We start from the raw sequence: 1,153,433 nt of genomic DNA on the forward strand, positions 1-1,153,433 counted from the left end.
GCAGCATCTCAAAAAGGATAAAGCTTCTATTGTCTTTTTTGATAATGCAGTTGACCACATGGATTAGCCTTTCTTGGATGTGAAATCTTTTTATATATTCATGATTATAATTTACTGGTTTTCCTTTGCCTGTAGATCAGTGGTTCCCAACCTTTTTTTGACCAGAGACCACTCGACCAGGGACCACTTTGACCAGGGACTACTCTACAACTTTAGTACCAAAAGGGTTACAAATCAGTTTTTGGTCAACTTTAGATTCAATTTGGTTATTTGGGTTGCTGATTCAGAAAAGTGCATTGGATAGATCACATCAGCTCTAGTTTCTGATACAGAACATATGCTATCCAGTAGTCACCATCTGCTCACCCACAGAAAACCATAATTTAATAATCTAGAGCTAATGTGGTCTATCCAACACAATTTTCTCAATCAGCACCCCAAATAACACCAGGAACAGATCTAAAAACAAAGACACCAAGGCACCCCCACTTCCAGGCACCACATGGGATGGCTCCACTTGGAGGAAGGAGGAGGAGGAGAAGCAGCATTCAGGAGGCTTGTTGTTGTACCTTCTGTGGGTAGTCAGGCTCTCCCCTCCTGACATCACTGTTGCCTTGGCACTATATGAGGATTTCATGAGACCAGTCACTCTCGTTGCAACAGTGTGGTAACTGTGAGGACACGGACCGTATTTTAGTTCTTGGGGACCACTGGTGGTCCATGGACTACAGGTTGGGAACCACTGCTCAAAAGCCCTCCCTGGATCACCAGGACCTTAATAACTACAGACCAATGTCTAACCTCCCTTTTTTGGGCAAGGCGATTGAGAAGGTAGTTGCCCTCCAACTTCAGGCAGTGTTGGATGACACACACTTCCTTGACCCATTTCAGATGCAGTGGTTCCAGTTGTACCCCTCAGGCAGGTTCCAGATGGTGGTGCTTGGGAATAGCTGCTCCTCAAAAAAGGAGATGCTGTGTGGTATCTCACAAGGTGCCATTCTATCCCCAATGCTTTTTATTATTTACATGAAACCACTGGGAGAGATCATCTGTAGGCATGGGCCAGGGTGTTATCAATATGCTGATAACAATACACCCAAATATATTTATCAATGCCTTCAAAAGCAGATACAACTAAGAATAGTGTGTCTCCTCTGAATGAATGCCTGGAGGAATTAATGGGTTTGATGAGGAAAAACAAATTGAAACTGAATCCAGACAAAGCAGAGGTGCTTGCCAACAAGGGTCCTAATCTGGGGGATGTCAACCAGTTCTGGATGGGGTTGCACTCCCCCTGAAAGACTGTATTCACAGCTTGGGAATGCTCCTGGATCTGTCTCTCCAAATGTCAGCCGAGGTAGATGCTGTCATCAGGAGTGTCTACTACTATCAGCTTTGACGGATACACCAGCTGCATCCCTTCCTAGATTTGGAGAACCTGAAGATGGTAGCTGTCATACCCCAGCAACCTTTGGCTTCTGAACCTGATTCAGAAATGAACTTTGACCAGGATGAAGCTTGTTCTGACTTTTTGCCTAGTCCGCAGAGCTCCTTCCAATTACAGCTCCCAGCTGTTGATAGCTCGGATGCTTCCTTAATTGGGAGAGATACTGAAAATATTACTCCCATGGCTGAACCAGATGTTCCGAGTTCTCCAGGGAATGTATCCTTTAACAGAAGGGAGTTTCTGCATCGCCAGAGATCAGAAAAACAAGGGCTTTGAAGGAGTCAACGTTTGGCATCTTGAGGGGATAATGGATAGAAGATTCCCTTGGGAACCTCTGGGGAGTTGGCTTCCCTTCGCTTTGATCAGATCTAAGTTCCATAAAAGTGCCCTACACTGTGAACACTTTGTGGCGTCAACGTAGCTGATTTCCTGAGAACAGTTCACTGACTCTAGTTCCTGATTCTACCAAGCCAAGTTTCCTGTTCCTGCCGGCCAAGCTGCGACTCCCGATTAGAATCGGAGTAAATCCACTTCCTTGCCTTGTTCCTGAATCAAGATTGGTTTTAGCTTCGTCTCGTTCCTACCTTGATATCAAAGACTTTCTAGTGACTTTGGACCTTGTTATTCCGTCTTGCTTCTTTGTAGTTTCCCCCGCTCAAGAACTTTCCAACAGTTTTGAGCATGTTTTGGTTTCTGGACTTTGGACAATAATATTGGACATTTCTCTTCAACTCTTTGGACTAATTTATACCTTTTTACAAAGGACTATTGCCCACTCATCCTTTCCACTTATTCATTCCTGAATTTATAATTGTTTTAATAAAGATATTATATGATTATTGGTCTCTGTTTGGTTTCCAATGCTCTCGCTGCCTTGGGGTGCAACAGTAGTTCATGCACTGGTAACCCTAAGGACTACTTTTGCATCATATTCAGAAACTAGCTAGTTCAAAACATGGCAGCCAGATTGGTTATGGGAACATCTAGAAGTGAGTATATTACACGTATCCTAAAGTCACTCCACTGGCTGTCAATTCGTTTGTGGGCAAAGTACAAGGTGTTGCTTTTGACCTTTAAAGCCCTACATTTATTTATTTATTTATTTACAGCATTTATATTCCGCCCTTCTCACCCCGAAGGGGACTCAGGGCGGATCACATTGCACACATAAAGGTAAACATTCAATGCCATAACATAGAACAGAGACAAGACGCAGGCACGGACTGGCCTCAAACTCATGACCTCTTGGTCAGAGTGATTTGTTGCAGTTGGTTGCTATTCAGCCTGCGCCACAGCCCGACCCATGGTTTGGGTCCAGGTTATCTAAAGGATCACCTTCTGTCACGCCCTGGCAGCGGAGCACTAAGAACCAACACACGGGGGCCAATTACAATCTAATATCTTTATTAAGGAAATATTATAGTAGGATAAAAACAAGTAGAGAATGTAGTCCAGCAATAGACCTTTCAGGGAAGGTCAAATATAGTCCAGAAATATATTGTCCAGTATATAATATTAGAGTTCAAAGTAGTAATTCCAAAACCGAAACACACTCAACTTCCAAGCAGTTAGAGTGGGGAAAACGTCCAAAGTTTTACTGGAGTTCAAAGTAAGTCCAAGGCAGGAACTGAAGACAAGACTGGGTACTTGGCACAAGATGCAAGGCTGGGAACACGGTGACCGGTCAAGGACATGGCAAGGCAAGGCACGGAGAGACTAGAGATAGCGGACCCAAAACGCAGTCCACACTTAATTAGAACCGAAGTTAATCCTTCAACTGACACGTTGACTCCGCACGGATTTGCCCATGCGAAAAGCTTTTAAGGAACTTCGAATCTTCCTGCAAACAGGTGTCCAGAGCTTCTTTTCCCAAGGGAAACAGAAGCGAAACACATCTTCATCCAGATGCGTTCCTCCCTGAAAGCTCCCAGGGGAAACTAGCTAATTAGCGCCCTGTCTGGCTGCTAATCTCGCGCTTCTCCTTGTTTGCGCTCTCTGGAAATGGCTCGCCTCAAAGAACTCCCGTCTCGCGAAGGGGGGAGAAGCGCTGGGAAAAACTTGTTCAAGGTCTGTTTTAATGAGTTATTTGCAAAAATTGTCCACAACAGGCATCTGGAATGGCACGGTCTCTTGCTGAGACGGCAAAAATCCCATGTTTTCATCATCATGATCCATGATGACGATGGGGTCAGGACTCCAAGGCCCATGGGGCATCACACCTTCTCCTGTACAATCCACCCTGCACACTTAGATCCTCTTGGGGGCAGTTACTCCAACTAGCTAAAACCCAACTGGCTCTTCTGCAGGCCTACCCAGACAGTTTTAATGATGAATTTTAAACTTCTATTGCATGCCTAATTTTTGTTTTGTGTATTTTAATATTATTTTATTGTAATATGTTTTAGTATATGTATTTTATGGAATGTTTTAAAATGATTGTGTTTATTTATGTTTTAGTAATGCTGTAACCCACCTCGAGCCATGAGGAGAGACAGGCAAAAATTATTATTATTATTATTATTATTATTATTATTATTATTATTATTATTATTATTATTTAAATGATTAGCTTGCTTGGTCACCTAAAGGATTGACCTCAGAAGAGATCAGTTCTCAAGTACTGTTTTTGAAACTTATAATTTGGTCCTTGAAATATTCTGAAGGCAATGATCACCAGCAAGGATGAGTGGTCTACTGATCTAGGGTTGCATGTGGCAGAGCTGTGGGAAGCCAAGGGAAAGGAGGAAAGAGAGAAGAGTATGGCACAAAGAAGGAGGTGGCTTTGTTCTGAGCTATGTAAGGCCTTTGTTTTCTAGTATTTAAGAAGTCATTAATCACCATAAGTAATAGTAATAAATTAATGAATAGTAAAAGAAAAACCTTTCCAGCCACCCCATATAGTTAGGGTAGGTGCCCTCTATCTCCAAATACCAACTTCAACAAACTTTTCTGTTGGCCTTCTGTAGAGGCTGATGGCTCCATCCGTGGAGAGTTGGATGTTAAAGGAGTTCTCCAAGGTGCTGAACTCTGACTCTCAAACAGGAAGATTTGGGGCATCTTCCTGTTTGTTAAGCAGCCTTGCCAGGCATTAGGACAAATTGGCTTAAGGAGTCATGTGGATGCCACATTTACCCCCTTCATGCTTTATTTGGCCTATGTAAGGGTATTGCCATGATACTGATATAAATATAAATATAAAGGAACTCTCCTCCTCCTCCCTCCTTTTTATGTCCTCTTTCTTTATTGCTTTCATTCCCTTTACATCATTACATAGTTTGGTACAATGCACAAAGTTCAGCAAATGGAGTTGGAGAATGACAGGCACTAGGATATTTCTATTCCTATTAATGTCTGTCATTCTCTCTCTCTCTCTCTCTCTCTCTTTTTCTCTCTCCCCCTGTTTCTCTCTCTCTGGATAACAGCCTTCCAACTTTGCCTGGATTACCATCAAACATATCCTCAAAGGCATTTTGCTTCTGCTCCCCAGAATCATGTTCCATTACTACCACATTACTTTACACATACCTTGCTGTCAGTGCTTCTGTGTATGATTCTAACCACATAGCTCTTTCAGCTGTTCAGGTTGCTTAGCCTTGGGCAATCCAGTTGTCTAACATCATTGCCTAACTATTTTCTTCATTCCGGTCCTTGAACTACTTCCAAATCCTTAGCTGTTGGGTTTTCTTTAAAAACACACACACCGCACCATGTGCCTTTAGGGCTCACTGCTTTCCTACCCCTATGATAGCAAAAATAATTGAAGGCAAATTTATATACAAGGAGTGATCTATGAATACAATTAGCAGATAAAGCAGGAGAACAAGAGCATAGCAATTAATACCTCCCATTATTACTCACTATAATTTATTATGCTTATGTTAGTTCTGTGCCCTTTGGCAGTGCTATACTTTGTTCCAACCAATCAAATTAAAATTATACATGCTGAGGGAATAAATTGCAGAACTATTCTAGCTGTCCAATGTACCCTAATAATTATGTACAGAATATTGAGTGGGGCAAAAACTACTTATTTCACTAATTAGAATATTGCTCAAATTATGTTAGGAATCCACAGCAGTTACATAAAAGCATTAGGTGTTTCAAATGGTCCACAGATAATTGACCTCCCATAATCCCAAACAAGTGACAGAGATGCTGAAATCCTAAAAAAATTTTCTCTTGAAGTACATCCCAAATGGAAGACGGGGACTTATATATTCTTATATAGAACTATACAGCAATTTCATGTTTTCTTTTCTCCATTTTTTTGTATTTAAGCAGTACTTGATGGCTAAACAATGGCTTTCAATAATCACAGACCTGTTGCTATTTTTTTCTATTTGAGAAAATTCATCTTTCTACATTATCATATATACTGACCTAATTCATATCTACTAGACCAATGTGTGGGTTGGAATGTAGTCTGTTATCAATATTTGCATGTGTCTGTATTTTGTGGTGGAGCTCAAAGTTCAAGAAAGTCATTAAAAGTAATTGAAAAGCGATGATTTTGAGAAAATTATAGGAGTTATTCCCCAACAAATGGCCATAGAATTTTCTTTTAAATGCACCCCCTGCCATACCATATATTTTTAAAAAGTATTAATTTCATGTAGATTTTTTTAAATTAGCAGTTTTAGGCAGAAGTAGAAAGAATTTTTTAAAATGTAAGAAAGTAGATAGGGTGGAAAACAAATTATTCATAGTAAACTAGTAAATCCACTGTTTGGAGTGTTTTTAGGAGGAGAATATTAAGACCTATTTATTTATTTATTTATGGCACTTTTATCCCTCTTTTCTCAACCCTGGAGGGGACTCAAGTCATTATCCTAGCAATAAAGGTCAGACCCATGATCAGTCCAAGTGCTAGGCAGTCAGGAAGCAAGTACAAGCGAGACCTGCCAAAATCAGGACCTACCCATCATGCTATAGGAATATCGTATTTCAAGAGTCACCTATATCCAAACAAACCCATATAGACATTATTTGGTGATGTGAGGTGCATCTATACTATATGAATGCAGTTCAACACTAGTTTAACTGCCATTGCTCAACTTAATTGGAATCAGGTGGGTAGTAGTTTTACAAGGTCTTTCAACTCCTCTGCCAAGGGGTGCTGGGGCCTCACCAAACTAAAAATCCATAAATACCATAGCATTGAGCCATGACAGTTAATGTGGTGTTAAGCTGCATTTTTCCTGCAGTGTTGATGCATCCGTGGATGGCTTATTGAACTAAATGCCTGATCCACTCAGGTACCATCAAACCGAATTTGAGAATATTGAAGAAGTAAAGCCACTGTTTTAGTTTCCAAGAGAATGCTAGCTTATCATTGATTTTAAAACACTTCTCTAAACCTCTAGAATCTGTTTGTCAAAGGGTGAAAACATTTGGGAAAAGAACAACTCTGATGGTCCTTTGGAGGTCTTGGTGTGAGATATCATTATTCTGAATCTGGCTATAAAAAGCAGCCATACAGTTATTTCATGTTCCCTGCTCTCCACTGGTCACCAAGGCCCCATCTACACTAACCACTTAATGCAGTTTCAAACCAGTATTGAAGAAAATGGTTTCACTGGCAGAAGATTACGAAGGAAATCCTGGAATCAGTTTGAGGCCTGGATGGTGATTACAAAAACCACAGAACACTGAGGCACATTAAGGGCTTTCGTTTGGGCATTTTTGTGGTAGTTTGTTGTTTGGTTGCTGCAGTTTGAAGCCAGCTCTGAATATTAAATAGTCAATGTAGATGAAGCCTAAATGATTGTGGGGCATGGTTTTTTTTTTTGCAAGTTGAGGAAGTTACAGTTGAGATTACATGTGGAATGTTTATACTATGCTATGTTTGCATGATGAAAGATCCCAACCATCATGTTTACAAAAATTGGGGAGAAAAAATAAGGAAGGCTGCATGTAAAGATATTTTGCATATAAATTGAGCATTTGGTGGTGTTTTACATAAAAAGAAGACAATTTATAGTTCAGATATTTCAAAGAACCTTTGGGATGTTTAGCACATTTTGGGTACAAATACAAAATTCTCTTTTCATAAAAATGAAACAGCTTTAAATAACAGAAGCTACAACCTTACATCTACTTACCTAGAATTAAACCCTGTTGACTATGATGAATTAACTTCTAATTAGAGATATATGAGATTGTAATATAAAGCATCTACTATTGCTTAATATGCAAAGATATCTGATCTACTTTTTATTACTCCTTTGATTCATTCAGGTTTTTCTTGAAAGATAAAATTATTCAGACTAATAATTAAGAATGTTCATTTAATGGATTTAAACAGAGTTTTGTGTGCTACTTAAATTGTATAGTCCTACTTGAGTGTATTATTTCTCACTCACAATAAAATTGAAATTGACAACCGCTCCTTTTTACTTAATACTGCTTAATAAAGCTGAGCACAGAAATAGATGAATCACTACAATCCATTCATTCATTTATCCAGATTAAAAACGTAGCTTTCCATTTGGAATGTAATTATAGTTTTATTCCCTGTTAATGTGTGGTTTCACGCTTATGGCATTAAGACGTATTCCCTTTGCCTTGTCATACCCTGTGAATACTCTTCATCTATGTGTACCTTTTGCCTTATATGACATTTAGGGTTACCCTACATCCTATGCAGTTTGACACCACTTTAACTGTCATGATTTGATGCTATGGGATTATAGGATTTATTGTATGGTAAAGCACCAGCACTCTTTGGCAGAGAAGGCTAAAGACTTCCTGAAACTACAACTTCCAGTAATCCTTAGCATTGAACCATTATTGTTGAAATTGATGTCAAACTTCATTACTTCTACAGTGTAGAAGCATCCTATATTGTCACTGCCTCAATTTTTTATAGAGGAGTTTTTTAGCAACTGCTTTTTTTTAATAAATGGAAAGAAACAATACTTTGAGTAACTTAAATTAAAGCATGTTTGGTCTGATAATAAATTCTGAGTGCTGCAATCTTTTCAAAATAAAATTTAAACATGCTGATTTCTAAAGAAAGTGAAATGTCTTGCAAGGCACTAACTGACTTTTTTTTTTTGCAATAAGCAACCTTTACTCATTTTCTTGCCAAACAAACCACGGTATATATATATTTCACCATTCTTAAGCAATACTGCAGTATAGTGTGAAGTAATGGAGGGAGGAGGAGGAGGAGGAGGAAGTGGAATTGCCCAGCTAACAACTACCTTTTGTAATATCTTAAAAATACAGTATTTCAGAGGAAGGAGTTGCTCTATTCCAGTAGAGGATAAAGGGTTGGTTCTGCTCTAGAGGTTGCCCCAATGAATAAATGCTCTGGAATTAATACCTTAAGCACCTCTTTCCAATACTGGAAAAATAACATTCATGCAAGTAGCTGCAGGTACAGGTATTCTTTGTTTAAATGTTGTAGGGACATCATCGTTTCTGTTTTTCGAACAGGGAGGTCAGGTGGCTATTGTACAGTTACTGGTTTTTCCTGTTTCTCCCATCTAGGTAATTGTGATAGGAACTGTGAGCAGTGAGCATTTTCTCTCAGCTAGTTAATGCATTCCCATTTAATTCACTCTTTTTAACTCCCTTTAATCTTCCCAAAGCTTTCAGGAATGGGGTAAAATCTGCATTTTTAATGATATATTTCCAAGCAGAGGCATTCAGCCTTTGTAAACAAGCTATCACCTCGGAGTGCTTTAACAAATACGATTATGTAAGTCAAACATGCCACTCCCAACACGTCTCAAATAATAACTGTGCTGAACAAACAATTAATATTTTTTCAAAGAAAATAGTAGCTAGAGCCAATTTACCTTCTTCCATGGAGAACAAACAGACGTTCAAGGATTTATTCAGCTTGCAGAGGAAAAAAGCACCTTGTCTGTGCAAGAATCTGACACAAAGCTTTATTAAAAATTCAAGAACTTCAACAAGGATATCATTTTCAATGGATATGCAACAATGCTTACGATGAGGAATCAGGTTTCTTATCTATCTAGAAGTAAGGCATTCGTTCAAATGCCAGCCTAGCAGTTCTGTTGCATACTCTTTAGGGTTTGGAAGTACAATGTTACTTTTTTATTACAGTCCATGGAATTGTCCAGATAATAGGGCAATGATGCTTGGAGTATAACCAGGAAAAGGAACTTTTGGGTTACAGCTTCAAGAAGCTGTGGATATTCAAAAAGTAAAAACTTCATTTTTTTTTGGATGGCAATTCTGAGAAGCTACTAGCCAATAGGACAGGAAAAATCCTTGGCAACATTATTTCTGTTGAGATGGAGATAATGATCAAGATCCTGTATTACTGAGCATAGCATATAACTTCCTCAGGTGGAACTACACTGCAGTTCCTCTCTCACAACTGACCTCATTATTTTGCTGCTATAGTCTCCTTGCCATGAGTTGAGGGGGTTGAAGAGGTAAATGCAGAACAGTGATATCAGTCACTGAGATTTGATGGCTTTGGAAGATTATAGACTCAACTAGCTGTGCCCGGCCACGCGTTGCTGTGGCGAAGTATGAGACCCCTTCTACACAGCTGGATAAAATGCACACTGAAGTGGATTATATGGCAGTGTGGAGTCAAGATAATCCAGTTCAAAGCAGATAATGTAAGATTATAAATGGGTTATATAGCTGTGTGGAAGGACCTTGAGTCTACACTGCCATATAATCCAGTTAAAATCTGAAAATCTGTATTTTATAGGCAGTGTGGAAGAGGCCTAAGTGAGGCCTAACTCTGCCTGTTCCCTGGGCTGAGTGGGTTGCTAGGAGACCAAGTGGGCAGAGCTTAGCCTTCTAACTGGCAGCAATTGGATAAAAAACAATTATTCCTTTCCCTCTAATTAGGACTTTATTTTTCTTTTCTTTTTGTTGTATGAACGTAGAGGCATGGATGAGGGGTCGTGTTGCTGAGTTTAGTGTTTCTGGGATGAGTAGTTTTGTTGTTTTGTCCTAGGCTGATTTTTTTTATCCTTTTATATATATAGATGAGTTGGATGAGATCACAAGGGCCATCCAGTTCAACTCCGTACCATCCAGGGAGTTGGAGCACCCCTGACAGATGGCCATCCAGCCTCTATTTAAAAACCTCCAGAGAAGAAATCTCCTCCACACTTCAGGGCAGCATATTCCAGTGCCAAATAGCTCTTACCATCAAGAAGTTCTTCTTAACATTTAGATGGAATTCCTTTTCCTATAGTTTGGATCTGGTGCTTTGTTTTGGGCTCTGAAGTAGCACAAAACAAACTAGCCCCCATCTCAATATGACATCCTTTCAGATATTTGAACATTGCTATCAAGTCCCCTCTTAACCTTTTCTTCAAGCTAAATAAACACAGATCTCTAAGCCACTCCTCATAGGAGTTGACTTTCAAACCTTTAATTATTTTTGTTGCACTTCTCTGGACACCTTTCAGCTTATCATCATCCCTCTTGATGTCATCACTGTGTTTTTCTATGGGGACATAGACAGATCAATTTCCTTCTCTCCCATTCTTTACCAACCACTGTATAGATGTAGAGAGAGGTCTATCATAGTGAAATAGTAAATCTTAGCAGGGGAATCATCATAGAAGGAAAAAGGGAATACCAACATCCATAGTAACCCCCCCCCCCCCACCCCAAAGACATGCATACAAATGGGATTCTGGCCTATGTCTGGTTGTAATTTGCTCTGTCTCTGGTGAAGAACTGAAAAACAGGAAACTACCAAAATTAATACTGGGCCCTGTGGATGTCTCCCATACCAGTGGATGTCTCCCATACCAGTGATATTGTGAATCCATTCGAGATTTTAGTGTAAAATTTAAAGGAGTTATCTGAGAGGTTGAATTTATTCTCAGGACAGGCTTCAGAACCTTGGGTAGCTCCTTCACATTTTGGTCTAAAACTCAAGAGCAAATTCACTCTTCCATTAATATGGATATTAAAAGGAACCACTGGTACTGTCCTCAGGTTTGTAGTTTATATTACTGTATGGGCGATTTACTGGGACATTGAAGATTAAAGTATGGAAAATGCTATAAGATTGGGGTGGGGGTGGGGAATTACTTGCAAGAAGTACTGTGATCTGCAAATTTGCTTGCTCTCCTTGAAATAGCAGATAGGCTAGGTTCATATATAATTATATATTATAGTAATTAGATACTCCCTGAGAGTAGTAGGCATGCATAGGTTCATACTGCCAAAGTGGGATCGAGAGGAGGGCTCCTTTGCTGACCGCAGTGCACAGGATAGTCTGTATAGGGAGATGCGATTAGACAAATAGCCTGGACATGAACTGTTTAGGACTTTAGAGGTTATGACCAGTCCTTAGATGCACCCTAAGGACATCAGATGGTTTTCTTTTTCCATTTATAGACTCTTTAAAGATGATTCAAAGGCATATTCCCATGGAGCCCATCAAATGACACAGGATTGCCTCCATTGGTTGTTCATCTCCCCAGCGTGGGACTTCATCTCCACATCATGTAGAAACAGGAGGATTTCTAAGCAGGGAACAAATGTGCATAGAAATACCTAAAATGGATATCTGTCCATGTGATAGGAAGTGGTGGATTTCTTTGTTACATTCTGTTTTATGAAGTGCCCCTCCATGATCCTTCTGTATATTAGTAGTTTGAAGACCGAACAGGTCCACTGAAAGAAGTGATTTTAAAAAGCTCTTGTCTCTTCTAGAGTAAGGGGCTTGAGATGCAAAGGACCCCATAGAAGTGGTATCTTTAAAATGATGCCTTGTGTCTCCTCTAAGCAGATGGTTGAGTTAGAAGCAGTAGGAGGTGATCCTGTGTGATGGGGATAAGTAAATTCTCCACTTTCTTTAAAGACGGTACCCCATGAAACGCAACACAAAGAAGATGATTCCCCCTCCCCCCCTTTTGTGGGATGAAGTCCTAAGAAATCTCCAACTGGGACTACAACAGGAATGTTGTTGATTGTTTTCATCTGATCATACTGCAAGTATGCTTCTGTAGTATCTCTCAGATGTTATCATGAATCATAAATAAACCACCTCTCTCTTTTGCAATTTTTTTACATTATTTCTATCTTTCAGAAATTTTCCACATTTTTTTTTCTAATCTGGAGGCCATTGTTACAAAAATTTCCACAGTTGGTAGTTATTTCTCTTTGCTAGCTAAAAATTTAATTGGTGTGGGCTATAATAATAATAAATAATAAACTTTATTTATATTCCTCCCCTTCTCCAAACAGGACTCGGGGGCAGCTTACTAGAACTAGTCTAAAATGTTAATCATTATAAGCTAGATCTTCAGCTAATTTTCAACTTATTCAATGGGTATAAATGCACTTTTTCTGTGGGAAAAAAAAGAAATTGCTACATCTTCACATTTTTAAGTTGTTTAATGCAGGGTACAGAGGTGGACAGGAGTAAAACAGGCGTCCACAGTAAAACAAATCGTAGATAATTTCAGGCTGATTTATGGTGTTAGTGATCTTTTCTTTTTTCTTTTGGAGTGGATTGCTTACCCCCCCCCCCCCCCACATGTGAGCCACCAACTTTTTGTAATACTGAGGTGGACTCTGTGGTGTCTTTCTCACAGGTATGCTAACAAGTCACTGGCAAGATGATGTAGATACTCTAATATTTCCTTGTCCACCCCTGTCTTATGTGCTCCCTACATCAAAGTGGAAAGAAAACAAGTACCAGCTGAAACAAGATAAAATAAAGTCACAATGTTGAAATACTATTCCTGATATCCCAAAATTCTCTAGTAGGATTATGCATGTTTCTCCCATTTCATCACCACCATATATGAAGTAATAATAATAATAATAATAATAATAATAATAATAATAATAATAACAACTTCATTTTTGTACTCCGCCTCCATTTCCCCAAAAGGACTCGGGGCGGCTAAAAAGGGACCAAGCCCAGGCAACTAAAATTAAACAAATAAAATATGGGATGTTGGTGGTATGAAAACCTTCACAGTGTCATGGAACCTGTCCCAGTGAGCATGAACACCTTGCCATGCAAATCTCTAATTGCAACATCAGATATCTTCCTAAAAAGAGTCTATAGTAGAGCATCCTATTGACCCCCTTGATGTATTGTCACCTTGTCATGGTGAGTGGGCTTGCATGTGCGTAACCACTGGAGTCATGCACTCCAAGGAGACTTGCAAGGGAGGTTCCAGACCAAGCACAATCTGAAGACCTCAATGGCGGATGAGGTGGAATATAATATGGTACATGTTACAATGGCTGTGAAGGCGGAAGAAGGCTGCAATAGATTGAGAAGTCCCCGTCATCATGTTAACCATGTCACTGGTTGGGACACTCACTCTGTGAAGACTGTGTGTTGTTAGACTGTGCACTGACCTCCACAATGAAAAAAACTCACACACAGGAGTCTTCCAAAAACTTGGAAGGGCATCATACTCAGACAACGAGGCATCACCTAAGTAAGTAAGTAAGTAAGAAGTCTTTGTGGTTCTCCACACTCAGGAAGACAATAACTATGTTGGCCAAATAACATCAAAGTGTGGTCAAGATAGCAATGGTCACTAATGAGGAAGCAAAGGCAAGAGGCCACTATAACAAAAAATGTAAGCTAATAATATAAACTATAACACAGTATTTCCTATATATGCTATAGTCATAGAACATTCAATGTACAGACAAAGATTATAGAGATTCAAAATATACTAAATGCTTCAAAATACACATCTCTAAATCAAAACATAATCAATGTGTTACAAACACACATACATTCATAGAAAGCAGAACTCTTATATTAAGGGTTTGTGAGTCCAATGACAACCAGAGTCCATGTTCCACATGGAGGATTGTGTAAATCCCTAATTGTAAATCCAAATCTATATGTCCAAGTTAGTAAATCCTTTTTGAATCCAATGTTTTAAACAAATCCAAGGTTAGTAACCATCCACCACCAGTTTCAATTGTGTAGTCTTCCTCAGGTGGTAGTTTATGAAGGTACGGACAACCTAGAATAGTCAATTTTCTAATGTCACACTTTCTTCGAGTAAATAAATTCAATATATAAGTATCAACAATGGAGTGGACCTACAGGGAATACATATGAGTGGCTAGAAACACTTGTACGGGATAAAAATTACGAAGTATAGTAAAAGCATTAAAGACAGGAGTAACTTTCCTACAAGGGTGCTCTGCTACTCGTTTGATTCCTTAGGCAAGCATAGGAGAAGCAGGTAGAACTCACTGTATATAGAGAGAATTTTAAAGGGGCGCAGTATGGATATATGTGTGGCTATGTCCAAGCCATCTGAAACAAGTTTCTCATAAAAAGAACCTATTAGAACTTAACCAAAGGCATACATGGCCAAAATAAGGTAGATTTACAGTCTAACTGCTGTGGGGAGTCCAGACGATGCATGGCTGGATTTACAGCAGTAGTGCATCCAGGCAATAATGCGGATCAAGGGAATATGGGATTGAATTTTGGAGGTATGGACAGCTGGATCTGGCCCCATCCACATTTCCAACAGATCTGGTGCTACATCTCTGGTTGCATCTGGGAGAGTAATGGGCTCTCGGATGTATCTCAATGGATTGTCATTGATGAATGCACTGGGGATGTTGAGGAGGAGGACAACACTTTACACCTACATGATTTACTTCAACAGGAACACTCTTCAGGGGACATACACACTGTCTTGCACAAAAGGGACCCTGTCAATCCTCAAAGGAAACAGGTCTTGGTAGTAGGTGACTCCCTCCTTAGAGGAACGGAAGCCATCATTTCCAGACCGGATGGGATGGCTCGAGAAACATGCTGCCTCCCGGGGGCAAAAATACACCATATCACTCAGAGGCTCAGCAGGCTCCTAAAGCCCCATCACCCTCCCCACCTTATGTTGATTCATGTAGGTACCAATGACACCGCTAGGCATACTTTTCAAAAGATCACAAATGATTTTCGAGCTCTGGGAACAAAGCTAAAACTGTATAATGTACATGTGATCTTTTCATCCCTCCTCCCTGTTGTAGGACACGGCTCTACAAGGGCCGGAAAAATAGTACAGGTCAATAACTGGCTCAGAAAATGGTGTCAAGAGGAGCATTTTGGCTTCCTTGACCATGGTCTACTCTTCCAAAAGGATGGACTACTGGCAAGCGATGGGGTGCATCTCACACAAGTAGGAAAACATCTTTTTGCACACAGACTCACAAACCTCATCAGGCGCACTTTAAACTAGATCCACTGGGGGAGGGGAACAACAGCCTGGCGAACACTATATTACCCACGACCACAGGGGCTAAACGGAGGGCTGCACAAACACAGCAAGGACCAAGTACAGAGAGCACAATAATCCCAAATAAACAGTTCGAGGGGAGGTCACAGGGGCTTACATGTCTTTACACTAATGCTCAGAGCATGGGAAATAAGCAAGACGAACTCCAACTCCTAGCACAGCACCACACATACGATGTCATAGGCATCACTGAAACCTGGTGGGATGACTCCCATCACTGGAATTTAACCATTGAGGGCTATAACCTCTTTCACAGAAATAGAACAAAGGGGAGAGGAGGGGGAGTAGCTTTATATGTCAAAAACAGTTACGTTGCAGAAGAAATGCGAGACTGTAATCCGGGAAACCAGCTTGAAAGCATCTGGATAAGAATCAAGGGAACCGGGACTCAAAAAGATCTTGTCGTGGGTGTCTACTACAGACCTCCGAGTCAGGATGAAGGACTTGATGAAGCCTTCTGTCAACAGCTGACCAAACAGGCACAAAGAAGAGATATAGTAGTCATGGGCGATTTCAATTATCCCGATATCTGCTGGAAAACAAACTCAGCCAAGAGTACAAAGTCCAACAAATTCCTCACTTGCCTTGCAGATAATTTTATGGTCCAGAAGGTAGAAGAGGCAACAAGGGGATCAGCAACTCTTGATCTAATCTTAACAAATGTGGAAGACCTGATCAATACAGTTGAAGTGGTTGGATCCTTAGGGGCAAGTGACCATGTGCTCCTGCAGTTTGCAATACAAAGGAATGCTGAAACTAAGACAAGTCAAACACGCATTCTGGACTTTAAGAGAGCTGACTTCCAAAAAATGAAGGAATTACTGAGCGGCATTCCATGGACGCCGATATTAAAAAACAAAGGAGTTAAGGATGGATGGGAGTTTTTCAAAAGTGAAATACTCAAGGCGCAAATGCAAACAGTGCCAACAAAGAAGAAAAATAAGACAAGTGCAAAGAAGCCAGAATGGATGTCCAAAGAACTTCTAACTGAGCTAAAGCTCAAAAGTGACATGCACAAGAAGTGGAAAAGGGGAGAAATCACCAAAGAAGAATTCAAACGTATAGCCAACACCTGTAGGGAAAAGGTTCGCAAGGCTAAAGCGCAAAATGAGCTCAGGCTTGCCAGGGACATAAAAAACAACAAAAAAGGCTTTTTTGCTTACGTTGGTAGAAAAAGGAAGAAAAAGGAGGTGATAGGGCCATTGCAAGGAGAAGATGGGGTGATGGCGACAGGGGACAGGGAAAAGGCAGAACTACTTAATGCCTTCTTTGCCTCGGTCTTCTCAGAAAAAGAAAGCCATCTTCAACCTCAGCAACACGGAATGGACGAAGGATTGGGGGAAATCCAACCCCAAATAGGGAAACAAGTTGTCCAGGAACACTTGGCCTCTCTAAACGAATTCAAGTCCCCAGGGCCAGATCAGCTACACCCAAGAGTACTGAAGGAACTAGCGGAAGTTATTTCAGAACCACTGGCAATTATCTTCGAGAGTTCTTGGAGAACGGGAGAAGTCCCAGCAGATTGGAGGAGGGCGAATGTGGTCCCTATCTTCAAGAAGGGAAAAAAGAACGACCCAAACAATTACCGTCCGGTCAGCCTCACATCAATACCAGGCAAAATTCTGGAAAAGATCATTAAGGAAGTGGTCTGCGAACACTTAGAAACAAATGCGGTCATTGCTAATAGTCAACACGGATTTACCAAAAACAAGTCATGCCAGACTAATCTGATCTCTTTTTTCGATAGAGTTACGAGTTGGGTCGATACAGGGAATGCTGTGGATGTAGCGTACCTGGATTTCAGTAAGGCCTTCGACAAAGTCCCCCACGACCTTCTGGCAAACAAACTAGTAAAATGTGGGCTAGACAAAACTACGGTTAGGTGGATCTGTAATTGGCTAAGCGAACGAACCCAAAGGGTGCTCACCAATGCGTCGTCTTCATCATGGAAAGAAGTGACAAGTGGAGTGCCGCAGGGCTCCGTCCTGGGCCCGGTTCTGTTCAACATCTTTATTAACGACTTAGACGAAGGGTTAGAAGGCACGATCATCAAGTTTGCAGACGACACAAAACTGGGAGGGATAGCTAACACTCCAGAAGACAGGAGCAGAATTCAAAACGATCTTGACAGACTAGAGAGATGGGCCAAAACTAACAAAATGAAGTTCAACAGGGACAAATGCAAGATACTTCACTTTGGCAGAAAAAATGGAAATCAAAGATACAGAATGGGGGACGCCTGGCTTGACAGCAGTGTGTGCGAAAAAGACCTTGGAGTCCTCGTGGACAACAAGTTAAACATGAGCCAACAATGTGATGCGGCTGCTAAAAAAGCCAATGGGATTCTGGCCTGCATCAATAGGGGAATAGCGTCTAGATCCAGGGAAGTTATGCTCCCCCTCTATTCTGCCTTGGTCAGACCACACCTGGAATACTGTGTCCAATTCTGGGCACCACAGTTGAAGGGAGATGTTGACAAGCTGGAAAGCGTCCAGAGGAGGGCGACTAAAATGATTAAGGGTCTGGAGAACAAGCCCTATGAGGAGCGGCTTAAAGAGCTGGGCATGTTTAGCCTGCAGAAGAGAAGGCTGAGAGGAGACATGATAGCCATGTACAAATATGTGAAGGGAAGTCATAGGGAAGAGGGAGCAAGCTTGTTTTCTGCTGCCCTGCAGACTAGGACACGGAACAATGGCTTCAAACTACAGGAAAGGAGATTCCACCTGAACATCAGGAAGAACTTCCTCACTGTGAGAGCTGTTCGACAGTGGAACTCTCTCCCCGGGGCCGTGGTGGAGGCTCCTTCCTTGGAGGCTTTTAAGCAGAGGCTGGATGGCCATCTGTCGGGGGTGCTTTGAATGCGATTTCCTGCTTCTTAGCAGGGGGTTGGACTAGATGGCCCATGTGGTCTCTTCCAACTCTACTATTCTATGATTCTATGATCCTCTGCTAGAGGTTTTGCTGGTGATATTGAATTTCTGGACAAATGGCTGGGTGTCCTGGTGTGACATCATGAGAAATGTGATGTCACCGGCAAACGTTTGGCAGGGAGCTGCTTGCTGGTAGTGGCATAGTGAAACCTGTGGCCCAATGTCTTCAGCCTGGCTAGTCAGCTAAAGATTCCTGGGGACATTCCCAGACTACATCAGAGCAGCTCTGGGGCCTTTTATGTTAGATTAACTGGGTTAGTGTAAACACACCTAAAGAAAGGATCAATGCCAATCTACACACACAATTGGTTGGTTTCCTATCAACAAACCTCTGTTGAACAGAGACCTCTGTCCGGGACCCAAATATTGTGGACAGAAATACAAGTTTCCCTACAGGGGAATTTCTCTATGATTCCAGTGTAGAGAGAGGAGGGGAGGGTTTATCCACAAATTTATGATGGCATGATTGTGAAGACATAATTGGAAACAATATATTTAATATAATACATATTTTACACTTTGAAACTCCTGGTACCACTATTGTATTCCTTAACCTTCATCATGGGTGGAACCTGGGAACAGAATTGTTCCTTTACTTGGGCGTAAATCTCACTGAAACTCAGCAGGACCTTCTTTTTAAGTAGACGTGTTTAGACTTGTGCTGTTAAGAGTAGGTTCTCTGCCGGTTGTGAAATAATTTTTTTCCTGGTGTAGAAGATATGTCTCCAATTTGTTGCCTTTATCTCTCTAGTGTCATAGGAAGCACAGAAATAGGTGTGTTTTGTGGTTTTGAGCACCATAGATGAAATGTTGAGCCTGGATAAGCAAACTAACAAGAGCTTACTGAATGGCAAAGCTGAGCTGGCAAAGGGAGTTGTTGGACTTTGTGGCAGACAAAGGAAAGCTGAAAATATTTTTCCTTTGGAGGAGGAGAAAGAAGAAGCCAAGAGGAGTGCCTCTGAGTCATAGAAACGATTCCTTGTTAAGCTTAAAGGCATATATATCTTTCCTAACTAGAGTGGAACATGCCCTGTTCCCTTATTATGGTATCAGCTTTCTTCTTTTCTCTGCATCAGTAGCAGCTGCCAGGCAAGTTATTATTTTGAATGAGTTTTTTTTTTTGCACATATTCAGGCCATAGTTTACTTTCCCAGGACTTCCCAATTTTTAAATGACAGGAAATTCTGAAATATTCACATAACCCACAGTAATTGATACAACTTTTCCAGTAAGTCAGCTCGTTTATTGTAAAATGAGTGGTTAGCCTGAGAGAGGTAAGTGCTGGATTAAAAAAGAGCAAGTGTTTCAGCTGAGAAGCTTTTTACCTGCTTACAGCAAACAGTTTTAAAAAAAACAACAGCTTGCCTCACACATGGAGATATTTTTTCAGAGAGTAAGGCAGGCTGTCTGGAATCTGTTTGTAATGCATAATTGATTACAGATGCTTTCAACTAAATGACTGGTATGTGTTTGGTTTGCAAGCATGAAGGGGGTACACGTAAACAGACTTGAATGGCTTTGGAGTGGGGATTCCCCCAACTTTTAGCTACTCATTGAGTTTGGCATACTGGAGGTAACGAGAGGTAACGAGGGGTGCATCTACATTGTAGAATGAATGCAGCTTTGACTGTCATAGCTCAATGCTATGGAATCCTGAGGATTGTAATTTGATGAGACACCAGCTCTATTTGGCAGAAAAGGCTAAAGGTCTTATAAAAATACAACTCCCAGTATACCATAGCACTGTTGGGCAGTTTAAATTGTTTCAAACTGCATTAATTCTACAGTGTAGCTGCACCCACCATCACCTATAAGCATCCTGCCAAACTTGCAAAGAGAACATCTCTTCTCCTCCATCTCCTACATACTTTGGAATTATACACACTTATTAGGAAAAAAATTGTTCTGGGAAAAACATTAATGGAATCAGGCTTCATAGATCCTACTGCTCCTATGTAAATCATTTATTTTTTTAAACTTACACAAAAAATAAAGCTGAAATCTTCACACTTAATAATCTTATTCTTTATGGTGGTATGATAAAGCTATTTATTATGAGATTTTACAGTTAAAATTAGCAGACATTAAAATAAGTAAAGAATAGTCAGTGTTATGTGAGCATTTATATTTCTGCTGCAATGTTTACATATCTATTTAATCCCCATTTCATAGCTTCACTGTATAAATACTTCTGTCTTTATAACAATGTACTAAAACACAAAGAAAGGCAGTTAATTTTAAAACAACTAGTTACCATTAACATTTGATTCTGAAATAGTGACTTTCTCTTTACATTCAACAGTAACTATTTAGATTTATGTGTTGTCGTAGGCTTTCATGGCCAGAATCACTGGGGTGCTGTGAGTTTTCCAGGCTGTATGGCTATGTTCCAGAAGTATTCTCTCCTGATGTTTCGCCCACACCTATGGCATGCACCCTCAGAGATTGTGAGGTATATTGGAAACTAGGCAAAGGAGGTTTATATATCTGTGGAAGATCCAGAGTGACAGAAAGAACTCTTGTCTGTTGGAGGCAAGTGTGAATATTGCAATTAATCATCTTGATTAGCATTGAAAAGTCTTGCAGCTTCAAGGCCAGGCTGGTTCCTGCCTGGGGGAATCCATTGTTGGGAGGTGCATACTGGCCCTGATAGTTGCATGTCTGGAATTCCCATGTTTTCAGAGTGTTGTTCTTTATTTTCTGTTCTGATTTAGATTTAGATAGGTAACAAAATGAATACTTTTGTTACATTTTAAAAATCTTAATGGTTATCATTCAACTGCAGACAGAGCATTGTACAAGGCAATTGCTGAACAATATTTGTCCTCTGCCATTTAAGGAAACCATCCTCTCCAAAAAATAAAAAGTTACAGCTAAAGGACTATAGGGTATTATTATAATTATTTTAATATATTAAGGTATAATAATAAGGTAAAAGCTAAGCCATAACGAAAAGGACTTGATTACAAGTAATTAGTTATTAACAACAAATGACTTCCAAGCTCTGAAAAGGAAGTCATTCTTCTTTTATTTTATTCCATCCCCTCCCTGCCAAAATCTGCTGTTGTTCTCTACATTTTTGTAACTAGTGAGGATTTCAGAGTCGGCGATTCCTTGAAATGTGAGTTGTGATTAATTGAGTCTGAAGAAGATGCAGTCAGAATGAACTTAAAACACACATACCCACATCCACATCACCTAATTGCTATTTGGACAAGGATAAGTCATATCATTCTTTCTTTAAGATATAATGCTATCTGTGTTTAACTAAACAGCAATTACAGATTAAAAACAATGTGGTTGTTTTCAAAATGAAGATATGTTTCTACTATGCATCAGCTTATAGTTTGCCTTTTTGACGTTGTGAAACATTTTCTTTCATAGGGTGCCCTCTTTTGTGAGCTGACTGCTACTTGGTCCCACTGCCTTAATTTCTTTCTTGTCACCATCCATAAAGACATCAGAGCATCATCTGAACTTGGAAGCTATCTTGGATAGAGACTGCCAATGAACATCAAGTGTTGTAGGCTATGTTGCAGAGGAAGCAACCGGCAAAACCACCTCTGAATATTTCTTGCCTAAGAAAAACCATAGCAAATCCATGGCGTCACCATATATTGAAAATATGACTTGAAGCTACAAACACCATCTTTACAATGCAATAATGCAGAATGGTTCAGTGACCTAGTCCTAGTAGAGGTAAATTTGTTTCAATCTTACATTTTTCCAAATGGGCTTGTTATGATCAGTTTTATCCATTAATATTTTGTTTCAAGTCAGTATGAACCCAACAACAGCATTTAACAATCAGTTCCTTTATCTCACATACAGATAGAACTTTATGCCCAGGTAGTAGAGAAGAGCTATAGAAACTAATCCTTTTAATAGAAAGAACCGAATTCGCTGACCATTGGGTTTTGTGATCTGCCTGCTCTTTTTCATGAAGTTTATTTGTTTTGGCTGGAGCCCAGTTTTTCAGTTATAATTTTGTATTCTACAGTTAGGAATCCATAACTGCCTTGTGTTGAATAAGATCATGGGTTAAACTAGCCCAGAATCTGGGCTTCACTTTGAATCCATCAAAGCCTGTCTCCATGACACACAGGAACTTCTGGTGAATAACCCAGGTTTTCTGGTTTTGATTCGACTGCTTTAGACAAAATTGCAAAATATTTCAGGGCTGAAAAGCAATCTGGATAGTTGGACTGGATGCGTTTTGGCCAGATCCCATGTCCAAATGGACACTGTCACCATAACCCTTTCTTTGAGCTGATCTGCAGAAAGGAAGAGGATGGTTCACCCCTGCATCACTGTAATGGCTTCCTACTGGCCTCAGAGTTCACCGAAGAATACCTCCCCATCATAGTCATATATTACTGATGTTTGCAGACGTAGATTAATCACCTCCTTCTTGCTTGTTGCACAGGTGCCCTGTTCTGACATCAGCAGATTTGACAGGTGATAGCCAGGCACTCTCACAGAACTCTGTGACTGGCAGGTTGTGGCAGTGGCAATATGGAGAACAAGATGACATCCAAGCTGGGCTGTTGTGACCTCAGCCTGGCTGGACTGGTCTCAAGTTTAGCATGTACATGCTGGATCTGGAATTGCTCTGAGACAGATATACAGTGGACTAATTTGCCCAGTACAGAAACAGCCTTTATAATGTTACTGTAAGACAATGTAATGCCACCTCCTCAGCCCACATTAACAGTCAGCAGCCAGACTGGACAAAGGATGTCTCTTCAGCTGTCAATCAGGATGAAAGGAGAGTGGTTTTAACTCCCTCCCATTAGTGAATGAGACTGCAACCACCAGAACTTGGACCTCTGTCATAAGTTTTTTTTTACAGGTTTGCTCTCTGGTAAGGGAACTGAGAATTTCATCATTGTTCCTCAGTAGTGAGCTGAATAGACCTTTCCCCTCCTAATCTTACTGCTGGTTGTTAAGGTGGACTAGAAGGGGATGCTTGAATTGGAGACCTTACTTAGTTATGGATACATAACTTTGATATGCATGTATAACTAAGAACCCCATGAAGTATATTGATTTATTTCTCTAAGATTGTGTTTCAGGGTGGCTCACTACGTAATTAAAAACTAGTTCAGATGAAACATTACTAAGCATTACTATAACGCTACTGAAACAGGATTAAGTAAGTTACAGCATTAATACCACAATTAAAATTAAAAAATTGAAAGTACATCGTTTTAAATAACCATTAAAAATAAAAAACCTACTGCAAGCACCCATTTTACACCATGTCCTCCAAATGCCAAAAATCTGTCTGAATAATAAGTAATTTACTGCTGAAGACAACAAGGAAGGAGCTAATTGTTCTGGGAGCAGCCACCCCGAAGGTTCTTCCTTGTGTTTTCACTAAACCTGCCTCCAAGGGTTATGGGAACAAGATAAATGTTTCCCACACAGATCTAAAGGGCTGGACATGCCTGGGAGAACGTTCATTTTTTCAAATTTCCTGGAAATTAGTTGTAGGTGCTCATTTTCTCTGCTGTCAAAGGAGTTGTGGATTACACATTGGCATACAATCAACATATTGGCAAAGATAACTCGGTGCTCTCCAGATGTATTGGACTACAACTGTTATCACAGTCAGCCATCAGTAGCCACAAAACCTGTGAATATATGCCAACACACCCAAAAGCTGGGAAAGGATGATTCATGATATATAAAAGCTTATTTCAAGATACATAGCCCCAGCTTCTTATTTATTAATCTTGGCCTAGTGACACTACAATAAAATATATTTAATACAAGCTTAAAATTCGGATTAAAGACCATTCTGGATCATCTTGAAGTGTCTTAATCTTAAAGGTAAAGGTTTTCCCCTGATGTTAAGTCCAGTTATGTCTGACTCTGGGGGTTGGTGCTCATCTCCATTTCTAAGCCAAAGAGCTGGCGTCCGTAGACACCTCCAAGGTCATGTGGCCGGCATGACTGCATGGAGCGCCGTTACCTTCCCGCCGGAGCAGTACCTATTAATCTACTCATATTTGCATGTTTTCGAACTGCTAGGTTGGCAGAAGCTGGAGCTAACAGCGGGCGCTCACTCCGCTCCCAGGATTTGAACCTGCAACCTTTCGGTCTGCAAGTTCAGTAGCTCAGTGCTTTAACACACTTCGCCACCGGGGCTCCTTGTCTTGATCTTAGGTGTATATAATTTATGAGGTGTATCTCTAAAGAGTGTTGGATTTTTGCTTCATTTTGGTAGTGCAAAGATTTATAAACTTTACCTTTCATAAATGAAGTACAGATTAAGCACTTCATTTTGGATTTCAGGTGTTTTTTGAAAGATCTTGAAATACCTTATTTGCATATATGTACATAAAGAGATACCTTGGAGATGGGACTCAAGTCTAAACATATTTGTGCATGTCTCATAGACACCTTATACACATCATTGAAATTAATTTATATACAAATTTAAAAATCATTTTGTGTATGAAATAAATGTTGTGTACCTTCAATCATCTTAAAGCAAACTGACATGGATAAAAGGTGCCCAACTTGTACTAATGTGTGAATGCTTTTTGTGAGAACAAAATGACAAAGTCAAAAAAATCAGACTGATGAAGCATGAAGGAAATTATGGGTGAGAGCCCATAGGAGGAAGAGTGGAAATTCACCCTGAAACAGAATGTTTGTCTGCATCCCTTTTTGGTGCATAAACAATGACAGAAGAAGTTGCACACTACAAAATCAAAACATTTCTTAACACCACTCAATTCCATCTACCGATACTCCTCTGTCGCCTTCCTTATTCAATCTGCAGTTTTGCCATTAGCTCAGATATCCATTTCTTCACTTCAGAGGCCAGTGTGTTTCAAAGACATGTGGGTGTGTCTATCATATGCATCACATGTTGAGCCATTTCCACTGAGCAACCAATCCTTGGAGTTGCAAAAGTAAATCCTGGTTGCTAGGTGGGGCTTCCCAATGGCTTTATAAAAACCAGAAGGCTTAGGCTTAGTTCTTCCAGTCAGTACTTTCCCAAACCAGAAAATAGTGCTGGTGTGACTTGTGGGAAGGAAAAGGTATGGTTTCTTTAGACATCATTTCCTAACTTGCTGTAGAAATGTGTAGCTTTCTGTACAAGTTTATGTATTATGTGACTTTTTTGCAGCACAGAATGTAAGAATAGAATTGTAGTTTACCTAAGTTTCTCCATTTGTTTTGAAGTTGTGTGGATTTCTGGGCAGCTGGGGTGGGAGTGGCAAAACTCTAAAGTGTCTAAATCTAAATGTCTAAATGTAAATATTAAGCTGTCTCAAGTTTGTGCAACAGTTTTTTAAAAACTGAATTGCTCCATGCTTGTGTTTGTTCATGTTTCTATGGATAACTAAATTATTTTTAACCACAAAAGTCTGTGTTAAGAGGGAGAAAATGCCCCTCCCTTGTACGGAAACTTACATGAGTCCACATCCCCTGCGGTTGTGGATGAGGTTGCTTAATTATTTAAGAACAGTAGAGTTCAGTTCCCCTAAACTTGAAAATATTAGCAGCATGCGAAATGTGAAAATTTAAATATGAACTGCCTTCTGAAAAAGCAAGGGAATGAAACAGTCCAGCTTTTCTGTTTACACGTAAGCAGCAACTCAGCAGCATGAGTAAGCTCTATGGAATTCTTCTTCTAGTCTGCTCAAATTTTCCACAGGAACATTAAAAAGAGTGTCAGGCTGTTTCCTCCTCACTGGTGGATTCTTTTCAGTCATGAAACAAGTTTTTCAAGATATTTCATGCCACCCTGACCGTAAAATGCATTTGTTTCTGGGAGTTGCATATAAATGCAGGCTGACTACAAGAGTAACTGTGTTCTTGTAGGAAGGCAGTTTTGATTAGCAATCTTAATAACCAGTTGTTACAAAGTATATCACCAAACTCAAGACAATGGGATTTCACTTTTGTATAAATGTGCTTGCATGTTTTAATTGATGCTCTAGGCTTACAACAGTCCTTAAGCTGATTAATGGTCCTCTAATTGTTGTTGGCTATGCCTGCTGAGGATGATAGGATCTGGAGTGAATATAATCTGCATGATCATAGATTGCCTACTGTTTTGCCCTATTGCATTGTGCTACATTTACTTTGGTGCAGGATTCACCTTCTTGTTTTTTTGCAAGCACTGCATGGGACATGTACTTTGGGGATACTGCAGCCCACACCAAAATTATCCCAGAAACGTGGTTATGAGGTTGTAGAATTTTCCAGTGAGATTCATGTGTTGGCTATTTCCTGTAATATGTGGTTATCTTGTATAACCTATGCTACTTCCAAAAAGATCTAACTGGAATCATAGGAACATGTTTTTATACACCAGGGTGTGGCCATCCCACATTCAGTCCCTGAAAGTTTCATTTCCCATCACCAGAGGCACTTATTTTATTCAAACTTTAAAATAGTTTCACGTAATCCCACCAACATTTTAGGGATATTGCTGTGGAAATCTGTTTTGAATGGAACTGTGTGAAAGAAATTAATAGGACAAAAGACTTCATGATAAAGATACCCCTCCCCCCCAAATAACTCCAAAGTAAATAGGATATTTTTGGTAAATTTATGAGGATTGCATTCCTGAAATTCTGGTAACTTTTCATGGTTTATGACTATGATTGAAATTGAGATTTGCATAAAAATATTGGATTTGGTTCAGTGTGGAACTGGATGTGGTTTAGCTAAGTGGTTTGGAGGAAGTGAATCCAAATGCCTTCCTCCATAAAATAAAAGTGCAGATTTTTTTTTTACCAGTTACCATCTTAACTCTACAGGTGTAGGAGACTAAATCCATAAGGAAGGTTATGGGGAAAGACTAATCAAGCAAGATGCCAGGGTTTATATTAGCATGTGGCTGCTTGCATGACTTTTGCAAACATCATCTGGGTTATATCATAACTCTGCTAGTGATCTCTACAGCTGTATTTCAAGGGAGTGAACTTGAAAATCTCTAAGAGGAAATGAAACCTTACTAACCTACAAACTCAGGAATCTATAGGCTGGAGCCGTGGCAGTAAAAGTAATATCAAATTGCTATAATTGAACAATGTGGTTAAATTTTGTCTCTTTTACTGATGTTAAACTGATACTGTATGTTGAGTCCTTTATGTACAGCTTTGGGACTGGGCAGGGCCGGTTGTTACTAGGCGGCCGCGGACGCGGCCGCCTCGGGCGCTGGCTGCTAGGGGTGCCATTCGGGCCTGACTTCCTGGTCGCGGCCGGCGATCGCCCGGGCGGTCGCCGGCCGCGACCAGGAAGTCAGGCCCGAATGCCCTAGCTGTGCTGTGCGCGTGCGCACAGCACAGCTAGGCCATTTTGCCCTTAGTAACAAACTAAGGGCAAAAATGGCTTCTCTGGCTGTGCGCATGCCAGAGAAGCCATTTTTGCCCTTAGTTTGTTACTAAGGGCAAAATGGCCTAGCTGTGCTGTGCGCACGCGCACAGCACAGCTAGGGCATTCGGGCCTGACTTCCTGGTCGCGGCCGGCGACCGCCCGGGCGATCGCCGGCCGCGACCAGGAAGTCAGGCCCGAATGGGCTATCTGCGCTGTGCGCACGGGCACAGCGCAGATAGCCCATTCGGGCCTGACTTCCTGGTCGCGGCCGGCGATCGCCCGGGCGGTCGCCGGCCGCGACCAGGAAGTCAGGCCCGAATGGCCTAGGTGTGCTGTGCGCGTGCGCACAGCACACCTAGGCCATTTTGCCCTTAGTAACAAACTAAGGGCAAAAATGGCTTATCTGGCTGTGCGCATGCGCACAGCCAGATAAGCCATTTTTGCCCTTAGTTTGTTACTAAGGGCAAAATGGCCACGCTGGGCGGGGGCGGGGCCAACTGTGGCCCCGCCCCCCCTCACTAATCGCCCTGGCCCCGCCTCCCACGCAGCGTGGGAGGCGGGGCCAGGGCACGCTGGGCGGGGCCAGGGCGCGGGTGGCGGGGGCGCTTTTCAGCACCCCCGCTTCCCATTAAAAAATATCTCCGGCCGGCCCTGGGACTGGGCTATGGGATTGTTCTTTATTTATGGAAATGACATGTGGCACAGTTTCTCCTGGTGTAAAATGAGAATGCCTCAGAGGACTCTGACTAATTTAGAGGTTTCCTGGTAGATGTGGGAGGAATATTTGTCTAATGCTCTGGCTCTTGGAATGTCTTGGATATCCAGAAGAGTGTTTAAAATGAATGTACAAAAGAGAACTCTACTACATTTTACTCTCATCTTTGTTGCCTTCTATGCAGAAATATAAATCAACATGGCTATGGTGCAAGAATTTCTGAAGATGGCCTATTTTATGGACACTAATGAAGAACAATACGTGGTAAGTGGTGGTCTAAAGAATTTGGCTAAGATCCTGTTCAATTCAGTAGATTCTTAACCTGTGGATGCCCAGGTGTTTTGGCCCACAGCTCCTAGAAAACCCAGCCAGTTTACCAGCTGTTAGGATGTCTGGGAGTTGAAGGCCACAACATCTGGGGACCCACAGGTTGAGAACCACTGCAGTTGAGTATAACATTACATGGGCATAGCAACAACATTCTGGTGGCCATCCTGTTAGCTGTTCTGGGTCCTGGGGTGAGACAGACATGCATGCTTTGCCAGTTGCTTGTTGAATTGTGAGGTAAGGTAGAACAGATTGTTTAAAGGGGCATTGGATGCTCTCTTGTGCAGGTGTGTGAAAAGTACCATTTTTGGTTTAACCTGGAATTATACCACTTTAAAAATTCATGAGATTACCATAAATCAATAGGGATTTAAACACACATACTTTAGGGTGTGAGTGTGTATGTGTGTATCCATATATATAAGGAAGAAGAACAGAGTTGGGTAGCCAGTCACTCTCACTTCCAGGATCCTACATTACAGTTTTCCCCATCTCTCCACAGTCAACATTTAATGTTTGTGAAAATGATCAGTTCTTATTGCTCTTTGTGCTAGGATTTTTTTTCTAGTTTTTCAAGGGGATTCACTATTAATGCATAGCAAGAGTGGGAAAACGTTGGGTTTCAGTTCTCTAAATCTCCATCCCAGATGGCCAGTGATGAGAAATTATGGGAGTTGTCATTCAAAACATCTGGAAAGCTTTTGCTTGTATTGATAGCCTTGATAGTAAGGAATCAATGTGACCAGTGATATATCTTCCTTTTCCATAGGTTTGCATAGCAATTTTAGTAATAATAATAAAGATCAAAACCTTTATTGATATTCCACCCTGTCTCCCCGAAGGGACTCAGGTCGGATTTCAATCACAAAAAGGCAAACATTTAATACACACATAATAGTAAAAATAAAAACCCAACATTTAAAAACAAATTATAACTTAACATCTAGAATTAAGATAAAACATAACCAATCAAATAAAGTATATCAACATAGAACAAAGCATCAAACAAAAGCATCAACTTCCCAGAGCTGACAGAATTCCTTGAGGGTATATAAGTTGATTATGGTCAGAGATGTTAACTGGGCTAGCAGGATAAACAGGGCCTGGATACAGATGACAGATATTAATCAGAGGTATAGTAGCAGTGTCAATTATCTAATCCTCCTTTTCATAAGCCAATGAGCAAAGGTATATGTAATACAGCAATGCAGCTCCTATGGCTTTGCCATAGTGATATCATTATCACAATGATCTCAATGATCAGTTTCAGCTCTAGGCAAAGATGACCCCTATGTTTTTTGCTGTTTAAAGCAAAACATCAAAGGGCATGCTTGCCATCAAAGTGCATAGTACCAAGGGCTCCAGGCCTTCTTTAAGTCAGAAAATTAAAGAAGCGCCTCATTGGAAATGCAATCATTTCAGCACCAATATATTTGTTGCAACTCATGCTACCTTGAACTGCTTCCTAGTACTGAGAACAAAAGTAGTTCCTTAATCATTATTATGTTAACAACCACCACTATCACCACTTATTTATACCCTCATTTGCCCCAAAATTGGAAAAATCTGAAAAAAGGCATCTTATCAAAAACATAGCCTAAGTTCAATTCTTAGTTCCAAGTTGAGTAGCTTCATTGAATTAATGGTATTTATAATTTTGGGAGCCACTATGGTGGGTGGGGCGCTAGACTATGATCCTGGAGACCAAGTTCCAAGTCTATTTGGCCATGGGTGACTTGGGTAAGTGATGTTCTCTCAGACTCAGAGGAAGGCCAAGGATAGCCCCTCTAAACATATCTTTTTAAGAAAACCCCATGATATTTCACCATAGGGTTGTCATAAATCAGAAATCAATTTGAAAACACTGAAGGGCAGCAATCATTTTGAGAGATGGGCAGAAATTAAATCAAATTAATAAATCATTAATTTGATGAGTTTATTTTGTTTGAGACCAATTTATTACATCTAGAATCTGCATGTTTTCCACCCAGGCATATATGGAAGCCTTTCATTACAGTTACGTTATTACAATTACAGTTGAAGCATCTAAATGTTCAAATAGGATATTATAGCAGACTATGTTGTCTTATTTTTCATCTTCGAATTAATGTATACTTTAGCTGATTTTAAGTGGATGTTTAAGGAAGGATAGAAAGCTGAAGAGTGTCAAGTTTCTAATTGATTTAACTTTTAATTGCTCTAGAAAAATTCCAAATCTGGGTCAGCTGTCCACTCTTATCCTAGTTTCAATCCTTCAGCTGATGCTGCCGCCCTGGACCAAGCCATAAATGCCAAAGGTAAGTTGAAAAGAATAAAGTATGCAAATGAATAGCTTGGGGCTAGAAGTGTCCTGTATGAGATGAGATGTGCTTCCACTCCCACAAGGCGTTGGCATTTATTCCTTTCTGCTGCCACTTTCCTTGTCATGTGTCATTGTCTTCTGGAGATTTCCCTAACCTTCGGAAATGGGTTTTCCAGGAATACAAGAAGATGGAGAAGAAAACAAAAACTAGAGATTCAGGAAAGAAACGGAAGCTAGTACCAAAACTACTGTTCCTTTGAAAATGTGTAGAATATACTTATCCCTCCAAATGTTTTGTTGAGAGTTTTCTCATGGTTGCATGTAACTTAAGAATGCATGTGGAAGACTTTTTGTCTGAAACTCCCACACTTAAATTTCTCAATTTTTAGAAAGCTAGAATCTCATGTAGGCCCACGAAGGATACATATAAATAAACGAATAGTGTTAGAAAATTCAGTTTTGAGGGATTTTCTCCTGTGACAGTAATCTGTAAACACTTTTAAAACTCCTTTTAGTCATCATTATTCATTCTGGCTATTGTTACTTTTACTTTTCTGGACTGAGTTTGGAAATATTGAGCTGTGTGCAGTTCATTTACTTTTAACTGGGCTGGTGATGGTGGTTAAATGAGTGTCTTCCTGGTTATATTTCAAAAGCAATGGCATTACAATTTTTGTAGGAATGACATTACCATTTTTGTTTTACAAGAAATATTTTAGTTACTTTAAACAGTCCTTTTAAGGCATTTTATGTGCATTTTAACAATGTATTTTCCAACAATAGAACATTGTTTTATCAATTGTAAAGTGTTCTTTTAACTAAAACCTAAGCAAAAAGTTAAATAAAGTGAGCCACTTCTTTACACTGTTAATGCTACAAATTACCTTTCTAAGCTTTCTAATGAGTTACATAAAGAAATAGATTTCACCCAAAATTTTTTTTAGGTATTATGAAGATTCTGGAGTATTTCACAACACTTCATGGCAAATCTGGTGGTAAAGGCAGTTACGTTATATGATGACTAGGTGCAGAGAAAAAGAAAGCAATTTAGATTCCTATAATTAAATGGCTTAGATGAAAATGCTGAAATAATCTGGATTTTTTCATTAGGTCCAAAAATGTGAAAATCAGCAGCTGTGGTCCAGGTCTTATTCAAGCATCAACATCAATAATACCAAACACTATGTTGTGTATTACAGTAGAGTCTCACTTATCCAACACTCGCTTATCCAACGTTCTGGATTATCCAACGCATTTTTGTAGTCAATGTTTTCAATACATCGTGATATTTTGGTTCTAAATTCTTAAATACAGTAATTACTAGATAGCATTACTGCCTATTGAACTACTTTTTCTGTCAAATTCGTTGTTAAACATGATTTAGTGCTTAATTTGTAAAATCATAACCTAATTTGATGTGTAATAAGCTTTTCCTTAATCCCTCCTTATTATCCAACATATTTGCTTATCCAACATTCTGCCGGCCCGTTTATGTTGGATAAGTGAGACTCTACTGTATCAGTTAAACTTGTAAGGTTTATAATTACAGGTGCTTTTCTCTTCACATTTCAGGTGTTGATGAAGCAACCATCATTGATATTTGTACCAAAAGAAACAATGCCCAACGACAGCAGATTAAAGCTGCCTATCAGCAATTAAAGGGAAAGGTACCGTCTCTAACAAAAAACATTGCACTTATCACATATCTTTTTATCTTCCCCCTTCTGTTTGTTCAGTGGTCAGAATTCCTGAACATTGAATAAACTGAGTAGAGCTTCTGGATGTGGGAAGCCCAAACAGCTGGAGGGCCTCAGTTGAGGATGCCTGGCCTATAGGTTGCCCATCACTACCCAACATTTTATCTACAATGTTTAATTGAAATTTAGTGAACCAGAATACAGGATATTTCCCACCTGAGAATGAAGACAGAAGCCTACACGTGGTAGTAATTGGAATACATAAGCAATACATTTTCTCCACGAGGAAAGGAATGCAACAATATTCTGCTCAGCCAAAAGACTTGCAGAAGATAGTGTAGACTGGTGAAGACTTTTCTTCTTAAGATAGTTTTACTCTCCACATTGTTTTTTAAATGGTCATATTATATTTATGGGGTTTTGTTTTACTTGTCAGCCTCTTGAAGATGCTTTGAAAAAAGCACTGAAAAGCCACCTAGAGGATGTTATCATGGCTCTTCTGAAGACTCCAGCCCAGTTTGATGCTGAAGAACTAAGGTGGTCCATGAAGGTATGTTGGTCTTGCAAAACCTGACTGGCCATTGAACCTGAAAGAGAGCTACTCCCATAGGGCTGCTATTAAGATTGTTTATAATTTTGTATTTGTTTTCAATCCTTAGACTTTTCCTGACTGAATTGCAGTTACCTCTTCCTATGACCTTGTGTTGGCTGTGGGAGTTTTATTTTCTCCAACATCCAAAATTTAAAAATCAAGTTCTTCCTGTTTTTTTCCTGTTCTTCATACATTCTTTTAAAAAGTGAAATGTAATGAATTCAATAGGCACATATATGCCCAAATTAGAGATACCTCTGACCCTTCCAGGAGGGGAAACATTGTATTATAGGCAGTCTACATCTTTTCAACAACAACACACAGACATTATAGTTTAGGAGAAATGTGGTTTTCACAGGGATGAACATCTACAAATATGTGATGGGCTGAGGCCCTTGGAACTCATATCTGTGTATTTTCAGGCAGGCATATATGCCAGAAGATGGTGGGCTCTTATGGTCATTATGATAATAAACCATTTTCTTTTTTACCCATCTCTCTTCCACTGAGGGAAGCTCATAGCTGCAAATAAATTTCCTCATGTAATAAAAATGGGGATACAACTATTATGCGATGGCATATGGGGCATTAAAATACATAAGTATAACATTTACATACATTAAAATCATTTATACCAATAAAATGCCAATTTAACATTGTTAGTTTAAAATTGACTGGGTCAATGGGTTGGTGAATTGGAAACTTTAATATCAGAAATAGCTTTGATATCTTGGATAGCTCCTTTACATTCATGATTGGAATGTAAAGGAGATTCAATACTCCTCAGAGCCATCAGTGCTCACTGGGCAAATACTTTTTAAAACAGAGATTGAGAAACACATAATTGAACTGGATGTCCCCTCACCATCATTGGCTATGCTTGCTGGCATTACTGGTTATTATTACTTTAAATGTTACAGGAAAAATACAATTGGTTCCTTGGGAAATTCAAGGCCAACCTTTCCTATAATACAGTAATGAAGATCAAGATGTTTTTTAATAAGTAAAATAGTAGAAATATTTCCCACCAGACTTCATTGATTGACTACCAATAAGCCCCTGAAGTGCTCTTTCAATTTTGCTTGGCCATAACTTACTTCTGAAAATACAGAGAAATGCTGTTAGCTTAAGTGTGTGTGTGTGTAAGGGGGGAGGATACAGATTTGAATGGGAATTTTTAAAATTGCAATCATTCTCTTGTGGAAGTTGCAATTGACATTGTACTTATATGAATGAGAGCAATGAGAAGGCCACATACAGACAAGGTGGAAGTTTTTGAGATCTTTAGATCTTTTCATTAGGCAAGATATTTTGAAAAGGATAGGAAATGTAAAAACAAGATATTTCAAGTCATACCCTCTATATATTGTCTCTGAGATGTAACAGAGTAGAAAGGTCGGACTCTGCAGGCTGCCAGCTGGCATTCTCTAGATGAAATGATAGTGCTAGCTTTTCACCCAGAACAGTCATTAGGCTTGTTGAGAGAGAAAGGAACACATGATTCATAACATATATTTTGTAAGAGGTGGTTAAATGTGCCTTTCTATCTATATATATAAAAGAGTGATGGCATCAGGGCAGTGGACAAAACAACAAAAGTACAGGCCCCGCAACCTCGAAATTTGACAACACAACCCATCATCCATGCCTCCAGGTTGATACAACAAAAAGAAAAGAAAAATAAAGTCCTAATTAGAGGGAGAGCAATAATTTTTTTTATCCAATTGCTGCCAGTTTAGAGGGCTAAGCTCTGCCCACTTGGTTGCCTAGCAACCAGCCAAGGGACAGCCAGGCTTCAGTTAGGGGACAGGCAGATTTAGGCCTCACTGAGTCTTCTTCCACAGATTATCTGATTTTAACTGGATTATATGGCAGTGTAGACTCAAGGCCCTTCTACACAGCTCTATAACCCATTTATAATCTTACATTATCTGCTTTGCACTGGATTATCTTGACTCCACACTGCCATATAATCCATTTCAGTGTGCATTTTATACAGCTGTGAAGAAGGGGCCTCATATAATCCAGTTCTGAGCAGATAATATAAGAGTCTCACTTATCCAACATAAACAGGCCGGCAGGATAAGTGAATATGTAGTATTTACAGTAGAGTCTCACTTATCCAACACTCGCTTATCCAATGTTCTGGATTATCCAATGCATTTTTGTAGTCAATGTTTTCAATATATTGTGATATTTTGGTGCTAAATTCATAAATACAGTAATTACTACATAGCATTACTGCGTATTGAACTACTTTTTCTGCCAAATTTGTTGTCTAACATGATATTTTGGTGCTTCATTTGTAAAATCATAACCTAATTTGATGTTTAATAGGCTTATCCTTAATGCCTCCTTATTATCCAACATATTCGCTTATCCAATATTCTGCCAGCCTGTTTATGTTGGATAAGTGAGACTCTACTGTACTGTATTTACAAATTTACCACTACAATATCACAATGAATTTAAAACACTGACTACAAAAACATTGATTATGAAAAGGCAGACTGCGTTGGATAATCCAGAACATTATATAAGTGAATGTTGGATAAGTGAGATTCTACTTTAATATGAAATAATTACTGGGATAGAATAATGCAGAACAATATAATCTCTAAAACCAGGACAGTAAATAAACAGGGGAATTCCACACAGGAAACAATCAGGGCCAGCTAACACCTCCCAACAAAGTATTCCCATCATCAAAGTCTGGCAAATCCTCTGTTTTCTCAGGGCCACAGACAGTAGACGCACATAAAATATTGCAATCAACACCACTCTGAAACCAAGGGAATTCCAGACAGGAAAGAATCAGGGCCAGCTAACACCTCCCAACAAAAAATTCACTCAGGGAGGAAGCAGCCAGGCTTTAAAGCTGCAAGGCCATTACATCCTAATCATTTTTCCTAATTGCAGCATTCATACTTGCCTCCAACAGACAAAAAAAAACCAATCAGAAATATTGTATATTCACAACCTTTAGGAAATAATATCCCCTGATGGCGCAGCGTGTTAAAGCGCTGAGCTGCTGAACTTCTGGACCGAAAGGCCGCAGGTTTGAATTGGGGGAGCGGAGAGAGCCCCCACAGTTAGCCCCAGCTTCTGCCAACCCAGAAGTTCAAAAACATGCAAATGTGAGTGCATCAATAGGTACTGCTCTGGCGGGAAGGTAACGCCGCTCTATGCAGTCATCCCACATGACCTTGGAGGAGTCTATGGACAACGCTGGCTCTTCGGCTTAGAAATGGAGATGAGCACCAACACTCTGAGTCAGACATAACTGGACTTAATGTCAGGGGAAAACGTTTACCCTTGACCTTAACTACCACCAGTTCCTCAATACTTTATTTCCCATACCACCATATTTTGCCACAGCAACGCGTGGCCGGGCACAGCTAGTTGCTTTTAAAAATATTGTCTCCCCTAGTGAGAAATGTCTTTTAAAATTGTCTGGATAGGAATCATGCACTTCTGTTGTTTTCTTGGACTGTAATTCCCAACATTGCTTCCTCTTCTCTGTGCTGGCAAAGGCTGCTGGGATTTGGAGTCCACCAACTTCTGGTGGGTCACATGATTCCCATTTTTGCCATGACCCATTTCCTTTTTTGGTTTGTGATGAAAGAACCTCTGGTGGTTTTCATACATAAATAACTGTTGTACTTTTTATTTTGTTCTTGTTTATTTTGGGCTGTCTGTATGGAAGAGAGACATTTAAAATGTGAATTAATATGTTGGCCCATTATGGGTATTTACTTGATTTCTGCCTTGCTTTCCAACAATATCCTGGAAGCAGGTTTTACACTCTATATACAAAAAAAAAAAAAAAACTGAAGCAAACATGGTTGTGTATGTGGTGGGGGGAGCCCTGATTATTTATAATGTGCTGTGATGCTCAATTATCACATGGTTATCTCTCTACATCTTGCACTTTGGAAGATCAAATCACTTTAGAAACAAAAACTGATTTACTCTGAAAACAGGGGCTTGGAACTGATGAAGATACCTTAATTGAGATTTTGGCATCCAGGAACAACAGAGAAATCAGAGAAGCTTCTAGAGCATATCAGGAAAGTATGTTTCTTTTAATAATGTAATAAAATATTCCTTTTGTAAGTAGGATAATAGTTTGCTCAATTGAACATTCTGTTTATTAATCAGTATTAAGTAAAGGAAATGAATGTTTTGTATTCTGATCAAAATACAGAATTAAGTGTAAGCTAAGAATATGGTTGCTAACCATAGCCAGATATTTCTCTACTGATGAAGATGGACAATGTGTGGGACCAGAAAATTATGACAGCAGCACAGCATGTGTACTATGGGTTACCCATGTGTGAGACAAAACAAACACATGTACACGTGCGCGAGCGTGCGCGCGCGCACACACACACACACACACACACACATATGGTACTACTAGGCAGAGTGACAGCATGGTGTAATGGTTTGAATGTTGGGCTAGAACTTCAGGAAACCAGAGTTTGATTTCCTACTTGGCCATTTAAACCCCTGGGTGGCCTTGGACTGCTTAAATATTTGTTTTGATTATGATTTTTATTTTTCTAGTTTTTAAGAGAGACCTGGCCAAAGACATTGCATCAGATACATCAGGAGACTTCCAGAAGGCTTGTCTTGCCTTGGCAAAGGTATATAGTTCCAAACAATTTACAGTTATAGGCTTAAGCCAAACATGTGTATCTTTAAAGGTAATCTCAGATAGAATATAGAAAATTCATGCTCAGGTTGGGTTGTCACACCCTAGGGCGGAATTTGAACCTTCTGGGGTTTCAGTCTCTCAGTTTGAAGTCCTCAAACTCCTAAAACACATCTGTATTGAGCATCCCAGTATTGGGCACTGGTTTTCTGTTGTTAAAAATGTTACAATGTTAGAGATTTTGGGATGTGGGCAGTTTTGGTTATTTTGTTCTTCATCCAGCACCTTATAGCATTTAATGTTTGCTGATTTGTTGTAAATCACCCTGAGTCACTATGGGGAGATAGGGTGGGATATAAATAGATTTATTATTATAATGTACATTCGTTCATGATCTGCTTTTTTGAAGAATCATAGAACCCATTGAGTTGGAAGAGAGTGCAAGGGCCTCTGCTCCAGTCTTCTGTTATGCACAACTAAAGCACTTCCAAAAGATGGCCATGTAACATCTGTTCAAAGACCTCTACTCTCTGAAGTAATATATGAGGCAACTCTTACTATAAACTAGAAATTTTTGAAATCTTAGGTTACTTCCAAGTTTTTAGGCATGTGTAGAAGGGTCCTTTGTCTCCAAGTTTAAATAGGATCCTCATTCACAACGTATAAAGTGGAAAAAGTGAACTTTGATTTTTGCAGGGTGACCGTGATGAAAATCCTCATGTGAATCAAGAACTGGCAGATAATGATGCACGGGTAAGAGCATTCTACATCTCTTAATTAAAATGTATATGTCTCCTATCAAAGTGATCTCTGTCTTAGGGTATCTACTCTCAAGCATTTATACATGCCCCAATCTTGACTATTCCTTTTCTAACTAAATTACCATATATACTCAAGGACAAAATTATGGATTTTGATATAACAAATGGATGTCAAGGGTTATTCCATGCAGAGGGAAAGCACCAATGCCAACTCAGAAGACCAGTCACCCCTGACTTCCACCACAATTTCCTCACTCAAGCATTAAAAAAGGCCAGGGGCAGCAGTCCTGCAAAGAAAGTACAGAAAGTTTGTGCTTTCAAAATGTTCTACTAGGACAAACTAAACTCTTGCTTTTTACCACTCTAATCAGAGAAGGGGTGGTTACTCTCTCACTAAAAATTATGATTCAGTGTTCACATTGACCCATAGATAAGTTGGTCTAGGTTTTGTGGATTGATTTTTTGACTAAAATTTCTAGATATAAACATGAGTATATAAGTTATTTGGATTACTACTCTTTGGTTTCATTCTACATATCTGCTTCATTGAAATAGGCTTTGTATGAAGCTGGAGAAAGAAGAAAAGGAACAGATATCAACTGCTTTATCAGCATCCTCACTACAAGAAGTCCCAACCATCTCCGCAGTGGTAAGTGGAATGCAATTATTTGTGTGAAGAAATCACTGTTATTTTAAAGCTGTCTGGCTTTGTATGCAAGGGATGATTAAAAACACAAAATGTTACTGCAGAAGAATATTCATTTGAAACCAGCTCAGTCAGAAGGGGATGTTTTCATGAGATGAATATATCTTAGATTAAAGAAGAAATGCATAGATTTTAAGTGAAAATCCTTTACACTCAAGTGAGCCCATGAACAGCAAAGTTGTTTTTATACCCTGCACTGCCTCCACTGGACACAGCCATGTTTATATCCACAGCAAAATTGATGGTGTAGCCTCGCAGTTATGCCATTGATAATCTGGATCACACACTTACACACATATATAAATGCGCTTTTCATTTTTTGGACATTCTAAAAAATATAGGTAATATTATATCCTTCAGACCAGTAGCAAGAAAGCCTGATGGCCCCTGCTATATAAGCAGCCACTAGGATTGCAGCATAGTTTTGATCATAAACCTGGCAGATGCTTGAAGTTTTTAAGTGGGGAGCCCAAAATGCAGGAGGCCTGAGTGAATCTCTGTGCTCTGACCCCTGTTTGCAATCTGTCACTGAAAGTTTTCATGTGGGATAGCTATCTGAATTTATCTTATCAAAATGATAAGTGTGGTATGTGTGCTCTTCATAGGATACACATGTTCTTTTTTACCTTCAAGGTCAAGATGTGAACTGATACAGAATTTTCAGGAAGGTAGAGTTTGTTTACTAGTTAAGAAGTAAAGAGGCAAATCATCATAAATCACATTGTCACAGGGAAGTACTAATAGTTTCAACATCTTTCTCCTTCCTATGAAGAGTTATTGAAAACTGCAGTTGAAGGATTTATTCTGTACAGAGAATGGCATTTTCTGGGTAATGAGTATGTTTTCTGTGGAAAAAAAATCACATGCATTTTCCTACTGAATAAATCCCAAGCTGAAGGGTTTGACCTGTCTAGGATTCTTATTGTTACGGTTTCCTGACAAGTGAAAAATAAAATTGAACATTTTTCTATCTCCACCCACTTACAAAAATTGTTAGAGAATGGTATTTACTCAAGTCTAATGTACCATTCAATGTAATGTGCACCCCAAATTTCAAAACCCTGAATCCAGAAAAGTATTTGCTGCTGAATATCTGCATCAAAAAGTGCACTCTTTGTCATTTGGCTAAAAAAGGTGAGCACAACAGTTGCTGCCTACTTTAGGATTCATTCTTTTGCTTTGGCTCAGGATTAAGATTACTTAATTTTCACCAGCCTAATTGTGGTAAGAGAATTTAGCCAAAAAAGGTGAGCATTCACTTCGAGTTAATAGGGTATATTGTTTTTGAATTGACTGGATCTCTTTTTCCAGATGCATTTAATAATCCAATTTAGGCTCTGACTTGGTGATTCAGAACATGCCACAAAATACTCCCAACTGAATCTGAAATCTAGATCTGGATTTTAATGTGGGAGTCCAGGTAGCTCCTTCTCTTGGGAGACATTAGCAGCAGTGGTGATTGTTTTCTTTAGGCAGGTCTGGGTGAAACAGGGTGCATCTACAGTGTGCAACCAGCTTGATACTGGTTTAACTGCCAAGGTTTAATGCTACAGACATTGGGTGTTGTAGTTTGGTGAGGTACCAGCAGTTTTTGATAGAGAAGACTAAAGGCCTTGAATAACTCAGATTCACATGATTCCATAGCATTGGGCCATGGCAGTTAAAATAGGCTCAAACTGCATGAATTCTAGTGTCTATGCATCCTTGGAGACATGGTAGAGCCTAAAAGGGGGGTTAACTGCACAATTGTGGGCAAGGAGCTTTGGAGATTTTTGTTCCGCTGCTTTACCAAGCAAACAAGACACTTTTTGTGTGCCTATCTTGACTGATGTCTAATTCTAGATTGACAGGTTATTTGAGGAGTTAATTTCTGAATGAACAAATTGATCTCAGAATATGTTTTTGTATATGTATGAAGAGGTATGTAGAAAATTGCAATTATAAAGCCTCTGAAGCAAATCAACACTAGTCGTTGGGAAAGATGAAGGAAATGCTTTTAGGAACTGTCTCCTAAAATAGACATGCACACTTACACCATTTTACTTCCCTTGACAGCCTCTCCCACTCAAAAACAGGTGGTTGTTTCCCCCAAATAAGTGAATACATATAAGCTTTAGAATGGTAGCCATCTGCTCTAAATTTCCAATGTTTATAATTTATTTGATGTTCAGTTTTTCAGAAATATTCCAAGTATAGCAAGCATGACATGAACAAGGTTCTGGACCTGGAATTGAAAGGAGACATTGAAAACTGCCTGACTGCAATTGGTATGTAATCCTGTTTCACATCTGATTAATCTGCCCCTATGTTATTGTCTTCTCTGCTCTGAAGCCCTTCTACAGCTGATGGAAGGAACCTGAGAAGTGGTCTTTATCTCAGCTGATGTGCATTCTCCCTCTTTTGCCTCATGCAGGTATTGAGGCAAAAGAATGTGTGTATGTGAAAGACAGAATGTGTGGGGTGGTTTGATCCACTTTGGATTTAGGGTCCAGCTACTGGTGGCATTTGCTTTTCCCTTCTCATTCATAGTTCATTCTGGCAGTTGGCGGGAACACCTTTCCAACTTGCTTTTCCTGGAAAGCCAGCAAATCAATTTATTCTGTATTCAGAGCTTATCCTTCTTTTGATTTTCCCTTCTGATCTTTGCTGATTAGGTCACTGCTGAGTTTTTCTGGGTTGGTTGCAAGGTCCATAAATCAAGATGCACTCTTCTGGTATCTAAGAGGCCATAGGATTCCAGCCCTTCTTGCTTATTGGGATAAAGATTTGGGTACAAGGATTGGAAAACCAAATCAATGGGGGAGGTAAAAAAAAATACCTGAGAAGTTTCTTAGGTGTTCTTTTTGCATTCAAAATCATTTTCATTTGATGCACATTTATCTGAAATCCTGTGGATTTAAAAATAACTTTTAAAAAGAAGACATGCTGCACAGGATGTAAATCATAAGCAGAACAGGAAAATAGTTGTGGTTCTAGCAATGATAGGTGCTTTGGAAGACATTCCGAATGGATTTACAAAACTACTGAATGAATTGTCATAGAAAGGATAGCAATAAAACAGTTCCAAATACAAGTTGAAAGTCCTTTATCCTGAAAGGAGCAGAAGCATTTCGGATTTTTCTTCGAGATTTTGTAATAGTGTTCCCTTACTTATTGCGGGTGTTCCATTCTATGACCACCCGTGATAAGTGAAAATCTGTGAAGTAGGGACTCTATATTTATTTTAATAAATACTGTATAGCTTCCCTCCCTCTTTTAATGTGCAGTACGTACTGTATTAAGCCTGACCATCAAGCTGTGGAGGGCTTTGTGCATGGACTTGGAGGTGGGGCGCCACCGCTGCCACCAATGCTCCGCATGTGCCCTGCTGCTCCTCTGCACACATGCCCTGCTGCTGCTTCGCGTGCAGCATTGGTGGGAGCGACGGAGTGCATGCGCATGGAGCAGTGGTGGCAGAGTGCACGCAGAGCAGCAGTGGGGCATGCATGCGTGGAGCAGTGGCGGCAGGGACAGCACCATGTGATGTGACGCCATCCAGAATGGGGCCCTCAGGGATCCAGCTGGGGAGGAAAGAGACCCCACCCTGGCCTGGTGGTTTTTAAGGTGCAGGCCAGGACTACTGGCACTGCCTGTGGGTGGCTGAGGACTTGTATTTGCCTATAGATATATAATGAAATATCTTGGAGATAAGGCCCATGTCTAAACACAATCTTCATTTATGTTTCATATGCACCTTATACACATAGTGCAAAAGTAAATCCACACAATAGTTGCAGTAATTTTTTGTTTTGGACTAAGTTTGTATACATTGAACTGTCACAATCTCCGCAATTCATATGGACAATTTCAGACGTGGAAGCATTTCAGATTCTGGAAATTTCAAATAAGGGATGTTCAACTTGTAGTGGTCCCTAAACTGACTTCATGATAGTTGCAATGGTAGGAGTATGCATACACTAACAAGGGCAAGGTAAATGTTAGAGAGTCATGAAAAAAACATTGAACGTAGCATAATAATGCCAGGGTGATGGGATCTCTCTGCATGTAATGAATATCTACTGTCTACTTGTAGTGGACAGGAACTTTGGGAGAAGATACGTATGGAAGATAATGTTTTCCCTTATTATCAACTGCCAACTTTCAATCCTATCCCTCCAACCTGCTTTTTCTCTCCTTAATGGGTGTTAGAGGTGAATGTTTGTTACTACAAAATGGACCTCTCCATTCACTGCTTCTTTGCCTAGAGGTGCAGCTCTGATTCTGCAACATGCTTTTGCATTGTGTTTAATTAATTCTGAGTATCCAAGTCACCATCTTCAGAATGTTCATTTGTCGTTCTCTGTAACTTTGTTTTCCTTATCCTCCTGTCCTAAGTAACTCCAGTTCTGTTTCATTTCCAGTGAAATGTGCCACAAGCAAGCCTGCTTTCTTTGCTGAAAAGCTCCATTTGGCCATGAAGGTAAAATACCTTTCACTTTTGGGATACAAAAGGGAATTCTGTTCTAAAGGGGCTGACTGATGCTACCCTCTTATGCCCAAGAGAGGTACAACAAGATTTCCATCTGGACTGACAATAGTGGTAAAATTTATTTGCATATCAAAGGCTGAGAATTTGAGATAAAATAGAATGGTCAGACTTTCAGGGTTCATAGATACCAACAGTGAATCTAAAGAAACAATATTATAAGGCAAAACAATAAAATATGAGCTGACTTCATACATATGTATTTAGTGTATACAGTGTTCCCTCACTTATCGCGGGGGTTACATTCCAAGACCACCCGCGATAAGTGAAAATCTGCAAAGTAGGGACACTAGGCTTCTCTTTAGGAAGGAAGTTGAGGGAGGGAGGGAGGGAGTAAGGAAGGGAAGAAGGGAAGAAAGAGGCAGGGGAAAATGGCGCCGTTGCCATTTAGGATCCTTCTCCACCCCACCATTAAGACAGTTAAGAAAAATAGGCCACTCTAACCGTGATGTAATGGGTTATTATGTCTCGTTAACAGGGTTCTGGAACACACCACAGAACTTTGAATAGGATCATGGTTTCACGTTCTGAAATTGACATGAATGAGATCAAAGGTTTTTACAAGGCAATGTATGGGAAAACCCTTGCCCAGGCTATATTGGTAAGTAAATTGTGTTTTTGGGCAGCAGTTTAAACATTTATAGCAAACAAGATAAGATAGCTAAGAGTGTCAGGCTAGCAATCTTGTTTTCTTAGTTTGACAATAATTTTAGAACATAAGTTATGAGAAACAATTACTGTTCCTAGTGACAGAAATTTACAACACTGGGATTTCTATTGTAGCATGTCCACCAAAATCATAAAACTATGTCTATTACTTTGCTATGTGAATTATTTATAAGAAAGCCTGTTCTGAAAAAGGAAAGAAAATTATCTTAGAAGTGTTTATAAGCACACAACAAAGTGCTAGGCACTGGCAGAGGTCTGACTACTTGATCCCTTACCGATCTCAATGTAAGAGTTTTTGCTTGCCTAGATTCTAATTCACTTATGATCTTAAAGTTTGTGTCTATTTTTATATTTATATAACTATTGAAATCTCTTCAGGGAATTGTAGGATTTGCAGTTCCCAGGATTGTGGTGCATGCTTCAATTTACATCAAAGTTGAACATATTTAGGAGTCAAATATGTTCATGACACATTCTGACTGGACTCCAACAAGGCTTTTAGTATGATAGCTCTTTCTCAGCATAGCTATGGACTTCTCCAAAAGGTTTTCAGTAGACACTTTAAAACTGATGTGCAATTGGTGTCATTGCCTCTAGAATTAGGCAATAGACATTTCCCTTTGTTAACTGATTGAAAAAAAAATGAGGAATAACAAAATATTTCAAGTGAACATGACCTCAGTACAAGCTATCTCATCTATCCCATTTTTTTATCCTGTTACTAACAGTAATGTGCTTCTATATTTTGGATTTAAATGACATGGTTCTTTTTCTCTTCCACATGTAGGATGAAACAAAAAGTGATTATGAAACCATCCTGGTGGCTTTGTGTGGTGGTGACAACTGAGTCTCAAGTACATCAGATGCATTGAACCACTCTGTTAAAGATATTATTCTTTTAAAGCTCAAGCTGTTACATATATATGTATGATAACGTTTCTAAGCAGAGAGTAATCTCTGAGGTAGATTAGTGCCTATTTTTCATATTTTTGTAGTCTAAAAAAATATTGTTAATGACTTCTGTGGCATTATCCACTTTTTCATACATTATTATTCAAAGCCAAAGAGCATATTAAGAATGGCTGTATTTGCTTTTACAAGGTTAGCCAATATTAAAGGTATGGAACTTGCCTAAGCAGGTCTATGTAACATTCCAAATAAAATTAGATTTGTCATCTCTACTGTGGTGCTTTATTTTCTCATTCAGGCTTGGATCTTACACCTGTTTTTCATTCAAGTATGTAAGAGTGACATATTCATGCCATGACTGGGGCCACGACATTTATCTCACCCACAACATTGGAGGTGCCTCTTAGTTCCACCTGTTAGACTTCCATATTTCCTTTCATATCATGAGGATTCAAAATGGCCTTGGAATGGGGCTATGCACCTCCCTTTAAGACAGTGGTTCCCAATCTGTGGGCTGCGAGATTTAAAATAAGGCCTGTGAGACATGTGGGGGAAAGCAACTCTAGTTTATTAAATATGGTTTAATGTGGGTGAGCAGATGGCGACTACTGGATGGCATGTTCTGTATTAGAAACTAGAGTTGATGTGGTCTATCCAATCAATTTTCTGAATCACCACCCCAAATAACCAAACTGAATCTAAAGTTGACCAAAAACTGATTCCTAACTCTTTTAGTAATAATGTTGAAGGGTGGTCTCTGGTCAAAGTGGTCCCTGGTCAAATAAAGGCTGGAAACCACTGCTTTAAGGAATGCGAAGATGGGAGAAAAATGAAATCAAGTGGGAAGGGAGCAGGTGATGACGACGAGTGAGAGAAGAGAGCCAGGGAAGCTGGTAGAGAAGGCAAGGGGAGCAGGAGGAAAGGAGGGCAGGAAGTGTCACATAGATGTTGCATTTCCAAATGTGGTCTACATTGTAGAAGGAGGGAAGCTTTGAAAGTGGCAGATGATCAGGGAGAAGTGAGGAAGCAGGAGCATGACAATTACAGCTGCCCATTATATTAGTGCTCTTTTTTTCTCTCCAGCATGTGCACTTGTTAGACAGGGAGAGGAAGGAAATAACTAGAACTGGTGCTTGAAATCTGGGACGGCTACAGATAAGTGCCTCCTGTTCTCTGCTACGCCTCCCTTTCCCTACATGTCTCTCTCCTCCGGCTCCCATCCCCTTGCACCCTCCTGCCTAAGGGAGGGAACATGTGCTCTAAAGATATTAATGTTTTTCCATTTTCACACCCCTAACTGCAATGAAAGTTGAGGGCCATCTATAGTTTAAACATACAAAAACATCATTAAAATGGCATTAAACTAACACTTAAATAGCAGTTTAAAAACACTGAAAAAATGGTACAACACATTCTTTAAAGTCCTTTCTATAAAAATGTGTGTGCAAAATCCTGTCAAAATAATAAAAATTCCTGCCATCAGAAACACAACAAGAAAGAAGTCTAGCTTTTCTAGGAACACAGTTCCTGAGCCTTTTGATAGCCACTGAGGCCCCATATACACTGCCATATAATGTAGTTTGAAGCTGCATTACAGTGTTCCCTCACTACTTCGCGGTTCACTTTTTTCGGATTTGCTGTTTTGCGGTTTTTCAATAAACTCGAAAAGACTATTATAAATCATAAAAATTACAATTTACAGCCTGAGGAAGGGAGGAAAGAGAAGCCAAAGGGAGAGAAAAGGATCCCAAGCGGCAACAGGAAGAGAAGGAGGCGATTTATCAACACATGATTGGTTGATACTTAAAATAGTGTATAACTACTAAAATAATGTATAAATATTAAAATAAAAATAGTGTCCCTACTTTTCGGATTTTCACTTATTGCGTGTGGTCCTGAAACCTAACCCCCGCGATAAGTGAGGGAACACTGTATATGGTTAACTCATTGCAGCGTTTTAATTTTTGTATACTTTTTATCATGTTTTAATTGTCTTGTTTTATAGTATATTTGTTGCTGGCCCTCGTGGCAGAATGTAAGCCGCTCTGAGTCCCCTCGGGGAGAAGGGCGGGGTATAAATGCATGTAATAAATAAATAAATAAATAAATATAATGTGTTTTAACTGCTTTGAACTGCATGATATGAGTCTGCTCTGATTATATAATGCAGCTTCAAACTCATAGTGCAATATTTATCATTAAGACAGAAAAAAGTATGTTATTCTTGCAATGTATGGTAGTCCAGCTATCTGGAGGACCAAAGGTTCCCCAATCCTGTGTTAATTTCTTGTCATAAATCAACAAGAAATTGGTATTGCTTGCAATTTTGTATGTCTTGAGGCCCTAATTCTTACAGCTAACTTAACACCTGGAGCCGTTATACACCCAGCAGATACTTTCAAGACACTTGAATTAATAGTCAGCTTGCAGTTAGACAAGAAAAAAGCTGTCTATTTCACAGTGCAATTACCTGCACCAGTTGTAGGCTGGTATTTTTTACTCTGTAATTACGATGCAGGATGTTAGGTTTTATCCTCCCATATTTAAAGAGTAAAAAAAAAACTTCTAATATTTACCTTTCTGAGTGCTATATGTACTTTATTTTTCTGTTTTCCCGTGCTCAGAATGGTCCCAAGGAGTACTCCAATGTCAGGTCTTCAGAACACACAATAAAGTTACTAAGATGCCCATTGAAAAGTTCATAGCATTTTAGGGTGTATTTGCCAAGAGAAGAAGAGGTACAAGCGTTAGGTGAACATATGGTGCAGCAGAAAAATGCGAAGAAGTCCTGAATTTTATTTCTGACGTAGATAATGGAGATAACCAGTACAGCAGGTTTTGAATGTGCAACATAGAGAATATGGCTTGTATGCTACAGGCGGAAAAAAGGCTATGAAGGGAAGTCAGTTAGGACACAAGAAACATTTGAAGCTCTCTTGTAAACAGTCAGGATTGCCAGAGTTTATTATGTTTTTCACATGTAAGGCTTGATCCCATTTTATTGCCCTTTGGATTTTTGATCCTATTTTCCATTATCTTGTTTCACTATCTTGCATTATATTCCCTTAAACTTGGCAGGAAACCTGTAAAACAGAAACCAAGCTTAATGTTGTTCTCCAAATCTTTCCTAAGCAAGCTAGTAACAAGATGTTTCTGTTATGTTCTGTGCCTTGTTTCCTTGTCCGTCTTCCTCAGAGAAGTCTAGGATGTAGTTCCATGTCTGGTGACGTTATCATAGAAAAGCTTTTTATGATGAGTTAAGAATGGCAACGCAATACTCTGTAACATAGTGGTTCTATCTCCCCCTCTGTGACTGGTTCCTAAGGATAGTAACAGGGAGGGCATATTGCTCCCCACCATGGTATTTAACACCAATAGAAAGTATTTAGAATTTGTCAGCAGGGATGTTGGCATGAGATACACTTGGTATGGTGATGAGACACAACTCTGTCTTTGATATACGTGAAGCAGAACTTATGGTCTGAAGTAGCCTTACTATCAACTTCAGACAAGATTCAGGGCTCCCAAGTCAGAAGCTGTGGGAGCAAGAGGTATCAGGTGTCCAGAGAATTGGGGGGAGGGGTTCAAGGAGATAATATATTAGAGACAGGATTCCTGGGAGCTGCTGTAGCTGAACTGAGCCATTAAACCGTCCAAGGGCCATAAATCCGTTGAGCACAATTGCATAATCTGAGTTAGCAAGAGTAAGAATGGAGGTTGCTGGTTAATGTAACCTCTTTATATAAGCAGTGTACTCAGCCAAAATCTTAATCCCAGCTAGTATTTAGGTAGAAAAACTGTGTTCCTCCTGATGTCTTAATTATAGCCTTTCACTCTGTCTGCAAGGGATGGTCTCAGCCTGATGTCTGAGCCTCCACCTTTCTCTGGAACTGGAGGGAGAATGTTCTGTCTCTAGTTCTTCCTCCTCTTCTGAACTTAACTGACTTACAACCTCATAACATTAAGGCAGAGAAGCATCTTCTCTCCGCCTCTCTGCACTGCCAGCACAGAGTCCCCCAGAACCCATCACATGACACAGGGGCTCCGTGGGGCTCTATGCCAGCAGTATGTTAGCAGAGAAGCCCAGAGGGGTCAGGTATACACTCGACTCCTCATCCAAAAAAGGCACTCGAAATGGAGAGAAAATGGGGGACAGCTGGGCAGCAGAGGACAGACCCTTATGGTAACAGCCAGTGAGGTTTCCTATGCCACCCCAAGATTTTCCCTACTGTCCCTTGCTTTACAAAGGGCCATCTGATGAGGTCCTTGCTGAACTAAAGGAGAACTTGACTGGCTATGAAGTATCTGTGGCCCCTTGTCTTAATCGGATATCAAACTCTCAAGAGGGAGCCATGACAGATCCATCTATTTGGGGGATAGGGTCCAGCATCCTAGTTTATAAGCAGATCCATTATCCCTACTGACAGGCCAGCCACCAGCTACCACAAAACACTATTATCCATATTGCTGCCCACAGATATTAATGTAACCTGTAAAGGGGCCTTCGCAGAATCAGGGTGTGCACATGAACTGTGCAGAATCTATATCCCTGCATGTGGTGTTTGTGTGTGTGAGGAACAAACAAAGGGAATTTCTTTCCATGCCCTTTTAAACTGTTGAGAGCCAGTTGATTCCTTGGTGAGAATGATTGATAACACTTACAACCTGCTGTCTTCAGCTGATAATAAGTTTCAGGAATTGGATACTCTCCCCATTCTGTTTTGGGGTAAGGCAGCTAAAAACCCTTTTGTTACTATTGAATCAAAGGGTTTGGAGGTTCCAACAAAAATATAAATTTCATGTAAATACACTCCCATAGAGCTCTTATATCCCTTCCCTAAACTTGTTTATTTCTCACAGTATTTAAGGTATGCCTATGGATATTCTTCCTTTCTTCTGTCATGGTTGGAAGTGATTTTATTTGCATTGAATAAATATTTTCTCTATGACATGACACTGAAGAAAAATATAGCCAATGAAGAGGGGTGCCTGGAGTTGCAAATCAATGACATATAAAGGCTCACATTATACCTATCCTTGCCACAAACATGTTTCGCCCACATCTATGGCAGTCATCCTCAGATACTGAGATACTCCGATACTGAGGATGCCTGCCATAGAAAAACAAAAAGCACAGGCAGCTGTGTTGGCCCATAATCTTGAGATATGTACTCTTCGGTAAAAATTTGTTTATTTGGAATATAGTTGTAATCTTCATATGAGATGTCAATGAAAATACTGCAACAGGAATGTGTGTGTGTATGTGTATGCATGCACACACAGAGAGAGGGGGGGAGGGAGAGAGTGTACAGGCCAAGTGGCATGCAACGCTTGCATACAACCTTATCTTACATCTCCTGCCTGGGGCATCCCTGTCACTTGCCTTGTGCCAGCCCTTGGTGCCTTTCTTCTGACAGAAAGACTCTACCTATGGATTGACTTTCCCCACTGTAGAAAAAGACAAGAGACCTCTGGATCCAATACCACTACGTTACCACTATAATGTAGCAGCCAAAAACGAAGTTCTTACATCATGCTTACTTATGATAAATCTAAAGCATGGTTGTGATAAATCTAAAGCATAGTTATTCACCCTTCTGATGAATAACAACATTATGCAACTAAAGACAAATCAGGAAAGTGCCTTCTGTTCTCTATGCTAGTGAAACAAAAGACCACCTGTCTCCATCCAAGCTACCTAGAAATTTAAGATCTTAAAAAGATGCCTGTTGCAGGTTCCCACACCTAGTGGAATTAGGAGTGGATCTACACCAAACTCATAACCTGGAGTTGACCCAGTGTGTCAAATGTCAGATTGATTCTGGGTATGGTCCTCAGAGGGACTTCCCAAGCCACTGAAGAGGGAGTCCCCACTGCTCAGAGGCTCTGAACATAGTTTGATGCCACTGGGTGGCCACCCTTTCTGTTCTCTTCTGCCCACCTTCATTTGGTGGGAATCTCTGGCTGAGACTTGGATCCTACCTATCTGCCATCATGGGCTGTGATGTCAACTGGGCAATGGGGTATTGATGAGGGAGGAGGGGGTTTTCTCTCCTCCACCGCCATCAGTACCCCATTGCCCAGTTGGAGAGAAAACCCCCTCCTCCCTCCATCCCTTCCTTACACATCATATAAAATATTTTAAAATAATAATAAATAATATATACACCCCTCCTTAAGTCACATAGATTCACTTCTATGGTGGTAAATCAGAGTCTCCTAACATTTCTCATTCATCAGTTCTTGCTTTCCTGGAATATTTGAGAGCAGCATCCCCTTTCTCACTGTACACACCTAGTTGATGTCATCCATTCCTGTTATGAATGATTAATACATACAAACATTTTTTTTTTCAGTTTCAGGTCTATGCTTGCCAATGGAAACATGCCACGACCTTAAGAGTTTTCAATTTGTCATCATGATTAACTCTCTTTACCTGGTTGTCTTTGTGCAACTGAGTATGGGAATATCAACCTTTCTGGTTTAATGAACTTTCTGGCATGTTTTGGCAATGCAGAATAGGTGCTTCCTCTTGTGGGTTAGGAGGAGGATTACTAATATAGTACAAACAAATGTCTCGAGTGATGATTCTTCATACAAGACATGATGTCACTTCTAGCCAAGTACGCTATAATTAAAAAACAACACCCCATGAATTCTGGTGTAGCACAGAGGCTGTGGAATTCAACTATAAACATGGGAAGTCAAAAATGTTATCTTATCTTAGTCACAAATACACTGTTATTTTAGGCCTGTCTCTTCAACAGAGTCACAATAATACTTTCCTACATTAGAGAGCTGTTGTAAGATTACTGAAATTATCTATGTAAGAAGACCTGAATATTAAAAGCACCGTGTTAATGCTTTCATAGAATCATAGAATCATAGAATCATAGAATAGTAGAGTTGGAAGAGACCTCATGGGCCATCCAGTCCAACCCCCTGCCAAGAAGCAGGAAGTCGCATTCAAAGCACCCCCGACAGATGGCCATCCAGCCTCTGCTTAAAAGCCTCCAAGGAAGGAGCCTCCACCACAGCCCGGGGGAGAGAGTTCCACTGTCGAACAGCCCTCACTGTGAGGAAGTTCTTCCTGATGTTCAGGTGGAATCTCCTTTCCTGTAGTTTGAAGCCATTGTTCCATGTCCTAGTCTGTAGGGCAGCAGAAAACAAGCTTGCTCCCTCCTCCCTATGACTTCCCTTCACGTATTTGTACATGGCAATCATGTCTCCTCTCAGCCTTCTCTTCTGCAGGCTAAACATGCCAAGCTCTTTAAGCCACTCCTCATAGGGCTTGTTCTCCAGACCCTTAATCATTTAGTCGCCCTCCTCTGGACGCTTTCCAGCTTGTCAACATCTCCCTTCAACTGTGGTGCCCAGAATTGGACGCAGTATTCCAGGTGTGGTCTGACCAAGGCAGAATAGAGGGGGAGCATGACTTCCCTGGATCTAGACGCTATTCCCCTATTGATGCAGGCCAGAATCCCGTTGGCTTTTTTAGCTGCTGCATCACATTGTTGGCTCATGTTTAACTTGTTGTCCACGAGGACTCCAAGGTCTTTTTCGCACACACTGCTGTCAAGCCAGGCGTCCCCCATTCTGTATCTTTGATTTCCATTTTTTCTGCCGAAATGAAGTATCTTGCATTTGTCCCTGTTGAACTTCATTTTGTTAGTTTCGGCCCATCTCTCTAGTCTGTCAAGATCGTTTTGAATTCTGTTCCTGTCTTCTGGAGTGTTAGCTATCCCTCCCAGTTTTGTGTCGTCTGCAAACTTGATGATCGTGCCTTCTGACCCTTCGTCTAAGTCGTTAATAAAGATGTTGAACAGAACCGGGCCCAGGATGGAGCCCTGCGGCACTCCACTTGTCACTTCTTTCCATGATGAAGATGACGCATTGGTGAGCACCCTTTGGGTTCATTCGCTTAGCCAATTGCAGATCCACCTAACCGTAGTTTTGTCTAGCCCACATTTTACTAGTTTATTTGCCAGAAGGTCGTGGGGGACTTTGTCGAAGGCCTTACTGAAATCCAGGTACGCTACATCCACAGCATTCCCTGTATCGACCCAACTCGTAACTCTATCGAAAAAAGAGATCAGATTAGTCTGGCATGACTTGTTTTTGGTAAATCCATGTTGACTATTAGCAATGACCGCATTTGTTTCTAAGTGTTCGCAGACCACTTCCTTGATGATCTTTTCCAGAATCTTGCCTGGTATCGATGTGAGGCTGACCAGACGGTAATTGTTTGGGTCGTTCTTTTTTTCCCTTCTTGAAGATAGGGACCACATTCGCCCTCCTCCAATCTGCTGGGACTTCTCCCGTTCTCCAAGAACTCTCGAAGATAATTGCTAATGGTTCTGAAATAACTTCCGCTAATTCCTTCAGTACTCTTGGATGTAGCTGGTCTGGCCCTGGGGACTTGAATTCGTTTAGAGAGGCCAGGTGTTCCTGGACAACTTGTTTCCCTATTTGGGGTTGGATTTCCCCCAATCCTTCGTCCATTCCATGTTGCTGAGGTTGAAGATGGCTTTCTTTTTGTGAGAAGTGGCTTTCTTTTTGTGAGAAGAGTGGCTTTTTGTGGCTTTTTCTAGAGGCTGAGAAAACGCAAGTTGCCAAGTTGCGCAGTGTGTTTCTGTGGCTAAGGAGGGATTTCAACATTGATTTCCAAAGTCATCATCTAATGCTCAAATTACTACAGCATGCTATGCAAATTGTTTTCTGCTCATCATCATATTCCAAATACTACATGCTGTTTGGTTTGAAGTATGCTTTCAGAGAACATGTATCATCAGGAAGGTTTCACTGGTAAAAACTGAACAAAGGACTTTTCAAAACATTATCTTCCTGAATAGCAAAGCTTTGCTAAACTTGAGCCTTTCCAAACTAGGAAGCTTATAGGTCAAGTTTGGATACGTGAAAGTCAATGGGAAGTAGAATAACTGTTTGGCATCTGGCTTTCACTCAACATAATATTTAATAGGTAACTTTTTTTCCCTGTATAATGGTAGCAAAATGATTCTCCAAAACATCACCATGTAACCTTTGCAATCTGAAGTAGGAAATGTTTATTATGCATGAAGCTGGAATCTCAGGCACTTCATTTGAATTTGCATTGATAAAGGGACTATACATTTATTTTTTCCACATCCTATCCATATAAACAAACAAACATCTTTGCACCTATGGAGTATTATTTTTGTTTATATGGATAGGATGCGGAAAAAATAAATGTATAGTCCCTTTATCAATGCATATAAACAAACAAACATCTTTGCACCTATGGAGTATTATTTTTGTTTATATGGATAGGATGCGGAAAAAATAAATGTATAGTCCCTTTATCAATGCAAATTCAAATGAAGTGCCTGAGATTCCAGCTTCATGCATAATAAACATTTCCTACTTCAGATTGCAAAGGTTACATGGTGATGTTTTGGAGAATCATTTTGCTACCATTATACAGGGAAAAAAAGTTACCTATTAAATATTATAACAAGTGCATTGATGTTTATAAAGCAACTTTCTGAAGCTGCTGAAGGGAGCCACCCATATAGGCAGGCTTCTGCATGAACTTGACAAATCAATGAAGGGAGTTTTCTCATTGTTAGTGCTGTGTGTTTTTGTTTGGTGAAAAAGTATTTCAAACAGGAAAAAGGTTGGGTTAGAGAAGAATTAAACCATTCTTTGCACTTTCCTCTGAAGCTTAATATACTTGAAAGGAAGCTGCATGGTATGTAGTTAATATAAATTGCACTTTGATGCTTGATGGAATTAAGAATGCACATTCTTATACCCAGTAAAATGCAACAAGCCACGTGTAAATTAATATCAGTTTAAGAAAAACTGCACCCGCATTAGAGCTTTGAAATGAGAAAATCCTTAGAAAAAAGTATTACTGTATATACTCATGAATAACTCTAGGAATTTTGAACTCAAAAAATCCAAAACTGGGGTGATACCCATGGATCATTGTGTATACTATACTTAAATCTTAGCAAAAGAGGAACCATCTTGTTCTCGTGGAATGGCAAAAGGTGAGAGCTTTGGACGTGCCCAGACAGGCCAAAAATAGGTGCCAAAGCAGGTTTTAAAACCTGCTTTGGTGCGCATTTCTGTCTCCACTGCACTCCAAAAACCTGGGCTTTCCTGGGGGGAGGGGGTGGCTACATGCCATCCCAATAGTAATCGGGATGGCATGCAGTGACCCCGAAGCTCCCCAAATTACCCCCCAAAGTAAAGAAAAATTACCTGATTGCTATTACATTCTTCCTTTCGCTCTCTTGGAGTGAGGAAATGATGCACTGAGGGGAAGGGGGGTTGTAAAATTCCTCCTTGCCCCCCCCCCCCCCCCCGGTCTCCTGGTGCGTCATTTCTTGCACCAGGAGAGCACAAGGAAGAATGTAATGGCAACCAGGTAAGTTTTCTTTACTTTTTGGTGGTACTTTGGGGGCTGGGGAGAAGGGATTGTGAACCTTCCTGGACCTTTGGGCTCCAGGAGTCCAAAAGGTTCAGGATAGCAAATGGGGACTCATCCCCAGGTAGTCCCCGAACTTCTTGGAAGAGAGTCAGCACATTAAACCTGGGCTCATTAGATCCTGGCCATTCAGGAAGGCTCAGATCTAATAGGGTATTTAATTAATTCAGAATAACCAAAGTTATTCCAAGTTAATTCGTTTTTACTGGGGGCGTAGTTTGGACATCTCCAGTTAAAAACCCAGACAGGTCTCACATTTTGGGCCTGTCTGAATGGTCATGGAAGAACCTGAAAGAAGTACCAACCGTCTCTCTCCACCACACAATGCTTCTGGCCTCTTTGAATTGACTGAAAATGTGGACAGTGGCATTGGCTCTTTCCTTCAAAGAAGCTTCATGACAGTGTGTGTATGTGTGTGTGTGTGTGTAATAGGTGCAATATTTATTTTAGATTATTTTGGAATGGTCTGAGCTCTATATTTCACCACTCCACTCAGAGACAGGGATGGTGACATTTTTATTAGAGTTAATATGATTTCCTAAGAGACATTGGTCCTGTCTAAGTTGCAATTTAAGATCCAATGAACTCCCTATTATAATTAAGAATCAAAAGCATACAATCAAAGTCTTCTAGGCTCCCCACTTAAATTTCAGCTTTGTTAATTCACCCCCTGAGGAGATACTTTCAGAAACAAGAGGGACATCATCCTCATTATTTTGCTTGTGTATACCTTGCTTTTTTTCTCTACAAAAGAGACTCAAAGCAGCTTATAGCAAAACCAATACAATTTAAAACTGAAAAATACAGACATGAAAATAGCATAATATCAACAGTATGAAAAATAAACAGCTGAAACCACCAGTTAGCTGTGACCTGATGTTGCTTACAGTGTCTAATGTCTAATACAGCAGGATTGGACACTACTCAATTAGATATAGTTAACTAAGTAGATGATCCAGAATCTTGACCTATGTAATAATGCCTTCATTATCCAAAAGTTACCATATTCCGAATAACATCACTTGCAATGCTCTGTTTCCAGGCTTTGCACATATAACTTCAGGGTACATTATAATTAAAGCTTTCCTAGAATTCTATTTCCTTGAAGTCATTTCTACTAAAGATACTTCATGAACGCTCCATAGTTTAATAATAGGCTATTATCTGATTATAATCGCTGATAGAAAGCATTCATTAGGAAGGAATGGAATAATAATTTGCCAAAATGGTTTCTGATGTTCAAGTCTGCAGTGCCACCTTGTGGCTTGACTCCCTTTTAAAAATAAGGACATTTAAAATGTTCTCACTACTGAATGCTTTCCAGATAAGGCAGTTTATGTTCATGAATATAATTACTGTTGCATTTTTGTTGGTTCTTAGAGTTGTGATGATTTTATTTGTTTCTTTCTTTTTAAAGAATTTGTCAATAAGTTTATAAGCACACTGAAAATAACTCAGGTTTTGTAAAATATAGGGAAAGGAGATCTTTCATATTCATTCTCCTAGTCTTAAAAGTGCAGCTTTGAAGTATGTTTTCGGTCATGTTGATAAGGCCAATATGGGTTTTCCTTCTTCTTTAATAGTTGCAGAAAGCAAAAACAAAGGCCATACCTTCCAGCAATCCTCAGCTGCCCCGTTTTTTTCAGATGCTTTAAAATGCCCCAGTTTCTCTTTTCTTCATTTGCTTTCCCATTTTGTCCTCAATTTAGTATAATAATAATAATCCATGTAAAGTTTTTAATCGGTGACAATTTTTCCTGATGTGACCTTGGCTGTTGCCAAGTTTCTCTCTGAGGCAGCCAGGATAAGACAACTCCCTGTATTACACCCAGGTTGAAAATTGCCTTGTATATATATTTGCAGTGTTTTTACCCTTGTTCATATGCATTTAGCATTGCACTCATTCAGTTTTTAAGTGGTCTTATCAGTTTATGAATCTGCTGTGCACTTTCCTTGATGAGCAAATAGTGTCTTTGGACCACAATAAAGATGAATTAATTGATTATTACCCACCTCTCCTTACGGTTTGAGGCGAGCACAACTTAGTCAAGCATATCTTAAAACCTAGTTAAAATACATCCATAAGAGCATATATTAAAACATACACTATTATAATGTATTAACTTTGCAGGAGGGAGAGGAGATAGAAGTGTAAAATCTTGCCCTTCTCAGGTTGTAATTAACCACTATGAAGCTGACAGCCACTTAAGCCAACCCTATGGATGAGAAATCCCCAAGTCTCTCTGTTATCAATAGCCTTGCTCAAGTCTTGGAAACCCAGAGCTATTATTTCCTTCCCAGTAGACTTAGGAAAAAGCACAACTTTAACTGCCATGCTCAATGATAGGGAATCATGAAAACTGAAGTTTTTACAAGGCCATTAGCATTCTCTGCCAAAGAGTGTTGGTCCTCACCAAACTACAGTTTGTAAGATTCCATAGTATTGAGTCTGCACACAGAAAGAAAGAGCAGAAAAGAAAAATCATGGCTAGTAGATGAATGGAGGGGAGAGAAGATGAGTTTTTATTTTTATGTGAATGGATGTCAGTTTGAATTAATGAATAAGAGAAGGGGAATACATTTACCTACTCATTATCTTTGGTAGAAAGCTCCTGTCTTTCAAGGCAACGGATGCGAAAGCACTTAAGCACAGCTTGCAGACTCATTTCTACAAGGAAGAAAGATTAGTCTATGTTGTCATTTATGTTCAAAATGTTTATGCAAGCTGATTTCCCTGTGTAGAGGGCCATGATCTTTTAAGATGTGTTGGAAAGAATCAGAAGCAGTGCTAGAATGGAAAAGCACATTTTGACCATCACATTTCATGGTCCAGACTTTCCAACAGAGCCCAGAAAGTATAATGGTGGGAGGTGAAGGAAACATTAGGAAACGAAGTCTGGGATACAATCATCTAAGGGATTTTGAAATATTGGGAACCGTGGATGCTGGTGCTAATAGCATTTGTTTACTCCAGGAACCCCCAAGAAGTTGCGCTGTCCTCACAGGTGATCCATAAAGGGTTGAAGAAATGATAATTATTTGATAACTATTTGATAGCAAAAAATGCATTCAGCACTTTTGCACATAATGACAACATGCAAATGGACAATGCTGAATGGCTGAGAGGCAGCATATGGCATTTCCGGCTACCACACATACAGCTAGAAGTTGCCTTCTAAGCTACATCACGCTTTAGTATTCTCCACATTGTACCACCATATTCTCTGAACATCTATTGCTTCCCATAATTGTGTATTTGTCTCAAGAATGTCCTTAAAAATCATATATAAAAGGAAGAATATGTTCACAGGAAGTGTCATTTGAAATATAAAAGTACTGATGATGTTGATAGAGGTGCATCTTACAGAAGCAATGAAGCTTCTTCCAGTCATCTTGAAAAGTGTTGCCATCATAGCAAAAAATATCTGTCATTTGGCTTCATGTGTACATGGCCAGAAAACAAGTGGCTACCATAATATATATTATGTCATGATGCATTGTCCATGAAAGGCCATAAACTTTCAAAATTGTGAAGGCATCTTCAATACCGAATATAAAAAACATGCCACAAAGAGCATTTATTTTTTTCCCAACAGTAAGGAGCAACAGCTTTTAAAATAAAACTGCAACTGCTTATACCAGGGGTCCCCAAACTAAAGCCCGAGGGCTGGATGCGGCCCTCCAAGGTCATTTACCTGGCACCCGCCCTCAGTTTTATAATATAATATTTTTATATCAGTTTTAATAATATAATATATTGTATATACATATAATATTGATAATAATATTATATTATACATTACAATACTAATAATAATACCATATAATAATATTAATTATATGATATATATTACATATAATATTACAGTATAGTGGTATAGTTCAATATAGTAATATATAATGCTAATATTGTGCTATGCTAATAATATAATATATTGTATGTACACACAGCTGCTCTGAGTCCCCTTTGGGGTGAGAAGGGTGGGATATAAATGTAGTAAATAAATGCAGTAAATAAATAATTAATTTTAGACTTAGGCTTGGCCAAAGTCTGAAATGACTTGAAGGCACAAAATAACAACAATCCTAATTAACTTAACTATCTCATTGGCCAGAAGCAGGCCCACACTGTCCACTGAAATCCTGATAGGTTTATGTTGATTAAAATTGTTTTCATTTTTAAATATTGTATTGTTCTTTCATTGTTGTTGTTGCTGTTTTGCACTACAAAAAATAAGACATAGGAATTTGTTCGGTTTTTTTTCTTCCAAATGATAATTCAGTCCCTCAACAGTCTGAAGGATTGTGGACCGACCCTCTGCTTCAAAAGTTTGAGGACCCCTGGCTTATACAATGGAATTGCAGTGAGGGATTTAGCTGCAATTTCATACTTAATAGCTAAAACAAACAAACAAACAAAACCCCTGGAAAACTACAGAATAGTTGAAAAGCTTACATTACCTGCTGCAAAAAACATGGTTCCTTAAGTGATTAATGAGAGCGCTACCAAGGACTTTTCCTTAATACCTTTGCAAAATGACACAGTTAAGAAATGAATCAATGTCTGGAGATAAAGCAAACTTTTGTTCTACTGGAGTCCCATAAAACATTAAGAAGGACTTCTGAAGTCATAGGGAGGAGGGAGCAAGCTTGTTTTCTGCTGCCCTGGTGACTAGGATGCGGAACAATGGCTTCAAACTACAGGAAAGGAGATTCCACCTGAACATCAGGAAGAACTTCCTCACAGTGAGGGCTGTTCGGCAGTGGAACTCTCTCCCCGGGGCTGTGGTGGAGGCTCCTTCTTTGGAGGCTTTTAAGCAGAGGCTGGAGGGCCATCTGTTGGGGGTGCTTTGAATGCGATTTCCTGCTTCTTGGCAGGGGGTTGGACTGGATGGCCCATGAGGTCTCTTCCAACTCTATGATTCTATGATTCTATGATAGATGATAAAAGCTGCTTGATAGTAACATGGACAACCTTATCGGACAGTGGACTCTCTTTCTTTGAAGGCTGATAAACAGAGGTTAGATGAGCACCTAAAGTACTGATACTCTTCTCCTCCCTTTGCATTAACTTTAAAATGAATAAAAACAGAAATAGACAACTATTGTGTGAAAAATTCATTTGGGGAGGAAACAGATCTGCTCCTCATTTTTAAATGTGAAACTCTTAAACTGCACCCTTAAAAGGGTTGGTAATTTCCCCCAAACATAAAGTAAGTCATGTTCTTCTTCATCCTGGAAGAAAACACTGCATTTATAATACGATTCCACTAGATGGCACTCTAGATATTTGAGTAGGATTTTCCCTACTAGCTACTAGACACAATCTCTGTTTCTCTTTTCGTGATGTATCAAGGTATATACTATATGCTTGTGCAAGCCATCAAAACCCACTGTACCAACCACATCCACAATCAGCTACAAAAGAAAAGCCTTTTCCTCTCCAGTTTGTCAAAAAGTTAAGTGCCATATTTGAACAGATAACATAGGTGCTTGTGTATTAATTTTCCAAGGGAGTTTCAAAATAAATTAGGTTATAGTTCACTAGCTGACACTGGAATAACAGTAATGGTTTGAGAGCACAGGTTTCTGTTGCAGCATCAATGCATTTTACATAGTGAGGATCTAGCAGTAATCCGATCAGCTGCAATTGCCACAATACCAGACGGGTCCCTAAAAATAGAAGCTCTGTGATAATCTGTCTGGATTACTGATTTCAATGAACACTGGGTGATAAATCAGGAAAATATTCAGGGATATGACTGTGTACATAACGTTGCATTTCAGTTCAGAGAGATGGACAACTGCTCTATGTGATCACAGGCTTCATATAACATTTTTCAAACAAACACACTAATTTTTACAACATTGTTTTCTTGGCATTTCACCAAGGCAGCAGGCAAATAAAGAATTTAAAACAATAACTATTCTATTTTAATTAGGAGTTAACTCTAGAATCTATTATGTATATGATTATGACCACAAGAGTTGTGTGGGCCAAGCTAGGAAAAGTTACTTTTTTGCACCATTCCTTCCAGAAGCCCCCTGCCAATGTGGACTGGTGATTTTGGCTGGTGGGTTCTGGGACTTGCAGTCTAAAAAGTTCAATTTCCAAGTAGCAGACAGAGTGACCTCCACCTCTGAGTGCCATGAATCTTCTACACATTTTGAAGGAGCTATTCAAAGTTCAGAATTGTATCTTGAAAATAGATTCAGCCCAGTGGATGGTTCCTTAAAGGCTGGATTAAAATCCTGAGTGGATTCAGTGCACCCTTGAGATGGAAGCCACTTCAGTCTCCCTCTTTGGGATAGTGAGGTGATCTGTTTGAACAGAAAGCAGTAACAAACAAAATGAAGAGAAGAGAGTTTTTCCCCAAATAATCCCTTACAGAATCAGAAATCTCAGGTAGTGGGAGATGCCAAATGGGACCTGTCAGAGTTTTTTCATTGCTAACTCCTTTCTGTGAATGGAGAACAGAAATGTGTTCTCATTTCAAGGTTCATGGGTAATGTGTTAAAACCCTTAGGGTGAAACCCCCAAGAAACAAATATATTCTTGGCTAAAAGGGTTGTCCCACACTGTTGATTGACAGCCCATGGAAAGGGTTTCAGTTTCCATTAAGATGAAGGTTTTTGGAAGTCCTCTTTATCTTGCCTCCTTGCTCCAACCTTAAGATCTCACGGTCGAAGCGTCAAGGCTTGACATATGGGAGCCATTGGTATAGTTAGGGCAGCAAAGACAAGAGATCTTGACAAAACCTCAAAATTCAATGAATGAGTGTGTGAGTTGAGAAAAGGCTACTATATTCTGGAGCAGTGATTCTCATCCTGAGTGTACCCAGATGTTTTGGCCTGGAACTCCGAAATCCCAGCTGTTAGGATTTCTGGGAGTTGAAGGCCAAAACATCTGGGGACCCACAGGTTGAGAACCACTGCTCTAGAGACTAAAAGGGGACTTTTCACAAGTGTAATAAAGGGAGTTGGATATCATTTGATAAAAAGGTACGATGAGGCTGTAGTATTTATGTCACTTGCCTTGTTATGGAGTACACGTAAAAAAACTCAAATTGAAAAAATTATAACCTAATTTCCCTCAAAAAACAGATCAATATTGGTTGCTGCCAACATTAATCTAGTTTTTAGCCCATTCCAAATCCTAACATGAAGACTGTACAAACCAATGTAATTGTGATAGCCCAGGATTTGCCTGTGAATGTCTCTTCTGAGCTTCTCGCTCTTCATATCATTAAAATTTCAGGAATCATCTGCTCTCACATACCCTGCGCTGGTATACTTTCCCTCCACACATGATTAAAATCAAATTATGTTTCTGGTGGCAATAAGAAGTGGTCAAATCAGTAATGGGAGGAAAGTATGTGGATTGCTTCAGTCAATGATGAGTTGTCTGTAAAGGCATTAGGGGCCTTCCCATCATGTTCTTGATTGAAAGAAGGTTGATTGTAATGATTGTTTGAGTCATTTTGTACTGTGGGAACTGTCTAAATCTGTCTGGCCTTTGGCTTCACAGGTTTCTGAGAAAAGAAATGCTTTTCAAGAGCCACCACTGCAGTCCCCTATAATATGAGATGATTCCTCGCAGCAGCAAATGATTATTTTGTTGTTCTTATGCAAATGAGCACACACAGACATATGCACACACACCATCTTGATTCAAAATGTGTACTGTACTATTAATAATTTCCTCTCCCTGAGTTTATTTCACAGAGCACACCGAGGATGCTAGGCATGTTCTGGAGGAATAATCAAACTGTGTGTCCTGAGCCATGCATGGCTTTGGGGCAGCTCATGTGTCACTTCTTGACAACACATAAAAGTATATCGAAACAGAATAAAGTGAATCATTCATGTGGATGGGGTCTAGGGTCATTGCAGTGGAAATTTAGTGACTTCTCTGGACGATATGGAACGGTGCTCAGGAGCACTCACAAGCTGGTGGGTGTCAATTGCTGCAATATTATGAGGATTGTTGCTGTACAGCCCCTTAAGTGGGTTCACAGGCATCTCTATTGAACACTTTTAACATTTCTCCTCATAAAGGATGAACATTTTGAGCTCTGTTTTGAGTTCTAGGTTCAATTTTAATGCAAACAGGACAATTTTTAAATTTTATTTTCCTTCCTTCTTCCCCTCCTCTTCTCTCCTTTCCTCCTCTACCTCCTTCTTTGAAGTGATTCATCCACACCTCAAATATGTACAGTCATCCCTCCATTACTGTGGTTTTGGCTTTTATGATTTTGATTATTTTTGAATTTGATTTAAAATGCTCTTTCAAGGATGTCTTTGAATCTGCCAGTGTGACTGTATAATCGGCTTCCTCTCGTCATCCTAGAGATATTGGAGCCCCCGATGGCACAGTGGGTTAAACTCTTGGGCAGGCAAGACTGATGCCATGAAGGTTGATTTGCCAGTTTGACTGACCTCTTTGGTGTGGGAGGAACTATAGACATGTGATTGTACTGAGCTTGTTCAGACTCAGGACTCCATTTTGTGTTCAGTTGATGTTTGGACTTCAGTAGAGAAGTATGCTCTTGAATTTCAATGTTAGCAGTTTGCTTTAGACCTCAGTGGAGGTGGATGTATGTATGCTTATGGACTTCAGTGAATACAACTATATTTAAAGACTATGGATGATTAAGAATGATACCCTGTGTTCACAACACAGAGAGAAGCTACATCTTATCCATAACTGAACTTCAATAAGAAATGTGCCTCTATGGTGAATCAATACAAGATGTTTGTGAGCAAACAAGATCAGTTAGTTTTCATAGAAGACTTTGGTTTTTTAAATCTCTGAATGCATATTTTAAACCAAGAGGTTTCAAGGGAGTGTATATCTTTTGGGCCACTGCAACTACAACTGCAATTTCATCTTCAAAGAAACATCTTTAAAATTCTGCTAATCAAATATTTTTTGTAGTAGTATGTCTTTGTCCTTGGCAGTTCAAAGACATGTCACTACATGAATGCTTGTGAATATCACTTGTTCAAAGGGTTAACTTCTGACCAGGTCATGCTTGTCTTGACTAGTGGTTTTCAAAAGGTGGTCTCCACATGTTCATAGAGATTCACATTTGCCAAATGGATATGACATCATTTTTTTCTTTTCAATAAGGCTGTGATTGCCATTTATTTCCAAAAGGTTATGTGCCCAGAGAGTGAGTGCAGTTATTTTCCAAAAGACCCAATATCTTTTCAGCATTGAGACTATGAAATGAGTCTTTGAAAAGAAGAAATTGTCTCAAAAGCATTTCCATTACCTCAAATCTGAACAGACTTCAAACCTTCAGGACTGGCTCTATTTACTGAAGAATTGATATCTAGCCAATAGGCCTGTATGATCAATGAAAAAAATATGTTTCAATACTCATTACTAAATTAGGGAGTGGCAGCAAATAGTTTCTAAAGTGTTTCTAAAATATGTAAGGGATCTGTATCATAACTAAAATGAAGTAACAAAATTGTTATTTTTGTTATGTAATTATGCAAATGGGGAAGCTTCTGGGGCTCCTTTTCCACTCATTTTTAGCGCTATCTGGATGAAACGTGCTACAATTGTAGAACACATTTACCACTGTCCCTCCCCCAAAGTTTCAGAACATTTCACTCATCCCCTGATCTTTTGGGAATGTTTTAGATTTTTACAAACAACATTTTAAAAAACCACAAGAGCTGTCTCCTTGAATTTCTCAGTCACTCCAGCACAGATAGTATTAGATTCAATAATTGAGAAGAGATTTATTTTCTTTAAACTGGTGTACTTTAAGTCAACTAGGTTTCCCAAACACAAAATGGTTTTGGAAAAAAAATAACCCCTGTTCCCAACAGTATCAACAATAAATTTGTCACGCTCAAGGCAGCGGAGCACCAAGAACCATACACGGAGGCCAATAAACTATCTAATATCTTTATTAAGGAAATATATAAGAATGATAAAAACAAGTAGAAAATATAGTCCAGAAGCAGACCTTTCAAATGAGGTCAAATATAGTCCAGAAATAGTTTGTCCAATAAATGATATTAGAGTCCAAAGATAAAATCCAATAAACCGAAACACACACTATTGCCAAGCAATAGTGTGGGGAATTGTCCAGGGTCTTTCAAGGTCCGAGGTAAATCTGCAACAAGGCTGGAAACAAAACTTGATTCTAGGAACAAGGTCCGTGACTAGGAACGAGGCAAGGCAATTCTTGAATACTTGGATAGGCAAGGCAAGGAAACTGGATTTGCGGACCTTGCGAAGTCCACACAAGGCTGGAAACACGAAATCACTCCTGAAGCTGCTCTGTTGTCTCCACACGGAATCAACCGTGCCAGGCACCTTTAACTGGGTCTCGTTTTCCCGCCAAACAGTTGTCCAGCGCTCTCTTTCCCTAGAGAACAGGAAACGAAACCCAACTTTCCAGATGTGAGACTCCCTGGATTTTCCCAGGGGAAACATGGCTAATCAGTGTCTTGTTTGGCTGCAATTCTCAAACTCCTGCGAACCTGCTCTTTCACTCCCCTGTCTGCAGCAAAGGACTGTCTCCTAGCGAAGGGAGGTGAGAGCTGCTCAAGGTCTGTTTTAATTGGTTCTTGGGCAAGAATATCAACATCAGGCATCTGGAAGGATTCCGGCTGTTGTTGATCCAGAGAAAACCCCATGTTTTCATCCTCATCTGCCACAGTGACAGTAGGAGCGGGACTACAAGGCCCATGAGTCATCACAAAATTAAATTATAAAAGTAAAATAAAATACATGTAGAAGACTCCCAGCAGTCCGGATTCCTCCTAATAGCAGTAACTCAGTTTTTCAAACCTCTCTCTATGTAGACTAGCCTACTGTAAGCCTGTCTATAGCCTTAGCCTAGCCTGCTCTGCTCTCTCACTCACTCTGCTCTTCCACCTAGCAATGGCACTCATTTATTTAAATGGGAATGGTCGAGGCTCTGCCTCCACCTCCTCCCCCCTCCCAGCCATGATAGGTTGAAAGGCATAACATTTTGACTTTGCTTCTCTGTATAGTTTGCTTGCTCTGGAAATTAAAACTGCATCACAGAGAGAGTTATGAGGCTTATGCAACTTATGCAAAACTACTGTGTGAGAATTTTGATTCTCAATTTTTTTTGCATGCGTGCCACTTTTATTTCTTAATATCATGTCATATGCACGATCTAACGAAATAGATCTGACATACAACACTGATACGTGATTTTTCACAGCCATACTGGTCAATCAAAACTCAGTAGAAAAGATATATAGTTATAATTAAAGAATTTGAGCCCAAGAATTGGTTTTGAGTGCTGGAACTGAGCTGAACTCACACACCAAAGACCTTGACTGAATGCTTCTCCAGAAAGGGATTTGGCTGTGAAAGCTCTCCAAAGCCCATTACTGAACCTCTTCTAGAATATGAGAATTTGTAAGGGTCAGAATTCGATAAAGACTGTTGTTTGTATATTCAAGAACCTACATGATGGAAATTTCTTTGGGGAAATGTACAAGTGCAAAATGCCATTCACACAGAACCGCAAAACACAACATTAATGTACGGTATGGGTGAAGTGGAAATTGGGTTTTAATTTAACTCAGCACTTACAGAGCCCCAAAGTGGATTGAAGTGGAACACAAATGTACTTGCATGAATATCTGAATGCCAGCTGACAAGACTACTGACCGTGTGTGTACATGTGCATGTGTGTAATTATACTATTTCCTCTTAAAACAATGTTTTATTTCTTTCAGCAAGATTCCCAAAGAAAAAGGAATTACTCTGCCCCTTTTTTGTGGTGGAAATATATTTCCACTTCTGTTCTTGAATGGATTGAGTGCAAGAAGGAAAGAAAGGGGCTTTTGATCCAACGTCTAGACCCAGAATGTGTTGCTAAGCTCAAGATGCCCAGGAGAGGAAATTATTTACGCACACAAAAATTATACACATAGACAAATTTGGCTAAAACTAGCATGTGAGAGCCCATGAGATTTCTGAAATACTGTAAAAATCTCCTGAATGTAATCCTTTTTCTCTAACACATTTGCTCCCAGTGGTAACTCTGAAATGGGGAAAAACCACCTACCTAAAGCCATTCTCCACGAAAGACAGAAGCCCGTGTTGATTCTGTGCTGCCAAAATGAACTAAATACATAGATAGCAAAAATGATGATGGTCCTTGATTTGTCTATTGTTTTTGTTTTGATTTTGTACTGTTGCGTTGGGCAAAGCCCCATGTAAGCCACCCCGAGTCCCTTCGGGGAGATGGGGCGGGGTATAAGAATAAAGTTATTATTATTATTATTATTATTATTATTATTATTATTATTATTATTATTATTATTATCCCTAGACTACTTTGCCTTCCTTCCCATTAAGGTTTATGGAAACAAAAAGACATTCGAAGCAAATAATTTAGTGGGCACTTAGTGTCTGCTGGAATTTAGTTTTGGTCACCCATAGATAACAAAATCTGTGGATGCTGTTATATATAATAGCACAGTTTTTGAGCTGAACCCTGCATTCCAGACTTTGGAGAAATGCACAATCCAAATGATAGCTAACAGGTGTATTAGTCCCAGAAGATGGTTATAACCTTACCCTTGGCAAGATGCTTATTCAGAAGAGTTTTCCCATGGCCTTCTTCTCTGACTGAGAGAATGTGGCTCACTCTAGCGCATCACGTGGATTTGCATGGCTCAGTGGAGTTTTGAACTCTGATCTTCCTGTCTGTTATCCCAACACTGAACCACTTTGCTGCATTGAATCTCATTACAAGAATTGCAACATATTAAATTATTCAACATGCACCAAGAAAAGAGAAAGCATCTCTGTGTCCCATCTAAGAAAGAATATCTATTTTATAGATAGAAAACTGCAGAGAAACAAGTAGAAGCATCAATTCTAACATATTTAACCCAAAGTGACTCTAATTTTCACAACACAATTATTAACTATATTATTTTTATTATTGGTAAAGATAATAACATTTAAATTGTGGATATGGCAATCCATGAAACATGGTTATAATGTTGGAAGGAACTTACCTATTGGATTCTAATGCAACTAGAAATTTAAGACACTTCATTTTGTGTATCAACTTGTTTGCATAGTTCACCTCAAAAAACCTGGTAATAATCCACAGCAAGTAATGTTGCTTTCTGTGAAAGGCATTATGTCCCTTTTCTAGTAAAGAGGATGAGAAGAAGCAACATTTCAAAAATGGGTGGTATTGAATTCATTTCACCAATGTGATTAGTAACATTTCAGAAATGTTTTAAAATGTACTTCATGGAAAGGCAACAAGCCACTAAGCAAGCAATACAATTATTTACTTCTTCAATAGTGTAATGAGTATCATCAATAAACTGCTTTCAGTAGAGTCAATTAGTAAATGTTATATTGCTAGTTCTGGGTCTAGGTTATGGGTCCTACATGGTTTGGGTCCAGGTTACCTACAGAATTGCCTTCTCCTGTACAATCCGCCCCAAACACTTAGGTCTTCTAGGGATGGCTACTCCAGCCTGCAAGAACCCAACTGGCAATCGTCACCCAGAGGACCTTTTCATCGGCTGCCTCAAGACTGCTTCGACAGGTAAATAAGCTGCCAGAATTTTAAGACAACCTAAAGATCTAAACGATCTGGAACATGGCCATACAGCCCGGAAAACATACAACAACCCTGTGATCCCGGCCATGAAAGCCTTCGACAACACATTAAAGAACTATTTCTTCCAGCAGACCTACCCAGTCGGTTTTAATCATAAATTTTGAACTTGTGTCTTACGTTTAATCTTTGTTGTGTGTTTTAATACGCATTTTGTGAAATACGTTTATTTTGTAGAACTGTGTGTTTTTAGCCTTGTTGTAACCTGCCTTGAGCAGGTTTACAACAAGGAGAGACGGGTAAGAAATAATAATAATAATAATAATAATAATAATAATAATAATAATAATAACTATTTATTATTATTATTATTATTATTATTATTATTATTATTATTATTATTATTATTATTATTATTATTGTTGCCTGCATATTACCCTAATGGTTTAGGTTTTAATCTGTTGGTATTCACTAGTATGAGCACTTGGCATATTTAGGCAGCCAATACTGGACTATTAACAACATATGGGAATTGTTGAGATGGGTCATTTATCAAATGTAAACAGGAAAAGCAATAATCACTGTGTTAATGAGTACTGACAAGATATGCAGTTGACAGCTGAGAGCATAATTGTGTTGCATTATGTACATCACAACATACAATAATAATAATAATAAACTTTATTTATACCCCGTCACCATCTCCCCAACGGGGACTCGGGGCGGCTTACATGGGGCCATGCCCAGAACAATACAATATAACAAAATATAAAGAACAACACATCATAACACAGTGAACAATACAATAAATAATAATATACATTACAATGCGAAGTCAGAGAAAAGATAAAAACAAGGGCGGGCCACATGAACATTAAGTTAAAACTCGGGGTGAGAGAGAAATAAGAATAAAACCACAAAGAACAGGGTCATAAGATAGTGGTGCCGTCTAGAGGATAGATATTGGAGGGGAGCAACAGGAAAGAAGTATATAGTAGTTACTCTCCAAAAGCACAATGGAAGAGCCATGTTTTCAGGTCTTTCTTGAAGGCTACTAATGTGGGGGCTTGCCTAATCTCAATGGGCAGTGAGTTCCACAATCGGGGGGCCACAGCAGAGAAGGCCCTCTCCCTTGTTCCCACAAGGCGGGCCTGAGATATCGGCAGTGGCGACGGGAGAACCTCCCCTGATGATCGAAGGGATCGGGCAGATTTATGATAGGAGATACGGTCATGAAGGTAAGTGGGTCCCAAACCGTTTAGGGCTTTATAGATACAAGGATGTGTGCATATACTCACCTGAAAACAAACACAAAAGAGGTGATACAATTATCATTTTATAGCTTGCTTCTTAGAATATTGGTGTTACCTGTGAAAGCCATGAAAAAGAATTTCTCAGATTTAGCATCTGCAGATAAATGGTAAATTATACAATATACAATAGTAACAACTGAAAATGTCTGGCCCTCCCAGATAGTAATAGACGGTAACTCATTGAACCTTGCATCCAGCATAATCAAAGATAATCCTTAACTGATTTGTTGCCTTTAATATGAGCTTTTTGGGACAATTGCTCTGATGGGAAGGCAAAGACGTGTTGTAATATAGAATAGTTTCTTCTCCAATAAAGATAAATTAGCCTCCCCCTGCTTCTCTTAATTTCAGAAATGATATGTACTGTACAAATATAGTCATACCATATCTATATCTATATCTATATCTACATACACATACATACACCAGACTGTAGAAGCTGAGACCTCTCATGTCAAAAGCAAAACATTCATCTTGATTTACTTTTTAAACAAGAACCAGGAAATGCTAGATGCTAATAACAATTTAATCTTCCATGGGGCTGGATGACTTTCCGTCATTGTCCAACCTTACGTACATGATACTGTGTATTTAAAACTCCTTCCATTCAATTTCGCTGTGCCTGATCGGAAGATAGAGTTTCCTATTCAGTGGTGAAAACATTGCTTGAGTTTCATGCTGACAAAAGTCAAGTGTGGATCTAACTGACCAGTCAACAGCTGAATCGCACCCCCTCTTTTCTTCCCCCTCCCTGTCCTAATCCAACAGAGTTCTTCCAATGAAATGGAATAATTTAAATGGTGAATAGCTTGCCAGTGAGCAGGCTGCTCTGTAGGTCTGCTTCCTGTATGTTTTCACCTCCTGTGTCTCACCGTGGCTCGAGCATTGTCATTAAGAAGTGTAGTGGCAGAGATCCAGGTTGCCAATATGTAAGCACTTCCCCTCCTTTTCTTTTCGGCTTTGAAAAGTACAAGTTCATTATGAAAAACTATTTCAGCAAGGTCTTTAGAATAGAAGGTCTCTCTTTCTCTTTTGGCTTTTTGTGTAAATCGGGTCACAAATGGAACTTGGGTAACTACTTTCCTGGAGTCAGCTCCCATAAAGCATCCCCGGCAGATGGGGCAATCATCAGCCTCACGAGAAATTGTTATTTCCTTGGTTGGGTTAAAAGGTCGCTGCCTCCTTTGAGCTGTTACTCATTTCAACATTGTATCCCCTTGATTGGGAAGCTTTGAGGATTTGATTTGAGAAGAGGAATATTGATTGTAATATTATTTATTTGTGCCCTAAACATTTCTGTGTGCTTTCTCTTCTCTCTTTCTGCCCCCTCTCTCTCCAGGGTCAAAAGATGTGGATTTAAAATGTGTTATCTCTAAGCCATTCTTTGGTAACCCTTTATGTTTAGGAGAAATAATTGCATGGCTTAATTAAGGAAGCTCAAGTAAAATTGCTTTTGAACCATTGAAACGAATGGAGATATCTGCTACTTTTTAGCAGCATTTTCAGCTAATTAAGGAGCCTCAGTTGTAGATGTTAATTGCTTAATTTGGAGGAGCTGCAGCATCAAGATGTCTATATAAACATGCCTAGGATTCAGTTTACCCTTTTTTTCAGAACATTTCAGAAGAAGGTCATAAGTTTCTCACACAAAGTTAGGTGCAACTCCAACAGTGCCCTAGATCTAAACGGCACAGTAGTGACGATTGCAGAAGCCATTTCTTTTTAAAGAATGAAATCTTTCCCTCCAGAGAAATATATTTGTCTGCCTTTGAGTCACCTGTTGACTTCTGGTGACCCCATGAATTCCTTAGGTTTTTTTTTTTTGGCAAGTAATAGAGATGGTTTTGCCATGTCCTTCCTCTGAAATATAGCCTATGACACTTGGTATTCATTACTAGCCTAACCAGGGCTGACCTTGCTTACCTTCCAATACCAGGGAGATCTGGTGCTTTTAGGGCAGTGGTTCTCAACCTGTCGGTGCCCAGATGTTTTGGCCTTCAACTCCCAGAAATCCTAACAGCTCGTAAACTGGCTAGGATTTCTGGGAGTTGTAGGCAAAAACATCTGGAGACCCACAGGTTGAGAATCTTAGAGTTTATAGACCACATGAGAAACATGCTTGCTCCATATTATTTTTCAGTGCTGGCTTCATATTTGAGCAGCCTTTGATTGATATTCTTTCAGTGGGAACCCGCCTTAAGCATCAGATATCAGCCATGTTCCCTTTCGATTTTATTTACATTCTGTCAATGGGATGTCAAAAGCTTTTTGGTAATGCTTAAGGTGAGAACTGGATGTGCAGCAACAGATAGAGACAGAGAAGTAGGACTGGGGTGTCCTTTCTCAGGTGATAGTGTGTCTCCTGCTAGAATGGAGGCCTTGGGGCTTCAGGATAGCATGCAAGCAGAAAAGGACAAAGTAGACCAAATCTCTCCCTCGGTGATTGCCCATTCAGTAACTATCCATCCAAGCATTTAAAATGTTACTTATTGGGATTACGAGGCATTACTTTTCATTCAACCCTCATATAATAACAAGAATATAAGGGGCCTAATATTGTATTCAAGAAAAACATGCAGTACCTACTGTACATGAGATCTTTGGAGAACCTGCCCATTAACTGCTTCTACATTGTGAATGAACACAAGAATGTTATCAGGTCAAAGGTGTAAACAGGTGGATGATAGCAAAAGATTATGGATTTTGGATTGGGAAGGCTTAATGTATATATTTAAAGGTAAATACATGGAGCCAAGTCCAATGTCTTGTTGGTACATAAAGCCTTGAACAACTTAGAATAATTCTCACTTTTCTATATAAACCTGTATAGTCATTGAAAGAAATCTGCCTTGTTTTATCACAATTTGCAGATTGTCTTTTAGTGGCAACCTTGGAGTGCACCCTTCTCCAACTTATGAGATACCTTTTGCATTAAATTTCTTCCTTGTAGTTGGAAAATCCAACTATGATGTGCTTAGGAAGCTTGCAAAAGTCATATTGTAGGCAATGTATCAAGCAATTTTCGAGCCAATATTGTCACACACTGACCAACATACCCCTACTGTTTTACCCAAACTATTTGTTAATTATTGCTTCTTCCATTTTCTAGATTTAAATATTTTAAGTGCTCGTTATATATTATGATTTCTGTATTTTAATATTCAAAATTGTATTGTAAACCATTTTGGAATCCCCCAAGATATATGAAGCAGTCCATAAATTGATTAAATAATAAAAAGATATATTGTAAGAGGATTTTTAAAATTTTAAACAAAGCACACACAAGCAGATTACTGCATAAATTGAATGGAAGAGAAAGTAGTTTGACCCAATGAATTACCTCACCAGCCACGAAAAATGGCCATGTTCTTCTGACCGTCTTATGACAGCATTAGATTTTTTTTTTCAGTTTCCTGACTTGAAAGTAATTTAATATGTTTAATCTGTAACACATGGTTAGGATTTTCAAAAATGCATGTCCTATTCTTGTTCAGACATATGGCTGATCTGTGTCAGTAGAGGTGAACAAACAGTGTACCTTAGCAATTGAATTAAAATAAGATGAGACCTGTCCTGTCCTTTTTCCCAAAATGTGAGCAGTTCTAATTAACCTCAGTCAGAAACTCACCTAGATGATCACAACATTTTAGTTTGTGTGATGGCTGCTAGATAAAGTTTTGTGGGGCCGGGCTGTGGCGCAGCTGTTGAGCAGCTGCCTTAAATCACTCTGACCATGAGGTCATGAGTTCGAGGCCAGCCCGTGGCGGGGTGAGCACCCGTCAATTAAAAATAAAAAATAGCCCCTGCTCGTTGCTGACCTAGCAACCCGAAAGATAGTTGCATCTATCAAGTAGGAGATAAGGTACCACTTATAAAGTGGGGAGGCAAGATTAACTAATTTACGACCTGGAATGAGGAAGTGCCGTCAGTGTGGATGATGAAGCAGCTGCTCCCCCCTGTGGCCAGAATCGAACATCCCCTCAGAAGAAGGTTAACTTGCCTCTGCGTGTGTGATGACTCATGGGCCTTGTAGTCCTGTTCCTAGTACTATTGTGGCAGACGAAGAGGAAAACATGGGGTTTTCGCCGGTTCAGCAAGAGCCGGAGTCCCTTCACCTGCAGGATGTTGATGTTTGCCCTCAAGAATTCAGCCAAACAGGCCTTGGGCAGAACTCCTCTCCGTTTCCCAGGAAGGAATCTTATTCTAGAGAAAGGGGAGTCAGAGAAGCTAATCGGAGAAGTCAAAGAATCGCTGCCAAACATCAAGCTGATTAGGCCTGCTTCCCTTGGGAAATTCTAAGGAGTCATACATCTGGACAGAGTTGGGTTTCGCTTCTCGTTCTCTAGGGAAAGAGTTCTGTTGGCGGGAAAACGAGACCCAATATAGGTGTTTGGCGCGAGGGATTCTTTGCGGAGTCAATTGATCACCTTCAGGAGAGAGATCGTGTGTGGACTTCATAATCCCAGTTCCTTGCTTCCCGGATCAAGCTTCAAGCCTTGCCCTGCCTCGCGGTTTTACCACGGACCCTGCTTCATGCTTCATGTTTTGCCTTGTCTCCAGTCACGGACCTAGTCAAGAATCAAGTTTATTTCCAGCCTTGTTGTCAAGCTTCATTGGACTCTAAGACTCTGTTATTTCCCCACACTATTGCTTGGCAAAGTGTGTGTTTCGGTCAAGTGGATTAAAACTTTGAACTCTAATATCATCTATTGGACAATACATTTTTGGACTATATTCGACCTCATCTGAAAGGTCTGCTTCTGAACTATATTCTTCACTTGTTTTTATTGATTTTATATATTTCTTTAATAAAGATATTAGATAGAGACTGGCCTCTGTGTAAGGTTATTGGTGCCCAGCAGCCAGGGACCTGACAGCGTGTGTCTCTCAGTCTCTGTTTGATGTGTTTATGGGCATTGAATGTTTGCCCTATGTGTGTTATAATGTGATCTGCCCTGAGTCCCCTTCGGGGTGAGAAGGGCGGAATATAAATACTGTAAATAAATAAATAAATAAATAAATAATTATATTGTGACTGCTTAAGTATTGACACATCAGTGGAAACTATTTTGGCAATTCTCCCCATACATGAATATAAAGGCAGGAATTCCCTTTCTTATTCTCTTTCTTTTTAGCATAGAGTAGAAGTACATCATTGCGCTTTTGTATTCAGATACACCTTGTTCTCATGTAGGTCAGGACTGCTGGGCCTATAGCATTTGCTCCAACTTTCTGCTGTTTCTTGCTAGAAAGTGCACACGACACATAGGTCGCTCTCAGCTGCACATTTATAGTCTTTGACAAAAATCATTCCTACCCTGAGGTCAGTTTGAAAAACTATTTCCCACAGAATGGTTGGCAAATCCTGCCTCCAAGGTGTCATTCTAGAGAATTTGTGCCCTAATTAATTTTTCTTGGATTTTCACAGAATCCACATTGGTTCAAATACTTGGAAAGTTACTTGTAAAAAGAATAAATATAATAACATTTTTAAAGTCATCCATAATTGAATCACAGTGGGATGATGACTTAGTCTTGTTTGTTATCTCCCTTTAAGAAGGTGCTGACTCAGGACAATGATCTTCTTGTCCAGAGTTGTCCAGATGCAATTTGACATTTTCTTCCTTTGAGGCTGAATAAATGTGACTTTCCTGATGAGTTTCCTCATGGGACCGGATGGCCCGTGAGGTCGCTTCCAATTCTACGCTTCTATGATTCTATGATTCTATGATTCTATGATTCTATGATTCTATGATTCTATGATTCTATGATTCTATGATTCTATGATTCTATGATTCTATGATTCTATGATTCTATGAGTGGGAATTTGAACCAATACTCCTACATGTACACCACTACACCAAATTGTCTCCAAGCATCATTCTACCATTGCTCAGTTACAAATGTCTTTAACACATCATATTTATTCTTCCTAATTTTCAGATACTAGTCATTTTGGTTCTGCAGGAGTTTACATAGTTGTTCAATTCACATAATGCAAAAATCTTGGTCACATGAACTAGGCATGTTCTCATGCTTTAGCAACTTGTTATGTTCCAGGTGTTTTTCACAGACAATGTCCCAACAAATCTATAGGTGGTAGAGAACCCCTATAAAAGTGGAAAACTGTGAATAAAAAAGCTATTTCTTTAAGTCCTCCACTGTTACTTTATGATTTATTTTTATTTATTTATTTCCAATATTTATATCCCGCCCTTCTCACCCGAAGGGACTTAGGGCAGCTTACAACATGCACAATTAGATGCCTATACAAAATCAATCAACAGTACATAAAATCAGTTAAAAAAATTAAATACAATATGAAATTACAGTATATAAATTTTAAAATATATGTGCTCAAATCCGTTCATCCGAAAACCTCGTGCCTTATCCATAGGTCAGTCTGTGTCATCTTTATTGTTTATTCGTTAAAAGCCTGGGCACATAGCCATGTTTTAAGGGCTCTTCTAAAGCCCAAAAGAGTTGGAACTTGTCTGATCTCTCTGGGGAGGGTTGATTCTTTAGGATCAACCTGGAGGATCTAGAGATTCCTGGAGAAACATATATTACTGTAATGAAATCCTTAAAAATCAAATTCATAAAAGTTAACCAACAAATGTGGAGGGTCAGCTGTAATGATTTTTATAATAAGGACACTTTTTGTTCCTGCCGGTGTAACATATCAGATTTTTTTAAAAATAAAGTGTGACATGAAATATTTGATGAACCATGAGGCTGAGAAGCAGAAATGAATAATGGCAGACAGGTCAGTGAAAATATCAGTGAGGCCAGAAAATATAAGACATATACATTAGACCATTTTACTAACTTCAAACAGCACTGCTAAGCTGACAGCTAAATCTTAACACACTGGAATTTGGGTTAGGATCAGAAAATACCTTCCTTCCAATCACTTTTTTCACTACTGTTAAAAATGTTGGCCCCAGTGGGGTGTTGTTTGAGCTCCAATTTGGACAGCAGCATTTCCTTAGCTGACATTGCCTCTGTAACTTTTTATGCTTTGGAAAATACTGTAAGTAAACAAGTGACAAGGAACACGTCAAATTAATCTACTCTGAATGACAACTGCTTTCACTCTAAATGATTAAATGCAAGAATGAAATAAACAATCTCAGAACGACTGATGATCTCATAATCATATATGATCTCATCCACAAAATATACATTGAGGGCTGTTCTACACACACATTAACATTCAGTTCCAAACTGTCTTGAGGTTGGGTGTCCACAAAACATACACCCCTGATGCCCACTGCAGCATGCATCCAGCCAGAAACAGTGTATTAAAAAAACTCACCAGAAATTCCAGAATAAGGTGGACTTGGAAGAAAAATAGGATAGGGCTAGTGCTGAAGCATGGGAGGAGGGTGTAACACTGATACCTGATATGCCCAAATTTGAATACTGGTGTGGTTTGGGTGTGGGATTGACCTTCACATTTGCGAGTTGTAGGTACTGGGAGTTATAGTTCACCTGCAATCAAAGAGCACTCTGAACCCCACCAACCATGGATATGGACCTCACTTAGCACACAGAACCCTTGCGACCAACAAAAAACACAGGAGGGCTTTGGGGGAAAATTCACCTTGATTTTGGGAAGTTGTAGTTCACCTACATCAACAGAGCACTGTGAACCTAAAGAACGATGAATCTGGCCTAAACTATGCCCAAATTTTGAATACTGGAGGAATTTCAGAGGAACTGACCTTGATTTTTTCAGAGTTGTAGTTCACCTATATCCAGAAAAAACTGTGACCCCCACCAACATTAGACTGGGTTCAAACCTGGCATACAGAACCCCCATGACCAATGGAATATTCTAGAGGGGTTTGGGGGAAACCCCTCTAGAGTTTAATGTTTGATTTGGTTGTATGTTTATTATTATCTATATTGTGTTCTTCTGATGTAAGTTGCCCCAAGCCCTTTTTGGGGAGAGTGGGTGGGATATAAATAAAGCTATCATCATCATCATCATCATCATCATCATCATCATCATCATCATCAGTCCAATATTTCCTATTTCATTTCTAAGCAATGCTGTGCTAGGAAGCAGGACAAACCACTGCAGCTGCATCTTTCCACACAGCCTGTCTTTATTGCTGCCATCACAACTTTATTTACAGTACAGTGGGACTTTTTGAGTGAAGGAATGGCAAACAGTTAATAAAACATTTGATGGGTATTAATTACTTTCCACTTAATTACCTGCCATGTGGATCTTGTTGAGCTATTGATTACTGGCAAACATACGTCCCACTGGGGATAGTGTGATTTAACTTTATCCAAGGAGTCAATTAGCCCAAGTAACACTGGGAGAGCTGGTGCGTTGCCTCACTAACTGGGGGTGCTTGCCAAGAATGGTAGATAAGCCATTTATTTGTTCATTAAAACACAGTACTACTGTCAACAGGAGGCATTTACTAGGTGTTATTGAGACTGGTGAAATGTCACTTCATTTTGTCAAAGATTAGCTGCATCTCAGAGTAGCAGAACTGATGAAAGAAGCCTGGTTGGGGAAATAAATTGCCAAGATGAGGTCAGGATGTTAACCCTTACCTATGTGGCTAGAAGAACATGAATTGAGCAAATTTTTGGTACTGGGATTGTGGGATGTATAATGGCGAGTGAGAGAGGCTTTCACAGCAGATCGCCCTTCTCCCTTATGGGAAAGGTAATTCAAACCCGCTGCCTCACTTGCTGGGTATGTGCTGCCACCAATTTATAAAGGGAACCCTTTTTGGTATCCTACCAATTATATATTTGTAATTATATATACAGAAGTATAGATGTTCTGTCTTGTACCTCAGATGTACTCTTCTGGATTTATTAGGGGTTTTATGGCACTGAGGAAGGATACACCCAAGGCAGTTGTTTTGAAGAAAACAAGATGTTATATTTATTAGTTTGATCAGGAATGCGTAGTGGTTATAGTCAGGCATTTAAGTCAGGTTATAGTCAGGCAATGAAACAGGCTCTTGGCTTAGTTAGAACAGTTCCAAAACTTCATAGTGAAGTAACTTCACTATGTTAAATAATTCTATAATCAGGACTCTTCAGATTTTCTTAAATCTCTTTCTCTGTCTAGAGATATTTGTCAAAACTATGCTCTCAATTCAAATTACAGTTCCCAGAAATATGTCCACTCTCCTTTCTCCAACATCCTAACTCCCCACTCTTCTTAGAACTCTCCCCTTTTCAAAAACTCCCCCACTCTCCTGCTGCCTTTCTGGCTCCCAGCTGTAACTGTCACTTTGGCTCTGCCCACATTCCGTTACTGGGCAAACACTTCATTTACATCTGCCAATCAGATTGCCCTCCCTGAATTGGCTGCCGGATTGCCCCTGCCCTCTGGCTTCAGCCATGCCTTTGGAATCAAGGCTTATATAAAAGAAAATGGCTGTCCCTACATGCCATCCCTACAGGGTAGGCTAATTCGTTACAGGATGCTTTTAAAATTTCTCCTTTTTTTTCATGTCAGGAGTGACTTGGGAAACTGCAAGTTGTTTCTGGTGTGAGAGAATTGGCCGTCTGCAAGGACGTTGCCCAGGGGACTCCTGGATGTGTGATGTTTTACCATCCTTGTGGCAGGCTTCTCTCATGTCCCTGCATGAAGCTGGAGCTGACAGAGGGAGCTTATTCACACTCTTGGATTTGAACTGACAACCTTTAGGTCAGCAACCCAACCTTCAAGTCAGCAGTATGCCAGCACAAGGGTTTAACCCATTGAGCTACCAGGGGCTCAATTTCTCCCTATTTTTAGTATAGAAAGAATCCAAATCCAAAAGAACTGAGATACAAATAACAAAGCTTCTTCAAGTACAGATAGTCCCTGAGTTGCAAACATTCAACTTACAAATCAAGGTAACCCCATGAACAAGAGAAGAGGCCTGAGTTTTCTATTCCATATTTGTGAACTCTTTTAACTTGTTAATTTTTAATATGTTTTTGTTTCTTTAGGCTACTTTTATTGCTTTAAATTTAAGTTGCTCTCAGTGGGGTAATTGATTTTGTTTGTGTGTTGCTCAGAAATTGAATTCCATGGATAATTATCAGGATTGAGCCTGGATCCATTTTTAGCCATTTCCTTTGGCCAATCTAGCTTCTTTGGTTTGTTTGGATGCTTGTAACTGCAAGCAGCCAGCTGTCATGGATTCCCGTCCATAAAGGAGCCATGTGGCAGCCAATCTCTGCTCCTCCTCCCCTATTCGGCACCACAGTTTAATCTTTTTCATTTTCCTTGATTTCTCTTTATTTTCTTGATTCTTTTATTTAGTAGGACTGACTGGGTGGATGGGGTGCACATGTACATTTGGGGGCTTGGGAGAGTCACCCTTTTTTAAGGGAAGCCCAGGGAGATAGCTTCAGGTTGATTGCTCTTTCTTCCCTGGGAAGTGAGAAGCCTCCTTAAATGGCTTGGAAAGCTGAATGCAGGGAGAGAGCATGCATGCAGCCTGATTCCTCTAGAGTAGAAAGAAACAGCTTTAACAAAGCCTTAAGCCTGATATCCTCTACAGACAGAAGGGAAAGGATCGCAGAAAGAGTGGTATTTTAACTCTGATGCCTTTAATCCAGGTCTCAATGAAGGATATGGAAGGAGAGCCCCCATAATGGGCCAGATAGGGTGCTTTCTTAACCCCATTGCTGACACCCAGGATCCCTTGAAGGAAAAAAGGAAAGGCTCCCAGGAATGGAAAGGGGAGCCTCGTAAGTTCCCCATTGCCACCAATGGGATGGATCTAGAAGCATTTTTTTGGCTACGGACTGAAAATGACTATCCGGCTACTCCCCTATTTTCAGAAGTTGTGCAAAAACGGATATGGGGGTCTACCAACATCCGGCCAGCAGAAGGTTTAGCTGAAATGCACAAGGCTAATAATTATATGACATGGGAATATAAATATATATTTAAATATATTAATACATAAGTAAAATAAATAAATACACTTGGTGGGATGAAGGTCATGATGAGCATTGTGACTAACAGGCTATACTGGACTCCCTGCTCTGCTTCCAGCATTGAACCTACATACATAATTAAAGAGTTAAAATAGTTAAAACTATTTAAAATGCGGAATTATCTGTGGATTGTGGTAAATCCCAAATGGTGAACAATCTTTGAAAACTGTACAATTTCAATGACTATCTCAGCAGAGAAAATTACCATATTTATTTTCCCTGTAAATTTGGAAAGATTTACATTTCTAGTGTGTGCATATTATCTATGTTACACATTTACAACACTTTGGGAACCACTTACATTCTGATGTCTAAATCTTAAGGAATCTTTAAATTTGTATTTTGGTGAAATCTTGGGAATTCTCTGCAGGACAGCTCTAAAGCACAAATAAACTTATTTATAATGTAATTTATTATGTGCCTCCTCAAAAATAAGTACCTTTGATGTCAATAGGTATTACTTTTGGGTATATCTGTTTATGACTGAAGACTTAGGTCACAAACTCTACTATCACATAAGCCAATCTATGCATATCTACTTTGAAAAATACCCATTGGGTTCAGTGAGGTTATCTGTTATTACCTCCTGTTGGTTACATTCCCAAATGATGCACACACACCCCCAAGTGTTTCTGTGGGAAATGGGAGAGACTTCATCTGATCTTGGAGTGGAAAAGATAAACAGCTTGATAGCTGTACAAAGAAAGTAGAGGGAAGAACCTTTTTTTTCTATCACTGGGAGCTTTTTCCTCTGTTTCCCAGCTTCTAATTACATTTGCTTTGCCCAAACCTACCATACAATATACTGACACAGAAAAGAGCTATTCATTTTTAAAAGATGGGTATCAGAGTTTGTCCACACTTGTCCGGTTCTAGATAATTGAAAAGTATTGGTTAACAGAATTAGAACAATTTTGTGTGTCTGATTACAATTTTTGTAGCAGCAATAATAACAAAGAGAAAGGCTCATATTTTGTCATGTCTTAGATAAAGTGCTCAGCACTGCAATGAGCCATAAGATATAATGCTGTCAAAGCTGTGTGCTCACAAGAAATTTTCCAAAACAGCTATATAATTGACAGTACAATTGTTTAACTGGTGTTAAAAGGGAGTTACTCCCAGATAAGCTCTGGCACCTGGACTTTATGCCTTATTCATTTACAGAGGGCCTGTTTATCATGTGAACTTGTTGGTTTCAGTTATACCTGAACAGCTTTGAATACCATAAACAGGACGACCTAGCGATGCCTAAAGGACCTAGTGATACCTAGAAAAGTGTTTTTTGTAGGCCTCCAGCATGCTTCTATAATCAAATTCCACTGTAATTTTCACATGAAGTTGACCTAGAATCACATTGGAAGCCTTCAGAGAACACTTCTTTAGGCATCACAATGTTCCTCCTACAGAGCTCTATGATATGTTTTGACTGGAAGCCTGAGATAACTTTGATGTATGGCAATCCTATGGACAAGAATCTTGCAAATCACATTCTCAACAGTCCTGCTACAGTCTTGCAGATAGGACCTTGACTTCCTTGATTGAGTCTATCCATCTGAAATGCAGTTTCCATTTGTCTTCTGTGCTCCACCTTATCAAACATCATCATAATTTCTAGTGAGTTATCTCTTCTCATGATATGATGAAAGTATGATAAGCTTACTTTAGTCATATTGGCTTCTAGGTAGAGTCCAGGCTGGATTTGTTTTAAGAGACATTTGTTTTTGTTTTTGTTTTTTAAAAAAGAAATCCACAATTTCTGCAGAATTCTTTAGCTTGGTGAAAATCTGATACCCCTCATGGTAAGAGTGAGTGTGCTTTTCTCTAGTGCAAAGCCATTGCTGGCTATAACCATGATGTCTCTGTTCTTGATTTTAAAATTGCCAATTCACAGGTTGCATCTGTTCAAGAATTATCTCACAGGACTCCAAAACCTTTTCTAAGGAAGTAGAAGCCCAACAGACAGGCATTCATCTTTCGTGAAAATGCCTTCAGGGTTACAACAAAAACCTCCATCTACATGGTAATTTATGAAGGTAAATCCTGTCACCTAAGCACCGGGAAAGTGTGAAAGTATAGAGATGAACAGCAGAGGGTCGGGTGGGGGGAAGATTACTGCCAAACACCCCCATCTCTTCTTCTTCTGGCTTTTTGTTTGGTAATGCTGAATTAACATGCTAAAATAGAAGCAGTTGACCCATTTTAGCTGTCAGTGGTATTGCTATGTATGTTAGGGAGGAATTTTTAGCAGAGAGCTGTGCTTTAATGTGGTTTTAATAGTTGTACAAAAGGGGACTGGGGCCTTAGTTTTTTTCCCCTGCTTATGCTGTAAACAAGGTTTCAGGGGGAATCCTTTGAAGTGCAGAGATCTAAGCTGGCCGATTTTGAATTCCCCCGTGGAACTACAGAAGAACAGTAGGTATCTGATAATGTTTGCTCTTGGAATAAATCTTTTCTGGGCATCAAACACAGTGTTGACAAACAAGATAAGAAGGAGATTATTTAAAAGCAACACTTATGATAAGTAGGACAATTTACATCAGGTGTGCCCCTGACAACATGAGCTCAGAAGGAAACCATACGCTCTGTTTCTCTACGTCTGGTAAAAATAATAGGGGGCACGACTCGAATTTCACAGCTGACCACTTCTAGATGCTCTTTCTCATACCTTCTGCTTGGGATGTGTCACTACTGGAGATACATGAAAGTATTATCTGTATAATAACTAAGAATGGAAAGCACATTCAAAAATATTTCAAAATGTAGGGAAAATGTGCTTCTCTAAGTAATTCTGATGAGCAGGATTCTGGATTTTGTAAAACTTTTATCTTTATTAGGTTAGATGTAAGTAATTTATAACATTGTCACAACTGCAAATACACAATGATATATTATCATTTACCCCATATAACACATTCTATTGATTACATTCTATCCTTTACAATTCTATACATCTATTACAGTAGAGTCTCACTTATCCAAGCTAAACGGGCCAGCAGAAGCTTGGATAAGCAAATATCTTGGATAATAAGGAGAGATTAAGGAAAAGCCTATTAAACATCAAATTAGGTTATGATTTTACAAATTAAGCACCAAAACATCATGTTATACAACAAATTTGACAGAAAAAGTAGTTCAATACGCAGTAATGTAATGTTGTAATTACTGTATTTACGAATTTAGCACCAAAATATCATGATATATTGAAAACATTGACTACAAAAATGGCTTGGATAATCCAGAAGCTTGGATAAGCAAGGCTTGGATAAGTGAGACTCTACTGTACTTATACCTATACATTTCCCCCCTTCCCTCTTTTCCCTCCTCCCTCCCTCAGGGAACAGTTATGACTCTATTCATTGATTTATAGGATTCTGGACTGATGGGAATATTTGCAATTTTGGACTTATTATGTGCAAAATTCATGCTTCCTTTTTCCTGCACAGAAAATAAGAAACATTTTTACAAGGAAATTTGCTTGAAAACAACATTTTGTTGAAAAAGGCAATATTTATACACAGAAAAACCTGTTTCCCACACAAGAAGTGCTTGCTGAGAAAAATGCACATGCATATTTTGCACAGAATAAGTAGTGAACTCTGAATAGTTTTCAAAAACTGCACAGTTTTGAGACCTTCTTGCAGAGGAAGAAAATTGCTAAAATTACTCATTCTTTTCTTCAAATTAGTGAAAGTTTACATTCTTAGTAACAAATTAAAAGGAATGAAGCTGTATAAGCCAATTATGGCTTTTGGGGCACTGCGTGAATTTGATTGAGTCCAGGGTCCAAGTAGAAGGGGTCTTCTGATTTTGGGGAATTTTTCTCACTCCCCCACGGGTTTGCCATTGCCTTCTTCTGAGGCTGAGAGTCAAGGTTTGCCCAAGTTCACTATCTGTTTTTTTTTTAATGGCTAAATTGGGATTTGAACCATGCACTCAGAATTGATTTATATGACTGATAATGGACAGACATTGGACTATGACTTTGAACTTGTATAATTTTTAAATCAATGTTTTATAATTGATGTTTTAACTATTTGTTTTTAACTGTAATTGTTTTATAATTGTGTTTCATATCTAATTATTGCCGATTGTGAGGTCGCCCTGAGTCCCCCCCACCCGGGGTGTGTGTGTGTGAGAGAAGGACAGGATACAAATGTATGGAATAAATAAAGTAAATAATCCAATGCTCAAACTACTACACAACATGGTAAAAGAGTCTTGTCTCAAATCTTAATAGCCTAAAATTATCATAAATTTGAATTAAAATGGCTTGGAATGATATCTGCCAACTGATCTTAGATCATTAGATCCAAGTCTTCTTCAACTCAGGGGCAATGCTTCAGTTCAGCCACAATGCTGTCATAAAGTTAGGCAAGTGTGATAGTAGTCCCTTAGTAATATCCAACTTATATGAGGTTGCATATTGTACAGTACTAGGAATAATGTAATGGCCCTTGGCCAACTTGACCAGTTACCGTGTTTCCCAAAAATAAGACATACCCTGAAAATAAGACCTAGTAGAGGTTTTGCTGAATTGCTAAATATAAGGCATCCCCCAAAAGTAAGACCTAGCAAAGTTTTTGTTTGAAAGCATACCTGCCGAACATAACACCTTCCTTCCTCCCTCCCCCTCCCCCCCCCCCACCTGCCTGCCTTTCTTCCTTCCTGAGGAGAAAAGCATGGAGCAAGAGGGAAGATGGTGGACTGGCGCAAACGGGATACAGCTGAGGAAGCCGATGGGGTGACGAAGCTGAGTGGACAAAGTGGAGGCTGCACTGATGGGAAGAGAGGGAGAAAGGAAGGAAGGGTGGGTGGACAAGCAGGCAGACTCTTGGAGGACGGGGCAGAAGATAATGAGTGTGTCATGGCATCGCTTCTGGAGGAGGCAGCAGCAGCCCCAGGCTCAGCCTTAACAGCCCCAGGTTGGCACGGGAATGTGAATTCTTCTTCATGGAAAAAATAAGACATCCCCTGAAAATAAGACCTAGCATATCTTTGGGAGCAAAAATTAATATAAGAAACTGCCTTATTTTCAGAAAAACGGGGTAGGATAGTGTTCCAGCATGGCTGTTCTGGAAATATACCTATTGTAACTATTTTATTTTATTTACATTTACTGTAGAAAATATATTTTAAGTGATATTGCTGCAAAATGTCAATATCATTAATATTACCGTAGTTTATGAAATAGGAGTCATCAGTCTAGTCTAATAGTGAACAGTTGTGTGTAAGATACACATAGAGTGGATTCCCCACTCCCACACAAGATTGACATACCAAATGCATGAGGGGCAACTGTGCTTCTATGAGTAAAAAATATAAAGTTTTTTTAACCATCACACAGATGGTGTGTGATGATCGTGAGAAATATGGTTAAAGGCCAAAAATGCATGTATCCCTTCCCAGTAATTGAGTAATATCAGAGAGTTGTTATGGACAGGGATGATTATGACAATTGCACTACCAGAAAATGAATTATGCCTGTTACATGTGGCTACTGTGGGTAAATCGGTTCTGGTAAGCTGGCCCAAAGGTCTTCTTTGCCCAGCAAATCAATAAAGCACATGACATCTACAAAGCACATAATGAGTTGCAAATGACTGACTTCAAAGAGGCCTTTAATAGTTAAGGGAAAAGATCGGAAGCAGTGGGATTGCCTACTGGAACTTTTCTGAAGCTACCACTCTGTTCTCAGTTTTCATTTCAAATACTCAATGAAATCTCAAGCCCTTGCTGAGAAATTGTAGGTGGTGAAAATGATATTGTCAGGGAGGTTACATTCATTCATTTTCTGCACTTGGCTAAGCCAAGCTTATGCACCATCAGCTACAGACTATAGGTCTTCCCAATGCACTTACTGTAACTCTTCCAGCAGAAGACTGGAATTTTGCACTTTGTTCTTGCCCAATAAAAATATGTGTCAGACTTTGTAGGCCAGTGATGGTGAACTTTTTAGAGACGGAGTTCCCGAGCCGGGGGGAGATGGGGGTTGTGCAGTGGCACTCAGGAGGGCAGCAAGCAAGGGTGGCAAGCAGGAGGGTGGGTGGGAAGGGGCAAGCAAGCAAGCAAGGGGGCAAGTAAGCAGGGGGGTGAGAGGGGTGTGGGCGACAGGTCACATGCCAGGAGAGAGGGCACTGCATGCCCCTTCTTGAATGCCTGCCATAATAATAATAATAATAATAATAATAATAATAATAATAATAATAATAATAATTTTATTTTTTACCTGCCCCTCCTCCTGGTTTGAGGCATGTTATAGAATAATTAAAACAGATGCACATTGTAAAAAGACCACAAATACACATATTAAAATGTATTTTATAAAAGATACATATTAAAATGTATTTCTATAAAATATATATTAAAATATCTAAAACAGAGATTAAACAAAGAACAAAAGTTCATCACCACTTCTCTAGGCTATCTATTGTCCTGGCCACTTGGAAAACAGCAGAAGCTCCAAATTTTTTGCTAATACCTGTGTTGCTGTTTTGGTTCTGGTGATCTGGCTTTCTGTGACTTGATTGTCTTCAGAGAAAGATGGGGTGAGAAAGAAAAGGACAAAGTAAGCTCAGTGAGAGAGACAAATTAAGTATTCCATTTATTTCCGTATAATGCTGATACATGTCTTTGATGTCATCCCATTGCACTCCCCTAGCTGAATTTTAATGTATTTTTCTCAATTAATTTTAGTGCTTTTTTAAAAAAATTCAGCCACCCCTCCACTTTTGCGGGTTTCACACTCACCATTTTGATTTTATGCAAACTTGTGCCACACCCCCTACCTTCTGAAGCTGCGACTGCCATATGAAAATGTTGGAATTATATGGTAAAAGCCTTTGTTTCAAAATCTTGAGCATAACTTTGCTTGCTGGAAGACTAAAGCAATGGTCCTGTGGTTACTTTAATTCCTGGTGGCCCCTTTCTTGAGGACAAGAATGTATATTGAGTGTTTCTAGTCTATAGGACATTCTTTTTTCATATTTGTTTACAAATTTACTTAGAACTAAATTATATTCTGTCTCTGTAGTTTGAAGCAGCTCTATTAGTATTCTATCTGTTTTAAGTGATTTTTTATCTCCCGAGTGTTCTGTGTGTATCTTCCATTTCACTTTATAAAATGGTAGCTTTGCTTTAAAGTTTTTTTTTGGAAGAATTTGTCATCCTTTCATCTATTTTATATAGTTCTTCAGTGTATTGTTTATTTTGTCTTTCCATTTCTGCTTGGTCACGTAATATACTACCTTGCTGGTCATATAGCATCTCCGCATTTGATTTAGATTTTCCTTTGATTTTTTGGGATTTCCTGGAAGATGTGTTCTGTTCTTTATTTTTTGTTATCATTTTATATTTCTGTAGAATGGTTACTGGAGTAGTTGTCTTTGTCCCTGTGCACAAGTCACTGAACAGTTGCATTCAGGATTCTGATTTTTTTTCTTTCACCTTTTAATTTTACTTCTCATATGTCGGTTTCTTTTTCCTTCTGACTGCAGGGAGTCTGTTTTTGCATTCCTTCCTAACAATGTCTTTGCCTTCAGTGCAGAGTTTTGTGGGAAGGAGAGTGCAGATCTTCTCCAGGATGTTCTTGCATTATGACATTATGATTGGTTTAATGTTCTTGTTTAGCTGTACTCCAATTTGTGGTACCAGTAGTTCATAGTTTGTTTCTGCTTCTAGTCCTGTTTTGCAGAGATACTAAAATTTCTACATTTTCTGTTTACAAATATGCAGTCTATTTGATTTCTATATTGGCCATTGGATGATGTGTATGTGAATACTTGCCTTTTTGATCACTCTAAGAATGTGGTTGCAATGAACAAATTGTTGGCCTTGCAAGCCAATTAATCTTCCTCTTCATTTTTGGATGTCCAGCTAAATATTCCTACAACAGTTGATTTTGCTCTATTTCAGTCTTTTGTATTTCATTCACCTGTGATCAATAATTCATAGTTTTGACTTTCATATCACTCATTTCTAACAAGAAGTCCAGTATGTGATTAATTTCCTCCTGGACTCCACTATAGAATCTTGCGATTTTTCTTCTTTTATCTCTGTAGCTGTAGTCTTCTTCTTCTTCTTCAGTCATTTCTGACTCTTCGTGACCTCATGGACCAGTCCACGCCAGAGTTTGCTGTCAGCCATTGCCGCCCCCAGCTCCTTCAAGGTCAAGCCAGTCACTTCAAGGATACCATCCATCCATCTTGCCCTTGGTCGGTCTCTCTTCCTTTTTCCTTCCATTTTCCCAAGCATCATGATCTTCTCCAAGCTTTCCTGTCTTCTCATGGTGTGGCCAAAATACTTCATCTTTGCCTCTAATAACCTTTCCTCCAGTGAGCAGCCGGGCATTATTTCCTGGAGGATGGACTGGTTGGATCTTCTTGTGGTCCAAGGCACTCTCAGGATTTTCCTCCAGCACCAGAGTTCAAAAGCGTCTATCTTCCTTCGCTCAGCCTTCCTTATGGTCCAGCTCTCGCATCCATAGGTTACTATGGGGAATACCATTGCTTTAACTATGCAGGCCTTCGTTGCCAGCATGATGTCTCTGCTTTTCACTATTTTATTGAGGTTGGCCATTGCTCTCCTCCCGAGAAGTAGACGTCTTCTGATTTCCTGGCTGCAGTCTGCATCTGCAGTGATCTTCGCATCTAAAAATTAGATTAAGGTTATACTGAGGGTTTTTTATTTATTTATTTATTTATTTATTTCCAGAATTTATACCCCGCCCTTCTCACCCAGGGGGACTCAGGGCGGCTTACACAGTTGGCAACATTTAATGCCAAGAACATAATAATAAAACAAAAACAGTACATATAATCAATTAAAACTATAAAAATACATCATTAAAATACATTATAAAAATTAAAACATAAGTAAATTAGATCCATTTGTCTAAAAACCTCATGCTTCAGCCTTCAATCGGACCATGTCGACGTTATCATATTACTCGTTAAAAGCTTGTGCACACAGCCATGTTTTCACAGCCTTTCTGAAACCCTGAAGAGTTGGGTCTTGTCGGATATTTGTGGGGAGGGTGTTCCACAGCCGGGGAGCCACCACCGAGAAGGCCCTGTCCCTCGTTCCCACCAGCCATGCCTGCGAGGCAGGTGGGACCGAGAGCAGGGCCTCTCCAGATAATCTTTTTCTTGAAGTCTTTTTCTGCATCTCTCCTCACTATTAATTTAATCCCATTTTTCTTAGATTTTTAATTCCTGAATAAAACATTGTGTAATTATTTGACTCAAAATGTCTCATTCCTATCCATTTCTGCTTATTCACCCCAAATATTGCAATGTTCATATACAGTATTTCATTTTTTTACTATGTCTTGCTTCCCAATTTTCCTGTGTGTTTTGCTGTGCAGCTTCCAACTTGCTTTTCACCTCTGAGTACTTTTTCGACTAAGTCCAGTTGCATCATTAGCTATAGGGCTACTTGTAGTTTTCTTCTACTATATACCATAGTTCGTTGAATCCTTCTCAGTGTAGGAGTGTCATCTTCTGGCACTACTTGTTTCATTTTGGATTCTCACATCATATTGTTTCATGGTAAAAGATAGTCAAAATGGGTTACCATGCCTACATCTGCACAATGCTAACAAGTGTTAGCTATGGTGTAACTGCTGCATTCTCTCTGACTTTCTTCACTGGCATCTCCCTCCACAACAGCTGTTTCCCAGTAGCTGTTTGGCACATTGAGTTTGGCTCTTCAGCAAAAGCCTGTCTAACATGGTAGACCTTACCAGCATCACTGCTGTGATCAGCATAGCTTCTTGCCACACAGAAACAGCATAGAAAGGTAGTGCACTGGTGAGAGGAACACAGTTGGATAATTGAAACATGGAACAATCATCCCCTGGTGTCTGAAAAGTTTCATTTCACAAATAACATTTTTACTCCAGGAGAGTAAGAATAGCTTTGTGAGAAGAATGCTTGGTAGGGATGTTTCTAAACATGGAAAACATGTACTATATAATTACAGATAAACCGAGTGTCTGATTCATATTCGGAGCTATCCAGATTCCTCCCTTCTCTAAGAGATTGTGGGCACCCATCACCAGTCATCCTGGATTGCATCTGACCAACCTAGTTTTGAATGAAGGATGATGTAGTTCAAGATGTCTGGAGGACCCCAGATTGAAGAAGACTCCCTAGCTTTTCCATTTATGGTCCCTTTTTCCAACTTTCTGAATAAATTTGTAAAACCCTATGTGCCACCCTCGCTATGCTAATTTTCTCTGTATTATTCCAAATTTCATGTATGTGCTACCAAAGCAAGCACATGAACTTAAGAACTTAACTGTTTGCATGCTGTCTGCAGTTGGGGTCAGTCAGCTATTCTCAGAAACTTGTTTAGAGTATCTCAGATAGCAATTGTGACAAAAGCTTTGTGGTTTCTTCCATGGGAGCCTTTTTATGCTACTGATGTATTACCTTTGTATAGAACTGAGAAAGTAACATTTCTGCTTTTCTGGATATATTTCGAAGCAAAACTCTTATGGCAGTTTACCCGAGCAGCTAAAATGGCACTTTATTATTCACAGTTCTTTAGCATGTGCATCCAGTATGTACATGTTAAGCCATTTGAAAAAGGCCTTTGGTTGTTTTTTTTTTTAAAGTGTTGCTTGCAAAGTCAGTCCATTTTATTTTCTTCTATTGAATATGCTGAATGATGAACATCCTAGATTATATCTTGTATGAGCCTCGAGGTCATTTGTTAACTTGTCACCCCTTCGTGAATTTCAGAAGGGTTTTAAGACAAAGAATACTCAGAGGTGGTTGCCATCTGACAAACCGCCTCTTGCACCATCTGACATGCTTTGGTACTACAATCCAAATAGATACATTTTAGCCATTTACATTTTAACTGGCCTTCCCTGCATTTCTTCTTGCTTGAAGAACAAAGCAAAAGTGTGTACTTCCAAGGTAAGATTGGCAGTCCTGTTAGGTGTGATATCAATATTTCCATAAGGAAAGAAACACACATATCATTTTTTCTTCCTTTCCCTTTTGTTCAACTGAAAACAAGAAAAAAATATTTTAAAGATTTGAACAACACAACACAATGGAACTACAAAGAAAATGCTGGACTACACTGATTTTGCTTCACAGAGTGCATGCATGCAAAAAAAAAAAAAACAATTCAAAAGTAACAATGTAGGACAGGACCAACCTGGGATAACTGGAAAGCACTTGGATGCTACCATGATTTTTTATTATGATTAAGATTACTGTTTAATTAAATTGCAGAATAAGTAACTGCACTGTAAACATACCATGCTGACTATTGACCTGTGCAATACACTAGGATTTAATGTCAATTTATATTGAAAATATGCAATATGTGGGATAGAAATGGAAACAGAATACAGGTGGGCAAAATATGCAGCTCTGTGAAGAAAACTAACAGTTTAAAAACCAGAGAGTATATTTTGGGGAGCGACATGGGGCCGTCAGTAGTACACTTTGCATTTTGTGTAGAGTGGGTCAACAGAAAAAACAGCACAATGTACACAATTCCCCCTTGTCAATACAAACAGTGTGGGGCCTCTAACAAACTTTGTTAGCATACAGATGTGTGATACCTTTTAAACTCCCCGCAGCGCCTTCTTACCCGCTGTGCTTAATTTCAGATTCTAGTGCAGCCATTAAGGAAAACCTGCTTGCTCCTTTATCTGTGCCCTACTTTGCATCAGCCTCTCTCTGATATTTTCCTGGGACTTATCCCCTCAAACTCTATTGAAATAACTAGTATATATGTATTAAAAACTATTGCTTTAATATAAACTGGACATCATGTTTCCATTCAATATACATATGCATATTCTGATACATGAATCTCTCTCTCTTTTCTATAAAAGTCTGTAAAACATCTCTACAAATTCTAGGATTTGTATGTATTTTTTTAAAAAAGAATTTCTTTCAGAACACAAGATGCTCTAAGCCTAATTCTCATTTTGATTTATTTGACTTTGGTTATATCACTATTAAATTAGCAAAGACAAGCAATGAACAAAACCCTGGAGATGCATTAGACATTGTATCTGGTCCATTAATCTTTTCTTCAATTCTAAAGCATTGTGGCTCACCCAGACCCTAAGATCAAATAAAATGCCTAATTGGGAAAATCCTAAACAAGAGCATCCTGGGGAGTTTGAATTTATTTGTCAACTCTTCAAACAATGATGTTGTTTATATGTCTTTAAACTTCTGATAGAGTGGCAGAAAACGTATCTTAATGCTAGGTCTTTAAACACAGGAGGGTGATTGAGAATTGTTTTCAATTAACTGGGAGAAAAAAGGACACTTATGCAAAAGCCAGATAGATAGGCCAGAAGTGCTCTGCCAGACAAAATGAGCATTTTTATACTAAAGGAAGAATGGATTTTTTTTTCTGAGCTATAGAACATGTTGCATCCATTACTGGCTTTGTGTTAGGGCAAAAGAGAAGAGTACCATCTGCCCAATACTGTTGGAATATAGTTTCCAACAGCCCCAGTCAGCATAGAAAATGGTGAAAGATTATGAAAACTGCTATCCAATAACATTGACGACTGAATAGACCCCATTTACTTGATGTAGCTGCTGGCTATTAAGATGTGCCAGGGCAGGAGGCATTTATTAGTTACTTATTTGTAACGTATTATCGAATCCGTGAAGAAATTCATGAAAATTCTTATGGAAAATGTAATCTAATGAAATTTTCAAGGGGCAATGTGTCCAACAGAAAGAAAGATTCTTAACACTTGTATGCAATATATAGGTCTTAATATCAGGACAGGAACCATGTAAAATGGCTATGTATATTTCTCATGTGGTAAGCAACAATAACCATCTTTTGTCATACACAGGCACTTCTCCTCAGATCACATAGGGTGGTCTCTCTCTCTCTCTCTCTCTCTCTCTGTTGCTATTTTCTTCAGGCAAAAATACAGAGCACAAGAAAATAATCCAAAAGTCTCTGAAATCTGATTCTCAGGAGACAATGTAACAAAATTGGGATAAACCTACAAACCCCATCCCTTGTACTTTGTCTCACCTTGTACTGACTTCTTTTGGACCTTGTATTCTCCCACTGGATGTCTCATGCTGTCTTCCCCTGTTCTCAGTTTTCCTTCACCTTGGACCTTCAAATTGCCTTTCTCTTACTACACATATGCACTTTTCCATCTTGTGTTACATTTGCTATATTCCATTCCTTCCTTTCACATGGAACTACTTGCATCTCCCCTCCTTACCTCTCCTTGGCAATACCTCCTCTGTTTGTTGCATTATCAATCACTTTATGCCTGTTTTGTTCCTGCATCTTCCACAACACTCTCGACTCTCCCTTCCTTCCTCTTTCCTCCCTTGCCTCATCTCATACCTTTGTTATTCCTCCCTTTCTAGCAATTCCTACTTTTCCATTTCACTATGGAGCTCTCCTTCCCTTCTCTCCCTTACTTCCCTGCCCTTAACCATGCCTCCCTTTTCCAGTATCTTAATATACCTCTGATCTTCCTGACATTTCCCCCAGTTCTGCAATGTTTATCTCTTTCACAACCACAGCTTTACTGACACCTACATCCCTCTCTTCCTCCCCATCTTACCCTGCTTCACTTTCTGCCTATACTCTAAAGAAGCAATAGCTGCACAAAACTGACACTGCTGCTTTAAAGAGAGGTCAGGAAAGCAATCGGGCTGCCTCTGCTGAAAGACAAAGATGAAGAACAGAAAGAAAGAAAACAAGATGTGGAGAGCTGGTGGCAGGAACATCAATGGGAAGCAGGGCAAGGTGAGATAATGTGACAATAATGGAACTAGCTCTGAAGGTGGTTAAAAGTTTAACAGAAGAGGCCAGAACTGGCAATATTTGTAAAAGATTGGTGCCAAAAGTGTTGGAATGTGTTGGGTATGCTTGAGAAAAATACTTTGGAACTTAAACATTTTAAATATTCTGATTTTATTAATCCTTTAATTTCCAGTAACCAAGTGGAGTAAAATCACATGGAATGCCAATTTCCAAATAGGCTACACCCAGAAAATTCAGCTGTTGTGGAAGATTAGATGACAGTGATGCAACAAGCCACCAAAACCCATCCTAAACACTTTTTTGAATTCAATACTAGCAAAAAATTCATATTCTGGAAAATGATCCAGGAAACCTTGCCCATCCAATTTGCCAAATGAACACAATTAGATCAGTGAGATAAATGAAATCACAACAATTCAATAGCAACTATCCCTTTATACTGGTTTCAGCTATGGCTCCCTGGAATATTGTCATTCTGAGGACAAACGAGAAGGATCAGCCATTGACAGACATTATAGTTAGTGACAGATGAGCTTCAGCTGATTAATCTGCCTTGCTTCTGCTGGACCTTTCAGCGGCCTTCGATACTGTCGATCACGGTATCCTTCTGGGACGCCTCGTGGGAATGGGACTTGGAGGTACTGTTCTGCAGTGGCTCCACTCATTCCTGGAGGGTCGGTCCCAGATGGTGTCATTGGGGGATGCCTGCTCGGCCCCACAACCATTGACTTGTGGGGTCCCGCAGGGCTCTGTGTTGTCTCCCATGTTGTTTAACATCTACATGAAGCCACTGGGAGAGATCATCAGGAGTTTCGGGGTCTGGTGTCATCTGTACGCAGATGATGTCCAGCTCTGTCACTCCTTCCCACCTGTCACTAAGGAGGCTGTTCAGGTCCTGAACCGGTGCTTGGCCGCTGTGTTGGACTGGATAAGGGCCAACAAATTGAAATTGAATCCAGACAAGATAGAGGTTCTCCTGGTCAGTCAGAATGCCGAACAGGGTATAGGGTTACAGCCTGTGCTGGATGGGGTCCCCCTGAAGGCACGGGTTCGCAGTCTGGGGGTGATCCTAGACTCATTCTTGAACCTGGAGCCCCAGGTCTCAGCGGTGGCTAGGGGAACCTTCGCACAGTTAAAACTTGTGCGCAAGCTGCGACCGTACCTTGGGAAGCCGGACTTGGCCAAGGTGGTCCACGCTCTCGTTACATCCCGTTTAGACTACTGCAATGCACTCTACGTGGGGCTGCCTTTGAAGACTGTTCAGAAGCTTCAATTAGTCCAACGGGAGGCTGCCAGGGTAATAACTGGAGCGGCGTACAGGGAGCGTACCACTCCTCTGTTACGCCAGCTCCACTGGCTGCCGATTAGCTACCGAGCACAATTCAAGGTGCTGGCTTTAGCCTATAAAGCTCTAAATGGTTCCGGCCCAGCTTATCTGTCCGAACGTGTCTCCCATTACGACCCCCCTCGAAGCTTACGATCATCAGATGAGGCCCTGCTCGCGGTCCTGTCAGCCTCACATGTGCAGCTGGCGGGGACGAGAGACAGGGCTTTTTCAGTAGTGGCTCCCTGCCTATGGAACGCCCTCCCCAGTGAAGTCAGGCAGGCTCCCTCCCTCCTATCCTTCCGTAGGAAGGTTAAAACTTGGTTGTGGGGCCAGGCTTTCGAATAACAATTAGCAGCATTAGATACTATTATGTACGCTGGAACTAAATTGACAGACCCAGTCTTTTAAACTTGAACACGCCTATCTGTATTTTATAATGCATTTTATGAATGTTTGATGTAAGTTAATTTTTTAAAACTGATTTATAGTGTATTGTACAACTTTATATATGTGTTTTATTGTAAGTTGCCCTGAGTCCCCTCTTGGGTGAGAAGGGCGGGATATAAATATTGTAATAAATAAATAAATAAATTGCTTCCCACCAGCTCACATTGTGGTCATACAGGAGGAGAGGAGGGCAGTCCTACATCAGTCCTGTGAGATGATATCAACACAGTGTAAGTGTTATAACCATGTGATAATTGTATCTTGTCTGGCCACACCCTTCTGTAAGCCATCACCAAAAACAAACGATATACTAATAGAGCTGCTTCAAGCTACAGAAATAGAATTTTCTCATATTCTAATTAAATCTATTAACAAATATGGAAAATGAAAGATTGGCTCACTGATTGGAAACACTCAATATACATTATAACAATAATAACAGCCTTTATTGGCACACACTAACAAGATAGACATTCCAAGAAAAGGGCCACCATTATTGAAGTGATCATAGGACCATTGCATTATTCTTAAAAGCAAGCAAAATGATCCTTAAAATTCTAAAACATAATGTCATAATGAAAAACAATTAGCACTGTTATTTATAGATGCCGAAAAGGCTTTCGATAAAATTAATTGGAACTACCTAAAGCTGCTATTAAAGGAACTAGATATAGGATTCAAATTTAAAAATTCAATAGAAGCCATATATAGGAATCAAAGGGCTACGCTAATAATAAAAGGCCAAGAAACCAAGAACATACAAATTGAAAGATGAATGAGACAAGGATGCCCCCTGTCTCCACTTCTTTTTATTCTTATTATGGAAACCTTAGTAAGAGCAATTAATGATGATAAACATCTCAAAGGGTTAAAAATTAGAAAGCATAATTTCAAATTAAGGGTCTATGTGGATGATGTAGTATGCATTATTGAAAATCCAAAAGATAGTATAACCAATTGGATAGATGAAATAGAAAATTTCGGCAAAGTAGCTGGCTTTAAATTAAATAAACAAAAATATTAACTAAAAATGTGGATAGAAACACAAAAGAATCAATACAGCTAAAAACAGGAAAAAGAATAGAAAATAAAGTAAAATATCTAGGGGTGACTTTAACACTGAGCAATGCAAAACTGCTAAAAAAATTATGAGCAACTTTGGCTAAAAATAAAAAGAGATTTGGAGAAATGGAAATATAAAAACTTCTTGATATTAGGACGAATAGCTATTATTAAAATGTCAATCCTGCCACAAATACTGTTTCTTTATCAGACAATTCCAATAATTAGAAATAACTTCCTTTTTAAAAAATGGAATAGGGAAATCACAAAATTTATATGGCAAAACAAAAAACCAAGAATTAGGCTAAAAATATTGACAGATGACAAAAAAAGGGAGGGCTAGGTCTACCTGACTTTCAAATATATTATGAAGCCTATACCCTGTCCTGGGTCAAGGAATGGGCCACACTTAAGAATGTAAAATTACTGGAATTAGAGGGCCATGACCTACGTTCAGGATGGCACAATTATTTATGGTACAACAAAAGGAAAACTGAGAAAAATTTTGGTAATCACTATATTCGAGCATCTCAAATTAGGGTGTGGGAAAAATACAGACAGACTGTATGCAAGAACTCCATGTTGGATATCCCCAATAGAAGCCAAACACAAAAGAGAATTAGCGACAGAAAATTGGCTAACATACAAACAAATTTTGAAAAAATCAGACAACCAAAATTTTAATATAAAGACCCATGATCAACTTAAAAAAGAATTTCCAAAAATAACATGGTTTTAATATTATCAAATAAAACAATGCTATAAAGAGGATACAGAAAAGAGATTTTCACAAAACCAAGGCCCTTGGGAAATTATAATGGAAAAGGGGGAAAAAATATTAGGATATTATACCAGATGTTATTACAATGGTCAACTGAGGAAGAACAAATTAAACACTGTCAGGTAAAGTGGGCCCAAGATATAGGGAATAGCATAAACATAAACCAGTGGGAGGAAATTTGGAATAAAAAAATAAAATACACCATGGCCACAGAAATTCAAGAAAACTGGTATAAGATGTTTTTTAAATGGTACCTCATCCCTGCCAAACTAGCAAATTTTAACAAACACAATACACACAAATGCTGGAAATGTAACAAGGAAGTAGGAACCTTCTTACATCAATGGTGGAAATGTAAGAAAATCAAAGAATACTGGAAAAATGTCCACAAGGCGTCACAATCAATACTAGGACTCAAGTTTCCTCTATCACCAGAGACATATTTATTAGGCATATCAAATGTAAAAACAAACAAGAATCAAGACAAATTACTATTTTTTATTGGAACCGCGGCAAGACTAGTTGTAGCTAGAATATGGAATCAAAAGGAGGTACCTTCCATCAATGATTGGATTTTAAAACTGTTTGATATAATACAAATGGACACTTTAACTCAAAGACTAAGAGAAGTCAAAGAAAAAACAGATTGGCTGGGCTTCAGAGACTTCATTCAGAAAGAAGGATATAATTTAACAGTAGACTTATTTGATACGTGATATACATCAAAACTACAAGACTGTTAATACCAGAGATGAAAATAGACTATAAGATTTTAAAACCCTCAAGAGGTCAATGGGAAGTCATTCAAATTTTTCTTTCTTTTCTCTCTCTCTCTTTTCTTTATTATCCTTATTTTTTATTTTTTGATTTATTTATTTTTCTTATTTTTTTCTCACTTATCCATTTTCAAGTTTATTATTTATTTTTCTTTTCTCTCCTGGTTTTATCTTCCTTTTCTTCTTGGTCTCTGGTCTCTACTTTCACCCCACTTTCTATACACAATTGTTTTCCTTGCTTTCACTGTAATTATAGATAAAAGCACAATTAAAACTATTAAAAATAAATTCTAAAACATGACTTTTAGCATATATGGCATGAGAGATGCTAGATGTCCAAGTTTGGTTCTGGAAAGGAAGAGACAGTAGGGGTCATATTGCAAATATACATTGGATAATGGAATACATCAAACAAATTCAGAAAAAAATACCCTCCACTTTAAAGATTATAGCAAAGCAATTGATTTGCTATAATATTTCATGTGTAGATGTGGAAAACTATGGATCACTCTTTCAGCAATGGATATGCCACAACATTTGATTGATCTGATGTAATCAGCATAAAAGGCTACAATTAGGACAGAATATTAAAAAAAATGAAATGGTTTCCAATTGGGAAGGGAGTCAGGGAAGGCTGCATTTATCACCCTGTTTAACTTGTATGCGTAACATATTAAGCATAAAGCAGGATTAGACAGAGACATGATAATACTGCAAGATTGCAAAGACTTTGAAGAATTACAGAAGAAAGTCACAGAAAAAGTTGGAAATCCAGTTAAATCTTAAGAAAACCAAAATAATGACTAGTGTTGTCCTTGCCATTATATTTCCTATCTCTATCTATGACTTTGAAAGCTGGACAGTGAGGAAAGCTGATAAGAAGAAAATCAACTCATTTGAAATGTGGTGCTGAAAAGCTCTGTGATTACTTACTGCTAAAAAGACAAATAAATGGATCCTATAGTAATTCAAACCCGAATTCTCCCTCAAAACCAAGATGGCTAATCTGAGACTATCATACTTTGGCCAGATCATGAGAAGACACTGGAAAATACAATAATGTACTTGGTAAAGCAGAAGGCAGTAGGAAAATGGGAAGACAACAACACAGACAGACAGACTCAATAAAACAAGCTGATCTGTAGGACCTTGGGGCTGTTGAGGATACTGTGTCATGGAGGTCTTTCATTCATAGAGCCTCCATAAATCAGTAACAACAACAATATCATGAAATGGTACAGTCCAGAAATAAGTATGTCTGATTAGGTTGCTTTTCTTTCCTAATACTAAATAATTATGGAGACAGCAATTCCTCCCTGCTTGCCTTTCCTATGCATGTGGTGTGAATGTTCTTGTTTGTAACAGTCTGAGCCAATATTGCAAGCAGAGGACTTTTATTCTCTTCCAGTCCAGGCCATCCTAATGATGTGGATAATTAGACCCATTCAGAGCAAGCAAGAAGCACTTTCAGCCTGGCCTCTTTGATGATCATTACATTTCCATTAAAAAAGTGTTCATCTTGCTGACAAACCTGGCATGAGCAGCCTTTGTTGGGTAATTAATGCAGATAAGTGAACAGCAGCCCAAAATGTTGCACATAATTAATTGATCAAGTTACCTGTCACAAGCAGGTAATTTCTACATCCCCTTGGGAGGATGCTTGCTGGTGAGCCTTTCAAAACTTTTCTGATTTGGAACATTATAGAGTAAAGGAGCTGGAGTGAAAGGGAAGACAGACAGTCATTCTGTGAATGACAATACAAATGGGATAAGACTGTAGGACACATTCACACACATTGTCTGTGAGTAATTCTCAGCCAAATCAGTGTAAAGCAGGAGTAGGGAAACTCTGGCACGCAGGTTAGATTTGTTCTGCAGAGGTCCCCATTCCCAACCAGGCCCACAAACTTCTTCAGCGGGCTCCATCTCTTCCTCTTCCTATGATATGTAAAACAGAAACCCATCTCATCTCCCATAGTAGCCTCCAACTGTCCTGATTTGGCAGGGGCAGTCCCAGATAATCCTTTGTTGCCCCACATTCTCTGTTACTTCTAAAATGTCCTGATTTCTGACCTCTTTTCCCACTTTCCCACTTCATTCTCAGTTGACTTCAATTGCTGCAAATTTAGGTTAATGTGAAAAAAGGGTGAATGAAGGGTGTAGAGTCTTGGAACATAGTTTTAGGGTTTCTCTGTCTGAAACAGTAATTTTGTATGTTCTTCCTCATTCATAACATTTGTCCTGTTGTTGACTAACCATGCTGTTTTGACCACGTTCTAATATGGCTAAGCAGCAAATGCTCCAATTTTCATCTATGAAATCTCAGAGGATATGTCTCCCATTGCTGATTGCCAATAGAAGTTACAATTTCCCTGCTTAGAAGCATAGAAAGGATTGTTTTGTTGGAATATAGGGCAACTTTGCAATTACTTCTGATGGGATGTAAGAGTAGATTCAGCTTTTTAAATACTATTCAAACTGGACCCTTCTTTCTCTACAGACTATTACATTTAGAGGCAAAGATAGTGTTTATTTTAATCAAAATTGCAAGTCATTTTTTTGGGGGAAAGATAGTGATTGTCAAATTCTTTATAAATTCCATTTACTGGTCTGGCAAACCTCTCTGACCTCAGCTCCTAGTACAGAGGACTGGCTCTTTGCAGACTGAGGCCCTGACTGAATGGACTCCCAGCAAAAATACCTGCTTGCTTCCAGAGTCTGGGGGACAAAAGGAGGATGTCTGCAGGGCAGAGCTGGCCCTAGGTATTTTTCAAGTGTAGACGAACAGAATTTTGGCGCCCACACCCCAAAACCAATCACTGAAAAATAAAAGCATTGGATAAGTAAAAATGTTGGATAATAAGGAGGGATTAAGGAAAAGCCTATTAAACATCAAATTACATTAAGACTTTACAAATTAAGCACCAAAATATCATGTTTTACAAGAAATCAACAGAAAAAGCAGTCTCGACTGCGCCCCCGTATGTTTTGCGCCCCAAGCGACCGCTTAATTTGCCTCATTGTTGGACCAGCTCTGCTGCAGGGGCCTCAACAGGGCCATAGCCAGAGGCGGGGGGGGGGGTTAAAAGTTCAAAAATCCACTGAAATGTGTCAGGTTAAAAAACTCCTGGTTTACTTAAAATTGGTTAACCAGTTAAAATTCATGAGTAAACCAGGTTTTGGGAAAGGGGGGTGTTTGAACCCTTTCGAGGGGGTTAAAACCCTTAACCCCCCCTCCTGACTATAGCCCTGGGACTCAATTCATACAGCACCATGCAGAAGAGCTAGAAGGAATATCAGCAGGGAGCTTGGAAGGAAGAGGCAGCATTTGCTTGCTGTGGCCTGCCTCTGCCCTCAAGCTCTTGGTGCAGAGGACTGGCTCAAATTCTGGACTCCCAGCAGAAACACCTGCTTGCCTCCAGAAGCTGTGGGACAAAAGGAGAATGCCTGCAGGGGTGAGGTCACCACTGAAGGGGTTGCCGCTGAAGGGATTGCCACTAAAAGGGGTTCACCCCTTTGGGGCAGCCACTTTGGGGGTGGTATGAGGGTGAGGGCCTGTCCCTTTGCTTGACTGACCTCAAGTCTATTACCTTGTTTTTAACATCTGCCCTCCTGATTTTATATATGGTTTTTATTTTTCATCGGTTAGTCCGCCCCATATAGGAAGGATGTGCTTTCTAGAGGAGGAAGGAAGTCCCCAGATTCATGGGGCAGCCATTGGAGTTATACAGGGCAGGGGGAGATGCAAAAAGAGGGGATGGTGTCAGTACCAATAAAATGGGGAATGAAATAAAGTGATTATTGCCCCCAAACTTTCTCTTATATCAAATAGCCTGGATAGACAGGGTGACAGTCCCCCTAGGTTGAAAGTACTGCTGTTGAATGCCAGGTTAGTAAATGGAAAAACAAGTTCCATCCAGGGCTTGGTCTGGATGAGCATGATGACCTGGTTTGTATCACAGAGACCTGGATGGATGAGACTGTGGGGGGCTAATCTCTCTCAAATCTGTCCGCCAGGTTTTTATGTAAAGCAGCAGTCAAGGCCTGGGGGGCAGGGAGTTGGAGTTCCTGTGGTCTATCATGATTCCATCCTTCTGACCAGGTTCCCCATCCCACAGTCAATGGTGTTTGAGTGTATTTACTTAAAGGTGGGTAGCCAGGACAGAATAGAGATTCTGCTGGTGTACTGCTCATCCAACTGCTCAAAGTTTGTGGTCCTCCTGCACTCAGCATTGAACCTGGAGGCCCCAGTATCTGCAGTGGCCAGGAGGGCCTTTGCACAATTAAAACTTGTGCACCAACTGCAACCGTTTCTTGAGAAGCCAGATCTAGCCATGGTGGTACATGCCTTAGTTACATCCTGGCTGTATAATTCAGAAACTTCAACAGGTCCAAACAGTTGCAGACAGGTTGCTAACTGGGAGTTTGCTAACAGGGAGTGGACAACTCCACTGTTGCAGCAGCTCCACTGGTTGCCAGTTTGTTTCTGGACATAATTCAAAGTGCTGGTTATGATCTAAAGCCCTAGACAGCTCAGTTCCAGGCTATTTGGCAGATGACATCTCCTTGTACAAACCTGCCCAGGCCCTGAGACCGTTCTTTGTTATACCTCCATCTCAAACTCCGTTGGTAGAAATGAGAGTGTGAGAGAGCAGACCATTTTTCTTACTGGCTGCCCGTCAACTCTGGAACTCCCTTCTGCCTAGAGAAGCCAGGATGGCCCCCTCCCTGCTGTCCTTCTGGCAGCTGGCTAAAACCTTTGTATTCAGACAGGCTTTTAAAGAAGAAGGTTTTTAATATTAAGTAAGAGGGTGCTGTGCTTCATTTTGAATATGTTTTTTTAATGGATTTAAACTGATTTTTTTAAAATACCAATGATATTTAACCCTGTTAAAATGTTTGTATCTTTTTAGATTTAAAATTGTATTGAAATGCTTTTAGTGTAAGCAGCCCCTTTGAGTCTCCTTGTGGAGAGAAAAAGCAAGGTATAAATAAAAATAATAAATAAATATTTCATAATATCAGACTGAATTTTTTTATATAAACATAGATGCTGTCTGTATTTTTGAAAGTGCAATATTCTCTTGATGGCTTTGCTTAGACTCCTTGGTTCCAAAATGAACTCCCACCACAATAATATTATTTTTATAGCTATGCACTAAGAATAGCTGTTGATTATATTTGTTGGCTTAGCTATATTTTTCACATCAGTTGGTCAGTCTAAATCAAGACAAACAGCATTCTTTTGCTGAAATTTGCATAATTTTGCTTGCTTTATATAGCCATGCACAAGCCTAGAAATTTGAATGTGAAGGTCAATGTGAATAGTGTATCTTACCAAAAAATGAAACACCCCTTCTCTGAGCAGAGTGGCAAAAGACAAGAGCCAATCTGTCCTGGGAGAACACAAAAGAAGCACCAACCACTTCTATCTCTACTGTGGCTTTTTAAATTCCTAGGTAGGAAAATGGAGGCGGCTGTCAGCATTGGTGCATTCCCCTCTTTGTGGAATGACTCTTGATTTGATGTGTTGTCAAAGGCTTTCATGGTCTTAATCACAGGATTGTTGTGTGTTTTCTGGGCTGTATGGTCATGTCCCAGAAGTAGTCTCTCCTTACGTTTTGCCCACATCTATGGCAGGCATCTTCAGAAGTTGCTTCTAAGGATGCCTGCCATAGATGTGGGTGAAATGTCAGGAGAGAATACTTCTGGAACATGGCCATACAGCCCAGAAAACACACAACAACCCTGAATCTTGATTTACCCATGGGTCATATCAAAATCCAACATTTTGACCCCAAAACCTACCCTTGACATACATATAATGCCAACTTATACACGAGTATGTACAATAATTTATTATTAACATTATTTATATGGACTTTGCCTTATCTTGTTCTTCTGGAAGTGGGATAGTAGTGGTAGAACTGACAATAAGACTGAATAGATACTGTGACTAGATACTTTAACTAGATACTAGATATTGACTAGATACTGTGTGTTCTACTGATTCATCAGGAACTTTGCAAGCTTTTGGGCTTATTATGGGAAAAGAATGACAGGGAAAATTTAGGAATGTATTTTATTTTCAATTATTTATTTATTTAGGCAATTTTATTCCTCCTTTCCCCATTTAAGGGCCCAAGGTGACTAATAGCATTGTGAAAGACAACAACACAAACATTAAAACAGTACATATTAAAACCAAATGTTTGATGGTTTCTGGTAAACATTAAAACCTGAATATTAAGATAAAACAATAGCGTCCTAAAATCAAGGGTATCTAGGGGCCATCCGAGTGCCTCATGTGTTAATATCAGAAATTCAGTCAGCTGAAAGCTTTCTTTAGAAAGTGTGTTTTAAGACTTTTTTCCCGAACCCGAGTAGAGTATGGCCGGATCTATTCCCCTTCAGGAGGGCATTTCACATTATGGGGACAGCTCAGGAGAAGGAACCTTCCCTCGAAAGCTGAGGTGTAAGTTGGAAGATGCTATTGTTGACACCAGGATCTCCTTGCTGGATCTAAGAGATCTCCCTGAGATGTAGCAGGAGACACACTGTCTCAGGTAGCCTGGAATGAGGGCGTATAAAGGTCAAAACTAGCACATGGAATTGAGCCCGGAAACTGATGGGCAGCCAGTAAAGCTATTTCAGCAGCAGAGTAGTGACATCTCTTACATCCATTCCTGTTAACAGCCTGGCTGCTGTTCTCTGAACGAATTGGAGTTTCCAAACCGTCTTCAAGGCAGCCCCACGTAGGGTGTGTTACAGTAGTCCAATCAGGGTGTCATCAAAGCATGTTCTAGCCAGAGCAGTTGTCTTATGAAAATCTGTTGCAGGAGAACTCTGGAGGTCTCAGAGAATCTCATAACATCTCTTCAGTCTATAACTCAATTATATTTTAGTAATTCTTTTTGCGTGGCTTTAAATAATTTTCTGACTAATGGCAATCTCAAGGTGAATCTATAACATGGTTTTATGGCAATCTTTATTCAGAGTGGGTATGTTATGACCTTCTGATGCTGAGGGCGTGACTTGCCCAAGATAACATAGTCTGCGTAAAGTATCCTATGACCACTAGTTAAGCTATAGGAATCAACAGATTGTGAGGGCTCTCCACCTCCCTGAAAGCCCCCATGTGGGAAACAAATTGCTCCCAATGAACAGAATGCTGGCCACACAATAGACATTTGTGACTATAGTGACCACAGTGAAGTTAGCTAAATCCATTTAAAAGGGTCATGTGATGATTTTTGGATAAGGGCGAAATGATGCAATTAATCAGTGAAATCCACCTATGCCAAGTATGTGACATATACATTTCCCAAATTCCTATTTAACTTTGGAGCAAAGACAACAAAATGCAGACTTTTACCATGGTTTAAAAAAATTGTGGTTTGATCTGAGTCATTTGGGATCATATGATGTACTCTCAATTCCTAATGAAGGCTTTCACATGATTTGGAAGTTATGAGATACATTTCATCATTCCCTTTGGTCTTCAGCAGCTCTAAAAGCCACTATTCATGGGAAAAACCCACCGTATCCCTCAAACCCCCTAAACTGTACAGAATTGGAAATGTCTCATGGTTGTCAACTTCTGCTGGCTTTTTTATTTGAATAAGGGAGAAAATGAACAGAGTTTTTAATTCTTCTAGTGTTTCTTCTTCAAACGAAAGAAAAAGAGAGGGGGAGAAGAAAAGAAAAGAAAAAGACAAGTTATTTCTACGGAACCAGTTCATATTACATCTGTGTCCGTTGCACTTCTCTCAATGGTGAAATGAATACAGTAGAGTCTCACTTATTCAAGTTAAATGGGCCAGCAGAAGTTTGGATAAGCGAATATCTTGGATAATAAGGAGGAATTAAGGAAAAGCCTATTAAACATCAAATTAGGTTATGATTTTACAAATTAAGCACCAAAACTTCATGTTATACAACAAATTTGACAGAAAAAGTAGTTCAATACGCAGTAATGTTATATTGTAGTTACTGTATTTACGAATTTAGCACCAAAATATCACGATATATTGAAAACATTGACTACAAAAATGGCTTGGATTATCCAGAGGCTTGGATAAGCGAGGCTTGGATAAGTGAGACTCTACTGTACTAATAATACTATAGAATGCAGTTGCACAACATATAATCCACAAGCCACATGTAGCCCCCCAAAGGATTTTTGTGGCCTGAGGAGGCGTTAGCCTTCTCTGACAAAGAACGCTGGTTGGGTGAGACAGAAAGGGACATCTAGTTACATGGATGAATGGACCTGTGTGTGCTCCTCCTCCTCCTCCTGCTCCTGCCCATGTTGAATGTTGCTCTACCCTGATCCTCTTTGACATCAGTGCTGCATTAGCAACAGCACCATCATTGGTTAAGGAAGTATGGCTACTCCTCTTTTCCCTCTGCCTTCTGCACTCTTAATTTCCTTCTTAGTACAGTGCCCTATATGCCAGGATCTGATTCCAGATTACCTTCTTATCCCAGATTTTATGACAGTGTAGACTCATATAATCAAGTTCAAAGCAGATAATCTGGGATCAAATCCTGGGATACAGGACAGTGTAGATTCAGTCTCAGTCCCTCACTGGCTCCTTCATGCCCTGTATGCTTTATTGCTGCTTCCCACTTCCTCTCTGGTTCAGCTCCTCCCACTCAGTGGTGGCACCCTCCCTACCCAGGTTGTATGATCAGGCTACTCACAGGAATATGAGCAACCCCAGCACTGCCTTCCCATGGTTGGCTCTGTTTTTTTTTTTTTTTGGTCTGCAATGTATGTCTTTCATTCATGCAGGTGAGCAATGGAGCATACAAGACGTGAAAGAGCTACCAAGAGACCAAGAAGTTTGTACTTGATTTCCGTTTATCATACACTTTGTACAACTAGCCCCTGTATTATCTACTATTACTAGGAGCATTATCTCCAAGGAGTTATATCTTTATCATCCTTTCTTACCTAAAATGCTTTATCTGTTTTGCTATTGTTTCACACTATAGTATTGTATACTATACAATAGCCTCCAGTGGCTCAGTGTGTTAAAGCGCTGAGTTACTGAACTTGCAGACCAAAAGGTCCCAAGTTCAAATCCGGGGAGCGGAGTGAGTGCCCGTTGTTAGCTCCAGCTTCTGCCAACCTAGCAGTTCGAAAACATGCAAATGTGAGTAGATCAATAGATACCTCTCCGGCGGGAAGGTAACGGTGTTCCATGCAGTCATGCCGGCCACATGACCTTGGAGGTGTCTATGGACAACTCCGGCTCTTCGGCTTAGAAATGGAGATGAGCACCAACCCCCAGAGTCGGACACGACTGGACTTAACGTCAGGGAAAACCTTTACCTTTACCTTTACCTTTATAGTATTGTAACACTTTCATACCATATCAACTGCCAAGGCATCACCTTATGGAATCCAGAGATTTGTTGTTGCATGACGTATTTAGAATTCCCTTCCAGACAGCTGTATTTTTTTTCACCAACTACAATTGTTATAATTTCTATAAGATCTAACTATTAAATATGTGCAAAATTTTCTAAAGTCTCAAAATTCACAAGAATTTTTTGTTAAGTCAGAAGTCATATCCAATGTGTTTTCATGGCCCACACCAAATATTTTAGAATTGAAGCTTATCCCATACATTTTTGTTTTAGTTTTGTAAATCTTGATAGACTCCCTCCCAAAGTCAGCTTGATTTTCATTGCAGTTTGTAGTTTGGGAAGGGAGGAGCTCTATGCCAGAGAATTCAAAAGGCCCTGCCCTAAACTACATTTCCCAGAATGCATCAGCATCAGAAAGCACCAATCAGGATAGCGAAGAAAGAGATTTGTCCTTTCCTAACAGCAGGCAGCTGCAAAGAAGAGGACTGACTCATACTTCTCTAGTAAGTAAGTAAATCAATCTATACACATAATAAAAGTGAAAAATGTTTATGTGTGTATGTGGCAGAGGTGTCCACTTACACAGACAGCCTCCTGTCTCCACAAACAGCTATAGTTCCCACTGAGCAGGAGACACCAATGGCCCTCCCTCCACGGACATGCAAGTTATAGTGAGTGCCATGAATATGTAGCCCAAATCCTGGCAGTGTCCTCCACAAACACCATTCTGCCCCCCACCCAAGCGAAAGCTTTCATGCGGGGACAATTTCATCTTAGATGCTCTGGTTTTTCCTCGAAAATGGACATCCCAGGGTTCCTAAATTTGCATGATCCAACCCACTGCCTCTGTCTTAACTCTTTCCTACCCCTTCCTATGGCACACAATTAACAGAGGAATTAATCAGCAACTGAACAGAGGTTTGGGGAGAATTTATCATGTTTTACAAGAGTTGTACTTGACCTGCATCCAGAGAGCACTGTTAACCCAACCAACGATGGATCTGGACCAAACTTGCCATGGATAATGGGACTTGCAGTACCTTCACTGATACTGTGACCCCCACCAACAATGGACTGAGGCCACACTTGGCACAGAGAAGCCCAATGACAACTAAACATACAGCAGGGATTAGTGGGATGGACCTTGATTTTGGGAGTTATAGTTCACCTACCTCCAGAGAAACTGTGACTCCCACCAACAATGGACCAGGACCAAACTTGGTACAGAGAAGCCCCATGACCATCTGAACATACTGCAGGGTTTGTGGGAAGTGACCTTGATTTTGGGAGTTGTACTTTGCCCTCATCCAGAGAGCACCAGGCAATGTTGGATCTGGACTAAATGTGGCACACAGACCCAACATGGTCAGTTGTGCATAAAGGCCCGGTTTGGGGAGGATTGATCCGTGATTCTGGCAATTATAGTTCATTCACATGGTTATGTATTTTCTAATGAGAGCATTCATAACTAACGAAATCCAAGACGGTCTTTTTTTCTGTAGTAAATACTGTTACTAATTATCTAAATGATATTACCTCATACCAGGCACTGCCGGGTACCCAAGCTAGTAACACAATAAAAGATAAGTCAGACCCAGCTTGTTTTTTATTCAAAACAGGATGATGTAGTGTTCAAACAGTTGGCTTCTTTAAAAAGGATAGACACAAGCCAATGGCAGCTTTTCTCAATAGGAGAAAAGACCAATTATTCTATAACAAAAACTGGACGGAAAGCCAACCCTGCTCTTTCTACTTCCCAGATACAATGAAACTCGTTACCTTTAGAGCTAAAAATTACATAAACAAATCTAAAAGCACACAGTTTATAGCATGTCAAGTCTGGTCTGCCCATTCAGGAAACCTAGCCAAAACTGTATGGCTGTTTGCAACAATGGCCAAAAATACTTTAGTACCTGAGCTGACACAACAACTCCACCAGCTCATTGAAAAAGTGTGGGTGACTGAGAAAATCTCAGCAGATTTCAAGGATGCCACTATCCTCATCCTTTTCAAAAAGGGGGAAGGAACAGACTGTGGAAACTATCAAGGTACTCTACACTTTGAAGGCAATCATACTCAGCCATGAGTGATAGCCGAAGATGATGATGATGATGATGATGATGATGATGATGATGATGATGATGATGATGTGTTGGAATGTTCTGGAAATGTTGAAATGCTGTTAAATAATTCATGGTATGTACATTCCTATCTGAGAATGCCCCAGAAGATGAAATATGAGTTATGAAGATCAAGGGGAATGAAACAGTGATATGGCCATCTGGAGAAAGGTGGTTTTGTTTTGTTTCTCCAGCCCACTTGAGCTTTGGAATATGGGATGGCCATGTAAATTGTTTTTTCTGGTTCCATCTCAGAGCTGGCCAGCTGTTTACATGGGCCAACTATTTACATGCGAAGTTGTGGTTTGCTCCAGATTTTTGGGGAAACTCCAGACCAACCTGTGAGTTTTGTTAACATGGTTAGCAAAATGTTAAGCAGCCTTTGTCTGTGTTAACCCAAAACAGCTCCTAGTGTCATGGAGCTGATCCCCTGGCCTTCAAGGAGAAGTGTTCATGTAGATGAGCCCCAAGTGAAGATTGTATTCCATAGAGCCAGGCACTAACTCAAACAGAAACATTATTGCCATGGAAAATTAGAAATCCTGGAGTTGTAGTTTCCTGGAGAAATCCAGCTTCATCTTGAAAACCTCACTGCCTAGCTCAAGATAGAAAACTCTGGACTTTTGGATCAGCAATACAGTATATAATCAAAATTCAAGTTCTTTCCCTGATATCAGCTTCAAGTGCACATATTCAAAACTGGAAGACTCTTATATGGAGCATCTGGTCAGAGTCATGATAAATCACTGCAGTTCTGCTTCTGTCTCCCTGGTCTTGCTTGATGCAGCACAGAGTTGCAAACAAGGAAAGATGTACCCCCTCTACAGTCACAACCAATTTAACATGCTCACTGAGAGTCCTTTGTGGGTATTGTTTTCCCCATTCATTGACCTGGTATTAGAGGTATGTCAGGGCCTTTCCAGACAGACCCTATGTCCCAGCTGTCCCAGTCCCAATGTTCTTTCTTAAGACTAAATTTGACCCCAGGTTTTCTGTTTATCCCAGATTATCTGGCAGCATGGACTCACATAGTTCAGTTTAAAGCAGAAAACCTGAGATTAGATCCTGGGATATAGGGCCTGTCTGGAAGGGCCCTCACCCCACCTCAGCTGGTCTTTTAAACTGCTTTTAATGTTAGTTTTCTTAAGTTAATGTCACTGTTTTTTATTTATTATAATTATTGTTACTGTTATTGTTGATTATTGTTTTTGTTTAAATTTTAGTCCTTTGTTTATATAGGCACTGAATGTTTCCCTGTTATTATGTTGGAAGCCGCTTTGAGTCCTCTTGGGGAGATAGGGCGGGATACAAATAAATTGTTGTTGTTGTATAAATCCCTGGAGCATGTGAGGAAAATCTCTTACACAAAAGATCTTAATTCTTATTTATATGTCTCTACATAAGTGGGCAGGTGAACAGTGAACATATCTCTGACTAATAATAAATTGGTAGATACAAGTGCAAGAACTGTCTATTACAGAAGAACTATTTAATTTGTTAGACATAATAAATAAAATAAATAAATACAGTATTGATATTCCGCCCTTCTCACCCTGAAGGGGACTCAGGGCAGATTACATTGCACATATAAGGCAAACATTCAATGACATAACATAGAACAGAGACAGACGCAGGCACGGGTGGGCCTCGAACTCATGACCTCTTGGTCAGAGTGATTTGTTGCAGCTGGCTGCTAACCAGCCTGCACCACAGCCCGGCCATGATATGATAATTACTTATATTTAAAGTGAGAATTACTCGGAGACAGCTGGCATTTCCTCAACAATGCTAGAAGTTACACAACATTGTATAAGATACTTGGAATGTTGCCTTGAAACATTTAGGAAAAAATGTTTTCTTGCAATTTTAGTTGCATTACCCACTTTTTAAACTATATTCATGGACTGTTTAAAAAATATTTACATGTACATGATATGCATCACAGAATATGAGACTATTAACTAATTCCTTGCTATGAGGTGCTCTTAATAATAAAACAGTATGAAGAAACAGATAATATGGGGTAAATTCAATCATTTGTCTCTACTGGAAAAAAACCCCATAGAAGCCAATGGGTTTATGCAAGTGGTGATTAACACTTCCCAGTCATTTAAATAGCTCTTATATATAGTAACAATTGATTTAACCCTAAATATTGTGTATAGAAGACCAGATATTCAAATCTACCCAGCAACAGTCAAAGGATCCAAGAACTAAATAATGAACAAAAACTGTTACTAAAACCCAGCTGTTGATCCCAAATGTAGAAGTCTCTTTGCATAAGTGTTGACATATCGTATTGCCTTTAATTCTCTACTCAAGCTAATTGTACTAAACTAGGTATAATATTGAACCATTTAAATTTAGAATGTATTATTATTATTATTATTATTATTATTATTATTATTATTATTATTATTAATGTGCAGGGCACAACATAGTTAAAATGCATCACCATAAAAACATTCAGTGAAATGCATATCTTCTAACATATTTCTGTAAAATACACATATTAAAATACACAGAACAGTTTATCATTCATAAATAAAAATTGACTGGGTAAACCTGCTGGAAGAGATAGGTCCTCAGTTGTCTCTTAAATTCTGACAAATGATTTAGCTGTCAAATCTCCTCTGGCAAGTCATTCCACAGTCTTGGTAAACTATGGCTGGATCTAGCTTGCCATATAATCCAGTTTCTGAATCTAAATTATCTGCTTTGAAATGGATTATATGAGTCTATACTGCCATATGATCCAATTCAAAGCAGATAATCTGGATTCAGACACTGGATTATATGGCAGTGTAGTTGGAGTTTTTAAAAAATTAAGAATGAGCTTCCATTTTGTGTTTCTCCCTCCTTTCAGGACTTAATTCTGCAAATACTAGGACTTTCGGATGGGTGCTAACTGCCACATTTATGCCCAAGGTACCTCTTTCCCTTTTCCATGTAGTATTCTTGGCTCTTTGTATATACAAGTTCTGCATCCATGGATTCAACCAACCACATGTTTTTGGCACCCATTTGAGTTGTTTAGCCATTTTATAAAAGGGAGACTATTTTACTACACTATTGTATGTGATGGATATGATGGAACCCAAACATCAAACGGTTCTGGAACCAAATCCCTGGAGATACTGAGGGCCCACTGTACCCGTAGCTTCCATAATGACCATATCTAATATGGAGGAACACATGCATTAGCTAGAATTTCCCCCTCATTAGTCAGAAGAGATCAGAGCTGAATTAAGATCGTTAGAGGATCTAAACACTGAAAAGAGTTTGGTGCCCCCATATTAATTCAAAATATAAACAACAATAAACTATAATCATAGTTTATTTTTTCAAACTTACAGTAAGATTGAAAATAATACTTATTTTTGTATACCTCAGTTTTATTTGTATTTGAACTGTTTCTTTTTTCTTTTTCTAATTGCAAAGTTTTGTTATGGGAATCCCTTTTTGTGGAATCTGCCTCAGCTGCACCATTTCCAGTATTGCACCATATGGTCCATGGTAAATCCGGCAATGGAAAATTTCTGTGGTGACCCCCATCCCTTGATGTCTAAACACATGTTTATTTTGCCGAATGGATAAACCTGCTCTAAAACAGGCAGATAATCAATATGTGCATTGCAGAGCATTGCTCAGTATTGTAACCTTGTTTGAAAATGATGTCAAGAGCCAACTGTGCCCTCTAGGGTCAATCATATGGATCTGCAGTGGTTCTCAACCTGGGTTCCCCAGATGTTTTTGGCCTATAACTCCCAGAAATCCCAGCCAGTTTACCAGCTGTTAGGATTTCTGGGAGCTGAAGGCCAAAAACATCTGGGGACTCCATGTTAAGAACCACTGTGCAAGAAAAAAGCTTCTTAGGGCTCATCCAGACAGGCCTTTAACCCGAGACCTCTCTCGGTTTTACTAGAGATGTCCAAATGACATCTCCAGTAAAACCAAATTAATTCAGAACAAAGCAGGGTTTCCCTGCTTTGTTCTGAATTAATTAGATATCTGGTAAGACCTGGATCAGGGCCTTACTAGGTGTGGACCCTGTGTGGATTGGGCCTGGGGACTGTGTCATGAGACCCCTAGGCCTAATCCACACAGCCATCTCAGTTTTTTGAGCTCTATGAGCCCAAAAAACTGAGAGGACACACACACCTTCCCCAACGCTCCAAAATAACCCCAAATAAGTTTTAAAAACTTACTGGGCACCATTATCTTCCTCCTCTTGCTTTCCTGTCATGAGGAGGAGGAAAATCTCAGACAATTTTTTAAAAAACTTCTACCGGATGTCCCTACTAAAGCCTAGAAATCCAAGAAATCTTCAGTAACTTTCTAAGGTAACTGAATCCTACAGGAATATTTAACCTGCCTGTAATTTTCCTCCAGCCATTTAACACTGGAATCCAGAAGGTGAGAGAAAGTGATGCAAGCTACTGGCCAGACTAGGGCAACTCCATTTATTTTTTTTAAACAAAGGATGAAGACCATCTGTTATTACCTGAATTATTACCTGAAATGCCATCAAATGGTACAGGATCACTTTAGGCCATTCACGGCTTTCCTTTTCCTTCAGGCTGAATTTGTTAACAATACATAATACTTTATTAGCCTGTGTCCCTTTTTCATTCATAATTCACAAGCAAAAATCCTTCTGGCCAAATTCATGAGAAAGAGACACTTGAAAGGCACACAGCTCAAATCAAAAGGTTACACTCCAAGAACCAATTCTAACATAATTTCCCCACTATGGGGCTTTTCATGTTCAAACTATATGATTTTATACAAATTCCTCCAAGGAAAAATGGTGTGTCAAAGGTAACGTGGTGAAACGTATTTAAAAGATAATATACAGTATAACCACAACAACAGATTTTAAATCCCATTTTACCAACTTTCCCACAACATTTTTTTTCACTTAATGGAGTTTGATACAGAACTTTCCTCTTGGTATAAAATGTGTACTACACATTTCTTTGTGGAGTACTTAGACTGGAAAAAGCCTTACAGCATTTCCCCATAATAATACAGTAGTGCCTAGTTAATTGGTCCCCTGATAAATATCAAGCTGACTTAATGGGGACTATTGGCAGGAAAAAGATTCAGTGCAATGTATTGCAGTGTCTCTAAACAATGGTTAAATGGCTCAACTAATCTGTTTAAATGGCTCACCTGTTGGTATCTAAAAGCCCTTTATAGTAGTTTGCAAGTGTGAAATGTTATTTTCTGAAATAAGCTTCCCTCTGTGTAGTCTTTTGCACACTCTGCTCTGCTTACCTGGTCTGTTATAATGGGCAAATTAGATCTTGCTTTAATATAGATTTTCTTTATATTGTTATTTTTAAAATCATGTTTCAGTGCATTTGCTACCAGTCTTGGATAATCAGCACAGCCATTAATGGACACATTTCAGTTTATGGGCATTCTGTGTGCCAATTAACAAGATGAAGTAATGACCTTCGGTGAGTGCTAGCAAGTAGGCCAAGTGGACACACAGCAATATGGAGAAGTTCCCGTTTGATTCTTCATTTACCATTTCGGACAGTCATCCTGCCTTGTCCCTTCCCTTGAGTGTAAGAGCCTATCACATTCTTACAAATTGTACAATTCATAATGCTTAGTGCTCTACAAAGTAAGAACAGAAGTGGTTGCCAAGTTCATAAATGGAATAGGCTATGAGGTCCAGTAGGCCCTTGATATTGCAAATACCCCTAATATTGAGTATACTGTATCCAAAATGCTTGGGGCCATATTTTGTATTTTAAAAATTGTACTTAAATTTGGACTACTTGCACATACATGAGGTATTAGGGAAATCTGACCCTAGTCTAAACAAAAAAAATCATTTTTGTTTCATATGCAGGCAGTCCCCAAGTTACAAACATCTGACTGACAAATGATTCATAGCTAAGAACGAGGGTGAGACAACAGGAAGTGAGAGAAATCCACCCCTAGGAAGGGAAATTCACTCCAAAAGAGTTACCATGGGGAAAAGGTGTCTCCACTGAAATCTTTCCCATTTTGGTTGCCTTTTTCTGGACACAATCCAGTTTGCCAATATCCTTCTTGAATTGTGGTCCCAAAACTGGACACAGTAATCCAGGTGAGGTTTGTTCAAGGCAGAATAGTGTGGGACTTTTACTTCTCTGGATCTAGATGCTATACTTCTCTTGGTGTAGCCTAAAATTTAATTGAATTTTTTATAGCCAGTATAGCACAATGTTGACTTATGTTCAGCTTGTGGTCTACTAAGACTTCTAATTCCTTTTGCATGTAATGTTGTCAAACCAGGTATTGCTCATCATATATCTGTGTATTTGTTTTTTATTGCCAAAGTTCAGTACTATACATTTCTTTCTATCGACATTCATTTATTAGATTTGGCCCAGCTTTCTAATTTGTCAAGATGCTTTTTTGGGGTATTAGCTACCCCTTCAAATTTGGTGCGATTTGCAAATTTGAGAAGAAAATAGAGACGTCTTGACACAAAGTCAGCAATACAAAATAGACCACATAATAAGATCTCATTTCACAGCTGACAGAGGAAAAGGGTATTTTTCTAACATGTCCAAAGCAATTTGGTTTTATAGCCCCCCATGTGAGCAGAGAAGTCGTAAGGTAATAAAACCACATACAAAACAGGCATCTTGATAACACAAACAGCACCTTGAATAGATTTGTATCTGTTTTGTGTGGTTTGAGGAGGTTTATGTGAGAGAGCAGTCCTAGTTTAGAGCCCATCACTCATTCAAGCTGTTACTATTTTTCTCCAATTGGAAAGGGAAGGGAGGAGGGTCATAATGCTCTCTGCCAAGCAGCCTACATATAATCAGTTACCTCCCCCCTCCCTTCCTGCTATACTGCCTTTACTCTCTCCCTTCACATCAATAATCTCTGAACATCTGGCATGCCTGCTTTGCTTACAACACTGAACATGTCAAGGGACTTAGGTTATCATTTGTTGCAGCTTTGTTTTTTATTATATACTAAAAACTATATTAAAACACAATTACAGGCCAAGATTAAACTGGCAAAAGCCAGAAATGCAGAAATGAAGGATTATCTTTTACCCTTAACTAAGGCTGAAATGTTGCTTTCTGATGGTTAACAAGAAGAAGAGGTACACTGGGAGAGATGCAGTCTACTTTCAGCCTCTGTTTTGAGAGATGTCTAGTCATCTCCTTAAAAGGGCAGAGGGTTAAAAAAGTCTTCATGGGTATATAGTTAAAGAAAACTTAATGTGATGATAGAAAGAATAGCAGGTTCTTCATTCTCTTGCTTTCCTTTTGTAAGCCAGGCTTGAAAATTTATGGAATGGATAATGTGCTAATTCTTTACCCAATTTAGCAAAATGCATAATCATAGAGACTGAGGCACAGATATCCCCTAATATTATGAAACTCTTATCTTTTCCTCTCACTCTGCAGTTCTCTACACCAGTGAAATTTTTATACAAGAGTAGTGATTCCCAAACTCCAGTCCTCTATGTATTTTAGACTTCAACTCTTAGAAGATTCAGGTGCCTTGGCTAATCACCAGGGATTCTGGGAACCAAGATCCAAAACACAGCCTCATCACATGAGGCAAATTAAACATCCTAGGATGCTTTCGGGACACTTCCTTCTCACCAGATGATGGGCGGCATCACACGATGTATAGTGACTTCCAGCAGGGTCCTGAGGAGGAAATGTCCCAAAAGCGGTGCAGGAGATTTCCCTTGGAACATGCGAGGCTTCCCGTGTTCTGTAGAAAACTATGGGTCCAAGTCGCTGCAGAAACACTTTCCCACGTGGGATGAGGAAGCATCTGCTGCTTGTGAAGTGGGCATGGGGTGCCGGGATTGCTCTACTGCCACACTGATTTGCCATGGGTGATGACGAATTGCTCCAGGGGACCTCATCCAGAGTTTGCAAAAGACTGTTCTTGAGGATTTCCCAGTCCTATGGAATAGGTTTTTAGGTGTAAATAGATGACTGCATGGAGGAGAATAGCCTCTTCCTGGACAGTAGCACTTCCTTCAGTGTAACAACGCATTTCACTTACAACCTAAACCAAAAGCCAAATATCTGCAAAAAGCTAGAGTTAACTCTGGTATTGATAATTGCTACACTAAACATCTTTACTTTGATTTGAATTCGGAGATTTCATGGGCCGAACTTCATTCCTGTAGTGCTCTCTCTGTTTCCTCTTGCCAATACCCGCTGAAATATCTTTGGAGGATAGGGAGCCCCCTGCCCCCTGAATATCCTAGGAGGGAATGGTAGAGATGTAAGTAGAATTCATATAAGTAAAAAAGCTTTCCCTTTGCCAACAGGAGTGTCAAACACATTAGAGACCTTCAATTTAAGAAGAACTAGCAAATCTAGAAGAATAGATTTCACATTTCAGAAGAACAACTCTAGTCATTCTTTCACACACATAGACTGAAAGGCATGTGTGTGCCTTTCTCTAACTTAAATGTCATACATTTCTTCCATTAAGTACTTTTTCACACAATCCTGCTATTCCACTATAGTCACACTAACATCGATAGCAGATACGTGCCAGTTGAGCATCTTTGTTATCGAAGCTCTCTTCAATTGTGAAATTGCACTGATTCAACAATCTGTGGTTCTGCAATTGTACATCTGCATATACGTCTGTAACCCTGCATTCCCACACTACCACTCTTCCTTAACTCTTTTCTTTTTTACTTTTAGAGAAATTTTGTAATTCTAACTTTTTTAAAAAAACAAACCCCAAGAGGCAAATTTCACTATAAAATATAAAATAATAGGAAAATGGACACCTTGGAAATAGTGAGGAGGAGGCAGAAGAATGGAAGAGAAACCAGTCCCCTGGTATCACTTTATTTCCATCATACCAAGGTAGGTTACTGGAACATTGTGGGAATTGGAGCTATTGATTGATTTTTACCCATCAATAGTCAAGGGCAGGAGAATCACTGGAAAGAGGCAGACCAGCAATATGATGTACATGTCATTTTGGTGATGGTCCAGCTGGTTTGCTAGTTTGCCTGCCTCATGCAATGGTGATTTATGATATCAGAAGACCCTATATTTTGCATTTTCTTGTTTACAGATGGTGTGGGAAAACACAATAGGAGTAATCCTGTATGTTTACTACATATTGTTTACTGCTGCTGTTGTATGTCTTCATGTATCACATTTATAAAATATTGATTTAGAGGAGAAACCTTTTAGTTAACTATTTATTATGGACTTCCATTATAAACTGGTTATTCCAGATCTTGAAAAATATCTTCTGGGGGTTATAGCTTCTAGAATACCTTAGGCTAGTGTGGTCCAATCTTTAGTTACCCAATCAAACTTTAGTATAGGAATATGAGGCTTCAATATGGCTGTTATATGGCGGTTTCTTAAAAATGTAAAGCAGTAAGAAAGGTAAACATGTTTTCCAAATGTTAAATTAAAATATTTTTCCAGTAAGAAGGGCAAGTGCCAACAAAAATGAATTGGTGGGCCGCATGCGGCCCATGGACAACAGGTTGGACCACACTGTCTTAGGCAACATGCCACCTGGAGAACTGACCCCCCCCCCCAAATTCTTCAAATAGAAGTCCTTAGTGAAAGGTTTGTTGAAATGTTTTCTCCCTCTACAATCAGTTTTTCAGGAGAAGTGAGGAGCATAGAGCCATTTCATTATGAAGAAAATATACCAAATTTATCTAAAAATGTAGAATAACTTCATTTTACTTCTACTTCATGCTCCCTTCAAAGCTCTTTAAATTCAAGCTTGAACATGCCTTAATTATTATTCATCTCCTTTGCCCCAGTAATAATTTAGAGGAGAGGAAAAAAGAAAACTATGTAATCTCTGACACATAAATTTTAATTTCATCAAGAAAGGACCACTCAGGTTGGTCATTTTTATTACCCTCCAAAATGTGATTTGTGTAGTATAAGGCTACATTTAGTTAAGTGTCAGTAAACAAAAGTTATTGTGAGACCTGACAGCTTCTGATGGCAGCAGTTGGCAAATTTGAACTATGAGCCAATCTTTTAAACAATCTGCCAGCAAACTTATATTTATGGTAACCTTTTCACCAAGACATTGAACAATCTGAGAGGTTTCCTTACAAATTGAAATCAGGGTCTTTTATTCTGAGGGGGTGGAAATACTGATTGATTCCATAGCTTATTACTAAGAACACTTGACTCTTTGTTTATTGCCTGAAAATGTCAAGGAGGTTGTGCCCCCATGTTTCAAGGAGATGACTTTGGTTTTATGGTTCCTAAGGCAGGAGCACAACAATACTCTGAGTTGTATTTCTAAATGACTGAGGGAATAAATGAATGAATGCATGCATAAATGTTTGAAACTGAACTTCCTTCCCTACCAAAAGAGCTATTCTGGAAAGAAATGGGGTTTTTACCCATAGCAATAGTTTTATAAGGGGTGAGAAGTTGGAATGACAAGCAGAGAAAATGGTCTGATTAGACCTTGCACTATTATGATGGTCCCTGCTTTAAGGAGAGATATGCACCGAACAGGCAGAGACGCCTGATTCTTTTCATTAAGTACAAAAGGTCACTTTTGGCAGACTTCCAGATTGAAGCAGGTTTGTTCTATTTGTCAGTCAGGATGAACGTTGCAATGACTGATCATAACCAACAGTACAGGGGTTTTATCAGTGTTAAAGCGTGGCAGCATTTTGATAAAATCTCTCTACATTTCACTGCCACTTCTAATTTTGCCCATTAACGTCCTAAGAAAGAATTCTCCTTTTATTAAATTTTGAATAAAATTTGGATGGTTTTATTTGGGGGGGGGCAACAAATGTTTAGAAAGTCAAGAGATAATAACGTAGTAGATATTTGTTTCTGATTTTTGTAAATAAGATTTATAAAGATACTGTGCATGTGCCTTATCTATAGCTGAAAAAGAATAGTACAAAAAAAGAAAGAAAAGAATTGAACCTCCTGGAAACCACCTGAAGTGTTTATTTCTTTCAAATAAGACACAAGGCCCCCTGCATTTTATTGTCCCTCCCTCTCCATAACTCAAAATAGAATTCCACAAAAGTGGGAGGACCCGTTGGCCCCATATAAACTGCCATACAATCCAATTTCTGAATCCAGATTATCTGCTTTGAAATGGATTATATAAATCCACACTGCCATATGATCCAGTTCAAAGCAGATAATCTGGATTCAGAAACTGGATTATATGCCAGTGTGGATGGGTGCCATGTGAGCTGGACCCCAATAGGAAGCCCAAGTATTTCTACTTTTCTCTGTGGTCCCTCTCAAAAATGACTTTCAGAAATGAAATTGCAAAAGTTCTTGTTGCCATTTTAAGAAGGACTGCAGAGGGAAATGAATATATTTGCGTGTAGAAAAGTTTTCTGCAGTGTTTGAAAGTGTTTTCACACATTTGGATGCTTTTTGCATGGTCTAGAAGTAAATGTTTCCTAAAAATCATGCCAAAAACATTAATTAAAAACATTGTAGAATATAGGACTGCCTGAATGCTTCTAATAATATAATAATAAAACTTTATTTGTATTCCTCCCTATCTCCCCAAGGGGACTCAGGGTGGATTCCAACATACAATAGCAAATATTCAATGCCTCCCTAAATAAACAAATACTGACATAAAATCCCATAGGGTCCTCAGATGAGATTCGAGGGCTGTATGAAGCCCATAGCATACAAATTGTCCTGTCCATCATTGCTTTGGAGCAAGTCTCTTGAACCTTCCTTGTAAGGGGCTCAGTGACTTCACACAAAGCTCTTCACAAATCATCTGATGTTGAGAGTGTGCTCACATCTGCGGGATTAGTTCTGAAGCTTAGGTGCTAGGGCTGGAGTGGTTTTGCTAACCTTCCAGCTTTCTATTTTGGGAGAGACACTGAATAGGTAATGAAGAGTGAAACCACAATTGCAGGAATGTTCCTACAGCTCATGTGAAAACTGCAGTATTCAAAGATTTTCTCACACTGGGAAGAAAATTGTTGAAATTATACTTGCCTTCTATTGAGAAGAAAATTAATGAAGAATAATCTCCCCACTTCAAAGGTTCCACTTTTTACATGCCCTGGGAGAAAGGAATGCCTTAGAGCTGGCAGTTTTTATTTGAGTTGAGTCTCCCTTATCAGAACTACTTTGGACCAGAAGTCTTTCAGCACACTTTTTACCTTTTTTAAATGCAATCAGTAAGGGAGGAGAAAGTCTCTCCCCTCCCCCGAGCCTTTTTAATTTTCTTTAGAGTGGATAAAGATAATGTCCAATGGGATCATTCCATACTTATGGTTCTGCCATTTGCAGTGCGCCCACATCGTACTGCCATTGGGCAGATGGAAGGTGAGTACAGAAATATTTGGGGTCTGCTTTTTACAGGGGCTTTGTGTAAGCCATCTTCCCCCACTTCTCTTTTCCCTTTCAGGGCTCCTTAATAGGCATGTCAGATCGATGAAAAAAATGTTTCAATTCTCGTTTCTAAAGTAGGGGGCGCTGGCGCTTCGATATAGAAACTATTTCCGATATTTTCCCTCAAAATTTTTGGATATTTCCAAACATTCGTAATGTTTCTAAATGTTTCTAAAATGGCGGACACGCATGCGCAATCGACAAAAAAACCCAGCACCTGGTGGGGACTTTTACAGGGCTCTCCCGCCCTCATTTCTTGAGCTATCCTGATCAAATTTGGTACAGTGGGGGAACACATTCAACCCTCCTAGCTCACCAAATTGCAGAACTTTTCCTGTATCCTCCGATTTTTGGCGAATTTTCATAGCTTTTATAATAAACTATTTTTTAATAATTGAAGAAACCTGTTCCTGGTTTGAAAGTTTTATTTCCTGTTCAATTGTTGTTGTTTTTCAATGTGAAAATCCTTATTCTACTTGTGTAACTTTGTTTCTGTGTCCGATTTTCCCTTTGTAATATTTTTTAGGAAAAAGGACACTGGAATTCAATGCTATGTCTTGCTATGTGCTCCCACAAGCCCCAAACTCAATGCCTTCCTTTGTTAATGTACCAGTGACCAACCTGGCCAATGCTCTGGCAAGGTGTGCAAAGAAACTTTGAAAACTAGAAATTCCCTTGTTATATTTTTAAGCAAGAAGAACACTGGAAATCAATGGTGTGTCTTGCTATGTGATCCCACAAGCCTCAAAGGCAATGCCTTGCCTTCCTTTGGTAATGTACCTGTGGGCAAGCTAGCCAATGCCCTGACAAGGAGTGCACAGATACTTTGAAAACTATAAATTTCCTTGTTATATTTTTAAGCAAGGAGGACACTGGAAATCAATGGTGTTTGGCTATGTGATCCCACAAGCCTCAAAGGCAATGCCTTGCCTTCAATTAGAAATGGAGCTGTGACCACGCCAAGCTATACCCTGGCCAGGAGTGCAAAGATACCTTGAAAACTATAAATTCCCTTGCTATATTTGTAAGCAAGAATTCTGGAAATCAATGGTATTTGGCTATGTGATGCCACAAGCTTCAAAGGCAATGCCTTCTTAATGAAATAGACTACTGGTTCTACAACAAAGGCATGCTGTGATCCAGCAAGAACTATTCTTAATGAAATTGAAAGCTAAATATTTTTTTTAATATGGAAAAAAAACCCTGGAATTCACAGCTCTGTAGCTGAGCGCTACCCAAAATTAACACACCCAGTCACTCACAGAGATGGAACCAGCAACAAAAGCCTAACCCTTTCTCCAGACCGGACCCCTTCTCTACAAACTTATTTGTAATATTTTGTAATATTTTTTAGAGTTTGTCACCAAGCAACAACTCCCATGATTTCATAGCATTGAGCAATGGCAGTCAAGGTGACGTCAAATTGCTTTATTCTACAGTGTAGATGCAACCTCTGTAAAAACAGTCACTTAATGAAGGGTCAACCAGAATCTTGCCTTGGAAAATGCCATATTTCTTTCATTTACTCTTGGTCATCTTCTTCAAAAGGGACTTCTCAAATTGCTGAAGTATTTTTAATGGGCCATTGTGTTATATGTGCCTCCTTCCAACATACCTTTGTCTTGAAAAGGACATCTCTGAATGTCTCACTGAAGGTATCTGTTCTCACAGAAGTTAATTCGCTCTGTGAATGAAAACATGGCCACACATTTATTTCACTACATTCCATGAAACTGGCAGTAAGGAGTTTGGTAAGAGTTTGCCACTTTAATGAGCCTCCTTACACCTCCATGTGATATTCTCAACCAGTGGTTTTTGTGAGGCTGAACTAACAAAGGAAGTAGATGGCCTAATCATTCTTTCCACTCCCACAATTAGATTTGGCTGAATTGATGGCTTGATTTATGAGTTTGTTGTGCATTTTAAATCCCTTAATTAATTTGTGCCAACCTCATCCTGCTATATACATCAGGAACCTCTGCCCACAGTCACATTTTTTTCTGGCTTATTTCAGAGAAAAAAATATTTCTTTCTATATGACTTGTAAGCCTTCTCTGGGGGTGTGTGGTTATCATAACTTAATCACACCCTTTGGGGATTAAAAACACTTATCTCTGGATCATGACTTGTAATACCCCAGGGGGGTGATTATCTCTGGAAACTCACAACTCTCTGTCATGCCTAATTGCTTAATTATTATAGCTGCGAGTTCACGTTGCTATACAGGAGCTTAGGTTATGCCAACACTTCTGTTACGAATCTGTGTTTTGAGTAGTTTTAAAAACTTGATAAAACCTGCTGTCAGCTGATATGTGAGGCAGAATGGCTAAGCCTGGAAGGGCATCTTTCGACTCAATTTTGGATTTTTATCTTGACAATATTTTTATATTGGGATAAAAAAGGAGTTGGAAGATATGTTCAACTGTCTATATTTCCCTTATTGTTAGTGAATGGACAGTGGGATAAATATAGCTTGTGTGTGTATTTTCCTGTTAAAGGCTGGAGTGACTCACTAGATCCTTGAGCAAAGGTACACCAAGTTTTTAGAACATTTCCAAAACAATATTAAAACGCAACTCTTTTCAAATCCAGAATTGGAAACACAAACCTTTAAGTCCATGGCAAAATTTTCACTAAAGCTGAACTGCATATTGATTGCTTTAGTTTCATATTTTGCATTTGATATGCTGTGAGATGGGCAAGAATTGACACATCAGGGAATGCTGAATACTAAATATTAAGAGTATCAGTGGAGAAAATGCTTCCCACAATGCATGACGATAATGATTGTTGTCATATTGTACCAGTTTTCTATATTTTCTCTACAACTAATAACCCACTATCTGGCCTGTCAAAGAAAAGGTTGAAGATAACATGATCCTATGATGCTACAGGTAATCTCAAATCTGAATATGTCACATAATAGGGAAGGACACATTTCAACACAGACTTCAAGGGTGAACTGGAACAAGTTACCTTCAAGGTACATCAGTTGGTTAAATAACTGTCAAGATAATATTTCACAGGGCAACAGACTGAACATTGCTTTTGTGTAATAAATGGATTATTAAGCTATGCAGGTTTCATTCTTTGTAGATGCTAGTATTTTGTTCTTGAAAAATAGTTATTCCTTCATTCTAGATGTGTATTTTCATTGTTTTTGCAATACTAAATAATTATTTATTTATGAAACAAATATTTTAATCAGTATGTATAGTCCACTGCACATTGTCACAGAGATACGAGTATGTTTTCCAGCTCTCCTTTGCACTTCATAATATGGTTTGAACCAGTGAAACATTGAGACTAATTAACTTTTCTTATTTTGAGTATTGTCCTCGAGTGTGCTGCTATGTGGGATATGCCCATTTTATTTGTTCACCAACTGCTTTTTAGAAAGAAAGAAAAAGGACCTCAAAATTTACTTGTATTTAGCCTGTTAAATTTTTAGTACTTTAATATGTTCCTGTTATATTGTAGAGCAGGAAATCTAGGGAAGAAGGTTAAAATAGTTTTTAAAGAGACCTAGTAGAAGAAAGAGAGAATAGACAGAAAATTTAAACTGGGAGCTGCATGTTAGTCTTAAGACAAATCTCATTTATTTCAATGGATCTACTCTACTAGTAAATCTCTACTAGTGACGGAATTTATGTTGAGCCCAAGACAAGATAGGACAAATGTTAGATTTAGCGTGTGAACTTTATCCAACTTTATTTATACCCTGCCCCATCTCTCAAAAAGGAACTCAGAGCAGCTTACAACCATGAAATAAAACATATTAGATAATATAAACAAAATACATAACATATCGAATTAAGATAAAACAAAAAATTAACACAAAACACTATCAATAAACAATTATTATACAAAATAATAATATACTATAATATAATAATAATATTCTCCCCCTGGGGGAGAAGAGCGGTATATAAATTATATAAAATAAATAAAATAAATAAATAAAAGCACATTGCAGAACATTAAAAAATCTCAGCCATTGCTATGGTAAAATAAACCATAAAATCCAATTGATGATTATTGGGTATTTTTACATTTCACTATTGACAAAAGCCTGTTTAAAAGGCTTAGTTTTCAATTCCTTCCTAAAAATCATGAGTTTGGGTGCTTGCCTAATCTTCTTGGGGAGGGCATCCCAAAGCCAGGAGGCCCACTACTGCGAAGGCCCTCTCCCTCATCCCCACAAACCGTTCTTGCGACAGTGGTGGGGCTGTGAGGAGGGCCTCCCTGGCAGATCTTAAGAACTGGACAGGTTCATAGGGGAAGATGTGTTTGTATACATAGGCTAAACCCGAACTGTATAGGGTTTTGTAGCTAGTGAACTGCACTTTGATAGGGCCGGGAAGCATATAGGCTCCTTTAATTGGGGGTGGGGGTGGTACGTTCCCTATAGTTCACTCCTGTCAGCAGCCTGGCCACAGATCTTTGTACTAATTGTAGCTTCCAAGTAGTCTTCACAGGCAGCCCCATGTATAGTGCATTGCAGTAATCCATATGAGATGTAATGAAGGCATGGGCCATGGTGGCCAGATCTGGCTTTTCAATCTACAGGCGCAGTTGACACACAAGCTTTGATTGTGCAAAGGCCCTCCCGGCTATCACTGATAGCTGAACTTCCAGGGACAGTGTTGAGTCCAGGAGGACCTCCAAACTGTGTCCTCAGAGGGAGTGTTACCCCATCAAGCACAGGTTGCCAGCCTATACCCGATCGGCCTTACGACTGACCAGAAAGATCTCTGTCTGATCTGGTCATTAGGACATCTCACAAAATATGAAATATAGAGAAAGGCATTTATGCCTAGAACCCAGTTAACCAGGTTTTGATCATAGAGAAGAAGACACTATTCCTGACAGCTTTGTCTCTCAAGCAGAGAAGCAATTCTGTAAAGCATGCCTCTAAAAAGGACTACAGTACTTACAGTACATACACAGAGAGTGCATAATTTAACATTTCTAATTTTTTGACAGTTGCCAAAGTGGAATTTATATTTATCTCAATCAAGTAAGTAGTTAGAAGTAGATAGAGGAATCTGTGGGCTTTCCTTTCATCCACATCCAACTTTTAAAATATCAGATAATTTTCAATAACGTTATATGGAAATGTTTGAATGGTTGGTATGTTTTTAAAAAGAAACAAGCCAAATACAATTCTCACTTAACAACACTGGAAAAAATCTGTAGTTTTGGATTATACCAAATATAGAGTCAGGGCACTCTGTCCAGATAGGGAAGCCTTTCATTTCTGCCTTTTCTAACATTTTTAAAAAATCACACAAGAAATGTTTCAACTCTGAAAAGTTCTTATCAAAAATGAGCTCAAGAAAATTCTCAGTCATTCCCATTTTAAAACATTCTCTCTACCAAGCATTTCCATGAAGGTCCTTAAGGCTCATTGAGGCAATGTCCAATAAAGTAAGCTACATTGAAACATGATTTAAGGGCTGTCAATGTCTCCTAATTTCCTTTTTTTCTTTCCAAATGCAGTTAAAAACAAATTAAATGAGGGGAAAGGCAATGTTATCTTAAGCATAAACAATTGCATCTCAAGTGATCTATAATATTCCTCAGCATTGAAAGTAGCTCAATTTAACTCTTCTCTCAGTGTGTGTGTGTGTGTTAAATGTAAAATAAAGCTTAGTGCATTGGGACTGCAGGAAGAAGATGTGGACTGCATAAACACAAAGTTTTAAGGACGTTGTTCGATTATCTTTCTGCCAAGGTACTATATTAGTGATCAAAGTTGACATTGACAGCTATGGGAAAGAGATAAAGTACTTAGACATCTTACAGAAAAAAGATGAGAGGAAAATACTCCTCCTTCGCCTTGCCCACTACTTTCTGCTGAGGGCATTTCTAGTCTTTTCCCCTGTTGTTGCACTGGATGGTGAAATGAATTCTAAGTACTCCCTTCTTCCTCCCTTACCTCTTCCAAAAGTGAAAGATTGAGTCATTCAGTCTGCATCTTTTCATTCATTGCCAATTGACATGAAAATTTGCCCAAACTTTAATCTGTGATCAGGTATAGCTCTCATGGGGTTTTATTAGATAAGGATATTTGCTGCATTTGAAGAGGGGGAAATCAGACTCAAGAAACCAGTTCTATAAATACTGAAAGATCATTTTGTTGCATTTTTATTCAGTAGACTACAGGTAAAAGCAATGGCAAAGGAATCTGACAGATCTTGAATATTCACAATGAATGTGTTTAAAATTCATGGAGCTGCTAGGAGAGGAGGGTAATAAATTCGATTATTATTATTATTATTATTATTATTATTATTATCATTATCTTTTATATACGTTACCTCCCATATTTGTGCACAACACAAGCCTATGTTCAATTTCAGGTTACTGTCATTACTTAGGCATTAGGTAACAGGTACCATTAAGGGAACAATGAATTCTTTCCATAACTGAGGTTGGATGACACTCATTACTCTAAACTAGCCCAAGCAATGGTGCTTGAAGAATAAGATCTTGTACAAAATTGTATTATTGTACAAAATTATCAGATCTGCAACAGAGTTTGGTAAAGTTATTTTCTTATATTACTGTTCCCCGAATAAGCTATTAAAACTGTAGCCTGATAAAAAGTAACTTTGGGTCCTTCTACACATGCACTAATATCGAGAAGAATAAAAGAGGGGTGGCTAAATGATGTTTCGCAAAAGTGTGGGCTGAATTGGGTTAACAGTTAACAGTTAAAAGCACATGTTTAAAAGGTGCTCTTGGATTCTGGCTAAAATGTTTGCATATTCACATGACTGTATATCCTTGCAGTCATGGAAAACATGTGACTTCCTTCCTATACCCTGGTGTGGGCTGCTCCAGCTGATCAGGGCTGTTAAAAATGGAGCTACATATACACAAGGAAGAGTGATAAGAAATCTACTTATGTGTACATTGAGATACATATATAGCTCATCTTGGATTTTTTTTAAAAAAACCTACCAGATGTCCCCTGTTCATCTTGCAGACTTGTAAAATCTGCTACAAAGGAAGGTGTCAGGATGGCAAGGGACCATTTCCTGGGACTGACAGGTCTGTATCTGGACTTAGTGTTAGGTCCTGTGATTTTTAAATCCACTTATTTAATCCAAATGTTGACACTGTCTGGAAGCATCCTATGTCAAACTCTCTTGGATTAATGTAATGTACCTATATCTTGAGGGATTTTCCAGTTCTTCATGTTCTGACAGGGTTTTTAGTGGATTAAGCATATCAAAATATGCATTCAGGTCCACCCTTCTGAATAAATTTCATTAAAAGAACCTTGAGATAGGTTCGCCTTAAAGTCCAATAACTTGGAAATGGCTTGAAGGTACATAATAAGATTGTGGTGGTAATACCAAATATTTAGTGATATTAGAAGACAAACTTGGAAAACTGATGTAAGATGACTTTTTGATTATCATGAATGACAATTTCTCTTGCTAACCCCATCACTGTTCCCGTTAAGCTTAACTGCAGTCCTCATAATATTTAAAGCAGTGTGTCAGTCTGTTTCCCCACTAGTAGAGTGTGGTTTTGAATCATTACTGTTTTAAGTAGAAGCATTATTATAGTTGGGTTTGCCTTCTGTAGGAAATTGGGATCCTTTCACCATACCAGAAAACCCCCATACACCTCCTTTGTATGAAATGAGTATTATATGAATACTGCTGAAACCAATTTGCTAAAATAGTTCAATACAACTCTGTTTTCAGATGATTCATGGGAATGTGGAGGTGTGACTATGGACATATAGTATCATAGAATCATAGAGTTGGAAGAGACCTCATAGGCCAGCCATTCTATCCCCCTGCCAAGAATCAGGAAATCGCATGTAAAGCATATTAATGGTGAATTTCCATATTTCAAAATGTAGCACTACACCACTGCTAATATTTATAGGGATTATGGAAGGTGTACATGTACAACTATGAATCTTGTATGGAGAACCTATTGCACTGTCAGTGTGGAATTATAACTGGAAAAAGTTAATCTAGTATTGGGATTTGGCCCTCCAAACATTAAAACTCTGAAAAACCTTCAGAGACTTCCAATTAAATAAAAACAGACATTTAATTATGATATTTTGATAAAGTATGTACCAGATAAGTAGTGGCCAAGCAAGCCAGAAACACTGACATTGTTTCATCTTTCTACTAGCTAACACTTAAAATGCATGGTATCAGTTTGAATAAAGATTTTAAGTTGATTTATAACCCAGCATTTAATGGATTAATTAATTGGTACACTTTAAATTAATTAACACTATTAGTTTAAAAGTTAAACTTTACATTAATCACTATCATAACAAATTCAGTGCATGAAATAAATATGGATGATGTCAAAATCTTGGTTAAGATGCCTTATGGAGATATTAAAAGTAGCACATAGTTTCTACTAGGGATGTCTACTAGATTCAGCTGAAGTTTAAAATTTAGGCACAAGTAGTCCCCTTCAGAATAGTTCCATTATTATCTCATGTTAATCAGATAGCCTAAGCTACACCTAACTCAAAATTTTGACCAGGCTTTAAATTTAGGAATGTTATGCCTGAAACAATATTTTTTTCTGTGGGAAAATGTGGGAGGGACAGGTGAAGGGTCATGACTAACTGATATCTCCATCTTCTAATCCTAGGGCATATTTTGAAGAAGCTCTCCACTCACTGTGCTTTCAGGAGAAACTGTGATTTGATAATTTCCCTTTCTTTTCCAATGCCACTGCAATGATACAATGAACATTATGCTGTGTTAGATTGAAAGCATCTTAACTCTCTAGAAACAAGAGATCCCCCCCCCATTCTAATTTGTCTCAAAGGGAGCAAAAACATGACAATTCCCCCCCCCCTCACTCCTCCAAACAGTATGGCACATTTCTTCAGACATATTGTGAATAGCAAGAACAAATTCTGTGCTACAGTAGAGTTCCGTTTATTCGACATAAAGGGGCAGGCCGAATGACGTATAACTGGAACTGTTGGATAAAAGGGAGGCCCTATTATCCAAGCCGGGGGCTTGGCAAGGAGGGAAGGGACTTTCGCACACCTTGCATGGAAGAGCCCCTCCAGGGGGTCCAGAGGGGAAGGCCAAACTCGAGAGGCACCCTTTAAGCTACTTCTGAAACTTCTCTCTCTGGAGGTAGTGGGCAGGTGCCTTGAGGGAGGCAGGCTCCGAAGGAGAACTCAATGGAAGTATTATTCTCCCAGCGCCTCACTTGCTCACCTTTGAGGAGCTCGGAGGTTCCAACCAGCTGCTCCGAGGAGGCGGACGGCAGGGGCTCCATGTGGAAGAGGGTGCGGAGCTGCAAGGAGGCATGGGAAGAAGCCGCTGCCACCACCACACTCATGGTTGCCACTGTGTCTGCCTCCCCCTCATCCACTGACTCCTTCTTCGCTTCCTCCTGGGGTAGCCCGAGGAAGGGAGCGCTGCTGGGCCGGAGGAGAGAGGGAGAGAGAGGAGGACTATTCTCTCCCTCTTCCTCAGGCTGCCCCAGGAGGATGCAAAGGAGGAGGCAGCGGAAGTCAGATCCCTGGCTGCTGGGCACCAATAACCTTACACGGAGGCCAGTCTCTATCTAATATCTTTATTAAGAAAATATATAAAAGCAATAAAAACAAGTGAAGAATATAGTTCAGAAGCAGACCTTTCAAATGAGGTCAAATATAGTCCAAAAATGTATTGTCCAATAAATGATATTAGAGTTCAAAGTTTTAATCCACTTGACTGAAACACACACTTTTGCCAGGCAATAGTGTGGGGAAATGACAGAGTCTTAGAGTCCAATGAAGCTTGACAACAAGGCTGGAAATAAACTTGATTCTTGACTAGGTCCGTGACTGGAGACAAGGCAAAACATGAAGCGTGGAGCAGGGTCCGTGGTTAAACCACAAGGCAAGGCAAAGGCTTGAAAGCTTGATCCGGGAAGCAAGGAACTGGGGTTACGAAGTCCACACACGATCTCTCTCCTGAAGCTGATCAATTGACTCCGCAAAGAATCTCTCGCACCAAACCCCTATATTGGTCTCGTTTTCCCGCCAACAAACTCTTTCCCTAGAGAACGAGGAGCGAAACCCACTCTGTCCAGATGCATTACTCCTTAGAATTTCCCAAGGGAAGCAGACCTAATCAGCCAGTTGTTTGGCAGCGATTCTCAGGCTTCTCCGATTAGCTTCTCTAACTCCCCTATCTCTAGAATAAGATTCCTTCCTGGGAAACGGAGGGGAGTACTGCCCAAGGCCTGGTTTATTGAATTCTTGAGGGCAAACGTCAACATCCGGCAGGTGAAGAGACTCCGGCTCTTGTTGCACCGGCGAAAACCCCATGTTTTCATCTTCATCTGCCACAATAGTACTAGGAACAGGACTACAGGGCCCATGAGGCATCACAGCGGAAGAGAGGAAGCAGACACAGTGGCAGCCATGAGCGCAGTGACGGCTTCCTTCTGTGCTTCCTCACAGCTCCACACCCTCTTCTGCATGGAGCCCCCTACTGTCTGCCGCCTTGGAGCAGCTGGTGGGAGCCTCTGAGTTCTTCAAAGGTGAGCAAGCGAGGCACAGGGAGAATAAAACTTCCATTGACTTCTCCTTTGGAGCCTCCCTCCCTTGAGGCACCTGCCCACCACCTCTGGAGAGAGAAGTTTCAGAAGTAGCTCAAAGGGCGCCTCTCGAGTTTGGCCTTCCCCTCTGCACCCCCTGGAGGGGCTCCTCCATGCATGGTGTGCAAAAGTTCCTTCCCTTCCCGGCTTGGAGCCTTGCTGCCTAGAGAAACATTGTTTTTCTAGGAAGCCACTTGCATGTGGCCTCTCCAATCACCGGGCACCCATGGCGAGGGGCTTCTCCAGTGTGTCGGATAAGCGGAAGTTGGATAACTGGAACTCTGCTGTATTTGATTCCTTAGACCAGGCTTCTTTAGCCCACAACCCATGGGCAACATGTGGCCTAGACAGCTGTGAACACAAGACAAAATTGTAAATTTACTTAAAACACTATGTGCTTTTTGTGATTTTTTTGTAACCCAATTGCACAGTACATGAATGTAAACTTTGTAAATGACAACGGAATGGAATAATCAGAGTATGTTACATCCACAAATATTGTCCACAATTCACATTATAATTGCAAACAGTTCAGCCAGAAGACTTGCTCAATGATTTTGAAAGGCCCCCTAAATAGGGTGATGTATAATTAGGATTATTATGCAAGGACTTTTATTTGCTTATCTATGGTGGCAGATATCACAAAAATTATGCATGGACCTTTTTCTTGCTCATCAATTATTATTTGTGTTAGCTTATTTTATGTGTGGCCCATGACCATTCTTCTTCCAGTGTCGCCCAGGAATGCTAAAAGGTTGGACACTCCTGTCTTAGACTAAAAAAATTAACTCCTGTAAAATTTTAGCTTTTGGCAGATACCAAAAACAAAGCTATGTCCCTACTTAAAGGAACAAATGAGAGTCCATGCCTGTGCAAAAACAATTGAACAAAGCAGTTGCATAAACCTATTACACTAAAAGGAACGTGATAATAAAATGTGACCTGTTTTACAATCCCAGGCATACATTCTAAAATCTTGGGTGGGAGGATTTCAAGTAAAGTAGTTGCCCTCTATACCATTTTTCCTCTCCCTCGTTGATTTATTTGATATCTGTTAAGATTTAATTTACTAACACTATCATGAGTAGCCTACTCTCTCTCTTTCCCCTACCATACCCTCTGGAAAAAATATTTGGAAATGATAAATAAAAATAGATTTTTAAAAAGTAGATATGTTATTGCTATTCCAACAATAATAACAAAGAGACTCATGACACTTTAAAGGTGAAGAGGTTTTATTTGACACATGCTTTTGTAGAGTCTAGCCCACTTCACTAGAGTACAACAGAGAGCCTGCAACAAAGCTTTTCTCAACAACCATTCCAGAGAAGAGAAAACATTCAGACTCAAAAAACAGAGTCTTAAGTCAAATTTAAAGAGTTCCCACTCCCCATCCCCACCAGATATTTTCCTTGCTCTCTTAGAGTTAGAAAAAATGTATTAGCAAAATATTAATAAAAATTTAGCCTTTGTGAAAGCATTCTTTCTGTAATATTCAGTTACATGCAAATATGCACACAGGTGAAGGATAAGAGTCATGCCTCTGAAATTTTTAAAAGCTGCCTTCCTGGTAGAGGTTTTGAAAGTGGTAAAGTAATTGTAGCAGTAAAGAGTGGGGCACACTCATTTTAAAAAGTGTGCCCCTAAAAGCGATCATTAAGAGAGAAGTTCCATCTCTCCTCCAAGCAAGCAACCCAGGAAAAGCAAGGAGAAAAAAGCCAATATTTTAGAGATCCACATGCAAGTCCCTGTATGTCAAAAAAGCAGAAATAAACTGATGTAAGAAAATGGTAAGCCAAATCTTTTTTAAAAAATATGGTTCTTCTATTAGAAGTCAGAGGAGAGAAAAGAAAAAAACTGTTGTGTCTGTTTTAATGCAATCTATTCTATGTTTTCCTATGTGCAAGCTTCATCAAACACACTGGACAGGCATAAAATGGCACTATGATGGTTTGGCTATTTACAAAGGCTTTCTCTTGATCCTGACCAAGAAGCCTGCTGGCAAAGGCAATCTCCTTTGACTGTGATGGTATCAACCTCCAGGCCTAGAAGGGAGGGTAGTAGAGGGGGAAGAAATAGAAGACTAGGGGCTGGTCCAAATGGTACTTTTTTCCCAGAAGCTTCCTCAGCAAAATGGAGGGTGGACAGACGCCGTTTCCTCAAAACACAGGAGGAAACGCTACAAACAACAAAAATGCGAGTTTTTCAGGTGCGGGAATATCCCGGTTCTGAGTCAAAAATCCACATCTTCGATGTCTGTATGTCCCTGCAATCAGAAAAAACACTGGATTTTTTATCTGGTTTTTTTCTGGGTTTTAGATATTTGTTCCTGATTGGTTGGTTCCTAAAAAGAAGGTGACAGTTGAGTAGAAGGCAAAAACTTTGTTCTGACAGGAGGAACTTTGTCCTTCACCTGTTTAATTAAGTTTGTGGCAGAAAAATTACCGGGGTTCCTGGGATGGAATAAGTACTTTCACAGTAAGTAATGCACAATGAAACAGGAACAGGCACTTTTAACCAGGAATATCACCCTGCTGTTCCATTCCACAGGTATACTATGAAACCCATCTGTACAGATGGCCAAGAAGACTCTAAAAAGTAACTATAATGACAAAGTTCTGTTCCTTCCTTGAAAGTGTTTAATTGTGTAATACTGACACGGACATAAGTGGTCTTACCCCATTAACTTTGTGAGGCAGAAACTTCACTAAATGTGTGGAGGGCACAATTTCTTTGGCCAGGACAAAGAACAGAACTTTTGCACATCTTGAGTTTAAAAAACACTGATGTTTACGGCGAACATCATGCAGCGGTCATCTTGGGAGCCTCTAAATCCTGCAACAAGGCATCAAGTCTGGACAATGGAGGCAGAAATCCTGGGACCAACAGGTCTGTAGGTGGACCTCTTCTATAGTCCTGGGATTTTTTTTGCCCCTCAATAAATCCTGTAATTTGGTGCTATCTGAAAGAACCCTGTGATGTCTCATGGGTCTCAGAGTTCTGATCCTAGTGCCATCATGGATAATGATGACGAAAACATGGGTTTTCTGCCGTCTCAGCAGGAGACGGATTTCTTCCAGATGCCTGTTGTTGACGAATCTACCCAGGACTTAATTAAAAGGGACCTTGAATCGGTTTCTCCCAGTGTTTCTCCCCCCTTTTCGAGAAAAGATTCCTATGTGGCGAGTCGGGGCCAGAAAGAAATAACAAGGAGAAGTCTCCGATTAGCAGCCAAACAAGACGCTAATTAGCCAAGTTTCTCTTGGGAATTTGCAGGGAGGATTGCAGCTGCAGGAAGATGTGTTTCGCTTCTCTTTCCCTTGGGAAAGGAAGCTTTGGACACCTGCTTTGCAGGAAGATTGAAGCTCTTAAAAGTTACCCACACAGGGAAATCCATGCGGAGTCAACTGATCAACTTCAGGAGTAACTTCGGCTCCTTTTCTAGTGTAGACTGCGTTAAGTCTACAACCCCAGTTTCCTTGCCTTCGCCGTGCCTCGCTTTGCCTTGTCAAGTTTTCAAGAACTATCTCGTCTTGTTTCCAGCCTTGGATTTTTGTCTCAAGTATCTAGTCTTGTCTCCAGTTCTTGCCTTGGACTTACTTTGAACCTCAGAAAACATTGTTGGACGTTTCCCCACTCTACGGCTTGAAAGTAGAGTGTGTTTCGGTTATGGGATTACAACTTTGAACTCTAATATAATATATTGGACAAAATATTTCTGGACTATATTTGACCTTCTTTGAAAGGTCTATTCTTGGACTACATTTTCTACTTGTTTTTATTCTTCTATAATATTTCCTTAATAAAGATATTAGATTATATTTGGCCTCTGTGTCTGGTTCTTAGTGCTCCGCTGCCTGGGCGTGACACACCCTAATTCTTCCAATTTCATACCAAACGACTGCTGCCTATATATGAATTCATGAAAACCATATATACATATATTGCAAAGTGCATCAACAGGGAAAGAAGCACAGACTCCCTCTCATAGACATTACTCAAATGAGAAAAAATCCATGATCACAAATCAAATTTATGTATTATTGTCTCTTTTTCTCATCTTAATTTTTCTTCCTAACCCACATGCTGTTTTTACAATGCCACACTGGGCATGCTCCAAACATTTTTGTTTAAAACAAAACTCAAAATACAATTATTTAATTAATTTATTTATTTACAGTATTTATATTCCGCCCTTCTCACCCCGAAGGGGACTCAGGATGGATCACATTACACGTATAAGGCAAACATTCAGTGCCTTGACATAGAACAAAGACAAAGACAAATGCAGGCTCCGAGCTGGCCTCGAACTCATGACCTCTTGGTCAGAGTGATTGGTCTCAGCTGGCTGCAGCTGGCTGCTCACCAGCTTGCGCCACAGCCCGGCCCAATTAGTCATTAGGAATGGGAGCCATCTGCAGGCATGGAGGAACAATTGCATGTAAACATGATTTTGCTTGCTGCTGCAGTATTAGAACAGAAGGAATGTTAGCAAGAGTTTAGAGTGTATCTGAAAAATAGGAAATTGGGGGTCTTGTGGGACAAATTATAAGAATGAATGTGATTCCATTTCCTGTTTTCTTGAGTTAATCTGAATTCCATGAATTTTGGGGTAGGTAGAGAGTAGGCAATCATGAGGAATTTGTTGAATTAAGCAATTATATTTATTTAAATCCATATATTCGTCTCTATTCCAAGAAATGTTAATAAATGTTAGTTAAAGAGAATGTGTACAGTGGTATTTCCCATATCTGACAAAGAAGGGTTCTCCCCACAAGTATAATTCTATTTGCATTTAATCATTTGGAAATATTTTTATATTTTATAATTTTGTGTTAGCTTTCTCTGTTCTTTGTTTTATGTAAATTGTCATAAATATCTCTTGAGGCTAAAAGTGTGAGGTATCAAGACAGGCAAACGAATGGCACAGCATAATACTTTCTTTGTCTAGAAACAATATTTCTTTAATAAACCTTGAAAAATCTGAGTTACTACATGAAAGCAGAACTCTTTCTATGCACTCTGCTCATTTGCACTTGTAATAATTATCATTAATAAAGGAGATGGGACCCCTTCACACAACTCCCATATTACAATTACCAGTGGAAGGGATGTCTGTGTTTCACTGAATTCTTACAGCAACTGTAATACCCCAGACTTGCTTGTTGTGTGGATAGTATCAATTTGCAGAATGATTCCTCATCATTGCCACACCTTTCAGGTAACTCTTTATATAGAGCAATCAGGATGGTAAGCACTGCAGTTCATATAAGTCAAGTGGCCACCATGAGAAGCTATGGCTATGCAGAAGCCCTTCCAGTAGCTTCTCTGTGGTAATCAAATTGTGGCACTGGAAGATTAATCTTTGCCTGAGTTTCCTTTGTATACAATTATCCCTTTATTATGCTTTATTTGAGGAATATACATTTGATTGAGAATGGAAAACATTTTGTACATATAAGTACTGCCATAATGATTTGTTGTTGCTTTGGTGAAAGGTCAAATAATATAGCAGACAAAAACATGCACAACAAAACACAACTTAGTAGAATTGGTATAAAAGGACATTATTTTCTCTGAACCTTTAAAATAAAGTGATATTTAAAAACTCCAAAAAAGACAATAACATATAAAGGGAGCATAGGTTATTTATTTCAGAAACAATGGAAGAAATGTTTAAAATAATCAATGGCACCATTGCCTTCTTTCAAAGTATAAAATTTGAAGATAGGTTTGGCCAAGTCTTCTAGCCAGACATAGTGTTAGAGAACATGATATTCCCCTATGGATCTGGATTCACAAGTAAATTCCCAACTATGGCTGGGCTCTTCACCAAATGCAATTGGAAATGACAGGATAACCTTGACAATGGTTCAGTCCAATTTATACTACAGCAATTTATTGTTTGCTTCTCTTTTTTAACCCTTCTTTCTTCTTCTCTCTACCCTTTTCCCAGAAGAATTTGAGGCTAACAATTGTTGATGGATGATAGCAGCCTCCCTTTCTAACAGCTACATTCTTCATATAGGAACAACACACTTTGTTTGTGTAGGATGCCTTGCAAATGAAGAGGGTCCCTTCCCAGACAATGCCAAAGCTGCAACTCTGAATTGTAATATCGAACTTCCTTTGGGTACGGCACAGTCGGAAATCTCCCCCTTTTTATTGTTGTTGTTGTTTTCCAGCAGAAAGTTTGCATCCATTAGCTTCGAGGACTGCAATTAGTGTTTGGGCCTAACAAAGAGTCAATATGATGTCATGTCTAGACAACATGTAAATTAATATGAAAGCAACTGAGTTACAAATTCTATACTAATACAAATTAATCTGAATTAAGTTTAATCCACAGTTATTAACTGATTAAATGTGGCTGTTGGTAGCTACAGGGTGCTGACTTCCATCTGTGTTTATTAGGGGCACTGCTTAATCGCGGGGTCTACACAGGAGAATATTTAAAGCACATGTTGTCTTTTGCAGCTTCAGTTCATTCAGTGGAAGATCACAGGATGCAAAACTGGGTGATTGTTTTGAAAAATAGCAGAAACTCTTCTTCAAGTTTCATTACTAGCTTTGGTTTGAGGGATTCCTATTTTTTCTTCATTTGTTGATAAAAGCTAGCTCTCCATCTACTTACTGATAATGCATGCATCTGTGGAGCGAGGAGGGGAACTAGTGCAGCTAACCTTAGAAAATAGTCAGAGTCGGTGGGAAGGAAGGGAGAGAAGAGGTGCTTAAAATTTCCAGGACTATTGTTGTTGTTGTTATGCAAGGAATGGCTAACCTGTTGCCAGGAATGAGAATATATGTGTCTAACACTGACCTTACTCCAGTGGCGGTGTTTACATTTCAGAGCAGGTTAGTCACTAATGTAAACACGAGATGGGCAGATTTGCCAACAGAAATTAAGAAAATGTCAAGAGCAGCTGTCAGATGAGGGATCTCAGTCAAATATATTCAGTTGAAAACTTGTGGGTTTTTTCCCCTGTAAATAGGAATGTGGAGAATAGCAATAATAATGCTATTAAAAGGTCATTTCCTTGCATCGAGGGAATTTACTATAAATCTATTTACATTATAAGTACCCCTATTCCTCCCATCCAATTTCCGTCAACAAGTTATAATTGTCTATAGTAAGGATGGAAGAAAAATATATTGTTCTCTTATTGGTATTTTCATTTATCAATCAACCAAAAAAAGCCACTCCGAAGAAGGGCGCTTATTTATCAATAAGTCAAAACTCCGCTCAGATTACTCCTCTTGGGAAAATGGCACCAATGATTGTGAAGCATTTTTCTCCTTTCTTTCTAATGGCGAACAGGGAGCTGGCTTGTCCAAAGCCTCTCTCTCGTTCTGTCAAAGTTTTGACAAGGCCTTGAAATCTATTATGAATCTATCGTCTCGGACATATAGCTGGTAATTACAAACTATGTGATATCAAAACCAGGGTCACTGGCATTGTATAGGCTCTTTTATAGACATCCCACTCATTGCCTTAATAACTGAAGCTGTCACGACAGTGGTCTGTGCCTAGCATGAAGCTCTAAACAATTCTGACAAGCGGCAGCTCATTAAGGGACAGTTATTTTGCCGAAATGTCTATCAGCTCTCAGGGATGGACCAAGATGAATAGGCCCAAAACAATAGCCCCATTTGTTAGCGCAGGGGCTCCTCTAATGCATGATGAGACAATCAAGCCAAGCCGTTGTCGGCACAAAGACATAATTAATCAAATGGACAAATGGCTCAAAAATGGCTCGGTGATGTTCCGTAGTGGACAAGGCGTTGCCATGGAAACATTGGCGTTTCTATCGTGGCTAATGACCATTCTGTACAATGAAGTTCCACAAAAAAAAGAGGTCCAAACAAGACATGAGGAGGGGAAGAGAGGGAAACACCACTTTAGTAGTGGGGATGTTAGATAATTTTCATCAATACTTTTAAAGATGATACTTACAAATGAAGAGTAACTCTATTTCATTCCCTGCATGACAGATCCATTCACTTAGGCTAGGAATTATGGATGTATAATAGAACTAACCCTTTTTAGAAGAGGGTGCTAAAATCTGTTGTAGCAATGCAAGCTTTGGTAACTCTTTTCATTAGGACCTTCTGGCAATAACTTTACACAGTGGGTTTTAAGAGCAATTCTGTAGAGAGTGTAATACATTATCCCCTTGATCCATTTGTGCTGTTATTCAGAAAATCTTAATTTTGTGGGCTATCACCCACATTTTCAGACAAGACACAATTATAGTGCAAGGGTTTCACTAACTGCTGTGGCCACATTGTATGGAATTGTGAGATTTGCTGTTTAGGGAGGGGCAATTTGAATGAGAAGACAGGAAAGCTTGGAGAAGATAATGATGCTGGGGAAAATGGAAGGAAAAAGGAAGAGGGGCTGGCCAAGTGCAAGATGGATGGATGGTATCCTTGAAGTGACTGACTCGATCTTGAAGGCGCTGGGGGTGGTGACGGCCGACAGGGAGCTCTGGCATGAGCTCGTCCATGAGGTCACCAAGAGTCAGAAGCAACTGAATGAATAAACAACAACAACAATTTAACTTCTCAACCAGAAGACTCCAGTGTGCCACCAAATTATGCATCCCAGGATTCCATAGGATGCCACCATGATAGCTAAAGTGGAATCATAGTGCTATTACTGTGTAGGATGAAAATGTTGTTAGTCTCTAAAACAACTAGGTCTGCCTCATTTAAAAAAATCTTCTTTTTATGCTATGTCATACAAGATGGGACCTAACAGATCTATAGCAGAGGCAGTATTTTCTGTGGCTGCATTGGGTTCTCTCAGAATGTATTAGGAGTGCATCACATCTGAGTTTGCTTCTGCTACTGCCTCCCCTGATCAAACTTAGGGACAGGTGCCTAAAAGAATTACTGGTGTGACAGTAAATCTTTTTAGTATTAGAAAATGTCCAAGTGCTCTCCTTCATAGAACACTGTGGGATTCCAAATGAATATGGCAGGCTGCTTGAAATGTGTGGGAGTGCAGCCATTTAAAAAAGTGTGGAAGGACCAAATGCGACCCACTGGTCACATAACGTCTTACCCACCTTTATAGTATTCCATATACCGAAGTACCATATTTGTAATAATATATGTACAATTGTTACAAACATAAATGGAAGTACAATAAATCAGGAATAAATATGTTGAAGGGTGCTGTTCATTGATAGTGCAGTTGTTCATGAGTGAAATTCAGTGTTGTTTTTTGTCATTAAGTGAGCTTTGGCTTTTGATGAACCTATGACTATGAGAATCATCAATGACCTGCATTTTTCAATTTGATTGGTTCATGAAAATTTAAGGATATTGTTTCCTTAGGTGCCTCTACACTGTGGCATTAATGAAGTTAGACACCACTTGAAATGCCATGGGTCAATGCTATGGAATCATAGGAGTTGCAGTTTTACAAGATCTTTAGCCTTCTCTGCTGAATCACAATTCCCAGGATTCCATAGCATTGAGTCATTCAATTCATTTGTAGTGTGCCTTTCTTTTCCTCCTGCCTCCTACTTTACTGAATATAACTGTTGTTTACAATGAATCATGACTTTCTTGATATATCCAAACTATGATACCTTCAGTTTAGTACATTTGGCTTCTACTGAAAATGTCAGCCAGTCACAACTGGAATAGACATCCAGAAATCAATGGTGCTTGCATTCATATGAACAAATTCCATTCATTTCAGCACATCCAATCTAGTTGGAACTAATATTAGATAGCATTGTCTTTCCTGGTTTTGCTTTCCCACCAAAGGGGGGTATTTTCAGTTAACACTCTGTGAGGTTTCATTCTTTCTCGGGTGGTAACTCCAGATTGTAGAGGAACCCATTCTGTACAAAATAAAAACACGCATCCCTACCTGTAGACGTATATAATTCTTCTCTCCATGGCATCTTGTTTTATTTGTAGAGAGAATTTAACTGAAGGAGTAGGGATAAACATAGTGTTGTTGTATGTTTTCCGGGCTGTATGGCCATGTTCCAGAAGTATTATCTCCTGATGTTTCGCCCACATCTATGGCAGGCATCCTCAGAGGTTGTGAGGTAGCTCACAACCTCTGAGGATGCCTGCCATAGATGTGGGAAAAACGTCAGGAGAAAATACTTCTGGAACATGGCCATACAGCCCAGAAAACATACAACAACCCTGTGATCCCGGCCATGAAAACCTTTGACAACACGATAAACATAGTGTAGAGTCATGTGAGCACTTGGGCAGTGTAGAGTGAAAATGCATTGCCTTCTTAATAAGAACTAAGTTTGAATCTGTCTATTATGTTTATAATAGTGTATTTATTAGTAAGCTTTTAACTAAGCATCACCAACGATATTATCTATTCATTTAGCATTTTATGAGTCCAGTATTAGGGGAATGTTAGATAGAAACCAAGTATCTTGGTTATGAACAAGATATATACAAATTCAGCTTAGGAACAAACCTACAGAACCTAAGTCAGAACAGGTACATTTTTAAATGGAACTCCAGCCAATTTTTTATTTTTATTTTTTATTTTTGGATAGCATAGGGAAAGGATAACATTTGCTTTGCTTTCTCTGCCCTTGTTCAGATGATTTCACCTCACTTTCTTTCACTTTGACAATTGGATTTTGAAAATTTTGACTTGTGGAAACAAGGAATGGTGATAAAGCTTCAGTGGAGCCATCTTTTCCCCATGATAACTCTTATAACAGTGAATTTCCCTCCCTGGAGGCAATTTCCTCTCACTTTGTATTGTCTCACCCTTGTTTGTAACTAGACATTGGATGTAAATCATATATTTGTAACTCAGCTACTGCCTGCGGTTTGTGTGTTGTACTACCTATACAATGTTTATTCCCCCTCCTGGTAGCAAAAATATTAATAACCTGTGTCTTTCATAGTGGTTTGATTATCAGAAAAATACTGTTTTCACTAGGTGATGCCTTTCTTTAAAAGAAGGTCTGAGATACGATTCCCTTACTGATTTATCATGCCCCTTGTAATATTATTGTTAACGCATAAAAGAATGGTTAGTAACCCTGTGATTATACCTACACAAGCCCGTTAGATAATAATTCTAGCTCACATTTCTCGATTAGATGCTCTACAGTGCTGTACTGATTATTCTTCATTTTGAATAACAGCAGAAATAAATCATAATTGTTCCTATAATACCCAGATGTTAGTGATGGAGGCTCATAGCACCTAACCTAAGCTTCATGTGCAGTCTCTCATCCACAATTTCTTAGCTTTAGTAATGAAACTTACCAGATACCAGACCAATCTCTACTCCATTTCAGATGGGAATGGATTTATGTGGTAACTGATAACTGAAGTAGGGAGTTCAAACTCTAAATTAGAAAATGGATCTATAAGCACTTATTCTTTCATTCTCAGGTAACAATATTAGCTTAGCCAGATGTAACATAATTGCTTAGAAAAGAAGAATTTCATTTGATGGAACTCATGTTAATCCTATGGAATGGCTAGTTCTAGCTAATATCTCTACACAAGCTTAGAGTACAAAGGATCTTTCCCTCTTTATTTATTTTATTTATTTATTTACAGCATTTATATTCTGCCCTTCTCACCCCGAAGGGGACTCAGGGCGGATCACATTATACATATAGGCAAACATTCAATGCCTTTTAACATAGAACAAAGACAAACAAACATAGGCTCCGAGGGGCCTCGAACTCATGACCTCCTGGTCAGAGTGATTCATTGCAGTTAATTGCAGCTGGCTTGCTCTCCCGCCTGCGCCACAGCCTGGGCCTAACATATGGCCATGCTCAGTCTGCCCTATCAAGGTACCTGCCATGTGTAGAACTCTTATATATTATTAAGTGTAAAGAACATGTTCCACAGCTTGGAAAGAATTGTGTCCACTTCCTCAAGTAGTGATATTGGGAGCCATTGATGGGCTTTTCCCATCAATGAAAAGATACACTCCACCAGCTTCAGTTGCTGACTCCAAAGCAAGCTTTGCTATTCGTAGTGGTGGTGATGGAGGAGTGGGTTTTTATCTCCTAACTACCTGGCTGCCCAGCTTTGAGGTGGTTCCAGAAGTCTTTTGGTGTTACCTCTCTGTTGATGTCATCCAATGTGATTCGCATCCCCCACCGCAATGTATATGATTCCACTATGTAAAACCAACCAAAATCTCGTTCATTGTGAACCACCATGTTTGGTGGGAAAGAAGAATAGAACTGTAGGTCAGGGGACTCAGTTTAATTCTTCATGTAAGGAGGCACGCTTTTGATCTTGGAACTCATTGTGAAAAAAGGTAGTTTCTAAAGAAGCAAGAGATGCAGAGTTCAACTGAAAAGTGAATGGAATGGGATTGACACATCTAGTTATTCATAATCCCATTAGAAATATATTTTGAATTCCCCATCTAGTTATCTGAATGTTTTGCTTACACTTCCGAGCCTTACAGGGAGGTCTCACACCGTGTTTATTCACAAAGCAAATCAGGCATTTCAGTCTTGCAAATAAATTCTCTTTTATGACTAAAAGGGGGGAGGAATTCCATGAATTAAGTAGGTCTCGATGCCATACAAACTGATAGCAACAACGCTGCATTATGCAGTGCTTATCTCCTCTTAGTTTTATTATATTTCATGCTAAAGGCATGAATAAGGCAATTTTCCCTATGGCTGCTCTTTGCGACCCTTTCCCTCTGAAATCCAGAGTCCCCCAAGAATCTTCTAGCTTTAGTACTACAATATAGTACAGAAGATTTCTTGCAGTTAAGATTCACGCAGCTCACTCCAGATGGGTACAAAATAGCATCAAGAAACTAGGATATGAAAGCTTTGAGAGAAGGTGAAGACTCCTGGCATGCGAAACATTTCAACTCTTCAGGGAATATTTCTAGGCTAATTGTTTCATAAGCATTTGCTAATTTTGCAGACCTACTTGATGCATGCAGGAATATCTTTTTTCTAATTTTTTCAGGTGTATATATGTACAGGAGGAGATCAGTAGCTAGTTCCTTTTTCTTCTTCCTGAGGTTTGCCCCCCCCCCCCCCCAATTTTCAATGCATGTGAATGGGATACTTTATTAATCTATATCATGAAAGGCAGAATGCAATGCTGTATCAACTCTAAATAGTATACAAAGATGCTCATGATTTCACTGCTACCATCTTCAAACTTGTACTGAAGCACTGTTCCCAGTATGTGGGAATCTCCATGAATTGATGAAAAAAATTGCTTCATGATTTTTTCATACATTTGGTGAAAAGAACTTATATTGTGAAAGGAAAAAAACCTGAAAGACTGAAGGGGCATGCTCCATTGCAAAATTATAGCAGGTTGAACCATTTTAAACTTGAATTCTGGAAATAATAGATTTGTGACCGTTTGCCAGAAGTAGCAGTCTTCACAATGCATGATGACTTCCAGCAATAAATTAGACTTTTTATTCCTTAACCTAAATCTGCTTTGCGGTAAACAAAGTCGGGGATACTCCAGAATGTTTTCGAAACTCTACAGTGTCTACACCCAGAGAAAGAGAAGTAGGTAGGTTAGTGGTACCTTTGTAGAGATGCATTTATTTTATTAGAGAAAGATTTGCTATCTTATACTATTGTGTGCAAATCCAAATTGCAAGTATTTCTTTAGAATTCAGAACATCATACATATTGTTCTTACAATGGAATGATCCAAACAAGCCAAATTTAATGCATTTTACTCAAAGGTAACACCCAACTACACACTACTACTCAGGAACTCATCATATGGGGCTTGGAGAGTGACTTAGGATGCTTTCCTGCCAGTCCACCAATGAATGGGCACACTGCCTTTCCAATGATGTTGCTGGATTTCCTTCCCACAAGTGGAGTGGCAGCATTGTATGACGCTTCCCTCCCAACATGGGAACTTACCCATGTAGTGATGGCTCCAATGGAGACAGCACTGATCCTCACAGCTTGGGCGATGTTTCCCACTTGTGATGGGGAAGTGTCACTGTGAGGGAGTGGCGTGCAGGGCAACGGATTCACCCTGTTGCTCCTCTGTTTCTTTGGTGAAGCCAGGGAAGGCAGGACACTTTGCTTGGCCCATGTGATAAGGTCATAATACTGTAGGGAAAATGTGGCTCAGCTCTTAAATGAAATTCACAAGCTCTAATATCATGGGAGCTCCCAGTGGCACAGCAGGTTAAACCACTGAGCTGCTTAATTTGCTGACTGAAAGGTCAGCAGTTTGAATCTGGCGAGGGGTGAATACCGGCTGTTAGCTCCAGTTTCTGCCAGCCTAGCAGTTCAAAAACATGCAAAGGTGAGTAGATCAATGGGTGCCACTCCAGCTGGAAGGTAATGGCGCTCCATGCAGTCATGCTGGCCACATGACCTTGGAGGTGTCTATGGACAATACCGGCTCTTCAGCTTAGAAATGGAGATGAGCAACCCACAGAGTTGGACACGACTAGACTTAATGTCAAGGGAAAACCTTTCACCTTTCTCCCATCTAAAAACAGCAGGTACAAGGTTCTTGCACCCACCTGATATACCATCTGCATAACTGAAATACAGGTGCTTACTACTTGCTTCCAAATGAAATAACATCTGTTAGTTTGCCTGAGGTTCTTGGAACATTTTACAATGCACCAATAGAAGTTTCAATTTTAACTTGGAACTTTAATCTGAATCCTATTACAATCCTTCCTCTAACACTGGCATAATTTAAAATTATAAAAATATTTTATAACAGAACTATAGATAGATACTAGATAGGCTAAATGGTCTACTGAAAACATATCTCTTTGGAGACCTGAAACTGAAGTAAATTTTTGTACTACCTTACTCTGTGTTACCTGTCTCATCCAGGCTGTGCAGAAATCCCAATTCCCTCCTCAATGAACTTCAGGAGGTCCAAAGTTATGTGTCCAGAGCACTCTAATACTTTAGGAAACATGACTCCGATGCCTTCAGTCTTTATTCCCCTGGCTACATTTCTGTTATTTTCAGAAGCCAATTCAGATTTGTCGTCCTACTTCAAATCTCTCCATGAACCTACTGCCCCTTCCTGTACTTCTCTGACCCTGATATCCTAGCAGCCCTTTTTGTTCTTCTAATCTTGGCCTCCTCGCTGTCTCTTTCCTCAGACTCCACATTTGAGTGTCCCCGTTTACTTGTACTTCCATATCTATCTGGAATGATCTTCCTCTGAGTCACTCCCATTCTTCAGACCTCACCTGCAAACCCCTTCAGGCGAGCCCACTGGCTGTGTTGCTCTGATCATTTTCATGAGACCAGCAAAGGCAGAATTGAAGGCAGCTTCTCTTCTGACTAAAGTGACTGCTTTGCCCCTTTCTATCTACTGAGGAAGTCTAGCTTATACCATGTCACAGCTCTCTCAGTAATGATTGTGTAAAAGGATGGTATCTGTGACATGCAGAATTCAAGAAAAAAATGGGTAAGAAAAGCCACTAAGTGAAACATTTATTATCTTTCCTTCTTTGGTGAAAGCAATTTACTGTTTTGAAGTAATAAATGTCCCTATTATGAACTCTATTGCCTGATAACATTGCTCTTGCTTATACAGTCTTTTGGAATATATTTCCATAAAGCCTCACCTTATTACATTTTACTTCTATTCTTTTTCAATCACCATAGGTAATGTTTACTATGGAAATACTTGTAAATGAATGGTACTAAGAAGTGGTGTAGGTGGGTAGAATGATTATTATAAACCTTGGAAAAATCTTTTTTGGACTATAATTTCTAAATCCCCATGGCCAAGCAGGCTAAGGAATCAGCAGAGTTGCTTCACTAAAAGTTGTTTCTGTGTTCAGAAAGCATCTCAGATTCACAATGCTAGCTTTAGCTTTCATTCCTGCTCAGTCCAGGATGAATCTGGACGACCTTTTAAAAGACATAACTTAGAACCAAAGTATATAATGAATGGAAGTATTTTAATGATTCTTATAAATAACAGCCACCATAAAAGAACAGAGTTGGGATTTTGAGATACTGCTGGTAGGATGTTAATATATTCCTGCCTCTCTGGTCCTCCCTATTTCCCAAAATGCAATACACCCCAGGCAATAAGCTACTATTGGCATAAACAGCCACATCCTTCTCAGCATACACAGCAATTGTGATGTGGATATTTTTTATGGCTCCACAGTGCAAACTAATTCAGGTTTTTTCCCCCTATCCAGTTATCATATAATAATAAGGTTGAAACAGATAGTAAGGGCCATCTAGTCCAACCCCTTCTCATGCAGGAATAAACAACTACACAGCAACTTCGGGTCTCTTTTTAAAGAAATAAAGTGGGGTAGAAATAATAATATAATAATAATAATAATAATAATAATAATAATAATAATAATAATAAAGCACTCTCAAAAGATGACTATCTAGACTTTGTTTAAAGCCCTCAAAAGAAGTAGAGATTCTATTCCCATCAAACATTATTCCTAATGTTTAGCAGGAATCTCTTTTCTTGTAGTTCGAATCTGTTAATCCATATTCCTGTTCCTGTAAAAGTAAAACAAAAAAATGCTCACTCTATCATCTATATAATATTCCTTCAGATATTTATATATGGTTATTATATTATTTCTCAGTCATCTCTTCATGTTTTAGAGTTAAATTTACCATGTTTTGTGATTTTTATAGCATGTTTTGTTTTGTTACTTGAATTAATTTCTAAATTTTTATGTGTCTATTATTATATTTTTACATTGTTTTTCCCTGTTGTAAGCTGCTCTGGGTCCCCTTGGGGAGAGAGGGAGGGATGTAAATAAATAAATTATTATTATTATTATTATTATTATTATTATTATTATTATTATCTCTTCTATAAGTTGAACATACCTAGCTCCTTAAATCATCACAATTAAGCATGCTTTCCATTCATCTTGATGGCCATCCTCTAGACTTGTTCCACATTGTCAATATCTTCCCTGAGGTGTAGTGCTCAGAATAGAACACAGTATTCCAGGTAAATTTTGACCAGTGTAGAACAGAGTGGCAACAAATCTTTCTCTGATGGACACTAGGCTTGATCGATCCACGAAAAATTTGATTCTAAACTCGTTTCAAAACTAGAGGGGGGCAGCTTTTCGTTTCTGATGGTATTTCCGAATTTTGCCCCCCAAAAAATTCAAAATTAACGAAAATTCGTTATTTTCTAAATTAATTCGTTAATGGCGGACGCGCATGCGCAATTCCCAAAAACAGCACAGAGGGAGAGGACTTTACAGGACTCTCCCACCCTCATTTTTTGAGTGATCTTCTTCAAACTTGGTACAGTGGTAGAACACATTTAACACTGATAGCTCACCAAAATTTGGAACGTTTCCCTTATCCTCTGATTTTTGGCGAATTTTCATAGCTTTTATAATAAACCATTTTTTAATAATTGCAGAAATCTGTTCCTGCTTTGAAAGTCTTATTTCCTGTTAAATTGGGTTGTCTTTACTGTGAAAGTCATTGTTCTACTTCAGAAACTTTGTTTTTGTGGCTGAAACTTTGTTAAATTGGTGTGTGTGTGATATATACTGTGTATATAGTCCCTGCATAATGTGTGTGTGTGTGTGTGTGTATAGGTAAAGGTAAAGGTATCCCTTGACGTTAAGTTCAGTCATGTCTGACTCTGGGGGTTGGTGCTCATCTCCATTTCTAAGCCCAAGAGCCAGTGTTGTCCATAGACACCTCCAAGGTCATGTGGCCGGCATGACTACATGGAGTGCCATTACCTTCCCGCCAGAGCGGTACCTATTGATCTACTCACATTGGCATATTTTCAAGCTGCTAGGTTGGCAGAAGCTGGAGCTAACAGCGGGCACTCACTCTGCTCCCGGGATTTGAACCTGGGACCTTTCGGTCTGCAAGTTCAGCAGCTCAGTGCTTTAACACACTTCGCCATCGGGGCTCATGTATATATAATATACATACACATACACACAATGTGGAGAATATGTGGAAAGGTAGATAGATAGATAAGTTGGGAGCCACAGCGAAGGCACCTTCCTGGGAGCAAGGTCTAATAATAATAATAATAATAATAATAATAATAATAATAATAAATCCCTTACAATATCCAAGATGGGTACCATTATTGGCAGAGAAAGCCAAGCTGTAGGAGTTGAAATCCAATCATTTATCCTCCCTATAGAATCAATTTTATATGCATTTTTAGCTACAGAAAAGCTAAAATCAGGACAGTAAAAGAACAACACCCAGAAAATGGGAATTCCAGACAGGAAACAATCAGGGCCAGCTAATACCTCCCAACAAAGGATTCCCCCAGGTAGGAAGCAGCCAGGCTTTGAAGCTGCAAGGCTATTCAATGCTAATCAAGGTGACCAATTGCAACATTCACACTTGCCTCCCACAGACAAGAGTTCTTTCTCCCACCCTGGACCTTCCACAGATATATAAACCCCACTTGCCTAGCTTCGCACAGACGTCAAAACCTCACCGCCGGGCCCCTCTCTGTCTCTCTCGGTCTCGGCTCCATCCGCCGCCTTCCCGCCTCAGAGAGACACCAGGCCTGAGCTGAGGCGAGGCGGCGGCGGCGGCGGCCATTTCCCCCCTCCGTCTTCCTCCTCCTCCTCCTCGGCCTCCTTCCCCCTCGCCCCCTCCCATTGGCTGAGCCCGTGACGCCCCTTTTGCTGAGGGGCAAAAGGAAAGGGCCTGAATGGTTTGGGTGATTTGCAAAAGCTTTTTTTTCTTAACGAAGAAAACGACGACATAACGAAAAACGGCCTCTCGCGATTCGAAACCGCGATATCAGACGTGTGGACAACCAATGCTTCAAAATTGCTTCAAAACAAACGAAAATAACGAATTAATAACGGTTAACGGGGAAAACGAATTATTTGAGCAAGCCTAATGGACACTATACTTTTGTTGATGCAATAAAGAACTGCATTGGCTTTTTTGGCTGCTGCATCATACTGTAGACTTATGTCTCAATTCTCTTTTACTAAGACCCTGAGTTTTTCCCCATTGTACTGTGGGATGCATTGACAAAGAATTCCAAGCTGTGGCCCTTAAACTAAAAGGACTTCATTGAATGCTGCCATTTTAGTTACAGTGAAATAGAGCACTATTTGCTATCCAGTCCAATCCTGTCTCCAGATATCCATTCTACTCTTTTCTTTATATGGCACTAGCTGTGCCCGGCCACGCGTTGCTGTGGCTTTTTGGATTTGTTTGTTGGCCAGGTGGATTAGCAGTGAATAGCCTTGCAGCTGCAAAGTATGGCCATTTTCTTCCTATTGTAATCCTAGTTTGGTGAGCTGGAATACACTGAATAGTCTCGGTGTGGCAGGTATACATGCTGTTATTAGTCACCTTGATTAGCATGTAATGGCCTTGCAGCTTTAAAGCCTGGCTGCTTCCTCCCTGGGGGAATCCTTTGTTTGGAGGTGCTAGCTGGCCCTGATTGAACCCCCTTCCTTCCTGTCCAGGGAGTTGAAGAAGGACCAGCAGAAGACAGGGCTCAGTGGAAGGCGCCTCCCCCAGGCTGCTGTAATCAATAGCAATGATATTTAGTAATAATATGAAGGATGTGGGTGGACTACAATTTCCCAAAAATTTTGGGTTAATTCCCCCATCACTTGCTGGGTTCAGTGTTCTCTGAATACAGGTGAACTACAATTCCCAGACCCCAAAATTGTGCCAGTATTCACAGTTGGGCATGTTGAGTCTGTGTGCCACGTTTGTTCCAGATGTAACGTTGGTTATCTTCAGTGCTCTCTGGATACAGGTGAAGTACAACTCCTGGATAACAAATTCAACCACCTCCAAACCCCACTACTATACCAAGTTAGCCGTGTTGGCTCTTGCACTGCATTTCATTGGGTTGTGTTATATGGGTCTACACTGCCTTATTATTATTATTATTATTATTATTATTATTATTATTATTATTATTATTATATAATGTGGTTTGAACGGCCTTGGACTGGTTTACATGGGTCTATGCTGACCATATAATTCAGTTTGGACTGCATTGGTCTTATATTTGCTTTCAATGGCTGCATTTAAATGTCTAGTCCATTCAGGGTTATGTGATGGCATACTATGGGACATAGCATTAATACAAACTGTCATGCAACCAGAGATGACTCTCAGTTATCTGGCATTGACCACTCCCCATGGGTGCCGGTTAAATGAGAGTCAACTGTCATAGCATTAATACAAACTCTCAAGCAACCAGAGACGACTCTCAGTTATCCGGCATCAACCACTCCCCTCGGGTGCCGGTTAAATGAAAGTCGACTGTCATAGCATTAATACAAACTGAAGCAACCAGAGATGAGTCTCTAATGTTCTGACCATTTCTAATTTAAACTAAACAGCGAAACTGAGGCCCTGGGCTGAGTGGGTTGCTAGGAGACCAAGTGGGTGGAGCTTAGCCCTCTAACTGGCAGCTATTGGATAAAAACAATTATTCCTTTCCCTCTAATTAGGACTTCATTTTTCTTTTATTTTTGTTGTATCAACCTAGAGCCGTGGATGATGGGTTGTGTTGTCAAATTTTGAAGTTGGGGGGCCTGTAGTTTTGCTGTTTTGTCTGGTGTCCTTATTCCATCACTCTTTTATATTATAGATATGGGGAAGTGTAAATGACTATCACTAGCAAAATAATGCCACTGAGCACATCCATCATATAGCCTCTCCCAGAAGATTCATGTGCATGTCAAATCCCAACTTGAATGAGAAAGGCTAGAACTTGAATTGCCTTGTTTCTGTTACCCATACTATGTTGTAATATTTAATAATAGTTGAAGAAGTCATTATTTTAATCATCTTAATGCCTACAAGACATTTTACATGTCACCTTCTGCATTTCAACAATCACAGGAATGGAAATATCATAAAATAGCCAACCTGTCTGTGCTAAAGAATTTTCACCCATTGTTCTCCCAAAGTATTGGCAAGGTTGACACAAGACCAGAAGGAAATATTTCTTTCCTTGATATAATGTTTCATTTGAAAGAAGAAAATTGTTCAAAAATGAGTGTTTAGATTATGAGCAGAGTGCCGTCATATATATAAAATACCATACACTAAAGAAATAATTGCTGTTATGATGATTTATGTATACTGCACTGCTTAGTGTCCTGCTTAGAAACATAAATATTGTTTTTCTGGGTTGGAGTGACATTTCTATCTAAATCAACATTTTATTTCCAGTACCATCCAACCAGATTCTCTTTGAGTACTCAGAATTGGAACAGGTCTGTGGAATCCTCTTGGTTTACCTTTATCATTTGTTATCTAGCAATATACTTCAACCCATCCTGCAGGCTCTATTCAGCTATTCGCATCTAACTGTTGATACAAAACTATTTACCTGTTTCAAAACCTTTGTCTTTCTAACAATTATACAAAGCAGGCACTTATTCCTGTTTTTAAAGACCATCCAAGGAGAGATGAGTAAGACTCTGAACCCATGGCTTTGAAGAACCTACTTCCATACCCAGATCTGGCATCGGACTGTGAACATTTTTCAAGCACTAGTTCTTACCTTCTTTGCTATAATAGAATCCAAGGATTTTTATTCTTTGAATGTAGATAGGAATTTTATTTTTTAAAGTGACAAACTGTTATCAATCTTCACCTACTAGTTATGTGAATCAATGTATTGAACTCTCACAATTCAGCACTATTTGTCTATATAAAATGTCAAGGCTATAGCTCATTGAATTTACTAGTAGAATGGTTCTGATCGGGAGGAAAGTGCAATCTTTATGGAAGAGGAGTTGCTATGTCAGAGACTTACAGAACAACAGATAATCTATTTGCTTTTTGAAAGCATATTAACTCTTTGCACAAGAATGAGGAGGAATTCAGTCATGTTCTTTTTGAATAAAAGCTAATGCTTCAGGAAAGTAGATATCTGCCCGAATCCTATTGTTCCTATCAACCACCCACTGAATTCATAGGATTTACTTGCATTGAACCCATGGTGGAAGGGGTAACAATTCCTCAGTTTGGACTCATCTATGCCTACCAAATATGCTCCAGACTGACCTTGGAAGCCATGAAGGTGTTCAGATGCTCTGATCCCAATACCAGAGTGAATCTGTTTAGCCTCACATTAAGCAAAGTCAAGGAATGTTCCAGGGTTTCAGTAAAACTCCAGAATGGCACTGCAGTTTAGACAGAATGTGAAAGTAGAGCAGATCCAATGTGAACTGGTCTGCTGTTCACATGGGCCAAAGCCACCATTTCCTTTTCCCCACAGCCCCCTCCTTCTCCCTGGTCATGTGGGCATCTTTGCTGATGTCAGCAAAGGCACCCAATGATAGCCAGGAGCTCATCAGAGCTCCTGTCTGACACAGTGACGGGGACAACTTGAAAGTGAAGGGTCCAGTTCAGTTCGGTTTATTCCACATTAAGGACTGGAAGTCTTTGGATGTTATTTGAACATCCAAGGGCAACATCTGGTCCAGTTTTGATGTCAGGGCTAGTGTAGAAAAGCCCTTAGTCTCTACAAGTGCTACAAGATCCCTTTGGAATGGCAGCTTCATTGTTCTGATCAGAATTATTGTAGTGCAATGCCTTTACATTACATTTGAAACAACTGACGTTTTATATAGACAAATACTTTTAAAATTGTGACTCACATTCACTGGTAAGTGAAGATTGGCTATAGTTTGTCACTAAATAATAATAATAAGTTTGACTCATCATTCAACAATTGATTCAGTGAATCCAGTCCATTTGGGACTAACCAAGAGAAGTGAGATCGCAGTGCCTTTCCAGGGGGTGCATCTACACTGTAGACCTAATGCAGTTTGACACCACTTTAACTGCTATGGCTCAATGCTGTGGGAGCATGGGAGTTGTAGTTTGATGAAGCATCAGCATTCTTTGGCAGAGAAAGCTAAAGGTCTTGGAGACTACTACAGTAGAGTCTCGCTTATCCAACGTAAACAGGCCAGCAGAATGTTGGATAAGCGAATATGTTGGATAATAAGGAGAGATTAAGGAAAAGCCTATTAAACATCAAATCAGGTTATGATTTTGCAAATTAAGCACCAAAACATCATGTTATACAACAAATTTGAAAGAAAAAGTAGTTCAATACACAGTAATGCTATGTAGTAATTACTGTATTTACGAATTTTGCACCAAAAATGCGTTGGATAATCCAGAACGTTGGATAAGTGGGACTCTACTGTACTTGGATTTCACAACATTGAACCATGGATGTTAAAGTGGTCTCAAATGGCAATTTTGTTGGGTAGGTGCATCTAAGGAGAGTTTGATAAAGTTACCATTCTGGGTGGCAATAGCTTCCCAAATCTGTTTGCCAGCACATGCAAGGACGATAACAGCAGTGCAGACTGCACAATGAAACAGCCCAGCTCTTGTCCCCTGAAGTTCAACTGCCATTGGCATTGGGACCCTAGTTCAAAGATGGATAGACTGTAGAGATTTTGAATTAGGCGCAAGGGTCTTTTGCCAGCATGACTTTCTGACAATTGATCTTAGAGATTGACAAAGCTGTTCTGCTAAGGTTGGAGGTGAGGCAGGGACAAAGCTAGGACGCTAGTACAAAGTTAGCCCAATTGAGATGGTTCTTAATAACTACCAGCATGCGAATTTAATAAACTACTGCTGTGGGAGATTCAATGTTGAATGTTTTATTAATTTCATTTTTGAAGGAATCTATAAGATTTCTAAGCAATTTTCTTTCTTCTGGTATAATTTCTTTGAAAACTGCAGTTTTGGAAGACGATTTGCAGTTCTTTTGTGCAACATGCACATGTCTATTTTTGTGATTTTTGTGCAGAAAACACCATTTTCTGTTCATTAAATGTTCTGCACACACACAAGTTTGACATGCAAGTTTTGCTCAGAATAAGGCATTGACTATTCATGTCAGTCTGGGGTTCACCGTGTGAGGACTTTGTGAAACCAGAAAATCACATTTTTTTCAACATTTTTTTGGGAAAAAAATTAAAATTTTCTTTCCACTCTTAATTCATCTTTATTATATACATATTGGTTTTTGTGGGTTGTATAACACCCATAAACCTACCCCATAGGAACTGCCTTCATGAGTTACGGTACTTCACTTCAAAATATAGCATTGCATCATAGGGTTAAACAGGCCATCTTCATCAAAGAAGACAGAAGGATTTTATGCAACCAAACAGGTTTTTACAGTGCAATACATGCTACAGTCTTCTGTGTCTCAAACCAATATTTACATTTGCAAGTGTGCTTTGCTGGAAATGGCATGTTCATCTACAATGAAGGGCTCTTATTTTAAGGAACTGTAGAAAAAGGATCTGAATCCACAAGAGCATAAAAATAATCTCTGATCATTACAGCAAATGTTGGTAGATCCGAAAGATATTTTTTACAGAGGTAAATTCAATTTAAAGATTAAATTCTGGTGTGTTTCCTGTTCCATATCAAATTCATGCACATTACATTATGTTTTATTGTTTTATCAATGTTAGTAGAATGTAAACCTTTTAAACAAACAAGTTTTTAAACTCTGGGTGAGATGTTCCTACAGAAATCTATAAACTGTATTTTCTATATGTTGTGCCTAAAGAGTTACTCTTCAATCAACACACATGCTGTCAGCAGATAAGGACTTTCTCCTGACAAGCTGTCGCTCTAGCTTTGTCAAAGTCGCATGTCACAGCTTGTAACGTAAAATGATATAAAAGGGCATATATTAATCCAGATTCACATACCATAAGTCTTAGAAGATGGACTACTGGTAAAATGAAATACAAAAGGTAAAGTTACATAGAACAAAAGGAATAGTACACGGCTGGTCAGATCCTATACTAATGTTTAAGACAAATCTAATCCTTGGTTTTATTTTCCTGGTAACATAGCCCAATGTGAATTAGACACATCCCTGCAGTTGGATGTGACTCAAAATAAAAGTTCATGGTTGTGTCAGGGAAAGAGCAGCATTAACTGCCCAGGTGTATTCATTGTTCTCTATCTATATGCAGGTCATCATAGAAATGCTTTGCGTAACAGAACAGCATGACTCACAAAAACTGTTGGATAATTCCCACTATCTCACAGGAAGTAATATACAGAGTACCATATCAATCTAAACTGCTTTTAGTTTACATTTTCAAATGAAATTGATTTATTGATTTAATATATTTATATTCAAACTTTTGGGATGTTGTCCTTACAAGGAAGCTTACATCAACTGATAAATATAAATATACCACAATATTTTTATGAGTCAGTGAACTACTGGTCAATCTCTAAATTGTGACATCAAAACTGAATCTAGCATAAAATTAGCAAGAATAAATTAAGATAAATGAAAAGAATATGGAGTAAACTTCTATTTTAGAGAGGTGTATTATTATTATTTTATTGATTTCTACCCTGCCTTTTCCTGAATGCAATTCAAAGTAGCTAACAAAATAATAAAAACAATACAGATTAAAATGATACAAATTCAAAAGTAGAAATACAAACCTTGTTTAAAAATAATTAACCAACTGATTAAATTAAAACATTAACCATTAAATGTTTCATGTGAACCTAATAATCCAAGTAATTAATAAGTATAATTGCAATCCAAAAGGAGTGAAGTTATCCCTTGTGAAATTATAGTTGTAAGAAAAAGCAAAGGAATAAAACCCATTTGTTGTCATGCTATCAGTCCCAACTAGATCCATCATATTGTATTGTCCTGATGTGTTACCTGTATTCAGGACAAGACCCTACAATTAGGACAGAAAGCAGAAATGGAAAGGTTTTTAATTGGTAAGCAGGTCTGCATTTTATTACCCACTCTGTTTAACTTATAGGCAGTACATATTAAATTTTAAGCAAAGGAAATTAGATGGAGGAACTGCAACAATTTAAGCTATGCAGATGACACCATACTACTAGAATAAAATAGCAAATATTGGGAATGATTACTGAAGAAAGTCAAAGAAGAAAAATAATGATCAAAGATAGTTAAAGACCGTGGTCCGGTCATTAATTAGAATGGAGATTGCCTTCAAGAAATCAGAAGACTTGGACTTGAAAATGCTGCCATGAGGGAACTAGAGAAAATTTAGTGTAAAGGAATTGTAAAAATATATAATTGAATACTAAAGTAAGGATGTTCCATGCCCTCATATTTCCAATTTCTATGTATGGTTGTAAAAGATGAACAGTGAAGAAAGTTGTTAAGGAGAAAATCAACTCAATTGAAATGTGATGTCTGAGAAGGGTTCTATAAATATTGTAGATGACTAAAAAGACTACATAAGGTGACAAAACTGAGATTGTTGCACTTTATCCATATCATGGGAAGACATTATACTAGAAAAGACAATAGTGCTTGGTAAGATTGCAGAAAAAAAGGAAGACAACAATTTGGATGGCTTGACTCAATCAAGGAAGCAATTGCCCTGAGTCTGCAAGACCTGAGCACTGTTGGAGACAGGGTAACTTGAAGGTTTCTAATTCATAGGGTCATCATATGTCAGACATGACAGTGAACAACAAGTTGATCAACACGTAGATAATACAAATGGACTGAATGGGTACTCTCTAGTTTGGAGTAAAGGTGAATTTGAGCCATTGTCTGTAACATATCATTTCCATTATCTGTAAGGATTACGTGTTAGCATCTTAGTCTAGATGTAACTAGGGTGAGTGTATCTGAAGGCATCTTTGCTTTCTCCAGGTAGGTTCACAGCTGGTGAACCAGACTAAGAAAGGTACTCTTAGTCATAAATATTCTCTGTACTGTTTAAATAGCAACAAGACATCAGCACCCAAACATGTTATACCTCGCTTTTTAGGAAAAGTACAATCTCTGGCCAAAATTAAGTTTAGACCTCCATCTGGATTATCTTCCCAATACACACCAGTCACTCAGAGTTTCCCAGGCATCTCACAGAAATCTTTTTCATGGCTCTTGGAATAAGGACTATGCACTTTAAATTTATTACACTTAAAAAACCACTAATAGTGATTGTTTTTTTTATTAGTGTATCCATAGGACCCTTTGTGGTATTTACTTAGGCTTTTTAATTAGAAAGAGAAATGATTTCTCCAAACTATAATAAAATACAAAGTAAAGTCATGTCAAGAGTCACTTATGGGTAAAAGACAAAAGCCAACCCAGTCCATGGACCTTCATTTTGGAGGGCCTTACATACCTCACTATGGTTGAGAGACCCAATTTTAGTAACATGTCTGATTTTCTGTATTTGGCATTTATCACTGACACCAATTCCTCTTTTTTTATAGGGCATTCAGCACAAAGGCCACTGCAAAGCATTTCATAGGCAGTAACAGTTAACAGCCAGAACCTATTTTTAAACACAAAGCAAAATGTCTAAGGGCGAGATTGTAAAACACTGAGATGGCAAATAGTGACAATGTGTTCCAGAGTTCAGTAGCATGACAATAGAAGGTATATCGACCTCTTTTTCCTTTAGGAGAATACTGGATTTTATACATGTGCAGTGAACAATTAGTACAGTAAATTATATGAACATGTACCTGTTCAGAACCTTCAGAATTTAACTAAAGTATAGGGTTGGGTGGTATGGGGATACCAAGTCACCTTGTCTGTCTCCTGAGGAATCTGTATAATGGCCAAGTAACAACAGTAAGAATGGACCACAGAACAACAGACTGGTTCAAGATTGAGAAAGGAGTACAGCAGGGCAGTATACTCTCACCCTACCTCTCACTACAAATGGGCAAAATCTGCCAATAGCTTGCAATCCCACAATGTTCTTGTCACCTACCTTGTGTGGTGGGTCCATTCAGCTTCTGTATTGGCATGCAGACAGTAAAGTGATATCAGCAGGTGAGATTCTCCTCCTCTCCCCCTGTGGCTTATTATTCCAGTGTTGTCTGTTTTCTGTTTATTTAATATTTGACAATTATCTTTCTGAAACTGTGGAAAATTCTTTAAAAACCAAAAATATAACAATTATGGAGTGGTAGAAGTGCATTAAGGTGGGATTACAAGAGTATATGGAAGTACGGGACCATAAAATGTCAAAGCAGAATGATTTTGTGAGTGAAGAGAGATGCACTATTGAAGGTACTCATCCTGTATATATCCATTATCTATAATAGTGCAATTGCCATGGAATAGCAGCTTTGTAGGATAATATCCCAAGTCAGATCCATAGTAGCACTGCTCTAGAACATGAAGAGAATGCAAAATTACACTCTTCATACAATTGTGGAAAGTAGCAGTGCGTTAAAACCCAAATCATATGAGAGAGATCTGTCCAATCATTGCAAAACGTTGACAAAAGCTTTCCCAAAACCACATGAAATCTCAACATTCCAGAAATGATGTTTGACATGTTCCTTGCTTCTGTGTAGAATCTTTGAAACTGGCCTGAGGCAAACCTGATCCAATAAATTGCCCAAGAGAAAACGTTATTGGCTTTCTGTCTCAAGGGTGTAGTAGCCATCCAAGAAACAAAATGCACAATCAGCAGCCTGCTGTGATGCATCTATAGCCCGAGGAATTAGACAACACAGACAATTTCAAAATGTTATACCTGTAGAAATAGATTGGAAGTAATCCAATATCTCATATATTTTTCAAATCACTACTTAAAACCTATGTATTTAGAACGAGCAAGTTTTTGTTCTTCCAATAGCAATTTTAAAAGGGCATTCTCCAGTAATGAATATCTCTAATAGTTAAAGATGGTTTCATCTTTCATTCATTAAAAGAACTAAAATCTCAAAGAATTCCAGTTAGAAAATATATATTTTAAATTAAAAGAAAAAACTAGGCGGCAACTGAAAATGTGCCTTTCCCTTCTTTAAATTACTTTAGGGAGATGATTTTTAAAATGAAATATTAACAAGCATCACTGTGGCTTCTGTTCTTTTAATACTTTCACTACAAACACTTCTCCACTGAACAGATAGCAGCTCAGTGTTCATTATGAGCTCTCATTAGGATCTTGCAGTGGAATGGTCCTCACCGTGGATTTCATATCTAGTAAGGTGTCATGCACTTGTGACAGAATAAGTTACCACATTTGCAGGTTTTCCTTCAGCAGTTTTCTCCCATTTTCACTCAATTTTTGTATTATTTCCCTATTTTCTGGTTGTTCTTAGTCCAGATTTGGGAAAGGTGAAAATTCCACTGATCAGTCTCAATATAGTATCTCAGAATGGTCATTGAATATGATGTTGAGGGACCATGGAAAAACAGTATAGGAATGCTAGTAGGGATATAGGTCTTCACCTATTTCATTTTTGAATGCAGTAACAAAGAATTACAGAATTGTTTTTTTTATTTTTGCTGGGTAAGATTTTAATTTTTTTTTTGAAATTGTGCAGAACTGTTGTCCTCACAATGTCATTCATTTGTGAAAACTAAACCTTCACAAAAAAGATGGCCAATGCAGATATCTCATGTGGATTTTGCAACTATCTCTTTTGGTTCGTGTCTTTGTAGCTTTGATTTTCTACTGTCAGCTTTCTCCTGCGTGGCAACTTCCATATATTTTAGACTGTAATTTTCATCAAAGCTGAACCAAACCCTACCAGAAGACATGCTTGTGAAAAATGCTTGAAATTTCTCATTTTGAAACCTTTCCAGGAAAACCATTTTGATGAATTTCCTCTTAATATTCCCTGCCACTTTTTTTTTTGTAGGACCACCATCTTACCTTCTATGTGCTGAAATAATGCTCTCTCCTCTGGAGCAGTTTTAAATCTAGAACATTGTGAAAAATAGAGAAAAATTGATATACTAGTAACACAGCCACAGCTGTTAATGAAGCTTATAGGTATGATCAAACCAACCCAGTAATTTTAAGAAAAGGTAAAATAAGTTGTGCAACTGCCACTGTTAACTGAGTATCCTTCCTCTGAAAAGCTGTCAGAAATTTTCTCCTACTCCTGCAGAAACCTAATGAAACAATCCTTTCTGATTTTTTGGTCCATTAATAGTGTAAAGAATTTCTTTAAGCCCTTTGCACGGAGTTTCATGTACAAAATAGCAACATACCTCCTTGTGTTCTATAGCCTCTGCATCACATTATTGGCCCATGTTTAACTTGTTGTCCATGAGGACTCCAAGATTTTTTCATACGTACTGCTATTGAGCCATTCTGTACCTTTGCACTTCATTTTTTCTGCCTAAGTGGAATATCTTGCATTTGTCCCTGTTGAACTTCATTTTATTAGTTTTGGCCCATCTCTCTAATCTGTTGAGACCATTTTGAATTTTGCTCCTGTCTTCTGGAGTATTGGCTATCCCTCCCAATTTGGTGTCATCAGCAAACTTGATGATCATGCCTTCTAACCCTCCATCTAATTCATTCATAAAGATGTTGAACAGAACCAAGCCCAGGTCAGAACCCTGTGGCACTCCATTCATCACTTCTTTCCAGGATGAAGAGAAAGCATTAGTGAGCACCCTCTGAGTTTGTTCACTTGACCCATTACAGATCCACCTAACCATAGTTTTGCCCCCATTTGACTAGTCATGGGGGACTTTGTTGAAGGCCTTACTGAAACCCAGATACGCTACATTTATGGCATTCCCTGCATCTACCCAGCTTGTAACTGTATTGAAAAAAGTGATTAGGTTAGTCTGGGATTACTTGTTTTTGATAAATCCATGTTGACTATTAGCAATGACTGCATTCATTTCTAAGTGTTTGCAAACCGCTTTCTTGATGGTCTTTTCCAGAATCTTGCCTGGTATTGACATGAGAGTGACTTGATGGTAATTATTTGGGTCATCCTTTTTTCCCCCTTCTTGAAGATATGGACCACATTTGCCCTTCTTCAGTCTGCTGGGACTTGTCTCATTCTCCACAAAGATGATTGTCAGTGATTCCAAAATGACTTCTGCTAGTTCCTTCAATATTTGTGGATATAGTTGATCCAGCCCTGGGGACTTGAATTCGTTTAGAATGGCCAGGTATTCCTGAATGACTTGTTTTCCTGTTTGGGGTTGGATTTCCCCTAATCCTTCGTCCATTCCATGTTGCTGAGGTTGAGGACAGCTTTCTTTTTGTGAGAAGACCGAGGCAAAGAAGGCATTAAGTAGATCTGCCTTTTCCCTATCCCCTGGCAGCGTTATCCCATCTTCTCCTCACAGAGGCCCTATCGCCTCCTTGTTCTTCCTTTATTTACTGACGTAAGCAAACAAGTCCCTGTCAAACCTTTCAAGAAGTCTCTGTAATATGTTAGCCTTAAGGTTGCTGTAAGTCGAAGATGACTTCAAGACACACAACAACAATTTTGCTTGTTAATTAAACAATATTACACATTTAAATGGTCTGGGAGAGAAATAAGGATTAAAGGGACTGGGAAGATGAAAGTAGCGGTATTGGGAAGTAAGGCCAGACCTCTATCTATCTATCTTTCTATCTCTCATCTAATATTCTACTTTTTGTCCAACCCTGGATCCAATGCAATTTAAAACAAGGTTAAAATGACCCTGAGATTTGACAACCTTAATTAATACATTTTATATAATCAGACCATGTTTACACTGTTCAAAGAAGAGATTTATAAAGATCAGTTATAAGACAGTCCTCATCCATAGTCTAAAAAACAGGTCACAAATGGGAAAGGGGTTGGGAGGGAAGAGGAAATAAATCAAACTTAAATTGTGTCACAAATTTACTGAGCTACTCACAATCAAAACATTTTATAGCACTAGCTGTTGAAGTGCTGGATACTGCTTTCCTGCTTAGTTTAATGAGAAATAGGCATTTGTGCAGTAGGACCCAATCCTTATTAGAGTAATACCCAGATCCTTTTTTCCTCCTGGCTTCAGGACATAGGAGCCCCGGTAGCAAAGTGCATTAAAGCACTGAGCTGGAGACCGAAAGGTCCCAGGTTCAAACCCCGGGAGCAGCGTGAGCTGCCGCTGTTAGCTCCAGCTCCTGCCAACCTAGCAGTTCAAAAAAATGCCAATGTGAGTAGATCAATAGGTACCGCTCTGGCGGGAAGGGAATGGGCGCTCCATGCAGTCCTGCCGGCCATATGACCTTGGAGGTGTCTACGGACAACGCCGGCTCTTCGGCTTAGAAATGGAGATGAGCACCAACCCCCAGAGTCAGACATGACTGGACTTAACATCAGGGGAAAATCTTTACCTTTACCTTCAGCACAAAGGGGAAGAATCCCAGGACAAGAGTTTTGCCTTGAAAGATGCACACGCACACACACACACACACACACCTTTTGACTTCAACTCAACTGTAATACACCAATGAAATCAATGGAACCTACCCTTGTGTTGATTAACTGTTCAACAATTGATTCAATGGGTCTGACTAGCTAGGATTGAGCATTAGGATTTATCTATGCAAGCATCTGTATGTGCATATATAAGTTTCACCATATACAGTATAGACAATTTTCTGTTCAAGGAGTGCTTAGAAAGTATTTTTGGTTGGTTACACTTTCCACGTGTCTTCAATGTTTTCAATGCTCATAAAAAGGAGTTGGTGCATCTGTAGTTTTCTTCTTCTTCTTTTTTGATTAGTGCAGAGCTTGGAAATCTGAATTTCCAACCAAGGACATTTTCTTATTTCTGTTAAACTTGGTGTTTATTATTTGAACGACATGTTTACAGTGAATGTGGTTGATGCTTTATGTGTCACACCTAATGGCATCAAATCACAAAAAGAAATGACTGTCAAAAAGAAAAACAGCCAAAATGTTATAAAAGCACATAGCTGCAGTTATGTGCTTTTACAGCAATTAATGACATCACTAGTCTTTTGTGACATCACCATCATTGTATTAGGTTTTGGCCCTGAAATCTGAGTGTCTGGGATATTCTTGACCCAGAAACCCTATATCAAAGAATCCAAGATTTTAAACAGATTCACTCTCTAGTAGAGTTTTGTGGGAATCATGGTTAGATTCAATGAACAGATTCAATTTAAACGTTACAATGACCTTTCACAGCACAACATTTACAGTCTATTTTAATGTAGTATGCATCTGTCAGCATTTTAATTAGTGGCAATGATGGCCATTAGATGCATGCAGCAAATATTAGGAGATTGCTAAATGAGATGCTACTGGGTTGCTGTGAATCTTTTGGGCTGAGTTCCGGTAGCATTCTCTCCTGACACTTCACCTGCATCTGTGGCTGCCTTTTTCAGAGGTCTGTCGAAGGTGAGGCAAGTGGAGTGTTTATATATCTGTGGAATGTCCAGGGTGAGAGAAAGACTCCTCCTCTGTTTAAAGTAGGTGTGAATGTTGCAATTAGCAAGCTTGAATAATATAGAGTAACTATGAAGCTGCAAAGTAAATTAGTGGGTGTATCTGCATAGAGGTAGCTTGGCTATTGTTGCCTGAAGGCATCCTCTGTTTGGGAGGTGGTAACCGGCACTTGATTGTTTGCCATCTGGAGTTCACCTGTTATTTAGTGGTTTTACTTATTTACTGTCTTGATTCTGGTGTTCTTTAATACTGATATTTATTTATTTATTTATTTATTTTACAATACTTTTATCCTGCCTTTCTCACCCCAGATGGGACTCAAGGCAACTTCACAGTGTGGCAATAATTCAATACCTTTTAAAAACAAGTACAAAAATAGTCATTTAAATAATAATAAGAAACATTAGAATACAATTAAAACATAATTAAAACCATAAACATTTAACTCTGATAGCAGAGTAAATCATGTGATCCAAGAACATGGTCCGGGTCGTTCCACTGGTCATTTCCTTATCTTCATATCTATTACTGCACCAAATTTCCAAAGGCTTGGTCAAAGAGCCTTCTCAATGGTGGCCCCCTGGGGAGGGAGTTCCACAGCCGAGGGGCCACCATTGAAAAGACCCTGTCTCTTGTCCCTGCCAATCGCGTCTGTGAAGAGGGCAGGACGGAGAGCAGGGCCTTAGATTATCTTAGACTCCGAGACGGTTGATGGAGGGAGATATGTTTGGACAGGTAAACTGGGCCAGAACTGTTTAGAGCTTTATAGGCTAAAGCCAGAACTTTGAATTGTGCTCGATAGCAAACTGGCAGCCAGTGGAACTGGCGCAACGCGGGTTGTATGCTCCCTGTACACAGCTCCGGTGAGCAATCTGGCTGCAGCCCATTGGACCGGTTGCAGTCTTCAAAGGCAACCCCACGTAAAGCACATTGCAGTAATCTATCAGGGATGTAACCAAAGCATGGAATACTATGGCCAAGTCAGACTTGGGTGCAACTGGTGCACAAGTTTGATGTGCAAAAGCTGCCCTGGACACCGCCAAGACCTGGGGTTCTAGGCTCAGCGATGAGTCCAGGAGGACTCCCAAGCTGCGAACCTGCGTCTTCAGGGGGAGTGTGACCCCCAACACAGGCTGTAACCCTATACCCTGTTCAGCCTTGTGACTGACCAGGAGTACCTCTGTCTTGTTTGGATTCAATTTCAATTTGTTCGCTCTCATCCAGACAGTCACAGCAGCCAAGCACCAGTTCATGACCTGAACAGCCTCCTTAGTAGCAGGTCGGAAGGAGTGACAGAGCTGGACATCATCTGCATACAGTTGACACCGTACCCCGAAACTCCAGATGATCTCTCCAAGTGGCTTCATGTAGATGGGGGACAGTATTGACATGGGGGACAGTATTGAACCCTTCGTGACCACACAGAACAAAGGCTGTGGGATTGAGCAGGTGTCCCCCAACAACATCTTCTGAGAGCGCCCCTCGAGGATACTGCAAAACAGTATCTCCATGGCCTATTCCCGCAAGGCGTCCCAGAAGGATACCGTGGTCGGTGGTATCGAAGGCCACTGAGAGGTTCAGCAGAACCAACAGGCACACACTCCCCTGTCAAGTTCCTGGTGTAGATCATCCACTAAGGCAACCAAGGCTGTTTTAGTTCCGTGTCCTAGCCTAAAGCGAGACAGTGTCGGGTCCAGAAAATCAGTGTCTACCAAGAATGCCACAGTTGTGAGGCCACAACACGTTCCACGACCTTGCCCAAAAAGGGGAGATTGGAAACCAGCAGATAGTTCACCCAGTTGAGTATGGTCCAGTAATGGTTTTTTCAACAGCAGTTTTATAACGGCTTGTTTTAAGCCAACTGGAAAGCTGTCTTCCCGAAAGGAGGCATTAACCACCACCTTCACCCTCTTGGCCAAACCCCCTCTGGCTTCCTTTACAAACCAGGATGGACAAGGGTCTAGGATGCATGTGGTTACTCTCATCTCTCCAAGTACCTTGTCCACATCCTCGAGCTGAACCAATTGAAAAAAATCCTTTAAAACAGGACAAGCAGATGCTCCTGTTACATCCTCAGAGACTGCCATTAATATGGTGTCAAAGCTGGAACGGATCAGAGCGACTTTGGTAGCCAGATTTTGTTCATTTCATGGTTTCCTCCTTTCTCTTGAAATTATTCACATGCTTGTGGATTTCAATGGCTTCTTTGTGTAATCTGACATGATGGTTGTCAGAGTGATCTAGCATTTCTGTGTTCTCAAATAATATTTGGTGTTCACATTGGTTCGTCAAGTGCTCTGCTATGGCTGCCTTCTCTGGTTGAATTAGTCTGCAGTGCCTTTCATGTTCTTTCATGCATTTCTGGGCACTGCTTTTGGTGGTCCCTATGTAGAATTCCCCACACCTGCATGGAATACGGTAGACTCCTGCAGTGGTTTGAGAATCCCTGTTATACTTTGCTGAATGTAGCATTTATTGAATTTTCTTGGTGGGTCTGTAGATTGTTTGTTTGTAGGTTGTGTTTCTTCATCAGCTTCCCTATGCAATCAGTGGTTTCCTTGAGGTATGGAAAGAACACTTTTCCTCTAGGTCAGACATGGGAAAAGTTTTTGGAGTGGGGGCCACATTGCAGGTGTGTCAGGTTGGGAGGGAGGGGAAGGCCAAGGGTGATTCACTTCAGGGGTGGGGTGGTTGGCATGGGGAGGCTGTTTGCATGAAGGGGGTTGGCACGAGGGGGGCAGTTGGCACCTGAAGGGAGGGTCTACCTATCAGCCTGGGGAGGCAGTGGCTCACTGTGTTCCCAGGCTGAGAGGAAAAGACACACCTCTTCCAACAGCTCTCTGGAAAGCTCTCAGCAGAGGTTCGTCTCAGCCTTGGCCCTCCTCTCAGCCTGGGAATATGGCAGGCAACCACTCCTCAAGCTGGGGGTGGGGCAAGGCAGACGAGGACCAGAGGAAAGACCCCAAGGGGCCATGTCCAGCCTGCGGGCCTGGGTATTCCCATCCCTGCTCTAGGTAGATATTTGTCGTTACTCTTGTGGCTTGTTCTTGATCTTGCAGCTCTTTTGATGTCTGTCATAGAGTACCCATTAGCCTGTAGAGCCCTGTTTGATGGTTCAGTTCACCTTGAAGGAGGTGTGATTCGCAAATCCTCTTTGTACAGTCTACCAGGGCTTTAATTGTTCTTCTTTTTTGACCTGGGGAAATGTTTTTAGCACATTTTTAAATAAGAGAGTTTGTAGCATGAAGCAGACAGGCTTCCTGATGCAATGTTTATTAGGGCTCTCTATGATAAATGATACCAATCTCTTCCATTTAATGTAAATATGGTCTAGTTTAACTCACAATGCTGCAATTACTTTTGAAAATAATAACTGTCAGTAACTGCATTCATAAACCTGTAAAATGTTATAATACTATAATGCAATGGTAAAACAATTCCCCCAGTCATAACATCTTTCCCTCTACACACAAATAGAAGCTTGCTTTACATTTTATAATCACCATTTATAGACTATAATGACTTATTCAGAAAATTATGATTTAGCATGTTAATCAAGCATGAGATAGAAATATTTCTAAGTGCTTCATTATCGTGCCACAAGTTATTTACAGCTACTTTTGTTGTTGTTTTTAATGTGATAAAGTATAGTCAATTGTGATCTTATAATGATATCTCTTCTATATGCATAATTCATATTGAAACTGAAGATGACATGAGCATGCACTTTTTCACTGACTTATTCACCAGATAGCAATGTTGGTTGGTTGGGGGAATGATCCAGCCCCCAAGGACTTTGACCACTTTGAACTAAAGAGGAAGACGATGCCAGAAATAGTGCTTAAAAGTGAGGAGGAGAGGCTTAAAGGAATTATGGTTTTTTAAATTTGTTTGCCATCACATTTTGACAGCCACATATTTTTTTTAAAAGCATATTTTAGGTTAGTTTTAAAGACTGTGCATGTGAGCCAGCATGGTGCACTGGTTTAGGTGCTAGATGAGAACTCTGGAAACCAGGGTTTGAATTCCCACTCAGGATTTCCACTGCCATATCATGCAGTTTTATCATGTAGTTTATATGGCAGTATAGACTCATATAATGCAGTTCAATGCAGTTAAACTGCATTATATAGCAGTGTAGATGGGGCCTCAGCCATGAAAATCCATTGGGAGACCATGAGCAAGTCATACTCTCTTACACCCTTAGGGTCACCATAAGTCAGAAACAACTTGAAGACACAAGAAAATGAAATTTCATCACTGCAGTTTCTGGGACACAAATGTGGCATATGCTGTCCACTTGTAATAAATACATTTTCAAAGAACAATAAAACCTTCTCAAAGAATCAAGAAGCACATTGAAGCTCTGTTTGCACCACTCTTGTTACAAAGAGACAGGTTCTAGCATGTCAATAGTGGCTGAGAGCTTGCAACAGCAGATGTACATGTCTCACGTTGCTGTCTCTGCAGCTATGTCTCTTGATGCTACCCCACCCCCTCCAAAAGATCACCTGCAAGAAGTTTAGACTTACATACATAGATTTTTGTTCCAGATTACTGATGTGTGATAAGATGAACAGTGATGCGTCCAACTCTTGGGTCCCTGGGATGTCCTTACAGATGATGTCCTTTCATTACATCTGGCCAAAGGACATATCACTGTTGCTAATCCTTTTACTCTATGAGAACTCAGAAATGGATGTGTTGTCAAGGAAGAATTGGGCTGTGCTGCTTACAAAGTGTTTTGTTGTTTTTTTGGGGGGGAGGGGTGGATTGGTTCCTGCATGGTTGGAAGAGAATTCTGAACTAGACAATAAGTGAAGAAAAATTAGATGTAATATCATAAGGCAGACTTATGACATTGTAACTAAGATGATGCCAGCCAATGTTTGCAAATTTACGTGGTCCTTAACAAGAAAATGAAAAAAAATGTCAAAATGATTATCAACTGCCACGAGCCTGAAATTTAGCTATGAAGACAAGATACACAGAAAATTCCCAACCACAAATAACATTCTAAATGGTTTAGTATGTTATCTCCTGACTCCATATAAAGGACATGTGCTACACAGGATGGAATTCTTATTTATACGGAAAGATCAAGCAAGATCAAGACCCCACTTACATTGCAAACTGGTATTGAAGAAAGTGGTTTTGCTATACAGATAATTACTTAGGGAATCCTGGAAACAGTTTGAGGTCTGGATGGTGATTACACAAATCTCAGAGCACTGATGCACATTAAGATTTTTTTCCCACACACTTTTGTGGGACTTTGTTTCTGGTCACTGCAGTTTGAAGCTAGCTTTGACCAGCATTAAATGGTTAGTGCAGAGTGGCCCAGATTGGAATCAAACTCCAGCTTGTGATCATAAATGCACACAAGACCTCTGCTAGTTCATGGGTTAACTGTTCCAACACACTGAAGAGAAGAATAGAAGCCACAATAATGTTTTTCGTCTGTCTCTGGAACGGTCTTATGAGCCACATGTAACTGTAAAATAATAGGAAGCAATTTTGCTAGCAGTATGTAGATAAATCTTTCTTTAGTATCAAATCCTTTTTTTTTTTAGATTGAGATGAGCAGCAACCACTGGGACTTTTTAAAATCCCTAATGTATGATATGTGCACTTTTCTAGGAAATATTTATATACTCACATTAGTGCATGTGCAAATATATCTTGTCAAATTGTTCATTTGTCATGAGTCTTTTTTCCCATTTTAAATACTGCTTTATCTCTATCTAAATCATAGGAACCCTGATTTTTCCCCAAACCTCTGTATTGGTGTTGTAGGAATTTAAAATTGAGGAAATTGGCATTTCCCCAAGGGCCAGTGCTGCCATCCCCCCTTCCCTCCATTGCTTCTCAGTGCAAGAAACAGGAGATGGATCAGTTCCATGTTGCTCTTCTCACTGCTGCCAGATGGCTGTAGACCTCTAGGAGAGCTCCTGTTCATATGGGAGCATTTTCTGATGTCAGGAAAGTTGCCTGTGAGGGCCAAGAGCTTTCCTGGAGCTCTGCAGTCATCCGTTAGCAGTAACAGCAACAGTCCATCCAGGTAAAATCAGTTTTTGCCTGGCTAGTCTGTTTAGATCCCAACCTATCACTGCCACAGGTTGGGGACAGAGCATGTGAACACCTCCATGGTCTACAGGGTCGATCTGGAGCAGAAATGCTCCAGGTTGGCCCTGATACAATTGGTTAGTGTAGACTAGCCATGAGTATGCCCAACTTACTGTTGGGGAAAAACAAGGATGAAGTAAAATAATCTAAAAGTCAACTGGGTTCCAACTACCTAACCATGAACCTGAACATCCCACTGTGCACATTATAAAGTAATAGACAGGTGGGTGCTATTGTGATTATCCCTGTGCTGTCTGAAGTACTGCTGAGTGTCTAGCCACATTATGAAACATAACTGAATTATACTGCAATTGCTAACATTCATAAATCCTCAAACATATTTTATACTAAATAAAAGCTTGGTTCTAAATTGTGTCTCTCAAGGTTACTTCAGAAAGTAGTTGTTTACCTTGCTCAGAACCTTACATTGGTGTTAGTCAGAAGTTATGTAAGTTATGTAACAGTTGTCTTAAGGTGAATGTTTCATGGATTCGCCAACTATGTTACTTGCTTAAAGATATGGCAATGCTAAAGATAGTTGCAAAGTGAAATACAGGACAGGGTCTTCTTCCTTCTCTTCAAAAATACCCAGGTTTTTCCTCCCTTTCCCTTTGCAGAGCCCTCCACCTGTTGCCCATTTTGAACACCATTATTGTAATTTTTGATCCCTTAGACAGTATTCTGTTGCTGTCCTACTTTTCGGTGTTGTAGGAATCAATAGTGCTAGAGTAGTGCATACGCAAGCATGCAGGATGGGCCCTTAATCTTAGGTTGAGTTGGAATGTTGTTGAATATTATTTGCTCATTGGCCAACACTTTTTGCAATTTTCTGAATCAGCGCCTCAAATAACCTCAGGAACAATCCTAAAGACACCAAGATAATTGTGTGTGTTGGGAGAGGATCGGGCTGAATTATTAAATATCGCTATATAAACAATTTAAATTATTGTTCTCTAAATGAAATGAAAATTAGGAATATTTCTAACAGTAATTATCACAGTTTATATAGTAGGGGTGTGAAAAATGAGAGTTGTCACAGCTATCATGGTTTGAAGCAGTCAGCATGTAAATATGTCCCCCTTTTTATTGCCTTTCAAAATATGGTAACTCTAATTAAAAAGCCAGGAGTCCTGTTCCCTATTTCACCCAGAAAACTTACCATCGAACTACAGTTAGCCACCCACTTTGTGGCTTTAACTTTTGCAGATTTGAATATTTGTGGATTTCATTTATATGGTTGCTCTAGGAATATCTATGTCCTTCAGTACAACTTTATGGTCCTCTTCCAGTGGAAGTTGACAACAGAGTTGCATTGAAGGAACTAGAGATTCCTAGAGAGATTTTAAAACAGTAGTTTTTTATTTGTTTTTTCCCTTCCATTTTTGTGGTGATACTGTGCTTTTAACTTCAATGAATGTGAAGGGCTGGCTGTAATGAGTATTCCAGACCTACTTTCCATAAAAATAAGGAGCAATCCTATGCTCCCTAGAAGGCCACTTGAGGGACAATTCAATATGGTGACACTCCCTTTCCATCAGTGGAGAGAGAGGCCCCATCCACACTGCCATTGTAATGCAGATTGAACTGGATAATATGGCAGTGTATACTCAGGGCCCTTCCTGATAGGCCTTATATCTGAGGATCTGATCCTAGGTTTTCTATTTATCCTAGATTATCCAGCCATGTGGACTCCTATAATCCAGTTTAAAGCAGAAAATTTGGGATCAGATCCTGGGATAGGGCTTGTCTGGGAGGGCCCTCATTTAATCCAGTTCACTGCAGTTCAGTCTGCAATATATGTCGACATTGACCATATAATGCAGTCCAGACTACTATATACCATATGCAAACATTAAAAAGGATTAAATATAAACAGTATAAAAATCCCAATTAAAACATTAAAACATATTCAAAGTTAAAAACCACAGCACCTGCTAAATATATTTTAAAAACCTTTTTTAAAAGCCTATCTGAATAAAAATATTTTAGCCTGCCACTGGAAGCACAGCAGGGAGGGGGCCATTTTGGCTTTCCTGGGCAGGGAGTTTCAGAGTCAAGGGGCAGCCACTGAGAAGGCCCACACTCTCGTTCCCACCAACCGTGCTTGAGATGGAGGTGGGACCAAGAGAAGGGCCTCTCCTGAAGATCTCAGGGCCGGTCAGTTTCTTACAAGAAAATGTGTTCAGCCAAATAGCGTGGATCTGAACTGTCTATGACTTTAAAGGTAATAACCAGCACTTTGAATTGTGCCTGGAAACAGACTGGCAGCCAGTGGAGCTTCTGCAACAGGGATGTTGTCCTCTCCCTGTAGCCAGCCCCAGTGAGCAGCCTGGCTGCATCTCTTTAGACCAGCTGAAGTTTCTGAGCACTCTTCAGAGTCAGTCCCATGTTACAGTAATCCAGGTGGAATGTAACTTTGGCATATACCACCGTAACCAGATCTGACTTCTCGAGGAACAGCTGTACACAAGTTCTTATTATGCAAAGGCCCTCCTGGCCACTGCCAACACCTGGGCCTCCAGGTTCAGTGCTCAGTCCAGGATGACCCCCAAACTGTGAACCTGTGTCTTCAGGGAGAGTGTAACCCCATCCAGCACAGGTTGGATCCCTATTCCCTGATCTGCCTTGCGACTGATACCTAAACATTTCATGTTTTCTGGTGACTGTATATATAAAAGAAAACAGCAATCACATCCAAACATCAAGGAAATATGGAAGGTCTTCCAGGATCATATCAGTAGAATACTCCAGCAGTATGTTTCTTGCTGTCCAGTATCCGGGTAAAGGTCAAGGTTTCCCCTGACGTTAAGTCCAGTCATGTAGCTAGGTCAAATTAGGCCATTATGCTATTAAGGACCCTTCCAGACAGTAATCCGGGAGGATTATTTTAACTGAGTATCTCCCGGGTTATAGGGCAGTGCAGATCCAGCCTAAGAAGTCTGCCCTCCCTGGGAAATTTGGCTTCAATTCTCAAATTTCCAGCATTATAGAAACTTCAAAGCGGCCTTTTAGAAATATGGGTTAAAGATCCAAAAAATATTTCCCTTGCCTCCCACACTAGGAGAAAGGTGACATATAAAGTATGACACCCTTATCCATGAATTTGATATCCACAGTTTCTCTTATGCTTGTTCCAAAAAAGTCACCCTTCCAGGTGTGTTTGTTGGCCTTCCTAGGACCACAAGTGCAATTATATGGTATGCTTCTGGACCAGGTATAGTTAAAATATAGTGTTCCATTCACTATTATCTGCAGTTTCAGGTATCTATAGGGGATCTTGGAACATATTCCCGGTGAATATGACATGAGGTGGGGGCCTTACTGTAATTTCAGTAAATAAATAAATACATTTAAAAGGAATGTAAACATATAATTACTTCTGAGAATAGTATTTCATATCTCACACTCAGCAGTGCTAGAAATTTGGGAACTACATTAGTTAATTATGATTTTTAAAAAACAATAAAATAAGATGATTGTAAATGCAATCCCTATAGCATTTTAAAAATCTTTGGACAAGCATTGATGTAGGCATTGGAAGCTGTTGATTAAAAGATACAAATCATTTAGTTCATGAGCCAGTTTCTATTCCACTTGAAAATGCTTCGTATCCTGCTGACTCAGGATGGGAGGCACATTTCATATTACAAATATTCTAAAATCATAAGAGAGGTTCTTTTCTTCTCAGAAGTAGAAAAGCTTTGATGAAAGCTTTCTTGTCCATATTCATATATTCAGTCAACTTTTCTTCTACTTCTGGAGTACTGGTTCCATAAAAATTCTAACCCCCATCCATAATTTTAAAAAGAAACCCCATTTTCTTTCTCAATGAACAGTAATTTGATATATTTATATGCCATCTGTATCATTAAATACGAGGGTGCTACAAAAAAGTCTTCCCAGCAATGGCACTGAATGTAATCTAGTGACACAAATCATCCTCCTCCTGCACTATGTGCCATGAACTCCAGATTCACCTTTGTTCCAGAAGAATTACAGTAGAGTCTCACTTATCCAACACTCACTTATCCAATGTTCTGGATTATCCAATGCATTTTTGTAGTCAATGTTTTCAATACATCGTGATATTTTGGTACTAAAGTCGAAAATACTGTAATTACTACGTAGCATTACTGCATATTGAACTACTTTTTCTGTCAAATTTGTTGTTAAACATGATGTTTTGGTGCTTATTTTATAAAATCATAATGTAATTTGATGTTTAATAGGCTTTTCCTTAATCGCTCCTTATTATCCAACATATTCGCTTATCCAACGTTCTGCCGACCCGTTTATGTTGGATAAGTGAGACTCTACTGTATTTACGAATGGCTTTCTTCTTTTTAGGCATTAAACCATCTTTTTTTCACTTGCCAGGTCTCCCAACAGCACACAGCTGGAAATCAGTGGAATATCAGGATTGAGGAGTCCTGGCAAGTTTTAAAAAGGATGGTTTAATTCCTGGGAAGAAGAAAGCCATTCTCAAATAGTTCTTCTAAAACAAAACAGAATCTGGCAGTAATTGCTGCAGAATCAAAGAACAACCTAATAGAGATGATAGAGGAAAGAGAAAATGGTTGCAAGTTACTACCTCATCATATGGGCTCCTTTTCCTGTTGTAAGCCGCTTGCACTCCCCTTTCCCGATGGAGCCCATTACAGGACACATGCGTACTTCTGGTTGGGCTGTGTTGGGAAAGGGGAGAGCAAGCGGCATGAGAAGCTTCCAATGTTACCTACAGGACAATGGAGGGGGGAGGGGAAGCTGGGCTGTGATGCTTCCCCCCATGTGATGTGGTCCCAGGTAAGTCGCAATGTGGGGAGTGGGAAAACAGGTTATTCGCACACTCTGCCAGGACCTCATGGATTCACCATGAATCCATGTGTGGTGAATCCATATACCTTTGTAATGAGATTAGAGTTCTACAGAGAGATATAGGGCATGAAAAGAACATGGTTGGAATTCCAGATTTAGTTTCAGGGTATGTGTTGTTGTTGTTGTTGTTGTTGTTGTTGTTGTTGTTGTTGTTGTTAAATAGTGCAGAGGAATTGCAATGTATGTAAATGATTATTTAAATACATTGTGAGTCCTCTTCAGTATTTAACAAATCTTCTTAGGGAGATCATTTACTCTCCTTTTCAACAGAAAAAGCACAAGGAAGAGGACGACAAGATCAGGGCTCCAAAAGCAGCCCTGAGTAGCTCTTTGCCCACCCCATAATCTCATCCAACAGTCATTTCCAGAAGGTAAACATTTAAAGCATAAGCAAACAGAATATTTCAGTGTGTGGTGAAATGAAACCTCAAATCAGTTAGCTTTATATAAAGGTAACAACTCTTACAAAGGATTTTCTGTAGTTGTTGTTTGAAGAAAAGAAGAACATGGCTGCTCAGAGAAAGGCATAGAAACAGGAGTGGCTGTAGGCTATGCTCTGAGTTCTGAAGGTATCCCTTGTCTTTGTTCCCATTATACTGGTATTCAATTCTGTCTGTGAAAAGAAAACTGATGTTGCCAGTGCTGCAGGCAGACCCTGTTGTGCATAAGCACATAAGAACACACACTCAAACCTGCATACCACACCAGCACTTGAGGTAGGATTATCCAATTAAAACTTTGTTCAATTCTATTGTTATTTTTTTCTTTGCATGCTTAAATAAATTTGATAGAGAAGGGTGTAGGACCCTAAGAGAGAAGTTATTTTAGGAATCAGAAAAGGTACTGGTTGGATACCCTTTCTCAAAAAAAAAAAAGCAAATTAAAAAGGAATAACACCCTTCCTCCAACTCTTCAGGCCCATGATCATAGAGAAAGAGAGATGCATGTTATGCAGTTGTAATGCAGGCAATAACTGAATAGCCTCACAGGTGAACTTAGACTTGCCCTGAGTCCCCTGATGGGTGAGAAGGGCAGGGTAGAAGTGATGATGATGTAATAAATTAGTGCACAATATTCTGGGAAAATGTTGACTCTATAACTTTGGAAACACTAGGAATAAAATGGTGAAAATGCACATTGCTTTGATTCATGTGTGGCATGATAACATTGCTTTTCCATAGCTAAATATGTGCCTCTTTTATTTACCCAGGACACCATTTCTTCCATCGTTTTAAAATGTGTGTGTGTGTGCGTGTGCGTGTGGTGTGAGAGACATTCCCATGTGGATCATTAGTTCATGGCTAAATAAAATAACTGTATTTCAAACAAGGTGAGGATGAAAATGGAGTATAGTTTTTATGTACCACAAGATTCAATCCTGCAATTTCTGAAAAGGGTTGGGAAAGTTCTCACTGGAACCTTGGAGATCCATTGCTCAGAGGTTCTCAATTTTTGGTTCTTCAGACTTTACCTCCCAGAAATCCTACTTGGCATGGTCTGTGCTCAAGAAGTCTAACATATTTGGAAGGTCAGTGGTTGAGAACTGGTGGTACAGATGTTCAAAGGTTGAGAATCACTGGTATGGAGGCATTTGTCTGAGTTGTTCAGAGTTGATATAATGAAGCTCCCTGTATTTCACCTCACATTCAGTATATGACTTTCGGTTACAATAAAAGAGAGAGACAATGTCTTGAAGAAATTATTAGCATCTACCTATTTTCTATACATCTGTCTATTCTATTTAATCTACCTGAAGCTTATTATACACATAAACTTGTTCTATGGAATTTTCCAAGGCTGAACTCCAGATCCGAAGAAACCGGCTTCCAGCAAACTTGGAGAAGCTAAATTTGCCAGACAAAAGAGGTCAATTGACACTGTAGATGTGCAAGAGAGAATAAGTTCCACCATTAGCAGCAGGGACTAAAAACATTTACCAGACAAAGGCTAGTTTCTGGTACATTGTACAAGAAAATGCTTCTGTACTTGAATGAAGATAGGGTTGACAGAAGGAAAGGAAAAAAAAGAGAGAACATTTGAAGTATATTTCTAAGTAAATTCTCGATGGAGGTTATAATGTCAAAAGTAATATTTAGACTATTGTGCCTACGCTGTAGAGGGTGAACCTTGCCTCTAAATGGATAGACTGGAGACTCTGTGGGAAACAGAAGCTTATTTAATGAAGAGACTACAAAGCATGATGAAGAAAGATACAGGAAGACCCACACCATTGTTACAACGTTATATGTGTAACCATTTCTTAAATCAAGACAGATCATTGGTTCTGTTTTACCTCACAATTGCCTTCACCAGACCTCCCCAACATGATGCTATTCAGGTGTGTAAAATGATAGTTCACATAATCCTGCCATCAGCACCAGGTTAGTTGAGAATTGTGAGAGTTGTCCAATATATCTGGAGGGCACCACATTTGAGGAGATTCATGGGATCACTGTACTTCAAAAAGTATATGCAAACATGGAGCAAGTACAAAAAAGAGTTTTAAAAATAATAAAAAATCTACAGCAATTCCCTTATGATGAAAAAAATATATATTCCCAGCATTAAAAAGGGTAAGCAAGTGGCAGAGGTGGTAAAGGTGTATCATATTATAGAAGTATTATGTTGAATATAAGAAGAAATCTTTCACAGTAACATATAATAGGATAGTAGAAGTCATGCAATGGAACTAAATGGTCAAAAATGAGGTATACATGGATAAAGAATAGTTTCAGGTGGCACCTGGTCAAACCAAGGAAATTGTCACCTTAAAATGTAATGATGTCTGATGACTTGGGTAACTTTTTAAAGTAATTAGACAAATTTGTGGAAGAGAAGACAACCAATTTCCACTGCTCATAATAGTTACCATTATATATGGTACTTGTATATGAGTCAACCTGATGTATAAGGTCAATTGCAAGGTTGGGAGGCAAATTTATGGATTTTGATATTACCCATGGATAGGTTGGAAGTCATTACATGGAGAAGGGAAAATGTCAGAATTATCTCAGAGCGACAGCTACCACTTACCATTTTTCCATCCAGGCATTTAGAAAGGCCAGAAATGGCAGAGTTGTGGAAAGAGCAGAGGGGGTCGGTGCTTCTTTTAAGTTCTCATAGGATGGCTTAAGCTTTTGCTTTCACTATCCTTCTCAGAAAAGGAAATTGTTCCTTTTTTGATAAGGGCTAAGGTAGAATACTTACATTGACCCATGAATACATCGACCCAGGGTTTTAGGGTTGATTATTTGACTACAATTTCTAGATTTATATAAGTATATATTCCTACAAGTATTGGAAGTATGCTCTGAATATCCATTGCTCAAAAAGCATAAGACTGATATGGTGAAATCCTCCTTGGGTGATTTCCTTAGATATTTGGTCGGCCAGTATGTTAAGAGAACACTGGATTACATAAGACTGTGACATAACCCAAGAATACTCTCTACTGTTTTACATACATTGGTAAAAATCTCAAAGTCTTCATGTGTCACTCACCAGGGGCAGCGGAGCACCAAGAACCAAACATGGAGCCCAATAAAACTATCTAATATCTTTATTAAGGAAATATATAAGAAGGATAAAAGCAAGTAGAGAATATAGTCCAGAAACAGACCTTTCAAATGAGGCCTAAAATAGTCCAGGAATAGTTTGTCCAATAAATGATATTAGAGTTCAAAGGTAAAATCCAATAACCGAAACACACACTATTGTCAGGCAATAGTGTGGGGAATTGTCCAAAGTCTTTCAAGGCACAAGGTAAATCCACAAGAAGGCTGGGAATAAGGCTTGGATCTAGGAAACAAGGTCCGTGGTTCAAAACAAGGCAAGGTAGTCCAAAAACTTGATTCTAAGAACAAAATCCGTGGCTGAGAACAAAGCAAGGCAATTCTTGGATACTTGAACAGGCGAGGCAAGGAAACTGGATTGCGGACTTAGCGAAGTCCACACTAGGCTGGAAACATGGAATTCACTCCCGAAGCTGAGCTGTTGTCTCCGCAAAGAATCAACAGAGCCCGATACTTTTATCTGGGTCTCGTTTCCCGCCAAACGGGCGTCCAGCGTTCTCTTTCCCTAGAGAACAGGGAATGAAACCCAACTTGCAGGTGTGAGACTCTCTGGATTTTCCCAGGGGAAACATGGCTAATCTGTGTCTTGCTTGGCAGAAATTCGGGCACTCCTGCGAATTCTCTCTTTCACTCCCCTATCTGCCGAGAAGGATTGCTTTCTAGCGAAGGGAGGTGAGCGTTGGTCAAGGTCAGTTTTAATTGGTTCTTGGACAAGAACATCAGGCATCTGGAAAGACTCTGGCTGTTGATCCGGAAAAAACCCCATGTTTTCATCCTCATCTACCACAGTGACACTAGGCACAGGACTACAAGGCCCATGAGGCATCACACTATCCCCCCCTCAAGCCCCTCCCCAACCGGGCCCGCTCCCCGAGATCCACGGGGCCACGGCTTGGAAGGGTATGTCCGGTGGAAGCGTTGGACTAAGTCAGGAGCATGGACTGTGGAAGCGTCCTCCCAAGAGCGTTCTTCCGGTCCATAGCCCACCCAATCAATCAGATACTGAAGGCGGCGGCGATGAATACGAGAATCCAAAATGTCCTGGACCTTAAATTCCTCTTCCCCGTCTACCAAAGTGGGGGCGGGGGGTGGCCGGTTCACATCGGGGCGGACACCATCCGCCGGAAGGAGGAGGGAACAGTGGAACACCGGATGAATGCGCATGGAACGCGGAAGTTGGAGTTTGAAAGTCACGGGGTTAAGTTGCGCCACCACGGTGTATGGACCAATGAAGCGGGCATCTAATTTCCGACAGGGGCGGTGGGAGGGCAAAAAGCGAGTGGACAACCAAACCCGGTCTCCTACCTTGATCTCGGGGCCGGGCTGGCGATGGCTGTCAGCATGACGTTTATAGTCCTCCTTGGCTTGGTCAAGTTGCTGGTGCAGGAGTTCTTGCACTGCTGTGAGTTCCTGTGGCCAATTCTCCACTGCAGGGACTTCTGAGGTTTCCACAACGGGAGGGAAGAAACGGGGATGAAATCCGTAGTTTGCAAAGAACGGGGCTTCTTTGGTTGAATTCTGGACACCATTGTTAAATGCAAACTCTGAAAGCGGTAATAAGGATGCCCAATTGTCCTGTTGGTAGTTGACATAACAACGAAGATATTGTTCCAGAGTGGCATTAGTGCGCTCAGTCTGCCCATCCGTCTGAGGATGGTGAGCTGAGGAAAGACGAGAGTCAATGCCCAATAGTTTCTGAAGGGCCCTCCAGAAACGGGAGGTAAACTGAGATCCTCGGTCTGTGACCAGACTCTTGGGCAGGCCATGTAGTCGGAATACATGCTGAAGGAATAGGTCTGCGGTCTCTTTGGCTGTGGGGAGCCCCTCACAAGGAATGAAATGGGCCATCTTGGTAAAAAGGTCCACCACCACTAGGATCGTGGTGAATCCAAGGGACGGTGGTAGGTCCGTGATGAAATCCGCTGAAATTATCTCCCAAGGCCGAGAGGGGGTGGGAAGGGGATGCAAAAGTCCTGAAGGTTTTTCCCTTCGTGTCTTGGAACGCTGGCATGTAGGGCAAGAATTGACATAGTTTTCTACGTCCTTGCGAATCCTGGGCCACCAGAAATCCCGCAAGATCAAATGCATGGTTTTGAACAGTCCAAAATGTCCAGCAGGTTTGCTGTCATGGCACAAGCTGAGAGCCTTTTCCCTTCCGGCTCCTGGAGGAACGTAAACATGATTCCTGTAGCATAATAATCCATTTTTAAGTGAAAATGGGAACTGTAGTCCTCGTTGGATCTGTTCTTGGGCCCAGGCGTCTGTCTGTTGACTGGTCCTGATCTCTTGGGTAGAAAGAGAGTCCGTGGATGTGGATTTTGTACTAGATGAATCTGGTTCAGCTGAAGTGGATTTGGTATTTCCCACCGTGAGTGTGGCAAAGTTCTCGGGTTGCAACAACTGGGTCTCTGGGATGTCTTTACGCCCTGCTGCGTATTCCGGCTTCCGTGATAGGGCATCGGCTTGCTTGGTCTGGGCAGGAGTCACATAATGGATCCGGAAGTCAAAACGTTCAAAGAACAAAGCCCAACATTGCTGTCTTTGGTTTAGCTTCCGGGCAGTCCATAAGTGCTCCAAATTCCGGTGGTCAGTATGAACTTCAATTGGAAACTTGGCTCCTTCGAGCCAGTGCCTCCAATTCTCGAAGGCTACCTTGATAGCTAGGAGCTCCTTTTCCTAGATGGTGTAGTTCCTCTCTGGGGCTGTTAGCTGGCGGGAATAGTAGGCACAAGGGTGGAGATGTTCTCCCACTGGCTGCATCAACACGGCCCCCACTGCCACATCAGAGGCATCTGCTTGGACGACAAAAGGGGTGTTTGGGTCAGGGTGTTGAAGAATTGGCTGGGTCGTGAATAATCGCTTTAACTGCTGGAACCCTTTCTCAGCTTGCTCTGTCCAGCAGAACGGCCGTTTCCCTTGGATGCAACTGGTGATTGGATCTGTCCAGCAGGCAAAGTCTGGAATGAATTTAAGGTAATAGTTAGCGAATCCTAAGAAGCGCTGTACTTCCTTTTTGTTAGTTGGCGCCCGCCATTCTAACACAGCTGAAACTTTCGCCGGGTCCATGGACAGCCCTAGAGGCGAGACGCGGTATCCCAGGAAGTCTACTTCTTTCAAATCAAAGGCACATTTTTCTAACTTGGCATATAATCCGTGGTCTCGCAAACGTTGTAGCACCATTCTGACGTGCTGATCATGCTCTGTTTGTGACCTTGAATACACCAAAAAATCGTCCAAATATATAACTAAAAAGTGGTCCAAATAGTCTTGGAAGATATCGTTGACAAAATGTTGGAATGTTGCGGGCGCGTTTGACAAACCGAAATTCATGACTAGCATTTCGTATAATCCGAATTTGGTCTGGAAAGCCGTTTTCCATTCATCTCCTTCTCTCACACGAATCAGATTATAAGCCCCGCGAAGATCCAGCTTGGTGTAAACTTTGGCTCCTCGAAGTTGGTCCAATAAATCCGAGATTAGCGGCAATGGGTAGCGGTTCCGCTTCGTGATATTGTTCAGAGCCCTATAGTCCACACAAAGGCATAGGTCCCCTGACTTCTTTTTCACAAACAACACTGGAGATGCAGCTGGGGACTGAGAGGGTCTGATGAACCCCTTGCGGAGGTTTGTCTCTAAAAATTCCCTGAGAGCTTCTTGCTCTGGTTCAGTCAGGGAGTAGAGGTGTCCTCGCGGAATTGGGGCCCCCTCAATGAGATGAATGGTACAATCATAAGGTCTATGTGGGGGTAGTTTCTCGGCTTCTTTCTCATTGAAAACGTCCCAGAAGTCTGAATACTTCTTAGGCAGGGTAATGATGGGTTCTGTGTCCGTGGCTTGACAGATCTTGGCTACTAGGCAGTGGTTCTGGCAGTATTTTGAAGCAAACTGGAGTTCTCTGCTAGACCAGGAGATGTTTGGGTCATGGAGTGTCAGCCAGGGGATTCCCAAAATCACGGGGAAATGGGGAACCTCAGTGACGAAAAAAGAGATTTCTTCCATATGTTCCCTTATCCACATTCGAGTGGGCTCGGTCCATTGGCTTACTGGCCCCGTCTTCAGGGGTCGGCCATCGATGGCTTGCACCACCTGGGCACTCTTGAAATCATGATATTGTAATCCCAGTGAGTTAGCATAGTCTCTATCAATGAAGTTGTTGGTTGCCCCAGAGTCTATCATGGCATGGATCATGACGGGCCCCTTTTTGACTGACCACAGTGTGACCACTAGAAGAAAAAGGACTCCTGTTTGCGGGAGTGGAATCTTTGACCGGGTTGGCGAGCCCATCTACACCCGGTCGCTGTCTTCCCCCGCCGGCTTCATTTCGGCCGCCTCAGTAGCCTCCGCGCTCGCGGATGACACCGCCGCCAAACGGGTAGGGGGCTTCTTCTTTGCTGGGCACTCTCTGGCGAAGTGGCCCCCATTTCCGCAGTACCAACATAGGTTAAAACGCTGTCGGCGGGCCTTTTCTGCCACATCCAGCCTAGGGCGCACGTTGCCCAGCTGCATCGGCTCATCTTCGCTTCCCAAGGAATTGGGACCTGGTTGCGGTGGTCTCCAAACGGGGCGAGGCTGGGTGCTGGCGGTGGAAGGGGGTTTTGGCCCGGCTCTTCCACCCTGGCCCCGGAGCCACTGCCTCTTATTGGCGAGCAGAACTTCCGCCCGTAAGCAATGGGCAATGAGTCTCTCAAGGGAGTCTGGGGTCTCCACCTTGGAGATTTCTTCCTGCATCTCATGGTTAAGACCCTCACGAAACTGTCCTCTGAGGGCTATGTCATTCCAGCCGGTGTTTTGAGCTAACACCCGGAATTCGGCTATGTACCGTGATAGCGGTCTGTCCCCTTGGAAAAGGCGCCAGAGTTTGTGGCCAGCCGCCTCTTGATCATCCTCGATTCCCCAGGTATTCCGTAGGTGGCATTTTTTAAAAGTTGACTAGTGTTTCTGTATGGTTGCTATTGTTGGTTTAGTAGATGAAAAGTAGCAAGCATAAATGTAGAGTAAAGACCATGGCTAGGAATGCAAGATTTCTTTATTGCTTTCTTTTCATGTGTCACAGAAACAACTGAGCTGCTGTCCATTTAGTGAGCAGGATTAATGTATCACATAAATTAATAGCAGCATACTTCCTATTTGAAGAATACAGTTGATGAAGCAATTGTGGTATTCACCACTATGATTTGAAGGAAGAAAAGTTATTCCCCTAGATTTACAGAGTCATGAGGAAAAAGACTAGCTAGTGTTTAGTATCTCTCTAGAAACCTCTAGGTCCCTTAGCAAGATTGAAGAAGTTGACCATAGAGTTGCATTGGACATAGATAATCCTAGAAAGAACATTTAATCAAACCATGAGTAATTAAGTCCATAAAAGTGGGAATTGGAAGGCTGACTAAACCTTCCCACCTCTCTACTACCAGCAAGCACGTGTGCATGTATTAAGAGTACTTCTGCAGATTTCCTTATATTTACCACACCCTGGTCCATACACAGTTTACTGGGTTATTTTCTTTACCATGTGTGATATTTGATTGCCTCTTGTGCAGGAAATGTATTTGAGTGGGAGGGAAATAATGTTAGTCAATTTGAACGGCTTGGCCACCTACTTCCCAATAGGTCACTAAGTTAGGAAGATCCCACACTCTTGCCTCCCCATACAGCAGCAATATAAAAGATTCCACAGGAAAACTGTTCTCCAGTGTGTGTTTTTGGTCCATTTTGATATTTTATTTGATGGTCATGTTGTTGCATTCTGAACTGAGATCTGGTGGAGCTGTATGATCAGATAAAAATGCAAAGAAGAAGAAAGGGAAGAAAGGGAGGGAGCACAAATAATATTTTTTGTATCTTTTGCTATGCTATATATGAGGCTTCAAGCACAAGGTAACCATTAGGGATGTGCATAATTTTGTTTTTAATTCCTTGTTTGGATCAAATATGTTAGATTCGTGCATACAAAACGATATGAGAAACATGCAAGAAAGGTGGGGGAATTTAAGAATTGAGACACTCACCAGTAATTTTCATTAAGATTCAGTAACATTTGAATGCCTCCCAAGGTCAGCTTAATTTTCAGTATAAGCATTAAGCAACTTTGGTAAAGCCAAGGGAACATAAAATGTTTTAAACACCAATCTTTTTTCTTTGGCCCAGTTACCATAAGCAAAGGCACAGGGGGTGGAATTTGCAAAGTTAATGGGTGGGAGACTAAGAACACAGCATTCTTAGGAATGTAGTTTGGGAAGGCGAGGCCCCATGGCAGAGAATGCAAAAGGCCCTGTCCTAAAACTGCATTTTCCAGAATGTAGCTCTCATTATCTGAAAGCTCAAATGCACCAGCTGTTTAGAGTCCATCTAATAATAATAAATAAAATAATTGAATCTGCAAAGAGGAATAAAGTAAGTAATATATATCTGTGCTAAGTTAAAGTTTTGTGGTTGTGTGTCATAAAGACAGACAGACAGACATTCAAGGGAATTGCTGTTGTCACTTTTTGGGGGGAATAATTGTTTTTGACTAAACTTTTAAAAATCCCCAAAAATCTGTAGATGTGTGAATTGTTTTGAAATTTCCAGGGATTGATGCCCTGGTTATCTTGTACATTTTACATACAATTCAAGTAGATAGCTCTTGTAGTAATTTTTAAAAAATGTTTATAAAAACTTTGAAATTTTCCCCAAAATCAGTGAATAAGTGAAACATTCTGAAATTTAGTGGGCTAATAGTGGTAAATATGTTTTACCACTATAGCGGGGGACACAGAAAGAGCCTCCTCGAAGATTGAGTAAATTCAGTCAGGCGTCCCCTGGTCAACGTTTCTTGTAAATGGCCAGTCTTTCCAACCCAAAAGCATTGCATTGCTTTTAAACATTTTTAACATTTGAATGTGTTTTATCTCTCCAGAAATGGATGAATACCAAAGGTCTTTATCAAGACCATTGCTAACGATTATGTCTATTAATATAGAAGGTTTGTCACTTGCTAAGGAAGAGCTATTAGCCAAAATGTCTGAGGACATCTCGTGTGACATCTTATGTATACAGGAAACACACAGAGACATCACAATGAGAAGACCAAAACTTCTTGGAATGCAACTGGTAGTGGAACGACTTCACAGACAATATGGTAGAGCTATTTTTGTATGATCTGGGATAGCAATATCTGCAATCTCTCTCACAAAAGTGAACAACATTGAAATCCTATCTGTGGAACTGGATAGTTGCAGTGTATCATCACTCTATAAACCACCTGGGGTTGATTTCTATTTTACGCCCCCAACCAATTGCTACAATCATGAAGCCCATTTTATTGTGGGAGATTTCAATAGCCGTAGCTGTGTATGGGGCTATGACGAAGATGACAGAAATGATGAAGCAGTTCTAACGTGGGCCGACAATAGTAGAATGAGCCTCCTTCATGACCACGATCTTTTAATAGTTGCCAATGGAAGCGTGGTTATAACCCTGATCTGGTTTTTGTAAATTAAAGAATAATCCATCAATGCATTAAAAGGGTATTAAACCTGATACCCAATACTCAACACAGACCTATATGCTGCATAGCATATGCAGCTGTAAGACCAAAAAGTGTCCCATTCTGCAGAAGATATAGCTTCAATAAAGCTAACTGGACAAAGTTTACAGAGATCTTGGAAGCAGCTATTTCTGATATAGAACCTTCTATAGAAGGCTATGATCTGTTTGTAGAAGCTGTGAAAAGATCCTTGAGGCTCTCAATCCCTAGAGGCTGTTGCACAAGCTACCTGCCAGGCCTAAATGAAGAATCACTAAATCAGCTGCAGGAATATCTCAGACTATTTCAAGAGAATCCATACAGTGATGAGACTATAGCAGCAGGCCAAAAACTATCTACAGCCATAGCTAATGCTAAGAAAGACGGCTGGATAGAGCTGCTTGAGAACCTTGATATGTCCAAGAGTAGCCAAAAAGCCTGGCAATTGCTGAGACACCTGGATAGTGACCCCCTGGTCAAATATGGATATGCAAACGTGACACCAGACCAGATAGCTCACCGCTAATTCAGAATGGGAAAACCAACTGCAGTAGAGTAAAGATGAAAATCAACAGGGTTCCAGAACTTGAAACCCACCAGTTGTCAGCTCCTCTAAACTTGAAAGAGCTCAGAGAAGCTATCAAGCGATGTAAAACTGGTAAAGCACCTGGCCTAGATGACTTAATGATGGAGCAAATCAAACATTTGGGGCCCAAAGCTAAAAACTGGCTTTTGAAATTCTACAATCAATGCTTGGCACACAAACAGATTCCCAGAGTATGGAGGAAAACTAAGATCATTGCCATTTTAAAACCTGGTGAAGATGCCTCCAATGTCAGGAACCAATCTCCCTCTTATGTCATCTATATAAAGTATATGAGAGGATGCTATTAAATCAATTAGGACCTGTCATCGAACCTAAGCTTATTGCACAACAACCCTTTCAGACCAGGAAAAAACTGTACAGGTCAAATTCTTCCTCTGACTGAGCATATCGAGGAAGGCTATGAGAAAGGCTGAATTACGGGAACAGTTTTTGTGGACCTTACGGCAGCCTATGACACGGTGCAACATAGAAAAATGCTGTATAAACTCTACCATATTACCCAGTACTTTGACTTTACAAAAACTGTCTAGACCCTCCTGGAAAACCGCAGCTTCTATGTGGAGTTTCAGGGCAGGAAAAGTTGATGGAGGAAGCAAAGGAATGGTTTATCCCAAGGCAGCGTTTTTGCACCAACCTTGTTTAACATCTTCACGAACTATCAGCCACAACCACCACTTACAAAGAGCTTTATATATGCTGATGACCTTGCCCTAACAACACAAGTGAAAGATTTTGAAACAGTTGAAAACCAACTCACTAATGCCTTGAAAGATCTCTCCAGCTACTACAAAGAGAACCACCTGAAGCCTAACCCTGCCAAGACACAAGTGTATGCTTTCCACCTACGTAACCATGAAGCCAACAGGAAACTAAAAGTTACTTGGGAAGGCCAAGAGCTTGAACACTGTTTCCATCCTAAATATCTTGGTGTCACCTTAGATCGAACACTAACATATAGGAAACACTGCATGAACACCAAGCACAAAGTAGCTGCACGCAATAACATTCTGCAGAAACTTACTGGCAGTGCATGGGATGCAGACCCACAATTAATAAGAACATCAGCCCTGGCCTTGTCTTTCTCAACTGCTGAGTACGCCTGTCCTGTCTGGCACAAGTCTGTCCATGCGAAGCAGGTGGACATAGCACTAAACGAAACATGTAGAATAATCACAGGATGCTTTAAACCTACACCTGTTGATAAACACTATAAGCTAGCTGGCATTGCCCCCCCGATGTGCGACAGGAAGTTGCTGCTAACGGTGAGAGAAATAAGGTTGAACAGTGTGAAAGCCACCCACTGCATGACTATCAGCCTTCTCCGAGTAGAATCATAGAATCATAGAATAGTAGAGTTGGAAGAGACCACATGGGCCATCCAGTCCAACCCCCCGCTAAGAAGCAGGAAATCGCATTCAAAGCACCCCCGACAGATGGCCATCCAGCCTCTGCTTAAAAGCCTCCAAAGAAGGAGCCTCCAGCACGGCCCCGGGGAGAGAGTTCCACTGTCGAACAGCTCTCACAGTGAGGAAGTTCTTCCTGATGTTCAGGTGGAATCTCCTTTCCTGTAGTTTGAAGCCATTGTTCCGTGTCCTAGTCTGCAGGGCAGCAGAAAACAAGCTTGCTCCCTCCTCCCTATGACTTCCCTTCACGTATTTGTACATGGCTATCATGTCTCCTCTCAGCCTTCTCTTCTGCAGGCTAAACATGCCCAGCTCTTTAAGCCGCTCCTCATAGGGCTTGTTCTCCAGACCCTTAATCATTTTAGTCGCCCTCCTCTGGACGCTTTCCAGCTTGTCAACATCTCCCTTCAACTGTGGTGCCCAAAATTGGACATAGTATTCCAGGTGTGGTCTGACCAAGGCAGAATAGAGGGGGAGCATGACTTCCCTGGATCTAGACGCTATTCCCCTATTGATGCAGGCCAGAATCCCATTGGCTTTTTTAGCAGCCGCATCACATTGTTGGCTCATGTTTAACTTGTTGTCCACAAGGACTCCAAGGTCTTTTTCGCACACACTGCTGTCAAGCCAAGCGTCCCCCATTCTGTATCTTTGATTTCCATTTTTTCTGCCGAAGTGAAGTATCTTGCATTTGTCCCTGTTGAACTTCATTTTGTTAGTTTTGGCCCATCTCTCTAGTCTGTCAAGATCGTTTTGAATTCTGCTCCTGTCTTCTGGAGTGTTAGCTATCCCTCCCAGTTTTGTGTCGTCTGCAAACTTGATGATTGTGCCTTCTAACCCTTCGTCTAAGTCGTTAATAAAGATGTTGAACAGAACCGGGCCCAGGACGGAGCCCTGCGGCACTCCACTTGTCACTTCTTTCCATGATGAAGACGACGCATTGGTGAGCACCCTTTGGGTTCGTTCGCTTAGCCAATTACAGATCCACCTAACCGTAGTTTTGTCTAGCCCACATTTTACTAGTTTGTTTGCCAGAAGGTCGTGGGGGACTTTGTCGAAGGCCTTACTGAAATCCAGGTACGCTACATCCACAGCATTCCCTGTATCGACCCAACTCGTAACTCTATCGAAAAAAGAGATCAGATTAGTCTGGCATGACTTGTTTTTGGTAAATCCGTGTTGACTATTAGCAATGACCGCATTTGTTTCTAAGTGTTCGCAGACCACTTCCTTAATGATCTTTTCCAGAATTTTGCCTGGTATTGATGTGAGGCTGACCGGACGGTAATTGTTTGGGTCGTTCTTTTTTCCCTTCTTGAAGATAGGGACCACATTCGCCCTCCTCCAATCTGCTGGGACTTCTCCCGTTCTCCAAGAACTCTCGAAGATAATTGCCAGTGGTTCTGAAATAACTTCCGCTAGTTCCTTCAGTACTCTTGGATGTAGCTGGTCTGGCCCTGGGGACTTGAATTCGTTTAGAGAGGCCAGGTGTTCCTGGACAACTTGTTTCCCTATTTGGGGTTGGATTTCCCCCAATCCTTCGTCCATTCCATGTTGCTGAGGTTGAAGATGGCTTTCTTTTTGTGAGAAGACCGAGGCAAAGAAGGCATTAAGTAGTTCTGCCTTTTCCCTGTCCCCTGTCGCCATCACCCCATCTTCTCCTTGCAATGGCCCTATCACCTCCTTTTTCTTCCTTTTTCTACCAACGTAAGCAAAAAAGCCTTTTTTGTTGTTTTTTATGTCCCTGGCAAGCCTGAGCTCATTTTGCGCTTTAGCCTTGCGAACCTTTTCCCTACAGGTGTTGGCTATACGTTTGAATTCTTCTTTGGTGATTTCTCCCCTTTTCCACTTCTTGTGCATGTCACTTTTGAGCTTTAGCTCAGTTAGAAGTTCTTTGGACATCCATTCTGGCTTCTTTGCACTTGTCTTATTTTTCTTCTTTGTTGGCACTGTTTGCATTTGCGCCTTGAGTATTTCACTTTTGAAAAACTCCCATCCATCCTTAACTCCCTTGTTTTTTAATATCTGCGTCCATGGAATGCTGCTCAGTAATTCCTTCATTTTTTGGAAGTCAGCTCTCTTAAAGTCCAGAATGCGTGTTTGACTTGTCTTAGTTTCAGCATTCCTTTGTATTGCAAACTGCAGGAGCACATGGTCACTTGCCCCTAAGGATCCAACCACTTCAACTGTATTGATCAGGTCTTCCACATTTGTTAAGATTAGATCAAGAGTTGCTGATCCCCTTGTTGCCTCTTCTACCTTCTGGACCATAAAATTATCTGCAAGGCAAGTGAGGAATTTGTTGGACTTTGTACTCTTGGCTGAGTTTGTTTTCCAGCAGATATTGGGATAATTGAAATCGCCCATGACTACTATATCTCTTCTTTGTGCCTGTTTGGTCAGCTGTTGACAGAAGGCTTCATCAAGTCCTTCATCCTGACTCAGAGGTCTGTAATAGACACCCACGACAAGATCTTTTTGAGTCCCGGTTCCCTTGATTCTTATCCAGATGCTTTCAAGCTGGTTTCCCGGATTACAGTCTTGCATTTCTTCTGCAACGTAACTGTTTTTGACATATAAAGCTACTCCCCCTCCTCTCCCCTTTGTTCTATTTCTGTGAAAGAGGTTATAGCCCTCAATGGTTAAATTCCAGTGATGGGAGTCATCCCACCAGGTTTCAGTGATGCCTATGACATCGTATGTGTGGTGCTGTGCTAGGAGTTGGAGTTCGTCTTGCTTATTTCCCATGCTCTGAGCATTAGTGTAAAGACATGTAAGCCCCTGTGACCTCCCCTCGAACTGTTTATTTGGGATTATTGTGCTCTCTGTACTTGGTCCTTGCTGTGTTTGTGCAGCCCTCCGTTTAGCCTTTTGGCGGTTCCCTGTGGTCGTGGGTAATATAGTGTTCGCCAGGCTGTTGTTCCCCTCCCCCAGTGGATCTAGTTTAAAGTGCGCCTGATGAGGTTTGTGAGTCTGTGTGCAAAAAGATGTTTTCCTACTTGTGTGAGATGCACCCCATCGCTTGCCAGTAGTCCATCCTCTTGGAAGAGTAGACCATGGTCAAGGAAGCCAAAATGCTCCTCTTGACACCATTTTCTGAGCCAGTTATTGACCTGTACTATTTTTCCGGCCCTTGTAGAGCCGTGTCCTACAACGGGGAGGAGGGATGAAAAGATCACATGTACATTATACAGTTTTAGCTTTGTTCCCAGAGCTCGAAAATCATTTGTGATCTTTTGAAAAGTATGCCTAGCGGTGTCATTGGTACGTACATGAATCAACATAAGGTGGGGAGGGTGATGGGGCTTTAGGAGCCTGCTGAGCCTCTGAGTGATATGGTGTATTTTTGCCCCCGGGAGGCAGCATGTTTCTCGAGCCATCCCATCCGGTCTGGAAATGATGGCTTCCGTTCCTCTAAGGAGGGAGTCACCTACTACCAAGACCTGTTTCCTTTGAGGATTGACAGGGTCCCTTTTGTGCAAGACAGTGTGTATGTCCCCTGAAGAGTGTTCCTGTTGAAGTGAATCATGTAGGTGTAAAGTGTTGTCCTCCTCCTCAACATCCCCAGTGCATTCATCAATGACAATCCATTGAGATACATCCGAGAGCCCATTACTCTCCCAAGGATGTTCCTGTTGCTCCTGGTCTCTGATTGGGGATAGAGCATTTGCATGATTACATAAGTGTGACTGTGGTGATGCACTGTCCCCGTCAGGGCTATCCCCTGCGCATTGATCCAGGGTGGTCCACTGAGTGGTATCTAAGAAACTGTGGTCCTCCACAAGATGTGTTTCCTGATTGTATGTTAATGATGTAAGAATTTCAAATCTGTTGTGTAAATGCAGCTGAGCAGAGGAGTTCTGCAGAGGCTGCCTGGTCCTGCGTCTCCTTCTATGGGTGACCTCCTTTCAAGCCTGAGGGTTGTCTACCTTTGAGTTGATCTCCCCATAAGGTTCCTGATCATGGTCTTGGTGGTGTTGGTGTGATCCACGCTGCAGATCTACAGCAGCGTGTTGTGCAGTAGACTCAAGTCAAGGAGGAGCTTCATGAGAACCACCACTCCTCTTGATGTTCCTCCAGCAACAGCAAGGGTGTCCCACTGGGCAGCTAAACCAGGCAATCCCAACTGGATGACCCCATATGAGGGTCTGTCTCCAGGGGCAAACCAAGAATGGGCAACTTGGAAATCCCTAAATAGACTGAGAAGCGGAGTGGGCAGATCAAATGACAACTTGGCAAGATGGCAATACCTGGAGGAATCCTCCACCTTGTGTGACTGTGGAGCAGAACAAACAACTCCTCATGTGTATGCTTGCCCACAATGCCCTGCCTCATGCATAGAGGAGTTGTTGTTTAAAGCAACGGACAATGTGTTTGCTGTTGCCCACTTTTGGTCCAAAACTATTTAGCTGTTTGTGATTCCTTTATTTTATCACTTTTAAACTTATTTATTATGCAATGCTTTTGACACAAAGTAATTTTTTTAAAAAAACAAAAAACACTGTAGCAATAACTTTAAAATGAGGGAGAAGGGAGTCCCTGAATTTTCCCCAATTATAGGAATTAAGTGCAATTACTATAATGAAATCGCAACAAAATTTTGTTACTCTCATTATAGTAACGAATTTTTCACTAACCATACTTTAGAAACACTTTATAAACAAAATGCCAGTGCCCCCCAGTTTTGAACCATTTTTAATGGATCACACATCCCTAGTAACCATAACTGTGTTCATCAAGGACAAAGAGTCCCTAACTCTGAAAATGTTTAATAATAATAATAATAATAATAATAATAATAATAATAATAATAATAATTTCTTACCCACCTTGCCTCATGGCCTGAGGCCAGTTACAACATGGCTAAAAATGCACAATAATCTAAAAACATTCTACAAAATAAACATATTAAAACATATTTCTACAAAATACATATTACAATACACAGAACAAAGACTAAATATAAGATGCAGGTTTAAAATTCATGATTAATATTTCTTATCCTTTTTCTTTCTATCCATTTTTTCCCCCCACACACAATATTAGTTTTAGAGCCCTGCAAAATTATTTCGTATCTGATCTAGATATAGTGGGAATTTTTAAGATTCACATAGGAGGCCCTTGAATTCATATGTAGCTTGGATAAAAAATATCCAAGGAAAAAATTGTAGTTGAGTGGAAATACTTTCCTTCCTCAAATTCAGCTGCCCTAATCTCCCATCCAATCAGATCAGCTGTAACTGTACTTTCTGTTAAAGGATGAAAGTGTATCTGATCTCTTCATTTCCTGCCTTCTCTGGCTCTTTGACAGCTTCCTCGGAAGAAAGGCAAGAGCAGCTCTTGGGAAATGTAGTTTTCTAAAGAAATATTAGAATGACACAACCACTTTGTCAAAAGTGAATCACCCACGGAATGACATGGGGGGAGTGAGGCGGAAAGGGGAGAATGGGGTCATGGCATGAAAGCTGAGAAACCAAGCTGGAAGTCAGAACTGAAGAACATGGCAAAGAAGAGAACATCAGGGAAAGACTCTGTTCATTTACTTGTACTATTTATAAACTACCCTATAACAGAAAGGTCTATGCACAACTTATAGAAGAACAGAAGAACAGAAAAAAAATAAAATAGTAATGGAACAGCAAAATTCAGCAGGTTAAACAATAACTGAAGATTATAAAATGATTCATTTAAAATGATACAGCAGATGGATATGAAACTGCAGTTTGAAATAATATCAAGAGCCACAGAAAATAAGTAAATAAATAAATAAATAGATAATAGATAAATAAATAAGATGTCCTATCCTAGCACCAAATAGCCTTCCCTCTTCTCCTTCTCATAATCATCATTTTTCTGTCCTTCCTCCCCACTTTTCAGAGTCCATAACCAAGCAGTTATTACTGAGAGGGACTAATTTGATCTACACAGTCAAAAAACACTTCGGAGGGTGATCACAAAGCTTAGACAGTTTCATGTAAAAATTAGGAAGATCAAAATTCACAATGGTGAAGGGATTTAAACATTAATACCTCAGAATTGTCCATTGGCTGATCTGGGTATGCAAAACCAATCTGAAGCCTGGCAGCCAGGGAAATTGCCTTTTTTGCAATAGAAGTCCTAGGGCCCTTCCAGACAGGCTCAAATCCCAAGAGGAACTGGGATTTTACCCACAAACCCTGGGATTTTGCTGGGGTGCTGGTTACATGCCCTCCCGGGTCGACCAGAGGTTGACCTAGAAAGGGAACTACTGAACTCCAGTCCCCCGTTTCTCTTCTAAACTTACCGGAGGGGCCTGGTTGTAGCCTCAGACATCTCGGAGAAAGTTTCTGGTGCGTCTTTCTGATGCTTTCCCCCTCCCTTCTCCAAAGCTCCTGATGCATAATTTTGACATGTCAGAAGCTTTCTCCGAAGGGCCCGAGGATGCAGCTAGGCCCTTCCAATAAGTTTAGGGGGGAAATGGGGGGCTGGAAGATAAGGGTGGAGTGCCATCTCACACCTTTGGGCTCTTAAAGTCCCCCCAAAATGGGATGGCAATGGGGATTGACCCCGGGGGTCGTAGAAGGCGGTCTTGAGAGTCAATCACAGTTTACACTAGGTTAATTCACAACACATCACAGGTTTTGAGTCTGTGTGGAAGGGCTCCTAAAACCCTATTCTATTCAGAAAGTAATGCTTCCATGTTTTGAATTTGGGGATACTTCTTTACAGTCTTGTGACTTCACTATATTGGTTAACAACATACACAAGTCCTTGTGGTTTTATGGGTAGAAAAAGATCCTATATTTCCAAGGATCATCAAAATATTAAATGGGCTATTGATGTACTGGAATGTTCTTGCAATATCCAATGGTTCAGAACATCTCAAAGTCTGCATCTCATACATGACAGAATTAATGTAGATTGAGATTGCTTTAATTGCTATGGCTCAACATTATGGAATCATTGGAGTCACAGTTTTACAAGGTCTTTAGTCTTCTCTGCAACTTGCAGAATTCTATAGCATTGACCCATGGCAGTTAAAGTGGTGTCAAACTGCACATATTCTACAGTGTAAATGTGTCTAAAGTTTAGCACATTGTGGTGAATGCAAATTGCAAACATAGGGGAAAAGTTGTTGATGTGGTATGTAGTAACAAAGGCACTTTTAAAAAAGATATAAGTGGTGTCACTGTCATATTTAATGGTGGATTTTCCACACCTTCCAATCTTGCTGCAGTAAAATATGTAGAGAATGTTGAGACACATTTTTGCTTAACATTAGAGTTCAGAAAACACACAGCTATGAGCCAAAGCTCTGCATTTCAATGCAATCAGTTTTGGAAATAGACAATAAAATTGTCTGCTTTTATCAAAACCATAAAGTCTTCTTTCTACACTATGTTAATATGCCTATGAACATCTATTGTTTTGTAAGTATCTGTTTTACTATTTGGAAACATCTCAGCTCTAGCTACCAGTTTTGATTTTTTTCTATCTGTTTTTTATTCTGGTGACTTATGACTAACTTGAAGAATTCCAACAAGCTTCAGAGCCTGCTGTTGTAAGATCAATCTTATTATTCGCAGCCAGCTAGCCAACACAGGGGACTTGGTAGGGCCACTTATGATATCAATACTCTTGTAGCTGTAGATGTCGTATGGATCAATAACATCCACCTGAGATAAAACTCTGTGCTGCATAAAAGCATTGTGAGATCTGTATTATCAAGGTAGGTTCTTGATTCAACCTCTGGTGTGAATATTGTTGTCTTTCAAACTAACTTTGCAAATGAGTCAGTTCCACATACAAGCTAATTCTCCATGAACAGAAGCATTATTTTCCCCTTGAGATTATTTTCATTCATGCTGCTAGTTACTATTCATGCCAGAGTGCATTGTTGTGTCAACTCAAAAGGAATCAATAGCTTGGAGTGGGGGGTGGGGAGGGGAGGGGACAGATAAGATTGGTGCTAAAACATACAAAATACATAAAGAATTGTAACTGTGGTAGAAGGTTAGCTCTTAGAGATCCCTTCTATATTGCCATATAATCCAGATTATCAAAGCAGATAATCCACATTATTGGCTTTGAACCGTATATGAGTCTACACTGCCATTTAATCCAGTTCAAAGCAGATAATCTGGATTTTAGATGGCAATGTAGAAGAAGCCATGAACAACATCAGATTTAGCAGTCTATGGTTGGATCTACATTACCCTATATCCCAGGATCTGATCTTAGATTATCTGATTTAAAGTGGATTATATGAGTCTACATCACCAGATAATCTGGGATAAGAAGATAATTTGGGATCAGATCCTGGGATGAAGGGCAGTGTAGATCCAGCCCAAAAAGCAAGATTCAAGCATCAAAATTCAAGGTTCTGAAGGTGTGATTTGTAGATCTGTGATCTGAAGATCTGTATGCATAAAGAAACTGTATTCCTAACTTCTCAATTTGAGTTTCCCAACACTCTACCTCATGGTACATAAATTAAGTGATCATATTTGTGCAAGAAATACTGCTACAGTCCATTTGTGGTTTTAACATTTGCAGATCTGAATATTCATGAATTGATTAATATGTTCTCTGTAGAAGTCTAGAGTTCCTCCAGAGCAGTTCTATGGACAATCTCCAGAGGACACAGAGAGAACACTTCTCTGGGGATCTCTATGCCCTCCAGCACGATTCCATGGTTAATATGCAATAGCATTTGCCTCAGAGAACCTAGAGGTTCCTAAAAAAGTATACCTCAAGTCAAAAAATAGTAGTGTTTTTTTAGTTTCTGTTTTTCCACTTCAGTGCAGGGTGCTGTACACCTAACCCATGCAAAAGTGGAGGGAGGAACTACTGTATAGGTTAGATTAATATATTTACTCTTATATATAATTTTCCATCACAAAATAAAGGTATTTATTTCTAGAAATTGCTCAAAGTGATTGCAACATATAAAACCTCAAAATACATGAAAATCTACTAATATTTAAAACAAAAAGATTCAGGTCAGCCAGCCAGCTCAAAGCTGAATTGCTTTTGAAAACCTAACAAGAAAGAATGTTCTTCTTTGATCATGTTGATCTTGATATGTGCCTAATACATGAAAAGATTGAAATATAGTTCTTCGTTACGTTTTAACTTTTATTTTTTCCATTATTTTTGTCTTTGTCATTCATATGCTGTTTTGTTTATTTGCCTATGGAGAGATGAGCTCAGTTGCCAAGATTACTACATAATTTCTAATATCTTCCAGCACACTTCTAACTTGACTAAAAGCTGGTTGAAGAAAATTAGAAGAGAGCAGGTGTAGTCCTCTAGGGATAGAGCATCAGTAGCCCTAGGATGCATCCATATACTGTAGAATCAATGCAGCTTGATATCTCTTTAGTGGCCATGGCGCAATGCTATGGTTCATGGGAGTTGTAATTTGGTGAGGCACCAGAGCCCTTTGGCAGAGAAGGCTGAAGACCTTGTAAAACTCCAACAACCCTAGTATATTATAAAGAGAATTATAGACATGGGAAAACCATTGTCAGTCTTTCCACTAGTGATAAAAAAAAACCAAATGAGATTGTTGGCGAGCACACTGGATGTGATCATGAACCTGTTAGATCCAAAACTTCCTTTATTTCTTTCCAGTGAGAAGGTTCAGGATTAGGTCCATTAATTACACCAGGCTGGAGTTGCCATAGTTGTTTATGTGATTTAAAACGATGCAAGTCCTTTGGGTATTGGGTTGTTGTATGTCTTTCGGGCTGTGTGGCCATGTTCCAGAAGCATTCTCTCCTGACGTTTCGCCCACATCTATGGCAGGCATCCTCAGAGGTTGTGAGGTATGGAGAAAACTCCATTTGGGTATTCTCAGGCAACCAGATGCCTCTGCTCGTTTTGCCTTGGCCATTTTCAGATGTCTGAAATTTAAAAACAATATCTAAGCCAACATTTCATTTTTCTCATGATTTCATATTGCTCATCAACACTTTTGAATGAGCAATGCTGCCACAAAGATAATTGAAGATTTTGAGCACTTGTTAAAGTAAAGGTAAAGGTTTTCCCCTGAACATTAAATCTAGTTGTGTCCAATTCTGGAGGTTGGTGCTCATCTCCAATTCTAAGTTGAGGAGTCGGCGTTGTCTGTAGACACCTCCAAGGTCATGTGGCTGGCATGACTGCATGGAGTGCCGTTAGCTTCCTGCTGGAGTGGTCCCTTCTGATCTACTCACATTTGCATGTTTTTGAACTGCTTGGTTGGCAAAAGCTGAGGAGTTCAGCAGCTCAGTGGTTTAATCCGCTGTGCCACCAGGGGCTCTGAGCACTTGTTATCCTGTCCTATTTTTTCACTATATCCATAATGTAGAATCCCATTATGACTTCTATAGATATTAGGAGTTGTGCAGTTTCTCCTAACACAGTCAGAGCCACCTATTCTTAAATATGTGCTTGATTCAAAACAGCTCCAAAGCTCCCCCTCCCTGCCTTTAAAAAAATGTTGAGATATGAGGGTTGGAGGAGAAGTGTGGAGATTTGGGGACAGGGAAGCAAATTTTTACCATGATCTTTACCCTCTAAGTACTGTATAGGGGGATGGGCTTTGCTATACATACCAACTATTTACATTGGTGATAGAATTCAAAGCCAGATTTCAGTTCTTCCTACTTCATCCACATGTTAGTGTTATGCCAAAAAGAGTTCCCAGTATATCCCAGGTCTTTATATTTCATATCCAACTGAAAGTGGCAAGCCCCTAATCTCCAGTATTTCCATTGTTCTAGTGAGAACCAAACAGAAGTACTGTCTTCCAACGTAATTCTCAGAAGCTGCTGAAGTTGGAAAATATCTAGATATAAAGCAATATGTGGGATGCTTAGCACTCCATTTTTAAATTTCAAGGCTGACTGTACTATTTCTCAATAAAGTTTAAAGCAATTTTTTGCATATTCATAGGAAAAGAGGCAGATAGAGTTTGGAATAGAAAACCTAGGTGATAGTATAGAGATATTAACAAATGTAATACAACCAAGTCATAAAAGATCTTCTCTGTCCTATCTCACCAACTTTGGTTTGATTTAAAAGTGCATAAAACAGCTTAAAAAAATTGACAGCCTGCTTGATATATGGATCCCCAAATATTTAATCCAATTGAAATGTACTGGAATTCTGATTAAATTAGCTTCTCTGCCTCTCTTTCACATCAGCATACATGTCAAGACTCAAGAACATTTAGCAGTATGCTAGTGTACTATCTGGAAGAGTCAGTAACTACATCCATAGACCAAGACCAATTCGCTTATCTCAAAAATAATTGCATTTCAGATGTAGCCTAGCATTATTTGAATGTAATTGTCCACAATTACCACTGTCACAGTAAGAACTTTTCTTTTATCTAGACCAATATTAGTAAGTTGGATTTCAACAAGGAAAGCTGTATATTTAGGTAAGAAAAATCAATGTATATATAGCGTTCCCTCACTTATCACAGGGGTTAGGTTCCAGGACCACCTGCAATAAGTGAAAATTCACGAAGTAGGGACGCTATATTTATTTTAATATTTATACATTATTTTAGTAGTTATACACTATTTTAAGTCTTTATCAACCAATCGTGTGTTGATAAATCACCTCCTTCTCCTCCTGTTGCTGCTTGGGCTCCTTTTCTCTCCCGTTGGCTTCTCCTTCCTACCTTCCTTAGGCTGCAAATTGTAATTTTTTATGATTTATAATAGTCTTTTAGATTTTATTGAAAAACCACAAAACAGTGAATCAGCGAAAAGTGAATTGCGAAGTAGGAAGGGTATCCCTTGGCTTAATCACAGTATGTGAGCCGTATTAGGCCTTAAATTAAACATAACACTGTTTGTGTGTGACTTTAAAATTCCTGTTACCATGGTCGATCCCAACCGCCAACCACCCGGTTACATCACAATATAACTTTGCTGCCACTAATCAGAACGTTTTGGTCTACGAACACACCATTCACTCTTCCCTGTCCTACTGGCCCACTGACCACTGAAATCATTTCACAGACCCACTCAAAAATGAAGGGAAACTATGACTAAAAGGGTGATGACTGTTAAGCAGACAGGCCCCCTTCTTATATTGATGCACAGAAGACACACTGAATACCTGTGATGAAGTATAAAAAGATTTGTGAAGTTTATTTGATCTAGAACAAGAAGATTGCTCTGATATTAGGAGAGGTTCAGGTGCATAATGGTTTCAGAAGATTATCAAGTTGTTTCCTTAAAAGAAAATGGTTCCTTAACTCGGCTTTCACAGAACTATGTTTACTCACGAGAGAACTAATTGGGTTTTTCTAATCCCCTCAGTCCTCCCTTCCTGATGGAGGCTCTTAATATATGCACTCTGTCCCTTAGAGGTTCTCTAAATCAAAGTAGCACTTCTTCCCGGAGGGTATCTTTATTTTTCCTCCTCACCCACTCCTCCAAATCCCCCCTCTCTCTCTGGCGCCCTCTACCTTCTGCAGCTAGGCAACACTCTCTAACTCCCCCACCAGTCAGGCACCACTACCATATAAGGAGCAGGCTGTTCCCTCCTCATTTAGTTTGCATTGGGCCTTTTCCTCCCAGGAACTAGAACTTTTCCTACACATTAGCCTGACAAGGTAGGCCTATTCCGTTACACCTGTCAATTTATGACAACCCCACTAGTTTAATAGGGTTTTTAGGCACCATAGTAAAGTCAGAAACTCTTATTCCACTGCTCTTCTCTAAAGTGTCCCTAGGAACGATAATCTTCATAATGCTGTTTCACTCCCAGGGTCATTAATTGTCAGGTTTTCAGTGGTACAGCAGCTGTACTGTTGGATCCTTTGTAGAATAGTAACAATATCATTTCAAAAGTAAAGAAAAAACAATGAAGTCAGTACTACAACCCACCCATCTTAATTTCGTCTTCTTTGTCCACCTTTTCTCCAGGTCAACTTCACAAACCACTCAGCTCACATGTTTTCATCCAAATGTTTTGTGCATCCCTAGGTTGGTGCATTATAGACCTGCTATTATGCCACAGAGCCCTGGTAGCAAAGCGTGTTAAAGCACTAAGCTGCTGAACTTGCAGACCGAAAGGTCGCAGGTTCAAATCCCAGGAGCTAAGTGAGTGCCTGCTGTTAGCTCCAGCTTCTGCCAACCTAGCAGTTCGAAAACATGCAAATGTGATTAGATCAATAGGTACCGCTCCGGCGGGAAGGTAATGGTGTTCCATGCAGTCATGCCAGCCACATGACCTTGGAGGTGTCTATGGACAATGCCGGTTCTTCGGCTTAGAAATGGAGATGAGCACCAACCACCAGAGTCAGACATGACTGGACTTAACGTCAGGGGAAACCTTTACCTTTATTATGCCACAACCCCCTGAAAATACTGCTGTATTTAAATGCATTGTATTTTATGCATTCCCTGATTGTAAAAATATATGCAAATTCTTACCAACTCTGCAACAAGACAGGAATTAAAAGGACTTAAAGAACTCTAAAAACTTGTTCGAATGACCACAGTAGTTTCCCTTTGCTCTCCACTCTACTAAACAGTATAAATTGCCTCCATCTGGTGATGTCACACTGAGGTGTCAATTAAAGATGATATGTGCAAATCATTTAGGGTCATAAAAGGAAAGAAAGAAAAGGTTACAAAACATGAGGTCATGACTTGGCAATTAAGAAGGCAATAAATGGAGGTGATGTATGGAAGGAGATTAAGAGCACATAGAAATGGAAGATTATATTCATACATTCTACTGAGATGCTGGGAGAAGTACTGAGAGGTGGTTCCCTGGAGTTCCGCAATTCACCACTGCACCTACTATACTCACACAGTAGGAGGAATCCTTTACATAACAATAGGCATTATATGAGACTGTATTATATGCCTACTTCTTCAACAAGAACACATTGAGATGTCTGAGAAGAAAAAGAAAGAGAGAAAATAAGATATCTCACTTGTTAACTCACCTGTTGGAGTCACTAGCACAGCATGTTAATAGGTCAATAAGATATTGCTATTCTCTGCCAAAGGTGGAACAGTAATCCATATTCTACAGTGAAAGCCTGGGGGCAAATGGCTTCATGGCTAACATCACATGTTCATTAGAGATGCTACCTGAAGATCTGAAAACAAGGTATATTCTGTCCCCCACTTTCACTGGAGTCAGGAGGAACCACGGTGGTGCAATGCGTTAAACCCTTGTGCTGGCTGAACTGCTGACCTGAAGATTTGAAGGTCAGCAGTTCAAATCTGTGAGATAGAGTGAGCTCCCTCTGTCAGCTCAAGCTTCCCATGTGGGAGACATGAGAGAAGCCTCCCACAGGATGGTAACACATCCGGGCGTCCCTTGTTACCAGAAGCAACTTACAGTATATTCTCAATTCACTTCTGACACAATTAAAAAAAACTGGAGTCAGGGGAACAGGACTCCCATGAAAGTAAAACACTGCAAATAAAAATGCTATTTTTATATTTAAGAGAGCGCCTCTCTAGGAATGTCTAGGTTCTCCAGCATAGGCCAACTTCCAGTTGACAGTATAATCACACTGGATGACTTAGAGCAGGGGTCCCCAAACTTTTTAAGCAGAGGGCCGGTCCACAATCCTTCAGACTGTTGAGGGGCCAAATTATCATTTGAAAAAAAATACAAACAAATTCCTATGCATACTGCACATGTCTTATTTGTAGTGCAACAACAACAACGAAAGAACAATACAATATTTAAAAATGAAAACAATTTTAACCAACATAAACCTATTAGGATTTCAGTGGAAAGTGTGGGCCTGCTACTGGCCAATGAGATAGTCCAAGTTAATTAGGATTGTTGTTGTTGTTGTGTGCCATCAAGTCATGTCAGATTTTGGCCGAGCCTAAGTCTAAAATTATTTATTTACTGCATTTATATCCCACCCTTCTCACCCCGAAGGGGACTCAGAGCAGCTGTATGTACATACAATATATTATATTATTAGCATAACACAATATTAGCATTATATATTACTATATTGAACTATACCACTATACTATTATATAATATGTAATATATAACATATAATTAATATTATTATATGGTATTACTATTAGTATTATATTGTATAACATAAGATTATTATCAATATTATATGTATATACAATATATTACATTATTAAAACTGAAATAAAATATTATATTATAAAACTGAGGGCGGGGGCCAGGTAAATGACCTTGGAGGGCCGCATCCGGCCCCCGGGCCTTAGTTTGGGGACCCCTGACTTAGAGATTCCTAGAGAGGTGTTCTCTCTAGGAAACTTTAGGATCTCCAGTGCAATTCTATAATCAACTTCCAGCAGATGTTGGCTGTGGAGTTGCACTAGAAGATCTAGAAATTCCTAGAAAGAGTATTTTAATAAAATCTCTGAAAAATCAAATCAACAGAAGTCAAATCTGCAAATGTGGAGGGCTAATTGTATTTGCTAATGTAATATTCATTGAATTGGTCATACTTTTGTCCTAAAAGTCTTATTCTACAAACACAAGGAATAATTTGAGGTGACAGTCCATCTTTCTGTTTGTGTGATCAGCATTCATCAACCTAGGCAGCCAAGCAGAATCTGAGTACCTATTTTGAGACCATATCTCAAGGAGAGAATTGTTCGGCTTTTGTAATACACACATTTCAGTTCAGTCATCACTACTGCTGAAGGAGGAGGAGGAGAAATTATCCCACTACAGGATAATTCTTCTCCTATGATTTGTGCTTCTCATACTCATGTTTCCACAATTCATGCTTCCATGTGCAATTTTCCAGGAACCAATCCCATGAGCCATATACCTTTGTCTCTTTACCAGTGCTAGGCTCAATATGATGAGAAATGGAGGAGCCAGGATAGATGCATCTATCCTGCTAAGTTGGCAGACATACTTCTGTTAATTGATATTTCACTTGCTGCTAACATCATCTCTTTGTTCCAGCAGCCAATCCATGCCAGAGCATCATCAGGTGTCCAGCATTCTTTTGTAGAAAAGTCTTAAGCAGCATTGTGTTGTTACTTGGGGAATGTACTGGTTGTGCTATAACTCCCTTCCCATATGGGATCCTTTCAAAAAAGGAGAGAGAAAGCTTATAGCTCCAAACAGGAAAAGAACTGGAACTCAGCTCAGGTAAGAAAGACAGTGAAGTTGATGAGCAATCTATTTGTCAGTGTTGTTCATCCTGTGTCGGGCAGGGCTTCTGACCATGTTGGACAATCAGAAGGTGCCCCTTAATTTGTATGTGGCATTAGAAATTCATACTCTTCCCTTCACACTGTACCTTATACCACCCAATGGTTTCTGCTACTGATTCACTAGCTATAACTTTTAACCCTGCATGGGCTGAACCAATCTAGGCTTCATAACCTGACCCTATGCTATTACAATGCTTTATATGTGAGGCTGCCTCTGAAGGCAGCAACAGGCCAGGGCTAGGTGTTATAATAGTTTTACATATATTATTTTCCAAAAGCTTTGATGATCAGTTCATTTCTAAATACAGTTCTAAATTCTGGTTCTGACTTTTACTTCCATTTATGGTTTGGGGGGCTGCTTTTTTATACATGTCTGCCTATATCAAAGTATTTTAATAAGATCCTAATTTGTATGTTTCCACCATCTGAGGTGCAGCACGAGGATTGCAAAGGGTGGATCCTATTCAGGGGTAGAACCATATTACCCCTGAATAGGAGTCTGTCCTTGATGGATGCTTGTGGGATGCTGCCCTTGAGGAGCTCATATGCTGTCCACTTTAATGAAATTACATCCCCAAACAAAGACCTTTTCATTGTCTTAGGTTCTGAATCTTTTTTGCAATCTTTTTATATTGCTGTATCTTTAAATTCTGCAAACTATATTTTTCATTGTAAAAAATATGTCGTGTAAGTAAATGTTGTTTTCATGTGTTAGTAATTTTTATTGGTTTGTTGTTTTTTAAACTCTTTTTGTCTGCTCTATTTGGGATTATATTTTTGGTAATCCTTTGTATATATTCCAAATTCAAAATAAAAAAGTCATTGAAAAACGAGTTTGCTTTAGATTTCATGCCATCCTTTTTAAATGCTATTTTTATTATTTCTCTTGACTTGTCCTCGTACAGAAGAAATGTTTATTTCAATTCATACAAAAATTGTAGCATACAATGTATGATAAAAATAATGAAATATGTAGGGAGGGGGGAAGAGAATACACAGTCTAAGAAATAAAATTCAAGCTCAGAAGCCAATCACTTTCTGCATTTCTTTTTTACATGGGATTCTGTATCACATAAACACAGAATGGTGCTGCCTGTTTTCTTTCAAATCCAGAGATGTTCATCTTGTTTTTACCAAAGGTGATCTTGATCTTTCCTTTAGTTTGTCCACAGTTCTGATAAGAATGTCAGCAGGAGTTTTACTGTTTCTAGACTAATGGCAGGGGAAATAGAAATATTACAACTGCTACTCTGCATGTGGTAGTCATTCTGAAATGCTGCATTTCAGATTCCCACATTGAGCTTTCATTGCAATTCATGCCATATCAAACAATAAGAATACCCACAAGGCTGTATTAACTGTACAGGGGGAAAAGGAAATCAGTAAAGCCAGTTGAAGGAAATGGGGATGGCTTTATTTTGTAATAATTTCTTGTCAGAAACCTTAGAAATTGCCCATCATTCTGTATTGCTCACATGCTTAAAATATCTGTTTGTGAGTGTGTGTGATATTTTCTATATAGAAGTGACTTTATCTGTTTGCTTATATGAGTCAACTCTGAGAAGACATGTCACTTCCTTATCAATACAGGGACACCTTTTTATTTGGTTTTTGGGTTGTTGTTGTTGTTAGATTGTCCCCCTCTTTCCTTTGATAGAAGTTCTAGGCAGGATCCTGAAAAAAAAAACTTGTCCCCAAAAGTAGGAGTTGGGCTATATAGTATACTAGATGAATTGATGGATCTGAATCAGAGATTTCTATGTTCCAGTTCTCAGCTCAAGGAGTGGTTATGAATGTTTACAAAACAGGCATGAAAATACAATGGAATGAAATAATTTATGCTATCCACGGGTCTGTGACAGAGGGATAGGATACAAATCAATAATCTATTTTTATCCATTTCAAACATGGTGCATTATAGACATATTTGACTACAGGTCCCACCACCTCCATGAATATCTGATAGGGAATAATGGGAGCTATAATTCAACATATCTGGATAGTAGTAGCTTAGAGAATATTCCAGTTGTATTTCTTCCTGAAAGTAATGTAATTCCTCCACCTAGCCCAAACCTGTACATCTTCTAAAATGTATTAAATACGCCAGCTGATTTCTTGAATTCATACTGCATTGGTGGAAACAATTAATAAAATCAGTTGTCACTGTCTTATCCAGTATTTTCTAAATGAATTTTAGATTAATTGACTATGGGTGTGCAACTCTTATAAACATATGTGAATTTCTGTTCATGCCATCAATGCTTGACATTAAAATCAAGAGCATTGGTTCTGCCTTCTATTTATGTTTATGTATGCAGCCTAAAATCAATGCAGGGAAGCTGCTGCTAACATTCAGACATCCCTTTGGGGAGAGGAGGCGGGATATAAATAAAGCATTATTATTATTGCTATTACTATTACTATCACTATTACTTGTGTTGTTGTTGCTGGCTTGTCATTAGGCTGAAGAAACCAGAAAAAGGATTGGGTGCATGCTCCTATGCAACGTATCATACTGATGAATGCACTTTGTGATGAGAAAAGAACAGAAAAACACAGGTAAAATATCCACCAGGATAGCAGGAAAAATATATGATAGAGTGCCTAAATTCTTTGTGTTTCTGTAAAATAATGGTATTTGTAGAGATTTTGTGGCTGGATGTTATTGCTATCACAGCAAAGACTATTGTTATCTTACCTGTTTTCTAAGCAGCTGAATACATTTGAATAAAGCAGTTCTTAGATTGCACTCTACATTGCATAAACTTATTCTGACAAGGAGAATAGCACTGCAGATATTCAAGCTGTATATAAGGAAACAAATAGCATTATTTGACAACAGAAATTTAAAGCAAAAAAGACATCCTTCCAATGGACTGTAGAAACATTTATGTTCTTGGTTTCCAATTAAATTAGCAGGAGACTTACCTTTGATTTTCAAGTAATCACCAAAGGTGATACTTTCATGGACAGCCTGTTAATTGAGAGAAGGTTTGGTGTTTTCTTTGCTTTTATAGAATTTGAACCAATACTTTCATGGCCAGAATGTTAATGCAGTTTTTTTTAGGAAGGCAATGAAAAAGTTAAGAACTTGTTTTTGCTGCTTTACTCCTTTAATTGAATTGGGAATAGTGTACCACATGCAGTTCACCACAACTAAATGTACAAAAATTGCACCTTTCATGAGAGGGCCACCAAGAGGAACTTCAACTAGGTTAAAAATCTTTATTCAGACAGGCTAATAATCTTTACTTGGAAATGTGGGTGCACTGCACAGGAAATATCCATATTAAAAATTGCATTAAAACCTTAATATATCCTGATATCAATATATTTAGAAGTTATTTGGTAGATTAAAACCTGTGGGTGCATCTACATGGACAGAAAACCCCAGGACTGGTATAACTCTGTCAGAACTAATTGTAAAAAGACTGTTTAGTTAAATAGGTACAGCATTTTAGATATAGAATTTGAAAACTGGGGGGAAATGTAGCAGGAGTGTTTAAAATTTAGACTATGAAATAATCTTAAAGAGAATTTCTATAAAATGAGGTTTAGATGGTATTTTATTCCCTCCCCCCATATCAAAAATGTATAAAGGAGCAAATAATAAATGTTGGAAATGTGAAGTTAATGAAGGGGCTTATTACCATATATGGTGGACCTATAAACAAGACTAAAAATGTGGATTCATGGGATAATCCAAGAAATTCTTAAAGCAAACATCAACTTCAAGGCAGAACTCATATTACTAGGACTATTGGATGATCAAATAAAAAAGAAACATGAGAGAATATTGCAGTGCATGTTAACAGTAGCAAGAATTTTATATGCTCAAAAGTGGAAAACAACAAATATATCAAATGTAGAAAACTGGACAGTCAAAATGTGGAAAATAATAGAAATCGACAAATGAACGATGTGGTTGAAAGATAAGTTACTGGGCACATTTTCAGAAGAATGGAGAACATTTTATCAGTACATATTGGAGGGAAAAGAAAAGACTTTATGTACAGATTTGGAGAGATAAAATGTTGGGATATTGACTTGTCAGTGTTAAAACAAACAGAAGTAAACCAATTTACTAAATATAAAGTGGAAGAAAAACGTTAAATTTATAGAAAAATGGACAAAAGATATGTTGGTAGTTTTAAAGTTTTAGATAGAAATCTATGTTTGCTGGCTGTCACTGTCTAGGCATGTCTATGTTCGTATATTTATAAGCATTGATGCTTTTGTTTTTGTGTGTTTTTATTAAAATTAATTAAAATTTTAAGAAAAAAGAACTGAATCTAAAACTGTCATGCTTCTTTTTATTTTTCTGTTAAACCTTTACCCCCTCAACATTTTGTGATTGGTTGGTTGCACATGTCAGACAAGCTCTCTACTCTGCTGTCTGTCCCTCCATCACAGTTTCCCACAGCACTTCTGAGGTCTTTCAGCAAACAAGTGGTAAGACCATTTGGAGGCCACCCTTGAACCTTCACATGACTGGAATACTCCATTGCAGTAAAGAGTGATATCACCATACACTTAATTTGCCAGACATGGACTGCAGAACCCGTTCCTTTGGTTACTACAGAGTTATTTCAACCTTAGACTAACAACTTCATCACGCGTACTGCCAAAATTGCCACAGATTGCCATAGGGGTGGGTGGGGAACCCGTTGCACCACACCCCGCACTTCCTGACTCACTGGTTGCCCCAACCCATGGGGAGAAGCATCGGCTGCCCGGGTTCCCCCGTTGATCTCAATGGAACATGGGAGTCTTCCTGTGTTGCTGCCGTGATGGCATATAGTGGTTTAACTTCCCTTTTGTGATAGAGCCCTGTCACAAGTATTTTGACATCATGAAATGAGAGCCAGTGGGCTCTGTCACAAAAGAGATGTCAACTGGCATATGCTGCCGATTTGGACCCCGTCTGATGAGGTTGTTAATGAAAGTCTGAAGGAGAGCCAATTGGGCACTGTTGTTTCTTAATTTTGGAAATGCCTTGTAGCAACACAATGAAACCACAATAAAATTTTGATTTTCACATGCATGGTGCAACTCAAATTGGTACCATTGTATCTTGTCCTGAAAAATTCAGGCCATTTAGGTTGAGGACAACATGTGATCCACGTACTATTTAATATTTTCTGCATATTGTACATAGTTTTGATTTTTAGCTGTTTGTGTTATCTGTTTGTGAAATAGTGGGGAACTTCTCTTCTAAACAAATCAAAAACTTTATGGCTTTGTTGTCATAAAACATATATAGGGTGATGCTTTCTCCAGAGCACTGACAATGAGAATCCTTTCAACATTAATGCATGCATTTGTGGTTTATTATTTATAGGATACCTCCCCAGATAAACTCTATAAATGAAAATATTGTTAAGCTGAATAATAATTAGTTCCAATTCTTCAATAAATAGATAACATTTTAGTCCCCTGGAACTTAAGATTTAGTGTATCTCTGTGGAGAGTTGGATAATTGTACAAGACAGTGGAATATTTTACAATTCAGATTTGAATAAAAGTCACTGATCTGTGGTTTTTCCAAACAATTCATTTGAGTTGGAGTGAAAGTGGTTTAAAAGAAGAAAGATGGAATTGCAAGGACTGACTTCTGCTTGCCATTCATATTGTAGGAGGATTTTGAGGAGTCTATAGTCCTCACTATGTATAAGGTAACTGTTTCCTGCATGGGTGAAAACAATTGCTTGGAAGTATTTGTGGAATTTTGGGCTTGCCGAAATATTAAAATTCAGAAATCTTTCTGGATCTGGATTTGAAGTTACCTTCTTTGATATATTGATATAAATGGTTGCCACAAAAATCGAAACTTTAACAGGAAGCAGTGGACTATGAAAAAGCTAGGACAGTGACTAGAATGCAGATGGTACACATCTCTTCTGATTACGGTTGAAGAGAAGTGAAATATTCGTTAATGGTGTTTATATTTCAGCTCTGTTGTGCATCAAAGAGCCAGCCAGCAGAATTTTCCCATCTGGTGAATGGGTTATTGAAATACGAATGTGGCAGGGATGTAGGGAAAGCCTTACAGAGATGTGATAACATGTTTGTAAGATACTTTGAGAATAAAATTGCCCATATCCCTCTTGAATATAGTGCATTTATTGATGCAGACTTCAGTGGGCTTGTCCAGCCCATCATTCAATCTGCATTTGTGGGAGTAATTTTAGGTAGGTAAAGGTAAAGGTTTTCCCCTGACATTAAGTCTAGCTGTGTCTGACTCGGGGGGTTGGTGCTCATCTCCATTTCTAAGCTGATGAGTCGGCATTGTCTGTAGACACCTCTAAGGTCATGTGGCTGGCATGACTGCATGGAGCACTGTTACCTTCTCGCCGGAGTGATACCTATTGATCTACTCACATTTGTATGTTTTCGAACTGCTAAGTTGGCAGAAGTTGGGGCTAACAGCTGGAGCTCACCCCACTCTCCGAATTTGAACTGCTGACCCTTCAGTCAGAAATTTCAGCAGCTCAGCAGGTTAACCTGCTGCGCACTCTAAAACATGAACAAAGAGCCTGAAGGCTTATGGCCAACTGCCTTTATTATTCTTCTCTCTGTATCTTCAATATTCACATTTGGGATGAAAGAGAGAAAAAAATTGTCTCCAAGATTCCAGGAGATAATTGATAAATCTTGACAAAAGAGTGTGATCCCACCTGTTAAAGGCAGTGATTGTATGAATCACTCATTAAGAAATCCTCTCTGTAGCTGAAAGAGCATTCATTATTAACGTCACCTTTGGAAAAAGGTTTTAGGAAAGGGCTTGGTGGTTCAACTTCATATGCTTTTGTCTCAAGCAAAATATATAGACAAACTTCAGTCTGTGGCTACACCTACACTGCCATATAATTCAGTTTGAAATTGCATTATATGGCAATGTAGATGAGGCCTAAATTTAAGCCCATTGATAGTACTGAAATAGCCTTGTTTATTTTGATGAGTTATCTTTCTTTGGGGGTGGGAGCATATTTTAACTTTGTTGGCTGTCCCTGATATCTCAGTGTCTTGGGTCATCTATAATTTTTTGTTGGATCAGTTCTTTGGGATGGATGTTGGAAGCATGGTAATATGGAGATTCTGATCTTACCTGCTGACTTCATGATGGATGTGATAGACAGCCCAGAAGGCATTATTTATTATAAGTAATGTTTCTTTTCTCCTGGGCAAAAGTAAAAATAAGGTAAAATTGTTACAGGGAGGGCAAGGATGTACTGGCATCAGCTTCAAAATGAAACCACCGGCATCAGTCTAGCACTTGGCCATGCATTCATAGCTATGAGATCTAAATGTGGTTCTTTTTTCTTGCTGTAGGTTCTCTCTATCAGGTCCTTAGGGCAACCCTAATAGGAGAAGGTTCTGGAGATAGATCTAAGATGGTAAAACATTCATTGGGAGGATTAGATGATTTCATGCAGCTCGAAGAAGAAGAAGAAGAAGAATAAGAAGAAGAAGAAGAAGAAGCTTCCCAAAAGTACTGCATGAAAAGGTTATCCTAACCTAGTTCTTAAGGTAAGTTTCAAATGGCACTGAACACCAGAATTCTGACTTGGTATATTATTGACAAGACTTCCCCATACATTTCTTGTAACACAAAGTTTGGGCTTTACCTGCAAAGTATGTGCTTTAATCTAGTAAAGCTCTAAAATGGAAAAAAAATCTTTCCAATCATCATTAGGTAACTCCAAAAAAAGGTAAAACCTCATGTTTCAATTGGGTGAATCATTTTCAACTAAATCAGGTAAATGCTTTAATTCATTATTTACAAAGCAAAGCATCAAACAGGTTCTGCAAATGTGTAAAATGATTGAATTTGTAATAATGAGGCAAGGGAGTGGTTTAATTGCCACTGCAGAATGCTTAGTGCTTGAGAACCTTTTAAAAAGGTCATGAATTGAGATGTAGTGGAGTGTAAATCAGTACACTACTATAGTTGTCCCGCTTTTTTTGTATGTGTGTCTGTTATAAGAAAAAATACATTACCATATGTCTTTTAAACTGAGACCAGACATTTGAACTGTCAATTTCACCTCTGATTTCCATCAAGGTTCACAAACCTTTTGATAGGCATTCGGTAATATATCCTGTATATCAAGATCCAAAAAAGACAGTGCTTCTGTTCTGTGGTGGAGAGAGGGAGAGCACAGAACCCTTTGTAGTCCACAACTAGGGAGTTCAAAAGCACCAACAAAGGACTTTTATGCCGCCAAGGACTTTTTTCCCCTACAACTTTTATTCTGAACTAAATGTATTCAGCTAACAAAGAATGGGAAATAGTGGCTTTAAAACAATTTCCCCAGGTAAAACTGGATATACTTTTTCAAGGTATCTAATGAAGTACTACTAAGGATACTAACAATAATAGTAATTATGAAATCAGGCCCAATATTTTGTGGTCAAGAAAAAAGTCATTGCTTTCTATTGTTCACATCTTATAACAGGGCTTTCTGGTTATCATTAATACACTAGTCCTATGACAAATGACAGACTCTAAATGTTCCTACAAAATAAACTTGAGAATTTTGTTTTCCAAATATTCTTTCTGAGTATATTTTCTCATCTTAAGGGACTAAAGTGGTTTCAGTCAGACTCAGATCTTGAACAGTTTGGTGGGGGGAATGTTCTTCTGGAATTAAAAAGCTTTGGTGAATTTGGTCCTCCATTCATAGGAACTGAAGAACAAACATTTAGTAAGATCTGGTCAAAATGGGTATCATAATGACTGCATGTGTAGTTTCTTGCATTATTGAGAGAAGGTGGTTGACTCTAGTTGACTCTAGTTTAAAGTCTATCTCTAGTTCAAATTTGTTTTCAGGCCATAATTTCCCTAGTTATTCTCAACAAATATTGTAAAATGAACGTGTTTCTTGAAGAGCTGACCAGCACACAATGAACCTCTATCACTTCTAATTTTTCATTTATTTCAAAACATATTGCCCTCGTATTACAGCTTACCTAAACCCAATTGCTCCCCTTAAGAACAAAAAAAAACAAAAACAAAAAAAAACTGAAAGAAGAAGTGGGTGTCTTAGGATACAACTGTGGCATTTTGAGCTTAAATGGCCCACAGTGGGTTTTGGAAAGAACATGGTGAGGCAAAGGTTTTCTACCTTGTCCATTCACCCATTGAACATAGATCACCATCAGAAGAGTGCTGTCACTTGTAATGTAGCCAATGTAGGCAAACACAAGGATAAAGTTGAAGCAAAGTCCTCAATATGTTGATACAGAAGTAAGTTCTTTTTGTGTAACTCATTTATCACATAACCAACACTGTCCTGTTCTAGCATATACACATATTTAACTGCTATTTCCTCTGCATAAGTACAAATTACCAATCCAGCATAAAATTTCTTTTCTTGCTCACCCCACTCCTTTACTTGCCTACCCCACTCCTTTTCTTGCCCATCCCACTCTCTTTCTCAGAGATCCACATCCCTCCAGTGGTCATTGAGGATTCAACTTTAGTTCATTTCCAAATGATGTTCCATTTTCAAAAGGTATCTCCTTAGGATGCTGTAAACTTGATTTTTGTGAAGAGTCTAAAGAACAGCAAATTACTCTAGGTCAGGACTGTAAAGTCATAGATGGGATGGCATGAAGGAGCTGTATTAGTGTGCTTCCCCTGCTGAGTCTATTTCTATGGATAAATGCTTTGAGGGAATGACAGTCTCTAGGGCTGTCAACATGGTGCCTTTCAGGACCTCCTCAACTCACACAAAACAGTTAAAGAAAAGGAGTGTACTGAACTGATGCCTTTGATTCCAAGAAATGCAGTTTTCTCAAATAGTGTAATCTGCACTACTAAATAGAGCAGGGAGCCAATTAAGAACAGTCCCTCTATTTAGTTTAATTAGGCTAACTACAGGTAAGGGAGTCAGATGGTAAAGGGAAAAAAAGCATTAGGTATAAAAGATCTGACTTTTACCTCTGTTCTCTCTCTCTCTCTCTCTCTCTCTCTCGCATCATATTATTCAAAGTATTGTACTAGAAGAGTTTTGCTTGCATTATTTTCAGAAGTAAATGCTAGTTCCCTGTATTGGGATATAGCTATATAAATAATCACAATATTGCACTCAGAAATATGTAGTTAAGGACTTTGTCACATGAAGCTGCTGTTCCATGGCAGTCAGGTGAGCTATAATAGTTGATACATATTGTCATAAACACTGTTGCTATCATAGGGCTCCCCATTTCTGTAATACCGCCAATCTGCCAGTCCATGGTCCCATACATGTACACTCGCTCATAACCTCGCCTTCCTGCATTTCCACTGTCCCATAATTTTTAAATATTTTAAAAGCAAATTCACAGTTCTAGAAATGGTTATTTTAAAAAAAACTGTAAAGTTAGAGGAGGGGAGGATAATCCCATCCCCTGACATCACTTCAATGTTGGCATGCTGAACACAGAAGTGGCATGATCAAGTAGGGGATGGAAATGTTGCACAATTGGCAATTTTTGATGGGTTTTGCCCGTAAATAGTGAGGGATGGGTGACTCACAGCTAAGAGGCAAACCAGCAACGAGATGCACATGGTGTTGTCCTGCTTTAATGCCAATTTATCTGGCCCATGCAATAAAGTCCTAAGGCCGCAGTGCTAAATGCACTTAGAGTAGAGTCTCGCTTATCCAACATAAACGGGCCGGCAGAACATTGGATAAGTGAAAATGTTGGATAATAAGAAGGGATTAAGGAAAAGCCCATTAAACATCAAATTATGTTATGATTTTATAAATTAAGCATCAAAACATCATGTCTTTAGAACAAATTGACAGAAAAAGCAGTTCAATACATGGTAACGTTATGTAGTAATTACTGTATCTGCGAATTTAGCACAAAAGCATTGAAACATACTGAAAACATTGATTACAAAAACATTGACTACTAAAGGGCAGACTGCATTGGATAATACAGAATGTTGGATAAATGAAGGTTGGATAAGTGAGACTCTACTGTATTATAGCATGATTTACTTTTGAGTAAAATGGGTCAGGATTGCATTATGTGGTTACAATCCGATGAGAGAAAAACACACTGAATCTAGGTGGACAAGTCCTAAATAGATGTATCGGAACAGAAATGAACTTAATCTAGTGTAGAAATGAACTATTGCTTGAGATAGGAGTATACTTTAAAATGTTTTTAAAATTCAGTGTTCATTTTCTTTTGGTATAACTTCATAAGGTTGGAGAGATTTTTTTTTAATGCCCTGATCCTATGGTGCTACCTAGGAAAGCACTTTGATGGCTGAAGCATTTAAAGGACTCTTTCCCTTCCTAATGAATATCATGGACATGCTTCTGCTGCTCCTAAGCAGTAGGAAGCCAAGGAAAGATGGAAGGCCTTCTGCTACTGCTTACTGTGAAAGGATAAAGGGAAAAGCTCCTCTGAGAAAAAGCGTTGGTGAACTTTACCTTGCATAAGATCCCCTTTAGATATACACTTGCTAGCAAAGTTGCTTCTTCTCCAGGGGTCCCTGCCTTGCTGTGAAGAGAACATTAAAAAAATGGGTTGGCAGCCTAGTGCCCTCCAGATATTTTGGACTATTAGTCCCCTAAATTGGCCATTCTGCCTATCACTGACAAGCATTGTAGTCTGAAACATCTGGAGGGCCTACTTCTGTTCCAAAGACATTGTACCCGATTCAGCCTCAGTTGATGGACTTTGCTTATTCCATTGTCTGAAGTTATCTCCATATCTGAGAAGAGAGATACTTTCTTGAGGGATTCAATACACTTATCCATCAACAGGGTGTATAGCTCATTTTGGACAGATAACAAATACAGGTCTCAAGTATGTGTGCTTTGTATCTTCAAATGCAGAAACCAAACTTTATTGGCTTTTGTTCTAAGCCAGTTTATTGCCATGCAGGGAAGGGTTCTTTTTAAAAATTAACCCACACATTCTGTAACATCCAAAATGCAGGTGCCTTGACCACAACACTTGTACTTTTATTTCTCTATAGGATATTTTACCACCTTTGCCTGATGAAGATGCCTTGAATATACGAAAGTTAGTGTGATGTATATATATATGCTTCTTGGTTGCCCAATAAATGTATTACCATAGGATAGATTTTGGATTTCCCTTCTTTTGCTTATTTGTTTTATGGTCAACATTAAACCACATATGTTGCTGGTTTAGAGACAAAGAGTAGAAAAGTAACATTAAAAATCACAACTCCCAGATTCATCCAGCTAGGATGACTGCTGGCCATGACTGGCTAGTCCAAAAAAGGCATTGAATTCAAGCAGTTTGGTATCAATTCTGAGAGCTGGTGCTAATACAATTTCTAGCCTAACATTATAGCAATTGATGTACACTGAAGATGTTAGACATTAGCTTTCTAGTCAGAGGACCCACACCAATAAATACAGATTTCCATCCGGTCATTCTGATTGGTGGCTCAATATACATTTTAACCCACTGGTGTACACTTGGAGTATTCAGGATGTAGTGAGTTTTGGAATCAAAAGCTGAAAACTACATAGTAAGGTGGCTACTTAAACTTCCAGTGGGTGGGTATCTTAGATGTACCTAACTTGGTGGAAGTGTTGTTATGGTTGTTGTAGTGGTGGTTATTGATAATGATAATGATGATTTGTAGTGGCAGTGATAGCAGTAAATATTACTGCACACATCTTAAAGATTGCTTGATTGTCTCAGCATGTTTGGGAAACAGGTGTCTTTTGCTGGACTCCAATGAAAGGAGATCACGATTAATCATGCCATGGTGTCTAACACCATGATATTACCATGGGAAGAAGAGCAAATATTATATTAAGCTACTCCACCTTCTCACTCTTTGGAATTTTGTTGCTACGTGTCACGTGACAAAGGGTGGTAAGGAGATTGCTTTTTTGCCTGCCTTGAAGGTCTCTCTTTGACAAAAGTCATTTGACATAGGGATATGATCATAAGGTTGACTTTCTAAGATGTGTCCAGCCAGACTGAGTTTTTTTCAGGTGTCTACCCCAGGGGAAATGGGGAAGAGGACTGCTAAAGACTGACTGCCCCAACTGCTTTCACACTAGGTTGCTACTTCATATTTGTTCGTCTCTAGGAATAAGTAAACAGGTAATTGTTTAAATAAAATAGCATGTATTCCAATCCAATTTACACATGTGGACTCATTATTTCATGAGTTGGTCAGTAACCTATTTCTTTCTGAATCATTTAGGAAAAAAAATCCATAACGTAGCCCAAAAGTTACTGATTTCCCCTTCCTTCCTTCTGACTGCCCCTTATTCTTGTCACCTGTTCCCTGTACTTGTTAGAGCTGTCACAGTCATTATGGGCATAAGCCTTAGAAAATAAAATTACACCGCATTTCCAAACCCATCATTTCTCAGGGTGTTTTGCTGTTATATAAAATTTGCATCAGTGTTCTGCACAGCAAGAAAACAATTATTCACAATAAATCTTTCCTGAACTGTTTGGGCAAAACGATTATTCACGCAGAGTTACAACTGAGTTAATTTTTGGAAAGAGTGGTTGGAAAAGCAGTCTCAGGCTGAACTGTTTATGAACACGGCCTTTTCTCTGATTTCTAATTAGTGGGAAATGGTTCCAAAGAGAAACAGCACTGTCGAAGTCTGTGCTTCACAAAGCCCTCCTTGTTAACAGACACAAGGCACAGTTATGTGTTGCTGAATAAACAACTGCGTCATAGTGCCTTTCAGAAGCAATACAATCTGGTTTACTAGCCATCATCTAAATGTTGAACATCACTGATGTACATCTAAATATCTTGGGATAACATTATGTATGCACAGAGCTTCAAATAGTCTTGCTCATTTGGAAAATAGATCTGTGCTGGATTATAGATTCCTTGCACAGATCTGGTTGGCAAAGGTTCAGTATGCATTCAGCTGATTACTTTAATTCTTCAGCTGTGCAAATTACACGTGTCTCTTAGTACTGAGCACCATCTCCATTGTTTGGGATTTTTGTCTCAACTTCATTGGGAACAAATTTGTATTTGTTGATCTTACTTTCTAAATTGCCAGTATGTTCTTGGGAAGAGTGGCAATATTGCCCTTTACTCTTTCCCTTCATTGTACTCTTCATTGCTTTCTATCGTTGCATGTCCCTGTTGGGCTAACTGGTGCTATGTCCAGAGAAAAAAGAAGAAAGGATTAACAGAATGATAGGAAATGCAGATTGGAAGTTTAATGAAAAGGTTAAGGAAGCTTGTGTGTCTGTGTAACACTTCTTCCAAAGTTCATCTAACTGTGGGTGCTTCTAAACTGTTGAATTAGTATTTAACACTACTTTAACTGCAATGACTCAATGTCATGGAAGCATGGGAGTTCTATTTTTACAAGATCTGTAGCCTTCTCTGCCAAAGAGTACTGATGCATCACCAAATCCCGGGATTCTATAGCATTGAGATAGGTCAATTAAAGTAGTGTCAAACTGCATTGACTCTACAGTGTGGATGCACCCTATTACGGATTGATGATGATAAATGGAAGCTCTTACATGTGCCGGCGATCCAGAGTCACCTGCAGAACAATAACGTGCAACTCAGGTTTGTAGAACAAAAATACAGAAACTTTACTAATTCCAAGAGTTCAAAAAACAGTAGTATTTACAATGGTCCCTCTGATCACTTACAAAAGTCCACAGTCATAAATAGTCCTTTCTCAGTGCACAAATCTGCCTCAGTGAAGAATACAGTCCTGGTTCTTCATCCTCGTTTTTCAGCAGCAAACAGGCTTCAAAATAGCAAGGCCTCTCTGAGTACACTGCTCTCTTCACCAGCAGTAATCAGTCAGCATTGAAAAAAACTTGTCCAAACTGGTTCTGCAGTAGCAGAACAGAAACAGTATCAAATCAATCCCCAGGTCTTTGCAGGCCCAGCCAATCGGCTTCATGCACTTCATTTTCCAGTTAACACACACATCACAGTGCCTTTGCAAACCATGACACATCCTGTGTCTTTAGTTATATTATATATAATCTCAGCTCAGTGTATGTATGACTTAGATGAAAGGGTGTCCCAAAGGTCCCACATGCCTATTCACATGTAATTTAAAACAAAATAATAAAATTGTAATATAATGAATAAAAACAATTACTGAAATCATTTAAAATATAAACATTGCTGCCCTTAGCAACATTTTAGTACAGTACATGGCATATTGTAAATGCCTGACTAAACAACTACATCTTGAAGAATAATAGATAGTGATCCTAGAATTATTTTCAAAAGCACCTCTTGCTAATGTTGATGATGAATATTTTCTGAGTACTCTTAATATCCAGTGGGTATTTGATATTTAATGTAAGTACGTCGCATTTGGAGATTGCTTTTGCTCTGCTTTTATTGGAACAAAATCAAGTGGATCATTGTCTCTTTTCTGCTTAACTTCTTACTTATTTATTAGATTTATAAATTGCACCTTGCTCCTTCCCAAGCATCCAGGGTGATGAACAATAAAGACATTAAAGGGTCACAGAAATTCCAGGAGGGATGAAAGTGAAAGTGCCGCAAAAATAGAGTGGATTAAAAAAAAGAAAACACTAAAGAGCAAGAAACTATTATACAAAGTTTAAAAGCAGCCAGAGCTAAATGATCTATAATGCTTTTCTAAACCAAAGAAAAGAAACAGCCAATTTCACCTTCCTTCAGAAGTCTTTCCACAACTGGGGTGTTGTATACATAGCTATATATTCCTACTTCCAAGAAAGGATAAGTTATTAAGGCAGTGAATTCTGAGTTTGTCTTTCATTTAGAAGAGAGCCTACTAGAAACTTAACAGCTCTTATGACATGTAAATCCTATTTACAAATATACACACAGACTAGGGGTAGGTGCAAGTTACTTTCTCAAAGGTGACAAATCTGCAGTTTGACATCACAATTCTAGAGAGAGGCATCTGAACCCCTAACAGTAGTGTCTTCAGTTCTCAGCTCTTCTTTTTCTCTCTCCTTTTTCTCTTTCATCCTTCTGTACAAAGAAGCATTCATCAAACCTTCTGTCAGTGTCACCTTCCTAAAACTCTGATGGTTTACACTTCAGATAGATCAGTCTATTTCTGGTATATGCCAGTTCTCAACAAAACATTAAAAATGTAATTAATGTGAGACTTTTTAAAAAGTGCTCTTGGGATTGTATTTTGTCTTATGCAAACATTTTTGTAATAATCTTATCCTCAACTTGCATTTTGTGGATACAGTATAACCAAAAATACCCATTTTATCTATATTGTTATATGGAATTTGAACCAAAAATAGTATCCCAAAATTTCAGAAAGAACGAAAAGGACAACTGGATATCAGTCCATGAAATGCAAACATGCCAATTGTATAAATGAATGATATCACTGACTATCCTAGTTAGTACTAAAACAATCACTAGATTTCTAGCAAATATTAGTTGCCACAGAGAAAGCATTTGCCATCTATCCCGATGTATTAATGAGTGATCTGTTTAACAAAGGAAAGTTATTCAGTCACTGCAGCAGTACTACTTTTTTCATGTCAGGAGCTACTTGAGAAACTGCAAGCCGCTTATGGTGTGAGAGAATTGACTGTCTGCAAGGACATTGCCTAGGGGATGCCCGGATGTTTTTGATGTTTTTACCATAAGGCTTCTCTCATGTCCCCGCATGGAGCTGGAGCTGATAGAGGGAGCTCATCCATGCTATCCCCGGGTTGGATTTGAACCGGCAACCTTCAGGTCAGTAACCCAACCTTCAAGTCATCAGTCCTGTCAGCACAAGGGTTTACCCCACTGCACCACCAGGGGCTCCTAGCAGTACTATTAAATATGCCATAAGGGCAATTTGAGCTAGATTTTAACATGTAAAAATAAATCTGAAGTCATTTATTGTAGACCCAAAGAAAAAGCCAGAGAGTCTTGGAAAGCCGATTATGATATTCAAACATCCTTGTGTGGCCCACAACCACTAGATACAGTTAAAGATTCCATTCTTCAAAGCAAAATTTGAAACCAGCTCCAAAATGCCTTCCAATATTTTTCAAAAGTTAATATATATCCAATGGCAAATTTCAAACAAGAATATTGTAAGAATTATGTGAGATATTTAAGGATTGTAATCAATTCCTCTCAATTGTTTTAATTACATATAACAGATAAACATAATCCATGTCCAGAGTAGTTTTCATTCTCACAAAATGTTCAAGTGACCAATTCAGCTACTGAGCCTTTCAAGATAAAATTTGTACAACGAATACAAAAATATAATTGAATAGCTTCTGTATTTTCTCCCTTCCTCCAATAACATTTGTCCTGTTATTACAATAGGGAGAATTCAGATGAGGAATGGGGAAATGGAATAAAAAGTAATGATTAGGATTAGTTTCTAAGTTTCTTTCCCAAGTTATCAAACATTCAAAATTTCTGACTGTCTAGGTGCTCAATTGGATAACATCGTTACAGTACAATGGCTCTTCTGTCATCCACTTTTATCTGAATTGCTAATGATATAGACATGAATATGAATAGTAGCTACAACTTCATTTCAATGGTTGGAAGAATAATAAACACAGTTCTTCATACAATTTTAAGAAGAACAGGAAGGTTTGTGGAAGCAAAAGAAAGCCATTTGTTTTTTGTCAGGGCAAAAAAATTCTATGTGGTTAATAAAATTACCTATTAGATTTACATTTGTATTGTATTTCACAAGGGGAAAAGCAGAGAATCAATTCAGCAGCATCACTTTCAGAAAAGAATCTGAGAGCAATGGAGCTGCCAACGAACAGGTCTATAACACGGCTAAGGAATGGCTTAATGAGAGTGTCCCCATTAAAATAGTTTCTCAAGGCCTATTAATAAATGTCAAACAGCAGGTATAAATGCACTTGTACACTGGACAAAAGGTGCCTGAGAGGAGGACTGCTAAAAGGCAAAGATGATCTTATATCATAATATTCAAATTGCATTTAAATAGGAATAAATCTTACAGCAAACTAATGCTGAACGCAGAATTTAGCATTCAACTTTTCCTGTTTCTTTTTCTTGTTAGCACTGCATTGTCTACAATACCTCTGCAATCTTTGGTGTTCTTTTTGAGTGCTGTAAACTGTGAGCATCCCTTTGTAGAGTCTCCAGAATTAAGCTCAGAAAAATTGATAAATCAAATCCTTTATAATTCTGACTAATCTGATTTCTTTCCTCAGCCTCACTCTCCCTTGCTTTGTGAAGGCAGTAAAACTGAGTTCTTCTTTTACGGTGATCTTTATATAAAAAATTATTCCATTTCCGGGCTTGCCTTTCCATTCCCTTAACCTTTGCCATTCCAACATTTATGGGCTACTCCTTGGATGTAATTTTCTGCTCAAATGCTGATAGTACCTATCTACAAAATGCATGTATTAGATGTGAAGGACACATATAAATTGCCATAGTTTCCCTTTTATAGTACATTGCCCACACAGATAGGCTAGAGAAAGGACCATGTTAACAAGTATTTTAACCAGATACGTAAAACTATATTCCCTGCAATCTCAAAAACTACAGCTCTGAGTCAATTGATCTCAAATATTTTCTTGGCAATAACACCTTAACATTTCTTTTTATTTGTTTTTCTTCATATATAGTTTAATATTACACAGATAGGTATTATTGAAAACATGCACATTAAGTTACCAGTATACTGACAACTAAGTTTCAAATATCCAACCATCTTGACTATTCATATTTGAAATGGTTTGGAACAGAACTGTTTTAGATTTTTTAAATTTGTATATAAACAATGAAATTATCTTAGCAATAGAATTCAAGTCTAAACACAAAAAGCCTTTATGTTTCCTATACACCTTATACACATAGCTTTAAGAGAAATTTATACACAATGATTTTAATAACTTTGCGTATGAAAAAAAGTTTGTGTATATTAAACCACCAAAAGTCAAAGGTGTTGCGACTTCAGCCACCTATGTGAACATTTTCAGATTTTGGAGTATGTCAGGCTTTTAAATTCTAGATAAGGGATGTTAAATATAGATATTTGTATCATTTACCTATAAAATAACTCTTCTGAAGTGGCTGGTGAATTCTGAAAAAAATTGGGGGAGTTCTTGGGGGAAATTATCTTTCATATCTCTGGCCACTTCATAGCAAGATACTAATAGTGTTTTGGGTTCTTTTTCCTACAAACTAACAACTTTGTTGTTTGTGTGTGTTTTTAAACAAATCTGTAAACAAACAATTATATGTTTATTCTAACAGGAACATTTGCTCTCGTAACAGCCTATCAGTGCATTGAACTCATTTTTAGAGGCTCAGTTCTTGGTATCTTCACTATATAAGGTCAAAAACAGAACAAGGGATCTCCCTGCATATTTTTTCCCCAAGGAACCTTGCACAATGCCCATAGTGTTATCTTTTTCAAGTTGAAATAGCTAGTTTTCACTAAGCTTTTAAAATCTCAATTGCTTTTAGGTGCTAATATGATCATGTCATACTTATAGACCTGAATCCTATTGGTAGTCCCAGCAAGAGTACTTTATGTTGATGCGTTTTGAATATATTTTATCCAGCCTTGAGCCATAAGATGGGTAACAATAACATTTATGAATAGTAATATTATTAGTATTATAGTACACCCATTAAATTATTGGAATGTATATAAGTGCTAACTCAAAATTCAGTAACCAAGTCAATGAGTCTATTTTGTGAACTACCAAAAAGTTTTCGACCACAATTTCTATTCGATTTTGTTAACTTGCTTTGACCTGTGAGCACTGAAGAAGAGCAAATGATATTCCAGGATGTTCATAGATCTTCTTGGAAGAAATTGACCTGGATTTATCCTACTTGTTTAAGTTACATATTATGCATCATTATAGCTTGAAATAAAGTGCTGGGACTAGGGATGCAAGTCTTTTATTATTTTGTTTTCATATGCAAGATTATTTTTAGATCGGTTTTTCCCCTGCTGGGCATTTTCCTCTATTTTGTGTTTTGGGATGAAAAATTGTGAAGGAGGAGGATTTTTGTGCAACCCCACCATGTTTTCTTTACAGAAAATATTATTGCTTATGTAAAAGCCGAAACTCTTATGCAAAAATGTTTCTTTCATAATTTTTCTGCATTAAAACACACACATTTCAAAAACTTCTTCCCCCAAGCTGCAGACCTTTTGTCTGGTTCAGCATAAAAATCTAATGATATTTGACCATTGTTGGTGGGGGTGGGGTGATGTGTTTCATCAAGAATCAGAAACCATGTAAAAAATTACATTTCTAGTTGGACTCCATTTGCACACAAATGTTTATTTTGATGTACCTTCAGTCTGCTTTTATTCTACTCTGCCTAGCCAACTGTTGTTCATTCCCCCTTCAGTGCAGTATATTCTGAGATTTATACTAGAATCAAGTTATCTTTAAGGAAATTAGATACAAAACATTTGAAATGATATTAAATAGTATATTTAATATTAAATATATAAATATTTCAAATAAGTAAATGAAATCTTATGAATAATACATGTATTGTTGTCAGTAGGATAACATCTTCATACATAGTGAATTATCATGGTATCCCTGGAGGTCAGTAATGCTGCCCCACAGAATATCCGTTATTCAGCCACTTTTTGCATCAGCAGGCTACTTAGCCATGGCTTATTTGGAAGTAATTTCAATTGACATCAAATATATGTCCTCTGTAGACATTTTAGAGACTTGAATTGTTCAGAAAGATTCTTAATGAAAATAATGGAGTCAGTTTTCAGCACATACTGTGAAAATACAATATTGGTAGCAGCAACAGTAATGACATGATAAACTAGCCCCACATTTGCCAGTAAGAATATGACAAATAGTGTCCTTTTCATTCTGCATAATTTTCTTCTTTCGTGCCAGGTGACGGCATAATTTCTTTGACAATTTGGAAGTTTGATAGTATTTCAAGCCATAAAATGGATGGAAAATAATCATAATGTATTTCTGGAAAGAGAAGCTTGCTACATCACCAAATCAAAGATAAATGACAGCAATAGGTCCATTCTACAAATTCTTCACAGAGCAAGTAGTTGCCATATGTAGAAGAGCTCAGGGATACAACATCTTTCACAGTTCAGTAGAAGAGAGTAGCTTTCTGTACAACTGCTGAAAAGTCTTATCTCATAAAATGGACTGGAGCCCTGGCTTTTTAACATCCCATCATCATAAGAGCAAGGCTAAGCAGCTTCTTTGAAAAATGTTTTCCTCCTCCTCCCTTGCTCTAGTCTCAAGAACACTTAATATAAATTAATATAAAATGCTAACAATTATTCACACACACACAAATGAAGTTTATAAAATACTATTGTAAAGCAAGTTGTTTTAGAATGCTTGATGGCATATGCTTTGGACGATGGTGTAAAGAGTGTGATTGGAATTTACTAAAATGTGTTTGTTTAGCTAGTGAAAATGAAAGGTTGAGTGTCTGGAATCTCCCCCTTTCTATTTCTCTCTCTTTTTAATACCTCACTTGAGCAGGGAGCCACGTTATCACTGAAATGAATGGGCTTGTAATGGAGAATAATCTGACAGATAACGGCAGGAGGTGGAAGTAGGAAGCTGATTCTTAGAATTAAAAAAAACCCTGCCCAATCCTGCCTCAATAACAGAGTAATTAATCAGCTGGGCCTCACATTTAATCTGATTAAACCTTCCTTTTATGGAACTGAGTAAGACAAACTTCAGAATAAAATTTAAATGTAGAATGTCGAAAAGGGTGTCTGACCACGGAGGTTAGTTCCTGGCCAATATGACACTCATTTTTGTCAGCCTATTATTTGCTCAAGTGTAAAATGATTTGATATCACTTCAAAAGAGTAATTTTGAATTAACACCATGGAATTAAAAGTCGCTTTCAAGTAATATCTATTCTGTTCTGCACCCCATAGTAAGGGTGACTTGGGAACAGTGCTTGATAGATTATAATTCCCAAGTGTGTATGCCACAGCAAAGATGATTTTTGGGATTGATCTGATTTCACACAGAAAGAAATGACAACTTGGTTGGAAGTGCATCCACTAAAAGCAGGGCTTTCTTCCATAACAGAAGCAGCATGCTGCCATCTCGAGAAAAGTCCCTGCTCAGGCCAAGCATATTACATGAGAAACATGTACATTGCCTCCAACTGAGCAGTTGCCACACCATAAATAAGGGATGGGCAAAGTGCAGCTCTTCAGATGTGGTTGAACTGCAACAGGATAAGGTACAACTGTCAGAAGTTCAATGGCAGCTTGATCTCACAGTGCTTCTTATAGGTTGTGTTGGTTTGTAATAACAAAAGAGACTCAGGAAACTTTCACAAGTACTAAGGGAAGTAGGATGACTGTTAGGACCTATTTCCTCATGTGAGAGGTTCAAGCAAGAAACAAAGATTGACTAATTAAGGACCTCATTACATTTGGCAAAATACCCATCCTAGAACATTTTGCTGATACAGCCAGCATCGAGCCTGCCAGATCTCATAATATGATACACAGCTACTTCAAACAGGCCCCCATGGTGGCTGTGTCAGCGAAGTGTTCTATGACGGGGGATTCTGAACATGGGAGACTACTCGTGTTCAGATTGGAAATTATGGGGACAGCACGGGAACACGCTAGAAAGATACGCTTTCTGGCATGTGATGGGCAAGCAGGTGATGTGACCAATGTGGGGCATTGAGTGACGGATTTGTCCTGCTGCCCCACGATTTGCCCCGCTGCCTACTGATCCACCCTCTGTCCTTCGCATCAAGGACTTCCATGAATTGAGATCTTAAATTGGTTTTCCACACTTGCAGTATAGTTTGAACAAAGATGACAACATTTTTTCTAACTTGGTATCCAGGGCTAGTCTGGTCAGTGTTGAAATATTTTGTGTTTTTTTTCCTTATTGAGCTTGGGATATTTTCCATAGGAGAAAACGTAATGAATGTTGAAGAATATTTTACTCTTGCATCATTGTAGGTGGACCAGTGAACAAAAAAAAAGAAGATATTTTGAGGAATATCGATGGGATTTGGCTCCATCTAAAAATCTAAGGAGGTTGGCTTCACCTTTTTTCTAAATAGAAGTCATAGATCTACTGACATGGAGTCATTGTTTTATTGAAGAAGAAACAGGTAGATAGCAAAGTGGCAGCACTTGAACAGCTGGTGCTTGGGAAATACCCCTTTTTACTTGATGTGAGAGCTGGCCTGGAAAGTGATACAGCTCAAGATGGAGGTGGAGGATATTTAAATCCTGGTAGTCAAGGATATTTAAATCCTAGTACAACGTACCTTCCACAAAAACTTTATGCATCTCAAATGACACCATAAAACTACAGCAAAATTTCTAATGTCATCTTGTATGAAGAATAATACATTTGATTAAAAACCCTAAATAACCTAAAGACACAATATCCCATCTGATTTTGAATGGTTGGGAGAATGCCAACGAATACCAGTCACTGTTTTCTATATTTTGGAGGAAAGAATTAGCAAAACCTCTCTGAATATCCTTACCTAAGGAAGTCCTATGAAATTCATGAGATCACCATAATTCAGCAGGTGACATGAAGAAATAAACACACTAATTTGATTTACATCCCACCTTTCTCCCTTAATTTGAATCCACAGTAGGTCATAATAACATTGAAAAGGTACACTTAAAAACATATAAAAGGAGTAATTAAGAACTGAAACACCATCAAACAAATAAAAACTCTATTGAATGAAGAAGAAAGGCTTTTTTTAAAAAAGTACTGTTTCCTTGAAAGCTCTATGTAACAAATGCCTTTTGTCAAAACATAACAAAAAGATAGTATTTAAACCCCTGGAAACATCACAAATCCATAGTATAGAGAACATGGATTTTACATGACCTGTACGAAGACTTATTGAGGATTCTGGATGTATGGATTCTAATCTTGAACATGCTTGAAATTTTATATAATGTGATTTTATTTTGTAATGGTATCTGTTTTATATGAATTGTTGTTTTGTAGATTGTTTTATATGAATTGTTGTTTTTACATTGTTTTTAGGCATTGAATTTTTGCCTATTTACTGTAAGCTGCTTTGAGTCCCCTCGGGGAGAAAGGCGGGGTAAAAGTGATGTAAATAAATAAATAAATAAATAAATAAATAAATAAATAAATAGAAGACAACATCTTGACTAAGAATGGCAGAGAAATCTATTTGATTTCAATTTCTGTATAGAAATAACCATTTAGACATGCACAACTCCAACATTTCCAATAGTGTGTATTTTGTATCACTGGGTTTTTTTTTCTTCCAAAAAAAACCATGTTTCAAATGTATATATTTAGAAAAGACATATGACCAAAAACACATAGATTTGAAAACTAAATGAATGTGCTTGATTGAATACAAAAATGAATAAAGTGTGTGTGTGTGTTAAAAATGTAGTCAAACTTTAATATGATAACATGATTCTTGCAAGCCGGAAAAAAAAAAATGGGATGGAATGAAAATACCTGAGGAAAATGTAAAAACACAGTGCAAATTCATAGACTTTCATACCCCTTACATCAAATAACTAAAACACAACAAATGAAAACTCATAGAAACAAATGGTAGCAAACATAAATAGACGGATTTTCTACTGTATCTGTTGATAATTGTGTATCTTGGAATGTCTGATATCTAATGTTGAGTATAGTCAGTCCTATCTGGCTTACAACTTTTGCCATTTATTTTATTTTATTTTGAGTATCACAGCGGATACTCCTAAACTGAGAGCATTCTGAATGACAAAACTCAAATGTGTGTATTATGTGGGGAGTATCCAGACATAATGTATTATTTTAATGGGATAATTAAGTGAATGTGTTTGTGAGTGGTTTTATCTTGTTCATAAAAATATTTTATATCTTTTAGAATGAAATCAATCAGATAGCAGTTTTAACCTTTCATATTAGTGCCCCATAACAATAGTCAGATGAAAATGCTGAGAACAGCAAAACTTATGGACTTGCACAAGATGAACTTCATGACAGAATGAGTTGATATTAGCAATTTCCATTAATGCTTAGTGTTGGAGAAAATTTCAAGCATTGAAGCCCAAGGTATAATTCTATTTCATAATTTGGGTGGGGAGAGAGATGCGTTAAAATTAACTAAGAGCTTAAAACATTGCTTGAGTGAACTTTAGAAAGGATTTCATTTCTTCTCAGACTTTAAATGTGTTGTAGAAAAACATGATGAGCATTAATAAGCAGCTAAACCATCACTCTGTTGTTGAAAGCTCTAATATTAATCATGTTTTTATATAGTTTTAAAACAAATATTTGTGTCAAGTACAATATACCTTAAATCCTAAAAGTCAGTTGAAAATGGTGCTCTTTCTGAAGTTGAATACTAAAGTCCTTCATCCTGGTTATTTTGGAGACATTCAATATAAAATTTTCATATCTCCATAAGTTTGTTCACGCCAAAAATGTTAGGGGAATTCCAGGAAAAGATGAATACGTAATGTTCAGTACAAAGCTTGTTGTTGTTGTTGTTGTTGTTGTTGTTGTTGTTGTTGTTGTTGTTGTTGTTGCTACACAGATACAAAATAAATATCTTCCCTTTCATTAATCAAACAGTGAAAACATGGAGTTAATTCCTCTTCATATACCATGATTTGTTCCATGTAATCAGCTATTATAGCTGGGTCGGTATGACATGTGTACTCACAGGACCAACACCCACAATTTCACCTATCCACATATGAGAAAATATGTCCACTCTAGGAATTTCTAAGGCTCTTTATGGGACTCTATGGTATCCTTCCATCAGAAGTTCCCAGAGTAACTAGCAAATTCCTGGAAAGGGTACCTCTTTATTAATTTTCTAGATGGTCTGGTGTGACTTTATGGTAAATTCCAGCCATTTGTTTCAATAGATGTTGCTATTGTTTCCTGTTTCCACAGTATGTTCAAGAACATATCCTCTTTGATATGGGGATCATACTGTAGTGCCAATCTCTTAAACACCTGATGTTTGCTGGGCACATTTTGCAGAGTATCATGAATCAGGGCTTACACTTTATTTAGGATAGCCCACACTTCGTTTTACAAACTTTGAATGACTCAGAAACATTCTCTGCTGTATATATTAGGCAGACTGATACCTATTCTTTCAGTTCCAGCAGTGTTAAGAATCAGGTAGCACAATGTGCCTTGAAAGCATTTCTTGGACTTTAAAATGGCTCTGCCTTTTTCCATATACATAATTATTTGAATAATAATAATAATAATCTGATCCTTGCAGCCCAGGAGCAAGCCATCAGAACAAATGCAATTAAGGCCAAGATCGAAAAATCAGCTGATGACCCAAAATGCAGACTCTGCAAGGAAACCGACGAAACCATTGATCATATCCTCAGCTGCTGTAAGAAAATTGCACAGACAGACTACAAATAGAGGCACAACTATGTGGCCCAAATGATCCATTGGAACTTATGCCTCAAGTACCACCTCCCAGCAGCAAAGAACTGGTGGGATCACAAACTTGCAAAAGTATTGGAAAATGAGCATGCAAAAATACCGTGGGACTTTCGAATCCAGACTGTCAAAGTTCTGGAACACAACACACCAGACATCACAGTTGTGGAAAAGAAAAAGGTTTGGATCATTGATGTCGCCATCCCAGGTTTTCGCATTGACGAAAAACAACAGGAAAAACTCAGCCGCTATCAGGACCTCAAGATTGAACTTCAAAGACTCTGGCAGAAACCAGTGCAGGTGGTCCCGGTGGTGATGGGCACACTGGGTGCCATGCCAAAAGATCTCAGCCGGCATTTGGAAACAATAGACATTGACAAAATTACGATCTGCCAACTGCAAAAGGCCACCCTGCTGGGATCTGCGCACGTCATCCTAAAATACATCACACAGTCCTAGACACTTGGGAAGTGTTTGACTTGTGATTTTGTGAAACGAAATCCAGCATATCTATCTTGTTTGCTGTGTCATAATATAATAATAATAATAATAATAATAATAATAATAATAATAATAATAATAATAATAATATGCTTAGCATTTAAACTGCATTATTGTGTGCTTCACAGTACAATGTCACAATAGACATTACCTACAACCTCTTGTAATTGTAAAAAAAAAAAAAACCTCTGGATGTTAAATCAACATTGCTATGCTTTTTTGAGTATGGTTTTGAGATGAGGGAGGCTGTGTATTCTAAGACCAACTAATAAAGTCAGGGCACATATAACATCTCAACCAAGAATTTCCTGCTCTGTGGCACAGTCTTTAGCTATAATGCTACACCTATGTACATATTTTGATTTTTTTTAGTGCATAAAAAATTCTATGACCACATAGAAAAAACAGACTTTAATATAGGATAAGCATGCATATGGTCAAGTAAAAGTTATAAAGTTGTGAGCTAGGTTTAGAGTGTCAAAGTTCCTTTGGATGGATGTTACTTTGAACAGCCATGATGAAAGCCCAGTCTGTAACAAGTGACAGTTCTGAACATGAGGAAAATCTTTGTAGACAGAATTAGAGAAGTATCCACTACAAGGTATATCCAATTGTGCCAAAGTGACAGAGAAGAAAAGGCTTGTGACATCTGTCTGTCTGGCTATTAGGGTTGATTCCCCAAAAATCAGTGGATGGGTCAAATATTATGAAACTTGATAGGCAAAAAGTGGTTAATTTTTGCTTCCATTTTGTCAAATTTCATCATAATAGCTTTCAAAAAGCAGGAGAACGAAACCTCTGAATTTTCACCATTTATAAAAGCATTGGGCTGAAGCAGACGTTTCTCCAATAGTACTATGCCCGCTTTAAAACTACAATTCCCAGGTGTTCCAGGCCCTCTCTCCTCTTAACATTCCCCACCCCCTTTTGTCCTCACTTAGAATCATAGAGTCATTGAACAGTAGAGTTGGAAGAGACCTCGTGGGCCATCCAGTCCAACCCCATTCTGCCAAGAAGCAGAAAATCGCATTCAAAGCACCCCCAACAGATGGCCATCCAGCCTCTGCTTAAAAGCCTCCAAAGAAGGAGCCTCCACCACAGTCCGGGGCAGAGAGTTCCACAGCTGATCAGCTCACAGTGAGGAAGTTCTTCCTCATGTTCAGATGGAATCTCATTTGCTGTAGTTTGAAGCCATTCTTCTGCATCCTAGTCTGCAGGGCAGCAGAAAGCAAGCTTGCTCCCTCCTCCCTATGACTTCCCCTCACATATTTATACATCAAGTCTCCTCTCAGCCTTCTCTTCTGCAGGCTAAACATGCTCAGTTCTTTAAGCCGCTCCTCATAGGGCTTGTTCTCCAGACCCTAGATCATTTTAGTTGCCCCCATGACCATCTTGACCAAACTTTCATATGGTATGTGAATTCTTGGAAGGTATGAGAAGTTTAGAGAGAGGGAGGGAGGGAGGGAGGGAGGGAGAGGTTTGAGTGTTGGACTCCGATTGTGGCTTGATTTCCCACTCAGCCACCTACTTGGGCGAGTCACACACTCTCAGCCCCAGAAAAGCCAATGAAACAGGAAATAGCACTTTCAAACCAGGAACTGATTTCCTTATTCAGAGGCTGATGGCCATCTGTCAGGAATGATTTGATGGTGTACTATGATTTCTGTTCCTGGGTGATAAATGTCATTTCCTAATTGGTTCTGTCATAGAAACATGGCAAAATCTATGGCACTGCCTGAACTTTGTCTTTGTGCAAGAGACATGGAACACATTATGGTTTAACAAATTTAACAAAGTTTCAGCCACAAAAACAAAGTTTCTGAAATAGAACAATGACTTTCAAAGTAAAGATAACCCAATGAAACAGGAAATAAGACTTTCAAACCAGGAACAGATTTCTGCAATTATTAAAAATGGTTTATTATAAAAGCTATGAAAATTCGCCAAAAAGATAGAGGATAAGGGAAACGTTCTGAATTTTGGTGAGCTAGCAGTGTTAAATGTGTTCTACCACTGTACCAAGTTTGAAGAAGATAGCTCAAAAAATGAGGGCGGGAGAGTCCTGTAAAGTCCTCCCCGGTGCTGTTTTTTTGGACACTGCGCATGCACATCCGCCATTAACGAATTACTTTTGAAATTAACAAATTTTTGTTAAATTTTGAAATTTTTGAAGGCAAAATTCGGAAATGACATCAGAAACGAAATGCTAGTGCCCCCTACTTTTGAAGCGCGTTTAGAATCAATTTTTTCATGGATTGCTCAAGCCTACTGGCTATCTATCATCTATCTATCCACATAGTATCTTTCTGTTAGGATCATTTCTGGATCCAAAGACTCAAGATTTCAACACCATATGGTCTCAACCTAAAAGATAATAAATCATCCAGTTAAGAATGCAAATGATAGAGTATTCTAAACTGCCACCTTGGCTACAAACTCCCTTTTATTTTAAGTAAATGAGAAAGCCAAGATGTTTTTGACTAATTAATTGAACTGTTAAACTCTGTTTTTAAACACACACACATCAGAAAATCAGTTTCTGATGCATTCAGTGGTCCCCTCTAAGACAGACTTCAGAAAGAGTGCAAATTCTGATTGCAAAGAGTGCAAATTCTAGATTACTTTCACAACATGGAACATATGTTCATTATTATACATCAATAGATTAAACCGACGACAGTCTGTCAACATGAGTAGGGAGGGTAGTACAATATTTCCTCACTTTGCTCACAATGCTTGCGTAATTCAGATTGTACCTTAAACAAACGCATGCATATACTTAAAAAATGGCCACTGCTCTATGCGAGTATATTCCTCCCAACGACAACGGAAAGGAAGTTTTAATTCCCACCACATAATGGTCCATTTGCCTTGAGAGTTTCAGAATGGTTCAATAATCACTAGCCATGTGTGCAGTTTGTTGAATTATTTAAGCTTATTTCCAGGGGGGGAAAGACAGGGAGGAAGGCAACTGATTCAATGCAAATGAAAAGCTTTTGAAGCTCCCTATGGTGAAGATGTGATTACAGTCAGACAGTTAATAACCTAGACTTAGAAAAATCTGAAGGTTTTAAAACTGTCTGGCCAGTCAGTAAATGAGGTTTTTCCACACTATCGACCAACTGCCATGTGTCGTAATGGCTTCAGATTTGTTTGGAGTGTTGGTGGACCCACAAATGAAGAGAAGACCCCCTGCTTCACGATTAAGAAAAGTGGTTGATAAACCTCAGAGGTTTTCTTTGGGATTTGGAACCAGGCCTTTAGTCTGCGCTAGAGTATACCTTAAATTAAAGTCTTTAGGCACTGTGAGGGATCATCCTTTTGTAAAATAAAAAGGAGGGGGTGTATTCTACATTTATTTTTTTCTCATGCTCTTGTAAATATCCTCCATTATCCCCAAAGACAGGCATCCACTCATTCCCTCCCTCTCACTCTGCTTCTTGGCACATCTACTCATTGTTGCCTATAGTCCTTAAGATTAAAAAAATGCTGAGGAAAGTCTGAGTTAGCATTTTGAATGGACACTATGTGTATATGCCAGGACTTGAAAGCTTCCAACAGATGACAACAGGGAGAGAGATGTGTTCTCATGCTCCCAAAAAGTGACATGGAGGATTCACTACAATGGGTCTCCATCAGAGAGCTCCATCAAAATACAGAGACTTCTTTTATTGGGCTAGCCTACTGTGTCTGCCCAGCTACCTCCACACCCCCACCTCCCATTTCAGACAGCTTGTGACAGCCATCGTTGATGGTGTGCAGTAGTGTGGAAGGATGGAAAGATGTACCATCTGTGGGAGAGAAAAAATTATAGCATGTAATACAGATGACCATCCTTCCGTTGATTTTCTTTTTATTTAGCCTTTCTTGCCATGGTGTGTGAAACTGATTGTATACTGCAAGTTCTTTGAGGAATGAAGAAAAGTGCTAGATAAATTCTAAAACGACAGTCCTAAATACACTTACTTGTTGGGAATAAGGTCTGCTGAACACAGTGTGTTTTATTTCTGATTACACATGGCCTGGATTGCCCTGCCTATTGGGTTTGGTTTGGTTTTAAAAACTTATTGTGACTTTCTGTCTATGGACAGAAAGGCAGGTTCACCTAAAGTTCAGCAATGCATTATTTTTCTAACTCAGCTAGTCAGCAGAGTTGCATGTGCTGTTGATAAGAGTATACCACATCTCCTTGGCATCTTATAAGAGGATCCATAGAAAACAAAGTCACAAAAATAAATGACGAGTAGCACCCTTTAAAATAATTTGAGATGTGTTAAAGTCAAAGCCCAGTCCATCTTGACAACTGCCTTATGTCCAGGTTGGAAATAACAATTTTCTTGCTCCCTGTAGAAGTTGGCTTGAGCTTGCCTTGGAACCTGCTGCATGAAAACCATGTGTTCTGTTACTGACAGCTGTGAGAGCTGTCATGATGACAACTAAGATAAAGTGAGATATTCTTTTATAATACTGAATTTAGTCAATTGCTCTTTATGTATAGATTTTACCCTCCCCCTCAACTTGGGACTGAACCTGGAGGTCCAAGTGTTGGTGGTGACCAGGAAGGCCTTTGCACAACTAAAACTTGTGTGGCAACTATGTCTGTTCCTTGAGAAGCCAGAAATGGCCATGGTGTCTTAGTTGCATCATGCCTGGATTACTGTAACACGCTCTATATGGGGCTTCCTCTATTGCAGAAGGTCCACTGGCTGCCAGTATGTTTCCAGCCCCCTCGATGGATTGTCACCTTGACATGGTGAGGGGGCTTGCGTGCTCCAATGAACCTGAGGGCACAACCACTGGAGTCATGCACTCCCAGGAGTGACCACAGGGCGGGATCCAGACCAAGAACAATCCGAAGACCCTAAGACCTCAACGGCGGAGAATAACATGGTACATGTTACAACAGTTGTGAAGGCGGAAGAAGACTGCAACAGACTGAGAAGTCACTCTCATTGTGTTAACCACACCACTGCTGGGACCTCAATCTGTGAAGACTGTGTGTTGACAGGCCGTGCACTGACCTCCACACATTAAAAAAAAATCACGCACAGAAATGGAGGACCATTATCCTAGAACTACAAGGGATCACCTAAGTAAGTAAGTAATGTTTCTAGGCACAATTCAAAGTGACCAGAAATGATGACCTTTAAAGCCCTAGACAGTTCAAGTTCAGGCTATTTGACTGACCACATCCCCTTGTATGAACCTGCTCAGGCCCTGAGATCATAAAGAGAGGCCCTTCTCTGGCTTCCACCATCTCAAGCATGGTTGGTGGGAAGGAAAGAGCAGGCCTTCTCGGTGGTTGCCGCACTCTATAACTTCCTGCCCAGGGAAGCCGGAATGACTCCCTCATTGCTGTCCTTCTGGCAGCAGGCTAAAACCTTTTTATTCAAACAGGCTTTTGAGGAAGAAGGTTTTTAAAATCATGTCAGGTGCTGCTGTGGTTTTATATGTTTTTATGGATTTAATCTAAATTGTTTTTTTAATACTAATTATGTTTAATGATGTTTTAATATTTGTATATTTGTATATTATAATTGTGTGATATTCTTTTTATATTAAGCCACTTTAGTCTCCTGTGGGAGAGATAAAGAGGGGTATAAATGATGATGATGATGATGATGATGATGATGATGATGATGATGATGATGATGACGATGATGACGATGATGACGATGGTGATGATATCTTGGGGTACATTGAGAAGCAGAACCCAGCTCAAAATTTACCTTTCAACTTGAGATGTATATTAAAACTCTTGGGCAAATAAAAACCCTCTCCTTGGCTTTTCTAGCAAATGACCCAGCAGAAAATGCAAACAAACAAACAATTGAACTTGCCCAATGATTATTTTAGTTAGTTTAGTGGTAGGTCTCCACATCGTGACACAGTGAAAAAACTGCATTTTTTTCTCAGACTTTGAAGTAGGTATCTGAAATACTGAATATACATTTGAGCTATGGCTCAAGAACCTTGGGAGTCTGGAATAAAATCCACAGTGGATTTACTGTACAGTAGAGTCTCACTTATCCAACACTCACTTATCCAATGTTCTGGATTATCCAATGCATTTTTGTAGTCAATGTTTTTAATGCATTGTGATATTTTGGTGCTAAATACGTAAATACAGTAATTATTACATAGCATTAATGTGTAATGAACTACTTTTTCTGTCGAATTTGTTGTATAACATGATGTTTTAGTGCTTAATTTGTAAAATCATAACCTATTTTGATGTTTAATAGGCTTTTTCTTAATCTCTCCTTATTATCCAACATATTTGCTTATCCAACGTTCTGCCGGCCCGTTTATGTTGGTTAAGTGAGACTCTTCTGTACTACTGACATAGAAGCCACTAACTGTTTTAGCAGCATTCTTCTTTCACTGACCACAACTGGAAATAGGCTGGCATACTGTTAATACATTACAATGGCATGAGACACCAACATGGGAACTTACTTCTTTGGCCACTGCATAAGTTGGACATCTGTTTCAAACATGCACTGTCCCAAACTCTACCTTGTATTAGACTTCTTCAACATGGCCATTTCTGGGTTGTTAGTGAGCAAGGGAAATAGATGTAACTTGCCCAGCTTTCCCCCCTTTAGCTGGACATTTTGCAAGGATATTATCAACAGAGATATATCAATGACTCCCAGAAGCTCCTGCAAGTGCATGTCACATCACATTCAGTTAAAAGAAAATACCTAGAGGTATCACCACTGATCCCATTATTTTCCAATAACCCCTAAACTGCATAGTTTTCTTGGTGAATATTAGGAAGGTATCATTGGGAGAGGTAGCCATACGAGATATATAGGATCTTGCTTTTGCTTTGCAAAAGGGCTGCTGGTCTGAAATTTTTTTCTTACAATTTCTACAGTCTTGCAGATAGCATTGCCATACTATAGATATATTGTATACCTTTACTGATTTCTTTATTTTACAAAGGAGAACATACTAAAGTAGCCATGTCTTTCAGAGTCTCAGTAAGACATAGTTTAAAGAGGGGAGAATTGTCAAAAGAACTCATTTAAAAAGCTGTATTACTTCTTTGTAGTTATTCAGAGCTCTCCATGTTCACCTTACCCATTAACGTAATATCTTGTGCAATGTGTTTATGTTATTATATTATGCAGGAGCACTTACTTAAAATTTTACATTTTAAAGCTGCAGCTATCCCTCTGGGGCATGCATTTTTCCCCTTGTGCACAAATGGTAAGTGCATTACTAAGATATTTTAGATTAAGCCAAAGGTTAAGCTCCTGTTCTCCTCCTATGACAGCAGCAGCAGCAGCAACAACAACAACAACAGCCAGACAATATGTTTCCAGTATATATTGCAAATGCTACAAGAAATAGGCCAAGCAAGATTGGAAACACCAGCATATGAAAAGGATAGCAATATAGATCAAGACTACAAATAACAAATATATAATAGGGAAGGAGGTGCCTAGATAAAGTCCTTCTTCCCACCCCAATCAAGCTTTCAAATCCTAAACCCATACCTAGAATCAAAAGAAAGTTGCTCCCACATGTGAAATTACAGCTACAGACCATGTATTAAGAGCCATAATCCCTTAAGCAGGATTGAATGTAAAGATTTTATTTTATTTTCAAATCAGAGAAGATTGGCTAAGTCCCTATACGTACATATACATTTGGGGGATGCTTTGTGAAAGAGATAATAGCCGTATGTACTATGCTATTTGCTCCTACAAAGATTTGAGAAACGGGCCTCACTGGCTCATTCTTAAATACTAGATTCCAAAGGAGAGAGTTTATTATTAGCTAGTAATTAAATAATAGTTCATGTTGCCTTCTTTCACTGGGAATTACATCCTTTTCACCTCTTCTCTTCTAGAGCAGAGACACCCATTACGATGAGTAGCTACAACACTTGTCAGTTCCAATCAGCTCCAAATGGCTGAAGGCCAACTGACGTGTACTCTCTTAAAGCATGGCTTCTCTTCCCCCAAAAGCCCACTGTCCTTTCACGTGCATGTAACAGTCAGAAGAGATCACATCACACAATGAAGAAAAACAGAAGCATATGGTACTAAGGGAGCCTCTGCAGGAGATGGCTGAAATGTGAAGGCTCACACATCATAAACCAAATGTATTTCAAAAAGCTGGCCTGTAACAGTCTGTTGACAAAGCAGTAAAAAGAAGGCAGGGCTACAAAAAAAGCCCCAATGGTTACCTAGGTTTGGACTTTTGCTAAAATGTATAGCTGTGATATCATTAAACGATACACAAGGATGTGCTCACATTAAGTAATGAATTATGCAGAAGCAGTTTCAAAGTTCTTTTTTTGCCGTTTAATTAGGGATGAGATAAAAAATTTTCCTGTTCTGTTCTTTTATCATTTTTCTGGTCTGCCCTGAATAACATTCCCACTAAAGTCCAATTTAGTAATGAGAACTTCTGAAATGAATTTTGAAATTGAAACATTTACAATTCCAGCTTTAAGGTCCTTCATTCATGTACAGCTTTTTATTACTGAGATATGTGTACGTGTGAGAGTTCATCTTTTTGCATTCCTTCAAGAATGCTGTCAACTTATGGTGACCCCCACGAATTTCATAGGATTGTCTTAGGCAAGGAATATGTGGAAATGATTTTGCCTATTCTTTCCTCTGAAATATAGCCTACAGCATCCAGTATCCATTGAAAAATCTCCTATCCAAGTACTAAGCAGTCTAAAAAAATGAAATCTGCAGCAAGCAAGGTATCTACAAAATATCTCAATTTGTTTATTGTAATTCATATATTCCACCTTGAAATAATTTAGAAAAACACTTATTTCAGAGAGAATTTGGATAAGAAAGAGTTTCTATCTTTTCTATCTTTCTGCTAACACATCTTGGTAGACTTCACATTGGCTGTGCATATTCTGTCTCATTTGAACCAGACTTTATGGTTTAGTGTAAAATTAAACATGATCTACCTCCCTATTTTAATATTTTATTATAGCAAATCCCCAAGAAATGACAATTTGGGATATTTAAGGAAGAAATTAATTTCCTTGGCTTTAGCAGTTTCCATGAAGGTGGTATTTTCACATCTGCAAAGATTTGTGAGAAAATCAATTTCTTGAGCATGTGCATATTTACAAGACTTACAACCTCATCACAAAGGGCAGATTTTGGCGGCATGCACCGGCTCCGCCCTACTTCAGCCACGGAGACTGCTGGCTCTCATCAAACAGAGAGGGTTTTGTGGATGAAGTAGGGTGAAGTTGGCGTATGCAGCCACAGCAACATGGGAGGCTTTCCATATTGCCATTAGAATAAATGTCAAATTCCTAGTGGGAATAGCACATATCATTTTGAAATATACTAAAAAAAAGGAATAGCTTTCAGTAAAGTGTTTAATGTTTATAATACATGTGTTTTCATGTGTGTGTTTGTGTTGCTTTTTTGAGAAATCCTTGTATCGACTTGGTTTTGCAAAAGAAAGAAACAGTCTAATGAGCCAAATATGTCAAGTATCATGCCTTCCGTATGATTGTTTACGACTCAATTCTCTCTTGATTTATCTCTTGAACAGTGGATATTCTTTTTTCTTACATGGGATAATGTCTGTGCTTTTGCCACCGTTTGCCATGATCTTAACAGAATACATTTAATTTGAATAACCAGAATCAAGTCACATCTTGTAAAATGGGCTTGGGGACTGCATTCATTACTCTCAAGGAGATTTTCCTCTTTATTGATAAAGACACACAAGATTCCATCTGAAACTAGGTGTGCTATGCAGCAAAAGCTATCACCGGGATCCTTCAACTAAGAAAACAGCTGGTTAAAAGACAGCAGCTCTTCCAGGAAAAATTAGTCCAAGGCTCACAAAATGACCACATCAGAGTCCCCTTATCAATCTGTTTGCTTCATGTTGCTAAAATATAAATTTAGATGCAAGATCACAAGAGCAGTTTCATGAATAGGGTGTTGGTGCTTCTAAATATTAAGTGCCAAGGCCAGATTAATGTCAAAGAGTTATTTCTGTCAAAACCAAACTGAACATAATACAGTAACAACAGAAATAATTTAAAGTATGGCTAATTTACATCAATCTTATTATTTCTAAGTAAGGTTGAAGTGCTTGCTTCTTGATAGAAGACTATCTTTTGTTATTATCAACTACAATCTGACATGGAAAATGGGATTGTGTCAAAAGTTCACAATTTCTTAACACGGGGAACATGTTTTTCAGAGTTTCTAGTAAACCCTATAGTATCTCTTGACTTTGCCCAAAGAACCAGGTCTGGATGATATAGAAGCACTGGTCAGCATTGTGAGATTCAATCTGCAAGAAGGACATAGAAATATATACGCAGAAAGAAAGAGAGTCATAGAGTCATCTGTCTCCAAAGACTCTATCCCACGGACAGGAGGAAAAGGGGGGGGGGGCAAAGGGAAAAGGGAGAAAGCGTCCTTAAGAGTGGGGACCCGACTTACCCCAGTAAGTTCAGTCTTCAGGAATGGCCAGCCACCACATGACTTTCTCCCATCTTCTTCCCACTTTCTTCTGTGCTAGGGGTCATACAGAGTATTCAAAAAGTGTCCATCTGAATTGGAAGCTGGAAAACATTTCCCTCAGACACCAGCCAGATCATCTAAACTACTCAAAAACCGTGTGGCTAATCTTATCAAAAACTGCTCAAAGGTCTAAGATGATCTTGACCTTGTTGAACTCATGATAGAATTAAAAACCATATTCCTGGACTATTAAAGCAGTCCCAGTGAAGTTTCTGTAATCTAACAGTATAAAATCTTTGTAGAACAGCTATTGTTGGATGAAATAGAGATTGACACAACTGACTCTGAATATCCAGAGGCATGTGTTCATACTTTTAACTTCCCATTATATAAAGAAACTAAAGAGAGTAAAAATAAAGAAAGTTTTGCATCTTGCAGAAATAAGATGTATTTGTATTTTTACTAGGGATGTGTGATTGATAAAACATTTTTTTCAAAAGTCATTACAAAATGGGGGTCCTCTGGTGCTTCATTTCTAAACTGTTTCTAAAATATAATTAGTGAAAAATGTGTTACTATAATGAGAGTAATGAAATTTTGTTACTATTTTGTTATTGGAGAAACTTCAGGGGCTCCTTTCTCTCTCATTTTTACAGCTATTGGTGTGAAACTTGCTAGAATTGTAAAACACATTTACCATTGTTATCACACCAAAGTTCAGAACGTTTCACTTATCCATGGATTTTTTTGGTGAATTTACAATGTTTTTATAAACAACATTTTTTAAATAATAAAATCTGTTCCTGGTTTGAAAATATTCTTTCCTGTTTAATAGTGTAGTCCTTACTTTGAAAGTAGTTTTTCTACTCCAGGAATTTTGTATTTCTGGCACAAACTTTGTTAAATGGGTGGAGACGCAACAAGATACTATAGTTAAATGTGCTATAGCACGATATCTCTCCCACAAAGACAATGTTTTTGAAGTTTAATAAACTTTCCCCATGTTTTTATGATAGAACCAATTAGGAACTGACATTTATAACCCAGGGACAAAAATCATTGTTAATAGACCATCAAGGGTCATCTAGACCAATCCCCTTCTTCCAGGCAGAAGGACACCATCCAACTCCCCTACTGAGTTGGAGGACACCCCCGAGAGCCATCCATTTAGGGATTTCTTCCCAGCACAGAGATTTACTTGCTAGAGAAGTATGAGTCAGTCCTCCTCTTTGCAGCTGGCTGCTGTTAGGGAGGGACAAATATCTCTCTCCACTATCCTGATTGGTATTTTCTGATGCTGATGCATTCTGGGAAATGTAGTTTAGGGCAGGGTGTTTTGAATTCTCTGGCATAGAGCTTCCTTCCTTCCCAAACTACATTTCCTGGAGTTCTGTATCTTTACATTTCCAAATATATGTTTCATTTAAAAAATAAACACAAAATCATTGTTCTACATTAAATATGTGATTGTGTACAATAAAATCCATATATTTTAAAAGTGTGCATAAATGTTCTGCAATCACTGAAAGAATGGCATATAAAATTAATGCATTACAAATGTGTGCTCATGTTGTAACTAATTGTATACATTTCCATTTAGAGGGAGAAAGTTTCCAAATCTCACAGAACTACGGTGGAATGTGAGTGGTGTTGTGAGTCTTGAGATAATCATCAAAATTAGATTTATAGGTTTTTAATACTCTTTGTTGGCAACCCTGGAACTTGTATTAATCTATACCATTTATGCCTGAGAGTCAGTAATGAGAAGGAGGATCAAAATGATGGGACAGTTGCATTAACAATACAAGATTCCATTCGAGATCCCATATACTTTTAGCATGGCATAAATATATACAAAAGGAGTTATGCTGGATCCCACAGCTGTGCATCTGACTATGTAACAGGTACCATTGCCTTCAGCTTGCTCATTGTACAACACGGGATTAGCCTTCCAACCTACAAGTTAAAAATGAGGGGAAGAGGGCTGTGTGAGTTTATGCTGGGCTGGGAAGAAATCTCTAAATTGAAGTTCTATCGGTTGAAGACATTAAATGAGATAGTTATTGTAGTTTTTTTTTTTTTACGTTTTTGCCAAAACCTTAAGAAATTCCCAAAAACCAGTAGATGTATGAATATTTCTGAAATTTCTGAATGATCTCCTGTTATCTTGTGTTATTGTATAGAAAATTCAAGGAGATGGCTCTTGTAGTCTTTTTAAAAATGTTGTTTGTAAAAACTTTGAAAATTCCCCAAATATCTGTGGATGAGTGAAATGTTCTGGAACTTGATGGGCTAACAGTAGTAAATGTGTTCTATCTTTATAGCAAGTTTCTTGCTAATAGCTCTAACAACGTGGGAGAAAAGAGCCCCTGAAGTTTACCCATTGGCACAATTATTAAACGAAAAGTAACGAAAAAGTAGTTAACTCATTATAGTTATGATACGGACTCTGTCCAATTTTGTAAACACTGTAGAAATTATTTTTCCTCCATCCTCTAATTTCATAATGAGTATCAAAACACTGTTTTCATTGATCTCACAGGCTTATTGCCTATATCAGGAGCACCTTTACCTTTAATGGTCAAAATTCCAAATGGGAGATATATTTTCTTAAACTATGATATGAATCCCAGTCCAGATCCCCTACATCTTTATTCTCTAAATTCTTTATAGTTCGTTCTGTAATTTTACAGATTACTTCTGACCATTCTTTATTTTATTTTAAAACTTAACCTATGTCATGAAATGTGCTCCATTTTCATGCAAAATAGCCAAAACATAGCAAATCAAGTCAACAAAGCATATTCCCTTTCCACAAAGTTCTAGTTCTAGTTGTTTCTGTTCTGAATATACAATTTACACATTTCAGAAAATGCTTAAAATGAACTACATGGACCAATTTCTAATGATTTAGGGCTCGTCTACAGTGACCATATAATGTAGTTTGAGGCCGTGGTGGCCACAAAACACACACCAGCAATGCATGCTGCAGCACATATCTAAGGGTATAGAATACATTTTTAAAAGTCTCAAGGAAGTTCGAGTTTAGCCAAAAAAAGTTGCAACAGATATCCATGCACTTTAGATCCAAGGTAAATTGGCTCCACCAAATGAAGAGTGCATTGTAGACACCTGCCCCTGCTAAAACACAGTAAAGGATACAGAACAGTGGCTGCTGAATGTCAGGGTAATTGATTACCTCCACTGCTAGCTGTTACTTTCCCCTTTTACCCACTCTTATGGTTATGGTGCATTGATGTGCATCTCTACAGGAAATGGGAAAAAATCCTGCAAAGTGAATTGAGGCTAGGTTTCGTGGTAAATGTAATCATCTTTCTGATCTCAAGGGTTCCAGATCTGTCAGTCTAAGCACCCACACAATGAAACCAGTTTCTCCCAAACTGGTTCTAAAATGGATTATAGTGTCAGTGTAGAAGTTTCCATAGTTACTCCCAGTATCTACTGCCATATATGTTAAAATAAAGAGACTCTAAGAAAAAAGGAAAATAATTTACCACTAGGAAGACTAAATACACAGAAATGCAAAGTGTGACTACTGTGTTAAACACCCAAAAACCTAGGACTGAATGGATTAATCTGTTCCTTTCGATCTTTTCCACGTTTGATTTTTAAAAAACAATCTCCCTCCCTCTCTAACTCTCAAATTCATTTCATTCCAAATATAAAGAGATTTGCAAACTTTTAGATATTCTTCTGAAAATGACCTTAAAATTTTATCCAACCTTATGAAGCTTCCCATTTCTGAAACAAGGCTCTTCTTCACAGCAGAAGCACAGTAGGTCAAGTTCCTTGTGATACTAGGTAAAGCAACCTGCTTTTCAAACCAAGATCTGAAATCATCTCTTCACAGCTTATCCCTATAGCTGCTGGGCCCATAACCTGATATAGTGTGTGTGCAGCAGTTAGTGATCCTGCTTAAAGAGCAAAGACACCAATGGCTTGGAGAAACAAAAGAACAACTTTCTTATAGAAACTCCATTCTAAGATAGGAAAGTTACTCAGGGTGCTAAATTCATTCTACTGGTGAGAATTTATGTGGTGGAAAAACATCCATAACTCTTATCAATTTACATCACAAAGGGGTTCGGATAGGCAGTTAAGGCAGGAGAACACTTTTGGTCATTCAGACTATCTAACTGTATTACTATTGCCTTTTTGTTGCATTCTTGAATATCTGCACATCTAACAAAAAACAAGCATTCAGTTCTCAGAGAACAGATTCCTACTAACGGCTGTTTTTTTGTTGTTGTTTTTTTTTTGGTTTAATGTTATAATAAAGGTCTTCATGAATATAGAATTCATTTGCATACTTAATAGCCTTATGTACCATTAAAATTCTCACTGTCAAAACAAGAAGTATTGAAATAGTTAGCTAAATTGTATGGTACTGTTGGAGTGCATATTCTTTTGACTGTCATATTGACTAAAATACAGCTTCATTACAGACCATTAATATAATCATATTTAGATTATAGGTGCCAAAATATTGATTACTAAAGAATTTACATGTTATTTTGCATGGGCATATGTATAAGGAAAGCTGTGAAGATTCCCTCCTCTCTACACATAAACAGACACATTTATTTACTGGCTTTAATGTGAAGAAAAATAATGAATCAAAGATTTGCCTAGAATACTTCTTTTCCAATACAGAGTAGCGAAAAATACCTAAGCAGAAGATACAATAGTAATGAGCAGTAAAAACACTGGTAGTACAATATCTTGCAGATTTACTGAAAACTTAGCCCAATTTAATCTGTGGACATTTCATCTAGGCAAGTCAAATGGCCTATTGGGAATGGAAGGAGTTTTTCTGAGATACACTATATAGGGTCCCGGGATAGAGCTATAGCAAGGGGAGGGGGATTTGTTGAGCTCCAAAATTCAATTCTGCCATCATGAAATGTTCCTTCATTCCCCAAATTTCTAACATTGTAGCAACATAAAACTTAGATGGCTACAAAGAAAAGGGTGGGTTAACTGACCAATGGAATGTGAACACAGCAAATGTAAGAGTTGTAGGTATGAATGATTTTAATCTCCCTCCCTCCCTCCCCCCCTCTCTCTCTCTCATGCTAGAAATTTGAGGCGCGCAGGCAAAGTTCATAGAGAAGACAGGCTTTTTGTCTGGGGAACAAAATCTTCACATTGTTCTCATCCAGCAATACTGCTGTAGGAGTCTGTAACCACTTGATCTTTTTGCTACCAGTTGCACTTTTTCAAATTGATGCAGAGGTGCTATTACATACATCAATGTGGAAACGTCCATTGGGTTAGGACCACTTTTCTGGCTGCACTGTTTTGCCTCAGTTTAACTTATGATATTTGTGGAGGTGGGTATTTTATAAGTTAAAGTGCATATTATCAGCTATTTAAATAAAAACAAATAGCTAAATTAAATTCATTATAAAATAAAATACATTACATGAATGAGTTTGTCAAATGATTTTGAGATTGTTGTATGTTTTTCGGGCTGTATGGCCATGTTCTAGAGGTATTCTCTCCTGACGTTTTGCCCACATCTATGGCAGGCATCCTCAGAGGTTGTGGGGAATGGAGAAAACTAAGCAAAGAGGTTAATATATATCTGCGGAAAGTCTAGGGTGAGAGAGGTCAGTGTGAATGTTGTAGTTAATCACCTTGATTAGGCGTCAGGAGAGAATACTTCTGGAACATGGCCATACAGCCCGAAAAACATATAACAACCCTGTGATCCCGGCCATGAAAGTCTTCGTCAACAGATTTTGAGATTTTACAATTAACTTACTTGCCTTACAGTGCAGAAACAGCACACCTGGGGTATATCCACATGGGACACTTTTTTCAGGGCTGACCCAAAGTGGCAGTACTCTAGACCAGCCTGGGAACAACTACAGTAGTCGCATCCATCCTGCCGTGGGGGTGGGACGGAGTCCAGTCCATCTGGTGGATGGCCACCTTTACCTTATTGTTGCCATAGCTGTGATCCAGAGTTCCTGGCTGCACCTGGACATCCTTGCAGATATAAGCAAAGGTGCCGATATGAGTTGGAGAAGGGAAAGGAGAAAGGAGAGAGTTAACCCCCCAGCTCTCTCACAGCCATGCAAAGCATGGTGAAAGTGGGGTGGCAGTACTGGCCCATTAGAAAGCTGAACCAGAACCAGCTTAAGCAGTTCACACTATTCAGAGGTGTGAGGCTGCTCTAGAGCTTTGGGAGATGCAGGCAAGAGGGCAGGTTCTCACCCACTTTGGGGTATAGTGCCCATGGAGATGTGCCCTTAATTGCAACAGAGGAAGCAGTACGTGGAAGTCTGTGGTTGCTGGCTCCTTGATAATACCAGCTGTAGGAACATGGAGGAAGGCTAACTATAAAATATTTATTTATGTTGATGAAAGAAACATCCCCCTTTGCATTATTTGGGTTATCAAGCCTTTTAAAAGTTTGGAGAAGTTTAGGCTTGGAGCTTAGAAATGCACGAGAGATTGCTTCCTTGGAGGTTTCTTATGGCTAGAACTGCTTCTTACTTCTGAATAGATTCATTACTTCCATTTTGAAACACGTTAACATACTTTGTGGTTTATTGTAGAATTTGAAGTGTTTTTCTGCGATGCTGAAGGATTGTCACTTTGCCCATTCTTGCAATACAATTTTGCTGCACAAGTACTCATACCAAGTATTCATGCAATTAGTTGTGCAAATGACCACGCAATCATCTACTTACTTCCTCAACCAGGTGTGTGTGCAAAAGTGCAATCCTGCACAATTGTACTATGAAGAGTTTTTCCTTTAGTAGCACTAAATTGGATGTAGACCCTGCAGTGCTGGACATAGGTATCTATCTAGCACTATGCCTTACAACAACAACAACAACAAAAATTTATTGATTAGCCAGTTGGCCTTATCAAGCACAGAAAATACAAACACAACATACAACATACATCTGGTTCACTTAAAATAAAATACTGTCACGCCCAGGCAGCGGAGCACTAAGAACCAAACACGGAGGCCAAATACAATCTAATATCTTTATTAAAGAAATGTTATAGTAGAATAAAACAAGTAGAAAATGTAGTCCAGCAATAGACCTTTCAGAGAAGGTCAAATATAGTCCAGAAATATATTGTCCAATATATAATATTAGAGTTCAAAGTTGTAATCCCAAACCGAAACACACTCTACTTCCAAGCAGTAGAGTGGGGAAACGTCCAAAGTATTTCTAAAGTTCAAAGTAAGTCCAAAGCAAGAACTGGAGACAAGGCTAGATACTTGAGACAAGATCCAAGGCTGGAAACACGATGAGATAGTTCATGAAAACTTGACAAGGCAAGGCAAGGCAAGGAAACTGGAGTTGCAGACTTAAAACGCAGTCCACACTAGGCTGGAACCGAAGTTAATCCTGAAGCTGATCTGTTGACTCCGCACGGATTCCTCGGTGCGGGGAACTTTTAAGGAAGTTCAATCTTCCTGCAGAGCAGGTGTCCAGAGCTTCCTTTCCCAAGGGAAAGAGAAGCGAAACACATCTTCCTGCAGCTGCGTTCCTCCCTGCAAATTCCCAAGAGAAACTTAGCTAATTAATGATCTGCCTGGCTGCTAATCTGGTGCTTTTCCTTGTTTGTTCTTTTTGACCCCGACTCGCAGCATAGGACTCTTTTCTCGCAAAGGGAGGAGAGGCGCTGGGAAAAGCTTGTTCAAGGTCCATTTTAATGGGTTCTTGGCAAGAATGGTCAACAACCGGCATCTGGAATGACTCCGTCTCCTGCTGAGACGGCAAAAAACCCATGTTGTCATCTTCATTATCCATGATGGCGCTAGGGTCAGAACTCTGAGGCCCATGAGACATCACAAATACAGATATACAGGTATTTGCCAGCTTGGTGCCAATGTAGCTTAGCCATAGGTGTATGCATCAACTATCCTCATCTCCCCTACACTGCACCCCAATCTGATCTATGTACTCTGATCTCCTTTTAGCAGCTTTAAACAAATAACTGCCTTACTATACAGTGATCATTCCACTTAATAAGATTTTTGATACAGAAACTAGAGGGGGTGATGATGTCTTGCCACACACTTAAGATGGAAAGTTGTAAAAGTCTTACCTTCCATGCCCCAAAATTGTGTGGTCTGTAAGGCAGAGCCAGTAACATAGTAAAGGCTTCCTAGCCATTGCAAGATATACTATACTCTCTCCCCACTTTTAATATTCCACACGAGGTATGTTTGAGTTTTTATTGCTGAAGTTATTCCCTGGCATTCTGGTTTGATCAAGAACTGCTTCTTGCCCAGAGTTATGCAAGTCATCTATGGGTAGTAGACAGACCAGGGTGTTGTAGTACAATTCAGGAGGATCATTCAGGATTGAACAATAACGATACAATATTTTGTCCAGTTCTATTTTAGACTAATGAGATGGTGAAAAATGAGGAGCAAACCAGGATTTGATATTTGAGCATGTAAGGATTGAAATGTCAATTTTTGAACGGAATCAAGTATATGCTCAGACGTACTCTTCCTTTCCACTTCTTACAATATGCTCTGATCTCACCCAAGGTCACTGTAATCTTGATCCAATTGATGGATTTTTTTTTCAAGGGGAAGGGGGGTTCAAGTTATTTTAAAATGAAGGTAGATCCGAGAAGACTGAGTGTTCCTGTCCACCAAGGTCCTGGTTTGCAGCAGCTCTTGCTCTCCCCCTTAGTTCCATCATCTGCCGAATAGGACAATGAAATGTTGAAACCTTTGCAAAATGCTTTTCAATTTCAAGCTGCTCCACTAAACCTAGGGATCACCAGGGACAGTGCAAGCTGGGTGTGCATGGAGCAGATGCTCGCTGAGGTTTCTTGCAGACTTCAGAGGCTGAGGTTTTGGCCCCCCTAGTGAGATCAAGATTTGCAGATGAAAAAGCTTGATGTATAATTATAACGTATCGTTGTATTTCCTAATAGTGATGAAATATTTAGCAACTGCGTGCCTTTTATCAATAAAATAAATGAAATTAAGGGATCCAGTCTAATTAATTATGTACCTTTTTGGTCGTTCCCCCCACCCCCTGCTGCTCTCACTTGACAGGTAAATTGTAGAAGACAGAAGACTTATTATAGATTTTTATATCCAGCCTATGAGGATTTGGACTGATTCCATTGAGCAGGTTCAGGTCAACTCCAGTCCCTGCCTTCAAAGCATCATGGGTGTCTCTGGAAGCTTGTTCTGGCAGAGAGCCAGGCTTCAAACGCCTTTTCACTGTGCAGTCAGTGACTCACTAATGGGCAACTGCAGACTTTCTGATTTCCTTCTCGTTTCATGTGTTCATTTGACATAAATTTAATTAAACCAAATCTGGTGTTAAAGCAAGGAGAGATAAAAGTGATATGGCACAAATTAAAGAGCTGCAAAAGATACTGGAAACATCCGGAGGAAAGGAGGAGGGGAGGGGGGAGGGGGAAGAATCCCGTTTCTGTAAAATATTGTCAATTTTAGTAAGCTTGCTACTTTTCTTCTTCTTCTTCAAAAAAGGCATGGCTATGCATTATTAAGAATAATGTGTATCCAGGGTTAGATGAAGGTCTCGGCCCCTTATTCTCCATAGGAAACCCTTTCAGAAAATTCTGAGGTTTCCTTTCATAGCCACACTTCAGGTATTCACCTCTTCACAGGATATGAGACAAGTTTGCCCTCTCTATCATTTGCCCTATCCATAGTTGTTAGCCTGCTCAAAAGCACGCAACAGCAGACACATGAAAAGGACATATATTAAATCATTTTTTTAAAAAATCAGTGTTTTTAAAGGGCCCTTTTAGATTTTTTTTTATTAAAATTTTTTTCACTACTGATAACAAAAAAAATGAAGGGAAATAAGAGCACACTGTTTCTTTTAATTGCTTTGAATGTTGCACTCAGGGAAAGAATCCTCCGCCCCTTTAAAAGGTTTTCTTTCTCTTTTTGGGGCTATTATTAAAAGATAGATCTAGCTTGAAATATATAAATGTGAACTGAAAGGGTATTTGCAACCGATGTACAGAGATATTCTGCATCGATAATGCTCAAAGGGCTCCAATACTATCACTTCATAAGCGCTATATTTAAGTTGCCAGTATTAAAGATTTAAGCACCACAGGGAAAAACACTGGAAAGAGGCTTTAGTGTCCAATGTACAGCAGCAGGGAAAAGGCAGACCTTTTCCCCCACTTTTTTCCTGCTTGTACTATCTGGCTATTTCATTTACACAACGGAGAATTTATTTCACATCCAGTGAGTGATGAAAGTGAAGCGTTTGTGTGTTTGAATTCTTGAAACACTAAGCTAGGATGAGTGAGGATGAAATGTTTCCCCACATATACCAAACCTGTCAGCTCCTGTCCAGTCTAACCATAGCACAAAGAACATTTTTTGCAAGAATTCAGCTATTTTTAAACAGATGCTGTTACTTAAACTTGTTGTGCCTTCCATTTGTGTTACTTCCCTCTAAAAATTGTCCCCAGGAATCCAAAGGAACAAAAAAGAGAGCAGATGAAGAGAATGACAAGAAAGGAGAAGGAAGGAAAATAGGAGAAGGACAGTAAAAATAGGGAAGAAGAAGGGAAAAGTTGAAAAAGGTTGCAAATAAGGTAACTTACCAGGAGTGCCTTGGACTGCAAGAAGAAAAAAACCAGTCCATACTCCAGGAAATAATGCCCGATTGCTCACTGGAAGGAAGGATATTAGATGCAAAAATGAAGTACTTTGGCCACATAATGAGAAGACAGGAAAGCTTGGAGTCGATAATGATGCTAGAGAAAATGGAAGGAGAAAGGAAGAGGGGCCGACCAAGGGCAAGGTGGATGGATGGTATCCTTGAAGTGAACGGTTTGACTTTGAAGGAGCTGGGGGTGGCGAGGGATGACAGGAAGCTCTGATGTGGGCTTGTCCATGAGGGTCACAAAGAGCCAGAAGTGACTGAATTAATAAACAACAACACCAGGAAGGTTGATGACTTCTGTCAGAAGCATGGTATACCCACACTAGGTTTTAACCCGAACTTTAACAAGCTATCCCAGATGGATAGCCTCTAAAATGTTTAATGCTTTGGATAACTATTTTAAATTTTAGACTAAAATCCAGTGGATTCGTTGACATGGAAGACATCTGTTTCCACAAGAATATTCACAGTACATAGTATGATTATTTAAGACAAAGTGTTATTCAGTTGCTTAACCTCTGGCTTGTGAACTACATAATTTGATGAAAAGTCTTGGAATAGTATGTCATACAATGGAATCACTTTATTACTCAGAATTTGGGGGATGTAATTCAGGTGCCAAAAAACCCCAACATCATCCAATCCCATCTGATATTTCAAGCTAAACAGGTCAATCCTGGTTATTTCTAGGATGGGAGACCGCCAGGTAATACCATCTCTTAATATTCCTTGCCTATGAAATTCATAGGGTCACCAGAAATCATGAATCTGCATATACACGTGATTCAATGAAAGAGCTGAGAATTATTGATGCCAAAATTTAGAAGATTTCTATGTCCCATGGAAAGCGAGGGGCACATGGCAAGCTACGCTAACCGTGGATGAGAGCAAATTTCCTGCTTCTTGGCGGGGGGTTGGACTGGATGGCCCATGAGGTCTCTTCCAACTCTATGACTTTATGATTCTATGAATCAGGAATCAGGAATGGAGAGGCTCACCATGATGAAGGCAAAAATTGTGCAAAAGGGATAGTTGTACAGCACGGATGCTCCAAAGTACAAAGTGTAAAGCATGCTTGTAAAACAGACATTTTTACGAACATAATTTTCCATTCACTACTATAGTCTAATAAGCCAGCCACCCCCCCTCCCCCGGTCTCTGATTGGCTGGGAGGCAGGACCAAGCCAGCTTCTCCTCTGAATGGTTGGTAGCGCTGGTGATGCATCCGGGGATCCCCTCCCTGCTGGGTAGGAAAGCCCCCAGGCTCCCAATGGTCTTGGAGAGGTGTTCTGGGGGAGGGATGGGGCTCCAGGGGCTGTGCCTGCCCCAGGTGTGCAGCAATGGAATGTGATGGACAAAGGTACGTCTGAGAGCCCATTTGACAGGATTATGTAGATGCCTCTATCTACAATGGGAGTTGTTGTCCAAGACATCGCCTTATGCCAGAAGACAAAGGAAGAGTTTTTTCCTATCCCATGCTGTATGTGGAGGACTTTGATGATTGGATAAGGATAGTGCATGCTAATAGGCTGTCAGTGGCAGGTAGATGACTGTGATGTACACCTTGGCAAGCTTTTGATGAATGGTAGGCTCTGGAATATCCTCTTTAGTTCCTGGGATTTGGGGGTGAGGAAGAAGTCCACCCTTGAGATTGACCTGGATTTTTTCTCTCATTTATGAAGTCTTGGGACTTGGGTGTGAGTGCCCTGGACTTACCTTCCAGTTAATGTCTGGCCATAGAACAATCCAATTATTGGACTGCCCTTGGAGCTTAGATGTTTTGCTCAAGGAAGGCTGAAAAAATTGTCTAGGGCTGACATTGGGCCTTATCTGGACCTACATCAGGTTGCTCCCCACTTTTGGTCCTTTGTAGGTTCAATGCAAATTGAATAGGTTACAGATCCAATAAAATGGCACTTATTTAACCCAACTTTCAGTATCTGGCCTTGTTATTCAATGGTTGGTCATCAAGTCAAGGGGGAGATTTGCTGGTCCTTTGGTCACAAATAAGCCATTCCCCTCATTTAGAAGTTACATTCTAAGAGGCAGATACCAGATAGATAGTAGGTAAAGGGAAAGGTTTCCCTTTGACATTAAGTCCAGTTATGTCCGACTCTGGGGGTTGGTGCTCATCTCCATTTCTAAGCCGAAGAGCCAGCATTGTCCGTAGACCCCTCCAAGGTCATGTGGATGGCATGACTACATGGAATGCTGTTACCTTTCCGCAAGAGTGGTACATATTGATCTACTCACATTTGCATGTTTTCAAACTGCTAGGTTGGCAGAAACTGGAGCTAACAGCACTTTAACACACTGCGCCACCAGGGGCGATAGATAGTGCCATAGCCTAACTAATGTAGCAGCTGCATTATCAATTTAACTTAGAGTAAATGTAGAAAGTTTTCTGATTAATCAATTTGAATTATCTGGTCAGTGTTCTCTTTTCTTTCCCCCTACAGTAGAGTCTCACTAATCCAAGCCTCGCTTATCCAAGCTTCTGGATTATCCAAGCCATTTTTGTAATCAATGTTTTCAATATATCGTGATATTTTGGTGCTAAATTCGTAAATACAGTCATTACAACATAACATTACTGCATATTGAACTACTTTTTCTGTCAAATTTGTTATATAACATGATATTTTGGTGCTTAATTTGTAAAATCATAACCTAATTTGATGTTTAATAGGCTTTTCCTTAATCTCTCCTTATTATCCAAGATATTCGCTTATCCAAGCTTCTGCTGGCCCGTTTAGCTTGGATAAGTGAGACTCTACTGTATTTGCTTTGGCAAAAGATTTTGTAAATATAGCTTTTTATTTCAGAGTTTGCACACGCCTCCTATAAATGTCTGGGTTTGATTCTGGTGAGCTTTTTTTTTGCTAGTAGGGAATTGTCAGTGTGTATCATGGTCCTTTAAATAGCATCTGCTATAAGCACAGTACTGGACAACTCGGAAAATTTGAAATGAGGTGGGAGCTGCTTCTGTTATTCTGCCAAAGGTGACAAAAGCTTAAAATACACAGAGCATGCCAGCTCACGGAAGAGGACAGAATTAGAGATGATGTGAATCAACTAGTTGCTCTCTAAATTCAGCGTGCACTAGATCTATACTAGAAGAAAACTAGGCTGACCCAATTGGGCATGAATTCCAGCTACATTCCATCTGAACCAGAACTCTGCTTCGGATGGGGAAACATGAATTATTTTTAGTGACAAATGTTGAGGTTAGGAAAAATATGATAGCAATGACTACTGATCAAATCAATAGGGAGGAGATGTATACACACACACATACACACATACATATACATATATACACACATACTCAGAGATGCATACAGGACAAAAAATATAATACAGGTCTTATCATTAGGTGGAATGCTACCTCAGGCTGCAGATTTGGGGTGTTACATATGGACAACATTTTTAAAAGGAGATATTTAATTTGTTATTGTTGTGAATGATTAGCCAAAATAGTTAGCTAGCTGTAATTACATTATTATTATTATTATTATTATTATTATTATTATTATTATTATTATTATTATTATTATTATTATTTTCTTATGACACAGCAAACAAGATAGATATGCTGGATTTCGTTTCACAAAATCACAAGTCGAACACTTCCCAAATGTTTAGGACTGTGTGATGTATTTTCGGATGATGCATGCAGATCCCAGTAGGGTGGCCTTTTGCAGTTGGCAGATTGTAATTTTGTCAATGTCTATTGTTTCCAAATGCCGACTGAGATCTTTTGGCACGGCACCCAGTGTACCTATCACCACCGGGACCACCTGCACTGGTTTCTGCCAGAGTCTTTGAAGTACAATCTTGAGGTCCTGATAGCGGCTGAGTTTTTCCTGCTGTTTTTCATCAATGCGACTGTCCCCTGGGATGGCAACATCAATGATCCAAACCTTTTTCCTTTCCACAACTGTGATGTCTGGTGTGTTGTGTTCCAGAACTTTGTCAGTCTGGATTCGGAAGTCCCACAGTATCTTTGCTTATAGCAGCTGAGGATATGATCAATGGTTTCGTCAGCTTCCTTGCACAGTCTGCATTTTGGGTCATCAGCTGATTTTTCAATCTTGGCCTTAATTGCATTTGTTCTGATGGCTTGCTCCTGGGCTGCAAGGATCAGGCCTTCTGTCTCCTTCTTCAGGGTCCCATTTGTGAGCCATAGCCAGGCCTTCTCCTTATCAGCTTTTCCTTCAATTTTGTCAAGGAACTTTCCATGCAGTGTTTTGTTGTGCCAGCTGTCAGCTCTAGTTTGTAGTGCGGTTTTCTTGTACTGATTCTTTGTCTGCTGTGTTTTGAGGAGTTTCTGATTTTTTATTTCAATCAAAGCAGGTTCTTCACTTTGCTTTACATATTCTGCCAGGGCATGTTCTTCTTCTTTGACTGCTTGTTTTACTTGTAAGAGTCCTCTGCCACCTGATCTTCTAGGCAGATATAGCCGGTCAACATCACTGCGGGAGTGCAGTGAATGATGAATGGTCATGAGTTTTCTTGTTTTTCTGTCCAAATTGTCCAGTTCCACCTGTGTCTAGTTTATGATGCCAGCAGTATATCTTATGACAGGTATGGCCCAGGTGTTTATGGCCTTGATGGTGTTACCTCCATTAAGCTTACTTTTGAGAATTTTTCTGACCCTTTGTGTATTCTTTGCTGACTACAGTTTTCACATGTTCATGCTTGATGTTGTCCAGCTTTAATATGCCCAGATATGTATAGGCCTCTGGTTGATGACACTTTATTGTTTGGCCATTAGGCATATTTATGCCCTCACTTTCGATGATTTTTCCCTTCTCCAATGCCACTGTCGAACATTTGTCCAAACCAAACTCCATGCTGATATCAGTGCTAAAAATTCGGACAGTGTTAGTCAGAGACTGGATTTCAGTTTCCGTTTTCCCATACAGCTTCAGGTCATCCATGTACATCAGATGCGAAATTTTGTGAGATTTCTTAGATGTTTGATAGCCGAGATTTGTTTTTTGTAAGATTGTTGACAGAGGGATCATGGCAATAATGAAAAGCAGAGGGGACAATGAGTCTCCCTGGAAAATTCCTCTTCTGATGTTGACAAGTCCATAGCTTTCATTTCCAACAAACAGTTCAGTTTTCCAGTGCTCCATCATGTTTTCAATAAATGTGGCAATGTTTTTACTAATCCTGATGGCGTCCAGGCACTTGATGATCCAGCTGTGTGGAATCAAAGGCCTTTTTGTAGTCAATCCACGTCATGTGAAGATTAGCTTTTCGGCTTTTACAGTTCTCCAGAATCATTTTGTCAATCAATAACTGGTGTTTTGTGCCCCTGCTTTTCCATTTGTTGCCTTTCTGTTCATCTGGAAAGTTTTTTTTCTTCAAGATAGTCTTGAATTTTGTCAGCTATTATGCCAGTCAGTAGTTTAAACATAGTGGGCAGACACATTATTGGCCTGTAGTTTCCTGGTGCTGCTCCTTTTGCTGGATCCTTTTGTATCAGGTAAGTTCTTCCAGTTGTTAGCCATTCACTGATACTTCCTTTCTGCAGCATTTCATTGAATTGTTGGGCCATTTTTCCATGTAAACTCATCAGATGTTTGAGCCAAAATCCATGAAGTTGATCACTACCAGGCGATGTCCAGTTCTTGACTTTTTGCACTCGTTTGCTGATCATTTCGGTTGTTATTTCCATCTGTTCCATTTTGTTCTGTGAGAATTTTCCTTCAAACTCCTTTATCCATCCAGCATTTTTGTTGTAGTTCTTATTATTTTCCCAAAGCTCTTTCCAGAACTTCGTTGTTGCAGTTTTCTCTGGCTTTATGGTTACTGTGTCTGTTGTTTGGTTCAGACTCTGGTAGAACAGTCTTTGGTCTGATTGAAACAGTTGATTTTGTCTGTACTGGATGATTCTGGCTTCATATCTTTCCATTTTTCTGGCTGTTGCTGTAATTTGTTCTTTCACGATTTCCAAAGCTTCTTCAATTTTTCTGGTGTTCAGCCAGTACTTTCTGATCAGGTATTGCTTGATTTTGTCATTCTTCAGTTTCTTCTCTTTCAAATTTTTCAGGTTACTTGCATCTGATCTGAGTTTCTTGATTTTCAACTCTAGCCTGTCTTTCCACTTTGGTTTTCCAGTCGATTTTCTTTGGTGCTGCCTTGGTTGTAGGAGCCCAAGCTCTTCTGTACTCTCACTGCTGCACTGTAGGCAAACTGGTTTGTTTGTTCAATTGATGTTATTTGGACAGTGGAGAGTACTATATTCACATCTTTCATGAGAGGCACCAGGTGTTTCTTGGGCACTGTTTTTAGAGTTGGGAGCCGCTTTCTTATTACATTTGCTGCAGCATGAGCCATGATCTTATCCTTGAGCTCTTGTTGTCTTGCTGTCAAGGTTCCTGATGGTTCAACAGGCGTCTCAAGTGCTGGTTCTTCAAATTCTTGCAAAAGCGCCACACTTTCTTCTGGTTCAATCTGTTCCATGATTCCAAGTGTTACTGGAGTCTCTGCTGCTGTCTGTGCTGTGGTGTGATGGTAATTTGCTTTGCAGATTTTCTGGATTTCTTTGAGTTCAACTTCACTGAACACTTTGTTTCTGATTATGAATCTTCGTTGGTCAGCCAGTCGGGGTTCTGTTATCTGTGAGTCAGGGTACTTTTGTTTCCATAGCTGATGCATCCTTTTTTGGTAGCCGCGCTTTTGAGGTTCAGAGTTGTAATAGCATTTCATAACTGTGCGGTTTTCTGGCATTGTATATTTCTGCCACTTCTGTGACTGTTCATTTGTATTTTGATTCCATAGCCCACTTGTTGATGGATGTACAGAATCAGCAGCATCCACCGCGGTCCTTTTTATCCTGGGCAACAACCAAGCCAGTATAGACTTCGATTTGGTTTGATTCTCCATAATGCTAATGGGTTAGATGCTCTTAGTTCTGCTCCTCAGCTGAGGCCTATCTGGCTTGGTTGGACCACTGCCGCCAGCACAGCCCTCAGTCATCATTGGAGCAGTTAAGCCCCCCCCCCCCACCATGTCAAGGTGGCACCTGCAAGTGGGTATTATTATTATTATTATCCCACTTTTTCTCCATAAGGAGATTCAAAGTAGCTAACTTTAAAAGCATCACAATACAATTTAAAATATACAAATATACAAATAAAGCATGATATAGTTAAGCTATATTATTATTTATACTCTTTGTAAACATAAATTTTGATTCCTTATCAGCCATATTAGATGACAGAGGAAGAAAAACTCAGGATTCACATACTACTTTGTGCTATGCCTCATGCTGTTGTCTCGTGCTCTGTGATGGATGTTCAACCATTTGGTGGGAGTTGAGAAGAAGAAAATGTGTTTGTCCCTCAGGCCAATTGCTTGTACCAATCAGTTTTGCTTTTCAAAGTTATTAGAAATCAACTAATACAAAAAGTTACTTTAAAATTGTACCTTTGTACATTAGGACAATAAATATAATTACTTTTAGGAGTAGCTTTCCAAGTCTTCATAGAAGGAGCTGTGTTGGTCTCATGTAGCGCAAAGAGGAGGAAGGAGGAGATACAAAAGAAACGTAGCTGTGCCTTTAATTTTTTTATTTTTGCATGAGCTTTCATGGATATGAAGTTCTTCTTTAGATGCAGAACCAAGTAGTATTATATCCCCAGGTATAAAGCATATTTATACAGTTGCAGTTTTGTTTTTACTGCCATGGATGGGAAAAAGTCTTTCTGAACTTTTTTCGCTCTATATACTAAAATACATTTATTGGTCTGGAGAACTATGAGTCTTGATTTTGGTGAGTGTAGAGATATGAGAGACATCTGCTGCCACCAGAACATTCCTATTACATTGAATGACTATTACAGAAAAACTGTTATTCAGATGCTTAAACTTCTGACTTATGGACTAATGAAAATGTATGAGACAGTATGGTCAGCTATGTGATTCAATGAATTCATCTGTATTATTACATATTTTTGTGGCTTCTTATAGTACAGAATTTGGAAAATTGTAATTCAGGTGCCTAAATACCCCAAAATCACCTGAATTCATCTGATCTTAGAAATGAAGCATGGTCAGCCCTGGTTAGTACTTGGATGGAAGACCACCAATGAATGCAGAATGCTGTAGGCTATATTTCAGAGGAAGGAACTGGTGGAGCACCACTTAGTGTAGTGTTCCATTCAGCAAAATATCTTAAGTTGAATCTGAAAAAATACACTCAGATATCCATAAATCACAGTGATATATAGCTATTTGAGTGTTCAAAGTGTGATTTTCAAAAGCATGCATGCTAAAACAAGGCATGTATGAAAGCTCTTGGGTATGCAGAAAGGAAGACCAAAGTTTACTGAAAGGATTATTTATTGTAAATCATTTCCTTGGCTTACTGTATCATCCCCAACATCACAATGTTTTTGAGCTCCTTTGAATCTGGTCTTGGGGATGCACCCATCTGACAGATAAAGCGGCTGAACGGTGCTGATGAGCTCCAAAGAGAGCCAAACATCTGTCCACATTTTGCTGCTGCCTGTTCCCTGCAGACATTTATGCATTAAGTCTGTTTATCAGACAACACTTTGTCTAAGCCAAGATACAGTCAGCCATCATAATAGGATATATCACTAATATGGGAATATGAATGAATGCTACTTTGAGAACGACTTTCATGGCAAAATACAAGCACTGCCATTTGGCTTATCTTCCACATTGTTGGGTATTCTTCATGCTTTTTGAAAAGGGGTCCTCACAAGAATATTAGGTTTGAAACCATGCAGGAGAACATGGACTGATGTAACAGTATAACATGTGCTTTCTTACATTTCAATCTTAGGGATCCTTTCAGGAAAATGGTTGGGATATAATTTTATGCTCAGAACATTCCCATCCTGAGAAGAGTGGACATAATGATCTGCTCAAGCTGTCTATAACTGAGATGAGGTTAAGAAGATGCTGTGGAACTCAAGAATCATTCTTCTACTTCTCTGTTATTAATGGTTTCAAAATAACATTATCGTGATTCCATCATCCTGACCAGGTGCCCTGTTCCGCAATTTTCAGGATTCGAATGTGTCCATCTGAAAGTGGGTAACCGGGACAGTCTGGGGCTTCTACTTGTGTACCGACCACCCCGCGACATAGTAGTCTCCCTGCCAGAGCTTGCGAGGGTGATCTCCGACGTGGTGTTGGAGTCTCAGCGGCTTGTTGTGCTGGGAGACTTCAACGTCCACGCGGAGGCCGCCCTGTCTGGCGCAGCTCTGGACTTCATGGCCGCCATGACGATCATGGGATTGTCCCAAGTGATATCAGGACCCACCCATGTAGCTGGCCACACTTTGGACCTAGTCTTTGCTGCGGACGAGGGAAATGTCGGTGTGGAAGAGCAAAAAATTCTTCCATTGTCATGGACCGATCATCACCTGATCAGTTTTAGACTTACTGTAACCTCTAACCTCCGCAGGGGTGGTGGGCCCATTAAGCTGGTCCACCCCAGGAGACTTATGGACCCGGATGGATTCCTGACATCTCTTGGGGATTTTCCTGCCATGCTGGCTGACGATCCTGTTGATGTCCTGGTAGATCTCTATAACACAGAGGTCTCTAGGGCAATAGACACGATCGCCCCTGAGCGTCCCCTCTTGTCGCATCGGTCCAAACCAGCCCCCTGGTTCACTGGGGAGCTGGCAGTGATGAAGCGTACGAGGCGGGGGCTAGAGAGCCGTTGGCGGAGAACTCGAAGTGTGTCCGACCGAACACGGGCTAAAGCCTCTCTTAGGGCATACTCCGTGGCAATGCGCGCAGCCAGAAAGACTTTCTCGACTGCGCGCATTGCGTCTGCAACTAATAGACCAAGAGAGTTGTTTCAGGTGGTCAGGGAGCTCCTCCATCCCCCTGAGGAGGAGGAGCCTTCTGATCACCTGACAACCCGATGTGGCGAGTTTGCACATCATTTTGCAGACAAAGTCGCTCGAATTCGCTGACATTAGTGCAGAACCAGGGGATGTAACCGAGGCACCTGTCTGTCAGATTTTATTCGTTTCAACTTGTTCAGCCTGATGACGTCGACAAGGTTCTTGGAGCGGTGAGGGCGACCACTTGCATCCTAGATCCTTGCCCATCCTGGCTTATCAAACTCGCCGGTGGGGGCTGGCTGATTGGTTTTCGGGTATCATCAATGCCTCTTTGCAGCAAGGGCATGTTCCATCTTGCCTTAAAAGGGCAATTGTGAGGCCCATTTTAAAGAAGGCGACTTTAGATTCATTATTATTGAACAGCTACCGGCCAATCTCCAACCTCCCATTTTTGGGCAAGGTCCTGGAGAGAGTGGTTGCTTCTCAGCTCCAGGAATTCTTGGTTGAGACCGATTATCTGGATTCGTCACAGTCTGGCTTCAGGCCTGGTCATGGGACTGAAACGGCTTTGGTCGCCTTGGTGGATGACCTCCGCAGAGAACTAGACAGGGGGAGTGCATCCCTTCTGGTTCTCCTGGACATCTCAGCGGCTTTCGATACCATCGACCATGGTATCCTTCTGGGGCGGCTCTCGGGAATGGGTCTTGGGGGCATTGCTTTGCAGTGGCTCCGCTCCTTCCTGGAGGGTCGTTCCCAGATGGTGAAGCTGGGGGACACCTGCTCGGACCCCTGGCCTTTGACCTGTGGGGTCCCGCAAGGTTCCATTCTCTCCCCCATGCTTTTCAACATCTACATGAAACCGCTGGGAGAGGTCATCCGGGGTTTTGGAGTTCGGTGCCATCTCTACGCAGATGACACTCAACTCTACTACTCTTTTCCACCAAACTCCAAGGAAGCCGCTCAGACCCTAAACCGGTGCCTGGCAGCTGTGTCGAACTGGATGAGGGCTAACAAGTTGAAGCTTAATCCAGACAAGACAGAGGCCCTCCTGGTCAGTCGTGGGACCAATCGGGGTATTGGGTGGCAACCTGTGCTCAACGGGGTTGCACTCCCCCTGAAGGCGCAGGTCCGCAGTCTGGGGGTCCTCCTGGATTCATCTCTGGCGCTTGATGCCCAGGTGTCGGCGGTGGCTGGGAGGGCCTTTGCACATTTAAAACTTGTGCACCAGCTGCGACCATACCTCGAGAAGTCTGATTTGGCCACGGTGGTCCATGCCTTAGTTACATCCAGACTGGATTACTGCAATGCTCTCTACGTGGGGCTGCCCCTGAAGACGGCCCGGAAACTCCAACTGGTTCAAAGATCGGCAGCCAGATTTCTAACGGGAGCCGGCTATAGGGAGCACACAATGCCCCTATTAAAGCAGCTCCACTGGCTGCCGATAAACTGCCGGGCCCAATTCAAGGTGCAGGTTTTGACCTATAAAGCCCTACACGGCTTGGGCCCTACCTATCTCCGTGATCGCATCTCCTCCTATGAGCCAGTGCGGACCTTGAGATCTTCCGGGGAGGCTCTTCTCGTGCTCCCACCACCATCTGAAGTGCGGCTGGTGGGGACGAGGGAACGAGCCTTCTCGGCAGTGGCCCCCCGGCTCTGGAATGCATTGCCAAAAGAGATCAGGCAATCCCCTACATTATCCGATTTCCGTAAGGAACTGAAGACCTGGTGGTGTCGGCAGGTTTTTGAGTAATTATATTGGACTACCGCCGACTTCTGAGCCTGAATATATTGCATAAGATTTCCTTTATGGTTCCCGTCCCCTTGATCTGGTCATGTAAGTGTGATTTATTGTTATAATTGTATTATTTTACTTTGTTTAATAATGTGTATTATGTTGTTATGTAATGTTTGTGTTGCTTTTATGACTGTAAACCGCCCTGAGTCCCATCTGGGAGATAGGGCGGTATATAAATAAAGTTTTATTATTATTATTATTATTATTATTATTATTATACTCACTTTTTTTCAAAATAACAACAGGAGCTTCAGAGGAATGCAACATTCTGTTGCACATATTTTCTTTGAAACAAGTCAATTTTATTTCAATGGCATTTATTGCAATGTATGTGGACTTCATGAACAAACTCTGTCTGGTCTGGTTGCTGCATCTTGCTTCATTGCTGCAAGTAGAACTGTATCCTGAGCCACCCCGACGAGTGTAGGACAAAAAAAGCATAGATCACTCCTCTAACAAGAAGAAAGTGACAAAAGTTTTCAGGTGGAATGGACCGTGATTGCTGTTGGATCTTCTATATGACTTTGCTGATATGTTTGCTGCATGGTTAGACCTCTCAACTGACTCTTACTATCCCCCCTCCTTTACATTGACATTATACTGAGTCGCCTTCAAGAGATAAAGCGGGGTATAAATAATTATAATAAATACATCCATATTATTACATTAATCCACTATTCCACTACATTCAAATTATCTCTGATAGTGGATACATACTAGATTGAGTGCCTTTGATATCACACCTCTCTTTATTAGCTCAACTGCACCTGTTTGTCAATTCATGCCCCATAATTGTTCTTTCGCATGTCCTCGTAATCCCACCTCCCCAGGCTACTGCTGTTCCTCAGTGTTGTTGTTTTTAGTCCAATTGCACAATTCCAGCATTAAAAAACTAAACTAAAGCAAATATAAATTTTAAAAAATATATATAATAAAGGAATAACAATCAGTTTAAGAATAGTGAGGGGGGAAGGGAAAGGGAAAAAAGAGAATATCACCCACTGATGTCACTTTACTGTTAGCATGGTGTCACAGAAGTAGAAGGGACCCATCACACTAAGATAGGAACATTACGCGGTGGGGTTTGGCCCATTAAGGAATGGGTAATAAAAGTGTGTGTGTGTGTGGCAGGGGCAGGGTAGGTCCAGCTGCAATGCGAGTCTCCCTGCCTTGTATGATAAAGTCCTTAGTGTTCCATGAAAATAAGGTATGTGCCCATGACTGAAATTCAAGACTCAGTCATATTGGCACTGGGAGATGAAAGAGAGAGCACATGACTGATCACAATCCACAATCATTTCTTGGGAAGAGGCAACTAGGAATCCTTACTATCAGAAGTGACTTTATGGGTTAAACAGAAAAAAGGAAGGCCAACCAACAGCCTAAAATGGAGTGAATTTAGCACATCCTCAAATACACTCATCTCTATCTTGAACAATCTGGACTATTGGGCACCTATTTTAGCATCACTCTTTAGCTGCATTGACAAGTATGGTCAAATCCCTAAGGATTGGGGGCTGGCAATTATTGTCCCCATTTACAAAAAGAAAGGAAAAAGGGATGATTCAGCCAAGTATAGACCAATCAGCCTACTTAAAACCATCAGCAAAATATATGCAAGACACCTAAAATGGAAACTACAGGATTGGATAGAACAAGAAAGCATATTAGCTGACGAACAAGCTGGATTTAGGGAAGGCCAATCTACCATAGATCAATGCCTAGTGCTCCAACATCTGATAGAAAAATATCAGCAACTAAAATGATCAAAGGTCTGGAGAACAAGCCCTATGAGGAGCGGCTTAAAGAGCTGGGCATGTTTAGCCTGCAGAAGAGAAGACTGAGAGGAGACATGATAGCCATGTACAAATACGTGAAGGGAAGTCATAGGGAGGAGGGAGCAAGCTTGTTTTCTGCTGCCCTGCAGACTAGGACACGGAACAATGGCTTCAAACTACAGGAAAGGAGATTCCACCTGAACATCAGGAAGAACTTCCTTACTGTGAGGGCTGTTCGACAGTGGAACTCTCTCCCCCGGGCTGTGGTGGAGGCCCCTCCTTTGGAGGCTTTTAAGCAGAGGCTGGATGGCCATCTGTCGGGAGTGCTTTGAATGTGATTTCCTGCTTCTTAGCAGGGGGTTGGACTGGATGGCCCATGAGGTCTCTTCCAACTCTACTATTCTATGATTCTACGATTCTATGATTCTATGATTCTATTCCACCAATAGCATAACATCACTGTATGTGGCCTTTATAGACTTTAAGGCAGCCTTTGACTCTATCTCTAGAACTAAGCTATGGGAAAAATTAGAAGCCACCTCAATCAATAGAAGGTTACCTCATCTTATCCATCAACTTCACAAAGGAACGTCTCTCAAAATCAGATGCAACCCTCAAGTCCACCTCACCAACGCCGTTAGAACAGAGAAAGGTGTAAAGCAAGTCTACATTCTGGCCACATTATTATTTAATATTTACATCAACTCCATGGTGGATCACTTGCTTAACATGGACTTCCACCCACCAATACTGGTGGATAGACATATCTTCATGCTACATTTTGCGGATGATGCTGCTCTACTCTCAAGAACACCTACTGGACTTAAAAGAGCAGTGAGAGCTCTGGCACAATATTGCAATGTGAACCAGTTGCAACTCAACTACCTAAAAACTAAAATCATGGTGTTTGCCTAAAGACCTAAGCTTCACACCTGGAACATAGATGTAATTAAAATCAAGCAGTTCCCATGCTTCAAATATCTAGGGATAGTCCTCCATTCCTCCAGCAGCAGAAAGGCCCATGGAGACCATGTGGCTGAGATTGCTCAAAGAAGCTCGTCTGCTATACTAAAATATCTCAGGTCAAGAGGGGGACACCTACATACCCATGGTATTCAAACTATTTGATGCCAAGCCAGTTGCACAACTTTTACACGGTGCCCAGTTAGGCCCCTTTTTTGACTACACCCCATTGTAGAGTGTACAATCCAAATTCTTAAGATCGGTCCTCCAGGTACCAAGGTGTGTCTCCAATGCCACCCTACATCTGGAGACTGGCTTCCTGAGAACTGAGGCCAGGGTTTGGGTGGTTACACTGAACTGGCTTAGATTACCTCTCTCACCCCTTGCCCTTGCACCTCTTACTATGTCGGATGACTTTCAATCTAGATGGGAAAAAGCAATAGCAGCCAAAATTTCATCATTGGACTTCTCTCCAGGACGGCTAACCAGTATGGGCTATGACCGAGCCAAATCTCTGATTAAGCAATGAATAACTGTCATTGAGCACCAATTAGACCTAGCCAAGGCCCCATCCTTTATTATCGATGGAGACAGTAGGTTTTGTATATCTCCTATGAAAGATCTAGCAATGCTAGAGGTACCCAGCCATTGGAGGGCTTTCATGCTGGCACGTTGCCAAGCCCTCCCATCTGCCATATTGGAAGGTCATTACCGGAAGACCCCATACACCGAGAAACTGTGCCCCTGTGACTCAGGACACATAGAGACAATGGAACATGTACTTCTCCAGTGTCTGTTCTACAGAGATATTTGATCCTGCCTCATCACGCCATAGCTATATAAACACCCAGGGCGTTCTGGACAATTTTACATCTCCCTGCTGCTTTCAGATATGAACCCGGCTATAACTTATAATATCGCCAAGTTCTGCTCAGCAGTGATTAAAATACAGCAGTTGATGACTAATAGCACAAGCTAGTACAAGTCAAGATTTGAACTAGCAGGAAATTGGGATTACAGTATTTTGATTATAGTATGGATGTTGCTGTCTCCTCTGTTTTATTGGACTTCCCTTCCCTGTGCCTCATGAGCACCCAATTCCCCCCTTTAGACCCCCATTCTTTGAATTCCACTAATTGTGTTGGGTTTTGATATAATCCTGAATATTGTCTTGATGTCCTGGCAATGCACCTATTTTAAGATTTTGAGGTTTTAAAATTTTAAAGTTTTAAAGTTTTGACATTTTGAAGTTTTAAAGTTTTAAAGTTTTAAATTTCCTGACCCTTAGACCTGATGTGTTTGTGTGGGATTGGGTTCCTCTTATGGGCTGGTCATTTACTGTAATAAAGTGAACTTGAACACTTGAACATCTCTAGCTTACATTTCCATAGCCATTTTTCATATTCAGCACAAATGGAAACATTTATAAGGTAATGATTTGAGTAGAACAGTGGGAAATATTGTGAGAGGAATCTGAACAGTGGGAACATTTTGTATTCGTGAAGAATTTTAGCCAGTTTGCCACATAAAACAGTTTTTTAAAAAACAGACCCAAGATAAAATACTGGTATTTGCAGTAAGTTGAGAATAACAACCTCTATGCCAGATAAAATTTGACAATTGCCAAGTATATAAAATTGAATATGTGAATCTGAAAGTGTGTATTCCTCCCAAAAAAGAAAGAAAAGTGCTAAGGTTCACTGAAAAGTCATTATCCTTTTTCTTTCTTTCTTTCTAAAATCTCTTTCAAAATAGAGATATTTCTTTGTGTATACTCTGACATATTATTCAAAGATTGAAATGTAAAAGTATCCATCTGCATCCAATGTAATGAAACTCTATCTGAATAAAGATACTTAAATTCTCTAATATCAAACATTTTGTATTTATTTAAATTAATGTTTTTACAGTTTTCAGACACATTTATGCCATGCAAATGATGCATATTTTCATGTTGCTCAGGAATAAAAAAAACTACATTGACACCATTTTTATATTTAATTTTGTTAATAGGAAAGTTTTGAAAGAATAAAAAGCTGCGATTTAAAACCATCCCACCACGTTCTCATATTTATTATCAGTTTCTCATTATCTTAATATTTGATAGGTGGACATTTTACTTGGCATTTCCATGCTCATGCTCCATTGTATAATTTTATCTTTGGTCTTTAGTTCTACAAAATTATTAATAATAACATTCATGTTAAAGTGATATTGTTGGAAGGCATTTATAAAAATGGAGTAAAGTGAATAATATAGGTAACACACATTTTACTTATTCATTTTTAGTTATCAAAATGTATTGCCAAAATAAAGAAGACAGTGCATTTATAGGTTAAATTCTCATGTCTTTACTGAAGCAATTGGACAGCATCCCTGTTATGATGAAATACTATACATTTTTAAAAACATCAGTTAAAAAATTCACACAAATGCAATATTCTGGCAAATTATAGTACAACATCAGGCATTACCCCTTCAGGGCAATCTATGCATCTTTTTAACACAAACTCTCTCAGATGGGCTTGTCTGGAAACACAAAAAGCACTTGGCTAGGAATGTCAGCATTAAAAATACAGCAGTGGCTGGAAATGCTGTTGTGTGTCAACCTTTATTTGTCCTTTAAACCAAGGGAAAAAAGAACAAATGTATGCCTGAAGGCCAAATGAAGCGAGTTTTTACCCCCACTCTCTCCAACTTCTATGAGATTTGTACAATGAATTATAATGGAAGGTTCTGATGACAAAAATTACAGTGGTGTGGCCAAGGAAAAATACCCATGGGCCTTTTAGCCTCCCTCGTGCCAGCCTTGAACTATCAGATCAGCCTTCTGGACTCAAAAGCAGCACTGTCAATAGGAATACATCATCTTTTTTGTGGTGTAGAAGAGCTGTCGGTTGTAATTCCCATTATTCCAAAGCCAGGATTTTCCATTAGCGTAGCCACCTGCTGGGTTTCTCTACTCAGGTTTAATGGAGTCTGAATTTGAATTTATCACCATCTGTGGGAAGACAGGAAATGAGGGGAGCATCACTAATTCTTTTCTTCATTTACTAAGCATAAGCATAATCTTTGTAAGGAGACAGGCAGAAGCAGTAGCAATTGAAGAGAGAGAGAGAGAGAGAGAGAGAGAGAGAGAATATTTTAACTAGTATTGACAACCCTGTTCCAGACCAAGAAAAATGCTGTCTGCTTGCCTGCCAATTCCAGCAAGAGAAAGAATGTTTTAATTTCCTATGTATTGTTATACCAAAAAAAAAATCAAAAGAGAAAGAGAGAAAAAAGAGGAAATCTGATTTCCCTTTTGCTTCCAGGAATTTTTTATAATGTACACTGTAGAAGGTAGATATTAGGAAGCTTGTCGATCTTGTGATGAATTTAAAGAAGACTGGAGTGACCAAATTATGGTTCAAACCAGAGCCAGTGAAAAGGGTGTGGGAACAAGGACGGAATAGATCAGAAAAAATGTGGACATTTTTATTGTCTATGCCATTAATGTCTAGATCTTTCCAGAGATATTATTCCCTGGGATGAGTGAGCATTGTTCTCCAATTGGCCACAGAGGGGCACTCTGCAGGCCAAGTACCGTCCCTGATAGTTTCTCTTTAGACTTGGTTATATTGCTGACTATTAGCAGTGGTGCATATTAGAAAGCTGATCCTTCAACTAAGCCTGAAAACAGCATTTTAACAGTCTGGAGAAGAGACTATTGAACTTATATATGGGATTTTGACTGGAATTAGATGACTGAGAAAGTAGCCCTCCTGTGGATGAAGCCGAAATGATTACTAATACTTCCTCACACATCTAAGGGGAATGTAACAGAAAGACAGTCCCATTTCTCCCCTGAGGCTTTTGGGTACATGCTTCTTGGAGGAGGAACCTATCTTCCCCCCTCCTTCTTTTTTGCTGATGCTATTCAGAGCATGCCATATTAATAAATAATTTCTTGTTGAGTGAAGTTGACTCAGGGCACATCTACACTGACCACTTTAGTCAGTGAGTAGATCAGTCCCATAGTGGCTTAATGCTGCATTGGGCTGGTCCAGGTTAACCCAAGGTAAAGCCTGCTTTCTCCTGGGTTAAGCTAACTGCCCTGAGCCAGTCAAGACAGTTGGATCAGTTCCTAAGTGGAACCAGTACTAGGACCTGGCAGCAACATCCAAGATCTTGTGATTTAGTGATAAACCAGTACTATTTTGCACAGAATGCTGAAGACCTTACCAAAATTACAGCTCTCGTGTTTCCATAACATTGAGCTATGACAGTTAAAGTGATTTTAAAATGCATTTATTCTACAGTGCAGAAGTAGAAATAGCTTTATTGACAACTTAGAAATGCCAGAAAGTGCTCCCAATTTGTTAAGGCCTACAGAGAGAATTATTTTGCTCTTTTTAGGACTTTATCACTCGGGGAATGCAACCAGCATTGCAATTGAACCAACACTTTGGGTGATGGTCTCTATTATACAAGGCTGTGCGCATCCTGCTGTTAGTTTGCCTCCTCCCCATGATTCTCCCATCTCTAGCTATATAGCTCCCTATCCTACAACATTACTGCCATGTATCTTAGTGTGATGGGTCCCTTCCACTTCTGTGTCAGCATGCCAGCAGCGAAGTGATATTGGGGGGAGGATTATCTTCTTCTCTCCTCCCCTCCCCAAACCTGCTCACTATTCCCAAGCTTGCTGTTATCCTTTTTATATTTTTATATTTTTTATATTTTTATATTTTACAGTTATTTTTTATCATTTTTTGTTCTTAAAAGCTGGAATTGTACAATTGTATGACTTTGTGGGAAGGCAGGATTACAAAGGTTTGTGGAAGTATGATAGCTGGGCTATGAACTGGCAAACTGGTGCAATTGCACAATTGAAGAGAGGTGTGATATCAAAGGTGTTCAATCTAGTATGTATCCAGTATTAGTCTGGAATAGCGAGTTCATGTGATAAAGTCCTTTGTTTACACTAAATGGTGTTGCCCATTCAACACATTAGTAATATAATTGTTTTTTTTCTCTATTTTCCATAAATGCTTTAGAAAGAGAGACACAAACAAATAAATGTAATTATTGCTTTGGGAACATGCTAGTATCAATGGTTTTTTTCTTCTTTTATTCCTAGTCATCCCAGCAAGTGGCAAGGAGGAAGAAATAAATTATGACAGGCAGGAAGAGAAAAACCTCCAGGCCCTTACGTCATCCTTCTACTTTTGTAGGAAAGTGGCAGGAGTTCAGTTCTTTCTCATGGATTCTCTTCAGTGTTTGTAATATTTGGACTTCCAAGCATAAACTAAGACTGTTCCTTGATGATGTGGGTCAGCTAATGGCTGTTGGATCATTAGAAAGAGTACTGTTTATTGTGGGGAAGTTACTATCCCAAGGAGGAAGAAAAGCAAACAAGTCATACCAAGGGATTTGACTCTGATCAGAGGAGCTTAACATACTTTATTGTGACAAAACAAAACCTCTCCAGGGAATTTCTGCATCTAGTGCACTTCATTTAATGTAGCAAGCAGCTCAGACTGACTACCAGTCTTTTTAAATCTCCCAATCACAGAAAAAGTAAGGGGTACTGATTTTAAAAAGTGAAAGGGACAAATAAATGTGAATCTGTTACATCACCAAACCTGGGAATCAGTTTCCGCTTGGGTTTCTTCCAGCTCCACCACCCATCATTTCTTTCTTCAGGCTGATTCACTTCTGATATTAAATTCCATCTGTGGGATAAGTGAAGTGACCTAAGGGAAGTTATGGGCAAGCAAAATACGATGGAACAATGGGGGAGAAGAGAGGTTAGCAGTCCTCATTCACGTGCTTCCTAGGTCATAAAATTGGACCTTGTTTTGCAGTGCATTGTATATTATTATTATTATTATTATTATTATTATTATTATTATTATTATTATTATTATTTTCATTTATTTGTTCATTCTTTTTTTATAAAAATGAAACACAATAGTGGGGAGGAGGGGTTAAATCCAGGATACACTGCCAGGACAGTAGAAGCTGGAATGGAGGAAAGGTATTTCATTTTATTTTGGACCTAGGCATATTGGAGCTATTCCTGCCTCTTCATCGCTTTCTTCATGGCCAGGGTAGTGGCAGCTGAGATGGAGAAAAGGCATTTCATCTCTTTCTGGGCCTAAGCATGATGGATCTGTACCTTCCTCCTTCTCTCTCCCTCGGCCAGGACAGTTGCAGTTGGATGAATGGAGTGTCACTCATCTGCTTCTGGGTCTAGGCATAATGGAGCTGTTACTGCCTCTTCTTCCTTCCCTCCAAGGCCAGGACAGTGGTAGCTGAGGTAGAGGGAAGGCATTCCATCTGATTCTGGATCTAGAAATGAGGAGCTGTTCCTGCCTCTTTTTCTCTCCACCCAAGGCCAGGACAATGGCAGTGAGGATGGAGGGAAGGCATTATATCTGCTTCTTCTACATAAACAATTGGAAAAGCACCATATTGAAGAAATCTGTTGTCCCAAGTGGTTATTTCATGATTATGTATAGATATACTAATACATCAGTCATGTCCTAAAATGTGGCTTTGTTGGCCTGTTTTTCTCAAAAGAGTGCTTCACTAGCATATGGGAAGGTTTCTTGATTCGTAGTCAAGAGGTGAAGCTAATACTGAGTAAGTACTGAGAACAAGCAGAGTTAATTTTATCTTTGAAAGGTTTTGATCGCTGGCAAAAAAATTTTTGCACAGAATCCCATAGGTTGCATGATAGTATGATTAGAATTGGGTATAGAATCATAGAGTTGGAAGAGACTAGAGGGGGCCATTCAGTCCAACCCCCTGCCATGCAGATCTGCCACCTTTGATGTTATTTTAGCTTTTTCTGCAGATGTTCCAGGTTGTTTGAGTGTTTTTCTAAGACTGGAACTCTATCCATTCAAATATTCAGCACCAATAATACTCCCTTACATGTAAGAGCAGCTCCAAAATGTAAAATCAGGAGTGGATCTGTTGCCATTGCAATGAGAGATCCACTGATTGCCCCTGAAAGAGGAAGACGTGAAAAGAAAATCTCTTGAGCTATATACACACAACAGGATTACAGCAGTTTGAAACCACATTAACTACAATGGCTCAATGCTATAGAATTTTGGGATTTGTAGTTTTATGAGATATTTATGCTTCTCTGTTAGTGAGCTCCAGTGACACAACAACTATAAATCCAATGATTCCACAGGATGGAGCCATGGCAGTTACAGTGGTGTCAAACTACATTAATTCTACAGTGTAAATGTGTGCTCAGTAATAGTTCCTTAGCTATGAATAAAAATAGAGAGAGATAGAAAGAGAGGGAGTGCAAAACTACGAGGTAATAATAATAATAATAATAATAATAATAATAATAATAATAATAATAATAACAACAACAACAACATGACGTGGATTGACTACAAAAAGGCCTTTGACTCACTCCCACACAGCTGGATCATCAAGTGCCTGGACGCCATTGGAATTAGTAAAAACGTTGGCACCTTCATTGAAAACATGATGGAGCACTGGAAAACTGAACTGTTTGTTGGAAATGAAAGCTATGGACTTGTCAACATCAGGAGAGGAATTTTCCAGGGAGACTCATTGTCCCCTCTGCTTTTCATTATTGCCATGATCCCTCTGTCAACAATCTTACAAAAAACAAATCTCGGCTATCAAACATCTAAGAATTCTCACAAAATTTCGCATCTGATGTACATGTACTGAAATCCAGTCTCTGACTAACACTGTCCGAATTTTTAGCACTGATATCAGCATGGAGTTTGGCTTGGACAAATGTTCGACAGTAGCATTGAAGAAGGGAAAAATCACTGAAAGTGAGGGCATAAATATGCCTAATGGCCAAACGATAAAGTGTCACCAGCCAGAGGCCTATAAATATCTGGGCATATTACAGCTGGACAACATCAAGCATGAACATGTGAAGACTGTGATCAGTAAAGAATACACACAAAGGGTCAGAAAAATTCTCAAAAGCAAGCTCAATGGAGGCAACACCATCAAGGCCATAAACACCTGGGCCATACCTGTCATAAGATATACTGCTGGTATCATAAACTGGACACAGATGGAACTGGACAATTTGGACAGAAAAACAAGAAAACTCATGACCATTCATCATTCTCTGCACCCTCACAGTGATGTTGACCGGCTATATCTGCCTAGAAGATCAGGGGGCAGAGGACTCTTACAAGTAAAACAATCAGTCAAAGAAGAAGAACATGCCCTGGCAGAATATGTAAAGCAAAGTGAAGAACCTGCTTTGATTGAAGTCAAAAATCAGAAACTCCTCAAAGCACAGCAGACAAAAAACCAGTACAAGAAAGCCACACTACAAACTAGAGCTGACAGCTGGCACAACAAAACATTGCATGGAAAGATCCTTGACAAAATTGAAGGAAAAGCTGATAAGGAGAAGACCTGGCTATGGCTCACAAATGGGACCCTGAAGAAGGAGACAGAAGGCCTGATCCTTGCAGCCCAGGAGCAAGCCATCAGAACAAATGCAATTAAGGCCAAGATCGAAAAATCAGCTGATGACCCAAAATGCGGACTGTGCAAGGGAAACCGACGAAACCATTGATCATATCCTCAGCTGCTGTAAGAAAATCGCACAGACAGACTACAAACAGAGGCACAACTATGTGGCCCAAATGATTCATTGGAACTTATGCCTCAAGCAGCAAAGAACTGGTGGGATCATAAACCTGTAAAAGTATTGGAAAATGAGCACGCAAAGATACTGTGGGACTTCCGAATCCAGACTGACAAAGTTCTGGAACACAACACACCAGACATCACAGTTGTGGAAAAGAAAAAGGTTTGGATCATTGATGTCGCCATCCCAGGTGACAGTTGCATTGACGAAAAACAACAGGAAAAACTCAGCCACTATAAGGACCTCAAGATTGAACTTCAAAGACTCTGGCAGAAACCAGTGCAGGTGGTCCTGGTGGTGATGGGCACATTGGGTGCCGTGCCAAAAGATCTCAGCCGGCATTTGGAAACAATAGACATTGACAAAATTATGATCTGCCAACTGCAAAAGGCCACCCTGCTGGGATCTGCACGCATCATCCGAAAATACATCACACAGTCCTAGACACTTGGGAAGTGTTCGACTTGTGATTTTGTGATATGAAATCCAGCATATCTACCTTGTTTGCTGTGTCATAATAATAATAATAATAATAATAATAATAATAATAATAATAATAATAATAATAATAATAATAATAATAACAATGATAGTAATAGTAATAATAATAATATGGATGGTCTCTGTCTCAGTTTCACTTTTTATCCTAATACCACTTGCATTGTTGTCTGCTTTGTGTAGAATTACCACTTTTTTCTTAATAGATTTGGTTTACCAAATGTGTTCATTTTCATTTACTGTTTCACACTCCACTCATTTTCATCTTGTGCATTATTTGAAATGTTTGGCTGAAGGGTTTTTGTAGACATTTTCCAATGATACACATCTTGCATTCTGCATATTTCTTGGGACATAGTGAATAAGTGGAAGGGAAATACTGCTATCTGCAGTGCTTTTGTTAAAATAGGAAATCAAAAGATACTTGGCTATACCATATTTACTTGAGTATAATGCACCATGATTTTAATGTGCACTTCAATTTTGAAGGTGCACACATTACAAAAAATGGATTTACCCTCAAATGTAATGCACCCAACAGAGTTGTGCAGTTCAGCTGAACCACAATCAGTTTTCGGTATCCAAATTTCAGCGGACCCACAGATCTGTTTTTGTGAGCCTCCCAAAAATGGCCAGCATCCAAGAACCATTTTGGGTCTGCAGCCAAAAAACACGGGAAAATCCAGCTATTGGCAGCAATGGGGGGTGGGTGCTTCCCAGGCTGGTAACATTTGCTGGTACTATTCTTAATAATAATAATCTTTTGAAAGTATTTTCTTCTAGGCAAAGCTTCAATAAAAGCCAAGCCTAATATTATATTTAAGCACCAGCCAAATGAAATGAAATGTAATAAATAGAAGAAATGAAGAGCCAAGAGCCCGGGGCTGTGGCGCAGACGGGAGAGCAATGAGTCACTGACCAGGAGGTCATAAGTTCGAGGCCCGCTCGGAGCTATGTTTGTTTGTCTTTGTCCTGTCTTAAAAAGGCATTGAATGTTTGCCTAATATGTGTAATGTGAGTCCCCTTCGGGGTGAGAAGGGCGGAATATAAATGATGTAAATAAATAAATAAGAGATATATATATTTATTAAATCAAGCAACAGAGAGAACTTAGTGATATTTGCAAAGGAAAGATATTGGTAGTATTTGTATTGGTAGTAGGTACTTAGGTAGGTGGGTACTGTACTGGTAGTAGGTAGTGGTTTTTCTGAGATGGAGGCTTTGCTGTTTGAAATTCTTATTAATAATAATAATATTTTAAAAGTATTTTCTGAAGGAGGGGAGAGAGGAGAAAAAATATAAGGTGAGGAGCAAAGCTAAAGAGGGTGAGTCAAGGCTCAGAGCCACCCTAATATTTTTAAAGAAGAATACTCACCCATCCAAGAGATGCTCTTTCTCCTGAGTCCTCAAACACACACACTTTCCAACTGCCAGTCCCACTAAATAAAGGATCAAGAAAACAAAGGAAATAAAGGAAAATCAAATAATAAAATTAGATTCAAAGAAATAGATTTGCTTCTGCTAATGTTTTGAAACCAAAATGCTAGAAGAAGGCAAAGCCAAGACAAAAACTAAAGATGTGAGCGGCAAGCAGACTGAAGCACAATCTTCTGAAGCACAATGCTTCTTTCTAGAGCCAGGACACAACTGCAAAATGGAAGCACTTGCCCTTTTTCTATAGACCCAGCTTGGGTAAGTTTGGGTGAGACACATCACAGCTTTCTTCTATTCTGATTGGCTCAACAGATATAGCTTGCAGGGAAACCCTATGCAAGCATGTGGCAGCCTCTTCGAGCTTCTTGTCAAGTCAAGTTCACTTTAATATGGTCATTGACCAGTGACCGAGTTTCTCATGTTCCCAAATAGAAACTGAAAGTAGCTGCGATTGGTAGCCATGTGGTCTATTTCAAATGAAAAAAGATGGCGGTGGAGTCCTTGCTGTTATGGACAACCAAATCAGCCAAACCAGCTGAAGACCATTTCTTCAAATGGATCCATGCACAACCCCAGCACCCAACAGTGCAGGCATAACACATCAAGGAGGTAGGCAGCATGAATGAGGCCATTTGGGAAGCCATTCCCTCCGTCAGACCAAGGCTGCACATGGTTCCCAACTGGCCTCATTCACAAGGCCTTCAAAACTAATGGGGGTGCTGATGGTTTTGAAGGCCTAATGGAGGGGAACCATAATTGTGATCTGCATGGGACAGAGGTGGGGTGCAGGGGGAGGATCCCAAGACCTACCCAGGAGTCTGGATCCACAGCTAAGCAGCAGGAATAACTGGGTCATCAGCTGGATGCTCCTCATCCTTCTCCAGGTGCTACTGAGCCCTGAGGCTGCTGCTGTTACCAGGAACACCCTCACTGTGCTCCCAATACCTCCTGGTTGGCTTCAAGTGTTCAAGGTTCCTCTGAGTCTTTTCATACAGATGGGTTTATCCATGTGATTCTAACATGCCATCACATCTAATGAGCACCTCAATTTGGGCAATGTAATTTAGCCAAAATGTAAGCACTAAACTTGAGTAATTATGGTATTTACTTTCTAAAAAATAAGTTATACATTTTTTTTCTAATTCACATATGTGGGTGACTATTCCACCAGCCCATCCCTCTGACATGGGGATATGGCAGCCACCAGAAGGTGCTGCTAAAACAAGTATTCCTCCCAGCTGGAAATAATGTTAATTGTTAAAGGAGGATAAAAAGAATGAATAAACCTAAAATGAGAATTATAAAATAAATACAGTGAACAAGAAACATGTTTCTTTAGATGAAATAAGTAACTGTTCTCATTATGTAAATGAATGGGATATTAAAACTAAGCAAACATTCCTTGCACATGTTGACACCAATGGTTCATTGCTTATGACTACGATGCAGCTGGGAAAGGATTATACATTTCAATATTCAGTTCATTCTATTCTTGATTATACTACATAGTCAAGTATAACCTTGACTACTTTATTTTCATTCTTGCATCAAATAAAGAAAACACTCACTTTAACGTTATACTATGTCATGTTAAAGTTATACAGTATTTAAATTAAAGACGATTGCTAAAGCAAGGGCTTTTTAATATAGTGCTGTACAGCTTTAAGTGCTTTTAATTTTAATCTCTTTATATGTGCTATGTGTTTTAAATTGTTCTTAATGTTGCTGACAATTTAATCACATGTCAACAATAGACTTCTGAATGCTTTTGCTATCATGGATTTACATCAAAAGTTTCCTTGAGCTTTGGTCAGACCTCACCTGGAATAGTGTGCCCAATTCTGGGCACTACAATTCAAGAGTGATATTGATAAGCTGGAAGGTGTTCAGAGAAGGGCAACTAAAATGATCAATGGTTTGGAGAGCATGCCTTATGAGGAGGGTCTTAAAGAGCTAGATATGTTTGGCCTGCAGACAGAGAAGGCTAAGAGGAGACATTATCCACATGTTCAAATATTTAAAATACTGTCATAAGGAAGAGGGAGCAGGCTTGTTTTCTGCTGCCCTGGAGACTAGGACTTGGAGCAATGGGTTCAAATTACAGGAAAGGAGATTCCACCTGAACATTAGGAAGAACTTCCTGACTGTAAGAGCTATTCAGCAGTATAACAGCAGTGGCAAAATCCCTTCCTTGTCTTGTCCTCTGCATAAATGTTATTTTTAACACAGAAAATGCCCATTTCTGTGCAGGAAAATTATTTTCTGCACAAAAATGTTACTTTCTACAGATAAAATGCTGTTTACCACTCAAAACAACAAGACCCCCCCCCCCCCCCACACACACACACACACACAAAACAATTCTAAAGCTCTGCAGGTTCTAATCCATCTCTTTTCTCAAAAGTGTTTTCCAACAATTGAGAATTTTGGGTTATGACCCTTTTTCAAATACAGTGAAACCTTGACTTGAGAGCATCCCAACTTAATAGCATCTTGAGTTAAGAGCCATCGCTCGGTCTGGATTTCACTTTGGTATATGAGTAGCATTTTGAATTAAGAGCTAGTGTGAGAAGGGGTGCTAGCATGAAAGTACAGGGCTTTAGGGTTTCAAGGGAGCAGCCTCCATACCTCGTGCTCTTGTCCGCTTTGGGAGATTGCTGTCTGCTTTGCTCTTGTCCACTTTGGGAGATTGCTGTGTGCTTGCTTTTGTCTACTTTGAGGAACTTTGGGCTAGTTAATTTTGTGTGGTTTTTATTCCTAGTATGTGTGGCTTCATGAGGAGAGAGAGGAAGAGAGAGCAAGAGAGGGAGGCAGGCTGGAATGTGTACAGTATAAAGAAAATGATGCTTCTATCTCTTCACTTTGTGCTTTGTGCTTCTACCATTGTGCCAGAACGTTGTGCTTCTATCATTTTAAAGTTGATCTTTCTTTCTTTTTTATTGTTCCATGTGAATGTACCTCTATATACATTATTTGTTACTTATAAAGTGCATTTTCTTATTTAAAAACATGTAACATAATGTGGGGGCTGAGAGGCTGGAATAGAGTAATAGCATTTCAATGGTAAATTTGCTTTGAGATAAGAGTGATTTGAGTTAAGAGCACAGTCATTGAATGAATTAAACTCTTAACTCAGGTATCACTACATTGGCACATATTCTTTCTATCTCTATAACACAGGAGTAACAATGACAGTAATGAGTTAATAAGCAGTAATTTATCTAGTTACTTTCTAGACATTAAAAGTACCAAGAAATAACTTGTTTGATAATTAGATTATCCACTGTTTGAATAGTAATGCTTGAAGCATTGCCATTTACTCTACAGTGGCTCCTTACTCCTAGCTGGGGTTTGGTTTGTGGACCTTCCGTGGATACTAAAATCAATGGGTGCCCAAGTTCCATTATATACAATAGTGTAGTAAAATGGTCCCCATTAAACAAAATAGTAAAATCAAAGTATGCTTTTTGCATATGTTTTTGGAAGGAGGCAATAGACCATGGGTGGTTGAATCCATGGATGCAGAATCTATGGATATAGAGGGCTGACTGTACTTCAAATGAGGTCCTTCCTTCATCCCTAGGGATACAACAATCCAGATTGCTATGGTTTCTTTGGAAATGCAAAGAAAAGTGAGTTCATGAGTATTAATTATTTAAAGGAATTATTGCTTTTGTGAACTTGTGGTGATTTTGAAGACATTGAGTTGGACATAATTTATTGTTTGTTTTCCAGAATTCGGATGAATATTATTGCATGGAAATTAAGCTCAGGGAAGAAATATGATTGAATATAGAAAAATACCAAATTCACTTTAGAACTGTCTGATTTTCAGCCTTTGAACTTAGAAATGAAAACCTGAGCCAGCCCCCTGCCAATATTGTTCATTTGGTTAAGTGGGAATTCCTTTATCTCTGGCTATTGATCATGCTAGATGGGAATTATTAGATTTATTGTGTAACAGAACTGGTGGATGTCAAGTCAGAGAAGACATCCAAACTGATGTGTGACACATCTCCTTTCCTGCACCTACATGTCACAGTTCTGGGTTTATCTGGACTCTTTGACAAGAATACGTAACAAACAGATGTCTGCTGGCAAGAGGGTGATAGAAGATGGGTTTTCTGTTTGAAGCACTGTTCAGGTGCACCTGGCACACCTTTTATTGGGTGAATAGCCTGGTGAATGAAAACAGAAATTATTTCATAATGTCAAAGAATGATCTCTTCTCCTGTACCTTACTATGTTAATGGGGGATGAATTAGTCCCTCAATATTAGCATACTACATTATTTAGGTGGGAAAATGGCATTACTTTTAAAAAAAACAAAAAATAAATAGAAGTTCAGACAATTATATTCCACTTGCTGTCTGTGACACATATGGTTATTATTTATACCAAGGGTGGCAACTTTAGTGAGTCCAGAGAAATACAAGAAAATCTGTCAGTACTGGTTAAAGTACCATGGTTATTACCTGAGGTCAAGCAGATGGAGGGCAAACCTCTCTGCAGGATTCTGCTGCTCTTTAATTAATGTCCACATTTGTTATGTCAACATGATGTATTGCATTTGGTTTTGAGTTATGTCCTCCTCTCTAGTACAAAACAATTGTATATCTACATTCTAATAGTGGAGTACTGCAAGGGGAGCTTGTGGAATGGCTGGACTCCACAGGCAAACCTTAATGGACTGGGTGGCAAAAAGAGGTGGAAGTATCCTGTTTTGGGTTTTGTGATGAGGAACAACAGCCATGGGAGGAAAGGGTTAAATAGATTTTGTGTGGCAAATAGAGAGAAAATGGGGAAAGTTATACAGGATGTCCCCATTATCTACAGATCCTATATTCATTGTTTAACTTACCCATGATTCAAAGAAATTCCCCCTGGTAATGTTTCAGTCCTTTCTAGGTCCTCCAGTGTGATTCTATGGTATGATTCCAGTCAAATATAGTCAAAAATAGGAATCTACAATTTCAGGTATCCACAGAGAAGATGTTCTCCATAGATTCAGTGGTCATACTGTACTTCTGATTAGTCAATAATAAATGATTAAAAATGAGGGCACTGGATGGAAAGAGATACTACCTTAATCCTTTGGGTGCAGCCCATTGTAGACCCCTTGAATCAATTGTTGAACTTAGGTAACGCTCACTGATTCAATTAGTCTTTTCCAATTGGACTTTTACTCAAATTCATGCCATTAAATAGGCATAAAATCTGTTTACATTAAAGGTCCCAGAATCCCACATCTAGTACAGCCTATTATCATGTTGGCTAGGGAATTCTGGAAGATGTAAACCAGAATGGCCTGACATCTGTTGTGTGTAGGGGGTGTCTTTGTGTGTGAGGGGGCATTGTTCTGGTGGAGAAACATTTCCAAACACTGGCAGACGACCAATAAAGAAGAGTGCTACATTCTTGGGACTGGGAATGCCACACATTGGGAACTCCCTGTTATGCACTGCTACCAGCTCTGTCTCAAAAATCTGCATTTGCTGTTATAAAGAGCACAGGAGTAACTTTTCCGTTGCTAATGGAGTTGGGACTTTATTACCTGTCTTTTATTGCCTTTTGTCTCTGGTCCCTACATGACTAAGGGCCCTTCCAGACAGGACCCATATCCCGAGCCCTGTTGGATTTTTATTTGAGGTGTTGTTTGGTAAATCATGCTTTGTCATAAATTATTTAGATAACCCATTAGATCCAGGTCTCCCTGAAAGGCCCGGTTCTAATGGGGTCTGTCCCAACATCCCAATTCACTTCTTTGGGCCCCATAAGCCTGGAGAAGTGAAGAGGGCACAATTCCCACCCGCTCCAACATCCCCCAAACCTTAAAAACAAATGAAAACATATTTCGTCACCATTAGGCCTCTCTGCAGGCCTCCTGGAACATACCAATGATACATCAGGTGGCAGGGGGCATATCACTCCTGCCTCCCCACCTCCTGGCATGTCATTGGTACATTCCAGAAGGGCTGTAGAGAGGTCTAATGATGACCTGGCAAGTTTTCCTTTATTTTAAGGCTTTGGGGGGGGGGGGGAGGGTTGGGGTGGCCCGACGCCATCATGAAAGATTTCAAGATGGCATGGAGACAGGCAGTGAGCAAAGGAGACTTAAACCGACTTTGGGGCGGGTTTCTTAATCCCGATCCGAAGCAAGTTTAAGCAGAGTCTGGAGGTGCCCTAAAAGGTATGGTGGTCTTGTCTATATTGCTATCTCTACAACATGTTAATTGACAACATAAGTCCATCTTATGCAAAATGTGATCCCATAACACTAACATCGTAACTTTTTCATATATATGTTTTAAAATATTTGCAGTAGGAAGAACTCAGTTAAACTTCAAAAGCTTGCATGATGTATTTGGTACATTTCTGTTTGATAATAAAAATACTGCTTTTTTGTTGATTTTGGATTTTTTAAATACAGTAGAGTCTCGCTTATCCAACGTAAATGGGCCGGCAGAATGTTGGATAAGCGAATATGTTGGATAATAAGGAGAGATTAAGGAAAAGCCTATTAAACATCAAATTAGGTTGTGATTTTACAAATTAAGCACCAAAACATCATGTTTAACAATAAATTTGACAGAAAAAGTAGTTCAATACGCAGTAATGCTATGTAGTAATTACTGTATTTATGAATTTAGCACCAAAATATCATATATTGAAAACATTGACTACAAAAATGCATTGGATAATCCAGAACGTTGGATAAGCGAGTGTTGGATAAGTGAGACTCTACTGTAGTTTTTTATTGTGCTTTTATCTATAATTACAATGAAAGCGAGGAAAACAATTGTGTAGAAATAGTGATAGATAGTGGGGGAAAGTAGAGAACAAAAACAAAAAAGAAAAGAAAAGAAAAAAGACAAGAAAAAAAATAAAAATTAAAAAGTAAAAAAAAATTGGTTGACTTCCCATTGTCCTCTTGAGGGTTTTAAAATCTTGTTGTCTATTTTCATCTCTGGTATTAACAGTCTTGTTATTTTGCTGTATTTCACATATCAAATAAGTTTATTGTTAATTTATATCCATCTTTCCGAATGAAATCTCTGAAGCCCAGCCAGTCTGTTTTTTCTTTGACTTTTCTTAGTCTTTGAATTAAAGTGTCCATTTGTATTATGTCAAACAGTTTTAAGATCCAGTTGTTAATGGTAGGTACCTCCTTTTGCTTCCATATTCTAGCTACTGCTAGTCTTGCTGCAGTTCCAATAAAAATAGTAATTTGTCTTGATTCTTGTTTATTTTTACATTTGGTATGCCTAGTAGATATGTTTCTGGAGACAGAGGGAACTTAATTCCTAGTATTGATTGTTACGCCTTGTGGACATTTTTCCAGTATTCTTTGATTTTCTTCCATTTCCACCATTGATGGAAGAAAGTTCCTACTTCCTTGTTACATTTCCAGCATTTGTTCATGTTATGTTTGCTAAAATTTGCTAATTTGGCAGGGTGTTGATTTTGGATTTTTTGTATCATAATGGAGTTGGCACATTTGGTTGATAAATGCTGGATCATTCCTGGGATGGTTTTACTGGCAGCCCCTGGGCCACTGCAGATGCAGGAGAGAGTCCTCACTGTCCAACAGTGAAGCTGGTTTGGTGTCATTGGATGGCCACTTTTACCATCCCTCTCCTGTTTTCATTGTGACAGCAGACAGTAGGTGCACCATAGCTGTCACCTGGAGGGGGGAAGAAATGACCCCTTCTTTTCCCCTCCCTTCTCCAAATGCCTTATCACTTTGGCTAGCATCATTCCATGTTGTGTCTGCTGGCTGCTGTAACAATGAAAATGGGAAGGGAAAGGTGGTCCCTAGGCCACCTTAACCTGAGAAATACAGGATAGCAATGTAAACCATTGCAGACAGTTTCCTCTTACATGGGCTCAAAGTTAAGCTTTGTTCCAGATTCTTGGGGATAATTTAGAGCAACTCATAATTATTGTCAATGCAGTTCAAGGCTACATTAAACTGCCTTGACCCATGTTAACTTGAATCAGCTCTGTGCGTCATTTAGCCACTACAGAGTTTATTTGCCCCTCCTTTTAGGACAATGGGCCAATGTAGTTGTGCCCAGTGTTAAAGGCACTCTAGGGTCTGAAAGATCATTTAGGCTGTTACAGGCCTTTTTTCAAAATATTCTTGCCAATGTCTTCATCTTGCCCACTTGTAGTGGTTTTAATATGTTAATGTTGAATTGAAATACAGGTATTTAAACATTAAAGTATTTTAAAATCCTACATTAAGCATTAACATTAATCTAATTGTATACATGACCATCAGAGCATATCTGCATTCCCTCTCCCTGCAGTTTACATTAGGCATTCACATGAATATAACTGTATAGATGACAGTCAAGGCATACTTGCGTTCTCTCCCCCATATTTCGAACTATGCTTCCAAAATACATTGACTTCAGTAGGGAAGAAAATTAATTGGTACAGCTATTTCCTGTTGCTACTTTATGAATCACTCTATGAAAATCTCATGTGCTGAATCTGTGAGCTATGTATTTCCAAAATAATGCATATACTGTCAGCTTCTGGTGCTCGTATGAGTAAACGACTCAAGTGAGTAATTTTACAGTCATGTGAAATTAGAAAAAAAATATATCTCAGAGTGATTTCTTCAAGCCTCCTAAATTACTCATGGGTTCCGAAATATGCTATTACTGTTTTTGAAATCCACCAATAAACAGCCTAGGGTATGAAACTGGGATCTGAGATAAGTGCATTATTCGGACCTGGAGTTAGAACTTCCTGGCTTAAAGTCAAAATCTAAAAGCTTGTGGAACAAAATTGTTAGGGAAAGAAATCACAGCCTGAAGATACAAGAGGATATAACAGAAAAATATCAGTGTATGCAAAAAGAGTTGTGTGGGAATGTGTGTATGTGTGTGTTACACTAGTTCCCTAGGGAGACATTGTGAACTTGAACTTCAGAGAAGTAAATTTCAGATGTACATATTATACTGTAAGGTTCCCCCCACCCTAGCCTCAATATCAACTCTTCTCCCAATTATTTTGTTGCATAAGCGGAACATTTTTGATCTTAAGAAAAAACAGGTCAAATCTAAATTGCATAAGGCACTTCTCTACCACACATTTACATGCAGACATTCAGTAAAGAAAAATCTATAGTTACTGTTATTATTAAATGCTTTTAAATACACTCCTATGAATTCATTGTTCATCAAAAGATCTGAGAGAAAAGAAATAAAATTCCAGGAATACTCGCATAATTTGGCAAGGTATTTTATAAGCCATTAGTTAAATACATAGTTCCTAGCCCTTATCAAGTAATTAGATACTCTTCGAATTACCATTTGCAAAAGATAACTTCCATTTATCCAAAGTAAATAAAAATAGTCCATTTAAAAATCTGAATGCTACAAAATATGTTACAAAATACTTCTTCTTAACAATACCCACCACAGCACATAACACAACACAACAGTATGGGGCACAACATGGAGTAAGATATCTCCTCCACTGTTCAATGAGACCAAAAACTAAAACTAAAAGTTGCATTATGTGATAATAATGGTAAAGCTGTATTTGCATATTGCTTGTGATGTAACTTTGCTGTCTATTGGGTTCCATAAAAGGGAATTTACCAGTAACTTGCATTTGTAAGCAAATAATTTGAATTCTGCCCATTTCTTTTGTTGTCCTCAAATACTATTGTGCTTTAAAGCTTGGCACTTAAGAACCATACCTATAACGATGTACTGAAACTATGTGTTACTGAACACATGGATAGATCAGTTATGGATAACTTTGACACATCACTATATCAACTCTTCTAAAAAGTAACTTTTCAAGCTCTCATTCTTGGAAAACTATTACATTTTCAATTGGTATTTGTTGTTTTCATTTATCAGTGTCAAGCGTATAAAATGTTTCTTCATTCTTACCATATCGGTTCTCACGATGTATCTGAAATAGGTCAGACTAAGAGGGACACAGAGTTTGAAAGAGAAAGTTACTCAAGGCCACTCAGTCACTATGTTCAAAAACAGAAAGACAATCTCTTTTATATGGTTTTAAATAACTTCTTCAGTTTTCTTTAATTATATGATCTGTGGGAAAGAAAAACAATTAAGGAAGTGGACCCATGCCCATGATTGTTCGCAAAGTTTACGAGTGGTTAGTAATTAGTGAGAAAGGTACCACCTTTTTTATATTGAGTGCTTACCTCTGTGGTTTTGAAGCTTCTGATATGTATGGCAATGGTGGAGTGAACATGTTTTGAACTAAAATTCCCATATTCCATCATAATTTATTGTGCTGACTAGGGGTTGATCCTAAATGCAGGATAACAACTTTCTGAAGGATCATTATTACTCGTCCTTGTTCACAGGAGATCTTCCCATATCAGCTTGTCTGATAACTGGTGATTCAGGCAGCAGACAACTCTCAGCCACGTCTCTATACCACTGAAATAGCTCACAACATGAAGGTGCTACTACTCTGATTTCTGCTATGCCGCACACTCTTTAGGACCACTCTTTAGAGTTGCTCTGCTTTATCTGGTTAACTAGACCAAGGAACTTGAGATGTCAATGGGAACCAGGGAGCCCCTATATAATGATTACTTCAAACTGTTGCTGTGATTCCTCAACCTGAGCAACTTGCCTTGCCTGCTTCACCAAGAACTTCCAGTGTGTTTTTGAGTATGAGGCCCTTTCACACTGCACAACTATAGTTATATAGCATACACCTACATTGTAGAATTAATGAAGTTTAACACTGCTTTAACTACTGTGGCTCAATGCTATGGGAGTTGCAATTTTATGTGGTCTTAGCCTTCTCTGCCAAAGTGCTGGTACCTCATCCAAACTAGAAATCTCAGGATTCCATAATATGGAATATCCATGTGGATATCCAAAGGGCTCTAGGGCTGCTCCCGGGCTGCATTAGAGCAGCTCCGGAGCCCTTTAAATTTGTTATTTTCCCCCTGGTAGATGCACCCTATGTTTCTGGAGATCGTGGCCCCATCTACACTGTGGTGGCCAAATGCCACATGGGGCTGATCTGCAGTAACATGGGGAAAGGCCACTTTAATGCACCCTTGTCCTGTGTTACCCAAAGTCAGGGGTGAGTCTGAATTCCTTCTCAGCCATGAAACTCCATTGGGTGACTCTGGACAAGGCATATTCTCAGTGGAAAGCAAAGTCAAACTCCCTCGGAAAAAAATCTTGCCAATAAAACCCAGCTACTGGTTCACCCTGGGGTCACTGTAACTAGGAAGCAACTTGAAGGCATACAGTAACCAAGCTAAACTGTAGTGAAGGGAAGGGGTGGGGGGAAAAGTAGCACTATGCTGTTAAGGAACATTCAAAAATATCTTGTCACTTGGGCAAGATACATTTCAAATATTACAAGAGACAAACTGTCCCAAGATCTTATGCTTTCATTTGAAATGTCCTAACTTCAGCTGTTGTCCTGTTTTAATTACATCTCTTGCTCATCCTGAGAGTTCAGGGGATGCCTCTCAGGGCCCATTATGATTTTCTGGGCCTGTCTTCAATCTTATATCTAGGACTCGCTGGGTTTTTATGCTCTGTTTGTGTCCTTGTGTGAAGTATCAGCACTATGCTACATGCCAATGTAACCTGAAGTTAAACTCATATAAGCATGCCAAACTTTCTCACTATGATTCAATGGAATTAACAAGATTGTCCACTTAATTGTACTCCTGCTCTTGCTGATGATATTTGCTGCTTCAGACCAACCACATAATTAAGATGGAATGCTCAGGCCAGCAATCAAGCCAAATAAAATTCTCACTTTTGAAATATTGTGTTATTGCTCCGCAACAGCTAGGGCCTCCTCTCTTCCCACCGATGCTGGTAAATCACAGTTTTGAATAAGTAAGCACTGTGTTAACTTTCTCATCTTGCAAGCAGGGAAGAATAGTTTTTTTGGATTGTGCACTAATGTTTATGGACAGGCATCCTCTTTTTAAAACACACACACATATAATGAACATTCTTTCTTTCTTTCCAAACTTTCACAGTCCTTCCTTTGCCTGGATTTATGAATCTTTCACTTACATTGTGCATTTAAAAAAAGGGGCAGCCAATTTAAGTAATTTTGCCTTTTTCTCTGAGCGTACAAGGTCATTAATTGCTATTGGGACCTTCGTAAACCCTACTCTGCTGATGGGGTGAGAACTCTATTGTTAAATGTATTATGGCAGGGCTGTCTTTGGAGATTGCCTGCTTGATTGCTTTGTAAAGGCCCAATGGCACACAGCAATTAAAATCCATAGACCTTTATAACCCTACTGATGTTTTATGGGCCTTTTTGTGTCCTTTGGTATAGTTTACCATTTGTGTGTGTCCCAATGGGTCGTCTTTTCAGAACTCAGAGTGGGATTTTCTTTTTCCAGAGTGATAAAGCTAGTTATACATCATGTGAAAGGTTAATGACTATTTTCAAAAAGAGCATATGCTTAAAGTCATAGGGTGAAAGTTATAAGAAAGAGCCATTATGTAAAACCACCGGCCACTTCCTCATTTTCTGAGTTGGTGGATACCTGCGCCTGTCATGTGTAGAACAGATACATTAAAGAGCTAACCATTCCTTGTTTGTCAAAATTGCAATAGGCCTGCTATAGAAATGGATCTGAATGGAATTTTCTATGCATTCATGTTCTCTTTTTTCTCAGACATGGCGAAATACTCATAGATTATATTAGCTTCCTAAAAGAGGAGTCAAAGTGAAAGAGTGGATACCACTAGGCATAAAGACCATTATTATTTCACTGGGTCAAATAACCAGTTGACCAGTTAACCAATTGACTGTCAGGAACTAACATAGTTTACTCTCCCATTTGCAGGTCTGGGTTTTGCAAATTTCATTATTTATTATTTTATTTATTTGTTTGTTTGTGATATTTCTATCCTGCCTTTCTCAACCCCAAAGCGGATTCAAGGCACCTTTACATAGAAAGCAGCTTTTCAATGCCTTGACAACAATACAACATTAAAACTATTATTCATGGCTTTGATTACAATGTTCTTTTTAAGAATGTCTAGGTCCTCCAGCATTGCTCCATGGCAGTGGTTCTCAACCTGTGGGTCCTCAAATGTGTTGGCCTCCAACTTCCAGAAATCCTAACAGCTGGTAAACTGGCTGGGATTTCTGGGAGTTGTAGGCCAAAACACCTGGGGGCTCACACCAGAAGTTGACCAAAGAGTTTAGCTCCAGCAAATGTAAAGGATTGACTATACTGGGAAATGAAAAGTTGGTCAGATTTTTTTTTTTTGTTTGAAGCAAAGGACTTGATGCCACTCCATCCTCCATTCCCATTCCACATAGAGAAACAAAGAAGGCTAAGAAGTAAATATCATTTCAAACAGAGATAGAAAGTATATTTGAAGAATTGGGAAAAATGAAAAAGAGGTTTCTTGAGTACCAAAAAGGATCCTGAATAAATCTGCCCCTCACCATGCATTATAAGAAACAATCAGTTTCCAAACACTTATTGGAACTTTATGTGGAAGGAGTCTATATGCACATGATAGTATGTCTTTTACCCTTCACACTCTAATTAAGCAGCTGTCTAATGGGATGTGAGACTGAAGGATGTAATGAGCACGCAACATTAATTTGAAACCTGTAACTGATATTCATGCATGTGAGTATTTATCTCATGATGGACAGGCACCCCTTATGGGAAGGAAACATGGATGGGTCCACAAAGCCTTGATTCTGGTATGTAGGCACTCAATCATGTCAGAACACTTTCTTTAATGGATTGCTGTAAAGTTAAAATGTTTTTATTACCACTTTTTCTTAAAAAGTAGATAAAATATATTTTGGGGCATCTGAGGATACTGCTTCCTGCCAGCTAAAAGACAGGTATGTTTGTCATAAATTGAGACTGAGCTTGCTATGGTGCATGGTTTCCAACTTTGGATCCCCAGATATTTGAGGACTTTAATTCCTTAAGGCCCTAAGTATCATAACCTTAGTCAGCTAATCTGAGACCTAGAGTATAACAAGATCTAGGTATCCAAGACCAGAAATCACTGATCTCATGTGTGTGGTTTTCTAAGATGGATATCCTGTGAACTGTATTTATAAAGTAAATCCTCTGGGAATTCTGCCCTACTACTATAATTTCCTGGTTTCATGGTATGACTTGAGGGCACATGATGTTGACCTTCAGCAAGTCACAGTACCTGTGTAGCTCAGATATAAGCATAGTGCACACATATAGACCACAGGCAGCCCCTGGACCATATTTGCTAACTCCTTAAGTACACATCAGTACTTGAAAGTCCACCAACTCCACCATCTTTTCTTTAAAAAAATGCAAGGTGATTTCTTGGTATTTTTTGTCCCCAAATCTCACAGAAACCGCCCCCCCCCCCAATGTGTGAGAACCCATGAAATCACCTCTATCCCATTTCCCACAAGAATCCCAGTATCTTCTAGTGGTCCCAATACCTCCATTGTCCTCTACAGTCCTACATGCAATGTTGCTTCTTTTCAGCATCTCAAGGAGGACTGCACAGGAAAATGAAAGTATTTTGACTTGGGATGTGTGGCCTGTGTGTGTTGGGGGAATTGACACTTGGTCCCCACACAGTTGCCTACCGCAATCTACCTAGTCAATGTCTGGATGTAAGGATACCTAAGATCTCTGGAAAGCTAATTTGGACTTTATTCAGGTCACCTATGAAAGCAGAGATAAAATCAATTCAAATTCCATATGATTCAAAAGATATATGAGATCTTTATAGTGCACCAAAATCTATTCATTATGTTGTATTTGAAGATTAAACGAATTAGCGTACTGTACTAAAATGACCAAATTAAAAACACATCAGAGAATAAAAACTAAACCAAAAGACTACAGCAGTATCCAGAAAAGAGCAAGTGCTTTTCTTGTCATACATTTGTGGCAACAAAATACAGTGTTAGCTATTGTGTACCACTGAGAAGCAAATAGGTTATTCCCATCTAACAAACCAAAACAATCTTTTAAAGAGTAGTTTTCTCTGAAAAGTGACTTTGTGCAAATGGCGTCATATGGTTCCAAATTTATTGAGTGCAATGATTTCCATATGAGATTTGGAAATAATAGTTCCCTTTTCCCAATATCAAACATATAAGTCAGCATGGCCACTTGTAGATCCAGCTGAGTTCTGCCAATTCAATGCATCCTCGCAGTAATAGATGTTCTTCTGGACAGATTAGTTACTCAGATAGTTACAAAACTTTGGAGTATTCTTGGGTGCTACAAAAGAAGAAGCAGCAGCAGCAGTAACAACAACCACTCCTAATAATGTTACACATGATGTCTTAAAACCACTCTTAAGATGAAGGGTAGCATACAAAACACATTGTTAAAAAATTATACAAATAAGAGGTATAGCTAAGCACTAATTTGCTTTGCAGAACTTCTCTCATGGTAATATGTGGTTCTACAGCTGATAAATCCCATGTCTTTTGGCTTGCAAACTGGGACAATTTGAGGTAGATATTGGAACGTCTCTGAATAAAAACCATACTATATGATTCCTTTTGTGACTCAGAGGCCATGACACAAGGTCCAAAGACAACCAAAAGGATATCTGGGACTATATTTGGCTTCACATGTCTTTGAAGATCTTCAGTTCTGTGACCCTCTGCATGCGGTCAACTGTCCCAATCGCCTCAGTCTTTTTAGCTGTTATTATTCAGTATGAAGTCAGATGGTGAAGAAGGCGCTCCCAAGCATCAGTATATTTTATGACTGTGGATTCAGCAAAGTGGAGCAGTGGCCTCTACCCCCTTCCTGCAGCAAGTCTTTTTTCACAGCATTTAGCTCCCTGGGCTTGGCCAACATATCGTAGTAATTGGGTCCACACAAGGGAAGAAACTCCCTTGACCCTCCGATACAATATGGCTTTTTGCCCTAGCAGGCTTTTGTAATTCAGATTTCCTCTCTGAAGTCTGAGCTGGAGTCCTCAGTCCATGTTCTGTTGAGAAAAGTTTAGCCTGAGATTCTGGACCATTAGCAGTCACTTCTCTACTACTGGTATAGAAGATGATGGCCTGTGGATGCTCTGTTTGGAAGGCTGCATTGCTCTGGGTGGATTGATACTTCGAACAGAGACACAATGTAGGCAGATCAAAAAAGCAACATTAAAAATAAAAGCAACATCAAAAGAAATGCTCTGTTAAGGTTTGGTTTCTGTTATGCTGAGTAAAGATGCTCACCGGGGCTATGTAAAAAGTATGGACTGCCATTCATATCGCCCAGCATGGTCAATGATGAGAGATTATTGGGTCTCTGTGGTATTAATGATTTTGATAACTATTGCTTTCTGCAATTTGTTTTGAATTGCAATTTTATTTGGCATACTGCTACCACCTAGGCAGCACTATTTTGAACCCCATTTACATTTATGAACATGCATTAAAATGATCATCACATATAATTGAAGAAGGGCAGTTTAGAAAAATGGTTGGAAATAACTTGAGTCTATCTGAAATATCATATCCCACTGTATAAGCCAATTGAAATTTTAAGTTGCTTTAAAGATCCTTCAAGATCATCTTGGTCCCACCACTCATCACTGGTGCATGTGGTGAGGAGACAGTGGCTGCTCCCATGCTGTGGAGCCCATAGTAGTTTAAGCTGAAGCTGTCTTTTTCTTTCTCTCAGCTTGGCTGTTTTAAGAGAACAGCTGATTTAATTGTTTTTAAAATGTTTTATTATATTTATTTTATTCTTTAAAAAATCTAATGTATTTTAAGCTGTCTTGGATTCCACACTGGGGAAAATATAAGATATAAATAAAACAAAAATCTTTCCAGTTACTATTGTGGAAGATTGGGCTCAGAGCCTGGTCCAAGACTTGTAGGGGGTCTTGTTTTCACCCACTGTTTACTTGTTCCAAGAAGTTTTTTAATCTATAAAAACAAGAAGCTGGGGCTTAAAAAAATATTTTTCTTAATGTAGCAAATGCTATTATTTTCCTAACAAGACATGGATGCTGACTCAACACAGTTGAAGGGCATAGCAAGGAGCACATATTTAGTTCACAGGGAACCATAGGGTGGGATATAAATGCAGGAATCAATGTCTGCATGGTCCATCAAGATTGTTTAAAGCTTGGGCCTTAGAAAGCTTGGGCACTGAAAGTAATAGAAACATAGAGTTGTAGAGATCATAAAGGCCAGTCAATAAAGCCCCCCCTGCCACACAGGCCCCTTCTACTATAATCAAGATTATCAAAGCAGATAATCCAAATTATCTGCTTTGAACTGGATTACATGAGTCTACACTGCCATATAATCCAGTTCAAAGCAGATAATATGGATTTTATATAGCAGCGTAAAATGGGCCACAGAAATACATCATCGAAACACTTCCTTTTATAAACATTCAGAAAAGGAGACTGCACCACATTCCCAGGTAGTGTATTCATTTGGAACAACTCTTACTGTCAGGATGTTCTGGCTAATATTCAGGTGGAATCTCTTTTCCTGTAGTGTGAATCTATTGTTCCATGTCGTAATCTCTGGGGCAGCGGAAAACAAATCTTCCCACAGAGGCTTTGCTTCACACCATAAAATACCTTGAAATGGTACTACCAGTCACATCTCTCTACCCTAACATTGGGCTGGGAGAAATGACTGCTTTGGACCATAGCTCAGGCATGGGCAAACTCAGGCCCAGGGGCCGGATGCAGCCCCCTGGGTGACTAACTCAGACCCTCCTCATTTTCCTTGTCCTCTTGGCATAAGGATGCAGTGGCAGAAAGGACAGGGGAGGAAGGCATGCAGCAGTTGAGAGCCCTCTGGAGCACTCTCAGCCACTGCATGTCTCACCCTCCTCCCATCATAAAGACGCTGGGAGCGGACCCATACTTATGCCAAGAGAAAGGCTTGAGGAAGGCACACAGCAGTTGAGAGCCCTCCGGAGCATGCTAAGAGGACAGCCCAAAGATTGAGGGAGGAGTATTGGGGAAGAGGATCAGGGCAATCACCTCATGTCTCATTTTCCTCCCAGCATAAGAATGGATTGAGCATCCCTGTCCTTATGCCAGGAGGACAACCTGATGACCCAGGCCCTGCCCCACACCCTCCTGGCGCCTCCCTCTCCCAGGCTCTCTCCCTCCCAGGTCCATCTCACCCAGCGTGTGCCTGGCCACCCTCCCTACTGACCCAGCCCTCCCGGTTGGGTCCACAATATAGCCCCAAGGAAAAAAGGTTTGCCCATGCCTGCCATAGGTGAATGAATATTAATGGAAAGGAGTGCAGCAGTGAGGTACTGTGCATGTCATCTGTCCTGGCTTGCTTCCTCCATGGGCAATCCTGTTGACCCAAAAAACAATAGCAATGCCCTATTGCCATCACAATTTGTCCTGGCTTCTGTTCATAAAATAGGGAAGGCACTGTCAGTTTAAAGCAGCAAAAATCTTAAACCAGCCCCATTGGTCTAATTCTGAAAAAAAAAACTTCTAAATTTTTAATCAGCTGCCAATTAACCCAGTGATTGGTTAATTAATTAATTAATTTGCTGGTGTCTTTTGTCCATAGCCCATGACAATAAAAATAAACCCTGTAGGGTCTGAGAATTCCTGACCGAAGCACATTAACAAAGTGTCATATATCCCTGCAGGATGATATTAACTGACAGTTTATATTTCATGGGAACCAGAACTGTCCATGTCTATAAAGAAAAATACAACAGAAGCAAGTAATGTAATGCTCTCATGTGATCATTTAGGGCTATGTGGGAGTGTGTCTGTTTTAGACATAAGGAGATATCGCAGGATCTCAAAACAGAATTCTAAAAAGAATTTTATAATAAAGGACATTTCTGCAAAATGAAAAATGGTTTCCATAACACAGGCTTGAGAGTCAAGAAAATGCTCTTTATGTAATCTGCATGCAAGTGATGTCAATGGCATTGGCAACAGGCTCATAGATTTTGGTCAATAAGAACAGAATGGTTGTCATCATGGAATATCATTCACTCAGTCATAAATAACATTGAATACAATGTCATTCATAGTCATTGGGACTTTCTGAAAATGTAAATGGAGTGGGCAGCTTTCTGTCTTGCTCATTTTTGGATGCTCTGCTCTCTTTCAAAATAAGAGTAGAAATTCAATCCAGAAATAAGTCTCAGCTGTACAGACTAAAATTCACTCTGGATATTAGAGTAAACCTTATGAGTCAGTCAAACTGAAGGATCTTATAAATGAATTAAGCCAGACACTGGGACTACAACAGACATGGGCTGGCCATCTATCAGTGAGAGTTAAAATATTATTACAGCCAGGTGTGTTCTCTGCTAAGTCATTTTTGCAGAATATTGAAACCTAGAAAATGTTCTGGGTGATCAGACACAGTTTCCGATAATTTCTAGCACTCACACATGTTCAATAACAGGTTCTGGGTGTAGAGAAAAGAAGCAAACATAGAGAATTTGAAAGAAACCCTTCATCCATTTGTATCCAATGGATCCCAAAGATGGAGGAGGCTGGTTTGACTTAGGTCCTTATACCAATGGTTACTCACCTTTGGCCATTAAGGAGTTTTGGACTTCAGCTCCTATAATTCCTATTAGCTGGTAAGCTGGCTAGGATGTCTGGGAATTGAAGTCCAAAACAACTGGAGGACCAAAGATTGGGAACCAGTCTTTGACAATTTGAACGCAGAACATTTCCTGCAGCAAATAATATTATCTTATTCCTCAGTCTAGTGGAACACATTTCCTTAAGAGTGGAGAATTCAGAAGGTCTGAATTCTCCACTTATACACACAATTGATCTTGTCTAATTTTTGGAAGTTAAATAGGATTGGACCAGTGATCTCCAAGGATGCCTACAATACAATATTAATTAAAACATAGGAAAACTGCTGACAACCAATGCAAGCAATAGCAGGCTAGATTAGGCAAGAGTCTGAATCTGGATAAGGCAGCTTCCTATGTTCTCCTGGATACAACCAGACAATATACTAATGGAGACTACATCCTGCTGATGTGTTTTGATATCCTCCTGTAAAGATGAAAACCATTACTTTATAGCATTGTCCTAATCCCCTGTGAGAAAAATCCAATCACAAGCATGTGTTTTATTTTTTTGCAGCCAGCAATTAGCTAATTAACTTGCTAATGAAACTATGAGATTTATCCAGGTTGGTAAACAATAGTTTTTCTATTAATTGGGGTTATTAATTATTCATAGTATATTTATCCCACATTAAAAAAATCAGGACATGTACATGTAAGCTTAGAAGAAAAATAAGAATAATCACTTAAAATGGAAAAATCTAAGAAAACATCAGCAGCCTAGTGCCTTCAAGGGAACCAGCACTAAAATACAAAAAGAGTGAACATTAAAAAGCAAACAATCTGGGGACAGAAGAATGAATGACTCTCAAAATGCTTTACATTTTCGGAAAAAATGTAGTTGGTGTGTTTGTTTTAGATAGTAGGGCTTATGCTTGCCATGCTGGCTAGAAGCTGTAGTTCAAAACCCAAACCTTTCCATCTCATGTGTTTCCAAAGAGAAACTTCAGAGAGGGGTGAGAAATTTGGTTAAACCCCGTTCTAAGTTTGGTATCCACATTTTGGTGGGCCCTCAAATCCATTTTTCGGGAGCCTCCTGATTTAGGTTGGAGAAAAAAAATTGATCTGGCAACCAAAAGATCCAGAAAGATCCGGCCCATTGGTGGCAATGGGAAACTGAGGCTCCCCTTTCTGTCATTCTTAGGGCATCAATCTTAAGAAACCACATTTTCTGGGATCCTTTATCCTTATATCATCCCAAATGACCTGGGTTAAAGGCATCAGACCTAAGAAACCACCCTTTCTGGGATCCTTTCTCCTTATATCCTTTAATAAGACCTGGGTTAAAGGCATGAGAGTTAAGAAACCACCCTTTCTGGGATTGTTTGCCCTCAACACACTTTCAATGAAGCTGAGTTAAGGGAGGCATCCTTTTTAAACACTTATTTCATTGGGAGCCACACCACCTGAAGGGGCATTAACCATTCTTTTAAAAAGATACAAATAATCACCTCATTTTATGGTGGCTTTAGAAATTGTAAGATACCTTGTATGACGGGCACCATTGGTGGCAATTTCTTAAGTATGTAGAAAGTAAACTGCCTATTTATTGCTATTTGAGTCAAAAAGTAAGACAATATTGAGCTGTGAGCGTCACTGAGAATTTAGATTACCAATCTGTCGCTCTCAGAAGTCTGTTCACAACAAAAAAATGGTAGTCCAGCTTAGTTAAAACATGTGTCGTGGCTTTCTTCTGTTCTGATTGGCTCAACAGACAGGGCTCACAGGGAAGCACACAGCTACTTCTCCATGCTTCACATGTAGCTGAAAGAAACAGAAAGCAGTCATTTTCAGCAGCCACGTGGTCTGTTGTGGGCGGAAAAGAATTGGCAGAGGAGCCTGTGCTGTTACAGCTGGATAAAAGGGCAGAAACAGCTGTAGCCCATTTTGAAAAAATGGATCTGTGCACAACCCTACTTCAGAGGTGAGAACATGATAAGAAGATACTAGTAAGATGTTCTAGTCCCAGTTCTTAAGACTCTCTAGTTTAGGGTTGTAAAGATCAAATTTTTGCATTCAGTTTCAAATCAAGTTGACTATCAGCATATATAACCTCAATCTGGTATACTACAATCCAATATAATGGCTAAAATGTCGGTACCTGAAAATAATGTTTAGTAGTTTCAATTTCACTTTAAGCTTTGAAACTACATTAAGTAGTAATTTATTCCATTGCTATTGCATGGTATAAAGCAGGGGTCCCCAAACTAAGGCTCGGGGGCCGGATGCGGCCCATTGAAGCTATTTATCCGGCCCACACGGCACAAAGGCAGAAGGGGGTTACGCTAAATGAAGGGGTCTCTTTTTCTCTTACAAACATTATTATTATTATTATTATTATTATTATTATTATTATTATTATTATTATTATTAACATTGAGGCTTGGTGGCCATCTGTCAGGGGTGGTTTGCTTGTGCTTTTGGTGCACAAAGGCAGAAGGGGGTTGGACTAAATGGCCCAAGAGGTCTCTTTCAACCCACTTTTTATTGTTGTTGTTGTTATTATTATTAATTATTATTGCTCGGTGGCCAACTATAGTCCGGCCCTCCAACGGGTCCGAAGGATCGTGAACTGGCCCCTTGTTTAAAAATTTTGGGGACCCCTGGTATAAAGTATCTGATTTGCTACTTATATATGATTTTCTTTTTACATTACTGGTGGTGCTTATTTCTTTTACATTACTCTCTGTTACTTTTTGAATGAAAAACAAATCACCTTAAGATGCCTTTGAAACTTTTGGAAATGGCAGAAAATTGTTTCTCAGTGCACCAGGAAAGTACATGTGCTCTAATATGTAATGCTGCTTTTGAACTATTTATTTACTTACAATATTTCTATTCCACCCTTCTGACCCCGAAGGGGACTCAGGGTGGATTACAATGAACATATATATGGCAAATATTTAATACCATCAGACAAACAACATACAGTATAGACACACACAGAGGCAATTTTAACATTTCCAGCTACATGAGGTTATGCTCGATTCCAGCCACAGGGGGAGCTGTTGCTTCATCATCCACAAGTGACACCGAGTGCTGTACTTCCTCATTCCTTTCCATGTGCTGCTGGCAGTTTTATGGTGTTGTAAATTAGTTAAATTAGCCTCCCGCATAAAGCATACCTAAATTTCCTAGTTGACAGATGCAACTGTCTTTTGGGCTGCTTAGGTAAACTGCAAGTCAAGCTATTTAATGGTCAGGGGCCCAACCTGACACAGGCTTTGAACTCATGACCTCTCAGTCAGTAGTGATTTATTGCAGCTGGTTACTAGTCAGCTGCGCCACAGCCCGGCCCTATAACTATAACTTTCTTGGACTCATTAACCCTCAAGACTAAATAGTTATACTTCATTACTTCCCTCCTATGTCATTACTCAACTTTTCTCTCCCACTCACATACTAAGGACCTCATCACGTTGATAAGGCCCAACATTCCAATTTGCCAGCCTCCATGGTGAATTGGGGGTAGCAGGGCAACCTAGTACCCCGTGCACCACCTCGCCACCAGTTGATGCTTCCCATGTCACCATGCGGCTTCCCCCCGTGGTAGCCCCATTGTTCCAAATGGAACACAGGGAGGCTCCCGTGTTGATGGCACAGTGTCATAGAATGCTGCCGACCCAGTTTACCCATGGAGCCCCACTGGAAGTGAAGCTATGTCATGTGATGGGCAGTGTGGGGCTCCATGGGTCAACTGGAGCAGAAGCATCCTAGGACCTTGAATTTCCATTGTGCGATGAGGTTCTTAGTTACACCAGAACTTAGACATTTTACTATTTTGAATTACAATTCCCAGAGTTCCTCAGCAAGTATAGTCATAATGGCACTGCTGTTTGGAAAGATTCTGTGAGCTATAATAATAATAAAAAATGATGCTTGTCCAGGCTTTTATCTTCATACAGATGCACTGGATCATGAACTACATTCATTAAAAGCTCCATTTTAAAAAGTATTTAAATGCCTTGTCATTTATGATTTTAAGCCAGCAATAGAAAAGCAATTGATCATCCTACAATGGTGGAAGGAGGTAAATGGCAAGCTTTGTAACGATCCATAGCACACCACATTGTAGTTACTAAAATGCGAACTAGCTGTAGCCCTTGCACTCCTGGGAATCTGGTAATGTGACACTTTGTCCTCGTCGAGGAAAAGTAATAGAGCTGGGGGATAATGAATGATTTCTTAGCTCAGTAATTATAGAATTTTATATCTACTTTTTTTAGAAGTCCCAATTCTGTGCTTATTATTACTGCGGCAATGCACGGTGCCCTCTCACCTTGCAAATGAACAGCTGAGTTCCAAAAATGTGCTCACATATTTAAAGATAACCACAGCAGACCTTTTTGGGAGTTGAATTAATATGTGTAGGTGGGGGGAAAGGAGATAGATGACATGGAGAACAGCTCTACGCTCACGACATCTCGGGGAGTTCTCTTTTGGGATTACGATTGCTAGAATCCTATGCAGGCTTGGGGGGATTCTGGGATATGTACTCTTTATAGCTAACATTTTTGCATTCTACCCCCATAACTTTATGTAAAAAGTGCAAGCAGCTGAAGGTGGGAACAAGAGCCAAATTTTGCTGTCACGGGTCTCATCTGTGCAGTGATGATACATCTGAAACAACACCATGTCTATGCTGGTTTCCATTCAGCCACTTCAAAGCAAGTTTTAAAAGTTGATGGGTGAGAGAGTGATTTGGAGATTGTGGCTGGATAGAAGATGGATGTTTGTGAGTGTTTTAGATGTTTTTAGGGACAATTTGAGGGCAAATAATCACCAGAAAAAAATTGTGGGATCTGAAGCTTTTGGGCCAGTGACATGGGATTCAGGAAGCGCATGAAGCTCACAGGCAGCATTTTATGCATACATATTTGGAGATGCATCTAATGCAGCATGCCTCTGACTTTATGCACATTTAATGAACATCAGAAACACCAGCTGCACTTCTGCATACATTTTGTAGTTATTTCTTCAAAACCTTTTCCAGCCATGCTGGAAGACAATATATTTATATCTATACCAAAATTTCACCAAGCAAATCTCAAGAATGTCCTTACACTAGTTTGGAACTGAGTTATGAATTTGACACATTCAAAAATTATTTCACTTTTGGGATAGAAAGAACATGAATTGTAAAATAATTTAAATATGGTAAAAAACAAAACAAAATCACAAATGTGTGTGTTGTCCAGGCCTAGAACTTTGAATACATAAATCTTAAGAGTCTCTGTTGTATCTTTCTGTATTCAACCCTGTAGGGTTGTTACCTTCTTAAGAAAAAAATATTTTATCAGCTACATGACAAAGTCATTTCCTTGCTGGGAATAATTGTTCTTACTGAATTTGAATGTTGTAATTGATTGTCTACTAGCAGTCTGAGAAAGATATGTGCTTGGTTTTCTATGCAGGGTGGCTTCGGATGCTACAACAAACATTGCAGATAAAGCATAAATTCAATTTCATTACGGCATCTGAACCTGGCATCTTGACTTGTTTCAGCCTCAACTTGTAAAGAGTAGGGGAGAAACAACAAATCACAGATTATCTCTTTTGCTGCCAAGGAAAGAGTCAAGTCTGAATATATGCCAGGTTTAAATATTGCGACAAACTAAGTCAAGTGTAGATTTTCTGTGATTCCTTTCGTCATGTCTGCTTGCTTGTCCTTGATAAGAAAAAGATGTGAAGAATTCCAGCTTATTTTTTGCATGTGGATGCATTTGATGTCTGAGATCTTCATGTATTTATTTATTTTATTTTTATCCCACTTTTCTCCCAACATAGGGAACTCAAGGCAGCTAAGCGCGAACATTTTTAGATCATGTGAGTGAAGAACTGTTCTATGCACATCATTCCTGTTTAACTGCTTCTGGATAGAAGCCAAGGTGCCTTCTATTCTGGCCATTTAGCTCAGTGCAGAGGCAGATCAGTCTGTGGTAGCCAAACGCCACACAGGGCTGATCCAGGATAACAAGGCCCCTTAAAACAGCTTTGCCCAATAATAATAATAATAATCAGCAGCAGCATCATTATTTGTAGACCGCCCTATCTCCCCGAGGCAATGACTGGAGGAGTCTCTGTAAAAATCATACCCTGGAGCCAGTCTGGCACTGAGCAGATCAGATTGGATCTGAGTAATGAGTCAGTGTAGATCTGCCCCAAAGTAGCCTCTGGTACCTTATAAAGTGGATTCCACCCACTGTACTTTGATGTTTGTGACTGACAGCACAATCATACCCATGAATTCACCCTCTGAGTTCAGTGGTGCTCAGTCCCAGGGAAATGGGGTTAAGATTGCAATTGAAAGCACTCTATTCCATCACTAAGCAGTCTGTTAAGCCACAAATCTGAATTTCTTACAATATAGTCAACAAAATAAAACACCCCAAAGCACCACTTCATTTTTAAAAATCAGATACCTTTTTATTTGTCTGTCTGGAGTGAATTGTGTAACTCCCAAATCAACTATGTCAGGTATTTTTATTTCAGCTTGTTTTACCGCTTGACTACCTGTCACAATTCTTGTCTAATTTTACGTTCTCTTCTTTTTCCTCTTTTCTCTTTTTAAATTTTGTTGGTTTGTCCTGTCCCCAGTGATTAGACAGGTTGACACTTGCCCTAATCTGGATGACGGTTTTGACAGATAAAGTGGCACTTGGTTTTTGATATCAACCGAATATCCTTTACAGAATACTTTAAAGTGTTTAGAGTTTCCAGGTTTTGACTTTTACATATAGAGCGATTATTTTTGTATTCTCCGACCAAACTGGGGATTAAACAACAATATGGAAAAGGTTAATGCAAGACTTTTTGCTTTCTGGATCTGAACAGCAAATGAACCCCCCTCCTTGCCCACCGCAAGTCTATTTATTTGAATGTCCATGCAATAATTAGGTTGCCTACATAGTAAAGCAAATATATTTTTTTACTTCCCTCTACTTGGTGAGGAATACACCTTGTGTGCCTGACTAGCCAAAGCACAATCTATATATATATAAGAGTGATGGCATCACGGCAATTCACAAAACAACAAAAGTACAGGCCCCCCAACCTCAAAATTTGACAACACAACCCATCATCCACGCCTCAAGGTTGATACAACAAAAAGAAAAGAAAAATAAAGTCCTAATTAGAGGGAGAGCAATAATTTTTTTTATCCAATTGCTGCCAGTTTAGAGGGCTAATCTCTGCCCACTTGGTTGCCTAGCAACCAATTCAGCCAAAGGACAGCCAGGTTTCAGTTAGGGGACAGGCAGATTTAGGCCTCACTTAGGCTTCTTCCACTGATTATCTAATTTGCACTGGATTATATGGCAGTGTAGATTCAAGGCCCTTCAACACAGCTATATAACCCATTTATAATCTTATATTATCTGCTTTGCACTGGATTATCTTGACTCCACACTACCATATAATCCATTTCAGTGTGCATTTTATACAGCTGTGAAGAAGGGGCCTCAGATAATCCAGTTCTGAGCAGATAATATAAGATTAGAAATATACAGTAGAGTCTCACTTATCCAACGTAAACAGGCTGGCAGGATAAGTGAATATGTTGGATAATAAGAAGGGATTCAGGAAAAGCCAATTAAACATCAAATTAGGTAATCGTTATACAAATTAAGCACCAAAACATCATATTATACAACAAATTTGACAGAAAAAGTAGTTCCATGCGCAGTAATGCTATGTAGTAATTACAGTAGAGTCTCACTTATCCAACACTCGCTTATCCAACGTTCTGGATTATCCAACACATTTTTGTAGTCAATGCTTTCAATATATCGTCATATTTTGGTGCTAAATTCATAAATACAGTAATTACTATATAGCATTACTGTGTACTGAACTACTTTTTCTGACAAATTTGTTGTCTAACATGATGTTTTGGTGCTTAATTTGTAAAATCATAACTTAATTTGATGTTTAATAGGGTTATCCTTAATTCCTCATTATCCAACATATTCGCTTATCCAACGTTCTGCCGGCCCGTTTATGTTGGATAAGTGAGACTCTACTGTACTGTATTTACAAATTTACCACTAAAATATCACAATGAATTTAAAACACTGACTACAAAAACATTGATTATGAAAAGGCAGACTGTGTTGGATAATCCAGAACATTGTATAAGCGCATGTTGGATAAGTGAGATTCTTCTTTAATATGAAATAATTACTGGGATAGAATAATGCAGAACAATATAATCTCTAAAACCAGGACAGTAAATAAACAGGGGAATTCCACACAGGAAACAATCAGGGCCAGCTAACACCTCCCAACAAAGTATTCCCATCATCAAAGTCTGGAAAATCCTGTTTTCTCAGGGCCACAGACAGTAGAAGCACATAAAATATCGCAAACAACATCACTCTGAAAACAAGGGTATTCCAGACAGGAAACAATCAGGGCCAGCTAACACCTCCCAACAAAAAATTCACTCAGGGAGGAAACAGCCAGGCTTTAAAGCTGCAAGGCCATTACATCCTAATCATTTTTCCTAATTGCAGCATTCATACTTGCCTCCAACAAACAAACAAAAAACCAATCAGAAATATTGTATATTCACAACCTTTAGGAAATAATATCCCCTGATGGCGCAGCGTGTTAAAGCGCTGAGCTGCTGAACTTCTGGACTGAAAGGCCACAGGTTTGAATTGGGGGAGCGGAGAGAGCCCCCACTGTTAGCCCCAGCTTCTGCCAACCCAGAAGTTCGAAAACATGCAAATGTGAGTGCATCAATAGGTACTGCTCCGGCGGGAAGGTAACGCCGCTCCATGTAGTCATCCCACATGAACTTGGAGGAGTCTACGGACAACGCCGGCTCTTCGGCTTAAAAATGGAGATGAGCACCAACCTCCAGAGTAAGACACGACTGTACTTAATGTCTGGGAAAAACCTTTATCCTTGACCTTAACTACCACCAATTCCTCAATACTTTATTTCCCATACCACCAGACATCGCCACAGCAACGCGTGGCCGGGCACAGCAAGTGTTTAATAAAGTAAAAAAGTATCTTTTCAGAACGAAAGAAAGAAAGAGAGGGAGAGAGAGAGAGAGAGAGAGAGAAAGAAAGGAGGAAAGGAAGAGTAATGTTACAGGCTCATGTGGGGGTAGGGAGGAAAATCAACATCAAATACCTTTGTTTCCCTCTGCAGTTCCTCTTAAAATGGTGATAGACAAAAGATGTTGGCCACTTTGATAGGGTCTGTTTACAAAGATAGATATTTCGGAGTACTGCAGCAGGCTTTTGGAGTGCTTGGAAATGGAATAATATTATGTATTTTTATATGTTTGGAGTGTGCGTGGTGGATTTGCACGAACAAAAAACTGCCTGGAAATTGCACTGAGTTTTTATATATCAGTTACAGAGGAAGGGAGATTTGGGAGACTAATAGAGGGCTTCAGAGGTCAGAAAAGTATTGGAGTCCATGGGCTATGTATAGCGCATAGGCTGTACTCTGCCCTTCCCAGGTGATAAAGACGGAATATTAATCTACATTGTATAAACATGTTCCCATGGGTTCAAAGGCCGTGGGGTTCTGAACATCATTTTGGTTGACCAGAAGTGAATAGTGGCCTCTCTGTTTTCTTAAATTCCAGTTTATTTTCTGGAAGCCACATTTGGATTTGATCAGTTGTGCATTGCGGTTGAGGCTGATCTCTGAAGGGCAGTTGGTTCTCGCAGAAGCAGAGGCAGCAGGAGGACATTTTTGCTCCCTGGCTTCAGGTAGGATTTGGCTAAGATTTGGTTAAGATTTGGCTAAAATTTTAAACTGAGTGTGGGCTTGGCTCCTGTGGTCAAAGTCTAACTGCTGTGTAACTGTTGTGTTGAAAGAGAGCCAGGTACTTAAGTTGATTGACAGCAGGCATTGTTCCCTGTTAATTGAGTTCCTGGGAAAGCTTCATTTGCCAGAGGCTGATCTCTGAAGGGCAGTTGGTTCTCGCAGAAGCAGAGGCAGCAGGGGGACATTTTTGCTCCCTGGCTTCAGGTAGGATTTGGCTAAGATTTGGTTAAGATTTGGCTAAAATTTTAAACTGAGTGTAGGCTTGGCTCCTGTGGTCAAAGTCTAACTGCTGTGTGACTGTTGTGTTGAAAGAGAGCCGGGTACTTAAGTTGATTGACAGCAGGCATTGTTCCCTGTTAATTGAGTTTCTGGGAAAGCTTCATTTGCCAGAGGCTGATCTCTGAAGGGCAGTTGGTTCTCGCAGAAGCAGAGGCAGCAGGAGGACATTTTTGCTCCCTGGCTTCAGGTAGGATTTGGCTAAGATTTGGTTAAGATTTGGCTAAAATTTTAAACTGAGTGTAGGCTTGGCTCCTGTGGTCAAAGTCTAACTGCTGTGTGACTGTTGTGTTGAAAGAGAACCGGGTACTTAAGTTGATTGACAGCAGGCATTGTTCCCTGTTAATTGAGTTTCTGGGAAAGCTTCATTTGCCAGAGGCTGATCTCTGAAGGGCAGTTGGTTCTCACAGAAGCAGAGGCAGCAGGAGGACATTTTTGCTCCCTGGCTTCAGGTAGGATTTGGCTAAGATTTGGTTTAGATTTGGCTAAAATTTTAAACTGTGTGTGGGCTTGGCTCCTGTGGTCAAAGTTTAACTGCTGTGTGACTGTTGTGTTGAAAGAGAGCCAGGTACTTAAGTTGATTGACAGCAGGCATTGTTCCCTGTTAATTGAGTTTCTGGGAAAGCTTCTGGGAAAGACACTTTTACTAACTATCCTTTGCAGTACATACAGGAAACAAAACAACATAAACAAATACACAAAGAGGTGGTTTGGGGCAGTCTGCACATAAAGTGCGTGCATATTACTTAACTGTACAAAGATCCCACTTGGCCACCACACTCACCAAGAGATGCAGCAAAAGCAAAACATTCCCATCACATGCACCAGCTGTGGCATGTTCCGCTTTTTCACACAAAAACTACTCAACTACATCTGCTCCAAATGCAAACAGATGACTCTGATGGAGCAGAGGATCCAACAGCTCAAGCACCGTATTAAGACCCTTAAGGACATTCAGGCACTCGAGCTCTTCTTGGACACTGCACAACACGCTGCTGTAGATCTGCAGCCTGCATCACACCAACACCACCATGACCATGATCAGGAACCTTATGGGGAGATCAACTCACAGGTAGACAACCCTCAGGCTTGGAAGGAGGTCACCCATAGAAGGAGACATAGGACCAGGCAGCCTCCGCAGAACTCCTCTGCTCAGCTGGATTTACACAACAGATTTGAAATTCTTACATCATTAACATACAATCAGGAAACTCATCTTGTGGAGGACCACAGTTTCTTAGATACCACTCAGTGGGCCACCCTTGATCAATGCGCAGGGGATAGCCCTGACGTGCATCACCACATTCACACTTATGTAATCATGCAAATGCTCCATCCCGAATCGTAGACCAGGAGCAACAGGAACATCCTTGGGAGAGTAATGGGCTCTCGGATGTATCTCAATGGATTGTCATTGATGAATGCACTGGGGATGTTGAGGAGGAGGACAACACTTTACACCTACATGATTCACTTCAACAGGAACACTCTTCAGGGGACATACACACTGTCTTGCACAAAAGGGACCCTGTCAATCCTCAAAGGAAACAGGTCTTGGTAGTAGGTGACTCTCTCCTTAGAGGAACGGAAGCCATCATTTCCAGACCGGATGGGATGGCTCAAGAAACATGCTGCCTCCCGGGGGCAAAAATACACCATATCACTCAGAGGCTCAGCAGGCTCCTAAAGCCCCATCACCCTCCACACCTTATTTTGATTCATGTAGGTACCAATGACACCGCTAGGCATACTTTTCAAAAGATCACAAATGATTTTTGAGCTCTGGGAACAAAGCTAAAACTGTATAATGTACATGTGATCTTTTCATCCCTCCTCCCCGTTGTAGGACACGGCTCTACAAGGGCCGGAAAAATAGTACAGGTCAATAACTGCCTCAGAAAATGGTGTCAAGAGGAGCATTTTGGCTTCCTTGACCATGGTCTACTCTTCCAAGATGATGGACTACTGGCAAGTGATGGGGTGCATCTCACACAAGTAGGAAAACATCTTTTTGCACACAGACTCACAAACCTCATCAGGCGCACTTTAAACTAGATCCATTGGGGGAGGGGAACAACAGCCTGGCTATATTACACTATATTACCCACGACCACAGGGAACCACCAAAAGGCTAAACAGAGGGCTGCACAAACACAGGAAGGACCAAGTACGGAAAGCACAATAATCCCAAATAAACAGCTCAAGGGGAGGTCACAGGGGCTTACATGTCTTTACACCAATGCTCAGAGCATGGGAAATAAGCAAGACGAACTCCAACTCTTAGCACAGCACTACACATATGATGTCATAGGCATCACTGAAACCTGGTGGGATGACTCCCATCACTGGAATGTAGCCATTGAGGGCTATAACCTCTTTCACAGAAATAGAACAAAGGGGAGAGGAGGGGGAGTAGCTTTATATGTCAAAAACAGTTACATTGCAGAAGAAATGCAAGACTGTAATCTGGGAAACCAGCTTGAAAGCATCTGGATAAGAATCAAGGGAACCAGGACTCAAAAAGATCTTGTCGTGGGTGTCTACTACAGACCTCCAAGTCAGGATGAAGGACTCGATGAAGCCTTCTGTGAACAGCTGACCAAACAGGCACAAAGAAGAGATATAATAGTCATGGGCGATTTCAATTATCCCGATATCTGCTGGAAAACAAACTCAGCCAAGAGTACAAAGTCCAACAAATTCCTCACTTGCCTTGCAGACAATTTTATGGTCCAGAAAGTAGAAGAGGCAACAAGGGGATCAGCAACTCTTGATCTAATCTTAACAAATGTAGAAGACCTGATCAATACAGTTGAAGTCGTCGGATCCTTAGGGGCAAGTGACCATGTGCTCTTGCAGTTTGCAATACAAAGGAATGCTGAAACTAAGACAAGTCAAACACGCATTCTGGACTTTAAGAGAGCTGACTCCCAAAAAATGAAGGAATTACTGAGCAGCATTCCATGGATGCCAGTATTAAAAAACAAGGGAGTTAAGGATGGATGGGAGTTTTTCAAAAGTGAAATACTCAAGGCGCAAATGCAAACAGTGCCAACAAAGAAGAAAAATAAGACAAGTGCAAAGAAGCCAGAATGGATGTCCAAAGAACTTCTAACTGAGCTAAAGCTCAAAAGTGACATGCACAAGAAGTGGAAAAGGGGAGAAATCACCAAAGAAGAATTCAAACGTATAGCCAACACCTGCAGGGAAAAGGTTCACAAGGCTAAAGCGCAAAATGAGCTCAGGCTTGCCAGGGACATAAAAAACAACAAAAAAGGCTTTTTTGCTTACGTTGGTAGAAAAAGGAAGAAAAAGGAGGCGATAGGGCCACTGCAAGGAGAAGATGGGGTGATGGCGACAGGGGACAGGAAAAAGGCAGAACTGCTTAATGCCTTCTTTGCCTTGGTCTTCTCACAAAAAGAAAGCCATCTTCAACCTCAGCAACATGGAATGGACGAAGGATTGGGGGAAATCCAACCCCAAATAGGGAAACAAGTTGTCCAGGAACACCTGGCCGCTCTAAACGAATTCAAGTCCCCAGGGCCAGATCAGCTACATCCAAGAGTATTGAAGGAACTAGCGGAAGTTATTTCAGAACCACTGGCAATTATCTTCGAGAGTTCTTGGAGAATAGGAGAAGTCCCGGAAGATTGGAGGAGGGCAAATGTGGTCCCTATCTTCAAGAAAGGAAAAAAGAACGACCCAAACAATTACCGTCCGGTCAGCCTCACATCAATACCAGGAAAGATTCTGGAAAAGATCATTAAGGAAGTGGTCTGCGAACACTTAGAAACAAATGCGGTCATTGCTAATAGTCAACACGGATTTACCAAAAACAAATCATGCCAGACTAATCTGATCTCTTTTTTCGATAGAGTTACGGGTTGGGTCGATACAGGGAATGCTGTGGATGTAGCCTACCTGGATTTCAGTAAGGCCTTCGACAAAGTCCCCCACGACCTTCTGGCAAACAAACTAGTAAAATGTGGGGTAGACAAAACTACGGTTAGGTGGATCTGTAATTGGCTAAGCGAACGAACCCAAAGGGTGCTCACCAATGCGTCGTCTTCATCATGGAAAGAAGTGACAAGTGGAGTGCCGCAGGGCTCCGTCCTGGGCCCGGTTCTGTTCAACATCTTTATTAACGACTTAGACGACGGGTTAGAAGGCACGATCATCAAGTTTGCAGACGACACATAACTGGGAGGGATAGCTAACACTCCAGAAGACAGGAGCAGAATTCAAAACGATCTTGACAGACTAGAGAGATGGGCCGAAACTAACAAAATGAAGTTCAACAGGGACAAATGCAAGATACTTCACTTCGGCAGAAAAAAATGGAATGCAAAGATACAGAATGGGGGATGCCTGGCTTGACAGCAGTGTGTGCGAAAAAGACCTTGGAGTTGTTGTGGACAACAAGTTAAACATGAGCCAACAATGTGATGCGGCAGCTAAAAAAGCCAACGGGATTCTGGCCTGCATCAATAGGGGAATAGCGTCTAGATCCAGGGAAGTCATGCTCCCCCTCTATTCTGCCTTGATCAGACCACACCTGGAATACTGTGTCCAATTTTGGGCACCGCAGTTGAAGGGAGATGTTGACAAGCTGGAAAGCATCCAGAGGAGGGCAACTAAAATGATTAAGGGTCTGGAGAACAAGCCCTATGAGGAGCGGCTTAAAGAGCTGGGCATATTTAGCCTGCAGAAGAGAAGGCTGAGAGGAGACATGATAGCCATGTACAAATACGTGAAGGGAAGTCATAGGGAGGAGGGAGCAAGCTTGTTTTCTGCAGCCCTGCAGACTAGGACACGGAACAATGGCTTCAAACTACAGGAAAGGAGATTCCACCTGAACATCAGGAAGAACTTCCTCACTGTGACAGCTGTTCGACAGTGGAACTCTCTCCCCCGGGCCGTGGTAGAGGCTCCTTCTTTGGAGGCTTTTAAACAGAGGCTGGATGGCCATCTGTCGGGGGTGATTTGAATGCAATTTCCTGCTTCTTAGCAGGGGGTTGGACTGGATGGCCCATGAGGTCTCTTCCAACTCTACTATTCTATGATTCTATGATTCTATGATAGTCTCTTCCTTCTTCAATACTCTCCTATGATCACACTAGATTTTTTTAAATGTCCCCATTTTCATTTCCTTCTTTTTTATCACCCCATGAAGGTAGAACAATTTATGGAAAAAATAGTTGTAGGAAAGGTTTCCGCTTATAAAGCAGAATATATTGAATGCTGTGTTGAAATGCTTTTCCAAACTAGAGCTTGGAAAGGTCACTTTGAACTGTAGTCTAAAAACTGTAGCTGTAGCCTAAACATATTTTTCCAGGCTCTGTCTCTAGCAGTCAGAGATTACTGCAGAACCGCCTCCCCTCAACACGAACCCCATCACTGCCCACATAATGCAGTTCCAAACTCCATTATATGGCAGTATAGATCCAGACTCAGTTATACATTTGGAAATGCCTCCGTGTGCCTAAACAATCTATCATGCCAAATTGTAAGATAAATGTGAATTATATGCACACTGTTTTTTACTGTTGGCTAGTTTGTACATTTGTGAATGTTCATGCAATTAAATGACTGGGTGAAACAGATGCTCATACCCATGCATGCAATGACACATTCAAACACTCCCCAAGGATCCCAAAAGGTAAGCTCTCAGGGGTTTTAGGGTTTGAGATACTAACCACGATTCTATAGAAAGCAACTGAGCTATTGGTAGCCTCTTAAGACTCCAAGCTGCCTCATTAAGCATTCTGTGCTTTTTTTTTACCATCTCTTGTTTGTAGCCTTTATATCAAGTGGGGTCACTGTCTGGGGATGTTGTCACAGAAATTCCACTCATGACTGCCTGGAAGGAATCTCCCTTTGTCCCTCAAGCTGGTAGAAATCAACTGGCAAAAATAAACATCAGAATCAGAAAGGACTTCAGGCCAGGCCTCATGCCACAAGCTGACTGGCGGAGTTGTTCATGCATTTTGCTGCAGAAAAAAACATGCAGTCTGTGCAGTCTGTGCTGTGATCTCATGCATGCAATCTACATCTTGCTTACTTAGAATGAGAATGCCTCTGCCTCATTAAAGAGGCAGTTGCAAGCATTTCGTATGATGAATCAGAATCAAAGCTTCACTGTGGCCATATCTAATTTACTTAACTAGACATCTTTGGGCCCATCCACACAGTACCTTTATCTCAGGAGCCCCCAGTTCAAAATGGCGGGTGCCCAAATGACGTCCCTTGAAAACATGGAAGGAATTGCTACAAAGCACTAAAAATGCAAGATTTTCAGTTGCGGGAATATCCCAGCTCTGGCCGGAAAATGTGGATAATCAAATCTCTGTATGTTCCTACACTTTAAAAAAAATTGGATTTTTATGATGGTTTGTTCCCAGGTTATACATGTCAGTTCCTAGTTGGTTTTATCCTAAAAACATGGCAACAGTTGACTAGAGAGTAAAAACTTTATCCTGGCCAGAGAAACAATAAAACAAAATTTCCTGCGGACGTCCAGCACTGGTCATCTTGCAGGCTTCGAAATCCTGTAATGAAGCAGCAAGTTTGGACACTGCAGGCAGAAATCCCGGGGACCAACAGGTCTGTGTGTGGACCTGCTCTCAGGTCCTGAGGTTTTTTGCCCCTCATGGAAAACCCACGATTTGGTGCTGTCTAGAAGTGCCCTATGAGTGTTGCATGCTGCTTTCTTTTGCAGAAGTTAAATTTTACCATTATATGATGTCAAAAAAAGTTTCATTTTTCTTTTTATCAATTGTACAAAGCTACCCTGTTTCCCCTAAAATAAGATATCCCCAGAAAATAAGACCTAGTAGAGGTTTTGCTGAATTGCTAAATATAAGGCCTCCCCCGAAAGTAAGACCTAGCAAAGTTTGTTTGAAAGCATGCCCGCCGAATGGATCGGTAAATGTATATACCATAAAGTGTTGTACATGGAAATATTGATAGTAACAAGAAATTCTTGATAGGATTCACAGTTTGTCTGGTTATGCTGGTTTATGATGACAACTACTGTACAGTATATAATAAATGTTCATTTTTTGTTCAACAATAAATGTGAATTCTTCTTCATGGACAAATAAGACATCCCCTGAAAATAAGACCTAGAGCATCTTTGGGAGCAAAAATTAATATAAGACACTGTCTTATTTTCGGGGAAACACGGTACTAATCCATGACAGCTGCTCAATCACCAATAGCAGCTACATACCCTCATTATTGCAACTCTTTGTATTTTGCAATAGAACTGGTTTTCTGATCCATGGTCCCATGGTTGTATTTACACATATCTTTGTAATACTACCTTCCTGCACTTCCACTGCTCTGTAATTTTAAAAATGCTGGAACATGTTTGAGGTTTAGATGGGGTTCACAGCCACAAAGTGCTGATGCACATTAAGGATGTTCTTTTGCATGATTTTGTGGGCGTTTGTTATCTGGCATCGCAGTTTGAAGCTAGCTTTAAACTGCATTAAATGATTAGTGCATATGGGACCGTGGTCATATAACAGTGGTGATGGTCCTGCTTCAATGCTGGTATGCCTCCCTCATGTGATAAAATCCAAAATCTACAATCTGTAAAATCATCATCTACAGCTGGTCTGCATTTTGGGGAGAAAATTTGATGAACCATCTCAGTGCTATGATGGCTGGAAGTGATATGGGTTGAAGTTCAAACCATCATAAGGAGAATGTAGGGAAGCCACACAAAAAAAAGAAAGAAATTGTATGTAAATTTTGTACAGAAAATTTGAACTAGGAGACAGTTCACCATCCAGTTTTCTTTCCCCTTTCATTTTCTTAATGTATATATCATCCTCAGTGTATTTTTGTTCCCTCTCTTTGTGACTATGGGCTCTTCCACACAGCCATATAACCCAGAATATCAAGGCAGACAACCCACAATATCTGCTTTGAACTGTGTTATCTGAGGCTACACTGCCATGTAATCCAGTTCAATGTGAATTTTATACAGTTGTGTGGTAGAGGCCTATATGATATTCTGACAGTTGTGTTGTTTCTGAGCCACTTCTTAAAAGAACCTACAAGGGCCCATTCCACACAACTGTACAAAATCCACATTGAACTGGATTATATGGCAGCGTGGACTCAGGGCCCATCCAGACAAGGCCTGTATCCCAGGCCCTCTCACATTTTTACTGGAGGTGTCCAAACAACATCTCCACTAAAAGAGGATTAATTCGAAACAAAGCAGGAAAACCCTGCTTTATTCTGAATTAATTAGATAGCCCATTAGACCTCCACCTTTACGAATGGCCTGGGTCTAATGGGCTTTGGGCCCTGTATGGACAGGTCCATGAGGAGTTCTGGGAGTCCAGAGATGTGAGATACCCCCCCTTCCCAAAACCCCCCACAAAAGCCTTAAAAAGAGAAAATAATTTACCAGATCGCCATTAGGCCTCGCAGCATACTTGCTGGAATGTACCAATTACACACAAGGAAGCGAGGGGGGGGGTGTCAAATTGCTCCTGCCTTCCTTGGCCTTCTCACGCGTAATTGGTACATTCCAGGAAGAGTGTGATGAGGGCATCTGGAAACACACACACACAAACACACACACACACACAGAGAGAGAGAGAGAGAGAGAGGAGAGAGAGAGAAAGGATGGATGTTGAGATGGTGTGTGGACTGTAATATGGACCCAATCAGGTTTTTTTTAAACCTGATTGGAAGCACATTAAATTCCTGTCTGGAACTGTCCTCAGATAACCCAGTTCGAAGCAGATATTGTGGATTATCTGTCTTGATATTCTGGGTTATATGGCTCTTTGGAAGGGCTCATGGTGAAAAGGGGACTGATGATTGAAAACAGAAGGGGAAAGGCAGAGAGTCTCTTGTCAGTGGCTTTCCCAGAACATAAAAATTAAAAACTAAAGGAATAAATGTTTCATGAAGTTATTTTCAGAATTCAAACTTCCTTAAGTGTCATAGCCTGTTTATTACTCTATGGATTGCACTTGCGTTTATGGGGAAGAATAAGAGATTGGCAGATGTAGAAAATCAACAGCTAATTAATACCTTCTCCTTTGGGGTGGGCTTTTTTCTCTTAAGATTGTTTTTTAAAGCCCTTCTTATTTTCTGGCATAAATAATGTTGCTCCTTATTCCATCAAATAAATTCTTGTCTCTCTTCCACTGCCCTCACATAATAGGTAACTTGAAAAGTGCATTCTTTAGCTTTGCACACTATTCATGAAATTGCAGGTTGAGCATCTGTTACCTGGAATTCCGAAATATTCCAAAATCTGAAATTGTCCATGTAGATGGCTGAGATAGTAGCTGAGATATTAACTCTTTTGGTTTCTGATCATTCAATGTATGCAAACTTTGTTTCATTAATTTTGATAAATATTGATTTTAAGGGCCCTTCCACACAGCCATATGACCCAGAATATCAAGGCAGATAATCCATGCAATCTGCTTTGAACTCGATTATCTGAGTCTACACTGCCATATAATCCAGTTCAATGTGAATTTTATACAGCTGTGTGGAAGGAACCTGAGCTTACCTTAAGTCTAGTTGTAGTTTTACAAGGTCTTTACCTTTCTCTGCCAAAGAGTGCTATTGCCTCTACAAACTACAAATCCTAGGATCCCATAACATTGAGCAATGCAAGTTAAAGTGTTGTTTAACTGCATTAATTCTACAGTGTAGCTGTACCTCAAGATGCATGAGCATCTTTGCGGATCAGGAATTATTCCGCATGAAAAATACATATGGTGTATTTGTACAGAAAACAGCATTTTTCTATGCAGAATAAAATAGCACTTCTGCATAGAAACTACTATTTTCTGCACAGGAAACCTGTTTTCTGCACACAAAAAATATTATCTTCTTCACAAAAGAATATATGGACCAGAAACCTTGTATATGTGTTTGAAATAGACCAGCAAAGATGTGCAATGTCTGCATTCAGTTGTAGGGCTGCTGCTTTGTAACTATATAGCAGAACTAACAAATGGATGGCCACTTCTTGTGTGCATTGAGTACTCCCACTATGCATCAGTTACACATTTTCACAATGTAGGTAAATTTCTTAGTACCTCAGGCACTTAGTTATTAAATTTGAACAAATGTAGTAATTACTGCTCAGACAAAAGAAATGCCTTGTTTTCCTGCTTAGAAAAAATAATTGGGCGGAGAGAAAATACATTTTCTGTGCAAAAAGCAATATGTTTGCACAGCAATCGGTATGTTTAGGTCAAATATAATTTCTTGCCCCCTGGATTTACACACATAAGTACAAAAGGTATAAATATTCCTGCTACTGTTTTCCTTTTCCTCAGTGAGTTTATCTTACATGTTTCTGTCAAGAATGCAAATAACCATTGTTTATATCCTATCAAACTATTGTTCCAGAAATGTTGTCCTGCTAGCCTTTTTTCTATCTGAGCATGTATAAATAATGTTCTTCTTTTGAGCTATGGAAAAAAGACTAATATAATTGCATGATCTCATGGTGGCTTGAAATGCATCCCCTTGGAACAGATTGACTTACACATGCCACTTCTTTCTTTGTGCCTATTGCAATGACTCTACTGTTAGGCAGATCTGCATCTGTATGAATGGTTTCTGTGAACACAACTTTTCACTTTTAATTATTTATATTTTACTTCTATGTCATAAATAAATCATAATGATGTTTTGAAAAAAAAATCAGTTTTTTAAGAGCTAAAGCTATAATGTTAATGCACTTTGGCCTAGCAAACCCACCACAAAAATGCTTGGAATATATCAAGCTAGATCATGCTCAGTGGTTCATGATGACCTGCTCCAACACCAGGGCATAGGTGCATTTTGATATAGAGAGCCTATGCCATGTTTAGAGGTCTGAATTTAAATTCTTACTTAGGGCATATGTACACAGATCCCTTTTTCAGGACCAGTCTGGTGTGCCACATGGTGGATTGGCACTAAAAAGAGCACCTGAAAGACTTCCCAACCTAAATGCCCCTCCTCACTCGCAGACCCCTTCCACACAGCTGTATAAAATCCCACAATATCTGCTTTGAACTGGGGGCCCTTCCACACAGCCATATAGCCCAGAATATCAAGGCAGATAATCCACAATATCTGCTTTAAACTGTGGTATCTGAGTCCACACTGTCATATATGCCAGTTCTAAGCAGATAATGTGGGATTTTATTCAGCTGTGTGGAAGGGGCCTGGGTTATATGGCAGTGTGGACTCAGATAACCCAGTTCAAAGCAGATATCTGCCAATTTGATGGGATATCAAGGGATTGGAGCAGGAGAGAGGAAGACATCTTCCCTTCTCTCCCCTCCCTTCCTAGTATTCACCATCACCCAGCCAATATCAGGGAAATAACGGGGAACAAGTAAATCCCATGTCATGGCCAGAGATTTCCACAACATTCATCGGGGGGGGGGGGGAAGGGAGGGAGTCTTCCAGCATGACTCAGTGACCTCTGGCAGAAGTTGACCATAGAGTTGCACTGGAAGGCCTAGAGATTTCTAAAAAAAGTCAAACATGAAAATATGGAGAGCCAACTAATAGAATCATAGAATAGTAGAGTTGGAAGAGACCTCATGGGCCATCCACTCCAACCCCCTGCCAAGAAGCAGGAAATTGCATTCAAAGCACCCCCGACAGATGGCCATCCAGCCTCTGCTTAAAAGCTTCCAAAGAAGGAGCCTCCACCACAGTCCGGGGGAGAGAGTTCCACTGCCGAACAGCCCTCACTGTGAGGAAGTTCTTCCTAATGTTCAGGTGGAATCTCCTTTCCTGTAGTTTGAAGCCATTGTTCCGTGTCCTAGTCTGCAGGGCAGCAGAAAACAAGCTTGCTCCCTCCTCCCTATGACTTCCCCTCACATATTTGTACATGGCTATCATGTCTCCTCTCAGCCTTCTCTTCTGCAGGCTAAACATGCCCAGTTCTTTAAGCCTCTCCTCATAAGGCTTGTTCTCCAGACCTTTACTTCTGTGTCTTGTATTCTGAACAACTTGAGTGGAAGTCAGAAGAAAAGTGGGACACATAAAACTGGGAGATCTGAGGAATGAAGGCACCGTATATACTCGAGTATAAGCTGAGTTTTTCAGCCCTTTTTAGGACTGAAAAAGCCCCCCTCAGCTTATACTCAAGTGTGGGTCCTGGCCGGCGTATATTCGGTTTGGCTTATACTCGAGCATATAGGTAATCAGAGTTAGACAGTCTTATTTTAAATTACAGTTTTATTTAAATATTAAAAAACATTTAACCTAGTGAAGCCTCAACCTAATTTTATTGGTATCTATTTTAATTTTTGAAATTTACCAGTAGCTGCTGCATGTCCCACCCTCGACTTATACTCAAGCCAATAAGTGCTTCAGCTTATATTTGGGTCGGCTTATACTCGAATATATACAGTGTTTCTCCCTGCCTTTTCATCTCATCTCCTTCACAATAATTAAGCAAGATAGATGTTATGACATACAGTGATCAATATATTAGATGATAAGACTGTGGAAAAATTATTGGATTCACATTTCAGCATGAAGTTATATAAGCCTGTATAAATCAAATTTACACACCAAAGCTGAGCACCTATCTAAACTGCCACAAAATGTGCCATGGGAAATGCATTAGCCTTTGTAGATATGGGGCTTGTGGCAACTGCCATTTGGGATCACTATTCAAAATCACAGGGGGCATCCCACACTCTCCGGGATTAGGTAGGCCAGGGAAATGGGATGGCATTGTCAGCCTCCCCTCCCTGCCTCCTATTTTGCCCCAGAAAATTACAGAAATGGCCTCCTTACTGAGACCAAAGTCTTGCTTAAGTTCAAGTGACTGGGAAATGATGCAACAGAGCTTTGCAGAGGCGATTCCCCCTCCCCTATGCAAAGCTATGTCACGCCATTTCCCAACAACACGGAGCTAAGCAAGACATCAGCCTCAGCAAAATGAGGGGCAAAGTGGAGTGGTTGCCAATGCCCCTGCCCACCCATGCCAATGATCTGGCCACCCACTAGTCAGAAAGATGAGGTTTCCTCCAACAATCTGGCATCCAAATCAAATTTTGGGCTGTCTGAAAGAGCCCTGAGCTATCTTTCAAAATGTACATCTCTCTGCATTTTGAAACTGTGTCTTACAGTCAGACGTTGGATAAAAATATACATATTCCAAAAAGGCATGAATAAAAATGTGGAAATAAAATTAACATTAAAGAATGTGTTTTATTAAAGACTTTGCTTGTTAGGCAAATATGAAAAAATACATTCAGAATTCATGATGAACTGAACTTAAGGCTATTAAAACAAAAAATGTAGACTACCAGAATTTATAAATTTATTCATCCCTGGAAGATGGAACTCTGGGAGACAAGACTGAACTTTCAATCAATTTATGTGGGAGTTTCTTAATAGGTAGGCACACACTTGTATTGTTTAAAGACAACTGATTTTATATCTCCAATTTCTCCAGAGGTCTGGCTGTACTTTCTATTTTTCTCTCAATCTTTGTCTTTTGAGCTCAGACTAATCTTTTATGGATTGCATCCATTTTGTCACACAACATCTTGCAAGATAGTAATGCTCAAATTCTGCAGTCTTTTTATATCAATACAACACCATAGGCATGGCTGAATTTGTATTGGCGTAACATGGAGAACAGAATTTGGCCAAATACATTCTCATGCTGTGCTTGGCGGGAACAAGTGTGTTAAAACTTGAAGACAAAAAAGATTCAGAGTCTGTTGCTTACAATTGGCGATAGTTTAGGAACATTTTCTTTGCTCTTTTCTTCCACTGTAGAGACAGAGTCCAAGGTTGAAGGTAAGATCAAAAGCAACAACTTCCACAACATTTGCTCAGTTTAAACCCTTTAAAGATGGTGCACCACCATGAAGCTTACTTGAAAGAAGATAAGGAGCGCTGACTTCTCCATCTTCATGTGTGTGCATGTGCACACATTTCTTTTTTACCCCCAACAAAGGGAAAGAAAACCCACAGCTCTTAATACATATTACTCCTATAGTGAATCAAATCTATCTTTTCCAGCATATAAATATCTCAAAGTTGCAACTAAGTTCTATAGATCATTCATAACTCATAAGAATTTATCTTCAGTATTTTATTGGACAGTGGCTTGGGAAATGCAGCTCTGAAAAGAGTGCAGTGTCTAACCTATACAATGGTAGAACATACTGCATTGGAAAGTGGTGGACTCTCCTTTGTTAGAGGCTTTTAAGCAGAGGCCGGATGGCCATCTATGAAGGATACTGTAGCAGTGGATTTCTGTTGTAACCTTGAGTTATTAATAATATGTAACTGCTAGGCTTGCTCAAATAATTCGATTTCCCCGTTACCCGTTATTAATTCGTTACTTTCGTTACTTTTGAAGCAATATACGACCTTGATTGTCCACACGTCTGGATATCACGGTTTCGAACCGCGACAGGCCATTTTTTCTTATGTCGTCGTTTTTTTTCGTTGGGAAAAAAAGCTTTTGCAAATCACCCAAACTTGTTTAAGTGCACTGGGGCAACCTAGCGTGTTGTTTGCACCTTGTGGCCAATCAGAGAGCACGTTTAACCCAGGGGAGGGGCTGGTAGTACGTCCTGAATGAAAAGACAGTGCACGGGAGCCTCGTGGCTCATTTCGGGATCTGCAGAGAGAGGGTGGGTTGGGAGCGAGATTCCGCAGGCAGGCAGGCAAGATTGCTGCGTCACAGCTTCCTTGGCTGAGCTAGAGCTAGGCTACAGATTAGAAGACCGGGAGAAAAGGTTGGGTGGGTGAGGTGGGGTGGGGTGGGGTTGGAAACTGTTGGGTGTTTCTTTTGTTTTTTTTTGCAAAGGGCCTGTGGGCTTTTTTCCTCACAAGATTGGCGTTTTCCATTTTCCCACCCGGCCTGCAATTTTTCTGCTGCGCCATTTTGCCTGTTGCGGGCGGGGTGGGCTTTCTTTTTGATTAGGATACTTTTCTTTTTTCAACGCAAAAGGGTTTTTGGAAATAAGGGAGCCTGATTTGGCCTCCTTTCCTTCTAGGCTGCTCAAGCAGGGCTGTTTGTCTGTGCCAGGCCCACTGTGAATCAAAAGCCAAGTTTGGCAAAAGTGTTGCACGTCCCATCGTCCTTTGTAGAATTACACCTCCTTTTTGGGAAATAAGGGTGCCTGCCTGATTTGGCCTCCTTTCCTTCTAGGCTGCTCAAGCAGGGCTGTTTGTCTGTGCCAGGCCCACTGTGAATCAAAAGCCAAGTTTGGCAAAAGGGTTGCACGTCCTATCGTCCTTTGTAGAACAACACCTCCTTTTTGGGAAATAAGGGAGCCTGCCTGATTTGGCCTCCTTTCCTTCTAGGCTGCTCAAGCAGGGCTGTTTGTCTGTGCCAGGCCCGCTGTGAATCAAAAGCCAAGTTTGGCAAAAGGGTTGCACGTCCCATCGTCCTTTGTAGAACTACACCTCCTTTTTGGGAAATAAGGGAGCCTGCCTGATTTGGCCTCCTTTCCTTCTAGGCTGCTCAAGCAGGGCTGTTTGTCTGTGCCAGGGCCGCTGTGAATCAAAAGCCAAGTTTGGCAAAAGGGTTGCACGTCCCATCATCCTTTGTAGAACTACACCTCCTTTTTGGGAAATAAGGGAGCCTGCCTGATTTGGCCTCCTTTCCTTCTAGGCTGCTCAAGCAGGGCTGTTTGTCTGTGCCAGGGCCGCTGTGAATCAAAAGCCAAGTTTGGCAAAAGGGTTGCACGTCCCATCGTCCTTTGTAGAACTACACCTCCTTTTTGGGAAATAAGGGAGCCTGCCTGATTTGGCCTCCTTTCCTTCTAGGCTGCTCAAGCAGGGCTGTTTGTCTGTGCCAGGGCCGCTGTGAATCAAAAGCCAAGTTTGGCAAAAGGGTTTGCCAAAGTAGGGCTTGCATAAAATCTCTTTCTCCTATAGTAACCTATCAAGGTCTGGAAAATACAGGTATCCCCTTTTTAACGTATAACAATAAGAACAACTGTAATAGAAGGGTTTGCGGCAGTTAATAGACCCTGAACACATTGCCAATCAAGAAACAACACATCTTTCCCCCCAGTAACACAATACCTTCCTCCCTTCTGTTACCTGAAAACACTCCCGTTATCATGAAGCGTTCAGCTGAACGCGGGTCTGGTGGAGCAAGTCCTGCTAGTGGTCAAGCAACAGCTCGGACACTGTGGGGGGCCAAAAAAGTTAGGGTGGGTCCCATCTGTCTGGAACGCGGAACAATGGGAGTGGGTGGACTTGATGAAGAAGCTGCCTGTTCGACTGCTGAAAGTTCACAGCCCTCCACCCGGAGCCAGTTGTCGGTTGGAGCCGAGACAACTGGACGATCAATGGAACATACAGGTGTTGCCGTCCTGGAACTACAGGTGGTGAATAGTGAGGATATAGATAACCCCACCCCTCCACCCGCTACTGACAGTGAGGAGGAGGTAGAGGAGGTAGTACCATCAAATCATAGACTTTCTCATGCTGCGGAAAGGTGCCCACGACTCCTATCTCCGTGGGCGTCGGCACAGTGGCTGTGGGGAGGCCAAGGTCATATATTTGGGACCATTTCCATGTCCACACTCAGCGTGCTACTTTGGCAGTTTGTAGACACTGTGGGGCAAATATCAGCAGAGGCAGAGACCTGAGACATCTTGCGACCTCGGGGTTGAGCTCTCACATGAAGCGACACCATCCCTCCATATCGGTAGGAAGGGGAGCTGCAAGCCCTTCCAGTGGCAGCTTTAGCACACAAAGTTCTTCTGGTGAAGATGGTGGAAGGCAGACACAGTCCACCCTGGAGGATTGGGCCATTCTATTACCCAGGAAGAAAACGGGGGAAACATTACCCACACCCCAGCAGATAACCCAAAGTGTGGGAGAGATGATTGCCCTTGATCACCATCCCTTCTGCCTGGTTGAACAAGAAGGCTTCGTCCGCCTTATGAAACGCCTGTGCCCCCGCTACAAAATCCCCTCCCGTCACACCTTTTCCAGAAAAGTTATTCCCGGATTGTACGAGGGCTGCAAGGAACGCATTATCCAGATGTTGCGTAGCGCCATGGGAGGACACATCCATTTTACCTATGACATTTGGTCAAGCTTGGGAGGAGGCCATCTCCCAAGCTTGGGAGGAGAATCTCTCTCACGGCACATTGGTGGGAGAAGGAAGGCAGTATGGATACATCCCATCGTTGGGCACTCCTCGCATTGGAGGTAGTTGATCGTGATCACAAGGCAGAGACCATCTGCAGCTATCTGGAAAACATGATGGGGGAGTGGATGCGGTGCAGGCCGGAAGAAATGAGGAGGGGCTTCATGGTGACTGACGCTGGTAAAAATATGATCAAAGCGGTTGAAAGTGCAGGGTTTTTGAATGTCACCTGCATGGCCCACTTGCTTCACAATACCGTCAAGGAAGGTTTAAAGAGCCCGGAAGAGCAGCCGGCCAGCACCGCAAACATCGCCCTGCTGATCGAGCGCTGTAGAAAGATTGCGGGCTACTTCCACAGGAGCATCAAGGCAGCCCGGCAGCTGAGAGACAGGCAGAGCCTTGAAGGCCTCCCGCAGCACAAGCTGCTCCAGGACGTCTCAACCCGGTGGAATTCAACCTATAAGATGCTCGAACGCATGGTCGAGCAGCAGAAGGCGGTACACGGCATCTCCCTTACATTGGTTGCGCCTGTTAGCAAGCTTGTTCCAAATAAGCAAGAGTGGGACACCATCTCCCAGCTAGTAGACGTACTAAAGCCATTCAAACATGCCACAGAGACCCTTTCGGAATCAAAAGCCCTTCTTAGCCAGGCAGTGCCCATGGTCTTGAGGCTAAGGAGGCACCTAGAAAGGCTTGGGGCCGGTCGGACACTGGACTCCCTGGCTGGACCGCTGACACCGCCGGCCCAGGAGGTTGTGAGGAGGTTGTCCTTTGCTGTACAGAAACGCCTAGAGCCACTTCTTTCCAGCAAGGTCCATATGCTGGCGGCCTTGTGTGATCCACGGCTAAAGTACAACGTCTGCCCAAAAGACTTTACCGTGTGGAAGCCCCAACTAGTTAACCTTGTGAGGGAGGTCTTTGCTGCCAGGGTGGAGGAAACGGGCACAGCGGCCCCTCTTCCGGAAATGCCTGCCACCCCCAGCACTAGCGCTAGTGGTGAGAGTGATAGTCCCGGGGAGCCGGCAGGGGGTTGCCGTAGGGATACGGATCTCCAGCCGCGACCAGGAAACGCTTTCTTTGCAGAGACGGTGGCCATACTTGCCTGCTCGGAAGAATCCTCTTTGCTGGCTTCTGCTCAAAAGGTAGACTCGGCCGAATGCTCGGTCAACAGGTACTTTGAGGAGCCTCCTGAGATAATTTCTTGTGATCCATTGGCCTATTGGGCTTCACGTGATCACATGTGGCTGGATCTGTCGCACGTAGCCCACCAGTTCCTCAGCTGTCCTCCCACCAGCGTGCAGAGCGAAAGGGTCTTCAGCCTAGCGGGAGATGTAGTCACGCCCCACTGCAGCTTGCTGGACCCTCAAACAGTTGAGAAACTGGTCTTCCTGAAGGCCAACCTTCCCGTGTTGAATTTCCCCGATTTGGATTTTGACACCGACGGCTCCTAGAACAACAGTTCTCCTCCTTTAAGCAACTCTGCTTCTGAGTAACTTTGGCTATTTCTGTTGGGGGCCGGGGGGGTTGCCCCTTTGGCCTCTGTCCAACAACTCTCTCCTCTATCCTACCATGCTTTCCTTCCTCTCTTCCCTTCCTTTCGCGTCTTTATCATCACACACCGTTGCCCACTGTCGTTTTTGGGTAAATCAATCTCTAGGGGCCGTTCCCTGAATCATAGAATCATCGAATCATAGAATCGTAGAGTTGGAAGAGACCTCATGGGCCATCTAGTCCAACCCCCCGCTAAGAAGCAGGAAATCGCATTCAAAGCACCCCCGACAGATGGCCATCCAGCCTCTGCTTAAAAGCTTCCAAAGAAGGAGCCTCCACCACAGTCAGGGGGAAAGAGTTCCACTGCCGAACAGCCCTCACAGTGAGGAAGTTCTTCCTGATGTTCAGGTGGAATCTCCTTTCCTGTAGTTTGAAGCCATTGTTCCGTGTCCTAGTCTGCAGGGCAGCAGAAAATAAGCTTGCTCCCTCCTCCCTATGACTTCCCATCACATATTTGTACATGGCTATCATGTCTCCTCTCAGCCTTCTCTTCTGCAGGCTAAACATGCCCAGCTCTTTAAGCCTCTCCTCATAGGGCTTGTTCTCCAGACCCTTAATCATTTTAGTCGCCCTCCTCTGGACGCTTTCCAGCTTGTCCGCATCTCCCTTCATCTGCAGTGCCCAAAATTGGACACAGTATTCCAGGTGTGGTCTGACCAAGGCAGAATAGAGGGGGAGCATGACTTCCCTGGATCTAGACGTTATTCCCCTATTGATGCAGGCCAAAATCCCATTGGCTTTTTTAGCTGCCGCATCACATTGTAGGCTCATGTTTAACTTGTTGTCCACGAGGACTCCAAGATCTTTTTCGCACACACTGCTGTCAAGCCAGGCGTTCCCCCATTCTGTATCTTTGATTTCCATTTTTTCTGCCAAAGTGAAGTATCTTGCATTTGTCCCTGTTGAACTTCATTTTGATAGTTTCGGCCCATCTCTCTAGTCTGATGTTCCAATAGGTTTTTCCTCCTGTAATAATGATTCTGGATAGGTAGAAGGATATTCTGGGGGAACTTAGTCCATTAAAGCCAAGGTAGGAAATGCTTCCGCTTAGGGTTCAGTACGGATTACATTCAAATCTCTATCCTTTTTTTGTCCAAAAATATTTCGGGAATGAGCCATGACTGTTAGGTCTTCTCCAGATCCTCGCAGTTCCTGTACAGAAAGAACAATTTTATAATTGATGTGGATCCTTCGGTAAGACATATTTGGTGAAGGAATACGGGAGAGTCTCACTTTACAGAGATAACGGTCCATCAGAACCTTTGTGGATGTGTCTTGCCGCATGAATTAGTACACCTCGTCCTTGGCCACCACTTCTCTAAATTTTCATCTTTCACTTTCCCATCGGCTTGAGCGGGTGTGGTCGATGCAGTTGCCGCGGGACGGCCGAATAATGGTCCCCACGCCCTCTGTCCGCGCACGCGGACGGTGCCGTTTGCCCGTCAGGGAGTGTGCCTTTGTGGATGCTATTGATGTGTGGGCGCAGGTTACCAGGCTTCTGAAGTGTTCTTTGCTGGCTAGTTGGCCAGACGATAGAAGAGGGTGTAATCACCGCTGAAAGTGGGACACCTCGGCCTTGGCCAGCATTTCTCAAAATGGTTGTCTAGTGTCCCATCACCTTGAAAGGCTGTGGTTGACGCTGTGGCCGCGGGACGGCCGCCTTTGGGTCCCCTTGCCCTCTGGCCATGCACGCGGACGGTGCCGTTTGCCCGTCAGGGCGTGTGCCTTTGTGGCTGCTTTTGATGTGTAGGCGCAGGTTCCGTAGCGTGGGAACTGCTTTTTGCTGGCTTGTTGGTATAACGATAGAAGAGGGTGGAATCACCAAAGAAAGTGGGACACCTCGGTTTTTGGCAGCATTTCTCAAAATGGTTGTCTAGTGTCCCATCACCTTAAAAGGCAGTGTACTCGACGTTGTGGCCGCGGGACGGCCGCCTTTGGGTCCCCTCGCCCTCTAGCCGCGCACGCGGACGGTGCCGTTTGCCCGTCAGGGCGTGTGCCTTTGCGGCTGCTTTTGATGTGTGGGCGCAGGTTCCGTGGTGTGGGAACTGCTTTTTGCTGGCTTGTTGGTATAACGATAGAAGAGGGTGGAATCACCAAAGAAAGTGGGACACCTCGGCCTTTGGCAGCATTTCTCAAAATGGTTGTCTAGTGTCCCATCACCTTGAAAGGCAGTGTACTCGACGTTGTGGCCGCGGGACGGCCGCCTTAGGGTCCCCTAGCCCTCTGGCCGCGCACGCGGACAGTGTCGTTTGCCCGTCAGGGCGTGTGCCTTTGCGGCTGCTATTGATGTGTGTCCGCCGGTTCTGTGTCGTGGGAACTGTTTTTTGCTGGTTTGTTGGTAGAACAATAGAAGAGGGTGGAATCAACGCAGAATGTGGGACACCTCGGCCTTCGCCACTTCTCAAAATTGTCTTCTTTCACTGTCCCATCGCCTTGAGCGGGTGTGGTCGACAGTATGTGATGCTAATCTTCCGCAGACTCATAAGTAGAGAAACAATCCACTCAGAAACTCTGTACCGCTATTAAAAACAATTAGTTATGTCTTCATGGTTCCTTTTGACTCAACATTTGTGCTATGTTTCTTCTTTGGATTCATTATTACTCCATGAAAGACAATATCTTTCATATTTTTACTTCCTCAACTTTACTAAAACTGTATACCAACAGAAGTCATTTCCCTCTTTCCAGCTCATCTGCTAGAGAACTTTGATAACACCAGACACACACAAGTCTTCCCTCTAGTTCAACTCCATAGAAACATGTACCTAACATCAGAGCCTTAAAACCTTCCTCTTCCAAAAAGCCTTCGAGGACTGTGTGGTGGATCGTTGCCTATTGAAGAATTGGTTGCCAGGCCAAGAGTATTTCGCACTTTATTGATTTTTAACTGTCAAACTACCTCATCTCTGTGAAGTATTCAGCCCTCGGACCAGAGCCGTGTTTTTACACCACTGTTTTTTAAGCAGGTAATGCTGTATGCTGACTGTGACTGCAGTTTTATTTTATGTCTTATTGATGCAACATTTTCTTTAATACAGAAGAGTCTCACTAATCCAAGCTGAACGGGCCGACAAAAGCTTGAAAAAGCGAATATCTTGGATTGTAAGGACTGGTCAAGGAAAAGCGTATTAAACATCAAATTAGGTTATGATTTTACAAATTAAGCACCAAAACTTCATGTTATACAACCAATTTTACCGGAAAAGTAGTTCAATATGCAGTAATGTTATGTTGTAATTGCTGTATTTATGAATTTAGCTCCAAAATATCACGATATATTGGAATCATTGACTACAAAAATGGCTTGAATTATCCAGAGGCTTGACGGTTTGCTGTCAGGGAGTGTGCCTTTGTGGCATGGGTTGTGTGGTGTGGGCGTGGGGCCGGCCAACGGTGGCCGGCCCCCCTGGCCTGAGGGGCTTGGGCCCACATTTCAAAAGCAGACGTAAAGAAAACATGCCCTTCCCCATGGGTTGTGGGGTGTGGGCGTGGGGCCGGCCAACGGTGGCCGGCCCCCCTGGCCTGAGGGGCTTGGGCCCACATTTCAAAAGCAGACATAAAGAAAACATGCCCTTCCACATGGGTTGTGGGGTGTGGGCGTGGGGCCGGCCAACGGTGGCCGGCCCCCCTGGTCTGAGGGGCTTGGGCCCACATTTCAATAGCAGACGTAAATAAAACATGCCCTTCCCCTTGGGTGGTGGGGTGTTGGCGTGGGTAGAGGCAAAGGTCGCAAAAGCAGAAAACTTTGTGTAGGGCCGGGCCGATCTCCCAGGGATGCATGCCAGCCAACTGTGGCCGGCCCGGCTCAACGTGTGGGCTTTGCTGCCGGTGGCTTTTTTCTTTCTTTTCTTTTCTTTTGTTTTTGCTGCCTCTCGGCCTACGTGGTCGAGTTTCCCTCGATGCACCGCTTCTCTCTTCTCTCGCGGCTGTCCTTCCGCACCCCTTTGGGCAATTTTGCACAGATCCTTCCTTTGGGGCGGGGTCCTCTTTTTCTCTCTCTCTCTCTCAGGGATGCATGCCGGCCAACTGTGGCCGGCCCGGCTCAACGTGTGGGCTTTCCTGCCTGTGGCTTTTTTCTTTCTTTTCTTTTCTTTTGTTTTTGCTGCCTCTCGGCCTACGTGGTCAAGTTTCCCTCGATGCACCGCATCTCTCTTCTCTCGCGGCTGTCCTTCCGCACCCCTTTGGGCAATTTTGCACAGATCCTTCCTTTGGGGCGTGGTCCTTTCTCTCTCTCTCTCTCTCTCTCTCAGGGATGCATGCCGGCCAACTGTGGCTGGCCCGGCTCAACGTGTGGGCTTTCCTGCCAGGGGCTTTTTTCTTTCTTTTCTTTTCTTTTGTTTTTGCTGCCTCTTGGCCTACGTGGTCGAGTTTCCCTCGATGCAACGCATCTCTCTTCTCTCGCAGCTGTCCCTCCGTACGTATTTAGGCAATTTTCCACAGATCCTTCCTTTGGGGCGGGGTCCTCTGTTTTTTATTTCTCTCTCTCTCTCTATGGGATGCATGCCGGCCAACTGTGGCCGGCCCGGCTTAATGTGTGGGCCTTGCTGCCTGTGGCTTTTTACTTTCTTTTCTTTTCTTTTCTTTTTGCTGCCTCTCGTCCTACGTGGTCGTGTTTCCCACGTTGCACTGCATCTCTCTTCTCTCCGGCTGTCCTTCCGCACCCCTTTGGGCAATTTTGCACAGATCCTTCCTTTGGGGCGGGGTCCTCTTTTTTTCTCTCTCTCTCTCAGGGATGCATGCTGGCCAACTGTGCCCGGCCCGGCTCAACGTGTGGGCTTTCCTGCCTGTGGCTTTTTTCTTTCTTTTCTTTTCTTTTCTTTTTGCTGCCTCTCGGCCTACGTGGTCGAGTTTCCCTCGATGCACCGCAGCTCTCTTCTCTCGCGGCTGTCCTTCCGCACCCCTTTGGGCAATTTTGCACAGATCCTTCCTTTGGGGCGGGGTCCTCTTTTTTTCTCTCTCTCTCTCAGGGATGCATGCCGGCCAACTGTGGCCGGCCCGGCTCAACGTGTGGGCTTTCCTGCCAGGGGCTTTTTTCTTTCTTTTCTTTTCTTTTGTTTTTGCTGCCTCTCGGCCTACGTGGTCAAGTTTCCCTCGATGCAACGCATATCTCTTCTCTCGCAGCTGTCCCTCCGTACATATTTAGGCAATTTTGCACAGATCCTTCCTTTGGGGCGGGGTCCTCTGTTTTTTTTTTCTCTCTCTCTCTCTATGGGATGCATGCCGGCCAACTGTGGCCGGCCCGGCTTAATGTGTGGGCCTTGCTGCCTGTGGCTTTTTTCTTTTCTTTTCTTTTCTTTTGTTTTTGCTGCCTCTCGTCCTACGTGGTCGTGTTTCCCACAATGCACCGCATCTCTCTTCTCTCGCGGCTGTCCTTCCGTTCATATTTGGGCAATTTTTCCAAGATCCTTCCTTTGGGACGTGGTCCTCTGGTTTTTTTTTTCTCTCTCTCTCTCTCTCTACGGGATGCATGCCGGCCAACTGTGGCCGGCGCAGGGTGGGGTCTTTGCTGCTGAGATAGACATTGGGGTTCGGATCCCCACGGGGATTTTTTCTTTCTTCTTTTTTCTCCATCTTGGACATTGCGGTTCGGATCACCACGTTGATTTTTTCTTTCTTTTTGCTCCAATTTTTCCCACTCCCCCTGCCAGTGCTTTTAATGGATCCAAACCCTCATGTGTATCTCAGCAGCTAAGCCCCCACCCTACTGCTTTAGGGAAAGGGGCAGGGGTGTGGGATCCATGCCCCCAAGTCTATTTCCGCAGTTTAAGCCCACGCCCTGCTGCTTTGGGAAAAGGGGCGGGGGTGGGAGACGGCCCACGGTGGCCGGCTCCCCAGGGGAGTGGGATCCAAGCCCCCATTTTGCCATCAGGCAATAAATCAAACCAACGTCGCACAAATCTTACATTTCTTGGGAGGGGGAGGGGCTTGACCACTGGGGTATAATGGCCTCCAATATGGATGCCTGGGGAAAGTCATTGCGCATTGTGGCAGGCAGCAAAATGTGTCTCTTGGCCAATGGCCCCCAATGCCCTAACATTTTGACAGATTTACGGGCACTGAAACAATGTTACACAAGTAGAAGAAGAACTTTCACAGTGATGGAACCCCTATTGAATGAACAGGAAATAACTATTCAAAAGTAGGAACAGATTTTTTGCAATTGGTAAATAAAGTTTTTTTATATGAACTATAAAATTGTGCAATAAATCTTAGGAAAGGGCAAACGCTCTGCAATTTAGCGAACAAGCAGGGTGGATTGTGTTCTCCCACTGTACCAAATTTGATCAGTATAGCTGAAAAAATGAGTGCAGGAGAGCCCCCTAACTCCCCCCCCCCTCTGGGGCTGTTTTTGGGGCACTGCGCATGCGCGTCCGCCATTAACGAATTAATTTAGAAAATAACGAATTTTCGTTAATTTCGAATTTTTTTGAGGGCAAAATTCGGAAATGACTTCAGAAACGAAACGCTGCCCCCCTCTAGTTTTGAAACGAGTTTAGAATCAAATTTTTCGTGGATCGCTCAAGCCTAGTAACTGCTCTGAATTCAATAAGGCTACATAGCCAGTTTCTGCACTGAACAAAGGAGATCTGCTCATCTTCTTATCCGGATGTGATGTTGAAGATATTTCTGCCCCCCTCTCACCCAATAGGTGAGGCTTTGCCAATCATAACTACAGAAGCAATTCCTGGTTAGAACCTCACTCATTCACTTACTCACTCACATGAAGGAGCTGGAAACTTCATCCTTCTTGCACCCTGATTGGCAGCTTAATGATCCTCCTTTGCCCAAACATGTCTCACTAGAAAAGACAGTAATGCTTGGTAAGATGAAAGGCAATAGAAAAAGAGGAAGAGTGCCTTCCAAATTGATAGACATGTTCAGGGAAGCAATGGCCCTAAATCTATAGTATCTGAGCAGGGCTGCTGTAAATAGGATGACTGGGAGGTCTCTTATCCATAGAATCATCATAAGTCAAGCTTCACTTGATAGCAGTTAACAAGAACAAACCAAGCAGTCGATGCAGGATATTGTTGGTCCTTCCCAAGTTTTAATCATTGTTGTTTGTTTTTGGTTTGAACAGACAGAAATGGCAGTTACAAAAATATTCCACCAAATTTACTGCAGTTTCCCATTGGAGTGCTTTTTGGTCTCAATGAGCAAAAATGTCCCATATTATGAGAAGCAGAAGCGACATATGTCTGTCAGCATGTTGGACTCATTTGAGAGAGGGCATTGAAATTCTGAGTAGGTTCACAGAGTCCAAAATGGCAAAGTTAGTCCTAACCCTAACTGTTAACACTCAATAATTTGGGTGGTTACGGGGTTGAAAAATACCCCCGAGCTCAATGAAGTTCAAAAGATTTACTCCAAAGAGAGTAGAAAGCATTCATCATTTTCTGTTTGAGAATTTACAAATTCCTGACAAAACAGTAGGCCTAAGTTAGGGAATCTTTGAAATATTAAAATAAGAAGTGGGGTAGGTAAGGATTGGAAAGGGTGCAATTTTTCTGCCTGAAACAGTAGATTCTGTGTTTCGGCACAGCTCTGGCTCCAAACTGAACATTTCAGCATTTCTTGTGCCAATTACATTCACTTGCTTTCAGTTTCAGGACAAAAAAAATATCCCTGGCAGCTTCATTTCCTCTATCCTGCAATGTTCTTTTAAAGATCTAAATACGGCTGTGCTCAGATCTCCATATTCCTTTATGAAAGCATTGCTCCTGCTGTTGGGAATTCTAGTACTGAAATGGTTATTACCACTTTGCTAAAGGCAGCTATTACTCTACTTATCTGAAGACAAAGAAAGACAAGACCCTGCAAAAATGAGATTTTAATCATTGGCTTGTTTTATTTGATACTGTGATTTTAATCATTTTGCCCCCTCAGAGCCTTGGCTTTATTAAATTACAAAATATGAAAAGGGGCATGAATCCTTTTAGAGGGTTTTCTATTTGAAAGTTTTTTTGGAGCTGATATTGCAGCAGTGGAAACACAGGGAAAGTTTCCTTGTTCTGTTGCTTGTCTGTTTAGCTCCGGGTTCTTCCCCACACACTCACATCTTCTTTCAGTCGGTACAATTCCCCTCCTATCTGATGAAGAACTAAATATGGTTTCCCTTTTTTGAATATGGTAAAATGTCTAATTTTAAAGTATATTTTTTCCCCCTTGGAACATTATTTTATTTGTAAAGGAATTGTGATTACTATTCTGGAGGCTGGAAGAAAATACTTTTCAGACTTGTAACTCCCAGAATTCCCCAAAAAGCATGACACTGGTCATGAAAGTTATAGTCCAAAATAGTAACTTTCCCAAGCTCTGACATATATTACAAAGGAAAACATGTCTCTAAGTACACACAATCAGTCCTCTGCATCTTTGACTCTTGTTTGGGCGCTGCGTTTGGTGGTCCCTATGGACAAGTCTACATAGGGACCACCAAACGCAGCGCCCAAACAAGAGTCAAAGAACATGAAAGGCACTGCAGACTAATTCAACCAGAGAAATCAGCCATAGCAGAGCATTTGATGAACCAGCCTGGACACAGAATACTATTTGAGAACACAAAAATGCTGGACCATTCTAACAACTATCATGTCAGACTACACAGAGAAGCCATTGAAATCCACAAGCATGTGGACAACTTCAACAGAAAGGAAGAAACCATGAAAATGAACAAAATCTGGCTACCAGTATTACAAAACTCAAAAATCAGAACAGTAAATAAAAAGCAATACTCTGAAAACAGAGGGTTTCCAGACATGAATCAACCTAGGGCAGTTAACGACTCTAAACAAAGGATGCCCCAGAGGCAGGAAGAAGACAGCAGATAAGCTTTTCAATGCTAATTTAAGTGATTAACTACACAACATTCATACTGACCTCTCTCACCCTAGACTTTCCACAGATATATATTAACCTCTTTGCTTAGTTTTCTCCATACCTCACAACCTCTGAGGATGCCTGCCATAGATGTGGGCGAAACGTCAGGAGAGAATGCTTCTGGAACATGGCCACACAGCCCGAAAGACATACAACAACCCTGTGATCCCTGCAAACATAAAAAATTGCAAATATAAACATTGGCATTTTTTAAAACCTCAGAACACATTTATACGAATCTCAAGGTTCTCCAGCACAACTTAGCTGGTTTATTTCTGACAGAAGACAAATCTATAATGGGGTTTTCTTGGCAAGATTCGTTCAGTGGTTTGCTTTTGCCTTCCTCTGAAGCCGAGAGAATATGACTTGCCCAAGGCCACCCAGTATGGTTTCATAGCAGAGCCATAGCTGAACATTCAAGTCACTGCACAATGCTGGCTCTCACTTGCACATTACTTTTATATGATTACTAGATTTAATGCTTTTATAATTCACTTTTTCTCTTAAGAATGGGGCTCAAGGAGGATTACAATAGCTGGTATTTACTTAGGCCCCTTCTACACTGCCATATAATCCAGATTATCAAAGCAGATAATCCACATTGTCTGTTTTGAACCAAATTATATGAGTCTAAACTGCCATATAATCCACTTCAAATGAGATAATCTAGATTTCATATGGCAGTGTAGAAAGGCCCTTAAATTCCTCACAAATCATTTAATGGATTTATCCCCCCCCCCCCCAAACTAACAACTAGCTTTAAAACATAGGACCCTTTCCACACAGCTTTATAAAATCCAAATTGAACTGGATTATATGGTAATGTGGACTCAGATAACACCTCACAACCTCTGAGGATGCCTGCCACAGATGTGGGCGAAACAGCAGGAGAGAATACTTCTGAAACATGGCCATACAGCCCGGAAAACAAACAACAACCCTCAGATAACTTCATTCAAAGCAGATATTTTCAATTATCTGCCAAGATATTCTGGGTTATATGCCTGTGTGGAAGATCCCTAGATCTTGTGGAGAAGGTTATTCAGAGATCTGATTAAAAACATTCTCTGTAGGAATTTCTATGTCCTCCAGTGTGACTTTATAGCCAACTTCCTCTGGTCATGCTGGAGGACCTAGAGAATTTTCTAGGAATTCTCTAAGAATCTCTAGGTTCTCCAATGAGATTCTGCATTCCGTTTCCAGCAAATATTGACCACAGAGTTGTCCCAGAGAACTTAAAAATTCATAGAGAGGTTATTTATAGTTTTTCTCTCAGGTTATTTATAGTTTTTTATTTCGCAGGGATCCTGTATCCATAACCACAGCGAATGTGGAGGGCTGACTGTATATGATTTCCAGTATGGAATTTTGTGAGGACTATTGAAACATACCATGGTCCACAAACTTGGCATGGTTCCTGCTGCTGATACCATCTGACACTCCATCATATGATTCATAATTTAAAGTGGTTTTCTATCAAGGGGGCTCCCTGTGGGACAGAAGCTTCAAACCACATATATCCTGCATGTTATGAAGCCATGGAGAAATGGCTGCCTGTATGGGCCAGGCTTTCAACAAGTCCAGAGGTTTGAACTCTGAGCACAACTGTGATAATAAGAACAGATTGTTATTTACATCCCCATTTCTGCTAGATTGTGTTTAGTACTGTCAAGATCAAAGCCAAGCAAAACTATCCCCCCACCTCCACCCGCTCCACCACTTTGTCACTATCCTTTACCCTTATAGGCATGAAAATGGAAATTCCTCTCTGTTATGGAGAGATAATGTTGCTATGGTTATAATTCTGTAAAGGTAAAATAGATTTATCAAAATAATTGGAGGCATGTACTGCCACTAAGGTCAGTGATTGCAGAGACAGGCTGACATGAAATGACTTAACTTTTAATTTGCTTCATTTCCACCCTCCTCCTTTCTCCCTCCCTCTCCTCTTTTTTCATCTCTCTTTTCTGGGGAAGCAAATGCAGCATGTGCTGACAGGAGTTTAACACAGGAACTCTGCCTTCAGACCACAGTCGGAAACATTAATGCATCAATTAATTTGGCTGTTTGATGTGTCTGAAAGAGGTTTCTCAGGCAGGAAATGTTAGCTGTTTGACCATAGGCTACAGTTAGCGAATCTAAACCATGACATGGACATTGAAAACTGCTTTCTAGTCAATTTGATCATTGGTCCATCTTGCTAAGGAACCCTCAGGGTTTCCGAGGGGAGCTTTTCTCAGTCCTACCTGGAGATCTAGGGAACATGGGAACCGAATTGGACATCTCAGGCTGCATCTACACTGTAGAATTAATGCAGCTTGACACCAATTTAACTGCCATGGCTCAATATTATGGGATTCTGTGATTTCTAGCTTGGTGAGGCACCAGCACACTTTAGCAGAGAAAGCTAAAAACCTTGTAAAACTATTTATTAACAGTATTTATATTTCACCCTTCTCACCCTGAAAGGGAGGGCGGATCACAGAACATACATATAAGGCAAACATTCAATGCCGTTTATACACTGACAAGATAGACAATTGAACATAGATAGAGGTATACACAGGAGTTTCCCATCTTCGGCATCTTGGAGGCTTGTGCTCGGTTCCGACCATGGGGGGTGCTGTCGCTACATCTCCTTGCTGAAGAGCTTTTGTTCGTAAACTTCCTCCATGATTGTATTGCAGGCATTTTTCTGGCATTTTCCTTATGGCTGCCTAAATACCTCCCCACTTTTAAGTAGTACCTATTTACCTACTCACATTTTGCTTTAGATCTGCTAGGTAGGCAGAAGCTGGGCTAAAGGCTAGGAGCTCACCCTGACCCAGGCTTCAAACAGACAACCTTCGATTGACAAGATTTACTGCAGCTGGTGGTTTAACTTGCTGTACTAAAGCTACTATGAATTACAACTTCATAGTAAGATTTCACAGCATTGAACCATGGCAGCTAAAGTGGTGTCTAATTGTATTAATTCTAGAGTGTTATTGTACCCCAGATCACCCAGGGCTTATAAGGTATGGATTTCTTTTTCTGTCCCCAACTGGCATCATATATTCATTTGGCATGTCAGCCTGAACATTCTATATTAAGACTGAACAAGTTGATACCATAGTTGTTTTGGATGACAACTTTGATCAGATCCACTCAGTATGACTCTCTCTGGCCATACTGGTTGGGGGGCTGTGTCGGGTTTGTTGGGCTTCAGGAGCCCAAATAAACCTGAGACAGCTGTGTGGACAGGCGCCGGAAGTTATGTGACACGATCCTTGGACCCAATCCACATAGCACCCGCACCTGGAAAGAATCGGCTCTTCTGAAGAATCACAGGTCTTTCCAATTCTGTATAATGGACATAGCTGTTTACAACTAATAATAGTTGAACCATGTTTACCTTTAAACTAGGACCTAAATACCCTAAGGTAGGGTGTCACAATTTTTTTTTTCAGCTGTGGAGCCCATTTTGAAGCAAAGGTTTCTTGTGGAGCCCCAGTAAAGGCTTATATAACATTATATATATATATATATATATATCAGGCATGGACAAACTGGGCCAGTGGCAGATGGGTGGAGAGTGTTTGTGCAAACTAATTGAAAAAAAATTCCTGTGCACATTGCACATATCCCATTTGTAGTAGAAAAAGAAAGAAAGAACAGTATAATATTTAAAATGAAGAACAATTTTAATAAACCTAAATTGAACAGTATTTCAGGGGAGGACCCCAGGAGCCACCCAGTCTAACCCCCTTCTGCCATGCAGGAAAAGAATAAATCAAAGGACCCACAACAGATGGCCATCCAGCCTTTGTGGTGATGATGATGATGATGATAGGAGAAACGCGAGATGCCATCTGTTGGTGAGGAAAAAAGGCTTTTGGAGGTGAGGGAGGCAGGTGAGGGGAGGAGCAGGGAAGAGGAGATGAAGCTTGGAGCGGGAGGAGGAAACCTCAAGATGCTTCGTGGAGTCCCAAAGACTCTGTTCAGCACACTTTGAGAACCACTGCCCGAAGGTGCCAGATGTGGTCTGATCTTGGAAACGGAGTACTTGGATGGGATACTGTCAGTGGAGACCAAGTGCTATTGGCTATTTTTCAGAGGAAGGGACTGGTAACACCATCTCTGAGTATTCCATCCCAAGAAAACTATGACATTCATAGGGTCACCATAAGTCAATGGGCAACTTGGAGACATGCACATACAAAAAAAAAACTTAGAATGAACAAAGGCTTATTTTTACATAGCATGGTCTTTCCATTTTAACTGCCACAGCTGCACACTGGGATTTGTAGTTTGGAGTGGCACTAGAGCCTTTTGCACAAAGTTCCAATTAACTCACAAAACTACAAATTCTATAAGATGCATTCATTACAGTTAGTGGAATCATAGTACTGTAATTGTGTAGTGTAAAAGGGTTGCTGAAATCAGTTCATAATTATTTCACTGGGTGGCCTCACAATAGAAAAGGGATAGAATGGTGGATCTTTTTTTAAAAAAAACTGCTTTCTTCAAATCATGCATAATTTTCAAAACCACCAGCATTTCCCCACCTTGAAATTGCCAAGCACAGAGGACCTTGGAAATGAACAAGATTTCTTCTTCTTCTCTAAAACATTCACCAATGGATGAAACACCCCAGTTCACACAGCATTGAGCATTTAGCATATGATCAGACTGGGGTGAGATTGCAGGGATGCCCTGTCCTCCTTTCTAGTTGGTTATTAAATACAAAGGATAAGGAGGCAATAGGTCTTTCTATTACACGAGCTGCTTGAAACTGACTGCCAATGCTGTGCTACAGGAATAAATGTTGAACTAAGAGGTAGCGCTGCCATTCTATCTGTGCAGGTCAGCACAGTGGCACGGATTAAACAGTCTCACAGGAAAGCCAGAAATAATTTTAATTGAGTCCAAGCCTCACAGCACAATATATCTTTCCTAAAATAGATGCTTTCTTAATGCATAAAGGTCTGTAATAGTGCAAAAAGCAGCTGCTGATTCTAACCCTAGTTGGGGGTTAAAATTGCCTCCTTTCCTTAGTTGTATTTAATATCTATCTCTCCAGGCTGTTACGTACATTTCTTTGTCCCCTGATTCCTTTATCATTCTGCCGGCAAACTGTTACCTCGGCCTTTCAAATAATGTGTGTGTGTGTTGGGGTAGGGGTGGGGGAGTGGATGAGAAATGTAATTAGGGGGGAGAAAGTTTGAAAAAAGTTCCTTCTCCCTCCCCCATACATCATAATGCACCCAAACTAGGATTTTCCACTTTTAATTTTTAAAATAGGACGTACTCAGTTTGTACAGCAACTGCTGTATATATTACAGAGTGAGTACAATTGGCCCTCCATATCCATGGGTTCCACATCTATGGATACCTACAGCTTTCTTTTAAAACCCTAGAGAGTTTTGCTGCAGGTGATAAATTCACAGTTGTGGGTGGCTAAGTGCCTGCAAGGGAAAAAGGTCTTCCGGCCCTTTTCCCACCATGTAGGCACCTATCTGTGCATTCACATCACCCTAGCTGTGGGACAGTGCTGATGAGGATTCAAACTTATCTGCCTGCAAGAGAAAAAGCATGGAGTCCAGTGCTCCTACTGGTGGTGAAAGAAATATGGCTGTAAATGCTTGTGATGGTACATCAAGGATGCATAAGTGAGAACTTGAGTTCCAGGGACGTGGAAGCCAGTACCAGACAATCAAGGCACCATCTCATCACAACGTGCAGAAAAATGCCTGCCCAAAGATGTTCCACAGGCAGACTGGAATGACGATGGCATCCTAGGTCGAGCTTGGGCAACATTGCATATCCCTGCTGCTGCAGGTCATAGACACCCACCAGAAATTATACCTGTTGCTGTTGCTGTGGTTGCAGGTCCTGGATGAAGAGCTTGGTCAGGTAGCTGTGCCAGGGATTTGGCAACACTTGAGTATCCTGTGGAATGTGCTGGAACCAATTCCTCATGTATCCTGACTGTATTTTGTCATACGTCCCAGAGCCTTTGCTTAATGTCGCAGTCATGTCATCCTATACATATTTAATACCTGTCCTCTTATTACTGTGCATATACAGTGCACATCAACTCACATCTTGGTGGAGAGGTCTAAGCAAAAGTTCTAGCTGTTGGGCCCCCAATAAAGCAGAGCCTCTGGTACATGCAACCGATGTTCAACTGAACAGAAGTAGCACCTCCTTCCAAATCTCTTTGCACTGAGCAGTCAGTTTGAAGGAACATAGGGGAAAGACCAACATGGATAAGAATGCTTAGGATGGGGCAGGAGAACCTAGCAGAACTGCCACCACAGAATAATAAGTCCATCCTAGATGTTATTGTCACTTTTCCTACAGCAGCTCCAAGTTGAAAAGGAGATCTGCAGTTACAGAAGTGTCAATGAAATCTCAAATTGGTTCATCATCCTCTCAGTGGATTCATCAACTGCCTTGGGGTGGATTAAGACTATGGGTTGTGTCACCCTTTGTGGATGCATTCCTTAAAGTACCAGAAAACAACTCCTGTGCACTGGTAGCTAATGCTGTCATGTTAATGATGACTGCAAATCTCATAAAATCTTAAATGAACAATCCAAGATGCGGCACTTCAAAATAGGTTCAACACCATGAATAGTTCTTTTGAAATCTGGATTACAATCAAGAACGGATTCTCTATCCTACTGACACGGGAGACACTAGACACAACTGTTCCTATCACACATATCTCCCCATCTTTTTTAAGCAGTACACTTAATATTCTATATGCAAAGGTGATTTTGAAATGAGTTCTACAACACAAGCTTTCTGTACTTATTTTCGAAGAAAACACCAAAATAGCATAAACATGACTTTTCCATTTTAAAAAAATAGACCAAAAGAAGTAGGGATGGGTTGTTTTCATCTAGAATTGGAGAAGACACAGACCCAAGGGAAGGAAGCAGTCAGAGCCCAAAGCACTTGATTAAACTTTTTAATATTTTCTTTTAGTTCTTTTTTCCCCTTTTTAAAGCTTTCAAGTTTTAATCACTACCTTATGGGATTTGGTAAGAAATTGTTAAAAAATAATTGCATACAATAATCGCTGATGGAACTATGAGAAAGCCGATTCTAGGAAACAGAGTGCTAACTTTCTTTAAGCAAGGCTTAAGGGAGCTTCATTTTTTTTCTCAGTAAATATCAAAATTATTATTTATTAGTTGCACTGAGAAGTAAAGAAAAAAGAAGAAAAATATTCCTGGAGTTAGGATTTTTGCTAAAAACAGTCTGGGGAAAATTCCTTGTGCTTTGATACGGTAAGTATACTAAAAGAAATTTAAAACCTCTCTTGGGATTTTTTGAGATTTAAAGACAAATCCCCCTCCCTGCAATAAATTCTATTGCATTCAACAGGGAGCTCCTTATTCAGAGCAGAGCTTCAAAGAAATTTCCTCCTTCCTTCCTTCCTTCCTTCCTTCCTTCCTTCCTTCCTTCCTTCCTTCCTTCCTTCCTTCCTTCCTTCTTCCTGGATTCCAGCTCCAGATGGATTCAAGATATCAGCTTCCAGAATTCTTTGAACAACAGTCTGGAATCTGTAGTTAAAAAACAACAACAACAAAAAACCCTAACTTTCTCAGGCTCTGGTTCTGAGTAATATAATTTACGCTGGTCTGAGTACTGGTCAAAGTGCAAGGAACTTCAGTGTGCCCTTGCCTTCTAGGTATTTAATTCTTCAGTCACTGGAGTCAAATATGAATCTGTTTTGAATGTTTTTTTGCTTTTTCTCACTAATACAGAGTATATACAGTCAGGATAAAATGATGGGGATCAGTTGAAAGCAGGAACTACTATGTGGATTGTGAAACCAAAGAAGTGCAAAAGGTAGGTGGCAGTAAAATGTCTTCGGAAATGCTGTGTCCTTTCAAGTCGTCTCCAGTGTCCCTAAGGTAATCCTAGATTTTCTCAGAAGGGGTTTACCATTGGTTGAGGCTGAGAGAGTGTGACTTGTCCAAGATCACCCAGGGGATTTCCATGGCTGAATAAGAATTTGATTCATGGTCTTCCAGTGTCCTAGACCAAAGATCAATCACTACACCATGTTGTTCAGTAGTGCATACTAAGTAAGGCACACGCTGATATGCTACTTGTAAGTCAAATTCCAGTTAATGGTCTGAATCATTTTGGTTAATCCCAACTAGAGTAGACCTACTGAATCAATTATTGAATGTAGATGAATGAATCAGTAAATCTACCACATTTAAGAGTAGCCAGTAGGGGTTTAGTATCTCTGTTTTGAATTTCCTGAGGGATAGTTATCCTGGCTGCTTTTCCCCTTGGGCTCTTGTTCCACTACAGAAGTAGGGTTTATGCAGTCACCATCCTACCAGGTTTGCAGTGTTATCTGTCACACTTCAGTTTTAGTTCTGGTCTTATAGTATTCTTAGTGATGCCCAATCCTCTGAACAGGGTGTCATTTGTGTTGTCCATTGTTGTATCTCCCCTGAGCTTTTCCTTTCTCTGCATCTATATTTTGGTATACCCGTGAAAGTTGATATTTCTCCACCCCACATATCCATATTTTTAAACTACATCTCCATAACTCTGCAATTATGTATGCCCATGAAAGAATGCAATCACATTCATTAACCAAAGCTGGAATCCTGTAATTTATAGTTGGATGAGACTCCAGCACTCTTTTGGCAGAGAAGTCTAAAGATCTTGTCAAACTGCAACTTCCAAGAGTCCAGAACATTGAACCATAGTAGTTAAAGTAGCGTCAAACTGCATTAATTCTACAGTGTACCCCAAAAGTGTGGCCAAAAAACCCTGCAAAGCTGTGTAGTCATTCTTGTAAAATATAATCTGGGAACATAGAGGCCTAAAAATGGCCTGAAAAACTGTAAGTGGCCAATGAGCCATATTTTTCCATGCTATTATCTGGATGCAGTCCTTCATATAAATAACTATTTTGTATAATCCAGAATAAAGTAATTAGCTTTCAGTTTTTATAAGGTAGGTACCTTATATGTAAATACTTCCTTTTACCTTTTCTTTGAGTGATGAATTGCCTCTTTCTGAGGGGGTGTTCACTTAACAGTCATCCTAATTCCTATGCATTCTAGGAATTCACTCATTTACTTAAGCAGTAAAACAGGCTCTCAAAGGCCCTTAATATATTTCAGGAAAGTATCCTTAGATTTTCTTGCTTTTGCAATAATAAGAGCTAGAACAACAAAGTATGGTAATTAGACATTTAAAGCCTTGCACTAGAGCTTCCAGACTACATGTGCAGTTGATATACTCCCACAGTATTGTGACATAATTGATTAAAATAATGCTTAAGGTCGTCTCATTATTGCTATATTTGGTATTCATTAGAGTATCATTGATCATAATGACTTCATTGGGGATTCAGACATGTCATATGTTTCTCCATAGGTGCTCCTGGACACCTTCAGATGAATTACTTCTTTCCTCTCCTGGACCGTTTGATGGCATGCTAATGCAAAAAGCATTTGCATCGACGCTTTCCCCCAACCCACCTCATGCCACAGGGGCAGAACTTCTATAGCATTTGAATTATTAAAATAAAGAGGCTTTCTCCATCTTTTTCTCAAAAAAGAAAACTAGAAAGGCCAAAGCATTTTAAATATACAGGGAAAAAGCCACACAGACCTAATATTTTTCCTCCTTTTGAGTATAAAGAGCAGACACAAGCTACATGGAAAGCTCCTGAGTGATGTATAACTCTTGGTTTGAATTAGAAATAGTGCTGTTAGACATGTTCACTTTATAAACCATATATATATATATATATATATATATATATATATATATATATATATAGAGAGAGAGAGAGAGAGAGAGAGAGAGAGAGAGAGAGAGAGATCCATCCCCAACCTGTCTTAATATAATCAAATTATATTAAAAGGCACAAAGTTTAGGATTGGGACACATGCGGAGACATTTCCTCCCCTGTTATCCTGCCCTAACACTGAAGCCTTCTGAGATTTTCCAGTTGGTTCCATATAAACCTGAGCTCAGTTTTTAATTATAGCAACACAGAAAAATGCCTTATACAGAGTTGAACCATTGATCCATTTCATGTAGTAGAGTCAGTTCTGAATGACAGCAGGGCTCTAGGATTTTCACGTAATTTTTAAAGCCCTAGCTGGATATTTGTGGTATTCCTTGATAGTCTTCCATGAAAACCTACCAGGCACAATCCTCCTTTGCTTCCAAAATGAGATATGAGGATGTGTGTTAAGAGCAGTATTGTAGTCTTTCAGCATTAAGATCTTTAATATATTTCCTCCAGTCCTGTGAAGGAGCCCCCGATGGCGTAGTCGATTAAAGCCTTGTGACTTGAAGGTTGGGTTGCTGATCTGAAAGCTGCCAGGTTCGAATCCCACCCAGGGAGAGCGCGGATGAGCTCCCTCTATCAGCTCCACCTCCATGCAGGGACATGAGAGAAGCCTCCCACAAGGATGATAAAAACATCAAAAAAACATCCTGCCGTCCCCTGGGCAATATCCTTGCAGACAGCAAATTCTCTCACACCAGAAGCGACTTGCAGTTTCTCAAGTAGCTCCTGACACAAAAAACTCCTGTGAAATGCCTTTTCAACTCATTATCTAAAGTGATGACTCCTTGCCGAGTACAATTGTCTTTCAAAAGTAGAGTCTTAGCAGCAGGTCCATAAGTGACTGTGAAGACTTATTCTGAATCCACATGTTCTTTCACATATTCGTATCTGTTGCCCATGGGCCAGTCCATAGCTAGGGGCTTGTTGGTTTTGGTTTGCTTGGAGGTTACTGTGGATCAACACCCAATCTTCACAGAAAGAGGTTGTAATCTAATGGCATGGATACCCCGACGATTGGTGACCTCTTATCTGTTGCAGCCTTTGTCTGCCTTCACAGCCGATATAACATGTCCCATGTTATCATCCACTTGTTATGCAGTTGAGGACTTCCTCAGATAATTCTGTATAAAACACAAGTCATGATGTAACTATGTATTGCTAGCTGCCTCCCTCCCACTCAGTGGCTAGCAGAATGGCAGTTGAAGGTAGTGGGAGTGACTCCCAACATCTGCTGGATGAGACACAATGTAGCTGTGACTTGATACCTCCCTCCCTCCCACTCAACTAGGATTTTCACTTTTCAACTAGGGTTGCCATATATATCTCCCATTTTTGTGAGTCACCTCCTCAAAATACGGGTGCAGATTCTCCAGTTTTGGTGGAATAAACCCCAGGCAAGAACTGTGTACAAATCTCTAGATCAGCCCAAAAAAGCAGCAGGTTGCTACAATTTGCAAACCTTAATTGCTCTGTTTTTGAAAAATGCAAAAGCTGTTGTGGGGAAGGTCTATATATTTACTTAGTTAACTTATTCCTTCCTTCCTAATCATTGTGCAGTGCCAGAGCTTATTCTCCACTCTGTTCTACATCTATCTTTTGGCTAGAAGGAAGTAGGCTAGATTAAATGTTCTTTATCCCATCTCCCTAATTCTCTAATAATCCCCTCATTTCATTTTGGTCACTGTAACAGCCTCTTTTGCTCAGATTTTGTCTTAATTTCCAAAAAGGAAAGTATGTTCTGTGTGTGTGTGTGTTAGAATGACAAGTTGTGAACAAATATGGTCAGTACTTAATGCATAACACAGAGGCTGCCTCTAGGGATTTTAATCACAAATCCTCTATTCCATTACAACCATGTTATCATTTATAGTCAGTAGTACAGTAGAGTCTCACTTATCCAAGCCTCACTTATCCAAGCTTCTGGATTATCCAAGCCATTTTTGTAGTCAATGTTTTCAATATATCGTGATATTTTGGTGCTAAATTCGTAAATACAGTCATTACAACATAACATTACTGCGTATTGAACTACTTTTTCTGTCAAATCTGTTGTATAACATGATGTTTTGGTGCTTAATTTGTAAAATCATAACCTAATTTGATGTTTAATAGGCTTTTCCTTAATCCCTCCTTATTATCCAAGATATTCACTTATCCAAGCTTCTGCCGGCCCGTTTAGCTTGGATAAGTGAGACTCTACTGTACATGCTGTGTTGAACACTCTTGGTATAGCACCTCTCTTCATTAGCACAACTGTACTGATTCATCAATTCATGGTCCTGTGATTGTGCTTCCATTTAAACATGTAATCCCGCCTAGTTGTACTACCTCTGTTCCTTATTTTTTAATTTTTAGCAGAATTGAGCAATTCCAGCATTTAATAACAAAAAACAAAAAGCAAATATAAATATAAATCAAAAGGAAAAAGGCCATTTTGGGAATAGCTATGAGTAGGAGAGGAAGAGTCCGACCCCCTAATGTCATTTTACTGCCAACATGATGGCACAGAAGTGGAGGGAACCATCACCCCAAGGTAAGTGATGGGAATGTTGCAAGACTGGGAACTATTGACAGGGTTCATCTGCTAATAGCTAGGGATGGTAGAATCAGCAGGTGTGGAAGGGAGACCAGGAGTGGGATGCGCATGACATTGTATGGTGGGGATCATCACCGACGGCCATCTGAAATGCTGGTTAGCCCACCTTGGACAAATAAAGTCCTTGGTCTCAGGCATAGGTCTAGAAACCTCAAAACCAAAAATGATTCTGCACTATATTCTGATTGTTTAAAAACCCAACAAAATAAAAGAAATATTAAAAAAAAACATTTTCCTGGCCAATGATTTTATTTTTGGTAAAATTTATCCTGAAATAGCCACAATGATCAAGAAGTACATAGGAAACAAACTGTAAACTTTTGCAATTATGTATTTTTGTGTCTAAAAATGAAGAAGCCATCGTTTACATCTCTAGTTTTAACCCGCTGAATATTGCCCTGAAATCTTTTATTTGCATCAGTTAATAAGTTAAATAAATAAATATTACTCAAATCAGTGTCATTTAATTTCATGTTGCAGCCATGTTACACCAAAAAGTTTTTGAGAAGATCACCAGTGCACAGGGTTTCCATGGGAATACTAGTAGGGTCAATAAAACAATGGCTTCAAGCTACAGGAAAGAAAGGAGATTCCACCTGAACATTAGAAAGAACGTCCTCACTGTGAGAGCTGTTCAGCAGTGGAAATCTCTTTCTGCCCCGGAAGGAGTGGGGTGAAGGCTCCTTCTTTGGAGGCATTTAAGCAGAGGCTGGATAGTGCTTTGAATGTGACAGATATAAGGGGAAGGAGCCTGAAAGGCTCTAGATGGGGTTGCCTTTGAAGACTGTTCGGAAGCTTCAAATGGCCAATGGGCAGCAGCCAGATTGTTCAATTCGAAATGCTGACTTTAGCCTATAAAGCCCTAGGTTCTGGCCCAGCGTACCTGTCTGAATGTATCGCCCTCTATGAACCATTTCGAAGTTCAAGATCATCTGGAGAGGCCCCTTGACTGTGGAATTCCCTCCTCAGGGGTATTAGATCAGCCCCCTCCCTCTTAATCTTCTCTAAGAGAGTAAAAACATGGCTTTGTTACCAAACTTTTGGAAAACTTGTATATGGATTGATATGTAATGACTCTTGGAATGGCCCAGTTTATGCTTGTGGATTATGTTATTAACTGTGAATGTATTGTTTTAAATGTTTTAATTCTTTTAATGTGTTTTAAAATTCTCTTGTAATGTTGACTTAAATTGTATGCAGCTTTAAAGGCATTGAATAGTAGCTTATATGTAAGCCGCCTTGAGTCCCCTCCAGGGATGAGAAAGGCAGGGTAGAAAAGAAATGTTTTAAATAAATAAATAAATAAATAAATTCACCGTGTTACAATATCAATCTAACTGTAATAATGAAATATTGTCCTACCTTGAACCATTAGAGATTGGTGCCACCCATGGATGCCCATTCATGATGTGAAAGTATTCTTCACGGGTATCCATATATGGACAGAGAGCCCTTTTTGCCAATTTAGGCAGAAGTTAATCATGAATGAAGGCATCCTTCATAGTACAGCGCTGACCTTTAGAACTAACCTTATCATTAGACACAACAAAGAAGCTTCCCCATGCAGTTTATTTGGATTTAAAGGATAATTAGATTGACACTTTAGAATACACTCTGTCCATCTAAGGGTACTTGCAGACAGGCTTTAAACTGGATTATATGAGTCCACAATGCCAGATAATCTGGGATAAACAGAAAACCTGGGATCAGATCCTGGGATATAGGGCCTGTCTAGAAGGGCCGTAAGAAGTGGAGTATAGTAAAAAAAAGAATTGCTTCTGCCATGGTTATTTTAATGTATTTTCTGATATATTTTTGAACAGTACTGTTAGTCAACGTGGGTAGTTTTTGAAGTGGAAATGTCAATTGTGAGTACTTTTAAATAACAACTAAATCAAGACAATCACAGAACACAGAACAATAATATTGTTGCACCCCAAGGCAGCATGAGCACTCGAAAACCAGACAAGAGCCAATATAACACACTATATCTTTATTAAAACAATTATAAATCCAAATGAAATTAGGTATAGAGTCTGAGTAAGGAATAGTTCTTTTCAGAAAGTCAATGACAGTTTCAATTGTGTGAAGGAAAAGGTCCGATATTATAATCCACAATGAGAACTCGATAGCTCTCTCAAGAAATCAAAGTCCATGAAGTTAAACAGGGAAACAAGATCAGCAGAAAACAGAGTTCTATCCACTGGAAATGCTTTGTAGCAATCAAAGTAACAAAGTTGTTAAAGCTGAGGCAAACTTGAATCAGGAACAAGGAATAACATCCAAAGTAAAGTCAGGGTCTACTCGAGAGTCATGGCACAGCATGGCCCGACTGGAACTGGAAAACTTGGCTTGAAACAGGAACTAGGAATAGAGAAACCTTTCTCCAAAAAGCATTGTTGACACCGCAAGGAAATCTACTGAACAAAACACTTTTAACAGATTCTGGGCTGTTCAGAACTCCCAAAACTTTCCCAAGGGAATGCTACCCATATTCCCATCTGTTTGCCAGTCTCTGGCTGCGGCGGATTTCCTGTTTTGCACTTCTTTGTCTAGTCACAAAATCTCTACTATTAAAAACCCCATTCCCAGGAGTTTCTTCCGCATCTGGCTCTATCTGCGAGGGAGGACTAGAAGAATCCTCTCCAATTAACAAATCTCCAGCATCAACATCTTCAGGCACCTGCAGCTGTAAAGGCCCCTCTGTGGAGGGTGCAATGTCAGTAAATTCCTCATCATTATCTATGTCAAAGTACAGGTCCCAAAACACTGCAGGCCTTGGTATCCTGGCTGACTGGGACCTAGCTGGCTGGCACCTAACAAATATGTTGAATATGTGACAACAATAAATTAGGAAAATTCTACAGAAAAGAATCTGATGTTTTTCACTGAGATGCAATGCTACATCTGTTTGTTTATGAGGAACATAGAGGAATATCGTCATAAGATGCTGGGATGTTTGTGTAGTGCTGAGTAGTACTGTTACCTAATAGTTCTTTGTGAAGTCTTTCCTGCCACCCCTACAATAAATGTTCACACAAGTATACTCTCAACCCTGTCTGTTTAACCTTGTAACTATGCCATTAAATGCCACCCAAAGGGGAGTGGGAAATTGGAAAGTCCAAAGCTGCTACAAGGTCAGCGGTGAAATAAGCAAAAGCAGCTTGTTAGCAACGTTCTCTAAGGGAAGCAAGCAACTATGAAATTATTTGTGCATCAGCGGATTACACTCACATGCCATGTATCTTTTTTTTTTCTTTGTCAAAGACCTGAGAAACTAACACAGCAATGTTGATATTGTGGAAGCAGACTATGAAGAAAGGAAACAAACAAACAAACAACAAGCAGTGCAATAGAGGTTAAAAACACCTTTGGCAAATATTAATTCCCAGGACATCATTTTTCCTTCCTTTGAAAATAACGATGCTGCTGAGCGCTAATCTAAAACAGATACAATAGGAAAGCCTAAGCTACAAATATTGGCTTCTGTACATTACATCACCGCGTTGTTAGCAAACTGAAATATGCATTTTACAATTGATATTATCTTCAGAGTATTATTTTGATCCTCTAACCTACAGTCCTAACTTGTTAGATAGCCTTTACTGGAATGATAGCTGATATTCACTAGGGGCCCTTCCACACTGCCCTTTATCTCAGGATTTGATCCCAGGTTACCTGCTTTAAACTGGAATATAGGAGTCCCCATTGCCAGATAACCTGGGATAAACAAATAATTTGGGATCAGATCCTGGGTTATAGGGGCATTGTGGAAGGGCCCTGGATGGCTTAGTAATTAAAGGCATGAACAACTGACTATATGATTATACACAAAAGTTATAGGTTTCCCCTTGACAAAAAGTCTAGTCATGTCCGACTCTGAAAGGTGGTGCTCATCTCCATTTCTAAGCCAAAGAGCCAGCATTGTCTGTAGATGCCTCCAAGGTCATGTGACCGGCATGACTGCATGGAGCATCATTACCTTCTCACCAGAGTGGTACCTATTGATCTACTCACATTTTGCATATTTTTGAACTGCTAGATTGGCAGAAACTCAGGCTAACAGCGGGAGCTCATTCCACTCCCTGCATTTGAACCGTGGACCTTTCGGTCAACAAGTTCAGCAGCTCAGCCGTTTAACCCGCTGTGCCACTGTAAGCTCTGACTATACATCTTTATGTGAAATTTGGGTGAATTATGATACACTTTTTCAAAAAAAAGACATAAGTTAACAAAGATATATGACAAAACTTATGATAAAGCACAAAACTGAGATTTACTGGAACTAGAATCATCCATCCATGCTGACAGAGGAAATGGTAGTCAATATGGATTAGGAATAGTCATGGGGGAGGGGCTAAGTGAAAACTTTGCAATTTTAGATAAAAATTCTGCTCCCTCCCAATGACATTTTCCTTCATTAAATCACTTCTAGCATTGCGGGAATATAGCACTTCAGTCAGTCATTTCAGAATACAGCTTTGGAATTCAAAGCAAAGTGCTGAGCAAAGCTTTTTGAATTTTGGAATACCTATATTTTCGCATACATACATAATGAAATATCTTGGAGAGGGGACCATGTCTAAACACAAAATTCATTTAGGTTTCATATATGCCTTATACATGTAGCTGAAGGTAATTTTAAACACAGTATTTTAAAATAATTTCGCATATGTAACAAAGTTTGTTTACAATGAACCATCAGAAGGCAAAGGTGCCACTATCTCAGTTACTATGTGGACAGTTTTGGATTTTGAAGCATTCTAGATTTCAGAATTTTAGATTAGGGATTCTCATCCTGTTCTATAAAATTTGCAGAAGAAGGAACATAAGATCAGCAGCAGCAATCCAAACCAAGGAGCCTGCTGACCCAGCAAGGCTGTTCCCTTGAATCAGACTCTCAAAAGGCATGGTCTCCACAGTTGCTTCAAACCTCTTCCTCACTCATTAAAATAAGTACATGTTGGATTCCAGGGAAAGGAGAAGCCCCTCCCTCTCCGGACACCCATGGACTTTCTCATGATTATTTAGTGAGATGAATGGACATCTTGTACACAAGAACATCAAAGAGAAAACCTCTTCTTCAGCAATATGCCACTCATAATTAGACAAACAAAATTAATGAATGGAAAAAGAAGGAGGAAAAGGACAGAAGAAAAGCTTGTGGTCACTAGCATGTATTCATATGTGAAAGAATTTAACATTTAATGATCATAATGATTTAGAAGTCTCCCTGTCTTAGAGATCGAACTTCAGGGTGCTCCTAGAATACCTTATCAGAGATTCCCTGAACTACCCCTTTTCCCAAGAAATATGAACTTGCAAGCTATTTCGTTTCCTCCCATTTTTTTTTTAAGATTAGGTACAATTTGCAAATATAAGCCTTTCATCTGGGCTATTAAAATGCAGCAAATGTTTCTCAGTTTCTCTGTTTTGGGATTTTGTTTCAGTACTACTTCTCCTGAACCCGAAACACTTTTATCTTCCTTTCTGGGCTCATTCCTAGTTTTATTTAAAAATAAATGTTTTTATTTTTCATTAAAAGAAACCACATTCTTCACAAACTTCACAGTGGGCAAAAGCCTTGTTGAAAGATTACTTGGAGAGGAAGATAATATTCTTTATAAAAGATAAAGTCATACTAGAATGTTTTGGACTTCCTTGAACTTCACATATTTTAGTTTTCCCAGTGGAAAAGAACCTAGAGGTTTTCATGTAGTATCCAAAGGAAAAGGGGAAAGATAGAAAGTTGTCTGGCAAAAGTAACCCAGTGGTAGAAAGAAGCTATGCCATTATTGATCATAACATGAAAAAGTTTCAAGGTGGAAGGAGTAAATCATTGAGATAAGTAAAGATAAGAGACAGAGAATATGCTGGTGAAAAAAAACACACCAACTCTAATGGTGAGAGAATCAAAGGTCTTCAAGACTCAGTGGGTGCAACAGTAACTGAAAGCCAAGTTTTGAACTCCAGTGCATTTAATGTGGTCATGTCAAAATATCAGGGCCTGCCCCACAATTAGGAAGAATGAAGCAACCACCTTATATTTTGTGTGTCATGAAAGAGCAAAAAATGATTTTTCATTATTGTGTTTCTCTTCCAAGTTTGGGAAAAAAGTTTTGTTGGATTTTCTGTCTCATGTGCAAAAATTATTTGACTGGCCCTGTCTACTCTGTGTCTTGACTTGGGGTGCATCTACACTGTTGAATTAATAAAGTTTAACACCACTGTACCTGCCATGGCTCAATGCTATGGGAGCACTGGATTTGTCATTTTACAAGGGTTTTAGTCCTCTCTGCCTCACCACATTACAGAACCCAGAATTCCATGGTTTGAGACATGTCAGTTAAAGTGGTATCAAACTGATTAAGTCTACAATGTAGATATATTCTTGGTTGAGTAGGGAGCATCATTTTCTTCTTCTGTTACAGTTAGAAAAAAAATCTTGGGCCAGCCCCACAGAATATGAATTCAACAGGAGAATATTTGAACTAGATAGCATATTTTTTCCTTATGTTTTATGACATATGTAATATGTGCAATGCTAATATAAGAAAGAGGAACCATCCACATATGAAAGCCTAACCTGTCACACATTCTCAAACAGTTCATGGGGGTTTATTTTCTACAGAGACCAGAGACATCATTAGAGTGTGGAGTGTGGAGAAAAGTCAGGGTTGATTTACAGAGTTTTTACAGCCATGTCTTAAAATAATATTGGGAGATTCAGTTTCAGAACATTTCTGAAACTGCTTTCACAAAGGGAGATTCGTGTGCAATTTATTTATTCATTATTTGCCTATCTGAAACTCACCCTCTCCCTCTCCCTCTCCCCCCCCCCTCTCTAATCTATCTATAGTCTACCCAATATAAATATGTTATCTGGATGGATAACATGCTAATAGAATAAAAACTCTACGCACAGCAAAGAATAGCAATTAGTTTTAGAGAAAACTGCAATAGAATGTGTATAAAACCAAGCACCCCAACTCTGTGGGAACACATCCATCCCTTAAAGCAGGGGTCCTCAAACTTTTAAAGTGGAGGGCCGATTCACAGTCCCTCAGACTGTTGGGGGGCCAGATTATGATGAAATAGTCCAAAATTAGGATTGATGTTGTTGTGTGCCTTCTAGTCGTTTCAGACTTAGGCCAACCCTAAGTCTAAAGTTGAGGCCAGAGGCCAGGTCAATAACCCTGGAGGGCCTTAGTTTGGGGACCCCTGATCTAGACAATCTCATGGCGAGGGAAGACATCTTCTCCAATAAAAAAACTAACCTGATTGATGGAATTTCAGCTCTTAGGGGAAGAAAGTCTGCCATTCTCAAAATCATAGGTATCCCATGTAGCCCACATAGCATTTGTATCAATGAGTTTAACATATCACGCTGCCAGCCAACTTGTAATTCAGTTTAATTTTTCTGTAATGAAAAAGTTTCAAAGTCAGAACAAAAGATGGAATCCTGTTTGCTGAAGTCTACACAAGAACTCTGACCAACAAAGAGGGAGTGAGAGAATCTTAGGCCCCTTCCACACTGCCCCTATATCCCAGGATCTGATCCCAGATTATCTGGTTATCCCAGATTATCTGACAGTGAAGACATATAATCCAGATTAAACCCAATGATCTGGGATCAGATTCTGGGATATAGGGCAGTGTAGAAGGGGCTTTAGATGCATTTCTTCTATGCATCAGATCTTTTTCTCATTTTTAGCCTAGTGTTGGCTCTCCTCATAAAACAGTCTCCTGATATTATATCTATGCTCAAAGCTGGACCCATGCCAATAGATCACTGAGTTTATTTCATTCAGTGGGATAACTGGTTTGATCAATAAAGTGTTCAGCATGGAGGGAGAGAGTTAATCTTAGTCTAAACATAACACCAAAAATAATCCTATGCGGCAGGAAACAATTGATCCTACCTAGCATGAAGCTGTCTAGTCTCATTATAAACCTTGGAGCATTACATTTTAACTGATTCTAGGTTTAAATATGAAAAGCTCTTACAGGACTTTAAAACTCCCGAGGCCTTAAAAGAAACATTCTGGGATGACAGGAATATTGCAGCGAAAGTAATTACGTTTATTGAGCTTGTTCCCACAAAAGACATATGGTGGGAAATACTGACATCATTTTCTCAAAGTGATCAAAAGACAAGAAACTGTCATGATTTTGGTCCAATTTTTATCCAAACAAATAAGAGTAAAATAAAATAGCATCACTGTGTTGTAGACTTTATTATAACATATCAACATCAATCATATTGATACGTTATATCAATACACACACACACACACACACACACACACACATGATGCATTCTCTCCCACCCATGAATATGTAGACCCCAGAGTTATCATATAGTGCTGTAAAGAAAGATCTATGACAAAGTTTGGTAGGTTTCTGGATATGACATCTTTTTAATGTTAGTTTGTGGTGGTAGGATTTGTAATCTAACACATTTAGAACACACCAGATTGGGGAGACTGTGTATCTGGCTCAACCTCAGGACCTTCTCAATCTCTTTGGACTTTGATAGGAGCCTGCAGAGATGCAGCTTCTTATTTTGATATCCATAATAGATACGATATATTGTGAGTACTGTACTTATTGATATGCTTGAAATGGCAGCAATTCAAATGAAAGAGGAATCAATATTCTCAGGTTAACCTCAAGATATCACTAAAAGCAAAAATCCTTAGATTCTTTGCTGTGATGGTAGTTGTATACTTTCAAGATGTGAACCCATCACAAAGTTTTCTTGGCAAGATTTGTTGTCCCAAAGAGGTAGAGAGGGCATGAATTGCTCAAAGTCAGCTATTGGGTTTCATGGTCAATCAGGGGTAAAAACCTTCAGCCAGTCATAGCCAGTGTTCAAACCACTACACCATACTATCAAAGCAATCAATTTAGGAAAAAATACCTCTAGGAGGTAAAAGAACACAAAGCTCCTAAGGTGGCCTGAAAAAGGCTCAGTGGCTTATCAAGCCACCTTTTCTGTGGGACCTTCAATATAGATTGAAAGGAGTAGAGGAACAAACAACTGGAGAGGAACATTAAAAGGAATATCTTTGAATCTGAAATAGCAAGATTATGTTTATCATGCCAGATTAATCCAGTTAATAAATCTCATATATGTACTTAGTATCTTAATAATTAGAATGCTTCTGTCATCTGAAGACTTTGTGAAACAATTGTGGCTCCCATTCACCTAGTTAGCCTCACAACAGAGCAAGGATCTAAATGCAGCATTAACTATTGCTGTTCATCATTCAAAATGTATCTGAAAGATTATGCATTTCTGGTTTGGGGGCTAACAGTCTCTAATAAGCAGCAGGAATAATGCTGTCTAATATATCTAAAAGAGCAAATTAAATACATGCTAATAAAAGCAATCTCATGAGAATGATGGAAAAGAAGGACAAAGTTGCTAATCAGATGCTGTTTTAAAAATAGCCACCACTTTTTTCATTACAGACAGGGCTGTCTCGCCCCCTTCCCCATACACACATAATATATCTACCCCCCAAAAAAGCAACATCTGCATCAGTCAGTTCCACAACCAGTGTATCTTAGCCACACTAACTTAAACCCTCCCAAGGCAATTACTTGTCTATATGTCACAAATGATATCCCCAAGTAGTTTGACATTTCATCTATTGAAATGACTATAGTATGCGTGTCTCTAAGCAAGATAAAAGCCTTTCATCTTGCTAATGCAACAGTAGTATGTCATTTTGGCAAATCTGATACGTCCCATTGTGAAAAGAGAGAAGTTTTCTCCAGCATAGCTTATGATTCCAAGTATAAAGGAATAACACAAATGGGGCTACAGAAACCACATCCAGGACTTTCTTTTCTTTACAAGGAACTCATTGAAGAGTAAAATCCCACCCATAATGAATTCTGTGTAGAAAAGATTCCATTTGGATCAAAATCTAGTCTCTCTGATCAAGGAATGTGAGGTTGGCACACGATTACACATGAAAAGTGATCTTGTTTTTAATTAATACATTATCTTTCTTCTGTTCTGCTGATTGTTCTAAGAAGAATACTGAATACAAATAAATCAGGACTGATGAGAATTTTGTGTGGTTCTTTTTAATGTAAGAATTTCCTAAATCAACATTATTTTCATTCATTAGGGGAAAAGTTGTGTAGTTTTGTGTGTATGTTTATAGGAGATGATATGATGTGAAAGAAAATAAATCTAACAGAATATTAGACAGAGGACTAGAGTACTTCTAATTAAAAGTCTACATTTTTAAATTCCTGACTATTAAACCATGTTTTTGGGGCTGAATAAAGCTTGCCACTGCTATTTTTCTTGTTAGATTTCTCCCTTCTAGCACCTATATAGAAGGTAGGGTACACAATAGCTGTCTCCATGCCATCAAGAGCTATGAATTTGACCCAACTGTCTGGTTGAGAATTTTGTTCAGTTCATTTATGTTGTTTATCCCTACAGATGAAAGCTATCTCAATATATGGGACCAGGTGATACATCTTAGTGTTATTCAACCCTTATTTTTGCCTCTGGGTTTCAAGCCTCAGCTTGATATTGCTAGCTTCCAACTTCTTGTTTGTTGTTGTTGTTGTTGTTGATGATGATGATGATGATGATGATGATATGTGCCTTCAGGCTGATTCTGATTTTGACAACACTGTCTTAGAATTTTCTTGATAAAATGTATGCAGATAACCTTTGCTCTGACCTTCCTCCAAGGCTATTTTGTCCAAGGCATCTCCATGGCTAACCTGGGATTCAGACTCTATTATCTTGGGGTAAACCCAGGATTGAAACCCAGGTTTTCAAATCTGTTCTGTAAACTGAGCTGGGAAAAATACTGGGTCTGGAAGCCAATTTGCTTGCCTTGAGAAACTATAGAAGATGTCTGTCTGCAAGAAATGCCAAGGGTGATTTTTTTTTTGGGGGGGGGGGAGGGAATGCTGGGTTTTTTTGTTGGATAGTGATACATTGGTATTTTTTTATATTAAACAGTGCATGGAAGTCTCACACCCTATCGGTAATCTGGAATGTTTCTCCTGGAGTCTTTCAAATTAAGCTTGTCATCAGCACTTTTGTCCCTTCTGGGGAAATTTGGAAGTGTTGCAGAAGAACAGCTTTGGGTGCTTAAAAGCTGCACATTGCCCATTCCTATTGTAAATTCTAGATTTCTATATTAAATTAAATATTTTATTATGCATTCAATCATTTATTTATTTATTTATTCACTGCGAAGCAAATAATCTAAGAGTCATGTTTGTAAAAAAAGCAATAACATAAAATAAGATTAAATATTTTGAATGAGAATGCATTTCTATTAGACTTTCTACTGGCATAGATTCTTTAAATAACAAAAAATGGCTGTACAGTTTTCTGCTCCTCCACTAAATGATTTAAATTTTCAGAACTGCAGCATCCACACCCTGAAAAACTATCATCCCAGCTGTAGTAATGAATTATATATGTACAAAAAAGAGGGTTTGAAATATTTATTTATTTAGAGATTTTGAATCAATGAACCACTGTAAAAATTTAAATGGGAAGAGAAACTCTGATATACATGTCTGTTTGTTGACTGTTAACCTTAACGTTTGGGTTTTAAATGTAATAATGAATATGTATGACAATGTGTGCTGACATGACAATTGATGAGATAATTCAACCAAATAGGTCTGTACTGCTACATCAGTGCTTAAAATAGTTGAATAAATTCATTGGTAGGTTTTATGGAACTGGAAGGTTGTCAGAAAGACTTTGAGAAGAAGAACACTTGACATCAATTAGACGGAAGTTTGTTCAGAAAATGCAGGAGCGCATAAAGGGAGATACAATGCAAAGAAAGCTAGGCGAGACAGTCAAGTACAATGAAGAGAATGGGTGGGAGAAAAGGAGGAGACGGTGGTAGGAACATTGCCTTAGAAGTGAGAAGAAATGGTAGTGGGACTGTGAAGAAGTGAGGCTACTAGTACCACACACAAAAAAAGAAAGATGGGAGTGTGACACTATTATAAAGTATGAACATGAATACTTTGAATACTAGTGACAATTATGAAGTATGTTTTGATAGTGGAAACATGTAACAGCAGCCAATATGAGAAATTATTCCATTTTGGGGGTAGCATTTTAGAAGGGTTGATGGAGAGGCATCTGAGCTATTGCAGGACAAAATGGAGCTTAGTAATCAACTCAACAGAGAGAAAGGTAGCAATGGAAGCACTTGTCAAATTATTTAGGGAAAAAATCCCCCAGACACCCTTTAGAAACAGCTCCCCATTTCAATGCCTACTGTTTGGTACCCTGACTGAGAAAATGTAGCTTAAAATGTGAAATATTATCTGGAATACTCTTGGTCCACACTAGGGTTTTATAGTGATTATGTGGAAAAGCTGACAAAATTCACCAACTCTGAGCAGCCTATTTTTTTCCAATGCCTTAACTTCCTTCATGACCCATAGATTCTCCCCTCCTGCTCCCATTTTACAGGCCAAACATTTTAAAATAAATCTAATTGTATAATTTCTATGGGCTGAAAATGCCAAATATTTGTAATTCACTATACCGTTACAGAGAAAAGATCCAGAGAAAAGAAGAAGTTTTCAGCCCTTTCATATGGTCAGATTTCCCAAGGTCTATGTGGCAATGGATCTGCTCTGGATTACAGTCTGAATTTTACACAAATTATTCAAGGGGATGCACCTATGTGTGGGATAAGGTTCAGCACCTTGGAATTAAAGCTCACGTTAAAGCCAGCAGGCCATTGACACAAAAATCCCAGCTAACTATATTGAGAGTGCACAAGGAAACTTATAGTCACGTGGGTAGGGTCCATGTCCAAATTCTGTGCATACCTAAATCACATATATGCAAGCTTTTCCCCTTCCTTTTTTCAGGATTACCAAATGCTTTTACAGACCTGCTATAGAAATAAATTGGAACAAGTGAGTTAAAATTCAATAATAAAACAATGCAGTCTGTATTGCCATTTAGATTGTAATCAAATACTTCCACATCATAGAAAGTTAGACTGGATGGACCTTGTGGTCTCTTCCAACACTATGCTTCTATGATACCATTATTAAAATGAAGCTGAAAAATACCATGCACAACACACTCCTCTATTCATAAGAACACATTTCAATGAATATATATCTTAACTTCACAAGAACTGAAGACATTGTGTATTTGTGGAATTGAATTTTAGTAATTTAGTACAGTTGGACAGGTATATCTTTGGACTACAAAATAAATCCCTCAGTTAGTATCAGCTAGAGTAGACCTCACAGCAAAGATATAAGTGAACTCTAACCCTTTTCCACCTAGGACTCCTAAGCAATTGGGAAGATTCAATGTTAATGCTTTCAGCACCCTATTGGGAGCGGGTGCCAATAGATGGGGAATATCAACATGGCCTGCAACTTCATGCCTGGTGATCATGCTATGCATATGGAAACTGCTACCACACTAATGGGATCATGAATGATAAGAGTGCCAGAAAAAGACAAAAGGTAAGTAGAATATGTGCATACCTGTTGTTGTTGTTTTAAAAGGTTGAGCAGATTTTATATGGGTCTCTTAACTCCCATATGATTCAGCATGCAATGAAAAAGGTTGCATTTTTCAAATCTCCTAAGAAATCTTTTTCTCCAAATAAGATTAATTGGAAAGATGAATAGAAGTATTTATGCAAGCTAATCCTCCTTAATTACAATACCATTGTCCTTCACTCTTTTTTGGGTATGTAGAAAGTATCATACAATCCTTCCTAAATAATTGTTAAATATAATCACAGGAGTGTATGACAGGAGGCAAAAATGTTATCAAAAATCATTGTCTTTCCAGTATGTTCGCAAGAGCCATTAGGGACAATTATAGAGCTGTGACAATTGGCTGAATTATTTGTTGCCTCTTTCATCAAAAAAATAAAGAAAGAGAAGAAAAAATGATTTCAAATGAACAGAAATTATCATTTTCCCAACCCTGTTCTTTATCCATATGAGCATTTATCCTTAATTCCCATGGGTTTTCATAATATGATGGGATCTTTGCCAACTAATTAGAGCAAGAGGAATTTGTACCCAAGTTGACAAAATAATACACATTTTCAATCTAATCTGATACACCAATATTTTAAAATTAGCATTCACATTTCATGTGACATTACAATTAATATCTATTTATTCTGCTCAATTTATCAGCTTCACACCAGCTAGTAATGACTATTTTGTTTAAAAGTTACCAATTCATGCATAATTGATAAACAGTGATCCTTTCCAGGACTATAATTTATCTACTATTTGTTTTCTAATAAGATAATTAGTTGCTACAATTGTAGAAAAAATGTATAGACTGTTTATTAGCTTCCATATGTGCCAATTGAGAAAGAAGCTTGCAAAAGGTTTTTTCCAAGGCATGTCAATCATTAAAACACATACACATTGGTGCCTGTGAGTGGAACTATATTATTTGATCTATCTCCCTCATTTAAACATAGATGAATGGAAACTGCTGATAGTTGATGTTCAAAGCAGTGTGGGTGGGGTTTAGCCTTGAGGCTCCCATTGATCTTAATAGAAGTTGCCTAGCACTGGCAGAAATCTCTCTGTACCACTTTGAACAATTTTCTCCATCAAATAGGGTGCCATTAACATTATGGAGAGCAAAGCCATGGTATGTTGAAACACATCCATCATTCTGATGTTTTTTCCCCTATGGAATGAGTAAAGACCACTGGGGAAAAATGATCATCTAATACCATGACTCCTTTGTTATTGGCTGATTGCCTACTAGGATGATTGATCAAGGTTGAGATTCCCACACAAAAAGGCATAGGCCTTAGATCTCCATGTACTAGATTTGTGCAAAAAAAAAAATCAGAAGAGTCGGAATTCGTCAGAAAATCAGAAGTTTTGTAAGTTGGAATCCATATCCAAGGTGTTTCCATGGCCCACACCAAATATTTTAGAAACTAAACTTACCGCATACTTTTTCATTTTAGTTTTGTAAATCTTGGAAAGCTCCCGAAGTCAGTATCATATTCAGTGCAAGGAAGGAAAGCCATTAAACCAGAAAGGCTGCCTGTCTGCCTTGCCATTCCTCTCCCTGGAATTAATGGTATCTCAGCATTAGGAGTGGTAAAAAGAGGGAGCAGTGCATTTTGGGAATGGCACAGAACTCTGGAAAATGTAGTTTGGGAAGGGGAGGAGTTTGTCGTCATATAGAATATTTTGCTTAGTTGAGTCTCCACCAATTTAGCAAATTTCTGCCACAAAAACAAAGTTTCTGGAATAGAGCAACTACTTTCAAAGTAAGGATACACAATTAGACAGGAAATAACACTTTGAAACTAGGAACAGATTTTCTTTATTATTAAAAATGTTGTCTATAAAACCTTGAAAATTCACCAAAAGTTCATGGATAAGTAAAATGTTCTGAAGCTTGATGGTCAAAGAGTGGTACATTTGTTCTACCATTGTAGCATGTTTCACCCCAATAATTTTTAAATTGCAGGAGATAGGAGCCCCTGGGGTTTCCCCATAGTAATTTAATTATGCAAAAACGTAGTTTGGGAAGTGAGAAGTCATATGCCTGCTCTAAACTACATTTCCCAGAGTGCATCAGCATCAGAAATCACCAATCAGGATAGTGGTGAGAGAGGTTTGTCCCTCCCTAAAAGCAGCCAGAATCTGCAAAGAGGGGGACTGACTGATACATCCTCTCTAATACATAAGCCAATCTCTCTACTGGGCTGGAAAAAATAATGACCTAAATGGGTGGCCCTTGGAGGTTCCCTCCAACTCAATAGGGGAAGCATATTATTTGGATGTCAGGAGAGTTTGGATGGTGCCTTTCTGCCTGGAAGAAAGAGGTCAATTTAGGTGTCCCTTTGATGGTGTCTGCACTATGATTTCTGTTCCTGGGTTATGGCAGTTCCTAATTGGTTCTATCATTTAAAAAAATGATGAAAGTGTATTACACTGCAGAACTTTGTCTTGGCGTAAGGGACATCACCCTATAGCACATTTTGCTTTGTTGAGTCTCCACCAGTTTAGCAAAGTTTCTGGAGTAGAACAACTACTTTCAAAGTTAGGACTGCACATTTAAACAGGAAATAACACTTTGAAACTAGGAACAGATTTTCTTTATTATTAGAAAACATTATTGCCAAAAAGTGAAACGCTCTGAAATTTGCTGGGATAACAGTGGTAAACAAGTTATATCATTGTAACAAGTTTCACCTCACAATGAGGGAGATAGGAGCCCCTCAAGTTTTCCTAATTTTAATAATTTAATTATGTGCAATTACTGTAATGAAATCGTAACAAAATTTCATTAGTCTTGTTATAGTAACAATTTTTTCACTGAGTATACTTTAGAAATGCTTTAGAAATGAAACACCAGCTCCACCCAGTTTTGTAATGACTTTTGATCCTTTTTAAATGGATCACACATCCCTACCATGTACATCACAAAGTGCCCATTACCAACTTTTGCTGATATTGTTGTTGAAATGTCCAGAGCTTTCCTATACATAATCCATCAGAAACATGACATGCTTAATGACCTGGCTACTTCAGTAGAACATGGTCAGATTAAACCCCAAAATCCCTGAACCCACTGTCTTCATAACCTTTCATTCAGCAGTATTATCAAGGATTATTACTAGTACTGTGAAGCATTGATTAATATTATCTATACCTTTATCAGTGTGCCATTCAATATGTTGTTAGCATATGTATTCTAGTATGGTAAGGCCAATAATTGGTTCCATATGAACCCTCTGGACTTTGAATGCCTTGCTTCAACTATTTAATATGAAAAGAGGCAACCATGGTCCCCACACAAAATGATTAACTTTGCATTCTTTGATGCCCTAACATAATTTTACATGCTTCTTAGATTGTTGGTACTAGTGACATGCAAATGAAACACAATCCTTCATACATAAAATGCTGTTGTTTCCTCCACAGAACACTCCTTCTGAATTTTTTTGCCCCACGCTGATGGAATTTGAGTGCACTAGTGCAAAACCACTTGCATTCATTTATATATACAGAAATGTGCTTTTTCTTGCTTTTCTTTAACTTGTATCTCTTTTAATATCATTTATCATTTTCAAAAGTTACACAGAATTTTCTATAAACATATATTAATTATCTCCTTAAATTACAAAGACAGCAGATCCTTCCCATCTGGTCACAGAATCCATTGAGACAAAGCAGCTTGGCATTGTGAGAAGCCTATTTCTTCAGAAAAGAGGAAATCTGGTACCAGCAGATTCTGTGGCAGATAACCCTGGCATTCCTACCTGGCAGACAGGCTACACCTAGTAATTTATTCAGCCTTAGTTCAAAAGCAGAGTTTAGGGGTTTCCTTTAAAAAGCAATTACTTGTGGACATATTTTCAAAGACCCCATAGTTGTTCATTACTTTGAAATTATAATTTGAAAAGTAAGTTTTTATTTGTTGATTTCTCAAAAGAAAACAATACAGTGAATTCCTTTAAAAATCTGAACGCTATAATATGCTGGCTTGTGGTGCAAAAAGCCCCATTGTCCTATTTATCTCATTATCATTTATTTAAACCATAGTCAAACCCTACAACACAAGCCAACACGTCAATGATATTCTTACTTCACTGCTGAGACCCCTAAGTAATTGTAAAAGTAACAAAAATATTGCAATTGCACAACAAAAGTAATGAAGTTATTTCTTACTAAGTCACACTTTTAATGGAATTGTTCTTTAATTGTTGGGGAAAGGAAAATTACAAGGAAGTAACTATATTTGACTAGTTACTTTCACATTCGTTTCATTAAACTTTTGATATAAACATTTTTAAGTAGATGTCTTCTTCTTGTGATGGTTTACAATAAAACTAGGATTTTTTGTTTCTTTTAAAGTAATTGTTTAGGGACTAGATATTCACAGAATGGTGGCATAATGAGCGCCAGAGCTTTCTGTGAGAACCATGTTTTCATAATGAAGTGCTTAGGCAAGGCTTTTTTTTTTTAACCAAAAAGCCTATATCTTCTGGCAATTGTCATATTTTAAACCCACTACCAAAGTTTAAATATGGAATGTGGTTTTTTAAGACAAAAAGTAATGGGAATAGTTCAAAACATTGTGTAAAACATATTTGATTGGTATCCTCCTGTGATCCTTGATCACCAAATAAGAGCACAGTACACATAATCTCTTATAATTGTCCTTTATTTCATTTCTTTCTTTCTTTTTGTCCCAGGTTCAAGTACCAAGTGAACCAAATTGAACTGAGAAGTTGAATAAAAAACTGGAGCATCCCCTAGGAAACAAATGGGCTTTTAATTGCTTTAACTTCAGTTTTGCTAATACAGCATTGTCAAGGTGATTGTGTGATGAGAAGTTTCAACAAGGCCTAAATTTTAAGTAATGTGCTAAATATATTTGTAACAGCTCTAGCTGTTCATTCAAAAGTGACCTTCCTAACATTACTACTGATGATCTCAGTCTTTGTGGAGAAAAAGAACAGTCCTGATGGAAAGCATAAGCAGAGTAAGGGAGACACACAGTTACATTCTAGTTCAATCCCTATCTAGGAGTGTAGCTGTTGTCCCTCTGTGAGAGGTTTCAGACAGGTTTCAGACAGGACTTTAATTTGCACTCAATCGGGTTATAAAACTGTTTAGAGCCCACACATGTTCACTGTTTAGAGCCCACACATGCTCCAGAAAGTTCGTGCTTTTTCTGGGGGGGGGGTATCCAGATGCCCTGCCAGTAGGTCCAATAACAACAACAAAAACCCAGAAAACCCTTAAAAAGTAAAAATTACTTACCCGCTGGCATTTCCTTGCTGCCGGTCCTGGCACAATGCCGGTCCAGGCACAATGAAATGATGCGCCAGGAGAAGAGGTGAGGGCAGAAGCAATTGTCTTCCTCCCCCCTTCTCCTGGTGTGTCAGGAGAGGGCTGGCAGCAGGAAAATGCCTGCTGGGTTAGTAATTTTTACTTTTTAAGGGGGTTTGGGGAGGACGTTAGAGCCCGCTCAAATATTCCAAGCTGAATCAGCCTGGAAAGCCCAAGAGGGCTGTCTGGACTGCCCCCTCAGAAATTCAGGTCTTCTGAGGGGACAGTCCAGACACCAGCCATACTCTATTAGACCCAGGTCTTCCAGGAAGACTCGGGTCTAATCTAGTATCAAATTAATTTGCCACAAAGCAAGGTTTTCCTGCTTGGTGGTGAATTAATGCATTTTTATGTCAGGTGTCATTTGTATGCCCCACGTAAAAACCCAGGGCATACATTTTCTACCCTGTGTGGATGCACCCTGTAGAACATTCTGCAATGACAATCAGAATGGATACAGTGTACAATTTCTGGATCATGTGATTTTAATTTTTATATTAGGGTGTTTTTTTATGTTTTGTCTTAGTGTTAAATGTTGCATATGCCTATGTTTTAATGGTTTTAATGATTTTAATTTATAGTTATATGTCTATGTCTAGTTATTATGGTTGTGTGTTATATGGTGGCATTGAATTCTTGCCATTAATATGTTGTAAATCTTCTTGAGTCCCTCTAGGAGTAAGAAAAGCAGTATATAAATACACCAAACAAACAAACAAACAAATAAATAAATAAATAAATTCTGTGGAATCCAAGACACCAAGTTTGCTAATACATCAAGAGGGCAAGGCCTATAATAAATTCAGTATCATACATGCCAGATGCTAGGCTAGAAGACAAACAAAAACCCTGCATTAACCCTAATTCTAAATTCTAACCCAGCCACACCTGCAGCATATACTTTGCATTTATAAGATTCCAATGCAGTTGGTTTAAGGTAAAGTAAAGGTTTCCCCTGACGTTAAGTCCAGTCATGTCTGACTCTGCAGGTTGGTGCTCATCTCCATTTCTAAGCCGAAGAGCCAGTGTTGTCCGTAGACACCTCCAAGGTCATGTGGCCGGCATGACTGCATGGAGCACTGTTACCTTCCCGCCGGAGTGGTACCTATTGATCTACTCACATTTGCATGTTTTCAAATTGCTAGGTTGGCAGGAGCTGGAGCTAACAGCGGGCACTCAAGCCGCTCCCAGGATTTGAACCTGGGACCTTTTGGTCTGCAAGTTCAGCAGCTCAGCGCTTTAATGCACTTTGCCACCGGGGCTCTGCAGTTGGTCTAGCCCAGGGGTTTTCAAACTTTTTCAGCCACGAGACCTTTTTGAAGCAAAAGTTTCTTGTGGAGCCCCAGTAAATGTTCATATATTATATTATATATTATATCTTATATAATGTATGGGTAAACATTTTGACCAACAAAAACTTAACAGTATTTTAGTGAAAGACCTCAGGGGCATCCAGTCCAACCCCCTTCTGTCATACAGGAAAAGCACAATCAAAGCATCCCTACAGATGACCATTCAATCTTTGGAATAATAGTAATAGGAGTAACACCAGCCTTTGTAATAATAATAATAATAATAATAATAATAATAATAATAATAATAATAATAATAATAGACTCAACCCCAGGAGCCATCCAGTCCAATCCCCTGCCATGCAGGAAATGCTCAATCAAAGCACCCTCAACAGATGGCCACCCAGCCTTTGTAATAATAATAATAATAATAATAATAATAATAATAATAATAATAATAATCCCCCCGTAGGTGCCTGCCAACTGCAAAAGGCCACCCTACTGGGATCTGCACACATCATCAGAAAATACATCACACAGTCCTAGACACTTGGGAAGTGTTCGACTTGTGGTTTTGCGAAACGAAATCCAACATATCTATCTTGTTTGCTGTGCCATACAACGTCGTTGTGTTGATAATAATAATAATAATAATACAGTAGAGTCTCACTTATCCAACATAAACGGGCCGGCAGAATGTTGAATAAGCGAATATGTTGGATAATAAGGAGAGATTAAGAAAAAGCCTATTAAACATCAAAATAGGTTACGATTTTACAAATTAAGCACCAAAACATCATGTTATACAACAAATTTGACAGAAAAAGTAGTTCATTACACATTAATGCTATGTAGTAATTATTGTATTTACGAACTTAGCACCAAAATATCACGATATATTGAAAACATTGACTACAAAAATGCGTTGGATAATCAAGAATGTTGGATAAGTGAGTGTTGGATAAGTAAGACTCTACTGTAATAATAATAATAATAACAATAATAATAGAAGGAAACCCAGGGGCCATCAAGTTCAACTCCCTTCTGCCATGTAGGAAAAGCACAAAGAATCCCTTGAGTGGTTGGAGCAGTGGTTCTCAACCTGGGGTCCCCAGATGTTTTTGGCCTACAACTCCCAGAAATCCCAGATAGTTTACCAGCTGTTAGGATTTCTGGGAGTTGAAGGCAAAAACATCTGGGGACCCCAGGTTGAGAACCACTGGGTTGGATGGAAATAGGGTTTTGGAAGCAAGCAATATGAGGGGGAAAGGACCTGGAGAATGAGGGAGGCAAGAAAAAAGACCTTTGGGACAGGGAGGTGAGGGGGGCAAAGAAAAAAGGCTTTTGGCAGTAAGACGGTTGAGGGAAAAAAGCTTTTGATGGCCAGGAGGCGAGGGGAAGAGCAGCAAATAGAAGGAAAAGCTTGGAGGGGGATGGGGAAGAGAAGGAGGAAAGCATGGAGTCGCTCAGTATGCTTCAATGGAGCCCCAAGGGCTCTGTGGAGCACACTTTGAGAACTGCTGGTCTAGCCAATCAAATACCTGAACCCTTTTTCACAATGCAATATTATCACTATGGCTATGATTGTACATGTACATGTACCATGGCATGCACAGTTCAATATCACCCCATTATCCAGCAACTATTAAGCTCAAGAAAGGCCCCTGTTGCTGATTTTTAACGATGAAGAGACTGGAATGTGAATTAGATCATACAGGAGCAGCTGGTATCAGCTCAGTCAGAGAGGAAGAAATGAGGGTGCATTATCAAATAGAGTGCATTTGCCTTTTCCTTCTCCGAAGAGCTCAGAATCATTGGAACTTTGTTCTCTGAATTACTGTTTGGTCCTTCTCCTTCCTTCTGGGTAAGAAGGAGCAAAAGCATCTCTTGACAGCTATAAAAAGAATATAAGAAAAAGAGAAGAAAATTACTGTGAAATGACCCTTAGAGAAGGACCTTGTATAGCTGTGCCAATCAGAAGTAAATGTTTGAAGTAATGCATAGCTTTAGGAAAAGTGGGGCGATAGACTTTTGCCCTTCCTGAAGTCCCCAAACAGTCTTCTGAATTTTCCAAGAAGGCCATACTTCTTCTTCCATGGCCCCATTATTTGATGGTTTCCCAGTTTTATTTTGTATAGGTTTTTCCCATTTTTAAAAGGTGGGAAATTCTTTTCCCAGAATGTGATAGTCTTTTCTTTTTCTTGTTGTTATTTCAGCCCCACCTCCATTGGAATGCAGTCCAGCACAAATAGGGGTGTGCAATTTGGCTAAACCCCATGCCATTTTCGGTATCCGTTTTTCAGTGGCCCTTCCAATACATTTTTCTGGAGACTCCTGAATTAGGATGGGCAAAAAATTCATTTTTCGATCTGGCAGCCAAAAGATCAGTTTTTGTTCCAGGAAGATCTAGTCCATTGCCAGCAATGGGGAAACTTTCCAGGCTCCTCTTTCTGTCATTTTTAGGGTATAAGTCTTAAGAAACCACCCTTTCTGGGATCATTTCCCTTTATATCCTTCAATTAGACCTGGATTAAAACATCAGATTTAAGAAACCACTTTTTCTGGGATCATTTGCCCTTAACACCCTTCCAATGAAGTTCAAAGGGAAACCCCCATGCAGATGTGCAGCTGCCTCTCTGTGCTCCACGTGTAGCTGAATGAAACAGAAAGTAGCCATGGTGCGTAGCTGTATGGTCTGTTGTGGCTAAAAAAAATGACAGTGGTGCCCATGCAGTTACAGCTGGCCAAAAGAGTTGAAAGAGCCAGAACAGCTGGAGACCATTTTGAAAACTGGATCTGGGCACAGCCCTAATGACAAACTCTCAGAAACTGAAGTTATCCATCATACTGGAAGGGATTTGCCATTTTTGGCAGGTGTCTTTGGAGATTTTATGGTCACTTACATTCTATTCACAATTAACATACTTTGTCTAAAGCAGAGCAGGGTATCTAGGACTCTCAAAATTATTTGGACTTTAATTTTTGGATGGCTTTAGCACTGTGCACAACTGGAGTGTAAATGAAAGCATCTAGAGCAGTAATGGGTAAACTGGCCCTATCAGCTGTTAGGTATTGTGGTAGTTGAAGTACAAAACAGCTGGAGGGCTGAAGTTTTCCCAAGCCTGATCTAGAAGGTCAAACCCCCTCCATGTCTGCCCTATAAGAAAAATATACATGAAGGATAGAGACAAATATCTGTTTCCATTTTGCCAACATTTAATTGTGGGAGTTGAGAATAAAGATAGAATGTTTTAAAAAATGGTTGGAAAAGAACTGAGAAACATTTTTGAGTGTCAGAGAAACACAATGAGGACAATTCTTTATTATGAGAATCTTCACAATTTTGTCTTTTCTGTGCAAAAAATACTATTTCAGTATCAAAGACTGAGGTTGTTGTTGTTTTTTTGAACAAAATGTATTACATTTGCACAGACTTGGTCTCCTGGTTCAAGATTGTCAGAGCAGTAAGGAACATTGAGTGTTCCTTACTCAAAATGGTGGAGACCCCAGTGGTGCAATGGCTTAAACCCTTGTGCCAGCAGGACTGCTGACTGAAAGGTCATTGGTTTGAATCCCGGGAGCAGGGTGAGCTCATGTCTGTCTGCTCCAGCTTCTCATGCGAGGACATGAGAGAAGCATCTCACAGGATGGTAAAACATCCAGGCGTCCCCAAGGTAATATCTTTGCAGAAGGCAAATTCTGTCACACCAGAAGCAACTTGCAGTTTCTCAAGTTGCTCCTGATACACACACACACACAAAAAAAAACCAATGGTTGGGAGCAGAAGTGTTTTGGATTTGGTTTTTTTCTGGATTTTGGAATACTTGTATTTATATATATGTACATAAGGACATATATTGGAGAGGGGACCCAAGTGCAAACACAAAATTATTTTATGTCACTATCTCAGCCACTCACGTGGACAATTTTGTATTTTGAAGTATTTGGGATTTCAGAAGTCTGGAAAAGGGATGCTAAAACTGTACTAGTTGCTGTGCATACAGTTGTATTTTCTAATTTGAAAATGTTTTCTACAGAAAAGAAGCCATCTGTGAATTCTGCACAGAATATACTCCAAACTATGAATTGTTTTAAAAAATAATGCAGTTCTCGAAGACATTTTGCAGTGGGAAGAAAATTCCTAAAATTGTTTCAATTGAGGAAAAAGTAGTGAAGTGCTTCTTCCTATCCTCTGTCTTTACACCAAACAAATTATGTATAGCTGTATCATTTTATAGAATCATAGAATAATTTCTTCTCAGTTATCCCCCTCTCCCAAGCTTTGCCTCCAATGGCATTCGTTTTCAGCACTTTGGAGTTCTTCCAGCACATATGATATTTTGGTTGTCAAGAACCACCTTTGCTTTCCTTTTAACTTACCAAAAATTTTGAATTATGAGATAACAGGAAGAAATTTCCTGAAAACTGATGAGGTAGAGGTTTCGATCTTTGGATGCCCTTGTGTATGCTAGCAGCAACATCACAATTACAACCTACTTGAGTTATTTTTACTTTCAAATCAAACTATGGAAATATTACTTTTTGGGTTAAATTTCCCATAATCTTACAACAACAAGGCCATTGGCCATGGAAAACTAGTGGATTCTGAAGTTGTGGTCCAAAAAATAACTGCTTTGAGTTCTGTTGAAGATGGCACACAAAAGAGCAATAAAACAACTTCTCTTTCAAGAGACAAATCCCATGCAGAAACAAATTTCCTTCTCCCCAGGTTTGATTGGTATCCATGTATCAAGGTCAATAAAAGAGTTCACTATTGATTATCCTTTTTTGCTTGAGATCTGTCGAATTTTATATAGAATTTTCTGAGGCAGATCTCAGGGAGTCTTCTGTCATTACCCAATTAATAGAGTGATCAAATCATTGCTCTCATTAGAACTCGGGTTACTGGCAATTATTTCCTTTACTTGCCAAGATTTATTTATCAGTGTCTACTATTTTTCCTCTATCCTAATAAATTGGCTTTTATCTGAAATGTCTGACTTGCAGCTTTAGAAAAACATGGGCATTCTACCCAGTCTGATCTTTCCCCCTCTACTAAAAGCTCATCGCAAATGGTTAATGTAGCCTCTAGGCCTGTCTGAAGAGGCAGTGATCTGTGATTTGACAATAAACTCAATTATTGGGGGAAAAGAAGGAGGGAGAACTTGGTAAACCATTAGTAAAATTGTCATTAGATTTTTATCTTCTTCTACATCAAAGGGTTCTGAAGGATGATTTTCCCAGTTTTTATTGTTTTAATATTTTAATTAAGAATATGCAATTTATTATGTGAATCGTTGATGGCAACCGGGTACAACAGCTCTGATTTACATATGAAAGAAGCAAGCCTCTGATATCTAGCAGTCAGCAGTTTTTCAACTTAAAAAAAGCACAGGTTCTTTCGTGTTTTAGCAAATTCTTGAATCCTACTTCAGACAAACCAACTTTACAAATAATTTAAAATAGTGTAATTTCTTGTGATTCCCAAACTGAAAATGATATATTCTCAATGAAAATGAAGGAGCCAGTTCATTATTGTGGTCAAACATACCACCATTTTAAATTGGGTTTAGGGATAGATTAATAAATCAGATTTGCTTTTCCGTTTTCTGAACAGTCAAATTCTTCCCATCACAGTGTGAAATGTGGAATTTTGCTCTCTAATGAAATTCTTTTCAATAATAATAATAATAATAATAATAATAATAATAATAATAATAATAATAATAATAATAATAATAATAATAATAATAATATAATAATAATAATAATAATAATAATATAATAATAATATTATAATATTATAATATTATAATATTATTATATTATTATATTATTATTATTATTATTATTATTATTATTATTATTATTATTATTATTATTATTATTATTATTTTATGTCTTACCCACCTCTCCTCACAGCTAGAGGCAGGCCATAGCACAACCAAAACACAAACATTGCAAAAATCCACATATCATATAGAATACACAGAATAGAGTTATATCCAAGACACAAGTTTTAAATGTATTCTTAAAACTGTCATGAGCCATATTCAATATTTTCCAGGATGAAAAGGGCCTTCTTGTTGCTATCTCACTTCAAGCTGCTCAAGATGGGCTCAAGATGGGGAAAAGTAGTGGAAAACGATTTGACATCATAAATCTGGATCAATTCACTGCCAGAATCTTAAGAGCTAATCACACAAACTTAAATAATTAAATGTGCACGTCCTTAACAAAATCCATCAAGTTCTCTCAATCAATAATCTGCATATTTTAAAATATTTTTTAAAGTTCTCTCCATTAAATTTATGAAAAATATCATTGTTAAAGAATTCTTATCCAAAACTGAACCAGAAAAACAATCCATCCTTAGTCAAGCAGAGTTATTCTGATTTTTCTTAATCTATCAAGATTGATTCTGGCATGAGAGCAGCTTCTGTGTGCAATGTGGATGGAGAATCATATCCAGATACAATCTCCATTCACACTATCTTGATACACATCACTGAACTGGTTCAGTGGTTAATTGCTAGCCTGGCCTATATTATATTACTATAGGTGACCACTCATGGCCAAGTATGATTGTCTTCTAAGAGTAGAGTCTTGGTAGTGGGTATGTAAGAAACTGTAGAGACCTATTGTAGATCCACATGGTCTGCCATAATGAGGACATAGGTTTCTAGGTGGAAGACAATCACAACCAGTTGGTTAGTATGTATCTTTTCTTTTTTCCACAACCATGGATCTGTGGTGGAGGGAGAGTGGGAGATGAGGAGAATCCCACTCCTTGACAGTCCTGCAATGCTGGCACAGATGCATAACAGCTCATGTAGATGACATAATAGCCCCTATAAATGACAGAAAGATTGTGGCAGATATTGATGGGAATGCGTTAATTGTGGTGAGGAGGCAGATCGGCAGTGGGATGCACCCAGATTCAATGCTTGTTTATCTCATTCATGCAATAAAGTTCATTATCTGTTATTCCCTGGCTTGATCCATAGAGAGAGACAGGTGGTGATGTTGTTGGTAATGTACTATCATCATCATCATCATCATCATCCAATTTTTTGGGTTCATAAGAAGAAACCAATTAATATATCATTTATAGGGATTTTTTAAAAATGCACATATATGAAGGGATGTGGAGGGCTTATGGAAATACTTCTTGTGAAAAAGCTGCCACTGAACTCTCTGCAAAGAGACCCCCCTCCACCAGACAGAGCACTTCTCTATTTAAAATGGGTCCTTGGGATAAATTTAAAGTTATCACAATCTGGTTGCACAATGCTAATTTAATTATTTTCATTAAATTCTTTCACCTTTACACTCTACTAATTTCTTTTCCTTCCTTGGGCATTTTTATCAAGGTTACAAAATATTCTGACTATATTAAGATGCATAGAAATTGATGTACCTCAAGCTCCTTCTCTTTCTGAAAGCTAGTAGAACTCCAAATAGTGTTAACACTTCTAAATATAATATCCATTTTATAGTTCCTCATTTGCTGAATCTCACAACAGGGCGGTTTTTTCTCCACATTTATTCTTTGCCTCCAGCCATTCTTCAACTATAATTCTATTTTACTTAACTACGTTTAAGAGTCCCTTCAGCTTTGGGATAAACTTTACAAAAATGAGCAGAGCTATAACTATTTAAAGTTTAGCTTCACTTTTAATGCTGATGATACTTTTCATGCCTTTAGTACTATTTTTCTCCTTTCTACATTTTTGATCTTTAAATTTAACTGTGGTAAAATATAATTCATATTTTCAGTGAGGAAGTAACGGATTTTTTTACATTATAAGGAAGGAATGAGTGTCTATGATTTGAAAAGCATAAGGCAAAACTTTGTTTTACTTGGCAAAATGTTTTATTTCATTTTCACACTTTTATACCATAAGAGTGGGGGGAAAGGCCAAGGGAAGTATAAGTTGATTATAGAGTTTTGATAGTAAGCCTAATGTACATCCAAGAATTAGGAAGGGGTGTATTGTTATATGTATTCTTTTTCAAAGCATTTCCATTCCACAATGCCTTTTGCTTAGGAAAAACAAAAATAATTTGTTTTTTTTTCTTTTTATTCCATTTGCCTTTCTTGTTGGTCTTCTTTCTTCTTATTTTGTCCCATCTTTTTCTTATCTTCTCCTCTAGGCCTGTATCATTAGTATTTTTTCTAGTTATTCTGTCACTTTACATATACATTACATTTTCTCTTTCCCCTTACTTTTAATAATAACATTTCATTTATATTTTAGAGACTATTTCATTTGTTAATGTGTTAGTATGTACTCGTTAGCTTAGTCCATCATCTGGCCTTCATTTATATCAGTCTATCTATCTCTCTCACTCTCTCTATATGCATACATAAACACATTCATATATATACCTATGCCTGTGTGTGTGCTTCTATAATTTCTATACCATTGATATTGTGCCTTTTTTCTATTATAGTTTCTTAACAATTGACTCATCATTTGGCATCCATCTTTTAAGTTTTAACATACAAAATACTGTATGTTGATGTAGCTTGTTGTTTCCACAATTTTGCATATTCAATTCTTGCCTCTGTTGTCATGTAGAGAAAGATAATTTCTTGGTGTTTTTTTTGTATTTGCATATCTAATAGTCCTAATATAAAAGCTTTGATGTCATTTTTTTAAAGTATATATTGCTTGAATCAAGCACACCTTTTGAAGAAATCTTTAATCAAGGTATGATACATTTCCTTTGAGTTTTGTTCACAGGAAAATGACTAAATTAACCCCATTTCAATCAGTGGGACACACGAGTCATTACTTATGTTATCTCCATTTCAGTGGACCTATTCTAAGCTAGCATGGTGTAGCTTTTTGAGTGTTGGACAATGATTTCGGAGACCCCACTCAGCCTTGGAAACCTACTGTGTGACCATGGACAATTCACACTTTCCTATCCAATCAGAGGGGGCCTGCCTATCCAGAGACAGGCTCCCGCTGATCAAATCTTGCCAAAAAAATCTTATGATAGATTTACCAAAAGGTTACCAATAACATGTTATGAGTATGCTGATGCCACCCAAATATATTTCTCCATTTCTTCAGAAACAGCTTCAACTATTGTAAGAATACCATGTCTTGTCTGAATGAATGCTTGGAGGAGGCAATGGGTTGGTTGAGGAAAAACAAATGAAATCTGAATCCAGACAAAACAGAGGTGTTTGCCATCAAGGGTCCTAATCTGGGGGTGAAGGCATGTCAACCAGTTCTGGAAGACTGTGTTCGCAGCTTAGGAGTGCTTCTGAAGCTATCTGTCCAAATGTCAGCCCAGGTAGATACGACAGTCAGGATTGTTTACTATCAGCATTGGCTGATACGCCAGCTACCCCCTTCCTAGATTTGGAGGACCTTAAGATCGTAGTGCATGCACTGGTAACTCCAAGGTTGGACTTCTGCAATGCGTATTTCATTGGACTACCTTTGTACCACGTTTGGAAACTCCAGTTGGTTCAAAATACAGCAGCCAGATTGGTTATGGGAATATCTAAGAGTGAGCATATTACACCTATTCTAAAGTCACTCCACTGGCTGCTAATTAGTTTCCAGGCAAAATACAAGGTGTTGGTTTTGACCTATAAAGCCCTATATGGTTTGGGTCTAAAGGATTGCCTTTTCCCATACAATATGCCCTGAACAATTACGTCCTCTGTGGGACCGTTACTCCAACCAGCCAGAACCCAACTAGTGACCATCACCGATAGGACCTTTTCATCAACCAACCAAAGTCTGTGGAATGACCTGCCGGAAAATATTTGTGGTATTTTTACAATGTTTATGTGTTTTAATTATTCTGTAACCTGCCTCAAGCCATGAGGAGAAGTGAGTAAACAACAACAACAACCACCACCAAAAGATCTCAGCTGGCATTTGGAAACAATACACATTGACAAAATCATGATCTGTCAACTGCAAAAGGCCACCTTACTGGGATCTGCATACATCATCTGAAAATATATCACACATTCCTAAACACTTGAGAAATGAGTGATTTTGTGATATGAAATCCAGCATATACATCTCGTTTGCTGTGTAATACTCTGTCTTTGTGTCAACAATAAATAATAATAATAATAATAATAATAATAATAATAATAATAATAATAATAATAATAAACAATTTAAAGCATTACAAATCTTGGATATAACAAAAATAATTTTATAAAAGTATTACCTACTTTAATATTGGATTAATCTCTGTTGACATACATGCAAAATATACATGTACATATGTGCAAATACACATGTTTTATAAAAGGGGAGTGTTTTCTGTTTCTAGTCTCAGTTTTATTATAGTTCTTGACTTTGATATATGTAGAATCAGCTGGAATTACCTGGGGAGAGGCCAACTGTTTTTGTCTCATGGATTCTCTATTAGGGATAGATGGAGGAAATGTGGGCCATAGGTCACATGTTGACCTTTTGTGGATATCAGTCCACCTAAGACTCTGATTCCAAAAATGTTTTTTCTCTCAAAAAATGTTTGAACAGTTTCCCAAAAGAGCTCAGATTTTCTTCTTCTTCACCAATCCCACAGAAACAGAAACATTTATTTAAAATAAAACCCTTGAATTTCAGAATCAAACTAGAAGTAATGCGGTGGCACTTCTATATCATTGGAGATGTACTCATGTGACCAACATTGTGGAGGATGGAATGGAATGACCTTTGTCACCAGTGCATCTGCTTGGGGAAGAGTCCAGATTTCTACAAGAAGTCCCACCTCCCCCCCCCCCCAAACTCTGGCATTGACCAATACATCAAAACAAGACAACTCCCTACATGGCTCCAGATAGCACAATCATGGCATCTGCATAGCTAAAGCTGTGACTCATCCATGCTGATATCCAGATCTCATGGTTATGCCATTGCAAAAGAAAGTATATTTATGTGACCCCATCTCAGGGAACTGGGTTGTCTATCTATAGCTCTATTTGGAATAGATAGCAAGAGCTTGTGATTCTGTCATTGACAGATGGAGCAGTATATACTTATCTTCATTTTCTTCTGTTAGTGGGAATGTAACATGACTATTAAAACTTTGTGCTAGTTTCATCTGACTAAAGTGTGGAAGCTCTGAAGGTAAATTTAAAATCTGTAAATACAAGTCATTCGTCATCAGAATCATAAAAGGGGATGAGAAAAATGTGAATGTATGGTGTTGGATAGCTCCCCAAAGATTATTTGCAAGTACAATGTTTACTCTCTCCCTCTCTCCTTCTGCCCTCTCTCTATATATATATACACACACACATAAGACAAGTTCATATTGGATACTTTTTTCAGCTACATTCCTTGAGAAACTTCAAAAATACAATACTTTGCTGTCATATCAGGTTATATTTCTTCTTTTATACATTATCAAACTGCTTATTTTTCTTTATTTCTTCAGCTGATCACAGCAATTCACGTCTACCTACAATATACATCTCTATATTTGAATTCTTTCCTTTGCATTTTCTATAGAGAATTTAATAAATGCAAAAAGAGGGGTCCAAAATAATCTAATTCATTTCTAGGCTTAGTTGAATGGGAAATCCACTAGAAAACATACAAATAAGTATGCCTAAGCTTTATCCCATAGTCCAGTGGAAATTGTCTTGTCCCCAGGGGGTTGTTTGGCAGTTTGTTGGTTCGTACCAGAAGCCTTAATTGTAATCCAGACCATATATCAGGGATAGCCCATAGCTGAACATGGGGCACTTCATCCCAAAATGGCAGATTGAGATCCCACCTACAGCTTGGACAATGATTATCTGATATGAGAAAATTACAGTGTTTCATTTACAGCAATTTCAGGGTTTTTAAAAAAGAAAATACAAGGCTTCTTCAATACAGTATGCAAGATTGTGATGTTTCACGCACACGCACACACACACACACACACACACACATATACACAAACCTCACATACCTCTTGCACATGCCCTCACATCGTCAGGGTTGATTTGGCTGATCTGGCTGGCTAGGCGGGTGTCCCCTTACTCCCTCACAGCTCCATGTGCATCCCTACCGAAGCTGCACGCTTGGGGGAAGAGGACGACATCCCAGGTATAGAAGGAGTGTACCTCTTGCACACACACAAATGACAGTAGGGACTAATTACAGTTTTGTTTCAATCTCGTTTTGACTTGGCATATCCATACAGCACCTATAGTGCACTACCTTCTGCATGTTCCCCTGGGGCGTCCAAATGACGATCAGGGAGAAATGAATGTTTTTGGCACAAAGGAGAAAAGCCTTGCTTTGTGCCAAACTGATTTTTATCTGTTGGAAAGACCTGGGTCTTTGCAGCTGCAGACACTGTGTAGATAGGACCGGGGATCGCACCATGATTTACACATCTACACATCTGTCTTTGGTTTCTTGGACTTGTGGAGCCCAAGAAACCCAAGACAGCCCACCCTCCCCAAAATCCCTTTAAAAAGCTGTTAAAAATAAAATGACTTATCCAGCCGCCATTAGACTGCTATCGAAGCTTCCTGGTGCATATGAATGACACACCAGGAGAAGGGGGGGGGCAGGAGTGATTTTTCTTCTTCCCCCTTTTCCTGGCACAACATTCCTACATGCCAGAATGGCAGCTGGGTAAATTATTTTATTTTAAAGGGCTTTTAAAAGGGGTTTTGGAAGGGGGTGGGGGCTGTTTCCCGGAAGGTTCTGCAAGGGCATCTCGATGACACCCCCAAAAAGAGCACATGCTTTCAGGGCTGGGGTGGACTGTAACCCAGGAACAATCACTTTTAACAAACACAATTGCTCCTGGGTTAAAGGGCTGTCTGGAACCACCCTTGGATTTATCAAAATATCTGAAGGCAAGAAAATTTTTGTCATATTCAGTTTATAAAAATTTGAATTTCTTGCCATCCCAAATATGAGACAGACTGAGTAATTGTTAAAGTTCTATTTTTAAGCACGTTAAAACATTTTATCCAACTGATTTTATCACAACTACAATGTATTACTGGTGTTGGGTTTATGATAGGAGATTAACAAACCTGGGCCTTAAAAAGCAACCCTCACTCTGTCGATTTGTTTCCATCCCGAAGTATGCTTTGGTCGTGTAGCTTAAGAGGTAGTGTTCAGTTGTCTGAGCAGATTCAATTGATCGTCACAGTTGAAAACAAAGATTTCCAACATCCACAGCAGAGGAATGTATTTTCCAGATAAATGCTAGAAAATGCTAGGAAAACAATAGTAGAAAAGCATACCGTATTAGCCTATAATAGAGACTAATATAATCACCCTGCCTCTTCAGAAATTGGCAGTCTTTTATCTGTGAACTATTTCTGAAGAACTTCTGATCACCTTTGACACATGCATTTTATTCACCATTTTGGAGCAAATAAGGCAAATAAAAATGCCATTCTTCCCCTCATTCTCTTTATTCAGCAACAAAGCCATAATGCTGTTTCTTATCTCTCCTCTATAGGTAGGAGAAGAGCCCATCCTTTTCACTACTGAGATTTCTAGACTCAATCCTCACTACTGCATGGGTGGGCACTTTAATATCAGCATATCCCCTCACGCATAACAGCAGGAGGTTGGAAAATAAGCCTCTGGAGAATAGAGACCTTCATGCCTTGGGCAAGCTCAGCTTGCTTGCCAAGTTTGTGAAGCAAGGAGCTTCAGGGCTAGCTTCCAATGTCACACATTTTGTGAAGGAAAGCTTGGCAACTGCTATTTAAAGTGTGCTACTGAAATGCTGAAACATCTCTATACAACACCCAGCTCTCTACTCCTATAACTCTAGCTACTGACATGTGCCACATCTTCCATTTCTTGTTGCAAGAAAGGAGGGGAAGTCTGCAAACAATGAAATGTGAACAACAAAAGCCACTAAACCTTCTGGTGAAGGTGCATGCACATATATGCAATTTAAAGTTAAACTTCCATTTCAAGCAAATGATTTGTTGAACAATGTGTAAGTATATAGTTGGCACTCCCAGCACCAGAGCCATTGATAGACAAGGGCAGTCATGAGAAGCTTTCAAATCTGTCATATCTAAGTGGAAAATGTCTCCTGAGAAACTTCTCACGAGGGAAAAAGAAAAGGGCATTTTGCTTCACCGAACTGGAGTACAGGATACTGAACTGTATATGGCAGGGGAAGCATAAGACAGCCATGAGGGACGAGACTAAGCAACCAAAAGAATTATAAAAGAAAATTTGATGGCTGTGAATACATACCTTTTCTAAACACAAATATTGGATTTTAACTCAAAAATGTCTACTATTATTTACTCTGTAACATGCGCATATAGATGCCATTTAGCAAAATAATATAGTTGGTCATGAACAGTTACTTGAAACTTTGTGTTACATTTGAGATTTCCACTATCAGTTATTATCTTTATCTCTATTAGGTTGGAAACATCAAGAATAGGTTTGCGGAAGGGAGAACTTCACAGATTATTTCCAGTATTGACACTAAAAACACATCTTTCCTCTGCTGATTCATGTTGCTATGTCAGCTGCACACCCTTCTCTTGTGACCATATCTGTGACTCTGTCCTTGCCACCTGCTAGAATGGTCACTGTGGTTTGCTACTATTTTTTCCTCATTATTTGGACGTTATACCTGAATTGGTAGAATATTGAACATTGTAATGTGAAGGGTTGAGAGTGAAGGAGGCACCAATACAAGCAAACGATAGGTTCAAAGTGCTACAATGAGAGGACGTTGGTAGCTACCATAGCTGATGTCTTCATACACAAGGGGTGTACATGGAGTATCTGATATAACCATCTTATTGTTCACTGGAAGCTAAAGACACAACACTAGTCCACATGAGAAGATCTCTAGCAGAGAAAAACCACTGCCTGACTAGACGAATGTAGCTTAAACAGTAGAAAAGCCATATTTCCTATTTAACAGAAGATAACCCTCTATCATGAGTGATCTTCTGTATTGCTTTTAGGAACTGTGTGGTCTAAAATTGGAAACCCATTGTGATGTCCCATGGACCCTTGGGCCATGAACCTGACTCCATTGTGGACAACAGTGATGAGGAAACAGGTTTAGTGCCAATTCAGCAAGACTCTGCCCCGTTCCAGCTGTTCCCTATTGACAATTCTAGTTCTGTGCTCATTAAAAAGGACCTTGGAACACAGCCTTCTCTTCCCAGCTCTCCTCCCTTTGATAGAAAGATATTTGTACAAACTAACAGACAGGAAAAAGCTGGACAGAGAAGAAGCGTGCGATTAGCAGCAAGGGAATATGTTGATTAACCTATTTTCCCCTGAGAACTCTTGGGGAGGATCGCATCTGGTGAAGATGTTGTTTTAGCTCTTTTCCCTTGGGAAAAGAGCACTTGGACACCTGCTCTGTGAAGAGATTTGAAGTTCCTTAAAGTTCGGTGCGCTGGCTAGCCAGCGCGGAGTCAACGTGTCAGTTCGGAGGATTAACTTCGCTTCCAGCCAAGTGTGGACTGCATTTAAGTCCACTACCTTTCAGCCTTGCTGTCCCATGCCTAGCCGTGTTTTCTTGCCTTGCCTAGCCGTGATTTCCAGCCTTGTCTTGTCGTGCCGTGAATCCAGCCTTGTTTTTATTCCTTGCCTTTGGACTTGCTTTGAACTCTAGAAAAGACTTGGACGTTTTCCCCACTCAAACTGCTTGGAAGTTTGAGTGTGTTTCGGTTATTGGATTACAAACTTTAAACTCTAATATTATATATAGGACAATATTCTACTGGACTATATTTGACCTTTCCTGGAAGGTCTATTGATGGACTATATTTTCTACTTGTTTTCGTTTGAATTTCTTAATTCCTTAATAAAGATATTAGACTGATTATTGGCCTCGGTGTGTTGGTTTCCAATGCCCTCGCAGCCAGGGGCGTCACACCCATACACGTCTCATCAAACACTCTGATGTCCCTCTTCCATTTTGTTTTTTATCAAGAAAATTTATTTCACAAGAAAATGTCCCTAGCAGGATTGTAGGATGCTATTTTGAGAAGCCTTTTACTCCAAACACCTGGACACCAGCTTGAAACCAATCTGAAATGTGACTAGCATTGCCCAAAATAGTGGGTGCAGTACAATGCTGTGGCTTTCTAGAGCTCCAGAGAAGCTGAAAGGAGGATGTTGTGGACTGTTAGGGTTCAGGGCACACCCATTCTGGATTTTTATAAGGTCATTTGATTTAGGCTTCATATAAAGATGAAATCCTTTAAGAATTGAAAGCAAGGTGTTAAAGCTGCTAATCCAGCAGCAGGCAAAACATGGCACATGATTTTGTCATATGGCCACCGAAGATGGTCCACTTCATCGTGAGATGTGGGGAACTTGGTGCCCCATGCCCTACATCACACAGCTCCAGCTGAGTGTAATCACATGGGGGGAAGTGTGGAGCACATGTGAAGTGTGCTGCTTCCCCCATTGAGTCTAATGATAACACGGGAAGCCTCTCATGTTGCCATGGCAGCGGCATGCACCAACTCCTCCCTTCTTCATTCACAGAGCATTGCCAGCATAATTTGATGGGAGCCAATGGGCTCTGTGGGTGACCAGCACATGCCGCTGATTTTAGACCCATGTGAAGAGGTCGACAGTCATCCCACTCAAGTGTTGTATTTCTGTTTAAATATTATTACTTCTAACTTTGCATGTATATAAAATCGTTGTCATCTTTTGTCCTTTAAAAATTCTCTCTCTGTGTCTTTCGCTCTCTCTGATAATATGTTAGTAGTTTCTCCATTTTACAAGCTCTGGTTTCACCTAGGAATGGAGGAAGAGTTGCAATTCTTTCCTTTTTGATAAACTTAAATTTTAACTTGACTAACTTGCACATCAATATGTCATGCACTTATTCTTCAGTATTGCCAATCCTGTTTGATCTTGGAAGCCAAGCAGGGTCAACCCTGGTTAGTCCTTGGATGGTAGAATGCCAAGGAATTCCAGGTGTTGTGGGCTATATTTCAGAGGAAGGAAACAGCAAAATTACTTCTGAATAGTTCTTACCTAAAACAATCCTATGAAATTAATGGGGTTGTCATAAGTGGACAGCCGCTTGAAGGTACATGCACACCCACATTGTCAATGATAAGAACCAGTGATGCAGTTCTTTGAAAAAAAGCATTTATACAAAAAGGGGGAAATAGGAAAAGAAGTGCTCAAAGTATAATATTAGGAATGTGCACACAAAATGTGTGTTAGTTATTAAAAGCAGTGTTGCATTGAGGAAGACAGTTTTCAGAAACAAGGACATTAAACTTCCATAGAATGTGAATATTAGGAAAGAGGAGACATACAAAAGGCAGTAAAATTCATATATATATATATATATATATATATATATATATATATATATAGGCTGCATACTGATGCAGAAATGGGATAGAAAGAACTTAGGGTGGGGAAAAGCTAAGAATCTGAGCAAGACTGAAAGTGACAGAGTTATCCACCCTTAGCTTCAGCAGCCACTAAGGTTCTGTCAATAACCAAATGCAGGGGTCTGGGCAGATCCCGGGGGGAATTTTCCATAAGATACGTTGATCTTATTTCAGGACCATTAAATATGACTTTTTCTCCTCTGTCATATTTCCAGTTCTGCAAGTTGTAAACACCATATAATACAAATTGATTTGCGGAGTTGGGATATAGAAATTTCCACCTCTGCTCTCCTCATCCAGTGGGAGGAGGCCTGTTTATCTTGAGCAAAGAGATACACTTCACTCACTTGTCACTATCTATTTTAACAAGTGAAAAGGAGATAGACCTTTGAGGAGCTGGTGTGAAGAATTCTCCCATTTATTGGAACATTAACAACAGCGATAGTTCATGTAGTTATTTCCCAACTTGATTCCAAGGTCAGCTGATGCTGTATTCTGAGGCAATTACCGTAAATCAAAATTATCTGTGTTGCCTACAGGGTCTTTTCCAGATACCTGCACCCAGCCTATTCCTCTCCCATTCCCTTTTAACCCTAGAGCTCACACATGTAGCAGCTGCTTTCTTTTTGACAATTCGTCACTCCTGAAAAATGTTTGCAAGCACTTTGGATGATTTCCAATTCATTCTTGCAGGAAATGAGGATTTGCTTCCTCACTTGGGATACCTGCTGCTAGGTTTATTCACTAATAAGCATGATAAATGTTTTAGCCTTTGATCAGTGCTAATTTAACAAGTAAGCTCCACAGAAAAAAAATCTTTGAGGCTCAAGGGCTCAAGACAGCACATGATTTGGAAATATGATTGATTATGTTGCTATGAGAAATTTCCATGAAAAAAATCTTTAATCATGTGACTGTGTTTCAAACAATTAAATAAAAAGTGAAAGAGACCTGGCTGCCAATGAAAAAAAAAGACAAAAATAGAGCTTCACACAATTTTGCTTCAAAACTATACAGATTGATTTTCTAGGGACATTTTCAATCTTCTCTTTAATTAATAAGTAGATACATTTTCTAATCCCCACTGGTTGTTTTATTTTTTTAGTCATACTCTCTAAGTTGGGTTTTTGTTTTTTTGGAGATATATATATATCTTTTGTAATATGCAACACTATTTTTGAGATTTATAGAACACAATAGAAAGCATAATCTCTTTCTAGCAATTTCTCTGCAAGCAAAATATAATATTCCACATTTTTTTCAGTTCTGTTCAGCTTCCTTTGACACATTCACAGCAAGAACTCCTGTTTTTTTTTTTTTTGTTTTATTGTTGAATTGATCTAGCTTGACATTTTTCCCAGCAGAGGAATCAGGACAACTTACTAATTAAAGGTTAAAACCTGATTTTATAGCACAGTTCTAAAAAAATTCAATAAGTGGTCATAATAAAATACTCTATTTTAAAACAGTTTAAAACACATATGACTTACAATAAAGAAAAAAAACCTCTGTTATAAATACCTAATGCATCCATTAATCATAAAATAAACTTCTTTTGGAACTAATGATGAGCCTCTGACATTCAGGTTTTGTCTACCTCCTTACTCCCAAAGAGGATGTTAATCGGAATTCAACAGACTAATGTTTCCATCCACTTCTTTCAGTGGTCTCCAGTGTGACAGTCAGACGCAAGATCCTTGTTGCAATTCCTCTTCACATTGAAGATTCCATGCAAGAAGACAATAGAAACACAGGAAGGGAAATGCTATTCCATATTTGACAAATGATCTGACTTTTGATACTCACAGCAGTAGCTGACCATTAAATCCAGTCTGGGGAACTTTCTCAATCTCTACATATTTCTTACTCTATTAAATGTGAATATGATCAGTCATGAAGGAGTAACTTTAGGTTATGCATCCCTAATTGGAACTATGAATTCCAGATCGTATCAGTTAATAACCTATATATTGTTGATGATGAGAAGAATAGAAATCAATTATAAGATTATTTGTGCCCCTTTAGACATTGCCACAGGATATATGAGATTTTCTCTTTCTATAAAGGAGATGGAGGTCCTCAGTTGGTGTTCAGCATTAGGAAGGAGGAATATCTGCAGAGAAAACCTTGGAGAAAGTGGACAACCCCTGCCCTAAGGGATTTTAGGAAGTGTACTCCAAAGAAAAGAGTGTGACAAAGTGTGGTAAGGGCTACATATGGCCCTCAAAATCCTCAGAGTTCAACATTTTAATCCAAATTATTCCTGAGTGTGATAACATGGCTCCATAACATCCTACTTTTGCCCGCTCCTACCACAACATTTTCCACTTCTGCTGGAAAGGACATGGGACAATAACAATGATAAATAGGAAGAGAGTTGCACCAGCCTTGGCTTGGATTTAGCTTTAGCTGATCTAGACCAAGTCCATCCCTTTTGGAGTGGGGTTCACAGAACAGAAATAAAAATGGTCTGGGGAAAACACGAAGAGTGGAAGTGACACCCCTCCCTCACTTCCACCCTGCTGAGCTCATGTTGGCAGGGTGCCTGATTCTTCAGAGGCTCTGATGTCAGAGTGCTAAGTAACTACTGGCAGACTGCTGTACCTTCAAAGAGAATTCCCATTGTGATACAAAATCTTTGCAAAGTGACATTTCTGGTCATGTAACAAGACTGAAAAGTACAATGACGAGAGCAGGGAGCTTTGGGTTGATTTCAGGAAGATTTTGTGGGGGGAAGGGATAAACAATTCAGTGTTACCCATCCATATGTCCTGAACACCTGGCCTTAAAATCAATTTTTTTACCAAAGAAATTTTGCATGCAATGTGGGTGACAGTCAATTATTAGGCGATCACAATTTTGTAAGTTAAACTGTTATCCTGGCCTCAATATTTGGCTCAGTGTGGCATGGTGACATGGCAGAGTCTGCTAGTATAACTATGGCAGGACTTCTGTTATTGATAAATTGTGTGGTTTTTAAAATGCTATTTCATACTGGCAGATCTCCTCTACTAAAAGAACTAATCATATTCCTTTCAGTGGAAACAGCATGTTAGCATAATCTTCTTCTTCACAGAATTTGGGAGCAGGTTAGTTCTCCTTAAAACAAAAATGAAAACAAAACAAGTTTTCAGCCTGGATGTGAAATTGATTTACTATGTCGAAGTGACCAAACAGACTGGTACAAAACATGTTTTTTTCATGTTGAGAAACGCTGATGAGAAGACTCTTGAGCTGACAAATTTCTGCACTTTGAAACGTTTTCTGCACAAATTCACATATAGCTATTTGGTGCAGAAAATAGCATTTTCTGCACAGAAAACAGCATTTTCTGTGTATAAAATAATATTTCAATGCATAAATATTAATTTCTATGCAGAAACTGCTTAATTAGGATCAATTCTGTGTAATATTCACACATGGTGGATTTGCACATAAAGAAGCATTTTTTGTGCAGAATAAAATCTCTGCAATAATAAATATTAATATTATTTTCCATGCAAAATATTGTTTTTGATCAAAACACCAGATGTGAATTTTTTGCAGAATAAGGGCTGGATTTGTAAAAGGCTTTGAAACCTGTGTGGTTTTTAAATATTTCCCTTTAATGGGAAGAAAAATGTTTAAATTACTCATCCTACCTTCAAGAGGAAATGTATTTAATTACAGCCCCATGACCCAATTGCTTCAGAAGTCTTCAACCACCACTGTCAGAAAAGTTTTTTGTGGCTTCTTTGTGGTCTGTTTGACATTCTGAAAAACTTTACAATTTTCTGCATATTTTTATTGTCATCATCGTCATTGTCAAACTTTATTTATATCCCACTTTCTAGGGGTTGGGACTCAGTTTTGTGCTGCCAACTGTTTTAATTGGCTTTTCCTCTCTTCTAGAAGAGGCATTTTAATGCCATACTTTATTTTTTTATATTATTATAAGCTAACAATATACTTTCATTTTTGTCCCTCTGAGCTACCCAGAGAAGTTGTTGTTGGACAGCCTATACACATTCAGTAAAACAAATAGATGAAGGGAAAATAAGTGTTGACTTTGGTGCCATTACATATCTTTTCCTTACAGGGTGGGATATGTACAAAACCTCATGAAAGTTGTATACACTTCATGAAGAAAAACATGTAAATAAGTTGTATGAATGCCCTACATACATCTTTTCTAACAGGGCACTCACAAAAGTAGTATGCCTGCTTCAATGGCTTCTTGTTCAGGATGTACTGTCACTTCATCTATCAGAAGCTGCTAGAGGCACATAGCAATGAGTAATTCCTGAAGTATATTCTTACTGATTTCTTCACTGACTTGACATAAGATACAGCAGCATTGTAGTTAAGGCCAGAAAATAGATGTCACACTTGATATCTGTTTCCAGCAGTGTATATTATGAATAAATGCATATGACTCATATACATTTTCTAGAGTTGAAAGTACTATTCAATCTCAACTTCAAAGGGATGTAGTGGATTCAGAACATTAGCTCTGCTAAATATTGAGCCTGCAGTGTTTATTTTGTATTGGATTTAAATTTTGGAAGGTGAAATTGTTATGTTTCACATCTATGACTATTGATAAGCTACACAGTGTTCAGGAACCCTTATCAAATTGATCTTCATGAGAACTATGAAATAAGGACTCATGTTTTTATTTATTATATTTATATCCCGCTTTCTCTCACCCCAAAGGGGACTCAAAACAACTCACAACTCACAATACGGCAAAATTCAATGACACATATAAAAACAGGTTTAAAAACCAAATAAAAACATATAAATACTGTAAACTGTTAAAAGCCATACAATCCAAGAAAGATCTTGGTCATTCTTAAAACATGCATGCAAACTTATTTTCAAGGAAAGTGAAAAGCAGTGTCTAGTTTTACCTATCTTCACAGTGAGGGCAAATAAGCTATAGCTGCTTTGCTCTCAGAATGGATTAGATTGTTCTCAAACATTCCAGCAGAACTCTGAAAATTCTCCGATTTTCAAATGAAAAATAATTTAAAATTTGGATGATATTTCAAAGAGAGCTCAGATATGGAATGCACTGAATCTGGATGTCTCAGAGCAATTTAGTGTGATGCGATTTTCTTAGGAAAGGGATCAATTGCCATAAGTGAGAAGGTAGGTAGGTACATAAGCAGGTAGAAGATAGGTAAGGAGTGAGTGCTAATCTGGCCCAGATGAAGGCTCAGAGCAGATAATAACGGTGATACAAAAATGTGTATGAAAACATACAATAATATACAATAATTTACACTGAAATGAAATTGTGTATCCTTTTCATAAAGCACAAAAATTCACCTGGAACCAGAAAGTTTGACATTTAATTGTAAGTAGCCTCATGCTTGTCTGAACACAAAATACTACAGTTTAATACCAACTACTGAGACTACTTCTATACATAACTTTAAGTTATAGTCTAGATGCACAAACAATATATAAAAGATATGGATCATAATGGAACAAGCTTTCTGATTCTAACCAGAGAGGCAGGTATTTGCATACAAACAGATGGGAAGAAATGTAAATGCCTTTCTTCTCAATCTTGGCTATTGAATTCAGATCACACATATATGATAGCAACTTAAATTATAAATCTATATAAAATTCCATATCAATGCTCCTAATTTAGGACTGCAGCAAAATATTACTTGAGGCATCTTTTCATTGTGTCTTCCAATTTGGGTGACTCAAACACAGAGTTTTAAGTTCCCTTCCACAATGCCATATAATTCAGATTATCAAAGCAGATAATGCACATTATCTGTTTTGAACTAGATTATATGAGTCTACACTGCCATATAATCCAGTTCAAAGCAGATAATCTGGATTTTGTATGGCAGTGTAGAAGGGGGCTAGGTCATCAAGTATACAAAGATATAAAGGATCTTTAAGGTTAGTCTCCTATAGAGTACATAGCATGATCCAAACCTTGTGTGATCTTTTGTTCATCAATATAAGCATGAAAGACTCTATCCAAATAGAATTACTTCATGAAGAAGTCACGATTGAGCCTTACAGATTTTTTTTCCTATTCAATGTAACAGCTTATAGACAAAATATGTTTGTGAAAATGCTGAGTAGCTTTGCCATTCTGTCTCATGGGCTCCTATTTGTTGATGCAGTATAGAAAAGATCTGGTTCTGTTTACAGATGGCAGAACATATGATGTGAAAGGTTAGTGCCAAGTGAGAAAAACAAGTAGCACTGAGGTTATAGGCACAATGAAGTTGCCTTTTACTTGCCCCTTAACTTTCAAGGATTATTGGAGTGAAACCTGACTACAACGTAGGAGGAAAATGAGAAAAGAAAGAAAAAAAGGGGAACTTTCATTGATGCTATCTCACTGAATGCCAAAAGAAAAGCAGGGAAGAATAGCTGCCACAGAAGATTAAATCTTTTTTTTTTTAACCAGTCATTTCCAGATGTAATATGCCATAAATTTCAAACACATGTGGATGGGTGTTAGCCCTCTCGTTTGGTGGAAAACAAAACAGGGACGATTTTCATTTTTAGGCCCATGTGTTTTTACAACAGAGAGGTTAACATCATGTGTTTGGTATCATATAGAAGATACATAACCAGAAGAAACTCAGCTTTCTGCTCCTGCCAATTTATGAAGGCATGCACACAATGTACAGCTAAGTACTCCACTCTTGCTCCACTGTATGTTATCCAGGGCATGCCCCGTACATTTTATTAGGGCCTAGATACCTCCCCTCCCCAATACAAGATGGTGCTCTCTGGAAGTCAATCTTACTTCAATACTAGCAAGGGGACATTGGCCTCCATTACATCTGAGGCTAAAGAGCGCTGGGGAATGTCCTAGCTAAGGGTTCCCTTCCTTCTGGATCTGATGGGATCGGTTTTCTTGGGTTTTGGAGACCTTTTCCAGAATGGTTACAGCAAAGGTCTTCTTTCTGCTAAACACATGGGCAAATAACAGATACATCAATGTGATGCATGCTTACTCGTGTTTAGAAACTACAGAATATGAAGTTTGAAAACACTACACTTAAGAATCAATGCTATATTTATGTCTTCACTTTTCTCAATGGAGCTCAAGATGATATGCATTAAGCCTCCTTTTCATACTTCTAACATCTTTAAGAGGTTGGTTAAGTTGAGAGATTGGACAATCAGTTGCATTGCCAAATGGCAACTTGAATCTGAAACTTTGTAGTGGCACTGTACTGGTTATCTTCTCTTCATCACTTGCAAAGTCATTACTAATTTCCCTAAATGGGCATGCAAATTGTTGTTTGCTTGTTATTCTGAGCAAGCTCATGCAAGCAGGGTAGAGGATCCTATTGCAAAATAAGTGCAGTACAAGCAAAACATGATTGCCAGGTACTTGTAAAGATTTCTGTAGGAGAACCAGAAGATATTCAGCCAGTCAGAAAAGACTACATTGGGCTGTAAAGACAAATAGCCTGACATGGTAAAAGAGAGTATCCAGAAGTAGATTTTCAATCCTAAAGAGTATTAATGAGTGTGTGATTAAATGTGTCAATGATTTGACTGCATATCATGTCTGGCCATGTACCCTGTTGCCTGGGGATTATGAGATAAGTAGTTTTTAAAAAAATAACATTTCCAACCTCTGATCTATATTTTTTGCCTTTGTTCAAAAAGTATTATCTTTCTGAACTGAAGGCATGGACTATGTTAGGAATTTAAATAAATTTTGTTGAGGGAGGATTTATATAAAGCAAGAGTACAGATGTGTAAGTGATTACTCAAGATAATTGTTGTAGTCCAGCAGTTCTGTTTATTTCAAAGGCTATAGGCAGAAATGTTGAAGGACTGGCCTGCCTGTTGAGTGGATCTATCCAAGGAGACAGTGAATATAAGTGCCGGATTGATATGCTGCCTTTGTATTAGCTCCTATGTACAGTTTTATAAAGTGATAATTGGACAGTACTTTCTGCATTCTGATTGCCTGAGGAGATTCACCTCCACTCTAATAAAGAGGATTAGAGTAACATAAGAAAAGTACAGCTTTCTGTTTAACAGCACACACAGTATTGATTTATGTATTTAATAGTGTGATTACTTTCTCTTAGAGTTTGAAAACCCTTTTTTCCTTTTTTCCTTTTAATCCATGGTGCCTGCCAGCCGGAGTGGAATTGGCTTGTGAAACAGTGATCAAATAAACATCAGATTACAAAGAACCAGATAACTCCTCTGCAATTCTGATTGCTGGCTAGATGACTTCTTCATTCATGATGAGGAGTTGGATTTGCAAAGAAAACGGCAGGAGTGACACCCCACAATAAATCATGTCGAACAACAAGCTGAAAAATGGGTGAGAGACAGCTTGTACTGTGACAAATACAGCTGACAACAAGTGCATGCATCTGTTTGGTAGGATTGATGGGAAGAGAATACAAACAAGGCAAAACTTCACTGAGCTCAAGAGGGGTCTATTTTATTATATTTCATTATTATATAATCTTTATTATATTAATATTATATTAATATCTTTATTATATTTCATATAATAAAGATATTATATTAATATCTTTATTATATTTCAAATACTTAAGGAATTACGATAAATATATGCATGTATGTAAATGTGCACGCACACAATACAGAACATTACAAGTACATATAGATAATTGTATAAACATTATGGCTATTGATATTTTACTACTAATATTTTAGGGAAGTAATATGGAAATGCAGAAAATTCTGACAGTGCCCTTTGAGTCCATGCCTAATATTCCAACAGGGCCCATAAGACAGATGTGTTATTGCTCCATAATTTATTTTTTCCTTAGGAATGTTGCCAGCATTACTTCAGGGAACCCTGTTCCCCCTTTAACCTCTGAAATCTTAGCAGCAGTGCCTTACTGGCTTATTACACCAGAGCATAAATCCACTTTAAATCCAGTTTCTGCCTCCTGCAGAATTCTGGGGTTTGTAGTTTAGTGAGGCCCAGGACCTGTCTGGCAGAGCTGTTTAAAGGCCCCTCCCTAAAGTGGATTTAAAGGGGATCCAAACTCTAGTGTGCTGAGGTCCTTAGTGCTATCCTGTTTTCATACCATCTTCCCCAGGTCAGGAACATTAAAAGTAGAGACTCAGAACCTTCTCCTTTCAGCTCTTTAAATATATTTTATATGTTAGAACTGGTTACCCAATTTTAGGTGAGCCTTTAAGTTGCAATTTCTCCTTAAATTCCAACACTGCAACTTGCATAAAAACATCAAGCATTTGGTTGAAGTTTTTTAAAAAATACCATAGTATCTTGATAAATTATGTCAAGCTTCCTTTTTTCCCTTCTTTCCTTCTTTCTTTTTTTTTCTTTCTCACTTTTTATGATCCCTTTGAAACTTGGACTTGAAAGTGACCACTAGAAGTTTGAAATCAAGCAAGAAGTCTCTCAAACTTTAGACACTACCTGAATTCCCAGTGCACTTCGGCAGACCTCTCTCTTTGCTTCTCAGAAGTCCCATTTCGTAGAGCCAATTTTACCCTGCAATCTAAGACATATGCTGCAGGGCTTATCCCAGACATTCCTGCAACTTTTTTCCCCTTTATATTCCTGCAACTTTTAATGTGCTGTAACCACTAACCCCTTTAATTCACTCTGAAGTGCAAACTGGGAGCCTGCATTTTGTAACCATCACAGTGTCAAGTCATCTTGAAACTATTGAGACATATAATACAATGTTCTGAAGACTTGTGGATGCCATAAACAAATGTGTATTCTTTTCTATGATAGTAGATTCTAAGGTCATCTGTGTACTATTGTCTGCATTCAAGATAACTTTTGTGAATATTGCCCTAAGAAGAAAATGACAGTAGAGCTGAATCTTGACGTCCGCCAAACGCTCAGATTTCATTTCTGTTGTTTGGTGACAAAACTAGTAAAAGCAAAACAAAGAAGCCCTGTAACTATTATTTCTTTCCAATATCAGTAAATAATCCATCTTAACGTATTTCAAAACAGTACCAAGGGTCTTCTACAAATGGATAATAAAGGGTAACATCAAGCCATCTCAATTCAGAGAAGGCTGAGTTTTTCAATCAAAGGTTGTTGAGAAAGCTCTCAGACAACATTTAGGCCTTTCTAACAGCCACATGAAAAAGATAAGACTGGGAATCCCTCCTCTTCTTCTTTCTGCCTTGTGTGTTACCAGTTCTTTCCTTCTAGCCTTTCCCCATGAGAATGAGAGAACTTGGCAGCAAAGAAATCTGAGCAGAGTGCTAGAGACGGGGTAAAAATGCTCAACCGCGTAAATTTTCCTACTTGAATTAGAACAACAGAAGTAAGGCAGAGAAGACACAGCACACTTCAAGTACAGATTGAGCATCCCTTATGTGGAATTCCTAAACCAGAAATATTCCAAAATCCAAAATTGTTCCCATAGGTGGGAACCTTTGCTTTCTGATGTCCTGCACAAAATAATAAAAATAATATAGAAAATTATATTTGGGCCATGTGTATAAAGTATATATGAAACATACATGAATCTTATGTTCGGACATGGATCCTATCCCCAAGATATCTCATGATGTATCTTTATGCAAATGCAGATATTCTGAAATCTGAAAACAATTCAAAATCCAAAATACATGTGATCCTAAGCATTTTGGATAAGGGATACCCAACCTGTGTGTGTGTGTGTTTGTGTGTGGGCACACTTGTTGGTGTGTGCGCACTCTCTCTTTATATATAACTAGGTGTGCCCGGCCACGCGTTGCTGTGGCGAAGTATGGTGGTATGGGAAATAAAGTCTTGAGGAATTGGTGGTAGTTAGGTAAAGGGTCAAGGTTTTCCCCAGACATTAAGTCCAGTCGTGTCTTACTCTGGAGGTTGGTGCTCATCTCCATTTCTAAGCCGAAGAGCCGGCATTGTCCGTAGACTCCTCCATGGTCATGTGGGATGACTGCATGGAGCGGCGTTACCTTCCCGCCGGAGCAGTACCTATTGACGCACTCACATTTGCATGCTTTTGAACTTCTGGGTTGGCAGAAGCTGGGGCTAACAGTGGGGGCACTCTCCGCTCCCCCAATTCAAACCTGCGGCCTTTCGGTCCTGAAGTTCAGCAGCTCAGCGCTTTAACACGCTGCGCCATCAGGGGATATTATTTCCTAAAGGTTGTGAATATACAATATTTCTGATTGGTTTTTTTTGTTTGTTGGAGGCAAGTATGAATGCTGCAATTAGGAAAATGATTAGGATGTAATGGCCTTGCAGCTTTAAAGCCTGGCTGTTTCCTCCCTGAGTGAATTTTTTGTTGGGAGGTGTTAGCTGGCCCTGATAGTTTCCTGTCTGGAATTCCCTTGTTTTCAGAGTGGTGTTGTTTGCGATATTTTATGTGCTTCTACTGTCTGTGGTCCTGATAAAACAGAGGATTTGCCAGATTTTGATGATGGGAATACTTTGTTGGGAGGTGTTAGCTGGCCCTGATTGTTTCCTGTGTGGAATTCCCCTGTTTATTTACTGTCCTGGTTTTAGAGATTATATTGTTCTGCATTATTCTATCCCAGTAATTATTTCATATTAAAGTAGAATCTCACTTATCCAACATTCGCTTATACAATGTTCTGGATTATCCAACGCAGTCTGCCTTTTCATAATCAATGTTTTTGTAGTCAGTGTTTTAAATTCATTGTGTGGTAAATTTGTAAATACAGTACAGTAGAGTCTCACTTATCCAACATAAATGGGCCGGCAGAACGTTGGATAAGCGAATATGTTGGATAATGAGGAATTAACGATAACCCTATTAAACATCAAATTAAGTTATGATTTTACAAATTAAGCACCAAAACATTATGTTAGACAACAAATTTGTCAGAAAAAGTAGTTCAGTACACAGTAATGCTATATAGTAATTACTGTATTTATGAATTTAGCACCAAAATATCACGATATATTGAAAGCATTGACTACAAAAATGCGTTGGATAATCCAGAACGTTGGATAAGCGAGTGTTGGATAAGTGAGACTCTACTGTAAATACTACATAGCATTACTGCGCATGGAACTACTTTTTCTGTCAAATTTGTTGTATAATATGATGTTTTGGTGCTTAATTTGTATAACGATTACCTAATTTGATGTTTAATTGGCTTTTCCTGAATCCCTTCTTATTATCCAACATATTCACTTATCCTGCCGGCCTGTTTACGTTGGATAAGTGAGACTCTACTGTATATTTCTAATCTTATCTGCTCAGAACTGGATTATATGAGGCCCCTTCTTCACAGCTGTATAAAATGCACACTGAAGTGGATTATATGGCAGTTTGGAGCCAAGATAATCCAGTGCAAAGCAGATAATATAAGATTATAAATGGGTTATATAGCTGTGTGGAAGGGCCTTGAGTCTACACTGCCATATAATCCAGTGCAAATTAGATAATCTGTGGAAGAAGTCTAAGTGAGGCCTAAATCTGCCTGTCCCCTAACTGAAACCTGGCTGTCCCTTGGTTGCTAGGCAACCAAGTGGGCAGAGATTAGCCCTCTAAACTGGCAGCAATTGGATAAAAAAAATTATTGCTCTCTCTCTAATTAGGACTTTATTTTTCTTTTCTTTTTGTTGTATCAACCTTGAGGCGTGGATGATGGGTTGTGTTGTCAAATTTTGAGGTTGGGGGGCCTGTACTTTTGTTGTTTTGTGAATTGCCGTGATGCCATCACTCTTTTATATATATAGATGTTTGTGTGTGTACACACACACACAAATATTCCAAAATCTGGGGGGAAACCTGAAACATGTCTGTTCCTTTCTGTTCCCAAACATTTTGGATAAGGCATATTCAGCCCATAGGTCCTCTCCTTCCGAAATGCTGTATCCTACTTTTCCTGAGAAGAGTAACAACCCTTCTTCTTAGTGAACAAGTGAAGTCTTCAGTGAAGAGGATTTTTCTTCCTGTGAGAAATTATGCTCTGTGCTAAGGAAGTATAAATCTTGGTTTTGTATTAATTGCATTTCTCAAAATCCCTCTATATCATGCTGCAAGCCAGTTTTTCTTTTCTACAGTGAAATATGTGGATATTTCCCCTGATATCTATATTTTAAAGCATTTTCCCATTGACTGAGCTGTCTAGTATGTACACATTTATTCAAATAGCACTTTTTAAAATCATGCACACATAATGGAGGGAGGGTGCTGGAAGAGAATCTGATACTGACAATTTTTTCCTGATGACAGGAAGCCAAAAGATTGTCCAGAATTAACTCTTTACTCATATATTTCCTTGAATGCAGCAAGTCTCAATGAATTGCAGCCCAAATAGTCTGATCAATCCATATTTTTCCAAGTTCCACTTTTGATGTATAAGTTTAATTTTCCTCTTTAGAGAGCACAACATGAATGGCTTTTGGAGAGATAGATGGGGCAGTAAAGCACAGAACAAAGATGTCAGTGAAGTTTATCAAGGATAGAATGGGATTTGTTGTTTTTAACATTCACTGGAACATACTTTGTGTAGAGAGAGAAAAAAATATTATGCATACATGTAGTGAGTCACTTCCATATAATTCCATCCAGATTACAAATTGGTGATATAGATTAGCATTTTGATTACCATTTGTGGCTTCATATACCTGATGAACTGATATTAGACAGGTTCTTTAAAAACATACTGATTAAAGACACATTGTTGCTGCTATTTTTAACAAGTACATTCAGGTGTAAATCAAGTTGTGAATTCCACCTTCATGAACTTATAGTGCAACCATCTGTTTTTCTTTAATGGCGAGGGGAGGGGGGGAGAGAGACTTCCAATCATTTTTCTCTTTCAAATGACTTTACCAAAAAGACCACTAATCAAACTATCTCCAATTAACTTTATCTCACAAAATAATCAAGGTGCCCTTTCCTCAATTGTAACAGAATCCCATCTCACCGAAATGGCGGTATTCACCTATTTCTCCAGCTAACCTCTAACTCCCCTGTGAAGGGTTTTGGAGCCATAGCTCAGTTATGAAGTCTTGAATTTTGGGCTTTTATCTCCTATCTCTCCTGGATCATAATGTTGAGGAGCATGCATTTTGTAATAATAAAACAAAAAGTGGGTATATTATTCTAACTGGGAGGTCCACATCACAAGGACATGGGTTGTTGGCTTATAGTGACTCAGCTCATTGCTCCATCCAGCTTGCTACAGTCAGTGTCTACACCACCCTTCTCCCACATTGCAATGCTTAATTTTTATTTTATTTTTAATTTTCCCCCTTTCTCCCATCAAGAGAGTAATGCTCTTGTGTTATATTCCAACCCTGCAACTCTGAGTACATCTGGGGGGTCACCAATTAGATCAACCTGATCTACAATGACTGGAAACAGTTCTTCAAACTTTAGAAAGGAGTAATTTCCAGTCTTATCTGGAGAAACCAGAAAGAGGACTCAAGACAGTTTGCATGGGATGGTAAGGCACTATCACTAAGATATGACTTCTTTTCCATTGACTTGCATGCATTTACACATAAACTGATATGAGAACTAGAATAGGAATTTTCCGTTCCCTGACAACTACTCATATTTACTTTAGCTTTAATGGTAAGTCCGATAACAGATTCTTTCTATATGATTTTTCAGTACAGACACATAGCATGGATAGGATAGTTCATTTCAACAACCAATCAGACTCATGTCTCATACAAAAATACACATAGAGACACAAGCTGCAACACGATTAGCCTGTAACTTTCAACTGAAAGGAGATACTGAGAATAGGGATCGCATAAGTAGGAATTTCATGCCATGTCTCATCAGTGCAAATCAAGAAATATGGGAAAATGTAAATTCATCAAGGAGTCTTATACCAACTTGAAATTATGCATACTGGTGGATATACAATACAAAAATAATACCTTTAGTTATACTTTCACTTTTGCCATTTTATGCATAGTTGCATGAACTAATCTCAAATTTGTATACACTAGTTTACACAGAACAATCTAATAGTTCCAAAAAAAAGGCAAGATAGTCAGATCTAACCAATTTGAAGCAAACTAGTTATGTGACCCACCAGACGCAGATTTTAGACACTTTATTTACAGGGCTAAATATAATATCTGCTATATTAAATATGGAATTTTATTCATATATTTGCAGCATTTATACAGTCCTTTCCAAATATACACATCAGTTTATGATATGGAACCTTAACAATGTTGCCGTTACTTGCCATTGGATTAGCTTTAGCATATGGCAGTTTTATGAATGATAGACCTTCAAGAGCTTTAGCCAACAACAGCCCTTCTCAAGTCCTGCAAGTCCTTCCCCACATTATCATTTTTTCACATTGAGTCATGTTACCTCCTTATATATCCCCCAAAAAATCACTGCCTCGGTTTAGTCATCTTGACTTGTAATGGAACTTCATGCTTGATTTGCTCTACAATTCATTTATTTGTCTTTTTGGCAGTCCATGGTATCTACAGAATTCTCTTCAACCAGAGCAGCATAAAGTTCATTGCAGGGCAAGGCAAAGGGGGCATCATTGAGTATATGTCTGGATCAGAACTGCTTAGCCAAAGTCAAAAATTGCCATCTAGTAGTGGTGACTCCCCAACTGAAATCCTGATGATCATGCAGCTGCCCCTCAGCATGGGACCCCTCCTTCCTTCACTGCCCCCCAACCATGGCTGGGCAGACTCCATGAACCGAAGCTGCCTTGCAGATCTTCTTTCTAGCTACCAAACATTCCTCCCTTAATTATGTCTCCTGATTTGCACTAAAATTTTCTTCCTATGGCCCAAGTGCCAGAGATACTGTCCAGGTCCAGGGTCATACATCGGGAATGTTACAAAACTGCAGAAGTGGAGGATGGAGTTGATTGTTTTCTTTTCAGTTTTCTTGTCTCTACAACTTCACATTTATCATTAACTTGAGGGTCTTATTTATATATATACAACTTATGGTAACCCTAAGGTTATACGTTTTTTCTTGCCAATATGTCTTTGAAGGGTGTTTTCCATTGGTTTCTTTTGACACTGAGAGAGGTTGATTTGTTCAAGGTTACACAGTGGAATTTTATAGCTGAGTGGAAATTTGAAGTCTAGTACAGTGATACCTTGACTTAAGAGTTTAATCTGTTCTATGACCAAGCTCTTAATTCAATTTGCTCTTATCTCAAAGTGAATTTTCCCATTGCAATGCATTGAAATGCTATTCATCTGTTCCAGCCCCTGAACTTCCCCCATTTTTGTTATGTGTTTTTAAATAAGAAAATGTACTTTATAAATAACAAATGTATTTATTTATTTATTTCCCTCATTTCTATCCCGCCCTTCTCACCAGAAGGGACTCAGGGAGGCTCACAATCAGGCAAAAATTCAATGCCAATATACAAAGAAGAAGATAAAACATAAGCAATTAAAACAATTGAATAATTTAACAAAATACAATAAATACATTTAAAACCATACAGTATAAAATCCTTGAACCATTCATCTGCAAAACCTTGTACATAAACCTTAATCCAGACTGAGTCGAAGCCAACAGAATTCACTCATCAAACGCTTACCCACAAAGCTAGGTCTTCACTTTTTTCCTAAAACTCAGAAGGGATGGAGCCTGCCGAATATCACTGGGAAGGGAGTTCCACAGCTGAGGAGCCACCACTGAGAAGGCCCTGTCCCTCGTTCCCACCAGCCTTGCCTGTGAGGCAGGTGGGACCGAGAGCAGGGCCTCTCCAGATGATCTTAGTGTTCTTGATGGTTCATAGGAGGAGATACATTCGGACAGGTAAGTTGGACCAGAACCGTTTAGGGCTTTGTAGGTCAAAACCAGCACTTTGAATTGGGTTCGGTAGCATATCGGCAGCCAGTGGAGCTGGCTTAGCAGGGGGATGGTATGCTCCCTGCATGCCACCCCAGTTATTAATCTGGCTGTAATGTATAAATGCACATTCACATGGAACAATAACAAGGAAAGATCAACTTTAAAATGGTAGAAGCACAAAGTTGTGTGGCACAATAGAAGAAGCACAAAGCCTCACCACATCTCTAGATAATTGCTTCCATTGCTGAAGTGCTTTTACCTTCCAGATGTTCCTTCTAACGTTCAACTGAAATCTCCTCTTCTATACCTTAAACTCATTAGACCTATTCATACCCACAATGACAGCAGAGAATGAAACTGTACCCTCCTTTTTGTGAGAACACTCTAAGGACCTCTTCACATGGGCCTGAACCAGCCCCATTTGGCCTCTTTTGGCCGGGCCTGGATGGGGACTGCAGAGCACATCAGGCGACACTTGGCAGGCCACGCCCACATTCCTCCCAAAGTAGAGGGAAAGCACTGAAAGGCACTTGCTCCACGACCGAGGGGAGGAAAATGTGTTTTGGGTAGCTCCAACAGACTCCCACATTTTCCTCCCCTTTTTCCCATATGATGGGGGAAAGGGTGGCAGGGCAATGCACGTTGCTGCCTTTTCTCTCATCTGATGGGGACGGGGTGCCAATGCACCTTGTTCCATCCCCACCGTATGATGGGGGAAGCAGGGAGGGCATGTGGGGCACCATGAACCGCCCTGTGCTTCTTCTCTCTTGCCGGTGACTACCGGTGATACTGCAAAGCCCAAAAGGGCAGTGTGAAGAGGTTTTTTATGTTTAAATAATGCAATAATGTCATCCCCCAGCCTTCTCCTCACCAGCCTGAACATGCCCAATTATCTCCAATATCAGCAATATCAGTCTTTGTGTCCAACTTCACTCATGTTTTTTTTCCTTATTCTTCATATCATCTTAGTTCCCTTCACTGACTCCTTTAAATATGAGGCACCCAGAACTAAACATAATAATTCAGATGAAACCAGTTGCTGTAGAATAGAGTGTGACCTCCCCTATCCACAGGGAATACATTCACAGACTTCCCATGGATATGCAAAATCATCAATAATAGTGAACTGTATTGAAATGAAGAACTTCTGGCCCTGGAATACCATACAGCCATGCTGGAGAATCTAGAAAATGCCTAAAGAGGACATATTTTGTTTGACATGGATAAATAAAAGCTCCAAGTACTGTATCCATAGATATGGAAGTTGTGCTGTATTGAATTATGGCAAAAACATTGTATTATGATTTATTTTTGTTCCCCATCTTGATCTGCAGGGAGAAAATTATTCTTATCATTATTTAAGTCAGAATAAACAACTGCCCTACATACTTCATAAGTAGTTTGGTATTCCATGACAGTGTTTTGGTAAGTAATTTGTTAGATTGATTTAAATAAATCCCAGATTGTATTTAGCCCTTCATTTTTACACAGCTCACATACAGCTTTTGTAAGACTTGGCATGAGTGTTTGGCACCAATGGCACTATCCTAGCTGTAGTTAAGAAATATAAGAGGGGATTAGGAAGATTTTTTTGAATAAATATTATTTTTATAGACTTTAGTAAACCTAACATTGGGCAAAGTATCAATAGTAAATGTAAGATTTCATAGAATGTATTAATTACAATCTTTCAATATTTTCTTGGTCTTAATGCTGCTACATACAAAGAAAATCCTTCTTAGTTGACTGGCAAAATCAACATCTCCTGTTGTGAGTCATATAGATATTATGAATTTTCCAAGGGCTTTGACACCCTTGGAAAGGTATTTTATAGCAATTTTCTCTGATACATAAGGTAAATATAAAATGAGAACTTTCTTTAATCAAAGGAAATGAACTTTTTTCTAGGATAGTATCTTATTAAGCAGTTGCCTCTAATTTACATACTTTGACATTGAGTACAGCTAAGAAAATGCTGTAGTGCATCTTTACCTGTTTTGATCAGGTTCTTGAAAATACAGGCAGTCCCCAGGTTACAGACATCCAACTTATCAATTACACATAGTTAAGAATGGGGTAAAGCAACAAGAAGTGAGAGAAATATATGGCTAGCAAAGAAAATTTACTCCTGGTGAAAAGGTGTCTCCACTGAAGCTTAATTGCCAATACTTGTTTCCACAACAAGCCAGTTTTTTCAAAATCCAATTGTCACAGGGACATAAAATGAGGTGAAATCTTCTCAACAGTGACACAGAGATCAGAACAAACACCACAGAGGTGCTAACCCTTCCCTATACTATCCAAAGCTAATACCGTGTTTCCCCTAAAATAAGACCTCCCCAAAAAATAAGACCTAGTAGGGGTTTGGGGGGATTGCCAAATATAAGGCCTCCCCTGAAAGTAAGACCTAGCAACTAAGACTGCAGCAGAGTTCCATTGGGAAGCATGGCTGCAGGGCAGAAGCAGCACTCATTCATACACACCGGAGGGAGGGAGGGAGAGTAAGTGCTTGCTGGCCTTGCCTTGCCTGTCCCCCAGCCTCCGTGGCTGCTGCTGTGCTCCCGTTTCTTCAAGGCTCCGTCCTGGCCATACTCCCTTCGCCCCCAAGGCTTCTGATTGGTTCCTGGAGCCAGGGCAAGGGAGGGTGGGAAGGAAGGAAGAGGGCTTTCCACTCGTCCTGCTCCTTCTGCTTCTTAAAGGTACAGGACGCATAGGGATTCTCCTCTCATCCTTATTCCTATCCTATGCCATGAAACTTATTATTTTATACTATTATTCTATTTCCATATTATTATCATCATATTCTGTTACTATTATTATATCCCATTATTATATTATCCTATTAATATATTTTATATCATTATATTATATTTTTCTATTATTATTATATCATTATATTATTATTCTATTACTATTCTATTATATTTTCATATTATTATATTATTATTCTGTTATTATTATATTCCATTTTATATTATCCTATTAATATATTTTATATCATTATATTCTATACTATTATTCTATTATATTATCATATTATTATTTTATTATTATTAGCATATTCTGTTATTATTATATTCCATTTTATATTATCCTATTAATATATTTTATATCATTCTATTCCATTCTATTATTCTATTATATTATCCTATTATTATTATATTATTATGCTATTCTGTTATTATATCCCGTTATTATATTATTCTATTAATACCATATTATTATCATATTCTGTTATTATAGCCTATCCTATTATTATATTATCTCATATATTGTATATCATTATATTATTATTATATTATCATATTATTATTATAGTATATTATATTATTCATCATTCTTGACTACATTGAAACTAGAATAGAGAGAAATCAGTGTGGAAACCTTGTGAAACCTAAACTGCAAGAGGTACCATATATTGTTGTACATGTAAATAATGGTAGTAACAAGAAATTCTTGATAGGATTCATAGTTTGTCTGGTTATGCTGGTTTGTGATGACAACTACTTTACAGTATATAATAAATGTTCATTTTGTTGTTCAACAATAAATGTGAGCTCTTCTTCATGGAAAAATAAGACATCCCCTGAAAATAAGACCTAGTGCATCTTTGGGAGCAAAAATTAATATAAGACTCTGTCTTATTTTCGGGGAAACAGGGTATATATGACTGGAATTACACTAAAATTGTACCTGTACATACTAATTCTACTCAAGAACAAACTTACAGAACCTATCTTGTTCATAACTAGGGGACTGCCTGGATACCTCTATAGTTCTTTTGCAACCATGCTGCAACAGCTTTTTCTACGTATGTAGCATCGAAGTGAAACTCATGATAGTAGCTAATTATAATGGCATATGGTTACAGTTATATATACAACATGAAATGGCACTGTTATAAGTAAACAACAGCATTGAAGCATAATGATGCTTTTTTAGACATTCTTCATGAAATGGCTTTGTGTTCCATCAGAACAAGGAATATAAGTCTCAGCCTTTAATACAAGGCTGAGAAATATCAGGCCATACTCCAGATTCTACTGATCAGTTCCATTGAACGAATTGTTGTAAATGATGTGTTGTTGAAGGCTTTCATGGGCGGAATCACAGGGTTGTTGTGTGTTTTCTGGGCTGTTCCAGAAGCATTCTCTCCTTACATTTTGCCCACATCTATGACAGGCATCCTCAGAGGTTGTGAGGTATATGCTTATGGAACACGGCCATACAGCTCAGAAAACACACAACAACCCTGTTTAAAATGATGTCAACATATAGATAAGGCTAGAGAAAGTATAGCCTGTGGAATGGAATACAGTCTCTGATCCCCATTTTGTCGTTCTGGAAAACCTCTACCTCTCCTCCTCCACCCCTCACCAGCTAGTTTAACACTAGACATAATGTTAAACAAGTTATCAGACAGTGTCAAAATGCATGCTAACATGATGTTTGTGTTCAATCAGATATGTCAAACTGTATTTCAACATAGGGCATACCTTCCAAGATTTCACAAACGAAAATCAGTGCATATGTGGCCAAACAATATCAGAGTATGGTCAAGATGACAAAACATATTACTGAGAAGCAACACACAGCTAGGAGAAGCCACGGTAGTCTGCTTTTGCCTGAGTTTTTTTTTGGGGGGGGCGGTGGGGGGGGTGGCAATATGTCTTCCCCTTTCATCTCCCTACTGCAAGCTACATTTCCGTTTGGAACTCAGTTTGCCACTGGACCTAGATTGGGTGTTTTGGCAAATATTCATTAATAAGTTGTTTTGTATTGTGCCTTTGCTCCAGGGATCTTAAGGCAGCAGATACAATTCTCCTTCCTTCTCCAATATTGCAAAACAAGCAAGACTGAAAAGAGTTTGATTTGTTCAAAATCATCCAGTGGGTGTCATGGCTCAGAGGAGACTTGATTCTGGCTTTCTAAAGTCCCAGTCCAAAACTAAGGAGACAACACCATTAGCTAGCCAGTGCAAGAGAGTATACTCAGCCTTCTTCATTTGAGGGTTTGTCTTGTGGATTTGATTATTTGCAGAATTTATTAATTTATTATGTTTTTTCTAGGAATTTCTATGGGCCCTTCCACACAGCCATATAATACCAAGGCAGATAGTCCACAATATCTTTTTTGAACTGGATTATATGCATCCACACTGCTATATAATCCATTTCAAAGTAGATTTTATACAGCTGTGAGGGTGGGGCCTGGGTCCTCCCTTGTGATTCTGTGGACAGAGACTCCTGAAAGCTGACCATCAATTCACATGGGGGACCTAGAGATTCCTAGAAAGATGCTCCCACAGGTTAGTAAAGGTGTTTTTTTTAAAAAAGAAAAATCTATTTTTTCCACTTTCATGATGGTCCTGTGCCCTTAATCCCAATGAATGTCAAAGGACCCTTCCACACATCCATATAACCCAGAATATCAAGGCACATTATCCACAATATCTGCTTTGAACTGGATTATCTGAGTCCACACCGCCCTATAATCCAGTCCAATGTGGATTTTGTAAAGCTGTGTGGAAGGGGCCAAAGACTGATCATACATTTTTAGTTTTTTAGCAGTCATAATTTGGATAGCAAGAAAGAATTTGTAAAAACCCACAAAATCCATGCATAGAGAATAAAACACCACATTTATCACCATCACACAAATATATTGTGCCTGAAGACTTGACATTTTTCTTTAAAAATTTGATCTATTTTGTACTTCTTTTGAAACATCACCATCTTTTTTACCAGTTTTATGGTAAGCTTTGCTAGACATTTTAGCAAATGTGACCTATACGTGTAATTATTATAATTATGTCTAAGTAGGTAATTAAGGTAAATACATGTAATTGCATTATTGTAATGTGCAATAATCTTGTAACGGTTCTTTTGAGACATTGGTGGCAAAATTGTTGGAGGCACATATACCTTAGTTGATCAGCCGACTGTTATCACACCCATTAGCTGCGCTGGCTTTTTAAAATGCAAAATAATACACGGATTTAATCTACAGTACAGAACAGCCCCTTCCAGAAGAAGCACTGAAATGTTTATCCCAAAGTAACAGGATGTTTGGGAAATCTCTGTCAAGTTGGCTTTTCTTTCCTTTCATAGTTGTCAGAGATCTCAGAAATGAGGTGGTATCTTTTGAAAAGTTGCAGACACGCAAAATTTGGTTTTGAAATATAAGCTCAATTATTTAATGTTCAGGGATTTAGCAGTTCAACACCCATTAATATTATTGCAGATTTTGCCTGTATGGTCTGTTATGCCAGGATGAGGGCAGAGTGCTTGAATTTAATCCTGGTCAGAGGAGAATCGTGAAATAATTATTTGAACACAATATCTCTTCCACAAGCAGTATTTTTAGGAAAGGTTTTTGTAACTCTGTTAAAACAGTGCTATCTGGTTCCATGATGATAATTGTTAGCATACAACTGATAAATGCTGGCAGATTCACTTAGGTGTGTACATGATACGTTAATGCCATGGGTTTTTTTAAAAAACTAATTGGGAAGGAAATTCTATCTTAGGTTTTACTTACATATAACTTCTTTTGGGCAACTGAGAGTACATAGTCCTTGCACAGCTTTGATTTATGTGTTGTTTATCACCAACAACAAGGTATTGAATGTTTGTGTTTTTGCTTGGAAGCCACCCTGAGTCCCCCTGGGGAAATAGGGTGGCCTATAAATAAAGAAGTTGTTGTTGTTGTTGTTGTTGTTGTTGAATTAATGCAGTTTAACACATCACAATGCAATGGCTGAATGCTATAGGATCTTGGGAGATGTAGTTTACTGGACCTTTAGGGCCCTTCCACAAAGCTGTATATCCCAGAATATCAAGGCAGAAAATCCCATATTATCTGAGTGTGGACTCAGATAACCCAGTTCAAAGCAGATATTGTGCGATTTTCTGCCTTGATATTCTGGGATATAGGGCGTGTGTAGAAGGGCCCTGCGCCTTAGAATCATAGAATCATAGATAGTAGAGTTGGAAGAGACCTCATGGGCCATCCAGTCCAACCCCCTGCCAAGAAGCAGGAAATCGTATTCAAAGCACCCCCGACAGATGGCCATCCAGCCTCTGCTTAAAAGCCTCCAAGGAAGGAGCCTCCACCACAGTCCGGGGGAGAGAGTTCCACTGCTGAACAGCTCTCACAGTGAGGAAGTTCTTCCTGATGTTCAGGTGGAATCTCCTTTCCTGTTTTATCTTTTTGTATTGTATATTGGCATTGAATTTTGCCAGATTGTGAGCCGCCCTGAGTCCCTTCGGGTGAGAAGGGCGGGATAGAAATGATGGAAATAAATAAATAAATAGTTTGAAGCTATTGTTCCTTGTCCTAGTCTGCAGTGCAGCAGAAAACAAGCTTGCACCCTCCTCCCTATGACTTCCCATCACATATTTGTACATGGCTATCATGTCTCCTTTGAGCCTTCTCTTTTGCAGGCTAAACATGCCGAGTTCTTTAAGCCACTCCTCATAGGGCTTGTTCTCCAGATCCTTGATCATTTTAGTTGCCCTCCTCTGGACGCTTTCCAGTTTGTCAACATCTCCCTTCAATTGCGGTGGCCAGAATTGGACACAGTATTCTAAGTGTGGTCTGACCAAGGCAGAATAGAGGGGGAGCATGACTTCCCTGGATCTAGATGCTACACCCCTATTTATGCAGGCCTGAATCCCATTGGCTTTTTTAGCAGCCGCATCACATTGTTGGCTCATGTTCAACTTGTTGTCCACAAGGACTCCAATATCTTTTTCACACGTACTGCTGTCGAGCCAGGCATTCCCCATTCTGTATCTTTGCATTCCATTTTTTCTGCTGAAGTGAAGAATACAGCAGCCAGATTGGTTACAGTAACATCGAGGGGTTAGCATATTACATCTATTCTAAAGTCATGCCACTGGCTGTCAATTATTTTCTTGGCAAAGTACAAAATTAACCTTTAAAACCCTACATGGTTTGGGTCAAGGTTACCTACAGTAGTGTCTCTTGAATTGTGCTCCTCCAGGTGTTTTGGACTTCAGCTCCAGAAATCCCAGCCATTTTTAAAAATTTTTTTATTACATTCCAACAATTAACAAAATTTTAGCGATGCATGTCTTATTTCAATATACATAATGCCAAAAGTAAGTAATGCTTAAATGACATTTTAAACGATCCTTTGGAATGTAACATTAAAACAATTAAAACATTTAAATAGTATCATAATATACAATAAACAAAATTAAAACAGTGCAAAATGCTTGTGCCATTCATCCGCCAGACCTTGTACAAAAACCTTAATCCAGACCACGTCGAAGCAACGAAAACTTATTCTTTAAATGCTTGCTCGCATAGCCAGGTCTTCAGTTTCTTTCTTAACTCCAGAAGGGATGGAGACTGCCGGATGTCGCTGGAGCCTACCGGATATCGCCGGATGTTCTTACTCTGTTAAGTTCTGGTAAAATGGCTTAAGTTCCATACACATCCTCCTTTTGCTTTGCCACCTTTCCAAGGTGCCACCCTTTCCAGAATGTTTGTCTTCTCCTTTTCCCTCCATCCTTTTCTTTCAGATGGGTTTGATAAAGATCAAGTACAGCAGGACAAAAACTGCTTCGGTTGCAGGGTATCACCCAATGTTGTCTTTGTTCCATAGTTGCTTGAATTGTAGTTAGATCATTTCTTTCCATCAATGAGAAAACCAACCACTGAATCCAATATTGCTGTTGTTCCACTATTTCTCACATGATCGTTTCCTTCTGCTGCAGTACCAATGGTACACAGCAGAGAAAGGTCTCACAAGAATACTGAAACCGCATGGCTGTGCAGTTGTGACAAAACAGAAAAAGCACAGTGTACATGTGCTGGGTAAGACAGACATGGGTAGGACATGATGCTGTGTGGATGCTTAATTGCCGGAATTCACATCACCAAAAGTGATAGTGTGGTGTAAAGTGATTATTCCAATACCAGTATGTTTCTGTTTGATTAAACAACAAGCTGGTGTGATAGTCCTAAATCTATCCATAAATTGCAGCTGATTGCACTCTTTTTAAGAGTTGACTGACTAAATAAATAAATAAATAGACTACAGATTCTAGCAATGTTAAATTGTGAGCAGGGTGCCATTATTGTACTCAGAAGAGTACCCTGTGGTGAGGATTAAATCTCACCCCCTCTCCCCAGTGTGTCTTCCTCAAGTGTCAGCACATATCACAGTGCAAAGAAAATACCCAGGCTTCCTCTATGACACCAACGCCTAGCAAGAGCTAAAGCTGCATACACTGGCAATGCTAATTATACTAATAATCCTGCTAAGTAAGATTATATAGATTCACACTAATGAAGCTCTAGCATGCTTCAAAATTCACAGAGAAGTGTAGGATGTCATATCAGAAAGAACTGCTGATATGCGACAATGTAATTCCTCATCTGTCTCCCAAAAGACTTGGGAGGTATCGGCAAAACAGGGGGAGTTAGATTAGCAATTGCTGCTGTGTTTAGTCTTTCTAGCAGAGGTTATATTCGTTAGAGGATAATCTTTTCCTTTCTTTTGGGTGGTCTAGGGACATGAAATCTGAGAGTGGATTTGGGGGACAAAAGTAAAGATTGTCTCCAGCATTGCCACACTGAGATAAGTCTTCACGGCAGTTTTCCTGCTGTCATGGAGAAGCGAGTTCAGAGTGAGTTCTTCATGACATGGAATGCCATCAACACAGGAACTGTCATTTAGACATTTAAAAAAAGCCTCTGTTTTCACACAATAGGAGCTATTTTTGTATTCTTTTCTCAGCTGCTTGTATTTCTTAGTGTTCATACTGTCAGACAGGGCAGTTCAAATTGTTGAACACCACCCTGTTTGGTGGTGGTTGTTGTTGGTGCTGCTGCCGCTGCTGCTGCTGATGTTTTTAAATAGTCCATTCAGTGAAAAATCTATTATTTGGCCAATAAAAAGACTAGATGTGATGCTATTAGAAAAGTTTTTCTCTCCAAGGAAGGCTCAGGTCCAATGTCAATTGTGCAAATGTTTCTCCTAGTCTACCTCTATTTCACAAAAGTCTTTCTGACTGTTCACATAGTGAATGGTTTGCTGGCATGGCTTGGCATCAAAACTGGCCTTAAGGATTCTGAGGAAATAGATTCTCGCAAAGCCCTTTTGTATATTTGAATAGTTGGTTCCATCCAAGAAAACAGTACGTCCTCTGTGCATTAGGTTGCAAACTTTTGTACCAGCTCTTGTTCCTGTGCTCTGAATACCAGCTAGATTTTCATACATCCATGAGTGATAGAATGTGCATCTCCCTTCCAATTGGTCAATGGCTCAGCAACTTGATTTCTGAATATTAAAGGGGCTTTAAAGGCTTGGATAGTTTGATTTTGGTTAGATCACAAACTGTAGTCTATGAGCATGCTCTTGAAAACAGGTGTACAAACTAACAACTGAATCCAGAAACCCAACAACACAGCTTTCATGGATTATCACAAACTCAGGGGCAAGTACCCTTTGACATTCAAAAACCCATTGTGTGGGATTTCATGACAGGGCATAGGGGAGGAGGGACAAACCTTATTTTATGTGTTTTTGAAAAAAGGCTAAGTTTATTTTATCTCCTATTTTATTTATTTATTTATTATGCTTATTTTTATTCCGCTTTTTCTCGCCATATGGAGACTCAAAGCAGCTCACAATAAAATGCATTACAATACAACTTAAAATATACAAATATACAAATATTTAAACAGTATAAAACCTTATTAATATTCAAAACAATTAAGTTAAAACCATAAAAGCATATAAAGTCAAAGAAGCCCCAGATGATCTTAAAAACCTTCTTCTTTAATAGCCTACCTGCATAAAAAAATTTAACCTGCCACTGAAAGGACAGCAGGGAGGGGGCCATTCTGGCTTTCCTGGGCAAGGAGTTCCAGAGCCAAAGGGACAGCCACTGAGAAGAAAGGTCTGCTGTCTCATTCCCACCAACAGAGCTTGAGATGGAGCTGGTAACAAGAGAAGGGCCTCTCCTGAAGATCTCAGTGCCCAGGCAGGTTCATATAAGGAGATGCGGTCAGCCAAATAGCTTGGACCTGAACCATCTAGGGCTTTAAAGGTCATAACCAGCCCTTTGAATTGTGCCCAGAAACAGAGTGGCAACCAGTGAACATGCTTCAACATGGGGTTGTCTGCTTCCTGTTGCCAGCCCCAGTGAGCAACATGGCTGCAGCTCTTTGGACCAGCTGAAGTTTCCAAGCACTCTTCAGAGACAGCCCCACATAGAGCACTTTACAGTAATCCAGATGGGATGTAACTAAGACGTGTACCACCGTGGCCATATCTGGCTTCCCAAGGAATGGGTGCAGTTGGCACACAAGTTTTAACTGTGGAAAGGCCCTCCTGGCCACCTCCATCACCTGGGCCTCCAGGTTCAATTCTGTATCTAAGAGAACCCCCAAACTGCGCACTTGTGTCTTCAGGGGAAGTGTGACCCCATCCAGCACAGGCTGGATCCCTATTTCCAGATCTGCCTTCCAACTGACCAGGAGTACCTCTGACTTGTCTGGATTAAGTTTCAATTTGTTTTCCCACATCCAGTCCATTACTGATGACAGACACTGGTTTAGGGTCAGGACAGCTTCCTTGGCTTTAGGTGGAAAGGAGTAGTAAAGTTGAGTGTCATTTGCATGTAGGTGGCACCGAACTTCAAAACTCTGGATGACCTCTCCCGGAGGTTTCATGTATATGTTAACATCATGGGGAACAAAGCAGAACCCCACTGAACCCCAAAGAACAAAGGCCAGATGTTCGAATAGGAGTCCCTTACCACCACCTTCTGGGTACAGCCCTCCAGGAAAGACTGGAGAAATTGTAAAATAGTGCCACCCAGTCTCATCTCAGCAAGATGACCCAGAAGGATACTATGGTCAATGGTACTGAAAGTCACTGAAAGATCCAGGAGAACTAACAGGGACACACTCGCCTGTCCAACACTCTGCATAGGTCATCCTCCAAGGTGACAAAAGCTGTCTCTGTTCCATAGCCAGAACTGAAACCAGGGGCAGTACCAGACAGGTCTTTAATGTGGGCCCAATCGAGTTTAAAAGGCCCGGGTCTAACAGGGTATCTAATTAATCCTGGACAAAGCAGGGTTTTCCAGCTTTGTCCCAAAATTAATACATTTTTACATGAGGCATCATTTGGATGTCCCACGTAAAAACACAGGAGGGTGTGCATTTTGGCACTGTCTGGATGTGCCCCAGATTGAAATGGATCTAAATAACCTGTATCATTTAAATATCCCTGTAGCTGGGAGGCCGCCACATGCTTCAAGACCTTACTCAGAAAGGAGACATTGGACACTGGCCAATAATCCATTATAGAGAGTTTCAGGGATCTTCTAGCCCAGGGGGTATGGTGGGGGTATGGAACTGGTTGTTATTCTGCTTCAGTTTTGCCAGTTTGATTACTCCACTAATATTTCTCATATTTACCAGTACAATAATCATCCACAAGAAGGAGCCCATGACAAGACAGGAGGGCCATCCAGAGAGGCAGGATGGGTTATTTGCTTGCTAGAAATGGCTAGCCCCATCTCCCATTTCCAAACTTCCCGAGACACCATTTCCTTACCTTGCATGATTTGCCTCCACCCCCCCCCCCCATGTTTTATCACGAAGTTCTGAAATTGCCACAATTTGGTGACCTTGTGAAACATCATCCTCTGACCAATGCATACAGCACTAGAATCCTAGGAATCCTAGGAAACAGACAATCTCTGTGTGTTTGTGGCTTTTTATTTTTAGATTTGAGTGGATACCTGGCATAAATGGTGAGAAAGGACTCCTCAGAGGCAGAAGACCTCCTTTGGTTGCCTAGGTATAACAAGACCAAGGAAAGTCTGGGTGCCCTAATAGATATCCTGACACCATCAACTGACATGACACCTGTAGGCATGGTGTCCTACCTTGGTGAGAAATTCAAGTCAAAGAATTTAGTGGTGGCAAGAAGAAGATGAGTGGTCAGAAGAAGAAAGGCAGGAACATTTAAACATTGTTGATGTCTGGCTTTCTCTAACTGCTTTGTTTGTAAGAGGCCCATTTAAGATGGCATGGGACAGTATCCATAATTAACCATCTTCCAAGATGAGGAGAAGCTTGCACTATACATAGTTAGTTCTCACTCTCCTATGGAGATCCTTCTTTCTTTCTGCATCAACAACTGTGGCACCAGCTCTCAACCCACCTAATCCCAGTCCAATTCATTTCAGCCTCTTCTGTGTGCCTTAACGGGTTCCCTTCTAGGCTTGTGTGTAGATATCGTGCCTTGGAAATAACTCTTGACATATCTATTTAGACATAACTGACTACGCAGCATAGCACAGCCTTCAAAATAATGCTTTAATTTGAGACAGGGAGACACTTTAGACCAGGGGCTTTAAAGTCTGCCCCTTTCCTGCTTCAGAGCAGCGTTAATAAGAGAACACTCCAAGCACAGGAAGGTAGCAGTGATCGGCATGTTTGTAAGTGACATCCCTAATTTGTCGCTGCAGCTTGTGGGCTCACGCTCAAGGTCTTACATGCTGCACTTTAAAGTCATGGAAATGTACTTGTTAATTCAAACCTTTGGCTCAAAGGGTATCCCTTGTCTCTCGGTAAAAAAAACAGAAGTAGATAAAGATAAACAAATGGATGAATATATGTATAACTGTCACCCCATCTTTTCAGAGCACAAAATGAATGTAATAAATCAGAATTCCTTGCCTGAGAAAAGTCTAAAATTCATGTGGTCTTCATAAGATGACAAGTGACTTGGAGACACACACACACTGTATGACCTGGCCTTTGTAGGAAAAGGAGAAAATCGAATCAGGTCCTTTCATTTATAAGAACCTTTCAAATTTTCAAATTTCTTCATAAATGTAATGGAAAGGAGAAACTGATATTAATCTATTTAGATAGAAGGTTTGTCAGCTTAATTCTCTTTCCCAATACCTGGCTTTTAGTCACTGTTTGACAATGCCACAATTCACCACGTAACAGTCGCCACCATATAATTGTTGCACCTTTTTATTTAGCTCAAAAATTACCTTCCAGTCTTTCTTTGTAATCGCTTCATAGTCATTTGGGGCTCAGATTCTCCCTTCCTTCTTTCTCTGAAAGCAAGGCAGATTACAAAATCTAAAATGGAGTTATTTTGGAGCTCTGAAATGGAGCTCTTTGGAGCTCCAAAGGCAAGACTGTTTTTTTTAAAAAAAAAAAATCTAAAATGGTGCTGGGATCTTCCCTCTTCATTTCTCCAAGACAAGGCATTTTTTTTAATTTAAAAAAACAACAACAACAGAAATTGACCTGTTTGTTTGGGGTTGGATGATCCCTCCTCTTCCTCTTGTTTTGGAGGTAAGGCAGGTTTTTAAAAACAAAAACAAAACCAGAGAATCAAATGCATAAAATCATAGAATAATAGAGTTGGAAGAAACCACATGGGCCATCCAGTCCAACCCCCTGCAATGCATCAAAGCACAATCAAAGTACCCCCAACAGATGGCCATTTTTTCATAATGTAATAGCTGCAAGATGTATTGCATTCCATGTTGAGTCCCAGGATGTGTGAACTAGGCATTAATGTGTTAAAGTGCAAACCCCAAAAATGCATTATCCAGGCCTACCTCAGGACTGTTTTTATTAATGTCACTGTAGGGGCAAGTGAGAATTCTAAGTGCCCCTGGCCATTTCACTTGCTATCATTTTCATGTCTTAAAATTCTTTAATTTGTATTTATGAAGTAATTTGGAACTCTTTAAGACAAATTTCAAATATTCAAAAGAAACAAATCAAACAAAATCTCACCAATTCCTAGATTTTATAATTGGAAACTCCATTAAAGCAGAGATTGTATATTACAGGCGTGTTTGTCAGTATATTTCTCACTCATTTCAAAATGTTTGCTAGGGACAGTTGCTGAAAGCAACATAAACAAATAAAATAAATCCTTGTGTTGATTGTACAACCAGTAATCAAATTCTTCAAATAGACATTTCTGGGCTACAACGCTGAACAACGACTCTTCCATATTTATTACAGAATTTCCCATGAATCTTTGAGAGGATATACTGCAGGATTTGATTTCAGCTAGGGTCTTAATGTACATTTCTCTAAGTAATTTATCATATCTATTTCTATATTGTTTTGTAAGCCAGTAAGTCAATAAATAGTTAAATGAATAAATAAGCAAGTGTGATGGTACATTTCCCTTATTCCTTGAACATTTTCTTTCTGTGTGCTTGTTTGACTGTTAATAGACATAAAATAGGTTGGGTGCTAACCAGTTTTGTCGTTCACATTCAGTGGGCCATTAGGGCAGTTATTGACTCAGTCAAGCTACACTGTTACTTTCTCTTTTACACAAGGTTAAAACCTCTTTGTGCTGATTTGACATAGCCAGCCTTCTCTCCCCAAATCTGTGTGTGCTTCAAAGCTAATTGGAGCCCTTGACTAGCATGCAATGGGGGTAACTGGGAAAAGGTCAAATAGTGCTCAGACAAACATCTCAATTATAGATGCTTACATGTACTATCTAAAGAATTCATTGTGACACAACCTTGCAAGATGCAGTCCCTTTATTGATGACACCATTGCAGTTCAAAAAGATTAGTGTTAGTTCAGGAATTACCTGGGGAAATATTATTATAAATGTGTTGACAGTTCACATCCTATGGGAACCTTTAGAACAATACTCAGAAATTCTTACTGTCTTTACTCCCTCAACATAGCTGCTCAAGATCTTATGACACAGAGGAGTTATTATTTAATACCAGTACTAATTAATTCCCTAGATGCTAAATTCAGATTCTGGGTGGTTGTGTGATGCCTGATTTGTGATTCAAACATATATCTTGAAATCAGAGGCTGTATTAGGTTGCAGAGGAACCCCGGTGGCGAAGTGTGTTAAAGCACTGAGCTGCTAAACTTGCAGACCGAAAGGTCCCAGGTTCGAACCCCGGGAGTGGCATGAGCGGCTGCTGTTAGCTCCAGCTTCTGCCAACCTAGCAGTTCGAAAACATGCCAATGTGAGTAGATCAATAGGTACCGCTCCAGCGGGAAGGTAACGATGCTCCATGCAGTCATGCCGGCCACATGATCTTGGAGGTGTCTACGGACAATGCCTGCTCTTTGGCTTAGAAATGGAGATGAGCACCAACCCCCAGAGTCAGACATGACAGGACTTAACATCAGGGGAAAACCTTTACTTACTTTCATTAGGTTGCAATAGTCTAAACCAGGTGTGGGCAAACCTTTTGGCCATGGGGTTGCCTTCTGGACCCGGTTGCATGAGTTGGGCCAGGAGGGAGTGCAGATGGGGGCAGAAGGGGTGGGACTGAAGCCAGAAGAGGGTGAGGCTAGAGCAAGAAGGGGCAGAGCTGGTCCCAGATGTGGGTGTGTCTGGGGTTGGAAGGGGCTGGGCTGAAACAGCTGGGGATGGAAAAGGGTGGGGTTGGGCAGGAGTGGGTGGGGTGGGAGAAGGAGACACACAGCACTCACAAGAGCATTCCCTCCAGTGCCGTGTTTCTTCCCCGCTTCTTCTCTAAGTCTTCCCAAGCCTCAAAGTGGAAGGAGAAACATGGAGCTGGCAAGAACCCTTTCTCCAGCACCCTGTTTCTCCCCCGCTTCTCTTCTGAATCTGAGGAATGCCCACCTTCCCAAGGCTCTGAGAAGGAATAACACAACGCTGGTGATAGATGTCTCGCTAGTGCTGTGTTTCTCCCCCTGCTTCTCCTCTGAGTCCAGGGAAGGCAACCTGCCTTCCCAAGGCTCAGAGGAGGAGAAACATGATGCTGGTGAGAGCTCTTCCGACCATGTTTCTCCCCCACTTCCCCTCTGAGTACAGGAAAGGTGGGCCATCTTCCCAAGGCTCACAGGAGAAGGAGAAACACGGCACTGGTGAGAACTCTCTGGAGTGCACTTGCCAGTGCTTTGTCTCTGCCTCAGCCCTCTTCTCAGCCACAGCAGGGACAGGGTGGCCCGCTGCATTCCTGTGCTCAGAGGAGGGCCGAGGCAGATAGAGGCCTGATAGAAGAGGCCAAAGGGCTGTATTCAGCCCACGGGCCTGGGTTTGCCCATGCCTGGTCTAAACAGAAGCAGAAAAAATATGTTGTGTATCTGCCATTGTTTGGAACTATATAGTACTGCTTTTTCTATTGGAATATTCACTTCTATTAACTTTTGACTTAACTAAAGAGGGATTCATTTCTATTCTTGAGAGAAATGATATCATAACCCCATTATGTTGATACCAATATTTGTTTGGTATTCTAGCCTGCTTGCATTCCTGACCTCAAGATAATCTGCTAGTTGTGCCTAATAATCATAGCAACATTCTCATAGTGATGTTTGTGTCAGGCCTTCTAGAGCAAGAGCCCATAGTTTTACCAACACATTCCTATTAAGTCCTAGCCAGTATAGCTAATAATCAACTGTGGCACAAACTACATTTCTGCAACATCTAGAATACTACAGGGCCCTTCCCATATAATAATTATGGATTTTGGAGTATAGTATTCTGGATTTTGGAATTCTGGATAAAGAATGTTCAGACTGCTGATGGTCTTTAATTGATTATGTTACATGATATGATGATGATATTGTTTATTAAAAGAGAAATAATTCCTCTATTTTAATAAACAATTTCTAATAATATCTAATAATGATGAAGAAGATGGTTAATTAGAGAAATGTAGATGTTCTGTTTTTAAAATAACAATAGAATAATATACTATACTTCCATGTTCTGTGTGCAGTAGAATACATTAGTCAAAAGTGCCAAGTTTACACATAGTTCTGTTTAAATGTTCTGTTCCATTAAGAAATGAAAATAGGCCAAGAGTGGTATTTGCAAGCTCTCAGTTTGTATTTCAGTTTGTGGAGCATTCTTTCCTAACAGTGATTTGTGTTTTGTAGCCTACAGCAAGGCCAACTTTATAAAAGGTCATCATGGGCTGCTGATGCCTCTCTGCCACAAAACAGAACCAGAAGGCACCAGGGCCCTGTCATTGTCAAGCTTATACATGGTCAGTCTCAGAGGAGGAGTAGGATGCATGGCAATGAAAGGACGCAGGTGTCCGTTAAGGATTTGTAGACCCAAACACCACCTGAGTCCTCCAGCTCCCATGCTCACTTCAGGACTTGTCTAGCCCAGTGCCTGAGTGGAGGTGAAAAGAGAAAAGTCGATGGGAACCATGTGCCATAAAAACAAAGCTGAGGCAATATAGTGCCAAGTACAAACATTGCAGCTGCTGAAACATAATGTTTCAATTTCTTGAATCTTTGCATTAATTGCACTGACTGTGTTTGATGGATAATGAATGTATGTAATCAGTAATGTGATGGATATTGTTGGCATATTTTGCTTTCTTTATTTGGATTCTACTAGTAAACATACTGACATGTTCAGAAAAACTAAGATTCAAAAACTGAACAAGACAATAAATTATTGAACCTTCCTGAGTAGTTTAATGCAAAAGGTAAAAATGGTTATCCTCTTGGTTTGGTACCGGGAAATGGGTCTGTTTTGTGTGCCCAATATGGTGAAAAGTTTACACTTTCCATGGATAGGGAGGGAGGGAAGAGGGGAGGGAGTGACTGTGTAATTTAAATAGAAAAGGTCTCCCATTGAGAGGAAAGAGAGAGAAAGAGAGATGATAAGGCAAATCGTAAAATTACATTTAGACGGAATACTGACAACTAATCATGCATCAATCATGTCAGGAGGATATAGCTAGGAAATATAATATATAGTTATGGATTTCTCAAATAAACTGCCAAGGCAGAAAGTGAACAACAACCATCTATATATAGAGTCTATAAAGTTGTTTTACTTACAAATGTCTTGTTCATAATCAAACACTGTATAATACAAGGGAGAGAGAGAAATGACTTCAGATTAACATGATGCAGAAAGAGAGAGTGTATAGAAAAATCTAACACATGAACACAAGCACACACACACACAGTGTCACACACAGATATATGTATAATGTCCAAACTCCTAGCGAGTAAAACATAGATCTGTCCGTAAGTATAGGCATGTAGAGGTTGCTTATACTAACAGTACTAACCTTTGCTGACTTCTGAAAGTAATGGAGAGCTCTACTTGAATAAGCAAACTATGGGATGGTTAACTTTTGAGGCCATATTGTTTCAGAAATCTAACTCAGTCCCCCTAAACAGCAAAAAATAGTAATAACAATGACAATAATAATAATAACTTTATTTTTCTAACCCCCTCAATCTCCCTGAGGTGATTCAGGGCAGCTTACATGGGGAACCAAGCCCAACAAATACACAAAATATAAAATGAAATAAAATACATAACAACCAAAATTTAAAATGATAGATAATTAAAATTACAGAATAAATCATAAAATACATCCATGAACATCAAACACGGAGTGGGAAATAACTTTGGGGGGGGGGGGAATGCTTGTGTAACCCACAGGACAATAGGACCAGGTGGGAATAAAGTGCTGAAAGCAGGATTGTAATCAATTAAGGCTAGGCAGAAATAGATTACAACTGACCTATTGCTCAAAAGTGAATTTAAACATCCATGTCTTCAAGAAAGGATGATGACAACCTTTGAGAGTAAGCATTGGGTCAGAAGACACTGTGGCAAGTATCTTCTACATTCATTCTCCTGCCACCTTTCATTTACAAAAGGGTACTAAAATCTGAGGAGCCTCACTCAATTGCAGAAAAATAAAGGAATACAGACTACTGGGGTGGACATGTAATTTGAGCATGTTCACATAGTGACAGAATATATGTTCTTCAAGAAACACTAAGAATCTTTCCTTTCTAGGGATGGCAAAGGATTTCAGTGTTTTCAAGCTTCTTATCAAAATTCCCCATTTGAGACCTTCTACAGATGAAGAGCATCTTTCTCTCAGTAATTTGCACATGTGCAAGGCTTCAAGGCATTTTCTTTGCACAATGGCATACATACATTTTAAAATTCTGAACAGCTTAAACACATGAAACTGAGAAATAGACACAGACACATTTGAAAATACAAAGAATGCATACATTCGGCAAAATGTGTGAATACATGTGCGCAATATGGGAAGATCTTACCAATCTCCCTGTGGGATCCCTTTAAAAAAAAGTCTTATGAATTTATGCAATGGATGGAACAGAAATTCGAAGAAGAGCCAAAGAAATAAAATGAAATGAAAAAGGTGACATGCTGAAAATATCCTGTCCAGAGTACTCTTAAGGACTGTAACTATTTTTTAATTAATTAATTTATTTATTTACAGCATTTAGGGCGGATCACATTACACATATAGGCAAACATTCAATGCCTTGACATAGAACAAAGACAAGACAAATGCAGGCTCCGAGCTGGCCTCGAACTCATGACCTCTTGGTCAGAGTCATTGGTCTCAGCTGGCTGCTCTCCAGCTTGCGCCACAGCGCAATGACATCTATATGGCTCTAACTACATTTCATAATGTTGTACATAGTGGTATTCTCTACCTTTTTGTACAATGGTTTCCCCTAGGTCAGTGATGATGAACCTTTTAGAGATGGGGTGCTCACACTGTGGGGGAGGGCTGGGCACCTAGGGAGTGGTGAGTGGGCAGTGGTGAGTGGGTGGGGGGAGGGCAGCAAGTGAACAAGTGAGTGTGGGGGAGGATAAATGGGAGTGAGTGAGTGAGTGGGTGGGTGGCTGGTGGCAAGGGGGTGGGCAAGCAGGCAAGCGAGCGAGGTGACAGGTTGTGTGTCTGGAGAGAGGGTGCTGTGTGCCCCTTCTGGCACATGTGCCATAGGTTTGCCACCACTGCCCTAAGCTTTGCCATGGGAGTCAGGTGGCAACTGGGCAGCAGGCCCACCCCTTCAACTTAAATAACCACTGAATGGCCATAGGGATTCTAGGAAAGATCCATCCCCACCAGTTGTGGCTGATGAACTTTGGATTTCATGCAAATGCCTACCAGAACTTTACATTCCCCCAGTATCAAGAAGGATCTTGGTCACTGAGTTTGTGGGAGGAAAAAACTGAACTTGGAGAATCTATCTGTTCCTCTTGAGCTTCAGGCTGAAGGGTGGGATGTTTTTCTTCACTTCAGCCTCTCAAGCTCACAGCTCCCAGATACTAGAAGATTCACACCTGTCCTCCTCTTTCTGTCTGCAAGGCTATTTTCAAAGGCAGCATGGGGACAGGATATAAATAAAGCATTCTTCTTAAGCTCTGGGTGGGAGGGAGTGATGAGGACTGCTATTTTTCTGCCATTGCTAAATGTTATTATGAAGAGTAAGAAAGAGAGAAAGAAAGAAGCCTTCCTTTCCTTCCTATCATCCTCACCTTCTGAAGCTCAAGCTGGAATAGTGGTCTTTACACTGAGAATTAAAATGGAAACTTCTGCTGTTCTTCACTATTGGCTAAGTTGTTTAGGCCTCTTGGATCTTGTAAATTGTCTGGAAGGACTCACAGTTCCCATCTCAGCAATAGGGAAAGCCTAGCTAATACAGAAACACACAGTTTGCACCAACTTCATAATCATAGTGCAACTGGAGTACAGTTTTCTTTTGTTTATCTCCCTCTGTATATGTATCTGGCACACATAAAGGATCACAAATAGAATGGCACACATTCAGGGTCCTACCAGGTACATCAAAGAATCAGGACTAGTATTCCTCATCAGTTACTTAGTTAAGCATACTTAACTTAGACTGGCTCTACGCTGTAGAGTTAATGCAGTTTGAAAGCACTTTAATTGCCATGACTCAATGCTATGGAATCATGGATGTTGCAGTTTGGTAAGGCCAAGCCAGGAAAGATTACTTAGTAAAGTTTATTTAACTAACTAGCTGATGTAGAATACTGGCACATAATGTTAAACTAGAAAAAAAACTAACTGTGGTGAATGCCCTAAAACAATTACAAAACTGAATGAGAATGGCTCTATTTCAATTCTCCTTGCTTTAAATGGATAACAAGAGTTTATTACTGCAAGGAGAACTGACTCACTTTTAGCTCTAGCAGCCTTAAATTGCTGGTCTCAGCTTTTCGAGCCACAAAATTATGAAAATATATTTCAGAACCATTCCCGAGCTTCCCCTCTCCTCCCCCTCCCCTGCCACATCAACTTACAGCTCTCCTTCTTGTAATCTTCAAATTAGACATTTACTCTGTGCCCACTCTTTGTTCCTTTCTGCATAGCAATACATATTTATAGCTCAGGAATTGCAGGGCATGAGGGAAGGCAAGCTTTTTTCTTCTTCTTTGCCTCCTATTTTAATTCTCGTGAAAACAAGATAAAAAAAAATCTGTGAACTGGCTTAAAACAAAGGCAAAGTTATTTACATTTGCAGTCATAATATATTTCCATAACACCTTTTTAACATTTGTTCCAGTACAGCTACTTGTCTCATATAAAACAATGCTTGGCAGAAGGCACCCTTTCTTCCTGTGTTTTTTTAAAGGTGCTAAAGCACAGCACGTACACAAGCCAGGTAACTGATTATTTGCTTATTTAACAAAGCTAGTGTAACTAAGAAGGAATAGGTTGCACCCTGGGGGCTTTCATACCGTACCACAAAGAAATATCAAAGAAATTTAAATGTATTCTTCTCATTAAACACGGTGGCCCAGTTTTCAGTGCATAAGCACTGAATCATCCCAAACGAGTTTAATTTGAGCAACCTTTCCATAATTTTGACTTTCCTGCAGGACAGAGCACAAGCAAACCATTCAACCAGTGGATCATATGGACTGTCCCCTTCTTGCCCCAACATGAACTTATGGCTTAAGGAGCAAAAATCAAATTGAGTTTTGCTCCTGCCTAGGATGGAAAGGCAAAAGTCTGAAAATGCACTGAAATAGTCTGGAAGAAATGTGACTAAATTATTATTTGCATTTGGAGGCCCAATGGGGTCATTTTCATAGCCTAGCCCACCCTGCTTACTTTCTTCTGCTAAGGGAAGATAATATGTCGTTGTGGTTGGTGGATTCCATGTTAGGGGGAATGAGAGGTCTCTTCTGCATTTTTGCTGAATTCTAAGGGAGATATAAGAAATACTGAACCCCACCCTTCACATAGCCTCAGCACCTTACATCATTCCTGTAAAGTTCAGAGTAAAACCCAGAGGGGATTCACTACCCTCCTGACACGGGAGCCATCAGCCACTGTTGAGAAATGTCAGTTTCTTTTTCTCTCACATTCAAATGTCACAAATGTTCAGGCAACATGTTGAACCATGAATTGAAACAAAACTCATGTCCATTCATGGGGTGAATTGAAAGTAAGCAAAAAGTTTAGCTTTTTGCAACACTTGGATTTTGGTAAGTTCTGATGAAAAATGAACTGAAACAACATTTTCACCAACTTTTTTCCAGTTTCTTTACTCTGAAGTGGTTGGGTAAAGTACAGTAGAGTCTCACTTATCCAACACTTGCTTATCCAACATTCTGGATTATCCAAAGCATTTTTGTAGTCAATGTTTTCAATACATTGTGATATTTTGGTGCTAAATTTGTAAATACAGTAATTACTACATAGCATTACTGCGTATTGAACTACTTTTTCTGTCAAATTTGTTGTATAACATGATGTTTTGGTGCTTAATTTGTAAAATCATAACCTAATTTGATGTTTAATAGACTTTTCCTTAATCCCTCCTTATTATCCAACATATTCGCTTATCCAACATTCTGCTGGCCCGTTTAAGTGAGACTCTACTGTACATCTTTTTATACACAAGAAGTAATTTTAAAAAGTAAGGCAGGTTTCCATAATTTGGTATTCTAAGGTGATATAGTACAACTTCCATGATTCACAGTCAACTTAGCAACTAACATAAAAATACACAAGGAATAGTAATAATAATAATAATAATAATAATAATAATAATAATCCCGGTGGTGATGGGCACATTGGGTGCCGTGCCAAAGGATCTCAGTTGGCATTTGGAAACAACAGACATTGACAAAATTACGATCTGTCAACTGCAAAAGGCCACCCTACTGGGATCTGCGTATATCATCCGAAAATACATCACACAGTCCTAGACACTTGGGAAGTGTTCAACTTGTGATTTTGTGAAACGAAATCCAGCATATCTATCTTGTTTGCTGTGTCATACAATAAAATAATAATAATATTCCAAAGATGAGATTCTTTCCTTCCTTTGAAAGAATAGGAATTCTAATACTGGAAAATAAACATAGCAATCCACATGGAGGATCTACATAAATTGCAGTGTAATGCTTTTCAGACAAATATCTTCTTCATGAAAACAACAGTTGAAAAGAAAAGGGAAAATGAAGAATGAGAACATTTTCCTTTTTATGTGTTTATTTAGCTCTTTTTCATAGCACTTGAATAAGCCTAAGGTGCAACCAAGATCCATGGGTCTACTTTCCAGGATCACAGGCAGGTTGCAATGAGTAATTCTGGTGATCCTATAATTTTTCTGCTACAAATAAGTGTTTGAAAACCATGCAGTTTTTAAAGGCTATTTGAAATTCAGGACTTATTTTGCGGAAGGATCCCACATGGTTGTTTGTGCAGAAATAAGCCTTTTCTGCACAGAAGCCAAACTTTATATGTGAAAAATAATATTTCACTGTAGAAATAATTATTTTGCCAAAAATACTGTTTTTTACACAGAAGATGCTGTAATCGGATATTTATTCTGTGAAAAAAATGGACATGGGTGTGTTTATGTACAGAACACAGCCTTTTCTGTGCAAAAATGCTGTTTCCTACTGAGAAGCAGTTGTCTTCTGTGTGCACACATGCAAGTATGCATAACCCCCAACACATACACACATACATACAGAAAGGGAATTATACACTGTGAATAGTCTTCAACAACTATTTTATTGAGGAAGAGAGCCGTTCCCTCAAAAAAAAAAAAAAAAAAGCCCTTCCCTCAATTTCATTCCCCAGGATTCTATGGGATGTTGTCATGACAGTTAAGGTAGGTTAAGGGGCTATACTTGTGCAATGTGGCTGGCTCCTAGTCAGGTCAACAGATGTTTTGAGGCACCAGCACAACCCTGTGTTCATATACTTTTTCAAATTAGTTCTCTAACAAAATGAGTTGACGACCTGCCCTTGTGCTACATTTGCCCCATTTTATTTTTCCTGGAAAAATTCTCCAGTATAGGAGAAAATGAAATTCCATTGCCCATTCCATTAACCCATTTGTTAATGGAATGGACCTAGTATTATTTGGCCTATTCCGCATCTCAGCACTTGCCCCCTTCGTTGCCATTTTAAATGACCATTTAAAATGCATTCATATGAATTAAAATGTCTAGATTTACAATTTTTAAAAGATTCGACTGTAAAATTAAAAGTCTATAGAACAGGACTGCTTTTTAAAATCCCGTTCGTATTACAACAAGAAAACCCAGGGTACTTCTTGAAGAAATATTGGTTAGACAACTATCCTTCCCTGCCTTTAAAAAATCAGTTCATAAGCCCCATCTACACTGTCATATAATGCAGTTTCATAACAAAGTTTAACTGCCTTGAACTCAAGTAATGCAATTCAATGCAGTTAAATTGCATTACGAAACTCATTTTATCATCAAACTGCATCATTGGATAGGTTACATGAAGCCAACCATAATGTGCATGGCTTTGGGTGTTTTAGTTGAATGTTATAGCATGGCAGTGAATTGGACTGGATAGATGACCTTCCAATTCCATGAATTTGTGATTCATGACAAAGTAGGGGTTGTAAGTAAGGTCTCCCTGGTCTTAGTTTAGTACTAGTCATGCTTAGCTGCTATCCCCACATCACTCTATTTCCATATCCTTTTCTCCATTTGGACAAACTTAACTGTGAAAGATAGATTTCAACTCCTCTTGAATTTTTGAATGTCTCAGATTATATGGTTTTACACTTTTTAAACCTTGTTTAAATTGTTTTAGACTGTTTCAATTGGCTCTTTATAATTTTGAATCATGTTTTTCTATATACCACCTTGAAATCGTATGCTATAAGTATTTACATAAATAAATAAACATTCGCTTTTAGTGCTTCTTTGTGAAAAAATATTGGCATATTAGAGTGAACAGAGCTAAGATTTACTAGTATCAAGGTTTGGTGGGTGTATAATTACTTATCTAACTCGAGGGGGGGGGGGGTTAGGACGATTTAATGGTTTTTAATTGTTCGTAGCCATAACCAAGAACGGGATGAAAATCTAACTTTGTAGAAATGGCTTTTGTTTTTGTTTCTTTTCTTTTCTTTTTAAAACCAAATAAACTTTTAATAAAAACCACTCCACCAATTTTCATGAACCTATGCTTAAAATTTCCACACACATATGTGGTGGATATACTTTAAGAAAAGATGTGTTTTAATTGAATGATTTAAACAAATACAGAACTTTTAATGCATGCAAAGATTTGGCCTTTTAATGCATACAAAGATCAAACATGATGCTTACAATATATTTGAACAATGACTTGCTTTTTAACAGATGAATAAATGTGTAGGATTCCCAAGGCAACATTTATTGCCAAATGTAACAATCTTTTTTGTCTGCTCCCAGCCATTGCATGATGAGGTCTAGAAGTAGCTGGATCATCTGAAATGTGCCTTTTGCCCAATACTGTTTTCAAATCTCTCTGGTACATTTTTAAACAACTTGGATATCTTCCTGAGAATGTTTTTATTATGATGACACTCAATGATGAAGGCCTGCCTTTTGATGTTTCACTGATAACTCAGTTACTAAATTCTGTCCAAAGCATTTTAAATTAAATTACATTTTAAATTAAGTATATATTACTGGGCTGTGACAGCATCTGGTCATGTTATTAAAGTGCAATATTTAGAAAGAGGGAACATAATCAGAGATGGGAACACTGTCTATTTTTAAATAATGAATTACAGTTATGTTTCCAAGAATTCTAAGAGTAGCGAGGAACCATTTGATTACAATAGTTAAAAGTAACTCTTCACTTTATTGTTTCTCTGTTACTTTTAGTTTTTAAATTAATTCTTGCAGCTGCTGATCACCATACAAAATACATAGATCTTCTTATTAGCTCAGCACCCACAACACAATATAATAGATCAGCACACCACAAGCAAGCATTTTAACAAAGGATAGGGCTTTACCAATTTAAGATGCCATGTCCACATAACCGATTTTTGTTAAAGAAGTAGTTGTCGTAACTAGTGATAGGGAAGAATGGGGGGGGGGGGGGGTTGCAACTAATTCATTCTGACCTCTGAAGTACAACATATCTAAGACATAAACAGACTCATTTTAATGAATTCATACACACAGCTAGTGCATAAATTTAATAATATTTTTTGACATCATAAATTTAAAAGAAGTTTCAGTTGGTGTCAGGTTTCATAGATTCCAACCCATGTTATCATATGCGACTGTAATTTTTAAAAATAAAAAAAATATTTTTATTGGAGATATTTTTCTGCATTCAGCAGAAGCTCACAATATTAAAAATATATCACATATTTCCTATGCATCATCAAAGAGAAAGCACATATAGACATGTGCATGCTGAATAATCTCTGTGTCAATCTAAAGAGAAAAGAAGAAGGAAGGAAAGGAACCCCAAAATGGGGAGGAAGGAAAAGAAAGAAAAACAAAAAAGAAAGAAGAAAAGGAACAAAGAAGAAGAAAGAAGGCGAGGAAAAGAAAGAAAGAGAGAAAAGAAAGAAAAAGAAACAGGGAAAGAGAAGAACCCGCAGGAAAAGAACCAAATGAAGGAGAGAGAGAAAACAAGAAGAAAGAGAAAGAAAAGAAGAAGCTAGAGAGAAGGAAAGACAGAAAGACCAAGAAAGAAGAGGAGAAAAAGAGAGAAGGGAGCAGTGACAGTCTGAAGACGAAGAAGCAGGGAAGATCTGCTGACACTGCTCTTATAGCACTTTTGTTCGCAAAGAGAACGCAGTACCATTAAAGGCAACAAAGTCCTAAAGCAGAGACACCAGGAATTGTGGAGAGATGTTTTTGTGTGTATTGTGAAGAAGTGCAGATGTGTGTATGAGACAGAGAAACTGTGACGTTCTCTGTAGTAAATATACATCTGGGTTGCACATCTGTGTGTGTGTCACCATTTGCAGACAGACACGGGGAATAACAGCCCGAGCGGAGGACTTAGACAATGTGCCACTGAGCTCGATAAATCTATACCATTTCTTTATACCCTACAAGGTCATAGATGACGCTGACATTGGTCTCCTAGCAACCCACTCTACTAACCTACTTTTGTCCCAATCGTTGGCAAATGGGATGAATGCTCTGAGCAGTATGTCAACATGTGGAATAAAACAAATCAAAAACAGGGGGGAAATCCAACCAATGCCATGTGATTGCTCTTGTTCAACATGCTTTTTGAAAAAAGAGTGAAGGAGAAAGAACAATTTTTAAAGCATCCAAGACTATTTGTATCAAACAATACATTCTTTTTGTTTTGAAAAAGATGGGAGTTCCCTTTGCCCTCAAATAGATCTCCTTTTTTCGCTTTTAAATGAAAACTCAAACTCTGCCTCAGCTTGGTATACTCCTGTTTATTTCTGCAATTAGACAATATATGAGGTAGTCTTCAATTATCTGTGATATTACATCTCATTTACAGAATGAGAGTTCGTACCACTCACAAAATGTTGAGCTCTTTTGGCATGCAATAAAAAGCTGACAAATAATTCAAGGGAAATGTACAGTTGTATCCATAGCCCTTTCGAGTGGGATGACACAATCATTAATTGTTTCTGCCACCCTTCTGTTCTTAATATCCCTTCACCTTCTCACAGGGACAGTGCAAGGGAAGCTCACAGAGCATCTGGTGACTTCCACATCACTGAGCATTGTAGCCTTGCTGAGGTTTAGTCAGAGCCTTAAAGGGGCTAGTCAAGTTGCCAAGCTCTAGCTTCATAATAAATACAGCACCTCGAACAGTTCCATTGAATTCAAGAAGTAAAGTCAATTGTAAAGCCAACTGGTATGAGACACCAGGTAGCTGCCACTGGAAAACTGGGTTGCCTCTCTGCCCAAGTGTGGTACGTTTCTTCCCTACTCTCTCCTCCTACTGTGATGTTAGCTGGGGTGTCTGACTCAGCAGCTATTTACAGTTCTGTCATGATGCTACATCAAGGTTACAGGACTACACCCCCCCCCCCTAAAAGACTGTGTTTGAGCTAAGGAGTGCTCCTGAATCCATCTCTCCAAATGTCAGCCCAGATAAATGTGACTGTCAGGAGTGCTTATTATCAGCTTTGGGTGATATGCCAATTGGAAGATCTAAAGATTGTAGTGTGGATACTGGTAACCTCAAAGGTTGACTTCTGCAATGAACTGTACACTGGGCTATCTCTATACAAAGTTCAGAAATTCCAATTAGTTCCAAATATGGTAGTCAGACTGGTTATGAATACATCTGGAAATGAGCATATTATACCTATACTGAAGTCACTCCATTGGTTGACAATTAGTTTCCAGGCACAGCACAAAGTGTTGATTATAACCTTTAAAGTCCTACCTAGTTTGGATCCAGTTTACCAGATTTGCCTTCTCCTGTATAATCAGCTCTGGACACTTAGGTCCCCTGGGAAACATTTACTTCAACCATCCAGAACCTGATTGGCAACTGTCACCCAGAATATCTTTTCAGTGGATGCCCCTAGGCAGCAATGACCTGCAAGAAGGGGTCTGGCAGCTAAATGAACAGTTAAAATTTTAAACACAATTGAAGACCAATTTCTTCCAGCAGGTCAGTTTTAACCTATGAATTTGAACTTGCATTTAATCAATATTAATGATTTTAATATGTTTCAGTCTTCACTTTATATCTTTTAATATATGTATTTTAATGGTTTCTGTATATGTATATATATTTTAATCTACCTTGAGAAAAGGCAGGAAACAAACATGCATATTATTATTATTATTATTATTATTATTATTATTATTATTATTATTGACACAATGACATAGTATGACACAAGATAGATATGCTGGATTTCGTATCACAAAATCACAAGTTGAATACTTCTCAAGCGTTTAGGACTGTGTGATGTATTTTCAGATGATGCGCACAGATCCCAGTAAGGTGGCCAAGCCAGAGAGGCCTCAGCTGAGGAGTGGAACTAAGAGCACCTAACCCATTAGCATTATGGAGAATCAAACTAAAACGAAGTCTATACTGGCTCGGTCGTCGCCTAGGATAAAAAGGACTGCGGTGGATGCTGCCGATTCTGGACATCCATCGACAAGTGGGCTATAGAATCAAAATACAAATGAACAATCACAGAAGCGGCAGAAATATAAAATGCCAGAAAACCGCACTATTATTATTATTATTATTATTATTATTATTATTATTATTATTCAGCAAAAAACATACTTTCCATAAGTTCTACCATTGAGAAAAGGGAAATGAGTGGCCATGTGGCATTGAAAGGACTGTTGAGCTGCAGCCAGCAATTGAGCCAGCAACAGATATAGCATTGGAACCAACAGTGACAGCCTAGAGGTGTTGACCATTAATAATGGGCCTGACATTATTTTACAAGTGTCATGAGTACAAGCTTGTGCAAATTTTTATTTTAAAAAAATTAAATGGCAGAAAAGCATATTTTCCAAATGAAAAGAATATTTACCAAGAAGAATCCTGGAGTGATGAGAATCTTCATAATTCAGGACTTATTTTTCCCAAAATTTGCATATTGTTGTTTTATAATGAAAAAGCCATTTTCTCTGCAGGCAGAGGCTTTTTCTGTACAGAAAATAATGTGCAGAAATGCTGTTTTCTGTACAAAACAACCACATACAAATTTTGCACAGAATTCAAAGACTTTCTTACAGTGACAATAAAATTGCTTGCTGTTTCCTCTGAGAAGAAAATTAGTAGAGAATTACACCCCCAACTTAGAGCTCAAGCTGGTGTTGGCTTACAGGAAACTCAAAAGTTTAAGAGTCCAGCTGTGGAACCAAGGTATTTAATCTCTGGACATCCATACGAGAAGCAGGCCTGTACTGTACTAAATAGATTAGATATTCATGGAATGCATAATAAATCATTGATTCAATGCCTACTTTGTCATGTCAGTCCAGGTTGCCTTTTAAGCCCTCATTGTAATTTTTATGGTTTAAACTGTAAATGGAAATGCATAGAATTCATATTTTCAACTCTCCTTTCCCCTTCTCTTCCTTGCCCTCCATCAAACACAGACATGAGATGGGGCACATGAAGTGTCTCAACACTATGCAATAATGTTCATGTTCACAGAGCAAGGAATTCAAATTGCAGAAAAACAAATTCCACCTAAACCTAAGGAAGAACATTCCTAATCATAAGAGCTGTTCAAAAGTGGAGTAGGCTGCCTTGGAGTGTAGTGGAGTCTGCTTATCTGGGAGTTTAAAAACAAGGACTGAATGGCCATCTGTTGGAAGTGCTCTGATTGTGTGTTCCTACATGACAGAGGATTGGACTGGATGATTTTGGTGATCTCTTCCAATTCTATGTTTTTATGATTCTATGTGCATATCCCTTTCATATACTGCAACCTTTTTTTGTAAAACTCTCACCCATGGAATTTGTAATTGGCTTGTGCCTCTAAAGTACATTTACAAAGAATTTATTGTGTTGTACCATAGCTATAATGACACCCTGTTGCTTTCTGAGAACACAAATCTGAATGAAAAATGGCAAAAATATTTTTAAACCGACAAACAAATAAACAGCACTGCTCTCACACATGACATGTCAGAACAAGAAACTCTGCATGACATGCTGGGTTTCAACTTGCCAGGGCATCTTTGAATCATTCTTCATCCATTTAAATAGGAAACTTGAAGGGATCCATATGTCCTATTTTTGCTTTCATATTTCTAAGATGCCTTTTCCAGATTCAACTTGTTTCTAGCACTGTTAGGATGAATTCCACAAAATGATCAAGAAAATCCATTTATGTAATTGCTTTCCCCAAAATTTTGGGCTTTTTACTCTTTTAACATTCTTTGTGATATCACAGTTCTTGCATTTCACATTACACAAGACCCAGAATTCATTATGATCTGCACTTATCTTACCGTCACATGACACCAAGACAATAGTCATCTAGGACTTTTGCACCAGTTTCACACAATGCTTTCATTCATAGTTTTATATGTAAATTCATAGATATGAAAATCTTAACTATTGTATCCTCTATGAAATAAATCTATCTCATTATGTCACACATTACCTGCCAATCTTCCAAAGATAGTACTATAAAATATGAATAGGACATATAAGGGGAATTTTCTCAATGTTATTATCTCACATGGTCAGATAGCTTAATTGAAGATCTTGTTCACTTGGTCATTACCTACTTTATAATCAAACTTTAAAGTACTTGATTTGGGGCACAACTCTCAGATTTGGGCAGTTGGGATTGGGCAGTTGGGGATGTTGTCATCCAACGAGGTACAGTGGTCAAAATTCATAGTAAACATGAATAAAGAAAATGGTTGTGCCAATGGATTGATCAGTATTGCCTCACATTAACATCATCATCATCATCATTTAATTACTTATTAATCGCCCTCCATCCACGATGCTCTAGGCGATTTACAAGATAAAATTGTAAAGGATAAAAATACATACATAAAAATATTAATAAAATTAACATAGATTAAAAGCTCTAGTAAAGAGCCAGGTCTTGAGTGCTAGGGTAAAAGGCCCTAACTCATGCATGGCTCTCATATAGGGCGGCAAGGCATTCCATAAGGCAGGGGCAGAAATAGAAAAAGCTCTGTGCCTGGTCCTTTCCAAGTGCACTTCTCTAGGACATGAAAAGAATGTTTCAGAAAATTAGCCATTAGCAACAAAAATCCTTCCTAACTAAAGTGGACCCATAGGGATACTAAAATGCTTGTTTATAAAGCCATTGTCTTCCCAACTCTGTTGTGCATCTGTGAAACATGGGCCATCTACAAACATCGCTCTTGACATTTGGAAAAATTCCAAAAAGTCACAGATATCTATACAGTATAGAGGAGGTAACCAAAGGTTGTGTCTGTTAAGTCACAGTAATATTATGCATATATATCCACCAAAATATAGACACGTAACAGCAGAGTAATTAAACTCAAACTGCTTTGTTATATGAACACATATTTGTGAGAATTTAATCCTGAAATATCTGTTTTAGAAACACTACACTGCTACGTGTCTATATTTTGTTTGGAAAAATCCCATCAACATTGGCTTAGAAAAATCCTGCAAATCTCTTGGGAAGACAGATGGACAAATGTCAACGTTTTAGAAGAAGCAAAGACCACTAGCATCAAAGCGATGATTCTCCACCATCAACTTTGCTGGACTGGCCATGTTGTCTGAATGCCCAATCACGTCTCCCAAAGCAGTTACTTTATTAACAGTAAATAATAAAAAATGGAATGTTGGTGGACAGTAGGAGATTTAAAGATGGTCTTAAAGCTATCCTTAAAAATGCGTATAAGCACAGAGAACGGAGAAGCCCTGGCACACGAGCATTATAATTTGAGGTCAGCTGTTACCAACAGTGCTATGGATTTTGAGGAGGCACAAATAGAGGACAACGGGGAGAAATGTGTAGAGAGGAAAGGACATCAAGCAAGCCCTTGTTATGACTTCCTTCCTCCTATGTCCTTATTCTGACAGAACAAGTGGATCCAGAATAGATCTGTACAGTTACTTGTGGCTCCACTGCCAAGACTCTACACTTGGAAGACAATCATACTCAGCCACAAGTGTAGAGTCTTGGCAGTGGAGCCACAAGTAACTGTACAGATCTATTCTGGATCCACTTGTTCTGTCACAGAACAAGTGATCACCTATAGTATAGTAATATAGTAGTACAGGTATCCATAGCAAAAACATTTCAGTAATTGTCTCCACATCATTAGGTATGCAATTTGGCTGTAGACATAGCTGAAGGCACAATCCTTTTACTCTAAGGCAATTCAATTGACTTAATTGGATCCATTGATCAGAAGTCCAAACACAAGTTTCATTTTTATCTGAATACCCAAACCTAGCTATGTTGTTTCTGAAATGGTCATCTTATTTTGCTACACAGTACAGCTAAAAAGCAAGAGTCTGAAAAAACTGATTCTGTACATATATGGGATACTTACAAATAAATAAACTAAAACACATTTACCACCCATACTTCCACTTTCCTATTTAAAATTCAAAATCTTGGATGGCAACTTCAAAATCCCACAATCAAATCTTTCACTTATCTACCTGGAAATTATTTTGATGTACAATGACTGAACAGAAAGCAGGCACATCAACCAGCTTCTAGTGATCAGTGGAAAAGGCCATTTATATCAAATGGAAACATTCAGCATAAAATAATATATTTATTGACCCCCTCCCTCTTTTCACACTTTGGAGTCATCTCCTTTAGTTTCTAAAGATCAGTAAATGAATCATGGTAAAATAAATAAGACCAGTGATCATAACAAATAACACAAGTTGAAAATATCTTCAAATGTAGGAACTTCATCTGAGCAATCATTTATTGTTTTAAGTTTCAGTTATATCAAATTTGTCGTTTATTCACTGAATCAAAAGCAAAATAATGAACAATTTAGTTGTCTGCCAAAATAAATGCATTTTTTGTTGTTGGTTTGACCAATTAGTATGAAAAGAAAAGGTATGTTTTAAATGTCTGTTTCTCTTGTAATAGGATCATACATGGGATTCAGGGTTACTCTGCAATCAGAATAGAAGGCAAATGTTTATAAGACTTTAGTTGTGGCAACTTGTAAAGCAACCCATATACACTTTTGGATAGTATGATCTTAAGTTATATAGAATGCCATATGCTTGTTATATTGTGCTAGCGCCAGAGGGAGCTCTAATATGAGAGTATAGGGCATGAAGGGAGCAGCCTCCATGCCTCGTGCCTCATGATTTTTTTCTGCTTTGGGAGATTACTGTCTGATTTGCTCTTGTCTGCTTTGAGAGATTGCTGTCTGCTTTGCTCTTGTTCATGACTCTAGCATACTTCCACATGGTGAGCTATATTACATTATGCTGTGCCATACAGGATTTCAGCCACCATGAGATGACACAACTCCCTGGAAGAGATGATGATGCTGGGAAAAGTGAGAAACAGTAGGAAATCAAGAAAGTTGACCCAATAAAGGAAACCATGGCTCTGAGATTATTAGATCTGAGCAGCGTTGTTGATGACCAAAGCTTATGGAGACCTCTCTCATAAATCAAGAATAAAAGCTTACATGACAGCAAGTAGCAGCAAGAATCTGTTTACATTTTGCAGTTTGGTTAAATGTGGACATTGTATGTGGATGGTTATTCATATAGTATTTAAGTTGGTAGGTGCTATGGGAATAAATTGAAATAGCTTTGGTGCCTTCACTATTGCCATCTGGATGGGATATTTAATCATAATCACAATAATTTTGTCATAACCTGGGTTGTCAAGTTAAATACACACTTGATCTGATACTTTGCTTCTTGACAACAAAGAGCTCTCATTTCCATAGATAGGGCAGATGGATGGGCAGACAAAACTTATTTCAGTGTTTGTGAAGTCCTGCACAGCACAGAAGAAAACATACAGATCAGGCCCTGGACATATTTTGTAGCATATCTGGATCTGTTTTCCAATAGATGAGAACAGCTGAGGCATTCATAGAGTTCACCCAGAAGGCTGTCACTGCAGTTCCCACATCAAAATCTGATGCTAAAAGTTATTGATCAGAATTAGGAAAAAATGTTTTCAACTATGGTTCTCCAATTAATAATGAGTAAGGATTCTGGGACTTGTGGTCTTAACAAGTAATGTTTCAAAGCACTGCTGTTGCCTCAGTCTGCCTGATGGTACAAACAACCATTTTGTTAAAGAACTAATGTCAAATGGTGAATGTCTTGTTGTGGAGTTTATTTCCAAAAAGTACTGAATCCAAAAAATGTGGTATAAACACCAAGAAGTGGGAAGCCTTGATCCTCGATCATTGTAACTTGCAGTCAGCTGTAACCAATAGTGCTATGGATTTTGAAGAAAATGAAGGTGCATCAAGCAAACTCTTGTCATGATCATCTTTCATATGGAAATCTAGGTTTTCAATGTGAAAGGCCATGTTGATCTAGAATAGGTGTTCACATCCATTTACAGATTTACTGCCAAGATTCTACCTCTGAAAGACGAGTGGTCACCCATGACAAGATTATGTATAAATCAAAACTAGCAAAATGTATCAAATCACAGGGCTTGGAAAAATGTGTTTTATAGCAAAAGAATGCTTATCCTCAGTATGTTTTTTCATTCCTGTAAAATTTGTTCAGATGGATTTGGTATCTTTTGGAAACAAAAGCCACAATTACACTTGGCTTCATGCACTGGGGTTATGCCAGGCTGAACTTACACACTGCCTTTTTTCTAAAAAGTTTTGGCCTTACTTCACCCTCCAAGCTGTGTCTGTCCTCCTAATATTATAGTGCTAGGAAAGGAAAATAACATAGTCGGAAGTACAATAGTCAAAGAGAATAATTTAATCATAAATATTTGATTGCACTAGCCTCTCTACACAGAAACAGATACAATACTGAGACAATGTGAAGGCTTGTATCTGTCTGTTTGCCTGTGTACACAAAAATATAAAGAGCCACATCATTCATTTGCAAGAGATTTATCCCCCCAAATAGTATTACATAAGAGATTAGTTCTTGCTGGTGTGGGCCAGTGCCTTGCCTTTCCGAGGCACATATTGCAGCTGCTAAATTAAGACAAAGCTTCTGCCATCACTTATAAAAACTCTGCTACCTCTTTTGATCCTCGGAGAAAACAATAGGTTCATAGTCAGATTTTGCTGCTTCCCAGGCTGAGAAGAGGGAGCCCAGTTTCAGTATTTAAAGGAATTAAGTGGCTGGTGCACGAGATAAGCAGCCTTGACAAAGGCAGTGCCAATTGTTTATTGTGCTGACTGTAGCTATGAAAGAAATTCTCCTTCAAAGCACAGAACAAGGATCCTTTAAGGTAGTCTTGGCAACAAATGGAGTTTGTTTCTCACACCTGCGATTAGTTTTCCTCACCCTCTTTCTCTTCACCTGAGCTGCAAGTGGAGTTTGGAAACTTCATCTTCACATTGCATTGTATCTACAGTGGGAAGATATTTTTTGAACCAAGGTGAAGTGGAAAGAATTCTGAATAAGTAGCTTTATGTATAACCATTCTTTTTTAAAAAAACATTATGATTGTGTCTCAAACTTTTCAAACATTTGTTCAAGAAAAAATGCACCAGCTAAATCTGTGTTTGCCCTTTTATATTTAAACATTTGAGCTGAATTCCATGTTCCCTTCACCAGTTGTGTACAAAGCTACACTAGGTCTTATTATAACAGGAAAAGGCCTTCTTTTCCAATATGGTCCACAAAAGATATTTCATTTTTTCCTAATATAACTTGAAGGAAATAATGACATGGTGAAGGAGCCTGTCAGTTTTGTTTTCCCTTATTTTGATTCTAGTTTTGTTGTTTTAAAATCTGGATCTGTTTCCATTAGAATTGCTGTGAATTAGCCCTCAGTTTGGTTCAGAGCCCAATTTAATTATTCACATGAGGTTGGACTGGTAAAACTAGGCCTGCTCTGTTCTGATCTGACCCATGGATCCAAATCAAGTTTCAGGAATACAGATCTTCAGCCTACCTCCACCAGTGACTTGTACGTAGAACCCAAAAGTGTGTATAAATTTATGTTATACATAGGGGCATAATATTAATTTCTAAAAAGGGGGTCATCTCAACCCAATGTCAGATAGATACTCTGAGGAGCATGCTACATCCCTGCAAAATTTAATAAGTTATCTGTTTATGAGTGCTCTGTCACAGAAAATAATTTCATTAGAACTGTCCCCCTGGAGCAGTGATGCCCAACATATAGTCCTCCAGGTGTTTTGGACTTCAGCTCCCAGAATTCCCAGCAGTTAGGCTGACTGAGCTTCTGGGAAATGAAGTCCCAAATGCCTGGAAGTTGGGGACAAGCATCCCAGAGCAGGGCTTCTTAAACTTTTTCATTCACAACTCCTTTCATCCTGAGAATTTTTAATTTTATCCTGGGTATATAAGTATATAAAATAGGTATAAAAACATTTACTAATAACAAATCAGCATTTACAAGGCCTTGCAAAACAAGCTGATTTTCCTTTTTATGAACTACAACCGAAGCATTTTCTGCAGAGTCCACTGTAACACTGCACAACAGATGTGTAAATGTCTAAAACAGCCATTAGGTGATGTTCAGAAAATTTTTACTGTTGCCAATTTTTTCAGAACCCTAGTATTGAGCTAAGACAGTGGTTCTCAACCTGGGATCCCCAGATATTTTTGGCCTTCAACTTCCAAAAATCCTAAGAGTTGACAAACTGGCTGGGATTCTGGAAGTTGTAGGCCAAAAACATCTGGGGACCCCAGGTTGAGAACCACTGAGCTAAGGGGACCCCACTTATGGTCAGGACCCACAGTTGAATAAGTAGTGCCCTAGAGTATCAGAAAGTTAAGGAGTAAGCATGTGAGTGATAAGGCATACTGGGAGGAACTAGGATTTGTGTTTCTGGTTAAGAGTGCTAACTTAAGCAAAAGCGTTGGTTGGCCTTCCCCAACACCTCTATGCTTCTCTACTATGCCTCATGTATTAGTGATGTAACTTTGATGTATTAAGATGCACTTTATAATTTTCATACAGAAATGTATGAAATGTTAATTTTTTGTCTTGTTTGAGGTATCTGTTTTATGGTCATGAGGCCCCAGATATCTTTTCACTGCAGCTTAAATAAATTTCTGTAATCTCCTACTGGAGTGTTCCGAGGACCAGATCGCACATTTAGGAATGAGAGTGTATTTGAAATGAGAGTAGTCTTTTTGCTACATCCTTTCTATCATATAAAGCAGTTTGTAGCAGAAAGAGTTTGCAAACTTCCATATACATGATAGATGAATTTCAGATTAATTGTACTTTCTGCTAATTTCCAAATGCAAGGTTTTTGGAAATTAAGTAAGGTCCCAAAATGCATACTAAACTACTTTAGACCTATTATGCCAAATTTGTTAGCAATTCAGGATGGGAATCTTTTAGCCTATCTGGCTACTCTGGAAGTGATCAATTGAGATCTTTGGCAAGTGTAGCTGTCCCTCTCATTGCAGCCCACTTGGAAAAGAGGAGGAGAAGAAGGAAAAGAAAGGAAGACTAGAGAGACAGATTATGAATAATAATGACATAAAAAGAAAGGAACAGAGAAAGAGTCCCACTCACTGCAGTACTCAATATATTACTGCCACAGAATAAGAGAAAATGGTTATGTACAGCTGATATAGATTCATTCATTTTTACAACTATATATTACACACATAATCATTGAACTACAGCCAGAAATAGATTTTCAAGAAAGGGCAGTGACCTTTTTCATGCACATGAAGAGCAAGAAGAAGGGAAGTAAAACAGTTAAAATGGGATATAGAGTATAACTTTTCTTGACACCCAGAAAGGCTTTGACACAGAATTGAGCACTATGCCAAACCTTTGTGCAGGATAGTTAATTTAGGTGGGAGGCAGGGAGTTGTCTGGCCAAGTAAGTACAGGTGGAAAATGGCAAAGTCATTAGTTATAACTCTCACCTTCATTTATATCATTGCCCCCAATGAGGCAAAGTACTAGATGAAGACATGCACAAGTGAATGTATGGCTTTTTTATTTCTTCTAGTTTCATGTTGCTGTCATTACTTTTTAGCATTACTCTTAGTTCATAGTATATTCATGGCTATATACTGTTTACATTTCTCTGTTTTGTCTGCCTTTACCTTACGTGCATTTCTTGTAGTCATTTTACCAGGTTTCTCAGAATTCATTCTTTTGCTGTTATGCTATACCAATAACCAGTTCAAACAGAAGATCTGAGCATATTGACACTGAGTAAAATGGGAATTTACTTTGAACTGCATAAATATTAAGAATACAATGATCCTCAGAACTACCTTTGCAAAGTCAATGCATGGAAAGTTTAAAGACATTAAATGAGAACATTAAGAAAACAGTGAGTTGTCATAATATATGTGCATTCCTTTTCTTCCCTTTCAAAGTCAACAAAGCAAGCATGCCCTCATCAATACTCATTTTCTCCAGGTTATGCATCACGTCCCTAAAATATTGATCATCTTACAAAATAGCAAAATATTGGTTATTTAGGATTATAGCTTAAACTACATTTTAGCATGCAAATGAGCAATACACTTCTGGATTGACAACAAGCTTTATGGGCTAGTTGAGGCACCCACTCATAGTGCAACATTTATATTGACAGCATTCTTGTGCTGGTTTAGGGAAGGAATTCTTCACTAACTTCTTCACAGGCATTTTGCAAACTCCCACAGAGTCCACAAAGTTACAATAATCTGGATCTATCCAGACCCAGGAGTAATTTTTTCTTGGCATTTCACAGTGGTCAAAAATGCAGTTTGTCTGCAGGAGAACTAGGAAATACAGAGCAATTTAGAGTACTCATGGTAATGTGCCCTTTCCTTGCCAGGATAAACATTTGCTTACCTTCACACTGTTGCACTACGGCCCTGAAGCCTTTTTTCACCACAAACCACACACTGTCCAGATGATCCAATGTAAAAGTTTATTAAAAGCAGAGTATAAAAAGTGGGTATATGAAAAGCAAGCAAATGTAAAAAAGGAATCAGAGTTCAAAGGGTTATGTCCATAAAAGCCAAAGTAAAAAAATCAGTTCAAAGAAAATCCTAAAACAATTCCACTGAGATATTCAAAGACAAAGTATATAAATCCAAGGCAGGCAAAACTATGCCTCACAAGACCAGGATGCAGGAACAGCTTGAAAACTTGATTACATGAATTACAAGACCCATGACACCTAGAGCTCTTCGCCTGAATGCAGTGTTGCTCTCACAAAGAGTATACCAGCATGAATCAAAGGCAAAATCTCTCCCATGAGATCATTTGTGTTGCACCTGCCTTCCCACTCCTTATCTCAAAGCCACTTGGAGAAGTGTGTCCTTAATTGCAAGCCCCGTTGTCTCAACTCCAATCTCACTGACCTCGACAAACCTTCTTAAAACTTCAAGGAAGTCCTAAAAACATTTAGTTTTTGAAAGTTATTCACAGTTCAGGACTTATTATGGGAAAATGTGCAAATTGTTGTTTTGCACAGAAAATATATGAAGAAATCAGCATTTGCTGTGAGGAACATAATATTTCAGTGCAGAATGATTGATTCCTGTGTGTTGTCTGCACAGAAAAAAAAAGCCTGTAGTTGGGTTTTTTCCTCTGAAATATTCATGTGTGGTTGTTTGTGCAGAAAACAATATTTTCTGCACAGGAAGCAGTATTTTCTATATGCAAAATAAGTTTATGATGCAGAAATATTAATTCCAGCACAGAAAATGTTGGTTTTTGCACAGAAAATACCATTTTCTGTACCCAAAAAATCATGTGCAAGTTTTCCACAGAATATATCCCAATCACAAATAGTGTTTGAAAACAGTGTAGTTCACACAGTGGAAAGAAAATGGCAAAAAAGTGCTAGTTGTCTTGAGAATAAAATTTGCAAATAATTCCCAGAGCATGGTGATTGGTGGGTTGCATCTTTATCAGTGGTTCTCAACCTGGGGCCCCCAAATGTTTTTGGCCTTCAACTCTCAGAAATCCTAACAGCTGGTAAGATGGCTGGAATTTCTGGGAGTTGTAGGCCAAAACCATATAGGGACCCCAGGTTGAGAACTACTGATCTAGATGTTCAAACAGTGATGTTGACTCACCAAACTACAACTCCCAGGATTCCACGGCATTTAGCCATAGCAATTAAAGTGATGTCTAACTGCATTAATTCTGCAGTGAAAATGCCCCCACACACACTTCCTTTCCCTCACATACACCTACATATCTGCCAAAATATTGTCATTAATTTTGCCAGGTTTTTTTAAAAAAAAAATTGCCCTCATTTCTCAAATATGCTTTAACTAATGAGAAATTATGTCAGTTTTAATGTTTGACTTCCAAACTCTGTGGAGATATGAATCAAATCAACCTGAGATGCTTCATGCTGTTGTTTTTATATTTTTTTAGCTTGCTCTGTCACTTGGTTTTGCCTCTTATACACATGATTTCCCCCCTTAACCATCTGTCACTGCACCTCCCAGATTTATTTTCCCTGCTTTTGTCTTTTTACCATATAGTTGGTGATTATGAGCTAACTGCATTTGGATGATATAATATTTAATCCATATGATAGATAAAAACTGGGTGCTGTGAAATCCTATAAACTGACAGTATTGTTAGCTGTTATGTATGTTGTTCACGGGGGGGGGGGGGGGAATGTTTGAAAGAAAACAGCAAGTGTCTTAGCAGAAAACATTAGCTTCACAAAGAACAACTGCTATGATATTTCATTTGGATTTAACAACTACCACACAGGCATATTTGATTAAGGTAGTTCTGTGGGAAACTAATGTAAAACACTTTTTGGCAATAAGAGTCTTTATTGGATGCTGTAATCTCCTCTGATATCTAAAAATCAGTATTTTCTTGCTGACTACAAGCAAGTCATAATAATATGCAGAAAAATACACAGGTTAGCATATGTTTTATATTATGAAACTTATCACAACATCTCATTGTAGCAAATCTTCAAATATTAAAAGCTAAAGATATAAAATGTTAAACATCATTGATGTCCTTGTATTCTTTTGTAGCTCCTCAATTCCCAAATCAACTGTACGTATATTCATAATCCTGATAATAATGCCAGTTTCATTCCAAAACTATGTAATGGGGCGGGGATAAGAATGAGGGTTAGAATACTCAACAAAAGAAAATGAAGGCTAGCAATGAGATAAATTTGCAATAAAGATTGTGATGAATACTATAATCTTGTATGGAAATCAAAAAGACAGCAGAAAGAAAGCAAATTAGGGTTGAAGGACCCGCCTCATAATAAGTGAGACCAATGGTCCATCCATCCCAGCATTGCTGTTATTGGCTGACATTAGCAAGATTACTTCAAGGATTCAATAAGAGTACTTCCAACCTTTCCTGGGTACGCCAGGCAATGAAGCTTGAAACATGTTCCTGAAAAGATTATTCATTAACACAGAACTAAAACCGATACTTGATAACTTCATTGCATATGTCCCAGAGATGGGAGCAAAATGCAGTGGTACATGATGCATTATTGAAGTACATCACTTTCTCAAGGTGGTGGCAGGTGGGAAAGATGAGATCTTATACTGGGATGGGGAATTGGAGACATCCCTATGCCCTATGGCACACACATTTTCTCCCTCCCCTCCCCTGCCATGTATTCACATTTGGCCAAGTTTGGTCTTTTAAAATATTTTAAGGAGGCACAGAGTAGGTGAAATGGTTCTAGTTGCATAAAAGGCCTGGGACACCTACTCCCAGTAATCCAAAAAGTAGATTTGTAGGTATCTGGTGAGAAAAAGCTAATTATGAAATATAATACTTGCTCATCAGTATTCTACTGCATTCATAAAGATGTCAAGATTGTAAATGCGATATCTCCTCCTCTTCATATGTAATCCTGGGACCCAACCTATTCAGGTAATTTTGTTCTCATATAATTCTTTAAATAAGAAACATGCACATATAAAAAGGAGTATCTATCTAGAGATAATTAAAGTTTCCCCAAAGAAATATAAAAGCCTGTTGTCAGTAATTACTTGAATTTTCTGTTACATTTTCTTTTTAAACAATCACAGAAACACAACTCTTTGTTAGCCTAAATTTCCCTCCCTCCCTAAGAATCCAAGAAAGATTGAACTAAACCAAGCATAAGCAAACTTTGGCCCTCCAGGTGTTTCACTGGCATACTGGCTTACTTGCTGTTAGGAATTGAGGGAGTCCAAAACACCTGGAGGGCTGAAGTTTGCCCATGACTGATCTAAACAGAAGAAAAGAACTATCTTCTCTACCCAAAAGTGAAAAGTCATAGTAGGTCAACTCTTAAGAGTTATATGCAGCTTATCTTACACGTAAAATAAAGAGGAAGCAAGCTCAGGATACCAACATTTGTTAATTAACCATTTTACTTGAGTTCATATGATTCAGAGTTTTCTCCATACTGTGTGCCTATGCAAAAGAGAGCTGGAAACAAACAAACATCCCAAACTAGAAATAAGAGCCACTGTAGTGTAAAGTTTGAGCACTGAATTATGACTCAGGAGACTGTGGTTCAAATTCCCACTCAGCCACGGACAAGACACATTCTTTTAGCCTCAGATGAAGTTTATAAACCCCTGCTCAAATAAATCTTGCCAAGCAAACCCTGCAATAGGTTCACCTTTGAGGTAGCCATATGTCAGAATTGACTTAAAAGCAAACAACATCATGGAAATAATTGTCTCCCCTTCCTGCTGTTGCCAGATACTGCCCAACTTTGCTGTTGACAGTCTTGTCCTCAAATATGCCAATGCTTTCAATCTTCAGGAATTTGAATATATGGTTAAAATCTTCACTCCATTCAAAGTCAGTAAGAGCTTTGCTTCAAATTTGTAATCTTCAATTAGTTTGATTTTAGGAAAGCTAGTCAGCCATCGACATAGATTAGCCTGATCTTAAATGAACTAGCAGAACTAATCAAGCTAATTGAAGTAGAAGTTTCAGTTAATTTGAAATGTAAACTAAGTACATAAATCAAAGATGAAGTTTGCCAAGGTCCTGGAAGGGTGTGAATCATCATTTGAGCATTTTCAGACCCAAAGTATCCAGCCATTAATTATTGCACATAGGCCTGACAGTCTAGAGCTCTGAGGACTTTGTAAGGTGGGAAAAGCAATCTTGTAGCCAGTCTTCCATATAAGGTGACGCATGGAATGGGAGGGAAATGTACAGAATCCGTCAATCCCCTTCCCCATGTGCAAAAGGAGAACCTGGTCTAGGCAAGAAATAATAATAATAATAATAATAATAATAATAATAATAATAATAATAATAACAAATGATAGAAGAAGAGAAACAAACGGTAGAAGAAGATAAACATGCCCTGGCAGATTATGTGAAAGGCAGTCAAGAACCAATTGAGGGAAGTCAACAGTAGTAAACTGCTTCAAGTGCAAAATACAAAGAGTGAATACCATAAAAACACAATCCAGAACAGAAGAGAAAGTTGGCAAAAGAAGGCTCTCCATGGACAGTTCCTAGGAAAAATCGAGAGTCAAATTGACAAAGAAAAAACATTGCTATGGCTCACAAATGGAACTTTGAAAAAGGAGATGGAGAGCCTGATTCTGGCATCCCAAGAACAAGCCATTAGAACTAATGTCATCAAAGCCAAAATTGAAAAGTCAACAACAGATCCCAAATGTAGACTCTGCAAGGAAGAAGATGAAACAATAGATCACGTCCTCAGCTGCTGCAAGAAGATCACACAGACAGACTACAAGCAGAGGCATAACACCATTGCTCAAATGATTCATTGGAACTTGTGCCACAAATACCATCTGCCTGCGACAAAGAACTGGTGGGATCACAAGCCGGAAAAAGTTACAGAGAATGAACATGTCAAGCTACTCTGGGACTTCCGAATTCAGACAGATAGGGTTTTGGAGCACAATACTCCCAACCTCATGATCGTGTTAAAAGACAAAGAATGGATTGTCAATGTCGCAATCCCAGGTGACGGCAGGATTGAGGAGAAACAACTGGAAAAGTTGACACAATATGAGGACTTAAAGATCTAACTACAAAGACTCTGGCACAAGCCAGTCAAGGTGGTCCCAGTAGTGATCGGCACACTGGGTGCAATGCCTAAAGACCTTGGCCTGCACTTAAACACAATTGGCGCTGACAAAATTACCATCTGGCAGCTGCAGAAGCCCACCTTACTGGGATCTGCTCGCATTATTCGACGATACATCACACAGTCCTAGACACTTGGGAAGCGTCTGACGTGTGATCCAATTCAACAGCCAGCAGAGTGTCTGCTGTGTTTCAAATAATAATAATGATGATGCATTTGTTACCCTACTCTTCTCAGTTCAAAGCTAGTTTCAAATCACAGTAGCCAGACAATAAACTCTCACAAAAGTGTGCATCAATGCTCTGTGGTTTGTATCGTCACCATCCGGTTCTCAAACTGGATTTCTTATGTAATTAAGTGAAAACACTTCCTTCAATACCAGTTTTAAACTGCATTAAATGGTCAGTGTAGATGGGGTCTGTGTGAACTTACATAATAGGCTATGTAAAGGACTTATTAATGAAATAATATGGCATGAACACAGGGATTAAATGGATGACATGTTATGTTTGTTTGCTTGTTTTGTAAGAAACGGAGATGCTAAAAATACAATGAACAAGTGGATACAAATAGTGTCCCTTATCCAATAATCGGTTGAGATCCAGTTTAATATATCAGTTGGAATGCTGACCTAGAACTAGGACTATTCAAATTCAGATTTCCATACAATTCATTTGCCCTGTGATTTCACAGGAAGTTATTTAACCAATAACTCTGGCCTTTGGTCTTACCTCACAGCTTATGTTTGTTTGTTTGGTTAAGAAATTGTTCTCAGGCTAACATGCATAACAAAATTCATCTTCTAAATACAGTCCCTCCTTGAAAAAATATACACAAGCTCAGAAAACAGCAGCATTAATTTTAACACAGAGCAAACTCTTAAGTTATAGCAAGCTTCAATAATAAAAGAGCTTAATAATAATAATTAAAACCATCAGACATGATTTGGCAGCATGCTTTAAATACTCAAGAGAATAAAGAAGAATTTGCTTGGGATGGGAGAGACATTGATATAGGCACCCAGAGAGACTGAAAACTTTACTTTTGTGGACTACAACTGCCATTGGACAGTTGGGCTCCCAAATGCAACTTTCCTAGGCTCTGAAGGTAAAGGAGATCTGTCTGGAGAAAAGTATCCCACATCTGAAGGTACTACTGTTGAAAAGACCTTCATACAAATTGGTAGTGTACTCTCTGCATTTCATCATGCAATCATGAAAAGAGAAGCATTGCTTTGGATGAGCTGGATATAAATATAACAAATAAGCAAATAGAGACATATTTCCTAGTCATCAGCCCCCCAAATATAAGATTACACCCACAACATGCTTCCACCCATTTATCTTACTGTGACTCAGAGCAAACCAAATGATCTCCAATGGTCTGGCAACAGTTGGGAAGAAATAAAGTGAATTTTCGTTCACTTTCTTCGGCCTTGAGGAATTAAAATGTCCATACTCAGTGCACTCTCTCTATGATTCATTTGTTAGTTACAGAGTTTCAAGGTACACCACATCTCCCTGGGAACAAGGCTCATGACTTATTATCCTGAAGAGTTAGCCACTCAGTTCCATTAGCTCGAGCTATGGAAAGACTGTTTTGCTGGCTTGGAAATAATTATGCTGAATATTCACCATTTTCTTGGAGGGTTAATTGGGGAAAATGAAATAGTGTTTTGTATAACAGCCGTTATTAAACTGAGAGTATGTTGCAGTTAAGAGTCTCATTTCGGATCAGCAAAATGATACTTTGTGCAGTCGTAGCTCTCAGCAGTGGGGTTTTGTCCTTTAATGATCTAGCTTAAAAAGGACAAGGGGAAAATGTTTAACAGACAACAGTGAACTTTACCATACAACATTTTTGCATTTAATCTTGGCCCAAGCCAGCTATGACTGCAAATGAGCCTCAATGTCCAACAAATAGCAACTCCTTCAGGCAATGACTTTTGATTGTTCTGTTCATGAGAGACTTTGGCTTATATGAGCAAAGAAACTTTAAGTGTCCCTTGCTCCTACTAACCAGGGTGTTACTCTGGGTCAGGAATGAAATACCTCGGCAATACAATGTGATAAATGCTGAGAATGACAAAATGGCAGATGAGTGTCCGATTGTGTTTAGATGCTCAGCAAAATGGAAAAAAACTGCAGCCAGAGTTAATTGAAGTTGGAGATTGAAATGAAAGCCATAGGTAACAAAGAAAATATGTATGGGGTCTTTTATTGAGATAAATCTGTATTCTCTTCTCAACAGAATAAAAACAGAGTACATATGTGCCTCCATATCACTCTGTGTCATTGCTGGTTGACCTTTGATTTTGTGACTTGCATCTGAATGTGTGAGAGCAAGTCTTCTGAAAATTATTGTTTTGGTGCTGATTTTTGCAGACACAAAACCTTTGTCTATTATATGTGATCTCCTTTTAAATGTGTAAAATATCATACATGCAATATGTTAGATTTTTCTATATCTCATACTTTGAAGTACATGCAAATATTTATTTTAAGGCAAATCTAACTTGCAAAATTTCAGGGGTTTCTTCTGAAACAGTAACATACAAATAGAAGTGCAGACATGTTTTGCAGAAAATTGAGATAGTCAGTCACTTCAGTTCTTTCTTCCAGATGTCCCCACAACAAATGTGCAGAGCAAATCACATAAATTGCAGTGTTCAATAGGCTTGTGCATTTCAGCTGAACCTCAAGCCATTTCATCTATCTGGATTTCAGGGGCCCCGCAAATCCATTTTCGTACATCTCTCAAAAACAGATGGGCATCCAAATGGATGTTTTGGGTTGGTAGCCAAAAAATGCAGCTAGATCCGGCCCATTAGCGGCAAAGGGGAGCTTCATGGGCTCCTCTTCCCATCTTTTTTAGGACTATTGGGATGAAAATGGTCACACTCCTGATTTTTAGAAATTTCTTTTCTTTCCTTCCTGCTAAATGTCAAAGATACATTTCCACATCATGCAGCCCACTATTATTGGTGGTGTTTTGCTGGTAAATTCTTATGAATACTAGCACAAATAATAATAATAACCACAATCTTCTATGTGCTGATGGTGGTTGGGGTTAGAGACAATGAATTCTGTTGGCTTGACAAAGCTTCCACAAGCCTAATAATAATAATAATAATAATAATAATAATAATAATAATAATAAAACAACAACAACAACGGGAGCCCCCGGTGCTGCAGCAGGTTATACTGCTGAGCTGCTGAACTTGCGGACAAAAAGGTCGGTGGTTCTAATCTAGGGAGCGGCGTAAGCTCCCGCTATTAGCCCCAGCTTCTGCCAACCTAGCAGTTCAAAAACAAGCAAATGTGAGTAGATCAATAAGTACCACTCCGGCAGGAAGGTAATGGAGCTCTATGCAGTCATGCCAGCCACATGAACTTGGAGGCATCTACAGACAATGCCGGCTTTTCAGCTTAGAAATGGAGATGAGCACCAACCCCCAGAGTCAGACACAAGTAGACTTAAAATCAGGGGAAAACTTTTACCTTACCTTCAATAATAATAATAATAATAATAATAATAATAATAATAATAGATGGTAACAGCCAAATTATTATTATTCAATGAAATTAAGAAGGTAGATAGCATAAAGACAAATATAAACAGAGAGAACTTGTGATGAGATTGCAAAGGAAAGAAATTATTAGGTATTGGTTGTAAATTTAGGTAGGTAGGTAGGTAGGTAGTTTTTCTGAGAGTGAGGCCTTTCTGTTTGCTGAAATTCCTATAATTATTAAGAATAATCTCTTAAAAGTACATTCTGAAAGAGAGGAGGGAGGAGAAATAAAAGAAGCTAAAGGCTTTAGGGAGTATCTGAAAGCTTAGAGACACCCTAAAAGAAAAGAACACTCACCCAAAAGTCCCCAAACACAACACACCCACCCACCTGCACTTTCCAACTCCCAGTACCACTGAATAAAGAATCGAGAAAATTAAGGAAAATAAAAAAAATCAATGCTACAGAGAGGTCAAGCTAAGCCAAAAGCTAAAGCTGAGAGTGAGCGGCAAGGCAAGCAGACTGAAGTACCTCTCTCTAGAGCCAGGATGCAACTGAGCAACGAAGGCGCTCACCCCATTAAATAAATACAGCTTGTGTAAGACATGTTACAGCTTTCTTCAATTCTGATTGGCCCAACAGACAGGGCTCAGAGGGAAACCCTGTGTGAGCATGCGGCATCCTCTCTGCGTGCCATGTGATCTCGAATAGAGGAAAAGGTAGCCGCAACTGGCAGCCACATGGTCTCGCTTGGTCAAAAAATATATATAGCGGCAGAGCCCTTGCTGTTACAGGTGTCCAAAGAAGTCAAAGAAGCAAAAGAAGTAAATGGCAAACGACCAAAACAAATCTGTGTACAAGTCTAGTGCTCAAGATAGGAGGCCTCAGTGTGCTGAATAGACCAGCACTGGAAATATTAATTTGCTGGACTCATGGATTTCCCCAGCCAGCATGGGATTTATAGTCCAACTAAGTAACTTTTCCAGACTCTAGTACAGAATTCAGGAAGTTGGCCTTCATAGATCATTCTATTTATTATCCAGAATATGTGCATGGAATAATTAAAATAATATATATTTTCAATACAACTGACTGCTATATTTATTTATTTATTTATTTGTTGCATTTTCTGAACAGCCAAGATATATTAGAAAAGCAGAATGCAAAAATGGCATTCTTGATAGATACATACTGATTATTGTCATTCTTCATTAGTATTCAGTCAGGACATCCAGGAAAAAGAGCAGAATATAAAATCTGAGGCTTAATAAATAACTGTCTAAGTATCTGGCTAAGGACAGTATTCCAGATCCTGAGAGAATGGACTGTGGTGTGCCATTTATACACTTGTGTTTAAATTGTAGATTCTTGAGATATAGTCTAATGAAAAACTCAAAACACTAGCCACAGTCAGGATCAGTTTAGTCTAGCTTCAGCTTCCTCCTCAGGGTAAAAACACCTCATAATAATTTTTAGTGTTGATGCAGACATGCATGTACCCATCAATCAGTATGGATCCGCCACTCAATAACCATCACTGAGTGAACTGCAACTGAATGTGCAAACTGCTTCCATTAAAAAGGCATGGTGTTCATTCGAGGTGTTATGAGGTGACAGATAAAATTTGTTTGTGGGTGATGACTATTTTACGCATGTGAATTGTATGGCTAGCCGTTGGATTCACAGTGTGATGAATATGCACATGTAAAGCCACTCTTAAATTGCCAGAGAAGGGAAGTGAACAATCAAAGAATGCTCCATTATGGTGCTGTGCATTGGTAGAACTAATTCCTGCCATTGATTATTGGACAAAGTGAAAGGCAGTATTGTCAGCTATGGTGGACCCTTAATGAAGCTGTTTTTATTATTTAGTTGTAAGGTAGGAAGAGTGGGGTTTTTAAAAAACAACAACAACAACAACACAATGTTTCATGCTAACCCTCACCCCCCCCAAAAAAAAAAATCCTTTCCTGGTTCATTTATGCACCAAACAGCCATTTAGAACCAAGCTTCACACCTCCATCAATGAGATTACTTAATTAGCTGTTATATAAGCAAAAATAATTGCTCCTTCCTAGGCTGAAGCCAATAGAAAAAGTACAAGAGCGAATAAAAAGGGTATGCTCCTTTAACAGGGGGTTTGAAAAAGAACTCCCTATTCACCATTGAAATTAAATGGTGAACAGGGAGTTCTTTTTCAAACAACCTGTATTTCTCCTCCACACACACTTTTTTGAATGCAGGGAGGATGCTTGCCAGTTTAGTCATTTGATTAATATTAGGATGGTTTCCTTAACAGAAGCTGATCAGCCTTGTTAATATGAATAAAATGAAAAGTTCCTGAAAAACCTCTGAAAATTTTGCCTTCTTGCTTTAATCTCAGTTAACTCTGCAAGACTATATGTTTCTTGCCATCATTGTGTGCCTTGACGTTGTTTCCAACTTGAGGTGACCCTAAGGTAAACCTATCACAGGGTTTTCTTGGCAAGATTTGATCAGAAAGCCATTGCCTTCCTCTGAGGATGAGCAAATGTAACTTGCCCAATGTCAGGGCGTTTTGGGGAGGGGGTCTACTATGGATTTGGACCCTGATCACCAGAGCTGTAGCCCAATATGCTGGCTCTATACAGAAGAAAGTCTGGACAGATGTTGATTGATGTATTTTTTATGATGTTTTAATTGTTTTAATTATATTGTTTATTTGTTATATATTTTTAATTATGTAACTTTGAATTCCTTGTTTATGCTGGGCTTGGTCCCCATGTAAGCTGCCGTGGGTTCAGGGAGATGGTGCCAGGTTATAAGAATAAAGTAGTTATTATTATTATTATTATTATTATTATTATTATTATTATTATTATTATGACACAGCAAACAAGATAGACATGCTGGATTTCGTATCACAAAATCACAACTCGAACACTTCCCAAGTGTCTAGGACTGTGTGATGTATTTTCGGTTGATGCATGCAGATCCCAGTAGGGTGGCCTTTTGCAGTTGTTGTTGTTGTTGTTGTTGTTGTTGTTGTTATTATTATTATTATTATTATTATTATTATTATTATTATTATTATTATGTCCCATTGAATTCAAATGCACTTATTTTTAGATAAATGTTCTTGACTGGATATAAAATAAATACTCGTCATTGTAATTTTTTTTCAATAGGAATAGGTTCCTAGCTTTTGATATGTGGGTTTCTCGGGCATTACCTCCTTGGAGATCTTCTATAGCTTCATCTCTAGGAATCATGACAGCATGTAAACTGTATTTGTAAGGAGGGGAGTAAGCAAACTTTGAGAACGTTACTTTTTGGGGTTACAAATTGTATAATTTTTCAAGATTTATGGCTACTAGCCATAGTAGTAAGGATTTTCTGGTAGCTGTTAATCAAAGCTTATGTTTTTTTCTAGGAAAAATTACTTATTCCTTTGCATATAAAAAAGCTATACTTTCACTGAACTCAAAAGATCTTGGTTTGAGGAAACAGTCCAACATAAATGAACAAGAGCTGAACCAATCCATGTTACTTACTCTGAAGGTCTCTTCTCATCCCACATGGTGCTTCTAGATGCTTTGTATATTTTATTTTTCTCTAGATGGTTTCAATTTTTTTGTTTTGCAGACAAGACTTTATGTGAAAAGGAGCATTTATGTCAATATATCCATCCTCACATACCCATCATGCTTCTCCATGCACTTGGAGCATATACAAAAAGAATGACCAATACATCCAATAATGGGGCATGAATTATTGTTTCATCAATAGCTCTGTATGGAATACAATGGCTAGAGAGGTCATTTAATAAGATAAAGCACAACATTTCAGGGGGTAAACCCTTCTGAACTTTGAGTGTTGGAGAAGAGAAGGACTAAATTATTAAACCTTTTCACCTATTATATTTTTAAGTACTCAAATGTAAGTATCCATAAGACAGCAGCTCTTTCCAGAATAAATCATTTAAATGACAAATTTTATCAGTGATTTTATAATTGAGCATCAGAAATCCAATGTCAGTCAAGGCAGCTTGATTTAATTGAAAGGATCCTAGAAGGTAAAAACAGTACACCCCCTATATAGAAGGATATGTATCCCAACCAAATGAAGTTGAAGCCCCCACTTATACATATTATTTCTTCAGAAACCAGTGTGAACCTGTCCATAACAACACAGGATTAGAACTACTTACTTGCACAGGAAATTCAGATGCTCAGATATGCAGAGAAGCTCTGAAACGTGCAAAAATCACTTAGCAGATTTTTAGAACTGGAATGGAGATACAGCATACAAATCATTATATGTACTCAATAAACAGATTGTCCTGATAACATCTGGCCATTCCAATGGAATTGATTTCATTCAGTTATCTCGAAGCAGAGACATGTGACCAAATGCATTTATGCACACACAAATCAACTGTATAATTTAGAAATCAACATATTCATAATTTGCCCAATACATGCAATGTGCATTGAAAAACTCAAAATGTATGTAATTATCCTAAGTGAAAGTCAAAGGTATTCCTCCCCTTTCACCAAAAAAGATAGATTTAGTATGTGAACACATAGTTGTACCCAATCTCTACCATAACACAACCTCACAATATATTAAATGTGGAATGGCTCACTCAAGTCTTGCAATACGTCTTTCTGAGATTGGGTTCTTCAATGTTCTCTATGAGGTTCTTATTGGAATATTATGATTCTGCAGACATTGTGACACTCCAACTTCCCTGACTATTAGCCAGATTAACTAACAGTGAGGATTTATGGGAGTTGCAGTCCAACAATTTCTAGAGTGTTATACATTCCCCATTCCATCTGGAGAGAGAAAAACTGTTAAGTAAGATTCAGAGCAAATCAAGTTGCTATTCTATAGGTCATTGTCATCATACCTGTAGGGAATTTCAGTGCAGTCTAAAAGTACATGTGAAATCATGTCTCACCAGCCTATGTCACTGTTAAAAAAACATATAACCATGCAGTGATAAGTGCAGTATTTGTTTCATTTCTCCTGACAATCATAACAATGTTGCCCATTGTACTTGCATTCTATACCTTCAAACTGCACCATGTCATTTTATCCTACTTTTTAAATGAAGGTATCATGTATAAAATAGCTTGCCTGAAATAAAAGAAACTGCACACAGCCTGCCATCAATTCAATAAGTACACTTTTATATGAACACATACATACTTTTCTGGGGAGAATAAACAATATGCTGAGTTTTGCTGCATGAATCATTGTGTATAGTCTGACATAGTCTGATATCTTAGTGCTATTCTTTTCATTATGTTGTATTAAAAGTCAACCATTCGCTGAGAATGAGGCATTGTTCTGGAATGTAGTATGCACACACACACACACACACACACACACACACACACACACACACATGAAATCTTATAAATCCTTTAGCTAAAATTCCAATATTTGAAATACTCCAATTTTCAAAATTGTGCACATGGATGGCTGAGAGAGTGATATCTTTGCTTTCTGATAGTAGATAAATATTGTTTCATGCACATTTTAAAATATTTTATAAAATTACCTTTAGATTATGTGTATAGGTTGTATATGAAACATAAATGAATTTTGTGTTTAGACTTGGGTCTAATCTCCAATATATCTGTATTCCAAAATCTGAAAATTCAAAACACTCCTGGTCCCAAGCATTTTGGATAAAAGATACTCAAGTTGCATCTCTATTATGTGTGTATGTGCACTTGTGCTTTCTTCCTTCCCCCCTCCTCCCTCCCTCCCCCCTCCCCCCTCTCTCTATATATATGAAGACAGAGTCAGTGCTGAGCTATTTTTCAAGCTTTGTGCCCCTCACTTTGCCTTTATCTGTCTGAAAAAGAATATCTGCCTGCAGCACTGAGGGCTTCTGTACATTCAGGAAGGAAGTCAGTGATTCCCTTCACCACCACCTCCAACATCATTCAGGAGGTCTATATCAATGCCGGCTTGTCATTGCAATTTGTCACTCATTTTTGGTGCCCATATATCAGTGAAGCCTCCTTCCTCTAGGCTAGTGCTACAGGCACTCAGTTGCAGCCTGGAAAACAAAAACTCTCTCATATGTAATAAATGGAGAGTACCATCACTAATGGCTAAGAAAGACGATTTTTGTAAGCTCCGTCAGGCAGCCTCACAGACTAGCAACCTAGTTTTGAAAAAAAAAAAAAAGAGGGGAGGATCAAAAGCTAGAGAAGCTGGCCTATAGATAATTGCTATGCCCAACATCAAAATACTGGCCAGAATAGAAGGTTAAGGATCATGTTTGGTGACAAAGACATTTCAAAATGCCAGTGATAACAAACATGCTGGACTCTGTCCCTTTTATTTTCTTCCACATGCATTACAATGCTCTTGACAGAGAGCAAGAATCAAAGGATGGGAATGAATCAGACCAAAGGGCCATCTAGTTCAACATTTTTCCTATAGCGGCCAGCCTAGTGCATCTTAATGCCAGAAGTGGGACATGAGTACATTAAGACCCCTACTTTTCATTTTTATATTTATTTATATACTCCTTTTTTCCTTACAAGATTCTCAAATTGGTGAACAAGAAACTAAGGACCTCATCACAAAGGGTGGATTTTGGCAGCATACATCGGCTGCTCCCTACTTCACCCATGGAGCCCACTGGCTCCCATCAGATTATGCCAGTGGTGCTCTGTGGGTAAAGCAGGGCAGAGTTGGCACATGCTGCCACCATGGCAACACAGGAGGCTTCCCCTGTTGCCATTGAAATCCATGGGGGGAAGCCACAAAAATGATGCTTCCCTCCATGGGATCACCCTAAACTGGAGCCAGGCAATCCCATGGGGGAAAGTATCAATGAAGTGCAATGTTTCCGGCTGCCATGTGACAAGGTAATCAAAGCATCTCCAGCACTACCATTGTAAGTCAAAGTGCCTCAAACACTAGACAAAGGACCTCTTTACATGGGACATTTTTGCCCCATTTTGTTGCTTTTAGTGATGGAAAGGATGGGGCCTGCCATGCACCATCACACGACGTATGGCAGGCCTCACCCACATTCCTCCCAAAGTAGAGAAGCACCGAAATTTCCCCTTGTGATGGCAGAAAGAGTGGCGGGGCAACGTGTGTTGTCGTCTTTTCTGTCATCTGATGAGGACAGGAAGGGTGCCAAAGCACCCTCTCCTGTCCCCTCCATGTGATGACGGGAGGAGGATTGGCGTGCAGGGCATCATGAGCTGCCCTGCATGCCTTCACTTTCGCCAGCAATTGCCAGTGCTACAACACGGCCTGAAAGGCCCATGTGAAAAGGTCCATAGTGTAAATACCCATCATGACCAGGATGACATGACCACCCATCATGGAGGATACATGACAGTCGCAAGTTACTAACCCTAGATTACTCATTCATAACTGGAGGATAATACAAGTCAATTATTCCTTATTTAAAATGTTTAGGATCAAGATTGCTCTGTGTTTTAGATTTTGGTGGACTTTGGAACATTTATATTTACATAATGAGATACCTTAGAGATAGGATTCAAGCCAAAACACACACTTCACTTATATTTGATATACACCTCATACATATAGTCTGAAGGTAATTTTATTCAAAATATTTTTAGTAATTTTGTGCATGGAACAAGGTCTATGTACACTGAACCATTGGAAAACAAATGTGTCACTATCTCAGCCATCCATGTAGACAATTTTGGGATTTGGAGTTTTTCGGATTTCTGGATAATGGATACACAACCTAAATCATCACCATCATCATCTAGTAGACAAGACCGTTGTTGCTCTCCACTTTAGCATCTATTAATTATCCTCTCTCTTTAGGATATAAGCCTCTGAGCCGTGCTCCCATGGAAACCTTTCAAATTAATAGAAGTTGTGATTTCATACCTTGCATTGCTTTTTTGCTATCCATTATAAAAATAAGTTTGATGTTTCCTGTGATCAAACGCACAGGTACATATTCTGTTGCCACTCATTTTGAGCATATGATGTAAGCCCTGGCCATTTTCACTACAGTAGTTCTCAAAAAAAGAATTGGCTTTCAGGAAGATCCATTAGCAATAACAAAAGCAAATCCAAAGCAATAGTTAAAAGCAGTGTGAGTGTGTGCATGGAAGGGGAGGAGGGGAGAGAATGTAACTTATTTTATCTTATCTCCCCTCCTTTCAATCCCAGTGCTTCAGGGCATAAGCTGATTGCCAGCTGAGGCAGTGGGGGAAAATTCCTCATTGTATAGTACTACATAATTAGATGAATTGGGGGTGGGTGGGTGTAGGATTTGTCTGAAATCGCCCGCATTAGCCACTGTCATAGAAAGGAGGAGGAGGAAGCTGGATTAGATGCATCATTAGTTTGGCCTGGCTGTGTGTCCGCCATGGCACAGTTTCTGAATAACAAGGTACTATTGGGCATGTATGTGTAATTATAACAAGGTTCTGTCTGTCAAGCCGGCTTTACCTAGCTAACAAAAATAAATAAGTATATAAATAAATTAGGTGATTTGGTTTTGTTTAGGGCTGCATTTTAAAGCAAAAAAGGGGGGCTGGCTTACTGCCTTAAAAGGATAGGATTTAAAATTCTTTTTAAAAGAAAGAATGGTATGATTCCTTGCATAAAGCGCTGTGCCAAGAGAGCACAGGTTTGCTCAACAACCACTCACTTCATTATCCCAAGCTGGAAGTAGTTCATATTAAAATCTCAGTCCTTCAGCCCTATGTTGCCATCCTTACATGATGCTATGCTTCAAAGATTTTTTTTCCTTTTTTTTGTGTTGACTGCTATTAGACTTTAAAAAATGTTTTGTGTGCTCTGGTTACTTACAAGCATATTCCACTCCAGTTTGATGGATAGCTCTTTTGATTCACCGAAATATAACCAGTCACTACCCATTTCATTTTTGTTTTTGTTTTGGTGAGGCCATTCAGCCAAGCTTTACAGGAAATGCTCCCGTTTGTATGATTGACAGAGGTACTTAAAGCAACATACTAGGGAAAGCCGCTGACAAATAAACTGGTGACGTTAAATCCCATTGTTGTTCTGGGCCACTCATGTAGGAATGGAAATGTTGAAGGAATTAAATTCCTCCTTTTCTATAAGATAAATGGGTGGCTTGCAGAGCAGATTGCATCTATGTAGATTGATTTTAATAGGCAGTCATGTTACTGGAACAGCATTTTGCCCAAACATTAAATGATCTATGCAGGACGCTGGACCCTAATCCAAAATAGATTCAGCACTTCAGAGAGTTTCTTGAAAGTTCAGAATAGAACCTGTAGTGAGATTCAGCTTTGCTCTTAAAAGCCACCAAGTGCCATTTTCAGTAGTAAATTGAAGCCGGGAAACTGCCATTGCAGCCGGAGTGTCACCTTTGATAATGGTCCCTATTACATGATGCCATGTGCATCCCTCTACTGATCTGGCTCCTTCTCCCCACCATACCCTGGTCATTCTCCTGTCCCTACATATTAGGGCTGTGCAGCCAATAAAAAAATGTTTAAAAGCTCATTACAAAATTAGGGTGTTTCATTTCTAAAGTGTTTCTAAAATGTTGTTAGTGAAAATTTCATTATTATAACGAGAGTTACTTTTCAATGCATTAATTGCACAAGTTGGGAAACTTCAGGGGCTCCTCTCCCCCTCATTTTTCCAACTATTGGGGTTAAACATGCTACAATTATAGAACACATTTTCCACTGTTAGCCCATCAAGTTTTGAAGTGTTTCACTTATCCACGGATTTTTGGGGCATTTCCAAAGCTTTTATAAATAACATCTGTTAAAAACAAAACTACAAGAGCTATCTCCTTGAATCTTCTATACAGTGATACAAGATAACAGGCGATCATTCCCCCAACTTTCGAAATATTCATACATCTACTAATTTTTGAAATTTTTAAAGTTTTGACAAAAACATTTTTTTTTTTTAAAAAAAAGCCTCAACAGCTATCTCATTGAATGTCTCTCATATTAACCAATAGAGCTTCCATTTAGGAATTCCTTCCCAGCCCAGCACAGAGATTTACTTACTACAAGTATTAGTCAGTCCTCCTCTTTGCAGATTCAACCATTTGTTGAAAGCTGGCTGCTGCTATGGAGGGACAAATCTCTCCTCTATCCTGATTGGGGCTTTCTATTGCTGAGCATAATTCTGAGAAATAAAGTTTAGTGCAGAGCCTTTTGAATTCCTTGGCATATGGCTCCTTGCCTTCCCAAACTACATTTCCCAGAATTCTTTGCTTTCTCAGTCTCTTTCCCAGTGAACTCTGCTTTCTCTCTGCTGCTCCCCTTGCTTAACTAATGGCAAAAGGCCATTAATTTAAAGAGGAAAGGCAGCCTTTTGACTTTGCTTTGCTTCCTTGTGCTGAAAATGAAACTGACTTTGGGAGGCTTTCGAGATTTACAAAAATCAAATGAAAAAGTATTGCATAAGTTTCAATTTTAAATGTTTTTGTGTGGGCTAATCTTGCACATTGAATATTGCCTTGTAAGTATGAAATTAACAAATTTGATACGACTTATGATGACTAACAAAAAAAATTGCACACCCCTACTAACTATTGATGGCTCCCAATAGCTCCCAATCTGACAACATTCCCATGGCCTACCTTGGAACAATTGGTCCCTTTTACTTCTGTGCTGGCAAGAAGTAATGAATCATTGTGGGAGGGGATGCATCATTGTGGGCCACAAAATGGCACCTGGGTAAAACCTGGATGCAGTCTAAGTTTGATTAGAAAGGTGTATTTATCCCTGATCATTTTGTTGACTTATTTGTCATAGGATAATGTAGTGTGTGGGTATGTATTCATGAAGCTTTAATTCCCCTTTTTACCAATATTTTTCTCCAGAAAATGTTCATTGAAATACTGTGCTACCTCTTTCTCTCTCTCATTCTTTTTCCTTTCTTTTGGTTTCCATCATATATCTGATAACTTCCCCCACTCCTCAATTCCTGTGAAGGGGATATCTGAAACAAAGACTATGGAGAGAAATAAAGGGCATAGTTGTATTCATAACTGGGGAAGTGTAGACACATTCAGCAAGATGAAGGCAGTTGCTGTTCAGTGTAATCAGTGGCTGTTTAAATCAATGGTGAATTGCATCTAGTTGCTATTTAGATGTCATTCTATACTCTGACAAAAATATTGCACAAGGAGGAATGAGATATACCCCCTTATACAATGTAGTGAAAAGCAGGTAGAGTGTAACAGAATAAGCTAGCAGAAAGCCCCATTTCAGTTCCATCCACTGAATCCCACTTCTTTGCAAAGGTAAAGACCATGGGAAGGGACAAGCAAATAGGAGTGTGGGCACACTTTTTTTCCTTCCAGCCAAGACACAGGCTATTGCTGGTCCATGATACTGATTCCTGTATGTTTCACATCAAGCTACCCCATGGTGAATAAGTACTGTGCTTATTCCATTAAGATCAAAGCTCTAATTTCCCTTTTCCACACTCACTGTTGACAATGGAGAGGATATTCTGGTATCAAATACAGATTAGACACAAGTACATACCATGAAAAAGAGCATTCAGCAACTTTTCAGAAACCCACCATTTAAATGTGAAAAATAACCTTCTGAAAAAAATTCCAAAATCAGCACATTTTGTAGCTCAGCCAAAGGGCAGCACTCATTTTATACATGCATTTTGTTATATTTAAAATGCAAATCATTTTCAAGAGTGAAAGAACAAAATCCCTTTGTTGGGAGAGGATTTTACATCTCCTTTCACCTCTAGCATAAAAACGTTGTAGCAGCATTCAGGTGCTTTTCCTTTTACATTCAGACTGCTTCTATCCCTCTCCATATGTAGGCTAATTCCACATTATTTAATTATAATGAAAAAGTAGCACATGTATAAGAATTCTACAGACATACAAAAAGTGATACAACATTGTTCTACCACTTTTTGGCACACTCGTGCATGTTTTGAGTATTCTTGTTAAAGGAGAATCATCTAGGTCTCCAAATGTTTTTTTACTGCACCTTCCAAACCAAACCAGCTAAAGAATGGCCCATCTCTGATCTAATTTATTGGGCTCTGATCCTTTTAGCATCCTGAGCCGTGCCAGATTTTTTCATGAATGTCATTGGAAGTTCTCCAGTTTTTCTCTCTCTTTTAGTCTAAATTAAGAGTAGATAATCTGGTGCTCCCCATAACTTTGGAATCTTATCAATGAGATGTTTTGAGTTGTATGTAAAAACATATGGAGGACATAAGGCTTGGTGTGATCAAGTCTTTTGTTCTAAATCGGGGCTTTTTATTGACTGGAAAAAACACAGCACATGGCAGCCTGGAATGTGGCCATCATGAAGATCTGTACCTAAATAGATCATTACCTGATCCTCCTTCCCTGTTGGATATGCCAAATTTTCTTTTCGTTCCTTCTTCCTCGCACTCTGCCTTTCTCTACTTGTCATCTTATTCTCCTGTCAGCCCCCTGGTTCTTTCCCTTCTTTCTTTCTGTCCTATTCAGCTGCACAGCATCTCCAGAGCATGTTTGCCATTGAAATGATGGGAAAGTGTAGGGAAACTTAGCCTAGAGATGAATCAGCCTCTGCATAATAAAGAGTCTATTTTTCTTTTGTTGTTTGCCCCCAAATCTTGGAGAATCCTTGCCTGTTTCCATTCCGTGAGTTTCCAGGTAGTAGCTGTGCTGGATCTGGCTCACCTCTACACACCCACATTTTTTCTTGATCTTTTCTTTGTAACGTTGTTAAGCAAAGCAGTCTTTGTGGCTTTCCTCCCTATGAGGTATGTTTCTTGGTAGGCAGTCAAGTATGTATGAGAAGACAGAGGAAAATGTAATCATCCTGTCACTAAGGCCCATGCAAACAGGAGTATGAAAGGGAGCCCCAACCCTACTCATGGTGGGTAATTCAAAATAGGGAAATGTCAGGGGAAGCATTAAATGATTCTTCACCCCACAACTTACCCATCAGGAAATGTAACTGGTATTGAAAAACACTGCTGGACTACTACTTCTGTAGTTCCACAACTACTTGAAAGGGGGGGGGGGTGGATGTTAAAAGAAAAATGTGAAACTCTCTTATTGTACCATGGTAAGCCACCCATAGATAGCAAAACTAACCTTTTTTTGCCTCAGACTCCCTGAGATGAATATTGCTGAATATTTTGGTTCAGCATTATCTGAAAGTCCTTTCTCACAGTGACTTCATCCAAGTTGGTGGTGGCCATAAATGGCCATAAATGCAGAATCACCTCTGGGTTTTAATCCCAACTTTAGCTATCCAATACACTGAACTCAACTCCCACCAAAAAAAAAAATCCAGAATGTAAGATAGCTTCCTCAGTTAACAGTGTCACATCTGTTTCTTTACAGTTTTTTCCTTTCAGTGTTTCATTTCATACATACTGCCAAAAAGATTCAAGATGGTGAGTAGTTTTGCATTTGGAAATTAGCTAGAATGAGTAGGTGGCAGAGACTTTTCAGATTCAGCTGAAACCTCGATGAACTATCTAAGATGCTCTCTTGGCATCCTGCAGAAGGAATACAGATGGAAAGAGTGTTTGAAAAATATTTCCCCAAATCTGTCAAAAACCACATTTCATAAGCAATGAGAAACCCTGATGAGAAGAATGTTGAGCTGATGATAATTTGGACAGTTTATAATTTATTCTATGTACAGTTCACACATAGATGTCTAGTACAGAAAGCAGAATTTTCTGCACAGGAAACAGCATATGCAGAAATATGATATTCTACATGTTAAATTTTGTTATCTATAAAGAAAATATTCTTTTCTGTACAAAAATACCACCTCTGAACATTGCACAGAGTAAGTCCTGCATTGTGAATAGTCTTTGAAAGCTGCAGCTTTTAAACTTTCTGACAAGAAAAGAAAATTTGTGAAAATTACATGTTATCTCCTTTAAGAAGAAAATTCATGAAGGATGGCATTCCTAGGAGTACTTGTTTGACTCTATGCATGTTCTGCTTGTCTATTTGTAAGCAAAGCAATAAGCCTCCAGCATTTTGTTTTACAAAGGAAACAGTAGTTCTGCCCCTTGAATGTCTCGCTGCTGGGAGAAGTAAGAGATCATGTGCATCACAAAGCAAAATAAAGACAAGCTATGAAATGAAAACAATAACCAGAGACAGTACTTAAGATGACATGATATAATTCTGCTGACTCTGTTGTGTGTGTATACAAAAAACTTGTGTATATTTTTATTACAAGAATCAAAGCCTATCTAACTGGTTAACTGTTTGCAATAGAAAGTCCTTTTAATAGAGTGTGCAACATCTTTATGCTCTTTATTGTATTTTAAAAGTATGTTAAATGGGTTTTCACTTCTATTTTTAAAAGTTCTGCCTATTTGATATGTGTTTTTTTTTTAAACACACACACACACAACTGATTTGCTGTACTATGTTTCAATCTATGTCATAATGCATTTTGGTCTCACACTGAAATAAAGGTGGAGTATAAAAAACATAACTATAATTGCATAGGGTAGCTTCATTCAATTTCATCAGGAAAGAATATTCAGTATTTAATATAGGTTGTGTATTCTTTATCCCAAATGACTGGAAGTAGAAGTGTTTTGGATTTCAGATTTAATCTGGATTATTTAATACCTCTATTTGTATATAGTTATTTACATAATGAGATATCTTGAAGATGTCTGGGAGAGATCTTTGAGATGGAAGCCAAGTTTAAGCATGCAATTCATGTATGTTTCACACATTCAGGGGGTTGGACTCAGAGGCGGTCCAACCATAAGGCGAAATAGGCATTTGCCTGTGGCGCCATCGTCCCGGGGGCACCATCGTCCTGGGAGGAGGGCACCACTCTCCACCTCCTTCTCTTTCGGGCCTTCCAGCGACCGCGCTGGGCCTTCCGGCCGGCGCAGACCCACCTTCGCACCACGCAAGCCCACCTTTGGGGCCTTCAGAGATTGTGAGGTCTGTAGGAACTTGGAAGCTAGGTATGTGGGGTTTATATATCTGTAGAAGGTCCAGGGTGGGAGAAAGAACTTTTCTTTGAAGCAGGTGTGAATGTTGTAATTAATCACCTTGATTAGCATTTAATGGCCCTGTGGCTTCAAGGCCTGGCTTCTTCTTGCCAGGGAGAATCTTTTTTTGGGAGGAGTTAGCTGTCCCTGATTGTTTACTGTCTGGATTTCTTCTGTTTTCAGAGTGTTGTTCTTTATTTATTGTCCTGATTTTAGAGTTTTTTTTTTAATACTGAGGGCTATCTGGGTTATCTAAGTCCACACTGCCCTATATCCCTGTTCAATGTTTAGTGCTAAATTTGCAAATATAGTAATTCCTACATAACATTACCATGTATTGAACTGCTTTTTCTATTGATTTGTTGTAAAACATGATGTTTTGGTGCTTAATTTTTAAAATAATAATGTAATTTGATGTTTTATAGGCTTTTCCTTTATACTTCCTTATTATCCAACATTTTCGCTTATCCAACGCTTTTATTTTTCAGTAATTGGTTTGGGGGGGCGCCAAAATTCTGTTCGCCTACACTTGAAAAATACCTAGGGCCGGCTCTGGTTGGACTGGATGGCCATGAGGTCTCTTCCAACTCTATGATTTTATGATTCTATGATTCTATATTGCCGGAAGGTACTTTTTATACAATATTTTAATTACTTCATGTATGCCAAAAGTTTTTATGCATTGAATCATCAGAAAGAAAAGGGGCCACTCTCTCAGCCGCCTTTGTGAAATTCTTGGGTTTTGAAGGATTTCATAATTCGAGATAAGGGATATTTAACCTGTACCTAATTCTTTCTATCAGGTAAATCTTTCTCATTTAGAAAAGGGTACATAAATATGTCACACTCCAACCTGTTTTACTTTAACACTGTTTTCCAGAATAAAATCAGACTTTGCCCTGTTAGCAGGGCATTGCAAATAAAAATACAAAACCCAAACTATGTATCTACAAAAACACACCAGGCTATAAGAGAAGACACTTCTGTGAATAAATTCTATAAGATTAGTTGGAAATGCTGTGTACATAAACAAAAGGCTGTGGTGTGTACAGAGATTCTCTTGCTTTATATTTTGTTCAAATGTAAGATATGACAAACTAATTTAGCTTCTTCCTCCCTTTTCCTTTTAAAGGGGTAAATACTATTTGGAAGGCTAATTCCCATTAAATGTCTGTATGTGTAAATCTCATTAAAGTGAAATGACAAGAAATGAAAAGCAAAGAGTGACATTTTGTCTCCAGAGAAAGAAAGGCTAAAGAAATCAGAACCGCTAAATGCCAATTATGTAACACATCATGCCACTCTTAAGTATTTTCTCATTATAATGATGGCTGAAATATAAGTACCAAGAAAGGAACTGAAAAATACATAAAGAAAGCAAAATCTACAATTCTCCCAAGACACCTTAACACTAAGTAAAGTAGCCCCTGGTGGCCCAATGGCTTAAACCCTTGTGCTGGCAGGACTGCTGACCAACAGGTTGGTAGTTCGAATCCAGGGAGAGCGGGTGAGCTCCCTCTGTCAGCTCCAGTTCCCCGTGCTCCCCATAAGAGAAGCCTCCCACAAGGATGGTAAAACATCAAACATCTGGGCATCCCCTGGGCAACATCCTTGCAGACGGCCAATTCTTTCATACTGGAAGCAATTTGCAGTTTCTCAAGTTGACACGGAAGAAAAATCACTAAGTTATATTAAAATGTAAGGGCTGAACCTATGAATAAATACACTCAGGTTCAAAGATAAGATGGCTACTTATACCCCCAAACAACAGCAACTGCATCACCAAAAGCACAAGAGGATGCAGATTCAAGAAATTATCCATATACTCTCTCATATTTATAGATGTAAAAAGCCCTGGAAGAAAATCAACCTATTTGAAATACAAGGAGTATGAAAAAGAAGTCCTTAGTTTTAATGTGTTTTAACTTAAAACTCTGGAGTTCTTTTTCAAACCCCCTGTATAGTCCTGAAAGAAACTTCTATGGACACGATGGACTGCTAAAAAGACAAATAAATGTGTCTATGAGCAAAGCAAGCCCGAACATACACTAAATATAAACATGTCTAGAGAATCAACTAAGGCCGCTTCTATACTGCCAGATAATCCAGGTTACCAAAGCAGAAAATCCACATTATTTTATTTGAACTGGATTATCTTAGTCTACGCTGCCATATAATCAAGTTCAAAGCAGACAATGTAGATTTACACAGGTGTGTAGAAGGGGCCTAAGGCTATCATACTTTGATCATATCATGAGATGGCTTGGAAGCCACAGTGGCACAATGAGTTAAACCCTGTGCCGGTTGAACTGCCATCCTGAAGATCTGAAGGTTGGCAGTTCAAATCCACGAGAAAGGGTGTGCTTCCGTCTGTCAGCTCCAGCTTCCATATGGGGACATGAGAGAAGCCTCCCACAGGATGGTAACACATCCAGGCATCCCCTGGACAATGTCTCTATAGACAGCCAATTCTCTCACACTGGAAGCGACTTGTAGTATATTCTCAATTTGCTTCTGTCACGATAAAAAATGAGATGAATTGACCCATCAGAAGAGATGCTTGGTAACTAAGGCCCCTACACTGCCATATAAAATCTAGATTATCTGCTTTGAACTGAATTATATATGGCAGTCTAGACTCATATAATCCAGTTCAAAGCCAATAATGTGGATTGTCTGCATTGATAATCTGGATTATATAGCAGTGTAGAAGGGGCCTTGGTGATTTTCAGTGGTTGAGCAGAAGCAGAAATCTGAATCCTTGTGTGCATCTTTGCTGTAGCATTAAGACACCAGTTTAACTGCCATGGCTCAATGCTATGAAATCTGATGTAGTCTGATGAGGCACCTTTGGCAAATAAAGCTATAAATCTTGTAAAACTATTACTCTCATGACTACATAGCACTGGGCACTGAGGCAGTTTAAGTGGTGTTGAACAGCATAAATTCTACAGGCTAGATCAGGGGTCCCCAAACTAAGGCCCGCAGTCTGGATGAGGCTGTCCAAAGTTATTCCCCAAGCCCCCTTAGGTCACCCTAAGTCTGAAATGACTTGGAGGCACAAAACGACAACATTCCTGATTAACTTGACTATCTCTCATCAGTTAAAAACAGGCCCACACTTCTCGCTGAAATATTGTTTATGTTGGTTAAAATTGTTCCTGATTTTAAATACTGTATTATTATTTCATGTTTTTTTGCACTACAAATAAAATACGTGCAGTGTGCACAAGGATTCATGTTTTTTCCCGAACTGTAGTTGTCATCCTCCATACCCTCCAAACAGCCTGAAGGATCGTGAACCAGCCCTCAACTTAAAAAGTTTGAGGACCCCTGATCTAGATTAACCATTAGTCCAGTATCCAAACCACCTCACCATGCTAGGTCTGAACTGGGGAGTTCTTTCACTGCAGTACACATTCAAATCGGGGTTGCCCTATCTTATTCAAATACAGGGGTGATATCTAAAATAGGACACATGGCAGGCTACACAGAGTTGATTTCTTTTTTTTTTTACTTTACTTTCTTTAAAATAAGAATGAGAAAAAGAAAAGAAAATGCCTTTGCATCAGCCCTTCCCACCCCGCAAAAACTGGAAGCAATCTCTTTATTTAATTTTATTTTCATTCACAAATCTATTTGCAACCATTTAAAAAAAAACAAGCACAAGGCAGCTTAAATCCAAGGTAATGAGAATGTACAGGCTGAAATCTTTTCTTAGGCAAAATCACCAACATAGGTATTATTATTTTTCAGGGAAGGAAGCGGGGGTAGCCACTTTCCATTTTTACTGTCAGATTCCGAGGGGAAGGAGGCGTTTTGATGATTTTGCATCAAAGAAGCACAGATTAGCCGGCTTCATTTTGACAAGATCGATCTTAGCCACTGGTGTTTGTGAACTGTACACATGTTTGGGAACCTCGTAAACACACTTAAATACAGGACGGCTGCATTAAATAACATGACCTTGCTACCTTCTAATGGTAGTCTTAGAGTGCAAAGCTGTTTTAATTAGCAGTCAGCAAGCAGACTGTAACTCCACTGAAGGAGCATTGAAGAATCGCTGCCTATTAACAACCCAGCGGTAAGTAAGAGAGCACAAATACTTATAACCAAATAGTGTGCATTTCAGGAGTGGAGAGGATTAGCTATTGGGCACACAACACAGTGGAGGAAATTGCTTTATTCCCAGTACTGCTGGGTACCACGAGGCAAACACTGTGCCTCCAGCCCATTAACAACATTCAGAGTGTTGCTTCCCATTGAAAGGGTTATTGGCTAACCACTGGGTGACCAATTAAATGCTATGAATAAGTCCCAAACCAAACAGCATGAGGCCTGTTTGTGGCACAGTGGTATCATTACTAAAGTGAAAAACTTGATGAGAAAGGAACATATTTAATTATAGAACTATACAAATGGCTAATTAGGACCATAAAGTGAAATTAATGACTTTCCAGTGGATTTTTGAATGTTACTGATAACTGCTCGGCTTCTTCAAAGGCCATGAATGTGATCTACCACTCTCACCCGTGTGCCATTGTAATGGAGGGATCTTCATTACCAGAAGCTGGTTTGACCTGGTTGCTCAGGTAGCATGGGTTCTTCTAAAGCAGCTCTCCATTCATTTCACTGCAAGTGTTCTCCACTTCAACCCCCTGGTCTGCCATGAGTTCTGCTTGCTTTCATTGTGCTTCTTACAGGCTCATGGAGGAGCACATTACTTACAAGCAGCCCTCCGTATGCCTCACTTGGGAAGGAAAGCACCATTTCCATTCACTTCTCCCACACAGTCTTTGACTGTATGACATCTACTAATCCAAACAATTTAAGAAGATAACCCATTGTTGATTTTCTGGCCACATCTTCATTTACCCAGAATAATGTCCCTAGAGTTAGTACTAAAATTTATTTATGATGATAAGAAAGATTCTGTTAGGTTTGGCAACCAAGACCTCAAAAGGAGAAATCAAGTTTGCAGGTTTTTTTGGGGTGCATCTACACTGTAGAATTAATGCATTTTGATACTACTTTAACTGGCTCAATGTTATAGAACTCTAGAATTTGTAGTTTGGTGAGGCACTCTTATCAGGGAAGGCTAAAGACCTTGTAAAACTGAAACTCTCATGATTCCTTCACATTGACCCATGGTAGTGATGTTAAACTGGATTAATTCTACAGTGTGAAAGCACCTTTAGTGAGAAATAGGTTTTAAAACCAGACCTTTAATGCTGAAACAAATTGATTATTTTTTCCTAATGGAGGTTGAACCAATTTACAGAAATATCATCTATTGGTCTTTATTCTCCTACCAACTAGCAGTCTGGGATTATATTCTTAAAATACAATTACACCCTGATCTTAAAATATATTTTCTTAGAAGCAAGTGTCATTCATTTCACTGGCATTTATTGTTAATGTGTTGTCGAAGGCTTTCATGGCCGGAATCACAAGGTTGTTGTGTGTTTTCCGGGCTGTATGGCTATGTTCTAGAAGTATTCTCTCCTGACGTTATGCCCACATCTATGGCAGGCATCCTCAGAGGTTGTGAGGATATACCTCACAACCTCTGAGGATGCCTGCCATAGATATGGGCGAAACATCAGGAGAGAATACTTCTGGAACATGGCCATACAACCTGGAAAACACACAACAACCCATTTATTGTTAAGTTAGTATACATATAATCACAGCCTAGTCTGCAATCCTGAATTGTTTTAGGGAATTGGCCCAACTGAACATAGTGCGACTTCTAAATAAAACCTTCAAAGAGTACATTATTTCTTTAAAAAATACGAGATTGAGGGGTGTGTTATTTTTCTCTGTCTGGTATTTCCTTCTGCTTTCATGCATACAATATTAGCAACACACCACTAACAGTCTTTATATACAAACATAAATGTTTTACTTGCTGCTATTTTAGGAATATAAATCATTCTAACTGAAAATGAACAATTTCAGAGCCTCGGCTCAGGACGTCAGAAAAGAAAAAGAACTGTGAAAATATGATAGCAAACTGAAGTAACATTTAGGATGATTGCATCAGATATTCTTGTGGCCAGTTTCAGAGAAAACATTGGGTTTTTCCTCTCCTGACTGAGTTTATATATAAATATCCAGGGATGAGAGTCTTTAGTTTTCTTTTTTAATGGATTATTATTATTATTATTATTATTATTATTATTATTATTATTATTATTAAAATGCATATGACCATTGGTCAGAACATTAATAAATTGATGATTGATGATGATGATGATGATGATTGATGATGATGATGATGATTATTATTATTATTGATGATGATGCCAATATCTCAGAAACAGCTCGTGATCAATTTTCACATCTGTGCATAATATTGGCCAACCCCCCCCCCCCCCATCAGACACACAATGTGATAGCAATCTCTTGAGTTTCCCCAATCAATTTATTCTAGCCAGGTATAATGGTTAAAAATGCACATTGTGGTGTGAAACTGGAGCCCCACACAAGCCAGGAAAATGCTATAATGTAGTGATCATAATTACTAGGGGTGTGCAATTTTTTGTTAGTTGTTGTAAGTTGTATCAAATTCGTTAAATTTGTACTTATGATATGATATCTGGTGTGGCCTGCACTAAAAACTTAAAAATCGAAACTAACCCAATACTTTGTCATTTGAATTTTGTAAATCTTGGAAGCCTCAAAGTCAGTCATTTTTAGTGCAAGGAAGCAAAGCAAAGCCAAAAAGGCTGCCTTTCCTCTTTAAATTGATGGCCTCTCATCATTAGGAGATGCAAGAAGCAGGGAGAAAGCAAATTTTGCTTGGAAAGAGACTTAAAAAGCACAGAATTCTGGGAAATGTAGTTTGGGAAGGCAAGGAGCTCTATGCCAGAGGATTCAAAAGGTTCTGCCTTTTTCACTAACAATACTTTAGAAATGTTTCAGAAACAAAATGCCGGCACCCCCTAATTTTGTAATTTTGTAATGAGTTTTGAAACATTACAGTGTTCCCTCACTTATCGCAGGGGTTACGTTCCAAGACCACCCGCAATAAGTGAAAATCCATGAAGTAAGGACACTATATTTATTTTAATATTTATACATTATTTTAGTAGTTATATACTATTTTAAGTCTTTATCGACCAATAGTATATTGATAAATCACCTCCTTCTCCTCCCGTTGTTGCTTGGGCTCCTTTTCTCTCCCTTTGGCTTCTCCTTCCTTCCTTCCTTAGGCTGTAAATTGCAAATTTTAATGATTTATAATATTATTTTAGAGTTTATTGCAAAACCGTGAAACAGCGAATATGCAAAAAGTGAACCGTGAAGTAGTAAGGGAACACTGTAATTCCCTAGGGAGCTTCACCTACCTCTTTTCTTTGCTTAACCCTATTTCACAATGCCCAATGACATTTTTAAGTTGCTTCAATTATTTGGGAATTGAAGAAAAATTCATGTGAGCCAAATTCTAATTTTGAGATGCAGTGTCCTTATTCTCCTTCCTTGGTTGCTACACCTCTGAGTAATTCCCACTGTCAAATTTACCTCCAGGTAAGTGTACAGAGAATTTCAATCTATGACAGAAATCCTACAGGATGCTGACAAAGATAAATTTCTGCCACAGTGTTTATAAGAGATGGCAAGAGAATGTGCTGTTTTTTTCCCCTTTACATAACAACAGTCAAGGAATTGCCAAGCAAATTTCCATCTCTGCTGTTACTGAATGGCATTGGGGGATGTCTCCAGGCTTATTGCAACTTCTCTTGAGCATGGAAGGAAGAAATATCATTATTTGCCTCCTACACAAGTGGGCATCCCTGCAGCCTTTCAACAGCTGGAAAAACAGAGCAGCCTTCAGTTGTCATTGCACACCTGCTTGGAGGCCAGGTTTCAAGATATGAAGAAACCCATTCAAATTCAGAGAAATAATTTTTGATATTACAGAAATTAAGAATTGTAATTCCATTGGTAGTAGAACATTGATTTTAAAACAAATCCAGTGCTAACAATGGTAATTCTGGTGTATACATGTATTCAATCAAGAGATCCATATATACCAGACTTGTTAATGTGGAGCTTGTCATGACATCAAAGTGTAATTGCATAATTTACATTGGGTAAATACATTGCATGTGAGAAACCTTTGGGATTTGGAAGGTGTGTAAATCAAGTAATGGCCGATTAGATGGCACATTGTTCCTGCTGTATTTTTCAGTGATTTAATTACAAGGTTATATTCCCAGTTTCTCAAGGCCAAGTATAATCACAAACAACACAGAAGTTTGTGGTTAACTTGTACCAAGTTGTCATCATCATCATCAAACAACAATTTTTAAAAGCATATGGAAGACCTTATTAGTCTATCTAGTTCCAAGAAGCTGTTACTATAAAATCATGGGTAAGGTGATAGCAAATATAATTATTTTCCTCCCAAAGTAAAATAAGCTTAAATCACTCTATGTTTCATTTTCTTAAATTCAGCAGAAATCCTTAAGCCTGCCTGCTTGCCTGCCTTCTTTCCTTCTGACTACAGCTTTATGCGCTGAGAACAGATTACAACTGAATTTCTATAAGATTTCGATAGGGAGAAATAAACACACATACACAGAAGCCTCCAGTGCACACACGCGCACACACAAAAGCAAAGGTTACCATTATTATCATTATTAATTTGGTTTTCATCCCAATTTTTCCCCATGAATGGGGCTCAAGCTAGTTTGCCTTTAAACAGAGTAAATGCAATTAAAACATAAACAAATAGAAGAACAAGTGTGCCATCTGTATATATGCTTGTACATAGATCTGCTCTGTTCTGCATTCACTTAAATGGAAACACTCTGAAGGCTCTAATAGTGTAGGTTTTTCTTCCCTAGATTTCATACAGAAGAAAGAAAAAGAAAAGGGTGGAGGTGTGTGGTGGTCAGAGAACTGACAACTCCTTTTATGTTTCTATTAAACAACAATGGAGCAAAAAGTCTGTTTTTATGCAAGCAGGTAAAGAAGTTATGTGTCTCTTCTAGCAAAATAATTGAGTCTCTGTGTTTCTTTTTTTAATCTACATCCTGTGAGGTTGTTAAAGCTTGATGTCTGCCTACACTTAAAGCTCTACAATCTTGTTAACAGACCGATGACAGCCATGAAGCTGCTGCATTTACAGAGTAGATGGCAAGAAGAGAGAGAGAGAGAGAGAGAGAGAGAGAGAGAGAGAGAGAGAGAGAGAAGGGAGAGAGAAGCCTTGCCTTAAATCCCTGCCCCTAGATTCCCCTGATCTGTCCAGTCCTTGTACAAACAACTTGCCTACCTTGCTGGCTTCATACTCATATTCATACTTCACACACATCTTATGAGAGGCAAGGGAGAGATCATTCCCTCTCCCTACTGCCAGATACTTTATCACTCCTCAGCAATTGTTTTAATAAGCTCCTTGCTGTTATGTCATAGAGCCTTCACAAATATCAGAATTACAGTCATTTATTTGCAGTCAAATAGCTGACTAGGTGCTTCTCTGGATTTTGCATGACACTTGGGCCATCTTGAATATGATGAATGATAATACATTGGGGGGGGGGGGTTCACTTGACTGTTGGCTGCTCACAAGCACATCAAAGAGGAGTCACAGCAACAGAATTGGATTAGAGTGGTTTGCACATTGTCTTCTTCCTGGTTTGAGCTGTTAAAAACTCAGCTGGCATTCTGTATCACAGTTACCAATTTGAAACCTAGAGTCTTAAATCCACAACGGTTCCATATTCAATAATTGTCACACTATTGCCATAATCACAACTACTCTCTTCAACCCATTTTAACAGCCAGCAGTTTTATCTAGCAAGTGATGTCTATTCAGATACTGAGTAGGATGGTATTTACAGTTCTCTCCCATTATGATGTGACAACCAGCATTAGGACCCCTATCATTGGAGTCTTATTACTGATGCAAATGGGTTGGAAATGTCATGCTCTTTGGACTCCCAACTAGCAGTTGAACAGACCTCTTCCATGTTATGCAGCTGCTGATTCTTAAGAAGGATTTAGCCAGCTGTCCATTTGTAACTAAGGGCCCCTTCACACAGCCCTATATCCCAGAATATCTAGGCAGAAAACCCCACAATATCTGCTTTGAACTGGTTTATCTGAGTCTACACTCAGATAATGTGGGATTTTCTGCCTTAATATTCTGGGATATAGGGCTATGTATAAAATCCAAATTGAAGTGGATTATATGGCAGTGTGGATTCATATAACCCAGTTCAAAACAGATATTATGGATTATCTGCCTTGATATTCTGGATTATATGGCTGTATGGAAGGGCCCTAAATGTCTAATGTAGAACCCAATTGTTTCTCCACAAATAAGTTAAATTCACTTGGCTTACAAAACATTTTTTAATATTTTTTGTTTTTTAAAATGCATTTTTGAATTAAAAACGTTGTAAGGAAGATTATTGTTCATTCATTACACTGAACTTGTGTTCACACTGTTTCTTTACTTATTCCAATTTTTGTAATCTAGCCATACCAAGGTGTTCCCTTTTAGAATTAAGTCAAAACATGATCAAGGGCACAAGCTAGATCCTTATGTCATCACTATGATTAAGTGAAAAGCAATGAGTTTTTCCTCTTCCATCCATGGGTACTGTCCATGCAGACAAGAAGTCTGGAAACCTAGGTGTCCGGCTCATATGGGAATCTCTATGGATAGATGAGTCTCTTTTCTTTAGTCTTGTAATTTTTTTCATGACCAGTGCAATTACAGAGAGCACACATGCCTACTTCCATGATGATTTAACTCTCAAAATATTTTTGAATAGAACTTCTGACTTGAGTGTACTAACCCTGGGCCTTTCAGAGTACACCGTTATAGCACTATATTCCTCTTTGACTGCCATGGATCCATCCTGTGGCATCCTGTGAATTTCAGTTAAGTGTGGAGTGGAGTATTAAGGACTCGGACAGAAAGCCCTAGTACCTGAACAGTTTACAAAACTCAGGTTTCCATAGGATGCAGGAGGATCACTGTGCTATGACATATCATACCCATATTGAACATTATATTTGAATATGTGTACTGATGTACCAATCAAAAATTGCATATGCATGTCCATAGGTTATACCTCTGTTGATATAATATGCATGCACAGCATCTGTATCCTTTTATCACATTCTTATCATGAGTGAGGTGATTGGGCCTATGGTTAGCATGACAAGCAGAAATATTGTTTGAAGGGTGCTAAATTACTGTCTGTCTCATGTAAATGCATTCAACAGCAACAAAACAATCTGATGTACATCTGAGATAGGCACTTCACTCTGCATGATGGTAGAATCAGCCTTGAGAGAGTGATCCTGATGACCCATCAGTTCAGAACCAACCCTGTAAACATGGCATAGCACACGTAGTTGGTTGGGAAAATGAGTTGGTGGGGGAAAAGATTGTAATAATTTATCTACTTGACTAGGGGCAAGTGACAGAAGCTATGTTTTTATGCTCTGACAAATAGTCTCATGTAACTTTAACTTTATACTGGAATTTACAGAGCAAACAGTCAGAATGAACTCTGTTTCCCTCTCCGGTGGCATAAAAGAATATTCTCTGAACAGTAGCTATCTACTGTACCAGAAGTGGAATGAAGAGGTGCGTGGCAGAAAAATATCCCACTCAACATCCATAAGTTAAATTAGCTTAGTCCACAGCTACATAATAAGAGGCAGAGGAAGGGGAAAAGTCAATTTGAGACTGAAGGACAGTAAAAGAAAAACATTTTGACAGAATAGGCAACTTTCGTACCTTAGGGATTCAACACATTCCCTCTTTAGCACTTTTAACAAAGCAAAATGCTGTTGGGAATCCACACAATTCAGGACTTATCATGTGCAAATTTCACACATGGGCTTTTTCCCCACAGAAAACAACATTTTCTGTAGAGAAAACAACATATTTTCTGTCCATCAATTAATGTTTTGTGCAGAAGGAGTACCATACTGCTAATTTTAAATTTTGAAAATTGTATAGTTTTTGAAAAAAAATTGAAGTGGGAATGAAATAATTATAATTTCTATTTATTTATTTATTTTTGGAGAATGAAATTAGTGAAGGATTTCATCCCTGTTCTGTACATAGTGATAGCTGGTGGCATCCATGTCAGTGGGGTAGCAAATCCATGCAAGGTCTGATCCAAGCTTTAAAGGAGTTACCCAAGATGCTGAATCCTGCCCTCAATTAGGAATAGCACCTTGCAGTTTGGAATAAAACCTAGAGAAGATTTACCATGATATTGGCATAGGAGCTGGCAGCCACTATTGCAAATACATAACGAAAATTTAAGGATCATAGTTATACGCAAAGAACTAAATATATGTTCCATCATCATAAGAAATCTAGTTGCATTTGGAGATAACACAGTTCAGAAATGATAATAAAGAAACCAAGTTCACATTCTATGTTATCTATCAGTTATAGTTTTCAAGAACTATTATTTTAGCAGAAAGGGTACTCTTTTAACAGGTTGATTCAATTCTATTTTTACTGTAAGAGAATTCAATTCTGCTGCAAACTTTACCTTCTCCACTGCAGAGAAATGAGCAGCAGATGGCACGTTTTATTTTTAAAGTTCGTCCTTGTGTGTTTTTCACTTATAATTAGAAATATAATGTTGGGAGAGGACATTATTATGGATTCAAGCATGTGGGCATGTCTCTGTTTGTTAAAGATTTGCCCTTTACTCTGCACCTCTATTTGATAGTGAGATATTGAATGTGTGTGTGTGCAAAAACATAGTTTCACCAATAACTCCTCAAATGAAATTGCATGATGTTGCAGTAATATTAAAATGGGTTTTACTTTTAGATTTTTACCAATAGGATTATCTGTTTGGTCGACAGAAACAGTTGTCATGTTATACTTTTCTGTTATTCACACAAGGTTTCAGTCTATCTGTAGAAATAAATGGTTTTGTCTCTGAATATGAAAAAGCTCTATAACATGACAGCCTTTCCTCTTTCCTTATATTCTCAGCTTTGCTATATTATATCACCTGAGTCTCTATTTTATTCATTCTATAACTTTGCTAAAATGAACTCTACCATAGTCATAGCATGCTGACTTTGTTTCAGCTTTCATTCTTCTATTTATTTACACAGCTCCCCTTTTATGATAAAATGCTTCACTTATGTGTTGATAAAATATTTGCAAACAGAACCAATACCATATGTATGTGCTTGTACAAATTGACCTAAATTCCATATTAGTAGAAGAAAACAATATGCTAATGAAGTTCTGTTAGTTTTTCTACTTCTGCAAAGAGTTGTTCACTTTTACTCATCCTGTTGATTATGCTAATGGTTGTACTACTCCTTGTGTCACCAATGACTTTACCGCTAGTCTAACTGCTTTTACTATTGTTTGTGAAATTGGCTGCCCATTTGTTCTTGTGCTGAAAAGACACAATTGCTGGGACTTTTTCACATTACATAATTATCATGCTATATTCCACTATAACTGTCATGGTTGCATCCTATTGAATCCTGGGGTTTGCAGTCAGAAGTTTCACTAGATTTTTGTAAATTAAAAATCCCAAGATTCCATTGAATGGAGCCATTGTATTGAAGCAGGAATCATACTTTTATGACTGGATACTGTGAAGGGATTCTTGTTGCTTTTGTGCTGGTATTGTCACTTGCATATGATTAAATCCAAGTCAATCCTTTGTAAACATTTGATCCTAGTACACATATTTAATATATAAAGGGAGACAAGACGTGAAAGAACTGAAATCTGGAAAAGACAATGTTTATAGGCAAAAAAAGAAATGAATATGGTTAGATTGGATGCCAACCTCAAAACACCTTCTTCTATTGAAGATAGCATCCATTACTATTACAAGCTGGTTGAAGGTATACTAGCTTTGGGGGCTCCTGTCTGTGAATTTTTAAAAGGGTTTTGTGGGAAATTACTCTAAACATTGTGCTTTTAAACCCCACATAGCAGGCATTTCAGGTTTTACAGATTACAGATGGTAGCTCTATTCCGTGTTTTGCACATACTATATTTCTGTAAATCAGACCATATTTTATCTCCATCATGTAACCAGCATTATTTTGTAATCTAAAGGTGTTCTTCTGTGGGCTATAGGTTGCATACAACTTCTGAAATAATTGCTCAAACCCTCCCTACTACATTTCCCCTTCCTTTATAGTTGTGGCAGATGACTCAGTAAGCTTTCCTCATTAAGTAAGAAAAAGAGTTCAGGACCATCAAAAGAGTTAGACTTTAGACTCCAGCTCTGCCTTCCTGCTATTCCTATAGAGTAGCTTCCTGTATCATATTTGGCAGCCATTCATTCCCCATTTTAGTTACTGGGAAAAGCTCATATTAGATTCTGTCTCTGTATCATCTCAGATTTTGTCACAAATCAACATCACTTTCTCCCCCTAAAATAATCATTCATTTTATCGTTGGTTTTTGGTTTAATTGGTTCTGTGCCCAGAAACACCAACTCTTTTCACATTAATATTACTCTGTCTCTTACAGAGTCAGCAAGCTTTTAGCCCTTGATTTTAGATATTTAGTGTCTGCACTGGCAAAATTATTATTGCTGTTGTTCATGGAATTCCTATTATACTTTTTCCCATAAGCTTCTAATTCAAACAACTTTTTTACATTAGCTTAAGTAGATACCTCAGAGAGAATGTATTTGTATATTTTACTTCTTCACTGGAGTTGTTATAATTGCTGTTTTAAAAATACTATTTCTTTGGAAGTCATCAATTAGAAAATGGAGGCTACAAAATCATTTTTTTAATTTACTTTCATATTTCAGAATTTTTTTGTGAATGATCTATACAGCCAATATACTTTTGACATTAAAGATGACCTCCATATAGAATAAAGCTCCAATATATGTAGTTATTTTTAAAAAGCAAGTTTGCTAAACCAGAAGAAAACATGAACACCGAGAAGCAATGTGTCCAAATTTTCTGAGTTCAAGCAATTTCTTAAGTGAATTCTTAAGTAATTTCTTCTGTGTTGCTTATGTAAATTGATTTCTGGTCAGCCTTTAATGATGGGTTTCATTATGTGTGGCTTTAATCCTATCATTGCTCCTTGTAATGATTCAGTGGGAGATTAGCACGTGGGGAGACTGAGTCTTCAGGTTATTCTGAAGAAGTTTTGCCATCATTGACTTCTGATCACAGCTGCACAAGGTTAAGATAATCCTTGCTCTTCTTGACATTCTGCATCTCTCATTCCTCCACTAAGGAGACAATCAAGTGTCTGTGGAAGATTTGACAAGTGGAGGATTTTTTCAAAAAGTGTTCTCAACACCCAAGCTAATGGTACAAAATAATGGGGAACCAACCTATTCCTCGGCCTAATTTAAAGCCCTTTTTGCCAAATTAAACCATAGCCTTTCACCTTCAGTACTGTGTATATCCAGCCTTCATTCGTCTTGTTATTTAACATCTGCAGGACAGCACTCGGGCAGACCTCTCTAAGCAGTTGAAAGTAAGCACTCAAGGGAAATTTGAAGAAAAAGTAGGCTTGATCTGAGACACTTGATATGGTGCCTTATTTCTTTAACTCAGTGTCTTTGAAGGAAAACAATGGTTGCAGTGTGTTTTAATAGTGTAGCTGTAATTTATAGGAGCCAGAGTGTGTAAAAGACTTCACACAGACTTTTTTAAGGGCTAGATTATAATTAGGATCCAAATTTAGAGAACAGGTGAAGTCTGATCTTATCTTGTAGGTGATGATAGGTGGTGTCAATCTGGTTCCTGTTCTGGTCCTGTTCCAACAATTATAAGCATTGATCCATAGAAACAGCACTCCCAATACAGGTCAAGCAAATGAGTTCTTTTTCGTAATGAGTGAAATCCTTTTAGTTTCATAGTTTATTATGAATCAGCGCGTGCTGATCTTTTCCCCCCCTGCAATTTCTCTTCCTAATGTTGGCAAAGAGATGGCTTATCACCAGCAGTAGCTCATGCCTCTATGTCAGTGGGACAGCAAACCTACCTTGGATTTTAGTAAACCTTGCTAGAAACTATCCAGGTGCTGAACCTATATGTGGATAGGATTCAGCACTTTGGATAGCTCTATTAAAATTCACCCTCATGCCAGCGAAGTTTAATTGCCCCACAGAAATAGAAATAGCCAACTACAAGGTTTATCAATTGTCTCATTATTTTAACTGTCCCTCAGATTTTCTTCTTTCTTGTTATTATTGTCAAAGCCTAGAATGCTATTTTAAAATAGTACTAGTTAACATCATAGTCAATAAGCTCCAAAACATAGTTCACTGTGATTATATTACATTTAAAATGAACACACCTGCTGAAACTCCTCTTCTATGCTACTGCTGAAGTTACATAAGACCTTTCCCTTATTTCCCCCCGGCAACCCTACTCAAAACCCTACTCAATCTTCAAGATTCAGCAACTTCAGTCAATTGTATGAAAAGATCTTGAGATATCCTGTACTTCTGCAGAAAGAAGATGTTTATTTGTTTTCAAAAAGATTAGAAGCAGGACACAACTTTCATATTACAAGCAGGGACACCTGAGAGTTTTATTTGTGCCAATTAGAGTTTAGTTTAGGATCCCTACTGCCCCCATATAGCAGGACATAGTCATATCATTCCTCTAGGAAAGAAAATCATCTCTATAAAAATAAGTGTTTTCAAAATGACTGAGAAAATCAGGAATCAACTCATCAGAAAAAGCAAAAAACTCGGCCAGCAGGTGAAGAAATGTATATTTCAGGCAGAGTGAAAATCTTGCAAGATAATGAAGTTTAAATTTAGTTTAGTGTTTTGACAACTAAACATAATATGAGAGCAGGCTTTGGCATGCACCTATTTCTAAGTTGCAGTTGGATTTCCCCCCAAGAAATTAAACTTATTTGTTTATTTGCAATCAAAACAAGCATTTGTTGTACAGAATACACAAAAGAGATGTAGTGGCACAGAGTATATAGGATGTCACATCGCTCTCTCTGTGTATAATTAAGCAATGAAATGAATTATTAATACACTCTAAAGAATAAAGTCTGACACATAAAATTTACAAAGTCCTGAGTGGGTATTGAGTGCTCTAGAAACTAAAACAAGTATGTTTTGAATTTTTTAAAATAAAAATTCCTTAAAGTTTTCATCTGCCAGTACAATAGTTTTCAATTTGGTTTAATACATTTCCATGTGAAATATCCAGCAGCCCTCTTGTCACTTCGTATGCTTAATAGTTTTACTTCTCAACTGATAGAAACACCAAGACAGTATGGCTACATTTTACTATTTCTAGGGCATATCTATAGTAAGAAAATATGTCCTATTACTCATGTAAATCCTGTTGAAACAATTCTATAAACACCTGGAAGCCATTGCCCAGAAAGATGCTGAAACACCCTTTATTGAAACGCTGTTTTCCAATTTTCTATAGCGCAGTAAACATTTATTTTCTTTCAGTATATGGTAGTTCTGCAGAGTCCTTATTTTCTGAAATATGTATACTAAGGCAAAAAAGTCTGTTTCTTATTGAACGCAATTCTACATTGGACTAACAGGAGTACAGTGTCCAAATCAAATGAATTATTACAGGTTAAGTATCCCTTATACAAAATGCTTAAGACTAGACAGACAGTGATACCTTGGACTTATGAGTTTAATTCATTCTGTGACTGGGCTCTTAACTCAAATTGCTCTGACCTCTAAGCAACTTTCTTAATTGAAATGCTATTTATCTGCTCTAGACCCCCCAAAACCAATGCAATTTGGGGTTCTTCTCAGGGCTGTGGGATCTCTGAGGGATGAGGGCCACTATTTGTGTTGCAGCAGGGCCAAGATCTCTTCCTCTATTTCTCTGGTGCTGAGGGTGAGGTCTGGCCATGCTGGGGAGACCAGGGCAGGTGAGGAGAGGCAAGGAGGCCATCCCCCTCCTCATCTTCCTTCACCTTCTCTGCAGACTGAGGAATCTCACCACCACTGCTGACAGGCACAACGTCACCTGGCCGTCACCCAGCAGGTTGCTCAACTCACATCTGGCTTGCATTTCAAATTTTAAAAAGGCAGAGTACTCTGTTACAGAGGTCCTTGCCTTCCCAAACTACATTTCCCAGAATTCTGCTCATGCCAAAAAATTGGGACAGCCCACATTACAGCCCCAGTGTGATAAGGCTTTAAACCACTTTCATATCAATGAGACTTATAAGCAATAGGCTTGAGCATAATTTCAGATTAGATCAGAACTCGGATCTGATTTGTTAAATTTGGTCATATGAAGGTGAGTTCCGAGGCAGGCAGGAAAGAAGGGGGGATTTAGAATTTGAATTACTTACCCTTTTTTTGGAAATGTTCTATAACATTCGGATGTCTCCAGCAGTCAGTTTAATTTTCACTATAACCATTAAGCAGCTTTGGTAAAGCCAAGGGAACTTAAAGTGCTTTTAAAATCTCATTCTTTTGTTCACATTTTCGCCAGCACCGCCAGAAGGGAGGAAGCGGGCGTGGCTAATCACAGCCATCTTAACTGTAGTTTGGGAAAGTCAGGCCCCCAGTGGTAGATATTGCAAAATGCCCTGCCATAAACTACATTTCCCAGAATGCAAAGCTACTCAGTAGCCAAATGATTGCTGAAGGACCCAAACAGCTGGCTGTAGCAGTCGTTGTTTATAGTTAGTCTAAATATAAAATAAATAAACTGTTTGAATGTGCAAAGAGGTCAAAAGAAAGAAAGAAAGCATTAAGCAACTTTTGCAAATCCAAGAAACATAAACTCCTTTTAAAAATCAATACTTTTGCTTTGGCCTGATTGCCATGAGAAAGACATTGGGGTGGGGGGGGGGGCAGCTTTTTGAGAAGATAATTGATTGATTTGCTTCAAGCCAATCTATGTGCTGGGCTGTAAAAATAGTAATGACCTATATAGATGTGTCTTGAGGGTCCCTTAAAACTCAGTAGAGAAAGGGCTCGGGCTGTGGCGCAGGCTGGAGAGCAGCTGCAATAAATCACTGCAATGAATCACTCTGACCAGGAGGTCATGAGTTCGAGGCCTGGTCGGGGCCTATGTTTGTCTTGTCTTTGTTCTATGTTAAAGGCATTGAATGTTTGCCTATATGTGTAATGTGATCCACCCTGAGTCCCCTTCGGGGTGAGAAGGGCGGAAGATAAATGCTGTAAATAAATAAATAAATGGATTTCAGGAGAGTTGGGATGGTACCTTTCTGCCCAGAAGAAGGGAGTCAGTCTAGATGTCCCTTGATGGCTTCTGTACTTTGATTTCTGTTCCTGGGTTAGAAATGTCATTTCCTAATTGGTTCTGTCATAAGAACATGGCAAAAGTTTATTACTCTGTAAAAGCTTTGTCTTTGCATAAGGGACATCGTCCTATAGATGGCACATTTTGCTTTGTTGAGTTTCCACCAATTTAACAGTTTCTGCCACAAAAACAAAGTTTCTGGAATAGAACAACTACTTTCAAACTAAAGATCACACAATGAAACAGGAAATAATACTTTCAAACCAGGAACAAATTTTCTTTATTATTAAAAATGTTTTTTTAATCAAAACTTTGAAATTTTGCCAAAAATCCATGGATGTCAAACATTCTGAAATTTGATAAGTAAACAGTGGTAAATGTGTTCTACCACTGTAACAAGTTTAGTCATGATAGCTCAAAAAATGAAGGAGAGAAAAGCCCCTGAAATTCCCGCACTGCCAGTGATGTTTTCCCTATTGCGCATGCGCAACCACCATTAACAAAGTACTTATGAAGATTCTTATATTTCATTAGGGTTCCAAAACTTTTACCCCAAAAATTTGGAAAGAACTTTAGAAACAAAGCACCAGCGCCCCCTACTTTTAAACACAGTTTAGAACCATCTTTAATGGATCGCAAATGCCTAATAAGCAATAATCTGATAAAAGAAGGATTTAAGAACTGTAGGAAACGAAGGGCTGTAAAATTTGGGGAGGGATTATGGGAATTTGGAAAATGTAAGTTTGGGGTAATTTCAACAGAGGAAGATTATAAACTTGATATGAAGGGACAGAAAAAAATCTATATATATAAAAGAGTGATGGAATTCGAGCGCCGAGCAAAACAACAAAATTAAACACCCCCCAACATAGAAATTTAACCACACAACCCATCATCCACGCCTTAAGGTTGAAACAACACAAAATCCCGTCACGCACCTCCACATGGACAGAACCCACAATAACCCAGAACCCACCATCGGGAGCCATGCCAGGGAGGGAAAAGAGAAGCCCTCATGGCCGCCGCAAGAGGAAAGGCAGGCAATGGGGAAAAGCTGTCCCCTGAGTCCTAGCGCCCGCCCATCCTGTGAATTATTTACAGTACAGTCTCACTTATCCAAGCCTCGCTTATCCAAGTTTCTGGATTCTCCAGGCCGGCAGGGAAAAGGAAAGGCAAATAAAGAAATAAAGAAAGTAAATAAAGCAGGGAAATTGGAAATTCCATAAAGGAAACAATCAGGGCCAGCTAACACCTCCCAAGAAAGGATTCTTCCAGAAAGGAAGCTAAGAAGGCAGTGAACCACTGTGTATTATCAAAGCCATTATTATTACTATTATTATTATTATTATTATTATTATTATTATTATTATTATTCTTGTGTCAACCGTGAAAATGAATACAATCTGGCTCCAAGTATTCAAAAACACTAAAATCAGAATATATAAAAATTAATGTGGTATTATAAAACAGAACAATACAATCTCTAAAATCAGAACACTAAATAAAGAACCACACTCTGAAAACAGGGGAATTCCACACAGGAAACAATCAGGGCCAGCTAACACCTCCCAACAAAGTATTCCCATCATTAAAATCTGGCAAATCCTCTGTTTTATCAGGACCACAGACAGTAGAAGCACATAAAATATCGCGAACAACACCACTCTGAAAACAAGGGAATTCCAGACAGGAAACAATCAGGGCCAGCTAACACATTCCAACAAAAAAATTCACTCAGTGAGGAATCAGCCAGGCTTTAAAGCTGCAAGGCCATTACATCCTAATCATTTTTCCTAATTGCAGCATTCATACTTGCTTCCAACAGACAAAAAAAACCAATCAGAAATATTGTATATTCACAACTTTTAGGAAATAATATCCCCTGATGGCGCAGCGTGTTAAAGCACTGAGCTGCTGAACTTCTGGACCGAAAGGCCGCAGATTTGAATTGGGGGAGCGGAGAGAGCCCCCACTGTTAGCCCCTGCTTCTCCTAACCCAGAAGTTCAAAAACATGCAAATGTGAGTGCATCAATAGGTACTGCTCCGGCGGGAAGGTAACGCCGCTCCATGCAGTCATCCCAAATGACCTTGGAGGAGTCTACAGACAACGCCGGCTCTTCGGCTTAGAAATGGAGATGAGCACCAACCCCCAGAGTCAGACATGACTGGACTTAATGTCAGGGGAAAACCTTTACCCTTTACCTTAACTACCACCAATTCCTCAATACTTTATTTCACATACCACCAGACTTCGCCACAGCAACGCGTGGCCGGGCACAGCTAGTACAATATAAAAGAAAAACCTACTAATTTAAGTTTTAACAAACACAGAGAATGAGCAGCACATGTCTTTCTCTCTCTCGGTCTCCTATAACTCCACAAAGAAACACAGGCAGTGAGTGGAGGAGACCAACTTTGCAAAAATCTGTGTGATTGGCTTTCTTCTTGGTTCTTCTTCTGATTGGATAACAAGCGAAAAAATGTAGGAAGTCGACTTTGGCAATCACCTCAGCCCCCTCACCCAATCCTATCCCAGAAAATTAGAGTATGTTACATTGCAAAAAAAAAAAAAACACACACACACACACACAGTTTGAAACTTTCAGAAACAACACATATTTACTAATCTCTCTGAAACATTTCAAAGGCATCTGTTTCAATTCTTAATGCTTCAGAGGGGTCCCGTTCTGATTCATAATTCACAGTTCTAATCATGGTAAACATTTGAGCAAGAATACAACAACTCAATGCATGTTTTTAATAAAATAAGCATCACAGGTCAAATTTGTCATTTAAGTATCTTTGCAGACACGATGTGTCTTCAGACTTTAGCATCTCTGGCCAAAAAAATACAAATATTTCAGAAAGGAAGGAAGGAAGGAAGGAAGGAAGTAAGGAAGGAAGGAAGGGAGGAAGGAAGACCCACCACTCGACCATTTGGCAAAATTTGGCATTTTTCCATTGTTTCTGTTTTTCATTTACAGTGCACAGTCCACATATCTTCCCTCGGGACTTCAATCTGTCATGAGGATGTCAGATTTCCCCCCTCTAGCACTTAAACCCATAATATTTTATTTAGGGATTATTCCAAATGTCCCTTCCTCCAAATGGTATGCTAAGTGAGAGAAAAATTCTAGAGGATAATAAAGCTTAGCTTGCACGGCAGTAAATCAATTGCAAGTTGTTGAGGTTTTCACCTAAACCAGGGAAATACAAAATTGCTTGTGTTTACATTTCCACAGCAGTAATTCATTAGTACAATTCAGATGTGTAGTAAAATATTGCCTAGTGCAATACTTTAAATCTGGAATTGTTTCACACTTCAGAATGATAGCACCATGAGTCCACATTACTCTCCACAGCTAAATCCTATTGATTTCTTGAGTTTGCAGTTTGGTGAGGCATTAGAACTCTTTGGCACAGAATTTTAAATGCCTCTGTCTAATCTGCAAATTCCAGGATTCCATAGAATGAAACCATGATCCTTTAAGGGGAATGTGCATTGACAAAGCCCAGGTTTCCATTTCTTTCCCTCTTCCTCTATCTCTTCAACTCAGTAACCAGTATTTCCTACCAGCTGAATATCTTCAGTAGTCTTTGGTCAGATCTAGATTGTCTTACCACCTCATGACACAGAGGACCCCTCCCCCCCCCGGTTTTGCCAGACTCCATTGCCCTACTTGCCACTCCTGAGTGGCAACGCCTTCCCCATTAGTCAGGGGAAATGGTGCTGAAGTGTGGCATCAGGAGCCTTCCCGTGTTAGGAGGGAACCGTTCTATGACACTTCCACTCTGGTTGTAGGCGGGGCTTCAACAAGAGGTCTAGTGACATCACATGATGGGCAGCATGTCAATCCATCGCTGGACTGTCCCTTTAGCATCCTAGGATGCTAAAAAGGTAAGTGTGATGAGATTCTTAATACAGTTTTCCCTCAAAGTTGGTTTGCTCATTTTGAATAGTTATGTTAAGAATGTAGAGATTAGGTGTTTTTCTTTTTGGTAACAGACTATTATCTGAGGATGCAACTCAATAATAGTTGGGCATACCCTCCAATTGTCCCGATATGACATGGACAATCCATTTATCTTATCTTATTCCATTTTTCTGCTGTCTTTGAAATGTCCTAGTTTCTCTTTTCCCCCATTACTCTCTTATCCTTGGCATACTTCAACTGCTCAAAACTATTTCAAAGTTCACAAACATTGTAAATTCAAATAACTTTGCAGGGAGCAAAATATGGGATGAAGCAGAATTTTACTGTTCCCAGTATATTCAAGCAAAAGCAAACTGTTGCAGCCCTTCCTTATGTGTTTTCTGCAACTGACATTTTCCATTTGGGCCATGCTCTGATATTGCTTGGCCACATTTGCCCCAGTTTTCATATCTGAAATGTTGGAGGGTATGTTTTGATGCTATATTTTCCTTAGGGATATGTTTTAATTGTGCTTTTAATTGGTTTTTTAGAGAAACACTTTAAATTGTACCTTTTGTTCTGTTGAAAATCTTTCAGCTAATGTTCAGCTTCAGTTGCACTTATGATGCAATGTTACTTTATGCCTCCTTGTATCCCATTTTTCTAAACAAAGGATAGTATTTGCCAATGCTGCTGCTGATTAGTGTTTTGCTTTTGTATGGAATTGCTGTTTGTGTAGTTTCATTTATTTTTTCTTATTTTCGTATTTGTTTCTGCTAACGAAAATGGTGTGCCTAAACAAATAGAATTTTTGTCTCGCTAACGCAAAAAACGGAAAATTTCTGTGCCATTGGTGGCAATGGGAGTGTTTCAGAGGCTCGCTCCAACATGTCCCATTGTCTGAGTCAGATAAAGTACCATGTTTCCCCATTAAATCATACTGTTTCTAGGGGGATCACTTAAACAAACATAGGCCTATTAGAGGAAGATGGTATGGGCCATGTGTCATGCTACAGCCACAGGATGATTGTTGTGTACAATGCTAGGTATTTTCCAAATGCCTGACTATGAGTGTCTGAAAAGAGACTGAAATGTTATCATTCTATATGTCTGTCCAAGCCCTATTCCACTGCGTGGGTGGAAACTGTATGGGTGCAAACTGTAAGTCAATGTAGGAGTTAATAAGCACTGAGTCTCCCCCCCCCCCTTCACTATAATTCATACAACATTTATTTAATGCTCTTTATCCACAAATATCCCAAAGGATTTGATATGGCATCAGGAAAGCAAAAGCTAACCTAGGAAATGCTAAATGAAATTAACGTCTGTTCAGCTTCTACCTCTAAACCATTGTCTCTCACTCCATGGATTCTAATATAAATGCCTAGGGAAACAAAAAAACCAAAAAAGCCCCTGAGAAGCACAATATTACATTCAGCAGTATACCATAGGATGGCAACATCTGGCCTTCTTATCAAAGGCTAGCAAAATACAGAGGGAAAAGGTTAATGAGATTGCTTTTTGCCTGCATCAAATTACATCACATTTAGATATACCATTCTTTAATGAATACTGTAGAACCGCTTTCCCCTTTGGCATACATTTTTAATACAGGCAGTTAATGCCATTTTTTGCCATAACTATGTATATATATTTTTAGAAACTGATCTTGGAGGGGGGGGAGAAAACAATAGTTATCAATACGGAAAATATAATGTATTGAAAATAACAAAATAATATTTACATTTCTGTAATCATAGGGTGGCTTTTAGGAAGTAGTGTCAGGATCTTGAAGGATCGATTCCTCTATCCTTTTTCCTATGCTTCTTTCCCCTGATTTTCTTCCTTCCTCTTCTTCTCTTGTGCTGTTGTGATCACTGTATGTAAATTTTATGTAAATCACTTAGTGTTGTTTGTTTGAAAACACTGTATCTCATTGTTTTGTTATTCTTTTTTTCCTCAAAGCAAACAACAGTTAATCATATAGTAGCAGTATCCAAGAAATGAAGATATCTAACTCCCTTTCCAGTATTAAGGTAAAGGTAAAGGTTTCCCCTGACGTTAAGTCCAGTCATGTCTGACTCTGGGGGTTGGTGCTCATCTCCATTTCTAAGCTGAAGAGCCAGCGTTGTCCGTAGACACCTCCTGGTCATGTGGCCAGCATGACTGCATGGAGCGCCGTTACCTTCCCAACCGAGCGGTACCTATTGATGTACTCACATTGGCATGTTTTCGAACTGCTAGGTTGTCAGAAGCTGGAGCTAACAGCGGTCGCTCCCGCTGCTCCCGGGGTTTGAACCTGGGACCTTTTGGTCTGCAAGTTCAGCAGCTCAGTGCTTTAACACACTTCGCCACCAGGGCTCCAGTATTACTTATTTATTTATTTATTTATTTACAGCATTTATATTCCGCCCTTCTCACCCCGAAGGGGACTCAGGGCGGATCACATTATACACACAGGGCAAACATTCAATGCCCATAAACACATCAAACAGAGACCGAGACAGACAGACGCAGAGGCAAGTTAACCTTCTCCTGAGGGGATGTTCGATTCTGGCCACAGGGGGGAGCAGCTGCTTCATCATCCATTCTGATGGCACTTCCTCATTCCAGGTCATAAATTAGTTAAACTTGCCTCCCCACTTTTTTTTATAAGTGGTACCTTATTTCCTACTTGATAGATGCAACTATCTTTCGGGTTGCTAGGTCAGCAACGAGCAGGGGCTATTTTTTATTTTTTATTGATGGGTGCTCACATCGCCACGAGCTGGCCTCGAACTCATGACCTCATGGTCAGAGTGATTTATTGCAACTGCTCAACAGCCTGCGCCACAGCCCGGCTTGGTGATAATACAGAAATATCTTCTTTCATGAAATTCCCCTTCCTCTGAATTTGTCACTGCTTGCTACAAATCTGGGACCATGTTGTTCCCTCCCTCCTTCTCTCACTCTTTGGTCTGTATGTGTGTGAGATTGTCCTAATGTGGAGACTTTATAGATATTATTATGCACAGTGTGCAGAGAACCACCATGGCATAGTGGTTTCAATGTTGGCTTTGACTCTAGAGACCAGGTTTTAAAACCCCACTTCACCATAGAAGCCCACTAGGTGACCCTGAACACCCTTCTGCCTCAGAAGTAGGCAATGGAAAGACACCTATGAAATAACCCTACAGTGGTCTCTGCTGAGATTGGATTCCAGAACTCCCCATGGATAACAAAACCCATGGATGCTCATTTATATACAATGGTGTACTAAAGTGGCATCTCTTATATAAAATGGTGAACAACTCAAACATCCAAGGATCTACAGCAAGGTATGCCAACACATTAGCATAGTGCTTGGCACACAGAAAAATCAAAGTTTGCTTTCTGGATTTTTCCCTTTAAAAATATTTTCAAGCCATGGTTGTTTGAATCCATGTGGATGAAGAGGACTGATATACAAAGAAAATCTTAAGTTAGGTTGCCAGTAAGTCTCTGGAGATTCATACATGTTTTGTTTACCCCACAATATTTTCTGTCACCTTCCAGTAACATCAAATATGTTTATATGAGCTCCCCAAGTCAATTTATTTTAACCCAGCATAAAACTGGAAAGAATGGGAACAAAATCTGGTACTAAATACACACTTAAAAACACCTAAAAGGTTCTACAATATTCATAGTGTGGTTCTCCATTTGTACTGCTCTAGTTCATCAAACCAATGAAGTTTATAACCTTGGTCTCTGTAGTTTTCCTGTTTGTTGAATTAATGAGGGAAATTTTCTCTGTTAACCTGGTATGCGGGTCATTTCGATTACTTCCATTGATTCTGAACTTTGGATCAAACTAACCCATAGTTTCCTCTTGATTTTATATGATTTAGCTCAGTTTGGAATTATTACATCAGAAAAAAAATCCACCAGGGGCTAAGAAAGCCTGTCCTTGGTTTTCAGGGAGAGTCATCAGAGTAGAATGTAAGAGCAAATCTATTTAAATACAAGGAGAGACGCAATTACACATCTGGTAATCAGTGTTTGTGCAGGTGTTGCTGGAATAAGATTCAAGCAGATTAATTATTTACACAGATTATGTTGCCGATTTGCAATGGACTTAGGGGAGGTTGCCTGGCAAGGATTGGGAGGGGGGATTGTTTGTGATTAACTTAAAAGCAAGGATAAAGCAATGCCATTATTAAGTAAATACAACGGTCTATGGCAGCATTTGCGAACGGCTTGGTAAAGTCCCGAATGATGATTGGCTTTGTCTGGCTGGCAAGACTGACAAATGAAGATGAAACTGCCTCGTTCTCACCCATGTGCTAGCATACCATGTTTCTCCTTTCCCATGTCTTTTCTATCAATGGCTCCATCTGTGTGCTGGAGAGAAAGAGTGGGAACAAATTAGAATTTTCTAAATATTGAGATTCAGTTGCCATAATGTGCTTATGGGCATTATAGTGGAAATGAGTATCTAGAGGCAGATTGAGGGACTTGACCTAATGCCCTTATCGCTCAGCCTTCCAACTCCACTCTAATGAACATATACTCATAATTATTTCTCAAATAGTTTCTATCTAATTTTAAAGTGGGTAATTTATAGCACTTGTAGAAAAACGCCGCAAGTTTCATTAAAATATTCAGCACAAGGAGAACTTTGAGCAGAATATATTTCTTTACTGTTCACAAAGTCATACATATTTATAATAAACCTCTTCAGTTGCTTAAATAATAGCATTCTCTTCTACAGATCTGCATACTAATGTTCATATTTCCGCCCAAATAGAAGAATGGTTATAATATACTGATTGATTTGCTATTTGGTGATTGAACTTTTTTTGTTAATTTCTCTCCCCTCACGCCCCCACCACAACATACTCACACCTTAATTAAAAATATTTTGAGACAGGTTGTATTTTGAGATAAGTAAGCTGCAAAGAAATTGATTTCAAAGAAAGAGAACATTGTGTCTAGCTTCTTAAGACAACAAACTACCATATATACTCATGTATAAGTCAACCTCATGTATAAGTCAAGGGCAGGTTTTGAGGCCAAAAGATGGGAATTTGGATATGACTCATGCATAAGTTGAGGGTCATTCTGTGGAGAAGGGAAAGCGTTCAGGGGGTCATCTGTCCCTGGCTGCCACCACCATTTCCCTACCTAGGGATTCAAAAGGGCCCAAAGTGGCACCATACTGTAGAAAGTAGAAGAGGTGTTTTTAAGGTTCTTCTGGGATGGACTAAGCTCTTTATTTTCACTAGAACCATAGAATACTAGAGTTGGAAGAGACCTCATGGGCCATCCAGTCCAACCCCCTGCCAAGAAGCAGGAAATCGCATTCAAAGCACCCCCGACAGATGACCATCCAGCCTCTGCTTAAAAGCCTCCAAAGAAGGAGCCTCCATCACAGTCTGGGGGGGAGAATTCCACTGCCAAGTCATTAATAAAGATGTTGAACAGTACCGGGCCCAGGATGGAACCCTACTTTACTCAGAAAAGGGGACAATTCCTTTTTAAACAAGATTTAAAGTACAGTACTCACATTAACTAATGGATAAGTCAACCAAATTTTTTCGGGTTGATTTTTTAACTAATCAAATCAATGAATAATCAAATGCACAAAATTAAACCCACAAATTTAGAGTATCAGCTGTATTTCATTTCTGGAAGAATATTTGTGGGATTTTTCTTCTTCATGTGCCAGAATAACACAACTGGCTTTAGATACTATGTATCTTGATTTGGATCTTAGGTAGCAAATGTTTTGGCCCTGAATCAGAAAAGAGGCCAAGAAATGAAAGTCAAGCAAGTAGCAATACATACAACAGATAGCCCTTTTGTGACCCACTGTTAGATACATTTCAATACCATGATCAAGGTAAGTGGGAAAAATCCTTAGTTTTGCCAAAATTGTCATTCTCTTTCTATGTGTAACTATCAAAGAATTGAATCTTGATGTTGCCATTAATTGCTGTGAAACCCCCTGTACTCTTGCTACTTGGTGATTTCCTAGGAATAAATCAAACCTCTAATTTTTTTCCTCATGTACTTTTAGATAACCTTTGAAGGAATCAAAGCAAGCAGTGCAATGGATTTGTAAATATTTTGATGAGTGTGCAAGAAGACATTTTTAAAGTCTATGAAAATAAGACATGTGCATTCTTCATAATGTCACAGAGCAAGGCACTAATTAAGGACTGGAAGGCTGTGAAAGCAAAGAAATGGATTGTCACTAAGAAAATGGTTGAGATAATAATTTACACACAGAGAAAAGATAATGGACTGATGAAAATAATGGGATTAGTGTATATCTTGTTCAGATGGAATTTCTTCACGCAAGGGGTTGCTGAATAATGGAACAAATTGTCAAAGGCAGTAATAGAAGCAAGTGTGAATTATTCTGACAGATTTGTGGAGGAGAGAATTAGAGGGGATAGTTGCTAGCTAGATTTCCAGGATAACAACTGATGGTGTATGAACTGATTTAATTTCAGCCTGTGGAAGTGTTGATGAGAATTGAGGACTACAGCAGTAGGTAGAACCTGCAGAATTAAGTGTAGCAAGGTTACTTTTGGTCCTAATGGATGACCACATGGTTTCTGAAATCTCTGGAGAAAATGTTAACTGACTGCATAACAAGGACGGTTTCAAGTCAGGATATCATCATGTGTGTTTAAATAGCAGTCACTGTTAAAATAAGTCCTCATTTTCCTTTTTTTTAAAAAAAAAAAGATGAGAGAAACTTCAATTTTTCAAAAATAATGAACTGTACCTTCATAACTTTTCAGCTTTCATGCTACCATACTTGACATCCTCAGTATGTCACATGCATCCAGTCACACTATTTCTAATTCCTAATCATTTGCTATTATAAAGTATCCTTCTAACTGGGAATTATTTGCTACTGGTGTCCCTTTCATAACCCAGGTGAATAACTTGCTCACAGTTGTTGCCTAAATGAATGCAGTACTGTAGTTGATACCCACAGTATCAATAGTAATATCCTTTAAGTGTCTTGGAAAGTAGCTTTCCAAGTGAATGTAAACTGCAGTATATAATCCCCACTGTATACATGGTATACATAAATGTGACAGTTAGGTAGCTAGATCTGAACTGAAGATGTATTATATATGCTCACTATACATATACCCCACCATACCTGCAAGACATTTGTCCTGCTGGATTTTTTCATGGAGGGACTTAGTTTATATATGTAGGATTTTCTGTTGTTAGATTTCTTTTCTTGTAGGCTTATTGTCATGACTGGGTTCACAGAAATGAGTAGTTATACAAGTAGGTAAAGGTAAAGGTTTCCCCTGACGTTAAGTCCAGTCATGACTGACTCTGGGAGTTGGTGCTCATCTCCATTTCTAAGCCGAAGAGCCGGCGTTGTAATCACATGTAATCACATGTAAACACAACAATAAAGGTCAAAGTTCTTTACTACTCTAACCCTGCAGAAAATCCTTTCCTTAAACATTTGGCTTGTAGAATTGGCCAATTCCTGAAGAAAGCAAAACACAGGGAAAGTTTAGATGCCAATTTCTGTTATCTCACCTTTGGGTCAAAATCTCCCTAAAAAGTAGGATTTCCTGAAACATATTAGGATGCTGTTTAGAATAATTTTCTAGCTATCTTGTTTAGGTTTGCTTGTCCACCGTCCCTGTCCTCCAAGTTAAAATAAAGGATTATTTTCATCATTCATCATAAGGATTCATCTCTAGAATATCAGTTTGTTATGGGATCAGTATAATTGTTTGCACAAGGAAAAGAAAACTCAACTACTTAAGAAAAACTTGGCATTATCCCCCCTTCTCCTCCCTTGCAAACCCCTTCACACAGGTCTTCACGTTGTGGAATTTATTTCCATATCCCATTGAAACCCATTATCTAGTCATTATTTATCATATCAAACATCCCTTTTTAATTTCTACTTCAATGGAATTTTTTGTTCTTGCTCCCCACCCTCCTTCTCTCCCCTCTGCTTTTATAAAATTGCACAACCTTTGGGGAAAAGAGAATGTTGTTTACAATGTGTAATTATGATACTAAAAAAGAATCAAATCACAAATTCATTGTGGAGTGTTTGATCCAGAATATTGTTAGACACATAATTAATAACCAAAAATATTTGAAACAACACTTTCCAACTTAAGGCGTATTAACCAGCTATGGGGAAAGAAAACTCTACCTTTTGAAGGAACATGACTTTGAATAAGTTCCTGTTTGTTTTTCTTCATACGAAAAGGTAACACAACAGTTTGGACACTAGCAATCTATCAGTGTTGTATAGACATAACTTTTGCTCTTTATAAATATTTAGGACACATCTACTTATGGATATGTAACTTTTTGAAAAGAAAAAATGCAAAATACAAATCTTGTTGTATGGGTTCTTTCTTACTGCCTATATTTTAATCTCTATTTCAACATGAAACAAAATTCCATGAGGAAAAAGATACCACAGTCCCATGGGTAGATTGTATTGACTATTATTCTATAGCTTGAACTTCCTTTGTTACCTCCAAATTTGTGGTTGTTTTAAAACTTCATATAATAGAAGTAATAACCTTCAAAATATTCAGAAATTTGGTTCAGTATGAGGCAAATAAATACAGAGCTGTATGCAAAATTAGACCATTTACCTGAATGATACTGGTTTGCATCCCTCTTGCACTACTGACGCATGTCAAGGAGATGGGTAGTGGTTGCAATTTCTTGAACGCAATCCTGTTTGTCAATCTAGTAAGAAGTTTGTGAGCAAAAGAAACAACCTAAAGCCCAGGGCCAGGAGGATTTATTTAAATTTGAGCCTCATGAGCTTCAGGAGTTACCATATATACTCGTGCATAAGTTGGCTATATGTACAGTCTAAGACAAGGGGCCCAGATTATGGATTTTGATGCAACCTATGGAGAAGTTGAGGGTCATTCCACAGAGAGGATAAAGTAAGTCAGGGGGGTCAGCCACTCCTGAAATTTGTCACCACCATTTTCTGTTGTAGCCCAGCCTGAGATTGGCCCCATTCAGCCTGTGATTGTCACTGCACCTGTTTTGCCAGAAGACTCTGAGATGCTGCCAGAGCCTGAGATGCAGCCAGAGTTTGTCCCAGTGGATTCTGGGACCAGAGACAGAATGGTTGCAAACAGGTGTTTTGAACCGCATTCCTCACAGCAGTCAAGGTCAGATCTCCAGGTGCCAGGTGTACATTCTAGTTTGGATGTGAGAACTGAGACTCTGGAGGGGAGAATGAGTTTGACAGGAAGGGAGCGATAACTCACCAGAGGAGGGAACAAGAATCTTTGCGGAGAAGCAAGCAGTCACTTCTGAAGCAATCTAATGAGCAATTTTCTCATGGGAGGAAGACCTTGGATCTCCCTTAAAATGATTTGCTTTCCCTGCCACAGCCAGAGGTGGTAACATTGCTTATTCAAGAAAGAAGGTTCTTTGCTCCGTTTTCCTTGTGTATTTCCTGCAGCCGTGTATCCAGTCTTGCCTTGGCCTGTGAATCCAGCTGTGTGAGGCCTTATGGGCCTTGTAGTCCCGCTCCTAGTGTCACTGTGACAGATGAGGATGAAAACATGGGGTTTTCTCCGGATCAACAACAGCCGGAATCTTTCCAGATGCCTGATGTTGATGTTCTTGCCCCAGAGCCAATTAAGACAGACCTTGAACAGCTCTCACCTCCCTTTGCTAGGAGACAGTCCTTTGCTGCAGACAGGGGAATTAAAGAGCGGGTTCGCAGGAGTTTGAGAATTGCAGCCAAACAAGACACTGATTAGCCATGTTTCCCCTGGGAAAATCCAGGGAGTCTCACATCTGGAGAAAGTTGGGTTTCGTTTCCCGTTCTCTAGGGAAAGAGAACGCTGCACACCTGCTTGGCGGGAAAACGAGACCCAGATATAGGTGCCTGGCACGGTTGGTCCGATGCGGAGTCAACAGAGCAGTTTCAGGAGTGAAATCGCGTTCCAGCCTTGTGTGGACTTCGCAAAGTCCGCAAATCCAGTTCCCTTGCCTTGCTCATTCAAGTATTTCAAGAATTGCCTTGCTTTGCTTCTAGCCACGGACCTTGCTTCAAGAATCAAGTCTTGCCCTCGTACCTTGTTGTGGATTTTTACCTTGGACCCTGAAAGACCCTGGACGTTTCCCCACACTATTACTTGGCAATAGTGTGTGTTTCGGTTTGGATTTAACTTTGAACTCTAATATCATTTATTGGACAAAACATTTCTGGACTATATTTGACCTCATTTGATAGGTCTGCTTCTGGACTATACTTTCTACTTGTTTTTATTACTTTTATATATTTCCTTAATAAAGATATTAGATAGTTATTGGCCTCCGTGTTTGGTTCTTGGTGCTCCGTAGCCTTGGGCGTGACAAGCTGGATATTCCAGTGACTTTGACGTTTGGTTTTTATTCTAGTCAAGACCCTCGCCTTGTATTTCTTCATTAACTTCATACCTTGGACTATCTTGGAGTTAATCCTGCACTCTAGTCTTGCTTTCCTGTGGTTATCGTTTGACTCATGCCTTGGGATTAATCCTGCTTGGACTATTCATGATACCTTTTTGGGACCAACTTTGATATCCAGTTTTGGACTATGTTCTTTGAGTAACTTTTACAGACTTCATGAATTTCAAGTACCTAGCTCTTCTGGATTTAAACCCATTTTATTGACTCTGAACTTTGTTTTACTTTTGCTTGCATATAGCCTTCAATAAACAGCTTGCTTGCTTATATTCTGGGGCTCCAGTGTGGTTTTGAGGTGCCTACATAGCCTAGGGGTTTTTATTCTAGTCAAGACCCTCGCCTTGTATTTCTTCATTAACTTCATACCTTGGACTATCTTGGAGTTAATCCTGTACTCTAGTCTTGCTTTCCTGTGGTTATCGTTTGACTCATGCCTTGGGATTAATCCTGCTTGGACTATTCATGATACCTTTTTGGGACCTACTTTGATATCCAGTTTTGGACTATGTTCTTTGAGTAACTTTTACAGACTTCATGAATTTCCAGTACCTAGCTCTTCTGGATTTAAACCCATTTTATTGACTCTGAACTTTGTTTTACTTTTGCTTGCATATAGCCTTCAATAAACAGCTTGCTTGCTTATATTCTGGGGCTCCAGTGTGGTTTTGAGGTGCCTACATAGCCTAGGGGTGCAACCTTTTCCTGCCCATGTATTCCTGCTTATTGGCAGTGGGTTGGACTGGATGGCCCATGAGGTCTCTTCCAACTCTAGTATTCTATGATTCTAAGTCCTTTTGCCACTTTATTCAGAGAAGGGGATAACCTTTTGGAAAAAGTTAAGGTTCAGTATTAACTCTTATATTTATAAAGAGGAAGCATTCAATTCTCTAAGTAGAGTGACGAAAGGCAAGAGCTCAGTCCATCATAGGACTACCAAAAAAGAAGCAATGACCCCCTCTACTCTTTCAGCAGTCATTTGAGGGAAAGCACCAAAAAAATCAATGCCACCATTTTCCCAATCTAGTCATTCAAAAAATGCTAGAAGTAGCACAGCAGTGGACAGTTATCAAACAGTACTTTGACACATTGACGTGTGGAAAGGTTGACCCAGGTTTTTATGGCCAATTTTCTGCTAAAATTGCTAGACTAATAAACATTAGCTACTTGTTCCAGTACTTACAATGCAGCTCAAATTAGTTACTTGACACCTCCTCCGGCCATCTGTGCTAGCCAAGATGACGTTAACTCAAGAGACAAGGGAATGATGTCCAGAAATGCAATCTGACTCTGGGTTATGCAGTTCCTCTGTTTTATGTCCTGTCATTGCTGGTTTTGCTTCAGAGATCAACCTGCATTGTTCCATCCTCAAATTTTCATATGTGAATTCTCCATGGAAATATTGTAAAATAATCTGTATGGTGTAGCACCAGAGTGTTTGTAGGAATGTGAGTGTTTGTATCATAGTACCCATTAGACTTGGGTTCAAATATTAACTCATGCATGGTTCTTAATCTAGTGGTCTTGGAAGAGTCACTGTAAGCTCAGTCCAAATCAAATGAGTTGTGAGAGGGAAAACATGAACGTTGCCTTGAAATTCTTGAAAAATTGGTGGGGTATAATTGTAACAAGGAAGCCCATTCTGGTGAATCATTTCCATTTGTATGTGCTCTTGGAATTATTTTTTTTAAAAAAAATGGGAAAATATCTAACCAATGCCTTATTTTATGTTGGAATTCTAATGGTTCTCAGGATTTAAGAGGCTTGAATGAGGGAATGCAACACATATTAATAACTGGATCTACAGAAGTCAGGGACAACAAATTATGAACAGTATGGTAAACCAATGTATTATGTGAGGAATCTGCTCCAAGAGCTTCATGTTGCATAATTTTCATGCGATCTGGAAGTTTTTTTTTCTTTTCCTTACCTGAAATAAACAATCTTGGGCTTCCAGCTGAAGCATATCATAGAAATGTGCAGGATGACATAGTGATAACTAGAGAAGTATTCCAGTGCAATTCTACGGTTAACATCTGATGGAATTTCTGGTGGAAGTTGACCATGGAATCACACTGGAGGCCAAGAGGGAACACTTATCTAGACATCATTAGTTTATCTTATGCAATCCTATGACATTCAAAGCTCTTAATGTATAACTAAAACCATGTTTGACAAGCTTGTATAATAAGTGGGCCTGCAGTACTTCAGAAGGGGAACTAGATATCCTTGTACACAATTATTACCTTTTATCTAAATGGAGGATTTCTTTTTCTTTCCCCTCACTTTTAATACCACTGTTTTGTACTTTTTTTGTAACACACTCAAAAGTCATCTCCTCATCAACACATCCATAGACCTGCACTATTAAATTTGATTTAATTAAATGTCGCTTCTAATAAAGAGATAATAGGGCAAGCAGAAATATAAGCAATATTAAAGTAAGGGAGCGAGTTCTTATCATTCTGTTTCAGAATAAAAGGTCCTGATAGATTTGATCATTCAAATATCTGATTCCATTAACAACTTCATTCCGAACAAAGGCACAATAGAATAAAATTCATTCTCATCAGTGGCCAGGGCAAAAATGAAGATGAATTTGTATGTATTTTGTAACCACTTTGAACTGCAGAAATTTAAAGACTAAGACTTTCTTTTCCTGGACAGGGTGCAGCATTTTAGTTCTGCTACAGCCTCTAAATTTTTCATGGTAATTGAAACCTATTGAAATCCAGACTACAAATGGACTTTAAAATGGTTACAGGATGGAGAACGGCAGAATTAATCTTCTGGTTCAATCATTTCAGTGATTATGACCCAAATATTTTGCATTTGTGAGCAATAAAACAAAACAAAATAATCTACCAAATGTGGATGGAATCACCAGCAGTGTTCTGCATTTCCCACAATTATTTTGATCTCAGTTGGATATCTCCCCCCTTCTCCGAATTCATTAGATGTTAATTGAATAAACAACAAAAAAGTATTTCATGAATCATTTCTTGACAGTTCAAGAAAGAGAGAATAAAATAGAGTTCCACACAGTATCAAGTTGACAGCACTGCAGGGCATGACTTATTGTATCAAATGTACACTACACTATCCCACAAGATGATCATAAGCCATATTTTCCCGGTAACTGCACCTTCCAATCTGCAAGGCAACAATATGAAAATGCATTCATACGAGTTTAGCCTCGTATTAGTTTAGCCTTTGTATTAGAATCTGTTGAAGAGGGAGTCTAGAAAGGATGCATAAAGCACCATGGATTCTATTAAAAGAGATAGAGTAATACCCAAAGTGTTTACTGGAGTTAAACTGGCCACTTGTGTAATTGGTTAAAATCAAGTGATCAATATTCTCTTTAGGGCAGTGGTTCTCAACCTGTGGGTCTCCAGGTGTTTTGGCTTACAACTCCCAGAAATCTCAGCCAGTTTATCAGCAGTTAGGATTTATGTGAGTTGAAGGCCAAAACATCTGGGGACCCACAGGTTGAGAACCACTACTTTAGGGTAAGAACCCACATCTGAAATCCATGGCAATAGTTAAGGGCATCTTGTCTTTAGGCTCATTTGATATACCTCTTCCTTTTTTCTATGGCCCCACGTTTCCCTTTAGAAGAATATAGACTACAAATCCTAATAGAGCTGAAGATGCCACCATGATAGGTGGAAAGATTCTGAGGTTCCTTCCTCACAGCTGTATAAAATCCCACATTATTTGCTTGGAACTAGGTCATATGGCAGTGTGGACTCAGATAAACTAGTTCAAAGCAGATATTGAGGATTATCTGTCTTGATATTCTGGGCTATATGGCTGTGTGGAAGGGCCCTGAGAATCATTGTGCAAAAATGCATCTTTTCTCAAATTCAGTGCTAAAATAAGTAATGAAGCTTCTTTTCCTCCCAACAACTTTATCCCCAGCAATCCTTCTTCTGCAATGCTGTATATTTGGCCTCATCTTTGTATAGTCTGACAGTAGTTACCACTTGTTTTGGTAAACAGTTTATTATAGTGACTGTATATAACAGAACAGATCATAGCAGATATAATAAAGTAACAATAATTTTGATATTTACATGCATATCTACATTAGTCAATCAACGAGTTAATTGACAATGAATGCATATTAATATCAGTAAAAAGGTAAAGGTTTCCCCTGACGTTAAGTCCAGTCATGACTGACTCTGGGGGTTGGTGCTCATCTCCATTTCTAAGCCAAAGAGCCGGCGTTGTCCATAGACACCTCCAAGGTCATGTGGCCGGGCATGACTGCATGGAGCGCCGTTACCTTCCTGCCGGAGCGGTACCTATTGATCTACTCACATTTGCATGTTTTCGAACTGCTAGGTTGACAGGAGCTGGGGTTAACAGCGGGCACTCATTCCACTCCCAGGATTTGAATCTGGGACCTTTTGATCTGCAAATTCAGCAGCTCAGCACTTTAGCACACTGTGCCACGGGTCCCCTTATTAATATCAGTAATTTAACATAAATAATTTAGTCTTGCTATTTCTACAGGTTATCCACTATTTTCAATCTATACTTTCTTCTCATTTAATTTTTTAAAATATTAGAGTTCACCATAACATTCAAACAACAACACACAACATATTACAGACCATACACACACCTGAAACCCCTATCCCACACAAAATAAAACCTCTTCCCCACACCCATGCACCCTTCACCATGACTTCTGACACTGAAGCACTATGAAAACTTTAAGCCAATTTATCTATCCTTGCGATTTCCTGCTTCTTGGCAGGCGGTTGGACCGGATGGCCCATGAGGTCTCTTCCAACTCTACTATTTTATGATTCTATGATTCTATTATTCTTGTTAACAGTAATCCTAAATTCCTAATGGAGCTCCTGTATGTCACTGACTCTCCATTCAGCTATGCCAGTAGTTCTCAACCTGTGGGTCCCCGGGTGTTTTGGCCTACAACTCCCAGAAATCTCATTTAGTTTATCAGCTGTTAGGGTTTCTGGGGGTTGAAGGTCAAAACATCTGGGGACCCAACACAGGTTGAGAACCACTGAGAAATGCCATGATCAACTTCCATTTTTCCAAAATGTCCTCATTACTTTTGTTCCTTCTATTACTTTGGCTATTAGCATATATTCCCACATTCTTTCCCACGAATCCTTTATAGTTAAACTTTTTTCCCCTTTCCTGTCTTTAGTTATAGTTAATCTTGCAGTGGCAAAGCTATACTGGTATATTTCTTGATCCTTTTGACTATTGTTTTCTCGATGTAAACCTAATAGACACAACTCTGGGCTTTTAAAAATCTTATTCCATAGCATTTTATTTGTTTCCTTAGTTACCTTATCCCAAAATGCCTTTATGGTCTCACAGGTCCACCACATATGGAATAATGTCCCTTTCTGTTTCCTACACCTTTAGTTGTGATTTATCTATTTTTGCTAATGACTAGTTACCACTGAAACTTCATTGCTTTCCCCAGTGTTTTTGACCCAAAGGATATCAGACTAGCTATCCTCCCTTGCTTCCTTCCAATGTTTCATCCTATTTAATGGTTATATTTGTTAGGTTGTAATTCACACATTGTTCTGATTGTTTTTGCTAGCTGCTTTGAGTTTCCTTTGGCAGGGAAAAAGCAATTGCATGTCTTTCCATATGTGTGGCCCCACACACATACTTCTGCATACCCACATAACCCCAGCCTACTACACTTCTGTTGCTCCATCATTTCTAAATTAATTTTAAAGCAATTTCCCAATTTGAGTGATAGTTGATCTTTTTCAAAAGCCAATTACTACCAAATTTCTTTTAAAAATGGAAGTAAATTGTGAAATTGGAAGTAATTTACAGATTTTCCCCATCAAAAGGGTGGGATGGGCTAATCACAGAACAGAGGCAAACCAGCAGTGGAATGTGCACAGCATTGTGTGATAAGAACAATCACCAAAAGTGGCAATTCTCTTCAGTGCCAGCTTGTCTTCCCTGTATGATAATATCCTCTGCCCTCCCATTCTTTCTGTTCTATTATTTCTTCCTCCTCCCTGCTTTTACTTATTCATCTTTCTGTAATATAGATGCTAGGGGGAGGGTAGCAGGAAGGAATGTCATCTTAGTATTACAAGTGTCATTTCCCCCTGAAAATTGATCTTAAAACCTTGGGGTTACCTTGAGTCTGCTGATGTTCTTGGGTAAGGGTGACTCAATCAGTTCATGACCAGAATTCGAATTAGTCAGTACACATGATGGTCATCCTTAGATTGCAAGGATAGTAACAAAGAAGTCTTATGCTATAAAGCTGCTTTTAATAAAGTGGATTTATGAAGATGTGGGTAAAAACATTGTTCTTCTTTTTAAGTGTTTTTCCATTCCTCTTTCAACTAATTAAGTATTCCTTTACGTAAGTGCACATGTTTTGTTAACTGCAGGCAGAAATCCCAGCATCAGTGGGTAATCAGGCAAGAAGTGAAGATTACCTCCCTTTCCCCCCAAAATGGGTATTTTAAGTAAACAAGAAAACCTAAAGGTGATACTTGAAGGATATTATAAAAATGAATTAGAGAAGATGTATAATAAGCTAAGCACACTTTACCTAACTCTGCTCGAGAGTGGTGTGGAATGACAAAGAGGGAGCAGTACATTATACTTCTCTCATTTTGATTTCAAAAACCAATTTGACTTTGTAATCAATAACTCAAGGCAGATGCTTAGTACAAGGATTCGACGACAGGCATCACCTTGTTAATTAAAGCTTTTGTGCTTGGAGTATCATCTTATTTAAACAGAAAGGAATGCAAAGCTGTTTTCGAAATGGCAATTGCAACCAAGAAATGAAGAAGGGAGACACAACTTCAGCACTTGAGCCACAGATTTTTATTAACAGATTTTATTTAAACACTATACTTGTACATATTGAAAAACCTATTTCACTGGGCCAGAAAAATTTGGCCTATTTGGACATGGATAGACACCTTTTGGGGGACAGGGGCCACATGGGCCTCCCTAGAACCCATCTGGGAACATGAACACATACACAACACACACACACACACACTTGCTCCTGGGTTCACTGCTGCCACTGCAGTGGTAAAAGGTCAATTTTTTCACATGTAAATAAGGCACATTTCCTGGAGGTTTCTCCTATTTTAAAAAATGTGTGCAGCTTCTGCTTTTCTTGTTAACTAGGCTTTTTTCAAATATGTGTCTGTGTGTGAGAGGGAAGGAGGGAAAAAGGAGAAACATTTTGACAGTCCTATAGTGAAATCAGTAGCAGAGGAGGTGGTCACTGGGGAACAATGTGTGGAAGGTTTGAGCATTCAAAGAGAAAGGAAGCTCCCCTCCAGAAGCTGGAACTGAATAATCACTCATGATTCCTGATTATTTTTTCTTCTTCTCATATCTATATGTCCTATTATCATTCCACTTTGCCTTGTTTCTGCTCCTTTCAGTTGCCCTCTTTTTATTTCTCTCATCTTCCCAATTTTCCTGGCTACATATGACTTTGTACAACATAATATAAATATATTTGTAATATAAGTAAGTTGTTGTTGTTGTTGTCTCCTTTTCCTCTCTTTCTCTCATCCTCTTCTTCCTTCTACCCTCCCATTTTTCCCATCTATATACTCATTGTTTTCATTCTCCTCCCTTCCCTGTCTTTCACTTTGTCAACTCAGCTTTTTGCTTTTGTAAACCTCAAAACATTGTCATTCTATTTGTGACATACACAGTGATACAATCTAAATCTAAATTATATTTTTGTATGTTTTGTTTTGGTTTTAGGTTGTTTTTTTGTGGGGGGGTTGGTTTTGAAAAGTTCAGAATTATGTCTCTCTCATACAATGATCAACCATCCCTGGAAAAACTACCATTTTATCCTGCTCCCCAGCACTGTGGTTACTGAACAGTAGAGATCAAGGGTCTGGCTCAGAAGCATCTGGCTATCTGCCTATAGCCATTATTCAATAATGAACCCATTTTGAAGGCTTTTCTGAGTTTTCTGGAAGATGACATCATAATCATGTGTCTAGCTGTAGGTGCATGGTTGGATACTTCTCAGCAATGACCACTCTCCACTGGCCACCATTTCTGAAAATTGGCAGAGACAATCTTCAGAAATGGTGCTAGTAAGTGGAGTCTACGACATGCGAGTGTGGAGAAGAGCAAACCACCAGACCACTTACTACAATGCAGCCTGAGCCCTGCCACATGCACATTGGAGGACCTTCTTACAGCGACATCAAAAGCCCTTCAAGTGACCAGCTTTTGGTCAAAGGTCATTTAGTAGAATGCCAAGTTTTAAACTTTGTTTGTGTTTTTAAATGCATGGTAACTGTACCCCCAATTTGCCTTTGACACAATAAATAAACCAAAGATGTGTATTGCAGAAGGTGACACATAGCATAACTCCACTTACAGCCTCATCACATGGAGTCAAAACAGTGCTTCCCTGCACTGACCTCCATGTAATAAGGTCCTTAGTAGAACTTCAGATTTTGTCTCCTTGGCACTAAATCTTGGCCCAGGTCTATGTGATGACTCATGGGCTTTGTAGTCCTGCTCATGGCATTGTGATGCCTGATGAAGAAGAAAACTTGGGTTTTTTACCTTCCCAGTCAGAACTGGATTCTTCCCAGACAGATTCTTCCCAGCCAGATCTGGGAACCTTGCACCTGCAAGAGGGTTATGTTCCAGAAGTATGTCAAACAAACACTGAGGCTACATCTCCTGTGTTTTCTCGCCATGAGTTTTGTAAACAACAGAGAGGTTTGGAAGCGGCCTCGCGCAGGAGTGCTAGAATAATTGCTAAGAATTTAGCCAATTAAGCCTGCTTTCCATGAGAATCTTTAAGGAGTCAAACATCTGGTCTCAGAGATTAGCTTTCGTTTCTGGTTCCCAGAGAACTGCTCTCGGCGGGAAAGTTAGACTCTATATAGGTGTTTTACCCGCGGAGTAACTTTGCGGAGTCAATTCGTCAGCCTCCGGAGCGAGTTGTGTCTGGACAGCGCGCTCCGATCCAAGCCTCGTTCCTGTTCAAGCCTTGTTCTTGTTTTCAAGCCTTCGCTCCTGTTTCCCAGCCTTGTTTACCTACGGACCTTGCCTCGCCTTTCAGGACTAAGCCTTGCCTTGTTTCACGGATTTTACCAAGTAATTCCACGGATCTTGTTCTTGTTCCTTGTTACCTTGTGCCACGATTCAAGCCTTGTTTTCAAGTATCAAGTTAATTCCTAGCCTTGCTCAAGTTCATGGACTAAAGGACCTTGTCATCTCCCCTCACTTTGCCTGGCAAAGTGAGTGTTTCGGTTATTGGATTACAACTTTGGACCTTAATATTTCATATTGGACATTGTTTCTTTGGACTAATTTTGACCTTTCCTGGAAGGTCTGCTTCTGGACTAACTTTTACATTTGCTTTTATTAACTTTATATATTTCCTTAATAAAAATATTAAATAAAATCTGGCCTCTGCGTATAGTTATTGGTGCTCTGTAGCCTGGGTCGTGACAGTCTAGGACATACTGCATTCACAGTGTTTTAAAGTGAGAAGTCTATTTAAGGGAGCATTTGAGTAGATATGCATAGATGGAATTGTTTGCTGGTCATTATTGCACTGCTGACCAACCATCATTCCACCATGTTGCTCAAAGTGTTTGATGGTGGCAGCATAAGTATGATTGTGATATTATTTTAGGGATGAAGAAAGATTACCCAAGTTGATTATAAACAGAAAGAAAATGTGGTTGATGAAGGGCATTGATTAATGGGAGCATTTTGGAAAGCTTTCTCTTTGCTGAGAAAGTTTGTGTTTTCACTGCAACTCCCAGACGTTAAAGCCAGTGCTTGCCACCTGTTACAAATAGAGTTGGGTGAAGTTTATTTTCCTCTGTTCAATGCAGAGCTTGCAAAACTTAATATCTAACCAGAGAATTATTTGATGAAGTGGATTGGAGAAACCCATGCTTGAAATTTCTTTATGTCTTTTTATATTAAAACAGATTATGATGACTATCTCATATGACTTTATCATATTAGCCAGGTGAAGGTTCCTGCTTCACCTAGATTAGTTATGGAAATAGAGAGCAGCTGGGGTGAAGCTGTTGCCCTATGCTGCTCCCTCACAGCAATACTTCCCCCATCACATTGGAGAGCATCGCTTGGGTGGTGCAAAACTTTGCTGGCTTCATTGGAGCCAGCACAATACAAGAAGCCTCTCATGTTGAAAGTGGAGCATCAAATGATACTTCCACTCTAGTTAGATCCTCCCCAGCTTCTTCTATGAGGGCTCTGTGTCATCTGATGGGCAGCATGCCCATCCAATTTGCAGCTGGGGTGGAAGTATTGAAGGATGCTTCCAGATGCAAGAATGATGAAGTGGCAAGATGGTTTTTTTTCTTTTGTTGGACTTTGTGTATGTTTGTTTTTGTAGCATGAAGAAGGTTTTTTTTATGGGGGGGGGCAGGGAGTGACTGAGACTTAATGTACTTATTGATGTCACCAGGGGCTGTGCTGTAACAACAATTCCTGGGTTTTATGTTTTGGACCTAAATCTCAGGTTTTGAGACGCTGTTAATCTAACAACCATAAAAATAGTGAACGATACAAAATCTTACCTTTGTGAGGTCTCTTCGAAGGCAACCTTGTGTAGTGCTCATTACAGTAATCCAAATGGAGGCATGCATCACTATGGCTGAATCAATCCTTTCCCAGAATAAACACAGTTGGTACACAAGCTTTAATCATGCAAAAGCATTTCTGGCTACCACAGAAACCTGGAGTTCTAAGCACAAGGATGAGTCCAGCAGTACATCCAGACTGTAGACCCACATCTTTGGTGGACCATTACTCACTGATGCCCAAGCCTAATTCCTTTTCCCTGGCATGGCTTTCAGCTGACCAGGAGTAGCTGGATTGTCTGGACTGAGCATTAATTTGTTTGTTCTCATGCAATGCATTAGTGATACCAGAAAATGCTTCCATGAAGTTAGAAGGAAAGGAGAAATAGAGTTGCATATCACCAACTTACTAGTGGCAGCAAATCTCAAACCCCCAGACCTCTTTCCAAGGTTTTGCGTAAATATGGAATAGCATGGAGAACAGCATACAAACCTGCAGTTCAGATGCCAAGGAGCTAAACAAAAAAAAATCCCAATCCAAGAAGAAACAGAGCCATTGTGAATCAGTGCCTCCATGTCTCATCCAAGTGAGGTGGTTTGGAAATATACCTTTCTAAAGATATGCATTTCAATACACATTCCCATATGAATTTTTCAAAGAAAAAATGGAGGTCAATGAAGAATGTGAGCCAATAACACGTGTGATTAAACACATACAAAATTTACTTGGACCAGATTTAGACAAATCAGTCACTAAAAGGATCTCCAAACACAATACTAGCAATAAAACTGATAACACTACATAGTTTTTATTCCAAATACTGTATATTCAGTCATTTTAAAAAGAAAAGGGTGATATATCCATCTTCCCATTCCTCTGAAAACTATGATGACAGGAGATTGGCCTGTCCTTTATTTTATGATTTATACTTTCTATCACACTTTTCATTGGGGCCACCCTAACCTTTTGCTCCCTTCATTTCTCAGGGGAAAGTAATGTTTTCACACAGTGGGGCAATTTCTCTAGTAGGAACAAACAAAACCTGAGTGTGCTGAATGCTTGCTTTCCCCCACGTTTCCTTTGTTGTGCTGTTGATCTTCCTGTCCCTTCACACCATTTTCCCACATCTTGGTGGTCTGTTTTTTAAAAAGAAGAAGGATCTCAGAGTCACTCTAGCCGATGAAAGACTGCATTATAAAGGAATAATAAGTAAATATTAAATTAATGACTATAATATGTGTACGTGGTGAATTTATAAAGGGCTTCTCAGATAGCGTAAATGTTACTGGGGGTCATAATATAGGTTGAGTATCCATTTTCTGAAATGTTTGGGATCAGAAATGTTTTGGATTTTGGGGATTTCAAAATAACTGTATTTGCATACATGTACATGATGAGACATCTTGGAAATGGAACCCAAGTCTAAACACAACAATTTTATGTTTCATAAACACCTTACATACATAGCCCAAAGGTAATTTAATACACAATGTATTTAATAATTTTGTGCAGGAGAACAAAGTTTATATACACTGAACCATCAGAAAGCAATGCTGTCACTGTCTCAGGCACACTTGTGGACAATTTTGGAGTATCTCGGATTCTAGACAAGGAATTCTCAAACTGTATTTGTAGTTATAGTTAATTGTGTGTGTTTTTTTAAGTAACCCCAAAAGTTCTGACTATCAGTAGCAATTTTCTACACCAGCAGCAATATTTTATGCCCACCAAGAGGTCTGGATTTAAAATCACTCTGCATCCAGAGTGGGCCTCTATTTGAAAACTTATAAAGAATTATTTTGAAGTTAGAACTTACCAACTTCCAATAACTCTTCCAGTGACCAAAAGCATGTAATACCTAGTTCTTCCTAATATTTAGTCAAGGTCTCAGAACAAGAGAGAACAAATTTATTGTTTCCTCTGTGACAGCCCTTCCGGTACTTCAAAATGGCTCACATTTCAACAAGTTTTTTAAAAGACTAAATGTAATTGACTGCCTCAACTTTTTTTCAGTCTCCAGAACTCCAGACTCCAGAACTCTCACCTTCTTGTGGACATCTCTCTTTGTTTTTCTTTTCTGATGTTTGTTGATAGCCTTATTAACAAGCTAAGTGAAATCGTTCCAAAGAAGGGGGATTATTACTTTTCTTCTTAATACCTTAAGGAATCTTATGTTTCAGCCAGCACAAAAATATAAGACTAACTAATAATGGCATTATCCTGAATCTATATTACCTAAGGTCACTCAAGAAGTTCACTGCTGACGTAAAATTTGACCTTTCTTTCCACCAATAAACAAGCAATCTGAGCTGACTACATTATAAAATCGCTGTATATACAAATGAAGCAAAACTTCAGGAAAGATTGCCCTTATTCTCATGAGTTGCAGAGTTCTGCCTTATTTTTTCCTTAGTGGGGCTTATGATTTAGCCCATCCTTTCTGCTGAACTTTCCTTTGATATAGACAGTTAAGCAATCCTTACCTCAAGTTGATGGGATAAAGTAAGAAACTGAAGAAATCTCAAAAAGTATTTGAAGTCTCAACATGAGATTCCATTATTATTATTTTTAGTTTCCTGATTGTCCAAGAGATTAACTACAGATTAGCCCTGGATACCACAGAGAGGTTTATATGCTCTATCCCCAACCTATAGCAGTAGAAGGATGGAGAATATGGTCCAGCTGGGCCAAAACTATCACCTTACTTTCCCTTCTTTACATCACCATTGATGGATGGCCACAGAGCTCTGAGAAAGCTCCTGGTCATCACAGGCACCCTGCATTGTCATCAACAAAGGCACCTGCATGACTAGGAAGAAGGAACCTCCTTCCTTCTTCCTGGCCTCGTGCTCATGTCAGCACAGGGTGTCTGATTCATTGACTTTCCCCTGCACTGATAAGGTCAAAGAAAGGAGGACGGCGGTGCTAGCCTTTAGATAGCAGACTGGTTCACATCAGAGTCAGTCTCTTGTCCACATTCTGCTCAAAGTATGGGGCTGCTCTGGAGTTTTTTCCATAACTCCTGAACATTTCCAAACTTTCCTTAAGATGGTGTTAAACCGGTCCAACCCAGTTTAGCACACATTAAGGACTAGACATTCCTGGACATCATGATGACAGCCAGGAGCAACCTCTAGGCTACTTTGGGTTTTGTGGCCAGTATGGATAAGCCCTGACCAGATATAGGAACCAGATCTTCCTGATATGTCCAAATAGAGAACAGTAACAGTTGGGAAAGATGACTGGTCTTCAGCTTCTTTTAGAAAGCATTATCAGTGGTAACCATCAAGTCAAGTTTGACTTATAGAAACCCTATGAATGAGATACCTCCAAATCTTCCTATCCTTTATTGCCCTGCTCTTGAATACTTGAGGCTGTGGCCTTCTTGAGTGGCTCAATCTGTCTGGAATGCTATCTAATTTTCCTACTGCCTTCTACCTTAAGAAGCATTATTGCCTTTTCTGAAGAAAGTCCTGTCTTCTGTCCCTGCCAAGCCATACAATTGAGAGTACCATTCACCCTTTGTCTCTCAAAGAGCCCTTCTACACTGCCCTATAATCCAGATTATCAAAGTGGATAATCCACATCATCTGCTTTGAACTAAATTATATGAGTCGACACTGCCATATAATCCAGTTCAAAGCAGATAATCTGGTTTTAATATGATAGTGTAGATGGGGCCAAAGTCTTACCTCAGATGGCGATGAGAGAGGTGGGGGAGTAAAGGCAAGTATATCACCTTCCAATTAGTGGAGAAAAGGTGAGATATAAAGATAAAAAATTAATAGAATAGATTTTTTATTTCGTGTCAAAAGCATTGCATAATAAATAAGTTTAAAAGTGATAAAATAAAGGAACAGATGCAACATGAATATTGGAATCCTCATGAAAATCAAAGTGTTAGAACACTTTGACTGTTTTTCATATTCCAATAAGTTGAATGCTTTGTTGACTCAGAGGTTCACTAGAACATCATCAAAGCCTATTCTTTTTTCTTTTTAAAAAATTAAAAATGAGAAAACAAAACATATCAGTATGCCTAGCGTATGATTGTGTGCGTGTGTCAAGATTTTTGTGAGTATAGAACATTGTTTCAATTACAGCTAGGGAAAAAATCCACTGCAAAATAGTACAGGAAGCCCTTATTCAACATTTTGCTTTGGCTCTTTCCTTTGAGTAAATCTGATGCTATAAGCATAACTGACTCTCTGAGGACCTCTTAAATAATTTAAAGATGCTGAGCCTCATATTCTGCAGTCGAAAGATGCTGACATTATTTTAAATTAGGTTTTTAGACTTAAAATGTATTGAAGTGCATTTTGGGGAGATGAAGTTTTGCTACCTGTGCTTTTTTTCCCTGAGAGTACCCACGTATGGTAGTAGTTTGAGTAGCAGCAGGAGAATAAAAAGAATAGCCACCTTTTTACTTAAGGACATTATATTCTCTGTCAAAGACAAGCTTGAAATACCCATTTTCTCTACTAGAAATGTGTCAAACCTTCTCTTTTTGTTAGCCATCATTTTGTGCCTAAAAGTCAGAAGTGTTCTCTTTTGTAGTTTGGTGACTGATTTTGATGTTTTAACAAAAAGATGTAGGGTTTCACCCCTCCTCTTCATATAGTGGGAAGCAGGAATCTTGCACACAAACAGAACCAAAGTGGTAAAAGGGGTATCTGGAATTATAATTGTGATATAGGATATCATTTGCAAATGGCAGAGTGCTTCTCTGGGTTTTTGAAAACTCTTTCTAAGAGAAAAACGAACACTACGATCCTGTGAAGGTCTACTGAAAAGTAGAAGCAACCAATGGCTTCTGTGCTGAATCCACTTTAGTTTTTGTTCCAGCATTTAGAAAAGGCAATCAATGAGTGGAAATTTATCTGCCTCCTCCTTGTAATAGGTTCTACTAGGATTGTTCTGTGAGGAAGATATTCAGCTACTGCTATGGGTATGGTGGGTGGGCAAACTTGGCAAACTCATTTAACACTTTGGAGCCATTTTCTCTTCAGCCACTGCTGTTAACATGAGTTAGCAAGAGGAAGTGATGCCTCTTCTTGAAGTACCTAGAAATGCTTGGATAGGCTGGATTTATGTAAGTGGAATCTGTCAACAATCTGCCATCTTGTAACAGTGGCCTTCCATACACACTGTGTTTAATGGCACCATAGGTCTTATGGCTTCTATGAAGGTCAATAGTATAAAATTTTCTGTAAAGTAACTTTGGCCACTGATGATCGTCTTTCTCAGAACAAAGAATGTCTTCTATGTTGTCCTAGGCCATACATGCAATCATATATGTGCTCGGTCAACTTAAATAGTCGGTCAAATGCCCTGGGGGGACAATGGAGTCAAAAACTACTGTAAATAAAATGTGTTTTCCACAAATGTACTGGCATCGAAGGAAATTTAGAAATAATTGCTACACTTTAAATATAACAGTGGACAAGACATTGAGTCTGTCAGAACCTGGAAAAGTTACCTTTTTGAACTACAGCTTCCTGAATTTCCTGGTTATTTGAGCATGGTTGAAAAACTGGGTCTTCTTATTTAAGTCTCCCTCCCCAGCTCAAATGTCTCAATTAAAAATAGTGAAAAGCAATTCTCATTTGCCCTTAAATGCAAAGGTGGCAGTGTTGAGGGAGAAAACAAAAAAAGCAAGAAGAATTATATTGAAGCCAAAAAATGTTATTTCAAGTTATAAAATGGCACAGTGCAGACCATAAAGTCAGGAGACAGCCAAAATGGCCCTCTGACTTAGTGTGTGCCCACCAGAGAAATATATCTTTCCTGAGTTTGTTTCCCCATGCAATGGTAAATACTATTCTCAGACTTTCTGGGAGGATTTGTGGAGATAAAAACTCAAGATTTTTACAAAAATCCCAGTGATCTTGTACAGAAATTTTCCTTTTATGCAAAATATACTAGTCTGCTTTCTGGCATGTCTTTTTCTCTGTGTTTTGCTTTAATTATGCAAAAATGTTAAAATATGAAAAAAATTTGTCAATTCAACATTTTCTGAGAAAGAACTAAAAATGACATTGAGAAAGAAATAAAAAAATCAGTATCATCATCATCATCATCATCATCATCATCATCATCATCATTGCTAATGTGTTAAATTTTTGAGGATGTGGACAAATACACTTTATATTCCTAATATCCACCTCTGTGGTATGGTAATCTTTCCTTTCAGCTTTACCCAAGGACTATACAAACACACTTCAATCATTTCTCATTTCTCCATGATTTCATAAATGATAACTGTGACGCCCCTGGCTGCGAAAGCACTGGAAACCAAATACACCGAGGCCAATAAACAATCTAATATCTTTATTAAGGAATTAAGGAATTAAAATGAAAACAAGTAGAAATTATAGTCCATCAATAGACCTTTTAGGAAAGGTCAAATATAGTCCAGTAATATATTGTCCAATATATAATATTAGAGTTTAAAGTTTGTAATCCAAAACCGAAACGCACTCAAACTTCCAAGCAGTTTGAGTGGGGAAAATGTCCAAGTCTTTCACTAGAGTTCAAACAAGTCCAAAGGCAAGGAATTGAAGACAAGGCTGGATACACGGCACGACAAGACAAGACTGGATTCACGGCAAGACAAATCAAGGAACACGGCTGGGCAAAGCACGACAAGGCTGGAAGGCAGTGGACTTAACGCAGTCCACACTTGGCTGGAAACGAAGTTATTCCTCCAAACACACACGTTGACTCCGCAAGGACTAGCCAGTGCGGGGAACTTTTAAAGAACTTCAAATCTCCCTGCAAAGCAGGTGTCCAATGCTCCTTTTCCCAAGGGAAAAGAACTGAAACAACATCTTCGGCCAGATGCGATCCTCCCTAAGAACTCTCAGGGGAAACGAGCTAATTAGTGCTCTGTCTAGCCACTAATCAGGCGCTTTTTCGTGTTTGCGCTTTCTCTGAGCGGCTAGCCTCCCAAAATTCCCTTCTCGCAAAGGGGGGAGAGGTGTTGGGAATAGGTGCCTGTTCAAGGTCCTTTTTAATGAGCTCCAGGCTAGAATTGTCAACAAAAGGCATCTGGAAAGGAACAGCCTCTTGCTGAAACGGCAGAAATCCCATTTCCTCATCACTTTGATCCATAATTGTCAGGACCCAGGCTGCAGAACACCAATAACCATGCGCAGAGGCCAGACTCTATCTAATATCTTTATTAAAGAAATATATATAGTCAATAAAAATAAGTGAAGAATATAGTTCAGAAGCAGACCTTTCAGATGAGGTCAAATATAGTCCAGAAATGTATTGTCCAATATATGATATTAGAGTTCAAAGGTGTAATCCACTTCACCGAAACACACACTTTGCTAAGCAATAGTGTGGGGAACGACAGAGTCTTTAAAGTCCAAAGTAGCTTGACAACAAGGCTGGAAAATAGACTTGATTCTTGGCTAGATCAAAGACTTGAAACGAGGCAAACATGAAACGTGAACAGAGTCCAAGGAAGTCCGTGAAACAAGGCGAACATGAAACAAGGCAAGGCTGGAAACTTGATCCGGGAAACAAGGAACTGGGGTTACGAAGTCCACACACGATCTCTCTCCTCAAGCTGAACAATTGACTCCGCAAAGTATCCCTGGCGCTAGGCACCTATATTGGGTCTCGTTTTCCCGCCAACAGAACTCTTTCCCTAGAGAACGAGAAGTGAAACCCAACTCTGTCCAGATGTGTGACTCCTTAGAATTTCCCAAGGGAAGCAAGCCTAATCAGCTTGATTTCTGGCAGCAATACGTAAACTCCTCCGATGAGCCTCTCTATTTCCCCTTTCACGGGAGTAAGCTTCTTTCCTGGGAAACGGGGGGGAGTTCTGCCCAAGGCCTGCTTGGCTGAATTCTTGAGGACAAACATCAACATCCTCCAGGTGAGGAGACTGAGGAGACTCCGGCTCTGGCTGAACCGGCAAAAATCCCATGTTTTCCTCTTCGTCTGACACAATAGTTCTAGGAACAGGACTACAAGGCCCATGAGTCATCACAATAATGGCGCCATGGTCACGACCCAGGGGCCCATGGGACATCACAATAACTACATTTTGAAAGTAACTAGTTATGAACAACCAGTTACCTTTCCAAATAATATTACATAAGATTGGAACTTTATGTGTGATAGCTTTCTTTTCTTTTTTTACGTTGCCACGTGCAGGGTGTCGCATCACGAAATGGTGGAGGAGGAATATTACATGAAGACTGCTGGCTCATCCTGTACTTTGTGTTGCTTTTTAGTGTTTTGTGGATGCTGAGGTGACAACATGGACAAGAGGAGAGTGCATTTTGTACCACTGGTCAGTGGCCAGCTGCTTAAAGCATGTAAGTTAATTTAAGAATAAACCCTAGAAGTAAATATTTTAGTTCCTTTTAATTAACAGAAAAATATTATATTTTGAAAACTATACAGTATGTGTAACTACTATACATGTAACTACTTTTGGGATCTTGTGACTGTTTACCTTTAAAAGGTCACTTTCATTGCTAGGATGATAGCAATGAGACTTCATACAGTTGTGTTAACTGTTTATATTGAAGGATTCCAGATTCCATCTAACATGAAGTTCTGCTGTCATTATATTACTAATGCAGTGATGCCTTGAATTAAGAGCTTAATTTATTCCGTGACTGACCTCTTAACGCAAAACTCTCTTGTCTCAAAGTGAATTTTCCCACTGAAATGCAATTAATCCTGTCTCCAAATACCCCTCCAATTTTTGTTGCATGTTTTAAAATAAGGAAATGTACTTTATAAATAAGAAATAATGTATACATGCACATTCGCATGAAACAATAAAAAAAGAAATATCAACTTTAAAATGGCTGAAGCACACAGCTATGGCAAGGAAGCACATTTGAGGCAAGAAAATGTGTGTTGGCCAGTGTAACAGCAAACAAATCCTGCAGATACACGTGGAGCAATAAAAGGGAAAGATCAACTTTAAAATGGTAGAAGCATGAAGTTGTGGCACAATTGTAGAAGCACAAAGTTTTGGCAAGGAAGCACAAACCACAAAGTGAAGAGGCAGAAGCATCATTTTCTTTATACTGTACTAAATACAGCCTCCCTTCCTCTCTTGCCCTTTCTCTCTTCATGAAGCCAAACATACCAGGAATAAAAACTACACAAAATTAACTAACCCAAAGTTCCTCAAAACAGACAATAGCCAAACAGACAGCAATCTCCCAAAGCAGACAAGAGCATGAAGCACAAGGCACTGAGGCTGCTCCTTTGAAGTCCTAAAGCCCTGTACCCTCACTCTGGCACTCACTCTGGTGTTGTGCTCCCAATGTAAAGTGACATACTGCTTGTATGTCAAAGTGAAACCAAGCTGAGCAACAGTTCTTAACTCAAAATGCTCTTAAGTTGAGAAGCTCTTAAGCTGAGGCTCCACTGTAGTGGGAAATAGTAGCTAACATCCCACTATACTACAGATAGCATTCTGCCCTCATCAAGTTGTCTGAATTAAATGAAACTAAAGAAAATGTTTTCACATCTAATGAAATTGAAAACAAAATACTGTATTATGAAACCCTAATATTCTTCTCATAACCCAACTGGAAAGGAGCTCAAAGCAACATATGACCATAATAACTTCTTTAATCTGAACCATAAAGCCCACAGTCCTGTTAGTGACATTCAAAGGCATAAACTTCACTTTGGCTATGATGCGATGTTTGTTGTCAATAAATAATTGCTATTTCTTACTAATGGTGACAGAAGTGGAGTTGTTCTTGCAGTAGTACATGATAGCACTCAGAGTACTGTTCAAATGTTCAGTGCTTTGATCATTGTATTGCATTTGCACAAGACCACAGCTGCACTGCGTTGGATTTCTGTTTAGGGACTATTTACTGCCAGTTTAACAGTGTAATTTCCATCAGGACCAAAATATTATTTAATGAATATCCAGTGAATATACCACTGAGAAGATCTCCACTAAGTAGTGGAACAGGGAAATGATTGATAGAAGAGAAGGACTGAAGCATTTAGACATCTAGGCCCCAGATCCCATCTGATCTTGGAAGCTAAAATCAGCTTGGTTAGTATAGGGATGGGGGACTACCATATGGCTCCATAAATCAACAGGATAATTGAAGTCACAGGGTTAATCTACACTAGGCAAGCTAGCCTGGTGTAATTGAGGTAAAGAGCAGCCCCAAATCCAGCACATACATGCTGAATCTGAGGCTGTTGGCTAGACAGCATGGGCCCACATTGACCATGCTGGACTGTTGCCTCCACTGCCAGTCTTGGCCATTCATGGAGCTCCATCCAAGTGCCTGATTGCCACAGTTGCCTTTGCTGATGTTAAAAATAGCACTCAGATGTCCAGCAAGAAAGAGGGGGTTGATCTCACTTTATTCTTGCTAGTCGTCCAGGTGTACCATTATGATAACACAGATGTGACATCTCTGATCAGAGCAGGGAAAGGGTGGTGGTGGAGAAGTCGGTCTGGACAGGGGATTGGACCGAAGATCCAGTCCAGCTGACCAGACCTCCCTGGAGCCCTGAGATATTCCACAGTTTCCAATAAACTTTGGGATATCTCCTGACTATAGTTAAAATAGGGAAAAGTCAATTTAAAGCCATTAGACACCACAGCACATCATGGAAACTGCTAGTGGTCCATTCATGGTGAGCATGGGGGTTTTGGCCCATGTACACAAACCCACATACACCCACTCATACTTCTAAGGAGTTAAACCAAGTGTTTTGGTTTTCTTTAAATACTTAGTCTTGATTCTAAAGATGTGACATAGCTCCACATTTCTGTAGCTCCAACTTACAGAAACCCAGACATTTTAGATCTCCCCAAATAGTCAGGGGATTTTGTCACATTTCAGAAAAAACTTATTGGAAAAAATACAAACACACACATTATAATTGAATTGCCAAAGGTTGTCACCATGTAACATAAAACCATCACATATTTCCTCAAGAAACTTCATTTTTTCCCAAGGAGAATCAGAATAATTCAGGTTGGTGCCTTACTTCCTATAATATGTGTCTCTCTTTTTTCAAAGTAAAATTACCTGTATGAATTGCTGATGTAAATGAAATCAGACTTTCTCTATTTTTTGCCTTTTCCTTTAAGCTGCTTTGCCATAATCTCAAATACTTTTGTCGTGATGGTTTCAGATGGCATAATTGCTGCCCTTGTGCCATCTGAAGCCTTTCATTTTATAAAAGAGAAACTTCAATCGAGAGGTTACATTCCCTTGTTTTGATTTTAGAAGCAAAAGTTTGAAATGCTGCAATCTGCAGCAGAGCTGAGTTTTGAAGGCGCAATAGTGTTGACACTGGATCTTCCGATTCTATCTTTAAAGATTCTAAGAAATGAAATGCATTTAGAAGTGAAATCCTACTCCTTTTTCTTTTCTTCTTTCTCTTTTTATTAAAGTTTTTTCCCTTTTGTTTTAAGGATTTGGTTTTCATTAATTGAATGTTTCATGCGCTGATACCCTCTTTATGTTCTTTAACAGGAGAGAATTTCAATGACTGGTACGCCACAATCATGCAAATTTCCTGCTTTTCATATTCATAAACCCTACACCTAACATAGCCAACTTCACAGCCTCAATAACGCACCTCAAGGGTGTACAGCTGAAAAAGAGGCAGAGTCAGCAACTACTTTACATGACTTTTTTTAAAAAGGGGGGAAAGAAAAAAAGACTTGGAGAAGTTTCAAAAATTTTAAGAGTGCAAATTATTTCTGCTAAGGGCAGAAACAAAGTTTACTGAATTTTCTCAGCTGCTGACAGAAATAAACTCTTAGTAGTTCTTTTTCTCTTGTAAAAAAGGAAGAGGAAGAACAGCTTGGTCAATGCTTTGAAATGGATGCCAGCTCCACAGGAGGAGCAGCAGAATATAGGACTAGTGATATGTCTCTATGTGTACACACTCGCATATATACAGCTGACCTTCCTGTCCCATGGCCCAGTTTTTCAACTTTACTATTCTGTTTAATTTGTTATCTACTTTGAGTGCGGATGGGCAATTCTGTGGTCTTCCAAATGCTATTGAATTACATCCACCACCACCCCTAAGCATTGGCAGTGTTGGCTAAAACTGGTGGGGCTACAATAAGTAGTAGTGATCCTTTCACACTTCAAAATTGGGTGTTATTATTCTAAAACAGCCTGTAGAATTTTGAGGTTTGTAGTAAAACCATTGCCCCTCACCCTGCATTGTTGTCCTTCCCCCTCACCTCATCCCACAGGAGGAAGCATTACTATCCATTGTTTCCTATGCAACATGGGAAGTCTCCTGTGTTACCATCACTGCCTCCTGCAACACTTCGACTTCACTTGAGGCATATCGTAAGTAGATCAATGGTGTGTGATGGAGCTGGTAGGCTCCGTGCCTCAAGTGAAGTTGAAGTGTTGTAGGATGAGCAATATTGCCTGTCTGATGAGGTCGTAAGGCTGAGATTATGCATCAGGAAATGTCTCTCCACAGCATGTAGCTACAATATATTTCAAGGTACAACTCACTCAAACTGCCTTTTTTTTCAGTATGGCAGCCCTGCCCTCCCATGTTCATTTTCATGATAGTAGTGAGATAGAAGAGCAGTAAAGTTATATCCAGCCTTTACCAGGACACACTGCGAAAGACCTAATGGACATCCCTGAACTAGCAGAAAAAGAAGTTCACTCTATCTCCTCCTTGCTGATCATAATGGTGCCCTATTGCAATCTCAGCAGGCATGACAGGAAATGGTCAAGCATTTGCAGGAGGTTTAGTGTGGTGACAGTGAAACTAAGGCCTGGAGACCAGATGCGCCCCCCTGGACACTTACCTCAGGACCTCCTCATTTTATCTGTCATTTTAGCATAAGGACATAGTGGCCAGATGGGTGAGAAAGGCATGTAGCAACTGAGAGCCCTCTCACACGTTCTCAGCTACCGTGTATCTCACTCTCCTCCCAGCAAAAGGACGGTGCGAGCGATCCCTTATGCCAGGAGTACAGCTTGAGACAGGCATGTGGTGGCTGAGAGTCCCATGCTCCTCCCGGCATAATGCCAAGAGGACAATCCAAGAATCGAGGGAGGAGGATGGGAAGGAGGATTGGGGCAGTCGCTGTGTGTCTCGCCTTCTTCCCGGAATAAGGATGGAATGAACAGCTCTGTCCTAATGCTGGGAGGACGACCTGAGGATGACCCGAGCCCTGCCGTGCCCGCTCCTGGCCCCATCCTTTCTTGAGTCTTCCCCACCCACCCAGTGTGTTCCCAGCCCCCTCCCTCCTGGCCCAGCCCTCCTGGCCAGGCCCACAATGCAGCCCCGAGGCAAAAACGTTTGCCCATGCCTGGCCTAGGACCATCAGACCTAATTAATATGTCAGTGACCTCTGGGTGGATCCTTCTATAATGCTCTGTATATGGAGCACTATATCCCCCCCTCCAAAATCTGGAAATGTCCAGGGCAAAGGTGTCTGTCACCGATCTATCTGTCTGTTTTTCTGTCTGTCTATCTCTATCATTGGTATTACATCCACCAAACCATCCACCAAACTCTTGTTTCAGCAAGAGTCAAGTGATCCAGAAAAATGATACTGATTCTTTATCAGCTTCACTGATTGCCAGTCTGTTATTAAATTCCTTTTTGGACTCTAGCTATGATTTTTAAATGGCATGGGTCTCAATTATCTTCAGCACTCATTCCCTTCTTCATTGTTCCCAAGATTTGCCAGTTGTGTTTACCAATATGGTGGATCCCTATGAGTCCTTGACCCATCTAGTGGGCTTGCTGATGGTAGATATATTATTGTTCAGTTGTATTCATTGTTTTGATTACTATGGCTGCAGCAGTTTTATTATGAACTACTGTGAGTATACTACTGTGAACACACAGACACAAAACACTTTGCAATAAAATAAAGGAACTGTTGATACTTTTAAAAACTTTTACTATTGGACTGTAATTTTTAAAGATGTAAAGATGGTACTGTATCTTTTTTAAATTTTTGTTTGAAAGTATTATGCAGCTATTGAAGTTACTGAATCAGATCAAAAGAATTATTCATAACAATTTTAACAAAGTTGTGCATTATCTTGTGTTTTGTAATTCTGAAACATAAAAGACTACAATCCTATCCACATTTGCCTTTGAGTATGTTATATTTAAATCAATGGAACTTACATTCTAAGTCAATATGTATAGGATCAGACTGAGAAAAATTTTGGTTTTTTAACAAACTTACAATTTTGTGAGACTTTCATATTGTTCTTGATTAGAGATTAGAAAGAATGGTAATTACCATTTTTGCCACTTAAGACTAAGGTAACGGAAAGAATTCCTCTTGTCCACTTTTTGACAGAAAATCAACTGGAAACCTGGAATATTATGCATAATGTAGTGATGTGATACGTGAAACATTTCATTTCATATTCTATGATTGTGACATTTCCTTTCTCTTGGCATAATACACATACACTGCACAGATATATAACATTAAATGATGAGACTCTAATTTTTAATAAATCCATTAACTTCACACCAGAGCAGAACAATGTCTTCAAAGACACCTAGGATGGATTTTTTTCAAAGAAAAATCAAAGGTATAGACTGAGAAATTTGTTGGAGATCAAATGCATTCAACTATATAGAAAGGATTGTGATGGGAATGCATGAAGGCATTACATTAAAAAAGTGAAGAACTAGACAAATATGTACATCAGAAAAATACAGGAACATGTGCTTTTTTAAAAGGAAGGGCACATAAGATGCTATGCAGAATTGCAGTAACAGAGTGTTGGTGTATTGGATTTAGGCACAACTTTCATACCAGTGATCTCTAGGAGATCCACAGATGGAACAACAGCCAGAATGTCCCTCCATATTTGTGGATTTTATTATTCCTAGATTTTATTTACAATGTTATCTCTAGGAATCTCTGGGTTCTCTGCCGTAATTCTATGATCATCTTGCTCTTGTCATGTTGGAGAACCTAGAAATTTTTAGAAAGAACACCTTTAGGAACTTCGAGGTCCTCTGATGTGATTCTGTGTTCAGCTTCCAGCAAAGATATCTTAAACGTATATCAAAAGTCTTAAATTTTATTTATTTTCAGGATTGAAAAAGTTCAAGTCTCAAGATTGTAACTACAACCTCTATCTGTCTTCTAAAATACAATAATGACATTAACCTAAATGTCCTATACGATAGTATTTTATTTATTTATGACATTTGTACCCCGCCTTTCTCAACCTCAGAGGAGACTCAAGGTGGCTTTACACATAGGCAACTATTTGATGCCTTAAAAACAATATACACATTTTAAAAAATTAAATAGAATTATAAGATACATTTAAACATTTTAAACAGTTTAAACAATATCATCACTATTATTCATGCTATTATTGTTATTAATTATTATTATTATTATTATTATTAATAATAATCCTAAACACACAGAGACATGTTATATTCATTAAGATATGCTCAAATGGTTTCAATTAATTTTGTGGAAAGGCTAGCAGTGGCAGAATGAAGAGTCCTACCAGCAGTTTGTAGGCAGTCTACAAGTGGAGGCATTTTAAAAGACCTATTTAAGATAACTGATCTATTTTGGGAATAGGGGTTAGCATCTTAGAGTTAATTTAAAGTTCTGACTAAAACCTTGAGTGGATTCACCACCCCACTAACTGGAATTATGGAACTTGTAATCCCATGTTTTTGCCAGAGTTCAGTTGCTGACTGTCATTCTGTGCCTGTCATGAGCTACATGCTGCTGGGGGGGGGGGGGGTCAAAGAGATGCCATCTCCATCTTGATCTCCCAACACTTCAAGGCAAAAGAAGAATTTACCTTTGTCATTTTTCAGTGATTATTGACAGTTCCAACTTCTGAAAATTCTCCTTGGTGGAAACTGGCATCATGTACTAGAAGTACCGTTCACCTCACCACACCCCTGATAATTGGATTTTGGTGATAAAATTTTACTGGAGATATCTTTCCCTTAATAACTCTTTCCGGAGTGAATTTCCCTTTTTAGGAATAGATTTCTCTCACTTCCTACTTAACTATAGTCATTTATAAGCCAGATGTTTGCAACTTGGGGATTGCTTGTAATTCAAATATATTGGCTTAAATTGCTAAAGTAGACCTATTGAACCCATATGATTTATGTGCATGATGACTTGCCATTGAAGACCTGAATCAATGAGCCTAGTCAAGCATTTGGATTTGCATAATTTTCTTTAGTATGTGATAACTTTGTTTTTTTATTATTGAAAATATCATTTTATTTTATGCAGATTTTAACACTTGTAGGAGAAAACTGATTTTTTAAAAATTTTACAAACAAACAATGACAATTACGTACCAACTATAGAATGACAAGACAATAGAGATGGGTACTAAACAACCATTTTCTTAAACATTTAAATTTTAAAATTTTAGACTTTCATGATCTGCAGGGGAGGACACTAAAGTGGGCTTCAGCTGAGGAAATAGGTCTCCAAGGTGAAGTGCCCAAGTTCTGAGCACCAGCCACCACTTTGGCCTGGTACCTAGCCAGCTACTAACAAGAAAAACCTTCCTACAGAACATCCTCCACCTACATGATACAAATGGAAAACGGCCCAAGGGCATTCTTCTTTCCCATCCCCTAGGTACCACAACCCAGAGGAGCAAGTCAAAACAATTCTTACCACTTCATCACATGCAGGGAGAGAAGCGACTTCACATCTCTCAGTGGCCGGCACAGATTCTCCTGTAGCCCATCACATGACACAGGGCTACTTCCGATGGGGCTCTATGGGTCTCTGTGTCGGCAACATGCTTGCAGCGTTGTGACAGCAGAGCCCAGAGAAGTCAAGTGTACACCCGATTCCTCATAGAAAAAAAGCAACAGGAGCCAAAGAGGAAGCAGGAAATATCAGAGAAACATTGTGGGAAGAAATGGCATGGACCCTGTTGGTAGAGAACACCGCCTTACACTGCCCCATTGTCCCCTGCTTCACAAAAAGCCATCTAATGAGGTCATTAACCAAATCTGAGCCAAATCATTATCATTATCTCTTCCATTTTCCCCATCCCACTTATCAGTGACCACCCATTTATACTACCACAACCAGGACCAGTTATCCCATAATTTCATGCAGACATAGGAGCCCCCGATGGCGTAGTGGACTAAAGCCTTGTGACTTGAAGGTTGGGTTGCTGACCTGAAAGCTGCCAGATTCAAATCCAACTCGGGGAGAGTGCGGATGAGCTCCCTCTATCAGCTCCAGCTCCATGCGGGGACATGAGAGAAGTCTCCCACAAGGATGGTAAAAACATAAAAAAAAAACATCCGGGCGTCCCCTGGGCAACGTCCTTGCAGATGGCCAATTCTCTCACTCCAGAAGTGACTCAAGTTTCTCCTGACATGAAAAAAAATGCAGACATAGTACAATGTAGGCATAAACCCTCATGGAATGAGAGAAGAAAATTCCCATCCAGCCCCATAAGATGATCAGCAATTGCCTGATGGGTGAATGACTTGTCTAAGTGAACATGATGAGAGGAGGAATGGAAACACTTCTTCTCTGTGTTGGCACCACAGGCGTCAGCACATTCATATTTTTCCCCCTCTTTGGTGTCTCTTCACAAAGGCAAGCAATAGACAATGTATTTCTTCACCAGTCTCATAGGGCTCTCTCCCTCCATTTTCTGCAGCCAGATAATCATCTGTCTCTCCTTTTGCATGTCATTAAGTCTGAAATACCTAAAAGAGTGGGGAGCCGAATTGGGGAGCAAAAGTAGAGCTGTGTGCAATTTGCAGTGTGTCTTGCAGACTCTCTATCAAATATTAGTGGCCACAAAGTAGAAGAATCCATCACTATCCCAAAGTTAGGTTCTAAAGAGTAGAATTTTGTATGAAATCACTTATGAAATTGGTTCTGGTATTGATCAAAAAGGCTGAGGGTGAGCACATGTCCAAAGGCATTTTTAGTCATCATGCCATAGGGTATTCTGAGAAATGTAGCTCAAAAAGGTGACTTTTTTATTGTGCCTATTTCCTAATTCATAAATATGAGCTATTGTTTTGTATTTGGCTCTGGTTAGAATATTTCAGGATTCAAATGCGAAGAAGTAGAACCTGCGTGCTTGAAGTCTTCCCATCTCTGGCCTAAAATAATCATTTGAATTTTAAATCTCGTGAAGATTATGAAGTCAACACATACACACAAACCCTTTCACCAATATTCAACTATTAGCTAATGTGAATAAAAAGGAAGTGACAAAACATTTTACCTGGAGTAATCCAGCAGGGTTATCATTCAACTGCCATTGCTCAGTAGACGGTTGTCAATAAAATTACTGGTAAATCATGAATCTAAGCCCATGGGGCACCATAAACATACAGTGTAATTGATGTCTGGCCATTTACTGACATTTCTATCAAATCAAAGTGCCTTAACTGGATGCGCTTTACAGAGCTATGCATTTGCTTCCCATTTTTAGATGGCGCTTTAATGCCAGAAGCTTTCTATGAGCCTGCCTTGAAGAGCCAAAGATTTTCCATTGAACATTTCTAAAACAGGGATAGCAACAGGAATCAAAGCTGGAAGTCAGGGGCTGATCATTTCCGTGCTAATAAAATGGCTACCACTGAGGATATTTTCTCTTCTAAATCTGATATCTAATAAAACTTTTGCATTGCAGCTAAGCTAAAGTTAATCAGATATCATCATCTTTATTCCAGAACTCCACAAGCTTCAGCCCCATACAGTGCTGCCTAATTGAGATGTTAAATTGGGTAGTGGTTATCTGTGTTCGCAAATTAATCCATTATGAATTGCACATCCCTCTCCCCCACTTTCTGCCATTGTTATAATGGATTTTATTAACCCAGTCTTTACTATGCAGGAAAGTGGGGTGCAAGGGAAAGAATTCAGCTCATGGTGGGAGCAGCGAATCTATGGGCATTGTAAACCAATGTTAAAGGAAAGCTGGTGTGTCCAGAAGAACCTTTGTATTTCAAAACATATTAAGATATCTTTATCTCAAAAAACTGGCAGCCTTGTATTCTGAAAGAGGCAAGGTTCTTGCCCTCTGGAATCACTACCAGAAAGTTAATGAGCAAAGTAATAATCTTCTTAAAGATATTTAGGAACATTTTTGAAGGAACTAATAATGTAATTCCAAAATTTCCCTCATATCATTTTACAGTCTGAATACTAAGTGACATCTCAGCATCCAAGTTTGAGGGAAATTGTGACAAAGGCTTCCAAATAGGAGGGATATAATCAGGTTGAAATCTGCACTGGGAAAAGTGCCTGAAGTTTCTCGGCTATTTTATCGTTTGCTCATTTATCTTTCACAAGGCACGAGTGAGTGAAGCCATAGAGTCTGTAATGCTCTTCTATAGTAAAACATTCTCAGGCAACATGTCTCCATCACATGGATTTATGGGAAATGTTTAAGATATCACGGTGTGAGCACAATATCCATAGTTATTTTAGCACTGAGTTAAAATTATCACAGCATTTCCGATAATGTTTGACAAAAATGATACTACTATCATTATGCATTATAACATTTTCATAACTGCATGACTCTTAAGGATAGAACAAAAATTCATGTGATGCATGTTTTGGTACGAAGAAACGTAATCTTGGATTCCCAAATGAACATGTGAATTTGAAAAAAAGCTTTGTACTTCTCTAAACTCTATAACATAGTTTTCTAATTTTCTAAACTGTGTTTAATATCAAATATGTTTACAGTGATTTCTCAGTATTCATGGGGATTTGGTTCCAGGACTCTCTGTGGATACAAAATCTGTGGATGCTGCTGACTGTTACATTAACCATTAACTTCATCACATTTACTAAATTCCACTAAGTGCTACACTTAAAATCTGGGGAGCCGCTCTGCTCATCATATTAGTTTGGCTTCAAGTGTAGGATAGAGCATTTTTTGCATATTTTAAGCATGGGGTCAACATTATTTTCAAACGTTTCAAGAGGTGGTGGTGAAGTGGATTTTTGATAATCATCCAGATTAATGGCCAATTCTTGAATGTGATGGCATTTGTTGCTCCCAGGTTTAAAATGAAATGTTTCCCCAATTTGTAGGAGGAGTCAAAAGTATCCTTGTTAGAGAAAGCATTACCTTTTGCTCACCAAGTTTTTACTTTGCCAGAAAAAAATATTATTTTTATTTTTTAATATAATTTTTATTGAAAATAAAAAAGTTTCCTTTACATAAAAAGTGGGGGAACATAATGAATACAGTAAAGTAAGATTTTTTTCTTAATTTTTTTTTTTTAAATAGCCCTTCCAGGTCCTTCCCTTCCCTTCCTTCTGTGATATTCTGTGCCTTGTGTTGGATGGGAAAGCCAGGAGAGTAGGATGTTGTTGTTGTTGTTGTTGTTGTTGTTGTTGTTGTTGTTGTTGTTGTTACGCCATGTCTCCATGCTGTGCAGTCCTGGGAGTTATAGTTTTCCAAGGTCCATGCCCTTTTCTTTGTGCATTTACACTATGGAATGAATGCACCTGGACCTTAGTTTAAATACCATAGCTCCATACTATGCAGTCCTGGGAGTCATTGTTTTCCAAGTGCCACACCCTTCTCTGTTAGGCAGCTGAGAGAGAGGGGGGGGCATTGCCGCTTTCCCTCCTTCCCTCCCTGCTTCCTTGCTTCCAAAATTGAAGACACATAACATCTGACATTTCAAAGAGAGGAGGTTTTCCCCCTACAAAAAATGGGGGGGGGTGAGGGAGGGATGATGGGCGGTGCTTAGTGATTAAAGTGTGATGGCAGATGTACTGAAAGAATGCTGAGTACTACTGATACATTTAACAGTGTGGTGAAGGTAGATATATCATCTGTTTCATTCCAACACTGAGTCCAACTGAGCTCTATACTTCCCAGTTTCAATGTGATAAAGTGGCATGGTGGCTGGAGTCTAGTAGTTGCAGTCCAAAAAAGTAAGTTGCTCAACTTTTTGATCTGGGCAAATTCAAAGCTTAATTCCATTTACAAAATTCTCACCCAATCCTAGTATAGTGATTCTATTGTAAATAATATATTATGCACATATAAATGTATAACACAATAGTCTAAGATTTGATTGTCTGTTTTACTTTACATTTTATTCATAGCTAATAAAAGTTTGGATGTAATCAGTATATGCATAAAAGTTAAAGAGGGATTTTTTTTAAAAAGATCAATTTTCTCATTTTTCTATTTGTTGTAAATAATATACCTGATTTTGTATCTCCCAGATCTGTATTGATTCCATCTTGTGTCAGACTGTAATCTCTACTTGTGGCCACATATAGGTTTCAATTTTATTACCTGCCATTTCATTAGCCTCTTTTTTCCTCTCTCTTTCTTTTTGACAAATGCAGGATGTACTACCCAACCACTTAATTGCCATAATCAATAGGAGACTAGCCTAGTAACTGTAATTAAAATGGTGTGGTCAATAAACAATGTGAGCCTGAAACACTAAGGACTGCATAACTGAGAGAAAACATGTAATTAAAATGAGCTATGTAGTCTTCATGGGAGATAGGCCAGCCTAATTATAATGGATGAGTGTTTAACTTTAGAAATGGAGAAATAATTTGTAATGAATATTTCCTCCATGGATAATAGACCCTTTCTCATCAGACATCTCAGGATGGAGGGCATTTTTTTTTGAGAGGGAGGGAGGGAGGGAGGGAGGGAGGGAGAGAGAGAGAGAGAGAGAGAGAGAGAGAGAGAGAGAGAGAGAGAGAGCGAGCATCCCAAAACAGCAGGGACCCTTTGATAAGAACAATGTCTGGTTTACTGGTTTTAAGAAGAAAGCTCTCGCAGGCAGGATCCTTGAATATAAAGCAATGGTTCTCAACCTGTGGGTCCCCAGATGTTTTGGCCTTTTACTCCCAGAAATCCTAACAGCTGGTAAACTGGCTGGGATTTCTGGAAGTTGTGGGCCAAAACACCTGGGGACCCACAGATTGAGAACCACTGCTCTAAAGGCTTCAGTAACAAATAACTCAAAGGTGACTCCAAACAGGAAAAGAAGTCAGGCAAAACAAAAACAATTATTTATTTTTAAAAATATTTTAAAAATAAAAGAGTCGAAAACTCAATGAACTATCCTTAAAAAAACTACTCTTGACCAATCTAAGTAGGCTATGAGTGGTGCAGCTAAACTACTGTAAATGGGGATTCAGATTAACACAAAGAGAGATGTTCTCACCCTCTAATGTAAAGAAAAATCCAAATAAGGCAAGGAAACAGGTGCTGGATGAAGTGGACTTCAAATATTTCTGCTGCTCTTGCTTCTACGGAAAATCTTTTTGGAATCTTGAGAAAGATCTCGCTGGAGTCCCTGAAATCCCTGTGGGATCTATGGGGCTTCTCTTCTATCTGGGATTTTTCTATGTCAGTGGTTCTCAACCTGTGGGTCCCTAGGTGTTTTGGCCTACAACGCCCAAAAATCCCAGCCAGTTTACCAGCTGTTAGGATTTCTAGGAGTTGAAAGCCAAAACATCTGGGGACCCACAGGTTGAGAACCACTGCTCTGTGTGCTGAAGAGTCTTAGATTTTGCTTTGCCGCTATAGAAATCTCTGCCTTTGCATTGCCCCTCTGCTTACATTTCCTAACTTGTAGTTTGTCATCTGGAGTGAAAGAAATACCTCAGAGTGGGGCAAAACATGGCTTTAATGTTATCCTTTGGGGAGTTCAAGAGAAAAGACTCCATTTGCTTGAAGTGACAGGTGAGGACAAAGAGGAAAAAGTCTGTGTGCAAAGGGAAGATATGAATGTGACCTCTACTTTTTATCCCCTGATAATGTACCTTAATGACTCTTAGATGGTTGCAATATATGGGACAAAGACAATCATGTATAAGGTGTACTAGTCGGAGCCAGTTTGGCAATTTCTCCCATTTATTAGGAATAAACAAGAGAGTAAAGCATTGGTTGCTCTTTTGAATACAACAATGAAACTGTTTCCTTGTCAGCAGGAGGGAGGAGATTTTGCAGGAAAATTCCAGTTTGTACTTGGCCAAGTAGCCAGAGAAATATCTCGCTAATGGCCTCTTGTTTAGAATATGGCATCTCTCTGCATAAAAGCCTACTTGCAAGTCATATTTATCAAGCAAATTCCCAAAGGAGACTGGTAGTGATGACATGTCATTTCCACTCATACTAAAATGGCAGCTGCAGTGGTATGTGGTGCCCCTCAAGTTCAGAGGGGGCCACAAAATTGTTGTGCAGCACATGAGGCATCTGAGTGAGGCCACCCTAGTCTAAAATATCTCTTTGACAGAAGGAGTGGGTAGAAGTAGATCTCTGGGTAATTTATATTGGATAAACAGGAATTTCTGAGTCATAAGAGTTTAATAAGGAATAAAACAAATCCATGTGACTGAGAGACTCCATCAGGAGATGTATTGTGAAGTTCTACCATGATAGAACTATTAAATATTTTGCTCCCAATGACTATATCACTTTCCAGAAACTCTTAAGAACTAGAAGACCTGGAAGGTGTCTTCAACAATGTGCATTGTTTACAGTTGTCACCTGCTGTAGGGACATTTCAAAATTTTGTTAGTAGTGGCTAGCACTGAGATGAAATCAAGGCAGGAATTATTCCAGATGAGGCTCCTGGCAGGCCATTTCTTAACCAGGTTCCATGTTGAAGGAGGTCATTTATCTATTTGGCTGGTGTCATTTATCATAGGCTGGCTCTACACTATAGAATTAATGGGGTTTGAATGATACTTTGGATGCCATAGTTCAAGGGTATGGAATTCTGGGATTTGTAGTTTGGTGACACACTAATACTTTTTAAGACAAAAGACTAAAGACCTTGTAAAACTATAACTCCTGGGATTCCGTAGCATTGAGCCATGGCAGTTAAAGTAGAGTCAAGCTGAATAACCTCAGAAAAGAAGTTTTAAGGGAGACAGTCTTAAAGATCTCCTGTTCTCAAGCCACAAATGACTTTTCACATCAAAAGTTGCACTTTGAATTGGGTCTGGAAAGGGAATGGAATCAACTGAGAAATTCGTATCATGTTCTCCATCAAAAGCTAGCATGGTTTCTGTCCAGCTCAATAAAAGCAGGTGAGGTGTTATTTATACCAAATAACCAGCAGCCAGTAGAGGTCAGACTAATTTTATGTAGCATCGAATTGCTACTTTAACCACAAGATTTGTAACAAAACAGCAGATTCACATTATTTTAAACATATTCCATATATGCAGTTTTCCCATAACAGGACATCAGTGCAGATATATGGTATCCACCAGGCAGTTTTGAGCTCTTGTAATTCTTAAAAGTATAGGAGGCAGACAATCTCAGCTGCTTGCTCTGGGGGTTATATGGGAGTCAGCCTTTAGCAGCAGAGTTCCAAGAGTGTTGTTTGCTGAACACAGTCAGTCTTGGCCTTAATATATGGAATTTCTATAACTTCTCACAATGATGACCCACAATTAAATAATGAAATGAGGCAAAAGAATTGGGTTAAATAAGGATCATTTTATTTGATCTGTTGTGTATTCAAGTGTGTTGTGCCTGAAGATGACCAAAAGGGATTTGGGTTGGGGATCCTGATCGTGGTCCAGCAGAAGTCAATCCATGGGCAAAGCAATCAAATGTTATGAGCCTCTCACCTCAGCCAGCCATTTACTGGAAGGTAAACCCAGGGCAATCCCGCAAAGGGCCCAGAGAGAAAATGCCCATGTTGTCCTGAAGGACAAATTCCTTCATGACCCCCCAGATCCCATGACTTAAAGAGGCCATTCTAGAGCCCTACCCTTCACCAAAAGAGTGCCAAGGTATACACAGAACTCTTGTATTCTCACCCTGTTACCTACAAATGACAACTTAATTAGTGATATCAAGTGTCCAGTTGTCAAAGTCTCCCAGATTTAATAGGAGGTAGACAAAAATATTAGGAATAGAGGAGAAAATTCCTACCCATCCCTAAGATTATCAGCAAAACTCAAATTGTACTGAGCATAGGAGGATGGGTCGTAACTCACAGGTGCAAAGGAGATTCATGAAGGAAACCCCTTTGTCTTAAATCACCTATAACCACCTGTTTTTACCTGCATGACATCGTGCTTAACATCATGTTCACTTAATTTTGGCCATAGAGGCCATCAAAATGCACCTTTCCCCTCAGCATCATTGCAGTGCGGTTTTGCGTATGTTAATCTTGAAAACACTCTTTCCCAACCTGGAGTTCCCCAGTTGTTGAACTACATCCACACCATCCCCAGCCAACTTGTTGGACAGAACCGAGATAACATTGCTGTAGTTCATCATATTTGGAGGATACCAGATGGGGAAAGATTGTTAGAGTATTTTATTTATTTATCCTATCAGAAGCAAATTAAGGGTCCAATTATGATGTATTTTAAAAGACACATACAAAGTTTAAAAACTTGACATTATGCTAAATTTCCTTTGACCAGAAACTGGCCACTTAGAGTGCCTTTGGTGCCACTGTGAGAAGGTCCTCCATTGTGCATGTGGCAGGGCTCAGGCTTCATTGTAGTAAGTGGTCTGTTCTTTTCTGTGCTCCACACTCGCATGTTGTGGACTCCACTTTGTAGCCCCATTTCTTAAGATTGGTTCTCCATCTCGTGATCCCAGAGTGCAGGGGGACATGAGAGAAGCCTCCCCACAGGATTGTAACATATCCGGGCATCCCCTGGGCAACATATTTGTAAATGGCGGATTCTCTCACACCAGAAGCAACTTGCAGTATGCAACCATTGGTACAGTGATAAAATGCCTAAATTATTTCTGAGAGTTGTTGATTAAGCATTATTATTACACAAAGAAGCAGTAGGCTGTGTAATCAAAATGGAAGTATTTAATGCAAAAGCATGAAGCACTGTTACATGTGTGCACATTTTTTCTATCCTTTTCTTTAATGTTTTCCACTGTTTTCCATAAAATCTTGGATGTGTGAAAGCATATTTGTTTTGATTTATTCTGCTATGCTGATAGCTTCACAGTAATGAATAAAACTGTGACTGTGTCACAAGAAAGTTGTATTCATCCTGTTGTCCTCCTTGACACCATTGCTTTTCCCTGTCTTCAGGAGTGCATCCCTTCTTACTGGTGAATGAAATGTTATCTTATGCTAAACAGATGTTGTTGTTGTGTTTTCAAATAGTGTTCTTTCAGTGACAATGCAGCAAAGGGAGAGATGCTTCTGATTGGAGGAAGTCAGAATATAAACTGATTGTAGATTGTTTGAACGTATTTACTTACATCTAATGCTACTAGTTTAAGCATAGATTGTCACCAGCTCTGAAAGGCCAGTGGTACAGAAGATCCACAGAATTTCATTCAAGCAGTCTCTTGATGACATGCATTCTAATGACTCCCTCCCTAGTTCAGTGAAGCTTAATCCCTATTCAAAGGGGATTAGTATTCAAATTTATCATCAAATCAAGAGTGATTAGTGGCCTAACACATACAGTATGTCACTGAAGGGTTTTTGAAATCCCAAATGGTCAGCTCTTGGTTCTGCGTATGTGTTGTGCCGCTGTTGTCATTGTGTCTGTGTCTGTTGTTTTTGTTTCATTTGATAATACATTCTATCACTTAGCTGAGTTTATTTTGAATTCCCCATGAAATGAGTGGCATACACATTATGCCCCCCCTTTCTTCCTCCTCCTCCTCCTCCTCCTCCTCCTCCTCCTCCTCTTCTTCTTCTTCTTCTTCTTCTTCTTCTTCTTCTTCTTCTTCTTCTTCTTCTTTTCCTGAGAAGAGGGTGGGAGACCAAAGCCTAGCTGTAGTCTGTGCCACTTAGCAGCTGTATGCTAATGGCTTGAAAAAGTTCTGCATTTCCTCCCTTGAGAACATGTGACATTTTCGGTCCAAAACGTCTAAAGAAGTTGCTAATGGGACACTTCAGAGAACTGGCTGTCTTTATGAGGAAAGTCCATGATCAAACAGTTTGACAGAAAGAGATCTGCTAGTAATATATCACTAAGATAAATCTGTCTTTGCGAGGGATGCTCCTTATTTAATAGATGGAATGAGCTTTCCATCAGAGAAGGGAGGAATAGTGAAGAATTGGGGCTTAACATGCTCTTCAAGTCTGAAATGGGGCTGAAATTTTGCTGACAACTGAAAACATAATATTTGAACATGTGTTTGCCCCTCATCATTTATTTTCGCATAGCTGCTAAAATTTACAAATGTTTTGTTAAGATCTCATAAGCCTTTGAGAGCTGAGATATTTGCATTTCCAAACTCTCATCCCATTCCCCACCCCAAACATGGGAAATAGTGGTGGTTGTTTTGCAGCTCTTGGGAGTTCAGGAATTTGCTATTTCTGTACTCTTTAGAAAAGGAGTTATTATATTTTTGAAGAATTGCATGTTCAAAATTATTAATACTTAAAATCACCAAATGATTGTTTCACAGATTGGTTTCTTATGGCTATGAGAAAAATTTTTGTGCTGCTGTATTTAAAATGGTTTTACATAATTTTAAATTGTTTTATAGAACTATTGCTTTAATATGATTTCTTATTTAATTTTCTTTTAGCTGCTTTTTTGCTACCAATTTCTAATTCATGCGTCTTGCTTTAATTCATGTTAAATCTATGTTAGATTAGTTTAGGAGACAAGTTGGATATAAATTATATAAGTAGATTGATATGAATGTGTCTTTGTGTTATGTGATTGTATTTGTGGTCTAAATAAAGAATGAGTAAATCATAACACTCCTGGTGTTGTTGGACTGCAGATTCCATCAGCCATAGTCAGAGAGATGATAATAGCTGTAGTCCAAGAGCATCTGGAAGGCTCCATGTTTCCATCTCTGATCTAAAGCTTTTTTCACAATTTTGAGATGCTAGGTGACAAAGTGTGTAACCTTTCTGACACCGGCATATTCAGGAATTGCAAAAACTATCAGAGGGTATTTAGATCCAAGCATAAAAGTATTAATTTATGAAATGTGCACATCAAAATGTTGCTCAAAACTTAACAACAGAAGCCAAGTTAAAAAAATTGGCACCCCTAAGATGTATCATATGAGTCACTTCTGTAATTAGACAGATGAGGAAAGATATCATGTGATTATATACATGTAGCACACATTGAAATTACTAGTTTGAAGGGTGTGAGTAGAGTGGGTCCTGTACAGAAACTGGATTTGATTTGATTTGATTTGATTGGATGACAGCTTCCTGACTGGTCTAGCCTACATGTCAGCTAACTGCAGTTCAGAAACAAACTTTACAACCCTGCTTCTAGAGAAAAAGATTCACTCTGAAAGAACAGAGGAATATGTTTGCAAATATTCACACAAGTTCACATGCTTGTATAAACACCTCATGGGGTTGTCTGAGTACACCCTCTACTTGCATACTGCTCTCCTCATGTAAATGGTACTTCCCAAGTCTCAACAGTACCAAGTAGCTGGTTGATGTGCTCTGAAGAGAGTATGGTTTTTATCTAGAGGAAGCATGCAGAGTTGACCTTTTATTAAAAGTTAATAAAAGAATGGGTTTAGATGCAATATGCAGACCACTCAGAATTTGTTTATTTGATGATTGTATTAATGGAAGGGAAAGAGAGTGTTTTTTTCTCATTAAAGAAAAGAGAAAACAAATTACTATCATTTTATGCATGTTAGAAATGCATCACTTAGCACTGAAAAGTAAAGAATGCTCACAGTAGTAACAGGGTTTGATGGTTTGCGTGGTCTGAAGCGTCCTCCTTCTATGTCTATTGTCTACCTATTCTGACCCTTCTGTGATGTAAACTCATTCCCTTAGGGATGTTTCTCCATCTCTTCTGCTTCCCATGGATCCTCTCTTAACTTTACAAGATATAGCTTGGTTAGGTCAGCACCCTGAGTTACAATCTGATCTTAAAATTGAGTTCCTACAATAAAGCTTTGTCTTTTTCTCCAAACCATTCATATGTTTGCTCCTTAAAATCAAGATCTCTAGATGCTGCATGCACTCTAACAATACAGACACCATATGTAGATATTTCTCTGCCCTCTGATCCAGCTTTAAGAGAGTAAGTCTTGTATCTGTTTGGAGAATGGAAAGCATTCAGTGAGAAAGGGAGTGCATGCCATTAGAAATTAGCAAAGTCAGAATCCCCAATCTTACTAATAAGTCACTCCATTTGGAAAGCTCTCCCCCTTCCCCATCTTCCCTTCCCTTTTCCCTAATTACAAGTCTACAGTTCTCTGCAAGAGTCTGCATGCTCCTTGTTTAAATAGTACAGGCTTACCTTCCAGATGCCTCACATTTAGTCTACATTCATTACTTAAGCTTCAGTTATATTACCAACTGCACATAGACTCTGCAGCTGGCTGTGCTATTGCAAGAGTTGTTATGGATTATACTGCCGCTGTCTCCTGACCAGGTATTAATAGAGTCCTCCTCAGCAACCCACTAGTGATTAATGAGATGAGAAGATAAAATACTCCACCTGCTGCAGCAGCCATGAAAACTGAATTAATGAGTGCAAACAAAAAAAATGGGAAGGAAAGAAAGGAGTCTCAAGGCCTTGGTGCATAGTACAAGGCAGATCAGCAGCTTATTTACCAGAGTGCCTAATGATGCTATTTACGAATGAGTTAGTGTTTTCTAGATTAGTGTGGTAGGAGGCAGCCAATCCAGGGGAAAAATTATACATTGCTATAATAATTAGAGTGTTCCATAAAAATGCTTATCTATCGTCAAGACTGTAATCTTAGGAGAAACACCTTCTACTCATTACTCCATTATGGATCTTTTGTAACTGCAGTAATTTGGCTATGGAAATGTACACTGGAGTAAATGCTGTGTGGGGAGGTTTGCACACTGAGGATAATGAGAAGGTAAAGATTCCCAGCTCTGCTTTATGATACAGAGAAAAAATATCCACAAAGTAGCAGCAGGAGATATGCTTACAGCAAAGAGGTGGAGGCCAAGATCCACAGGAAGATCAAGTATGGGAAATGGCAGCAAGTGTAGTGGGCATCCTCTTGGTAACTTACATAAACCAGGGTTTATGTAAGTGTGAGCCTTTTTTCAGACTTTGATCAATACCTCCTTGAACAGTGCTCCCTCTCTCTTGATTCCAAATAGAAACTGAATTCTCATGCTACCAGTTGCCTTACCTCAGCATAAGAAAAAATATTTGTAGATGCTGAGTAGAAATATATTGGTAGAACATTATACTTTAATTATGGAATTGTGGGATTTGTACACTAGTACAGCATTGGCATTCTTTGACTAAAGTCTTTATCAAACTGTAACTTCAATGATTCCATACAATTGAGCCATGACCATTAAAGTGGTGTCTAACTGCAATAATTCTATAGTGAAGATCCACCCACAGTCTCTGTTCTCAGTTTTATTTTCCTCCATATTTGCATTTTGCATACTAGCTAATTTTGTATCCCACAGATGATGGAAACTTTCATTATGATGAAAGGATGAAAATGACTGTGTAGCCACACAAATTCAATTGGTACAGGTGTTGCCAGCATGAAAAGACCACGTTTTATATACTCAGTATATAGGTTCAAAAAAGAATCAGCCTTTCAGGAGAGAAAAAAAAAGGTTTTGTAGCCATAATTCAGCTACTCATATTAAACAAGACTATGGCAAATAAAATTACCAGGAACAAACAATTGGAAAATATATAATTATAATAAAACATCTGTGTAGAAGTTATTCCAATATAACAAAATAAAAACATAGAAATATGCAAGCATAAAAAGAAAGAAATAGAATTTCAACATGAACATAATGAGTAAGAAAACAGATGAAAACAGCCCTTCAAACAAATGATAAGTGCAATAGCATCAAATAAACAGCTGATAAGGAGTAAATCATGTTCACAATCACTGAAATGCAGTCCTTTGACAGTTTCATTTATTAATAATATAAACTGCAGAAATGCATGGTGAATACAGGCCTCATGAACACAGAACACTGGCACAAATTCCTAAAAATGTCAAGGTCTTTTGAAGATATTGTGATGGTCTTCACTAAAACAAATTTTGACAATGGACATGCCAGTTTTCGATACCACCCCCCCCCCCCCCCCACACACACACACACACAAAATCCCCCAAGTGATTGACTATTAATAGGCAATCACTCAAAACTCTGGGCATGTATGGATTAATTATTTAAATTTTCCCACAAAGGAAAGATGTCTATGCTTTTCAGATGTGTACTGAGCTACTAGGGACCGCATCACATGCAGCCTTACCAGCATTGTGATTCACCAGCCTCTGTGGTGAATCGGGTGGCATTGGGGCAATCCAGGTGCCCTGGTCAGCAGCCGATGCTTCCTCATCCCATGTGGGAAAGCATCACCACATGGCTGACACCCACAGCAACCCTGATGTTTCTTATGGAACTGCTTTCATATTGGCGGCATCAGCCTCCTACCGCGCTGCTGCCCCAGTTCGCCAACAGAGCCCCACCGGAAGTTGCCCTACATCCTATGAAGGGCAGTATGGGACTCCATGGGTGAACTGGGGCAGAAGCATCCTAGGACGCCTATTTTGCCCTGTGTGATAAGGTTTATTCTTTCCTGGAGTGTCTGGTAGGTGCTCCAGTTCCCATGCTTTTCTTGATTTACGGAATGCATACAGTTCATTTTATTTAACTGGAAAATTCACATAGAACATAAAAATAATCTTTGTGGGGATCACATCTTTCCCACTCTCACTCTTTTCTCACAATAATGAATAGCCAACAGCTGAAAATACAATGGAAGGAAATTCAACTTATTCAGATATAACCAAAAGGAAGCTTTAATTCTGTTTTAAATTGAAATGCAAGTTGTTTTGCTTTAAATTGTGGAGATATCTTTGACATGGCAACATACATGTCATTTTTGATATCAAATCAATGTTGACTTATTCATTTTGATGGCCACAGTTAAGGAAGACTCTGCGTACATCTACTGTAGAAGTAAAGCTTTTTACTACCATTTTAACTGCCATGACTCAACATTGTGGGATCATTGGAGTTGGGGTTTATTGAGGTACCAGAACTCTTTAGTAGAGGGGTTTTCATAGACCACATAGTAAGAATCCCAGCACAATTATTTTTCTTGTTTTTTTGTAACAAGGTGGACCCAAAATATCTGACAATTTGAAAAAAACCAATACATCTCAAAGTTTACAAAAATTGAACATTAGGATGCAGTAAAACTAGGGGATTTATTTTCTGAAGATCAACATGAAGTGTAGCACATTAAAATTCTGTTGAAATAAAAGAGTGCTTGGTCTCTTCACTAGAAAAAGACGCAATGAATTCTGCTAAATTTTTGTTGGAATATTATTCCAGAACAGCTCACTACCACAAAAAAGGCTTCATTCTTTTTATATAAATAATCTCAAAATAACGATGGGTCTTTATTGAAAATTGCTACCAATCTTATTTCCAGTATTAAGATTTTCAGATTTATCATATTTTTTCAGGAATCCATGTTGCTTATTAGTTTTGCTTACAAGCAAGTGAAAATCCCAAAGTCTCAGAAAACATCTGTGCTGTTAGTATGAACTACATAGAATTTCTCTTGCTCCATGTAACACAATATTTTAATAGATATTAAGACTTTTAAATAATGTGGCCCAAACTCCTCCTGCCATCTTCCTCCCAGGCATGCCAGAATCTCATTAGTCTATTGTTTAATAAGCAGTAAAAGATATATCACTGATTTTAAATTTTAACTATTATTTAAATATAGTTTAAATATTCTTAATGTAGCCAATATAAAGGAATTCCTCCAACATTTTAGCCCATAATGCAGTCCCGATGTCAAATTGTCAGCTATCTAATTTATTAGTAAATAAAATATCAAATAATTTATTCATTAAAAAGGCCAATGCAGAAGGGATAAATTATTCATAATGAACAACCCAGCCGTTCTATGTCTGTATAGAAAAATGCACTTGCTGTTTGGCTCTCGTTTATAATATTTCTTTAAAACTTCCATCCCAGTGGCTTCGGGCAGTTTTCAGCAGTTCAAGTGCACAAGGATTTGGAATAAAATCTGCAACTGCAATGAACTACCCTCTCAAAATAACTTAGATTAATTGTCAATCCAGTTGGCCTCAAGAGGCTACCTCGGTGCACTGAAGGGGTATTGTGTTGTGTAGAGACAGAGGTGTGTGTTTGCTTGAGCACTACATTGACCCTCTTCAACAACAACAACAATTTATTTCCAACCAACACTTCCCCCAAAGGGACTCAGGGTGGCTTCCTATCTTCTTAGACATAATAGTAGGGCCTCCATTCTGGGAAGGTGATGCAGATACAAAGTGAATGCCTCCATGGCAGTAACATCTACCAACTGAGGGTGCATCTACACTGTACAATTGAAGCAGTTTGATACCCCTTTTACTTCCATGGCTCAATGTTATGATATAATGATTGTTACTGTTTTATGAGATCTTTAGCCTTCTCTGTCAAAGATGATTAGTACAACACAAAACTCCAAATCATAGGATTCTAAAGCACTGAGCCACGGAAGTTAAAGTAGTGTCAAACTGCATTAATTCAGCAGTGTAGATACACCCTGATTACGCTACGGCTGTCAGATTATCCCATTTATTTATATGCTCTCCCAATATAGGTCCCAAGATGGCTCACAATATAAACAAAAACAAAGAACACCCAAATCTAATGACTTTTTAGAAAAAAATGATCATATGTACTATCATATTAAAATATTATTAAGTGCATTAAAATGGAAGAAGATCATTTTATAATAAGATAATGACAAGTGAAGTACAGAATGCACACTCCCTTAAAAGACATTACACTGTGGCTTATTGGCAACCAAATGCTCTTCATATTAAGAGGTGGCAGGAAAGTATAGAGGGATACCCCTGACTTAGTGCTATGGAATCCTGGGAGTTGTGACTTTTGGCACTGAGCTATGGCAGTAAAACTGATTAATTTTACAGTACTGATGTGCCCAAGAACAGCAGCCAAGAAGATCATCTTATACATCCTCACCAAATATTTCTATGAAGTGGTATGACAAGAAAAAATCCTCACCCTAAGATTTTTAAAACTACTGGAATGGATAGTGATGGTGAGGACTTATATAGGGAGATATGGTTTTTCAAGCAGTCTGTAACTAAGTTGTATTGGGCTTTCACAATGAGCACACAGTAGTACATTGGCCTCAAGATCATGTTATGTACCAGCTGGTATGTCCAATGGCAACTGGATTGTGAAGCAACACTGGGTTTTTGTCTGAGGTTTATAGGTGTTATCTAAGGTAATGAACTTGTCTGAAGAATAAGATTTAACACCTTGGACAAGTTCAGACTAAAATCTGAACAGATTCACCACCTCACTGATGGGAAAGCACATTATTATGTGCTGACAGGGTTGGCCCTAGATAATTTTCAAGTGTAAGCAAGCAGTATTTTTGGCGCCCCCCCCCCCCCCCAACGGAAGGAAGGAAGGAAGGAAGGAAGGAAGGAAGGAAGGAAGGAAGGAAGGAAGGAAGGAAGGAAGGAAGGAAGGCAGGCAAGCAGGCAGGAGAAGCCAGTCAAGGGAAAGAAAGAAGGAAAGAGGGGAAAGGGGGAAGCTAAGAAAGGAGGGAGGGAGGAAGAATGCGCATCGGAGACACCAGAAGATAGGGAAGCAAGGGAGGAAGGAAGGAAGGAAAGAAGCCAGATAAGTGAAGGAAAGGAGGGAGCCAAGGCAGTAGAGAGGGAGGGAGGCAGGTCAAAGAGAAGGAAGGAGAGAGGAGAGAAGAAAGAAGGAAGGAAGGAAGGAAGGAAGGAAGGAAGGAAGGAAGGAAGGAAGGAAGGAAGAGAGGAAGGAAGGAGGGAGGGAGGGAGGGAGAGAGGGAGGGGAAAAGAAAGGGAAGGGAAGGGAAAGGAAAAGGAAGGAACCAGGAAAGGGAAGGAAAGGAGGAAATAGGGAGCGAGGCAGAAGGAGGGAATGACAGAAGGAAGGAAGGAGAGTCCCTTGCCCTTCAACCCGGGAGCAGGGCCCCTATCTGTAGAGTGCGCCCTTCCTTCCCTCCCCCCAATAGGCGTTCTTGCACGTCCAAGACATGCTGCCAGCTGGGAATCCACGTGTGTCTCTGAAGCCAGGCTCCACAACTCTCTTTATCCATGAAGGGCACCGCCTCTTGCTCTGCCCTCCCTTACAGTGAATCTGTAAAGGCTTCTAGGCCAATACTCTCTCTGCCAAATCCTTGGGGTCTACATCAGTCCAGATTTGGCTGCATTTTAGAAAGAGTTCTCTTATATTTTGTAACGTTCAAACACTTGCTGGTTTAATCTTGGGCCCGAGCCGGTCTCCTTCCTCCCTCAGCAGCATCTCTCAGGCTGGCAGCACCGGGACTGCCAGCCTGAGAGACGCTGCTGAGGGAGGAAGGAGACCGGTTCAGGCTCAAGAAGCCTCTCGCCTCTCCTCTCCCACAAGTCTAGCCCTGCCTTGGGGCCCTGCAGAGTCAGGAGCTTCAAAGGGAGAAAGGGCAGAGCAAGAGGGGGTGCCCTTCGTGGATAAAGAGAGATGCGAAGGAGGAGGTGCGGAGGAGGGGGAGGCAGATGCAGCGGCAGAGGCAGCCATGAGTGTGGCAGCGGCAGAGGGGAGTGGAGAGGGCTGGAGCCAGGGCCGGGCTTTCCCCCTCCTGCTCACCCTGAAGCCCGGCAGAGAGAGAAGAGGAGGCGGCTAATCGCACTCGCTGTCTCTCTCTCTCTCTCTCTCTCTCCTGAACCGAAGGCGCCTCAACTGCGCTCACTACGCAATTGCGCCTTCCGCAATTGCCTAGTTTGTGTATAGCGTGAGCCGCCCCGTAAGCTGATGCTCTTTGATGTGTGTCCCCGTGTGTTCACACACCATGATACACAAACATTGCCATGGAACAATACAATGCCTTGCTAACATCCTGTGGAATCCTAGGATCTGCAGTTTTTGAAGATATCTTTTAAAACCTTTAGAAATCTGTAGAGTTCCACTGACTGACCAAGCTACACACCCTTGGAGTCCATAGAATGCAGAATTAGCAGTTAAAGCTTTAATTATATCATGTGAAATAGCCTAGGTCTATGTGTTTCATTGCTTTTATTAATGCTCTTCTTAATGTTACACTCAGTAAAGCTTAGAAAATTACCTTTAAAAATGATTATATTGGCATGCAAAATCCATCAATGACTGAAGCCGTGTCTACACCATGCAGGTACCTCTAGTCTGGTCTAGAGCAGTGCTGGATCCAGCCTGTATGTGCTGAATCTGGGGCTGGTGTCCAAACTGGATATCATTGGATGTCATCTCCTCCTCTTTATCACTGCTGCCACTTCTGACCATCCACTGGCTTTTGAAATTCTACAATCAATGCCTGGCACACAAACAGATTCCCAGAGCATGGAGGAAAACTAAGATAATTGCCATCTTAAAACCTGGTAAAGATGCCTCCAATGCCAGGAACTACCGACCAATCTCCCTCTTATGTCATCTATATAAAGTCTATGAGAGGATGCTATTAAATCGACTAGGACCTGTTATCGAACCCAAGCTTATTGCACAACAAGCAGGTTTCAGACCAGGGAAAAACTGAACAGGTCAAATTCTTCATCTGACTGAACATATCGAGGAAGGCTATGAGAAAGGCTGCATTACGGGAACAGTCTTTGTGGACCTTACGGCAGCCTATGACACGGTGCAACATAGAAAAATGCTGCATAAAGTCTACCATATCACCCGGGACTTTGACTTTACAAAAACTGTCCAGACCCTCTTAGAAAACTGCAGCTTCTATGTGGAGTTTCAGGGCCAGAAATGCAGATGGAGGAGGCAAAAGAATGGTTTACCCCAAGGCAGCGTTCTTGCACCAACCTTATTTAATATCTTCACGAACGATCAGCCACAACCACCACTCACAAAGAGCTTTATATATGCTGATGACCTTAGCCTTACAACACAAGCGAAAGATTTTGAAACAGTTGAAAAGCAACTCACTAATGCATTGAAAGATCTCTCCAGCTACTACAAAGAGAACCACCTGAAGCCTAACCCTTCCAAGACACAAGTGTGTGCTTTCCACCTACGTAACCGCAAAGCCAACAGGAAACTGAAAGTTACTTGGGAAGGCCAAGAGCTCGAACACTGTTTCCATCCTAAATACCTTGGTGTCACCTTAGACCGAACACTAACATATAGGAAACACTGCATGAACACCAAGCACAAAGTAGCTGCACGCAACAACATCCTGCAGAAACTGACTGGCAGCGCATGGGGAGCAGACCCACAAGTAATAAGAACATCAGCCCTGGCCTTGTCTTTCTCAACTGCAGAGTATGCCTGTCCTGTTTGGCACAAGTCTGCCCATGCAAAGCAGGTGGACATAGCACTGAATGAAACATGCAGAATCATCACGGGATGCCTTAAACCTACACCTGTTGATAAACTCTACAAGTTAGCTGGCATTGCCCCTCCTGACGTGCGACGGGAAGTTGCTGCTAATGGTGAGAGAAAAAAGGTCGAACATTGTGAAAGCCACCCACTGCATGGCTATCACCCTCCTCCCACCAGACTCAAATCAAGGAAGGGCTTCATGAGAACCACCACTCCTCTTGAGGTTCCTCCAGCAGCAGCAAGGGTGTCTCTCTGGGCAGCTAAACCTGGCAATTCTAACTGGATGCCCCCCCATGAGGATCTTCCTCCAGGGGCAAACCAAGAATGGGCAACTTGGAAGTCCCTGAACAGACTCAGAAGTTGAGTGGGCAGATCAAAAGACAACTTGGCAAGGTGGCACTACCTGGAGGAATCCTCCACCTTGTGTGACTGTGGAGCTGAACAAACAATTCAGCATATGTATGCTTGCCCACAATGCCCTGCCTCATGTACGGAGGAGGAGTTATTTAAAGCTACAGACAATGCGATTGCTGTTGCCCGCTTTTGGTCCAAAACTATTTAGTTGCTTGTGATTTCTTTTTTTTTATTTCCATTATTTGAAATGTATTTGTTGTACAATGCTTTTGACATGAAATAAATAAACCATCCACAGCCTCCATCCAAACACTTGGCCATTGCCTGTCTGCTGATGTCTGAACCCATGCAATCATCAAAAAGATATCGACCCCTTCCTTCTTGCTGCTTGTGGATACACTCCATTCTCACATCAGCAATTGTGACTGCAATTGCCTGGGGTTTGGATGGAGCTCTGTGGTTAGCGATGAATGACCGTGGTGGCAAGACAGGGATAAATCATCATTGAAGGGAAAGGAGCCCCTGGTGGCGCAGTGGATTAAATCCTTGTGTTGGCAGGACTGATGACTTGAAAGTTGGGTTGCTGACCTGAAGGTTGCTGGTTCAAATCCAACCCAGGGAGAGCGCAGGTGAGCTCCCTCTATCAGCTCCAGCACCATGCAGGGACATGAGAGAAGCCTCCCACAAGGATGGTAAAAACATCAAAATATATAGGCATCCCCTGGGCAATGTCCTTTAAGATGGCCAATTTTCTCACATCAGAAGCGACTTGCAGATTCTCAAATCACTCCTGACATGAAAAAAAGGGGAAAGGGTGAGAGTCATGCTGTCTGTCTGGACATGGGACATGAACTGGTCCAGTTGTCCAGATTGCTGGAAAGCCCTGGAATTTTCCAGAGTTTTCAGAAAACTCTGAAATAGCTCCCCAGTTTCGCCTAAAACAGTTCTAAGACAGATTAACACCCCCCCCCCCACACACACACACACACATACCTCAACTCAAAAATGCCCACTGCATGTTTCTGTGCATCATGGAGACATGCACTGGCACATTTTTTGTGAGTCTGGGGGATTTGGGCCTGTGTAGGCAATCCCTGAGCTGTGATGGAATGATAACCTCTTCCTCCTTTCTCAATCCTTCCCATTGTGTGTTGTGTCTTCCTAAAATTACAAGCCTGGGAGCAGAATCTGTTGTTATTGCTTGTTTTCCAAGCCACTATGGAGTCTGTTTGGGTAGAACATGAAAAAGAGAGAAAGAAAGATGTGGATGACTTTGGCCTTGTATTACAAGCCCCATATGTATGAGACTGATATTTGTGGCTTCATTTATCCACTTCTGACAAAATATGTCGTTTCTAGGCTTTTTCTAAATCTTCCAGCATTCTTTATTTCAATAGGGTTCACTACAGGCCCATAGCCAGGATTTTGATTTGGGGGGTGGGATGGAATTTTGATTTCGGGGGGGGGGGCTGAGTCTGAGTGTGGGAGGGTCTACCCCAGCAAACCTTTTGTATCGTTATCCCAATACCCCCATGCATATGGGATATATTGAGCATGGTGATCAGATCATGATATGAATAAACATAACAGTTTAAATAATAAATGCAAGGCCTTCTCGTGCCCCCCCAGCTACATGCCTGGTTCACTATTACCTGCAGTCCAAGAATGTGTTGGCCATGGATACAGGAGTCTTACTGCATATTTAGTCTTCAAAACGTAACTTTGCCTCTTCTGCTTGGTTATATATGAAAATTAAGGCAGGAATGAAAGTTTATAGTTTCTTCCAGAAAAGGAAATCAAATCCTCTTTAAAAACCAGAAATTATTTCTGTAATTAGCAATATCCCTAGTCTACTTTTTACCTTTATGGAGGTGCTAGCTTTCCCATTGTAGTTTTATGGGGTTTTTTTTTTTTCAATTATATCAAGTGAGGAGCCAGCCCGTTTGCTTCATTTTGCAGGGAAAGTATGCACAAATGCATAATTCCCCCTGTCAGAATGTCTTTTGATGTAAGTTTGTAAGTTTATTGTGGTAGCATTCAAAGGCTGCGCCTGAGAAGTTCTTTAACATATGCCATATATTTAACATGGCTTGTGAATTAAAAATAACAGCCTGCCATCTGCCTTTGTGAGCAGATTTTATCAAAGTCTAAATGAAAAAAGCTCAAAGATGTGAATATTGTCAATTAAAATATGAAATACTACAGTGTAAAAGAGGTCAGGCTCACCTCACTTGAACCTGAGTCACTAACTAGCTAGCTAAGGTGCCCTGATTTGAATAGACCTTTTTATGCAGAAATACATTGTAGAGCAGATTAACTTTCAAGAATGTCCTTTGTTTTGTCAAATTTTCAACTTTCAATTTCAGACCTTAGCTTGCATTTGCTACAAGGAACAGAAGATCTCAGCAAAGCTGTAAAGGGAGTTAAGAGGGAAATCCTTCTGACTCCAGAGCAATCAATGTGAGCATGACAGCAACTTCAACCGGAGCAGAATGTAATGATAAAAGCAAACCTTCAAAGTGTTCTGCTGGTAATGAACATGGTCCCTACACCCTGCAGCCTACCATTAGGGGTGCACTGAAAATAGCTATAGGTTCAGGTAGGCATGACTGCCAATGCTAAGCTTAAACCATTGCAAACAGCTTTCAGTGCAAACACCATAATTTCTACGCCTGATGCTAAACCTTAGATGGGCTGCCTGATTCCTTTCTCAAAACCAGTTTAAAACCAGCTTGCTACCAATTTCTATTCACCATGTGACCAAGAAGAATTTGAGATTTGTTTTTTTTTTAATGAGAATATGGGACACCATCACTGAAACCAAAATTGACGGAAACATCTACAGCCTACAGCTTTGAGTTATCTGCATTTTGTTATATCATCATCATCATCATCATCTTTTTTGAAATATATTTATACCCCACTATTTTTTCCAGCCTTGGGGCCCAATGTGGCTAACAACTTAAAAAGCAGTACAATTAAAAACATATCAAAGGTAAATATTAAAACAGAATTAAACTAATTCAATTAAAATACAATTGTAAAATACATTAAAAAGTAGTTGAAAACAATTCAGCTATTTTAAACACATGCCCAAATAAATAAAAAATTTAGTCTGTTGACAAAAGGACAGCAAGAAGGCATTCTGTCTCCATTGGAAGACAGTTCCTGAATCCAGGGGCAATCTCTAAGGGTCCATCCAGACAGGCCCAAATACCGGGACCTGTCTTGGTTTTATCAGAGGTGTCCAAACAATGCCTCCAGTAAAACCAAATTAATTTGGAGCCTGATTTGTTCCAAATTGATTAAACACCTGGTAATATCCGGATCTTAGGTAAGATCAGTGTCTTACCAGGTGTGAGCCCTGTGTGGATTGCGGACCCAATCCACACAGTCATCTTGGGGATTTGGGGGGTTTTTTGGCTCCAGGAGCCCTAAAAACCAAGAGGGCACCTATCCACTTCCCCAAAACCACATAATGGCAGTAGGGTAAGTTTAAACCCACTTTGGCTCAGATTTGAGGGCAGTCTGGAAGTGCCCTGAGAAGGTCCTCTCTTGTATCCCCACCAATCATGTTTATGAAGGTGGTAAAAATGAAGGAAACGTTTTCAAACATACTTCAAAGGCGACCTCAAGTCAAGTGCATTATGGTAATCCAAACAGGATATAACGTTTTGGCAGATACTACCATGGTCACACCCGATGTCTCAAAAAATGGGTGTGTTTGGCATACAAGCTTAATTGTGTGAAGGCACTCCTGGCCATTGCAGAAGCCTGGGCCTCTAGGTTCAAAGCTGAATCCCCCAAACCTGTGTCTTCAGGGGAAGTATAACCCCATCTACAATAGACTGGATTCCTATTACCTAATTTACCTTCTGACTGAACAGGAGCACCTCTGTCTTGTGTGGATTAGCTTTAAATGGTTTTGCCCTCATCCAGTCCATTGCTGATGACAGACATTGGTTTAGGACCAGGACAGCTTCCTTGACTTTAGGTGAAAAGGAATAATAGAGTTTGGTGTCATCTGCATATTAATGACATTGCATCCCAAAGATTCAGGTTAAGAAATTTGTTTATTGAACCACTTAATGGAAGTAGGAACTCCACCCTCCCCTCTAGATTGCTCATCTCTAATCCATATATGTCAGAAACAACATGGTTGTCTTAATGCTATGAATAGTTGTACACATTGAGCATGTTTGTGAAAATGCAGAAGCACTTAAATTCACACTTTTTGGGAGAATTTATTCAGCTTTGCACATTTTATCGTATTTGGAACAAAAAATGTTGACGTCTTAAAAATTTGAATGCAGGAAACAGTGAAACTGACATTTTTTGTCATCTGTTAATAATAGGCAGGTAGATGTAAGCACATGTTTTCATCCTTATTTATTATACATAGCCTTTTTTCTTCTTCCCTATAGTTAAAAAAGTTGCATTTTTATTCCTCAATCACTTTAATCAGAAAGTTATAAACTCATAGTGCAGACATATCCATGCTCCTTATATTTATTCTCATTTGCAGAAAATTTGTACACTTAAAAACATTTATAATATTTATATTTGTAGATGGTCATATTTTCTGTATTAAACTACATGGAAAGATACAGGACTGAGCTGAAATGTCCACCTCGATTGCACCAATCTGTTCTTTTTCTTTGTGATTTTCTGAAGTAATGTACTTCTTGAGAAAGTAACCTGCCTCACTCTCTTTGTGCAGTCAGGTACTCTGTAGGTCTAAGAACCTGTAGTCAATGAACATGAAGATCTGTCAAATAGGCAAGGCCATTGTTGACTTCAAAAATCCTGGCCAAGAACTGGCTTCTTAGAGGTTTGCTCCAAATATAACCTGCATAACCCCAATTAAACTCAGTGGGGATGATATAGCTAAATCCTTTCTGAAGCCAAATACAAGTGAAGAAAATAATATATGCAAAAGTGAATGAGTCAAAGTAAAAAAGCATCACCAAAGTTCAACAGAAAATCCTGTGGTAATAAGTGTTAATTTCCATTTCTCAACTGAGAAATACATTCCCAGTTTTAAAAAAGGGAAGGGACATGGAAGTCATGGCCATGGGTTATGATAGATTCTGACACCTGAGCTACTGTTAGAGTAGCTTATTACATTTCATTTCATTTCATTCATTCATTTAAAAGTAACTAATTTCATTTAAGTGCTTATAGTGGCTGGAATTCATTTAAGGATGTGAACACAAGTAGAGTCACATTATGAACAAGTGCCAAAAATCAACATCCCACAAAGGACATATTGTGCTTATAGAGGCAGAAGTAGAGCTACATAGACAGTATATTCACCTGTGTCTGATCTTTGCAGGTTTGTGCATTGTATTTTTGACAGTTCATCCTCTCTTCTGCATTGTAATTATACATTGCAATTGTGCAACCTATGATCTGCATTTTGATTTTGCATTGAAATTGTGTATCCTATACTTTGCATTGTGATTATGGATTATGGGACCCTCTCCAGTCATTCTTTTCATGCAGATGTTGCTCTTCAGAAGAAGAGAGATGCCACTATACAAGGGGAGTCTCTGCATGATACTGAACACTGGAAAAAGTATAGAAGGTTATAGGTAGTAAGAAAAATTTTCTGTGGGGTTTTAGAATGTATGAAAAAGGCTACAAAGATTTTTGGCATCATAAAGAAGCAACATTCAGCTGTCACAACAGTTCATATACAATTGCATAAAAGAATACTGTCCAGCTGATTAACAGCTTTCTTCATCTTTATTGCTTGTTTCAAGTCAAAGCATGTTTGTTTGTTTTTTTGAGCCCCAGTGGCGGAGTGTGTGAAAGCACTGAGCTGGAGACCGAAAGGTCCCAGGTTCAAATCCCAGGAGCAGCTTAAGCGCCCGCTGTTAGCTCCAGCTCCTGCCAACCTAGCAGTTTGAAAACATGCCAATGTGAGTAGATCAATAGGTACCGCTCCGGCAGGAAGGTAACAGCGCTCCATGCAGTCATGCCGGCCACATGACCTAGGAGGTGTCTACGGACAACACCGGCTCTTCGGCTTAGAAATGGAGATGAGCACCAACCCCCAGAGTCAGACATGACTGGACTTAACATCAGGGGAAAACCTTTACCTTTACCTTAGTGTTTTTTTTCATCAAAGTTTCCTGATATTTGAACATGTTTTTCTATCTTTTTAAAATATTTTCTAATCTTCCTAAGAATATTTTGTAATATTCTTCCTAAGAGTATAGTATTTTAGAACATTTTCTAATATTGATAAGAATGTCCCAAGCCATCTATAAAGTTATGAGTAATACTGGGTTTAGATATAACCCGAGGAACTCCACTTCATCATTTCTCTCCAGGATGAAGAGGAACCATTGGAGATCACACTTTAGTTTCAGTTTATCAGTCATTTACAAATTCGCCTGCAGGTAGTATTGCCTAGCACACATTTTGTTAGCTTGTCTCCAAGAATATCAAGGGAAGACCTTGTCCAAAGCCTTCCTGAAATCAAGACGTACTAAATCTACATCATCTCCCTGATGTACCAAGCTTGTAATGCTACCAAAAAAGGTACTACATTAGTGTGATTTGTTTTTGAGAAACCCACTTTGGCTCTTAGTAATCACAGCATTGCTCTCACAGACTGTTTAATGATCTGTTCCAGAACTCCTCATGGTAATGATATCAAGCTGACCTAATGTCAAGTTGTTTGGCTCTTCTTTTTCTCCTTTGCAAAAATGCACACAACATTTGCCCTCCTTGAGTCCACTGAGACTTTTCCAATTCTCCAAGAATTCTCAGAGATTACATGTATTGGCTCGTACCTCTGCAAATTGGAGACTTGAATTCAACAATAGCATCTATTCCTATGCTACCTTCCTAATCTCTTGGGAAGACAGGTGAACAAATGTCAGCGAGCTGGAAGAAGCAAAGACGACCAGCATTGAAGCAATGCTCCTACACCATCAACTCCGCTGGATTGACCATGTTATCCGAATGCCTGATCACCGTCGCTCAAAGCATTTACTATACTCCCAACTCAAGAATGGGAAACATAATGTTGGTGGATAGAAAAAGAGATTTAAAGATGGGCTCAAAGCCAACCTTAAAAACTATGGCATAGACACCAAGAACTGGGAAGCCCTGGCTCTTGAGTGCTCTAATTGGAAATCAGTTGTTACCAACAGTGCTGTAAAATTCAAAGAGGCACGAATGGAGGGCCTAAGGGAAAAACATGTCAAGAAGGCGCATCAAGCCAATCCTGACCAGGACCACCTTCCATCAGGAAACCAATGTCATCACTACGGAAGAACATGTGGGTCAAGCATAGGTCTCCACAGCCACCTACACATCCATCGCCAAGACACTACACCTGGAGGACCATCATCCTCGAGCTATGAGGAATCACATAAGTAAGATAGTAAGTTTGCTATCTTTTTACCAGTTCTGGACTGTAGTCCCTATACTGCGTCATTTGTTGTATTCTTACCAGAAAGAGAACAGCTAGCCTTAATTCAAAGATACCATTTCACCATATAGTTACCTATTCATGATCATCTGCTTCCATTTCTCTCTTTCCACTGAGTTCTTTAAATTCCACCTGTTTCCAACTTTTCCTGCCTTGTTTAGAATATGTTTTAGAGGACGAGGGGATAACTGTTCTTCCTGACACACTCCTCCAACTATTTCCATCTCTCCCTGTGAAACCTCCAAAATGATTGCTTGCTGTTCTTATTGCTTTGTGCTAGGAGATGTCTAACTGGAAGCACCTTAAATGAATTTTGGTTGAAATTAGAATCAAAGCCACCTTTGCCTACTACTCTGGTATTAGTGTATTATGTGATAATATATATTACATTAAAATTATTAAGTGAATTTCATTCCCTTATCTAGTGAAAATAAAAGGCAAGCAATTACTTATTCAGAATACAAGATTATTGCTGAAGGACCTCTTGAGTGGGCCCAGCTTGTAATAACAGCCTGCCCATCATTCTGAAATGAGTAACTCCTGATTAAGAGGTCAGTTGTTACCAACATTAGCAGATGTTGTTGCCGTTTGTCTGACTACAGTATACGCTGTCTGCAAAACAAAGTCTCCATTAAAAGAAAAATCCAAGTCTATTTTCCCCAGAGGATTAGACCCCCATTTAATTTTTATTCTGGCATCTTGCCACCGTATCCTGGGCTGCAAGAAGAATATACTCTGCCTCTCTATTCCCTCCCACCGCACACTACCCCGGGATGAAATAAATGGCTTTCAGTTTGACCAAAATCACTCTGCTGTTTTCCCCTGAATGTCCTTGTGTTGATCATGTTATCCCTGTTTGCTGTACCAAGTCAAAGCATGGGGCAGAGCATTGTTTTGTGCACTACAAGTTCCAAAATCCTCTACCAGTATGGCCAACGGATCTAAGTAGTAATCATTATAAAAATAAAAGTCAGTGGCACTAATGTGGGCTAGCAGCTTACAGAGTCCAAGGCTCCAATTTTAAACCCTCACCAGTTCCTATCAGCAATTGAACCAAACATCATCAGCCCTCTGTATCCATAGATTCTATATTCATGGATTCCAGTATCTACATTTTGAAAATATCTTTTTAAAAATCCCAAAAGAAAATCTTGATTTTGTCATTTATGTAAGGGCTCAATTTTCCAATACCACAATATATAACAGGATTTGAGCATCGATGCATTTTGATATTCACTGGGGTTCCTGGGATCAAAAACTAGTGGATATCCAGGAGCCACTATACTCATTTTTAAAAAAAATTCCCCACAGTATGAGCACCATGGCATCTAGTAAAGGGATGGGAAAATCAATCAATTTTCTTTTTTGTATGTTCTAAGTGTTTAAATCTCAAGATATTTTCATTTTGAATGCAAAACAATTTTGTATACTTTAACAGAGCTTAGGAAACTTACTATTTTGAACTACAGAACAAGTTCCACAATTCCCCAGTCTGTCACTCTGCCCACTGGGGGATATTGGGGTTGTGTGTTCTTTAAAAGTAACTTAATTCTAGATATTTACCTCAACTGCTGTTTCAAAGTTGTAATATAGCAAGATTATTTTTTCAAATTTGAATCTTCAATGGGTTTTTTTTTAGAGACTTAGCTGTAGCTACATGGGAGGGGCAAAATGAAATAGTGCACTGCCATTCTTTGTCTCCAGGCAAAGTGCAAAGTGTTGGTTATGACCTTTATAGCCCAACATGGTTTGAGTCCAGGTTGCCTATAGAACTGCCTTCTCTCATACTCTTAGACCCTCTGGGAGATGCTTACCCCAACCAGCCAGAACCAGACCAGTATCTGTCACCCAGAGGACGTTTTCATTGACCACCCTTAGATTGTGGAATGACCTGAAAATCTTCCTTGTTGAACTGTGGAAGGATCACCAACCAGTCAATTCAAATTCATCTGATGTTGTCTTGTTGAAGGAGGTTGTTCTGTTCTCTTTATCGTGCTTATGACCAAGTGTTTCTGTGCAATCTTCCCATGCAATCTGATTATTCAAAGCATCCTAATAAATTAAATCCAATTCAGATAGTGTGTGAGCAGAAATGGGATAGGCTCATTAAGGTCCCCAAATTTTGGCAAGACTTTAAATTCATTTATTATCATAATATTAAAATAACATCATGTTGCAGATTCATCCCCAAAATGAAAATTGCTATAGTTATATATTTTCAAAGCTGAGAAAAACATTTCTGTTAGAACTCAGGCAGGTAAGTAGGATCTTGAAGGTCTGACTTGCTGGATGTGGGGGCAGAGTTGAGAGGTAGTTTAGGGAAAGGGTAGTGGATTTTTCTAAAAAAAAAAAAAAAAAGGGGGGGGGAGAAATAAAAGAGTAGGCTGGCCAGCCTTATTGGTGGAGTGGGAGTTTGAACAAAGTGGCCTGCAAAATTGCCAGGCAAATGCAAAGGCAGCTGTCCTGTTTGACTGGATGTACAAATCTTCAGTAATATTGTTTCCGGTTGGGTCTAAATGAATATGTAATGCCTTTGGATGAGCATATGTTTCTGCTTTATGGATGTAAACCATGGATACCATTCTTATTTCTGAATGCAAGATATGTAAGATTGAGATACTGCACGTTTTCTTGTATAGATGGTCTGCATAGTGTAATGGTTTAAATGTTTAATTTCAACTCTGGAGACCAGAGTTGAAATCCCTGCTCAAACATGGAACTTCAGTGGGCAGTTCACACTCTCTCAGCCTCAGAGGAAGGCAAAAGTAAATCCCCTCTGATTAATTTGTGCGTAGAAACCCGTGTCATAGGTTCACCTGAGAGTTTAAAGAATTTTACCATCCCTAAAAGAACACTTGATAAGGTTTTTCTGACAGAGTGTTCTGCCAATGAAAAGCACTATACTGAAGTTAAATACTACAGTGTCTAACTCAAGGCTGCCTTGACACAGAATGCAATTTTGAAAATTTGTGACAAGCTGATAAGACACAAATGGTCCTCAAATTTCTGGAGTGGAAGTTTTGCAGCAACAGTACAGCCACTGAGTGCTTGCCACACTCTGCTGTTGCTGCTATTGCTACAAGGGCTCTTCTTTAGTTAAGACAAAAGGATTAACCGATGACAAGGAATTCACCACTGGGTCCTTTACAGGTTTTTGAGGTTGGGTGTGCAGCTCCGAAAAGCCCAGGAGGGGGATATTGGCCTTGAAGAACACCAGCTGTTCCACCAAGGCAGCATCCAACATGTTCCGGTGAGGGGTGACAACATCTACAGCCACATTAAACACTCTCTCACTCAACACACTCGTCGGTGGACAGCTGAGGTGTTCCCAGGCACCTGTCACCAGATGTTGCCACATCTGGCTTTGGGATGCCCAGTAGGCCAACAGGTCACAGGACAGACCCTTCACTGGCTCCTCCAGGTGCTGGTTTACAGAAACCTCCACCAATCTGTCCTGTGTGGCTGGATGTACTCAGACCCAACCATCTTTGCCAAGGCTCTGACAAATAACCCCTCGCCCTGATACTGCCACCTGCCAAGCATGGGGATGGGAACCTCCCTGCTATCAATGTTGCTTGGGGTCCCTGGTGTGGATGAAAGTGGCAAGGTGGTGGCACTAGGTGTGGCATCTACACCTTGTCCTTCTCTGGCCCTGCACAGGTATGCTGCCCTGATCGCTGACACCAACTCATCCTTCCAATGTGCAGAGTTCCTGGAACAGAAAGTGTCCTTCATGCACGGATTGCACATGCCAGCCAACATGTGCATCAAGCCGCTGAAGAGTGGCTCTAAGAATTTGGCGCCAATTAAGTGTGTCACCACTGCCCACACCTGGGGTATCAGAGTCCCAGCCATGCTTGCAAGCGTACTTCCCCCCTCCAGTTCTTCCAAGTGCTCTTTCAGTCCCAGCAGCAGAGGAAGCATGTGACTGAGAAGGACTATCAAAGCACTCAAGGTTTCTGTGCCTTCCAGGAAGGGCTGGAGCATAGAGACTAGCTGGGAGATACAGTCCTGGTCTTACTTTGACAGGGGTGTCTGAACAGGGCCAAGATCCTCCAATTCCAGGGTGAGGCCATGGATCACCTTCTGCTGCTCCACCAGCCATTGGAACATCAGAAAGATGGAGTTCCACTGAGTGGGGATGTCCTGCAACAACTTGTGTTGTGGGACCCCCTTCATGGCCTGTCTCCCACAGAAGTCTTCTAGCCTTGATGCTGCTGTGGAAGTGGCCCTTGGTCTTGTGGCACCGGTCAATCAGTTTAGTGATTTTCCAGGTGCTGCTAGGGTGCGTCTCTGTAGAGGACATACTAGCCAGCCCTAGCCCTTCATAGAGGGAGAGATATGCATGGACGGTGAGGAGGAGCATGTGTGCCAGACAGCACATGCCCAGGATGCCAACATCCCCCACTGTTCATACTATATCTGCCCCATCATCCATTAACATAAAAACTGCTGGTGAGCTGCCACCTCCCAATCAGCCACCCCGCCAGCATGTGGTCTATGCCTGGCAAATCTCAGAAGAAGTTGTGACCTCATCCATCGCTTCTATGCAGAGCAGGGCCCAGCAATGCTTTGTCTTCATTGTGCCCTCTATCTCCCACTAATGCACAGTGAGAGAGAGGTATAAATGGCCTCCAACATGGTTGGACCAAATGTCTATGGTGAAGTGGTTGTACGTCCAGCCGGTGCTATCCAGCAACTGCTCCATGTGTTACCTGCAGCCCTGATATAGGGATAGCAACATCCTCGAGAAGGTGGTACACAAATGACCTTGTAGTGGGGAGCCACCAGCAGCATCAAGCAACAAAACCCTTCCTGTTCAACCATGAGGAAGGGCTGGTCATTAAGAACCAGCATCTCCCCCAGTTATTGGGTGTAGGGTGGCCTGCCTCTTCTCCTTTCCAGCAGTTGGGGGCTGCTGCTACTTCTACCACAACCAGTTCCAGTCCAAGGAGCCATGCCAACTTGCAGGGGGTGGTGCCTCTTGAGATGTATCTGCATCCCAGTCGTAGACAGGTGTTTTATGTCTTTGCCCCTGCTGATTTTTATTTTGCAGTGGTTGCACACTGTGTGTGTGGGTTCCTCCAGTAGCATCTGGCAGTGGTCCCAAATGGTGGACCTAGGCCTTCCAGGTGCCAGGGGTGAAGCCTCATCACCTGCACATCCCTCATCCCACCCACTGCCAGCTGTGGATGCATGCCCACATGTAGGAGTGCTTTGGGGAGACTCCATCTTAAAATTCCTCTCAGACCTCTCTTCAAAATCCTGCATAAGCTCCTCAATTGTCTCAAGGGGTAAATCCAGCTCTGCCTCCTCATTAGCATTTATGGGCACTGCCAGTTTAGATTGAGAGGCTCCAAGTTGTGTATGGTTTGCATCCACATACAAGCCAGAAAATAGCAAGAAAAGGAAAATAGATAAGCAAATAGTTTAAACACACAGAAGAACATACAGCGCCACAAACACAAACAAAGACCTTTTTTGTTATTTTTTCTATTTGGGGGATAATATGCACACAACAACACATAGTAAGCTAATAACAGAAAGATTTGCGGGGAGGGTAAGGCCTGTAAAGTTGGGGAGGGAGTATGGGAATTTGGAAAATAGAAGTCCGAGGTTAGATCATTTCAACAGAGGAAGGTTATAGACTGAATTGAAGGGACAGTAACAAACAGAATTATCAAAAAGCTATTATAAGTTTAAGTTTTAAGAAACAAAATAGACCTCCAAACACACATCTTTATCTCTTTCCTGCAAAGACCACAAAGACACAGAGACGTTGAAGGGAGGAGACCAGCTTTGCAGAAATGCGCATGATTGGCTTTCTTCTTCTGATTGGCTGACCAGGAAAAAAATAATATGCAACTGACTTGTCAATTACATCAGCCCCCGCCCCCTCCCACCCCAGACGATTACAGATGGAGTATGTGACATTGCAGAAAAGGGTCCAAAACAACAAATCTTTACAAATCTGTCCGAAAGTTTTGGAGGCTTCTGTTTTGATTCTTAATGCTTTGGAGGGGTCTCTTTCTTAATAGTAATTTGGAGATTCGTATTTACGAAGCTTACAAATTTCCAAATTATGAAATGGAACTCCGAAGCTTTGCACACCCCTAGTTCCTATAACGCACATACACACGAAGAAAAGCATGCAAGCAAAATTGTTTCAGAAAACATTCCAAATATCAGAAAAAGACATTTCATCCCAAGCATTTCAGATAAGGAATAGTCAATCTGTATTATTTTCTCTGAAATTCACCAATTTTACAATGGATGTCAAAAACAATAGAAAAATAATCATCTATCAAGAAAGATTCAAACTTATGTAACAGTCAGACTCTGGATTCTGGGCTGCCAGACCTCAGAAATTTGTACCATCTTCCCCTCTTTGGCACTAGATGTACCTGGACTCAAATGAGCATATTCCTTATTTGTTTAACTTGTTTTCCAGGGCACCCTTTAAGAAGAACTGATTTCATAGCAGCCTAGACAGTGTGACTGATGGCTGGTCTTTCATTACTTCTATACCAAACAATACCTCAGAATGGAAAAGGCTCATTAGCAAAGCTGCAAAGTTCTCCTGACTATTGTAAGGCTTCTCAAAATGTGAAACTCAGGAAAACAGCAAGCATCTCTTTAGCATTCAACATCAGTTATGCTTGTGCTTCATCCACGCTGAAAACCTGAGATCAATGGAGTGTTGTTAGGGAAAACAAATGTCAGGGGTTTTGTTGATGCAGGTTCAAAGCAGCAGTTGCATAACCCCCTGCACTCTCGCTGATGCTTGACTTCAAGTGCCAAAAGAGAGATGCATAATTGACAAGACAGTCAAATGTAGCAGATTTTAGTCAAATCACAATGAAGGCCTTGATTATCTGAAGAGCACAGAAGCAATCCCAACATTACAATGAAACCTGCTCAGCACTTTTATTTGTACTGTTAACATCTGGTAAATAAAGGGTCTTGCTGGCATTGTGACAGCACTATTCTATTCAAGTATGCTGTACGTATGCAGAAGACCCAGGTGTGGAAACAGCAGCTTTTGCATTCATAGCCCACTTGGGGCTAAAGAAAAAATAGGAATGGTATCTCTGATAACTGGGCACACTGACCCTGTTGTGGCACTCAAGACCCATGTTTCAAATACCTTTTACTATAGCAAAATATGGGCTTGGAGTTCCATTTACAGTAGCTCAGAAACTATGTCTTTTCTGCTGGCACAGAATATGACTTGGAATAGTCTGCATGGCTCCTGGATCCTTTGAGCAGGGATGGGAGGAAGTCACCTAGCACTCTGCTAGGGGTGTGATATGCATCCAAATCTCCTTGCATCATAGGTTTGAGAATATTCCTCTTTCCTAGTGAAAGGAGGGAAATAAAATCTGCAAGAAAATCAGACTAAGGGTGCAACTACATTATAGAATTAATTAGTTTAACACTATTTTAATTGCCATGAGAGCATGGGAGTTGTAGTTTTACTAGGCCTTAACCTTCTCTGCCAGAGAGTGATGGTACCTCACCAAAGTACAACTCTGATGAGGCCATGGCATTGAACCATGGCAGTTAAAATAGTGTTGACTGCATTAATTCTAAAGTGTAGTTGCACGCTGGGTTTACCATTAGATTCCTGCCCCTGTCATTTCAATATTTGAGATTTATTAAATAGAATTTGTGTAAAAGCATTGGTGGACTTTCTGTTTGTGGGAGTGAAGGAGAGAGATACAAAGAATGTGTATGTATCAAGCCTTTCTTCAAACATCTCTATCTCTATATCGTTCTTTGTATCAAATTATGAAACTGCTATTAGTGGGTTCTTCCTATATGGCAATATTCATGCATTTTCCATATACCCATACATATCTGCTTTCACACTTTTCCTAATGGTTCACACTTTCCACACAGGTTAACACATGTCTGTAATTCTATATGCACTGTCCAACTGTAAGCATTTTTAGTCATTCATCATTTTGAAATGCATGCATGATTTCACATCTAAGAAAAATTAAGATGAGTTTCTGAAAAGTGGGCATTTCTGAGATGGGGTGTGCATCCTGTGTCAGTAGGTACAAAATCGGTGATCTCAAACTTATTTTCCCACTCTGTACATGTGGTTGTGTGTTTTATTGGTATGCTTTTACTCATGCTTAGGTTCAGGATATCTGAAAGACCATAGCTCGCTATTTGGGCCTACTCAAGTTTTAAGACCTTTGGTCAGAATCCAGAAGAGAACCTTCTCAGTGACTGCTCCCAGTTATGGAGGTCTCTTCCAAGGGAAGCCCAATTAGCCCCCTTCTTTCTCTCCTTCCATTGGCAGGTTAAGAACTTAGTATTTAAATAGCCCTTTGGTTTTGAATTTGGTTAGCATAGTGCAATAGGTATGTTTTAATGTTCCTTTGACTGTTTTAAACTAATGTTTAGTCTAAGAGGGTCGTATTCCATGCTTTTTATTTTTTCATTCCAGATTGTATTGTTTTAATATTCAGTGTGAGTTGCTTTGAGTTGCATGTGGAAGAAAAACAGAATATAAATCAAATAAATATATATTTGAAATGCAACAACAAACATACAAAAATGACTTCTATAATTGCTTAAGACACGAATTACTACAAACTTTAAGCACACACAATTGAATGGAAAAGATATTAACACTTGTGAAATGGTCAAAAAAGCATGTTTCTCAAGTATCAGGAAACCCTGATGAAAAGATATCTGGACTGATGAGAAACTTTGCAGACTGTTCATTATTTTGCACAAAATTTACATTTTTAAAAATATCAGAAAACAGAATATTATGTTCAGGAAGTTTAACTTTACCTTGCACAGAATTTTCATATGGAGTTTTGCACAGACAGTTACATTTTCTGGGCAAAACAACTGAGAATTTTGGCCAGAATAAATCTCAAACATCAACTAATATTTCAAAACAATGCAGTTTCTGAAGATTATTCTTCACACCAGGAAAAAATTGCTTAATTAATTCATTGCTTTTTTCAAAAACAAAATTATATCCCTATAGATCACAGTGGGCATAAATGCACACATTCTGCATCACCCAAAAGTATTCAGCTATTTCTATGGATGAACTTACATAGAGACAAAACATCTGCAGGCTATCATTCAATCCCATTTAAAGGTTTGTGAATGTTTACAGTAGTCTTGATAAAAAAATTTGCAAACTAATACAAATAACTTTTTCAATACATGATCTTGTGATCATATGGGGAATGAGTCATAAATATGAGAGTCTAGCTGTATTGTTTGCATAAAACACAAGGACGATATTCTTTGCAAATAAATAACTTTACTATTGTCTAGCCAAGCTTTGTTACATTTTCCAGGCAAGTGAAAACTGTTGTGTTTCTTAAGTTCTGAAGCAAAAAATGACAGGTAGTAAAATACTACCTGCATATAATTGGTTATTCCTTTGTTTAGAATTCTCCAAACTCATTAATCCTTGTCTCCCTTTCCAAAGTTTAGCATTTTTAAAAGTGTTGCTGTGGAATAGGAAATCTTTTAATTAAACTGAACCCAACTTAATGGAAATGTAGAGTTTCCATGGAAAATAATTAAATAAATGCAGGTCATGCTTAACAATGGGATTTCATAATATATAATAGGGCTGCACAAAAAGTAGTTTGTGCCTTGTATGTCAGATCTATTTTGTAAGATTTATACATGTGACGTGGTGCCCACGCAAAAGACTTAAGATTCAAAACACTAACCTGTGACTTTTCAGAAAGGTTATGCAAGTTTTGTAAGTGGCTCCAGATCTCTGTAACGGGCACTGCTTCTCCCCCAAAAGGACTGGGTTTGATTCCCACAAAGAGCCCTGAGGCCTGGAGTTGAGGGAGAGGCCCTGTTTTTTCCACAAAGAGGGTGGGGGGGGGTCTAGGGCAGGCGAATGAGCAGGCAGGAGGGAGAGATGCCTGACTGGATGTCCAGGCCAGGAAGAAGCCCCTCTGACACATGGCTGGCCCAAAGAGAGACAGGCAGATGCCATCACATTGAGGCTTTAACATGGGCAGCCCTGGTATTGTGAAGTGAGCAAAATTCTGGGAAATATAGTTTAGGGAGGGGGCTTTTGAATTCTCTGCCACAGGGGTCCTTGCCTTCTCAAACTACATTTCCCAGAATTCTGTTCACTTCACAATACCAAGGCTGTCTGCATTAAATCCACCTTATGCCTCTTTCTCCCTGAAAGTTATGGTGGGGAGAAACCCATGTACATTCTCTAAAGCAGTGGTTTAGAGCTACAACTCCCAAAAATCCCAGCCAGTTTACCAGCTGTTAGGATTTCTGGGGGTTGAATGCCAAAAACATCTCAGGACCCCAGGTTGAGAACCACAGCTCTAAAGGGATTTCGAGATAAAAAGGGATGGTTGGGAGTTAAATAAACCCTGTGAGGTAGGCAAAGTTGAGAGGCAGTAACTCCAAAGATCACCTAGTAAGTTTCCTATTATTATTATTATTATTATTATTATTATTATTATTATTATTATTGGCATCTGTTGGGGGGTGATTTGACTGTGTTTTTCCTACCAGGCAGGAGGGGGTTGGAATGGAGGGCCCCTGGGGTCCTGTTGAGTTTATGTTGGTTAAAATTCCCTAAAAATCAGTGGCTGTGCAAATCTTTCTGAAACATGGGGGGAATGATGCCCTGGCAAGTCATTGCAAACTGTAGCCAGAAACCTATAGGTTCTGCAGGCATAGATACACTATTTTTAGAGGTGTAGGCAGTGACAGCAAGGAAGAAAAACAATTAGAGGCAAATTGTGGCCATGGCCTGATGAGAGAAAAATCTGCTTGGCTTCAAGCTGCAAATTCCTCAGTTCTTCACCTTCCAGAGAGCCCACAGAGCCAAGGTAATGCAGATGGCTTGTCTTTGGCAATTGTCTATTTCATCCGAATATAAGAAGTTTTTTCAGAGAAATCGATGTTCTCTGTATAACAGAGTGCTACCCTCACCTCGCAACTGCATCCATCTATCCTGAAACTCAAAAGTATGAAACTGTAATTTAACTTCTGTTCACTTTAGATACAGCCCATGGTGGCTGTGCAAATCTTTCTGAAACATGGGGGGAATGATGCCCCGGTTATGTTATATCATTGAAAATAGAAATTCAAGGAGATAGCTCTTATAGTTTTTTATGAATAAAATGTTGTTCATAAAAATATTTTAAAATTCCCCTAAAGCAGTAGATGTGTGGGCATAGCAGTGGTAAATGCGTTCTAAAATTGTAGTAAATTTCATCCCAATACCTCTAAAAATGAGGGAGAAAGGAGCCACAGAAGTTCCCCTATTTGCGCAATTACATAACAAAAAACTAACAAAATTTTGTTACATTGTTATAGTTATGATACAGCCCCCTTATGATATTTTAGAAATACTTTAGAAACAATTAGAATAAGCTATGAAGCCTAAAATAGCACCCCCAGAGACCTGAATCTTGTAAACATGTGACCAACAATATGTACAGTGTAAGACTTAACAATGAAACTAATGAGAAAATGGTCCAATAAATTAAGATGATGGAATGAATTAGAAAAAAAAATCATTTCTGTACTTTGGTGATATTGAAGAATATGCATACCTGCATATTTGCTCTTTTCCCATTTTGCTGGACAGAGGCAGAAGGAAGAGGAATACTCAACACAGATGAGGAATCCAAGCTAGATTGTAATATACATTTTAAATTTGCTCTCCAAGATGCTGAATCTTAGTCCTAAGTATCTCCAGCACTTTGGAGACCTCCCTCATCCATAACCAAAAAATAAATGAATTCACAGCTCCACTTACATGGAAGACACCAAGTACTACTGTTAAGGAAACCCAAAACACATTTTAACAACGAATTAAGCGGTTTGGCCAGTTTATTCCTTTAGTTCACCAAATAGCTGAATTTTTAAAATCATGCTCAACAGTGCATTTTTAAGGATCAGAGGTAAGGTGAGGAAAGCAGAGGTAAAGAAAGAGAAGGCCCTTTTGAGAGCACAGAGTGGTAATATGTAATCACTCCTATAATTTCTGTCATTTTGAAAGTGCTCCATTTGTACAATACATATTTCTGTAGGGTAGGACTGATCTATCAGCATTACTTTTATCCTCCCAGGTGGGACACGAAGCTACGATGAATCCTGATACTGGAAGGCAGACAAACAACAAACAATAACTTTGTCCAAAGGAACTACCAAGACTAGTTCATGCTTTTAGTCCAACCAACTCACAGCACTAGTTGAAATTAAATACAGTTTTTTTTTCAAGCATTGGTACTTTATAGAACTTCAAAGTTACACAGTTCATGAGCAATATCTAAGGCAGTGTGGCCCAACATTTAGTTACCCAAGGGCCAATCAAACGTTAGTATAGGAATGTGAGAGCCAGAAACATTTCAGAAAGAAAACATTTCTTAAAAACTTAAAGCAGTAAGAAGGGTAACTGATTTTTTTCCCAAATGTTAAATTAAAATATTTTCCAATAAGAAGGGCAAGGGCTGACAAAAATGAATTGATGGGACATGGGTTGGACCACACGGATCTAAGGAATACACGGTAATCCTTATCTGAGGTCTATGTGACTACCATAGAATGTAGCTAAAGCTTGTTTGTTGTTTAAGAGAATATTCTCAGGGCCTGGTTGTTAGCCCTGGACACTTAATGTTTCAGCCAAGCATTTCAAGCCAAATATAGGTCATGGAGAGACATCAGCTATTGCTAAAATGGAGTTTATTCTGATCACATACAGGTGAATTTTTAATTCTCATTTTACACCAACATTCCATCTAATTTCTACAGATTCCTTCAACCCTGTCATGCCTCCCTCTCAAATGTTGCAGTGATCCAAAGGGAGTTGTTTTTGAGCAGTGCAATGAGATGCAGCATGGAGGGGCCATATTGTAGGAGCAGCCTTCCATTCGTGACATCACCAATTCCTGTTACATGTTTATCTTCCCAACTTTTTTTGTTCAAATACCAGCCCTCAGTAATATGTTTTTTTTAATGACACTTGAATATTATTACTTTGGCCCACATCTCCCAGAATCTACCAGCCAGCACAATCAATTCCAGTAACTTTTCCAAGATTTAGACTTTCTATGAAACCTTAGGAAACCCCAGTGGCACGTTGTATTAAAGTGCTGAGCTGCTGAACTTGCAAACCAAAAGGTCGCAGGTTCAAATCCAGGGAGTGGAGTGAGCGCCCGCTGTTAGCTCCAGCTTCTGCCAACCTAACAGTTCAAAAACATGCAAATGTGAGTAGATCAATAGGTACCGCTCTGGTGGGAAAGTAACGGTGCTCCATGCAGTTATGCCGACCACATGACCTTGGAGGTGTCTACAGACAAGGCCGGCTCTTCGGCTTAGAAATGGAGATGAGCACCAACCCCCAGAGTCAGACAGGGCTGGACTTTATGTCAGGGGAAACCTTTACCTTTTACTATGAAACCTTACCTAGAGCTAACGACTTGTCATTTATCTCTACCATGATATTACTATGTTAGTATTACTAATTAAATTTTAGTCTAATATTAACATTAAAGTCAACCTTTATAGAAAAATTATCAAAATAGGTCCACTAATTTGCAAATAGTTCTCCCTTGAGGATCATTTTGTCAACTTTGGAAATAGTTACTTGAGAGCTGATAATAAAATCCCAGGCCCTAGGACTGTTGATGTATGTGCCTTCAAGCCCCTTGTTGACTAATGATGAATTCATGAATTTTATAGAATTTTCTTAGTCAAGGAATATTCAGAGATGGTTTTCATATTCCCATTTATATAAAATATAAATATATGAAATATATCCTACAGCACCTTGTAGTCCTTTGTGGTCTCCCATTCAAGTACCAACCACAGCTGGTCCTGCTGAGGTTCCAAGACCAATCAGGATCTGTTACCTTTGCAGTGGTGTCAAATTTGTAGCTCTCCAGGTGTTTTGGACATCAGCTCCCAGAATTCCTGACCATTGGACAAGCTGCTAGAGCTTATGGGAGTTGGAAGCCCAAACACCTGAAGGGTCGCAAGTTTGACACCTCTGCTTTAGAGTATTTAGCTTCACCCAAAGGCTAAAATTGCTTCACTCATTCATCGTTATACTTGTAGTCAATTCAGCAGAAGCATTTTGGGTTTTGTTCCTTACATTTCAAGTTATGTTTACTGCCTGCACAAATCAGCTTCACCAAACCATAAAGCCTTTTTGCTCTGGAAAATAACTTTGCATTGAGGATAATTTTATGTATGATCTGTTTATGTATGTATGCTCAGATCTTATGGAGGAAGTATATTTGAAAATAAAATGGCCTCTAAGTGTCTGCATGATTGTTTGCAAGAAGTACACTTGCTTCACGAAAACACAAAAATGCCCCTGCAATCCCAAACTTGTACCATATCTCATCTATGTTCAAGAAAAGAAAATGGAGAAGAATGGTCAAGTGAAGCTTCTTACAAAGTATTGATACACAAGATAACACAGGCATAATTTACATTTGTGCTAGGTTCAAGGCTGGTGAGACCCTAAGGACTCAAAAATAATGAATAAAATATCAACATTGATGAGTTATTCATGATGCTGTTTCTTGCCACAAACCTAAAGCATGTATTTTTCTGTGAAGATCTTAGATAGTGGAAGTGGGTAGTTTGTTCACTTTTTTGAAGCTTCCCTAAAATCCATGCAATTGAGTTTCCGCCATTCTAAAATATTCATTATTTTTTTATATATATATATATATATAAAGTTCTTGCACATAAAGCATTTCTAGATCTTTGGAAGAGAACATGCTTTGCATACAAAAAGTCCTAGATTCAATCCACAATTTTTTAATAATAATAATAATAATAATAATAATAAAACTTTATTTATACCCCGCCACCATCTCCCCAACGGGGACTCGGGGCGGCTAACATGGGGCCATGCCCAGAGCAATACAATATAACAAAAAATAAAACAACATAACATAGCACCATTAAAAATACAATAAATAATAATAGGCATTTCATCAAGAAATCAAAAAACAGTAAAACAAGGGCAGGCCACGTGAACACAAAGATAAAACCTGGAGTGAGAGGGACATAGGGGTACTCCACTGCGGGCAGGGACATATGGAAGTGGGGTAATCTAGAGGATAGATGTTCGGGTGGGAGTAACACAGAAATAACAGAAATTACTCACCAAAGGCACAGCGGAAGAGCCATGTTTTCAAGTCTTTCCTAAAAGCTAACAGCGTGGGAGCTTGCCTAATTTCAGTAGGTAGTGAGTTCCACAATCGGGGGGCCACAGCTGAAAAGGCCCTCTCCCTTGTACTCACAAGGCGGGCCTGGGATAAAGACAATGGTGATAAAAGGGCCTCCCCGGATGATCGTAAAGATCGGGCAGGTTTATGGAAGGAAATACGGTCACGGAGGTAGGTGGGTCCCAAACCGTTTAGGGCTTTATAGATGATAGTCTGCACCTTAAATTGGGACCGGAAAATGAACGGCAGCCAGTGGAGCTCCTTAAACAGGGGAGTGGATCTCTCCCTGTAACTTGCCCCCGTTATTAATCTGGCAGCCGAGCATTGGACCAATTGTAATTTCCGGGCCGTCCTCAAGGGAAGCCCCACGTAGAGCGCATTACAGTAGTCCAGTCTAGAGGTAACTAAGGCATGGACCACCGTGGTCAAATCAGACTTCACGAGGTATGGTCGCAGTTGGTGCACAAGCTTGAGTTGTGCAAAGGCCCTTCCGGCCACCGCCGACACCTGTGCTTCAAGCGTCAACGCTGAATCCAGGAGGACCCCCAAACTGCGGACCTGTGATTTCAGGGGGAGTGCAACCCCGTCCAGCACAGGTTGCCACCCAATACCCCGATCCGACGCACGATTGACCAGGAGGGCCTCTGTCTTGTCAGGATTGATCCTCAGCTTGTTCCTCCTCATCCAGTCCGCCACAGCGGCCAGGCACTGGTTCAGCACCCGAGGGGCTTCCTTGGAGTCAGATGGAAAGGAGTAGTGGATTTGCGTGTCATCTGCGTAGAGATGGCAACGCCCTCCAAAACTCCGGATGACCTCTCCCAGCGGTTTCATGTAGATGTTAAATAGCATGGGGGAAAAAATAGACCCCTGCGGAACCCCACAGGTCAATGGCCAGGGGTCCGAGCAGGTGTCCCCAGCTTCACCATCTGGGAACGACCCTCCAGGAAGGACTGGAGCCACAGCAGAACCGTGCCCCCGAGCCCCATCCCGGAGAGCCTCCCCAGAAGGATACCGTGGTCGATGGTATCGAAAGCCGCTGAGATATCCAGGAGAACCAGCAGGGTCACACTCCCCCTGTCCAGCTCCCTGTGGAGGTCATCCACCAAGGCGACCAAAGCCGTCTCAGTGCTGTGCCCAGGCCTGAAGCCCGACTGCGAGCGGTCCAGAAAATCAGTGTCATCGAGGAACTCCTGGAGCTGCGTGGCAACCACCTGCTCCAGAACCTTGCCCAAAAATGGGAGGTTGGAGATTGGTCTGTAATTGTCACAGACTGATGGGTCTAGCGAGGTCTTTTTTAGTAACGGTTTTACCACCGCTTGCTTAAAACAAGATGGAAATGACCCTTGGCCCAAGGAGGCATTTATTATAGCCACAAACCACTCCAACAACCCATCTTTGGCCAGTTTAACCAGCCAAGAGGGACATGGATCCAGAGCACAAGTGGTCACCCTCACAGACCCAAGAATCCCCTCCACGTCATCAGGAAGAACAAGCCGGAAAGAATCCCATAAGATCGAACCGACAGGTGCCTCGGTTACCTCCGCTGAAAGCACAGTCAAGCTGGAGTCCAACTCACGACGTATCTGAGCAACTTTGCCTGCGAAATGGTGTGCGAAATCGCTACACCGAGTCGCCAAGTCATCGGGAAGCTCCTGGGCCTCAGGAGGCCGCAGGAGCTCCCCAACAACTCGGAACAACTCCGATGGCCTGTTGGCTGCAGACGCTATGCGGGCAGTCGTGAAAGCTTTCCTGGCTGCACGCAGAGCCACGGAGTAAGCCTTAATAGCGGCTTTAGCCCGTGCTTGGTCGGACACATCCTGAGATTTCCTCCAGATGCACTCTAATCCCCTCCTCGTACGCTTCATCACAGCCAGCTCCTCAGTGAACCAAGGAGTAGACGTGACTCTACGTAGCGAGAGGGGACGTTCGGGAGCGATCGTGTCCAGTGCCCTTGCTAGCTCACTATTATAGTGATCAGCCAGGACATCAACAGGATCGCCAGTCTCCAGAACAGGAAGATCCCCAAGAGACCTCAGGAGTCCATCTGGATCCATCAGCCTCCTGGGGCGGACCATCTTAATGGGTCCACCACCCCTGCGGAGGTTAGAAGACACGGCGAAACTTAAACAGATCAGATGATGGTCAGACCATGACAATGGAAGGATGTTTTGTTCTTCCACTCTGACTGTCCCACCGTCCACAATGAAGACAAGGTCCAACGTGTGTCCCGCCTGATGTGTGGGCCTAGATATAACTTGAGTCAGCCCCATGGTCGTCATGGCAACCATGAAATCCTGAGCTGCACCTGTTAATGTGGTCTCGGCATGGATGTTAAAGTCTCCCAAAACTATGAGTTGTTGGGAGACCAAGGCCGCATTAGAGACCACTTCTGCTAGCTCAGACAGGGAGACTGCTGGGTCGCGGGGTGGATGGTACACCAACAGAATCCCCAAGCTGTCTCGGGCTCCCACCTTCAGCAGGACACATTCGAACCTCGTAGATTGTGGAACAGTGCATCTGATCAGGGCGATGGACTGCCGGAAGATCACCGCAACTCCTCCTCCCCGCCCCTCAACCCTGGCCTGCTGATGGACCCCGAAACCCGGTGGACACAGCTGGGTGAGATTCACCCCACCCAGCTCATCCAACCACGTCTCGGTAATACATGCCAGATCCGCCCCCTCATCCATTTAAGCTTAAATGGTCTTCCTGAGATCTTACAGAAGAGAGTACATAAAATTGATCAGAGCATGGAAACGTTATTGGGAAATTGAATGTTTTGTTCTATCACTGCTTCTTTAAAAGATGCCTGTCCATTATTTCTTGTGCCCCACAGGCTCATAGGGGGAAAGGCTTAGATAACAAAACACCACATCCACTTATTAAGATTTTAATTTTTCTTCTTCAGGGTGTGTTTCTTTCTGTTTTGAAATTCCTAAATAAAGAGCATACAAGATGCCCCACATATATCCCATTATGGGCCTGCCTGAAATTTGAGATCCATAGAAGGGGCCTTTATTATGTTCCAGCATCCCCACAAGACTAAATTGGTATGAATATAACATGACTTTGGACTTCATCACATTAAGTTGTGGATTTGCCATGAGCCATCGGGGCCCAGCAGGGGGCATGGGAAACCCATCGCCCCATGCCCCGCATCACCAGGATTATTTTTTATTATGTTTATTTATACCCCACTTTATTTCTCCCAAAGGAGATTCAAAGCAGCTTACACTAAAAGCATTACCTCATCCCACAGGGGGAAGCAACTGTCACCCAGCTTCACCCTATTGATCCCTATGCAACACAGGAAGTCTCCTGTGTTGCCGCTGTGGCAGCATACGCTGGTTCCTCTCCATTTGTGCCCCAGAGCCCCACTGGAAGTAGAGCTATGTTGTGCAATGGGGGCTGGAGGGCTCTGTGGCTGAAGAGGGGTCAAATCAGTAAAGAATGATCAATTTTGCCCATATGATGAGGTGTTTTCTTTGTATCAACTCCTCAACCATGCAACTCTTTGTCAAAAGACGAGCAAGAGGTGGGCTCTTGAGTTAGTGCAAATATTATGTATGGCATTTGGTTGTTGAAATGCCTCCTTCTCATTTTCAATTTTTAAAAAGATATGGTCTCAATTTGTTTTTCAAAAATATCCATGTATTTAATGTTTTTTTAATGTCTAGGGCATCACTTTGGAATCTGTGGTGGGTGGAGAGCTGATACACAAATGCTGTGAATTAAAAACAAACAAGGACATAACAAAAAGATGAACATCTACATGAACTGATTATTCAGTAGCTGGAAGCAAGTGCTTCAGCCGAGACACAACTTTCATCAACAGTAGCTGGGATGAATCTTTTCTACCCACTCCTTCAAGAGTATCTAATAAGAAAGAAATGCAGGATGGTATATAAATGCCTTAAAGGCACCAGATGTTGTCTCAGCCCTGGTTAGTACTTGGTAGGCTTGCTCAAATAATTCGATTTCCCCGTTACCCGTTATTAATTCGTTATTTTCGTTTGTTTTGAAGCAATATACGGCCTTGATTGTCCACACGTCTGGATATCGCGGTTTCGAATCGCGAGAGGCCGTTTTTTCTTATTTCGTCGTTTTTTTCGTTAGGAAAAAAAAGCTTTTGCAAATCACCCAAACTCCCACCATTCAGGCCCTTTCCTTTTGCCCCTCAGCAAAAGGGGCGTCACGGGCTCAGCCAATGGGAGGGGGCGAGGGGGAAGGAGGCCGAGGAGGAGGAGGAAGACGGAGGGGGGAAATGGCCACCGCCGCCTCGCCTCAGCTCAGGCCTGGTGTCTCTCTGTGAGGCGGGAAGGCGGCGGATGGAGCCGGGAATGGAGAGACCGAGAGAGACAGAGAGGGGCCCGGCGGTGAGGTTTTGACGTCTGTGCGAAGCTAGGCAAGTGGGGTTTATATATCTGTGGAAGGTCCAGGGTGGGAGAAAGAACTCTTGTCTGTGGGAGGCAAGTGTGAATGTTGCAATTGGTCACCTTGATTAGCATTGAATAGCCTTGCAGCTTCAAAGCCTGGCTGCTTCCTACCTGGGGGAATCCTTTGTTGGGAGGTATTAGCTGGCCCTGATTGTTTCCTGTCTGGAATTCCCATTTTCTGGGTGTTGTTCTTTTACTGTCCTGATTTTAGCTTTTCTGTAGCTAAAAATGCATATAAAATTGATTCTATAGGGAGGATAAATGATTGGATTTCAACTCCTACAGCTTGGCTTTCTCTGCCAATAATGGTACCCATCTTGGATATTGTAAGGGATTTTTTATTATTATTATTATTATTATTATTATTATTATTATTATTATTATTATTAGACCTTGCTCCCAGGAAGGTGCCTTTGCTGTGGCTCCCAACTTATCTATCTATCTACCTTTCCACATATTCTCCACATTGTGTGTATGTGTATGTATATTATATATACATGAGCCCCGATGGCGAAGTGTGTTAAAGCACTGAGCTGCTGAACTTGCAGACCAAAAGGTCCCAGGTTCAAATCCCGGGAGCAGAGTGAGTGCCCGCTGTTAGCTCCAGCTTCTGCCAACCTAGCAGCTTGAAAACATGCCAATGTGAGTAGATCAATAACGCTCTGGCGTTAAGGTAATGGCACTCCATGTAGTCATGCCAGCCACATGACCTTGGAGGTGTCTATGGACAACACTGGCTCTTGGGCTTAGAAATGGAGATGAGCACCAACCCCCAGAGTCAGACATGACTGAACTTAACATCAAGGGATACCTTTACCTTTACCTATACACACACACACACAAACACACACACACATATGCAGGGACTATATATATATACACAGTATATATCACACACACACCAATTTAACAAAGTTTCAGCCACAAAAACAAAGTTTCTGAAGTAGAACAATGACTTTCACAGTAAAGACAACCCAATTTAACAGGAAATAAGACTTTCAAACCAGGAACAGATTTCTGCAATTATTAAAAAATTGTTTATTATAAAAGCTATGAAAATTCGCCAAAAATCAGAGGACAAGGGAAACGTTCCAAATTTTGGTGAGCTATCAGTGTTAAATGTGATCTTCCACTGTACCAAGTTTGAAGAAGATCACTCAAAAAATGAGGGTGGGAGAGTCCTGTAAAGTCCTCTCCCTCTGTGCTGTTTTTGGGAATTGCGCATGCGCGTCCGCCATTAACGAATTAATTTAGAAAATAACGAATTTTCGTTAATTTCGAAATTTTTTGGGGGCAAAATTCGGAAATACCTTCAAAAACGAAACGCTGCCCCCCTCTACTTTTGCAACGAGTTTAGAATCAAATTTTTCGTGGATCGATCAAGCCTAGTACTTGGATAGGTGATCACCAATTAATACCAGCTGCTGTAGACTACGCTTCAGAAGATGAAAATGGTAAAAGTAGATCCTTGGAAATTCATGAGGTCATCTACATTTGTCTTAGGACCTTATCATATTAGCCAGGCAAAGCATCCTGCTTCGCCTGGCTTCACCAGCAAACCGAGGGGCAGCCTCTCCCTTGTGGTGACTCTGCCCCAATCACACAGGAGAAGCACCACCAAAGCCGCCTGCTATGTTGTAAGGGAAGCATTGTATGACGCTTCCACTCTGGTTGTGGGGGCCTCAGCCAAATTCCAGTGATGCCATGTGATGGGCAACGTGCCTATTCAACACTGAACTGGCAGGGAAGCATCCTAAGATGCTTTTAAAAAGCCCTGTGTGATGAGATTATTAAACTTTTCCCAAAAGTTCTTTTCCCAAAAAATGGGAAAGCCTATACCTCTATCTGTTGTCTGTCTTGTCGTTGTTATAATCAGCATTGAATGTTTGCCGGATATGAGTCCTGTGATCCACCCTGAGTCCCCTTCAGGGTGAGAAGAGCAGAATATAAATACTGTAAATAAATAAATAAATAAACTCCAAGCTCTCATGATAACAGTGAATCTTCACTGAGAATTAATGCAATTCCACATCACTTTAGCTGCCATGGCTCAATGCTATGGAATCATGGGATTTGTAGTTTGGTGAGGCCTAGGACTCTTTGACAGAGAAGGCAAAGGTACTTATCAAACGATACCTCCCATGATTCCATATCATTGAAATTATGTAAATATATATTAATTCTACAGTGTAGACACTCTATGCAATCCTGTGAATAGTCATTCTGCATCCTTTCACACTTCAATGCATCTACTTTCCAGATATGTTTGTATTAGGACTGTGAGATCAATAAATATGTTTTTAAAGTCATTACAAAATTAGGGGGTGCTGGCATTTTGTTTCTAAAGTATTATTTATCAAACAGATTTGAAACAACTTACAACGAGTTGTGAAAATTTTGCACAGTCCTAGTTTGTATATTAGGGTTGAGGACCCTCAGCACTGAAGCAACCCTTCCCAAGTTCCCAATGCTTCCTTATTGGATTCCCCATGATGACCACACATTATTTCCCATCATTTGGTGATTTCCAATCTTGTCTATACTCCCATTGTAAATGCTGAAATATAATACTATAGTTTCATTACTAGCAGTGAGGGCTTTAAGCTAACCTCGGCAATATTTTAGCCTCATCTTTTTGATCTTCACCTTGCCTACTATTAAAACACAGCTTTCAGAAGGACTTGGAAATTAAAGTTGGCCTTTGGGCAGGGAAGAGATCCCCCACCTTTATTGTACCACTCAGTTAATTGCATTTATGTCTCCTAGGTGCACAGAGGTTTCATGTTGCATCTAAGATGGCTTTTTTATATTTCTGAAAATATAAAAATCTTGCAGTTACTGCGATGGTTTCTATCCCAGTCACAGAGCTTAGAGACAGAGAAATGTCCATCCTACTGCTGCCCATGCCCTAAACACCCTCCCCTGAGAGCACATGTTCACACATACACATATAAATCAGTTTAATACACTCTCTTGGGCGTGAAAGGAAGAGAATGCAAGAAAGTGGTAGCTCTTTCTACCCTAGGTTTGGCCATTTCCTCATGTCCATACCATAGAAAAAATTCTTTTTCCTCTTCCTACAGTTACATGACACCACAAGGCATTTTAATTAATAGCTAGGTTCACAATAGCTTGAGTCAGTAGTGTGTCACAACTGTCTTCCACATTTTCCTTTTTCCCCACTTTCTTGCGAGGTGGCATGCAGTGACCCTGACTGACTTGGCCTGAGGACCTCCTTGGGTCCCACTCCTTGACTTATTTCCATCCCTGCTCTAATCTTAACGAAGTACACAGGTTCCTTGGTAGGTTGAGAACATCAGAAAAATTATTAGCTTTTATATCCACAAAGGTGAATATTTTAAACAGTTACAACAAAAGGACTGCTCACTAGAAACATAAACAAGACTTTAAACCTGAACAAGGGTCCATCTAATTTTACATCTTTTCCCCATTAATATCCAGACAGATATGTATGCAAGATAGAAAGGTTATACAGGCAGTCCCAGAGTTACAAACATCTGACTTGCAAACAACTCATTCATGGGGGAAAGGTGTCTCTACTGAAGCTTTGTTACTAAATTAGGGGAGCAGAAAATCATTTCTAAAGTGTTTCTAAAATACTGTAAGGGTTCTGTATTATAACTATAATGATATAACAAAATTGTTGTTACTTTTTCGTTATGTAAATGTGCATATGGGGAAGCTTCTGGGGTTCCTTTCACCCTCGTTTTTAGAGCGATTGGGATGAAACTTGCTATAATGGTAAAACTGTTACCTCCCCCCCCCCCCCCCCCACACACACACACAAGTTTCAGAATGTTTCACATCCACTGATTTTGGGGAATTTTAAAAAGTTGTTATGAACAACATATTTAAAAAACTACAAGAGCTATCTCCTTGAATTTCTATTTTAAATGATGCAACATAAGCAGGGCATCATTCCCCCCATGTTTCAGAAAAATCTGTACATCCACTGATTTGTAAAGATTTTTTACCAACATAAGCTTAATAGTACTATTTCACTGGAAGACCCAACCCAACCCCCTTCTGCAAGGCAAGAAAAGCACAGTCAAGGCACCCCCAAAAGAGGCCCATCCAGCCTTTGAAAGAATTAGAAGAAGAAGAAGAAGAAGAAGAAGAAGAAGAAGAAGAAGAAGAAGCAGCAGCAGCAGCAGCAGCAGCAGCAGCAGCAGCAGCAGCAACCTACTAGATAAACCTTGGAGTTACTGCTTCTCAACTTAACCTACCTTACAGGGTTGCTTCAACTCCCTTTTATCTTGTAATCCCTTTTGAGAATGAACAACAAAACTTTCAGGGAGGAATTCTGGGAAATGTTCTTTGGGATGGCAAGGATCCCTGTGTCAGTGAATTCAAAAGGTCCTGCCCTGTTCACTTCAGAATACTGGGTCTGCTCGCTTTAAAGCCTCAGTGTGAGTGTGGTCCCTGTCTGCCTCTCTCTGGGCCAGGCATGTGCCAGAGGGGCTTCTTTCTTGCCCAACCATCCAGTCAGATATCCCTCCTTCCCACCTGGTCTGGGTCCTCCTTCCATCTCTTTGGGAAAAGAGCAGGGCTTCTTACATGTCTCCGGGCCTTGCCATCCTCCTCAGAGCCCTTTGGGGGAACCAAACCCAGCCCTACTGGGAGGGAACTGGCACATATGACAGAGACCTGGAGCCATTTACAAAATTTACATAACTCTTCTAAAAAATCATAGGTCAGTGTTTTGAATCTTGTTTTTGTGTGGACGCCCCTTGTGTTTCATAATAACATGTCGTATGCATGGATCTTACAAAATAGATATGACAAACAAGGCACAAACAAAAGTTTGCACAGCCCTAGTGTGTGTGTGTGTGTGTGTGTGTGTGTTTTTTTTTTTTGTTTTTTTTTGTATGGCTGGAGTTACATTTACCTGTTACGACTTACATACAAATTCAATTTAAAAACAAACCTACATAGCCTATCTTGCTTGTAATTTGGGGACTGCCTTTACATCCCTTATCTGGAATTCCAAAATCTGAAATACTCCAAAATACAAAATTGTCAACATGGGTGGCTGAGGTAGTGACACCTGTACTTTTTGATGTATCAATGTACACAGCCTTTCTTTCATGCTCTAAATTATTTAAAATACTGCATGAAATTACATTCAGGCTATGTTCAGAAGACAGAAATGAAGCACAAATGAATGTTTTATTTAGACCTGGGTACCATGTCCAAGATATACATACAGTAGAGTCTCACTTATCCAACGTTCTGGATTATCCAACGCATTTTTGTAGTCAATGTTTTCAAAACGTTGTGATATTTTGGTGCTAAATTCGTAAATACAGTAATTACTACATAGCATTACTGTGTATTGAACTACTTTTTCTGTCAAATTTGTTGTATAACATGATGTTTTGGTGCTTAATTTGTAAAATTATAACCTAATTTGATGTTTAATAGGCTTTTCCTTAATCCCTCCTTATTATCCAACATATTCACTTATCCAACGTTCTGCTGGTCCGTTTATGTTGGATAAGTGAGACTCTACTGTATATGTAAAAAGTATTCAAAATTTGCAAAAATCGAAAATCCGAAACAATTCTGGTCTCAACTGTTTCTGGTAAGGGATATTCAACCTATAGGCTAGCTGGTGCTTTTAATTCGCTGACATCACAATCCGATAGCATTGCAGACATAAATAGATCTTTCAGCTGGTGTTTTGTAGTCACTAGGTAGCCAAAGGAATATCCAGTGTAATTTTTAAAATTTGCTTCATTGGCTTTTTAAATTGGTATTTTCATTCAGGGGGAAATAGGAAAATGCAACCCAAAATAAGTAAAGAAGTAGTCCAGGAACACCTGGCTACTCTAAATGAAATCAGGTCTCCAGGGACAGATGAACTACATCCAAGAGTAGCGAAAGAACTAGCAGAAGTCATTTCAGAACCACTGGCAATATTTTTTGAAAATTCTTGAAGAATAGGAAAAATCCTAGCAGAATGGTTCCTCTTCATCCTGGAAAAAAGTGACTAGTGGAGTTCTGCAGGCCCAGTTCTGTTTGACATCCTTATTAATGACTTGGATGAAGGTTTAGACGGCATGCTTATTGAGTTCAATTGACACCAAATTAGGAAGGATACCTAATATTCCAGAGGACAGGATCAGAATTAAAAATGACCTTAACAGATTAGAGAGCTGGGCCAAACGAAATTGATTTAAACGAGGACAAATGTAAAATACTACACTTAGGCAGAAAAAATGAAATGCAAAGATACAGGATGGGTGATGCCTGGCTCAATAATAGTACATGTGAAAAAGATATTGGAGTCTTCGTGGACAACAAGTTGAACAGGAGTCAACAGTGTGATACAGCAGCTAAATAAGCCAATGGGATTTTGGGCTGCATCAAAAGTATAGTGTCTAGAATCAAGGGAAGTCGTGGTGCCTTTGTATTCTGCTTTGATTAGACCTCACCTGGAATATTGTGTCCAGTTCTGGGCACCACAGTTCAAAAGAGATATTGACAAGCTGGAATGAGTCCAGAGGAGGGCAACTAAAGTGATCAAAGGTCTGGAGACCATGCTCTATGGGGACCGTCTTAAAGAACTGGGTATGTTTAGCCTGCAGAAGAGAAGGGTTAGAGGACACATGATAGCCATGCTTAAATGTGAGGAAAGATGTAATAAGGAAGAGGGAACAGGTTTGTTTTCTGCTGCCCTTGAAACTAGGACTCAGAGCAATGGGTTCAGATTATATGAAAGGAGATTCCACCTGAATATTAGAAAGAACTTCCTGACCGTACAAGCTGTTCAGCCGTGGAACTCTCTGCCTCGGAGGGTGGTGGAAGCTACTTCCTTGGAAACTTTCAAACAAAGGCTGGATGGCCATCTGTCAGAGATATTTTGATTATACTTTTCCTGCACGGCAAGGGGTTGGAGCCCATGTGGTTTCTTCCAACTCTATGATTCTATGATTCAGAAAGCTGAAGTTGAAAACAAATCCAAAATCTAATTTATACATTGTAGCATTGCTTTATCAGGCCAACCAAAAAGTGGGGAGGGGGGGAATCTAAAGTACAGTTTAAAAAATTATGTGAAAAATTAAAGGTGACATTATTGGAGTTATGCATCTATATCTTGCTTATTTGAGAGTTACTGGAGCAGAATGGAGAGAGATCAGATTGATCTACACTGCTGAGTTAATGCAATTTGACACCAGTATCTTCCATGGCTCAATGCTGTAGAAACATGGGATTTGCAGTTTTATATGGCCTTTACTTTTCTCTGGCAAAGAGGGTTGGCCCTTACTAAATTACAACTCCCATGAGACATTGCCATTAAATGGGTGTCAAACTCCATTAATTCTGCAGCGTAGATGCACCCCAGAAAAGGGGGTGGGGGGGGAGGTTCAGATCCCACTTTCACCTACCAACAAAGATTTTGAAGTCTCTCTGAGGCGTCTTAATACATGTTTAATAAATAACTATGTTTGATAAGGTTCCCACCATTACAATGATTAAAATGAGTGCTATTCAGGTTCAACTTTTTATTTCCACCTTTAGAGGAATCACAATCCCACACCACAGAACTTTTGAAAGAACTTAAGGTTCATATGCAATTTTTTCTATTGTGAAAAGGCTTTACGCTTTTTTGGATTCTTTATCTAATGCATTTGCCATTACAAGGCATGGATAAATGTATTATTTAAGAAAAATGTGTGCCAAAATGAACAAAGTAGGGAATCATTCTGCTTTTAATTGACTCAGGTGTGATATCGTTAACCATTCAGCTGAAAAAGAGTTCAACCAAAAAAAAAACTTTTTAAAAGGATTATTTAAAACAAAAGGGTGATAATGTAAGCACCCACTTAAACATAGCCCTGTTTGGTTGGCGAATGAGCAAAATCTTTTCTTGTCACCTCTACCTCCTGTCTCACAATACCTTTTCTAATAGCAAATGCTGCTGTTCATTTGTGTAGATGTAACTTCAGAAAAGGTGTTATTCCTTTCATTTTGCTGAAACACTTACAGCAATGGGAGAGCTTTGCTAATCACTTAGAATCACAGAATCATAGAGCTGGAAGAGACCACATGGGCCATCTAGTCCAACTCTTGCCATGCAGGAAAAGCACAAAAAGTACCCCTGATAAATGGTCTTCCAGCCTCTGTTTAAAAGCTTCCAAGGAAGGTGCTTCCACTACTTTCACAGTAAACATCAGGAAAATGGGAACTGTGACCCTCCAGATATTCTTAGATTGCAATTGCCATAATCAACTACCATTGGACCAAAATAGCTACCGGCGTCTTTGCCATAAGGCAAAACTCCAAGGTGCCTGTGAGTGCATTTACACTATGAAATTAATGCAGTTTTGTACCACTTCATCTTCACTCAGATTGAGAACTTGGTTTAAACCTGAGAACTTCTGAATTGAGTCTCTTTATGAACTTTTCATGGTCTGAGGGCACATTTGATTTCACTGTGGTTTACATTTGCGAAATTTGTTTCCAAAAGGTACCAAATCCATCTGAACAAATTTAACAGGAATAAAAAAGTGCTGAGAATGTGCATTCTTTTGCTATAAAATGTAATTTTCCTGAGCCCTATACATAAGTGATACGTTTTGATAGTCTAAACTGTACATAATAGTCTATTCCTAGCCAGAGCCAGCCCTAGGTATTTTTCAAGTGCAGGCAAACAGAATTTTGGCGCCCCCCCCCCCCAAAAAAAAACCAATCACTGAAAAATAAAAGCGTTGGATAAGCAAAAATGTTTGATAATAAGGAGGGATTAAGGAAAAGCCTATTAAACATCAAATTACATTAAGATTTTACAAATTAAGCACTAAAACATCATGTTTTACAACAAATCAACAGAAAAAGCAGTTCAATACCTTGTGGAGGCAGGCTGCAGGAGACAGGAGTTGCCTCGATGGCGCCCCCAACAAGATGGCGCCACAGGCAACTGCCTAGTTGGGCTGGTGGTTGAACCGCCTCTGCTCCTAGCCAACAGTGTGCTGCTACCTATAACTCATTTTTCAATATTTTTTGGATGTGGTGCCTTTTGGAATCAAACTCCAAATTTGGGGCTTACTGCTGCACATTCAGGGGCTCATCTTGGACTTTCCCCTAATTTTGCTTGATGCGCTTTAAAGCATGCTGTAGCTCATTTTGGCAGCATGGGTTATCTAGGCCTGAGAGCTAGCCTCACAGGGCATTATATAGTCACATATGACCTGAGAGTCAATGAAATACTTTTGCAGCAAGAACTGAAATATTTACATGGATTCTTGGGCTGAGGAGGAGGAATAAGTCATTCATTAAAATGGGCTGGATGATAGCAAAGAGCTCATTTTTTTCTCATGAAAAACACAGATATGCTGAAGACCATGCTAGTACTCCTGATGAGATGACGTCACATTGCTTCTGGTTTTGTTTACAGGGAATGAAAGGAGGTACCATGGGTGGTGAGAGCCAACCTGCTGCTAAACATTATGGTTGTTTTAGTTGTTTGGGGCCATTAGGGGTACAAATCCCCCATCCAAATTTAATTCGGTCAGTCTCCCAAATGCTTCAAAAGTCAAAAAATGTAATCCCATGTCACCCGCAAGCTACACCTTCCACACCATTTTGCTAAAAGGAAGAACGAGACATCTGTTAGAAAACAATCATGATTTATGTTTTATTTCACTTGATGAACTCAGGACCCATTCAGACAAGCCCAAAAACTGGGACCTGTCTCAGTTATTACCAGAGGCATCCAAAGGACACCTCCAGTAAGAACGCATTAATTTGGAACAAACCAAAGTTTCCTTGGTTTGTTCTGAATTAATCTGATACTCCATTAGATCTGGGCCCTCCTGAAAGACCTCCTGAAAGGGCCTGTGGAGACTCACTTCCGGGTAGTCCTGGTGAGTCTCCATTGCCATCCTGAATCTTTTGAGCTCCTGGAGTCCAAACGTGTGGGATGGTACCCACCCCCTCCCCCCAAGCCCCAGATTTAGCTTCTAAAAGTAGCTTAAAAGGTACCTGGCTGCCATAACTTCCCTCTTGGTGTCCTCTTGGTGCAAGGAAATGACACGTGAGGAGATGGGGAGTGAGCAGTGATTTTTCTTTTTACCCCTCCCATCTCCCCAGCCATCATTTCCTCTTGCCAGGAGGATGTGAGGAAGGAAGTTATGGCAGCCAGATAACTTCTAAGTTATTTTTAGGAGCTAAGTTGGGGGGGGGGCTTCGGGGTGGCTTTAAGCTATTGTAATTTTAGTTGTGATGACATGTAGCCACCACCACCACCACCACCACCACCCCGGCCAGGAAAGCCTGGATGTTTGGGGGGGAGTAGGAACTGAAACCCACGTCGAAGCAGGTTATTTAAACCCTCTTCCATGTGGATTTCGGAGCTGTGTGGAAGCACCCTCATATTTCTACTTTTCATTGATACTAGGCAGTCTTCCTCTTTCTCCTACACTAATTCATTTTCTCTTTTTTCTTTCAACCTCACTTGTTCTTTTGCTTGCTCACACTCTTGTTTCTTGTTTCTTGTTTCTGATACACCACCCTCTTCTACAATGAGAAATGGAATGCCTCTTTGTGTAAGCTTTGAAAAGGGGCAATTGCTCACACAACTGAGAGCTGCACAAATATATTGGATCATGGGCTGAAACTTGTGATTAGTGCTTGCAACTCTGACATGAGCTTACAGAGGAAATTCCTTATCTCCAATAAAACAAATATAGCTAGCCCAGTGGTTTCCTTTCTCCTCCCCACTGCCTTGAACAGAGGTCAAACCAGGGTGTCATGAGATTGTAATAAACTGAAATAGAAGAATTAACTCCTCCTTCTACCACAAATCACTGTAATCATTGCCATTGCAAGTTAGAGTTGCCCTTCTTTGGCTTACAGCAAGCACTTAGCTTAACCTCATTTACCCTTATGTTCAGAAGAGTTAAGAGGTTGCTTTTCAAATGCCTGGGCTAATATGCAATCAGTAAAGCATGACCCTGGCCAAAAAGAGTGGACTTAGCAGAAAATTCTAGACTGTAGCAAGGCTCCTATTGCTTACTGCCCAGTCTGCCCTAGTTATGACCTAAGAAAATAAGTGGCACCTATTTAATTCAGTTTGCCACAGCACTTACTGTAACAGATATCTTGGGGACTTGTTACACTATTCAATGAGACCTTAGTGTTCTAGCAATAAAAGATATGTGGAAGGAATTTCAGAATTCTGGAGTAAGAGAAATAACACACATAACTACAGAGGAACGATGCAGAATTCCCATAAAATATCTGGCATTTGGTAGAAAATAAGAGGAAAATATGAATGTAAACCAAATAAAAATAATTAGAATAGGCAAGCGTGGAAGTCAGATTCTGAGATATTTTTGAATTGATTAATTTAACTATTATATTTTCTTTTCAGTTGTAACCTGGCTTCAGAAAGCAGTTTTAAATTCCTCATTTGAATATACATTTCTGAAGGAAGATGTGAAAGGGAGGTATTGGCAGCTTTTTATTTGATTTTAACAGAAACAGTATGAAGAAAGAAAGAAAAACACATAAAATAAACCAAAAATAAAGAGCGAAGAATATAGTCAGAATATATAAGATTAAAACTAGAGCTAAGCTAGAACTAAAACAAGCAAATCTGTAAACAAAAATTCCAAACAGTAACTAACTAAAACCCTAATAAACTCAGATCCCATAATCACAATCTGTAATGAAAAAAATTGAATTCAAAAGAAAGAATTTATAGTTCTTTCATTACCAATCCAACTGAAAAAAACTAATAGTATTACTAATACCCATAACTATAAACTACTACATCATTAGATTGTTTTTATTGCTCAGAAAGTTCAGATTTTTTTTTGCAGTCATTCAAAAAAATTTCATTTGGTGTATCCTTTTAAACACATGTTAATTTGTGTTAACTTGACTGCTTTCACAACAAATTCTCCCATAGTCAGTGCTTCAGTTCATTTCCAGGTTTGTGCAAACAGTATACAGGCAGTCCCCAAGTTACAAACAGGTTTGTTCTTACGTTGAATTTATATGTGAGTCGGAACAGGTACATATATAAGCTTTTGATAGCATAGGGAAAGGTTAACATCCCTGTGAAGTTTGTTTTGATGACCATTCAGAAGATTTAAACCCACTTTCTGTCCCTGTGATAACTGGATTTTGAAATATTTGGCTTGTTGTGGAAACAAGGATAGGCGATAAAGCTTCAGTGGAGATACCTTTTCCCCATGATAACTCTTTCAGGAATGAATTTCCCTTCCTATGTTACAAGTCAGACCCCAGCCAATATAAACAACTCAGTTTATTGCAAAAACAACACAAAAGAGCCTAAGAAATAACCAAAAGGAAGCTCAAAACACTTTCTCTTCAGTGTGAGGTAACATTGTCCAAAAAGAACTCAAAAGACCCAAACTTGGGATATAATCTGGATTATCCAGGGAAATAATCCAGATTAAAACAAATTTAGTTGAAAAGGCTGGAAACTCGCTCCACCTGCTGGTTGGAGCTAAACAAACACATGAAAGCTTCCAGCAGTAACCCACAGTGACCAACGGCTACACAATGCCCCAAAACGTTGCTAAAGCAAAACCATGATGTAAAGGAGAAGTCACAGCTGCCACATCCGGTCCGCATCGTTAGGGAGAAGTCACAGGCGTCGAGTTCCAGTCCAAGTCGTCAGGGAGAAGTCACAGTCACCAAATTCCAGTCCAGGTCATCAGGAAGAAGTCACAGTCACTGAATTCCAGTCCAAGGTAAACACAAAGAGCCAAAGCGACGGAGGCAAGCTGGCAGCTAACGCATAAAAACAACACAAGACAATCCAGTGCAAACCCACACAATACCAGCCCCCGTTGCCACTAAAAACCCAGGTTAACACTTACGTCCCAAAGCAGCCTTCCAAACACATCTTCTGAAACAGAGATCCCGAAAAGCGCCCAACAAAACACCTTGCTGATTGCAAAGTTACATTAGCAATAAACTTACTTTTATCTACAAGTCCTCCTATGAACTTGAGCCAGCCACCACCCCATCCACGGCTGGTTGCTGCAAATCCTCATCAGAACTGGAGTCACCCAACGCCCCACCTTCAGCTGCAGTCCTTCTACGATCTCTCCAGCCAGACCACTTTCTATCCAAACCCATAACTCCCCAGGATCCATCTGTATCTTCTCCGTGCCATCCCTCAAATGTACCACTGCTTGTGGGCTCCTCAAGAATCTCCTGGATCTCCTGAACCTTAGTCCAATCCATCACCTCACTCTCAGGGTCTGACATCCCATCCTCCTGACTCCCAGTCCCACAATCCCTTTCAAAACCCTCAAAGGTATCATCATCAGAGGGCTCCATAAGTATTTCCCGGATTCTCTTCCTTTGTTGCTCCTCATCAGAGTCTTGTTCACGAGCAGTTTTCTTGCCTCTTCTAATACAACTAGTAGGATCTCTACTTGAAGACTCCATCACAACATCCTAAGAGTAGATTTCTCTCACTTCCTTTTGTCTCATCCCTGATCTTAACTATGAGTCATTGGTAAGTCAGATGTATTAACTCAGGGACTGCCTGTAATTGGAAGTAGTCAATATTTGCTGAACAATTCCTCAGCAAACCAGGAACAATTATTGTACAGCTGCAAGTCTACTTTCAAAAATATTTGAATGAACATGTGAATTTTAGACCAATTGCTTTTTTCTTTCTTACATGTCCACCACATGTGAAAAAAGGGGTCCTCTTTATCCAGACAGACCCAAAACTGAAACATTTTTAAACATTTTTGACAGCTTAGTTGGCATTAGATACAATCTAAACATCATCTAATTCACATTTTCTTTTCAGGTTACTACATAGAGTAACTTTTATATCTTTTGTCCACAATTTCTCCCATACTGCCATATAATCCAGTTCAAAGCAGATAATGTGGAATTTTATTCACCTGTGTGAAAGGGGCCTAAGGGCCCTTCCACACAGCCAAATAGCCCAGAATATCTGCTTTGAACTGGGTTATCTGAGTTCACACTGCCATATATCCCAGTTCAAAGCAGAAAATGTGGGATTTTATTCAGCTGTGTGGAAGGGCCTTAGTGGAATCTGATCAAAATTAGATTTAGCCCTATGTTTTTATAGCTGCCCAAATAACTAGGGGTAGTCAAAGTGGTACACTGAGGTCAGGACTCTAAGTTGTCTGCCTCTGTTGTATGCTACTGCAGAAATTATTCTGTTCAGATTACATATCTGCCAATCAACAAGAGGGGCTAATTTAGTTTGACAATATCATCTGAAATGTTTCAGTTCTCACCTCTTTTTATATACACAGAGCTGTATAACCCCCCCCCCCTCTGCTTTCATCTCCTACATTATGAAGTTTTAAAAATGTAAATAGCTGGCCATATGCTTACATGGTTTTTATGCCCCAAAGTATGTACCAATCTACTTCAAACCCTGACAACTATTTCTTTGCATAATCAAAACCCTCCTACTTTCCATGGTTGATATATTTTCACACCAAAAATTCAACTAGTATATAAGCTTTACAAAAGAACAGAATATTGTATAAAGGATTCTGTTCTTACAAGAAAGGAGGAGTCCATCCAAACCAAATTCCTGCATATCATACCCTGGGAGAAATACAGTAATGGTAACCGAGAGCTTCTAAATTAAAGCAGAAAAAGAACAGTTATATGGATAAAACATCATTGCCTTTCAGTAGCAATTCTGCAAAAGGAAATTGTGCTCAGGTATTAATAAAAACATATCTAGGTACTCTGAAAATATTTACAGATAAGTCCATCAACCTAAGAATAAATGGCATCTTTACTATCACTAGAGCCCCCCAGTGGTGCAGTGGATTTAACTGATCAGCTGAACTTGCTGACCAAAAGGTTGGCGTTTCAAATCTGGAAAGCGAGGTGAGCTCCCACTTTTAGCCTCAGCTTCTGCCAACCGAACAGTTCAAAAACATGCAAAAATGAGTAGAACAATAGGTACCTCTCCGGCGGAAAGGTAATGGCACTCCATGCAGTCATGCCGGTCAGATGGTCTTAGAGACATCTATAGACAACGCCGATTCTTCTGCTTAGAAATCGGGATACGCACCACCACCCAGGGTCAGACACATCAAGGCTTAATGTTAGGGGAAAACCTTTACCTTTTTACCTTCCTATTACTATTCTTAGTGCTATTAGCTGAGTGATCTAGAACCTCATCAGACACAGTCTTCTTTGTATCTTCTTTCTGTTTTCAGGTGCTGGCAAAATGAAATCCCACAGAGGCCATCCCACAATGCATAGCCACTTCCAGTGGTTGCCCATGGGAATCTGTGTTGCTAGCACGCTAAAATGGAGATATGACTCCATTGCTACCTGACTCCTAACTGCAGAAAATGAGGAGGAATGAGGAAACCATGAAAAATGCCAGGAAATTATGTGAAATGGCCATCCATCCAAAAAAAAAATTGGGAAAGATGGTAGGGAACAAAATAAGATGATTTCCCCCACTTTCCCTCTCCCTGTCTGATAAAGTCTCTAATATCAAGTCAAAGTGGCATGCTTCTTGCCAATTCCATTACAGCTACTGACACAACATGATGTGATGGTTTCAACATTTGACTACTACTGGATTCAATCTTGCCAAGTAAACCAGTTAGAGGACGATAAGAAGAAAAGGCCAACTTATGGACTTCTTAGAGACATCTGGCTGGCCTCTCTGGGAAGGAAATAGTTGGGTGAGGTCTTGGCTGGTCCAGCAACGTTTTATATATTTTTCTCTTCATTAAAGTATAACATGTAGTATTTTTAAAAACATTATACAGTAAGAGACTTCATTTACCCCATTTATGGGACATATCCTGACTTGAAACTTTAATACAGAACCATCTAATATTTGTGTTGCTTACATCACCCCTCCTTCTTGTTTTTGCTATTTTCTTCCCTAGACATACTAGCAGGGTCAATTTGTTTCTTTTGTATTATCACAGGCCTGGACATAATTTGGCCCATGAATTGCACATGACCTCTGAGGCCATTTCCCCCATGCCTAGAACTCCGTTCCAACAAAAATATTCCTGTTTGGTTTTTTAAAAAGGAAAATTACACCTACAGGGACTACAATTCTCTTCTCAAAACAAGGTATTGCAGCCATATTTTGTTTCAGTAGAAAGGTCATCTCAAAAAATTCAAACAAGTTTTTAAAAATAGGAATGACTACATAGTCACATTGGTCAGGATTCACTTGGGGACTTACGTCTTCATAATGAACTTATAGGAAATAGAAAGAAGCAGTTCTGTAGCATCTATATTCAGCAAGAGACTGCTGTCCTGTGACTATTTAGGGGAACCAAAGAAATGACTCATATGCAGCAGGACTGATATGCAATGGGTCTAAATCACAGTGGGACTAATGCACAACAGGATATCAACTAGGGTGTGCCAATGCACACTGGTGGAGCATGATGTGCATTGAGACAATCTTGCCAATGCCCTGATACATGTCTTCACAATTCACTGACAAGGTTTCTTACTGCCACTGCTGAATATCTAAGTATGCATAAAGTTACATAACATAAACAACAAAATCCACTTTAATTTGGAGGAATAAGTGCAGGTTCATTGGTATGATCCCCATTAGGTCAGATCAGAATTGGCATTAGCTTACAACTCATCAGTTAAGGGTGTATAATATTGTGGTACTATAAAGAACTCACTGTGTTTTGTCCCGGCTTGCATCAATCTGGATGCTGTAAAGACTTCCAATGTACTGATAATGCAAATTTTCCATTGTTCAAAAACAAGCAGCAGTGCATGAATTCTGCTTTAAGCTACTTTATACATTAATATTTTGTTCTGGGGAATCCCTTTTTAAAGATATAAATACGTGTCCAAATTTTCATTTGCGAGCTGATGCCCAAATGTCAGCATTTGTCTGGATCATATTGTGAACTGATATTACAGGGCGGGGCGGGGGGGGGGGGGGCTTCTGTTTTGATCTATTCTGCAGCTTAACAGCTCATTCATAAATTATATTTTGCCCATACAGTTTGTGCTTTGGCGTTGCTTCTCAAAACATACCATCAGACTAACACTTAATTTTCCACAGGGGTTTATTTTACTTAAGTGGCTCATTTTTTTTATCCCTACCCTTGCCTTGAACCATAAGGAGTGTTTTCCATTGACAAACAAGAAATACACATTTTTACATAAGAGCAATGGCTATGTTAGTTGCTGAAAATCTATTTGCTGATGCACTCCAGTGTGCTGTCAGTTGAAATCTCTTCTACTCCCTCTCTCTCAATCTCTCTCACTCGTTCCCTCTCTCTCTTTCTCTTTTTCCCCTGCGGTTGGGCCCCCTGAGGATTCCCACAGAGACGGTTCTCCTAGAAGCAAGAATATGCCTCCTTTAGTGAAAAGCTGGACATTAATTTGCTGAGCTGTTTTCCTCATAAAAAAAGGAGAAGAACCAAATTGCCAACAGCATGTTTCACTGGTTGTTTAGAAAATTTTACTCATCCAGGTTGGACATTGAGATGAGAACAAGTCATCACTCCTATGAGCCAAGTTGAGCTTTTTTTCATGGGTAAACAAACATTTCATTAAAATGGTCTAGCAAAGGACAAGCAGACAGATCCGAACGGAGCTGTCACCTTATATTAGTTACACCCATAAACCCGTCCATATAATAGTGCCCGGGTCCCAGGATCTCAGAAAGCCTGAGAACCCACTGTGAAGATTTTTTTTTCCTTTTCTTTTTATGCAATTACTTGAAGAGAATGTGTGCATGCGTGTTGTGTATGTGTGTGTTTGCATACATGTGACTGTGTGTGAACAAAGATTCCCAAGCTATAATTTTATCATCATAACCATTTGAGTCGAAATGCCTCATTACATAACCAAATAGATAAAAAACAAAAGTTCAGGTCACTTAGCTGAAACGTACCAGACACTGAGCAGTTTCCTGGCCAGCACTATTCTTTTCTCCTATATTTTATGTTTGATGTGACAAAACAGTAAAATTAAAGTGTGTGATTCAGTTCATGTTTGGTCAAAATTATCACTAAATTTTAGTTTCCACCAAAAGACTTCAAATCCTATTATCGTTCTATTGACCTGCCTCGTGAATTGTATGGGGGCTCCTGAAAATATCCACCAGTCATAGCCTTTCCTTGTTTTTGTCGTGCTTCTTCCGGCTTTCCTCTTATTGTAGAAAACCTGTTAAGGAGGAAAAAGATGGCATAGCTTCACACTGTCTTCTAATTGCTGTGTGAGGAGTCTGGGAATGCTTTTAGAGCATCTAGAGGAAACTGCTGGGTAGCCAGACCTCTGAAACTTGAGCTTTACTCTTTCCGCCTTGCACTGCCACCCACCATTTTGTTTCATCACTAATGAGGTTGCATCAGATCAGACTTGTATACCGAGGTCCAGGTCTTTCTAGTCAGAGCTATTTCAGAGGCCACAAATTGTGTTTCTCCTTCCCATCAGCAGACACACACACAAAACACGCACATCCCTAAGCAGTCAAACCACTGAATTTAGCCTTCACATTTGCTTTGACAGCCTGACAACTGATATTACATGACCGTAGCTAGGAGTGGTGTATTACTTTTTAGCGGGATTTATTTCATTCTGTCTTGGAGCCCTAAGGGCGGGGTGAAGACTTAACTCAAAATTAAATTCCAGCAGGGAATCTTTTAATATATTGTGGAAAGGGGGGTGGTCAAAAAGAAAAAGAGAGAGAGAGAGAGAGAGAGAGAGAGAGAGAGAGCGCAATGGGAGAGATGACAGGGTTTGAGGGGAGGGGAGAGAAAGAGCCACTGGGGAAGTTCCATTTAAAACGAACATGATTATTTTAAAATGCATTGGTTGTGCTTGACAAGAAATATATCAGTCGAGTTAAAAGGCAAGTGGAAATAAGAAGTGTACAAACCACAGCAGAGCAGAGATGGCAATTTGAATGAATTATACAGCTGGAGACTTGAACAGGAGTGTGCCTCAAGACAAAAGAATAAAGTTTTACTAATGCAGTCAATTTTTACCTCAAAACCTGCGATAATTTTGTTTCATTTCATTATATTTTCAAAAAAATATATGGAATTCTTTGCAAATTTTGAAACTATTATTTTACAGTATTTAAAATGACTGAGCGGCTGGCCACTATGGCTGCCAAATGATGCAGTTAAAATTGCATTATATGGGTCTATCTACACTATCCATGTAATGCAGTTCAAACCACATTATCTGGCAGTATAGATTATGATTACAAAATGGCAATGAATCCAGAAAGGCATGGCCTGGCTTTCTTAAAATACATAAATATACAGGCAGTCCCCGGGTTACAAACATCTGACTTACAAATGACTTATAGTTACAAACGGGGGTGACAAAACAGGAAGTGAGAGAAATCTACCCCTTGGAAGGGAAATTCACTCCTGAAAGTGTTATCATTGGGAAATGTGTCTCCACTGAAGCTTCTTCACCAATCGTTGTTTCCACAACAACCCATTTTTTTCAAAATCCAATTATCACAGGGACCTAAAGTGAGATTAAATTTTCTGAACAGGGGCACAGACAGCAAAACAAAACCCACAGGAGTGTTGACCCTTCCCTATGCTATTCAAAGCTTACATACATGGCCCCTGGTGGCACAGTGCATTAAAGCGCTGAGGTGCTGAACTTGCGGACCAAAAGGTCCCAGGTTGAAATCCCGGGAGCAGAATGAGCGCCCGCTGTTAGCCCCAACTCCTGCCAACCTAGCAGTTTGAAAACATGCAAATGTGAGTAGATCAATAGGTACCGCTCCGGCGGGAAGGTAACGGCGCTCCATGCAGTCATGCCGGCCACATGACCTTGGAGGTGTCTATGGACAATGCCGGCTCTTCAGCTTAGAAATGGAGATGATCACCAACCCCCAGAGTCGGTCATGACTGGACTTAATGTCAGGGGAAACCTTTACCTTTTATACATGGCTCAAGTTTTTAAAATATATTTGTTCTGACTTACATACGTACAGAGAGTAGGAGGAATAGAAGATCAATGCTTAGATACTATGGAACGGAAAGTTCTGTCATTGTCTAATGTTTGGTGCTGTCTTTATTATTACAGTAGAGTCTCACTTATTCAACATAAACGGGCCGGCAGAACGTTGGATAAGCGAATATGTTGGATACTAAGGAGAGATTAAGAAAAAAGCCTATTAAACATCAAAATAGGTTATGATTTTACAAACTAAGCACCAAAACATCATGTTATACAACAAATTTGACAGAAACAGTAGTTCATTACACATTAATGCTATGTAGTAATTACTGTATTTACGAATTTAGCACCAAAATATCACAATGCATTGAAAGCATTGACTACAAAAATGCGTTGGATAATCCAGAATGTTGGATAAGTGAGTATTGGATAAGTGAGACTCTACTGTATTTTGATGTGGATGTTGGGTATGATTTGGGATTTGGGTGTTCCCGGTTAGTTCGTTCTTTGTTTAGTATTGTATAGCATTGAATGTTTGCCACAACTTGTAAACTGCCCTGAGTCCCCACAGGGAATTAGGGTGGGATATTAATAAAGGTTTTCTATTTTGTTGTTTATTCATTCAGTCACTTCCGACTCTTCGTGACCGCATGGACCAGTCCACACCATAGCTCCCTATAGACCGTCACCACCTCCAGCTCCTTCAAGGTCAAGCCATTCCCTTTCAAGGATACCATCCATCCATCTTGCCCTTGGTGGGCCCCTCTTCCTTTTTCCTTCCATTTTCCCAGCATTCTCCAGGTTTTCCTGTCTTCTCATTATGTGGCCAATAAATATTTATTATTAAATTCAACTTAAGAACAAACCTACAGGATCTATTTTTTTCATAACTTGGAGACTGCCTGTAAAAACAAAAGAAAGAAAGCAGAAGAAACTGTCTCTTCTTTTTGTTACTTTGTACAGAGATATACACACACAAAGAAAGTCTAGGTTTATATAACGTCTGAGATGTAAATTCTATATCTGTAGTTCACTTGAGCTAAGCATTGCCTTTTGTTTTTAAAGAATTAAGTCCCATAATGCAGCAGCCTTTTTCATTCATATATGTGTGAGTGTGTGTAAAATTGCTATTTACCATCAAATTAAAAGCCAAAGGAGCGCTTTAAAATGTGTATATACACAAAAGTATCTGTATGCAGAATTACTCAAATATGGCTCTAACATGATTGTATTTCTCATTGCTGGTCCATTTTTATAAGCCTGCTAAAACTGCCTGAGAGGAGTAAAGCATAGATATGTCCACAAAGGGACTACTTTGGTTTATATAGCTCCTGCCTTGCTCCATTATAGACTTAAAGATTTTTATATGAGCTTCATTTGCTCCAGATTTAGTACTTTATTGCTAAATCAAAAATGATGGAGAATTTCCCCCTCATCCTGACACACACTCAAAAAATGATGAAGAAGAAGATGCAATGTGGCATAGGAAAGTCCTGCACTGACATCGCAAGTTGAGCAGTGAGAAAAGTGAAGGATGTGTGAAATCTGTGCGAGGAATATATATATATTTTTAATCTGTTTTGTTGTCCCAAGGCAAGGGAGTTTTACCACACACACAAGCACACCCACACGCATCCACTTTTTAAAAGAAGTGACATTTTGTAGAATGAATTAACATTTCTCTTGGGGCCATTAAACAGATGTTTTTATATGTTTGGATTTTTTCTTGCTGTTTATTCTCACTATTTGGCATTGTATGAAAAACGATGACTCTGTTCAGTCACTTGCTTCTAAAATGGTTGCACAGTGATCAAGTTGGAAAAGACCACCAAGGCCATCCAGTCCAACCCCTTGCTATGCAATCCCAAACAAAGCACCCTTTTAAAATGTCCAAAGATGCAGCATATTCCACGGTTGAACAGCTCTTACTGTCAGAAGGTTCTTCCTAATGTTTAGACAGAATCTCTTTTCCTGCAGCTTGAATCCATTGCTTCATGTCCTGGGGCACATCTACACTGGCCATTTAATGCAATTTGAAGGCAGCTTGACAGTGTGGGGATTAGGCAGTGCACAATGTGATTAGCAGTGTGGACAATACTGCAAACCCTGGAACCAGTTCAAGGCCAGCCTCTGTGATGTATATCATCATCATCATCATCATCATCATCATCATCATCATCATGTACATAACAACACAGCACACATGCACATTAGGTCAAAGTGTCTGGAATTCATCTCTCAATATCGGGCTCTTTCCAAGGGCCTAGGATATTAGAGGTATTTTTGCAGAATGTGCACAGTTCCGAGAAGTGCTGCCTTCTGCAGCAAGTCGATTGATGTAAGGCTTTTCCAATGCTTTTTGAGATTTCTTGGAGTGCCTCTAAGCACACCAACCACTATTGGCACCACTGTTGTTCTCTTTTGCCATCGTCCAATTTCAATTTGTACATCCTTGTCTTTTGTGATCTTTTCCAGCTCTTTGTCCTCTACTCTACTGTCTCCTAGTACAGCATTGTCTATAATAAAAACATGTTTCCTTTCCATAACTGTTATATTTTGTGTGTTGATGTTCATCTGTTTGGATTCTAAAATCTCAGAGTATTTTTTCTTCTTGATTTTCCAGCTTGTGCTCATACCAGGTTTTACCACAGGGTAGGTCATACTTCTTGCAAAGGTTCCAGTGCACCATTGCTGCAAGCCTGTTGTGACATTCAATATAGTCCATCTGGGCTATTTTTTTTTATTATTTTTTTTGCAACCGCAAATGAGGTGCTCCACTGTCTCATCACCCTCTTTGCATAAACAGCACTTTGGGTCATTGTAGGATTTTTCAATTCTTCATCTTATTATTATTATTTATATCCTGATTTAACTTTAAAAAGACCCAAAGCTGCTAACATTATAAAAACAAAAGAATATACAATTTAAAACTTAAAGAACATACAAACATTAAAATAGGTTTAAACATTGGAAGTATTCAAAACACATCAAAATAAAACCATTTAAACCATTAAAAAATGAACCTCCTGGTTTGGTCTTAAGCACCATTCTACTCCTGAAGCAGTTGCAGAAATTGCAGTGCAATCATCCACATAATAAAACTGCTTCTTTATGTGCTGGTCTCACACCAGATTATGTGGTCAGTGTAAATGTGTCCCTGGTCTCAAGCAGCAGAAAACAAGCTTGCTCCATTTTTGGTATGACACACAAATATTTTAACACGGCTCTCATGTCCCTTTGTAACCTTCCCTTCTCCAAGCTAAGCAACTCCCTAAGATGCTCCTTATAAAGCTACAATATCGTCTTTACCAACAACTTTCTTGGAAAACTAAGATAAGATCTTCATTGGGCATGAAGTGAATTTATTCACATGATCTATATTGGGTTATGCTGACAGTAAATAGATAAGTCAAACTTCTATTTGCAGCACCCTTCAATAATATCAGTTTAAAAGGGGCCTTTTTACAAAAGAAACACACTCTCATATGTAACTGTAAAGACGTGCCAGAAAATGAGATATTTGTTCATAATGTACAGCACATCAAGTTAACAACAGCTTGTACAGACAGAAGACAATACTGTCTTCAGTACTGACCAAGGTGGGTGGATTGGTTTGTTGGCTAGTTGATGATAAGTTGTTAACCCTCCTTATTTTTTATATCTGAAAAATGACTGTATAATGAAAATATTCACTAAGACTTTACAAAATGAATTAAGTGCTGATGGAGATTGCAGCAAAATCTACTTGGAAATGAAGGGTTTATAGGCATTCTTATCATAATATAGAATATAATTAACAAAGTAAACACACTGCAGTAAACTCCACTCACAATTCGTATAAAATAGTTGAAGCACATACTGGGCTAACAGTAGACACATTGAAATTATGGGTGGCTTATGTTAGGCCACATCTACATGGGCAGGAAACCCTGAGGGCAGAGTTACTTTTTGGCTTTGTGGCCTCTGACAATGGCAACAGGAACACCAATGTAAGGATGGCTGTTGACTGATACAGACCCCAGGAAAATCATAGGGTATTCATAAACAAGGAATACTCAGAAGTGTACATTTTGAAAGTCTGGACAGGGCTTATTAAACTTGTCACTAGGAGCAATTATATAAACATGTAATTATGGTCATCTGCTTCAGGCAGAGCCGGTCCAACAATGAGGCAAATTAAGCGGTCGCTTGAGGCGCAAAACATACGGGGGTGCAGTCGAGACTGCTTTTTCTGTTGATTTGTTGTAAAACATGATGTTTTGGTGCTTAATTTTTAAAATCTTAATGTAATTTGATGTTTAATAGGCTTTTCCTTAATCCCTCCTTATTATCCAACATTTTCGCTTATCCAAGGCTTTTATTTTTCAGTGATTGGTTGGGGGGGGGCAAAATTCTGTTCGCCTACACTTGAAAAATACCTAGGGCCGGCTCTGGCTTCAGGCAAGCAATGAATATCTAGTTTACTCTGTGTGTGTGTGTGTGTGTGTGTGTGTGTGTGTGGTGCCCTTGAGGTTCCTTATGCACTAAACCCTTCTATTTGATCTGGTATTCCTTAATCTTTTGACAATAGAAGTCATCGTACAACAGAAATCAATAACTCGTGTGAATATAGTGGGGAAGTTTCTGCACCCTATCACTAGAACTGTACTGTATGCCAACCTTTGTGTATGACAAAAAATATCTTTACTACCTCCATGGTTTGCAACTACAACATAGGGAAGTCCTTTTCATGACTGTGACATGGATTTTAAATTAGCCCACACTTTTTGTCCAATGTGATTCAAGGGACCTCTATGTTTGGCCCAAGAAGGTTCTTGGTATCTGAGGACATTTACAGGATTTTATTTTCTCTTTGTACGCCTCCTCATTTTGTATCAGTAAATGTGCTGTAGCTAAAAGCAGAACAATGCTTAATTAATACTGTAGAGGTACAGGCTTGTTAGGAATGTTCCCTGGAGCCCTAAAGGCTATTATGAGAATCCAACAACTCTCATTCCTTGTGAGTCCATTTATTTGTGGTAAAGTGATTATAATGCTTTCTGGCCAAAATTACACAGACGATTGGAGACTGATAAATCCATTAATTGCATTCTCCCTTAGTAATCAGGATTCTACTTTTGGTGAGAATATATATACACACACATACATATCCGCACACATGCATGCACATACACACCCATCCCAAAGTAAATTAGATATAAAATTTACTGAGGAGTGGACAACAGTGTTTTAAATATAGACAGAAGCTTGGTGACAAGCATTTGCTTTTGGTCATGATGGCCTCACCTCCATTTTATGGGGAACTATCCCTGTATCTGGTTTTTAATTATCAGACATAAAGTATAATAATACTCATCATTATGAAAAGTAAACTGTTTAATGCCTGCACAACATTAAAAAGCAATTAAATAAATTAGGAAATAACAACACTAATTTTCAAAAAATAATGATACTAAAAATACAGCACATACACATTCTATGAAAAGTCCCTTCTGCATAGTTAATCACAAAAAGTATGCTTCAATTAAAAGGGGAAAAAAGACTTTGCCAGCTGGTGAAAGACACCAAGGTGATGTCTAGCCAGGTTTCCTGTGGGAGAGAGTTCCACAGATTAAAAAGAGCCTGATAAAAGAGTTTGAATATCTCAAAGGCTGTCAGGAAGGATACGCTGCACTCTCCACCTGTGCAATGTTTTAAAAAGATACATGAAAAAGCCTGTGCAAGGTTTTAAAAAGATACATAAAAAGGATTATAGTACTTTCCCCCAGTGGAGTAAATGCAAACATTCACTTTATGGCTCAATGAAATTTTTCTCAGCAGATATTTGCCTGTTTAGGGGAGGCATATTGAAAATGCCTGTGTCTGTGGGTTTCTTAGGGCCCTTCCAGACAGGCCCTATATCTCAGGATCTGATCCTGGGTTTTCTGCTTTAAACTGGATATTATGAGTCTCCACTGCCAGATAATCTGGGAAAAACAAAAAACCTGGGATCAGATCATAGGATATAGGGCCTGTGTGGAAGGGCCCTTGGAGACACAAAAGTTTCTTGGAGTTCTGAAAGACATTTAAGTTCTTGAGAAAATTTAAAATTTCTTTTTATATCCCCATCAGCCCCTCATACATATCAGAGTAGAGTATGGATCATCCAGACCAGAGATGGACAACTGTGAAAGAACAGGGGAACACATTACATCCTCTGGATAGGGTCTCAACCCCCTACTGCACCTTCTCCCTTCTCCCCAATAATCAACTATGTGCCCCAAATACCTTATAGGAGACAAAGGGGCTTTTCCTGTATTTTTTGGTTCTTCCGAAGTCATTTTAGGCCCACAATAGGCCCCTTTTCAAAAAATAAAGTGAACAGAAGTTACTTTTCTTGGGGACCTAAACTGGCCCAGGGTGGACCCCAAATGTGGTGGAATTTCCCAAGAACCCAAAAAGGACATTTTAGAAGAAATCTTATTTTTGAAAAAGTTTGCCAAAAAATCTATTTTTAAACCAATGAGGGGACTCAAATGTGATGAAACTGTCCATGAGAACTACAACATGGACAGTTCCATGGAGGGCGACTAAAATGATTAAGGGTCTGGAGAACAAGCCCTATGAGGAGAGGCTTAAAGAGCTGGGCATGTTTAGCCTGCAGAAGAGAAGGCTGAGAGGAGACATGATAGCCATGTACAAATACGTGAGGGGAAGTCATAGGGAGGAGGGAGCAAGCTTATTTTCTGCTGCCCTGCAGACTAGGACACGGAACAATGGCTTCAAACTACAGTAAAGGAGATTCCACCTGAACATCAGGAAGAACTTCCTCACTGTGAGGGCTGTTCGGCAGTGGAACTCTCTCCCCCGGACTGTGGTGGAGGCTCCTTCTTCGGAAGCTTTTAAGCAGAGGCTGGATGGTCATCTGTCGGGGGTGCTTTGAATGCGATTTCCTGCTTCTTAGCGGGGGGTTGGACTAGATGGCCCATGAGGTCTCTTCCAACTCTACTATTCTATGATTCTATGATTCTATGATTCTATGATTCCATCACATTTGATGGGCAATACATGGCTCATGGGCACCTTTTGTACCACTCCTGTTTTACTTGGGTTCTATTGTGAAAAACAGAAGAGATGAATCTTACAATTGCATCTGACAGAGGTTAAGAATCTTTTGAATAGCAATTCCTATCATAAGGAATCAACTGTACAGCCCTGTTGCAGGTTCGCCTGCTTTTTCAGCCTTTAAATATAGGAGAATGGAATGCCTCCATGTCTAGGAATCCTGTGACAGCTGTTACATGGTAGGAATGAATCATCAACACTCGATGAATATTACTCGGGGGGAGGTGGGGGACCAGTGAATGCAGTGAATGCAGCATAGCATGGAGCTAGCTTCCACATTTTAGCAACCCTCTCAGGGCCCTTCCAGACAGGCTCAAAATGCAGTACCTGTCTCGCTTCTTACTGGAGACTTCCAAGCAACACCTCAGGTAAAGTGATTTAATGCAGAATAATCCTGGTTTTCCCATTATACTCTGCATTAATTAAACACCTCTTAAGACCCAGACCTTAAGCTAAGGTTCAGGTCTTTAGACATGAGGGCCCTGTGGGGACTGACTTTCGGAACTACTTCCTCAGTCCCAGGGGTCAATCCTCACAGCCATCCCACTTCTCTGAGCTCCAAAAAGCCCAGAATAGTGGGATGGTGCACACCCCTTCCCTCCAGTCCCCCATTTCAGCCCCAAAACTTACCCAAGGGGTCTGCAGGCAGTGCAAATACCTCCGGAGAATCCTTTTCACAATTGCCTGAAGGCCTCTCTGGTAAGTTTCGGGGACAAGATGGGGGGCTGGAGGGGGCTGGATGGTATCCGGGGTGAACCTTTGTTTGACCTGAGATGCTATCTAGCCTCTTCTCCTAGGAAAGCCCAGGGTTTGGGTGAGGGGTGGGGACTACAACCAGAGAGAAAGCGGGTTGCTTTAACTTGCTTCCTCTCAGGTTTTAGTATAGTGTAGAAGGGCCCTCACTTATGCTTCAGCCACAGGAGGGCAGTGTGTGACCCATAGGCTGAATCCAGCTCTCCAGGGGCATTTTTGTGTTCCCCGAGGACCACTTGTAGATTACGCTTTGGCGCAGAGCAGCAATCACCGAAAACTTCGAACAACTGCTCAATCCTGTTCATCCTTCTGTTATATGTCATAAACTCTACTGAAGTCAAGTGACTTTTTGAAAAATTGTGGATTTCTGCTTGTTCCTGTATGAACAGCAATTTTCTATATGTATATTTTCTGCATTACCCCATGCAGAGCATTAAGCATATATGCACATGGACATACTCATTGTGAGTAAAAATGTATAATTAACTCTACTTTCTTAACCAGCCACAATCACTAATATAAATGACAAAAGTTAGAACGTTGAATGAGTATTTCTAGAAATTAACTGGATTTTTTTTAGATCTATCAAAATGTCATAAATGATTGTTTCCTAATGTGGCATGTTTAGAACATTTACCAAATTGCTGTGTTAAGACCTTCTTCTGCCAGCAGGCATTTGGGGAAGGATAAGGGGCAGGCTTTGGGGAGGTTGTGGGTGGGATTGGTGGGGGTGAGTTTTAAAGCTATTTTAAGTGTATTTATTATATTTTAATCTGTTTTAATTGGGGTTTTTTAAATTTGTGTTGCGCTTTTAAAACTTAACTAAAGTGTGGGATTGTTAGACCCTTGAGTCCCCACTGGGAGAAAGGCAGGGTATAAATAAAGTTGATGATGATGATGATGATGATGATGATGATATGTTAAATGTCTTTTTTACAAGAGAATGATGGAATGCTAATTAAACTAGCCAAAAAAAGCACTGGGTTGATTTTTCAGGTTGCCCACACTCCCCATTGGTACTAAAAATGCCATCATTTATCACATTATATTTACAATACTGTATACTATCTATTATTCCACAGCATTTAGTATATTCCTTTACTTTACCAGGTCTGTTCTGTCAACATAGCTTGCATCCTTATTATTTTTACAAGCAGATCACAATGGAATACTGGTCTGCATAACTATACCTGTCACACAAAGCCTAAAACAGTATTCCATGCCTTTTGTAAAATTCAATTTCAGGGAATTCTTGCAATAAAAGCATGGGGGTTGCTATGACATAAACTTTATTGATATGTAGGCAGAAATTACCAGTTCCTCCTGTCAACATTACTCCTTCAAACACAAAAATAATTAGGAGATTGAAGTCCTGAAATTCTGTTAGAAGGATTTCTCACATGATGGATTGCCATATTATAATAATCTAGTCATACTACAATACGTTGACCTATCAGATCTAGTGCTAAGCTATCGTCCTTGCAAGACCCTAAGACTCAAACCTAGGGCTGATTTGTATGGCCATAATATATGTTTATTTTGCAAATATTTAAACGTTATTTTATTGCCATATATTTGATGATTTTGGATTTCACTTCCATCTGATTTTTTATTTCTGTTTTTACACATAATATGTTTTAATGTTGTGGATATTTAAATTATGGAACTGACTATCACAGGATGTGATAGCCACCTAAAGACGTTAATGGCTACTGGCCATATTAGCTAGCTATTCCCCCATTATCAGAACGAGTGGTACTTTTTGAATGGCAGCTACTGGAAAACACAAATAGGCAGGCAAGGTGGAATAGACTTGTGTCTTATCCAACCGACCTTCTTACAGTTTTGTGTAACCCTGTAAATCAATGAAAATACTGAATATACTTCATTCACTTGATTCTAGTTCTAGTGCCATAATAAACATGTTTCTGATTAAGGTGACTTTTATTATTTTTAGGCCCACTATGTTTTCTGTTTGCTATTCTGAAAGACAAAAAAAAAAGCCAACTAGAACTCTGAAGCCTAAGGTTTGAATCTCCACTCAGCCACAGAAACCCACTGAGTGGCCTTGAACAAACAACCTTTTTTTTCTGTGATGGGTTCACCTTAGCTGGAAACAACTTGAAGGCAAAGAAGGAGAGAAAAAGAGGAAGAAAAAGAAGAGGAAGAATTGTGTCCAACAGCAACCTAGCTGCATACAACAGTACTGAAAAAATTGGTAGATGTGTGAGATGGCATGAGCCTTTTCATCTGTATCTGCAACAGTCACAAGCAAGAATGGAATCTGATCTGAAAAGAGTGGGAAGGACATTTATATTCATTACAACCATAAGCCACCTTCCTTGCCACATTTGACAAACCTGTACTGCCTTTAGAATCTCTTCATTCTCCAGATGCTTTTCTTACCTGGTACCATAAATTTTCAAGATTGCCATTTAGGCTCTATGAAGAAAAATCAATTGCTACAACTATGTATTTTTAATGACACACTCCACAAAGCATGATGAACCTTTAAATCTATAGCGAGGCTATAAATGTGAGACACTCTTCATAACATATCATATTCTGCCTATAAAATGTTATTTAAACAGATTGCTTCGAAAGGAACCTACCTTTATTATATCATTAGTTTAGTGTGGATTTCCAAAGTGTGGTGAGTAACCATGACAGAAAAAATATTGCTTCACTGAAAATGATGTGAACCTAATCTAACAGAAATTGATTACACAACAGACACATACATACACAGGGAAACATAGATACATACAAACACACACACACACACAAACCAAATTGCATCAATATATCTGCTTCTAATAAATGACTTACCTAAATCATAGGAATTGATTGTGTTGTTTATCTATATTTATGTTCAAATCTGAAATAAATACATTTGGCCTAAAGGTGTGAATATTGCAAAAAGGTGAAAATAATTATGGACTGTGGAATTTACATATGCCAAAATGCCAATAGTTCATTTTAAGTGCAGAGGTAGCATTAGTCTAAGCCAATGTCAAACGTTTGAGGAAGACAGCACTTGCACACCCTTAAAACTCAGTTGCAAAGCAGTCCAGCATGGACTTCAAAAGAGAGGCATCACTTCATTTAAAACTCTGGCAAATCTATGTGCCATCTGCATAAATGTGATAATGAAAACCCAAATCAGAAATTTCAAAAAAAACCAGAGAGTATATAAAGGGGAACGGATGTGTGGTACCCCTACAGTTGGAAGAGAAGCTTTTGAAGTAGATCCTCAAAATGAAACAGAGGTGGGCTGGTCAAACAAAAAAGATCTAAACCAGAACAGAGTGTTTCCATTATTCCCAATGATCCTGACTGTAATCATAAAATCTAATGATCAAAAATGCCAAAGGCTGCAGAGACATCCAGAAGGATCAACACAGATGTTTGATGTTAAGCCTTAGGCACTAGAATATAATTCATTATGCACTACATGCAGCCCAACAAAGGATTTCAGGTAGTCCACGATGATGACCTGGCAGAGCACACCCTGAGCAACAACACCATGGCCTGAGGAAGCTACAGTCTCAATGCTGGCCCTCTCCCCTCAAGCTGGAACCAAGAATGGGAGCCAGGCCCTGGTGCCCAAACCCCAGCACCTCCTCTTCTGCTCCCACAAATGGGGTTCTTCCAGCTGTCCCTCACTGTTCCTCCAGCTACCCCAAATCAATCCACCCACCTTGGTCAGTACTGAAGACAGTATTGTCTTCTGTCTGTACAAGCTGTTGTTAACTTGAGGTGCTGTACATTGTTAACAAATATCTCATTTTCTGGCACGTCTTTACAGTTACATATCCTCTCTGCTGGTGATGCGCTCAGAGGCTCCAAGTTGCTGCTGGGTGGATAGGAGAGGCACATTGGAAGGACAGTTGGCTCTTCAGCCCGGCAACTCAGGTTCCCTTGGGTGATGCATGTAGTTAGTGTATACCAGCTGTAGTGTTGGGCAATGAGCACACTGAGTCAAAACCGACAGTGAGAGAGGGGCAAGGAAGCAGGAGGTTCAGAGGTGGCTTCCCTGGCAACCTTGGAAAACACAGAGGAAGTCCTGTGTTCAGGACTGTGGGAGGGATGCCAAGGGTTCAGTGGGCAGGTTTCCCCAAGAGTAAGGTCCTCCCCCAGCCCCAGTCCTGGACATGCAGCGCGAAGAAATTTAACCTATTTAATTTTCGCCCATACCTACTGCCAAATTGTACAGGTCTGATTTACTACATGTGTCAAGTCCATTTCATTGGGGTGTGTTATACAAAACTCTGACTAAAATGGGTCAAAGATATCATATATAGCCAGAGAAGGCATATGTTATGATTGAGCCTCATGGCTCTGCTACTGGGAAGCGTGGGCGTAAGACTCCTCGAGAGTCAGATACTCTCGAGGAGCGAGAAAGAAAGAGGCTGCGAGATATCTTTGCAGAACCATCTGACGAGGATTCTTTTGAGGGGTTTACAGAGAGAATGGAGGAAGAGGTGGTGAGCTCGGAAGAGGATGAGATGGATTGGACTTGGGTAAGGGAGGAATTGGGTGCCACTGGCAATGATGGGATGGAAGATGATTGAGGACCTTCAGGACTAGACCCATGGACAAGCTGGAGGGATGGGACGGGATCCACAGCTGGGGATGCTGTGGGGCGTAGTCAGAGGTGTTCCAGCTCTGATGAGGAAAGTGATGAGGAAACGCCCGGGTTAAGGAGGGCAGCTGATAGTGATGAGGACTTGTAACTGGCATAAAATGGGGTTTGGGAGCAATTGCAAATTGCGTTGGGCAAGGTAATCTGGACGAACGCTTGGGATCTGTGTGGGACGTTTTCCTGAAGACGGGTGTGTTTCGTGTGCTGACTACGTAAGTTGTTTTGGAATTTGGGTTCAGACGGCGGGAGGAATTGTGTGGGCTTTTGTTTGTGCAACCTCTGCTTAATCTCAATAGCTTTGACCTTCCGTCGTCTTCTTGACGGACGCCATCTGCTACTCTGGATTTACGGACTGAACTGACTACGGGCTCGGATTCTCCTACCTGGACTTGGTGAACTACAAACGTCTGCTTCTGCCTTACGACCTTCGGAAAGAACTGGGACTACGCTACTGCTTCAATCCTCGGCTGTTGTGTTTGTATTGGAACCTTGCCTGCTGTGTGGAGGAGTAACTTCTAAGTTACTCAAAACATAGTGCTGGCAGCAGAGAAGCATCTGCTGCCAATTAGTTTCATTCTTTTGAACTCTTTGTTCACCAGTTTCTGTTTTGTTTATTCTCAGGCTGAAGCAAGCTGTTTTGATTTTGTCCGGATTAAACTCCGGTTTAATCCGGTTTATCTTTTGAATGTTTTTCTTGCCCCTTTTTGCTTTTTAAGGCCAGTGTTGCCTAGCCCTTGTCTTTTACGGGCATTTTGAGTTCTGTAAATCCAATAAACTCTGTTATCTTTGATTCTGTGGCGTTCTGTCCTTGACAGATTGCCCAACGCCCATAAAAAAGTTTTACTGCAGTAATAAATCTCGTCAAGAAGACGATGGAGGAGTTAAAGGCTCAATTTGAGCAGTTACAAATGGCCTTTAATGCTACTCAAGTAGCTCATTCGGTTAAAGGACATGTTTTGACTCCGGAACGCTTTGATGGATCCAGGTGCAAATTGCCAACTTTTTTAGCACAAGTTGAGCTTTATTTTTCCCAGCTCAGTGCTCAAGCTTACCCTACGGACACTAGCAAGGTGGCTTTTATTTTGAGTTTGTTGACTGGTCCCGCAGGACAATGGGCCACTAATTTGATTTTGGGGAATGACCCTGTCAAGGACAATTTGATTAATTTCAAGAAGCTACTAACTGACACTTTTGGGGATCCCCTCCGTACGGAGAATGCTGGGTGGGCTCTGTATCGGCTGAAACAGGGAAAGGGGACTGTGTTGGATTACTTAAATAAGTTTAATTTGTACCGGCATCAGCTAGACTGGGGGGAAAATGCATTTATGCTTTTGTTTACTGCTGGTTTAAATGATTACCTCCAGGACGAATTGGCACGCTTGGAGCCGGCCGAAAGTTGGGATGCCTTAGTAGCTAAAGTGCTGCGCTTGGACGCCAGGTTCGAGTCCCGAAAACACTCTAAAGCAATGTGTGCGCCACCTATGCATGTAACCAAGGCACCTGTGGTAATGGGGGAAGAGCCCATGGAGCTTGGGGTATTTAAAAAGCTGTCTACAGAAGAAAAGAACCGTAGGAGGCAGCTGGGGCTGTGTTTGTATTGTGGGAATGCTGGGCATTTTGCCAAAAATTGTAATGTGAAACCTTCCCAGCTTTCGGGAAAAGGCCAGCCCTAGTGCGACGTGAGTCCAACGCATTAGGGCTTTTAAAGCAGTCAACTGAGGGGAAGAAGCATGTTTTCGTACCCATTACGTTATCTGTTGGGGGAAAGGAACTTGTTTCTACTTTGGCACTGCTGGACTCAGGGGCTACGGTCTCATATGTGGACATTGAATTTGCTAGGAAGCATGGCATTCCTATAGTGCGCAAGGCATGCGACGTGTGGGTGGAGGGAGCGGATGGGAGACTGCTGGAGACTGGGGTGGTTAACCATGAGACCTCAGCAGTAATGTGGGAAGTACAGGGAGTAACGGGAACGTTTGTGTGGGATATTACGAGCTTGCCCAGATACGATGTGATCCTGGGGATGGATTGGCTAGCTGTAGTAAATCCACAAGTGGACTGGGTGACGCGTAAGCTGACCTTAAAGAGGCAGGAATGTTGTACTCTGAACACCACTCAGCCTGATATGGAGGGAGTGCCTGCTGAGTATGGGGAATTCGCAGATGTATTTTGTAAAAAAGAAGCGGACAAGCTACCACCGCACAGGCCATATGATTGCGCCATTAAGCTAGCGGAGGGTGAGAGATTGCCAGCGGGAAGGCTGTACGCCTTGACTGTACCGGAAAGGCAAGCTTTAAGAGAGTTCCTAGATGAGAATTTAGCTAAGGGGTTTATTCGCCCATCTAGCTCGCCAACTGCGGCGCCTGTATTCTTTGTTGCCAAGAAGACTGGGGAACTCAGGTTGGTTTGCGACTATCGGATCCTTAATAAGTACACCATTCGGGATAGGTACCCGCTACCTCTAATCTCGGAATTACTATCAAGGGTGCAAGGGGCTAAGGTCTTTACCAAGCTCGACCTGCGGGGGGCGTATAACTTAATCAGGATACGGGAAGGTGATGAATGGAAGACGGCATTTAACATGTGTTTCGGATGCCACGAGTTCCGTGTCATGCCTTTTGGGCTTTGCAATGCGCCTGCAGTCTTCCAGAGGTTCATAAACGATGTATTTAGGGACCTAATTGACCAATTTGTGGTGATTTATTTGGATGATATCTTGATTTTTTCTAAGGACGAAAAAGAACATCGCCAGCATGTCAAGCAGGTTCTGCACCGTCTGCGGGCTAATGGGCTCTTTGCCAAGGCTTCTAAATGCGTCTTTCATGTGCCTGAAGTGGAGTTCCTAGGCCATTTCGTTTCAGGGAGGGAACTCAAGATGGACCCACATAAGGTTGACGCAGTCAACTCATGGCAGGAGCTCAAGACTAAGAAGGACGTTCAGAGGTTCTTAGGCTTCGCTAATTACTACCGGGAGTTTATCCCAAATTTTGCCAAGCTCACGGTGCCTTTAACGCAGCTCCTGCGTAAGAAACAGCCTTTTGTGTGGGGGCGGGAAGCTCACGACGCGTTTGTGCAACTCAAGTCTAGCTTTCAGGCAGACAACATACTAACACATCCTGATGTAGACAAACCGTTCGTGGTAGAAGCGGACGCTTCTAGCTACGCGTTGGGGGCTGTACTGTCTCAAAGAGATTCCTCAGGGACCTTGCGTCCCTGTGGATTTTACTCTCGGCAACTAACACCATTTGAGCAGAACTATACTATATGGGAGAAGGAGTTATTGGCGATTAAGGTGGCGTTTGAGGTGTGGCGGCACTGGCTAGAGGGGGCACGGCACCAAATCGTGGTCAGGTCTGATCACAAGAATTTGGAGCACTTGCAAACGGCTAAAAAACTTAACCAGCGTCAAATCCGATGGGCTTTGTTTTTCTCCAGGTTTAATTTCAAAGTTCAATTCGTGGAAGGGAAGGCGAACTTGCGGGCCGATGCCTTGTCCCGCAAGCCTGAGTTTAAGACCAATGAGCAGGTAGTATGTCAGACCATTTTGCCTACTGCCTCTCTATGTATTGTAGAAAATGGGGTCGGGTTACATGAGCAGATACTTGAGGCTCAGAGGGAAGATGTGTGGACTCAGGAACAACTCATGCTGTTGTCAGCAGGGAACCGTACCATACTGCCTCACTTGCAAGATCAAAACGGAGTATTGGTACGCAGGGGACAGGTCTATGTACCAGTGGGGGCCCTCAGATTGGAGGTGATTAGAGCCCACCACGATGAACCCATGGCTGGGCACTTTGGCAGATTCAAGACCGTGCAGCTCATCACCAGGAGCTACTGGTGGCCAAAGATGCGGCAAGACATTCTGCGCTTTTGTGACAGCTGCGCCGTTTGCCAGCAAAGTAAGACGCCTGTTGGGCGCCCTAGAGGGTTGTTGTCGTCTCTATCTGTTCCTGAGAGGCCATGGCAAATCATTTCCATGGATTTCATTTCGGATTTGCCTAAGTCTGGGGGTTACACTTGTATTTGGGTGGTGGTGGATTTGTTTAGCAAACTGGCTCATTTTATTCCTTGCTCGACCATTCCGGCGGCCCCTACGTTGGCGTTATTGTTTACTAAGCACATCTATCGCTTGCACGGAGCTCCTGAGGTGATTATTTCTGATAGGGCTCCACAATTTGTGTCACGCTTTTGGAAACACTTCCATGCGTGCTTAGGTACCAAGTTAAACGTCTCCTCAGCGTTTCATCCGCAGACGGATGGCCAATCGGAACGGGTTAATGGGCTGTTAGAGCAATATTTACGTTGTTTTTGTTTAGATCAACCCACTGCTTGGGTGAAATGGCTACCGGTGGCGGAGTTCGCTTACAACAACGCGGTGCACACGTCTAGTCAGCATATGCCGTTTGAACTAACTTATGGTTTTCATCCACGGGGAGGTGTGGCGCCGTCGACCATGGTGGTCTCCGCTGACCCAGTGTACCGCTCCTCAGAGATGGCTGCGTTGCATGATGTTGCCCGTCGCCTACTGTTGGAAGCTAAGGCAAAGCAAAAGACTCAGGCCGACCGTCGTAGGCAGGCAGGGGAGGAGTTGGAAGAAGGGGATTTGGTGTGGTTGTCTTCCAAGCACATTAAACAGGCTGGGGGAAAGTTTGCGCCTCAGTATTTGGGTCCCTTTCCTATAGTTAAAAAGATCTCTTCCGTTGCGTTTCGCTTGCGTTTACCATCTAGCTTAAAGATCCATCCAGTTTTCCATCGTTCGCTGTTAAAACTAGATACCTCCAGTCGTCGTGGTGCCATAGCGGAGGATATCACTGCCACCTCTCCGTCTTCGGGGGAGGAGGCCTTTGTGAGAGGGGATAGTGTTATGATTGAGCCTCATGGCTCTGCTACTGGGAAGCGTGGGCGTAAGACTCCTCGAGAGTCAGATACTCTCGAGGAGCGAGAAAGAAAGAGGCTGCGAGATATCTTTGCAGAACCATCTGATGAGGATTCTTTTGAGGGGTTTACAGAGAGAATGGAGGAAGAGGTGGTGAGCTCGGAAGAGGATGAGATGGATTGGACTCGGGTAAGGGAGGAATTGGGTGCCACTGGCAATGATGGGATGGAAGATGATTGGGGACCTTCAGGACTAGACCCATGGACAAGCTGGAGGGATGGGACGGGATCCACAGCTGGGGATGCTGTGGGGCATAGTCAGAGGTGTTCCAGCTCTGATGAGGAAAGTGATGAGGAAACGCCCGGGTTAAGGAGGGCAGCTGATAGTGATGAGGACTTGTAACTGGCATAAAATGGGGTTTGGGAGCAATTGCAAATTGCGTTGGGCAAGGTAATCTGGACGAACGCTTGGGATCTGTGTGGGACGTTTTCCTGAAGACGGGTGTGTTTCGTGTGCTGACTACGTAAGTTGTTTTGGAATTTGGGTTCAGACGGCGGGAGGAATTGTGTGGGCTTTTGTTTGTGCAACCTCTGCTTAATCTCAATAGCTTTGACCTTCCGTCGTCTTCTTGACGGACGCCATCTGCTACTCTGGATTTACGGACTGAACTGACTACGGGCTCGGATTCTCCTACCTGGACTTGGTGAACTACAAACGTCTGCTTCTGCCTTATGACCTTCGGAAAGAACTGGGACTACGCTACTGCTTCAATCCTCGGCTGTTGTGTTTGTATTGGAACCTTGCCTGCTGTGTGGAGGAGTAACTTCTAAGTTACTCAAAACATAGTGCTGGCAGCAGAGAAGCATCTGCTGCCAATTAGTTTCATTCTTTTGAACTCTTTGTTCACCAGTTTCTGTTTTGTTTATTCTCAGGCTGAAGCAAGCTGTTTTGATTTTGTCCGGATTAAACTCCGGTTTAATCCGGTTTATCTTTTGAATGTTTTTCTTGCCCCTTTTTGCTTTTTAAGGCCAGTGTTGCCTAGCCCTTGTCTTTTACGGGCATTTTGAGTTCTGTAAATCCAATAAACTCTGTTATCTTTGATTCTGTGGCGTTCTGTCCTTGACAGCATACATTGGGAAAGGTCATCTCTCTCTGAAAATTTGGAAATTTATTTATTTATTTATTTATTTACAGTATTTATATTCCGGCCTTCTCACCCCGAAGGGGACTCGGGGCGGATCACATTATAACACACATAGGGCAAACATTCAATGCCCATAAACACATCAAACAGAGACTGAGAGACACACGCAGAGGCAAGTTAACCTTCTTTTGAGGGGATGTTCGATTCTGGCCACAGGGGGGAGCAGCTGCTTCATCATCCACACTGACGGCACTTCCTCATTCCAGGTCGTAAATTAGTTAATCTTGCCTCCCCACTTTATAAGTGGTACCTTATCTCCTACTTGATAGATGCAACTATCTTTCGGGTTGCTAGGTCAGCAACGAGCAGGGGCTATTTTTTATTTTTAATTGACGTGTGCTCACCCCGCCACGGGCTGGCCTCGAACTCATGACCTCATGGTCAGAGTGATTTAAGGCAGCTGCTCAACAGCTGCGCCACAGCCCGGCGCAGAAATAGGAGAGGCAACACAGGGCAATACTTAGCACCAATGGAAGAATCCAGAGAACTTTTTTTTAACAGAGGACATGAGGCAGCATGCTTGAAGCAGCTCATGAAAATATCCCTTAAAAAGAACAATTTATCAAATGTAAGACCAAAGGGCTAGATAAAGAAAGGCAGGGAGGGAGGGACTCAGTAGCACAGGAATTGGGAGAAGAGAAAAACACAATCTGATCTGTAATTTACTGCAACATTGTAAATTGCTGTGAATTACATTCAGGAGATGAGATGAGACATTACTCTAAATAAATAAATGTGGATGGTCCTTTTTCTTCACTGACCTTTCCCCCCATACTCTTTAAAAAGTAAACCAATGGCCTTAATTTGTGGATTTTGTTTCCACAATGTGAACATTTTTCCTCTGACATTAATTCTAGTCATGTCCGACTCTGGGGGTTGGTGCTCATCTCCATTTCTAAACCGAAAAGCTGGCGTTGTAGTTTAGGAAAGATAACAAATAGCCATTCTTAACTTTATTCTTCATAGAGCATATATCTACTGGGTTGTTGTATGTGTTTCGGGCTGTGTGGCCATGTACCAGAAGTATTCTCTCCTGACGTTTCGCCCACATCTATGCCTGCCATAGATGTGGGCGAAATGTCAAGAGAGAATACTTCTGGATCATGGCCACACAGCCCGAAACATATACAACAACCCTGTGATCCTGGCCATGAAAGCCTTCGACAACACATATATCTACTATAAATCCAGTAGCTTCCTCCTGCAGAATTATAGGGTTTGTAGTTCAGTGAGGCCCAGGGCCTCTCTGGCTAAGCAGTTTAAAGGCCCCTCCCTAAACTACAAACCCCAGAATTCTGCAGGAAGCAGCAACTGGATTTAACGTGGATAGGTGCTCTGGTGTGATGAGGTGCCTTGAGAGAGAGTGGAGGAGAGGAAGAGAAAGCCAGATAACCCCCATCCCCGGATGTCACTTCTGTGCCAGTTTGCTAGCACAAAAGTGCCTGAACCTCACTGCACCAGATGAGTGCTTGGACCATGATGCAATCAGGGGCTATTTATGAATTTTGCCTATTGGTGGCTGGGGACAATTTTGTCATAGGGAGGTGATGGACTGGTAATGATTATCAAACAATGTTGTGTAATAGGGTCAGTAATAGTCCTGCTTCTGTGCCAGTTTCCATCTCCATGTGACCAAGTCCTCGGTATTTTAATAAACCAGTAACTGCTATTTGTTGCACTAAAAAAATCACAATGTCACCAGTTATCTTATTTTAAAGGCTCTATAGTAGTTACCTATCTCATTACTACCAAAGTAATGTGTCGATGGGTATCATTATTAATTCTAATGCATTATATCAAACTTCTGAGTTAAACAGAAAGTTCTCACATGTTTAAGTGCATGTTTTCAGTGCTAAACATCCACATGATGTCATGAGATACTAGGGAATAGGTATGTGTATTATAAATGAATCTTGAGGAGGAGTTATATTGTCCAGTATGAAATTCCTTACTATATTTTTATATAATATATAACTCATCTGCTTAATGCAGTCTCTACAAAATTACACTGATTCTTTTGGATGGTTTAGATAAGCCTCCCAACCATTACCACACATGTGAGCTAGGTAAACTGGATCTTCCTGCACACTGCATGACTTTCCTTTAATTCATCCTGATTTTGAACACTCAGCACTACTTTGGAAATAAGAATCATATTGTTTTCTGCATTATTCTACCAGCCTTTCAATCAAGGATATAGTTTTCTTAAAACTTGTATAGGTAGCTATTAAATAGCAATAGTCTCTCCAGTCTAGTGTTTATGGTAAGGACCTGAAATAAATTGAAAATTTTCCGATCTCTGAACATAAATGCTCTGTATGTGAATATCCTAGCAACATAGAAAGCAAAGCTGTCAAGCAAGCAAGATTAAGAATCACTGGTGGGTTTTTTCCCCTTTCTGAGTAGGTTTGTTAAGAAACATTGACAATCATTGTGAATCACTCATATTTTTTTAAAGGAGATAGAAAAGAAAGAGTGCTGAGATGACATGGCATATGTGTTTCAAATGAAAAAGGGTGAATGAATGTTGCCATTTATGGGTCAGCCATCCTTTCTCATGCATTTACTAGATTCATTTATGCAGTTGGGAGAAACTTTAACCCATTCAGCATTTAATCTTAAAATAAGATCAAAAAGGTATATAGAACAGAGACAGGAAAAGCATAAAAATAATGGATAAACAAACTTACTATTCTTTATTGATCTAAAGGTCAGTTCTACTCAAGACCTGTTTAGACATTCTATATACTCTAGTTGGAGTAAACACATGAAGAAGAGACTATACTATCCCATCTGCCTCCTTTACTACCTCTTCATATCCACAAAGCAATAGTCTAAGGATAAGCTACCTCCTATGCATGGAAGTTCTCATTGCAACAGGAACTCTATAGAGGCGTTCAAAATACAGTTGTGGGGAGATGGGGTTGGGACATTCTAATAGTAAATGTCAGTGGTGCTGATGGTCAATCCTTTTTGGAATTTAGTTAACTTCCAAGGAGCTAGGAAGAGAATTCAGTATCTGGAAGAGCTCCTTTGGAGTTTAGACTAAAATCCAGAATGGATTTGCACCTCATTTATTGGCAAGACAGCCTACCCCTTGCTAGTGGAGCATTCTAGTTCTGTTGTTAGTGTTCTCCTCTCACACAGATCAATAGTCTGAAACAGGGATTGTCAATTCTCCACGTGATCCAGAACTCAAAAAATTAGTAACATCTTTCATTCTCTCCTGCTCAGATTTCATTGTCATTTTATTTTCCACAGCTTTTATGTGGAAAGGAAAGGGGGCATTTTGAAAGGAGGGTTTGGGATCCTGTCTGTCCCAGTCATGCCACTTTTCACAACCTTCCACCATGAGCACAGCCATCTTTGAAGAGTAATAGTTGCAGAGTTTTTCACTACTGCTATAAGGAGACCTTGGGATCTATGAATTACATTAGAGGTGGGGATAATGTAGTCCTCCTGATGCTCCTGGCTTTCCTCACTACTGGCCAAGCTGGCTATAGCCACTGAGAATTATAGTTCAACAACATCTAGAGGACTCTACAGTTCCCACCAGTGGTGTAGGGCTCATCCAGACAGGGCCCATAATGCAGGAGCTCCCACGGTTTTACCGGAAGGTGTCCAAATGACACCTCAAGGAAAACCCTGCTTTGTCCCAAATTAATTTGATACTTCATTCCTGGGACTACCAAGGGGTCAGTCCGCTCATCCCAATTCGCTTCTTCGGGTTCTTCATCCCCTCCTAACTCTCCCCCCAACCCTTTAAAATAAAATAATAACTTACCAGGCCACCATTAGGTCTGCATGCTTCCTGGAATGTACCAATGTAACGTTAGGAGAGGGAGGGTAAATTGCTCCTCTCCCCCCCCCCCCACTTCCTCACACAACATTGTGTCCCCCTCCACTAACCTGGTGGTCCATCTTATTTTATTTTTAACTCATTATATATGTTAAAAGAGTTTTTATGGTTTAATGTATTGTCTTGCTTAATGTAATTGTTTTTATAATGTCGATTTTACTGTGTTTTTATTGCAATACGTTTTACTTGTTTTACTTTGTCTAGCGTTTTTTGGGCCTTTTTCCTGTGTTAGCCACCCCGAGTCCCTGCCAGGAGATGGTGACGGGATAGAAAAATAAAGTTACTTACTTACTTACTTGCATTTGTATGTTCCAGGAAGCATGCAGAGAGGTCTAATGGTAGCCCAGTAATTTTTCCTTTGATTTTAGGGGAGGGCAACACATGGGAAAGCCCGTTTCTTTTGGGTGCTTTATTTTGTTTATTGTGGATATTGGACTTCACCCCATGTTAGCTGCCCCAAGTCCCTGTGGGGTGATGGAGATGGGATATAAAAATAAAATTGTTATTGTTGTTGTTGTTGTTGTTGTTGTTGTTGTTGTTGTTGTTGTTGTTGTTCCCCAAGGCAGAGAAACTAGCATTGTAGCTGATCTTTCACTTTTGGCAATGGTCACTATCACAAGACACTATGTGCATCCCAGTTTCAGTCCCCCACCCCCCAATGATCCTCCCAACCCTAGCTAAGCCATCAATAGCTCTTGATTTTACAGTGTTCCCATAATCTACCTTAGAGCAAAGTATTCCTTCTGGTTCGGTGCCAGCATGCTGGCACTAACGTGATGCCAGGAGGCAGGATTCTCCTCTTTTCACTCTCACTATTCCGAAACTGGCTGTTTTCCTTTTGTTTTATATATAATTTTGCCTTTTTTGTTTTGCTTTAAATGCTTAAATTGTGCAGTTGTGATGATGATGATGATGATGATGATGATGTGATGACTCATGGGCCATGTAGTTTCGTTCCCAGCACTGTTGAGACAGATGAAGAGGAAAACTTAGGTTTCCCACCGTTTCAGCCAGAATTGGAGCCCTTGCACCTGCAGGAGATTTGCCTTCCAGAAGTCTGCCAAACAAGCCTTGAGCCGAAATCTCCCCCATTTTCTCGCCGTGATTATTATAAACAACAGAAAGGCGCTCAGGAGGCGTCTCGCAGGAGCGCTAGGATTGCTGCCAGGCATTCAGCTGATTAAGCCTGCTTCCCATGGGAAACTTTAGGGAGTCATGCATCTGGACACAGAGAAGGGCTTTCGGTTCTGGTTCCCCAGAGAATTGTTCTTTGGCGGGAAAACGAGACCCTATTTAGGTGTTTTGCCCACGTAGGAATCTTGCGGAGTCAATTCGTCAGCTTCGGGAGTAGGTTGTGTGTGGACTGCGCTACTCCCGCGTCCAAGTCCTTTGCTCCCGTTTCCAGCCTTGCCTTGCTTCCCAGGACCTTGCCTTGCTCCACGGACCTTGCCTTGCCTTTCGGACCTCGCCACGTATTTGCCACGGATCCTGTTCTTGCTCCTCGTTTCTTGTTGCCTTGAATTAAGCCTAGTGTTCCAAGAATCAAGTTTACTTCCTAGCCTTGCTTAAGCTTCATGGACTAAAGGACCTTGTCATCTCCCCTCACTTTGCTTGGCAAAGTGAGTGTTTCGGTTACTGGATTACAACTTTGGACCTTAATATTTCATATTGGACATTGTTTCTTTGGACTAATTTTGACCTTTCCTGAAAGGTCTACTTCTGGACTATTTTCTACACTTGTTTTTATTAACTTTATATATTTCCACAATAAAGATATTAGATAGATTCTGGCCTCTGTGTATGGTTGTTGGTGCTCTGCAGCCTGGGTCCTGACAGTTTGACTCCGCCACCTTAAGCACCAATTAACCTAGGCCAGAATGTCTACCGGAGCCGGGCCGGGAGACCAGCCACTCAGCTACACCATCGCCAAGGATGAAGTGAACAGAATCCGTGATATGATCCATGCGCAGGAGGGAGAAATACGGGGCTTGAAGGAACGCGGAACCCGTCTCCCTGCCCTGGCATTGCCAACCAAGTTTTCTGGAGAAGCTTCCATGGTTCACGTTTTCCGCCGTCAATGCCAGGCATACCTAGAAGCCCGTCATGCCGAGTTTCCCAAAGAAGACATCAAGGTGGCGTGGATTTACAGTCTCCTGGACGGCCCCGCGGCCAATTGGGCCACGGCGCTGTTCGATGAAGCCTCCCCACACCTAAGTTCCGCGCAAAACTTCCTAAATCACCTTAAGGCGACTTGGGGGATCGAGGACAATTTAGAGGCGGCCGGCCACAAACTCCGACGCCTTTCTCAAGGGGACAGGCCCTTGTCCCAGTACATAGCCGAGTTCCGAGTGCTGGCTCAAAGCACCGGTTGGAATGACATAGCCCTCAGAGGACAGTTTCGGGAGGGTCTCAATATCGAGATGTTGGAAGAAATCTCCAAGGTGGATCCTCCGAACTCTCTTGAAAGACTTATTGACCAATGTTTACGAGCCGAAGTCATGCTTGCCAACAGAAAACAATGGCTCCGAGGCCAGAGTGGGAGAGCTGGGGCAAAACCTCCCGCTCCTGCCGGCGTCCAACCACGTCCAGTGTGGAGACCCCCGCCACCAGCCCCATACCCCAGAGAAAGCGGGGAGGTGCCAATGCAATTGGGCAATGTGCGCCCCAGGTTAGACGTTGCCGAGAAGGCCCGCCGCCAACGTTTAAACCTCTGTTGGTACTGCGGAGACGGGGGCCACTTTGCCAGAGAGTGCCCAGCCAAAAGAAAGCCCGCCGCTCGTTTGGCGGCGGCGTCCTCCGTGGAGTCGGAGATGGCCGAGGCGGCTGGCGCAAAGCCGGCGGGGGAAGCCAACGACCGGGCGTAGAGAGGCTCGCCAACCCGGTCAGAACCCCCACTCAAGAGCCGCCAACCGGGGTCCTATTTCTCCTAGTGGTCACCTTGTGGTCAGCGAAAAAAGGACCCGTCATGATCCACGCCATGATAGACTCAGGAGCAACAAACAATTTCATTGATAGAGAGTATGCCGACTCTCTGGGATTACAATATCATGATTTCAAGAACGCCCGGGTGGTGCAAGCCATAGATGGCCGTCCCCTAAAGACAGGTCCAGTAAGCCAATGGACTGAACCCACCAGAATGTGGATAAGGGAACATATGGAAGAGATTTCCTTCTTTGTTACCGAGGTTCCTCATTTCCCTGTGATTCTAGGGATTCCATGGCTGACACTCCACGACCCCAGCATCTCTTGGACCAACAGAGAACTGCAGTTTGCTTCTAAATATTGCCAAAACCATTGTCTTGTAGCCAAGGTCTGCCATGCCACAGACGCTGAAGCCATCATCACCTTGCCCAAGAAATACTCAGACTTTTGGGATGTTTTCAATGAGAAGGAAGCCGAGAAACTGCCCCCGCATAGGCCTTATGATTGTGCCATTGACTTGGTGGAGGGGGCCCCGATCCCGCGAGGACACCTCTACTCCCTGACTGAACCAGAGCAAGAAGCTCTCAGGGAGTTCATAGAGTCAAACCTCCGCAAGGGGTTCATCAGACCCTCTCAATCCCCAGCCGCTTCCCCAGTGATGTTTGTGAAAAAGAAGTCAGGGGACCTACGCTTGGTGGTGGACTATAGAGCATTGAACAATATCACTAAGCAGAACCGCTATCCCCTGCCTTTGATCTCGGACCTATTAGACCGGCTTCCAGGGGCCAAGGTTTACACCAAGCTGGATCTTCGGGGGGCTTATAATCTAGTTCGCATCAGGGAGGGGGACGAGTGGAAAACCGCCTTCCAGACTAAATTCGGATTATTCGAGTCCCTGGTCATGAATTTTGGTTTATGTGGAGCTCCCGCAACGTTCCAGCATTTTGTCAATGATATCTTTCAGGATTATCTAGATCGGTTCTTGATCATCTACTTGGACGATTTTTTGGTGTTTTCTAGATCACAATCAGAACATGAGAACCACGTCAGAATGGTGTTACAACGATTGCGGGATCATGGACTTTATGCCAAGCTGGAAAAATGCGCTTTTGATCTACAAGAGGTAGATTTCCTGGGATACCGTGTCTCGCCACTAGGGCTCTCCATGGACCCGGCAAAGGTGTCAGCAGTACTGGAATGGCGGGCGCCAACCAACAAGAAAGAGGTGCAGCGTTTCTTGGGGTTCGCGAACTATTACCGCAAGTTCATTCCAGACTTTGCCCGCTGGTCTGATCCAATCACCAGCTGCATCCGTGGGAAACAGCCTTTCCGCTGGACGGAGCAAGCAGAGAAAGGGTTCCAGCAACTAAAGAAATTATTCACGTCCCAGCCAATCCTTCAGCACCCAGATCCTAAAACCCCTTTTGTTGTGCAGGCTGACGCCTCCGATGTGGCAATTGGGGCTGTACTCTTGCAACCAGTGGGAGATCATCTTCACCCTTGTGCTTTTTACTCCCGTCAACTAACAGCCCCAGAGAGAAATTACACTATTTGGGAAAAAGAACTTTTGGCCATAAAGGCAGCCTTTGAAACTTGGAGACACTGGTTAGAAGGGGCCAAATTTCCCATTGAGGTCCATACTGATCATCGGAATCTAGAACATCTAAGAACTGCCCACAAGTTAAATCAGAGGCAGCAGCGCTGGGCTTTATTCTTTGAGCGTTTTGACTTCCAGATCCATTATGTAACCCCAGCTCAGACCAAGCAAGCAGATGCTCTATCATGGAAACCAGAATATGCTGCAAGGCGCAGAGAGACCTTTGAATCCCAATTACTGCAGCCCGAGAACTTTGCCACGCTCACAGTGGGGAACACCAAATCCACTCCAATTGAATCTACTTCCTCTACTCCAGGGCCCCTTTGCGCTCAGGAAATCAGGGCCAGTCAACAGGCGGATGCCTGGACTCAAGATCAACTTCGCCAAGGACTACATTTTCCCTTCTCGCTTAAGGATGGGTTGCTTTGCTATAGAAATCACGTCTACATCCCTCCAGGACCGGGCAGGGAAAAGGCACTTCGTCTGTGTCATGACTGCAAGCCAGCAGGGCATTTCGGATTATTTAAAACCATGCATTTGATCCTAAGAGATTTCTGGTGGCCCAAGATCCGCAAGGATGTGGAAAAATATGTCAATACCTGCCCGGTATGCCAGCGCTCCAAGACAAGAAGGGAGAAGCCCTCAGGGCTACTGCATCCCCTTCCTACTCCATCTTGTCCATGGGAAATAATTTCTGCGGATTTTATCACTGACCTACCACCTTCCCTTGGATTCACCACGATCCTAGTGGTGGTGGACCTTTTTACCAAGTTAGCCCATTTCATTCCCTGCGATGGCCTCCCCACGGCCAAAGAGACTGCATATTTATTCCTTCAGCATGTTTTCAGATTACATGGTTTGCCCAAGAGTTTGGTCACAGACCGTGGGTCTCAATTCACCTCTCGTTTCTGGAAAGCACTACAAAAACTATTGGGCATAGACTCTCGTTTATCTTCAGCTCACCATCCCCAAACGGATGGGCAAACTGAGCGCACCAATGCCACCTTGGAACAATACCTTCGCTGTTATGTAAACTATCAGCAGGACAATTGGGCTTCCCTGTTGCCGCTGTCGGAGTTTGCCTACAACAATGGTGTCCAGGCTTCAACTAAAGAAACCCCGTTCTTTGCAAACTACGGATTTCATCCACGTTTCTTTCCTCCTGTCATTGAAACCTCAGAAGTTCCCGCAGCAGAGGACTGGCTGCAAGAACTCACAGCGGTGCAACAACTTTTGCTCCAGCAACTAGACCAAGCCAAGGAGGACTATAAACGTCACGCTGACAAACATCGCCAGCCGGGCCCTGAGATCAAGGTAGGAGACCGGGTTCTTCTGTCCACTCGCTTTTTGCCCTCCCACCGTCCCTGCCGGAAGCTAGATGCCCGTTTCATTGGTCCCTATCCAGTGGTGGCGCAACTTAACCCCGTGACTTTCAAACTTCAACTTCCGCGCTCCATGCGCATTCATCCAGTGTTTCATCGCTCCCTGCTCCTTCCGGCGGAAGGTGTGCGCCCTGATGCAGACCGGCCGGCCCCCACCCCTGTTTTGGTGGACGGGGAGGAGGAATTCGAGGTTCAGGACATTTTGGATTCTCGCTTCCACCGCCGCCGCCTTCAGTATCTCATTGACTGGGTGGGGTTTGGCCCTGAGAAACGCTCTTGGGAAGACGCTTCCACGGTCCATGCCCCCGACTTAGTCTGCCGCTTCCACCAGGCCTACCCCGCCAAGCCGCGGCCCCGCATCTTGGGAAGAGGGCCCATTTTGGAGAGGGGCCTTGAGGAGGGGGATAGTGTGAAGACTCATGGGCCATGTAGTCCCGTTCCCAGCACTGTTGAGACAGATGAAGAGGAAAACTTAGGTTTCCCACCGTTTCAGCCAGAATTGGAGCCCTTGCACCTGCAGGAGATTTGCCTTCCAGAAGTCTGCCAAACAAGCCTTGAGCCGAAATCTCCCCCATTTTCTCGCCGTGATTATTATAAACAACAGAAAGGCGCTCAGGAGGCGTCTCGCAGGAGCGCTAGGATTGCTGCCAGGCATTCAGCTGATTAAGCCTGCTTCCCATGGGAAACTTTAGGGAGTCATGCATCTGGACACAGAGAAGGGCTTTCGGTTCTGGTTCCCCAGAGAATTGTTCTTTGGCGGGAAAACGAGACCCTATTTAGGTGTTTTGCCCACGTAGGAATCTTGCGGAGTCAATTCGTCAGCTTCGGGAGTAGGTTGTGTGTGGACTGCGCTACTCCCGCGTCCAAGTCCTTTGCTCCCGTTTCCAGCCTTGCCTTGCTTCCCAGGACCTTGCCTTGCTCCACGGACCTTGCCTTGCCTTCCGGACCTCGCCACGTATTTGCCACGGATCCTGTTCTTGCTCCTCGTTTCTTGTTGCCTTGAATTAAGCCTAGTGTTCCAAGAATCAAGTTTACTTCCTAGCCTTGCTTAAGCTTCATGGACTAAAGGACCTTGTCATCTCCCCTCACTTTGCTTGGCAAAGTGAGTGTTTCGGTTACTGGATTACAACTTTGGACCTTAATATTTCATATTGGACATTGTTTCTTTGGACTAATTTTGACCTTTCCTGAAAGGTCTACTTCTGGACTATTTTCTACACTTGTTTTTATTAACTTTATATATTTCCACAATAAAGATATTAGATAGATTCTGGCCTCTGTGTATGGTTGTTGGTGCTCTGCAGCCTGGGTCCTGACAGATGATGATAGCAATAACGAAAATAATGATGACAATAATAACAATAATAATAGGATGTTGAGTAAGTCTGCTGTTTATAACACTACAGTCTGTAAATTTCAAGTTCAGTTAATCAGAGGATGTATATATCTCACTTATAGAAAGACCCTGCACAGCTTTATACATCCTGATTCCATGGTTTATTGAATGTTTCTCCAAATCCTATGCTGGCTTATGCCTTTTAGATAATAAAATGCATTTGCAAAATAGTGAAGTTTAGTGAAAGGGAAAAGATTTGAATATTTCTCTAATCATGCAGGTTTTTAAAATGTCTGTCGTAATGAACTGCTAGATTGTACTAAAACTGGAGGGAAATGAAAGGTGGAAATGATCTTCAATGAAGAGTATTTTCCACTAGGGACTCCACTGGCATTCAGTTGTCTCATTTAATTATCAGTTTCCTGATTCAACCATTATTCATGAACTTTGCCTTGTTCTCAAAGAGCTCTGAGCTTTGTTTGCCAATGTTATGGCATATTATGAAGTACAGTTATGTTGTGGGGGATGGAAAAGATTTGGAGGGAATAATGCATTACTTTTCATTGCTGGCATGTATTTTCTTTGTACCTATCCACCTCTGGAAAAATAAATAAATAAATCCTTTCCTATAAACCAGAAAACCTCAAATCTTCCTTTAAAAATCAGCATTGTGCAGTATTTCTCTGACATCAAATCCTCTTGCATTATTTAAGTAAAATACAAGCAGACAAAATTGTGCAGCACAGAAGCAGAAGGAATAATTTGCATGGAGATCCACGACTATTTCCATTTGATTGCATTCCTGAAAAAGAATTGAAAATATATAGAGAGAGGTCCCTATAAGATAAAGTCAAGAATGCTGAGAATATATTTGCAATAAATCTTAATTGGCTACATTACTACATATATCACATAGAAAGTAAAAAATATGTACAGTACAGCCTCCAAATCTCTGGGCTCCAGAACCATACTTTCCACTGATTGTGGATCATAATGTCCTATGCATAAAATGGCAGTGGCCTAAACAAGGATGTGCTGAAGTGTCCATGTGCATATAGCCATCATTTAATAATATTGGACACAATTATCTTCTTTTGAACTGTGGTATTGGAGGAAAATGCCTTGGACCACAAAAAGATCAAACCAGTCCATACTCCAGGAAATAATGCCTGGCTGCTCACTAGAGGGAAGGATATTAGAGGCAAAGATGAAGTAATTTGGCCACATAATGAGAAGACAGGAAAGCCTGGAGAAGATCATGATGCTGGGGAAAATGGAAGGAAAAAGGAAGAGGGGCTGACCAAGAGCAAGATGGATGGATGGTATCCTTCAAGTGACTGGCTTGACCTTGAAGGAACTGGGGATAGCAACGGTCGACAGGGAGCTCTAGCGTGGGCTGGTCCATGAGGTCATGAAGAGTCAGAAGCAACTGAATGAATAAAAAACAAAAAATCTTCTTTTTGAGGGAGACCAATCGAGGATCCCGGAACCAAACCCCTGAGGATCTGGAGAACCAAAACTTTCTGCGAAGTCCTTGTCTTTCAAATCAAGGTTGTAAAGGTTTTATTTTTGATCTGGATTTTTAAAAGGGTTTTTTTTAGTGTGTTGACTTGTGAATGCAATTTAACACAGAAATCCAAAACTGCCAAAAAAATTCAGTTTTCAACTACAGATAAACATTTATATAAACAATAGGTGTGGTCCTGGCCATTACTTCTTTCACAGAAAATTCCTTACAAGAAATAACATAGAAAGAACTGGGGTTACATTCCTAAACCACAATAAAGAAGATCAATTCAACATTTTTCAGCAAACATTCTAAAATTAACTATATGAACACCTGGAATGAAACAACCACATCAAGCTAGCCTTGCATAAGTAAACAATGGTGTTTTGAACCACCTAAGACAGCTCACTAGAAATCATTTAAAATATATCCAGGGATATATTTTGGTTTCCATTTTAGCAGCTAAATTTATAGAGCTGTGCTTTTCTTTTCTTTTTTAATATGCTGGGGGCATATGGTGAGCCAGGTTAACTGATTTTATTGCCTGCTGATTGAAATATTTTTATTTTTACTCTCCTGATAAGGCCCTTACTCCTAAGACTTCTCCCTTCTCCCAACTCCCCATTGCGGCAGTAGCAAGAGACCTCTCTCTCTCTTGGAGGTCTTCAGAAAGTGAGTTGTCTCCCTCATTCAACTCCTGTGGACCAGTGAGGAGCTAACATATGTCCTTGAACTACCAGAAACTAAACTTCCCTTCAACTGAGAAGGACAACAACAGAACATCTACACAACAAGAGTGCCTTATGGAACTGAATACCTTTTTGGTTTGTAAGGATAAACTTATTCAAACTGTAAAGATAAGCTACATCCAGCTTGGTAGAAACAGTGGTCCAGTTTTTTACATGTTAAGGAACTATGCTTCCAAGGGTGCATCTACACTAGCCACTTAATGGAGAAAGGCCACACATCAGCTCCATGGCAGCCAATGCAGGGTAATGAGGGACAAAGTCACCTTAACGCAACCTTGCCCGCCTTTGGCCAATGGTTTACATGGTCCCTTTGGACCCATGTAAACCATTAGGTCGGTTCTAAGATGGAACCAGTTGCAACTGTTTTCACTGCCATCCCATGGGATGGTATTTAGCATCCCCTTATATTGTCCATGTTGTAGCAGTCTCCGGACACATCATGGGTCCTGCCTGTCAGCCACCACCTGCAGTGATGTTAGCTGGAGTGACTCAGGGAAAGGAGGGGAGGAAGAGAGAGCAATTCCTTCTCTGCCTTCTCCCCTTTATCTCCCCGCCATTCTGGTCAACATCACTGCAAGTGAGGGCCAATCAGTAGGACACATGTTGTAGCTGGAGACCTCTTCAACACAGTGAATAGGAGGGGATGGTAAAGGTGGCCATCCAGCAGCACCAAACTGATTAAGCAATCAGGACTCCATCCCTCCTCTGCAATGGCCAAAGAGGAGTGGTTATGAGAACCATCCAACATACACCATGCCGAATCAGCCCTAGAATAGTGGGTCGATGTAGATCTGCTCCCAGAGTTATGAACTGTCTCTTCCACTTTAGGTGGCAATGCCCGGATTCCAAAATGGGGATTCTGTCTTTTGAAACTACTTCTGCCAGCAGAGTCAGCAGGTGATTCCCACTTTCTAAGCCGGGAAACTCTAAAAAAATTTCAGGGAGGGAAGCAATTCTACTATATTCCCTATTTTCTATTAGAGCCGTGTTGTATTTAGGCCAATGTGCATGGCAAGCAAGCTCTGTTGTAGATCCTCGTACTTATTCTTCTGTTTTGTATCTGCCACTTCATATGGAACACATTACCACGTATGTGATCACTTCAACTAATCATCATGTAGAAAAAGTAGGATCTCTTCTAACTAATACCGTATGGCCCTCATATCTGCAAGGGATATGTTCCTGGACTTCATGTTGATACACGAAATCATGGATAAAAGCATTTTCACTGTGATGAATAATAGAGATACCAAGAAGGTGTAGCTTATACAGAGGTCTCCAAACTAAGGCCCATAGACTGGATGTAATCCTCCAAGGTCATTTACCCAGCTCCTGCCCTAAACTTTAGACTAGGGACCTCATCACATAGGGCAAAATAGCCCCCTTTTGCCGCTTTTATCCACAGCTTGGACGGGGCCTGCTGAGTGCCATCAGACAATGCACGGCAGCCCCGCACACACACACGCACACACACATTCCTCCTGAAGTGGAGGGGAAGTACCAGAAGGCGCCTCCTCCTCCACCCCTGGGAGGAAAGTGTGTTTTGGGTAGCTCCAATGGAGATATCTGCACTTTCCTCCCCTTTTCCCCATATGATGGGGAAAACGATGGTGGAGCAACACTCATCGCCATCATTTCTCCCATCTGATGGGGATGGGACAAAGAGCCAATGTGCCCTGTCCCATCCCCACCATGTGATGGGGGAAGGAGAGAGGGCACGCAGGAGGCCACAAGGCTCCCTGCGTGGCTTCCCTCTTACCAGCCATGCGAAGATGTCCTTAAAGCCACTGTAAGTCTGAAATAACTTGAAGGCATGCAACAACACCAGTCCTAATTAACTATCTCATCAGCCAAAAGCAGGCCCACACATTGAAATACTGGTAAGTTTATGTTGGTTAAAATTGTTCTTCATTTTAAATAATTTATTGGGTTTTTTCCACTATAAATAAGATATGTGCACTGTGCATAGGAATTCATTCATTTTTTTTCAAACTATAGTCCTGGCCCCCAACAGTCTGAGGGACTGTGAATCGTCCCTCCGCTTAAAAAGTTTAAGGACCCCTGTCCTCAGTGAATAACTGAAGAAGTGAAACCATGGATAACCATATAAATCAGTTCCAGGGATCATACCGAATTTGAATATATCTTCATATACTGCTGCACTTCTTCTATGAAGTCAAGGGGGCCATTCACCCTTTGCAATGTCGGAAGAATTCACCTTGCCAAACTACAAATCCCAGGATCTCAAAGGATGTGGCCATGGCAGTTCACATAGCCATAGCACTATAATTGTGTATAGCACAGTATGGGTGCCTAGCACAGTCTAATTCAATTTGTAGGTTCCTGGCCTTTTCTTCCTCACCTTCTCCAAGTTTGGCATTGTTCTCATGTTGTGAAATGCCAGTGAAGTTCAGCAGTGCACTGATCAATGTACTTACATTGCAACTAAAAGCAGAGCAAAACAAAAACTAGAAGCACCAATAGAGAAAACTCTAAGCATGTCACAGCTAATTTCCTTTCTTTAAAAAATTATATTCTAAGTCATTGAATTTCATGTGTAACTGCAGTAATCCTGAAGAAATTGGTCATTAACGAAGTTAACAACCAGTTTGCTAGAGTGTAAGTTGTTATTGGCATTACCTCAGGTCATTAAGTCAAAAACCATTGCTTGATAATGACTGGCTTCCTTTTTTTAAAAAAAAAGCCCAATTGCTTAAATGAAAAATCTATACTTGATGTGCATTAAGCTGAGAAACATGTTTAAGATTATTATTTTTAATGTTCTTTATCAGCATAAATATTTTATTCAAGCTGGTTAGAAGTTTATGTTTCCCATAAACATAAATGGAGGAATTAACTCTTTGGTCTGGCATTTATTTTCTGTCATCCATTTAAGATGATCCTATTAATTAACCCAAGTTAATTATCATGATTATACTATCCTCCTTATTCAAAAACATTCTAACAAAACTCTTTGCCCATTCAGAATATAAGAATCTAGGAGACCAAAGACACTGAACGTGCACGTCTTTTTACACTTCAAAATTACAGCACTATGATTCCATGGCTTTTGAGAGATACTGGCCTCTTGGCGAGTTATGTCATGTATAATGTTCCATTATGTCAAAAGAGAGAGTAAAAGCTACCTCTCCAGCCATTATGGCTGCTTTCTCTTTTAACCTGCTATTTGGTTTCCCAAACTACCATGGTGCCCATGGACCACTGCCAATGATACTCTATCTAGGGTGATGGATATATGCTGGCAAACAGGATCATAGATATGGTCTTCTGAACTCTCAAAGCATTCAAAGCAGAATTACACAATACATCTATATAAGGGCACTATAATTGACAGTTGTATTTCAATCCTTTTCATTATGATCCATAGCATTGTATTCAGCCAGATAGTTTAGAAAAATATGTTAAAAGTCCTAGACAAGCAAATTTACTCATTTAAAGCCCAATGCAGTTGAGCAAATACTTCTTGCAAAGAGATTCTGTCAGTGAAATTGTTTAGCATCTCTACAAGGTTATTGGTCCATTTTGAACTATTTTTTAGCTAGTGAAACCTTATTTTAAAATTAAAGTACTACAACATTAAATTAGTCCATGCTACATGTTGTTCATGCAAAAATGTAAATTGGGAACCACAGGCTTTAGAAAAAATAGGGGACTCACACCTCTCCACAGGAAAGGTGGGATGGAGTCTGAAGAGCTGCAGTGTATTTATTGGGGACCAGTTATGTCCAACTTTTATCCTAGTGTTCTTTCAGGATCCTATAACTGAAACAGATAGAACATATGAATTGGTATTGAGGTGCTAATGTAGGTGTAAAGCTACCAGATCCTACAAAATATTTAATTCCACTATCTTCATCTTCCCCTTCTCCTATGACTTCAAAATAGTTTCCAGTTTGAACTGGAAGAAGAATAGAAAATGACCATTACAGATGTGTTACAACTGTGAACTGCAGTGCTTCATAACTTCATAAATGGTTTTCCAGCTACCTCTTTGGGATTTGTAATAGCCACGATATACAAGTTCACCAAAATGCTAGATTTTTCAAAGAATTTAAAATTCCAGTTTAAAATGTGAATTTTACACTTTTTTAAAACACCCTCATTTGAAATATGTGAATCTGAGTGATAATTCTCTAGTTTAATGCACTACATAAAAATGAATTAATATTATATTTGTGGATTGCTGTGACATATTCACATGCAAAAGATATGATCACTTTTTTATAAAGATTGTGTACAAATCTTAAACACACCCTTTATCAAAGCAGTGAGCAATTTTATTTCAAGGAGTTTATTACCTAACAGAATAAAGACTCTTCTTGTTTTCTTTTCCATGCATAAATTCTGCTTTAAAAATTATATTATGCCATGCTAATCATATATCTAAAATGCATAATTACTTGTGATTATTTATATTCTGTATATCTAAAAGTAATACAAAACGTTTTTTCCCCAATCAGCAGTATTTTAAATCATTTTTCTCGTTATAATCTTGTTCTTTACCACTACAGAATACAGTGAGTAGAGATAAAACCCAGTTGTAAGAATAGTACTGTTCATGCTGATTCACTGAGAAAACAGGATAAATCACTAGGTCACAATATTCAGTGCACTATTACAGCTAATAGAATCCAAAGCGAGGAAGCATAATGAAACATTTCCTTATTCATAATTATATGAATTATTGCTAATAGAAGGAAGGGCAGTTTTGAGTGTTTTAAACCCATCTTTCTATAGAGATCAAAAGAAAAGAACACGAAGTTCAATATAGTACATTATTGAGACAGTCTGTCAAATAGTGAATTATAAGCTCTCTATGTGGGTGTTGGCTAGGTATAGTATCTCCCATGTGAACATGCTATGTATCTTTTTAAAACAAATGGGAACAAAGAAGTAAGAAAGAGTTTAATAATTCTGAAGATGAGCAGCAACCCTAGCATCTCCATGTTCTGGGAGCTGCAAACAATTTCCTTGTATGTTTTTGTAATGAAAACATTCAAATAAAAGTTTCTTGATGTTGTTCTCCATAACTCCTTAAGGTCAGGAATGCCAGGCATTCGAATTATATTCGCTTGAAGCAAATGTAATGCAAATATCACACTGTGCCTAATCCTGCTTTTAAATGAAGTACGGAGATACGTAATGATTCAGAGTTATCACATCATTCTTTTTTAAAAATAAAACAGAGATCATTTTTCTTTGAAAATGAGCCACCCTGGAGCCACCTTGGAGTAGACACAAAATGCTTAATATTCCCCTTCAGTATTTTGGAATGAAACAACTAGATTATCCATAGTGTGGTACACTGTTAAAGCAGCCCTGATTGTTGCCAGTTCTTTGAAAGTAATGAAGTACCCTTTAAGTATAACCTTAAAAGATGTGACAATTCCACAGGCTGGAGAAATGTCCTTTTGGAAGGAACTTCTCTTTGTTCCTCCTGCCTTTGAAGATCATTTCTTTGTTTTTAGCTTGTTTACTAAAACATACTTTAAGCTAAGTGGAAGGAATGTGATGCATGGAGGAACTGTTTTAAGTACTGTATATACATTTGCAAATAATCCTTGCTCAGAAAAGAACCCAGAGATCACTCTCCACATGTGGAAGTAAGCCATAGATACTTGATATTGTATACTGAGCACATAAGCACATGTAAATGTGAGTGGTGACCCACAGAGATTAGTTGCAGGTATGAATATGAATAAATTCCCAGCACTAGTGATGCCCGCACCAAATCTCCATGGGACAGGTAGGGGAAATATAGCATGTTTCTCAGTATCCAAAGAAATATGTTTCTTCCTATGTCCCCTTGGATCATTTTGCTCAGGTTTTCCCTACATATCACCAATCATACATTACTCAGACATCTGTACTTTGCAGTCAGGCAGCATAATCAAGAAAAAAATAACCATGCTTATGCTGAATACATCATCAACTCGGCAAGAACAGTCTTGCAGTAACCTTTCCAGATTGCAGGCCATTGGACGGCTGATTACATAGATGGAACAGGAAGCAAGAATAAGATTTGCAATGAAATTTGGTGGTGGGTTACAACTGGCTGAATAAGGTTACCCTGTTCCTTTTCACAGTGTTCCTTTCTGAACTTTGTGAAGCCTTCAGAATTTCAGTCTTTCTTTTCTATTTTGCCATTTTATAATTTCTGAAGTGTCCATTAGAAAACACACTTTGAATTTTCAGTTTGAATGTTAAATTTTAAACATGGTATTGAAGAAAATTGAGATGTTTTAGGCTTCTTAACATATCTTAATGATTTACTTTTTACAGGCCGGAAATATGGTCTCACACTGACAGCTGTCAAACACTAGCTAACACTGCATGTTGTCTATCAAATTCTAAAGATTTTTTTTACATGTATTACATCTCAGCTATCAAATATTATCAAATGTTAAATGATCTGCATAACAACCAGCATACACTATTAAATATGGTATGTGTCTTTTCCAAACTATTTTTCTCCTCTGGAAACTTTGGGTTTTGAAGCTTATCGAAATTCCTTAAAGAAAAAAAGGAGTGAAAGACCGTTTGCTAACCACTACAGAATTTCTTCTTTGAAGTGCAGATTGTGGGGAGAATGCAGCTGCCTCTAAGAGACAACAGGAGATTTCCACCAACGGACAAAGGAAGGAAGCAATATTTCCCCCATCCTACTTTAAGAGACAAGCCCTCCCACCCTAAAAATTGTTCTATGAAATTGCTCAAACCACTGGAGCAGTTTGGAGTGGTGGCACAATAAGGGGAAGGGGAATTCTTGGAAGTTCTGCTCCATTCATTCACCAGTTGACGCTTTTAATGGAAGGGGAGGGATTTAGTTGAAGAGGGTGTTCTTGGCAAGAAGAGGGTAGATTTTCAGTCAGCATGTAAAATCTACTTTTGATTTTCATTAAGATCCTGGTATGAGGCAAAATCTATTACAAAACTTGGCAAAAACTATTTTTGGAGCTTTCCCACTGGCCATGTTGACTACAGAATTGTGTGATTTCTAAAAGAAAAATCCTCAAGCAGCTAATCTTACCAGGCTCTAGATGCCTGGACCCCATGAGCTATATGTTGGAATAAGCTACATAAATAAATCTGTATCTATGTCCCATAGATCTGTATTTCTACTATGTACTTCAACATTGGGTTGCTGTGTGTTTTCCGGCCTATATGCCCATGTTCCAGAAGCATTCACCCACATCTATGGCAGGCATCCTCAAAGGTTGTGAGGTCTGTTGGAAATTAGGCAAGTGGGGTTTATATGTGTGTGTAATGTCAGGGGGTGGGAGAAAGAACTCTTGTCTCTATGAGAAAAGTGTGAATCTTACAATTGGCCAGCTTGATTTACATTGGCAGCTTCAAGACCTGGCTGTTTCCTGCTTGGGGAAATCCATTGTTGGGTGGTGTTAACTGGCCCTGATTGTTTCTTGAATGAAATTCTCCTATTTTCTGAACGTTGTTCTTTATTTACTGTCTTGATTTTAAAATTGTCCACATGAAGCTGCCAGGCTATTCAATGCTAATCAAGCTGGCCAATTGCAACATTCACACATGCCTCAGGCAGACAAGAGTTCTTTCTCTCACCCTGAACATTCCACAGGTATATAAACCACACTTGCCTAGTTTCCAACACCACACAACCCCTGAGGATGCCTGCCATAGATGTGGGCTAAACATCAGGAGAGAGTGCTTCTGGAACATGGCCATAAATACACCTTGGAAAACTCACAGCAACCCAGTGATTCCGGCCATGAAAGCCTCTGACAATACTTCAACATTGTTGGCAATTGAGAAGTTGATTGTGCTTCCACTATTAGATTATGTTCTACTGGTGCTCTAGAATCAGAGAACATGGAAGAAACTTCAAAGTCCATCACCTAGCTTTGACCACAAGTTCAGGTCAGCCAATATATAACTGACAAATAACCATTCCACTTCTGTTTTAAAACTTCCAATAAAAGAGAGTTCATGCTGTCAAACAGCTCTTACCATAATGAAGTTCTTCCTAACATTTAGTCAGAATCCTATGCCATGAATCTCCTTCCAAAATGTTCTGATCCTATCCTGTGGAATTGATGAGGTTATCATAAGTCACCATAAGAAAACAAAAAAGGGGGTATTTTATTTATTTATTTACAGTATTTATATTCTGCCCTTCTCACCCCGAAGGGGACCCAGGGCGGATCACAGAACATATATATGTGGCAAACATTCAATGCCATTTATACAGAGACAAGACAGACAGTTGTACATAGAAAGAGGCATATATAAGCTTTTCCCATCTTCAGCATCTCAGAGGCTTGTGCTCGGTTCCAGCCATGGGAGAGGGGGTGCTGTCCTTCTATCTCCTTGCCAAAGAGCTTGGTTCAGAAACTTCCTCCTTGGTTGAATTGCCAGCATTTTCCTGGCATTTCCTTATGGATGCCTTAAAATACCTCCCCACTTTAAAACGGTACCAATTTATCTACTCACACTTTGCTTTCGAATCACTATTGTATATTTTCAAAATTTAAATTAACATCTTACCGTCTTCAACACAGAACTCAATAAAGACATCGTCCTTTCGGTCATACCATTTCACAGAAGCAGGCTACATGGCATACGGCAATAGCAGCAGAACCTGGGCTAAAGATCAGGAGCTCACCCTGACCCAGGCTTTGAACTGTCAACCTTTGGATTGACAAGATTTACTGCAGCTGGTGGTTTAACCTGCTGTGCTAAAGCCCAGCCCCATATTATGTTATAACACTATATTAAAAATGATTCTCAGAATGTTTTTTCTTAAATCCTAATGGTCTCAAAAGGAGACCAAACCACTTTCTTATGCATTCACCACCCATGTCTTTACTATACTAATTGTTTTGTTTGGTATTTTAAAAAGTGTTTGCTAGAAAAAAAAAGCAAGTCATAATAATGTAATTTTCTTTTTGACATGTTCCATTTCTAACTGTTCCTTGACTTTTTTTATACTGATCCAGATTAGTCCTGGATCAGGGAGGAAATATCTAGAATCTGGAAGGAAGAAGGATTAAACCATCTAGATTTAGTACACTTGCAACCTTTAGAGTGTTTTAATTATTTTAACAGTTTTTAAAAGTATACAATGATTTTAAGTGACTTTAAGTGATTTTAAGTAATGTTTATGTGTTGTAGATTTTAAAGCATACTGTCTTTTCTTAACCTTGTGAGCAGCTTTGGTCTCAATCAAGAGATAAAGTGAATAATAATAATAATAATAATAATAATAATAATAATAATACATACCCTGTTTCCCCGAAAATAAGACATCCCCGAAAAATAAGACCTAGTAGAAGTTTTGCTGAATTGCTAAATATAAGGCCTCCCCCGAAAGTAAGACCTAGCAAAGTTTTTGTTTGGAAGCACGCCCAGCACCTGCCAAACAGAACACCAGAGCATGCAGGATTGGTAAATGTACATACCAGTTGTACATGGAAATAATGGTAGTAACAAGAAATTCTTGATAGGATTCACAGTTTGTCTGGTTATGCTGGTTTGTGATGACAACTACTGTATAGTAAATGTTCATTTTTTAGTTCAACAATAAATGTGAATTCTTCTTCATGGAAAAATAAGACATCCCCTGAAAATAAGACTTAGCACATCTTTGGGAGCAAAAATTAATATAAGACACTGTCTTATTTTCGGGGAAACACAGTATTACAGCTGGACAACATCAAGCATGAACATGTGAAAACTGTGGTCAGCAAAGAATATACACAAAGGGTCAGAAAAATTCTCAAAAGCAAGCTCAATGGAGGCAACACCATCAAGGCCATAAACACCTGGACCATACCTGTCATAAGATATACTGCTGGCATCATAAACTGGACACAGATGGAACTGGACAATTTAGACAGAAAAACAAGAAAACTCATGACCATTCATCATTCACTGCACCCTCGCAGTGATGTTGACTGGCTGTATCTGCCTAGAAGATCAGGGGGCAGAGGACTCTTACAAGTAAAACAAGCAGTCAAAGAAGAAGAACATGCCCTGGCAGAATATGTAAAGCAAAGTGAAGAACCTGCTTTGATTGAAGTCAAAAATCAGAAACCCCTCAAAGCACAGCAGACAAAAAAAGTACAAGAAAAAAGCACTACAAACTAGAGCTGACAGCTGGCACAACAAAACATTGCATGGAAAGTTCCTTGACAAAATTGAAGGAAAAGCAGATAAGGAGAAGACCCGGCTATGGTTCACGAATGGGACACTGAAGAAGGAGACAGAAGGCCTGATCCTTGCAGCCCAGGAGCAAGCCATCAGAACAAATGCAATTAAGGCTAAGATCGAAAAATCAGCTGATGACCCAAAATGCAGACTGTGCAAGGAAACTGACGAAACCATTGATCATATCCTCAGCTGCTGTAAGAAAATCACACAGGCAGACTACAAACAGAGGCACAACTACGTAGCCCAAATTATTCATTGGAACTTATGCCTCAAGTACCACCTCCCAGCAGCAAAGAACTGGTGGGATCACAAACCTGCAAAAGTATTGGAAAATGAGCACGCAAAGATACTGTGGGACTTCTGAATCCAGACGGACAAAGTTCTGGAACACAACACACCAGACATCACAGTTGTGGAAAAGAACAAGGTTTGGATCATTGATGTTGCCATCCCAGGTGACAGTCGCATTGATGAAAACAACAGGAAAAACTCAGCCGCTATCAGGACCTCAAGATTGAACTTCAAAGACTCTGGCAGAAACCAGTGCAGGTGGTCCCGGTGGTGATGGGCACACTGGGTGCCGTGCCAAAAGATCTCAGCCGGCATTTGGAAACAATAGACATTGACAAAATTACGATCTGTCAACTGCAAAAGGCCACCCTGCTGGGATCTGCACGCATCATCCGAAAATACATCACACAGTCCTAGACACTTGGGAAGTGTTCGACTTGTGGTTTTGTGAAACGAAATCCAGTATATCTATCTTGTTTGCTGTGTCATACAACGCCGTTGTGTCAATAATAATAATAATATAAGCCACAACAACCATCTTCCCTCTCCAAAGGGTTTATGAAGCAGAAAACAACAGCAATTTTGCCTGGTTGAGGTGCAATCTTGTGCATTGGTGACATCAGAAACATTATTTTGTGACATTTGGGTTTGATCCTGATTAAGATATTGCCTGTCTGTGGATCTTGGAACACTTCTAACACTTCCTTATCTCCTTTATCAGTTCTTGCCCTTTTCTCATGTCAGTTTACATTTAATCATTGTGCTACCAACACCACTTGCCCTGATGCCCTTTTTTCTGAAGAATGGCCTGTTTAATATATTGAAGAGAGGAGTTAGTGTGTATCTCCCCACCCCAAAAAAAAAACTCCAAATATTACAGCAGAAAATCCCACAATATCTGCTTTGAACTGGGTTATTCGAGTCCACACTGTCATGTATTCCAGTTCAAAACAGATATTGTGGGATTTCCTGCCTTGATATTCTGAGTTATATGATGGTGTGGAAAGGCCCTGAGTCCATAGATAATGTGGTATTTTCTGCTTTGATATTCTGGTACAGTAGAGTCTCACTTATCCAAGCTAAACGGGCGGCAGAAGCTTGGATAAGTGAGTATCTTGGATAATAAGGAGGGATTAAGGAAAAGCCTATTAAACATCAAATTAGGTTATGATTTTACAAATTAAGCACCAAAACATCATGTTGTACAACAAATTTGACAGAAAAAGTAGTTCAATACACAGTAATGTCATGTTGTAATTATTGTATTTACGAATTTAATACCAAAATATCATGATATATTGAAAACATTGACTACAAAAAATGGCTTGGATAATCCAGAAACTTGGATAAGCGAGGCTTGGATAAATGAGACTCTACTGTATATATGGCTGTGTAGAAGGGCCCTTAGTGAACAATAGTCCCCCAAAATATTTCCATTGAAGGAGTCCCCCAGTGGCGCAGCGAGTTAAACAACTGCTGAGCTTCTGAACTTGCTGGCCAAAAGGTGGGCAGTTCGAATCCCGCTGTTAGCCCCAGCTTCTGCCAACCTAACAGTTCAAAAACATGCAAATGTGAGTAGATCAATAGGTACCACTCTGGCTGGAAGGTAACAACTCTCCATGCAATCATGCTGGCCATATGACCTTGGAGGTGTCTATGGACAACGCTGGCTCTTTGGCTTAGAAATGGAGCTGAGCACCAACCCCCAGAGTCCCACACGACTAGACTTAATGCCAAGTGGAGATCTTTACCTTTATATTTCCTTTGCTTCTGTTGGATAGTGATAAGATTTCCTTTCCTTCAGTCCAATGTAACTCAGGGCATTTCAGGGTGCGAAAGGCATTGGTGGAAGAGTGTCCAGGTAGCATGTTCCTGAGGGAAATCAATGTATATACACATTATGAAGGGAAGGGAGGCAGCTTGGTGTGATGGTTTGGGCATTGAGCTAGGACTCTGAAGACCAGGGTTCTGTCCTCATTTAGTTATGCCTGACTTTGGGCAAATGATGCTCTCTTAGCCCAGAGGAAAACAATGGCAAACGTCTCCCGAAGATATGTTGCCAAGAAAGCCCCCTGATAAGTTCCCTTCAGGTGGGAAAAGTCTTGAAGGCACCCAACAACACAATGGATGTATCTGAAGAAGCAGGCTCAAGTCTAGGAGAACTTATGTTATTCATGTCTTTCTCAGTCTCCAAGGAGTGCCCAAATCCCATTTGAAGTGACCTGGGATAAGCGCGTCATGCATTTGTGTTATTTGTGAGGGAGTGAAAAAGGCTGGGAAGGGCAATCCTGACAATGGAGGGGAGACCGCTTCATTTTTTTTCCCCTCTGAGAGGAATTCACTTCTACTTTGCTTGAAGCATGAAAAACTCACTTGAAAAGGGCAGGCGCACAGAAAGGGAGGGAACAACTAAGGCCTGCCTAGTCTACACTGTAGAACAGGCATTGGCAAACTTGGGCCCTCCAAGTGTTTTGGACTTCAACTCCCACGATTCCTAACGGCCTCAGGCCCCTTCCTTTTCCCTTTTCGCTTAAGCGGCTGAGGGGGAAAAGGAAGGGGCCTGAGGCCGTTAGGAATCGTGGGAGTTGAAGTCCAAAACACTTGGAGGGCCCAAGTTTGCCCTTACCTGCTGTAGAAGGAACGCATTTTGACACCACTTGAACTGCCATGCCAGTCAAAGAAAGAGGACACCTGGGAGCTGTAGTTTAAGTAAAACACTAAACACTTTGCCAGCTAAAGACCTTGTAAAACTACTGCTTCCATAATTCCACAGCATTGAGCCATGGCAGATAAAGGGATGTTCAACGACACTCATCCTACAGTGTAAGAAAAGCACCCTGAGCGGAATTCACTTCTAGTTTGTCGGAAGATGTGTGCGTCTTTCTTCTTTTGTGTGTGTTACCCGTGGAGGGCGAAAAAGAGAGAGAAAGGCAACTTCTCAACACGAAGAAATAATATTATTGGCTCGCTGTGAGTTTTCCGGGCTGTATTGCCACCTTCCAGAAGCACTCTCTTCTGACGTTTCGCCCACATCTATTGTAGACATCCTCAGAGGTTGTGAGGTCTGTTGGAAACTAGGCAAGTGGGGTTTATATATCTGTGGAAAGTCCAGGGTGGGGGAAAGAACTCTTGTCTGTACGAGGCAAGTGTGAATGTTGCAATTGTCCAGCTTGATTAGCATTGAACAGCCTTGCAGCTTCAAAGCCTGGCTGATTCCTGCCTGCGGGAATCCTTTGTTGGTAGGTGTTAACTGGCCCTCCGGATTATTTCTTGTCTGGAATTCCCCTGTCTTCTGAGTGAAAGGGGTGTCAAACAGCATTAATTCTGGGTTGCTGTGAGTTTTCCGGGCTGTATGGCCATGTTCCAGAAGCATTCTCTTCTGAATCTTTGGCAGGCATCCTCAGAGTTTATGAGGTCTGTTGAAAACTAGGCAAGAGAGGTTTATATATCTGTGGAAAGTTCAAGGTAGGTGGAAGAAGGCATGTCTTAATGTAGCAACTGGCCAACTTAATTAGCATTTAATGGACTTGTAGCTTCAATGCCTGGCTGCTTACTTCCTGGGGGGGTCCTTTGTTAGGAGGTGTTAGCTGGCCCTGGTTGTTTTCTGTCTGGAATTCTCTCGTTTTCAGAGTGATGTTCTTTATTTACTGTCCTGATTTTAGAGTTTAATGCTGGTAGCCAGATTTTGTTCACATTCATGGTTTCCTCCTTTCTGTTGAAATTGTCCACATGCTTGTGGATTTCAATGGCTTCTCTGTGTAGTCTGACAGTGGTTGTTAGAGTGGTCCAGCGTTTCTGTGTCCTCAAATAATATGCTGTGTCCAGGTTGGCTCATCAGGTGCTCTGCTATGGCGGACTTCTCTGGTTGGATTATTCTGCAGTGCCTTTCATGTGCCTTGACTTGTGTTTGCGTTTGGTGGTCCCTATGGAGACTTGTCCACAGCTGCATGGTATAGGGTAGACTCCTGCAGAGGTCCTTTGTTGAACGCAGAATCTGTTGGATTTTCTTAGTGGGTCTGTAGGTAGTCTGTAGGTCGTGTTTCTTCATCAGCTTCCCTACACGATCAGTGGTTCCTTTGGACAGCCCCCGGTGGTGCAGTGAGTTAAACCCTTGTACTGGCAGGAGTGATGACTTGAAGGCTGGGTTGCTGACCTGAAGGTTGCCGGTTCGAATCCAGCAACCTTGCGGATGACCTCCCTCTATCACCTCCAACTTCATGTGGGGACAAGGATGGTAAAAACATCCAAACATCCGGGCTTCCCCTGGGTAACGTCCACAAGGACGGCCAATTCTCTCACACCAGAAGCGACTTGCAGCTTCTCAAGCTGCTCCTGATACACACACACACACACAAAAGTGGTTCACTTGATGTATGGTAAGAAGAACACTTTTCCTCTGGGTGGGTCTTTTCCTTTACTCCCATGGCTTATTTTTGGCCTTGCAGCTTTTCATTCGGCTGCTGAGATGTACCCATGTTCTCAGCGTCTGTGGGAACCAGAGCCCCGACTGGTCCAGGCTGCGCGCGCGTGCGCGTGCTTGGCCGTCCCCTCGGCCCCGCCCCCTGCCTGCCTGTCTCCCCCAAGACCCTCCTCCCTCTCCCGCCCCCAAACCGGGCTCTCCCCCAGCCGGGTTCCCATCTCCATCGTCGCCCGATTGGCCGAGGCTCTGACAGGAGGCGGGGCCCGAATCGGCCTCCCAGCCCGCCCTCCGCTATAAGCCTCTTTGCCGCTTTCCCTCTCAACCTCTCTCGTCTCGGGCTCTTGTTTTCCGCTCTTGTGTCTCTGTGAGGGGAAGAAAATATATATATATATATATATATATAAACAAAACCCAATTATTAACCCTCCACGGCCAGACCCTCAGCACTGGGGAGCTCGGCTTGAAAGCGGGTGCGAAAGCGCGCACTGTCCTTGGCTTGGTGAAGGAGAAGAAGTAGAAAGAGGGGAAGAAAGAAAGAAAGAAAAACTCCTTCCCACTCTCTTCTCCTTTCCTTTAAACTCCCAAAACCACAACAACACCCACCCCCGGCTCTTCCGTCCTCTCCTCCGCGCCTCAGGGCGTCTGGCCACAAAAGAAACCTTGAGAGGAGGAGGCGAAGGAGGGAGAGGAGAGGGAAGAGGAGAGGACCCCGAAAGACTCTGAGAGAAGGAGGAGGAACACCTGGGAGAGGAAGGAATGCTTTTCGCCGCCGAAGAGGCTCGCTCCGACCGCCGCCGCTGCTGCCTCTGCCGCCGCCGCTCTTGCTGAGGAAAAGGGGGAATTTGTTTAAAGCTGGGATCAGCTTCATGACTGCGAGGAACCAGGGGTCGCCAACACCATCATGCGAGGTAAGGCCCGGGGAAGGAAGGAAGGAAGGAAGGAAGGAAGGAAGGAAGGAAGGAAGGAAGGAAGGAAGGAAGGAAGGAAGGAAGGAAGGAAGGAAGGAAGGAAGGAAGGAAGGAAGGAAGGAAGGAAGGAAGGAAGGAAGGAAGGAAGGAGAGGGGGGGGGTCTCTCTGCCTGGATCTAGGCGGCTCAGGAGAGACCGGATCCCAGCCGGTGCCTCCACGCGCCACTCGTCCCTGGCGTTTCGAGGAGTCACTCGGTCGGGATTATTCGCCGTGACGATCGGGGGGGGGGGGGGGGAGGAGGAGGCGGAGGGAAGGGATGCTGAGCTGGCTGGCGCGCTGGGAAAGTTCGCCCGGTTTGGAAATCTGTCCCGGGCCGACTCTTTTGCGCCCTCTAAGCAGCCAGAGGAAAGTGTGGGCTTCTTCGAATTATGACTGTAGTATACGTCTCACCCTGTCTTACAATGCTGTGCCAAAGTATATTATTGTTGTTATTATTATTTCTGTTTAACTGTGGAACCAGCCGCCTATTGAGTTGCACTTCTGAGTGAATATTTCTTAGGGAAAGGAGTTCAAGTAGAAACTTCTTTTCCACAAAGAACAAAAAAGGGTTGTATTTTCCAGCTTCATATTATGTATATAGGTCACTGACTACTAAAAACAACCCTCAATATGTGTTGCAGAAACACTGGACCTATCCTAATACAACTCAGATGTTTTCACTGTCATTGGGACGGGAATAGGTTGTTCTATCCAAAACTGGGGATGCTTTGGTGCACTTGGGGATAGGAGGGTGTGAGCAATAGCCAAACTATGAATGCTTAGTTGTTTTGTTTTGAAGCCAACTATAGTGAGAAAATTTACTGTAACTGTAACTAACTATATGGAGGACACACAAAGGGTGGTGTGTAACACCCATTCATTCCAATACAACTTCAATAGAGTTCTAGTAGAAACTTGAGCAGGGAAAAGGGGGGGGGGGGAAGTCTCCACCAGAACTTTCTGGCAGACACCTGAGAAAAATGAGGTCCTCTAGTCAAACTTGAGTTAAGGAAAGAGGGTTCTCTAGAAAAAAACTGAGAAAAATTGGGTTGTCCATTAGAAACTTGAGGTGGTTCTCTAGTCGAAACTTGAGTTGGGGAAAGGAGGTTCTCCAGGAGAATCTTATAGCAGAAACCTGAGCAAAATGGGGTCCTCCATCAGAAACTTGAGCTGGGGTGGGTGTTTCACGCTGAGGGGAAAAAACAAACCAGGCAAGAGACCCATGCCCTGCTCTGAGGGCATGTTTTCCATATTGTGCCTTCCCCCCACGCCCCCCTCAGGCTCTCCAAGTTACCTTCGTGCACGAGAAGGGGAGACCCTTTATTTTGGCCATTTCTACAAAGTAGAAAGTGAAAGGGCAAAGTATGTTGGGAGGAGGGATAAAAGGGTTACCCGATGTAGTGCACGGCTAAAGTGATGCCAAAAGGAAAGAGGGCAGTCGAAACTTCCTCAAAGTACCCCCTCCTGATATTGGCTGCGTTCCTCTTTCTGTTTAGTTCTTTGAGGCAGGGGAAGCAGTACATGCCACAACTGAAAAGTTTGCCTCTTCCCGGAAAAAGTCTCTTCTGTTGACCATCCTGAGTTCTTTGTCTAAAGTTTTGGGGAACAACAAGGCGCGGGTGGTTTCATGGCTCCCTCCATCCGCCCACGCGTAGATCCTCAATCCTTGGTCTCCCGTGACAACCTCTATTGCTTTTTTCCCAGTCATGAAAGGGAGTTAAAAGAGGGTGTGTTTGTTCAAGGCGTTAATGGGGTGCTCGACAAGGCAGGGATTTGTGGGATCTCCTCCAGAGGAAACAGCTCCCCTGCCTTACCAACCGGGCAGATTTTTCTATTCTGGAAATGTCCCAGAAGGGAAAGAGGCATGGATACCTGTTTGTTCCCAGCCCACAATGCTCTCCAATTGATTACTTTTCCCTTTGATTTGTCTCTCACCTTTCTCCAGTCACACCATCCAGCCATCCAACACCCCAGAGCCCACTACAACCAACTTTTTGCGAAAAATGTTACAAGTTCTCCTTGTAAGAAAATCACACCACTTCCTGCACCGAGATCTTGTACCTTAACATCCGAATAAAGTTACTTCCCCACTTTGGCCTAATTCCTAATTGGAAGAATTGACCGTGAAGCAGGGGAGGGGGTCACAAGGTAGACATTAGCCTTCACTTCTGGTTCGCTTCCTGCCTTTAAAGTGCTTCTCAGGTGCACTTTAAAGTGCTTCTACACTGCAGTCTGAATTGCCATGGCTCCATGCTATGTAAAAATGAAGATTGTGGTTTGGCAAGGTCCCAGAACTCTTTGACAAAGAAGACTACAAATCTTCTCATACTAAAGCTCCCATGATTCCATCGTATTGAATCATGGCGGTTAAAGTGGTGTCAAACTGTATTATTTCTACATTGTAGATGCACACCCCTAGCCTAAATCTAAATGGGGAACAGGTTGGAGCTCTTCTCTTCCCAAACTCACATATATATCCAGGGCCCTTCCACACAGCCATATAACCCAGAATATCAAGGCAGAAAATCCCTTAATATCTGTTTTGAACTGGGTTATCTGAATCCACACTGCCATATGTCCCAGTTCAAAGCGGAAAATGTGGGATTTTATTCAGCTGTGTGGAAGGGGCCCCCAGAAAATATTCACACCTAGTTTGGGCTAGGACCTTGAGAAGCACTTTGCAAGTAGAAAGTGCTCCAGAAGTTATAACTAAGGTATACTTTGTAAATTCACCCCACCCCATCATGATCAATCCCACTGATTAGTGGCCAGGATACTCTAGTCGGTGATCAAGGCACAAAGGGTGCATCTACACTGTAGAATTCCTGCTGTTTAACACCACTTTAGCTGCTGTGGCTCAATACTGTGAAATCCTGGAAGTTGTAGTTTGGTGATGCAAAGGCACTCTGGCAAAGAAGGCGAAACACCTAGTAAATGTACAGCTCTCAGTATCCCTTAGTCTTGAGCTATGGCTGTTAAAGTAGTGTCACACTGCATTGATTCTAGATGCACCCTAGATAGAGCCAGACTGAAGAAGTGGTGGGCTTCCTTTACAATCTTCTTTACTCTTCCCGGCATCCAGTTAAAATAACAGGCAACTTGAAAAAGAGAGAGGCATGGGAGCATTGAATGGTTGGGTTTCGGGTCTCAATGTGCTTTCTCTCCTTCCCTGTAATGCCCTTGGGGTCTTGCTTGGGCAGGGGCTCCCATGGGTTGGCCCCACCGGGTCGCTCCGTAACTTTGGGGAAGCCGAGAGAAAAGGGGAAGGAAGATAAGAAACTGCCACGGAGAGGTGGGCTCGCTGGGCTTCATTGGCGAGGTGAACTTTTCTCTCTGTTGTCAGTCGCTTCAAAGCAGAAGAAGGAGGAAGCAACGGAGAGAATCCCCTCTAAACAGAAAACGCAGCGGGGGCTTGGTGGGATCCAGGTTGAGTTGGGGGAGATCCTGATGGTGCCCTTCTTGGCCGAAGAAATGGGAGACTTTGGTAGGCAGGATCCAACTAATCCTGTTCTAGGAAGAAGAAAAGAGACTGAGATCCCGGGGGAGGGCTGTATGTGAAGAGAGGCAGAGTTGAGGAAAGCAGCATCCCTCCCAAAGGGCTAGACGTGTGGCCAGTGTTTTCCTGCAAGGTTTGCGGGAGGGGAGGGAGTTGTTCAGGAGGTGCAACTGTAGAGCTGCAAGGTGACTTTCAGTCCAGGCGATTGTTTTCCCCCAAGGCGTTCGCAGCCGGGTCAGAAATACTTCTAAGCCCCAGCTATAACAACACTCAGGGGACCATATTTGTTTGTATCCGTTGCTCTTACTTACTGTATGTGCTTGTGAAGAGCTGCAATATCGCCCTTTTCACCTCTTTTCTTTCCCTTCATATTGGTTTTCTTTGCTTTCCTCATAGGATAACCGATGTTATAAATCTAGAGATAAAAGCACGTGATAAGAAATGCAGAGTGCTGCTCTACAATGTACTTTGACACAGCTTTAACATTCATGGTTCATATAGAACCATGCTATAGAACAGGCATAGGCAAACTTCGGCCCTCCAAGTGTTTTGGACTTCACCTCCCACAGTTCCTAACATACTGAAGTTCAAGTTTTTCCATGCCTACTATAGAATCATGGGAGTTATAGTTTTAGCCTTGGGTTGTTGTGAGTTTTCCGAGCTGTATGGCCATGTTCGAGAGCGGTTGTGAGGTACAGTAGAGTCTCACTTATCCAACACTCGCTTATCCAACGTTCTGGATTATCCAACGCATTTTTGTAATCAATGTTTTCAATACATCATGCTATTTTGGTGCTAAATTCGTAAATACAGTAATTACTACATAGCATTACTGCGTACTGAACTACTTTTTCTGTCAAATTTGTTGTATAACATGATGTTTTGGTGCTTAATTTGTAAAATCATAACCTAATTTGATGTTTAATAGGCTTTTCCTTAATCCCTCTTTATTATCCAACATATTCACTTATCCAACATTCTGCCGGCCCGTTTATGTTGGATAAGTGAGACTCTACTGTATATAGGAAACCTGGCAAGGGAAGTTTATGTATCTGTGGAAGGATTCCTCCAGGCAGGAATCAGCCAGGCCTTGAAGCTGCAAGGCTTTTCAATGCTAATCAAGGTGATTAATTGCAACAATCACACTTGCCTCCAACAGACAAGAGTTCTTTCTCCCACCCTGGACCTTCCACAAATACATAAATCCCACTTGCATAGTTTTCCAACAGACCTCACAACCTCTGAGGATGCCTGCCATAGATGTGGGCTAAACGATAGGAGAGAATGCTCCTGGAACATGGCCATACAGCCCGGAAAACTCACTGCAACCCAGTGGTTCCGGTCATGAAAATATTCTACAACTCAGTTTTACCCTTGTTTGCCAAAGCGTGGTGATGCCTCACTAAACAGCAAATACCAATATTCCATAGCACACACACACACCTCTGCTCAATTCCAAGGGGAATGTATTCTGCATTTGCTCAGAGACCTTTCCTTCCTTCTGCTGAGCGGGAATCTGCAGCTGGCGCCTCTTCTCCCCCTCTCTCAATAGAGGTAACATATAAAACAAGAGAGAAAGATGGTGGGAATGAGAAGTTTGCGGCTACTTTAAAACTTATCCTTTATTTCAGCATAAACTACTTGAAAGCACATGCAGGCACCCCTGCACCTTCTTCACATGCTTTAATAGTAAGGTCGAAAGAGATAATATGGAGTGGGGTTGAACAGATAGTGGAGATATGGAGAAGAAGAAAGATCACAAACCTCAGTAGAAGAGACCCAGTGGACCAAAGTGTGTGGTAATGTTCAGATGAGATTTTTGGGTTGCTGTGAATTTTCCGGGCTGTATGGCCATGTTCGAGAAGCATTCACTCCTGACGTTTCGCCCACATCTATGGCAGGCATCCTCAGAGGTGTGAGGTCTGTTGGAAGCTAGTCAAAGGGGGTTTATGTATCTGTGAAAGGTCTAGGGTGGGAGAAAGGACTCTTGTCTGTTGGAGGCAAGTGAAAATGTTGCAATTGGAAACCTTGGTTAGCACTGATAAGTTACCACTTGCCAAGTTTCCATTATACCTCACAACCTCTGAGGATGCCTGCCATAGATATCAGGAGGCTTCTGGAACATGGCCATACAGCCCGGAAAACTCACAGCAACCCAATGATTCCGGCTATGAAAGCCTTCTGACAAAACAGAAGATTTTTGTTTCGCCATCTAGACCCCTTTCCACGCTTTTTCTGGAGCATTCCTTACAAAGGCTGTCCTGTCAAAGGCAAGTAGCGACAAGGAAGTAAGCTTTTGCAAGGTTTGTCTCATTTTAGGCACTTCTAGGCATGAATTGTGTGTGTGCATGTGCCTCCAAGTCGCCTATTAACTTATGGTGACCTCATGAATTTCATAAGGTTTTCAATTCATAGCAATTTGCCATTTGCTTCCTTTGAGCCTACAGCTCCAGGTATTCCTTGGAGCTCTCCCATCCGCGTACTAACCAGGGCTGACGCTGCTTCCCTTCCATGATCTGATTCCTTTGGTCATTTAGGATTGAGGCGTGTCAACTTGGAAGTCAATCTTATTCAAGCCCAACGGTCCTTGCTTCCTAGTTAGGCGTAGGCTGGACACACCATTCATGGAGTATCCTGGCCCTTCTGCTGGGAAGGGGAAGAAGATCCTTCCTTTGCCCGAAGGTGGGCTGCAGGAGTGCCATCCCAGCAGGGTCTCCGTCTCCTTGACCAACAGGAGCCTCGCTCCTTTGGGGGAGAATGGGTTTTCAGCCAATCGGCTGTGGTTTGTCTGATCCCATGCCCCCTTTCTGCTCGCCTGGCTCTCGTTCTGTCGTGTATGTTGGAGTGTATTGAGACGGGGCTTTGTCATGTGCTCCACTGACCCACTTCTCTCGGCTGAGAAAACCCGTTCCAGAGACCAGGGCAGAGGCAGAGCCCACCCCGCCCCAGCCTCAAGCCTTTGACAGGCAGAGATTACTCAGCGAAAGCTCCCATCGCTTTCTGCTCTGTGCCTTTCATTGGCCTATATGGAGAACGCTGGAGGACGTCTCTGGGTCTACCCCAGGCATGGGCAACCTTGGGCCCTCCAGGTGTTTTGGACTTCAACTCCCACCATTCCTAACAGCCTCAGGCCTTTTCCTTTTCCCCCTCAGCCGCTTAAGCGGCTGAGGGGGAAAAGGAAGGGGCCTGAGGCTGTTAGGAATGGTGGGAGTTGAAGTCCAAAACACCTGGAGGGCCCAAGGTTGCCCATGCCTGGTCTACACTGAACATATAGGGCAGTATAGAGCCAATCTCTCGCTTTCCCCTTCTCTCTTATATATATATAGACACACACTCTCACCCTTTTGGAGATTTGGAGACACACGCCTTCGTTTTACATAGGACCTGAAGACTGCGTCCCCAATTTGGGATGCTCCTGCACTCCTTGAACTAGTTTCCAAGAAAGTTTCTGACGCTAGAGCACATTTCCGACCCAGTTTTCTAGCTCGTGTCCCAATTTAGGCTGTCAATTCAAGGCATAGAAAGCTCCTTTCCAACCTGGGCCAGCAATACCCGGTGGTGTTTTTCTACATAAACTAGAACTCCCTCTCAATTTCGGTTAGAAACCCCAAGCTAAGACCCGTGGGCCGGATGTGGCCCCTGTCCTAAACTTTGGACTTAGGGTTGGCCTAAGTCTGAAACTATTTGAAGGCACACACCAACACCAATCCTAATTTTGGACTATTTCATCATAGTCCAGCCCCCCAACAGTCTGAGAGACCTTGAATTGGTCCTCCACTTAAAAAGTTTAAAGACCCCTTCCCCAAGCGAATCGCAAACCAAAGGGCCTTGAGATCATTCCCTTCTTCAAAAATAAGACGGGTTGCTGTGAGTTTTCCGGGCTGTAGGGCCATGTTCCAGAAGCATTCTTTTTCGCCACACTTGCCTCCAACAGACAAGAGTTCTTTCTCCCACCCTGGACCTTCCACAGATAGAAAAACATCCCTTGCCTAGTTTCCAACAGATCTCACAACCTCTGAGGATGCCTGCCATAGATGTGGGCGCAACGTCAGGAGAGAATGCTTCTGGAATATGGCCATACAGTACGGAAAACTCACAGCAACCCAGCGATTCTGGCCTTGAAAACCTTTGACAACACACAAATGGAACTAGATGCTTCCAATTCTTCTGAATGTTGACATGAATGAAGGTAGGCACCATAGCTGTGTCATTAAAAAAAATAATTTTGACTATTTATTAGGGAAAGAAAACCCTGCAGGTTCATGGCGTTTATTTGCGCCTGTACTTACTGGGCCCTTGTCTATTGACATCAGTGGGAAAGGCTGCGTTTCCCCGCGGACAATGTGTAAACTCTCCCCGTCAGCAATAATGTCCATAGAGGCCAACATCAGCAGCACCTTCTTCGGATCTGGCCTGATCCTTCCAAGCCTCAGGAGCCGCCGAGGCGCCCACAGGGAGGGAGAAAAGCCCACGGTCCCCAGTGAACATCTCCATCTGTCCACCTCTCTCTCCAATCCGAACTCTGTGTATGAGGGAGTAAGGGGCAGGAAAGGGCTGAGTGGGCAGATGGAGGTGTTCACTGGGGACCGAGGACGGAGTGGGCATCATCTCCTGGTCCCTCTAGGCCTGGAGGGCTTTATTTCCTTGGAAGTCAAACCTTCTGCATCCAAAGGATACCTTGCCCAGTGGCGGGGAGCTGAGGACAGAGAGAGACGGGCGTGCTTTCTCGAGCTTCTACGTCCAAACTTGTGTTATGTTAGCTTAGTTGCGTGGCCCTTGATCTCTTTCATTTTCCAGAAGCATCTGAGCCAAGGGAGTTCTGTTAATCAAGAACCACAGGATCTTAGGGTTATAAAGTTGGAAGAGACCCCCAAGCGCCATCCCGTTTAACCCCATTATGCTATGGAGAAATACACATTCCCGACAGACAGCCATCCAGCTTCTGCTTAAAAACATCTAGAGAGGAGACGCCATCTGAATATTCCACTGTCACATAGCTCTTAAGGTCAAGAAGTTCTTCCTAATGTTTAGGTGGAATCTCTGTTGACAATTTGAATCCACTGCCCCTTATCGGAGGGCCCTTCCACAGACAACCCTATATCCCAGAATATCAAGGCAGGAAAGCCTACATTTGAGTGTGGACTTAGCCAGTTCAAAGAAGATATTGTGGGATTTTCTGCCTTGATATTCTGGGATATAAGGCTGTGTGGAAGGGCGCCTAGTCTCTAGAGAAGCGGGGGGGGGGGGGGGGAGCTAGCCCCCTCCTCAATGTTACATGTTTACAAGGATTTAAACATGGGTTGCTATGAGGCTTCCGGGCTGTGTGGCCATGTTCCAGAAGCATTATCTCCTGACGCTTCACCCATATCTATGGCAGTCATCCTGAGAGGTTGTGAGGTCTGTTGGAAACTAACAAGTGGGGTTTATATGTCTATGGAAAGTCCAAGGTGGGAGAAAGGACTCTTGCCTGCTTGGAGGCAAGTGTGAATGTTGCCATTGATTAGCATTTAATGACCTTGCAGATTCAAAAATGATAACCAAGGTGATCAATTGCAACATTCACACTTGCCTCAATCAGACAAGAGTTCTTTCTCCCAACCTGGACTTTCCACGGATATATAAACCCCACTTGACTAGTTTCCAACAGTCCTCATACGTTGTCGTCCACATCTATGGCAGCCATTCTCAGAGGTTGTGAGGATGCCTGCCATAGATGCGGGCGAAACGTCAAGAGAGAATGCTTCTGGAACATAGCCGTACAACCCGGAAACCTCACAGCAACCCAGTGATTCCGGCCATGAAAGCCTTCGACAACAGATTTAAACATAGCTATCCTGTCACCTCTCAGCCTTCCTTTCTCCAACCAAGCTCTCAAGCCACTCTTCATAGAACTTGCCGTCCAGACTCTTGGCACCCACTGTTTAAACTGAGTCCGATGACCCCTCCCCTCAAAAAAAAAAAATCCCACCTCTCAACTTTGAAAGCTTTAAAAGAAGTTGCGAGACTTCCTGCTGGTTTTGCGTTTTTTTAATCGCGAGGGGGGCCAACAAGCAAACAATGCGGTAGCGAATGCAAGCGACTTTTTTTTCCATCGCCGTGTAAGCGGCGGCCAGCGCCTGGTTCCCATGAAGGTGCCTGGGCTGGAGATCCCTCGGCAGAATCAGCGCCTCTCCCTTGGATCTCACCTCGAGCTCTGGATCGCCGGAGCAGTCAGTCCACTCTGTGGGTCTTTTGGAGTTGGCATCGCCGCGGAAGAGCAGAAACTTGACCAGGCGGGAGCAGCCGACCGACTAGAGGTCAACATGACTTTTAGAAAAACAAACAAATGGAGTCGCTTTTTATGGTTTCATGCAGTCCGAGCAGGACTTTATATTGGTCAATAAAGTCGTGCGACCCCATGAATTTCATAGGTTTCTCTCATGCATAGAGAGAAGATGGTTTCCTAGTTCATTCCTGTGAATATATAGTCTACTGGCGTCTAGTATTTGTTGGCAGCCTCCCATGCAAGTACTAACTAGGAATGGCCCTGCTTAGCTTCCCTTTCAGGGTACTGAGGCCCTTGTTTACAACCCAAACGAACATGTTGCAGGCTTTCATGGCCAGAATCATTGGATTGCTGTGAGTTTTCCGGGATGTATGGCCATGTTCTAGAAGCATTCTCTCCTGACGTTTCACTCACATCTATGGTATACCTCCTCAGAAGTTGTGAGGTATATTGGAAACTAAACAAGGGAAGTTTATATATCTGTGGAAGGTCCAGTAAATAAACAACAACGCTCGGAAAACAGGGGCATTCCAGACATGAAACAATCAGGTCCAGTGAACATCTTCCAAGAAAAGATTCCCCCAGGCAGGAATCAGCCAGGCATTGAAGCTACAAGGCCATTAAATGCTAATCAAGGTGATTAATTACAACATTCATTCTTGACTCCCTACAGACAAGAGTTCTTTCTCCCACCCTGGATCTTCCACAGATATATAAACCTGCCTGTCCTAGTTTCCAACAGACCTCACGACCTCTGAGGATGCCTGCCATAGATGTGGGCGAAACGTCAGGAGAGAATTCATTTGGAACATGGCTATTTAGCCCGGAAAACTGACAGCAACCCAGTGTTGCGAGTTATTGCTTTTGCGAGGCCTTTTTGTGCGGTCTGGTCAGAAACACGATTGGAACCTGATTCCATGAAGATAAACTGACTTCTTCAGATGAAGGGAAAATTCAAACTAAAACAAAAACCAGTCTAATAACGTGTTGCCACAGTTCCCTTTCCTCCTCCCTCCCTTTCCTTTCCTTTCTTCTATTTATGAAATTAATAATTTAATTTGCTGCTGCAGATATGTCACGGGTTGGACTTGCTTTCGGCCCCCCTGGGTCCTTTGGGCCGGCGGTGCGTCGGATGAACCGCGGTCTCTCTTTTCCCTTTTGGAAGTGAAGCCAGGCTGGCTCTCCATCGTTGCCGGGTTAATGGAGGGAAGCAGCGCCTTCCTCCAAAGAGAGGAGAGGACCAGACGGCAGCGGGAGTCGCGAGTGGCCCCTTCGATTGGCAACCGGGCTGCCTTGTTAATGGAATATTAATCGGCAGGCATTTCCAATTGGGTCCCGGAAGGGGAGAGGAATCGATACATTATTGGCATTCAGCAAAATCAAACCGCGTTAACCTTGCGAGGCTGAGCAAGCACACGCCTGGTAACCGACAGAGAGGAGGAGGAGGAGGAGGAGGCCGGCTGGGCGAGGCTGTGTGTGTATGCCCTTTCAGTGGAACTCATTTCATTCCAGCTGGCTTCACCTGTCTCTTAATAGGGCTTACAAAGAGTTTCTTCTCAACCTCAGTCCTGATGGGACACATTTCAAGTTTCGGATCAATGCAATGATTCTGCCCTAAAACTCAAAGAAAAGGCGGCAGGTTGCCCATTGAAATGCCTGCTTGGCCTTTCAGTCCGAAAGTGTTGGAAGAGGGGAATAATAGCGGAAGGTCTTCGTCTAAAAGCAAGGGAAGGCAGATGGGGTTTGCTTTGGTCCTGAAGTCCTTCCCATAGTAAGGCTGCTGTGTGAGATGCTGAGAGAGGATATTTTATAGGTGATGCGCCCAAGCCGGGTTTAAGAGGAGACCCAAGCAACATTTGTCAGGAAGGTCCCATCTTTTGGGATCAAGGGGTCCTTCCACACAGGCATATAACCCATAATATCAAGGCAGAAAATCCCACAATATCTGCTTTGAATTGGGTTGTCTTGAGTCCACACTGCCATATATTCCAATTCAAAGCAGATAATGTGGGATTTTATTCAGCTGTGTGGAAGGGGCCTGGGAAAGGATCTGAGAAAGGAAGGATTTCTAAGCAAGATGCCTTCTAGTCATTTGCTGCAGGCTTCTTCTTCCTGCTTGCTGATAGTACTCTTGCCATTGTCTTGCGTTTGAAATTTTAAAAACCCTTCTTTCACAGAATTGTTGGAGCATGGGAGAAGCTGCCTGAAAAAACAAGTTGATGGTGTTGCATCTGTTCTGTAAATAATTCATACACAGGAGTTAAAATGGTCTGTTTGAGCTGGAAAATCAAAAGGCAGTGGCTGATTTGTACATCAAAAGATGCAAATATCCCTTTATCAAAAGATAACTATCCCCGCCAATGTATTATTTTTTGACTTCCCTTCCCTTCCAGTTCAAGCTTGTATAGTGACATCATCCACATTTTTAAAATATACCTCAATTGTATTTATTTCCATATAAAATTTAGATTCAGCTTTTCAAACTCTTCAGAAGAATTAAAATAACAAGCATTTTTATATTCATTTATAGTATATAGCTGCCTCCACATGGGAGAGAACTAATAGCTTTGAAAAATCATGGTGGTAATAGTGTTTGAGTACATCTTATCACTGCTATATCTCCAACATTACTCATTTATTTATTGTAAAACACGTGAAACTGTGGTTCCTAACAGACAGTTAAATATTACAACTTCACATTTTTGAGGTCAAGCAGTTTTTGAATATGTTTCATTAATGGGTCCCCAATTAAGATGAGAAGAGTGCAATGCTGTTTGATTTCTCCTGCTGCTGCTGCTCCATCAGACATTTAGGCAGTAGAATAAATGTATGAAACAATGTGTAAAAATCATATCTCCATCATTTGAAACAGGTAATTTTACTTCAACACATGGATATAGGTAGTTTTATAATTATATTATCATACCTAAAAATTCCCCTTTTATGATCTGAAAACAAGAGTTACTAAAACATGATGATGGTCTTATTTTTAATGCTATCTTGGGACATATTTGCTACATATATCTCTAACTGATTTGCCTCATATTTTGTTACATATCCTTGAGCATCCCATGCATTTGACTGATATCACTAAGTTGTTCATGTTATCAGCAAATAAAAGAATCAAGAATGAATAGTTTTTTGTAAAAAAAAAGTTGTTCATGATGTAAACAGTAAAATGAAAAATCAATAAAGGAACCGCTGTCCTTTAAGATACTATTTATTACATATCACAGGACAATTTATCTCAGGGTGTTTTTGTTAAAGAACTGTAATCTAAAAGGCCCTCACTGTCAATGTAGTTAATACATCTTTGCTTTCTCTGTATGTTTGTGCCTTCAAGTTGTCTGTCCCATTATGGTGACCCCATGGATTTCAAAGTTTTCTTAGCCAAGGAACACTCAAAGATGGTTTTTGCAGTAGGACCTGGTCCCATCTAAATGCTAAAACTGCTTGGAAAATTCAGAAATACAGAGCAGTGTTAGATGATTCTGCACTTAATATTGTAAAAATCACTGCGTCAAAAATTGTGGGTTCTGACCCCAAAAGGGGTCCCCTCAGCTCAGCGTTGAGGTCATGAAAAATTTGGCAACAATAAAAGGTTTCTAAAGGCCACTCATTTACACAAATCTGTTAGCAACAATGTGCAATGTTTACAGTGGACTCTGCAGCAAATAGTCCACAAAAAGGAAAATCCGCCTGTTTAGTAAACCTTGCAAATGCTGATTTATTATCAGTAAATGTTTGATTTTTATTCCTATATGCCTGGGATCACATACAGTATACATTTCTTTGGCAGAAAAGGGTCTTGAATAGAAACAGTTTTTAAAGCCCTGGTATAAAAACTTCTCTGGAACACTAAACTCATATTTCTTTACATTGTAAACTATTCTTGGAACTGAATAAATGGTCATCTTTTCTGTGGATATTTCCACAGATTAATTAGAATTTTCCATACTTAAAAAAACTATATAAAATTTCACTTGATATAGAGAGGACAGCTGTATTTTAAAAGAAACTTTAATAACTGTTTCTTATAGCCACTATTTAATTTTTTTCTGTATATCAATTCTACTCAAGACAAACCTTTTTTACTGTGTTGTCTCATACGTGCATAATTTATTCCATTGTAATTTTTAATTCAGTTAGGAAAAGGATTTAATGAGACTGATCTTTATACTAGATGACTTATAATTTAAATTGAGACACTACTCTCAAAGTATTTTTCTTTGATTCCAAAGGATAAAAACATTCACAGTATCTGACTGATTATATATCAATTTACAGCAACCACAGTGCTTTGGGGTAACTGCCAAATTGTAAAAACCAGTCCCATTTTCAAATGAAGGTATTTCTAAAACTGTAATCACTCCAAACTATACATCTAAGAAGAAAGCACACAGCTAATTATATTGATTATAATTATTTTGCAGAGGTTACTTTGTGTTATATGCGAAGAGAAAGTCATAAGATGCCACATAAACTCACATATACACACACTAGTCTTTTTTCAGTTGATGCAATGGACTTATGGGGGAAAGCCTTGGCTTCAATGAAACTGAAGGAAGGCTTCTTTTGTCACTAAAGACAAAAGAGGCACCCAGGAATAAATATTGATTGAACTAATCATCAAATGAATAGAAATGAGATTTACCAGTACAACAATATAATAGGTTGTGTTAAGTAGCCCTTTCATAGGCCATATGTCCTCCTTTCCATGCATGACCCTAGCTGTTCAGCTCTTATCAAGGAAACCACAGGTGTTTTAACGGCATTTGTGGTCAATCATACTGATTGTAATGGAGGTGTAACTAACTATCAGTAATTGCATCGACCTCATAGTGAGCTGTAGAGAAATCCATTAACCATTAAATAAGGACTCTATAAAGAAGAAAGCAAAGATGGGTACTTGCACAGTTGTTCAAACTGTGTACATTATTTAAATATGAATAAATATTTGTTGGGAAAGAGTATCTCATATAAACATACTCACGTGGTTTGAGTGAAGTTTGAACTTTGAGTTGGTATATTTGTCGGATAAAACTATTTGAAAGCTAACTTTGAAAGCTAAGTATCCAAGATTGTGGGTTAAAGCGAACAGGTGTATCCCGAACGTTTTGCAAAAGGAACAAGAACAGACTTTGGGCATTTTAAGGCATGCTGAAAAGTTCATTTTGTGTTTCCTAGTTGATATGCAATAGATATGTTAGCTAGGATGCAGGTTTAATTTTAAAATGGCTTCCTGTTGCTTTTCTATCCTGGAATAATAAAATTTGCATGCGTGTATGTGTTTCATACTCATGTACACACAACATAATAATGGCTACACATTGCCTTCGATAAAATTGCCACAGGATTAATAGGCCTTCTGCATTGCCACTTGATTATAATATTTATTGACAAATGCACACGTTGATCTCTCATTTTTCATCAGACTGTAATTTCCCATTGACTTAAATGGAATTTTCTTAGGAAAAATACTAGAGAAGTACAGTCTAATTATTTTGTAAACTAAAATGACTTAGGTTGGATATGATCCAGCCAGATAAGGCACTTAAAAGCCCCACTGATTTTGGACAAAAAGTTAAATATTGTATCATACCTTTCCAAAATTCATAGTGCTAAAGATTTGCTCTGCTAACTGTTTGTAGTTTGCCTCTGTCAGCTACAGTGACAGAAGTACTTTTGATGGGATTTGTGTAGAACTATTCTGGTGAACTGCCAGCATTTGTAACCATTTTAAGAAACAGCATGAGGATGTATGGTCCAAAAACTCCAAGATTATCTCTGGATTAAAAGCTCTGAAAACAAAGTATTCTTTCAAGTAAAGGTCACGGAATGGTGGGGTTACTTGTCATTTGAGAAATTATTTTATAGTGTAAAGGAAAATTTTGCTATCCTGAGGCTACTCACATGACCAAGGCAAGTCAGATACATAGTTTATGCCCATGTGATAGCTAGTGGTTTGAAGTTGTATGAAATGGAAAAGATTAAACACTCCCTAATACAATTAAAAGCATAAAATTTATTTAACACTATCAGTGGGTGAAATCCTGCCTCTATTGAAATCAGTAACAAAGCGCATAGTCACTTGACTGGATTGCTCCCAGGGCTTGAAGCCACAGAACTGTATTTGGTGTTGCTACACCAAATAACATTTCTGTGGAAAGTTCAAAATAAAAAGAAGGGTTGAAACATTAATTTCATAGGGTTAAATCTCAAGCTTTTTACTTTGTTAAAGGGAAGTGATTCCTCTAATGAATGAAAGTTTCCTCAATCCGAAGTAGCTCTATTAGATTTAACTACAGAAAGAACAGTGCGGCTGGAGCAGGAAGAATCTTCAGTTTACAAAGTATAGTTTCTGATATTTCCATAAACAGGAAAGTACAATATTAATTTCAAATTGGCCAAGTAAAATTGCTTATGAGATTCTGTTTAAAATTGAATAGCACATATTTTAAGTAAATATTTTATTTATTAACATAATATCCTGCCTTTCTACTATTTAAGGGTAACTAAAAGCAGTAAATTTCAAACAAAAACCATTAAAGCACAATTTAAAAAAAGAAATCATTTAAAAACATGCCAATTAAAAATAAACTTCATCTGAACAATTTTCTTTTGATATATTTCCAAGGCAGGTTTAAAAGCTTCAGTTTTTTTTCTACAGATAAATAATTCCTGCTTTCAATTAGCAAGGGTGGTAAACTTTCTTAACTGGAAGCCATTCTTTTAGGAATTGTGTTTCAAATCCAATGTGCTCTGATGTGGTATGTGGATCTCCTTTTCCCATTTGCTTCAAGAAGAAGGTGGAGCATGTCTATATGTTTATATGCCCATCATTTTCCATATGTGGATGATGCATCCCACAGTGAACTGTTTTTATAGAGGTCCTGTTAAAATGAGTAGAATTTAATTTCTTCAGGGACTTTTTTGCTTTTAGGAGTCTCAAAACACAAAAAGTTCAGAGATAGATTATAGTAAAACCTCTGAAAGTAATTTCCTTATGAGAATAAAATGAAACAGAGATGGTTGTTCTTTGGGCTTTGAAGATTGACTGTAGTAATTTGCAGATACTTTCAGAACTGAGCAGAATGCCAGTTTAAGCAGTACAGTCTTAATCATACTAACTCAGAGATAAGCTCTGTGGGCCTAACTCTCTCATTAGCACATTTCAGGTTGCTTTGATTCTACTTATTTACTTCACTAACAGTACACTATACAATTATAGCACTTCAATACAGCTTAAACTGCCATTGGTCCCTGTTATGGAATCCTAGGATTTGTAGTTTCAAAGATATTTTGAATTCTTTGCCAGAGACTACTAGTGCCTCATTGAACAACAAATCCCAGGATTCCAAAGGATAAAGTGATAGAAGACGAAGTGGTATCAAAATGCTGCAATGTGAGATACGAAAGAGATCTATGCATGGTGGTAAAAGCTGGAAAAAGCTTATAAGCATCATTTGAAATGTTGGAGCAAACTTCAGCATATACCATGTATTGTCAAAAAAAAAAACCCAAATAAATTGGTCTTAAACCACATCAGCCCTGAATTCTCCCTAGAAGCCAAGATGTCTAAGGTGATACTATCATAATTTGGCTATATTGTGAGCAGAAAGTTCTCACTAAAAATGAGAATAATGCTTGGTAAGGTAGAGAGCAGTAGGAAAAGAAAAGACTACATTGCAGGTAGACAGATTTAATTAAACAAGTCACAGCCCTCGTTCTGCAAGACCTGAGCAGGGCTGTTAAGAATAGGGTGACTTGGATGTCTCTAATTTGTGGGGTCCCCCTAAGTAAAAGTCATCTTGATGGCAATTATTTTATTTTTTAAAATTTGTTTTTATTAAATTTATCAATCCAAATGTACAAGCTCACATTTTCCTCATTCTACAATATCTCAGACACATCACGTTGCATACAATCCGACAACAACAACAACAAAAAATCAAGAACATCCCCAAGCATATTTCCCATCAGTCTTTTAACTTTTCCATTACAACTTCACTATACATCTCTCCACTACACACCCTTCATCTACTTATACATGTTTTATTTTCAATATTATTATTAATTTATAATTCAAAATGTATAAGTATACATTCTTTCCTCATTTTACAGTATCCCAGACATATCACATTGTATGCAATCCAACAATAAAGAAAAATCAGAATCAAAACATCTTTATGCATATTTCTTATCAGTTTTAGACTTTTCCATTACAACTTTACTACATATCTCTCTACTATACCTTTTTATCTACTTGATGGCAATTAAAAGCAAGAATGAAAGAGATCTCAGAGGTACGTGTCATGCCACTTCATCACACGGGTCTTAGCAAGCATCATAGGATGCTTGCAGCACACTTCACCTACAGAGCCCCATGCCACCCATCACATGATGCACACTCACTTCTGGCAGGGCTCCATAGATTAAATGTGGAGCAAACATCCTGCAATATTTTGCCCAGAACACAGCAGGCTTTCTGTGTTCTGTAGGGAGCAACAGGGGCAGCATGGGGGGAAGAAATGCTGTGACACTTTCCCATGTGTGATGGGAAAATGTTGATGAAGGCAAGGCAGGGTATGGGGCACCAGGATTGCGCTCCTGCTCTGCGGATTCACCGTGAAGATTGACAAATCCCCCCACAGTCCCTCATCAAATTGTTGAGTTCCATAGTGTCTGATGCGTCTTAGTCCTTTGCAAGTTTGCTTAGCTCTGCAGCATTATATACTAACAGTTTTATTAATTTGAAAAACACAAAAACACAAGGGACCACTGATTTGTTTTTATTTTGAAGCACAGTAGAGTCTCACTTATCCAAGCTAAATGGGCCAGCAGAAGCTTGGATAAGCGAATATCTTGGATAATAAGGAGGGATTATGGAAAAGCCTATTAAACATCAAATTAGGTTATGATTTTACAAATTAAGCACCAAAACATCATGTTATACAACAAATTTGGTAGAAAAAGTAGTTCAATACACAGTAATGTTATGTTGTAACTACTGTATTTACAAATTTAGCACCAAAATATCACGATATATTGAAAACATTGACTAGAAAAATGGCTTGGATAATCTAGAAGCTTGGATAAGCAAGGCTTGGATAAGTGAGACTCTACTGTACTGCAAAAGGTGATGACAATCGATTAATGCATCTATTTTTTTTTAAAGATTATATTTAAAAGAAAGTAGTCAGTGTAAATTATATACACTGGTTTACTTTTAGAGAAAATCTTTAAGATCAAATGAAACCAAGGGAAGAAAGGAATATTTTCTTGGAATTTACAGGGAATGTTGCCATCTTTTTTCACTAAAGATGTAAAACAGGTGGAACAATGACCAGGAGTGGCCAGCGTATCTATTTGTCACAAATCCATTCTCAGTTTTACAGCTGCTCGTCCTATTGCTGCTTTGAGTTCTATGGGAGCTGTCAGCAAAAAGCATTGGGATAGCTTCTATGCAACTTGGAGCAGCTGTGGATTTTTTACCCCTATGGCAACAGTTTCAGTAAGCAATAATGGTCTTTTAATTTTGTTCCAGTTATGGTCTTAGATGTCATAATCAAATGGGTTTTATCACGATGGGGAAACACATATGTAGCTTTTCTCCGGGTACATAATGCTTAATTTCCCCAGCAAGCTTGCAAAGAGGAGTTCCAACATTTTTGTTACAGCATGTACCCATATGTAAGTCTGAATTTTTTAGTTTAAAAATCAACTTTAAAAATCTGCAGACTTATCTACAGATCAATGTAAGTACTATACCTTAATTTTTATATCTGAAGAGAATTGTGAAAGGCAGAAGCTCCTAGGAGAATCTGATATAAACTACCCTCCTATATTTTTGTTGCCACATTGTTGCTTCTGGCCTTTTTTGAGTGTCTGGATAGGTAAATGACAGTGGCGGCTTGGGGCATCTGGCCCCCCAAGGAAGTGTTACAGAATGACCTTCAACTTATCCATGGGCCATATCAAAAATCCATAATTTCGACCCCAAAACCTACCCTCGACTTATATATTAGGTCGTTTTTTTCTTGAATCTATAGGGTAGTTCTTTATTATCTAATCCTGACAACCCATGATTTGTCTTAACTATAGTTGGTCTGAAGAATAGTTTAAAAACATACAGTACAGTTTATGAAGGTAGTATGTGTCAACTGAGCCATCATTAAGCTCATCGTTAAACTTTAGTGAACATATTGCCCAAAGTTTTCCATTTTTGTTCCAACTGGAAGAATAAGTATCTAGGCTTGTGGTGAGGATAGATTCATTCACAGCATCGCAAATTATGGTTTGATGTGATTTCTGAGTGCAGTTGTATTGTTTTTATAGTTCTGTAAATATTGCCATATAGTCAGAGAACATTTGTGAATTTTCACAACTCATCTTTGTTAAGAGAATATGAGAAAAATCTTTGTTCTCTATCATTTCCATATTACATTGTCTTATAAGTTCTATTTCTTATACCACGGAAATGCTCAATAGAAAGAACAAATTTGTTCTAGATAGAAAAAGAGGAGAAAAAGGGAAGAAAAGAGGGGGAAATATGTTTTTATGCATAATTTTGACCACAAACTCAGGTTATATTTTTTAAGGCTTTGAAATAAACATCACAAAGGATGTAGAATCCCATACCATAGGTAGCATAATTATTTACATCTATTCATGTAATTCATTAACAGAGGCAGAATTAATTATAACCATTTAAGAGCTATTTGCAGTATGGAAGTTGCTTTATTGCCATCAATATTTTATTTAGCTACACCAGCTAAGCCCATGTGGCACATGAATCTCAGAGTCAGAAACTTCAGGAGCACTATACCATAATTAATTAGGTAGTTAGTTAAAACATTGATGCCTTACCTTATTCACTATCATTTAAAGTAACTAATAAGAATAAATTAGAACAATGGTTTTGTTTTTTAAAAAAACATATAGAGTTTGAACTTAGATATCCCACATCTAAGCCCAATTAGAAATGGAAAAAGATTTTATTGAATTCAAGCATCTTGAAGAAAGTAACCTTTTTATTTCCTGGGACTCATGACAAGGAGAAATATGTCCATGGCCCTTTTCCACCAAAAAAAGTAGCACACAACAGGATTTCAGCTGCTATGAGTAAACAAATGTGGACATGAGGTAAACTGCATTAAAGGTAAATATATTCATTGTGGGAAGAAAAAGAAACCATATATGAAAAATGGAAAAGAATGAAATGCCAGAAGGAGTCAGAAAAATGTGACAAGGTTGAGAGATATTTTCAGGTATCGGCACCCAGAACATTTCACCATACGGGTGATACTGTATCCCCATATTATCCTAGTGACAAAAGTTTTTCCTACTGTTTGGGGACTGGACATTGTGATAATGTGATGCCTATTTGGTGGTCTTTCTCTAAAAAGTTGGTGACCTTCCTCTAGTTTTAAGGAAGTTTGTCCTCAAAGCCTTCAAACAAAGCAAAGTGTGTATGTGGAGGGAATCCTGCACTGCCCTTAGCACTAATTGAAATTCCTGGTAGCAGTCTCAGCAGTTAAGGCCAGAGCTTGAAGGTCCTGGCAAGAAGTTCTCTCTCTGTGTGTGTGTTTTCCTTTTCTCTTTCCTTTCCCCTTTTTTTCTTGGCTGTTGGCAGACACAATGGTGGAATGGCATACGAGAATTGCGTGTGGTGCTGCTACTCTTGAGCGAGCTCCTTTCACTTTTAATTGCATTAATTTGACAAACCATCGTGGTTTCTAGTATTAGATTGTGTGTGAGAAGAGAGGTAAACACGCTAAGATGTAGCACAAACTGTGAGGCAAAATAAAGACTACACTGGCTGCAGTCCTGCATTTCAACGATTGTGAGGCTTCGTTAACTGTAGAAGCATTTGCAACTAATGTGCTTCATTTTTCTTCCTTCTCTGCACATGATACATAGTAACAGATGAATTTATATTGGTGCCACAATTGATTTCTCTATTTGTAGTGAATGAATTTATTTTAATTTCCAGAACCAGCTATCATACATTTTTAATAAAGCTCCCTGTGACCATTTAGTATAGTGAGCATGGACCTAGAGAATAAAATAAAACAGATGAAATAAAGCTATAGAATAAATAAAATGCAAACAAATATAACAATCATTCTCATTGTTATATGCTGGGGGGAAATTGCAAGGTAGAAATTTCACAAGTACATTCTTACTTAGATACAATAATCAGGAGAAAATGTAATTTTTGGACCACAATTCCCAGAATTTCCATACTGGTATGGTTCATGACCACGATGACTTGGGGATTTTGAGAAGTTCCAAAATGTAATTTTTCCAAGCAGGTTCTCAGATCGTTTGCATTTGAACTCATTTTCAAAAGTGCTAAAATAAAATTTCATGTTTGAAATATATTTTGGTTGTTCTAAATATAACATCCCTCCTCTGATCAAATGCAGATGCCCTAGTTTCTATGACTAGATTTTTGTCGTAGTTCCAGTTTTAAGCTCCAACAGAAGCTTTACAATCAAAGTAAGCTCCTATAGCAGGGGGAAAAAATCATACCAATTTCCTTTGAGAGATGTTGCTTTTATGACCAGTGTGGTATTACAGGTAAAGTACATTTGACCAAGGTTGTGTAAAGCTGTTGCTCTCTGTATTGGGTGTTCAAAACAGAACAAAAATGCTATTGGTTTATACAATGTTAGATGCGTGGAAAGAGATAATTAGCACAATCTTTATGGGATAAAACATCTTCTAAATATTGCAACAACACTTTAGGCTTTGTCATAGTTCAAGCTATATATATAGGGAACTGAAATAGAGTTGTAAAATAGAGCACTTATGCCCTACAAGAACCAGCTTTCCAACTCCTCAAAAGGTTTTACTACCAGTTCTTTTTATCAGTCCGTCTCTTCTTTCCCCATCTCTCTTCTAAGAATGGGATATGGGTGGAAGAGTTCTGTTAGCTATGCCACACATCTATAACAGCATTTGAGTACAAAAACATAGCTACTTTATTCTGAAATACCAGTATGCAAAGGGATTTTATAGTACTTTAGAGACTAACAGAGAGGACAAAGTTTTGCCTACTTCTTCAGATACATGGAACGAAGGGCTCTATGCATGTGAGGAAGTAGATTCATGGTGAGTCTACACTGGCTGCTAAATCTGGGACCAATACAGAGCATTTATGTTCTGGACTGCCCCCGAGGTGTCCAGATACACCTGGCTAAACTTGCTGTGGCATCTACAAAGTCTAGTTGTGCCAAGACCACATTGGCACCACTGCACCATCACCTCAACCTTTGTAGCACCATCACTTCCACAAAGGCCATGGAGCTCCATCCAAACTTTTGGTTATTGTGGATGCCCTGTTCCAGTACCCAAGGAACCATCCTGATCAGCAATATTTTTGAATGTCACAGTCTTCATGAGCCAGGGCAATTGGACAAGAAGAATTTCCTCCAGAAGCATTGTAGATAAGATTAGTGTCTTCTCTTAACATGCTCACTTGAAAGAAAATCTCATGCAGCCAAGTGAGACTCTGGTGAATTTAGGAGCACAACAGAAGGCACATTTTACTAGGAAGAACATTTCCCTAAGTAAAAAGCCTAACTATGCACCATGTTAAAGGCATTATTGGGTATTGTGTGAACATTTTTACAGCCTGGAAGATGATTATTTCACTAGCAGTGGACGCCTTGAGTTCAACAGGATTTTTACTTCCAAATAAGTATGTATATGTTTGCAGTCTAATTGTAGTTCAGTCCAATCTGTTGTGGAAGAATGAGAAATTTCTCTTTACATTTTACCCAATTATTTTGCCTTTTAAAATTTGATGTTGTTGGATTTATGAATACTAATCAGAAAATATTGTTTAAAACCACATGAATATAGTATATTATGAGGGTGGATAGGCTGATTTTTCATAAGGACTTCAATATAAAGTAGTTTTTCACTTTGAAAAGGAATTGTTTAAAAAAAATGAAGGTCTGATAAATGAAGTTATATTTGAAATACTTAAAAAATCTAAGGCATGATGAAGGATAAAAATTGATCGGAGTGCTTTATTATCTATTTTCCATTTATCTCATTGATGCTTTCAAAGGAAAACCTTCGGCAATATAATGAGTGATATATCTAATGATTTGTTGCTTATACAGTTAATAATTTCAATTTTAGGACAGTAGGGAAAAAAACCCTAAGAGCATTGTGAGATGTGGGTGAAGATTTTGGGACCAGGACTGTGATCCCTGTTTGGCCAAAGAAATCCACTGTATGATCTTGTGCAAGTCACATTCTCTCTCAGTCTCAGAGGAAGTTTGCTTCAGGGTCTCAATAAATAGGAAATGACTTAAAGACACTCAAAAATAACAACAGCGGATAATTGGGAACATACTCCAGAACTCTTCATCAGGTTGGATGATGCAATATGTTACTGGAAATCTAAATTAGTATGTTATATCCTGAGGATATACCATTATAGTTAACATGTAGCCTTCCAGTGAGTTTCCATCAGCCTGATACGGTAAAGAACAAAAATAATAAGAATTGCAGGTTTGTTTTTTAAAATATTTTTTTATTTACATTAATAACATATCCCAGGTGGCACAATGGATTAAACTGCTGAGGCACTGAACTTGCTGACTGAAAGGAGTGGGGTGAGCTCCCACTGTTAGCCCAAGCTTCTGCCAACCTAGCAGTTGGAAAACATGGCGGGGAGGTAATGGTAGCTCTTTGGCTCAGAAATGGAGATGAGCACCACACCCTAGAGTCAGACATGACTAGACTTAATGTCAAGTGGAAAATTTTACCTTTACCTAACAACATACAGTGCAAACAGAATACAAAATAATGAACATTTTACAAACACTTAACCCCACCGCCTAGGTCTGAACAAGTATAGTTTTATCTCCCATAAATTTTTGAGTCAATCAACAAACAAATGTCATATCCAAAATTCTTGCAGTTGAACAATACCTGGAAAGTCATTAATTCTCTACCCTGTATTGCATCATAATGAAGTTTGTGAGTAAATCCGATACCAGCATCTGCACATTTAATTTGGGGTATAAGCATGAAAACGGTGTTACTGCCTAGCATTTTATTGAGGCTTGCCAGAGGCAATACCTATTTGAACCTTCTAAACATTTAATGTAGCATGCAATATCTGAAATTAAAAAAGGTAAGATCTGTTAAGTGCTAATAACGTCTCAAATATACATAATCTCTGAGAATTTCTCTAAATAATACAGAACATCTAATAAATATTTAAATTTAGACTTGACTAGAACAGGCCAAGTGTCAAATTTCAGCAGTCAGATACCGTAGGCTCCCAAATATTTGTTGATCCATGGAGTCTTAGTTTGCCCCTTTTCCCTGAGCCCATTATAAAGCATACCTAAGCCCCTAATTTGAACATCATTCATAATCAGCTCGAAATTTATCCTTACAGTGAACTGAAAGAAAAGGAAAAGTCATTGACTGGCTTTCCTTCTTTGTCGTCTATTTTTCAGAATATTATAAAACCTTACAATTAAAAATTTCAAAGCAGTTCACAGAAAGAAGTAAAACATACAGCATAATACAAAACATAACATCAGCAATATTAATAAGACTCAGTAAACCTAAACTGGTTGCGAAGGTTTGCAAGAATCAATGAACCTTCAACATGTGTCCTAAAACTTAAGAATTGTCAGTGCAAGTCTAATATGGGAGAAAGGATTAACCGACATGGACATCCAGTGTCAGAGGAGGCTTCCAAGCTTCATTGCCAGGAAGTTACAGATGGAAACTCTCATCACCATACTTTGTTGTTGCCAGTTTCCCTCTTCGAGGCAGATTGCACAAATTGAAACAGACACAGATAAAAGCACTTATAACTAAAAATCAGTAACAGAAACAAGCAAAAGTCTGAAGATGTCAATGCTTGTATAGAACATTGATTGCTTCAATTCTGTCCTAATCTCACTGCTGAATCCTGCTGCCAGTAACATCAAATAGTCATAATAAAGATCTCTGGGGAGAACGGGAGAATTTGCTTTATCTGAGTATTATTTCAGGCTCTTGTTTCATGCTTCAAGTTTTTTCCAAATTCTGACCTAGGTAAAATATTTGTGATAATCTGGGATTGCATTTAGTAGTGACTGGGGAAAGATCTGCTGAATTCTGGAGAAAGTTAATCAAATTTATGGCTCACAATGAAGTAGTCCACTTCGTAACACAGGTCAGAATATACTGGACACTTGCTGGCATTCACAGCTAGGAAAGCTCAGTTCATGGCACTCTAGTATAAATGTCTTGGGCTCAGTGTATCAAGATGTTAAAGAAAAGAACCATCTAAAAGGTCATTAGAACAAATATTGTTTAATGTTAAGGATAAGTATCTAAATTTGTGGTTTTTTTCTTTCCTTCCCATTAATTCCAACACACACACACATACACATCACCCAATTTTCTTCATTTGTATAATCTCTTTGAGATTGTAAACATGCAGGCAAAAGAACTGAGTTCTCATAATGCTTTAAATGAAGATAATAATAATAATAATAATAATAATAATAATAATAATAATAATAATAATAATAATAATAATAATAACTTTATTTGTATCCCACCACCATCTCCAGAAGGGACTCAGGACGGCTTACAGAGCAGCACATAGAAGTGCTAGAAACACATAAAATACAAATCAAGTACATCAACACTTATAACAATAAACAACATCAATTAAACATAATACCACACTTACAAAAGTTAAGAGCCCAAGTAAATAAACAGCAAAACAAGTTACTATTAAAATGGGCAATAGAACCACAGTAAAATATCCCAGCAGCAGTCCATTTACAAGTAACATTTAAAGTGTGATAGTCAATAACAGTTTGATGGGTCCTCTGATTTGGCTGATGTCTTAGACATTATCAAATGCCTGCCTAAAGAGCCACATTTTCAGTTTCCTCTGCAATGATAGCAGTGTGGAGGCCTGCCTAATTTCCCTAGCCAGAGGGCCACGACTGAGAAGGCTCTCTCCCTCATCCCCACCAACTGCGTTTGAGATGGAGGTGGGACCAAGAGGAGGGCCACCCTGGCAGATCTTAGAGCCTTAGAGGGGCGGTGTGGTCATAGACCCAAACTGTGTAGGGCAGTCATGTGCAACCTTTGGCCCTCAAGGTGTTTTGGACTTCAACTCCCGCAATTCCTGACAGCCTCAGTCCCCTTCCTTCCCCCCCTCAGCCGCTTAAGCCAAAGTTTGCCCATGCCTGGTGTAGAGCTTTGTAGGTGATGACCTGCACTTTGAATTGGGACCGGAAACTTGTCGGCAGCCAATGGAGCTGTTTAGTAGGGGTGTAGTATGCTTAAGTAGTTGCTTGTATTTATTTATTGAAAATAATTGCTAACCTGTTCCTCTTCCTGAAAACAGAATAGAAAATTGTACAAAATAAAACAAAATAACAGACAATAACAACAATAACTAATCTCACAGCAGGAAAAAAAATCACAAAAAATTGATCTGAAATGGAAAAGTAATTATTCTAACCAAGTTACAATCACCAACCCCCCCATCTTTTACCTAAAATTCTATGCCACAAGCATTTGCCTTGCTCCAAACATTTTACATTTGTATATAACTTTGTATATATTCCTGTTAATTGTCTCATCTTACTTTCCTCCTCAGTTCTGTATGTAATGTAGTATTATTATGAGCCCTCAGGACCAAGGTACTGAAAATTTAAATACAACAAGAGAATGCAGTGGTCTTTGTTGGGGACAGTATTTTTTATTCATTTATCTACTTGCAAAAGATTCCAATTCAATTTAAGAAATTAGTGTTTTGTCTCTGTGTGTTAGACTTGTGTAACAGGGCATTTCTTTAATTCTTTTCCCTCCCTCTTTGCAAAGAGGGTAAAACAAGATAGTTAAAAGACTGGAAAACTAGGGGAGACACTTTAGCCTCTCCTTCAAGTACATCTCCCTCCAGAGTACATTTACTTCCATCACAATGGACTAGAAGAGATCCTTGTTTAGTGTGGCAGTGCCCCTGAGACCTAATTTAGCTTTTATAGGAAATTCAAAGAGACAGAGTGAGCAAGACAGAGCAGAACAAAGATACAAGTTTGCACAGGGAATATTGATACTTGCCGTTTGCTTCTCTAAAATCCTTAAAAGAGATTCTTTTTCCAAAAAAACCCTGCTGACTAGGACTTTTCTGCAAATGGATAGCTGAGCTTAAGCACTGCATGTTAAGAACCACTTATTTATGTTCAGTAGACAATGTGAGGCAAAACCTAATGACAGGCTTCCTTGATTCAACTGCTATGCCCGCTTTCTAAAATCCATTGAGGCACAGTTTCAGACACATCTGGAAAGGAAAGAAAGAACAAGCATTAATAATATAGGCAATAGTAATACCCCCAAAACTAATCCATTGCCCTGCGATATTTGCACTAACCATGTCATGCCTATTTTTTCCATATCTATAAACAAACGCCTCCTTGCTAGGTTAACATCGTGATTCTTTAGCACACCCACCAGTATACATGGGTGTGCCCTCATACACATACTTTCAAGTGAACATGCCTCCATTTTTCCCTCTGTTGAGACCTACAAATAGATCCCGACAGGTCTTTTTTGTGTGTAACCCACATTAGTCACATCCAGCAGGGTTTGCTCAGTTTTTGTCTTGATTACCCATCCCCTGTTGTACCCATTACATAAGCTTCCCTCGGATCCTAAGTCGCACTACTCTAAAAACACAACATGATGCTATTGTGTGCATTTGGAGGATTTATAGTGGGAATCAGTCAATTAAATAGCAATGAAAGGAAGTAGCTGGGGTGCTTTGTGTCATTCTGATCTCTGTCACAGCACATGAGTGATTCATTAATCTGCTGTGAGTAGTGTTATGAAATATGCTTTCCATTAGTAAGAAACAAGGTGAATTGTCTTTACTCTTTCTTTAAAATTTGTCTTCATACCTGTGTATGTATTTTTTTTAAAAAAGGCACTACTTATATCAAACCTTTAAAGTATTGCTGCTGTTACATTTTCTTTCTGTACATCTTAAATAAAAAGATGAAAACAGAAACTGTTATCTTCAGTGTTGTAAAACAATGAAATTTAACTTTTTTTGCCAGTCTCACAAGAATAAGGTTCCTGCTTCTTTAATTACCCAAATCTGATCTTTTTCAAGTCACAAAGGTAATATGCACACACACACACACACACACGAGTCAATGAATTTCATAAGAAGTTCTGGGAAAACTTGGCTTTTCTGTCATCAAATGTAAAATTAAGCAGAATGCAGTGGTTTCAGGGAATATCAATTGCTACTTATGTTTCATGACATAATTCTAGCTCGGCTACTTTCTCCTTCCCTCTGTTCAATAATACAAAGTATCTGATAAATAGACTTCCTCAGAAACTCATACCAAGAGCCCTTGTTTGTATCATATTTTGTATCATATTGCTCAGCTGAAACTATTGTCGCTGTTGTTGCTAAGCAGCTAGATTTATAGACACTGATAGAATTATGCAATTTATTTATCCAGCAAAGTTCAAATAAAAGATCAGCCCATGTACATCAATCTAGCAGAAGTGCTAAATGAATTAAAATAAAAAACCATCTAGCTCAATAATGTCACTTTTCATAATACAGCTAGCCCAGGTATATCACAACATGTTTTGATTATGCAACTGAATTTCACATCTTTGGTTTGGTTTCAGCTGATTTGATTACCAGAGGAAATCTAGAAGGCTTATTGTTTGTTCCAGTTTTTTTCCTTGTTTGCTCTGAGACCACCAAATTAATATGTTCATTTGGGGACAGAGGATTCCTCAACACTTTGAGAGCTGCTCCAGACAGGGATAATCTGATTACAGTGGCAGAGATGTTGATAACCTCAAGATTGTGACACTGCAATGTGCTCAGTGTGGGACTTTTCTTGAGGTTAGTCTGGAAACTGCAGCGAGTGCAGAATGATCTTGGCTAGCTGTTGTAAGGAACATCTTTGCTGCACTTCTTTCATATCAATGTAGAACATCTTTACTGAAAAGCCCACTCTGGCTATCTGTGTCTGTATTGCACCTTCTCCATTATCCTGCCCATCAAGGTCTTCTCAGGAGGCATTCTAGGTGGTTCCACTTGAATTTGAGATTATCTTAGAGTCCACCAGGACCATCCTTTTTAGTGCATTAACTGCCATCAGTTGTAATCCTATGTCAGACTTGCAGTGTAACATTTCACAGCATCTTTATGCATGGCTGTTAAGGCTGTGCGATCAATAAAAAAGTTTCAAATTCATTACAAAATTAAGGGGTGCTGGTGTTTCATTTCTAAAGTTTTTCTAAATTACCATTAGTGAACATATGGTTATTATAATGAGAGTAACAACATTTTGTAACTTTTTCATTGCACAAATGGGGAAACTTCAGGGGCTCCTTTCTCCTTCATTTGTACCGCTATTGGGTGAAACTTGCTACGAATTTGATCCAACTTACAAGAACTAACGATAGTTTTGCACAGCCCTAATGCCTATATCTCTGTTTTCCCATGTAAGGCAGCTTCTCAGTGCCTGTGCATGCCCCTATGACCATGTGGTATCTGGGAGAAGGCAAGGTGCAGTTCTTCATCCAGGAGAAGAGTATCCATTACTTTCCAGAATGCCTGTCTGCTATCTGGGTGTCACCATCTTCTCCAGCCATAAATGACTAGCCGTGTCTAGTTACTATATGTATATTAGCACTCTGAAGAAGCCTAGTAATTTGTGTGTGTGTGTGTGGGGGGGGGGGAGATGACACATTGCACAAGAAGTTACCGATTGCCTCTTTACACAATGAACACAATGAGACATATGCTTATGTAAGCCCTGGATTATGTTACTGTATATCAACAACATGTTACTCAACAATATGTACTTATATTTCTATGTTATTCAGCTTTTACTGAAGACAGTTTAGTGAAGTCTGAAAAATAAAGCAATAAAAGCACATATTGATGACAATCATATTTCCAGACTGGAAAATTGCTGCCACAGTTTTATTATTACAGTGTTTTTAAAAACCCAGTAACTTCTTGTTTGTTTTTAATCTTTTGCTCTCAAATTTTCAATATGGAACATTTTATAAGTTCTATAAATAAATAAATATTGTTTTCCACCCATCTGATATGCCATTCCACCTTCATGGGGAGAGGACTTCAAAGACATTGCATGTGGCCACCCTTCTTGTAGTGGTGCTGGGAAAATTGCCAATAGTGTTGACTGCTAATTGTTATACCCGAAGTGAATTAATTGCTCAAATGTTTCCATGGGCCAGAAAGAACTTTGGACTTGCATTTTATCAGCATCACAAGTGCTACTAAGACAAGTCATTGATCTATCAGCAATATGGCAAACCACCCCTTACATGGAAGGTGTTCTTCTGACACAGCATGGAGTACTGGGCAAGAAAACAAATATTAAAAAAATCTCCCTCAGTGCTTTGGGTGGGACCCACTTGGCTCTTTATGTTGAGAGAAGATGCCATCAAGAAATCTGAGGGCCCTTCCATACAGCCATATAATCCAGAATATCAAGGCAGAAAATTTTACAATATATGCTTTGAACTGGTTTATTCAGCTGTGTGGGAGAGGCCTGAGGACCAGTACTTTAACCCCCCCCCCTCGCACCCCCTCAATATGTTTTCTGATGGAATGTAAAACTCCAGGGCAGAGTTTCATTTAGTGTAGAGGTTGTAGGCAGAGCTGAAGACTGTGTCCCATTGCAGCTGTCCAGAGAGTTTCACTGATATATTGCATTCATCAGGCAAAGGCCATCTTGGATGCTGGTCTTAGGCCTCCATCCTTGGGCAAATGCAAAGCAGATTTCTAGATCCTGTCCTTAGTTTTATGCCTCATACTTGGAGAGTCTCAAAATATTTATTCTTCTGTTTCTGATTGAAACAATAGGGGTATGTAGACCAACCTTTGTACTGTGGGTGAACTCAATGTGCTTTCAGGTTAGGTTGTTATAAATCCTCCTGTCTCATTCAAAGAATAGTATGAAATATGAAGGGCCCACACAGTATTATTTCCATTTGTAACTTTCCCAATCCCAAGCAGGTTTATTCAAAATTAGTCTTGTTTACTGACATTTTCTAAGAATGGTAAGCTCTGTCAAGTCTCTTTTTTCAAGATATCCTTCTTTTCTCATTGCAAATTCCATCCACCTCAATTTTGTGCAGAGCAAGGCATTTAAATGATATTTTTAAAAGATATATATTTGTGCGTATTTTCAACTGCATGCAAATAGATATACAGCCTCATTGTCTGAAGCATGTTTGTCTGCATTTTTAAGACATATGTGGTATTTTTATTATTTTGCACACATGTATGGATCACTTTTGTATTCATTTCCATGCCTGATGTTGTGAGATGGGAATTGGATACATTTATTATAAAAATAAGTAAAGGCCAGGGAGAATTTCTCATACATCTTTGAGGAAAGTATACATGGACATGACACTAAGAACTAAATTACACTCATTGCCTTTTACAGTTCTCTAATTAGGTAGTTCCTCTTTTCTGGTTTGACTGCTTGTGTATGTTTCTTAATTTTACCCTTGTTTTAACATCCTTAACTGAGGATGGTTTGATACAGTTTTATGATGTGTTTATACCCTGCTGTTTTAATTGTTTTAATTAGACTCTTATATGTTATATTATTTGTTATGTTTATAACCATGTTTTAGCTGGTAAATTTTGTTTATATGCTTTAGGCTCAGTCCCACATGTAAGCCGCCCCAAGTCCCTTCGGGGAGATGGTGGCAAGGTATAAAAATAAAGTTATTTATTTATTTGTTTATTTATTTTGTCTACCTTATCTCTCCTTTTAATTCAAGAAGAATTTGTTCTGTCAGTTTCTGTCAGTTTCAGTAATATATTACAAATGCGGGCTTTCTGTGTACATTTCACAACAAAAAGCCAATCTAGAGCCCAGTGTCTCCCATAGTTTTTAGACAAATTTAACATTGGGTGTTTCACCCAGCAATTAGATTTTTATCTGTTTACTCAGGTTTTTCCCGATTGTTTAAATCATAGGCTGTGCTGGTTTCTAATGTTTTAACTTTACAGTACAGGCAGTTACCAAGTTATGAACAAGGTAGGTTCTCTAGGTTTGTTCTAAGTTGAATTTTTTTGGAAGTCGGAACAGGCATATTTTTAAGTGTAACACCAGTCAAATATATATATTTGACTGGAGATATATATATATATATATATATAGAGAGAGAGAGAGAGAGAGAAAGAGAGAGAGAGAGAGCACTAGCTAGCTTTGGATCACATAAGGAAGGATTAACAACCCTGTGGTGTTTATTTTGTTGTCTGTGCCCTGTTCAGATTTCACTTCACTTTCTGTACCTGTGATAATTGGATTTTGAAAAATTTGGCTTGTTGTAGAAACAAGGATTGGGGATAAAGCTTCAGTGGAGACACCTTTTCTCATGATAACCCTTTCAGGAGTGAATTTCCTTTCCGAAGTGTTGATTTCTCTTACTTTCTGTTGTCTCTGTTTTTAACTACGAGTCATTTGTAAGTTGGATGTTTGTTACTCAGGGACTACCTGTATACGATATTATTTTTTAATAAATAAAAAACCCTATTATTTTCACTATTTTAAAATGAAAAGTGGCATAAGCATGGCATAAGTAAATAATAAACAAATGTAACGGTCATCTCACAGGATTACATGTTTTATGGGGAAACTATGTTTTGTCTCAAAACCAGGTTAACTTCTGTTATGATATTCTCCTTTGAGCACATCCACAAACTCTTTGCTTCAGCATTTTCTTTTTTCTATTACTCTTCTAGTCAAATTTGAAAATGAAGAGCATTTTATGAACACTTTGAAAATTAGTCTTTCTATCCACCAGGAATGCAGGCAACAAAAGAATAGGTTTTTGACCTTGTTGCAAGAAAGTTGTCATAAACTGCACTGCAGTTCAGGTTTTTTTCAGTATTTTCTACACAGGAAACAAGGTGGCTGTGTGGAAAACATTTCTATGCAGAGAAAGCAACATTTCAGTTTATCGAGTATAAATACCATGTATATCCCAGAGAACCGGTGTGGTATAGTGATTTGAGTGTTTGGCTCTAGCTCTGGAGACCAGGGTTGGATTCCCTACTCAGCCATGGAAACCCAAGGGTCACCTTGGACAAGTCACATACTCTCAGCCCTGGAAAATATTGTGAGATGCTTTGGAAATGACTTGAAGGCACACAGCAACAATTCTCCCCTACCACCACCAAATACATCCAGATAGATTCTATATTATCTAGGATTTTCCTCAGGATAATTTTCCCTCCAGCACTGAAGAAGCTTATGTAAACATAAGTAATTAACATTTTTTTTATTTTTGATATTTTTTCTATCTCTACCATCTATATTTATTCATTTTTACAAAAAAAACTGAGGCAATGTATTACAACTGTAATTACCATTGAATACAAATGTATTACAATTGATATCAGCAGTATAGATACAAATATTAAAACTCTACTTCCAATTTCCAACACAAGCGGCTTTTAAAATACAACAATGGAACTATCATGAGACTCCAATTTTGTAACTACTAATGGAGAAAAAGAACTATGGAATATCAGACTATATAGCAAAATTTGCCTTCTATTCTTGGTTTCATATAAATCAATCACCTTAGTAAACTAATGGACACTCCATCATTCTGTTAGAGGGAACTGGAAAATCATTTTATTCTGAAATTATATGTATAATCTTCAGATAGGAAAATGACTAGGTGAACAATCTTTTCCCTTTTTGTAAAAAAAAGTTTACTATGACAGGAAAACACTTCATTCAGCTATAGATATATATTTTAAAGAAAAGATTGAAGAGAATGAACAAGATGTGCCCAGTCTGTCTTTAATACCTACTGTGCACTGTTAAACCCTTGGCAATGTAAAATGCAGACATTATAACGAGTTGGAGAGTATATTGATTTTTTCATTATTAGCTAAAGGTTTGCAAGCAGGATAAATCCTATTCAAACATCACGGTAGCAAGCAGTAATGTTTCCGAGATTCTTTTGTAGAATGCAGCAGGGAACCAAAGAGCACTTTGCTTTAGTTAAGTCAGTTGTCATTGTGGTTTGATTCTCTTTCTTTTTTGCTTTCTTTCTTTATAGAATTATGGCCAGCATCCAATATTGTGGTTATTCTGATGGAACTGCTTTTGGTAGCAGAATTGGGAAAGTGTGAATTCCCTTTCCCTTGTGTACCTTAAAAGCCTACTCTAAAGCTGAGCTGCTGAACCTGCTGATAGAAAGGTCAACTGTTCGAATCTGGGAGCTGTGTGAGCTTCTGCTGTTAGCTCCAGCTTCTGCCAACCTAGCAGTTCAAAAATATGCAAATATGAGTAGATCAATAGATATAGCTCCGGCAGGAAGGCAATGGCATTCCATGCAGTCATGCTGGCCACATGACCTTGGAGGTGTCTATGGACAATGCCAGCTCTTTGGCTTAGAAATGGAAATGTGTACCAACCCCCAGAGTCGGACATAACTAGACTTAATGTCAGGGGAAAACCTTTACGTTTACCTAAAGCACTGGAAGGCATCCTAAAGCAGGTTTTTGGATGGTGAGGTAAACTACACAGGAAAAGGAAAGAAGAAAGTCCCATTGCATTGGCTGTATTTAGGCTTAGATTAATGTCCTTTTAAGTGACAATAATTTTCTCTTAAATGAGAGAAAATCTGACTCACGGATAAATCGACTCATGGATAAATGTTTTGGGTTGATTGTTTTTACAAATTTTTCTGGACTTATATACAAGTATACAGGATCAAATCCTAGTTAAAATGGCATTTTCCTAAAGTTGTACAATTCACAGTTTTGCTGTGAACTTCAGCTAAGCAAAAGGACTTCTGTGCAGTGGGAAATCAGTTCCTTTCATCTGATTTGAAAACTGCCATAATTAGCTGTTATAAATCTGTCATCAAACTTCATTTTCCATGTCACTTTGCCTTAAAGTACACCATGTGACTTGGGGATAATATCAATATATCGTGCCTTATAATTAACATTCTCCTCCTCCGAAATGTATAGCATGCAAAAAAATATTTAGCTCAAAATAGATTGCTGAGTATATTTTTAGCAATGCTTACCCTTAGGCAAATTGGTGCACATAAGAACTAGTGACTCTGGATGGGACTGTATATTAAAAGATTCATACAACCAATTCAGTGGTGTTCAGAAAAGCATTGTAACATGAACAGAAATGGACCTGCACATGCACAATTGTACGTATCTTACTTATGTATGCATAAAACTTGTGTGCACACATATGTCTTGTTAGATCACAGTAAGTTTCCCCCCATGGGCAGCATTAGTTAGTCTGTAATGTACTGCTAGCTGATTTTTAATGTCCTGTGAGACACAAGATATAAGTTTTAAAGTATCTTTCAACTTCATTTTATGACTATTGTTTCTACAGTGATATTTCATAATCTTAATGCAGAAAATTAAGAAAACAAAGTACTTTTATTATGCCAAAATGGTAATGCTGCTTAACAGCCTTTTTGGTGTGTTGGTAGCAGATGAGGATCAAGTTTCATTGAGCAAAGCAACTGTGACAGTATCTTCATTTATTCTGCTTTCTTCTTTTCATACACAACAGTGTTTCCCCTTCACAAAATGCCTATTACTCAGATGTATTTGTTCCCACTGAATGGAGCAAATCCTTCTTAGCACTAACCATGTGTATGAACAGTTTGTACTAGAAAGAATGCTGTTTCTATTTGACCACACAGAATAGAGGCAGAACACTTAATCCATCCAGAAGTAAGATTTGATCAGACTCACATGAAAAATTGAAACTCTCTTGAAAACAGGTGACATACTTTGCATCACAGACATTGAGAACAACAGTCCTTTTAAAGGAAAGCTATTGTATCCAGTTAAAATCACAGTAATCTCCATAAAGGGAAAATACTGAAACATGTTAAAGTTTTATCTGAGGGTCTGAAATGGCCTCATACAACATATTACTAGGGTCAATGTGGAGGTGGATGGTCCAGCACTGCCAGCCTCCCTCTCTATGCCCTCCATTTCCCCCTGCCCTTACCAGGAGAAGACTGGACAAGGCCTGAAGACACTCTTTCTCTCCTGGCTCCTTTGGAAGATCCAGAGGAGAGCTTTGGATAGGGAAGGGAGGGATTTCTCCTCCAAAGATCCTTGTTGGATCTTCCAGGGAGGAGGAACAGAGGTAATGGCTGCATGGAAGACTTCATCCTGTAAGTTCAGGGGGAAATGGGGGGCAGGAGGGAGGGGAGGGGAAGAAAAACACATTTTTCCATGCCTGCAGGGATACACAGGCATGGAAAAATGTGTTTCTTAGGAAGAACCGGGTTTAAAAGGCAACTTTTAAATACATGTTTTGCAGCCTTTGACCTGATTTCTACTGCATTTTGGCTAAATGTCATTTAGCCACACACACCCTTTTAACCTGGTTTAACCTGGGTTATAATGCAAGTGTGGAAAGGCTCTTAGAATCCTCCAGCAAGGATGGCCAAGCCTGATGTGCTAGATGTCTCATATTATAGGACTCTGTCACATGAAAGTATTTTTATCTTCTACATAAAATAGTAAAGGTAAAGATTTCCTCTGACATTATGTCCAGTCGTGTCCAATTCTGGGGGTTGATGCTCATCACCATTTCTAAGCGGAAGAGCCAATGTTGTCCATTGACACCTAGGTCATGTGGCCAGCATGACTGTGTAGAGCACTGTTACCTTCCTGCAGAAGTAGTACCTATTAATGTTTTGAAACCCCTAGGTTGGGCGGAAACTGGAATTAATAATGGGAGGTCACTCTGCTCCCTGGATTCGAACCGCCAACCTTTCGGTCAGCAAGTTCAGCAGCTCAGCGGTTTAATCTTCTGTGCCACTGGGGGCTACATAAAATACAAGTCCTAGTATTTAGTGTATTATTATCACCACCACCTTCTCTGAAACAAGTTATTCCTCTTATTACTAATGAAATAAAACAGCTTTCACAGATGCTTTCTCCACTGTATTAAATATTTATCTTTACCAAAATTGTCTTAGAGCATTTCTGTATTGGTCACTCATTCTGAAATGTGTGTGTGTGTGTGGGGGGGGGGGGGGCTAAGCTCAGTGGTGACTCAATGATGCACAGAGCTGATCTGGGTTAACGCAGGCCAAGGCCAATGCTGTAGGTTGCTCTGAGTTTTCCCCGAGAATCCAGAGCAAATCATGAGTTTGGGTCCATGTAAGCAATTGGGCCAATTCCAAGATAGAACTGGTCACAACTATTTACATGACCATCCCATATTCCCTGGGCTTCAGTGTCATGGGATGGAATTTGCCATTCTCCCTCCTTCTCGTTATTTGGGAAGCCAGTGGGCATGACATGGCTAGCATTAGCTACTTCTCACTTTGAGTGATGCTAGCCACTTCTATGAACCAATCAGAGAAGGAAGGGGGAGATGAGGGAGCAATTCCTTTTCTTCCCACTCCCATGTCATTCTGGCACCTCAGCTGAAGTCACTCCAAGTGACAAGTGACCAACACTAACCATGTAATGCCTGCTGGCTGCCCTGATGACCAGAATGGGTGGGCAGTTAGGGTGACTATTTGGCGCCACCTAATCAGGTTCAGTGTTACTGACAGGACACCCTCCTGCCTCTGCAAAGGCTGAGATGGTGGTGATCTCAACTATCCATGGGCATTCACTGCTCCAGATTTGCCCCTAGGATAAGTGGTCAGTGTGAATGTGACCTTAGTCCCAACCAAAGTAGACCAATTGAATCAGTTGTAGAATTATGAGTTAATGTGTACATAAATCTAAGTGATCTAATGGCTCCAAGTGCTCAGGAATAGCTGTAAAATTTAGCCCAACTCTTTTGCTTTTAATCTGTCTACATTGTGCCACATAATAGAACCAGCAAGGCCAGTTTAAGGGTAACTACCACATAGCTGTGCTACAAAAATACAGGAAAGATGTGTATGCATCTTTATACATTGTCTCAAATCCAACAGCAAGCTAAAACATGCCTTTTAATAAGTTTAATAACCTCATCTAAACTATTTGTGTTTGTGTGTGTAGGTTTCTACAATGTTAACTTGTTTACATTATGGAAAGGCTTAATATATTTTTGAATGTTTGTATTGTTTTTATTATTCTGTTGTCTTAGATTTTTACTTGTTACAAATTATTTTATTGTAAACTGCTCAGAGATCTTATGATGTGGACCAGGATTGAAATATTTTGGCTGAAAAAATAAAATAACTATTTCTAAGAAATTACCTATTGATTATCTTTCAAAAACACTTTGAAGATGGAAGATTAGATATAAAGCAACTTATTTGAACACACATATGGTGTCATATGATTCCCCCCCCCCCTGAGATTGATGGTAATTTGGGCAGTGCCATCTTATTTTGTTGACATGTCTTTAAATAATTTGGGATTGCTGCTGAAACCTAGGTGCAAGAACATATTTTGAAAGAAAAGTGTTATTACAACCTTTTCGTTAAAGCAAATTTGGGGAATAGATACTGCACTTTCAGAATCCATGTGTCCGTTTTCTCAGATATTTAAAGGTTTTTTAAACATGTATCAGCCAAGTTGGGAAAAAATCCAAGCTTGAAACTTTTGAGTATTAAGATGTTGAATTTAAAAGTAAAATGTGATTTCATTGTTGTGGGCATGTCAGAGCCCACAGACGATAGTCATTTAGGGTTGTAAGACTGGATCTGAAAAGGGCCCCCTGGAACTTTAATCCATAATATATATTGATGTAGGATGAGTTAGCATAAAACTCCATGAAACAGGACAAAGGTAAGTGTCCTCCTTCATATTCCTAATCCCAACTTTCTCCCCAACACAACTATTACTTCATTAGGGGAGAGTTGGAGGAGAAAGAAAAGAGTTAACATGGAAAATAAGAAGATAGATGAGAAGTAGAAAAGGAATAGAAGGAATAACTGTGCTGGGAGAAAGTTGGGTTTGGAAGCTGAAAGTGAACAGCATGGTTTCGAACTCCATGTTCTGCTGAGGGCTGCAATTAGAGAAGCTTTGTCCTGGATCTAACTTGCCATCCCTAATTTCAGTCTTCCATCCTCCGTTGTAAATAGGGAGAATAAGTCTAAACAAAGTTTTCTTCTTTTGGAAAATAGCATCAAGCAGAAGCACAATATATGCCAGAGACAGACTAAGCTATTAATAGAATCTGTCAGAATCTCCAGGTGCGTTTTTAAAAAATGTGTTGATACAGACATGAAAATCTGTATAGATCAGGAAAAAAATACAACAAAAATATAAGACTGCACTGTGTTATCATGTTGAACAAGTAGGGGTAATCAAATGCTTAAAGTAGGGTCATCTGATTTTTTGGCATCTCTGGGCCATGTTGGAAGAAGCGGAATTGTCTTGGGCCACACATAAAATATGCGAACAGTAATGATAACTGAGGGTCTGTGAATAATTTTCATTTTAAAATTATTGAATAGGTCTTCTGATGGATCCATTTGCAATTATAATGTGGATTACGAATAATGTTTGTTTACAGTACAGTGTTCCCTCACTTATTGCGGGGGTTACGTTCCAGGACCACCCGCAATAAGTGAAAATCCACGAAGTAAGGACACTATATTTATTTTAATATTTATACCTTATTTTAGTAGTTAGGTGGCCTTTATCTCCTTCGGAAGCCCATTTTGCACTGTAGTTGTTTTCGTTGGGTGAGGCAGGCAGCAATTTGGCAGAGAAGGCTGTAAACCTGCAACTCCTAGGATTCCTGGGGAGCCAGTGAAACCTTCCTGGAAGAGGGGGTGGGGCGAGAGCTCATGTGCTAAAGGCAGGCGCCGCCATGGCCTAGTCCTCCATGAGTTGCTTTGTGTTGTTTAATTGGTTAGTTTGATAGATAGATACCACTTTTGATTGGATAGCATTAAGGTCCAAGGCATTCTGAGAGTGCCTTGGACCACAAAAAAACCCCTGCAAAACAGTGAGGGAGCGAAAAGTGAACCGCGAAGTAGCGAGGGAACACTGTATTTATATTCTGCCCTTCTCATCCCGAAGGGGACTCAGGGCGGATCACAGACCATACATATATGGCAAACATTCAATATCATTTATACACTGACAAAACAGACAATTATACATAGAGGTATATATAGGCGTTTCCCATCTTCGGCATCTTGGAGGCTTGTGCTCGGTTCCGGCCACTGGGAGGGGGGTGCTGTCATTCAATCTCCCTGCCAAAGAGCTTTTGTTCATAAACTTCCTCCTTGATTGAATTACTGGCATTTTTCAAACATTTCCTTATGGATGCCTAAATAGTTCCCCACTTTTAAGTGGTACCTATTTATCTACTCACATTTTCCTTTCGATTTGTTAGGTAAGCAGAAGCTGGGCTAAAGGCCAGGAGATCATCCTGACCCAGGCTTTGAACTGTCAACCTTCAATTGATAAGATTTAGTGCAGCTGGTGGCTTAACATGCTGTGCTAAAGCCTGTCCCTACTCCAATATTTGCAGGCTCAACATACTCTAATTATTCCATCCCATTGTTATCTACAAAGTTCACACTTGAGAACTGCACAGTACAGTTACAAAAATATTAATGATTTAAGTAATTTTACGATTTTGTATTGGGCCGTATTCATAGGCATCCTGGGCTACATGCGACCCATAGGCCATAGTTGGAACAAGCTTTATTTCCTTGGAAAAGCTCTAACCTACAACATGTTCACTTGGATGGTGAACAGGGGCTTCAGTAACCTAAAAGCACCAGGTCCTATCTGATCTTGAAAGCCAAACAGGGTCAGTGCTGGTTAGCAGTAGCACTTGGATGGAAGACTGCCCATGAATACCAGGTGCTGCAAGCTATTTTTCAGAAGAGGGAACTTGCAAAGCCACCTCTGAGAATTCCTTTCCTATGAAATTTGTGGAGTCAGCACCAGTCATCAGGCAATTTTAAGGTGCATATATACACATGCATGCAAAGTTTCCCATGTACTAACTACATTACCCTATTGCTGAATTAGCAAGGAAAATTCTGGTAGTATCTTAAAGAATAATGGCTGAATAATGAACAATCTTTAATGAATGAGACAGGTGGAAGATGTATTATCCTGAATTGGGAAATTCACACAAACAATAATTAACAATGCTAAAATGTTCATTCGTCATGATGATGCCATGGTTTTGGAACTAGACATTGTCACTTTTTAAATACTTTTAAGCTTTATTGTAATTGTGACAGTCTAATTTTTACTTTCAATTCTCCTTTGACCTCCTGCTTGGACAACCAGCCACATCGTTTTCAGCTAATATCTGAAAGACTTTTGATATGCTTTATAAGGTGTGTTTTCTTTCATACCCATGTCCTTGCTGAAAATATAGAAAATGGGTAAGGAAACTCATAGCATAAAAAGATTGACTGATTCTTCTTTTCCTATGCTCATTAGCAGAGCACCTAGGATTTACTATCTGGAGGAAAGGCTGTCCATGAGATTTAACCGCTGTGGGCAATTATGATATTGGGGCCAACAGAATGCACAGGAAACAATGAGGGGATACCTTGTTTAGGAGGAAGGTGAGCATTCTTTGACAAAGAAAACTAAACATCTTGTAAACCTGCAAATCTAATGATTCCATGGTATTAAATCATGCCAGTTAAAGTGGTGTCAAACTACATTAATACTACAATGTAGATGCATTCAAAGTTGTGAGAAAGGAAAATCACAGCATCAAAGAATACCATGGTGACTTCAGCTTGTAGTATCCTCTTTCATACTAAATAGACCAGAAGAAGCGCATGTGTTTACTTTTATTCTTCTGCCTTGCAATGAAAGGCTAATAACTGTTTTTGCATGAACTACTATATATTGTGAAAGAGGATGGAATGACATGGGGCCCCATGGCTGACTGGGAAGGTGAGGATACTCAGAGCATTTTGATGCAGTTATAAGACTAATACATATATTACTTCAGCAGTTATTGCATCACAAAATGATTACTTTGGGAAATCACAGATTCTTTCCCCTCTTTCTCATGTCTTTAAACACAAAATTAGGCTTAGAATTCGATTTGGCAGTTGCTAAGCCTCCTTAATATAGCAGCAGATGAACCCAGGCAAAGAACAGATCTATCACTGTATCTGACTGATCTTTCTGCTTATGCACAGTGACAAATTCTCACCTCTCCATATAGATCAGCAGGCACTGTAACCAGTCAGTCACGCATAAGTTGTGACAGCACATCACATGCTTGGCAATTTGGAGACTTGGAGAACAAGGTGAAATATATTTGTTTTATATAGAAACAGCCACCTTTCCCAGAGCAATTGCTATCTGTGCATCTTAGGGCAAAAGGGCACCATGTTCTCCTCACTAAAACAATGTATGTATGTATATATGTATGGATACACTGATGTATCAAGAAGGGAGATAATAAGAAATGCTCTGATCATACAAGTCATTATCTTTCTCTTTCTTTTCCATTTATCATTTCTTTCTTTTCCATGGAAAAGGTTGGGCTGAAATCACTGAGGTTACTACACCCTAACCATTTAGGAACCTCCGGTGGCCTAGGGGATAAAAGCCTTGTGACTTGAAGGTTGGGTTGCTGACCTGAAGGCTGCCAGGTTCGAATCCTACCCGGGGATAGTGCGGATGAGCTCCCTCTTTCAGCTCCAGCTCCATGCGGGGACATGAGAGAAGCCTCCCACAAGGATGGTAAAACATCAAAAACATCCAGGCATCCCCTGGGCAACGTCCTTGCAGACGGCCAATTCTCTCACTCCAGAAGCAACTCCGGTTGCTCCTGACATGGAAAAAAAAACCTAACCATTTTAATCAGTATCAAGTCATTTTTGAAGAAAGTGGTTTCACTGTGCAGATGAGTACATCAGAAATCCTGAAACCAGTTTGAGGCCCAGTTGGTGATTACACAAACCACAGAATACTAGTGTGTTTTAAGAACTTTATTTCACACACTTTTGTGGGCATTTGTTGTCTAGCCACCAAAGACTTAAGCTAGGTTCAAACTGGATTAAATGGTCAATTGAGACAAGGCCTGAGAGATTGTATCATTAGAAGTTAAGTTCATGTGATAGATATCTACCACCATCTTCTCTCCATTCAACTTTGACCCAATGATTTGTCCAACTGCTAATCAGAAAATGTTTATCACTGCACAAGTGGAGGGTAGTCTTGCACAACAGCTCTTTACTCCCTGTTATACTGTGCATTGGAACCTCTGTAGAGGATCAGGAGGATCTACCTGCCCACCCACCTACCATGTATCTCATCAGGCAGCAATGGGGAGGGGAATAACCAGTCTTTAAAACCTTGTGTGATAATACAAAGTATTCTCTCTTCTCATTGTAGTCCTATAAGACACAGACATTAATGTTTAGGTCATTCATCTGTCCCTTTGGAGATGCTGGTCAGGGGATAAGGAGAGGGATGGGTGTGTGCTTTTGGAGGATATACAAAAAGAAAAAGGAGGTGGGAAAGGGGAGGATCTGTAATATGAGCTTGCCTGCCATGTGTTCAACACCGGACATTATCCCATTGATCTCCTCTTGTGGCTTTGCGTTGGGTCAAAGCTTTTCTCACTTGGCTCCTCTAAAAATGTGCTACAAAATTGGGTGTCTTTGAAACCAAGCTGCTTCCTATTAGAGTCATTTCTGTTCTTTTCTTTTTTTTAGGATAAAAGCACTAAAACAGCTTTAAGTTTTTGAACATTTTATCCATTTTCATATCCAGGTGTCACTTTTGAGAAGGGAAAAGAGAAGAGGGGGGAGTCTTTGAGGCACAGGAAGGAACAGTTACTCTTAGATTACACAGAACCCCCTGAGGTTTTATTATCTACTTACAATATGTTAAAACTCTAAAAAAACCTCCCAACCTATAATATAGATAAATTCTATTAGACAGCCCTTTATAGATGACAGAGTCTTTTTACACATTGAGTGATAGCCAAGGACAAAGCTGGTTTAAAACTCTGCACTAGTTCATCATTCTAATCTGAAAGGAAATTGAAAATCCAACTTTAAAGCACAGTAAGCAAGGCTAGTGTTTTCTTTAGGAGTTACAGTCCCCAAATTTCTTTGATTTAAAATCTTGGCATGCAGTGAAGAAGTCAGCTGCTACAAATTTTCACTGTTGCTAAAATTTGCCTAATTAGAAAGATTATTTGATAGAGTTTACTAAGGCTGAACATTTTTTTAAATAACCCCCCCCCCCCCCAACAGCTCCAGAAACCCCAGCTATCAGGATCACTGGTTATGTTAGCTGTGACATTCTGGAACACGTGATCCAAAAAAGGAAATCTTGCAGATTCTTTCAAGAGATCCCACCAACACTAGACTTCTCTAAACCCACTTATTTAGTGAGTCACTTATTGTGTGCCTTCAAGTCATTTCTGACTTAGGATTACTCTAAGGAGAACCTGGCATAATTTGTTTAGGGGTGAATTGTCCTTGCCTTCTTCTGAGACTCAGGGCTCATAATGTGGGACAAAGAAGTATGTTTAAAAAATGCAGTACCTGAAAGCAAGTCCAAACATGGAGCTGTCAGTCCCAGCAAATATTCCGCTAGCATCCTGAAAGGTTTGTTTGTAGCAGATTTTAGAAATATGCAAAATAGACGCAGGACATCCACTGGAAGTTTAATTTTAATTTTTAATTGATTCTCCGAGATGCGCTGGACCTTGTAAGCACTGACGCAGATATAAGAATGTGCACACAAGCAGATTTCTTGTCATTATCTCTTCTCACCCTCCTGCTTCTTTTATGTTTTCCCTCTTAAACCACAATTCCTTTTGAGGTAACTTGCCTGCCATGCTGATGCCCACTGTGTAAATTTAATTTAATTTCATAAATAGGAGAATAAAGGCATGGTTGCAAAGAGTTCTCATGGGAATTGCTTTCCTTTTGTGCTTCCACCTAGCCACCTATATGTCAGTGGCTACATTTGTTTACAGCCCTCATCAGCTGTTTTTGGATTTTTAAATGTGTATATGTGCTGGAGCCGTCCACACCAGCGTATTGCTGTGTTCTGTGTTTTTCTTGAGTGCAGGGATATAGAGTGATGTGAATATGTACATTTTCCAGCTTATTTTGGATTATAAGAGTACAATTTTAACCCGTGTTTTTCAGCCAGTGATGTGATTCTGCGTGCATTTTGGCAAGTGTCATCTAATCACCCCCTCCCCATCCCCATCCCTGTCTTTTATTCCGGGTTTTCTTGGATTTTAGGGCCTGTGTGGAAGGGCCTTAGAGGGTATGACCTACCTAAACTCTCATCCAGTAGGTTTACATGTCAAAGTGAAAATTCTAACCTTGGTCTCCTTGTACTGTAGTGCAACACTCACACTGCTACACCATACTGGCTCTCTGTGAGTCAGTAAGATTGGATTAATGTTGATGCTTCACCACTTTGTCCACATAATGCCATGGCATGAATGGGAAATGTTTTTTTCTCTATTATTTTTAATAGCAATGTCACTACTATTTTACTTTTTTAGTTTTTTAAAAATATTTCTGTGCTCTCCGTAACTGTCAGCAGAAAACTGTTACATAGCGCAAGTGCCAGCTCATACTGTGCTTCTTGCTGCTGCCTTGTGCTCTATCCTGGGTCCTGCTGTGACAATGAAGTGCATGAAAGAAGAGTGTTTTGTCCAGCAGACCAATGGATCATAACTGTCATTTTAAAAACTCGTAATATATCTATTTAGTAGATTTTTCAGAAAGATGAAAACAAATATCCCATCCTGGACCTTACACAGATATATAAACCTCCCTTGCCTAGTTTCCAACGTACCTCACAACCTCTGAGGATGCCTGCCACAGATGTGGGTGAAATGGCAGAAGAGAAAGCTTCTGGAACATGGCCATACAGCAACCCACTGAAAACAAATGATTACTATTTTAAGCATTTAAATTTTGTAATTACAGTAGAGTCTCACTTATCCAACACTCACTTATCCAACATTCTGGATTATCCAACACATTTTTGTAGACAATGTTTTCAATACATCATGATATTTTGGTACTAAATTCATAAATACAGTAATTACTACATAGCATTACCATGTATTGAACTACTTTTTCTGTCAAATTTGTTGTATAACATGATGTTTTGGTGCTTTATTTGTAAAATCATAACCTAATTTGATGTTTAATAGGCTTTTCCTTAATCCCTCCTTATTATCCAACATATTCACTTATCCAACATTCTGCCTGCCCGTTTATGTTGGATAAGTGAGACTCTATTGTATACCTAACTTTTTCCCACAATGGGTTCCAAGGCAGTAATAAAATGGTCATTAGAAACAACTAACTACATTTCTTATAACCTTAGCTATTTTAAAAATCTACATTGTATTCTGAGCACATTATTAACAATCTCCATTTCTCATAGAGCATTGTGTCACAACTACATGTTCACAAGCATTGATGCAATCGCATTTGTTGGAATTTAAAAAAGAAAAGTTTTTAAAAAGCCTTTCAAGGTAAAGGTGCTATGTTGTGATTCAACAAGTAAAGTTCCATCCAAATAGTTCCAAATAGCACAAAGTCAACATTTCTCTTAACACCAAAGGGAATAAAGACCCATCACAATGCTCCTACTATAGACAAATTTCTTTTATAAATTTCAGTGCAAAGCCACTACTGCTACCTGACTTTATGACTCTCTCTCAGGTGTTATACAAACTTTTCAAGTGGGCTTTTTACCTAAGTGTCAAGGCTCAACAATCTTCATTTATCATTCAATGCTATGGCATTTGAAGGTCAAAAATCTCAAGTGCTTCTTCTGTTGTGGAGTTCTGCAAAGGCTTTTGGTTGTGTTCAATGGAAATTCCTACTCATCACTTTTCTTAATTTAATTTACCACTTTACTTTGATTCTTACCATTTTTAAACACACTTACTGTGGTTTTAACAAATCAGCTCCTGTGTGGTGAGTTTCAAAGGTTTTTGTTATTGCTTTAGAATTATTACTATGTGATGTTAAACAGACAAAAGAAAATTGAAGCAATTAATATTGCTGAGAAATGAAAACAGACCACTTCATTTGTAGATGGTGCATTATTACTTATTTCCAATCCACAAAAATGTGCCACATTGATACCGATAGACAATGGCCCCTTCCACACAGCTGTATAAAATCCACACTTAATTGGATTATATGGTAGTGTGGACTCAGATAACCCAGTTCAAAGCAGATATTGTGAATTATTTGCTTTGATATTCTGGGTTATATGGCTGTGTGGAAGTGCCCAATGTCAGAGGGGAAAGCTATAAAACCCATAGACAAAAGTCTGAAATTATGTCTATTGGAGAGTTGCCTTCTAATATTTATTATAGAAACTGAACACACTAAAACATTGCTACTACCACTATTTTTTTTTTTAGTGTTAGGTAACAGCATATTACAGAACAATTAGTTAGGCCTGCTTTGAGAATCTCAAGATTATTGTTATGACTTTGAACTTGTGTAATTTTAAATGGATGTTTTTATAATTGATGCTATTTGTTTTAACTGTAATTGTTTTATAATTGTTGTGTTTGGCATGTAATGGTTGCTGGTTGTGAGGATGGCCTGAGTCCCCCATCCCCCCCCCCCCCCAGGTGAGGACAGGATATAAATGTATGAAATAATAAATAAATAAATAAATATTGTTTTATTCTGTTTATTTATACCCAACTTTTTCTCTCCACAAGGAGACTCAAAGTAGCTTACATTAAAAACATTTCAATACAATTTAAAATCTACAAATATATAAGCATTAAAGCAGAATTAAATATAATTGCATTAAAATTCAGTTAAAATCCATTAAAACATTTTTAAAACCACAGTACCCCCTGATTTGATCTTAAAAACCTTCTTCTTTAAAAAACCTGCCTGAATAAAAAGGTTTTAACCTGCCGCCAGAAGGACAGCAAGGAGGGGGCCATTCTGGTTTCCCTGGGAGGAAGGAAATTCAAATATAGAGGGTCAGTCACTGAAGAAAAAAAAGGCCTGCTCTCTCCTTCCCACCAACCAAGCTTGAATGTATGGGGAAAGCATTCTACAAGATATACTTGTTCAAAACTATTTAGAGCTTTTTAGAGGCTTCAAATATGACTTGGTTGCTAACAAGCAGTTGGCACATTTTTTCAATATAATTGGAATATATGCAAAGCTTGGGGAACAACTGAGCATCCTAGTTGCTATATTTTGCATGACGTGAAGCCTCTGAATCACAAACAAAGTCAGCCTCATACACAGTGCATCAAAATAGGAGAAGCATGAGCCTTACATGGCAGGGTAATACTATACTTTACTGGGACTGAGAGGTCCAGAGAGATCTAGGAGTCCAAGGGGCTTTTGCCAAGGTTGCAACAACCATTACAATGAAAAATTGAGAAATAACTGAAGCTGTTATAGAAACTTAGGACTTTATCACACAGGGCAGGAAAACTGGTATTTAAGATGGACCATCATCTTTGGTGACCGTCCCTATTATACAATGCTTTACTTTCTCCCCATTATGAACGGATTCTTTGCTATTGAGAGGAAAATATATCAAGAGCTTGCAATCCATGACTTACTTTGGTGTGATGGGTCTGCTCCACTTCTGTGCCCGCATGCTGACAAGTGAAATCAGGTGACAGGATTTCCCTTCCCTCTGCTCTTCTGTCTTTCCTAACTATTCCGGAACAACTTGTTTCTTATGTAGTTCAGATGTTAAAGTTATATTTATCTTTTGTTTTTGTTTTTAATTGTTGAAATAAGAAAATGGGTTTAAAAATAAAAATAAACAGTTATGGAGCAGTTTAAGTGTGACAAGATGTGCAGAAGTACGATTGTGGGACCACAATTGCGAAATCAATACAATTGTGCAAATAAAGAAAGGTACAATATGCACTATCTATGATAGCATGGCTGCCGTGGAATAGTGGCTTTGGGTGATGAAGTCCTTACATGTTTGTATCTATGTATGCCTTTTATGAAGGTTTGCTGAACTTGATGTCAAGCTATTCTGTGGACTGCTGGCTTGGTCCTGCCTTTAGACCTTATGTGAAAAAGAGGGAGGAAAAATATAATCCAGTGAAATAGAAATATGTGGGGCCCATTTTTTTCTATTTGACATAATCTAGCACAAGCAAGAATGTGGAAGACCTGATATGAAAGCTAAAGCATTGGATCAATGTATTTCTTTCAGCAAAGGACCATGAGACCAAGTGCTGATGTTTCTGGTATGATCTATAGAACCCTGAGCAAATATCTTATTCTCTTGCAGAGCTTGCCTACATGGATTAAAAAAATGTATCCATCTTTTAGGTGCTCTAATCCTGATGTCATCTGTGACAATTCATTTCAATATATTTCTTTGTACTTTATTCTGTTTTGTTATAAAACCCCTTGCTTTTTACCCTAAAGGTTTAAAGAAAATTGAATGTTTACTGTGTCATTGAGGAGATGGATTACTGATGGACAGAACTCATTGTTCTTTCCCAGGTTGAAGTTCATTTTATTTTATTTGAAAAAAAGGCTCATGCATTTAGATAATTACATATGTTTTATCAATCATAGCACATGTCCATTCAATAAAAATATTACTTGCATGCATGACAGGAAAAATGTGGAGTGTCCCAGACCAAAAGATAATGCAAAAAAATTGGAAATACAGATCATCCCTAACAGTGAGGTAAATTTGGTAGGGGAAAACATCTGGCTTGCTATGGCAAACTAACTGCGATGTGTGTGACTTTGATGGGGTCACTGCAAAATCATCATGGACTGGGGAAATGCAGTGCCAAAGAACTTTTTAACTCGGTGTAGACTATGGACCTCTTCACACAGTTCAAAATTTGGTGGTGGAGGCGGGGTGTCCATTTGCCGTGGAGCTCCCATCACACTCTGGAAAAGTATTTCAGGGGTGGCTCCATGGCCGAACTAGGGGAAAAAACCCTGTCACTGGAACCCGCGCTGAAATAGGTTATTTAAACCCATTTTGGTGCGGATTTTAATCTTGTGTGGAATCACCCTCAGTCTACTAAAAGGTAAAGGTTTCCCTGGCATTAAGTCCAGCCATGACCGACTCTGCGGGTTGGTGTTCATCTCCATTTCTAAGCCAAAGAGCTGGCATTGTCCATAGACACCTCCAAGGTCATGTGGCCGGCATGACTGCATGGAGCGCTGTCTACTAAACACTGCTTTTTCTTTCAGTCAATTTAGTGCCATCTAGGGTTAAGTCTTTCACTTGCAAGTAAAAAAACCCATACAGTTCCACTTTCCAACCATTTTCAGTTTTTGAGAATGCCCAGTTTCTAAGCTGTCAAATAAGTAATAGATGCTTGCAGTATGTAGTTTAGACTGTAGTTTGCAAGTCAGGTCAAGCTGAATGTGTGGCTCCAAGTCAACCAATACATTTAATGACAGTGTTAGGATTTGAGTGCAATCTCTATAACCTTGTGTAAAGTTGCTGCCAAGTCATGATCCAGTTTCCTGCTTCTGCATGTTTTTATTTTGTAAGAAACTCCTGTCATTTTTGCTAATATGTTGCCACCATTTGAGATTATTAATACTGCCACTTTGTTAGGGCTGATTAGCATATCATGGGATAAACTTGAGAAGACAGTCAAGTACTACCTTCACTTTAAAATCCAGTTAGAATTGTTGTTGTTGTTTTTTTAAGTATTTGTGTCCCTTTCCTTTTCCCCCTTATCTAATTGCTATGTTGAGATAAGCCAATTTTTGTTAAATAATTAGTTGATACAAAGGGTCCAAGGAAAATTTGTGGGGGAGGAGTTTTGGAATAATAGTCTGAAATGTCTAATGACCCCAAGAAATATTTGGTAGTATCTTCCATGTTCACTTACTCTTCTCTTCTCCAGTTGCTCACCCTTGGCTTTCCTTTTTCTGTCAAAACAGCATAACTTAACAGGCAGAGGACGTCAAAAATGGAAATTGTGTCTTGTTGTCATTCTGGCATTGTCTGTAGCATCTCATTTCCAAGAGACAGTAAGAGAATGCAAGCAGGCACAAACTAAAACTTGGGATATGTTGCATATCATAAAGCACTAATTAAAGCAAGTGGTACTCTCCTGCTTCTCCCTGTCTAGCTCAACTTTTCTGACAGCTAAGGCAAAGTAGAAGGGAGTACAGCCTGCCTCAGTCTGTTGCAGATGTAATGCACTCTCCTCCATTCATGGAGGCTGTTCGGCTTTCTGCATAGCATATGACTCCAAATCTTCTTTTTCACAGAACTACAGTAGAGGCCTTTGTCCCAACTGTGATTTAGCTTCCTTTATTAGACCATGATGGGGCCAGTATCCAAGAAATGAGGGAATTTGGTAATCTTAAAATGAGTGTGAATCAGAAAAAATAAAGGTTTTATTTTATGAATGCTGCTAATCAGATTCAGCTTAGATTGTACAATTAATTTAATTATACTTTTAAACTGTAAAAGTAAACTTGTGAAAACTTGGCTTTATTTTATGGCTTGATTCCAGGTTATTATTAAGAGAGAGAGAGAGAGAGCGGGCTACCTTAAAATAGAAAATCTGTGCAGTATTTCCTACCTGTACTCAGGGCTGGTCGTCTTCATGCCAGGATTTGAGGTAGAAATGAAAACATATCATTAATATATATGTTTACTCAAAAGTAAGTCTCACTGTTTTCAGTGAAGCTTACACTCAGGCAAATGGGATGCATTGCTGAACAATGTAGATTTTTTTTTCTGAGTAGACACATAAGGAGTTTTTATATTGAAACGCAGGAGTGGACATCAGTAACTTGTCCAGATGATGGAGTGTAAATATCTTCAGACTTTCCCCTGTATACTATTGTCTAGAAATTTTGTCAAAGACCCTCCCCCCCATACACACACAATAAACTTGCATCAACTTGTCCAGGCGTCAATGAGCACTATACTTAGGGTGCTTCTAGACTACACTTAAATCCACTTTGGAGCCCCCCTCCTCCCGGCCTCCTGGTGTGTCATTGATATGCTCCAGGAGGCCTCCAGAGAGGCCCAATGGTGACCTGGTAATTTTTCCTTTATTTTTAAGGCTTTTGGGGTGCCCTCCCCTATTCTCCAGGCTTTTGGAAGCCCGAAGGTGGGCTGTAGGGGCAGACCCCTGGGTAGTTCCAGGACTACCCGGGAGTGAATCCCCACAGGGCCCATACCCCATTAGAACCGAGTCTTCTAAATAATTTGGGACAAAGCAGGGTTTACCTACTTTGCTTTGCTTTTACCTGAAGCATTATTTGGATGCCCCAGATAAAAATCTGACAGGGCCTGGGATTTACAACTCCTGGCAAAATACCAGCTTTTAATTCAAAGACAAGTCTATGTAGAAGATGCAATGAGGACTGTACCTTAATTAAAAACTTACACAAGGACCCTAATTCAAATGCAGAACACAAGTTTTGTGTGCAGAAAATCAGTCTTCATCAGATTCAATAGAAGGATCATCTCTGTCAAATAACTGCCAATCAGAACAGCCAGTTCTGGGTTAAAGCTATATAGAACAGTGGTGTTCTAGTTTGGACATTTAGTTTCAGCTTTGCTAAACTTCATTTTAACAGCGATGAGGGAGATTTGCCTCCTTTGCACCCTCTTGCTTTCTTAGCATTTGTATATGGAATCAAATAAACCACAATTAAGTTATCCCTTAAATCTGAATTGAGGAATTACCAATAGCATTGTCAATTACTATCTTAAACTACCATATGGAATTGGATTAAATCTTTTTTAGTTTCCCTTTCAGAATTACAGAGGGGAGGAAACAAACACATAATGTTGGAAGCATACTTTCCCTTCAATTTCATCTATTATTATTATTATTATTATTATTATTATTATTATTATTATTTTCTCCACTTTATCTCCCCAAAGGGGACTTAAAGCAGCTTGACATAAAAGCATTAGTGTACAATTTAAAACATGCAAATATGCAAACAATAAAATAGAATTAAAACCAAACATCACTAAAATATTCACAGTTAAAATCCATCAAAACATATTAAAAGTTAAAAACCATAGCATCCCCTGACTAGATCTTAAACACGTTCATCATTAAAAGCCTGTCTGAATAACCTGTAACTCTGCTAATTCAAGAAGTGATGTATACGAAGAGGAGAATGTCCTCAACACAGAGAGACTTTCTACATGAGCCAACACCCTGGAAGAGCAGGGATTGACCTCATACTGAGAACCTCCCTTTCAAACCTTTCACTTTTTATGTGAACCTAGAGAAAAATGAGGGGCCCACATGCTCTCCTCCCCACATGTTGATTTATCATTAAAAGACCTGGATGTGTTTTATGATCCTGAGGTAAACCTATATTGAGCCATTTTTTCCTTTTTAAAAGAAGTTAAGGATTAAGAAGGAAATACACATTCTTAGGTATTAAAATATCTTTGTGTAGGTTGGAAAGTAAATGGCTGAATGATGTGAGTAGAAAGCTTTTTCATATATACATTACACACCACACACACACACATCACTAATAGGCTAGAGCAAATTTTTCGTTATTTCGTTAAATTCGTTAAAAATTCGTTTCGTAAGCACTTTTGAATTAATATTGAACCATCTGCTCACTGCCCTTACAAATATTACGAATTTGAATAATAAAAGTACCTTTTTTCGTTTGTTTCTGATGTCTTCGGATGAAGCTGTAGCCCCTCTGAGAGGAGAAGCCATGTTGGCATGCCTCTCAGCCAATCAGAGCGGAAGAAGGAGGGAGGGAGAGGCATGGGCATCGATCTGCTAGCATTTAAAAAAAAATGTTGCTTCAAAAATCCCCAAAAATCAGTGGATGGGTCAAACATTATGAAACTTGATAGGCAAAGAGTACTTAATTTTTGCTTCCATTCTGGCAAATTTCATCATAATAGCTTTCAAAATGCAGGAGAACGAAGCCTCTGAATATTGACCATTAATGAAGCAATTCGCCATAACGAGAGAAAAAACTCCATTTCCCAGAAGCCTTAGCAAGCCAATCAAAGTGGAAGGAAGAAGGACAGGGAGGCGTGGCTATCGATCTGCTAACATTTTAAAAAAATGTTGCTTCAGAAATCCCCAAAAATCAGTGGATGGGTCAAACATTATGAAACTTGATAGGCTAAGAGTACTTAATTTTTGCTTCCATTCTGGCAAATTTCATCATAATAGCTTTCATAATGCAGGAGAACGAAGCCTCTGAATATTGACCATTCTTTTAAGTGGAAATGAAGCAATTCGCCATAACGAGAGAGAAAACTCCATTTCCCAGAAGCCTTTGCAAGCCAATCAAAGTGGAAGAAAGAAGGACAGGGAGGCGTGGCCATCGATCTGCTAACATTTTAAAAAAATGTTGCTTCAGAAATCCCCAAAAATCAGTGGATGGGTCAAACATTATGAAACTTGATAGGCTAAGAGTACTTAATTTTTGCTTCCATTCTGGCAAATTTCATCATAATAGCTTTCAAATGTACTATGCCCACTTGCAAACTACAATTCCCAGGTGTTCCAGGCCCTCTCTCCTCTTAACGTTCCCCACCCCCTTTTGTCCTCACTTAGAATCATAGAGTCATTGAACAGTAGAGTTGGAAGAGACCTCGTGGGCCATCCAGCCCAACCCCTTCTGCCAGGCAGGAAGACACCATCCAATCCCTCCCAACAGATGGCCATCCAGCCTCTGCTTAAAAGCCTCCAAAGAAGAAACCTCCACCACAGCCCAGGGAGAGAGTTCCACAGCTGAACAGCTCACAGTGAGGAAGTTCTTCCTAATGTTCAGGTGAAATCTCCTTTCCTGTAGTTTAAAGCCATTGTTCAGTGTCCTAGTCTGCAGGGCAGCAGAAAACAAGCTTGCTCCCTCCTCTCTATGACTAATATGACTCACATATTATACATCATGTCTCCTCTCAGCCTTCTTTTCTGCAGGCTAAACATGCCCAGTTCTTCAAGCCACTCCTCATAGGGCTTGTTCTCCAGACCCTAGATCATTTTAGTTGCCCTCCTCTGACCATCTTGACCAAACTTTCATACAGTATGTGAATTCTTGGAAGGTATGAGAAGTTTAGAGAGAAGGAGGGAGGATGAGGTTTGAATTTTGGACTCCAATTGTGGCTTGATTCCCCACTCTGCCACCCACTTGGGCAAGTCACACACTCTCAGCCCAGAAAAGCCAATGAAACAGGAAATAGCACTTTCAAACCAGGAACTAATTTCCTTATTCAGAGGCTGATGGCCATCTGTCAGGAAGGATTTGATGGTGTACTATGATTTCTGTTCCTGGGTGATAAATGTCATTTCCTAATTGGTTCTGTCATAGAAACATGGCAAAATCTATGACACTGCCTGAACTTTGTGCAAGCGACATGGATGGAACATATTATGGTTTGGTCCACCAATTTAACAAAGTTTCAGCCACAAAAACAAAGTTTCTGAAGTAGAACAATGACTTTCACAGTAAAGACAACCCAATGAAACAGGAAATAAGACTTTCAAACCAGGAACAGATTTCTGCAATTATTAAAAAATGGTTTATTATAAAAGCTATGAAAATTCGTCAAAAATCAGAGGATAAGGGAAACATTCCAAATTTTGGTGAGCTATCAGTATTAAATGTGTTCTACTACTGTACCAAGTTTGAAGAAGATCACTCAAAAAATGAGGGCAGGAGAGTCCTGTAAAATCTCCCCTCGTGCTGTTTTTTTTGGCCACTGCGCATGCGCGTCCGCCGTTAACGAATTAATTTAGAAAATAACGAATTTTCGTTAATTTCGAATTTTTTGGGGGGCAAAATTCGGAAATGACATCAGAAACGAAACGCTGGCGCCCCCTACTTTTGAAACGAGTTTAGAATCAATTTTTTCATGGATCGCTCAAGCCTAATCACTAAGGAAGATCACATCTAGGCCAATGGAAGAACCTGTATTTTTCATTTAGAAGGTCCAAAGTTAAATTTCTCTAGACCAGGAAGCAAGAGGTGTGATTTGCCTGGATTCCTGAAGAGCCAGAAATAAGTATACTGGCCCACCTTATCCAACTGGTTCCTTCCAGAGGCACTGGGCTATAATTCCAGTCAGCACAATGCATGCAAACAATCTAGGCAGCTTCCATTCTGGATCTGATGGATCCGGATACACTGCATTTACCATGACCTCAGAAGACTCAACTCTGCTTGTAACCACTTCTTTAATATTATAAGCCTCAGAGAGTTAGGACAATCAAACTTGACACTGCCAAGTAATTCCAATTAGAGCTTTTTAGCTGGAGCTGCAAACAAGAGCTAATATCACTGCCTTCTACTGCTTCAAAAATGGAGTTGACATGACAGTTTGTGTACAAAGTCAGCATAGAAGAATGGAGGGGAAATTACTATCTCTAAGCCTATCACAGCTTTCCACAAAAGGCACACATCAAATGCCTGCTACTGAACACACTGTTTAGACACTTTAGAGAGTTACATACATTTAAGCTCTTAAAATCCTATCACTTGTAGCTGACTTACAAAGCTTCAATTCACCTTTTCTAATGTCCTGTGTTATGTAACAGTGCCTTGGGTCTCCTGCATTTGTGCTCATTTCAGTTTTCATCTTAAAGAACAGTTGTAGGAATTTAAAAAACAGATTAAGGTAGCACTAGTTCATTTTATACAGGAGGGAGACAGTTGGGGGGGGGGCACATTACTGAAACTTATTCAGGTCTTTTGCGTCCAAACATTTTCAGGAGTGGTTCCAGAAATAAACATCCAGTCACTTCCTTTTTTGAGAAAAGGTCCTCTTCTAGGACCTCTTCAGGCAACAATCATATTGCTCCTCAACAGTTTCTTGTTTGGGTGTTTCTGGTCATTCTCTCTCTCTTACCACTTCATCACATAGAGCTTTTTTTTAGTATCCTAAAATATTTCCCTACTAGCCCAGCAACAGATAGGCATGCTGCCCATCAAACAACTTTGCTGGACTTCCAGCAGAGGCTCCACCCACAACTGAAGTGAAAGTGTCCTAGGAAGCTTCCCTTCAAAAACGAGAGGCTGCCCGTGTTGGGCTGGCTCCGATGGGGCCAGCACAGATTCGTGTATCTTTAGTGATACTTCCCCAGTGTGAAGGGGGAAGCATCAAAGCAAATGAAGTGGCATATAGAGTCACACCTCATCCCTGAATGGTGACAAAGTCACACCTCATCCCTGCCGTTTCACCATGGAGGCTGGTGAAACAGTACAGGGTGGAGTTTCCAATGTGATGAATGGTGCAGTAGACAACTAGACATGGTCTCGCCTCCTGTCCTTATGCAAGCACACACATATGGCATTCAGAGGCACAAAAATAAAATAAAATCATGTTCTTGAGATATAACCATGTTCTTGGGGTTCATAGGGCCCACATACAGTGTTTCACTGCAAAACATGGTGTTTGTGAAAGAAAACTGGAAAGAACTACTTGCTATGAGATGGGTGCAGCCCATGATGTGATCCTAAGTAATGAAACTGACCCTCAGATACACTAAACCATACTTTCCTATTACATTGATGGCTACTTTATAAAGTCATGCTATTATTTTATGAAACTATGTTCGAATGCTTCAGATTTCAACTTTAATGACACTATGATGGTTTCAAATATTTGCTATTTCTGAGTTCCACTTCTTGGCTACCACCTGGTTTTTTGGCCCATATTTCATTTAATGAAGTCTTTGATAATTTTGTACTACCCAATTAAACTTTCTGAAGAATGATAATTGCCACTGCTAATTATATGATGAAATTATAATTAACTATTCATCATAAAATTGTGACCTAACTAATCCCATGATATTTAGGGAAAGGTACAGTATTCTGGATTTAATTAAGATAGTGGGGGTTAGGGAGGTAGGAAAGACATTTCAAAAGAAGGCCAAAGGCAAGGGTAAGATGTTTGTTTACTTCTTTCTGATATCCATATTTACGGAATCTGAAACTTTTAAATACCTTGGGGAAAACATCAATAGTATGTAACAGAGAAGAAAGATACCATACAACTAAAGCAGAAGTTAACAAAAAGTAGCCTTCTGACATTAGACTTTATTGCACAGAAGCTGCTATCCCACATCATTGTTTCGATAATATTTTGACTGCTTTACTTTATTTTACATCGTAAACTTAGCAGTATTCTTGTACACCTCCTAATATTCACAAAGATGGAAAATAGTTCCAGATATTTAAATAAATCAATGATGTTGATTTATGCTCTTCTGTCACAGTGATTTCTGACATTTGTGCCTGGACCAATCCACATCACATCATTTATTGTCCCATAAGTGAAAAATACTTTAGACAAAGAATTCCCGTTAACCCCCCCTATTATGACATGGACAAAAAATGTAAATAAAAGGGTCTCTACATATCAACTAAATAGGCCCTATTTCTGCTGAGTCCAGATATCTTTGAGATTTCCCCATTGTGCCAATCTCCCAGAAATTCCCACTTTCCTGAAGGCTGAGGGAGAGATTTTCATGGGAAAAGGGGGTGAAGGAATCCTTTGACAGCGGCAAGCCTATCATTAGTCAAAGTGATAGGCAGCAAGCAGCAAGGCAAACATGAGAGTGGTGAGGAATAATCCCAAGATGTTGAAGCATATAGCTATGCACAACCTTATACTTCTTCTTACTTATCCACTCCCAAGGTCACCTTTTACTATTTTATTTAGTAGGAAATATTATCACCAGAATCAATAATCAGTCTGACTGGCTTTCCAACTGGAGAGGTGATGCTGGAATCTTGTTTCTGGCAGCAAAATCTCTTAATTATAGTGTCCTTTTTCTTTTATCTCCTTTAAGTTGTCAAACAGTGATATCTGACCTAGAGTTAGGGATAGTAACCCAACTAGGCATAGTAAACCAACTGCATGCCCATGGGTACAATGCCACCCATCTGCCAATTATCATTTTATTAACTAATCAGTTTATGAAGTTCTCTGGCACCTCAGTCTGACAAAAAAGAAGTTTGCTTTTCTCAGACAGGTATCATATTTTGAAAGTACTATGGATAATTTTGAATACACATTTTACCAGTCGCGAAAGAGAATGTGTTATCGATGGTTGCAGAATTTTCTGTGGAACTTCTGTATATGGAAACCTCACAATTTCCCCACCACCTCCCTGTTTGTTCTGAAATAGCTTCTTGTTAGATTCTGCTTAACAAGATCAGTCACTTCCTCTCTTTTGATCTGTAGTGCGAGTGGGCTAATTTATTTGAAAAATTAAAGTGCTTTAAAGTTTTCTACATCTAAAAAGATACTTTGCATACTTATGATTTCAGACTTTTCAGTCCTCTGGAATAGATGAGCGTTGTACTAGAATTAAGAGACTTGAATGGGCTATAGCCACAAAAAGAGATGATTTTACAAAGCTTGCTGCACTGTTTAAAATACAGCCTATAATTCTCAGTGAGAATGAGATATTATTCTTGACTTACGAAAACTTTTTTCCTTTCAGTTCAGATAGTAAAATTAGGATTATATATCAAAAATTTGGACTATTTTCTTTACAAACTAAATGAAGACAAAAATGCAAGATTTGCTATAGTTTTATAGCCAATAGTAAATTCTGAATATATTTTCATTTCTTTAAACAATTATATCAATGTATATAAAGTAGAAAAATCAGTATGCTATGGCCACATGTATGAATCAGCCACAAAAGATTATTCATCTTTTCTTTCCTTCTTCCTCTATCTATTATAAAGGCTTTATTGTATTTTTTTTTCTTTTGCTAGGATTATAGTATTATATTCTTAATGTTTCCATGTAATGATGAATTACTAAACTGTAAGGAAATTCCATTCGTGTTCACTAAAAATAAGTGCAATCTTTGGTGGAGGGATGATAGGAATAATATACGATTTTCATTTCTCCTCATAAAGACCTACAACCTTATCCATAAACTGGTGTTTACACTATTTCTATGAAAGCTAATATAACCTCAATTTAATTCCATTTTGTTTTGACTGTATCTATTATTAGAAGCAATTCAAACTACCTATTAAAGAGAAGTATAACAGCTGTCGTAACATACCTTCTATTACATTAATAATACATTTTAATTAGACAACCATTTCTAAGTATGTACCTAAAGCTTCCATTTCCTTGGAAGCAAGCTGTATTTAACTCCATGCAATTGATTTTCAAGTAAACGTGCAAGAATGCATTGTGTTCAAGACACACTTTCTTCCATCCCTTTTATCATTCCTAAATGCTGTAGCTCAGTATTGGAGAAATGCTTGCATGCAGAAGGTCTCCAGTTCAATCTTGGGCTTTTCCTATGGCTCATGCCAGTCAGTGTAAACATCAATGCACTACACAGATGGATCTAGGATTCATCTCAGTGCAAGACAATATTGTGTGTTCTTAACTCAACTTTCAATAATATTCAAATATTTCTTCTAAGTTTAGCTGATTATTGAGTCCGTATTTTGGTCCTAACCTTGGGAGCCAAAGTAGCAACAAAAACTATAACATACACACGTAAAAGTATGCATGAAGACTTAAGTAAACACATCCCAAAATATTGCTATTGTACGCTCCATATAGTTATGCTGGTTGGAGATAATGGGAGTTGTTGATGCATAATAACAGAATAAAAGGCAGGTGAAGATCTTTTAATAAATTTCTTTGTGATTTACAGTAGACCACTCATGTTTGTGATGAATTATGGAAACAGCTGAAGGCACACACACTGCATATTATGGTGCTGAAACAAAGAAAACATGCACCCAGAAGCACCCTCTCCTAAATTTCGAGCATATGTTTGTCCTCCTTAACTTTTGTACAAGACCCTGGCTTTGGGATTCTAGCAGACAAATAAATTAACTCCCATAAGACCAAGGAATTCCCCTCTATGGTGTAAAGTGGAGTGGGAATTTTGTCCTAAACTTTCAGGGATGGCAGTTTGATTATTAAATCCTACTTTAACATGTATGTACATTATTTTGATTGAAAATAGCACTTTTGGAAAATGAAAAGTGAACCTCTAGTCACTTTCATATTTATAAAATAGGATGGGTGTAGCCCATTAGAGTCTGGTCAAACAAAATATATGGTGGGATGGAAAGAATATTTAAAAATATTGAAAGAATTTTTTTTAAAATCCTAGCATTTTGAGAATCTTCACAATTTGAGACTCATTCTATGTAAAATTAAACACATTATGCAGAAACTTATTTGTTTTCTGCGGGGAAGATACGATTTTTTTGCACAAAAACACAGTGGGAAACTTTTGTACCAAATGATTCTCAGACTGGGACTAACTTCAAAAACTGCACAATGACTAACAGGAAGAAACTTGCTAAAATAAATTATTGCTTTCTTTAGGAGTAACACTAGTAAAAAAATTTCATCCCTTGTAATGCTCCCTATGGAGCATTACAAACACATCCATTAAGGGGGAAAAGCATTTTCTTCATTGCGTCCCTTTTTAGTATTGCAGGATATCCAATCAATGATCTGACCTGGAACTTGAGAAGTGAAAAGAGAGGAATTGTCCCTGATCAACTTAGAACAGTCCAGCTGTGTCAGGAGAACTGCCACATAATACATGATAATATTTACTATATGTTGAAATTATTTGATCTGAACCAGCACAACAACAACAACAACAAAAATCAGCACTGGACAGCACTTTTTGACAGACGAGTAACTCACTTCAGCGTTTCCCTGCTGCATGAATTTACATTAATTTTCTAGGAGTCAGATTCAATAAATTATTATTCTTATTTTTCATATTTCTGTTTTGTTTAGTAAAGCAACAAAATGGCAGAAGTACTTTGGGCCGAGAAAACAACTGCAAGTACCCTATCCACAGTGGGCACTCCCCTTGCCTACACACCCCAGCACTGAATATTCTACGGACTTTCAATTCATATCTGAGGAAAACAGGAATGCCAGATCCAATTAAAACTACTTTTACAGTATCAGGACCTTAATAAGTGCTGAACTGCCAATGTTCCCTGATCAAAATTAAGCTAGCCAAATCTGTTTTTAAGAGATTCAAATAGTTGCAGTGCCTGCTGTACATCTACAACCATGAAAGTAGCTAGTCACCACTTTGCACATTTGGTGCTGAAGTGTTCAAGAAAAAACCCTTACATTACAGGATTACTGGTTGCTTGTATGTCACAGTAATCTACAGCTCTCTGCAGAGAGGTATTTTGAGGAAAGTGCAAACGGAAGGGTTATTACACAGTAGTCAGAGCCTGTTAGAAAATCAACCCCAGGCCTGATCTGCTGTGCATATTGGACTGTGTCAAAGTCACAAAGGGATTAGACAAAATAGTGTGTGATTAAACTACTTCCTCAATGTGGGAGCAGGTAGAGCAGTAAATTATGTGTATATAACATCTTTCTAGTTAAGATTCCCTTTTAAGGAAAACAGTAGAAGGAACGAGAGACCAAATTGCCAATATCCACTGGATAATGGAGGATGCCAGGGAGTTTCAGAAAAACATCTATTTCTGCTTTATTGACTATTCCAAAGCCTTCGACTGCGTGGATCATAATAAACTGTGGCATGTTCTTCATGGTATGGGGATACCAAGTCACCTTGTCTGTCTCCTGAGAAATCTGTACAAAGACCAAGTAGCCACAGTAAGAACAGACCATGGAACTTTCACCCTACCTATTCAACTTGTGAGCTGCTGAACTTGCAGACCGACAGGTCCCAGGTTCAAATCCCGGGAGCGGAATGAGCGCCCGCTGTTAGCCCCAGCTCCTGTCAACCTAGCAGTTCGAAAACATGCAAATGTGAGTAGATCAATAAGTACTGCTCCTGTGGGAAGGTAACGGCGCTCCATGCAGTCATGCTGGCCACATGACCTTGGAGGTGTCTACGGACAATGCCGGCTCTTTGGCTTAGAAATGGAGATGAGCACCAACCCCCAGAGTTGGTCACGACTGGACTTAACATCAGGGGGAAACCTTTACCTTTACCTATTCAACTTGTACGCAGAACACATCATGCGACGCACAGGGCTTGACAATTCCAAGGCTGGAGTTAAAATTTCTGGAAGAAACATTAACAACCTTAGGTATGCAGATGATACCACTCTGATGGCCGAAAGTGAGGAGGAGCTGAGGAGCCTTATCAGCAAGGTGAAAGAAGAAAGTGCAAAAGCTAGGCTGCAGTTGAACATCAAGAAAACCAAGATTATGGCAACCACACCTATTGATAACTGGCAAATAGAAGGAGAAAACATGGAGGCAGTGACAGACTTTATATTTCTAGATGCGAAGATCAATGCAGATGCAGATTGCAGCCAGGAAATCAGAAGACGTTTACTTCTTGAGAGGAGAGCAATGGCCAACCTCGACAAAATAGTGAAAAGCAGAGACATCACACTGGCAATGAAGATCCGCATAGTGAAAGCAATGGTATTCCCCATAGTAACCTATGGATGTGAGAGCTGGACCATAAGGAAGGCTGAGCGAAGGAAGATAGATGCTTTTGAACTTTGGTGCTGGAGAAAAATCCTGAGAGTGCCTTGGACCGCGAGAAGATCCAACCAGTCCATCCTCCAGGAAATAATGCCCGACTGCTCACTGGAGGGAAGGATATTGGAGGCAAAGTTGAAATATTTTGGCCACATCATGAGAAGACAGGACAGTTTGGAAAAAATCATGATGCTGGGGAAAATGGAAGGAAAAAGGAAGAGAGGGCCGACCAAGAGCAAGATGGATGGACGGTATCCTTGAAGTGACTGGCATGAACTTGAAGGAACTGGGTGCAGAGACGGCCGACAGGGAGCTCTGGCGTGGACTGGTCCATGAGGTCACGAAAAGTAGGAAACGACTGACGGAATGAAGAAGAAGAAGAGTAGAAGGTAATGAATGATATGGACAATATATATGTCAGAATCATAGAGTCATACAGTAGAAAGGGACCTCTAATGCCATCATGAAATCCACTACTAAAGAATTCCTGAAAGTGGGTATCCAATCTCTCCTTAAAAACTTTTAATTAAGGAGAATCTACCACCTTTCGATGTAGTCTACTCAATGTTAAACCTGTATTATCTTCAGGAAATTTAGCTGCATTAAAGGATTGCCAGTTTTCAGCAGTTTTTCACAACATGTAACAATTGAAATATGATTTTCCCTTTACTTATACACAGTCTGGGGCTGGTGATCCAAGGTTATATGCATGCAATTGCACATATAGATTTGTCCAAAGTTTGGAAGAGTAGCTTTGGGGAGTTCCAATGACTTGCGAATTATGACACTTGTGTTGCAAAAAGTAACCTCCCTAAGTTCTGGAGTAGTAGTCTCTCAGAGTAACTCTTCCAAACTCTATGGTTATTCAAACTGCTAGTGGAAAGCACACACATTCTCTTCTACAATATTTTTTGCAATATTTTAGTCAGTCAGCGGCGATCACTTATGTCCAAGTATGATTGCCTTCCAAGTGTAAGGTCTTGGAGGTGAGACCATAGAGACCTATTCTTGATCTGCATGCTCTTCCACAGTGAGGACATTGGTTTTCAGGTGGGAGGCAATCCCAGTCAGGGTTGGCTTGACCCATTTCTCCCTTTCCCTCTCCATTCGTGCCTCTTTGAATTCCACAGCAGTGTTGGTAACAGCTGATCTCCAGTGAGAACACTCAAGAGCCAGGGCTTCCCAGTTCTTGGTGTCTATGCCACCATTTTTAAGATTGGCTTTAAGCCCATCTTCAAATCTCTTTTCCTGTCCATCAACATTCCATTTTCTATTCTTGTGTTTGGAGTATACTAACTGCTTTGGGAAATTGTGATTGGGCATTCGGACAATGTGCCCAGTCCAGAGAAGTTGATGACGAAGGACAACAACAACCGTCTTTTGCAAAGTGAGGCTGTCCTGTTTCCCCATCCTACCTGGCATGTGAACAAATTACCATTTGTTTAAGAAAACAGAGAGAAAATACATTAGCAAAAATGCAAGCTGCCTGAAGAAAGAGGAAACATTTCTGCAATGACACTGGTGCATTAATCATTTTAGGAGCTGGACGCAACTGGGCTTGTCTCCAAATTCCAAAAATGCCCAAGGCAAAAGGGTCAGTAGCATGGCTGGAGATGAGCCATGACCCACCAGCCCTGAGTCATTACAGTTTAAATGAGGACTTTTCTAATCTTTCCTGACAAGTGGAGGCCGGATTACCTCCATAGGTATACTGAGTCTTCAGTCACGTCCATTAGTTCAGAATATAGCTCATATTCAGGACCATGCCATACTCTTGCCGCAAGGACTTGATTTGATACACAAATGGTGACAATGTCTCAAGCCCTGAATGACTAAGGTCCAGGATAGGGGACATTTCCCTTAACCCACATGTGACAGAGCCTCTTTCCTTTGTCCTAAATATAGGAAGGGTTCAGTTGCTTGGGAAGAGGGGTACAGCATTTTCTCTGCTTTTTACACTAAGCTATGGATCTCTTATGAGACTCTTTTGCAATGCATTGTCAAATAGGAAAAAACCTGCCTCTTTTTTTAAAAAAACTATAAAACATACAGTACTTCTTTTTCATGATAAAATTGTGAAATCTGGTAAGTGAGATACATATATAACTTGAGGTTATTTTGGACAATGTTCAAGGGCTTATTCATTAGCTCTTGTGCTCCAACTAGCATTTGCCAAGAACTAAGAACTAGTCACTGTCTGCTAAACAATCAGAGGAGAGGTAGGCAACAAAGCATTGGAGACTACTTCTCACCCTTTTTTCAAGTTCTCCAGAAAGAAAAGACTAGAATCATAGAATTACAGAGTTGCAAGGTTCTATGATTATTTTTCTTTTCTTTCAGTGCCCCTATTGTTCTTCCACTTGACTAAACAATTGCAGTGGGGGTGGGAGGCAGCCTTCATTGATTGATTCTCTTCGGCTGCATCTACACTGTAGAAATAATTTTTTTAACTACCTTGGTTCAATGTTATGGAATGCTGGTTGTGTAGTCTGGTGAGGCACCAGTGTGCTTTGGCAGAAAAAGCTAAATATCTTGTCAAATTACAACTCCGGTGAGCTCATAGCTTTGAGCCATGGCAGTTAAACTGGTGTCAAACTAGATTAATTCTACGGTGTAAATATACCTTTCCTTGAAGCTCCACGGTCATAGCCATAGCAAAATCATAAAGGGTGGGGAGAAAGAGAAGTACAGTTGTGTATATAGAGAATTTTGTTCAGTACTTGTAATGCAAGATCTTGATCTATTTGTTGCCTGGAAATATATTGCATTTTTCAGTTCATATTTGTTTTCAGCTAACCTTGCAAAATGGGCTATCAATATCTATCTATAACACCAAAATTCCTTTGATATGTTTTTACTAAACATTGTAACTCAGTGAGGATAAATTCCTTCCTTTTGCAGTAGGGCTATATTTTTTAGTTACTTTTTAAGGTGTAGCCTTCCTAAATTATGGAAGAAGGATTTCATATGGGTCATGTGCTGGCTCATGCTGTGGCCCATGCTGTTGCATTCAGATGCATTTGAAACAATTGAAACTAATCATTCCAGTTACTTTTGTGTTAGATTATGACTATAACAGGAACTAACTACTGGAGAGGTTGTTTTGAACTATAATGATAAATGTTCCATATTGAAGTAACATTTTAAAAGTAACTTGCTCAGAGCCAGTGAGAACTGAAAGTACTGCCCACACTAGAACTAGCAAATTCTCTCCTTCCTATTTTCAGTCTCCCCTAGAAAAACAGTCAAAGAGGTGGGATGATTTTCATAGCGTATACAAGATTGCAGGCATCTGATGAAGCTTTTAAAATAATTTCCAAAGAGCAACTCCCTAAACAGCATGACAAGTTGCTTTTATACTCCCAGGGAATTTCAGCTCAAACTTGCAAATTGCAATAGAGGACAGGATATGGATGCTTCAGTAACTTTTTTTTCAAAAGTCCCATTGTGAATGCGAGTCTCATGCTTATGTTTCCTTGGGACCTGGCGATAACTGCAATAATTGAGCCTTATGTAGAAATCAATAGATTGAAGAGTGTTGAGATATCTTCATGCTGCTTTTAAATAGAAACATTTTGCTATCGCTAGAGTAACCATTTGCAGAAATGTGTGCCTGTGCTTTATTTTCAAAAGATCAGATGCTAGAGAATCGTTGAGAGCAGCATTCGTGCACGTCTTGTTGGAGCAGATGCATGTCTACATTCATTTCAGAATTTTGATAGGCATTGTAATGCAGAGCTCCTGTGAGCTTGATCTGACAAGCTTCAGCACAAAGGCAGGCTCCTGTTGTTAGACAACCAGGCTTAATGATCACCGCCAGTAGAACTGAGATTTTATTGGTGCTCTTCAGTGTGACTGCAGTGGTGTTGACACTAAATCAAATTCAATTAGCAAGGGCTTGCTAATGAGTTACACAACTTTTGCAAGGGAGAAAAGGACAAAGGCATTTTGCTATCATTGGTATGGAGACTTTAGTTGCTAAATTGGGGTTAACGGAGCAAGAGCACAAAGAAGTTGCAAGATTTTTCTCTTGAGGCTACTGTGGAGGGGGTGGGAAGCTTTCCTAATTAATATTTTAACAAACATGTTGTCCATGCTCTTGAAAATGTGGAATGGGAAAGAACATACAGGATCCTTTGTAGTCATCAAAGAGCTTTAGAGATTATTTTTAAATGACGATGCCATGAAGCAGCTCTGAGATCTGCTTGGAAAAACAATAAAAGGATTTGCATACAGGTGCCTAATATAGAAGCCTGAGTGCCTTCTATTTACCTTCCTCAAGGTCTTTTTTGGCTGAACATGGGAGCTTGGGTTAAATGTTTGGAAGAAAGCTGTAGCGACACCTGTTTCAACTACTCTTTCAGCTTAAATTAACATAGGGACCCTTTACATATGATCATCACCACTCCAGGTTCACATGAAACTATGTATGCTCCATGATCCCAGGCGGGCGTTATGTTATTAGTAAGGAGAATGAGGCAGCTGCTTCATATAGCAGATGGTGAGGAGGGGGAACTGCCGCTTCTTCGTCCACTTGTGACACCGAGTTCTTAATGGTAATACTTCCTCATTCCTTTCCACACACTACTGACAGTTTTATGGTGTCGTAAATTAGTTAAATTAGCCTCCCTGCATAAAGCGGTACCTAGAATTTTCTACTCAACAGATGCTTAGGTTAACAGTGAGCTAGGCTATTAACGGTCGGGGGCTCAATCCAACCTGGGCTTTGATCCCATGAACTCTCAGTCAGTAGTGATTTATTGCAGCTGGCTACTAACCAGCTGCCGTAATGCTAGTGGGAAAACATTAATGGTTATGCAGTTATTGTTGAGTAATTGAAAAATAAAAGAAAATGTAGTCTGGTTTTTGTTTGGGCAGTTAGCCAGACAAGACAATTATCTCTTATGGCGCCTTAATATTGACACACACTGTTCCTTTCTTTTGGTGTGCATTTTCTTCTATTGGTGGAAATAGTTCACTCTGCTCCTCTCTTCTTCTACAGTATCTCTCTTTTATTCAGGTACAAGCAGAATGGAAAATGGTAGGACAAGGAGGCTCAATTTTTTAAGTTTTTTTTTAATATTTTCAAATTTTACAACTACCTTGACACAACTACCCTGAGTCTTTAGTGCAATGTGCCTAGCCAATGACATGGGACCCCTTATCCTTCCTCTCACATCACTTAAACAGCATATATAGCCAATCTTGAGTTAACAGGCAGGGAATTATTCCATTGCCATGACAGACAAAAGGTAATGGGAAAATAACTAGCTATGAAAGCAAAATTAATGTTACTTCCTAGCTCTCCATCCCACACAACCTAGTGAATATCAGACATCATTGCTGATGACTAAGAATCACAGTATAGTCATAATGTGTTGCCTTTAAAGGCAAGACATCAATGGAATGGATTGATTGATTAAAAAGCCTGTAGATTCCTTCCTGATAAGCATCACATCTCCATGTCAGTTAATGAGTTCTGTTGGTGGGTTGCATATACAGTAACAGCAAAATTGGGCATGAGTGGGAGCGAGAATCCACATCTGAGATGAAACAGGGTAGAAGAAGGCATATACAATTTCATAACTACTCCTACCCCTCTAAACCTAGCCTTGACCTATCAGTACATGACTAACCTTTCTGAAAGGTTAAATCCAAAAAAGGAATATTTATTTCAAGCTGTAGTAGAGGTTTGGATAGCTGATTTTCTTCTCCAATATGTTCCTAGTTGTGGGAGGAAATCACAATTTTAAAAGTGATGAAGCAAGGAAAATGATGTTTCAGTAGTGCACACCCAGAAAATGTCTTCTACTTTGTTGCGCCTATCACCAATCATTTCTTAATTGAAACCTACATTGGGGCAAGCAAGATTTCTCAAGAATCAAAATAAATTACAGTATATGGGCACCACTAGCTAAACATTTCATCTCCACCAATCAAGCAATCAACTCTTTTTACCTTCTTATGATATAACCCAACTTGCCTGGGCCACTTGGGGCTAGGGAATATAAGCCTTTGGCCAACACAGCCATCTAACATAAGGTATATTTTCAAATTGATTAAGACAGAAGAAGAATAATATAAAGAGGAGACAGGGAAAAGACAATGAATATGCCCTATGAGAGAAAAGAAAATTATTTGCTGCTCTACATAAATAGTCCCTTTGTAGTTTAGCATAACAAGTACATTGACTTGTCCTACAGGTTCATTTTGGTGTTTCCATGCTGACTTTTCTGATTGTCAGTGAATAGCAAATATCCTTTGTTTTATGTCACTTGACTGCAAGGGTCATGAGTCATGTGAGGTAGATTGGCTGAATCTACCTCACATGACACATAAACCTTCCATGTAGCACATCAGTGTTGGGATCATCTCAAGAAGGTGAGAATATGGTTAATCCTTTCCAGTTGGACAGTACAGCAGGTAAGACACATGGTCTAGCTCTCAGAATTCTTAAAGCAACAGATCTTCAAAGTCAGGGACTATATCATTAAAATAAATTAGTCCAAGTTAGGAGCATGGAAAGTATTTTGAAATTGCAGTCCACTACGAGTCTATTTAGCAAATAGCAAGCCCTATGGAATTCAGTTGGTATTATTTCCAGGTAGATGAGCAAACATTTCTAGTAAATGATTCAATAAGCAGGGATGTTTGTTGAGTGAGCATCTCCTCTCATTTTATGGTTGTGGGATGGCTTAGGGAGAAGAGGAAGGCTCTTTCTTATGGTGTGGCCAACTGTGCACAGAAGGTTGCACAATTTTATAAAACGAAATGGGACAGCTAGGAACCAGTGTCCCAAATCATTTCCAAAGGAAAGTTTCATGAGGAATAGATCTGATGACTGAAGTCTCCTCTCTTGTCTGGTCCAAGAATGTTGAAGACATGCCTGATATAAGTTCCAACAACTCTAGTCTCTGCCTAAATAAATGTTGACCTTCCATTTCCATTCATAAATTTATAAATACCTTAATAAATTTAGATGAATATCTTTAAGTCCAGCTGTATTGAAGTCTGACTCTATATTTTCTGTAACAGAAGTGCTATTTGTTGTTGAATGCCTTTAAGTCACTTCTGATTTATGGCAACCCTAAAGCAAAGCTGTCATGGGTTTTCTTGACAAGATTTGTTCCTCTGAGGCTGAGAGAGTGTCATTTGCCCAAAGTCACCCAGCGAGTTTTCATGGCAGAGCAGGGTTTTGGAGCAGGAATTTGAGCTTTGGCATCCAAAGTCATGGTCCAAATTCAAACCACGACACCATGCTATCTGTTGGAAATGTGACAGAGGTTTAAAAATTATCTATTTAGCAAAGACTGAAGCCTATAGAGGAATAAGTAACAATTCTGACATTGATAGTTTCATTGTCCACTGTTATATAAAGCTTTTGTAATGCTTCTGAACTTGAGCTTTTATTTATACAGGAACTTTCCCATCCTTTCCATCCTGCAGTACAAAAGTGTGTTTTTTTCCACTGAGAGAGAATATCAAGGCTATAAAGTTACACTAAATAGGCCCTCCACTGTTAAGAAGATTCTTCTAGGTGACTAAATGGTAGCACTGTAATGGGAGCAGTTTGATCTTTAATCATAGTGTTCTATCGTCTTTTTCATATTGTTTCTGTAGTTGATAAAGAAGTTAACATTTTATATTTATATTAAGGGTGATTGTTAGATTTGCTTTCTTTAGTTTTGACTTGGAACATTATTCTGCAAAAATATATATGGTGGTTTGGGAAATTGTAGCTCTTTCATTTCTATAGATTCCCATGCCTTTTATGTTAAGAAGTAATGTGTATTACTTCACTTATTTCAAAATGTACCAAGCTAGCCCTGCTGCCACATATTGTCGCACAGCTTTTAGGAAAGTATTACAATTCTTTAGCGAGGCAGATAAACACTTTTAGAACTGTGGAATTGAGAAGAGGATATGAATTAAAATAGATCTGAAGGTTCTATATTCCAGTTTGCTGCATCTAATTCTTCCTGAATTTATATTCAATGATTTCTTATGTATCAGACTACAGATTGAAATTAAAATGACATCTTATAGCAAACTGAGATCTCATGCAGAACATGCAGAAACCAGGAGCAAGGCAAGGTGTGAGCCAACAAATGGTGTCTGTCTCATCAATAAAACAAGTTTTCATGAATTACTTTAATTGATCTTGTTGAATATCCAAAATTCAGAGACAACATGGTAACACAAGAAATCTCTCAGGCTTAAAACAGGATAACTAAAATTAAACAATTAGACTTATAGCTTGTCTACACTAGCCTTTTACCTCCAAGTGAATCAGAAGTCGAACCTGGATGTCCAGATGATATCCTGGAACGTCCAGACTTCAACCCCACATTAAATCAGGGAATGCTCTGGAGTTTCACTGAACATCCTGCACTTCAGACAGAGTATGGACAGCACAACCAGTCAACTGTCTACATGGACTGGTGCTGCCATCCCTTTTTCTCTGTACTCGTACCCTCCTTCTCTGGTTGCATGAGCACCTTTGCTGATTCTAGCAAAGGCCAGAAGCTCTCCCGGAGCTTCATGACCATCCAGCAGCATTAATTGGGAGAGGAAAGGTAGGGTGACAATCCAGCTGGGCCAAACTGGTTTTACACTGGGTGAACCATATGTACTTTGCTCTGCTGATGCGGCTGGAGAGAGTCAGACCTCACTTTCCTACCTCAGCATTTAGGAGCATCATGCATATGGAATTGCTGACAGTCTCGAATTTTTCAGTAACTTCTGCATTTTGTGTACGGTGTTCTTCACACTGGAACTTTTAGGACAAAATTTTGGGGCTGAGATCCAGGCTGCATTCTCCACCCATAAACTATTAAGACCAGAGAATAAAAATTCTTTAAATGCACAACTCATTCATTAGACAGCAGTCTCTACTCATAGGGAGAATGAAGAAATTGTCCTAATACAGTATAAAAATTATTGTTTCTCCCTTAAGTTGGAGCCGTGTGTGTCTCATAACATGCCCTGCATCAACAGACCAGGCTTGTTGCCCTTAAATGTAGGGGAACACTTTTTGTTGAACCCTTTACTGCAGCAAAGTTCAACTGTCAATTCACTTTATTTTTGTTCATGGAACTAGAGGCTGTGTGTATCTTCTTTCCTTTAGCCTAAGGTGGGAAAACGGATAGACTTGCCCAGTGATTCCCAACCTTTGACTCTCCAGAAGCTGTTAGGAATTGTGGTAGCTGAAGTCCAAAACACCCGGAGGACCAAGGGTTGGGAAGCACTGGGCTAGCCAATCATGATAACATGCATAGGTATGAATGTATTTATTTCACCTTCCTCAGCAGATAAAAGCAAAACCATGACACAGAAAAATAACCATCACCTTTGTCACCCCTAAACCCTGAAGCATAGAATTCATATGTTTTATCAAATTCAAGAAGGAAAAGATATTTCCAGCCCTAAATGTCTCCCCATAATTCAACTTCAGACTGTGTTACCATCATAGATTGAAATATAACATTTAAGGAGGACTGGCTCAACAGAATCTCTTTCTATTCCAAACTGCTGAAGCAGCAATGCCAAAAATAGAATTTATACTTCTGACTCCAATTTTCTTGCTGTGGAAACTAGATGCAATACTAAGTCTATACTAATTGATTCTTCCAGCTTCCCCCTAAGGTTTTTTTTCTTCATCATAATCTTCTACTGTTGTGTTTACTTGTTTCCATCCAAATACTGTAGATTTTGCAGTGATGCCCACATGTACTGAAGGTCCTGTACATATCCATAGTCAGACAGAAGATCTATTTCTAGTTTTCTCAGGATGATTTGCAACAATTCTGCAGAAGTTTTCCCCTCTCTATAGCTCAACAATGAGTCAAACAACTGACTTACTACATCTGCTCTTGTACTAAATGTTTACTTCTCTGCTTCACTATTTCTCATCTGTAAAATAGGAGTTATCTCTTTTCTTTTCATCATGTATACCTATTTGGTTAATTTGTGAATAGCTTTATAATAGTGGTTTGAAATAACCCAGATGGATTAGTACATACTTGTTCTTCCAGCAGGTTGTAGGAAATGGGAAGAAATATTTTAATAAAATCTTTCCTAATTTTTCATTTTCAAGACACTATTCAATGGAACTTCATTCATTTCTAATTCTCACTTTTAAAATTTAATTTTGAAACTGGACTTTTTAGTGAAAGAAAACTGGAAACAAAAATATGTAAACAAGGGGAAAGTGCACACAAAAATGTACATATTAAACAAACATGCATTAGTGTGAACATATATAAAATATACATAGAAAGACATACAAAATGCATTCAAATTTTTATGCAAACTTTTAAATAAAATCTCCAAGTGAGGCAAAGGCTTTGCCTATATTGGCTAAATGAAATTAACTGATCTTGTACCAGTGAGCTATATGTAGTCTACATAGCATACAACCAGTTCCTCAGCAGAAATGTTGCTTCCAGCCATTAATCCAGCACAAAAAGAGCCACAAATCTCTCTGGGGCTTCCAGGAAATTTCAGGGTTACCTGGCCTTTTGACAGGTGGGCATGTGGTATGGATCCAGGGTAATCCAGTGTCCGCATGTCACTCAAACTAGCTCACTGGTGAACGTTGCCAGTGATGTCATCTCTGGTATTCACATGCCTGGACAGTGGACACACTGTTTCACCAGAAACAACATTGCCACTAAGACTCTGCCAGGGAACAAAAACAGGAAACTGTTTTTGACTGGTGAAACAATAGCAGTGGTCATGGTCCCAGTGTTGTGTTGGTTCATCCAGCCGGACTCCAAAAGGGTTTTAGAATGCTCCTGTGCTATATCTGTGGCAGCTCTGGACATATTGGCTACTGTAAATGCAACCAAAGTGAAGTTTGATGGGAAGCATGAGAAACCCCATGAGCCCTTCCACACAGCCATATAACCCAAACCCAAGTCAGATAATCCACAATATCTGCTTTGAACAAGATTATCTGAGTCCACACTGCCATATAATCCAGTGGATTTTATAGAGCTCTGTGGAAGGGATCCAGGTCTCAGGAATACAGGAATAAGAAAAACAATTAGTTTCAGCTAGATAGAGCAAACTGATTTTAAGTATTATAACTTCAAGGATTGTAATTATTGTACAGAGCAGAATTCTTTTTTAAAAAATATCTTTTATTAAGGATATATAAAAAGAAGGGGGTAGAGTGGGAGGGTAAAAGGGGGTATTTTTTCCTTATACAAGTAAAGTGGGAGAACAATAGTGTGATAGGAAAGTAGGAAATCTATAAGAATATAGGGGAAGAGAAAAAAGAAGAAAAAGAAAAAAAACACAGAGCAGAATTCTCAGACCTGAAAAATCAACTGTTGCCAAATGCAGATGTGAAAACAAAATAAATATTTTTGTTGAGAATGTGACATTCAAAGGGACATAGGTTTGTCCCAGTGAATTCACTTTCATGTGTACAATCATTTTGAACCTGCTTTATGGTTTTTTTTTCTGAGTGTGAAAATGTTTTTAAATATGAATTCAACTCCAAACCCGAACATGCCACATTAAACTAAAGTCCTTTGAAAATAAGGAAAGTTACTAAAGTATAAATGGCAAAAGATTATGAATCAATGGAATTAATTTTTAATGTGTCAAATCTAAATCATATAACTAAAGCCTTTGTCCTGAATTTGAAGTGCTCTGTATCAAGTTATACTTTGTTTTAGGAAGGAAATAATTAGTGAATAAGCTGGGCAGTTAATATGATTGTTCAACTGCAAAAAAGAGGAAAAAGTTGTTTGTCAAAAATATTATTTAATTGAAAAACATTATTTAATCATTAATCTGTACTCAGAAATTAAATTTTAAATAGCCAACTTGCCAGCAAGCTTCTTTAAATTTTAAGCTGTTTCTCTCAATGGAAAAAAATGCTGCATTTCAAACTGTATTTGGGCTGAGATCAATAGCATTTTTGGAAGATACAGTACTGTGGACTTAGGAAACAAGGTATTATTAAAGTTTACTAAGATGTATATTGTAGTTATCATTTTCAATTGCCCATCCACCTTCCAGCCTTCCCAGGACCAACATTTTTTCATATTTCATGGAGTTGTGCTGGCCTTTGCATTTTCATCATATATGTTTAAAGGAATATTGGCCATTTTAAATAGATATTAGATACTAGATTGTGGTGATGTTGATGTTGGCAGTGGAGGAGGAGCAAAGGAGGAAAGTGAATAAATATTTGTTATTACTGTTTCCCCCCGAAAATAAAGACATACCCATAAAATAAGCTGTAGTAGGATTTCTAAGCATTTTTTCAATATACACCATATGTTGGCAGTGGAGGAGGAGCAAAGGAGGAAAGCGAATAAATATTTGTTATTACCGTTTCCCCCAGAAAATAAAGACATACCCATAAAATAAGCTGTAGTAGGATTTCTAAGCATTTTTTCAATATACACCATACCCCAAAAATAAGATATAGTGATAGGTGTGGCCATGCAGCCTACCGGCGCAGAGCAGTAAAGAAAGCAGCCACCACTTCTCTCTTCCACAGCTGCGGCTGACTTATCAGCTCACACCAGCACATCCTCCTCCCTGCCCAAGCAAGGGAAGGGAGCAGGACACTCTAAAGCAGGGGTCCTCAAAGTTTTAAAGCAGAGGGCCGGTCCAAAATCCTTCAGACTGTTGAGGGGCCAAATGATCATTTGAAGAAAAAAAAATGAACAAATTCCTATGCACACTGCATATGTCTTATTTGTAGTGCAAAAACAACAACAACAACAACAACAACAACAATGAAAGAAAAATACAATATTTAAAAATAAAAACAATTTTAACCAACTCACACCGATCAGGATTTCAATGGGAAGTGTGGACCTGCTTCTGGCCAACAAGATAGTCAAATTAATTAGGTTTATTGTTGTTGTGTGCCTTCAAGTCATTTCAGATTTTGGGCGAGCCTAAGTCAAAAATGTATTTATTTATTATTTATTTATTTGCTACATTTATATCCTGTCCTTCCTACCCCGAAGGGGACTCAGAGAAGCTTACAGTTTATATCTATATACAATAGATATAATAGAACAATATTAGCATTATATATTACTATATTGAATTATACCACTATATTGTAATATTATTAGTAATATTACATATAATATATAATATATAATTAATATTATTATATGGTATTATTATTAGTATTGCATTGTATTACATTATCATATTTCTATCAATATTATAAGTATATACAATATTATATTATTAAAACTGATATAAAAATATTATACCTGGCTCTTTAGTAGAGCTTTTAATCTATGTTAATTTTATCAATATTTGTATGTATGTATTTTTATCTTTTACTATTTTATCTTGTAAATCGCCTAGAGCATCTTGGATGGAGGGCCATTAATAAGTAATTAAATGATGATGATGATGATATTATAAAACTGAGGGCAGGGGCCAGGTAAATGACCTTGGAGGGCCGCATCTGGCCCCTGGGCCTTAGTTTGGGGACCCCTGCTCTAAAGTCTTCCAAATGGAGGGAGCAAGAGCAGTGGCAAGCCCAGGTAAGAGAAAATGCTGCAAGAAGGCAAAGGGGGCAGGACTTGCTCAGGCCCTCACTCCACCCACAGCACAGCTTTTTTTATTCCTTTTACCTTTCTGCTGTTTCTTTTGAAAACCTTTTTTTTTGTTTGTTTGTTCATAGCAAATATGTTTCCTGTGAAAGACACAGTGTGCTTTGCACACATACAAAATCTGTTTTCTAATCCTAACTGTACGCTTTACTTGGAAAAAACTACAAGGACTCCTGTGCAGTTCCCTCAAAGGCATTTCAAGGTGCAAATACTCTCATGAACTGTGCAGAAATCTTTGTTTACTCTCACATCAGAGAGAATACTATGGAGAATATTCATTCTTGTATGTGAGGATAAAGGATTCAAAGGTTTCTGTCCGAACAATCAAGTCAGTCTCATATGTGTGCCATGTAGGGCAAGAAGATCGTGGTGGTGGAAATTGCTATGTCCGCTTCACATTTAATCATTCATAACTCCACATTCAATTTCTTTTCCACATCAATCTCTAAAAGGAACTGTGGACATTTCTATTATTTTGATAATATTATAATATTATTTTGATATTATTTTGACAGGTCTTTCTCATATAACTATCTTGGTCTGTCTCATGTTCGAAAATACTTTGTATTCATTTTAACCCAAAATGCATATTGCACCTATTGGAAGCAGAAAAACCCAGCCTAATTGTGTTTTAATCCCCATATTAATCTGGAAAGACAGTACATTTAATAATGCAGAGTAAACAAAATCCTTGTATATTCCTAGTGCAGACACCTCAAAAGTTATAAAATGCCCCTGGTATTTGTCAGGCATGTCTTCTGGTTGCTTAAATGAACCAATGGTTTCTTGAAGAGTGTGAACGATTGACCTTTTTTTTTTTTTTTTTTTTTTTTTTTTTACAGATTGAGTATCCTTTATCTGAAATGCTTTCCCTGAAAGGGTCAGATATCTATTCGATTTTGACTTTTTAAAGATTTTGGAATACCTATACTGCCTAATGGAGATAGGACCTCAATCTGAAAATGAAATTTACTTGCATTTTATTGACACCTCATACATATAACCAGATGGTATATTGAATCCAATATTTTAAAATAGTTCTAATAATTTTATTTATGAGATAAAATTTATGTACATTGAACCATTAGAAAGCAAAACTGTTACTATTTCATGCACTCAAGTGAATATTTTCAGATATTCTAGTACAGAGTCTAGTACAGCTTCCTTAACCACAGATTTGATATCCATGGTTTCACTTATCCATACTCCAAAAAATCCACTCCTTCAAAGTGTTTATACATCTTTCAAGTTCTCCTCATGTAGTTCTATGGTATGACTGCAAGTATTCTATGAAGTAAAAAAAAAATGATTTTTTAAATTCCTAAACAGTTTTTTTTTACACTGAGTCAGGCATGTAGGGGGGGGGGGGCTTGAGGGGCTTCAGCCCCGCCTGAAATTCTCAGGGTGGTCCGTGAGAAGGCCTTACATTTATTATTTAAACTGTTATGTTTATTCATATCATGATCTGATCACCATGCTCAATATATCCCATATGCATGGGGGTATTGGGATAACAATACAAAAGGTTTGCTAGGGCAGATCCTGTCTCACCCAGACTCAGCCCCCCCCCCCCCGAACCAAAATCCCAGCCCCTCCCGAACCAAAATCCTGGCTACAGGCCTGCACTGAGTAACACTCTTAAACACCATCTTAGGCCCCTTCCACACAGCTGTATAAAATCCCACATTATCTGCTTTGAACTGGGTGATATGGCAGTGTGGACTCAGATAACCCAGTTTAAAGCAGATATTGTGGCTTAGTGATTTGATTACTGCATTTCCAGGAGGAGATACTGTCAAAATTGTAACTTATATAATTCCAAGTTCACATTCTGTAACATCTGTAAGATACTGCATAATACAACATCATATAATATAAAACTTTTGGCCACGACTGTTCACAGGACCATGAAAATTGAAATGAAATAGTATTCAGATTTCTAGCGGCTATTGTTTAAATGCAAAATGCCAGGATGCTATATTGTGTGGTGTACTCCAGGAATACTTGAGGGATGTTATCTCCGCAAACTGAGATGTAAGCTGTTGTTGTTACATGCCTTCAAGCAAACTCTGATTTGAGATAATTCTATCACAGGGCTTTCTTAGAAATATATCTTCAGAAAGAGTTTGCCACAGTTTTTCCTTTAGTTTGAGAGACTGTGGTCTCTTCCACACAGCTGTATAAAATCCACATTGAAATGGATTATATGGCAGTATTGACTCAGTGCCCTTCCAGACAGGTCCTATATCCCAGGATCTGATCCCAGGTTTTCTGCTTTAAACTGGATTATATGAGTCTGCACTGCCAGATAATCTGGGATAAACAAAAAATATGGGATCAGATCCTGGAATATTGGGCTTGTCTGGAAGTGCTCTCAGATAATACAGGGCCCTTCCACACAGCCCTATATCCCAGAATATTAAGGCAGAAAATCCCACAATATCTGCTTTGAATTGAGTTATCTGAGTCCACACTCAGATAATGTGGGATTTTTTGCCTCGATATTCTGGGATATAGGGCTGTGTGGAAGGACCCCCAGTTCAAAGCAGATATTGTGGATTGTCTGCCTTGATATTCTGGGTTATATGGCTGTGTGGAAGGGCCCTGTGACTGGCCAAGATCATCCAGTGGGTTTCCATGGCTGGTCAGGGATTCAAACATTGGTTCCCAAGGGCCCTTCCACACAGTTATATAACCCAGAATATCAAGGCAGATAATCTACAATATCTGACTTGAACTGGATTATCTGAGTCCACACTGCCATATATTCCAGTTCAATGTAGTTTGGTGTTCTTTTATGCTTATTTCAATGACTTTATTAACCAGTTTCCCTTCAGCATGGCAGGTGTGAAATCAATAGATAATACTAGATATCCATATTTGTTGCTGCTGCTGATGTATGCCTTCAAGTCAACTCTGATTTGCTGCATCATTATCCTGAAATTTTCTTGGCCAGAACTATTCAGAGGAGATTTTTGAGTGTGGTTCTCTTGGGTTGAGAAAGAGTAACTTGCCCAAGGTCACCCAGTGGGTTTTCGTGGAAGAGTCGGGATTGAATCTCTGGTTTCTCACAGCCCTAGTCCAACATACAAACACCACAGCATTTTTCTGACTACTAACATGCAGATTGAAATATCATAATTCTTGGTTTTCCTGCATCTTCTAATTTCATGATACAGTTTTCCTATCAAATAAAACCCCATACCATATTGCATTTGCAAGTGTCTTTCACGATAAAATATATTTATAAATGCATGCTTTGAGATGAAATGTATTTTAAATGCTTAAAAGTATTAACTATGATTTTAGTGCTTTTAAAAAATGTAGATGAATGCAGAGATGGAGCTAAATGGAGTTGCGACTGTCAAATTGATACTTCCTAGGAACAGACTTGATCCGTCTATTGCTAATTCATTAATTGCATATGCCAAGACCTTATGCAAGAGTAATAAAGCCCTTGTACATTTAAATCTTAAATCACGGCAATAACAAATTGTGCAGCTGCATCAACATGCAGGATTTTGTTCTTCAGTGAAAGAACATTGTAACACAAGCATTTTGTGAACTAATTTAGCCACTGTGGAAAGCAGAGTTGGATACTTATTCAAGAATTTAACGAAGTTATCTGGTAATATGAGTGAAAGCACACAAAAGCATGTGTGTGTGTTTCTCCTTACTAGAAACTATGAATATCTCATTCTTTCTCTTTGCAACCTTGAACAATAGTAAGCAAATATCTGAGAAAGCCAGTGTGGTTTTGCAGTGTAAGTATTGAACTATGAAACCTATTGTTACACCCTCTCAATTTTCTTTGAGCAAATCTTATCAGGAAAATCCCATGATAGGGATTTCCAAAAGTTGGAAACAACTTGAAGGAACACAAATAATCACAACATCAACAACTATATGAGACAAAACTGTGTATATTTACAATTTCACACACATTTTTAACAATAGAGAAATACATAAATATTGCATGACAGAAGAAATATTTGTGTACACCATGAAATGTGCAAATTTCCATTCTACCTGTGGGGAATGTTAAAGCTCAATACAGAACTTGGGTGACTAAAAAAAGCTGGTAATTTTCTGAGAAATATAATGAAAATAAATGATTGTCACAACCTGAGTGTAAAAAAATGTCTGCTTGGATTCTTCCTTCATGTACTAACAAATAAATTCACCCAGGGTTGCACTAGCTGCTCTTGATGGGTTTACATATGAATTAAGGAGAGGAAAAGATTGAATTTTACACCTTCAGTCCTTAAAATTTGTCCTACATCTATTTTCATGTAATTTCTTAAAAAGCCAAAGTTTGGTAATAAACTCCCAATGTGCCCCAAAATATTTGGGCTGTCAAATTTAACTGTCAAAACCAGTATATCAATATGAATTCTAAAGCAAAAAGCAAAACAAAAAAACAATGCATAGAAATCTGCAGTGTTTTAAAAGTGGGTTTAAAATCCCATCAACAGAGTCCATTCCCCAGAGGTTGTCTTCCTCAGATAATGTTGTCTTCCTCTGGGCGCTTACAGACAGCACCAAATTCTGTGTTTTAAAAGTGGGTTTAGAAATCCTGTGACCTGGCAGCGGGTCCTGTCAGTCCTGGGATATGGTCCACCACCGTCCTTTTAGTCTTCTTTTTGAAGTTAATCAAGATGGAAGGCGGACAGAGGACATCTGGCGGAAGGTTTTTTTTTTAAAAAATCAGTCCGTTATGCACTGGACTGTATATGTGCACATGCATATATCTTAATATAAATATAAATGCATGTGCGCATTTGAGATCCAGAGCATAATAGAGGGAGTTTTTAAAAAGCTTCTGTCAAATCTCTCTCTTCCCCCAATAGTTAATTCAACCTTTGTTTAAGATGATAAAGTATAAATGAAAGAGTTTTAGAGAGTTTTAATTGTTTTCCACTTGTGCTTCCCTTGGACCACTTGTGTGTCCATTTGACATCCCAATCAGCGGATCAACTGTTTCAAGCTTTTTAAAAGTGCACATGCACTGGAGCAGTCTACACAGGTGGGAGGGAAGGAAATCACGTTTTACATGAATGCACGAATATATAGTCATGCAAAGGTGTGTATTTTTCAGCCAGAATTGAATTATAAATGCACCTTTTTAACACAATTTTTTAACATCTTAACCTGATCCCTCCCACACTTTGGCTAAACGTTATTTATCTACCCCACCCCCTTTTAATCTGGTTACTTCCAGGTTTTATAGCATGTGAAGAAGGGCCTTCAGTCATGAGAAATCTGTTTTGTGGGGTAACCCTTAGGCTGTCCTTCCAAAATTCTGTATGGCTTATACAGCCATTAACCTGGAATGGAAGGAGATGGGGAAAATACACCACTTACCCAGAAAATTAGGTAGGGATTTTCACCCACTGTTTCAAAAATTGAAGATTATTTCCTTTCATCTGGAAAGTATTTTGGGTGAGGTTTAAGTGTCCCTCTGGAAACGGAAGACAACTGCAAAACAAGGAGTGGAGACATTTCATCTATGCACTGTGAAGTTCACTGAAGGCTTCTCTCGAGATTCCAGAGCAGATTCTGTGCTGGCTTAGGGGGACTATCACCAAAATCACCAAATGTAATTCCCTGCCACATTCCCCTGATGAATGCTTTCCATCATTGAAGGGGACACAAGCTGTGTCATTCAGTCCTTGCATCATTCATCTGGAAATATACCACTGTTCCTTTTTGCACCTATGCTGGTAAGAAGCCTTGGCCCTGTTAAAAATATCTTGCACAGGGGGAGAGCAAGCATAGTTCTGCTTTTAAAATGCACAATCTCCTGTCCAGCTACTTGTGCCCAGGAGGAGGTTGACTTTAGGAAGGAAAAATGTAATGTGTGAAGTGGCCTGGAATCATTATTTTAATAATTCAGATTTACCTGCTGAAGACCATTAGTTTTACAAATGCTAAGAAACACTCATTTCTAGCAATTTTCAGTTTGCTAGAACTCTGTTTTTGTCCTTTCACTCTCGAGATAGATGCAATGCAAGGAATGATCTTTTTAAAACATTCTTTAGTTTAACTTAACAGGTTTCCCAAATTGTCCTCACACATTTCTATTATGGGAGAGAGACGCCTGAACTTTTCATTGGCAGCCTACATAATAAACCACATATAAAAGAGAGCTCTGTGGCCCTGTGGTTTTTATGATCTGTGTAGGTGTGAATCTTTTCTGCACAAGCTATAGAAGACACATTGTGTTTTGAAAGCATAGGATTGATGTACTTTCCTGTGTTTTTAATTGGATTGTATGGCCTCCAGAAAGACTGTGGAAGATTACTTTGTTCCTGTTTTACCACTCCTACCTAGTTACTCTTTGAATTAGCTGGACTGCTTTCCATTTTCTTGCATCATGATGATGGGGATGATGAAATTGTCCTTATCATCACCTATGTTATTACCATAAGGAATATGAAAATCTCATTTTGATTGTGTCATATTTTTTCAAAATCCCACCTACATTTACTTCCCATCTTTGTTTCCTATCAGATTCTGATATTTCATGAATTTTTGAGTGCATTTCTAATTGTGCATTTACTTATGCATGAAACCTAACTTGTGTGTTTCTTCCCAATTAATAGTATGTTTTCATGTATTTCACTCAATATGCATTTTAGCATCACCATTTTAAATGTGCTTGTTGTTCTATGAATACTCTATTTTTCCAAAATGCCCCATAAGCCATGCAGAAGTGGGGATTCTCAAAGGAAGAGCTATTTCTTCTCACACTGAGTCTTAAGAGCTACAAAAAAGCACATTTATTGACATCTGACTCTCTCCCCCACTTGTTTGTTTTATTGTTCATGTTATTTGTTTGGAGCATCAGAGATGGTTGCCTAACCTGAACAAATGCTTGTGCATCATGTTAATAACAAAATTTTGACTTTTTAAATAAAATGATTTTCTATTTCTAGAAGATATTTCTATTCTGATGCCTGTTTGAGTCTTTTGGGGAAAAGAGGTGCAGCCACTGGAATTAAATCTTCATTTTTCCCCACTTAAAAACCCATCTAAATATAATGTCATTATTACAGTTCATAATTGTGTGAAGTAAAGGTTGCTAAAAATGGGGTGGGGATAATATCTACCCAATCACATTTTAAAAGCAGAGGGAGAAACTAAAATCCCTTTATTTGTTATATTTCATGATCTATTTTCCAAGGTCTTATAAAGAAACCTGGACTTACAGTGAATCCATCTACTCCCATAATGTATAGCTCCTTCTGGTAGGTATCACAAGTTTTCTCAGTTTAATCTGACTTTGCCCCACTTTAAGCAAAGCCAGGTGATATTTCAGAGTTCCCAGCAAACTCTGGAATATCCTGGGACTTTGTGGCAATCTGGACTGAATGAAGTCTATTTCAGTCTGATCCCCTGCCATCAGCGACAGCATAGGGAAAGGGGGCGGCTCATCCTCATTTTGTTGCCGCCACTCCCTGCCAGCCACGGGCTGCATGTGAGTGCTTGCAGTCACATCTGCTGATAGCAGAAGGAGGTTCATGCACAACCAGCAAGAAGGAAATGGGTTGATCAACTCCCTTCTTGCTGTTCACGCCCAATAATGACAGATAAAAATAATGACAGACAACAGCCAAGAGCTCTATGGCCAACAAGAAGAGGTGGCAGTGACGTGGAGTACGAGTTAATAACCCAGTGGGACCTATGCAGGCCCAGCCCATCTGGACACTGGCCCTGGATTCAGCATATATGTGCTAGATCCAGGGCTGCTCCAGGGTTGATTTACACCTGAGTAACATGCTCAATGTAGAACAACCTAAGTCAGTTATCGTACAGTTCTCCATACCTAGGATTCACAGCATTTATTGTTTTGTTGATGTGTGAATTTACATGTTGTTCTTTGCAATCTGCAGACTGAGTTATAATTAATAAAACAATAACAGGCAGAAAAACAGTGTATTGTAGGAGTAGGCATAAATGCCAACTTCATTTACATATCTGAGGTAGCTAAAATTAGAAGTATAGAATTTTAAAATAATGTTCCACATATTTTCATTTGTTGCCTGGAAAGTGGCAATGTGGACGCCTTCCTAATTTTACCTGGTTTTTAATTATGCAGTATCTTATGTAGTATTTTAAGGGCGTATCTCACCATTGATATATGTAGCATTTTAATGATTTATATTATATTGTATTTAATAATCTGGTTTTCATGTATTTATTTGTTTGTCTCATATGTGAAAGACCTATGTTCTAAGCATCAAATAAAACTTGGACTGATCTGACTGGAAAGATAGTCCATGTGGTGCCATTACTGAAAATACTCTTTTCTCGATTGCCAGAAAAAGACCTCTGCTGCAGATTATTAAGATGAGTAAGATTTCTGTGGAAGAAGGGCTGCCTTTAAAACTACCACTAGCTATTTCACCATTATTTTGCTACCAATTTAGATATTGGTAAATTATTTTGCAACTGTGTAGGAAAAATGTTATGCAGTAAGAATAACTGAATCCTGGTTTGGGAAGTACATTCCAAGGTTTATAATTTGGTGGAAAAAACATTGTACTTTTCTGTGTTTCATGCCTGCAGGCCATTGTGAGTTAGACTGACAGAAGCAGAGAGCTCTAATCTAGAGGAATCCAGGTTCCTCAATTATGTGTGAAAACTATTTTTATATAAAATGGAAAGAATCCAAATTGACTCTTTGTCTACAAGCTGGAGCTGAAACTGGCCATGAGGAAAACAACATCCCATCTCTTTTGTATGTAGACTCAACACCGTTGATATGATTTGACAGAGAAGACAGAAATATGAAACCCTGCCGTGCTATTTTTAAAATTCAACTTCTGTTAAGCACAATTGCTTTGTTGATCAAATTTTATGCTAGGAATCTCATCCATTCTGGGATTATTGTTGGTTTGTACTTCTGCTTGCTGCATAAAATACTGCTGAAGTTAAAAAATAAAGCTAAAGGCTTGTCTATCTTTTTGCTGGTTTGCATAAGAAAAAATGACCCTGAAAGCATTTAGAAATAACTTCTCTTCTAAAATAACTTCCTTTTACAAACTACTGAACTAAAGTATTAATTAGAAACTGATTGTTTTTATTTGTTCAGTGAAACATTATTTCTTGAATGTTTCAAAGAATGGCACAAACAGGAAAATGATACAAATGATTCAAATGTATCAGTAAAAAATTAAAACGCTATCATAAATCTCAACCATAACCTCCAAAACAACACACTCAAAAATTAAAGCACAAAAATCTCTAATTTAAGGCACAGCAGTAGATTTAATCAAATGGATAGTTTCAGAAATAGAAATTCTTTAGTTTAACCAGCTTTCTAAGGAAAGAAAAGCTGACAGGCAAATTTAACTCAGTAGGGAGTTCTATAATTGGGGCACCATTTCCAAGTAAACCCCCAGAAACTAAACCGCCTGCTGTAGATTATCAGATAGCAAGGACACCAGTAAAAGGGTCTCTCTAGAATTTCTGAAAGGGATTATGGAAAGAAGCACTTTTTCTGAATGACAGATTTTGGGTAGAAACACATCCTTAGACTTGCTGTACACAAATCATAGCTGCTTATTTATGTCAGTTTTACATCTTCTTGATGTATGAATGTATCAAAAGATATAGTTAAGACTGCAATCCTGTGTCTACTTAAAATGGGGTCAAGCCCTAGCAATCTCAACAGGACTCGCTTTTGTGTATTTATGTACATCATTTTTTGTGTGTGTGCATTTATTTACATCATTTTTACCCTGCGTTTCTCCCCGGGGGGACTCAAGGCACCTGTGTAGGATGGCATAACTACACAAAACACCAGGTATTTTCCCTTACAAATGTACACCTGGAATCCTGGAAAAGGGGATATTTTGATGATGCTTTTTTAAAATAGAAAATGAAAGAATGACAGGGGAAGAAAGGGGTTAAGCACAGTTCTCCATTCTTCTATTAAAATCTTATTTGTCTGGAACTCTTCCCCCCCCCCCCCACCCAAAACCCAAAATGCCACCGTTTGATATATACCCAATCATGTGCTAATAATGTATATTTTACCCCCACAAAGAAGAAACAAGTAAATTCCTATACAATTGTTATTGCCACTTTAGAAAAAAAATAAACACACATCCAAAAAACACAGAGAATTTTATAAGATCAAGCTAATACTTATTGCATCACTAAAATTTAAAGTAAAATTTCAATCTGAGAAATTGTCCTGAATTTACACTAATGTAGAACAGCTTATACTAATGTAGAACAAGCAGCTATTTTTTGATTATGTCCTACTTTTGATAAAAAATATTGTCCAACAAAATGAACCTCACCTCTGCATTCAGGCTAGACAAAAGGAAAGCAACTATGATGATCTGCAAAAAAAAACAAAAACAAAAACACCCTCTTCCTCTTCTCTTCTCTATTGAATTGAGTGCAAACTTTGAATATGCATTGAATATGTTTGAATGGTTTTTTTAACTATGAATTTTTAATACTGTTTATATTTCATTCTATTTTAATGTTTGTGTATTTGTATATTTTAAATAGTGTGCTAATACTTTTATTTAAGCCACTTTGAGTCCCCTTTGGGAGAGACAAAGCAGGGTATAGGTAAAGGTAAAGGTTTCCCCTGACGTTAAGTCCAGTCGTGTCCAACTCTGGGGGTTGGTGCTCATCTCCATTTCTAAGCCAAAGAGCCGATCTTGTCCGAAGACACCTCCAAGGTCATGTGGCCAGCATGACTGCATGGAGCGCCATTACCTTTCCGCTGGAGCGGTACCTAATGCATATTTTCGAACTGCTAGGTTGGCAGAAGCTGGGGCTAACAGCGGGCGCTAATTCCGCTCCCCGGATTTGAACCTGCGATCTTTTGGTTTGCAAGTTCAGCAGTTCAGGGCTTTAACACACTGCGCCACTAGAGCCCCCAAAGCAGGGTATTATAGAAAGCAGGGTATTATAGAAAGACTGACTTCAGTCTTTATATTTATGTAAAACAGGGTATACATAAATATAAAGACTGAAGTCAGTCTTTCTATAATTGAAGTAAACTAAGGACAAAGTGAAGAAATGGGAGGAAGATAAAAAAAAACTGGGCCATTTTTAAAACTGCCATAAAAAGTGGCTCAAAGGATTAGTAGGGACTGACCCTGTCAAATTGGGAAACTTAGAAAGTATGAAATTCTAGAGGTAAATACTAGAATTATTGCCAAAGCAAAAAGCAAACAGAAGAAAACATGTCATTGTGTTCGTTTTTTTTTTAAACAGCACTAAAAGGTAATTCTAGGTTTCATTTCTGTCTCGAATTATTCTTCTGATCTTTTCTCTCCAGGCAGGAAAGCCTTTTCTATTATTAAGCAATGTTTCACAGACACTACTGCAGAATAGCCTTCAGATTCACACCTCATCTAAAAGTGCAATATTTCCACCTACCAGGGAAAAAGCCATTGTTTATATGGAGTGAAAATGTGTGAAAACAAACTAATCCAGATGATAAACAAGAACTGCACACTTCCTTTTCTGGTGCTTTGACAGAGGACAGTTCTTGAGTACACATTTGCAATGGTTTGGCTTCTCAGAACTGGGTGTAAGTTTTAATTTACACCCAGGTCTGGATGCCCTGAGTCCCTTTGGGAAGATAGCACAAAATATAAATAAAGTATATTATAAAGTATATTATTAATTCAATAGGTGAAATAGTCCCACTCATTTGCAAAATTTCTGGGTTTAAGACATTTGCAGCCCTATCCTCTGAACGTTTACTGCAAAGTAAATTACTTGGATGGCATTTTCTTCTATATAAATGAACATAGAATTGCCACTTTTGTCTCTCTTTGAAGTGTACCTTACAATCAGTTCTTTGCCTCATGTGAGCTGTTCGATTCAAGAGAAAGTTGTTCTCCAGATCACTTTTTTCTCTACAGTTTTGCATTACATGAATACAGAGCTTTAAAAAATCCTTTTTAACTGATCTGTCAAAATCTCTTGATGGCTAGTGGTCATTCTGTCTAGGCTATCTTGGGAATTGCAGTCCAAGATATGAATCCAAGCTCTGCATCAATAACTGCACATTCATGAGATGCCACTTTCCTTCCTTTGATGTAGTTGTAAGTCTGAAAGTTTTTGCTTCCATTATAATGGCATGTTTAAATGGTTTTGTATTATCTTCACATCTAGACCAACATGGCTATTTGTCATAACGAGGTTTAGACCATAACATTCAGGAAGTCAACACATTCCAAATATGGTTTGCAGTTCTGAAACATTGCTAGTATAACCACAATTTGGGCTTCAGGCACAAGAATAAAACAGTCCTGGAGATTATGTGAGTAACGCACAGCTGCCCTAATGGGCATAGGTGAGGAGTACTGGGGGTTGTTGTCCGACCACATATGGAAGGTTACCCAGTTCCCACCCATGGAATCACAAAAGGTTGATTGAAAAAGTGCTTGCTCTCCTCTCTTTGGAGAAAGAAGCAGGAAAGCACAAATTAAATGCTTGAGGGTTCAACACAAATCTATAGTTTAGTATTACATTCATCCAAATGGAATAATTAATTCCTTCAGTAATATTTTTGGAGTTCATTCACAGCACCCATGCAAAGAAGCAGTGTAGCCTTTTATGAACAAAGAGCAGCAGCATTTATGTGGGCCCTTGAAATCTGACATCATCACCCAGTGAGCCTCTAAAACTGTAATTTTAGACAACATTTCAACCAGCAGGAAGATAGCCTCTTGAATTCCAAGGCAAAACCTATTTATTTGTATAGCATTTTACTAAGAATGTATGCAATCAGTCCAGTAAAACTGTACTCTAAAACAAATTTGTTCTCTGTTAAAGTAGATTAATGCATCAAATTTGTTTTAGAGTGCAGTTTTAGTGAGCTGTTTGCATACATATCAGAAAGTTGGCTTTCATCAAAGATACATTTTAACATTTATGCTGTGAGAAATAGATTAAAATCTATTGGATTAATGGATGCATTCTTAATATTTCAGTCTCCTCTCAATGGTGTGGTGTGGCTGAGAATGAGGATCAGTTGCTGGATGGTGGTTGCTTCTATGAGCAACACCCAATAAAGTGTGATTCTAAACTTTGTTTCAAGCATTTTCTTTGTGTGGCAAAATAGAGATGACAAAAACAATTGACTAAGAATAAATGGCATGATAACTTTCTGGCTGACATTTTAAGATTAGAAATCCTGTTAAATGTTTTACATAAATCAAGTGCTCAGAATATTCCTTTCTGTGAATTTCTGGGGCCTGATGGAAAGTAGAAATGGTATGGCTTTAGGATGATGAAATTAATGAAAAATATTATATATCCCTATTTGTTGTCACTCTTGTATGCCTTCAAGTCGATTCCAATTTTGGTAACGCTCCATAGAGTTATCTCGCCAAGATTCTTTTTCAGGGTTGTATGTGTGCCATTGCCTTCCTCTTAAGCTAAGAGATTGATGAATTCCCCAATATCATCCAGTGCTTTCCGTGGTTGCTATTTATTTATTTATTTATATACCGTTTTTCCCCAGGCTCAGGATTCAAAGTAGAGAACAATATATAGAAGGCAGAAACATAACATAGAATAGAAGTAGACTGCACCATTATAAACAATTGTAAGAACCGACATCAACATAATTAGTGACTAACAAAAAACATGATTAAACATTCAATAGATTAAAACCCCATCTGGTAGCAATTCATTTCGGCCATAGTCAGGTCCATTGCTGGAGGTCCATTACAGTTCAAACATTGCACACATTAGATCTGGCATTTTCAGTACTATTGTTCTTCTTCAGGGAAGGCCTGTTTCCACAGGAAAGTTGAGCAATGGATTCAAACTCCCAAAGTCAAGTTGTATTGTTGTTGTTGTTGTTTCTTATCCACCCTTCCCCATATACAGTACAATCAGTTTAAACACATACCCCAGTTAAACATCAGTTTTAAAGAATACATACAATCGATATATATTAAAACAACCAGTACATAATTTAAAATCATAATATAACCAATCAGCTGAATGGGCTTGTTGAAAGAGACTGGTATTTAATTCTGTTTTAAATTTAGACAGCATATTTAGTTGTTGAATCTTTTACAGAAGATCATTTCACAAGAGACCATTGAAGAAAAGGTCCTTATCTATCCATATTGGAGATGATAATAATAATAATAACAATAACAATAACAATAATAATAATAGCTTTATTTTTGTACCCCGCCTCCATTTCCCCAAGGGGACTCGGAGTGGCTTACATGGGGACGAGCCTAGTCAACATCATAAAATATAATCACATTAAAATACATACACAATATCATAAAACAGAATAAAACAACAACAATTATGTATAACAGCATAGCAGTTGTGGCAAAATAATAATCTCTAACCAACAACTAATGAACCTGAAATTAAATCCATTTCCATGCATGGATGGGTGGGCTGGTGCAACTCACTTTTGAAAATAGGGCTAACGGATAAAGTGCATAAGTATGATGAGTAGGGGTGAGCAATGTAAGCTGTGGAATAATATCTTTGGTTAGAGGACAATAGTAAAGTGCAAGGATGAGATTTTATATCCTAATTGGAGCATTGTTATTTAGGGGATTGTCTAGTCAAATGCACCGCAGAACATCCATGTTTTTAGTTCTTTACGGAAGATAGGGTGGGTGCTAACCTAATCTCCCTGTGGAGGGAGTTCCAGAGCCGGGGGGCCACCACTGAGAAGGCCCTCTCTCTCGTCCCCACCAGCCGTGTCTGTAATGGGGCGGGAGCGAGAGAAGAGCCTCCCCAGAAGACCTTAGAGATTGCGCAGGTTCGTAGGAGAAGATGTCACGAAGATAGGCCGGTCCTGAACCGTTTAGATATTAATGATATGCTTCCAACGAGGGATTTGAATTAGGTCTACTCTGAAAGAAGCCACGTTCTCAAGCTGTTTATATAATTCTGATTGTTTTGGCTTCAAGATTTATATGAATCTGAAGGACGTGCCTGACAGTTATCTAGGTATGCTAACTTGATTGTTTTGCCAGGCACTACCAGCATGAGAGGTGGCAACTCTGTGGGAGATGACTTCATGGAATGGATATTCTCAATCCCATCCATTGAGAGGAGTATGATTGATGTTTGTCACTCCTCAAACTGGCAGTCCCATTGGTATAGCTCTAGATAATGATGAGTTCAGACAAGTAGCCAGCAAAGCTAGGAAAGGAGCTGCTGAAAGGACATTTTGCAACTAGTCACCACTGATTGTGACGATGAGCAGTTCTTGACAGATTCATTGCATCCCTGCCTCCCTGGTAGAAGCAGTTTCTTTCCACCTGCATGGCATATGGGAAGTGTCCTATATTCCCTTAATATTCACAAATTGCCGGCTTCCAACAGTGCCATAAGCTGTAACTAGCATCCACTGCATTAGAATTTAGAATTGTAGCATGAACTTAAAAAGCCCCTGATTGTAACATGATGAGAAGAATGTGACTTTCTCCAAATGTCATTAAACCTGAGCTCTTGCAAGACATTCAAAACACTGCCATCCTCCTCACTTATATTTTAGATAAGCAATTCTTATTCAATTTGTTCCCCTGTACACAAGTTTCAAAAGGAATTTTTCAAGGGCTTGGCAAGAAGTTAATTTACTTCACTTTATCTGGAATTATATTTGCATTAGTTACCACATGAAGACTATTATCCATGTTATATCTGTCAGTGATGATAAGCTACATATGGATGAGTGTAAGCCATTCATTTGTTTGTGGATCCTAAGTTGCTGAAAGAGTGTCAGACATCTACATGACATTTCAGAGCAATGAATTTTTATATTTAGATATCGTGTTAGTTGAAAAATGTGTACAATTGCATGTCAACTGGCAGCTCCCTATTAAGAATGCATTTGAGGGAGTTTGTACATAGAGAATATAGCACTCGAAAATCATCTAGTGACTGACATGCTAATTTATAAAGGCAGAATGCATTAGGTTCATTTGGATTCCATATAGGTACTACTAACACATCTGTTGCAGTTTGCCCATAATATCACTGTACTGATGAATAGATCTGCCACTTGATAGCTATAAATATAGCAATATATTATAGACCAGATGGGATACATTCTCATTCATGGTGATATTGAATACGGAACTCTAAAAACAGCAAAATATAATAGAGATTTATTTGATAAGACAGTGCTTATCCGGTCATTGTGATGCCTTTAAATTAGATCACTTGCTATTATCTTTATACAATAAAAGAAATGCTATGGGGGAAAATCTGTCTAACATGAAAATGAATAACATATTTTACATGCGCATGTTTAGTTTTTAGCATTTAGAAATATTTCTTCTCTGCAGTGAAGATTTCAAAATTCTCCAAAATTATACTTAGTGAACAATAATATTGCATGAATGATGGCATATAAATAAAACAGTAAATTTTATTGAATTATTATTATCCTAGATTACTAATAAACTTGTATAATGTGATACAATCTTTCCAAAAGTTAGAACTGATCAGATAGGATTGTGATTGTCACACGATAGAGTGAAGTGACCTATTTTTCTATGCCATTAAGTGAAAGCATATCCAGAGTCCTCACAAGAAAAAAAATCATATCTGATATATGAATCACTAAGTAAAGTTTTGATGCTAAGAAGCCAAGTATTATTGGTTTTACCAGAAAATGTAGGGCCATCCAGATTATACCACAATGAGAAAACCACAATGAGATGAGATGCAAAGAGCAAGGAACTAGTGAAGTCATAAAGGGTCATCCATACATACTTTTCTGTCCCCAGTGTTCATCAAATTCTTTATATATGATTGAATATAGGGTATGCCTGTCAGATTTGCCAGCAAATTTGGAGGAATAGCTAATACTCCAGAGGACAAATTCAGGATTTCAAACTATGTTAGCCAAGACTAAAACAATGTATTTCAGCAGGGATAAATGTTAGGTATTCTATTTAGTTGGGGAAATGAAATATACAAATATAGGATTAGTGGTGCCTGGCTTGAGAACAGTACATATGAAAAAGGTCTAGACCACAAGGTAAACATGGATTAACGGTGTGATGTAGTGGCCAAAAAAAGTCAATGAAAGTCTAGGTTGCATAAAAAGGATAGTCTAGACAAAAAAGTACAACTTCAGTATCTGCATGAGTTACATTCCACATATTACATATTGTAGGTAGCTAACACCATGAATAATAGCAAATCCTATGTTTGTACTGTATTTGGACTGGAAGGATGCCATAAAATTGTACTGGAGGGCCTAGAAAAGCTTACAAACACTTTAAGAAGGAATGTTTTCTGGAGCATGAGTAAGTGAAACCATGGATTTCAAATCTGGATAAGTGATTTGTAATGTAACTGTTCGTACTGAGTCTCCGGTGGTGCTGTGAGCTAAACCGCTGAGGTGCTGAACTTGCTGACCGGATCTGGGAAGTGGGGTGATCTCCCGCTGTTAGCCCCAGCTTCTGCCAACCTAGCAGTTGGAAAACATGCAAATGTGAGTAGATCGATAGGTACCGCTCAAGCGGGAAGGTAACAGCACTCCATGCAGTCATGCCGGCCACATGACCTTGGAGGTGTCTATGGACAATGCCAGCTCTTCAGTTTAGAAATGGAGATGAGCACCAACCCCCAGAATTGTACATGACTAGACTTATTGTCAGGGGAAAACCTTTACCTTTACCTTACTGCAATAGTACCACTATTTTTAGCATTGGTCAGACTTCACCTAGAACACTGGGTCCATTTCTGGACATCACAATTTGAAGAGCAATATTGACAAACTGGAGCATGTTCAGAAGAGTGTAACCAAGATGATAAAAGGTTTGAAAACCAAGCCCTATGAAGAATGGGTTAGAGAATTGGGTATCTTTAGCTTGAGAGGATTGTGAGGTAATACGATAGCCATCTTTAAATATTTGAAGGGATGTCATGTAGAAGACAGAGCAAACTTGTTTTCTGCTGTTGCAGAGACTGAGACATGAACTAAAGGATTCCAGTTACAAGAAACACCTAAACATTATTTATTTATTTATTTATTTCCAACATTTATATCCTGCCCTTCTCACCCGAAGGGACTCAGGGCAGTGTACACAATTGGCATTAGGAAGAAAATATTGACAGGAAGAGATGTTTCAACAGTGGTGGTGGATTCTCCTTCTTAGGTGGACTTTAAAAAGAGGTTGGGTGGCTGTACTTTGAGAGTATTTTATTTATGTATTTCTTCAAGTAAGGGGGTTGGCCTTGATGCCCCTTGCAGTTCTTTCCAATTGTATGATTCTGTTTGACCCTACCAATCTCATAATGAAATTATTTTTGTTATTATAAAGAGGCAGAGATTCTTAACTCGTGGAACCCTAAGTCAATGACTGGACTACAGAGGATCCATATACCAAGTGCATTCATTCTCCACATAGATGGTTAGATAGATGATAGACAAACAGACAGACAGACAGACAGATAGATGGATTATTTTTCTTGTCATGTTCCTCCTAATATTATCAATATTGTATCTAATTAGCTTTTTCTAGGGCAAGGACCATAGGCTTCATCTGATTCCCAAAGGGATCCATGACTTCTCTCCAAAAGGTTGCAAACTATTCTTTCAGTGATCATTTTAAAATGCCCCTATTGTCTCTGATAACAAGTGACTACGCAAAAAGAAAGCCTTTGGGCTCATATCTAATTTGTTGGCTTTTTAGTGCTAGTGTCCATATATTAATAATTATGTCTTGTAAATGTAATTTTAACACAACTGACTGCATTTGACTCAAGGATAAGTTTATATTTAGTCTAAAGGTGTTAGATCCCATCTGATTTTAAAGCTAAGCAGAGTAAGCTTTGTTTAGTACTTGAATGGGGGATTTCCAATGAATATCAAAGTGGCAAAACATATCCTTCCTCTGAAATATAGCTGACAGCAACTGGTATTCATTGGCAGTCTCCTGTCCAAGTACTAACAAGAGTCAAGCGTCATTGTTTGCATAGTCAGGGAGTACATCCATTCTGCTGCGGCATGCAATACGTCTCTTTTGTGTTGCCACCACTGCCACTCCTAACTGGCTATGGAGTTCAGTGTGGTCCTGGATATAATGAGTTCCATTCCTGACATCTTGCGCAGTGAGCATAAAGAATGGGGATATCTATCCCCTTCCTGGGTGCATGAGCACTCCATTTTGACTTGGGTAGATGTGTCCAGGCAATGAGGAAGAAAGAAGAAAGATTATCCCCTTCCTTCATGCTGGTCACATGTGACCCCATTCTGGTGCCAGAACTCCAATGTTAGGATGAGGCACCTATGTGACCAGGAAGAAAGGGGGGGGGGTTGTACCTGTGATAGGCAGGAGCTTTCACAGAGCGGCACTACTACTAATAGCAGTAGCGGTGACACAGGCATGATCCACCCTCTTTCCCTGTGCTGAATTGTACCTGATCCAGCTGTCTAGACTGCTCTGAAGCTGCAGCATACTACAGAGTTTCCAAGAAACTTGGCTATCTCTCAGGTTTGCCCAAAGCGCAAGATCAGTTTAAACCAAAAAAACTTTGGGAGTACTCACTTGTCAGGACCCTGGCTGCAGAGCACCAATAACCTTACACAGAGGCCAGTCTCTATCTAATATCTTTATTAAAGAAATATATAAAGTCAATAAAAACAAGTGAAGAATATAGTTCAGAAGCAGACCTTTCAGATGAGGTCAAATATAGTCCAGAAATGTATTGTCCAATATAAAATATTAGAGTTCAAAGTTTTAATCCACTTGACCGAAACACACACTTTGCCAAGCAATAGTGTGGGGAAATAACAGAGTCTTTAAAGTCCAATGAAGTTTGACAACAAAGCTGGAAATAAACTTGATTCTTGACTAGATCCGTGACTGAAGACGAGGCAAACATGAAGCATGAAACAGAGTCCGTGGTAGAACCGTGAGACAGGGCAAGGCTTGAAGCTTGATCCGGGAAGCAAGGAACTGGGATTACGAAGTCCACACACGATCTCTCTCCTCAAGCTGATCAATTGACTCCGCAAAGAATCCCTCGCGCCAAACACCTATATTGGGTCTCGTTTTCCCGCCAACAGAACTCTTTCCCTAGAGAACGAGAAGCGAAACCCAACTCTGTCCAGATGCATGACTCCTTAGAATTTCCCAAGGGAAGCAGACCTAATCAGCCATTTGTTTGGCAGCAATTCTCAGGCTTCTCCGATTAGCCTCCCTGACTCCCCTATCTTTAGAATAATTTTCCCTCCTGGGAAACGGGGGGGAGTTCTGCCCAAGGCCTGTTTGGCTGAATTCTTGATGGCAAACATCAACATCCTGCAGGTGAAGAGACTTGCTGAACCCCATGTTTTCCTCTTCATCTGCCACAATAGTACTAGGAACAGGACTACAAGGCCCATGATTCATCACATCACTGGAAGCAATGCATCATCAAGCCAATTTTACAGTTCAAGGTGAATCCAGTTTTGGTTTGTTTTGCTAGTATGGGCATGCCCTAAGATGCTGTTTGGACAACTGTATGGTAGCACCAGGAATCTGTTGCCCCATACCCACTTACTTGGGAGTAAGTTCCTATTGAAATAAGTGAAACTTAAATGTAGGAATATCTAGGAATTTATTGTTAGGGAACTAAAGAAATAGTAGCTTCTGTGCTGTACTCTGAATCTATCTATCTAATATCTATCTATCTATCTATCTATCTATCTATCAATCAATCATTGTTGATTTATTGTTGTAAATTTGTGTTTTTGTTTTGATTTTATATTGTGATGTTGGGCAAGACCCCATGTGAGCCACCCCGAGTCCCTTCGGGGAGATGGGGCGGGGTACAAGAATAAATATTATTATTATTATTATTATTATTATTATTATTATTATTATTATTATCTATATGAAAAGTAAAAAACCAAAGCACTGCAATAGAAAAAATAGTGAATGGGAACAGTGCACAAACTCTTTAATTCTGCAATTGACATGGTGAGCATATGATTCTGTTTTGTGATCATTCACTGGGGTTGAATTTGAACCATGCTTTTATGTCGTCATTTCAGTTCTCTTTAATTCGCCTTAGGACCATTTCTTTTTACCTAGAAATGGTCAGTAAATTTTGTTCAAGCATTAATTTTGTAGCAACGTCTTTGGCTGCTATACTAGATGAGAATGTGATATGTAAAGGTTATTTGAAGGTCTAATTTGCCTTCAGAATGTATTCTATAATCACTTTATATTTCTCAAAACTTCCTGACTATGTAAAGATTTAGAAATAATTCTGATTTATAGTCATCCTTCCTCATTTGTGAATTAAGCATTTGCAGATTTGATTATTTGTGGATTACTATATTTGCTGACACCTATACTACTGCACTACGTGCAACAAAAATATTTTTCTCTAGACCAGGCACCCTTAAACTGTGGCCCTCCAGCTGTTTTAGCCTCCACCTCCCAGAATTCCTGACCATTGAGCACGTTGACATGGGCTTCTGGAAGGTGGAGGCCCAAACAGCTAGAGGACTGCAGTTTGAGGATGCCTGCTCTAGACATTGCTAGATCCTCCGGTTCAGCACCTTAGATGGTGCCTTTACAGTTTGGAATGAAGATCTGCAGTGGATTCACTATCCCATTGACCTTGGAGTTAGAAGCTACTACTGCTCATAACCCTACGACAATGAAAATTGATAGACACTTGGCCCAACAAAAGCAATATCAACAAAGTTACAGGTTCCCATCCCAGCTATAAATTAGTAAAACATTCATTCATTTTTGCCATCATTTTGCAAAGAAACCTTCAATGACAACAACAACAACAATAACAACATCAACAACAACAACACATTATTTGTAACTCACCCTATCTCCCCAAGGGGACTCACCATCTCAAAACCCTTTTGTTATTAATTTATTTTATTTCTGTTTCCTCATTTAAGTTGTCAGAACTGGGACCATTCTTTCGAACAGAATCATTTTCGAAGACTGTCTTTTGGCACCTCTGGTTGTTGACACTTCAAAGCAAAGGGAGGAAGGGAAATCTTTAAATATATACAAACTAATGGCATTAGCTGCTGCATGTGAGACAGGTTTCAGCTAAAAGCTGGCTGTTATGTGTAATAATCCCCTTTCCGTACAGAAGAGGGAAAGCATCTGAGTCACCTGTAGAAATGGGATTCATATTTTCTCTCAGACATGTCCTTTTTCTGTGCATGCAGTTTCAAGACTAAACTGCATGAAACAGAATTGACATGATGTAATTACTTGCCTCTTACACTGTGCTAACTTAATTTGCTTTTCATTCCCAGGTATTTAAAAGACCATTATTTTCGCATCAGACATGACCGTCTGCCAATTAAAGCATTAGATCAATGAAACAGAGATAGGGAGAGAAAGAGAAGGGATTCTGTTATCAGGTTTCCAGGTAGATCTACTAGTGGAAGGAAAAAAAAGTGTGCTTCATGCTGCTTACTTCTGTGTGTGTATGCTATGCACATGCATGCATAAATACAATGACACCCTAATATATCAATTTTTCCCCCTTCGAACACTGCAAATGTAAAATGTCCCAGTTGGTTTGAAGAAGATAATTTTTTGTCGCACAGTAAGGTGCAAATGGAAAAATAATAGGGGCTGAATCATGTCATTGTAGATATTTTTAAGTTGCCTTTGCTCTCTTGGATGTACCAGCCAAACTTGCACCCAGTAAGAGTGCATTAGCAGAGCCATAGCTGAGCACCTGTTTGGCAATAGTGTTGTATTTCCCCATTCTGGTTGGCTGATTCTTACTAGTCCTAGTATTACTGCAACTCCTGGATCTTTTCAGCTGCATGATAAGAAATCATTAGTGTCCAAGGAAACGTCAGGCTAGGAACAAATAATAAGGAAGGAATAACCACCCAAAAGGAAAATACAAATGCTATCTCTTATTATTCACCATTATTTCACAAAATAAGAAATGTGGTACTAAGATTTACCTGTCGTGTATGGTACTTTGAATTCAGGATATTTTTCTCTCCTCTGCTTGGATATAGAAAACAGTAGTACTTTGGAGATGCTTTGGAAAATAACTATAATTGCATTATGGGCAAGAATGGTGCTGAAGGAGAATCTAGTAGAACATACTATCATTTCTTTGTGCTGGATGAGCATTAAATGATTGCAAAAAAAGGTCATTATAAGCAGACCATTATGATGTTTTAATAGAGATGCTATTTCTGACAACTGTAATGTGATTATAATTCAGGGATTTAAGACTATTAAAGAAAGTAGCTTAATGTTTTACCATGGCCAAAAAATGATATTACTAACAGAGAAAAGAAAAAGGAAAGGCTAGTTTGATTGTTCTGCTATATCTTGTATTTAACCTTTGTCTAGGAAATTAAGTTTTCTTCACTAGGAAGAAGGAAGGAAATTTATAGACTCTCTGTCACCCAGTCACATAGTTATCAATATTAGATATAGGAAAGATCTCAAGGTGGTGATGATTATAACTTTTGTACTGGATTCTTGTATTCATTCATCAAGCACTTCCTATGAGAAGATACCTCATTTACATTTATGAGCATATGGTTCATGCTTTATCTTGGGGCTGCTTCTGTTGTTAATTGTTATGATGCAGAGACTAACGTCTGTGATGAGAAATGGCCTCAATCCCAATTCCCCTCAGCATAAATATCCAGATGCAGATCTATGTACCCCAACTACATTGCCATATCATGCAGTTTACAACTGTATTTATATGGCCACTATAGAGTCCTATAGTACTGTCCAGTGAAGTTAAAATGCACTATATGGGGGTGTAAATTAGGCCTGGGTCATCTACTCTTGATTGGTTTACTGTAAATTCCTTAAAGCTGTCCTCTCCATGGCTAGTCCATGCTTTGCAGCAACTAGGCAGATCTGGAGAAGTGACTACATCCTTATAAATGGGTGCACAATCATTACAGAAATGCTGAGACTCTGGGAGGACCCCCTCAAGGATCTCACTGCTGGTCATCATTTTGCATCTCTCTATGGCAAGGTAGCCAGGCATTTTTCCCAATCCTGCTTACCTGTAGTGAAGGATGGAATACCTTTGCAGGATGGTGTCAAGGGCCTTACAGTAAGTTGGGGAGACCTTTGAGTGCTGCAGAGAGTGGAAAGGAACACCATTACCTGCACTACCACCCCACACACAGCACCTAAATAGGGCATTGAAGCATGTAAAACACAGTAAAACATGCATATATAACCCAATAGAACAGAATGTGTTTTATACTTAATGAAAAGTAATGTGATGGAGTCCCATGATCTGTTTTGAGACACTGGTGGGAAAATGGCCCTTAGGGTGTTCTGGAGGCATGGCTTCCTGTAACATCCTTCTAGAATGCTTAGTTCTGGACCATAACAAGCAACATAGCTTTGTCACTAAAATACATTTTATTTTAACAATTTGTTCAGAGATGGTTAGCCAGCATTTCATTCCCCCACCTCACCCCAATATTTGTATTTTGGTCATCCCCGTTTCCCCTAAAATAAGACATCCCCAGAAAATAAGACCTAGTAGAGGTTTTGCTGAATTGCTAAATATAAGGCCTCCCCTGAAAGTAAGACCTAGAAAAGTTTTTGTTTAGAATCATGCCTGCCGAACAGAACACCAGAGCATGCAGGATTGGTAAATGTACGTACCATAGAGTGTTGTACATGGAAATAATGGTAGTAACAAGAAATTCTTGATAGGATTCAGTTTGTCTGGTTATGCTGGTTTGTGATGACAACTACTGTACAGTATACAATAAATGTTCATTTTTTTGTTCAACAATAAATGTGAATTCTTCTTCATGGAAAAATAATACATCCCCTGAAAATAAGACCTAGAGCATCTTTGGGAGCAAAAATTAATATAAGACACTGTCTTATTTTTGGGGAAACACGGTAGGAATTAGAAGAGTCTTGTATGAGTTATAGGACTTAAGGAGCTTGTTACTTCTGCTTTCTTCCATGCTGAATATAATTTTTAAAAATACACAGAAGTACAACATATATTTCCTTGATTCAGGGGTCCCCAGACTAAGGTCCATGGGCCAAATGAGGCCCTCCGAGGTCACTTACCCAGCCCGCACCCTAAACTTTAGACTCAGGGTCGCCTTAAGTCTGAAACGACTTGAAGGCACACAACAACAACATCCTAATTAACTTCACTGCCTCATTGTATCATTCTTTCACTTTTTTGCACTACAAATAAGATATGTGTAGTATGCAGATAAAATCATTCATGCTTTTTTGAAGCTATAGTCATCCGTACATTCCGTCCCTCAACATCGCCACCACCAGTCTGAGGGGCGGTGAATCAACCCTCTGCTTAAAATGTTTGAGGACCCCTGCCTTGATGCATCATTCTCATCCATTCACAATTTGTAGAAAGGCACAGTGACATTTTATGAGTGTGGCACTCACGGTTCTTGGAGCAAAGGAGTCCAATACAGCATTGGTTGCCTTCTTATAGAGGTGAAGATTGTTTGGGAAAGCAGAAGTGACAAGTCAGAAGGGCCATAGTTCCTTAGCAAGGCATACATTTGTATGAAGAAAGAGCACAGGTTTATTTTTCAGCAGGGATGCAGAAAATGTGATTAGACTACAACTTCTATAATTGTTTAGCACTGGCTATAATGGTTAGAACTCATGGGAGCTGTAGTGCAATAACATCTCAATTTTTGCTTTATAATATCTCCGGGAAACCTTGTCAAACAATTCTTCCTGAAATCCTGGACAATGATTTCTTCTATTCAATGTAGAACTAGTCCTCAGCTTTTAGCCCTCCAGATGTATGGGGCATTACCTTTCAGAAGGCCAATCAACCTGGCCTATTGTTTGAGGGGAGATGAAATCCAAGCCAGAGCCCAAAGTGGAAGTCATTAGGCAATATAGTAGATAATACTAAAGAAGACTGATGGATGATGATGACAAAACTGCTTCTGGTGTTTCTATGATCCCCAAATCATTACCACTATTTTGAAAGCAAAACCCCATTCCTGACCCATGTTTGACAAGGAAATTAATAGCAAAATAATTTGAATTAGCTCAAATTCTACAATTTGATTGTTGGGGTTTGTGAAGACTCAGCTTGTCATTAGTATAGGCAACTGAAACAGAGGAGCTCTTTCCATCTCTGATCTATGACTGCTGTAATGTTTCTACAGCACCAGGTTTGACAACTTTATACTGGATTGTACATTATATTACAAGTACTCATGAACAGACACAGCAAGTTCTCATTTTGCCAATTTACACAACCACATTGTGTAAAGCGTTATTGTGTATACATTGTGTACACATTCATAGTCATGCACATTTTAAAAAGATAAACAGGATTTGATGTGCACCCCCTTGCCCTGGAAAACATTGCCTGCTTTGTAAATGTATAAATTTCTCAGGAAAGAGTAATTTCTTCCCACTGCCTCTCCTAGGAGGTGCAAAATGGATATTTTTGTACAGAAATGCAAACCCAACAGATGCTTTTTCCGTCCTTACCTGCTGCGCAGTGAGACACCCACTCAAAATAGCTTTGAGACAAAGGACATATCTATTCTACAAAGGTATGTCAGTTTTATATCCGCTTGATTTTCATGGCTTCCTACAAAGGATCTTGGGAATGACAGTTTAATTAGGGTGCTGAGAATCTCTGCTGGAGATCCTTGGCTCAACTCACATATGTTCCCCAGGGTTCCTTTGGGAGGAAGAATGATTGTTAAATTAAACCAGTTTAAGTCTGTAAAGTAGATATGTTCACAGTCTTTAGGCCCTTGGCCTTTATTAGGAAATTAGGACAAAATGTCTCCTGCCACAAGCTTTCTATCTCTTTTGTTTGAGAAAGTAATTTCCCCTGATTTTACTCCAGAAGTGGCTTTAAAGACACAATGTGCAGTTAGACCAGTAGCCATTTACCACTTCAGCTATGGGAACACAAACTTTGGAAAGACCATGAGTGTGAGGATACACATACTCTGAGAGATCATAATCAGAAAGCTGAACAATACAATGACTATTATTGTTACATCCCTCCAATTAAGTTTATTTCCCAGTCCACAGCAGTGACCTTTCAGTCAGCTAAAATCTCTTCCTTCCCTCCTAACATTAACAAAAATCGGCCTTCACATACATTATTCACTGGCTGCACTTCGAAACAGAAGCCCTTGGTGTGTTTAGAAGAACAACTTAAAAAATGGATGCACTCTTTTTGTCGCTGAACACAGTCTTGGTCTCCGGGAGCGCAAATAAGAAGTGCTGACAGAGTGATTAAAGTGAAGTTCCTGGCTTGTTGTTTTAGAAAGGTTTGATGTTGTATTTTGTATTATTAATGAGCACAAGACTCAAGATTAGAAACCCAGCAGTGATGCTTTCTTTTGTAGCTGACCTTGCAACCTGGCAGCCAGGGTGCCTATTTTTTTCCCCCAAGACTTATTTCAGAAGTAACTTATTCTGAAACCCAGCTTTAATAATGTGATCTCTTCTCCATTCTGTCTCACTCTTCCACAGCAGTGGAACTTGGAGAATGAAATGTAATAAAATTGGCAAAGAAGAATGTTTTGCATGGCACTTTTGTTTATCCAAAGTGTCTTTTGTCACAAGAAAATGTACAATTTCTTGGCAAGTTTAAACAGACTTCTAATAATGTGAGAGATCCAGAATTTCATCAGTATGGGTAGTTCCTTCACTATTTTACACTGTTGCTATTGTTGCTTTGCCTATCTTATGGAGACTTAGCTGGGTTGGTCCTTGCAAGCCACAGGATAGATTCATGCTGTGAAAATGCCTAAAATATTTAAAAATATTTTTAAGTAAACTAGATTGTTATTCTTTACATATTCTCTCTCTCTCTCTCTCTCTCACACACACACACACACACACACACACACACACACACACAAACACAAACACACACAGTGATAGCTTTCTGTTTATTATTTTTATATAATTTATTGACCTTTCTCCCATAATTCAGAAACAAGAATGCCAATGAAATTTTGTTAATGTTCCCACTGTCCAAAAACGTGTAGGTACCTACATTGCATTTACTGCCTTACTTTCAACCTCTGTATAAGTCTTGATTATGCAATCAATAGCTTCAACTTTGGCTGGTTCTGCATGTTTCCTCAAGTCTCATAACTGGGAGGAATGTGCCCAGAGCAGACATCCAATAGACTCTTACTCCTTAGGGCAGATTGACTCAAATTGCTTCTGCTAGTAACGCTGTCATTTGGTGTAGCAAACATTTGGATGGAAATGTCATTATTTGAGAGGGATATCCTGTTTGAAGTGGCAGATCTACTGTCTTAGTAGATGTCCTTGAAGAACTGGAAGCAAAATATGGGAATCAATGGTTAAGCCATGATACTATGCTGGCTAGTAACACAAGCAAGGCCCTCCATGACATCATTTTAAGATTTCTGTTTTGATTGAATAACATTAATGAGGCAATGTCAGCACTTTTGTTTTGATAGGATGGTCAATAACTGAGCAAAGACTAGGAGGAGAACAAAAGAGGCCAAGTAGGGGCTGAAATCAGACTGCACTACAGTTGATGAAGGAGATTTTAAAATGCAGAAGACAGTCCAATTTTGATATGATGTATTATATTTATAGTTCATCTTTACTCTAAAGCAAAAGAGGGAATCGTACAGCTCTTGGGCTACAGTTGGGATATCTCCCAAGCATCCAGGAGTCCCCCTCTCTGCATTAACCAACTACTAAACAGCCACATCACTTCTGATTGGTCGCTGTTGTGGCTGTTGTGACACTACTGTGACATTCTGGAACTCCAGAGAGACAGACACATGCCTGGTACAGCCCCTCTCACCTCTAGAGTGTAACTATATCAACTTCAAGTTACATGCATGGCAACCCAGGGAGATTGGCCAAATTTAAGGCTTAGTCCAAAATCATCCAAGGAACTGATCCAGCTGTCCACCCTGCCACAAAGTTGCAGAATATTCTGGGTTTCAAGCAAGCACTGGAGCACCCCTCAATTTTGTCTGACATGGGACAAAGTTAGGTTAACCCAGTGTATTATGTGATACTCGCTGGAAGTGAAGGAACATTATGAGTACAGTCAGAATCCAACTCAGGGTGAGTGTAAGTTTTAATATCCTGTAAATGAACTGTTGTTTTCTTGACTGCATCTCTCTTTAAACATAGACATATGGGAGAGGCTGATTCCTAGGGAACAAAAGTCTCCTTGTGGAGAGAAAAAATTGAGGTATAAATAAACATCATCATCATCATCATCATCATCATCATCATCATCATCATCATCATCATCTTTCCCCCCAGCCCAGTGGGATTTAAAAAAAAATACAGGGTCAAACCATATTAAGTGGTTAAAATGCATTTATTAGACTGACTGCGTTGTGTGGGTTCACACATGCCAATGCACCTCTACACCACATTATTTGTTATTATAGACACATCCTGTAACTGAAGAGAGATGCAACAGAAAATGAGGCAATTCTGTTTTTGTACCTGGTGTCTGGGGCTGCATCCACATTGTAGAATTAATAAGCTTGACACCAATTTAGCTGCTATGACTGAATGTAATGGAATCATGGGAGTTGTAATTTTTCAAGGTCTTTAGCCTTCTCTGCCAAAGAATGCTTGTATCTCACTAAACTGTAGATGCACTCTGGACCTCACAATAAGACTTTTTCTTCTGCCCCCCTTGCCCTCTGATTCCTGCACTCTCCTCTATTCTCTCTTTTTCATGTTCCTCTGGCATCACTTTCCATATTCTTCAGTTGTATAACAGTGCAGACAAGGATAATATTAATAGAATGCAGGGAGTAATAGCAGAACATAGAGGGAATAAGATGATATTGCAATGTGTGCAAACAAGCCTCATAAGTACTTTATAACTATAGGTTCAATGCAAGGTCAGTGCATTACATCTGCTACTTTCCAAACACCCTTGGAATGTTAAATTCTTTTCTCTGACCACTTACTTTCACTTGCTAGGTGGAAACTAAAGCACTAAGCAAGCAATAACTTCCCTTTCTGGTTAATGAAAGAAAATCACCCCTCACTTCCCAATAAACAGTGGGAAATGCCTATTCATATGTAACGTTTTTCTTTTATATGACTCAGTGGCACAGAGCTCTTTGTATGTAGTGTTTGAAGCAACTTAGATAAAAGGGAAGGCAAGCTGGTACATCTTAAAATAGGGTTACGGACCTCACAGCCTCTTCTCTGGTCCTCAAGGCAAGGAAAGGATTCTCAGGGTGAGAGTGCTGCCTTGAAAAGTGTGTGTTTATGTGTTTGCATTTTGTGTCTATTTTCTCATATTTTGGTGGGATTTTTTTTTTTACTGGAATGGCATTCTCTGTGCTGCTGCAGTTGCTATATCATGCTTAATATCATTTCCAGGAGTATCACTTGCAATATGCCCTTGTAACTTCGCTCTTTTACCATCACCAGGATCTGACCTCTGTGATATCAGAAACATTTGTCAAAGTCATAACTATCCGGGATTCTGAGATTTTAGGGCCAAAACTTGATATCTAGGAATGACACCTTATTATCTCATGTTTTGGCCCTGAAATCTCAGCTCCTTGAATAGTCCACACCTGGAAACTCTCAAATGTTTCAGATCATAACTCCCATAATCCCATACAGCATTGTCAAGTGGTTTGGTCTTGTAGATCAAAAGACCAAAAAGTCCCCAGGTTCCATATTTCTATTATACCTGATATTAGACATTTCCCGAAAAATTGGAGTCGGAGAAACAAGGGGATCATGTAAAATTTAAATGACAATGAGGATCTGATCCATGAAACATGAACCCATGTTGCCAGTGCTCTTGCATGACACTAGTCACCTCTGAATCACATACTTGAAGTGGGGAGAAGTAATTAAGTAATTTACTTACTTCCCTTCATCATTTTAAGTGCTACATCAAGAAGCTATTTTCCAGTCATTTGATCTCAATGGTATAACACTGAATAGTTTTATTCCATCACCATTCATGTTACATTGATCGCTGTGCTTGCAGTATTTTTATATGCACTTTATTTTATAGTCCAGGCTGATCTGAATACCTGTGATGGACACAAAGTGTGCTATAGGGACTTTATTACATGGAGCTAGCAAAACAGAAGTTCAACAGTGTCTGTCGTTGGTAGTTATCACAAAATATTATATGCATCCCTCTGTCACTCTGCATTTCCTCCATGACTGTAGCACTCCTTTATATTGATAGGTAAAATTTGTCAATTGCCTTATGATTACCTGTTTAAGGACTTCATCACATGGTAGGGGGGAAAGCAAGGGAAAGCAGAGGGAAATGTCTTACCCCATTCCCTCATGTTTTTCCCTGTCTTCTGGGATGATGGTCCATCCCACATGATTTCACCTCTTTCCCCTGTCTTTACTTCGCTATACCTCATCTTTCTCTATCAGGAGTCTATTGACACCAGACTCCTGATAGAGGTTTTAATTCTCTCTTTCCATACACTTTGGAAATGGAGCACCATTGAGCCCCACCAGAAGTGCCCTTACGATGTCTGGTGGCCTCTGTGGGACTCTCATGAGGTTCTGTTTCCTAAGCACATGGAAACATATCCTGAAAATCATCTGATGAAGCCCTAAGTGTGATAGGTTCTTTCTGCTTCGGTTCTGCTGTGATGTAGTTGAGTGGTATCAGTGGTCATGATTCTCCCCCTCTCCCCCTCTTGCTATTCCCAAGTCTGCTGTTTGCTCCCCCCACCCCACCCCATTTTTATGTTCTTTTATTTTATTTGTAGTGCTGTGAATAAAAATTGTGGTAAAAATTGAAAAGAATAAAAGCCAAAAGGCACAATGGGTAGGACATAGGATAGGAAGGTGGAATTATGGAGGCTGTCCAGAAGACAGATTGTGAGACCATAAATTGCCCAAACAATGTCGCTGTGCTAAAGCAGAGAGGTGCAATATTGAATACGCTAGAATCATAGAATCGTAGAATAGTAGAGTTGGAAGAGACCTCATGGGCCATCCAGTCCAACCCCCTGCTAAGAAGCTAATTGACAGCTTAGGCTACATATTTCTCATGGTCACATGCACAGGAAAAGAAAAGCAATACCATTTTTGGTGTACATTTGCAGCCACAAAGCATCTCTTTTTTAGATCTGGATTTGCTTCTCTCCTATGTGAAGCAGTAGGCCCCATTGTAGGCATAGTATTGGAAGTGTCTTACTCTCAGGTTTGGTGATAAATAGCACAGATACTGGTAGAATTTATTTTTCTTTTGGCATCCCTTATTGTGAGTTTGCTTGCAAAGAGCAAAATGTTACATCACTGAAAATCCAAACTACACAATGAGGATACCTTTATTGGGCCAAGCTAAAGGTGCTTGGCCTAATGGGTTGGACTGGATGGCCCATGAGGTCTCTTCCAACTTTACTATTCTATGATTCTATGATTCTATGAAAAACACCCCAACATTACACTAGTTTTGGAAATTCACTAGCTTCTTCATCAGGTGAAGATGTTGAAAAATTGCAAGGGAGGAAAAGCGTCATTGTTGGATATGGCACATGAAATCTTTTTTTTTCTTGCATATACTCCTGGGCTTCATAATTTACAGGACTCAAGAAAGATACATCACCAGCTTGTTCTCTGGTTGCTATCGTCTTTGACATAACAACTCAGCCTGGGCTGAGTTGATCCTATTTATTCTTTCTCTTCTTCCTTTTGTATTGATTTTCATTTAGTCCAGGAAGTAGTCTCAGTTTGTACAACTTACTACCTTAGAAAGAGAGAGCTTGGCTTAGTTTGCTTAGACATCCCAAGAGCCACAGTGTCTTAGATGTCCCAATTACAGGACTCAACATGGAAGCTATTCTTTTCATTTATACTTTACAAGGAAGACGTCAAAAGGACACTTAGACACTGCATTGGAGTTTGCTTTGCTGAAGTAATACAGGAAAGAGAGAGAGAGAGAGAGAGAGAGAGAGAGAGAGAGAGAGAGAGAGAGAGAGATTGAGAGAGAGACCATTGGTTCATCTGATGACATTCCCCTAAGGACAGTGCGGCTTGCTACAATGAGTGCACTTGCCTTTTGAAATTGCACGAGGCCTCAAGACACCAGTACTGAATTTCCTTTGGCACACTCAAGCCATTCAAGGGATATGAAGCCTTCAAGTGGAGGTTCACCACTCAAAAGGAGTATCTTTCATGAAGTTCTATAGTGTGTATGAGAGAGAGTGCCCGTGTGTGTTTTAAACGTATTATACTGACTGATAAAAGAATGACCGAAAAGAAAAAGCCACTTTCAGGTATAAATTAGCATCGTTCTCTTGGGTGAAGCAGAGTGAAGTCAAATCACACAGTGAGCATCTGGCCCTGCAGAATTCAGTCTGGCCTTGGCTGTCCTTTTGAAAGCCTTCCTCAAACAGAGATCGATGTGTTTTCTCTAAAAAGAACAGCTTCCAAAAGTCCCTCAGCTACACAGAGAGCAGCCTATATGTATGAAATCAGGTTTGATGCTGAACTGGCTGCTTTGCATAGATAGTACTAACTACAAGGTTCTTTTTAAATCTGATGAGTTATATCTTCATCTAGGGGCTATGATGATTTGTATGGGGAAAATGTATTCAAAAGAATCCTTCCTATAAGAATAGAAAGGTCCATATAAAGGGGCTCCTTTATTGCACATGGACAATGATCTACCTGTTCAGGTTAAATTGATGAAGAAATAAGAAAAGCTATTTTCCTCAAATAATAATCCATTATCTATTAAACCCATTGATTTCCATTTAATCCACCCTGAGAACTGACCACAAATGAAGTCACAGCAGTAGTACTGATCTAGTGAGAGATGAGCAAAGATGTGTGTTATTCTCTCCCCTTTCTAGAACACTGATAGTAGGCCATGATGAAAGGCCACCAAGGACTCAGAGAATGCTACATTTCCCAGGGGCAACTGCAGCATTTGGTTGTGACACACTACTAACACAATAGAGAGGAACAGAAGGACCCCTCTTTTCTCACCTTCTTTTTGCTTGTTATTCTGGCCAGGTTTTGTCCAAGCCAGGGTATATGATTTTGGGGGGGGGGGGGGGGGGTCCAATTGGAGTATACAATGAAAATGCATCTTCAACTTCTGTTTGGATGTTGTGTCCTCCTAATGCTTGTGTCTTCTTTTGGAAAGAAGGTAATGAAATCCCTTTACCTTGTGCCATTCTTGTTGACATTCATAAGGTAGTTTCCCTTTGTTTGGTTGAAGAGTTTGTCCTATCATATTTCTCCAGGCTAGTTGATGGTATGACTTCAAGATTAAAGAAAGTGATAAGTCTGACCATTAAAGATTTATTCAGGGGTATCTTATCCTTAAAGGTACTTACATGTATCCTATATGTCAAGTTAGATGAGGTTGCATGTATCTATTCTGTGTGGATGTTGAGGAACATACCTTGTAGTAGTATCCTTTCTATGTGCTGCTGATTTCAGCATCATTTTTTTCATTGACAAGAGGTCACAATTGACACAATTCATGTCATATTTTTTGTTTATTAATTGATGTATGTATACATGCAGCTTTGAATTGTTGCCTTTGTAAGGCCGCCTTGAGTCCCCTTCGGAAGTTGAGAAAGGCAGGACACAAGCATGGTAAATAAATAAATAAATAAATATGTAAACTCTCTTTGGATCAGTCTGGAATTTTAATTTGCACATTCAGACAGACAGACAGAGCTTCGGGTTACCTTGTACCCTGATACTGAGATGTTGCCTTGCCAAAGTTTCAGTAACACCATCCAAATGGCTTATCCTCTATTGCTATGCTAGATTCATTTTGAAATTACATAATGCAATGGCAGGCTAATTCAAAAGGTTTCAAATTTATTTAGGACATTTCTTTGATCAATATTTTGATTCGTGAGCCACGTGAAACTGTCAGATGAGGCTAAGGTTTTTAAATATTTGTTTTCTGTGATCAGAATGAAATGTTGCAATGGAAGGAAATTTAACACCAATTATTTTTTGAGTCAGGAAAAATTATTCACCAGAACATCAAAGACTTGTATTTTATGTAATAAAAGGGGAGTCTGTATCCCAAGCCTTCATCTAGAGACTTCATCTGGAAATTTCTTTGCATACCGATATTCCAGGCTAACATGACTATGTCTTTGAATTCTTCATCTGTAGAGATTGTTTATAATCAAAAATGCAGGATCACTGATACTCTCAAGAAACAGAATATTCTGTTTTTCTTACAAATCTAGAGTTGGAAGAAACTCTGTTAAATATTTACAACAAAGAATGCAAGGATGGGGGATGGGTGGACTGACTGACAGACAAATAGACCTATATCTGAGACTTACAGAAAGATCTAAATGAGATACTATTGATAATTAATGTGTTCATTCCCATTCTTGAAACATTTTTTTCAATAAAATAACATGTCACATTGTATTAGTAATTAGAAGGAGAAAGTTATTGGCAAAAGCAGGGAGACTGCAATACAAATGGATTAATTCAATCAAGGAAGTTGTGGCCCTGAGTTAGTAGGATCTCAGTAGGGCAGCTGATGACCAAGTATTTTGGCTCATTCATAGGCTCCCCAGAAACTGACCTGATGGCAAATTAGAGCAATAAAATTAAAATATTTGATAAGTTAAAACATTAATGAAGGCCAATCCTGTATCTAAATGCCTGTCAGTCCTCCATTAGATACTTCCAGTAGGTACCCCTATTAGAGGGAAGGGAAACCAGTAGTTCTTCAGATGTTGGTGGACTCATGAAACAAGTCATACACGCTTTTTTGTTACTCCCCCCATCATTTATCCCCTAGATTGTTTGCTATCTTATGTCCCTGTTCCCCGTGGTTTTATTCTTATCCTTTTCTCACCTCGAGTTTTAACTGAGTGTTCATGCGGCCCGCCCTGTTATATTGCTTTTTGGATCTTGTATTGTACTGTATACAATCATTTATTGTATTGTTGTAATTGTATTATGATATGTTGTTTTTATATTTTGCTATATTGTATTTGTCCCGGGCATGGCCCCATGTAAGCCGCCCCGAGTCCCCATTGGGGAGATGGTGGCGGGGTATAAATAAATAAATAAATTATTATTATTATTATTATTATTATTATTATTATGGTCATACACTGCATGATTAATATTGTGTTTCTGTTTAAATTATTGTAATGTTTTCTAAAGATAATCAGCATGATATAGTTGTTTGGTTGCTTCACAAGGACTTAGGGAGGCTAGTGTTCAAATCTCCACTTAGCCACAGAAACCCACTAGTTGACCTTGGTGAAGTCACATTCTCCGAGGCTCAGAGGAAGGCAGCAGACACTTCATCTAAATAAATCTAAGAAAAACATATGTTTGAATTAACTTGCAATCATATAACGACAAAATTATTTCTGATTTTGATCCTAATTTGCAATTATGTCTAATAGAATTTTGAGTAATTTTAAACAATTAGTTTAAATAATGATAATAATTATTTCTTAATTAAACTATAGTAATTAATGTGTCTATATGTATAAATTAGCACATGCAAACTTAGTGCAAATCTGTATCTTTTCCCCCTTTTTGGTGCCTCATTTCCTCTTTCTAGCAATTTCCACAATAGTTAGTTAGTCAAATATTCTAGTCTGATGTGATCTGTTTTTAATTCCTTGTAGTGCACTAGATGGGCTTCAGGGCCAACACCCAAGGCCTCACAGCCCAGGAAGCCACCAAAATGGCCACCAGAAAAGGGTAAATGATGGGGATGGCAGCAGAGGGGCTTGGCGCAGACACCTGCTAAATAAAAATGAGAATGCAGGGGCCCCAAAAGTATAAAACAAATTGCTGTATCACACACACAGTTAACAACAAATTGGTAACTGTGTAAGCTGCTTTGAGTTCCCTTGCAGGGAGAAAAGCGGAATAGAAATACATAATAATGATAGTAGCAACAACAACAACAACAACAATCAGAAGAGAAAACTGGTGAAAGAAAGCTCTCCATGGGCAGTTCCTGGGAAAAATCGAGAGCCAAATTGACAAAGAAAAAACATGGCTGTGGCTCACAAATGGAACTTTGAAAAAGGAGACGGAGGGCCTGATTCTGGCAGCCCAAGAACAAGCCATTAGAACCAATGCCATCAAAGCCAAAATTGAAAAGTCGATGACAGATCCCAAATGTAGACTCTGCAAGGAAGCAGATGAAACAATAGATCACATCCTCAGCTGCTGCAAGAAGATCGCACAGACAGACTACAAGCAGAGGCATAACACTGTTGCTCAGATGATTCATTGGAACTTGTGCCGCAAATACCATCTGCCTGCAACAAAGAACTGGTGGGATCACAAATCGGAAAAAGTTACAGAGAATGAACATGTCAAGCTACTCTGGACTTCCGAATTCAGACAGAGTGTTGGAGCACAATACTCCTGACATCACGATCATGTTAGAAAACAAAGTATGGATTGTCGATGTTGCAATCCCAGGGGACAGCAGGATTGAAGAAAAACAACTGGAAAAGCTGACACGATATGAGGATTTAAAGATCGAATTGCAAAGACTCTGGCACAAGCCAGTCAAGGTGGTCCCAGTGGTGATCGGCACACTGGGTGCAGTGCCTAAAGGCCTTGGCCTGCACTTAAACACAATGGCAATGACAAAATTACCATCTGCCAGCTGCAGAAGGCCACCTTACTGGAATCTGCTCGCATTATTCACTGATACATCACACAGTCCTAGACACTTGGGAAATGTCCAATCTGTGATCCAATACAGTGTCTGCTGTGGACTCACCTTGTTGTGTTTCAAATAATAATAATAAATAAACAGCAACATCGCATTCACATTCCCTTTTACATTTAATTATAATTCTGGCATCATGACTAAAGTAAATTTAATGTTTAAAACTGCACATGCTCAGATAATTTTCTTCTTTTTTAAAATAATGAGGATTAACTAATTGTTTTGTTGACTTGTTTTTGCTCGATGTCTGAGAAGGTAGAAGTGGTTGTAGAACAGAGTTGAGTGGGGAATTAGTAAAATATGACCTGTGTATTTCACAACTACATGTGGTTATCAAAAGGGGCTTCTATAATATCATTACGTTCAGGCTTTAAAGTTCCCTAGCTACACCAGTGTCTACAGCCAAGGTTGATTGGTTTTGCCTGTACATAAGAGTAGGAGCTATGAGAGCCTGATTCCAATTTTTTTCAGCTGTCATAGATAAGGCTCAATATCTATCAATATCTAAATATTGTGAATTTATCACATGATGACTTCTATTTTATGATTTAATGAAACTCATTATTTGCGTTCTGGAATTGGCATGATATACAGCTGGTTTGGAATCTCAAGATGTTCACATTTAAATATTTCCCATTTAAGGGCCCAACAGTGTTTTGATCCTCAGGCTAGCAATTAGAAGGCATTATTCTACTATTCTGACTTTTCTTCTCTCCTTAAGGGCATTTCCACCCTACAACAAAAGGAATAGGAAAATCAGTGGAAGAACAGGGTAGGGTTATGAGTGGATGTGATCACATGAAGTCCCCATAAAATTCTATAAAAGCCCAGGGCAATGGCATGATAAAGGGCTTCTCTGAAACTCAGAGGCTTCAGCAACTGTTTTCTTTTTGTAGGAATCAGTGAGAACAGAAAATTTTCATTTAGATTCATCTTCTGGTTTTTACACCACTAGGAAGCTCTTCCATTTTTATTATAAAATATGCGGTTTTGTTTTGTTCAGTGTGCAGTGAATCCATTTCAGATTTCAGTATGAACTTTATATGAACTATTTAAGGTAGTAGAATGTGCAAAACATATTGAGCTCATTAAAGTTCAGAGTAAAATCTGTAGTGAGTTTGCTGGCATTCAAGCCATCAACCAGCACTGGATTTGTTGTACATCCACACTATAACTATACAAAGAATTTTTTTTTCGTGTCAGGAGCAACTGGAGTTGCTTCTGGAGTGAGAGAATTGGCCGTTCTCTGGACGTTGCCCAGGGGACGCCCAGATTTTTTGATGTTTTACCATCCTTGTGGGAGGCTTCTCTCATGTCCCCGCATGGAGCTAGAGCTGATAGAGGGAGCTCATCTGCGCTCTCCCCGGGTGGGATTTGAACCTGGCAGCCTTCAAGTCAGCAACCCAACCTTCAAGTCACAAGGCTTTTATCCCCTAGGCCACCAGGGTGATGATCCATTGCAATCCTAGATATGTTTACTGGGAAATATGTTCACTTTGTTCAGGAGGGACTTACTCCCTAGTAGATTTTTCTCTAGTAGATCTGCTTAGGACTTCAGTCAGAGAGGAAAATGGTTATCACTGATCAAATAAAACATAGCATTTCAGTAGAATTGTTAATTTATAGTTTAATATCAAACACGTAACATCTGTATGCCTGCAAAGATTCCTATTTTGATTCCATCTGTCCCATCCCAAGTATGTTTTTTTTTAAAAAAAATCTTATGATATAAAAATAATTAATTATATAAATTAAATGCTGTTTGGCAAAGTAGTACCATCCACTTCATTTTCTCTTGAGCCTAATTACATTGCTTGAGCCCAAGTTGATGTTGATAATATCAGTGATGGTTTGTGCCATCTATGTTGGAAAGTGTAGTTGTTCCAAGTTAAATCATACTTTAAATGAACTATCCAAAGTTTGATACATAGATTCAGCACCTCTGACAGCTCAAATTTAGTGCCATGGTAAAATTGTCATCTCATTCACCTCCCACCAAAACTGAATTTTGTTGTCTGCTCTTACTGCTGATTTTTGCAAAATGTTTTTCCCTGTGCTTGATCTTTCCATCGTCTTTTACTGTACCATTTTCTTAGGTAAACTATGTTTACAGAAAATGTATACATGAGATCTCAACATGGCCATGTATCGTATGAAGTGGCCTTTTTCTTTTCCTTGTGTCACTTATACAAATTGTTCGTCGTATACATTGTACGCTTTGATTCACTGGCTGTATCTCATGCCAGCCATCCAAATCAAGCAAGAGATAACTGTCCTGAATTTAAAGTTAGCGGGCATACTGTAGTCATCATTCTTCCACTTGGTTATTCATAGGTGCTTGGGGCAAGAACAGCATTCGTGAACTATGATTGCAGAGTACCTTCTTAAGGATAGTGGTAGAGACAAAGGCCAAGATTCTCCATCAAGTAGGGAGAACACAAAGCTGCCTGCACAGTTTTGACTCCCCCCCTGAATACATCTTTTTGGGGATGGGGCACAAGGAGCTTTTGTAATGAGTCCCATGGATGATACATGTCACTAAGAGGAGTCTACCCAAAATCTGCCATCTCTAAGCAGTTTGTTTTTCCAGAGCCTTACTGTCTTCAAAGCTGCCAAGCCTGTAGCTTTTCCCTTCCTGCCAGCACCACTTACACAGGTGCAGCTAACATGGCTATTGGTGAGAGATCACAGGAGGCAAAGTTCCAAATACCTGGTGGGCACCAGATTTAAGAAAGCTGGTTGGACATGAGCAAACTTTAAATTTGGAACTTACAAATTCTCACGTTATGAACTTTTTAACCTCCTTGCACTGTTAAATAAATAATTCCAACATTCACATTTAGTTATTTTCTTGTGGATGTGAAAAAATTGGGATCACTTGATGGTCAACTGTTGCTCAAGAATCCTCCCCAATAAAAACAGTATTATTTCCCAAAGACTAAAAAAAAAAACCAAAAAAAAACCCAAAAAAAAAACCTCTGCTCCGGATCAACTATATATGAAATACATAGCTGTGTGGTTTCATTTACTCTTTCCTTGCCTGTGATTCCCCTAAATCACCTGTTCCAACAATATACATAAACATACATATTGCTACTAAAGGTACTTTAAAAAAATTAAAACAAAAATCTCCTGTTGGTCTACATGCCCATGTACAGTCTTCATCCTAAACTATTATTCCCCTGCTGAAACAAATAGCATTGCTGTTATTTGGGCCATAGAACACATTAAGGTAGAGCTGAAAGAATATCCATTTATCCACTCTTTCCTCAAGCAGCTTCTTGCATTGATTAATGAAATGAAAGAGTCTCTGCTACTAACACGCTGCTCATTTAATCTTATTATTGCAAACTAATAAGACTCCAGGTTTGGCTCAGCACAGGTGCAGTCTCCAATAAACAAATCAGCAAAAAGGATAGTCCTCTGAAAAACCACCGTACAGGTTTATTTGATTTTTTTTTACAAATATACATTTTGGGCTTCATCAAAATGAGTGAAAATCAGCTTGGCCTAAAAACAGATACAACTGGTGAGTCTCAATAGCATTACAACCAAATCTTCTGACTAGGCTGGGAAATAATAATTTAAACAAAGTTGACTCTAGCATTTTAATCACATTGTGAATAATTGGTATTGGAAATCAATGTTTATTTTTGTTTTACTGAAAGGCTGTAAATACGTTTTTAAAGGAACATTCCTATGTATTTATAGATGTTATGAAGGATAAATATTGTTGAGAAAGAGGACTAATCAATTTGAACACAAGCCTTTTTTCAGTTGTTCAGGAACACACAAATCAGGGACAATTGTTTTTATGCATTTGTCTGACTGAGCTGAAAATTCTAAACAAATTAGATCAAAAGATGATAATTGAAAGCAATATAGACAAACTGAAAAGAACTGTAGAACTGTATAAAACTGGAGTCTAAAAATGCAGAGCCACTCTAAAAGCCACATTTAAAATATTGCTATTATTGGTATTCCTGTTGTTTGATCGGTATATAACTAAGGGAAGGGAGAGACCACCCCTCTCCACTGTAGTCAGAGGGGAGGTTTATAGAGTTTATGAAAGGTAATGCAAAAATACTGGAATGTGTGGACCAAGAGATCTTGGAAAGTGTGTGTGAAAATATGTTATTCATATCATTAACTTGAAAAATACTGGTGAATTAAATACTTACATACAGGAATTAACTTTCGAATTTACTACCAATTGAAAAGTCAGTGGGGGGAAGTGAGATTTAGATTTATTTACTGGATTGTAAAATGAATTCTGTTCAAATTTTGAATTGTAATCAGTGAGTAACATTTCAGGATTAGAGTTGTGCTATTGTCCGTTATAGTTCAAAATTGGGATTTATTTTTAAACATACTTCAAGGACAATCTTTGAGCTGTTTCACAATATAAAATTAGTTGCATATGTTGTGCCTGCTTTACATGGGGGAAGAGCCTTATTGTCCGTTGCCATTACTGTGCAGAAACCACCCATTTTCCCTTGGCAATTCCCTTGGCAGGAGGTACTATTTCCACAATTTTTCATCCTCCACTAAGTATCTTCTCCAACATCTCTGGTCATCAGTAGCCCTGCTCAAGACTTTCAGACTCATAGTCATGGCTTCCTTGATTGAGTCTATCCACCTGTAATGCAGTCCATTTTTCTTCTTTCACTTTATACTTTAATCGATTTTCTATTTCCTCATACCATGTATGTTTTTATGGCTTTATTGTTCTGTGAACGATCCAAAGAGCTTCCACTATTTGGATGGGATAGAAATATAGTAATTGAATAAATACAAATAAATACATTCCTTATCGAGAAAGTGTTTAATTAAGACAAATAATTGGTAGTGGAAGCTCTTGGTTTTAATTTTCACATGGTTTTTATCTTGGTTTTAATGTTCACAGTTTTAATTGTGTTTGCTGTTTCAAATATTTATGTTTTAATGGGTTGTTTTAACTTTGTATTGTATGTTTTTATTCTGTTGTAACCCCCTTAGGTCTGTGCTCAGAGAATGGTGGGATATACATTTCTCAATAAATAAATACATCAATAATGTATCCATAAAATCAGTGGCAGGTGGTGGCTTCCATGTCAGTGGAATGGTGAATCCACTTAAGCCCAAGTTTTAAAGTGTTATTTAAGGTGCTAAATCTATTTTGTGAGTAGGGTTCAGCAACTTGGATATCTCCTTCAAAGTTCAGGCTAAAACCCGGAATTCCACTCACATGTAAGCTACCAGCCACTACTGAATAAAATCTAATCTATTTACACACACTGTATTTGATAGTGTTAACATTGTTGTGTGGTCATTGTTATCAAGGTAGCTACACCTTGGGATGCTTATATAAACGCTGACTAAAGCTACTGAAGATTATGTGCAGAATACTGGATTGAATGAGCTCATACGAGATGGCCTGCATCACATAATATTTGGGATTACAATAGTAATCTCTTTAGAGAAAGTGAGAGAAGGAGTTTTGAATGTTTCAGACCTGATGAATTTGAAGAACACATAATTTTTCAGGATTTGGCTTTTTACTTTTTGAAAGTAACACTAAGGTCCCTAAAAGTATCCCATATTTATTTCAGACCATGCCAAACACCCAGAATACAAATACAGTAGAGTCTCACTTATCCAACATTTGCTTATCCAACGTTCTGGATTATCCAACGCATTTTTGTAGTCAATGTTTTCAATACATCATGATATTTTGGTGCTAAATTCGTAAATACAGTAATTACAACATAACATTATTGCGTATTGAACTACTTTTTCTGTCCAATTTGTTGTATAACATGATGTTTTGGTGCTTAATTTGTAAAATCATAACCTAATTTGATGTTTAATAGGCTTTTCCTTAATGCCTCCTTATTATCCAACATATTCGCTTATCCAACATTCTGCCAGCCCGTTTATGTTGGATAAGTGAGACTCTACTGTATCTTGTTTAATTTCATGAAAGGATTATGACAGTCCCAGGGAATCTAAACCAAACGAAAATCCAAGCTCTATGTGTGCACATTCGAAATGTGCACATATGGACTTGCATTTGGCAAGTGGTGATATGGGATGGGGCAGAAGCGAAAATCCCAAACGCTATGGCAAGCCTCTCAGTTAAGCTTAAGTATGCTAGCCACCATGTTTAGTCTGTGCACAATTGTGCATGTTTTCAATTGTAGACATTGACTGAATGAATTTTCCCTTGTATAATCTGGGTTCATCAAACATTTTGTGCACTTTGGAAATTAGTGCATTTTTCAGATGTGACCACAGCTTTTTATCAGTGTGAGGATCCTAAAGCACAAATGGTATGCCTTTCAGGTGGAATCCTGTTGAACCTCAAACTGATTTTGGCAGCCCCGACAGTTTCTGAAGCTCTACATATATGGCAATTTCAACAGCAAAAAATATTGTTGGGGGGGGGGGGGAGAGAGAGTTTATGATCTTAACCTATTGAAATATTCTAAAACCTGTATGAGTGAAAAGTGCAGGAAGTAGGAGTGTGCTAGACTAGTCCTTTCCCACATTTTCTTACTATGATTTTCCAAATATTCTGAAGAGGAGATTTTCTTCTATGCATCCCATTTCCCCAGGGTTCCCAAGCAAAGATTACAATATTTCCATTCATTTTCCTTGTCCATGTCATTTACATGAGAACAAATAATATCAGCATAAATTAAAGATCGGAAGAATATTAATAGTTATTAGTTCCCATGTTTATAAAACTGAGTTTTTTAACAATCGGGAAGAATAATAGACCAGGATTAATTCTGAGCAAACTTATCTCAGAATTCATATATCCTGAAGTGTTGTGGATGAATTGTTCTGATCTTTGAGGGGGGAAATAGGTTTTGTGCAAACAAAAGTTTTTAAAAACTGTTTTCTGCTCAAACCTGTTTTCTACACAGATGTTCTTCTTTACAGAATAATTCCTCCACAACTCCCTGGAGCATTCAAATATAGGGAAAATACTCCAGAGGTGTATTCATTTTCTCCTACCACATAAAGAAAACCACCATAATTATTCATACTCACATATGAGAATGACATAGCCAATGTTCATCATGGATACATTATCTGTACTGGGGTTAAGTACATTCAAATCCAGTCAAAACCCATATCACTGACAAGTTGACATCATATAGTTTAGGTTGCTTAAACACTTGAATGATGATCTGACACCATGAATCTGTTTGGAGCAGCATGTGTAGAGATAATGATATTTTAAATTGTAAGTTGCTCGGAGCACTCTGGTGGAGAGCGACTAATTAAGAAATAAAGTGAAGTGAAGTGAAGTGAAGTGAAGTGAAGTGAAGATAGGGATGACAAATATGTGGCCCTACGGATGTGGGAATTCAAGGGTCATCAACCCTATCCAGAACAGATGACAGTAAAGAAGTGTAGACCAATAACAGCATAGGTAGTACCTGATACAGAAAAGCACTATCCTCTTCATGGGCTTTCAATCATTTATTGGTTTTATCATTTCTTTCTACTTATCAGTATATTTTGAAAGAATGTGCTTAGGGTTTGTAGACAGAGGACAGTCATCCAGCAATGGAAATTGCAGCTTTCTCATAAGGGAGGGGGATTATATGTGAAGAATGAACAGATCTGCACACTACACAATCTTAAATGAGCTGTAGGATTTCAGTAAATGTAAAATGGCTCACCTTTCCTGTATTAGTGAATGTGGTGATTAGTTAATACAGAATTATAGGAAAAGGCCCTTCACACATAATCAAGATGATCATAAATCACAAGAAGGGTGGGAATAAAGTAGACTAAACCAGTATATTGGTTAATGTTCATAGTATTTATTTTTAGTGTGACACAAAATTGACAAAACTTGGACTTTAATGCTTCACTGTCAGTAGACTTTCGTTACTGCTTCACTGTCAGAAGTCTTCCAATTTCTGCTGACAACTTCTACTATACACAAACATACACACACAACATCTGCCCATAATCCCTGCAGCTACTTAAATTCCCAGTATAGTGTATAATGCCTTTGCACAATTAAAACTTGTGTGCCGTACCTCAAGAAGACTGATCTGACCAGGGTGGTCCATGCCTTAGTTACCTCTAGACTGGATTATTGCAACATGCTCTACGTGGGGCTGCCTTTGAAAATGGCCCGGAAACTGCAACTAGTACAATGTGCGGCAGCCAGGTTTCTAACTGGAGCAGATTATAGGGCACGTTCTACTCCCCTGTTCAAGGAGCTCCATTGGCTGCCGTTTATTTTCTGAGCCCAATTCAAGGTGCAGGTCATTACCTACAAAGCCCTAAATGGTTTGGGACCTACCTACCTTCGTGACCGTATTTCCCCCTATGAACCTGCACAATCTCTTTGCTCGTCAGGGGAGGCCCTCCTCTCGCTCCCACCACCCTCGCAGTCGTGGTTGGTGGGGACGAGGGAGAGGGCCTTCTCCGTCATGGCCCCCCGGCTCTGGAACTCGCTCCCCAGGGAGATCAGGCAGGCCCCTACCCTCATCTCCTTTCGGAAGAGCCTGAAAACATGGCTCTTCCAGCAGGCCTTCGATAACTGATCCAATAAGTCTGACCTGTTGCATTTCCAATAATAGTCCTCTTCCAGCACCTTGAAGGCGACAACAATTTGGATAATCCACCCCTTCCTGATGATTTTGACAAACTAGCTCTTTGGCCCAGGTTCCTCCAGATTTTATCCAAGATTTTATCTTTTGTCCTTGTATGTGATTTTTTATGACTTGTTTTTATTGATATTTGATCTGTTTTATTGCTTTGTTTTATTGTTGTGGACTGGGCCTGGCCCCATGTAAGCCACCCAGAGTCCCTTCGGGGAGATGGGGTGGGGTATAAAAATAAAATTATTATCATCATTATTATTATATTGCAGTACACTGGGAACATGCACTGTCCTATAAACTACACTGTATAGATCATTACAGATTCCCAGAGGAAAATTACTGAGAATCTTTCTCTCCTTTCTCCCCCCCCAGTGTATGTCTCTGTGGGCAGTGTAAGTCCTTCTCTGGGCAGAAGCTCTTCCATTTGTCACGCATAATTCAGGATCCAACCCATTGTTCTGCCAAACAACACACCAGAACTTAAAACTTTCCTCTTTAGAAGACTGACTAGGGCTAAATTTACCCTTTCCCTAAGCTGAATGGAAAGAAGTACAGGACATACTATTTTGTCTGTTATTTGACTATCTGCAAGAAGAAAAGGGGGGTAAGGAAATCTAGTTTTAGATTGTTGAACAAAGAAGCAATGTGAACAAGGTGTAGGAGCTGCTGGCAATCATTAAATCTGCAAAGGAAACCTGGTACACTGGGTGTTAATTACAGTAATTCAAGATGTTTTGGAGAATACACTAGCTTCTTTTTCTTCAGGCCTGTACAGTTAATTGAGTCAAGTTTTCTGTTACAACTTCTTAAACTGTCCCGCTGTCTTTTAGACAAAAGCAGAATGCCTAGCAGAATGCCACAGAGTCTGTGTTTCTGAACATCTTTAAATCCGTTTTCTCTAGGCTAGCCTGTTCCATGAGCTATCACAAACAATAATGCAGTGGTCATCTGAATTTGCAATTAGAAAATGCTTAATAGTCTCTCTCTCACACACACAAACACTCACTCATACACACAACATGGGTCCAGCCCAAGCCATTTTGTTGCCTGACACAGGGCAGCTAATGTCACACTGCACCTACCAAAATCATAGTATATATAACACAAAGCAGGGCAAGATTATTTTGCAGATGGGTCATCAAATCCTACAAGTAGGTCTTGCAAAACTAACAGTAAAGATATCATATTAAAATATAATGAAAGTACTGTATATTATGATGCCCTTACTCTGATGCATGAAGAAAAGTCCTGCTTATGACAAATATAATTACTTGATTCATTTCATTGATGTGATGTTAGGGATATAGTCAAAAGCAACATTATGTGTAGAGAGATGTGGCTTTTTGAATAAGGAATAAAGCTTAGCTATTGTTTGAATTCATCATGGAGTTTCTTCCCTTCCTCCCTTCCTTATTTTCTTTACTGTTGCACAGTTATGCCTTATGTGTAGTATGGTAGGCCTTCAGAATCCAGATTAAAGAAAATAAAATATAAACAAATCATAAAATGGTGAGGCACTGCTCATAGCAAAGGCAATTGTCATTCATCAAAACCCTTGCTGTGTTAATTCCATTTTATGTATGTATTTGTTAGAATAAATAAATAAAATAATGCAGCCCAGCATCCTACAAGAGACATCTTTCTGACTCCCAGCTCTGAACAAAAAAATACTCTATTCCACAATTTATTTTCAAAGTCTCCCTCTAACAAAGTTGCTTACTGTGTGTCATGTGATGCTGCTGCATAAAATGGACAATTCAGATGCTCCCTTGGACTCATGGACTTGATTGTGGGGTTCTTGGGATCCCAGCCAGAAAAAGTGAACAAATTATGAACACATGGTTTGTTTGTTTTTTAAAGAAATAAAGGAAAACTCTTGTAAAGACAAGCCCCTCAGGAAATTTCAGTAGTTCTCCAAAGTATTTATTTTTTGAAAAACAGTATGTGCGAGAGTGTATGCATGCACGCCTTCAAGTTGTGTTATAGTGATCCCATGAATTGTATGGGGTTTTTAAGGCAAAGAATACTGTGCCAACAAGCATTTTGCTTTCATTGTAAAATTTGAGGAAAGTCTTCAGAGCATTTTCAGGGCACAGAGCTTACTGCAACCCAACTCCTTTCAGCCTTTCCTTCGTTGCTTTCTCTTCATAGATGCCATATCCTAGGGCACCCTTTTCCAACCTCATCTCTTCCAGACATGTTGAACTACATCTACTCTCATCCCTAGCAAATATGGACAAGCCGGCTGGGATTTATGAGATGTGTAGTCCAACGCTTCCAGAGCATGGCAGGTTGGAAAGGCAGCACTGATGTTTATTTCTGGATATGTTCATGATAGCTTACAAACAATGCTAGAATGCAAGACTATTTCCATTTCAATAAAGTTTGCTATTATCTGCAGTTTCACATATCCATGCAAAGTCCAGAAACATAACCCCTGTGGATATGGGGGTCATGCTGCAGTAATGTAATAGCAGCTGCTTATTGGGTATGGTTATTGCAGAGCTGTCCAATTTTAATTACTGCAGACATAAGTTTACAAACAAAGATGCAATTCCTCAAGAAAATTCAAGCCAATGTTTATATTGTTTTCTAAGCCACTCTGGGTTGCATATTGAGAGAAAGGCAGGACATAAAAATATTAAATTACATTCATTATAATTTTGTATCTATATATACATTAACTTAGAGTTATTTTATGAAAAACTGTACCTGCTGTTTTGTTAATGTATTTTTACCTTTTTGGATCATGCACAATGACCATCCTAATATGAAGCTAGATTGCATAGAGAGATGGAGGAGTGAACAAATGAAAACTGAAATTCTTGATCCCCTACAGCCCATGCAAATTGTTTTGGTGCTTGGTTTTATAAACCTACAGAGGCTTATTAAAACCATTCATGTCTTTGTGATCATCTAGCTATCAGTCATATGGAGTTATCTGGAAATCATGGATAATGAATGTTTGTATTTGTGATCATATTATCCGAACTGCACTGTGTCAAGTGCAATTGAGAGGACTTGTTATTACACAGTACTTTATCCAGGGTTATGAGAGAGGTCAAGATCACTGCCTGCAAAATTATTAGAAGCTTGATGAGAAGCAAGAGACTAATTTGCAGAGAAGATGAAGGGATTTTCATGAGATGTAATTAACAAAAAGAGAAGCTGGATTTAATGTCAGAAGAAGTAAATTCAGGGTGAAATCTGTAGAGTACCCTCTCCAGAAAAACTTGAGTAGTTCAGTATGGGGAAAAGGGAATAGCTCTGGACCATTTCAGCTGAAAATACAGTGTAGGTTATACAATTTCACAGCAATTTGTGAGGTCTGGGTAGGGGAAGGGCTTATCTATCTGTGTATAAAAAAAGAGTTGCATTATCAAGCATGCACTGACTACTTTGTTTCTTTTCCAGCGCAAATTGAAGTGATACCATGCAAAATTTGTGGTGACAAGTCCTCTGGAATACACTATGGAGTCATCACATGTGAAGGCTGCAAGGTATGAAAAGTGTCATTGTTCCTGTGCCTGTTTTTCATGTCTGTAATTAACAAGACCTACTAATATAGCCTTTTGATCAGGACAAAGACTTTGTACAAAATTGCCCCGCTGATTGTACAACTTGTACGAATTGTCTTCATGCTTCAGCAGTGAAATTACTCAACATACAATGATGCCATGTTTGAATTTCGAAGTTCATTACAGTAACTGAAAGTGTAAACACTTATAGTTAATTCAGTACAGGAGTTGACAACTTTAAAATGCTTTGAAGTTGTATGGATCTCCTATTTAATATTAAATAGATGAGGTTTCAAACAGTTCTGTCAGATAATACATGGCTGAATGGAGAGAATGGCAGGCTTGCTGATTCCCAGTCTTTACATATTCAGGCTCCCGAGAGGATCTCTCAACAGCTAGAACTCTGCTTTTTCAGTGTTTCAAATCATGCACAGCTACATGAATGCGGGAGAGACTTCTTTCTTAATGATCACATTTTGATCAGGAGAGTTTAATCCACACTATGTATGTTCATAGAATACAGTAGTCTCTCCGATATAATGACATTTCCAATCAACAACAATAATATGTATTAAAAGATGCCATATATTGGCCAATCATCCATTTAGGAAACTTATCCATTAGCAGTTCTCAAGTATGCCAGGCAAAGCAGATCTTTTTTCCAGTCTTGTTATTAAAGTAATTGGAGTCACAAAGTTATTTTCACATCCCCTCATTATATCTAGATGCAGGAGCACATTACACACTACGCTAATCATAGAATCATAGAGTTGGAAGAGATCTCATGTGCCATCCAGTCCAACCCTTTGCCAAAAAGCAGGAAAATCACATTCAAAGCACCCCTGACAGATGGCCATCCAGCCACTGCTTAAAAGCCTCCAAAGAAGGAGCCTCCACTGGGGCAGAGAGTTCTACTGCTGAAAATTATGTAGCATGCAGCTTTTCTTCACCTTTTTATTTATTCCAGAGTTAACACATCAGGCCACAATCTGGCTCAGGATCCCTCATGTAGAAAGAAAGAAAAAGTATAATCCTTCATCCCCCAAGCTCTTGGACCAGTTTCAGAACAGAAGCAGATTAAACCTTCTCTCCTTAAATGCAATAAAGCTAATCACAGATTGGATGTTATCTTTAAATTGCAACTCACAGAAACCTCCAGTTAGCACGGTCATGCAGGTTGGAGGATTCCGGGTGTTGTGGTCCAATAACCAACTATCCAAAATGTTGAACTTAATTTGTGATCTTAGCAGTTTCTTTGGACTGAAAATAATTAAAGAAGGAGTGATACATAAGTAATGAAAAATACATTTTGATCATCAATTAATTGCAGCATTATTTCCTGAATCCTGTCTTTGAAATCAACAGGTTTATATTTATCACAATTAAGTTAACAAATTGATTTCAGTTGGAACTTTGTAAAGTTTTCTTTATCTAGATCCTTTATTTTGTAGTTTTCTGTTTCATTATTATATTTATTTCAATGTTTTTGTATTATTTAACTTGCATATTCTGAAGATGGTTTTGAATTATATGTAAAAACCACTGTAATTAAAACAACAACCATTGATGGAACTGTTATATTGTTCTACTTGTCTGAAAAAATTCACATCATTTTATGATGGGCCCATTGCTGGATGAGTCCAATTGATCCAATTGTTTACAACTCAGCACAAAGAATAATCTAAGTCAAAAATGGCTTTTAGCAGAAAAGAAGCTCGTCTTCAGTTGTCTCATCAGCAGTGCTCCAAGATTCAATCCCGTTTAGATGTGATTAGCATTAATGGCTACCCTTGTATGTGCCTTGTGGGCAGATGATCCTGCTCAGCTCTGCTGCATGTAGACAGCTCATGGAGATAAGGAGAAGCTCTTCCATTCCAAGCAGGCTTTAACCCTATTGTTTTTGAACAGGTTTTAAAGTATCAGATCAATTACCATAATCCTTTGTGCTGCAACCACAGTGAGATAAGGAAAATGCTGGCTTTTGTTTCAGTGTCACAATGAGGACAGTGGAACTCACTGCCTTGGAGTGTGGTGGAAACTCCTTCTTTGGAGGCTTTTCCAAGCTGAATAGCCATCTGTCAGGGGTACTTTGATTGTGCTTTTCCTGCATGGCAGGGGGTTGGACTCTAGATGGCCCATGTGGTCTCTTCCAACTCTGATTTTATCTTTTTATAATTCTAACTGTTTCAGGGTTTCACCAGTTTTATCTGTTCTTCATGCAAAATTCTGTAGAAGAAATTTTGTTGATGTTAGTCAGGCTACAATTTCTGCAGGAATAGGGAACAACCCCCAACCATTAATAACCATTCAACTCCTTTCAAATGATCCCTGATATCTCTGAGTAAGAAGAGTTCAGATGCTACAAACAGTAAACCTTGACCCCTCCACACACACACACACCACACAAATCTGGTGTCTTTTCTACCAAAGTGGAGAAGGAAACATGAAAAATACAAAAATTGCAAATTACATTTGTTTAATCCAAATCATAGTTCACAATCGAAAGGGTGAACCTATCCCTGCCTGCTCAGATAGGATGGCAAATACAATATATTCATTTCATTCTTACAGGAAACAATGAAGAATTTTTTAAAAAAAATCTCCACTGAATGAGATTTAAAAAGGTTTTGAACTTTTTGAGTAATTTTTATTTCATATCACAAAGAAAAAAACAGGGATCATCTCAAGGGGGTGTAAGCATAAAAATTGCTTATGTTTGGGTATTGATCTCTATTTCTGCAAAAACACTGTTTTCTGTACCAAAAGAAATTTGACACAAAAAAATCACAAAAGAAATCCTGAAATACAAAACTTTTATCCTCTCTCTTTCTCCTTGAGGGTGATAATGCTTTTATATTTGTATCAAAGAGATACTTTCCAGCCCTCAGTACTCAACTATACAAGATCTTAATTTTATAATGTGCAGCTGAATCCTCTCATTTTTATTCTTAATTAAATTTATAGGGCTTAAATCTCCATGGTCTGTTCACAGATTGAAAACCTATATACTTAGGTTTAATCACAAAAGGAAACAAAAACCTCAATTGCATGCTTAATGCACTGTACACTTTGTCAGAAATGTGTTCCATTGCATTCAATAGGTTGTCCTCTTAGGTAAGTATAAGTAAACGTTTTCAGGAATGTTATACCAATTGGTGTTAAACAATTGGAAATAAGAACCAAGGGTTTCACAACATCCTCTCACGTCTTGAATTTTATCTTCCAATTTATTCTCTTGCCATCTCTCTTGGCAAAACTTGCTCTTTTCCACCCCATGGCTGTATGTGTCAAAGTGTAGCTACAAACAGTGTTTTGCCACATGTTATTTTGCCTGGAATGTATGCAGCTATTTAATAGGCCTTCTTACCTTGCTAAGAGAATGAATGATAAAGAAAATTTCTCCATGTATCAGAATAAAGCCCATGTTTGCAAAAATGCATATTCAAATCTGGCTTCAGAGATGCAAAGTGTTTTGCATTATAATTCAACCTTATTCCATTGCAGAAGACCCACAGCTGTTGTACAAGCACAGGTTTGAAAGCAAAGGAATTTAGCTTCAGTTCCCTGCATATCTGGGTAGGATGAGGAAAGAGTTATTTCTGACATCTTGGAGAATAATACCAGTCAGCATGGATAAGCCTCCCCAATTTAATGCCTTTCACATGTTTCAGATCACACCTCCCATCATCTCTACTCAGCATAGGACTAACAGATTGTGTATGGCCAGTACAGACAACATTGAGCTCAAAGAGCATTGGCCTGTCTAGACATAGAAATAATATAATAGTCTGGCTGGGGAATAGCAGAGAAAAGCAATTAATGTCTCCTTACTCTTGATTGCTGTCTTTTTTTCAAAGTCATTCATTAATGTCATTCAGTAGTTTCTAGAATAGTGCTAATTTGTTGTTGTTGTTGTTGTTGTTGTTGTTGTTGTTGTTGTTGTTGTTACCCTGCTTTATCTCCCCAAAGGGGACTCAAAGCAGCTTGACATAAAAGCATTAGTATACAATTTAAAATATACAAATATACAAATATTAAAACAGAATTAAACACAAACACTACTAAAACATTTAGTTAAAGTCCATCAAAACATATTCAAAATCAAAAACCACAGTACGCCCTGACTAGATCTTAAATACCTTCATCTTTAAAAGCCTGTCTAAATAAGAAGATTTTAGCCTGCCACTGGAAGGACAATAGGGAGGGGGCCATTCTGGATTCCCTGGAAGGGAGTTCTAAAGTCATGGGGCTGCTACCATTTCTTTTTCAAATACACTATTAAAAATAGGGGGATAAATAAATACAATGGAGCCAAACAAAACAACATTTATCCTCCTAAACAATATTCCAGGAATAATGGCTTGTTACCATTACCTAGCAGTTTGAAAACATGCCAATGTGAGTAGATCAATAGGTACCGATCTGGCGGGAAGGTAACAGCACTCCATGCAGTCATGCCGGCCACATGACCTTGGAGGTGTCTATGGACAATGCCAGCTCTTCGGCTTAGAAATGGAGATGAGCACCAACCCCCATGAGTCAGACATGACTGGACTTAACGTCAGGGGAAACCTTTACCATTACCTACCATAAAGAAGCTGCAACGTAACCAGATATTGACCAGAATGCAATAGGTGGCCTCCAGCACCATAAGTTTTGTCTGGCATGTGCCTGCAAGTAGGGCAAGATGAACAAGCAGCTTCTGCCCTTGTCCATGGTGTCTTCTCCACTTCTGGGAGTGCATGAAGAGATGATGGCTCTGAGCACACTACAATAGCAAACTAATAGAAGGATGAAAGTATTGTTCCTGGGAGCCCCCAGGTGTCCCTGTATACCCAGGAGAAGAGAAAAACCATCTCCCCAGACCACAATTCAAGTCATGATGGTAGAATGTTACATTTCAGCAATGCTGGCATTGGAACTTGGCTTTTATGTTACTTAAAAAAATAATAGCACTAGCAATGTTATTAAACAAAAATACCTTTTGATGGCTAATATTACCTGTAAGACATTGCTACCAAATTCTGAGCATAAAGCAACTTCCTCCACACCTACATTTCATTGTTAGGCTTCTCTGGCCCACATTGATAGTTTGCTTAAAACATTTTAAGCAATGAGTTGGCTGTGTTGACTACAAAAATTAAAACTGCAGCTCTTGGCTTATATTTATGCACCTGGAAAATAGGTGTGGGCCTGGATCAGTTTGACTGAATGGGATGAATCTTTGCCAAAATTAAACAGCAACACTCCCCCCGATTTGAGTAACTTCCCGGTAAACAGAATGAGTGGTTAGTCGAAAATGGACCCTGAAACGGCATATCTTTTGGCCAAACTACACAAGCCTACTGAAAAGGACTAGATAAGGCTGAACAACCCTTTTCTTTTGATACTGAAGATGCAGTGAGATAATCTCTTGAGGTGCTTCCATGTTTTATAAACACCACAACTTAAATCCTATAAACACTGCTCCCAAAATTCAGTTGAGCAAAACTCTCTCATTGACATATTCAGGGGCAATGCAATATTTAATACAGTTTGTAAGACAGTGTATTGGTAAGCTCTGTCTTAATGTTAGCTTCTCTATACGCCATCATTTCTCTATACACTATCATTTGTTTCACATTTAATCTTGTCCATCCCCCAGAGAACTTAGAGCAGCACACTTGTCCTCACAACAACCATAAGAGATAGTTTAAATACAGGGTGTCAATTGGATTAGGGAGGACATGGTTCTCCAGAGGGTTTAGGCCTGTACCATGAACAATGCTCCAATTAAGAGGGATGCTGGGAGTTTTGGGGGGACCAAAAAGGGGGGGGTTAAGTGTTCAACCCCCCCCCCCCGAAAGGATTCAACCTCCCTCCCTCCGAAACTTGGTTTAATCATTAATTTTAACTGGTTAACCAATTTATGAGTAAACCAGGTTTTTTTAACTTGACACATTTAAGGGGGGGGGGGTTGAACTTTTATTCTCCCCCCCCCCCCCAGCTAAGGCCCTGGACCCTTGTTCCTGACCTCTGGTCTAGGCAGACCAAAGGAATGTTGTGAGATTTGTGACTGAGTATGGAGGTCAGCCCGGGTATGAAAATGCATTCATTTTCTTGCTTTCTTTGTGTATGTCAAAAGCAATTTATTCATTTTCAGAACCTCAACACCAGAAACCCTGTCCAAAGTGCTGATGGTGCTGCCGTTTCATAGTGTGTACCATGATCTAGCTCTCTCTCTCTCTCTTTCTCTCTCCAGGGATTCTTTAGGAGGAGTCAACAGAACAATGCCTCATACTCCTGCCCAAGGCAAAGAAACTGTTTAATTGACAGAACCAACAGAAATCGTTGCCAACACTGCCGACTGCAGAAGTGTCTTGCCCTAGGAATGTCTAGAGATGGTAAAGTGCTCGCTTCCTGCTTCACAGATCAATCCTTTTAAACTGCTCTGCCTCGCACCCTGCATTCACCCCCAAAGAAAGGCACCTTATTGCTCTGTGACATAGATCATGGCTGCTCCCAAAACCTAGAGCATTTATATAGGGTCTGTATTGTGCAAGCAGAGAAGAATATAATGAAGGACAAGAAGGCAACATGAGAAAGATGAAATGATTCCAAACAGGAGAGGTTATGGTAGTGGATTTAGAACAAAACTGTGAAGTATTAGGCCACAATTCTGTACTACCATTATGTGAAAAATGGAAGCTGGCACACAGCCTGAGGTATTTGGGATTTTTTTAAAAAATCACTGCAATTACCTAGACTAGAGCAAAGGTGGGCAACATGTGGCCTGCAAGATGCATGAATACTCGCTGGCTTTTCTAGCAGCTCCTGGATCCTTCCCCACAAAAATAACCCCTCTCAACTTATCATCAAATAAAAGGAAAATGGCTGTTCTTGGAAACCTCCAGGAATGGCAGTTGTCCTTTAAAACATGTTATAGAGACATATCTTTTTGGAGTTCCCTAAAGAATTTTTAACAAAATCAGTGGCCCTTACATACTACACAGTTATAATGATATAATTCTACTTTAACAGCCATTGCTGTTTCCTGTGGAATCCCGAGATTCATACATTCAGGAGGAGTTATTAGAATTCTGTCAGAGATTTCTAATGTCTCACTCAAATACAAACCCTGAGACTCTATAGAATGGAACCCTAGTAGTTAAAGTTAATAGCTCTGTAGTGTGAAAGTGCCCCAGAAGTGGTCTTCCAGAAACTTCCCAGGTTATTGTTTTGGTCAGGTTTGGTTTTGGTGATAGTGAAGATATCATGTCTGGGGCAGGGACATTCTCAGATCACATTTTTCCAGATATGCTAGCAGGATATTCATCTATGCCCCCTTCTACACTGCCGTATAATCCAAATTATCAAAGCAGATAATCCACATTATCTGTTTTGAACTGGATTATATGAGTCTACACTGCTATATAATCCAGTTCAAAGTAGATAATCTGGATTTTATATGGCAGTGTAGAAGGAGCCTATGTCCCAGTCAAAGGTTGCCTGGCTGTCTTGAGCTATCAGCTGCAACAAACGTTGAAAAGAATTCCAAACCTTTTATTTGAGGTTGCCAAGTCAAGACTATCCCAGACTCTGACATTTCCAAGCCTAAAAGTTGAAATCTAGTGACAATCGTTTAGGATGTTACAGCATTAAGGCCCTGCTGGCAGTACAAAGATACAAGGTCCACTTAATTAAGGTGTTATGAAGCATGATACATAAAGCAGAGGTAGATTTTCTCTCACTTCCCGTTGTCTCACCCCATTTGTCATGGAGTCATATATAGGTCATAGGTTTGTAACTCAAAGACTGTCTGTATATATGAATTTCAAGACACCCTGTTCTCACCCTGAGATTCCTCCCATTTGCCCTGAAAACAGAAGATGAAAAGTCAAACCCTAAAATTTGGTAACTGTATCTCTGGTTACACATGCACATCTCCCCAGACTTTAGCATTGGTAATAAAGAGCCAGACTAAAATGAATGCGTAACAGAACAACAGATTTGTTACTTAGATCCATCCACAACAGTACGCAGACTTCCTTAGTTCAGACATAGCATCTTCTAGTGTTGGAACACCAATCTAACAGTTCATTTTCCTATTACATCTCTCCTTACCACTGTGCCATTGTCTCTGCCTTCAGTTAGTTCTAACTCGTGCTATATAAATCTCCTATTTTAAAAACCCGTCATGTGTCTGATTAGTAACAGCCCTTAAAAAAAAAAAAACAACTTGTCTGACAAGCCAACCATAGTAAGTAATATGTTGGCCACAAGGCCATCTGTCAGTGTGACTCTCTGACTGGGCTGCAATGGGCGAATCTGTTAATGCTAAGCCTCAAGCCACATCGGGTCGATTTCTTCTCATATTTGTTCAAGCATTCACTGTAGATGTCTGAAATTTGTAGTCAATTCTTCACAGTTGTTTTTGAGAATATGGTTGGCAGATTCTGGCTTGGAGTGATTGGAATTTTCTGTCTGACCTACAGAATTAGTTGTAAGCTTGATTTATGACACTGGTTCTCATGTGATAAGTTAAAGAAGGGTGTTCAAAGAAAGGTGATCAAAGTGGACAAAGGTCTGGAAACCAATCCCTATCAGGAGCAGCTTAGGGAGCTGGGTATGTTTAGCTTGGAGAAATGAAGACAGAGAGGGAGCATGATAGCCATGTTTAAATATTTTAAAGGATGTCACATTGAAGAGGGGTCAATCTTGTTTTGTGCTGCTCTAGAAGCTTGGACATGGAGCAATGGAGTCAAGCTGCAGGAAAAGAGATACCACCTAAACATTAGGAAAATCTCCTGATGGTAAGGGCTGTTCAGCAATGGAATATGCTGCCTCGGAGTGTGGTGAAGTCTCATTCTCTGGAGGTTTTTTTGCACAGAAGCTGAATGAATGTCCATCTGTTGGGAGTGCTTTGTATTTTCCTGCATGGCAGAGAGTTGGACTGGGTGAGCTTTCCGGTCTCTTCCAACTCTATCATTCTATGAAAAGCCCTTTTATTGCTGTCTCGACCAGGGCTCTCTATCATTTCTTATGTGAATTTCCTCCCTAAAGAATGTGATTTTGTGCTGGTACTGAAAACTGCAAATCTTTTAGCACAATTTTATTTGTTTAAATTAATTCAATTATTTTGTATCATTTATATCTACTTTTGTACCAGGGACATTTTTGGTGTAGAACCATTTTAGCAACAAAATTAGTATGCTTTTATGCAACTTATATTTGTAGATAATGCATTGCACTTGTTAAAACTACAATGACAATTGGTTGTTTGAAAATTGGATTTGATTTGATATTTCTGTGTAGCTGGTGGCCTGTAGGCTACTTTCACTCCTCATGTATTTTAAAGCCCACAAATGGGCCCCTGCCCTACCTTTAATTGTGAAGAAAGTAGTGTTAAAAGCAGGATTCTACTACCTCATCAGACCACTTTCCCCATTGTACACTTGCTCTCCCCTTTCCCGACAGAGCCCATTACATGGCGCATATGTACTTCTGTCTGTGCTCAGTCAGGAAAGGGAAAAGCAAGAGGTGTATGCCGCTTCTGCAGCAACACAGAAGGCTTCCCCATGTGATGGGGTCTCAGATAAATTGCGCAATGCAGGGCATGGAGTGACAGGTTCTCTACACACCCCACCGGGGCCCCATGGATTTGCTATGATGCAAATCCATGGACCTTTGTGATGAGGTCTCTAGACTAAAGAGAGAAGCCTTTCAGCTTTTTCTTCTTCAGTGTTTGCTTTTTCTTTGAAAGAAGGTATGTGTTTCACAAGTGCTTTGCTTACATGTAGACAAGCACTCCCAGAAGCCTTCGGGAAGTATTAATCTGCTTATAAAGGAGGTATGTTTGGTGCACAAACCTTGTTTCAAATGAAATAAAATGTGCTTTTAAAAGTGGTCTTTTTATACACTTTATGCTGAAAGAAGGCAGCAGAAAATATTTGGTGAACTTTGGGGAAATGATACAAAGACACCCTTGTCTCAAAAGTTGCACACCACTAATTTATTGTTAAAATCCAGCCTTGCAGCTGATCCACTGAGATTGACAGGACTTTAGTTAGAGTGCATCTACATTATAGAATTAATGCAGTTTGACACCACTAACTTTCATGGCTCAATGCTATGCAATCATGGAAGTTGTAGTTCTACAAGGTCTTTAGCCTTCTCTGTCCAAGTTTGTTGGTGCCTCACCAAACTACAAATCCCAGGATTCCATAGCATTGAGCCATGGAAAAGAAATTGATTCTACAGTATAGAGAAAGCATGAGCTTTTGTGGATATAAACTCCCTTCTTTGGATGCAGTACATGCTGGTGTTAAGGCCTAAGGCATAAAGTAAAATGTTACAGTTGAGGATTAGAAAGTAGTTTGATCCAAAAAGATTAAATCATATCCTCCAACTTTCCCAGTTTGGCAGGAACAGTCCTGATTAACTCTTTGGCCTGCCACCTTTTCAGCTGCTTTTAAAGTGTCCCAGTTTTTCTCTCGCCTCCCACTTTCCTCCTTTGTCCTCAGTTTCCTTCCTTTGGTACAGAGTACAAACTGGACCATTATAAGCGTCCATTGAAGCTAAGCTTTCTGAAGCTGAACCTTCGCTAGGGCAAGCACTTCTTTTGTGTTCTAAGGCTTAGCTTCCTTACATCATGATTATTTCAAAGAGAGTTATTTCAAAGAAGCCAGGCCAAAATGGACATCTAACCGAACAGTTTTATTTCCAAGGTCAGGTCCAGAACAGCAGTGTGGCTGACTTCCTCACTTCACACACACTGCCACCAATGGCTAGAATGGCAGCATATCAGTTAAGGTTCCCATTACAGCAGCCAACCAGATTTGTTTCATAGAACTACTTTCATATGTGAGACACGATGTGCCTTGCTCCCCAATCAGCAATTAAAATCTTATATATTAGCTTCCAAATGATGGCCTCCTTCAGGTGATCGGGTAATAAAAGGGAACTCTGTGGTGCTAAATGCCTGGGCTGTAGGTTCTTTAAATTAGTCTGCTGCTCTTTAAAACAAAAGAAACAGGAGTCTGGAACAGAGCCCACTAATTAGGTTGTAAAGAAGTCTAACTCAGGAGGCTTGGATTTCACAGGCCCTTCAGAGACAGAGAACAAAATGCAAAATATGCCACAGGTTAAAATATAATTTTAAAATACACACTTTTTGATTTGTTTTCAATGCCGGTCTGTCATTGTGCATTCACCTATTATTCACAAAGTTGTGTCTGATCTATAAAGGTACACTTCTCTGTCAGTACTGTAGGATTAATTAATAGCAAGTTAAGCAGAATTGTTGCATTTTTATCTCAAGGCCCAGTGGATTCATTTGTGCATCAGATGAACCTATGGTTTAGCATCATATGAATGTGCCTGGCTTCTCCTAGGCCTGCATACTCCTTCAACCTGTTCAAAGAATCATAGAGTTCAAAGAAACCACAAGGATCATCCAGTCCAACCCCTTGCCATTCAGGAATACACAACTGAAGCACCCCTGACAGATGGTCATCCAGCCTCTATTTATAAACCTCTAGAGAAAAAGACTCAATCACACTCTGGGGCAGCATATTCCACTGTCAAATAGCTCTTACCATGAGGAAGTTCTTCCTAACATTTAGGTGGAATCTTTTTTTTCCTCTAATGTGAATCCATTGCTCCGTGTCCTCATATCTGGAGCAGCAGAAACCAAGCTGTCCCCTTCCTCAAATATGACATCCATTCAGATATTTAAATGTGATCCTGTCCTCTCTTAATGCACTCTTCTCCAGGCTAAATATACCCAGGTCCCTAAGCTGCTCCTCACAGGGCTTGGCTTCCACTCCACTGGGGCAGCCCAAATCTCATTTTCTCCATGTCATTACCTAGCCATCATGGTGCTCTGTCCAAGATTCTGTCTTTCATGATGTCTTCTTCCAATGTCAGAAAGTTGCCCGCATATGATCAACCAGAAAGAGATGGTGTGATCTCCTCTCCTTATTGCTAATCATGCAGGTGCCCTATTCTGATGTCAGCACAGTTACCCATGATGGCAGAGGCTCAGATGAAACTCTATACCCAGCTAAAAGCAATGGCATCAGTGGAATTACCCCTTTCCCTGTGCTGATGAGTGCAAGGATAGAGTGATGCTTCCAGTGTCCAATCTGGACAGAAGGTTGGGCCAATTCAGACTTGATCTTGCTGTTCAAACTGCCCCAGTGCCATTGCATACTCCAGAGTTTACAGCAAAGCGCTGAATAACCCCAACATTTCCCAAAGCAGGTAGAGTCAGGATAAATCAGAAGCCACTGTGAACTGTGAAGAGTCATGTGTGGAGATTCTGCGTTTGTTCGTTAATGAAAAGCCTCTATCCCTGGCCTGCTTAAAACTTAAACAACTGCTCCATGGTAGTTCTCTTCTGTCTAATATTAAGGTTAGATATTTAACCTATTTTCTTTACCAAGCAATTAATTTTGCTGTAGTCATTCATTGTAAAATTTGTACCTTTTCCTTTAAAAAATAAATATAGCTCCATGGATGTTAGCATTCCGCTGCCTTCTTTCTCTAGCTCGGTTTTTCCTAAAAGGTTAGTCAATATGTGTTTAAAAATACTGACATTAAAGGACTATCCTCCTGTCAGCCCTTAAGCATTTTGTTATAGCATCATACAGGTGTTTGGCTATATCTGGTGTCAGTACTTTGCCCTTGACCTCTCAGAAAGTTTTCAAAAAGTTTGAAAACCTTTATCATGAATTTCCATTATTTAGTCAGGAAGGCAGATTCACCCCATGATACTTGTCAGTCCTCATCGCCTTTGTAGTCTAGCCATTCAAGCAGAGACAATGAAATGGACATTTCTATAGAGTCTGAAACAGTCTATGTTGGCTTTTTCTTTTCTTTTTTTGGTTGTACAACAATTTTACTTCAGTTTATCAGATCTGATTCTTTTGTACAACTCCTAATCAATAGTAGCATAGCCAAAGGTAGTTCCATTAACAAATGATTAAAAGAAATAGTAATAAAAAAAACCCATCCACACTATTATCTCTCCACATTATTATACTGTGACTGGGAACTGCATTAACCCTCGAAGAATCATATAGGTTTCATCTTTCACTGTACATCCTTTCCTCCCAAACTTAAAGATTTTTCACTCTTTTTTTTTTTTAAATCAATCTCACCCTGGATGTTCTAGGGGTATGAGGAACAATTTTGCCACATTTTTGACACACACACACACACACCAAATGATTTAAGTCCAAGTGAAACTTCTTTCAAACTCAGGGATAAAAAAAATCACTCCTAATATGAACCTGATGGGATGGGACAAAACCTAGCAGCTCTAGAGATGCAGGGGGTATTTTGATTAAAAAGAACAACAATCAAATTTCTAACAGTGCAGGGAGGTGTGGGGAGGGGGCTTGTAGATCCCAGAAATAGCGTTGGGAGACTATGGACCTAGTCACATGGTGCTTTTACCCTGTCCTGGCTCCATCCTGTCAGCGTCCTACCCATGTTTTCATTAACTAAGCTGGGGACAGTGAAGGGGGAAGCTGGATAGCAACGGTTTCGCCCATGTGCTGGGGAAGGGGGCAATGTGGGTGATGTGGGGTGCTTAACTATGGTTTCCCCCATTGCCTGATGGATTTGCCCCACTGCCCAATAGATTCCCCCGCTGTCTCTCAGCTTAAGGACTTGCATGTGTTGAGGTCCTATGTGCGGACCACATATTGCACTTTTGTGAACCCTGGTTTACATGGTGCAGTAAGGGAACTACCTCTAAACCAAGCCTACCTTGCATTTTTTAATGGAAGCAGTGGAAGTAAAAAGGAAACCATGTGAAGCAGCAGTGTGTATTGTTGATGTAGCACAGAGAAGGAGGAGACCAAGAAGAAGAAGGATTGGTTATATTTTTGTTGTGCACAGGAGTTTTCAATAGTATTGTTTAAGGGTTTTTGCGACTTCATTCTGATTTTGTTTTGTTTTTGTATCAGTGGCAAAAGCATTCATATCTATGGGAATACCACAAAAAAATCCTACATGCAGAGTAAAGTACAGCAAGATACAAGGGGAGGAATAATAATTGCGTCAGGAAGAACATTTACATATTTTATTTCAACCAGACAATATTTTAGTTTAACTTTCTTCATTTGATCTGGTTATTCATAACAATAAGTGTATTATTCACATTGTGGGTGATGTTTCTGCTACCTTGAACTATTGTTTGAAGGTAGCATAAACATCGTAGCATGTACCACTCTGACCACAGTTAAGGCAATTGTCAGCACTTGTAATGTTTGTATGTAAGTTCCCTGATGAAGTGAATGGCAGACCACAAAAAGGACTATCTTTATCATTAGTCAGGATGAGGCAACCACTTCAGGAAGAATACTGGAATTGGAGAATTGTGCCACTGCTTGCACTGAGAAGGTTCTGCCTCTGGTGCTGCAAATCAATCTTGCTGAAGCTCACCCCAATTCACATTATTGCCCACCCCTTCTCTGTTTCCTGCCTCTCTGTCTCATTGAAGTGGTGATGCTTCTCCTCTCTCACTCCCTTGCTGCCCTTGATCATCCTTAGCTTTCTATTTCCTGCTCTCTCCATTTTCAGCCCCTCATTCACCCATAATAGCTGCTCCTCTTCACTTATACCTGCTGCTCCCTCCACCTCCTCCTCAGAGTCCCCCCCCTCCCCTGTCTACTTTGTCTCCTATCTGCCTACTCCTATTGCAGCTGCTCCTCCTTATCATTGCTAGTTAGTGTTGGGACAGATCAAGCCAAAATTGTTTAAAAGATCAGAGAGACAGTAGCCAAGCATTTGCAAGATGGTTTTTGTGGATCTGCTTGGGATACTTTACTGAACTCACCATAAAAACAGGAAACCATAGACGTTACCATAAAGTCTCCCCTGAGGACCTAGAAAAATCTTAAGACAGGATATTTTTAAAAGCAACTGAAAAAGTGGGATGACATAGGAATAATGGGAACTGTCCCTTCCAAATAAGCTCAATTGGTGGGTATGCTGTCGAAATGTGTAAGAAGAAATTTTCCTCATAAATATCCATCCAAATCTGCAGGCTAAGCATTTGCAGATTACTAGATTGCTGATTGCTATAGTTACCATCACTTCTGCTGCTGCCCACACGTGACTGAAAAAAAGAGATTCCCTCTATGCATCTAGAAAGATTTTATAGTCAACTTCCAGTGAAAGTTGATCATAGAATAATAATGGAAAAACTGCAAATAGTAAGAGAACTGTTCGCTAATGTCAAAAAAAAAAATCCCCAGAGGGTAATTTGTGCAAAGGTTGGACATGTTAGCTGAAACCGCGAGGAATTATTTTTTCAGTCTGGACATTCCCATACTTGATGATAATGGTGGTAAAATATGTGTGTGTGTGTGTAGGGGGGGGGGGGGGGATTCTGACTCAACTAACCCCAACTAACATAGCCAATGTTAAAGGATCCCAAAAGTTATAGTGAAATATCTAGAGAGCCACAGATTTCCTGTTTCCATACTACTCTTTTAGTAGATTATCAAACTGGGAAATAGTATTGTGAGTGCATTTTCTTTGCCTGCTGCAAGTGATGGAGATGTAGCTTTGCATTATGATTTTGACTTATTCCAACAGAGGCCCAATTTTCCTCTTAGGAGGTATGAACTCATTGAGTACTTTAAGATTATATGTTGCAAATGTATGCCAGTAAAGTAATCTGTGAGTGTTGCTTCTTTAGAGGAAATGCAATTCCCATAGAGTGTTTACCTTCAAGTCTGCTATTTCCCTTTAGGCTTTAACTGTAACCTGTAACGTTCATTTTTGCAAAATAAGTGTGTGAAGATAACAGGCCCGTTGACAGGTTGTGATAATAGGGCTTTAGGGCTTGTTATCTTCAGAAGGTACTAATCCTGTTAGTGCACAGATTAAAGGTTTGGGGAAAATTGATAAATCACACAGGATACAAATCTGAAGGCTGTACATTTTTATAGAGCTCGGGTTTGCTGTTTGGTGAGCACGGAGAGATAAAAAAGAAATAGCAGGCCTGCTCATTATTCACAGCAGGGTGTTGTCACATTTACTTGGAAATATGTCCTATTGATTTAACTGGAACTTACTTTGGTGTAAGCAACTGTGGCGAGGATCACAGCCTAGGCCCCAAGGCTTTGTCTGTCAAAAGCCCACCAGCAGGCACAAGGTACATGCAAGAGAACAACGGGTTGCCACTTTGTGGTAATGGTATCGTAAGCTTCAACTGTCTCCGCCAGTTTGATTTGCTAACCAAAGTTTCCCATACTGCATATTCTCCAACACTTGACAGGGGAAAACAAAGATAGACAAATGTGGGACTATATTTATATACTTACATTGGATTTTAAAATTATTTAAAGCCTGGCTTTCCTCAGCAGAGCACAAAGTGGCAAACAAAAATAGCTTTAACCAAATGAATGCCCACTTGGCATTTTTAATCAATGGCAGAGATCCAACTGAGGACCAAAACATCAAATTATCGGCAGTTCTAAATATATGGAATTTGAATATCTATATGGCATTCTATAACAAAACATCCTCAGCAATCCCATTAATAATAATATAAAATCCCAGTATAGCTAAACAGAAGAAGCAAATCATTTTCTGATGGACTAGAGCAGGGGTCCTCAAACTTTTAAAGCAGAGGGCCGGTCCACAATCCTTCAGACTGTGGAAGGGCCGAATTATCATTTGGAAGAGAAAAAAACCCAACAAATTCCTATGCACACGGCACATGTCTTATTTGTAGTGCAAAACAACAACAACAATGAAAGAACAATACAACATTTAAAAATGAAAACAATTGTAACCAACATAAACCTATCAGGATTTCATTGGGAAGTGTGGGCCTACTTCTGGCCAATGAGATAGTCAAGTTAATTAGGATTGTTGTTGTTTTGTGCCTTCAAGTCATTTCAGTCTTTAGGCGAGCCTAAGTCTAAAATTATTTATTTATTCATTTACTACATTTATTTATTACATTTATATCCCGCCCTTCTCACCCCGAAGTGAGAGCAGCTGTATGTACATACAATATATTATATTATTAGCACAGCACAATATTAGCATTATATATTACTATACTGAACTATACCACTATACTGTAATATTATATGTAATATATATCATATAATTAATATTATTATATGGTATTATTAGTATTATATTGTATAACATTATAATATTATTATCAATATTATATGTATATACAATATATTATATTATTTAAAATGATATAAAATATTATATTATAAAACTGAGGGCGGGGGCCAGGTAAATGACCTTGGAGGGCCGCATCCGGCCCCCGGGCCTTAGTTTGGGGACCCCTGGACTAGAGTGTCAGCTAAATAGCATAGTCTTTTAGGAGGTCCTCATTCTGGTTGGTGCTGCTTCTCTAGGTGATTGTAGGCTATAAAGACAATTTTCCTTGAGATACTCTGAACCCAGAATGTTGTGGGCTTTAAATGTAAAACCCAGGACTCATACTGGGTCTGGCAATCAGCATGATGTCAGTCTATGATTGCACCCCCAAATTAGAGTTCTTGCCGCTGTATTGTGGCCTAGTTGTAGATTCTGAATGCTCTTTCAAAGAGTCTATAAACTATACACTCAAATAACCTTCAAGTCACTTTGCCATGTAACATGGTGGCCAAATTCCACAGTGCAATATAGAGTTTGGGGGGAAGGCAGTCAATCTATACTTTTAGAACAATAACTTTTGCATTGTGATCACGTTCTTCAGTTGTTCAGCCAGTTTTCATGTGTTAAATGCTGCAGAGGGGAGACACGCAAGACAGTAATGCCCATTTTCATCTCTTGCAGCTGTAAAATTTGGAAGAATGTCCAAAAAACAGAGGGACAGTCTTTATGCCGAGGTACAGAAGCATCAACAGCGACTGCAGGAGCAACGGCAGCAGCAGAGTGGCGAGGCTGAAGCCTTGGCCCGTGTCTACAGCAGCAGTATCAGCAACGGGTTGAGCAACCTGAACAATGAAACTGGTGGCACTTACTCTAATGGGCACGTCATTGACCTGCCGAAGTCCGAGGGTTATTATAATGTGGATTCTGCCCAACCCTCCCCAGATCAGTCTGGCTTGGACATGACTGGAATCAAACAGATCAAGCAGGAACCTATTTATGACCTCACCTCCGTACCAAACTTGTTTACCTATAGCTCTTGCAACAATGGGCAACTAGCTCCAGGGATAACCATGACAGAAATAGGTAAGAAAATACTACTTTTAATATTTAGCTTAATTTTCGCAGAGACCATATTTATATGTTTTGATCTATGATGTTTCCTTTGGATTGGGTTCTTCCTGTGCATGTCTCTGATGAAGTGTGTTGTGAATTCACTTAAGAGAATTCTCCAATGTTTACATTGCTCAAATGGAGCAATTCATGATCTGTTTATGAAGCTGGAACACCAAAGCCGCTGATGAATCAATCAAGTGATAATTACTAAATAGAGAGCGTATATCAAACGAGCTCATTATCAGGAGGGTTTAATGATCTTTTTGACAACCATACACATTCTTGTCAACAAAGAGCTCTGAAGGTGGATCATTAATAGAACTGGGTTTGAAATTAATTACAGTGTACAACTTCACTGTGTGATCTTGCAGCAAACACTCCGGATTTCTGTCATCAATGCTGCATTTCGGTTCTGGAAGAGAAAGGTTCATGCTGACTCTGTTATGTTTTTGGAAATTGATTTCATGTGCTAGGTATCATAGTTCGGTTGTAATTATAATAACTTAAAATATCACTATACTATCTAATGACTCACATAGCAAAAGAAGTGATGTTCTCATTGTAAGCAATGTTTCTTTGTTAACCATAATACCATAATCAGTTTTGAACTTTCACTTTCACATGTCTTCCAACTATTCTGCTTTTGCCTGTCCCAGTTAATATTCTATTCTCCCTCTTTCAGCTGCTTTTAAAAATGTTCCAGTTTCATGCTTCTCCTACTTGTGTAACTTATTTCCTTCAGTTACTACAGACTAAGTTCAAAGTACAAAAGGAGTTTACACTTAGTAAATTCAGCAGGCAGGAGACCAGAGGAGGAAGCAGAATTGTTCCTTTCCCTGTAGATTCAGGCAGAAGTTAACTGCTGTAAGCCTCTCCTAGATTATATGTTTTTCCTCCTTAATAAGTTATGTCATCTTGACTGTACTCTGATCTTTCTTGGCCACATATGTCCTGGTTTTTATCTGTGGAATATTGGAGGATATGTTCTCAGCCCGTATGTAAAGATTCTCAAATATTTTGAACTGCTCTTTGTCTTCCAAACTTAATTGATCCTTTGGTCTCAGAAACTTAATACCAAGTAATTGCTCGGATATCCAAATAAATAGTTGAAGGGAGGGGCAAGATATTTGTATCTTCCTATTAAAACTACATACCAAGAAACATTAAGTAATATTAACCCGCTGCTCTCCTAAAGCTTTGGAGTGAGGTATTAAACATTGCAGATCATAGGGGAGTCTCTGATAGGGATACTCAACTGATCCAGTTCTCAGTTAAGGGACTAAAGGGGCGCCAACCTTATTTTACTTTTTTGGAAGTTTGTTCCTCCCTGCCTTCCAATTCCGATTAGATCAAACCCAATGAAACAGTGGGGTTTACCTGAGTGCTGATATGCCATTCAGCAACTGATCCAATGGGTTTATTCTAGTTAAGACTAGAACTGGTAACAGCTACTAAAATAATGTGATGCAGTTGTGAACAGAAGATGAATCAGTGATTAGGATTGGATGGGGAATACAATAGTTACCCTGTTAGGTCTCAGGCCATCCCATGAGAAAACATGAGCAAGGACTGGAAAAGTTCTAACAATATTTTCCAGCCTGGGATCCTAGCACTCAGATCCTTCAAAATCTGAACAATGCTTCCATTTGCTTTAAAGCTACATAAAAGCATTGAATGCTCAGCTCTCTGTGGAGTTTACTAGTATTCATTTTAAAGCATGCTTTCCAATAGAAACTTCCTGTAATCACTATGCATAGCATTGCCAAATCCTGAACAAATGAGAAATTCTGTGACTTAACTGCATTTAGTGGAAACCATTTGTTTCTTTTTTTAAAAAAAAAAATTCAAGCTGCACTGTCCCCCAGAAAAGCTTCCTGCTGCACCTGCCAATCCTCCCTTTACTTTGTTACCTTTCATGACCACAGAAACATATTTTTATGAGATGTTTTTCTCCCCATTGTTCTTTGTAAAGAATCCACACTTTCCAAAATGCAAATGTTCTAAGTTATGTTTAGTAATCCTTTTTTTAAAAAAAAAATGTGCAGGTTTATTTTAATTTTTCCCCATTTTTCAGTGTATCTTATAATACACCACTTTTGTACTAACTTTAATTAGAATAGCAACTATTTCCTATCAGGATCTGCTAGAAATCTAATAATCCTTTTTTATTTTAGAGACCCAGGGGCTGCATTCCCTAGGGGAGGGGAACCTGACCATTTTGACCAGTTGACATTTGTCACACAGGGATGCTTGTTGGGTGCTATTCAAATGTCAGCACTTCAGACTGAATATCCTGTGCTTCATGCCCCTCTACAGAATTTATCCAAGGCAGCAGCTGTCCCGGGTTTGGATTTTTTTTACTATGTGTTGTTCAATTCGTTACAAAAGATACCTCCTTTTCTATGCAATTACTTTCAATTGAGACTTCTTCTCCCCACACAAACTGATTCATCTAGGGACTCCTTCTGCCACTGCACCCTTTTATCTTTCTTACCCACCACGAATCTTGAAGGTCCTTCTCTGAGAATCATACTTAATTACCTCATTCTGCCCTCAGAAATGCCTTGTGTGCCTTTCAACAATATTTATATAGTACAATGTTGCCACCTAGCGAGCAATACCACTATTACTATCATCACAGAAGTTGGCAATTTGTTTCTGTTTCTGTCTAGAAACAGAGGATCTATTTAAACATTTCTAATCATTTTCCATTATTTTGCTATTAGGCTTTGATCACTTCAGAGACTGCTGTGTCTTCACATTGTGAATCATATTTATACTGAGTGCAGTCAATTTTGAGAAAGGATTCCTTCCATTTTTTGTGCTTGAACCAAACCTAATTTGGCCAAGGCAGCTGATTTGAGTGCCTGTTAGTGAGTTTCACTTATTCGGTGGGAACCAAGTTAATGTACATATGCTTTGATTCCATGGTCTAAAGTTTTGTGTGGTGGAGTCTGAAAATTTGTTTTCTTCACACACACACATACACACACACACACACCCCACTGAATGCTCCTATTTTGCAAAATTTAAACATCACATATACATAAGTTGTTATTTTTGTTTCCTTAATGTTCAACTGAAATCCACCTTTGCACTTTTTTCCTTGAATTTCTTCAGTTATCATTTCATGTCTTTGCCATTTTCTGCGAATGGTATGGTGTGATCTGCATATCTTAAATTGTTGATGTTCCTTCCTCCAGTTTTCACACCTCTTTCCTCAGAGTCTCATCCCGTTTTGCCCATGATACATTCAGCATATGAGTTAAAAAGATAGGATGATAAAATACAGCCTTGTATAATGCCATTTCCAATTGCAGACCATTCTGTTTTGCCATATTCTGTCCTAAGAGTGGCTTCTTGTCCTGTGTACAGGTTGAGGGTGGAGTTAATCAATATTGTGATACATTCATTTTCTTTACAGTGATCCATAGTTTGTCATGATCTAAGCAATCAAAGTGTTTGTTAGAGCCTATGGCTAAGAAAACAAAAATAATGCTTTACATAATTTCCAAGTATCTAACGAAGACATTTCTATAGCAAAATATTCCATTGGGTGGAACAGGATGTGTTTATTTATTCTGAATAAGATGCCTTTCATTAATAAGAATGGAGAATGAAGAATAGAAAAGTCTAGGACTTGGAAGGGCATCTATGAAGGAACTGGACAAAACTTTCAATAGTATACAAAAGTCAGGATTGCCCAAGCCATTGCATTTCTAATTTCTATGTAAGACTGTGAAACCTGGACAGTGAAGAAAGCTGAAAGGCAGGGGGGGGGAATTAACTAATTTGAGATATGGTGGTGGTGGAGATTTCTGTGAGTACTGTTGATGGCTAAAAGGCAAATAAATGGGTTGTAGAAGAAATTAGGCCTGAACTCTCCAGAGAGGCCAAGATGGCTAAACTGAAGCTATCATAATGTGGCCTTATCATAAGAAGAGATGACTTACTAGAAAAGATTATAATGCTTGGTAAAACAGAAAAGGAGGGTTCCTTTGCCTTGAATCTACGGGATGTGGAGAGTTGGGCCAAAGCTCCAGTTCTGCCTTATTAATATAATGACATGAAGGATACAATAAGAAAATACTATTTTCTCCCTCTCTGGAACAGGTTATAGAGCTTTACTTAATTTATTCTCATATGCAAGAATGAATAATTTCAAACATTTTCTTCCAAGATTATGAGACATTTTGAGCATTTTAATGAGTTGATGGAGGAGTTGGTACTGTGAGACTTTTATGGCAAAAATATTTCTGATGTAGGTAGACCAAAGTGTAGATTGCAATGTTGAGAAGTGCACTCTGATTACAAGCAGTTTTGGTAAGACTCCAAGGGTTTTCTGCAAAGTATCTCATGACAGAAGCTAGCCATGAACATCATTTTCCAAGTACATCAAACTTCAGTGCCTCAGAAATACCTTGCTTGACGTGTTGGTAGGCTACAATGTTAGATTAGGGTCATGATTAGACATGATTAAACATTAAAAATAATGATATAGTTGATAATGATGATACAGGCTATCAGCCAGGGTGTTTTAATACATCAAGATATTGCTTCTTACTGAGAAGAAGAACATTTGCAAGTATTCCTTCCCATTTCTATGTCAGAAGCATAGCCAATGAGTGATAAAGTGTTCAAATAGGAAGTATATGTGGAGAGTATAAGGCAAGCTGATGGTAGGCAGTGGTAAACCATGGACTCAAATCATAGGCAATCCCATTATGAATTAGGTATGGGAAACCAGTTTAAGTATTTTTTGGATTGTAAATCTTAACAGAGTAGGAAAAAATTTAAACAAATTACATCTTTAAAAGCCTTTTAACAATGCAGCAGAGCCCAGATGAAACCAAGCATTTAAATGCTTTAAGGTATGCCTAATGATTTCTCAATGCAACTTTGGTATCCATTTTAGGGAAGAAGCAGGGTTTTTCTGAGTTTTGTTAATTATCAATCAATTAATTAGTATTGTATCCTGCCTTTTTCCCTGTGCATGACACAAAATGGTTCCCTTTGGACAGAGGCCAAAAGGAAGACTTTCGTTGTTTTGTAATATTTGTTTGAATTTACAAATACAAATAGATGTAGCATACATAGAGGTTTCACATATACATTCCAAAAGGCCATACAATATATGTTGATCCTACATGTGATTTCCAGGGAGACAGCCAGGACTTGGAGGTGCTGCTAGATTTTCATACTACCTCATCAGATGGACCAATTTGTCCATCGTATGCTGCTTCACCTCCCTTGACAGCATGGAGCCCTTCCCATGATGTAAGTGGACTTCTGGCCGGGCTTCATGCTGAAAAGGGAGGTGAAACAGCACCCACCACTACTGTGGCAACACAGGAGCCTTCCTGTGTTTCAATGTGAGGAAGCCGGGCAGCAATGCTTCCCCCATGGGATGAGGAGGAAGGTAAGGTGGGCGATGTGGGGCATGGAGTGGTGGCTTCTCCACATACCCCACCTGGAGCCCATGGATTTGCCCGGATGTGGTGAAAATCTATGGGCCTTTCTGATAAGGTCCTTAGTTTCCAAACTAAATTCTCTCATTCATCGAAATGGTTCTTTTGCCAATCTATTCTTTTTTTCATTTTCTCATATCCTTAGTTAAGGCAAGAGGAGAGAAGCTATTCAATCAACTCCCTTCAATTCAGTAACACGGACATAGATAAAGCATGGAAAACCTGCTTTCTTGGATTAGAATTTATAGTCCAAAAGAGTAATTTTCTGAACTCTGAGATCAATCTGAGCACCTTATCCAAAATTAGTGAACACATCTTATTCCACTGATAGGAACCTGGGACTTGTATTCTGGCAAGGCATCAAAGCACTCTTTGGCAGAGAAAGCAAAAGATCTTATAAAAGTACAACCCTGCCCCCGCCAACCTTGATTCCATGGCATTGAGCCATGGCAGTTAAATTGGTGTTTGACTATATTAATTCTACAATGTAGGTGCACCCAAAGCTCCTCAGTGCTGTTTGGTCAGCCACTGCTACCTTCTTTATCCTCTTAAACTCACACATTAACTCTGAACATAGAAATGGAATCATGTCAGCTGTGCTGTATTCACTTTGTGGTTCCTATAGCATATTTAGGGATGCATGGTGAAGCTACGTCAGCATATTACCTTTGACCATGTGCATAAGTTAGTCAATTGCACGAATTTCAGGAAAAAGTTAAAGTTTGGATGTTCATGCCCACAAAATCAGAAATGAGTAGAAGGAAGAACAGGATTGAGAAGAGCAGGAATAAAGAAGCTGCATTGAGCAATGGGATGCAAAGGGATCGTGGAGTTGGAAAAAAGAAGAAGATAATAGATGGTGAGGTAGAAAGACCAATCATGAGACGCAGAGTTGAGAGAATGAAATGAAGTGTGGAAAGAAAAGAGGATACATTAGATACAAGTGATCCATTCATTGAGCAAGGAGATCTAAGAAGAATAAACAGCTGAGTTGTGCTGTGTGTGTCTGTATGCGGTAAGGCTGCCATATCCATGTGAAGTGGTTCTAATCGGGATCAGACTCACAAAAGCTTATTTTTGAGCAAGAAACAAATTGAGGCTCATGGACATGTTGCATATTTAAGGGCTGACTGATGTGTGTTGGCGTAAAAAGACAGAGGTAATACAAGCTATGAAATTCAAAGAGGCAAAGAGAGCACTATGGGATAAAGGGGGGCAATAATGAAGAGAGGTTACATAGAGATCAATAATGGTATAGAGAGAGAAGAAAGTATAGACTTTAGAACGCGGAGGGGGAAAGAGAAAAAGGAGTCAATAGAAAGTGGCAAAGAACACACTGCATAAAATTTTATTCCTCCCCCACTTTGGCAGTTAACATAGTAATGAAACACTCTTGAATGAGTAAAAACAAAGTTGGTAGTAAACAATTGTAGAGTAATTCAAAGCCCCACATCCCAGTTATAAATTAATCCAGTTCCTCATATGTCACAACATGGATCATCTAATAAGGTCACTATAAAATTGACAAATGATGGCCCTTGGCAGTGTTCCTAATTGAGGTTTAATCAATTTACACAAATGCCAAAGCCTTTCAAATATCCTCCTTTTTGTTTACATGACAGTGAATGTTTCAAGTGGGAGTGGAAGCAGCCATCTGCCTACAGCAAGATGGGTGCCCCCCCCACCCCCACCCCGCCGTGGTTTGTTTATGCTGCATAATTTTGAGGGCAAAAGATTTGGGAGGAAGAGAGGCAATTTTCTTATGAAAATGTTTCTGGGAAGCCGCCAAGATAATTAGCCCTGCTCCGGTGTGGTACATTGTCACTAACGTAATAAAAACACATATAAATAGATTAAGAAGTCAAGTGGGTTAACTCAACAAATTCAACAGTATGTTTAGTTGGTAATAATCCAAAAGGGGGTGTATCTGTGTATCCCACACACGTTCTTGTGTGTGTGTTTTCAAGTTTGTTTTTTCAAAAAGACTACTCTGTAGAATGCAGAAGTTGTTGTTTCAAGTCTAATGAATCCCTTGGGATTTGGCACAAAGGGTTTTGAAAACTCTAAAAATCATTGTGAATTTAGTACATTTTCACCATTGTGTTTACCTTTTAAAAGCATCCAACAGTTAAATAGGAGAGCATATGAAATGTGACTTTTGATGTTTGATATCTGCTGGTATTGGTATTTGATATTTGACAACCAACAATGTATATTATTTAATGTTTAGTACTTGGCAGTCTATCAAAACCTATAAAATTTGTTCCTATGGTTGCATGATGCATCACAATACAACAGGGGTAGAGAAACATATTAACATGAAATTAATGAGGATCAGAGATCTCATTATAGAATCCTATTTTTCAGAGTAAGATAAAAACTGAAGGGCAGAGGATAAAAATGAATTAAAGACTATATTATGGTCTTGTTGTTGTTGTTGTTGTTGTTATTATTTGATACACAATGAAATTAATACAGAGCAAACAAGATCACTTTGCTGGCTTTTGTACTGGATCACACGTCAGACACTTCCCAAGTGTCAAGGATTATGTGATGTATCGATGAATAATGCATGCATATCTGAGTAAGGTGGCCTTTTGCAGCTGACAGATGGCCGATTGTTTTTACATGCTGGCCAAGGTCTTTAGGCACTGCACCCAGTGTGCCAATCACCAAGACCACCTTTACTGGTCTGTGCCAGAGTCTTTGCAGTTCTATCTTCAAATCCTCATATCATGTAAAGCTTTTCCAGTTGCTTCTCGTCAATTCAGCTGTTGCCTGGGATTGCAACATCGATGATCTATACATTGCTTTTTCCATGATCATGAGGTCAGGAGTACTGTATTGTGCTCCAAAACTCTGTCAGTCTGAATCCAAAAGTCCCAGGGCAGTTTTATGTGTTCATTTTCTGTAACTTTTTCAGGCTTGTGATCCCACCAATTCTTTGTCACAGGCAGATGTTATTTGTGGCACAGGTTCCAGTGGATCATTTGAGCAACAGTATTATGCCTCTGCTTGTAGTCCATCTGCACCATCTTTTTGCAGCAGCTGAGTATGTGATCCATCATTTCGTCTGCTTCCTTGCAGAGTCTACACTTGGAATCCACAGTCAACTTTTCAATTCTGGCTTTGATGGCATTTGTTCTAATTGCTTGTTCTTGGGCTGCAAGAATCAGGCTCTCGGCCTCCTTTTTCAAAGTTCAGTTTGTGAAGCACATCCATGTTTCTTCCTTGCCAATTTTGCTCTTAATTTTTCCCATGAACTGCCCATGGAGAACCCCCTTTTGCTTATTATTATTATTATTATTATTATTATTATTATTATTATTATTATTATTATTGTATGACACAGCAAACAAGATAGATATGCTGGATTTCGTTTCACAAAATCACAAGTTGAACACTTCCCAAGTGTCTAGGACTGTGTGATGTATTTTCGGATGATGCGTGCAGATCCCAGCAGGGTGGCCTTTTGCAGTTAGCAGATCGTAATTTTGTCAATGTCTATTGTTTCCAAATGCCGGCTGAGATCTTTTGGCACGTTACCCAGTGTGCCCATCACCACCGGGACCACCTGCACTGGTTTCTGCCAGAGTCTTTGAAGTTCAATCTTGAGGTCCTGATAGTGGCTGAGTTTTTCCTGTTGTTTTTCGTCAATGCGACTGTCACCTGGGATGGCAACATCAATGATCCAAACCTTTTTCTTTTCCACAACTGTGATGTCTGGTGTGTTGTGTTCCAGAACTTTGTCAGTCTGGATTCGGAAGTCCCACAGTATCTTTGCGTGCTCATTTTCCAATACTTTTGCAGGTTTGTGATCCCACCAGTTCTTTGCTGCTGGGAGGTGGTATTTGAGGCATAAGTACCAATGAATCATTTGGGCCACATAGTTGTGCCTCTGTTTGTAGTCTGTCTGTGCGATATTATTATTATCATTATTATTATTATTATTATTATTATTATTATTATTATTATTATTATTAGCCAGTATACTAATGATGCTGGATGATGATGATGATGATGATTATGATGATGATGATGATAATGATGGCAGGATCCAATGTGATTATTGGTTTTTAAACTGAAAAGGGGATGATGGCTATGCCAGTTAACAATAACTATAAAGAAACTATTCTTTCAAATATTTTATAAACAGTAGTTCTCAATATTTGATCACCAAGATGTTGCAGACTTCAATTCAACTAGAGGCCCCAATCATCATGGAAATAATAAGGGATCCTGGCAAGTGAAATTCAAAATATCTTGAGAGCCAAAAACTGTGATGTATTATTTTATACACATTGATCTTAACAATCTAAATGGTAGACATCTCAGCAGTTCTTAGCCTCCAATCCTATCAACATTTAACAGGGAACAATCTGCAGTGAACCCAATAGGATTTGACTTTGATAGACAAATTGAATTTAAAATCTCACGTTTAAAGAGGGAACTTGCTTTTATTCTGGATCAGGGGATTCTCGGCCTTTGTTTGTCCAATGGCTTTGAATATCAAATGCCAGGAGTCTCTGTCATCATGGATGCAAAATATTAGGAAGACCAAAGGGTGAGAACCACTGCTCTAGACAGAGTTAGTCCAAAGAAAATAGCATGTACGGACCTGTGCAATGTAAAGGTGGAGGGAAAGTTGCTGGGGTCACATTAGACAACAAAGAATCCTTGCAGTTGCATCCTTCTCAGTGACGTGTTGCTTGTACTTTGAAGAGGATGATAATGACATATTTTTATAGCAAACTGTGGCATGATCATTAGACGTCAATGTAATAAATACTAGTATTACAATTGAAAGGAGAAATGCAAGCACTGACATGGGTATTATATGAACATATTGCACGACAATGATCCCTCTAGTAGGTAGTTCAAAATTAAGTTAGACAGAAACACAAGTAAATAGTTAAGTACTGAAATGAATATCACATCACAATGACAGCAATCATATGATGAATGTTAATGAATCATTCTAAAAATAGGAAAGTGATTCTTATTCCACACATTTGTGTGAAGCAGATTTGCCCTGAAATTGATTAAGATCTCACCCTAAAAATAGTTTTACTTGTAGTACATGATCAGATAATTTCTCATCACATTTCTTTTCACAGGATGGTCTATACCTGCATCTAAACCTAGATCTCATCTAATGTATCTGCAATGGTCTTTCGATATCTGCTAGAGTTTGGTTGCATTACCACCTGTGGATACCAAAATCTGTGAATTATCAAGTCCCATTATATGCAGGGTATAGTAAAACTGTATCCCTTATATAAAGTAGCAAAGGCAAAGCCTGCTTTTTGGATTTTTTTTAACCTTTCAAGCCGTCGATATGTGAATCTTTGGTTGTAGAATCAATGGATATGGTCGAATTGTATACCTATAGCAAAGTGATAACAGGAAGTCTGGAAAATGTATCCCACTCTACTTTTAAGAATATCAGTTTCACTCTACAATCCTTATCAGGACAACAAAAAGTTACTTCAGAATCACCATGTCTTTAGAGGAAGGAAAGAAATTGTTTAATGTTGCCAGCTATCTGGCAGAAGTAAATTGCCCTCTGAGCTACTTTTCTCCTGAAGTGGCACATGTATGTTTTGTGTCTTGGGAAAAATTCCAATTAATAGTTTTTCACTTCTTTATGAATTTGAGACTAATACAAGTTGGTTTCCTAACTCAAGACCTCATTGTAGGTAAATGTAAAGGTTTCCCACTGATATTAAGTCTAGATGTGTCCAACTCTGGGGGTTGGTGCTCATCACCTTTTCTAAGCCGAAGAGCCTGTGTTGGCTGTAGACACCTCCAAGGTCATGTAGCTGGCATGACTGAATGGAGCACCATTACCTTCCTGCCAATATGGTACCTATTGATCTACTCACATTTGCATGTTTTCAAAATGCTAGGTTGTCAGAAGCTGGAGCTAACAGCGGGAGATCACCCCGCTCCCCGGATTTGAACTGTCAACCTTTTGGTCAGCAAGTTCAGCAGCTCAATGGTTTAATCTGCTGTGCCATCATTGTACTTACTTTAAATAGCGTCTTAGGATGCTTCTACCTCATCTTCAGGAAAAAGTCCCACACCAGCCATCACACAACGTGTGGCTTTTGGCAGAAGCATCATTAGACGCTTCCCAAGTACATGAGAGAGTTCTCCGGGAGGGCAACGCTTTCCCCATGTGATGAGGAAAGCATTGCTGAAAGGGATTTGCCCTTCTGCCCCTCATTTCTCGCAGAAGCCAGGCAAAGCAGGATGCTTCTCCTGGCCTTTCTGATGAGGTCTAAAGACAGACTGGTACTTTCAGCTATATTTCTGAAGTAGGTTAAATCAGACTACCAAACAGAAATTTATTTATAGATTGTACACATCTCTCCAACAATTATGATCTTAGATTATAAAAGAGTTAAGCAGTTACAGCTCAGTCAGGTAAAATTTGTTTGTTTATTAGAATAACAGAATTATAGAACTGAAAGTGATCTCGGTGATTATTTTGAATAACCCTGTAAGCTGTACAGCTTTAGCTTCACCTGTTTTAGGTAGATTTACAAACATGCTATTTGTCACAAATGGCCTAGTCATATTGAAGAGTTGGTATCAGTAATATTAGTTTTAGTCAAGAATGAGATAATATGCATTTTTCAAAAGAAGAAGAAGTGAAACAAATACTTCAAACCCCAGTGAATGAAGCTGGGGAGCAGCATTAATTCAAAATGGATCCCTAAGAGAGCTCAAGTTAGGGTATAAGCTGAAATGAACTCTTAGCAACTCAACTGTATCCTAAGGGTAAGTGGCAAATTAAAATTCATTACTAATTTTAATTGAGGATGATTATCAGTATTTTAGGAGACATACTTCAAAGTTCTGTGATTCTCTATGGATAAGAAGTGGATGCTAGGAAAGCAGGGGCCCTCTCAAGAGAAAAGATGAACAAATGAAACGTGGAAGGTGCTTCAGAGACACATTTAGCACAATGTTCTCGGAACAGTTTATTCTTAGGTGGGCAGAAAAGGTCTTAGATTAAAGACATGAGAGTCTTATGCTTAACCATATTATGGGGCCAATATCACCCTGACCTATTTCTTACATTCTCCATCTCAAAGATCTTCCTCCTGTTCTGCAAACTTTATTCTCCTAAACATCATAAGAAAACAAAGATGCGCAAAAATTTAAACAAGCTAATGATGTTAGGTATGAGAGGAAAATGACTTTAGAAGGTACAAGTGCTTGAAAAGGCATGGATTGTCCACATTTCTCACCTTCTGAAGGTCTCGTGAAAATGACTTGCACCTACATTTTCCATGTTATCATTTTTAACATTTTATTTCTGGACACTTCTATTCCACTTTTCTATTTTGAAAAACCCTGTATCATCCCCATCACATAATATCAAAGCAAAGGGTTGAAATAAGTCAGTCCCGCAGTCTGACTCAGAGAAAAGAGAGGAAGACCAAACTGTCCCAGATTACTTCTGAAGAGAGACAAACTGTGGTAAATCTATGAAATCACAATTCACAACAAAACAGCCCCACTCTATTGATCCTCTTCTTCTGTCACAATTTTTTTTACTGAATTTGGGGTGTTTGGGGCCTTGTACACTCTCCAGATTTTAACTGCTTCCTATCATATTCTGCCCTTCTACAGAAGATTTCACTACAATATATTAAGTACTGTATTTGGTTTGCTTCAGGATGACACACCATAAAAAAGGAAAAGGGTTGTGCTTCTTCTCTCCATCCTTCTTGCTGATTTTAAAGTCTATCCAGGCATATCTTTTTAAAAAATGCAGAGATACAAAATTAGAGCACCATGTAGCACAGGGGTGCCAAATCCATTTTCATCAAGGGCCACATCTTCCTTATGGCTGTTTGTAATTGAAATACTGTATAAATATAACTACTCTTGAATATATTATTAAGTAACTTGAGACACACACCATCACCATCCATTTATTATGCTCTGAAAATAATAAAAACACAAAACAAAATACAAGCACACCCATTCAAATGGATTCAAATTTAGGGTTTTTTATACTTACTTTCCTGTTGTCAATATGTCTATGTCTTGCTGGTCACAAAAAATGACACAGCAGACTGGATTCGGCCCACGGGCCTTGAGTTTGACACATATGATGCAGCATGAGGTTTGAGCCCATATCTCTGTGTTCCTGTTTGCTTCCCAGCTCTAAATCATACTCTAATTTCAAGGTAGTAGCAGAATGCAGTTTAGTAAAAGTTTTTGACACTCGTGTGGAAAAGCAAAACATTTATTTCTCAGGCTTGTAAAAACACAGCCTATCTTTGGCAAAATCCTTCACACTTTCCAACAGTTGGAGAGAAGGAGGAAGTTGAGAAGTATGAGCAGCTGCTCCTTCACAAAGCCAATAAGAGAGAGCAGTGACTTTTGAGAAATGGAAACATAACAGGAATAGCAGCATGATGTATAAATCTCTATAAAGTAAATGACACTTCCCTATTGAAGTCAATTATTGTTTTTAAAGCATCTTAAAATGTCACTACGAGTGTTCCATTTCTGTACATGTCCAAGATGCCAGTATTCTGTTAAAACCTCCTGCAGAATTCACATCTTAGCTGTAAGTAATTTTTGAAGATACTCCTACCCTAAAAAGGCTGCTGTAGCATAAAAATAAGAAGCTATGGTGTCAAAAAGACACCATAACTGAATCAAAAATAGAAAAGTTCTGTTACTATTTTGAAAACTGTGTGCATTTTAACTTCAATTTTGTGATATCAGTGGTATTTATTTATTGTATCAGAAACGAACCGAGGGTACAGTTGTAATGTACTTAAAACACAAACAAAGTTAAAAACTTAGCATTATACTAAATGTGCCTTGATCAGTAGCTGGCCACTTGGAGTTCCTCTGGTGTCGCTATTAGAAGGTCCTCCATCGTGCATGTGGCAGGGCTCAGACCGCATTGTAATAGGTGGTCTGTGGTTTGCTCTTCTCCACACTCTCTTGTTGTGGACTCCACGTTGTGGCCCCATTTCTTGAGGTTGGCTCTGCATCTCGTGGTGCCAGAGTGCAGCCTGTTCAGCACCTTCCAAGTCGCCCAGTCTTCTATGTGACCAGTGGTGTAAACCACTGATATCAGTGGTGTAAACTGCACACTGTTTTAGTTGTAGTAGTTCAGTTTTCATCATAAATTATTCCAGAATTATAAAGTAATTGTGGATGAATTATTTATTTCCCATTAAATAATTTGAAGATGAATTTAGAAAATCATTCTTTTTCTTCTTGTAAAATAGCTGTTTAGCCTTGATCATTTTTAGTTAATAACTAGTCTCTCCTGCAATATGGACTCTTAAATCTGGAAAGGCTGTATGCCACCTTTTTCTGTAGCTAAGGAACAGGTTTATGAAATGTTTGGACTGTCAAGAACAATTGGAAAAACATCCATTTCTATTTATTGCTGTCTCTCTCTCTCTCTCTCTCTCTCTCTCTATATATATATATATATATATATATATATATATATATATATGCTGTATATATCAATTATTTATGAATATCTGTATATTAAATGCAAGATACTTCATTTCGGCAGAAAAAATGGCATGCAAAGATACAGAATAGGGGATGCCTGGCTAGACAGCAGTACGTGTGAAAAAGATCTTGGAGTCCTTGTGGACAGCAAGTTAAACATGAGCCAGCAATGTGATGCGGCTGCTAAGAAAGCCAATGGGATTTTGGCCTGCATCAATAGGGGTATAGCGTCTAGATCCAGGGAAGTCCTGCTCCCCCTCTACTCTGCCTTGGTCAGACCACACCTGGAATACTGCGTCCAATTCTGGGCACCGCAGTTGAAGGGAGATGTTGACAAGCTGGAATGTGTCCAGAGGAGGGCAACTAAAATGATCAAAGGTCTGGAGAACAAGCCCTATGAGGAGAGGCTTAAAGAACTGGGCATGTTTAGCCTGCAGAAGAGAAGGCTGAGAGGAGACATTATAGCCATGTACAAATACGTTAAGGGAAGTCATAGGGACGAGGGAGCAAGCTTGATTTCTGCTGCCCTGGAGACTAGGATGCAGAACAACGGCTTCAAACTACAGGAAAGGAGATTCCACCTGAACATCAGGAAGAACTTCCTCACTGTGAGGGCTGTTCGGCAGTGGAACTCTCTCCCCCAGACTGTGGTGGAGGCTCCTTCTTTGGAGGCTTTTAAGCAGAGGTTGGATGGCCATCTGTCGGGGGTGCTTTGAATGCGATTTCCTGCTTCTTAGCAGGGGGTTGGACTGGATGGCCCGTGAGGTCTCTTCCAACTCTACTATTCTATGATTCTATGATTCTAGTGCAGACAGCTTAGCAGCAATAGGTGTGATGTTGGACATGAATGTTTAACATCAGTGTAAGATGGTAAGAGTTATACTTATTCTGTGAGAATTTTTACACAGATGTGTTTGGCTTAGTTTAGTAGAAAGAAATTGAGATATGTCTGGCCCAACAGACATTTACATCTATTGTGTCTAAATTCATAAGACTTGATGTTGTTTAATGAATGAACACGTGGAATTTTGACAGATTTACTGTAATGTTTTAACATATGAACTTAAAATATATGAACAATTTTAAATATATGTCCAATTCATTTATATCCTATTCAGTTGTTTATTTCTTTAACTGTTTTTGTGATTAAAGCAGTAAATATTCCTTAGTTACATTTGTTTTGAACATCTGTATGACAAATAGATTCCTAATGGTAGTTATCACTGATTTATACTATCACTGATTTATAGCATCCCCACATTAATGTAGAAGTAGATGCTGACCTGGGCTTAAATGTTATAAGGGACCAGATCCCATCTGATCTTGGTAACTAAGCAGCATTAGCCCTTATTAATACTTTCACAGGATACTGCTGACAAACGCCAACAAATACCAGGTGCTATTGACTATATTTCAAATAAGGAACTGGCAAAACCATCTCTGATTATTTTTTTTCATAGTAAAATTCTATAAAATGCATGAGGTTGCAATTAGATGTCAACAGTCTACTTGAAGGTGCGTGAACATATATGCTGACTCTTCTTAAACATAGGCCACCATGCAAGTTCATTTTATTTATGGCCTGTTAAGTATAGTACATATATAGCACATAAGCCAACATGGGTATAGCTCATTTCCATGTTTTGTTTGTAATAACTGTAGTGTGAGAATGGATCTTGGCATGAGCTCTAAAAAGAAGTTTTACCTAATTCCACAATTGCAAATGATTTCCAGGGAAACCGTTCTTCTGAAAACAGTTCTAAAGTCCACGGCTTTCTTCTCAAAATGGACATAATTTTTGCCTGGTATTAGCATGACCCATGGCATGACATTAAGGCTGAAAGGCAAAATGAAACAACCAGTGTAAAGAACAGGAGCAAAAGGACATGAAAATCAGGAGGATCAAGGTGGGAGGTGAAGAACAGAATTTAATTAGGGATATAGCAGCTCACTTTGATGACACATGAAAGAATGAGAAAGACCAAAAATGCTTTATATTCTGATGTAAGAAGAGCTGGAGGTTACAGCAGCATGTGAAATGAGAGAATTGCACTTATTAAAGAAACAGGGGAGGTAAATGAAGATTTTGACAGGAGAGGTGCATCCAGTCATCCTGGACAATAGAATTTGAGCTTCACCTACAGACAGAAAAGATTCCTAACTAGCTGCTAACAAGATATTTCATGGTGGGTATCTTCCAAGGCCAGTATAATAATCTGGGCATGAGAGGGCATATACTGGATTCTGGCATGTTTGAAGGTTTGAATAATGGGTGTTTTGCCACTGAGTTAAAATGTTAGTTTCACTGAAGGGTGCACTATTCCATATGTATCTAGGGGACAAACATCTTAACCATCCACTTGTATTCTACTGTTGATAGTTCTATGAAAAAAGCCTATGTTAAATTAGACTACTTGTCTCTAGCATTTATGAAATGATGTTTTTTAAAAAGATCACTGACTTCCATTCTAGCACTAAGGCTTTTCTTCCTTTCATCAATGCCAACTAAGCATGCAAGCAGCTGTTGATGCTTATGCAACCCTAATCAGCCACCAGAATGAGCCGTCAAACCGCAGTCCCTGGAGTCCCAGTAAAGCCCTTCTGTGAGGCACTCCAGCTCTGCTGGCCTGCGGCACAAGAATCCCAAATCTTTCTTTGCATCTGGCTCATTTTCAAATGTCAGCACACAGAGCCTTTTCAGCAGCGGGTGCTTCTGCCACCCGCCCTAAAGCAACGGCACACCTAGACAGAAGTTTACTATCATTTTGAGAAATGGTTGTGATGTGTAGCCGTAGATTTCTATAATATCAAGTACTCAACAGCTGCTAATCAGCTCATTTCAAAGCAAATAAAATTTCCATAACAAAACAGAAGTGGAAAGGCAAAGCTGTGAAAGCAGAAATGAGTGAGACTGCCAACCAACAATACTCCAACATGGCCAAAATGAAACGTTCTGTGTTAATTCTTTTTTAGATAATACCCTACATATGTTCTTCCTTAGCTCCAAATTTAGAGGTTTGATTAAACTTTACATATCTTTTATTGAAAGAATTTGAGAATACAAAGACAATTTTTGAGTGGGAGAAATCTGATTAATTTTTTCTATGTCGATACAGTTGCCTGTATCCACATATTCTGCATCCACAGATTAATCAATCCATGTCTTGAAAACCCTCTTTTAAAAAATTCCAGAAAGCAAATGTTCTTTTTTCCCTATGGTATATTAGGGGTGCCATTTTATTGCACCTTTGTATATAATGGTACTTAAGCCTCCACAGATTTTGGGATCCACAGAGGGTACTGGAACAAAACCCCAGCAGATACCAAAGGCCTACTGTACAAATAGATATGGCTGCATTTGGAATGCTGCTCATTCACAGTAAAAGAGGACACTCTATTACCATTTCGATACCTGTCCTTTTTGCAAGAGGCATGCTACATGACTGACACCATTTTGAAAGAGTATATTTTATGATGGAGACCATATTTCCAAAGTTTTGGTTTCCCAGCTGCCATTCATAATAGGCCACACAGTGAAAGCAGTCTTCAAATTGAAGATCATCCATTGTAGCAGTCACTTCTATCTTGGGACTCATGTAGATAAAGCAAAGCTAACCTTACTATGGCACTCCCTACCAAAGAAAGGTAGACTGGCCTCATTCCTTTTAAGTTTCCATCAGGCAGCCAAAACAGTGCTCTTCTGCATGGCATTTAATATTTGAAAATTCTATTTTTATTGTTTTAAAACTAGATTTTAAGATTGCTTTGAGAGTTTTTAAAAATCATTTTAATGTGTTTTAGTTAATCTTTGTATTGTTTTAATTATTTTATTTGTGTAGTCCTCAAGAACCCTTTTGGTCTGGGAGGTAATGTAATACTCTGGAAGTTCTTTGAGTTGAAATCAAGCTCACAACAGCAATACGCAGGAAGCAATGCTGTATTTTATGATGTACCGGGCTTCGTCCCCATGTGAGCTGCCCTGAGCCCCTCCGGGGAGATGGGGCAGGATAGAAAAATAAAATTATTATTATTATTATTATTATTATTATTATTATTATTATTATTATTATTATTATTATTATTATTCCATCTATCCACAATCACTGAATAACAGTTCTAAAGATTTCCCGCTCAACCTGCTATGACAGTCCAACTTCCGTTCGCCCCCTAGTGGCCAAACACTTTGCCTACAGTCTGTTAACTATAATTTCTATTTCCCTCACAAAACAGATGTCTTATATACACTACCCTGCACTGAGCCTCCCTTCCCCCCACCTCCCTTCTTTACGGCAGAGAACCGAAGCAGACAGTTCCAGGCTGCTACGGTGATCCTGACAGGTAATAAAGAAATACCTGTTTGTAAGATTTTCCCCTTATTCTAGCGCCAAGAACTAGAATTCTTTCAACTTTAAAAGAGGAAAACCATAGCAGTTCACCAGACAGACTGAGGAATTTTTGCTGTACTTCATATACTTTTCAAGTATTCAGTGATGTCACTAGGTTTGGTGCCATCCAGCATAGTAGTTCATGCCAAGCCATATCACAACATAGCAGCCAAAATACCAAAAAAAAAATGACAAAGTCAGTTACTATAAAAAACAGCGGCCAAAAAATTAATAATGTACATTGAAATGAAATCACAGTTCCAAGAATCATTGTAATTTAGTAATAATCACCAATTGCATGTGTTTTAGAATTTTCAAAAATGTAATTGGCAAAGATATTTCGCCTTGTAGTTTTACTGTTACAGTTATGTAAGCTGGGCTTACGAGAAATGTTTTTGTACTTGTAGCTAACTACATGGATATGTTTTATTACAGAATAATACATTTATGCTGAAACACTGCCCCCCAAAAATGTGTAAACACTCATTTGAGTGTCACCCCCTCTGATGATGTCACTCAGTGTAACTTGTACCTCCTGCACTTCCCTAGTTGTGTCTTATTGATTTTCTCAACAATTCTTTATAGCAGAATATTTCACCCTGCTCTGCAGCAGGGTGCCATAAGTGAGTAGTCCTGTAATGAGACTATATAGAAAAACTGATGTGTTAACACAACTCTTAAATTACAATTCTAAACATGTAAGTCCACATGAACCCAGTGACATAGGAATAGAATTGCAGCTTTCATATTGTGTTTTGACATGCTAGCATTCTATAGGTATTTACTGCACTTAAAAAGACATTTGTAGCAGCACCACCACAATCCCATGGCCACAGGATAGTAATCTAAAACTAAAGGCTGAGTTTTATGGGAAGTATACAATTTTCATGGTGGGTGATCACAACATTATGCAGTTTTACCTAGGATAGTTCCAGAGACACCTATCAATAGGTGCAAATGCTAATAAATTGTTGAATTCCACAATGTTTTGGACCATTGGTAAGGTATTTTATTACATTTGATCATGGCAATGAAGAGCCATGAAGTTAAAGTGCCAAAGCCCAAGAAAGATGAAGTAATGAGGAGATAATTATTTCATTATTTTTTCAGCTGTCAAGTCATATCCCAATACTGCTACTGACTGACTGTCAATAATTGATTTCTTCTACCCTTTTAGAAAAATAACACCTAAACCACAAACATGGTTAAAGAGACATAATACAAAGTATGAAATTTTCTAAACCACCATTTATAAGGCATTAAACAAAGTTTTTCCCTCCTTTTCCCCTCCCTCCTTCTTAGATCGAATTGCACAGAATATAATAAAGTCCCATTTGGAGACGTGCCAGTACACAATGGAGGAGCTACACCAGCTAGCCTGGCAGACCCACACATATGAAGAAATCAAAGTATACCAGAGCAAGGTACAACAAATGCACCAGCATGTCATATGCTTCCATTTTTCCTCACTGTTAACAACCTTTTAATGCATTCAACCAAACTGTTAATTCTTGCATGGCCTCAGTGACTTGCAGCAATGACAGCACCAACCTAGACATGATCCACCCATTTTTCCTTCAGTGATCAACAATAGAAAAGGATGTGGTGATGATTAAAATCCCCCAGGATCCCATTTAGCACAGATGTTACAAACAAATTAGAGCCCAGAGTCTCTGTGAAGTCTTCTGCGTGGTAAAAATGTAGAAAATGTGGCAGATAACTGATAGATTGGCATAAAACTGACATATGTACTTAGAGGCAGATGGTTGAACTCATTTTTCATGGCAAACAATTTGTATTTGATACCTCTGGTTAGGAATGGGTTCCTCAACATCAAAGTAAGTCAATGAGAATGTAGATGATGCAGATACTTATTGGGGAGTTATGGGTGTATTTCTGGTGTGAATTCCACCTCTGACATATGCTTTTGGGTAGCTATATGAGTTTCACAGCAGGTTTGCCATAGTTTCCTACCTGGAGCTTTTCTCTATAGGGTTGTACAAAATCCAGTCAATAGGTGTATTCCACTGGCTTGATTGCTTTAGAAATACAGAAATAAGTATGGTCCCTACATGTTTGGAGGACTCATCCTTTGATTAGAGTCAGTTCATCAATCAATCCAACATTTCATGGCATGTGAATTACTTACTCATCCTGGATTGTCCAAATTCCAGATTTGGGGAAGGAGTAAAGAAGATTTTGGAATCAAACTATTAGTACCATAGCAGTAAAGATAAATCACATTGTAACAATAATACTAATAATAATAATAATAATACTAATAATAATAATAATAATAATAATAATAATAATAATAATAATAATAATTTTATTTATATCCCACCCTATCTCCCCAAGGGGACTCGGGATGGCTTACATGGGGCCAAGCCCAACACATACAATACAATGCAGCAATATAAAATACACAGTATAAAATACCACAATATAAAATACATAACAATCACAGTGAAAACAACAATTTCAACAGGGTAAAAAGCATAACAATTAAAAGAGGCGATATCATGGCGCTTCAGTTCATGATCTTGGAGGAGAGGAAAAAATTATAATTATGTAACGGATTAGAAAAACTAATCACAAGCGTCATGATAATGTACAGAAGACTATGCTATAGGAACAGGTGGGGACTCAATCAACTGTTCACCTCAGTCAAAGGTAGCTTGGAAAACCAATAATCATTCTATATATGCAAGTTTGAATAAAATAAAAATTAGATGAAGCTGTCTGGTCATTTAGCAATTAAAGGACCATTGTTCTTACTTGCCTACTTTTCTTTTTCATGGTGGTTTCTTCTGGAAGTCAAGAGAAGCATTGTGGCAGCAGTGTGCAATCCAGATTACACATGCTATTCAATACGTGGTGGAATTTGCAAAACGGATAACGGGCTTTATGGAACTCTGTCAAAATGATCAGATTTTACTTCTCAAATCAGGTGTGTGGCAAATCTACATCACACTACATCAGTTTTTATGGAATGAAAGTAGAATAACTTACAGAATCTTTTTCAAGTTTTCCACATTTAAGAAAATTGCAGGGGCCAGTGCACCCAGAGTGCAATGGATATATGAATCTGTTATACACTAGTTCAAAACACATAAAAATAAGAGATATGTACTGTTTTAATCAGAAAAACAGTATAAAAACACAAAAACCCAAGTGATTAATTAATAATTGATTTGTACATGGCCTGAGCTTTCAATGAAAATGAAATAGTCCAAATTAAGTATCATCTTCATGTTCTTCATCATTAATTAAAATTGGCTTTTACTGTTGCCATGTTTAATGTGCCTTTATCTTGTTCAGTTTCCCTGTTTTTAATCTAAAAATGATTTAAATTGTTTATGCTGAATGCCATCATGAGATTCTATGATAAAGAGTGAAACAGAAGTGTTTAAATAAATAAATAACCTATCATATCCATACCACAACTAAAATAGAAAGCAGTTCTGTTCATTGTAGCTAGATCTGGAGGGGAAAATAGTAATGTATGCTTTAATAACATTAGATTCCAAAAATGCTTGAGAACATTTCACTGGGATATGTACATGTAGTAATCGGGGCTATTCATTGTCTTTCCAGGCTGTCTAGAAGTGGTTTTAGTAAGAATGTGCCGTGCCTTCAATCCACTCAACAACACTGTTCTGTTTGAAGGGAAATATGGAGGAATGCAAATGTTCAAGGCTTTGGGTAGGTTGGTTTTTGTTGTGTTGTTTGCTCTCCTACATATTAACAATTGAAGTTCAACTCATCACCACTTGAGAAAAGCAAAATTTGATTTTCATGTAATTATCTGAATTTTTCCATAGACATTGTTTCTTTTGTATATAAATAGCACTCAGATTTATCCACACTGTGTTTAAGAATAATTTCAGATACTTCTGCCAAAGCCAGTTGGATAAGAAGATTCTCAGACATATCAGGAAGTGTTATTTTGAAATGTTTTGAGATAAGGGTCATTTTTCTGCACCGATGGGGCCTGTACAGTTTTATAAACTCTGTGGAAAGTCAAAAAAAGCTGCCAGTTAAGATTTTCCTCTTTGTTTGTGGGCATGACTGAGGATTCAGGCAGAGGATTGCATTTAGTCTGCAAACTGGCTGAAGCCAGTCTTCTTTGTTCCCTTCAACAGTTAGCACAGAGTTTTGTCCTCAACCACCTTCCCTGTAACATTTTGTCACATGTTACAGGGAAAGATTAGCTCCAGTTATGGGTAGACAGAGTCTCTGCCACATCCAGTTAAAGGTCTTGTAGTGGAGACCTGTGTGATATGGGCTATCAGAGTCTTGCCCGTTTAATTCAATTTAGATCTTGACCAGTGTTTATGTGCAGGAAATTATGTGATTGTGCAGAAATGTTAGTTTCTAAACAGAAAATACTGATTCATGTGCAGAAAATGCTGTTACTTGTAAAAAAAGCAGCCACATGCAAATTTTTCATAGAATGAGTTCTAAACTTTTCAAAAGCTGCAGTTTTCAAAGACTTTCTTGCAGTGGGAAGAGAAATACCATTTCCTTCAGTTGTTAAATACTGATAGGAAAAGGTGTACCTGATGAGTAGGTTGTTAAAAGCACCTGGCATGGCAAGCCCCATTGAAAGTATAATCTTCAGCTCACAAACAGTGCTTATAAATTTAGACCGATCATTCAGAAAACAGTCATTCTAAGCCATTATAAACTGCTACTAGTATAACATTGTCTCTAAGTATAAATAGTGGCATGTTTGTATCAATATTGAATAGAACTCCTTTTTCCCTTCCATTATGACACATGTGTCTGACTGTGGGGAGGCACACAGATTAGCTAGTGCTCACGTCATATGAATCAGCAACTAGAAAGACTAGAATTTCCAGATGAGAAGCAAGTTTTAGAAGGTGATGGATTTCATGTTGGCTTTGTCCTGTCTTCTGTGTGCAGGTTCAGATGATCTGGTGAATGAAGCATTTGAATTTGCAAAGAATTTATGTTCGTTGCAGCTAACCGAGGAAGAAATTGCCTTGTTTTCGTCTGCTGTTCTTATATCACCAGGTACTTATCCCTTCACCCTGCATAAAACTCCTACATCAGTACAGTTATTGTTTAGGTAAAGGTTTTCCCCTGACATTAAGTCTAGTCATGTCCACTCCGGGGTTGGTGCTCATCTCCATTTCTAAGCCGAAGAGCCAGCATTGTCCATAGACACTTCCAAGGTCATGTGGCTGGCCATTATTTTCCTGCCGGAGCAGTACCAGTCAATCTACTCACATTTGCATGTTTTCGAACTGCTAGGTTGGCAGAAGCTGGGGCTAACAGCAGGAGCTCACCCCGTAACTCAGATTCAAACTGTCGATCTTTCAGTCAGTAAGTTCAGCAACTCAGTGTTTTAATCTGCTGTGCCACCAGGGGCTTCTTAGTTATTGGTTATGTACATTAAATAAAATAACTAAATTGGTTTAATTTCCTTTGTATTCTACCTCTGATTATGAGGGGAATTCCAGGTGGATACTGTTTGTCTCACATACACACACTTTCACTTGTATTTCATATGTCATTATGTCTCCATTGTGATCAATGACAGTTGTAATTCCTTGTGGCAGCCAATTACTTATAATTCCTAAATTCCCATTTACACTTGCTGTGGGAAGTGTCTTTCCTCCAAAAAGATCAGACCTTGCTGATTTGGGGGTCTGATCTTTCTGGCAGTTGGGGGGGAAAGGGATAGAAATGTATAATGAAATGTGAAGTAAAGACACCCACCATACAAAAAAGATATATTAATGTGATGTCTATGTGTGCATATAATCACCATGAATTTCATTGTGATTTCTTAAGCAAGGAGTACTCAGATCCTAAGAATCCACTAACTGGAGCCTGCTGTTTTTTTGTTTTTTGTTTTTTTAAAAAGTTTTGACACAATTAGACTTGTGAGTCAAAGATTGCTGAGTACCAAAACCAAACAGACTTCATAGTCTTTCTAGATTTTGCCCCAAACTATCTTTGTTTCAACAACATTATTTACAGTAGGGAAGAGTCATTTTGTCATTGCCATTGTTAAAAATATTGGGACTCAAATCTTTGCTCATCTATTGTATATCTTTTGTCTACCCCTGGAACATGGCATATAAATCACATATCCATATCGATATCATTCAATATTTTCCATTACATTTACATCCATCTATATAGAATATGCTTCATTTAATCAATAATCTAATATATTCTAGAATCAGTGTTTCCTTCTCTTGAACAGCCATATGTACTTACATTAAGCATCATCTTGTAGGTATTCATCAGCACTGTAGTAAAGAAAGAAATAATTGGTATTGCAGGAAAAGAGCCAATTTTTTTTTCTATCAGCAGCTTGTGTTGGCCACAAAAGAGGTGTATTGGAGAAGACAACCAGACACAAAGGGATTTGAGAAGCAGACAACCAAACAGGGCTGCCAATTGTGAAAAAATTCAGCAATCACCATCAGACAGTGTGGCTAAATGGCATATCAGTTTGAGACACATTTACTGGAAGCAATTTTCTTTCTTTACAGTGAAGTGCCTTTTTTAAGTCATATCTGCTTAGATTCACAAATTCATAGACTTAACACAATCACTCATTCGATTGTGTGGTAGAATGCCAGAATGTATGCTTTCCCAAGAACCTGCATGGTGCAGCTGAAATGCACAAACATCCTACTCTTATTTGGGAGCTTGTATTGCAAGGACATCCTAAACATCCTAAAGTCACCACAGCCCTTCTGATCATAGAAGCTAAGCAGGGTCAGCTCTAGTTAGTATTAAATGGGAGACTACCAACAAATACCAAGTACTATATGCTATATTTCAGAAGAAAGAACTGACAAACCATCTTGCATAAAACAACCCTATGAAATTCATGGGGTCATCATAAGTCAACAGGGTACTTGAATGCACATGGCAAGGAAAGAGACTGCGTGATTGTCCACAGTTAAAGTGAAACCTAAGATCAAACCCAAGTTCTACATATTAGTGATTTGCCATTTGGGAATTTAAATACTACAGTTCATCCAGATAATGACTCTGTCATGGTATTGGCATTAAATAGTGATGTTTATGAATTTTCTTTCCATTTTCTTTCTTGATTTAGTTTACTTTCTTGATTTAGCTTCCACTGCGCCTTTGGATAACCGAGCCCATAGCTATAGTAGTTGCACAGGCCATCTCTTAGACTTGAAACATTGCACTATATTCCTCTGCCCGAAAGCATCTTAGAATATAACATTGTATTTTACTTCTAGTGGTCCCTCCAGGCCATCCTCTCCTCCATCCCAGTGGTCTTTTTTCTTTTTCTTTTCTTTTTCTTTCTTTTTTCTTTTTCTTTTTTCTTTGCAGATTCATATGTCATTTGAGTGATTATATTCCTTCTGCTTATGTGATCGTTTTAGTCAATTGTTATGTTTTGTTTTTGTTTTTAATTCTTATACCGTTTTATAGTGTTTTCAGTGTTTTATTGTACAATGTTTTATGCCGATTTTATCTTGGAAACTGCCCTGAGTCCCTTTCAGGAGAGAGGGCGGTATACAAATAAACTTTTACTTACTTACTTACTTACATCTGTACTTTATTAATTTTGTGTTACTTTACTGTTCAACCAGATCGGGCTTGGCTGTTAGAACCAAGGAAGGTTCAGAAGCTTCAGGAAAAGATTTATTTTGCACTTCAACATGTGATCCACAAGAATCATCTTGATGATGAGACTTTGGCAAAGGTAGATTTTCAATATAAACTATCATACACTCCTTCATAGACAGTCTGATATGTTAAAATGTATAACTGATTATAATTAGATTTAGTATTTTTATTAGTTATTTGTGAATTAATTATTCCACAACAGACAAAAGAAAGTCCCGGATCTAGAAATTCCTTCCAGCCAGAAATTTCAGGGGTGGGAGGGATAACTGTGTCAGTTTGTTTTAGTATAAACAACAAGAAGTCTTCTTTTGGTTAAAGTTGCATCTGTGAGTTACAGTCTACTTTGATTTACTTTTGTTGCTGCTCTTGAAGGTACCACAAGACTCTTGGTTGTTCTTGTGGGCAAAAGATCTTAACTGACTATGTATCAAAGGGCTTTGTGTTTTTAAGACACAGGTAGACATAGCTCCATTTCCTTCCGAAATTCGGATGATTCCACCCCATCCAAAAACAAATAAAACTAATATGTAAGATAAAAACCAAAAGCAGTAAATAAATATTTAAAGTTTTACTGCTTTTGGTTTTTATCCTACATATTAGTTTTGTTTTTGGATGGGGTGGAATCATCCGAATTTCGGAAGGAAATGGAGCTATGTCTACCTATGTCTTAAAAACACAAATATTTAAATATTTAAAGTCAATTGAAAAAGTCTGTTTGGAGCTTAATACAAATAATAGCCAGAGAGGGAACGTGTTGCATCTCTAAAGGGTAGTTATTCTACAGCTGAAAAGGTCTTTCATGCAAACTCACTTATGTAATAGCCTGGGTTTATGATACAAACAAAAAACAAAAAAAGGGGTTCCATAGTTGATCTTAAGGAAGAGATTGTCTTTAAGGCAATCATCAGATGATAGTGAGCATTATGAGATAAGAGCATTTAGCCCCAAACCCAGTCTCTCCTTCTTCTACAAAATTGATTTTAGAACATGAACATTAGTTTTATTGGATCTAATCAGTTTGAAAATAATAATTTTATGATCCTTTTGTTTTCACGGAATAATATTTCTTTCCCTTTACTCCTTTCTGTCTTTCTCTCTCTTACAGTTAGTAGCCAAGATTCCAACTATCACTGCACTTTGCAACCTGCATGGAGAAAAACTGCAGGTATTTAAACAATCTCATCCTGACATAGTGAACACACTGTTTCCTCCATTATACAAGGAACTGTTCAATCCAGACTCTACCACTGGCTGCAAGTAAAAGGAAAGATAGAATATGTCACATAGTCCTGGAATGCATCACTGTTAAGACAAAAGAATTGTTTTCATGAAGACTTTCTTTTTTAAAAAAATGTCACTACTGCAACACTAGGAATGTCCTGCACTTAATAGAATTATTTTTCACCGCTACAGTTTGAAGAATGTAAATATGCACCTCTGAGTGGGGCCTGTTTTCATTTCTCTTCTTTTTGCTATTTTTATTTCTCCTTTTTTTAATTTTTAACTTACCAGGAAAATGTTGCAAAATATAGAACACTGGGTGTTACTTTTATTTTTGATTTTATTTTATTGGGGATGTGTTTTGGGGGAGACAACTGTTTATAGACATTTTATTGTAGATATAAATGAAAACAGAGGGGCAATTTGCAGTATTGCTCTTGCTGTTTATTGTTCAAATATAATTTAAGAAAATTCCACTAAACTAGGCTTAACTATTTCTATGTTTTTAACTAGTTAAATGCATGTGGCAATTTGTAACTGTCTTGGAAATAGGTGTGCGTGTATGTAATATATATATATATATATATATATATGGGCATGAGCCTTTCCTGTGTGGATGCAGCATTGGTGCAAAGACGATTCCTAGGTGATGGCGGGTAAAGTTCCCTGTTTCTCTTTTGCCGTCTGAAGATGTACACAGGCATTTCCATGTAGCATTCCAAAAATGGAGAGGTAAATGGGATTGTCTGTTTTTAGCTCCCACATCTAATCCTCCTTTTCCACTCAGTGTGAACGGTGGGGTCTTCCCAATTCCTGTAAGTGTCTGTTACCCTATGTGTGATCTGAAGGGACAGGGGAAAATAATCCTAGTGGGATCCTTGGCTACACAGGCAAGGATCATGTCTTGTGTATATATAAAAAGTATATATCAGGGATGGGCAAGTTTGGTATTCTCTGGGGCTAACTCTACCTTCAGACAATGGTCATGTGCCGGAAGAGTATGTTACTGCACAGTTCAACATTGTCATCATCATCATGGATGATCCTAATGCAGTTTCTTGGCTGGGGGATTATGTAAGAAATAGAAAGAAAAGATGCCAGGTTTCTAAATCATTAACTCTCTGACACATGCACAGTCCTCCCCTGCAAGTAAAATTGAATTGCAAGAGTTTAATTACATAATGATTCCAATCTGGGTTTTGGATAAGATTGCCTCATGAGTTACTAGTTAGCCATCCTTGTTGTATATTATTATATAGTACACATATATATGAAATACGCACACACTTGTTGTAGCTTAAAGAAAATGCCTATTTTCTAAGGATGCTCTCTTGCATTTTTTAAACTCTCCATATAATGTGTTGGTTTTATGTTGAGCAATTGGGCTTTTGCTCTGCCATCCATTCACATATAATGAAAACATGATTCAATTTCTGGTCAGTTTGTATATAATATGTATGCAGTACCCGGTCACTGAATGATGAAAAGTCAGGTTAGTATTATTGGTGCCAAAGCCTTGTCTGGATAATTCAAAGGGACAGAGATAAAGTTATTGGGAGAATCTTTTTCCTCAGTGATAGTAATAAAGCATATATTAAACATAATATTATAGGACAAAATGCCAATAGAGTATTTAAACTACAGAGTAAATTGTATACCATCCCAAACAGTACATTTGTTTTGTGAGTCAGAAAGAGAGTTTATTTTATTACCTTCCTGAAACAAAAATAATAATAATTGTTATTATTATAGGGCTCGGTATTGCTCTGTGTTCTCCAGGGGATAGCGAAGTAGGCCCATGTTGCATCTAAAAGTTACACAAAGAACCAACCAGTCATCAGCAAAGACATTATTGTAAGCTGTAGGATGAGAGTGAAGGCTTTCCATGTGTACACCCATCATCTAATGCAATTGTAACATTCCAGTGTCTGGGTAAACAGCTGTTTTTACTGGTTCACTTTACTTCATATCCAAGGCTCAGGTGGCCTGTTACCTCTTAACAAAACTGGGGAAGCAGATTAATTCATTAGTGATAATTGTAATCTAAATAAAACAGATCTTGAGTCTACAAATGAAAAATTATTATTATTATTTTATATTTTCTCCACTAGGTCCTACAGTATTTCTTCAGAAGCCTCTTTTACACACACACACACACACACACACACACATTCCTGGTTCTATTACTGGAAGGAATTGTGAGGGCAGTAGTAAAGGAAGTCCCTTCAGATCCTATAATGTCTCCAGTGCTTCTTAGCAGTGTTTCCTCAAAACTGTATTTTAGAGCAAATTATTAGGAAATGGGCAGTTGTTTTCCAAGGATGGTTTTAAAAGATCCCTGTGGGAACAAAGAATCCATGCTCACTCATTCTGACATACTTTGGAGAGGCTGCAGAACCCTAGAACATATCTGCACAATCTTCTCTGAGCTTGTAAAGTTTACAATGAGGGACTGCAGTTCCTAGAATCCCACAGCCTATTCTGGCAAATGACCATGTTGGCTGGGGGATTCTGAAAGCTGTAGCTCTCCAATGTAACAACCAGTATTCCAATTTCTACACCTTCCACTCCTGGGAGATTCTGAGAACAATAGGCTATATTCTGCTCATTTATTCATTCTGTCATTCTCCCTTTCTAGCAATCATTGATTCTTTATACAGTATTACACTGTTCTTTGATACTTTATGCTAACCTTCCTTATATAACCCAATAACCAATGCTGTTTTTTAAAAGTCCATTATATATGTAGACTATACTTTTTCAGACTTTAATTCTGAACATATATAACACACGTGCCATACAAATACATTCTTGTTTCTTACTGAATAACTACCCAATGATAAGCCAGCATGGTGTAGTGGTTTGAGCATTGGACTATGCCTAAGACTAGGGTTCAGTTCCTCACTTTGCCATGGATACTCAGTGGGAGATACCTCAAATGAAGGCAAAGCCCTTCTGAACAAATCTTTAGGAAAAATTAGTTCCTTTTCTGAAAAGGTGAAATGATGTAATCCACCATGTTATTGACAGTGTTACCTAACTTCTTCAACAAAGAATTAAATCTGACATTGCATGATCAGCCTCTGGCTTACACTATGGGATTTTTCTCTCCACTTCAGTTAGTAGGGACCTTATCATATGCAGTCTTCTCTGTGTTTTCTTCCCATTTCTCCATGTTGCCGAAACACACCCTTGATTGAACTAGGAGCCAAAAGAAAATTACCTTTTTCCTTTTGTTGAGACTAGTGGAAGCATCTCCATCTTCTGGAGGAGTTATTTTGAATACCATTTATACCTCTAATATTTTTTTAACTTATAAATAGAAGAACTGAGAATAGAAAAGTTATGAGACTGATTTGAATTTTGACAAATATACCTTTAGGTGGGCCTAGGACCTCTTCAGGCAGGCAGAAGGAAAAGGGAAAAAGGGAGGGAACTGTCCTCCTTCATTCCCTACCATCTTTCCCTGTCTTCTGGGATGGCCTCCCATCCCACATGGTTTCTCATCCTTTCCCCGTTTCCTCCTTGTGTTCTTCAATTGGAGACAGGTAATACCCGTCTGGGCTCTCTCTGGGCTCTGTAGGACTCTGTTTCGGCTACATGGAGAAACGGGAAAAAGATGCAAAGAAGACTGCATATGATAAGGTCTCTCCTAACTGTTAAGTAGAAATGAAATGAAAGATTTCCATGAGTCCCACTGCATGCCAGCCCCAAAACCTTTCTAATCTTCAGTTCTTCCAGGTTTAACTAAGGAAAGATATTTCAGAGGTACAATTAGTATCCAAATAACCCCTACAGAAACTGGAGATGACCCATATTTGATAACATTTATTACAGTGAAAACCAGCACAATAGGACATTTCCAACCAGGGTTTAAGGAGATTTTATTATTTTTTGGATTACATCCCCCAGAATCCCCCACCCAACAAAGCCACATTGAACAATCTTGGACTGCCTACTATGACTTCTTGTAATTCTGCTGTTCCTCTTCAAATAACAGGATACAGAGACTACAGAATCTGCCCTAGTAAATGATATCCCTTCTTCCTTTACTTAATTTGTCTCTCCTCCACTGGAAGTAACAAACAATAACACTTTATATTGTCTTCTGATAATGTAAGAGACAGAGTCACTTTATTCTCAGTGTCTGAGCAGACAGATGTAGACTGCTTGTTACACTTCTACAGGGACTTAATTTTGTCTAAATGTCACTCCTGCTGGCTCCCTGTATAAAGAATTAATTCCAAGAGTCATATTTCCTTCTAATGGAAAGATTGCTTTACTGATTGCTGGGAAAACAGGGTAATAGAAGACATTCAATTAAACCAAGCTGTTTCCAAATGCAATATATATTTGATGATTGTGTTAGAGACCGTGCAGGATTTGAGGCTAAGAGCTCTTATGCTCTTTTGACTCTCATCTAACACAATCTTCTTGATTTCCTTCTTTTTTTATTCTGCCTGGGTTTTACAGTCATGGAAATTTGGGTAGCTTCCACATAGTAAGACTGGAATGAAATAATTTCTTTTCTCCTATGGCTACATCTACCCAAATTGCTACATTACAAATGGAACTCACTTTAAATCCACTTTGATTCATACTGTTAGCATGATATCAATTAAGAAAGACTAAGGAATTCTAACACCTACATCATGTACCAGCAAAACTGGACAATCTCAGTGATCTATTCTTCAGATAAGGTCAGGTTAACAAACTATTGCCAAGTTCCAATAATTTTTTATGGAGAATAAAAGATGGGGACATTCCTTTGTACAGTGACAAGTGTTTTCTCCATTGAAAATTGAAAGGTAGATCACCCCGTCCAGTTATGAGCATTTACCTTGGAGTAAATGTAGAGTTTTGAATTAAGGTGCAAGGGGACTCTCCAAAACAGTGAGATAAGAACCGTGGGAGGGAATATCTAGATAGGTAAAACTTTGAAACCTGAAACAAACAGCTTGGTTTTCCTTGACACTAGAAAGTGTGTGTGCTTGTGTGCATGTGTAACATGATTCAGCCATTCTGCCTCCTCTCTATCCATGTCTCTGACATGCAGTGTGAACTGTATGTTATACACTAGCACCATCTTACTCTTTCCTTTTCAATCTTCACACTTTGTAAATGACAATCACTGCTTGATGCAGATGTTGCACTGTATGCTGCTCAGGGATATATTACCTTATTAAAAATAATAAGATATATGAAAATGACAGTAATAATAAGGAAACAATTATTAGAAATGTGTTGAAAGGTACAGATTTAGATGCCAAAATGTGGAAGACCCAGACAAGGCTTTCAAGCCAGCTTTTAGAAATGATGTGGTTACAAACTGAATTCACTGTTCCTTTTACCTCTGCAATGTGCGGCCCTGATTTTACACTTTGATTCTGAGCACACAATCCATAATGTGACCATTTATCCTTCGGGGGGGGGGGGGGGGGTGGACTCTGTGAACGTAAAATGAATTTCAAACCATTGGAAAATTAACATTTGGATTTCAAAGATGTTTTCTAGGATCAAAGAAAGTGGATAAAGTACACTGCAACTGCAGACATGCTTACTTGAATATAAAACCTCTCGAAGGAAATGGCACCTAAAACTTATTATAGGTAAATGTGCAAGAATCTGGAATTTGGACTTTGAAAATAGTGACATGTTAGTAACATTAGCCACAATTTTGCTGATTTACCACATGGAGAAATACATGAGACAGATAAAGAAAATGGAAATTTTAAAAAAGGATTATTTCTTCTCATTTTCGAAGTGCCCTCCAATTGGCTTCTATGTCATGGCGAACCAATATTTTTCATAAAGTACCAAGTCATAACAGAATGAAAAGTACTTCATACAGTTATTTCTGCTTTTTTTTCATGTCAGGAGCAACCAGTCTTGCTTCTGGAGTGAGAGAATTGGCCGTCTGCAAGGACGTTGCCCAGGGGATGCCCGGATGTTTTGATGCTTTTTCCATCCTTGTGGGAGGCTTCTCTCATGTCCCCGCATGGAGCTGGAGCTGATAGAGGGAGCTCATCCACACTCTCCCTGGGTGGGATTCGAACCTGGCAGCTTTCAGGTCAGCAACCCAACCTTCAAGCCACGAGGCTTTTATCCCCTAGGCCACCGGAGGCTCCTCAGTTATTTCTGCTACCAAATACCAAGCCAAGTTCTTTATGAAAGTGTTACCCTATGTTACTTTTTACTCTTTCTTCTGTGTCAAGTTCTAGATACAATCTGAGAGAGAGAAAAGTGGCGCTCATGCTATTTAAGGACCATCTTGATATCAAGGTAGTAAATATTGTTTAGAAGAAAAGAAATTATAGGTTTCAGGTGAAGGTGTGGAATCAGACCTCATCTAGGTGAACAGATTGTGAAAACTACTAATACAGTTTCGCAAGTTGTATAAAAAGGCATCAAATCTGAACATACTCTTTATTTCCATTGTTCACTCTATTTTTTTATGTGCAGAAACTAAACCTTTAGGTTGGACTCCTTTTCCCAAAATTTGATTTGTCATATAAAGGAGAAAAACAAGAAATTTGTGTTTCAAATTCTAACCATTAATTCCTTTTCCAGCCAACCAGAATGTGAGTTATTCACTTCTATCCAGAGATGATTTCTCCAGAGCAATGAAAGTAACTTTCTCTATAGAGCAATAGTCCAGCATTAGCAACTACCTAATTCCACAAATATAGAAGAAGAACATTCTGGTGCTATAGTCAAGTATTTTCTAAATCCTATTGATCTCAGTGAGTGAGTTAAGTACCCCATTAAATCATTCTACTGCATGAAGAGGGTTTCAAAAGTGCTTAACCTTATGTAGCTCACTTCCCTTTGGCGTAAGCAGGATGAGTGCAATGAAAAGCCTCTTAGTTTTTTTCATTCTTTATGGTTCTTCTTGCAATCTTAAACATATGTGAGCATCAAGAGGAGTGTTTAGGGTGAAGAATTTGTCAGGTATGTTTTTCCCAGTCCAATATTTATTGACAACAGTTGCTGAACAGACTGGGACTCAATATGCAAAGGGATTTGGCAGCACATTTGAACTTAGCTGAAAGAAAGGAGTGAGTAGCAACCTGTACCTTGTGTGAGGCAGGATGATACATACCGGCATACCCCATGACTGTTAAACTACCACTCCTGTTCCCCTCTTTGCCTAAGGGGACAGCACTGGAACCTCTTCTGCTGGTTCAGTTTTGACAGCTGGAGAACAGCTGGACAGATGGGAACAAGGGACCCTCCAATATGGTCAGGGCATATAATTCACCACCTTTTCTACTCTGCCACTGACTCAGGGTTTTCACTCCATCACATGGGCGAGTCAGCCCTACTAGGAGCCCTCCATCTGGAAAAAACATATTGCCTTGTATACTACGGTATATGCAGAGACCTTAGCCAAAGGATTTCCAAGGTGGTGCAGACTGGGGAGCTGAGCTCTCCCTCTTGTAGAGTGAATTGAGGCAGCCAACTCAAGAGATCCCTTGTGGTCCTGCCACAACTGCTTCTTATGATCTTCTGGATTACATTATTTATGGACAAAAAATTAGTAATGTAATCATTTGTACACACACACACACACCTTCTATTCTGAGAAGACTTCAACAGTTGGAGAGGCAGGCTTCACAGGATCAAAGCTGCTGGACTTTTTGATAGTTTTGATAGTTTCATCTGCAATTCTCCTTGACCTCCCCTGAATCTAGCTATAACCAGCTGCAATTGCAAATTAACTTCAGTTCCCAAAGCAGGAAGATGAGACATGGACTTCTTAAGCAACAATTCATTATTATAAACTATCCAAACTATCTTCATCTTGAATTGTGAAGATCCACCATCTTTACAAAGGTACTGCTCATAATGCAGAAAAACACTCAATCAACACAGCTGCCTGGCTTCTGGACTCTCCCGGGTAGTGTTCCTAGACAGACTGTTGTAATGAAGACCCATACCATTGTAAAACTTAGTCCAAATAAATGGTCAAACTGAATGTTCTTAAGAATCTCCCAAGGGTAAAGATGGTACCACGTCCCTGGGCAAACAGATCCACATTATATCCATATTACATCCTCATAGTTCGTTCTGAATCTACATTTCACCTCCATAAAATCATGATTCAGAGACAGATATAGAAATAGTTGCTCTTCATTTTTGAAAAAGTATCTAATATCTCTGTGCCAGTATTGGACTACTACTCTGGACAAGAGTTCAAACGTCTGCTCAACCTTGTATAACCTTGGCCAAGTCCCACTCTGAGCAGCAGAGGAAAGCAAAAACACCTCTTCCCTTTGAATGAATCATGCCAAGAAACCCCCCTGATAGGTTTGCCATACATTGGATATGACTTAAAGGCACCCAATAACAACAACCTAGTATTTCTCCAGTGGTGACAAATGCATCAATACTTCCTAAAAACAGCAATCTGAATGTATAGCGACATGGATTGATTGTGCTCATATACTAGTGTTTTATAAAGTCATCCACTCAGTTTACATTAAGAAACGCACAAAAAGTTAATGAGGAGAGGTGGCTGTGATGGGGGGCACAAAACAGTCCTCTGCATTATGACAGATGAGACGGTGAGGACAAACCTGCGTACAGTGAATTTAGTAACTAGATGTATAATACTTGCCTATTTTTCTTGTCTCAGTGGTTAACCACAGAACACAGGATGAATGAAAGACAACAGCATTGGATATAGCAGCAATAAATTCTGAGTGTTATTTCTTTTTGTAAGAACATTTGCAGAAAATGTTTGCTTTGCACGCTGTCTTCTGTAAGCTAACATAAAGAAAAGGCTTCATCTACTGTAGATATAAAAGTTTTTGTTTTGTTTTCACCCATATTTGTTGGGTAAGGGGTTTTGGAGGATGGGCTGCTAACTTGGTACTGAAGATACTGCTATTGGTTGAGGGGGGAATGTATGCTTGTGTCTAGAAATGGCAGAGATCCTTAAGTTTGAATTGGCAGCAGACAGGTGTGTTCAACAGTGTATGGAATTCAGACATAAATTAAAAGAAAAATGTCACCTTGTTTTATATATATATATATATAACATTACCACATTGGGTCATTTATTATTCAAGCAGCAAACGCTCAAATGAATGGATGAATCGTATTGCAAAGTTGGGCTGTTGCAAAGAACAGATTTTACCCTCAAGAGTGTTCTACGTAAAACAGCTTATTTTTTAAAAAAGCACTTATCTTTGTCTTTGATTAATTCCCAGCTTAAAGAATTGAAGCAAATTAGCTTAGTCTATCAGCTTCTTGTAGGGATCAAATGCACTATGATTGTGTTCTTTTCAATGTGTCACTTCAATGTCTGAATCAGGCAAAAAAACATAATGTGTTATTTAATAAGATGTACTACAATGACATGACTTTTTGAAGTTCTGTTGTGTAAACCAAGCATTCCTCTCTGGGTGATGGGGATTTGCTCCTGCACTTATTTTGGAAAGCCATTGAATGGCCTAACGTTCTCTTTCTCTTTGCCTCTCTATTTCCTATAGTATGGCCTACTGCAAACAAAACACAGAGGCACAGTGATTGTACTTGTGGCCATAAACAAAGCACAACCAAAATGTATTGAGCTTTCCTAACTTCCTTTGAAATGCTGTAGATAGGGATGCTGTATTACATTCGGCTAACTTTCCAGGACTGCTTCTTAAGTTATTTTTAATTCACTCATATTAGTCCATGGACAGAGTAGCAAAGCAAATATATAGCCACCAAACCTTTGTGGTTCTCCTTTCAGCCAGAATAGTTAACAATTTGAGGGACAGAGAAAAAATGGCAGGACTTGCATAGTGGGACCACAAACAATAACACCCAAAAGAGAAGATAGGGATAGACACAAAAATCACAGTAAGTGTACAGAAAGCAAATTCCTAGCTTCATGGATCTGCATGAGGCATACCTATGTTTAAAGATATATGTAATTTTTGTATAATTATCTCTCAAAAAAAGTCAACAAACTTACAAATTGTGTAGAGACGGGATGTTAATAGAAGTGAAGCCATCACAGCGGTGTGTGAGAATAAAAAACCTGGACCAAATAATCCTTAGAGAGAACCACTCATTATAGTCTTTGCAATTCAGCAATAACACAATCTTAATAACACTAAGTGTCAGATAATAGAACTACCTCCCAATTCAGAGTCACCAAGCAGCATTTAGTCTCAGCATATGATGAATATTTGGTCTCAGAATTATATCAAGAAAGGTAGGAAAATATCACTGAAGGCTAATATAATTCTGCATAAGTCATCTGGCATGACAAGAGTCTTCCATCTGAGGCTCGTGGAATTTGTCTGAAAGGCAGACAGATCAGGCAGTGACATATCACAGTGTTCACCTGAATTGTTGCAAAAAGTCATGCCATGTTGGCATTGCCACTTAAGATCTAATTCATTAGAATCTTTTGGTCATGAACTGGAACTGGATGTGTGTGAATCAAAAAGCAATGCTAGAAGCAGTCCTCAGATGACTACCATGTCAAAAGTAACTTGTTCTGGCTGTAAACGAGAGGCAATTGACATAAATTAGGAATTGGAATCCCTACACCATTTCCTTCCTCTCTGCTATCTGCCTTGTCTGATAAAAACTGAAGGGACCCACATCCACACACAAGAATAAAAACTGAATATGTATTGTAGAAATGTAGAAGACAAATACAGTATTTTTTTCAAAAGGAATTACTTTTAATATATACTCGCAGAAGGTCTAATACTATGTATGCTGTCTCTGTAACTTTTTCTTGTAAATAACTTTGGGACAGTTAAAAAACGCTGATTTCTTTTCTATGTCTCTGTTTAAGCATAATACTTTGTAATGCTTTTTTAAAGAGAAAAAAACATCAAAGAGCAAATGATGTACTTGCTTCCTATGAGTGTAATGTACTCTTCAGTTTTTTATGGAAACTGATTGTAATAGATAAAGCCTTTTGAACAGCCTTGGTGTTTAGTGTCATACTCCTGTTTTAAAACAGGGAGGGGGGAAGAGTTGCCAATGAACCCTGCTCCAAGTCAGACTTGGAGAGGTGTTCCAGTGAGACTGTACCTTGAAAATTGTGAATACTGACTGTGTTAGAAAATTCTGTTCCCAAAAGCATTGCTCAAGCAAATGATATTTCCTGACAGCTTATCGGCAAATCTACTGACAAGGTCTTTTGCAAACGTCCTGCTGAAACAAATGAAAGTTGCACAAGATCAGAGAAGTACACAATCTGATATTGCCGCACACTCATGCTGCTCCCATTCACTTCAGTGGGATTTGCAAGTTTGTGCTGCTCCCATTCATTTCAATGGGATCTGCACAGAAGTTGGTGGACTGTGCTTAATGTAGTTCGTCAAGCCCAACCTGAAGTTAATCTTTCTCTCCTAGGAACAAACTATTTTTATACGTTTTTCTTTAAAATTGAGGTCAGATCATTGAGTTGCTACAAATGGAAGCCATAATTGACCTTCACCAAATAAATGTTTTAAAAATCACATTAGGGAAACAAAATAGCTGTAGTGTTAACAGCGAAGGGGACGGGGGGACAGACAGAAGCAAAAGTGCAAATGATTGGGGTTGCCCTTACAGGTAACCCAAGTATGATTTTCTTGGGTAGTATTTTATGATGATCCATTTATTTTAAAAATATATTTAGATTTAAATAAAACTTTCTAATATTTTTCTTTTTGTGGGGCGGGGTGGGGGATATCCCTAGAAATGCTTCCTCACTTTTAGAATTATGAAAGAAACTGATTTTCTTATACTTCCAAGTTTCAAAAGTTTTAATATTTTTATCCTATTTCCAGTACCTTTTTCTTAACGTAAAGTGAGATGTTACATCTCTGTGCTGTTGGAGCCACAAGTTATTTGGTGCTTGGCTGTAGCTGTTATTGTTGTAAGTTTATTTTAATCTCCCTTTTAGGAGTAGTTTGAAACTTTGATCAAGCATGCTCACCACCTTTGGAATTAAAACAAGACATTAGGGTTGCATTGTTGCCTGAACACAAGCACAGACTTTTTTTTTAAATCCCATCAGAAAGGTTCACTTCAAACTCATAAGAAGAGTTATATTCTCAAACAAAAATATCTCATAGCCTCAATGTTATTTTTCCCCAGGAAGATAATTGTATAATAATAATATTAATATTAATAATGTATTTTATTGGCCTATAGATGCAGAAAGCAAACACACAGAAAGGTGATATAACATTTGTTTGATGTCCGCAGTTTCCGTCCAACATCTCTCTCTCTCTCTTTCTCCCTCTCTGCTCTTTCTCCTATGTTTAATATTTATGTGAAAGTGAGTAAAAACTACAGCCTGATTCATTTAGAAAGTGACAATTTTTTTCTTACAAAATGTCTTAGGACCAATTTCTTCCTTCCCCCATCAAATTTTTAAACAGATTTTATATTTCTTTAGAATGTAATAGGGTTTTTTTGTCTTATTTTATGTCTTGTAAGTTATTAGTTCAATACTGTTAGCATTCCATAATAATGCACACATGATTTTTGAATGTTTTCTGTAAATGACAATCAATGTTGATGAAGTTCCTTTCTTTAATGCTGAACAAAATTAAAAAATGTATAAGAAAACAATAGTCTGTCATGAGTTTTTTCTCACAAAATCTGATTTTGTTTTTTCCTAGCAAGAAAAAAACTAAGAAAATGAACTATTAACATATGTGTGATAAAGTGTGGTCCTCCAGATGTGCTTGAACTGTACCGCCCATCATCCATCATCATTGTCTTCCCTGGAGAGAGCCGAGGGGAGCTTAAGTCCAACCTATGTGTTTAAAAAACAGTTCCCAAAGTCCTGCTGTCAAACTGTGACAGTGTAACTCCCTATATTCCACCCACTATCTGTATTGTGTATTTTCACTGTGTTCACCTTGGTCTTTGCTATAGAAGAGAATTACATAAAATATAGAACTGGAAGAGACCACAAGGGCCATCCAGCCCAACAGGAACACACAATCAAAGCACTCCCATCAGATAGCCATCAAACCTCCAGACAAAGAGACTCCACCACATTCCAAGGAGACATATTCCACTGTTGAACAGGTCTTACTGTGAGGAAGCTCTTTATAATGTTTAGGTAGAATCGCTTTTCCTGCAGCTTGAATCCATTGCTCCATGTCCTAGCCTCCAGAATAACAGAAAACAAGCTTGCCTCCTCCTCAATGGGACATCCTTTCAAATATTTAAACATGACGATCATGTCCCCCTCTCAGCCTTCTTTTCTCCAAGCTAAACATACCCAGCTCGTTATAGGGCTTTACTTCTAGATCTTTTACCATTCTGGTACCTTCCTTTGAACACATTCCAGTGTCAATATCCTTCTTGAACGGTGATGCCCAGAACTGGACATAGTATTCCAAGTGAGATCTCACCATAGAATGGGACTATTCCTTTCCTCAGTCTAGACCAGTGGTTCTCAACCTGTGGGTCCCCAGATGTTTTGGCCTTCAACTCCCAGAAATCCTAACAACTGATAAACTGGCTGGGATTTCTGAAAGTTGTAGGCCAAAACAACTGGGAACCCACAGGTTGAGAACCACTGGTCTAGATACTATACTCCTATTGATGCAGCCTAGAATCACATTGGCTTTTTTATTTGCTGATTCACACTGTTGGCTCGTGTTCAGCTTGTGGTGTACTGATTCATTGATCCCTTTCTCATGGACTGTTTTCAAGCCAGGTATCATGCATCTATACATTACCTTACAGTGAAGATTTCTGGAAGTGTGATTCTTCTTGAAAACAATAAGGAAACTTTCCATCCATCTTGTTACCCATGAATATTTTTGTTTGTTTGTTTTTAATTTAAAGTAAGCTTTGGTTTACATTTGCCAACCAGCTTCAGAGCAGCACCACTGCAGCAAGAATGGGTTGGTCGGGGATGGGAGTTAGTGCCTGGACCCACTTAGGTTTTGTGCCTTCTACACTATTCCATAACCTACAAATCAAATATCAGTGGGTTAATTTTGAAAAGAAAGGGGACAATCTATGGTGAGAGAAGCATTCCAGAAACTCATGCCAACCTGGAACTAGATATTGAACAGGTAGAAGAAATAGGTACTTTCAAGCTTGGCCAACGGACTAAATTCTATTCAACATCAGTTGTAATACCACCTCAGGTGTCCTCTGGTCTGCTTGTAAAGTGACTCAAGCCATGACAAAAGGCAAAGATGGTGAAAAGATACTAATAAAATGTGGAGAAGAATGCATTTCATAGACACCCAGGAATTGTGGAATATCCCTTCTGTCAAGGAGCTTTCAGGAATTCACCATGGTCTTTCTTGGCAATGTATTATAGCCAAACAGTACTGAAATACACAGATGGAGAAGGAAGGGAAATGAATGCAAAGGATGAAGATCATAAAAATGAAGAAAGGGAGGAAATGGGGTTTACAACAAAGAGATCTGGAACAAAGCCAGCAAGGAAGATGGTTTGAGGAAGGCACATGTGCACTTCTTTTTAGCCAATTTCTGTACATATTCCAACCATTTAATGCAACATTTAATAATAATATATAACAGGAAGAAGACTAAAATATTTGATCATGTTCAATAAATATATATATATATATATATATATATATATATATATATATATATATATGGAGCTATTGGAACTTTTAAGAAGTCTAAGAACTAATATGAGACCTAATCAGAAACAGGACCTCAAAGGAAAAGTCTGGAAATATAAAACCTTTGTTGTAAAGTCTTGTTCAAAATCCATTCCCAAAAGTGCATTGTGCATAGGAAATAAACTTCCATTGACACCAGTGACAACTATCATACAAAATAGGTTCAAGAGAGAGATTTTGATGGAACCACAGTGCAAAATTTAAATCCTTTACTATACATTTAATATCTGTTAACTTGGGCAAACTGAACTCCATGAAACTTAGTTTCCTACATGTTTTGGCTTTCAATAGGTGGTATGTATAGCAGTGCAACATCACAGGAAAACAGTTTCAAAGCACAAGGAAACTGTTTCAAATCATACACAATAAACTATATTGCAAAATTAATATATTGCATTTCTTAAAACTGGAACTTTTATCTATTTCTCATTTTACTGGCTTTATCAGGTTTTCATCCTGTGTGGAGACAAACTGAGGAGCATACTACTACTAACAGCAATTTCAGGATGATCAACTTGTGGCCATCTCACTAAGTCTTTGGCTGACAATTCCATCAATCTTTTCCAGAAGAGCCAGTGGTGAATGTCACTCCAAAAATATCTGGAAATCTACAATCTCCCACCCTCCTGTAAACACATAGGGTGAAATCTTGCATCAATAGATAATATATAAGGTTCTGCCCAACCAGAAATGCAACCTGACTGGGATAATCTGAACTAGGGACATTTTTCCTCACAAGTGGACTTATGTCAGCAGGAATTATAATTGGGCGGAATCCATTTCCAGTTAGAGGTTCTATGTAGGACCATACAGTCACAGCAGTCCCAACAGATTGCCATTCAGCCTCTGTTAAAAAAAAACTCTAAAGAAGGCAACTCCACGACACACTTGATCCTGACCAACAAGATGAAACCATGATGGAAACAGTGGAATCCTTGGGTGGGAGTGACCTCATTCTCCTGCAATGGGTAATACAGAGGAAAGTGAAAGCCAAATATAGACAGCATTATAGATTTTGACAAAGCTGCATTCATTGGGCTTAGGAAAACATTGTACCAGTTCCCATATCAGAAATACTCAAAGGAAAAGGATGTAGAAGAGATTTCTAAAGGTGAAATAATTAGAGGCCCAATGGCAAAGAATTCCAATGAAGAAAAGAAGTGGGAGCCGTCTAAAGAAACCAAGGTAGATGTGTAAAGAACTTTCAGATGAGTTGAATTAAATATGTTTGCAGAGGGCAAGCTAGGAGGACAACTCCAAGCTCACAAGAGGCGGAGTCAAACTCTCCATTCCCAGATTCACTTTTACCAATAATCTACTCCCCATACAACTACCAGACTCAATGAAGAAAATCCCTTTTGGTAACATTTCTCCCTAAGTCTCAAACACATGCAGGGTGGGAAGTGTGTGTGTGAGAAGGGAGGGGAGAGAGAAAGAAAAATCATATTGGTGTAGTACAATATAATAATAAAGATTAATATTGTGCTATGCTAATAGTATGTTATATATACATATAATATTGATATTAATATTATAATGTAATACAATATAATACTAAAAATAATATTGTAACATAATAATACTAATAAATATAATACTACTGAAAATATATAATGATATACGGTTTTATTATTGTATATTTGTATATTTTAAGTTGTAATGTATTTTATTGTGAGCCGCTTTGAGTCTCTATATGGAACGATAAAGCAAGATATAAATAAATAAATAAATGTGGAGAGAAATATTAAAACTGCACTCCTGGTATGTGAGAGTCCCAATAGAAACTGAATCACAGCCTCTTGTCTAAGGCCGGATTTACACTGCCATATGCAGTTTCAGAATGCAGATTAATTTCAGTGAACTGGATTATACAGCAGTTTAGACCCAGCCTGAAATACACACACACATAATTCCAAAAGGAATTTAAATGGATTTCAAGTAGCATGTCAGTTGCAGAAACAATTATTAAAACACATTTATATTACCAGTAAACATAGCATTATCTTGATGTCCAAGAACAGAGTGCTGTATAAGGCAAAAATAAATAACACACAGAGAAAGAGACACTAGAGGATCACCAAAGTCATAAACTTAGTCCTCATCTTTTAATACCATTAATAAGGTATATTTTTACGCAATCGCTGTGTAAACAGCAAATCAGTATCACACTTTCCAACACTTCACAGATGAAAACTGGGAAACATGCCAAGCAAGATCAGAGTGCCGTCAACATGGCAAAAGTTATTAATGAAGAAGAACCCATACGTTTCCTTTTGCCCGAGCTCACTGGAAAAGACAATATTTCCCCCCTTCCTCTCCTTTCTTCCACTAAGTGAACTGAGAGCAAATGACTTCTGCAATTTGAACTCAGTTTGCAGCCACTGAACTAATCTGAGAACAAAGAGGGACAGGGAGAGTAAGGGCGAAAAACTGAGATACATTTTTACAAGCTGAAAAAGTGGGATGACAAAGGATTCATTGGAATTGTCCCTGCCAAATTGGGACAGCTGGAGTGTATGCAGTATTTCTCCATGTCTCTTTTGGAATAGAAGCAGTATCTTCTTAAGACTTTATCACATCAACCACTATAATTGCAGTATTGTACATAATGGATACATAGCGGGTTAAACACTTTCAATATCAGTTTAGTTTAGGCGATCCCTCGTAGTTCGAGGATGATGGTCCTCCATTTCTTGGAAGACGCCTGTGCGTGTTTTTTTTTTTTAATGTGTGAAGGTCGGTGCACGGCCGGTCAACACACAGTCTTCACAGATTGAGGTCCCAGCAGTGGTGTGATTAACACAACGAGAGTGGCTTCTGTTGCAGCCTTCTTCCACCTTCACGGCCATTGTAACATGTACCATGTTATCCTCCGCCTGCTCTGCCGTTGAGATCTTTGGGTCTTTGGATTGTTCTTGGTCTGGTTCCTCCCCTGTGGACACTCTTGGGAGTGCATAACTCCAGTGGTTGAGCCCTCAGGTTCACTGGAACACGCAAGCCCCCTCACCATGTCAAGGTGACAATCCATCGAGGGGGTTTCAATATCACACCACTTTTCAATATCGGCACCAATTTCTTTCTTACCAAAAGTGCCTACAGGCAAATGAGAAAAAGTCCCTCCCTCCCCTAAAGATCTCAAATCTTAGGTAGGAGCACATAGGAAAATATGATCTATATGAGGACCTGCACCCAAGGAGTACATAGGCTGTGATAAACACTTTGCCTAGAAACAAATCGTTAGCCCATTTTATTGTGGGAGATTTCAATAGCCATAGCTGTGTCTGGGGCTATGACAAAGATGATAGAAAGCAATGCAGTTCTAATGTGGGCCGATAATAGTAGAATGAGCCTCCTTCATAACAGTAAATTACCACCATCTTTTAATAGCGGTCAATGGTTATAACCCTGATCTGATTTTTGTAAATGAAAGAATAATCCATCAATGCATTAAAAGGGTATTAAACCCAGTACCCAATACTTAACACAGACCAATATGCAGCATAGCATATGCAGCTGTAAGACCAAAAAGTGTCCCATTCCGCAGAAGATATAATTTCAATAAAGCTAACTGGACAAAGTTTACAGAGACCTTGGAAGCTGCTATTTCTGATATAGAACCTTCTATAGAAGGCTATGATCTGTTTGTAGAAGCTGTGAAAAGATCCTCGAGGCTCTCAATCCCTAGAGACTGTCGCACAAGCTACCTGCCAGGCCTAAACAAAGAATTGCTAAATCAGCTACAGGAATATCTCAGAGTATTTCAAGAGAATTCATACAGTGATGAGACTATAGCAGCAGGCCAAAAACTATCTACAGCCATAGCTAATACTAAGAAACACCACTGGATAGAGCTGCTTGAGAACCTTGATATGTCCAAGAGTAGCCGAAAAGCCTGGCAATTGCTGAGACACCTGGATAGTGACCCTCTGGTCAACTATAGACACACAAATGTGACACCAGACCAGATAGCTCACCAGCTAATTCAGAATGGGAAAACCAACCGCAGTAGAGTAAAGATGAAAATCAACAGGATGCCAGAACTTGAAACTCACCAGTTGTCTTCTCCTCTAAACCTGAAAGAACTCAGAGAAGCTATCAAGCAATGTAAAACTGGTAAAGCACCTGGCTTAGATGACTTAATGATGGAGCAAATCAAACATTTGGGACCCAAAGCTGAAAGCTGGCTTTTGAAATTCTACAATCAATGCTTGGCACACAAACAGATTCCCAGAGTATGGAGGAAAACTAAGATCATTGCCATTTTAAACCCTGGTAAAGATGCCTCCAATGCCAGGAACTACCGATCAATCTCCCTCTTATATCATCTATATAAAGTATATGAGAGGATGCTGTTAGGACCTGTCATCAAACCTAAGCTTATTACACAACAAGCAAGTTTCAGACCAGGGAAAAACTGTACAGGTCAAATTCTTCATCTGACTGAGCATATCGAGGAAGGCTGCATTACGGGAACAGTTTTTGTGGACCTTACGGCAGCATATGACACGGTGCAACATAGAAAAATGCTGCATAAAGTCTACCATATCACCCGGGACTTTGACTTTACAAAAACTGTCCAGACTCTCCTGGAAAACCTCAGCTTCTATGTGGAGTTTCAGGGCAGGAAAATTAGATGGAGGAGGCAAAAGAAATGGTTTACCCAAAGGCAGCGTTCTTGCACCAACCTTGTTTAACATCTTCACAAATGATCAGCCACAACCACCACTCACAAAGAGCTTTATATATGCTGATGACCTTGGCCTAACAACACAAGCAAAAGATTTTGAAACAGTTGAAAACGAACTCATTAATGCCTTGAAAGATCTCTCCAGCTACTAAAAAGATAACCACCTGAAGCCTAACCTGCCAAAACACAAGTGTGTGCTTTCCACCTACGTAACCATGAAGCCAACAAGAAACTGAAAGTTACCTGGGAAGGCCAAAAGCTCAAACACTGTTTCCATTCTAAATATCTTGGTGTCACCTTAGATCGAACACTAACATATAGGAAACACTGCATGAACACCAAGCACAAAGTAGCTGCATGCAATAACATTCTGCAGAAACTTACTGGCAGCGCATGGGGTGCAGACCCCCAATTAATAAAAACATCAGCCCTGGCCTTATCTTTCTCAACTGCTGAGTATGCCTGTCCTGTCTGGCACAAGTCTGTCCATGTGAAGCAGGTGGACATAGCACTGAACGAAACATGTAGAATAATCACAGGATGCCTGTTGATAAACTCTATAAACTAGCTGGCATTGGTCCCCCTGATGTGCGATGGGAGGTTGCTGCTAACTGCGAGAGAAATAAGGTCGAACTTTGTGAAAGCCACCCACTGCATGATTATCAGCCTCCTCCCAGTAGACTCAGGTCAAGGAGGAGCTTCATGAGAACCACCACTCCTCTTGATGTTCCCCCAGCAACAGCAAGGGTGTCCCTCTGGGTGGCTAAACAAGCAGTCCCAACTGGATGGCCTCCCATGAGGGTCTGCCTCCAGAGACAAACCAATAATGGGCAATTTGGAAGTCCCTAAATAGACTGAGAAGCAGAATGGGCAGATCAAAAGACAACCTCGTAAGATGGCACTACCTGGAGGAATCCTCCACCTTGTGTGACTGTAGAGCAGATCAAACAACTCCTCATATGTATGCTTGGCCACAGTGCCCTGCCTCATGAACGGAGGAGGAGTTATTTAAAGCTACGGACAATGCGATTGTGGTTGCCTGCTCTTGGTCTAAAACTATTTAGCTGTTTGTGATTCCTTTATTTTATTGCTTTTAAACTTATTTATTATGCAATGCTTTTGACACGAAATAAATAAAGCCAGTAAAGTTGAATATAATAATAATAATAATAATAATAATAATAATAATAATAATAATAATAATAATTTAAAATAGTAATACAAAATCTATTATTATATTAAATAAAAATATTTAATTTTTAATGAAGTCAGCATTGCACAGTGATATGAGTGTTGGATTATGACTCTGAACAATAGATTTTGAATTCCTGCTCAGTCAGTCGGGGTGAGAAGGGTGGGATATAAATGTCGCGAACAAATAAATAAATAGTGCTGGGAAGTCACATACTCTCATCCCCAGAAATTCCTGTGTTTTCTTTGCCTTGAGGTCACCAGGATAAAAAACAACTTGAAGGCACGCCATGCTTACTGTATGTATCATACCATGCCACTGCCTAGTCACAATGTGAAGTGATATGATGAAACAGAGCCTATGAGTCCAAAAGAAAAAAATTATACAGAAGCAACAGGAGGAATGGATCCATTGGGGACCATAACAGCCTCAGAAGGAGAGGAGGAAGGCACATAGGTTTACTTCATTTTAGGTATAGGAGTGCCCGAGGAGAGCATCAGGAGAAGAGAATTATATTATCACAGGGTACAGTACCAATCACTCTTCACTGTCGGCTGTTCAGGCTATTGCTGAGGCGAAATGCAGACCAATGGATGTGAAATCCAGACCTGGAAGACCACATGTTGCCCTTTCCAACCAAAGTGTTTGACACTTCCTCCCAGCCCCTTGTGCTCCCAAAGTTTGTTTTACACAATTGCTCCGTGAAGTGGGGAGGGCAATCCTGATCGTAGCTGCTCATCTATCAATGTTTTCCTTTAGACCTTATCGATAGGCATTCTTCTTCAAATAAATATTCATGCATAATGCACAGCTCAATGCCCAAAAGTCAATGCGGGTCCCAAGGAAGCTTCTATTCATTTCTATGACATGGCTCTTATCTTCTTTCTATACCCTCTGTGTAAGCAAGAACTGAATAAACCAATCATCAAATGGGTTTAATCGTGGATGCTATATTTTTTTACTAATATAATTTGAAATTGTTTTACATCCATTTAAGTTTTGATATTGGCACTTAGAATCATGGAGTTGGAAGAGACCTCACAGGCCATCCAGTCCAACCCCCTGCCAAGAAGCAGGAAAATCGCATTCAAAGCACCCCCGACAGATGGCCATCCAGCCTCTGCTTAAAAGCCTCCAAAGAAGGAGCCTCTGTCACATCTAACTGCAATATACCATAATATGGGCTTTCTTTAAAAATTTATATGAGCCATTGTATTTGGAGGAATGCAAGCTATAAATCAATTAAATATATAGTAGCAGATGACTTCTTCTGTCAATGAATTCATAAAAGGCACAATAGCTATTTTGGATTTTACTTCAGAAGTAGAGAACATCATAAATTCCATTTCCTCTTTTATTTGCTCTTCTTTCTATCTTGAATCTTTTGTTAATGATCTCTCTTCTCCAGATGGGCCATTGGTATTTGCCAGGATTTGGTTCTAGAATTCCACATGGATACCAAAATCCATGGATGTTCAAGTTGCATTATATACAATGGTGTAGTAAATCATGTATGCCATGGATGCAGAATCAGTGGATACAGACAACTCACTACTCCGTACAGAATAAGATTTATTCTTTGCTATATTTTTCCACATAGCCTCTTCTCCATGTCCCTTTATTGAAGTGAACAACATTGAAACCATCAAATCGTCATCACCATCAAATGGTTATATGGTACTAAGACCAACCTCATCACTGACACTTTGCTTTTAGGCCATAACTCACCACTTTCACCTTCACTAATACGGGTGAGACATACATCTTTCACTGTTTGAAGGTCCTTTTTTTCTTTTCTTTTTTTACAAATGGTCCTCCACAATGATCTTCGGAGTCTCAGCATCACCTGCCAACATGGCCTCATCAATCACATACAGGGGGGCTGATCAGTTTCTCTGCACCATTCATGATCCCCGGGAGCAACGAGCCAGTTCTCTAAAAGTGAACAACTACTCCTAGTGCTACACACCAACATCCAGACTGAACCGTTGACCTCAAAGTTTGAGAATTTCAGAACAATCTCATCTTGCAACAAGCAGGCAATTAACGAAGATAATCAGGGCACTTCCAACTTCCCAAACCTTTAAATGAAAATAAGCTACATGCCAAGCTAAGTTAATCAGGCTCAATCTATTTTCCCTATCGCTGCAAATCACTACAGTTTCCAACTAACAAGAATGGGCTGCCCTACTTGATCTGACAGTCCTTATAAGAGAGGCACTTAGCATAGCATTACCATCATTACATCCCCAGGTTAAAGGCAATGAAACTCCAGGAGCGGCAAAGTCAAATCAGTTCAATTGTCTGATTGTTCATGCTCACAAAGTAGTGAGGACGGCAGGGGTCTCACATAAAACTTTGGTTGTTTTTTTATACATATATATATAAAGAGAAAGAGAGGGCTCCTTTAAGGTAATTCATTGCCCTCTACAGTAGCTTTAAATCAGAAAGGAGAAAATGGTCACAGCGACCCATGGCTCTCAATGTTCCTTGAGAGCTCGGTAGCAGATAGCCAGCTGCTAGGCCAGATGTCAAAGGTGCATAACGAGTAGTTGGTTTTGATCTTGCTCATTCCAGGGAAGTGCAATGGATTTGGCTTGAAGCAGGGCCATAAAAGAAGATGGTGATTAATGAAGCACACAACTTAATAATGCAAGTTGACTCCCGCTTTCTTCTCGCAGGCATTTTCACTGTCCACAAAGCAGTTCTTTTACTTACCAGCAGGGACGTGTAAAATGTTAATCATCAATCTGTGGGCCATTAAAGAAGTTACTTTCCCTCTCTTAACTTGAGAAACCAGGGGGTGGGGAGATAATAGGTTTGGTTAACAGAGCTCTTCAGATAATGGAGGATGTTCTGAGGGAGACACTGATGGAATCAGCATGGGAGCTCAATGCGTTAACCCAACTTTCTCTTAGGAACCATGAGTTCAAAACTCTGGGCATTGAAACTCATGCCTGAGATATGGGTCAGCCCACTTGGTTACCACTACACAGCATGGGCTGTCTACATGCACAATAGGCAAGCAGTCAACTTATTTAAGTCTGCTGGATGTCACTGGTACAGTCAGGCACCAGTAGTGACCTACTAAAGGTTTTGACTGGATACATCTTAATGCAGCCTGGAATTATCCTTTAATAGGCAGTGCTTCTCCCAACCTGCAGGCTGGGATCCTTTGACAATAGTATGTTCAATGTGTTGTCGACAATAGTATGTTCAATTCTTCTGGGACCTAACATAGGACAAAGCATGGACTTTGGCTTTTTTTTTACATTTGTCCACGTGAAGTCTCAAATTATGTGTTTTCATTAAGGTTGGTCCCACCATCAGTGAAGCAGGCTACTTCAGATAGGAGATACTGAGAGGTGAAAAATGGATCGTTCTGTATATGCCACATGATCTTCCCTGTTGGTAATGTAAAAATAAGATTTTTTAGGTAGAATACGGAAGAAGCTTCTAGTTCTCCAGAAACAAAATGTATTTGGTTCATCACTGTCTTTATTTTGCTGTTAACTACAAGCCACCTTCGACATATGGTGACCCTATGAATGAGAGAGTTCAAAGTCACCTTATTCTCAATAGCTCTTCTTAGGTCCTGCAGATTCAGGGCCATGTCTTCCCTGACTAAGTCTGTCCATCACAAATATGGTCTTCCTCTTTTCTTACTGCCCATAGTATATTTATTTACACATAGCATATATCACACTGGAAGATATTTACATGCATGAAGACCTGATATGGCATTATATGTTGCCAGAATACCTATAGAGACCAAGCTGGCATCTTGGTCTGTCATGAAATTGTGTTTCTGTCCTTGCTCTTTAATGTTCTGTAGGCAAGGCTTTACTCTCAGGCTATATGAGGTAAATGCAGACATTGAAACAATATCGGGGGCTTCTCTTGAGCTTTGAAAAGCTGATTGCTAGGAAAGAATAAAATAGTAAGATTTCTATTATCATTACGTTAGAACCAGTGCCAGTGCTGCTATTATTTTTTTGTCTTCCATCATTCTTTTTCTCATGTCCCATAGTATCCAGCCCAACTATTAGGCAGAATGAGTATGTGGTGTTCACGAAAATAGGGCTTTTTTAATGCTTTCAATCAAATCTGTTTAAAACATAAAGAACCACAAGAAGAAAGTTTGGGTGCCTTGAAGGTTGTTTCTCTGCCGTTATTACCACCTGAACAGTGGACTGAGCAAATACACAGTTCTCTCCACTAGGATGAGATGTATTATATTTACGTTATATTATATTAATTATTTCTAACTACATGTCTATATAAATAAACACATGCCAAACATGTCTTCTATAGTAATAATTGGAAGTGGCCCCTCTGAATTCTCCTAGATGGCAATTTGGATACATTATTGAATCACCAGATATTTAATTTTTCTACCATAAGCACTAAAAGTTTGGGACATGTCTGCTTTGCCAAAATAGGAGGAATTATTCAATTGTAATCACATGAAGTGCTTTTACCCTCTTGGAAAATCCAGCATTCCAGGAAGTGAGATGGATTTCTGAATACTAAAGCAAGTGGTAATAACCAGTTCCTTGGAGAAGAGTTCTACATGATTATTGCCATGTCAGCTTGAATCCTCCCTGAAGACTGTGGCGAGGTAGTATGTGAATGTTCTTTTACCATGTTGTAAAGCTATTTTTATCATGCTGTAAAGTCTTGCGGGCCACTTCTCTGCTCTAGATGCAGCCCCTGGAGGGAGATGAGTGAAGAAGATTTCTGGAGACCCCGTTTAAAGGCATGGATCTTGGTGCCCTTAAAGTACCCTTTGCCATTCTATCAGTTCTCATTAAAATATTTGTTTTATAACACATGGTGGGCTGGAACTGCATTTATTTGCTGCTGAATGTTAATAGGTTGTCAAATCTGAAGTCACACATGTGCCAACAACTCTGCTGTATTACAAAGTGTGGATATACAGTCACAAATTACTGCTATTTAAGGGCAAGAAAATTGAGACAACTAGAATCATGCAGAGCCTGACTTTTTAAGCAATGTCATCATAGGAGCAGAATGGCACGAGCAAAATCAATATTGCTCCAAATAGCCAGACTGGCTGGAATTGGATTGCAATAGATTCTGAACGTAAAATTTTCTTACGATCTCATCAGAAAGGCCAGGCAAAGTGTCCCGCTTCACCTGCCATCGCTGCGAAAAGCGAGGGGCAATGGGGCAAATCTGTTGCCCTGTGTGCAGCTCTCTCTTGGTGACATTAATTTACCTAGATCCACTTTGAGTGTCTTTAGAGAGAGAATAAGTGCCATATAAATAGCAACAACAACAGTCATTTTATTTCTTTTTTGTTTCTGTTGATCTTGAAGTTTTCAAGATGAGCTTTCAGAAACTCTGATAGTATCTGCTAAGGGTGTACAAAACTTTATTTTTAGTTAGTAAGTTGTATTCATAAGTTTTGTATATACAAACATATATTAAGAATGGATGGAAAATGCAAAAACTTCAGAATCAAAATTCACCCAATAGTTTTTGTTTGAATTCTATAATGCTTGGAAGCCTATCAAAGTCAGTTTCATTTTCACACATGTGAGGCAAGTGAGGAAGGTGAGGAGCCCTATGACAGAGAATTCAAAAGCTCCAGTTAGGGTAGGGAATTTTTCACTCCTAGCAGCAGCCAGAGTTCCAATAAATTGTTGAATCTGCAAAGAGGAGGACTGACTGAAACTTCTATAGAAACAAGTAAATCAGTGCTGAGCTGGGAAGAAATCCCTAAATGGAAGTTCTATTGATTAATATGATAGGCAGATAGCTGTTGTGACTTTTTAAAAAAATGTTTTCCATTTCCCAAAAATCAGTACATGTATGAATATTTCCGTAAGGTCATCAGGGGAGGCACTACTCTCGCTTCCACCACTGTCCAAAATGCGGTTGGCGGCCATGAGAGAGAGGGCCTTTTCAGTGGTTGCCCCAAACCTTTGAAATACCCTCCACAAGGAAATTAAAACAGCACCCTCTCTTTCTTCAATCAAATAGCAGCTGAAACCCTTTCTTTTTAGGCAAGCCTTCAGAGAAGAAATCTAGACTGAATTGTCAGGAAGGCTAATTTTTATCAATTGGAACAAAATGCAATCTGATCTGGCAAGACTCCACAATAACATGTATTGTTTTTAAAATGCATGTTTGTGTTTATTATTTTATATATTTTATATGTGTTTTAATTGTTGTTGTTTTGTACTGCATTTAATATGTTGGAAACCACTTTGGGTCCCTTCATGGGAGAAATGCAAAATATAAAGATATTACTACTACTACTCCTACTACTATATTTTCGTTTTTAAAAAATTGAAAATTCCCCAAAAATTCATGGAAGAGTGAAACGTTCCGAAACTTGATGTGCTGACAGTGGTAAATGTATTCTATAATTGTAGCAAATTTCATGCCAATAGCTCTAACAATGAGGGAGAAAGGTGTCCCTGAAATTTCCCCATTGAAACAATTAGTTAAAGAAAAGTAACATAAAAGTAGTTGATTCGTTATAGTTACGATACGACTCTGTCCAATCTTGGTAACACTTTATATTAATTTTTTATTCAGAATTTTAACTGTGATACATAATTAAAAAAGGAAAGAAACAATTTTGAGATAGGATAAGGAAATGTGTGGGAGGGGTGTGCAAGGGGGGAGGGTGGGATGGGGAAGGATCTACAAATATCTAGGTTCTGGGGAGTGGGACAAGGTGTGCGGGGTATAGAAAAAGAGGGATATAGGATAATAGTTTATTTTGGTCTTCCGTTCTTTTCTCTTCACGTTTTTATTATTCTAAAAAGTCTTACTAATCTTATTTACTAGATTCCTCCATTGTTGCATTGTGGGTACTCCTGTATTAATCTAATCCAGGGGTCCTCAAACTTTTTAAGTGGAGGGTCGGTTCATGGTCCTCAGACTGTTGAGGGGGCAAATTATCATTTGAAAAAAAATGACAAATTCCTATGCACACTGCACATGTCTTATTTGTAGTGCAAGAACAACAACAACAACAACAACAACAACAACAACAACAACAACAGAACAATACAATATTTTTTTAAAAATTAACCAACATAAACCTATCAGGATTTCAATGGGAAGTGTGGGCCTGCTTCTGGCCAATGAGATAGTCAAGTTAATTAGGATTGTTGTTGTTGTGTGCCTTCAAGTCATTTCAGACTTTGGGCGAGCCTAAGTCTAAAACTGAGGGCAGGGGCCAGGTAAATGAACTTGGAGGGCCGCATCCGGCCCCTGGACCTTTGTTTGAGGACCCCTGATCTAATCCTTTGCTTTCTTTTTGTAGTCTTCATATCTCTTCCAATCCGTCATTTTTAGTGGTTTTCCTTTGTTTTCCCTTAACAAAAAGGTTAGTCTATCCATATCATATATTTTGTTTATTTTCCCTAGCCAGAGTTCTTTCGAGGGGATTTCTTGCAGTTTCCAATGTCTTATGAAAGTCATCCTTGCCGCTGTCGCTAAATAAAATATCATCATTCCTGTTTAGATCTGTCATATTTTCAGTTAGTCCTAGAAGGTAAAATTCTGGTTTCATCGGGAAAATTCTGTCTATTTTTTTTTTGTGTTTCTACATGTATCTGTCTCCAGTACTTTGAAGTTTCCAGGTATGTCCACCATGTGTGGAAGAATGTTCCTTCATGATTTTTCCATTTCCAGCAAAAATGTTGAGTGTTTTTGTACATTATCCCCAATTTTTGTGGTGTTATGTACCAACGATGGAACATCTTGAGCCAATTCTCTTGTAAGTCAGACGAATACGTGTATTTTAATTTTCTGTTCCAAATTGTTTCCCATTCTGCCAAATTGATTGGGTGTCCTAAATTCCTTGCCCAGTTCATCATACAATTTTTTATTTCTTCTGTCTTTGTGGACCATTCTAACAATTTGTTATAAATTCTAGTAATGTCTTTATCATTTTGTAATATTTTATCCCAAAAGTTCTCATTTTCATTGAAACCAATTCTCTTATCTTTGTATATTGTTCTTTTATTTAGGCATACTGAAACCATGAAATTTTATTGAATTTGTCTGATTTCTTCCAGAGATCTTAAATAGAATTTGCCATTCTTTTTTACCAATATATCTTTGTATCTTGGCCATATCGTCCATCCAAGATGTTTTTTCTGGTTTGCCTCTAGTGAGGAAACCCACATTGGTGTCTTATTATACATTTTTTTTGTACAAATCCCAAACTCTCATTATTGATGATCTAATAAAATGGTTGCCAAAATTTTTCTCTAGCTTCTTTTTTTCGTACCAAAGGTACACATGCCATCCCCTTCTTAGGTCGAAGCTCTCAAGTGTCAGAATGTTGTCTTTGTGTAACTTTGAGCAGTCCTTTACCCAGGAGAGTGCAATGGCATCAAAATATAGTTTTAAGTTAGGAAGTCCAAAACCTCCCCTTCTTCATAAATCCGTCATTATTAAGTGTTTAATTCTTGGGTCTTTTTTCCTTTTCAAATGAAATTTGAGATCTCTTTGCTCCAATCAATAAATGTTTTCTTATTTCGAATTATTGGTAAATTTTGAAAGAGGTACAAGAATTTTGGTAAGATGTTCATTTTTATTATTGAAATTCGACCCAATAGTGATATTTTTAGATTCTTCCATTTTGTGGCAACACTTTAGAAACAATTCCCACCCGCCCCCCTAATTTTGTAATGGGTATTGAAACTTTTTTTTTTTCATTGATCGCACAGGCCTAGTATCTGCCCAGATTGTATGAGTGGAGATTTGGGACTAAATTTTTAAAAATGCGAAGAAAGAGAAAGGGACTAAATAAAAAAGCTGAAGAAAGAGAAATCAGGCTGCTATACAGTCTCAACTGGGGGAGATGTGATAAAATGCACAGACATAATCATGTAAATAGACAATATATACAAATAATTGATCTTGGTACAATTTGAGACATTTCACAATACATTGCTGTCAACTATGTTACAAAGGCTGGATTTATACAATGCCTACCACACTTACAGTGCTGCCTGATATGTTCACATTCTGTAATTGTTGCCAAAGATGGTTGTATCAAATATGTTGAGTACCTTGCATAAATCAAATTAACTGATTTCTATATGATTCTAGAAATGATCCAGCATTCATATTCAGTAAGGAGTCATATATAGCAAGTGCATTGGAATATTCATTCACACAAGCTAGTTACTTGTATTATGAACACTAACTTATTTACTTTTCAATACATTCATATAAAATTTTTCACATGTGTCTGGGATTAAGTCAAATGGAATTATGTGATACTTACCTCTAAATAAAGATGCACACAGCTTTGAACTGGAAGACTGTGGACTTTTGGATTCAGAAAAATTTATATTCAGTCAATGTAGCGATACTCACTTATTACTCATACGGTATATTCTAGTTAGTGCAAAAAAAAAACCCGCAGTGTTTAAAAATATTTTATTGTGGTAGACAAATACATATCAACAATAATAAAAACACTGAAAACACAAAATGTGCATTTTGTATAATGTGAAGAATAAATCATACAGCCTTGATCCTCCGGTTATCATTTCTTGAAAACAATCCTAACATGTTGTTTACCAAAAATATGCTGTCAGTCCTGCGTATCACAAGGAGTAAATTTGTCCGTATAGTATTTAACATCTTTTGAAACCTTCAAGGATAACCTGCTTAGATTTCTGCTCACATGAATGACTAAATCTGTAGAAACATAGTGTGTTGCTTAAGGATTTTCCCTTTGAAATCAGATGCTTCCTAGCAGGTGGCAAGCACAATAGGACTCATCTCAAATCTGTCTCTCCTCTGTTTGGTTTTCTGTCAGCCATTAATGAAAACATTTTATGCTAAAATAATCAAAAAGGTCCTTCATGAAGAAAGCTTTGAAGCCTTCCTTTTTTGTTTCCTTCACAAAGACACAACTTTTATTTATCTGAGAAAAAACCTTCATGTATTGGAGTGAGGGGGTGTTATCGGTTGCATAGGCAAATTGAGAGTTATTTTATCTGGGAACTTATTTTAATCTATTTTACACCAGCTATTTTACCATAAAATACATTCTTTTTGCCTTAGGATATCCAGATGAATCCCAACACTGATGGTAGTGTTTAGATAACATTCTGCAGATTACAGTGCCATGTACTACAAAGTTACTATAAAAGCTATATTTGAGAAAACATTTGATGGTGTGCAGTAATATTAACCATAGCAACAAATGGTCACGGCAGAAACTGGGCTCCACATTCAAGACTGCCATAAGAAAAAAGACAATGCCTTGATGTCCTTCGTGTGTTTTATAGCAATATGTTTTCATTTACTTTGAGTTTGAATCAGACTAGCAGACTGCATATCAAGTATTGCTGAGAATTCTAGTATCATAGATTCGAAGAGAATTTAAATAGTCAGCTAGTCTGGTTGCCTTTCAATATAGGAATTAACATTCTGCTAAAGCAGGAGCACACAACCTACAACATAACAGAGTAATAAATATGATGTTGAGAGAGAACATGTGGTCATCCAGGTGCTTCTTTAGTACTACAAATACCATCAGACTCAACCAGCATGGCCGCTAGTCAGAGATGATTAGAATTGCACATCCAAAGGTGCCCCAAAGGTGCCCCATCCTTGATCTCAAGCTTTTTCAGTGGTAGCTCCTGTTCTTGTAATTTCATTATCTATGGTGTTATTTTGTCAGAAGGTTTAGTGCAATGTAGTTTAAGAATAGTCTGTATTGGTGTTGTTATGTTTTACTGAAATTCTGAGGAATCTGGTGTGTAATTAATTTTGAGTTTTTTAACTAACTGAATTGTGTAATACCAGCTACCCTAATACCCCTTAGAACTACAGGCTCCATTTCAAGTATATTCCTTATGTCACCTAAAGTTAATTTCTGTCATGTGGCAAGCACAAACATCTGTAGTTTGTAGGAAGAAAGAGCAAATCTCTTCTGACTATCATAATGTATTTGTGACATCTATGTTTAGCAAATCAGCATCCGTACCAAAAAAAAATCCTTGTATCCCATTATTAATTTCATGAACCCTTCTGCACTGCATTAATCTAAAAGAACATCAAAATCCGTGTCATAAGAAGAGTTATCTAATTATGTAATATGTACTTATGTATAGTTTAGTACATCTTGACAAGTACACCTTGTTCCATCTATAGACATGAACAGATCAAACAGTGCATAGGATTAGTGATTTGCATAACACTGTCAACCAGTTTTATGAAAGTGCCAAGAATAGTTTTCCATTACAGCTTTAGATAGAAGGGTGTAACATAAATCAAAAGCAATGACCTCTCTTGTCATTTTCACTGGGGTCCATTGTTCAACAGAGGGGATCACTGACATTGCTAGACTTAAGGTTTTCCTTAGGAAAGTTATGTGAAGGTATTGTATTGGAATGTTCTGAACTTCAGTGTTCCCCAGACTGGATTTTTAATATCACAGAGTTGCACCAAATCTGGTTTAAGGGATCTCTATCTTCCATTTGTTCTATGCTCAAAACAAATTGGATTACTTTGCTGAAGCCATGTTTTTTGGGTGATGGGAAAGTAAGAAACACATTTGGTCACCATCATGCTGCAAAACAGTGGTTCCCAACCTTTGGGCCTCCAGATGTTTTGGTCTTCAACTTCCAGAAATCCCAGCCAGCTTACCAGCTGTTAGGAACTGTGGGAGCTGAAGTCCAAAACACCTGGAGGCCCAAAACACCTGGAGGCCCAAATGCTGTAAAATGAACAAAAACTAAAATCTGCTAAACTGGCTAAACTAGCTGCCTTCAAATTGACTTCGATTTAAGGCACCCCAATAAATGAGAGACCTCCAAGTTCCCCCATCATCAACGACCCTGCTCAGGTCTGGCAGACTGGGTCTTCATTGATCAAGTCGATCCATCCGAAATGCAGCCTTCTTTTTTTCCTGATGCCTTGAGGATTGCCAAGCATTATTGTCTTTTCTAGTGAGTCATCTCTTCTCACAATATGGTCGAAATAAGCAAAACAACCTCGGTTTAGCCATCTTGGCTTCTAGGCAGAGGTCAGGCCTAATTTTTCCCAGGGCCCATTTATTTGGCTTTTTAATAGTCCACATTATTTGCAGAACTCTTATCTAGCACCACATCTCTAATTTGAGTTTTCATCCTATTAGCTTTTGTCACAGTCCAGCTTTCCCAATCAAACATAGAAATGGGAAATACAATGGCATGGATAATCCTAACTTTAGTGAAATGATATATTTACCCTTCAGGATCTGTTCCAGTTCCTTCATAGCTCCCTTCCAAGTCCTAGTATTCTATTTTCTTGATTGCAGTTTCCATTTTGATTAATGATTGAGCAAAACTTGACTATATATTGGGGTTTTTTTGTATCCTTTAGAGCCTCTCATTCACATTCCTGTCATGTAGTCAAGGTGGGAATCATGGGTCCTGCCTGGTGTTTTTAGACTGCAACTCCTCATCTTCCCAGCCATAAACTAGGCAGTCCAGGACTGTTCAGACTTGGTCCTACATTGCCCAAAGGACCACAGGATTTTCACCTTTGAGATAAAGCAAGGCAGATGGCAACAAAAAAGATCTTTATGGTGGTGGTACCATGGAGTGGCACTGATAAACTATAGCCCTTCCCAAAGATAACAAGACTGTTGGAGTCCACAACTATGATGCTGCCATGAAGAACTTTTCTACAGTTGCCAATCCAGCTAGTCTATAGGATAGAAGAACATCTAAAGATTTCCTGTGTTTCTTCTACTTATTAGGTAGAATTAATGTTGCTATATTTCTGTCACTCATATGTCATTTTGATATGCTGTTAATAACCCTCAAGAATATCTAGTCAAACACTGAGATATAAGTCTTTAAAATACCTCTATGAGTCAAAATGTGATACCTAAAATGTTCAATTTCTTTTTACTTCTCCCCATGTACACTTTGCGGGATCTGGGCTGTTTTTGCTTTGTTTTAAATGACAATACAGTAGAGTCTCACTTATCCAAGACTTGCTTATCCAAGTTTCTGGATTATCCAAGCCATTTTTGTTGTCAATGTTTTCAATATATCATGATATTTTGGTGCTAAATTAGTAAATACGGTAATTACAACATAACATTACTATGTATTGAATTACTTTTTCTGTTAAATTTGTTGTATAAACATGATGTTTTGGTGCTTAATTTGTAAAATCATAACCTAATTTGATGTTTAATAGGCTTTTCCTTAATCCCTCCTTATTATCCAAGATATTTGCTTATCCAAGATTCTGCCGGCCCGTTTAGCTTGTATAAGTGAGACTCTACTGTAATTTACTATAAAATGTCATTCATAGTCATGGGACCTCACATATAATAGCAACAATATTAACCATGCCCAGCATACTCCTGGCACTATTTAAAGTAGCATAGTAGTCATCATTCTTATTAACAACTATTTCTGAGGTTCTAGCTACATCTCTCCCTGTAACATTCCCCACTAGGTTTGATATCAAACCCTAAGAAGGGGGCCTGGGAGGCATGTTCAAAAGGACATGTGCTAATTACCTGCCTGATAAAAACCAAGGGTTTGCATAATTCACTGCAGTATGTAAATGGAAACATTCTCTCTTCTTCCTCCCCTCCCCCCAATGTTAGCTGTTGACATGGCCACCATTCTGAGTGATTATGGTCACTCAGTGTAGGAAATGAATTAAGATTCTCCACAGGGTCCTCATTTGTGCGGTATATATTAAAACTAAAAGGCTACTTATGTAAATAGTGACTCTTACATCACAACTTATTTGCCTGCTAGCTGAGTTGTATCCAATTTAGCAAAGTGGCCGCAAAATGTGCAATTTCACAGGAAGTCGCTTATCCAACAGCCGTAAGGGAGTTTACTCACATAATAGGTATTACCTGGAGTGATTTAATGTGCAGGTAAACAACCTTCTCTTTGGCACTATTCAACCTCAAATATAAACAGACTGCTTCTAATACTGCATCTAACATTCTCTTGAAGTATTTATACCCTTTTCAAAACCTCAAATAAATAATCACACAGACACAGATATTTACAGTTGTAAAATAGATTGCAGCATGTGCTATATTCCCAAAAATCAGGTGTGGTCAGTGGGGATAAGCAGTGGGCTATTCTTATGGGTAAAAAAAGAGGGATTCAATTCATCCACGGCCACAACAACACCCCAATATCATTCTGTGCAGAAACTGGACACCTCCATAATCATTCTGTGCAGATACAGATCTCTTTTTTTTCTTGGTGTTTCTGAACATAGGATTTTTTTTCTTTTTAAAATTTTGTTGTATTACATTATAAAAAGTGTAATTTCTTTTTTTAAAATCTAGGAGAGTCACATTTTCAAACAACCTATTTTTTGGCAGCATCCATTTATATCCATCTATTCACTAATACAACCTCATCACAAAGGACTAAATTTGGTGGCATATGCTGGTTTAGCTCAGGTCACACACGGAACCCGCTAGCTTCCATCAAACAATGCCAGCGTGACTCCGTGGGTGAAGAACGATGGAACTGGTGCATGCTGTCACCACAACAACATGGGATGCTTCCTGTGTTGCCATTACAAGCAATGGGGGAAGCCGCATGATCGACACTTCCCCCTATGGGTTCAGCTGGCAGAGGAGTCACGCGATGCGGGGCATGAGGCGCCAGGTTCCCCATGCCCCCCAACGGCACGAAGTGATTCCAGCAGCCATGTGACAAAGTCCATAATTAGTGCCAACTAAACAAGGCAGGGAATTTCATCAGGACTGAAATTAATTCAAAGCAAAATCGGTACTGCGGAGAAAAGATTTTGAAAGCCCTTAAGGTAGTGGTGGAACATAGAATAATGCTGACAGTTATCAGTATAAATGGTACACTGTCTATATAAAATATAAAGTGCTGTTGTTGATCATGTTGCGACTCAGAAAGAAGCCTTGTTACTCCAGATTTTAAAACTTATAAAATACAACACAAAAACCTAAAACAGATGGAGAGATTTCTGAGATAAATTAACATTAACATTTCAACTCTCATACTGCAACCCTTTTTCTTTAACTCAAGTACTACAGTCAGCTCTCAACATTCATGGGAACAATAGCTTCTGTTTTAGAGGGCTTATTATTTTCAAACCAAGATCCAAAAAGTTCCTGAAAGCTAGGAGCAGAGAGAAAGAGATGGCAACTTCAAATCCCCATTCTAATCAATACCTCCTTCGGTCTACCAAGCATTCCCACTGAGCATTCCCAGAGGTGAAGTGCTGTCCCATTAAGCAGAGCTTCTCAAACATTTCATGCTAGTGACACACCTTTTAGGCATGCATCATTTTGTGACACAATAATTCAGTTTTCCTAACCAACTAGAGGTTAAACCAACCCATTACAAAAAATATGGACACATACATGAATTATAATAATGACATGCATGGGGACACAACTTATCTCATGAAAATCTTTCATTTATATTATTAAAAAATGATTGATTTATGTCTTATTTCACATAGACTCAAGGTTTCTCATTACACTGGTGCAACACACCTATGCACTGCAGCTGACACACAATACAGAGTTTGGAAAGCTCAGCTTTAAGGGGAGAACTTGTCACCTGGTTTGTTTGTTTTTTTGTTTGTTTGTTTTTTGCATAAACATTAATGTTTCGCTACCTGGATCCTTTTACACTACACATCTGTAGTACTATGGCTCTTCTTTAAACTATCGTGGCATCATCTTGTGGAATCCTTTTGATGGGCAATTTATGGAGGAGTATTTGGAGTTCTCAGTCAAAGAGCTCCAGGATCTCTCCAAACTAAAAAAAATGACAGGATGACATGGGATGCACCCATGGTGGTTAAAGTGGAATCATAGCTTTATTTATTATTTGTTTAATTTTTATCCAGTCTTTCTCCCAATATAGGAAGGTGGCTAACAATAATCATCGTGCTATGACTGTGTACAGTTGGCCCTCCATACCTGCGGGTTTAACTTTTGAGGATTTGATTTTACTGGATTTGTGGAATATGTTCTTTCTATGAATCTCTAGGTACTCTAGTGTGATTCAAGCATAGACTCCCAATGAAGAACCTAGCAATTCATAGAGAAAATATGTTTATAGGTATGTGTATTGCAATTCTTTGATTGAACTCCAACAGAAAGTGGCCCTTCATATCGACCCTCCTTAGAGTCATGGTGGAGGACCAAGAAATTCATAGAGAGATGTTCTATCAGGTTAAAAAAGGGGTGTGCAGTTTTTTTTCACTCTTACAAAAGTGGAAGGCTTCTTGTAATGTGAAAGGAGCCTTCAACATGAACATTTGCAACAATCTCAGCAGGTTTTTTCTCTCCTTATCATCACATTAGTGAAACCAACCTAGAAACATATCCCAGCAAACAATTTGTATCTTTAAACAAATGCTGAAGGGATTAAGAAGTTTCCTGAGTTTCATTGTGGAGCCTGTTCATTTTGTGACAAGTAAATGTAGCTATATTCACAAAGGGATAATGTTTCTGTCCTTATAAAGGTTTGGTAGAAGTTCCACAAGTACACCTTCTCTCATTTCATAATTGAGCCAACAGAAGAAAGTGCCTGGTAAATGCTCCATTCTTCTGAAATACTCAAAAAGAAAAGAATAATTCTTTGGGGGAAACTACTATTCTACTCCTAGATATAATATGTAAAACAGATGCAAAATAAGAAATGAATACTGATTTCTGAGGCTGTAGTGTGATGCAGGAACAGTGGTGGCTTTAATGGATAATCTTAAACCAAATCTATACAAACAAAAATACCAAGGAAATTCCTTTTGCACTGGAAGTTTGTTCACACACTCATATACATATAAATTGATTCTTTATCTACAAAGCAATGGCTGGTAGAAATATTTGGGTACCTCAACTTTCTTCCCACACATAGATTGAATATAAGGTATGATTCAAGTGCTCAGAAAGCTAGAACCGGCCTGCTAACCCCTTGCATTACAATCTGGTACAAAATTCCACAGGTTCATCTCTGCAATTGTTAACAGTCTCATCTCCTGCTGCTGCCATTGCCTCGGTTTCAGCTTCAAAGGCAGGATTGAGCCTCCCAGGTGTGTAGTCATTTCTTTTCAGATCTGTAAGAAGAAATCACACAAAAACTCAGATCACCCAGCATTGAAGGAGAGCCAGGTCTTGAGAATAAGAAGTCATTTCTTAATATGGTTCAGAACAGAAAGGCAAGATGCTTTTCGTATTGTCTTTCCCATGTTCTAATATATAAGTCTTAAATCCAAAGAAGTGAAGGGAAAGAAATCTCTCAATAGATGTGAGAATGGCTCCTTTTGTGGGTGCCTTTCAATCTTTTATTAGGCTTACTTGGCCTTTCATCATGAATGCCACAGGTTGTGAGTTCCTGCTGTTACATCCATGAAACTGAATAAGAACACAGGATACAACAGGGGTAGGCAAAGTATGATCTCCAGGTGTTTCTGAACTGCAGCGCCTATTAACCCTAGGGATCTGCACCCAACAGCTGGATGACTATAGATTTTGAACTTGTAATCCTGAGTATTCAGAATAGCCATAGGGGTGAGGCTGGCAATGTTACTGTGAGAAAGCAATGTAGTGATGGCAATTAATGGCCCATCTATTTGTAGACTTCCCAGAAATTTATACATATAATCTAAAATCTATCAAATGAAGTATACTGATGATAGCTATATTGTGTTCATTTTGGCCTGTTTATTGCAATATACATCACAACAAATTGCCATCTGGAGGTATGGAAAACCCTGGGAAGTTATGCACCATACTCAGTAACCAGGAAAAAAATAAAAATAAAAAGTGAGCCAAGTCCTTGTGTTTCCTACATTCCTAACCATTACTGCATCTCCATGTCTAACTCTTTCAAATTATAATCAAGAAAAATACAATACCTAAAATCCTGCTGGTATCTTATACTTGAATAGGTCATCCTACAGAAGCAGTTAGATATTTCTGTCCAATGTGTAGCATCCATACACCATCCAAGCTTGTGCAAATGGAGGTAACACAAGAGATGTCAATGCATATATGAATGCTTTCCTTAGACAATGAGTATCCATCTGCCTGTTGAAATTGTCAGTGTGTGTATATATGCCTTCAAGTCACCTGTCAATTTATGGTAGTTCCAAGAATTTCATAGGGCTTTCTTAGGCAAGGAATATTCAGGTTTTCCTCTGAAAAAATAGTCTACAGCTTCTGGTATCTATTGGTAGTATCCCATCCAAGTACTAATCAGAACAGATCTTGCTTAACTCCCAATATCAGATGGGAACAGTGCCTTTTTGGTAGTTAGTAATGCTCTTTTAATTGTGCATCCAATTCAACATCTGACTGTACAACACTGCTATACAAAACAAGCATTGCACCACATAATCAACACATCACTCTGCCTGTTATGTTCTATACCCAGTCTCTGTCAATACTTCCATATTATCCCCTGCGTTCCCTCAACATGAATTAATTGCATTCCTTAAATTCATAACATGTAGCCCTTTCATATCTGACAACTCTTCATTCTAAAGGAAGTTTACAAATTCAAGCTGGAACATATATGAACAATACTTGTCTGCCTTACTGCTCATTGTGGACACCATATATTAGTTGTCAGTATCACCCAGAGGAAAAAGTTTCCTAGCAGAAGCATATAAAGACAGACCAGGTTTTGGCTTTGAAGTTGACTTGTTTGCCAAAGTATTTAGGCTTCAATTGATGGATATTTAAATGGCTTTTCTAACCAAGATTAATTTGTGCATTATGTTTCATTATTAGACCTGCCTTTTGTTATCTGAAACACACTGAACTCTATGTTTAGTAAAAGGACAAGATGTTAGAGATAATATAAAATTAATAGGCAGAGACTAGAATTTTAGCAACAGAGTGCACATGTTCATAGTTCTCAGATTCAGGAACAAGCTGCTGTCAGGAATGGTTTCCTCAGAAGCATGCAGAGTTTTTGTAATGCATACCGGGAAGCCTCAGTTTCCTGCAACAAGAGTTACAGCAGTGCTTTGAAATAAAGTTTTTGATTGCGTTCTCTCCAAGGTTTGCTGGTCCAAAAGCCATCCCTCTAGATCTGTAAGAAATGACAGAGTACCAATGAAAGTGTAGCCTACATTTCAATCTATTACTTACAATCTTGCAAAGTCTTAAAAGAAATAAAGCAATGGCCTTAAGACTGTTAGTACAAAAATATACAGTTCAATTCCCATATCTATGGAGGACACACCCAGAATTTGTGTGGGTACATATAACCATTTTTTTTCGTGTCAGGAGCGACTTGAGAAACTGCAAGTCACTTCTGGTGTGAGAGAATGGGCTGCAAGGACATTGCCCAGGGGATGCCCAGATGTTTTTTTATGTTTTACCATCCTTGTAGGAGGCTTTTCTCGTGTTCCCGCATGGGGAGATAGAGCTGACAGAGGGAGCTCATCCACGCTCTCCCCGGGTTGGATTCGAACCAGCAACCTTCAGGTCAGTAACCCAACCTTCAAGTCCACAGTCCTGATGGCACAAGCCTTTAACCCATTGCACCACCAGGGAATCTGGAGCATCTGGTAGCCTAGGGGATAAAAGCCCTGTTTACAGCTTCCTCCTTTTTTGCCAGCATTTTTCTGGTATTTCCTTATGGTGCCATTAAAATACCTCCCCACTTAAGCGGTATCTATTTATCTACTCACCGCTGTTTTCTATCTCCTAGGTGGTCAGTGAGCTGGGCTGAAAGTCAGGCACTCATCCCAATCCGGGCTTTGAACTGCCAGCATTTCGATTAGTAAGATTTATTGCAGCTAGTAGTTAACATGCTGTACTAAAGCCCAGCCCATTATTAAAAGTCTGTATCCCGTGGTAATTTCCCCATCAAAATGAAGCCATGCTGTTGGCTTTGTGCTTTTAGAACTGTTCTTTGCCTACTGAAGCCAGGCTAGATTTCATTTTATTCACTGCATTGTCCCCAGTTCTGTGCAAATATAAGAGTTTGGGGATCCAGTTTGGAAAGTTGATTCCATGAATGTAAGCACTCAGTGCATAGTTTCAATAAGTTCAAAAGACTCCCATACTTCTTGGAGCCTATAAAATATATTAAATATGATATAATATATACTTAGTATTTTAAAGTGATTGTTATTTAGAATTCTAAATTGATTGTGTTGTACAGTGCTCTGAGATATCTCACATATAGAGTGAGATATAAGTATTTCAAATCAATCAATAAATCCATATACTGCCCCTGAAAATTGTTTCCCACTATGACTGATTTTGGATGTACCCAAGAATATGAGCAGATAAGCAGTTGCTGAGTAATTCTACAAGTTACTGTATATTAAATTCAGCATTTTCAATAATATTGAAGCAGGGTACCAAACCTGACAGATCAAAATTTCTTCCTCTTTCCTTCTCCCCATTTAGCCAAAGGTTTTCCATAGATAAAGCACATATGTGCCCTAAACATATCTAAATATCTTTCAATGACCTCTACATCAGGCTGCGGGTACTATGCATTGCATCCTTCTAAGCAGTAAAAACATAATAAAACCAGGAAACAAATAGGTAATTGTAATGTTAATCAAAACACAAAGTCACCAATATCGGAAACATTTAAAATATAAATATGTGCATCGTAGCTAAAATTGCATATTAACTTAATCACACAAAACATGTGACATGCTGTAAGACAAAATGGCTCTAGATACTCACTGCTTGTCTTCAGGCTTAATGACAGATGGGTCTGTAAGGTTCTCTCCAACACCTGCAGAAGTCAAATTTACAAAGAATGTTAGAAGAAATTGCCTTTTTAAAAGCCATTTGTGAAACAGTGACCTTTGCAATTATTTTATAGCTATCTAATCTTTGCCTTTGGAGAGAAGAAACTGAAAAGACAACATTAGAATTATGAAATACATTAAACATTGGCAAACAAATGCTGCATGTCTGTGTCATTGTTTAAACTAATTATTCTTTTTTTACCATTTCGCTGTAATGCCATAAAACTTTGGAGCATGTCCTCAAAGTATTTCACAGACAAAAGAGCAGAACTGGCAGTATATGCAAATGGAGGTCGTATTTCAATTTCAGAGTTCAAAAATGAAATAGAGAAACCCACTCCATTATGCCCATGAAGAATTCTGTTGACATAATATGCTCTAATGTCACCATATAACATCGGTACCATTAGATTATATATGCAGCATTTATTTACAGTATTTATTTACAGTATTGAAACTAGCCTACTAGATAATCCAGCTATGACAGCTTGAATGCAGTGCCACATTTAATGTACATTTAGGGGAACAGATGCTCCTCCAAAAAGGACATCAGAGGCCCTGATTCAAGAGTGTTTTGTTGTCATATAGCTCTATCTAGCTATCTATCTCAGGTGGAATCTTACTTATGTAAGTACTGTAAAGGAGAAAAAAATTCCAGTGTGGTTTTTTCATAATATGCATGAGACCAGTGATCCTATACATTTTTCTTAAATTTTAATCTGAAAAGAAACAGTAGAACATTAACAAAAATAGGGGGATACTGAAATTTGAGGGAAAGGGAGGATCTTCACATTTAAAGTTCTATGAGGCCTTACCAGCAAAGACACATGGCCATTGCCTTTTTTAATTCTACTATTTTAAAATGTAGTGGCTCTGTTCCTGCTGCCCAATTCTGTCCCATAATCCCATAGGACCACGTAGGTAATCAATCTAATTGTCATCCCATTGTTCCCTTCCATTAAATTTTCCCAGAGCTTCTGTCTTCCAACTCCAATGTCCAAGGTTCCTCCTCCACAGCAATATTAGCACCCTATCTGTGTAGCCCATTAACTGTTTACTGTATTTTGATTATATTTTATATATCTATATCTATATATCTATATATCTATATATCTATATCTATATCTATATCTATATCTATATCTATATCTATATCTATATCTATATATATAAACTGTTGCCAAAGTAGGGGAGGGTGTTGAGATCTAAAATTGTGAAGCTGAACTAAATATGTCATGCTTTTTCATATTTTTACACAATTCTTTTGTTCAAGGAAAGATATTGCTATCCATTTAGGCTTTTGGAAGGCTGGGAGTCACTTATACCACATTATTAGATCAATGTCTTAACATTTCACCCTACTGTAATGAATGGTTGTCTCTTAAATGTTTAATGTAATGATAGCAATAAATGAAGTTAGGATGCAGGAAGGTTTATTTGTTTGAAAAATGCACCCTGCTGTAATTCACACCTTTTGAATGTTGTAAGTAAATTAAATCCCTATCTTCCACTACACATTTCCCTTGACACAAACAGGAAACAATTTACACTATAGCTAATGGTTCATCTTTCATATGCTGCCTAATATTTCATTCTAAACACACTACTTCCAACCTTGAGGCTGTGTAGTGTGTGTGACAAATAACACAGCATATAGATCTCTGACATAAGGACAAGACAATTGTGACAGGCCCAGAGGCCAGGTTTCGGACCTCTAATATTCACTAGAGGCCACACTCTGTCAATACTGAAAGTGGTAGTGATAGGAATCGAAACCAGAGGAGGTTGGAAGTCCACTTCTGGTTTTTAAGAACAGGGCTGCAATCTAACTGAAAAGTGAATAACTGCTCTTGAAGTCTTCAACAAAACAGTTCATGTGTTTTTGCCAGAAAAAGGAGGAGTCTAGAGAAGCCAAAAAAACCACCCCATAACTTTTTTCAGATCTGCAAGTAGTCCCATAGCTGAACTTTCCCACCTGAAAGAGAGTTCCCCATACTTTTTGTTTCCACACAAGGTTGGTCGGGGTTTACATGAGAAATATATTTTTGCGTAACAAAGTATGTTATATTTTACAGAATTTAACACGTCGGCTTCTATCTATAATTATAGTGTGTTTTCCCAGTACTTCTATCATTGAACACATTACAAAATTTTCTTGCTAAGATTTGTGCAGAGATGGTTTGCCTTTGCATTCCTCTGAGGCTGAGAGAATTTGACTTGCCCAAGATCACCCATTGGGACTCTTTGGCTAAACAGGAATGTGAATTATGGGACCTCTTCACACTTACCTCCCCATTGCTCCATTTCTCTGGTAATCACTGGAAAAACTGTGGATGCGTGGACTGCCCTCTTTCCCCCATCACAAGGAGGGCATGGGACAAGGCATCTGTTCCCATCAGATGGGGGAAAGGGCAAAAAATGTGGGTAGCTCTGTCAAAGTAGCTCCATCACAGCTACCCAAAACACAACTTCCCTTGCGTTGGTGGATCAGTGGGGCAAGGCCAAGCCAGCACCATCTGATGGCACTTGGCAGGCTCCGTCCCAGGAGAGGAGAAAGGAGCAAAAAGCCCCAAGGATCCCTGGTCTCCCTGAGTCCTAGCCCAACATTTGATCCAGTACACCACATTTTAACCATTATATCATGTACTGGCTCTATTTATTATTAACAGTTTTTATTCAAAATTATTTCCTGGTTAAGTGTAAAACAGGGTTTAAATGAATGTCCCAGGATGATGCCAATTTTAAAGAGAAAACACTGCTCAATTCAGCAACAGTAACATTCACGTTCTCCATTTCTGGACCAAACCAAACACATATAAGGCTGCACTCTTATACTTGGAAGTAAGGACGATGGAACTCTATGAAGTATACTTAAGGATACACAGGTAGAGAAATAAAGTATTCACCACTTTTTCTCAACATTAACAAGAAAAGTTGTCTTGATATTTTGCACACTCGTTGGGGGAAAACATCAGCCACAGATTTTGCATCAAAAGAAATTTGCAAAGACAAAAATATATTTTGAATGTGAACCCACGTCGCCCCTTGCAAACTGTTTCCAAAAATTTTGTCTTTTTGTTAAAAAACACTTTTCTTCTTTGTTAGACATAATATTTTTTTCAAAAGAAGTCCCAAATCAAAAAAATCTTTTAGAATTCACAAAACTCTCATAATTTTATCCTGTGGGTTGAAAACATTATATTTTTCCAGTCTTGTGTGCAAGAATGAGATTACTAAAGATTTTTACCTCTAGGGAAAATTTATTACAAATCCATGCTTTTAAAGAATTGTTCAGTTTTTTTCTTTGTCATATGATCACTTGTTCACCCTGTCCACTTTAGGTCATTTTAATCTCATGCTTAAACATATGCACGACATACTTTGGAAGAATCACCAGATTTCACAGAGTGGAAATCTCTTACCTTGCAAGTCCAGCACAAGGAGCTCTCCCCGCGTATACTCGTAAGTCCAGTGAGAAAAAGCCAACATAATTTCTTCCAGCAAATTGCTTGGTGTGATCTCATCACCATTGTTATTATTATACTTGCGAAATTCTCCCGTCATGTACTTTTCTATTGTCAGCCACTGATTGGCTGAATGGCAATAAATTAAGAAGACCTCCAGAAACCTGAACAAAAAGGATATTGTCATTCAGGCAGTTAACTTTCCACAAGCCACAACACTATTGCTTGAGTTGGAGCAGTGCTTCAATTTCAGATGTCTATCCAACTCTGTTGCTGGGCACAGACAACCAAATTTGCATATTGCTACTATTTTTGTCATTATTGTTGCAATTATTATTATCATCATTATTGCTATTATTTGAAGTATTTCTGTATTACCTCCCAGCCCACAAGGTTTTCTGAGGCAACGAACAAATAAATACACAAAAGTGAAAACTATTTAAAAAACACATTAAAATGCTATTTTAAAACTCCTAAAGGTAATTTAAAAACAATCCTGGAATACAATTCTGAAACAGTTTAAACAGCCATCTCAAACACTGAATGACATGCAGAAAAGCACTGTGTTTAGTTGCCATTTGAAAGTTGAAAAGAAAATGAGCCAGCCTTACTTCCTTGGGTAGGGAGTTCCACAGTGAAGATATGCTGCAAAGAAAGACCTCTTGGATGTACTCATTAGCCTAAATTTAGTTGACACCAGGCTGGTTACTGTGTTTAACATTAGCTGTAGCTTCCGAATACTTTTCAAATCAAATGTAAGTTAATTAACTTAAAATCTAGACTGAAACAGAGAGTTGGAGAGAAAAACACAGTCGCCAAAGGTCTGTTTAAATAAAGAGAGAGTTGCCTCTTAGACAAGTTTCCATCAAATGATCCTTTCCCAGGATTCTGGTGGTAGGTCAGAGAGAAAGGCTTCTCTGGAATAAATACAGAAGTGCAATCACAATCTCTAGCTGCAATTAACAACATGTTGAAACTACACAATTTGAAGTAAATATATTAATTCCAGTACCACACACAAACCACTGAAAATTGAACACTACAGACAACACTACTGATTCTCAAAAAGATGTATTTGCACATCCCAATAGTTGCAAGAGAGCAGCATTTGCCTCCAAAGAGAACTTGGAGGGCCACACCACCACTACCAAAAAATAATTGCTCCCAAAATTCCCTTTTAGGGCACAGAAGGATTTTTGTTATGTTTTAGGGCCCCTGGAACTCCAAGCGCGGCATTTTTAAACAAAAGGAAATGAGTGGAAATCATTTTCCATTAACTTCCTATTTCAAAGAGAGACTTCCTCTGGCACCTTGGACTTTATCACATGTACTTACAGATTTGTAGAGAAGCGTGTGGGTCTGTCCCTATAGCGATGGCAATAATTCTTTTCAATTGCAAATTGCTCCATGAAACTTTTACTCCTTCCCATCCTACTGTTTTCTTGAAGCATTCTTGACCCCTTGTTGTCTGCCTTCATATTCATCATATGGGGAAAGGCTTGTCAAGTCCTCTCTGCTTTCCCCCCATCTTTATTGGCTGAAAAAACTCTTTTTCTCTTTCTCCTTTTTCTCTGCTGCCCCTGGCACCACCTCCCTAGCCAAACACTGCTCTCCACTGCTCTGTCTGTAGCAGCTCTTTCTCACTTTGCAGCAACAAAACAGGACAGGGAAGGATTCTTCCCATCCCACATGTTCTTAGCCTTAAAGAGCGGACCAAATCACACTAGCAGCTCACAAGACAGTTACTTACCCATGGTGGGAGCTCCCTCCTTCAGGCTTATTTCAATGATGGATGGGAACACATGACCTCCAGAAATAATTCAATGTCATGTGATGGGTTCTGTGCCACTCCATCATTGAAATGAGCCTGAAGTGTCTTTGGATGGGAAATACATATTAAGGTTTAGTCCATATTATATATCTCTATATTGTCCACCATAAAAAGGAATCATTAAGCCATTGAGCCATTTAATCTGAAATAATAAATTACTATAAATGGCGCTTTCATCTCAATGCAAAACAAAAGAATCTCAACTTTAAAAAATGTTCCCATACAAGACTACGACGTTGTGACCACCAAGGATGCAGGGAGATGTTTTTCCTTTCTTAAAGTGTAGCATAGCTTGACTTAAAATGGACGTAACAGAGGCTTGAATGTTAGAAAACAGTAACAAGTTTATTGATGCACATAAGCGTAACGGTTTCAATGTTGCTTCTCTCTTAGAGGTACACTTCTTTAATGGTTACAATGATAACATTTGATGAAACAACTTTCAAGCAGATTATTTCTTCCTTTAAGCAGTTTAAACTTTTTCCTTCCAACTGATGTTTCTTATTTTTAACTGATCACTACAGACTCTACTGGGATTTCATTCCCTTTGTTAATCAAACTCTACTACTAACTTAAATAAGTCACTTGACCTATTTAAAATGACACAGGCTAGAGACCTGAACTTTCCTGATTCTCAATACCTTAGAACCAACCTTCCCTGTGGTTCCCTGACCACAGACTGACTCTTTTTCAAGTTGGCTCTGCCCTCGTTTCTATGGCAACCCGACTCAGAGTGCTGAACTGGCTACCATTCCTCCAAGCAAAGCTAACTCAAATAGTAAAAACCTCTACCTACAATTAAACATAACTGTAAACCAAAATCCACACTTCACCACAAAGACTAAGAATACACGTATACTGTAGAATTAATGCAGCCTGACACCTCTTTGACTGCCATTACTTAATGCTATGTAATGATAAGAGTTGTAGTTTTACCAAGTCTTTAGCCTTCTCTGCCAACGAGTGCTGGTACCTCACCAGACTACAACCCTCAGGATTCCTTAGTATTGAACTATGACAGTTAAAGGTGTTTCGAACTGCATTAATTCTTTACTCTTTTTGTCAATAATAACTACAGTAGAGTCTCACTTATCCAACACTCGCTTATCCAACATTCTGGATTATCCAACGCATTTTTGTAGTCAATGTTTTCAATACATAGTGATATTTTAGTGCTAAATTCGTAAATACAGTAATTACAACATAACATTACTGCGTATTGAACTACTTTTTCTGCCAAATTTGTTGTATAACCTGATGTTTTGGTGCTTAATTTGTAAAATCATAACCTGATTTGATGTTTAATAGACTTTTCCTTAATGCCTCCTTATTATCCAACATATTCGCTTATCCAACATTCTGCCGGCCTGTTTATGTTGGATAAGTGAGACTCTACTGTATAATAAATTTTAAAACATGTTCTGTATAAAGCCATTAATGCAGAGGCACACATTTCCATACCAGAGTCACTAGAAGAAAAGGAAAACAGCAAACTTACTGTTCTAGTTGTGGTCTCCCAAACAAATAGGAACAATATCTTTCAAAAAGCATACAGACTTATCCATTTTAATAAAAATCAGGATTGAAACTGTTCTGAAACAGAAGGCTGATTTTCACTGAGATAAAGCATTCAGATCTTTTTTAATTGAGTGAAAGGCCAATGTTACTCTTGATACTCTATAAAACTGCTTGTAAAACAAATCATAAAATTTTATTTTAAGTACTCAGAGCCAAGTTATGATCTCTCTCATCAAATAATGCAGATGGATGGGGGAATTTGAAATAGAGTCACAAGGGAGGTAGTAGTTTCAATATAGTCCTTCTACATGCCACGGAAAGTTAGTTAATACACAAGCTTGAAATAATTTTCTGCTGCTTCGGTGTTATATACTTTGAGCTGAAATGAGAACTGTAAAAGACTGAATAACTATATCAAGTCTCGCCTTAGCCTTATTACTGGTGATTTTAACAGCCAGAAAACGGTTTGTGCTTGGACTAGATGGACTGGAGAGATTTTAGTACAAATATAAGCAGAAATTTCTTGGAGCTTTGGATCAGACCTCAAAACCTATCCAATTATCAAAAAGTAGGAAACGATGAATCCTTACATCCCTATGTCCTGTGGAACCCCAGGATTCCACAAAAGCATCATAGGGGTTCCACAAAAAATCTTTAAAATCAAATTTAAAATGGATTTTAAAATAAAACCACAGAAGGGCAAGTATTTGATTGTTTCTAATGTGAAGGAAGGGGGAGTGCAGGTTATTTCCAAACATCTACTCACCAAAAGATGTTATTTTATCACAGCCCAGTATCTCAGACCCATGTGACCTCTCCAGGGAAAATGTATCAAAGTCCCAAGAAAGTTCGTTGTGCACATGCTAGAGCACTCTTGGTTTTTATAACAATGTTCAGAAAGTCATTTGTCTTATAAATATTAGCATATCACTACTTCCTTTATTCAGTTCAGTTTGTGCTTATATATTTTCTTTTTTATTATTTCCAAACCTACTATGTTATATAAAACACCCAGACTATAGAAGCAGATGAAAGAAGGAAGAACATTTTATTAACATGGATTTATTTAATGTAAAAAGCATTGTATAAATAATAAAACTGATAAAAATAGAGAGAACACAAGCGACTAAATAATCATTGACCAAAAATCTGTAGATTTCAACAATTCTTCCTATAAATATGAGGCAGGGCATTGTGGGCAAGCATGCAGATGCTGAGTTGTTTGTTCTGCTCCACAGGCGCACAACATGAATATAACATGAAGACAAGCATGTGTCTTGTAGCAGCTTAAGGTCTATATGGCATAGCATAACACAATACTTTTGCACACAGAACCACATTATAATTTACTATTCAACACCCAGAGTTATTGTTGAGCTGCTACTGTTTCCCTGCAGCCAATCCATGGCTGGTGGAGAGAAGTGGGAAATTAAAGAAGTACATCACTAAGCTCCTATAGCAGAAGACACATGAGGGTCCTCCAGAGGCAGCAGGGACCTAGCTAGATGGTTTTCTGATCCATCCCATTCTACACCAGCCACTTAATTACTGGGTAGAAGTGGCACTGCAGTGGCTCAACAATAAGCCTAGGGGAAGGTGTGGATCAGTGGGGAAGGTGGAAAAGAATATCAACCTCTACAGCGACAAGAGGATGAGTGAAAGAGAGAGATACCAGTAACACAATGCCGTATGATGGAGTCATAGTAGGGCTATTTTTTCTTATTTGCCAACCGATACAGACGACTGCTTTCCTGTACCACAGTTGAACAGTTTTTTCCAGTGGTTAGCTAGGATGATAAAAGTCAAAAGAGACCACACTGAAAACAGAAGACATGGCAGGAGTCTCTGCTGAGTTTAAGGAAAAGTGCCTCCTTCACTTTAGATCTCCACTTCAGAGGTGACAGTGAGCAAAGATGTGAAACCTATGTATCTAAATATACTTTTTCAGTTGTGCCACCATGCGCCATAGGCTCTCAAACAGCAAGGAATATTTCCTTCCTTCCTTCTCCTTGTCCCTTTCTTTTTCCTCCCAAATACAGGTTTCCAACAGCCAATTCAAGTTACAAGTTCATGTAATGCTTTCATTAATTGGTTGGTTGATGACAATAATTAATATCCCACTTTTCCACCCCAGAGGGTACTCAAGACAACTTTCAACAAGATAATTACCACTAATTGTAGTTCTCATTCAATAATTTAACATGCAAAAATCTCAGAAACTATGTTTTTGATCATCGGGAATGATTGCTTCTTGACATATCAACTCCAACTTTCCAACTTACATATGTTGGATGCCACTTAAAATGCATGCTTAAATTCATTCAGGGGCATACTGAAATAATGTTTCCATTAAACCGCCTAAGAGTGAGTCCTTTAACAACCACACACACACACACACAAACACACACGAAGAAACATGATACAAGCCAAACATAGACATTGTCAACACATTCAGAGATAAGTGCAGAACTTCAACTTATACAAGCTGCTTACTTGAAGCTTACACTGGCGGCTTTAACAATTCTGTCATTTATATCATTGCTATAAGTGCCAAAGTAACACACTTGCTAAGCTGACACCACTGCTCTATTTCAGAGTCCCCTATACATTCTGATGTGCACATGGAACTTCTTCACATTTTTTCCCTTTGACATCAATGGATCGGTTTCAGAAATGAAAGTATACACAGAGTTATCACAGAGATGCCTTTAGTCCCTTTGGGGAGAGAGGGTGGGTTAAAAATAACATTTATTATTATTACTCTTATTATCATCATCTTTATTAAACAAAAGATGGGCACCCTCATGGATACAGTTTGGGCTGTACATATATCTTGGTGCCACACAAGTGATCCCTGATGTCCTGTAAGTGATCACTGAATTTTATACAAGACTTCAGTGTCAGACACTTCAATGTACAGAAACCTAAAAATTCTTAAGTTTGTTAAGTTTACTTTTCCAGAATTTCTCCTGGACATAATCCCATCAAATTCAGTTTTGTACATTGCAGTAAAGCAGAAGTAGATAACCCCTATTAAAGCTCCTACTGAAAACATGGAAGGTAAAAGTTGACATTAGTACTGATCATGAGATGACAACAAAGCATGTTTCCAGATGCACACATGGAAAGTTTATTACCGCACCATCATAAAACAGTAATCTGAACAATCCAGACATCTTGACCTACATTAAAGTTGCCAGACTCATTATAGTGGTACCTATACATCTCATTCCTATTATCCAGTTATTTAGAAGTAATTCCATGGATTTAACTTACATTCTTGAAGTAGTATTTAGAATGACAATTATGTTCTGCTAAAGCAAGGATGGACAACTATGGGCTTCTTGGTATTTTTAAATAACAATTCCAATCTTACCACACATCTGTTATAAAGCTGGCTTGGGTTAATGGGAGTTAACCTACCTCTGTTACAAAGCTATGTGTAATATGGCATATAGTGTGCAAAAATTAAGCAGGACATATATTTGTTCAAATTGACAGTAACTAAGGTGATCCATTGGCCCAGTTGAAGATGCTACATGAACATCTCTGATCAATTTAAATTGCCACCATCAGGCCCGTAGCCAGGATTTTGATTCAGGGGGAGGGGGGCTGGGATTTTGGCTCGTGTGTGTGTGTGGGGGGGGGGGGGACTGGGATTTTGATCCGGGAGGCTGAGTCTGAGTGAGCGAGGATCTACCCTAGCAAACCTTTTGTATCGTTATCCCAGTACCTCCATGCATATTGAGCATGGTGATCAGATCATGATATGAATAAACATAACAATTTAAATAATAAATGTAAAGCCTTCTCGCGGACCACTCTGAGAATTTCGGGGGGGGGGCTGAAGCCCCTTAAGCCCTCCCCTCCCCCGGCTACATGCCTGACACAGTCTATTTGTCAATGCCACTTCTGTCACAACTGTTGCTTTTATCACAAGAAGAAATCTTGTAGGGAGAAGCTATTGGTGGTATGGTGGAAACAACCTTTTCCTATTGATTTTAGCCTGTTTTGTGTTTCTTTTGTAACTTAGTTTTGTGATTCCTTTGCTATCATGAATAGCTCAGTGTAATAGTAACTTAATAAACTTCATTCACTTGCATTGCCACTTCCTATCAAAAACTTTATCCTCCAGATTGGACTGCTGATTTCACAGCTATTTATTTTGCCTCTAGTTAAGATACATCTTAATACTTACCTACTGAAGCTACCAGCATTGTGTATAAGCAACCCATCCAACATAAAAACATGTTTTGTTTTAGTTTAGGTTGCTTTTGTAATTGCAGTATTTTTATTCATAGTGGAAATATGGAACATACGAAGTTTCTAATACCTTTTTCATTTCTATACATACCTAGATGACATGTGATAGTTTATCCATGACTTAGCACCGGATTATTACATTATAATAAAATAATAATAATAAACTTTATTTGTATACCGCTCTATCTCTCCAAAGGGACTCAGGGCAGTTTCCAACAGTAGGGCAAATATTCAAACAAAATGTATCATATAGAATGAAGTTATTTTGTCTTTTCCATATTCTGTCAGCAAAACATCTTTCATACCTTGGGGTATATGGAACAGAATGTGGCTTCACTTGATTGAAAGTGTAGATCAATTTCTGAGCTGCCCTTTGCTGTTGTATTTCCTAATAAGACAAACATGGTGTAAATAGTGATATAACAATTTTCATAGAAATAGTATAACTGTCCAGTAAAGATCAGTTACCCTACCAGGCCTGTAATGCTAGTATTCTGTTCCCTGACTATTGTCATTTTTAAAAATGCAGTGAGAAATTGAGCACTGACAAAGGCCACCCAAGGAGTCTTTTTATGGTAAGAAATGGCCATGGTAAGAAATGAATGCACTTAAATTTCCAGCTGAAAATCTTGCTTATATTTAGACACTATTATAACTTACATGGGGCAAAAAGGATATGAAGAAAATATGAATTGGTCTCATTTGTCAAACAAAAAGTAGTCTGGCTTTTTCATAGTACAAGATTTATTTTCTCTTTGACCTCTTCTATTTCTCACACAAGAAACTGAAGATATGCCTTTGATATGCCTTCTTTCCGAAATATAATGGCCATTAAGAAATATGGGTGGCTGGCATATCCAATCAGAATGTACTTAAAGTTCACCAATTTCTAATTTTATAGTGTCATTTTCTGTTGACTTCACCTCATTTCACTTCACTCAACTGTCATTCAAAATTGTGATACAGCTAAAAGGGAACACGTTTCTTAAGCATAGTCTTTTCTCATTTGGGCTTTCCCAGATAGCTACGTATTTAACTTTAGTGCCACATGGGGTCATTATGAAGTCCTAATCAGGTTATACTCACTCTGAGGCAGAGATGGAGCACCGTGCCTTCATGGAAGATCTTTTGCCAAGTCTGAACTACCTCAGGAAGAAAAGACTTTACAATGAAGACCTGGCCTTGCTTGAGCACAGCATTCTCAGACCAGGTGCACATCACCTTCATAGCCCTCCGCAGGCCTCCATCCATCTCCTCTCGAGACAAAACCTGGATCATTGCAGACATGCCACGCTGTGACCAGGAAGACATGCTCTTATCAAGGTTCAAAGGTGAACTTTCTTCTAATCGATAGACTGTCACTTCTTCTCCAGCTATGATCAAAGCAAATTGGACGCATTATTGAGAAAGAATGCTATTATATTGACTAACAGAAAACAAATATCCTGTGCCAAGTTTGCATTAGGAAAGCAATGTATTTACAAAAGTTTTTTCTAGGCAATGCAGCAAATGCATGCCTTATTATCACAAATAGAACAATGCAATCCTAAGAATGCAATGACTGTTAAGAAGTGAATGTTTCTTAATGTATACATGAACAACACAGAACAAAAAGGTACTCACAAAAAAGCTGCACGGGTGTAAAAGGTATTGTTTGAGCCAGTCTCATTAAATTGTTTCTTTCCACCGCTGAAAAAAAAAAGCCATGTGTGTCATACAATTTACTCATATTTTCTCTCCAAAAACACTTGGTTATAAATGTATGTGTTGACAAGCTCTTGGGTTGCTATATATAATTTCCACTTATAGGCTTTCTACATATCAGCTCTCTTGCTCACACAAACATCTTGGACACAGGTCTTCCCTTTCAGATGAGAGTCAGCCATCTAGAATTCACCATTCCATATGTGTGTGTGTGGGGGGGGGGGATTAAAAATCAGGGCTTGGTTAATAAAAGGCTGGGAAGGAACTCTTAGCTCCAAAAGTTACACTGTTTTGAATGCACACTAGATTGTCATGGCATTTATAGTCACATATGATTCCTTGTATGGTGTTTCATTTCTCCTGATACATTAATTTTGCTCATAGAACTGAAAAGGGCTCCATAAACCATCAAGTCCTAACTGCTGCTCAATGCAGAAGGTCTATTCTCTTTTTGACTGTCCAATCTTTTTGAAGATGTCCAGTGAAACTATTTACAATATTATTACTGAATAACATGGGGGTGGGGGTGGGATATTATCCAATATTTACTTCAGAGATGTCATCTCTTAAGAATTTGATGTAACTTTTTTATTGAACTAAGTTTGCAAAAGCAGGTGTGAGATTCTAAAGTTAGTTTCTAAATTCTAAAACAAGTAAAGTAAAGGAAGTGTGGACTCTAAGGACATCTGCTGGCAAGTTCTGCACATTTCACAATCCCCCAAAAGCAGAAAGGAACGGATTCATAGCATTCTACCTACCCACAGTACATATACAACTGAATGAAGCTGTAAGTGGCTGAATGTCACCTTATTTATTAATTTAGGTTTGAGATTATGGTATATGCATGAAACAATGTTACATTGAATCTAGTGCATTAGTGGCAGTCCATGTGTCCCGTCCCATTTTTTAGCTCCTTTAAAACTTTAGCTCCTTTAAAACTTTGTGACAGAACAAATCTGGTTTAGCTATTTGCTGGAATGTTCTGGAAATTTTGCTTTAAAAATAATATTTTTACTGAAATGCAAGTGAAAGTAGAAAAAGAGAAAAATAGAAAGTAAAGGAAGGGTTCACTCTAAACAATATCACTGCTATGGTTGGAGAGAAAATGAGCAGAGAGCAGCTTCGGAAGGAACGTGTTCCATTGAGAAAAGGGGGCAAGGTTCCCACCAAAATTTTTGGACCATTTCATTGTGGTTCTATGCAGGTACAAGATCCATTTGTGTGAATTATAGGAACCACAAAGAAGAAATCTCATTTGGTGGTTGGATGGGGGATTCTTGGAGTAGTGCCTAAAAATGTTCCAAATCTTTGTCCTGTTTCTTTTAGTAGTCAGATATGGCATGGCGCACAAGGTTTCTCCTTTCTCGCTGCTTTTGACACAAGATGAAAGAGAGGAAGGCATATTTAGGGGCTTGATTAAAAGTATGGCTTTATATGATTAGGAGCTGGAGCCAATGATCTTCCGATCTCTTTCAACTACCATGTACCTAGAGATTTATAGGCAGTGAGGGGAGAACCAGCTGGCGGTAAGCACTTAGAGAAGCTGGGTAGAAAAAAAGAATACATTGTATTTTCACACAAGTAGGAGGTGATAAACTATTACCACACTCTTGTTTGTGGATTTCCTTGGAATCCTGTCATTTAGTGTTGTCTTTAGCTGTAAATCTATCACGTAACCCTTTTCAGTATTTTTTTTCTTTCCAAACTTATTTTGCCAATAACTACTTGATATGCAGAAGCCAATGCTAAAATAATAAATAATCTTAATCTTCCTAGGCTTCAGTGTTATGAATAATCTTTATATACTGCTCACGATAAAGAGCTACTTCAAAGTGAGAATATCAGAAAATGACAGGGGGAAAGAATTAATATGCTTATCGACTAATGCAGGGGTTCAGCTACCATTTAGATACTCGCGACTTACCTGAGTAATGATGGTGCAGATCTTGAAGGGGCTTTAAGGACAATGAGATTGCTGGAGGAATGAAAAAAGATTATTTAAATAAGGGAAGAGAGGCAAATGTGCCAATCGCAGGTATTGCACATTCAAGACTGTTATGAAATAAAGCAGCTAACTTAGCCTTTTATGGAGTTGTATTGCATTAACTATGCTATAAAGTTCAAAATACGATCTGTATAAATGATCAGTAAAAAAAAAAACCAGTTATACAGCGGACTGCAAAACAACAGCAATATTCAAGTCAAGGACACCGAATTTCCCCAAAGCTGAAGAGACAGTAATTGTAGTTCAGGGATGGTAAAAACTTAAAAGCCCTTTTACTGCCCACTATGCTTCAAGGGATCTCAAAGGCCTGATTTTCTTAAATCTATCCCTAGTCATTATGCATCCCATTAACTACATTATGACACTGATGTTGGAGCAATACTGGTTCATTAACCCATGGCATTTAGAAACAATCAAATAATAGAAAAGGAAAACTAATTTAAAGAGGCATTTACAAAGTGATTCAAAATCTATACTGCACAAAATCAGGCTCTGTTCTTACTAGAGACAGATGCTCAATCCAAATATGTCAAAGCATACTTAAGGTTTGGAATGATTTTGATTAAACTGACAAACTATGGTTTTAAACCGGTTTATAAATCATAATTTGTGCTGACAATCATCTGGCTTGATGTATGGATTCACAAACCTTAGTTCAACCAGTGTAATCCCATTGTTTGAATATTGGGCTGTGCCTCTGGAGACCAGGCTTCGATTCCTCACTTGGCCATGGAAACCCAGTGAATAACCTTAGGAAAGTCATAGACTTTCAGCCACAGAAAGCCCTGTGACAGGATCCATAGGTTGGATACAATTTGAGGGTACACAACAACAATCACCTCAATGTGAGAGGGGCATCTGAACTAAAGGAGGAGACATGCCAGGCAGATGGAAAGCTCCATGTAGAAAAGAAGGTATATGATATAAGTGTTTGGGTGGAAAGCCACTTAAGACCCACAACTCATGCTTTGACTTAGAGTATAGAAAAATTCTTTTTCAGAGTATAGGTCTCTGGAATTAATACAGCCAGTATCTGGGGAGTCGTGGTACCAAAAAAAAAAAACCACCATACTTTTCAAGCTCTAGTTATAAACCATAGTTACTTACAAAACCATGATTCAGGTTAGCAACTAAACTGACCACAGGGAATATATTCCTAACATTCCCCAAGTTACCAATAGAAATGGCTGACAACATTTTTTTCTGCAAATATGAGCCCAGTCTTTTGTCAAAATAAGACATCTGAAGCAAAGTAGCTTGGAATGAGAAATTAATGCTACCTATTTTCTCTTCTATTTGTTTCTTTACATAGATTTGGCAGTTCATTTGTTGCTGCTATCATTTCTGTGAATATGAGTATGTCTCCAAAACATTTCATACTACATAAATGGAAGCAGAAACACTGTTGTTCAGTTATGATATAAACAAAATGTCTTTTCAAACTGGATTTTATATAACTATTTTTGTCTCTCTCTTTTCTTTTCCATTTTTTCCATTTTTAAGTTAAAAAACAAAAATTGGTCCCCCAATTTTTAATTTTGTAAATCATACAAACAAACATATTAAAATGTTAATAGGCACTTGATATAGAAAGGTTAATCGATTTTTTTAGACTGATTTCTACTCCATCATGCATTCCACTATATAATTTACAGGTAAGAGTAAAAGGTACAAGTAGAAGCTTACTGTCCACTCCATCTGAACTTTTCAACCTGTTCAAAATCAAACAATAACATTAGTTTTATGGTTTTAGCTTGAAGAAAAATAATCATTTAAGCTAGACTCTTTAATGTTTGAAGTCACTGGTAAAACTACAAAAACATCTTTATTTTGCAAACAGCAAAAATGTATATGTTGTATTGATACATTCATCTAGATTATTCTCACATTTACTACTACATCAGATGGGCTACTTGGCCCGTCACACGCCACTTGTTCTCACCTTTAAGGACAAAGCCAGTTACATGACACATGTGTATTTCCAGCTGGGCTCCATCCAGAAAGGGGAGAGCAAGTGGCGCATGCCACTGCTGCGGGAATACAGGAGCCTTCCCATATTGCCTTCCCCACAATGGGGGGAAGCTGGGTGGTGACACATCCCCCCCTAGGATGGGGATCACAGTAGTGCAATGTGGGGCATGGAGCAACATGTTATCCACGACCGCCGCCGGGAGCCCATGGATTCGCCATAATACGTGGCAAATCCATGGGCCTTTGAGATGAAATCCTTATTCATATAAAGGTATAGTTTGCACCTTTATTCATTTCTTATTTATTCCATGCTTTAAACTGTACTGTGCTGCTCTTTCTAACTCCATATAGCTCTGCTTATATTCTTTTACAAATACGTATTTTATTAAAATTATATACTGAAGAAAACATTCTACGTACTAAAAATGCAATCCCAACAACAAAAAATTGTCTGATACTTATACATGAGCAGAGAAGAACATGAAAAAGAATAAAAGAACAGAGAGAAGAAAAGAGAAAGAGTAAGAAAGAATAACTAGAAAAGTGCTTTCCAATCTTTTCCAGTCAAATCCTAATTAAGGCTACTCCATCATAAAGGATACACTTCTTTCTATAATCTAACAATTTTGCTAATGCAAATTTAAAATATGGGTTACAATACTAGTTATCCTGCAGAAAGTTAATAAAAGGTTTACTGTCCAACATCTACTCATTAATAATAATGGATGCTAATATAATTACTTATATTTAAACAAAAATAATCCTTCATTCTTCAAAACTCATATAATCCTGAATTATGATATTTAAGCATTAAAGTTAACAATTTAATACATATATTAACTATTATTATGTTACAGTCATTTGGATACCTTTTCTATGGCTAGAATTTATTATCCCTATTTTTCAATCCAGTTGGCTCATGTTTTCCCCAAGTTTGGCAAAATACAGATTGAGGAAAGCACCTCACACTTAACAATATATACTTTAAATATTATTTTCCAAGACCTTCCTCCATCCTGATCTCAGCCTCTTCCTTCATAGATTGTCAATATTTTATCCCAGTCTCATCCCTAATTTCTATTGTCACAACTTCAGCATTCTCAGTCATAATTTTCATGGTTCCAACATTCTCACTTGTAACCATGTGACCTTCATCTCCCTACTTATTAAGATGCATTTGTTCCAAAAATACTAGATATCAGTAAACCTCTCCTGAATAAATCTTGCCAAGAAAACTCTGTGAGAGGGTTGCCATAGGTTGAAAATGACTTGAAGGAACACAATAACAATGAAGGGGTACCTTCATAATCCTACATAGGAATGCCGGGATTGTTCAGCACTGGCAGAACAGGCACATACATGATCAGTGGACTAGCACACATAGGGTAACTAGTTTACTGGAATCAATCAATATCATCAGTAGTCTATGAACTCTGGTTGAGGTGCCAAATCTGATCCTCTAAAAGTACTAATCCTTAGTATGTCACACTGCCTTCCCAATGATACCATCTTCTGGGGGGTTGCTAATTTGTGACCATTTCCTCTGTCCTAAAAAATAGACATTTTTATCCTTGTTTATAATTTTGCTTCTGGCCTTTTTGCTATGGGAATGGAGTCCCTGAGAATTTCCCACCTATCATGAAGTCGGGGAATATCTTAGTTAGGTCATAAAGATAAAGATGGCTATAGGGGACATACTTTCCTGTTACTGCTTACCTGAATTATATATCTTAAAAACAAAGAAAGCCATACATGGTATATAAACAAGACTACTTACGAATGGCTTCTGCTCAAATTATTCATCCTGTTTTTCCTAGTCCAAGTCACACTGTTATTTAAATCCTGAAAAGGGGGTATAAAGAGAAAACATTGCTGTTTTCTGGACACATTTTCTAAATGAAAGCATACCCTAAATTTATGATTGGACATGTCTCACTCATACTTATTGCCCACCAAAAAGTCCACATTAAAAAAATAAGGAAATTCTAATGAATTTTGAAATTAATAATCATTTCATCAGATGTATGACAGAAATAGTTCCTGCCATCACCTTTGTGAGACCACAGTACATTCCCTTAAAAGCCTCCTTCTATGTCTGTTCCACAAATACAAGGTTCTTCTTTCAGAAATATGCCTTTGGAACACATCTTCCAGAGCCATGTAGACAGCATGTCCACTGACAGAGAGATTATGTGATTTATAGTTTTAAAAAGGTAACATTTCCAATTTTCCATTTACATGCATGTGGTGGCTGTCTTCTCTTTGATCCTTGATATCTTAGAATCTGTAGTCTCAATAGTAGCAGCCACGTGCCAAGAACCGAGAGAACAATTCTTGTTGTTCCTGCTGTTGCGACAGCCAAGTAAGAAAACAAAACAAAAAAACCCTGGTATAATAAGTTAAGTAACCCTTCTCTGAAAAATATTATGGATATATGGATGAAAAATAAAATTACTCTGACACTAACCACCACTAACACCAGTTGTGATCTTAGAAAATTCTCTGACTAATTTAAAAAGAAGGTTAGAAAAATTAAAATAAATTAATGAAAATAAAAGATTGAGTTATGAAAATGACAAGTAAAGAAAGAGCAAAAGATCAAATTCTAGGAAGTGAAACTACATGGTTTAAGAGCTTACAATTGGAAAAATGATCAGCAGACATACAAAAAAATACAAGGGGGGTAGAGAGTATACAAACTTTGAACTAATGATTATTCGAAGAGAGGTTAAAACAGGTAATGAAACAATTAAAAGCATAACAAGTGATATCTACAAAATACTGATGGAAGAAGAGCAGAGGCAAGACAACCTCAAAGAAAAATGGGAAAAAGATTGTGAAAAAAGTTTGAATGTATAATTATGGAAGGAAATCTGGAAAATGCATATTTTGAAAAATATATCTGTAATGGATGACCTTGGAAACACACCACTGGATACCAAGAGTCTACTATATACCTCTGTCCGTACTGGTAATATAAAAAAATGATTTGAATTGCTCTTCCTGCTTCTTACATGAATCTCAAAAATTAGTTCAAATTAGTATGAAAAAGTAGACTTATACTGTAATAAAGATACATGTAAATTTTTTCCTCAGCTCTTTGATAAATGCAATCCACAAATGTGTCTAATTCCTAAATTATAAGCAACAATATCATCACCAAACAACTAAGAGGATGGAATTTGTTCAAATTGTATTAATATATATTCAACCATACCCACTTTGTTTTCCTAAAGCCTAGAGCAAAGCTTTCCAAATATTTCATGTTGGTGACAAACCTTACAGACATGCATCATTTCATGACACAGTCATTCAGTTTTACTAGCAAACTGGAGGTTACACCAACTCTTTATAAGAGATATGGACACATACATAAAATCTAATAATGAAATGTGTGGGAACACAACATATGGTACCTTGTGAAAACCTTTCATTTATATTTTTAAAATATATGATTTATTGCTTATTACATTTAGATTTGTTATATTTGTGTGATGCACCTACACACTACAGCTGGCACACTAACACGTCAAGACACAGAGTTTGGAAAGCTCTGGCCAAGAGAATTACCTTATAAAATCCAAGTTTTTAAACTATTCTCTTTAACTATATCCCCATTTCATGATTCAGTGGCTTAATATCTTCTTACTATTCTTTCCTGAACATTAAGTAGTTAATTACTTATTTCTTTCTCAGCATCTTCTGGAATTTCTCAGGAAACATCTCTTCACCATATACAGTTATGAACTCAGACTAGAGTGGCAAAGCAACTTAATTTACAGAATGTTAAAAGTCTATTTTCCAATACAATTTCCACCCTTACCTCTTGCGACTGTCTCAAGTAGTCACAAATCTGTACTGTGTGTCTCACCGTTTCTTGATTTTTTACTTCCTCATGCATACCACTGATGCGATCCAAACCTAACCAAGGAAACAAGCAGAGCAAGCATATATATTGTAATAAAAACACACTCTTACTAAAAAACCAAACAAATAAGCCTTAACCTATGCTAAGAAAGTCCGTTTCTGCCTCCTGATACGTAGCTGTCTCAAATGCAATTCCATTACAATAATCTTTCAAGAAGTAGCATATTTGAAGGGCTCTTGGAGGTCTTGGGAACTGGTGCTTTGTATCTCACTATTTAAGTGCTTGAGGAAAGAAATAGTAAGAGCTCTTGCTGCTCTTTCTTTCTCCATGAGGGTTGTAACCATTTGCCACGATCACCCAAGTTATTGGGCTGAAATACATTTGGAGATTAAAAGAGGATGGCTTATGGGAATGGGAACAGGGTAGGCCAAATTCAGATTGCCATGGAAATCAGAAGAACTATGGCCGGAATCACAGGGCTGTTATGTGTTTTCTGGGCTGTATGGCCATGTTCCAGAAGCATTCTCTCTTGATGTTTCTATGGCAAGCATCCTCAGAGGTTGGGAGGTATATTGGGAAAAACTAAGTAAGGAAGGTTTATACTTCTGTGGAAGGTCCGTTTTCCATATTGCATTGGAGGAAAGCTGATCACTTCGCTTCTAAACACGCTGGAGAATCTACTTAGTTCAATTACTATGTTCCCATACATATTCTTTCCTGGTATGCTACCAAGCAGTACTACAGTATTCTCAACAAGAGCAGATCAAAAACATATTGTATCACTCAAGTTCCGTTGCTCATAAAGTAGATGGAAATCTGCCACTAAAGCTGAAATAACTCAGTTTTCCTATTCATAAAGCTATTCACATTATCCTACAAATGAAATGCAATATCCTGGGGGCATGGTTTTGTGCCAAAATTAATGCTCAACATATGATACAAGATGCAATAACAAGTAAGCATCATTCACCCTGCATAAAAGTAGTACAGGCAGCCCCCAAGTTGCAAACATCTGACTTACAAATGACTCATAGTTAAGAACGGGGGTGAGATGACAGGAAGTGAGATAAATCTCTCCCTAGGAAGGGAAAGTCATTCCTGAAGAGTTATCATGGGAAAACGGTATCTCTACTGAAGCTTTCTCACCAATCCTTGTTTCCACAACAAGCCAAATTTTCAAAATCCAATTATCAAAGGGACAGAAAATAAAGTGTAATCTTCTGAACAAGAGCACAGATAGCAAAACAAACACCAGAGGTGTGTTATCCAAAGCTAGCTCTCTGTGTGTGTGTGTGTGTGTGTGTGTGTGTGTGTGTGTGTCCAGGTGTTACACTTAAAATGTACCTGTTCCAACTCACAAACAAATTTGATTTAAGAACAAACCTATAGAACCTATCTTGTTCGTAACTTGGGAACTTCTTGTAGACAGAGTTCAACTGTTACTATGCTACATATTTGTTTAGAAGTTTGTTATCTACTAGTGGTGAGTCTGCAACTATGACCTGTTAGCTTCTTCCTCCAGCATTTACAGTCCTTCACAAGAAATTTAACAATCTTTCTCTAGAAATTGTTCTTGTAAACTGAAGTCACCAAGGATGCAGCATACTTTTATTCCCTTAGGACTGCATACTTAGCTGACTGAAGTGAGACACAGCTGGCCAGTTGGTTCTGTGTTCCTGCTTATTTCCTAAAGTTTGGATCTCCAATGGCTCTCTGCTGATTTGGGTACTCTGTGGACAACTGTCTACTGTGATTACCTGCAAAGAGAAAAGAGAAGTAAGTGTTTAGGAAAGTACTTACAGGGCTTCCATTTTCACCTAATCCAAATGGAAATGTCCATTGTCCACAATGGGAGCATCACATAATTAATTTCAAATGCCACATAAATCAAGCAATATGTTAACAAAGCAGAAAGAAAATAAAAATAATCCAACAATTTTTGTTGGAAATCAAGGCCAGGTTTTTTTTTAAATGAACAATGAAATAGTGTAATTCATGGATTTAGTATCAGATCCTGGGATATAGGGGCACTGTGGAAGGGGCTTTTGGCAGAGTAGGCTAAAGACCTTGTAAAAATTAATTCCATAACACTGAAGCTCCCCTTCCACACAGCTGAATAAAGTCCCACATTTTCTGCTTTGAACTGGAATATATGGCAGTGTGGGATTTTCTGCCTTGATATTCTGAAATAAAGGGCTGCGTGGAAGGGCCCTATGTGAACCCTGCCTATCCCTCAGGCACCATTGTGGCTGAGGGGGTTGTTATGGCATGAAGTGGGCGGGGCCTAAAGGGGGTGGGGTCTACCCTTCTGACTGGCAGCCGGGGGAGACCGGCTCTTCCTCATCCTCCCCCCCCCCTTTCTAATTGTAGGTCTATGTGTTCCTGTGTGTGTGAGGAGGGAGGGAAGCCCCTCCAAGAAGAACAGCCCTGGCACCTGGCTCTCTCTCTCTACCTACTCTTCTCCATGTGCCAGGCTCCCCTGTTGGCTGTAAACACATTCGCCCCCCTCAGGGCAAGTGTGGAGAGTAAAGGGAAAAGGGGAGCATACCATTCCGGCCGAAAAGGGAGGGGGGAAGTGAAAAATAGATATAGGCCAATCTGTTTTTTTGGAGGGTTAGATGATCATTCCTTGGTATGTGATTAGTTTTGTGGCCAAATTTGTTGTGATTTGGCCCAATGGTTTTGTTGTTAACTCAGTCCTAATTATGCACATTATATTTTTATATATATAGATTCTGGGAAATAGTATTTAAGCAAATAAGAACAATAATAAAAATAAAGATAAAGAGCACACCAGAAGCAACATTGTTATCACTAAATGATATCCTCACAAAAAGTGAAGAAATTAACCTCCAATTTCTTAAGGTTAAATCAGTGAGACTGATAGTTGAAAAAATGGAAAGATAAAAGTGAAATCCAGTTAGAAGAATAGTACAGAGAAGTTTGGAACATAGCAATTAACAACAAACTGACTTTTTACATTAAGGTTAAAAAGGGAATATGGAAGCAAACAAACTTCTGAAAAATATGGGGGGGGGGGGAATGTACAGAATTTGTATTTACTGAAGGACAAGGGAAAAAACTTGCAACAGAAACAATGAAATTCTGGAAATAAAGAATAAGATAAATTGGTCCAAGTGAAGGTGAAACAAAGAAAAGGGAAAGGGACGAATTAGACAAATTGTATTAGAATTGTAAGTTCAGCATACTTTAAATAGGGAAAGTTTTAAACTAAATTAGGTGCTTCTTTATTATTACACCTATCATTTTATGTTATTAATTATGTTAAATGATTGTATCCTTGTTGACTTTACTTGTGGGTCTTATTAATACATTAAGAAATCTCCTTATCACAGTGTACTGTTTCAAAATGTTCTCTTGCATATTGTTTGTTACTATGTTTGGATTTTTGTTTTCTAGAATAAAAATCAAATACAACCATCTACCAGTCCTTTTGGCATGAGTGCACAGTGCTACTCACAGTTGTTCTGTGCTGTACCCTTATAGTTCATTGAATGCAATCCAATCTGGGTTTCCTCTCCTGGCACTATCTCTTGTTCCATTTTTTGATTGTTTCAATAAGGATGTTCATAGTAAAAGACAATCTAATGCCTCGTTTTGCACAAGTGCTAGCCCTTGTTTTCTGCAATTGTTTCTAAGAGATCACTATTAGTGTCACCCCTGACTACTACTGCTGCCTAGTAGCACTTTGGCACATGTCGTTTGGCTCCTCAAGAAACGCCTATGTGACATGGAAGATCTCACCAGCTGCGAACACACAATCCCACCACCACCACCACAGCAAAGTTAACTCTGCTATGCTTGTGCACACATAAAATGATTGCATGAAATTCTAATTCTGTTGCCACTTACTGGCACTTGAAGAGGTTTTTGTTTCTTTTTAAAAGACTTCCTTCCTTTAATTCCTTTAATTCCAGGTTTTGCTTTTGCCCAAACTGTTCGACGTAACTCAGTAGACTTTGATTGCTCTGGAAATAAAAGCAAGAGAAAAAATTGACATTCATATGTCAAAGTAGTACTTTCTAAAATACCTGAATGGACTTTCACATTTTACTCTCAGGTGAATGGGACATTTCAGTCCCCCAGGGTCACATTCTGTAGCAGAATTAACTAAGAACTAGAACTATAAAGTAGGTAGTTTTACAAGACCTAAAGAGTTGTAAATGACATCTCAGAATTTCAGCCACCTGCCATGTACAGGTTGGTTGGCTTTATAGACAAAATTGGAGTATGATTAAAATAGATATTGTGCTAATAAAGTCCCAGAATTGGAAGAGAGGACAATAACTAGCTCGGAGACAGAAGCTATGTTTCCTATGGGATTCTGAAAATTGTCATCCAAAAGAGTAGCATTTCCCAGCTCTGAACTACCCACAGCTACAATCTGACTAAACTGGACTCCATGACCCCTACACAGATGCAGAAATCTTTTTTTAATGGTAGGTGCTCTTGCACAGTGTACTCTTTATTTCTGTATTTGCTTTAAAAATATTCGTATCCTACCTCATGTAAAATTCAAGGTAGATATAAAAAAGGAAAGACAAATACCTACAAAAACAATATTTATTTTTAGAAAAGATGGAGGGAAACAACACACAGAAGGAGACTGGAAGTTAAAGCCAGAAGAACAGCAATAAAATAATATTAAATAGTGCTGACATTTAAAAAAAGAAACACATTATTGCCTTTTATTTTGTAGGTGTCCTCCATTTTTTCTGCACTCTGGGAGTAAAAGGCTTTGTTGAAAAAACTGTTTTTCCTAAGTGGACTGATCCAGAGTGATGTGCTGCTGCGGTGGAGTGGGAGGTGAGACTGGGAGCTGTCACTACTGTATCCTGACTTGTCAGAACTGGATTCTTTCATCTGCACATGATGAGGAACAGAACTGGAGTTGGTGGGAGAGATGCATGTCTGTTTTGACTTGTTAAAGAAGCTCTTATCTTCATCTTCCGTGAACCCCCAATTCACATAACCTCCTTCGGGCTCTTCCTGGTCATTTTGAAAAGGTTGAGAGATTTCACGGGTGATGTCAGGTATTTGTACAGCCATACGGTTTTCAATGGGGTTCTCAGCAACTATCTTGGTTGGCAAAAGTTCCAGTTCCTGACCTTGAGGGATCTTTCTTTCCACCTCAGCATCAACAATGTGTACATTTGGTTGATCACGCTGGCTTGATGACTTAGCTTTCAGTCCATCTTCCCGGAGTTCATTCAGAGAACCTGGAAAGACCAAGCTTAAGCCAGCATCTTCAGAAGTCTCTTGTTGACCAGAGGGAACCAGAAGGAACTGCCCATATTTAAATGTGGATTTACTCTCAGAAGACACCTCGGAAATGCAGGTATCATTTTTAGTCTCTTGTTCATGACGTTTGTCAGTTGATTTGACTTCACTGTAGTCTATGGAACCCAGAATATGATGATGACTCCTTGCCAAGGTTTTTTGAAGGGAAGGCGGCATGCTATAGTAATTGTACTTCTTATCACTCATATTGCCCATGCTGCTCAAAACCTCTGAATGCATAGCATTGCTCCAACTATGGGGAAGCTTTGTGTAGGTGACACGCTTCTTATCTACAAGGAGGGCTTCTTCTACTTGCAAAGTGTCCACAGCTGAAATTACTTTCAAGGTATCAACAGTTAAAACTGAGAGGTCTTGTAAATGTCCTAGTTGGCTGTCCAGGCCAAGCAAAGCATCTTTGATGAAAACCACTTTCTCATGCACCTCCTTCAGCTGTGAAAACATCTCTTCAACTCTAGGGGGAAAGAACACACACATAATACATATTCACAGAATACTGTTTGCTATATTGAATGGGCACCTTGTGCAGCTCCAAATGTTGTTGAACTGCCACTCCTATCAACTCTTTCTACTGGTTATGCTGACTAGGGCTCACAGGAGCTGCAGCCCAATAACATCTGAAGGACTACAGATCATCTACCCATTTCCTGTACTGCAAGAGATCATGCTGAAAGGACTGTTTTTCCTAAGCAGATTGAATGGACAAAATGCATTCCTTTCATTTTCCAGTAAGGTCTCAAGTAATGCCAATCCATCCTTAAAACAATACTATTGTATTTATTTGTACTAGGAACACTCAGAAAATTTAGTTTTCTCCAGAAGTGCTACCAGTCTGAACCACCATAATTTTTTTCTGAATTATAATCTAGAACTTATTTTGAGTTATATTACAACATTTTAAACTGAGATGTCAGAGTTCTTCTTATTTCCATACAACCCCTCCTAGGTCATGGATTGCAGTTAAAGCAATATTGCCAAGGGCAATGTTGAAATCTACCTTTCAGCAGTAACTCGGATCCTTTCACTGTCACTGGAGTGAAAGCTTTCATTCTTCTCATGAAGGTACTTTTCCACACATTGTTCTTCAAAGTCATGAAGTTTCTTTAACTCCTCATCACTCAGGTATAGCTCTGGAATAATGGCAATACGAACAATGTTTTAGCAACATTAGTACAGGTTGACAGAGCCAAGTATATATTAGCAAAAATCTCATCAGATGCTGTGCCTATTCATTAGGCAGAGTGGTACAACTGCTTTAATCAGGAATATTGGCAACTGATTCTGGGTTGAAGAGCAGCAAATTGTTAGCTATTTAATTTGTTACCACTGTATTTTTACTAAAAGACATGGAGAGGGCTGTTTGTGGGATTTCCTGCCACAAGTGCTAAAATAACTTGGCTGGCTTTGAATGGTAGTGGGGAGACATGTGCTATTCTAATATTGGCAAAAAAGTTCTCAGAAATCATTATGGAAATGTACAGTACATCCCTCCTTGATCATTGGCATTATGATCTACCCTATGAGTTGTTGTCATAAGGCTTCCAGAAGAACATTTTCTTTCACCCCAAAACATCTTGCATCATTATTGTGTGTCTTCATGTCATTTTCTGACTTACGGAAACCCTAAGAGACAAACCTATCATGATATTTTCTTAACAAGGTTTGCATTCTTCTGAGGGTAAGAAAGTGAGACTTGCCCAAGGCCACTCAATGGGTTTCCATCACTGAGTGGGGATTCAAATCCTGGTCTCCAGTTGCAGTCCACTGCTCAAACCACCACACAATGCATTATAATAACCTAAAACTTCAGTTGAACATTTTTCAATAGAGTTAAACATCAAAAGAAAGAGAAATTAAAGTTACCAAGGCAATGTGAACACAGCAAATAGAAGAATACCATGTGTGGTTGATTTTTATTGTCTCATCCTCCGCAATACTAGAAACTTTAGAACTCAAAGAAGTTTTAATGGCCAGGGCAATTGTTATTATTGAACATTTACTTATACAGAGCTACCCAGCTGAGAACTATAAAATCAAGCTTAAATTAGATAGTGTTTTATATATATATATATATATATATATATATATATATATATATATATATATATATACATATAGTGCATCTTTAATTATACTGGCCCAATAATTGAACAGATTGCTATCACAGAACAAAGTACAGGCAGCCCCCAAGTTATGAACAGAGTAGGTTCTGTAGGTTTGTTTTTGAGTTGAATTTGTATGTAAGTCAGAACAGGTACATTTTTAAGTGGAACGCCAGCTGAAATACATGTTTCTTAGCTTTGGGTTGCATAGGGAAGGGTTAACATTTCTGTGGAATTTTGTTTTGTTTTCTATCTGTGCTCCTTCAGAAGATTTCACTGCACTTTCTGTCCCAGTGACTATTGGATTTTAAAACATTTGACTAGTTGTGGAAACAAGGATTGGTGAGAAAACTTCAGTAGCGAACACCTTTTCCCCATAATAACTCTTCCAAAAGTGAATTTCCCTTCCTAGGGGTAGATTTCCCTCACTTCCTGTTGCCTCACCCCGTTCTTAATTATGCCTGTAACGGGTGGACTGCCTGTATGTGATATCAGGAACAGACCAGTCAATTCAAGTAAGTATTTGCAGCCATCTTCCACTTGGTGGTGCTGTGCTCTTGCATCTTACCATTTGTACCATGCTAGATAGTTCCAGAAAATCTATTACTGCTGAATACAAACTGACTGCTCTAAGAAGATGGAACAGACCTGACTTTCAGAGATAATACAAGCATCAATTATGGTACCATGTTAGTGAACTTTGCATTTGGTGATTTTATATACAGTTTGGTCCTTGTGTATGGAGGATTGCTTACTCAGTTCAACATGACCCTCTTCTTGATCCAGTCCATTTGGGAGCCGATGGTGGTGATGGCAGAGGCAATTTATGAGGATGCCAATGTGGTTGAGAATGATGAAAGGGGGTGGCAGCCATGGTTTTTCATGATACATCATGATATAGCGGTAACGGTTGTACTTCCAGAGTTTGTCCGATATGGATTTCATGTCAAAATAAACATTACTACAGATGTAGGGGGAAAGAAGAGGAAGATAAGTAAGAGTCCATGCAACTATCCTATATCTCATTAACAAGCCATTTTGTTGCCAAATGTAGTCTGTTGTCAAGAGAATGTAGCAGAGGTAAGATACAACAAACAATGCAACAACAAAAATGCACAACAAAAATGCAAAAGCACAGTAAAGTGTTGAGAAGTTGCAATTTGCAAATCGCATTTGAGATTTTGGACTTCTACTTCATACTAGAAACAAGATTTTATTAAGAAATCATGCTACACATAAATTAGGCACTTGTTGGCCAATCAAGATGATGTGGCTGTGGAACTACAAAGTTTTCCTAGGACTTGGAGTAAATTTATTATATTTATTATATTTATTTATACACTGCTTTATCTCCCCAAAGGGGACTCAAAGCTGTTTGACATAAAAGCGGCTTTGTCACTATGTGACTAAGACATAAAAACAAAATATGTATAATTTCTTCACAGTTCAATAATCTAGATTAGAATTGGACAATTATGGCCCTCCCAATGTTGCCATCAACACTGCAATTCTCATCAGAGAACTAGCCAATGGTGAGGGAGGGATCATGAGAGTTGCAGTCCCCGCCTAAAGGTTTTCTTTTGTCCATAGCTGAATATAATTTTCTCCGAGTTGCATCCAAATTTTAAAGTATCCAAATACAGTGCAGATAAGTAAGAATCTTTGCAGTGTATATGGGAGTTTATATCACTTGTAAGATAGGCCCAGAGGGCAACTACTGTACATACCAAAATGCTCCCTTGGTGTATTATGAACTGTTTTTGCTGTTTTTATCATCTTCTGTCTCCAGAAAGTTAACTTTTATCTATTTTCCCTTTGTATTATCTAGACTGGGTTACTTCGACATTATTCAGTCTATATTAATATTATCAGTAACATCACCTGAAATGTCTTATGCACTTACTTGAAGAAAGCAATCAGCAGATTGACCATGATGATATATTGTACAAAGAGATAGACAGCTTGAAGAAAAGGTGTAAGAAAGGAACCTGGAGGACAGTCTGGGTTTGATTCACAAGCTATAAATAAAACATAAAATAAAGTATATATAAAAACTGGTATAGGAATAGAAAGCTAATCAATCATGTAACTTCCATTTATAGGTTAAGAACCCCAGCAAAACTTAAAAGAAGAATTAAGCTTCATTTACCTTTTATGCTAATGATAATAGCAATGAATGTAACACCTCTAGCAATTTGAAATGATTTCCTATATACAGATCTATATCTAATAATGAACGGGAATGTATATTTTTGCAGTTTAATTAAAAACATATCAGTAAAATATTTGAGTTCATTGCAAAGCAGATATGATTAAAAAATATTTTAAAAGGGAAAAAACTGAAAGTCTGCTGTGTTATCTATATATCTTTTCCTCATGGCAAATAAAAGTGTGCGGTAGCAGTATGTTCTATATCTGATCCTCTTTGGATCCTCCTCTGCTTAATAGATGGCCATTCTGTTTGAGCATCTGACCCATGTATGAAACAGTCAGATTGCAATGATATTACAGCAGGCCCTTGATATCTGAGGTTTGGTTCCAGAATCCCCTGTAGATACCAAAATATGTGGATACTCAAGACCCATTCTATACAATAGTGTCGTTAAATGGTGTACTTTATTTAAAATGCCAAAAACAAGACTTGCTTTTGAGGATTTTTCTGGATGTTTTCAAGATATGGATGGTTGAGTCCATGGATGCAGAATCAATGGATACACCGGACCAGCTTATTACCACAGAACTCTAGTTTTCAAAGCTCCATTAAAGGGCAAGCAGAACAGGCAGCCAAATTCCAGTGTGACTGTCTCATTAATACCCTGCAAATACGATTTCGTGTATCATAGAAGCTTAAAGTGTCTTATTAATCTCACTTTGCAGAATGCAATTGACACAGTCTCTTGCCACTCTTTCATTATTAGATTGGAATGGCTGTGTTAAGAGATGCATATTATAATCATTTACACTTATGCCACACACAGAATTTGAATAAAAGTGAACTTACCATCAATTTCTGCTGCATATACTTCTCCAAACATCATCCAATAAGGCTGGAATACAATGTCTCGTGCAAGAGTCCACGATGGTTGTTCATGTGGTGAAAGTATTGCTTTTCTAGAAACTCCAAAACTTAGCAATACTATGGCCATCATAATTACAATATAAAACATATTTGCTGTCTGCGTGATAGAAAAATAAAGCATTGTGGTCAGAGGGGCATGATTTTTCATGCAAGAAAAAATACAGCATTGGATCCTGACTTGCAAGATTTTGTTAATTTAAATATTGTTTTGCACAGGATGACAACCCCACAAATTTTTAGCATTTTCTTGAGCAAGGAATACCCAGTGATGATTTTATCAGTTCCTTCCTCTGAAATATAGCTTACAACACCAGGTACTGGTTGACCATTTCCCATTCAAGTCCTAATCTTGTTTGACCCTGTTTGGCAAATCAACAATTATGGAAGTTTCATGATTCAGTAGGCCTACTCTAATTGGGCTCAGAATTGGATCTAGACCATAAATGTTAATTATTATTAGACCAATAACACTTAGGGGGAGGCCTACAGTGCACCGGTATTTAAAATATGTTTTAAATGCATTAAGAACATATTAATCGGTGACTGTAGCTATAAGAGCAAATGGAACCTCTATGTTCCTGTATTGTTGGCATCTTATCATAGATGAGAGGTGTCAAACTCATTTTGACTTAGGACTATATCAGCCTTACGGTTGCCTTTAGAAGACCATTTGTAATTGTAAGACTGGCATTGAAAGCCTAATGCATGGCACTATATAAAGAAATGAATAATAACAATAATAGGAAACATTACTGTTAATATGGAACATCCCTATGTGAAGATTTAGCATATGCAATTCTCTTTAAAGCTCTATCCTAAGGAAAAAAATGGAAAACCCATTAGGAAAAGCAAACTACTTACCATCTTCCCAATCATGGTCAGATATGGGCCTGCATGCTGATTCACAGCAAAGAAATCTAGGAGCCTGGTATACCAGAATATTATATCGAGGCAGTAAATTAACCTTCCCACTGTTTGGAGGGGGAGATCAGCCCAGCGCAAGCCAAAACCAATCATGAACAAGATGATAGCAACAGAATCTGTAAAATTCCAGTACTCATAAATCCACACTTTCACCTTTTGGCTGAACTTCCCTGGCTCTGAAATAAATATCTAGAAGGAAGAAAGAAAGTCACTTGATTTTTTTATGAATATGAACATTTATGAGCATGAGCATGAAAACATTATATATCTCCATTGAGATTTCTGCGAAACATGAAGTAACCAAAAGAGGTCACATTTTACCTGGAGTTTTCTGGGTCACCAGTGCCCTACGTCCCTATGGCTCATATCTACTCTTGTTATTTAACCTAATTAATCCTGCACACCATTTTATCATATTAACAGTGGTTACAGTTGGTCCTTCATACTTGTGGATTTAACTTGACGTGATTAATTTGTTTTCTTTAGGAATCTCTAGATCCTCGAGGGTGCCTGAATGGTCATCCCCTGCCAGAAGTTCATCACAGAGTAACCCTAGTGGATCAAGTGATTCCTAGAGAGATGTTTTATTGGGTAAAAGGATAGGGTCCTTGTGTTCATCCCATCACCACAAACTTTTCAAAGAGATACTGTATCCCTAACCCCAGTGAGGGATTATCATATTTCCAGATTTCTCTTGATTTGACTTTTCCATACTTCTCTGTAACATAACACTAAATACATTTCAGAAATCAGAAGAAGCTGTTGTTGATTATTGTCTCAGAAAACAGGGTAGGCTACATTTTAACAATTGCTAGAGCAGGATTTCTCAACCAGATTTCTACAGAACTCTAGGGTTTCACATGAGATCACTAAGAGTTCCTCAGAAATTGTAAATGAGAAAAAAGCTGAGCAGCATATATGATTTTATATTATTTTTATGCAGATTTTATAATCTGTCTCTGTTTGTTGGAGCTTATCACACAAGTCAGGCAAATCACAATTACAGCAGAACAGCAGCATCTTTGGCTAGGATCTACTTATCTCAGGGCGTTACTCCTTCCCCATGACTCTTGGTGAGAAACATTCTATAAAACATTTCTTTTACAAATAGAAAGAATCCATTAGTGAGCTTCTTTTTGTCAAAGAAATGCTTTCTAAGAGCCTCCCCTGAAGGTCATATGATAAGTCCTTCTGTAATTGCAACTCAGCTGTCTTGTGCGCTTAGGCCCATAGCAGGGAATCATACCAGTCTTTGTGAAGCAAAATCCAGCAGTCAATTGGGAGCTTCCTAATGCATATTGCAGGCTTCTCAGTGACCGTCCTAATCATGGAGGAGGGGTGGAAGTATAACTATGTGCCAAACTAATAGGTTACTGCCAGGTAACCCACATGCAGAAGCATGTATGGGATTACAACTTGCACACACCCACAAACAAAGCAGATCCACTTGCACAATGACTGGTTGTACTAACTAAATGTTCATACAGCCACAGAAGTTAAGTATTTATTGGTCTTTTATGTTCACTTTTTTCAATGCAAATGATTTCTATTCATGATATCAAGATATCTTTCACTATGCTGAATCTCAGATCTAAATCAAATCAAAATTGCATTATTTCAAATACCATATGAAGGAACTGGAACATATTAATCAAGTTAATCCCCTTTTTTCAATATAACTGGAATTTGTCTGCCTATGTTTGAATATATATTTACCACATATATTCGTGTATAAGTTGATCTCAAGACTAGACTGACAAAACGTTTGGGGATCAAAAGTATGGATTTTGATATGACTTATGAATAAATAGAGCAGGGGTCCCCAAACTTTTTATGCAGAGGGCCAGTCCACAATCCTTCAAACTGTTGAGGGGCCAAATTATCATTTGAAAAAAAAATACAAACAAATTCCGATGTACACTACACGTCTTATTTGTAGTGCAAAAACAACAACAACAACAACAACAACAACGAAATAACAATAAAAGCGTAATACAATATTTAAAAATAAAAACAATTTTAACCAACATACATTTATCAGGATTTCAATGGGAAGTGTGGGCCTGCTTATGGCCAATGAGATAATCAAGTTAATTAGGATTGTTGTTGTTGTTGTTGTTGTTGTTGTTGTTGTGTGCCTTCAAGTCATTTCAGACTTTGGGCAAGCCTAAGTCTAAAATTTATTTATTTATTTACTACATTTGTATCACACCCTTCTCACCCCAAAGGGAACTCAGAGTGGCTTACAAATTATATGTACATACAATATGTTATATTGTCAGCATAGCACACTATTAGCATTATATATTACTATATTGAACTATGCCACTATACTGTAATATTATTAGTAATATTATTAGTAATATATAATTAATACTATTGTATGGTATTATTATTATTAGTGTTATATTACATTACAATATTATTATCAATATTATATGTATATACAATATATTATATTATAAAACTGAGGGTGGGGGCCAGGTAAATGACCTTGGAGGGCCGCATCCGGCCCCCGGGCCTTAGTTTGGGGACCCCTGGCCAATGAGATAATCAAGTTAATTAGGATTGTTGTTGTTGTTGTTGTTGTTGTGTGCCTTCAAGTCATTTCAGACTTTGGGCAAGCCTAAGTCTAAAATTTATTTATTTATTTACTACATTTGTATCACACCCTTCTCACCCCAAAGGGAACTCAGAGTGGCTTACAAATTATATGTACATACAATATGTTATATTGTCAGCATAGCACACTATTAGCATTATATATTACTATATTGAACTATGCCACTATACTGTAATATTATTAGTAATATTATTTGTGCCGTCCGCCGGACAATAAAAAACTATAAAATTGAAACGTGCTGTCCTTTATCCGGGCGAACTGCAAATCCCTATAAGCTGTCCTATAGATATTGAACGACTGAGTCTGGATAACTTCAAAAAGGATGTTTATTCATACAAGGTTGTAAACCTGGCACAGATCTTAAAGTTGCAGAAAATGAAACAAATTTCTATAGGTTTTAGTTGCAGAATTATCCCTGGTTCCAGAAGGCAAAGGTGATTATAAAACCACTATACCCTAATCACGCTGCCTATATTAGAAGGAGAAACTCTTTCCTTCCCTATCTTTACAGCAAAGATTAGTTCTAGAAGCGACAGAATAACCCTGCTCCTATAACTAGATTTCCTATTCCAGATCAATATAATTCAATACTTATCTAATTTGGATAGGCTTAGATTGGCCTGGTTTTGAGGATGATTTGTCCCAGTTAGCCTTGCACAGCTCCAGCACGTTGGAAAACTATAGCCAGAATGAAGCTCCAAAATGGAGACTAGACCCTGGTAAAAAGGGCGGTCCTAAGATGTTGCACTCTTTGACCAATCACTGCAAAGAAAACTGCAGCCAGCTTTTGCAGATTCCAAGCCACTTTTCCTGGGCTTTGCAGCCAGAGGCTGAAACAAGATGCAAAGGAGGGAAAACAAACAAACGACCAATAGGTAAGGCAAACCATCGTCCTGGGGGACGGAACACTCCCCGCTAAATTCCCAGGATGTGGGAATTTACCAATCAAAAACATACAAACACCTTTGTATACACAACAATAAAACAGTATAAAACTTACACACTTTGGACAGGCAACACGAAATTGCTGGTTGGTCTGTCCAGGACAGACATTTTGTCCTTACTATGAGTCTTTACCTGAACTTTTCTAACCTTACCGTCAGGGCAAGGAAAGGTCTTTAGTATAATGCCCATAGGCCAGGCATAGCGGGGCAAGTCTTTGTCCTTTAGCAACACAAGGTTTCCCACCTTGAAATTGTCCTCTGGGGTTTGCCAGAGTCTTCTGGTTGGAAGCTGGCTTAAGTATTCGGCCTTCCACCTCTTCCAGAAGTGGTTGGCTAAGGTCTGCACATGCAAAATTGGTGCCACAGTCCGATCGAATTGACTTAATTGGCCCACTGAGGGCTATGAACCTTTTCAATGCGTTTATGAATGATGAAGTGTCCATTCCCTCTGCAACCTCTATATGGACAGCTCGTACTGACAAACAAGTAAACAAAACCGCACATCTTTTGTTATTTACAACACCACCCCTGGTTTTCCTAGTGACAACCTCCCAAGGACCAAACACATCGATTCCCACATGGGAAAGGGGTGGGTCTGTCAAAGTCCTATCCTGAGGTAGTTCTGCCATTAACTGACTTTGACAGTTACGTCTGAGTCGCCGACATTTGACACACTTAAAAATAACACTGCTGACCAAACTTTTAGCATTTACCACCCACAGGCCTTCATTTCTAAGGGTCGCCTCAGTCAGAGTTCTACCCTGATGATGGATTTTCTCATGGTAGTGACGAACCAACAACAAAGCAATATGGCTATTGGGGGGTACAATGATGGGGTTCTTTGTACACACTTTGAGTTTAGCCTTAGCTAACCTCCCTCCCACTCTTAAAATGCCCTCCTTGTCTAGAAATGGGTTTAACTCACGCAAGAAACTCCGGCTGGGGGTGTCAAGCGCTTGTTCTAACCTGGCTATTTCTAGACTAAACTCATGCCTCTGAACTGACCTGAATATGACGCTCTTAGCCTTTATCATATCCTGGACCTGTAAAGGCTCACTATCTTTGCAAGCCAAACGATGTATAAGCCTAGCTACTGCTCTAAGAAGACTGTGCCACTCCGAAAAACGTTCAAAACGGTGTGGTTCCAGGCAAGATCTTTGGCCCATCTTGATTTCTGTGGTTGATTTGCAGGCTTTCACCTCTGCACTTCGTGAGACTTGAGCATTCATAATGTCCGAAAACCTTTGCTCATCTTTCGAGAGCGCTGTGGCTTCGTCTCTCTCAGAGACTTTGAAGATGGAGGAATACTCTGGAGTTATTGCTTGGCAGTAGACCGAGATATGACTTAGGCAACTGCGCACAAGTGTAGGACGTCCACCTTTAAGCACCTGTGCTTGATTGGAGTCCAACGACGATGGTGGGTGCATCTTGTTTATGCACACTGGGCCTATGACTGTCCAGCCTAATGGCAATTGTTGTGCGATAGGTGCACCTGGAGGTCCTTTAACTTGGTCGTTCACACAGAACAAGCTCGGGCAGTCCGAGCCAAGCAAAAGGGCAATGTCCACATCTGGCCGAAAGGCTGGTATAGCATTCTTTAACCGTCGCAAATGTGGATGAGCCTCCACAACTTCTCTAGTTACAATTTGTTTTTTGTTCCGAGGGATGGAGGAACACTCAATCAGGTCTGGCAACTTGAACTGTCTCTTCTGGTCGCAAGAGGAGACAACAAAGCCAGATGCTATGCGACCCTGCAACTTCTTTTTTCCTGCACACGTAGTCATAGTGTAGTCGACCATCTTGGTTTTAAGGTCAAACATGCGGAAGAACTCTGGAGTAGCCAGGGAGGCGTCGCTCTGTGAATCCAGGGCCACATAGAGTCTCTTTCTAAGCCAAGGGCTCTTGGCTGGATATACATCCGCTAGGCAGATAGGATGACAAACTCTGTACTGGTGCACGTCAGAGCATAGTTCAGTACAGGCGACCGATGGAGCATCCTCCTGCATCCGTGACGCGGCCTGCATGTTGGTGGCATCAGTAGATGACCCTTCTTTGGAAGACGTGTCCCCTTTGGCGCGGGAGACAGCGTCAGAGTTGTGCATCGCGGTGCAATGCTTAAGGCTGTTACACCTTGCGCATTTGACGTCCTCTTTGCAGTTGGATGCAAAGTGAAGAGTTGCTCCACAGCACCTAAAACATATGCCCAGCTTCTGTACAATCTGTTGTCTTTCTTTATAAGGCTTCTTGCCAAATTCCCGGCAGTTGGCCAAACTGTGAGGCTTTTGGTGAATGGGGCAGAGCACCTCCTTCACCTCTGACTTGGATTCGTTGGCCCTGTGCTGAGTTTCAACAGCCTTAACACTAACCGGTCTTTTGGCCTCTCTGGATGGTTTTTTCTCCACTTTAGGTGCCTTCTCTGGCTGGGTCCCTTGGTATAAGGTGGGGAGGCCCGTCTGTGGATCATTCCTTTCTCTGGCTGCCCTGGTGATGAACTGGACCAAATGAGAAAATGGAGGGTATGCCTGGGAGTGGGCCTCCTTGTAGTTGAAGACCTCCTGTCCCCAGCGTTCTTGCAAAGTGAAGGGCAGCTTGGTCAAGATCTGCCTCTGGGACAGGTGCTGATCGAGGCACTTCAAACCGGGCAGTTCTGGATTCTCCTTGGCCGACTCTAATTCCGTAAGGAGATCGCTGAGGTCCCACAAGAGTTTGAAGTCTTTGAGTTTTAAAGCTGGGAACCTTTGGAGCTTGTCCATAAGAGATGCTTCAATCTCTGTGCTGGCCCCATACCTCTGCTGCAACCTGGCCCAGGCCTTTTCCAGGGCTTTGTCGGGATCGGCTACGTGGGCTGCGTAGATCTTCTTAACTTGTGAGGATGAGGCTGGGCCCAACCATGCAGCCAGAAGAGTCAGTTCTTCCTCAGGCAATAACTTTAAGTCTCTGATTGCTCTCTGGAAGGTGGCCTTCCAGAGAAGAAATTCCTCAGGCTTGTCCGAAAACTTTTCGACACCCTTGTCCTTAAGATCTCTTCTGGGGCTTCTGATGATGGAGACAAGCTGGGACTCTGGCGTCGAAGGGAACAATTGAGGAGTTTGCTGTTGTGGAGTGGACTCCCACCATGTACCTTGCGTCAACCTTTGGCCTCTTGGAGGGATGACATCGACCACTGACGAATCGATGGTTCCCTGTGCAGCTGTCTGTAGGGGCCAACTAGCGCTCGGCCTTGAGGCCCTGATTGACTGACCTAGGGTTTTAGCAGGAGGCACAGGTAGCTCGAGCAAGGGTGAGCTCCCCGCTATGACGCTCTGCTCTGCAGGAAACTCAAAAGTGACTTTGGGGCCCTGCTCTGGGTAAGGAGAGAAGTCTCCCTGTTCCTCATCCGAAAACTGGCTGTACATGCTGCCAAGGTGCGCAAACACTTTGGCAGAAGGGTTCTGTATTGGTAACTGGCTTACATTTTCTTCTGTGAGTGGCTCAATTAGGGCCTTGGCCAAAGTCTCAGCCCTTACCCTTTTGGCTGCGGCATCCATCTTTATTCTAAGCATCTCTATACGAGCCTGTTCTATTTGCATTTCGCTTTGTCTACGGGCCTGTTCCATTTGCATTTCGCTTTGTCTACGGGCCTGTTCTATTTGCAGTCGTTGCTCTTCTTCTTTAAAGGGAAGGGTGAGATCAGCTGCCTTAGCATCAGCCTCCGCCCCCGCTACCTTGCTCTTTAGCTCCAGACGTGCAGCCTCCTTAATGTGCAAGGCAGCTAGGGAAGAGATGGCACTCCCAGCAGCAGAAGACTTGCTAGAGTGGCTGTGTTTAGACGATGCACACTCCCTTAGTTTAGATACCTGGCTAGAGCGGTTGGACTTAAGACTAAGTGCCACAGCAGGTGATTTCAAAAGATTGGTCTCATGGCTGCATAAGGAAGCTAGGATTGCCCTCACCCTATTTTCTTTCTCATTAGTGTCAGCTAAAACACTCCCTATTTCTAACTCTGAATCCTTGGCGTTAATGCGCTCGAGGACCTGGACTATCTTAGACACTAAACCCCTCCAAAGACCGAAGGCTTCTTCGAGGTCTGTCTGTAATATGGCTGGCACCCTTGTGATACCCAAGCTCTCTATTCTGTCCATTAATGTTACAATTCGCTCCCATGCCGAACCTAACCTCACATGGAGGAGCTCCTTTTCATCTATTAGATGGGCTAGCATCTTGGCTGAAGGGTGCTTTATCCTTTGGGGCCTTTCATTCCTACTTTCAGCCTCAGAAGGAGGTATACCATCTGTATCATCTTGAAATTGCATAGACATTATGTATTCTTAATAGCAAGTAAATTTACAACAAAGGCAAATGCAATATACCTGCAAGTAAATTTACAATAAAAGCAAATTCAATATATAATACAATTCACAGCACTTAACCATAGCAATATATATCACTAAGTAACTATACTTTACAAAGATTGTGACCTTTGGCGCCAGACTTTGGTGGGCAAGCTGCAAAATGTCAACTGACAGCAACTTGCCACTTGATACCTCCCTTGCCCGAGTGACGTAAACTGCCAAAATGGCGACTTCGCCAAATTTTCAAGCACCTCGTGCTCTGCGGCTCGAGGCCTGCCGCCGAAGGAGCACCGAGGCTGGCTTTGGAAAGGAGGAGAGAAGAGACGCCTCCTCCCCGCTGTGAAGGGAGGTCACCACCGCAGGTCGATGAAGCAGGTCACCACCGCAGGACGATGAGGCAGGTCACCACCGCAGGACGATGAGGCAGGTCACCACCGCAGGACGATGAGGAAGGTCACCACCGCAGGACGATGAGGCAGGTCACCACCGCAGGACGATGAGGCAGGTCACCACCGCCGGACCATGAGGCAGGTCAAAGCCGGCCGAGTGCTCCGGCCGAACTCCTGATGAAGAGGCTGTCAAAGCCGGTTGAGTGCTCCGGCCGAACTCGCAGCAGCGTTGCCAGGACTGTCCAGGTTCTAGCCTGGTTCTGGTGGGCTCCACGCCTCAGAGCCAGCCAAAGAACTGTCGCTGGTGCTCCGCGGCTCGAGGTCTACCGCCGAGGGAGCCCTGGACGTTGCTGGGAACTGCACAGCCTGTGCAAACCCAGAAAGCCACTGGGCTACGTGCGCACACGCGAGCCAAATAGCAAGGAAATAGAGCCCCACTATTTGACTCCTTCAGGTCTGAGAGCGGGCTCCACTGCCTCAGACGCTGGTATAGTCTTTAGGTATGCAGACTGAGCTCAGGCGGAAAAGCCGCAGCCTATACTAAAACTTCCTAAACTATAAAAAACTATAAAGCCGTGCAAGCTAGCTGAAGCGGAAAAACCGCTGATCGACCTCAAAACTGTGCCGTCCGCCGGACAATAAAAAACTATAAAATTGAAACGTGCTGTCCTTTATCCGGGCGAACTGCAAATCCCTATAAGCTGTCCTATAGATATTGAACGACTGAGTCTGGATAACTTCAAAAAGGATGTTTATTCATACAAGGTTGTAAACCTGGCACAGATCTTAAAGTTGCAGAAAATGAAACAAATTTCTATAGGTTTTAGTTGCAGAATTATCCCTGGTTCCAGAAGGCAAAGGTGATTATAAAACCACTATACCCTAATCACGCTGCCTATATTAGAAGGAGAAACTCTTTCCTTCCCTATCTTTACAGCAAAGATTAGTTCTAGAAGCGACAGAATAACCCTGCTCCTATAACTAGATTTCCTATTCCAGATCAATATAATTCAATACTTATCTAATTTGGATAGGCTTAGATTGGCCTGGTTTTGAGGATGATTTGTCCCAGTTAGCCTTGCACAGCTCCAGCACGTTGGAAAACTATAGCCAGAATGAAGCTCCAAAATGGAGACTAGACCCTGGTAAAAAGGGCGGTCCTAAGATGTTGCACTCTTTGACCAATCACTGCAAAGAAAACTGCAGCCAGCTTTTGCAGATTCCAAGCCACTTTTCCTGGGCTTTGCAGCCAGAGGCTGAAACAAGATGCAAAGGAGGGAAAACAAACAAACGACCAATAGGTAAGGCAAACCATCGTCCTGGGGGACGGAACATTATTAGTAATATATAATTAATACTATTGTATGGTATTATTATTATTAGTGTTATATTACATTACAATATTATTATCAATATTATATGTATATACAATATATTATATTATAAAACTGAGGGTGGGGGCCAGGTAAATGACCTTGGAGGGCCGCATCCAGCCCCCGGGCCTTAGTTTGGGGACCCCTGAAATAGAGGATCATTTTGCTGAAAGAGGAAACATCAGTCACTCCTGAACATTTTCTTGCTCAAGCATTCAGAAAGACTTTCTGCCACTCTACTTAGCAAAGAGGATGGTTTCTTTTTCAAAAAGCTTAAGTACTAATTCTTATTTTAAAAAAGGAAAACTACCCCTTTCTCTCAGTAGAGTGCTTATATTGACTTGTGAAGTTTTGAGCTGATTTTTTTTCACTAAAATGTTTAGACTTATACATGAGTATTTACAGTGATTATTGTATATTGTATGCTTCTATTCGCTCCAAACACTTTGGAGATAGTCACATATAGTTAATTCCATACATCCTTCTGCATGTGGGTTACCTGGCAGTAACCTACTAGTTCTTATCAAGAAATGTGTATTCATCCAATTTCTAATCCTTTCTTGGGTTCCTTTAGGAATGGAGATAATACTGAAAAAAGTATTTCAAAAAAGGTTTGGAAAATGTGTTTCTCAAGTATCAGGAAATTCTAGTGACAAGGATTATAGACTTATTAGAATCACCATTGTTCTGCCCCTCACTATCTTAACTACTTGGATAACCATAGTCCGCGGTTTATTTTGTGCAAAAATCACTGTCTGTGCCAAAAAGTGTGAATTTTGTACAGAATGTCATGCACACACACAAAAAAATCTGTTTTCTGTGTAAAAATCTAACATGTGAATTTTGTACAGAACTTCTCAACTCCAAAATGTTTTAAAAGGCTGATCAGGAAAAATTCTAGAATTACTTGTTGCTTCCTTCAAGAATAAAATAAGCAAAGAGTCATATCCTTAGCTTTCGTGTCAGGCAGAAATTCCTTTACAGTAGATATGTCATTTCTGTCTTAACCCTTCCTTTTAAACAACTTTTTACAGCTTTTACAGGCCCTTTGTTTTATAGTGTTCTGATTCCTTGTCTGCCTTTAATTGGTTCATCTGACCAATGGAAGAAATGCCCTTGTAAGCAGAAATCTTTTTTCTGCAAACAAGATAGCCATTGTAAACCGATTTCATTTTCATATGTTACTTTCATCTGCCCTCAGGCAGTGGGTTGTTGTCATTGTTTGTTGTTTATTTCTTGTCAATTATAGGCAAGCATTTGACAACTAAGCTGTGAAGAAACTGATGTTTCTTTTTACCAATGTGTTTTTAAGCGTGCCTTTGAGCCTGCTGCACATGTTTCCCTTTAAATGTTGCTAGGCAATTTGAATTCCATTTATTTTAGTGAAAAGGCAAAATATAAACTTAGTAAATAAATATTTTCAAACCCCTGTGTATGTTAATGAAGCAGAAACATGAAAGAGAATCCCCTCTTCATGAGTTAATAGAAATAAGGTTAGAACTTTAGTATCACACAATGCCTCTGCTTTAGTGTCATAATCACGGTGGATGTCTAAAGTTCACAAAGGGGAACCTATACCTGCACACACTTACCATGAAGTGGAAACCCCAAGTATTAAATTGGTGTGAAACATAGAGGCTATACCTATACACTTCCTCACTGTAGGTCGGCTAATCTTTAATTGTGTGGAGCTCCTTTTACATGATATAACACAAGGTTCAAGACTGGTCCAAGATATTTTGCTATCTGGGGTAGAGCAACAAACAATGTCCATACCCTAAATTAAAGTGCATATATAATCCAGACTTCTCATTTTATGACATCAGAAAATAAATTACAAACAAAAGTTACCCCTGCAATAAAAATACAATAACTATGAATTAAATTGCTGCCATTTCATAATTTCTAAAGTCTAGCATAAGCAGAAGACAACTCTAGGGATGTCCTACAATGTAGAATTAATGTAATTTGGTATTATTTTAACTGCCATGCCTCAATGCTATAGAATCCTAGGATATGTATTTGCACCAGTACCCTTTGACAGAGAAGGCTGAAGACCTTGTAAAACTGCAACTCTCATGAATCTGTAGCATTGAGCGGAGCAATTAAAGTAATCTCAAATTCTGCAATGTAAATGCAACCCTTCTATCAAAGTAACCATTGAAAACGTGGTCTTGTGTTCTGACATTCCCAGATAATGCAGAATCACTTTAGAAACCTTGCATTTTTCTATTCTTTGAGGAATATTTTATCAAGCATGATGATGATAAGAAGATTTAAGAATTCTGAGAGGAAACTGACTAAGGTATAAAATGAAGGAATGACTGATTTTTTTTAAAGGGGATCCTTGCTTTAATGCATATTCCTATGGCAGAAATGCATGGCCATGGGAATATGACTATCAGTGTCAAAATGGATTGAGCAGTTGGAATCACCACCACCACCTTTAAAGCAGACGGGGGTTGCTATGTAAAACATCCCAGGGTTGATCCAGTGTACAGGGCCAGAAAAAAAATTCAGGAGGGGGTTTGAAAATTTCGGGGCGGGGGGGGGGGGGTTGAACCCCTAGCACACACACACATCCCTGCTACAAACCTGTCAATATCTGATTGAGATAGTGCCTGGAGGGACTCTTAATGTTTTGCGTCTCATAGACTTAGCATGGGGATTTGGTTAACCAGATAAAATTCATGAGTAAACCAGTTTTTTTTTTATAACCTGAAAAATTTCGGGGGGGGGGGGGGGTTGAACCCCTAAATCCCCCCCCCCCTTGCTACAGGCCTGCCAGTGTATGCCACTCTAAATCAGCCTAGGAACACAGGTCCGTGCAAATACCATCACTCAGATTTTCATACTCCAAGTTCAAGGTCTAGAGTGCAATGTCATATCTTGTTCAAGACTAAAATAAAACATTTAACATTTGCTCAAAAACTGAAATTTCAGGTCATCTCACTAATTTAGTGTTGCCAGGCTTTAAAAATATCAGTAAGAGACTGTCAAACTTTATGAAAAACAGAGGTGACAACCAGGAAACAGGTGTTAACAAGTTTGTGTCTAACAAAATTTGTACCAAATAAAAGCATTGATTTCAGTTAAACCAAATAATATTGCCCACATTTATAAATGACATGATGCAAATATTTCTGTATTTATGAATGGCTCACATCCCAAAATATAAGATAATCTGGCATCATGCTCAGTCTGTATAAAAGGATAAAACTTTCCAACCTTCAAATAGGGGATCTCTCTTATAGTACTTGATACACTTGTCAATAATGATAAAGGACAAAAAATTTGGCCATCAAATAAAATACATTTCTTTTGATAAGAAATACCTGGCAACTCAACTCTATATCCACTAAATGTTTTTCAGTTTTTTCACTATTTCACAGAAGTGAATAAGAGTACAATAAAATTTGTGTTTTAAAAAAATAAATTAGGGTGGTGGAGAAATAAAAACAAAAGATTACAAATAACAAATATTGCATAAGCTACTGAAAGCAAAGAGGAGGGGATCAGAATAGCTCTTTAAAAAGGGAATTATTTTTGATAGAAGGGAACAAATCTTTGTCATTTATCAAGGGCATACTGATCCTGAAAAAAACACATTGGAAATTAGTAAGATGGAAAATGACATGTTCTTGAACAACAGCCCCTAAGGGCTATGAAGCCTTGCTAACCTAACTGTGGATTGGAATCTTTGAAAGGCCATAAAGGTATTTGTACACATTATGTGGCAAAGTTCTATTATACGTTACAATGATCCCACACAGATAAGCAACAAATGAATGAGTCATATTAAAATGTTAGCCCTCCAGATGCTAGGGAGAAAAGTCATGTATAAATAAGTCTCTATATATTAGTCCCATTGAGCTAAATTATGTTATTAAGAAGTGTAAACATATTTAAAGAAATGGAAGCCTAAGGGTATAGCAATTACTTGATATGATCTAGAGAGGGGAAATTTGCAGTATGGCATACAACCTCTGAGAAGTTAATTATGTATGTATAAGATGCAATGTCCTGCAAAATTTAATTCAGCAGACCAGAACCAGGACATGAGCCAAATAATTGCTTCATAAAGAAAAGGTCGCATAGCTGCATGAGCTAGCAGTCACAATAAAATCTGTCTCAAGTATAAAAATATACTGTATTTTTATTAATTGCAATTTTTCCATTGCTAGATTCCAATAAAGCCTCTTTTGCTTAAGCGAGAGAGTTCCAGCATATCCCATCAAATATTCATCAATCTACATTTTTAGAGCACAATTCATTTATGGAAGGAGTGAAAATTGTGTGGTCATTCAGTTTATGTTGGACTGCAACTACAGTCATTCTTCACCATTGGTAATGGTGGCAAGGCTGCTAGAAGTTGCAATCCAACAGCATCTGGAGTGCTGCATTTTTCCCAGTCTACACCTTTCCTTTCCTTTCATAGTGTTATCTACTCTCCCATGACAATGACAATGAATATGGCGTTGTCTGCTCAACTGTGTTTAGCTTAAGTGCATTGTTAGGGGCTACATCATTTGAAAAGTAGATATAAGTTACCTCATTTGAATGAAATCATTATAATGGTCTGTAACTATAAATGAAGGCTTTACTGATCTCTCTTGATATAATATGCTTTTTACAACTTTTAAGAAAACAAAATAAAAATAGCATTGAAAAATGTGCCGAAAAGAAATGCAAACGAATATCCTACAGTTCTAATGTACATTTCTGAATTTTTACATATTTTATGCACGTTTATGCACAATTTTAAATTTAAATATGCATAGTATATAAAATGCTCATTTGTTTGTTTTAAACACAGTTTGTTTGAAACTTATGTTATACAGTAATTCAGGCTTTGTTCTTTTGAAACCCAGTTTTTGGAAAGAAAATGTTACATTCATTTGAAATATTATATAAATGTACATATATGCACAGAGAATTCTTAATTTCTATTTAAAAGGGGAGCAGCAAAATGAGAAAGAAAGGACCTACCTCTCTGACTTTCTCAATGGAGGTGGTGAAAATGTAGATGATCACAAGCCATTCTGGCACAATGGGTGTTGGTTTCATCTCCACCAAGACCATGTAAGTGAATAGCATGAGAAATGCTAAATAGGCCATCTGAAAGTTACACATTGCATATTTTCCATGTTTTGATAAAATTAGAAAGCCACAGGTTATGTAGCACAACACTCCCTAACAGCACTTGTGAGGCATCTCCACTATAGATTTGTGTAAACAATAGAAGTGGAGAAGAAACATAGATATTGACTATGACGACCAAAATTCCCAACATTCAGAAGTATACGTAATTACTTTTGGACTTCACGCGGCTGTAGGAAACTGTAGATAATAGTGATCTATTGAAATGAATGACTTCCAGTCTAAGAATCTCCTAGGAGAGCCCACTGAGGGATCTTAAAGTGCCTAGAAATAACATGTTTTACTGGACATTGATAAATGAAACCATAGGTTCTGGTCCTATCAGTACTGAACTGTAGACTTTGGAGAAAGGTACTGTTTTTCTATTGGAACTGCAATGGTTATTTACAAATGTGGTTTTATATTGGCAACATAACTATAATCATATTAAACAAATCTTTTTCCCTTTCCATCTTTTTCTTTCTTTCATTAGAGGAGAACTCTAAGAGTTAACCTAACCTAGACTAATATTTTGAAGGACCTTATGATACTGTATGTCTAATACCAGCCAATGAAGTCAACAAAAAAACATACATATATCTTCAAATAAAACAGGCTCTTTCTGTTACTAATGCAATATTCTCAAAAGCATCAAATTGAATACACAATATCAGAACTGCAAAGAACTTTTAATTGTTTTTTCAGCTTAAATATAACTGGCTACTATTTAGCATGTTGATTGAGTATCCCTTATCCAGAATTCTGAAATTTGAAATGCTTCAAAACCCAAAATTATCTATGTGCATGGCTGAGATAGTAAAACTTTTGCTCTTTGGTGGTTTGATGTACACAAACTTTTGTTTTATGCACAAAACTATTTAAAACATCATGTATAAATTTATCTTCAAGCTACGTTGTATAAAGCGTATATGAAACATAAATGAATTTCATGTTTAGCATTGAGTCCCAAGATTTCATTTTTAAATACAAGTGTTCTAAAATCTGAAAAAAAATTCCAAAATATGAAACACTTATGGTCAAAAGCCTTTCAGATATTCGGCCTGTAATTGTTGAAGATTCTAACCCGGTGGTTCTCAACCTGGGATCTCCAGATGTTTAGGCCTACAACTCCCAGAAATCCCAACCAGTTTACTAGCTGTTAGGATTTCTGGGAGTTGAAGACCAAAAACATCTGGGGACCCCAGGTTGAGAACCACTGATCAGCACTACACACAGATGTTATCAACTAACACTCATTAGTAAACTTTCTAGAACATACAGCAATATCTGACTTTAAAGACATAACATCTTAAATATCCCAGGATTAGCTTCCCCTCTAAGAAGTCAAGCCAGGTCTTAACACTTTTCTCTATCTTCTGAACCAAACTCATAATTTTCTATTCTTCCCACCATGTCTGGTTGCATTATCTTCTTCCGGACTTGCCTCTTAAAGAGGCAATATATAACAATGATAGCTTCAAGAGCCCAAATTAAGTTCTCTTTCTCTATCAAGACTGGTCTCATGTCGATGGAAGTGCATTTGTTTTGTTATGCCTATTGTGAGAAGCATTCCCAAGATCAACAATTACTGACCGTGTGAAACCAGAACTTGACAATAGGAGCACTGTAGAATTCATAGACTTTCCTGCTCAAAGGAAGGGCTCCCTGTTCATTGTTGGTGGAGGATGTCTGTCTTTCATTTTGCTTCTCAGTTCCTTTCTCTAAATCATAATTGTTCTTTATCGAGACAGAAGGTTTTCAGGTTAGTTGTTGTTTAGTAGATATGAAAAGTTACATCATTCAACCTATACAGGAATAGGAATCTAGTCCAGCAGCTTGTTAGAATAACCTGTATTCTATAAACAAAAATGATTACTTTTTAACCTTTAAAAAAGCATAAAGAATTAGATTTATATTTAACCATACAACAAGCATAACCTTGAATAACAAGTTATAATTTAGAAAGTATTTTAGATCATCATTTTAAACTTGATTTCAGAAACCCTGATTAAATTCTAAAACCTAATATTTGAAAAAGGAATGATGCTCATCTCTGAGTGGTGTTCAAGCTTTCTTTCAAAAGAAAGATGATATTTTAGCAATCCTAAACAGATTTTCCTTTCTACATTTGGAGGCCTTTTCATTGTGGCAGTGGGAATCTGCATTACTATCTTCCTACTTCTGTCAATAGCATGGAGAGGAATATTAAGGGAAATGTACATTAACACTTTGAAGTATAATCAACCCTCCACTTACACGGGTTTCACTTTTGAAGATTTGATAATTCAATTAACATGTTGTCTTTAGGAATTTCTAGGTAAAACTCTAGGAACAGTTTGTGGACTCTTGGTATAGAAATACCAAGGAAGACTTAAGAGATTCCTAGAGAGGTGTTCCAAAATCATGTTTATTTTATTCATGGTTTTTCCACTTTCATGGGAGTCTTGAGTTCCTATCTCCCGTGAAGGTAGGAGGGGCTTATACTTGAGTTATAATTTCCAGAATCTCCTGGCCAGGAGGATGATTCTGGAAGTTGTCATTCAAAATAGTAACTTTTCCAGGCACTAGAGAGGGATCTTGAATCTCATAAGACCTCCTTTTCCTTTGTTCTCTGCTCCCACTGTGAAAAAAGATGAAAAAGTATGCCAGTGTTAGAACTGATTGATTCAGTCCTTCCTCGTTGACATCAAAAGGGAAGAGAAATGTAAGAGAAAAAAATGAACATGAAAAGCAGTCTCTTTGGCTGTTACTAGCATAGTTTCAGGAGGGCTTTGTAGAAGCTGTACTATTGCTCTACCTATGTCATAAATACACTGTACACACTATAAAAACATGCTGTTTGTTTGCCATGCTATTCTGTCTGCACATTTGATTTACACATAATTATAACCTTCCTTTTATGATGTCAGATGAAAACTGTTCTCACATAACTGACTTTATTAGTGAAAATAGTGTGGGAAATAAGCATATTTCTAAACCCAAAATACAAAGTGACTTTTTAGAATTATATCTGCATTCCCATTAGATTACTTTTTGTGTCCAGCCAGTGGTATCCAGATCTTCCAAACTGAGAATCATTAAACAAGAGTCTCCTGGGGTGATTTGATGAAACACTGAACAGGAATGTCCCCACTGCAGCTTTTATTGCAGTTTCCAATCTTCCAGTCAAGCATTAAGTCTACAAAAATATATAATTTTAAATTCCCTAACTTTGAACTTTGAATTTCTAACTCTGTTTTTTTATATGCACATGTGAAACAAAAAGAAACAGTGTAAACTTAGTAAACCCAAATCTATATCTGGTACCATACTAACCAGTGAGAAGTCATCTTTAACAGCACTAGTGCTGGGATCTCCATGATACCAAGTGTGGTGGAACTCCTGTGACTGAGGCACATGGGACATTTCAGCCTTGGTTTTGAACTCCAGCATCAAAATAGTAGGAGGCAGAAGAATACTTAGAATCACCTATAACAGTAACACATGCTTGCTTAGACTTTACACAAGACTATTGTCCATTTCAACCTTGTGCCACAAATGATTAGGCAGTGGCAGCTGATAATGAGCTAGACAGGCACAGGTGAAGAAGATATAGGTCCCATCAACATAGCCAAACTCTAGTATAATTCCCCACCATTTCACTACTCAAAGCTTCTCCCACCAGCTCCAACTCAGCTTTCTCATACAAGACAAAACCAGACAAGACATGAGAGACTTTTTCGGCAACAGCATGGATGGCTTTTAAAATTGAGAGAGACAGAAAGAGCGCCTAAACTGAATTAAGAAATGGAAGATGATGTTAATTTAGCACCTTTCTCCTGCCACTTCAAACCAGATCTCAGTCTGGGAATTAAAATAAAGTTTCAATTTGCATCAGCTGAAAGTTTTCTTCTATTACCAAAAGTCTGTTACGGGGAGGGGCAAATCCAGTTAAAGACTGCAACAGGCAGCAAGGGTCCCCATGAAAGTATTCCAGTCTGATTCAAAGCCATTAATGCAATGACTAACATTATGGTTAAATGGAAGTTCCATATACAAAGGTCCATATTCTTTTGAATACCACCAGGTAATGATGCCACCCTCATATGCCCCAATTCCAAGCTAGAATTGAAAACAATACAGGACAGTGGCTCTGAGAAACCCCATTCCTCTAAAATACTCCTAAACACACAAAATCTATTTACTCCTGGATTAAAACATGCTAGGTATCAATTCTATGGCATGTTATCCTACCAATTTTTTCTCCATTCTACTCTAACACCTTCTATTGCTTGTTGTGGCAAAAAGGAAAACAAATAAAGACCATCTGGTAAAGGATGTGTGAGGACCGTGTAGTCAACAGCACTGATGTGGTTCTTGTGATCATTCATAGTTTTAGGAATATATTTGTCTAATATCTGAAATGGTGTTTCAGGAGATACCCAGCACTAAAGAAGCAACCCTTTCCAACTGAGACTGACACAATACCATCTCCTATTACCTAATATGGTGGCCACAACAGTGTCTTGTGGTCCTTCAGTGGAGGTGAAAAGCAAGCACAGTCCTATAGGCTCTTTAGCTTGAAATAAAGCAATGATATGCACAAGGTTTATCTATGTTTGCAAAAAAATAAATAAAATAAAATCCTGGCTCACCTCAAATGGAAGCTGGCTGGCCCCATGATGCATAGCAGCTTCTGGTGATTATCCTGTATTGTTTTTCCCATTTTATTGTTTTGGGGTTAGTTTTTGCTTTAAACCAACTGTCCAGACTGTCCCAGGGTTTTGAGAAAGTCTGGACAGTGAAATTCAGCCTGAACTGCCATCCAGACTGGACATGGGCTCATCAGCTCAAGGAAAAGTGATAGATCATGCCTGTGTTGTGGCCACTCCTAGCTGTACGTGGAGCTCTATCTAGTTTGACATCAGCAGTGGCACCTGTGATGGCCAGAAACTCAGAACAAGCTCCATGGCTGGCTAGGACCAGCAGCGGTGACATGAAGTAGACGAGATATGTGCTGCCCCAGTAAAAGAGATACGCTCCCAGGCCATCTAAACAATAAATGACCCTGGATTTGGCCTGTTCCAGGGCATATTTACATAGGAATAAACTGCCAATGTAAATGAGTCCACAGTTAGTGGTTCAGAAGCTTTGAAATCTAAGACTTTCTTTGGGTCTATACTATTACAAATACATTGAGTGAAAATATAGGAGAGAGTCTATGAGATTCCTTCCCTTGTGAGGCTTGCCCCCTCCCGCCCCCCTTTTGCTTTCTTTCTACCAATAGGCAAATATAGAATCATAGAGTTGGAAAAGTCCTCGTGGGCCATTCAGTCCAACCCACTGCCAAGAAGCAGGAAAATTGCATTCAAAGTACATACCATAGTTTCTAGGCAGTTTATCCCTATATCTTCTTAGCTATACAAATGTTAACTGGCTATTTCAAGAAAGGGGAATATTTCTCAGCATGATTACTGTTTAAACTGGGTTTATTTAAAATGGTTATAAATTGATATTTTATATTAGTGTGGTCCAACCTACAGGCTGCGGGCCACATGCGACTCACCAATTCATTTTTGTTGGCCCTTGCCCTTCTTACTGGAAAAATATTTTAATTTAATATTTGGAAAAAAATTGTTTACCCTTCTTACGTCTTTAGGTTTTTAAGAAAGGCTTTCTTTCTGAAATGTCTCTGGCCCTCACATTCCTATACTAAAGTTTGATTGGCCCTCGAATAACTAAAGGTTGGACCTGCTCAGTCGTTTAGTCGTCTCCAACTCTTCTTGACCTCATGGACCAGCCCATGCCAGAGCTCCACTCTGGCGTGGACCACATTGTTTTATATAACCGTTTTTAATTGTTTTTAATCAGTGTATCTTGTCTTGTTTTAGCCAATGTTTTCATTAATAGAGTAACTGTCCTGAGTGATCACAATCCTAGTCACCGGGAGGAAGATGGCATATAGGTAACTAAAAAATAACAATCAGTATTGCTACATTACACTTATCCAATTATCCACCTTATTTTAAAAATAACATGCTTTCCTAAACATGCAGAATACATCATTACTGAAGTTGGAAAATAAATGCAGAAGTGATAGCTCCTTCCTAGCCTCTGGAAAAGCAGTACAGTGTTCCCTCACTGTGGTTCGCTTTTTGCGGATTCGCTGTTTCACGGTTTTTCAAAAAACTCTAAAAGAATATTATAAATCATAAAAAATTACAATTTACAGCCTAAGGAAGGGAGGAAGGAGAAGCTAAAGGAAGAGAAAAGGAGCCCAAGTGGCAATGGGAGGAGAAGGAGGCGATTTATCAACACACGATTGGTTGATAAAGACTTAAAATAGTGTATCTATATACAGTAGAGTCTCACTAATCCAAGCCTCGCTTATCCAAGCCTCTGGATAATCCAAGCCATTTTTGTAGTCAATGTTTTCAATATATCATGATATTTTGGTGCTAAATTCGTAAATACAGTAATTACAACATAACATTACTGCGCATTGAACTACTTTTTCTGTCAAATTTGTTGTATAACATGAAGTTTTGGTGCTTAATTTGTAAAATCATAACCTAATTTGATGTTTAATAGGCTTTTCCTTGATCAGTCCTTATAATCCAAGATATTCGCTTATCCAAGCTTCTGCCGGCCCGTTTAGCTTGGATTAGTGAGACTCTACTGTATATATAAAAGGGTAATAAAATTTCGGCCTAGGACAAAACAACAAAACTAAACATCCCACAACCTCGAAAATTGACAGCACAACCCCTCATCCACGCCTCTACGTTCATACAATAAAAAGAAAAGAAAAATAAAGTCCTAATTAGAGGGAGAGGAATAATTGTTTTTATCCAATTGCTGACAGTTAGAAGGCTTAGCTCTGCCCACTTGGTCTCCTAGCAACCTACTCAGCCCAGGGGACAGGCAGAGTTAGGCCTCACTTAGGCCTCTTCCACTCTGCCTATAAAATACAGATTATCAGATTTGAAATGGATTATATGGCCCTTCCACACAGCTATATAACCCATTTATAATCTTATATTATCTGCTTGGAACTGGATTATCTTGACTCCACACTGCCATATAATCCACTTCAGTGTGCATTTTATACAGCTGTGAAGAAGGGGCCTCATATAATCCAGTTCTAAGCAGATAATATAAGATTATAAATATACAGTAGAGTCTCACTTATCCAACATAAACAGGCTGGCAGAATGTTGGATAAGTGAATATGTTGGATAATAAGAAGGGATTTAGGAAAAGCTTATTAAACAGCAAATTAGGTAATATTATACAAATTAAGCACCAAAACATCATGTTATACAACAAATTTGACAGAAAAAGTAGTTCCATGCACAGTAATGCTATGTAGTAATTACTCTATTTACAAATTTACCACCAAAATATCCCAATGAATTTAAAACACTGAGTACAAAAACATTGACTACTAAAACACACACTGCGTTGGATAATCACGGCCAGCTAACACCGCCCAAGAAAGGATTCTTCCACACAGGAAGCTGAGAAGGGAGTGAAGCAGTGTGTATTACCAAAGTCATTATTATTACTATCATTACTATTATTATTATTATTATTATTATTATTATTATTATTATTATTGTGTTGCTGTAAACCATGAAAATGAATACACTCTGGCTCCAAGTATTCATAAACACTAAAATCAGAATATATAAAAATTACTGTGGTATAATAAAACAGAACAATACAATCTCTAAAATCAAAACACTAAATAAAGAACAACACTCTGAAAACAGGGGAATTCCAGGCATGAAACAATCAGGGCCAGCTAACACCTCCCAACAAAATATTCCTATCACCAAAGTCTGGCAAATCCTCTGTTTTCTGAGGACCACAGACAGTAGAAGCACATAAAATATCGGAAAGAACACCACTCTGAAAACAAGGGAATTCCAGACAGGAAACAATCAGGGCCAGCTAATACCTCCTAACAAAAAAATCACTCAGGGAGGAAGCAGCCAGGCTTTAAAGCTGCAAGGCCATTACATCCTAATCATTTTGCCTAATTGCAGCATTCATACTTACCTCCAATAGACAAAAAACACAATCAGAAATATTGTATATTCACAAGCTTTAGGAAATAACCCTGTTGGCGCAGCGTGTTAAAGCGCTCAGCTGCTGAACTTCTGGACCGAAAGGTCGCAGGTTTGAATTGGGGGAGCGGAGAGAGCCCCCACTGTTAGCCCCAGCTTCTGCCAACCCTAAAGTTCAAAAACATGCAAATGAGAGTAGATAAATGGGTACTCCTCTGGCGGGAAGCTAACGGCACTCCATGCAGTCATGCCACATGACGTTGAAGGAGTCTATGGACAACGCCGGCTCTTCGGCTTAGAAATGGAGATGAGCACCAACCCCCAGAGTCAGACACAACTACACTTAATGTCAGGGGAAAACCTTTACCCTTTACCTTAACTACCACCAATTCCTCAATACTTTATTTCCCATACCACCATACTTTGCCACAACAACGCATGGCCGGGCACAGCTAGTAACTACTAAAATAATAAATAAAAATACTTCGTGGATTTTTACTTATTGCGGGTGGTCCTGCAACCTAACCCCTGCAATAGGTGAGGGAACACTATGCTTTAAATCCATGCTTCCTTGCCATAGATTTACACAGAAAATTCAGCAGTCATTGTTGACTTTGAAAAATGTTACAGCACTCTCAAATGCATGAATCTTTGAATTTATATTTGTTTTGGCAGAAAAAGAGCCAGATTGTTTTTGTGGGCTTGTGAATGATTTTTATTGGCTATAAGAATACAAGGTGCACTACCTAATACATGGCAATCTTAAGAGAAAATGTTTTCCAAGAGATAATCAGCATTTGATATATGAGAAAAAGGGAGGAAGGGAGTTATTTATAAGAGCTTCACAGAAAGAACTGACTTCAAAAAAAACCAATGATAGGGTCACTCTAAGTTGAGCAAACTTGAAGCAATATATCAACTGTTTTCAGGGCAATTCATATAGATCAGTCATGGGCAAACCTTGGACCTCCAAATGTTCGGGACTTCAACTTCCTACTGGCTGTTAGGAATTGTGGGAATTGAAGTCCAAAACACCTGGATGGCCAAAGTTTGTCCATGCCTGAATAGATTATTCCTTTCAGAAGCACCCACCACCCTGAGTCTCCTCAGGGAGATAGGGTGGGACATAAAGTTTGTTATTATTATCTAGCTATCTTGATTCAAGTGATTTGTTGTTCTTGTGTGCCTTCAAGATGTTTCTGAATTATGGCATTTCTAAGGCAAGCCTATCATGGGATTTTCAAAGGGGCTGCCTTTGCCTTCCTCAGAGACTGAGAGTATGACTTGCCCAACTTCACACAGTGGGTTTCCATGACTGAACATGGATTTGAACCCTGCTCTCCAGAATTATAGTCTAGTGCCCAAATTACTACACCACTCTGACTCTTACTTCAGGTGTAATAGTCATGTCCTCCACTTTCTCCATAGATATTTCACATGGCATTTTCTTGTAAGTAAACATCCCCATCTAATAGAATAAGGCAGGCTATGGCAAATGGAAATGGCAGAAATTAGGATGAGTGGAAAAGCACTGTAGGGTCACAGGAAGCAAGCAAGCAAACGAGGTATCACTTAAACATTTGGAAGAACTTCCTCATGGCAAGAACTGTTGGCCAGGGGAATACATTGTTTCAAAGTGTGATGAAGTCTCCTTCTCTGGAAGATTTTAGACAAAGGCTGGATGGTCACTTGTTGAGAGTGCTCAGGTTGTGAATTCCTGCATGGCAGAATGGGGTTAAGCTGGGTGGCCCTTGTGGTCTCGTCTAACACTATGATTCTAATATTTTGTGTGACTTACAATAGCAGGCCTCACCCATATTACACTGCTTGCATGATACATGTTGTGATATTGACACACACTTTTCCCATTGCATAACCGAGCTCCTTTTTCAAAAGAATGCTCCATCATCAGTAATAATAAAAGATGTTTGACATGCAATCACAAGGTAAGAGATGTATGAGGAACCAGAAACTCTTGAGATGTTGTTGGCTTAAGTTCCTGTTATCAATTATCACTGGGCAATGCATATTGGGCGAGTAAAAAAAGTTTTGGAGTTGATATCTGCAAAACATAGAACTGGAGAGTTATAGGCCTTCCTCCTTGCTGAAAGAGAAGGCAACCAACACAAAATCAAGTACCTTCCAACTCTTTAGATAAGGTACTACAGACAGGATCTTTACCTTAAACCAAGAGTTCTTCCTCATTTTCAGCCGGCCCATCCACATATCACTCAACAGCATTTGTGTGCATGTGTGAGACACAAAGGGTCGCAAACCCACTGACACAGCCAGTTTCAGGCATGTTGAGTTACTCCAGTTCTTCAGCTCATAAGTCAGCAGCTTCATGGCCATCTGCTCATTTTGTTTGAATGCATTATCCAGCACATCCAGAGCCAGCTGTCCAAACTCACTGTGACAGCAAAAGAAAACAAGCAGAGAGAAAGATGTCAGATTTAGAGTAATGACTGAGCAAATCTAACTTTGGCAGGCAACAAGCCTTGAATAGAATTCCTGTCATATATTCACTCTGATCATAGATATTGACTTTAATGAGAATTGCTATAAATGTGTGTTTTATGAGCATAGTGATGTATGACATTAAAGTTCCCTATTAACCCCTTATTCTGATGATTCTGATTATTATGATATTCTTCTATCAAAGGCTAAGATGTTTCTATTTTGCAAGCAACTTGATATGTTTCCATAAGCAAGCAATGTAAACAACACTGAGGGTGAAACTCCTATTGATTTTATTGCTGCCTCATGAAGAAACTCAACACTTATTTATTGTACAATCCTGCACATGCTTGAAGATAAAAGAGTCACTGTTTTCAATTGTGCTTTCTCTCTAGTAAATACATATAGGTTTGTAAACTTAAAATAACCCATTAATTCAGTCCAATTACAGTTCAATTGTTCAAGAATCAAAGAAAAAGTCAAGCTGAAACGCATGCTAAAAATATTTGTTTGATGAAGAATGGCAATACAATTTGCATCTTCGGAAATAGATAGACAGACAGATGACAGTTACAATATACTTCATCCCACAAGAGGGGAAAGTGGGGGGAGGGGGTCATCTTCTTTGTCTGGCGCTTCGTGATGTTCTGTCTTCAAAGAAGATGTAGAATTTACTCACTCCCATCACACAGGATTGCCTCATTCCCTTTCTAGCTCTACCATTTCAAGAGTACCAGCACTCTTTTTAAAATAGACACACTTTCCATGGTGTTTGCCCTTAAGTCCCTTACACTAAAGGAGACAAGACACCCTTTTTGAGACACCACTTTCCATGAGACCATTGACCTTAAGCCCTTACACTAAAGAAGACAAGGCACCCTTTTTGAGACACTTCTTTCAATAGGACCCACACCATCTTGAGACCATGAATGGAAACAGAAGGAGCATTAACTGACTGCCCACAAGAATGCTCACACTTTCACTATGGTAGCTCTGGAGTTGATAGCTCCCTGAGTCCAAAAACCACAGTTTCTAAACACTGAGCCCCATTGGCAAATGATGCAAGTTATCTTTGATGAATCCAGTGGGAGTCCATCTTTAAAATGTCTTTTAAGTATACAGAAAAAAGGGAAAGCAAGCATATGATGAAGTCCTCTGTGTCTATAATTCCAACTTATGGTGACCTTAAGGTGAATCTATTATGTGGTTTACTGGAATCACATAGAAAAAGATCATATTACTTGACATTATGGTTTTGTACTCTCCAGACTGTTTCTTGTGTAATTATCTTTTCACTACAGAGGATACATTTAAGACCTTGAGTTTACACTGATGATCAGCCATGTCCATTGCTTGCTGCACCAAAAGACCACCAGCCATAATGACAGAGAATCTAAGTTGATGGAGAGAAAAAGTCTAACCATTCTAATCATTGGAGATCTTTATTATCTGAAGTATAATAAAGAGAGAGAACCCCTACTTTGAATACTTCTTCAGCTCTTCTGATGTATCATCTTCCATATTGCTTTCCTTCGCTTCATGTGCCATGGCTCTGTACAGTTTGCAAGCTACCACTGCTTTAACCATAGCTTCCTTTCCATGTTGCCAGAAGAACATAGCCATCTTCTGCCTTTTCATCAATACTGCCCAAACCAAGAGATCATTATATGGGTAAATAAAGCCAACAGACTCTTGGTCATCAGAGACAGTAAATTCATCTTTGAGCTTCTTCCTGGTCTTCTGAAGAACAGCTGATTTTTCCTATAAGTTAATAAATAAATAAATAAACTAGGTCATTGCCTTAGGAAACAATCTAAACCTACTCATATATTCTTCTATTCATCCTAAATTTGTGTGCTTTTGTGATATGTGTGTGCCATAACACAACTCATATTTATACAATCCAGAAAAAAATAACTCCCAATACAATGTTTTCATAAAACATCAGTGAAATATTTGGGAGAAACTACAAAAGATTCCAGAGCAGAATGCAATTATTATGAGCACATTTTAAAACACTTTGTGAATATGAGAAAGTACAAGCAATGTTTAACAAGTGCCAGAGCAAGACATTTTAACAGTGGATACAATTACAACAGGCCTCCATCCAAATTTGCTGCTGACTTTCTTTAGATTTATGACTGAGCAAACATTTTCATTTATTGGCACAGTAAAGCATCTTTTAATTCTTAAATTAAGAAGCGGTCTAAAAAAATGTTGAATAGCATAAGATCCTATAGGAATTTCTCTGGATTATAGGACTATGGAAAATTGAAGATTTCTGTTCCATCAGGATGCAAGAAATATCTGAAATGCTATAACATAACACACTGGTCTGTAGTCATCTATTGTTGGGCTTTCTTGGATGCCTGAATTCTTCCACACCAAGCACTCTGGCCCATTTCAAGTGGAATACCTGGAATCATACATTTCTTACAAAGTTTATCTGGTCAACCATGATTCAAAAACCTGAGAGAAAAATATCTTACTGTACTATGAATAAAGGATGATAGTTGAGACTTGCTGACTTTCCCCATAGGCTGGTTGATTTCATTAGGCATAAGCAAAATCCCAACATTGTCAGACGACAGCCAATTTTTTTGAGTACAATTTCTCGAGCTTCAGGAAATATGGCTTGATTCCTTTTTCCTCTTTCCATATGGAAAGTCAGATGAAAGTACAGACAAACTATGTTCTAGGCGCCACCTTAATATTAACTTGTGGCTTAGTTAGCACCAGCAAATGGCAGCTGTGAATGGCCAGCTCTTTTTTGCTTTCATCATCCTCACTGAAGAAAAGCAGATAAACAATGGGAATCTGGGAATCCTGCTGTTCATTTTGGTTGGAGATAACAGCAAGATTTCTATCCACAAAGTGCACCTTTCTTACTGGTAGAATAGTCAATCTCCAGAGACAGCCATGAAATGCCACTTAACTCCCAACTAAATTCACTGTGCACCATGCAATGGGACTCAAAAAGGATCTGAATGGGGGTCAGTCAACTCCCTCCACCATTATACCATTGCATCTGCTCAAACGCTATGGGTAACAAAACAAGATTTTTTTCCCAGACAAGTACTTTTCTAGTAAATTGCATAAGTACACAAAAAATCACAGTACTTTATATTTGTACGGCTGTGCTGTTCTGATGAACTGGGAATGCAAGGTGTTTTCAGCAGATCCAGCCCGACTCCCCATCTGATTAAGCTGGTGGAGAGACAAATTCTGTGCCAGACTGGTGACGGCTCTCTGGTTCCAAAGAAATTTCATGAAAACAAAGAAAGAAAACAAAATGTAGTAGAGGTAGACCATAGTAGGGCTACAGACTCATCATGTCAATCCAAGTTGATACATTTATTTTAAGAGGTTCCTAGCTTTCTTCCTAGCTACAGTAGCATAATTTAATTTTATCTTCACATCTATAGTGCTTTTATAACTGTAGAAATTCCTCTTCACTTTATTTTGTACTCTTGCTATAAAGACATTAGTAGTGATCCCGTATTTCTTTGTATTATATCACAGGGGTTAGCTGAATGGATGATTAAGTAGGATGTCCAGCTATTGGCACATCATTGTCCAAATAAAACAGTTTCCCTTTAAAAATATACAGAGAGAGAAAATGCTGCTAAGGCATTCTGTGAAGATTATGTTATTCTTATAGCCTTTTACAAATCCATCGCATACACTCAGGCCCTCAAGGTGATATCTATTTCAGTTATCCCAAACTAGGCTGTCTGTTACAGAAGATATTTTCTCTGCCCCCAGATTGTGGAATAACCTGCCAGAAAATATCTCTCAGCTGCCAATTCTGTCTGTACATTTAAAACATCAATCTCTTCTGACAAGCCTTTCTAGACTATTTTTAAATCATGAATTTTAAAGTATATGTGGGTGGATTTTAATATGCATTGGTTCTATATGCTCTTTTAATTGTTGTTATGTGTTATTTGTTGTGGTTCCCTGCCTCACTTCATAGGATGAGGCAGTTAAGAAAGTGTTACCGTTATTGCTGTTGATATTGTTATTTTTGAAAGAGGGTGAGGGACAACATTGACAATGACTGTCATAAAACACTAGGGCAATTATTAATGTATTAAATTTGTCACATGGATCTGTTTTGAAATGTGAATGAATTAGCCCTGATGATTCCACAACAAATGCTCATCTGGAGGAAGTCTGAATGTTGGGCTATCACTTTTCAGGTATTGTTTGCTTACTAAAAACTAAATTGTACTATTATGAATTTACCTTGTGTTTCCTGTATAGGCTGTTGTAGAGGACTCTGAAATGTTTTCTTGTATAGCTGCTCTGATAGGCTCCACCAATCAGATATTCTATTACCAGCCCGATGTCTATCAGTGATATTTTGTAGTCCACTGGAAGAGTACTCTGCAACATATATTTTTGACAGTTTATGAAGCAATAAGGAAACACTTAGCATAATTACAGTCTTTTAATGAGTCAGGCATTCCTATATCTCAGGAATCCTTACGACCTAGTAAATATTTTGTGTATGATTATCCTGATGTTGTAAACAGAGAATTGAAGTCTAGCAAAAAATGACTTATAGAAGAATACCTAGTGCATTCATAGCTAAAGCAAAGTTTGAATCAGAATTTCATGGTGTTGCAAAGAACAGCAAATTGTAAACAGTGATAAATGTAATGTATTTATTTATTTATTTATTTAATTTATATACCACGCTTCTCCCCCAGGGGAACCCAGAGCGGTCTTACATAATGGCAAGATTACTGCCACATATAATACAAAATATAGTACAAACCAACAATCGTAAAACACACTTAAAAAGTGGCTGACAGTCAAAGTGATTGTTCCCCATTCTTTGGAATGTTAAGTTACCTGTTTTACATCACAGACGAGGTGACGCAGAAGAAGATTTGTTGGTCCTTGTTTCTAGGATGATTTAAAAAGAATAAGACATAATCAATTGAGCAAATATACAAAACAAACAAAAATGTTTCATTAAATATGTAGGCATAATTTAGAATCATCATTTTAATGCCTGGTTGCCATTTTCCTATTAACCTTGAGTTCAGATATCTACCTATCCTCTGCTTGTCTATCATTCATTTTTATACCGATTTTTGCCTAATACAGGATCCAAGATGGCTTACATGGCCTAGATGAGGGCCAACAAACTGAAGCTTAATCTAGACAAGACAGTGATCCTCCTGGTCAGTTGTGGGGCCGAACAGGGTATTGGAAAGGAATCTGTGCTCAACGGGGTTATACTCCCCCTGAAGACACAGGTCCACAGTTTGGGGGTCCTCCTGGACTCAGTGTTGACACTTGAAGCTCAGGTGTCGGCGGTGGCTGGGAGGGCCTTTGCACAATTAAAACATGTGTGCCAGCTGTGACATACCACAAAAAGCCTGACTCAGCCATGGTGTGTTCCCTATTACTAACGGGAGCTGGTTATAGGGAGCACACCATGCCCCTATTAAAGTAGCTCCACTGGCTGCCAATTAGTTTCCGGACCCAATTCAAAGTGCAGGTTATCACCTATAAAGCCCTATAAGCTTTATAGGTGATCTTTTCGAGACCGCACCTTCTTCTATGGACCAGCATGGCCTTTAATATCTAGCCTTCTGCACATAATTAAAGACTTGGCTTTTCCGACAAGCCTTCCATCATATCTAGATTCTTTTCAAATACATACGAGAACCTTTAGATTCTCCATCAAGCACTTTACTAGTCTGAGATCGAATACTGTTGTTTACCTGCAGTGATCACTGTATTTTACTGTTTTAATTAGGGGTATTGGTGTGTACAATGTTATGTTGGCTATTTATTGTTTATGTTTTGTTTCTACACTTTTTGTATTTTGCATGTTACACTTTGAGTGCTCTGTGTGCTGCCCTGAGTCCCTCTGGGAGATTGTGGCGTGTACAAATAAATGTGTATTATTATTATTATTATTATTATTATTATTATTATTATTATTATTATTATTGCAACAAATTTAAATGTATACCTAAACCATATTTGATACAAAGGTTCAAAAATGGAATTGCATATGTTTAAAAACACATTAAAACATTTAAAAAGATGAAAGAGTTAAAAGACTCTTATGCCATACTAAGTCAGGCCTGCCTAAATAAAAAGGTATTTGCTTGTTGGTGAAAAGAAAACAGAAACAAGGCCAATTGAGCCTCCTATGGAAAGGAATTCCAAAATTTTACAGAAGCCATTGAAAAGGCCATCTTCTGTGTCCATAGCAAACTCCTGTGATGATGACAGGGAGTTAAAAAAGGAATTGTTGCCTACCTGTAAGCATGTTTCTTTGAGTGGTCATCTGTGAAATTAGCACGTCATAATTGCTGCACAGGTGCATCAACTATCACATGTGCTGATTTCATCAGAGACCACAAACGAGAAACTGGAAATCTCAAATGTTTGGTGATCTCACTTCTTTATCATTCAAACAGCCATGTTTGGATCAACTCAATGGACTAAACATTGGTTTTCTATTATTACATTGCTTTTAAAAAACATATATTTATTGAAATTCAGGTACTCACTGTATTGTACAGTTCCTCTAGTCGGGCTATGGTAAGAAAACGATGGAGGTTCACACCATATTCTATTAGCAGCTTCACAAATTCTACACGATCCATTACCAAAGCATCTAGCATGGCTTGTTCTAACGAACCAACCTTCAAATAAATGCACATAATACCTTATACATTTTTAAATGCTGGGGAATAAAATCAGAAATAAATAAATCATGAGGAAAGCAGAACAAAAAACATTTGCAATCAGAATATGGAAACCAAATGTCACCTTCCAGTGCTGTCCATAAACCAATATATGCTTCTTAGCAATGTCCAGTCTGTTCCAGGCCAGTGCCAGATTTAGTTGATCTGGGGCTGACATATTTGTCCCTATAAACAAGCAAAGCTTTAGCTTTAAACGTACATTCTTTTAGCTTTAAACGTATATTTCTATTTTATTCATTGACATTCCTAGGAAGGAAGGTGCAGAAATGCTGATGTGTAGCTACCTTTTAAGAGTGCAATCAGGATGGCCAGATCAATGTCTTGCTGTTCCTCTGACTCTGCATCAAATATTGTTATCTATCAAAACAGGAAAACATCTTGCTAAGGGAAAGAAGAGGCCAAAGCAACAGATAATAAGGGAAGCTATGTCTGGCTGGATAAAGATTGTTGGCACATAAATGAATTTATAATGTGCCAAAATACTGTTGATAGTGTGCCAAAATACATTCATTCTTTTCCTTCACATGATGGTCCAACCATTCTCAGGATAATCTCCAGGGTTATATCATGTTGTTGATTCAATACTCTGTACAATTGGGGAGCACAGAATTTAAATATGGTACAACCCTCACATATGTGAGGATAATTATTGGACTTTTTATGAATATGAGAACTGGGTGAAAGGTAATCCTATTCTTTTCAATGGGAGGAATGACCAAGATAACAAGAAGCGGGTGTAATTTATACAGGAGGCTCTAAGTAAATAGTGACATGGTAGATAAAAGGAGACCATGCATATCGGTTCTGTGGATATGGGGGTCATACTGTATCCATAGGTTAAGAAAGGTGGGTGTGACACTCCAGATGTTGTTCGACTACTGCTCTCTTTATCCCTCATCATTAGCTATGTTGGCTAGATCTGATGGGATTTATAATCCAGAAGCAACAAGTTGCCCACCCCTCATTGCTATATATTGAATGGAAAAACATAAAAGGATTCTTCTCCAGTAACTCTGGGTAGGTAAATAGAGCTGAACTATCACTGAGGAATTGGGATAGCATCTGAGAGAGGTAAAGATGCAGTTTGGACCTGTAGAAGTTCAAACAAAGAAAAAATGGTCTAAAAATCAATTTTGCCCAACAGCAAGAAAAGACAAATTGTCTTCACAGCATGAAGAAGTCCTTTGAGAAGTTTCTATGAGAACCATGCCCTTTGTTTTACACATAAACATATAGTCAAGATTTAATATACTACTCAATTACATATGAGCAATGTGCTGTTGGTAGTTTTTATCATGCCTCATAATAAACGAGAAAGTGAATTCTAATATATAAGTTTTCTTGTATATTGCATGCATTAAACAAAGGACATAGATCTGCATTCCCAGTTTTATAACTTCTGTCAAAGAATGTCCCCATGTAATGCAATCACATTACTATCAAAAAGACGTAGCAATCAAGGATAATTATGGATAAACTTTGCCCTATGATCATTCTTTTCAGGATGATAGTTTTAGTCAAACAACAATGGCATTGCAGAGAATTAAATCAAACAGAAAGAGATTTTGTTCATTCGTCACACTTACAGAATCCCTGTATTCCATACACTCCATTAAAATTTTAAACAGATGATGAGATTGTTTCTGATTAAAACTGAACATATTCTGAATCATCAGTAAGATTTCTTCTTTAAGTTGAGGGCTCAGATTCCTGAAAGAGAAACATATATACAAAAAGAAAACATTACATCGCTTGTTCTTATTGTTGTTGATCTATATTCAATAAATACATTTGAACAAATTACTCACACATGAAGCATAGATTCCATCCCATCCTTAAACAGGTCACCCTCAAAAAATGATGCAGGATGGATTCATGGATCACAAAATTATACAAAATTATAATTTAAATCAATTCAGCTTTGTACATAGCTAATTAAGGGAATTCAGCCCAAGTAGAAGTAAATATATCCAACAGGGAATAGCAACTAGATTGGTTCAGGGGCCAATTATTTACTAATTCCTATTGTTGGTATATGTATAGCTGGCAGAGGAAGATCTAGCTTCAACTTGCTGAGGTTATTTATTGGTAGACTGCGAAAAGCCAGGTAGAATTAAATGTGGATTAAATAGGCAATTGGTGCAGTTTCTTTAGGCCACTACCAGTTTCCTTTCCTCATGTACTGAAATACTGAAAGAAGTACTGAAAAAATAAGTAAATAATACCCTCAAAAATACAATGTAACTAAATAGGAACTAAATTTCACCAAAACAATCCAAATTATGAAGTATAGGAAATGTTATTGAAATATGATCCTGACAATATCAGAATCTTGGGAATATTGTGGCTAAGAATCTCTTTACATGGGGTAAAGTTTTGGCAGCAACTCCGGTTCTGCAGCAGCTTTGCCACAGAGACTGCCAGCTCCCATTGCACACCAGAGAAGTACATCCGGGGCAGCTCCATGGCAAAACTGCTGCGGAACCGGAGTCACCACCAAAAACTGCTGCTGCTGGCAACATGTGAGACTTCCCGTGGTTGCATTGCCCTCAACGAGGCAAGCCGGCTGGTGGACACTTCCCCACATGCGGGGCATGAGGCGACAGATTCCCATGTCCCTGGATGTGTACTGCCAGAATCACCACCATACGTGGTTATTCCAGTGGCATGTCTGAAGAGGAACTAAGATACTCTAATACAATCAGGGTCACAATTTTAACATCAACACAACTGTAACACTTTAAATACTAGATGAACTACATCAGCTGTTTCTTTGGAATCACCCTGAGAAATGAGAAGACAATGGAGAAATGTTCATGACCAGGGGATCCCGAACTGTACAGGCATAATGTATACTCAGCATCACCCTTCAGTCATAACTGAGGAAATAGTCTGGGAAAGTTCCTTTTCTAAATTGCAAATTCTGAACCATCCCCATGCAGACTAGTCGGCCTCTCCAGCTTCTCCAGTACTATTCTATGCTTCTATTCCAGGGATAGTCAAAATATAGGGTTTGCTTTATCCATTATTTCAGGTACCTGTGGGAGCATCTTGGAAAATATTCCCCTAGGATACTGGATTCTGTATTGTATTACAGAAAGAACATTAGGGATAGCCAAGGAGTTAAAAACCAGCAATACCAAAAAGGATGGTTTAAAAGGTCTGTAAAACCTTGGCTGTGCTACTCCATTAGCCTTCCTCAGAATGAGAAGTCACAAGAAAGAAGCACTCACTTTATACTCAAAGAAGCATACATATTGCACCATTTAAGACTTGTACTGAATATAAGCTCTCTCAGTTTCACTGTTATGTACTTTTCTAAATTTTGAAGACATTAAATAAAACAAATGTACAACTTGAGAGTACTCACGTCACATCAGCTGTGTGTTTGTGTGTAAAAGCAAGGAGGTCAGCCGCTCTCCCAGTTCCCTCATATACTACAACAGGGATGGCAGGTTTGTCCCTCACATATTCCCACACTGTCAAGATCTCGTTTGGACCACCTTCCACCACCAGCCCAACCAAAGGCACTCCTTGTCCCATTCCTGTTCAAAACAATACAGTAATATCAAATAGGGTTCCTACATATTATAATCTATTGCCATCAGAGGCATGAAAAAAGCAATGAAGAAGAAGGTGAAATACCCAAGGTGTTTGGGAAACAGGATTATAACATGCCTCAGTCATCAATCACATGGAAAAAGATATCATGCCCAAGAACATATTCCTATACTTCTCCCTGAACCAAGGATAAGGCATATGGAACTGCAATTCCCATCAGCATTCACTTTTGGCTATGCTGGCTAGGATTGATGAAAATCCAACTCAATTATATCTGGAGAGTCAAGGAGCTCTTCCCAACCTCTGAGAAGAAACATCTTACAAAACAGAGAACAAGCCTTACTTACTAGTGTGTATTTTCTGAAGCGACAGGTACTTCTCCAGATTTCTCCTCAGTTTCATTTCACTGCCATACTTGCCCACTGTGCCATCATCAGCCAGTATAAAATGGGAATGCATGCTGTTGAGGGTACTCAGCTTGCTTAAAGGGTTGCCCAGCGTCTGGTACAGGCAGACTACCTGAGAAGAATCAAATTTAAAGGCAGCTCCTCCAAAACATGATGGCATTGTCTTGAAGATTGTCCTTAAAATGGGTGGCATCATCATAAGGTAATGTGAGACAGTAGCTTCCAGTAATGGGCAATGGTGGATGTCAACCATATGTTGGAAGAGAGAGCGCTGTGTGTCTCACAACAAGTCATGCACACCTAAGTGGTCTGCTGCCATCAGTAGCAATGAAGGGGACCACACTGAACAAATGTGTTGAAGGAAATTCAATATCTGCCTAGTTGGATTTTGTGCACAGAATATGTCAGGTGAAATAGCAAAATGTGTTGGAGGGATCAACTATTCAGGTTAGGAGAGGCTGGGGAAGAGGGTAGGACACTCACTATATTTAGAGTACAGTATGACCCCCATATCCATAGAGATACATTATGAAGCATTTCTGGCCCAAGAATAACATAGATTTCTGCTGGAGGACCTAGAAAAGGCATATTTTGTCAGATATGGATAAATGAAACCATGGATACTGGTGTTACTGATACTTGTTAGTGTCTAAGTAAAAACTGAATTGCAAATGCTTTTTCTGTACTTTGAGGGAGGTTGTGGGTAAATTTTGCATTAAAACCCATAAGGATAAAAGAGGGACTCAGTACTCTAGGTAAATGTATCTGCTACTAAAATGAATGAAGAAGGATAAAAATCTCTGTTGAGTATGCAGATTAAATCACAAACTTCAATTTATGTTCACCTATCATTACAATGCATCATAAGTGCCTTTTAGCATAATAAACACAAATGGTAAATTGAAAATTCCTATTTTGAAAATTGCTTAGTAATATTTCTAAGTCATCTCCATCCCTCCAAATAACTGGAAATAGCTACTCACACATACATTCCCTCCCCCCCCCCCCCAAAAAAAAAACTACCCTCAAGATTACTCTGGAGCAGGTATGCATTTTATACACTTGCAAACAAAATTGTGTAAACCTTATAAATGTGTAATTCCATCCGGACTATGAAATAACACATGCAAGAATCTGTTCTCTGTCTCTACTAATACCAGTCAATGTATGCATGTAATTGTACGCATAAACGGTTTTGTTGACATGCATACATGTGATGACAGTATGCCAGCTTCTTACTGCCCAGGATGCATATTTGCCCCCGGAAACGATTGTTCACCACTGTACAGACTTATGGTTTAGGGGAAAGAGAGCTTTTAAATAAAAACAAAACAACATTCATTAACTCACATCTTTTCCAATGAGGTCTCTTTGATTCTCAATTATACCCCAAGGGGGGATTCCAACTGTGCAGATCTTACTTAAATACTGAGAAGCATGGATTTTCAATGCGTCTCCCACATGCTTGGATACACCTTAGCAAATAACAACAAGAAATTTTTCTTACATAAAATGTTTGTTGATTTGATAATAACAAAGAAAGCCAATAATCCTTACAGGGCCAACCATTCCAAGGATTTGAAATCTTCCAAGGACTATTTAGCTCCAAGTCTGGTATAATCTGGCAACATTAACATAGCTGGAATAACTGTTTCCATTTAAGTGGATTTTCAGAAGGACAGATCTGAGATGCAATTATCTTTATATACAACCTTTAGAAAAATTATAATACAGAAGCATGTATACAGTTGTCTGACCAGCTTATGAACTACATAGACAAAATCTCTAGTCCATTAACACATCCTTCTATCATCATATAGAACAGCGGTTCTCAACCTGGGGGTCCCCAGATATTTTTGGCCTTCAACTCCCAGAAATCCTAACAGCTGGTAAACTGGCTGGGATTTCTAGGAGTTGTAGGCCAAAAACATCTGGGGCCCCCAGGTTGCGAACCACTGATATAGAGGGTATACTGGTAGTGTTGACTCTAAGACATTGTCCTGTATACTGATAGTTTACTTGGTGCATTTATTACTGGAGAACAAAACTACAGGAGGACAAAACTGTTTGGACAAAACTAACATACTCTATCTGTTGATCCAGAACCAAAAACTTCATCATAAAATTCGATATGCAAGCTGTTATGTATGTGCAGCTCTGCCATACAGAAAAAGAGACATTTTGTGTTTCAGATGGTTTGCCCCCAAAGAACAGAAATGTCAGTATCTTGTTATTAAAAGTCCACAACTTTCCAAAGGGGTAGTTGGGCCCAACAACACATAATATGGTTCCAAGGGCTACTAGTGAACATAACTCCACATCCAAATGACAAACTAAGTAACAGATGCATCCTAAATAAGTCTTAGAAATGAAAACTATTGTTACAACAATGAAGTACAAGTTATACCCTATCTATGCTAACACCCAAAAAATCAATGCTGAAAATAAGGTACCCTCCCCTTCTATTTTACTAGGATATTACATTTTTAAAATGGCATGACTTACCTGCATTGATGCCTTCTGTCAGGATCCATGCTCCTGTAGTCTCGGCAGCTTTGACTAAACCTTTGCTAAAAAGTTGCTTAAGTTTAGCAGGAAGTTTGAAGTTCTGGATGCCACCGTGAACAGAAATGACCAATTTTGGCAATTCCATCTGCCATTCTTTTACCATGAGCTGCAATAACTGGTCCAATTTTGTATCACAAGAAGCTCTGATGTACTGGAGGATTGTTAAAAGATATATCCACATAGAGAGAAAATAAATATTTCTGTTTGAGGCACATTTGATAAATAAATGTTAAAGCTCACATAATGTAAGATTACTTTACACAAATAACAGGCTTTTTAAGATGAGTGGGAATAGAATTTTGTTTATTATGGTGTTTTGTTAAGTGATGTCACAGGTGTCACTTAATTTTGGCTCAGTCTAAATATTTTCCATCTCCAAACTACCCCCTTCCCAATTATCCCTGGTCAGTGCTATGTATAGGTCACCCATGGGTAATTGTGGAAAGCTAACTTGGAGGAGAGCACGGAGGGCTGCACCTCCATTCATTATGGAAAAGGGAAGATGTTTTTGATGCAAAATACCCATAGATATCTTCCAGAGATACGTTTGCCCTGTTTTTGGCCTCCCTGGGCCATTTTTAAATGATGGATAGGTCTTTCTAGAGTGTGGGGGGAAAGACCCCCCCATGCCCATTTTAAAAAAATCATTATCTGAAGTTTCTGCATTCTAATATTACAAAACTGAGAAAGTTAATGAATGACACTGATTAAAACCCCATTTTAAAATGTATGCAAACCTTGGCGTGGTAGGTATGATCACCATCTTGAAAACTGATAGTACCAAATGCATCCGTTGGGCTTGTCTTTGTATCCTTTTGGACAGACCATTCCTCATTCTCTTTCCCCTTCTCAGACTGAAAGATAGGCCAACTATAGTCTATCCCTGGATGGTCACCAATTAACCGGCCACAACAACATCTTTAATTTAAAAAAAAATCAAATAAAACAGCATCAGACTAATAAATAGTTTTACCCTGAACTCTTGAATATATACACAGCCATCTTAATTCTCATATGCCATTTACTATCCAAAGTGAAATTTCTAGTTAATTTTATTTTATTCATAAGGGAAGATTATATAATAATTGCATTTTCAATCACAGTATGACCCCTTATCTATGTATTTTGTATACATGCTTTCACTTACTCATAATCTAAAAAATCCCCTCCCCCAGAAGTGCTTGTAAGCCCCTCTAGGTCCACTTCACTTCTAGCCCAAGTATAGTCAATATATAGTGTTAGCGGCTATCTATAGTTTCAGGTATCCATGAAGGTTCTTCAGATGTATCCCACATAAATATAGAGATGATTCCATATAAATATTCAGTACCCATTCCTTGCTTTACAAAATACAGTCTCCATTTAATATAAACTTACCGGATTAAGTTCTGACATACTTGACACCCTGCAGGACACCTGCAGGAAAATGGGTTTGAAATTAGTATATAGGTAACAAGTGATCCCTGTTCTATGGTCGAAGTTCATAAAACATTTTGATGTGTAAATTTTTACAGTACCTTGGATTCAAGGCATTAAGTAATGTCGCAAAGATTTCTTGTCCAAGTATTGTCAGCCTTTAATATTGCACCAATATCACAAGATTAAACCATACTTTTATTTTTATTTGTAAGGGATAACATTTTAGTAGGCAATACCCTAAAAAAATTGCCAGTCTCACAGTGACACACCTGCATCTGCCTCCCCTGAAATTTGGATCACATTATCAGTAACTGTCACATGTAAGGGGTAAAGCTGCAATCTTGTGCTAATATTGGAATAGTGTATAATAGTTACATCTTTGTAAGTGTACTTATATAAATTAGAATTGGCCACTTTTGTAATGTCCCTATGTTGTATACAGCTACTATGTTAGTACATAGCAAAACCACCAAAGTACCCAATGCACACTGTACACAGGTGTGCACTGCACACCAATGCGGATTACGCATTGATATGCATCAATCTCAATATACATCAGGCACTCTTGTCAGTGTTTCCTGATAAGGCATTTTCACCATTCACTAGCATGATTGCTTAGCTCCTCTGCTACTTAGTTAAGTGTACATAAATTACATTAAGCAAATGGCAAGATAGTATTTTATTGATTGTCTTTCAGATGATTGCAAAAAGCTAGTCTTTGATTCTGTACACTGCAGACTGTCTGAGATGTAACATTCATCAATTAAGATGGTTCTCCCTAGACGGTCGGGTCAGTTTAAATGTACAATTTCACACTTCAACATCTTCAACTTCTATATTCCTAATTCCTACCCTGTCATTAACTCTGTCACATTGAACTTTTTAGTTTGTAATTGTGTGCTTTTAAATCCCATAAGGAACTTGTGATTTTAAAAATATTCCATTATTTAAAGTTTAAACAAATATTAGTGTGAGATCTAATTTGATAGGTATTATAGCAGTATAATAACTCATAGATAACACACTATGTACTGATTGAATTAGTACTCTATAAAATGTGTTTGCTACTCTAAAGGAAAGAAGGAAAAGGAGAAAACTGACATTTTCTAACTAAAGCTGTGTCTGTCTTCGTAGCTACTGCATGATTTTGTGTTAAACTACTTTTCTAATACTAATATTATTACAGTGTATATTAGCAATGTGGCTTTTAAAAATAAAATATGTATTACTACTTGTATAATTAATCAAAATGAAGGGGGGGAAAGCAAAGTACCTGTGAGGATCTCTGGAACTTGGTACAATTCTTGCACATTCTCTTTTACTGAAGATTCCCTCAATCCAAGATTTCTGGGACTGAACACAAATATTATGTCGCAAATATTATATATACTTTAATAGATAAAAAGCAACTGTTCAATAATATTTGATTATAGGAACCCTCTTGTGATGTTCACATCCAGACTTGACTGTATGACATTGATTTACACACTTTTTCTTTGTTAAGTCAAGTTTAATCTCTCCTCACATTATTCTGTTTATAAAATTGTCTTCCACTAATATCTGCTTGGGAAATACTGAACTGAATTGATTAAACTCATCATTGCAATATGAATATCTATTAACATCTATCAACTGCCTCCACCCACAGATACGGATCTGTGGACAGAGGTGATCAGTACCTCTGAATGGTCATAGATAGATCACTTTCTGGTCAGGGCTAGTATATTATATTATATTATTATTATCATTACCATTATTATTGACAAAAGACAGAGTATGACACAGCAAACGAGATATATATGCTGGATTTCATATCACAGAATCATAAATCGAACACTTCCCAAGTGTTTAGGAATGTGATGTATTTTCGGATGATGCGCACAGATCCCAGAAAGGTGGTCTTTTGCAGTTGACAGATCATAATTTCGTCAATGTTTAGTGTTTTTAAATGCTAGCTGAGATCTTTTGGCATGGCACCCAGTGCACCAATTACCACTGGGACCACCTGTACTGATTTATGCCAGAGCCATTGCAGTTCGATTTTGTGGTCCTGATAACGGTTGAATTTTTCTTGTTTTTCTTCAACTGTCACCTGGTATGGTGACATCAATAATCAATAATCCAAACTTTTTTATTTTCCACAACTGTGAAATTATTATTATTAATAATAATAATAATAATAATAATATCCCGCTTTTTATCTCTATACAAAGACCCAAATTATTTCAATACAACTTAAAATATAAAAGATATATAAAAATTAAAACAGTATTAAACAACATCTGTATTAAAACAGCCCAGGTTAAAACCATAAAAGCATAGCATAGCTACAACCTGTCCCTGCAGGGGTAGAGGACCTATTAAAATGATCCATCTTCAAAGGCTAATGGATTCTTTGAAATTCCAGGAAGCCTTAGTGGGTTCTATGGCTGGTATCACGGTCCTGTTGAATCGCTACTCAATAAATTGAATAAAAATCTAGCCAGGGCTATTGACATGATCACTCCCAAATGTCCTCTCTGACAAGTTACAAATCAGGCTCCCTGGTAATAAAATGGGAAGGATGATGACTAGAGTGTAGATTATGGAAAACTCAACATTTGTACGACAAGACACGATATAGAGGCCACCTCTGCTTCTACAAGGTGGCAGCATGTGCAATGAAGAAAGCACACATGGCATTTGTAGATTCATGTCCAGCTGAACTGTTCAGAGAGGTGAGAGACATAACTCAGATCCCCTCCCCTCCAAACACATTATTCAAACCTTCAGTAGCTCACTGTGATGCTTTTTACAAACATTGCGTAAATAAAATCTCTCACATAAGAGCTTGTTTAGACATTGACATTGGAGAAGAAGCCAACAATGTGTCACGACCCAGGCTGCAGAGCACCAATAACCATACACAGAGGCCAGAATCTAACTAATATCTTTATTGAAGGAATATATAAAGTTAATAAAAGCAAGTGTATGAAATAGTCCAGAAATAGACCTTTCAGGAAAAGGTCAAAATTAGTCCAAAGAAACAATGTCCAATATGAAATATTAAGGTCCAAAGTTGTAATCCAATAACCGAAACACTCACTTTGCCAGGCAAAGTGAGGGGAGATGACAAGGTCTTTTAGTCCGTGAAACTTGAGCGAGGCTAGGAAGCAACTTGATTCTTGGGAAAATGAGGCTTGATTCAAGGCAACAAGGAAACAAGGAACAAGAACAAGATCCGTGGTAATTTCTTGGCAAAATCCGGGAAACAAGACGAGGCTGAGTCTTAGAAAGCAAGGCAGGATTCGTGGAGTAAACAAAGCTGGGAACGAAGGCTTGGCGACAGGAACGGAGGCTTGGAAGCGGAGTAGCTGTCCACACACGCTACTCCGGTTGCTGACAAATTGACTCCGCAAGATCCCTTTGTGGGTAAAACACCTAAATAGGGTCCCGTTTTCCCGCCCAAGAGCAGTTCTCTGGAGAACCAGAAACGAAAGCTATTTTCTGAGTCCAGATGCATGACTCCCTAAAGTTTCCCATGGGAAGCAGGCTTAATCAGCTGAATGCTTAGCAGCTATCCTAGCACTCCTGCGAGACGCCTGATCGACTCCTCTCTGTTGTTTACAAAAATCATGGCGAGAAAACGTAGGAGATTTAGGCTCAGGGCTTGTTTGACAGACTTCTGGAAGACAAATCTCTTGCAGGTGCAAGGTTTCCAAATCTGGCTGGGAAAGTTCCAATTCTGACTGAAACGGCGAAAAACCCAAGTTTTCCTCTTCATCTGGCACCACAGTGCCAGGAATGGGACTACATTGCCCATGGGTCATCACACAATGAGGTGTCCAGTAACTCTGTGAGTGGGATGACACTGGCTCATTTTCAATTGGTGAATATGGTTGATGTGGACAAGCTGCTATGGCAAGTAAAGAGGACAGCTTGCTTTCTCGATCTCTTCCCTTCTTGGTCGTTCAGGGAGGAGATGAAAGTCTATCTCAAATACAACAAATAATTAATATATCTCTCAGGGAGGGGGGATTTTCCATCTTGTTTTTAAAAAGCAGTAGTTAGAACGCTGCTGTCTCCATTTTTACCCATCCATTCAGAAAGTTCAGAAGCAGTACCATGGCAGAGAGAGAAGAGGGGCTTCAATACTTCTCTTAGAGTCTCCCACCATGCAGTAAGCTTTTGCCTCTCACCATTCTACTTAGCAAAGGGAGTGACTAAGGTACAGTTTTAATATGTGTGTTTGATAGAATGTTAATCTATGACTAAGTCAACCCAGGTTTCTTGGATTGATCTTTGGACTAAAATTTCTGGACCGATACAGTATATGAGTATATATGGTAATCATTCTACACAGGAAAAGGGGTCAATCATGAGGCAGTTAATCCCCATAACAATAAACTATGGCTGGTATGTCTCAATGCAGTGGCTTTCATTTTGGTGTATGTGTGAATAATGCTTGAACTGTTTATTTACATGAAATGTTTTAAAATCCTAGATTGCACCTACTGACAGCACACATGATATACAGAGTAAATGTTGCTGTTGGCTGCTGTATTTGTTGCTGCAGCTTTCAGGGTTGTTGTTTTTAACAACCACGCATTTCTGTTATTTCATATCATTTAGTGGCAATTCCAAACACCAACAGAAGTATTTTATTCTCAATCAGAAAAGTTTTTTTTAAACAATCAAGAATAAATTGCAATGAAGTAGCAATATAGTTCTATCTTTGTGTTCCTTGGTTTTTCTTTCTCCTTACTGCAGAAGGGCAAAAATATTTCACTAAGATTTTTAATACCTATTTCTTAAAAGAAAGAAAGAAAGAAAACGTGCTTATGCTACAGCTCAACAGCCAGAGCACTGAGCAAAGATACTGAAGAGGTTATCATTCTTAAGGTGGTTTGGGCCCATTGGGACCAAATAAAATCCTGAAATTGTCTTCCTTTAAAAAAAAAAATAAGGCTGAGGGCTAGAGAGGTTTCTGGGAAGTCCAAAGGACTGTATGTAGCTCAAGGCTGCACTTTGCCCATGTCTGATCTAAGCAAACAGACATGGAGGGGAGAGAACACACTAAGAGAAGGAAACAGGCAGACAATTGCTTTCAGATTATTAAGAAAAGGAAAAAAGAAATATGCTATGAGATACTTTCTGAAAAGTAATTAGGACTGACTCTCATATACTGTATATTGTGAAGGGTTTCTATCTATAAGGACAATTATGCATGTAGATGACCATTTGGTCCGGCAAACAATCTAGTTCACCCAGACACAGGTTTGCCATCTCATGTTCTCCTTCTGAAAATGAAGCTTTAGCTTTCAAGGGTTGTGAGGCCAGAAGGGGGGAGGCACTACAAACAAGAAAGTTATGTGTACTGAACCTCAGTGTGCTATTTGTTCTGCCCTAACTTGATCTCATTGTTGAAGCTTTCCTTCTTAAACCATACAAGCAATTGACACAAAGCTGATCCTTGACCGGAAGTCAGGGCTTTTTGATGCAGTACACTAATCAAACACTGATAAGCCAGGGATAACAGGTATTTAGTGGCTCTGGGATTAATTTTGCTAAATTCATGTCTGCACGAGTATGGACAGAAATAAGCATTGTTCAGAAAATGACCGGCGAACTGGAAAAAACTAGGTTACAGTATAAATAAAAGCATTAGTAGTCTTGAGCTGTTATACCACAAGCTGATTTATCCTGGGGTAGGGTTTAAATAATGTCTAGTAAGTGATCTTATATCTTATATCTTCATCATTCGAATTAGCAATGTAGCCATGAAGCAAGAAACATTTCATGTGGTACAGAATTTATTTTCTAGGTCAGCAAAGATTATTGCCTCTCTCATAGTGTGAGAAATTATGTACAGTGTTCCCTCACTGTTTCGCGGCTTTTCAAGAAACACTAAAAACTATTCTAAATAATAAAAAATTACAATTTACAGCCTAAGGAAGGGAGAAAGGAGAAGCCAAAGGAAGAGAAAAGGAGCCCAAGTGGCAAAGGGAGGAGAAGGAGCCGATTTATCAACACATGTGTTGTACCCCAAGGCAGCGTGAGCACTGAAAACCAGACAGAGACCAATAATCATGTAATATCTTTATTAAAACAATTATAAATCCAGGAATGAATAGGTGGAAAGGTTGAACAGAATATAGTCCTTTATGAAAAGATATGAATTAGTCCAAAGAATTGAAAGGAAATGTCCAATATTATTGTCCAAAGTCCAGAAACCGAAACACACTCAGAACTGTTGGAAAGTTCTTGAGCAGGGAAAAACAAGGAAGCAAGACTGAATAACAAAGTCCAAAGTCACTAGGAAGTCTTTGATATCAAGGCAGGAACGTGATGAAGCTGAGGCAAAACTTGGTTCAGAAACAAAGCAAGGAAGTAGACTTAATCCGGGTCTACTTGGGAGCCGCGGCTCGGCTCGGCCGCCAGAATCTGGAAACTTGGCTTGGAAGAAACAGGAGCTAGAGTCCATGAACCTTTCTCAGGAAATAGCAAAGTTGACACTGCGAAGTGTCCACGGTGCAAAACACGTTTATGGAACTTAGATTTGATCACAAACAAGGAAAGCCAAACTCCCTAAAGGTTCCCAAGGGAAAACCTTCTATCCATTATCCCCTCGAGATGTCAAGCGGTTACTCCTGCGGATTTCTTGTTTCTGAGATCTCTGGCGATGCAGAAACTCCCTTCTGTTGAAGGACACATTCTCAGGGGAACTAAGAACATCTGGTTCAGCCATGGGAGTAATATTTTCACTTTCTCTCCCAATTAAGGAATCGTCCAAGCTATCAACAGCCGGCAGCTGTAATTGGAAAGAGCTCTGTGGACTAGGTAAAAAGTCAAAATAAGCTTCATCCTGGTCATAGTTCATTTCTGGATCAGGTTCAGAAGCCAAAGGTGGCTGGGGTATGACAACACGATTGGTTGATAAAGATTTAAAATAGTGTATAACTACTAAAATAATCTATAAATATTAAAATAAATATAGTGCCCCTACTTCGCGGATTTTCACTCATTGCGGGTGGTCCTGGAACCCCAGCGATAAGTGAGGGAACACTGTACCACTGATGGTATATGACATGAGTTTAACTCAGAGTGCCTGCTGACGTCGGGCATGAAATTTTAGAAATGCAGTAAAATTCCATAAGACTTTGTCGTGCGCCTGTTTTACAATTTATTGTGACCTTAAGGTGACCTTAAGGTGACCCTAAGGTGAACCTATCACAGGCTGTTCTTGGAAAGATTTGTTCAGAGAGGATTTGACCTTTGTCTCTGAGACTGAGAGAGTGTGACCTGCCCGAGGATACTTGATGGCTTCCCATGGCTGAGTCACGGTTTGACCCCTAGACTTTGTAGTTAGGAAGTCCAAAATGTGGGATGCTTTGACATGACAGAAGATGGTAGTGCAAGATGAAAGAGAAAACTTTGTGAAGTCCATTTTTGGAAGAAAGAAGTTTGGAAAGGAAGTAAAAAAGAACATAAAAAATGAGCCTTATAAGGGCATGCAGTGGACAATGTAATTTATTTACTTGGCGAAAGATCAAGGAAAGATATTGAAAGGAAATGATATCTATTGCTCTTGGCTACCCACTGATTTTATTTTTGGTTCCACATAATTTCAGCGTGAGCGGCCGCTGTTAGCTCCAGCTCCTGCCAACCTAGCAGTTCGAAAACATGCCAATGTGAGTAGATCAATAGGTACCGCTCCGGCAGGAAGGTAACGGCACTCCATGCAGTCATGCCGGCCACATGACCTTGGAGGTGTCTACGGACAACGCTGGCTCTTCGGCTTAGAAATGGAGATGAGCACCAACTCCCAGAGTCAGACATGACTGGACTTAATGTCAGGGGAACCCTTTACCTACTATAATTTCTATGTTTGCCTTCCTTTTATCAGATCAATTGTGAAAATTGAGTGCACGTAACATATAACTGTATAATAACAGCTTCTGGTCTGTAGGTGGATTCTGTTGCCTAAGAACAATTCTGAAGTATTCACCTTTGCAGTTTATCTGCACAATCATATTAATCTGGAATATTGCCCTGAAACAATCTTGAACCTTATCTGCTTTGCACTGGGGCTTTCAGGACACTTCAGTTCCTTTTAGATTATCTCAGGTCAAACACCAGCTACTGTTCATTTCTTGAAAATTCAGTACGTTATTCATTCTATTCCAGACACAGAATTTGTGACTAGCCATTTATGTATGAGAATGAAATGGCTGGTAGCTCTTTTGTTGTAGTTGTGGTCTATAATACATTTTTACTATATGTCTCAGGTGAATCTTAAACAAGTCAAATCTGGAAAGTTAACTGCCATTGAGTAAACTGAGCTTTGCCTTCTAATTACACTTAGAAGTCACAGCAGCAAACCAGTTCCTGCCTCAAACATGTTTATAAGTACAATTAACAGATCAAACAGAGATCTTGTTTATACTGCCTTTAAAGAGCCCATAACTTTCAGAGAAGATGAACCAGCATACTTCACCCCTATTCATCCATGGGATTATTCTCTTCTTTCACCTGCTATGGGACAAACACTCTTAAAATCTTTCTTGCCACAGAAAAATAAATTGGGGGTATTTATCATCTCTTCTTACGTCTGACATTTAAGAGATAAGACAGATTCCTTGACTTGAAAACTGATCTTATTTTTAAGAAGGGCTGACAACTCTCTATCTGGCAATGGTCCCATGCTTTTCACATTTGGCTCATAAAAGAGTTGGCAGATGACACCTTTCTATGAAATGAGACATAGTAGTGGCAAAAGATTCATACACTAGATATCTGCTAATAGAGGTGCTAAAATTAAAGATTTCAGGGGTGCATACTCAAAGCAGACTGGTTGAAATTAGCACTGTGGAACCTAGTGGTGTCAAATGGCCTGTTTCAAAGGACTGCTCCTTCTTCCATGTTCTAGACCTTGTTTTGCAACCCTGGAAACACTAAAATACACTTCCAAGTCATGTATGCTCTAGTACACCTCTCTTCTGCATTTCTAGAGTTATAACGAAAAGCAAGGCTGAATTTAACTAAATTACCTGAGCTACTAAAGCCACAGAGCAATAGAAAAAGCAGTGGATCCCCCCTCTCCAGTATTGCACCCAAACTGACAAACAAATGCTATCGACACTCATCTTTCTCCAGCCAGTCTCTGCAGCAGTAAGATTAACAGATGGCTGTACCAATAAATAAATAGGCACACAGTTTGCCACAATGAGAAAGAAAAAATCAGCAAGTTGAAGTGACTGTTTGACATGAATAATGTAGATTGGCAGCTAAGACATACTAAAAGGACTAGCTAGAAGGTCCCATCCAAATGTATCCATACAACTCTGCAGATAACTTTTTACCTTCATTTGAACTTTCATCTTGTCCTGTTGTTTCTCAGCCTGGCGCTCTATGGGTCAGAATTGCACTTATAAATTGCCATTGTGCCCTGTGTCTTTTCCAGTCATGAGGGCACTCCAGTGTTGATAGGAGAAAAGGAAATCCATTTAAATCTCAAGAGTTTGCTTGATCCTTAGACCACACAAGAGAATGGTTAATGTTCCACTTTTCCCTGTTAGTGATTGGCAGCTGCCTTAATGGCTGGGTTTTTCAGAGCTTTTATACCATGTTTCTTCACCCCATAACACTTAAGCAAGAGACAAGCCAAGGAATGTGGTGGGATTTGCCTGGAAGTGCTCTATGCAGTATGTTCTATATTCCTCCCCAACTCATGCCTCTTCTTCTTTGCAATGGGAAAGATAGAGTACACTTAAGATCAAAATAAACAAGAGAACCAAGTTTTGAAGGAGACTTTATTGGGAACCTATCAAGCCGGGTTGGGTCAGGCCAACCAGCCAGCCAATCTGTTTTCACTTTGAAAGGGAGCTGGCCTCTGGGATGGTATATAACAGCAGTCACGTTTTCAAGATTCCCTGCAACACATGGTTTGAGAGCCTTGTCATGAACTGTGACACAGAGGTACTTTGCTTTGTGATTTCCAAAGAGCAAGGGTTTCTCAAGATAAAGGCAGGAGGCTCAGGATTAAAGAAGAGTAAAAATGTAAGTCACTCTGTCATCCTTATGTTTGGATCTCTCACAGGGCATTGTTTGAGAACTCTGTGGATCAGACTCCCAAATTGACAGCTTCCCCCATATGTCAAACAACAACCTTCATGCCTAGCCAGTCATATTAAGGATGATGGTACCTGGATGACATCTGATCTGAGAGGCCCCAAGTTAATAACTGACATTAAATTAATCAGTAACACAAATGTGTTTACAATTACAAATATATAATCTGTATTTCTTCATTTCTAAGAGTTTTTTAAATGTACAGATTAGATGAGTGTTATTAAAAGTAGAAGTTTGGACATACAGTGTTCTCTAAATAGTGTAGGAAAATAAGTAAAAATCAGCAGGCAGTGACTATGGGTATCGCAGGATAGTCCTAGTAGTTGTGTGCCCAGAATGTGTTTATTAGCGTAGGTATGTTTTATGTCAGGGTGATTACCTTAGATATAATTGTGTTAGTTGTTTAATTTAGTTTCATATATTATTTATTTTATTTATTTTGTGTCAAAAGCATTGCATAATAAATAAGTTTAAAAGCAATAAAATAAAGGAATCACAAACAGCTACAGTAGAGTCTCACTTATCCAACACTCGCTTATCCAACGTTCTGGATTATCCAACGCATTTTTGTAGTCAATGTTTTCAATATATCATGATATTTTGGTGCTAAATTTGTGAATACAGTAATTACAACATAACATTATTGCGTATTGAACTACCTTTTCTGTCAAATTTGTTGTCTAACATGATGTTTTGGTGCTTAATTTGTAAAATCATAACCTAATTTGATGTTTAATAGGCTTTTCCTTCATGCCTCCTTATTATCCAACATATTCGCTTATCCAACATTCTGCTGGCCTGTTTATGTTGGATAAGTGAGACTCTACTGTAAATAGTTTTAGACCAAAGGTGGGCAACAGCAATCGCTTTGTCTGAAGCTTTGAACAACTCCTCCTCTGTGCATGAGGCAGGGCATTGTGGGCAAGCATTCATATGAGGAGTTGTTTGTTCAGCTTCACAGTCACACAAGGTGGAGGATTCCTCCAGGTAGTGCCATCTTACCAGGTTGTCTTTTGATCTGCCCACTCCACTTCTCAGTCTATTTAGGGACTTCCAAGTTGCCAATTCCTGGTTTGCCCCTGGAGGAAGACCCTCTTGGGGGGCCATCCAGTTGGGATTGCCTGGTTTAGCTGCCCAGAGGGACACCCTTGCTGTTGCTGGGGGAACATCAAGAGGAGTGGTGGTTCTCATGAAGCTCCTCCTTGACTTGAGTCTACTGGGAGGAGGCTGATAGTCATGCAGTAGGTGGCTTTCACAATTTTCGACCTTATTTCTCTCACCGTTAGCAACGTCCCGTCACACATCAGGGGGTGCAATGCCAGTTAGCTTATAGAGTTTATCAACAGGTGTAGGTTTAAGACATCCTGTGATTATTCTACATGTTTCGTTTAGTGCTATGCCCACCTGCTTCGCATGGAGACTTCTGCCAGACAGGACAGGTGTACTCAGCAGTTGAAAAAGACAAGGCCAGGGCTGATGTTCTTATTAATTGTGGCTCTGCACCCCATGCACTGCCAGTAAGTTTACGCAGGATGTTATTGCGTGCAGCTACTTTGTACTTGGTGTTCATGCAATGTTTCCTATATGTTAGTGTTCAATCTAAGGTGACACCAAGATATTTAGACACGGAAAGGGCCTCCTCGAAGATTGAGTAAATCCAGTCGGGCGTCCCCTGGGCAACATTTCTTGCAAACAGCCAATCTTTCAAACCAAAAAGCACTGCAGTTTCATATACAGTAGAGTCTCACTTATCCAACATAAACGGGCCGGCAGAATGTTGGATAAGCGAGTATGTTGGATAATAAGGAGGGATTGAGGAAAAGCCTATTAAATGTCAAATTAGGTTATGATTTTACAAATTAAGCACCAAAACATCACGCTATACAACAAATTTGACAGAAAAAGTAAATCAATATGCAGTAATGCTATGTAGTAATTACTGTATTTACGAATTTAGCACCAAAATATCACGATATATTGAAAACACTGACTACAAAAATGCGTTGGATAATCCAGAACGTTGGATAAGGGAGTGTCGGATAAGTGAGACTCTACTGTATTATGACAATCTTTTCTATGGAACAGTTTCTGTTTTCGTTATTTTTTCTTTATTTCTGAAAAAAAGTATTAAAAATTCTAAAAATGGGATGTCTTAAAAATCATAAGTGCGCCCTCTCTCTCTCTAGACAGAGAGAGGGGGGGGATCATTTTGGTGGTGGAATCTTAGAATCAAAGAATTAGGATAACTAAGTAAAAATGAGCTATTCCTTCTCTCCAGATTAACTCACATTTTGATCTCTCAGGCAAGAATTCTCTCAACTCTAAATGTGGTTTGTTTCCAAAAGGTACTAAATCCAAAAATATTGAAAAATGAGCTATAGGTGGCAGCTAGGAGTAGAATATTATGTACAGACCAAAACAATCAAGATGTATCAAATCACTTTGGTAGAGGGCTACGAAAAGTGCATTTCTAGCAAAAGAATGTATCTCCTCAGCACATTTTTTTTTCAATTTCTGTAAAATTTGTTAAGATGGGTTTTGGAAACAAGCTTTACAAATGAAAACAACCTCATTCAGCCTAAAGAGGAGCGAAGAGGAGCTGCTCAATATCTTTCTTTTGCCGAGTATACAGAGTTTAAAAACAACTACCTTTCCTCCTGTGGGGACAAGGCCTATAGCTTGTGTCTCCCATTACCTGTCCATTGCTTGAACCTGAGACTTTGTGTGCAGAGCAAATCCTCTGCTATGATCCCATGTTTTAGGAAATACAAGGGGCTTCCTTAAACCTTCCTCCTTTTGCCATATTCTCTACAAAATATTCACAGTGGAAATTTTGACTTCAAAATTACAGATCAATAATAGAGCAGGTACCAAGAGGAGATAACGGGAAAGCGTGCTGTTTGGTATGATGGAAAGCTATTGCCAACCAACAGTGGGTAATACTGAACTTGGTGGACAAATATTTTCTAGTCAGTCTCTCGTTGATGGGTTTTTTAAAAACATACTGAATGTAATGCATGACTACAAAAACATTTGAGTAGGCAGTTTCAGTTACTACAGATCTCTTAGGAACAACCAATATGGAAAAGTACAAGTTAATGCACCTGACATTTTTCTAGTGAAGAGGTTTGACCAGAAAAATCACCTAAAACAAAAAAGTAACCAAATACAAGCTACTGACCTAAAACACACAGGAATGTCAATCACTTGGAAATTGAACGACTGAGAATCATCATCATCATCATCATCATCATCTAATTACTGATTAATCGCCCTCCATCCAAGATGCTCTAGGCGATTTACAAGCAAAATTATAAAGAATAAAAATACATACATACAAATATTGATAAAATTAACATAGATCAAAAGCTCTAGTAAAAAGCCTGGTCTTAAGTGCTAGGGTAAAAGGCCCTAACTCACACATGGCTCTCATATAGGGCGGCAAGGCATTCCATAAGGAAGGGGCAGAAATATAAAAAGCTCTGCGTCTGGGTTATGAGAAATGCACAGGGCAACAGGATACAGTAAAACTGCAAAATCAATTCTTAACATAAGAAAAAGTAGGAACCTTGTTAAAATGTACCAATTTTATTTGTTTTCAGTACACATTTATGTGGTACACTCAGCTAGAAGAACCACAAATCTCTACTTGTATAATGAAATTCTCCACATTTTTACTCAAAGGTCCCTGTGTGTTCAGTGAAGTCAACTTTCTGGCAAAGTCTGCTGAATATTCCTACAGACTATCCTCAACATTTCTATGGAATAATCTCTTTGTCATTTTCCCCTCAAGTTCCAAAAAATCACTGCTGTTTAAATATCTTTACCATATTTTAGTTACTTTTTCAGAATGTATTTTTCAAGATATAGCTATTTTATATGTAAATATTTCTCTATTACTGGTTTGAAATTTATTAACTAAATACATAATGAATGTATAGTATGTCTGACCTGATATACTTTTATTTCAAAAAATTGTAAGAACCCAGAATTAAAAGATTTTCTTACAAGTGCCAGATAAAATTATTACCCTAAAGACTCGTGTAAATCTGGAAATTTTAGTTTAAAAAACCTGGGGCATCTTATCCATGGTTCAATTTGGATATTGTACCTTAACACTGATTTAAAAAGGAACTATCCCCTTCTCTGAGTAGAATGGCAAAGGCAAGATCTTATCCCATCCTGAAGAGCCTGAAAGAAGCACCAACCCCCTCTGCTCTCTGCTAGTGCCTCTTCTGGCCTCTTAGAATGCCTGGGCAAGGAAATGCCAGCAACAGTGGCCAGTGGTGACTAGCTCCCTAGGATGGTATTGGTACCTTTCCATCTCGGTGACCTTCAACTTATCCATGAGTCATATCAAAAATCCACAATATTGACCCCAAAACCTGCTCTTGATTTATACAGAAGCCTATAAGCTAATGAGCAAATTGCTCTGCATCTGAATACCTATGCCGCAAGATTGCTGAACCACTAACACATAAACAAAATCACTAAATTTGAGGTGGCTGCAATTTTCATAATTAGATTTGACAAAAGAGTTTTTATTTAATTAGAATGAAAATAATCTTTAGCACAATTAATACTTTAATTGCCAATTTTTTATCAGATCCTGTACTTAGTTGAAGATCGATATGCATGCAAAATGAGTTTACGTAATTCATATTAACGAACTACTCTAATTCAAGATAGTTCATTTTATTGGTCAAATTTTCCTGTTGTTTAATACTATTTCCAAATTCTTCTGTATATCTTTACAAGCTGAACTGGCGTTCCAGGGAGCTGTCAGCACAAGAGTGTTTTCATTTTGCATTTGCTCCCATAAGCAATTTTTAAAATCCACTTCTACTTAGAAAAATATCATTTATTTCAAATACAGTACTCCATAACAAAACTTAAACCATTACAATAGAAAAGTTGCTTCCTTACCTTCATCTTCACCGAGAAAAAATAACATTTTTGAAGCCTTCAGTAAGTGGATTTCAGACTGAAGTTTCCATCTACCTCACAATCAGATAAAGCATGCTTAGCCCTGGTAGCGAATGGAAACAATGCTGAAAAGCAACTATTACAAATTTCCATGTGCTTACACTTAAGGCTTTTAATGGGAGAGGGGAAAGAGATGGACTCCGAAAACACTGGTGAAGTATTTGCACAGCAATTAAACTGACGAGACTATCACCTTGTAATCAGGAACATGTGACTTGATCTGGTTTCAGGTTTATATATCACATTAGGGGAATGATTAACATTCATAATGTGATGTTTAAAGTCCCAGTGACTTGGTTCAGAATAAAAGCTTTCCAATGAAAACAGTTTCAAATTCATATAGTTTACTAGATTTCCTTATTGCCACCTGAAGTGTACTGTATAAAGACAACCATCTTAGACTGCAAGTGACAATCTGGATCACACTAAATCTTGTTTTATAGAATACTTGTGTGTGTGTGTGTCTTCAAGTTGCCTGTCAACCTATGGTGACTCCGTGAATTTCACAGGATTATCTTAGCCAAAGAATATTCAGAGGTGGATTTGCCCCTTTCTTCCTCTGAAATATAGCCTACATCTATATTTGTTGGTAGTCTCCTATTCAAGTATTAACTAGAACTGATTCAGCTTAGCTTCCAAATCGGACAGGATCTCTTGCTTTTAGGGTATTTAGGACTTTATATATGCTTTATCTATATATAGATGAAATACTGCAAGGCATTTGTGAGATTGCTCACTAATTATAGCAGTTGCCACAAAATAAGTGGTAACCATCATATTCAGGATATTATTGTTGCTGTAGACAAAAGTGTTCTTTAAAATTGGATTAAACATGTGAAATACAAATTTCAGTTTGTCACATTACACTCCTAACGGAACAGGTGGAAAAAAAGTTAAACAGGTGGAAGAGAGAGAGTGTATTTCCTTCTGAACACTTCAATACAGCATTGAAAAGGAAATATTTCCATATACTTCCTTCTTAGGCTCTAAAGAAGGAATATGCATGTGCATCTATGTCACACCTGATTGGGTTGTAATCCTAAATCCTAGGAGCAAGCATCACAGAACCCATATCATCAAAGTTATGATGTATGAGTATGAACTCACTAGGCTTGTTTTGAGAAGGTGTATCACAATGAACCTCTCTGCGTTGGAAGTACACCTAGTGTATTATCTGGACAAAAATAAAGGGTGAAGTGCGCACTGCTAAATTGTGGAAAAGCAATTAAAAAACAATTCACATCCCCAATTACACATGAGTCTATATTTTCTTTCATAGAGGAAATGTATATGTATAAAAACATATTCAGTCAAATGTGCACAATAAAAATGAGATTGCCCCTAGGAAAACTACTACATACTTAATACAAATAGTAGGATTCTTCTCCCACCATCTAAAGGGTTTTTTTATAAAATATGGAAAAGTTATAATGTAAAAATGCTCATTATTTGATTGAAAAAGAAACAAGTGTCTGAAGTTTAAAAACACAGTTTTTGATTTCGGTAAGTCGCATTGATGCAATGCTAAGGGACATTTATACTAACGTCAATGGAAAAATGTAACACAAGCCACAAAAAATATGTGAGCCAGAGCTAGAAATCTTCAGGATCACAACTTTCCTCATTTAGCAAAAATGTGCCCAATTGTTTTTATTGCTCTGGATAGTTCCCTTTCCCTGTTCATTATGTTATATGCATTTGTTAAACCAAAGTATTCTAAACTCTTAACATCAATTATAAACTCCCAATTAAGATATAACGAAGTTATCTTTAGCAAGTATAACTGTGATAATTTCTGGCAGAAAATGACTGCCACAATAATGTTCATTCTAAATAGAAGTGTGCATTTTTATTGTTGTAGTTTAGTTTGATTGTCCTAACAAAGACAACACAGATCTCTTTGATGCCATATTAGTTGGCTACACATTAAAACACTCTTCTGAAGCATTTTCTGTTGTTCAACTTCACTTTACTGGTTATGAAGTAGTCTTTTTGTAAATACCAGTTTTCAAATATTCCTTTAGATCTCTAAGCTTTGCATTCCCTTCATAAAGCTTCCATATGCAGTCTTTTGATGAACTTTAGTACTGTTCCTTCCTTTCAAGAACAGTTATCCTTCCTTCAAAGTCTGCTTTCTCCTTCAAAGTTTTACCTCTGCTTACTTTTCCAATCAAAATCAAAATGAAACAGAATTTCTTCTGCATTGTAGATTTGCAAAAGTAACATTTTTTCAGGTTTCCATTTCCGACAGGCCAATGCTGCTGGAGTCTCTGTCAGCTACTGCATTCTTACTTTCTAAATCCAGAATATCAGACAGATTGATGGTGGGTAAAGGAGATCTCCAGTACTGGAAAGAGTTGTAGCACCAAACATCATCTTCATTCTATGAAAATAAAATAAACAAGTATCACTACAGCAATAATTAAACAACAATAAAAATATCTGCAGATAACAACGTACATATCAAGAATAAAAGCCTTACATTTATGGGATCTTACAGTTTAAAGAAAACAAGAGGCTGTACTCAAAGAAACAATCTGTATAAGGGAAATAGGGCCACAAATGCAGTAAAAGATTTTTCTAGTGATCCTTACTGCTGAGGTCTGTGCTGCTATGAGAAACAGTCGTTCTATTTTTCAGTGAAATAGGGGCAGATGTATTCACACCTTTACTTCCATATCCTTTACTGGATTATATTCTGCTACATTATGTGCTGGGGATGGGGGAGGAAGTCTCCTCTAGCATTAAGTGTAACTGATGTCATAATACAGCTGTGTTACTTTGGAATATCAGTATGCAAATACTAGTTAAAACACCAATGCCACAAGGGCTCTACTGGACAGTTTATTACATTTATTTCTGGTTTCCAGCTAGCATCATACCCCATTCCAATAACTTCAAATGTTTATCTACTCAACCTGGCCTTAAGCAACATCTTTCTCTCCTGTCTTTGCCCCCCAACAAATGTTAAAATTTAACTTCTCACTTCCTCACCATAGCCACAAATTTTGCATTTCTATAGAATCATAGAATCATAGAATAGTAGAGTTGGAAGAGACCTCATGGGCCATCTAGTCCAACTAGTCCGCTAAGAAGCAGGAAATCGCATTCAAAGCACCCCCGACAGATGGCCATCCAGCCTCTGCTTAAAAGCCTCCAAAGAAGGAGCCTCCACCACAGTCCGGGGGAGAGAGTTCCACTGCCGAACAGCCCTCACAGTGAGGAAGTTCTTCCTGATGTTCAGGTGGAATCTCCTTTCCTGTAGTTTGAAGCCATTGTTCCGTGTCCTAGTCTGCAGGGCAGCAGAAAATAAGCTTGCTCCCTCCTCCCTATGACTTCCCCTCACGTATTTGTACATGGCTATCATGTCTCCTCTCAGCCTTCTATGACTATTTACACATACATTTTGCCTATAAAAGCCTGCTCTTGGGCACTTCCTTCCATGCATCTGCTTGTGTCTAAGAAAGCTTATGCTACCAACTTCTTTCTTTTAGTTAGTTTCAAAGTGGTACAGGATCCTGAATATAGTTTAGCTTGTACTCCCTCTACTGGATTAACTAATACATAAAAAATAACATTCTGTGAAATCAATACTCTGAAAAATAAAATAAGAATTTAGAAACCTGTCAAGAATCTACCAGCTTTGGCTGGTTTTGTGACAGTCAGGACCCTGCTCTTCCATTACAAGGCAGATGATGCAGCTGACTCTGGCAGCACCTCTCAAATACTGAATATTAACTCTGCAAAAGGCAAAACAGTGGTCAGAATGGAAGTGAGGATAACTTTGGTTCTCTCTCTGCTAAGTACTTGGAATTCCAAAGAAAAGTAGGAAAGCACTATTCACAAGAAAAAGGAAAGGAAAATTCCTCATGCAGAATTCAGTAGCAATAAGGTGCAAAAGCTGGACCATAAAGAAGGCTGAGCGAAGGAAGATAGACATTTTTGAACTGTGGTGTTGGATGAAAATTCTGAGAGTGCCTTGGACCACAAGAACATCCAACCAGCCCATATTCAAGGAAATAATGCCTGGCTTTGTTGTTTTTTGTTGGGTGATGGCATTGCTAACTTCTTCCAAACTAGGCAGTGCTGCAAGCCCATCCCTGGTTTGTTGTTGCGGAATTTGTGAGAGGGTCTCTTCGGCCACATTGGAGCAGCGATTCAGCAGGTTCTGGTAGTGCTCTTTCCAATGTAGTGCAATTGATGTTTTGTCCTTCAGAATTTTGGTTCCATCTGATGAGCGTAGGGGCTGTATGCCATAGTTTCTTGGTCCGTAAATGATCTTTGTGTCTTTGAAAAATCCCTGAGCATCATGGGTATCTGCAAAGTGTTGGATTTCTCCAGCCTTCTTTGTCCACCAGATGTTCTTGAGTTCTCTGGTCCTTCTTTGGACCTCAGCTTTTGCACTGGCATAGATCTTTTTCTTGACAGCACAGTTGGTGTCTCTCTGCCATGTTTGGAAGGCTTTCCTTTTGTTAACAATTAGCTGTTGGGTCTCTTTGTCGTTATCGTCAAACCAGTCTTGATGTTTTTTAGTTTGGTATCCAATGGTTTCTTCGCAGGCTGTGATGATGGAGGTCTTCAGTTTGTTCCAATGTTCCTCAACATTTTCGGGGTGTTCTGTGGGTAGATGATCTTTGAGTGTTGTTTGGAGAAGGGCTCGTTTGGAGGGCTCCTGAAGGGCTTGGGTGTTCATTTTGCGCCTTGTTTTTCTTCCTTGAAGTCTGCGTTTGGGGATGATCTTGATAGCCATCGTGGATCGGATTAACCTGTGGTCTGTCCAGCAGTCATCAGCACCTGTCATGGCTCTTGTGAGAAGCACATCACGGCGGTCTCTGGCACGTGTAATTACATAGTCCAAGAGGTGCCAATGCTTTGACCGGGGGTGCTTCCATGATGTCTTGAGATTGTTTTTCTGGTGGAAGAGCGTGTTGGTGATGACAAGGTTGTGCTCTCCGCATTTGATGAGAAGCAAAATGCCATTCGAGTTGCTGTTTCCGACCCCGTCTTTTCCTATGATCCCTGGCCACAGGTCGGAGTCCCGTCCGACTCTGGCATTAAAGTCCCCCATGAGGATGATTTTGTCCTCCTTAGGTATCTCTGATAGGATGGTGTCCAGCTGGCAATAAAAAATTTCCTTGATGTCTTTGTCAGCATCTAGAGTTGGTGCATAGGCACATATGATGGTTGCCTGTTGGTTTTTGGCAAGGTTAATTCGGAGGGTTGAGAGTTGTTCATTGATGCCAGTGGGTGCCTCAGTCAAGTGCTTCACCAGGTCATTTCTGATAGCAAAGCCAACTCGGTGTATTCTTCTCTCTTCTTCAGGCAGTCCCTTCCAGGAGGTGTGGCCTCCTTTTTCTTCCTTCAGCTGTCCCTCTTCTGCTCTCCGGGTCTCCTGAAGGGCTGCTATGTCAATCTTAAAGCGTCCCAGCTCCCTTGCAATGATAGGAGTCCTGCGTTCGGGGCGTTCACTGTCAGTGTTATCCAACAGTGTCCGTACGTTCCATGTTCCAAAGTTCAATTCTCTTTTTTGGCCGCAGAGTGGTGACCCCTCTGGACGTGGCAGTCCAGTCAGGGTAAGAGAGGCAGACTATGTTTAGGGCACCTTTTCTAGCCCCTTCCCCGTGTGGGGTGAGCAGAGCGGATCCTAAAAAGGGCTGCTCAGTCATGGATACAGCTGCCGGACTACTCAACTGCCTCGGTCCTTGAGGTAGAACGACTGAGTCCATATCCACCACCCATGTGCCAGTCTGTGACTAGGGTCTTCCAGATTTCACAGTCCTGCCCCCATCACCACTCACTGATTGCCATGGGACTTTTTTGGTTCGTTTTTATTTTTCTTGGAAGACGCCTGTGCGTGATTTTTTTAATGTGTGGAGGTTGGTGCCTGGCCGGTCAACACACAATCTTCACAGAGTGAGGTTCCAGCAGTGGTGTGGTTAACACAACGAGAATGGCTTCTCAGTCTGTTGCAGTCTTATTCCGCCTTCACAGCCGTTGTAACATGTACCATGTTATCCTCCGCCTGCTCCGCCGTTGAGGTCTTTGGGTCTTCTGATTGTGCCTGGTCTGGAACCTCCCCTGCGGCCACTTCTGAGAGTGCATGACACCAGTGGTTGTGTCCGCAGGTTCATTGGAACACGCAAGCCCCCTCACCACGACAAGGTGACAATCCATCGAGGGGGTCACTGCCTATATCCAGTCCAGAGAGAATGAGAAAGCTTGGGAGAGGGGTTGAATTTCTGGGCAGGGCCACATTAACAGCTTTGTAGACCTTAGATACTCTTGTATTTGACTCTACAACTTGCTCTAACCTATCACTAGAAACAAACAGAAACCATTCCAAATACTGTCAGATCTACCTCTATAGGCCTCAAAACATGCATATCCATTGCAAAGTGTAAATTAATCCCCCTCAATTCCTGATCTCTTGCTCATCCTTCCCTCATATTTTTATATGGGATGCGGTAAACATTTCAATTTGTAATTTCTGGGGATGGAAAATATAAAATTGTTATTTTTAACTTTTGTTTTTCTTCTCAACTCCTGTAATTTTTTAAATCTTGTTTTCTTAAAACTTTTGCAAACCTAAGGCACAGTGCCAAAAAAGGCCTAGAGGAAAAGGTTGCTCCAACAAAATAACAGAAAGTGTGCTAACAGCCAGGAAAGTGTCTAGGGCATTGCCACCACTCATCTAGGGGGTGGCTGCTTGTTACAAGGGCCTGATGTAAGCAGAGTCCTGCCCCCTTCTTCCTCTTCTCGTTCCCCCATCATTAAGGGGAAAAGTGTGAATGTGGCATTTGGTCACCTTGATTGGCACTGAATGGTTTTGAAGCTTCAAATCCTGGCGCTTTCCTGCCTGGGGAATCCTTTGTTAGGAGGTGTTAGCTGGCCTTGACTGTTTCATGTCTGGAATTCCTTCGTTTCCTGAGTGTTGTTTATTTACTGTCCTGATTTTAAAGTTTTTAAATACTGATAGCCAGATTTTGTTCATTTTCATGGTTTCCTCCTGTCTGTTGAAATTGTCCACATGTTTGTAGATTTCAATGGCTTCTCTGTGTAGTCTGACATAGTGGTTGTTAGAGTGGTCCAGCATTTCTGTGTTCTTAAATAATATGCTGTGTCCAGGTTGATTCATCTGACGTTGATGCTGCAAATCAAGGTGATCAACTGCCACATTCACACTTGCCTCAAGCAGACAAGAGTTTTTTCTCCCATCCCGGACTTTCCAGATATATAATCCCCGCTTGCTTAGTTTCCAACAGACCTCACAACCTCTGAGGGTGCTTGCCATAGATGTGTGCAAAACTTCAGGAGATAATGTTTCTGGGACATAGCCATACAGCCCAGAAAACTCACAGCAACCCAGTGATTATGGCCATGAAAGCCTTCAATAACACAACAACGATAGTCTCCTAGAAGTGGGGAAAGTGGGAAATATTATTATTATTATTATTATTATTATTTGGCAAGAGGAGGGCTGCATGCATGGGATAGGAGTCCCTTTTAAGAGTGGGGAAAGGGATATAAAATAATTATAATTTGGCAGGAGGAAGATAGAATTCAAAAACTGCATTTGGTATGAGTCCCAGACCCGTTTAAGAGAGGAAAATCGGATATGAATAATAGTAGTAGTACGGTAGTAGTAACAGTAATAATGACTGCAAGCATGGGATATGAGTCCCCTTTAAGAGAGGTAACGGGATATACATAATAATAATGATGATAAAAGTAATAATGATAATAACAAAAATGACTGTAGGCATAATAATAATAATAATAACTACTTTATTTTTATATCCCGCCACCATCTCCCTGAAGGGACTCAGGACGGCTCACATGGGACCCAGCAATACAATTGAAGAGAAGCATTACATAAAAATACATTTCATAATAAAAGCATAATAAAAACACAATAAAACATAGGATATGTGTCTCCTTTAAGAGGGGAAACGGGATATTATTATTATTAATAATAATAATAACAATGTGTTGCTGAATCACAAGGTTGTTGTGTATTTTCTGGACTATATGGCCGTTTTAGAAATATTCCTCACAACCTGCATACCTCACAACCTCTGAGGATGACTGCCATAGATGTGGGCGAAACATAAGGAGAGAATACTTCTGGAACATGGCCGTACAGCCCGGAAAACACGCAAAAACTCAATAATAATAATAATAATAATAATAATTGCAAGCATGGGATATGAGTGTTCTTTAAGAGAGGAAAATGGGATATAAAATAATAGTGAAAGTAATAATAATAACTGCAGGAATGGGGTCCTTTAAGAGAGGAAAGTGGGATATAAATAGTAATAGTGAAGGTTATAATAACAATAATGTATAGTAACAATAATGACTGAAAGCATAGGATATGACTGAGTCCCCTTTAAGAGAGGAAGGCGGGATAATTACGGTAATAAGAAGGGCAGGTTTCAAAGAGCGGCCTGCCCTCACGCCTCCCTCTTGCCCTCACGCCTCTCTCACCTCCCGGGCCGGGGAGGCTGCCAACTCTTTCTTTTTCTCCTCATCTGGAGGCCCGCTTGCCTCCGCCTCCGCCTCCTCCACGCGCCGCTTGTTTTGCGGGGCCGCTTCCTCCTCCTCGTGGCCGCCTCTTCCTCCTCCTCCTCCTTCTCCCTCCATCGCTTCCCGCTTGCGCTTGGGGCAGCAACCGCCTTCCCCCCACCGCAGCGCCGCGCATCGCTGCTCTAGATCGCTCCGCCGGCGCTTCGGCCTCGGCGCGGGAGGGAAGAAGCGCGCGCAGGGTGCTCCGAGCGCCAACGCCTCCGCCCTGCGCTTGGCCATGGCGCGAGACCCTCCCCTCGCGGCGGATGCGTGAAAAAAGAGGCAGCGCGCTCTCGGCCCCAAAAAGAGGCGGGGCTTGATCCCCTCACGCGCCGGCGACCCCTGTCGGCTGCCTGCCTCGTTCAAGGAGGCAGCCCAAACCAAGGCCGCCATAGCATCTGTTATAGAACTCCAGTATGCGGATGATAATGTGGTCAGAAGACGACCTACAAGCCATTCTAGACGCCTTTTGCAGGTGCATACAAAAAGCTTGGCTTCTTTAGAGCCAGTGTTAGCCCTACCCAGCAGAGATTGGAATTTGTTGGTCAGAGCAAATTTAAATCCCATTAATTTTAATGGCTCTACTATAGATGCCAGTTAGCTCCCTATGGGAGCCCCGGTGGCGAAGTGTGTTAAAGCACTGAGCTGCTGAACTTGCAGACCAAAAGGTCCCAGGTTCAAATCCCGGGAGTGGAATGAGCACCCGCTGTTAGCCCCATATCCCGCCAACCGTCGAAAACATGCCAATGTGAGTAGATCAATAGGTACCGCTCCGGAAGGTAACGGCGGTCCATGCAGTCATGCCGGCCACATGACCTTGGAGGTGTCTATGGATAACGCCGGCTCTTCGGCTTAGAAATGGAGATGAGCACCAACCCCCAGAGCCAGACATGACTGGACTTAATGTCAGGGGAAACCTTTACCGTATAGATGCCAGCCCATAACTCCCAATAATCATTCAACATATACTATTTAATGAATATTGAAAACCAGACTATCACCAATATCAGTCCTTGTAGAGATGTTCAATGTGTTTTCGAAGGCTTTCATAGCCAGAATCACTGGGTTGCTTTGAGTTATCCAGGCTGTATGGCCATGTTCCAGAAGCATTCTCTCCTGATGTTTCACCCACATCTATGGCAGGCATCCTGAGATTGTGAGATATGTTGGAAACTAGGCAAATTGGGTTTATATATCTGTGGGAGGTCCCGGGTGGGAAAAAGAACTCTTGTCTGCTTGAGGCAAGTGTGAATGTGGCAGTTGGTCACCTGGATCAGCATTAAATGGCTTTGCAGCTTCAAAGTCTGGCTTCCTTCTGCCTGGGGATCCAGGTAAGTCTCCACAGTCACCTACAGAACCACCACCAAGAACCTTCACTTGGAAGGCCATCCTACTCGGACACGAATGATCGCCGATGATGACAGGAGGGAGTTCAATGCAGTCCGACACGATTATGAGAGTTGCAGTTTTACAAGGCCATGCGCCTTTTCTGCCCAAGAATGCTGGTGCCTCACCGAACTACAACTCCCAGGATTCAGCGAAGTACAACAAATTAACAAACAAATGAACATAAAAATGCAATTACTAAATTTCAGACACACATATGAAAACGTATACTCCTATATAGGTAAGCAGGCCAGCTGGCCGGCCTCGGAGGGGAATGATCTCCTCACTAGGGGACATGTGCATGAAAAGTGCATATTTAATGTGACAATCTATATGCCATGTGCTTCCTAGTAAAACATGAAGTATGTCAACTTAACTATCCTTAGGACCACTTGTTGAACTACATGTTGGCTATCTCTAACCCAAAATATTTATTTATTTATAATAAATAATTTTGTGCACTGGTTATTTTTTTAGGGTATACAGTGAATTTATCTAAAAGCCAAGGTGTTACTCTCTAAGCCACCCATGTGGACAATTTTGGAACACTTCGTATTTCTAAACAAGGATGCTCAACTGTATTTAACTTAAGAAAGTTGAGCACCATTTATCCACAATCCCAAAATCCAAAATTGCTCTCTTGGATGGCTGAAAGAGTAATACCTTGACTTTCTGATAGCTTAAGTTGGCTGCCTTAACAAGTTCAACTAAATAAAGAGTGGAGGGCTAAGTTGTATATTTTAGTCAGTTTTAAGCTAAATATATTTTTAAACTTTGCATAGCACAGGGAAGGGTTAACACCCCTGTGGCGTTTGTTTTGCTGTCTATGTCTCTGTTCAGAAGATTTCACCTTGTTTTCTGTCCCTGTGATCATTGAAATTTGAAAAACTCTGCATTTTGTGGAAAAAGCTTCAGTGGAGACACCTTTTCCACAGGGGAACTCTTTTCAGGAATGAATTTCCCTTCCTAGGGGTAGATTTCTCTCACTTCCTGTTGCCTCACCCATTTGTAACTATGAGGTGTTTCCAAGTCGGATGTTTGTAACCCAAGAATTGCCTGTATATGATGTTGTAATAACAATAATAATAATAATAATAATAATAATAATAATAATAATAATAATAATAATACATTTGGTTTCTGCCCTATCTCCCCGAGGCGGTACTACTCACATTTGCATGTTTTCAAATTGCTAGGTTGGCAGAAGCTGAATCTAACAGCTGGAGCTCACCCCATCCCACCGATTCGAACCGCCAACCTTCCGGTCACAAGTATATACAGTATGTATCATAGTATATATACTCACACACCTTTATCTATTGTTTTACCCCACCTCAAGCCATGGGAAGAGGCAGGTAACCAATAAAAATTATTAAGGTAACATTTCCTCCTTTCTTATTTGTATACACTTCTTCCTAATGGAAGCTATGTGACTTTCCAGAGTAACGTTGAACAAATCTTCAAATGAATAACTTACACTAGCTATTTAATGTCAAAATAGAACAAGAGCCTTGTTTAATGGGGAAACCTAATATGCCGTTACATAAGTATTAGCTATGTGACAGAGTATGTGTCTTATTTATATTAGCTTGTTAAGATACAAGATTATACCCTAAAGCAGTGCTACTCAAAGCCATGGCTGGCTCCCAAGTCATCAGCTGCCAGTCCCTGGAGACATTCTGGGGAAGAAACAATGGTATCCATTGGTCACAAATACGGCACTCATCCCTGGCACTGAAAAACTGTCAGTCATCTGCATCAAACAGCTAAAGGAACAGTGCTTTAAAACAGGAAAATGGAATCAATGTCCAGTTTAAGGCATCAGGTTGGCAAGGGAAGGGAAAGACGTGCATTTAGCAACTATGTGTCTGAACCCTGAGGTGATATTTATTTATTTATTTATTTATTTCCATCATTTATATGCCGCCCTTCTCACCCGAAGGGACTCAGGGCGGCAAATTGATACAAATTGAATGAACCAGTATTTTTTTTTCCAAATTGAATTATGACGCAGTGTTACGAGAACGTTGGTATTCTTTGTCTATTCCCTAAGCATTGACTAAACAGACATTTTATATAAGCATGGAATAGGAAGTATTCGATTTTAATAATTTAGTATGCCAATGTGGAGAAATGGCCTTGTCTCAGTACATATATACTGAAAGCCGAACAATGTAGAGGCTAGCTCAACTTCCCTCGATTGAAATTGCCCAAAAGATATCAATAGAGATTTATAAGAATTCCCAAGAACTATTAACTGATTAGAGAGCCAGATGTGAAGATATTAGTAAAGCTAAAGAAATAAAAGCAATTGATAGGCAGTACACATAAATATTCCCCCAAATAGGCCCGGCTTAAGCTCACAACACACCAACTGTTTACCTGCTCTAAGACAAGAAAGTCTAATAGATGATATTGAAATAAAGACCTATTGACTAAAACCTCCACGTTGTTGTCATGAGTGTCTGAACGTATTTTAGAAGGTATTGTTTGCTCAATAGGACCCCCAGTTTGTATTATGCCACTGATACACTGTCATGTATGTTCCTGGGTGCAAAGTTCTGTTGAGCCCTACTGGCATTCTCAGTTACTTTTGGTTTTAGCAGATGAAGGGATGCCTACAATGTGTTAGTTCTGTTTTACACATTGAAGGAGAATTGCGGTTTTTCATGTTTATGTTCCTGGTTCGTTTGTGTGTTCCTCTGTAAGTCAATTATACAGACTGAAGTTGACAACTGATAACAACATTGACGGAAGGGGATATATTGTAAGGCCACTACTGCAGAAAGGCTTTAGTGTTTGTGTTACCAATTAAACTGGAAGACTTGTTGGGAAAAAAAGGTTTCCAATGAACACATTCACAATTGATTGCAAAGTCAATTTTTAAAACAGGATGCTCTACATTTTCTGCTTACTCTATTCATTTAATGGGCTGAGAATGCATCTTAAGTTTTACAATGTAGATTATTTAAAATTTACAAGGTCCATACTGCTTGCCTTCATTGATGAAAACAAGCCATTTCTCCTTTGTTTACAAACACCAGGGAATAAGACACTGTTCAATCCATGGCTGAAAGCTAGAATTCATGTACAGAACATGAATTCTAGCAACCAACAATACATATTGCTAGAATTCATGTACAGAACATGAATTCTAGCAACCAACAGTACATAATCTTTAATCCCTAATATGAATAAATTACCCAGATTTCCCTCTGCAACTACTATACAGACTATAGTAATAATAATCTCCATATTCTTCCAAAAAGTAATTATTGCAGTACTTCAGAATCTTTATACAAATACTCTTAGTGAAAGGGGAGATTTAAAAATAACGATAATTTGATGGTTATATACAACTAAAAACCTTAATACCTGCAATTTTAAACAAATTTATTTTTTATGAATTTCAGAAACTTGACATGCTGAGTAATGCTATGTTATGCATAATACTGATACTAATATCAAGCACAATTTTCTGTCTCAAGGTTTTTCCACATTGCAATGTACTGTCTTGAGGAATAGGTTTGATCCCATGCCAAGAGTGATGCAGGAAAAGGTAAGTGAGAGAAGAGAGTTCTATAAAAGACTGAGGAGGAGCAACAGCTTCTACTTCCTAGGGCATTGTGCTGGTGCCCTATAAATGGAAATTACAATCATAAGTACCACAAAAAGTGTCCCACTGAACTCAAGTAAGGATATCAACACGATCCTATTCCTGTTTATAAAAAGGAGCTTTCATTAAACAAGAATCTACCCAGGACTGAAATTTTACTTGTATTTGCCAGAAAACGGGTGCACCTTAAAGAGGAGAATTACTGAACATCATACTTCCTCTGAGCTCAGATGATTGAAGGTTTTTTATGTGGGCACTTTCTTTTTTTGCCAAAAGTTTAAGAAAAGAACATACAAAATTTTGTATACTAAAACAACAATTGGTAGACCTTACTTAACAATTTATCAGCATCAATTAGTGCAACAGGTTTGCCTTGCATTTAAAGACGCCTTCCTTCAAAATTAAAATCTAAATGCCTCTTTGTTTAATATGATCTTGCTAGCAGATGAACTTCTGTGCCCCATTATTTGGTGGCTTCAAGCAACGATGTCTAAATTTCAATATTTTAAATTTAACTATAGTTTATGGTGTTGGGCTGCATGACCTAGCACTTCTAAGCAAAATGGCAAGGAATGTCAGATGCTGCAATTCAGTAACATCTGAATGGGGCATTTTAAACTCCTCATGTAATGTGATTTGAAATTCCAAATTGCTTTCAGTAGTACATTTGATGCATTTTAAAGAAATTTTGCCTACACTTTAATATGGCACATAACTTTAAACAGTGAATGCGATAAAAGAAGAGGTCAGATGAAATAGAGCAAAATCCAAAATAATCATCCCTTAACTAAAAGGTCAGAGGTAAACTTTCAGTAGCTAGAATTGGCAGTACATGTATTTGTTTCAATGTAGTTATCCAGCTTGATAACACATGCCCCGAAGAGTGGATTTATTCAAAAGAACTTCCAATGCTACTACCACAGAACAACTGTACAGGAATTGTAAATAACTTTTAAATTTTTGTGATTTTGTTTAAAAATACTCCTCGAAAACATAGGTCAGTCTCACTAGAGTTAAGCACACTTCAGATCAGATTCATTATTAAATTATAATAAAGTTCTAATTATTAAAACCTTACTTTGCAAAAATTACTGTTAGCAGTCAGACAGATAACAGTTTGTGATGACTACCACCATAATTCATTATCACTGGCTAGAATCGCACTGCTCATAGCAGAACTGGCAATTCTCACTTCTACCATTCACTGGGTATTCCAAAAGCCTATGAAGGAAAACTAGGAAATCTTCTAGACTTGGCCTTTGGCCCTAATAAAAGGTGCCAGGAATGTAGGATCTCATTTCTCAGATGTGTCAGATCTTGGCCCATTTCAGCCCCCATTGCCATTTTCTCGTGGAAGGTCCTTGTGAAGGCTTGTGGGAGTCTCTGATAGTAGATAGCCCAGTTCCTAAACTGCTGTTCTTAATTCCTAAAAGGATTAAACATCACCAAAAAATATCAAAATATGTTAGGGTGATTTTTTAATTTGCATTTCTCTTAAATGTGGGGCAAAATTCAATTAAGTGTTCACCATGATACTAGGTATTCTTTCAGATGTGGAAGTATACTTTGTTCTAAATTACAACAGATGTATGTAAATGAGGTATCAAAATTATCCGCTTGCTTAGGAAAGAAACCTGATTAATCAAAATTTAATGTACACATGTGGGGACACTTGTATTGCACACTCATTGCTCTAATACCGAGAAGTCTGACTCTGGCAAGGTTTAGAAAACAGACAGAGCTATTGTGAGTAACAGGAAGGCACTGCCGATATGAGGTTGGTTCCAGTCATAATTTAGAGACAATTATGTGCTAATGTCATCAACAAAAATGCCAGCATCTTCCCCCGCATCCATTTCATATACTATTCTCTGGTTTTCTAACCACAAACATGACACATTCATAGTAGTATTTCATCATAGACAGCTCATTCACAGTATATGTGGTCAAGACAGATTCATGCTCCACCTGAAAAAAACAAAAACATTATCATATTAGCATGCATTTCATGAATAATATATGCATTGATAATCACTGTTTTAGTCATTTCTATCTTGTCCTTTAACAGAAATTCTTCATGGGGGGGGGGGAGATTTTAAGAGCCACATGTTCAGCAGGATTAAAATGGATTCTGAAGGAGCCACTATTTGTAGAGTATTTCTTATCCAAAATGTTTGCAACCAAAAGTGTTTGCATATACATAATGAAATATCACCAGGGCGGGACCAGAGTTTAAAAACAAACTTCTTTTGTTTTTCATATACACCTTATACACAGAGTCTAAAGGCCATTTTATGCACAAAACTGTAAATAATTTTGTGCATTAAACATTTTTTGTACATTTGAACCATCAGAAAACAAAGTCATCACTATCTCAGCTATCTATGTTTTGGATTTGGGAGTATCTTCAGATAAGGGATACTCCATCATGTATTACCATTCGATTGGTGTTATCATTAACTATACATAAAATGCATTAACTACTATTCAATAGCTTCCATACTGCCATGATCATCATTTAGAATATACTGTCTTTATAACACATACATACTAAAATCATCTTGGTTTATCCAAATAAATAGATCATTGCAGTATCTCAAAGTGCCCTTCAATTAGTGTCTATGATATTGTGCTTCCAAAAAAATCTGAAATATGCACAAAATGAAGAACTAATGCACAAGTGGGAGTATTCCTATAAGTACAAGAATATGGGGCTGATTGAACTCTGGTAGCAGTGAGGGCGAACCTTTTAGAAACAGTGCACCCAAACCAGGGGTGAGGGCACTTAGAGAGGGGGCGAGTGAGTGAGCAGGGGGAAAGCAAGCGGGGTGGGGGGGCAAGTGAGTAAGCAAGCGAGGGGGCAGGCAAGTGGGGGGAGAGATGGCGAGTGGGGGGGTGGGCAATGGCTCACGTGCTCGGGGAGAGGGTGCTACATGCCCCTTCTGGCACGGGTGCCATAGGTTTGCCACCACTGTCCTATGCTAACACTGAGTTGGATTTAACCAGTATAATTAGCTTTTCAGACACAAATTTGAGACATTGCAACCTACACCAGTGGCTACACTCTAAGCCTAGTACTGGTTCTGTGATTTGGGGATCACTGGGGGCAGAGGGCAGAGAAACTACTTATTCTACTGAAAGTTTCCCATTCTATTTAATTTAGAGCCATTATTTCCTAAATCTTAAAACTTCTGAAAAGTTAGAAAGCATCCCTTTGGTTCTGAAAGCAAAGCTATGTAAAGAGACCCACAGAATGCTACTAAACTATAATTCTGCTGCCTCAAGTTACTTACTATAAGCTATTAGGCACCTACAGGCTGGTTCCCTCTTCCTAAAGTCAGTATGCTTTCCATCTGCTCCAGCCAGTGACATTTTTATACCCTATGTTCTTTGTGGTGTGTTTCACTGCCAAGTTGATAGCCACTCAATCATTCGAGTTCAGCTATAAGCATATTAGGAACAAAATGTCACCATGAAAGTATAGGATTACAAGACAGCAATGAAAGGCAAAACTGAGTGAAGCATTACTTGAATTCAGACTTGCCAATGCCAATATAATAATTTATGACTATAATATCATTAAGAGGATTTGAGTGCTTCTGACCTTTGTCTTCCTGCTAATTATATATAGATTTTTGAAGGTATATTTTTGTATTTTCTACTATACTATAGGTTTTTGTGAATATTTCTCATATTTAAAATACAATTATTTAAAAAACAAAACAAATGCTTACCTCTATATGGAAACCATATTGTAACATTACATTTCTTATGTCTTCGTAACTCAACTCAATCGATAATTCATTTGCTAAATTTTCAAAGTGATAGAGCAGAGGACCTATAATATACCGGAATAAGGAAATTCAGCTAAACAAATTTCTCATGCAACCATATTTATACATTCTGCAAAGTATGCTGGCCGTTAGGTTGTGAACAAGATACGCTTGGGCATTTTAATGAGAACTGCCAATGCCAATATAAACTGGCTTTTACTATCTTTACAAATTTTGTCATTGAATCTGCTGTAGTCAAGTTCTCTAGGCAATATCTTCAAAACAGATTGGCATTATACAATAACAAAAGTGAATACTTAAAATTCAATTAGTTTCAGTTGAAGGGAACCTAGTAATTTGTCATAGTTGCTAGATGCCTTTTTTTACTTTTGGAGACCCTAAAGCGAACTTATCACAGTGTTTTCATGGAAGAATTTGTTCAGACTGGGTTACCCCTCACTTCTTCTGAGGCTGAGAGTATGTGACTTGGCCAAGATCACCCAGTGGGTTTCTTCAGCTGAGCAGGGATTCAAAACTTGATCTCTACACTACTATACCACATTGGATCTCGTAATCTCGTAATACACCAGAAGTTCTTAACACAGATGTTATAGCAGGCATGGCCCTCTGGGCGCTTATGTCCAGCCCTCCTAATTTTCCCGTTCAGTGGAAGAAGGCACACAGCGGCTGGGAGCCACCTGCATGTCTTACTTTCCTTCCAGTATAAGAATGGGGCGAGCAGCCTCATCCTTATATTGGGAGGACAGCCTGAGGATGACCTGCCTCTGGCCCATCTGCGTTTACCAGCCCAGTCCACAATGGGGTCCCAAAGCAAAAAAGTTTGCCCATGCCTGTGCTACAGTCATTACAAATTGCAACTTGTTATATCTAACAATTTGTTTAAAAGTATAGCAAATTACCTAAATTTATCCATATTCCTCCTGGTTTCAGTATTTTCCATATTGTATCAATGTAATCTATGACATTATGTGCTGTGTCTATGAAGAAGCAGGTTGCTACACAATCCCATATATCTGTATAAAGAAAGAAAGAAATTAAAAGTAGTCTACTCATAAACCTTTATTACAGTACATTATGTTACACATTTTAAAAAGCACAAGAATCACTTCTTTTCACTCAGTTAGAAGGCATTTAATTTCCAGAAATCTTTTCCTTGAAATTCAGCCCTTTGCTATGCAATTGATTGTTTTCAGAGGCTTACACTGACTCACAGGAGTGACTTTTCAGAGGATTGTAAGGTCTAAAGTAGGAAAGCCCATGCCATTAATGATTTATAGCAACCACACATGGTTTTTTTTCTTCCAAAAAGAAATATCCTATGACTGCATTTGGACTTGAAAGCAACTCACTGGCCAGTGGCCACTATACTCCTGAAAAATAATCTTCCATTTGAATAAGCAAAACGACAACACAGAGAATTCTGAAAGATGAGTAGTTTAATCTATAACAGATAGGACTCGCCTCTGATGTCTGGGATTTCTAACTGAAGAGGCTACTGCATCTCAAGAACAGACTTATATAAAAATACATACACTCACTACTTATTCCATTTGTCCTGCTTCCTACCAATAGGGAATATCTGATCTTCACTTATGATCTCACTTTTTTTAACAAATGCTAACAGTATCAGTTAGGATCAAATTATGAAATGAACTTTAGAAACAGAAGCTTACTCTCCTAAAGGGGTTGCCATCGGTTCAATACTGAAATAACAGCACTGTTACATTTATTTCCACCAGAAGCAGACCTTCCTGGTTGCAACCTATCACTATAGGTAAAGGATTTTCAAAATCACAGTGAACCCCACCCCCCAAACAAAAAACAAAACCCTGAATGTTTAGATATTCCTACAAGGATGTAGGACTTGCTGCTTTCAACCACATGCCTGAAAGTTCATGGCAAAGCTATGCAATGTCAAATGTGAGTTTCATAATATTTATGTTGAATTTGGAGTGGGGGTCCATGCCAAAGGGAACTTTTCATATGCAAACCAGAATTGTGTTGTTGAAACCAGGATTGTCTTGTTTGTTGCACCCCACAACTTTCTGGCAACTCGAACACAATAGTAGAAATATAATAACCTTATCTCCTGATTCCCTTCTCTGTTAAATCTTTGTGGGGGAGTGGTAATATTGCATTCTAGATTACTGCCAGCAAAAGAATGATCATCTTGTGTGAGCCATCTTGTTCAAAAAGCAAATGAAAATCAACTATATCTAGAACTATAAAGTTTCAAATATTACTATACAACAATTTTTAAAATTACTTATTTTAATGGAATATATTTTAAAAGCATTAAGTATCTTATCACATGATAAAAATTGTTTTACATTCTTGGGCAAATATTTCATTGTCTTACAAACTTCTATCACCCCAAATTCTGTGTATGTATGTGGTTTCCTTACTTACCACACTCAGAGTAGATTTCTTGAAAATCGCCTGCTGTCATAGAAAAATTTGCACCAGGAGGAAGACTGTGAGGGTCAACATCAGGGAAATAAACTGGCTGTATCTGATCAACAGATCTCTTGTTATTGCTAAACTGATGGATCCAGGGATATAATTTATATGAATTTGTTTCACAGCATCTGAAATATAATCAAATACAATTTTACTGTGCCATTTATCATACAATACTGCAAACATTATTTTTATCGACTCTTTTTATAACACAGTGTTTGTTTTTAAAAGTTGTCTCTGAAATTATTCTCCCTTAATAACGTTCTATAAATGGGTATAAAAGGAGCAACAAGATAAGCCATTCACAGGTCAAAATCTGAACCAATTTCAGACAATATAGTCAATAGTTCTAAGATTTTTAATGCAATAACTGTTTCACTAGTTTTCTCAAATAAATTCAACATAAATATATTAATGGACTATAAGTAGCAAATACATTTACTCACAAACCTACTTCTGAATTCTAATGTATCTCTCCAAGACAAATCCCAGAAATTTGTGTTGGAAGTAGGGGTTTTCCTTGGTTACAGGCAAGTTCTTACTTGACTTTGCTCATTTCATGTTCTTAACAGTTCTATTAACATATATGTATATATTTACACAGACAGAGAGGAAAAAAAGAGGTGTCCAGTTCAGACACAATGAATTTGAATGGATGGGCTGTTGGCCTATGCATGAATAATGTGCCTGCATACTCCTTTGTGGTCTGTCCTACTCAAGTGTGCCTTGCCTCAGAGATGATCTCCAAAAGTTGTTTAAACCACAGTCTCTTGAGGTGGTTTTAACCAATTACTAACTATAAGGACAGAATCAGATTCTGGTAAGTAGGCAAGAGGATTAAAATCACAGTTTTCTGGCTTAACTGTAATTGAAAGCTGGAGTTTAAAGAAGCACTGATATTAGCACCAGCTGGGTCAAACACAGAACCAGGAAAAGAAAGGAAAATAGTTTCAAATATGTTATCGTTCTAGATGTATAATGTTTTTATATGCTTAAATGTATGAGGAATTGAATCTTTGCCATGTGCAATGCTGTGCACCACTTTGAGTCCCCTCAGGGGTGAGAAAAGTGGTCTATAAATGAATTAAATAAATAAATAAATATACTGGATATTGGGGGTTGATAGATGCTTAGAGATATTTGCATCCAGAGACTATACCCTCTTACCATGATTTTTTTAAAAAGAAATCAAGATTATGGCCAGTTTGGTAAAAAGAATGGGTATTTTACCAAAGCCATTTCCAGTTTAAAATACAATTACTATGTCTTTGAAATCAGAGTCAACATGTTTTAGATGGAGACTCTGGAAGATTGAAATATTAAAACTACGCAAGATGAAATGTGAGAGAATTTTTGCAACTGGACTTAAATAAGGCAAGAAGCTTTATGACAGTCTGGAATATAAGTAAAGCCTGGATGAGGGGACAATTTATAAAATATATCTCAAAGAGAGAGAGAGAGAGAGGTGCAAGAACAAATTAAATGCAGGAAATAAAAGGTTTGGAATGGAAACATAAAGAGAAACTTGGGAAAGACTAAATAAAAATATGTTACTGAAATAGTAATTTTCAATGTTACCAATCTAATAAATGTATACTACATTATTGTATCTTAAGCAAAAGCATTTTAAATTTGCAAATATACCTGGGAAATGGCTTTTTTATGAATTGAGATTGGAAAGGATGAAAAAAGTAATCATGAAAATCAAGATGGTAGGTCAGTGCATAACAGATAATGCAAAGTTAGTCAAAACCTTTGAAGACTACATTAGAAGTGTTTATGTGAAGGTAAGAAAGAATATTTTGATAAATTTAAACTGGATAAATCATGTTTCGAATAAAAGTAAAGTTTGAATAGGCCTGTGACAATGATCAACTTCACTGAGGCGATTAAAAAGACTAAATTTGGGATTACATTGCATTATATTATAAGAAAATTGAAGACAAATTAGTTCTACCATTCAAGGTGTTTTATGATGAACTACTAAGTAAAGGGCAGATGTCACACTCCTGAAAAAATGCTTTTATTACAGTGATACATAAAGAAGATAAAGATGGAACACTAACAACGAATTACAGATCTATCTCACTACTGAACAATAATTGTAAGACTGTCACCTCTATTTTGGCAGGTTGACTGAGCAAGCAAATTTTTAAAATATTCATGGGGATGACAGAAGATTTCTGTCAAAAAGAGAATTAATGAATAATGTAAGGAAAGTTCTGGACATTACTGAATATTTGGAAAAGCACAATGAGAAAATGCTGATTTTTCCATCTTTATTGGGGGGGGGGGCATAAAGAAGGCATTCCATGATATATTTTCTCCTCCCATTTCTTTCTTTCCTTGTCTTCCTGAACATTTATTATGTTTTGCATTCTTCTGTTGTCCCAAGTTTTAAAAATTAATAAAAAGCATAACAAAAAAGGAAAAACAGCATTCAAACTATGTTTTTATACCTGTTAAGAACAAAATTAGAAGAAAAGAGCATAAAGAGGCTCCATTCATTTCCTTGGCAAGTATAACCAAGCATAGCTATTTCCCAGGCCAATCTACCTAGTCCAGCACCGGGTACCAGGATATTAACTTTGGAGAGGTCCCTGAAACACAACAAAAATAATTATTAATCTTTTTAAAGTACTTTTGATAGAATGAATTGCCCTGGTAAATGTCACCCCACTTTCAATCCCATTTACCTCCACAATTTGTCGAACTCCCCAAACCTGGATTACATGTATTTTGACAACTGAATGTTTAACCTGGATTACTACTCTACTTTCAGAAGACATACTAAATATAATCTCTCCATTTGCTAATATAATTGTCATGCTGTCTTCTCTCTTAAAAGAATCCTGTATGTTTTGATTAGTGCTGGAGAAACCTGTGAATAATTATTGCCATTTGCATTTTTAAAAGATGATATACCCATTATTTCATTTGCTTTTGGTCGTAATAAGGTATTTTTGCACTTTTAGTTGCATTCTGTACAAGCAATCCTATGCATCTTTATGTAGAATAAAACCTTTTGAAGGTAATGGCCTTATTTAAAAGTAATGATAGTATTGTTGTTACTTAGCCAGCAGAGAGCTTCTTTAAAATTCAGAGACTGCAGACAAGCCTTTCCCATGTCCCTTAATCAAAACATCTTATTCTAATGTACACAAACACACCTTTTTGTTTAGCATCGGGCCTCTCTTATTATATCTGAAATTGAGTTTATTATGTGACTTTTAGGTGGCCCAATAAAAGGAATACCCTATACCTATACTATACATAAATCTAGAAATCTTTGTTGTGACTGCGCCTTCGGGGATTATGGTTGATGGTGATGGGATTAGAAGAGGAAGAAAAAACCCTCGTGATGAGGGTTCACTGGAGGAGTTGCGCAGGAAGCGGCTTAGAGATGGGGAGTTTGGGGAAATGGATGCTGAGGAACAGGTGGTGGCTGGGGAAGTGGGCACTGAATGGGCACAGCCACCGGAGATGTCTGGGGATTTGGGGCCTATGGATACTACTGAACCTGGGGTTTCTGCAGGAGCTGATCCCACTTGGGATGCTTGGAGAAGGGAGGATGGTTCTTTAAGTGTTCATGGGGCTAAGTGTGGGCAGGATGATTGGGACTCCGACGAATTGCTAGGTACTCCGGATCCACGAGCTCTAGCTGTGTGGAGTTCGGACTCTGAGTAGATTTGGGACACCTGGTGTTTGGGTGTGAGTGTTTGGTCACCCAGGAGGAAAGGGAATAAAATGGGAATGTTTGGCCACTGCACTTTGCGTGTGGCAAGGTGTTGCTGAGGCGCCATTGGGATCTCTGTGTTTCCGTGAAGACTGGACTTGGACTGTGATTCGGATGTAAGTTATCTGGGACTGCTCTGCAGCAGAGGGATGGAACTGCATGGGTTTCCCTGGACTGCATTCTGATTACTATTTCTAGCTGCTGATACCATCTGGCTTGGCTCTCGCTGTGTCTTATCATGGACCTGGTTTGGATGACTGCACCCTCTTCGGACTTTGGATTGAATTTGACCTGGCTTCTGTCTACGCCCTCTGACTGACGACTACTCCCGGCTTCTGACTACTGGTTTGCCTTTCGGAATTTGCTGCTGCCTCCTGACCTGACCTTGGATTCTCCTGACGATGGCTATTCATCATCCCTTTGAAGCTTTCAGCTTTATCTGCTCCGTGGAAGCAGTTTACTGCTCTTCTAGTTTGTTTGTTTTCAAGCCAGTTTGCTGTTTTTCTTTTGGGAACTGTCCCTTTAAGTCCACAGAGCCGGCTGTCTGTTTTCAGAAATGGTTTGAAGCCAAGAGAGGCTTTTGCACTTTCAGTTTTACTCTGCAGCTTCTGGAAAGTTTCAAGCCTTCGTTTTTTTTTTGCTTATTTTCTAGCAGTTAAACTCTATTTGTTCTCCAAAGCTGAATTGAAGCGTCTTTTAGTTTTTATTGAATGCCAGCATGGGAAAGTAGCGTGGCTTGTTTTTGAGTTATTTTTGTCCAAACTACTCTTGAAACACTGATAAGTGAAGTGTTTCAAGGATACCTTCTGTATTTATGTTATTTTTTGGCTTATCTTTGGAATAAACTCTGTTTTGTTTGTTAACTGGCATCTGACTCTTGACAATCTTAGTTTAAAAAATAACAACTCAAAACCCTGGGACAATTTATCCACAGATCAATTGTCATAACTGTACTTTAATTCCTATAAAAAAGAACTATCTCCTTCTCTGAATAGATAGGCCAAAGTCAAGAGTTTAGTACATCCCAGGAGAACTTAAAAGAACCACCGATCCCTCTCAGCTCTATCCTCAATTGTGCTGACATTTCTGAATGCCTGGGCAGAGAAACGGTGATGGAGGCCAGGAGTGATTTCGATTTATCCACCTCAAAATCCATAATTTTGGCCCCCAAAACTTGCTCTCTACTTACATGAAGTTAACTTATAGCTAAGTGTATACAGTACTTCTTTACTGTCTGCATTCACTTTGGCACACTCCCATTCAGCACAATGTTACAATTAATTCAGCTGAAGCAGCCAATTGGTGTCTATCAATTCTTCACACTTCTACAAATGTAAATATCTCATAGGGATAGTTAAAATGTACAAATGTAATACTTCTGAACAACCGTAACTTCCCCATCCCACTGTTGTGAGATCACTGAAAAGTGTACAAAGTTAAACCAAGTCACATCAATTAATTTTAACAATGAAATCCCATTAAGTGCATTCATTACAAAGTACTCCTGAGGATTCGTGTGAATACAACAAAGAAAGGTACATCATATGTTTAAAAACAATATGCACACTATTTAAATCACTAAAGGTTTGAAAACTGTAGGAACAACCACAAAGTTTTCAACATTCTGGAAATGCCATTAAACCTGATAAGTTTAGGTAATTAAAAAACATTTACAATTCTTTCAGGACTAATGTGACCCTTTGGGGGCTTTCCCAACCACCACCACGCTTTCCCTGGTAAACCATTATTTTGTGGTTTCCCAGATTTTGTATGCGATTTTTCTCTATTCTAAAAAAACTGGAAGAATTTATTTAAGACGAAGCTTCTGTATATTTCAGAGAAAGGAACTTGCAAAACTACCTCTCAGTATTCTTTGCTTAAGAAAACTGTGAAATTCATAGGGGCCACTGTAAGTCAACAGCTGACAAAGATTACACACATGTTGCTGGTTACAGGAGCTTTAAGATAAAATATTCCACCCAAAGTAAAACCTCAGGGCAGTATACATGTACAAATAAAAATAATCTGAAAACTTGATCCTGTAAGTAAGGAATATATCAATTAGTCTAAAAGAATATTACATAATTCGTAATTCCACCATTTGGTCTATACTTTCAACCATTATTAGAAAGCAAGCCTGAAAACTCTGAAATTAAATTCAGCTCTCTGCTTCTGTCTCATACAGGCTTTGCACTAATGTGAGCTGGTGCATATCGTTACAGATTAATGTTTTCTAATTTTTGATTTTCTTATCCTGTTCCGGATCATTTCTCAACCAACAGGAACTTTTAGGAAGCACAAGAGACTCCAATACATTAATTTGGAGGTAGTGATCAGGAGGAAAACTCTACCACAAAGAGAAACTTCTCCCAATGTTCCTGCCTGGTTGTTAAGATAATCTTTCAAAGTGCTTCTTTGGGTACCTTCCAGACTACCATGAAATGGAATTCCTTCACAATTGATAAGGAATGTCATCCTTAAGGTCTCCTCATAATATTCATTTTAATGTCAGAAGACACCCCCTCACCAATTTGACAAGGATTCAGACTTTAATTTGATGTTTTAATTATTGGGTATAAGTTTGTTTTAGCTGGGTTTTAAATTTACTTTAACATTGTAATACTATAAACAGGTCTTTTATAGTTATCTTGAGCCTGTGGCTGAAGCATACCACATGACTGATCTGGAAGATCTAACGATACCTAGGGAAGTATTTCCTCTGGGGGGCCTAGAGGAAATACTTACCTAGGTATTGTTAGATCTTCTAGATCAGTCATATGGTATGCTTCAGACAGAAGCTCAAGTTATCTATAAAAGAGCTGTTTACAGTATTACATGATCCAATGTTTAACTTCTAGTGGAACATGCTAAGTCTCACATTTCAGGCCTAGAGGGGGGGGGAAACACTTTTTAAAGCATCACTAGGTCCTCCACAGAAATTCTATGCTATTCAAAGCTCTTTGCTTACAAATGAAACTGCATTCAACAAGCTTGTGTAAGAAGCAGACCTACTGTATCTTCAACTGCCATTAAAATATTTGCAAGACAAATCCAGCCATGATGACCTTCACACTTCAGACTAACATTTACTGAATCAAAAGAATGATAAAAATTCTATAATCTAAATTTTCTATATAGAAGATCCACACCTCATGAATGTTATTAAGTGGGCTAATGATTTACAGCTACATTGTAACTAAAAATGATTAGAAACATTCAGGAGCCCAGAATTTTAAAAAATGATTTAAGTTCCATTTTTAAACTTTTTAAAGCAAAATCTCTTGATCACTTCCTGTTTGAATATTGGCGTAGGACATTGTGGGGAAGACAAAAATATAGCCAAATCAACATACTCCTTTTTCACATTACCCTATGGCACTATAAAGTGTGAATACGGCTTTGCATTCACACTTTACAGCTTGCCAATTAAAATGAATCTGCATTACAGAAAACATTCTGTGTTCTGAACTATAAGCATTCCCATGTACACAATACGAAAACATTCCATCCAAACCGTGGAAATATTCCTTTTCCCCGCTAAACAAAACAAGGTGGGAGATTTATTGAAAAACAAACCCTTTGATTTAAATGTATAAAAACTTACCGTAGATTTTTCTATAACTGAAGACATTCTTGAATGTCTTGAATCTAACAAGGGAAGGGTATTCATGTTACATTTTGAATGAGCTCTTAAGCCTTTACCTTTTCAAAACCTCTCTGTGGGCTAAGTAATCTAGCAGCACTGATTTAAAGCTAAATTCAAAGCGAGAGGGACCAGAATCGCTAAGGTCAAGTTGCCAATCTGTTACAAACAGAACTCTGCCACCAGAATCACATTAGAAGAGGCATAATGGAGTAGGACTACCATGTAGTTAGTTACTACTGTCTAGGAAAGCCCAGATAGTAAAAATTGCTTGCTAATTTCATAGCTTTTTCAAACGTGTATTTGTGCTTTTCATGAATATAAAAAGCACAAACAGGAAAAGCATTGTTAATTACAATGTCTCATCTATTCCTTTTTTACTTTGCTTTAAGGATATCTTTCTACCGCGGTTTAATATGTACCTTGATTTCCTACAAGATTCATTTGAATACACTGTTTCTTTAAGTGTCTTTTAAGATTTGCTCTGTAATTGTGGCTATTTTACTTCAGAACAAAAAGCTGGAACAGAGTATTTTATAGTCCCTTTTAGCTTTGATCTGTGATAATTTCAAAAAACAGCTCAAACCGTTATTGGTATTTCAATATATTCTTGAACATAGTAAAATATAAATAGAATAACAGATAAGAGAAGTCTGCTTGAATGAGATGTCTGGAGACTTGCTTATGAATTTCTGCATGACTTTGTGTACCAGCTCCTAGTCCAATAACCCATGCCAGACCCCAAGGAATCTACTTCCAGTCAATGGACAGCTTCCCACAAAGGAAGTTGTAGCTAGTGGAGTACAATACAGTGCCAGTTCTTGGCACTTCAAAAAATGGCATCCTCAGTTGGTAATTGAGCTTTCAAAACCATTCAGCTAGAGCCATGGTCTATGAAGAAGTCACTGACTTGGTGTGGGATTAAGTCAGAAGCAATTTATATTGTTATTCTCACAAACCCTACAAGCACATGGGCAGAAGTTTATGAACAAACAGACACTTACAGGGATGTGAGAGGTAGTCCTGGGTCACAGGATGAAGAAACATGAATTTGGTGAGAGTTGTTACAGTGGCCTCTAACAGTTGTGCCATTTTTGTTTTCATGCCTGTGGATGCAGAAAGCTATACTTGCAGAAAGTGAAAGCTAATTACCCTGCTGGAAGATAAGATGCAGTAACTTCAGGCCTGCCAATCCACACTTCAGCTCATCAGGAAAGATTAAGAGTTTTTGGCCTAAGAAGGGAGAGAAAAATACTACAAGTGAATAACTGGCCAGGCAGATAATGTTATCAGAGAGGATTGTGCTTCTTGGACCACTCCGCCAAGGGCCAACAAATTCTTCACTTGACCTGCTGAGAATGTCAATTTCCTAAAGATGGAAGAAGTGGAAAAGGAATGATAATCTTAGATCTTATTCTCACCAACAAAGATAAACTGGTTAACAATGTGTAAGGTGGAAGTGAACACAGCCTTTCAGAATTCATTATATATATATATATATAAAACTGGACATGCACTTAGGATTTTAAAAGCCAGTTTCAATGAACTTGAGGAAATAGTGGGCAAGATCCCATGGTAAGAAATAACTCAAAAAAGAAGGGAGTTTTCAAGGTCTATCATTAAAGAGTGAAATAGGAAAAGTAAGAGAACTAGAAAAAACCTAGGGAAGGATTCATAAGGCGTTACTAGATGAATTGAAATTTAAAACTGAGATATAAAAGAAGACAGCAACTCAGTAAAGAACTGTAAAAATGAAGATGGAATATTTACAGTGAAGAAGGATGGCAAAGCTAAACCTCAGAAAGAACTTAGGCTTGCAAGAGAGAACAACAATAAAAGGGGGATCTCTTCTGTCTGGAGCAAGGGCAGGAAAATGGCACATCTACAAGATGGATAATATTACTGAATGACAGAGAGAAAGCAGAATTATTCAATAATGCCTTTATCAATGTATTCTCTCAGTGCTCTATCAAGTAAAAATATAATGAATGATAGTGATAGAGATGATGTTGCTATTTTAAATTACGTTTCCAGGGCCAGCTCTGTATTCAATGGTACTGAAGGGATTTGCAGATGTAATTTAAGAATCTCTGTGTATTTGTGAACAAATATAGTCCATGAAGACTGAAAGGAGGCAAATATTGTCCCCTTCTTTAACAAAGGAGGAGAGATTCTGGGCAACAACTAGGAAAGATCTGAGAAGAGAAAACTGAACAGTTTATGCAAATTGGAAGAATGCTTTGATTCTTGAAATGTATGCATTTCTCAAAAATAAATCATGATGACAATTGTTTATAGAACTACACATTTATTAGAGAAATGGTATTAATCTAATGTATTAGGATTCTAGTAAGGCTTTTGAGAAGTTTCTCCATGACAAGGTGAAAAAAATGACATCTAAGGTGAATTTGACACCTGGGTGAATTTCCAAGTCGTTGGTAGAGCAAGTCAAAGCACCTATAGCTTCTTATACTCCTGGAGAGAATTTATAATATGTATATTTCAGGGTTTTGTTCTGGCCCTAGTGTTGTTCGACATTCTTCTAAATGACATCTGGGTAAAGGATAAGAACAGATGCTCAACAAATTTTCCCACAACATCAAACTGAGAGGGGCTGTTAATACCTCAGATGATAGAATAAGGATTTAAGATTTAAGAGGAAAACTGGAACAGTACTAAGAAAATGAATTTCATTAGAGATAACTGTAAGGTAATATACAAAGAAAGGGGAAAATGCTCAAATATAGGACATTTCATGCCTGGATTTAGAAATCCTAGTAGAGCAAAAGCTAAACATGAGTGAAAGTGTGATAAGAAAAGGCAACAAAATTCTGGATGTGTTAATATGACTATAGGGGATTTTTTAAGGTTAAGGGAAATAATAATATCACTCTATTCTGCCTTGATCAAACTGTCCAGCTCTTGTTACCACATTTTAAGAAAGATACCAACAAACTGGAATGTGTCAAGACAAAGTTGAGAAATATTTATTTAAACTTTTTGATCCCATCACTAGATCTCTGAGTCATTCACAACAAAATGGGAATGCATCTGGAAATCAAGCTCTATGTGGAAAGGTTGAAGGATAGTTAGGTTTAGGTTATAGAAGAAAACTGAGTGTTAATATTATAACCATGTTTAAAGAACTGGGGGATATAATGTGGTAGAAGAACTATACTTGTTTTCACTTGGTCTAGGTGGGAGGGCCCAATGCAGTAGATTCAAATTGCAAGGGGGAAATCCCACTTAAAAATTAAGAACTACCTAATGGTAAGAGGTGTTTGACTTTGGAATAGACCTATTTTGGATTTTGGTAGATGCTACTTCATTGCAAATTTGTATACAAAGATTGCACTATCCCCTTTCAAAGATGGGATTCATGAATGGCAGGGATTTGGCAACATAGTTTAGGTAACACCAGATTCTGTGATTACAAGTTTATACTTGCTGCTTATCCACAATTTTATGCTATCAAATGTAGTGTTGTCCTCCACTCAAAAGTTTTCAATCAAAACACTAAGCTTCTGTTGAAGTCATATTATAAAGATGTGACAGTTTGACAATTCCCCCCTTTCTGGTTAACCAACAAAATTTAAAATACCAGTTTAAATAATATTTAAGGTTTTTTCCCCTTCTGGTTTGAAATAATTTATAACAAATGTATTAGTGTATATTTAGCCCTTCAAATAAGTCTCCCAAAATATTTACCATCTGTCTTTTGGAAAGTTCTTCACAATTTCATTGATGATTGGCTGATAGCAGGAATCTCTCTCAGGTTTTCCAGTTTCACTCCAATCTCTTACAAATTGTTTTAAAGTGGACTTTAATTTATCCATGTCAAATGTTGAGGCTGGTATAATTCTTTTATTATCCTAATAAAAATGTTTAAAAAGTTAGTTGAAGTATCAATCCAAAAACCAAGAAAAACAAAGTAACATTTTGAGCCCATATTATTGGGTACAAAGTTAAGTCCTTTGACATAAAAGATCAAGGAATAACCGAATCATAAATGAAATAACTGGTTTAAAATAAACTCTTCTAGAATTATCACTACGATCAAAAAATACACCCAAAAGTAATTAAACACAAACTTTAAAACAAAAACAAAAAAAACCCTGGTGTGTGAGAATGAAGAAGCCTTTCATTACAAAATGTTATAAAGAAAACATGTAGTGCAGTGGTTCCCAAACTTATTTGGCCTGCCGCCCCCTTTCCAGAAAAAATATGACTTAGCGCCCCCTGGAAAGGGAAGCGTGGCTTAGAGGGGTGGACGTGGCTCCTGCTCAAGAGGGCAGGGCTGAGCCTCTCCCCTAGTCCAAGATGCAGGGCTGCGAGGGAAGGTGGGCGGGGCCACAAATGGGAGGCTAGGACTGGGATGGGCGGAGTTACGAGCTCTGAGGCAGGGTTGAGCTTCTATCCCTGTCCTGCGGAGCCTGCCAGGACACAGGAGGCGGGGCTAGAGGGGGCGGGGCCTCTTCCCAAGTGTCTGACGGGGCTGAACCTCTATACCCCGCCCCCATGTTCTAACAAGCGCCTCAGGGGAGGTATACAGAGGCTCAGCCCCGTCTCGCGCTCTTGAGAAGAGGCCCCGCCCCCACCCCTAGTCCTAAAAGGCCTCTAAGGAGAGGTACAGATTCTCAGCCCTGTCTCGGATTCTTGGGAAGAAGCCATGCCCACTCCTCTAGCTCCACCCCCTGTGTGTCCTAACAGGCGCCTCAGGTGCTCAGCCCTGTCTCCAGCACTTGGGAAGAGGCCCCGCGCCTCCCCTGGCCCTGCCCCCATGTCCTAATAGGTGCCATCACTGCCCCCCTGGATCGCTCCAGTGCCCACCGGGAGGCGGTAGCACCCACTTTGGGAATTACTGATGTAGTGATTCAATGTTTATGTTAATAAAAATGTTTAAGAAGTTAGTCTCAAATTGCCATACCTATGTTTGTATCTTTATTTTTAAAACTAACACTACTATAATTGTCTCTTTTTATTTTGGTTTAATATCACCTGATGTTACTACCAGACAGTTTAATCAAATTATATACTAGATAACAAAGAGGTTTTGGTGCAATATCCATATGCATTAGTTATTAAAAATAAAATAAATACAATAAAATAAATGCAGTTGAGAAAAAAAATTAAAACCCACATCATCACCATATTCTTTATTTTCAAACATGTTGGTGCAGTCATTCACAATTGTTTGCAAGATGTCCTGATTGTGGTCAATGCATTTCCGAATCTTGTCAAGGTGAGGCAGAAAATGAGGGAGTAATCTCTGCTGAACCGCCGGAAGAGATCTGAACTGTCTTTCTGCACGATTTACTCTTTCATGCATATTAGTTCTGGAAATGAAAATGGGTAACCAAATATTGGAAACTAGCACACACAGGGAATTATACTGAAATTCTGTATTATCATTTTAATTTTTGTATTTTTAAAAGTTATAATTTATAAATTCAAAATGGCCAGATATCAGCCAAAGGCCCGGAAAATAAAAAAAAAGTCTCTGCCTACTAATGGAAACAGGCAAGGAGGAGTTTATCATGGGAAAGAATTCAATTGACTAGAAGCAGCCAACCAAGGGGCTATCTCCCATATCTTCACCAAACAGCTTTGTGGTGATTGGTGAAGATCATCAGAAAGCTCTCCTGATGATCTTAAGATTCAGATAGGCTCATATCAGGTGGCAGGTTTTTCAAGTATATTTTGGTATGCATGCTGAAGATTTCTACTTTGGGCCAGAATTAAATCACATGAGATTTTTAGCAAAAAATAAAATTGTTACATCCCACTACATAATCAAAGCCAACCCAACACCAATAATTTTAGAAAAGAAATTCTGGTTCAAGTACAGCCAAGTATTAGGCACTTAAAGGTTCTAATGGTTCTACTGGTAGATGTTGGCTTCTCTTTGATAAAATAGAAATCAAGTACTGTAGATACTCAAGCATAAGCTGGCCCGAATATAAGCTGAGGTACCTAATTCTACCACAAAAAACTGGGAAAACTTATTGACCCGAGTATAAGATGAGGGTGGGAAATGCAGCAGCTACTGGTAATTTTCAAAAATAAAAATAGATACCAATAAAATTACATTAATTGAGGCATCAATGGGTTAAATGTTTTTGAATATCTACATAAAACTGTAATTTAAGATAATAAGACTTTAATAAGATAAGACTGTCCAATTCTGATTACAGTAGAGTTCCAGTTACCCGGCACTCTGTATTATCCGAGACGCCGCCGGGGGCATCCCTCCCTCTCTTTCTCTCGAGTTCCTTCCTGGGGCAGCCCAAGGAAGGGAGTGAAGGGAGCTCGAGAGAAGGAGAGGGAGAGGGAAGCCCCCATGGGCATTGCTAGGCAGCAGCGCTGACGCTTCCTTGAGCCGAGTGCTCATCGTAGGGACAAGCCCCATCCCTCGGTGAGCACTCGCCCCTTGGGAAGTGCCCGTGAGTATTGCTAGGCAGCAGTGCTCATGGGCGCTTCCCTAAACCGGATTGCCGGGAGAGATAATAGGGTCTCCCTATTATCCGTCAGTTCCAGTTATTCAACATTCGGCCCGCCCGTTTATGTCGAATAACCGGAACTCAACTGTACCTATATACTCGAGTATAAGCTGACCCAAATGTAAGTTGGCCAGGACACTCACTTGAATATAAGCTGAGGGGGGCTTTTTCAGCCCTAAAAAGGGCTGAAAAACTCTGCTTATACAGTACTTGAGTATAAACAGTATCTTTCATTTTCACTGTCTTATTTCAGCAGAATGTTTAATCAATGAGACTATATTGTTTAACTTTCACCAGTGGTCTAATGTATCCATGTATGATGCAAAAAAGGTATGACTGCAACTTCCGACAAGGAGGGAGTTGGTCTGGAAGGCCCATGAGGTCTCTTCCAACTCTATGATTCTATGAAAACAACCAGTAATTTTAATTCTGTATGTTGCGGTTGATTTTAGAATAGAATAACTTGTCATTGTACATATTACAATGAAATTAAATATCATCTTCAATACACATTATATATGTAGAATTACAAAAACAAAATACCCATTCCTCCACATTCTAATCACTATTGCACAACCTCTTCTGCCACATCAGTGTGAAACCAGAATTCAATATAGTCACAGCTTAGGGATAGAAGCCATCTCTCAACCTATTTGTCCTTGTTTCTATCTTCCTATACTGTATGCCAGATTGTAATAATTTTAAAAAAGAATATCCAGGGTGAATATCCTGAATATCCTTAAGAATATCAGAATATCCTTAAGAATATTCTGAGCTTTTTTAAGGTAGTGGGAATTATAAATTTCTTCCAAAGAGGGGAGAGGGCAACCAATAACTCTCTGGGCAGTAATGGTACCATTATTTATTGTAGTGTATTGTTACGTTTATTTTGCTGTCTACATATGAGGGTTATTGGACAATACAGAAATAAAGTAAAGAAATATAGATATTGAATTAAATAAATCAAATGCATACTGGGCTTGACCTACACGTGTAGGATGGGTTATGCGCAATTTTGTTTCTTTGCTATTATAACTATTAACTCATTGCTTTAATTTTATATTTTAAAACAAGAAAATAAAAATGGTTCATACTGAAAGTGAAGAAAAAGGGATGGGTACCCTACCCTACAGATAGTTTTTGAACATGTGAGACATTTTGAATTTATGAGGAAAAAAATCCCTGATTTTAAAAATAAAAATGGAAATGTTCAGGAAAAAATAGACATTTTCAGATGCTATTAGGAAACTAGTAGAAAAAATTGAAAGTCACCCTGTTGCTTTAGCAGCTTAAAATATGCTATACACAAATTGGTTTCGCATAATACTGTCATATTTGGTATATTAACTGTGCATTTTATTCAGAAAATAACTCCAAATGAGATTTATTTTTCTTACAAATAGAGATAACAAGGTTCTGAACTAAATGGAATACTTGATCTGTAAAGTAACTGCTTTAGCTTTGGCAGCCCACAAGAATCATGCAAAAACAAAGCAGTAACAATAGAAGAAACAATCGGCATTAATAAAGAAAAGAAAACTCTTTGTCTTCTCTACTCCTGTCTACTGCCAAGTAGATATAAAACATCCCTGAGAGAAAAGGAAACCAGGTTCAGTACTTACAAACGTCTGATATCATAAATCTGTGCTTCTTTGGCTATGTGGTGTGCTTTTAAAACACAGTGTTACATAAATGTCTACTTGCTACATCAATTTTTAGAAACAACGTAGGGAGGGGGGAAAGGCATCAACACCTTGTGTTAAATATAGGCTTCCATAACATTTGGATGCTTTGCTTTTTGTTGACTCATTCTTTCATCACTTGCAAATTACAGACAGGTTACAATAATTTGTTGAGGGATCCACTCTTTGTGCCAGTGATGATGCCAAAAAAGAACAACTGTGCAGACAGGAAAATCTGCCTGAATAGTCCTGTTCCTATATAGACACCATATAATTTGTAAATCTATATGAGTCTTTAGTGTGGATTTATCAAGTTTTAGTAACCATTTAAAGCCAGAAACAAATCTTAAAAATAACTCTGCAACGGAGGAATATCTCATTAGGTCTTACGTTGCGGGGTTACCGTCTTGCAAATGACAGAAGCCAGGGCTATTGGTGAAACACTGCAATGACTAAGTTGCTGTTAGTTTTCTGGGCTGTATAGCCATGCTCCAGAAGCATTGTTTCCTGACATTTCACCCACATCTATGGCAGGCATTCTCAGAGGTTGTGAAGTATACTGGAAACTAGGCAAGGGGGGGCTTATATATCCCGGGAAGGTCCAATGGTGGGACAAAGAACTCTTGTCAGAATACACAGAGAAGCCACTGAAATCCGCAAGCATGTAGACAATTTTAACAGAAAGGAAGAAACCATGAAAATTTATTTATTTATATATTTATTTATTTCCATCATTTATATGCCGCCCTTCTCACCCGAAGGGACTCAGGGCGGCTCACAATACAGTAGAAAAATAAAACATAGCAATATAAAACAATCAATTTAAAACAATCCCATAAATACATTTAAAACAGTATAATAAATACTTAATCCATTCGTCCACATAAACCTTGCACGTAAACCTTAGTCCGGACCGAGTTAAAGCCATCATAATTCATTCATTAAACGCTTGTTCGCAAAGCCAGGTCTTTACCTTTTTTCTGAAACTCAGAAGGGATGGAGCCTGCCGGATGTCACTGGGGAGGGAGTTCCACAGCCAAGGAGCCACCACCGAGAAGGCCCTGTCCCTCGTTCCCACCAGCCGCACTTGTGAGGCAGGTGGGACCGAGAGCAGGGCCTCCCCAGACGATCTTAAAGTTCTCATGGGCTCATAGGAGGAGATACGTTCGGATAGGTAAGTTGGACCGGAACCGTTTAGGGCTTTGTAGGCCAAAACCAGCACTTTGAATTGGGCTCGGTAGCATATTGGCAGCCAGTGGAGCTGACGCAACAGAGGAGTGGTGTGCTCCCTGTACACCGCTCCAGTTATAAGCCTGGCTGCCGCTCGTTGTACTAATTGAAGCTTCCGGGCCGTCTTCAAAGGCAGCCCCACTGACCACCAGTATTTTAAAAACTCTAAAAACAGGACAGTAAACAAAGAACAACACTCAGGAGACAGGGGAATTCCAGATAGGAAACAATCAAGGCCAGTTAACACCTTCCAACAAAGGATTTCCCCAGGCAGGATGCAGCCAGGCTTTGAAGCTGCCAGATTATTCAATGCTAATCAAGGTGAATAACTGCAACATTTGCCTCAAGCAGACAAGAGTTCTTTCTCCAACCCTGGACCTTCCACGGATATATAAGCCCCACTTGCCTAGTTTCCAACAGACCTCACAACCTCTGAGGATGCCTGCCATAGATGTGGGCGAAACGTCAGAAGAGAATGCTTCTGGAACATGGCCACACAGCCGGGAAAACTCACAATAACCCAAGGATGCTACTGTTACTCAATGGGCAGAAATACGGTGCAGGTCAAACACTGTAATGACTGTCGGGATTCCTCCCCGACAGAGGATCAGCAAACGCCATTCAGGGAGGGCTCGTTTACCCGTAGTAACGGAAGGCGTTGATAATCCTCCGGAAGTGCTCCCGCTCCAGCTTCTCCTCTTCCTCTCCATCCTTGCTGTCTCTCGGCGGCGGCGGCGCCGCCTCTTCCTCCTCCTCCGCGGGCCGCCTCTCTTGGCCGCAGTCCCCTGGCCCGGCTGGCCCTCCGGCCCCTCCGCTCGGACGACTCCCCCGCAGCATTGCCTTCCCCGGCGAAGGAAGCAGCGCCTCATTCCGCGGCACAGCGCACGCGGCGGCGGCGGCAAGCGACATCCTGCTCGTTTTCCCTCAGCGGTACCCGGCCCGCCCTTCCTCTCTACTCGCGCCCACTTCCGGTCCCACTGAGGCGCGCTTCCGGCTTCGCAGTGACGAGCCCACCGCGGAGCCAATCCTCTTCCAGGGAGCGGAAGAGTGCCGCCCAAGAACATGCGCGTCGGGGAAGGGGTTGCCTTGGCAACCCGCCCAGTTCTCGCGAGAGGCCGCACGAAGGCATAAAGTGAAGGCGGGAGCAAGTTTGTCTCTCATCGTTTTGTTAGTTTGAGTGATTGGAAGGTCTCAATGCCATAACATTACATTCTCTCAACTTGCTTTGATATTTTTACCTTGATATATATGATCATGAAGCCAGCCTTGCGTAGCAGTTCTGAGTGTTGGGCTACGGCTCTGCCCCAGCTCTGCTATGGAAGGTCACATTCTCGGCCTCAGAGATGGGCAAGACCCCTCTGGTCAAATTTTGCCAGGGAGCCCTTGGGCTTTCCATGGGTTGGAAATTACTTGTGCTACATTAAGCAAACAAAATGTTCTTTGAGTATTTATCGTGTCAGAAGCAAATTGAGAATACTCTTATAATGTATTTAAAAACAAAGTTAAAAACTTGGCATTATACTATATTATTTTTGGGGGGTGTAAATAGTAGATGGAAAGGGGTTAAACATCAAATACTTAAAATGAGCTTTAAAGACAATTTCAGTGTATTTGCTGTATTTTAATTCTGTTTAATTTTAATTATGATAGGAAGGTTGACGGTTTGAAACCCCAGCTTCTGCTGACCTAGCAGTTCAAAAACATGCAAATGTGAGTAGATCAATAGGTGATCCCAGTGAGAAGGTAACGGCACTCCATGCAGTCATGCAGGCCACATGACCTAGATGTCTGCGGACAATGCCGGCTCTTTGGCTTAGAAATGGAGATGAGCACCACCCCCCAGAGTTGGATTCCACAAACTCAACAATAACTGAAAACAGAATTATCTTTATTTAAATAAATAAATATATATATCTTTTTACCAAGCAGATTTTAGTCAACTAAAATATTTTAGATTTCCAGCCTTTCAAGAGTACATTAATGATCCATCGAAAGTGGCCCTACTTACTTCGTCTTTCATTGCTAGAACAGCTGGTATATTCATTATTCTTAAAGTATTGTTGTGGGAATAGAATAAAAAAACTAGAGAACTGAGGGAGTAGCAAAGCAGAATCAAGTGCGAATCTCTTGAGTGAGGAGGACAATGTACAGTATATACCTTGGCTGGTGTTGCAGAAATTGAAATATCTTGCTGTCAAAGAGAGAAGCAAATCCCGCATAAATTCTCTTCCACTAAGAACCTAATAATTTTAAGGAATTAAAATGAGAATTCCAAAATTGATGATTGGCACCACTGCATTTGGCCAGCATGTCCAACAGGAAAGAGACAGAATACGTATCTACTAGGATATCATGGCATTGTGGCTGTGCACTTCTGGTTTAGTAAGGCTTCCATTATCTTCTAAAACATCATTTTAGTCACAAAATATACATGAATATTTTCATGGTTGATGTTATGTAGCATGAACTTATACATTCATAATAGTACGTTGTTCGCCTGAGAAAGAAAGAAAACCACACAAATGAATGTTTCCAAACCCAGTGCTAACATCATTTATAACTAAAGTTGTTTCCAATTTCATTTCTATGTCCTCATGTTTGCCAGAATTTCAAGATTTTATATACACCAAATTAAGCATAGAATGTTATTTTTTACAAACTTCAAAAACATCAATATATATTATCAACAGCACTGTGATTTAAGTGTTGGACCAGGACTCTTGAGATATGAGTTCTAATCCCTACTTAAACATGGAAATCACACTCCCTCAACCTCAGAGGAAGGTGACAAATCTCCTTGGGGGAAAAATATGGCCAAGAAAATCCTATGGTAAGATCACCATACGCTGGAGCTGACTTAAAGGGCCTGACAACAAAACTGTATAATTTGCTTCAAATTGTTTTATTGTAGTTTTAAAAAGAGGGCGCAGTGAGTTAAACCGGTGAGCTGCAGAACTTGCTGATCAGAAGGTCGGTGGTTCGAATCTGGGGAGAGGGATGCGCTCCCACTATTAGCCCTAGCTTCTGTCAACCTAGTAGTTTGAAAACATGCAAATGTGAGTAGATCAATAGGTACCACTCCAGCGGGAAGGTAACGGCGCTCCATGCAATCATGTCGGCCACATGACCTAGGAGATGTCTACAGACAATGTTGGCTCTTTGGCTTAGAAATTGATATGAAGACCACCCCCCAGAGTCGGACACGACTAGACTTAATGTCAAGTACCCTTTACTTAGTTTTAAAAACAATAAGGCAGAACTCCTATACACTCCTATACTATTTTATAGAACTGCATAGATATCTTCCTGGTTTTTTTAACTTAAGCCCATCTTAGTTCAGGCTGATCACGCACCTGCCTTTTCCATTTCATGTGCAATATCATTGAACACCCTTGAATAGAGTTTTTCCTGTGATTGCATTCCATCCAAATAAACTGCAAGCAAGAGAAAAATCAGTTCACTTTCAGTAGAGCCAGGTATTATCAATATAAACATACAGGAGGACCTAACTGAATGGATTTGTCTTTAAAGTAACAGTCCTGCATTATATGCTGTTCACAATTGTCATTTCTTGCATCTACATAGCTTATTTATATGCAGAAGACTTAAAACAGTGGTTCTCAATCTGTGGGTCCCCAGGTGTTTTGACCTACAGCTCCCAGAAAACCCAGTTAGTTTACCAGTTGTTAGGATTTCTGGGAGTTGAAGGCCAAAACATCTGAGGACCCAGAAGTTGAGAACCACTGCTATAGCATGTCAGATTATTACAACATTGGATGAGACATGTTTATTGTAACTAAAGACTTCATTAAAAATAGGTTATAATTAAAACGTAAAACAACAATAGGTCATATAAAGTCTCAGAACAGATTATATACAAAATATCCTAAAATGAGTCTTGGAAGGAAAAAGTTTTGCTCAACTCCTTAAATTCTTTACCCACTTTCTCATTTATATATGTGATATCAGGTAAACATTGAAACATTCTAGAAAATACATTATTTTATATAGAATTAAATCAACAACACAGTTCACACCAATACCCTGTCCTTAGATTAGCTCAATGTATATGAAAATATCTGTCATACCAATGCCAGTTTCATTTTCTTCCATTTCCTTTTTATGCTTCAGATACATGGGCCATACATGTCCATCAAAGTATCCCGGTGGGTCTGGTGGATTATAAATTCTTTTGCTATATAAAAAGATAGATAGGAGTTCCACAACTTCTATAACTTGCATAATTATAATCTCTGCATGAAATATGTGAAGCCTTGGGCAAGAAGATCAAGTATTTATACATACAAGATATAAGTGCATGTTTGGTAAATTAAAATTCCCACAGCATGGTAATTATGAAATGGCACATTTATACTTTTGTTCTAGCAGCTTAGTCATGATAATGTAGCACAGGTTCCTCTAATTCAGGTTTTGATTTTACAACAGGCTTCTGCAAGTGTACCTTGTACAAACAGTCAGCAATTATTATACAGTAGTTCCTCATTAGCTACTGCATACAGTCACAATCTAATTCAATGTGTCCTTGGCTGTGGGAGGATGAGGCAGGGAACAATGAGAGAACCAAACCATGTGTCAGGTATCAATTTAGCAAGATTTTGAATAACCAGAAATCAACTTGAGCCATCTTAGTATAGGTCCCAGGTCCAAACCATACTTTTCTAGTTTTTGTAGACTTTACAAAATATAATTTTAAAATTTTGATATTCTTTTTATTTCATTTTTTTTTATTTGGAATGCTTATTAGGTTTGGTGACCAACAATAAAAATATGCATTGGGCCCTTGGAATCTGCTGAGATTGGGTTCCAAGACTGGCTTCTCCATGGATACCAAAATCCGTGGATGCTCATGTCTCATTAATATAATGGCACAAGTAAAATGGTTTTATTTTCAAATTATTCTTGTTGTTTTTTCAATTTTAAGATGCAATTTTTCCTATATAAATGTGTCTAAAAATGGGATGCATTTTGGAATTGAAGGTGTATCATGTATTTTTGTTGGTAGTGGTGGTACTGAAATTAGAGTGTGTCTTATAATGGATTTTATCTTACAACTGAAGAAATAATAATAATAATAATATCAACAACATTTTTTATTTATTACCCGCTCTACTTTCAGCTCGAGGTGAGGCACAAGTTTCGAGGTAGGTAATAATTTATACTGAACTAGCTGTGCCCAGCCACGCATCGCTGAGGTGTATGGGAATCATTTGTTGGCCATGTAGAATAGCAGTGAATAGCCTTGCAGCCTCAAAAGCCAGGCCATTTTCTTCTTATGGGAATTCTTGTTTGGTGAGCTGGAATACAATGGAATAGGCTTGCTGCTTGGAAGGCTGGATACTTACATTCTAGGGGAATGGCTTTTTGGGCTGCTAGAATTGCAATGAATAGCCTCGCTGTTTCAAGGCCTGGCTGCTTGCTACCTAGGGGAATCTTTGGTTGGTCAGCTTCAATAGTAAAAGGTAGTACCGCTGCTTCAAAGCCTGGCTGCCTTCTACAAAGGTTAATCTTTTGTTGGTCTGGTTGAATTGGACTGAATAGCCTTGCAGCTTCAATGCTTGGCTGTGTTATACCTAGAGGAATCCTTGTTTGGCGAGCTGGGGTAGCACCTTCAATCAAAGAGTTGCTTTGAAGCCTGGCTACTTCCTTTGTAGGAGAATCCTTGTTTGGCCAGCCTGAATTGCACTGAATAGTCTTGCAGGTTAAAAGCCTGGCCACTTTCTACACAGGGGCATACTTCGTTGGCCAGGTTGAATGGAACGGAGTAGCCTCGTGGCTTCAAAGCCTGGAGGTTTTCTACCTGGGGGAAATCTTGGTTGGCCAGGTTGAATTGCACTGAATAGCCTTGCTGCTTGCAAGCCTGGCCGCTTTCTACCTTGTGGAATCCTTGGTTGACCAGGTTGAATGGCAATGAATAGTCTTGGTGCGACAAATATTAATGCTCCAATTAGTCACCTTGATTAGCATTTAATGGCCTTGCAGCTTCAAAGCCTGGCTACTTCCTGCATGGGGAATCCTTTGTTGGGAGGTGTTAGCTGGCCTTGATTGTTTCCTGTCTGGAATTCCCGTTTTCTGAGTGTTGCTCTTTATTTACTGTCCTGGTTTTAGAGATTATATTGTTCTGTTTTATTATACCACAGTAATTTTTATATACAGTATTATATTTATAATCTTATATTATTTGCTTTGAACTGGATTATATGAGACCTCTTCTACACAACTGTATAAAATCCACACTGAATTGGATTATATGTCAGTGTGGACTCAAGATAACCCAGATCCAAGCAGATACTGTGGATTATATCTTCCTTGGCATTCTGGGTTATATAGCTGTGTGGAAGAGGCCTAAGTGAGGCCTAACTTTGCCTGTCGCCCTTGTGGCTGAGTGGGTTGCTAGAAGACGATGGGGGTGGGGCCTAAAGGGGGCAGGGCCTACCCTTCTGACCGGTAGCCAGGGAGAAAACGGCTTTTCAACATCTTCCAATTTGGACTTTATTTTTCTAGGTTTTTTTCTTTGAAAGACATAGATTGGATGATTATGTCTTTTGTGGCCAAATTTGGTGTGATTTGGTTCAGTGGTTTTGTTGTTTACTCCACAGTAAAACTGCACATTACATTTATATATATACTAGCTGTGCCCGGCCACGCGTTGCTGTGGCGAAACATGGTGGTATGGGAAATAAAGTATTGAGGAATTGGTGGTAGTTAAGGTAAAGGGTAAAGGTTTTCCCCAGACATTAAGTCCAGTCGTGTCTTACTCTGGAGGTTGGTGCTCATCTCCATTTCTAAGCCGAAGAGCCGGCGTTGTCCGTAGACTCCTCCAAGGTCATGTGGGATGACTGCATGGAGCGGCGTTACCTTCCCGCCAGAGCAGTACCTATTGATGCACTCACATTTGCATGTTTTCGAACTTCTGGGTTGGCAGAAGCTGGGGCTAACAGTGGGGGCTCTCTCCGCTCCCCCAATTCAAACCTGTGGCCTTTCGGTCCAGAAGTTCAGCAGCTCAGCGCTTTAACACGCTGCGCCATCAGGGGATATTATTTCCTAAAGGTTGTGAATATACAATATTTCTGATTGGTTTTGTTTGTTTGTTGGAGGCAAGTATGAATGCTGCAATTAGGAAAAATGATTAGGATGTAATGGCCTTGCAGCTTTAAAGCCTGGCTGTTTCCTCCCTGAGTGAATTTTTTGTTGGGAGGTGTTAGCTGGCCCTGATTGTTTCCTGTCTGGAATTCCCTTGTTTTCAGAGTGGTATTGTTTGCGATATTTTATGTGCTTCTACTGTCTGTGGCCCTGAGAAAACAGGATTTTCCAGACTTTGATGATGGGAATACTTTGTTGGGAGGTGTTAGCTGGCCCTGATTGTTTCCTGTGTGGAATTCCCCTGTTTATTTACTGTCCTGGTTTTAGAGATTATATTGTTCTGCATTATTCTATCCCAGTAATTATTTCATATTAAAGAAGAATCTCACTTATCCAACATTCACTTATACAATGTTCTGGATTATCCAACGCAGTCTGCCTTTTCATAATCAATGTTTTTGTAGTCAGTGTTTTAAATTCATTGTGATATTTTAGTGGTAAATTTGTAAATACAGTACAGTAGAGTCTCACTTATCCAACATAAACGGGCCGGCAGAACGTTGGATAAGCGAATATGTTGGATAATGAGGAATTAAGGATAACCCTATTAAACATCAAATTAAGTTATGATTTTACAAATGAAGCACCAAAACATCATGTTAGACAACAAATTTGTCAGAAAAAGTAGTTCAGTACACAGTAATGCTATATAGTAATTACTATATTTATGAATTTAGCACCAAAATATCACGATATATTGAAAGTATTGACTACAAAAATGCGTTGGATAATCCAGAACGTTGGATAAGCGAGTGTTGGATAAGTGAGACTCTACTGTAAATACTACATAGCATTACTGCGCATGGAACTACTTTTTCTGTCAAATTTGTTGTATAATATGATGTTTTGGTGCTTAATTTGTATAACGATTACCTAATTTGATGTTTAATTGGCTTTTCCTGAATCCCTTCTTATTATCCAACATATTCACTTATCCTGCTGGCCTGTTTACGTTGGATAAGTGAGACTCTACTGTATATTTCTAATCTTATATTATCTGCTCAGAACTGGATTATATGAGGCTCCTTCTTCACAGCTGTATAAAATGCACACTGAAGTGGATTATATGGTAGTGTGGAGTCAAGATAATTCAGTGCAAAGCAGATAATCTAAGATTATAAATGGGTTATATAGCTGTGTGGAAGGGCCTTGAGTCTACACTGCCATATAATCCAGTGCAAATTAGATAATCTGTAGAAGAAGCCTAAGTAAGGCCTAAATCTGCCTGTCCCCTAACTGAAACCTGGCTGTCCCTTGGCTGCTAGGCAACCAAGTGGGCAGAGATTAGCCCTCTAAACTGGCAGCAATTGGATAAAAAAAATTATTGCTCTCCCTCTAATTAGGACTTTATTTTTCTTTTCTTTTTGTTGTATCAACCTTGAGGCGTGGATGATGGGTTGTGTTGTCAAATTTTGAGGTTGGGGGGCCTGTACTTTTGTTGTTTTGTGAATTGCCGTGATGCCATCACTCTTTTATATATATAGATAGATATAGATATAGATATATTTATACTGTATATAAAATGGCAAAATCATTGTTGCTTTTTTAGAATTTGTATAAATATTTTCAAGCTGTTGATGGTTGATTCTGTGGATGCAGAATCCATGGATATGGTGGGCTGACTGCATTGTATTTCACTCTCATTCTTTGCCTTTTGCACAGCCTTTGGCTACAAAGACCCTTCCCAAACTTTTCTGAAATTGATTCTGGCCTTCAATTGAAAGACCTTTTCCACCTCTTCTAAATAGTTTCCCTTATCATGCTGCAGTAGGTATGTTGCAATCATAATCAAAGGGGAAATATTTGGCACTCATTTTAGGAACACTGTACCTTCTCCTCCTTTTGCACTCTTCATAAGGAATAGTCAGGAAATACTTTTTATCCCATATATCACTGAGAGGCCTGTAAGAATAAAGTAGTAAATGAAGTGTGCTTATTTTCTATATACTATTTACTGTAGTTTGCTAAACTTACTTACTTATAGTTATATAGAAGGAACCCTTCAACAATTAAGATATGGATTTCTTCAGCTCTTTTCTGACCAACATGTGTCCTTTCTGGTGGTCTTGTCAACACAGAATCTTCTGGATTGCTCATCCAAGAACGTATGCTCATCACCATTTTTTCCATGTACAAGGCATCAAGAACTAAAAGACACATTTTGCCTTTATTGTTCAGATTGAGGTTCAAAGCCTGCATGACTTCCATTCATGAGATACTTGAATTAATGCTTTGGGACATAATGAGAAGAATGGAAAAAAGGAGAAATTATTTTAAAACAGAGTCATTTTTCATTGCATTTGGGATCCAGCTCTGTAGAGAAACCAAGAGGGCATGGGAACTAAGACTTGAATAACTAAGGGCTTTTTTACACTAGTCTTAAAACCCCAGGTGAACCAGAATTCACTTCTGATTGTCGGAATGATGTCAAGGGACTTCTGACAACGTAGTTAACATCATGTTAAGCAAAGAGCCTTATATAAATGGCTCCAGCACAAAGAGTAGCTTGATGAGAAACCAGCACTCTTTGGCAGAGAAGACCAAAGAACTTGTAAAACTGCAGCTCCCAGGATTTCATTGCATTGAGCCATGACAGTTAAAGTGGTGTCAAACTGCATTTGTTTTACATTATAGGCGACTTCTCTTGATTTAGACATGCATAGAGTTGAGCTATGCTAGATGGATGGGAGAAAGATTCAAATAAGATCAGGAAAAGACTGCTGCCACTAGCAGCTTGAGCATCCAGAATGAAGTCTAGGAGCAGGGAAACCCATTTTATGTCCAATAATTTAACTGAAAATAAGTTAAAGACCTTAATCACTGCTTTGCATACCAGAAAGGCATTGTATTTTCAGTACAGCCTTTACTGGGATTTCCCCATTTGCCAGAAACTACAGTCATCTAAATATTAATTTTGCTTGTTTGCATCTTTTTTTAAAAGAACCTCAACTTCCAGTTTTAGTCATTGTGCTCATAATTTTAATATTCTGTCCACTTACCATCATACTGCAGAAAACCATTGTCATCTATAGCCACTTCAGATTCGGGCTGGAAAAAAAAACATGGAGAAGAGTAACATTGTACGAGTAACTTGAAGGTGTAAAAATAAATACCATATAGTTTAAGAAGCACCAATTTGCAAGACTAGTCCAATAGTGGCATACCAATTAACTCAAATCCTCTGCATCATGCATGGGCAAACTTCGGCCCTGCAGGTGTTCTGAACTTCAACTTCCACAATTCCTAACAGCCTCAGGCCCCTTCCTTTTCCCCTTTGAGGAATATCTTAAAAACAGGAAAAGATGATGGAAATAGATAGATATAGACATGGGACAATGGAAATGGAAATAAAAGATCTAATAAATACTTTCAAGGACTTAACAGAAGAAAAGGACTATAACTGCAAGGACTAGAATGGAAGTCACATAGACTTTTACCCTTCCCACAATTCCTCCCAACTCTCTACCTCCCCATCTTCCCTCCTTTCTTTTTTCACTTTTTTCTTTTTTTCTCCTTTTCTTTCTCCTTTTTCTGTTTTGTTTCTTTTATGTACAATTTAAAGAAAAGTCTCAATAAATTTTTTAAAGGAATTGTGGGAGTTGAAGTCCAAAACACCTGGAGGGCTGAAGTTTGCATGTGCCTGCTCCACATCCTGAAAATGTAGACTCTTTTGTTTTGTTTTTAAATGCTACTTTATCATGAGGGCGATAAAGATCAGGAATGTAATAAACTGAAAAATACAGAAGTATTACCTCTAATAGCCCATCAAAACAGAATCTGAATGATTCTTTAAACCAGGAATAGAAAGACAGCAACCACTGGGGCTATGACCCTTCAGGAAAGGAAGAGTACACCCGAAGGCATCAGAGCCTATCTGATCTTGGAAGTTAAACTGAGTAAGCCCTAATTAGCACTTGAAATGGCAGATTACCAAGGAATGGCAGGTGCCATAAGCAATATTTCAGAGGAAGGAACTGGCAAAACCTTTTCTTGTGAATCACTTGCTGAAGACTGACTTGAAGGCACACATATAAAAAGTGGCCAATGGTGCTCTCTCTACTCCATGAGAGAATGCTTGTTTTAGTCTACAAATATGGTAACTTTTTAAAATTGGAAGTCCACTCTCTGCATTTCTAAAGGCTGTTCAGGGGTAAAAAATCTGTAAGATGTCCTCCTTGTTATGGTGTAAGTTGTTATCCTGTGCAGGGTTAGGCATAACACACTGAGCACTTGGGGAGGGTGAAAATGGCCTCCAGCCATTCTGAAGTCACCTGCCTCTGCATTACCTCTAACTCAGATATCCTATTTCCACATGATTAGAATCAATGAGGTTGGAGGAGACAGAGCTGTAGTTCCTGGTCCCATCCCCACTGACATGTTTGAGAAATCTAAGGCTTGGACATCCCCTCTACATGCATGAATCCCATGCTTCAGTTTGGACTTGTGGCCAAGGCGGGTTCAGGATTGCAGGTTCTTTCTTCAGGCCTTCATCTTAAGACCTGACTTAGCTTGACTAGAGCCAAGTCAGGCCACGGGGATGCAACTGTGATTGGAGGGTGAATGATTGCCTTCCCTTCTTGTAATTGTGGGTTAAAGATTACAATGGAGAGCCAACAGGATGGCTGGAACTTTATTTGCGAGCTGAACAAAAAGACAGGAGTTTGTGAATTACTCTCTTGATTTTATTACCTTGAAAAAGTCATCTTGAGAGATTATTGTGCAGTTTGGAAACTGGTCCTTGAGTTTTCTGGACAGAGTTGTCTTCCCTCCATTTGTTACACTGCATTATATATTTGAAGAAAGAACAGTAACATAGCAGATTATACAATACATAATAGCAACTGCACAGTTCCAATAGCCTGCATTAGTAACCTTGTTCATGATTTTAAACCACTCTTTTGTATGAGAAGGCAGTCTCTACATTGTACTCTGACAGGCACACTTTGACCAGGCATTTTACTCTTTTCAAATAGCACGTATTGTAAAATTCAAGGGGATATTTATTGTAGAAATATAAATCCTCTCTCATATCTTTTAGTGTCTAATTTCATGATAAATACAGGATTGTTATGCTTAAGGAACAAGTTATTCTCTGTTGTGGAGGTCAGAGGCTGACTACACATCAAGTTTTTATCAAATGACCTGCTGGCTGCATTTGATGAGAGATACGAGGGCTATCCAGAAAGTTCATTACGTTTTGGAATTAAAAATAAACAAAGTATAGGAGAAAACATTTACCATATTCAGTTGAAAGCCAGACCCAAATACTAGTTCTCACCATAGTCCCCATTGAAATCTAGGCAGTTATCATAGCAATAAAAGTGTTTGAAAAGCCCTCCCTCCCCCCCAACATTCCCGCCTGGCTTGCGTCCTGAACCAGGCTGGCTTCCCTTCCCTCAGCTGTCAAGTGCTGCGCTTATCTTTCCGCACGGATCTTCCTGGATCGCTCTTTTGTTTTTCAGATGCTTGCAAGGAAGGTGCTCTTCTAAGGTTTTGCAAGAAGCACACCTTTCCTGTCCCAAAAAACCTTCCTTGCAAGCATTTGCAAAACAAAAGAGCGATCAGCGGAAAGCTTTGTTTATTTTTAATTCCAAAACGTAATGAACTTTCTGGATAACCCTCGTATAATGTAGAACATTGGTAGGGCACATTGAAGTGAAGCTAACATGTTGCATCGAATTAAGATGGGTGAAATAACTGTCCTCCAATAAAATAGTCTTGGTGCTTTGCTGGTATGCTGCTAGGAACCTGTCCCTAGACAGGTTCAAGCTGTCAATTCTAATTCATACACTGTCAATCATAATGAAACCAGTTTGAAACTCCATTGTATATGGGGCCTATGTCTTCCAGTGACCATAAGGTATTTAATATAACATGTTACTGTTTCACTGATGTCTTGCCATCTTAGGGGCAAATGGAAACAGAAAAATCACCTGGAGTTAAGAATAATCAGATCCAGTATCCAAGACTACAATGCATAGTGGGCCTTTTAGTGTCCAGTGGTTCTGTTTATTCATCCCTGTGATAGTGATGCCTTCCCTTCACTTGAAAAGCAACTTATTTTCCAGTCTGCATTGAGAGCGTAGTGTGAGATCTACATAAGATTTTAGCAGGAGTATTTGATTTTGCTCTGGAGAAGGCAATTGCACTGTCCATCCACATAATCTGGCACCTGGAACAACATTTTGGTGAATCTTGTGAACCAGTACAACCTCAACTGCCAGGGTTTGAAGGCCCATTAATTCAGCCACATATGAGCTTTCTTCTGGATTTGTTATGTATATCCCATATCCATATGCCGAACATGAACAGCCAATAAACCAGGCATGGGCAAACTGTTTTGCCTTGGGGCCGCCCCGGCTAGGAGGGAGTGGGGCCGTTCACTCTCTGGGTGAGCGTGAGCCTATGAGGGGTAGGGCCCGGGAGAGGGCAAGGCCAGAAGGGGACAGGGCAGGGCCTTGGTCATCCTCAGGTTGTCCTCACAGGATAAGAACGGGGCTGCTTACTCCATCCTTATGTTGGGAGAAGGCGGGACACATGTTGACTGCCCCAATCCTCCTTCCTTGGGCTGTCTTCCTGGCATTATGCCAGGAGGAAGGCAAGACTGGTGGCAGCTGAGAGTGCTCTATAGGGCTCTCAGCCACCATGTGCCTTCCTTGAGCTGTTCTCTCGGTATAAAGATGGGGCCACCTGCACCATCCTTATGCCAGGAAGAGGGCGAGACACGTGGTGGCTGAGAGTGCTCCAGATAGTTCTCAGCTGTTGCAGGCCGCCATGTCCTTATGCCAAGAAGACAGGGCCCGAGGTAAGTGCCCCGAGGGCCGCATCTGGCTCCTGGGCTTTAGTTTGCCAATGCCTGCAATAAACTATGTATGTTATGCTTTCATGGGCATGATTTTGTTTCCTATTGGTAATCTAGAATCTTACTATAGCCTAATTGGGTCAGACCCTGGAGTTCTTACATTATTTTATGGTTTCCTTGCTTAATTTTCTCCTGTTTCACAGATTTTAATATACAATTCACTTTAAATTGCTTTGGAATGTTTTGAAATAAAAGGCTTTATGGAAACATCTAAATAAATAAATGGGACATTGATAAGAGAGGCCAGATAGCGGTCTGGTAGTTCTTGTCCATGTTTCTGGATAAGATGTTCAGGATAAGATGTAGGTTGAAGTGAAGTTATTGATAATACTGTACATATAAAGCAAAGCAGTATAGTAGCTCTATGTTCACACTCACCCTCCAAGTCCAATGACCAAGATTTTCATAGTTCTTTTTTAATCTAAAAATTAAATTGAGAGGATAATTTTTCCACTATCTATTTTTGATTGGCTACAAAATTAAAGTGAAATTAGAGATAAAAATATGTAATTCATATCCCACATTCCTGCTTGTAAATATTTATTGGGGAGGTAATATCCATTTGCAAATTTCTTGCCTGTGTATTTGTAAAAGCTTTTTTTCTCCCACCCTGTGCCATGCTGAATCTTAAACTAGCACAAAGCCTTCATTTATATGAGGTTCGTCATCAGAAATTCAAATATACAAACCATTCAACATTGTAGGTTGCCCAGATTACAAAACAGAAGCAGCTCAATAAGGCATTGTTTAGACAAGCAGTATACATAAAATATGGCACACACACAAATACTGTAATTATTGAATATTATAGATGCACAATATACTAGGCACAAGGTATCCAACACATGTACTTATTGTGATATCATAAATTTTGTAAGTAAATGTTTCAGGGCCCACATTTGACAAAGTATCTACACTGTCCCTTGGGTAACGTCTCTGTAGATGGGCAATTCTCTCACACCAGAAGCGATTTACAGTCTGTTCTCAAGTTGCTTCTGACACAATAAAATTAATGCAGTTTGCCACCACATGAATCATGGAAATTGTAGTTTCACAAGGCCTTTAGCTTTCTCTGGCAAAGAGTGTTGGGGCCTCAGCAAACTACAATCCCCATGATTCCATAGCACTGAGCCATAGCAGTTCGAGTGTTGTCACACTGCATTAATTCTACAATGTGGAAAGTGTTGTTAGGATACAAATGCAAAACTATTCGTACAAATGAGAAATATAAACGTAACTGAAGACTCACTCACTAGGGAAAGAGTTACTATTGCGCTAAAAGATAAAAGCCTCTGCACTCTGTTACGTCAATTCTGTTGCAATTTAAATGTTTGGGTCATCAGAGCACAAAGCCAAGACAAACTAGCAAACACTAAAGAGGGACATTGCGTGTATGTGCCTTCAAGTCATGTCCTGACTTATGGTGATCCCATGAATTTCATAGTTTTCTTAGGCAAGGAATACTCCGGAGTGGGTATGCAATTATATACAATGAAAAGATACCCCGGGAGTTATACAGGGTGTTTTAATTAAATGGTGAAATAGGAGGTTCTTTTTCAAACATCCTGTATTCTGTACCATTGTCTGTTATACATATAGTTTGATTCACCTCTAGGAAATACTTCCAAGGATCATCACAAAATAAATAGAATAGAATAAAATTGCCATTTATGACTTCTAGGAGGTTATGACTTTTTTATCGTGTCAGAAGCAACTTGAGAATATACTGCAAGTCACTTCTAGTGTGAGAGAATTGGCTGTCTGCAGAGATGTTGCCCAGGGGATGCCCGGATGTGTTACCATCCTGGGAGGCTTCTCTTATGTCCCCACAAGCTAGAGCTGACAAACGGGAGCTCACCCTGTCTCGCGGATTCAAACTGCCAACCTTCAGGTCAGCAACCCAACCTTCAGGTCAGCAGTTCAGCTGGCCCAAGGACTGAACCCATTGCACCACTGCAGCTCCTGGGTTATGACCAAATTGTTCTGATACACAAAATAAGATAATGCTTTGTTACAATTATAGCTTTCTTGTGTAGGGTCCTGTGGCCTAGTCAACATCATGAGGAAATAAGGACTTTCGGTATCCCAATTCTAACCACACTTTTTAAAAAAAGCCCCTGTAGGTAAAATGGAATTTATTATTACGGTGTATCTATGCTATAGAATTAATGCAGTTCGACATCACTTTAACTGACATAGCTCAATGGTATGGAATCCTAGGAGTTGTAGTCTGGTGGGGCTTAGCACTCTTTGTCATGGATGGTGAAGAGCCTTGAAAAACTGGAACTCCCAGGTTTCCATAATTGAGCTATAGCAAATTAAAGTGTTATTAAAGTGCAGCAATCCTACAGTGTAGATCAGGCATGGAAAAACTTCGGCCCTCCAGATGTTTTGGACTTTAACTCCCACAATTCCTAACAGCCTACTGTTAGGAATTGTGGGAGTTGAAGCCCAAAACACCTGGAGGGGCGAAGTTTGCCCCTGCCTGGTGTAGATGAACCCCTAGTCCATCTACACGACCCATTTCAAAACATTACCACTGTCTTTTAGAGCAAAATTCTTATGCAACCAGCAGACGCCAAAGCAATCCAGGAACTGCACCCACTTACCTTCCTTTTTCGAGCAAAGAGTGCGAAAAACCACAAGAAAGGCACCAGATTCTCCTCTGCCTGCCACTCAAAAGCCCCGCCCCTTTCTTCTCCAATCCCGTTAGAGAAGCACCGTCGACCCTGCCCTCCTAGGAAAGGGGAGGTGGGCCGTCCTATGCAATTAAGCTATACACAAGCCCCGCCCCTTTCTCTTACACCGCATTAGAGAAACAAGGACGTTCTATGCAAATAGGCCACACTCAAGCCCCGCCCCTTCCTCCTCTAACTCCGTTAGAGAAGCCGCACCTTCGGTCTCCCACTCCCAGGAAAGGGGCGGAGCGTATGTAAATAAGGCCAGGCACAACCACTTCTTTGCCGCGCTCCTCTAAACCAAGTCTCGCAGCAAGACGGGGCCGCCACGCCCCCTACTCGGGATTGGTTGAGCGCTGAGTCGGGAGAGCTGCCCTATGGCAAGCCTGTGCCTGCCGACACAGTCTTTCCCAATGCCTGCGGTGCCCGAGAGTGGCCACTGGGGGCGCAGCGAGCAGCATCTCCTTCGCAGCCGCAGCGGCGGACGCTTCCCACTTACTTCCTCATCTTCGCGAAAAGTAACTTGTGCGCCTTTTTGGGGCGGTAGGCGAGGCGGCCCCTGCAGGAGGAAGCGCTCTTGATCCGATCCACAGCCAGGAGGCTTGGGTTCGCCGACCGGACCCAGCTATGTCCAAGCCGCCGCCTAAACCGGCCAAACCAGGTAAAGGGGAAGTTTGAGCTAGGAAAGGGTTGGGGGGGGGGGGAGAGATCTACACTGTGGAATGAATGCGGTTTAGCATCACTTTGTGGAATCTTCGGAGTTGTAGTCTGGCGAGTCACCAGCTCTCCTTGGCAGAGAAGGCTGGGGACTTGTAAAACTACAACTCCCGGGATTCCATAGTCTTGGGCCGTGGCAGTTCAGCATTAATTTTACCCTTGACAGGAAGACTCTCAGGAGTGAGTGCGTGAGAAGGGGAAGATCCACCTTGACACGTGGATCACACCACACCACCCCCACCCCCTTGTGCGCGCGCGAGGTGAAATCTCACAAAGCCGGGGGGCTGAGAGAGTGTGACTCAGGGCTATGGAATCATGGGATCTGTAGTTTGGAAAGGCACCATAACCCTTTGGCAGAGAAGGCTGAAGAGGCCTTGGTAAACTACAGCTCCCAAGATTCCACAGCATTGAGCCAGGGCAGTCATAGTGCTGTTTTCAGTTGACAGCGTAGATGCGCCCAGAGAGAGAGAGAAAGAGAGAGAGAGAGACCGGTGCCCTTTTCCCTGATTCGGGGTGTGGCCGGCGGGGATCGATCGCGGAGCAGGAAGTGCGGTGCAGACTGCGCCAAGCGCGCCCTGTGCTCGCCTCCGCCTGCAGAGCCCATGGAGAGGGCCATCGATCCAATGGGATCTTCTTACAAACTGCGGAGGAATGGCAAGAGTGCCCATGCTTTAGGATTAATAGACTGTAGGATCAGCCGTGGGATCCTGGGACTTGTAGTTTGGTGAGGTTATGTACAAAGCACTCTTTGGCAGAGAAGGCTAAACACTGTAAAACTACTGTACCACCATTCCTTGGCAGTTAAAGCGGCATCAAACTTCATTCAATGAATTGCTGTGCGTTTTCCGGCCTGTATGGCCATGTTCCAGAAGCATTCTCTCCTGACGTTTCGCCCACATCTCTGGCAGGCATCCTCAGTGGTTGTGAGGTCTGTTGGAAACTAGGCATGGGAGTCGGAATCACAGAATTGTTGTGTGTTTTCCGGGCTGTATGGTCATGTTCCAGAAGCATTCTCTCCTGACCTTTCACCCACATCGATGGTAGGCATCCTCAGAAGTTGTGAGGTCTGTTGGAAACTAGGCAAATGGGGTTTATATATCAGTGGAAAGTCCAGGTTAGGAGGAAGAACTCTTGTCTGTTGGAGGCAAGTGTAAATGTTGCAATTAATCACCTTGATTAACGTTAAAAAAAGCCTTGCAGTTTCAAAGCCTGGGTGCTTCCAGCCTGGGGACATCCTTTTTTGGGAGGTGTTAGCGAGCCCTGGTTGTTTCCTGTCTGGAATTCTCATGTTTTCAGAGTGTTGTTCTTTATTTAAAGTCCTGATTTTAGAGGTTTTTTAAAATACGGTTGCCAGATTTTGTTCATTTTCATGGTTTCCTCGTTTCTGTTGAAAGTGTCCACATGCTTGTAGATTTCAATGGCTTCTCTGTGTAATCTGACATGGTGGTAGTTAGAGTGGTCCAGCATTTCTGTGACCTCAGATAATATGTTGTGTCCAGGTTGGTTCATCAAGTTCTCTGCTCTGGCTGACTTCTCTGGTTGAATTAATCTGCAGTGCCTTTCATGTTCCTTGATGCTGCATTTGGTAGTCGCTATGTAGACTTGTCCGCAGCTGCGCAGTATATGATAGACTCCTGCAGAGGTGAGAGGATCTCTCTTGTCCTTTGCTAAACGTAGCATTCGTTAGATTTTCTTTGTGGGTCTGTAGATAGTTTGTAGGTTGTGTTTCTTCATCAGCTTCCCTATGTGGTCAGTGGTTCCCTTGATATATGGTATGAACACTTTTTCTCTGGTTGGACATTTGATCTCCTGGCTTTTCTTGGTCTTGCAGCTCTTCTGAGTATAAACATTAAAATTAAATAATCCAAAATCGTAAACCGAAGCCATTCCAATTGTCAGTTGCACATATTCTTTCATTTCTTGCTCTGCATGTCTTTACTGAACAAAGGTTGGTCTCATAGCCATGTCTTTGTTTTCTTTCTGAAGGCCAAGAGGGAAGGTGCTGATCTAATCTCACTGGGGAGGGAGTTACAGAGCTGAGGGGCCACCACTGAAAAGGCCCTGTCTCTCATCCCCACTAACTGCACTTGTGAAGAAGGCGGGACCAAGAGCAGGACCTTCCCAGAAGATCTTAACCTCTGTGATGGTTCATAGAGGGAGATACATTCAGATAGATAAACTGGGCCGGAACTGTTTAGGGCTTTATAGCCTAAAGCCAGCACTTTGAATTGTGCTCGGTAGCAGACCGGCAGCCAGTGGAGCTGACATAACAAGGGAATTGTATTTTTCCTTTATGTCACCTCGATACCATGGCTGAATGCTATGGGATCATGGAAATGTATCAGAACTCTTTGGCTTTGCATCCCTTTGGCAGAGAAGGCTGAAGGCCTTGTTAAACTACAACTCCCATAATTCCATAGCATCAACCCATGGCAGTTCAAGTGATGTCAAACTACATTAGTCCTACAGTGTAGATGCACCCTTTGATACACCTGGAGGTCAAAAAAGGTGGATTAATGCAGGCATGGGTAAACTTCGACCCTCCAGATATTTTGGACTTCAACTCCCAGAAATCCCAGCCATCTTACTGGCTGTTAGGAATTGTGGGAGTTGAAGCCCAAAACACCTGGAGGGTGTAGTTTCTCTATGCCTGGGCTAATTCAAGCAGCTCTTCTTGGCTAAAAGGCCCCAAAATGCAGTCACAGGGTGTCCTCCACCTGCAGTCTATTGCAAAGTCAAGCCCTCACATTGTGGATGAACTGCACCTTCCAGGGTTCCTCTTCATTGGTCAAACTGATGACAGCTAATAGGAACTACAATATAACAGCAGACACCCCAAGGGCTGGACTTTACCTCTCCCTGCCTTAAAGTCTAACATGTTTGGTTTGGAATACAATCCACTGACACATGGAAGATTGCCTGGCTTGGTAATAACTTTGTTGTTGTTCACAGTGGAGTCATGTGGGGCATAAAGAGTGTGTGAACCGAGCCAGGCAACGCCATTAGAGGGTCCACGACTGAAATGATTGTCTATCTTATTTTTGTGCAGTTTTTCAGCCTTTGTTTTTCAAAAAAATTCCTGTAGTGCAATATAACCTCAAAAACAATTGTGTATGCACCATATCAATATAAGATTAAGAATCCTTTATCTAGGATTCTGAATCCAGTAGATTCTCAGGCTACTTCTGCTCAGCCACGTAATTCTAATCAGAATATATATTAATGAAATCCAGTCTCCACATGGACCTTTGGGAACCATGAAAAAGTTTCCACAGTCAAAAAGCTCCCCCTCACACCAATTTGATCCAGAAGAAAGGCCGGGGGGGGGGGGGGAGGTTTTTCTTTACCTTCCTGCAAGCACCATATCTGGTTCCTGTGCGTGATTTTTTTTAAAAAAAAAAATCACGCACAGGCGTCTTCCAAGAAATGGAGGACCATTGTCCTCGAACTACAAGGGATCGCTGAAGAAGAAGAAGAGGAATAATAATAATAATAATATCTGGTTCCTTCATCTGAATTTCCCAGTGCTGCTGCATATGTTGCTCCAGAAGCTTTTCTCTGCTGCATCCATTGAGTGTTCAACTGCAGTGCATTTTATCACTGATTTCGGACTCTCTCCTGACTTTTTAAGCATGTGTTTTCTGTTTGGATGCACACTGCAGTACGCATTAGAAGCTTGTGTTTTCTAGTTGTTGTCCCCCCAATAATCCACATCATTTTGGATTTTACAGCATGTGTATATGAGACCCTAGTTAACCTCAGTACAAACAATGGGTCAAATTGACAGACATGGACTGTCCCAAACCTTCCATGCATCCTATTATGTGGCAACACAGGTTATGATGGCAAGATTCTTTAGTATTTGTGCAACATTTGATACATTCTTAAATAATTAAATAAAAAATACAAAATACAAGCAAATTTATTACAGAAAGTACACTACAAAGAATTTATCCATATGTTTCCTCCTAAATGCACAGTTGGATGTCCCATTTCCAACTGATAAGAGAGTAGTGAAAAGGCTCTACTCTCTTAACTCTGGGAGTTGCAACTCTTCTACTACTGTTCCAGGTCACTTTCTCCTTCTGAACCTGAAGAATAGGTACCTTGTGTTACCCTACTCCTGAGTTTACTTTTTTGTACTACAGGCAGTCCCTGAGTTACAAACATCCAACTTATAAATGACTCATAGTTAAGAACTGGGGAGGCAACAAGAAGTGAGAGAAATCTAATCTACCCTTCGGAAGGGAAATTCACTCCTGAAAGAGTTATCATGGGGAAAGGTGTCTCAACTGAAGCTTTCTCACCACAACTAGCCAAATTGTTTCCACAACTAGCCAAATTTTTCAAAATCCAAATATCTCAGGGACATAATGTAGCTCTGTAGTGTGGAAGCATACCATAGAATTGCCTGGAGGACCTAAAAAAATCCTTACAGAGCACATATTTTGTTGGATGCAGGTCGATGAAATTGTGGGTAGCGGTGCCATGAGTATTGTACCTCACCTATTCTAACTTTCTTAGATTTAGCAGTTTTATGGTGGCTTCTTGTACAGTAGAATCTCACTTATCCAACATTCACTTAGCCAATGTTCTAGATTATCCAACGCAATTTGCCTTTTAATAGTCAATGTTTTTGTAGTCAATGTTCTCAATACATTGTGATGTTTTGGTGCTAAATTTGTAAATACAGTAATTACTACATAACGTTACTGTGTACTGAACTGCTTTTTTCTGTCAATTTGTTGTAAAACATGATGTTTTGTTGCTTAATTTGTAAAATCATAAAGTAATTTGATGTTTGTTGGCTTTGTGCTCAAGCATTCGAGGAGTAAATATCTGAGGTGATATGGCTTGAATCAAGGCGTACGGGAAAGGTGCCAGTGGACGAATCTAACTACATATGCATTTTAAATTTTTATAATTCATGTTTTAATAGAGTTTAATAGAGTTTTTTAATTGATATGGTATTGTTGTAATGTTTATTGATTTTGTTATTGTTTTATTGAATGTGTGTTGGGCAATGTAAATTGCCGGTTGTTGTACGCCGCCCTGAGTCCCTACGGGTGAGAAGGGTGGGGTAAAAGTGACGTAAATAAATAAATAAATAAATAATAGGCTTTTCCTTAATCCCTCCTTATTATCCAATATTTTCGCTTAGCCAACGTTCTACTGGCCCGTTTATGTTGGTTAAGTGAGACTCTACTTTATTTCCTTTTTACAAGTTAGTTTTAAAATTGTTAGTCTAGAAATTGATGGAACCTGCGCAATGCCTGGTATATACACCAGTTTATATATCTAAAAAGCACCCACAATTCTAAAGCACATCTGTTTATATGAGGGGAAATTGTGTTAGAGGCTGGATCTACACTGCCATGTAATGCCATTTCAGAATGCAGATTAACTGCATTGAACTGCATAATGTGAGGCCCCTTTTGCGCTTCCATATAATCAGATTATGAAAATAGATAATCCAAATTATCTGCTTTGAAATGGATTATATGAGTCTGCACTGCCATATAGTCCAGTTCAAAACACATAATCTGGATTTTATATGGCAGTGTACCGGTCGTGCAATGGGTTGAACCCTTGTGCCGGCAGGCCTGCTGACCGAAAGCTTGGCAGTTTGAATCTAGAGAGTGGGGTGATCTCCCATCTGTCAGCTCCAGCTTCTCATGCGAGGGCATGAGAGAAGCCTCCCACAGGATGGTAAAACATCTGGGCATCCCCTGGGCAACGTCCTTGTAGACTGCCAATTCTCTCATACCAGAAGTGACTTGCAGTTTCTCAAGTCGCTTCGCTCCTGACATGAAAAAAATATGGCAGTGTAGAAGGGGCCTGACTTACGGTGTCAAATAATCCAGTTCAATGCATTTAATCTGTATTCTGACTAACTGCATTAGATGACAGTGTGGATCCAGTCTTAGAAATGAGGAAATACAGTATTGACATTGCTTTCTAAATGCCTAAATCAACTCAATACCCTGTTTAATGTGACTCTCAGAAACTCATTGACATTCTCTTCTTTGTACATGAATACATTACTCCAACAGTTCTGGAAACCTGCAATATAGATGTATTGCATTAGTTCCTCGTCATTTCCTAAATTGTGATGAGCCCTCCACCACAAGCCCTTTTACATGCAGCAGAGAGGCAACTGCAATTCCCTATCCAGTGTTGAAAGCTTTTCCTCTCTAGAGGAGGCTTCAACCGAGCCAGAATGTTGCAATATAACAACATTGTTGTGTTAAAACCTGTCTGTCTGGTGTGTGGGGGAGCGATGGAGACACTGCAGTAAGATAATAATAATGAAGTATTCATAGTGAGATGGTCCTATACCAGCTCTTTTCTACTTGATGGTCTCCATCCATATGGGTTGAACTACAACTCCCATTAGCCGAGTTGAAAAGTGAATACAAAATAAAGGTTGTCAGAGTTGGTAGTCCAACACATGAGATGGTTGTCAGTTTGAGGAAGGCTCCTTCATACAAATGCCTGCAAGATGAAGGGAGGGGTCAAAGGAAAAAGACAGGGTAGAAAAGCTCCAGTGTTGAGAAACAGTAGCCCGTTTGTTAAGGAAGCTTAGTGGAACACTTCCCGTACAAATTGCTGAGATTAACACAATCTCAGATCACGTTAAAGAGCAACCTTCTCTGGATTTCAGAGAATGTTTTTTAAAAATTATTACAAAAAGAAAATGTGCTTTTTGCTGATTGCTGTGATCATCACAACTTCTGGTTTCCTGTGGTCTTTACTAGTCGTCAGCTTCATATTCATTTTAAACAAGTTATCCCCTGAGCTGGGAAAAAAATAGTGTGAACAACTTGTTCTTTAATTCTGCCTGGCCTTTGCAAGGAACCATAAACATGAAAAACCAAAAGCAAAACGGCCATTGTTGTTAACATGAGCATCAGAAAACAGTGGAAATAATTGTTGAAGGCTTTCATGGCTAGAATTACTGGGTTGCTGTGAGTGTTTTGGGTTATATGGCCATATCCCAGCAGCATTCTCTCCTGGTGTTTTGCTTGCAACTGTGACTGGCATCAACAGAGCCTCTAAAAATGCCAGCCACAGATGCAGGTGGAACATCAGGAGAGAATGCTGCTGGAACATGTTTATACAGTCTGAAAAACTCAAAACAACCCAGTGGAAATAATTTCTTCCCTCTTGAGTTTATTATGAAGATCAATGGGGTGAAAATGGTACCACCATTCACCAGATTAGCAGTTGTGCTTAGATTCATTAGGATTTTAGTAGAGGTTGTTTGTAAGTCAGTATAGATGTATCTTTGTCTTCCAATAAATAAGTCAAGACAAAAGAAAATAAAAAACTTTATTCTGTGGCTGCTCATTTTTAGATCACTCTTATTTAATTTTAAGGCTAGCCAGATTGTACAGATTGTTTTACTGAACTGCATGTTGCCTTAATCCTAGGGAAAATATCCAATATGTCTTACACAGAAATAATAAAAATTACAATGATTCATACATAAATATGAATGCAACCAGCAGTTCCAGTTCCCTGGGGCATTCAGACTGCATAAAAAAACTAGTATAAACACACCTATTTTATATATACAATGGAAGGGAACCAGTTTGGAACAAACAAGAGGCATCTTCCAGCTTCCAAATTGACCTTTTACTTGGCAGTTTTCCCCTTTGAATGTCTCCAAGGTCAAAGTTTGGCCTTCCAGATGTTGATGGACTTCTACTCCTGTTGTTTTGTAGCAGCAAAGCCAATGGTAATGTCGTCCAGGAACTTCTGGGAAACCACAGTTCAATTCCCACAGAGCCATGAAACCCACAGGGTGATCTTTGACTGCTACCTCTTCCTCATCTCCCCCAAAACTTCACTGGTTTTTGGGAAGATGAACTTATGCTGTGCTGTCTTTGAACATATTGGAAAATGTGTTATGTGTGTACATGCACACAAACTTACACACATACATACATTCAAATGGTTGTGGTAAGAAGAGAGTTAAGAAAAGTGTGAGAATCAGGCTGATTGTAAGGTAGTTTCCTTTTCATTAAAGGGTTTCAAGTAAAAAAGGAAGCAATTTCATAGGGGTGTTACTGTAGTTCTCATTGCTATGTGTCTTCAAATTGACTCAAATTTATGGTGACCCTAGCCTTGGATTTTCTTGGCAAGGATATTTGCTATTGCTTTCCTCTGGGGCTTAGAAAGTATGACAGATCTAGCTGAGCAAAAATTCAAAGAGGTTACACCTTGTTTTCTTAACCTCTCTAGAGGTTGCTAGATAGGTTGAAACAATAAAAAGGGCTTTTTGTTATGATCATAGCAACAGGGAGAACAAGGAATTGGAGAAAGTGGTGAAATGCTACCAGGGAAGAGAAGGAAAGGAAGAATTGCTCAACACTCTCTTTGCCTTAGTCTTCTCCTAAAGGGAAAACAGTACTCAACCTGGGGGAAATGGAGCAGAGGAGGCACTTGGTGAAATGCAGCACATAATACATAGGTAAAGAGGCGGTACAGGAATATCTGGCTACTCTAAATGAATTCAAGTCTCAAGGGCTAGATGAATTACATGCAAGGGAATGCCAGAAGCCAGAAATAATCTCAGAACAACTGGCAATAATGTCTGAGAGATTTTGGAGAACAGGAGGGCAGTTATTGTTCCAATCTTAAAAAAAAAAGGGGGGGGGAAGCATCTACAGCACCATTAGCCTGACATCAATACCAGAAAATATTCTAAAGCAGATTATTAAAACAGACAGTTTGTAAGCACTTAGAAAGGAATGTCATAATTGCTAGAAGTGAATATAGGTTTCTCAAAATGAAGTCATGCCAGACCAATTTTATCTTTCTTATAGAGTTGGAGGCTTAGTAGACCAGTGGTTCTCAACCTGTGGTTCATGGACCACCAGAGGTCTACAAGAACTAAAATATGGCTCACAACCTCACCGTTACTACACCATTGCAACAAGGGCAACTGGTCTCTCAAAACCCTCTTTTAGTGCCGAGGCTTATTAAATATGGTTTTCTGTGGGCGAGAAGATGGCAATTACTGGATGGCATATGTTCTGTATCAGAAACTAGAGCTGATGTGGTCTATCCAATGCAATTGGATAGAATAGAAGACATGCTGATCAGATTTGCAAGTAACACCAAATTGAGAGGGATAGCTAATACTCCAGACAACAGAATCAGAATCCAAAACGACACTTAATAGATTGGGGAGGTGGGTCAGAACAAAAAAAAAAATTAATTTCCACAGAGATAAATGAAATGGACTACACTTAGGCAGAAAAAATGAAAGGCACAGATAGAGGATGGCTGAGACTGGCTTAAAAATCGTACACGTGAAAAACATTTCAGAGTCAGTAGATTACAAGCTTAGTGTGTGGGTCAATAGTGTGATGCAGAGGCTTAAAAAGCCAATGCAATTCTAGGCCACATCAATAGGAGTATAATGTTTATAATAAAGGAAGTAAGAGTACCAATCTATTTTGCTTTGGTTAGACCTCACCTGGAATACTATGTCCAGTTCTGGGCACCGCAGTTCAAGAAGGATATTGAAAAGCTGGAACATGTGCACAGAAGAATGACTAAAATGTGAAAAAAAATCTAGAAACCATGCAGCTTAGCGTGTTTAGCCTGGAGAAGGGAAGGTTAAGGGGTAACATGATAGCCATGTTTACATATTTAATAGGATGCCATTGAGGAGGATGTGAGCTTGTTTTCTGCTGCTCCTGAGACTGGGAGAGGGAACAATGGAATCAAATTACAGGAAAAGAGATTCTACTTAAACATTAAGAGCTCTTCGATAATAGAAAACTGTCCGGGAGTCTAATAGAGCCGCCTTTTTTGGAGGTTTTTAAATAGAAGCTGAATGGCTGTCTGCCGGGTGTGCTTTGATTGTGTATTCCTACATGGCAGACGGTTGAACAGGATGGCTCTTGTGGTCTCTTCCAATTCTATGATTCTAAATTGTGGTCTTGTCTAAAACTTAAACTACTACACCAAAAATTAACAATAATAACAATAACCACACATTGCTTAATTTTTTTATTTAAAAAAGCAAGAGTGGGATTTATTTCTGAATAAATATTCATAGGATTATGCTGTCGATGAGATAAGAATGAGAAACTCTGGTTTCCTGTGAGATTTGCCTTCTTCCGGTTTCCCCCCTCTTCCCTCCTTTACTCATAGTTTCTTCTGTTAGTGTCCAAGATCTGTTGCTTAAGTTGCTCATGCCCCACCAAATGCTAGAAGTCTATGGGTTCTTGTTTTACCTGCTTTTTTCCCTGCAAATACAACTCCGTAAAGGTTCCAATCACATCATGAGTTTGAATCTGTCCAGAGGTTTAACCTACTCAAGTGCAAAGAGCAACTTTTATGTTTAGAATTGGGCCCTGTCCCCAAGATATCTCGTTATGTATGTTTATGCAAATACAGGTATTTCAAAATCCAAAATTCAAAACAATTCCAGTTGCAATCATTTCAAATACTCAACTTATAGCTGTATTTGAATATATATTTATCATGGGAGCCAGGTCTGAACATGAAATTCATTTACATTTCATATAACCTTATGCATAGCCTAAAGCTAGTTTTATACACAATATTCTTATTGTTTGTGCATGAAACCAAGTTTGTGTGCGCCAAACCATCAGAAAGCAAAGGTGTCACTATCTCAGCCTGCCATTTAGAATTTTAGAGTATTTTGGATTTTGGAATTCCAGACAAGAGATGTTCAACCAGCATTCAATTTTTCCAACCTTGGAAAGTACTTTTAGAACTACAGTACAACTCCTATAGTCTTCCAGCTATCATGGATTTATGCATGGAGTTGTGTAAAAAATAGCATTTCAATACTGTGTCCTTTTAGTTCTCTTCCTTTCTTCTGAATAGTTCAGGAAGTGTTAGTAGCAATGTCTTGGTCCAGAATTGGTCCAGTGGTTCTTTTGATGCCAAACTATTATATATGTTACACATACACTTTATTGATAGTAAATGATGCATGGTGCACAAGCATGACCCACCTCTCTTTCAAGAGTTACAAGAACTGTACTAGTAGGTTAGCAATGAAGCAAATTAACTCTCCTTTCCATTTCCAGCCTTCATATCTGTTTCCAGTCTAGCTTGCAAAGTGAATGAAAAAAGTATCCTATACAAATGGACTCTTTCACGTCATTGGAGAGCTGGTAACTTCTAGGCATGAGGCTAACAAGGACTCTAACACCCATCTGCCTGGTCGTGGAGGCCCAACTCACTACATGCCTGCTATGACCTGTATTTTCTTTCAAATCTATCATTATTTAAACAGATATTTTGGACTTCAGATCCCAGAATCCCTGATCACTGGCTGGAGTTGAAGTCGAAAACACCTGGAGGACCAAAGTTAGGATACCATTGAACTAGAGCAGGAATTCTTAAACTTTCCTACTCGTGACCCCTTTCCAACAAAGAAATGTTTGCATGATCCCAGGATATAGGTTCTGTATATAAGATAGGTATAAAATCAAACATTTACTGATAATAAATCCACATTTGCAAGGATTGCTAAACAGACTGGTTTTGCTTTTTATGAAGTACAGCTGAATCATTTTCTGTAGAGTCCACGGTAAACACTGAATGTTGTTGCTAACAGATTTGTATAAATGTCTTGGTGGCGTTCAGAAACCTTTTACTCTTGCCAAATTTTTCAGAACCCCAACATTGAGCTAAATGGGTTGCATTTGGAGTCAGGGCCCACAGTTTAAGAAGCAGTGATCTAGAGTAATGTTTTCAAACTGTTTATGCTATGCTGTATTTTTCTTGTATTTTGAACCATTTTGCTTTGCATTGTATGTTTTTGCACTGGTGTTTGACAGATACATTAGTAAGGAAGCAGCAGTAACCAGCTGCAAATGTCCATGAAATCTTTGAGACTGGAATGGCTATGATGGACCTCACACTTCTGTGCTACCATCTGCTGCATCATTTACCATCAGTCAAGTTCATGCTATAGCAGTACTTGTCAATATTCAGTACAGAAAAAAACCCTTGGAAATGCCTGAAACAACATGCAATTCTAGAGCATGACAGAGCAATATATGAGTTCCCTGCCCATCTTTTTCTCACAATATTTTTGGGAGAAAAAGATCACCTAGTCTAGATCTATACTGCCATATAATGCAGTTTCAGTCTGCAGTTCAATGCAGTTAAATTGTATTATGTGAGTCTACACTGACCATATAATGCAGATTCAAACTAAATTATATGGTAGTGTAGATCAAATAGTGAGGTGTGTGAACAAGCAGGGATTTGAATTCAGGTCTCACCAATCCCAATCCAGTGCTGCATCAAACTGCCTTCCAGTAGGGAATGGCAGTGAGAATGTTCTTTAGTTATTTGAGATCTTCACACAAATTCTTGATCAATCAGACTCAAAGAAGTTAGAAGCATTGTTTTGCTAATGCCATTTACTTTGTCTTTTTTTAGGCCAGGTCAAAGTTTTCAGAGCCCTATATACATTTGAACCCAGAACGGTAAGTATTTACCTTTCCCCCTCAAAAATAAGTTTATTTTTAAACATGATTGTGCAGCTAATTCCAATCTAGCCTATTCAAGAAATGCATGAGTAAGTTTTCTATTTTATCTATAAAGATGAAAGAACAGAGGTTTGTAGAAGCCATTGCTGTTGTTTCACATTGTATATTGTATAAGTAATGTCTTGTTAACATGTAAGTTTGTACATTGGCCTAACAAGCCACGTGGATTTTAACCAAGACTGAATTTTTATTACCTGTATTTCCAACAGTCCTGAACAAGGGATCTGTGGCAAACATACATCATGGAAGTGTGACAACGAACCATGCAGCAATTGATTTGGTGTCAGTTGAGACCAAATTTGATTCCCAAACCTTCTAATTTGTCATTCTGTTTCGATGTTTTTGTTGCTTTCTCGTTTTGATTACATGCTTTAGTTTGTACTGCATAATTCTACTCCATTGTTTTAAATACTTCATTTATTTACTTAACTGTTATCCCTCCTCTCTTTCAATATGGGGCTCAGGCCCCTTCTACACTGTTCTTATATCCCAGGATCTGATCCCAAGATATCTGTTTTGAACTGGATTATATGTGTCTCCACTTCCATATAATCTGGGATAAACAGGTAATCTGGAACCAGATCCTAGGATATAAGGACAGTGTAGAAGGGGCCACTGAATGCTACAAAACTGTGTCTGAATGCTGCCATGCTTTCTGCAAGTGTGAACGATAGCATTATTATTTTTAATAAATTAAAACACACACAGAGAGAGACATATTCTTTTCTGGGTGCAGATGACCTCCTTGCTGTCGGATTAAACCCAAATAGTGATTGTGTTGATAAGTCCTACATACTGCTAGCGTCAGTGTAAAGGATCATTGAACAAACAACTCAAAAATGACAGGAGAAGTAGGAGAGGAAATGTCCTGTAACTTTTAGAGAGGATTGTGAAAGAAAAGTTGTTGGGTCTCGTCTTGCAAATGTGCCACAGGGTAAAGCTGTGTCATCTAGGATTTTGTGGAGCCTCCATACAGAGAGCCAACAAGGTGAAGTAGTTTGAGCATTGGATTATGATTCTGGAGACCGAGATTTGATTTGCCTCTCAGCCATGGAAACTCACTGGATGATCTTGGCAAGTCTCACATCAGAGGAAGGCAAAGGCAAATCTCCGAACAAATCTTTCAAAAAAAAAAACCCCATTGTAAGTTTGCCTTAGGATTACCATAAAGTCAGAAATGACTTGAATGAAGGCACACCAAGAATTGTACTGTCTGTTTCCTTTGAAAAGAAAGCATTCTGCTAAGGGTGACAGCCAATCACTTGGTTGTTGAAAAGAAGCTATGAAACAAAGAAAATTTCTTTATGATGCAGAATATTTTTCTCTTGCTGATTTCACCACATCATCTAGGTAAAAGTATAAAGATAGCCTTCTCTGTTTCCAATAAGTCTACAGAGCCAGCTAAACTTATGCTATAGCACAGTGGTTCTCAACCTGTGGGTCCCCAGATGTTTGGGCCTACAACTCCCAGAAATCCCAGCCAGTTTACCAGCTGTTGGGATTTCTGGGAGTTGAAGGCCAAAACATCTGGAAACCCACAGGTTGAGAACCACTGCTATAGCATGTCAGATTATTACTACAACATTGGATGAGACATATTTATTGTAACTAAAGGCTTCATCAAAAAATAGGTTATAATTAATCTAAGTTAATTAAGCTTTAGTTAAATGAAAGTGCTAAGGCAGGAACGAAGTATGTCTCCAGTAAAACTAAAATCATGTTGACCACGGTTGTTGATAGTTGCAGTCAGGCCTGTTCAATTTAATTTCAATTTAATTTAATTTCAATTAAATTTCAATTTAAATTCAGGTTAAAAAAAAAACCTGGTTTACTCATGAATTTTAACTGGTTAACCAAATTCCCATGCTAAGTCTATGAGGTGCAAAAAATTAAGAGTCCCTCCAGGCACTATCTCAAGCAGATATTGACAGGCCTGTAGCTGGGGGGGGGGGGGGGGGTTCAACCTCCCCCCCAAAATTTTCAACCCCTCCCCCCCCCAAAAAATTTTTTTCTGGCTACGGCCCTGGTTGCAGTTCAACAACATCTATCGCAGAACTTTCCAGTCTCTGTGTTGCGACACATTAGTGTGTTGGGTGCAATGTGTACTTGTGTTGCATGAACATAATGAAAAATGACAAAAACCTTGGAAATGTAAGTTTTTATCTTACAAATCATATATATATATATATATATATATATATATACACACACACACACACACACACACACACCCTGTTTCCCCTAAAATAAGACATCCCCAGAAAATAAGACCTAGTAGAAATTTTGCTGAATTGCTAAATATAAGGCCTCCCCCAAAAGTAAGACCTAGCAAAGGTTTTATTTGGAAGCATGCCCACCGAACAGAACACCAGAGCTTGCACGATCGGTAAATGTACGTACCATAGAGTAATGGTAGTAACAAGAAATTCTTGATAGGATTCACAGTTTGTCTGGTTATGCTGGTTTGTGATGACAACTACTGTACAGTATATAATAAATGTTCATTTTTTTTGTTCAACAATAAATGTGAATTCTTCTTCATGGAAAAATAAGACATCCCTTGAAAATAAGACCTAGAGCATCTTTGGGAGCAAAAATTAATATAAGACATTGTCTTATTTTCGGGGAAACACAGTATATATAGTGTATGTGTGTGTATATGTACGTGTGTGTGTGTGTGTGTGTGTGTGTGTGTGTGTGTGTATATATATATGTATACAGTGTTCCTTCACTATTTCGCGGTTCACTTTTTGTGGATTTGCTATTTCGCGGTTTTTCAATAAACACTAAAAGAATATAATCATAAAAAAATTAAGATGTTTCCTTCCTTCCTTCCTCTCTCTTTCTCCTTCCTTCCTAAGGAGAAGCCTAAGGAATGAGAAGCCGAAGGGAGAGAAAAGGAGGCTGAAACACCTTCATGAGATTGTAAACAACACAAATAGAGTGTCCCTACTTCGCGGATTTTCACTTTTCGCGGGTGGTCACAGAACGTAACCCCCACAATAAGTGAAGGAACACTGTATATATATAGGTGTGTGTATATATATGAAAGGTTTCCATGAGATTTGTTGTGTCCCCATACATTTCATTATTACAATTTATGTATGTGTCCGTACCACTTACAGATTTACCAGTAAAATTGTCATGAAATGATCTATGTCTAAAAAGTGTGACACCAACAAGAAATGTTTGGAAAGTTCTAATCTAGGGGGTCAAGTATACACTCTGTTGTAAACAGAAGTCTCAAGGTGGTCAGCTGTTAGTTGATCAATATCCAAAGCAATCTTTGCCCAGTTCTCTACTGTCCCATGTTCTTGATCTGCTCTCCTCTGTCCCTTCTTTTCTTCTCCTCCTTCCTTCACATACCAAGATCTGTTTTGGTATCACCTAAAAGAGAACAGCCAACTATGCAGACTGAACCCTTGAATAAATGTGGTTAGTGTTCTGTCTTTTTCTAGAGAGGGAAGAGAAATAAGAACATAAGTTAGATTTCCAGCTTTTGATATATTTGGTATCACATTTCTCTTTCCGGGGGACAAAGAAAGAGGAAGTATTAGAGATCATATAGAGATGATCTTTACTCACCATAGATGACAAAGTTAATCATTTCTTCTAATTGAATTTTGAATCCTTGTGTTGGGTTCATTTCAATTTTCTCTTGGCTCGTGCCAGAATCCTTCTTTTTCACCATAAGACTAGGGAACAATGACAATATGTCCCGATGTATGGAAATGCAGGCTTCTTCTGGAATCAACCTGAGGAGCAAAATGTGTTGCCTATATTGTAGCAAGGAACAGTGATGGAAAAGGTATTACGAAGCCTATGGGCTTGTGTGAATTTATTTAACACAGTCCACTGTTTATTTTTATTTATGGATGCTACTTCTTATGCCAATTTAATATGTTTTGTTTTTATTTTCATACTGATTTTGCTTTGTTATTATTTGTTTGTTTTAATCTTAATTTGTTTCTATGTTTATTATTGTCCATATTGTTTGCACTGTCATATTGTTAAGCTGCTCTGAGTCCCCTCGGGGAGATGGGGTGGAATATACATTATTATTATTATTATTATCATCATCATCATTATTATTAAGCTGATGGCTAAGTGTAAATGATGACAGTAGAGAAAAATAGTGAAATATATGGAGAATCCATGCTTTTTCCCTCTTCTAAATCACCTTCTTTCTTCTGCTGCTTTTAGTACGGGCATAATGGAAGTAGTTTGTCTCCTACAGTACCAAAAATAGTTTGAGGTGTTTCGGTATCTAGGATAATGGACACGAAACCCTTTTCTTAGATCAATCAAAAGTGATGTCTTCTCATCTACTTTAATTAAAATAATTGATCAGGAGATCCAACTAAATCCTTCATTTTGTGTAGATTGGCCCTTAGAGCTATTTATCTGGAATGATGGGAAACAGCTATTGATTCTACATTTTTCAAGTTGTAACCTACTATCCTGGCACCCAAAGCTATTCTTCCAAGCCTCTGATACCCATTTTGAGATTTAAATCTGACCACAGATCAAATGGCTATATTCTCTGGCTTTTTTTTTTTGGTGGCCAATCTTTTTCTTCCTCGTCCTAATTTTTGTAATGACTAGCCTGAGAATTCACAAGAACTCAAAATTCTGCCTAATTCTGATTATGAGGTTAACTCATGAGCTACACAAACATTTTTGTTATCATATATTGTTTATTTTTCCCACAGGAAACCAGTAGATGGCAACAGGGGACAGCAAAAATCAATTTTCTTTTGCATTTCCTTAGATTACTGCATTGTCCTTGGGGCAAGGATGTTAAGTGCTTTTCTTCAGTTGCAGAGCAAGGGATTTCCAGTTCTAAAATACAGCTTCCATTTCTCATTTTTGGATAATCAGTGGACTATTTGACCCTTCTCTAAGTCCTTACTTCCCATTTATCAATGAAGCAGGAACAATTTATGGAATGAAAAGGATTATACACTTGCTCCTCTGTTTAGATTTAGCTCAGAGCATTTTCTTCCAAGCAGCTTCCATGGCTCCACCAGTCATTATACTGTATATCATGGTTTAGGATCACCTAGCTCCTCTTTATTACTATTTTTATCACACTGAAGAATTATAGCAGTTTGACACCACTTTAATTGCCATAACTCCATTCTGTTGGAATTTGGGATTTGTGGTTTCGTGTGGTTTCTTGTGGTGCCAGAGCTCTCTGACAGAAAAGAGTAAATATCTCACAAAATTACAAATTCCCAAATTCCATAGCATTGAGCCATGACAATTAATGTGATGTCAAATTACTCTAATTTTGGAGTGTGAATACCGCTTCGGTTCTCCCTCCTGTACAAATGTATGTGTTCTGGGAAATAAGTTGAAGATGTTAGGGAGAAAGGGGCAAAATGCAAAAGCCAAATCTGTCCTACAAAGTGCTTTTCAAATGCTTCCCAAGACTCACACGAAGAATGAACTTGGTAGTTAGGATGAATACACATGACTGTGTGAAATTACTTTCCATGCTTATGATATTGTGTCACCTCCTTGAAATAAATGAAACAAGATCAAAACATTACCATGTCAGGTTTTGACACTGCTACAGGACAGTTGAGTTGGAAACGTCTTTCTTGAAATTAATACATAAGCTCAAAACAGTCTTTTTCATCATTCCAGCCAGATGAGCTGTATTTTGAAGAAGGCGATATCATCTACATTTCGGATATGGTAAGTTTATATCCGAAGTATGGTTAAAAAAAAAAAAAGAAAGAAAAAAAGATGATGATGCATTAAATCTCAAATGGAAGGGGAATCTCTTTTCAGGCAATATTTTCTTTTTCCTCCAGAGTGACACCAATTGGTGGAAAGGGACCTGTAGAGGACGGACTGGATTGATTCCCAGCAACTATGGTATATTCCAGATTTTCTTTTGGTTTTCAAGACTTTCTTCTGAACAATAAGTGGAAAGGAAGAAGAGTTCATAATTTATGCCATTTCTTTGAAGAAGTATCTGTGAGCAGGAACCAAAAAGATTCTCACCTAATGTCAGAACTAGAATTTGTAAAAATTATTTTTGGACTATAAATTCTTTTAGCCAGACGGGAGAGCAATGAATCACTGACCAGGAGGTCATAAGTTCGAGGCCGGCTCGGAGCTATGTTTGTTGTTTGTCTTTGTCCTATGTTAAAAAGGCATTGAATGTTTGCCTGATGTGTGTAATGTGATCCGCCCTGAGTCCCCTTCGGGGTGAGAAGGGAGGAATATAAATGCTGTAAATAAATAAATAAATAAACTTTTCAAAGCTCTAATCAAAACTGGCCTGAAGTAAAAGAGTCCAAGAAGATGATCTTAAATGCTTCCTTGTGGTGCCACCTCCTGGATTTAAATAAGCAGAAAATACAATTTTATATCATTTACAATATTCATTTATTCATTCATTTATTTATAATTATGCCCTAGTGTTCAACCACACTACCATTAAATATTAAAAAAAACAAATAACTAAAACATATAAAACAGCAGTTCTATAAAAGCATCCAAAATAATGTATTAAACTGATTCACAAACACTGAAAAGCCTTGGTGATGAGGCAGGGAACCATTTTCCTAGTTTTTAGGAAAACAGTTATTGTGTCAACTAAGCTAATGAGAAATGAATTAAAATTTTCTACATTTTTAGTTACCTATTTTGAGGGTAAATATACATTTAAATAAATATTTACATGGCATCATTATACATAGTTTGTTTAATAATGCAGAAACAGGACAAAACATGCAGAGTGATACAGATTGGAAAGATTTCAGTGGTTGTGTGAACAAGATTCTACTACTGAAAATCCCAGATTACCAGAGGGGCCTGCAGGCAATACAGGCCCCTCTGGAGAGTCCTCCTGATGCTTGGAAATGATGTGTCAGGAGGTGGGGGTGGATTTTCCTCCCCCCCCCCCCCGAAACTTTATTTCCAAATGTCAGGAGGACTCTGGAGGGGCATGCGCTGCTGGCAGGCCCCCTCAGGTAAGTTGGGGGGAGGAATGGGCCTGGTGGGTGACTGAATGCCATCCCGGGTCCACCTTTGTTTGATTTGGGATGGTATCTAGCCACCCGCCAAGGGAAAGCGTGGGGTTCTGAGAGGGGGTGGGGATTCAAACACAGGAGGAAGTGGGTTATTTTAACCCACTTCCTCCTGGGTTTTAGGTAAGTGTAGAAGGGCCCTGGGAGAGAGAGAATATTTTCATACCATATTTAAGTGACTTCACTTTAAAGGAGCAAAGAAAGCCCTAGCCAGTGATTTCAGCAATGTTCATAGAGTACATACAGCTATCGGAATCAGAAAGGAAGGCAACAAGGTGGTCTTTCCACAGGATGACCCTTGGGGGAATTTTTTGAAACAGACAAAAGACCGTTAATGCTTTTCTGAAGCTTGCATATTTGCAACCTTACATTGTTGGTTGCATAATTATGCTTTTTTGTGTCAGGCGCGACTTAAGAAACTGCAAGTCGCTTCTGTTGTGAGAGAATTGGCAGTCTGCAAGGACGTTGCCCAGGGGACGCCCGAATATTTTGATGTTTTTACCATCCTTGTGGGAGGCTTCTCTCATGTCCCCACATGGAGCCAGAGCTGACAGAGGGAGCTCATCCGCACTCTCCCCAGTTTAGATTTGAACTGGCAACCTTCAGGTCAGCAACCCAACCTTCAAGTCAGTAGTCATGCCGGCACAAGGGTTTAACTCACTGTACTGGGGGCTCCATTTTGCTAAAGACAGTGATTATGGCCATGTCTATTATTCTTATCAAGGTAATCTCAGTTTCCTATTGGATTGTTTATCAATTGCAGGATGTCTTTCTTAGTAGTAGAATATTGCCTGGAAGTATTCACTCACATGCGATAATTTCACTAGTGTGAAACCCCTGACAGGAGTAGTTAATGGAGTCACATTTCTGATTTCTTTTTCAATATTGTTGTTGGCGCAAGGATTTGGTTAGAGAGACTTTTATAGCTAATCATTCTCTTTTTTTTCCAGCTAGGCAAATATATTCACACAATATATAAGAATTTTAGCAACGATTGTTGATTAATGTCAAGGCATTAGTGTGGAAGAACCCTTCTTGTCTTAGGGCTATTTAGCAGAGTTCAGTCACTAAACATTGGTTGAAATGACATATATCTTTTCTTATATTTTAGTGGCTGAACAAGCAGAATCCATTGACAATCCATTACACGAAGCTGCCAAGAGAGGTAAGCAGATAGGGTTTATAGCATCGAGATCTCTGATATAGTAATGTGTTGCCAGTCATGGCTGCAGCAGAACAGCTACAGGATCTACCAGAATGCCGCCTTAATTAACCAGATTACTTGGAATTTCCATTGATTTTAGGAAATGCAGTAGAGGGTAGGTAGTGTTTTATTAAAAATATGTGAGTTCAGATATATAAATTATACCCCCACAGGACTTTTGCACTTGCTATTGACTTTTCCTTTCTCTTCTTCGATCCTACAATCCCTAGCCTTTGGGAGTAGAGAGTATCTGAAGTGGGACAAGGGGCCATAGCAGAAGGAAGATCCTTGTTCCCAAATGCCATTCTGCTAATACAATATTACAAAAATTGAATTTATTTATTTATTTAGACAATAAGGGTATTTTCATTCTCTTTAAAAAGAATGTATTCTATAGTTTCTTTCTTCCTGACTCGAATATTTGGATCAAATTGTTCTCATCCATGTTCTATATATCCCTCATTTTCTGGATAAACATATATTTCTTTTTTCTAAACATGTATTTTTGAAACCAATAAAGATGTTGGACAGTTTTTAGAGGGCTAAATTTAAGGTTGTGTTGGCTCAGCACAAAGATTGTTTCTTTCACTTCATTCACAAAGATGCCTGAAAACAATCTCAATCCTATGATGAAGATTTTTCAATTACTTACAGAGTGACAAGGGAAGAGAAGATTGTCCCTACCAATTCGACTGGAATCTACCAACATTATTCTATCAACATTATTTGATACTTTCCCAAACTGGAAATTGAATAATGGTTTTAGATCAAATATTTGGACTGCTTTGACAGTATAATCACAAAGATATGTTGGGTTGAAGATTCATTGTTTTAATAAACCAATTAGATGGCTTATATAATATACTAAAAAGGCCTTGATTTTGTTTTAATACAAACAAATAGTATTTACAGAATTCAGCTACAGGCTGACCCCAAGCTACGAAGAAGATAGATTCTGTAAATTTGTTCTTAAATTGAATTTGTGTGTAAGTAAGAACAGGTACCTTTTTAAAGTGTAACTGTAGCCAAATATGTGTGTGTGTGTGTACTTTGGATAGCATAGGGAAGGGTTAACACCTCTGTGTTTTTTGGGGGGTTTTACTGTCTGTGCCCCTGTTCAGAGGATTTCACCTCACTTTCGGTCCCTGTGATAAGTGGATTTTGAAAAAATTGGGTTGTTGTGGAAACAAGGATTGGCGATAAAGCTTCATTTGAGACACCTTTTCCCCATGATCACTCTTCCAGGAGTGATTTCTCTCACTTCCTGTTGCCTTACCCCTGTTCTTAACTATGAATTGTTTGTAAGTCTGATGTTTGTTACTTGGGGACTGCTTGTATATGATACATGTTGGATTCCTTTTTTTAGGTGGGTGATTTGATTGTGAAGTTTGACTATATAAGTACTTTTGTTTTTAAAAGTTTAATATTTAACATGACCTTCCCTTCAACACAGATCTTTCTTTGATCTATTTGGTGGGTTTCAAATGAAACACTGCATTTGCATGAGATTTCCATTCCTACAGCAACACCATAATTTAGGAATTTTATAAAATATATATATACAGTGATACAAATTTAAACTGAAATACATTGCCAGCCTGTGATTTTCATAGTTTTGAGTTTTATAACAGGTTTTAAAATTTGTGTTGCAGGAAACCTGAGTTGGTTGAGAGAATGTTTGGATAACAGAGTTGGTGTCAACGGTTTAGACAAAGCCGGAAGTACAGCATTGTACTGGGCATGTCATGCTGGACACAAAGGTAGGAATATGTGAATATGTTAGTTAAAAATGATCTCACTTCTCCTTTTTCTAAACCTAGGCTCATTCCTTTCCTCATTCACATTATTTTTAAAAATAGAACAAAATACTTATTGTGCACTTGTCTCCATTATGTGTTTTTGCATACTATTTTGCCTAGGATAAATTTTTGCTCACATTTTTCTAAAGTAATGCATTTTGTCTGTTCTTTTCATAATTGTAACATTTTTGTCTACACTTGCCCTTAGCATATGCAATTTTGTATTCAATTATTGATTGGAGAACGGTATTGGAAAATTTGAGGAAGCATGAATCCCCAAAAATAACTATGTTTCATCTTGTACATTGGGTTGGAAAATGTGAAGTGAGTCACATAAACGTGTAACCTGAACAAACTCCCACAAACAACCATGCTGTAACTGTGAATCAAGATGAATTACAGTCTTACTGGTTTTCTATTTGCTGAGTTAATGAACCAGCTACTACTTGCTCTCCCACTGCCATATACCGGTATAATACAGTCCAAATTCCTGTATGATATCATTTAAATTGTGGGGAGTGAAGGGGTTGTTGGTGGTTAACAAATTAACATATTAGAAAGAAAATTATAAAAATAAGCGTGTGTCAAAATGAATGGGTGTCTAAAATTAAAAGAATAACAAATCAGAAAAATAAAAGAATTGATCCTGGATTAGGAACATGGGGGAGGTGGAGAGAGTGTCGCATCATCTTAAATGCATTTTTTTGGTAGTACTTGCCCATCCAACTTTACAGGTTTTAAAAAATACGTGGACATTTTTAGCTACATTGTGACTGTCATGCAATATGAATGCAAGCAAAAAAGTTCTAGCTTCTCATGAAGCTTTCCTTTTCATTTTATGTAGACATAGTAGAAGTTTTACTGGGGCAGCCAAATGTAGAGCTAAATCAACAGGTAAGTAATCATACATTGAATGACTTTCAAAGAACTGGCCTCCAGTAATATGACTGGTTGCTGCTGGAATGAGCGAAACAATCTATAATCTGATGATTATTATCTTCTGCTTCCACAGAATAAACTGGGAGACACAGCTTTGCATGCTGCTGCATGGAAGGGCTATGCGGACATTGTAGAAACACTCCTGGCAAAAGGTAATGTAATTCATATTCCAGAAAGATAATAGAAGAAGCAAGTTAAAGATTGTGATGCTGCAGGGAGGCGGACATACACAGAAGTGTTCAGGCTATAAGCATAAGAAACAACAGTGGAAGGACCATCTTTTGTCCTCCTACCTCAAGGGTCAGGACACCTTGGACCACCTTTTTCTTTGGCAGTAGGATTAACCATGGCAACAATGAACTACTGTATTACTGTAAACCTATCATGGGGTTGTCTTGGTAAGATGTGTCTAAAAGGAGACTCACTTTGCCCAGCCTGATTTGAGCAGTGCTGCCTTTATTTTTTATAGTGTGCCATGACACTCATTTTCCTTCAGAATTTAACATTCACTATAGTTTAGCATATGTAGGATGAAAGCCTATTGTTTGGCATATCTAGGGTGTTAGAAAAATCAATTCAGTTGTGTGCAAAAATTGCTGCTAAGGATAGTGAAGGTGTGTATGTGGCTATAGATTTTATTATCTTTGAATTGATATAATAGTGATGTGCTCTGTTTTCGTTTTCCACAGGTGCTAGAACAGATTTAAGAAACAATGAGAAGAAATTGGCTTTAGACATGGCCACTGATGCAACGTGTGCTTCTCTGCTTAAAAAGAAACAAGGACAAAGTAAGATTTGAAATGCATGCATACAGCAGTAAACTTCCAACTACCCTTCTGATATTCCGAATCTGTATATGAACTACAAGTATGCCCCAGAAAAATAGCCCCAGAGTGGCATTATGTGATGAGGTTAGGAATTGTGGATTGTGAGCCCTGCCATGAAATAAAGAAGCATTTCCAAGCTCTGGATGAGACTCTGCATGTGCAGTTGATCTGTTTCATTCATGAAATAACAACTTCCATTTGGAAACTTCAGATGCACTCTTAGTATTTCTTCTTTCCTCCACACAAAATCTTTTCTCAGGGATACAAAGATGGAACACTATTGCTTTAAACTGGTATCTTTGGGCACATAACTGCAGAAACAATTGAAAAAATTATAATGCATTAGAGCAGAATGAACTAAGTGTAACCATAGATCAACTTGTCCCTCGAAAGTGCTTTTTATTAACTGCCACTAGCATTGTTGCTGTTGTTGTTGTGTGATTTCAAGTCATTTTTGATTTATGGCAACCCTAAAACAAACCCATCATGGGGCTTTTTTGGTGAGGTTTTGTTCAGAGGTTTTGCCTTCCTCTGATGCTGAGAGAGTGTGACTGACCTAATGGGTTTTCATGTCCAAGGAGAGATATGAACCCTGGTCTTTAGAGTTGCAGTCAGTACTCTAACCACTACAACATGCTCCCTCTCATTATGGCCATGTTAAGTTGTTGAAAACCACAGATCTGAGTATCGGATTCTAAAACATCAAAAATCCCCTGTTCTGCTACTAACTGATAATTTTGCATGCTCTTTGTTCTTCATTTCAGACATAATGCGGACATTAAGCAATGCAGAAGAGTACCTTGATGATGAAGACTCCGACTGAACTTCCTTAATACTGTTTTGAAAAATCTACAACCTCTGTTGTCTCTACCTTTCTCAAAGGCTCCATTTCCCTAATTACAAAGTGTACTTTTAACATATACTGTAATGAAGTGTTACGATCATGTGAATCAGAGGTTTTTTCCATCAGGTAAAATGACCTCCTTGTATTAAGGGCCATTAATTCTTATTTTGCTTTTAAATATTTTTTTCTAAAGAGTGTATAAGTGATGGATTTTCCCATAAATTTCCTGTTACATTGGCTATAGACCTGGCCTTTTAAAAACAGGGATATAATTTGGGATATGTATATATGTGTATAAATCTATTTGGAGGGTGAAAAGCCATCCTAAATCTATCTGCCATGATTAGCTTTACAGAGTGAAATATTTCAGCAGATTGGTTGATATTTGCCTTACTTCATCTTCACGCTTTTCTCTTTCATTTTATATGTAACTCTTTCTCCTCTCTCTTTATGAAGGTACTAGGAGCCCAGATTTGTACAATGGGAAGGGAAATGTATTTATATAAACAAAATACCCCTAAAGATATTAGAGCAGAAGCAAGGTCTCATGTTTCCCATTAAATCTGGCCATGACTGTTTTACACACATTTCCTGTTCTTGCTATAAACGATCTACAATAGTAGAATGAATGGTGTTAGTGGATACTGGATCTACACTGCCCTATATCCCAAGATCTGATCCCAGATTATCTGCTTATCCCAGATTATCTGGCAGTGTAGAATCATATAATCCAGTTCAAAGCAAATAATTTGTGATCAGATCCTAGGATATAGGGTAGTGTAGATCTGGGTGCCTCCGGTGGTGCAGTGGATTAAACTGCTGAGCTGCTGAACTTGCTGGCCGAAATGTTGGAGGCTCGAATCTGGGGAGAGGAGTGAGCTCCCGCTGTTAGCCCTAGCTTCTGCCAACCTAGCAGTTTGAAAACATGCAAATGTGAATTGATCATTAGGTTCCTCTTCGATGGGAAGGTAACGGCGCTCCATGCAGTCATGCTGGCCGCATGATCTTGGAGGTGTCTACGGACAACAGCTTAAAAATGGAGATGAGCACCACCCCCCAGAGTTGGACACGACTAGACAATATCAGGGGAAAACCTTTACCTTTACCTTAGATCCAACCTGAGAGAAGGAAAAGCATTTTACTATGGCCCCTTCTACACTGCCATACAAAATCCAGATTATCTGCTTTGAACTTGATTATATGGCAGTGTAGATTCATATAATCTAGTTCAAAGCAGATAATGTGGATTGTCTACTTTGATAATCTGGATTCTATCGCAGTGTGGAAGGGGCCTTTGTCAGCCACCACAAGAAGCCAGAAATTCCTCCATCCACCAGCTGTTTAGAGGATAATGGGAAACTTAGCCCTTCTTCCACTCTGGAATGAATTTGGGAGTTGTAGTTTTACAAGATCTTTAGCCTTCTTTAGCTTTCTCTGCCAAAAAGTTCTCAGGCCTCAGCAGACCTCAAATCCCAGGATCCCATTGCATTAACATATGGCAGTTAAAGTGGTGTCAGACTGCATTAATTCTAGTGTAGGTGCATCTTTCTCTCAGAATGGAACAGGGAGTAAGTCCAAAGGCCGCACAAAGAAGTGAATGCTGAGAGAGGGAAATAGTTTGCATTACTGCTGTAAAATACAAATCTGTGGGTGGTTTTCAACCTTTGGTCCTCCAGATGATTTGAACTTTTTCCAAGAAGTCCCAGCCAATATGCAGGAATTCTAAAAGCTGACGTCCATAATATTTGGAAGACTAAAGCTTAAGGATTTCTGATACATACACATATATATACATACGTGCACACACACACACACACTCTTACTCCAGCTGAATCTCATTTTAGCAGTTAAAATTAGTGTGGAGGTGGAGGTTATTACTGATTTCCTTTCTCTCAAGTCCTTAGATCAGTGGTTCTCAGTGTTGAATTTCAGTTCCCAGAAGCAACAGCCAGTATGGCCATGGTGAAGGAGTCTTGACGTCCAAAACAGCTGGAGAACCAAAGGTTGAGAACCTCAGTACTCCCTTTGTAGGCAGGTATTTTAAAAAATCCCTCTGGCCTCCGTTCTGCTTATCATGCCTATGACTCGATAAGATCATCAGCAGTGTTCCTAGTTTCCTTTCAAAATAGCTGATGGGTGATGTTACAGTGAAGAGGACCAATTGTTAGACAGGGGATGTAATTCTTCACTAAGGCTGGTTCTACACTGCCATATAATGCAGTTTGAATTTGCATTATATGGGTCTACACTAACTATATCACACAGTTAAAACTGCATTATGTGGGAATATAAATCCAGCCTAAGTTTCTTCTGGGAGGTAGCAAGGACTAATTTCAGCAATTTTCATTCTATTGCATGAAAGTCTTAGAAAGCCATAGTTTTATAGCGTTCACAACTTCTGTACAAAATGAGTATGTGTTCAATGCAGAAATTATAATTTCTGTGCTGAAGTGCTATTTTTTGTGCAAGAAATGTTATTTTCTATGTAAACCAACAATTTGTAAATTTTACACAGAAGAAATCCCCAATTTCAGATTGTTTCTGTGGTGCAAACACCATTCCCCACTTAAGAATCAATGTGCAGAAAATACTGTTTAGTGCACTGAAAATGCTATTTTCCATGCAAAACAACAATGTGTGGATTATACATGGAATAATGCATTGTGAAGATTCAAACTAGTCTAGGATTTTTCTCATCATAGCTCCTCAAAACTTGAAAAACATAAAACACTGCTTTTAAAGTGGTTGTGAATATTCATTTCATTCCTATTGTAGACACAATGTGCCAAATCATATTTGCAGAGTTTCTGCTCTAGAGAGAGAAATGTATACAGAAACCACCTTGTCCAGTCAGGGAATTCCTTTAAACGAAGATCCCTTTCTTTAATGCAACCTGGTTGCATTGTAGTATTTGCATTCACATCTGTAGCAGGGATGAGGAGACTCTTTCTGCCCTTTTGCTCTTCTGCATTTTTCTCAGTTTCTTCCATTCTTTCTCAAAGACCCTTGCTCCTGTATACTTCTGTTACCTCAGAACTGATGTGTTTCTAAAATCATTTACATGGTGGAAAAACTGTAAACCAAAAGTATCTTCAGAAAACAATCCAGTATCATTAAATACATTAAAATGCTTTGACGTGTACTTGCACTTTGTCTTCCGAAATTTAAGGATTTGCTTGTGCTGGGATTAATAAGGACCTTGCTAGGTTGAATCTACACTAAAGAATTAATGCAATTTGACATCACTTTAATTGCCCTGGCTCAATGCTACAGGATCCTGAGGCACCAGCAGTCTTTGACGGTGAAGACTGAAGTCCTTATAAAACAGCAATTTTTAGGAATCCATAGCAGTGAGTCATGGCAGTTAAAGTGTCAAATTGTATTTATTACACAGCATAGATGCACCCCAAGTTGTATAATCAGGCCTACTAGTAATAAGAAAAAATATGGCCCCTTGATCTCGATACTCTTGCCAAGAGGGGGATGGGAGGAATGGAAATGTCCTTGTGATCTTTCCGCATCAAGTGCCAAATGAACAACTTGTTCACTTATACTGGTGGGATGGCAAGGGTACCTAGTCTTACTGTGTCTCTTGTAATAGAATATTTTGTGTTGAGTCGTGGGTAGGTCTACAGTAATGGTTCTCAACCTGGGGTCCCCAGATGTTTTTGGCCTACAGCTCCCAGAAATTACAGCCAGTTTACCAGCTATTAGGATTTCTGGGAGTTGAAGGCCAAAAAATCTTGGGGGCCCAGGTTGAGAACCACTGGTGTACAACAATAAGCCTTAGGGGTGGCTGCTTCTGTCTCAATAGAGTTCTGCTAGTGAGGATATACTCAAAAAGGGAACCAAGAACATGGAGCTATAAATCTATTTTAAAGGCACATGCTTACACTCTAGTTGTGGTGCAACCTTTAGTGTAGAGTTCATTATTGTTTCCTGTTCATTAACATCTATTGGAACATTCACCATTCATTGCAGTAAGTTCTTTTCTCCCTGTTAGCACATGAAATTAAGTTCTTAAAATGTTTCATTTTACAAGGCTCTTACAGCTCTGGGCATGTTTATAACACACACAGCTCTATGGATTAGTAATTTACTGTCGATGTTATGAGGTTTTCACTGCATGCTCTTGTTTTAGCTGCATAATTGAAGAGAAAGGTTGCAATACAGTGTGGGATGTGTAAACTGTGCATGCAAGTAATTTCACTGCACAGCAATCAGTCTTTTTTATTTCTATCTTAACTAGATCTTCCCCAAGGGGTATTTATTATGCATTTATTTGCACAATGTACATATTTTACAATGAAAATCTGTTACTTTTAATAAGCAATTCTGAGCTAACCAAAATGATTTTTTATTATTGGTACATCTGCATTCCAGTTATACTCTTTATGGAAACTTTTGCAAAAAATATATCCACTAACATATACTTTCTGGTTACAGAGCATCACTGTATTATTGCATGGAAATTTTGATCATTTTAATTGTAGATAAAAGCTATGCAATGTTTTTCATGTTTCCAGGGCTCAAGATAATTTATAATAGAAAATCCAGTTGAAAAAATAGCATCTCTTCTCACATTATCCAGCCAGGACGGAGGGGTGGGGACATACTTGCACATAATGAATATTCTTACTTGAAGACCAACAGAAAAGGGGGGAACACACCTGAGGAGGATAGTCATTTCCCAGGGAAAGAACTGGGGATGCCATATTGGGACTGAAAAGAGAGCATGCAAAGCTTGTTCATCTATGTCGGCAAAACTAGAAGTTAGAAACTGAAAGATATAGGGTGGGTATTTTTAATGCTTTTATCTGTGAGCCGCCCCGAGTCCCCTTTGGGGGAGATGGAGGCGGGGTATAAATAAACTTATTATAATTATAATTATTATTTTCAATTAGAAAATTCCCAGGATATGTTACAATCAGCCAAGCAACATTCAGTATTTCTAGAAAGTAGGAGTTTTGCCTGTTGAAATCATTATAGAATTTTATTTGGTTTAAGTTTTGGGGCATGCCAGCCTACCTATATGTCCACAACAGTGTACATTAAATACAATATGCTGGTCTAAAATACCACCAAACTTTGGCTTTTACTACAGCAGTACAAAAAAACCTAACCATAGCATTGAAAAACTATAAACATAAAATGTGTTGGCAATGTAAAAGCCAGGAAACAAGAGCATTTATATTACTGGATTATATTCATTATGAGCAGCATGCAGCTCTGTCTGCAGAGAAACTCCTACACAACTGAGAAGGCCTTCTCCAAAAAGTTGACAGGGAGATAGGATCCCTCACATAGTTTCAGCCCATGTAGGGTGTTAAAGGCAAGCATTGGTACTTCGAATTGCATTTGGAGATGGAATGGTGTCAATGAAGTTCTTTATGCACCGGAAAATACGTTTTCATTCATTCATAGGTTAAGCATGAAACCTTTAGTGAATTTCACTTTGACTTTCTTCAAAAGTAGTCCTGCATACATCACATTGCACTTTCTAGACGTTCTTCAAAGGTAGCCCTGCATACATCACATTAGCAATCCATGGTTGACTGTGTACAAGATGGCTTATAAGAAAAGGCACAGATAAATGTTGAATAATTTCAAAAAAAGGAGAAAGCATTTAAAAAGTAAACCAACAACAACAGTTTTAACAGATAAGCTTCTTGAGCTAGCAGTAGAGCAAATGAGCTTCAGCAATTATAGGAGCCTTGTCAAGAGTTAAAAGTTTATTCAAAGAACTACATTTCTATATAGGAAAGATGTGGCCTAGATATCTAACTCTCAAGAGACGTCTTGCCTCTCTCCATGCCTACAGGAGAAGAATAAAATCACCTATCAACAGCAGTTCTCTCTCAAGAGCATAAGCAGGCCTATACGAAGCACTGTCCACAGTAGTGTCACCAAAGATTGGTCACAGTTCTCTAGGCAGTGAGGTAAGAGTTTCCTCAGACCTTGCTGTGGTTTGATTTTTTGTTGTTGGAAAAGAAAAACACCAGGAAGTCGTGCAACCATCTTGAACTTTATTATTGAAACTATTTATACTGTGCCCTTTAGCCAAAAAGGCTACTAGAGTGATTTACAAATAGTTGATGTGAAATTACCTTGCCTTCGGCCTCACTACAGCAATCCAACTTGTAATACAATCTTTATGCTAAGTCTAATACAGTACAAGGGATAGTACTTGCCTGAAGCTATAGGTTTGATACTTCTGTTAGGACAGAATATGCCATGCCATTAGGAGCTGGAAACAGTTGATTGCATGTTGAGAAGTCTTCAGTTTTTTCGTTTATTAAATTCAAAGTGTGGATTTATAGACTTTTTAAGATAAAGGAGTTAAGCCATCAATAGAACAATCTTATTCATGTCTACCCAAACATAAAGTCTATTTGATTCAGTGCAAACAATGTAGGGTCAACACATAAGCCCTATGAACTTCTTACAGTCTACGCAGTGAGAAACTGGCTTTTTGTATGTGCCGTCCGCCAGACAATAAAAAAAAGAAAAACTATAAAGCTGAAACGTGCTGTTCTTTATCCGGGCGAACTGCAAATCCCTATAAGCTGTCCTAAAAATATTGAACGACTGAGTCTGGAAAACTTAAAAAAAAAAAGGATGTTTATTCATACAAGGTTGTAAACTTGGCACAGGCCCCTTCTACACTGTTCTTATATCCCAGGATCTGATCCCAAGATATCTGTTTTGAACTGGATTATATGTGTCTCCACTTCCATATAATCTGGGATAAACAGGTAATCTGGAACCAGATCCTAGGATATAAGGACAGTGTAGAAGGGGCCACTGAATGCTACAAAACTGTGTCTGAATGCTGCCATGCTTTCTGCAAGTGTGAACGATAGCATTATTATTTTTAATAAATTAAAACACACACAGAGAGAGACATATTCTTTTCTGGGTGCAGATGACCTCCTTGCTGTCGGATTAAACCCAAATAGTGATTGTGTTGATAAGTCCTACATACTGCTAGCGTCAGTGTAAAGGATCATTGAACAAACAACTCAAAAATGACAGGAGAAGTAGGAGAGGAAATGTCCTGTAACTTTTAGAGAGGATTGTGAAAGAAAAGTTGTTGGGTCTCGTCTTGCAAATGTGCCACAGGGTAAAGCTGTGTCATCTAGGATTTTGTGGAGCCTCCATACAGAGAGCCAACAAGGTGAAGTAGTTTGAGCATTGGATTATGATTCTGGAGACCGAGATTTGATTTGCCTCTCAGCCATGGAAACTCACTGGATGATCTTGGCAAGTCTCACATCAGAGGAAGGCAAAGGCAAATCTCCGAACAAATCTTTCAAAAAAAAAAAAAACCCCATTGTAAGTTTGCCTTAGGATTACCATAAAGTCAGAAATGACTTGAATGAAGGCACACCAAGAATTGTACTGTCTGTTTCCTTTGAAAAGAAAGCATTCTGCTAAGGGTGACAGCCAATCACTTGGTTGTTGAAAAGAAGCTATGAAACAAAGAAAATTTCTTTATGATGCAGAATATTTTTCTCTTGCTGATTTCACCACATCATCTAGGTAAAAGTATAAAGATAGCCTTCTCTGTTTCCAATAAGTCTACAGAGCCAGCTAAACTTATGCTATAGCACAGTGGTTCTCAACCTGTGGGTCCCCAGATGTTTGGGCCTACAACTCCCAGAAATCCCAGCCAGTTTACCAGCTGTTGGGATTTCTGGGAGTTGAAGGCCAAAACATCTGGAAACCCACAGGTTGAGAACCACTGCTATAGCATGTCAGATTATTACTACAACATTGGATGAGACATATTTATTGTAACTAAAGGCTTCATCAAAAAATAGGTTATAATTAATCTAAGTTAATTAAGCTTTAGTTAAATGAAAGTGCTAAGGCAGGAACGAAGTATGTCTCCAGTAAAACTAAAATCATGTTGACCACGGTTGTTGATAGTTGCAGTCAGGCCTGTTCAATTTAATTTCAATTTAATTTAATTTCAATTAAATTTCAATTTAAATTCAGGTTAAAAAAAAAACCTGGTTTACTCATGAATTTTAACTGGTTAACCAAATTCCCATGCTAAGTCTATGAGGTGCAAAAAATTAAGAGTCCCTCCAGGCACTATCTCAAGCAGATATTGACAGGCCTGTAGCTGGGGGGGGGGGGGGGGTTCAACCTCCCCCCCAAAATTTTCAACCCCTCCCCCCCCCAAAAAATTTTTTTCTGGCTACGGCCCTGGTTGCAGTTCAACAACATCTATCGCAGAACTTTCCAGTCTCTGTGTTGCGACACATTAGTGTGTTGGGTGCAATGTGTACTTGTGTTGCATGAACATAATGAAAAATGACAAAAACCTTGGAAATGTAAGTTTTTATCTTACAAATCATATATATATATATATATATATATATATATATATATATATACACACACACACACACACACACACACACACACACACACCCTGTTTCCCCTAAAATAAGACATCCCCAGAAAATAAGACCTAGTAGAAATTTTGCTGAATTGCTAAATATAAGGCCTCCCCCAAAAGTAAGACCTAGCAAAGGTTTTATTTGGAAGCATGCCCACCGAACAGAACACCAGAGCTTGCACGATCGGTAAATGTACGTACCATAGAGTAATGGTAGTAACAAGAAATTCTTGATAGGATTCACAGTTTGTCTGGTTATGCTGGTTTGTGATGACAACTACTGTACAGTATATAATAAATGTTCATTTTTTTTGTTCAACAATAAATGTGAATTCTTCTTCATGGAAAAATAAGACATCCCCTGAAAATAAGACCTAGAGCATCTTTGGGAGCAAAAATTAATATAAGACATTGTCTTATTTTCGGGGAAACACAGTATATATAGTGTATGTGTGTGTATATGTACGTGTGTGTGTGTGTGTGTGTGTGTGTGTGTGTGTGTATATATATATGTATACAGTGTTCCTTCACTATTTCGCGGTTCACTTTTTGTGGATTTGCTATTTCGCGGTTTTTCAATAAACACTAAAAGAATATAATCATAAAAAAATTAAGATGTTTCCTTCCTTCCTTCCTCTCTCTTTCTCCTTCCTTCCTAAGGAGAAGCCTAAGGAATGAGAAGCCGAAGGGAGAGAAAAGGAGGCTGAAACACCTTCATGAGATTGTAAACAACACAAATAGAGTGTCCCTACTTCGCGGATTTTCACTTTTCGCGGGTGGTCACAGAACGTAACCCCCACAATAAGTGAAGGAACACTGTATATATATAGGTGTGTGTATATATATGAAAGGTTTCCATGAGATTTGTTGTGTCCCCATACATTTCATTATTACAATTTATGTATGTGTCCGTACCACTTACAGATTTACCAGTAAAATTGTCATGAAATGATCTATGTCTAAAAAGTGTGACACCAACAAGAAATGTTTGGAAAGTTCTAATCTAGGGGGTCAAGTATACACTCTGTTGTAAACAGAAGTCTCAAGGTGGTCAGCTGTTAGTTGATCAATATCCAAAGCAATCTTTGCCCAGTTCTCTACTGTCCCATGTTCTTGATCTGCTCTCCTCTGTCCCTTCTTTTCTTCTCCTCCTTCCTTCACATACCAAGATCTGTTTTGGTATCACCTAAAAGAGAACAGCCAACTATGCAGACTGAACCCTTGAATAAATGTGGTTAGTGTTCTGTCTTTTTCTAGAGAGGGAAGAGAAATAAGAACATAAGTTAGATTTCCAGCTTTTGATATATTTGGTATCACATTTCTCTTTCCGGGGGACAAAGAAAGAGGAAGTATTAGAGATCATATAGAGATGATCTTTACTCACCATAGATGACAAAGTTAATCATTTCTTCTAATTGAATTTTGAATCCTTGTGTTGGGTTCATTTCAATTTTCTCTTGGCTCGTGCCAGAATCCTTCTTTTTCACCATAAGACTAGGGAACAATGACAATATGTCCCGATGTATGGAAATGCAGGCTTCTTCTGGAATCAACCTGAGGAGCAAAATGTGTTGCCTATATTGTAGCAAGGAACAGTGATGGAAAAGGTATTACGAAGCCTATGGGCTTGTGTGAATTTATTTAACACAGTCCACTGTTTATTTTTATTTATGGATGCTACTTCTTATGCCAATTTAATATGTTTTGTTTTTATTTTCATACTGATTTTGCTTTGTTATTATTTGTTTGTTTTAATCTTAATTTGTTTCTATGTTTATTATTGTCCATATTGTTTGCACTGTCATATTGTTAAGCTGCTCTGAGTCCCCTCGGGGAGATGGGGTGGAATATACATTATTATTATTATTATCATCATCATCATTATTATTAAGCTGATGGCTAAGTGTAAATGATGACAGTAGAGAAAAATAGTGAAATATATGGAGAATCCATGCTTTTTCCCTCTTCTAAATCACCTTCTTTCTTCTGCTGCTTTTAGTACGGGCATAATGGAAGTAGTTTGTCTCCTACAGTACCAAAAATAGTTTGAGGTGTTTCGGTATCTAGGATAATGGACACGAAACCCTTTTCTTAGATCAATCAAAAGTGATGTCTTCTCATCTACTTTAATTAAAATAATTGATCAGGAGATCCAACTAAATCCTTCATTTTGTGTAGATTGGCCCTTAGAGCTATTTATCTGGAATGATGGGAAACAGCTATTGATTCTACATTTTTCAAGTTGTAACCTACTATCCTGGCACCCAAAGCTATTCTTCCAAGCCTCTGATACCCATTTTGAGATTTAAATCTGACCACAGATCAAATGGCTATATTCTCTGGCTTTTTTTTTTTGGTGGCCAATCTTTTTCTTCCTCGTCCTAATTTTTGTAATGACTAGCCTGAGAATTCACAAGAACTCAAAATTCTGCCTAATTCTGATTATGAGGTTAACTCATGAGCTACACAAACATTTTTGTTATCATATATTGTTTATTTTTCCCACAGGAAACCAGTAGATGGCAACAGGGGACAGCAAAAATCAATTTTCTTTTGCATTTCCTTAGATTACTGCATTGTCCTTGGGGCAAGGATGTTAAGTGCTTTTCTTCAGTTGCAGAGCAAGGGATTTCCAGTTCTAAAATACAGCTTCCATTTCTCATTTTTGGATAATCAGTGGACTATTTGACCCTTCTCTAAGTCCTTACTTCCCATTTATCAATGAAGCAGGAACAATTTATGGAATGAAAAGGATTATACACTTGCTCCTCTGTTTAGATTTAGCTCAGAGCATTTTCTTCCAAGCAGCTTCCATGGCTCCACCAGTCATTATACTGTATATCATGGTTTAGGATCACCTAGCTCCTCTTTATTACTATTTTTATCACACTGAAGAATTATAGCAGTTTGACACCACTTTAATTGCCATAACTCCATTCTGTTGGAATTTGGGATTTGTGGTTTCGTGTGGTTTCTTGTGGTGCCAGAGCTCTCTGACAGAAAAGAGTAAATATCTCACAAAATTACAAATTCCCAAATTCCATAGCATTGAGCCATGACAATTAATGTGATGTCAAATTACTCTAATTTTGGAGTGTGAATACCGCTTCGGTTCTCCCTCCTGTACAAATGTATGTGTTCTGGGAAATAAGTTGAAGATGTTAGGGAGAAAGGGGCAAAATGCAAAAGCCAAATCTGTCCTACAAAGTGCTTTTCAAATGCTTCCCAAGACTCACACGAAGAATGAACTTGGTAGTTAGGATGAATACACATGACTGTGTGAAATTACTTTCCATGCTTATGATATTGTGTCACCTCCTTGAAATAAATGAAACAAGATCAAAACATTACCATGTCAGGTTTTGACACTGCTACAGGACAGTTGAGTTGGAAACGTCTTTCTTGAAATTAATACATAAGCTCAAAACAGTCTTTTTCATCATTCCAGCCAGATGAGCTGTATTTTGAAGAAGGCGATATCATCTACATTTCGGATATGGTAAGTTTATATCCGAAGTATGGTTAAAAAAAAAAAAAGAAAGAAAAAAAGATGATGATGCATTAAATCTCAAATGGAAGGGGAATCTCTTTTCAGGCAATATTTTCTTTTTCCTCCAGAGTGACACCAATTGGTGGAAAGGGACCTGTAGAGGACGGACTGGATTGATTCCCAGCAACTATGGTATATTCCAGATTTTCTTTTGGTTTTCAAGACTTTCTTCTGAACAATAAGTGGAAAGGAAGAAGAGTTCATAATTTATGCCATTTCTTTGAAGAAGTATCTGTGAGCAGGAACCAAAAAGATTCTCACCTAATGTCAGAACTAGAATTTGTAAAAATTATTTTTGGACTATAAATTCTTTTAGCCAGACGGGAGAGCAATGAATCACTGACCAGGAGGTCATAAGTTCGAGGCCGGCTCGGAGCTATGTTTGTTGTTTGTCTTTGTCCTATGTTAAAAAGGCATTGAATGTTTGCCTGATGTGTGTAATGTGATCCGCCCTGAGTCCCCTTCGGGGTGAGAAGGGAGGAATATAAATGCTGTAAATAAATAAATAAATAAACTTTTCAAAGCTCTAATCAAAACTGGCCTGAAGTAAAAGAGTCCAAGAAGATGATCTTAAATGCTTCCTTGTGGTGCCACCTCCTGGATTTAAATAAGCAGAAAATACAATTTTATATCATTTACAATATTCATTTATTCATTCATTTATTTATAATTATGCCCTAGTGTTCAACCACACTACCATTAAATATTAAAAAAAACAAATAACTAAAACATATAAAACAGCAGTTCTATAAAAGCATCCAAAATAATGTATTAAACTGATTCACAAACACTGAAAAGCCTTGGTGATGAGGCAGGGAACCATTTTCCTAGTTTTTAGGAAAACAGTTATTGTGTCAACTAAGCTAATGAGAAATGAATTAAAATTTTCTACATTTTTAGTTACCTATTTTGAGGGTAAATATACATTTAAATAAATATTTACATGGCATCATTATACATAGTTTGTTTAATAATGCAGAAACAGGACAAAACATGCAGAGTGATACAGATTGGAAAGATTTCAGTGGTTGTGTGAACAAGATTCTACTACTGAAAATCCCAGATTACCAGAGGGGCCTGCAGGCAATACAGGCCCCTCTGGAGAGTCCTCCTGATGCTTGGAAATGATGTGTCAGGAGGTGGGGGTGGATTTTCCTCCCCCCCCCCCCCGAAACTTTATTTCCAAATGTCAGGAGGACTCTGGAGGGGCATGCGCTGCTGGCAGGCCCCCTCAGGTAAGTTGGGGGGAGGAATGGGCCTGGTGGGTGACTGAATGCCATCCCGGGTCCACCTTTGTTTGATTTGGGATGGTATCTAGCCACCCGCCAAGGGAAAGCGTGGGGTTCTGAGAGGGGGTGGGGATTCAAACACAGGAGGAAGTGGGTTATTTTAACCCACTTCCTCCTGGGTTTTAGGTAAGTGTAGAAGGGCCCTGGGAGAGAGAGAATATTTTCATACCATATTTAAGTGACTTCACTTTAAAGGAGCAAAGAAAGCCCTAGCCAGTGATTTCAGCAATGTTCATAGAGTACATACAGCTATCGGAATCAGAAAGGAAGGCAACAAGGTGGTCTTTCCACAGGATGACCCTTGGGGGAATTTTTTGAAACAGACAAAAGACCGTTAATGCTTTTCTGAAGCTTGCATATTTGCAACCTTACATTGTTGGTTGCATAATTATGCTTTTTTGTGTCAGGCGCGACTTAAGAAACTGCAAGTCGCTTCTGTTGTGAGAGAATTGGCAGTCTGCAAGGACGTTGCCCAGGGGACGCCCGAATATTTTGATGTTTTTACCATCCTTGTGGGAGGCTTCTCTCATGTCCCCACATGGAGCCAGAGCTGACAGAGGGAGCTCATCCGCACTCTCCCCAGTTTAGATTTGAACTGGCAACCTTCAGGTCAGCAACCCAACCTTCAAGTCAGTAGTCATGCCGGCACAAGGGTTTAACTCACTGTACTGGGGGCTCCATTTTGCTAAAGACAGTGATTATGGCCATGTCTATTATTCTTATCAAGGTAATCTCAGTTTCCTATTGGATTGTTTATCAATTGCAGGATGTCTTTCTTAGTAGTAGAATATTGCCTGGAAGTATTCACTCACATGCGATAATTTCACTAGTGTGAAACCCCTGACAGGAGTAGTTAATGGAGTCACATTTCTGATTTCTTTTTCAATATTGTTGTTGGCGCAAGGATTTGGTTAGAGAGACTTTTATAGCTAATCATTCTCTTTTTTTTCCAGCTAGGCAAATATATTCACACAATATATAAGAATTTTAGCAACGATTGTTGATTAATGTCAAGGCATTAGTGTGGAAGAACCCTTCTTGTCTTAGGGCTATTTAGCAGAGTTCAGTCACTAAACATTGGTTGAAATGACATATATCTTTTCTTATATTTTAGTGGCTGAACAAGCAGAATCCATTGACAATCCATTACACGAAGCTGCCAAGAGAGGTAAGCAGATAGGGTTTATAGCATCGAGATCTCTGATATAGTAATGTGTTGCCAGTCATGGCTGCAGCAGAACAGCTACAGGATCTACCAGAATGCCGCCTTAATTAACCAGATTACTTGGAATTTCCATTGATTTTAGGAAATGCAGTAGAGGGTAGGTAGTGTTTTATTAAAAATATGTGAGTTCAGATATATAAATTATACCCCCACAGGACTTTTGCACTTGCTATTGACTTTTCCTTTCTCTTCTTCGATCCTACAATCCCTAGCCTTTGGGAGTAGAGAGTATCTGAAGTGGGACAAGGGGCCATAGCAGAAGGAAGATCCTTGTTCCCAAATGCCATTCTGCTAATACAATATTACAAAAATTGAATTTATTTATTTATTTAGACAATAAGGGTATTTTCATTCTCTTTAAAAAGAATGTATTCTATAGTTTCTTTCTTCCTGACTCGAATATTTGGATCAAATTGTTCTCATCCATGTTCTATATATCCCTCATTTTCTGGATAAACATATATTTCTTTTTTCTAAACATGTATTTTTGAAACCAATAAAGATGTTGGACAGTTTTTAGAGGGCTAAATTTAAGGTTGTGTTGGCTCAGCACAAAGATTGTTTCTTTCACTTCATTCACAAAGATGCCTGAAAACAATCTCAATCCTATGATGAAGATTTTTCAATTACTTACAGAGTGACAAGGGAAGAGAAGATTGTCCCTACCAATTCGACTGGAATCTACCAACATTATTCTATCAACATTATTTGATACTTTCCCAAACTGGAAATTGAATAATGGTTTTAGATCAAATATTTGGACTGCTTTGACAGTATAATCACAAAGATATGTTGGGTTGAAGATTCATTGTTTTAATAAACCAATTAGATGGCTTATATAATATACTAAAAAGGCCTTGATTTTGTTTTAATACAAACAAATAGTATTTACAGAATTCAGCTACAGGCTGACCCCAAGCTACGAAGAAGATAGATTCTGTAAATTTGTTCTTAAATTGAATTTGTGTGTAAGTAAGAACAGGTACCTTTTTAAAGTGTAACTGTAGCCAAATATGTGTGTGTGTGTGTACTTTGGATAGCATAGGGAAGGGTTAACACCTCTGTGTTTTTTGGGGGGTTTTACTGTCTGTGCCCCTGTTCAGAGGATTTCACCTCACTTTCGGTCCCTGTGATAAGTGGATTTTGAAAAAATTGGGTTGTTGTGGAAACAAGGATTGGCGATAAAGCTTCATTTGAGACACCTTTTCCCCATGATCACTCTTCCAGGAGTGATTTCTCTCACTTCCTGTTGCCTTACCCCTGTTCTTAACTATGAATTGTTTGTAAGTCTGATGTTTGTTACTTGGGGACTGCTTGTATATGATACATGTTGGATTCCTTTTTTTAGGTGGGTGATTTGATTGTGAAGTTTGACTATATAAGTACTTTTGTTTTTAAAAGTTTAATATTTAACATGACCTTCCCTTCAACACAGATCTTTCTTTGATCTATTTGGTGGGTTTCAAATGAAACACTGCATTTGCATGAGATTTCCATTCCTACAGCAACACCATAATTTAGGAATTTTATAAAATATATATATACAGTGATACAAATTTAAACTGAAATACATTGCCAGCCTGTGATTTTCATAGTTTTGAGTTTTATAACAGGTTTTAAAATTTGTGTTGCAGGAAACCTGAGTTGGTTGAGAGAATGTTTGGATAACAGAGTTGGTGTCAACGGTTTAGACAAAGCCGGAAGTACAGCATTGTACTGGGCATGTCATGCTGGACACAAAGGTAGGAATATGTGAATATGTTAGTTAAAAATGATCTCACTTCTCCTTTTTCTAAACCTAGGCTCATTCCTTTCCTCATTCACATTATTTTTAAAAATAGAACAAAATACTTATTGTGCACTTGTCTCCATTATGTGTTTTTGCATACTATTTTGCCTAGGATAAATTTTTGCTCACATTTTTCTAAAGTAATGCATTTTGTCTGTTCTTTTCATAATTGTAACATTTTTGTCTACACTTGCCCTTAGCATATGCAATTTTGTATTCAATTATTGATTGGAGAACGGTATTGGAAAATTTGAGGAAGCATGAATCCCCAAAAATAACTATGTTTCATCTTGTACATTGGGTTGGAAAATGTGAAGTGAGTCACATAAACGTGTAACCTGAACAAACTCCCACAAACAACCATGCTGTAACTGTGAATCAAGATGAATTACAGTCTTACTGGTTTTCTATTTGCTGAGTTAATGAACCAGCTACTACTTGCTCTCCCACTGCCATATACCGGTATAATACAGTCCAAATTCCTGTATGATATCATTTAAATTGTGGGGAGTGAAGGGGTTGTTGGTGGTTAACAAATTAACATATTAGAAAGAAAATTATAAAAATAAGCGTGTGTCAAAATGAATGGGTGTCTAAAATTAAAAGAATAACAAATCAGAAAAATAAAAGAATTGATCCTGGATTAGGAACATGGGGGAGGTGGAGAGAGTGTCGCATCATCTTAAATGCATTTTTTTGGTAGTACTTGCCCATCCAACTTTACAGGTTTTAAAAAATACGTGGACATTTTTAGCTACATTGTGACTGTCATGCAATATGAATGCAAGCAAAAAAGTTCTAGCTTCTCATGAAGCTTTCCTTTTCATTTTATGTAGACATAGTAGAAGTTTTACTGGGGCAGCCAAATGTAGAGCTAAATCAACAGGTAAGTAATCATACATTGAATGACTTTCAAAGAACTGGCCTCCAGTAATATGACTGGTTGCTGCTGGAATGAGCGAAACAATCTATAATCTGATGATTATTATCTTCTGCTTCCACAGAATAAACTGGGAGACACAGCTTTGCATGCTGCTGCATGGAAGGGCTATGCGGACATTGTAGAAACACTCCTGGCAAAAGGTAATGTAATTCATATTCCAGAAAGATAATAGAAGAAGCAAGTTAAAGATTGTGATGCTGCAGGGAGGCGGACATACACAGAAGTGTTCAGGCTATAAGCATAAGAAACAACAGTGGAAGGACCATCTTTTGTCCTCCTACCTCAAGGGTCAGGACACCTTGGACCACCTTTTTCTTTGGCAGTAGGATTAACCATGGCAACAATGAACTACTGTATTACTGTAAACCTATCATGGGGTTGTCTTGGTAAGATGTGTCTAAAAGGAGACTCACTTTGCCCAGCCTGATTTGAGCAGTGCTGCCTTTATTTTTTATAGTGTGCCATGACACTCATTTTCCTTCAGAATTTAACATTCACTATAGTTTAGCATATGTAGGATGAAAGCCTATTGTTTGGCATATCTAGGGTGTTAGAAAAATCAATTCAGTTGTGTGCAAAAATTGCTGCTAAGGATAGTGAAGGTGTGTATGTGGCTATAGATTTTATTATCTTTGAATTGATATAATAGTGATGTGCTCTGTTTTCGTTTTCCACAGGTGCTAGAACAGATTTAAGAAACAATGAGAAGAAATTGGCTTTAGACATGGCCACTGATGCAACGTGTGCTTCTCTGCTTAAAAAGAAACAAGGACAAAGTAAGATTTGAAATGCATGCATACAGCAGTAAACTTCCAACTACCCTTCTGATATTCCGAATCTGTATATGAACTACAAGTATGCCCCAGAAAAATAGCCCCAGAGTGGCATTATGTGATGAGGTTAGGAATTGTGGATTGTGAGCCCTGCCATGAAATAAAGAAGCATTTCCAAGCTCTGGATGAGACTCTGCATGTGCAGTTGATCTGTTTCATTCATGAAATAACAACTTCCATTTGGAAACTTCAGATGCACTCTTAGTATTTCTTCTTTCCTCCACACAAAATCTTTTCTCAGGGATACAAAGATGGAACACTATTGCTTTAAACTGGTATCTTTGGGCACATAACTGCAGAAACAATTGAAAAAATTATAATGCATTAGAGCAGAATGAACTAAGTGTAACCATAGATCAACTTGTCCCTCGAAAGTGCTTTTTATTAACTGCCACTAGCATTGTTGCTGTTGTTGTTGTGTGATTTCAAGTCATTTTTGATTTATGGCAACCCTAAAACAAACCCATCATGGGGCTTTTTTGGTGAGGTTTTGTTCAGAGGTTTTGCCTTCCTCTGATGCTGAGAGAGTGTGACTGACCTAATGGGTTTTCATGTCCAAGGAGAGATATGAACCCTGGTCTTTAGAGTTGCAGTCAGTACTCTAACCACTACAACATGCTCCCTCTCATTATGGCCATGTTAAGTTGTTGAAAACCACAGATCTGAGTATCGGATTCTAAAACATCAAAAATCCCCTGTTCTGCTACTAACTGATAATTTTGCATGCTCTTTGTTCTTCATTTCAGACATAATGCGGACATTAAGCAATGCAGAAGAGTACCTTGATGATGAAGACTCCGACTGAACTTCCTTAATACTGTTTTGAAAAATCTACAACCTCTGTTGTCTCTACCTTTCTCAAAGGCTCCATTTCCCTAATTACAAAGTGTACTTTTAACATATACTGTAATGAAGTGTTACGATCATGTGAATCAGAGGTTTTTTCCATCAGGTAAAATGACCTCCTTGTATTAAGGGCCATTAATTCTTATTTTGCTTTTAAATATTTTTTTCTAAAGAGTGTATAAGTGATGGATTTTCCCATAAATTTCCTGTTACATTGGCTATAGACCTGGCCTTTTAAAAACAGGGATATAATTTGGGATATGTATATATGTGTATAAATCTATTTGGAGGGTGAAAAGCCATCCTAAATCTATCTGCCATGATTAGCTTTACAGAGTGAAATATTTCAGCAGATTGGTTGATATTTGCCTTACTTCATCTTCACGCTTTTCTCTTTCATTTTATATGTAACTCTTTCTCCTCTCTCTTTATGAAGGTACTAGGAGCCCAGATTTGTACAATGGGAAGGGAAATGTATTTATATAAACAAAATACCCCTAAAGATATTAGAGCAGAAGCAAGGTCTCATGTTTCCCATTAAATCTGGCCATGACTGTTTTACACACATTTCCTGTTCTTGCTATAAACGATCTACAATAGTAGAATGAATGGTGTTAGTGGATACTGGATCTACACTGCCCTATATCCCAAGATCTGATCCCAGATTATCTGCTTATCCCAGATTATCTGGCAGTGTAGAATCATATAATCCAGTTCAAAGCAAATAATTTGTGATCAGATCCTAGGATATAGGGTAGTGTAGATCTGGGTGCCTCCGGTGGTGCAGTGGATTAAACTGCTGAGCTGCTGAACTTGCTGGCCGAAATGTTGGAGGCTCGAATCTGGGGAGAGGAGTGAGCTCCCGCTGTTAGCCCTAGCTTCTGCCAACCTAGCAGTTTGAAAACATGCAAATGTGAATTGATCATTAGGTTCCTCTTCGATGGGAAGGTAACGGCGCTCCATGCAGTCATGCTGGCCGCATGATCTTGGAGGTGTCTACGGACAACAGCTTAAAAATGGAGATGAGCACCACCCCCCAGAGTTGGACACGACTAGACAATATCAGGGGAAAACCTTTACCTTTACCTTAGATCCAACCTGAGAGAAGGAAAAGCATTTTACTATGGCCCCTTCTACACTGCCATACAAAATCCAGATTATCTGCTTTGAACTTGATTATATGGCAGTGTAGATTCATATAATCTAGTTCAAAGCAGATAATGTGGATTGTCTACTTTGATAATCTGGATTCTATCGCAGTGTGGAAGGGGCCTTTGTCAGCCACCACAAGAAGCCAGAAATTCCTCCATCCACCAGCTGTTTAGAGGATAATGGGAAACTTAGCCCTTCTTCCACTCTGGAATGAATTTGGGAGTTGTAGTTTTACAAGATCTTTAGCCTTCTTTAGCTTTCTCTGCCAAAAAGTTCTCAGGCCTCAGCAGACCTCAAATCCCAGGATCCCATTGCATTAACATATGGCAGTTAAAGTGGTGTCAGACTGCATTAATTCTAGTGTAGGTGCATCTTTCTCTCAGAATGGAACAGGGAGTAAGTCCAAAGGCCGCACAAAGAAGTGAATGCTGAGAGAGGGAAATAGTTTGCATTACTGCTGTAAAATACAAATCTGTGGGTGGTTTTCAACCTTTGGTCCTCCAGATGATTTGAACTTTTTCCAAGAAGTCCCAGCCAATATGCAGGAATTCTAAAAGCTGACGTCCATAATATTTGGAAGACTAAAGCTTAAGGATTTCTGATACATACACATATATATACATACGTGCACACACACACACACACTCTTACTCCAGCTGAATCTCATTTTAGCAGTTAAAATTAGTGTGGAGGTGGAGGTTATTACTGATTTCCTTTCTCTCAAGTCCTTAGATCAGTGGTTCTCAGTGTTGAATTTCAGTTCCCAGAAGCAACAGCCAGTATGGCCATGGTGAAGGAGTCTTGACGTCCAAAACAGCTGGAGAACCAAAGGTTGAGAACCTCAGTACTCCCTTTGTAGGCAGGTATTTTAAAAAATCCCTCTGGCCTCCGTTCTGCTTATCATGCCTATGACTCGATAAGATCATCAGCAGTGTTCCTAGTTTCCTTTCAAAATAGCTGATGGGTGATGTTACAGTGAAGAGGACCAATTGTTAGACAGGGGATGTAATTCTTCACTAAGGCTGGTTCTACACTGCCATATAATGCAGTTTGAATTTGCATTATATGGGTCTACACTAACTATATCACACAGTTAAAACTGCATTATGTGGGAATATAAATCCAGCCTAAGTTTCTTCTGGGAGGTAGCAAGGACTAATTTCAGCAATTTTCATTCTATTGCATGAAAGTCTTAGAAAGCCATAGTTTTATAGCGTTCACAACTTCTGTACAAAATGAGTATGTGTTCAATGCAGAAATTATAATTTCTGTGCTGAAGTGCTATTTTTTGTGCAAGAAATGTTATTTTCTATGTAAACCAACAATTTGTAAATTTTACACAGAAGAAATCCCCAATTTCAGATTGTTTCTGTGGTGCAAACACCATTCCCCACTTAAGAATCAATGTGCAGAAAATACTGTTTAGTGCACTGAAAATGCTATTTTCCATGCAAAACAACAATGTGTGGATTATACATGGAATAATGCATTGTGAAGATTCAAACTAGTCTAGGATTTTTCTCATCATAGCTCCTCAAAACTTGAAAAACATAAAACACTGCTTTTAAAGTGGTTGTGAATATTCATTTCATTCCTATTGTAGACACAATGTGCCAAATCATATTTGCAGAGTTTCTGCTCTAGAGAGAGAAATGTATACAGAAACCACCTTGTCCAGTCAGGGAATTCCTTTAAACGAAGATCCCTTTCTTTAATGCAACCTGGTTGCATTGTAGTATTTGCATTCACATCTGTAGCAGGGATGAGGAGACTCTTTCTGCCCTTTTGCTCTTCTGCATTTTTCTCAGTTTCTTCCATTCTTTCTCAAAGACCCTTGCTCCTGTATACTTCTGTTACCTCAGAACTGATGTGTTTCTAAAATCATTTACATGGTGGAAAAACTGTAAACCAAAAGTATCTTCAGAAAACAATCCAGTATCATTAAATACATTAAAATGCTTTGACGTGTACTTGCACTTTGTCTTCCGAAATTTAAGGATTTGCTTGTGCTGGGATTAATAAGGACCTTGCTAGGTTGAATCTACACTAAAGAATTAATGCAATTTGACATCACTTTAATTGCCCTGGCTCAATGCTACAGGATCCTGAGGCACCAGCAGTCTTTGACGGTGAAGACTGAAGTCCTTATAAAACAGCAATTTTTAGGAATCCATAGCAGTGAGTCATGGCAGTTAAAGTGTCAAATTGTATTTATTACACAGCATAGATGCACCCCAAGTTGTATAATCAGGCCTACTAGTAATAAGAAAAAATATGGCCCCTTGATCTCGATACTCTTGCCAAGAGGGGGATGGGAGGAATGGAAATGTCCTTGTGATCTTTCCGCATCAAGTGCCAAATGAACAACTTGTTCACTTATACTGGTGGGATGGCAAGGGTACCTAGTCTTACTGTGTCTCTTGTAATAGAATATTTTGTGTTGAGTCGTGGGTAGGTCTACAGTAATGGTTCTCAACCTGGGGTCCCCAGATGTTTTTGGCCTACAGCTCCCAGAAATTACAGCCAGTTTACCAGCTATTAGGATTTCTGGGAGTTGAAGGCCAAAAAATCTTGGGGGCCCAGGTTGAGAACCACTGGTGTACAACAATAAGCCTTAGGGGTGGCTGCTTCTGTCTCAATAGAGTTCTGCTAGTGAGGATATACTCAAAAAGGGAACCAAGAACATGGAGCTATAAATCTATTTTAAAGGCACATGCTTACACTCTAGTTGTGGTGCAACCTTTAGTGTAGAGTTCATTATTGTTTCCTGTTCATTAACATCTATTGGAACATTCACCATTCATTGCAGTAAGTTCTTTTCTCCCTGTTAGCACATGAAATTAAGTTCTTAAAATGTTTCATTTTACAAGGCTCTTACAGCTCTGGGCATGTTTATAACACACACAGCTCTATGGATTAGTAATTTACTGTCGATGTTATGAGGTTTTCACTGCATGCTCTTGTTTTAGCTGCATAATTGAAGAGAAAGGTTGCAATACAGTGTGGGATGTGTAAACTGTGCATGCAAGTAATTTCACTGCACAGCAATCAGTCTTTTTTATTTCTATCTTAACTAGATCTTCCCCAAGGGGTATTTATTATGCATTTATTTGCACAATGTACATATTTTACAATGAAAATCTGTTACTTTTAATAAGCAATTCTGAGCTAACCAAAATGATTTTTTATTATTGGTACATCTGCATTCCAGTTATACTCTTTATGGAAACTTTTGCAAAAAATATATCCACTAACATATACTTTCTGGTTACAGAGCATCACTGTATTATTGCATGGAAATTTTGATCATTTTAATTGTAGATAAAAGCTATGCAATGTTTTTCATGTTTCCAGGGCTCAAGATAATTTATAATAGAAAATCCAGTTGAAAAAATAGCATCTCTTCTCACATTATCCAGCCAGGACGGAGGGGTGGGGACATACTTGCACATAATGAATATTCTTACTTGAAGACCAACAGAAAAGGGGGGAACACACCTGAGGAGGATAGTCATTTCCCAGGGAAAGAACTGGGGATGCCATATTGGGACTGAAAAGAGAGCATGCAAAGCTTGTTCATCTATGTCGGCAAAACTAGAAGTTAGAAACTGAAAGATATAGGGTGGGTATTTTTAATGCTTTTATCTGTGAGCCGCCCCGAGTCCCCTTTGGGGGAGATGGAGGCGGGGTATAAATAAACTTATTATAATTATAATTATTATTTTCAATTAGAAAATTCCCAGGATATGTTACAATCAGCCAAGCAACATTCAGTATTTCTAGAAAGTAGGAGTTTTGCCTGTTGAAATCATTATAGAATTTTATTTGGTTTAAGTTTTGGGGCATGCCAGCCTACCTATATGTCCACAACAGTGTACATTAAATACAATATGCTGGTCTAAAATACCACCAAACTTTGGCTTTTACTACAGCAGTACAAAAAAACCTAACCATAGCATTGAAAAACTATAAACATAAAATGTGTTGGCAATGTAAAAGCCAGGAAACAAGAGCATTTATATTACTGGATTATATTCATTATGAGCAGCATGCAGCTCTGTCTGCAGAGAAACTCCTACACAACTGAGAAGGCCTTCTCCAAAAAGTTGACAGGGAGATAGGATCCCTCACATAGTTTCAGCCCATGTAGGGTGTTAAAGGCAAGCATTGGTACTTCGAATTGCATTTGGAGATGGAATGGTGTCAATGAAGTTCTTTATGCACCGGAAAATACGTTTTCATTCATTCATAGGTTAAGCATGAAACCTTTAGTGAATTTCACTTTGACTTTCTTCAAAAGTAGTCCTGCATACATCACATTGCACTTTCTAGACGTTCTTCAAAGGTAGCCCTGCATACATCACATTAGCAATCCATGGTTGACTGTGTACAAGATGGCTTATAAGAAAAGGCACAGATAAATGTTGAATAATTTCAAAAAAAGGAGAAAGCATTTAAAAAGTAAACCAACAACAACAGTTTTAACAGATAAGCTTCTTGAGCTAGCAGTAGAGCAAATGAGCTTCAGCAATTATAGGAGCCTTGTCAAGAGTTAAAAGTTTATTCAAAGAACTACATTTCTATATAGGAAAGATGTGGCCTAGATATCTAACTCTCAAGAGACGTCTTGCCTCTCTCCATGCCTACAGGAGAAGAATAAAATCACCTATCAACAGCAGTTCTCTCTCAAGAGCATAAGCAGGCCTATACGAAGCACTGTCCACAGTAGTGTCACCAAAGATTGGTCACAGTTCTCTAGGCAGTGAGGTAAGAGTTTCCTCAGACCTTGCTGTGGTTTGATTTTTTGTTGTTGGAAAAGAAAAACACCAGGAAGTCGTGCAACCATCTTGAACTTTATTATTGAAACTATTTATACTGTGCCCTTTAGCCAAAAAGGCTACTAGAGTGATTTACAAATAGTTGATGTGAAATTACCTTGCCTTCGGCCTCACTACAGCAATCCAACTTGTAATACAATCTTTATGCTAAGTCTAATACAGTACAAGGGATAGTACTTGCCTGAAGCTATAGGTTTGATACTTCTGTTAGGACAGAATATGCCATGCCATTAGGAGCTGGAAACAGTTGATTGCATGTTGAGAAGTCTTCAGTTTTTTCGTTTATTAAATTCAAAGTGTGGATTTATAGACTTTTTAAGATAAAGGAGTTAAGCCATCAATAGAACAATCTTATTCATGTCTACCCAAACATAAAGTCTATTTGATTCAGTGCAAACAATGTAGGGTCAACACATAAGCCCTATGAACTTCTTACAGTCTACGCAGTGAGAAACTGGCTTTTTGTATGTGCCGTCCGCCAGACAATAAAAAAAAGAAAAACTATAAAGCTGAAACGTGCTGTTCTTTATCCGGGCGAACTGCAAATCCCTATAAGCTGTCCTAAAAATATTGAACGACTGAGTCTGGAAAACTTAAAAAAAAAAAGGATGTTTATTCATACAAGGTTGTAAACTTGGCACAGATCTTAAAGTTACAGAAAATGAAACAAATTTCTATAGGTTTTAGTTACAGAATTATCCCTGGTTCCAGAAGGCAAAGGTGATTATATAACCACTACACCCTAATCACGCTGTCTATAATAGAAGGAGAAACTCTTTCCTTCCTTATCTTTACAGCAAAGATTAGTTCTAGAAGCGACGGAATAACCTTGCTCCTCTAATTAGATTTTCTATTCCAGATCAGTATAATTCAATACTTATCTAATTTGGATAGGCTTAGATTGGCCTGGTTTTGAGGATGATTTGTCCCAGTTAGCTTTGCACAGCTGCAGCACGTTGGAAGACTATAGCCAAAATGAGGCTCCAAAATGGAGACTAGACCCTGGTAAAAAAGGGCGGTCCTAAGATGTTGTACTCTTTGACCAATCATTGCAAAGAAGACTGCAGCCAGCTCTTGCAGACTCCAAGCCACCTTTCCTGGGCCTTTGCAGCCAGAGGCTGAAACAAAATGTAAAGGAGGGAAAACAAACAAACGACCAATAGGTAAGGCAAACCATCGTCCTGGGGGACGGAACATTGTATTTTAAAAAATATGCTGGTGAGATAAAATGATATGTGCACGCAGTCATTCTGAATGTTTTAAGGGTCCAATTTTGTTGGGAAAATGAAATACAAATCAAATCAGACAAACAAATCTCAATTGGAAGTGGCCAATGGGATGGAATTTGGAGAATTCTGCACTACATTATAAATTCCTGCATAAAAGGAAGCCAGATGAGGACAGACTGGTGTAAACAGAAGTCTACTGCTCTTCTCTATATGATTTGCTCTAGTCCTAGTCTCAGAGTAAAAATAGCTGATGTAACAATACAACACTGAAAAAGCTACATAACAGTTTGGCTACTTCCAACTCATCAAGAAGTCAGCAAAGACTAAGAAGACAAAATATCATGTATGAGCAAGTCCACATATTGCCAAGAAAGCAAAGTTAGAGAGGTTTGGTTCCTCTGTTTTTATACTTTAAGAAAGGTAGACATTTAATTCTAAGGCAGTAATGTGTAGAATACTAACATTTAGCACTAAAATTATATAGTAATGGACTGACATGTTAGCCATTTACTGTCTCTTAGAAAGGAAAAAGTTATCTTACATGTCTGCGTTTTCTCAGCAAAGATTTAATTGTAGGATATAATGGAAATGTTTGACAAATTCCTTTTTCTGAGATGGCAGTTTGTTTTTGCCTACGCAATAGGGATCAACTAGACATGACAATTAAATGGGGGGGGGGGGTCCTAATTGCAGATGAGACTGTGGAAATGTAGCCTGAACCTTGACTGGGAGGAGAGGATTAATTCCTTTCAAAACCTTTCTCCCCAGTCATTCCACTATGACTTGTATTTCCCTTCCAAGACAGACCACGCTAGTATCTGTCTGCACTAAATAGCTTTGGGGAAAATTGATGGATGCAAAAGGGTTAAACCAATTCCCAATCTATATACATGATGCTAATCCAACCTCTTGTGTAGCTGCGATTAATTTTTGCAAAATAACAGAATAATCCAGATGAAATTGCGAAATCCCTCATTCTGCATATCCTTTGACTTCACTGAGCAAGAAAATTTACTATTGTGGATTACATTTCCAGAATCTGGGGATTTTGGGAACTTTAATCCATAACAATAAATTTTCCATGCTTTGTTCCTTGCATATTTTCATGTGAATTCTGAGATCTAAATTAGAATGCAATATTTGAGCATTACTACTGTATGAATCTGGGAGACATCTACAATCTACTGTGGAGGGCCTTGCCACTTTTCCACTCAAGCACGCTTGATGGGAACATGGGAGAGGGCCTTTTTAGTGGCTGCTCCCAGAGTGTGGAACTCCCTCCCAAGAGAGACCTGGAGGGCCCCATCCTTGCTGCCCTCCAACAAGCAGGTTAAGACCTTCTTCTGCCAATCGGCATTTGGGGAAGGATGTGTGTGTGTGTGGGGGGGGGGGGGCGACTGAGTTTTAAAGGTTATTTTAAGTGGATCTGTTATATTTTATTCTGTTTTTACCACACTTTATTATTTGATTTTTTAAACTTTTGTGGTTTTGTTTTTGTTTTGTTTTTTAAACTTGACTAAAGTGTGGGATTCTTAGCTGCCTTGAGTCCACACGGGGAGAAAGATGGGGTATAAATAAAATTAATAATAATAATAATAATAATAATAATAATAATAATAATAATAATAATACTGTAACTAATACTATAACAGGAAAGTGCAGACAGTACAAATTATATCTAATCACAGCTCTGAATGGGATGACGCCATCTGCCTGTATAATGAATAATCTACCCAACAGGACATCCATCTGTTGAGTTTTATGAATTTTCCTGAATTTTTCTCAGTATTGGAGATGAGGAGAGCTCAGATTGAAGGTCTTGACTAAGGTCACCTTGTCCGCTCATGGCAAGTAAAATTTGATTTGGTGACTTCTTTGTTGTTACATCACATAGAATTCACAGCTGGCATTATGTTCAGTAGTTATAAGATCACAGGATTATGGCTTCAAAACTTCTGGGGATTCATGGTTATCGTTGTTTACATCTAAATATGTTTTCAAATCCAGGTTGATACAAAAACAACTGATCTTATTCAATGTGATGACTCATGGGCCATGTAGTCCTGTTCCTAGTACTGTTGTGACAGATGAAGAGGAAAACTTGGGTTTCCCACCGTTTCTGCCAGATTTGGAGCCCTTGCAGCTGCAAGATGTTTGCCCACAAGAAGTCAGCCAAACAAGCCTTGAGCAGAAATCTCCCCCATTTTCTCGCCGGCTTTATTATAATCAAGATAGAAGCGCTCGGGAGGCGACTCGCCAGAGCGCCAGGATAGCTGCCAGACAATTAGATGATTAAGTCTGTTTCCCTTGGGAAAGTTTAAGGAGTCATGCATCTGGACACAGTATAGGTTTCGTTTCTTGTTCCCCAGAGAAAGTGTTCCTTGGCGGGAAAACAAGATCCTATATAGGTGTTTGCCCGCAAAGGAATCCTTGCGGAGTCAATTCGTCAGCTTCGGTTGTGTGTGGACTACGCTCCTCCAGTTTCCAGGACCTTGCTCTCATTCCAGCCCTGCCTTGTTTCCCCGGACCTCGCCACAGATTTCGCCACGGACCCTGTTCTTGCTCCTCGCTTCTTGTTGCCTTGAATCAAGCCTTGTTTGCCAAGAATCTAGTTTGCTCCCAGCCTTGCATCAAGCTCCATAGACTAAAGGACCTTGTCATTTCCCCTCACTTTGCTTGGCAAAGTGTGTGTTTCGGTTATTGGATTACAACTTTGGACTTTAATATCTCATATTGGACATTGTTTTCCTGGACTATATTTGACCTTTCCTGAAAGGTCTACTTCTGAACTATATTCTACACTTGTTTTTATTAACTTTATATATTTCCTTAATAAAGATATTATATAGATTCTGGTCTCTGCGCATGGTTATTGGTGCTCTGCAGCCTGGGTCTTGACATTCAATTACATTATTTCAATTCCCAACAGATATGAATGAAAGTTGTTGTTTTTTTTTTTGGCCGCCCAGACAATATTATTTCGTCCACTAGAGGTCACTAACAGCCTATCACTCAATATTTCATTGGTAAACTAATATTTCTTCCCAAGCAACAGATGTTTTAAATTCATGTGAATGGTCAAAACGTTGCAGTAGAATTTTGGTACAGAAATGGTGAATATTTTTTTTATTTAGAAGTATTATATAAAGTCATATAATTTACCTGTGGGCTAGAAAATACTATTGTAAGGTGGATTTGTAATTGGTTGAGCCAAGAGTCCTTACCAATAGTTCCTCTTCATCCTGGAAAGAAGTGACTAGTGGGATGCCATAGGGGTCTGTCCTGCCCCAGTTCTGTTCAACATCTTTATTAAGGACTTAGATGAAAGTTTAGAGGGCATGCTTATCAAGTTTGTAGATGACATCAAATTGGTTGAGAGGATAGGATCAGAATTCAAAATGACCTTAACACTTTAACTGTCATGGCTCAATGCTATAAAATCATGGAAATTGTAGTTTTGTGATACACCAGCACTCTAAAGGCTAAAGACTTTTAAAACTACAACTCACAGGAATCCATCGCATTGAGCAATGGCAGTTACAATGGCATCAAAACACAATAATTTAATGGTGTAGATCAGTGGCTCTCAACCTGCGGTCCCCAGATGTTTTGGCCTACAACTCCCAGAAATCCCAGCCAGTTTACCAGCTGTTAGGATTTCTGGGAGTTGAAGGCCAAAACATCTGAGACCCACAGGTTGAGAACCACTGGTGTAAATGCATCCCTAGAGCCTCACCCTTTGGAGAAGGGAAGGAGCGGCTGGTTTATATGGGAGCAAACACCTCAACCTGTCAAAAGAAGCAGTAACTCTTCAACAGAGTGGTAAGATACCTTCATGTCAATGGCATGATGAATCTACTCTGTGCTTGAATTTTGAAAAAATTATCCAGGTTGCTGAAGCTATTTTGAAGACATCCTGAATGGATCCTTTCAAGTAAACCCCAAAGTAGGTTGACTTGCCTCGAGGACACAGAAGCCACCAGAATCACTGTAAACGGAAAGACTTTCCTCATATATCGCCATTGGGACCCACCACTTCAGGTCACCTGGGGTGCCCTGATGCAGCATTTCAAGGATCAGCCCCTTCTTGGGTTTGGATACCGAAGGAGCTGCTTTGCAAGCTTTTCTCTGTGGGTTTCCATGACCAATCCTGGTCTCCAAAATCATAGCCCAATGCTCAAATCACTACACTATCCTGGCTTTCCTCTCTGTGGCCTCCTTTCAAAATAATGGAGAAGAATTTAGATGTGACAGTGATCCTGGGAAAGATGGCTTGCTTCCTGAATTGCCAGCTTGCAGCATTTCACAATCATGATAGCATTCTTAGGAGCAGTTTACTTTATAGGAACAATGTGTGTGTGTGTGTGTGTGTGTGTGTGTGAAATGGGTGATGGTGTGAGAGAAAGAGCTAGGGAATTTGAGATTTGGGCATATGACCGACTCATTTCCCCTCAGTCAATTCGGCCCTGAGGCCAAACTGCACTGAATGCTTCACCTCTGATCTAATTCAAGAGATATAAGACATTAGTTATACATTGTTGTCCCAGAATCTCTGTAGTTTTTACAGTGCAGTAGTTATTTTCTCTTTGCAGACATATACACGCATACCTTGTCACAGAAACTGAAGCCAAGAGTACAAGAGGAATGAAGAATGAGCCTTTTTTATTTACTGTTTTCCATGGCTACATCCAGACTTGTCTCTTTTCAAGGAAATAAGCTTTCCAAGACAGGCAAATGGAAAATCAATTCACCTTACTAGCTGAGAACAACGTCAACAGAATTTACAGCATCACTGCTACATCCTTCCTGCAGAACATGGATGAATTGGGCTAATATGCAGTATTTTCACATTAACTGATGGGGCAAACGGCTTGAAGGGAAAACCAAGTCTACTAGCTTTCGGATACATTGGCATCCACTGCAGAAAGCTGGCTAGGGACACTCTGGCCCATTTAAATGCATTTTATACACCCCCTGAGCATAATACCATTCAAAAAGAAGATATGAACAGTAACCTGAAAATTATAGGCAAGATCATGTATGTTATAATATTGTGACATAATCAACTCCAGAGTAACCTCATTCAAAACTAATGGGGTGCCTTTGATCAACTACATCAAGAGTAATGGCATATTTATCGGGACCAAGTTGCATGGAATGTGATAAATTAAGGCATAAGAACACCCCTTAGTCTTGGTTTTGTGTCTGCTTATATCATCCCTGGAGCCCCCACTGGCACAATGGGTTAAACCCTTGTGCCAGCAGGACTGCTGACCAACAGGTCGGCGGTTTGAATCTGGGGAGAGCAGGTGAGCTCCCTCGGTCAGCTCCAGTTCCCCTTGCGGGGACATGAGAGAAGCCTCCCACAAGGATGGTGAAACATCAAACATCTGGGTGTCCCCTGCAGACGGCCAATTCTCTCACACCAGAAGCACCTTGCAGTTTCTCAAGTTGCTCCTGACACACACACAAAAAATATAATCCCAGCAGCAAGATTGCAAGACCTTTTTTATTTCCATGAAGAAATGTATGTACATTTTTGCATTTTGATAACTCCATCTACTTTTGAATGCATGGATTTCCCCATTGAGTAATGTGTGTGTTTCAATGACATACATCTCAACCTTTTGTATTTTTAATATTAATATGTGGTTTTTTTGGCTATATTTAGTTTTCTGAAACACACCATAAACTTCACTAATTATATAGATTTCTGAGGCAAGAAAGTAGACCTTGCGTTTCTTCTTTGCATTTTTGCTGACATGTATGGGTGTAAAGATTCCAACAATTATGAAGATCACATCAACATAGTTGAACATTTTCTACAACTTGGCTCAGCTATAATTCAAAATGGAAATTCTACTCAAGAAATCATAAATGACAACTTGGAAGGGAAGCTGTGAAGGGATCACATAAAATCAGGTATAAAGATATATAATTGAATCCCAGATACCATCCCAGTTTCTAAGTATATTTGTCAAAGCTGACAGGAAGGGAATCAACTCATTTGAAATGTGGTCTGTAGGAGGGTTCTATGAATACTGTGGAATTATGAGTACCATGGAAAAAGACAAACAGAATGAAGGTCAAATGAAACTTGAACTCTCCTTAGATGCCAAAACGACTCAATTGAGACCATTATACTTTGGGCATATTATGAAGTGAGATGACCTACTATAAAATACAATTGGTAAAGTGGAAAGGATTAGGAAGAATGGAAGACCAAATTACAGATGGATAGACTCATTCAAAGAAAAGATGCTTCTGAATTTGTGTTGGACTGAAGTGTCAAACTAGGCTTTTAATAACATGGTGCCTTGGGGGTCTCTCATTTATACAGTCAAAGCTGATTTGACAACAATTAACAACAAAGTTGTGATGTAAGACTTTATTAACAACAACAAACATAGAATTACAATAGGCCCTTTACCTTCATTGGCGTAAGGAACAGAAGATTCTTGTGACACTGGAAAATTACAAATAAGAGAATACCTCTCTAGGAATCTCTACATCTTCCCAGTGCAACTCTACAATCAGCTTCCACTGGAAGATGATAAATGAGTTATGCTGGAGGATCTACAAATGCCTAGAGAAGTGTTCCCTCTAGGAATATCTAGATCAGTGCTGTGTTCCTATGGGTGTTTTGGACTTCAGAAATCCCAGCCAGATTACCAGCTGTTAGGAATTGTGAGAGCTGAAATCCAAAACATCTGGAGGAGTACAGTTTGAGAAACACTGATCTAGATCTTCCAGCACAACTTTATGGCTTAGACCTGTAACAGTAACTAATTACTTTTAAAGCCACTTCCCAATCTCTGATAGTATTATTGCATCATATACCTATGCTACAAGATGGTAATAGAACTGAAAACTTGTAGGAACATCATTCATTTCAAATTTAGTTTAAATGGATGTAAGTAGCGAAATCTGGTTCATGGAATTTCTTGGAACAATACATAATATGACTAGGTCAGTTTCCGTTTTTAGTTCCTAGTAATTACCAAGGCAAGCTGACATTGGAGCAAAATGACTTCTAATGACCACCTGAGTTTCTGACTTGCGGTTTTCTATTAATTGGCCACTTAACTATCTTAGGCTAGCTTCAAGACAGTTTGCTGACGCTAGAGTTTTCTCCCCTCCCCTTTAAATAAAGTATATCTTCTTTTATGCCTGGCTGAGCAATGAAATATGAAATGCTGGATCAGAAGCTCAAGACCTGTCAGGAAAGCAGAAATTTCAGACTTGAGCCATGAGAGCAGAACACACTGATGAATGTTACATCATGGTGGGAAGGGTAGTTCTGTCCCATCAGCAACATCTGCTAATGAACTATCAGTCAAACACTTGGAAAGGAGAGCACACTTACAGTTATGCTGGGAAGATACTGGGAAGCAGTAGGATCATAGAACTTCACAGGGAGAGTAGGAAAGCATTTCATATTTTCAAGAGGGAGTGGAAAAGCCATTTCCCATTCCCATATACCTTGCTTCATCCACTTCTTTCTCTTGTACCCTTTTCATTAGTAGTGTAGTGATAAATGCAAACTTAAAGCCCTAAATAGCATACAAAATAGGTACAAATGCGGAAGAGAAATTTTATAATAAGGATTTTGCCTTCAAATACTTAAATCAAAATCTGAGTGGCTAATTCAAGATGAGGGTCTGATCCATATCTCTAGCAAGTGCAGTTCTTTTCCATCTCTCTCTTCTTCTGAACTGAACTAACATGTATAACTTTCACCAAAAAGCTTCCTCACTCATGGGGCCATTGGTGTTACATAGGATCTTACCCGATCAGTATCAGTAGCAACACATCTGTAAAATCCAAATGTGCAGGTGTCTGTGTTGATCTAAAACAATTTATCTGTGTCTATGTGACTTCAAGTCACCAGATGATTTATATTGACAATGAATTTTATAGAGTTTTTAAAATGCTTTTACCATTTTTTTCCATTTTATCTTCTGTCTCTGTTCAGCACTTTCAGTACCAAGATAATAATGCCATTGCCAGCAATTGACAATCTTGTATTGTTCCTTTTCAGGGCATTTGTACCTTTAAATGATTTCTATATGTTTTCCTTTCTACAATGAAGAGGTCTTTTCTTAAGCCATCTCCAATTACTTTGGATCACAACAGGGACAACTCAATAATAAAACATTGCTGGGAAACTCCAGCAATTTCCCGTTAGCAACTCCCACATGACATCAATATTCCATTGTATATAATGGGACTCGAGCATCCATGAATTCTGGAATCCACAGGGAGTTCTGGAACCAAACCACAGTAGATACAAAGGGCCTATTATAATTGCAGATCAGTCATTATAACATTGAAGTACACAGTTCCTTCTAGAGTCTACACACACGTTTCACTGGATTGAGAAAAGGAAATTGGATCCACTGAGACTATTTTTTAACAATGACTGAGGATGTTTCTTTTCTTTTGCCTGCTTTGAAATGTACAGTTGTTTTATGGATTTAGAAACTTACTCATTTACACTGTGACTGTTATAGGCACAAATATAATGCAGACACCCTTCAGAACAAGGGCCATCTGATTTTTTTTAATGTTGGGAATCTTAAGATGAATGACACAAAATATCCTTCCCTTCCAACTCATATCACTAAGGAAACATGGTCTGAAAATATATTTTGGAAACACTGGAAGGACTCAAGTATCAAGAGACATTCTTTCATTTTGGACTGATATTTATCATAGTTCCCATCTGGACCAGAGGAGATAGCAGTATGCAGGCTGTATCTTTGGTAGCATCTTCTAAAGATCTTTATCCCTCATATCTGGTTCATGATTTACTACTCCTGCTTATCGCAAGGCATACTGAACTCTGATTGAGTACACTAGAGGAAAAATCTTGGAGGAAATTCAACATCAAAGCCTGTGACTCAGATTATTAAGAAAGCCAAGGGCCCATTTACACTACAGAAATATAGTGCTATTATTCCAATTTAACTGCCAGGGTAACAACATATGGAATCCCGAGTTTGTAGTTTGGTGAAGTACTGAAATACTCTGGCTGAGAATCCAAAATTCTCTTCCCTAAGCTGCAGATCTAAGAAGTCCTTGATGGAAACATGTCTGTTTCTGGAATGACCTGCAGCAGTTAAAATAAAGTAATAGTACCATAATTCTGTAGTGCGAATAGACTGGTCTAGAGGGTTTTATGCAGACAGTAAGGACAACTGTAAATAAGGGAAAACATCTGCCTGATTCTCTTTAAGAGGCATTCTTTCACTTTAGGCCGATCTTATCATAGCTCCTACTTTGGTCAGAACTGAAGGCGAAATACAAGTTGTGTCCTTGGTAGCATATCCCATCTCCTTTATATTTTTATTTCCTCATTTCTGGATGTTCTCCATAACTCTCGTCATATCAGAAATGACTTGAAGACACACAAAAATAAAATGGAAACAAAAGATATAAAATATAATAGTTTAAATAACAATAAACAATAAGGAAAAAATAAATAAAATTGCTCCAGAAGAAAACACTGGCCTTTTCATTTTATACATTTACCTTGTCGCAATGACTCTTTTCTGTAAAACGTTCTGCACCATAGGTATGATACAAAAGCAGCTGTTCTCCACATGGACCTGGAAGAGGTAGGCCTAAAGGGTCAAATAAACAGTTGTCGATGATGCTGGGAATTGAGCTGAAGCTAGATTGGGAGGTCTTTGATCCCTCTTTACTTTTCGGAAGAAGGAAGCAATGCCAGCTGTCCCAACACTGCAGCTGCAGTGAAGGGGAAAAGCTCATTCAAATGTGGCATTTGGGCTTGATCTTTTCTTCACTGATGTCTGCATGAAAGTTCTTACTGATTTTAAAGCTTGTGGGATCAATCGCTTCTTTGCCGTAATAATAATCCAGGCTGAAAAAAGTTAAATATTCAAAGACAATGAATTCAGCCTTGACTCAAACCATCATTTTATAGTCTCTTAATGCAGCCTGTTTAGTATGACTCATGGCAGAATATTTTATTGTATTAAATTCATTCTTGTTTTGGATTCCACGGTCAAGCATTTCCTGGGAGTATATCCATAGGTCTCAGTGCCATAGATTTTAATCCTCTATTTACATGGGGTTGCACTAATGTCAATTTTAATTTAGGATCCTGATATACTGCTTGCATGTGTGCTGTGTATATGTGGATTCAAGCTGTCTTACAGAGACCACATGAATTTCATAGGGTTTTCTTAGGCAAGGAATATTCAAAGGTGACTTTGCAACTCATTTTTCTGAAATATAACCCGAAGTACCAGGCATTCGCTGATTGTTTTCCATCTAAGTACTAATCATGGCTGACCCTGCTTAGCTCCCAAGATCAAATGGGATCTGGTGCTTTAAGGTACTAATATAATAGGCATTTATGTCTTATCTCACTTGAATTTAAATCCAAAGTTTTGAATGCCTTGACTTCCTCTTATGTGCACGTAAGGAATTAATACATGTAGTATCCTAATTTACCTTAATTACTGACTTCAGCCAGGCTTTTAGTAATGCTTAGCATGGTCAAGTCTGGACATTTGTAGCTATTATCTGATAATGTGGATTTTCTGCATTGATAACCTGGATTATCTGGCAGTGTAGAAGGGCCCTGAGAGAAAAAGTGGGAGAAGAAGAGACAAACTGGTACATTGCAAAAGCACTTGAAAAATTGGCAAGTTAGAGGATTAAGTGGGAGTATCCCTGGGCATATCTACACTGACCACTTCAGTCAGTTTCAAACCGGTATTGAAGAAAATGATTTTTCTATGCAGATGATTACATAGGAAATCCTACAACCAGTTTGAGACCCAGATGATGATGACATGAACTACAGAGCACTGATGTGCATAAAGAGCTTTCTTTCATCTGCTTTTGTGGGAGTTTATTTAGCCACTGCAGTTGGAAGCTAGCATAAAATGGTCAGTGCAGATGGACCCCCTGTGAAATTGGGACAGTTGAAGAATATACATTAGACAGCAATATCACCTGGACATGATTTCTTCATCTGTTGGCCACATGCAGTGTACAGATATTTTTACAAACAAAATGACAGCATGGAAATGTAATGAGAAATTGTACCAGTATTAATGACCGGTATCTGTTGGCCAGTTACAAATGCATAACCTAGAGTTATGTACTTGTGATAGTTTCATATTTACAATCCTTACATCACCCCTAGGTTAGGTAACACATAGGGACTGTGTCCACTTACCAGGCATCAGCTGCAATAACTGACAGAGTTCTCTTCCTTTGCCCACCAGGAAGCCGCTGGCTGATGGTCTAAGGTCCATTCACATGCTAAATCTCTAGCATAAAGGGAAATTAAGACCTCTTCACATGGCCCTTTTGGACTGTGCCATTGAGCCGGGGAAAAGGAAGGTGCGCGGGGCAGCTCGTGGCACCCCGATCACCCTCCCTCCTCTCCATATCATATGGAGGAGCAGGAGAGGGTATTCTGGCACCCTTTCCCTCCCCTCATCACATGGCAGAAAGGGTGGCAACACATGTTGCCCTGCCACCCTTTCTGCCATCTGACGGCAAAATGAGCCAATAAGTGTGAGTAGCTCCGTCGAAGCTACCCAAACTATACATTCCTCCCTGTCGTGGAGGAGAAAGTGCCTTTTGGTGCTTTCACTCTACTTTGCGAGGAAAGTGGGTGTGGCCTGCCATGCATTGTGTGACGGCACATGGCAAACCCATCCTTGTTGTGAATAAAAGTGGCAAAACGAGGCTTTTTTGCCCTGTATAAAGAAGGGCAAGGGGTGCACCTGTACTGTATAATTAATGTTGTTTGATGTCATTTGAACTACCATGGCTCAGTGCTATAGAATTATGGGAGATATAGTTTTACCAGTCTTCTCTGCCAAAGTGTGCTGTTGCCTCACCAAACTACCGCTCCCATGATATCATAGCATTGACAGTGAAAGTGGTGTTAAACTGCATTAATTCTATAGTGTAGATGCCCCCAGGGATCTGGCTTCTGCCTATTGAATTGAAGATTGCTCATCAGAGTTGGTGAAACATCATTAGCTGCTTCTTGATTGATAGGAACAGATTACTGTCAATTGCAGCTGCTGCTGCCTGGTATTCCAAGGGGATCACTTTGGACTTCATCAGATAGGGGGAATTGGGTGTCCTAGGATGCTTTCACCCCAGCTTCTGGATGGAGCCCCATGCCAGCCATCACACAGCACTATATGACTTCCGGCAAAGGCCACACCCCCAACCGGGGTGAAAGTGTTGCCCGAGGCTTCTTCCACAACACTTGAAGCTTACCAGATCCTCTATGGGAGGGAGATAGGGAAAGCGTCACTGAGAGGGAGCTGCATGCAAGGCGACAGATTTGGCCCACTACCCCTCTCCTTTTGTTGTGATGCCAGGTGATGCGGGATATTTCACCTAGCCTTTGTGATGAGGCCCTTTGCCACATGGTAACTAAATATTTATACACTTTTGCATTTATAATTCCTGAATAGGATTTTGCCAGTTCCTATCCTATATTTACAACAAGATGAAAAATATGTAAAGGGTTCTAAATTTCAAAGGTACCAACAATAGATACAGAGAAGTATAAAAGAGTAGTGCAGAATACAGGATTACTCAAACATTTTAGTTCTGTTTAGATTTTTTTTTAAAAAAATACAGGCAATCTAAAAAGGGATAGTGAGATGAATCTTGAAAGCTTATTTCTTTAAGTTCCAACCTTATCAAACATCTTAAAACAAACAAATTTATAATCAAAACAAGTGTAAAGTAGTAAAAAAAAGAAAACAAAACTATTTCCATTAGAGATCTAGAAGTATAACAATTATAGACTTTATGGTTCTGCTTAAACAAGCCAATGCCAACCTTTTTAAGGAAAAGAAAGAGTGGGAGGGGTTAATTTCAAGTGGAGACTGAGGATGCCAAAGGAGTTAAGTACCCCACCTGCCCATTTGCTTCTGTTCTCTAAATTACTTTCACATGAGCCAGTTTTTACTTATGAAAACCATACTTGGGGGTGGCTTCATTCATAGATCTTTTAGATATAACAGATTTGCCTGTTAGCTGCCAAAAGAGACTTTTCTTCTTACAAAGAAAAACTGTGCACTTTGTATATTAGACTCCTCCTTTCTTCTGGGAAAGAAGAAGGAAAGTTTATGTAAATATGTCATCATTTCAGCTGCATGCGAGAAGACCATTTTAAGAGATTCTTGGAGATTTTAATGCCATAAAACCGCAATGAAACAAAATTATGTTTCCCTCTGAAATACATTTCCAGAAGTGATTATTCTTCAATGCAGATAAAAGAGATGCAAGCATTAGCATGCATGATTTTGTAGGCAATATGAAAAGCAATGCAATTACATTTATAGGCACCGATAAGGTGCTCACCTGATAATCATCAGAGGTCAAAAGTTTAAAAATCATACCATAAAAGCACTGCACATTAAAAACTAAAATGTAAAAAATGTAAAGTTATAGTCAGGCTATCATATTTCTTACTTTGTCTGGAGAAGAGAGTTATATATTTATGTATATATATATATTACTTGGCTAAGTTATCCAAACAGTCATGAGTTCTGTATTTCAGATTTGGGTGGTCTTCAGAGTTGCACTAGAAAGCTAAATAAAATGATGCTTGGAAAAAATATGGAATTTTCTTTGCAAACAAACTCACTGGAAGTAATGAAGACTAATTATGAGTTATATGATGTTTTTCGTATTTAACACGTTTGGTTTATAGTCTGAAAATGTAATTCTATGACCAATCATCAGTACAGCCTATGGTCTGAGGAAGCATTACAGGATTTTGCAAATAGAAAATCAGTTCAGATACTATTAATTGGTTAACCTTGATTTCGGCAGAAAAAAAGCATTTGAGAAATGATAATCTCTAAGGCTCAGCTTTTATAGCTATAAAATATGTCAAGCTGATGTCTTTATTTTAAAAATCCTTAGTAAAGGCTCTGAAGTCCTAGCTTCCAAAGAATGAAATGGAGGTTCTTGCTCTCTGTGGTAATAAGGAATTCTATTGTTTGTACTCAGTGTACTCCAGTTTAGTAGTGTGCATTATTTAACTATTTAATTACACAATTAATCAATAATCTGCCTTACCCCCAGCATGGGACTAAAAAATCCTCAAAATAAGCTCTGTTTGTGCTAAAGGGAGGGGCGGAGATTCAACTGTTGAGATGCTTCTTTCTACCTCTTCAAAAAGTTGCATGGGAATGTGTAGTTGCATGGGAAAACTTTGGAGTCTTTTGGAGGTGTGCAGAAGATGACTCACAGGAGCTCAGGGAGAAGATGGAATTGGTGATCACATCCTGCCTACTTCCTCCTTTGAGGACCTTTTCTATTGCATGTGTAATCTCTCACTTTTCGAATGAGATCTTATAATTCACACAATGGTCAGTCTTGATCCAACCACCCATCTGCCTACCTGCGTGACCACGGAGCCAAAAGGTAAACAATTAAAACTAAAGCCCTCAAGTGAATTTAGATGTTCAAAGGTTCAAAGATAAGCTAACTTAACTGAAATTTACAAAAGAAATGTTTCGTCTCCTAAACTTTGGCTGCTTGCAATCACAAAAGGCTTCATGTTAAACATCCAAGGGCTTCTAATGAAGGATGTGAAATGAGACACTGTGGTTTGCTAGAAAAGAAGACCCAGGCTTGATCCCTACAATAAAATAGCATAAGGAAGATCATGGGAGAAAAAGTTATCACCTACTTCAACCCATCTTCTCCCCACTTGTGTTATCTATTGGGCCGCCTCCTGACATTCAATCAAAGAATCATAGAATCATAGAGTTGGAAGAGACCTCACGGGCCATCCAGTCCAACCCCCTGCAAGAAGCAGGAAAATCTCATTCAAAGTACCCCCAACAGATGGCTATCCAGCCTCTGCTTAAAAGCCTCCAAAGCGGGAACCCTCACCACACTCTGGGGCAGAGAGTCAGAAATAACTAAAGGAGCTGTGGAGAGGATGGGAAACATTCACCCCATGAACTAGCATATTTGCAGACCCAGTTCCAAAATGTTCTAAGATATTGGTGCACTATAAAAACGCTATATCACATTAGAACGCATACAGAACGTGGATGCAGAGAAATGTTCAAAAACCCATGCTTGAATATATTTAAGATTAAACAGCCACCACCACCATCACAAACAGTGACCAAGATTCTAGCTCATATATTTAATTTACTATACTAAATATACTGAACTAAGGACTTTATCACTCAAACCCACTATTCCACTGAAGTTACATTATCTTTTAATGCCTTCAATATTGTACCACTCTTCAATAACACAACTGTCATGATTCGCTAGTCCATGTTCATAATTCCACAAACTCTTGTAACCCACCTTCCTGCACCACTTCTGTTCTTTATTTTTTATTTTTTGGCAAAATTCCACAATTTCAGAATTGTACCCCCAGATGACATGTTACTACCAGTTGCCAGTACTGAAGCAGGAGGGATCTATTGCACCAAGATAGGTGAAGGGAACATTGCAGGATTCGGAGTTATTAATAGGAGCTATGAATGGGTTTTACCCATTAAGTTAGAAGTGGGAGAATCATAGGGAAAGGCAGTAGGACATACATAGTATTGTGTTATAGATATCATCACAAAATCAGCTTCAGTGCCAATTTGCCTGCTTTGTAGAAATAAATAGCATTTCCTGGCTCAGTCTCCCCCAGCCTTACTTACTGAGCTTATTTGATCTCCTTGCAATTAAGGTAGAGCAGAGTGACATTTTCACCCCACACCTGAGATGGATCTCCAGTGTGCAGAGGAATTGTGCACCTGATTAGATTGCCCATGAGACGTGGAAATGTCAACCTGCTATGCCCTGACTGATAGGAATATAGACACCCTGCTGCTTATTTTGGTTGTTGACCAACAAATCAAGATTGTGGGATGTTGGACATCTGTAAACATTCCCTAAGCTTTTGAATACATAAGAATCATGAGTATAAATCCATTACAAATGCATAACTCTAGATTATGCATTTGTAACAGTGATCATGGATTCCAGCTGCTTTGTTGTGATTATTATTTTATACCTCATAATTATTATTATGTGTGTGTTTCTCTTCAAGCCTCTTGTTGACTTATGGTGACTATGAATTTCATAGGGCTTTCTTAAGCAAGAATACTTAGAGGTGGCTTTGCCTGTTCTTCCTCTGAAACATAGCCTATAACTCCTGGTATATGCACTTAAATTATAAAGAAACAATTAACTTATGTGAAATTCAAATGTGTGACATGTCTGAATGTCTTCAGGTGTGTGAAAGTTGATAATATTAATAGTGCAATTCTTATTTGCCACTGGGTTCTGAAATTTGGTGTATAAATCCCATTTTTGTGTGCATTAAAGTAACCAGTACTTGCTAATTCCTATGTGCAAACTCTCTACTAATTCTAAAAAGCCAAAGGGGGGGATGATTTTTCTAATTCAGATAGTTAGTTATGATAGCCAGAGTGGTGGGATGGACAGCAAGCATTGTACGCTACATTTTACTTGCTAACAGATTTCTTCTTGCTCATAAGCATTTAAAGATTACAAAATGTGTGCCCTCATACACAAGATTAACAATATAATCCTATAAATCACTAATCAGAAAAATGGTTCCATCAAATTATTGCCAGATAATTGTATGTGAATTTACTGTCTTAAAAGAGCAATGATACATTGCCATTGTCTCTTTCTTCTATGACTTTAAATGCAAGGTTCACTGAGCACTTTTCAGAATTGGTTTTAGTATCACCAGTCTGATTTTTCTTGTGGACTGGAAGGAACTGGTGTCCTGGACTATGTAGAAAATAAGGAAATATATCATTATAGCTACAAAGACATAGAAAGAATGCCAACTGTTTTCTTGTAGCAGAGTAAATTAAGCTCTCTTGGGTTTTGCTTCTCAACTGAGAAATATATTTTCGGTGAAAGAAATTGTAATTTCTTCTCTTGCTTCTGGTACACTAGCTAACAAAATAAACTCAAAGCCTTGCATTTGTATCGGATTAAAATATTAAATTATCTGTTTATTATCATAGCCTTGGTGGATGACCTCGACAGAGAAGTGGACAGGAGGAGTGTGACCCTGCTGGTTCTCCTGGACATCTCAGCGGCTTTTGAAACCATCGATCAGGAATCCTTCTGGGACAACTCTTGGGGCCTTGGGGGCATGGCTTTGCTGTGGCTCCAGTCCTTTCTGGTGGGTCGTTCCTAGTTGGTGGAGCTGGGGGACACCTGCTCGAACCCCTGGCCATTGACCTGTGGGGTCCCGCAAGGTTCCATTCTGTCCCCCATGCTTTTAAACATCTACATGAGACCACTGGGTGAGGCCATCCGGAGTTGTGGAGTTCGGTGCCATCTCTATGCAGATGACACCCAACTCTACCACTCTTTCCCACCAAAATCCAAGGAAGCCCCTTGGATACTGGATCAGTGTCTGGCCGCTGTGTTGGCCTGGATAAGGGCGAACAAGCTGAGGCTTAATCCTAACAAGACAGAGGTCCTCCAGGTCAGTCGTACGTCCGATCGGGACATAGGATGGCAACCTGTGCTTGACGGGGTCGCACTCTCCCTGAAGGCGCAGGTCTGCAGCCTGGGGGTCCTCCTGGATTCAGCGCTGGATTCAGGTGTCGGCGGTGGCTGGGAGGGCCTTTGCACCATTAAAACTTGTGCGGCAGCTGCGACCGTACCTCTTGAAGTCAGATCTGGCCACGGTGGTCCATGCCTTAGTTACCTCTAGACTGGATTATTGCAATGTGCTTTACGTGGGGCTGCCCTTGAAGTTGGCTCGGAAACTTCAACTAGTCCAGCGTTCGGCAGCCAGGTTATTAACTGAAGTGAATTACAGGGCGTTGTCAACCCCTGTTTATGGAACTACACTGGCTGCTGTTTACTTTCCAAGCCCAATTTAAGGTGCAGGTTATCACCTACAAAGCCCTAAACGGTTCGGGACCCACTTACCTTCGTGACCGCATCTCCCCCTATGAATCTGCATTGTCTCTTTGTTCTTCGGGGGAGGCCCTCCTCTCGCTCCCACCACTTTCGCAATCAAGATTGGTGGGGGCGAGGGAGAGGGCCTTCTTCATTGTGTTCCCCCGGCTCTGGAACTCTCTCCCCAGAGAGATTAGGCAGGCCCCTACCCTCCTTACTTTTCGGAAGAGCCTGAAAACTTGGCTTTTCCAACAGGCCTTCGGTGAATGATTATCGCCCTCATGGTTGGGATTGCCCTGTTGTCTATAATATCTATACTGCACTTTATTCCACTCCTTGTGTCGGACATAGACAGAAGCACCTTATCTGGATAATAGTTCCAGGTACCTACCTCTCCCCCAGTTTCATTTCACACTATATGAAATATAGTTCTTTTTTAGGAGCCTACCCGGGATTTTATTCAAGTATGTTTTACTGTATATGTGACCTTATATGTTTTATTGATTTGTTTTTATATTGTTGGGTTTTATATTGTTTGTATATTGTCTGTTTTCACCTGGGTTTGGCCCTGTGTAAGCCGCCCTGAGTGCCTTCGGGGGAGATGGGGTGGGGTATAAAAATAAAGTTGTTGTTGTTGTTGTTATTATTATTATTATTATTATTATTATTATTATTATTATTATTATCTACAGTTTATTAAGATGGCTTGTTCATATTTACTATTATTAAAGTTAACCAGTTTAAGGGATCATTAGGATGTTGTAGGGTGTCTTTCAGAGGAATGAACTGAACTGGCAAAATGACCTATGAGCATTCCTTCTCTAGCATTTGAGAATTCCTGGTCCCTAGTTATAAATGCCCAGTCCCTAGGTTGCCTGATAATATTTTGTTCTGTGCACTTCATCCAATACCCTTGCCCTATGTTACGCTGCCTGAACTATACCATGCCTGGCCCTTTTATAGCCTGGTCACACTCATTGTATTACTGGCTATTGGTTTTGTTATTGTGCTTTTATCTGGATTGTTATATTTTACTATACTCTTTATTTTAATTGTTTGTGGATTGTTGTATTTATGTCTTGTGGACATTTTGTCCCATATGTAAGCCACCCTGAGTCCCTCCGGGGAGATGGTGGCCGGGTATAAGAATAAAGTTATTATTTTTATTATTATTCCCTAAGAAAACCCTATGAAATTAATGAGGTTGCCTTAAGTCGAAAGGAAATTTGAAGGCACACACATACACACGTACACACACAAGATGAGGGACCCTTACAGCTGAAGCACTGGCTTCAAAACATTCAGAGTTTGAGCAGCACACCACTCTGTTGGTCTGTTAAAATGTACATGGAAATTTCTGCCCTCTTTACAGCTAAGCTTAGGGAGGACGCAGTGTGGAAGCTAGGAGGCAAGATTGTTCTTGTAATGTTAGGCTGGTGGAAAGTAATTCCAGTCCTCCCAACCACTGTTCATAATTTCCAAAGGTCTCTGGCTCTCAAGTATATATTTTAGAGAAGATAAAACTTTCCTTAATTTTTATCAACATTGCAGACACTCTCCACATCAAAAATGAGTTAAAGGGTTATTTAAAATCCAGAAATAAAGTCTGTAAGTAAATTGTGATGCTATTTTCACTCATTTTGGGTAAAAAGAAAGTCAATAACATGGCTCATCAGGGATTTGTGTGTGAAAATTAGATTCTCTGCTTATCTCTGTGCTAAACCATAGTTTGGCATTATATTTAAGAAATGCTTGTCACAACATGGTCTCTGTGTCCACATATAATTTTATTACTTTATTATCTATGTGGGGCTTACACATGACATTTTCTGCATCCCTTCCATGTGGGACTTTTTATAATGAATGATTCAGCATTTGGTCTGAGACAGCTTTTTTCCATGGGAAAACAATCATTTTGATCTTAAAGAACTTTGCCATTTTTCACTGGAGGGCTTTGTCAAAATGTCACTATTTCTGTATTCTCATTGGCTTTCATCGCTGCCTTGGTGTGATTTCAACTTCATTTCTGATTAATATTCAGAGAACTTGACACTGAAAAGGTGACATTGCCCTCTTATGCTTTGCCCAAATGTTGATTGCCGAACAGCCTGCACTAATTGGAAACACTTTCATGTAGCTTGCATCTTCACTATGTGTAAAATTACCTTAATTTGCAAGAAACTTCCTTCTGCAAAAGAATTACTTTTCAGCAGGAGGCACGATTAATTGGCTTCTATGGATTCTCAGAGAAAGAGAAATGAAAAAGAACAACTGAAAGAATCAAACTGGGTTCATTTCCTAACTGATGGCTCCTAGCAGAACTTTGAAAAGTCCCTTTTGAGACCTAAATTCCCCAGAAAAAAAAATCTTTGTCCATGCTAGCTTGGCATTCTAGGAGCAATTCTCCAAACAAGTACTTTTTTTTGAACTCCCACTACTAGCAGTACCAGGGAAAACTGATACACGATTCTGACCATAAGCAGCTATGTATCACACTGACTATGACTTCATGTGTTCAGGGATAAGATCTTTTCCACATGAAATAACACCAATGTGCATCGCTTTTTATGGAACGGGTCAATTTGATTGACCAGCCCACCTGTTTATCAGTGAACCTGGTGCCGAATCCTTGAGATGTCAAGAAAGGATCCCCATTTGGTCCACTTGCCATCAGGGATAGCAGAAAACATGCTCACCACTGAGGCAGTCGAGTCCAATTTTGCTCCACACTCCTCAAAGTCTCATAGGGAAACTCTCATACATTAAAAATGCTGGAAACATGCTGGTAATAGATGTCTTGGATCCAGGACCAATGCCAACCTCCCACCTCTCCACCAAAAATTGTGAAAAATAGAATTCACATAAACATACAATCAACTAGAACATCACAATAAGAACATGTCCAAGTGCTACGCATGTGCAATGTGAAATCCCATGTAGGAGAGAGAGAGAGAGAACATGGGATGACATTCAGGAGGCAACTGATGAGCATATGGGCAAGCAGGAGCTAAAATAAGCTGTCATTCAGCCAGAGTGATAACTACGTATGGGTCACTCTAACATAGTTGAATGCATTGATTGGGCTTTCCTTCTTCCCTTCAGGACTGCAGAAAGCCAGCATTGTCATAGCCAGGATGGGTCAGTAGAGTATTTTCAGTGTTTAGGCTCAGTCTTAGATCAGAGGTAATCCCTTAAATGACTACAGAGTATGGAGGAAAGATTTATCTTTTATCCAAATACTCGTGAACTAGGATGGCAGCTATGAATATGATGGCCCAGAAGGTTGCATGCTTCATTTCAGAAAATTATTTGCTGTTGAACACTACTTTGTACTATCCTTGATTTATTATCCACCTATCCCTTAAAGGCTCAAGGGAATTACCAATATTGAGAAGCATATGATAAAGTCATATTTTAAAGAAATGTTTAAAATAATAACGTTGCTTTAATACAGCAGGAATGGGAACGAATTATGGAGACTGGTGTGAAACTAAGGTCCTTTTCCCCATTACTTTCCAATGCATATTTCAGCAAAATCAGATTTTCAATACAATAGATGCTCTATTATTTTCATATCATGTTTTGATTTAATTTGCAATATGAATGTCATGGCAGTTAAAGTTAGATGCATCAACTACACCCACATTAAACTACTATGTCCATATTTCTTTGTATTCAAAACCTTGTTGCAGGTGGGATTAAGTCATTTGCAGTTGCATGCATACCACACCTTGAAAAACAGACAGTGTTTGCCTGTGGCATGCTCTCAGTCTATGTGTTACTAGAAGTTGCTTCCCTGAACAAGTGCTGATTGATATAAAAGCACAGTTCTGCAATGAATCTGAGATATCCACAGGGAGCCTTTGAATAGATGGCTGAAGATTAATAAAGATGCGACCATACCATGTTCATGGGGAATTAATATATAAATCTGTCCTTAGAATGAGTCATAATTTGCTCAGATAGTTTTTTGGTTTTTTAAAAAAACATGGTGATACTGTTTTCCATCAGCAGATGGCCGTATTGTTCTCTCCCTCTTCTGGTTCATTAAAACAACCTTTTAAAAGAATTTGATGAGTTCTGCAATGTACATATTCCACAATGGAAGATTTCCTTTTCTTTACCTCCTATTTTGATTCTATAAAATAATCTTCCACAGAAGAATAGTGAATTAATTCCAGACAGGACCAATGTGGTCCCAGTTTGCTCTTTTAGTTAAAGGGAAAGAGGCAAAAGAAGGGAATTCTTCCACTGTGGAGACAGAGAACTAGAGAACCCATAAAAATCTTTTCCAAAGAGTTTTTCCTGTGTATATATATATGTGCCTTCAAGTCATCTGTAAACCTATGGCGACCCCATGAATTTCACAGGGTATTCAGGTGGTTGTGGCAGTTCCTTCCTCTTAAATATAACCTTCATTCTACTGGTGCCTCAAAATGTGAGTAACTTTGATGATGGTTTGTTAGATCAAGCCAGATTAACAAACTGTAGTTTATTACAGCACCTGGTATTCATTGGTGTTCTTCTCCTCAGGTACTAACCAGACCTGATCTGGGTTAGCTTCTAAGATCAGACAGGATCTGGTGTGTTTGGTATCTGTTGCTATTCCACATCCTCAAATCTAAGCCTCTAATTTTCATATTATGCAAATTACTTTATTATGTCTTCTAGTCATGTAAATCCAGCATATTCCCTCCCCCCCTTTCCTGGTTCTTACGCTCTCCTTTTCCTGTGCTTGGAATTCAGGAGTTGAGTTTTGTTTGACAGAAGGTACTTACACACCATACCAAAGAATTTTGCTCTTCAATGCCTAAAAGTATACTTTCTTTGGGAAAACCTTAAAATCTTTCCCAAATAATAACTGAAATGGGCACCAGGTGAAACCTGGACAAATCAGGGTTGTAGCAACCTTATACCTGTTCAACATGTCAAAGGTTGGCTAAGATCTTGTCTACTCTAGCTTTTCCCCTTCAAAAGCAATTATCTTTCTGACCAAGGATTACCACATGTATCTGTGTTTAGTTAAAATTTACCATACTGCTTCCAAGCATGAAACAAAACGTACCATACTGCTTCCAAGCATGAGACAAAAGATGGCTCCTTCACAGTTGAAAAGGCTGCTTGTTTCATCCTGGAACTGTTGAAAGAAGGTCATTTTTGTTTGAACCCTTGTCAAGTGAATTTTAGAATTCATTCATTACACATTTTCTCCACAAAAGCTTTGGTATGTGCTTATGCATTTAAGCACTCACGAGGCCAAAAGCCAAGTTATGGTAAATGTTAATCAGCAGCAACCCCCTCTTTCTCATTTTGACCCTATCCATTAGCAATAGTGAAGTCTTTAATTAGAGCATCACGTGCCAGATAGCATTTCAGCATGCTTCATCTTTCCTGTGCCTTTTGAAAAGCTTTCAGTATATTAGTCTATACTGAAAATTGTGTAGCAAGTTAACACATTGGCACAGAATTTGTGTCATTTAACAGAGCATTCAAAGAGCGTAGAACACTAATTTTAAGACTGTAGATTCCAGTTATTGTGGTCATGTTGGTTGAAGGGTTCTGGGGAAAAGGAAAAGGTAAAGGTTTTCCTTTGACATTCAGTCATGTCCGACTCTGGGGGTTGGTGCTCATCTCTATTTCTAAGCCAAAGAGCCAGTGTTGTCCGTAGATGCCTCCAAGGTCATGTGGCCGACGTGACTGCATGGAGTGTCGTTTACCTTATCATTGGAGCGGGACTTATTGATCTACTTGCATGTTTTCGAACTGCTAAGTGGCAGAAACTGGGGCTAATAGTGGGAGTTCACCCCACTCCCCGGATTTGAACCACCGACCTTTCGGTCAGAAAGTTCAGCAGCTCAGTGGATTAACCCACTGCACCACTGGGTGTTCTGGGAAGTATAGTCTTAAAAAGCTCCTTATTTTTGCATGTGGCCCATGAGATGAAAGCCATGCAATGGTGCACTTAGTGTATTTGGCAGATGCGTCAGATTATTTTTTTAACCCTTCTTGCTTTATCTAACCAAATTATTTTGAGTAATAATCATGATCATAAGTAACCATTAAGCATAAATAAAACTTGAATTGGTCAGTACAGAATATAAGAAATGAAGTTCATCAGTCCTCTTGCTTCAACTTCACAGTAACTGAAGAATCTATTATTTAAATGCTTCTGTTGTTATTTTCAAACACCAAACTTTGCTGATCTGAAAAAACTGCCACACTTTCACTTTGCAGGTAGGCTTTGAATGTATAGGGTTGCTGGGCCTGAATGAGTCAAACACTAAAGAAACTATATATCCACTCCAATAAACACATTGGAAGAACTACACACATGCATGCAAAGGAGAAAAATAGCCATCCAATCTCCTACCTAGGCTTTCTCCCCCCCCCCCCCCCCCGCCCCCCATCTCTTTTAGCTTCCCACTTAATAGGTTCATGCTTCAGGCCCTAACTACACTGCCATATAATGCAGTTTAGAAATGCATTATATGTCACTGTAGACTCATACAATGCAGTTTGTCTGCACTTAACTGTCTTCTATGACTCCACACTAACCATATAATGCACTTCCAAACTACATTATATGGCAGTTTGGATGGGGCCTCAGTATTTCCCCAGCAAAGGATGATGCCATTGCTGCTACCTGGGGACATTACAATTGTTATATGGACACTACTTCTGTCTACTCCTACAATAGTGGAAGCCCTCAGTCACCAAGAAACATCCCAGCAGATGCCTTCCTTCTTTGCATGGGACCTTCTGTCCCATGCAAAGCCCCCCCCCCCCCCCAAGCTCATTCTTTCAGGAGGTGGAGGAAAGAATTGGTGAGAATGCATGTGCAACTAGAAAGGTGATGGGGACTATTCCACATTTTGGATGATAGTAGAAAAGAGACGGTGGAGTGCCTCATCAAATTACAAACCCAGATAAGCCACAGGACATTACGGTGCTAATTAAAGTGGAATCATATTACAGCCATTGATTCTATAACCATTGATTTTGTACCTATACATTCAACCATTCAGGGCTTGAAAATACCCCCCCCCCCATATCCCCCAAACCCTGATTTAGCTTTTTTATATAAGGCGTACCCAATGGCGCAACAGGTTAAACCTCTGAGCTGCTGAACTTGCTGACTGAAAAGTCGGTGGTTCAAATATGGGGAGTGGGGTGAGCTCCTGCTGTTAGCCCCAGCATCTGCCAACCTAGCAGTTCAAAAACATGCAAATGTGAGTAGATCAATAGGTACCGCTTTGGCGGGAAGATAACAGCACTCCATGCAGTCATGCTGGCCACATGACCTTGAAGGTGTCTATGGACAACACCGGCTCTTCAGCTTAGAAATGGAAATGAGCACCAACCCCCAGAGTCGGATACGACTAGACTTAGTGTCAGGGGAAAACCTTTATCTTTACATATAAGGCATACCATTGTATATAATGGGACTTGAGCATCCACTGATTTTGGTACCATAATGGTATGGTACTAAAGGACCCTAGGACTTTCATTTCCCATTGGAGCTTTGCAGCTGGCTTGGCTTCCCTCTGAGCCGACATATTGTTGACTTTCTGTGAGGTCTCAATAAAGAAAACACAACAGCTGTGTTGTATCACTACAAGCCATCTCCCATTAGGCAACAGATCCCCAGGCCAAATCTACCTCGATGTACTGTGGAAGATTTGGGGAGTGGGAGCATACGGTGTAATTAAGATAGGTTTCTTTGTAAGGAAATTGTATTTTGTCTGGCAGAAAAGAAAGACATTGTTTCCTGTCCTTTGTTTGTGAGTGCAGGAGATGCGGTTAAAATGTCAGATCTGCCCTAACAAGGTATCAGAACCAAGAAACCGAAAAGATCACAACCTTCTGATTCCTAATGATAGATGCCAGCTGCTGCTGCTGTTGACTTCTCACCAGACAATCCATCACTCATTTGAACTTGTCACCTTGCATTCTTACCTCTCCAAAAATCTGTATCATTTTACTGTTTGTTATCACAGTTGATTCAGTCCTAATGAGCTGTCATTCAGACTGAAATGCTGCAGGTGCACCTGGACACAATTGCACACACTCATACTCCAATGGCGAAGGCAAGGAGGCATAATGTGTACCACAAGATTTTATTTTCATCTCAAGAAGGAAACTGGAGCCACAAAGGTTACTTTCCTCTGGAAAAAGCAAGATATTATTCTACTTGGGCTCCTTCTACTCCTCTGGGAGTTTTGGACAGGTTTTTCTTACCCAAGCCACACAGGAAAAGCATTCATAGCTGTGAGCCCTGGGGAATGGGAGGATATAGTTAGAGAATCCTACAGTGTCATTTGCAGTTAAAACATTTGTTTGAAAAAAGGAAGACCAGAATTAGAATAAGGTATTGCAGGGAAATAATCTGAGTACCCACTTTTCTGAAGCATACTAGATGCCTCAGGTGAAATAGTTCACTTTGTAAGCATTATCTGCCCTTTAAGAAAATACCAAGAATGCCCGGTTTATTTATGGTTTTAAATAGAAACTACAGTGTTGAAATGAATTGACAAAAGGGCATGTACCCTGCAAGGCCTTTCTTTTGCAGCTCTTCTGCCACCCTCAATGTCTCTCTCCCCCCCCCCCCCCCCCCCGCCCATACACACACCCAAAGAAGAAAATTCAGCGCATAAAGTTAGCTTTGGTGTTCCTAGAAGGTTCCAAGATTGGCAGCTTTTATTTAAAAATGGAATGCAGGACCCAGTTAACAATCTCATGCAAGCCTCCCAAATGAAACTGGAAGTAGGCATCCTGCTACTTCACTTGTATCCTCATCTCCATGTTGCCTCCTGGTATTTGTGGGGACTGATACAGCATGTGGGAATATCAAAGGTATAAAATTAGCTTGTGGCACATTGGACCTTGCTTATCAGCTGCTCTGTCAGCTTTACTGCAATCCTTACAATAGCAGGGAGTGGAGAGGGAGAAGCAAATCGTTTCAGCTACCATATATTGTTGTAAATTATCCCAGTTGTCTTGCAAAGTAGTTTGAAGGGGGAGTCGTGGAATTTGAGTGACCAGTTAAGATCCAGTTTAGTTTTTAGAAAAGACCCTCTCCTGGTAGAACTAGCCATGAAGACTATTGTGATGAATATCTATGGCTCAAAGACCACCAGCACTGAAGCGATAATTCTCCCATTAGGGTTATTGTGTGTTTTTCAGGCTGTATGGCCATGTTCCAGAAGTATTCTCTCCTGACGTTTTGCCCACATCTATAGCAGGCATCTTCAGAGGTTGTGAGGTATATTGGAAAAACTAAGCAAAGAGGTATATTTTTCCAATATACCTCTCAACCTCTGAGGATGCCTGCCATAGATGTGGATGAAATGTTAGGAGAGAATACTTCTGGAACATGGCCATACAGCCCGGAAAACACACAACTACCCTGTGATTCCAGCCATGAAAGCCTTCAACAACATATTCTCCCATCAACCTTGCTGGGTCTGCCACTATGTGCCCTAAAGTAGTTACTTTAGTCTCAGCTCAAGAATAGAAAACATTATGTCGGTGGCCAACAAAAGAGATTTAAAGATGTTTTAAAGCTAACCTTAAAAATGTGGTATAAACACCAAGAACTGGGAAGGCCTGGCACTCTAGCATTGTATCTGGAGGTCAACTGTTACCAACAGTGCTTTGGATTTTGTGGAGGCATGAATTGAGGGAAAAAGGAAGAAACATGCCAAGATGAAGGCACATCAAGCAAACCCTTGTTGTGACCACCTGGATTTTCCATCTGAAAATCTATGTCCTCATTGTGAAAGACCATGTGGATCCAGAATAAGTCTCCACAGTTACTTACAAATCCACTGCCAAGACTCTACAATTGAAAGACAATCATACTCAGCCATGAGTGATTTTCTATAACCTCAAAAACTGTGGCATAGACACTGAGAACTGGGAAGTCCTGGCCCTTGAGTGCTCTAACTGGAGGTCAGCTGTGACCAGCAGTGCAGTGGAATTCGAAGAGGCACAAATGGAGGGCGAAAGGGAGAAACATGCCAAGAGGAAGGCGTCAAATAACCCAGTTCAAAGCCGATATTGTGGGACTTTCTGTCTTGATATTCTGGGTTATATGGCTGTGTAGAAGGGCCCTAAGTGAGCCCTAATGCATCCCCAAACTATAAACCATAGAATGTAGCCAAGCCATGGTGGTTAAAGTGGAACCATAATGCTATAATTACTTAAGATGAAAGGGCCTTGGGTCTCTCGTCATGATTTGCATTCAGAATCAAGTCCTGCATAAGAAGAATTTTCCCAGTGACCTATCCGGCATTTAAAAGCTGGAACTTCATGTTCCACCTTTGCTGTCACCATACTTTCCTTAGTAGAGCCTGAAAAGGTGCTTTTGAGCAAAAATGAGTATGACATGCTGTCTTCATCTATAATGGGTCACTACTCAGTCACAGATGGATTTATTGTACCATTATATCCCTTCATCTTAAAGTAACTTTCCAAGTGTTGTTCCTTGGTCAAATTCCAAAGAGAAAGGAAAGAACATTAGTTGTCCTACTCTGCTTTTCATGTTAACTGCCCAGTTGGAATGTACCACCATGTCTTTTCTGCTTGTAATTACTGGAAGAGTCATTTTCAAACATTTCCCATTTTCTCCACTCTCCAAGACATATGTCAAAAGGCCCACTCAAGTGACAACAGAAAAAGAATTTTACTTTGTACTGTCTGCAGGAACTAGAGACCTCTGCTATGTGTAGACACATACTGTTATATAGATATCTACAGCAGACTCAATGTGAGGTGTGAATTTCTTTCCAGTTCCTAGATGTTCTTTGAATGTTGCTGTAACCTGGCTTTGTAGACTGTAATTTCTAAACTACTGAGAAGGGAGAGCAAAGGAAAGTAAACAGAGGAAGGGAAGCAGACAGAGTGGGGGAAAGTATAGAAAATACACAAACTTGAGCTGTTACCTTCTAATTCCTTGGTCTTCACACACCATGTGACTGAAGAAAACATTGCTAACAAATACCCACTAAAAACAAACATTTAAAGTCATATTCTACAGATATATATCACAATGTTTCCCCTTATTTCCTTCTTTCAGTGTGTTTAATAAAATGCGTAGTTTCTGGAATTTACGTTTTGTTTTACTGCTATAGCACTTTGTAGGAAAAGCAGAACTGATGACCAGCTTGGCAGCTGACAATTGTAGCCAGTAAAACCTCCACATCTGTTTCTCTAATAAAGAACCAAAGAGGGCATGTAAATAATTTTTTTCACCTCCTTGTACTTTCAATAGTCTGGTCACCTCTATGGACCTTATCCTTTGCATAAATATTACTCAACCATGAGGCTCTTTAGAGAGAGAAAAAGGACATTTCCCAACTTTATTCCCAATGGAGCTAAATATTTTCTTCCATTTGTGTAAGGATCTTGTTTTATGCAGGTGTTTTCTGGAGGATGGGAGAACCCAATCTTTCTCAGGATAGCTGCTTTGCTTCCAACCCTGTGTTTTATTTCTTCAACCTAGACATGCTGTTTCTAAAGGCAACAGCACATGTGTCAAACTCAAGGCCCATGGGCCAAATCCACCATATCATTTTGTGAGGCCCTTCAGATGCTGGACTATACCTCCTGTATTCCTCATCATTAGACATCTTGACTAGAGCTGATGGGAGCTGTAATACATTAACATCTGGAAGGCTGCAGTTTGTTCTGTTTGGTCAGGATAGTGTGGTTTGAACTTAGATACAAGGCTTGTAGATCTGATGTCGGACTTTAAAATCTCCTTTAACTTTTCCCTATCCTCAAAGCCACAATTGCTATTGGGTTGCAATTCTCAATATCCCCAATCTGAATGGTGGATAATCAAAAGTGATGGAGTTGTTGTTTAATAACATATGGGGACCCAAATTGGATAAAAACTAAAGAGCATTGATTCTTTGTCTATGGATTCAACAGCCTTTTGAAGACAACTATAAGACTCAGACCATCTAGTCCAACCCTCTGACATGTAGGAAAACCACAATCAAACCTCGATGAAAATGAGTTTGGCACCCTTGATCTAGGGCAATAAAATAGTACTTTTCCAAACTCTACAATGAACTGATATTTCTAGCTCCAAACTAATCTTACATATCAAAACTTGTTAGTTTCAGATATCTCACAGAATACCTCATCAGCACATTGGTGGACATGATACAGTCCACAAAGGAACTTTTCTATGCTTTGATTTATACATCTTAGCAATTCCCCACAATGTAAATCCACCAGCCATAGATTATTTAAAAATGTGCAACTTTGGAAGCCACTTTACAGACAGAAACCTCTAAGGACACCTTCTGTCTCTCTCCATTTCTGTTCTGAATAGGTCTAGGTCTGTTCATGCAATAGGTTGAGTATAGTCTTAAGGGAAGGTTGGGCAACTTTGTGCTGTGTTGGAGCTATGTGGAACTCCACCCACTCTTTCACTAAAATGTGGTGATATGTAGACTGGTGAAAGACATTATTTTTCTCTGCTGTCAAAGTTTGCTTGCAATGGCAGCAACAAAGAATTACTGCCTATGATGGTGGTGGAAGCACAAACAACAGAAGTTGATGGCTGGAAGTGAAGTTCAATTCTGCTCTATAGTGTATAGACCTCAATAATCTGGACATCGGATGGATGTTTGCTAGTTCAGGAAAACCACCACCTTTGGGTAGAATTTGGAAAAGTTAATTTTTTAATTACAATCCCAAAATATCACCCGCAGCATGGCCAGTGTGTTTACTGACTGGGGGATTATATGAGTTCAAGTCCAAGAAAGGAACTTTATTGGCTTTGAATCTGATATTCTAATATAATAAATATGAAATTCTCTGAAAATAAATATCTTTGAGTAGAGGGAATATGCATTTAATTCACTGCTGCTAACTTAAAATATTACAGTTTCCTTATCCTAATTTGAGCATGTCTGATACCCCGAAACATGCATAACTTATCATGATATGTCATTTCTTTTGTCAAATTAATGCTTAAATATCATCCCCATCACCCAGCAGTGACCTATATAGAAGGCAAATTTTGATCACTGGCAGGATGTACAGCTGAGACAAAGAAATAGATCCATCTGTACATTTATCAGCTACCACCACTTAACAGGAACCAAGGAGGACAGTACAGATGTTGCCATGCTCCAATAAGCAGCTGGGGAGTTTGAATGCACCACTGTGTGGGTGACAGCTGTCATAATTACTGAAACCATCATATTGTTTGTTGCAGCCCAGTGAAATATGAGCTGTTCAACAATTTCCAATAATTCCAAAGCAGCATCCTAAAATATATGACAAAGCAGAAATCCTAGAATAATTGGTTCTTTCTATAACAGAAATACCCATAAACAGAAATACCCATATAACAGAAATACCCTAAAATATTTGTTCAAACCTTACAGAAGCTATACATAGTGCTGAATACTATCTCCAAATAACTTCAGCATCTTCGATCATTCCTATATAGTTCAGACTTAGAGTGAATAAATTCAAAGCAAGTTCAAACTAGCCCAAACCCATTGACATGGTAGCAAGAGGCCCCACGGCTGGTGCAGTAGTGAAATATTACTCTTAGCAGCCTCCCAAATGATCTTGAGGCAGCTAAGATTGATATTTCAGTGCTGCTAATGGCAATATGGAAGCAACAATTCCTACTGGGATACTAGGAGCAAGTTTTAGCTTCTCCTCTCTTGGTGACTCCAAAGTTGATCCCCCCAATCTTCTTAAGCAGGATCATTACTGGGTAAAACTTCAAGATGGTTGGGATACAAGATTGTAACCTCAAACCCAGAGTCTCTCCAGTGATCTTGGGCAGGTGGACTACCATGGGTGGGTTTGAGTTTCTAACCTGTTAACCCAACAATTTTGAGTCTCTCTCGCCCCACCCCTGTTTGTACATGTATATGTGGTCCCCAGTATACTCTTGACTTCATGTGTGGCCTTCAGGTTTAAAAATATTGCACAGATTTGCTCTATTACTTACAGTTAGCTTTCAATTCAGTTTATAATAGATAACCATAATCACAGGACTCTCAGTGTGGGGGTTGGATGGAATGGTTCTTGTGGTTTTTTCAGCTCCATGAGTCCATAGTTTTATGAGTAAGAAGGCATAGACTAGAATAATACTTGGATATTGCACAGTTCTAATGTAATTTCTTGTACAGTACTCAGTTACTAGTTGTGCATTACTGGGTGTATTAACCAGATTTGTCAGAAAACATTGTTCCCAAGGTAATGTGAAGGTTCTGCAAAATTTTATCTGGCCTGGTCTATCACACGTGTAAAACATCCTCGGAAGTGTGTCAACCATGTTTCTTATCAGTAAGTTGTCAAGTACTTTGTCATCTGCAAAGCACATATTCATTAAATATGTCCCAAGATAGTCGGGATTTCAGAAACTGAAACACATAGAAGATGAGAAATAGGCGGCACCCATCCTTCTGTCAGAAGTAACTCAAATTAATTAAAAGTGCTGCAGATAATTAAAAAAGAGAAAGAAATGACAGTGCTTCCCTAGTTATCTGTTAGTGAACTACATTAATAAGTTTCCCTCAATTCCTGAATGTCAATTCAAGTTGTTGTAGTGTACTTTGAAGTCGTTTCTAATTTATGGCAAACCTAAGATGAACCTAACATAGGGTTTTCCAGGGTTTAGAGCAGTGGTTCCCAAACTTATTTGGCCTACCACCCCCTTTCCAGAAAAAATATTACTCAGCGCCCCCTGGAAAGGAAGGTGTGGCTTAGAGGGGTGGGCGTGGCTCCTGCTCAAGAGGGAGGGCTGAGCCTCTCCCCTAGTCCAAGATGCAGGGTTGGGAAGGGGAAGGGGAGGTGGGTGGGGCTACAAATGGGCGGCCAGGACTGGGATGGGCAGAGTTACGAGCTCTGAGGCAGGGCTGAGCTTCTATCCCTGGACACAGGGGGCAGGGCTAGAGGAGGGGGTGGGGCCTCTTCCCAAGTGCCTGACGGGGCTGAACCTCTATACCCTGCCCCCGTGTTCTAACAAGCACCTCAGGAGAGGTATAAATTCTCAGCCCTGTCCCGGGCTCTTGGGAAGAAGCCACACCCACTCCTCTAGCTCCACCCCCTGTGTGTCCTAACAGGCACCTCAGGTGCTCAGCCCTGTCTCCAGCACTTGGGAAGAGGCCCCGCCCCTCCCCTGGCCCCACTCCCATGTCCTAATAGGTGCCATCACTGCCCCTGGATTGCTGCAGTACCCACCAGGGGGCGGTAGCGCCCATTTTGGGAATCACTGGTTTAGAGTGTGTGTCTTATCCAAGGTCACACAGTGGGTTTCCATGATCAAGCAGAGAATCAAGACCCAGATTACCAAAGTCTTTGTTCAGCATTCATACCAGTAGACTATGCTGGCTGTTGCCAATTCAATACAAGTAGGTAACAAAAATAGAGAATTCTAATAAATAAAACCCCAAGGAAAATACTTCATGTACTCAGCACAAATATGGGAAACCTTTGACCAATAGACTGGATGTGACTCCTGAAGGTTACTGATTGGGCGACAAACTTCTGAGGCTATTTTTTCTTATTGGTGGCACTGGCTAGTGATAAGAGATAAAGGACTAATTGAATACCAGGAACTTGTTGCATAGAAGACTAGGAAGCTTTTTCACGAAATAGTTATGATGGTCGGCCTAGGAAGTGTTGCATTGGGATTTACTCTTGAGTAGTCATGCATATAGAATTGAGCTATGCTTTGTTTGCTTGGAGTGGAAATATTTCAACTGGTAAAGCAATATATCTACATATGCACACTCTGTTTTGATATTTCTCCATGACCGTAGCCCTATCCACTGTTGGAATATCTCCTTCAAGACTTTTTTCAAACTGAAATTACTTTCCTGGACTGAAAAAGGGCTACCAGCCTTTATGAAAGTTGCTATCTATACCTCAAGCAAATGCAACCCTCAGGCTGTTGCATGGAAAAGCTAGTTTATGGCCTCTTCACCAACATATAAAATGTACCTGAATGAGAATCCTTTCCCTAAGGCTATGTGACCAATTTGCCCATATTGCAAATCCCAAAGCAAATCACCCTGATTTATACCAATTTGAACCAATATGGGGTCCTTGCACACTAAGTAATAATGAACTCTGTTTCAACTTTAGCTACCATAGTTCCATGTATAGAACCTTGGAGTTCACAGTTTAGGGAAGAGTATTCAGATTCCTCAGCCAGAGAGATGTAGTGCCTTGCCAAACTACTAGTCCTAGGAATTCACAGGATGCAGCCATGACAGTGAAAGTGAAAGTGGAATCACAGGACGCTATCACATAGGGGTCCATTATTCCACTACAAGCTCATTACCTTCAGATAACGAAAACATATTGAATTAAGCACCTTTGATATCACACCTTTCTTTAGTAGCAGAATTGCACCAATTTGCCATTTTATAGTCCCACAATTATTATTTCCACACATTTTCATGATCGCATTCTCCTGTACTACTGTGGTTCTATTTATTACTGTTGTTGCTGCTACTATTGATATTATGTTGTGATTATTATCATCATGATTACTGCAGGGTTGCAAAATTTCAGCATTAAAAACCACAAAAAAGTATAAGAGGTATATACAAAGTGAGAGGGAAAACAGGTAAAGTGAGGGGGAGAGTGGAGAGGAGGAGAATCCCACACCCTGGCATCACAATAATACTGGCATGCCAGCACAGAGGCAGAAGGGGCCTATTGAATCAAAAATAAGTGATGGGAACATTGTGGGACTGGGAGCTATCAGCAGGTTTTACACCTCAATAGCTATGGATGGGGAAATCATGGGGGGAGGAAGGAGAGCAAAGTGGTAGCAGGATGCACTTGGAGTCATGTGATAGGAGCAATCACCAAAAGTGACGATCCAGCTGCAATGCCAAATTGCCTTCCTCATGTGATAAAGTAAATAGTGTGAAAGAACCCAGATCACGTCTCTGGGTTTTCTCAGCCCTAATCAATCCAGGATGCTTTGATGGTTAAGAAATAAGAAAGAAAAATACTAGACATTTTAGCTTCAAAAATACCAACATGGAAACACAGGAAATGTGATGGAGAGAACATGAGTCTAGAATTTGCTAATTGACAACTGTAGCTTTCAATCTGAAGAAAAAAATCTTAACAGCAATCTGAGGTCACTGAAGTTATATATTTCATTTCCTCCTGAGTGTTTTTTGTTCTTTGGTTTGATCAGCTGTAATAGCAGCTGGTCATTAGAGGTGTTATATCTTACACTTGTATGTTTGTGGGCTATGTAGGGAATTGATCTGATTGTGATTGAGGATACTTCCAGGTTGATAATTTGTGCCAATTTGTCCTGTAACATTTAATGCTGCTTCTTGACACCAATTGTCACTTTCCTTTCCTAACTTTAAAAAACTCTGAAATTAAATTTGGTAAAAATTGATTTGTTTGTGAGTGTATTTGTGACAAGAGTTGTGACAATATATTCACCCCTTTCTTATCATCTTTACATTTTGGACCCAGATAAACCAAGGGATCTGATGATATTGCTCTGTGGCTGCTGGAAAGAGAAAGAAGGAGGGAGGAAGCCAGTCAAATTCCAAGATGAGCATAACCAGAGAAGGAATTAGAAATAAGACTGCCAATATCATGCTGCCCTTATGCATATCTATGATGTAACATAACTGTGCAGAGTTCTGGTCACTGCACTCAAAAAGGATGCTGTAGAGATGGAAAATGTCACTATGGCCACAGAAGCAAAATGAATTTTACATTTTACAGCAATGAAAGGCTTATTTATTTACAATACAGTCACCTTCTGTCTATAGGATGCAAAACAACTGCTCTGTAGTGAGAAACTGGAAAGTTCAGGGGTTATTTGGCCATCTCTCAAAATTATATATTTTGGATTCTTGTCCTGAAAGAAGTTAGACTACATGATCATTGGGGGTCCTCTCCAACTCTGTTTCAGTGACTTAGATCTGTGCCAACAACACCCGAATGGCTAAAGTATTGGGAACATTTCATTTATCTCCATTCAGGGCCGGCCGGAGATATTTTTTGATGTGAAGCGGGGGTGCTGAAAAGCGCCCCCGCCACCGGCGCCATGGCCCCGCCCAGCGTGCCCTGGCCCCGCCTCCCACGCTGCGTGGGAGGCGGGGCCAGGGCGAATAGTGAGGGGGGCGGGGCCAGAGTTGGCCCCGCCCCCGCCCAGCGTGCCCTGGCCCCGCCTCCCACGCAGCGTGGGAGGCGGGGCCAGGGCACGCTGGGGGGGGGCGGGGCCAGAGTTGGCCCCGCCTCCCACGCTACCCCCGCTCGCCCGTCTGGCCTTTTGTAGCAGGCCAGACTTCAGCGGAGGTTCCTCCAGGCCGCAATCGCGGCCTGGAGAAACCTCTGCTGAAGTCTGGCCTGCTAGAAATGGCCAGACGGGCGAGCGGGGGTAGCGTGGGAGGCGGGGCCAGCTCTGACGCCGCTCCCCCCCCCCGCCCAGCGTGCCTTGGCCCTGCCTCCCACGCAACGTGGGAGGCGGGGCCAGGGCACGCTGGGCGGGGGGCGGGGCCAGAGCTGGCCCCGCCTCCCACGCTACCCCCGCTCGCCCGTCTGGCCTTTTGTAGCAGGCCAGACTTCAGCGGAGGTTCCTCCAGGCCGCGATTGCGGCCTGGAGGAACCTCCGCTGAAGTCTGGCCTGCTACAAAAGGCCAGACGGGCGAGCGGGGGTAGCGTGGGAGGCGGGGCCAGCTCTGACGCCGCTCCCCCCCCCGCCCAGCGTGCCTTGGCCCTGCCTCCCACGCAGCGTGGGAGGCGGGGCCAAGGCACGCTGGGCGGGGGGGGGAGCGGCCTCAGAGCTGGCCCCGCCTCCCACGCTACCCCCGCTCGCCCGTCTGGCCTTTTGTAGCAGGCCAGACTGCAGCGGAGGTCCCTGCAGGCCGCGATTGCGGCCTGCAGGGACCTCCGCTGCAGTCTGGCCAGCTAGGAAAGGCCAGACGGGCCAGGGCGCACTGGGCGGGAGGCGGGGCACCGTCAGGGCGGTGCCCCGCCTCCCGCCCAGCCTGACGGCGCCCCCCCGGGCCTGCGCCCGAGGCGGCGGCGTCAGGGGCCTCAATAGTGGGGCCGGCCCTGTCTCCATTATATCTCATTAGTTAAACTTATTTATCATTTAACAACTCTCTTCCTCCTCCTCCTTCTCCTCTATCTTTATGGACATTCAACTTCATCAAAAGCCTCTTATTAGCAATGTCACATAGGTTGGTGCCCTCCTAAAAGGAGGCAGACTGGTTTTCCTTCTTAATTCCAGATTCATGAGCCCAGTTGGCAGGAATCAGCTGTCAGGAATACTGGATACAAGCCTTCTGCCTTCACCAGAAAGAATCTATTTGATTTCCCTGAGAATCAGAGGCAGGTTGTAAATAATAACCATAACAGCTACACCTCCCAGAAACAGGTTTAGTCACAGCCTGGAAATAATATTTCAATAAAAAAAATAAGAAAAGGCTTTTCTTGCAAAGCTCCAACAAGGGGCCCTGGCCCCGATGTAAAACCACTGCTAATGGGGAGATCCTGCTTAGAGCGGATACTAGTGCAAAGCTACACCTTGTCATCCCTCTCCCAACCTCCCAGAACTCACTGTTTTCCTTAGCATCATTCCCTCCCTCAACTACTATACTGTGATGTCAGGGCAAATGGGGCAAGACAAGGCTTGCTGGGGATCATCCAGCTATGTTCTGATAGCCAGGTTCATGGTGAGGATTCCATCTTCTTGGACCATTGGAGGACATCAGTAGGGATATTTATTCAGCTGCTTGGTCCCTGGCCTATGGAATTGTTCATACTGTTCACCACCTGCATGAAACTGCCAGAGCTCTGTGTTTCAGTGTCACCATCCTACTCCCATGAAGTTATTTTCTATTTTGAACTAGTGTCTAGCACCAGTAATGGATTGAATTACTTCTGACAAGAAAGATGTGATCTTGGTCAATCAAATAACAGATTAGCTGATAGAGATTCAGCCCCAGAAGATGCAGGTTTGTAGCTTGTGTGTGCTCTTGTTGGATTTATCCTTGAAATTAAAGCTCTAGCTTTCAACAGGAGCTACAAGTGATTTTGCACACTTAAAAGTAATTCACCAATTGCTGCTGTTCCCAGAGAAGCCTAATCTAACCACTGTGACACATGCCTTAGAAATATCCCATTTGGGTTGATGTAAAGTGCTCTATATAGAGCTATATTTGATGAGTTTTGGAAACTTCAGTCTGTAGACAGTTTGCTCACTGGGGTAGGTTTCAATTGACAGCCATGCGACAGTCTGTTTCTAGGCACAATTCAGAGTGTTGGGTATGACCGATAAAGCCCTCCATGGCTTAGGTCAAGGTTATCAGATGGACCATATCTCGCCATATGAACTTGCCTAGTCAATGAGATCCTCAGGAGGGACCCTTACTCCAGTTGTACAACTTTCATAGGCACAGTTCATGGGGTGCACAGCAGGGCATTTTCAGGCTGGATCTAAATTACCCTATATCCCAAGATCTGATCCCAGATTATCTGCTTTGAACTGGATTATATGAAGCCCCTTCTACACTGCCAAATAAAATCCAGATTATCTGCTTTGAACTGTATTATATGGCAGTGAAGACTCATATAATCCACTTCAAAGAAGATAGTGTGGATTGTCTGCTTTGATAATCTGGATTATATGGCAGTGTAAAAGGGGCCTGAGTCTACATTGCCAGATAATTGAGATAAACAGATAATCTGGGATCAGATCCTGGGATATAGGACACTGTAGATCCAGCTTCAGTAGCTGCCTCTAGGCTCTGGAATTCACTTCCATCATGGCCCCTTCCTTCCTGTCCTTCCACTGGTAAGCAAAGACTTTTTCTATTTCAACGGGCTTTTAAGAACTCAAGGATTTCAAGGAAAAGGTTTCTCTCAGGCTCCTTCCAGATTTTCTGCTTTGAACTAGATTATATGGCAGTGTAGACTCATATAATTCATTTCAAAGATTATCATCTTTGATAATCTAGATTATATGGCAATGTAGAAGGGGCCTCGGAGGTTGCTGTATCATTTTAATTCTATGTACAGCTTAATTCTAGAGTAAAGTTGATTGCTTGAACTTTCACCATATGGTATTTGTTTTAATTTGTAACCTTCCCTTGAGTGCCAGTTTTTGGAGAAAACGTGGTGCATTTTGCATTTTACAAAAAAAGCGAGTTTGTTGTAATACAGTACTGTAATTTTATAGTTTAATTTGTATATGAGCCAAATCTTGTGACAGGTCATACAGAAGGTTCTTGCTTCACAAAGTCAAACTCAAATTGCTCTTAGTATGGGCCATACTAGTATCTGTGTTACTACAACACAAAGACAATTTTAAAAAGAGTTTATAAAAAGCAGATGGTTGAGGGAAAGATGTGGAATGCCAGTTAATATTGCTGGCACCCTAGAAATGCATTCAAGAGCACTTGGCTGCATTTAATCATTGTAATTTTTTGCATGTCAAGTACATTAAAAACGAAACAGCTTCTTGAGCGTGTGTACACAGGGCATATACATCAACAAAATGGCTTTTTAATCCTATCATAAAACATATGCTATCTGATAATTGCAGAATTGGCACCAAAATTCATTCCTCTCTACCCACTAATGATGCCTTATTTTAAGTTAAATCAGGGGACAATTTTCTTTCTAAAATGGTTGTTGCCGTGGGTTTCAGACATATTTAAATATTTTGCAACAATTTTGACTCTGGTCCAATACACATTTATTTCGAAGAGTATGCAACTGAAGCCCATAGAATTTATAATTAGAATAAAAGTAATACCAACAAGCAGGAGTAAATGGAAAATCAAACACTTGTTCTCCCAGACTTTGTATAAATATTAAGCTGGTGTATAAAAGACAAGAAGATAAGGAATTTGGGAATCTCTGACTTCAATAAATGGGCTGCCACAATAAAAAAATCCTTGCTATACTGGGAGTAACACTGTGGCTCTGTTATTGGGGAAAACATACTGTTAAAGAAGGGTGAACAAAAAAAAACAACCCTCAATCCACATCCGCATTTGAATAGGGATATTTGCTGAAGTTATTATATGACTATACTTGCTACAGATTCTGAACATTGTAGTTAGAATCTAATTTAGGAACATGAACAACATAGTCCATATGGAAGTAGGGCAAGACATTATGAAGGAACTAGAAACAGTTTAAGATGTTGCCCAAATGAGCCCTGTTTAACACAATGAGCCCCACTTGTGTTTATTTACAGAGGAGGAGAAAATGAGTCCCTAGATGTTGTTCCCAGCATTCTTCACTATTGCCTAACTGGGACTGATAGGAATTCCAGCCCAACAATATTTGGAAAGCTGTCTTTTGACCACCAGCCAATTTAAAACAGATGGTCTGCTGAACTATCATTGACGGTTTGCCTTGAATTGACTGTAAAACACTCACAACTCACTCCTTACGAAGACTGAAACAATGACTGCTTTCCCTTTATTGAAGGTGTTGAGATAGATTGCTGTTGTCAGCAAAGCTAGAATGGCAGCTCTCAGTTGAAATATCAAACAAGTTTAGGACCTTGTTTTCCTTAGGCCCTTTCTACATCGCCATAAAAATCTAGATTATCTGATTTGAACTGGATTATATGGCAGTGTATAATCCAGTTCAAAGCAGATAATGTGGATTATATGGCAATGTAGAAGGGGTCTTAGTGGGTTATCATGCTGAGCCTGGTTTCATGTTTGAGTCAGAGAAATACTTTGAAGTACAGAGGAATATAATACTTATTTCAGGAGAAAAACATGAAGGATTTTATCACACCAGCCTGTTGTCTCATGGTAATTGTGTTGTTTAAATGAACAGAAAGACGTTGTTATTGGAACAATCACTTTCATATCTTGTTGCAATTGTGTTATGCTGGTACTTTAGTGATACAAATCCTTGTGATCAGTGATCCGTACAGCCTCTTCCTATCTGTGTTTTCCTTACCCAATACCTGTGCGCTATTTTTTTTTCCAATTTTGCCTCGTGATGCCTTTCTCAGCTTCCTAATCTTGGGCTGCAGTAGAAGGAAGCTGTTGCAGAGGAAAAAGTGGCAGGACAACAGCGATATTGGATTCATTGAGGGTTTTTTCTTTTTGCCTGTTGATGAAAAGTCATGATACAAACATGATTCAAGTGCAGTGAAACTGTGGAAGAAACAAGATGTTGGGTGATAAGTCTTAACTTTTATCCTGCTGTGATTGTGCTTTATCAGCATTGTGATAAAGTCTGAAAATAGGAAAGCTGGACTAAACAGCTATTTCTGAGCCTTGCTCATGGAGCACGGCCAAAATGTTTTCTTCTTTTTACCTCTAAAAAAAGCAATTTAAGAAGAATTTGGAGGGTGGGTGGACGGGAAGATAAATTTGCAAACCCTAAAAAGATCAGTCAACCCTGAGAAAATCAGAAGAAAGGTAAATGAAGAAGAAAGGACTCCAGCAAAGCCAGGATTCTCATTCAAGACTTGTATTCTCATGACCTCAAATAATATGTGCACTCGTATTTAAAGCCATTGTGCAAGGAGGCATTCTTCATAGTGACAGCTTTTACATTCTAATCACCTCATCACATTGAGAGGGGAAAGTATGGGTGACCATCCCTTTAAGAAGAGAGAACTGTCTCTCTTATAGCGTCAACAATCCCATTTCAAGTTCTGTCTCCCCATCACACTCACTCATGGAAACATAAGAGCTGGCAATACATTCATCTTTTACATTTATCAAAAGATCAGTATTACTTTTTTAAAATTAGGAGAAACAATATTCGAAAACCAAGAGATCCCTTGTCCTGCCCAAAGCTCCTTACATTAAAGAAGACTGACACTAGTTTAAAAACACTACTTTCCACATTGATTTGCATCAAATCCCATAGGGGTTTTTGGCAATTTTTTCAAGTTTTTAAAAACAACATTTTAAAAAAAAAACTACAAGAGCTAGCTCCTTGAATTTTCTATCAAATGACACAGATAACAGGGGATCATTCCCCCAACTTTCAAAAATACTAAAACATCTACTGCCATTTTCAGAAAAACAAACTGTTTAGGGAGAGGAATAATTTTATCTCTCCTCTCCTGATCGGCACATTCTCATTCTGAGGCATACTCGGAAATGTAGTTTAAGGCAGGTATTTGGCTCCTCGCTTCCCAAACCACATAATGCAACTGCTATTGGGGAAACTTCATGGGCTCCTATCTCCCTCATTTTTAAAGCTATTGTGGTGAAACTTGTTACAATGGTAGAACACATTTACCATGGTTAGCCCACCAAATTTCATGATGTTTGACTTTTTGGCAATTTCTTTGGTGAAAGTTTTCAGAAACAAAAACTGTTTAGGGGGAGGGATAATTTTTTCTCTCCTCTCCTGATTGGTGCATTCTCATTCTGAAGTGTGCTGGGAAATGTAGTTTGTGGCAGGGCCTTTGGCAATCTCTACCATTGGGAACCTGGCCTTCTTAATCTACAGTTAAGATGGCTGTGATTAGCCATGCCCACAGCACCTCCCTTACAGCAGTGCCGGTGAAGATGGAGCCAAAGGAATGAGATTTTAAAAGCAGCTTTACCAAAGTTGCTTAATGGTTATAGTGAAAATTAAATTGACCTTGGGAGACATCCATATTTATGAAAATATGGGAAAGTGATTCAAATTCTTGTCTTGTGTTACTATTGTGCAGTTCTAGCCCTTTTGTTTTTACGAGGTATTGCTGGGGGTTATCTCAACTTCCAAACTTTTTCATCCTCAGTGAGCACTAGCGTAATGGCAAAGAAAGTAGCATTGCAGTATTTTTCCTCTATTTTCCCCAACCAACGGTTTTTCAAGGGCAACACTGTGGTTTTCCATTTATTTGAAGTTTATTGTGAGTTGCTTTGACTCACCATTAATGTGTTGATTAAAAAAATAGATTTTTTTTTCTATTCTGATTGGTCCGCTTATGCAAAAGCAATGGCTTTCCTGAAAAGACAGATGGTTTGAAGGTCAGGCAATGGACCCAAGCCAAGGCTCCAAATGGCTGGCCTGATGTGGAGAGCTTCTCAACTTTCCTTCAGAAGGTGATTCTGGAGTGGACATGTTACATCGCCTGAGGTGCATTGGCTCCAATTGCCTTGGCTGAAGCAATCTCATCCTCTGCCAGGAAAAGATCACAGCTCAACTCCTCGTGGCTTATTTGTTTAAACATCTGCCATTTCCTCAGAAAGGTTTCTTAAGTGTGTGTGGTTGATTAACAAAACAGAAAGAATGCCAGCTTCTTCTACCTTTCCTGCCACAAGAGAAATCCAAGAGATTTGGGGAACTGCTTGTGGTTATAAAAGCACCAGACCACTGGCTTGTTGCTGATTTTTCCTTCAACATAAATAAATAAATGAAGTGTGTGTTTGTGCCTGCTTCTAACGCTTCAGAATTTTTAAAGAAAGGCAGCACGGATTTCAGCTGAGCCAAATTCTGTATCTGGCCCACACACGTTGCCTGTCTAGACTGATCAACCCAGACATTACCACCGCCATGTGTTTTCAAATTAAGTTAGATCTCCTGATCAAAGAAGCAGGGTTGCTTTAAACATTCCATGTATCTTAAATATGCACCTTCTCCATGGCTGCAGCCATTTATACAGTAAATCTCAGCTGCTTCAAACCCAAAGTAGTGCTTTTTATTTGAAATGGGTGAATTAGTTTCTAGCATTAGACACCTCAAAGTGAAAATTCATGTCAACCTTTGGCTGCAGAATCATGATTTTATTGAGTAAAAAACACTGGCTACATTTCAATGAAATGTGATCTCTTTAAAGCCCCATTGATTTCATCTGGAGAGAGTTAAACACCTGCTGGATATTGGCTTATTTTATACATCCAGCCCTGCTAGATCGTAAGGGAGGGGGGGGGAATCTCAAATGAAATGTTGGTTGCTATGTGTGTGCCATTAAGAGCTGAAAAGCAAGGATAAAACAAAAGTAAGAAAAGAAAACTGCCAAGAGAAGGAAACCCACAGTGTTTTGTTTTATCCCATAATAGTCTTAGGGATTTTATTCACAAATCTATGAGAGTAGAAGCATGGAAGGCACTCAGAGCAGCTACAGCAATGGTAATAGATGTGCAGGGAAGAAAGCACAGTCCAATTCTTCATAAGCCCTGTGTCATTCATTTTTCACAGCAACCTTGTGAAGTAGAATCTAATTGCTCCCATGTCACTGCTTCTGAAGTTCTAGAAGCTGTCATAGCACAGATTTGTGAGTAGGTTGCTCATGTGATTCTGTGCTCCCATGAATGCAAAACCATGCCCATGCCTGCAAAATGAACCTATGACTGAACCGCACCAAATAGACTCAGAGTTGTTCCAAAAGCTGTTGTTGGAATGAAGTATTCCAACCAGCATTCGCAGGATCAAATCTAATAATCTTTCAGGATCTGGTCAGCCACAAATATGTGAATCCAACCATACTGTACCCTTAGCAGAGTGACCTACATCTTCATCTTGAGGCTTTCTTCTACCTTTTGCAGGCAGTAGAGATGATTACTTTCATCCCATTACTCAAGACAGTATTTGAATGCAACTGAAAATATTTTGGGCATACTCCATCAGCATAGTCCCCAGAAACAATCCTCTGCTGAAATGAAGAAGGCCAGCCATTAATCATGAGACTTCTGCATAGGTTTCCATTTTATCTGAGGTTTTCACTGACAGTCAAGACTAGATTTTTTTTTCCAGTTGACCTGCAGGCATAAAATAAATCATATTTAAATATGCAGAGCAGGGACTGCATGCTCCTCTGTCCTTGCCACTTCCATACAAGTTCCCTCAACTTTTTTCTACTCACCTTTGGTGTTAAATTTAACTGCTGTATTAAAATGAACCTCAGGATGCTCCTAATGCCACTTTAATCACTCTGTTTATTTTTGACCTTACTGCTGAATGTAGTTAGAGACAACTGTGCAGTACACATAACACATAACGAAGGCATTATCAGTATTTCTATTGTAGTTCTAATGCCTTCGCTGTATAGTTCACATGAGACAGATGCTCCTGAACTTGCAGCTGATGAGCAACAAAGCCACATTTAGTGGCCCTGGGATTTAAGAATATTTTCAGGAAAGTATAAAAATGCTCTGACCTCAGCATATTGTAAAAAAATCTTTTAACTTTAAATCAATGCAGTTGGACAGTCCAAGATTGCAATTTATGTGCAGCATTTCTTTGTGGAACAAAGAATAATGAAAAGCTAGCAAATCTTCTATTTTTCTTTTTAGCAGATGTGATGCGTATTTGCATACTGAAAGATGGTGGGTAAGTATGATCAGTCTTGGAGTACCCACAATAATCCTGTCTAGACAAAACAGTGGGTTATTATACCAGCTGTCTTTCATCTTTATGCACATGTGGCTATCTCATAGTCCAGATAGAGCAGGTTAGGATATATTAACCTGTCTATGTGACAGACTCACACTGTTATATTGATGGCATCTGAATAAAGAAGGTTCTTGAAACTCCCCTGACTCCTGCTGCTTCTTGGTTTTGCATATATCTATGTGCTTTAGGCTTGTGCAATCTGGATAAACCTTGATCCACTTCAGTGTCTTGGATTTCGGTGGTGGCCACGATCTGTTTTTTTGAAGCCTCCCTAATTCGAGAAGACTGGAATCCTTTTTCAATACGGGAAGCCAAAACATTAGTTTTCAATCTGGCCCATTGGCGGCAATGGGGTGGGGCTTTCCAGGTTTAAGGCAAAGGTTTAAGAAACACCCCTTCCTGCTATCATTTCCCTTCTCCCTTTAGAGGAGATCTGGGTTTAAGGCAAGGACTTAAGAAACCCCCCTTCCTGTGATCCTGTCTGTGATCCTTTCCTTTCTAGTGGCTGCCTCCCTCCCCACACTCCAAAGAAACTGAAAGCAGCCAGGTTTTGACAGCAACTGTTCTGTTGCGGCTGAAAAAAAATTGACAGTGAAGCCCATGCCATTATCGGCGTCCAAACCAACCAGACCAGCTGGAGACTTTTTTTGAAAACCGATCTGTGCACAAACCTAATGGGCTTTCAGTTTGCCTTCTTAGGGTACATCTGCACTGTACGATAAATACAGTTTGACATTACTTTACCTGCCATGGTTCAGTGCTAAGAAAGCATGGGAACTGTAGTTTTAGAATGTCTTTGGCCTTCTCTGCTGCTGCCTCACCAAACTACAAACCCCAAAATTCCATAGCACTGAACCATGGCAATTAAAATGAGGTCAAACTGCATCAATTCTATAGTGTAGGTGTACTCTAGATTGGCACATGGGTGTGACAAAGGCTTCTTCCATGTGCACATTCTCTCTGTTGCCCTTGTGAATGAGGAAAACTAGTCATATCAGAGAATCCTGTATCATACAAATATTACAAACCACTGCTATATAATGTCGAAGGCTTTTACAGCCAGAATCACTGGGTTGTTGTGCGGTTTTCAGGATATATGGCTGTGTTCTGTCAGCATTTTCTCCTGATGTTTCACCTGAGGATCTGAAGATGCCAGCCACAGATGCAACATGAGGAGAAAATGCTGCTAGAACATGGCCAAACTGCCCGGAAACCATACAACACCCAACTGCTATATAATTAGTGCTGAAATTTCCATATGAAAAATGGGAACTCTGTGGAAAAGCTAGGTTTAAAACAAATTATGTCCACCTTCTCAATACTCTTCAGTGCTACCATAGCTAAAGGCTAAATAGTAAAAATATCTCGGTAGAACCTGCAATGCATACTGGCTTGAATATGGGACTATTCTGAAGACCAAGGCTCAGCCATGAAACCTATTGAATGACCTAGTGTAAGTCACACTTTCTCAACCTCAGAAGAAGGCAATATAAAATCTCATCTGAACATATCTTACAAAGAAAACCCTATATTCTTAGAGTCATCATAGATTGTTGTTGTGTGTTGATGGTACACAACAACAACAGTGAAGGATTTTGCAATGGAGGTTGCATTGATCATTAAACCTTTATTTAACATGTGATATCATGATTGCATATTAAACCATTTTCTCCAATGATTTTACCGTAGTGATGGTTGTTCCTTTATGGTTCATTGCTGATCGGTGATTGCTAATGTTGCAATCACCAATCAGCAATAGTAACTACAGCACTGATATTGTTACCTATCAATGAACAAGGCTCCTAGTACAATGAGACTATTTGTACAGTGTTTAGTTTCTTGGTCTATTTTTATTTTACCCACATAGTCAACAAGAAAAACAAATGACATACTATGCAGTTTTCTAGCAATTGTGATGTACACATAATAATGAGGGAGGAAAAGAATGGGAGTGGGCTGAAAAACAAAAACAGTTGTTTCAATATGGATAAGGATTTTCTCCACTAAAATGTCCAGTATTAAAATAATGTATTATGTCCATTAATTGAAGTGTCTTTTAGTCAATGAAAACTTATCACATAATGGATTTGTTTAGCCTTTAAAATTATTTCAAAATTCCTTGTCATTTTTGTTTTGCCTTTAGGTGTTTGACTTTTTCTTCCCTTCAATTTGTATTCAGCAAAAGCATTGACAACCTCAGAGAAAGCATGCAAAGGATACACTAACTGAAGCAAATATCACAATTGTAACTGTCTGCCATATAAACCATGTAAATATGACTGCATTCAGATTTACACATGCAGCTACTGTCAGCATGATACATGACTGACAGTTCAATTGTTGCCTCTGAACTCTGCTTTTATAATAGAGTTTTAGACTTAATTTAGCTTTCTGTATCAGAGACAGGGCTAACCCAAGGTATTTCATTGCTTGGACTAGAAGCAACAAATGCCATCTCGCAGTAATCCATGACACAGTGTAGAATACTTGTAAAGCCAACCAATCTATTTGGCAGATGGAAACCATTTCCCCATCTTTGGTCAGACCTCACTTGGAATACTGTGTTGAGTTTTGGACACCACAATTCAAGAAGGATATTGACAAACTGGAACACGTCGAGAAAAGGGTGATCAAAATAGCAAAAGGTATGGAAACCAAGCCCCATTAGGAATTGCATAAGGAGCTTGGTATGTTTAGCTTGGAGAAAAGAAGGCTGAGCGGGGGCATGATAGCCATGTTTAAATATTTGAAAAGTTGCCACACTGGGGAGGGGAGAACTCATTTTCTGCTGCTTCAAAGACTAGGAAATTGAATGATACATTTCTAATCATTAGGAAGAACTTCCTGCATTAAGATCTGTTCAGCAGTAGAATATGCTGTGACTTGGAGTGTGATGGAGTCTCCTTCACTGAAGGTTCTTAAGCATAGGATAGATGGGCATTTATCAGGAATGCTTTGTTTGTGTATTTTTGCATGGCAGAATGTGACTGTGATCTCTTTCAATTCTATGATTCTATGAATAACAGTTTTAAAAACCCAACTTAGATTTCTCTGTCTATATAGAATGCTCTGAATTTGCTGGCTGAAGTAATTTCATTCTGCTTCAGAGCTGGGGGTAGTATAATAACTTAAGGCTATCAGTATTCTGATTTCTGCATCCCATATGGCCTTCCAAATGTTGTTGAACTGCAGTTATCAGCATTCTTTGTAGGCTCTGCTGGATTTAGACTATTACTACCACTACTATTACCACTACTAATAATAATATGTTATTATTGTGGCTCAAGACAGGTCACGCACAGTCAAACACAAATATTGCCCAAAAAAAATCTATAAAAACTTATCAAAATGTAGTTCTATAAAAGATACATATGAAAATGTATTTCTATAAAATCCATAGTAAATACATAGGACAGAGATTAAACCACAGGACACAAGTTTAAAATTCATGATTAAAACTGGCTGGGTAGGCCTGGCGGTTTTCAGATGTGATTTAAATTTCAAGAGCTAATTTAGCTATTGGAGCTTTTCTGGCAGGTTGTTCCATGGTCTTGATGATGAAAAGATCCTATGAGTCACAGTTACCAGTAGTTTTCTGGTGGGCTGGAGTAGCAGCTTCCCAGAAGACCTAAGTGTGCAGGGCGGATTGTACAGGAGAAAGCAGGCTGTTGAGCAACCAGCTGCAACAAATCACTCTGACCAAGAGGTCATGAGTTCGAGGCCAGCTCGGAGCCCCATGTTTGTCTTGTCTTTGTTCTATGTTAAGGCATTGAATGTTCGCCTTATATGTGTAATGTGATCCGCCCTGAGTCCCCTTCAGGGTGAGAAGGGCGGAATATAAATACTGTAAATAAAATAAATAAATAATAAATTATGTAGGTAACCTGGACCCAAACTATGTAGAAATTTAAAGGTCAAAACTCTTGTACTTTGCCTGGACACTAGTTGGCAACCAGTGGAGTGACTTTAGGACTAACATTGAGAGGGCTGCATGTTCTTCACCTTTGTTTTAGAAACATATTTCTTCAAGTGTACTGATTGGGATGAAAAAAAGAAAAAAGAAAAATGGTCAAAGTCAGCCTGATGTAATCATGGTTTGATACTCATTTTATACCAAGAATGGTTTTTCTGCACAAAAACAAAAAAGAGCCATTTCTGTGTAAAAGAAAATTTGCATAGAAAACAAGTTCCCTGCACATATTCTGCACAGATAGCAGCATTTTGGCTTGCAGAATTATATTTCTTTTTATAGAATATGTTTTCCAAACAGAAAATTCAATTTTATTTGCAAAAATGTACATTTTATGTTGGCCAAATAAGTACTGAATTTCAAATAGTTATTTTTTTTCTCACAGTGAGGAAAAAAAACCTGGTAAATGTATCAGTCTTGCCTATGAGAACAACATTTATAAAGATTTGCTTCCCTATAGGCTTGTTCCATAAGGCCTAAGAAAATAAATACAAAGTTTTTTGGGGGGAGGAAAATCAATAGATGTTTTGGTTGTAAGAAGCAAAGCTGAACTTTGACAGTTTCATCTATTTTCGTGTTATTTGAGACTGCCAACAAAATAATATCCCCAAGACCTTTAAAATCTTGAAAATAATATGGCAAGTATTGATCAGCAAAGGCAAACAGATTTAATCCAACTGTAATCCAGTGCATATAAGTAAAGTTCATTCATAGCTTTGCAAAAACCCTAGAGAGAGTAGTACATGGTGAAAATCTGAACATTTCCAAGTGGAATGTCTGGACTATGACAATGGAATGAGCACATCAGTGTAAAGTATGAAGCTGAGAAACAGCAAATAATACTGATTTTAGAAGTAAGATGATGTGTCTGGATACAATTTTTGGATACTTTTGCAATGCTAGCATATTTACATCATTGTTTTAAAAAATCTGTCTGCTTTATATCATTTTGAGCTCTTAGCTCTGAAACACAATGTTCTGGTTACTCTTTTTAACATATTTTTTTGCATCATGATGCTTGTTGACTTATGGATGGCCATAGCAATTGAATGAGGCAATCATATAGAACTGATACTATGCGTTCCACTCTAGGAAGGAATTAGACCACATTTTGGAGGAATGCTGAGAGTGTGTTTGGTTGCAGATTCATAATACATGAGAATCATTACAGGTAATAATTCAGTATTTGTCTATGTATCACAATAGACTGGACTACTGCATATGCTGTCAAACTTTTAGTATGAGGTTGCTTTTCTTTTACTCTTTCACAATGTTTGGAGAAGAAGGCTTATTTCGCCAACAATGTCTTACAATGAAATAATTTAGGGGCAGGATGGGGCTACTGTGCCTTATTCTCGTGAATTTTGAAAGACTAAAGTTGCCATAACTTGGAAATAACTTAAAGGTACACAACAAACCTTATCTCTGTCAACTGCCCAAACCTATCAAGTATACACATATGTAAGGAAAGCCAAATGAACTTAGTGGAACTTAAGATAAGAGATGTGTATAGGACTGTGTTATATATATTTATCAGTTCTCCTGTCCAGGATGTTGAAATATTCACTTGTGAAAATTCCCAATAGCCTGCATTGTTAAGAAATATAAATTAAGTGAAAGGTACAATATGATGTGCAAACTATAGTTCTCTACAGACTTAGTAGCAATTGACTGGGTTTTTTCACAGTCTCCTGGGACCTCTTCTCATAGGCTTGATTTCGGTGGTGATGGGTGGTTTTGTTTTCCAGTTCAGCCATGGAGCCCTATGGCTCCCATCACACTCCAGAAAAGTATTTCAGGGGCGGCTCTGTGGCGGAACTGAAAAAAACAAACAAACCCTGCAGCCACCAAAAAATGATGGACAACTGGAGGTTCTCTGTTTTTCCATAAGGAAAGATAGGTTGAGCCAGCTAAAACAGGCTTCCCCCCCACGTGATGGGGGTGGGGGTGGGGAGCTGGGACGGTGCAGGGCGTGGGGTGACAGGTCCGCACACCCCCTGGGTCAGTGCCATCAAAACACAATACTGGCCTATTCCGGCGGCGCGTGTGACAAGGTCCCTAATGAATGCTGTCTGCCTAACAGCGTAAATATATCTAACTACCTGTAATATGTTGCAGTTCATGTTTTTTTTCTTCTTCATTTTTTCTCTTTACTATCTTGCTACTCTGTTAGAGTTGTGTTTCATCTTTCTTCTAAGGAACTCAAAATAACATGCATGTTGTGCCACTTGATTACAGTCTTATTAAACTAAGTTCTAGTGAATGATCATCCAGTGAACTTGAGAGAACACACAGAACGTCTTCCAAAATCTAAACTATTTATTATGACAGCTCTTTAGGAAAGCTGAGACGGGAGGGATAAATAGATTGAAGAAAAAAAAATGTGCATATTTATTGAGAACTGAACCTATGCACTTATCCATCAAAATAATTCTGGCCCCTGAAGTGGACAAGTAAGGTCAAAACATTTATTCAAAACACAAATATAGAACTTTGATATCATTTTAACTGCCAAGGCTTCATACTTTGGAATCCTGGCATTTGCAGTATGTTACAACAGTAGAACTCTGGGAGGACCATAAAAACACGGAATAATCTATTCCAGTCTTGAACAACAGTAAAAAAGTTATCTCTAATCTTTAAATTGTGTCCCCCCCCTTTTTTTTCCTTATAATATGAGTCTATTGGATTGTATTTTAGCTTCTGGAATGACAGAAAACAATATTGCTCCATCTTCCACATAACATCTCTTCTGAGATGTTCAACATCTTTATTAATGACTTAGAAAAAGGTTTAGAGGGCATACTTATCAAGTTTGCAGATGACACCAAATTAGAAGGGATAGCTAATACTCCAGAGGGCAGGATCAGAATTCAAAATGACCTTAACAGATTAGAGAGCTGGGCCAAAAATAACAAACTGAATTTCAACAAGGACAAATGTAAGATACTACACTTAGGCAGAAAAAAATGAAATGTAAAGATACAGAATGGATGATGCCTGGCTCAACAACAGTACATGTGAAAAAGATCTTGGGGTCTTCATGGACAACAAGTTGAACATGATCCAACTGTGATGTAGCAGCTAAAAAGCCAATGGGATTTTGGGCTGCATCAAAAGGAGCATAGTGTCTAGATCAAGGGAAGTCATGGTGCCTTTGTATTCTGCTTGGGTTAGACTTCACCTGGAATATTGTGTCACCATGGTTTGAAAGAGATATTGACAAACTGGAAGATGTCCAGAGGAGGGCAACTAAAACGATCAAAAGTCTAAAGACCATGCCCTATGAGGAGCATCTTAAAGAGCTGAGTATATTTAGCCTGAAGAAGAGATGGTTGAGAGGAGACATGATAGCCATGTATAAATATGTGAAAGGATGTCATAAAGAAGAAGGAGCAGTTTTCTGCTGCCCTGGAAACTAGGACTTTGAGCAATGGGTTTAAATTACAGGAAAGGAGATTCCACCTGAACATTAGGAAGAACTTCCTGGCTTTAAGAACTGCTCAGCAGTGGAATTCTTTACCTCGGAGTGTGGTGAAAGCTCCTTCCTCGGAAATTTTAAAGCAGAGAGTGGATGGCCATCTGTCGGAGGAGCTTTAATTGTGCTTTGCCTGCATGGCAGGGGTTGGACTAGATGGTCCATGTGGTCTCTTCCAACTCTTCCAATTATTCTATGATATTTAAGACAACTGTCCTATCACCTCTCACTCTTCCCTTCTCCAGGCTAAACATACCCAGAATTCTTCCTCATAAGGCTTGGTTTCTAGTCCTTTGATCATCTTGACCACTCCTTCTCTGGACACATTCCAGCTTGACAATATCCTGTTTGAACTGTGTTGTCCAAAGCTTGTCACAGTATTTCTGATAAGGCCTGACCAAAGTGGAATAGTGACCACTATTTCCTATGACACTATTCTCCTGTTGACACAAGCTTGAATTACAGTAGCTTTTTTAGCTGCTACATCGGACTGTTGGCCCATGTCTAGTTTGTGGTCTAAGACCCCTAAATCCTTTTCATATGTACTGTCTTCAAATCACATATTGTCTACCCTGTATTTTTAAGACATGGCCATTTTGGTCTGGAATATACTATTATGATTATGTTTTTGAATTCTACTTCCATGGAGAGCATCAAATTCAGCCACATGGAGAGGAAAACCATCAGCCTGTTTAAGTTACTTGGTTCAAGTATAAACAGACACCATCCTATGTTTGTTCATCCCATTTTTCCTACCTAGATGTAGCATGTTTGGCTCTGTTGAAATTTATTTTGCTAGTTTGGCCAAACTTTTCAGTTTGGGTTATTTCCATCTATTTCAGTGTTATCTACAATTTTGATAAGCATGCCTGCTCAGGACAGAATCCTCAAGCACTTATTAAATACTTATCTTCAGGATCAAGAGCAACCATTGATGAGGATTCTCTGGGTTTAGTCAATCATTTACAAATCCACCTAATAATTTAGCCATGCATCACTATTTAGCTTGCAAGAATATCATGGTGGATCTAGTGAACAGCTTTACTGAAATCAAGGTATATATCCCTAGCACTCCTCTGAAGTAAGTATTATCAAAGAGAAGAGCTAAGATTAAGAACCTCATCAGATGTCCCTTTATAAAATGAAGGACAGCGGGGAAAATCATGGGCCAGCGTATGCAACTGTCACTGTTATTATATTTATTTATACCCTGCTTTATTTCCCCCAAGGGGACTCAAAGCAACTATATGTTCACTACTATTGGGAGTCCATGGTATCCCTTCCCATGATAATAAACTGATTTTTTTCCTGGATATTAAAGTTTCTCTCATAAAGAGAGCCAGAAACTATGACAATGAAGTGATAAATAATAGCTGCAAACAATTGTCAGTTATAGGAAATGAAGAACCATCAACAAGAGAGACTCAGCAGAAGAATTACTATCAACATTACTGCATGTAATATGAGTTTGCTAAGTATGTTTTAAGTGCTCCTGAGATCAATTTCTTAAAAATCTCAAAAGACTGCGATGGTATGTTTTAAAAATCTGATACATGACTGTACCGATGATTTATTATTTCATAATGAATTCCTACAGGTAATAAAATAACTTAATCTCCCAAGTTAGTGCTTCCACAGCTTCTTTTATTCATGGTTATTTGTTTCAGCTATTTATTGTGTCACTGTCCAATCACTTTCTCATGGCAGTTTACACGTGATGGAATTTTAAATTCCTTGCTTTTTCTGCACACAGCGTTCTGCTCATGAATGCAAAATTATGCACATCAGATGTATAACGAAGCTCAGGAATAGCTTTACAAAATATGATTCCTTGAGCAGAGAGGGCATAGGGAACTTGGTTAGGGATTCCCAGTTTCCAAATAGTACTGGTATAACTTCATTCGGATCACCTAGAGGATCTTTTCATCAGCCAACCCTAGATTGTGGAAGGACCTGCTGGAAGAGCTCCAACAGCTAAATGAGCTGTCATAGCTTAATGCACAAATAAAGACCCATCTCTTCTGGCAGACCTACCCAGTCAATTTTAAACTGTAAATTTTAAATTTATGTTCTATTGTATTTTAATCTTTGTACCATGCATTTTAATATATCTATTTTATAGAACAAGCAGTCCCTGAGTTACAAACATCTGATTTACAAATTATTCATAGTTAAGACCGGGTAAGAAACAATAGGAAATGAGAGAAATCTATCCCTAGGAAAGGAAATTTCATTCCTGAAAGAGTTATCATGGTGAAAAAGGTGTATCCACTGAAGATTTATCGCCAATCCTTGTTTCCACAGCAAGAATCTTTTTCAAAATTCATTGATCACAGGGGCAGAAAGTGAGATGAAATCTTCTGAACAGGGGCACAGACAGCAAAACAAGTATCACAGGAGTGTTAACCCTTCCCTATGCTATCCAAAGCTAGTGCTTGCTCTCTCTCTCTCTCTCTCTCTCTCTCTCTCTCTCTCTCTCTCTCTCTATATATATATATATATATATATACACACACACACACACACATATACACATACATACATACATACATACATATACACATACATACATGCACACGGTTGGAGTTACTCTAAAAAGTGTAACTGTTCTGACTTACATCCAAATTCAACTTAAGAACAAACCTATAGAACCTATCTTGTTCATAACTTTGGAACTGCCTGTAATGTTAATATATGTATCGTATTGTATATATTTTATGGTGATGTGTTTTTATTGTGTTGTGCCCTGTCTTGAGCCATGAGGAAAGGTGAGTAAAAAATGAACTATTATTATTATTATTATTATTATTATTATTATTATTATGATTATTATTATTATTATTATCATCATCATCATCATCATCATCATCATCATCATCATCATCATCATTTAATGGAAAAAATCAGTAGCAGAAACCCATCATGTTAGCATTATCCAGAACAGTGGTTCTCAACCTGTGGGTCCCCAGATGTTTTGGCCTACAACTTCTAGAAATCCCAGCCAGTTTACCAGATATTAGGATTTCTGGGAGCTGAAAGCCAAAACATCTGGGGAACCACAGGTTGAGAACCATTGACCTAGAAGATCTCAAATGAAGATTGTTTCTCAAACGAAACAATCATTGCCCATATCATCATACAAACATATCTATTGTGCTAGAGCCAGGCCCATAGCCAGGATTTTGATTCGGGGGGGCTGGGATTTTGGCTCGCTGGGGGGAGGGGGTTGGATTTTGATCTCGGGGGGGGGGGCTGAGTCTGAGTGTGGGAGGGTCTACCCCAGCAAACCTTTTGTATCGTTATCCCAATACTTCCATGCATATGGGATATATTGAGCATGGTGATCAGATCATGATATGAATAAACATTACAGTTTAAATAATAAATGTAAAGCTGTGATGTCCCATGGACCCTTGGGCCGTGAACTTGACTCCATTGTGGACCACAGTGATGAGGAAACAAGTTTTGTGCCGATTCAGCAAGACTCTGCCCCGTTCCAGATGTTCCCTATTGACAATTCTAGTTCAACACTCATTAAAAAGGCCCTTGAAACGGAGTCTTCTCTTCCCAGTTCCCCTCCCTTTGATAGAAGGATGTTTGTGGAAACTAACAGGCAGGAGAAAGCTGGCAGGAGATGAAGCGCGCGATTAGCAGCAAGGGAATCTGCTGATTAACCTATTTTCCCCTGAGAATTCTAAGGGAGGATTGCATCTGGTCAAGATGTTGTTCTTGAGACACCTGTTCTGAGGGAAGATTCGAAGTTCTTTAAAAGTTCTGTGTGCTGGCTAGCCAGCGCGGAATCAACGTGAAAGTTGAAGGGATAACTTCGTTCCCAGCCAAGTGTGGACCGCGTCGGAGTCCACTACCTTCCAGCCTAGCCGTGCCTTGTCCAGCTGTGTTCCTTGCCTTGCCTTGCCATGATTCCAGCCTTGCCTTGTTGTGTTGTGTATGCAGTCTTGTCTACAATTCCTTGCCTCGGACTTGTTTTGAACTCTAGTGAAGACTTGGACTTTTCCCCACTCAAACTAATTGGAAGTTTGAGTGCGTTTCGGTTTCTTGGATTACAAACTTTGAACTTTAATATCAGACATTGGACACTATATTATTGGACTATATTTGACCTTTCCCAAAAGGTCTATTGCTGAACTATATCTTCTGCTTGTTTTTTCTTCATTTATTCATTTCCTTAATAAAGATATTAGATTGTTTATTGGCTTCGGTGTATTGGTTTCCAGTGCTCTTGCAGCCAGGGGTGTCACAAAAGCCTTCTTGCGGACCACCCTGAGAATTTCGGGGGGGGGGTTCAAGCCCCTCAAGCCCCCCCCCCCCCCCCCAGCTACATGCCTGGCTAGAGCTATTGGTATATTTCAGCCTAAGCATTTGTGTCTTGCTGAGAATATACAATCCATTGCTTCTAAGTGATAAAAAGTTATTTATGCCAGTGGTTGAATGGCATAACTGTTTAACTTGAAACAATGCTGCAATGTCCTGTTGTGAATAAATGTGTACATACTCCTTCAATCACAATAGGCTATTGCAGCATTGTTTCAAGTTAATGAAGAAATATAATGAAGTAATCTGATCTAAATAAAGCCATTTTAAAAACATGGATAAGTTTAGTGTCATATAGTTTTCTCACTATAATATGATGTGCAACGGTGCACACAGAGTCATAGATAAAAGCAAATAAAACAAGACATCAAGTTGCACTCTCTAAGAGTGCAGAGGTCAACATTGTCACATCAAACAGAGAGATTAACATTTAGAGAAAGATCGTGATTAGTGTCTGACAGGACAGGCCTCAATATGGTGTATCCTCTAAATCCTAGCCCTGCTGACTAGATCATTTAACATGTATCATAGGAGGAAGGGAAAATACATTGCAACCAATATCTGAATGGACTATATTCTTAGAGGACATCCATGGAATATTATTACTTTGAATGATTACTACTTCCCATGAATAAACTATACAAGAACAACTTGGCCACAGAGAATATATTAGATCCCTCAGCAAACATGAATTTGGGAAGAACTTATTTCAAAATAGATTTATTCTGTGAAAGAAGAAGGCTGAAGTAAGAGATGATATGAACCTTCCTTCCCTTTACCCAAAGGAACTGCAGTTGTATCTTAAATCCTGAGGAAAGCAACAGTGAAAATAAAGATATGGTAGCCAAATATTTAATATTTATCACTGACAGGAAAGCATCTGCTTTAAAAAAACACTTTTGGAAGAAAAGGCTATATTTTTGATTGTATTTTCTTCCACCAAAGTTTCTTTCCAAACCACTCCCTCCCAGTATCCATATGTTCCTCTCCTGTCCTGTTAAATCTCATCCTGGATTATCTGTTGTCTGAAATCTCTCTCATTTGAACCCTTCTACTTTTCTTTCTGACTATTCAGAAACTAATTTAAATGTAAATCAAAACACTTCTCAGAATTCAAAATACTCACTATTCCTTCATTCTTCATGGTATTTTAAGGCATTCTTTTCATCTCAGTGAGTTTAGACTCTGTTATAAACAGATAATATGATAGCATCATTAACATTTTAATACCATTTTTATTATTATTTTTACTAGCTTACATACAGCTTCATACTGGGCTTTATGGGTTGTGAAAGCTGGGCACAGACCTCTAAACACAATGTGCTCAAAATCCGTGTCCAGCAAAGCATAACTGAACTCCTAATCATTTTGAGGGAGTCATAACTTGAAGGAGCGATGCCTTCAAACCAACTCCGTTAACCGGAAACTCATTCCTTGTTTATTCAATGGGGCAAAGAAATACAAAATATGCTGTATCGTTCAAAGGGACTTATTGTATTAAATTGTTTATGAGTTATTCAACATTGATATTACTAGACTGCCAAATGGATGGATGGGTGCCAAATAGCCTATAACAGAGCTTGGAAAAGTTGCCTTTTTATGGAGCACAGCTCCCCAAATTCTCAAGGGAGCAGATGCATTGGCATCCTGGCTGGGATATTTTGGGAGTTTTGAAGTCCGTAAAAGTAACAAAGGGCAACTTTCATGGGCCCAAATTCCCCCTCCCCCCAAAAAAACTGGATGCTGCAGCCTACTCAATTTCCTACAGGCATAGTGCCAAAAACTGGGTATTTCTTGTTTTTCAGGCAAATACACCTTGCATTCATGGTGACTAGTATTTTAGGGTGACCTCTGGGAGAATGACTGCATTTCATTAATTCTAATATGTATTTGATTGTAAGATGCTCACTAACTTCAGTACAACCAACAGGAAAAAAAACTATATATATATATATATATATATATATATATATATATATATCTCCAAAAAGCACCTGCGATTCTAAAACATATCCCATTTTTAAAGATGGTTATATAGTGAAAAAGTGCATCTTCAAATTGAAAAAATACAGTATTAGCCTTGGAAGCAAGAAAAACATAAGATGTATGCTTTTTATGTGAGGAAAAACGACAATATTTCTTTTCTTGCAACATTTGGCGGTGAGGTGACCTGTGGGAACACAGAAATGGTCATGGAGCTGCATGTGACCTCATTTATTCTCAGATATGTTTGTATACACATATGTTTGTATGAGGAACTGCATTTCCTCATTTTCCTCTTCCTCCCCTTCCCTTGCTTTTGCTATGGATATAACGTACAATCTTTTTTTTCCAGACTGCCTCCATTGGGCATGTTTCCTTAATCCACCATGCAAAGAGTATATAATTATGATCCATTTATTTGATCAGGTTCCCTCAGCATCATTTAGGTTGAAATGAGACCTCTTGCAATTGTTGTTATGTGCTTTCAAGTCATTCCTGACTTATGGTGAGCCTGAGGCAAACCTATCACACTGTTTTCTTGGTCAAAGTCCACTTTACCAAAAGTCAGAATTGTTATCTTCCATTGTATATACATAAAAAGCTATGAACACAAAATAGTTATGGAATGCAAGAGATACAGTCTGAGATTTCTGTGCAAAATGAGTAAATCCAGCAGTTCTGGAACAGGGGTTTAGAGTGTATGGATGCATTCAGCTATTAGATCTCTAAGGAACACATTTTTGAAGGCAGGGGAGATAGAAAATGAATTTGTACTTCTGCTGTGTAAATGCAAATAACTATGCCCACTGAGTAAAAACACCAATGAAAATTCTCCTTCATCCTGTCTGACTCTGCACAGTGAGAGGATGTATTTAAGGAAAAATGGGGGGGGGGGGGTCAGCTTTCCCTAGCCAAGCAGTGCTATCTTTTTCTGAATTCAGACCATGAATAGCAACATGAGATTTAGCTGTTTTGACTCTGTAGCCAGAATTCTGTTTGGCTCTATGATGATGTAAATGCCCTTACATGAACAGTTCTATTTTTCTCAGAGATGGTGAGAGGGAGTCCTATACCACTAGCATAAACTTTTGCAAATGAACTCATGCTTTCCAGGAGGTCCCATAACTGCAGGGCTTTATGGTGGGCAGGGAATTGGATCAAGAGGGTATGACGGTGCTAGCAGATGTTCACTTGATTGGGCAACGATGCTATCCAGTAATTCAAACCTAGTTGCACTGGTATAATTTTAGGAACACACTGAAAGGCAACATATCTGTAGAAGTGAATATATTTTGCATATTTTTCTGGATGTTGCTTTAACGTAAGCTCTATTTCTCAGGTCTTATTCAAGCATACCTTCCAACTATCCTGATTTGGCAGGAATAATCCTAGTTAATCCTCTGCTATTCTATTTTTAACTATCTTTTAAAACAACCAAGGTTTTTTCCTCTTCTTCTCACTTTCCCCTTTTGTCCTCAGTTTAGTTTAATTGAAGCAACCCTAATTCAAAATAGTTTGCCCAAGCCTTGTCTACACTTGCAAAAAAAGAAAAAGAAAAAAAGAATCCAAACAAACCCCAAAACCTATGAATCGAAGGCTGCCAAAGCTACTTTTGGTGACTATTCTGTTGTTATTGTTTAAACCAGATTCACACTCCTTTGGACAAAGTTTGGGATACTCCAGAGTTTGTTGGAAACTCCTGAGTATGATGCAGCTTTGGGGTGGTCTAGACTGCTAAAATGGGTCTGATTTGGCCCAATCTACAGTTCAGATTGGACATCATCACCAATCTACTAATGTTGTCTGAACTAATCAGCTCAAGAAAAGGGGTTGGAATGTAATCATGTCACTACCACTGCTGGTCCTTGTGGGCAAACTCTTGGTCATTGTGGGTGCATCTCTCCTCCTCCTTCCTGATCATGTTGGCTGCACATCTTCTCATGTCAGAATGGGGTGCCCACACAACTAGGAAGAAGGAGGATAATTGCCTCCTTCATGCTGTTTTAGGGGCTGTCAGGACCCTGGCTGCAGAGCACCAATAACCTTACACAGAGGCCAGTCTCTATCTAATATCTTTATTTAAGAAATATATAAAATCAATAAAAACAAGTGAAGAATATAGTTCAGAAGCAGACCTTTCAGATGAGGTCAAATATAGTCCAGAAATGTATTGTCCAATATAAGATATTAGAGTTCAAAGTTTTAATCCACTTGACCGAAACACACACTTTGCCAAGCAATAGTGTGGGGAAATAACAGAGTCTTTAAAGTCCAATGAAGCTTGACAACAAGGCTGGAAATAAACTTGATTCTTGGCTAGATCCGTGACTGAAGACGAGGCAAACATGAAGCATGAAACAGAGTCCGTGGTAAAACCGTGAGACAGGGCAAGGCTTGAAGCTTGATCCGGGAAGCAAGGAACTGGGATTACGAAGTCCACACACGATCTCTCTCCTCAAGCTGATCAATTGACTCCGCAAAGAATCCCTCACGCCAAACACCTATATTGGGTCTCGTTTTCCCGCCAACAGAACTCTTTCCCTAGAGAACGAGAAGCGAAACCCAACTCTGTCCAGATGCATGACTCCTTAGAATTTCCCAAGGGAAGCAGACCTAATCAGCCATTTGTTTGGCAGCGATTCTCAGGCTTCTCTGATTAGCCTCCCTGACTCCCCTATCTTTAGAATAATTTTCCCTCCTGGAAAACGGGGGGAGTTCTGCCCAAGGCCTGTTTGGCTGAATTCTTGAGGGCAAACATCAACATCCTGCAGGTGAAGAGACTCCGGCTCTTGCTGAACCGGCGAAAACCCCATGTTTTCCTCTTCGTCTGCCACAATAGTACTAGGAACAGGACTACAAGGCCCATGAGTCATCACAGGGGCTGACATGATGCCCCGTTCTAGTGTCAGCAGGGGCACCTGTGATGGCAAGGAGCTCATGTGGTGTCATAGCCAGCAGCTCCCAGCAGTTTGCCTGGCCTGGCTCAGCTACTGAAGCAAACACTTTCCAGCATTTGGAGCAAACTAGTGAAGGGTTAACCATACCTGCTCTTCTAGAATGGGGAAGGTATCAGAGATCTCAGAAATTAGCTGTGAAAGGATGATGAAACAAGCATAAGCTAAGACCTTAATAAAAAGAGCCCTCTAAGTACGTCATCAAATGGCTGGCAGCAGGAGGTGGTGCTCTGCTTTGCTGCAAGGCGTGCAGAATCTGGCCCCATGCCTCACATCACCAGGATCCATGGGAGGGCGATCACATGGGGAGAAGCATGAGAGCACGTGATGCAAGCGTGGTGCGAGTAGCTTTCCCCCATAGAGTTAATGCCAACACAGGAAACTGGCACAATGTTGTCTGATGGTAGCTGGCCAGCACCATGGCTGCTGATTTTATCCCCATATATTGAGGTCGTATGTAGTGGCTTTGTGTGGTAGTCAACATTGCATTCTTGTTCTGGAACCTGGCTCTGCTACCCCTCAGTTTATTTCCAAGAGCTCCTGGCATTTGACTTCTGGATTCTGACAAATGTTATTTCCAACTTCTGGACTCTGACCTTGGTTTTGTTGTTACTCTTGTTTTTAATCCTGACTCCTTTGTTCTTCTGGTTACCATCATTTCTGACTCTGGACTATGATCTTGGCTATCACCATTGTTTCCTATCTTGAACCCTGACTCTGCTCCTTTTTGGACTACCAGCATTTCTGACCCTGAACTGATCATCATCATCATCATCATCATCATCATCATCATCATCATCATCATTTAATTACTTATTAATCGCCCTCCATCAAGATGCTCTAGGCGATTTACAAGATAAAATTGTAAAGGGTAAAAATACATACATACATCTTGGCTTTCATTTTGTTTTTTACTTGCCTCTGTTACTTCATCAGCTTGATTTCCAGAGATTGGATTTTGTAACTCAGCACTGGCTCACACCTATCTGTTTGTGGCTTGCACTTCTGTTATTCTATCTTGACTCCTGAAGTTGTTCTTCTCTCATATCAGACTCTTGACGTCAGCTGATTCCCCTGGTGTTTGTTGAAACCTAATAACATGGCTGATGTTCATGACACATGGGGCTTCTGTGACTAGCTAGGGGCAGTGGTAGCAACATGTAAGAAATAAGATGGATTCCACTCCCAGGTTATGTGAACATTGGCCCTGGATTCTGCACAATCTACAGATTCAGAGCCGCTCCATGTAGATAAGCCCTCATGCAAAAATAAACTGTTACAGTGTCTCCTAGCTTGTTTTCCCCCATTTATAATATCCGCCATCTTGGCAACACTCTGCTGTTGCTTGGCCACAGGTGTTTTAGTTTTCATCTCTGAAATGTTGGAATGGATGCCCAATACATTTTGATAGTTGCTGCCAAAAATCCAAATAGCAGCCCCTGACACCTGATGCTGTGAAAGATTAAGATTAAGATCAATAACCAAGTTCTTGCTTTTTTTAAATGTCCTTTAATTTGCTACTGAAGGAGAGTCAATTGCTCTGCTTTATGATATGACTGGGCCCACCACAGATTTGCATTAAATGCCTGTGAAGATGAATATCACAAATGATTTCCTGGCAGTTTTTGATAGATTTCTGCATCTAGCCTAACAAGCTTTCACTCAGTAGGAACATTTCTGCTTTCTAATCTCTATGTAACCCACTGCCAAGCACAACATGATAGCCCTGTCTTCCTTTACAGTCTGCATATTCACTATGATAGCTGGTTAATTGCTATTGAAATCATTTTGACGCATCTTTAATCTGAAAATATCGTGCCAGTTTTTGTGCAGGTTAAGAAAATGCCAGCCAATTCTAAAAAGGCAATTCAATTGATTGGCTTAGATAACAAAGCATTTTTGGTGGGCCACTACAGGTGACATTTTGAGAAATGCATTTTCTTCAAATACTGTACGCAAGTCACTTATTTTGGAGAAATAAATGATATTGGTTGGAGACATCTGCAATTCACACAGAACACATTTCACCGCAGGCAGGGCCAATTAAAATACATAGCTTTAACCTGTAATTTAATAAGTTGATTGATTAATTATACTAATTAATTGAATAAGGTTTGAACTATTCTCATCCCAGTAAAATAAAGATAAAGATAGCCTTATTTTCTTCCAACAAATTGTCATTTGTTTTGGTTGCTCGCAGTCATTTTAGGTTGCAAATGAATCAGCCCCCAATGTCGTAGTGGGTTAAAGCCTTGTGACTTGAAGGTTGGGTTGCTGAACTGAAGGCTGCCAGGTTCGAATCCCACCCGGGGAAAGCGCAGATGAGCTCCCTCTATCAGCTCTAGCTCCATGCGGGGACATGAGAGAAGCCTCCCACAAGGATGGTAAAACATCAAAACATCCGGGCGTTCCCTGGGCAACGTCCTTGCAGACGGCCAATTCTCTCACACCAGAAGCGACTCAGGTTGCTCCTGACACGAAAAAAAAGCCCCAGTAATAATTCTTCTTTTACACATCTGAAGCATTCTACATAACTAGATGCTACTGAGGTAAATGAGGACCACATGAGACAGCCTATCCTGACATTTTTTGCATGTGGCATACAAATATGTGTGCACAAACCCTCTTCCATGACCCAGCCATAATGGAACAGCAGGAAGCTTCTCTTCTGTCAACCAGCACATTTAAAAAAAACAATGCTGGTAAGGTTTAAAGATCATAATAGTTCAACAGCAAGGACAATAGGTTACATTTGCCTGCTGTGATGTATGTTTACCACATGAGGTAAAGGCAGGGTGTCAGAAAACCCATCATTTTTCAGAATGTGCTACCCTGCTGTTGGTGAGCATGATCAACATATCTAAGGATGCTCAAGAGTAATGGTTGTATTTTAAGAGACAGCTGCAACCTGTCTCTGATAATCTTGTTTTTAAAAAGGAAAAGGTATGGCAACCTCCCCCACTCCCCAATCCAAAACTCAAGGTGATTTACAACTTTTAAACCAAATATAGATAAAACACAAAAAGCTGTGATGCAGGAAGACATTGATTGCCTTCTTTATAGCACCCAGTACTTGTGCTACCAAACAGATATGATGCCCTAAAGGCCTCATGCTAGGACCAGCTCGGTAAAGAATTGAAAGTTGTGATAAATGGATTCATTTCTCTTCTTTTTGTAACTAGTGCTATTTATGATAAGGCTTCATGACCACAAGTACAAGAAATATTAATATGCAGATTGGACATCCCTTATTTGAATTCCAAAATACTCCGAAGCTGTCCACATGGGTGATGGAGATAGTAACACTTCTGCTTTCTGATGGCTTGGTGTGATACTGAAAATGTTGTGTGTGAAATTGCCTTCAGGCTACATAAGGTGTACATAAAACATACATTACTTTCATGTTTAGACTTGGATTCCATCTCCAAGATGTATTGTATATGCAAATACAGGGATTCTGAAATCCAAAAAATTTGAAATCCAAAACACTTCTGGTCCGAAGCATTTTGGATATTCAACCTATATTATGATAGGATAGCCTTCTTACCACAATGTTTAAAAATGATGTTTGAGGCTATATTTCAGTATGAGTTGATAATGCTATCTGCCCAACTTGTATTCAAAGTTAACAGTTTGTATTTCAGGTTTCCAATTTTAATAACAGAGTGGATGCAATGGCAATGAGATTTTAGGAGCTATAGAGCATGCAGCTGGCACATGTTCAAATGAATATATAGAGGTAGGAAAATCTCAAAATAACATTTTAATTTTTATTTGAGAAAGTGCTTTAAATAAGCATGTTGATGATCAGCAACTTGGGAAGATCAAAAGTCAGGTAAGTGTATGCATAGGAGTTCTTTTGTCCCTTCTATATAAAAGGAAAATAATCTTGGGATGATCTGGAAAGTGTTTGAGAGAAGGAAGTCAAAAACCACAGTTGGGTTGATTCCCCTCCTCTCCCTCTGAAGATAGAGGCCTGGTATTAGTTTTTCCTCTTGTTATTTTTTTCATTGGAAGAAGTGTCTCCTTTAGACAAATACGTAGGAACCAGAGATAGAGAAACAGATTGTATGGAATATGTTCAAATATCCTTTCACGACTCAGATTCTTTTATTTCTTTCTTTATTTTACTTTTTTGGCTGCGATTGAACAGGAATTGACCGTAAAATGACCAATTTGTATCAGAAAGAAATTATGCCAAATTGTTAATAACAATAAATGAGAGGCAAATATTACATTTCCATGGATGCCAATGAAACTACTTCCTGCACTCCCCAGGCACATCAGAACTAGCTGGTAATGTTGGTTAAATATATTAAATTTGTCAAATGCATTCTGTATGTGTGCATTTCATTTTTACTGCTGAAGTTTAGTAATGTACATTTCTCCCTGTTGAAATTCATTTTGTTAGTTTTGGCCCTGCTCTCTAATCTGTTCAGTAATGAATGAATTTTATTGTTATGGTCACAGACCAAGAGTGCAATTTGTTTAGGTTATTTTAAATTCCGGTCCTGTTTTCTGGAGTATTAGCCACCCCTACCAACTTAGTGTCATCTGCAAACTTGAAAAACAGACCTCACAACCTCTGAGGATGCCTGCCATAGATTCAGGAGAAATGTCAAGAGAGAATGCTTCTGGAACATGGTCACACATCCCGAAAAACTCACAGCATCTCATGCCCTCTAAACTTTCATCCAAGTCACTGATAAAGATGTTGAACAGAACTTTGGCCAGGACTGAACCCTGTGGCATTCCACTAGTCACTTCTTTCCAGGGTGAAGAGGAACCATTGGTAAGCACCCTTTGGGTTTGGCCAGGCAACCATTTCCCAACCCACCTAACAGTAGCATTGTCTAGCTCAAATTTTATTAGTTTATTTGTAATAGTAATAATAGTAATAATAGTAATAAATTTTATTGATTAGCCCTTAGGCTGTATCACAATACCAAACCAAACAACAAGGCTTGATAGGACTTGATTACACTCTATATAGAAAGTTAGACTAAGACACTTAAAACAATACAGTAAATAAATATGATAAAACTGAATATATACATCATATTTCCTTATAACCCTACAATTTACCCCAATCAGCCCCACATTAGTTTATTAGTTTCTTTGCAAAAATATCATGGGGGATCTTCTCAAAAGCTTTGCTGAAATTGAGATATGCTATATCCACAACATTCCCTTCATCTACTAAGCTTGTAACTCTGTCAAAAAAGAGATAAGGTCCATCTATTTAAGATAGGTTCTCTGTGTAGTAGTCAGGCAGATGTTTCTGGGAAATGTGACATGAAAGCCTAATGATCCCTTTTATTGTTTGCCACCCAGCATTTGGTATTCAGAGGCATAATGTTTCTGAACATGAGACAGCATGACTTGCCTTCATTGACAGTCTTATACCAAATGCTAAACCAGTGGTTCCTAAACTTATTTGGCCTGCCGCCCCTTTTCAAGAAAAAATATGACTCAGCGCCCCCTGGAAGGGGTGTGTGGCTTAGAGGGGTGGGCTCCTGCTCAAGAGGGTGGGGATGAGCCTCTCCCCTTGTCCAGGATGCAGGGCTGCAAGGGAAGGTGGGCGGGGCCACAAATGGGCAACCAGGACTGGGATGGGTGGAGTTACAAGCTCTGAGAAAGGGTTGAGCTTCTATCCCTGTCCTGAGGCGCCTGCCAGGACACCAGAGGCGGGGCTAGAGGAGGGGGCAGGGCCTCTTCCCAAGTTCCTGACAGGGCTGAACCTCTATACCCTGCCCCCATGTTCTAACAAGTGCCTTAGGGGAGGTATACAGAGGCTCAGCCCTGTCTCGCGCTCTTGAGAAGAGGCCCCACCCCCACCCCTAGCCCCGCCCTTTAGTCCTAAAAGGCATCTCAGGAAAGGTATAGAGGCTCAGCCCTGTCTCAGGCTCTTGGAAGGAGGCCCCGCCCCCTTCCCTAGCTCTACCCTCTGTCCCAACAAGTGCCTCAGGAGAGGTATAGATTCTCAGCCCTGTCTCAGGCTCTTTGGAAGAAGCCACACCCACTCCTCTAGCTCCGCACCCTATGTCCTAACAGGCGCCTCAGGTGCTCAGCCCTGTCTCCAGCACTTGGGAAGAGGCCCTGCCCCTCTTCTGGCCCTGCCCCCATGTCCTAATAGGTGCCATCACCGCCCCCCTGGATCGCTCCAACGCCCACTGGGGGGGGCGGTAGCGCCCACTTTGGGAATCACTGTGCTAAATTAATCTCCTTTGAAGCCATCTAAGATGTCTCATCCTTTTGCAGAGCCATCTTAGTGGCTGCCCTTTATTTCTTTCTACTTCACTGGACCCCACTGACACTGCTGTAATATTGATATCTTGTCAAGCTTTGTAAAACTATAAGGATCATCAGCCTTAAACTGAGCAACCTGAAAACCAAGCAATAAAATACTTTTGTTGCTAGCACATTTTCTTTATAAAAAATTAAACAACAAAAGCTATGATCAAATAAATGTTTCCCATCTTTCATGAACATCAGTGGTTGAATTATGGGGTGTTATTGTGAAGTACTGTGAGGGTATGTAAGGGTATGTAACTCCCTGCCCAGGGAAGCCAGAATGGCCCCCACCTTGCTGTCCTTCCGGTAGCAGGTTAAAACCTGTCTATTTAGGCAGATTTTTAAAGATGAAGGTTTTAAAGATCAATTCAGGGGGTGTTGTGGTTTTTAACTTTGAATTTATTTTAATAATTTTAACTGGGAATTTTTAATACTGTTTTTATTTAATCCTGTTTGTATAATGTTTAATGTTTGTATATTTTTATATTTTAAATGGTTATGCTGATGCTTTTATGTTAAGTCGCTTTGAGTCCCCTTTGGGGGAGATAAAGCAGGGTATAAATAAATATAATAAATAAATAAATACCCTTAATGCTGCCTGACAGCATTAGCCAAAGTTCAAAAAACAAAACAAAAAAAAAACATTTTCATCAGATTGAGATATTCTAGTTGGCACAGACACTCAGAGCTTTAACTTTCTTTAGTCCTTGATCCTTGTATATTATGATCACCATAACTGTTTTAAAAATTAATTTCTTAGTCTTCATCTTGTAACAAATCTATCCAATGGAAAACAATGTCCATTGATCCCCATGGCTAGAACAGCGAGTTTTAAAAAGTACCAGACATCTTTGTGAGACCTTGACAGTAGGATTGCCAGCATAAGCAATGAGCGCCATGTAAAAATATTCAAGCATTATTTATTTATTTATTTTTAAATTATATTTTTATTTTTAAAATTGTAAAACACCAACAATATGCATTACAAACATATGCACCTACACATTCATAGACAACCCACCACCCACAATACAATTACCACTCCCAGTGAGTCCCACCACCTTGACTCCCGACACTGAACAACATAGAGTTTATACATACTTTTGTTTAACCCTCTGTGCTTCTGGATCAATAAATTCCCCTTGTTTTTATCACTTAGATTCCCCCGCCAGACAGGCTAAGGCCAGCTTCCAATTTCTTTCAAAAACTTCATGACTTTCATGTTTCAGATTGCTAGAAATCATAGAATCATAGAATCATAGAATAGTAGAGTTGGAAGAGACATCATGGGCCATCCAATCCAACCCCCTGCCAAGAAGCAGGAAATCGCATTCAAAGCACCCCCGACAGATGGCCATCCAGCCTCTGCTTAAAAGCCTCCAAAGAAGGAGCCTCCACCACAGCCCTGGGGAGAGAGTTCCACTGTCGAACAGCCCTTACAGTGAGGAAGTTCTTCCTGATGTTCAGGTGGAATCTCCTTTCCTGTAGTTTGAAGCCATTGTTCCGTGTCCTAGTCTGCAGGGCAGCAGAAAACAAGCTTGCTCCCTCCTCCCTATGACTTCCCTTCACGTATTTGTACATGGCTATCATGTCTCCTCTCAGCCTTCTCTTCTGCAGGCTAAACATGCCAAGCTCTTTAAGCCGCTGCTCATAGGGTTTGTTCTCCAGACCCTTAATCATTTTAGTCGCCCTCCTCTGGACGCTTTCCAGCTTGTCAACATCTCCCTTCAACTGTGGTGCCCAGAATTGGACACAGTATTCCAGGTGTGGTCTGACCAAGGCAGAATAGAGGGGGAGCATGACTTCCCTGGATCTAGACGCTATACCCCTATTTATGCAGGCTAGAATCCCGTTGGCTTTTTTAGCTGCTGCATCACATTGCTGGCTCATGTTTAACTTGTTGTCCACGAGGACTCCAAGGTCTTTTTTGCACACACTGCTGTCAAGCCAGGCGTCCCCCATTCTGTATCTTTGATTTCCATTTTTTCTGCTGAAATGAAGTATCTTGCATTTGTCCCTGTTGAACTTCATTTTGTTAGTTTCGGCCCATCTCTCTAGTCTGTCAAGATCGTTTTGAATTTTGCTCCTTTCTTCTGGGGTGTTAGCTATCCCTCCCAGTTTGGTGTCATCTGCAAACTTGATGATCGTGCCTTCTAACCCTTTGTCTAAGTCGTTAATAAAGATGTTGAACAGAACCGGGCCCAGGACGGAGCCTTGCGGCACTCCACTTGTCACTTCTTTCCATGATGAAGACGATGCATTGGTGAGCACCCTTTGGGTTCATTCGCTTATCCAATTACAGATCCACCTAACCGTAGTTTTGTCTAGCCCACATTTTACTAGTTTATTTGCCAGAAGGTTGTGGGGGACTTTGTCGAAGGCCTTACTGAAATCCAGGTAAGCTCCATCCTCAGCATTCCCTGTACCGACCCAACTCGTAACTCTATCGAAAAAAGAGATCAGATTAGTCTGGCATGACTTATTTTTGGTAAATCCGTGTTGACTATTAGCAATGACCGCATTTGCTTCTAAGTGTTCGCATACCACTTCCTTAATGATCTTTTCCAGAATCTTGCCTGGTATCGATGTGAGGCTGACCGGACGGTAATTGTTTGGGTCGTTCTTTTTTCCCTTCTTGAAGATAGGGACCACATTCGCCCTCCTCCAATCTGCTGGGACTTCTCCTGTTCTCCAAGAACTCTTGAAGATAATTGCCAGTGGTTCTGAAATTACTTCCGCTAATTCCTTCAATACTCTTGGATGTAGCTGATCTGGCCCTGGGGACTTGAATTCATTTAGAGCGGCCAGGTGTTCCTGGACAACTTGTTTCCCTATTTGGGGTTGGATTTCCGCCAATCCTTCGTCCATTCCATGTTGCTGAGGTTGAAGATGGCTTTCTTTTTGTGAGAAGACCGAGGCAAAGAAGGCATTGAGCAGTTCTGCCTTTTCCCTGTCCCCTGTCGCCATCACCCCATCTTCTCCTTGCAGAGGCCCTATCGCCTCCTTTTTCTTCCTTTTTCTACCAACGTAAGCAAAAAAGCCTTTTTTGTTGTTTTTTATGTCCCTGGCAAGCCTGAGCTCATTTTGCGCTTTAGCCTTGCGAACCTTTTCCCTACAAGTGTTGGCTATACGTTTGAATTCCTCTTTGGTGATTTCTCCCCTTTTCCACTTCTTGTGCATGTCACTTTTGAGCTTTAGCTCAGTTAGAAGTTCTTTGGACATCCATTCTGGCTTCTTTGCACTTGTCTTATTTTTCTTCTTTGTTGGCACTGTTTGCATTTGCGCCTTGAGTATTTCTCTTTTGAAAATCTCCCATCCATCCTTAACTCCCTTGTTTTTAATATTGGCGTCCATGGAATGCCTCTCAGGAATTCCTTCATTTTTTGGAAGTCAGCTCTCTTAAAGTCCAGAATGCGTGTTTGTCTTGTCTTAGTTTCAGCATTCCTTTGTATTGCAAACTGCAAGAGCACATGGTCACTTGCCCCTAAGGATCCGACGACTTCAACTGTATTGATCAGGTCTTCCACATTTGTTAAAATTAGATCAAGAGTTGCTGATCCTCTTGTTGCCTCTTCTACCTTCTGGACCATAATCTTGGCCATCTGTGCATAATCCCTCAATTTATCCTTCCAATTTGTAATACTTAATGTTTTTTTTTCACCTTTTCAATCACTGGCAATCGTTACATTCAAGCATAATTTAGATCCAATTCTTTCTTTATACCAGGTAAGGAATCTGGGGAGAAGTCAGAAACCAGATTCCCCTCCAATTTTCCATAGCTGTGTTGAAAGAAGATTGGCTTTCATTTTACCCACATTTCTTTCACAGGGGCTGAGTAACTGTGTGAAAGATATGATCTAGTAGTGTTATAACTTTTTTAACACATCATGGCCCATCATTCATGGTTGAGTATGATTGTCTTCTAGAGGTAGAGTCTTGATGCTGGATTTGTAAATAACTGTGAAGACCTATTCTGGATCCACATGGTCTTTCACATTGAGGACATAGATCCTCAATTTATAGAAAACCCATTTTCTGGATTGTCACCTTGTCATGGTGAGTGTGTTTGAGTGTTCCAGTGAACCTGGTAACAAAGCCATCAGGAGTCATGTACTCCCAGCAGGATCATCCAAGACAGCAAGGTCACAGGGAAGGAAACAGACAAAGAAAAATCAAAGAAAGTCCTCAACAGCAAACTAGGTGAATGATAACATGGTACATGTTACAATGTTACAACATTGGATTAGAATCTTTTTCTGTGAAGACTATGTGTTGGTTGCTGTGCACTAATGCTCACATATAAAACAAATTCATGCATAGGTATCTTCCAAGCAAACAAAAATCAACAAAAGTCCTATGGCAATTGCTGAATGGTGAGACAGGTAGGGTTGTGAAATCTGGAAGCTCCTAAGTATTTATTTATTTATTTACAGTATTTATATTTCGCCTCAGAGCAGATCACAATGTACATATATTGTACATGGCAAACATTCAATGCCATCAGACATACAACACACACAAACAGAGACACAGAGGCTATTTAACATTCCCAGCTTCTGGCTTCATGAGGGTATGCTCGATTCCGGCCACAGGGGGAGCTGCTGCTTCATCATCCACTGTGACGGCGAGTCTTTGCTGGAGTACTTCCTCATCTTACGGCACGCACATTACTGGACATTTTTATGGTGACGTAAATTAATTAAATTAGCCTCCCCGCATAAGCAGTCCCTAAATTTTCATACTTGACAGATGCAACTGTCTTTCGGGTTGCTTAGGTAAACAATGAGCTGGGGCTATTTCATATCTATTTAATGGTCGGGCACTCAATCTGACTCAATCTGACCTCTCAATCAGTAGTGATTTATTGCAGCTGGCTACTAACCAGCTACGCCACAGCCCGGCCCCACCAGCCCATAGGTTGTGGATATGGATGCAGTCGTTCTAATTCAAGGTCCAAGGCAGTTGAGTAGTTTGGCAGCTGTATCCACATCTGAGCAACCTTATTTTGGATCCACTCTGGTCACCCCACATGGTGAAGAGGATAAAAAAGGTGCTCTGACCATAGTCTTTCTCTTTTATTCTTGAATGGACTGCCACATCCACCTTCTTGTGGTTGAAAAAGACAAATGAATTTTGGAAAGTGGAACTATTTTAACTATTCAATCAATTGTTTGATGATTTTTTGCTGTATCTTTCCCCCTGAAATACAACAAAACTAACAAACACAACTCCATATCATCACACGTCAGAAATATGGATACGTTACCTGCATTGATATGGCAAATAAGAAATGTATATCAATAAAAATTCAGAAGGCCTTCAAATGAAATCTCAGTTATGAGACTAAAAGCTCAATAAATATTCACTCTGTATAATCACCTATTGCTCATGCTGTTAAACAAAATATTGTATTTATGGTATCTTAGTGTGCCTTGAATCCCTGCATAGCAAACATAACAATACCTCTTTTAATCAAAGCAAAAGTCTTAACAAAAATATAGAAGACTTCTGAGGCCAAGCAGTGGAATCATCAGGAACCAAGCACATGCTGGCTTACCATTAACTTTCTGATAGAGCAGAGAGAGTGCAACTTATTTTGCAATTGTGCTGATATGCTCTGAAGCACTGCAAAATGCCCTTGTTGCTCTCATTAGAACTCCTGTTATTTTCCAAATTACGTTTCTTCGGACTTCCTTGTTTGCTAGGCCTGTGGGGTTTACAGAGTATTTGCAGGAGAATTTGAGGCCAATTTTATGTTATGGGATTTTTCAGAAATGGGACTGATCATCATTTATAATGAAAGCTTTGTTTCAAACAAACCAGAAAGAAAAGCATAAAAATTTAGACTAGGTGAACGAAGAGTATTGTAGAGTTGAAGTTTTCTGGTTACTGAAGCCAACATGATCTTTTGAAATTCTGGCAACTATTATCAGAATGTGTAAATTACTCAGCATTTCTTTAAGTGCTAACAGAATCAATGTCTCAGGATTAACCATAGCTGTCACTGTAATAAGGGAGTGGTAGCAGAGTGCTGAGACCTAGCATATAAGTCTGTAGTAACCCAATGAGAGCTGTAGGTTGGTATATGAAGATAGAAGAGAGAGAGTTTGTATATACTGTGAATACTGTGTTAATATTTGTACTTTTTCTGCAGCTTAAGGAAGAAAAGCCTTCTGGTTGGAAGGAACAGCTTTGTGTCTGCATGTTGTTTTTGTTCCTAAGGACACCACTTCATTGCAAGAAGGTATTTGCCACCCTAACAGGAATGAAGAGTCACTTCCACTATTCAACAGGGAATTTCATGCTGATTTGAACCCCTGACATCTATAGTCCAAAAAAGTAATGTTTCAAAGCAAGCGTAGCCTAGGGATGGAAGATGTTTTTTAATTTTACCTGACTAGATGATAGGCGGTTCCTAGTGACCAGTGAATCATCTGCAGAGTCATTTGCTTGTTTTCTGTTACTCCAGTGACTAGGGACATTATCTCTTGGAAGCTGGTATTGTGATGACTCATGGGCCATGTAGTCCCGTTCCTAGCGCTGTTGTGACAGATGAAGAGGAAAACTTGGGTTTTCCACCGTTTCAGCCAGAATTGGAGCTTTCCCAGCCTGAATTGGAGCCCTTTCACCTGCAAGAGGTTTGTCTTCCAGAAATCTGCCAAACAAGCCCTGAGTCAAAATCTCCCCCATTTTCTCGCCGTAATTATTATCAACAACAAAAAGGAGTTCAACAGGCTAATCGCAGAAGCCTGAGAATCGCAGCCAGGCATTCAGCTGATTAAGACTGCTTTCATGAGAAACTTTAGGGAGTCACGCATCTGGACATAGAGATTGACTTTCGGTTCTGGTTCCCCAGAGAAGTGTTCTTTGGTGGGAAAACGAGACCCTATTTAGGTTCTTTGCCCTGTAGGAATCTTGCGGAGTCAATTCGTCAGCTACTGGAGTAGGTTGTGTGTGGACAGCGCTACTCCCGTTTCCAAGCCTTCGTTCCCGTTTCCAGCCTTGTTTGCTTCACGGACCTTGCCTTGCTTCCTAGGACTCAGCCTTGCTTTCCAGGACCTTGCCTTGCTTCCCGGACCTTGCCAAGTATTTACCACGGATCTTGTCCCTGTTTCTCGTTCCTTGTTGCCTTGTATCAAGCCTTGTGTTCCAAGAATCAAGTTTACTTCCTAGCCTTACATCAAGTTCCTTGGACTAAGAACCTTGTCATCTCCCCTCACTTTGCTTGGCAAAGTGAGTGTTTCGGTTACTGGATTACAACTTTGGACCTTAATATTTTATATTGGACATTGTTTTCCTGGACTATATTTGACCTTTCCTGAAAGGTCTTCTTCTGAACTATATTCTACATTTACTTTTATTGCCTTTACTTATTTCCTTAATAAAGATATTAGATAGATTCTGGCCTCTGTGTATGGTTATTGGTGCTCTGCAGCCTGGGTCGTGACAGGTATCCTGTGTGGTCCCTGTGACCCGAGATAGTACTACTTACCAGCACGAAGATTACTCTTATTGCACAGCTGCTTGTGTTGCATGACTGGAATGCTTTGGCAGTGTGAAGATGCACCTCTGCTTGGGCAGGAGTAACTCCACCCTCCCATTATGCCACTTTAACCCCTTGGATTTTTTAGATTTTAGTTTTAAATGCACCTCTGCTTGGGTATTTAGTAAGGGAAGAGGACAGGTTGTAGACCTCATTACACAAAGTAAGCTTGGCACAGTTAGACCTTGGCACAGTTAGAGACTATTGATGAACTTTTCTCATCAATAGCTCCTGGTGGATTCATAATAGAGAGGTGGTTGGTTGCCACCAGGTATAGCACAGCATCAAACAAGCTTTTGTGCTAGTTTCCACCTTTGTGCTATAAAGACCTGGGTTAATATTCCCACATATGCCTTCTCTCAGTTGCAATTGCATGACTAGGAGCAAGATGTGCTCCATCTGCCAAACCCCAAAACCAAATAGACACATAACTTGAAATAAACAGGCCATCATTGGTGAACTGCTAGAATTTGCTGTGATGAAGTAAATAAACTCAATCAACCTACTGGTGTGAAAACTCAATCGAAGTCATTCCAGACAGGAGGAGGTGTTCACTAAGGGTGAACACCTCCCCTGGCAAGCAACTTGACTGCCCGGGTAAGTCAGGCATCACATTTCTCTGGATAATTTTATCCCCCCCCCCGTATGTTAATTTTTTTCTTTACTGGTTCCCCAGGGTCAGGGAAATTTATTTCAGTCTTAGTTCTGAGTTACAATGCCCTGATTTGGTCAGTTTCACAATCTGCTAAGATCACATCATATCTTTATTATTTTTAACCTATTTCAAATCCAGCAATTGATTTGTGGCCATTTTCTCATAACTTGCTAGAATATGAATTTCCTTGATTTTTCTAGTTAAACTGAACCCACCCATTGCTCTTTTTGATAAAATTCACAACTGAGCTGAATTGTACATGGCAGGGTTGCATTTCCTTGAAGAGATTCCTTTGGTTTGCTGTGTGCAAACAGATTTTTTCAGGGAAGAAAATTGTCTTAATAAACATTTTGCTATGTTTACACAATTGAGAAAAATAAAACAAACACAAATAGTAGGTTTGCATAATGATAACCTATACATGTCCACTTCAGGAAGCAGTTCAATGGGATCGCCTCCCATCAAAGGCCTTGGGAGAAGGGAAAGGACTTCCTTTGTAGGATACAGAATGCCTTTGCAGTCGGAAAAGCATAAGACATGACAGGACAAGGAAAGGCAGCCCCAACCTTTCAACCATTTTCCCTGGGAATTGTTTCCCCAATCAAGCTTCAATTGCACATATCTCACACTGCTGGAAAAACTGTGCTATCAGTTCTGCTCTTGTTGAAGTTACAACAAAGAAACACAGCAGTAGCAAAACAAAGGCTGACTACAAATGAATGGGAACACTGGATGGACCTCCAGCAAGAACCGGGGTAGCTCACAAGCTGTGAAAATTGGTTTTACACCCTGTAGCCACAAAAATAACAAACCAATAGCCTCCAACGTTTACTGGGGTGAAAAAGATTTGCAATTCAGATAGCAAAATAATCTTTACATTACAACAGATTAATACATTGGGGGTTAAGGAAATACCTTTAATACTGCTTATACATCTATCACTGAAATTCTGTATTACAATTTGAGTAGTAAAACAAGGAGATCTGTACTACATATAGTAATAGTAGTTGATACTTTTCAGGCTGCTCCCTAATTAAATACTGATGTGGTACACATTCTAAGCTGTGTGAGGAAACAATATTGGCATTGATATGTATTTGCTGCCTGTTAAGCTATGGGTATCAAAATAATGTCATTTTAAGGTAAATGATAAACCGAGCAAAATAACTTATATCTGCCATCCTCCACCACTTTTCTAAATAACTAAGCTTTAATACCTCCTGAAAGGAGTAGCAACTCATGCACACAATATGATTTAAATGGCTGCACAAAAAGAAATGAAGAAAGCCAAAATTGCAAGCTTAAGAATGAGGGATTTGCCAGTGGCATTGCTGAATTATCACTGTGGCTTCAGTCTGAATATGAAAGTGTTTTGAAATGGCATTATGTGATGCAGAAAACTTTGTCATATTCCAGCCATTCCTGCACCTGGCTTTGTGTGGTATCTAAGCTGTTCCTTACCTAATACAAAGCACGTTTACATATCGCCTGTCTGAGACATAATAAATGTGCTGTACAAATTCCATAGTGGTTGCTTCTAAAGTTGGCGTCTCACAGTACAACTTTCTGGCAAGAGAACAATGGCCGAGATCAAAGCAAGCAACGGCCTTCAGGCAGCTTATGAGCCTATTGTGTGATACCCTGGGTGCTTATCCAGCGAACACGTGCTTTAAATTAAATGGGATGAGTGTATGCACTGTGAACAATTCACTTTCACTCCTGCAAAGCAGACGGCTCTTAAATTTCTTCATTCCATCTGCTAGGCCAGCATCCTCATCAGCAAACACTTTTGTTAACAGTACATCAGGAGTAAAATCTGTCTTTGTTGTCGGAGAATACAGCTAGGACAGAAAATTCCATGGTAGATGCAATGGCAGGCCTACAATCGGGAAATTACTGAAAAGACAAGGCAAGGTGCATATTACTAACAGACATCTTCAAATACTTTCAAGTTTCTGAATGGAATATTCTGTAATTTAAATATTACAGTTAATGTCCTTTTAACAATAGCAAGATGAATTTGCTGAATCTGTACTATTAAATTGGCAAGTTCTCCTCTGTTCTTTGTGTGAAATCAAGCTACATTTATGTTAAATTGCTTTGAGTCTCCTTTGGTGAGATAAAGTGGGATATTATTATTATTATTATTATTATTATTATTAATAAAAAATAGAACACCTTAAGAATCTTCAGCAAGGACATTACAGTGGATTTTGGACTCAACAAGTGTACATCTTTGGAGCTTGATAAAGGAAAACTAGCAGCATGCAAAGGTGTAAATATGCCAAATGGCATAGAAATAAAGAGCTTACCAGTGAATGAAGGTTACAAATACTTGGGAATACATCAAGCATGCAGAAGTCAAAGTCACAATTAGGAAGGAATATCTTAGAAAGGTCAGAAAAATCCTGAAATCAAAGCTCAGTGGAGGAAATACAACAAAGGCAATCAATATGTGGACTGTGCCTGTAGTATGCTATACCACTGGCCTAATTAACTGGACACAAACCAAACTGGACATCCTGGATAGAAAAACATGAAAAATTATGACCATAAATCGAACGCTGCACTCAAGAAGTGACATAGAGAGACTCTACCTAGCAAGGTCTGAAGGAGGAAGAGGGCTGCTCCAAGTGAAGCAATCAGTAGCGGAAGAGAAGCGGGGCCTGAAAGAATACATCCAAGAAAACCAAGAGCCAGCATTGAAAGAAGTCCATAAGGCTGAGATGCTGAAAGTCAAAAGAAGAGTACAAAGCCCAACAGTTTGGAACATGAGAAGAGCAGTGGCTAAGTAAGCCACTTCATGGGCAGTATTTTAAGAACACTGAAGGGAAGGTCGACAGCAAGAAAACATGGGAGTGGCTTAGAAGGGGAACCCTAAAAAACAAAACTGAAGGCCTGATTTTTGCTGCACAAGAACAAGCCTTAGGAACAAACACAATAAAAACAAGAACTGAAAAGTCCTATAATTACCCAAAGTGTTGTTTATGCAAAGAGAGTGATGAGACAGTTGAGCACCTCATTTGCAGTTGCACGAAAATAGCCCAGACCGACTATATTGAATGTCATAACAGGCTAGCAGCAATGGTGCACTGGAATCTTTGCAAAAAGTATGGCAAAAAGTAAAGGTAAAGGTAAAGATTTCCCCTGACGTTAAGTCCAGTCATGTCTGACTGTGGGGTGTGGTGCTCATCTCCATTTCTAAGCCGAAGAGTCAGCGTTGTCCGTAGACACCTCCAAGGTCATGTGGCCGGCATGACTGCATGGAGCGCCGTTACCTTCCCACTGGAGCAGTACCTATTGATCTACTCACATTGGCATGTTTTCGAACTGCTAGGTTGGCAGGAGCTGGAGCTAACAGCGGCCGCTCACGCTGCTCCCAGGGCTTGAACCTGGGACCTTTCGGTCTGCAGCTCAGTGCTTTAATGCACTTTGCCACCAGGGCTCCTGGCAAAAAGTATACCAGTAAAATTTGGTATGAGCACAAGCCGGAAAAGACCACGGAAAATGAAGTAGCAACCAATACGCTGGGATTTTAGAATGCAAACAGATAAACATCTGCCACACAACACACTAGATATAACCGTTACGGAAAGGAAACATGTTTTTATTATAGACATTGCTGTACCAGGAGACAGTAGAAGACAAAGAGCTGGAAAAGATCACAAAATACAAGGATGTACAAATTGAAATTGGATAACAATGGCAAAAGAGAAAAACAGTGGTACCAATAGTGGTTGGTGTGCTTAGAAGCATTCCAAAAAACCTCAAAAAGCACTGGAAAAGCATTTATTTGGACAGAACATCAATCCACATGCTGCAGAAGGCAGCAATTCTCAAAACTGCGCAATTCTGCGAAAATACCTCTAATATCCTAGTTTCAGTTGTGTACAACTGAAACCTCATTCAATGAACTCACTACAGTAAACGAATCTACTGCACTTAGAATTCTCCAGTAAAAGCTTCTAGTACTGTAACTCAGGAGTGTAGATACTAGAGTGCTTTGTATTAGAGAATTTCCAAGTACCTCTCCCAGTTATAAACTGAAGATTTTGTATGATAAAGTCTGACAATTAAAGTGATATCAAATGTCTATAGTGTAAATGTACTCATTATATACATATAGAGGCAAACTACCTACATTAATGTTACACCTAGATGTGATAAAAACCAGTGGCTATCAAATTTCTGTCAAGCAGAGATAGGAACAATGTAAAGCTCACCACTGACTGGATGGATAAAATGAAGAATTAATTCATATTTGAGTAACTCCTACTCCTGACCCTCCTCCCAGCTCCTTCTTCTCTTCTGGGGCTTTGAAAGTGAAAATATTAATATCACGATAAAACCCATGAGGAGAAAACACTTTCAGGGAGTGCAAAAGGGTTTGCCATCACATTAGCTATCTACCACCCAGGCTGTTCTCTGAATTTTTCCTTCCACAACTTTTGGGATAATCTATTCTCTATTAAAATGACCATGTCCTGTAACATTTCAAACTAAGTTGCACTGTTATTGTCCTAACCTGGGGCTGGAGATGCATCAGCCAGTCCTGGATGGGTTTATACTCCCCTTAAAGACTGTGTTTGCAGCTTAAGAGTGCTCCTGGATCCATTTCTCCAAATGTCAGCCCAAATAGATGCGATGGTCAGGAGTAGTGATTATCAGCTTCAGCTGATATGCCAGTTGCACCCTTTCAAGAATTGGAAGATGGTTGTGCCTATTCTTGTAACCTCAACGTTGGACTTCTACAAAGCCTCGTATGTTAAGCTATATTTGTACCAGGTTTGGAGCACAGCACACCAATATTAAGATCACCCCACTTAGTTTTTGGGCAAAATACAGAGGGTTGGTCATGTTCTTTAAAGTCTTCCATGGTTTGGATCTAGGTTACCTGCAGAATTGCCTTCTCTCATATAATCTGTATACTTCAAATGTATATTCAATTCTCTGGGGAATATTTACTTCAGCCAGCCAGGACTAGACTGGCAACTATCACCCTGAGGACCTTTTCTTCAGCCACCTTTAGACTGTGAAATGACCTGTCAGAAGAGAATTGAAAACCAACCATGCTGTCTGAATTTTAAAACGCATTAAAAAGCTTTATTCAGGCAGACCTGTTCAGTCAGTTTTAAATTACACATTTTAAATTGGCATTTTTATAAGTATTGGTGATTTTAAGATGTGTGTTTTTAATCCATGTGCTTTAAATAGTTTTATGTGTTTTAGTTATATGTTGTATTTTTATCTATCAACCTTGTCACATGGCCGCCAGAGTTGCTCTGCTTTGTCGGGGGGCATAGGGAACCCCACAGCCCATGCCCCACATCACCAGCTCCAACTGAGAGTGATCACATGGGGGGAAGCATCCTTGCTTCCCCCAAGGATTCCACTGGCAGCGCGGGAAGCCTCCTGTGTTGCCTTGGCAGCGGCATATGGCAACTCCACCCTCCTTCGCACACTGAGCTGCGCCAAAAAAAAAAACAAACCAAATACTATTCTTTACCCAACAAATTGTAGGCAATGGGAGGAATAAAGGCTAGATCAAAATTGCAAAATATATGATAGCAGCTACCAAAACAATAGGTGCCTTAGGACGGAAAGACGAAAAGGATATGGGAACTTAAAAATGGCTCAAATATTGGAATATATGCTTCAAGACTACAAAGGAAAACTGGGAGTTGAAGTGGAAAGAGTTTATAGCCAGAGCAAAAGGGAAGAAAAATATAAGGAATTGAACCAAAAGATCTTCATGATCAAACAAATAATATAAGCTGCTGAGTAGAGTCATAAGTGTTCCCGGAGGGAGGGGAGTGGGAGGAAGAGGAAGGGGGAAAATGGATAGGTATAAGTAATAGAGGTATAGAATGGTAAAGGAATGTAATCAATAAAATGTGTAATATGGGGTAAAAATAATAATATATCATTGTATATATGAAATTGTGATAATGTTACAAATTACTTACAGATAACCAAATAAAAATATTTTAGCTGAAATTTACCATTACAGTACAACCTAGTATCCACAGGAGATACATTCCCAGATTCATATTGAAATACAGAATAGCAGGTAACAGTAAACCCTATTGAAATGAAGTACTTTTGGCCCAAGAACACTATAGATTCACACTAGAGAACCTAAAATGCCTAGACAGGACATATTTTTTTGGACATGGATACATGAAACTATAGATATTGAAGCTGTGAATACTGTACTAATATAACATACTGAAAGTGTTGTGAAATGATATGGTTATAACACCACTTTTAGAGTGTTAATCATGACATGGGCTCGTCAAAGACCTGTTCTTAGTAATATGCAAAAAATTTTTTAAGTAGCCAGTTTTAAGAATATTTCTTGGGGCTATGTTTAAAAATATTGTTGCTATCAGACAATAATAACCCAGTTACTCCATTTATTGTTTTTTATTCAATAATGATCTGTGGCCATGCTGGCTGGTCAGTTGCAGTCCAAAAATTTAATTTTTGAACTTCTGCTTCTGTAAATAATTGCATGTGTGATTGATAATGCTGAGCGGTGGATAAATCCACATTGTCTCCCAAACAGAGCCCCTGTATCAACGTCTTTTTTTTTTTACTGACTAATGCTGCTGTTGTAGGAGGTGGGGAGGGTTATGTTTTGTGTAGCAAATCAATGCAACAGAGTAGTGCAGTGCCCATCATTGTAATATGCTTCTTTGGTGCTGAGCTATATAACCTACCAGATGACTGGATGTAAAACTCTTTGTAATGTCTTTCATAATTTATGCTAGGTATTGCTGAAAGCACAGAGGTGGGGTAAAAACAATTTGTAAAATGATTTATACAGAGTTAGCTTGGTTTAAGAGTTTAGGCATTTGCATATGACTCTGGCTGGCAGGGTTTGATTTCCTGCTTGGGAACGGAAATTTGCTGGGTGACTTCAATGAGTCACACACTCCCAGTTGTAGGAGCCTCTTGTTAGGGTTGCTTTAAGGTTGCTGTAAGTTGGTAACAACTTGAAAGCACACAACAACAACAAATTCAAAATCTTCATTTGGTTTCATTTATCATGATTGCCTTCTTCACAGAATTCTAAGCACTGTGAAAACTGGAGATAACAGCCCACCCAGGGTCAGAGTTTCATCTGTGCCAAGTTGGACAACACTTGAGTCATCAGTACCTGCATGACAGTGGGCTTAGATGGAACCAGTAGTCATTTGCACTAGGTAGGGCCTTAACTGGTATATGGGGCAAAAGGTCATTCATTCATCTACTCTTGCTTTCATGTACATGTAAATACATCAACACAAAGGTGTGGGAGCATAATTTGCTTTGCAAGCGTAGTGTGCTGGAATGATCCACCTTGAATGATGTGCATACTCCCGTCATAACTGTGTCTGCTCCAGTTCAGCATGCAGGTGTTTCTTAGTCAGGTGAGAGCACAACCTCTGCTCTGGTATGGTCGAAGAGAATTAATGTACATCACCCCCTATAAAAACATGTGTTCCCATGCCTCTACAAACATCTGAGTGTGCAAAACGAACAAGCAAGAGAAAATTTGGAAATGCAGGCAGTGGTTCATCTGGGCAGGGTGCTTGGAATACTTCTGAAGGATATAGGTTTCCCTTATGGGATCTACTGCTGCTAGACCTTTCAGGTCGGACTTGCTGAGATCAAAGCAATGACTTCTATTGAAGCCATGAGTGTGACAGGTCAGATACTGCTCTTTTGGCCATGTAAGCTGAAAGTAAGAAACTTCTGAGCTCATCCAGACTCAAGAAAAATGTAAAACAAGACTGTTGTGGGACATTCAAAAGACCTGGACTATAGAGAGGGGGGGATGCATATGCTAGTTCAGGCATGGGCAAATTTCGACCCTCAAGGTGTTTTGGACATCAATTCCCACAATTCCTAACAGCTGGTAGGATGTTAGGAATTGTGGGAGTTGAAGTCCTAAACACCTGGAGGGCTGAAGTGTGCCCATGCCTGTGCTAGTCTATACACTGATATGCAAATTTGAAATGCTTATTCGAATTCCTAGAATTTACATCTAACAGAAGGCAAGATTATTATTTTCTGCATTCATTAACTTTTATATCAATGCTCTTCAGTTCAGTTTCTTGAGATAACTAGAAGTTAGGGTATTCTTCTTATATTTTTAAATTATCCAGAAGCAAGCCAGTTGCTGATCTGTTGCTTTTTTACCCTATGCATAAATAACCCATTCTGAAAATGTCCCTGGGAAGATGTATATGTTGAAAAAATAGCTGCCCCAACATCAGTTTCAGTGTGCATTGCATGAGATGTATAGCAGTGATGCTACCCTGGAATGCAAATAGAGAAGGATGCCCAGTTATGCCAAGGCTGTTAGTGCCTCGTGCTCTGTCAAGGATCAATATGAAGATTTTGTGGTGGCTGAAACACTTCCAGATCTTCTGGTATCTGCTTCTCACCCACAACAGTGTTGTCTAAGGGGAATATTGTATATGGTAAGAATGAATTTGCAGTTTCGTGCAATCTTATTTATAACTTACTTTAAGCTATTGTCACTGTGAGGGAGAGAAAAAAGAGATATTCTAAGCAATATACATCAGCCTTACAAAATGAAGAAGTTTAATAAGGAAAGCCTAATGAAAGACTGATAATTACTCTGTAGATTAAAAATGCTGCATCAGTAATAAACAGTGATACTGTATTTGTCCGTTACATCCAATTGTATTAAAAGAACTAGCAGGAGTAATTTCAGAAGCACTGGCAATAATCTTTGGGAGTTCCTGGGGAACAGGCAAAGTCCCAGCAGACTGGAGGGGGGCAAATACTGACTCCATTTTCAAAAAGAGGGAAAGACACGATCCGTCAGCCTGACATCAATATCTGGAAAGATTTTAGAGAAAATTATTAAACAGTCATTCTCTGACCATTCTGATCAAGAAATGCTATGATTGTCTGGGTGTCTGAAACAGTAATCATGTCAGACTAGTCTTATCTCTTTTTAAATAAGAGTTACAATCTTGGTAGTTAAAGAGAATGCTGTGGATGTAGCATATATTAATTTCCATAAGACCTTTGACAAGGTTCCTAAAATGTGGGCTAGACATAGACAATGCTACTCTTGGATGAATTTGTAATTGGTTGACTTAATATGCCCAATGGCTCCTCTTCGTTTTGGGAAGAAGTGACTAATGGGGAGCCACGTGGTTTTGCCATGTGTTCAGAGCTATTCAACATCTTTATAAATGACTTAAGTGATGAAATAGAAGTCCTGCTTATCAAATTTACACACAACACCAAATTAGCTAATATCCCAGAGAATAGGATCAGAATCCAAATTAATTTAACAGATTAGAGAGCTGGGGCAAAAATAACAAAATGCACTTCAAGAGGGAGAAGGGTAATTGGTTGTTCTGCCCCCTACTCCACTTAAACAAAAAAACAAAACAAAAAAGAAATGCACAGATATAGGCTGCACGACGCCTGGTTTGACAACTGTATATTTGAAAGGGATCAGTCACTCCACTGGCTGCCAATTAGTTTCCGGGCAAAGCAGAAGGTGTTGGTTTTGACCTATAAAGCCCTACATGGTTTGGGTCCAAGTTACCTACAGGATCACCTTCTCCTGTACCATCTGCCCCAAACTTTTAGGTCTTCTGGGGGGCAATTACGCCAACCAGCTAGAACCTGATTGGTGACCATCACCCAGAGGACCCTTTCATCAGCCACCCAAAGTGTGTGGAACAACCTACCAGAAAAGCTTGAAAAGCTAAATGAGCTGTTGGAATTTAAAAACCATCTAAAGACCTATTTTTTCTGGCAGGCCTACCCGGATAGTTTTTAAACATGATTTTTAAATGTGTATCCTTTGTTTAATCTCTGTTTTATGTATTTTAATAAGCATTTTATAGAAATAAGTTTTAATATGCATCTTTTATCGAAATACATTTAAATATGTGTATTTGTGGCATTTTTACAATGTTTATGTGTTTTAATTATTCTGTAACCAGCCACGAGGAGAGGCGGGTAAGAAATAAAATCACATCATCATCATCATCATCATCATCATCATCATCATCATCATCATCATCATAGAGTCTTATTAGACCAAAAACTAAACTGGGGTCAACATTATGATGTGTCCACTAAAGACCAATGAGATTCTAGGCTGCATCAATAGGAGTACAGTGTCTACATTCAAGGAAGTTATAATACCACGTGTGTCCAGTTCAGGGCACCACAATTCAAGAAGGATACTGATGAACTGACAGGGATTTGAACTGAATAGCCCTTGTGGTCTTTTTTCAACTCAGTGAATCTATGATTAACAAATGAAAATTTTAGTTGATGAATCTGCAGCATGAATGTTAATTGATAACAGTACATTTTATTCAACAGAGGTGTAAGTCAAAGGCATATTGGGTAGAGGTCAGAACAGTTTGACTACAGCGGGTGACTTGAACACAGAATGATAAAGAAAATAAAAAAACCTACATTATTAATTGATTCAGATTAATTAAAAGTCCATTATTTTTATTGACAGCACTCATGCCAAATCTCTTGCCTGAGATTCAAAGTGGGGGGAAACTAGGGATTCTCTTTGGACTTTATCACATGAGCAGGCAACCTGGCATTGCAGCTTTGCTGCAAAGCTGATGGTCCCTATCACACAACACAATATGCATACCAATTTGCCTCCTTCTACAGATTGTCCTATCCCTAGCTAATGACAGCTAAAACCTGTCAATAGCTCCAAATCTGACTACATTCCTGCCACTTACTTTGGTAAAATGGGTCCCTTCTGCTTCTGTGCCAGCATGCTGATATTGACATGATTTCAGTAGATAGGATTCTCCTGCTTTCTTCTTTCTCTCTCTCCTCCCCCTCATTTTCCCAAGGTGGTTGCTTTGTTATCTTTCTATCTCTCATCTATCTATCTATCTATCTATCTATCTATCTATCTATCTATCTATCTATCTATCTATCATCTATCCAATCTTTGCTATTTTTAATGCCAGAATTGCACAATTGAGCAAATAATAAAATTATTAAATTAATTTGAAGATACTCTTAGGTAGGGAGTACTGCAGGAAGATGTGATTATGAAGCTGTGTGGAAAACTGATAATGAGACCATGGATTGGTGGACATGTACAGTTGTGCAACTGGAAAGAGGCCTGATATTGAAGGTGGATGCGATAAAGGCATAACTATCAATGTTCTTGGTGGTATGAGGATACCATGTCACCTTGTCTGTCTCCTGAGAAATCTGTATAGCCACAATAAGAACAGACCACAGAACAACAGACTGGTTCAAGATTGGGAAAGGAATGCGGCAGGGCTGTATACTTTCACCCTACCTATTCAACTTGTATGCAGAACACATCATGCGACATGCTGGGCTTGATGAATCCAAGGCTGGAGTTAAAATTACTGGAAGAAACATTAACAACCTTAGATATGCAGATGATACCACTCTGATGGCTGAAAGTGAGGAGGAGCTGAGGAGCCTTATCACCAAGGTGAAAGAAGAAACTGCAAAAGCTGGGTTGCAGTTAAACATCAAGAAAACCAAGATCATGGCAACTACACCTATTGATAACTGGCAAACAGAAGGAGAAAACGTGGAGGCAGTGACAGATTTTATATTTCTAGGTGCGAAGATCACTGCAGATGCAGACTGCAGCCAGGAAATCAGAAGATGTTTACTTCTTGGGAGGAGAGCAATGGCCAACCTCGATAAAATAGTGAAGAGCAGAGACATCACACTGGCAACGAAGGTCCGCATACTTAAAGCAATGGTATTCCCCATAGTAACCTGTAAATGCGAGAGCTGGACCATAAGGAAGGCTGAGCAAAGGAAGATAGACGCTTTTGAACTGTGGTGTTGGAGGAAAATTCTGAGAGTCCCTTGGACTGCAAGAAAATCCAACCAGTCCATACTTCAGGAAATAATGCCTGGCTGCTCATTGGAGGGAAGGATATTAGAGGCAAAGATGAAGTACTTTGGCCACATAATGAGAAGACAGGAAAGCTTTGAAAAGATTATGATGCTAGGGAAAATGGAAGGAAAAAGGAAGAGAGACCAACCAAGGGCATGATGGATGAATGGTATCCTTGAAAGACTGGCTTGACCTTGAAGGAACTGGGGGTGGCGACTGCCGACAGGAAGCTCTGGCGTGGGCTGGTCCATGAGTCAGAAGCGACTGAACGAATAAACAACAACATCCATGTTATATTGCTGCTTCAAAATGTATATTAATTGTTTCATGAAAACCAGTATTCTGAGCCTAAAGAGGCAGTGAATAACAATGTGATGCCACATCTTAGGTCACAACCAGGCACTATTTCAAACTCTTGCCCTGTTTTGTTTGGTAGGAAACGCACCCAAACATGGAAACGATGGACTAAGTCCCAGCGTTTCATCCAGTGGCTTGCAATAGAAAATAAGAATAACCATAGCCACCATTTTAGACCATAAATCCTAGCTTTACATTCAGCAAATCAAATACTTCCTTCCATTGGTGAGGTAGGAACCAATGACAGTATCTCAAGAGTTTGACCTATCCTCCTACTTCAAAATGAACTGCCACACAAAAGCTGACATTTTGTGTACAGAGCTGTCTTTTTCAAAACAAAAGGCAACTGGCTTAGAGAATTTTGAGGGTGAGAAAACAAGTCAACAATCTAAAGGAACAGTAGGAGTTTCTGAAATGATCCAATGAAGCAGAGAAGCAGCAGAAGGTTAGATGACAGCTGTTAAGACCTACTGACTCGTGTTTACTGTTGTTATCCAGATGGTCTGTTTAGAGACTTTGTGGGTGTTAATTCAAGTGCTGAATGCTTTGGCAAAATGGAAATTGAGACTTTCTACAGAATGACAACACAAAGGAGGGGCACTGGGCACAAGAATGCAAACAATCCCAAATAAACAAAACTAAGCTGCACTGAGAGAAAGAAAACCAGGATATGAGTTATTTTGTCCCTTCCAGTTGTATCTGTTCAGTGACTATTTTCAGGTTTCTTCCTATGCTTTCTCTTAAAATGGATAATGTTATGTAGACAAATAATGAAGCCTCATTAAAATGTGCTATATTCCAATCATTAAGGACCGAAGCACATTAACAAATTTCTCAACTATTCCATTTTTGGGGAAGGTCTTTGAATGTGTACTGTTTGCTGACTCGGCAAGAAATGTGACAGGTCTGGGGCCAATTTGTGGCCATTGGACCCCCCCAGGGTCCATATGGCTGGTAAAACAAACCCAAAAAACCAGAAATTTCCTTCTGGTTTCTAAAACATGTTATATGGTTATTAAATAGTGCACTCAAATAACATCTATAAAATGAATTGCTTTCAGTAGACACAATTAATTTCTTCTTTCGCAAAATATGGATGGTAGTCATAGGAAGGAGTCCCATTTGATTTGCTGTATTGAATTACTACAATATGTTCTAATTCAGGACTGCCTTTGAAAAGTGTTAAACAAGTCCAAAGTACAGCAGCCAGATTGGGGCTAGAGAAAGCTTATAGCTTCCTTGTTACAACTTGTTACACTAGTTACACGTCCAGTATTGGATACAACTAAAAATGCTTTCATTGACCTATAAACCCGTATACTTGTGATTGGACAATGTCAAATATTGCAATACCCCATACGAATTTTGCAGAATCAGGAAGTACAGACCCTGCAGCAATGGTAAGAGACAGTGTCCTGTAGTTTTGGGAGGGAATGGGGTGCTGGGGTGATAAAAGTCACTGACATCCCACCTCCCCAGGCAGCCTGAGCTCAGGGATTGAGAGATGGCTGTGGGGATGCAAAATTGGATTCCTCAGCGGAACCAAAATGATAGTCCTCAATGCCAATATACCTGGAATGGTCCTAATGTTTGTAGGTGATTCAGACCTTTCCCAGTGTTTTTTCAACCCAAGGTCAAGGCAGATTAAGTGGACTATCACAGGTAACATCGCATTAGTTTGTGTCTGTCATGTGGACACACCAGGCTAGTGTGAATACTACACTGCATTAAATGACAGTATAGATGCACCATTAGATCAATGGAGAATATTTGGTTGGGGAGGAAGCATTTCAGAGCCACTCCTCTTTCCAAACAGCTGATCACTCTGTGAAGATTTAGTGCACTAGACCAAAAATACCATCTGCACATAATTCTTCATCTCTTTGAAAATGGGGACAAGTGTTTCAATAACCATTGCAGGCCATGCAAGCCCTGAAAATGTGAGACAAATGGAAAAGTCACCTTGATTTAGGGCACACATGTGTAAAATGGATTTTTATTTATACATTTAAATCTATGTTGCTTTTAGGATTACAATAGCACCTCTATAATGCTTTCATTTCTATAAATGTTTTTCAGGGAACATTGCTTTGATTTTTGGATGTATAATTCTTCAAATCCCAAACATATACTATTTATGGTTTGGTCGGATAATGATTCTGTAGTGTTTCATTTTCTGATACTGTCAGCTCTCTTCGGGAAAATGTGTTTAATGCTTTTTTTTTTACAGTTTTTTTCAGTAAAACTGACTTTCTAGAGGTAGAGAAGGTTTAAAAGACTAGCACTGGAATATTTAAAATAGCAAAACCAAGAAACAAGGAAATATAAGATTAACACTCTCTGAGATAAAAGAGATCACTATTAATCCAAATGATTTCAGTGTTTTTCTTTTTCAAAACACACTTGCTAATAGCTTTATATCTAGTATATGTGAGGCCTGAAGTGTATTTACACTGTAGAATTAATGCATTTTAACACCACTTGAGCTGCAGTGGTTCTGGGGGTTGTAATTTTGGAAGGTATTTGGCCTTCTCTGTGTAAGCATGGTTGTGTCTCACCAAACTACAGATCCCAGAATTCATAGAATCAAAGAATAATAAAGTTGGAAAAGACCACATGGGCCATCTATACAGCCCACTGCCATGCAGTAAAAGCACATGGTTCTATAGCATGGAGCCAAGGCAGTTAATGTGGAATTAAATTGACCCTGGAAAAGTTGTGGGATAAACTGCTGTTACACTAGAGCAATTTGGTTATAATTTTGAACTAGAGCTCCTACCATTAGCCAGGTTGCATTCGGCTGATAGAAGCTGAAAATTATTATAATTTGACGTTCTAAGGTTCTTCCACTCTGCAATAATGAAAGCATAACCAAACAAAATTTAATTGCTTTGATGGAAATAGCCACAAATCTTCAAGTTCTCATATTAGACAATAATCTCACTGATTATTTTTTAAATTAAATTCTGCATACATTAAACAGAAGATTAAGAAAGCAGCACAAGGGAAAACTAAAAGCACTATATAGAAATGAATGTGGTTATCATGAATTCCATGTTTAGACCCATTCAACAATGAAATATGTACATTATCAAGTTCCAACAAAAAGCTGATCATCCTTAACTATGGTAATATTTAAAGTGCCCCAAGGTTAGTTTAATTCCCACCACAAAACTTGCCGTACTACTTTGGCATGCTACTTCACATAAAAGAAAATAATATAAATAGAAACAGAAATAAATTTAGTCCTTTGGTAAACCTTAAATACTCACAAATGCATTAAAGTGATTGTCTGTCTGCATGTATTTTTATAGTAAGATGCGAAAACTCTTAGTAGTAGTGATTGATCATCTATCACCAGAAGATTTTGTTTTTCCTCTGTAAATTAACATTTTCATATAAGCAATAAAACTTGTAGATGGGTGAAATTATTACTATTCTAAAAGGAATACCAGGGTACAGAAATGTGTTGATTAGAAGATACAGCAGGGCAGGTCTTTATGATTCATATATATATATATATATATATATATATATATATATATATATATAGAGAGAGAGAGAGAGAGAGAGAGAGAGAGAGAGAGGGGGGGGGGAAACTATCATACATCTGACTAAAATGAATTGAACGGTTCAGTGCACAGAGTGCTCTTTTCATCAGTCAACTGTTTGGAAAATTCAGCATGTGAAAAATGAAACACTGATGAAGTTAAAAATTGAAACTGTTTGAACAACTGAAATACTTGCTATGGCCATATCAAAGACTCTTCTATTTGGGAGAAAAATAGAGCTTTAAGCTAAACTGAAATGCTTTAGTAGCTTTCTTCAATGGAAAGGAAACATAATATTGCCTCATGAATACAAACTATGAAAAGAAAAGAACTATGCCGAAGAAATCAAGCTCAAGTGGGGGGGGGGGGGGGGAGGACAAGAAAAAAAACTAAGAGCTTTCCTCATGGAAAGAAAATAAATACCAGTGGTTTCCTGGCTGGAGGATGTGTGTGTGTGACCCAAGGGGCAGACCTTTGTAACGGTTATGATAATAGTGACATTATCAAGTAAAGTGAAAGTTGCTGCATCCAACTCCTATGGGAAAATGCAGCAGAAAGTAGGATAAATCTACAGTACAAATTGTACTTTTTTCCCTTGAATTTTGCCTTCACAATGCCACCTCCCTTATTCCATACCATAAATATCCTGCTTTCACTTCATTGCATCATTTTACATCTTTATCATGTTTGCCTCCATTCATTCTTGCACCTTGCTACTTGCATCTTTTGGCTTTCCTTCTCTCTTGACCTCACCTTGGCCATAATTCCTCCCTCTCTTTCAACTTCCATCACTTTATGTCCACCTCTCTTGATCCTTGTGCTTTCCCACTGCACCTGTGACGACTCTAAGCTGCGAGAGCACTGGGAACCAGACACGGAGGCCAATAAACAATCTAATATCTTTATTAAAGAAATAAAAGAGTCAAACAAAAATAAGCAGAGTATATAGTCCAGCAATAGTCCTTTTAGGAAAGGTCAAATATAGTCCAGTAATATGAAGTTAGATGTCCAGTATTAGAGTTCAAAGTTTAAAATCCAATAACCGAAACACACTCAAACTTCCAAGCACTTTGAGTGGGGAAATGAGCAAGGTCTTTCAAGAGTCCAGGATTCAATGTCCGAGGCTAGGATAACAAGGCAAGGCAAAGTTGGTCGTGGTGGAACTGAAGCGCAGTCCAGACTTGGCAAGGAGACGAGACGCAACGGCCGGTCTACTCGAAAGTAGCGCGCCGCAGATAGGTTAACTCCACCCAGAGCAATTAAAGGATAACTTAAAATAATACATTACGAAGGAAGAGTTGACATCTTTCTGGGGTTCTAGAAGTTTTTGATGCAAAAGGACTTGATTTCCCTTTTTATGAAACTTGGGCTGGCCCCAAGTTTCTGATGTCGCTGGGACTGGTGGGTACTAAACTGGTTGTACTAGTTGTACTGTATGTGCTGAGAATGCCTGTTTGAATTGCTGAGGCCAAAGATTTCAAGACAAAATCCTGGCCACCTTCTCTGAGGCTCTAAAAGGCAAGAATGGGGAGGCCTCACAAGCAGGCTCTGTGAGGTAAATGGGCTGAACCAACTGAAACTGGCCTCTAGGGGTTTTTAAAACTCCACCCCAAAACTACATTTTAGGAAAGGCCTAAACAGAGAACTGAAGCAAAGGGGAGGAAAAGAAGAGCCAAGACTTCACACTATGCATCACCAGAGACATACTGCCTGACCAAACTCTGCATACTATGGAAATGCAGCTGTTATTCTGGAAAGGATTTCAAATGATACAGTGCACTCCATCTTTGGAGTTGCTCCAATCACCAAGAAGCTCAAGGAACCTTATCTGAAATGGTTTGGATATGTGCAATGAAGTGACAAGGGTTCTGTGGCTAAAACCATGCTGAATATGGAAGTTACAGGCACCAGGCCACGCGGCAGACCTAAAACATGCTGGCTCAACCATCTGAAATACAACATGGCTGAAGCAAGATTCACAATGAGAGATGTAACTGATAGGAACAAGAAGCAAACAAGTGGACCCTACAAATTCATGGGACAAATGCTAGGAAGAAGAAGAAATAGATATAGATCAGGGGTCCTCAAATGTTTTAAGTGGAGGGCTGATTCACAGTCCCTCAGACTGTTGGAGGGGGGGGCAGACTATGATGAAAAAGTCCAAAATTAGGATTGTTGTTGTGTGCCTTCAAGTCATTTCAGACTTAGGTCAATCCTAAGTCTAAAGTTTAGGACAGAGGCCAGATCAATGACCATGGAGGGCCTTAGTTTGGGGATTCCTGATATCGACGATCTCATAAGACCATAGGTAAGCATTGAGATTGTCTCATAAGACCATAGGTAAGGAAAAGGATCCTCAAAGACCATCTAGATGGTTTCATAAGACCATAGGTAAGGAAAGGCCCCCCCAAAGGCCGTCAAGATGATCTCATAAAACCATAGGTAAGTAAACACACCCTCAAAGGCCATCTAGACGGTCTCATATGACCATAGGTAAAGAAAGTGACCTTCAAAAGTCATCTAGATGGTCTCATACGGTCGTAGCTAAGCAAAGAGACCTTCAAAGACCATCTAGATGATCTCATAAGGTTATAAGTAAGCAAAAAGACCTCCAAAGACCAGGTAGACTTAGGTCAACCCTAAGTCTAAGGTTTAGGACAGGGGCCAGGTAAATGACCTTGGAGGGCCGCATCCGGCCCCAGGGCCTTAGTTTAGGGACCTTGATATAGATCAGGGGTCCCCAAACTTTTTAAACAGGGGGCCAGTTCACGCTCCTTTGGACCATAGGAGGGCCAGACTATAGTTGGCCACTGAGCAATAATAATAATAATAATAATAATAATAATAATAACAACAACAACAACAATAATAATAATAAATAGAGGGTTGGAAGATACCCCTTGGGCCATTTAGTCCAATCCCCTTCTGCCTTTGCGCACCGAAAGCACAAGCAAAGCACCCCTGACAGATGGCCACCCAGCCTCAATGTCAATAATAATAATATTATAATAATGTGATTTTGTGATACAAAATCCAGCATATCTATCTTGTTTGCTGTGTCATACGATATAATAATAATAATAATGATAATAATAATAATAATAATAATAGTAATAATAGTAATAACAATAATAAGGGTTGTAAGAGAAGAAGAGACACCTTGGGTCATTTAGTCCAACCCCCTTCTGCCCTTGTGCCGTGGGGCCGGATAAATAGCTTCGATGGGCCGCATCCGGCCCCCGGGCCTTAGTTTGGGGACCCCTGATATAGATTGTGACGGCGCGAGTGGCGCCATCTATGTGTTGGAACTATAAGTTGCAAGATTTGAATTGTTGTATCATGCCTGATTTTGCCCTTACCCTGTAAATGCAGTTGGATTGGTTATTTATATCTGTCAGTCAATGTTGTTTGTACCTGTTATATTGCTCACTCAGCAAAACTGTTTGGCTCCACCTCTTCCTGGAGTAGGACTGTGTTTCCTCTTTTTCATTCCATCAGCAAGTTCTCTATCGGATGGACGTGAAAGAGAGGCTTGGCTCAAAAAGCCCTTTAAAAGTTACCTCTCAGCACCAATTCTGAGGTTCTTACCCTTGGGACTCACACTTCATGAACAACGTTGAGGAGTCTCAAGCGCCTTCACATCAGTCCTTTGGCAACAGAGGAAGACTCTTGTCTTCAGATATAGGTCATTGGACTGAGGCTGAGTTTGCTCCGGCAGTCACAGCCAGAGAAAGAGGGATCTGGACAAGCTTCATGGACTTAAACAACCAAAGACTGTAATGTATATTTTCTTTTACCCCCCTTTGTGAACAATAAACCCAGTTTTTGAGTTATCTACAGTGTTTTGGTCCTTGGGAGTTCCAGTTTCCCTAAAGGAGGGCAAGAAGCAATCCCCTGGGGAAAGATGTCACGTCCATGCCTCTTTTCCTAAGAGTACAGCCCCAGGCGCGACGGCACATAGATCATAGACTGACATAGGTCAGTGGGAAGCTGGCAAAGAAGGAAGCAATTTCACTGTGCAGATTATTGTGAAGTACCAGAAAGTACTAGAAGAACCAGATTGTGAAGAACCAGAATGAGTTCAAGGCCTGGATAATGTTTATACACACTGCAGAGGCTGGCCTCAAACTGGTTCCAGGATCTGTAATATCTGTAGTTTCATGGTCCTTGCCAACTCTAACAATCTATGAGTTTAAAAATTATAAATAAAATTAAAGTAGCAATAGAACGAAAAGTAGTTGAAAGCAGAACTGTTAAAAAAGAAAATAACAAATTATCACTGCAGCACATTCTGGAAAAGCTGCTTTCCTCCTGAACTATCATCCATCAAATGTCTCCCATAACAGAAAGGTCTCCTTTTTTCTATGAAAGAACATTACATAGAATGTCGGTCCAACCTTGCTAGAAAGCAAGTCTGGGAGCAGCCACTGAGAAAGCTCAGTCAGTATGTCATACACTAAGCATTGGTACAAACCTGATGCCTGATCTGGCCCACAGAGTGCCCGCCATGGTTTGGACCTGTAATACTGCTACTTCTATAGTTATCAGCTTTTTATATTTACTTGTTAAAAGGTTTATATGATGCCAACAAAGTCCACTTATGAGTGGAGAGCAGTGCTGTACCTGGCCCAAATGCCAATACACACTGAGATTGTGGGGCTGGTGTCAAAGGTCAGAACTCATGATTTTCTTCACCAACCTATCTTGCATTTAGTATTATTTGTTTTCTGATTGGTCATTGAAAGATAAAGATAGGTTTAACATGCAAATCTGAGGCGCACACCTTCTGGGAAATCTCACTTCAGGGAAGCAAAACAAATAAATAATGGTAAATATGCTTTCTTCTTACAGTTCATATTGAACCAAAGAATCTAAACTCCAGACTTGGCATTCTAGCCTTCATGGGGTGATACACCAACACTTTCCACATTTCCATTTTACAATCCCTGCTGCCATTTGTGCAAGCCTTTTATCAGCTTCCCTTTGCATGTGAAGCCTAGGCAATGCTTGAACATGCCTTAGGTTTTGTGCGCATCTATGAAGCACAGAATATTAATCATCCCTCATTTATAGACTTCGTGCAGTTGAATATTATTTAAATATATCAAGTTGAAATATCACCTTGCTAGTGTTGGGATGTGAACTGTGATAAGAGAAATGGATCTGATAATTAGCTCTCCTACTTACTAGTGGTTTCATGATAAATATGTGCATTATAAATCAAATTAAAGAGCATTATGGTGTATTATAATAATGTGGTTAACATGGGAAAGTGCTCCTGGTCTTAAGAGAGGGGAGCAAAGAAAGCAAGAAAGAGAAGGAGACAGAACCGGAGAGAATACTTTTTTTTATATATATATCATTTTAATGGATGTTCTAGAAAGATATACACATATGGTGATACAAAAAGCAGAAATAGACATGCTGGTTGAAAGAAAAGAGAGCAAAATGCATACTGTGATAATACATTTATGATTCTAATGAAAAAAAAATCACATTTCTTCTCCTTTGTGGTGGGGAGTTGGCTGTGTAAAGCAACTATCACAATAAGAATTTTGAAATAATTAAAATCAGTCTTTCTGAAATGTAAGGTGCAATCTAATATTCTTTTACCATAAAGTAGCCTTTAATGAATTCAGAGGAATTTCTGAATAGATGTCCATTTGGATTGTATTAGTTTCTTTAATTGTTTTCTTAAGATGCTATCATTTTGAAAGTGTACTCCTTTTTTCTAGAACAGACTTTGCATTGCTCATGAGCTTTTTATTTGTTGTGTATGTAAGTTGTTTCTGACATATAGCAACCTTAAGATAACTCTGTCATGGCATTTTCTGGAGCTGAGATGTTGTGACTTCCTGAAGTCATCCAACAGGTTTCCATGATGAGGAATTGAACCCTGGTCTCCAGGGCAATATATGAGTCTTTATTAACCATGTAATGAAGTTTCAAACTGCTTTATATGGCAGTATAAATGAGGTCATAAACCAATGCTCAAACCATACAATTATAAGGCTATGTACAGGCTATGCAAGAAAACTCTAGTGCCTCACCAAGATAAATGCGTAGCAATAAAAAGGCCCCACAATAACATTATTTCAAGGTGACCCCAAACCAATACAGTAGAGTCTCACTTATCCAACATAAATGGGCCGGCAGAATGTTGGATAAGCAAATATGTTGGATAATAAGGAGGGATTAAGGAAAAGCCTATTAAACATCAAATTAGATTATGATCTTACAAATAAAGCACCAAAACATCATGTTTAACAACAAATTTGACAGAAAAAGTAGTTCAATACACAGTAATGTTATGTTGTAATTACTGTATTTACGAATTTAGCACCAAAATATCATGATATATTGAAAACATTGACTACAAAAATGCGTTGGATAATCCAGAACGTTGGATAATCCAGAACGTTGGATAAGCGAGACTCTACTGTACATGCATTTTGGTACAGAAATGCATTTTCTTCCACATTAAAATGCAAACAGCATGCATGATCTTACATCAGCACACTTGTGTCTATTTTCAAAACTGCAGCAGGTAAAGAATTTCAGTAGATGTGCATAGGATTCCTTTCTTTATATTATAGTAACATTATATATCTATGTAAGAAAGTCAGAGTAATGGATAATGCTTTCTTGCCATTGAGGGAACAACCATTATGGACATGAACTATATACCTGCAGTATCCAATGATGAAGACTGCTAGACCAGGATGCTGAGAGATACACTTAGGGAAACTCAAAGATCAGAGTTGGATGATATGTTTATTAGGGTTTCAATTGTCCAGAATTCTTCACCAGGCTAAATGTTTGTTTGTTTGTTTGTTTGTTTGTTTGTTTTTTAGAGTTGGGAAACAATTAAAAGATCTGGCTGGTAAATATTATA

The 1,153,433-nt window shown here is 39.4% G+C and overlaps 7 protein-coding genes, 3 long non-coding RNA genes and 1 pseudogene across 16 annotated transcripts; 5 read left to right on the top strand and 6 right to left on the bottom strand.

Moving 5' to 3' along the window:
- The first annotated feature begins 25,534 nt into the window (after positions 1-25,534).
- Positions 25,535-46,107, top strand: anxa1 (annexin A1). Its single transcript, XM_003216476.4, has 13 exons — positions 25,535-25,687; positions 28,877-28,956; positions 31,223-31,316; positions 32,894-32,988; positions 33,455-33,568; positions 37,594-37,684; positions 38,180-38,259; positions 38,964-39,020; positions 39,584-39,677; positions 41,906-42,001; positions 44,135-44,193; positions 44,738-44,860; positions 45,716-46,107. Exons 2-13 carry the CDS (start codon positions 28,891-28,893, stop codon positions 45,773-45,775), a joined length of 1,029 nt encoding a protein of 342 aa, XP_003216524.2. The 5' UTR covers positions 25,535-25,687; positions 28,877-28,890; the 3' UTR covers positions 45,776-46,107.
- Positions 46,108-92,383: 46,276 nt separating this feature from the next.
- Positions 92,384-92,474, bottom strand: LOC134297240 (U6 spliceosomal RNA; annotated as a pseudogene).
- A 180,152-nt stretch (positions 92,475-272,626) lies between these two features.
- On the bottom strand, positions 272,627-319,607 carry LOC107982374 (uncharacterized). Of its 2 annotated transcripts, XR_010003410.1 has the most exons (4): positions 319,437-319,607; positions 281,294-281,357; positions 276,383-276,493; positions 272,627-273,756 (listed from the first exon to the last, which is right to left on the bottom strand). It is a non-coding gene; the product is annotated as an uncharacterized LOC107982374 (long non-coding RNA). The 2 variants fall into 2 exon arrangements; XR_001729884.2 differs by lacking the exon at positions 319,437-319,607 and having other exon boundaries at positions 281,294-285,387.
- Positions 319,608-338,223: 18,616 nt separating this feature from the next.
- Positions 338,224-646,292, bottom strand: LOC134296615 (uncharacterized). Its single transcript, XR_010003411.1, has 4 exons — positions 646,154-646,292; positions 642,744-642,864; positions 638,500-638,574; positions 338,224-338,751 (listed from the first exon to the last, which is right to left on the bottom strand). It is a non-coding gene; the product is annotated as an uncharacterized LOC134296615 (long non-coding RNA).
- On the top strand, positions 610,743-611,853 carry LOC134296614 (uncharacterized). The gene is made up of 2 exons (XR_010003409.1): positions 610,743-611,275; positions 611,360-611,853. It is a non-coding gene; the product is annotated as an uncharacterized LOC134296614 (long non-coding RNA).
- rorb (RAR related orphan receptor B) lies at positions 646,180-833,024 on the top strand. Of its 2 annotated transcripts, XM_062971996.1 has the most exons (11): positions 646,180-646,320; positions 773,868-773,953; positions 780,213-780,354; positions 791,780-792,181; positions 811,417-811,524; positions 812,874-812,995; positions 814,389-814,521; positions 815,169-815,276; positions 816,501-816,611; positions 819,188-819,300; positions 820,330-833,024. In XM_062971996.1, exons 1-11 carry the CDS (start codon positions 646,314-646,316, stop codon positions 820,483-820,485), a joined length of 1,488 nt encoding a protein of 495 aa, XP_062828066.1. In that variant the 5' UTR covers positions 646,180-646,313; the 3' UTR covers positions 820,486-833,024. The 2 variants fall into 2 exon arrangements, with proteins under 2 accessions (XP_062828066.1, XP_062828067.1); XM_062971997.1 differs by lacking the exon at positions 811,417-811,524.
- A 21,972-nt stretch (positions 833,025-854,996) lies between these two features.
- trpm6 (transient receptor potential cation channel subfamily M member 6) lies at positions 854,997-957,495 on the bottom strand. 4 transcript variants are annotated; one of them, XM_062972001.1, is made up of 40 exons: positions 957,357-957,495; positions 948,810-951,252; positions 935,047-935,126; positions 933,732-933,770; positions 933,092-933,272; positions 932,292-932,505; positions 931,137-931,261; positions 929,727-929,898; positions 929,189-929,363; positions 927,405-927,528; positions 926,103-926,175; positions 925,883-925,983; positions 925,621-925,755; positions 923,939-923,992; positions 923,327-923,467; positions 922,199-922,327; positions 920,559-920,839; positions 918,803-919,031; positions 911,886-912,038; positions 910,164-910,307; positions 908,421-908,549; positions 893,709-893,960; positions 892,770-892,944; positions 891,672-891,786; positions 890,524-890,729; positions 888,664-888,796; positions 887,054-888,120; positions 886,221-886,336; positions 883,978-884,104; positions 882,303-882,400; positions 880,257-880,321; positions 878,195-878,220; positions 876,428-876,478; positions 874,423-874,488; positions 873,886-874,172; positions 873,105-873,187; positions 865,146-865,351; positions 861,656-861,707; positions 859,930-860,036; positions 854,997-858,054 (listed from the first exon to the last, which is right to left on the bottom strand). In XM_062972001.1, the coding sequence occupies exons 2-40, from the start codon at positions 948,813-948,815 to the stop codon at positions 857,918-857,920; spliced, it is 6,054 nt and encodes a 2,017-aa protein (XP_062828071.1). In that variant the 5' UTR covers positions 948,816-951,252; positions 957,357-957,495; the 3' UTR covers positions 854,997-857,917. The 4 variants fall into 4 exon arrangements, with proteins under 4 accessions (XP_062828071.1, XP_062828069.1, XP_062828070.1 ...); XM_062971999.1 differs by having other exon boundaries at positions 943,115-951,252; XM_062972000.1 differs by having other exon boundaries at positions 943,115-951,252; positions 957,285-957,415.
- A 6,402-nt stretch (positions 957,496-963,897) lies between these two features.
- Positions 963,898-986,468, bottom strand: carnmt1 (carnosine N-methyltransferase 1). The gene is made up of 8 exons (XM_003216534.4): positions 986,122-986,468; positions 981,210-981,405; positions 979,778-979,941; positions 971,150-971,290; positions 968,640-968,818; positions 967,130-967,243; positions 966,171-966,274; positions 963,898-964,404 (listed from the first exon to the last, which is right to left on the bottom strand). The coding sequence occupies exons 1-8, from the start codon at positions 986,388-986,390 to the stop codon at positions 964,294-964,296; spliced, it is 1,278 nt and encodes a 425-aa protein (XP_003216582.1). The 5' UTR covers positions 986,391-986,468; the 3' UTR covers positions 963,898-964,293.
- Positions 986,469-987,352: 884 nt separating this feature from the next.
- On the bottom strand, positions 987,353-1,002,253 carry nmrk1 (nicotinamide riboside kinase 1). 2 transcript variants are annotated; one of them, XM_003216533.4, is made up of 9 exons: positions 1,002,114-1,002,253; positions 999,883-999,925; positions 997,332-997,422; positions 995,642-995,690; positions 994,621-994,789; positions 994,473-994,544; positions 989,570-989,676; positions 988,835-988,915; positions 987,353-987,978 (listed from the first exon to the last, which is right to left on the bottom strand). In XM_003216533.4, exons 2-9 carry the CDS (start codon positions 999,909-999,911, stop codon positions 987,950-987,952), a joined length of 627 nt encoding a protein of 208 aa, XP_003216581.2. In that variant the 5' UTR covers positions 999,912-999,925; positions 1,002,114-1,002,253; the 3' UTR covers positions 987,353-987,949. The 2 variants fall into 2 exon arrangements, with proteins under 2 accessions (XP_003216581.2, XP_008101489.1); XM_008103282.3 differs by lacking the exons at positions 999,883-999,925; positions 1,002,114-1,002,253 and having other exon boundaries at positions 994,621-994,872; positions 997,332-997,420.
- Positions 1,002,254-1,002,554: 301 nt separating this feature from the next.
- Positions 1,002,555-1,030,030, top strand: ostf1 (osteoclast stimulating factor 1). The gene is made up of 10 exons (XM_008103281.3): positions 1,002,555-1,002,843; positions 1,015,344-1,015,390; positions 1,021,106-1,021,156; positions 1,021,276-1,021,339; positions 1,023,611-1,023,664; positions 1,025,356-1,025,463; positions 1,026,347-1,026,396; positions 1,026,515-1,026,593; positions 1,027,131-1,027,229; positions 1,028,033-1,030,030. Exons 1-10 carry the CDS (start codon positions 1,002,810-1,002,812, stop codon positions 1,028,089-1,028,091), a joined length of 645 nt encoding a protein of 214 aa, XP_008101488.1. The 5' UTR covers positions 1,002,555-1,002,809; the 3' UTR covers positions 1,028,092-1,030,030.
- Positions 1,030,031-1,038,318: 8,288 nt separating this feature from the next.
- On the top strand, positions 1,038,319-1,047,596 carry LOC134296617 (osteoclast-stimulating factor 1-like). The gene is made up of 8 exons (XM_062972003.1): positions 1,038,319-1,040,021; positions 1,040,141-1,040,204; positions 1,042,476-1,042,529; positions 1,044,221-1,044,328; positions 1,045,212-1,045,261; positions 1,045,380-1,045,458; positions 1,045,996-1,046,094; positions 1,046,898-1,047,596. The coding sequence occupies exons 1-8, from the start codon at positions 1,040,019-1,040,021 to the stop codon at positions 1,046,954-1,046,956; spliced, it is 516 nt and encodes a 171-aa protein (XP_062828073.1). The 5' UTR covers positions 1,038,319-1,040,018; the 3' UTR covers positions 1,046,957-1,047,596.
- The last annotated feature ends 105,837 nt before the right edge of the window (positions 1,047,597-1,153,433 follow it).

Source organism: Anolis carolinensis, chromosome 2, assembly GCF_035594765.1.
Source record: "Anolis carolinensis isolate JA03-04 chromosome 2, rAnoCar3.1.pri, whole genome shotgun sequence".
Taxonomy (NCBI): Eukaryota; Metazoa; Chordata; class Lepidosauria; order Squamata; family Dactyloidae; genus Anolis; species Anolis carolinensis.

Coding starts and splice junctions, on each gene's coding strand:
- anxa1 (XM_003216476.4), top strand. CDS start 28,891: ATGGCTATGGTGCAAGAATTTCTGAAGATGGCCTATTTTATGGACACT. Junction 33,569..37,593: donor AACTAAGGTGGTCCATGAAG/GTATGTTGGTCT, acceptor CTCTGAAAACAG/GGGCTTGGAACTGATGAAGA. Junction 39,021..39,583: donor TGGCAGATAATGATGCACGG/GTAAGAGCATTC, acceptor TCATTGAAATAG/GCTTTGTATGAAGCTGGAGA.
- rorb (XM_062971996.1), top strand. Junction 811,525..812,873: donor TGCTACGGTGATCCTGACAG/GTAATAAAGAAA, acceptor CCTCCTTCTTAG/ATCGAATTGCACAGAATATA. Junction 814,522..815,168: donor GATTTTACTTCTCAAATCAG/GTGTGTGGCAAA, acceptor TTGTCTTTCCAG/GCTGTCTAGAAGTGGTTTTA.
- trpm6 (XM_062971999.1), bottom strand. Junction 923,468..923,938: donor TCGTCTGTGATGTAAAACAG/GTAACTTAACAT, acceptor TATATGTTGCAG/AGTACTCTTCCAGTGGACTA. Junction 878,221..880,256: donor AATTTGAGCAGAAGCCATTC/GTAAGTAGTCTT, acceptor GATTTTGAACAG/GTTGAAAAGTTCAGATGGAG.
- carnmt1 (XM_003216534.4), bottom strand. CDS start 986,390: ATGTCGCTTGCCGCCGCCGCCGCGTGCGCTGTGCCGCGGAATGAGGCG. Junction 979,942..981,209: donor ATAAAGAATATGGTGATGAT/GTGGGTTTTAAT, acceptor CATTTTTATTAG/GATAATAAAAGAATTATACC. Junction 964,405..966,170: donor AATATGGTTTCCATATAGAG/GTAAGCATTTGT, acceptor TGTTTTTTTCAG/GTGGAGCATGAATCTGTCTT.
- nmrk1 (XM_003216533.4), bottom strand. CDS start 999,911: ATGAAAATCTTGGTCATTGGACTTGGAGG. Junction 989,677..994,472: donor GAGTGCAAAAGGAGGAGAAG/GTACAGTGTTCC, acceptor CTTTTTATATAG/CAAAAGAATTTATAATCCAC. Junction 987,979..988,834: donor ACATGAAATGGAAAAGGCAG/GTGCGTGATCAG, acceptor TTTCTTTCTCAG/GCGAACAACGTACTATTATG.
- ostf1 (XM_008103281.3), top strand. CDS start 1,002,810: ATGTCCAAGCCGCCGCCTAAACCGGCCAAACCAG. Junction 1,021,340..1,023,610: donor ATTGATTCCCAGCAACTATG/GTATATTCCAGA, acceptor CTTATATTTTAG/TGGCTGAACAAGCAGAATCC. Junction 1,023,665..1,025,355: donor ACACGAAGCTGCCAAGAGAG/GTAAGCAGATAG, acceptor TTTGTGTTGCAG/GAAACCTGAGTTGGTTGAGA.
- LOC134296617 (XM_062972003.1), top strand. Junction 1,040,205..1,042,475: donor ATTGATTCCCAGCAACTATG/GTATATTCCAGA, acceptor CTTATATTTTAG/TGGCTGAACAAGCAGAATCC. Junction 1,046,095..1,046,897: donor TAAAAAGAAACAAGGACAAA/GTAAGATTTGAA, acceptor TCTTCATTTCAG/ACATAATGCGGACATTAAGC.